This window comes from Sturnus vulgaris, chromosome 9 (genome assembly GCF_052056855.1).
Source record: "Sturnus vulgaris isolate bStuVul1 chromosome 9, bStuVul1.hap1, whole genome shotgun sequence".
Taxonomy (NCBI): Eukaryota; Metazoa; Chordata; class Aves; order Passeriformes; family Sturnidae; genus Sturnus; species Sturnus vulgaris.
Window position 1 is genome coordinate 18079547 of NC_142251.1, and position 1153433 is coordinate 19232979.

At 39.2% G+C, this 1153433-nt stretch overlaps 9 protein-coding genes and 6 long non-coding RNA genes across 46 annotated transcripts; 7 read left to right on the forward strand and 8 right to left on the reverse strand.

Moving 5' to 3' along the window:
* Window positions 1–557: 557 nt before the first annotated feature.
* Window positions 558–76724, forward strand: LOC148222830 (uncharacterized). 3 transcript variants are annotated; one of them, XM_088170022.1, is made up of 9 exons: window positions 558–3227; window positions 10858–10998; window positions 11564–11705; window positions 28356–28430; window positions 28902–29094; window positions 49443–49546; window positions 57453–57546; window positions 59033–59176; window positions 76521–76724. In XM_088170022.1, exons 5-8 carry the CDS (start codon window positions 28949–28951, stop codon window positions 59043–59045), a joined length of 357 nt encoding a protein of 118 aa, XP_088026148.1. In that variant the 5' UTR covers window positions 558–3227; window positions 10858–10998; window positions 11564–11705; window positions 28356–28430; window positions 28902–28948; the 3' UTR covers window positions 59046–59176; window positions 76521–76724. The 3 variants fall into 3 exon arrangements, with proteins under 3 accessions (XP_088026148.1, XP_088026150.1, XP_088026149.1); XM_088170024.1 differs by lacking the exon at window positions 10858–10998; XM_088170023.1 differs by lacking the exons at window positions 57453–57546; window positions 59033–59176.
* A 92476-nt stretch (window positions 76725–169200) lies between these two features.
* PTBP2 (polypyrimidine tract binding protein 2) lies at window positions 169201–215047 on the forward strand. Of its 10 annotated transcripts, none has more exons than XM_014884747.2 (14): window positions 169201–169361; window positions 170906–170936; window positions 183229–183304; window positions 193375–193547; window positions 193964–194107; window positions 197612–197776; window positions 197853–197963; window positions 204536–204731; window positions 210392–210546; window positions 211961–211994; window positions 212448–212540; window positions 212924–213140; window positions 213241–213318; window positions 213458–215047. In XM_014884747.2, the coding sequence occupies exons 1-14, from the start codon at window positions 169354–169356 to the stop codon at window positions 213585–213587; spliced, it is 1611 nt and encodes a 536-aa protein (XP_014740233.1). In that variant the 5' UTR covers window positions 169201–169353; the 3' UTR covers window positions 213588–215047. The 10 variants fall into 10 exon arrangements, with proteins under 10 accessions (XP_014740233.1, XP_014740241.1, XP_014740250.1 ...); XM_014884755.2 differs by having other exon boundaries at window positions 210407–210546; window positions 213455–215047; XM_014884764.2 differs by having other exon boundaries at window positions 210407–210546.
* Window positions 215048–230365: 15318 nt separating this feature from the next.
* On the forward strand, window positions 230366–354307 carry LOC148222831 (uncharacterized). The gene is made up of 9 exons (XR_015805422.1): window positions 230366–230616; window positions 230734–230909; window positions 244819–244957; window positions 248858–248979; window positions 249152–249304; window positions 250679–250886; window positions 253725–253825; window positions 264074–264319; window positions 354056–354307. It is a non-coding gene; the product is annotated as an uncharacterized LOC148222831 (long non-coding RNA).
* On the reverse strand, window positions 280509–618364 carry DPYD (dihydropyrimidine dehydrogenase). 2 transcript variants are annotated; one of them, XM_014884797.2, is made up of 23 exons: window positions 618240–618364; window positions 596263–596373; window positions 570430–570512; window positions 524698–524785; window positions 513712–513873; window positions 504486–504682; window positions 500664–500745; window positions 498177–498264; window positions 460906–461013; window positions 457663–457832; window positions 455817–456027; window positions 447529–447713; window positions 440133–440348; window positions 409515–409679; window positions 388551–388619; window positions 386037–386120; window positions 370129–370249; window positions 369144–369263; window positions 345195–345337; window positions 326466–326645; window positions 293875–294018; window positions 284542–284682; window positions 280509–281925 (listed from the first exon to the last, which is right to left on the reverse strand). In XM_014884797.2, the coding sequence occupies exons 1-23, from the start codon at window positions 618276–618278 to the stop codon at window positions 281755–281757; spliced, it is 3078 nt and encodes a 1025-aa protein (XP_014740283.2). In that variant the 5' UTR covers window positions 618279–618364; the 3' UTR covers window positions 280509–281754. The 2 variants fall into 2 exon arrangements, with proteins under 2 accessions (XP_014740283.2, XP_088026157.1); XM_088170031.1 differs by lacking the exon at window positions 618240–618364 and adding an exon at window positions 612160–612276.
* Window positions 618365–632191: 13827 nt separating this feature from the next.
* Window positions 632192–676970, reverse strand: LOC148222832 (uncharacterized). 5 transcript variants are annotated; one of them, XR_015805423.1, is made up of 5 exons: window positions 675970–676970; window positions 673319–673433; window positions 672872–673182; window positions 635060–635181; window positions 632192–634457 (listed from the first exon to the last, which is right to left on the reverse strand). It is a non-coding gene; the product is annotated as an uncharacterized LOC148222832 (long non-coding RNA). The 5 variants fall into 5 exon arrangements; XR_015805425.1 differs by lacking the exon at window positions 675970–676970 and adding an exon at window positions 675443–675543; XR_015805426.1 differs by lacking the exon at window positions 675970–676970 and adding an exon at window positions 674550–675011.
* Window positions 676971–679590: 2620 nt separating this feature from the next.
* Window positions 679591–718110, reverse strand: LOC148222833 (uncharacterized). Its single transcript, XR_015805436.1, has 7 exons — window positions 718034–718110; window positions 714636–714957; window positions 713070–713248; window positions 708083–708412; window positions 703115–703300; window positions 682653–682726; window positions 679591–679999 (listed from the first exon to the last, which is right to left on the reverse strand). It is a non-coding gene; the product is annotated as an uncharacterized LOC148222833 (long non-coding RNA).
* Window positions 718111–750609: 32499 nt separating this feature from the next.
* On the reverse strand, window positions 750610–804150 carry LOC148222834 (uncharacterized). 8 transcript variants are annotated; one of them, XR_015805435.1, is made up of 5 exons: window positions 795258–795547; window positions 795075–795148; window positions 756617–756647; window positions 755942–756267; window positions 750610–755734 (listed from the first exon to the last, which is right to left on the reverse strand). It is a non-coding gene; the product is annotated as an uncharacterized LOC148222834 (long non-coding RNA). The 8 variants fall into 8 exon arrangements; XR_015805429.1 differs by having other exon boundaries at window positions 750610–751896; window positions 755611–756267; XR_015805432.1 differs by adding an exon at window positions 768326–768410 and having other exon boundaries at window positions 750610–756267.
* On the forward strand, window positions 794450–823500 carry SNX7 (sorting nexin 7). 2 transcript variants are annotated; one of them, XM_014884817.2, is made up of 9 exons: window positions 794450–794751; window positions 800394–800576; window positions 802418–802528; window positions 802953–803117; window positions 804052–804253; window positions 806081–806280; window positions 809660–809746; window positions 815188–815340; window positions 823099–823500. In XM_014884817.2, exons 1-9 carry the CDS (start codon window positions 794578–794580, stop codon window positions 823177–823179), a joined length of 1356 nt encoding a protein of 451 aa, XP_014740303.2. In that variant the 5' UTR covers window positions 794450–794577; the 3' UTR covers window positions 823180–823500. The 2 variants fall into 2 exon arrangements, with proteins under 2 accessions (XP_014740303.2, XP_088026158.1); XM_088170032.1 differs by lacking the exon at window positions 794450–794751 and adding an exon at window positions 797845–798039.
* On the reverse strand, window positions 813805–826633 carry LOC148222835 (uncharacterized). The gene is made up of 2 exons (XR_015805437.1): window positions 826382–826633; window positions 813805–816339 (listed from the first exon to the last, which is right to left on the reverse strand). It is a non-coding gene; the product is annotated as an uncharacterized LOC148222835 (long non-coding RNA).
* Window positions 826634–855991: 29358 nt separating this feature from the next.
* PLPPR5 (phospholipid phosphatase related 5) lies at window positions 855992–899163 on the reverse strand. Of its 2 annotated transcripts, none has more exons than XM_014884849.2 (6): window positions 898731–899163; window positions 877936–878068; window positions 875474–875724; window positions 866585–866761; window positions 865026–865145; window positions 855992–858194 (listed from the first exon to the last, which is right to left on the reverse strand). In XM_014884849.2, the coding sequence occupies exons 1-6, from the start codon at window positions 898959–898961 to the stop codon at window positions 858162–858164; spliced, it is 945 nt and encodes a 314-aa protein (XP_014740335.2). In that variant the 5' UTR covers window positions 898962–899163; the 3' UTR covers window positions 855992–858161. The 2 variants fall into 2 exon arrangements, with proteins under 2 accessions (XP_014740335.2, XP_088026160.1); XM_088170034.1 differs by lacking the exon at window positions 855992–858194 and adding an exon at window positions 858201–860183 and having other exon boundaries at window positions 898731–898999.
* A 47090-nt stretch (window positions 899164–946253) lies between these two features.
* Window positions 946254–978191, forward strand: PLPPR4 (phospholipid phosphatase related 4). Of its 2 annotated transcripts, none has more exons than XM_088170035.1 (7): window positions 946254–946409; window positions 960217–960402; window positions 964652–964781; window positions 966492–966687; window positions 969907–969964; window positions 971236–971409; window positions 973404–978191. In XM_088170035.1, exons 1-7 carry the CDS (start codon window positions 946269–946271, stop codon window positions 974739–974741), a joined length of 2223 nt encoding a protein of 740 aa, XP_088026161.1. In that variant the 5' UTR covers window positions 946254–946268; the 3' UTR covers window positions 974742–978191. The 2 variants fall into 2 exon arrangements, with proteins under 2 accessions (XP_088026161.1, XP_014740315.1); XM_014884829.2 differs by lacking the exon at window positions 946254–946409 and adding an exon at window positions 946644–946761.
* Window positions 978192–1050979: 72788 nt separating this feature from the next.
* On the forward strand, window positions 1050980–1076147 carry PALMD (palmdelphin). Its single transcript, XM_014884891.2, has 8 exons — window positions 1050980–1051303; window positions 1056487–1056567; window positions 1062089–1062219; window positions 1067361–1067475; window positions 1068353–1068386; window positions 1068482–1068592; window positions 1069295–1070392; window positions 1074550–1076147. Exons 1-8 carry the CDS (start codon window positions 1051259–1051261, stop codon window positions 1074591–1074593), a joined length of 1659 nt encoding a protein of 552 aa, XP_014740377.2. The 5' UTR covers window positions 1050980–1051258; the 3' UTR covers window positions 1074594–1076147.
* A 3000-nt stretch (window positions 1076148–1079147) lies between these two features.
* On the reverse strand, window positions 1079148–1103165 carry FRRS1 (ferric chelate reductase 1). Of its 5 annotated transcripts, XM_088170038.1 has the most exons (19): window positions 1103148–1103165; window positions 1102928–1103014; window positions 1093772–1093888; window positions 1092856–1093003; window positions 1090144–1090339; window positions 1089777–1089913; window positions 1089061–1089155; window positions 1088326–1088476; window positions 1087328–1087507; window positions 1086366–1086464; window positions 1085695–1085842; window positions 1085112–1085228; window positions 1084236–1084351; window positions 1083865–1083951; window positions 1082847–1082944; window positions 1082616–1082674; window positions 1081731–1081874; window positions 1080584–1080645; window positions 1079148–1080478 (listed from the first exon to the last, which is right to left on the reverse strand). In XM_088170038.1, the coding sequence occupies exons 4-19, from the start codon at window positions 1092904–1092906 to the stop codon at window positions 1080386–1080388; spliced, it is 1833 nt and encodes a 610-aa protein (XP_088026164.1). In that variant the 5' UTR covers window positions 1092907–1093003; window positions 1093772–1093888; window positions 1102928–1103014; window positions 1103148–1103165; the 3' UTR covers window positions 1079148–1080385. The 5 variants fall into 5 exon arrangements, with proteins under 5 accessions (XP_088026164.1, XP_088026163.1, XP_088026165.1 ...); XM_088170037.1 differs by lacking the exons at window positions 1102928–1103014; window positions 1103148–1103165 and adding an exon at window positions 1093958–1094089; XM_088170039.1 differs by lacking the exons at window positions 1093772–1093888; window positions 1102928–1103014; window positions 1103148–1103165 and adding an exon at window positions 1093132–1093223.
* A 929-nt stretch (window positions 1103166–1104094) lies between these two features.
* AGL (amylo-alpha-1,6-glucosidase and 4-alpha-glucanotransferase) lies at window positions 1104095–1139202 on the forward strand. 2 transcript variants are annotated; one of them, XM_014884902.2, is made up of 34 exons: window positions 1104095–1104225; window positions 1104649–1104798; window positions 1107675–1107885; window positions 1108753–1108919; window positions 1109350–1109553; window positions 1113501–1113682; window positions 1113899–1114010; window positions 1114301–1114421; window positions 1114601–1114703; window positions 1114792–1114889; window positions 1115469–1115608; window positions 1117320–1117507; window positions 1119068–1119191; window positions 1119751–1119914; window positions 1120461–1120562; window positions 1120798–1120950; window positions 1121028–1121178; window positions 1122322–1122446; window positions 1122558–1122670; window positions 1122784–1122918; window positions 1123425–1123555; window positions 1124111–1124247; window positions 1125728–1125861; window positions 1126969–1127144; window positions 1128561–1128663; window positions 1129903–1130128; window positions 1130506–1130617; window positions 1130971–1131106; window positions 1132275–1132387; window positions 1133107–1133318; window positions 1133864–1133961; window positions 1134485–1134572; window positions 1134664–1134797; window positions 1136157–1139202. In XM_014884902.2, the coding sequence occupies exons 2-34, from the start codon at window positions 1104717–1104719 to the stop codon at window positions 1136272–1136274; spliced, it is 4593 nt and encodes a 1530-aa protein (XP_014740388.1). In that variant the 5' UTR covers window positions 1104095–1104225; window positions 1104649–1104716; the 3' UTR covers window positions 1136275–1139202. The 2 variants fall into 2 exon arrangements, with proteins under 2 accessions (XP_014740388.1, XP_088026168.1); XM_088170042.1 differs by lacking the exons at window positions 1104095–1104225; window positions 1104649–1104798; window positions 1107675–1107885; window positions 1108753–1108919; window positions 1109350–1109553 and adding an exon at window positions 1112856–1113033.
* On the reverse strand, window positions 1110690–1112843 carry LOC148222836 (uncharacterized). The gene is made up of 2 exons (XR_015805438.1): window positions 1112770–1112843; window positions 1110690–1111323 (listed from the first exon to the last, which is right to left on the reverse strand). It is a non-coding gene; the product is annotated as an uncharacterized LOC148222836 (long non-coding RNA).
* Window positions 1139203–1153433: the final 14231 nt, after the last annotated feature.

The following is a 1153433-nucleotide window of genomic DNA, read 5'->3' on the forward strand; positions in this document are numbered from 1 at the left end:
CATAAAACAAAGAGGATTTTTTTTTAAAGGGGGATTTCACATGACATTATAAGGAAGTTTAGAGCAGAACTTATTTTAGAGCCATCTTTGCAGGTTAATGTGAGCATATTGAAGGCAAAATAGGCAATAATGGTGTAGTGGTTAGATGTGAACTACCACCAATATCCAAGTTAAAAGCTAGCTGAAATACTAGAGTAAGTAGAGAACCATTAACTTTCATCTCACTCATTTTCAGTCTTTGAAAGGAAGGTGAAAAGGCAGGAGGAGAAAGCAGTACTACAGAAAACAGCAGAAAAAGTAACGATGAAAAACATACCAGATGTGTCGAGCTGGAAAGACCTAAAGGACCTATTCCTAATCAATAGGACCTCTGAGATAAAACTATGGAAAAGACAGAGAAATTATCATCTGAGATGGTGACAAGAGTGAGGGAAAATACAGAAAATGTTTAGCCTAAATATTAAGCCAAATTCTCAATGGTGTGGTTTGCCCATGAAATTGTGTTTCATCTCTCCATCATCCTGGGCTCAAACTCTGCTCAAAGCCAGAATATGCAGGATAATGTTTCTCCTTACAGGGTAGGGCCAAATGCTTTCCAGCAAAAAGCAGGATAATTTTTTGGAGATGCAGTTGAATATGCCATGCTAAATACAGCTGTAGGTTGATACAAAGTTTGGGAATGCTCCTCCTGCTGTTATAGGCTTTGTGAAGAGTGTGATGTACCTGGTGGAAGCTGTGAGACTCTTACTGAAATACCCTGGAAAGCCACAGTGCTGTGTTAGACAAAAAGATTAAGTATAACCTAGAATTTTAAGGCTTAAAAAATAGACAAAATGAAAAAAGAAAAATATACTTTCAGTGTCTTCAATGAAAACCTTTCCTGTGCTCAGATTATTCAATTTGTTTCATCCATAAAATGAATCAGTGCACGTGGTATACAGAATGGAAGAGATATCTAAGAGTAACAAAATAGTTCTTTTAGCCAATATCAGCAGATGCTAACCTGCATCACATGACTTTCTGTAGCCTGATGTAATGCTGTGTGTTTAGGGTCAAGGAACAATGAACTGTCCTGGAGGCATGGCTCCTTTTTCCACAATGATGACAGTGAAGAAGTAGGGAAAATATCAGGGACTGTTAGCAGGGTTATTTTGTGTTCCTCTCTTATGTATTACTTATTGGGGATGGAAATTCCCATGTCACATTTTTGTCGTGGTTGTGTGGAAGAAAGCAGGCAGGAGGCTTTCACTGCACCGTGTCAGCCTCTGCAGTGCCTTTGTAGGAGATCTGCTTTATGTTGCAGTGTAGGGAGTTGCCAGGAGAGGGGGGGAAATGGGAAAAAGGAAGTTTGGATAATAAAATAGGCTTGTCCCTTGAGTGAGAAGCATGGGTGATGTATTAGTGCCTTTACCAGGCTTTGGCTGTAGAGCTGTACGTCCTCAATTGCATATTAAAGATTAAGAAAATACTCCAAAAGCCTAAACTGCCAGTCTTCCTGCATGTATTTCTGTGAGCATGGGCTTGTGCCATGGGTTCAGGATATACTCTTTCTTGTTTACACAACCACAGGCTTCTTGGAGCATCTGCCTTTTGCTCACACCATGATTAAATTGTACAGGGTGAACATGTGTTTCTCAAATCTCCCTGCAGCCCTTCGGATATGACTGTTTTAAGTTTGACAAGAGGAGGTAAGGGTGCACATGAAAGTGTGCAGTTCTGAGTTTGTTCTTTTTGGTGCTTTCATATTGCAAAGATCAATAATTTACCTCCTGTCAAGTGAAACCAGGAGATTAGTTGCATTAATTTTTGAATGTTTTTTTTATTTTCTGCAAATTGATCGTACCTTCCTGAAGTCATGTTTGTAGCCTTGCTGTACTATGGTGGCAGGGGAACTACACTGAGCTGTGCTGGCTGAATGTACAGCTTAAAAAGCACTATATGTGAATAAACATAGCTGTTATAACAGGAGGCAGGGAATCATCAACAAACTGGTGGTTTGATGGGCTTGGGCACTGTTTTGGTTTCAGATTTTTCCTCCAAGGTAATATTTCGTTGTTGTTGTTTGTTTTCTTCTCAAGTACATCCTCTGCTCTTGGTTTAGCTCATCATCTACACATGCGGCACAGAGCTTTAGGCTGATTTCCAGTGCTCTCAAAATGGCCAGTCAGCCCTTACCCAGCCTTCTGTGATTGCCAGTGTTTCATGCATATGACAGGGGTGCAGAAATTCTGTGCTAATATTCTGGGTGGTGGTGGGGTATATTTTCAGCTGAACTCAAAGCAAGTGTTATAAAGTGGTGCTGCTCGTCCTGAGCACCCTGGTGCAGTGACACCCTAGTGGCTGAGGTGCTGTGTGTCTCTGACCCTGCACTCACTGAGTCTCAGCCTCCTTCTGCTCCTGCCTTGCTGCCCGACGTGGGAACACGGCCTCGAGTGCCTGTGACTCCTCCCAGCTGGCCATATGATTGATTCTCGGTTCTCTGCCTGGAGGTTTGGGCTCATCCCGTGGGCTTGCTGTAGGAGAGGAGCGATGCCTGCCCAGCAGTGTCCTTGGGTGGAGCAGAGGCTCCTCACACAGGCATTTTTGCTCCATTATCCCTCTGCAAATACTATGCCTGGTAGATATTATACTGCCACCTAAAACATTGCTTACTTGCATTATTCTGAAAACATGCTGGTGGTAATCACCCACCAGCAGGCTGCAGTTTCCTCTGAGTTGAGAGGCATCGAATGCCTGATGCAGCACTGCTCCCCTCAACAGCTCAGGAGCTGCCCTTGGCCCATGGTGCTGCTCTCTGTGCTACTGTAACAGATGTAATTCTCTGATCACAGCTCTCATTTGTGCATTGATTTTGAACTAATGATGTGTTTCTGTGTGCATACCTAGGGGGAAAATAAAGGAAATGCTAGAACTCCTCCTTCATTTTGGACTGTATATCTCAGAGCTGCTGTGGAAGTACTGCATATAGCACTGCTGCTATGCCTGGGTTTTTATGAAGTCCTTGGAAAGATTTAATTAAAGCTGTTTTCTAGATTTCATCTTCTGCAGGAATGGTCTTTTAAAGATTCTTCCTGTGGGGTATTGTTTATCCAATTTAAGGTATTGAAATGCAGAATATTATTCTGGTGTATTTATTCTGTGGAAATCTAGACTTAATTTTTTTTTCCCTAAACAGTTTGCTGTTATGTGGAGGAGATGCAGTCCATGTTCTGCAACTGCTATGAGAGGTGAGATTGAAATGAGTTTGATTCTCTTCTGCATTTTATCTGAAGCCTGCAGGTAACTTGGCCTTGTATCTGAACACCATAAGTATGTATTGCTTTTCTATTAAAGCATTTCCATAGATATCACTGTCATTTGTATTGTTCTCTATTTAACTAAAATACATTTTCCTCTTTGAGATTTTCTCTAGTTCTGTCACAGTACTTCTGCTCTGTTTGTCCACACAAGCTATTCACTCAGTCTCTGGTGCTTGCTGGCAGGGTTTATTTAGGAATTGAATATTGTGTTATTCCTAGGTGTTCCCACAAGTGCCCCGTGAAGGCATACCTCTTGCACTGCCATTGCACCAGCACTCAGATTCCCCAAGTTTCTCAGTGTGCAGATCACAGCTGAAAATTCAATGTGAAGTTACTTGTGCTGGTGCTGTAATGAAAACTCTGCTGTGTTGGAAATCCCATTTTCAGACACAGTTGCCCACAGCTCTTTTCCCCACACGTTATCCTGGTTTTGTAGCCTCCTCTGCTTCAGGGTCTTTCTCACTACATACTCAATTGATGTTTCTTATTGAAAATTGAGCCACAGTAAATATCTGACATGATCAATTCTGTTCACCCACAAAATATGACTGGCTCTCTTCCTCAGATCCCAATCAATGCCTTCTCCTTTTAATTTGCTTTACTTTCTACCTCACACTTATTTATTTCTGCAGCCATATTCCCAGGTCATTCCCTATCTCTATTCAGAGTTTGCACCTCTCCTGTGCAGAATGTCTCCAAAGTCAGAAGCCCTTTCTTTGGGTAAAATGCAGTCCTTATGTCTGCAGATCTTCTCCTGTGCCAGAAGCTCTCCTCCCTCTCAGGCACTTGTCCTGGTCTAGCCTGCTCCCATCTCCATGAGACTCTTCTTGTTCTTGCCTAGCCCCAGCCATTGGTGGGGTCTGTCAGCCCTGAATCAACTTCCAGCCTTCCAGGCAGGTGGACAGGTCCCAGGGGATGCAGCTGCAGGGCCATGACCAGCTCTGCCCACCCTGCGGGGAAGTGACCAGAGAAACTCCTGGTATGTATCTAATTTTAAACTTGTATGCTTTTGATTTACATGCACAAAACCATACCAGCTCCTACCCTTATGGAATAATTTCCCCCTGTTTGTTATCCTTTTCCTGTATGGTGCCAGTTCTGTATCGTTATTCATTTTATGTATCCTTTATCATATTTGTCAGTAAGTCTCCAGCAGACACAAAGCAGCAGGCTCTGTTTGCAGCAGTACAGCTACCAGAGCTTGGCAAAATAGCAGTGCAAAATCATTTGCATTAGAGCTAATAAAGACAGCTGGAATGGGCCCCAAAATATGTTCAATAAACCAATAAGAGTGACTGCTGTTTATACTCCTACTTTAGTAAAACTAACTGGTTTTCATTCAATGTTTATAGTACTGTAATTGTGTAGTGTAGTATTTTCCTGCAATTTAAAACTAATATAATGGTCAATGCCTGCCTTTAAATACTGACAGTTTGCTAACAATTTCCGGTCTCATGCCTTGTGCATTTTATTTCCTCTATATGAGGGGAGGGTGAATGTCTCTCCATGTACTTTGCTGTAACTCCTGGTAAATGCAGTTTCTTTTATTGTGGCCATTATAACTCTCACATTGGGGAATAAAAGCACGTTGTGGTTTTTTTAACCTCAATTCCTATATACAAAATTTTCCAGAAATCTTCTAGAGGAGTAGAGAGATCATAATTTAGAAAAAGAAATATGTGAATTAACCAGTTAATAGAATTCTTTGAAATTCTAGATGCTAACATACTGCTGTGGCTTCCCTCTGCATTCCTCCCTAGCAAGTTTAGCTTATCTATCCCATGGAAATGATTTATTTAAAATAGAAGTGTCAGACCTTGAGACAATATTATCCTACCAAATCTAAATGTCTTGGAAATACGTGCTTATTCTGAAACATGCACATATTGGCTTCCATAAAAGAACATGCCTATTTTTTAACTTGCTTGATGCATGCCAGCATTTTTTATAAAGAGGATAACTGATAGACATTCTTAATAATAATGACAAATAAATAACATCCCTTTCTCACAATGCTTGACAATGCAAACATGTTGTATAGGATTATATAGGCAAAAGTAACAGGCAGAATTTTCCTTTACCCTCTGCCATACGTGAAACAATAAATCAGCCCATACTAAGTTCATTTAGCCATATTTTACATCTTCTAGAACTGGAATTGTGTAGCCTACAAAACAATTTATATTTTATCTGTACCATCTAATTAATTAAATGGCCCCAGAGTACCAGACTCACAAATCTCGTTAATAGCTGAATACGGAAATAAAGACTGTTCAACCCTACTAGAATAATATTTGCATATCTCCACCTGCGATGGGTAATAAGTACCTGCCACAAATCAGAATTATGAATTTTGCACGCCTAACAAAACCGCAGGGGAAATTATACCTCAGACATTCCATAATAATTGCAGCTAAGCTGTTTAGTGCCATCCACTTATTCTGCCTGAAATGTTTAAAGCAGCAACAGTTGTAAATGAATTCAGGCACACATTCAAGAGAAAATGTTTTAAAAAGTTTTTCTGTCTTGCCATATGTAATTATCTTTATAGAAATGTTCATCTACAAGTTATAACATGCTCACATTTAAAATTGCAAATTAAAAAGTAAGCTCCTCCAATTAAAGTACATTTTATAAGAGCGTCCTTGTAAGTTTACTATGATTATACAGGAAACAGTTTGGGCCATGTTTATCCCATTGATCTCCCAGAATTGGTGATCTGTTCTATAAACAACTGCAGCAAGGGGTTTGATTTTTCAGTACTTCTTTCCCCAATAACAAGTGATTCCTGGGGGAGAGTTAACTGTTAAGGCTTGGACAGAAATCTACTGCAATGTAGATAGTCTTTCATAGGCTGGGGAATTGGGGCATTGAATGAGGCAGCACGAGTTTCCTCTGCTTTGTTTATTTTCGTGACAGGAGTGGAAACTTCGTATGTAGTATAGCTGGAGGAATGGTGAGGTGCTGGGGGTCTCATCTTCTGGCTGGGAGTATAAAGGAATGATAATGCCTGAGTTTACACTTTATATAATGATAGGACTTCGAGAGAGCTCAAGAGCTCTTTATAAGCACAGGTCCTGCTCAGGCAGCTGCATTAGGACAACTCTAGGAACTGGATCATGGACTGCTGGCTTCAGGAGCACAGGTTGGTCTGTAAATGTGGTATGAACCCACACACTGTGTGTGTATCTGCTGCTGGTACATTATGTGACAGTTCCCACTTTATCCACACATGCTAAGAGCAGTGTTTTGCAGCCAGAGCAGCACACGGTGCATGTTCCACCTCTGTCTCCAGATGAAGACACGGAGACATGGGACAGCAGCTGTTCCTGTGGGATCCCTGGGCTCTGCAGGGGCTGGCAGGGGACACATCTTTGTAACTACAAACATGAGGCATTAGGCAGCAACTGGTGGTGACAGCCCTGCTGCCTCTCGTGATATGTATGTATGAATTGTTATATTATAGACTTAAGAGAAGGCAACAGACCAACAAAAATAACTCCTCCTTCACTCTGGGTCTCACTGAACACTTGGTGTTTTATGAAGAGCTAAACTTCCCCATTCTGCAGCAGGGGTGAGCAGAGCCAAAACTGCAATGTGAACTGTATTTGTGATCACTGAAATCAACTCATCATTTTAAAGCTAGTCTTCTTATTTTGGAGTGTTTTCTCTTAGTAATGCACAGCGCAGGCAAGCCTGCACATGTCCATTTAGGCTGCAGGTGAGGGTACACTAGAGAAAAATGAGATACAGGGAAGCCCCATTTCCATCAGATGAGAAGGGCAGAGACAGCCCAGAAGAAGGCATTTGATGGAAGGTGCAGATCAGGGTGTCCATGAGGAAACCATATCCTGGAAGGGGGCTGGCAGTTTGGGTAAACATTCAAATGCAGACGCTTGTAGACAAGCAAACTCACCTCAGGATTAGGTTTATGTTATTTTCAAACCAGTCACTGTGGCCTTACAACATGCAAATATAATCCTACTATAATGCTTGCTGTGCCTCTAGAAGGAGAGCAGGAGGAGCCAGGAGAGGACTGCTCCTGGGGAGGCAGTGGTGCCCTCTGCCAAGCCCTGCCAGCAACATGCAGGGAGCAGGCCCTGGAGTACTGCAGCTCCTGTGCCTGTAAACTTCCACATCTGTGGGCTGGAAGGGAAGCAGTCATTTTGCCAGTGTTTTAGTATAAGATTAAAAAATAATTAGAATTTTTATATGTTCAAAAGGAAGGGGCACAGTGCAGCAAGTCACAAGATGATTAAGTCAGGTTGATTGGCTCTGCCTAGAATGACAGCAATGAGTGTGAAAGTTTACTAAAATAGCTGATAGCCTATTACCATGATGAAGCTTAACACTTCCTTTTATATTTTAAAGATAACTTAACAGATGAAGTCCCTATGGATTTTTTTTCCATATTACATAAAATGGCTATAGAAGTTGAACTAAAATCCCTCACTAACTTACACATTAGCCCAGGGCAATAAAGATGTTTTTATTGGAGGCAGATTTCATGAAAAGTTGTTCAGTTTTATCTCTGAATACTGTACTGTGCTGAAGGCATTTAAGTGTCCTGTTGGGACACTCTGTCCTGGAAAGCAGTTACTCTCAAAAGGACAGCAAGGTCACTGGAAAAGCTGTATTTTCTGCTAGAGGATCCTGCCCTTTCCCCTCAGTTTATCTGCCACTTTTTTGTCTTGGCTGTGAACAGAAGCCAAGCCACACTGTCAGACTGCAATCCCTGCTTGCACTCTGATGGTTGCAGATCCAGCGTCAGACAAGCATAGTTGAAAGGGAGCCCCTGGTCCTCTGGCCTGCTTCCTCCAGCTTGGCCAAGTCCTCCTTCCTCCCTTCCTTCCTTCCTTCCAGCTGTAAAGGATCCTGTGTCTCTGCAGCAAGGTTTCATTTTCTCTTCAGTTCACACTTGTTACCTGGGCTGTTCCCCAAACCAGCAGGCTGGTTCCCTGCCATAAATTGCCATTCTTCCTGTCTTTTCTAGAAGCAGTTAAAACTTATAATCCAACTCCCATCATCTTAGCTTGATTTTTTACAGAACCCTTTTCTCTAACCTTTGCAAATGCAGCAGTAGTTCAACCATTCCTTCTCCAACAGCTCTTGCTGTCCAGGCTGCCTCCCTCTGCCCATCCCTTCTGGCTAATTCCCTTGACTTCACAGATAACATAACCCACTTGTCATCTTTCACCCATCACTTGGTATCAGACTGCAAATCTCTTGGCTCTCACTGTCATTACAGGATGGTTACGTTTTCTATCAAGACCTTCATGACTTTTTCCTCTTATTCCTGCACTTTCTCTCCCTTCAGTTGGCAGTGGCACCTCATAATTATCCATAAACCAGGCTTCTAGCTGTGATTCAGTGCTGCACTGTTTCTGTGGCTTCTATCTTTGGAGGACTGCTGGCAGTTCAGCGATCCTCTCTCCATCATGAGTGTTCTCTGCTCCCCCACAGACACTCCATCCTTCTTTTGGGTTTTGTTGTCCAGTTCCATTCTTATAGAAGCTCAAATTCATGCAAAAGGTGTGAGGGTATCCCCTCCCTAGAGCCAAAGACTTTATAATCTTTGCTAGTAGCTAATAGCATCAGAAAGTGCTAATTTACTGCTATGTACATGCAGCAGTGCTGTGTGGGCTTAGTCCCCTTCCAGTTGTATTCATATCAGCTGGCCTCTGTCTGAAAGGCAGATGAGGAGCTGGTGTTAGTGGTTTCTTTCCATAAACTATTATGCAGAGAATGATCTCTGATTGAGGTCGTGCCCCACTACCTTACAAAGAAACACATGTGTCTTTCCTAGGTTTAAACATAAGGCCACACTTGGCAATCAATGAGCAGTTTCTCATTGATTATGATTGGCAGGGATTTTTATGACATTTATTTTTGGTTTTGTTTCCCTCATTTATCTAAATCTAGGAAATATTTCTATTTAATCTTTCAATCTATAAAAAGTACAGATTTCATCTTATAAGATGCTTTAAGTATGTATAATAAAAAGATGGCTTTCCCTTTACCTTGCACATTCCATTCATATTGTAATTTTTTGTTCAAGCTTAAGCAGTCCATGTTTCATTAAAAAACCTCACACTATTCATATTTCTTTCATCCCTTGTAAGATGGTAAAAGCAATGTTGCTTTGATGAAATTTGGCAGGTAAGAGGATCTAGTTGAATCATCTCAAACCCCTGGAGTTTTGGGCCTCCAGCTATTATAGTAGAGAAGCTATGAGTATTCAGAAATTGGTCCTTTGTTTGCACTGCATTTCCAAGCCATCTGTAGCACACAAAAGCCACAGCTCTCTTTATAGTTAAGAATGAATATTTAAAAGTTCAGTTTTAGATTTTATTTGTAGCACTTCACATCTTTCTATCCCATCTGTCTTGTGTCTCAGAGCAGTTACATTCAATTGTACTAGGCAATGGCAGTGCTTGGTCCTAGAACCACAGGTGAACACTGGTCCCTTTCCATTTGGTATCAGTGTGTGTAGTGTGTGAGCAGGATCTGCACTGAGCACATATGTGTTCATTTATTCCCATGCATTAAATTTTTATTTGATTATTAACAAGCAGCTGCAAATATCAGGTTGTCCAGTGTGAAACGTTCCTGCATGTTCCCATAGAGTGGGAGAAAAAACAAGCAACTGCAAGAGTGCTGCTGGCCCGGGATGGTGTAGGCTGGACTGTGCTGGGGCTGGCAGCACTCACCCCAAAACAAGGGAAGCTGTCCTTGGACCCACGTGCTGAGCCTCCACTTCCACAGTGTGTCTGGGAAGTGACAGGTGCCCTTGGGAAAAGGGAAGGCAGGAGGATATGTCACAGTGAGAGGGGACTCTTGTCATCTGGTGTGGAGGAGGCTGTAGGGAAAGGGGTTGGAACTGCTCACTTCAGATGGTGTCAGCAAATGCATTTGTATATATTCCTATATATGTTCCATGGAAAATTAGCAAGAAGCAACAGAGCTTCTCTAAATTGCAGGAAAATAACTTCTAGTAATTTACCCTGTTAGGGTATTATCATCTAGTTGTATCACGTTCAGTATTTTGTATCTAAACCTTAGCTGCATCTGACAACAATATGCTATTTTTTGTCTTCTATGATTAACTAGATATCTGAAGTCACCTCTTTTGAGTCAGAGGTATGAAAAGAGAAGCAACATATCTTTCAGAAAAAAAATGAGAATCATCTACCTCCTATTGAGTCATTCTTCAGTTTTGTTAAATTGCTCATCCCTTGTTTTTATTCTTTTTGTGCCCTGTCTTGGGCATGAATGGGACACCCTGGTGGAATGTTTGTTAGAATCTTGAGGTGTAAATAAATTATTGCCCTTAATGGAGTTCTTACTTTATTTTTTTAAATAAAAAGTATGTAAATTTATACATGAATAGATATATGTGTATCACCATCCCTTTCTAGAAAAAAAGAGTGAATTACATATGTTAACACATATGATTAAAAAACTTTTCTATCTCAACAAGACCTTAAATATAGCAATCACGTTGCAATTCACCATGAAAAATCTGTCCTAAGACTTATGGTTTCTTTATATGAAATAGAATTAAAGTAAATGAATGAAGACTACAGTACCCTGAACTGAGGTCCTGGGATTAACTAAAAAACAGGAGCTTGCAAAGCCAACTGTTGATGTTCTTCAGTGTGTATTATATATTGCCATCTCATCAAATAAACTTAAAAGGGTAAGAATTATTCAGGTTATTGTGCTGTCATTGTTTAATAAAATTGAAAAGAATTGTTTTAGAACAAGCAATTCTGAATTATTTGATAGTAATTGAGAGTAGATTCTTATTTAGATAGATCTTTAAAGAAAGCTGTGTGCAAGTCTGGCAGGTATGTGTTTTCATTGTTTCTCACTTGGGTCTTCCATGAGGCCAGACACTTGCTTTTCCAAATATGAGCACCTTATATAATATTTTAACTAAATTTCTCACTGACCTGTGAAGGTTTATATCACTTTAAAGAAAAAATGGAGCAATGAAGAAAGTAGTTTTTTTCCTGAATTGAGTAAATTGTAGGGAATAAACTGTTTTTTCTGGTAGCAGTGCCTCCAACACAGAGGTCTGGACCTCGCTGGGAGTCACATGAATGTTCCATGGCTGCATTCCCATGAAGATAAGGGGTGTTTGTGCAGTGGTGGGCCTTGTCCCAGTGAGAGACAGCCTTACCTTCTGCCTTTGCATTTTGTTACATGTTCTTACTTTTTTTTGCTTAGGCTTTAAAGTAATGAACTTTTCTTTTCCACAGATCTCTGTCATCTCCTGCTAGTGCTCCCTGGAGAATAGATGGTGAAAAAGTGAACTGTTTTCTGGTTGCATATCACATCCAATTCTTGAGTCCATGCACTGCCCACACAACCATTGCTTTTGCTTCAAACAAGCAGCCTGAAGTAAGTGGGAGAATTTCACTTCGAATGTTGTTTCAGTTCTTTTTTATTGGGGGATTTTTGTCTGTTATTTATGAGAGACTGAAAAACATAGGCAAGTAAAATTATATAATGTGGCCAAAGCACTTTTTGCTGAGCAGCTCAGCTCCCATGGCTGCAGGATTGTCATGGGGATGAGCAGGTGATGCATGCTTAGAACTTCTTGGGGCTGGGAAAGGACTGTGCCAGGGGTAAGGAAGGCATGATAAAGGCATTTATTGTACATTGTCTATTGTGTATATCTATTGTACAAGAGCTCTGCCTTACTCTACTTTTGTAAGGAAATGGGGAATAAGCTTTAATCTTCAGATTGCAAAATCTAAGATGTAAAGAATTTAGAAGAAAGGTGAAAAAAAGAGAATAGTTTAGCTGTTAGTTTCCTTTACTTTGGGAAATGAGTCGGGCAAAAGAAAGAATTTATGGAGGATGTGGATGAAAACTCTGCTGACTGGATGGCCTGAGTTAGTTTGTTAAAGACAGAACTTGCAGAGTGTTGTTTGTTAACAGGAGCTGGCCACTTTTTGCTAGACACCAGGTTTTTGCAAAACTCTTCAAGCGAGGGAAGTAGTCAAAAGAGAAAAAGTGTCACTATTTTCCTCATAATAAAATCTCTAAGTTGAAAACATAATGGAGCCTCAGACCATCTTGTGAAGGAAGTACACTTAAACCCAAATATGACAAAAAAGTGTTTCTCTGGGGAGCTCTGTACCCTTTAGTCTCCAGCTGACCTACCTCGTCCCATTGGAAAGGCCTGAGCTCCCCAGTGAGCAGTCAGGACTCTGGAAGCATCTGGCAGCCTTTGGTCTGACTAATACTTAAAAGTCTCTAGGGCTGCCTATAGTCTCGGGAAATTTTCTTTTTTCATTTATTCTTTTATGAAGCCTTTGTTCCTTCCACAGTGTTGTGTGGCTGATCTATTGTAAATCTTTGTTCTATATGGTGTTTTAAATCCTTTTGCTTAGTGTGTGTAAAAAGCTGCAAATATTCTGTGCCTTGCCTCTCTTTATCCTCAGCAGTGAGGTTCCTTCCACAGCAGTAAGTCAGCAGGGTGGAATGACTGCTCTGCCTGGCTGCTGCCTGCCCATTTGTGCAGGTGTCCCGACCTGTTCAGCTTTTTCTGCTCTCTAGTGCATTTAAATATCAAGGTGGGTCAGGTTCTAGTCCAGAATTTCTTAAAATGGGACTTAGGTACCTAAGTGGATTCAAAAATACTGAAGCTTTGACTGGTCTCAAAAGAGCTTCTTCATAGTTTAAATTTCACAAGAGATTGTTTTTTAGACATCTCAGACATTGGTTTAGGAACCTATTTTAGGCACTCAGATATTTGGATCTGGCCCTGATGTTGTGTAGGTACATGATGCAGTCTGTCTAAGCAGAAAGAAGTTGGAATGGGGTTTATCTCCTCCAATCCTACTCATGCTCCCCTCTCCTGCCTTGCACACTAGGAACATGCAAACAATAGCAAGAGTTTGGCACTGAGTTCATGCTGTCTGATGGCATAATCCAGCTGCTTTAGTGTAAATCAAAAAATATTTTAGAAATGTGCAGGTGCCAAGCGCTGACAGAACAAGCAATTAAAAATACAGGAACTGTAAGATCCTAAGAGAGCATCTAACCTGCATTTTTCAATTAATTCTATCTGTTTTGTCCTCTTCAAAAAGCAGGGCCTGTGGCTGCTGTGTGCCTGGCCTGAAAAAGCCAGCACATCTCCAAGGGCTTTCTAAAATGTTGTATAATTTTTCCTTTAACATGAACTAGTGTAGCCTAGGGACCATTTTCTTTAGGACAGTTAATTCTGAGCTATTCAGCAAAGTTTTTAATTGTCCAATATGTTGCCTTTAATGTCATTCAGTATCAAGCTGTGTGACTAGTTAGGGTGAGAGGAGAAAGACGGTTGTCTTTGAATTCTGACTCCGAAGAGGCAGATGCTTTTCCTGGCCAGTCATCAGCACCATGGTGCTTTGAGGATGAGGAGGACTATGGAGAAGGAGGCAGAACATATTTTTGCTGTTCCAGCAGCCTGGGCTTTCTCCCACAGAAGAGGGAGTGTCCCTACCCCCAGCTGGAGGAATCTGCTCCCGTGGAAGAGGATGGGCAGGAGTGTGGGTCCAGCTGGGCCACGGCTACAGAGCAGAGTTGGGCTCAAATGATGGTTTTTCAGCATTTTGTCAGGCTGGCTCATGCCCACTCTGAGTGTGCAATTGCACTTCCACACTTGAGTTGTTCTGGGCTAAAGGCTGGAAAGAGGAAAAGCTGAAATAGAGAGACCAGGGGCAAGGATGAAAGTCCTCATACCAGAGCACTGGTGTATTTGTTTTTTACCAGCTGCAATTTGTGAATGGCCAGATCAGGTCAGAAATGCCCCTCTGTGCAGCATGGCTGGAGCAACAACCTGGGTCCTACTCTGTCTGGTGCTGTCAGCCTACCTCTTATCCTTGTCCTCCATAAGGAAGTTCTGTAAGTCATCTCAAAATCAAGAGGACAAAAAGGTACATTTGAAGTTACAGCATTAGGGTTCAAAATATATAGAGGATAATTAAAATTTTTTGGGTTTTATTCAATTTTTCCTTTCACAGTGTGATCAACGTTTGGTGCCCTGTAGCTGATGTTTAAATGAATATTCATGCAAATTTTGTAAAAGAATAAATGTTAGACAATAGGAGGTTCATTGGTACTGATTAATGGTTAATGCTGTAAACAAGAATATCCACGTGTGATTTTCATAGATCAGTTTATGAAGTTGCAAAGAACTAGAATATTCAAATATTTACTTGTTTTTGTAAACCTGAAGAGATTTTTAAACCACATGTTCACTGTACTTCCAGAATTCCACCAGGCTGCATGTATGCACTTCTTAGTCCTTAAAACTAGTAAGATGTCATTAAAACATTCATTGACACAGCCACTGTCTACGTTGGCTAGACCTTCAACATTACTAATTCAGCTCTTCTGCATTTGCATGCAGCACCTCAACTACAAGGCTTTAATGCTGTTCTCTGTTTTGTTCTGCTGTCAGGTATTCAGCTGTGGTGTCTTCTTCACTGAAGAATTTCTATATTACAGCTCTGAACACAATCTGTTTTGTATGCTCATGAACGAGCTCAAGGACTCAACCCCCCCTATTTTATATTCTGCGCTGGTTAGTTTTACATTTCTCTGGCACCTTGGTAAAAAGTAGTCAACACAGTTAACAATATACATTGTGCAACAATAAATATTTTATTGGATATATAATCTGCACAATTCACAAGTTTGATTTTTCGCTGGGAATTTGAATAAATCTATAATTTTGAATATTTGGTGGAAACTCATTTTTTATAGTGTATTGCACTATAATCACTGTAAAATGTATGATCTGATTTTTAATGGGAGCTGTAGACATTACCTTTACCTTTTTCCTTATCATTGCTGAACTCTAATAAACCTCTTTTATAGGCAGTGTAGTTTGGAGCAAGAAATACAGAGGTTTCACCCTGGGAAACCCTGGTATATAATTCATATACTAGTAAATTACAGTGTATTCCCTACACAAGATAGCATTAAGGAGTGTCTTTTTTCAAATGTGTCTAAATACTTATATATCTACTTAATATATTAATTTCTTGCACAATTGTTTGGTTTTGTTGTGTTTCTTATTTATTCTATTGGTACAAACAGATTTCTTTATTTACATCTAGCTTGCAGTTCCTATCATTGTCTTAAACCAATTGTAACTAAAGAAACAGCTCTGTTCCTTTCTACCACAGCATTTCCCCTCTATATGTACAAGTTTGTGTTTCAGTTCATGGTTTCATATACAGGAATATAGGGATGAAAATTGTTTGCTTTCTTTCTATATTAATAGATTAGGCTTTTATTGTTGCACACGCCTAGAAACTGTACTTGATCCAGGAGACAAAAAGATAAATTACTCTGTATGCAGGGTATTGAACTCCTATCAGTATATTGTGATATATTAATTCTTTTTTTAATGCATTCATCCTAACTGTGTGCCTATGAGAGAGGGAGTCTAAGTCATAGTTATCTCAAAGATGGGGGATTAAGCCACAAAAAAACCCGGAGCACCTTGACTAAGGCTGCACAGTGTGTTTGTAGCAAAATAGAGAGTGATCACAACTCTGAGTGGTGATGTTAAGTATGGGATCACTGTTGCCTCAGAAGTTATGCTTTCATTCTGTTTGAATTAAATTCCATTTAAAATAAACCAGTAGTTCTAAATGAAAGTATCGTAGTCTTCAAACCAAGCAAGGGATTTTAAATACCATTTTACTGGGAATGTAATTCCCCGTCATTTTCCCCTGTGACTTGTGTTTTCGGAACTATTGACCAAGTCTCTTGGTGGAGCACAGCAACGCTGGTGCCTATTTGAATATAAGCAAGATTATGACAAGAAGATGGAGCAGCTGATTATTGTGGAAGGCTTTTAAGCAGACAAGGAGAAAAATATTTTCACGTCCTCCAAAGGATGAGTGAAAAAGGAGAAAGTGAACAATGCCTATCAGAGCAAAGTTACCCAGCATAGCTGGCTGCATTTAGGATAGTGAATACTTTCCAGAGAAGAGAAATGAAAGCTCAGGTGCTCAAACAGTTTGAAATGAGATTGGCAAATGTGTTCAGAAAACAATCTGTGATTAAAGAGTGTCTGTTCTGATTATAATGTTTGTTACTGTGAAAGAAACTCATATTTGGTGATGCATTTGTTCCAAAACTGGTAACCTAAATATTGATGAATGCTTGCAAAATTGTGCAGTAGGTGCATGGATTAGCTCAAGGTTTAGAACTCCTTCAGGTCACAGGAACGATCAGTTGTTTCTCCCAGATGAAGATAAATGTGTTTGCTGTTGACAAAATGGTTGTCTTTATTCTCGTAATGGAGGACTTTAAAACTGCTTCTTTTAAATGTCATCCACCTTCCCAATGTCTTTCTTTTCCACCTTATCTGCTCTCAAAAACTCAGGATGAAGTAACCTTACTGAACATAAACAGTTGTTGAAGTTTCATTAACCTCATCTTGCCTTTTTGTATGCTCTTAGTGACTAGAAGATCTTTACAACCACTTTAAAAGTGATTATTTTTCTGACAGTACCCTCCATAAGGCTTGCTGTCTTGCCACTGAACTGAATGGGGTGTACACAGGACACTATCTTGTGTTTTAGCTGGGAACAGTAAGACACTGATAGAGGAATTCAACCATCTTCCCACACTAAATAGTGCAATTTCTTTGCTTTTAGACCTATGGATCTTTGTGTAACACTCCTTCTCCATTTTCTTCTTCCTTTACTATCTGACTTTTCTATCTCTAATCATCCTTCCCCAGTTCTTCCTATTCCTTGTTAAAGATATGACTGTCACTGAGCTGCCCCTTGCTTATCATCAGCAAACTCACCTTTCAGCAAACCTACCTTTTTGGCATGTCTGAATGCAGTAAGATTTAGCCTTGTCATCCTTTATGAGAGTCCCATCATTGACTATAACCCCATGGTTGACTGCTGTGTTATGCAGAACTAGGCAGGCTGCAAGGATGTCAGATGTGGTATTGAGTCTGTGCTTTGACAATTGGAAAAGACACCGAGAATGAGATTTCACAATCCCAGAAGACCTTTGAGTGATCAATGAATTCTGAGTAAGTGAACTAGTAAGTGAACTTCTGCTGGTATAAGGGCAAAATCAAATTAGATCCATCAGCTGTTTCTGTCCTGGATAGCCACTGTCACCTAGAAATTATACAATAAAAAAGTAACTAAATCTGATGTATGAGACAGGGGATCAATGATGTGTTAGAATAAATGCAATGTAGCAGTAAATCAAGCACCTAAAATACAAACCATAATCTAAAAATGTTGGCAAGGAGAAGGCGTTCTCTATTTTCAAAATTCATGAAAATTAGGACTGAACAGACTGGGGAATAAATCCTGTTCAAAGTTCACTTAGTAAACTAGTGGTGTTATGAGACTGACTTTGATACACTCGTACAATACAGGCTCATCACATTACAAGTTGGCATTCTGATGTGAAAACGCTTGTCTCATTATTAATAATTGACAGAGCACATGATGTTATTCACTACAGGAGCCTATTAACTGAGCATTGGCAGCAGGATATAGTTGCAGGGAATAGCCTTAAATGTAAAATAAAGGGTATTAACTAATCCTTGTAGTTTCCATTCAGCTGTAAGGGCAGTGGTGACCTGCCATGATGGGAGTAGATTGCTGTGGTCAGTCTGGAGAGCATCTTCTCAAAGGCTGTGCCATACCCTGAGGCTCCTCAAGTGTCCGACATTCTGCTTTACAGAGGGAATTGGTGTTGAAGTGGGGCCGCTGACTACAACTAGTTTATTTAATTTCTGTGAAGTGTTGCAGAGAGCAACATCCCCTAAAGAGCAAAACTGCTTGTGCTTGGCCATATGCCTGTGTTCTATGATGTTCACCACTTTCTTCCCTCTCTGCCTGACATGTCAGTGAATGTTGGTCATTGAAAGAGGCAGCTGAGTAGGATCTGGTGATAACTGTGACTTGAAAAAGTTGAAGTCATAATTCAGCACTCAGATCTGAATTAACAGCTTCACATAATAAGTTATTATGCAGAGAGGTAAGAAGTAGAAATTTTTTTTTCTATTTGTTTATTTTGTTTTCTTCCCCTAGGAGAAAGAAATTATATTCACAACTTATAGCTCTAAGGTCCTTAATTGGTTTACAATCAATCTGCAATTGTTCTTGGTTCTTCAGGGACAAGAAAGCCTAAAATATCCTGTTTTATCATTAAAATAATCAGATTTATAGAACCAGTATTTTGTAATCAGTATAGTCTGTTCTCCCAAGTGGCAGGCAATATTGATGACATGTCTGCAAAAGGTGAGTTAGACAGACCAAGCTGCTGAACAGTAGCAGGGGTAGGGATATTGGTGAAACAGTGTTCTGTGCTGGAAGGGAGCTTGGAAGGGGTGTATCTTTGCACCTGGGGAGAGGGAGGGGAATCTCTTTTTTCTCATTCATGTTAATCTTATTTATAAACTGCAAACTTTGTGTCAGTTAAGTTACAAGATGAAGTTTTTTCCTAATAATAAAGCAGCAAGAGACTTTAGATATACTGAGTTACAGCACCTCTTGCATCTCATTATGATGTAGTAAATGGTCCCTAGATACTAAAGTATAATCAGACCATATCTATTCTTCACTTCTGTTCTTAATTAGCAAAAAAGATAAATAATTTTGCTGTCATTGCAGCACAATAACAACCAGGGCAAGGCAATGACCAACGAGCCTTGCCCTAAATCCTGTAGCAATAAATGTTCAAACAAAAAATCCCCCTTCTCAATTTTGATTAATTAACTAGAGATGAATGATTCGGCTGTCAAAGTCTGTCAGTGCCATGCAATGAAAATAAAATCAGTGGAAGTGCCTCATGTGTGAAGCCACTCCTAGTATCTAGCCTTAAACATTAGCACTGAAGCTCCAACTCTAGCCTGCTCCCCACCCCCATTCATTAGCTTTCTAAATCCTCCTGTCTTTGTGGAATCACTGCAGCAAGTTGAAAATGATATATGTAATGAAAACCCTGTCTGCCTAGTGCAGAGAGGGTGGAGAAAAAGACTTTGCTTAGCAGCGGCTGCTGTGCTGATTCCAGCAACGATTAGTGCAGACTTTGTTAGAGAGGCTCACCAAGAGCAGAATATTAAGGCACAAAAGGGAAACTCATTCTTTGTAAAGATTTGTGTTTGCCTGGCTGGTTTTGTTTCCTTGTTGAGTGCTATGACCAAATGCACGTAGAGACTTCAGTGGGAATGGAATACAGACGTCTTTGAGGCTTTGTTGTGATTTGGGGCTGTTTTCAATACTATGCTATAAATACAACATTATCTTTCCAGTACAGGTACCTGATGAGCAAGAAACCATTCAGTTTCTGCTTCAAGTGCAGGCAGGGGCAATGGCACTGCATCATAGTGCAGTCCAGTTCAACCCAGTAAATGATTGGTATGGGGAAAATATCAACAGATAAATGTTTCTGAGTTTTCATCAACTGTGTACCTACAACAACATATTTGTTATTTTAAAAAACGATTTCATACTCTTCTGCAAAAGATTTGATTTTTCAGAAGCATTGGATTTCACAGTGCTAATCTAAGTCAATGACAGTGTGGGTGTTTGGCATCTCTGATGCCAAGCTATAATTGTACATGATAAGTCAGGGTAAGAAACCTGGATGTTTAATTACCTGATGCATAACAGGGGACTCAAGCACATTCTGCCTCATAATGTGAAACAAAACCTGTCTCATAACTACACAACAGTGGGTATGTTCTTGGTGGGAGTGTAAATTTATTGTAGTCCAGATGTAGCATAGCCTACCAGGACAGCAATGCAGCTTTAGGGCTTCCAGTTCTATGGCCATCCCTTTGGTTTCAATGAATCTACATGCAAGCTGCTGTGGTTTGGGCACAGAAGGTTTTGAAATATTTGCATTCACACATACACAACCACATTTTTCCTTCAGGTGTCTAGACAAAATTTCATCTGTTTCTGAAGCTCTTTGGTGTCATGGACTGTAGAATACATCTTGGAGCCAGATGCTGTTCTTGACTGCTGGACTTTATAGTCAGATTGTGTTGTTAAAGATGCTTTTTAATTGAGTTGGTATTTATCCCACACACAGCATATAATCCAACTGTTGTTTGTATCCTGGTATACCTTGAGGTGCCCGCAGAGATAAAAGCTTGTTTAATACCCAACATGCTGGAAACTTGTATTATGAAAAAGTCCTTCTTGCCCTGAAGAGTTTTATAATTTTAAACTAATTTGATGTGAAAAACAGGAGGAAAGAAAATGGATAGCATGGAGAAGTGAAATGAGTTGCCCAAGTTCTGTCAGCTGGTTTCCAGCTTGTAATCCAGTCCCTGAGCAATGAATCACACTGCTTACCAAAGGCCAATTTGTGAAGGAATGAGCTCCTACTGGGAAGCAACAGGCTGGTACATGCCTATTGACTTCCCTGCCAGATCCTCCGTGTCTTGGCTCAGTGCTGCGTTTTACTACTCAGCACAGTGTCCAAAAATGTTCACAGCATAGCTCAGAGGTAGCAGACTTGGAAAAAGCCACAGATGACCCTTTTCCGTGTGTGTGTATTCTGGATGCATGCATAAAACTCCTCAGCATAGCACAATATTACAAACAGTTACAATTACATTTGATTAATGTCTTGTCTCAAAATCCACGTTGAAAAAAAGCCTCGGGTATTAAAATGATACACATGTAGTGCTAATCAAAATTATGCATATTTTTAGGATACAAGAACTCTGGGCTAACAGTGCTCAGTCTAGAAGTGCTTGCATTTCCTTGTAATCAAAGATACACATTTACTTCTGCATCACTTTACTTAGCATCAGACTTACTGAACCCCGGGGGCTTCTATTGGAGTTGCTCAGACATGGTCAGATATTACTGAAGATCAGGTGGCTTCTTCTTTTGAATTGAGAAAATATGGCGATATTCTTACTTCCGTGTTCTATGTCTTTTGAGCTATTGTGATGCTTAAGAGGGATTCCTTTGAAAAGATTCATTCTTGTTAAGTTTGCTTTCTTTTCCATTCTATTTCCTTCACTGCATGTATTACTGACTTTTTTTTGAGTGAAAATATAAAAAATGTGTTTATGCCAAATGCTCTCAAGTTACGAATTCTGTGTTCTGTGGACTGTAGGATGTGCTGCTCTGTTGTCTTTTACCTTTGTCCCCTGAAAATTTTATTTAAAAATAGCCAGAGAGAAACAGATGACAGCCTAACAAAAGGTCCACACTGTGTCCCCTCCTCCATCCCTGAGCCCCTTATTCTAGCAAAACTCCTTTGCTTTCTCCTTTGATTTGCACCAATCTACCTTCAGAAATTTTCAAACATTGCAGTGCATTAAACACTACAGCAGATGGTGCTTTTTGACGATGCCTTTCTACATGAAGCAACATTTTGTAGTGTATGCTGCATTATCAAAAAATCAAACATGTAATTATGCAAATATGTATGCCTTTATAATAATCAAGTTTTATTGTAAATGGTTGATGCACATCAATTTGATCCTGTAGTGCTGCTTTAAGTGCAGTTTAAGTGGCTTTTCAGTGTACCCAGAGGCAACACAAATGCATCTCTGGAATATTAATAAAATCCTGAATCTTTGAGACACCAACTGGTACAGCATTGCTTATACTGATTGAAACTAAATGCTAATCCTTTCCTTTATTTAAAAAAAGGTCCCCTTTGTTATTTAAAACACTGATATTAGTGCGATATAAAGGGCCATTTTATTTTAAATTGTATTGTAATGGAGTTGTTAAAATAATGTCTAATCATACTATATTCAGATTCTACAATGTAAATTTGATGAGACAAGAATCCAATCATTTTACAGCCATGAAAACAGAGACGTATGTTAATATGTCCAGTTGTTCTAATTCTGTAAATTTATTAAGGAAATATCTAGTTTTAGATTTTAATCCTAAGGCTTCCAAGTAACTGATTCCTGAATGCTTGCTCGGAGATGGTTTTGCTCCTGAAATTTAATAAGCTAGATACTTGTGGGGGAAAAAAAACCAGCAAGGATTTTGACATCCATAATGAAGTGTAAACTTTATTACTGATCTGATCCTTTCTTTTATACATTGGTTAACTTCGTTGGTCTAATGACAGCCATCTCTCTGAATGCACACATACACATTCTGCTGTGTTTGAATCAGCAGACAGGCTGTGGATACAGATAAACCAAGACTGTAAATTATGTTTTGCCTGTTTGTTCCTCCTGTTCTGAAAGCAGGGCACGAAAGGAGCAGATTGCATTGTTCACAAGGAGAAGGCAGTAGCTCTACCATTTCCCCCTTACCAGTTCCAATAGGTTGGGTGTTTATTTTTTGGGTTCACTATAAACAGAGGCTCTGTTAACCTGAAGACAGATTGAGAAGGCAAAGAAATGAATATGCTTCCATCCTTGTGCTGCCTGGACTTTGCTCAAAACTAATTTCCTGTAAACTTAATGAAGCTTTATAGGTTGAGCTTTCACTTTAAAATTTTTGCCTTCTTTTTGGATTTGTTTCCAATTTACCTTCCTCACCATCTCTGCCCTTCTGTTTTTGTTTCATGCAGTTGGTTATTGTCTCTCTGCCCTTTGTCCTTCAGCTGCCTCTTTCAATGGTATTTTTGGGTTCCTTTCTGTGCTTGTTTGTTACCCCCCTTCATTTTTTCTCCTCACAGATTTTGCCTTCTCTGTCAGCCTTCTGCTCCTCAGATTTTTTTCCAAATGTTTCTCTCAGTTTCCCCATTTGGTTCCTTAGTCCTTCCACAAATGTGTATTTCCTAGCTCCCATTCTGCTTTCCACATTCCCCTTCCAGGTTTTACTCTGTCTGATTTCTGTGTTTATCTTTGTTATTTTGTCCCTGCTTTTCTCAATTCAGATTGGTTTAAAATATTGCAGGAAAAGCTGCTCTTGAGAAATTTCATCCAGATTCCTCTAAGAGCAGCTGCTGTTCTGGCACTTCCAATACTGACTCAAACCTGAGCCTAGGGGATAGGAGGTCCTTAAAGGATCAAAGCACAACTTCAGAATACTACCCAAAATATTGGCAAGTAGAACATGAATATAAAACCACAGCCGAGAGTAGCTGAAACTTCTTCCCACAGTTTTGATGTGGTCTGGTGTTTTAAGGCTGGAATTTGGTTTTGTTTTTTTTTTTTCTTCTGAAAGAAGGATTTTTTTCTCTCCTTATTTAGCATTCTTGTGACTCCAAAACAGAGAAGAGACATCATGCATCTTGAGAAGGCCCTAGGGCCCCTAAAATTTTCAGTACATTTTTGCTTCTTTGCTTAATATATCAACTCATTTAAATACTAAGTTTTGAAAAGCTATCACAAGAAAATTCTGAGTCAACAAACTTTCTGCTCTTACTGAGACAGCAGGTTACTTAAATAGTCAGAGATGCTGAAAAACAACTGAAAGATTTTTCTGAACTGAAAAAAGCTCTTCAGGAACTTCAAATTAATAGAAACATTTTCGTAAAACCATGAAATAGAAATAAATAAGGAAAAAGATTGGTAAAGTAAATGCTGTCTTCAGTATTTGTGAATAAATTCGTATGTATGCAAATGTGAAAGTAAAATTTATTAGCAACACAATGAAAATTGCTGACTTCCCATTTTTTTTCAGCTGTGAACACTGAACTTGGTTTCTTTTTAATGCTATATTTTGTCTTATTATCTTAAATTACATTAATGGTAAAAGTACCCCTTTTAAAAAAATACAAATTAAAAAAATATAAATTCTGAATGTCTGTAGCACTGAAATAGAAGCTGCCTGAGTTAACTTATTTGATTATTCACAGAAGAAGCCACCCAGATTCCTGAAGTTCAATGAGTTAATGGTTTTTATCAGTTTCATAAATCTGTTTGTATGTGAGAAATCTGTAAGTACTATTACCTTTTGATTGCATTTAGTATTCACAAACCAAACAATACCCTGTTCTGCTTCTGATTTTTATTTCAGTTTCATGGCATTTCAAGCTTAATTTAAACACAATAATAACAAAGTCTATGTCTAATTCCTTGATTTCATTTGTAAAACCACTTAGGCAGCCACACACTTCAGTAGGTTTTTTCTTAATAGTTATATGTCAGGAATGCTTTAGACATACCTTACCTGTGTTTTATGTGGGGCAAACCTTGAATAAAAGATTATAGTATTTGAATCTGTTTTTGCACAAAAAAATTACAAAAAAATTGTAGGAAATCTGAAAAAAGTTCTTAATAGGGTAAGGTTGATATTAGAGACTTTAAAAGTATGAAATTATGGGCAACATTCTGTCTTCAAAGAAAACATTGAAAATCATGGTCAATTAATACTGTATTTCATATGATGTTTGTCTTTCCAGGCTGCATCATTCACATAAGAGTGAATAAACCGTGAATAAAATACTGCTCAGTAATTGCCTGGTGTTTTGTTCTATATATGCAAACATCTGATTACTGGTGTGGCTGTAGCAATCTGGTAGAAAACCCCATGCGAGCACAGAAGGTCCAGGCACGAGGGATTTCAGTTCTGCCTTATATGAAATGGTGTATAGGCTTTCCATATCTCTTCATTTACTTTATTCTCTATTCTGGCTACTCTGGTGGTCGGTATTAGGCTGCAATTAAATCTTAGTTACAGATCTTGAAAAGAATATGAACAAAGTTTTAATGTTTAAGGCTTAAAAGCCTTGAACTGTTTAGCAGACACCTTCCTGTGCTTTGCTCAGTGGAAAGGCAGCTCATCACTTCAGTGAGGGTGTCTGGTACCTCCCCAGCAAATACTCATCAATGCTTCAGTTGCTGAATTCCTCACAAGACCTTCACATGAACACCCATTCTCATAATGATTTCTCCTGGCCGGTTGAAGTGCTTTAACTCTGACCATTTGTGATTCTGTTTACTCTTTTGAGGATAACTTATCTGAATTCAAACTCTAAGATGTGTCAGTGCAGGTGTTTTTAAGAGAAGGTGGCTGTCTTAATGACTGCATTGAAAATAAATATATTATTATAATGGTCTTTAGAGGAAAAAAGGTAAAGACAGACACTGTTTATGTTTCATTTTTTAATGATCGTACTAAATCCCACTCTTTGCCATTTCACTGTTCTTTTAAATCTCTCTGCAGAGAAATTTAAGTGTTAAATTTAACAGAGATTAAAATAAAGAAAAATATTCTTTTTCCATGGAGAAACTGAACTGCAGGAATATATTATTTTGTACTGATTAATTTTATTCTAATTTTTTATACATTGCATACAGGTGCAGCGAAAAAAGATTTTTGTCAGTAAAATGCTCTCTATGGAATCGTGAATAAAACCACATTTTTCTCAACCAGCTTCTGCCAGGGGAAGCCCAGGAGCCCTCCTTAAAGCACAGTGTAAAGGTTTGGAGCCCTGGTGTCAGCCCCAGATGTGAAAATTTTCCCTGCAAGGCAGACACAGGCTGAGCACACGTCTCCTCTTAATTGCAGAGGCTCCAGCCTGGCTCAGCCACCTGCAGCTTGGGCAGAAGGGTTTCTCCTTTTCTGGGCTTCAGGAGAGACTCAGCAACCATCAGGTGGTGTGACAAAGGTGATGGCACTCTCTGGATTGGGAAAAAAGGCACAAAGAAAACCTTTTGTGAGCATTTTAACTGGGTTGTTGGGTTTTTCCTTCCTTTCCACATAAGGAGGCAATAGAGGAGTGTGTCTTCCTTTGGGTTTATGGGAGCAGCTGCAGGCACTTAACACATCTCAACTTATAAGGAAATTAGTAAATCAAAGTTATAGGAACTAGTGAAATAGTCCTGAAATAACATCTTCTCCAGGCTGTGTTCAAGAATAGGTGGGCTTGGCAGGACATTAATCCTGTAATTTCCTCATAGGAGTGAACTTCTGAGACCTGTGAAGTTCTGCTGAGAGCCCTGGAACTTGCCATGACATGCTGCCCACATGAAGAAAACTAGCAGCTTTTCTTTAACTGCAGTGAGGACAATGTTTCTTGGGAATTGTTTAATTAAATAGCATTTCTAAAGAAAATCCTTGAAACCCAACTTCCCCCAAAATATATCCCAGAAATGCCATCTGCCTGGTGGCCTGTGCTTGGCTAGTGGTGTAACCCAGCACAGTCACTCCATTCACAGATGGATGTCTCTGCCTCTGAGGGACAGGTCCCTCTCACTTTTGGTGGAAAGCTTCACAAATCTGGCTTCTCAATACATGTCTGGAAGTACCAAAATTTCTTTTTGAGCACAATTCATGTTTTCAGACTACTCCTGTGTTTTTAGCCTGTATTTTCTTCTGAAACGAAAATTCAGATTAAATTTCTAAAGTTGTTTGTTGCTATGTTCTTAAAAAAAAAAAAAAAAAAAAGAAGAAGTTTAATTTCAGGGACATTTCCACTGCTACTTTGTTCAAGAATGATTTATGCTTCTGAAAAGTCATCTTAAAAGACTTTGGCAGATTCTCACTTTGCATCTTTGGGTTTTAACTTTGAGATTGGCAGGCGAGGGTTTTTTGTCCTGTTTCCAAGCAAAATGAGACCTGTGTGTCTGAGCTGCTTTTATTTGCTCCTCTTCTTCAGAACCTTCCGTCAAATAATTGCTGAGCCAGTTGATCAATTTCAATCAAGTGGGACAGAAGGAGAGAGCTGTGAGATGTGAAGTTTAGGAAGAAAATAGGTTCTTCGGTGTGTCCAGGGGTCCTGGATGAGTGCTTTTAGCAGGGAAAGTGATCACAAAGCCATGTGCCAGCTCACCAGTCACACCCGAGACTTTGCAGCAGCCTCAGCAGAGGCTGTCACTTGTCCCAGAGGAGGGGATCCTTTGGGAATTGGCACCTCGAGGACATGGGAGGCTCCCCTGTCACCAATGGCACACTGACATCTTTGTCAGGGGATTTACAGTGAGATTCTGCTCAGGAACAACTTGTTGTCTTGTCCTTGGTCTCTGCCATGTAATGTACTTTACATGAGGCCCAAACAACACACCTATCTTGGGGTGGCTAGGTTAGCCAGAATTGACAATTAAATGTTAAATAATTAAATTGTTTTAGCTATTAATTGTAAGTGAATGTTGTTTTTAATTGCTCTTTAATAATGCCATGCCCTTTATAACCAAAATTAATGTTTTCTGTCTCTCTGTTTTTGAAGTACATGTCAGTTTAATTAAACTATTAATGGTAGACAGATTTTAAGTACTTTATATTCTTCATTAAATTGTATCTGCTCAACAAGCATAAACAGGAAAATAGACTCAGAAGCAGATTCATGTTCTGCCTGATAAATCATTCATCATCAGATAAGATGATGAGGCATGCTTGTTTTTCTGTAGGCTCACAATGATAAACAAATCCACTTTTGTATTGTAATATTTATTGAGTTCATAGAAAAATAAACAAGACTGTTCACTTTTCATATCAGCAGAGGCCTGAAAGCTGCTGTTTGCATTTATGACTGGTCAGTCAAGCAATATCTTGATGCTCTGAGGGTCAGTCTTAGTTCATTTTGTCTAGAGTGCTTGTTAGCAGAGCATTTCTCTGGTCTAAGATATAGTTCTTTCAGGGCCATTCAACTGCAGTAATGATGAATATTTCTACTGTTCCCGCTGTGTTACTCAATTGTATGCAGAAAGAATTAAAATAGCTTCTGATTTGACTATTTTTTATATATTTATAATGCAAATGTTGAGTAAGTCTCAATCCTTGCAGGAAGGTTGATGGAAACAATTTTTTGAAGATTGTGAAAGACAAATTATGGCAAGGTCATTTCTTCTCTATTGTAAAGTCTGCAAGTCCTAGTGGGCTGTTAATGGGGTAACAGGCAGAAATTAAGAAACACTGCAGCAACTGTGTGTGAATACATTCCTGTGCATATTATACAGGCAGACAAAGATGTAACTGGTTATAATAGAGACAACAAACGTCCTTCCTTTGTGTGGCAGATCAATCAATAGCCAGGCATGTGATCTTGTTCACTATTATGTTAGTAATGAAACCTTCTTGTGATGTGACAACTGTGGAATAACATTTGGTCACAAAGCTGGTGTTAACAAGCACAACTGGCACTCTGGTAATTAGACTGATTCCTGGTCTACTTTCACAGATTGTCGATAAATGCAGTAAACAACAGGCTGCTTTCTCTCAGAAGAAGTTATATGAAGTTGTCATCCATTTGACGGTATGTACTGTGTTCTCCTTCATCTTTTATCAGATTCTGCCAAGGTGGGGATGTGCATGTATTTCTCTATAAAATAATGTTTCACAATAGAAAGTTTGTGTGCATTGTTAAAAAAATCACCTAATTAACCTCAACCTTTTTTTTTCTCTGGGGAAGAAAGTTAACTTCTCAGTTACAGATAGGCAGTTAGATGGAGATTTTCTTCCTCTGTTCTTCCAATGTTTCCCCCTCTGATACAGCTGTGTCTGCTGTGGACAGCCATTTATATTGTTTAAGGATAAACGGAAATCTTAAAAGCCATAGATTACCCTTGATTTAAAGGCCAAGAATATAGATCATATACAATTGTAGTATAATTTGTTATATTAAACAAAATAACTACATTCGGCCATGGATGTGCTAGCCAGCTTTTCCATCACCAATTTAGGGTTGTTATGTCAAAACTCATTTGCTGTTTTGCTCTTTCCACAGACCTGCAGTAGTGGAGAGGTGAACTGTAGTTTGGTCTTTTCACCCTCATGGCAAAGGAAGAAGGAATGAGAGCTCTTTCCCTAGGCCCTGTACCTCCTCCAAGCCCTCAGCCTGGCTCTGCACATAGGAAAATGTGTATGTGCTGTAACTCTGCCTCCTCCACTTCCAAAGCAGAAAAACTGAGCCAACTGAGGTACGTCTGGGGAGCTGTTCAGTTCATTTTGTATAGGCTACATGGCAAAGCTTAAGTTGGAGGCACTGTAAACCAGCAAGGGTTTCTGTGCTTGCTCTTCTTTCACAAGGTGCACTCAGAAACTGGAAACAGGGCATAGGGGATGGCGAGTAGTGGCAATGCCATGGCATGTCTGGGCACTGATGCTACGTGGCACTTTGCTCAGGTCTGCTAAGTCCAGCTCCATCCTGATTTCAAGAGTCCTTACTGGTTTGATTTGACCAAGGAGGGTTTCTTTCATGTACTGGGCCATGTTTTGACCACTTGCTGCAACTAAATTCACTCTGAAACATCAAAAGAATAGTGAGCATCTCTTCATGGCCAATGGTTGCCAGATTGTAATTCCCTTTGTAATCAACGAAAAGCGGTAGGAAGGAGTGTTTTACAGTGGGTACCTAGTTTTATGCAGGTTTAATGCAGGAAGAGGCCTCATTAGCATTCAGTAAACATAAAAACTAAATTCACACTCATAAACCAGGGAGAAGTTTTGGACATGTTCAGTGAGCCATAGGTATCAAGAAGTTAGAGGATATAAATAGCAGCAAATGCAGTATGGTAATCTGAATGCTTGGAAATTTATGTTGGACGTGTTTGTTGATGCTCCCTGCAGAGCAGTGTCTCTTCTGACAAACCACCAGTGAGAAAGACCAGTGAGGCTCTCCAAGGCTTGTAGATTTGTGCTCTACAGGCTCCTAGAAAAGGAGAACTGTGGAAAGTAACAAAAGGGTGTGTGGGGTTTTGTTTGCTGGGTCAGAATAGTGCTTAGGGAGGGATTATCAGGAGGCCTGTAAGTGTACTAAAATGCCATGTGCTCAGAGAAGGGGGAAGAGCGAGAATCTCTTTTGACTTGTGGCCATAGATGGTGGTGTGATTTTGAGACCTCATGTTACACAGAATCACAGAATGGGTAAGGCTGGAAAGGACTGTAGTGGACTGTTTGGTCCAACCTCCCTGCTCAGACAGGGTAATTGTACAACACACTCCACAGGATTTCGTCCCGATAGTTCTGGAATTTCTTCAGTGGGGAAGATTGGGAGGCAATCTGTTCCAGTCCTTGGTCACCCTCACAGTAAAGTTCTTCTTCATATTTAGGTAGAACTCCCTGTGCATCAGTTCCTCCCATTGCCTCTTGTCCTGTTGCTCAGCACCCTGAGCAGAGCCTGGTCCATCCTCTGACACCTCCCTGCAGATACTGACAGACACTGATATAATTTCCTCTCTTGTCTCTTCTCAGCTGACCAGTCTCAGCTCCCTCAGTCTTTCCTTGTGATATGTTCCAGTCCCTCCATCATCTTTGTCAACCTCCTCCTGCTCCAGGAGCTCCATGTCTCTCTTGCAACTGGAGGGACAGAAATGAACCAGCTTGTGCTCCAGGTCCCTTGACCTGTTCACCCAAGGCCCTGAGATCCCTCTTGATTGTTTGCAGCCTTCTTGCTGGGACCTTGTCACTGCCTACCTGGAAAAGCAGTAGAGGGTAATAATCAAAGGGCTGGACCAGGCTGGGAAGTTTCTGGGTGAGTCTCTTGTGCAGACCCAGGGAGGCAACACAACTCCCTGTGGGCTGGGTTGGGTCGGTGTATTGAGCCCTCCATTCCCCTCAAAAGGGAGTCTCCAATGCCTACTACCTTCCTTTTTTTCTTCATGGAGGAAGTTTTCATGCATGGGGTAGGCTTCCCAGCCCTAGGTGACATCTCTATCTTGGAAGAACCTTCATCCATGTGCACATTTCACTGGTCCTCATTTTGCTGCTTCTCAGATTCCAAGGCCTCATACCTAATTTTTAAGGGCACTTGGGAAGGTTAGATAAGTCAGGAGGGAATCAACTTCCCACCCACCCCGAGCAGAAACCCATTTCCATACCACACAGTCCTTTCTTGGTTGGGAAGGCACTACAGGAGAGCTAGGTCTGACCTCCTCCTGAAAGCAGGGTCAGCCATGAGGCCACACCAGTTAATCAGAGTTTTGTCTGGTCTGCTCTGGTGAACCTTCAAGAATGGAGATGTTGCAGCCTCCCTGGGATGCTGCTTCACTGCTCTTCTCCTACCCAGAAATCATACTTAAAGTAAAAATGTTTCTTTTCAATTGCTTCTCCATTTTCAAGATTATTTTGTATGGACTCAGTGCTTCCCAGAACTCCACATAGATTTCTATGGCTAAGCCTCACATCTATTCATGAAAGACTCAAATCTGCTGCTGATGCAGCACTGAGATTGCACTGACTTGTCCATAAGCAATGACTATTTTTTTGCTGCAGGAAGTCAGAAAATAAAGCCTTAGCTTCTAGAAGAGACTGGGTTCAAAGCTTCTAGAAGAGACTGGGTTCAAGCACCACTAGCTGCAGCAGGTAACAAGGACATTTGTGTCATTTAAGAAAAAAGGTGGTTGGTCAAGAGTATGTTGAAAGCACCACACGTTTGGAGAAAGAACCTCTGCACTTGAGAGATAACTGAAGAAACAAGGAGATGTTTTACCATTTATACCATTTAAGCTCTGCTGTTTTGAGAAGGTTTTACCACACATTACTTTTTCAAGTTAAGACAATGCAGAGTGCTTCTAGCACATGGCCGGAAAATCTTAGCCATGGCTGCACTATCCAGACCTTGCCTGTAGAAAAGGTTTTTGTCAGGAAAAAGCACAGTATATTCCCTTCTTAAGAGTATATTTCACATTTTAAAGTGATTTCTTCGATAAGACTGAATAAATTCTAGTTTCCTAGATTTGATTTCTAAAGAAATGTAAGGAACAGAGTACAGCTAAGTGACAGAGAAGATACCTTGGCATTTTGTTTATTTGCCATCAGTTACTTCCATATTAAATTGTTCCATTTGCAAGCTAGTATAATTTTTTGTCTAAGTGCCTGCTGCTCTGTCTAGTTGTGGAAAATGAAGCTCAGTTGTTTATGACCTGTGCTGTACTTCATCACTAACCTTCACCAAATGTACAAGTTCTGGAATGACAATAAAGCTTCACCAGTGGTAGCACAGCATGAGGCAAAATATAATGCATATTACTGTGGTGCACCTGTGCTGGCTTTCCCTTGCTTATTGGGATAAAAAGTGTGCTTTATTAGCAGGCAAATAGGTAAAGCTTAAGAGGCCAATCTTCTGTGCTTGGCATATGGGGTTCCCATTAACATTAGTGAGTAAAATGGATATATTTTTGACAAGAGAGCGGGGACTTAAGGGAACAGATGAGTACAGAAACAAGATAACACATTCATAGTCATTCTTCTGACCAAACTGCATGTTTTGAGTCTCTAAATATAAAGATTGTATACTGTATTTTTATTACCTAATAACTGTCAAAAACCTAGTGAGTTTTTTGACAAAACCAGGTCTAGTCTTTACCTTTGAGAGAACAAACAGCCAACTTCCCCCCACCTTGTGCTTAAGCCTGTCCTCAGTAAAACCCCGCTTTGACACATTTCCCACACTCATGACAGTTATCTTCTTGTTTTCATCTTCCCTGTGGAAATTATTAATTAAACATTCTGTAAGAAAGAAGCCTTGTCGCTATCTAGATATTTCAGATTTTTTTGCACCTTTTGAAGGCTGTAGATGCATATTAGAAGGTGGTGGGAGAAGGATGGACATCACAGATGTTCCCCTGGTGATGCACAGAGGTATTGTGGCTCTGTGATCTCCAGCAGCCTTTTGTGTCACAGCCGTGCAGACCAGACCTGCTCTTGGGGTGGGTGCTCTGTGATGGCTGGAGGGAAGAGACCAGCCTCTCCCTGAAATGACAAAGGTGGTGTTTCCCCAGTCTTTAGTTTAGGCAAAGACAATTCTCTGCATGTCCTTCTTCACATGTACTATGTATCTGTCATCCCAATTTCTCACAGAGAGTTAGATCCTGATTTTTTAACTTGACTGGATAAGGCAACTACCTAGAAGAAATGAGAGATCAGCTGAGAAGGTTTCTAAACTAGGTTTGCTGGGGAGCCTCAGGCTTATTCTGACTTTTCAGAATGCAGCAGCAGCCAAGAACATTTATTCCCATTTCCACTTGGCAAAGAAGAATTTATTTTTTCTTTTCTTTTCTTTCAGCTATGGGCTTCATTGCAATTACTTTTTTTCTGTCTTACCAAAATCCAATTACTGAAATGCTACTTTTTGGATGCCTTTAGCCAATACCCTGAGTGCCCATTTAAAACAGGTAGACACAGATATGATGTATGACAGATTTTTGGTTCTGTGGCAAAACTGAGTCCAACCCAGGTGAACCTGACAGTTCAGGTTAATCAGTGTAGTAAGTTTTTTTACAAAGTTAAAAAAAGTTATTTATATTCTACATCCAAAGGAAAAAAAAAGCTTAAATATTTGATTATTACTTTCCCAGTCTTTTTAGTAGGTATTTTTTTCAATCATAACACATTTTAATTTCTTAGTGGTAGAGCTGATTTTAGAAAAAACCCTCACTTTGGTATCTCACATTTAATATAGTAAAAACGGTTTCAACATTAAAAAAAAAAATCCCTAATCCCTTCTACCTTTTCGGCCAAAGGTGTCCTGTACTGAGCACAGTGACAGACGTGCATTCCTCTGTGCCTCTGTGTGTGAGTGAAGGCAGCCAGGCAGGCTGGGGCTGCAGAGCCCTGCCCAGAGATGGTGGCTGGAGCCAGACACTGTCCTGAGTGCCAGCACTCTGCTCTGTCCTGTGGGAGTTACTGCTGTGCTCCACACACTGCCTCAGCTGAGTTCTAATATTTTACAGGCTCACCTCAAAGTGCTGCATTTGTATCCATGAAGCTCTTGTGATTACCATCTAGGCAGGGCATGATTAAAGAAGACCCAACCTTCCTGCTACCCAGCTAAGTTTCATGAACTTCTTGGTAAATTCATAGCCTGGTTATTTTTTTAGTGGTCTGCTGGGGCTTCCCGACACATTCGAGATTTTTCGCCACTTGGAAACATTGAGCCAATTTAGTTAACGTTTTAATTTATGTTGGATTTATAATTGTGGTCATGTGTCAAGAGGTCAGTTTAGACAGCTTGGTAAGCTGGAAAAGCTAGCAACAAATTGAATCAAGTGAATATCCTTTCATTTCAACGTCTTTTTCTCTCCTTGTTTCAAGCCCAGAAGGAGGCCTTAAAGTTGATGAGAAGATAAATTCAATTATACTTAAAGCTAACTTTGGCTTTTAGCTCTCATACTACCTTTCCCCATCTTTGCCATCCATCCTATTGCAATCTTTTAGATTTGCCCCAATAGTAGTTTGCCTTTTAGCTTTGCTAATGAATTTACTACTGCAGAAGACCACTTGCAAGGCTGTCCTAAACACAATGAATGTAATTATTTAGCACAAAACCAGGGCAGCATCTTTTTCTCTCTTGACAAGAATAATTCTTTATTCTCTCATTAGCTATGTGCTTTGGTCTCAGTAAACTAGTTATTGACCTGCTCATTTAAGGAGCTTCACTCTAAATGCTTCTTCCCTTATTTAACTCAGACAAGTTCCTCTAATTTCCCCTCACCATGCAATGCTAGCCCGTAAAATGTAACCATTGTTCATTTGTTGTGAAGAGAGCTGGAAGACAGGGAGCTATTCTTAGATGGATGCTCAGCCTCCTGAGCCCTGCTTGCTCGTCCCTGGTTATAATGGATACAAAACTGTATGGGGCTTAGTAGACATCATGTAAACTCTATAGGAAATCTGAGCCAATGAATCATGGAGACAGACCCCCACTGAGCATTGTGTGTCTGAATAGACTGCAAATAGATAGAAAAGCAGCTTAAGCAAGTGGCTTTCATATGACAAGAATGCATAAATTAGAAATGAATTGGGAGTATCTGTTGTTTTAAGGCAGTTGGATTTCTACTTTCTTTATCATTTTCCTCTTGTAAGAAACCACTAATTACTCAGACTACACTGAAGACTGATGCAGAGTTTTTGCATGTGTGGGTTTTGTTGCTCTTTAAGCCTTTTCCAGTGGATTGTGCTGGCTCAGCCTGACAGTGCCATTCCATGCTGCCTCCCCAGCACCTGTACAGCTGCTCCATCCCACCTAGAAGTGTCTGTTGGGCATCCTGGGAGACTCCCCCCTGGAGCATGACATAGATTCCTGGGGAAATCATGAATCTAGTGTTGTCAGGTCTATAGAGGTGCAGATCCCCAGCCAGGAGCACAGTACCACAGCTAGCTGAACTGGGGTAATTCCTTGGCAGAGGTGGCAGCCTCTCATCTCACCCTTGCAGTACTCAGCACTAAGAAGCAGTCAGTTCCTTCCTGTTCTCCTTGGGCCATTAAGTCCTGAGGATTCCTATTAGGTGGGCCCTGGCCATCAGTGAATGGGAGCACATGGCATTTACAGGCAGCTTTCTCCTGAAATCTTTCTCCTGAAATCCTGAAATCTTGCCTGACCAATGGGGACATCCCAGGGGCACCAAGATCCTGCTTGGTCTGAGTCCCATCTGGCCTACATCAGAGGGTGGGCTGTAGGTAGAGAGGCTCAGATCCAAGGGGCCTTGTATGAATGACATGCAAGGAAGGCAAGGATGAGGAGAGTGCAAAAGGGCTGGCAATTCTTGTACAAGCTCACCTTCCAGCTGGGAAAGGGACATGTCACTTGGAGATAGTGCCATGTGGACTATGGCTGCTCTCATGCCTCCTGCATGTGGTGAGCTGGTCTCACAGACAGGGCTGTGGTGCTCTCAGGTCTCAGAGAGCAGAGCCAGGTGTTTGCAGGAGGAGTGCTGCTGCTGGCACCCACCATGGCCTCAGCAATGGCAGAAGTAATGTCTCCTCTAAGGCAGCTGATGTGGTGGTGGTCCAGGAGCTGGGGGGCTCAAGGGCTGGCAAATGGGGCTTTGTGCAGTGGCTGACTCTGGTTTTGTTGCTTGCTTTTTGATTGTTTTTTTCTTTCCCTTTTTGTTAACTTTGCTGTTTTCTAAAATGAAATATCCTGTCTCTAATTGTTCACAGATTGTGATAATAGACTGCAGGCAGATGGCCTGTAGTTTGTGGTCCAGCAATCATGTGAGAGAGACAGCAGCCCTCAGTTGTGTTTATAAATACTGGTGCTGAAGCATTGCTGTTTCTCGTGGCCCAGTGTGGGCTGCATTCCCTCCTGCTGTAATGATCAGGGTTTCTCACTGTGTCCCTTATGCCAGAGGCCCACACGAGGTCCCTGGCCATCTATAATCTCTATGGCCTCTGATGGGTCTCCAGATGGGCCCTGGGGGTAGCACCACTTTGTCTAGGGAAGCAAAGAGGTGGGAGGAAGGTGACACCTGAGGGACCTGACTGAAAACAGAGGGGAGGGGGACAGGCAGAACAGCAGAGAGACCCAGCCTGGGGGGCTGACACCCTGCAGTGAGGGCAGGCCAAAATGAAGGGGCTGTGCCTGTGTCCCAGGGACACATCTCCTCATCCAGAGCTTTGCTGAGTATTCCAAAAGCCAGGAGTGCCCCATCTGGAAGGCAGTTCAGCTTCTTGTGAAGCAGTTGTCCCCTGTGTGCTGGGGAGCTGCTCCAGGGCAGCAGGCAGGGGATGAACCACCCCGTGTATGCATTTGGGGCTGTGATGTGTGTGCTGTGAGAAATGCAACACATCTATGGAAATGTGGCTCACACAGCATAATTCAAAGAAAACATCAGATTTTGTATTAGAAGTGAATACAAATTGCAGCTCACACCCTGCAGAAAGTCAGTGCAAGATATTTTACAAGGACGTGTAGTGATAGGACAAGGTGTAATTGCTTTAAACTGAAAGAAGATAGGTTTAGATCAGATATCAGGAGGAAATTCTTTACTGTGAGGCTGGTGAGACACTGGAACACGTTGCCCAGAGAAGCTGTGGATGCCCCATCCACAGAAATGTTCAAAGCCACGTTGAACAGGACTTTGAGCAACTCAGTCTAGTGTAAGGTTCTCTGCCCAGGGCAGGGGCTTTGGAATGAAATGATCTTTGAGATCCTTTCCAACCCAAGCCAGTCTATGATTCTATAGTTTATATTTAAGAAGGAAAGATAAGACATTGTGTTCTAGCTGCCTGGCTTTCTCAACTTACCCTTAAAATTCTAGTATTTTTAATAGTAAGGATTTTAGTCAAGTATTTGATATGAGGCAGCTTACTTTCAAGATGTTTTTCCATTTCTCCTAGGTAGATTTAAAAAAAAGAAAGCTTTATTTTAAGCCAGCATTTGTCTGTTTGAATGTAATTGTGCTGCAAAAACTTAGCAATAAACACCTTCACCTTAGGGAAAGGTTAACAGTTTCATTGCATTTTCATGTTTAAATAATGATGCTTTAATATCTCTTTTTCTTGACTGTAATTTCAGCTGTCTTTATAAAAGTAACTTGTCAGTGCATGAATTCTCAGATAAAAATTAGAAAAATTATGAAGAAGTCTACTGTCAGTGGAGAGCAGGCAGCAGGACAAGGTGGCATGACTAAAAAGAGTTGTTCAGAACAGTCTTAAGCCTGAGATTTAGAAGGCTGTATATCCTAATTCTGTTCAAAAGTGTTTAATTAGAGGTTCTGTGGGGCTTACTGGTGTGTGTGATTGCAGGACCAGGTCTCAGCTCCCTAGCCATGACTCATGGAGCTGCCCACCCTTGTGTGGCTCTGCAAGACGGGAGATGTGCAAATGTAAAAATGGTGTGTGAGGCACTAACTTGTCCCTGATGCCCTGCAGTACCTGAAAAGACTTTTCTTTGGGTCTTGTTGGGGACGTTGCAGGGAGTTCTCATTTTTTCTTGACTTCCTGCATCCTGAAAGGCAGAATTAGTTTTGAATGGCTGCATTTTTCTGTTGGCACCAAGTGTCCCTGGTAATGGCAATAGCTGGTAGGAATGTAAAATGTATGGAACACGAACCCTTCTCAGTCTCAGCAGAGGGAGGCACCGTGTTTTTCCAATGGGTCAGTACATTTCTAGCTCTGATAGCTGTTCTTTACAAATCCTCATTAGTTATTTCATGTGAAACATCAGTAAGAAAAAAAACCAAGCATGATAGTAGTCACTTAATTCTACAAAGCTCCTTCTATTTCTTAACAGTCACTGTTTTTCTATGAAAAATGGTGTGGCACTGAAATATTAGACTGTAAATTGCAAGAGGAAGATTAATATATCATCTATCTTGGCAAGTTTTCCCATTATATCACTAGCATTGAGACCTAAAGTTTAGCTTGTTTTTCAAGGTTTGATATAACTCACAGAAATTTTGATTTGATGCACACAATCCTATTGTCATTCTTCTACTTCTCGACTGGTCTTCAATGCATGTTTGGTTAGATTTATTTAACTGCATTTTTAGCAGAATCAACTGTGTATCTAGTGATTACCTATAATATAGTTACAGCACTTCCACTATTAAATAATTGCTAAAATAAGCAGCAGGGAAAAACATGATGAGCATGTTTTAGGAAACAGTGCTGAGTTATGAGTTCTGCCTGTGATGACAGCAATGCATAAAGGGATTCCCCAAGATTTATATTTGAAAACGTGAACACAAAAGATGAAGGGTTTAGTATCATTTTTACTTTTAGAGGGAATGTCCTTTTGAGGGTTAAGGTGCAAGCTGTTTCTTCATCTCTAGCAGTGGGCTTTGCCTCCCACCCACTAAGAGAAGAAAGTGCCCTGCGACACTGTGTGGACCTTTGGTGAAGTTACCTTTTTTAGTTGCTCTTCAGGAAGCCTTTTCTTGTTCCAGCTTGTGAGACTCTCAGGTAGTCTTGTCAGAGCTGTCATTTCCAGCCTCATTGTTCACTTGTGGTGTGTTACCTGAGTTCAGGACCCTCCTGTACAGTGGGGAGCACAGGGACACGTGTCCCCCATCACAGACACCTCACCGTTTCACAGAAAGTGGAAGGGGACACAAAAAGCCCTGTCATCACAAAGACTTGTGCTGTGTGTGATAAACTTGAATCCAGGATTTATTTTTCTTCTCTGCAAATACATATTTGTAGCTAAAACCATCCTTTCAGGCTTCTCTCATGAGACTGATAATTTCTTGGCATTCCAAGAGAAAGGGGGTCACTGGTGTTCAGAGGAGCAGCTGAAGTAGCAGCATTATACAAAGCATAAACAGTTTCAGAGTCAGTAAATGAAAGCGATGTACTTTGCTCCAATACTCATCAAACAGAAAGAAGAATCTGTCTCAGCATGCTGTAGGATGATCATTAATTTTTAATAGTGTTAATGTTTATTAGTGACAGATGATTGACTTTAAGTGCCTTATGAATAATAAATAAATGATGTGGATTTTGGGCATCTGCCTTAGATTTGTATGCAAAGCCAGTGGGACTAACCTTCACAGTTTGAGAGAAGTGTAGCTTCAATTCCTCAATGTATGCTGTAACACAGACTGTAAGACTTCTTAGGCTTTAGCTCTGATAAACCTGGAAGGCCTTTCTGTCCCCTTTCTTAGGGCACATTGACTGCTTAGCGGCTTCAGGGTGAGAGGGGAGCTCACAGCAGCTCTTTTGGCTAGGGCAGAACTGCTGGAAGGTGCATTATTCACTCTGAGGCTCTGCTGGATTTCATAACACTTAAACACCTGTGTCCATCAAACAGAATGCACAGAATCGCAGCTAGAGCTGCTCTTGACTTTGTAATTTCATTGACTGACAGTTTAATATCTATTTATTTTCACATCTGACTCTGGTATAGACAGGCTGGCATCCTGAATGTCAGGATATTATGCTGACAACTGTGTTTTTTCATTACTACAGAAAAAAAAAGAATCTTCATAAGTAAAGAGGTTCTTTTCAGGCTCGGCAACTGTAATAAAGACCAAATTATACTTCATATAAATTTGGTAGTAACGAGTGATAGGTTATGTGTACATATTTATATAGGAACAAGGGCAGTTTTCAACTTTCTGGTAATCTGTCTCTTCCATCCTGTGAAATGCCATGTAATCATATTGTTTAAATAGCTGGAACAACTGCCTTTACCACAGACTCATAAGCAGCACGATCTTTGCTTAAATTAGATATTTAAAATTGGTCTCTTATTTTGATCCAATTTTGTTTGCTTTCTAAACAGAAACAAGTGGTTTATCCCATCTAAATTCTACAATATTTCAAATTTTTTAAGAGAATGTTTTGAGAAAAGAGAAATATGTGTATTCTGGTGAGGCTGTGCTGATGTTTAGAGAAAAAGGGGTAAAACTGCTTTCATATTGGGCACTGGCCAAATGGCTGATGACTCTGTAATAATGTTCTCCAGATGTTAGGCAGTTAAACCAGACCAAAATGCTGTTGCTAACTTATTGTTATTCAGCATTTACTATATAAACAGAAAATTTGTATTTAATTCCACTTTAGTTCAATGGATTGTGATTAATATTGTAATTACCCCAATTCAGAGAACTTTTTAGACCAGACTCTTCTGGGTTTTCTCAGAGCATAGCACACCGTACATCAACTATAATTATATGGTGTATCTGACTAGGATCTGCCCTGTAATCACATGCCCTAGTGTTCCCTGAACTACTGGGTGTTGTGTCAGCAAGGAGACACAACAGCACTCTGTAAAGCATTTCAAGACACTGAAATGAAATTTCATCTTATCTGGGAAAAAAAAAAAAAAGAATTGCTCTCAATATTCACAGCCATTAGCTGGTCATCAGGTGACAGGAAATCATCTGAACTTGTCTGATTTCTCAGCAGTCACAGCATTTATTACTTTCATTAACAAAACACCTGACTTATGATTTTTGAAGATTTTTCCTTCTGCCTAAATGCCTTATCTCTGTTTCAGGGTGGAGTCAGAGCATCACAGTGTTGCACATGTGACCAGTGGATGTGGCACTCTGCTGACAGGATATAGTGCATCCCAGTTTCTTTTGGGTGTGCAGATACTCCCACAGTGCCACTTACTCCACCACATCTGGCCCTGGCCAGCCCTGGCTTGGTCCATGCCCCCATCTTCAGCCTCTTGAGCACGGGTAGAAATCTAGGCTGGGTTGCCTTTAAGGGTGGAAATCTGGGCTACTCCTGTTGCTGGAGAGGCATGTCAGTGCCCACAGTGGGTTGCTGCATTGCATTTCCAGAAACCATAGCAGAGCTTGCACACTCAGAGGGCCTTGAGTGTCACACATCCCTTCAGGAACCCACTGGAGGTGACAGCACACCTCGCTTTTCCCCACTGTGCACCTGGAGCTGGTCACCTCACTGCTCTTAGACACTTCAAAATCCTCAAAATCAGTCCTCTGGCACACGTTGGGTGCTTTGTTGGGTTCTTTGCTGTGGCCACACTGTACAAATACAGATGCACAGAGACACATCTTGGTGGTCAAAGGTAAAGAGAACAGAGTGTTTGTACCTTTTGGAGTATATAACCATCAGGGTCAGATTTTGCATAACAAAAGCAAAACCGATTTCTGTGCAGCCAATCAAAGGGGCAATATTTTAAGCCCTGGTAAGGGCTTTGTGTTCTACTTCCATTTACAGCAATGTCAAGAGTATAGCAAGGACAAATGGGAATCATGCGTGATCATAATGTTCCTATTTATATACACATAAAATAGAACAGGCTTTTAAAAGCTAATACAATTTTCTATTATAATGATAACCTTAATAACAATATGGTTTCACTGCAAAGATATAAACAAATATAATAGAAATTGAGATAATGCCATAAAATGGATGCATTATTTTTGGAATTTGAAGGACACCTGCCAGAAAACATTTACCAACTTGTGCAATCCACAGCAATTGAAATACTGACTTACCTTCTGCTGTTGTCTGGTTATAACATATTTACCGTGCAGTTTTCTTATCACTGTGGATTTCTAAGATAATTAGTTGTTGTTGTTTAGTGCATAATATCTGATCTAGAATTTACCAGGACTCACTAAACAAATATTGAAATCAGAAAAGAGATAATACTCTTTTTTTAATTCGTTGGAAGATGCAAAACTGATAAATAATGTGTGTTTCCACAGTGGAGCCCTACATGAGCTAGATATACTATGATTATCTCAAGCATTTTGTTGAAGTCTTCTGTTTAGATTTTGCATGTACCTTGCTGTTAGCTCAATAGAAATGAACTGCAGTATCAAAGTAAAAACTAGGTTTGTCTCCTTTAATTGCTAATAATAAAATATTATGAATGAAGGAAGAGTTCACCAAAATATATCCTATGAACATTGTATCTATGTATATAGAATGTGTTTTTAGAAAATATTACAGATTTTATTTATGAAATTAGCCATCTTCCTCTTATGATATAATTTGTCCCTTCTATCTTTGCTTCCTTTGTTGAAATCACAGAATGCTAAAATTCTCATAAGACATTGGTTTTCTTTGTAGCTTCAATTTCAGACCTTTGCTGATTGTGTATGTGTTCCTTTTAATCATTTAGCAGTGTTTTGTCACGTTAATAACCAGTCCTTCCTCTTGCATTATGAAATGCCATAGCCAAGAATGCAAAGTGGATTACTGAATGGTGTTTGCTATCATGTGTTGCTTTACCATGTCTTTATTTATCCACATTCTTGGCACATTGGCAATCTGCTGATTTTCCCTCCTATTGGCACTGAAGGATGTCTGGGGAAAAGGACCCATCTCCCACCAGATCCTGAGGTAGCTGAGCTATAATGTGTAGTAGCCAGAGGTGGAAGGTCCCCGGAGTGGAAAATGCAGGGTAAAAAAGGAAGAATTTTTAAAAAATCAAGGATGGCTTATGTCTTTGTTATTGCTGGGTGACTCCTGCTTTCTGTCCGGTTTAAGGGTGTCAGAACTTGACCTTCTTCCTCTTATGGGTGACAGGAGCAAGAAGGAATGAGAAATGTTTGTTTCTTGTTTTCTCAAGCATGGTTTATGATGCCCAATACATTTGGAGGTAGTGGAGGGAGGACCTGGAGGCCAGAACTGTCTCACCAGTGTAGGAAAATTTGGATCATGGCCCTGTGAAGAGCTGGAAGGAGAGGAGTGCTGAGCTGCTGTGTCTGCTGGGGGTGTGGGGCAGCAAGCGGAGTGTCAGGGCACAAGGCTGCACACACAGCCCCTGGGGCAGCAGCCAGGGCTCCAGCACACCCAGGCACGGTGCTGCCCTAAGCAGTGACCTGCTTGTGCACAGCTGTGTCTGAAATGGGCGCTGGGAAGTGGCTGCAACAGAGGCAGAATAAACACATCTACCTTTACTGGGGTCCCACTGCCTTTCCCCCCCAACGAAGTGTAGGTCTTTTTCTGGTGCTCCCAGTTGTCTTGATTGCACAGATTACCAGGGCAATATACCATAGATGCTTTCATTATTATAGAAAATGAAGTTAAGTATGTAAAATGTCAGTCTGAATGCTTCCTTTGCCTGTGAGATAGAGGTTTAAATCTTGAGCAGGGCATGTGATTTCAACTTGCCTTGAGCGTAATAAGGAAGTAATTAATCAGCTATTGAGAAAGGTTCTAATATCATTACAGATAGCCTGAATGACTCGGCAATATCTGCCTATTATTTGAAATGGTTTCAAAATGCTTGGAAAAAAAACAGAAAACCCGAAACCCTCACATTAAAGTCACATGGGAAGAATACGAGTTATCATAAAAAAGTGTTATGAGATAATTCTAAATGTCAGTTTAGCATATTTTAGCCTATTGGATCTTTGTACAGAGTTGAATAACATCTTTCATGAAGTAAATGTCTTTTTGGTAAACTGAAAGGGACAATAATATTTAAAGGTCAGTTAACATGGAGAGTTGGTTCTAGTTATTATTATTACTAAAGATCCAGCTATATTACCTTTACACAACATTACCCCACAAATCCTTATTAAAACTGCAAAAGCAAACCACATCTTTTCTTTTTTCCTTCCCTGCCCCTCCTTTCTGCTACGATCCTGAGATCCTTGATTCTGCCTTCTCTTTATATGTAACAATTTCTCTAGTGAATAGCCCTGGATGATCCTCACCCTGCTTCTGCCACGCTGCATCCGAAAGAGTCATACATTATAGTTGCTGTCAGTGCTGCCAACCAGAAAAAACCCTCTCATTTCTACATTACATTTCAGCCTCCCACGTATGACATGAGCTACCCTGCAAACAGTTGTTTAATAGTTTTCAGCTGCTTAGGAAATGGTAGTTGATTTCAAAGGGGTTTTTATTCAAGAAGAAGTTGCAGTAGTGTGTTGTGTGACTGCTACTGCGTTTAATTGGAAGCAGGCAGGCTGTCTGTCTGCCCATGGCACTGCCCACCCAGCCGTGACCAGCTGGTATTAATGGGCTGCACAATGAGATGTTCATTTATGCACGAGCACCCCCTCCCCAGAGAACTCTCCTGGGAGGGATTCTGCCACAGGGTGTGTGTCTCCCAGGGCTGGGGGCTGTGCTGCAGGCTGGCAGCACAGAATGGGCACAGGGCTCTGTGCCCTACATGCCACGAAGTGACTGTCCTGGGGGTATGGCTGGGGGCTTCCTCCCACAGCTCTCTGCCAGTGCCCAAGCTGTGCTCTGCTTGGGTAGGTCTCGTCTCTTAGCCACTACCCACAGCAGTGAGCTGTGAGGCAGCTCTGGTGCATGGTGCATGGGATGGAAGAGTTTGCTCTCTGTTGATGTCTGCATCTGGATGCTTCTCTGGGCTGTGCTGGCAGCCCTTTTGTTACAAGATGGCCTTGAATAAAGAGGCAATTAGTTGGTTTTGCTGACGATCCCTGAGGGGAAGTTGCTGCCAGGCTTTGGTGCTGCAGAGGAGGGTGTTGGCATGAGTGAGGTAGCTGGCCAGGAAGTGAAACAGAAGTGGAAAAGCAATGACCAAAATAAGGTGATGGGATCGTGTTTTCTTTCTTCACAATGCTGGTGTAGAGAAACCTAAGTGATTTGGGAGCCCTTTGAGTCAAGGTGGACACAGAGCAGGGCTGTGGCAGGCTGTTATCTGGCTCCTGGGCACACAGAGGATGAGCAGGGACATGATGTGCCAGGCCCTGTTCCTAGTGGGCAATTCAGATGCAAGCCTCATATTTTAACATACAGAGAGAGTTTAGGTAAAGACATGTGAACTGTGCTGTGTCTGATGTTGGCAGTGCGTGGGGCAGCCTGGCAGCCCTTTCCTTCAGTAATGGAGATGTGTGTGCCCAGAAACAACAAAGGACAATTGCACAATTGAGCATTTCTCTGTGCTGAACAACTCTACTAAATGCAATATGCAGTTTGTAAAATGGAGAGACTGCAAAAGCTGAGTGTCAGACTTTTTTTCTTAAGAAACCTCAAAAAAAGTGCCACAGTTTCTAATTTATCAGAAGCAGAAATGTGATGTTGTACAAACAGAATGGTTTGCTGCAAGCTGTGGCTTTGATGAGGCAAACCCATGCCACTACCTAATATCTTGTAACTGCTCACATGAACATGAGGATTTGATGGGCAGTGCACCCATGATCAGGAACTCCAGGGAGAGCTGTTCGCCGAGGCATATCACCACTTTGCCTGTAAAATGTTTGTCCAGAATCAGGACAGGTCCTTGGATACAAGTTAGTTACCCAAATTACCTGATGGTGACAATCAGGAAAATCACCTGCTTGGAAAAGGACCCTGTAGACCTAGTGTGACTGCTTTCATACAATGTTGTCCAGGAACTGATTGTGGCTTTGGGAGAGGGACGAGGACTTGAGGGCTTCCAGGCATCTCCTCTGCTCCAGCAGGTGCCTTGCTTCCCCAAGAGCTGCCTTCACATCAGAGAGCAGTCTGAAAGATTTGGTCTCCTGGACATATCAGCTTTTGAGAATCAGATGAGCACACACACAGCTCAGCCACAGGCAAGCCACTATCTGAGCCACACAGGACATTCAGTGCTTGAGTTGCTAATGCCTGTGCTGTGCCATCTGCAGCCAGCTCTGCTCCTCTCAGCACTGCACAGCAGCCAGGTCTAGCCTGAGCACCTGCTGCTGCTAAGGCAGCCAGGCTAGAGACAGGCATGCAGGTAAGAGCAGCACAGCCTGGGCAGGGTGAGGCCAGCTGTGTTGGGAACTTATTTGCCCTTGGTTACATTTGCAGCCCATCATGCTTGAGGCTGCAGAGATCCAGAACTAGCACTAGTGGGACACTGCAGACATCTCCTTTCCATTGCATTGGGAATCTCCAGAGTGCCAAATTTGTGTTTACTCTAGTAAACATTAAAAATATAGGGAAGCATCCAGCCTTCTGTTTTTCGGTGTTTTGGGCTCCTTCATGACCTCTACATCCGTAGTTATACCCTTGTAAGAAAATGTGCCTTCCTGTTTGTGTTTTGTTTCCAGAGCATCCTAACTTCCTTTCTTTTCTTGTTTCATTTCTGGATGAAAATCCAAACCCACACAAGCACTTACCTATCTCTGCTTCTGGTGTCCTTAGTTTCCTTTAAGTGAAAGGCTTTTAAAGGCTATTTTCCCAGCTTAGTATCCTCTCCCCTCTTGTGCTGGTTCACTGATGACTTCACTGGTATAAATATAGGCTCACCACCCCCAGGTGCAGGAGAGCAGGACCACGCTGCAGCTGTGCAGGTGATGGAAGTGTTGCCTTTCCTTTTAGCAGCTATGTTGGCTTCCATGGTGGAAGCCTCACTTTCTCCAAGCCTGCTGCAGCCTTTGCAGCCAAGGTTTGGTGCTGCAGTGCAGGGTGTGTTCAGAAGTGCTCCTGTCCTGCCTTAGTGCCCTTGCTCAGGGTCTGTGGCAGGAGGAGGTTTGGAGCTGGCCATGAGAGGTGGATAGGGTGGGAAGGCAGGGCTGGGGGTGGGACACATCTGCCTGCTGGGGAGGAAGGCTGGCCACTGCACTGCTCCCACAAGAGGAGGTTTGTGGTGGGGAAGGAGGTGGGGACAGCCTCTCTGGGGCCTTGGAGGGCTCTTCTTCCTTAGGGAACACAGAAAGCTGAAAGATGCTCCACCTGTCCTTTACCCCTCCAATAAATATTCTGCCCTGTGCCCTCTAGATGTGGGAAAGAAAATGTGATTAAAAAAGTAAAATGCTTTTATTTGTGAAATATTAGCTTTGTGTAATATATATTCAAATGCAGATACTCATTTAAAGGTTATATTTAATATAGCTCTGCTCCAGTTTTTCTTTTTTATTATTTTCTTATACATCTTTTCACTTTCTAAGGCAATGCTCCAGTGACTACTGCAATATAATAGCTGCTTTCTCTCTCAGTACACAATTTGACAGCATTTATTCTTTCCTTCAGTGAACATAATTACTTCACATATGGAACCTGTGATAGCCTACAGGCATCTGAGAGAAACCAGAATCATACAATCTGTCCCCTTTGTGAGCTTAATTTACATTCACAAGTGTCATTTTAATAGTGCTGGCAACATGTAGGATAAAAATTACAGGTCAGCTGCAGCATGTCACAGGGAACTGTGCTTAAGTCAATAACATGGTATTATTACATTCTGGATAATTTTACAAGGTAGATCTCACAGAAGGAATTTGACCCCTATTTCTTTAGTTTTCTGCCTTTTGGTTTCCTTCATGAGGTAATGCACTTAGAAATGGATGTTGCAAAACTGCAAACATGTTGACAAAGAGGTTAGACTGTAGTAAGCATTTCCAAATCTGAAAGCAACACCTTTCCCTTGCTGAAACTTGTAACAGTGCTTAGAATTACCCTGCTCTGGCATGTTTAAAAATTTGCACCGTTAATTCTTGAAATTTGTTTTCCTGATCCATGTAATCAAAATACTGAGGGGCATAGCCTTCTGCCTTCTCATTTCATACAGTTGACAGAAGTTTGAGCTTTCTGCAACTGATTATTTTTTAGCCAGAAAAAGCAGTCTCAGGCTAGGCATTTTACAGACATTTTGTACAAGAAAAATGGTGAGTGTCACAGAGACATGCTGCATGCAGACCTATGTACGATTCATGATTTAATTTATATATTTATAAGACCTAAAAATAATAGCCCATTTTTTATACGGGCATCTGTAATACAGATAAAGGTGCAATAAATAATCTAGTAAACATCAGGTGATTTGTTTTAGTGAAAACCTGTTTTGGGGTAGAGCACTCCATTCAAATATAAAATCGATCTTAGTTACCATTAGGATTATTTTCTGTTTTTACAAACCTCATAATTTACTGCATTTTAATCTTTCAAAGTTTGTTTGGGGCTTGTACAGTTTGCCCATAGTACTATGACATTCAAAAAGTCCATGTATACACAGACAAGGCAAATACACCCCCAGGTGCTCCCCCTGCACACATCCCTTCCCTGAACCGTGCAGCCATTTACTCCTCCTGAATTTTGCATCCTTCTCTTGCTGTAAGAATTTTTACTCATTCGAGAAACACAAGGGGGAAAACATCTTTTATCTAACGATTCATTTTCATATCACTGACAGTGTTGCAGTTTGAGTGAGTTTCTTAACTAAGCCCACACACCAGCCGCACTCCCCCGCCCCCAAAAAAACCCCAAAGCATATTTTTCCTCTAAGGAGGTCAGATAGAACATACTTGAATCTACAGTAAAAAGTATGACAAACTAACAGCAAGGAACTGGACGCATAAATACCTAGATATAGTGAAGATGCCCACTGCCTGAAGACTTGTCACATGGATGAGGATGAAGCAAAAATGCATATAAACCTCCCAAATAATTGAGATTAAAATCGGGAAAATTAGAACTTGAGTACATCACATGTTTTTGAGAGTGAAAGTGGTTAGGCACTAGAAAGGACTGCTTTTGAGACTGGTGAAATATCTATCACAACTTTGTGTTTTTCTGAAGGATGTGTCCCACTCAACTGATGGTGTGATGCGGGAAGTCAGTCAGTTTTGTTTCATTGTCCATGTTTGAGTCCTTAAATCCCATTAAATCCCATTAAACACACAGCCAGCCTCTGAAGTCTAATGTCAGCCTTTACTTGGGAAAATATGTACTTGGGGCACTGGGAAATGCTTTTGTGTAAGGAAAGTGTCTGTTAGTCATGCTCTTCAGGGTCTGGCACAGGAAAGTGTTCGCATTTCACTCTTTACCCTAACAGGAGGCTATGGTTTTGTTTCAAACTAAGTTGCTGCAAGGGTGTAGGCTGGGAAACAAGACCCACAAAGGGCAAGCTGGAGGTGTTCATTCCACTTCTGGAGCTCTCCACACACCCATCTTAGCATAAAAACTTCTGTCACTGATACACATGACAACATATGTGGAAATATTTTATGTGCCTGATGACCTGTTTGTTAAACTCTTTTACCAATGGAATATCCGAAACATGACAATTTTCGTTCTTTGTGAGGATCTTGTATGAGCTATGGTTCAGTTGCAGAAAAGTCTCATTTATGCCACAGGAAATGTGCTGGAGTGTCTTGTCTGCCTCTCCTCAGCTTCTGTCTTCTCCCTTGACCGATATTAGGTTTATTATTTTCTTGATTAATGGTTGCCATATCTGGTTTTTCTATTTTAGAGAAGGAAAGATAAAAGAAGAAAGGAAAGTGTTTACAGGGGAAACTTTGCAAGCTGGGTACAAGACCCTGCCTATGAATAGGAATTACTTCTGCTTCTTAAAAGGTAAGGGACACAAACAAGTTTTTGGCCTGACATCCTCTTTTCACCGGGAGAACACATCTGTGCTGATAACTTTTGTGAGAAGAGGCTGAACATGCAGTAGATAAATTCTGTTCTTCGGCCTAGGACTTGAACTTTTGAGCTCTCTCTTTTTGTCAACTTGTAATGCTGGGCTCTAGAAGTCCTTTTTCTGTCACCTCCTGTTGAGCAGATGTTTATTGGTGAGAAAAATTATCCTAAGAGCTGTTAAGGTTTCATCAATGTAGTTTGGAAAAAGGTTTTGTGTTTCATCACCAATGCTTTTGAACAAAAGTAAGGTCTTTGTGGGCTGTTTTCAGGGAAGTTGCCAGGCAACTGGGAGGTTATAGCTTGTAGTCATAGCTGGTGGCTTGTGGACATATTTGGTTGGTTTTGCTTTGCAAAGTGAAATAAGAAATTACTATGGTGAGATTTCCCAAAATGTTTTTCCCATATTAGGGAGGAGTTCTGTGCCTGGCTGGGATGATGGTGCTTGGCTGTGCTTGCCTGGTGGCACCTGGGGGGCTCCCTCCATGTGCTGCAGGCAGCACAGTGCCCCAGTTCAGCCCCTCTGCCCCGGTGTGCAGCATCAGGACAGATGCTGGAGCCTGGATTAGTGCAGACAGTCTTTCATATTATGTTTTCTGAGTGATGGGTAAAGGAACAAATTTACAGATTGCGTGTGTGCTGTTTTAATTTACCACTTAGAGGATGAAGCAGAACAGAGTCTGTGGTTAATAGGAATTTTAAAAAGATAATGAGATGTTTTTCCTCCCAAGCTGGCATACAATCTTATTTTCTTTACTCCTCCTCCTTCAAAAAAAAAAACCCTACGAAGCTCTTGTCTCTGATTTGTTCATAAATACAATATCAAACACCTCCTCTGTGCCTCTGATGTAGGCTCGAAGCCGTGTGCCACAGTGTTGATTCATCTGGAGGATGCCTGGCGTGTGAGTGGTTTGGCACAGTATGGTACAGGAGAGGAATCTGATAGTGAGAAAGGCAGAGGCAACGGCATAATTATGAAGGATTTCTTCCCCTCATACTGCTTCTTGTTATTTATTCTTCTCTCCATGTTTCCCCTGGTTATTTCTCTTCCTGAAATGAAAATAACCTGGCAAGAAAACAATGTTTCCACTCCCATCATTTTTAGGCAAGGAACACCAGGCATGTTTTTTTTTAGCGTTGCTAACTGACGGATGATTATTCACCAATATTTTTTTGTTAAAGCAAGCAGGCTTGTTAACTGTGGTGACATTTTTAGTGATGCTATGATATCCCAGTGTCATTGTTGCTTGATTTATCAGTGTCTAAAGGATTATTTTGTTGAAAAACTTACCATGGATCTTGTGTTTAAGGCTGACTTTATATGCGTATGACTACAAGTGTGTGAATTTGTATGAAAATAAGGAACAGAACTGTTAAGATGCTTCTTCTGTTTTGGGCTTTTGGCTCTGTGTCATAAAATACAAACTGGAGCCTTGAATTTCCATGCTTTAAAATGGCATACTTAAACTGAGAAATACTGTAATTGAGATCAGCTCAGCCACAGCCATCCTACAGTTTGCATCTACTTACTCCCCATCTTCTCCAAATTCCTGACTCATCTTCTCTTGTTCCTATACTTCTACAGGACTATGACTTGCAACCTCTGCCCCCTCCAACTACAGACACAGGCTCTCCTTGCCCTCCCCACGTGCCAACCAGGCACACCTGGATCCACTGCTGAGCCTCTGGCTTTTGCACGTGGCTGCCATGGGTTTTTGGAGGGCTACAGGCAGCGTGGCTGGAGGAATGGGGTGGCAGTCATGTTGGGGTGTCTGTGGGGTCACCCTGACCAGGATGGGGTGAGGACAAGTAGGGAGACAAGCAGTTCTCTTCATCCCTTGAAGAGAGAGCACTTGGTGAGAAATCCCTTGTAGTAAAGCATTGCTGAAGGGTTGGGGATGAGAAGCCCAGGAGCACTTCCCTGCTCCAAGCATTTCTTGCACAGGACTGCAAGGGTGCAAGTCTTTGGCACAGCTTGGTGCAGCCCTGGCAGCTGGAGCCTGAAGCACTGGGTAGGATAATTTGAACACTGGGGATCTGCTTAGAAGTGCAGCAACCACAGACAGTTTGAAAAAACCAAAAATTCAAAATTGAAAAGATGTGACCTTGATGCTTTTTAAACTCAGTGGAAGCAAATGTGCTTAGATTTCCTGGGAAAAAGACGCTATTGGAAATTCTATGTAAGTGTAAATATATGAAAGCCAAAGGAGGTACAATTTTTTCCTAATTAGGATAATTAAAAAGAAAAGCAGTCTGCAAGTTGAATGCCAGACACAGAGCACCACAGCTCCTTTTCTCTAGCAGGAGCAGATTTATTCATGGAGTGATGTTTCCTTTTCGCTCCTCTGGCACCCTAGTTACCATGCCTAGGTGAAACCTCTGCACTCCAGGCAGGTTGTGTAGTCCAGCTTGGGTTGTACAGCATTGCTGGTCAAGATTATGACATTTCCCCTTTTTCCTCCCCCTCTTCCCCTCTCCTGCTTTTAAAGTGACAAAAACATGTGGTTCTGTCAGTCTTAGTGTGGCTCAGCTCACCCATCATCTCCAGTTCCCCCAAAACTCTCTGGGAAAATTCAGGTGCTTTCCTGCTCTCTGAAGCAGGTCCACAGGGTTTGCTGCATTAAATCCAGGTCACAATGTTAAAGTTACATAGATAGAAGGGACAAATATACCTATTCTGGATAAGCCTGCAAAATCAGATCAGCTGTCAAAAAATTGTTTTGTCCTGAAGAGAGGTGGCAGAAAGGAAAGGCAGAGCACATTTTAGGGCCACTTGGGAGCCCTTTATGTGGGTTCTGGCCATTTAGTCTTCAATAAAACATGAATGCTTACCATAGCAACCACATCAGCCCCCTTCGAGAGAGCCACTGCTTGAATAAAGATGGGGGCTCACTGAAGAGAGCCTAACATACACATGTAGACCTTTTACAGTGCTGTACAAGAAAGCAATCTCACTTGAAGAAGCAAACACGTTTTCCCAGGAAGAGTGTAAGAGGTAATGCAATATGCTGCTAGCCTTCCCTGCCTCTGCTACATGCCTGCTCCTGGGAATTGCTGTTATTTGGGTGGGCAACCCTGCTACCTGCACTGCTGGGAGGGATTGCTGCCCAGAATATTTTGGATCCTTGCCCATTAAAGCTTCTCCCAAAGTCCACACATGCACATTGAGCCACTGTTTTCCTTAAATTGAATGCCTGGTAGGTATTTTCCTGAAGTGCACTCTTTTGCTTCAATCCCTGCTTATTCTTACAGAAAGATGCAAACAATTTTGTAATGTCTCTGCCATGGGGAGTCTCAGGGATATTCAACAAACTTTTCTGTGGCTCTTTGTTCATGTGCCCCAAGAGCAGACTGGGGTCTCCTCCAGTCTGCAGGTTTGGATATAAAATACTACTAGATCAACCTTCTGGGATGAGGATGCTTTGATTTTAAAACTTGAGAGAAAATGTTTATCTAGGAAGTATTAGATTAGTCACAGATTAATTACAATTGTCAAGTATTATTCATCTGTAATAAGAGTGAATTCTTCACTCAAGATTCATAGCAAAATAACATTATTTTTCAAATAGAAGTAATTTAAATGGAAGTAAGACCTTCTAATACCACCATCTGTACAAGTAAATTACTTTCAGAGTAATTAAATATGCATATCTGGGCTGTGTACTGTACTGATGAACCAAGTTTTATGGAAACAATATGCTTAAAAATCCCTTAGGTATTAAAGATGAAGAACCCATGACATTTTGCATTCATATAACCATGAATAAGAAAAAATATTTTTTCTGCTGCATAATTTTGGGGAATATATTTTTATTAACTTTTCCAGGTTAATTAATACTTTTGCCAAATAGCAAATACGATCATCATATTTATTAGTCTGACATTTCACAGGGACTTAAAGCTCTATAAGAAGTTTCAGCATTGTGTGTGTCTGAATTTATGATTGTGACACAGTCACTCATCTTCTGCAGATTCCCAGGAAGCAGAGCAGTGCAGTGAAACCGAAATCATTATGTTGACTGAATTCATTACTGCCGGACTTGTCCCTCCATGAAATAGCACTGCTCAGCCAATTGGGATTCATGGTCACAGCCCTTCATGGGATCATCAGGGTTTATAGTCCATAACAAATACAAATACAGACAGGAACAATAACAGTCTGATACACCTGATCTATTACCCCACCTTGTGAGACTGTCACGAGTGCCAGAGTCGCGCCTGGCCCCGTGTTTTCCGTTGAATGGCACAGTCTTACAGGAAGCAGAGGCTGTGCCTCAGAACACAGCACTGGCACCATGGTCTTCAGTGACTAAAACCCATCTTTATGCTGGCAACACGATGTTCATGACTGGTGTGTAGGGGAGCTTTGGATGTTTGCTGGAAGCATCTGAACGCTGCAGAAATTCTTGGTTAAAGAAATACCTGAAGTCAGTTCTTTGGAGCACTTCAGAAGAAGTCTGAAATCCCGGCTCAACCCTTTCAAAGCAGCAGATAGAGCTGTCTACATGCTACCAAAATGCACGAGGAAATTCAAGCATAAAGACACACAGTCAGCACAATCTCTGCAAGTCAGCCACTGCATGCTGCATGTGATAGGTGTTTTATGTCCATGTTACATCACTTATGAAACATGCAGAGGTTCCCTGACTTCAAGAGATGTAGTCTACTGCAGCACTTTCACAGTTATCTCCTCAGATTAATTGCAGGAGACTGACAACAGATGGAGGACAATAGATTAACTCTTCCTGCACCCCAAATGGGAAATAAGAAATGGTGACCTGAAACACAGAAAAGGAATTATGAAAGCTTCATTTCTCTACTCTCAGCCCTGTGCTAACACATGTGAAACCAGTATGTTGTGCCAACCCTTTGTTGTGTTTTATGTCATACTTTGTGATAGACGGAGATAGAGTTTATATAGCCAAGAGGAGAACCAGTAGAAATGTCCTAATCTGAGAGGTACTGAAGTTTGGATGACATAAATTCTGACCTATTATAAGGCAGTAGTTTGGTGACAGGTTCAGCTGCATCCAGTCTAATCATGCAAATATATAATGCTGGAGGTAGCCTGCATGAGTTGTCTTAAATTCCCTTTGTGTGTCTTGTCACCTTTGTCTCTTTTCTGTCCCTGAACCTCAGTTCATGCCCAATCTGCAAACCCCAGCATCTGCAACATGCTCTGCTTTGAGCAGTTCATTTTCTGCAGCTACTGCTAGAAGACAACAATTTTTTTAGCAGATTTTCTGTGAGGGCTGAGGTTGAAAGAGAACAAAAGTGGGAATTTAGGTGTGAATGTGCCGAGTGAATCCTTGACAAAAGGGCTTTTGGCTCTGTGGGATGGCTCCTATTAGGGCTGCATATGAAAGACTTTTATAGTACTCCTGAGAAGACCTGATTTTCAGGTCAAGGTTTGACCTGTAATAGACAATATATACATAATGCTTATTGCTTTTGGACAGCAAATTGCTTTTGGGAATTTAGGAATTACAGCAATAACACAAAAGAAACTCCACATAGTCAAAAAGGAACAATTGAAATGTGACTCAGTTCAGCTTCTGAATGTGGCCACTTTGCCATGTCTAAGTCCATGTTTATGCTAAAACATTCTTCGACTAGCATTAGTAGCATAATGTACCACATTTCCCAGTAATTTGAAAGTGGATCTTCCATGTGTTTGAAAATGACAAGGTAGGACAAGGACATTAAAATCATCTTTTCATCCTGTGTAACAGTGTGTTGTGTTCACTATGTCTCCGATTCTCACAGAGGCTGGAGCATTATTTTCCATACCCTTTTCCCCCCATTTAGCTTCTAGTTACTTAGACAAAATTGAGAGAAGTTTTTTTACCTGCCTTGCTTTTAAAGCTTTAAAAGCTTTTGCTGAAAAGGTACCTATTTTCTTATCACTTTTTTTTTCTTTCTCTAGAAAAGGGCTTAATTTGAAGTTCTTTTTTGGCAGCTGTATTTCATTGTGATACATTATGTCAGGGCACATCAGTCACATGAAGATTTATGGAAAAAAACATACCCTTTTTAGATGTCCCTCTCTGCAGTCCTCTTCAAAACACAGTGTTTTTTCCAGAAACTCAGCAGAAACTATCAACAGTGTTATGATTCTCGAAACATCGTGGGTGTAATGGCTTAATCTCAATTATATAAATGTTACTAAATGAAGGAATATAAAATTTAATGTGGTGAACTTAGTAATGCTAAAAAAAATTGAGCATTTTCACCTACTAGTGATGTTTACTTTTTAGTATTGAGCAAGGGCTTCTCTTCTTTGTAACCAAGATAATCCTATGCTGTTCCTTATTTTACCATTAAATGAGATACGTTGTGAATTCAGATGAAAATGAGGTACCTTGATGAAAGTGGGCTTCAGGTGTCGCACACTAAGCATTGTACATTTCTCTTTGCTCTGATCCTCCAGCACACATAAGATTTCACCTCTTCACCTTTGAACAAGATTGCACTAACTTTGATCTTTTCAATTTTGTTCAACTCCAGGGAAGGAGCAGCTACTTGAAACATGTTATCATTTAGACTTTCAGAGGTTCTTTAAAAAAAAAAAAAAAGAAAAAAAAAAAGGAGGGGAAAGAAAAAAAAAACTTGAAAGCATGAAGTAAAAGCTGTAGATTTTTATCTCGAGCATCAGCTTTTGTTACTAGTGCCTAATGGCTTAATATCAAAAACAGTCTCCACATAGAACAAAACAAAACACAGATTTTAAAAGCACTCAGAATTATTACATGTAAATTTCATTTTAGGTAAGCATTTTTCTGCAGTGATGTGGGTATCCTCTCCCAGGTCAAAGCATAAGCTTTGTGTTCTTGCTCCTTCGCTTATGGCCTAAACCTATTATTTGAGCCTCTGTACTTGTGTGATATTAATTCATGATACTGACAGTTAATCTATTTTTATAACTGTTATTATCTGAGCAAAATAAGGTTCTTCATTTTCTCTTCAAGTCTGAGAGCATGTAACAGTGGGGAGCAAAGTTAAAGTATGATATTTGCAAGATCTTACATGGTTTAGCAGTATTCTTAAAATTATTATCACCATGTGCCAATATAGTAGTTATTTTGATATGGTTTCAGTATTATTTGGGTTTATTTACTTTTTTTGGTTGCTTTTTTTTGTTATTACAAGACAGCTTTTTCACCCAAATACTTAAGAATTTTAAATCACAGAGCACTAGTGTACCAGCCCCAATGTGGCTCTAAAGTCCTAGGAAGTTTAATCAAAATTCTTAATAATTACTAAAAGTTTACATTTTTTCCCATAGGCTCCTCTTTATTCTTGCTTAGTTTACTCAGATGTGTGTTATTTCATCCCTGTCTTCTCTGCTGAGACTGCAGTTGTTTAGGGAGGCTTATAATAAGTAGCTCTTTGTGTCCATCCTCTTGCTTTATTTTGAGGTTTGCTTTGCACAACAGTACAAAGGGGACAGTTTCTCCCTTCTTGGATGTGATGCTTATTGAATTTGTTTCCATTAACAAGCTGTTGGAAGCAAGTTAATGCCACATTAATTTACTCTTACATCTGATTTTTCATGCCTATTCTAAGGGTTGCTTAGACAACAGATCATCTAAATATCTCATAAAAGGTCTGAATTCCACTCCCTGCAAAAGTGGAATTATGATTAATAATTCAAAAGAATAATTTATATCACAATAAAACATTAAGGACAAAAGAAATAAAGATGTTGGTATACAGGTGATATTATTGGCAGAGCTAATCTCTGCAGAGATCCTTGGCATGGTTACTGGGAGGGACTAAGTAATATATTACTGTTCCTCAGCTGTTTATCCAATTTTCTTTTTCTTCTTTCACCATTTTCTAGGTGTAAGACAATCCTGGAAACAAGAACCTCCAATCAGGTTTCATTCTCTGGTTTCCCTGAAACTTTTAGTTACTGGATACATGTTCTGTTCAAGGTATCTGTTTACTCACCTCTTCAAGAGCCTTTGATCTATTGTAAACTAAAAGTTCATTGAGATTTTCATTTGTCACTTTTCATAACTCCTTTTGGCTTGATTTTTTGAGGGTAATCAGACAACTTATTTTGAGATGTACTTGATTTTTTAGCCTTACCATCACATATGACTCTTGCAGATGAGCCCCACTTCTAAACAACTTCTGTAGTAGCCAGTGCCTCATGTAACCACTTGACTGGCACCTACTCAAACATCTCTGTGGGAGGGTTGTGGTGAAGCCAAATGGACTCTTTGGTCATACAGGACATTGGCAGCTGTAGCAGAAAACTTCAGGGTCTCTAATGACCATGGGCTTAGTACCAGTATGAAATCAAAGTGGAAATGTCCTAAAGCAGAAGTACTGAAAGAGAGATTACTCACTGCCACTTCTGGGGAAAGAATATGACACCGTGTGAGAGCTGATCCTTTTAGTGTTGCAGGTACCCAGCACTGCAGTGTGTGGTGAGAAATCACCTGTGAGTGAGACACAGGCTATTCTTGCAGTCTTCAGGGCCAAGAAAATCTGCTCACATCCCAGTGTCTGCTGGCTGTAGTTCCAGGCTCTGTCAGTGTCACAGGCTGTAGTTTCCTTCTCCAGACACTTTGCTGCTGCCAGGAAGCACCTCCAGGAAGCACTGACATTTCCAAAGCATTCAAACAATGAGCATGGCTGACAAACTCATAGATTTCTGAGGATTTGAGGTCAATGTCTCCATCCAGGTTGAATCATTCTGTTCCACTTAAATGCTTCCATTTTCCTAAGTTTTCCAGGAAAAAGGACAAACTCAGATTTTCAATCTGCAAATCAAAGATTTCTCATTAGAGAACAACACGAAATATTTTAAACAATGCATTTTAATTTTAATTTTCCTGAGTATATGCAAAACAATATGATTGTAGTATATAGGACAATACCAATCTTAAAGAAACTATTGTCTAGATAGATTTTCTTTTAGAGTAGTTGGTAGTTAAAAGCTGTCCTTATTGCACCGAGGGAGTAAAATCCACACTTGTTAGGCTCTTATTTCATCCTCTTTCCTATGGTCTCACCTTTTTGGCCCTGTTAACTTTCATGTCCATAATGAACTCCATTTAGCTTCCCTGCAGCAGGACCTTGTCTTTGTTAATCACTGACCCAGCGGCGTGAAGCTGCATAGGAGAGCAGGTTATTTTTTTTTCTGGATTTTCTCTACTTCCTTCAGCAGTTGTAACTTCTAAGAAACTGCAGAACAAACAAGTATAAAAGATCAGGAAGATAGCCTGAAAAAATAATGTTTAAAAGATGTTTCATTGTACTCAGTTCTCCCATAGCTGCCAGCTACAGACTGATGGCTGAAATCTTAGAAGTTGTTAATGAGATTAGGTCTTTGGCAACTGATTGCTTAATGCTGTCTTCTCATTGAGTGGTGTCATGTTTGGGATTTTTTTACTTTTTTCTTTTTTTCAGTAACCACATATAAACTTGTCACGGAGATCAGCTGAGACCTCATGGCAGAAATCTCATTTGAAACAACTTCAAAATTTGAAATTACTTCACCTTGGCTTAAGCCACAGCACAACAGATACCTTCTCCTCCTTCTCCAGCCCTGCTGTGAGTCAAAGGCATTTTCTGGGCTGCTACTTTCCTGTGCTGAACGACCTTGAGCCTCTTCCTGTTGCCCTGTCTTTGCTTGGCTCAGCATGTGCATCCCTTGCTCTTTATAAATACTCCTGCGTGCTTGCCCTTTGCTTCTCCCTTTTTCTCCATAGCTGAAGGTACTGGTCCTTTGTCAGGCTTTGAGACTCACATGCTTTAATTCATAAATGCCTATAGCAATTCTCCATGCTTTTGATAATGAGGATTTTTTTCACCTTATTAAAAGAATGTTGGTATTGTCAAATGCATAGTACTTGCCTACTAGTATGTTTCCTTTCTGCCTGTGCTTGCAGAGTGAGGGAAAATTAGGTGAAAAAGCAGAGTAGTAGCATTTTATAGTTGTTTTGCTGGGACATAAATTTGCAGATTTGTGAAGCGGGGGAGAATCAGCCCAGCGTGACTCACAGCACACAGCACAGTCGGAGGAGCCCAGCTTGGGGTGTGTGTATCCTTACTAACAGAGAAAGCTGAAATGCTAATTGACGTTGCAATCTGCTTCAGGTCAGGTAAAGGTCATCAGACCCCTGCAAACGCTTAATCCTTCCCATGGAAGCTTTGTGGGATTCCCAAGGATCCTACAAAAATAACCTTTTGTTTGTTTACGTGGAGAATCTCTGCAGGAAGCAGAGCTAGCAGAGTGGTGGTAGAGAGGCATGGGGATGGCAGGGGTGTCAGAGGGATGGTGAGGCTGGGCAGAGTCATCATCCTTTGCTCTTTTTTTCACGTTAAACACCATGTAAATACTCCTGTAAAACAAAGCTGCCACTCTGCTACCAATCATCTCTCAGATTTTCAGCCTTCTTTTAAAAGCCTGCATCAGCTTTTTCCAGAGATGAGCACTAGGATAGATTCAAACACAAGCTGAACCTAGTGGGGTGTAAGATGGGGTAGACACAATACTGAGCACTGTGCAACTTCTAAGCAATTTGGTGAGCCCAGTCCATCTTTCAGCAAGGTCCTCAGGCTAAAAGCATGTCTTGCTGAAATACAGGGGCTGTGTATATACATCCATGTGCATGCTGAAGTGTTCTGCTGGGTTGAGGCCAGGATGCTCAGCACTGTGCAGACTTAGCCCTTCCAGATGTCTCCAGAGATAAAAGGGAAAGAAAGTGACAGTCAGTCCCAGTTACATGGAACACAACCCAGCTTTTAAAAGGCTACTTTTGATAATTAGGTATTTTGTGTACTGTGGCAAGATGTGAATTACAAAACCCCTAATAATAATGTAGTTCAGTCAGGGTAGCCTTGAAATTAGACCCCTAGCAGAGAGGTTGCACTGCATAATGATAGTACAGTACCATTTGTTTCAACACATTTAGCACTCCAGAATGGGATTTTTTTGTTAAACACCAGATGTTCTAGTGACCTGAGTGCTGACTCTAAAAGAATACACAATAGAATAGTGTGTCAAGGTCAATGGCACAAATTAATCTGTATTATCATGCTGTCATAGTCTGCTGGATGTCCCATATGAGAAAGATCTATGGCTAGTTCCTTCTTTACGTGCAACTCTATGGGGTGTTGCAGTACACAGATTTTGAGTTTCCCAAGCCCTCCAACCCCCCTGAAAGAAGTCTGATTCTTGCTTTGATAGTTTAAATTGTAAATGTGACATTCTTACAGCGGGTGAGAGCTGTGTGGGTATGTGACTGTAATCTCCCAGAACCAGAGAGACATGCAGCAGCACAGTGAGAATTATGACTGTTAATTGTAAATTCTGCCTTTAAGGATTTCAAAATAATAACCTAGGTAGCTTGCTTGTCTGCATTTTTCTTTGACTTAAAAATGTGATAAGGCACAAATGAATAATTGTTTACCAAATTTTAAATGATAGTTTATCTGCAGTAGATACTTTTGTCTCCATGAGTCCCCCATATCCCTTCTGCCTGCCCTGTGACTTCTAAGCTATTGCTGCAAGATGGCAGGATGTCAATGCCCCCCAAATTGAACCTGTGATTTGTTTTTCTTTGATTTATGGGCTTGTAGTCAATAAACTTTATAAAGGAAAGTATCAGACTGAGCAATCAATCAAAGATAAGCAGATTCTTGTCCTTTAAAAGCATTTCACCCCAGTAAGCAAGGGCCTCATTCATCTTTTACAACCACTCTTGCAGCTTTCAGCTGAGAAAGGACTTGCTGCTGACTACATTTCCTTCTGCTGAAAACTCCCCTGTTCTGAGCTGAGATTTTTAAAATTCATTGCAGCAGTACATTTCCTTCCCATGTTATTTGCTACCTCTAAAAGGGCAAATTGTTTGCATGTTGTTACTAAAGGTAAATCTCCTTGCTGTGTAGAGAAGAAAAGGCTTCTGTTTTAAAGTGTCAGAGGCATGGACTGTTGTTTTACAGAAACGGTATTCATTTTCTTTGTTATTTTACAAAACAAACAACAAAAAAAGGTTCCCATTTGTTTTTTAGTAGTATCCGAATTTCCTTTTGAGTAAGGCAAATGTTATCCTGCATGTTTTGCTTCTCTGAAGCACAGATGGTGTGCATATGCAGATTGGTGATTTTTTAATCAAAACAGTGACACTTGGGAATATATGTAAGTATTGTAATAATGCATTAGTCAGGAGTGATGTTGTAACACACTGAGATCATACACATAAATCTAAGACACCATGTCTAGACACCCCAGGGAGGATGGCATGCCATGGGTTAGAGCAAGCATTAAGGAAGTGCAATATTTCAAATATGATGGGAAAATAATGCAATTTGCAGATTTTAATAAAACCATTGGGGAATTAATTTCACTAAGGGTACACTCTCTCTGAAAACATCTATGTTTCTACATTTGCTTGGTAGATAATCAGAAGGCGAGACACTGTACCTGCTATCTCAGGCATAAGCACAGTACGATATCCATGAGTTGTGCTGCATCTTTAATATGCGGAATATGAAAATAATCCCTTTATAGTGCTTTAGTAGTACAAAACTGCATTATGCAAACAATGCACAGACAGCATAAACCTTGGAGAATCAGAATTTGAAGAGCTTTTAAATTAATCTCATAAGTGTTGATTTGGGCATGCTCAGGGAGTGTGCTCAGCTGTAAAACTTGACCGACCTAACCCTCCCAGTTTTAATTATTAGCTTTTTGATTATCAAATATTAAATGAAGAGGTGCAATTTATTACTTTTGCATGTATCATTTTCCTTTCTCTGTAAAGGTTTTCTACATTTTTTTTTAAAGAAGCCTTTTTCTCTTTGGCTGCTTTTTGTTATTTGTTGTCTTGTATAGCTCTTGGCATATAATTTTAATCAGCCAACCGCCTTCTAAATTTTTGCCAGCTGATAACTACTCACAAGCAAGTAACTCGCAGTACTATGCCAGGAATGTTGTCATAAAAATGTCAATTTAAACCTGGCTAAGGATGACAATCATAACTATTTCCAAGTGAGAAACTTGAACGGAATACATAACACAATAGCCCTTTTTATTTTCTGCTACTGCAATACACGTAGGAACTTTAGGGGTTCCCATATGATAGCCCTCACAGTCAAAACCCTGCTTAAAAATTGGCTGCACTGGTAACTCCATCAACCTCATCATCTCTTGTCATCTGAAAGGCTAATAGCAAAAAGTCTTCAATACAACTGAGCATTTTCAATTAAAATATCATCAAAATGCTGGCTGTAATCAGTCCTATAAATTCTGCAGCTACAGAAGTCAGTGAATGAGGGAATGCAGGTTTTGCCAATAGTGACAATGGTTTATGTCCTGAACAACTGGAACCTGTTTCAGAAAACTGGGTGCCTATGTTAGCATGGAGTAAACCCAAGCAATTCAGTATTTGCCTTCCCCTCACTTGCCTTTTCCTCTCTGGGCTATATCATCCAGAATCCTTTATTAGGACAATAATCCTGTGGGAAGATACTTTGAAATCAAAACCTGAAACATGATGGTTTGGGACATAAGTGATACTTTGAAGTTGTCAGGAGATTCTTGGTGAGTTCCCGGAGCTGGGAATAACATGGAGTGGTTGCAGTGTTGTGAGGCCTCTCTGCATACAGCCCATCTCCTTCAGAAAATTGTAAACCACCATATTTAGCTCTTCCCATTTCAAAGTTAGATTTCATCTTCTAGGACATTCAGGAAATGTGAATGGGCCTCAGGGCTTGTGCAGGGGTAGAAATATATCTGCAAAGTAATAATAATGAGCAGCTTTCATGAATCTCCATGGAGATTTCTTCCCTCTGAGTATCTTCCAAGGTCTTTGCCACAGTCAGGGCAGAATATCTCTGGTTTTACAACAATCTTCCTGCTACCCTTTACCTCTTCCCATCTAGCTGATGCTACACAATTATTACTAGTGTATATTATATTTATTATATATTAATTTACACAGTCCTCATTTTTATTTCTCTTTCCTTCATATTCTCTTACTCTGGAACTTGATCTCTGTTGAATTTCTGCTGTGTTTCCACTAGCACTTCATCTGTGTTATTGTCATCCTTCACATTAAGTATTACATCCTTAATTCTTCATATTACAGTCTACCTAAAGTCTACCCACTTTAAACAGTATCACATAAAAATGCACTGATATTTTAATTTCAAGATGGTTTTGCTAATATCAGTTCTTGTGAATGAAATGTATTACAGTCAGATTCAATAAATATAATCCTTGCTATTTGTTAGAACAGAACCCAAATCTGGATTCTTGTATTCTATGGAAACTCTAGCAATTTACTTTTAGCACTTTCCCCCTCTTAGATGGATCTTTGCTTTGTTTCTTGGTACATATGAAGAGGTTCCACGCAGCAGCTCTGGGTCATGTAAATTTTTTTGGTAACTCCTGGCTGCATCCCCCTATGGCTGATCTTCAGCAGCACGCTTGCACTGCTCCTCCTCCTCATGGAGATCCACAGCAGGGAGAATGGGGTGAGGAAGATGGGCTTACCTTCTCTCCTGGTGTGTATCCACGTGTGGTTTGGATGAAAACATCCTATAGATGTAATTCTCCATCTGTGGGGGTGTAAATGATGGCACAGCCATTAGGCTGGGCTCAGCAGAGGGTCAGCCCTGGGCGGGGATGGGGCGAGATGGGGGCGGGCAGCTCCCGGAGCGTCCCTGTGCAGCTGAGCGCAGAGCACAGCCTTCACTGGACAGTCAGAGATGGCCACCAAAGCTGTGGAGAGCAGCTCGTCATCCTGCAGGAGCATCAGATGCGAGACTGGCCCCTTTAACCTTGCTTAACCTTTCACTGTGCTCCTCAGCTAATGAGATGAATGAGAGTTTTATTGGTGTTTCTTGACCTAGATCTTTTACATGACAGTTCCGTGTATCTGAGCGGCCTAATGCCTTATGTTTTGTAAATCAATATAGCTATATCTATTTTTTAAAAGCCAGAAGTGGTTTCTTTAGGCCTACTATCATATCCTATAAATAATATTGATTTTGTTTAGCCTGAAAAACTATTTAATTTTGAATTGCCTCACCTTGTTAGTCAAATACAGTTCTTGGGAAAGTCCGAGCATGTTTCTCATGCATCCCATTACTTTTATCTCTATGGTGTTTGTAAACCTGGTGTCAATAAATTGAGAATGGAATCTCCTGTGCATAAACCACATCTAAGTTTTCAATTTATGGAAGTTTTTCATACTCTGGGATTTAATAGGCCAACACAAGAAAGCAGTTATAGCAGGTTGCAAAGCTTCATGTTACCTCAAATAATGCAAATGGTATAGGACAGTGGTGGGAATGTGCAACATTAAGCCAGCCTTTCATGGTGTAATGTGAATTGCACTGGCTCAGCTAAAAAGGAAAACTTAAAAATTGATTTTATATTTACATCTTCAACACACACTTTTCCTAGCTATTATTTTATTTCTATCCTTGCCATCCTTCCATTGATTGAAGTACAAATATTCTCATTGCTGTTTGCGATGTTGTGAAATGAAGATTTCAGGATGAGAACAAAATACTGCTATTCAGGGTTAGGGTCATTGCTCCATCTGTTGTCTGCTGAGTTTGACACAACCAGTATTGTACTGCCTGTACAGCTAGAAAGGACCAGCCCTGTGATGTTTCTTACAGGTACTTCAGACACTTCTAAAGGCATTTGTGAACATAACTTCTGACATTTCCTTCCCATGTCTTCAAGACTTCTGTACCAGTATTTTCTCGGTTTCTAGTCTGAAATAAAGTCCTGTCTATTTACATGCTTGATGTAAGTAGATCAAATTTTCAAGACCAAGTCAAATGAGAGAGTATATTAAAATGCATTTCTCATTGTCTATCTCTGTGATAAGATTCCTATGCAAGCCTTTGGACTGTGTGGTAAATAGATACCCATTTGATCTGTTCACTTATAAGCCACAAAATCTGATTCAATTATCCATTCATAGAAAATGTTTGACACTTTAGGTACCAAATAGATGATATAAAGATTGACTCTGAAAGTACAGGCTGAATTAATATACAAATGCTGGTGTGATAATGATTTTCAGGCTCATTTTTTATGTTAGCATTACACAAATGAAACCAAGGGAAGTGATTAGTACATTTCTCTGTTGAACTTCTGAGACATTAGTTTGTGTGTTATTGCTTGCAACTAGCTTTTCAATTTTGCTATTATTTGCCTTTTTCACTTGGCAAGGATAAAATATCTGATTGATGATTTACATTTTACATGGGGAGAAAATAGGAACTGAAGGTTGACCTGTGAATTTTTATAGAAACATCAGAGAAGCTAAACAGATTTAGCTCTTTAGCTCCAGAAATTAATATATTATATTGTTTTCCAAAACCACAGCATCATCTCATGGCTTTAAAAATGACTGTGGGAAAAGCACATTAGTCTATTTTGTATAAAAAAGAAACAAAGTATTAATTTCTGCTTGACAAGGAGATGCCCATATGAATTTGTGATAGGCACCTAAATGTGGAGGTAAGTAATAAGCAGGTATTGACTTCAATTGAGATCAGTATAGAGATTTGTTGACCCAAAGAGGTTACAATTGACTGAAAAGTGGGGCAGTAAATCTTGTTATTGAACAAAAGGCTAAAGTCAATATATGTATTATTATAAACATTTTTCTTTTGGAAGAGATAATAAGGGTGGAGTGGTTTAAGACTTTAGATTTATATGGCCATGATAGCATACAGTTCTTTTATTTAGTCAAAGGAGAAGAATGCCTTGGGGAAGGTTGTGAGTTTTTTGGGGGTTTGTTTTGTTGTTGTTATTTTGGTTTTTTAAAGTTTTTTTCCTTTTTTTTTTTGTTTAATTTATTTATTTTGAATACAGCTTCACCAGTCATGCCAAAGCAATAAAGCCTGCATCAACTTTCACATCATAAACCCTTATTCTCATTGTTTTATAACTCAGCTATAAAGGTTATTTTCAGATTGAAATTTGGCCTGCAAGCTCTTTGCCTAAGAATAATTTTTTCCCCAGAAGGGTGAAAGGAATAAAGATGATCTATTGAACTATTTATTGAATTTTAGAGGAGCACAGAAAATACGTGTTGTGATTTTTATAAAATTCAAGATTTAGATTGTATTCCTTATTGAATATTATTCTCTACATAAAGCTAGGATTTACTTGATCATAAAGGTGGGAGCTGAAAATGTTCTTTCACTGCTTTCAAACACTTGCTAATATTAATCCATGCCTTGTATTGTAAACAAGTATGATTTTTATGGTTCTTATATTTTAGTCTATTCTATTATGCTCTGGTCAGTACAATATATTTAAGATTATTGCTTGAAAAAATAAAGAGGAGACAGTGCAGGAGAAAACAGAAATCCATCCATCTGAAGACACTGAACTTATTAATTAAAATCACATACATCCTATAGTGAGAGACTGAAGAAATAGCTGTTGAATTGCAATTTTATACCATTTATATCTGTTAGTATCTTGACTGCCAGTAGAAATGAACCTTCAGTAACTCAAAAATCCTGTAACAAAAATAATTCGTTGCTTTCCATTGCAGAAACCATCTGCCTCCTTCCTTAGTTCACAAGACCCTCTTATGTTTCTCTAGGATTCAGGAACTTGTACTAATTTAGGAGACTCACTGAATCTCTTTAGCAGCACAGGCTACGATAAATGCATCAAACATCTTCTCTGCTCTTTGCACTGGCTGGCTGTGAGTTTAACAACAAGCCCCAGGTTGGCAGCCCTGTTCTGGAGCCATTTGGTGTCGTGGTGTGAGAGCAGAGGGGGCTGCCCCAGGTGGCACTGGAGCGCTGGCTGTGCCCAGTGCTGGCTGTGCCCAGTGCTGGCTGTGCCCAGTGCTGGCTGTGCCGGCAGCACTGTGCTCTTTGGGGCAGGAGGGAAGCTTCCTTCTGCAGAGGGCAGGGAGGAATAACCAATCCATCCCAACCCCGGGTCCCAGCTCTGCTCTGCTGCCTGCTGAGCTGCTCTCTGCTGCTGGCACTTGAACCAGTTCCCTTCTGTGCTCCCACCCTGGTGGCATCACTTGCAGTGGCATTCCGAGCTGGGAATTTCTGCACTGTGGCTGATGGCCAGGACCTTTCCCCTCCTTGTACAAGTTCTCCTGTTGTCTCTGTATGGACATATCTTCATGGAAATTATCTGCTTTTCTGTCAGACCTCAGTATGATGAAAGAGACCTTGAGAAGGGTACCTCCCACAAGAGCAATATTTCCAAATGACCTGCAAAAAAAGCCAGACTTATTTTGACTTGAATGCTTTTCCTCTCTCTGTTTATGCAGTTTCTGTTCTGGAAATGTGTAGGAGGGAAGGATAATTGTCTCATCCTCAGTTTTGCCCCATTTAAAACATGCATGCAGATTAACACTTTCTCTAACTAAAACTATGTCACCTAAGGCCGTAACTTTCCACAAGGCTAATCATTGCTTCGGGTCCTTTGACTTTTGTCCTTTAGGTAGCAAACAGTGAAAACACAGAGAAAACATTTTGTAATCTTTAAATATCTCATAGCTACATTTTTCTCTATAGTACATTGTACTTATGGTGCATCAGTAGTGTGTCTGGCTGGGGATGCTGGTACTGGCACACAGTGCAATGGCCTTCCTTCCAAACACAAATGAGCAGCTCAGCTTGCACTCATACAAGCTTCATATGGACAAGCAGACTGGGACATTTTTTGTTTATTTCATCACAATTAGATAAATTACTCTGTTTGAATTTAGCCAGAGAAGGTTGCTATGAAGAAGTTTAGCTTAGGATACCTTGGGCTCCAATCACCATCGACCAAATCATTTGGATTTTTATGCTTTGTCTGAGGCTTTTCATTCACTACTAGATAACGTACTTCAACTTTGTCTGCTACAGCATATGAAGGAATAGTTTCTTTTCAAAAGCATGCATGTCTCTGGAAGCATGCTCTGAGACACCACAGCATCTGGCTGTTCTTTGCCCACCTTATTGCAGTTTCTGTCTGTAGATGCTGATGCATTTAAATTAGTTGTCATTTCCAAGCTATTATAAAGGCTATAGATGAAAATCTTCTACAGCTACAAAGTGCCCACAGATTTATTCAAACCTACTGAAACTTCATTCATTTCCATTCCCAAGACAGTTTCCAGCCTTCCCCTATGGATATGCATGCTGTTTAATGGCACATGAATTAGCATGTCTGCTTGTTGGCACCAGTGTGGTAATGGTGGCAGTTGCTGATAAAGCTCATTAGATGGAAATAAAGGATCTCAAGTAAGTTAATGGCGAAAAACATCTGAATTTAGTAGGAGCAGATCTGTGAACATAAAATGAATGTGTAATATATTGAACTTCAGCATAGTCTGGCTCTGGCTTATGGCTTCTTGTTGTGGGGAGATTTTTTAAAATTCAGTTTTTATGTAATTTTATTTTAGAAAATCACCTGCTTTTTGGTGTATGAGCTATCTAACCAACTTTGTCTGCTGGTCTCTATTTAAAATGTGCTTATAGCAAGTGAATTGGAAACTGGATTTGTGAAGTAGAAGGAAAAATCTACTTATGATGACATCCTTTTACTGAAGCTTATACTGGCCAAATCTGCTGCTTCTGAATGAGATACACATTTTTGAGTATATACAACTCAAGCACAGTATTGCCAGATAATAAAAAATACATATTCAACCAATAAACATTGGGCTGAATGTCCCATCTGAAAATGACAGCTTCTTTTGCAGTTTGAAAACAGTGCTTCTGCACTCTTTTTCCCATAAGCACACCTTTGCCTTCTTTGGTCATGCTGAACTATTTTTTATTTACAATACAAGGTAATATGGTGTCAGAACAGTGCCATGCCTATCTATAACGTGGTTTTTAGAATATATACACTAGGGTGATTTAAATGGGGCTTATTAGTGTTCACAAAGACAGCCAGATCATGGTTGATTCGATCATAATTTCCTCTTTCTGATTTTCCACGCTTCAAAAATGACTGTGTTTAAGCTAGAGATGTGCTGCTCTCACCACTGTTTGCCAGAGTGGGATTAATAGTAGAATAATGTTGAGCCTGACAAACTTAAACTGGCAAAGTTACTTACTTTTTAAAAAGAGATGGGATTAGTGGGTTATGTGGGTGAAAATCTTTCCAGTATCGCAAGCCTTGTAAGCCCAAAGAACGTTTTTATTATAATCAGTGGGGGATGTTCAAACAATGAGAAGTTGAAGAGCAAAAATGTGATTCCAGCTGATTCTTGATCTTGCTGGGGGAGGCTGTACTTTGATTTCTTTCAGGAAAGCAGAGTGCACACCTGCGGTATTATATAAAACATTACATAATTATGAGAAGAACACCCTGAATTTTCTCCCTCTAGCTCTGGCCTAGTCCACCTCTAATGAAGCAGCAAGTGTGTGGTGACTTTGGTTCAGGTCTGTCTTTGTGGCTTAGCTTGTGAAGTGTGTGAATTTATACATGTTGCCCTTGGCATTTATTTTCTGGTGTTGCTTTTGCTTACTTCAGGGAGAAAGCCTACTAATGTTCCCTTAAAATAAGTTTACTTTTCAGACCAGATTGTTGCCTTTTCTTTCCTGCCATGCTTGCAGCCTAATTGTATTTAATATCACAGTTCAGGGCTTTCCTCTCTCTGCTCCTTGTCACTCAGAGGTATTTAAAAGAGGATTTAAACCAGCTATTTTTTGTACTTAATCCTTGATCCCTTCTGCCCGCCCCCTGCCCAAGCTTGCTCATTCACTGGAAATAGCAACCTATGTCCACATTTTGCTGCTCTAGTTTATAGTAATTTTGTCTTATACCTTTGGAGTATAAATGATTGTTCAATTCAGACATTCAAAATGAAAGTGAAGTTGCCAGTGGAAACTGGTGACTCATACAATATGTGAGTACAAATAAAAAGGTGCCTGAGTATAATAATCAGAAGATATTGACTTTTGTTGAGGTCAGGATCACAATTTATTAACCCAAGAGGTAAATATTGACTGAAACTTTGGGTAGCTTTTTTTCCCCTTTTCCTTATAGTGAGAGAAGACTGTAGAGGATTTACTAAATAACTCCATCTGCCTGCACAGTGAGATGGAGACTTTTGCATTTTGCCTGCAGTTTTATGTTCATCTTTTGTTCTGGCTCTCCCAAGGGCAAAACGATTTATAGCGTATTTTAGAGGAATATTTAAAATCATGCTAATTGCTGTTTCTTTGTGATTAATTCTGCTCTTGACAAGCCAGACTCTTTCTCCTGAAACAGGTTTTGCTTCTGAGCATTTCTTCAGATGATCCCAGCCCCAGACTGGCTGTCTGCATTTTTTCTTCTGCCCTGGCCATTGCCCTCTCTGATGTCTCGGGGATCATTTTGTGCGTGTGTCTAAAAACACCAGGGTATTGAAGCAGCCATCAGAAAGATGCCCTTGGGAATGGTGACTCCTTGTGATGCTGACATTCTGTTCACTCTCTAGAAGGGACTGTACAATCAAATTATTTGCCAGAGCAGATACAGCTCCCTCATTTGGCTAAAATGAGCACCCTGAAACCACTATTCTGCTGTCTTACTGGGAAAACCAGGCTTTTCCAGGTTTCCTCCATCTCTGAGTGCTCTGTGCTTCCTTGGGGCTGCATGGTTTGTACTGAAGGATATGTTTGAGATTCCTGGGGCAGTTATGAGCCTTTTCTGAGCAGGGCACTTGCCTGCTTTAAATTCAGTCACTTTTTTTTTTTTTTTTTTTTTTGTGCTTACTTGTTGGGGTTTTTTTTACTATTCATGTGCCTGGCATTTTGCATGGGTCTGGTCCCTGCCTCAGGAGCCACATGGGTGCAGAGCTCCTCCAGGGGTGTTGGCTGTCAGATGCCACCTCACAGCTACTGCCACCATGCCTGGGCAACGTTTGGAGCTCTTATCCTTGTTGTTTTCCAAGCAAAATGAGACGATGTAGAGAGAATTAATGTGACTAGCTACTCTTACAGGCTAATTTCTAGATTTGCTTCTTTTCTGTCCTGCCTTTCCTCCTTCTCCTTCCCCAGTCTTTTATTTTGTCAAATAATCTGCTTCTGTTTGGGTGTTCTTATTGCGCATTGTCTTGCATTTTTGTTCCTGCATCCTCCTCAGAGTAAGATCTTTTTCTATTTAGAGTCTGATTTACATGAGTAATGCCTCAGGATAATCAGGCAGGATTGAATATTCACACAATTTTAAATATTACAAAATAACTCCAGTGAGCTTTTATCAGGAGAGGGCTGTTTAGTGAGCATTGGAAAAGTGTTCTGAACCTGTTGATAACATTTATCTGTGGAAAAGAGACTGCAAAGTATTAGTATCAAATTGTTATATATGGGAGCAAAGCCTTAAATCAAACTTTGTAACCCATGCATTTTGGTGGAGGTGTGGATATCTGCAAAGCAAACATAAGCCTGCTGAAAATACCTCACTACCTCTGCAGAGCCTTCAGAATGGATCCACAGATTCCTGAGCATTCATGGACCCCAGGCTGGAAGCCACCACCAAAAATCAGGGTGATGTTCTGGGAGGATTGTTCCAGCTGAAGCTCAGCTTTGCTGAGCCAAATGGTGACACAGGCTGATTTAAACAGTGCTTAAGTCATTCTGTAGCATTAGAGACTCTAGTGCTGCTGCTGCATCTTGGAGACTCCAAGTCTGTTCTGCACCCTTCTACATGTCTGACTTGTGTCTGCTGTAATGCAGCCTGCATGACCTGATCCACAGACTCCCATTACCTCTGTCAGTGAGGCCCATAAAACACTTTTGGGCTCAGACCAAAGTAAAAGGGCAGAGAAAATGAGTTTAAAAGCCTGAGTACATCTCCCAATGGACATAACAGTCCACATCACAAAATTTATATACATAATTTAAAATAATTGGCAACTTTAGGAAGCAAAGCAAAGAGCAAAATGGAGCTACTTTAGCTGATTATTTATGATCACCTTTTGTCTCACATGTTTCTGTAAGGAAAATCTTGCCTGTTTGGTAGTTCAAATCACTAATGCTGAACCTGAACTACTCTGTTCTCTGGTCTAAATGAGAATCACGCATTCACAGTCTATTTAACAAGTGCTGTATTTTTAAATTTAAATGATTTGTCTCCCTTTATTTCTCAATGCTCAGGTGAAGACTCTCTCCCCAGACTCTGCTATCTCTCTGTTGCCCTCTAAGTACCTCGTATGAAAGGTCATAGGCTCACAATACTGACTCCTTGCAAAGTTCAACTGGCTCTCTTTTGTAGGCTAAAGCCATTCCCCATCTCCGTAGCAAGGGAGGTCCCCTGGCAGCAAAACAAATGTGGTTAGTTATGTGTGGCATGAACCTCAGCTGCACTGGGAGCTGAGCTCCGGAAAACATGTAATGGTAATGTATCGAGAATTGCAAGGCGAACCCATCAGCCTCTCTCAAGAAATTTAACTCTGAAATGTTTTATTTTGCCTAGGGAAAGTCTATTTGGGTCTATCATCTGGTTTCCAGGAAGGTCCAGCACTCCCCCCTCCCCTGCTCCTTAGCAGGACGGATGGCATATAAAGAGGTCAAAGAGACTACCAGTGTCATGCCATAAATCAGTGGTTCAGGTTAGAGGGGAGCCCAAATGGCTTCTGCTCATCTGGTGTAAACTGACTCATTCTGCTGCAGTCAACAGAGGATCTGACAGCAGCAGATTTGCCTCAAGAGCTTCAGAATTCCTACTTTAGATTTATCTAACTGGTATTTCAGATATTCTTTCTCTGTTGTCAATGATTTTATTACTATCATCTAAATAAATTTATTTCATCTACAGCTTCATAGAATATCCATACTTCCCTCAGTGCCCACAAATAAGATGTTATGTGCATGTGATTATAAAAATACCAGTAGACAATTTAGTTTAATTTAAATTTAGATTTTGCCCTAAACAAATACTGATGTGCCCTGTATATTTTTACTGCCAGATCATGATTTACTAACTCCGTTTTGGGGGTTAAAGAGAGCATGACCTTGCCCCGTATTAATATTTAAAGATTACTGTGCACATGAAATCGGATGCTGACACAAGTCTCAAAGGACTAAGAGGTTTTTAATCTTTTGAAGAAGCAGTGCCACACTGAAATATGTATTACTACATTCAAAACAGAGCATGTAACAAATGTCCCACTAGCAGGCATCAGAGACTGCAAATTTCATTCAGTGTAATATGGTCCACAAATACCAACTTGTTTCCAGAAGGGAAATTGCAATGCCACTGAGGCTGATGCTTGACACCATAGCAAAGGCCAGCAGTGGCATCTCAGACACTGCAGTGAAAGAGTTTGCCATCAGTTCTAAATGCAGGAGCCATTTAGTGCCCTTTTCAAGGCAATACATGTATTTTACTCTTTCAAAAAGGTGAAAGTTTATGTACATTTCTGTTCAAATGCAATTTAGAACAGTTTAGGAACTGTGTGATTCTTTGTTTTTACAACAGCACAAGCCTAAAATATTAAAACCTGCTGATTTTCTTTTAATACAGTAAAAAAGAAAGCCAGACCTGTTTTGATAGAAAACAGAAACAGCTGATATTTAACATAAATAAATAATTTTATGCCTTTTTTTAGAGCACAATTATTTTCTTTTAAAAAATTCAAGCTTAGTCTGTCAGCATTTTTAACACGTCTTTCCACTACACCTAACTTCAAACAAAACTATGAACTAGCAAGCTGTAGAGGAGTCTGTGCAATTTCTCCTTGCATTTTGGGTGTACTCAGTTTGTATGAAAATGCTATAGGTGAGGTCTCTGATTACAATAGTTCCTGTGTTTAGATAACATCATGCAGGTATTACAGGACTTGAAAAATCATGACTGAATGGCTCTATCCAGTCTCCTTTTTTGGTGAGTGACAGAGGTGGCAGCCTGCCATTCCTGGTCCCTTGTGTCATATTTCTGACAGGTAATTGCAAACTGGTGCCTCTGGGGGCTTGGTATGGGTGCTGCCAGAAAGCACTGGTCTGGTTTGGAGATAGTTCAACCAAATGTTGGATAGATGGAGAAGAATTTGGGTAGTACAGGTTTCCAGCCCTGAGGAATTAGGAGCCTGTGAATGTGCTTGTTCATTTCCAAATCACCAGCTGAGGGTCACCACTGTGTTTGCTGATGGGTGATGCCCACACCTCCACCAGTGGCAGCAGTTATTAAAAGGAAAAGGAACTAGACCTGTTATTTGGAAGTTAGGAAGGCAGTGCTGGAAAATTTGGTGCAATGAGAGCAAGAGCACCCCTTCCTGGGGAGGCAGCTCTCCTTGCCATGGGGCATTGAAGGCTGACCATTCTCTTTGTGTTGGCTGTGCTGTTGATGCAGCACTGTTGTAACCTAACCCTCACCTGGCCATTTCACAAGCAGGGAACACTTTCTTTGTTCCCTGTACCACCTTTTAACCTTCCATTTCCCTTTAGTAGTCTGCCCCAGACCCATCCTTCTTGTGTTCCCCTCAGCAAGGTAATGAGCAATGGGAGCAGGTGCCAGAGAAACGTGCACCATCTGAGTGACTGAGTGTGTGAAAGGGGACAGGAAAAACTGCATGGAGACTTTTGCTTTCAGTGCTTCCCAAAATGTGGTCCTAATTCAATGCATTTGCCAGTCAGCTAATCTATTTCCCTCTAAATCTGGTTGTCTTGTCAGATTTTGTGGGGGCAATATTTATTGGAAGTTTTTTGGTCCCTGTAAACACAGTTTGATCTATTTTATACAAAACGAGTGTTTTTCTCTGCATGACTTACTTAGAGCTTCATACTGCTAAGTCTCAAAAAAAGAATTTCAGTGAGTCACAAGTGCTGTAGAATGGCATGATGCCCTTCACAGAAATAACAACTGCAGATGAATAAAAAAATAAATTAGAATTTGTGAATCTGAAGTTCTTTGGAAAATCTGCAACACTTTTTTTATCAGTATTGCTGATAATACAAATGGGACTGAAGCAACAGATAAGAGTTCTGGTCCAATGAATTCACCTACTGCTTATGATCCTTCCAGTCATATTTTTAACTGTTTTGGCATTCCCCATTAAATCTCCCTAAACAGTCTTCTTGCTGGTTCAGTGCTCTCGACCAGGAAGCTTGTGAGTTTGTGAGGATTTGTATTTGATCATGAATGATTCATGAAATGAGCTTAGAAAACTAAGTTTAACATCTTATTCAATGCTGAGGAAAAAAAAGAGCATCTTCTCCCATACTCGTAACAACTTGGCTAAAAAGGAAGAGTCTCAATGTCTCATTTTAAACACTGAAATTCAGAGCATCTGTTGCCTTTCCAGCTAAACCTCATCTCTACTAAGAAGCAAGAGGAAGCATTTTAATTTACTACTGTAGCTGGTTTTGTTTTTCATTCTGCTCATACGTTTGACCAGCAGCACACACAGCCAGGCTGTTGGGGCACAGCTGACAGCCTGAACTGCCCATGTCACCATTTCTCGCTGGCATTTAACCACATAAAAAATCTGACCATTTTTCTCTAAAAGCTATACCTGAAATCAGTTGATCTTGTTTTTATTTATTGATAACTGAGTCTATGTGTTCCTTAGGACAACAGAAAGCTTAAGCCCCAAGGTGTCATATTCTGATGCTTCTCTTTCCTTCTCTGTGCATGGCAGACAGAAGTGCCCCATTTCTGGTGGGCACTCACAGCCTGGGAACACACAGCACTACTTCCCTGCTATGCATATTCCACAGACCATGTTTGAGCCGTGGTTTTTGCACCAGTGAAATGGGGATAATTGTGTTGCTTTGATGTGCTGATAAAAGTGCCTTGTGAGAGCTAAATATTTCTTTGTGGACCAGGCCATAGCGTGTTTGGAAGCTCTGTATAGCAAAGGGTAGGAAGACAGCAGACATGGATCTGATGCAAAAAAAATGGGACAAAACAGATAAGGAGGTCCATGGTTATTCCCTTGCTGTCCTTTGTCTCCTATTCTAGATCTGCAAGAGGATAAGGATTTTTTCCACTTCCGTTGCTGAATGAAAAGACAACAACAGAGCATACATCTAGGGACACCTGCTGAGAGAATAAAACACAATAAACATGAGCATGCTATGGTGAGAGACATATTTTGTTTGTACAATAGACATTTTGATTCAGAGTTACAGAAAGTTTAAACCAGTAAATTAAAATCAATTCAAATGCTTTTGTTATTCAACCTGAGGTTTTTTTCTTGTGCTTCTTGGGTTTTTTTTAAGCTGGAAAAAATTTGATCTCATGGTTAATAGAATTATGAAAAAGAAGAAAGTACTTCTAAACAAGGTCTTCTAAGGTGTCCCCTGGGACTATGATTTTAAATTGGTCTTGTATTAATTGCAGTTTCTCTGGCTGTTTGTTAGGCCATTGCCATGCTGTGTTAAGGTCTCGATGCTTTTATCTAGCCCTCCCCTATTCCCTGTTTGTTCTTCAGCAAGGATGAGAGGAACCCTTACAGTATGCAAATACATAATGCTTTCTATGCTTCTTTCTTTAGAGACATAAAAGGATTTTTTAAAAAAGGCAAGTTGAATACATGGCAATAAAGACATAAATCTTCAGAAGCAGGCAAGCTACACTCTCTCTGCACTTCACAAATGAAGCATGGTTTTTGCAAAGAAGGAGTTTGTTAGGAGAACCAGAGGAAGCAGGATTTCCATAATGATTTGCAAGAAAAAAATTCTGTAACACATGGCACCGTATTTCCTTCAGAACTGCAATCCCCTTGGGACCAAATTCTTTACTACTTAATCACTGCAGTAATTAGAGATGATGTTGGCAAGTGTTCATTGAACGTTGTGTCATTTTACATCTTAAAACATTTTGGCGTTACTTTCCATTTCCTTTATTCAGTGTGTTCTGGTCCATCCCCTGGATGATTGGACACAGCTGGCCTTTGCTTTGGGACCAGGTCAGTTTTGCAATTAAGAGCTGTGTTGGTCTGCACTGATAAAAACAGGGACTAAATAGTTCTATTTATGGTTTATAAATTACTTTTCCACCGAACATTTTTTATAATGACTCATACACAAGAGACTTGATGTGAAACAAATCTGAGTGAAACAGAGGATTCCAGCCACAAAAAATGGCTCTGTCCTACAGCGAGCCTTCAAATGTGGAAAAGTGCAGTAACAAAGTATGAATGAAGATCAGACTGCATGAAGCTGAGCTCTGTAGGTGGAGAATAATGTTGCAGCACCAAACCTGTGTGCAGAATGTGGCTGTGATTATGAGGAGTGCCCTGGGGAGCGTGGGTGGCAAGTGGCAACCACCAGCAGCATCTGCCTAATGCTGCTCCTTCCCTCTCTGCTGCTCTGTAAAAGCTGGCCATTGTGATGTCAGATGAGGAGAAAGGGAAAAGTGAAAGGGCTGTTCAACCCCTAAACCTGTCAGTTGAAACATCTGTTGGTAAGGCTGGGGGGACTGCACTTGAGGTGTTAATAATACATCTGGAAATACTGCAGCCTGACTTCTCTGCGTTTCAGGTCTCTGCCTGTAGCTGTCACTTCAGAAAAGTAGGAAAGGTTCTTACAAGATACCATAATAGCTGAAAACTGCAGGTGTACCTCTCAGTTTTCTAAAATCCAAGTATCATTAACTATGTTGAGTGGCGTATCAAGGCAACAGTGCACAATGGAAGGTCCCTGCACTACTCTTGCAGGCTTAGATTGTCCTTTTACACTCTAGATCTTAATCTTCATTTTTCAAAATGTTCATGTGTCTGTTACTTTTTTAAATAGGCTTTGATGAGGCACTGGAGTCTTTCAAAGGCTAGACATGGAGGGTGCAGCAATGGCCTGGCTGTGATGCACACTTCTCCCTGAACCCATGTGTTTGAACATCCTTTCAGCTGGGCAGGCATTGCAGTGTCCCTCATAATTTGCCTTGGTCTTGGATAAAGACTGTTTCTACTTTCAATCTCATTTCTTACAGGCTGAAACAGAAAATTCATCAAATGTAAAGTTCAGCTTAAATGACAATTTGTGTGACTAATGACCTTCTAAAAGACAAGGTGGTAGATTATAATGTCCTCTGAAATGCTTTCTGAGGAGAAATACACACAGTAAAAATTATATGACAAATATAAAAAAGGGGAAAAAAACCCAAAGTTAGTAGCATAAGCAAGCACTAGCAGCCATTATGCTTTTAAATTATCTCTCCACAGCCTACAAATCTTTGCTTTGACTGACGCACGCCATACATCTAGCAAAAAGAGAAATAATATTTTTTATTGCCACTCAATTATAATTGATATACTACGGTATCATTTAAAAATGTGTGAAAGCTGAAAAGTACACACAAAAAACATTTTAATGGCAGGCGAAGAACAGCATATAAAAAGTGATAGAACTTTCTGACCTAGTTTTATATATATCCCTTTCTCCCCTTATATGTATGTTCCAGGCAGACAAAAAGTACTAATGAAAATTGGTAATGCATAATAGCTCAAAACTGATTAAAGAAAATTACCTCTGCTTTTAATTCTGCTTGCAAGCTTTTTCCGCAATATTGATTATTTTTCAGAGGTAAGTGATAGTATCTATTTTTGCTGTAATTAATCCATATGTTCATTTTGCACGGTGTTTTTAGAAATCCTCTAAGGTACAGAATTAGGATACTGAAGCTAATTCTGTGACAGTTTCTAAGAAAAAATCTGGCCAAAGGCTGATTGTGCTGCTGCTGTGATAAAGACATCTATTAGTGTATTAGTTGTCTGACATACTAGAGGACAGGTTCTGGAATAATTTGAAACTATAATTCAGACTGCACCTGGCCAATTGCTTCCTTTCTCCAACACTAGCACGCAAAATTCCAGAGCTATGGCTATATAGCAAATGCACGACAAAACCACTATTTATGATTTTGCTTGCTACTCTTAAATAATTTTGATGTTCCTTTCTTTCCTTCCATTTCAGAGTCTGTCACTAATGTATATCTTCTAAGAGATGATGCTAGTTTTGTGCTGAAAGTTGTAACTCTCAGTCTTTGGTACATTCATCACATGTGCCAAAGTGATGCCAAAAGGGAGTACATTTTTAAGCATTTTCATATAGACAATTTAAACACTACTTTCTTTCTTATTTTCCCAGTGTAAATGCTCCTAAATTACCATGAGGCAGAAGGTATTATGGGATGCACCTTAAACAGAGTGGCTGCAAGGCCAGGTACCTTGATAGTGCAATGGGAGTGTAAGAGCGCTAGAGGTTCCCAAATCTAGTGGCAATGGTATAATATAGACAAATTTGTATGTCTTACTTCACCTGGGTTTCCATTCCTTTTAGTGCATTTAATGGATTAATAACAGCAGGATGTGCCAATCTCTGCTGTTCAGTCTGCCCAATATGACCAACCTTACTTTTGTTTTAAAGAAACCCCTGAAAACTGTAAACATGAGTGCTTACACTTAGCTCTGTCCTACAGCCCCTGTTACTGGGAAAACTGTACATGAAGCAGCCTTTTGCAACCTTGGGGGCACAGGATTTGTCCCAGGCTTGCTCCCTCAAGCATTCCTCAGGCGTTCTCCCAGTAGCCAGGATCCAGATGAATCCAGAGGCAGCATAGCATGGGCAAGAGCCCAGTCCTTGCCTCTAGGAAGAAGGGCAGACTCTACTCTGTCCAGTGCTCTGCCATGCTGTGTGCTATTTCTACTTTTTTTTTTTTTTTTTTTTTTTTTTTTTTTTTTTTTTTTTTGGTAACAATAAGAATCTCCTTGCAACACTTGAAGGCTGAGTTTAAAGCCTGGAAAGACAAATGGCAGAAATACAGCTGACCTCACCAGGTTTTCTGCTTTTAAGCTCAGGATGCAGTTTGTTACTAGCTGTGGGAAAACAAAATGAGCCAAGATGCATCCTTGTCTCATTGACACAAATGATCTATTTTCTCTTCTGGGGCTCAAGACACCCTGCTCCAGGCCTCCCTAGAAAGAATTTGTGTTCTACAGCAATGATAATTATAAACCAGCCTCTGCTTTTGGTCACATTAAATCCACATGGTATTTCACACACTATTCTTTATGCTGTCAGGCATACAGGAATTCTACCATGCTGCAAAAACCCCCCATACACTGTAAAAATGAGCTTCACTTTTTAAGTCATGTCACAGTAAATTGCCTTAGAGTGCATTATAAAAAAGACCTGTTATACTTCCAAGGAGAAAAGTTTCCTATACTATATTTTAAATTTCTATCTGTTTCTTCGGAAGATAGAAAATCGGCAAAATTTGAAATTATATTTGTCTATAAAAGCACTATATTCAGAAATGTTCTTTGTATTTTAAATGTATTTTATGTGAAGTTATAAATTACAACAGTGGTATATTTTCCAGATGTGTTTTATATAAATATGGATAAAGATAAATGTAGCAGGTTGAGGTAAAATTAAGAATCCGAATTCCAATGCTTTTGATTATTTGGGTTCTGGATAACAGCTTAAGTTATCTTTTTAAGAGGTATAGCCTGAAATGAGGGAGGCACATGCCTTCCAACCAGGAGACCAAGCACAGCACGGGTGAAAATCAGTAGCAATTGTGCAGTGGGTTATGTCTAGGTAAGAGTTATTTATATCCCCATCATACTGTCACAGGGAGTGCCTCTGGTTGGGAGCCTCAGCAGAGAGGTCACCAGTCTAGGCAGAGGTAGACTGAGTTTCCTTCTCAGGCTTTGATGGACTTTATCAGGTCTGTCTCGGTTACCATAGTTTCCATTTCGTTCTCTAGATAAGAAATTGAAGTGTAGAGTTCACAGAGGCCTTGATCAGTCAGTTGACATAGGATTCCTGCCTGTGGTGAGGTTTAAGGGAATGAGAAGTAACTATGCAGATCCTGTTGTGTGTAGGTAAAAATCATTCTTTTCTTTCCTCCTTCTTTTCTTTTTTTTTTTTTCTTTCCTTGTTTGCTTGCTTTTAGCCATATCTCTGCTCACGGAAACTTGGTGGGACATCTGAATCACCAGTCAGGTAAAAGAATATCTTCACATAGTTTTATAAGAACTATTGTCTAATGATTATGCATTTCAGAAACTCAGCTGTTGAGTGTCCTTTAGTGAGCTTGTTCAGCTCCACCCCTTTTGGCTATGGACATTTTATTAGGAGTCCTACTCACATCACTCATTTTGCACTACTGTTCCCTTTCTGTTCTTGGACTTCCTGCACTTGAAGTCCAGTCTGAAATTTCAGAGCAGCAAGGAACAGTGTCTGTACTGAAGCACTGAGAAGTTATAAAAGCAGTGGCTGCAGTTAACCACCACTAATACTACCTCTCTCACAGAAACAGTCATTTCCTTCAAATATTCTCTCCCTCCCTAAAATTGCAGGGAGGAATCACTGTTCCTTCCAGCTACATGAAGGTTAGGGACAAGGCTCCACTGGCCATTACTATCCCTATTTTACTGTCACTGGAAGTTTCAGATCACTTTATTCCCATGCCAGTATCATTTCCCCTACTTTCTTCATCTCTGGGCAGTGGCCGGGACTTCGGAGTTAATGCAAGTGTTGTTGTGCAGAAGCAGTATTCTCTGCCACTCTTCCTTTTCCCTTAATAAATAGATACTATCTGCAAGCGAAGGAAGGCAGTATGTGTTTTCTTTTAATTTATTTTGCAGGCACTGTTAAAAGGTAGGGAACTCATTATGTTCCAGCCAGACAGGAAGTTTTATTTACAATTTCTTACCTCAGTGCAGCTGTGGCAAATTATATCAGCTGTTCAATTTGTGCATTATCATTACTTCCTCACTTTCATACCCTTTCCAGAATTACACTACCACTGACCTGATGAACCCATTTTCTTTTAAAATCACTCCTATTTTATGTTTAGAGATATTGCTTGGAAAAACTCAACAGCAGCAGCTAAAAGAGCAGGCAAGTTGGCTGTGTATAATCAAAAGGTCAGTCTATTTTCAGGTACTTCTTTTGGGCTACTGCTGAAGAAAGCATGAAGCCATCTGTACCCACACAGGTGTCAAAAGTTCTCACACACAGCAGAAAGGGCAAAGGCAGGGAAAGCTGACTGCCCTGATGCCTCCTGTTTGATCCTGAGAAGATGTTCATCCCAGGACACAACCAATTTAGCTCCCACCTGCCCAGAAGCAGTGATTCACTTTCTGTGCTATTGCTTTGAAGGAAGGGAACTCTTTCCTATGCACTGACAGCAAGACTCATGGATGGAGCTGAAGTGGATGGGTGAGAGTATGATAGGGATCCATGACTCTCTTCTGCAGAGATCAAAACTTTTGCAGTTTACACATCTGTTCAACTATCCCTGCTAACTACATCATCATGGAACTGTAATCCCAACCTCCAATTCTGCATTTGTGGGCTACATCTATAGACTTGAGCTCCAGCAACACAGGATCCCTTCCCTTTTCTTGTGGCTCCTTAGCCCGCTTCTGCCTCTACCTAACAAACATGCTTTAACCCCATAGATTCTGAACCTCCAATTCTCCAGCTGAGCAAGGCAGCATAGCAGGACGAAAAGCTTTGTCTTCTCTTGAGTTTGCAGTAGCTTTCCCTTCCAGCCCAAGTCCCTCTTTGGCTCCCTGCAACTCATCTTCATGGTACATGTTGTGCTCCTATTACACAGTAACTAATATGCTAAAATATTAGAGAATATACTAGAGAAATGTACTCTTTTATTGAGTAAACTCTGAATTGCTGCTGCTCAGTTTGCTATGAGTTGTGAATTTGCTCTGAGTTATTTTTACCATTGAGAATTGCCAGGCTTTATACTGTGTTTTCCACAGGAACTCAGCTGCCTTTTCACTGTTGTGTTTGTAGTTCCCGTTCCAAGGAAGCTGCCTGCTGTTCCCAGGTTCCTCTTTCTTTCTCCCTCTTAGTATCCTGTTTAAATACAAGAAATGCAAATAAATGATTTAAATTCTGTATTTTGCAGGGAGCTTCCTGCTGAGACTTCACTAAGGCCAACTAATATCTTCTCCCTGCCTGGAGAAAACCTTTGTCCTCCAGACTAAAGACAGGCACTTAAAAGTAAACCTGTTTGGTCTGCCCCTATTAACCAGTAGTGCTGACAGAGAAAATCGCTTTTCCCCTGTGTTCAGCACTTGAGAACCACAGGATTGAGACTGTTTATTCAGACTGCTTTATTCTTTTGTATCATCCAAACGGGACAGGCTGAGTCACTGCTTGATTCTCATTTCTCTTCATATTAAGGTTTCAGCTTCCTTGGACTGCCATGAATCCCAAGCAATGATCCTGGTTTTGTCCTGACAGCAACCCCCAAGCTTCCATTGGACTTCCTGGACTGGCAGCAGAGAGACTGTTCCCCTGGGCTCTGAATTCCTCTTCTGCTCGGGATGATAGGGGAAGGCATCAGCACAGGCTGCCATGTGGCACCACATGGGAGATTTTATGTTACTTTTTCCACTGCCCTTCTCTCAACAGGTCAAGCCCTTGGGGCAGATAAAGATGTATTAAGTGACTGAAAGACATGCATTTGTCTCCCAAAAGGTGTAAGTTCAGTATTGCTGCAGATGAGAGGCAACTGTTCTATTTCTATCCTTAGTCTGAAATAATTTTCATTGGGATTGCTAAAGGTCCTTCTTAGCTGAATGAGTCCTCTGCATAATGCTAAAACGGAATATTCTGTTTAATGTTCTGCTTCCCAGCCCTTTGTCTTTCCTTCACCCAGCATAACTGCCAGCATGTTCATGAGTTTTTCATTTGAATGAAGTTTTGATCTAGCTGTGGGCAGAATATAGAAAAAAATCAATAGCTATTAAGATATGTGATACTGCAGGATATGGGATCCTACTGGTAGAAAAAGCAAGGACCATTTATTTATTCACATACCCGAGTGCTTGCATTCATAGTCTGACCTCACTGCCCAAGTCCTGCTCTTCCCCCAGGTTTTTTAGTGGGGTTTTTTGTTGCCAAACGCTGAGCAGAGGATGTTTTGCCCATTGCATTCTGCTATGTTCTGTGCTAGTTTCTTGTGAAAGTGCCTTCAGGTATTTTCCCAGGGCTCACATTTATTTGTTCAAGAACAAGTTAAGAAAGAAGAGTGACTGGAGGTTTTAAAACCCATTTTCTTTTTATCTAGTGTTCTGTTAAAGCTTTCCTCCTAAGCAGCTTACAATAATATAAACAACCTGCAGAAAAAACTTCCTGTCAATCTACTGCTATAAATTCGTACAAGTCCAGGGGCTTCAGGAGCTGTATATTGCACCGAGAGCCCTTGGAGTCAGAGATAACTATCAGATAATTCACTCCTCTAAAAAACACTCCCCTATATTCAGAGTGAGCAGGGAGCAGGAAGGGGGAAGAGGAGATGGGAGGAGGTGTGCTCAGAGCAGGGGCAGGCCTGGGGTACCTGGTGTGGGACGGGCACCAAGGGACACCTGGGTGCAGCAGCGGGGCAAGCCTTGCCTCTCCAGAGCCCCTGGCTGGAGCTTTACCCGGCTCCTTGGCTGCACGCCTTCTCGCTGCCATAAAACACACAATTCTTTCTTCCAGCTCGTGTGGGTGCAGCCCAGGACTCAGCCCCTGGGGCTGCTTTAGCACAGGGAGCAGCCATGGCTCTGTGCTGCTCCGGCTTTGGAGGGGCTCAGGAATAACGAGCGAAATCTAATTAAGAAGAGTGAAATACAGTAGGGTAAGTCAGCTGCGTTGGAGTGTGAAATGGAGCCATTATAAAACAAAACACTGTGGAGCTGCCACTCAGGTGCGAGGTGCTGAGACTTTCCCGGCAGCAGGGCAGGAATGCAGAGGTGAGAGCTGGTCAGAGTGCCACGGGCATGGCAGCAGGGATGGCAGGGCTCTGCTGGGCATGGCAGCAGGGATGGCAGGGCTCTGCTGGGCAGGGCAGCACAGCTCCCACTCACAGACACAAGACAGGGGAGCATCCAGGGCAGCACATGGCCATGGACAGCAGGGATGGGAATGGGTGCCGAGAGAAAGCGCCAGTGCCACCCAAGGAGGAGGGAAAGGGAAGAACTGGGCAGTGAGGGATGAGCAGGAAGGGCAGGTGTGGAGCAAGGCTGGGCCTTTCCCCCAGAAAAGGAGAAAGTCTGCAGCTGTTAGAGCACGGGTTTCCCATGCAATCCCCTGGTAATGGCTGAGAGCTGCCATCTCTCAGGGTGCCACACTGAGGGCAGGCATGGGCCACCACTCTGCTCTGCAAGGGATCCAGGGATTCAGCAGTTCCATGTGTCTGCAAATTTGCCTCTTCATTGACAACATTTTGGAAAAAAACTCAGAAACAACCCTCCCCTCCCCTTGAGCTGGCAGTGTTCTGAATCAACAAGTAAACCTTTAAAATACAGAAGTTGTATTTGTTCTTCATGATGCTAGAATTTATGAAATAATATAATTAGTTCCATTACTTGAGTAGAATTAAAAAAAAAATTAAAAATCATTTGATCTTGCTGGGAAAAGCATCTTTTTAAACAGGAAGTAATGGTTTCAATACTCTTAAAATATTTTTAATAGTAATTGCTCAAAGTTGCTTCCCTCTGCAAGTTGGAGAAAGGGCATCTTGAATGCATTGCAGTAAGTTCAGCCCAAGTGAATCTGCTTTCAAGTATGCTAGAAAGGATATCCACAGTAATAGGATTAGTACTAAGAGAACTTGTTGTCTTTGTATTTAAAATCCTAAAGTTAATTTGTCTTGGTTCCACCCCTCAAAAAAATTTTGTTACAAATTTCTATTGCCAGTCATTACTTAATGATGTTTCACTCTTAAATGTTCACAAGAAATATCCAACACCTGCTGGGAAAAATTATCCATAAAGGTTATCTCAGTAAGGCATGGATGTAAAATGTCAAAGGACAGCCCCATCTCTTTCTCCTTCATCCCCCACCCTTACTACAGGCAGGAAAACCAGGGGAATGTTTGCAAAGCTGTCAAACAGGCAGGAACCTGCTTCCCTCCAGCCTCTCTCCTCTCTCAAGACAGCCTTGGGATGTCCTTATTTAAGCTATCAGGGTGTCTGAAGGTAGAAAACTGAAGGCAGAGGAAATTAATAATTTACTAAAGCTTTGCTGTAGAACAGCAGACCACAACACCTGCCAGTGTCACCCAAAGGACAACTGAACAATGAGGCCAAGAGGCACCTCCTGCCTGTGTGCAGGGGAGCAGCAGCCAGGGACCCTGCTGCACAGGGGCACAGGAGCACAGGTAGATTACCCCTGGTTTCAGGATAACAGCCTGTTGGCTTCAGTCCCCTTTTCTTATGGTTTCAGCACTCTGCTATTCCTGTGGTCTGGAAGAATGTGGTCAAACACTTCACTTTGTGACCACCACAAACCCCAATGTATTTAATGCACTGACTTCTGTCTTAGTGGTATGTAGTGGGCTTTCTGACCCCAAAACCAAGACACTGCAGACCAACTGAAAGATTCAGATTCAAATAGTGATTTTTTTTCCTTGCTACATTTAGATGTTTGGGTTTATTTGTGTTTGATAACTGCTTGTATTTGTGAATCCACTTGTTAATGTTGGTGGTAGACCTATGCAGATCAAAGCTGCTCACAGAAAAGTCTTTGCAGGACCAGTTTTATGTTATACCCCACATTTCTCCAAAGCAGTAAGGAAGAAATTCTTTGTGCTTCTGAGATCAGCATTCATTCTCCGGAATAGTCTAGGTGTTTGTTATTAATCATCTGTGTTACTAACCATCTGTGGTCTGTTTGTAGGATGGAGAACCAGCAGCAGCAATTATGATCAAGCCTGGCTGCAATCTTTGGCTTTGTGTGCTGGTTTTGGCTGGGGTATAGAAAAACTTCTTCATCTTACTTCCATGAGCTTTGCACTGCTCTTTTTGACCTGTGTCCATCTTGCACCTTAGATGAGGAACTCCTGAAAGCTGGGAGTGCTCTTTGTTGCTCCTACTCAGTGGCTTTGTGCAATTGTAGAGTCCCTTCACATGGCTGATTGTTCTGGTATCTTGTGAGTGCTAGCAAGGGCTCACAACTGGCCATGCAGCTTTGCAGTGCAAACTGATTAAAACAGTAATGTCCTGGAAACCAGAGAATCTGAGAGTCTGATGAAGGTCTGGGATTTGTGACTGCAGAGGTTCTTCATTGGTAAATGCAGCCCGTGGCAGGACACACACTGGTTAAGGTCAGAGCTTCAACATTTTGTCTTCTCTGTTCCTGGTGTTTCTCATATTGGTTTTACCTTTTCTGTTATTTGGGTTTCATATATTTATTTACTTTGTAGCCAATGAACAGAACAGAGGTCTGATTGCATTCAATGGGTGAGTGTTACAGTCAGTGCTCTCTGCTCTTCCTCTCCAGTATGCTGTGCTGTGTATTGATGGAACTGTGTAAAATACCTCTTGTGTATTTCCTAGAATCTGCCCAAGATAGTTTTGCCAATGCAGTGCCTCTCTGTCAGTACCATCTTTCCTATCTTGATGTTTCTGTGACAAGATTTTTTTTGCCTACACAATATCTTGATAATGAGGCTTATTGACTCTACCTGGCAGGGGCATTTTACACCTATACTGAAAAATTTTGAAGAAAGTCTTTACAACCCCCCAGAAAACCTGTCCAGGTAAAGTTTGGTGTGTGACATGTATGCATGTTCCCATTCATTGTGGTTTTAGATAAGTGCTCGTGGTGGGTAACAAAAGCCTAGAAATACCTTGGGAGTACGAAGGGACTGTTTCTGTTCCTCAAGCTTTGATAACATGTTGACATTCTTAGTGAAACTACAGAAAGGGTCAATATCCTTTGCTGTCTTTTCCAATGACATGTTTTGGAATATTTCTCTTTTTGTTCACATGCCCTCTCTGTTCTCAGGTGAATACAGTTGTAGCTCTCTCTTCTGGACAGCTCTTCTCTGTTTTGTGCTGTGTCATAGAGATACAGATATCTGACAGCTGCAAAACATGCCTCAGATAATTCACTGAATCCTGGTGGTGTGACAAGCAAAACCCTTGAAAATCCCCACTGCTTTTGTAACTGCATAACAGGAAACCCCTGATGTTGGGTTCATAAAGGATGGCTTTGCAGGACTATGAGAAAATCCTCACTGTGGTTTTGGAGGTTTTAAAAAAAAATCTATGCTATCATTTTTGTAACAAAGTTTGCATCTCTTTTCAAGTTCGTGACCTTGACAACATAAATGCATACAAAACTTCATCACTGGGATGATACATTTCGTGTATTTTTTTTTTCTTAAACAGTTATTTTCCCCTGCAGATATTCTTGTCCCTTATGCCAGTCTCCCCTGCTTCTTTTTTTGCAATATGTGAAAGCATTGGCTCCAGCTGTTCTGTTGTTTGGAAAGACCTCAACACAGCTGGTGATTTTAGAGAGAAGTGTTGTTTAATGGGCTCAAAAGGACCTGATGGCTGCTAGCAGATTCCTGGTCGGTGGGCAGTGCTGCTGCTGCCCTGCTGGGACAGGCCGTGTGCCAGGGTCCTGTCTGGGTGTGCTGCAGGGCACAGCCTGGCACAGTGCCACTGATGGTGCTGCCACCCCTCAGCTCCGAGACACCAGCTCTTCCCAGCCTCAGTAAGTGCCTTCACTCTTCTAGTCCATGTGTCTCCCCAGGCCTACAAGCCTACCGAGAAAGGCAGATTATTATTCTGGACCCTCTTTTTCAGTGTGAGTGTTGAGAAGGGAGAGTAAGGTGAAAGCAGAGCCTTTCCTCTGCTGGGATCACACTGAGCACTGTTGCTGTGGTTTCTGACATGGCACATTGTTTCCCTTTCCTGGATTAATCCCAAAAATATAAAAAGGTTTCTAATAGGGCTGGTTGTGTTATCAGATATCTTTGTAATTACAGGAGCATGAGCTTTGGCATGCACATCTGTATCCCCCCAAATAACTCTACTGCAAAGAAAGTTTCTCATTATATTCTTAAGTAATAAATCTTTTGCAGCCACCCCCATATTGCTAATATTTATCAGGGAAGGCTAGATAGTCAACAGCAGAATTCTCAGAAGGGTTACATATATGGTCACAGAAGCAGGATTGTCTCTTATAGCTGGAGCACTCTCTATGTCTCCTGACTCTGTGCATCAAGGCCACCCCTGAAATCTGGGAGTATTCCTGTGCACCAAGTGAGCTTAAACACAGATTCTCTGTTGCTCATCCACTGCTTTCAGGTGCTCATTTCCATTTTTGCTCTTGATCTGCATGTATTTGGGACCTACTGACTTGGAGGGCGTGGATGTGGCTTGCCAAGGAGCCAGCTTGCAGCACACTCTCACAATGCAAAAGCTCCTCTTTCTGAGTGTTTTCTGCAAGAATAGCTTAGATAATCAAGCCTTCAAAGCAAATGGAGGGAAAAAAAAACAAAACAGCCCTCAAACCAAACCTCAAAATTTTAGCCAGACCTATTTCCAAGCTCTGTCAGCAATGCTTAAGTGAGCTGAGACTTCTCTGAGATCAGAAGATGTAGGTGGAAAAATTTCACACACACACACACAAAAGAAAAAATAGGAAAAGCATATGCACAGCAGGCCTGTGAAACAGCAGTGCTAGAAGACAATTTTTAAAGGTCAGAATTATTATAGGACATTAATTAGCAGACTGATAATGCTCAAATTGCCTTAGCAAATTTAGACACTGTGTAAGACCACATGCTGCAAGGGGTGCAGCCACCTGAAAAGAATTTGGACACTTTAACAGAAAATATGTCCTGCTCAGAACAGAGCTAGAAGAGCATAATGACAAAACAATATGACTCCCCTAAAGTAATTAGGAGGTTGTAGTGAGAGTAAATAAGCTTTTGCAGAACACAGTGTTAGTGAACCAAATGAGAGCAAATAAACTGTGTGTCAGTGCAGGAAAGAGAAGGTAGCTAATCCTGGATTTGAACAGTGGTACTTGAGCTGCTAGCAAAAAGCAAAAGTGTCTTTGCAAAGCGGGGGAATTACAAAACAAATTGAATATATTTACCAATTTCTGATCCCAAATGTTCCCCAGTCATCAGAAGTCTTTGATACATCAGTGAGGTCTTCATTTGGCCCCTAGAGAGCTCAGGTAGGTTACATAGATTCAGGAGCAGTAGTTTCCATGCATTTGCATTTCTAAGAGAAATGAATAAAAAGTAAATCTGAAAAATATTTATTTTTTCTTTCTCTTAAATTCAAAGTAGGTCATGGCTGGACACGTATTCCTTGCAATTCAAGAGTTATTTTACTACTTCTTTTTCGATAGTATCATATATAGTATCATAGATACTTATTTAGGGGACTTATGTGTTTATCTGGTAATTTTGTGCATATTTTAACAAGATAGTAGCTGTTGGAGGGGAGTAATAATTAACTTCTAAGTTTTCTTCCTTTTTATGGGATGCTGAAATGTAGAATTAAAACTGAATTTTGAAGATGGTTGTATTTTGGGAATTGGCTTCATTAACAGTAGATAGAGTATTTCTGAAACTTGGAGTAGCATTTGGCTTCCATCTCTAGCCTTTCAGCTTGTAAAACTGCACAATGCAGGGTAGGTGTGTGGATGTATTTGTACTCAACTTTTCTATAAATAGAAAGGCTTTATAGGCTTTGTGTATCATACATACATAGGGAAGAAATGTATGTGTATGAGATATATATATATGTGTGTGTGTGTGTGTGTTCTTAGCAGCATTTGCCAAAAACTGGTTCTAATACTGCAACATTATCTTAAATTACCTGTTAGAAAACTATAAGAAAAATCTCCTGTTGTGAAAACTATATCTAATTTGTCTTCTCAACTACATGAAGAAAATTCTAGTTAATGTTTTACTGTGAGTTCTGTGATAAAGTGCATTGGAAAGAAAACCATGTCTAATATTTTTCCCTTATGAATTTCCATTGAATTGGCACAACAGCCCAAGATAAAGTCAGCTGAAGATTTCTTTTTTTTTTCTTCATTTTTGATGGGGACACGTAGATTGAGGTTAGAACTCTCCAAAGATTATCCGCTGAGTGCCAGCTTTTAATGAATCCCATTTGTTTTCTTGATTAAGTCTGCTATTACCCCTGTTTAGTCTTGTCACGAGTCCATTAGCCAGAATTTTCATATCATGGTTTAGAAGAGGAATTAGCCTAGAAGAGCAGCAGTCAATTTTCAGTGCATTTAATATAGTTTACAATTTATGAATTCAGGAACCTGTAGCCTCATACATATCTATTAAAATAAAAACAACCCAAACAACTGTTCTTTGTAGTGAAATTCACGGGCCAATAAGGGCTGTGGTCAAATACAAGTCGTGATGATAACATTGTGTATCATCAGTGTACACACAGCCACAGGGGCTATTTGGTGAACCTGCATCTGACAGGCTATGCCAGGTCTATGATTTGTGCAGCAGAAGCTTCTTTAGGAAGAATCAACTCTCAAAAGGTTTGACCTCTTATTTTCAAAAGATAAGTATACAGGAGGCTTACTGAGCCTTGTGGTCAGTCACAAAGTACTCAAAAGCTTTGGAAGTGCTTAAAAGCCGTGTGATGGGTACAGTGAAAAGTGTACACAGGCATAGTAGGATTTTTGAAATTCTAGACTTTCTTGGAAATGTTGTGAGAATAACCCTTTAGGAATTTAAATATCTCCATCCCTTTTCAGATACTCTAAATGAAAAGAGCAGAATAGTGTGAGGTGTACTTTTCAAATGACATTTTGTAAATTTCAAGGGATGCCATTTCAGCCTCTCCTGGACGTGTGAAAACTTGGACAGTGGAATTTGCAGAACTGCCACAGAAATATTTCAGCAGTGAAAAGAGCCAGAATGAACTGCAGCTGAATCACGGGGTTGTGCCCTGCCATTATTCTGTAATGGGAAGCATGACTTGGCCATGTGCATGGAAGCCAACATTGCAAATATTTGGACATCACGCCATTACTTAATATTACCCATTCCATGCCCTCTTTCTCTTTTCTTGTTTTCTTTGTGCCACTCTAAATGACTAGGCTGGCCTGCTGGCATTTCCCTTTTTCCTTCTGCTTTTTCTGTTTTCTTCCTCTTTTTCTGTAATTTCTGAAATGGAGTGGGATCCTGATGCTTAGAGCTTAGAGTGAGCTTAGAGTTCCCACATCACTTTGTATTGGATGAACAGTGTGAGAAACATCCAGTAATCAAAGTGAAAACAACTCCAATCATATCACTGTTCCACAGGAGTTCCTGAAGATACCTGGAAGAATTTGAGAATTTGCTGCATTTCTGGCCCCAGAGGCTGTTATGGAGAACACAAGTTGGTAATCACAGCTTTTGCTTTTTTTTTTTTTTTTAACCTATGGGAATTACTGAAGGAAAATCTTTTCCCATATCTTTACCAGAGTTGGGTCAAAACAGAAGGGCCCATTTCATCACTAACCAAGTGTAAATTACTTAATTTCTGGGCTGGATGGCAGAGAAATATCTTTACAAAACTGGTAAATGGGCATGACTACCCCTCCAAAAAATTATCTCCTAAGAATAATTCAGATGCTGTAAGAGAAATGTACTCTTACAAAAAGCAGCTTTTCCAAACCCCTGTAGTTTCCCTGCACAATATTCTCTCTAGCTACAAGCCTCTCTTCCTTTAGTAAATGTATTATAACCATTTCAGTCTGTTCTGCTTTACATACTCAACACCATGAATCTCTAACAAGGTTATGGGTGAGTAACAGTTTAAATTACTTTCAAATACAGCTGAAAAGCCTATTATAGATGCAACCTTGAACTTTAATTGTATAAAGACAGCTACTTCCTTAGCATTCACACTAGTGATAAGAGTTTCTTGCTTGTAAGTCTGCTGGGACTTTCTGGCTGTGTTGGCAGCTATTTATTCTGCCTCTAGACTTTGAAAAAAGAAATGCATGCATTTAAACACTGCAACATCAAAATATCTATTGAAATTTGTGATGATGAAGGTTGTAACATATTTGAGTTGGAGAAGTCAGTCTGGTTAATTGTATTTTATTCTTCCTGCTATTTTACTAGGCTACACAAGAGGTTGCTGAAATCCAGCGTTTGTTTTCAGCTATACATTCATGCTTTTTAAGGAAATGATTGTAAAGAGCCAGAGAACCTTTGAAATGATGTTGCTCAAAGATTTTTCAGCATTGGCACAAACTAAGCAAATAAGGGTAAGCTCAAAGGATCCATGAAAGGTAAACAAAGAATCTCCTTAAGGCTGGCTTGTAGCTGGTAATGGAAAAATCTGGAAGTGCTTTTGTGGTCTCATAATTTCAAAGCTTTTTGGTACTTCTGATTGAAAAAATGACCATCAGAACAATACAAACAAGACCCAAACAAAACCCACCCAACAACGCCCCACTGCCCCCCAAAAGTGAGTGTATGGGACTGGAACACCTATGGACTGACAGCTCTCTTCACAGCAACGCTGCCTCTCCCATGGCCACAGGCATGGATGGACTTGATGGGAGGGATTATTCCCAGAGCTGAAAGTTTGTACTTTGTACCTAAGAAATTTCCATTAAACTTCACAATGAGAGTAGCTGCAGAAAAGGCATTAACATCTTGATTGAGGTGGGAATGAGGTTGCTGCTGGAAGCCAACAGCTTCCAAACACATCTCAGACACTGGTGTCAGCCAGGGAGCAGCTGTGTAAAACATCAAGTGACGTTTTCTTTGTTTTGTTTTTACCAACAATGAGCTATGCTATCTCATGTTTGTTAAGCATAGCTATAACAATTTTGCCTTGAGTCTATTTGATCAAATAATTAACATCTTCTTCAGATTAAAATACATTTATCAAACTAATTCACCTTCATTAAATCAAGGATATGAGTATAGCTCCCAGAGAGCTACAAGATGGAGAGCCTTGTAATCCTTCCACTGCCTGCAGTATTCCTTGAGCCTCCAAGACACAAAGCAATGCTCTGAGCCACTGATCCCTCTGTGGGAGCACATTTGCTCTCCCTTAGTTGAAACTTTTAAAGACATTTTTAGGCTTTAAAGTTTGGTACTAAGTGTCCATTTTAGCTAAGATATTCTAATTCAGACTTATTAGAACACGAAGAGTGGCACGTGGAAAAAGAAAATTGGATTCAGAGGTGCACTGAAATTTTGTGATCCCTAGGCAGAGATTTGAGATCTCTGTATTTCCTCTTCATTCAGAAAATGAGACATGAATTTTAAAAATTAGATACATTTTGGAAGATTATTTTCTAATTTTATAATTCAGCTAATGAAATGCAGCTAAGTGAATACAGCACATGATATTAATTAACAGGAAGATGCATGTCCTCTTTAGGATACTTATCAACAGCATTGGTGAAGGGATGTCAGCAGGAGCACTGTGGTGACAGCATTGGGATATTATGTGATGTTGCATGGACCAATCCTGAATAATATTGACTTATGCCAACTCCTAAATCAGCTCAGCCCCTTCCTCTTACCCAAAGCCTTCCCATCTGGAAAACAGATTCATTTCTAGGAAGAATGCAATGAGACAGTCCTCATGATATGGGATTTTGACTGATTAAACAATCACAGCCAAGTCCCTTTATGGTGCCACAGAAGGAAGAAAAATTAGTAAAAAAATTAGAATTATATACTACATTGAATAATAAACAGTGTAGCTTTCCTGCTATATAGTAAGCTACTAGAAATATCTAAAAATGCAAAGAAACTTTTTACTTCCTTAAATGTTTTTTCTTTTGAGTATTGAGCAATTATGCATCTTAGAGACGGTTAATTTTGTGAGCAGAATATTAATAATTTATGAGTGTGTTAAAGGTATTGATCATACAAGGGTAGAAGCATTATGCTTGAGCTCCTTCTGTAATCCATTAAAAAGGAAGTAAATTGCTTCAGTTTCCTATTAAAATACGAGGCTAGCAGGCTGTAGTTTAAAACATGTGTACAGCTGTTTTCCTGTTTAAACTGCAGTCATCCATCACTGGTGTGGTGGTAACAAGGATTTGCTGTGACTCAGCCACAGACATTCAGTGCAGAGGCTCTTTGTCCTTCCCCAGTGCCCTGCCCATGCCCCCTCCAGCCCTGCCTGTCTGGCCCAGGAGCCCACTCCTTGCTCTGGGCACCTCCAGGGTCTGATCTCTGCAGCCACAGCAGCTGAGCTCCGTTTCACCTGTTTGTGGCCTGTTTCTGCACTTGGGACACTGCACTTGGAGGTTAACAGGAGTTATGTACATTCTCCTGAGGAAATGGTGGGGAGATACCAACTGTGGAACCAGATCTATAGCTTGTCCTTTTTCGTTTTTGCCAGCCCTGAGCGTTTTCTCATGGTTGAGCACAAATACCATAAACACTGTATTTATGCAAGGTGAGTACTTGCAGCAAAGTCCATAAGGCTTCTATGGATCCAGGATTCCACCTGAATGTCACTGTATCAGGGACTTAGTGTGGCTTTGAATTGTTCCCCATTTTATCACGGTTGCATGAATAAAGCTTTAATCCTCAGGCTCAGGATTGTAGGATGTTTCTGACAGGAAGAAACATAGGCATTGAAATCAATGAGTGCAATCCCTCTTCTATTCCTGTCCTAAGGTAGAAGAAAGAATGATATAAACCAGAGGAAATAAATAATTGGTGAATAATTTTATTAATCAAATTCCTTCTGGACCACCAATCTCATTATTCGTTTATCAGCCAGGCTTCTACTAAATCTATTCACAATTAAAAAAAAAATTACCAAGTGAACAGTATTGAACCAATCCCTAATTAGGGCAGCTTAGATGTCTTGTATAATTAACTGGACTTTGTTCATAATTATTTCCTGATAGTTGGAATTGTTTTCCACAAGTAACAGAGCAATAGTAATGGTAACACCAAGAAATCTTTGATTTTTCAAAATAGAATAATGGCCAGGCTTATTGTGCTTAAGTTGCATAAGACTTATTTGTTCCCACTGATAGCTAAGGGTAATCATATCAATTTGTCTGAGAGGTTTTGCAAAATCAGTTATTTTAGTGTAGAAATAATTATGCATCGAAATCTTTGAAATGTGTCTTTTCTAATGTTTGTTTTGTGATGGCCAGCCCGAGGTGACTCCTCAGACAACTGCATGTGAATCTTGGTCCTTAACCAGAGAGAGTGATTAAAGCTGATGCCCACTATGACCGTGCTGGGTCCTGCTGAGTGAAACAAATAACTGAAATCACCTGCTACAGAGATTAAAAAGCTGCAACTCAACAAAGATCTTCCTGGCAATGCCACAGAGTGACCCTGTGTCTGGGGTGCAGGGATGAGGCTGTCCAGGAGGTGTTCCCACGCTGGTGGCCACCAGCACCGTGCACCCAGCCATGGCACAGAGCTCTGCATGGAGGGACAGCACGGAGCCTTGGTGGGTGGCTCTAGAAACTGCTGAACTCAACAAGACCTCACTCGTGTAAGTGAATCTTTGTGGGAAGCTGAAAACAAGGTAAACAGCTTTTATTCACAGTTTATCACTACACCTTCAGTCCTCCCTTCTGAAGCTGGCTTAGGGCACAGTGTCAGAAAGCTGGAAGAATGCAGGGGTGCCATTCATAGTCACTCTCACAGGGTACACACCTGTCCCACCACGGGGAAGCTTCAGCAGCCTCCCATCTGTGGGCCCCTTGGAAAGGTGTTTGCTAGACCACTGGCTCTGATTTCAAGAGAATGAGTATCTGCTCTAATATGAGAAAATAGTAGTCATGTTACAGCTCAGGGTTGTTTGGAATTCATTATGAAGCTGCATGAAAGAGCATGTGGGTTAAACAGGTTCACTGCTAATTAATACCTTTACTCCTAACGAAGTAGCTCCTTGCTCCTGGGGTTAGGCAGAGTGTGAGAAGAAAAACAAGCAGGCAGTTGTCTGCAGGCTCTTTCAGGACTGAAACAGCAAATGAGTATGTGTAAAGTTCAGGGAGACAAGCACCAGCACAAGGTGTAACTCATCGCCACCCAACTTGCAACAGCTCTAAGACAGCAGGGCTGAATGTATATTATCAAAATAAGACATTGCTTCTAAAACTCTAAAGTTCAGAAAACCAACAAAAGTTTTCTTTGTATAATTTCCTGTGAGATTTGCTTATTGGGAGTAGTTTTTCTGGGAGAGGCCTCGGATGGTGCTATGTTGTGTTCAGGCTAGAAAATGCACAATGAGTTATAAGAATTATTCATCTGCTTCTGTCCTCTTCCTGGCAGATTCCTCTGATCTATAAGGAAGAAAGCTCTTCCATGTAAGATCTTCTATAAGGAACCTGGTGATTTTGAGTCATTGCTTTCAGATCACCCTCTTGCCAAAAGTGCAGCTGAAGTCCATAAGCAGCTGAACACTTTCAGGCTGAGGAGGTGTGAGCAGTGTGACTCCTGGAGGGTGGAATGCATGACATGCTGCCCTGACAGCCATTCCTGTTCATGTCGTGTTCAGGAATCAACTGACCCATTGCCTATGCATTTTTTGTTACTAACTAATGTCTAATTATTTTTTTCACTGTTGAATTCCTTGCAGCTCTCTTTAAAGTTTAGTAGGTAAGAAGATTAAAACATAAATGCCATTAAATATGCTTTAAATATCAGACCTATTGAAATACTTCCAGGTTCTGTATCCTCTTAAAAATAATCCCTATTCAAAACAGAGAGGAAATGTCATCTGCATGAGTGTCTTCTGAGTTTAAGATTGGATTATACAGGGAATTATGTAAAATAGCTTTGGAAATCTGATAATTAAAAAAACTTTGGATGCTTTTATATATGACATTTTAAACCTCTGTAACATTTGGGGAAGTTTTCTGTGTTGTACATGTGCTGTTAACCTCACGTGTAAAATTTCCTTGTATAACTTCATATGAATTAATGGTCATAGAGTCTGAATTCAGATTCAGTCAAGCTGAATGTGCTGGGATTTGAAGGCAATTACTGGATCTACATGAATTTAAAGCTGGGGTGTGGGCAGATCAGGATGTTGTTGTCAGCCACCTTGTGGGATGTCCTCTGTCTCTGTAGGGAAGTCAGGAAGAAAATAAACCAGAGGCTAACGTTAGCTGAATTACTTAGGAATGTCCTCCCATATCATCCCCAAATAGAAGTACTCAAAATTTCAGTGCCCATTTATTAATGAGCACAGTTACTCCAGTGAGTCCCTCTGAAAAGGGCCAAATAAAGTCACATTACAGCCATTCCAGTTTGCTCTTTTAAGTGTTGTAGCACAAAAGGCAAATGATCAGGACAGGACTTCTTGGCTGCTCCAAAACCTGCAGGCTGTGTCCAACTCAGAATGCCAAACATCTGTAGGAGGCTTTCCATGGGTCTGCTACCAGAGCTGGGAAACCAAGGGGTCCTTACAGCAGTGTGATGTGCCAGGGAACAGAGCTCCTTTCTGGGAAGGAAGACAGGATTCTCCCCAGAGCAGGTAGATATTCTGCTCTGTGGGGCAGCAAGAAAAACCCTTGCACTAGCTTTGTTTTTTTGCATCAATGAATACATAGCACAGGCTTTGGCAAAATGTCACAAGACCTGGAGGAGAGTGCTGTGGTGAGCCCTGGAGCCTGGGTGTGGCCTTGCCATCTCTCTTCCCAGCACACACCAGTCCTGGGTCACACAAACCGTGATGGTTCTGTCTCTGTGTCACCTCCCCAGGTGCTGGCGTGTGACTCTTGCCCCTCACAGCAGCTGAGCTGGGAGCTGTGTCCCTTGGTATGTCCTGCTTATGGCCCACTTATGTAGAAGTGCTCCTGATAAACACTGACCAGAGAATTTAGCACAAATATGCAATGAATCTACAAGCTAGTGTGAAATGTTAAAGCAAACATATTTAGGACAGAGGCTTTCAAAACGGTCCAGGAAAATTCTTATTCCAGCAAGAGGTGACATGCGCCTATTCTTTCTTCAGCTGGCTAAGCAACAGCGGGAGTGTTTCCTACTAAACAGCCTCATTAGCATAAGAATAACTACAGGGTAAATTTTCAAGCTCATTCCAAGTGAATTCAAAGGAGGGGGGGAAATATTCTTTTAATATGCGCAACTCATGCAAACAATGATATGAAACTAATTCATTTCATCATATTATCACCATATCATATTAACTTAAAAGAAATAATAATGCAACATGGAAATGTTTGCATATTAGAGAGAACTCTCATTGTACCCTATTAGCACCATATCGTATTAGTATTAGTATTAGTATTGCATTAGGCTATTATGCTACAGTGCTAAAATGATGAAATCCCACTGTGAAAACTGATATTGAATTCTTGTAATGTTTCGGAACCATTTTTAGCACTGAATATAAATAATTCATGGGAGCAGATCTAATGAATTGATGAAAACCCCCCATCCCTTGACATTGTGAAAGTATTTATGAATGTAAAGTCATGAACAGATTTTTTTTAATGGAGATGGGCTGGGACTGAAATATCTGGCTTATCACTTGACCCAGTGTGCTTATGTCACACAGAGCATCAGGCTGAGTAGCCACATTTCTCAGTTAACATGGCAAAGGTGGTGTCTAAGAAGTGGCACAGCTCACCTTTCCAAATGGGCTTTCTCAGGGAGCTCTCCATGACATACTGAGACCCCTGAGCAATGAGACCCTGCCCAGCACAGGGACACTGCACTAATGCCACTCTGGTCCATCTGCATTGGCTTCTTGAGTTGTTAAGATCTGAGACTAATAGCTAAATGCTAATGAGAAAATATATATTTAGCTTGCAGGCTTTTATGGAGTTGTCCTTTCACTTACCCAGCATTTAGTGCTATGGTGTGATTGTAAGGTTAGTTATTACCACAAGCAGAACTGAACTTTGTTTTATGCAGATGTATTGCTGGCAAACTGGATTTCATGACTCTTTAGGAAAGTAGAGGGCTGTATGATGAAGTAGTGAGAATTAACTCAGCCTCTAAGGGCCCCATGAGGAGCAGCTGAAGCAGACAGCATTGCCCATCCTGTGCCTGGGAGAAGAGGGAGTGGCTGTGCTGGCACAGGGAGCAGGTGAACTGTGCTCTGAATTAGTCACTGATTTATGGTCTAAATTACCATCACCTTGTTCCTTTCTTGCTGCTCTCCAGCATCTCTGGGTTTATGTTGCAGATCTCTCCTCTCTCTCCTCTGGCATCCTGCATTTGTGTCTGATTCCGTGCAGCACTGACGTCCCTCAATCCAAACCGTGCTGCTGCATGACCTATAGGAGAAATGGTAACAAGGGACCCCTTCACAAATCCATTAGTTTCCTTCTAATTGAGGTGTAAATTCAGAATGGGAGATGCAGGGAAAACGAATCTGGATTATCATTTCCTTTGTTTTCCAAAAGGATGTGAGGATGCTGGCATGCTGTGTACTCTGCCTGCCAGGCTCAAAGAGAAGAGCCCTTCTGAGCCCATGCATGCCATGTCTTAAAAGTTTATTGTGCTCTTCAGGCTTGTCCTTTCTTCAGCAGTCTGGGATGCATCTGCTGTGCTTGCAGTGGGAAACATCAATCAGGTGGGAGGAATGACTCTGGTTTCAGTGCAAGAGGCAGCAATGTGGGGGAAGCTTCTCTAAAGGTCATCAGGAGCCACACACTCTCAATACTTTTATCTAGTCTGGAGATTTCATGGGAAAAAATCCAGCAGCAAGCTAGGGGATGTTTTTGGTTTTGCAGGATACAAGGTTAGTGCATTATGACCTTGCTCAGAGCAGAGAAGGAGCTGATGGGGAGTGAGATCCCAGGAACAGCATTATGCAGAGTAAGAGTAGGTGAAGAAATATGAGCTGTATCCTATAACCCTTGACAGATGTGCTGTACTCATTGCTGTTTGCTTCACGACTGGCTTGAGCAATGGATCCATTCAAGAGAAGTTTGATGGTAGGGTAGTGGGGGAGTGTTTGTTTTCTTTCCATTCATTTTTTTGCCCATGCACAGTTTTGGTTTTCCATCCTTTCCACCAGAAAATACTGCTGTAATCACTGCAGAGATGAAGAGAGTGTTCTGCTCAGCTCCCATTTTTGTGTTCAAAAATGGAAAAATTACAAGTGCTTGAAGTTTATCCTGGCCAGTTCAGCTTCTAGTTTTCACTAGTGATATTAAATTACACATATGTTGCTAGTGAAAATAATTTCAGTTTTTCCTCGAGTCAGTATACGAAGTGTATAAATAACATGTTAGAGAGCTGCTTTTTTTTCCTGTGCTGTATTTTTCTGCTAAGTTGAATACTAGACCTCACATTTATTTGTAAGGTAGATAGAAGAGAATTTTCCTCTGAGAGGAGCAGAGACACTTCAGTATTCACTTAATTCATACTAAAAGCAATGGATTTTTTCGTGGATGAACCACAACTGCAACACATGCCATCTCTACACCAGCAAATAAAAGCACGTGCTTATTTCACCCGAATGCTTTTTACACAGATATAGATAGATAGGAAATGTACTCTAAGTTAACTAAATAATCAGTATTTTTTTGCTATGCTTCCAAAGTAGTATTTTAAATAGATTCAAGCAGCTTGTTGTGGCTTACTGAATTTGTTTATATGGGTCACTATGGTCTAATTTTTCATGTGGAAACTCTTCTCCAATTATAACCACAAATCATTTAAGGTGAATGTGACAATTCATGAATTTTTCCATAACTATAAATATTGGACATTTATAAAATGCACCTTAACCTCCAAACATTTAATCCTACAAATACCATCAAATGTTGTGGTAAGCTGGAAACAACTGTTGCTAGTAAAGATCGCTATATTTTGTTGGAAAAGTGAGTGAGACTGTGGCTGAGATGCTCCCTGTGCCCAGGAAGGAAAAATCTGTGCTCCTGCACACACAGAAGGCAGGTCCTGGTCTTGGGGCACAATCCCGAGGGATGGAGCCCACGGGGTGGTTTGCAGTCACTGCCACTGGGGCTTGGTCTGAGTGCTAGGGAGGGTATGTCCCTGGCTGATGTCCCACCTGTCCTTGCTGGTGGCACCTGCCAGGCTGCAGAAGGGGGAGCTCCCATTCCAGAGATGCAATTCCCTCTGCCCATGAGATAAACTGCCTCCTGTGAGCTGTTTGCCAATCAACAGGTATGGTGTATCCCAACTTTAGGAAATGCCTTTTCCATTATTAACTAAAAATTGCCATATGCTTTATTAAAATTCTGGCTGTTGCAGTGAAATATCTAATAGAAAATATTATTGCAGATTGGACAGTTTCAGTGCTGGCATTATTTTTGACACTCATGAACAGCTCTTTCAGTGGCATATTGGATCTCCCACAGAGACTGGTATTCAAACAGCCTACTGTTTTCTGGGCACAAGTCTTCATGTCTACTTGCCACTCTAAAACTCTATTTTAATCCTTAGTTTGAAGCTTAGATTTTGTTTCTGCTCCCTGAGAATAAATAAGACTGGTGAGATTCAGCTTTTGCACTTGCTTGCATTTGGCTGCTGTGGGGATAGGGATGGTTGCTGTATGAGTTAGCAGCTCCCAAATGCTTTTCTCTATTTCAATATTCCACAGCTCTGTGCTTCCTATCATCCCCCATGGCTGAGAGCTGCAGACTCCTTGCTGCTGCAATTTTTGGTCCCACTGCAGGTGAGGGAGACACATCTGCATGGCACATTGCAGTAGGAGATCAGGAATAGCCCAGCGGGGCTGTGAAAGAGCCATCACAGCTACAGATTTCCCTTCTTTTTGGGTAGCCTGAATCTCTGTACATTTCCCTGGGCTGCAGGCACACTCTAGTAATAACTGAGTTGTATTGCTCTAGGAAAAACTCTTCTTGTTGTGCTGTACTCCTTCATCTTGCCAGGGATCACTGAGAGACCAGGGCAAGGGCCAACGTCCCAGACTGTTCCCCTGGATATCTGCCCAACCTTTTTTCTTCCATACCTCTGATACATCTCTACCATACATCTCCTACAGTCTTTGTTTCCCTGTTCATTCATGTTTCTGATGCCAAAAATCTAAAGCCAGACCCCCAGTAGTATTGACCTCCTTGTGCCCGTGTCTGTTTCTAAATAGCAGGGGGGGAGAATTTCTATCAGAATCAGAAAGTACATGGGTTGAAGATGTCTATAGCTGTGTGTGAGCTGGATTGAAAGCAACTCAGCTCCTTAAATATTCAGTTTGGTTTATCATGGCGAATACAGCAAATTTGTCTTCTCTTCCACAGTATCTCTCAAGCAAGTGTTTGCTCAGCCACTAAGACAGGCCTCAACCTGAGCTTTTAGGCTGGGACCATGAGCTGAGGTCCCCAGGAGAAGCCTGGATCCAGTGTGATATTAGTGCCTCTATCCAAGGTGCAGCAGGAGGGAGCTGGGGTAGTGATGAGGTGGGAGATAGCCTCTCTTCCAGCACCCAGCAGGATGGTGAGAGGGAGCCCTGCCACCTCAGGCAGGCAAACATGACAGTGCTGCCATTGTGCTCCAAGGGGTAAAAATGGTGAGTCTGCAGAAGCAGCCTTTGGTTATTGGAAAACAAAAGCCACAATCTTAGGAGGCTTCAGGAATCTGTGCAGTTCTTTGGAGCATTTGGTTTAGATAAGTAGAAGTCATCAGTATCATCTATTTTTTGTGGTAAGTATTATGAGTGCTCATCTGATGAAATGCTAAATAAGCTATGCCATGTCACTGCTGGAAAGATTTCATTACATGGAGGAAGTTCTGGGTGCTCATTTACTGCACACAAAAATTTCTCAGAACAGTGACTCTCTCCAGCAGCTCTGTTATTTGAAAGGAGCACCAAGATTGGTGCAGTGATAGAGAGAACCATAAACTTGTGAACAGTCATGGATGTGACAGTGAGGTGACAAAATCATGGATATGACATGGGTCTTAGGCAGCTGTTGGGATGGTTCTGAAAACAATTAATGAGCTGGAAGGTTACATTTGTGGAGGGATGGCAAGATTGTGCTGGTGCCCAGTTCAGAAAGGGACTAAAGCCAGGAGGGAGCAGCATCCACAGATCAGTGTGGGTGGACTTGGCAATACTGCTGGGCCCGTGTTCCATCATGCCTGGACAGAATTTCTTGGCACTGTGGAAGAGGACCCATACATGTAAAGAAAGCAATGGCTTGGGAAAGCAGACCCAAAACTGTCACTAGAAGCATAGCCCAAGCCATGGCCTGGCCCTGCTTTTGGTGAACTCCTAGGGAAGGCTCACACTGACCTGGGATCAGGTTTAACCCCAGCTCCTGAGACAGGACTCAGCTGCCAGTGCAGGGGGACAGCCCGTGCTGTCCTGGCAGGCAGGGGATGCTCTACACCTCCTGCAGCACAAGGCTCTGCCAAGGAGCAGCAAAGGCAATGGTAGCATGCCTTTGGATTTCATGTGGATTTCATGGGACTTTAACAGGCTTCTGCACAGAGAAAACACTTGCACTTGGCAGAATAATACCTGAATTGCTCCAAGTCCAATTACAATCAAGTCTTGCTAATTCGTGCCCATAACTGGAGATTCAGTGAGAATGACAAAACTTTTGCAAGTTATGGAGTAGGTGGTACACACATTTTAAGAAGTGTGGCTAATGCATTACGAATTCATTATCACCTTACAAACTTCTTTACACCGTGGAAAAGGATGAATGCTCTTAATTCATTTATTTTGACAAGGTTTGTTTCTTAAACATCTTTTGTTATAGCTGACAAGTTTGTACTGTTAAAAAAGAAGTAATGAATCGTAATTAAGGAGACATTATAATAGCCCCTTCTTAGCAAGCCTGTGCCATTTTTTTGGTTACAGCATGGATAGAATTGATTGTGTAGCACTTCACTCTGCTCACAAAAGCTGCTGATGCAGCCAGTGCCTAGGAAGTCCTTTCTGCAAAACAGCAATTGCAGTGACTCCATTTGTCTTTCTGTTGAGGAACTGCTGCTTTTTACAAAATCGACAAAGTAAACAAACAAAATAGTTCTCATTTGGCATAATATCTTAAAAAAAATTAAAAAAAAATCTTAAAAAGGAATCTTTTCTGTCTTGAGGAAGGTATCTCTGCCACTCTGACAATGTGCCCATAGAAAGAGTTTGACTGAATGTTTATTGCTATTCTTAAAATCTCACTGTTTTGTTCACAGCTAACATATTATATCTCATTGAATAAGAAATACAGTTTGGAGGAAAACAGATCAGATTTGCAGGTCAGAGGCTCTGCAAAAATGGGATTTGAACCTAAGCACAGCAAGCTTGAGGCAAGGCTGCCCTTCCTTGAATGGCAGATGTGCAGTGAGGGTAATTAGCATGGCCCAGGCCGGCGCTGGGCTGCGGTGGGAGCGAGGCAGAGGTCAGCTCCTGGCAGGGATCAGCGTGCGGGACCCGCCTGCCCCGGGCTGAGCTCGCCTTCCCTGCCCAGCACAGTGGGCACAGGTACCTGGATCTGCCTCCGTGCCGCCCGTGAATCCACAATTAACTACCACAGCCTCAACAGACTGAGGAAATAACTGGAGTCTTTTCGAGGAAATGTGATTGTCAATATAGCAAGACCCTTGAATTATGAATTCAGCAATGATTGCTATTACAGAGATGGTGCTAGACGAGTATCATTTTGTCAATTAACCTTTTACAATTCATAGTTTATTATAGCCTAGAACAATCCACTTTTAAATACCTTTTTTTTTTTTTTTAAACATTACTCTTGCTGCTTTAAACACTTACTACCTGCTCTTTAGCCTTTGAACACAGACTGTTTTACTTGCTTAGCATAATGTATAACCCTAGGTCACAAAGCTAAAGAAAACCTTTTTAATTTATGGAGGATTTCATTGTAGCTGAATATTTTGAAGACTTTTCTAACTTTCTGACGGCATTCAGGCTGACCAGGGATACAAATGTATCTGTGTTCCTGGGTCCAACCACTTTACCCTACTATAATTTAAGCTTTTAATTTCATAACCTACGTTGCCCTGGCTACTTAGCAAAAGAAAAAAGCATTCTTAGTCAAGACTATGTAATAGAGAATTCTTCTGCTACAGCAGATAAAATGACAATGACCAAGTAATTATCATAAAAATTATTATTTTCTAAAAATACTCTACTTTAAAAATAAAATCTCTGTTGTAGGAAATGGAACAGACATTAGTTTTGACGAAAAACACTTGAAAAAATGGTGATATGGTTCCTATGCTATATAAATACAATCATTTTTTTTGCTAGAAATAGTGTTCCTGTAGCTGCAATGGTAAAAGAGTAGGAGAGAAGAAAGGTTTGCAGAGAGAAGTGGTATTTTTTATTAGAACAGTTGATATAGATGAAAAAAAGCAGAAATGCTTTCAGAGGGCTTGTGTGACTGAGAGCTTTTTCTTTTTTTCCCCCTCAACTATATCAGCTGGTCTAATAAAAGATACTCTCTCTGTAAACCTTACTATTTTTGTATATTGCTGTTTCTGTGTATGTGATTTCTCCAATAAAAGGACAAATAATTCTACAATTCCTGAAACTGGCATAATTCAGTAAAAGTTGATTATGAAATACTAAAAAAATTAAAATGCTTCCTTCAAATGCTGAGAACTTGGGGCTGGCTTTGTGTGTGAAAGAGGATAATTGTAACCTATGAAGGAACTGCACACAAATAATAAAATGTGGTCAACTCTTCCTTTCAGCAGCTTTGAAGCAGCAGTAATCTAACAAAGCACCTTGCTCTTGCTGTGCTGACAATGAGTCCAGTGTACAAAAAAAGAAATTAAACAAAAAAAGACATTTTAATTTCAAGGTTCACTGGAAAAAACATGAAAAAAAAAATCAATGTTTGCCAAAGAGAAAGACAAACTCTGAAGGGAAATGAAAAAATGTATTTACAAGATTCAAAGAGAACTCTATAAATAATGGGACAATAAAAAAAGGAAATAAAATATTTGTCCCTCTTAACTCTAAATATGCAGGTAATATTCCCAATAAATCTAGTACACAAAATTGCCTTAAGGACTCATCCAATTATATTGTTATCAAGAAATTATTAGGAAAAGCAAAATAACTCTCAAATCAAAGGAATGTTTGGAGCAGTTACATCTCCACTGCATGGCTGCATCACCCCAGGGCTTGAAGGAGGCTCTGAAAACCCCGTGGGTTGGGGAGCAGTGGCCCAGGGCTTATGGAGCAGCTCTGTACGTGGTTGTGCTTGGGATACTGGGACAGGCTCAAGCCCCTCTGCCTGGAGCTCCCAGGGCTCAGGCTGTGCCCTTGGCCATGGCTGGGCTCCCTGGGGCCTTGTGCCCAGCCACAGGGGTGGCCAGACTGGACTCAGCAAAGACAGGGCCAGTCCTGTCTGTGCTCACCCACTGGGGTGTCTGTGCCCACCCAGCCATGGTGTCCATGCACACCCACCCATGGTGTCTGTGCACACCCACCCATGGTGTCCATGAATTCCCAGCCATGGTGTCTGTGCCCACCCAGCCATGGTGTCCATGCACACCCAGCCATGGTGTCCATGAACACCCAGCCATGGTGTCCATGAACACCCAGCCATGGTGCCCATGAGCACCCAGCCATGGTGTCCGTGAACACCCAGCCATGGTGTCCATGAACACCCAGCCATGGTGCCCATGAACACCCAGCCATGGTGTCCATGAACACCCAGCCATGGTGCCCATGAGCACCCAGCCATGGTGTCTGTGCACACCCAGCCATGGTGTCTGTGCACACCCAGCCATGGTGTCCATGAACACCCAGCCATGGTGCCCATGCACACCCAGCCATGGTGTCCATGAACACTCAGCTGAACTCATTGGCACTGAATGCTTTATGAAAACCAGCACCCTTGTGGCCATCCACACATTCCTGGAGCTGGGTGGGAGGGAGAGCAGCAGCAGCATCCCCTCAGCCCTGTGGGTGGAGGCACATGAGGCTGGCTGTGCATCTCTGGTGCCTTCACTGCGATTCTGTGCCCCCCCTGTGCCTGTGAGCACAGCCCAAGCCTGCATGCTATCTATGACTGCATAATTAACTCAAATGGGTTTTGATTAGATTCCCCCAACATGTGGTCTTCTCCCGTGGGTGATTCAGAGATGAGCAGGGTTTGTCTCAAGAGGATGTTGAGGTAATGCCTTCTCTACCTACACCTTCCTCCCAAGGCTGCTTTCCTCTGAGATTAAATTGATTTTCCACAAGCACTAGTGCCAAAGATGAGGCCTAGTCTCTCTATCAGGCTCTCTAATGCCTTTGTCCTATTAGCTTTCTGATACTCACCTATTGGACCTTTCAATATGAATGTTTCAGTCTTATATATACTGTGTTTAACATATAAAATATTTTATAAACTTTATCCGTTTAATTCTTCTACAGTGTGCAGTGTGCTGAAGTGGCATTATCTTCACTTCACTGATAAGAAGATTTACATCCACACAAAGCCAGACTGGAAGATCTGGGGTAAAGACTGGGCTCAGAGCTCCAGATGTGGTGATAACCAGCTGCCTGCTTAGGGAGGTGACTCGAATGGATTTGTGTCACACCAGAGTGACCCTGAAGGTCAGGCTTGGATTCCCTTATTACAGGCACCTTTTTGTTTCAGCTTTGGCTATACCTCACTGAATGTTGGGGCGGTTGTATTGACCCTAGCTAAAGGCTACTCTTCATTTCAGATACTCTTTATTTCAGATAACAGAGCAGGTAAGCTTCCTTAGGAAACCAAAGGGGATCTAAACTGAAAAGGACGCATGGATCACCAGCTGTAACAACTGCATGTGTAAAATTATTCAGGAATTATCTTCTAGGTACGTATGCACAGTGAGGCTTCTGTCTGGGAAAGAGAAAAAGAAGCAGAGCAGCAGCTCAGGGAGAGAACAATGTAAGTCCACTAAATATTCCCATGTCTGTGGCCTAGAGGAAAGTGACAGGGAGAGGATTTATTGGCTAACTCCTGATTTGTTGCAAAAAACTGTAAGAAAGACCTCATCTCTGGTATTTAAGTGGGTAAATGGGAATTCATCCTGAACCCAAATCCCAAACCACTTAATTTGATCTTCCTAACTCAAAAAAGCAAACTTGAGTTTGTTTTTCCTTTCCTTCCCACCCCCCCCCCCCCCCCCGGTAAATTGCATGTGTCAGAAGGGAGCATAGTACTTAATTTATAGTCACTATGGTGGGCTGCCTGATCAGCATCAAAACCATTTACAAACTGTAGGGTCACCTAAGCATATCAACTATGCTGTGCTGTCCTCAGCCCTCCAGAGCATGCATTGATGCTCTTGGGTTTGGAAATGGTGTCAGTGCTGCTTGGCTGGTTTGCATCTTACTCCAAAAAGCTTTTAAAGAACTCAGCTCCTGAGATAGACAGAAATTTAATGGTTTAACTGAAGCAATGTCTTGTCAGCTGAAGAGTTGGTTCAGGGTCTGTAAATATGATCAAATGCACTGAATATGGTTCAGCTTGGATTCACAACTCTGGGAAGAGAAATCAGCTCTTACTGGACAAGGGGATTTTATACCCAATAATTAGGCTAAATGAAGCTGTTGCACAGAATGGTGGCAAAGAGCCTCATTTTGTTGGCATGCTATAACATCACATAATACATGAATGTGTAGTGGTAGGTACTGCATTCTCCTTCCAAAATTTTTATTACAGCCTAACCATTGACACTTCATTCCCTGCCAATTCCTCTGCTCCCTTCCCTCGTGCTGGCAAAAATATAGCAGGAGACCTAAAGCTGTAGGCCTTGGCAGGTTCATGTGAATCTGCTGAACACATACATGCTGATTAATTCATTGCCTTAGCAACTGGAAAGTCTCAGATTATTCTTCCTTGTTTATTGGCCCTTTCAGAGCTAATGTGAGCAGTAACAACCAGGCACGGGCAAAATATAGCATCCATTAACTGACTGCACCTGCAAGGGCCAAAAAACTCATTTAATCCCAAAGTCAGATGGGGATTCTTTGGAACACCAGCCCAAGAGCCACAGCACATATTCTGACTGTACATGTCACCCAGCCACATTTTACATGGTGGCACTAGTGTCCATGTACAACAGTTTGCCTTTGCTTTGTAGGCACACACATGACTGCTCAATGTGCAAGGGAGGAGGGAATCTGACTTTTGGAAAGTAGTGTGCATATGGAACCCTTGACTGTGCAATTCACCTTCGTTTCATCTCAGAAAGCTCGTGGGTCTGCAGAGGAAGAGGTGCCCAGGGTGTTACTGTAAGCAGGGGGGCTGTGTGGGTGCACTGGCCATGGGCAGCAGCCTCACCAGTCCCACACTGTAAGGTGTGAGGTGACAGCTGGAGCTCAGTGACACAGCCCTGTGCAGCAGGGACCGTGGCTGGCTGTGGTGGCCGTGCTGCCAGAGGAGCTGTGCTGACAGCTCCGTGCTCCCCTGGAAGAGCTAAGGAGGGAAGTGCAGATGGGCTCGCTGGGTATTAAGTAAACACTGCAAAAGGAGCTGCTTCAATAGATGGGGATGTCTCTGTTCAAGTGCAAACATTATGTTCATGTAGAAAAACATTCCTGGCTGAATCCTTGCTGCCTGATGAGTGTGTTCCTTGACTCAAAAGTGCAAGAATGAAAATCTCTACAGCTCTGCTGTAATGGATCATGGCAGCTCTAGAATACTTTCCGTAGTCTTTTAGAATTTCTGCATGGTTTTCACTCTAGAGTGACACCCTGTCCCTCATTCAAGTAATTTTGTTTCTGAGGGCATCTAAGAGAAGCAATTGGATTGCCTGATTCTCCAAGGTGTCTTTCGTCTAGATCCAAAGATTGTGACACAAGCTCAACACATACATCAGTCCTAATAGAAGCCCTGTCTGTTTCTTCAGGAAGACTTTCCAGAAAGTCTCCTTTTCTCTGACAATCCATGGCTGTGGGCTCCCTGTGCAGCTGTCCTCACTCATTGCATAGTGATTTAAGACCCTGAAAATGCACAGGAAAAAAGCACTCCTCCCTTTGCTCTGGCATCTTTCGAAACCTGCCAGCCCTGTGGCAGATTCTCCAGCCTGTTTTGGGGACCCCACACCAGCAAAGGGTCCTGTCATACTTGGAAAGCACAGGGAGTTCCCAGAGCTCATGTTGCTTTCTCTATGAGACCTACAACATTTTCACCACCTCTAAAGTAGCTGCTTCTCTATTTTTCTATTTTTGTGTAAACACAAGCTGCCCGTTGGTAAACTCTGAGCTTAAACATCTAAGTGCTGTCAGGAGGAATCTACATTTGCTTCAAGGCAATTAGGTGACTCATCACTGTGTCCTTTCTTTGGCTGCATGCAGCAAAGTCAAATCTCCCATGGTTGGATGAAGCCAACTCCTGGCCATCCTTCTATGATTAAGCCCAATACAAATGCCTAGAAACACTTCCCAGAGTGAAGTCAGGAATGCTCCTCAACACAGAGCTACCCTCTTGAAGATGTTGAAGTGCAAGTTGTGTAAGCCTAAGGGAATTTCAGAGCTAATTAAAGGAATGCTGCACACTCCAGGCTTTTTAGAGTACAAAATGGAATAGTATCTGGATTTCTTCACAGATTTTTTTTCATGTCTGTGAAAATTCAGATTTACTAATAAATAACTAAGTAACAGCATCTAACTCTGGTGAGACAATTCCATACTGGGAGATTTACTTTAAATTTGCAACTCTGACTATCAGATACGGTTTGAGGGTATTGGTTTTGAAGGCAGGTATTTATCCCTACATACTCTTTCCACATCCCTTCTTAAAAGATGCACCATTTCTTGTGAGTTTTCGGGGAAAAAAATCCCAAAAATTGAGTTTCAGGCTATGGTTTTTATGAAAAGAATGTAATGCATCCTGGAGCTCAGAGACTACTGGGGTTGTATTTACTGATGTCCAGAGATGAGGAAGTCTTCTGTTTTAAATCAGTCCTCCTGCAAGAAGCATGGAATAATAAGAGGGGCAGCAGAGTACCAGATAAGTGTTGCCATGCACCAAAGGACTCTCCTGTCCCTAGAGCTCTTTGTGGAAACAAGCAGCTATAAAATCAAAACAGATTTACTTGATACAACCAGTAGTGAAAAGACTGATGCCACAGTACAAACAACAATTTTTGCCTCTAATAGACTGGTTTCCCCAATATATTCTAATGGCTTTTTAATGGCTAGAATATGGGCGGGGGAAAAGCCAATGTTTTAGAAGCTCCCCTCAGCCAGATAAAGGTGAAGAATTAATGCTACTTCAAGTCAATGCTCTTCCAAAAGAGCTCTGATAAGAGCAGTTAGTTATCTTTTAGTTTCTGCCTGTTTGTGGGAGATCACATTGGGTTTTTCTTCAGCCTGGTTTGCTTGAACAGCACAGAAAGCCCAGCTTAAATACTTATTTTGGTCAAACAGCACTTCAGAAAATTACTCTTGCTGCCTTTGAAAGCTCTGCCTATTTTACAAAGGGGGGAAGGGGGGGAATACTTAAAAGTCAATGATATGAAACTAACTAGATATATTTGAAATATTGATTACATATATCTTCTGAAATAGGGTAATGGGATATTCCTAGATGCTATATGCATGTTTATACGTCTCTGAAAAGTTTGATTAATGTGCACCTAATCTTTCTTTCTGTTAATAGACCATCATATTTCTTACTAAGAAATGAATTATTTGACCACTGGTACAAGTGGCTGAGAGAAGACCATTTATAATGCTGCATCTTCAGCTAGTGTTTCTTCAGCAAGTAATCTTTGACCCAGAAAGCTGTTTCACTGAAAATGACTAATTTTGCCAATTTTATTTTTTGCTTTGAATATGTTTTTCTGGTGGCAGTTTAATCTATCCTAAAAGACTTACTTTATACTTTACAATATTGGTAAAACATAAATAGAAAATAGACAAAGGAAAACCTTCATTAAGTAAAACTTCAATTCCATTTATGGAGATGTTATCCCAGAACTCTGAATTTGGAAGTGCAAAGTGATGTATTGGTATGCAGAAAGTTAAAAAAACCCAAACAAACAGGAAAAAAAAAAAGACAACCCAGAATTGACTAACTCATGGTTTTCTTTGTTCATAAAATACATTGTCATTCTACACTGGTTTTGAGTTTGCTTTCCATTTTTATTTTAAGATTATCTCACATTTGAATATTTCCATAATTTTCTATACCACTTGTTTCAAGGAACACCACTTTTCCCATCTCTCAAAATTGCTTAGTTAGGAGATTCAACAGATCACACGCACTGATAACAGCAGTTGCTCTCTGCCAGCCTTGTCTGTATCAGCCCCAATCTTGCCATTAAAACTCTATAAGCAGCACTTCTATATGCAGTGATTTTCAAAATTACAGTGCTAAACTTCAAGAAACAGGGATGTTCATCACTTTTGCACATTCAGTCATAGGCTCAGCTGGAAACACTGAGCATTCTGCAGGCAAACAAACCATGACAAGCTACAGCTGTGGGACAGGGTGAATTTTTGTGCAAAGGCTGCTGAGGGTTAGTTTCCTCCTTGGCAACTTCTATAAGAGAAACTGAGCATTTGCATTTGTAGTTTTGAGAGTTCAGTAAAGATCAATAGGTAACTAATGCAAAGGTCCAAGCACTCTGAGTTGGGTCATAACCCTGAAGACAAGTCCTGGTGTCCAAATTCTCCTTTCAATCCACAACTAAAAAGTAGTAATTTGGAACTTCCATCTACTTTAATGAATTTCATAGATTTCAGCCCACCCCACATCTGACATTCAGAGCCCTTTACAGAGTATTGAGTTGTCACTAAAAAGCAGAAGCATTTTAAAATGCAGGTCTTTTGCTTTGAAAACAGAAAACATGCACTGAATCCACCTATCAGTAAAATCCAGCCTTGCATTGACTTCAGCTTCAGTCTGGGGATGCTTGGGCCTTTTCTGCACTTTATTTTTCCCTGGAATGACAAAAAGTAGCAGTAGGTTGCATGGTATCTGTTGGCTTTGACATGGAGCTTTTTTGATCCATTTTATGGATTAAAGTTCTTCCTATTGTGTCAACTCTGACTTTTGTAAAGCAGAAGAGGAGAACTTTAAATAAGGTTTTCTTCCTACCCCTCTCTTCAGCTCTCTCCAGACCTTAGACCTCCCAAGGGCTTTTGGAAGCAGGGGAAGAGAAATAAAGTTTACTTTGGCTGGAGAAGAGTACAATAGATGTGATCAGACTCTTAATAAGATATTTTAGGACCTCTGTTAAAAGGAAGGTGCAAGAAGAGGAGAAAGTTTCCAGAAACCATCTGTGTAGGAAGAGCAAAAAGTAATGCACAGCTGGAGCATGTGAGATAATGAACTCCTGCCCCACTCCTTCTTCTTCCTCTTCCTCCTTTTCCCCCAATGCTATTATTTGGAGAGGTGATAAACTCTCTGATGGTGAAAAAGGTTAAGAAAAGTGTTTGGTTACTTTTTTGCATGATTTTGTAATTAAGCCAGCTACTGAGCTGAGAGAGTTGGGAAGGAGCCGCTGTACCTGCCCAGGGAGTGAGTACTTGTGTGAAGGCTGATATTGATACTTTTTAGCTACTGTGGTTAGCTATGTGTACTTACCAAATGAAAGGTAAAACAGTCTTCTTATTGCAGGGAAGAAAAAAAAAAAAAGTAGTAGCTGTTTTATTCTCAAAAGATTCTGCTGAAATAGAAAAGTATCTCTGTGAGAAGCATCCCCTTCTTTCCCATTAAAAACATTCCAAAACACTGCCATTTACACCAGTCTAAAAACTTGGGGTAAATCTCTGCTCTGTGTTTTGACGCATAGGGAATGAAGGAGAAGCTGGAAAGGATCTGACCTCCAGTGGAGACAATTCTGCTCTGGTAAGCCATGGTCCTCTGGTTTGAAAAAGAATCAGAGAAGCCTTGCTTGAGGAGATGATGTAAGAAATTGTTTCTGGAGATTTCTAGTCCACTCTATTTTGAAAGAGGCCTGTACTTTGTCACAAAGAAGAAAAAAGCAGTTTTTATTATTTAAGAAAGATAGCTTCTAGGAGTTTTTGACAAGCTCAATACTAAAAAAAGGAAGCATTGAGCATAGCACAGCTTTCAAAAATTGGCTATTACAGGAAACATTATCGTAAAGTACCTTTCTCTTAAGAACATGCAAAACCGTTCTCTTATCCACTTTTCTGCCTTACTGCTGAGGTCTGGCAGAGGCAGCTTCTCAAGTGCAGCTCCTGTGCTTGAGGTGACATTGAAGCCTGCTGGCACTGGGGCTGTGGGGCTGGGTGCTTCTTGGCCTGAACTGGGTACTTGGGTCCTGATGACCCAAAGAATGAGGGACACCAAGCAAGAAGCCTTGTCCTGAAAGCCCCAGCTCCTACAGGCTCCTTGGAACTGTTCCTGCCCTCGCTGGGCTGGTGCTGAGCTGTGAGCGAGTCCCTCCCTGCTGGGGTGCCGGGTGGTGTCAGCATGGGTGTGCTGCAGGATGGCACCAGGAGCTGCTCATTAATGGAAGGGAAAGGCAGCTGCTGGGGAAGTGCCTGATTACTCCATACTGGCGAAAAAGAAGGCGTATGAAACCTCTAAATTTAACACAACTTTAGGAAAGTGTGTCTTTCTTCAGGATTGCTTGTGAGTCAACTGCTCTTGACATCCAATAAAGCTGAAGGAAAACCTGGAAAAGCTTTTGAGAGAAGAGTTCAGATACAAGAGGCAGAGAAATGCAGATATTTTTTTTCCTCCTTGTTCAATTGCTCACATTTTTTTCTATTTTTGAGCTGTGATTGAGGTTCATAACCTCTCCCAGGATAAAGCCCCAGCACAACTGCTGGGCTTGGCTCTGGGCAGGAGCGAGCACTGGTACAGCTGAGCTTTGCTTACATTCCCGAGGGCAGGGGGGATACCACTCCCAAACAGTGCCCATATTCCAGGGAAACATGATGGCATGGGAGCAGCAGGCAAACCTGCAAGACAGAGCACAACACCTGCTCCTTGTGTGGAGTGATAGGCACCTTCCCACAGAGGTAAGTTTTACCTCCCTGGAAATGAGTTTGCCACCATTTTTCTCTTCTATAGATTCTTGTTCTCTTGAACAAGAGAACATTCATATTGATTTGTTCCACTTGGTTTGGTTTCAGAAATGACTTTTTATGCATGCAGCTTCTAACCCTTGGGTCCCTGCTTGTCACTCCTCAGCAGCCAAGGAAGGGCAGGGTCCCGTGGCTGCTCAGGCACCTCTTGGACTGATGCTGTAGGGAACACTCCACAGAAAGATTGTAAGGGGGTAGTTATGCTAAGAATAATGAATATCAGTTATTCCAGAGGGAAAACTTTACTGGGTACTTAGGCACCCAGTCTGATAGTTAAACGATCTTAATTTTCCTTAATTAACTTCTGTTACCTCCTCTTCCTCTCTAGTGGGGCTGTTAGCAGAAAGGAGACAGGGAACTCTGTAAAGTGTCCTACAGAAAGCCTCCTGTAAGGCCTTCACATGTCACAAATCAAGCTTTTTTGTCTCCCATGCCCCTTCAGGTAGAAGGTGTTTCAAATGATAGTGAAACATTAGAAATAGGAAAGGATGGAGTTTTTTTCCCCTTCCTTACTGGTTTCTGATTTATAAGCTGTCAATCATTTCCAATGATCTCAGTCCAGTGTTTATTCAAAAATCATGTCTGGTGTAGCTGAAAGTGTTGTTACTAACTGATGAGCAAGTCTGAATGCTGAGAATGAGAAATGATTGACATTCTTTAAGGTAAAGGGGGAGACTCTTCATCCAGCAGAAGCTGCCACTGCAACAGATGCTGTTATAGCTTCTGACACTGATCGTGATGAGTGGTGTGTAATGTCAGTAAAAGATGAGAGGCTACAACAACAAAGTGAAAAAGAAGCCTCTGAACACGAATCCCATGGCACTCTGGTAGCAGTTAATAGCCATGACTTCCCTGGCTAGAAATATGACTTTAAAAGGTCAGGCATATATTGGTTAACTTATCACCTATACAGTAAATAAGTGCAAGAGCTTGCTAATTAGTGATCTATTATTATTTGACTCTAGGATATATTTTATTTTTTTTAATAATTTTAGTTCCATTTTTCCTATGGCTTTTGGCCAATATTGCTTGGTTCTCTTTTTTCCAGGTTCTCCTTTTGGTTAAATATAGCAGATATTTACAGAGAATAATTCATAGCAGAGCTGCACATGGTCCTGAATACTGTGATGCACTCAGGGGTAATGCTGCATTTTGGGCATCTTGCTAGCAATATCAAGCAGCAAGTTTCCATGTGCAGTTATAAACTTTGTCCCTAAGTATGAACAGGTTTAGGTTTCATACCCCTTCCCTCATTTTGCTACTGACAGTGCCTTGCCAGCTGTAGTGGAGCAGCAGGTGCCTGATGAAAGCACCCAAGAAGTTGTTTGGAGTGGGACCAGGACTCCCAGTCTCAAAGAAATCTTGAGTTACCATGAATGAAGGCCCTTTTGGGGAATAGCCTTTCACTAAACCCCCAAAACTGTTGATTGTGTTCACTTAATGAACTATAATGTCATCTGCCAGATGACAGAGTGGGTGGACTGTTTTATTGTCACGCTTTCTGGACGGATATTCAGCTTTAAGCCATGATCTAACTCTTGTCCTCCCAACTTTATTCTTACAAGTGGAATTAAAGTCTTCAAATTGTTCTGTAAGTTGTACAAATATTTACATTTCCACAATGTGTAAATAAGTCTCTTGTATACATTAGTAGTAAAGCTTGATGTGGTTATATCCAGGTCTCTTGACAGTTGTGCACATGGTAAGAATGAAGTGAGAGGAGATGCAGGGTGAAATGTGACCCCCCTCTCATCCCACAGTGCTGTGACCATGTGCTTGTCCCTGGGTGATGTGGCCCTGGTCCTGTGATGGGGGATGTGGGTGCCTCTCCTCTCTGCCTCACAAGAACAGAGCCCACTGCCTTCAGTGGGGCTTGACAGGTGCCAGGCACCCCTGGGTGCTGCTCAGGAGCCAGCCCTCGCCTCTGCTTCCAGCAGGGAAATGCCACAAGGCAGAACAGGGTCACCTCCACTTCTGCCCTTCATTTCTCATCCTTCTCTTTTTGTTCCTTTGTGCTTCAACTTTAATTGCTGAACTTGCTGTTGGACTCTGGGGTAACATAACTCTGTTTTCTTTAAATGCATGAACTCTCAATGCTGCCTATTTGGGGACAGTGTGTTCAATAATGCAATTTTTCTTCATAAAAGTGCTTTCTCTCACATGACGAATTTCACATGTGTTTCTCCAGAAGCTAATCCAGTTTGAGGGTACATATGTTCAGGGTTTAAAAAACAAAACAAAACAAAACCCACCATCTTCTTCCTTATTTTTCTCTTTTCCCATTTTGCTTCCTTTGGGTCTGAATTTGTGCCTGTATCTGTCTACACTCAGGAGGTGCTAGGGATCCAGATGCATTCTGAAGGGCTGGATTACTGCTTCCCACTCTCTTCTGTTGTTGTAGTGCCCCATGAAAATAGCTGTGGAGCTGGGTGGTAGGGTCTGGGTGTGTTTTAAGTGGTAGCTGCTGCATTAGTCATGCTTAATGCCCGTAATCAACAACACATTTTTGTCTCCCAGTAGTGTAGAGGGTTTGTTGCAATGGTTTTTTTTTTTGTGTAGACACAGACCCCCTGGATGTCCACGAGTGAGCCAGGACACCTAATTCATTTTCTTTGCCTCCCATTTTGGGGTGTTTGGCATCAGGAGATAGATAAGCTCAGGATTCTGCTCCCCAAGGACCATGCTATGATTTGTAAAGCACTTTTACCTGGGATAGGAACTGGTGCAGGGGGTCTCTCCCGAAGTTCCCCGTGTGCTGGCCAGTCCCGTGTTCCTGTGCCATCCTCTCTGAGTGCTGAGAGCTGCCTGCTGCACAGTGCCTGGAGCTGCTCTTTCTCCAGCCCGGGAATTCCACAGTTCTTCCAGCACTGAGGCTGGCATTGTTCCTTCTCCTCCAAGGCAGGAGGCAGGGGACAACATTTTAGTTATTTGTCAGTGAAACACAGATAAATACAACTTTTCAGAAGGCCACTCGCAGAAGCCTGGTAAGGCACCATTTCTCTCCTCCCGGCTGTGATTGCTGCTAGGTGCTATGGCTGCTGCCAAACAAGGCTTCCCTTCCCAGCCAGCCTTCCCCTCGGGAACTGTCCCTCCTTCAAAGACTCCTCTGTAGGTCCGTGGGCCTTCAAAGAAGACCTTTCCTTTGTATGGCAGCTTTGATACAAATGAACCTCGGAGGTTTAACTGCCAGATAAAAGTACAGTGCATTAACCCCCACAATTGCTCTAATGAAGCCAGGGTGAAGTTGTGAAGTCTGGGTCACAACTAATGGATGAGCCATTAACACCTCCCAGGCACAACAGCACTTAAAAATATCAAACAGAAAATGCATTTAGTGACTTTCAGGTGCAGAGCTGGTCGGTGTTTTGAGAGCAAGCCATCATGAAAAGATTGCAATTTCATTGCTGCTCCCCTACTCTGCTTCCTGCCCTATATGTATTCACATTTAAGGTCAACTCTTCACAGGGAGGTTTTTGCAATCATGAATCTGCTAGATGGCAGGTAACTTTTGTGTAAGTGCTTAACACTTCAAGAACTCGTGTTGCTTCAGAAACTTTATTTCCAAGCTCCAGTTCTGACTAACAGTTCTGTACTGGCAGGTATTATTGCTGGCATATTCACTGAATTTATATCAGAAAGGTTTGAGGTCTTAGTATCTATCTGGAAGGATATCCTGCTGGATGATGTAATGTTTTTCTCTGACACCAAGAGACTGGTTTAAGATCAGTTGCTTTCCTGCATGATGCTGAATGCCCTGGGTGGATGGACACTGGAACCCTGTCCCAGCAAAGAGTACGATTTGTAGATGTTTTGCCACAAAAGTTACTGCTCACCCTCAGTCTACTTTCAGAGACAGGGGCCTGTTTAAATCACCTATGTGGTTGTTGAACAATGGAGAATGTTTCAGAGGACAGCAGGCTTTTCCTGGCAGGGGTTTGCTGCCTTGGACTAGGATTCAAGCTACAAACATGGCTTTGTGGAGGTGAGGACCTGAAAAAAACAACTCTCCAAAATTCCAGGAGGTTGCTTATGGGAAGATAGTTTGAAAGGATAGTGCAGAAGGCAATTTTCCTCAATGGATTACAGCTCTACTGATTGCCAAGAAGTGGAGACAGCCTTGCCTGCCCAATGAGCATGGGGGTTATAAAAGAGTGGGTCAGCTGGTCAAGAGTTAGATGGAGTTGGAGAACCAGGGAATGCTGCAGTTTGGGATGGAGTGTGCTGGCTGTGCTGTGAGGAGGAAGGGACATGTGGTCATGCAAAGGACAGACAAGGTAAGAAGGTGCTGTGTGAGGGACAGATGGGTTGGGGTTTAGCCAGTCATGCAGAAGGAAACTTGCAGAGAGAAGGAGTCAGAGCTGTGTGGAGTTGCCTGAGAAAAGTCCACTGAGAGAAGGCACAAAAAGTTTTTAATAAGGGACTGGTGGTAGTGCCAGTCGTGTCTGTCTTCACATAATTACTATGGTTGCTTCTTCTGACAGGAACTTTTACAGAAAGCCTGGTTATGCTGCAGATCTTGTTCTGGGCCTTTGGCACTGACTGCAACCTGGATTATCTTCTCCATCAAAGAGTTGTTGAGTGCTTTTCTTTCTATATATTTTTTTTTTCCTGGCAGAAAGTCCAAGAGGTGCAGGCAGCCTGTGAGCTGAGCCTCTGCCCTGCTCACACTCCCCGTGCGTGGGGAGAGGCTCAGCCGTGGATCTCCTGCCATCTCTGAGCACCTGTGCTGGGGCAGTGCTGAGGGGGCCTCCCTGTGATCCCTCACTCAGCCCTTACAGGCACTGCTTCCTTGCTGGCCTCTGCAAAGTTTTCATCCCAGGCACTCCTGAAAGACATTTCTGTTGCAGGTGGAAACACTTCCACGCTGAGGCTGAGTGCATGTCTTAGGTGTGTGGCTGTGTTGCAGCTCTGAGCTCGTTCTACTCACCTGGGAGAGGATGTAGGTCATGGGGAAAGCTCAGGGGAGCAGCCTGTGAAACTGAAGGTGCACCAGTCCAAGAGCTGGATGATTGCACAAGGTTGTAAATGAGGAATTCCCTTCCAGCTCAGCAGTGCTGTGATAAACTGTGTCATAAGTTTAAGCTTTCACCTGCATGTGAAGAGCTGCCTTCCCCAGCTGTGCATCTTTTGCATCTGCCTGGCACAGACAGGCTGATGCAAAAGCCCCTGTGGAACCTCACTTTGCTGTGCTGGCACCTCCTGGAGCTGCAGATGAAGGTATGTTTGCACAAAATGCTCTCTGCTACTCCCTCAGCATACTGGAGTGCACAGGTTGGATTATGGAGTTGTAAAGGGAAGATGTATGTCTTAATTACCTGCCAGCAGTTTGTTAGTCTATAAAAGAGAAATACTAAATTGTTATTTAAGCCTTCTTTTTATGTATGATTGTTTTCATACTGAGCCAATACTGCATACTAGGACAAGAACAGAGTCAGTAGCATTCCTGTGAAAACCTCACCCTGCTTGGTGAGATATATCTCCTGTCTAATTCTCCACTTGCCTGTCAAACTTGTACCACTATCCACAAGCTGAAGAAGGAACTGCTGCTGTAAAACTACATAGCCTTTAGACTTCCAGATGAATCCTTAGGGCATAATTTAAGGAAACAGGGTCATGTGTTGGACACCGTGTCTTGCACGATGGTGTCATTATCTCTTATGTATTAGCAGGCTACTAATGCTGACATCTAATTAGCACCAAGAAACTGATTAACTCTCAACAGGGTCAAGAGAAAGAAGAAAAATAGATCTCAGGCAAGCAATTAGGTCATTTATTTAATAAATTAAAATACTTGTGATTATAAGCTCACTCTGTCATTTTATTTCTGTACTGCTCAGCTGAAGGCAGAAACAATGATAAAATAGTAACTGTAATGCCATGTTAATGGCAGCTTATTCAAAACATGGAACACTAAATAAGCCCACCTGAATTTCCTCTAATGGACAATTTATCATCCAAAACAGATGCATTTATTAGGTGAAAAGTTGCATTCAAATACCAGTAAAATAAATGGAGACTATTCAGATTTCTTATTCTCTTGATTGGGCTGCTCCACACTATGGAGGCCAAGTATATAAACGATTCTTCAACAAACATTTGTTACTTGGCAGACATTTATGTTTATTGTGTACCTTTTGCAAACTATTCTGAATGCTCAGAAATGGCAAGTCAGATGATATTGTGCAGGCAGCAGTCACCACCTTCTTATACATCACCTTTGCTTTTTTTTTTTTTAATAAGGCAAGATTTTTGTTTGTTTTGTGAAAATGAAGTAAAAAGCAGCTATCTATGCTATCAGGTAGTGCATTCCATCCACATAACCTGTTGTTTTCTGCCCTGGTTATTGTGACCCAAAAGGGTTACACTTTTCATGCTGGAGTAGCCCTTCAGAGCTTTCTAATAGATAAGTTGCCCATAATCCCTTCTTGCATACTCAGTTTAAAGCATTTCTTAATTGGGTTCATTTAAATGCTAATTTTATTGAATTCAGACTCCTCTAAATCACAGAGGTGAGTTCTTGTCAGACTCCTCCAGTAACAATAATATTTCAAAAGGTTTGGACCTCAGATTAGGTTTGGACAAACACTGGAAGGTCTGTTTGTATGTCCAACTGACATTGCAAACCATGAGGTTTCTGGTGCCTTGTTTCATGTGCAAGATCTCTTCTTCCTGTTGCAGGCTCTGCTTCTTTGTCTCCTGCTTTGAAAACGCTTGCTTACAATTTAAAGATTGGCCTTTCCCCCCTGCTCTCCCCAACAAATCTGTCTGATGTATATGTACTACAAGGAAGTGCCCAAATTTTTTAATTGAGAACTGTGTTGCCCTTCATTGCTGTTTTTATAGTTTGCTGACAGTAACTTTTTGCCTGAGAACTGCATTTCAGTGCAGAGTTGATGGCTCCCCGTGGTTACCCTGGGCATGTCACACGGTGTTTAGCTCACCTGTGCAGGTGTCTGTGAAGGCTTGTGACTGTGCTGAGACTTGCAGCAGTGTGGTTTTCTGTTCAGTGTAGAAAGTGATGCCTGCAGTGTCTGCTGGAGGGAGCAGGTGATGGCATGTTTTCTGCCCTGGGCTCTGGCCACATGAAGCATAGGTCCTGCTCTTGGAAGGAGAGCTTCCCCTACCTTTTCTCCAATCTTTTTTTCTTCTTTTAGAAGATTAAAAGGATAGTCAGAACTGTACCAAGGCTAGAGATCAGTTTGGACTTGTTAGGGACAGGCTTGGAGGGAACTTGCTGCTTCTTCCTAACTTGCTTCAGTGGCAGTGGGGACAGTGGCTGGGGAGGAACCTGGTGGGGCCAAGCTCATGGCCCCATGAGCAGCCCCAGAAGCTGCCCTGTCCCCACTCCTGCCCCTGGCTGAGCTCCCCGAGTACCAGCATCTCTGTGGGCATGGGGGTGGCCCTGGTGCTCAGTCAGGGGAATGCCTGGGGCCACTGGAGCCAGCACTGGTCCTCCAAGAAATGCTCTGATGAGTCCCTGGAAGCAGCAGCACCTTCTGAATGCCTGTGGCAGGCCCAGAGTTAATTCGGGGCTTACACAACTGCCTCTAAATGTAAAAATCAACACAACAAAGGTCATTTAAAAGAACAGGAAAATAACCTCTCAAAATGCTTTTCTTTTCTTAATGTTCTCTTCTAGTTATTAAAACAAATATATCAAGGATGGAGTATGTAGCTTCAAGAAGTGGGAAATTAATCATTGATATCTAGTCTTAAAAAGTTGATTTTTTTTTTTTTTTGAGAATGTCTTGAAACAGTTGTCATAAACACCAACAAATGCAAAGCAGCTTTCAAGATGACTTTTTGTTATAGGCATATTCCTGAACTATTCATCTGTGTTAAATGCATTTTGCCTTGAATCATATGTCATGTTGCCAGAAAAGAGTTGTTTCCATGCCAACTCATTTGCAACATGAGGGAAAAAAATCAAAGCTACTAACATCTGCAAGATGTCAGTACTGATATAAGCCACTTGCAATGAAAAACACAGAACTGCAGGAGGGTTTGCCAAATAGGCGCTATATATAGGGTAGAATGTCATAAACTAATCGCCGAACAGTGCATTTCCATTCCTTTTTTGGCTGTATTCTTGATCTAATCTCTTTGCCAGAAAAGGCTTGCAGCAAAAGGAGCATCAGTGTCATCCACATGCATTTCTCTTGTAAAGAAGGAATTACTCGGATTTGTTTTTCTGACTCAAGCCTCCACAAAAGCCACTTAATTTAAAACATATAAGAACTTGTACAAGAAACTGCTGCTTCACTTTCCATACTATTTCCTTTCAATTCTCTCGGCTGCAGGGTCTCCTTTTATAAAGGTCCTATTCATCAGCAAGATTAATGAGACCTGGTGTCTGAAAATGTGGATTCCATTTCACAGCTGCTATTTCCTCTGCATTCTCCTTCCCACCCCCATCCTTTTTTTTTTTTATGAAAGAAGATTGTTCGTTTATTATCTAAGTATTATGAAATGCCAGAGGCTGAGGCTCTGAAGCCTGAGCAGTTCAAATATCAAGGTATATTTAATTTTAAGATGATCCAAGCATTGCTGTATTTGGAGAGACATTGGAGGTGGCATAGCCTTTTATTTTTTTTTTCTTTTTGGAGGTATTAAAACAGTTCTAATTTTCAAAAGGTGTTTTTAATACATTGCTGTAAATCCATTCTTTTTATATCTGCAGGGCATACCTGTTGCATGTGCTGCCAAGTGCATTGTCTCCTCTCATACCAGGGCATTGGCTTGCTGTGATACCCGAGGTTTGGTTTGCAGGGTGGGATGGGACTGGGAGCAGCCACCCCAGCAGATGGACATCCCCAGCCACGTGCTGTGGTGGACACTGAGCTGGGGTGCCCCACGATCCCTGCACCTCCCTGCTGGCCTTGGGCAAAGGAGAAGATGTTCTCAGTGGCCAGGCTGCCTGCCAGCCCCTCCGTGTGCAGAGTGCCATGGCACAGCCTGTCCCCTGCTGCAGCGCTGGGGACCACAGGACACGAGGTTCCCACTTAGCTACCTGTGGCTGCTAAATTTCACAAAGGAATCTTCATGCTTTCTGAGTATTGCTTACCCCATGAAAGCAATTACTGGAGTTGTCACGGCGGCAGTGAACAGAAAGGAGTTAATTTCATGGGAGTCATCTTTGCATAAGAGAGATTTGAAATACCAAATTGAAACATTTATGCCAAAACCTCTTGTAAAGAGAAGGTCTTGACTACCTATACTTGTTAGTAAGGTAGAGGGGAATGGGAAATAACTGATCTACTGCATTTCAGGTATTTCCATAATTTTACTTCTACTATCTTTAGAATGAACAAATTCTCATAGAGATCATTTTTATACTTCATTCTCATAGAGATCATTTTTATACTTCATAAAGATCTCAATCCAAATTTATATAACTTTGCTTTATTAAAATGCTTCTACTGAGACTTTTTAATAGAAGGCTATCACAGGCAAGCAAAGTTGAGAGTAAATGTAGGAATTGATTCCTATAGCACATTATTTATTTCACTGAGTTTTGAATGTTAACCTCAAGTAAGACCACTTAAGCATATGAAAGATTACCTGATTTTTATATTTTTTTAAATGAGAATGAAACACTGTGAGCTTTGCTATTACTGAGCAGAAGTTTAGGCTATATCACCAAGAGCATGTAGCACACATCTCAGTGTTGTTTTTCCATGCAAGTTCAGTGTGTTTGTGTATATACATACCTTACATATATATTAATATGCACATTAATATATGTAGTAGGCCGGGTAAACAATGTTAAATTGGTTTCCATCTGAAATACATTGTAGTTAAATTTCTAATACAAATATAATTGAAAGATATTAGAAGGTATTTAACTTCTGCTTTTTAAAATGTATGTGTTCTGTGCAGTGACAACAGCATCCTTTTAACTTAAGCGGGGTTTTTTTTCCTTTGTGTGTACTAACTCAGTAGAGCAGGAAAACATCTTTAGAAGAGGGAAAATATGACTGTAAAATGATTTTTAAGAGTTCATTTGAAGTCAGTCAGGCACAACACCCAGAAATGCTTTAAATTGGATTTCTTCTTAAATCAGATTTCAGGTTGACAGTGTCCTATCCTGTTATGCCTAGAATTATAACCTGGAATTCTGTTGCACTTTGCCTATCACCACTCTCAAACAAGTGCTGCATCTCCTTCTCTTTGCACAAGCATTAATGCAACTAGGATAGCTCAGTCTGTGTATGCTGAACCTTGAAGAAAATAGTCTATTTTAAAAAGGGTTTCAGTTTCTAGAAAATGACATGACAAGGCAGGGCTGGGGTGTGCTCAGATGGAGGCCTGGCTCAGGGGGTCTGCTGGGAAGAGCCTGGGAAGCCCTGCCTTGCTCATGTCTCCCCAGGCAGGGAACCAGCCCTTCCTCTTGTCCCTTTTTGCCCCTGCTAACAATGGCGTGGGTGAGATGAGGTCGTGATGAGACAAGAGCAGCGTTGGCCTTTCTGCAGCAGGGCTCAAAGTGCTCCTTGTGGGATAATTGACACAGTTATGCAATTACAGACACTTAGCATGAGGTTGGATGAGCTCTTGACCAAAGGGGTTGATTGTCTCATGCTTCTTGAAATAAATATTCAATACTGCTTAGCTATACTATTGAGAGGAAATGACCAGCTGCAGGAACCTGAACACACAAATTTCCAGATTAGAATCCTGTCTGAGAACAAAATGCAGAAATGTGTAAAAAAAAAAAAAAACAAAAAACAAACATGTAGTCCTGAGAGACCCCAGTCTGTGCTGTAGCTTGTGATACTTGCTACAACTCCTGCAGCGTCCTCCATTCTCATTCCAGGTCTGGCTTCAAATGAAGTTGACCCAAAACATAAGTCACAGTATTAAGGTACAATTGTGCCCTAACAGACTATTCTGGTAGCTAGGATTTCTTAAGGTGAAACTCTCATTCTTTATTTTTCAGAGATGAATAATGGCAGACAAAGCAAATCTGCTGCTACCTGTCTCTAGCCTTTTGCTTCATCTGAACTCCTGTGGCTTCCCCTCTCTGAATGTCAGCCAGTGCCATTGCCCAGGTCCTGCTCTATCTCCATGCTGAGCCTTTACCCACCATCTGATTCATCACAGTGATTTTTTTCATCTCAATTTGATCTGTGAGCTGCTGGCTCCACTGCTGTGTCACGGCTGTCACTAATTTGGCATGACTCGCATCGTGGTAGGTTATTCAGTCTCTGTTTTTTCTTTTTTTGAGTTTTGAACCTGAGTCCGTCTCCTAGGTAGGGCATTGTCCTCACTTAACACAAGCACTTCACTGATTTTGCTGTGTTGTGGTCACAGAGTTAGTTTTAAAATAACATTTGTGTCTACTACCTCCATTTTCTAAGGCAGTGGTTACTTGATGAAATCAAGGATTGCTGCTAGGCTCTTCTACTGGAAGTGCCTTCCTTGCTCCTGCCCGTAGCAGGGAGGAACTAAAAGGACTCACTTCGCTTAAATAAAAAATCCAGGACAGCTTGATTTTTATCAAGGTTTTATTTCTATGATTCAGTTGTCCTAATGATCTTTGATCCATCAGTAAGAGATGTGACTGAGCTTTTGAGGTTTTCTGTGTGGTGGGAGCACAACAATGGAGTCAGCAGGTGATGTGTTCTGGTGTTCTACTCTGTGAAGACTGGGGGCCTGTCATACTTTTGGTGACTTTTTTTTTTTTTAGGACAGGTCGAAGACCTGTTCTTCCCTAAGCATTTCTTTTCTTAAAATCTTACCATGGTTAAGTAGTTGCTTTCTGTAATCTTTTGTAGCTCCTCTTTGTAATGAGCAAGTTTCATTGTGCCTTCACCTGATGATTTAATATTCTGATCAAATTACTTTTGAACCCTGAGCCTTTGAGCATTTTTCTGACTTGGATGATCTTCCACATACAGCCTTCATACAGAGAATACGTTTTAGAGGGTTTCAAGCTAATCATTCAAATGAGATCTTTACAAAATTGCTAGTACATCAGTTGTTGAAACTGGAGTGGCTTTTACATCAGACCAACCATTTCAACATAACTGAGCCCAGGGTGAGCATCCTGTAACTGTCCCTTTTAGTCTCCCAATTGACTGAACACTGTAAGTCTGTGAGTTTATATTTCTGCATATCTTTTCTATGATTCTGTGTCTTTTTTTCCTCTTGCTTTGAGTGAAGGAGTTGCTCCTTTTTATTTAGAAAAGATGCATCTTCCTTAGGTTTTCATGCTGTGCTTCTTACTCTCTTTGCTAAACATACCAGCTACTGCTATCAGTCCTGAATCTGAACTTCCTTGCCATTTGAGGACCCAGGGTGCCAGGTATTATCTCAGGATGTCATTACTCCTACTCTCAGTAATTTTGGCTAGAATTATTTCTGAGTAATTCTTAAAAAAAAACAGAAAGAGAGAGATACTCAAACATTAACCCTTTCTTCTTTATTCTTAGTAAATCCTAAGTCTTGTTTTGCTCCTGATAGGCTTCACTGGGAGAAAACTGCTGTAGATTTCAGTGGGCTGCATAGGACTCTTGCTTAGGAAGCCATCAAGACCTGTCTAGTCTTAATGTGCTATTACTGATGTTAGTGCTTAAAAAAAAGAAGGCAGTAAATCAAGTTGTCATTAAAAATATGCCTTTTTAAGGTGACTGTGGTAGGGTTTCTGTACCTGTAATTTTTGAATTCAATTTTATTTAAATATAAAAGAATCAAGGAACATGTTCCTCTTGCAACTCTTCCTCAGCATCCTGGTAATTTCGAATGGGCTTACCTACTATTTTCTTCTTTTTTAATACAGTAAGAGCCTTGCAACTATTTTTGGACCAGCTTTTTTTTCAAGTGCTCAGTCACAATTAAGCTACATGAGGTTCATGAAAAGATATCTAGTTTCAAAGAGAAAGTGAGCTTTGAAGAATTTCTTGTCCATAGAAAGATTTGTATCTATGAACTCCTTTTCTCCATATATTCCCATGTCTAGGGTAGGATATTATTTCAACTTGTTTTGCCTCAATCTTGAGATCATTATGCTTAATGATTCTCATTGCTATAGATACATTTACACACTTTAAATTTGTTTCAGTTCTAGCAGTGCCCATGACAGGTGATAAGTATTTCCAAACACTTAGATCCAGTTCTGAGGAGTTTATAATCATCTGTCTCCAGGAAACCACATCAGATGCTTGTTTTAAATGTCTTGCTATCCACTAAAGGAAATATCTGTTGGAGAACCGTGCAAGCTCTAGGTACCTGTGTTCACTGCATCTCTAACAGATCAGAATTATCTCCCGTGTGGATGGGTTTGCTTTATAAGAAAACATGATTTGATCAAACACAGTCGCTTTAGATTGTGGTCAGGTTCTGACACTCCCTAGTTAAACAACAAGGTACAACACCTCCAGTCTGGACATTCCTGCTGTAGGGATTGTCCCTCAGAAGCATTTCTGAGACACTAAACCTCAAGTCCTCTGAGCTGAATGAGTGTTTATTTGCCTTGTGCCTTGATAAAATCAGTCTCACTTCCTGATGGAGCTGTGTCACATCAGAGGTGGTGTTGCTCTGCAGATGTTAAAACAGCATAGCTTTGCTTCCTGCAAGCAAACTTGGTGGTGTTCCACCTGCCCATCTCCTGCACGTAGGGGAGCCTACATCATCAACGAGAAATGCTATGCCACTTTCTGCCTGCAAATAAAAATGTACTTGCTTTGATTTCCTCTGTAAGTGCTTTGTTCTGTATTTCAGCACATTTTAAGCTTTCTATTCTATGTTAGCAGTTAGACTTTTCAGGCTGTAGCACAGGTATTACGGAGGAGGGCCAGGATTAATTCTGTGCTAAAAGAGCTGTTCTAAACAGAAATAGTGCTGATGCACTTTCCCTGTTCACTTTACAGGAGGAGATCATGTATTCATCACCCTGGGTTTACTGTAGGCTGTGCAAATATCCCTTCTGCAACACCTTGAAGCTATGTATGCCATATTTAAATACTACAAATATGCAGTTGTTACAAGCATGCTGTACTGCCGTGAACTGCTTTGATCAAATGTTCACTCGATATTGTGACTGAGCAGCACAGGAACACACAAAGCATTAGCTGATATTGTTAATGAAAAAGAAAACCAAACAAAGCCAACCTTATGCAGCACAGTCTACCCTGGAGATAGCATTCCTATTAAGAGTGGGGTTATTAAGTTCAAAAAGCCCAAATACATGTACTTATTTTTAAAGTTTAATCTTGTCTTTGAGAACCTTATGTGAAGCCATTAGCACTAAGAAGAAATCTACTGTTAAGAAATTGCAGAAAAGGCCTAAATTGAAAGCAGAATGGGAGAGTCTTTTTGCTCCACTGTGCCAATTATGTTGCCACTTTTGTTTCTGCACTGCAAGACTGATAGGGATCTACAAATGCTGAGATCCCAAGGGATTTGAGCACATCTGGTGAAAATTGGAAATCAATAGGAGTCTATAATCGCAAGCAAACCACATCATTTTCATGGGGGTGAATGATGGCAGCTATCCAGAGATGCCATGGACACGGGTCCATCAAGTGTATTTGTTGGAGCCTTCTGCTCAACATGAGAAGTACAAGGTCCTGGTTTCTTGGCAAATTAAGCATATGACTTGCCTCCCAATTAGCAAGGGAGGAGAAAAATGGTCACTGACCTTTCCATTCAGATGAATATTTTGAAGCTAAAGAAGAGGATTCATTTTCTGGATGTGGATTTTACATGTATTGGCAGTCCTGCTGAGGAGGCAAATGTTTCGTTTTCAGTCCTGTCACTAGACTGCAAATTCATCCCAGGTCTGGCTTGAAGCAAGTTTCATCTCCAAAGCTGGGAGGTAATTTAGTTTCCAGGATTATTCTGTCCTGGCTTTTGCTTAAGCAAAGGCTACCAATTCAATGTGACAATGAGAATTGCTATCCACTAGGGGCCAAACTATGCCCACCAAAGGCTTGATTTCCTTTCTGAAGCACATTTCTTCACTAGCAGTTGAAATTGCATGCTTTTTTTGCGGTTTTTTTTTTCCCAAGCCCACTACTTGATGTATTCAATTCCAGACTGTCCTTGAGCTCTCTAAATCTCACCCTGAATCCACAAGATACAGTTCACTTGTTCTAGAGAAATGTGCAGCAATTATGAATATTATGACTGTATTTGTCTATAGGGCAGGCAGGCAAGATATAAAAGTCAGTCTATTGATGACAAACATAAAAGAGATGTCAGTTTTCAGAGATGGGGGAAATTATGTCTATTGAAGGCTCAAATCCAATTTTTTCAATGTGTGTAATAGCTGAAATGATCCTGCTCCCGTGTTGAAGAAGTGATTGTGAAAGGGCTCAGCAGGAGAAGGCTCAGTAAAGGTCTGAGTCAAAGCCCAGGGAAATCACTGGACAGTCTTTCAAGCCAGACATGCTCCAGGACCGTGTGCCCCTTGTACATCTCTCTGCTTCCTACAGTGTTTGAGAGAACTGAAAAATGGAGGAAAGCACTACTGGGACACACCAAAGCACAGACCTGTGTAAGTGTCAGTGGTTTATGGTCATTGCCAGCAAACTCTAATGCTGTGTAGGCTGTTACTGGGAACTTGGCATAGCCATTGTCGTGTATCTTTCCATAGACTCCAAACCCAGGAATTCTGAGATTATTCTTGAGCTTTTCTTTCTCCCACAAGGTACCAACAAATGAGCTATTGGAATAGTTACAGCTTTCATTAAAATGTAATTAAAAGATGTCATACTTTTATAGTTGGACTCAGCTGTAGCCAAACATATGGGCATAGTAAAACATTTCAGAGAACTGAAAGATTTTGTGGTCCTGCTGAGAAAATGATAGCCTTACAGCTTCTCACTTAATTATTTTAAAATTAATAATAGCAATTGTTTAAGTTCTCCTCATTCTAACAGAGCAGCTTTTAATATTCCTGGCTGAAATGTTCAGTGGTGAAGGTAGTTACTCTGCTGTGGATAGGGAGAGCAGCTCAGGGTCCTCAGTCCTGCTGGTTCTTACAAAAGACATCTTGGCAGCCTGTGCACATGCATGAAACATTGCAGGTGCTCAGGAGAAGGGTCCTGAAGCCCTGCCAATCCTGTCTGGAAAGGACATCCTTGGCTGCCAGGTCTGACATACTTGCTGTGCTCTCCACTGCTGTAGCTGTGCTTTTGGCAAAGTGCTCTCAGATGAAGACAGGCTGGGATGTTGAGTATTTAGGTCACTTCCCTGGAATGGGAAGTATGTCTGTGGCTTTGCTTTATTACAGTAATTTCAAGTTCTACAAAGTCAAGTAGCTGGAAGAGGAGGGAGATCTCTGCTAAGAGCCTGGTCCTGGTGCAGTCAGACCTCAGACATGATGAGACACTGATCTCCTGTGCCTGGACAGCTGGGGATGGGCAGCCAGGCTGCCACTGTCCCAGGACAGGGCTGGGCAGACAGAGGTGCTGCAGCTTGGGGTGCAGGGGCACTCAGTGTGGCTCCCCACTGCACCCCTGCTCTGCCTTCTCCTCTGCTGCATTCTCTGCAACACCAGACAGGGAGGGATGCCTGGAAGGGACACCTTGGGATGCAGGCTTTGTTCCCCTCATTTTTCAGAAAATAATAATATTCAGCTTCTCTGAAGATGTTATCTATATGCAATGTTCTCTGTACCCCACTCTGGGAGACAGGTAGGGCACTTTGAATTATAAATGCAGAGAGAGTTCTCGCAGAAAGTAGTCAGGGGCACGCTCATTTATTCTAAAAGGTTCACAAATTTTAACATGGATTCAAAAATTTAATTTAAATATGCATTACTTATTGTTATACACTTTTTCCACCTGCTTGTAAAACTTGTTCAGAAATGAGAAATCACATTCTGTACCCACTGCAGGAGGGAAAAAATATAATAAACAACCTTACCACAATCTATTTGCATGGATTACCTGAACATTTATAAGTAAGTAATCTGTTCAGGGGAACCAGAATCAGCCCTCATACATGAAAAATGCAGAAGTTGCAAAATATAATTTGAGGAAGAATTAATGAATCTCTAGTAGCATCACATGTTTCTAATCCCAGGAAAAAAAAAAGTCACTGTCACCTTGTATGTAATATTGGGATATTGAGAGCACTTGCTCAGTGTAGACACTGCAGTCAGTATGTGTGCAACACAACAAGCCCCACTCTTACTGGTGTTAATATTAATTAATTATCATTAATATCTGGGCCACAAAGCAATGACAAGGTAGAGAGGTTTCTCTCTGCCAGTAGCTCCTGCACGTGTGCCCCTGCCAAAGTCCTGCTCAGCCAGAAGTGAGCAGCTGGATCATGCAAGAGTGAGACTGTCACCACTGGGGGCCAAGATAAAGATTTCAGTGGGACAGTAAGACCAGTGGCATTGTCAAGATTTGAAATAGTAAGAGAAAGAAGTACCTTCCTGCACTCTTGTGAATAGTACATGGAAAATGTTTCGTTTCACAAGAGCTGTTTTCCTGGAGGAAGCTATCAAAGTACTGCTTAAAACAAACTATCTCCTTACAAAGGACTGAACCAAACCTATTTCATAAGGTGTGTAGTTTTCAAAAGGCCTGAATGTGAGCTGTGAATCAGGGAAGGCTAGAACATAAAACTGGCTAAAATATTCAGAAGTTAGAAATTATACAGGTTATAGTAAAGTCAGTTTTATTTGGGGTATGAATTCCAAATAAATGATACAGCATGGGACTGACTGCTCAGCTATCACGGACATGTGTCTGGAGATTATTCCTTAACAAAAGAGTCTTAGAAATCATTCATATAGTTTGTATTCATGTCAGGTTTTGGTCACAGACAAATTCACACACTCAGCAATGTAGTTAATCTCCTAGATACCCAGCACAGAAGAATAGGGATTAATACATTTATCTTGTAAAACAATGCAGTCCTCCTCTGAATTACAACAAGAAATTAGACTGGAGTTATCAAATATGCTCAGTGAGGTTATGACTCAAGTCACTGCATTGTTAAAATTCCCACCTCTTATCACCTCCTGTTTTGAAGGCTGAAGCCATTGAGTGTCAGCTGCCAACTGGGTTTGCTGGAGTCGGGGAAGTGCCTTCTCCAGCAGAGAATTTCTGCACGAGGGCTTTGCCTTGCAAATGTTATCCACAAGTCCAGAAAAGGTATCGGGAGACGCCCCTGAACTCGGTGATCCATAAAACCTTTATGAAAGTCAATGACTGCTCCGTCAGGGATTGCAGCCATCATTTACATGGCATGCCAGCGGTGATAAATCTGTCCTGCAGATGTGTGGAGGACTACTGGGTGTCATGCTGTTTACTTGCTGAAGTCTCTGTTAAGCTCAGAAAAACTTATACTTAATTTAAAAAAAACCAAAACAAAAAACCCCCAGACAAACAAAACCAACCCGAAATAGAAATCAAAAAGCCACTGCTCTCTGTAAGGGAAGAAAATTTCCTAGCTTGTGGTGTTGGGGAGGGGAGAGAGGAAGGGCTCCTTCATTTCCTATTCCTTCTGAATGTATGTGGCACATATATTTACAGGTTAATGGTACCTTTGAGGAAATACAAATCTCGTAGTGATTAACAGAATTTTTATTTTCCACAAGCTGTGTTACAAAATCCACATAGTTGCTGCCTCCGAAATGATAACTAATCTGCCGGTGTGTGCTGTCCGTCTGCAGATTTCCACAGTGTGACACTGGCTTTTCTCATTAAAATGAATCCTGGAGGCACTTTGTTATTGTTTAGACTGTGAAAACCACGGGCGGGTTTTTTCCCCCCTCTGTATGTTTTGTAAGTGCTAAATGCAGGAGGAATTTAGCACATTCTTTAAAGGACTGCACATTAATAATACATTCTCGACCACAAAAAGAAAGTCAAACTGCTAAATGGTAGTTGTTTAAGTCAACAGCATACAGGAAAAGGCAGTCTCCCTTTAATCTTTGCTACAAAGGGATGCCCTTGTAGTCGAGACAGTATCATCTACAAGTCAACCAATTCTTGCTTGATGCGTTGCTCTTGTGCCTTTTAACAGTGCTTTAGGGGGTTATTTCAACAGCATTGTAGATGACAAGGCTCAGATTAGTGAAACTTTTCAATTCCATCTTTGTTTTTGAAAAGGCTGCCTGCTGTATGAGAGCACTTGTAAGGCCTTTTTGTGCATCTCAGTCTCTTGCCATAGGTAATTATTTATTAATGTAAACCCTGCAAGAAAGATTGACTGTGTCAAGAAAAGAGCAAGGAAATAATAACCTAATAAAATTCTACCCTGATGCCCTTGTCTGATCCCAGTATGAGAGTCAGTAGTTCTGTCTTTTTACCACATTGCATCAGCTAATTCCCAAATTCAAAAGCAGTTTTGTTCAGTAGTGCTAAGGCTGTACCAAAACAGTGCTGCCATTGGGATCGTGTTGCTGCCAGTGGATCAGTGCTGATAACGTTAGTGCTGCTCTGCCTCTAAGCCCGTGGCAATGCTGCAGTATTTGCACAATACACAGGATTAGGGCTGCTGGAGCCACTGGTGCTACTCTGAAATCAGCTGTCACATGGATCAAATGAGCAGGGGAATACATGCTAGGGAAGTGGTTTACTTTGGGTTTAGGTTTTGTTTTCACTCCTAGCCCCAGCAGTGCTGGATGCTCCACTCACAGGTTGCTTTGATTTCAGCACTTTGTGCCTGGACAGGCAGCGCTGCCCCTGCTGTGAGCTGGGGCTCCAGGCCCTGCCTGGGGATGTGGAACAACACCCTGGACAGCAAACCTGGGGTTCCAGGCCCTGCCTGGGGATGTGGAACAACACCCTGGACAGCAAACCTGGGGCTCCAGGCCCTGCCTGGGGATGTGGAACAACACCCTGGACAGCAAACCTGGGGCTCAGAGGAGGAGGCTGGAATGCTCCTCACTCCACTTGGCAGTTTGGTTCATTTCTGATGATCTACACATTCTGTGAGTTATGACCTTCTGTCTGGGTTCTGACACAGCTGTTTAGGGACCCTGCTGTCCATGAATGTGTTTGAACACTTCTTGTCTCTGCTGACATGGTCCTCCTCCAGGTTCCTGTGGCAGCACCTCCCACAGGTTTGCTGCTCCTTGTGTAAGGAAGTGCTTCCTCTCACCTCTTGTGAATTGATCTTCATATTCCACCAGATCCCTCCTCATTCTCACACCACATGGGTAAATTCTGACTAAAACCAGCATGCTGCTTTGCACTTGTTCCACTCACAAGCAGTAGACAGGCTTTATTAAAAACTAAATCTAAATCTTACAGCTCTGTGGAGACTGAAGGTAGAGGGAGGTTTGCACAGGCTCCTGGCAGACAGGGAGGTTTTGAGCTGTCAGATTTTGAACAGGCAGAAGTTCTGCAAAGGCTCTTAAATTACATGTTCAGTTTCAAATGACTGAATATAGCTCCTTTTGGTCATTTTAGGGAGGATTGCTCAGACCACACAATGCATCAACTTCCTAATTTTGTCTTAAAATAACTGGCAAGTCAGCCGTCCCCTCAGTCAAGCTATGTGGCAGAGGGACAGTGGGGCTTCATCAGATAAAGTTTCCCTTATGCAGAAAAACTTTGGGTTAGTTACGAAGCAAAACTTCATGACTTCCTTCTTAGGTTTTTGATTTATTTTTTATTTTTTCCCCCAATGGCAAAATGCCCAGTGCAAATCAAATCCTTCAATTCAGTTTCCAAAAAAGAAGAAGCTATCCTGTATGCCTGAAATATTAATTAAAAAGAAGCAAAAAGAGAAAGATTTGGACAGATCCCAAACCAGCTACTCAAATATAAATGTCTGCAACTGTCATATGAACTTCTCAGTAAATGAAACTATAATCCTTCCTTCCTAATGTGGAAATAATACTTGATTAGCCCAATTAAGAGCAGATTTCTGACAGAATATTACTTTAGGGTGTAGTCTCCTTAAGGATGGAAAGATGCCAATTTAGGAACAACTGTATGTCACACTTGTTAATAAAAAATAGAAATAAGGAATGACACAGTAAATTAACCATTGGAATTAAACATTGGCTTGACTTTCACTTCAAAGTAATATAAAATATGTAGAGCAAATAGGCTGTTTTTACATGGAGTGATTTGGTAAATCAACATCCTCCATGACACTTTTAATTTGCACAAGTAGAACACTGATGCATTTTGGTTTGTTTGGTGGTGCATTGATTGGTTGGCTTGGTTTTTGCTGCTCCATTTTAAGAGTTCACTTGAACAAAACAACCCCTTATTCGACCCTGGTAACCTCTATTTTTTTGGTGTTATTTTGGTTTGCTGTCATAGTGGTCTGTTTGTTGATGAGAGCTGCTTTGGGAGGTCTGTGTTTAATTGTGATGTCCATGCATGTGAGCATCTCTGAGCTGCCCACTTATGCAGTTAACTGTGTGTAATAGCCCAGGACCCTCACTTCTCCCAGCTGCCTGAGTTTTGGTTCATTTTAAACACTCAGCTGCCCCATGGCCAGGTCAGCCTGAGATATCCTTGCAAGTATTTGTGAGCTCTGCATACGGCACAGAGAAAGTGGGGAAGCCGTGCCCCTGGGCAGTGCTGGGGGGCTCCCCTTGGGGTGAGCAGGGGCAAGCGCCATCAGAATGTGACAGGCAGTGCCATCAGAATGTGCCAGGCAGTGCCAGCAGCCCAGGATGTGCCCAGTAGCCGTGGGGCAAGTGCTGAAAGGACTCCGCTCTTGCCCCAGGCGAGGCCAAGCTGCCCTTGGCATCTGCAATGTGGGGAGCCAATTTCAAAACCTTTATTGTTTTGCACAATTTAGTGTCAATATTTAAAAGGGTTGCTTAAAGTTCTTTGTGCTTGCTTAACTGAATCAAGGCAAGGAACATCAATTTTCTGGGAAGATTTCTGCTCTGCATGATCAACAGAATTTCATATTGAAAGATAGTTTATCCATGCAGTCACGCTTATTTTCCAGTTGCCCAAATTAAGACAATCTATAAAGAAATGTTCATTTATTAGCAACTGGTGTTTGACAGTTTATTTCATGTAAGCCTCCAGCTTTCCTTGGCAAGCTTATTTGCATAATGTGTTATTATGTCTAAATGGAAAACTAAATGCCTCCATGTGGTCTTTAAATGACAAGTGCTTGTCAGCTTCATGCAATATTCAGAAGTAATAGATCCAAATCACAACAGCACTCACTATGATGTACAAGGAGAAAAAGAAACAAAGCCCAAAAAACTTGTTGCTATCCTTCCCTGACAAATTTACACTTTGGTACAGAATTGTCAATTAGAGTTTTCATTTGTTAAACAGTTGAGTTCAACTGTGAAGGCATTTACTGAAGCTTTATTCTGCACTGCTTTTGAGTAATTACAATTCACGCTGCTGTTTTTTTGTTTCCTTCTCTTTTTTTGCCCCCTTTCAAACAATGCAGCTCAGGGAAAAAGCTTCAGAAAACCTTGGCAAGGTATACCCAAGAATTTCTGCCTTAATTGCTTCTTAATTACTTCTGAAAACATGAATGCTCCCTGACAATGGTTACAATAGCATTGGAAGATCTATTATGTAGTTCACATTTGAAATAGTCCTTGAGTCTTAAATTCGTACAGTTATGTATTAAGAATTTTTTAAAAACAGAAAAGTGGTGTGTTTGTGTGTTGTTCCAGGTTATTGGAGGATTCAGTGACGATGAAAAGTCACAGTGCTCATGTAAAGATTGTCTTTATGCCCTTTCCTGGCGTGCATCTGGTGTGCTGCTCTGTCCCTCACAGCCCCTCTACCCTGAACACACCAGAAACATCAAAGTGGCTTCCACCAAAGAAGGAAAAGTCTAAACTCTGCTTTTACACCAGGGTGGGATGTGGTGTGCTGGCACAATGAAGGGCTGGGGTTCAGCCAGGAAAAAACCCTTATACCAACTAATGCTACAACATGATACTGCAAAGGGCAGTTGTGACCTTTAGCAGTGCCACATCTCCTTTTTGATAAATGCTATTATTTCCATCTCACATTAAAGGTTAGAAAAAGTAAACAGTATTTTACATATAAGATTAATTTTTAACTTTTAAAATAGATGATTATCTTGTTTCCTATTCATTGTGCTGCATGGAGTGTTCTCAGTTGGATTTGACATTAGCAAGTTCTTTTTAAGTTGGCATTAACTGAATGAAATGGTTTGGAGCAGAGGTTGTTTTTTTCTTGTGTGTGTGTTACACAACAGAAATCCAGAAAGAAGATAGGGAGGAAACAGAAAATATTAGAAGGAATATGCTATCTCCTGGGTAAATCTGGTGCAGAGAGAGAGAAAAACAGCCATATACTGCATGCAATTTTAGCACTAGTCTAAAACCCAGAAAAAATATATTAGTGTTGGACTATTGAGCTTGTTGCTTCTAACTTGTCCTGCTCAGTGTTGCAGGGTAAGGAGACAAGGAGATGTGGCTAAAAAGGACAGAAGGAAAAGAGAGGAGACATAAGCTGATGGAAGGAAAATAGCATAAAGGGCAAGACAAGTAGCAAGGACTCGTGTCACAACTCCTAGGCTGGCTTTGGGGTCAGACTGCTTTTGGGGACCATCAGTCACCACCATCTGGTCACTTTGCCTCTTAGTAGCTGAACAATGAAGGCCTAGAGAAATGCCTGATGGTGTAGGTTTTAGAGTTTGGGAAGTGATGGAGATAATAAGCAGGCAAACAAAAAATAACACCCGTTGTTCTCATGTGCTATCCTTTCTAACCATCACTAACCACTGTGGCCAAACAAGTCATCATCAGCTGCACACTGGTAACATTAGTTACTAAAAATATTTTTGGGGTTTTGTGCCTGTTCTCTCTGCACGTGCTAGGTTACCTTTGTGCATTGTGTTCAATAAAAAGGGACCAAATTCTGCTTCTGGAAGCCAAGAGGGGCTGGAAGCACTCTGGGTTCATGGCTGATGTTGGATGCCTGGCAGTGGTGAGCTGCCAGGGGCTGGCAGGCTCCTGGGAGAGCCCTCATTAGGGGAGCAGCAAGAGGAGCTGCAGTTAATGAGGAGGTGGGAGCTCCTGGCTCGGCAGTGTGTCCTCTGTGAACGGTGCTGTGCTGGTAATTCCCTTTGGGAGGTCAGGGTCAGACATAAAGTAAGGGAACAGCTCATCAGTGTTATTAAATGATGTTTCAGTCTCAGGCCATGGCTTCCCTTGATGATTTCAGCAGCAGCTCTGCTTGATGCAATTGGTGTAATTAAAGTGGTTGTATCACTTGTCAGCAGGACAGGAGGTGTTTCCAGCAGTGGTGACCTGTGCCTTGTGCTGCCTCTGGCTGCCTGAGCTGACCTGGGGGCTGGTGGAGGCTGCTGTGGCTCTGCTCGCTGGGTTTGGGCACAAAGCCACTGACACAGGGGCAGGTCTTGCTCCAGTGACCCACCTTGATGAGGACACTGTCACTTCCTCCAGCTCAGGTTATCACTTTCACTCACCCAGTGACAGAAAGTGTAACACCAGTTGCAAACAGCAGGAAGGTTATGTTGGCTTTGACCTGTCCTGCACCTGGCTCTCTCGTTAAACCCTGGCAGTGCCTCCCCAGGGCAGGCCCCAGAGGACATGGAAGGCTCCTGCCAGGGGCTCCCTTTGGGCTGGGACAAAGTGGGGCTCCCCTGGCTGCCCCAAATGTGTCCCAGGTGCTGGGCAGGCCGAGCAGGCAGCTGATTGGCACTCTGACCAACAGGAACTATTAGGGAAATGCTCAGATATCCTGAACAGCACATAAGTCATCTAGGAAAGCCCAAAGGCTTGCTCACAAATATGTAAAAAGTAGCCAAAAAGGTATTAAAAATGAATAATTTCATTTGCTGCATGACCATGCAAATAACACCATTGCTGTAAAAATGAGAGGTGGATCACACAGACTTGATAGCAGGTGACTTTCATGCTCCATCTCCAGCTCTCTTTTAGATTCTTTGGCTCAAAATGCTGTGCAGCATCATGTCTTCTGCATCTTATAGCCCAGGGTACCTTCAGCAGTTCTTGTGAAGAGTAACATAAGAGTTATCATCTCATCTTGGCATGAATGGTATTCGTAGGTGCATGAAAAGAAAGATGAAGTACAAACATCAGTATGTACCTTTTCCCTGCCAAAAGAACAGGTAAAATTATCTGAAGGAAATGGCAATCAGACTGGATCTCAGAGTAAAGTGTCCAACAGGGTGAACTTTTCAAAACACCACCTCTGATTTTACAGCTATTAAAACCCAAGGGCATTAAAAAAAATCCTCACCTTTTTTATGGTACCCTTATTTGAAATTCATTATGTATGTAAAATTCTCAATGAAGAATGCAGCATTCGAGGAACTCATGTTGAGTTTCAGCAGTTAGTCCAGTGATATTAAAATGAAACAGGACCAACTTTGTAGGGAGCAATTATAACATATTACGGTGTGAATTGCACACTGTGATTAAACTCATAGGAGGTACTCAGCAGCAGCATTTGCTTTGAAAGGGGCACTGATTACCATTTGTACTATGCATTTTGGTAATCAGAAATCATTATGGAAAATATTACATCAACTAAACAAATACCCCCTTAGCAGCATGAAATATACAGATTTTTTTTAAAGTAGCTTCATGCATGTAAATAAATACTTTTTTTCTGCATGGGACTAGCACTTGATCAGTACATCAAATTAGTATGCTGTCAGGCTACAGCAGGATCATGAGCTGCAGAATGAATGGTTTAAAGTTAAAATACCTCCTGGGGTTGGGTTTGTCTTCATGACTTAACTTCAGGCTGGTTGCAATGACACTCTAAACCATCATTTACTTCTGATTTATAAAAATAGCCTTGTGAAAGAATTAAACTAGCAAGAGGTGTTAACATTTACTTTGGAAGTCCTGAGTTATTTCTATTAAATGGCTTTCCCTAGGATTTAAGATGGGGAAGTCTTAAGGCTCTCACTACCTATAAAATACTAATGGGCCTGTGTTGCAAAGGTACTATATTTTTCTGGCATGTTTTGACACCTCATATTTTAAGGGATTTGAAGAGAGCTCTTGTCTAATGCCATTAACCAGTTTTAGTAAGGCATTTTTGCCATTGACTTCTGAGGGTGCTTCAGACATTGACATGCAGCAGCACAGGGCTTTCACATCCCCTGTGAGCCTCCCAACCCAGGGCCAGACAGGAGGGCTCAGCCTGGACCTGCCATGACTCAAAGCAAAACTTTCCTTCCTTCCTTCCTTCCTTCCTTCCTTCCTTCCTTCCTTCCTTCCTTCCTTCCTTCCTTCCTTCCTTCCTTCCTTCCTTCCTTCCTTCCTTCCTTCCTTCCTTCCTTCCTTCCTTCCTTCCTTCCTTCCTTCCTTCCTTCCTTCCTTCCTTCCTTCCTTCCTTCCTTCCTTCCTTCCTTCCTTCCTTCCTTCCTTCCTTCCTTCCTTCCTTCCTTCCTTCCTTCCTTCCTTCCTTCCTTCCTTCCTTCCTTCCTTCCTTCCTTCCTTCCTTCCTTCCTTCCTTCCTTCCTTCCTTCCTTCCTTCCTTCCTTCCTTCCTTCCCTCCCTCCCTCCCTCACTCCCTCACTCTTTCCTTTTTCTCTTCCTTTTCTTTGATAGGATGTAATATAGATAAAGTATAAAGCTAATTGTGTAACATTTCTGGCAGTTGCAGACTGTGTGATTGGTTTAAAGATGTAAACTCATCTTCACTGTATCTTGATCATCTTTCCTCCTTCTCTTTCTGCCATACCATTTTGATTGCTTAACATAAGGTCTAATGTCAAGTAATAATAAAGCAATTACAAGAAATACAATTCATTCTAAAGTGCATTAAGCAAGAACTAAATTAAGGCACATAATTAACAACAACCAAAAAAAAAAAAAAAAAAAGGAAGATACATTAAGGACAAAATGTTTTAACCCCTATATTTCTTCCAGCATTAACTACCTTGGCATTAACTCAAATCTGGTAGGGAAAAAATACAGATTCTGTGCAGACGCAGTAGGGCTTTAACTGATTTATGAAGGGAGATTCACAGATCTGTCAGGCATGATCCTTTCTATATAGTAATAGACTCAGTTTAAACTGTCATGCTAATTTTTTTCCTTGTCCATCTGGTCCAATTATTAGAAAATTGTACTCAAGAAGGCTCCAATAACAAACATGAAACAGCTCAATATTTCAAGTTGCCAGTATTTTTCTCATATTTGTTCTTTTTAATTAGAGAGCATAGCAAGTTCCAACCACAGGACCCAGGCATTTATTAAATCATAGAGAAGCAGCACTATTTTATTGACTAATTCCCCAGGCTTTTATTATGTTTCCTAGCAAAATGTGATTTATAGGAAAGTTAATAAAGGTATCCTCACCTACTGCACCTGGAGACAGGACATCTACAAGGGGCAGACATTCAGACTAATAAGTGAAATCACAAATATGGAAGCTGAAATTGGATTTTATTTCTGTGAGTACAGCAAAGAACTGATTCAGGCTTGGGCATTTAGCATCTCTATTCTTTACTAGCTTTGCCTATAAAATGAATGTAATAGTTTTTCTAGATTTTCAGAAGCATTACACTAACTAATTATATTGCTTAATTTTTTAAAGGTTTTCATGCCAAAAAAAATCATTAAAGTTTTGTTTCCTCTATAACACAACCCATTTCTTCCTCACAAATGTCTGAGACTTTTTTTAGTGACTGCAATTGAAAGTAACAACTTAAAAAGTGCCTTACTCCCAGTTCCTTGTCACATTTGGACTGATTTTTTTCCCTTTTTATAGCATTTCCTGTATGATTTATTCACGAAGGGAGCATTGTGCCATGGGGGCATTTTGTGGGCTCTGAAGGGTGGCATCAGGACAGATGCACACTGGAAGCTTGGCCCTGGTACATACATCCATTCCAAACTCAGCTAGGAAAAAAAATAGTACAAATTGGACAAAGGCAATTTAAAATAAATGCATTGATTCTGATTCTTAATAAGGTTAGGCATGCAATTGTGTGATGACTAATTTGTGTGCCTAATTACCATGATTGTATGTGCAAATCAAGTAATTATGGAAGTAAATAACCATAATCATTTATTTTCATGGGTAATTATTCAATTTTATGCACAATGGCAATAATTGGGTGTGCAAATTAAGCATGCAATTGTGCATGCATATTCAACACACACTTGTGTGTCTAATCTTTTCATAAATCTTTTTTTTCTGATGATTTTTCTTGTTTCCTGTCCTTTACTCTGGTGTAGCATTACTGGGGACACTCTTGCTCGAGGTAAGGATTTGAAAACTCTTCCATTCCAAGCCTTCCTGACTTTTTTGTGGTTAATAGTTCTCCACTGTAAATAGACTGCTCTCTTGAACGATGGCTTTTCATTCTTGGTCTTAGTGCAGGTGTATTCTTTTCCTAATTAGGCAGGGAATTTCTAAAAGAGAGACTGAAGTAGATACATTCCATAATTTCCTAAAATTTCAAATACATAATTTTGTAGCCTGTTAAGGACATTTCATAGAAAAGGGTTTCTTTTGCACACATATACACAATTACCTTGGGGTTTCAGACATAATAGTGCTTTTGCCATGAAGAGGGACTTCATATTGCACTGCACTGGAGGACATGTCCCTAAGCTGCCATTAAAAGCAAGGAAAACATTGTACCTCTGCTTACCACACAGGTCTGATTTACAAAAGCACTTTGGCACTGACCTAATTCAGTTCCCACTTAAGACACGTAGAAAGAAATCCCATTGACCTCAATACAAGCAAAGTTTATCACTGCTGAGCGCTTCTAAAAATGTCACCCCACTTTTCTGTCTTAAGACCTGAATTTGTAGGCACATAATTATCTTTAAGCATATATGCTTAAATTCTTGTAGCTGCAGGAGCCCGAGTGAGGTTTCTGTCGGGAAGGTGCTGATGCCCAGGTGCCAGCTCGGTGACTGCAGTGTGGCTCCAGGGAAGGTGTGTCCCAGCTGCTGGGCTGTTCCCAAGTCATACCTGTGGCCAGGGTACTGCACATGCAGCTCAGCCCAGTCTGGCTGTTAGGGTGCTGTCTGTACAGCACCCCATAGCAGCCATAGGGGCTGCAGTTTGTCACTCTTTCCTGCCCAGCTCTTCCTGCAGCAGGGAGGCAGGGGAAGCACCCTGGCTTCACTCTGCCTGGGGAGGAGTGGCTCATTGCTCTGTTTAACCAAGGGATTTAATTTCCATTATTTGTCTTTTGTGTCCCTTTTCATTCAGATAGATTTCCCCAGCCTCATTGATGTTAATCTCATTGTTCAGGAATGAGCAAAGGGTAATTAGTCTCTGCAATAATGATCTATCTGTCACAAGATCATGGCCTTTCCTCACACACCATCTCAGATGTTTTCTAACTAAGCCCAGGCCAAAAGGAGCAGAACTGCTCCACGATGTTCCTTGTCAGCTGGGGAGGTCTGCACGGTGCATGGGACCAAGTCCCACCACCCAGACTGGGGCATCCAGCCAGCAAAACCTCCCGGTCCCACTTGGCATCATACCAGAAAGGATTTCCTAATGGTCAGAACCTAACCTTCTGGGTGGGTAAAAATAAAATGACAGGAAGAACAAAATCTTCCATCCTCAACCTGTTTTGATATTTCAGAGGAGGAATTAATTATTCTTTAGCTGTGAAGTTATTTTTCTCAGAGTGGTATGGTTTCCTATGGCAAGAGGTTATAAAGGTCAAAACCAGAATACAGCTTGTTTTTATTGAGATAAAACACCCTGCTCAATGCAAAGCATTTCTCCCAGCTGTTTAATTTCATACGAAATTTTTAAATTTTAGGGTTTAAAGCATTCTGAAGTGAAAAAACTGGAAAGACTCAAAAGGAGAGCTTTGTATAAAACAGAGCTGTTTTGCTGAGTATTCTGGCAGCAGTGTCAGACCTGTGTCATAACTGGGCTTCCCAGCTTGGGATGGGACCTGCTGCCTTGGGCAGAGATGTCACCTATTGTGCCCATCTCTGGGGCTGAGCCATCTCAGCTTGACATGGTGTCACACTCTAACATGCCTGTTTTTCCATAACCACGAGCACTTTCTGAACTCTTTCTCTCTGCCAGAGAGGTCCAGATGTTTCTTCATGTGTAGTCTTTAATTGTCAGACTAACTTGGCTTTCTGCTGGAGCCCATCAGAAGGTTGCATGCTCAGTTCTGCTTTTCACATGACTGAGAAGCTATCTAATCTATTCTTTAAAAATATAAAGAACAAGAAACTTACATTCCAGAAAAAGTTTAGGTATGCCTTTAGGAAAGGGCTATTATTGTTAAATTTTATGTATCCTACCCATAATATTGCCAACTTTAAATACACATACACACAGAAAGCCATTTTGAATTATAATGTCTAGGAGAAGATAGTTTTCAAAATATCCATAAATGAGGATAATTGAGCTGGGTTCCTACATAGTAATATGGCCACTGAAGTCGAAGTGGAGAGATAAGTCACTAATTATAAACAATAAACACTGAATGTTGTCATTTTACAATTCTGCTGACTTCACAGGGCTGCAGCTGCCTTATGGAAAGTCTCACTAAATGTTTCTTTGTGTAAGAACAATTCTGCTTATATAGCCTATATTTTCCATATTTCCCTATCCTTATTCTGAGTTACTGGAAACATTTGCATTAAAAAAGTATCTTTGTTTCTTAAGAGTTCATCTGCTTTCCTGCTTATCATGCACATGCCAAGAAAATGAGCTCAGCAGCAACAAGAAATGCCTGTTTCCCCAGGTCAGAAATCCTTCTGCAATAGTGAACAGGAGTGACTTGGAGACAACACCTGATCTGCTTTTCAGACAGATTCAGTGTCCTGCCTTTTGCTTTTTCAGACAGATTCAGTCAGAGATACTGCTTCAACCTGACAGTATGTGACCTTGGAGAACTTTGGAGAATACAGGATAAACTGAAATTCCAAGGCATTTATTTGGAGTTTAAAAATTCCTCTGGCCATTCACAGAAACATTCCTGCTGAAGAGGTACTGATATCTAAAACCAGTAGAATAAACAGCTGAACAAGAATCCTAGAAAGCTAGCTGGTGGCTTGGCAGGGTTGAACACCAGAGCTCGAGGAGCATCTACATCTGCAAAGAGGCTCAAAATAATGCAGTTGCATTAGTTATTTTCCTGTCTGGAACAAGTGCCTGAACAGAAGATGGCTTTGTGGTGAGCTGAACAGCAAAGGCAAGTGATTTCTCCTGGTGAGATTGGAACCTTTTGTTTCTTCGTAGCTTAACCAAGAGGAAAAAAGGATTTGCTGGAAAATCAAGGATGTTGCACTTCATGTTTGGAAACAGAACACAAAGTAGAGCATTCACTAGGAAACAAAACCAATGTTAATTTAGTAAAAATATTTTAAATGCCTTTTTATGAGAGGCAGCTAAACCCACTAACAGTCATATGTCTTGAAAATTACCACTAATCAAATCATGCCCTTCTCTTCCCCGGTAAAATGCTTTGTGCCCTGCTGTTTGTCACACTTGTCTTGTTACTCCTGATTATACCTGTTTGAGACTTATTCTTTGACTTAAATAGAACAATGCTGCTGTCTCAGTGAGGCTGTTACTTGTTTCTTATGACCACTTAATGCCATCCTGTGGAGCAAAATCATTCCTTTGTTTGTACTTTGCTCATCTTGGCTTATGTGGGACTGGAATTTGAATAATAAGTGATCACTTGGGCTTCCTGTTTCCTATCAGCCTCGTGCTGTCCTCCTGGCAATGGCAAGAGTATTCATAAGGTGAAAATAAGGCTTGGTTGATAACAGCATCTTGGGCAGCGAGAGAAGGGTGACCACTGAGAGAACCCAGCTAAGACCAGCCACTGCACTACAGACAGTGGGTTTCGACTTCATGTGTGTAGGAGAACAGTTTGTAAGGATAGTGCAAAAGGCAATCTTTCCCAAAGAATGATAGCTGTACTGCTTGCTGAGGAGTGGAGACAGCCTTGCCTGCCCAATGAGCATGGGGGTTATAAAAGAGTGGGTCAGCTGGTCAAGAGTTAGATGGAGTTGGAGAACCAGGGAATGCTGCAGTTTGGGATGGAGTGTGCTGGCTGTGCTGTGAGGAGGAAGGGACACGTGGTCATGCAAAGGACAGACAAGGTAAGAAGGTGCTGTGTGAGGGACAGACAGGGTTAGGTAGCCGGGTAAGGGACAGCTTGGGGTTAGCCAGTCATGCAGGAGGAAGAAAGAAACTTGCAGAGAGGAGGGAAGGAGTCAGTGCTGTGTGGAGCTCCTGTGAAGAAAGGAGTCAGAGCTGCCTGAAAGAAAGCACCAAATTGTTTTTAATAAAGGATAGATGATGGTGTCAGTCCAGTCTGTCTCGACATGATTACTACAGAGGACAGCTGCAGAACTCTGCCTCCTGCTTTACCAGGCTCCTGTTTGTTTCTTCTGGGTGCCTTGGAGAAGATCCTTGGTCTTTACCAGTAAAAATCAGAGCGTCTTCCTCTTGCTTCCTACCTATACAATTAATTCAGAGTGCTGCTTGCACAGTACTATTGTGTTAGTAAGGCAATGAGCAGACCCTGTGACCATTTGCTTGAGGGCAAGATTTGCATCTGTATTTGTCTTGCTATCGTTTAGCTATAAAACACAGGAAGTAATCTTTTCCTATGTCATAGGCATGATATAGGCAGCTCAATTAAAGTTTATGAAGCATGATCTGAGATCCTTTTTAACTGAGAGCTTTACAGACACGCAAAGCAAGATTTTCAGTTATTCATTACTGTTTACAACAGTTCACATCTTACTTTTTTCAAGCAGAACAGTACCTTGGTCAGGAAATAAGTCTGATTTCATGGAAAAGAACATGATTTGAGGAGGAGATAAATATGGTAATTATTAATTACATATTATAGATTCCCTAGCACATGTTTTTATCCACATACATGGAATACACTATGTGGACTGGATGGTAGGACTTCATGCTACGATTTCTCTGCTTCAAAATAGATCATGTTCACATATGGTAGTCTGTGGAAAAACACATGGAAATATTTTGGATGTAGCATCTGATTTTTCTGTTGACAATGATCTGCCTGTGGTCATATAAAATACCTCCCAGCTTAGATCTGACAATGAACACTGAGGATTTGTTTGCGAATGGTTTAGAAAAGAAGATTTACTTTGCTTTGAGGGCAGCTGGAAAGACTCATTTTATTGGATTACAGAAAGTGAGAGCAGTAAATAAAACCTGATCCCCAATATTTAATATATGAGTGTCATGAAAGAAATAAAGATTAACTGTCATGTCAAGATGCAGTAACTGTAAGTCTGCTGGTTAGCTATTTAACTGATAAAATTAAAGGAGGAGCAAACAGAACCCATCTGCCCACCCTTTGTTTTTCAGAAGAAATGGAAGCTTTGAATTTTAACAGGCAAAAGGTTTTCTGATCCTTTGCCAGTTCTTTCTCATCTCACTGATTTGAATGATCCTGCCAAGTTACATGAAAATAGTATCTTTCAACTGTCTCAAGACACCCTGTTTGATCATTGTAGCTCCAATATTTTAACAAAAGCATGTAATTTTCATCTTCAGAGTATTGCTCTTTATTTCTGCTTACCATTAGACCAGGAAATCCTTATCTAACGAAGTTGGTTGTGTAGCACTTGTGGCATTATTAGGAGCAGGTGAAGCATCCTAAGTCTAATACACACCCCCTAAACTGAACCTGAGCTTTTTGGTTCATACTTCAGAAAGACTGAAATGCTAAAGCTTTTTTTCTAGCTTCATTTGAGCCTCTATCACAGCCCTGAATCAGTTGTGGAGCTCCTGTATCAATGAATAAGGTAAATTATATACATGGACTAAAAATAACAGGGTGATACACTGTGACCTGACAGAGACTTTCTGCATTTATATGAACCAAAATACATTAGCAGTGAATAACACCCTGTTATGGAATCCTTAGAAGTGATATAAAACCAGTTTTGTTGGCACATCACAGTAAGAACTGGGGTCATGACAGCTTATTTGATGGAACAGCAGATACAGTGAAAAAGTTCAGCATTGTGCCTCAGAACCTGCTGTTGTTTTCCTGAGATAACCTAACATCTGTGGCTTGAAAAACCCTCATCATTTCAGTCTGCCTTTGGCTTATATCAGTAAGTTCTCTTAATAAAAGAATATTTGATATTTTACTTAAATATCAGGCAATTTAAAAAGCATGGGAGCATGATCATAATTACATTATAACTGCATTTTCTCTGTCATCTTTTCTTGGACTCTGTGTCAACAGTCTCCAAACAAAAGAACTGCTAAAGGCACTTTGGTTGTGGGCTCAGTGCTGCCACTTCAGATTTCTGGCTTTTGAGCTAAGATTTAACCACAAAGCCTCAGCTGAACTTTGTGGCTATGTACTTAAAAGATGAGTTGGCACCTTTAAATCAGTTCAGCCCATGGGCCCAGAGGAGAGAAAAGTCAGCTCCAGAGTGCACACAGATGCACTGAAGCTTTTTCATCCACATGTGGGCAAACTTTTATGTTGAAGCTATATTAAATTGCTAAAGGCAAACAAAACTACTTTGCTAGGTAGTCTTAAAGTTTATTTTTACCTGATGATGACATTTGCATTGGGAGTGAGGTACAGCAGCAGAAAGCCCACAAGGGCAGCATCAATGGAACAGATATTGAAAAGAACAAAAAACACCCTGTTTCTTTTTAAGTCCTCCATACTTGTAAATGTGAGACCTATTGCTGTGATAAATGAAAGGGTCACGAACCAACACACTAGAGGAGGATAAAATAGCACAGCTGTGTGGAATGCAATACTGACTTTTCAAAGTTTGTTTAAAACCAGGGCAGCTGGTCCAGCCCAGTCTGCCTTTGCCCAGGGTTTGACAAGGGGAAGAGCACGTTGCACTGCCCTGGGCAGCTCTGCAGGTTTTGCTGTCTGGGACAGCATTTTCATAATGAGCAGTGTGTCACTAATTGTGCATCTCATAGCCTGCCCTACCCTGGAGCCTGAAGCTCCTCTGGCTCCCCATCCCTTCCCACCCAGTCTGGCTGCCATGAAGATGGAGCAGGTTCTCCATCTCTCTCTCAGATGGTGCTCACAGCCCCGAGTAAAACCCCACCGTGGGTCCCACTGCTCAGAGCTGAGGGGTCCTGTGCTGCTCCACTGCACTCCAGGGCCACCTCTGGAGAGGGGCACTGGGAAAAACTGGGAACAGCAATGGACCATTAGCTGCACCTACAGGACTGCTGCCAAAGTATCTGAAAAGCTTGTTTTAAAAACCAATCTGATTGCAAGTAGGAGTAATTTCAGCGGTCTGCACTTCTTGGCTCTTATTTTGTGTGTTGCAGTATGTGTCAGTGAGCAGAACTTAATAATACTTCACCCATATGAACCTTGGTGATTGCATGCAGCTTCAGCAGAATAACAAAATTAATTCTCTGATGACTTCACAGTAGTTTTGGGGAATAATAAGCTGACCTTTTGCATTTATTTTGTACATAGAAAACACTACAAATTTGTGAAAGCAGGGATCTGCAGATTAATGTTTTAAGTGTTATTGAAAACAACAAATATTGTTATTTATAAAGATTTAAAATTCTACCTACTTGAACCTGTTAGAGCACATGATTTAAAACACAAATATAAAAATAAGATTCAAATATTACAGGCTTCTAAAATGTACATGCTCTGACTAGCAACTCCAAATAATGTCAGTGAAGAATACAGGTGATGTAAACCTTTACTGGCTTCTATTCTGACAATAAATCATACACCAATCACTGTAAGTCTATTGCATCATTTAAAAATCAGTTATGTACTTGAATCATGCTCACTTTTAGGTCATTCTTTTAATGAGTAATTTCACTGGTATATCACCATCCAATGTCACAGTATTATAATCAATTAAAATAAAAGCAACTCAATTATTTAGTAGCTAAACATAACAAATATTTTTCTGTGTATATCAAAGCTTCATTTCCACCAGCACTAAAGTAGAGCCTTGTCCTAAGAGTTGGTATAATTTCTCATATTCAATATTAAAGAATTTTCATAGTTTGAGAGAGAAATGTATAGAGATGTGAGTTCCATCACTTGCTGAGTCTGCTCTGGAATGTTTTGGGGACTATGGCCAATGCTTGTACTATTGATCTACATTGCTTGAATTCTCTGCTCCACTCTTTCTATTAGAAAAAGGTCCAAGTACATAAAAGAACAGTCTGATGTTAACTCAGACAGGAAAACTTGTCAGGAGGTTTGCTGACAGCAAATTTAATTTAGCTAGTTTTACTAAAAGCAACCTAGTCTACAGGTGCATTTTACATTCAAATTATTTTTTATCAAGATCTTAATACTATTAAAATGTGTTTATAAAACCTGTAAGTAGTTTATATAATAAGATTTTTTTAATGAGTTGGAATATTAAGTTCTGTAGACGTACTTCAGGTGTTGATATAAGTAACTTACACACTGTACATCATTAACTTTATGATAAAGTTTAGCTTCTCCTCATGCAACAATATACAGTTCTGCAGCTATCAGCCACTTTGCACTGCAGACTGTGTTTTGTTAACTGTTTAGCAGGATGTTCTGTGGCTGGGATACCTGAGCCCTGCTGCCAGAGTCAGCCCTGGGTGGGCTCATTCTGGGCAGGTTCTCATTCAGGCCCTGTGCTCCTTGCTGCAAGACACAGATGAGGGCAGCCCAGTGGCACCTCAGCCTGATCTGCTGAAGCCCAGCTGAGATCAGCTCTCTGTGCAGTGGGAGCTTGGAGAGTCACATTTTCATTCCTCTACTTGTAGGTGAGATTCCTCGAAAGCCAAACTGTGGAAATGACCCCTCACGTTTGCTATGTGAATGGCCAGGGCACACAAGTTAAGCATGTCTTAGCTTTACCTTGCAAATCTTAACTTTGATTTACCTTGTTTGTGAATCAGAATGAGATATGGGATTGCACAGCAAGCAGAAAGCCAGAGTTCTGCATTTTGTAGTTAAAATACTGAAGTGTCTGACATTACATGTACAAGTTAGATTGCCCTTTCATTACTAACTAGTGGTTTTATAGGAAACTTCTGCTTCTAACTTTTAAAAAGCAGACGTTTCCCTGCTCAGGGGGAAATCTACCTCAGGGTTTTCCAGAGCAACTAATCTTCCTTGTGAGCTGCTGCTTTCTTTACTGCTGGCAAAAAAGCCATGTGTTACTGCATGATGGTCTCATGCTGGTCATGTAACTAGGACTTTGAGTATGTCTTGTCATATGACCAAATTGTCTTCCTCATAATGGGAAGAAATTCTCTTTTTCTGGTGGATGAGGATATAGGGTGTGCTCCAGTGTTTGGATAAGTGGCCAACAGTAGATGAGGAGCAAAACGATTCTCATTATACTTAATTTGTCATCATCTGTTTTAGGCAACAGATGATGTGAGTGCCTTTCTTAGAGGTCTCCTAATTAATTTATAAGTCTATGGTAGCATGCTCTTTGTTGTCCACATTTTTCTTCATATACTCTTCATTTGCCTTCTTACATTGTGTTATTCTGTCTGAGGTTTGTCATATCTCAAAGTGGCAGGTGACTGAAAAATCTCCCTGTGAGTATAACATGTGTAACAGGTTTTGTCTCGATTTTGATTTTGGCTTCAAGAAGTTTGAGATGGTATGAGAAAAGCTCCATTTCTCCAGCACTCTTTGCTGGGCCAGTCACAATAGCTTACCCTGTCTCAACTCCTTGAGCCACCAAATGATGTTAATGACAGGTACCTCTGCTAAGTGCTGGGAGCACAGCAGCATTATAGATAAAAACAAAGCAGTGTAGTGCTCCATTACACAGATTTAGCACCTGGCATGAGCTGAAGTTTCTTACCCCGGGGAATGGAGGAGCTGCTGGCTAAGCAGGCTTGGAAGTGTAATATTATATGTCAGTCAGTCTGGCAAGATCTACATCTTAGCAGAGAATAAAATAGCTACAAAGGGTACTTTGTGCCATAGGGATAATAATGGCAATCTCACTCCAGACAAAAAAGAAAATAAAATACTCCAGACAAAAAAGAAAATAAAATATTTTTTAATTGAGAACATTTGGTTAAGGTATATAGTTATTGCTTACTCACTCTTAATTAAAAGATATCAAATGGTGTCAGTGAATTGATAGTGCTGAGGAACACAGAGCTGCTGCTGAATATTCAGCAAGGTTAAGTGCAGCTATTGAGGCACCTACCATTGCAGCAAATGGGCTGCAACATCAGATTTTAATATATAGGGCCAGTGCTCTCAAACTGTGGTGTAGCTCAGCTGTTCTGCCTCCCTTCATGAGATTGATGGGGATTCTGCTGTGCTTGCCACACTCCAGTGCAGAGCACTGGAGGGCATTCAGCATGTTGAGAAAGGTCAAAACAAGACTACATCAGCTTCTGAACCTAAAAACTCTGAACTCTTTGCTACCTATTAGGATGAACGAACAAAAGCTGTGTTTTGATGTGTGATATCCCAAAGAATTGCTCGAGGCAAATGAGAAAGTTACTGCTACTTAAAGGAAGGAACAGTTGTCTGCAAGCTTCATCCCTCAATGCAAGCACTGCAGCACATCTCCAGCAAACATCAAAGCTATGTCCTCAGTGAACTGACTGTAGGTTTGATAATGAAGTACTCATCCCATCAGTCATTAAAATTTTGACATCCTAAAAATATTTGACATCATCATAAAAATATTAATTGTTTATTTTCAGGTACTATGGAAACTGAGATAAACAATGCTTAAAGAAATAGAGCATAGCCTGTCAAGTGCTACCATGAAATCACAGTTTCTGCATTTTCAAAAATTGTAATATGCCCTGTTCCAGCCTGTTGAGGGACATGGGACTCTCTCTTGGCAGAACGTTGAAATAAAGCTAAAATAAAGATGGCTCGGTGTGCAAACCCTCGGTCACAGGGGCAGGAACAGCAGCAGCAGGGAAGGCAGCGTCTCCCAGGCCTGGGCTGGGCCACACAGCAGCTGCAGGGAGCTTCTCCTCTGTTTGGGGAAAACACTAATTTAGTAGCTTGTTTCCTCCTAGCCAGACACCCTCTCCTCGGAGCTGAGTGTCAGCACAGGGCTCCAGCCATGGGTTTATGCCCAGAATCACAGACGGGACAGGGCTGCTGTGGAATGCATCTCGAGCTCTTTATTTTCCAGCATCAGTCTCCTTGCATGGCTGGGACAATGGGAAGGTGCCAGTAGTTCACATCCCCAGCAGCAGCTGCAAAACGTGATGTTACAATGCACTTTACAAGTTTTTTGACCAATCACACAAAGCAAAAACATATTGACAGTAGTTTTATCCAATCACTATAAGTACACATACCTTTGGTTGAAACAATGCTTGCTTATTTCAAATACAATATCTGCTTGTAAGCCTTAAAATACAATGCACAGAGCTCCAATATTAAGCTTAGACCTTCCTAATATCTTGCTAGATATACTTTTCTGCAGCTTGGGGAGTTACTCTAGCCAAGCTTTAATACACAGACCATTGTTCTATTTGGCCTTGCTTTCTCCATCTCATATAACTTTTCTGCTGACAAACCTTACGGCTACTTCTTAGCTCTAATTGCAGTTCTGCTGTCTCTGAGGCCTGCTTTTTTTCAGCTTTCCCAAAACTCTCTGATTTTAAGGATTCCCACATGTTACCACTTGCTGGACGAGTCACTTCCCTCTCCAGCCCTGGCTGGTTCTTTCCTGTGCCAAGGACTCTGGAAGGAAGGACCTTCCTTGACTATGAGCCTGGGCTGCACACAGTACTGGCACTGCAGCTTCAGCCTCTGTCTCCATGCAAAGAGTAAGGGTAAATAGGGTAATATACAGTCTTGACCTACACTTATTTGTAAATATTTTAATTTTTTGCAGGTCACTAACTGACCCGTTTGACTTTGAAAAAATACTTTTCACGTATTTCTTCCTCACATAAAAATAGTATTCTAGACCCTGGCTTCTAATATCCTGGCTATTATGCTATCAGCACTGCTGGGTTTAAAACTAGGAATTAAAAAAGCAAAATGAATGTTTATCTTTTTGCCTATGTCCTCATCCATGCGCACTTATTAATTCAAATATGCCAGCTATTTTTTTCTATTTATATTACAATAAATGAAGGTTGCTCAGAGGAAAAGAAAGACCTGTGCTGGTCTGGGAGGAATGTGATGCACAACAAGCAAGGGACGGGCCCTCTTAATATCATGCTGCTGTTGGTGATGTGCTTAAGTATTGCTCCTTTCTTTATATGGATGTAGGCTGAGGCAGGGCAGCCAGGCTGCACAGAGTGACTCAGGGAACAAGTATGTAACTAAAAACGCTGTGGTCAGCATCACACCCGCCAGGAATTTCTTCTGGCAGCTCTACCGGCTCGTGACAGAAATACTGTGCAAAGTTTCTGTTCCTCAGCTTTTCCTCTCACCAGATCAGAAATTCCATTGCATAAATGTAACAGATTCATAGAGAGGCTTCTATAGTTGCTTTTCTTGGTCTTTTCAGGAGTGCAGTTTTCTAGTTTTCATTAAAATTTTAATCAAGGGTGGATTAATACAGTGTATAATGTTTTCCAGCTACAAGTTCTGCTAGAATTCCTCGTAGTTTAATTACATTTACATTAGGTAAAAACCTGGACATAGGAGCAGTTTTTCCCATCTTCAGACTACATTTACTCTTGTGATGTTTAATAGAAGTCCTATAATCCAGAATTAAAAACAACTTAAATTCTACAGGCAGATCTTTGGAGTCAGTGCTGCTTTGCTGAAACTTCTACATCACTTTCAGCTTAATTAAATCTGCCTGCATTTATTAATTGACAATTGCAAATGTAGAGACTAGACCAGAATGTAGTTATTTTCTGGCACTCTTCTCTCTCCTTTCTGCATGTTCTGCTGTCTACATGGCTCACTCAGGTCATCCAAGGCAACTTCTTGAGTCACCACTGCCTAATTGTGCAGCTAATACAATACCAGGTCTTAATGCTTTCAATACCTAGAGCAATGGAGAGTGGGCATTCCAAAAGGGTTCCAGTGAGCTGGATTTATGGACCATTACAGCTACAGACGTGGAATGGTGTGAATTTATCCACTAACTTTGAAATTTTGCCCTTGAAGGAAACCATGTTAAAATGAAGCATTTCTTTACAAAATCCAAAATAGAACAAGTTACAATGCCAAATACAGAAGAGAAGTACACTTGCCTGAAAATCGAATTTAATTGCTTGTCCTTCCTGTGTGCAGCTGACAGGCTGTGGGTGGGCAGTGCTGTAAGGCAATGCCTTCCCTCAGACCCTGGGCTGCAGAGAGCCACCAGCTGCCACCCTCCAGCCAGCCCTGCCCGCTTCCTTCTCTTGTGGATTGGTCTGTGGATCGTTCAAAATCACATCTTCTCTCTTCACCTCATGTGTGATTGATCCTTAGCTAATTTAGGAGGCAATTTCAAAGTTTTTCTGGGTGATCAAAGGCCCCTACATTTTTGGAGGTGCCTACTTCCCTTTCGTAGACTTGGCACCAAAATCCCCTGTACTAAATGAGACAACATAAAACTCATTGGCCATTGAGAAGTGATTTACTTTTGGGGTAAGACAATGTCCAAATCTACACTGCATCTACACGTGTCATACTTTATACAAACTGATAATGGAGATTAATGCTTGTGGCTTATTATTGACTCGTGATAGGCACCATGCATGATAGATTGATTTTTGGATCATTTTAGGATGATGATAGATTTGGGGTGTTTCACTTCATGTCCTATGTTTTAGAGATACTCTGATAGTCTCTAAATCAGTTAAAAATCTTGATACTTGTATTGCTAAGTTGATATTTCAGATCAGTTTAGTAAGGCAACTCACACACCTTAGACAGCTCAATACATCAGACTGGCTGTACCTCCAGGACTGAAATGGTTTAAAAATTATCTTTCTGGCCATGACCATTGAGATCATTATATTATTTACTCAAGGCTGATCATGTAGCTTGTAAAATCACCACAAGAGAAGAAGCTTGTAGCTGATCAGAATCTTCTTGAATATTTGAGAATTCAAAATACAATTATTAAAGTCACATAAAATCTGCATTTTAATTTATTTTTTGAATAGGGAATTTTATTGTTTCAGATAAATTCAAAGGCATGACTGTCCAGTTACCAAGGACTTGCCCTGTGTGTTTGGAAGGTAATATTGTGGTTACATTGGCAGTTTTGGACTCACTCCTAAAAGCTCTTTTTCTTCCTCAGCTGCTGCACTGCTCTTCTCATGACTTGAAAGAATCAGTTTGTCTAACAATAAGAATGTATAAAAATAATAATAATTATTATTATGTCTTACAGAGGACAAGTTAGACTTAGTTTATACTGGTATGGTATTTGTGATCTTTGGATGAAAGGTTATGTGTTAATAAAACTCCACATCTTGTTACAAAGCTCTCCAAAATAGTTATTCAGTCAAAGCTTGGTTTGCTTGTGTCCTTAAAGAGAAAAATAGAGCAAAAAGAAAAGAGAAGACTGTGAAAATCAGTCCTGAAGTTTTTGTTGGCCTTGCCTTTTTGTTACTCTTAACCTGCACAATTAATGCATTGTCCAGCTGAGAAGTTTCAATAGTGCACTGGGGAAGCATGATGCAAGTAAGGAGCAAACTGAGAAGTAGACACACCTTGAGTACTATAATGACAGCCTGATGCTTCATTCTTTACTGGTAATAAATATATGTGGTGTCTGAATAAGAACTGTTGTGGACTGAAATCTTCCCTTTAACTGAGCATGAGTGACTGTTGTTTCCCTGCTATTAAGAATTTGCCTTCAGCAGTGTTATGCAATCAAAATCCAGAGTTTTTAGGGTTTAGGTCTGGTGGTCCCAGAGCTTGAAGTCTGAGATTATCTCAGCAATATTTTGAATTCAACTAAGGGTGAGCATCAGTGCAGGGCAATTCCTGCCTGAACTAAAATAATAAGACAGAGATGAAAAAAGGAGTGTAGAGATAGGTAAGCAAAGTCTCTACAGCTTTTAGAACCACGTTTGTGCAGAGCCATATTTTGTTCAGCAACACACGCCTTTAATAGGGGCGAGCTGCATTGCCTCAGGTTGGGCTGGAGCTGGGAGGTATTCTGTGCCTCCAAATACCCCGTTCATCCTGACTAGCACTTGGATGTGTCAGTGGCCTTGATCCCTTCTCACTCCTGTCAGTGAGCTCCTGTGCCCCGAGGCCAAGGCTTAACTCTGCCTGCCCTTGTGCAGAACACAGGAGGGATATGACTACCCTGACTCCAATCCCCTGGAAAACCTGCACCAGGACTGCAGCACTATTCTGATTACTTACTACAGGATGATGACTTCTACTTTACATGCTCTGTGCCTATAGTGCTCATAAAATATCAATCTTGCCCTTTTAAAAATAATATTTTACATCTGCTAAGTCACCACACTTTAAATTTGACACAAAGATGATTGCTATAGTCCATGCCATGAGGAATCAGCATATCACTGGACTGCATCTCATACTGCTGATGGTGTTTGTTAAAAGTTGCTGCTACTCATGGTGGAAGTTGAGATGTTAGCTGCTGTTTATTCTGAAAATGCAGGTATCTGTGTCGGGTTCAGATATTGCAAAAGGTTAAGGAGATATTATGTAACAAGTGGCCACAAATTCTCTGAAATTTGCAAGCAGATTGTTGTAATGCAGTGTAACAAGCTGCTCTTGTTCTCAGCATTCCTAAAGGACAGTAGACTACACAGAAGATTACTCTTGAAATTATAAAGTAAATTAGTTTTGGAGATGGCAAACTGATTTTTTTAAAAAATAATACCATTCTGGACACATAATGAATTTAGGAACAGAATTATTTCTGACTTCCATCTCTAATCTGTTGCTCTTGTAGTCAGCACCCATTTTCAAATTTGCATTGTGTTGATGTGCCTTTTACCACTTAACATTTCTGTAACTGTTTATGCCACGTATGAAAGAAAGCAGTATCTGCTTTGTATGGTTGATAGAGCAACTTACTGTTTTTAAATGGAAAATATAATTTAGTCTAGAGAAGAATATTTGGAACCTCAGAAACCTTGGGACTATTCTATTATTTCCAAATTAAAAAGGTTGACAAGGAAAATTACTGAGGTGCCTTGATCTGTTGCCCCTATTCCACTATGAGTGAGATTTTTGTTTGCTGTACCAGGTCAAGTTTAAATTACAGCTAACATACCATGAAGTTCCTGTGGAGCATGAGGAATAGAAAAAAGCCCTGCAAAACATTAGTTTATGGATTGCTTTTTGGTGCTTTTTTTAACCTTGCAGCCTAAGGCATGACAGAAATCACTAATTCTACTTGTGACAGTGATGTCTCAGTTTCTGGTTATTCAGGCACTCATGTGCCACACCAGAGCTGCAGGGGTATGCACCTCTCCAAAAATCTCACTTGGAGCATGGGAGTGCATGTACCAGTCCCAGCTTGTGCAGAGCCTGCAATGGGGCTTTGGTGTTTTCTCAAGGATTGATGTGAGGCTCTGGTATCGGTCCTTGCAACCTGAATTTCTCTTCGGCTATTAGCAAAACTACTATTCACATCTACCTTTTAGCATGAAAACAACTTCTACTTTTTGTGGCCTTTTTTTTTTTTTTTTTTCTAAAATGCAAACCCACATGCCAGCTATAAGCTATTATTAAAGAGCCTTTTGTATAGTCTGTCTGAGTTGGGTCAGATCTGCCTCCTGTGTATACATATTGGACCTGCCAGTACTGCACACCACAGAAATCACAGGTCTGAGAAACTGATATGCTAAAAACTATTTCAGCTGAGTAGATCTGAAAGAGTAATGTTATCTATAATATTTAATACAGAAAGATGCTTAAGTGATATCAATTAAATTTGCTGCTGGAAAAACAGAGCAGTGGGAAATGTATGTACAGTAAAGCAATTAAACACCAGAGTGTCACAATGCATCCCCTTAGCTACGTTTTCCTAGGGGTATTTATGATACCCAAATCCTGAAGTGAGGAGTGTGTGAGGACAGCATGGAAAGATAATAAGGGGGAGTGGAGGAGACACTACATTGTTGAGTGTTTTTAAGTGTAGGAACAGTATGAAGGTGGTGGCACTATTGTAGGTTCACTCAACCAGGAGTAGAAGATGACTAAAATCTTGTTTCCATGAGACTGGTGGGTAAGAGACAAAATGACCACTCAGGCAAGGAAATATGTATTTTATCTGCTGATTTCTGAATTTCTTAATTATAAAAAGACTGTGTCTCCTCAGGATGCTTTAAACTCCAGTGCCTTGCCCTGCAAATAATTCTGGCTTGCTGTTGGCTTTGGGACAGCTGTAGTTCCCTCACAGTCCAACAGCTTCTCTAGCACCCCAGCAGCTGGCCTCTTTAAATGATATTATAGATCCACCTCCCTGCATTGCTCAAGGAAACGCTCCAACAGCAGTCATCTCCAAGGCCATGATGTTTCAGCATGGCAAAAGGAACAAATTGCCTTCTCCTTGTTTCCTTTCTAAGCCATAGAGAGGCTATTCATTTTGTTTGTCACAACTTCGCCTCTATAGCACTTCCCTGTAAAGATTTCAGCCAGCAAGCCCTCCATGGAATGTGCTAGCTGGAAAACATCTGAATATGGATTTCCATCCTGTAGAAATAGTCCAGATTCCAAAAATCATACAATTCTTAATTGGAAAAACGTACTGCAAAGCTGCATTTCCTGTCTTTTAAGAAAGAAAAGGCGATTCCATGGGAATATCATTCACAGAAATATTTCCAACAAGCTCCACTTCATGGACTTTCTTACTTACATCTTCAAAAATGAAGAATTCATTTTTAAGTCAGCAACTGCCTGTCCAGTGATGAAAGAGTATGCTGCCAACAACACTATTTATTGATTAAAATATTGTAATCATGTATTTTAATAACTTTGTGAAGATAAGGATTTTAAATAATACTTATTCCTCTTGTAAGAAAAGAAGCATTGTTCACCTCTGTAGTTAACAGTGGTGCAGTTATTTCTCTCTTTAGGAACACCCTGTACTCACCCAAGGAAATATGCTTTCAGTTTTAGGAATGGCTTAATGCTTTCAAAGTTTTCAGATCATTTAAAAGATTTCTTTTTCAAAGATTCTCACTCTGGAGGAATGCCCCTTTGAGGATTTCCTCACAGAAAGAGGTGTCTGCTTTGAACATTTTCATTTCTTAAAAAATAGTCACATTTCTGGGGTGTCCTCTTTGAAGACATTTTCTGTATCACTTAAAAGGTTTCCATTTTAAATATCTTTTGCCACCATGGACAGTATCCACTTGAAAATATTTTTCTTCTGTGATATTCTTTTTGATAATTTATACAGTCTTGTAGGAGTCCATAAAATAATCCCTATCAAAAAAGCCCTGGAACATAATGCTATTCCCACATAAGGTGCAAAAGCATATGGAAGAACTTAGGATAGGATGTTATAAGAACACAGTTTTGGAAAAATTGTACAAAAATAATTCAATTTTCTAACATCAAAGGGTAAAGTGGAAAGGTGAGCTCATCTGTCACTTACATGGCCTTTTAAAAATTACTGTGAGACACTTTTTACTCCTTTTAAATTATTTGAGTTCAGAGTTCATGTTCTGGTATTCCTGAAATCAATAGCAAAAGTCCCATTTCAGTCCAGCTGTGCAAGGAATATTCTTTGAAATTGCTGTGAGTTTTCTTTCTTTGTTTGAGAATGTATTGCTTTAATTTACTACTCTATTATTGGAAATTTGGAATCTTTTCCTTGCTGGTGTTGATTTTTTTTTTTTAATGTGATCTCCATTACTTTTTTTGTCACCATTTTAGTAATCATAACTATCTTATCTGCAAAATTAGGCAACCTCAGATGTTATACAAGACTGGGCTTATTGTGCATATTAGATAAAGTCTTCTGTCTGATGTTGGTCTGTGAGTAAGAGGGCAAGTCAAAATTCACCTTAATACACCCTTAAGTTTGCATCTAAGCCTAGTTTGGGGATATTTACTCAGGCTGTGGCTGAAACCCCTGGCCTGTGCCTGCTCCTGTCTGCAGGGCATTGAGCAGGAAAGGCTCCTGGACTGCAAATGAGCAGCTGGAGGCAGCAGGGCTGAGGTCTCTCTGACAAAAATGACTGTCTAGATTTCTTCAGTGTAAAGTCAAACCAGAGGAGTTTAGATCATCTGCAGCAGTGGATCTGGAGAGGAACAGAGGAAAGTCCCCCCCCCCCCCTCCAAAGCAGGTTTATGGGATGAGATGTTAATGTTTGCCACTGCTCAGACACCAATCACCACATACTTGTTGGGACAAGGCTCCCATTTGCACAAAGACTGCCAGGGCATCCCTGCACTGAATGCTTCAGCTCTGTTAAGTTAGTGTACAACTTAAGTGTAGTCCCGCATGTGTGTATCAATAGCCAAAATTTAGGCAGCTTCACTTCAGAACAAAAACAAAAATCATCTCCAAGTCCTTAAATTTATTCCTTGTCTGATCCTCAAATGGAGAACCTTTGTTACCTGAATACTGATTGGCAAAAGCTATTGTAGTGAAGAAGGACTCGCTAAGAACTAAAGCCAGGATTTTTCTGATTGTGGGTCTTTCATGTAGCCCACTCATGAAAATAGGCATTAAATATTGATTTTGAAAGTACAGTGCTTAGACATTTTTTTTTTCCTGGGTTTTGTGACTGCATGGTAGATGGGACAGCCCTGTTTGCCATGTAAAGATCTAGGCTGGGAAAAGCACCACCATTAAGGGAGCAATCCTCATCAGAACTGGCCTGCGACATTCCAGTCAGGGAAAAACTAGGTTTACTGCCCATTGACTTAATTGCTTTACTGATGTACTTGGAGAACCATCATAGTTTTGGGGTCGGAATATTTCACCTGTGTCTTATAGAGGGCCAGGCCAGCACTTAGACAATATTGTCACTGCTTATGACAATAGAAAAATTGTTACATTTTTTTAGACCAAGAAGCAGAGAAGTTCTACCCTTTGTTTCATAACATCAACAGACATTTTTGCATTATAAAAAAAAAAGGGAAAAAAGAAGAAAATAAAAAGAGATTCATTTCACTTCTTTCCCCTGACAGAAAACAGCTGCAGACATGGTTGTACACGATCCACAACATGATCTTTGCTCCACCACCTCTCTAAGACAAAACCAAGGAAGCCCTATGGAGTGAAAGACAATTGCAAACACCGCTGGCATACATTGTTTGTAATAAAAAGTAAAACTGGTCTCCAGTCCTGAAGAAAATAAATGTACATGTTTTTAAACACAGTGATAGGAAAAGGTGAATTTGCTGTGGAAAATAAATTTCCAGGTGGATATACTAGAAGCAAGAGAGGGAGAGTGGGCAGACAGATAATAATCTGGTTGTCATGAGCAGACCTTTGGACCCATTTGAATGTTCAGTTAAGCATAGGATGAGCCATATCACGTTTCAGCCTTTGAAATGGTAGAGAGCAGTAACACCCCCAGCCTGCCCAAGATAAGCTGTCTTTCTAGCAAGGATGCTAGAAATAAAATGCTGGAGAGCAGCCTGTGGGATTCAGGCCAGCAAGACAAGTTCTGACATGAACTTGAAAAAGAGACATTTATTTAGGTGTTTGTAAGAGCTGCACAATAGCTTCAAAACTTAGTTTAAGAAAACAAAGTAAATCAACATAGACTGCTGGGAAGAAATGTTGATTAAGGACATTGTTTACAGGAGCACAAAAAGATGAATAGCTACTAATAAATGTTGAGACTTCGCTCAAAGGCATCTGGGGAATTTATGAAGATGATAAGGACTGGCTTAAGATAGAATAATGTGGTTTAATATAACAAAGACTGGTAAACCAAACGATCAACCTTTCCCACAATATCCCGAGGATCTGTTCTAAGCAACACCATTTAATGACACTACCATTAACAATTTGGGGAAACTGAAGGACGAGGCTGTTTGGAGATAAGGACAAATGAAGAGTTTAAGCGTATAAGTGCCTCTAATGGCAAGAAGCATCACATTCTTTGAAGGAGTCACTGAGTTTTAGCATAGTCTGATTAAAACAACATGATAAAGTTTTCTTAAAAAAAGAATTTGTTGAAATTCTCTGCCCAAAGCTCTTGAGAGAAACTAAGCTGACACAAGATTAACAGATACATTCTTTGATATATTAATAAATTGTTAATTATGAGTTATTAATACCAGATTAATAAAATATATTAAATGAAGGACAAGAAAAATGGTCCATTTAGTTACAGTACAGGGAGGTCATTGATAGTGTACCACAGGGACCTGTGTTGTTCAGCATATTCTTAAATGATCTGGAAAAAAAGAGTGATTATCGAGGCGACCAAGTTTGCTGATGATGCTGAATTATTCATGGTAATAAAAACAAAAGCTGACTGTGAAGAATTGTGCAAAGCTCTCATGATACTGTGTGACTGAATGATAAAATGGCAAGTTAAATTCCGTGCTGAAAAATTGAAGTAATATGTGAGAGAGAAAACAAGCCAAAATATACATGCAAAATCCTGGAATCTATATGCATGGCTTTCACACAGCAAAGAGTGCTTGAGTTGTGGGGGGGTTCTGTGAAAACACCAGCTCATGGCTCAGTAGAATTCAAACATGCAAATGAGATTGGCATTATAAGAAAGAAAAATAATATAAAACCAGAAAGCATTATTATGCACCTATATAAAGCCATTGAGTGTGTAACTCGAATAATGAGAACCATTATGATCTTCTAGAATAGGATTATGAAAGGTGTAGAAAAACCAAAACAAATAATTGGAAACAAGGAATAACTTTAAGAGGAAACACAAAATTTACTAGAACTTCTGAAAGAGAACTTAAGACAGTATGACGGAGGTATGTGCATTCAAAACAGCAAGTACAGGTACACAGGAAAAATTACCCATCTATTAAAAAAAAAAAAAAAAGAACTAGTGGACATCAAAGGAAATTATCAGACAGTGGGCTTGCCACAACTAAAAGAAAATATTTTTCAGACAATGATTTCCTAAATCTCAAGACTTGCTGCTCTAGAATGCTGTGGATGTCAAAAAGTGCTCAGGCAAATTCTTGTACAAGCTGTTCTCTGAGAGTGCAGATGCTGTTTTATCCCTAACAGCTCCAGAGACTCAGTCTGGGACAACGTACAGCAGAAAATATCCTTGTGTGCTTTCTAATTCCTACAATCTTCCACGAAGCAAACACCATTAACTGCTCACACTGCTACTGAATTACACAGATGGTTATTTATTAGCTGTTCTTGAAATAAAACGGAAACAACCAATCAAAGCGAAACATCGAAGTGTATCAATGATAAAAGGAAATGATTTAGGAAAACAAAATACTGCTGCAGCAGTAACATTACTGTGATTTTAAGAGTATAGGACTTTTGAACAGCTGATAATAGTATCTGCACTTAAATTTCAGTTAGAATAAAATGGGTAGAGGATATAAGACTGTGTGCTTCGTAATGTAACATCTGAATGTGGAGGGCTTTCCTCGAGGTATTCTACTTAATGGTTGTCTCTTAGGGGACATTTCAGCTGATGCAGGACTTCAGCACAAAGTTGACAGTTCCCAAGGACAAGGGGTGTTTTGTTGGCAACAACTTTTTTTCTGACTTTCTGAAACACGAGAAAGACAAAGCAAAGCCACGCTCTAGCAGCAGAAAAAACAGATGACCAGATAAACAGATGATGCTATCACAATGTTCCAAATATGGCAGACATCTCACAAGGCATTCAGAAGTGTACTAAAAATGATCTAATAGTATAAAAAGGCAAAGCTATGTGGACGGGAAAGTGGAATACCACACTGCATGAACAACTGATCAAGAGGGTCCATGGCATTTTATTAGAAACATATGGAATGCTCGTTTCTTTTTTATCCCTTCTAAAATTAAATGCTCGAGGTAAAATCCCGACTATCACTTTTATTGATACTTTGTGGGGGACCAGAGTTTTGCTGTATAAAGTCACATCCATTATTTCAAGCAGATTTGCAGACTCAGTTTCAGTGTCGTTTGTGCCATACTCCACAGGTACTCCTCTGCTTCCTTTCCGTGGAAGAGCTTCCTACTCAGAGGATAAACTGAATGAGCAATAGCTCACTTACTTAGATAGATTTCGGTAGGTGTCATGAAAGGAGAAAAAAGAAATAGTGCAGAAGAGAAAAACAGGTTTGAAGATGGCATTGCTAGAAAGGCAAAGAAGGCAAGCAAATTAGGCAGTTAGAAAAATGAGATGGAAATCAGATTTTCTACTAATTGCTAAGAAATGCAAGGATTAGCACTTCTACCAATACAGAAATGCCTAAGATGTATTTAGATTTATAAGGTGGAAAAAGACAAAAAAAATTCCCAGTACAATGTGGCAACAAACAGGACTGAAGGCAATGGGAAACAAGAGAAAGCAACTATAAACCCAACCTCCAATGGTGCAAAGCCTAGCAAGTATGCCAGAAAATACAGAGATTATGCATAGAGAGAGAGTAAATATATAAATATGCCCTGGATTTATGGAGATTGTTACGTGCACTTCCATGTCTCTAATATCTTCAATGCTACTTTCAATCATGATCTTTATCACATGTAATCAGTAAAGAATACTACAACCACAGACTTTAAAAAAACCAAACACCACCCCAAATATAACAATGCAGAAGGCAAAACCCTTAAAGCATAGCGTTTGGCATGATGAGTTTTATATCCAATATTTAAGAGGGATTTTCTAAGAAAGTGAATAATAAGTAATTTAGTCTAGTGGTCAGTGATGGGAGCTGAAGACAATTTCTGAAAGAGGAAGTAGTTCCAGATATCCAAGTGATAATGGCATTTAGGAGAAGCATTATCAGTAAACTGCTGCAGAGAATCAGAGTGGCTTTTCCAGAACAGAACAACAAAAAGTTGCAGAGTAGAATGAGAATTTGTACACACTCCTAATTGTTAATCCAGTTACTGAGATACTTGTGGTGTCAGAGGGGAAGGATACTGGAGTATTAAAGCATACTGAAAATTTTCTCGTTCTGGACATATGTATAGTTGTATAGTTTTTTTGGTTCCTAAATTCATCATCAGGCTTCATTGCAATAGTTTTGATGACAGACTCCAAGGAGTTTACACGAACCTAAAAAAATTAAAGTGCAATCAAGTAATAGGCTACCTTCTCTAAAAATACTTTTGCTAGATCAAAATATAGAAATCACAGAAGACGTTTTGAATGCTTTAAAATAGTCTTCTGGGTTTGGAATCTTACAGGGAGATTGGCATCATAATTTTATGCTTTCTTTCATAGGTATAAAATCTTGAGTTTGATTTTTTTTAATACAATCCTGGGTTTTCTCATGAACAGTTGAGTCTTCTAGAAAATCTGTATCCAACATTTGAAGATTGGTGATGAAGTACTGAGATCTGACAAAAACTAATGAGAAAATGCGTATTTTATAATAGCGAAGTATTTTGTACCCTGACATGACCGTTTACAGAGAACCACGGGGACACTGATTTCTGTGAAGAAACAACCCAATTCACTGCACCAGTTCCTTTGTACGTTCCAGTTTATTATTTTTATGTAGTGTTAGCGATCAGTTATAGTCAACAGGTTGTTCTGTGGAAGTGATTGCGTAGCCGAGGGCGAGCCATGGGGACAAGGCTCCGTCAGGACTGCACCTGGCGAGGGCGGGGGCGCAGGGGCGCCCGTGTCCCTCTGAACGCTTCCCCTGAGGAGAAGGGCCGGGGTCCCGGCGCTGGGAAGCGCTGGGACCAAGTGCGGAAACTCTCTGCCTTCAACAAGTGGGGTCCGGCGGCTCAGCCGCGGCCCGGGCGGGGCGGCAGGGAATGCCCATGGGCTGAGGAGCCCCCACCATCCCCAGCTGCCTCGGCGCTGTGCTTTGGCCGCCCCCCGCGCACTTCGGAAGGGGCGCGGCGGCAGGAGAAGCGGGAAGGGCTGGAGAAGCGGGAAGGGCTGGAGAGGCGGGCTCGGGGCCGGGCTCGGAACGCGCCGCCGCTCCCGCCGCTCCCGCCTCCCGGCCCAGGCGGGGCAGGCAGGGCAGGCTCGCGCCGCCTCAAGGGCCGGCTCGGGCCGGGCAGCTGAGGGCAACAGCTTCAGCGGCGCGCGCGGCGCATGCGCCTTGGGCCGGCGCGTGCGCGGTAGGGGAGGGGGGCGCGGAGCGGAGCCCGGCACTCGGCAACGCTCGGCGGTTTCCGTGCAGGCCAGGCCGCCATTTTCTCTCAGCCTCCCCGTGCGCGGCTCTTGTCCCGCTGCCCGCGCTTTGTCCTGCTCGGCGATGGACGGGTGAGTGGGCACCGGGGCGCTGGGAGCGAGCGCACTGCCGCGCTCTGTGCTGTCGGGCGGTGCGGGGACCCGTCCCGGTACCGGGCGCTCGCTGGCTGTCGGCGGGCGTCTCCGAGGGTGTGGGGAGCGATGAGCTTCCCGCCGCGGGACAGCTGAAGCCTGAGGCTCACACGGGCTGGGAGCGGGGCAAGAGGGGGCTCGGTCTCTCGGTAACGCGGGCCCCTCTGAAGGGTCTCCCGTTCAAATCGCCGGGGGCCTTGGGCCGCCTCCTCCTTAAGTGTAGTGTCCGAGACGCCGCGTCTCGCTGTAAAGAAGGAGCGGGATCTGCCCTCATCCTTGTCCCCCAGAGACTCTTTCTCCCCCTCCTTTGACATCTCTCCCCTGGCCGGGGGGTGAGGAGGGGTGCGCTGCAGGGCTCGGGTTTGTTTTGGAGCTGGCTGGAGGGGAGGAGCAATGCCAGCAGGAGCCAGCTGTCGAGCTCTTTTGTTTTCAGAAACTGCCTAATAAGCCTTTCGGCTTCCTCCCCCCCCCAGGTGGAAAGATGTCTTTGTATATGCAGTGGAGTGGCTGTAAAAACCAGTGAAGGGAATATTGGAAGGAGTTGTTCATATGGGACAATAAGGGCTGGGATGGGCAGGCGCTACAAGCCAGGCCTGCCTTTTGTTGGAGCTGGAAAATGGAGCTGCTGGCTGTAAGCTTCGTCCGTGTAAATACAACAGCTTTCAGCTTCCAAATCTCCTGTTAGGTTGTTTACTCTGCTTCAAACAGAGAAGCCGTCTCTTTGGTATGCTTTAAGCATATAACATTTGAACCGTGAGAGTTCCAAAGGCTTTTTATGGTTGTGATTATAATGGTAGGAGTTACAAATCCTGTCTGAGAACTACTGTCAGTAATGAGTACTACACTGTGGAATGCTCTCCCATATTCCTTTGTGTGCGTGTGTTTGTGAACAAAGGTTTCTTTTAGGATTGTGGTATACACTGTGAGTGATGATGTCACAACCTCTGTGGAAAGGATGTACCTTGACATACCTGTTGCAGCGTTTTTCATAGGTGTACCTCATTAAATTTTATATAGGTGGAGCTGCCAAGGCACTGGGGTATTTTTCCAAGCTAATTAAAAAAAAAATATTACTTTGTGCTGTTCAAAGAGTAGGTCAGCTATCTTGCTGAACCAGCTGTTTAGTTAATAGAGGCGTATGAGAAGTTTTGTACTTAGTTTTAAATTACCCTATTTCCATTCTGTAATCTCATGTAGTCCAGAAACCCGAGTTTCCTAAATAAATGGTCTGGCAGTGCTGCATTGGAGTAACATTTACTTGAAACTTTGTACTCTTTGGAAAGGCCAATAAGCTGTGGGAGCTCAGTGGCTTTTTAAAGTTTCTTTGTATTTCAGTCCTGTATGTTCTTTGAACACAGTTTCTTGCTTGGGGAAGTTGTTGCCTGCTTGTTGCCTCATTATTTTGTCATTGCAATACATTGAAAAGTTGGGTTTATGACGATAAATTGGCTGACTTATGTTCTTGTTTTTTTCTTTTTTTACAGCATTGTCACTGATGTTGCAGTTGGTGTGAAGGTAGGATGCACACTTAAATAAGGTGGTAGAGTGCTGATACAAAGTTAACTGCTTTGAGCATCAGTAATTGCATATTGGAAGATTTTAACTGGTCACTGTGAGCTGATACCTATTCAGCCGTATATACTTTATTAAACAAAAATCCCTAGAGGTAAATTGGAGCCTCTACACAAAAGACTTTTCTAGGCACTGAACTGTAAACAGTGGTTCTGTATTAATGTAGTGGTGTCAGCGTCTTACTTTAAAACTTGATTTATCATACTTTTTTCAAAACAACACTCCAGCATTATTACATGGAGCCTGTAAAAGTCATACTTTCTTCTGTCCCTCCCCCTCTTCTTTTCAAAACAATTCTCACTGAAGTTAAAAAAGAAGTGACTATCTGTAATAGGACAGAAAAATGGGTGCTAGAATTTATGTGGACACAGAAGTGGGTGTTTTCTTTGCTTTTTATTTCTCAAGTTCAGTTATGAATTTATCATATTTTTATAACAAGGAAAGGGTTTCCAAATAGCTGTTAATTTACTATTTACTTTACTTCTTTTGTTCAAATCTGTCACAGGAATTAGATCAGTACTCTGTAGTAGCAGAGTGAGAAATAATGTTAATGCCAAGGGATATGGGACAAGAGAACTTTAATGAAAGCATGAGAGCAGTTCTATTTCAGTGGTAGAAACTGAAGTTTTCTAGTGTATACAATTAACTCTTCACATTTGTTCAGGGACTTTGTAGCTTGTGCTATGCACCTGTCTTTTCACCTGAAGCTGATCAGTGTTAACTGCTTGCTAAGCCCAACTTTGTAAGGGCCAGTTGCTCAGATTCCATATTGGTCCTGCTGGATTTGGACTAGTTCTTATATAATACAGATGTAGATACAGCAGCTGTTCTGTCAGATGTATCTGTATAACGTTTCTGGGTAAGCTTGCTTCTAAAGGAAGATCTGTGAGAAGTCAGTTCCATAGATTCTGGACCCATCCAGCTCCATATGTTCATGCAGTATTGGAGACAAGCTTAAAATCATTCTCTGAATCGTGAGTAAAGTGTAGTGATTAAGGTACTTCCATGGGAGCTAATCACAATAGAAATATGAACTGACATGATTATTTCTCTGATGCCTGGGAGGACAAAGTGTTAACTCATTAAAACTTAGCAGTATATTTAGTAGTTTGGAGGAATACCTGAGGACGTCCCAAGTCTTACTGCAGCAAACTTTGCTCCATGTATGCAGCTTCATGGCAAAACACAGAAAATCATAAATTACCCATAGTGATTTTTCGTTCTTTCTAGTGAAGAAGTAGTTTCAGGTAGACCATGTATTACTTGGCTCTTAAATTCTGACATTTCTCACTTCAGGAGAAGTAAATGGATTCAGTATCTGTTTCACTCTTTGTAGTGAGCAACTTCAGTCTATGAGAATTTGAGCGTTATGAACTATGTCCTAAGTGGTTAGTGCAGTTTTAGAACCAAATTTTAAGGTACTAGCCAGACAATGAAAAAGATGCTTCAGATGACGTCCCTGCCTTTTTCTGTTGATGGCAGAAGTTATATTATGAATATAAGAAAGAAAGCAAGATAGGTGTATTGGAGGCAGTGATTAAAAAATGCAATAAAAGACTCAGAAGCATCAAAAAGTTGTGCTCTTTGTTTGTAAAAATGGACTTGCTGTCTGTTTTTTAAAAGAAAACAGTCTGTGCATGGAAGTAGTGCAGATAAATAAAGATAACGATATCCTGAAGAAAGCTGTTAAATATGGGAGGAATAAAACTGATTTGTGTTCTAGAGCTTCTTTAATTATCTCAAGACACTGGTAAGAATGGAAAATGGGATTTCTGTCTAGTTTAGGTATACAGTGTGCATAGTGATGTAATGCCAGCTTCACTTGTGTTTTGTGGAAGGACATGTGAAACATTTGTCCTTATAGTGACTATTTGCTCTTGATGGACTGATGTTTTAAAGTTGAGGAATGCTTTGCCTATCACGTGTGTATAAACAACTGGGATCAGTCATCTGGCCTTCCCTTGGAAGTTTTCTTTTTCATGGGATGCCATGGGAATGTGTAAGGAGTAAGTTTTGAATCCAAGGAGATGCATTAGCAGTTTTAATGCTCTTCCAACACTGCTTTTATTGTGGCTGAATAGTCATTGGATGTGAGCAGGGAGAAGTCACCTTATCCAGGATATTTTTTTTTACTTGATGCTTTCTGAGATTTTTCACTTACAGTGTACATGCCGATCACCTGCAAAACATGTTTGTGATATATTCAATTATACTTGGAGAAATGGATGGTAACGTATGACTCCTCTGTTTGGAAAATATGCTTTGTTTTATCATCAGTCATGTCAATACAAATTTAAAAGTTAATATTAACTGTTGTCTGGCTGGTTTCTCATAAACAGAAAAGTGAATGTGTTATGTTTTTAAACCCTTCATGAAAGAGTAAGAGAAATTAATTACTGTAGTCTGGGTATTGTCTTGCAATTAAAGGAGGGTTTTTTAGCTTTGGGGACTGCATATGGTCAAAGCAAGTATAAAGCAAAAGGAATGCTTCCTTATAGTGCTTTATTGACAGTTTTATAATCAGAGTTATGTACAAATGAGGGGTAAATTTGAAACTATTACCATTTATTTGTATTGTATATTTGATTTAAAACATTTTTGTTCATCTGATGTTCAGTCTTCATTTGATTTACGTGTTGAGTCACCAGAAATTAGCACAAAACCAATACAAAATATAAAACTTAAAATGGAGGTGGAAAAAATTATGAATACAACTTGAAAACTTGGTTTACAAAGAGTAAATTTGGGGATTTGTACAACTCAAAATATGCAGTGGGAACACGCTTCCTAACTCAAATCTGTCAGAAGAGCAGCGTGCTTTAATTTCTGAAAGCATTAGAATATGTCACAACCCAGTCATCTTGTAAGTACAAATGAAATAACTCATACTTGATTTGGTCTGTAATGTCTTGTTTTGCTTACCTAGAATTCATAGAGGCAGGGAAATGTCACTGCACACAGTTCATCCCTTACATTACATTTTGCAAAATAATTCAGAAAGGAATGAGCTTTAGCTCTCTGTCTGATGCTGATTTGTGAACTTGCACTGTATGCTTTACAGTTTGTGCAAAGTCTACTTGAATAAAGGAGAGTTAAGGATTCCAGTAATGGTAATATTTACATAGTTTATCAGTAAAAAAAAAAAATCAGTTCTTTGGAGAAATTCTATACATTTTATAGATTTCTTGGTGCATAATTTCAAAAAACTATCATATTATGTAGAATGTTTGCTTTTTCTTTTTAAAAAAGTACATTGGAGTTGCTCTATTCTTATTGCATCAGGTCCTTAGTTACTCTCTGGTTATATATTTTTGAACATCAGCATCTAATAACTGTACTTTGAATTGCTCTCCTGTGTTCTCTTTACATTACAATGCTTTAATCTTGATAACTGATTTGGTACTTGGTGTGATAGAGCCTTTTTTAGCCATTGGATGTGTGAAGTATATAATCTTTCTCTGGAGTAATTAAAAGAATCTTTGGAGGGATATAAAACATGGTATAAGGAATCTATGTCACACAGGTGTAGGAAGTCACTTAGGTGAACTTTGGGTGCATATTGAGGGTGATCTCTCCTGTATTTCAGTGTGTGCCACTTCAGTCTAATGGATGATCTTTCTCCTGGATGGGATGGGTAGTTGTGCAGTAAATGGGGCCTGTACATGTGCATTGTGTGTTTCACAATGGCTGAGGTGTAAGAACCAGTCATTTCTTCCTGGATGTGTTATTTGGTACACAGCATTTGGGAAATCGTTGTCCTTCTTGACAGCGCTTTGGATACTGGCCAAAAACCAAGCTTCAGCTGCCAAGCATGGACAGCCCTAGTCACAGCTAGGAGGGAAAGCTCATGCCTGTTCACACAGTTCTGTAATGTTTAAAGATGTGGGGATGGCCTTCTTCCCCCCCAAAGTCAGGGCTTTGGCCTTTGCAGTGCACTTGACAGACGAGGGAATTGGTGGGGTGTGTATTTAGTTGGTTATGTTTGGGATGGGTAGAAGATGCTAAGAAACAATGTCCTGCTACTTTCTAAGTTTTCCAAACAGGAAAGTATCACCTAGTTCGCCTTTTTCTTGGTCACTGAAACTTAACATGGAGGAATATAGTAGTGTGGGGGAAGGACAGTAGCTAAAAACTGACAGAGAAAGGGGAGAGAGCACAAAGTAGCAGTCTGTGAGTACTCTTGAAGCGTTGTCCACTTTGAATTTTTAACTCATGTTCTGAGGAGTAGTCTTCTCTTACAAAACTATACTCTGAACCTTTTTTGCTAGTAATAACTGAGAATTTTTTCATGGTGGAAGCAAGTAGATAACCGTAGATGTGCTGTGACTTTTTGTTTCAATTGTACACTGTATAATGAAAATAGGATTGAAAGTCAGATTCTAGCGAGTTGTCAGAAGAGAAATTTTCCCACTTCTGAAATTTAGTCTAAACTTATTTCACAAGTCAGTTTTTTATTCTCAAATTTTTTGCCTTCACTGTTGTAATTTTGGCTACTTTAAAAGAAGGGAGTGGTAGGATAAAAATAGATTTATTCATACAGATTTATTCATACCATATTATGGTCTGTTGTATTTAAAATGTTAGAATTAGAGTTTTGGACTAACCTTGCATGTCTAAGATAATTGCTGGTAGATTAGACAAAGACACAGGGATATGAGAAAAATGGGTTGTTTGAATTACAGGTCATTTAATCTTGCGTCAGCTGTGATAATGTTTTTAGACAACCTTTGTATTCAATAATACATAGTTGTGCTAGCAGCAGTAAACAGCAAAAAAGATGTTAGCATTACAGCAGTGAAGTAAGTAAACTTTTGGCCATGTTCAAAAGTTTAGAACTGGCCTCTGGATTTGTCTTTCCAGCAGTGGTATGAGCAACATGTCCATAGTGACAAAAAATAACTTCTTATAATGAAAGATATCAGTTAACAGGCAAAATATCTGATAACAGTAATTCTATAAATTGACCCTGTTTGAAATGGCTTTCATATTTATTCTCAGAACTGATTCTCAGCTGATACCAGTTATTTTTTTTTCTTTGTACTTTTGGTGTTTGTTTTTTGTTATGCTCATTCTGCTACTGTAATGTATGTGAAAAAGTAAGGAAAGCTGAAAATAGAAAGGAAGCATGTTGAAACTTAATTTGTTCTCTGTTGTAAGTATGCAGCAATGTAAGAAAGCCTTAGTATACCTGTTTGGTAAGTTTTGATATCTTTCACTAATTTGAGATGATATAGTTGTTATTTGTAGCAGAACGCTTAGGTTTGCATCTTAATTGAGGGGTTATACAAGGGGAAATGCAATCAGCTGCACCATCTCTGAAAACATGCACTAATACCAGTATGGGAATACCCTTCCCATTTCATAGAGCTTGGGGCCATGTTTTCACAAGCAAATCAAGCTGCATTCCATTTTTCTGTCACTGTCATACTTGTGCAACAGATGTTTAGGTAGCCAATTCACAAACCTTGCTTGGGAAGGTAACCAGGATAAAGCTAAGCTGACACAACATCTTTTTGCTCAGATTTGTACCAAAGTGCATGGTTGCATAAGTGCTTGTAACAATACAGAATTAGGAGATCAGAGTAGGAGCAAGTTGCTGGGGTCAGGGAGGAGGTAGGATTCTTGCTTTTCGTAGTAGTTGATTCAAATGAGGTTGTGTTTTCACAAGCTGTTAATGGGACTGTGATGTTAGATTTACGGGTTTGGGTATTTTTTACAGCTGAAGTGCATGTAGCCATGTTTAGCTTTTCATAAAACCAATTTTTCTGTGAATGTGTAACATGAGTATTGAGTTACAGACAAAATAGCATTAGAACATTTAATTTATTAGTGAAAAATAGGAGATAATTGAGCAGAAAATACCTTTATGTGGATCGCATTTTGGGGTGTAGAAACTTCTACTGAAGGAGCAAATCTGTACATTCAGGTGCCATGGTTGTCTGTCTGGAAGACAAAGGATGCATCCAGCTGGTAGCTCTAGTGAGTTGTTCTCACCTATTCTCATTTCCTACCAGTAATATTTGAAAGCAGTACTTTCTTTCCCGATAAAAATGGAATTGAAAGTCTGAAATGCTGGAATAAATTATTTTGTTGGTGTATTTCTCTTGGATGTTTAAAGCATTGATTTATATTAGAAGAGATTATTGCCTGCAGTCTTTCATTACAGTTGAAAGTTTGGATGTTTCTGAATGAGGCTGTGTGACATGGTGTAAGTTGAGATTTGATTCTTTTACTCTTTGGCTTTTTGATTTAATAGTCCATCTTGATCATCTGGTGCTTTGAGAAATTTGTTTCTTTTCAACATTGTGTTTTGGGAACCTGGAGTGTTTTTTAAGGAAATTGAGTTTTGTCTCCTGTCAGTCTTAGACTTTTCAAATTCCCTTGGTTGCTCTCTTCCAATTTCTACAAAATTTATGTGGTTTTATTAATGTTTTATTTATTTTCTCCTAGCCCCTTTGTTACTGAAAAATTGAGAGTGTTAAAATGACATAGTTGTTAGGCTATGTAAACAGTGCATGCTTGGCTGAGGAGAATATGAAAGTATTTGGAGTAAGAAAGAGCATACAGAGAGAGTAAGTGTGTAAAGGTGGTCATAGTTGTACACAGTTAACACTGAATAAAAAGCAAGTGATATTATAAGCCAGCTATTAAGCACATGTGGAATTCACAGCCTTAACTAACTTCATGCCAATATAGTTAAATGGTTTATTCTTTAAAACAATTCCAGTCGGTGTGCTCCATGCATGTAAGGTTCTGGTGAAGTAATAGTAAGCTTGTAGTTAAACTGTATGCTTTGTAAAATACTTACGAACCTGCATGGAGTTTCTTTGGAATGTACAGACTTGGCTTGCTGTCCTGAGTGGGCCTTCTGTGATCCTGTACATATGACAGGTGTAACAAATTCCTCAGCGTAGTTTGGATTATATGTTTTGACAGTTGTGTATGTAATCAGAGCATAAGGCAGAGCAAGTGTTTTTTCTTCACAAAAGATCACGTGAGGGTAGATTTATGCAGTGTTTCATATAAAAATTTATCATGTTAAAAATGAAGCATCCTTTGAATTCTAATCCATCATGTAAACCGAACATAGTTTGTAAATGCTGTGTTTAGGGGTTTAAAGTGTGTTGCTCTGTTGTTTCAAACATCCAGTCCCTAAAGTTACTTCAGATATTGAAGCAGTGTGTTTACAATGTGTAACTGTTAGAGGAGCATGTTTTAATGTCTTGGTTGAAACTGGCATGTGCTTATTCCTCTCCCATACCATCAGGTTTGTGGCTCTTTCTTTTAAATTGTTCCCAGATGTTGTTAGAAATGTTTTACAGTGCTGTTAGATTTCCTTAAATCACGAGATCTGTCTCCTGGCTTGTCATGCCCCTTGGGAAATTCATGCCTGTAGGCTGAGAATGACTGGTAAATGTGCAGAGCAGCTGATGTTCTCATCTTTTGTTTGGGGGGAAGAGAGGAAAGAGGGAAATGGAAGGGCAGAAGCATCCTGGTTTTCAGAGAGGTTTGTAATATCAGCAAATATAAATACCACAAATTAGAGTATTTGTAAAAAAATTATTCTTCAGTATCTTTCTTGAGTGTTGTCTTTCTATTTTCTAATGGGAGTTGAAGAAATTTTTTAGATGATACTGTTGACTTTTTAAGAAAAGTTAACTCTTTCTAGGAATCACTTGTTTACTGTTTCTAGGAGTATTGTAGTGCTTCTACACATGCTTCTAATAAACTCTGTAATACACTGTTAGGTTAGGTTTAGTCATGACTTCTCATCAGAGTCTCCATAGCCCTGAATTATTGGGAAAAAAGGCAATGTGTCTCTGATGTAAACACTTGTCAAAAAGCATTTCGATACATAAAAGACTAAATGCTTGGATGTAATAAAATCTGGGGAATATGTGAAGTATTTAAAGCCTGATCTGGAATGTGAGGAAAATAGTTTGTAAAGACTTCTAAATAGTACATTTTTTATTAGCCTGGAAGCATAGTATGACTGCAATGACTTCCTGAAATTATATAGCTATGTAATATAAACTGTGATAGCATGAAGCTTTATAGTAGTCTTTTATGGGGGGAAAAATATGAAATTTGCTATGTAAATCCAGCTTGTGTAGTGAGGGATTTTGAGTTAGCTATAGCTTAAAGCAAGGACCTAGGACATTCATTTGCTGAGCTAGGGGCTTCTTTCTCTTTGTTTAATTGATTTTGTCAATTGTTGAAGTGACAGTATGTAAGTATTCACTTAGGGAAATTAGCTAAAAAATCAGAATGTCAGAATGGTGTCTTTAATTTACAGTATGTAATATAATTTCTGTATATATAATTTTGAATTTTCACTTAAATATGCACTGAAAGTCTGACTTGGTATATTTTTTGTCTTTTTGAAAGTGGTCCTATATGTCAGTTTTACATAAATCCATTGATTAATGCCATACATTAAACATGGTGTTTTCCCATCATGCATGGAAATGCTCTCATGGGGTTATGGGGGTGATAGCGTGGGCTTCAGTGAAAGGTGGTATTGACTCTGTGACAAATTCAGGGTTCAGTCACTGCAAGATGTTAGCTTGGCAATTCCCTTGTTCGTTTCGTATACTCATATTTTGGTAGATGCTGGTTTCATAAAGAAATTATCTAGATAGCTCTGATCTGAGCAGTTAGTTGTTTCTGTGGAAGGTTAATGGAGATGAATCTCTTGACATTGGTAGGAATAGAGATACAGTATTGAAAACTTGTGCTATTGAGGACTAGATGTTAGAAGATAACCTATTAATAGTATAATAGCAGTTTGTACTTCTTATTTTGTTCTTAATAATCTCCTTGCCTCATGCTAAAATGGATATTCAATTAGTCTCTACCTTGTTGCTATTGCAGTAATTTTCCTTTGCAGTTTATGTTGAAATATAATCATTGTGGTGTTTTTTTGTTTGTTATTTTAAGTTTCATGTGAGTATTTTTGCCATTTCTGTATTTGTGATCTCCAATATTGTTGTACAATTTCAAACTTGTTTTGATTCTTTAGAACACAGCAGTTTGCATAGACAGGGAAAAGAGTTAAGTGAACATTGGTCTTGGATTTTCCTTCCTTGAGTCTGATTCACTGTGTTCTTCCAAGATCTGAGTTTGGTTTCCTTCGCTCTGAAACACTCAATATACAATTACCTAATTTAGTTTAAAGGTTTGTACCATTCCACTAGCAGAACTTCCGTGCTTGAGACTAATTAAATATATCAAGATGCTTGGAAAGTTGGTTATGATTTTGAAATTCATGTGTGACGTAGTAGAGTGATTTGCTTTGCTTGTGGAGCATGGTGTCAGTCCTTTTTGGCTTAGCACCCTCTAAAAGAAGATGTACATAAAACCAAAACCAAGCACCCCAAACCACAAATGGAATAAAGCCTTATCTCTGCTAAATAAATGTAAGTAAAATAAGTATTTATGTCTAGGTAGTTTGGGAGGGATTATTGCACAGTAGTGCCAGTCTAAGAGCACACATTGGCTTACCAGAGATGCTTATATGAAATCGCTTTACTAGACAACCAAGATCTTCAGATAACCCTTTTGAAGTAAGTCACAATAACCCGGCAGGTACTGCTTTTGATTTTGTAATTTAATCACTCTGTGTGCAAGTCCATAATGTCTTTTGCTGCAGAGCTGGTTTTCAAGTTACATACGGAATTGCAGTACAGAAGGTGGCTGCTTAAGAACCAGTTAGGAAAAAAGCTACATATATCTAATAAGATTATTACTCACATGGTAAGAGACATCTTTGTCTTTGACCAAAAGCTTGGGAAATGCGTATGGGGGTGAGTTAGTAGGGGTTTGCTATACATTTGTGATTTCATGAGGGAATTGTAAGAACATTCCATGTATGAACCTGTACATCTGTGAATCAGACTTTTGAACACTAATTTATGCAGACAAGCGTAGACTTTATGATACAGGCCAGTGCAAGAAATTCGCATTTAATTGTTCTCCTAAAACAAAAACACTAAAACTTTCAAGTGCAATGACAAAACCTTGTGATTGACTATGAAGGTATTCATGAAATGTAAAATAATATGTTTATAAATGAAGAGAGAACTGTTCATGAAACACAAATACAGGAACTGAATTTTCACTCTGTTGAGTAATTTGTGCTCCTTTTGGGTATTTCTGCTGTGGATTAACTCTGAGTAATTTGTGCTCCTTTTGGATTTTTCTGCTGTGGATTAAGAAATTAACAGTTTGGGTTTTTTGAAAGCCTGATTTACTAGGAACCAGAAGTTTATATAATCATTCTTGCACTCTTTCATTCAGCGGTTGCTGTTGTAAGTAACTTTCTGAAGTTTAAGGCAACTCAAATTTGGGATATTTCAGAATTGTAAAATTTCTACAGGTTTTGTGAAGAGCATTCATTTAGTACTGGAGTTACTTCAGCTATTTATGTAGTAATTATTGTGCCATTACAAATGTATTCCTATCATGTAAAGGAGGGGAAAATGCTGCTGAATGATCTTAACCAGCCGAACAATGAACAGATTCAGAGTCTGCTGCTACTTCTGCCTGTTCTGGGCTGGCCAGGCTACAGACAGGGGCTCCCAAGCTGAGATAGATGGGTATTGCAAGCAGAAAAAAACTGCACTTGCCACTGAGTAACCTAATACTGCTAGTACTCTTCAACTTTGCAACACTCTATCCTTGTCAATATTATGTTAGAAAAAATTGAACATGAAAGGGAAAGAATGTTGATGTTTCAGCTTATACTGAGTACCTGTGTATTACATCATCAGTGGAAAGCAATGTAGTTAGAGTAACAGAGTTTCTATAAATTACCTATGTTGTTTCCCAGTTCTATCTAGCTAAATTTTTCTTAGTTATATTTGATTAGAAATACATCCTTACATTGAAAAGGACAGTCTTGTGGTCCTTCTCATGGTTCTACCTGGTCTTGGTATTAGGCATGATGCAATCTAAAGGGAGCTCTTGCTGATTTGATAGGCACAGATCTGTTGCTTGCTATGGACCCTTACAAGCTTAGAGCATTCAATGATCTGTACAGAGATTCTTCAGAGCTGATGTTGAAAACCAAGTAAACTTTGATGGCTCTGTGTGTGCATACACATATATAAACTTCAATGTATATTCTGTGCGTGGACTCAGATATAGTGCAGTAGGAGAAAAAGGTAAGGGTTTGATTTTTATAAGTCTTTCAACTGTGCTGTCTATGAAGGTAATAGTCTCAGATGAGTTTGTTATGAAGGATTGAAGTGCCCTGTAAAACATATTCATTAACTATTCTTGATTCTCTTGTAGTGTCCACAACAGAATTAAACTAATTTATTTTAATAAGGATGGGTACAAACTGTTTCCTCATTACCGTTTTAGCAGTGACCTGGATTAGTCTTAGGGTGCTGCAGAAATACTTTTGAAGTGAGAAAGAACCTATAAGAAATTAAAGATAATATTCAAAGGATGGTTTAAATATTTTGTTTATTGAAAGATCACATAAAGATTTTGTAGGCTTTTTGAGAGATGAAGTCTTGAGGGTGAAGAGGGTTGGGGCATAAAAGAATAAAAGAAACAAGGTGTGAGAAGAAGTGCCTCTTCAGCTGCGTTAAATGCCCGTCTTACCAACAATTTGTGCTAAGGGTTATCTTGTATGGTTTCAATATAAACCCTCCTCTAATTTTTTCAGCCCACTTTTAAGTCATTCATTAATTGATATTTGTCATGTTTTAAGAACTACAAGGAAGATGTAATTCTCTGCCCTAAATTGTGTTTTGCAGAACAAATGGATATCCCCAAAATGAAAACTGATCTATTTTCCTGTGAACATTAAATCTTTTTTTTTTAAATAGGGGTGTTAAAAATGAGCTAAACTCCATATTTCTATTTGCATAGATTTCCCTTGTAGTTTCAGCTAGATATAATAGTTTAATATATGTGTGTATTAAAATATTAAACTTAAATTAATTTAAATGTTACTGAAGTAAAATAAATATATTTAATTCTATTTTAATTTGAAATGCTGGACAAAATTATTGTTCAGCAGTTCTCATTGTGTCCAGAGATGGCTTCATTTCAGTGGTGGGTTAAACAACTGTGCTTAAGCTGCTCTCATTTCAGATTGCCATGTAAATATTCCGCTTTACTTAGATTTCGCATTGTTGCACTTATCTGAAAAGAGGAAGTATCATCTTTAAAAATCACAAAATAGAGGAAAAAAAATCTCTTACTGTCTCTTTCTTTTTAGAGAGGATCTGACGAACTTCTTTCAGGCAGTGTACTCAGTAGCCCGAACTCTAACATGAGCAGCATGGTAGTTACTGGTAAGTGATGCCCTTTCAAAGGAGAACTCTATCATTTATACTTGGACTCATTTCCTGTTTGCAAGGGGAGAACACCAGAACAACAATCTGTTGTGCTACAAAGGGATAAACTGTTGACTTGTGTTAGAATATAGTGACTTTGTATTTCCTACAAACCTTGGATGTCTGAGAAGAATAATCCCACAAAACAACAGGCAATTTTCAGATGTCTGCACACTAAATTGTTGGTGGGTGATGGGATGAAAAATTACAGTTGTCTTGTACCACTGCCTTTAAAGTAAGGAATCTCAACTGCCAGGCAAAGGTAAACAGCCCAATTCCTGTGTGACATCAACTTCTTTACACATGGACATCTGCAAGACTGGATGTTAGAGAAAAGACCACTGTGCCAGTTTCATAATACAGTGTGGACTCAGGAAGAGAGTTCTGCTTCACTGCTAAAGCAGGAGGCTTCACTTTACTCCTTCAGTTTGAGTTTGCAGTGGTAGAATCTCAGAGTATCAGTGCAAAGTCACTGTAGCTGTTCTTGAATCACTTTTCTGGTGGTGCTAGATAGAAAGGTTTTTTCATTATTTGGCACTCAATTAAATGCTTTCTATTGCAGTTGATGCTTCTGTGTTGAATGTGCTTTGAGTTCCCTTGGAAGGCTCATTTCAGAGGTCTTGTTCTTTTTTCTTTTTCTACCACACCATTAATTTTTGTGGGTTTTTTCTCTCTCTTTTTTTTTTTTTCCTTTTGCCTTAGATATATGGAGGAGTTGATTCATGGCATCAGAGGGTCGCTGCACTTTCCAGTCAGTTGCTTGGTTCACTATTCCACTGTGCCTGATTTTCTGTATTCACGGGGTCAGCAGTATAATCACTGACATTCATAGTAGATTCTTTCCAGTTTTATTTATTAGTAAGAGATTGGGATTCAGGGTGCAATTTAATGTTACAGTTAGGGTGCTGTGTTGACAGCTCTTGCCAGAATGGGTAGCTCTGTGCTTTCTCATCCTACATCTTTAGCACAAGCAGAGAAACCTCCAAATCCACATTTCTGCTACACTCTCTTCTATTGGAGTGCTCATACACTTGCAGAATAAGTTAATGTAGCATTAAACTATTCTAAGAAAATAAAGTAATTTTCCTTTGGAGCAACTTATTGATCAGTCATGTGATTGCACAGTTGTAGACACAGTGCAATGTTGAGTGGAGGAGCGTGGCAGCAGAAGAAAACCACTTCCCCTGGCAGTCAAAGGTGCAGAGGTGGTCGTACTTTGGAATAAGTCAGAAATGCAGTGCAGTGCATTCATAGCCATTTTGGAGCCCCAGAGCATTTGTATCTCTTCCCTGTTTTTCTTACTTCCTTCTGGTTCTGAAAGAGATCGCTATTGTTTTCATTTTCTTGATGTCCTCTTCAGTCCTGGATATTAATTAGTGCTTCATCAGTTTGCTTTACTTAAACAAGAAACTAGTATGGAAAGGAGTTGTGCATTAGGTGTGAGCAGTGGACATTAAGATGGCACCAAGCTCTAAATTTTACCAAATTTTCCTTATATCTTTAGTTAAACCTTTAGTTCTAGGAAATTAAATACAACTTAATTTATCAAAGGAAAAAAAAATAAGAATTGCAATTTTGAGGTTTCAGAAGAAGAAATACAGAAGCTTGTCTAAACAGCCCCTGCATAGAAATTTCTAACTTAAAACTTTGGTAAATTAAACAATTTTTTTTTTTTGCTGCAACCAAGGTACAGTAGTGATGGATCTTTCCCAAATTTTCTAGGGCTTAAGGGAATCTGTGATCATTTATTAAGTTCTTTGTAAATGAGACATGCTGTAGGTATCTGCCTATGTAAAACTAGTACTTGTTCTTGCTTTTTCATTCTTAGACTTGGGAAGTGTCACAATATTGTGAGACTTGGCCATTGTTTTCTGGAGAATATGCTCTTGACTGTGGTATTTCCAATATCTGATCCTGTGATATTTTTCTAACTAGATAGCTAGTAGAACAGAAGAAAGAGATGGTTTGTCTTTGTAATCCTCTGAGCCTTTTCTTGGTGAAAGTGTGCACAGTCAAAAAAACAGTGGTCAAGAGCAGTGCCTTATCAGGCCTAAACTTTGGACAAACTCTTGTCAATCCAGCCTCATTTCTTTCTCTTCTATAGAAATATTGACCTAAACCAAAATGCCTAAGCTATCCAAAAAACTACCTTTTCTTGGGAGGGGTTTTGGTGGAACTGAGGGCTGTGTCATTATGGGTATGACTGAAGATTTTTTTCACACGCGCACACACAAAAAAAATTGAAACATCCTACCTTTTTATCATGGGAAAAGTTCTATTAGTGGGTTTTTTGTTTTTTTGTTTGTTTTTTTTTTTTAATTCAGCTGCGATTCAGTGAAAATACTATAGTACTTCAATGCTTTTATGAATACTCTTGCTCTGATCTTCTCTCAAGTGAAAGGCATGAAAGAGGAATGGTTTCTCTGCCCTGTAGGGAGCCTTGCAGATGAATCCTTTCCTATTTTTTTTGTGAAAGAAACTTGTGAAATTGGTGTACAAATGTCTGATATGCATTCTTACTGGTAATTTGAACCACTGGTAATTCTCTAAAAAGGGCTAACATGTTGGAGATGGCTCAGAATCCAAGGCCTGATCCTTGGGCATTTTCTAAACACTTCTGTCATCTGTATCCATCCTCCGGACTGTGTAGGTGACAGCTTGTTACATTAACATTCCCTACAGGTGAGTTATTGTTTTAGGTACTTTGTGTCTTTTGTAAAAGACCTATCTTAAGACTGAAAAAGAGCAGAAATCTAGACTTGGTTTAAGATTAAAAAAGTTAAGACTTTTACTTCTTAATTTTGAACCCTGTTTTGGACAAATTTATTACTGTAATTGTTGAGGAATTTCTTTTCAATTAAGCATTTATATTTAAATATACAAGATTTATTTTTGTTCCTGAGCTAGGTTGGACAGTATGGGAGAACATTATTCTGTAACATTAAGGGAAGGATCCCATCCACTGGATGAGAATTTGTAGCAAGGGAGAGCAGCTTGTAAAGTACAAGAGCAGCAAATATCTAAGCTTTTTTAAGAAGTTCTTTTTTTATGTTACTCATGTAGGGTTCTGACGTTTTCTGATTTCTTTGGAGAGCATAATCTTCTTGTAAAGATCCGTGAGTTAATTTTTTTTGTGTTGGTGCACAATGCCTAGAAAGGCTCTTTAGGTAAGCCAAAATATTATTTGGTAACAGGATTCTGAGAAACCAGAGCTGAAACCAGGATCTTTAAATAAATATTGCTGATTCTGACCTTGCTAATAATTTTGAAGACATTAGTAAGGCAGATTGCAAATTATTGTGCATAAATAATTTTTTTACCTCTCAGTGCTGTGTGTCCAATAAATGCATAGCTGCAGTTGTTTATTCTGCAGATTTTAAATGCAAGAAAAAAAATTCCCTTATCTTCAAAAACTGGAGAAAGTGTTTCCTCTGTAAAGGGGTTACTTTTGCACGGAACTTTGTGGGAGACTTTGCTGTTCAGGATGGACGATTGCTTAATGGAAGTTGTAGGTAGAGATATCTGTATGGAGATGCTCATGCCATGAACTCCATTGCTGAAATCCACACACAAAAAAAGTAAAATTTTTAAGGGATATAGATAAAAAGTGAAAGATACTGTTGAAAGTTTTATGAAAATTGGTTTGTCAAAGACAAGAAGAACTGGCAGGTTTTCTTTTTACAGCTGCCATCAATTTCATTGTTCACATTTGTGTGTTTCAAGTAGATCAGTAGAAACATTCTGAAATAATTTTGCAGTTGAGCTCACCAGACTCCTGGAGCTTTGCATGATACTGTTGATCTCGTTTTTACTTAATTAGCAGGGAATATTAGGAGTGGCTTTGTTAGGTAATTCCTTGTATTAACTGAATACTTAGTTAGCACTGAGGCATACAAGCTAATAATATTTCAAGTGTTGTATTAAACTTGGGCAATAAACGTAGATGTGCCATTTTTGCTAGCACATTAAGTAAAATTGGTTATTAGTTAAAATTAATGATGCCTAAACTTAGATAATTTACTTCTGAAGTTTGCAAATTGATTACAATTAATAATAATTGGAAGGATTTTAAGAAGTGCATTACATGTGATTGGAAAGTATAGTAATTTAATACTGTATATTTTACGTATTTCTACAGATATGCAGATTTAGAAACTTAGAAAAATAAAACATCTCAGGATGGGAGAAGTAAAATGTGGCTATTATTATTAATTTAGGTAATTTCTGTCTGCATCACTATGCCATGGTAACTTCTTATTCTGCTTCAGTTGGATTTCACTCTAGCCTGTGGTATTTTTACTTATTTTTAAGGACTAAACTGAATTGCATTAATTTTAGACTGCAACATTGAACGGCCACTATACCATACTTGTAAATGTGTTGTCATGGTTGCTTAGAAAACTCAGTGCTCAGTGCATTTCGAAACAGGTGCAGCCTGTGTGCAGATGTGCCAATTGAAAGCTGTAGTTAAGTTTTCTTTGTTTCACTGTGTTTGCTTATTTAAGCTCAAAGTCCTCTTAAGCAGTAATTAATGTCTGTAGTGTAAGACAGTTTTAATATTGGTTGGTCAAGATTTTCATATGCACATGGCCTATATCTGTGATAAACAGCAAAAAAACCCTGTTATCAAAAGTGTCATTAACACTGACCATGTAACCTAACCTTCAAGGTTAACAAATTCTGGACTGCAGACAGCTACCTATTCTATGTGCTTTTATTGTATTTTTGAGTCTAGTATCTCCTTTTCTTGTTCTTTCATACATTTTGAATTCCAGATTTTAACTTGAAGTTGAACTTTTGAAGATCTACGTGCTAAAGGGAAGGTCCTGTTTATTTGCTTTTAGGAGCCTGGGAGAGGTCACTGGATCAGACAACAGCTCTCTTCCTACTTTTTATCACTTACATCAGAGTAGGGTACATACAGGAAAACTTTCTTTAAGAAAAGAGCTTTCCAGAAATGAAACCACAGTGGCCTCTATTATGCAATTCGTGACTGTCTGCAGTTTATTGCTGGTTGGTTGAGGCAGATGATTGTGTTCAGTAGCCAGTGCAAGATTTTAATATTTCTGTCTGGTCATAATCCACACCTGTAAACTAGATATCTTCAGTTGTATTGCCTTTCTCTTAGTTGCTTATTTCCTGTCTGGATATGTGTCCTATGTTCTAGTAGCTGATAACATTAGATTACTTATGTTTAGCCAAAGTAAAACAAGAAGTGCTTTCTACAGAGACCAGAACAGCACTGAATAGTAATATTACTATTAAACTTCTTGTCTTTAGTATGTACAAACTGAAAGTTCCTCTTTTTTAGTTTTTTGTTGGTATGTACTGGCAGTTGTGAAACAGTGATTTCTGCAGAAAGGATGTTTATTTATGTGTTATTTCACTATTGTAGAAATGCAGTGTCTTGTGGTAATTTTTACTTTTTTTCCCTTCTTTTCAGGAATTAGTGTGTGAAAACAACTTTATATTTTATCCCTAATTTTTTGCCTGTACCCACATAGTTACGTTTCTGTATTAGGAGATTGTGTGAAAAAAGTTTATTGTACAGAAAAATTATGCATCTAAAATAAAGGTCTCTGAACTCTTAGGTCATATTTACATATTTCTCAGAAAAAAATGCAGACAAAAGCTCCTCTAGGATGCAATTTTATTAAAATACGTTTTCAAAAACAGTTATTACCAGGAAGTAAGCTATTCATTATTTGCTAGGAGTTATGCTGAACTTGAACAGTTTTTCTGCAAAAACTGCTTGGTTGTATTGAATATTCATAGCTTGAAGATTGAATGACTTGGACTTACAATATGCTTTGTGTATACTATAGTTGATTTTGTTGCTTTTTAATATAGGTTCCTACTTCTTTGTTTAATAAAATAAGAGTTTCTAGCTGAAAATGCCAGGACCTGAATTGCTCTGATTATGGCCATTTAAAGACTTTGTCAGCCTGTAAGCATTCAATTTCACCAAGTTGATTTATGCTGAATTGAAGGGAGCTTTGTGCACCAGGGATGTGGCTTATGTATCAATTATGTTTAAATTGTAGTATCCTATTTGGATGTGAGAATAATGTTTTGAACAGCATTAGTTAAGATGAGATCTTGTTTAGAAATAGTTGCCTGATGTCACATGGAAACTGAATTTTTCATCTCCTTGGTGGAGAGATGCAGGGGACTTAGATCAGTGCTATGGTTGTTAGAAAACATGGCTTTTTATGGTAGTCTGATTTTAGTCAGATTTAATGTAACCGTTCCTGTGTTCAGTGGAACTTGACAGTGCAGGGTTAATGGTTGGACTCCATCTTAAAGGTCTTCTCCAACCTAAATGTTTCTATTATTCAGGGCTGGCTTTATATTTTTTTTTAACTATGTATTTGCAGCTATAACTTGATTTGTAAATGAACTAACACTGTGTTTTAGTCATTATCCCAGTGGTTTTTAAAACTTTTTCCCCCAATGTAAATGTTGTAGCCTGCTGTTTTCAGTGTATATTTATATTTGTTAAAGCATTAGCAGCAAGATGTTTGAATTGCATCAGGATCTTCAAGCCTAGTGAAAGCCAAACTACCTAATGAAATAGCTACTTGCAGTAAGTCCCCAGTTAATCAGCAGTTTCAGCAGTAGTTATTAGTCAGCTTGTGGGGTCTCCTCCAACATCCCTCCCCCCTCTTCCCCCCCCCCCCCCCCCCCGTTTTCAGCAATTTTGTTTTAAATGCTGTGTGGGGAAGGATATTTCAGCTTGTTGCTGCTTAGACATAGACTCTATTTTCTACCAAAAGACCACATTGCTCCTCTAGTGCCTTGCTCCCCTTGACTTAGCTTTTAACCTTTATGGACACTGATTCTGCTAATAAAATTTGTTAGACAATGAGATTGTTGTTTTAACAGTAGTTAAATTCACCTTTCAGTGGCTCTGAACAAGTTGTGTTCCTGTGTTGTAAATGTGGTTTTCTATTCCCAAGTGCAATTTAATGATGCGTCTTCAGCTGAGAAGTGCCATTTATAATGACAAATAAGAGACTACAGTTAGAGAGGTTTCATACAGTGCCAGTCTCTCAATAACTCTCCTAAAAGCTAAATTTAATTTATTCCACAAATTCCTTGAAAAGTCCACTTGTGTATGTGCATATTTAGTGTATGATACATACTTCATTACTGGGACAGGAAATTACTGTTAGGTATTGCTGAATGGATAACCAAAACTAGAAAAAGTATATATTCTCTTTGCATTCATCAGCTGACTTGTACATTTCTTCTGTCTTCAAAAGTCCATTGTTAAATCTTTTGGTATAAATTTTACTTTAAGAAGGTGGGCTTCATTTTTTAATGAATGTTACTGGTTCAACTTTCATTGTACAAGAGATGCTTTTGCCAATAAGTAATAAACAGCTTTTGTTGTGGTTACTTGCCCTACTGCTAAAAACTTTTTTTGGGCAATTCCATAGCATTGAGAATGCTTGTGGCCAGTCCCCTCATCCTGTCCCTTCTGCCCCCTGTTTTCTGATTGCCATATGTTCTTTCATGCCTAATTCTGTATTTTTTGTATATATTACTGTAATATATTTATCTGCTTTTTTACATAAATGTTTTTACACAGGTACTTGCCCAAATAACTCTATTTTTATAGTAAGTAAGAAAAAGTTTAAAGTATAGTGTAGTTGAGGCATAAGACAATGTAAAAAATAAAATTGTGTGAGAGGCTTGTATACGTGAATTAACTTAAAGCTCTTAATTGCTGTTTAGGAAAAGAGTAATATATTTAATACAGCAAAATACTTAATTTTAGCTTATTCTTTAAACTTATTGCGTGGAAGTTGAAAAACTGTAAAATGCCAGTATTAGGTAGCAATGCTAACAGATGCAAAATTAATTGGGTAATACAGTAATTACTAAGTTATTGTGTTAAAAAATTATTAAAGGAAGGTTTAATATACATACATGTGAGTTATTATATATTGGCCAGTGATACTTTTACTAGAAATGCTGGGATTACATAAAGCCTAATTTAAATAAGATCTTTAGTGTAGCAAAAAGTAAATTCTTGGACATTATGCTGTGGAAAGGTTAATATGTCAAAATTGTCTGTTGGAAACCACACAAAAGACAAAACAACTCTATCAGCACTGATATGAGCAGTCATGGTGAATATTTTTCTGGTGAGATAAAAAAAGATGTTTCTTTCAGAAAATCCTTTAGTTTGAAAACTTTTTCACATTCTCATTTTTAATTGGTAATGTTTCATATTTTTTGAAACTTGTAATGAATTGAAATTTTTCAGAAAGCTGAAGTATGAAGGACATTGGACGTGTAGTTTCAGTATCACTGTAATTCTTTTATTCTTTGCAAGTTTGCTTTTAATGTTTTGTTTGTAATGCATTGTCCAGGCTATCACACTTTGCCTTGTTTCTTCTGTTCGGGTTTTTTAATTTCTGCAGAGATTTAAATTGAGAACTAGGGAAGGCTATTGGTGATGAGCTTCAGGTGAGAAGTAAAAGTACCTTTTCACAAACTTTGGCTGTCTCTTTGAGATAGTTATAATGTATAATTTTTGAACGGGTGAAATCTGGCTACCTGGAAGCTCAATCTCACCATGTTTGCCAAAACGGTACAGGTTAGAGTCCTGTATAGACTTCAGATCCTAGTTCAGTGTACTTTTCAAATTTTACTCTTTGTTTCACCAAAATTTCTTTCTCTGCAGCAGACCAAAATAAAATACCTGCTATTGCATGGATTCTAGCATTGTCAGTTGGAGGTACTGCTAGCTGAGTTTTGACTAGTCTTGAATGTTAGGTTTTTGTTGTTAAGGTAGAAAACTATATTCTTCTGTTCAAGAACTTTTTAAAAGCTTAGTCATGGAAATTTTTTTTGGAAGAGGGTTGTTGGTGGTGCAGGGTGTGGGTATGGAGTTACTGCATGATGTCTCTCTAAGGCATTCTGTTTTTAACTAGTAGTGTATTTCAAATGTTATATTTAGGTAAATCTAAATATCTTGCTATTTTGGTAGAAGAAAGGGAAGTCTTATCACTTGTTTCACTAATATCTAAATGCATGGTGATTTCCAGCGCTGATTAATTCATTAATATCATATCTTATGACAGTGTTGTTCTTTAGCTCTTGGCTCTAATGTTTACTCCACTGACATATTTTGAAACAAAGTAAATAGTTTTTTCTGACCTTCTTTCAAAATCGAGGTTTCTTCCATCCAACTGGTTAGTTAGCTGCATATGAAGCAAAAGGAGCTCAAGTTGGAATTTTGCTGTAATTCTTTACAAGAATTCTGGAGAATATTCTAAATAGTCTTTCTGGTGTTTTGTACATTGATGCTAATGCTTCCCTGATTTTATTAGGGAAATTTATCTGGATCTTCCCCCAGCCCCATCTGTGTTGGCTGTATCGTGCTTATTAGTTGTTTTTTCCTTTTCTATGAGTGAACTCATAGTTTGCAATGGACATTTTTCTACTTTGTCCTTAAATTGTTGGTTCCATCAGCCCTTTGTGATGTCGGTGCTCTGGGTCATCCCCTTTCCCCACTCTGATCTTTCCCAGCATTAATGACACTTCCTGTCTTGCTTTGTTACTTTTCTACTTTTTGTGTTCAGTTCTTGGTGCAAGCAGTTCTTAAAAAATCTTTGGGATCTATTAATGGTTCACCACCATTTTATTTCTTTCAAAAAAACTCTGGGTAGCCAGTAACTGTTTTTACTTTAATGTATGTTGGAGTTGTCATGTGAGCCCTTGTAAGACATACTTAATGTGTTATTCCATGTTATTATATGAGATGCTTCACTGAAAGTGAGGTGTAAAGGATTTTCTGTGGTCTTTGTGAGAGGACTAAGTCTTGAATAGTCCACCTTTCATGAAACTACCATTTTTATCTGCAGAATTTGTTCTGAACCCTTGAATTTGACTTAAACCAAACAAGGAGATGGCTCACTTAAAATTAATTTCATGTTTATAATTCAAAGCATTATTTAATAATGCATTAATAATATCAGTAAACTTTTCAAATAGAGTCTGAATATGTCTTTCAGCCAATGGTAATGACAACAAGAAATTCAAAGGTGATGATAAAATGGATGGGGCTCCTTCTCGTGTTCTTCATATCAGGAAATTGCCTGGGGAAGTGACAGAAACAGAAGTAATTGCTTTAGGTTTGCCTTTTGGTAAAGTAACCAACATCCTGATGCTGAAAGGGAAAAACCAGGTAATTTGTTGCTTTCCATTTTTTAATATGTTTACTGTCTGATTTCAAAATATATTGTTAAACTGTTATTGAAGTAAGTCATAAAGCAGTAAGTATTAAAGAAAAAAGAGCTTTTATTCCTTTATTTTTTTAATGAATTTACGCTATCTTTTAGTAGATTTATTGGGGAAATGGGATGGTTGGCAGCTACGTAAAGGAAAAAGTTAGCTGGAAGATAAATATTTATTCTTACATCTTCACAGATGAATTTTTGGAGATGGAGTAGCTTAGCAAATAAAGTTGGTATGTGTAGAGTGACATTTTCTAGAGACTGATATTTGTTAAAATATGTTATCAAACCCTTTCTTTTCTTATGTATGGCTAATATGAAGATTACCTGCTTTGTAAATACTGAAAATGACCTCTTTTAATTTCAGGCATTTTTGGAACTTGCCACAGAAGAAGCAGCTGTCACTATGGTTAATTACTACTCTGCTGTGACACCTCATCTTCGTAACCAACCCATTTATATCCAGTATTCCAATCACAAAGAACTAAAGACTGATAACACACTTAACCAGGTATATTTACTGTTCAGTAGTATTACAAATGCAGACAGTAGAAGATGAGGCATGGCATATGTTCTTGGCTCATGTGCCATATGTTTGAATTATTTGTTTTGTCCACATTCTAACACTCCTGTAGTCTTACCCATGATTGTTCCATTTTGTGACACTGAAAGGGATTTGCCTTCTCCATGATCTTTCCATTATGATAAATTTTCTTAATATTTCCTTAAATCAAAAAGCAAAGGTTCTGAAGTGTTTTTAATAGTTATTTAAATGTTCTAAATAATTTTAAAGTTTTTGTCTTAGTTTATAGTGTAGGATGGTAGATTAACTTTGTTGTTCTGACACCTGAGATTGCAGTGCCAATTTGAATTCCCCTAGTGGTAATGGCTAATGGCAATGCCTAAGTTTCAGTGCTTTGGTTGATCACTCCAGTAGCACTGGTAACCTCAGCTTGTGATCTGCTTCTTCTGGAGAGTAATACCATAATGATCACTCTAGAGGCAAATGTACTTAATAACAAAACACCATTTTGCTCTCCATTTTGATCTTGCCTCTCCAGGACCTATTTCACAATAAATGCAGATACATATGTCTGTTTAAAGTAGAATAGAAGAATTAGCAAAAGTAATGTGGTGACCAATTCGTGCAAACTATAGAGAGATAAGAGACTCAAACCTACCAGAAGTCTGATGGTTATTTTCAGATCAATTTCTTACACTGCATTTTTGATGATACAAAAAGCAGTGTAAATGCCAAATTAGTTTCTATTTATTGTATCATCTATTAGGACATGTAAATAGTAAGGTTATGGCTGTTGCCTTTGAAAGCAATTTCAGGGTAATATATTGAAAGACATTTTGGTTCAGATCAAGTATAGTGTTGATTTTCCTGTTGGTCTTTCTAAATAGTCTCATTCCTTAGAATACTTTGATTTTTTTCTTTTAACATAGATTCCCCACACTCCCAAATGTCAGTTACAAAGAAAAGTAAACATCTTAATTTACCTTTGATAGAGTAGGGGATGAATTCTGTCTTCACTTACAGTGGAAAGACATACTACTTCAAGAAGTGTTGTCTTATGTTGTCCTCTGTTTTCTCTGCTGATATTCATCTGGGGCTTTACAAGTTCACCTTTTCAACCTGTAAGATGTGCTGACTTTTCAGCAGCTTTTATGCCACCATGCATATTGCTACCTCATCTCAACCTATATTCCAAGTCTTCCAGAACTTAAATTAAAGTTTAATTTAGAGCCAAATAATAGAAATAGTTACTTGGCAGTAAGCATTCTGTAACTAGTATCACGTGAAGCATTCTATAAAACAGAGATGGTTGGACATTCTGTTTTCTGTAAGAAAAAATAAAGGTAGTGCAGATATTGCTTGTAGTCTGACTTTTTTTTTGGAAACTCAGTACTTAGCTTTCAAATCAGATTTAAATTTTTTCTCATCAACCAAGATGAATTTGAAATTATCTTTTTCTGGATGTTCAGGCAGGAAGATGTGAAGATGATGGAATGTTAGTATGTATAACTGAAAAGATAGAATAAAATTTGGAAAAAATGTGCAAGTTAAAAAAAGACAGGAAAAAAATTATTTAACCAAGGGGTACTTTAAACAACCAGGCTTTGAAAGGTTCCATTAAGCTGTGTCATTCTGAACTACTCCATGATAGTAGCTTCAGAGATTATTTTTACTTATATGCTCAGAATGAGCTGGTTCTGAATAAACAGTTTGGAAAGGCACTATTTTTAATTTTCATTTCAGTTTTATAATTTTATGAAAATTCTTTTCCTGTGAGACATCAGAATATGGAGAGGAGCATTTAAACTCTGATATACAACAAGTATCTCTTACTTTTAGTGCATTATCAAGACACAGGAGAATTGAGAATAGAATGACCTCTAACTCTGCTTCTTTTTAATCATTAGCCTGTCATAAATGCATGGGTTTATTCCTTCTGCACAGACACTGCAACATTTAGAAATAAATGTACTTTGGGTGGTGTATCTGATCTTTTGAAGTTAGTTTCAATTTTTCAAAAATAAGAAAAAAGTGTTACATACTACTTAAATGTCTTCAAATTGGCTACTTATATATGATTCTAGATGTTATTTTGAACTTGTTTGACAAAATACCCATAAGAATTTTAATATTTACCATTAATTTTAGTAGAATGAAATACGATGTATAAGTATAGATAGATAATGTTTACAAGGGTCATATGTTAAAATGTTATATGTTAAAAATGACTTCACGAGTTGTAGTTCATTGGATTATACAGTTTAAACTTTTCCAGTCACTGTAAGGACTGATATTTAATTGATATGTGCTTATAGAATGAGTAGGAAATAATTCTACGACTCAGCCAAGTATCTGGCCATTTTGAAAGTTGTGTGTTTCATACCTTAGGGAAAAGAAGTGTAATCAAAAGACATTTTTACACAGTTACAGTAATTAACGTTAAATGTAGAGGTAAATTTTATTTTCCCAACTGGTGTTCACCAGGTCTTTTTTTTCTTTCCCCTCACTTTCCTTATTCATTGATTTGTTTCAATATGAGGAGTATCATGTAAGTTGTGAGACATGAAATTGTGTAGTATCACTAATACCTTTAAAATACACAGTATGCATTAATATAATGGTTATTATTTTTACCTGGCATGCTCACTTGTCTCTCTTGTTTTGTATTGTTTTGCTTCATCAGGCGACTGTAATGAAAGTATTAAATGGAATCCCTTTTTTCTGCACTTTTTCTTTCTCAGAAAAACACATTAATATCTCTGATACTGTCATTATTGGCAGTGGAAGTAGTTACATAGATGTGTGTTTTTGTGGTATCATCATGTGGTTACTTTTGAATTTCTAAAATCCTGTTTGTGTTTAAAAACAGAAAACCCCATATATGGAGAGGATTTTGTCTTTCTTTTCATAAAAGAGGGCGGATAACAGACACCAGTTTGTTTACCTCTCTGGATGCTACTTGCTGACATTTGTTAGTCTTGTGTATTATTTCATTGTGTTAAAATTGAGAAGTTTGGAGGTGCTAGTTTAGAATTTTCCCTTCCTGCTAGAGCCTTGTACATAATTAAAATGGCAGTCTTTTGAATGTAACATAAGTACCTCTGCTTTCTGTAGGGTTGGGGTTTTTCCTTGTTTGGTTTGTGTAGTTTTATTTCCTGTAAAGGAAAGAATCTTGAAACCTACAAAATCCTCACTTTCTTTATCCTTACTAGTAGAAAAATAAGCTTTCTGCTAGAAAGATTGATATTGGTGCTGTTTGAAGCCCCTCCTTAATGTGACATAAGGATTAATTGATATTTTCATTTTTGTTGGCTCTTCTCACAGAGTCAGACTGCATTGCACTTAACATTGTGTCATGTCTGTAGCTCTGAGCTTTAAATAATTGGACTATTTTGTGTTTCTGGAGTTAACTCTATTAATATTTGTAATTAATTTCAAGCTATTATCTTGAAACATTAAGAAAATCTCTCTTCTGTCATGTTTTTTTTAAAGCGCGCCCAAGCAGTTCTTCAGGCAGTGACGGCTGTGCAGGCATCAAACGCTCCCATTAGTGGGACCACTGTCAGTGAGAGTGCAGTGACTCCAGCTCAGAGTCCAGTGCTCAGAATAATTATTGACAACATGTACTATCCAGTAACCCTGGATGTTCTTCATCAGGTAAGTCAGATTTCACTTCAGCTTGAGCTGTGACTGGGAGAAACAGATGTGTAAAACTCTACAATGTTTTTGGCAGATATTCTCTAAATTTGGTGCTGTATTGAAGATAATCACATTCACAAAGAATAATCAGTTTCAAGCTTTACTGCAGTTTGGTGATCCAGTAAACGCACAGCAAGCAAAACAAGTAAGTACAGTTCTCTTCTAAGGCTAGAGATCTTCCTGTACACTCAACATTTGTAAAATGTTGATCTAACAGAGTACTTACCATAACAATGTGTCATACTCCTCCACCACGTGAGGGAATTTTCTGAGATAAAAAAGGGTGAAAGTTGTTATATAATATGTTGTTATACCACGTGAAGTCAGTGTTTAATGTTTATGGATAATGTGTCTAAACTATTTTAGACATCTGTATGAACAAATAAGACTGCACAGAGATGAAATAATATGCAAGACTGCAGTAGTAAAAATGTCAGCCAGAAGTAAGACTGTAGGATATCATGGCAATGCATAATTAATTCACTGTAAGCAGCAAATTTAGTAATCCTCTTGGATTGTTGTTGGCAGTACTTTTAAGCATCCGTACAAAAATGTGATTTGTGGATTAGTTACAGATTTGTGAAAGTATTTAGTTACAGTATCCTAAAAAAAAAAAAATCTAAACTTATTTGTAACCATAAAAGCAGAAGAGAGAGTGCAATTTACTCATATGACCAGACTGTGAAGAAGCTTTGCAGCAGTGATGGGTGAGCAGGATCTTGCTTTTGTTTTATAGGAAACTCTCCTATCCTGGGTAGGAGAGGCAAGAACAGGTAACTGGTTATATTATTATTATTATAGCAGGAGAGAGCCTATGGATAAATTATGGCAAAGATCAACAGCATGTCATCTAGACCAGATGGTTTGAATTAATTGAATGGGATATGTTCACATTTGTGGCAGTAGCAAAGTTGAACCAAAAGGGAAGGTGAGATTTTTATTATTATTATAATTTTTAAGAGATAAATGGAGTTAATTTATACTTTCAAACCTTCACATACAGTCTGAGTTTGAGGAAGGCTGATTAAAATTGATGTGCTGGTTAAGTGTTGCTTGGCAGCATAGAAAGTGCTTATTGCCTGTAGATGACAGACTAGCTGAGAACTTCACAAAAGTGAAAAGCTCACACCTCAGGCTAAGTTGGCAAATTTTCCTCTTAGTAGAGGAAAGACAAAAATGGGCTTAATTTTCTGTTGTAAAGAATGAGGACTGTATTGAAATAAAGACTTTAAGTGGTGGAGGGTGGTCATTTTTGTCTGTATCACCAAATGAAATACTGGGCATTGAGTAAAGAACTGTGAGATGGTCGAGACAGGGAATCACAAAAAATTAAACATGTTTTCAAAAAGCAGAGTGTAAGTTTTCATGCTATTGAGGAAAACGAGAGAAGAGACAATTTGCAGCTTGATTTATGGTGGTCCAGTTTACGATAATCTACTCCTGAAAAGCAGTCTGGAAATACTTGTCGATCTGGAACACCATTTAAATTAGGGATGTCCTTTTCAGAGTTGAAACAATATGAAATATTATATTATGCCTTAGAGTAGAGAGAGATGCAGATATATCACTGTACTACATAAGAATTTGTATAGATGGGATGGACCTTGCAGGTTTGAAATAGTGGTACAGAAGCTAGATTGTAACCTACAAGTTCTGCAGAAACCAACTGTAGACATTTAGATTTCTATTTGAAATATTTGATAAATAGTTGGATGCTATATGTGTTTGTTACACAAGGTTGCTTGTTTGAAAGCCAATTTTCAGTAGTAGATGTTACTGCTAATTTTAAAGTGCTTTTCTGATGCAGAGTATGACATGAAGTGTTAAATCTTTTGACCTCGTTTTTTGAGTCATGTATATTATCAGGAAATTTAATGACATCTGCAAAATGGACTGTAGTGATATGTAAATTATCAGTGTAATTCTAGGAATAGATGATAAAGAAGTTAAAAATGAAAGGATGAGGTTTGTAAAAATGTGAAAGGAATCTAAGAATCTCTTGCTGTTGTTGACTTCAGACAAACTGATACCAGCATGTGGGACTCTATTGTTCTTAAAAGAACCCAGCATGCATTTGTTTCTCCAGTTTTGCATGTTTTGATTAGTGTGCCTGTTCACTTGTAGTAGCTTGTGTGTGAATGACTAAACTTCATTGAATAAAAAGGCCTCCTTATTGTCACTGTCAGAGTGATATTGGGGCCTTACTGTTAAATTGAAATGGTCTTAGGTTTATAGTTTCATATTTTAACCAATTGACAAAATGGTAACGGCTGCTATCATTAAAGGATGCTAAATTGGAAGGAAGGTTTGATTCCCCCACTATCCTCACAAACTAAATAGAGTAAATTACAGTTCTTATGGTTAAGCCACTGTAATAAAACATGAAGTGCTACCAGAAGAAAAATACCTAAAGGAAAGAAGCAGTCAGGTGATAGGGAAAAAAAAAAACCCTTCAGTTTAAATACATCTGGAACTAGAAGAAAGATGATGTGGTGGCTACAACTAAGTTGCATGGAATTCAAGATCAAACACATGGTAAAGGAGTAAAGTTTTCAATTTGTTTTCCGTCCAAGTTACTGTAGAAGATAATGGGGAAATTTCATTTTCCGGTGGCCCTCTTCACAGGAAATTAGAATGTGGGCTTAATAGAAATTGAAGACTTATTAGGGAAGTTAAAGAGCAGTTTGAAAAACTCAAGTGATATAAGTACCAAGGAGAGATGCTATGCATTTGAAGGTTCTGAGAAAACAGTGGCACTGACAACAATGTGCAGCACGAAGCCTCTAGCCCTATGGGATCTCTTTCTGTGATTTGAATGAGCAACTAGTGAAAACCTCATTCCTGCTCTGCTTGTTTTGTAAGAAACTAATTTCCTGAAAAAGCAGGTAGTGGCTCCACCTATACTTGTTCACCCTCAGGCTGGGTCATTATAGGTTCCTTGGGTGAAGACTGGGAACTTCAGGTTCCACATAATGCAACAGTTCTAGCCATGGGTGGAGAATGTAACTGAGAATGGGCAAGAGTAAAGCACATCAAACTGCTGTACTTCTGCTAATGAAGGTTTTGTGTAGAGATGTCTGTATGTATATGGAGATATTCTAAGCATTAGAAATAGCCCATTTTCCTTGTAAATGATGGATACTCTTAGCATAAGCAGCAGACTTAAATATTTGAGCACCAGCAGTTTGGTATACCATAGAAAAATGAAAGTGCTAGGGTTTCTGTCTGAGAGGCTGGCTAATTCGGAGCGTTGCCTTTGTGCAAATGTACTGGAAGTATTCTTGCCAAATCAAGGATATTAATAGTTATTAATGACTCATCTATAGACAATTAACTGAGGCTCATATGTAGTGGTCAGTCATCTTGACCCAGCACGGGTTAAAAATATCACTGGAGGTTCTGTTAGAGTTGGCCAATTGATCCTTCCTTGGCCCACAAGTGATTCAGAGATTCCAGTGAGGTTTGACTGCACATCATCTTTCCAGTTGTTTTGACTCACAATTTCAGGGTAGCTCTGTGCTGATAGAAGTCTGCAAAAGATCTCTGCTAATCTACATTGCCCTAAGATATGTAATAGGAACTTCAGTCATTGCAGAATGGAAGAAAAGATATCTCCAGATATGATACTGAGCTGCAGGCTATTATCCACTAGTATTGTATTAGGCTTTTATGGGCATCTTTAGTTCTAAGGAGCACAGTTTATGCTCAGAAATTATAAGTAGCGTTCAGGTAAACAGGAGAGTGCTGGATTGCATTGTATCAGAAAGCCCAGGAAGTGCAGCAGCAGGTCTTTTGTGCATAAAATATGTTAATTTTTGAGAATGGAATGTATTTGCATACACATTTTAGCCACAGAAAGTCCTTGTATCTAAGACACTTGTCTCAAAAGAAATTATTTTCATTCAGATGCATATCTGTAGAATGCACTTGGGACACATCTCTCCCAAGAGATACTTACCATATGACCTTCAGTTACACTGAGGTACGTATTTGAGCTGGAGTATGTTTTGTAAGTGTTGCTTCCTTGGGTTTGGAGTTTTTTAATGCCTTTAGCTCTTACGCCCTTCTAAAATCTTGGTTTTAGTTTTTTGGGTTTGCTGACACAGGCAAGATGAAGAATGGTACTCATATTTATAGGAGGTCTCATGATTCTTGATCTCCTTGGTTTGGCCCATGTATGGTGTGGTATGGTATCACATGTGAAATAAATACTTGAAAGAAGTTTCTTAGCAGTTACTAGAGTTTTTGGAGATGATGTTTGTATGTACATTCACTAGCAGTGAATGGCTGGTGTCATTTTTTTCAGGATGTCTGAGAGGAATAGTGTTTGAGGATTTGCTGTACATTCTTTACTTGCTGTGCAAGTAAGAGCTCTGGACAGAAATTCACTTTTGTGACTTTAGATGAGAACAATCTGGAAAAAAGTGCGGGTTGCTGAGACTCTTGCATTGTTACAGGTGTATGATGCTGCTGATAGAGATGGTTGGGGTGAGGGTTTATTTTGGTTCTGGTACTTGAATCCTTTCCTAAAGTTTGACTGCAGTGCTTATTAAGAGTGCATCTCCTTCGTTTCTGGTTCAGGATGTTCTTTCAGCCCATTTGTCTCCCATCTACAAGAGATTTCTCTTGTGCAGTACCTTTTATATGTACTTTTGGTCACTTTGATTTTGGCAGAAAGAGGAACTTTTGCTGTTTCAGTAGTAGTTTTAGTTACTTATATAACTCCATTTAAACATTGGCTACTGTAGAAACTACAAACACATATCTTGGTTTGCTACTTTAAGTCTAAAATATTTCCATCAACATAGCAGCTTTCTGCAAGCCACAAGTCAGTATTTCTACAGACTCCACACGGAGGTAAAGTATGTCACTTGGTGGGTTCTGTGATTTGGACAAAGCTAAGTTATGCAGCATTTCAGTCTTGTTTTCTTCATTATGGAATGGGTGTTTCCCTGCTGGGCAGTGGCATTGTATTTGACAGTAAGTAAACTCTGGTTGGATAATTTGGACTTTCCTCTAATCCATATCTTAGTGGATTTTAGAAGGTAGACAGTCTTCTAAAAGTGATGGCAGATTCTTAATATAAAATTTTTTAGGTGCAAGTGTTCAAATGATACTCTTTTCCCAAATACCAACAGGAGTCTTGAGTTCTGCTTTGTCACCATGTATAAAAGAGCTAGCAAACGGTGGATGCTGTAATGGTGGTACCCACCACCACCCCAACAATACAGAATTAATTAATTAAGTTTGTGTTCTATGCATATGGATAGTAAATTTTGCTTTTGCAGTATTTTATAAAGCATTTTGAAGCGGAATTTCAAGCATAGGAGGTTCTCTGTAATTGCTGTTTGTTGATACAATGCTTAGATTTTCCAGTTTCTATAGGTTTTTTTTGTTCTATATGTAGAACTTCCAAGCTATGGCAAAATAATTATATTGACTTACATATTCTTTTACATTGACTGCTAATGGTGGTAGTTGTTTCATGAGCCCTGGAGGTGTCAGCTGTGATAATACCTTTTGTGGGGACTGCCTTGCTGGCCCAGGCCTAGCAGAGAGGTGTCTGCAAGATGTTCAGTTTCCAGATGCATCACTGTATGGAAATAGCAGGCACACAGCGTGTGTGCAGTGCTTAGCTCAAAACAGTGAGCCCTACCAGAACCTGAATGTTTTGGCAATTGCAATGCAAGAGCTAGCTCAGGTCCAGAAGTAGTACATTCAGTCTAAAATTTCAGTCCCACCATTGAAATAAAAGATTTGATTTGTGTATTTGAAAATTTTCTTTAATTCTTTAATTTTTTCCCAGTATATATATATATATATATATATATATATATATATATATATATGATGGCTTTATATTTAACATAATGACTTGATTGAGTGCTAATTTTTAAGATGACCTGCATCTTCACTTCCTAGCATTCCCTAAGAATTGAACTGCCTTTGTTACAGAAGTTTCCATATTTTTAAGTCTCTCATATCTAACTGGTAGTGCTTCTAGTAAAAGGAAGATATGCCCAAAATGTAAATGGACTTAAATCCAGGTATTGACTTGCCTGGTGGATAAAGGAGATGCAGGAAATATATATGTGTATATATGCTGGATGTTTTTAAAGTGTGTTCATAGACTACTACGTGTCATGTTAATAGGCATTCTCAGAAGTACCAATTAATTGTGAAAATGGGATTTCTAAAAAAGAGTATTAGTAACATCAGGTTAGCAGTTGAAGTTGGTTTCCTCTCAGTTTTGGCACCAAACCTTTAAGGGGAGAAGGAAAGCATGCAGGAATAATGTATATATTATGCCTTAACAGATGGCTGTCTAGATTTTTTTCCCCCTCAGTTGATGTGCCGTGTAAGATTCTTGATTGTTTTTTTCTTTCAGAAATATATTTGGCATTATGTCTGAATTTAAGCTGTGCTATAGAATGCAGATTAATTAGCTGTATTCAAGAGACAAAATTTAATTTTGACAGTGTTAAAGTGTTCCTGCCACTTTGGTGCATAAAACCAGTTTTTAGGTAAGAAGGGAACATCGAGCTTCCTGGAATCATGTTGATAGGTTAATGCATTTTAGTTGGTTTTAAGCTAGACAGTAAGACAGATAAATATCTATACACTCACCTTTCTTAAAATAAAACAACCAAAAACCCCAACCTTGTGCAACCAACTGGAATTGTGTATCTTTTAAATAAATTGTGGTCTTTTTTTCAGGCCTTAGATGGTCAAAATATTTATAATGCTTGCTGTACCCTGCGAATTGATTTTTCCAAATTGGTGAATTTGAATGTCAAGTACAACAATGATAAAAGCAGGGACTACACTCGTCCTGACCTTCCATCTGGTGATGGACAGCCAACGCTGGACCCAGCCATTGCTGCAGCATTTGCAAAGGAGACCTCTCTTCTAGGTATGGTATCGACATTCTTCTTCTGCATTGCAAAGCCACTTCATTAAAATATTCATTAATCCTTCTACACAAATTCCAATAGTGTCCAAAGGCCCGTTCAGGGTTCATTCTATATTGTGATCTGAATTGTAGTAACATAATTATATTGTCTTTAGAAGTACTGCAAAAATTGAATGAAAACTTGCATGACAAAATGACAAGTGCACAAAGTATTAGAAAAAGTCAAGTTAGTTCAGCTTGTATCCCAAAATCTGTCCTTCCCTCTTTCATATGTTCCTGTGTCCACCTTGCCCACCTTCCCACCTAGTTTGTAAGAGAGACTTAACATGATTTGTATAATTTCTTCGTTTATGAAACTTAACATTTTGCTGGTTTCCTTCAAAGAGGAAAGATTATGCTCTTTGTTTAAAATACCCAAACCTTATGGTGCTACCTGTAGTTTCTGTGAATAAAAGAAAAAAATAAATCTGTAGTTGCACTTCTAGTGCTGTTATATGAGTTCTATATATCCTGTTAGCCTTTGAGTTGGTCAGAAGTTGGTGAAATGATCTGGGAAGGGTGGAGATGGATATGTCTTCTGACTATTACCAAAATAATCAATGCATACTCCTACTCCTGTCAGATTGTTTTTTGGTGAAAACACCTTTCACTCTTTAAAATGTAATAGCACTCAAATATAGAATCATTACTTTTATAAAAGCTGATATATTATGTTGTGATCATTGTTCTTCCCACTTAGTCTTCTTATTTTTTTTCTTTCATAATTTCCCATTTTTGTTCTGAAGAAAACGTAAGAACAACATAGATTTCATGGTTTTTTTGTACAGTCTGGGCCAAACTGCAGTAAGTTTGAGTTAATGTTGGAAAGAGGGGCCTCTCTGCTCTCTCTTATGAAAGATAGAAGGCACTTAGTGAATGATGTGAGCCCAGGAAGAGGTAACTATTGTAGCTAGGGCTATGGAATGTTGCACTCTATTTCCCCCTTTTCAGGTTACTTCAAGGCTACATTTCATATATAGTTGTAAAGTACACACAAAGCAATTCCCCCAAATTCCAGAGCACTTGACTTTACACTTCCAGTATCACTTGCAGCTACAACAAAAGTTTTGGGAAGTAAAAAATACTGTAAGAATCTAAAGTCTCAGGAAAAAATTATCTGAAGTTTATTTTCTTTTTTCTCTTTTAACTTCCTGTAATTTAAAAATTGAAATCTCTCATGCTTCGATTGGGAAGGTGGATGAGTATTCATGGAGAAGTTTGACACCATAGAGAGGAATGCTGTAGGAGCACCCTTGAGGCAATTAGTAATTCTTTTGTCAGCCTGTAATGACTAGAATGTAGACACGGGGCTGCAGTATGAGTAGTAAGTAGACAAAAGCAAAGCTGCTTATTAATGAGATCCACGATATTAGGGATTTAGGAGAGGAGAGAGTAAAAATTCATGAGTTATAAAACACTGCCAAATGCAGTTACTTATGTAACTCTTGTTCTGACATTTTCCTGAATCCTGAGAAGTTGATTTCTAGTCTCAGGCTTACTAATATATTGCCTTGTATATAATGCTTAGGGTATGCATGAAATTAACAGTTATATTTGCTTGGCATGGTAAAATCACGCACTGTGGATGCTTGCATCATTGCATTACTGTGGATATATTTAATTGGGATTACTGTACTTTCTGCAGTTATCCAAGTGACTTTAGTGGATTTTATGATCTACTACTTAAGACCTGAAACTTACTTAGATATTTTTTATTTTCTCTGCAAAACTACAGTTTTCTAACATTTTGATTTTAATCACTCATTATTTTGTGTATATTAAAAATAATTTCTAAAATATTATGAAGATGACAGTCACAATAACTAATTAAATATTTTAATTTGTACTCCTGGGTGGACCTCCATATACACACCGTTTTTCCATGCAATAGAAAAAGAAAAGGTACACAACCTAAGTGACTTTCATTGCAGCTGTGAAACGTTTTCAAAGCATCAGTGAAGTCAGTCACGTTTATTTTGATGAACAGTGGAAATTTTATATCATGTTGGCTTTTTCTTGTGTAAGAACAGTCATTGTTTCAAAAGAGACTTAAGGGAGCTGGGTACATTTTCTAACTCTGCTCGTGGCCAATTGGGTGAGCTTGGTACATTGTTAACTCTTCATCCTCTGTCAAATGGGGATGGTTAGTACAGGGATTTTGTTGTTGTTACTGTTTTAATTTTTTCTAGTTGACTTTTTGCTGTTTTTACAGAATTTGAGTTCACAGCTGAAAAATTTTACAAAAAGACTCCGTAGTGCTGTTGTTGTCCTAGTCATTAGGATAGTTGTCAAAATGGGAATTGTGCTTGTTTGATTACGGAAGAACAGGATTCTCATTCTGGGCTTCTTACTGTGTAAAAAGGCACAAAATACAAATGATGTAAATAAGAAGACAAAGGATAGAAAAATAACAAAAACCAGAATGGATGCTTGTGCATACAACTTATAGTTGCCTTTATTCAGGTACTCAGAAGAAGGGTGGGAACACCTAAAAGTTTAGAGAGTCATGGAGGTTGGCAAACTCTGATGTGTTAAGTATGGCAGAATGATAACAGCAACCTTCCTCCTAATTTTTTTAATCTTAATGTTTATTTCCTTCTGTTTGATACAGAATTTCTTTCTCTAATGTTGATAAAGATGTCTTCAGCATATGCTAGTGTCTGCTGTGCCTTATTCACATGTGATTCTCAGAGGCGTATTTCCCCATGAGTGGAGCTCTGTTTTGAGTTTAGTTTGCTCTTCTTCAAGTTCTTTTGCATGCTCAAAAAGAATACCACGAGATGGATCTGTGGCATTCTTGTAAAAATTCTTGCTGTAGCTGATCTTTTATATGTGTGTCATGAGATTGCCAACAGAAAATGCAGTAAGGACTCACTACTTCTTTTTGTTTATGTTACATTTTTATGTGCTGCAAACTTGTACAAAACTTGGGTGCAACTTTTTGTTGTTGGCTTTCTAAGAGTATACTGTAAGCCATACATCAAAAGAGATCTAGGTTCAGCACAATTTTGTGGTTTGAGTTTTAGTAACAGGATGTAAGTCTTGTTAGTCTTGGTGCTTCAATCTGCACTAATTCTAAACCAAAAGATATCTCGGTTTCTTTTTGGGTGAAGTTAACATTCCAGTTCAGTAAATATAACTTTATGATATAACTCTGGTAGCTTTGTAAGCTGTTAAGCAGAGGTGTAAACTGCTGTCTCCCACACAGCCCTAAGAAGCAGGACAGGAACTGGTCAGTACAAGTAGGTGTTGATTACTTGACATAGAGCCACAAAAGGGTTCATAACAGGTTCGTGAAACCCACTTCTCAGTCAGTTTTGCTTACCTGCATTAAGAGGATTACTAGTGCCTGTAGTTTTCACAGAAGTTCATTATATATTTTTAGTATAGCTTCAGTTTGCCTACTATGAAAATGGCATTAGCAATATGCATTTCAGAAGTCACACAAAAGGATAAGCTGAGAGGGAATAAATACTGTGACATATTGTGTTTTAACTTCATTGGGGAAAAGGCCTCAAAAGTCTAGAAAGAAGGTATATAATATTTCTGTTTTCATTAATATCCTGGAAGAAAAGCCTGTTATTTGTAGTTGTTGGAGGCTAAAATAAAGCTACTGACAAAGATTTCTAATACTAGTTGATCATGTTGACAAAGTAGCTAACATTTCTAATTAGTTTCATACAAGTCCTAAACAGTGTGTTACATGGAAACTTATTCATAATAGAAACTCTTTTTATTTTTATTTATTGAAAAACTTTCAATTGCTTAAATCGGAATGGCAAGTCAAAGTATAGTGGAAACTGCAGAACAAGAATTCTGTTCCACAGCTATTTGCTGTGGCTTTGTAATTTGTCTGACCTTTTCAAAAAATGAGATCTATGTGTGCTAAGTAATCAGTTAAAAACATATCAATCAAATAGATGATCTAGCCTGCATGCATCATCACTCATTCATCTACTGCATGCTCACCTGTGATAAAATAAGGTTTTGGAAATCTTTGAGTCTGTAAATTGGACAATATTCAAAGAATGTTTTTTGAAAGGAGAAAATTACTAGCAAATGAAATGAGCAGGTTTCAAATGAATTATCAGAGGCAATTTTTTTCTTCTGTTTTTTCCCTCACATATGAAATAATAGATATAGTCTCCCTCCTCTTCCCCCCCACCCCAAAAAAACTTAAGAGATTCACAGAAAAAAGCCTTGGATAAACAGTAAAGCTACATTGTACTGAACCACAACAAACAAAATATTTTATGTAAGAACTATATAAAATAGCCAATACTGATATATGTTACTCACAATTTAGATATTTGTTGAATATTACAGCTGGAAATACATTGCTGTGCTTAGGGCTTGCACAGCTTTATCCCTTGCTGTCAATGCTGGCATTCTTTGTTAGCACTTTCCACTAATGCCTCTTTCTGAGATTCTTGTGGACGATTTTGAAGGATAATAATTGAGAATACTTTTATAGGAATGGTGAAAGAAGAGTCTGATGCTATGAAGAATTTTGACTTTTAAAGTATGAGTTACTTGACTGTGCTGTGTCCAGCTATGGAAAGAACCATAAAAACTTCACAGGTCTTCTTTAGAATCCTTTATTCCTAAAAGTACAGGACTGGCTTAAAGTTTCTAAGGTTAGGGAGAGATATCTAGACATTCTAGAAGATTGGATAAGCTCTAGTAAGACCTAGTAGCTTGACATTTTCTAAAACTTAAGTGATTGCTGTTGACCTAGTATAAAATAAGTTTTATTTCCTTCAGGTGAGGATCTGTCATGCCTTACTGTCCTGGAAAAGTATTTTGATACATCAGTGCTCCTTTACTGAACCCTGCACGGTGTGCAAATGCAATGTTGATCAAATAGGATAAAGCTGTTCCTATATAAACTATGTATAGTGTGTATGCATCACAAGAACCTTTCGTAAATCCTGGGAGTAGCACACTCAGCTCATACCCCAGTGATCTGAGCAGACAAAACCAGCGTTTCTCTGGGGGTCTGGGTTTTCTTGAAGAAGAAAATATAAAAGCACAGCTGAAGCTTCAGCTGAGGATAACATGCTTCTTCAGATGACTGGATTACTAAAGCCACAGAGCATGTTGAATCCTGAATTTAGGGGTTTGCCTCCCCACCTCATTGCACAAAGGTTGTGAGAGACACGTGAACCTCTTCACGTGGCCAATGGCACTGTTGGGCACTTAGTCAAGCACCAAGTGAGGAATGTCTCTCAAATGATGATGGGAAATAAGGATGTAAGGATGCCGAGAGCACAATTAGGGCTTATTCTTACTGATTAATCAACATTTACTTTAGACCATCTTGATAAACTAGACACTTCCAGCATTTTGGAGAGCAGTGGAAACAGTTTTGCTGCACAATAGTGATTGTTTGAATAGAAAGTACTTTTTGCACCTCATAACTTTGCAGACCTGATCTGAAAAAGAAATTCTACATTTTTCTTCTATTAATTTATCAACTCATTTCACAACCCTTTGGATGACTTCACAGTGGGATTGTCTGCTGTATAGAGTGGTGTATGCAGCACTAATACTGATATAGAAACTTTTTCTTTAAAACGACTTGTGTGTGTTTCGTAAAATATGCTTTATTTTAAAATTAGGGCTTCCTGTTGCAGCTGTTCCAGGAGCTCTGAGTCCTTTGGCTATTCCAAATGCTGCTGCTGCAGCTGCAGCTGCTGCTGCTGGCCGTGTGGGAATGCCTGGAGTTTCAGCTGGTGGCAATACAGTCCTCCTGGTTAGCAATTTAAATGAAGAGGTAAGTGGAACAATTCTACGTTTTCTTCCCCCCCCTCATTAGTCATACTTCATTTGTCAGTATTTTATAATTTCTTTGCATTTGGCCTCTTACATTTGGATTTTAAGCTCAAAGTATTTTTGCTGTTTTTTTAATAATCCCCAAAGCTTGTTTTAAAGATACTGTTAAGTACATTTTTTCCCTAGGTAGCTAACAACTTAAAATATCCTTTGACAGTCAGCTACCTATTTTTTTCTAAGAAAAATTTGGTAACTACATGTTTGAATACCACCTGTTCTTTCTTTTGTAACTGTGATCATGTAAACTAGAATTTCTGTTTTGTTTCTAATTGTTTGCTGTTTCATTTCATGCTTGTATCTCACATTTTTGAGTCTTAATTTATGTGAACTACTCTAACACATTTTTCTTTGAAGGTTCTCCCAAAGATCTTGACGAGGCACTCTTCCAGTCTCTCTTAGTAATTTTTTTCTTTGCAGTTACTCATTTGTCTAAAAAAAAAAAAAAAAAAGTAGTGGCAAAGCATTTTCACCTTAACTGTATCTTTCTTGCTAACTCTGAAATCTAAAGGGATTAATTTAGTTTTGCATTTTTACTGTCCTTTATATTTATTTTGATGGCTGTGAAAGCTGGTATGAAATGTGGGAAGTTTGTATCAGTCTAGCTGTTCCATTTTTAACCGGCCTCTGTCACTGTAAATCATTAAGCTTTTTTTATCATCTAGCACTGTTTTGTCATCCAGAGTCTTGCATGTTAAAATGTTTTAGATCAGAGTGCCATTTTGAAAGATATTTTGCCTGTATTTCATAACCAGCCATGCTTACGCAGTTAAAGTTGAAATTTTAAAATTTCTATTGCATGCTTTTTTTTATTTATTTTCATGTTGAGATGAAATGCTGTAGTTTACTCTTGATATGAATGTACTTTACCCATATTTGTCTTGGGTGACTACATTTTACTCAGTTTTTCTTGTACAGTACATAAACCAACCATTTTCTGACCAAATTCCTGCATTTCCTATGTACTGACCTATATTTTATTTTTTTTTTGTTCCCCACTTCCTTATTTTTTTTTCTTCTGCATTGCTGTATTCCCTCCCCCATTTCATCCTCTTCCCTGTGTGTTCAACTTCCCTTTCCTTGTCTTTACCCAAATTCCCGTGCCCTTCCCTGTCTTACCCTTCTCCTCGTCTTTGTCTACGTTCCCTGTCTTCATTCCCTATGTTCATGCTTCTGTGCTTGAACAAAATGTTCCTCGGACCAACTTGCCCCAATTAACCGCCTTGAAACCATGATCCATGACCACCTCACCATTCTGCGGGAACCACCCTTCGTTATGGATGATCTGTTCATCTCCGCTCTTCCTCGACTCTTCTCTCTTCTTGTCTTACGCTGCTTGCTCTTCTCTCCTTCTAAAGATGGTTACGCCCCAAAGTCTGTTTACCCTCTTCGGTATGTTATTGTTAGCACTATACTTTTATTATTGATTTGATTTTGTTTTTATGGTTTTTGTTTGGTTGGTTTTTTTTTTTTTTTTTTGTTTCACCTTAATTCTTATTTGTACCTAGCACTTTGGCTTAAAGTTGAATAGTAAATCTTTTGCTATTTTCTTTTGCTGTTTAAATCTCTCCATAGACACAGATTTTCTTTTAATGCATGCTAATATATTTTGCATGGTCTTTAATTTTATATCATTCACATAGCTTTGAGGGTTTATCAGAAATTATTCTTTTCAAAATTCACTATTCAAAATCTTTATCTCCTTTATTCATTTGTGAGTATGTTGAGTTTGAGTGAGTGATCTTGTTGCTGTCTGAATGTTCCATTGATATGTCAAAATATATTATTTAGGTGGCTGGCTTTAAAATGAACTTTCTCTTTTGGGTTACTTTTGACTTTGAAAAGGTGTTTATGGTGATGTGCAGCGTGTGAAGATTTTATACAATAAGAAAGATAGTGCTCTTATACAGATGGCTGATGGAAACCAGTCACAGCTGGGTAAGATTAGTTTTCTGTTTATATTCCCATTAGTACTTGGAAATTAGGCTGTGTAAGATCAGGTGAACTAAATCAGGTGTTTATATTTGTCGGTCTGTCTCCTATCCGGGTTAACAACCAGATCCAAAATCTTATTACATGCACTTGTGTTCCAGAAAGTCTGCACCTAAATGAATACCCTAAATGAAGTCAACAGCTGCATCAAATATGATGATCCTTAAATAAAATTAAATATTGACAAAGAGTCTGCAGACCTAGTTCTTGTTTCCAGTCCTTTAGCTCACTGACCCTTTGATTTGCTTGAGCGTTTTTCTTCTTTGCCTGTGTGATGTACTACAAGTATTGAAAAGTAGCACTCAATTGAGTAAACTTGTCTTTTTCAGCCATGAGCCATCTTAATGGACAAAAAATGTATGGAAAGATTATTCGGGTTACCCTTTCTAAACATCAGACAGTACAGCTACCTCGAGAGGGACTTGATGACCAAGGGCTGACTAAAGATTTTGGTAATTCACCTTTGCACCGCTTCAAGAAACCTGGTTCAAAAAACTTTCAAAATATATTCCCTCCTTCTGCAACACTTCATCTGTCCAATATTCCGTAAGTGTTCACTGTCAGTAAGCTGATAATATTTATGTGACTCACAGCACTGAACTGACTAATCATTTCCTCCTTATGCTTATTTTCTTCCTGTCTGTAGACCATCAGTAGCTGAAGAAGATCTACGCACATTGTTTGCTAACACTGGAGGCACTGTGAAAGCATTTAAATTTTTTCAGTAAGTAGCTTTTCTGCACATAGCTCTGAAAAAAGAGTTTTGCAGCACATCTTAAGAAAAAAGTGCATATCAGATAGCAAACATCAGGAGCAACCCCTGTAGTGTTCAAGTTCCTAATTCCATTATTTTGTTTCAGAAGAGATCACAAGATGGCACTTCTTCAGATGTCAACAGTAGAAGAAGCTATTCAGGCTTTGATTGATCTTCACAATTACAATCTGGGAGAAAGTCACCATCTGAGAGTTTCTTTCTCTAAGTCAACTATTTAAAGGCAGATAGAGAATGAAGGTGTATTGCATTGTTTGGTGTTGTCACCTTTTGACTGTTCAGGAAAGTGGGGGACCAGAGTTTGTCTTCTGTTTTTTAAATATTCTTTCCATGTTGTTATCATTCCTCAATTGTTTTGAAAAATAAAAAAAAAGAAAAAGGCAGTGGTATTAACTGCTTTTCAACTGTTCAACTGTTGTTTAGATAAACCATTGTTTTGTTTAAAAGATTTCAAGTTAATACCACATTTTTTCAACTTAGTTGACGTACGTGCCTTAAAAAGGAAAATTAGTACTGCTGGAATTGCATAACTAGTAAAATGAAAATTTGGTTTTCTGGGGCACATTGTTACATGATAATTTAAATATGTTTAGGCAGGGGTGTGTAAAAAGGTTAAGTTTTTGTTTTCTCCTGCTTGATAGATTCCTTTATCTGCTGACTTGTCACTTATTTTTCTTTTTAATTGGATAAGACGCAATATGCTGAAACAGTAAAACGATTTTATTTGATTTTTGCTACTTTTTGCTTTGTGTTCTTTTTTAAAAAAAGGCCTTTTGTATTTCATTGTTCTGGTCTAGATTCAGTTATGAATGTAGGCATTAGTTCAAATTAACAAGGTACAGAATATTAATTTCTTAAAGGACAAAAAGTGACTTCTGTGACTTTGAGCCCTACGTGAAAAGCATTGTGGAATCTTAACCTTTTTGTACACACTCTTGTGGGATGTATCATATAAATGTCAGCACTAAGTAATGTCTTGTTTGTGGCTGAATATTTTTCGTAGATGTTTTTGAAGTTGACATGACTTACGTGCATTTCAATATATATTGCCATCTTTAGTTTGTGATTAAGATATGGAATATGGTTGTGGATTTCTGAGCATGTACAGACTGGTCAAGCTAGTTCAGGAAATGGTGCATGTATTTTTCAATGATGAAGAAAGTTTGCTGCAGATGCTTGCAGGAAATTTTGTGGCAGTTTCCTAAAACTGACAACCAGGTGGGACCAAAGTTTATGTGCCTTTAGTCTTAATTTACCTTGCATTGTAATATTCAGTTTTAATAAATCTCTTCAAAATATTTTGTATTTAGAAATTGATCTGACTTTACTATAAACATGGCTCAGAATCTACAGATCCAGTTAATTTGAAAGCAGTTCACTGACAGTCTGAACTGTTACCTTGATTCTGTTTAAATGACCAATACTTTTTGAAATTGATGTACTTGGTTTCAAGATTCATAGATTCTGTTATCTATGTAGAAAAAAAGAAAGGTCATGTATATTTTCTATTAGTTGAGTTTTTACATCTTTAGAATTGTAAAATTCAGTATAGTTTGGAAGTGGCACAATTAAAAATTAATTTTCTAACAAAGTTGGGAGGTTTGATGGTTGTTTAATTTCATTTTGTGTGTACTCTGCTTACCTCTGTAGCATGCTCAATAAACACTTCTGTAGCTCTGTATTCACCTCTTCTGTCTTTCTCTGCTGCTTTCTATCTCTCCTCTTCTTTGTTTTTCACTTCTACTGTGCTTCTAAATTCATGTTTATTCTCACCAGGGTGGGAAAAGCATAATATCAAAAACTACTATTTATGGCTTTTTACCATAAATCTGATGCTGTGAAAAATACCAACTCTTTATTTCAGATAGTGACCCCTTTGCAGGCATATGTCAAATTAAACATTTCCCACCCTGTTACAACTTACTGCTTTAAAGACATAACTTTTATTGTAGTTTGTTAGCTCTCTCTTTCTATCTTTTTAGTTTTTAAGCAGATTTATGCACTAATAGATCTCTCAGGTTTGCCATGCTCTCTCGCTGCAAGTTTCATCTTTCATTTTTTTTGTGTCTGCTAAAGATTTTCTACTAATCATACAGTACACTCATGAGTGAAAGTAATACAGGATTTCACATGGGAACCGTGGACCATACATGGATACATTGAGAACAGGATACTTCACCTTTTCGGAGTCATGGGTTCAAATGAATACTAGAGCAGTTCGGGCACTTCAGGAGTTTTTCTGATTGTTGTGGGAGTTTTTTCCCTTTTGATTCGAAATAGGATTTTACACAGTTAACATTCAAGAGTAACTGAATGATCCTGGAGCATTTGGTAAAAGTGTTCAAATCAGCATTTTTCAGTCACTTTTCCAGTACAACCACTGTAGATACATTGATGCCAGAATATTTGTGAACTGATGTCTTCCTTGGGTGGCTTTCAAATCAGAAATTAGCTATCAGCTTTTGAAGGTCATGGTATAATGTAGGGTCATGTATTAGTCTCAAATACATTAAATAAAAAGCATTTTCTCAGAATTACACCCAGTATATGATTTAAGCTATACTCCAAGTATTGCAGTGATCATCCAATCTGAAGTGCTGGTAGACTCCTGTTCATACATACTCCAAGCTTGTGAATCAGCATCTTTTTACAACTTGAGCACCCAAACGCCCAGATGTGACTATTTCGAATGATTTAAGCAGTAGCTAAGGGTCTGACTGAGCTGACCTGTTACGTTTTTCATCTGTACAATATGATATCCCATATTTTTCTAAAATAAAATTATCAGATTTCCTTTTGTGTATCAGAACATGCTTGCGTGTTTGAACTAGAAATGTGACTTGAAATTTGCCATTCTGTGTGTTCAGCTTGTGCTGAATTATTTCCACTCTAAAACGTGTATCAGATAGCATACAGTGATTGCCATATGTGTAATTTTGAAATAACTGTAAACATCTGCACTCTCTGATTGTGTGCAAATATAGGGGTTTATAAAAGGGTAAGTTACATACTGCTTGCTAGGCTTATTTCCTTAAAAAGAAATTTCTATACTTTCCTCATTTTGAAAGTTTTGCCCCTGAGGCAAAAACCTCAAGGGAAAGAATATATGTTGGCTTTGACTTGTTATAAATTCAGCAGGGTTTATTATGAGATTATGTTTGTATCAGCCAAAATTAAAAGTAATGGCAGTTGTAATTGTCATGAAAGCATTTTTTAATTAATCTGAAGAAAATCACTTTTCAGTTATGGATACTTAGTCTTTAAAGTGGTAACTCTTCAGAAAATGCAGACTTAATAATGTCCTAACTCCTAGAACTTCCAAAAACGTGTCTTTCATGAGATGGTACTGCATTTTGTATAGTAATTTGTACATTTTTGTTGTTACAAAATGTAAATAAGTTTCTGTATTTTTAGCTCTTCAGAATGTGAAAAACATCACTTTTATTAAAATTTTACTAAAAATAAGATCTATGAATAACTTCTTACAGTCCATGGAATGTGAGTTTTCAGATTGTTAGTGAAATTTTACCATAGGCATGGTGATTCTCCAAACTCAATTTCAGATTTTTAAAATAATTATGGAGTTTTGTCAGAGGGCAGTTGTTGATTTTTATTTCTTTGTGGATAATTATATTTTTCTCTGGTGGAGCAATGAAATTGCTTGGAGAAGTCCAAAAATGATTGCTCAGATAATGCTGAGTGGCAAATACGGTATGTAAATGAAATAAACCAAAACCTTATACCATGCTAACTAGAAATTGGGGGGAACCTCAAAGCTATGGGAATATGCTTCAAAGTGTTTCTGTATATTGTGATTTAACGTAACAGTTCTTACAGCTATTTGTAGCTTGCCATTTTTAATGTTTTACATTAAGAATTTTATAAGCCATCTTATAAAAACAGTTTTTGATTCATTATAATTTTCTTATTTTTTCTAATTTTCTTACAGCATGACAAGATTAACCAGATCCTGCTATGTGCAGGATTTAAGGCAATGTGATTTCAAACTCTAACTTATGCCAGATAATTTGTCTAATTCTGTGCTTAGCTAACATGTATACTTCTGTCAAAACATTAGAAAAAGAAATTGTGGTTTTTTTTGCCAACAGGAGTACAAATCCACTAGTCCCATCTCAAGAAATGGTTTTCCCGATATCAGATGTGTTACAGCCAGCAAGGCTGCTCAAAAGGTTTGATTGTGTTAGGTGGGGATGAGGCTGAAATCCTTGTTCTGTTCCAGACTCTGAGACAACCTGAAATTCAGTTTTGCTGAGGTGAACAAATGGCTTTTAAATAATTAGGCAGAATGCCCCATGTCTTGTAGTCCTGATAGGGACTGCATAGAAAGGGATATATACATATATATATATATATATTTATATATACACACACACATATATATGACAACATCTACAATATTTCTTACCCTCCTAGTTTCTTAGGGAGCTGAGCAGCTGCAGCCTACTAGTGTGATTCCAGCCACACAGAGGATAAGAAAGAATGATTTTTCTGAAATTATAAGATTTGGCATGGTATTTTCTACTCAATGGGCCTTGGTAAAGTTAGACACTCAGTAGACTGCAGTAGTCTTTAACTAATGGGTTATCATTATCTATAGTTTTCTTTTAGAGCATTGGCTTGCTAGAGCCAGTGACAAAGTTCCTGCCTTGCTCTGGAATTAATTATAGGCCACAATAATGTGGCTTTAAAGAATTTCTTTACTTTGTTTTTTCCTTTGATGTAAGAATTTAGTATCACATCATTTGAGAATTTTGAGGTTTGAAATTCTCTCCTGTGCATGTGTTTGGTCCTGAGGATGGTTAACAAAATGAGATTTAAGGTGAAGCAGGAACTCACCAAAAAATTTTACAGCTTGCTGTATCTGTTGCTGTTTTCTGAGTTGAGTGAATTTTCCTCTGATCAACAAACTAAATTTGGAAGAGGGTTACATTGCTTTGTTTTTTCCCTTTAAGAGTTGACAGCATGTGATGTGTAAAATCTATTCTTTCTTGAGTAGTTCTGCAGGCAGGCAGCAAAGGAAAAGTGAAGAACTTTTCTTCCTTTGGAAAAATGTGAATTAAATGCAGATTTGACTTAAATGTCTCAAAAAACTTAGCTGAAAATAGCAATTTTATTACGGAAGAGTTCTGCATGCTTTGAGTTTTAGCCCAGTTTCATTAGGAAATGAGGCGTGTGTAATTGCACCATGGCTGTGTGAATGTGCTGTTCCCGAGGTAACTCCTGTCTCTTCCTTGTCATTCCTGCACCCTTTGGTTGGGGCAGAGGGCATGCAGGTCTCCACTACTAAAGCATTTCTGTCCTATCCTCGTGATTAGTTGGCTTGCTAGGTCCAAGTCCTTACTTCCAGTGCTCTGGGCAAGGGAAGATGTGGTGCCTTGTCCTTTGCCAGGAGTTCTCAAACTGGCACTGACATGGTTCACTCCCTCTTCATGGGCAGCAGCTTGTGAGAGAGCAAACGTGGTGGGGCCTGGGGATACTGGGTACAGGACATGAGAAGTTAAAGGAAAGGGATAATTTGCAGGAGGAGCAGAGTATTGGACAGAGGAGCATTGAGGGTGTTGCAGTAGCTTGCTTTCATTGTTTCATGCATAAATAGATGTGGAAAATTATTGACAAGGCGAGACATATTGGCTGAATAATTTTATAGGGGTATTTTACAAACTAGTCTGAACAAAGGCAGTCCAGCTTGTGAGGTAAATGTGATATATTTTCACATCAGCTCAACAGGTACAGAGGTATCAGAGCTTAGCACTTGGATGCAGACTGCTGTGGAAGTTGGTTTTCCTAGGATGAGTACTTATCATCCCTGGAAGCCAGCAAGACTGAAAGCCTAAAGCCTCTAGCCCTAGGTTAGGCTACATGTCAGGGTAGTTTAGGATGATTGACACTGATGGCTGGCCAAAGAGCTGGATAAAGTAAGCTAGTGGGATCCAGGAAGAGATTTGTTAGAGGAGTCACCAAGTGACACATGTTGGCACTTTTATTTTTTGATGAAAAATATAAACTATAAGATTTCTGACTGTCTATTCCATGACAGGGAACACCAGTGTCCTTTGGGCTAACTCTATTCCCCCAGTTCCTTAATGCCTGGGGCTTATCTCTGACAGCATCAACACTCTTTGAAGATCTCAGTTGTGCAGCTGAAATCTTGCTGGACTAGTCTGTTCTTCTCTGAAGCAAGAAAGGTTTCTTGGCAGCTCCATCTGACAAGTGCCAGTGATTTGTTGAGTGTGGTGGGACAGTGGCCTTTCCACTTTAAAACACCAGCAATCCTCAGCTAGTAAAGAGTCCTGGTGCTGTGTCAACAAGATACTCCTTTCATCATGCTGTGCTTTGTTGTTTAAACATTAACCTTCAGGTATTGACTTAGATAATTTGAGTAAACTTTTTGTGAGCAACGTTTATCTTTCAAAATGAGGGAGCTTTTCCTTTTTCCTCTTTTTAGAGAGAGGGAGATTTTCCTGTTGATTATAGAAAATAAACGAAAAGTTGCTATTTTCCAGTTCTTAAGCAAATTTTGCTTGACCTTAACCATTTTGATCAGAAATGTGTTTAACTTGTTTAAACTGTGGCAAAAGTCACAACTTCCTTAGTCTGTATCACTGCTTTGCCATGCTGACTCCTAGACTTCAGGGAAAAAATAACCTTGACCTAAGTCTTTTGCAACAATTTAAAAGTCTGCTTTGGTTTTTAGAAAGTGGTCATTTTCAGGTTCCTCTTAGACGGAAGATGGAGCTAAACCTCATCTTCCTTCAAGTGTAGTTGCATTAAAATATATGATTAATAGCCAATAACCTTTTCCTATTGGTGGCTCTTCACTCAAAATGGGTCTTATAAACAGAGGTGTTTGTGATGCCATCCTGTTACAATTGAAAATATTTTAATTAGAGAATGGTAATGCCAAGAACTTCTGCACTGCTGTGGGTGAACTTTAAATAGTTTTTTTCCTGCAGGTGGCATACCTTGCTTGAGTACATGTACAGCAAGTCTTGGTCCACCAAGGGATGTGCTATTAGTTGTGGCAATGGAAGAATTGCCACATCACCGCCCATTATCACTGGCAAGTGACTGGAGTTGCTCAGCAAAACTGAAGTCTATAGAGTGCAAGTAATCTTGCTAACAGATCAATATTAACATTTATTTGCAATTTTCTTAAGGATATCTTGAAATCTTTAGAAGTAGTTTGCTTTTCAAAGCAAACGGGTAAAGTATCTGAACTTTTTTTCACAGGAATGTAGACTGTTGGTTTGTATAAGCTATGATCTATAAATGTTACACACATCCTGAATAAATTGCCCTAAGGAAAGGGATTCAGTATTTCATTTAATTTCTAATTCCAAGTTTTGCAAATATGGGAATTCTGTAAAACACAGCTTTTTTCCAGGGTGACTTTGAACAACATATTATAACATATATATTATAACATATAAATATTCCTGTATAGCTAAATAAAGGTACAAAGATTCTTCCTATGCTGGGAGCAGTTATCCAGCTGCCTTCTGGGCTTAGAACTGTTTGGTAAGCTTCCAGGAAGATTTACTGGATGGGAAATATATTGTGCTTGGTGTGCCTGGACAATAGTACAAACCCTAAACTTCCCTCAGCGAGCCATCACACTTGAAGAAGAAAAACCTGGTTATCTGCTGTAGGTCCCTGGGAATTCAGGCCTTGTAGAATTCCGTGTTTATAGGACTCTTCAGCACTTTTGAGATCCTTAAGTAATAATAGCAGGTTGCATCCATGATTTCAGGACATTTGGGTGAGTACTGTAGAGTGATTAGGGCTCTCTGCACTTCAGGCTCTTGGATTAAGATACTGAATAGCCTTAGAAAAATCTGGCAACCTTTCAGTCTGTTTTGAGAAAGTTCCCTCATAAGAAGTCATTAGATATTGAAAGTTATATTCTTTTCAGCTTCACTTAGGATTTAGCGACCTGCTTGAATCCTGAGTATCCAAAATCCTTGCAACACTCTGAGAGAAGCTCTTAAAATGCTTTGTTTTTTGGAAATATTTTTGGAACTTAATGTTACACTCTAGATAATGCTTTTGTAATTAGAAAGTTACATTTTTCAGTCCCCTGACACCTACTTTGTATGTTACTTACATTTATGTTAGTAGAATTTAATAGTAGTCAATATAGAAGTTGGTGAACTTGCAGGAGGATTACCACTTGGAACAATAGGCATTCGTTTCCTGTGCTGGAAAAAGCGAGTCCAGGCTTCTGGCACTTAGAAGGTGGTATCTAGGCAACTGCTACTGAGTGCCAAAATCCTCTCTTGTGCAGACATCTGCCCTGCCAAAACCATGTTCCTAGGGAGAAGGGAAAGTTCATCCAGATGTAGTGACTGAGTATGCAAAGAAAATGAAACTTGAGGAACAAATCCAGTAAATACTGAATTGCTACACAAGAACTTCAGCTCCCCAGAGATGAGACAAGTAGCAAAAGCTTCCTCTGCACATACTGTGTGGAAGGTGGCTACTGCAGGGCACGTGTCCTGAACTTGTACCCTCTCCCAGCTGGTTTCAGCCTATGTCCTTGCACTCCTTTTAACAAGGCTTCTTTTTCTTCCTTTTCCGATTTCAAAAATGAATTTGCAAGCTTTTAACTTGTGGTGTTTTAAGGCTTTTTAAAATCTGTCAAGCATCACTATGCAGGTGAGCTGTGTGTCACTGAGGCCAGGTGTGATTCACTTAAAACTGGAAATAAAGAATGTACACTGAATGAAGCTGAGACTTCACTTTTATGGATTAATAATTGCCACAAATAGAGCTCAGATCTTTGGGCTGCCTTAATCTATAGTACAAAATTTCCTGTTGAGTAAGTATGTGTACATCAAGTTGCCTTTCTCTGTCAGGGAACAGAATGCCTATTTGCTACCACTCTATTGTTCAGAGATATTAACAACTCCTACCGATAAAAAGCTGATGTTTTAAACTGGTTGATTTATATGAGTTATCAGGTTTGTTACAGACTTCCTTATTCTTCTGTGTTTGGCAATTTTAGAAGTGTTAAAGTGTCAAAATATCTTACACTAGTTAGCATTTAAGCGCCTTCTTTTGCAATCATTTCAAGCAGTAAGGAATATGGAACAGTTACAAGTTTCAAATATTTTGGATGTCACCTTTGTTCCAAATTTGAATTTAAGATACTTCATGCTTGTAAAATTGCAACTGGATTTTTAAAGTCTAGCATGTACAGCTGCCTGATTCCTTGTACAAAATGGGATGAAAGGTTTAGCTACACACAATAGACATGTAACTTTAAAAATATTGATACTATTAATGTAACCTATTTCTCTTTCCTGTCCCTTTGTTAACATGGCTGTCAAGGATGGGAGGTGTTCCAAATGCTCCTCTTGCACTGCACGAAGTAGCCAGGAATCGTTCAGGAGGTGCTTTCACTTTACAGTTGGGTTGCTCTTAAGGCTTGCTGCTATTCAAGGTATTAGTTCTGCTCCTGCCATTCTTGCTTGGGAACTTCTGCCAGCTCTGATGCCTGTCTTCTTGCTCTTCATCTGCATGATTCAACCTGCTAAACTGACAGCATCCCTACCAAAAAAGTCAAACTTCTGCCTTGTCTTCCCCCTCTCCCCTTTTTGGCATTAGGTTTTGCCCTTTGGTGGACTGAGCCTGGTCACTGAATGGTTACAGAAATACTAAAGGAAATGGAGCATACTCCTGGGAGGAGGGGGGAAAACAACTCCCCTGCTTCAACAGAAGTCAAATATCAGCTGACATGTAACACAATCTCATATTTAGAACACTTTATGCTGATATAGTTGTTCCAGCCCTAAAGGCTAGAACTGTCACAGATTTTACATACAGATGGAGATACTGAGTTACTCGAGTACTTGAGCTAATAAACACCGTGATGTTTGTTGACCTAGGTGCCCATGTGAATCTCTTCAGTTTCTAGACATTAACAATAACTTAAATATTGTATATTACACAGTTGTAACATAAATTAACAAAATAAACGCATCACTTATGCAGCAGCATCTTATGAAATGGTCTGCCACACACTGCCAAATAAGTGGATTACATCAGCTTCATGGGCTATGTGAAATGTTTTACTCAAGTAACATTATTTAACTTCTTAACGTTTTTTCTTGAAAAAGAACTTTTTTTTTACTTTTCGTGAAAAAGGAAAAAAATACTTGTAATTATGGATTAATGATCTCTGGGATGCTGTTTATTTTGCAAGGGGTTTTTTTGTAGGGTTATGCTTTTTTCCACTACCTTTTGCCTATCAAGCCTCTTTTGTTGTGTTTTGATCATTGCTGCTTTAGGTCCAAGCAGGATTCACCAGACAGGGCTCTGTTGAAATCTCTGGTTATTATCTGGCTGGGATTTTCTTGTTCTGTTTCCAGACATCTCTTTTGAAACAATGTGTTAGGTCTTTGTTAATTATGCTAAGAATTACATTTGCTTTTAATTATGGAATTGGGCTGACATTTATGCCATGAGTTTCTTTAAGAAAAGCTTTCCTTTGACTTTGAGGTGTCAGACATGTTGTAAAGGCCATAAAAATTCTCTAATAAACACTTCTGATTTTTGCCCCATCACTAGTATAAGAGGAGAAAGACAAAAAAATGATGCTGCATGAGCCAGGGTTTTACTGCTTTATGGTGACAGATAATGGTAATATTTACTACATATGAGCCATGCACATAAATCTACATATTTATGTAGTAATGAATGCAGTAAAATATTGTGGCATTTCTACTTAGAACATAATTGCCATGTATATTAACACAGATCTGGATGTCATAGAAAGTGAGCCAAAAATAAAGGTGTTTTACCAAATTGATTCAGTACTATGGGAATATTTTAAGAAGCTGTAATAAGGGAGGTTCTTGAGAAATAGACTGAAATATTTGTTTATATATAATGACAATGTAAAGGTGATAAGCAGTGTCATTCTTGCAGCTGATTACATGCTGCAAAGGTAGCTGCAGATTAGCTCTTGTACGAAATTTCTGAAGTGTATTAATAGCTCTGTTCTTTAGAGTCAAAGCAGACTGAAAATTGAATTAAAAAAAGAAAATGTTCTGCTAGACTTGGTTTACTCTTTTCTAAAACTTTGCACCTCTTTTCCCCTTGCTCTATCATTTTCCATTTATCTCAGCCTAGATACACCAAACCTTAAATGAAAATATTTTTTTCTTTACCTTAGCACCTGCCTGTCATCACACCACCTGCCCCAAGTTTGGAGCATTTGCATTGTTTACATTGATTGGTTTTGAAAGCTGCTCTCCTGATCTGCTCTCCATCCAGCATTGCATCCTTGTGCCTTATTCCCCTGATGTTGCTGCCTCCTTGTCCTCTGAGCACCACCCTTCCCCTGTGCATGTCCCCCACGCTCTTGCTTTGGGCTCCCTTTGCTTGTTGGAGGTGTGATGGTGCTGAGGCACACCCAGCACCCCAATGCTGTTGTTGGCCCTCTGCAGGTGTGAGCACACTGGGAACTCTTGGGTTTGGGAGCAGTTTCAGGAACTCCTTGTCTTCTTCAGCCACAACTGACCTTGGGGGACTTAAAGATTCTAAACCTGAGCACAGAAAGTGCTGCCTTGTGATGCACCATCTTTATCCTTCATGTCCTGTGTATGGAGCCCTGGCCCAGGACACCTCTCCTACAAGTGCAATGGGGGACTTGAACAAGACCTGTTGTCTGTTCAGAACATCACATTTTACCAGCAAGATGTCCAGGTAATGGTGATGGTCTCGATTCTGAAATGAGGAGTGGGAACGTTGAGGATGTGTTTTCTATGTATATACAGGATGTATACACAGGTTTAGATCAGACTTTAAGTCTTGCTGGATAGTTATAATGGTGGTAGCAGTGCTTCTAAGCACATGCCAGAGCTTTCAATTTTATTGATGTGCAAAGGCAAACGAGGGGTATTTTTCAGGGCTCTGACCCAGTCCCTTCCCATCTATATGAGCCTGTTTCTCAGGCAAGATACATGTGGGATATGGCAGAATTGCTAGTTAGTTTGGGTTTTTTAGATCACAAAATCTACTGCTATACTAAAGGAAGGGCTAGTAATGAGAAAGGATCAATTGACAAGAGAAAGGGTGATTGCTAGTGTTGAGCAGGGAAAATGCTCTCAGAGTTTTCTTTAAAGAGTTTCTTTCAGCATGTTCTCTAATGACCTTGAAGGTGAGGTTAATTTGATATTGATCAGATTAACAAATGTAAAATCTGGTAAATAAAAGCAATTAATTGAAAATAGTGAGGAGGTTGAATAAAAGTAAGGGGAGCTTTAACATTTGGAAGCACAAGAGGCTGCAGAACTGCTGATGTTCCTGAAGTTATGCATGAACTTGTGACTCCTTGTTACTTGCTACAGAGAACTTTGATTTCAGGGGCCTCTTGTGCTCCAGTATTTGATGCTGTTCACACTGAACAACCACTGAAGCACAGCAGAAAATAAGGTCTTGTCTCCCAGGATTTCTAGTCAGATTGCAAGCACCCTGACTTTCTTTAGAGGCTTGTATTTAATTAGTCGTAACATGGCCCAGGAAAACAGAGGAGATTTTTGAGCTCTCTGTCTATGTTACATTAAAGTGCTGTGCTATTGTGTCATGTTTGTTATTGAAAGAGGTAGAAGGATGTTGAGATTTAACAACTCTGTTTCTGAGCCTTGGCTGCACACTTGGGGCTCAGACACATGAGTATCCCTGTGTTCAGTATTAGTGTTGGTCCTTGTCTCTAGCCTTCATGGCAAGTATTCTGCCTTCTTGCTGAAGATGCACAGTGTGAGTGCAGGATATGGGACACCTGCACATCCTCATTTCCTTGATTCATGCAAATCCTGATTCCTGATGAGCACATCTTTCCACAGCTGCTGGCAGGTCATGAGAATAAACCTAGCAGCACACCCCATGTGCTCAGAATTCACCATGCTCCTCTCTTCCAAAGTAAACCCTGTAGTCTGTTCTTTACAGCACACTGTGTTCTGGGAGGTGCTGGGGTTTATGGAAAGTTCCACAGGCCTAGCAGGGAAGCTCCAGTTGGCATTGTGCACTAACATCTTGAGTAGAGATGCTTTAGGCAGATGCTTTTCCCTACCCTTGCTACTTATTCTGTCCTTTACATGTAAATGAGAAGACGTGAGAATATCAGCAAGTGAGCCCAGGCCTCTTGCTTTCATGCAGTGGGCAGAGAGAGAAAATGAAGTATTGTTAGCTGCCTTACCTCACTGCCTCCTCCAGCCCATTCTCATCCCATGAGTCCACTGAAAAGCCTTTCACTTTTCTGTACTAGAAATAACATTAGCAGGGAAAAAAACCCAACCACACTCCACTCCATACAGTGCAGCTGTATCATCTTTTCCCATGTGCCTACGTTGCTTTTAAGAAAAATAATAGAAACACTAGTGGGGAAAGACAGAGCACAAACAATTCCCACTCTTCCCCTTGAAGTGAGCAGTTTAAAAATGGGCTTATTTTGTTAGAATTCAGGGTAAATGCTTTTCAATAGATGAGAGATACTTTTGCTCAGTTCCAATGGACTCCACCAAATCAACCTCCCACTCAATTCAATTAATTCCCTTCCCCCTGTGTGTAAGGAACAAGGTTTGGATATAAAAACACTAAATGTAAGATTAAAACGTCTGCACAGATGATCAGAAGGGAGTCTATTTTAATAACCCTCTCAGATTGCTGTGCATGAGATGTGGAAGTAGGAGGTTTAATCTCAGTGCAGTGCCTTTACAATTATAATCAGAATTGAGCTGAGTATTGGTCAATAGGAAATTTGCTCCTCAGGGTAGGGAGATGACTGTAACAAGAATTAAGTCTCAGGATGTTAGTGAAGGAAACCATCTGAAAAGAATAATCAACTGCAGTGGTATGGATCTCGGGTTCACAGAAAGAATTGTTCAAAATTAAACAAAAACCCAGAGCAAGAAAAGCAGAAAATTCACAAAGACTTCGATGATCACTGTGCAAGCAGGAGAGAAACACAAGTTCCAAGTGCATGATGCTTTCCTTTGGTGATTTTTTTGCTTTAAGGTATTTACAGCTGGTGTCAGTGTAAAAGGAAGAAGTTATTCACTCTTTCCTTATGTTCAAGATTGGTTCCTATAAATCAGTGCAGAATGTATGAAAATTGTCATTCCTTTTAGGCAGGTCATGGGCTGAGAGACATAAAAAGTGCCAATTGAAAACACTGTTCTGTGGGTGCCTACATCTTTATTTGCTAAGATGTGAATCTCATTTCTTGGTTTTTTGCTACCATCTCTGTAGGCTCTATACTCAAAGGAAAGAAAAATGTTAATGATACAATTATGAGTTTTAGCAAAAGGCATTTGGGTTTATTCTTTGTTCTTAGGGCTTCTCAGGGCTCCGTTCTCAGCTCTGTGCTCTTCAACATCTTCATTAATGACCTGGACGCAGGACAGGAGGGGACACTGAGCACAAAGCTGGGAGGAGCTGTCTCCTCCTTTGAAGGCAGGGAGGCCCAGCAGAGAGGGCTGGGCACTCACCAACCCCAGGAAGTTCTACAAGGGAAAGTGCAGGGTTTGGCACCTGGGATGGGGCAGCCCTGGCTGTGCAGACAAACTGGGGAATGAGGGGCTGGAGAGCAGTGCCAGGGAAAGGCACTGGGGGAAGGTTGGAGTCAAGGGAAAGTGAACATGAGCCAGCAGTGCCCTGGCAGCCAGGAGGGACATCCCTGTCTGGGGGATCAGGAACAGCACGGCCAGCCAGGCAGGGGAGGGGATGGTCCTGCTCTGCTCTGAGCTGGGGCAGCCTCACCTCCAGTGCTGGGGCAGTTTGGGGTGCCACGGTATAAAACTGACATTGAGCTGTCAGAGAGGGTCCAAAGGAGGGTAACAAGGATGGGGAAGGGTCTGGAAGGGAAGCCATGAGGAGTGGCTTGGGTCCCTTGGTCTGTTCAGCCTGGAGGAGACAGAGGGGAGACCTCAGTGCAGTCACAGCTTCCCTGGGAGGGAAGAGCAGGGGCAGACACTGATCTCTGCTCTGGGGCGACAGTGACAGGACACAAGGGAATGGCATGGAGCTGTGCCAGGGGAGGTTTAGGTTGGATATCAGGAAAAGGTTCTTCACCCAGAGCATGTCTGGCCACTGGAACAGCTCCCCAGGGCAGTGGTCACAGCACCAAGCCTGGCAGAAGACAAGAATTTGGACAATGCTCTCAGGCACAGGGTGTGACTTGTAGGGATGGTCCCGTGCAAGGCCAGGAGTTGGATTCAATGACCCTGGGGGTCCCTTCCAAATTAGCATATTCTGTGATTCATACTCAAAACAGGAAACGGTTTTAGCAAAAAGCACTTGACAAAAAAAAAAATTGTCATTTTTGTTTGCATTTCTGCAGGTTCTGACCATTTACAGTATTTAGCATTTCAAGTTTTCCTGTCAGTGTGTAAATATTAACAATTCAGGATGCTTTTTATACCAAGGAAGTTTTCTGTGACGGTAAGCTATTGCCTTAATCCTTTTTAAAGCTGAAGATTTTCTAATATCCGATATTAATCACAATTGTTAGTCCTCTATGATTTAAATAGTGCAGCAGAGGTGTCCACTTCTTATGCAGAAGTACAATGTACAGTGTGGAGTTTCCTTCAGTCAAATCTTAGTCACATGATATGATACTTGAAATTACCACTTCAATTTAAAAGTGAATCTTGTTTCAAAGAGCTGACAGTTATGATGGCTTTTCAATATATTTATCACTGCTTCTGAATAATGAAATTACAGGACTCAAGCAAGTGCGATCAGGCCTCATCTTTGAAAACTGTCTCTGCTGGGGAACAGTCTGGCAAGGCCAACAGCAGCCAGGTAACCCTGTCAGTCATACCACATCAGGCTGGGATTGCCTTGGAACATGTGTCAGAAATACCAGCCTGGGGCACAGAACTCAGCAAAACTGGCTCCAGTGGGGGGAAAAGTCATTGGAAGCAGGTTGTTTATTTTGTGGGAGGGTAAGACAGACAAAACAGGGTCAAATAATGGGCAGAGGTATGGCAAGGTGTGCATAACTCTCTACTTTACTGCAAACTGCAGGAATCACTTCCATACATAAGTGCTGAAAGATATAGCAAAAAAATTGTAAAGCTGAATATAAAATGAATATTCTGGGGTTAAAGGTACTCTAATTGTTTGGGAGTTCAGATGAAGTTCTTAAAAATAAGACTACTGCTCTGGAAATCTTGAAAAAGCTATTAAGGAATTACCAGATTACAGGCAATTTTTTTTTTTTTTAAATTTCCTTCCAGTGCAAAGGCATATGGTGCCGCTGTGTCTCAAGCAATAAATAAACAGATGCCAGAATTGTAGCCTGTGTCTGACACTGCTAGAGCTGCCTCTGCCTCCCCAGAGCCCGAGGCTGCAGCACATTTCATGGTGCCCACCAGAGCCAGAGCACGGGCTTGAAATGCCAGAAGGGCTGGGCAGGGTCACAGTGCCACCAGCCTTGCCCATGTGTCCACCAGAGATTATTTCCCTTCTTGCTAATGAAGGTTTCCCTTCTTCAGACAAGAGATCAGACCTGGGCAGTGCTCCTGAGAGGGAGGAAGGGCCTGAGCTATACTTTCCATCATTCTGACTGTCCCAGGTGGATTATTTGGATGATTGCAGGATCATTTGGTGGCTTTCTCTCATAAGGCATCTCTGAACCTAGTCTGCCTTAATCTAGTCTTGAATGGAAGTTAATTTAGAGCTATTCAGAAGCTAATTTAGAGAGGTTTACTGAGCTCTCTTCAAGAGAGCAGTCTTTTAGGATTCCATTTCTAAATCGTGATTTTTCTTTTTACTGTGGTTTCCAGGCTCAGCATCAGGGAAAAATATCTTGGTTACTATTGTAGGACATGACATGGTGGGTAGTGGTGGTTACTTTATCTTTTAAGAAGTGTTGAATTCTTCTTGAAAGACTGATGGTACCTTTGCAGAGCACATGTGGCACACCTGTGTGGCTCTTAACCCCACTAGCACAGGCAGAGATGCCAGCAGCAGCCTGCAGTGAGCCCTGGATTGCAGCAAACACAGTTTCCTGTATTTTTCCCCAGGAATCTCACGATCATCGTTCTCATTACACACATCCTGCCAACTGTTTGTCATCTTGTCACCAATCTCCTGAGGCCCAGTGATGCTGTTCAGATGGATCCTTGGCCACCTTGCACCCAGTGCTTCCTTCTCCTGAAGAACACGTGGGAATGAGCACCATGTCCTGGGAGGATAACAGGAGATGCTTTACCTAGAGAGGTAACTGTTTAAAAAATCACAGTATTTCAATAACGAACCTAGGAGTTTGGCACTGGATTTTCTGCTTTTTATGCATTATTTTTATTTTCTGCACTTTTTATGCATTTTAATTGCCAGTTGTCTGAAGACTTTGGATGAACCTCATTCTGAACTTCAGGCTCTTGTGCCTTGAGGCCGTCAGATGTGCCAGATGCTGAAGACTGAGCAGTGAACACATTTGAGGCCATGCAAACACCACAGAATTGGCACCTGGTCTGTATGTTGTCCATCTGGCCTAGGATTTCCTCTGTGAGGTAGGGCCTTTGGCCAAATTATTCTATCTCTGATGGGTTCAGAACAAGGACTATACTGTGTGAATTGAGGGGCAGTGTAGAAACAGGCAGAGATGAGTCCCCTGTTGCTAACTGGTTACCAAAAAAACCCTTTTGGGACATTGGGAAGACTCCTGCTTGGGAGGATTAATGTATTTTCTTGGTAGTGCATCAGTATTTTCTGACTGAAATGACTCTAAAACAATAATTCTTTAGGTAGTATGGGGTGAGAGCAGGAAGGGTACAGGTGAACCTGGAGGAGGTGAGCTTTAGGGCTTCCCCCTGATATCTGAAATGTGGCACCAAAGCACCCAGCTGAGCACTCACCAGGCTGCTTCACTTGCCAGAGGAACATGCAGCTTAGCCCAGGGCAACCCCCTTGCTCAGAGCTCTTTTCCCCTTCAGCTGAATTGTATCCAGAACCTAATCCCACCTGTGCAAGTGTGGCATGACATCTTGATGGCATCATGGTTTGCACTGACATTAAACTGAGATATTTTAATTCATATTTAGTGTGAGGAAGAAATAAGACCTTCAGTGTTCACATGACACACCTCTCTGTGCCCATGCAACCCAGTCTAAGGTCTGCCCCTAAATTCCAGCTGAGTGCAGTTCAGGATTTTCCTGGAGTGTCAGGTTGGGACTATGAGTCTTGTTTTCAGAGAGAACTTTGGAAAAAATTGCGTTTGGTCGAGAAGTTAACTCGGGCTGAGATGTTTTCTTTTTCTGTTACTCCTTCCAGTCAGATAACTAAATTGATTAAAAAGCTGTTTTTAAAACAGAGGATTACTCAGTCTTTTGTAGTTCCTTCTACAAGAAAAACGTGCTCAATAGAAAGGAGCCTAAGGTTTGCAGTAGAGGGAGATAGCCCTGTAATCTTTGTGTCTATGTGTGGGAAGTACTTGAAAATTGCCTCCTACGGACAGATTAGTGAATTGTTGGTAGAGGAAAGTTTCTTAAAAATTATGCTTTGCATAAACTTTAAATTGCAGAAAACATCTACTTTCCTGTTATCTCCATTATTTATGTACTATCTGAAACAAATGTCATGCTGACACCTTACAAATTGTTTGCTACTGATTCTCCTATTACGTTACAGATGTTCCAAAAGTTTTCACACCAGCTTCTCAGAAAATATCTGAAGATGAGGGCAGGTTTCATTCTGTAGCATCATTGTTTTGGCAGGTATGAACAAAGCTGAGTGGGCTGATCACGTGCTTCCCATCTGTCAGCTCATCACTGTTAATAGGTGCTTGAAGGAAAATTGCAGTTATTTCACACAGCACTGGAAGCTGAAAGTTCATATGTCAAGAAAAGATGGACATGGAAATAACAGACTTTTTTATCTACAGAAGACATCCCCGTGCTGCCCTGTTGGGGGTAGTTATCTTGTGTGCACTTGTGATCTTGGTCTAATTTGGACTTGCTGATTCTCACTGAAAAGGACATTACCCTCAGTCTGGGTCTGTCTTCCTCAAGACATTGAAATGTAGAGCAGGATTTTTCCATAGCACTGAAGTCACCCTAAAGGCTGACAGAAAACTACAGTGCACAGGATTTCCTGACTCCTGGAACTACAGCTCATTCCTGAGTGCCAGCTATTGACACCTCTCTCTCAGCCCCATGTGTATTGCTGTTCCTTACCCACAGAGGTGAGGGCACAGCAGTTTCACAGGTCCGTGTGTCCACCATGGATAAAAGTTCCTCCAAATGCATGTTGGGCTCTATATCTTTAGTGGTTTTAATGACTAAATGATAAAATTTCCATCTCTTGCTTGTCTGAAACTCATTCTAACAGCCCAGTCAAACTGCCCACATCTGTGGCTTCCTGGGCTGCAGTTTGTCTCATATGATAAATACAGAAAGCTGTGCTTAACCTGGATTAGAGGCATCCTGCAGTGTTGGAAACAGCTCGGTGCTTGCAGGTTTGGGTACAGCATGTTACAGCATGGCTGAATTGTTAAAATGGCCACTTTGCCATTGATAGTGACCAGCCAAATGAAACTTGTCTTGCTATTGATTGTTAAGAGCAGCTAAGCAAGATTTTCAGTGTGATTCATCCCCCCTAAATTTAGCTGCCCAAATATTAGACATCTCATCTGAACCAGTCATCTACAGTAGTCTCAAAATTAGTCATCAGAGATAAGCAGCTCAACTCTACCTGTGTCAAGAGAGGTTTCTGGCAGGGATAGGGGTTAAGTCCTCTCCAGAGGTAACTCTTTTTCTCCACTCTTTCTGACTTAATTTAGTGACTTTTGGCAGCAAGGCAAGAGAAGCTCCGTTCTCTGCTCTGTTTTCCAAAAGTATCTTTTCCATTTCAACTATCAATATCCTTCCTTTTAATTACGAAAAAATGTCTTTGTGAAGCACTACCTGGATTTGCTGCCTTGATTTTAAGTTATTGCTTCTTATTTTCTTACTGTTTCTCCTGATTGTGAATTAGAATAATTTCCAGGTTGAGTGAAAAAGAAATGTTCTTTATTCTTTATTTAAACCCATTTTTTCCAGTAATCAATAGCATAACTGGAACTCTGGGTTTCAATGCTTTCTCCTTAAAAACATAGATCAGAGTATTGTGAAGCAATACATCTTCCCTGTCAAACATTTAATTTATTGTGCTGTTCATTTATAGCTTGAGACTAGAGAACTATTAGTTGACAAAAGAGGATGGATGACTCTTTTATTGAGTCCTTACACAGCTGGCAGAAGATAGCAAATGGAGGAAGGAGATGTGCAACACTCATTTCCAAACTTCTAATAAATCCTGGATGGATCACAAGGAATTTATGCTAACTTAAATAACTTTCCAAAGGATCAAGAATTGGCAATCATTTGTCTCCTTCACTGTGGTTAAACTTAAGCATCAGAAAGCAGTTTAAGAAGAAACTTTAATAGTGGTACAGCAGCTAATGTGGATATAGACAAATAAACGTGATCCATTTGTAACTCACTTATGGCTATTGCTGTATCCCTCTGAAGGTAAAGCAATATTAACATTCGAGCAGTTCTTATTTAGTGTCCTTTATCCCATTATACATCAGTGTTCCTTTTCAAGTGGGGATTTTATGGTGGTGGCCAGGTGATTTGAGTGCTTCAGTGAGGCTCAGTTTGTTGCTGTGTGCCCAGGAGGGTCCTGCTCTGGGAGTGCTTTGGAGCCCCAACGCTGCTGCCACCAGCCCAGAACTTCTGGGTAATGAGCACTGGGCATCCCTCAGCCTCCACTCCTGCAATTCTCTTCCTGTGATCATTTGGATGTACACAGAAATCTTACCATGGTGGAAAAATACAGAAGCTTATTGGTTTGAACTAATAATTTCCTGGGTTTAATATCTTTCTGGTTTTTGCAGTATCAAGTTGTAGGTTTTATCTTCAGCTTTGGGGACCTTTGTCACTCTGCTCCTTTGCTTTTTCTTACCATATCTGAACCCGTCTTTCTCTATATCTCTAATGATGTTCCAGAAACATTCTTTATTATTTCTTAACTATGATATTTTCTTCTTGAGGGAAGTTCTGCTATAACATTTAAAATATATCTTTTTTTTTTAATGATCTCTTGACTGCATATTATCAGTGGGTATGAGCCATGCAATCTGAACTTCAATCTGCTTTGTTATCTAGTAGCAGTAGAAGTCTTATATCCTCCCTCTCAATCACTAGAGGGGAATGAATCCTATTTAGCCATAGCAATTAAAGAGATTGCCATTGGTTTCATGTTAGAAATCCAAAAGGGTGGGTTGGAATAAAGAGCTGCATTCTACAATTCTCTAACTTTCCAAATTCCTCGTGTTTCGCTTTTCTTCAATTAATCTTTTATTTGTGTTTTAAAGTCAGTATTACAGTTTATGCACATGTGTGTAGAGTGTGTAAACCACTGGGTAACTACTGGCAAAGAGGATTGCAGAAGCAATTATACTAAACAGAGATGAATGGGTGCATTCTATAATAATTCTCTTCAGCATTTCAAACGGTGTATATATGAAATAAGTGCAAGGAAAGTGTTCTCTGAGCTTTTTAAAATGAAGTGAAATTCCTGCTTGCAACATCTTAATAAACAGAAAGAGGCTAAGACACATTTCTTTTAGCTGCACAAAAATGAATGGCATTTCAATCAATAAACACCATAGTGAAGAGTAACTGGTTGTAAGTATGTAGCTACAAATGTCAAATATAGTAAGTATTTAGAAATAAATTGAAAAAACTGGGATTAATGCATTTTTTAGAAAATATATTTACATAGTTATCGACACTGACCATCAAATTAACATGCAGAATTAACAAAGTGTGATTTATTTTTGAAATGAAGCATGCTTTTATATCACAACCTCATTATGAAAAAGTCAGCCTGATAAAATCATACAAAAAGGCTCATAAATGGGACAGCACAAATCAAAATAATTGCCTTTACTCCTATTATATTCAGAAAGGTTCCTGTGTAGAATAGGTAGAAGAAAAAGAATGCATGGATGTGATATGATGTAACAGAACTCCCCAGACTTCCATTCTACCTGCACATCTGGCTACCTTTCAGGAAAAGTACTGGGCCAGACTTTGCTATTTAAAGGCTTTTAAATACCTTTTATTAAAAATATTACGCACAAAAGGAGAAGGCTATGGTGCTTTTAAGAATTACCACTTCAAAATATCTGCCTGTGTACATCCCTGTGTGGAACACTTTTTCCACCTTGTCTTAAGAAGCCTTTTTACAGAAACACTGTTTTCCAGCACAGATTTCTGTCTTCCAAGCTTCAAGAAGCCTTTCATACAGATACAATTATAGAAACAAAGCTCCAGCCTATTATCCAGAGATAACCTTTGAGTTTGTGGAAACGGTCTCTGAAAAATATTTTCACTCTTATTCCCCAAAGTCAGGGAAACTTACCCTGCTAGTCTGTTCTCCATAGCTTTCTCAATCCAAGAGCTTATGAAGGCATTTTCATCCAGCAGTGATTGTGACCCAAACCAGCAGTTTTCAGTTTCCTGCATGGAACAGCCTCCTCCTCCTCTGCTCAGGGCAAGGAGTTGAGTTGTTCACACAATTGAAATATGGCCTGTCCTGAGCAGTGCAGCAAAGAACTGATACCTTGGTTCTTCCCCAGGCCTTGGCCAGCCCACAGGGCCGTGGGCAGCACTTATTGCAGTGTTAATGAGCACTCCTGGTAATTAACATGCTACAAATCAGTCCTGTAGGTAAAGGTCTCTAGAGGGGCAGGATGGCCTGCACTAACTCCTTGTGAGGACCAGGTTTGCACACTGTGAATTCATGGATTGGCATCATTGCAATAGCCATGGCTGCCCTGGACCTACCAGGGCAATCTGAGGCTTGTCCTAGTCTGCATTTTATGAGACTTGGTGCATTCAACACCTTCACAAGGAAATTTGAAAATAAAAAAGGAAAGAAGACCCCAGTTACTTAACAGAAATATGTTTGCACCTTTTTTCCCCATTGTTGAAGAACTGTGTCAAGATAAAAATATATGGTTGGGAGAAGATCCGTTGGAATTAAATTGCAATCATTGTAAACAACAGTAAAACTTCCACTATTTCTACTTTCCCTTTTCTGTTCCTTTTATTTTCTCAATAAGTAACAGACTTGCTCAATAAGTGAAATAGACTGTTTCAGTAGACCATCATGGATTTTATTTTCATTGTGCTTTTTATATCATGCTACTTTAAAGAATCCATTTTGCCAGGCTGTTTTTCATTTAAGCTTATTGCAAATTATTGGCTTGTCCCAAGTATATCTTGTATTTAGTGCAATAGCTGCTACTGAGTTCTTGATGGCATGGGGAGATAAAACAGAGGATTGCTAGATACTCAACATTAGTTTCTGAAATTCCTGTTACATCCTCCCCAATGCTGCCTCCCTTTCAGCCAGGTTTACATGCATTCTCATATTTTTTTTCACAAGGCAAAGTAAAATAACACTTCCCTTCCTAAATTTCCAAGATGTACACCAGGGAAAACACAGGAGGAGGTTTTGTTTAAAATAGCCTCAGCAACATTGAGGCAACTGATGTTTTATGATGTTTCTTGGTGAACTTGCTATGTACCAAATGTATCCTAACTGCAGAAATATGCCTAAAAAAATAAGTGTTCAATGATTTACACAGAGAAAACCTATGAGGTGTTCATTACCTTTTTGTGGTTTCCTTGCTTGTCTTACATGTGAGCAAAAAAAGCCTAACATTATTTTTCTACCCATCTCAGTGTTTCATAAGCTCTCCTGCTGTACCCTTGCTGGTTTGATTTCCAGTCTCCAGTTAGCATGCAGGGCCAGGTTTTAATGAAGTTCAGGAATTTACGTGTTGCTTTGGTGTCACAGCCATTTCCCCGAGTGGGTGATAAAGCAAGTCTGTGTCTGTACACCAGGTATTGCACCCAGCATTGAAATTCTAGCATGTTGTTGTGTGGAGTCTCAAGTACAAGAAAAAAAAATAACCCCTCTTTGACACATATTATCACCAACCCTTATCACAAAACCCAATCTTTTTATTATTATAGTTTTTTTCATTATTAATATCTTACTTTCCCACCAAATGTCCACTGTGATCTTTGTCGATAAGTCAACATATTTGTCCTTCCCCCAGCAATACAAAATATCAAGAAAATAATATTTTCTGAAGGTAAGAGGAATACTGAAATTTGCTACACGTGTTCTAAACTTGACTTAAATTTAAAAGCTTTGTTGAATGTATTTAGAATATTCACTTTTTGTTTAAAGGGTTTTAAAGTTTTAAAGGGTGAGGTGGATTGTGCTTTTTTTTCCATTGCTGTCTTTTTGGTGCATCTTCACAGAGGGATGTATTTGCCTTTTGGGAAGTTGACAGTGTAAGTGGCTGACAAACTAGCTAATAAATCTGAGGTTAATAGGGTTGTAGACAGCCAAGTACATAGGCGTAGGAAGGATCACCAGCCACAGAATGCTGCACATCTAGAAGCTGTCAATACAGAGTATGAAAAATGCAAAGGACAAAGCAAAAGTAGAAGTTCCAGCTCATTTTTCTGCTTGCTGAAGCAATCTCTCACATCAGCATATCCTGGTCCTCTAGGGAAGGCGTGTATTTAGGGTTTGATCTTGCTTCTACTCATGCCAGAACAAAGTCTCTTTTTTAACCCTAAGTGGACAGGATCCAATTGCTAATGATTGTCCCCCCAAAAATAAAACCAGAAAAAGTAAAAAGTCCTCAGGTTATACCAATATAACATGTCTCTGTAAAAAGTAGTACTCTCTACTGATGTGTAGAAATTAGTTTGAATTCATTTAGAGGTATTTAGAGATGGGTATTAGAGCTTTAAAGCTGATTATTCTAGTTTTCTTAATTAAGTGGACCAAATGTTTGATACAGCTGCTGTGCACTCATGGTATTGAGGACAGTTTCCATCCAGAGGAAAAAAAATCTTTTGAAGACATTTTCTGTGCAGCAAATTAAATCCCTTGAAGTAGCTTGTGGCCAGAAATTTGAGTAAGTCAGCATGGGGCTCTTGGATTCAGCAGAGCTGCACTGATGGCTGTCACCTGTGATTGTCATTGGATTATGCAATGGAATTCTCTTAATGCCTGAACACGAGTATGAAATAGGAAAGGGTGAAAAGTTGTTGCCATTCCACCAAAACTCTTCAAAGAAATGACAATTGCCAAGAGCACTGCATCTTCAATGTAGTCTCCACTTGTCTGAAGCCACCATAAAAAAAGCTGGCTGGAGACTTAAAGGTGTGCACATGACAGATCTGCCAGGGAAACCCTCCCTGTGCTAGGCAGACTGCCAGGCTGCTCAGCTGGGTTCTTTGAAGGCTCGATGCCCTGAAGGCTCCATTTTCCCCCTCTTCTTCCCTGTGAGATGCCTCAGATGTTTTTTGATCATGGAAAGACCTTGCCAAGGGGTTATCATTTCAAAGGGAGCCAGGATGCCACACACCAGCTGGTGTGCCTCTGTTCTCAGAGGTGCCGTGGACACCATCCCATCTCACAGCCTCCCACCTGTGGCAGAGCAGCAGCAGTTCCTGCTGGCAGCTGCCTGCAGCTGGGGAATGCTTCCCACATGGCACAGAGAAGCAGGCACTGGGATCTGAGCCTGCCAAAAGGGAGAGCCGTGCTCTGGCTGGGAGCTGCACTGGGGTGTTTGTCACAGGGTGGCCACCTGGCCATGGCTGAGCCACCACGAAGCCCATCCTCTGTGCCTTTGTGCTGCAAGGTTGAACTAGTGCCCTCAGCTGGGATTTTGTCTTCTTTGAATAACTTTTTAAAAATACGTATTAGCCATATAAGGCCACAAGTTCTTATACAAAAGTCTTGGTCATTTAGAAGGATGTTATGCAGGAAGATGCTGGTGAGAGGTGTCATGTAAACACATGTAAGGAGTGTGTGGTTTTTAAGTGCCAGTTTGGGGGCACTGGGAGTGACAGCAAATCTCAGTTCACAGTTTTACAACACTGAAACACTGAAACAACAGCTTTGCCCAAAGTGCTTGGATGTGCCATTGACTATGGGAGGAGCTTTAGAAATCATCTGAGATCAAGCTGTAGATGAATAAAATCAGGTGAAATTAAAGTCAGGCAAACAAGAACTGTGCTTGGAAGTGTTTCTCTCTGACCCACAGGAAAAAGCGTGTTAATAAGTACAATGTTTGTATTTTCAATGAAACTTGGTTTGATGCTTAAAGGGGAGATGGATAATTAAGACTTCATCTTCCAAAATATTAAATATTGATTTGTAGACATTTAGCAGCAGGCATAAAGCTCTTCTGAGAACTGTCTCTAACTGTCTAAAAGATTATAAAAGATTTTACTTCTCCATGTAGAATTTAGCATTTATTTTTTTTTATTTAAAATTTATGAAATGAGAGTAAAATAAATCAGGAGATAAACTTCTAGCCCTCTGAGTGTGTTTCAGTTCTGCTTTATATGGCCTTGCAGAGTCAAAATGGATATATGATTTTTTTTAAGGTTTGTATTGGCTTTTGGTTTATTGAAGTGTCAGGAGGTTTATAAGCTCCTCAGCTCCAATTTTGATTGTTTTATCCAACTACTGTCACTTCTTATCAGTATTAAAGGCAGAAATCAAAAGCATGGGACCCGTGGGAAGCAGTGTTTCAAATGTACACTGCTGCTCTTTTTTGTCCCTGTTCTGAACTGTGCCCCTCTGCTCCTGACAGCAAACCCACAATGAGATAAGGAGGTGAGTGTCATGCCTCATTAATTCATTTGTGAATTAAACAAAGGTGTTTTTAGCTTGATCTTTCCACCTGCCTTGTCCTTTCTTTATGACTCGTGAAAATTGCTCAAGTCCAGCATGTCCCATATCACAGAGGGCAGCTTTGCTCTAGGAGCCCAGTTGTCTCCAGCCTTTCACTAATTGTACTCTGGGAATCAAGACAATTTGTATAAACAGGTGAAAAAAGAGTATTCCAGCTCAGCTAGGTCTTGCAGATATTTCTGCAGTAAGCCAGATTCATTACCTGGGTTTGAGAGCTCAGCCCTGGGAGTGAACCAGGTGTGGAGCTCCCTGCGAGGTGCTGGGCACAGGACACTGCTGTGCTCCCAGGGAGGCAGGCAGGTGCAAAGTGGTTTCAAAAACCATCTCTCTGCAGAAAGAAAACACCCCACAGGAAAGAGAAAGGAAGAATTAATTCTCACTAGGCAGTGTCTGGTTCGGTCTTTGCTAAATCACAGCTCGGCTAGAAAAATACCTTCACTGAGTAAAACTGGAGTATTTTTGACTGTGTGCTCATGGCTCCATGGTCAAGCTGTGTAGTAACAGCCAACCTTGTAAATCAAGGACTTTATTCATGGTAAAGCATTTGTGCAGTAACTTCTCTTTTTGAGATGTCTGTGCATTAGAAACTGACATGAATTTTCACAGTCATTTTGTTTGGGTTAACTAGTGCATCGAATTTAAGAAACTGCATTTTCTGTGCTTTATTTGCAGTAGTTTCAAGTTGATCAAATCTATTTCAGAATGTTCTCTATTTTATGCAAAGTCACTTTAAATAAGTGTAAGCAAAATACGTTCATTTCACCACTGGATCAATTTATTAGGTTTTAAAAGTGCATTTCCAATCTACCATCGACAACAGTAAAGGGAAAAAGGGAGGAGCAATGACAGAAAATCTATTTGACAGAATAAATAGTTTCTTTGCACGTATGTATATATATGTGGAGGGGTTTATATGGGTAAAGTAATGGTGATGGCACTGATGAAGCAGACGTGTTTTAGCATTATAATGACACATTGTAAAGATGGCACATGTTAAAAAAAGATGATGTTTATTGGAGACTTGATTATTTCCTACCTTCTCCAAACAGAAAATTGACTGAGACAATAGAATCTAGCAAGTTAGAGTCCAAATTGAAACACTAAGTCATGTCTACATGGCGAGTAAAAAGTAATTAAAAAAAGAATCGCCAGTTTTAGAGGAGGGAAAAGAGAGAGGAAACGCAATTAGAAGTCAATACTTAAATCTTACTTACTGCAATTGCAAAAAGCAGATATTTCAGAAATAAGATTATGCAGTGCCACAAGCAGAGGGGAAAGAAACTAGGGTGAAGCAGGCAAATTGTACATTTGCACGTTTCTAAGTAAGCATACAGACAAGATATTTTTGTGTCCTTGGGTGTTTATTACATTTCTTACCTTCTTTGACCATTTCAGCTGGGCTATAGACCCAGGAGGGACATACATTTTATGTTATTTTCATTTTGACATTTTTACAGTTAAATGTTGTGCAGACTTAAATTTTTTGTGCTCAACTTCAGCTACTTGAATCCTGAAGTCCTTTTATTTATCCTGTCATCTGTCATTGATGTAACTGACTTCTGTGACAATGTTGACAGAATTTATCTAAGAGTTTGCTTGATGGCACATTTCACAGAATCAAATATAAATAAAAGGGTCCATCACCTGGGGGATATGGGATTGGAAGTCAATGGGTGTTGAAGGTGCTTAGTTTCACAAAGACCTTTTCAAGAACTCACACAATCCCGTCTTACAGATTTATCTCTTTATATATGACCGTGTTCATATTCCCTTCGGGTCAGGTAGCAATATGTTGTTCTTCTTTTTTTCTTTCCTAAGACCTGGCAGATAATCAAATATGTACTTGCATTTCTTTCTGACATTTCAGAAATGCTAAATATTGTATTCTGGTGATAATGCTTTCTGAAGAAGGAAGGAATGGCCCATTTAATAATGTATACTTCATTTACAGTTTGGAGTGTTAGCCAACTACTTGTGATGATACTTCTTCCAGTCATAATACTGATATATGCAGAGTTCTAACTACATTTTTAAATAGAAAAACAACCGAATGATACATTCAAAATAATTCATGGAGAGGAAATAGATGTATTTCAGCATGGGAGAATATTTATGCATTATTTAACAGCAATAATGTTTGAATTCATACATTATGCAAATGCCATTATAATCAGGAAAATGAAAGAACTTGGACTGCTGCAACATCTTTAAATCTACCATTAGGTACTTATTTGTGCATATCATTTAATACTGCACAATGTTACAGTGTGTCACTTGAAGAGAGAAGTTATCAGAGACTAACAGGTTATAAAAAAGTAAAGCTGATGAATCCTGATTGCTACCTTGATGCTAATGTCTATAAATTTATCAGCAAACAAGAGTAAAGGCTTTAATGGTAATTTACATAAACTTCTCCTCTGGAGATGAGTTACTGTGGTTTTACACACGGTTCCCATTTTGTGTTGTGATCCTTCTCCATCCCCACCCCCACATGACAGGCCGGCACGCAGCGTGGGCTGACACTGCCAAATTGTGTTTTCTAAATGTATCAGCAGCTATGTTCCAAAACTATCAAAAGCAGCAAGCCTGACCATATAAAACCAAAGCTGCTTCTGTTTCCTCTTATCTTCAAGACAAAATATTGTTTTTTAAAAAAGAGAACAAAAAAGGAAAAAGAAAAAGCCTGTGATTTGGGGAAGCGCATGAACAGACCTTTCCTCTTAGTATTGAGTTCTGTTTACAGCTCTGCTTAACCACGTCCATAACCCCACACATTTGCTTCTGTGTAAGTAAAGCAGCCCATTGCAGCATTTTGTGCCCATTTCCAGGCCCAGGGAGCCGTGGGAGTGGGAGCAGGGAGCTCCCCAGCCTGGGAGCAGCCCCCAGTGCAGTCCTGCTGGACAGGCTGTGCTCCCTGCCCAGGGCTGGCCGTCTCCTGCTCCATCCCTGGCACTCCTGCTTTTGTTTCCTTAGTCTTTCTGTTCTCATCAATGGTTTCCTTTTCTCCAGTTTTTAAATAGCTCCTTCATTTCTTTCTTTTGCTCCATTCAGACAGGCTGTCCCAGCCACATGGTCCTTGCAGCCTGTCCTCTTCAGTACTTCACAGGCTAATGAATTCCTCCTCCAAATGATATGTGAAATATGTGGCACATAGCACTCCCATGCTATGAAGCAGAAACACAGCTAGTCAGACTCCCAAAAGTGTCTGGTGTATTTTCTCCCACTTTGAGCCTAAGAAGCTGAGGGCTCAGCTGTGCTCAAGTCATCTTTGGAGCAGTAATTTCATGCTACACTTACAAGAATGTTCTCTCACAACCAAAGGGGTGCATGATGATGGAGAGCTAGGCTTTCCCCTCGTAGCTGATGAGTGAACAACATTTCTTCAGAATTACTCATCATGCAAAACTCTTCATTTGTAATAACTAATATTTCTGTTAATCATAAAAACGAGAGCAAATAGAACTGAGGAACACCTGTACTGGGAGATAGATCTGTTTTCTTAACTCATTAAATAAAGCTGGCCCATTGCTTGTCCAGAAGATATTTACAGAAAGGGACAGCAGAGGGAAATTTTCATTCTGATTTCCATGTGTATTTGTTGTGTGGCAAGCAAAAAAGAATTTACATGCAGATGCCATCGATCTGGCACATCTCATAAACACTATATTCCCCTAGTAGCTCAGGAATTCAGAACAGATCTTGCAACTGGGTGGCATTTGGGCACAGTTTGGGTGCTCACCAATTTGAATCCAGTCGACAGCCTGGAATTTTCATTGTGATAGAGTCTTCCAGAAATGATTACTTTTTATGTCAGAGCGGATGCAATAGTGTTTGCTCCTCCATCGTAAAGACTGCCAGGGCCTCTGCTATAAAATCTCTATTGCTAACAAGAAATCACAATTCAACCAATATATTGTGCTCCTGGCTAAGAACTGGCATGCAAGAATTCATCCTGGAAATTTTTATTTGCAGAGAATGATACTAATTTCTCAGAATGCAAAATAATGCATGAACTTCCTTTTGTTGAATATTAACTGGTGGGGGTTTTTTGTTTGTTTTTTTGTTTTGTTTGTTTGTTTGCTTGGTTTTTTTTATGTTATTGTAGCAATCAGTTGTTGTAAAGCTGGTAGGGAAGAGAAAGGGATGTAGGATGCAGCAGTCACCACGGGTGCAGTAACATGTGCCCACTCCAGTGCCAACTGGAGATCACCAGCTGATGAGGAGGAAAAGAGGACTGCACAAACTGGAGCCAGTATGTCATGCAATGGCAAATCAATTAATGAGATATTAACTTTGGAGTGGCTAAAATAATTAATGCAGACCTCCCTGTTTTACATGGTTTTGACAGTGCCAGCTGGATGCTGGCTATACAAGAAGAAACTGGGAGATGGTTATCACTGCAATTATTTTATGGCACTATTGGATGGTTGTTGTGTTTGTGTTGAAGTTTAAGTTCACCTCAGGTGGATTTCTGTGTCCTCAGTGCCTGAACACAGTGACAAAGCCCAGCCTTAGCTAGGACAATGTTTACATCACTTCAGTGCTTCCTCCTGGCTGGTGTGCTCCTTTTGGCCAAGCAGATGGTACAGCAGTTTGCAGAAGCTGTCCAGTGTGTCTGTGTTCTCTCTGTCATTACAGCTCCTGAGATGAAATTTCAGAAAGTGCCAAATCCAGCCAGGCCCCTGTGTGACTAACAAGGATGCCATCCCCAGCACAGAGGAGGGTCAGAACTGTGGCAGCCCCTCAGCACAGGAGCTTGGAGACAGCAGGGAGCCAGGTGTGGTTAATTCTGAGCCTGCCATGCTCAGAAATCATCTCTTCTGCCTAAGACTGCCCTATTGTTTTGGCAGTGTAGACAAACTGCAGCTGGAGGAGGTGCCTGCATGGCTGAGACAATGCAGCCACCTCCTGCAAGGCTACCAGAAAGTAACATCAGAGCTCCACATTCCTGTAGACTTAGAAGGTGATCTTCTAAATGATGACCATAAATTTAATCCAACCAAAAAAATAACAAAGTAACTTCTTTGGCATGTGGAAAAGCATCTCTGGGTCATCTCCTTTTCCCAGCATTTCCTCCATTGGAGTAGGATTGATTATTGCTGCCATTACTCCTAATAGTTTCTGATTGCACTGAGGATATGCTCCAAGAATCACTGAAGTGAACAGAAAAATTTCCTGAGACCCCAAATGACAAATTAATGTGGTTTTCTCAATTCAGGATCATTCACTGTCTGTCCTCAGTGTGCCAGGACAGGTCCAGAATACTTGTTTTTTGAAATAGAAAAATTAATTCCAACATGTAACTTGGCACTGACTTCAAAAAGATTATCCCAGTAATCTATATTCTGGCAATCCTTGCTTACAGCACAGTTTTAACATATGTTAAATTTTATGCTGATAAGTTGCATATCCTTATACTAAATAAATATGTACATTTATGTACACTGTGATGTAACAGTGATTTATATCTCATATGACCATCTGACATTGCTTCTCCTAGGAATGGCTGTATCTCCTCAGCATGATGAGGAAAATGCTGTTTCAATCAGAATATTTTAATTTCAGATGGTCAAAATGGTGTATCTTTATTGTCTGCAGTTTGTGGCATGGCTTTCATAACTTTGCTAATTCCTTTATTAGAAATGTTCACCTACATTTCCCTAAAACATGCATATACTGGGGCCCCCACAAACAGTGTTATTAAGATGGTTTCTTAATTGATTTTTCTTTGGGAGCAATTTGGTTCACTCCCATTTTAATGTGGCAAACACTGGCATTTGCCACTTCTTCCAGTAACTGATGCTTTCTACTTTAATAAATGCACATATTAGATGCTATTCTCTTTCTCTGTTTGATAGGTGTATAGAGTCAGGAAAAGGAAGGTCACAATGATGTTAAGTTTTCTGCTAAGCAAAGGATCAGAGTGTAAATGAAATCTTGAAAGGTGGGAAATGAGAATGTGCAAGTGTAAATAATGTATTAATTATTGACAGCTAAGGGACCGAAGAGTCTTGTTTAGTAGTGACATCTTCTTTGTCACACTGCCTGACACTATCTCAGGTATTTTTTTAATAACAGGCTTTCCCCCCTAGATAGTAAGTATTTCAATTTACCAGTGTAACTATTTATATTTTTCATTTTCTTTGGCTTTTCTTTATCTTACTGCAGTCTAGGTTCTTGATGCAGGAGGGGATGGGGGAGAAGCTAATCCTTGTCTTTTATTGTGGCAAGGGATATTGTTATGGTACAAAATAGATTTTTTTTTTTTGTAATAAAAGATCAAAATACTGAGGTGCAAAAGGAGATTCCACTTCATTGGTTATTTATGGAAGTAAAGATTTAGTTTAGGAAAAGACATATGATAGCTAAGGGCTCAGTTTTGCCAACAGGCTTTCCCAGCAATAACTAGTGCATAATATATGCCAGAAGCAGAATTGGTTTCACCATGGCTTTTTGAGTGAGACACTGGTTATATTAAAGAAAGGTGTTTCTGAGGTAAAAAGCTTTTAATACTCTGTACTTTCCAGGCATTGCATAAAGTCTAAGAGTAGTAGTGAATTCCTTAATATTTAAATTATTTTTGTTACAAATTACAGCAGAAAAAATTCCCATGATCCCAAAAAGGTCTTCATACATTAGCTGTTTGCATAAGGCTGCTAGATGTAAATAGCTAGGAGCTTTCAAATACTGAGACTGAAACTGAAAAGGAAAAAACCCACCACAAGTCACCAAACAAAAATAACAAACCACCACCACCACCAAAAATACCTCCAGGTCCTTCTTTCCCAAAATGACCTGTGAACTTTTCTCCCCTCAGCCCCCAGCCAAGGGGCTCCAGTGCCCTTTGGCAACCCTGTGCCACCTCCAGACCTCTGCTGGTCCTGACTCCTGCTTTCATCGCCCCACTGGCTTTGCCCATAATTAGATTTTGTTCCTTCAGTGGGTGGAACACACGTAGGATTGAGGAGGCTTGCAAGGCTTGGGCAGGCACTGAGGAAAGGCTGGATCCCCACCCTGCAATGTTCCTGGGGGCACAAGGTGCTACTGAGGGCTGGGGGCTAAAGAAAAAGAACAGGCAACTACTTCAGATGCTCTCCACACCGTGATATTTATTATCTTTCTGACAATTGATATCGATATTTGATCAAATATCGATATCAATTCATATCAAATTGTTGAATCTTCTTTCTCCTGAAAAATGCAGGTTCTGATCTGTGCAATTGCTTAGCAAATTTCTGTCAGCCCTAGTGAATTTATAGGGTTGATAAAATCTGGTATGTGGAGAATTGGAGAAAGTGGAAATACTTAATTTCACTGTTTTCAAAGCAATGTTTTGATTTATCACAATGGAAAAATCTCCCTTTAAACTTAAAAAGTTCGATTTCTTTGTTCAACAAATATTAGTATTTTTACATAAGTTAAAATTAATGAAGCATTTCACTTGCAATTTCTCATTTTTCAGCTGGATCAAGCCCTGCTGGTTTTGGCCATTGATTCCCGGGGCAGGGATGCCCGGGCTGTGCCAAGGGGGGTTGGTGTGAGCTGGGGAGATGCTGCCAGCACCCTGTCCCTGTGCTGTGCTCTGTGTGTGTGTGTGCAGGGCACCCTGTCCCTGTGTGTGTGGGGATATTTTCGGGTGCTGGCATCAGGAGGGAAAATGCAACTCGCTCTTCGAGTCTGTTGTTGTTTACAGAACATGTGTCTCAAACATTAAAAATTGCCATATGTGATGCTGAATATAGAGCCTTCTTCCTCTGCCCAAGAATAGAACTTTATCAAAATGAAATTTCCTGCTCATTTGAGCCTGTCTCCATAGCAACAGTACTGTACACCTGTGATGTACAGGCAGAAGCTGTTACAACCTCTGAACCAGGCAGAATGAGCTGTGCTCCATCCCCCTGTGGAAGGCTGAGTTACATCTCTGATGTACCCATGGCACATTTTGCTATATGCTACCTACATGTGGTGACTGTATACAATCATTTTGTTCAGGATTACCCCACTTACATTTGGTAACTAAATACAAATATGCTACTTACATGAAGTTGTACATTTGCAAAAATTCAATCTATTCTTGTCCTGAGGGAAGACTTTACAATGCAAACGTTACGCAAAATAAAAGCATGTGCTCACATTTGCTTCTGTAAGAATTTCCTAATTCAAAAAAATTCATAAAATGCCTCATTTTTGCAAATCTGCCAACCTGTTAATAGTATATCATTAAAAGAAAAAAGCAACTATATGCTGAATTATTTAAATATTATTTTAATAGTAAACTGGAAATAATTATGCACCTTTGGCTATCCAATATTGCAAATTGCTGCTCACTCCATAACTTTTAGTGAAATTGAACTCACCAATAAGAAACAAATGGTTGCATTTTAAAGCAACCTGAAATTATTTCCCCGGGTCATTCATAAGGTAGATTATTACAGAGGAATGTTTTCTTATGCAAATAAAAAATAGCCTGCTAATGCAATGTAAATGATATTTTAAGCTTGCTACATTTATTAGCTTATTTAAGAAGAGGCAAACTTCAAAGAAGGATTTTATTTGAAATACATGCAGAGTGAAAATCTCCATAATGATGGCTAATGCTCTCAGATATACGGTATATTACAAATGAATTGTCTGTTTCTGTCTTCTGACGTTTGTGTCTTCTTGTCTTTGCTTTCAGACCTGCCCTCTCTTCCCCTCTTAGCTCAGCATTTCCCATTACTGAATGCAGGGCGAGCTGCAAGCAAAAGGAGTGAGATATGAGAGATGATACGTGCATCTTGGCAGAGTTCATTGCATCAGGTTGCCTGAATTTTTAATACCACTCCTTGATACAGTGGGCTTGACTTTTTTCTCCCCCAGTGTTATTATAACCCTCACTTCTATGCCAGAGAAAATGGGGCTTCTGCTCTCAGAGCAAAATTTCTCATCCTTTTTCAGCAAATGGGTGGACAATGTTGTTTTTCTTTTGCAGAGCACTGAGAACGCAGGGTGTGGGGACTCCCCCTCGAGCAGGCTGCAGCCAGCACAGTGCTTTGGTACAGCTGGAGACTGGATGAAAAGGGAAGGGAACTGATCTTTCATCCACACCTGAAGGACAGGAGGCACTGATCCCAATTTTTTTGTGGTATTTGTAACAGCTATTTATTTTTTCTTTCTCAACTGTGTCTGTTTTCAGATTTTCTACTAGGAAATATCTGTCTTATATAAGCTGCTAATACTCTGCTCTAGGCAGAACATGGTGCTTGGAGCTTATGTAGGCTGATTTCAGGGAAACTAGCAGCATTATTGATTTTCATTGGGCTTATTAGGATCAGTGTAACATGCACTTTTGCTATACTAGATTGTATTTGGCTTTCATCATGAAATCTCATTACACTAAAAAGAAATGGAAACAAGTTATGCAAATAAAAGATTTTGCAGGGTACTCTAATGAAATTACTCTGTATCTGCAAAAACACACTTTGTATGTAGGTCATTCAAACCCTGAATGCTGCTGGTCAGACTGTTCTCATTTGCTTTTGAAAATTAAGAATAGATTCTCCAGCCTTTGCAGAATTTTTTCAGATTTATGCTAACATAACTGAAGTTATAGCTCGATCCTTGAAGTAGTTGTGCTGTCTGAATTCTGATGTTGAGTCAGTGATTTAGTAGGAAAGGGAACTTCCAGTTGTTTGTCTGCTTGCAGCTGGTATGGATGATGGTACCACATTATAAATGTACGAAATCCACGTGGCTGTGGGCACACTCCTAAACGCCCAGGCAGGATGAGGAATGAGAACAGGCTTGTTTTCACCCGTTTTGCTCTTGTGGGACATCATCTCGTTGTGATTTGCCTGTTGACATCAGTGAGGCAGCATGAGCTGGCAGCACAGCAGATCTCAGTGCAGCACAGAGGCATAAAGTCCTCCGTGCTGAAGCTCAGAGGAGATCTGGTTACACCTCAGCTGCCCTCTTCCAAGACCAAATCGCTACCAAAGCTCATGTGTCCAAACCCAGTCTCTTCACCAGTTTCCTGTAGCTGCAGACAGTGCTGAGACTTGCTCATATTCTGCTGGCAGGGAGAAGTGAAGTTGTTTGTGTGGTTCCTATCCTGTGAGTGCCTGGACTATTTGGGAGAGCAAATCTCCTCTGCTGTGGGTGTTCTGATGCCACTGAATGATGTGCTCAGGGCTGTGCAGGCTGAGGATGGCAGCAGTGCCTTCTTGCCACAGTGGGGTGGCAGAATGCCTGGGCCATGTCTCCATGGGGCCACCTCCTCTCCTGGCTTGTGCAGGGTTAAGGAAGGGGGAGGTGTGCTTTGTTTTCGTGTTTTATTGTCTCATTTTCTTGTCACTTGAAATTGGCAGTAGGGAAAACATTCCTCCCAGATCAATACTTACTCTGTAAGAATGGATCAAGACTTTTGAGCTGTCAGGAAAAAAATCTCCTTTGACACCTTTTGATGGTGCATCTAAGAATAGTACATTTCCTAATGGTCAGCATGCTTTTATTTTCATAGATGTTCTACATCTGGAGAAAGCAGCATTCTTTTGAGAAAGAGAAAATGAATTTTGAAGAACTCTGAGAAGTGACTCTCAGGCTTCCTTTCCTAAAACATTAATGTATTTCCAGTCCTAGAGGATGAGCTATGTGAGATACCAAAATCAGCAGAAAGCACCCAATTAAAAACTAACTACAGAATAGAGGCTAAGAAGAACAAATTCAAGGTACAAAGCTGCAATTGTGAAGTTACTTGGGGGGTACAAATTTTGCATTATTGACAGTCTGTGATTTAATGACATTGCACAGTCAGCTCTTAGGCAGTCTTGAGTCATTCCCTTTTGATCCAATGAAATTGTACTCTTCTGCTTGGAATTGCCTATTGTTTTTGTGGGGTTTTATGGAGAAATTTTGGTATGGACTAGACATGAAGGCTTTTGTTTCAGAATTTTTCAAACTCAGCAGCAAAGTTCTAAAGAGGAAGCTCTCCTAATAGACATGTGACAGTCTTATTTATTTGTGAAAAGGAGTCTCAAACTGCTGAACACACAGGTTTATGGAAAAGAGCTCTCCTGTGTTGCTGACAATTAGTATATTTTTCACTTGCAAAATGGTGCTTTCTGCTAATGCTACGGTATAGTAATCAAAAGCACCTAATCCAGCTGATTAAAAATTCCCTATTGGGCTTTGCTGACCAAATGAATACAATTAGAAAGACATTTCAAGTAGGGAATTTCCTGTAAATACTGATATTTGTAGACCTTAAATTAAAACTATGGTATGTAAAATTACATATCAAATTAAGAGAGATCTTATTCCTTGGTGCATCTAACTGAGACCCATTCTTGATGTGTGGCAGGAGCAATTTTATTCTTTAAGTGCAGGTAAGCTTTTCACTCAGACTTCAGCTTCAGAATCAAAGTAATTGTGTGATCAAAGCATTTCTTTTTTACATCCTCCCAAAGAAATCTAGCAAAAAATAAGTCCCTTAAGTAAGTTAGCTCATCTAGGCAATGGTAACAGGTGCTATTGGTTGTTGTTGAGATGTTGTTTGTTTAATATTAATCTAAAATAATTTAAATGGCTTAATAGCCTTATTTTATGTCTCTTATTTTGATTTTAAAAATCAGTGCATTCCCCTTAGTGCAGCTAATAGGGTCAGCCTGTGAGCCTGTGCTGGTTACCATGCCTTCAGTCATGTGGAATCCAAACAGCCATTATAATTTGTTTCTAAACAGATCAAGAGCTATTTACCATCTCAATGTTTTGTGCACAGCTGGGTGTCTGGCAAACATCCAATATCCATTAACATTTAAAAATTAGTCCCATAATGCATCTTTTCCGTGGCTTGAGGAGTATACACACTGACACATGTTGGGAACCAATTATATTTGCACCACCATTAGTCTGGCTGCATTCAACTTCCCAGTAAATGAGGGCTAATTTAGTTTCCAGAATGGTGTATCTTAAATTCATGCAATGACCTTAGCAAAAGGAGAGTATCTGAAGATATAAAGAGGAAGGAAATGTTCAGAAAGAATAATGCTTCCTTTTTTCCTGCCTAAACCATAAGAGTAGATTATTATATGACTGTTTCCAGTATCCATGCCTGGCCTTAAAACCAGATTCCTTTAATTCAATACTGCTAAAATTCATGAGCAGACTTTGGTTGGGAAGAAATCACACTAATATGGTAAACTAGCACACCCTCCTTGCTCAGATCAAACCTGCTAATGGACCTTTTTATAATAGCAATTTAGACCTGCCTGTAGCAGGTCTAACTCTTCAGGTTCCCAACTGATTTTAAGTGTTCTATTTTCCTACCAGCAGGAAAATAAGAAATACAGATTTCACAGTAGGTGCTGTCTACATTGCTTGTGAAATATATTCTAAAAATGCCATGGATGTGAAATGACCCTCACAATTGGCAGTTTGGCCTAGAATTTTAATGAAAATGGAGAAACACAAAAATATTTTGAGAAGTATATTTGCCAAACCTCTGCTGCCATGACAAATTCCTTCAATAATATCTGAGGTGAACTGGGATGTCTGGCTTGGGGGATGAGTGTGTAGCACCCTTCTTTGCAGTGTGTCAGCTCAGCTCTCAGTAATCAGGTTCTAGACTGATTGACTTCTGCTGCTGCAGCACACTGCACGAGGCTTCTCTGAGCTCACCCACTCCGTGGCAGGCTGCTTAATAAAGCTAAATTGCTCCTACAAACACAGCACTATTCAGCAGCCTTTTAGAATTAAGAGCTGGTTTAAAACCAGTGTTTTTCCTTAACACTCATCTGAACCAGTTAGAAACTGAAGAAGGCAGGAATTTTTTAAATGGGCATACAGCAATACAGTGCAGCGAGCCTCCAGGTGAGGGGTCAGCTTCTTCCTCCAGCTGTGCACATCTGCAGTAACTCTGTCCTCTTGGCACAGTTGTATGAATGGAGTTAGCTCTAGGATTCTGTCTGGAGTGAGGCTGCAGGTTAATAAACAGCTCTAAAGTTTAATGTATAGAAATAGTCATTTACATATGTTTAAAATGCATTATTTAATATATAAAACTTGTTCTTCCATTACATCCATATACTTCAGAGTTAGCCTTTGTCAAGTATTTATTGTATCAGCACCTTTTTCCTTTTACTTTTCGTGCAAGAAAGTATCTTTCAGTAAAAGGGCCTATTCCTGAAGCTGCCCTTTTGGAAAAGTTCACTGTACAGTCAGTATTTACAGATGCTGTTTATACTGTCTTCCTCTCAAAAGACATGGCTTTTTATTTTATTGCTTTCAGTGAAACCCATTCTTGTAGTCCCTGACAATAATACATTTTCATGCATCATTGGCAATACAAGGCTTCATTTAGACTATTGATTTACATTCTTATTGTATTAGGACTTGTTAGGATTTCATACCTTCTTATTGTTTGGTGATTGACCTTTGCAGATTTACAGTACATAAGCAATTAGCCAGTAATAGTTTAAATTAATAAAGAAGATTCCTATCAGATTTGGGGGATTCGCAAATCTATCATGTTGTGGTACTGTCCATTTCTTTATTTGTATTCCACATAGCTGTAGTTATAAGCTGAATTCCAAGTGCAGTAAGTTCTGCTGAAGGCTCCTGAGTTACATGCAGGATGAAGATGATGCGTGGTGTGTGTACAATTTGCTGGGTAAGTGCCTAGGGATGGGAACTGGTAGAAAGGTTGAACTGTTTTCTCTTTCTGTCTTGACAGTCTTTAGTTTTTCAGCTGTGGATTTAACAAAACAAAGTTAGAGCTAATTTTAATTTTTAATTAAAGTCAATAGCTTATGTTCATTCTGATGTATTTGGTACAAAGAAGAAGAAAAGAAAATACAGAGAGAAACTTGAAAGAGAAATGCATTTCTTCAGCTTAATTATTTCGTTTCCAACTAAGAAACAGTTCTGCATACGTCTATTATCCTTCAGGGATATCTCAGAAGAAGTGAGCAATTAGCTTGATTTTCTGTTGAATATGTAGCTTGTGACTCAGTATGTGATCTATTAAAAAGATGATCATTCCTTTTAAACTGTGTCCTGATATACACGGAGCCTGTTGCTGAAGATAAAAGTCAGTGTAGTAATCCAGTCCATCACCATGTGAGACACAGTTTTCTGTCTTGCTACACAACAGACAGTGGTAATTTTAGGTGCTCTAAGGACTGTAAGAGAAGGGTGAAAGAGGAGGGTAATGCTCTCCTGTTAAAAGGTAACCTGGGATACTGCTTAACACTTTTTACAGCTTTAAGCATGCTTTCTCTTGGAAGCAGAGTCTAAAAAAAGGCAATATTTCTCTGGTGGAAAAAAACCCATCTCCTTGCACCTGTTTCTGTGGGAAAGCAATGACTGTTCTGCCCCCATCAGCCTGGAGCCATGGATAAGGCTGTGAAGGGAGATCAGCAGCTGGGGAAATTCAGGCCAGGCTGCATGGGAAAAGGGCTGTGGAGAGGGGCAACAGAGGGTGTTGGCCATCCAGCTGCCATCCTGCTGCCATCCTGCTGCCATGCAGCCTTCCCAAGGAGCTCCGGGTCTCACAGGATCAGTGCTGGGCCAGCACCCACACACAGCACCATGGTCCTGGCACAGGCTGCACCAGGCACACCAGTAAGAAGAAAGCAGGAACTAGAGTATTCGAAAGGAGTATTTGAATGAGTTGTATGCTAAGCACATTTTCTAAATACCATCAGTGGTGCAAACTTGTCCGTGTGTGCATGAATTCTGCTGCCACTGCCCTGCTTCCAGACTGCTGCTGCTGGACTGAGAGTGCCCAGACTGTGGAGCTGGGCCTTATATGTCTGCTGGCACTTCTGTTGCACAGCTGGCTGGAACATATAAACTCACAATTGATATAATCTGTGCCCAGATTTCACACAGGGAAAGCAGAATGCACATTTTTGTAGTTCATGTGTTCAGTTTTTTGGTTGCGGTTTTTTCATTGGTTTATTTAGTTTGGTTTGTGTGCCTTTTTTTACAATTATGACATTCAAATTCTACTACAGGGAGATACTCAAGGGTTTGAACTTAAAAATGAACTGTAAGTAAGTTACTTGCATGAGGATGAAGTTTGCAGAACTACTGGATGTACTGCCAGATTTCCTGTACACCTCAGTCCCACTTTGAGCACCTTCACCTGTCAAACTGTGCTCCTCCAAATGCACACTGAGCAGATGCTCTGCCCTTGATGGGCCTAAATTAGTAGGCACCTGTGTTTCTGACATTGAAGCTTCCATGGTATCTGAAATCTTGCTTCTGGTCATGTTTAAAAGTGCCACAGTCCTGTCAGGACCGAGCAATGTGGTACCTAACTTGTTCCTTCATCTGCAACAGGAACCCAGTGCTTTAATGTTCCATGACAGCTAAACCTGGGTCTCATCCCTTCAAGGCCTGACTGCTCTGAATCCTTTCTACACCTTCCCAGCATACCTGAACTGTGCTCTCTTTCCCAGAATTGTGGCAGGATGTTGAATAATCCCCCTTTTGCCTTTCTCCAGCTAATTTCAAGGCCATATAAAAGAGGGTCCTGTGCACTGCTGACTGTCACTGCTGGGCACCCATGGGCTGCCTGTGGCACAACCCCTCTGCTCCTGGCTTGGGTTTCTCCATCCCACATGTTGTGCACAGCAGCATGGCCTCCTCTGCCCCTGGTCCTGTAGAGCATCCTTCTTACACTCCCTGTGCTCCTCCACTCCAGCCTGGGATGGTCTGTCCAGCCTGGGGAGCCACAACATCCAGCTGTTTGTCAGACTGAAACAGGCCTTCTTGCATGATTACAGTTAAACTTACAGCTCATCTATGTAAGAATAAATGTAAGGAATGCTTGCTCACCTCCTCCTTTATTTATGTGCACCAGTTATGCATCATGAAAGCTACTGGTGCAAAACAGCCTGTCCTGCTTAGAGATATATATATAACAGAAGATAATCAAGGTGACACCTACTCACTGCTTACATGTAGCCCAGCAAAAGCCTCCTGTGTGGTTTCCAGGGCTAGCTGCAGTCCAGAAACAAATTAGGTATTTTCTTGTGGCCAGGAGCCCAGACTAATAAACTCTGCAGACCTAACTTTTCATACAGATGGGTTGTGGCTTCCTGCATTGTGTTTCCATTTGTATTGAAAATTACCCTGGATCTGGCATGGCTGGATCTCTGCCAAGGCTAATCGGCTATCCAGCCACACACTGACTCCTGAAGAGCTCCTTAAATCCTTCCTGCATTGCTGTCCCCAGTGCTGAGGAGCAGCCCAACCCAGGACCCCGAGCTTTATTTTTATATATAGTTTATTTGTATTTGTTTTATTATTTTAGAACCTTTGTGGCTCTGCTGGCTTTGGGAAGGTGCTGTGCTCCACGAATGCAGTGAATGTGAGACAATGCCAGCATGGCAGCCATGCCATGGGTTTAACCAGCTGAGCAGAGACTCAAGGAAAGGCTGTGTGTATTGCCCAGGAATCCTTCCATCCAGCCACCCTGGTAATGGACAAAGCTGAAGGGATTACCTGTGTCATTGCTTCACTGAGGGGCATGCTGGTGTGCCTGATATTGGGAATATAAGGCATCTCTCAGGCAGTGTCTGACCAGGGAATGTGATCCCTGGATAAGGTGTGGTGGAGTCAGGGAGCAGCACAGATCTTTTGTGACTGCCAAGCTCCAGGCTCTGAGCTGGCTGCTCTGGCAGAGGGTGGCACGGCTGGAGTGAGAGCTTCAGACAAAGTGTGTTAGAGAAGCCCTGCTGTTGAGCCACAAGGTGCAGGAAGAAGCCCCTTGCTTTCTAAACTCCTGCTCACAGAGGAGCCTGGGAGTGGCTGGATCCAGTCTTAGCCCTGGACTTTGCCAACAGTCTAAGGAATTAGAGAGATGTGATTGAAGCCTTCTACAACTTTGTCCCACAGGATTAAGGATAGCAAATCAGATCTATTTACATAGAAATTAATTACTTATTATGATAAAAGGTTAGACAAAAATATTTTAATCTGAATGATTTACTGCAGAGTATTGAAGATAAATCGACTAGTATAGAATAGTATAGTATGCAATATCAAAGCAATTATATCAAAGCTAGCAAACCCCCTCCTCCCCTCCCAGTTATTGAGTAGAGTGATGTTACCTACATCAATGACTGTGGGCAAATCTCTGCTGATCCTGTAAGACCAACCTTGAAGGGCAGCAAACCCACCCAAGGGAGGAATCTCCTCACATAGTCCAAGAAGGGGTGTGTTAGGAGAGCCTGCTGATAAAAATGGGGCTGGACTTTTATACTTTAAAGTGATTGACTGTCAGTCATATGTCCCCAGGACAGCTGTTCCAGCTTTGCATTTTTAGATAAGGATGCTTTACCACATCTGCCACATCTTCACCTCGTTATCAGGATGTTCAACTTTGAAGTTCATGAGTTCACCCCCTGTTAGTTCACCACTGATAGCTTTGTGAAGTAGGGTACTGTTGGAGCTGTGTAACCCCATTCCAGGCAGAACATCCTGCTACAGAGGGCAGGGCAGCCCAGAGCCATGTGGGCAAGGGCTGGCCACAATCAGGAAAAACAGCTGGGTGCATGAGATGGCTGTGAAAGGCACTGATGGTGCAAAAAACCCCATTGAGCAGAGGCAGGGTCTGCCACGGCAATGGGCTGCTGGCAGGGCAGGAAGAGCCGGCTGGGAGCATCCAGGCCTGGATCCAGCAGTAGCAGGGAGAGGTCTTCCCATGGAGAACCAAAGAGCCATGGCCAAGGCAGGCAGTGCTGGGCTTCACTGGAGGTGGAGGTTCACTAAGTGCATTGCTTCTGCAAGTCTTGCTTTTACCTCTTAAACAAGGAACTAAATTAGCATGTAAGCCATTGCTCTGTGTTTATGCTGAAGTGTTACAGTGGAAATGTTCTGACCCAGAGAAGCTAGAGTATTCATTTTTCTTGAATGCTTTTGTAGGGAAATAAAACTATAGGTTATTTCTTATTGTATGTCTGAGAAGCTTTACAAGAGAGTTAAAATTGAAGGGCAGGAAGAATTTAAAGGAATAGGACCTCTGTCTGTTCAGAACGATTCCAGCTTAAAGATAGGACTGCTACATTTTCCCTTCAAGCATCACTTCATTGATATTTCTGACATTTTGGAGGAGCAGAGTGAAAAAAATCCCAGAGATCTTTTCAATCCATTGGAAAATATCTTCCTGCTGTTTTACAAAAGTGCCGAAAGACATTTCATAGATATATATGTATGTGCAAACACATATATAAATATTAATCTTTATTAGTGACAAAATGGGGAAAACAAAATGGCACAAACAACTACTACAAATCCATTAAAGAGAGTGAATACCAGCAGGTATTGAATGGAAGTTCACTCAAGGTTGTCTACAAATACAGAACTAATCCAAGAGCTTGGATTTAACACTGGCTGGACAAGTCATATTTCTCCTTAATGAGGCTCAGCTCTGAAGAAAAGGAGGAAAAGAAAAGGGTCAGTGTGATGAGCTGTGCAATGCAGTAATTGGATCAAGCAGAGACACTGGTGGCCTTTAGGAGCAGCAGAGACCTGTAAGCAGGTTGGCATATGCAAATTGTTTTCTGTATAGAATTGCCTCAAAACAGTTTTTCATTTTCTTCAGAATAGGACAGGCAGAAAAACTCGTTAGCGGCTTCTGAAAAATTTTTATATTTTACTTCTCAACCTAGTAGGCTGTCGGAGGTTTCTTACCCTAATACAGCATTTTCATGCCTAAAAAATTATCATGAAATTTTGGGAGCTATCTTCAGTGTTACTTAGTAGCTTAAAGAGGCAAGGGCAGAGGGGAGGGTGGCAGCTCCTCCTTCCCAGCACCAGCCCTGTGGTGGCCACCACGGCCTGGGTGAGGCCTGGCTGGCAGCAGGAACACGGCGAGTGATTCCCCAGCAAGGAACCTGGAGGGATCCACTTCTCTGCACTGTGGGATCCCGCAGGAATCTGAATTGGTGGAACTCGTTGGCAATGGTACTACAAGGAGCAGTTCTTCTTCTAGTCAGAGAAGAGGAGGAGGTGAGGACATGTGAGGGAAAACAACATGGTGGCACCAAGATCGGTGGGAAAGAGAGAGAGGGAAGAGCTGCTCATCAGAGCTGAGATTCCTCTGCAGGCCATGGTGAGGACTATGGTGGAACAAACTGCTCCCCTGTAATGCATGAAGTGCATGGGGGAATGCAGGGATCCACTGACAGCCCATGGGAAAAGTGGTCGTGATGGAGTGGGTGGATGTCAGAGAGAGCTGTGATCCAGCGGGAAACCTGAATGGAGAGAGAGGGCCCTTGCTTCCAGAGGTAGAGAGAGAAGGCTCTTGCTTCCAAACTAGACCAGCCTGTCCTTAGAAGACTGCACCCCATGGACGAGTCCACCCAACAGTTTTGGGATGGCTGTTTGCCCATGGGAGGGACCCCATGGCATGGCAGAGAACAGACTCCTCTCCCTGAGCAAACAGAAGATCTCGAGTGATGAACTGACCAAGCCCCCATGCCCTGTCTTCTTGAGCTGTTGGTGGGAAGGAGGGAGGGGCTGGGGGAAAAAAGAAGGTGTTTTAAAGGCTTATTTTTACTCCTCGTTATCCTCCTCTGACTCTGTTAGTAATACATTTACTTTATACTTTTAAACTTAAACCCGTTTTGCCCCTAGAGTGTTTTTTTCTCCCAATCCCTACCTCAACTCATGAGCCCTTCATTAATCTTTTTCCCCTCTCCTCTGCCCCAGTGTAGCAGGAGAGAGTAAGTGAATGACTCCTGTGGGTGTCTGGCATTTTGCCAGTGCCAAGCTGATGATTATTTTGTTTTCCTTGATTTCATATTAATTGGATTTTAGGAATAAATTTGATTGTGAAAACAGAATAAATTTAGTTTAAAAACAAAAGTGTTTGGGATAGACTGCTCTAATCCAGGCAAGATACTGCAATTCTTTCCTAGGTTAACTTCACTTCAGACCACATACAAATCAGTAAAAATTTGGAAGATAAGTGTTCTGTCCTGTTTATTTTTATGTGGTAGATGAAAGAACTTTCCTTAGAGGTTTGAAATTGTCACCCATTTTTCTACTTGCAGTGTGCTTCTAAGGCTGTGTCTTGCCTCTTGGCCTTCCTTTTATAGCTCAGCATCCAAAAAGCTACAAACTGGCCAAGGCAGAGTAACCATTAACAACATTGGGAAATCAAAAAAGTGATCACATTTTACATCGACAATATTGTAGTGTTTTGAGGGTTTTTTTGTCATCTATTAGGAAAGCAGATTTAGTAAGAAAATTAGTATTATGCTTGTTTAGTATGCCTGTGATATTGTGGAAGGAATTTTGGGACTGGTCAAACTGCAGCTACGCAGAAAATACATCACAGGAACATTTCTGGGCACTGTAATACTTGCAGCTCAGACCAAGAAATAGTAAGAAAGACCTCACCAAACGTCTGTGGCAAAATCAGTCAAGTCAGCTCTGTCAGAAGGCTCTGGATTTTCTACTGGGACTGGCCATTTCATCTGCTGTTTCTTACTGGTTGTTTACAGATTGCAAGGTTGAATCAGGTTTCTTGGTTCTCCATGCACTAAGTACTTTAAATGTATCACTGAAAATTTTCTCAAAGACTGACAGTCTCACTCATTTTTTTCCATTTACCAACTAAATATAATATTATCCACTGGATAAAAATGACTGACATTCTCAAGTTGCCATCAGCAAAATTCTTGAATCCCCAAATACTTTAACATAATTAAGTTATCTTCATACAGTTTCTTCAGGGTTCATAGTGGTACTACTACTGAGTTTCCCAAGGAAACTCAATCTAGATATTCATGCTACAGATGTCTTAACTCACAGCTTTTCCTCCTTTTGGACTTTTCAACCAATACCAACTGATTTCAAATAAATCCGACAGTTAAAAATATCTCAAAGATATCAAATTACCACAGGCTCTGTGGCAATCCTTGATGCCATCACTCAGGGACAGCATGTTTTACAGTGTTCCTGCAGCAGGAGGGTGTGTGGAAGGGGAAAAGGCCATGCAGCTGCTCCAGCTCTGGGACAGGCTCCAGCTGGAGCACAGGCAGTGCCACAGCATCCTGGGGTAAGATGTGACCTCAGTGCATAGCTCCTGCCACTCCTGGAATGGCTTGCTCATGCATGAAAACCTATTTTCCAAAGAGACCTTAGTGACTCCAGAAGAACACACCATGTCCACATGGCTGCCTCTTGATGCTGGTGTTGCCTCAGTATTTGTCTGGATGTCAGTGGGCCCCAGTAAGGAATCCAGGCTGTTCTGCAATGTCTTCTCAGGTGATTCATGCTGTCTTTGTAAAGGCCCATGGTACTGAAATCATACACAGGACTTAGAAGTATTTTCAAATTCTTTTGGGAAAGAGAAAAAGCACTATAATGAAGTAATCAACTGGAAATATCTAGAAAAAAAAGAACTAGTTCAGATTAAGTCTTTTATAAATTCCAAGTTTTTATCAGTGGTTCAGGTCAGTCAAATTTTTTTTTGTTTTAAAAATATACAGTGATGGCATGCCCAAGGCATGTAGTTAAGCAAGAACAAGGCTCTGTTAGGGGTTATTTATTATTGAGAAATAGCCAGATTGGCCCAAAACAGGGTATCTCAATAGAACTATTGTGACACCAGCTCTACCTGTGTGTATCTCCCTTGCCTAGATGTGGCAAACTGTTCTTGTGTATGGACTTTATGTTATATATATATATATGCAGAAGTGTTTGTGTGTAAAGCAAAATCTCCACATTCTACTATAAATACCAAACAATATATTATAAAAAGGGTTTTCCAATTAAAATCCCACAACAATCTCTTTTATTATTACTTTTTTAAAACCTTACAGCAGGTACCATCTTTGATAGAACACTTGGGATAGGGCTGCTTTAGCTTGCATTGTGATCCCCAGCCTGGATGTGCAGGACTGTGGATGGGCGGGATGGCTCTGCCCCCTCCCATGCATCATGCTGCTCCTGCCTCTTGGCTTTTCCAGAAATGCGTCTTTCCTACGTAGGTAGGGCCAATGTGCCATCTGTTGGGGGGATCAGCATCCCCAAGCCACAGCCCTGCAATGCTCCCAGACAATGTAGGAAATGTATGACTGGAACGTAGCGGCTTGCATTTGCATTTCACACATTCAGCTTTGCTTCACACATTCCCCTCTCTCAGACATGATAAAGGCAGGGAACGCTCTATTTCTTGTCAGCATGGATGGATGGCACCCCTAGAAGAGGATGCATTTGAAGCAATATGTTCTGCATCACTGACGTAAGCCAAGATGCTGTTAAGGCCGGGCAGGTTTGTTTTGCTATTCAGTGCTGGTGAGAGGGGCACTCGGGGACTTGGTGTCCTTGAATTTAAAGAAGATTGAAGTGTTGCATTGTTCAGAATGAAGGGGAAGAGGATGGGAGCAGAATGATGCTGCAGCAGACGGTAAACACTTGATTGCAAGAGCTGAATAGGCTTGGCCTACATTTTGAATCTCATCATGGTCTTTTTTATTTCACTCATTTGTACCCCCGACTCTGCAGCCAGTCTCAGGTTTACTCCTGCTATTTCTCACACTTTTTTCTTCAGATCTGCAATGCTGAGTGGGCATCTTGGCAGAACAGCAGCACATGCCCAAGCGTTGTTTATGAATGAGGGATGCCAGGGTAGTAATGCACACAAGATAATTTCTCCATGTCCAAGTTTAGTCCTTTTAAGATTGAAAGTTGTCCTCATGAGATTCACCTGGTAATCTCTAAACCTTCATTTCATATCGTGTGCAGAACTGTAATGGTCAGTGTGCAGAAATGTTTCTGAATTTCTAAAAGAAAAATTTTATCTATAGCAAGCCCTGTCCTTTCCCTTGCCCTACCCACCAAGCAAATCCATCACTCTCTCTTCATTTCCCATTCCACCTGGGGAAGGCATCAATGTAGTGAATGCTAAGTACTGAACTCATTTGCATCTTGCCAGAGCCACTTCTGTTATTGTTTATTTTCTGCTTGGAATAGCTAACAAACAGGGAGTGAATGGGGAGGGATGGATGTGGGGAGGTAGCACTTGCTGAAAAAAGCCATAGTAGTTCCCAATGTAATTCTTTTAAATATCCCGGTATTTTTTAAAATAAGTCACTGGAGACCAAGACATATGTAAAATTATAGTTAAAGTCAGGATGGGAAAAGAAAAATACTGGTGTTTTATATCTAGCTGATATTTGACAGGAATGACCAATTCCGATTCTATGCAAATCTGAGTTCCTTGCTGGCGATGAAGGAAAGAAATGGAGACAAATTTGATGCAATGCATTTGTAATAGAGAAAACAACTTTCTGATATATTCACAGGGCTTGTTATATTTTCTCTTGCAAAGAAGTCTCTAGAACTTCAAATTATAGATTTACAGATGCTTTGAGGGACTTTTGAACCTTTGTTTCCTTGTCTCCTGTCTCCATTGCATGGATGATTAGAACAGTAGCAAACAATCGTGACTTACTCGTCCCTTCACCCTTTATATACACACCAAAAATTTTTTGTCAATTTATTCAATATCTCACAGTTGATTCCCAAGGTATCTGGTAGATACATCCTTGATTCTGATTATTCTTTAGAATGACATCTTAAAATATATAAACTGTGTTACTGTTTAATACATACAAATGCATAAAAAGGAGTATAAAGAATGATGTCTCCACTCTTTGAGAACAACAGCATTTGTCAAACTATTTCTAAATTTCATTCCACAAGTTCTGTAGGATGAGTTTACAGCTAAACTTCCAACACTAATTCCTACAAATATTTCCCTGGTAATCACTGCTCCAATCACCCTTGCCATTTGTTTGTGTTGTGTGCAGAATTTTGGAAAAAATTAAAAGTAGCTCAGTATAGAGTCTAATAATTCAACTGCTCTCTGATTTTAATTTCATATGTCATTCAGGTACTGAAGGCACTGCAGTATTTGCATTTGGCAAAGCTGGAGAAACTCCAATACACAATTGTGTCCCTGTTAGTCCATTAAAGAACGAGAGGCTTCAGGCATTGGACAGGTGGAATTTGGTCTGTGGATGTGATCCCTGGCTCTGCTACACCCTGGGCATGCCCTGCCTATGGCTGTTTGGAGAGGTGTCCAGGTCTGCATCAAACACTACAACAACGATCAGCCCTCAAGGATGGACCCGTGTGTGTGAGTACCTCCTTCCTCCCTGCCCACTGTGCACACCCAGATCAGACACTGCAGTCTCTGTGTGTGACATTTCCTTCTTTAATGCCACCTGTAACCTTGATCAGGGAGGGGAGGGCTTGAGGAAGGTAGTATGAGCCCCAAGTGGTACATGTGAGTCTCGCTAATTAAACAGCTAGAGAAGCAAAGGAGAGTGATGGGTTATAGCTGGGACTGCTACCCTGGGGACTAATCCTGGACAAAACACCCAAACGTGGGAAAAGGAGGCTAAGGGGAGGAGACATCTAGTGAGGTGGCACCAGTGTGTGGCACTGTGTGAGTGACCACTGCCCCAGCTCTGGGCATTTGCCCCATGGCAGAGATTGCTCAGCTGCGCTTCTTGGTGCTCTGCATTATGTGTGTCCTTCCAGCTCCTGGTGCTACAGTGGGTAATCTCCTGCATGGCATTAAATCCGGTGGTGATCCCACCAGAGATCTGTAAGAGCTGTGCAGTGCTCAGGGAGCAGCAGCAGAGCAGGCTGGGGTAGGAAGAGACTGGGTGGAAGCACTTCTTCATGGGTGATGTTAGAAATACCAAATCTATAGCTGAAGATCAGACCTTGTCCCAAAGAGAAAGGACAGACTTTGCCTCCTCCCTTTGCTCTGCAAGGCAGCCTTCCAAAGGCCTCAACTTTGTTTCATTCTGTGTGTTCATTACTACTTTTTAATGACTGAATTCTCACTCAACTATGAAACAATTTAGGGAAAACTGCATTAACAAGCAGTTAAGTTGCTAAGTTCCTAATTAAGGTATTTTCAAATATTATGGGTGGAAATTAACTTACTGTGCTGTCTGTGGAAACAGTGCAGAAGGCAGCAGGATGTCTTGTGGAATATTTATGAAATACTTGCTGGTATTGGCCAAGGACCTGGACAAATCCACAGCAATTGAGCACTGAGGGTGTTGGTTTTGGTGGAACTGATGTCACTCACACAATGCTGGTGATGACATCCCCTGAACTGATGGTTTTGTATTTTTCCTGTTTAAACATGTGTCCCCTTAATCGTGTGTCTTTTAAGAGGAAAGAGAATGTGTTTTTAAAAGGGAAACTGGGGGCAGGTGTGCTAGAGGGTCCTTCTGCATCAATACCACGTCTTGTTCCTCTGCAGCCTAAACCTTGGGGCAGCTCACTTTCTCTATTCCCTCTGTCAGGAAAAGTTGGAGTCGGGCTGGTCAGGACATGGGTGAGGAAAAGGTTTTGGCAAAGAAAAAGGTGTTTTGGTGAGACTAAATTGTTTAAGAGAAATGGCAGGCTTTGATATATTTATGTTGGATAAAGACATCAAAAACCTAACTTAATGCTTTGTTTGGGTTATTTTTGTTTCAGAAAAGAAAATGAAAATTTCACATATGAATGCTCATTTAAAAATAACTTCTCAATTCAGTATTGACTACTATCATTTTAGGAAAGGGAAATAATTTAAACATTCACAAAGAAAACAATATATATTTTTCAATAGATATTAGCAAACTGTATTGGTTTTGCACAGCCTGGTTTTTAGTAGCTGGGGAACCACAGAGGTGGCTCCTGTGAAAAGCTGCCAGAAGCTTTCACCATGTCCTGCAGAGCCAATCCTTGATGGCTCTGAGGATGGACATGCTGCTGGCCAAAATTGGGCCAATGAGAGAGGTTGGTAACGCCTCTGTGCTCATATTTAATGCCTCATATTTAAGAAGAAAATCAAACCAAAGTCACACAGTTTTTCTTCTAGTCAGAAAAGAGGAGGAGGTGAGAACGTGTGAGGGAAACAACATGGAGACACCAGGGTCAGTGGAGAAGGAGGGGAGGAGCTGCTCCAGGGGCCAGAGCTGAGATTGCTCTGCAGGCCATGGGGATCCATGGGGAATGCAGAGATCCACCCCAGCCCATGGGATCCACAGGAAAAGGGACCCACACTGGAAGTGAAGATGTTAACAACCTGTCAGTGAGATGTGATGTCAGGCATGAAAGTTAGGAATGGAGATGTGCTAGGTGACTACAGGCACTCATCTGGTTGTGTTTCTGTCAGGCTGGCTTGTGGGGAGAGCAAGAGTTAACAGCTAAAATTGTTTTATGGCCAGTACATGTGGTAAATAAGATTACTTATAATGACATTAGCCTTGGACAGACTAAATCACTGATGAGTTCATCTTGGTCTGAGGCAATGCTGAAGCAATTGTAGCACCAGAGAGGATGTAAGTGGTGCTGGCTGTCCCAGTGTGCCAGGGCCATGCCAGGAGCTGGTGGCTTCTCCTTTTTGTGTGGAAAGACAACTGCTGCAGGGAACAGGGGGCTGTGAGTAATGCACCTTGCAGTAGGAATGTGATGCAAAAGGATGTAATGAGCTTCAAAGGATCATCTCTGGTGAAAACTGAGTGTGGTTAGAGCTGGAATTATTTGTGAGGTGCCACGTGCTGTTCCCAGCAATGGGAGGTTTGTCAGCAATGCCCCCAGTGCTGGGCAGCAGGGTGCACGAGTGGGCAGAGGTGGCAGTTTGGGTTTTGCCTGGAGCAGCAGGAGGTGGGGCAGGGAGCGTGGAGCCCCTCCTGTGACCCAAGGGGGTCAGGCACTGAGCAGCACACTGGGCTGGTGGGCACCTGCTGTGGCCTGCAGCCCCCAGGAGGGTGGGTATGGGCTGAAGGCACAGGAATGGATGCCATCAGGGACAGGGAAGGGAATTAATGCAGCCTTAAATAAATGTAGCTGGAACGAGACACCTGACAGCATGTGTTTGTGCTTCCTTGAACAAACAGATTTTGTCTGGGATGGATTCAATTAGTTATGAGTTTAAGTAAAAATATACAGGGAATAGAAAAAAGCAACCTGGTAGCAAAGTCATTGGCTTCAGAGGAATAGTCCTGAATTTCCACATTATTTTCTCAGTGTGTTGCATACAGCTTCTCTAGAGGCATCTCCCATAGAAAATAGAAGCAAAAAGCATAAACCCAAACGGGATTTAGGAGAGCAGGCTCAAACCTCCTCAGGCTAGACCTAGGGTGTTCCCACTGAAGGCACAGTACCACTGGGGAGAGCTGGATAAGAGCTGGACATGCACTGTGCAGACCTGGCCTCAGACAGGCTTGGATGTATTCTGTCACCAATTCTGACATCCTACACATTTAAGCCATCCATTAGATCTCTGTGGTCTTATGGTGGTGTAGATTAATTTAAAATCTGTCCATGTCGTGCTGTTGCAATGCAGAACTGGTGTGGTGGTGGTTTCATGCCAGCTCAGTGTTATCCATCCAGATACTGGAAATAGCTCAGATGTCTTCCTTACTCCAAGGTCTCTGCTACAGTAATGCACAAGGCAATGGCAAATGATCAGCATTTTAGCAGATACAATTTACATTCCTACCCCTTGGATCCTTTATTTCCTTGGCCAAATCTCACTGTCATCCATCAACTTTTGATATTCAAAATCTAAATAAATTTGCTAATTTTTTTCCAATCAAATATGAAATGATTATTCTACATTCAGTAATTAATCTTTTAAACACATTTAAATGATCTTTTAACAGAAAAAAATATGACCTAGAAGTCTTTGAAGCCAACCTACTCTTTTCTTTTCCTGTTGCTTTTCACTAAACACAATGTCTGTAGTGCCAGACTAAAATTATGCTGCTTAAACTTGATAAAGTACTGCATCAACAACAAAAAAGGAAACTATGACAGATAAATGAACAGAAAGCAAAAAAAAAAAAAAAAAAAAAAAAAAAAAAATTCATAGCATGCCAGGCAGGCTTTTCTTTTCCATCTCACATTATGCAGTGTGCAAACGTATCCAATTTGAAAAACTGACTCAGAGTGAACTGCTAGTGAGAGAGCAGGCATGGAGGCAGACACAAAACTGCTCACAGACCAGATTAAGTGAGTTTGTTGCCAGCTCTCCCCCCAGCACATCAGAGATTTAAGTGAGCTGTGTCCTCCAGGGCAGTGGAGGCTGGCCAGGGTCCCCCCTGAGCTGTACCTGCCTCAGCCCAGGGCTGGGTGGGCATCGTTTGCTTTGAAGGCTGCCAGAAATAGAGATGAGCTACATGGAACAGTTCAGCATATTAAATTGTCTCTGTGCAAATTGAGAGTGAGCATATGAAGAGGGAGATTGGTATTTGCTATATTTCTCTTTCTCAGAAACACTATTAGTGATCTCCCACTTCAGCACTTCACTTGTTGGTTAGTCCCCATTCTCCAAATGCCACTATGTCACAGAGGGAACATCAGCCCAGAAATAATTAGTATGGCAATTTGGCACTCACTCTTCAAATTACATCTAGCAGTTGCATGTAAAATTGTCTGTAGAAATCATCTGGCTCTTACCAAGAGTTAGTTTAATAATGGAGCTTGTTTTGTTACCACCACTATAATGTTGAAGTCTGGTGGTTGAGAATTGTTTTCCCCTCTTGCTGATGGAAACATCTTCTGCAAAAGCAAGAGAAACAAAGCCTTTCCTGCTGCAATCTGCTTTGCTGGAGTGATGAGTCCTGACCGAATCTCTCTTCAAAACACAAGTGTTTGCTGATTGTGGCTCTCTGGGGAGACCCACCCAGATGCTGGATTTCATACACATTATAGACTATTGCACCTCTTCCTCTTATCACTAATTAACTATTAATTGGTGCAGAGACAATAGTAAGACCTCCCGCTTCTTACGTGACAACTGAGCCTAAACTGGGCTATGATTCTTCCTGGTACAGAGGAGGAAAAGTAGCAGGAAAGACTGAAAGACAATACTCCAAACCTAGAGAGGAACCATTGCAGAAGATCCAATGCCCTCAACTTGAATTTTACTCACCTCCATCCTTAATGGATATTTTCATGACACTTACGAGAGAAGTACAGAGTATATTTTTCATTCTGCCAAAAAACCCCATTTTGAACCTGAAAAAACTTCTTCAGCAAAGTGGGATTTTGCCTCAGCAGGCCCAGTCCCCTGAAAATGTCCCAGTCCAGCATGTCAGCATCATCCCAGCAGCAGTATTTTGTCCAGCCTTCAGCAGATTACTAAGTGACTTAGCAATCAGCCTTTCCCATGACAGCAGGAGGTTCTGCAGCAGACCTTGCAGGTGGGATTTTAAGAGCAGGAATAATAGATAATGATGGGGCTATGTAGAAGGAAAATACAACATCCCTATAATGTGGACATTACAGGATTTCTGAAGCTGCTTTCAAAATGGGTCCAAAGAATATATCCAGCAGTGCAGGGCCTCTGGGAAAAGAAAATAGGTAGCCAGTGCACTAGATGGAGAACAGTAAACAAAAAGGAATGGGGTGGTTTGTGTGTGCATGTGCGTTTGTGCTCATGCCTCTTGAGCCCTGCACACCCCCAGGAGCTTTTAGAGGACAGCAGGTACTGCCCATCAGCTGATTGTCTGCAGCTGGACACACACACAGCACCAGTGAACGCCAGGCACTGCAGGTTGATTTGGGCATCTTTCCTTGACTTAGTCATAGACTTAATCTCTGACTGTGCCCTTGGTGACACAGATGATATGTGGTTTTGAACATGTGGAATAATGAAAAGCTTTAAATGCACACTGTGAATATGTCTTCACATGGCAGGTTCTTTGGCTGTGTGCTCTGTGACTACTCCTTAGGCTTCATGTGTTGCATTTTCCCTGTGGATTAAAAGTAATTGAGCCTGATATCACAAACAGTCGTGTGGCCAAGGAGCTGGGTGGGGAGGGACAGATGAAGGTGTGATTTTCACTGTCCATTTATTCCTTGGTGTCAGTACTTGCTTGAACTGCAGTGCAATTAACCAAACACCTGATGCTTATGCATTAGGGCACCTGGTGGTATTTGTAATGGCACTAAGTTATGAGCACTCATGGAATGGGGTGTTGTTCTAATTGTCACACTTTTCTTCTGGCAGTCTTTAGGTCCCTTTGGATTAGTAGCTCCTATAATGATTATGACTGTCAAATTAAGCCATCTGTAAACATTAAAACTTGTAAGCTCTTACCAAATTCATAGCACTTATGTCTGGGAAATACGTTCTGCATCTTTTCAGCTGGCTGTCAGGAAAATTCTTAAATGGCTGGCATGTGCCTTGGTCCCTTTCTCCCAGAGCATCCTCTTCCTGTGCTGTCCCAGCCAGCAGCTCCACCCTGCTGCTGTGGGGCAGGCAGCAGGCATGGCCACACATGGCTGGGGTGTGCTCTGCCTGCAGGGTGTCAAGAGGCTGCCTTGAGTGGCAGTGCCTAATTTATGGCTCTAAGCATGTCACAAAGAGTGACTCGATTCCCAGCAGCGAGGCAGCCCCTTGCAACACAGGTATTTAACAACTAGAACATGAAGGAGGGACTTGTGTCTTAAAACAAGTTGAATTCCATGACAGAAACCAAACAGGAATGAAAGGCTGGGCTCACAGGGTGCTGTTCATCCTTATGCCTTGTAGCAACCATGGAAGATGTTACAAAGGCTGCTCAGAGTGGTGTCACCAATTAAATCTCCTTGTAGCTGTCTGCAGGCAGCCCTGGGCTGTGTCCCTGGTGCCCTGCAGCAGTGGCCAAGCTTCCCTGCTCATTGCCAGTGCCAGCCCACCTTCATCTAGACAGGGTTCCTGTTGGTAAGCATGATGTGTCACTAATTATGCAAACCTGAGGTGCAGTGTAATAACACCCAGTGTGTTGTTCACACCATACCAGCAATATTAAATGCCTCCAGGCTGCTCTTCAAGTGCAGCAGGGACAGGCCAGCACAGAACTACTGAGGAGAGGAGGGAGAAACCCAGCCTCATGGATGGGCTGTTGGAGTTGCCTTGTTTTCTGCCACATTTAAAGGATCAGTTGGCTCGTGTCATGGGCTTCCCTGTGCAAAAGCTGGGCCAGAGAAATCGGGGATGTATCATAGGAACTTTAAGTGGTGACACTTTTGCTTGCTGTTGTCACCATGGCGTGGCTGGCTGAGCAGGTCAGAGCCTGCTGTGAGACAGGGCTGGGGGCTTGGCTTGAAAGAAGCAGAGCTCGGGCCAGTGGTGTTGGCTGCTTGCTGAGGGTTAGTAGAACAGAGGGAGTTGTTGAGATATCCTGCCCTGAGACAGCTCAGGGCTTTGAAAATGCTTTAGGTGACCTTAATTTTGATTTGGGGTGTGCAGTAATGAGCAAGTGGTGTGATGAACGCGTAAAGCTGACAGAAGGCACTGGCGTCTGTAAAGAAATAGGATGTGCAAGGTCAGGAAAGGTGTGCAGGGTGAAACGATGTTTCAGAGGCAGTGAGCATGCCAGGCTGACTCATGAGCTGAACTGTGCAATAATCACAGGTAATTATTGCACACCAGCCAGGAGAAGGATTTGCATACATACCACGCTGGACCATAGGGCCCATTTGGGCTCTGGCACACTCTGCTCACAGCTCAGAGCAGACAGGCAGAGAGATGAGGAGCTATTTCCAAACAGAGCCAATGTTCTGTTTGTTTCCCCATCCAGCTTCCAGACATGACATTGAGCCATGATATGCAAAAGTGAGGAGACAGGGAGCTACTGTCTTCAGAGCAATGAAGAGCAGATGAGTGCCTGTATGAAAACATGTCTGCACTACAGGAATGTGCTTTTGAATCTATAGTGAGGAATTATCTTGTAAGCTAATAGATTTTTTTACTGAAATAAAAACAATGGAAATCCTGAAAAATAATGAAGCCCTATTGGACAGGACCTCTTAGGCAACACAGGCTGTGCCTTACCAGCGTAGGGGCAAGGTAACACACCTGCCTGGGTCTCCTGTAACAGAGAAGTCCCAAGGGATTCTCATCATCCCAGGAGACAGGTTTGGAGGCTGTGTCCTTGCAACAGGAAAATAACCGTAGTACCTCCACTCTGTGCAGTTAGGGCCCTTGCATGATTTGAGTTTAATGTCCCCTTCTTCTCCCTTGACCTTGCCCAGATAGGTGGCTGGGTTGGTGCTGATGGCAGTGAGGGTACATGTCAGCGTCTAAAGACATAGCACAGATAAGTAATATCCCAAAGTGGCTCTCTGAATGCAGAGAAGAGAAGAACACAGATTTTCTGTGTGCCTGTGAACAGAGTCCTTGAAAGCAGAGCAGATGTACAAGTCCTGTGATGAAGAGCAGGTAAATGTCCTCATGCCCTGGCTAGGGGCTGCTGGAACCTCCTGCCTTCCATCCCCACAGTGCAGCAGCCAAAACCCAGCAGTTACAGGCAGCTCTTGCTGTGGATCTTAGGGGTGCATCCATCAGTACCTCTAACACCATTTCTCTCCCCAGCTAGGCTTTAGGAGATGTCTGCTGCAGACATGTTCCTTTGGAGATAGTTTTGGAGGTAACCAGCCTTAATCAGTGTCTCACATGACATGATCAGAAAAAGAAACTTAACTGTAAGCAATAATTAGCTTCTGTCTAGACTTATATATGAAATGGGCAATACATAAAGCAGATATATATACACACTCACAATGTATTGCAGACAAGTACCTATACCAGCACTGTTTGTGAGATTTCTTGCAGCAAAATACCACTTCAGATTAAGTAATACCCAATTGCATTCTTTTGGCTATAATAGAGACATTTCCAATCTATTTTTAGCTTTATCTGGCTAATTCAGCCACACTTGGGTAGTAGTAATACCTTCTTTTCTCTTCTTATGATGCTGATTTTATTCTGGTACCCAGAGTGAGTCTGGCAATAGCTGTGCCTCCCATTCCATGTTTACCTTTGGGAAGCTGGAATAGCCTGTGATGGGTATCACAGCACCCGACTGCATGCTGCTACTCAAGTGGGACAAAAGGAAACGCTGCCTAGTCCTGGGAGCTTTGGGGAGAGGACCAGCGCTAAATTATTCACTTTTATGACCTCAAATCCGTATTGTGGATAACTGGGATGAGGCCAGGCACCCCAGAGAAACAAATCAAGTTGTGAACCTTTATTTTACAGCACTTGAGTGGGGGATGGAGACTCTGGAGCTGCCGGTGCTTCCTCAGCCCCAAAAGGCTTGCCCAGAGCAGCAGGGGCACAGGCATTCACATCACCAGGGGAACAGGGAGAGCAAGCCAGGCCAGCTCCTGGTTTGTTTGAAACACACGGAGTTTTTAAGTACATTTTTCTTTATGGTTGGACAAGAGGAATTCCAGTGACTTGCAGCTAAGGGTACTCCCTAAATCATTCCATCCTATTTGTTGAATGTATAAAGTACCCAACTGCTATTTGTCAATGTGTGACAAGTTCTAGCAAAGGATAGAAAAGTTTTTGGGGACAAATGCAATTTATATTAATTCTTAAACCAGTATTAACCTCTCTGTGGGGGAAAAGGTGTTGGATGCAAGGTTTTTGAAGACACAGGCCCTCTGTTAACCACATGATATGATGTTCTGGCTAAATTTACACCAAATGACAAGCTGCCCAAAACCAAATGATGCAAAGGCTAAACATCACCAAAACATGTAGTAGTCCAAACTCTTAGCCTACAGCATCACAATTCGTAAAAGAGCTTAGTCTGGTATTACTTCTAGACAGCTCAGAGGACGCTTTTCACATACAAAGAGAAACAAAGACATGAGGTGAATATGGCACCAGCACAATCTGCAGTGCACAGAGCCTCTGTGCTTAGGATTTTTCTGTCCAGCGTAGGACTTTCACCTTGCCAGCCACATAACTTTCTCCTTCTGGGTCTTTGGGCATTTCTTAGACAATGAATTGCCTAGGAGGCAGCACTTAAAATTTAATTCAGGTAGGGAAGGCAGCGCACATGAATGATACAGACTCTACTAGCCCTTGTAGACTATATGATTTATACATTCACTCAAACAGCAGTGAATGAACATTATTATAGCAGGCAATATGCTATTGTGCTGTTACTTCTATGCCTTGTCTTTTTAATGAAGGGGTTTATACCTTCAAAGTTAATTAACTCATTTCTCAAAATCATTTACACATCTGCTCTGTTTCCAGTAAAACTTAATTCCTTAACTTCTGAGTTACATTAAAAAACAAAATAAAACAAAACTGAACCCCCTTCGTATCAGACACATTACTTCATTTGTAATGAGTTGTGGACTTGCTAATAGATTTCATGGGCTGAAATTTGGAGTGTCACTTTGCACTGGTAGCTGCTGGAAGGACAGTCAGATAAACAATGGCCACGAGCCTCTGTTGTACTCAGTGTCCCATCGCTGCTGCAAAGCAGGCTCAGTTTGGGGTGTCTCTGGTGTGCGCCTTCCTGTCACTGGCAGACAGCAAGCTGGAGCTGAGGGCATCTCCAGTCCCTGGCTACACCTCTGTCACCACAGCCCCCGTGGTGCAAAGAGCTTTTCCAGCTGATTGTGGGGCCTGTTTTGGTTACTGATGGCCAAAGCCCTGGCTGCTGGGTGTTGTGGGGTCTCAGCCAAGCCCCACTTCATCCCAGGCCTCTGCAGAGTTGTGGGGTAAGCAAAAGCACAGCACTGGGAATGGCAACTCGAAAAGAGCAATGCGGGCAGGGCTGTCACTGCCCCTGCTGTGCCACACACAGGAAGCAACCCTGCTTCCTGTTCCTGATGGGCAGACATAGTATTTTAATTAAACTATTATTTCAATAACCCTTACAGTGTGTGGCATGGCTTGGGAAGCATTAAACCCAAGGTAAACAAAGAGTGTAGCACTCCATCTGCTTTTAACAGCAACATGACTGTTTGGGCAGCACACAGAGCTGAGTACTGTTAGTATTTACTGTAGAACACCTCATGCCAAATTTAGCCTACAAGCTGATCACAGGCACGAGGTTTCATTATTTCAAGTGATTTATTCTTTTCTGATGTGAAGAACACTTCTTCTCTGCACCAAATGCTGCTTTTCCACTTAAGCGATGCTAAGCAGAAGCTAACCAATGAAATGAAGGTAAATTTAATTACAAAAACCATAACGTTCTTCAAAACCAACAGCTCACTCTCTCTCTAACAAGGAAAAATACAAATAGAAACCCTTTGGCAATGCTCAAGAAATATCTGGGGCGGAGGTGAAAGGGGCACAGCTTGACAAGTATGCTGAAAGCTGAATGTGGATTACCCGTGAGTGCAAAAATGAATAAATGTGTTTTATTCCATTATATTAATGAAATGGTTAATTCGGTTGCTATAGCAACAAGGAACAGCCATGCTAAAAAGCTAAAGGGCCATACATAATGCCAGATACAAGGTCTCTCTAATTCTAAAGCTGATTTTCTTAGCCACAATAGAAGTGATGTGTGTTTTCAATATCATCAGCTTTTGCATCAAATTCTCAAGATAATCCAATAAATAGGCTAGTAGCATAAAATAGCATATATGCTGGCACCTCATAAAACTTATGCAAGGGGTTTACCTATGCACAGCAATATGAAAGGAGCCACAGATTGCAGTGTGGGATGCTTTAAGGAGACTGCTCTGTGTGTGATGGTGAAATGTGTTACAATGGGCAGCTCCTACAGTCAGGGAGCAGGTGCCTGCAGGAGCAACCACTGCAGACACCATCCTGATAGCTATTTCACCCTATGGAAAATAGACTTTATATTGTTTTCGCCTGCATTTCACGTGATTTTGATTAAAAATAATAATTCCATAAGGTTTCAATGAGCAATCCTGCAGAGCTTGCTTTTGTTTGACATGAAAGCCATGGACAGGGTGACCCCTGGTCTTGTCAACAGCCAGAGAACAGACTATAATTACTGAAGCCTATGCAAAGGAAAGAGGAGCTCCCACTCTGCCCTTCAGAGGAGCCTAGGGCAGCCCCTGCACAACCAGGGCTCCAGAAAGGAGCTGCTGGGGAGGGTCATGGTGCTGCCCAGCCCCAGTGCTTCCATCAGGCTGGAGCCCCTCACCAAGCCCAGGACCACTTCCATTCCTTTGGCTCCCTTTTCTTACAGTGAGATTTATCAAACACCACATCACTCATTCTGCCTGTGACAAATAAAAGTCAATATATCACACTCACAGGAGAAACAGAATTCACTGGCTCCTCTTGTTGAACTCACACTTACAAAATTTGGCCTCATACACCTCCATAAGCAACGTGGGTGACTTTTACCTGCAGGCCATCTGGTTTGCATGAGATTGGCAGTTATGTTCCTGAGAAACATAATTTCTCAGCAATTGAATATAAAGCTTTCAGTGCTGAGGCCTAAACCTGCCTGCAACGGGCAGAAGTAAAAGCTGTGATGATAGTCTCTAGACTAAACAGGTGAAAACAATGTCCTTTAGGATGATAATTCGCTCCAGTCTGTGGCATGTGATTCTAATCAGCAATTGTGAGTATGAGCTGGCGACTGGAGGCATTTGACACTGCCTCTTGCTTAAATGTAATAAAAGAGAGCTCACCACTGAAGGCAGAAACACTGAGAGGCAACATTAACTATATCACTATGCTGAAGTAAAATGTTTGATCTCACAAAAAAACAAGGCAGTTCAATAGCTGGCTCTGTTTTAGTCAACTCGTATGAAAATCATTTATTAAGATTCTCCTGAACCTTACACAGTACCTCAAAAACAGATGAGAAACAGCTTTAAACTGTTTGCTGTCCTTTAGGGTCCTGGCTGGCAATATATGTGGAAAGGCCCATGCAGTGCAGACAGATGAGCTGTGTGTAACCTGCACCTCTAGAAGGTGATGCTGCAGTGGCCCTGCAGAGAAAGCCCTGCCATGAGGAGCAAAGGCAGCTCCCTGCAGAGCAGGAGGAACCTGCCTGCACCTATTGCACTGCAGTGCTGAGGACACACGGGCAGGTTGGCATTTCTACAGCACCACAAGAAACCCCAATGGTTCAGAGGTTTGCTAACATTTGTCAAGTCAGAGATGATAAACTGAAGGGCTACAGTGTTCAGCTGCTGAGCCACAGCAGAAAGGACTTTGTTCTGCTCAGGGCTGAGTCCACCTCCCCAGCACCCAGGCAGGTGTGCCATGGGAAAATTAATAACTTGAAGCTCTTTTGTAGAAAAGTAACAATCGCATTTCCTTGCTGTAACTTTAGTGTGCTTAAGCTAGAAAAGGGGAGAGTGCGTGTGTGTTTACCATTAAGATTTGGATAGTTTGGGCTTTCTTTGTGCAGACGTGGTAAGTGTTCACTTGCCTAGTTGACCTCCAGCTTCACTGCTTGATAGCAATGAGATCTGCTCCCACATCACAAAAATCACGATGGGCAGATTCAGACCTCCAAGAAAGAAGGGATAAAAGCAGGATCTCTACTCCTGGGCAAAGCCAGCGTGGACATTTGCACAAGATCCAGCAGACTAACCTGAAGAAGAGTTATTAAAAATTGATCTGCTGGAGTAACAACTGGAAAGATTAGTTTCTCAGAAAAGAAAGGAAATGGCAACAGCAAAAACAAAGCAACCCAGATGGCCCATAAGCAGACTAATTATATGAAAGACCCAGAAGCAACTCTGAAGTTACCAATCCAGCTGCCGAGAGCGTCTGCCAGGTTGCCAGATGTTGCCAATGAAAACCTATCTTCCACAGTTCATCAAAGAAGTGGAGCTGCCTGGTGAAGTAAAACCTCTGCCAATAAAATAAATATTTTATCTAAAAATATTTTCTACTAGGAATCGTTGAAAAATATAAAATTTTAACATGTCCAACTCGATGTTACAGTAGATAAATAATGAAACATACATACAGAATGCATCGGCAAGATCTTATTGATAGGAAATATCTATGCTTAACATTTTATTTCTGAGGCTATAGTCTTGGATTGTGTTAAACAAAGTGGTTTTATGAGGCATGAGGTTGATGGCACTCAGCTGGGGTTTGGATAATTTGCCTTGAATCTAGCAGTCGCTTTTGCCACCTTGAGATAAAAGGCTTAAAGACAACAAAGCTGGAGGAGGCAAAGGTGACAGTCGCAGGCACTGGAAGGTGGGGAGGCTGCAGAAATGACACCAAGCCACTCTGTGGCTGCCACGACACCTCTCCCAGAGCTCTGTGTCCCCCAGGACACAACAAAGAGGAGCAGCAGTTCTAGGTGCATAACTTACATTTTACTCCTGCCAAATTTTATGAACACAGCAAATGGATGGCTGCTAAAAAGGCTTTCTCTAGTAATTGGTAAAGGATTTGAGCAAGGAGCACTATACATGTGCAGGGCTTCAACACTGGACACACAGGCTGCCCAGCAGATTCATGCAAAGACTAATTTTAATTTTGCTATGAGATCAAATTAATATTCCATTTTAAATCAGGAAATTATGTATTTTAAAAATCCCGTGTAATTTTTTAAATGTGTCTGTTAATGTTGCCAATCCAGTGCCTTGGAAATATTATGTCAGTTCATCCTAGAGGCCAAAACCCAAACTGCCTGGATAGTCTGTTAGCAAGGCAAAACATCTCTGTTTTCCAATGAACATGTATGGGTGCATTGGGATTCACACAAGCATAGTTGGCAGCTTTTTCAAGTTAATTTTTGGCCTGCAGAGCATCCACTAAACATGGGGAGCATTTTCTGTTCAAGATTATGATATGAATAAGAATGTGCTACCAGAGGATGAGCTATGGCACTTCTATCACAATTTAATTTGTCAAATATAGTTGACAGTATTTTATAATAATAATCAATAGCACAACATGTCTAAAAACTGCAAGGGCTGGAGTTGGAGGATGTCAGCCATCATGACTTTAATAATACATAATTCCTTAAATGTTCAATTAAATCACTGAAATATATGAGCTTAATTTGGAACCTCTTACACTTTGAAAATTTCTCTCTCTTTTTTAATAACCGACTACAGAATTTGCAGACTAGACCAGATTTTTCTAATTTGTTTCCTTGGCTCTTAAATACACTAAATGGGATGATTCCCCAAGACCAATGTGAAAAACATAAAAACCCCAGGAATATGTCCTTTGTGGCTCTCTCCCCTGCCTGTTTACAGCTCACCTTACCCTGATGACTTGAGACATTCCTGCAGGAAACCTAAATGTGGATATTTCTCTGAGTTCCTGCAACACACAGATTTATTGCCAACTGTCAGAGTCAGAAACAAATGCATTTGGGAATGTATTTCCTGAAACTCTTACCTGACTTGACAGAACAAGAGTGGGGCAGAGGGTGGGTAGTAAGAAAGAGGCCTCTGTAGCATAACCCGTTATTTCTTCTTCAGTAAACAAATTATAGTCTTGATTATAGTCTTGATTCACAAAGAATGCCTTTACCTCTCCAAAGATTACTTTATAGCCACTGTGGAATACTGAATGTCCTGTGACTACTGAATATTCTTGGGAAAGCTCTAATTTTGCTGCTACAATTCATCAGGTACCTGTGCTTAGATACTTAAATTAGGTCTCTTGGCATTGTCCTGTATTTCAAAGAAACCACACTGGCAGATGTGATACCTTCAGGACAGTAAGATAATTGGGTCTGGGGTGCAGGAACAGAAGACCTGGGGAGGTGCCCTGCTCAGCCACAGGTGACACAGCACCTCTGACCCACAGGGCTCGTGGCAGCAGGACATAGAATAAGAAGGACATGGTAACAGCCTGGGAGAAGACAGCTATTTTCCTTCCACCTGCTGTCTGAAAACATAAAATGTTATTTTCAGACCATCTGATTTTGATGTCTTTTTCTGCCCCACTCAAAGGCGTGCTGCTTCTTAGGCAGTTCCTCAGCAGAGGGACAAGCAATACATGCAGAGACTCTCCAAACTTTGTCACCAACATTCACAAAACAACTTGTTCTTCCTGTGAGTCCACAGTAGCTCACGTAACTACTGCAAGACTAGGAGCGTTAAAGAAGTTGCAAGCAAATATTTTCTAAGCAGTATGACTGTCTGTTCCTATTTCATCCGTATCTGAAAAATCCACAATGATAAATAGGAAAATTAAAATATGAAGATAAAACTATTAGTGGAGACACTAAATTTGAGCCTGCCAAGCAAGCTCAAAGCACCAGCAAAACAGTGTTGGTAGAGCAAGGAAATGATGGAGCACTCACTGAAATGACACTTGAAAATGTTCAAATTTACAAATGCGTGCACCCTGTGTGTGTGGGGAAGGAAGGCAAAAGGAAGGCAAGTCAAAGGCAGACAAAGAGGTGCCAGAGAGGGGCAAAGAGCATGATACATTCTGCACTGTAGGCAATCAATGGAATAATGTACATGTGAATTAACTCATTAATGGTTCCTGGAGTGAATCTTCGAGATCATGAAACACCAACTGACAGAGCTCTACAAAGAAAATCTGTTTAGTAAATGCGAAAAGAAAAATCACAAACAAACCCAAGTTGGTTTCAACGTTTATTTATAATTCAGTGTTCAATTCATAAATCAAGAAACAAAAGCCAGGGTATCTTTGTAATCAAAGCTTTTGCTGCTCACAATATATGGTATAAGAAATTGAACTGATAGATCATTTATTATTGTTATGAAACTAAAAGCTTTATATTCTTAACTGGAGCAAAGCAGACAGCAATATGTTCATATTAGAAAGTTCCTACTGTGAGTGAAAAATGGATTAAAATTGAGATACTGTTTAGTAAGACAGATGAATCAGTATTTATTTTTGGCTGTGAAACTGCTAGAACTACACACAGCACTGGGGGAAATCACCTTGCCAGTTTGCCCTGAGAGTCTGTGCTTGGCAAACGCAGCCTGCAGGGTGTGCAGTCCGATTGCACGCACTCAGATCCCTGACCTGAAATGTGTACATTCTGCAACATTAATTGGCACAATTAAAAAGTTATTTAGAGGATCAGCTTGGAGCAAAAAATGTTGTTGCTTCTCAGAATCCTGAAACGCAACCTGGACTTCCTAATAAGCCATTTTAACTGTTTGCAGAGCTGTTGTAAGTGTTCACTGAGGAGGGAAAGTAATGATCAAACCACCCCTGCTACACAGAAATCTGAAGAGTCCAGAATGTGTCAGTGCAAAGCAAATTTATTCTATAAAGTGACTAGTGTGAAAAAGAATTAGAAAGGATTATAAAAATACTCTACCATATGTTGTAGTCGTTGAAAGTGATTAATCCAGTTCTTAAATCCTATTTTAAACTCCCTTTCATTTCTGTCTATAGAAAAATAGAAGCCACATCGCTTTGTTTGAATGCTATGTAGTTAATTACATCTTCTAAGAAACTCTTTTAAAATTAAATGTAATGTTTAATTACAAAACGCTCTCCTTGAAAACAGTTAGCTTGTACATTGATTTGTAGTTCATTAAAAATGCTTTCTTAATTATATTTCCAGCCAGAAAATACGTAGAGATTAAAGAGTCTATGGAGAAGTTTTGAAATCACAGCATGAATTGCAACAAGAAAGTTACACTTCAAATAGTGGACAACTGACATCCATGACCACCTTTCTGTAATTTCCAAACTTAATTGTTGCAAAAACAGTAATTGGAAAGCAGTGTTCATTGTAACGGCCATCAGCATTACATTTTTTTCTAGGAGTAGATTTGCAAGGACTAATTAGGAAGCAGATCAATGCGGCCGAGGCGGTGCGGAGCTGCCCCGAGCCGGGGCCGGGCGCCTCATTGCGCGGGGCTCAGGGCCAAGGGCAGCCCTCGCCGGGGCTCGTACGGGGTTGTCCTGGAAACCATGCGGATGCAGTCGATGACAGGGCACACGCTCAGACACAGGGTGCAGCCTGTGCAGCTGGCGGTGACCGTGGGCAGGTGGGTGCTGGGATCAAACTGGATTGCCTGCAAACAAGCAGGAATAAAGAGCATTGATGTGGCGCAGGGGAAGGGTCGGGATTGCTCCCGTTCTGCGCTCCGGCGCTGCAGCACTCGGAGACATCTTGGTGTGATTCTGCACTGCAGCTATAGCAACTGCTCCACTGGCAGGGAACTAAAAACCCCTCTCAGACACTGAAATTAGAGAGGTGGGCCAAATTACACCTCTGCCAAAGCTCATGGCCCACAAGGGCTGCTTAAAACAGGAGGAGGTGGCTCCACGGTATTTAAACTCCCAGAGGGTATTTCTCCTTCATGTAAAGAAAATCTTTCCTAAGACAGCAATTTGCTGGGGTTATTGGTTTAGAGGAGACAACAGTCCACACCTGTACAGCTTCAGCACAATGCCCATCACAAGGCATTCTTTTGTCTTTTACTTTCAGCACAGCATAAACAATCTAATTTAATGAACAGCAGAGAAAAACACAGTTCATTGTGCCTCATGTGATTACTTTTCTTTGCAAATCTTTGAAAGGCATATCAGAGTTTGGGGCAGGCAGAGCTTGCTTTAGTTCTCGTGTTCCATGCAGTGAATCCTCATTACCAATTAGGATGATAAGTGTATTTGAATGTAAAATAACAGTTGCAGTCTCAATGATATAAGCTCCTGGTTATAATGGAAATGGCAATTAAAAGCAAAAACAAAAGCATCACACAACCGCAAAGTGTCAATATCTAAGAAGCAAGACTAGAAAAGAAAAAAAATTTTAAAAAGCACCAGAAACACTGAATATCCACTTTGAAGAGTTTAGGAGGGAAAATCAAGCCTGAAAGCTGAACTCTGGCAAACAAGCAGTGCCTTAGCAAATCTCCCTGAGCACTGTCAGCATCTGGGGGAGCAGGGAGGTGATGGGAGGTACTGGTGCTGCTGCAGGCTGGCTCCTGAGGCAGATTTGAGGCGTTTGGGGGTTCAGTACTAGGAAGGCACAGAAGTTGCTGTAGCAACCAGCAAGGGCATGAAGTCTGTAGTAACTGTCCTGGTTCTCTGAGTTTTACTTCAGCTTGAGCACAAAGAGAGCTCTGGCTCGTGAGTATTTAAGGAGGACTCCTTTCTTTCTCTCTCCCTAACAACAATGCACATCTTGAAAGGGAGTTCAAGGAGGGAGAGGAAGTCAGGACTACAGTGCTGACTTTAAGGGAAGCTTTTCTGATGGAATCATACAAGGTGACAGCTGCGTAGAGCAGCATGGATATTTCTGAAACAAAGGGAAGCATAAAGCAGATGCTGTTTTGAAGGTGAGGGGGGTGGCTGTTGATTTATTTGCAATTAAGAATTCCTTTGCAATTCTGTTCAATTAATTTCTTTTCAATTTCCTTAATTAAATAAGGAAAAAAGCATTTTTCTTTTGTGCTTAGAAAACCTTCCGGGGGGTTAAACTTTGGTTCTTTTGATGCTGATTTTTTTTCCAGTTACAGAAAATAAAATTTACTAAATCTAAACCAAATCTTTTGCTCTCTAAGGGTTATATGAAAAATATAATTCTCCTGTGAAATCTGATGTAAGGGGAAAGGTGAAGATTGCAATGTCAAGAAGATATTTAGACAGTTAAAAGGCTACTGTAGTAATCTATTTTGATATAAATACACCATTAATTTTCTTTTATCGGTGGAAAAAACCTTTGCTCTGACATACTTGTTTTAAATGCAGCTGATTTGCAATGGAAGACGTCTTTCTGTGACTTTATGTAGCTCAAGTCATCACACCTATTATTGGTTGGACAGAATTAAAGACAAACAAAAACTCATGGTATCCAGAGGACACTTGATGCTCAATTAAAGTATTTGTTTTTGACAAGCTCTTCCCAGACTAAGATGTATGGAAACATTCATGTAGAAATTATTGCTTGCTGCATATTTTCTTAAAGAAAAAGAGTCCTCCTGTACAGTTTTTCTTACTGCAGACCAGTCCATCAGCTCCAGTGGACATGGCATAGAACGGCACCTAGACATGCTGATGTATTTCATACAACTTGCTACTGTATTGAGCAATCAGAGGAATACTTTGCTGCAACCGGGAGCCTCAGCTCGAAATTGGGCCATTTTCTGGTCACAGTGATTTCTGCAAGCTTCAACCTGCTGCTCTAAAGCCCTGGCAGTTATCCTGGAGAAAGGATTTGTGGCTCAATCAAGATCAAAACAAAACCCCATCTGCCTGAAATCTGAATTAGTTTGTTTACTCTGAGGGAACAAGAACTGGGTTTCTTAAAAAGCATTTGGCAATGAGACCAGCCCATGTCTCCCCACATTCCCTTGGTGGAAATGGATGAGTTCTACCCTTTCTCCCTCAGGTACCTAAAAATCATCAAGAACTACTTTTACTGCCATTCAGCTTGGGGCTCCTTCATTGTCTTCCTCTTAAAAAGAACCCCAGTTGCAGTCAGGGCCCTGTGATAGCGACGTGGTCCTTGCAGCCCCCCAGGACCAGGCTTATGAGCCAGAGCCTGGGAGCATGATGGGCTTTCAGTTCAACATTTTAGGCATCTGTTTTTACCACCTGCTCATTAACAGAAGGTGAATTCTTTCTTCCCAGCAGCAGAAAAATAACTCATCGTGCCTCTCTGCTAATTACAGCTGTGCTCTTACCTGGTAGCCAGAATCATTACAGGTCATGTAGCATTTGCCACAGTTGATACACATTTCCTCGTCAATCAGAGCCACAACTTGCTCTGTGTTGCACAGATCACCATATGTTCCAATATACTGCAGTGCTTTTCCAATTACATCCTAGGAGGGAAAAAAAAAGTTATCAACTCATTTATAAGATACCTAGGCAGTCTCTGTAGCTGCACTGGAGCACTCTCTAGTACTTAAACATGGAAGATTTGGCCATGTATTTTGATGATGTTTAGGATCTTTCTTATAAATTTCCAAGAGGTTGACCTTCACACCCTCTGTAAAATACGAAGAACTTTCCATTACAGGTACATTTCGAATATAGGCAGTACTAGTAGTATACATTGTGTACAAACACATTCTACAAATAAATTACACATTTAGTACTCAATTTTGCATGTGCTGTTGTTTTGCCATGATTGGGTGAAACTTCAAGGAACAAAAAGGAATGTAAACAGGAGTGACATGCTATAAGAAGATCATCTTTGGTCATTTCTCACTAGCACAGATTTAAGCACTCACAGCAAGTAAAGAAAAAATTGAGAGAACAATAACAGCTCTTCTCTCTTTAGCAAGATGTACGAATGACATCATCATCAGTTTATTTCAAATACTGTACAGAAGTAAGCTTTAGGTCTAATCCTGCAAGTTCTATTAATTTCACAGGTAGGAACTTGCTGCATCAACCTTACACATCAGTGCTGCAAAAGGTGTATGTCAGCACAGCATACACCAAAAAGGAAAGCTCTGCTACATAAATTAAATACAGAAATGAGTCCAACCTTGTCTTCCTAGTTTGCAAACCCAGCACTACTTTCTGAAAGAATGAGGTCTACCTGGTCTTCAGCATTTGTACAATAGTATCTTTAAGCAAAGAGACAAATTTCTTTGCTTACTGGATGCAGTATTAGGATCTATGAAGTTGCTCCTAGTGACTGTTGAGGTAGAAAACTCAACCAAATCCTATGCCCAGGAAGAAAGACTGGCAAATTGTACTGTTTCCTTGTTCCAAAAACACTCAAATGTTTTCTCTCTGCCAAACCCCATGGTTGCTGCCATGTGAAATACCTTGGTTGCAATCATTCAGTGCTAAAAACCTTCCAGTTCTTCTCAGCAACATGCAGAGAACATTAATGCTCTTTTAGCAGAAAACAGCTATGGCACATTGCTACAGGCAGCATGATGAGCATGGACAGATGACTGTGTACAAGTTATCACAGCTTAATGAGTTAACACTCATCACTTGAGCTGTGCAAGCTGATTTTGTGCATGGTCCAAAATATCTGCAAATCTGAAGTGAAATCTGTTTGCTTAAACCACTGTAAAAGGTCAATTAACTACTATGGAGGTGTTTCAGCTAATGCATTTTACTAGAACAAGACTTGAACACAAAGCCCTTTACTGTGACTCCACTGATGAACTATGGTAACCAAATCAAATGTGATCTCCTAGAAACTGCTTACACCCCAGTCTTTTCATTTCCAGTTCTTACTCAGAAACATTCATGGATTTACTGATTTACAGCAGTTTTCGAGTGTCTGCAGTCTTCTGTGTCAGCTGAAATACTGTAGTGGTAGACTTTAGCTCCAGCTTGTTTCAACTCTCATGTAGGCTTGTCAAGCCTTGTCTTTTGAACCTGCTGCAGGTTTCAAAAAACACGTCTTTATGTGATCCAGTGGCCCCAGCAATGCTAAGGATCCTCGAGCCTCTCTTGTGTGTATACAGTCCCAAACATTCCACTGCCACAAATGCATGCCTTCTGCAAGTCATGAGCTGTGTGCTCAAGAATTTAAATAAATGATGTAAAACCTGCACAAAACACAATTAAGTAGCTTTCCAATGCTGCCCATGTTGCAAAAGTATCAACAGGGGGAGACTCCAGACAGTGAAGAGCATATGTTTAAAAAGCAGAGGTTCTGGATTCACATTCTTTAAATATCGTTTGGATGTTAACAAAACCCACAGAACTCAATACTCCAATAACCCAAAGAACTCCAATAACTGTGGAATGGAGTGTCTTGCATATGAGAGAAGACAAAAACAACCTTACAAGATGTTTAGCCCAGGAAGAGGATGGCAGAGTAGGAATATAATATCTCTCTATATATATATATCAGGGAGGAAAAGGGGCTAGTTAAGTTAAATGACAATGTTGGCACAAGAACACACGATTGTAAGCCAGCCATGAATAAATTCAAAGCTGGAAATTAGAGAAGGCTTTTTAAATGGGAAAGGAGTGAGGTGGTTAATGCCCTTCCAGGGAAACAGCTGGAGGAGATGAGGGAGACAGTCCAAGGTTTGGGGTAGCATTAAATAGCTCAGGAAATGGTTGCTTGAAACAACATGATCAAAATTGATTTTTTCCAGCCACAAACTTATAAAAGGAAAAACAAAAACAGTGCATAAGGCATGGTGATATTTGCATTTTTAACCAAGTCTCACTTCTCATAGCTCACAAAAATACACTTTTGGGGACTTAGAATCCCAAATAGGGAGCATGATGGCACTTTAGAGGCCTGAAAGTGATTTCAAAAGACTGTGTCAATGATTTAGTCCTCATTTACACTCATTGGTGTTGTGTCTTTTAATCACTTCTTTCTCTCAAGCAAAGACTGTATATTTATTCATTTGCAAAGTTTCAAGATATTATTGGCTAAAAAAGCAATGGTACTTAAAAGATGTTCTGCAGGTGCACTCTTTTACAGCATCTCAGAGCTTCTTGTTTTCATCAGATCATAAATGCTTGGAACAAAATAAACAGTGCAGCAAGAAATAATCAGCTTTCACTGTTTAAAGCAGTTTCACTCCAAAAAGCAACTGTCTAAAATGGCACTATGGGATTCCACACTTGCTATATCTCAATGGCCTCCGGATCAAATTTGCACTGTTTACAGATTTTTTTTTTTTTTTTGCCAACTGCCAGACCTGCAAACAGAAGCCAGGTTCTGAAAGTCAAGCTGTGTTCTTTCTGGCTTATGCATTACCAGCAGCAATAAAAAAAAATCAAACCAAACCAAACCAAAAAAAACCCTAAAGACCCTGGAAGTTAAATTTGCACCTTTGTGACAGCAGGGACCTAGAATACTCTTTTTGATTACTTCTGTGCTGTCCTCCTCAACGTAACTGAAAAAACTGGGAAAGGAATGTAGTCCTGCAACTGGAACTGTCAGGGAATTTAGTTGCTATGGAGAGAATCAGAGCAGAATGCATTAGTTTTATGTAACTAATGAATACAGAAAAAAAAATTCCTTTTGTCACTAAGCTAAGCAGATGTGAGTTTGAGTATACACAAGGAGAAGATCTGTTCAGCAGGATATTAGTTTTGCAATTCTACAATAGGTGCATTTTAGTGTTAATGTATCAACCATTTTATGATGATTAGCTTTTCATTAGTCATCATATTAGTAAGCATATATTTGTAAATAGAATTCATGGTTCAGCTCTAGTCCTTTTAGACCTGCTGTGTCCATCTTCATGCAGATGCTTTTGTAAAAGACCACACTGTGTTCTAGACATGATGAACATCACAGGCTCTCATTAGAAAGCCATACACAGGGCACGTACTGCATGTCATAAAGCAAGGCAAAGGGAACACACACTGGGGAGGTACCTGCCTTCCACCTGATCTTTTTTGGCAATAAAGGTGAGGTACAGTCAGAGAGCGAGAGATGAAAAGAAGAAATGTTAGAAATAAAACTATGGATTAAAGAATAAAAAGTCACCAGAATCTGAAGGTACATGATCAAGGTCAATTTACAGTAAAGTAGCTTACAAAAATACGTAAAACTAACTTTTCTTGAAAGATTAGACACTTTGCCAATACTTAAAAAAGGCTACTAAAAGTACTCTGAGATTTAGGGACCTCTAAGCCTTGTTTTCACTAAAATAGCTGTAGTACTAGTTAAAGTGGGACTTTGAAAATAATTCAAATCATAGAATCGTACCACATCATAAAACATCCTGAGCTGGAAGGGACTCACATCACTGAGTCCAATTACTAGCTGTGCACAGGACAATCCCAAAAAATCACACTGTATGCCTGTGAGTGTTGTCCACTTAAATGAACCTTTGTGACATAATTCAATATGGTGTCTATAATGAAAATTATACTTATTGTATCGATCACAATTCTTTATGAAGACTGTGAAGTATTAAATTTTTTAAAAAAATTTAAAAAACTCTCCTAAAAAACCAAAACCCCAGTAATTTTAATGTTTGACAAAGCCTCTGACAGTGGCCTGTGACACAAGAGAGCTCTACAATTAACTAGCCTAGTGGCTAAACAGAGCAAAAAATAAAGGGCTGGAGTGCAATGATCAATGTTCAGAAAAGGTAAAATATTAGCAGAACTAAGTGTCTCAATTTTCTGGTTTAGCAATGATGCTGTTTAATATTCTTTCAGGAAAAGCTTTGAACCAGAAGACTGTAGAGTTGATACAAGTTTTCATTTAAACTAAATTAAAACCCAAGGAACTTGTAAGTATTTTACAAAACTAGATGAACAGGTGCTATCACAGTGAAAAAATGCAGTTTGACAAGCAGCTTATCAAAGTAACTTTTGCTGATCTTGCCGACAGATACATTCTAGATTAAAGAAAGCTACAGGAAAAAGCAGGGTAGGAGACACCACTGACAGCTCATGGGACTGTCCTGATCAGAGGCAAACAAACCGGCCCCATAAGTACTGTAGTGCTGCTGTTCTAATTAATCAGCCGTGATGTGGAATACGCAGTCATTCCAGTTCTTCCAACAGAAGCACAGTGCCCCGGAGCACTGGGCAATGATTAATGGGATGAAATTTAACAAGTCCAAATGCCAGATTCTGCACTTTAGGATAGAGTAACACCAGGCACAAACACAACCAGAGCAGCTCTGCAGTAAGGGATGTGGGGGTGCCGGTGGGCACAGCTCGGGGTGGGTCAGCATTGTCCCCGGACAGCCCAGAGGGCAAAACCATGTCCTGGAAAGCAGCAAACACAAACAACACAACACAACACAACAAACACAGCAGTACAAATACAACACAACACAATTGGCCAAAAGAGGGACCACCCCACTGTGTGCAGCACTGCCAGGGCCTCACCCAGCAGGCTGCCTGCAGCTCTGGCCCCACCACTTCAGAATGATGTGAAGGTACTCAAATGCATCCAGAGCAGGGCAACAAGGCTGGGGAAGGGCAGGAATGTCCTATGAGGAGCAGCAAAGGACTTCGGGCTTGTCTAGTTTGTAGTTTGCCCTCTAGAGCTTTCTGAGTGGGGGAAATGATCACAGAGTAGGTGATCTCTTCTCTCTGGTATTCAGTGATAGGACATGTAGGAATGGTTCCAAGTCGTGCCAGGGGAGGTTCACACTGGACATCAGAAAGCATTTCTTTACTGAGAGGTTGGTCATGCACTGGAACAGGTTTCCTAGAGAGGTGGTCAAAGCCTGTCAGTGTTTAAGAGGCATTTGGATAAATGCCCTTAACAACATGCTTTATCTTTTGGTCAGTCCTGAAGTGGTCAGGCAGTTGGACTAGGTGGTCAGTGTCAGTGCCTTCCAACTGAAATGATTTTTTTCTATTCTATTATATTGCTGAGCCACACGAGGCAGTCCTTCTGCCACAGAGTGGGGAGGGAAAGAGGAAGTTTGTATTTCTAGGATTTCTCCCTGTATCTAAAGACTAAAATTTACTGAACCACTATATAAAATGAGAATATTCTCTGAGGTACTGTGAGAGAAGAGAAAGAAGAGAAGAGAAGAGAAGAGAAGAGAAGAGAAGAGAAGAGAAGAGAAGAGAAGAGAAGAGAAGAGAAGAGAAGAGAAGAGAAGAGAAGAGAAGAGAAGAGAAGAGAAGAGAAGAGAAGAGAAGAGAAGAGAAGAGAAGAGAAGAGAAGAGAAGAGAAGAGAAGACCATTACGGGCTATTGCAGGGGAGATTATTTCTGTGATTCATGTTGGAGTATATACTTGGGAGAAGCAGCCTTAGAGTCCCATAAATTAGGGGAGACACATGCATAGTTCCACCTGAAATATGCAACACCTCTATATTTATGATGAAGATTACTATCTAGTCTCTTCCATGCAGGCAAGCACAAGGCAAAACTACTCATGTTAAACACACAGATACATGCCAGGAAGGATCCAAATGGTACAAAATAGTTATGGCAAAATAGAGCTGTCCTCACTTCAGTATTCCTCACCTCTCAAGAGGCTTTTAGAGATTTAGCACAGCACTGGACTAAATGTGCCTAATGCCTCTTGCAGTGCTGGCTTTTAGACGGGTACTTACACATCAGCAAAAAAATCACTTGCATATATGTAAATGCAAAAGATCATGTAAATGTATTTGTACAAAGAAGGGTGAAAATAATTTAAGTTTGAGGATCTCTGTGGATATTTTTCCAGCAGGTGGAACAGCATGTCATGCCCTAGCTAAGAGAGCTGTGCCAGAATGTTTGAACTACCAATCTCTACAGCAAGGCTTCCAGAATGAAAAAAAGGAGGAAATAAAATAAGCAGATAAATGGTGACTGAATATTGTGGTATGGGCCCCGAAGGACAAAGAACTAAATTATTAGGAAGAAAAACACAGGAACATATAAAGAAAGAAATTAAAGCAATAAGGAGGCAACCTGAGGTAGGCAAACACATCTGTGGGAGCTGTACAAAACTGCAACTGAAAAGAAAATATCCAGGGCACATACCCACAATTTCTAATATTACAGACAAGTGAGAAAAGAATAAACAACTCTGTTAAATATCAATATATGCAGTTTCAATTAATACTGAAAAATAGAGAAAATAAAGAGAAAAGCCATGGGAAAAGACATCCGAAAATAAATTAGATTTTAGATAATCACAGAGGGGTTTTAAATTGACAAATAAATGACAATTTGACAGCATGAGGAATTTATATAAGTGTTGGAATTTACATATCACCAACCCAACAGCCAATTAGACAGATGAGGAAATTTTGGGGAGGCATCAGGAAATTTGTAGCAACCCCCTAAAAATACAACCAGACAAGGCAGGGGTCATAGCTCTTTCAAGGGCACCTATTTCTGCTTTAGGTGCAGGAATGGGGCCTAGAGTGCCTCCAGAACTTTCTCTTTTTGAGGCTGAACAGCCACAAGTCTCTCAGTCTGTCTACATAGCAAAGGTGCTCCTACTGTTTGATCATCTTGGTCACTTTCTGAGGGCCTCCTTGTCATGTCTGAGTTTGTCCAGGAGCTACTGTACATCTCTGCAGGCCTCTGGGAATTTTTCCCTGACTTTCTCTTTGTTGGAGAGCATCAGTCCTGAGCTTGGAAGAGATGAATCTTGGATATTACCAGCTTGCTTGAGCCTGTCTTCCCTCCAGGACTTTATTTCATGGTCCTCTATGAAGCAGACCCCTCAAGAGGCCATATTCTCCTTCCTCCCTGTGACTGAAATTGCTGTTATTTTTCCCCCTTTTAAATCCTGTTATCCCAGAGGCTCTGCTGCTGCTGGGTTTGCCATGGCCAGTGGTGGGTCTGTCCTGCCAGGGCTCTGCCAGCTCTGGGCAGCTCCCAGCAGCTCCTCACAGAAGCCAGCCCTGAGCCCCACCTCTGTCAAAGCTTGCCATGCAAACCCAGTGCAGCACCTCTCACTGCTGGCTTTGCCATTTTGGTGAGAACGTTCCCTTGAAAGAGAGGGTCACACTGAAACACTGCCAGCAGCCAGCTTTGGCAAGGCCTGTTTTCTTGGAATACCTTCATTGCATTTAACCAAAGGGAGGAGGAAGATGATTCCCTCATTTGTCTGGCTGAGAAGCTCCTCTGACACCACTCAGAAGTATTCAGTATCTGTGTAAACAAATGTTTGTGTTTGGGGGAATTCATTTTCCTCTTCCCTGCAGTGGGCTTTCTTTTCTTCTTTTTAATCTATCTCAAACTACTTGGATCTTTTTTTGCTTTTCTACTTGGAGTTAGGCACGATAAATTATTGACCTCAGTTTTTTAATGGTTTTTTTTTTTTTTTCCTAGTCTTCATGTCTGTTTTCCCCTCTTGCTAAACTTTTCCCTTCATTCAGTTTATTTGCTTTTGGATGGTTATCAGTTTTTTGGTTTTCTGCTGTTTTCAGAAGCAAGCCATCTCATTGAAAATGCAGTTATTGGCTGTTGCTTCTTCTTTCTCTTTTTCCCTACATCAATACTCTCCCTGCAAAGAGAACAGAACCATGAAACCTCTGAGGTCAAACAGGCTTTGAAAATGCTCATCATGGTGAGAAAAAAAAGAGTAGATAGCTGTTCTTTGCAACTTTTTGTATTTATATATAGAAGGGAACCTCAGCACAAGGGGAGGGGAGGGATTTTAAAAAGCATGACATAAACCAAAATAAAAAATCCCAAAACCTGAGAGAGATCTACAGAAGTGGCAAAAGTTAGCTTGGAATACTGGATGTATTGGTAAACTGCAAAATTTTCTTGGGCATTATGTGGTTTTCTGAGCCACAGCTCATGTTCTGTTTTATGCTTGGCCTTATTTTTTCAAGAATTCTTACATGTCTGATCATGTAGATATCTGATACTCTCCATATATGAAGAAGAAAGTCAACAAGGTCAACAGATGTAATTGTCATATTGCTTTATAAATTGTCTACATGAGAATCCGGATTTAAAAAAAATATTTTTCCTATTCAGACTTGAAGTTTAAGTAAGCTCTAAAGTGAACACCTAGAATAATTAGCTCATGCCGTTTCATTTTATTGATATTTATTGATTACCTAAGGGAAGGGAAAAGCTTCAATGTATGGATTATGCAGTAGATAGGGGTCACAGCTTTTATTTTTACCTTGACATTTACTCATTGTAGATGGTGGATCAGCTACTAAGACAAACATTCTCCAGTCTTAAAAGTTCAATCTCTAAACCTATGACACAGCTTTTATATGTCCTGAACACCAGCCTTTGCCATCGATCCTACATGAGGGATGGAGGCATTTAGCACAGTGCAAGTAATCAAAAGGTATCATGCAAAACAGCTCATACTGTAGCATTCAAACTGAAAGAAATTCTAAACAGTTCTGCTTTGTTCTTCAAGGCATTACCCCTGCTTGATCTGCAGCTACTGTTCCATTGCCTGAATATCGTCACGCTGAAAAATGACATTAGGGAAATACCTATACATGTACATCACAAATCATTTCCCATCGATTTTGGTTAAAAGCTAGAAAGTCTGCATAAAGAGTTGTCTTTGATGCCCTCTAACAAGCTTAAAAGCAGTAATAACCAACTCAAACTGCTAGAAATGACTGTGCATGTCAACTGCCTATCATTTCTTGTGCATGTATTTTTGTTACCTTGATTGCTGGAATGGGCTTCTTTGGAATGAAGTGGCTTTTCTCGGGAAGCTCAGCAGCCATGTTCTGTGTCTTCAGTCTAATCTTGTTCTCAGCTATTATCTTTTTGCGTTGCTCCAGGTAAGGCCCAAAACTGGGAAGTTTCTGAAACAAAAATCAGTAAACAAGATTATGCTTAGTAAGCAGATATAATAAAAAGACGAGACTGACCCAAGGGTGAGACCTCAAGTCCATGCTGACTGCAACTTGCTTCTTATTCAGGAAGCTGAAATTGAAATCAGTAAGACTGTACCAGAGTGAGAAGTGAATAAAAATCAAATATGAACATTGGGATCTGACTTGGAAATATACACTGAATAGTAAAATATTAATATCTCACAGCAGAAAAATAGCTGAATTGCAGGTCAGCATCCAAGAGTCTATTATTTCCCCATTGCATACTTGCTTATATATAAAAATGTTAAATAATTCAAATGCTAACTTTATTTCTGTTTCATTTTATACTATGTAGAAAGGTATCATAAAATTATCAGTTTACATAGAAGGGGTCCACCAGTATTTAAGATTATTCGTATCAATATCTGAATAAATCAATGCATATTTTTAAAGCTTCCAAACGTGTATTTGACAGTGTGATAACGGAAGGCTGTTTTGACCTGTCAAAGTAAGGCTAAAAATCACTAAATGAACTGACACACATTATAATCTCCTAATTTTCCTCTTTGTCCTATTTGCCATCTTTTCTGTAACATTTAGTCCTTGAACCCAATTAAGCAAACTCCAGAGGAAAATTTTTATGTCTCATCCAAGAGTGTGAAAGAGCTGGATCAGATTTCCTAAAACACTCATCTTCCTGAAAAATAAAATGCTTTTGCTTACCTGGAAGAGATATGGACAACTGTAGTGTGCCACAATCACAGATTTATGTGAGCGGAAAATAGTAGAAAAATGGACTTTTGCTTGATGCAATAGACCATTCCTTTCCTCCCCTGAAACTAGTTCCTTATTCTGCAGAAGTATTTTATCCACCTAACTCAAGCCTGTTCAGAAGCTACAGCAGTACTGCAGAAAGCAGCAGGTAGTAACAGGGGATACATAGCCCGAGCAGCTGCTGGCATTAATTCACGCTAATAATACAACCTCAAAGAGCATATCGAACAAGATACAGTACTGCTGTGCTTATCAATTTTTTAAGAGGGAATTTCAATGTGAATTTTAAACCCCAGATTATTTAAAAATTTACAAATTATTATTTTTTAAAATGAAGTAAATCCAGGAGAGGTTACCATGCTCTTCTGCTACTTTTTTGGAGAACAATTCCTCAATGATGTCCGTCAGTCACAATATCCAACCCTGGCACCTCAGGCTTCTTGCTGTGCCAAACAAAAGCTTTCTTGGCTGCTGGCTTTTGGGCACTCTGAGCACACAGTCAGAGGGTGAGATCCTTGAAATGCTCCCCTGCTTCTGAGATTTGGTTTGTGGTCTCAACACATTTTTAACAGCAGCTCAGCTCCAGCCTCGCCGTGTCCAGCTCTCCAGAGGTGCCTCCCTCTGGGACTGAGCCCTGCTCTGGGTCACAGCCACAGCCTGGCCAGAGGCAAGGCAGGGCCGGGGGTGCTGCAGATCCCACCTGTCCCAAATGTACAGGTAGCCTGAGTTTGCCCACTGGCAGAGTGCTCCTATTTTGTCTGTTCAATGGGAACTTTGCTCCTGCATGCCATGTTCAAGGGCTTCCTTACAGGCATCAAACTTCCCTTTCTGTGCAGTTGCTGTACATGAAATGTTACAGGGCATCTTAAAATCAGGCTCTGAGAATTCCAACAAACACCAGTAAGGTGGTGGCCTTACATACTGAAGTCAAAGAAGGCAGCAAAAGCAGAATTATTTTAAACAGCAAAATTAGTAGAAGGATGAATTTGTCTATTAATCAATAGGCTCTAAACCACACACACACAAACTCAATTCTCTATATGACTTTTAGAAAACCTAAAACTTTTCGCAGAGTTCTAAAAATTACAAATTTTGATTAAAAGTGTTCTTGTATGTCTATGAGTTAGAAATATATTTTTGGCTACGAATTAGTAGTAGCTATGTCACTGAGGAACTATTTCCTCTCCATAATTTATGTGCTGATGCCAACAACTTTGGTTTGAGAGGGCAGGAGACTGATGACAAAGTGTTTTTGGATTCTTTCCTGTCTGGCCAGGAATTGAATTGCTGACTTTAAGAGTAGGTAGCAAAGCTAATTTTGCTGAGGTTTTAACTGAAGTAGTAGAGAGAGGAGGCAGTTGTTCACGGCTTGACTGACTGAAGATCATCTTTGGGAACAATAGCCAAATCTTTGCAGAATAAATCCTTGACTTTTCTGTTCTTTTAATATACACCACATCTCCCAGTTTCTGCACACAGACCTAAGGAAAAGTGTGAAAAAGAATCTATTTTTGTGTATAGGTAAAAAGTGAATTACAAAGGTTAATTAATTTTCATGGTTCTGAGATGGAAGTATTTAGATATTTATATCTATCATAACTGCTAGCTGGAATGTACAGCAGGCATTTTGAGAAGTGTGCAATGCCTTCATTTCCATAATTCTGATGTTCTGTAATGACACGCATGCAGTTAAATTAAACCATATAATCCACATATTTTAAAAATAAATTATGATTAATCTAGAAAACTGACATCCAACCTTCATATTTGCTGTGCACACTGCTGTTTTTCAATCAAGAATTTGGCTAAATGGAATTCAAAACAATTAAGGAAACACATAGGTCTTGGTCCAGGCTTGGGCACATACACAATGAGCTTCCAGTGACTTCACAGAAGGTGACTGTGTCCCCATACAAATGGCCTGGTTATTTTGTGTTTGGGGTCTAATAGTTCACAAGCAGCCAAGCCAAATTTTATTAAACAACACTGAAAACCAGCAATCTTTTCTATAGCAATAAATAATACATGAAAATGTAGCCTCAGGAGCTTAGGAAGGACTTATTGATGGTTCCCCTTATGAGTAATGCACAGACATATGGAATGCTGAGGAGACTGCTTATTGTTCAGAGCTGCAATTTCAAACATTTTACAGTCAAAGGCCATATGAAATGGCAAAAAGAAATTTAATGAAGTGTGTTACTGGATATAGTAAAAGTGGAAAAATGTTGAAATAACTGCAGGAGAGATGGATATTGAAGAGATTTTAAAATTAAATCACCTCTAATCATTGTAGGGGACAACTTCCTAAGCACATGGGGGATTTAACAACAAAATTCCCAATGAAAGCACAAGCACAGAGCTTGGTGTATTTAACTCTGTTTGTTTTTGAAATCTTTATACAGTACTTCTATTTTTTTAATTTCCAGATATTCCAGTGTCACTAAACTCTCCATACACTGGTATCTTTGTGATATCAACATCTGCCTAGAAAAAACAATTAATATGAATATGTGGAGCATAGCAAGTGCTTACAAGATTGCAACAAGCAGAGTAATTAGATAATTCTTGTCTACTTATATATCTGTATCAGTGATGTCTATAGCTGCATTCTTTGTATCCATCTGTCTCTATATAGACATAATTCAATGTGTTTCTGCTGGAGGGATAACATCAAGAATGGAGTCTAAATAAATATATTAAGTGGAATTATTTCATTGTTCATAATTGCATTATCACAAAACTTTAAGCTTGAAATATTTTGCTGGAATATTTTAGAGAAAGAAAACAAAAACATAAATCCTCCCCCCACCTCTGCTTCCAAAAGCCGCCTTTTAACTGATGAACTGTATAAATCTTCAGCAACATTGTGGTTTTTGTTTCAGTCCCTTCTCCGGGGATTTATCATTGATGAATTTGTTCTTACCAAAAAACCTAAATCCTGCTCATTTAAAGATAACAGTATCTTCCACTAAACCTGTCTCTACTCAGATATAAAAAGGTATTACCCTGCCAATAGAGAACTGACAACTTAATGAATCAACAATGAAACCTTAAGCCAAAGAGCTTTAAAGTGAGTAAGTCTGTTTTGATTATAATTTATTCACGGATCAATCTAAAGGTAATTGAGCATATTATGAACTAAAAAAGGTGCTTGTTTCCTAATGGCTAAAAGTAGAGAGAATCCTCCACTTCAGATTGCTGCAGTTTTTATGGGCACACCAGCAAGCAGCCTAAGCAGCAGAACAGGCTGGTGAACAGGGCAGTGCAATAGGCATCAGATGACTCAGACTTTATTTCTAACTTGGAAACTGATCTGATCCTTACTCTGGGAAAATCCATGTATGTCTCCATGATGTAGTCCTTGGTTGCTTATTTAGGACCTGTCTGCTCCTAAGGGGCTGGATGCCATCTACTGTTGGAAGACACAGATTTCAGCTGGGTTTGCATGGCAAGGTTTTGGCAGTGGTGGGCTACAGGGGTTCTGGGAGAGGCTTCTCCTGTATCTATCTGATCGAGCCAAGGGCAGCTGGCTCCAAGAGGGACCTGCTGCTGGCCAGGGCTGAGCCCATCAGGAAAGGTGGGAGTGCCTCTGGGATAACAGGAATACCTCACTAGCAAGCGGAATATGAGGGAAAATGTGGGGTTGCTACTGAATGGGAAAAGGAACCTTGCAAGGTGATGCAGAGGAGGCTGAGATACTGAACACCTTCTTGCAGTCTTCACTTCCAAATCCAGCCCTCAGGAATCCCTGACCCAGGAAAGGAGGGAGAACGTCTGGAGAAAGAAAGACTTCTCCTTAGCAAAGGAGGATTGGGTTAGAGACCATTTAGTCAAATTTGACAAGTCCATGAACTCTGATGGGATGCACCCACAGGTATTGAGGAACTAACAGAGATTGTTGCCATCTCCATCATCTTTCAAAGGTCATGGCAGTCAGGAATATGCTTGAGAACTGTGAGAAAGCAAATGTCACACCAGTCTTCAAATGGACAAGGAGCACACAGGGAACAAGCAGCTGGAAAGACAATGGAATGGCTGATCCTGGAGGCCATCTCTGGGCAAGGGGAAGACAAGAAGGTCATCAGGACTAGTCAGCAGGGATTCATTCACCAAAGGAAAATCATGATTAACCAACCTGATTGCCATGGCTCACAAGCCTTTTATTATATTTTCTGTCCCCTGCCCAGTTGAGGTGGGGGGCTAACAGAGCAGCTTTGGTGGGCACTTAATATGCAGCCAGGATCAGCTCACCATGCACAGTTAAGTGTCATCATAAACCAAAAACAAGCAACACCCTCCTACAGTACTCAGTGGATTTGAAGTGTATGCTCTTGAGATGGCAGCACAATGAACACTGGAACACAGTAATTTTAACTAAAGGATTACCAGGGAAAAGTGGTCACAAGGTACAGGAAGAACTTACATAAATAATTCTAGGGATCACTGGCTAATGGACATTTTGGGTAGCAGTATCATTCAGTGATGAGGCAATATATTTAAAAAATACTCCCTCTCATGTGTGAATTTTCCACATTGAATGTAATTATCTCATTCCTTTTACACTTGAGTGCTGTCTCCACTTCTGAAGGTGTGTATGTGTTCATTCTCCAGTACCTCTTTTGCACTTTCAGTGTGTAAACAATTTTAAGTGATACAATGTCCCTCATGAATCTGGAAATGAAACTGAAGCCGAATTGTCTCATTTCAGGTACTTTATGTTTTTGAATTGTGGAAGTCTCTACTTGCACATAGCAAAAATCGGTGAGAACAAGAAAAAAGACTGAAAAATATCTGACAAACTGAACTGCTTAAGAAGAGTACAAATTGCACTGCTGAAATATTCTGTACTGGTTGCAGTAGAGATGCACCAAAACAAAGGTCCATGAATTTAATAGCTATGTAAGCAGATAATTGTCACAGCAAAACTTTGCCACATAGTGGCAAGAACTAGTGTGTTTTAGAAATAGAACAAGAGGTGACTCTTCTCTGTGGTTTGTTTTTCTGAGTAGATAGATCTTTGAAATCCCTTAACCAACAGCTTTCCCTCAGAGGACAGAATAAAGGAGGAGAAAATACAAATTTTCTAAATGATTGGAAAGGATCACTTGAAGTCATCCAGTCCAACTCCCTGCTCAGAGCAGCCTCAGCTACAGCAGGTTCCACTAGTTTGTCCATGGGAGGCCGCGTTGAAAGCCTTGCTAAAGGTGACACCTACTGCCCTCTAATCTACCAAGTCAGTCATTTTCTTCTCCTTAAATCCATGCTGACTACTCCTGTCCTGTGAAGAACAGCTGATCTGTGGTTGGTTATACTCTCCTCCCCAAATGCCACTTTCTTCTGTAAACGAGCAGAAAAGCTGGGCTTCATCCCTTTCCTGCCTTGGTGGGACTACATCTGGGAAGGTTTCTCACTGGCTTCAGAGAACTGGGGAGACAAACAGCAAGGCAGGTGAAATCTAAGAGTGAAACACCTTGGGAGGCTACACAGCCAAGTGACTACCTCAGACACAGTTAAAGGTGTGAAGATTGCAGACAGGAATTAATAGCTTTGAGAAGAGTAAAATAGGTGAAGCAGGATCTCTGGACGTGGGAGCATGGTATGGAAAGGCAATCAGATAAGGGAAACATTAACATTTAAGTGAGGTAGACAGTTGCCCTGCCCAGGAGTTACAAGAATTTAAATCAGGTTTGTATAGGTAATTTTATATGTCCTCAGTATAAAGGTTTTAGTAATGTTTAATCTCCATTCATTCATGGAAAACTTCTGTATATGATGTATAAAGTTTTCCAGAGAAAGCAGATTCAACTTTAATCTTTTTTTCTCCCACTTGATTCTGAATCCTTATTTATTCTTTCTGAAGTCTGATGTGCTCAAAATGGCTGCATATAATGGAATCCTTATTGCATCCTGCATGTATAGGTAATACTTGCACGTAGGTACTTTACACTGTGCTACAATTTCCAAGCAGTGGTCTGCCTCCCTCCTCTTGCAACTTTACAACAACAACAATAGCAACAACAGAAAGATTACTATAAAGTTTCCTGAAATAGTATCTGCTTCCTTCCTTGTTCTCAGAGAATACAGTGAAACATGACTCCAACATTTCCAGAGAGAAAGAAAACACAAGGTCCCAGTAACAAGAGCAGCAGCAGTATCAACAACAAAATCTTGTCACAATGTCAAGGTAGCTTGTGTTCCTTCTGGGAAAATAAAAAAACAAAAACCCAATAATAAAGCCAACATCTGAATTCTGTTCCTCTGAAGGTGGGAAATAACACACATTTTCATATTCATATATATGGAGAGAATATTTTGCACAAGCTTTTCCCACGGGTAAACTGCTTAACTAATGAAAACTAACTAATGAAACACTGATGTGTGGCAATGGAGAAAGTGAAGCTGTAAATTCTTATTCTGTTAGACATTCTTATTCTTTCAGGCATTCAAAGCTAAATCCTCGTTTATGGCTGCTTTTCCTGTATCAGTCCCATGCACTGCGTGGTCAGAGCCCATCCAGCTGGCACCAGGGCTCACCTCCAGCAAGGGATCCTGCAGGAATCCTCCCCACAGCAGGTGGGCAGGAGAGTGTCCTGCAGAGGAAGGGACACTTCACTCTGTCTGGTTTCCTCCTGGTAGAGAGTTTCTTGGGCCAGCATCAGCTGCTGCAGCCCCTGGAGCTGCTGCAGTTGCATTAGCACGAAGCCACAAGGACTTCATCCCTTGTGTTAAAGGGTTCTCATGGCTCTGTTTCTTAGAGCTGAGATATTTCTGGCATCAGTGCCTTTAATGATGTGGGAATGTCATTAAAATAAAGGACAGAACACAACAATTATTCAGGAAAAAAATTAACCCTGCCTTTCAGTTGTTTTTTTTTTTTTTTTTTCTTGGAACTTTTATTTGCTTGGTAAACAGCACTGTCTCAGTAATCTGCAATTACTGCCCATATACTTGTTCTCTAAGCTCTGCTGCCCACAGTGTGTGTATATATACCATTGCATTTAGTCACTCAACTATTCTGTCTGCTCTTTAAACCATGATTATTTAAAGTGGGTGAGCTCACCCCTAGCCCTTCAATAACTCTGAGACTAAACAGAACAATAATGTGTGTTCTAGGAAAACACATTGCAGTGACCTCACCACGAGTGCCATACTTGAATGTGCAGATAAAAATACTATTTAAAATGACAATTATTTCTCCTTTTTTAATTTTTCTAACACTGCCACAAATTTCTCTTCTAGCTCCAAATCAGAAACAAAATATTCTTCATGTTCTAACTCAAATGTTTGGTTTATATACACCAAGTGAGGGAAAAGATTTTAGGATTATAGGCTTACTGTAGTGCAGCAACAACTTACATTCTACAAATGTACTGAAGTCATGAAATATTCATCAATAAAACAAAAAAGAGTTAATATTTGAAGCAAGCTTAGACATTTACAATCAAAAGCCAGGATGACATAGATGATAAAGAAAATGTTACCTTCTGGGGTAAAGAAAAGAAGATACTGATACACATTACTGTGCTACTTCATGAACATCTGGCAGTCTGTCACTTAATAGACAACAACATCTTCTCTAAACAGAAGAGACTTGAATTCATCAGGGATTCCTGTAGTACAGTATGTGCTTAACTTAAGTACCTGCTTTCTGTGATTTCCATAGATTACCATATTCATGACACTGTGGAGTGAAAGCATTCTTCTCACTCTCTAACCAGAACATGGAAAAGAAATTAAAACATTGGCAGGCACTTTGTCTCCAGTTTGTTGGACACGTGAGGAAAGGACTTTCCACCCATTTATGCAGATTAAATTCTGTCAGCTAAGCAGCAGCATAAAGAAGATGTCAACAGAATGGCTATTAACAAATATCTGTCAGGCAAGCAAATATAACTGTATTCAAATGTGTTTAAGAAACATGAATCAGTATCAGTTGAGCCTTAGTGTTGGAAAAAAACTTTGTTCAAAGAAGATTTTTTACTTATACATAAGGAAAAATAATCAGTGCAGTATTCACATTTTCATGTGTATCTGTATACCATTTGTACATGCATCTATACATTCAGTTTGTGCATTTCTTACATCAATGCTGTAAATTATATGATCACATGAAAAATGCCATTGCTAGATACTTTTACTCACCTTCTCCAAGCTGGCTGGTAACTGAGCTGTTGAGACCAAGTAACCAATTAATCATGTTTGTTTATATTTAAGCATTCTCTTCTGGGGCTACATGTACTGATGAGATTGACTCCAGCACTCCTAAAACTGTGTATTTTCTAAGGCCTTTCAAAAAAGCCTCAGAGATGCCAGCAAGACTATTAAGTTTCTTACAACAATGAGAAAGCATGGATATTCTTGCTGTAGTGGTTACCAACTGGCCTCTCCATCACAGATACTCTGACCCAGCAAGGTGAGCAGTAAGCTAAGTTTGCTAATTCCACTTGTGCTAAATGAGCTGGGTGAGGTTCCAGGAGCAGCATAGCCCTGTTTGAGAACGGTGAGGGCCAAGGAATCTGCATTTAAGCTGCCTATATGACCCATCTGAGTCTGTTCAAGAGCTCCTTGAGCAATTCAGCATTACCACAGGGCCCAGCAAATCACCCCTGTGCCCAGGAGGAGACGAAAAGAGCAATATCTGCATCTCCTTAGCTCTTCCACACTCCAATCCAGCATCACCGTGGCGGAAATAGAGCTCTGGACACCCTGCAGTACTTACCCATCCATAGCCCATGTGTGCACCATGGCCACAGAGAACATTCACAGTCCAACCAGTATTGCCCACCAAATCCATGCCCTCAGGGAAATGGGAGACTAAACAGAGAGGGAAACCAGCACCTCCTCTTCCAGACTCTGGAAGGAATCAAGATTCTGAAAGCCACTCTACAAGGCTTTCAGTACATTCGGTAAAATAAATTCTGCTTCCCCTGTGTGCAAAGAAAGTGCATTTCCACACTGCTGTATGTGTTTCAGCCGCAAATTTCCTGTCAAGTACTTTCTGCTGGCAATCAAACCTTCCAAAAGAGGTAAGAGCCTACACTTTTCCCATCTGCTGGATCCTTTGCATATTTTTGTTTTATTTTGATTTTTGTTTATCCTGTCTTTTTGTTTTGATCTATTTTTTTTGCATGGAAACTCCAGATTTAATACCAAATGTCTATACTATAAACAGCATATAATTTCAATATATCTAGAAATAAACTCCACTTTTCCTTGCTAGACTACACACTGCATAACTATACATATATTATTGAACTAATAGATTACTTAAATGCAAACCACTGCTAATAATTCCTATCTAAGCCTTCTTCCACTTCAGATTCATTGTAATCCATTGCTTATGGCAGATGAACTACAACACTTATCCTCCTCCTGCACAGACTACAATACTTTCCCTCATTCATTTCTCATACATGCAATCCTTCCATCTCTACTTCACACAATCCTAATTTAAATGTAAAGCATTCAGTGCAGACAAAAGAGCTCTAGTCAACTCTTGCAGTTATGACCAAGGAGCCTACTGCTGCCTTTCAGTCTTCAAATTCAGTAGCACAATGCTTTTTATCATCACCTCAATATCCTAAACTCACTAAATCTCATGCTAAGAGTCATAATATAAATAGTTATAGCATTAATAGCAAGTACTTCCACCCTCAATAGTCAAAACTCCTACTTCAGCTGGTGAGAGGAAGGATGACACAATGCTGAAAAATCTCCTATGAAGATTTTGGCTATTCTGGTTTGATTAAGGCCTTTGAACAGTTTTGAAAATATGACAAAGCAATACAAAACATATGACATGAAAGAAAGACTATAGGTAGATGAAAAAACTGGAATGGTGCACTAAAGGAAAGTGGTAAGAATTTTTATAATTTGAAGCTATTAAAACTTTTAAACAAACCTGAAATAAATAAGTAATTGCTAAACACTTTAAAATTAATATTACATCAAACTTATAAATCAAATATAAATAATACATTACAAAAGAGAGCTTCACTAAACTGATATAACTGCTTCTTACATCACCATCAAGTAGTGAGGAGACACCAATATGTAGGCACTAAAGTAACAGACACTATATAAAAACCAAATGTATAAAACCAGAAGAGTCTTCATTAGAGTCCAAGTCTCCCACAGTGCTTCTCTTGCATATTTATCTCTCTTTATAACAGCTAAAGTATCTAAAGTATCATTATATTCTGAATATGGCATTACAATGGTCATATATTCTAAAATGCTAATTTGATTAGATTTTCACTTAAGTCAATCAGAGGAAGAATTTGATTTCTAAAAATCTAACATGCAAATCATTAGAAATACAGATTACAGGCATACATCACTGTACTTTTAAAAACTATCTTGTTTTAAATTACTGTAATAGCTTTAAAATGAGTTCTTATCATCTTGGTACTGCAAGATTTCACCGATTTGTATGCACAGTTGGGCTTGTGAGTATATTCAGCTTGCCCTCTGCTATTAAGTATAACCACAATCACCTATTGCTTGAGCAGGCCATTCCCTGTTCCACTGCTTATGTGCTCCTTGTAGATAACAAAGGAGATACACAAACTTTACCTCTCACCTTGCACTGTGTACTCATTGTGGCTACTCTGCAGGTCAAACGTGGCACAAGAAACCCTCTAAATGATCCTTGCAAAGAAACTCCTGTCCTGATCCTGCAAAGCCTCTCCATGGGGCTCAACATGCAGGGAGTCACGCTGACTGAGGCTGAGCCTCTGTGCAGTGACTGGGGGGATCGGGACCACGTCCCACTGGCTGCCCACAGCCATCCCACCCTTCTCGGTGTGCACACCTGACCTCACCCCTGGAGCTGCAGGGCTCCCATGAAAAACGAAACAGAGCACACAGTGGGCACATCTTTTGTGCTGCCTGAATAAACTTGTCTTGTCTCCAGCCATTCTGCACTCAGTTCCATGTAATGTAACCACAAGATAACCTCTTCACATGTGAGTGATCCTGCAAGCCCACAGACCATTGCTACTCAAAAATCTGCCATATTTAAAAATCTCATCCTCATTTAAATTATAAGATTAAAAAAAATATTTCTTCACATAATTCAACTTGTTAAAATTATGACAGATATTTATAGTGATTCAATCTACAGCTCAAAAACAAATAATCTGTGGCTATTTCGACCATTAAGACAGAGAGGGAAACAAAATTTTCTAAATAGTGCAGCTCCTCTACATTAATGCTGTCTACAACAGCAGTGCTGCTCTAAAGGTCACAGATGACATAATTTATGTTATTATAGATAATCCATGTCATCTGTCTGCCTGACTCTTTTTCTCCATATTTTATAGAGGTGCTGTGTATTTCAATGGATAAAGCTCCTAGGAGAGCTTCAGTCTGAGCAGCTTACAAAGGTAGGAGCAGTCACCACACAGAAGAGATTTGCTGCTTGTCCTCAGGAAGGCTGGGCCATTTCTTGCCTCCAGACAGCATGCATGAGCATAAGTCTGTTCCCAAATATTCAGTCCTTCTGTGTGCAGAGCACTACAAAAAGCCATGACACACAAATTGGATGCAAGGCGATGGCAGTGGTAGCAGTCATGAGGAGTGGACTCGATTTTTGTTCCCAGGTTATTTGTATGAGTGAACAAGTCCAGGCTCCACCATGTCCAAGCGCAGTTTGGTAGTGGGACTTCCAGGGTGGCACATCCTGACCACACCATCTGCAGCAACTGCTCAGTTGCCCGATTTTGTGTCCAGCAGCCTGGGAAGAACTCAGGGGTGTACATCTCAATCCCTTCCAGATGCTGAGCAAGGTGTCACTGCAGGCTGCGGTTACTGAGGGGGTGCTAGTTGTGGCTTTATAAAATCTGAGCTGGACTCCTGCACTGCTGGTGCTGTACAAGCCTCCTTGGAGGGGCTGTGCCCCACGTGTGTGCCTCACACCCCTGCCCTGCCTTGTGCAATGTAATGGCCTCAGCATTTACATGCTGCAGTGCTGCACTGTGGGGTACTTTGTACAGCTCTTTATGCAGGAGAAGACTCCAGCAAATTACAGCAGTTGTATTCATAGCATGCTTTTGTTTAGTAATCACCTCAGGAGACTGTACAGATCTGAAAAGTGTGGAAAGGTATTGTGAGATGGTTTATGAATCCTGCTAATCTTCAAACTGACATTTTCAGGTCTGGGTCTATCCTGCATCGTTTTCACTTTTTAGGAGCTAGGTAATAGCCTTTAGGAGGTCAGCAATTATCCCAGTGCTCCAGGAGTCAAATGCAATTTCATCTCATTTTATTTCATTTTAGATTTATTGCCTTGGTCATTTCAAGCAGATAGATGAGAATGTAATCATGATCAGCTACAGCTTTTGCTGTTCTGTTTCTGCACCTATACAGCTATGGCAGTGATCCTAGCCAGCTCCATTAGTTCTTGCTGATACTGTTAGTATTCTTCAACCACAGTTTTGATATCAAATTGCATTTTCTTCCAATGGTATCTACACTAAGGGATGCTCAAAAGATACTGAGGTAGTTGCAGTCTGTAATTCTTACATCTAATACATTTGCAAATTTATTAATATTGCATCTGAAACTGAAAAGACTTTTTAAAGAGGGAAAGCATATTACCACCTGCAAGTCTGCGTAATGCCTTGTTAAATTGCTAAAAGATTGTGCATATATATATGTACAGCTTCCCATCTTCTCTACAGCTGGCTGGCTGCCCATCTGACCTGTGGCTCTGGAAAACCTCAGCAATGAGACTTATGCTCTCCTTACTTTCACTTGCCTTAATGCTTTTTCTCTGAGTGCTGAGGACATTCTATCAATCAAGTGCCCTCCTGGCTGCATCCATTTCCAGCTTTTCTTTGCCTAGAAGACTTCCCAGACCTTTAGAACACCATGTAAATATTCTACTACAGGGGCTCTTACAGAGTGCTACCTAGTTCAGCTAAGTTTTCTGACTTTTTATCTGTAACATTTATAAATTGCATGCCCCAGTTTTGTCACATGCTTCTTTCATTCATTCACTTCATTTAAAAGCAGAGTATTTGTGAGTTATCTATACTTCCTGGTATTTTAATTTGTTCATCTTTTTTTGGTAATCAACATTGTCCTGCTGGCATTTTCACTGTTTCTATCATGTACATTTTTGATTGTTTCTATGCTGTACATTTTTGTCAGCAGTTTTAGACTCCCAGAAAATGCCAACAAAGTCTCTGTTGTCTAGTATTTACTGGTGTTTTAACTATCCAGCTGGCATTCAAACTCTTCTCTGCTTTAGTGCTGCTGCTCTTAGTTTAAAGTTCACGCTTCTGCAAACGACACCGAAAGTTTATTTTTGCTCTTGTGCAGCGCATCAAAGCCAGATATGAGTAAAGTTACATTTTCTGAGTCAGTTTGTTTTCCTGATGTGGTGAATTCTTCATTTTTGCTACTGCAAGCAAGCTTTGGCAAAACAATCTTCTTGCCAATGCAAAAAACCCCATATGTGAGACAATTACCAGTCGATTTCTCTTCTCTGCTTTGTGCTAATGCGTTTGTGCTTGCACAAAGTTTTTCCTTGTCTATGCAAACCTTTTCTGGGCAGTTAAAGGCTTGTCTCTATTCCACTGGTGGCCTCAGCTCGTGCCCAGGAGCCCTGCATTGCTGCTGTGCTGCTGCAGGAGCTCTGCACTCGTGGTTTGGCTCAGACCAGAGCACACCTTTGATGTGAATCTCTTCTTTGTCCCCACACACTGCACCTCACTTCTTACAGCAGTGCAGCTGCAGAGAGCACAAACTGCATTTTACTGTGGATGAAATGAAACCTGAGTATGTGCTCCAGGGATGCAGCTGAAATGAGCTCCAGCTGCTAATGGGCACTTAGCCCATGAGAGCAGACAAGAGCTAGAAGTCAGTAAGAAAACCTGGGATGCAGACGGTGTGGACACCAGTCTGCAGCATCAACCATTTCACTCTGCAGCCCTGCTCCTACCTGGCCTGTTTGTCTGCACCACTCCTTCATGTAAACAGAACCTCTGGGGGCTCTCATTTGAAGCACTGCAACTTTGTCCCACCTACAAACTGAATTCAGCCTCTGGGATGCAATGAACTCACAGGTTAGCTGCTTTATACCATCGGGAAAGACAGGGACTTATCACTGTTTCACACCATCCATACTTGGATAACACATGTATACACCATACAAAAATATGTATATTTGTCACACGTTTATGGCACTACATCCTATTATATCTTAGATATTCCTGGAGATTTTCTAAAAATTCTGACTGCTTTTCTTGATTTTGGAGACTCAGGCTGATAGAGCTCCTTTTCTGAGTGCAATTTTCATTCACATCTAATAGAGCTCATTCTGTGTCCATCTGTCCATCCTTCATGCCCAGTCACATACTGCTATTATTTGTCTTTTTGTTTCCCTTCAGAAAAGGGAAGATACTCTATATCCACAGCAGTAAATCAGTGTCTGGGAACGTTCCTGGGCACAAGGATGTTTTCATCTATCCTAACAAAGCGTTACAGCATTTTTTGCCTGCTTTTGGCCTGTGCTGGCTATCAGTGTCCCAGGCAATTCCTGGAAAGGCTTTGGAAGTCAGCATGCTCCAGGAGCCATTCCCAGCAGGCAGCCTGCCTGCAGCCAACCTGCTTTGGAGACTAACAGCTTCTGATCATAGGCACAGGCTGCTTGGTGCCAGCTGGCCTGAGCACCTAGGAATATTCCCGGGTACATTTAATTTGGAAGTACAGACATTTCTCTCCTTTCTGAAGTTAGGTGCCTATAGGAATCTAATCACTTCTGATGTCAGTGCCCAGGCAGAATGAAGTAGTGTAACATCCAACTAGTTTCAAAAAATGCTATTCTCTGTCATAAGGGACTTCCTGGAACTAGAGAGACAAAGCTTAATGATAACCATAAAAGGCATGTTGTGGTATGGCATTATTTATCCCTGCATTTTTTAACATTTAAGAACACCTCTTTCTTCTTTTTTCTTTCCTTTTTCTTTCCCCCAAAATAAGAGAAGTCCAATTACAGCTTTAAAAAAACAAGAAAATGAACAATGTTCTAGCATGAGACAAAGAACGAGCTGTATCTTCAACCTAGTCTTAAAGCAAGTTCCTGCACCAGGAATAAATGGCTTGTCCATTCTATAGCTACTTTACACTACACAGGCTTCCTTTCACACTTTTTAAAATGCTGTTGTAGTCTTAATTAGTAAGCAAAGCAATCTCAGGATGCTACAGAGTTTTCTTTTTGACACTTTACTGATATCAGAGACACTGATATTGTACTGATACCAGTACAGAGGGATCATAAAATCATAATATTTTGTTTTAATATTCCTCTCTAAGTGAAATAACAGCTTTAAAAAGTTACTGTTGATGATTGCTTCCAGCTTCTTTAATATAATTTACTATCACTTGTTTATCCCTTAAGAAAACTTTGCCTTAAAGTCTTTAAACGTTTCCCCAATAGAAATGAGTAGATTTGAAGGATCCACTGACTCATTTTTGGTAACAAATGAAACTGATCTATGCCAAATACTTGGCAGATCTCAATGACACTACTGAGAGTATGGATCATATCTAAAGACCAGACTAGGCACCTAGTTCCCCTATTCAGGAATGAGAAACATCTTGAGAATTATAATGTCTTACATTTTTCTGAAAATAATACAAACTGAATATTCACAAAATGAGTCTCGGGAACAGAACTGTGAACTCATTTTCATTTCCTTTCAGTATTTAATTAGGTTCCTTGAGCCTTGCTTCTAAGTGTCTCTGTTTCTGTTCCAGAGGACAAAAGAAACCAGATAAAATGGACCCTTGTTTCACAGTGTTGCCTTCCCTTGCAGAGGTTTTATGCCACCTTCATCATTAAAATATCCCAGCAGTGTCTCTTAACTAACGAACTCCACCTATCTTGCATGTCTCACCTGCTCTCTCATTCTCTTTCTTTGGATATGGGACAGACTGCTTGGTTTTGGTTAAGATTTTAATAATTTCCTTCATGTAAAAACAAAAGCAAGTAGCAACACAGATGCACTTTTGCACAGAGAAGGTAAAGCTGAAAAAATGCCTTTTACTGTCAGGGTGAAAGGCAAAGGCAATACCTGAGTCCCAGGTCCTGTGAGAGCTTGTTCCACAGCTGTACACATGCCCCTAAAACCAATCCAGCCACCTTCCACAGCACTATTATCAAAAATGTGCTGCTGGAAATCCAGCAAGCCAAGGAGTGGATGCAGGGAATCATGGAGTGTAGGTAGTGAAGGTACAAAGGATCTTTTTACTGACAGTGCTGAGAAGAGCCAAGCACAGTTTGCTGTTCTGTGCAGCAGAACACGAGCCTGGATGGCTCATGGGGGGTTCCACACCACCACCACTCCTAATTGCCAGCACATGCAGGGAGCCAGGGAGAAAAACAAAAATAAATGGAGGCAACTAAGGTGGTCAGTGCTTTACCTGAGATGGAAGATAGATCTTTCCTTCACTGAACCTTACAGCTGAACTGCTCTGTTGGAAAGAGATCCAGCCTAGCAAACGGAGGGAGGATGGCCTGGTACGCTCACACCAACCAGAGTCTCTGAGCAGAATGCTGCAGCATTTTCAACAAACTAAAGTTTTCCAGAAGATAATTACAACTGCTGCTACTTCATACTTTCCATTCTTTTTCTTCTTAGTAGAAGGTAAATCACAGAAATAATAAATCCTTCTACAGAAATGAAAAGCAGAACTAAGAATGAAATTGATGTCACAATTTTAATTTACCACTTTCATTGCTGGTAATTTATACACAAACACTCTGCCATAAGTTCCCCCTGGAAAAGAATCCAATCCCTTTCAAACATCCCCCATGAAGACCAGATACAGACACTGACTTTCATGCTGTATTTTAGTATGTCTTAAAAGATTTCCTATTTTTTTTCCAAGTTGGAGAGAAGAACATGCTCCTGTAGCAAGACAAAGCAAAGCACGTTTCACCCTTTATTTGAAGTTCCTGATTGCTGTGATAAGGGTTGAAGAATAATTTAAGATACATCAGCTATAATAGATCACAGTAAAAACTTCCAAGGGCCTTTTCAAAAGTCTTACTGTTCTTATGCATATAAAGCCATCTGGGGCACAAACAAAGTTGAACTTTCTGGCTGAGCTCACTTCACAACTCGCAGCTTGGTTCCAGTGTAAATCACTAAGCCACATATTATCTTTCAAAAATTCCTCAAGAATTTCAGCCCAGATAACACCACAACATAAAAATTCCATGGTATCCTGCCAGTTTCATAGCACAGGCCAAGCACAGTGGCCAGGACGTGGCCATAAGGATTATCAGGTCTCCCAGGGTTGATGTTTTGGGGCAGAGTTAATGATGCAGAGCATCCCCCAAATGGGCACAGGCTGGCAAGTGAGGCATGGAGTGTCAGGAACAGCCACAGTGGCAGAGAAAAACTGGAAATATTTTGAACTTCTTTGCTACTATTTCTTAGAAAGTGAGAGTACGTGGGAAAAGCCCAAATGTCTCAAACTCCAGATGATTTTGGAGGGGAAAAATCCCTATGAATTAGAATATGAATGGTACATTTCAGAAAGTCCTATGTGTGAGAATGCAGGTAACCTTTGGTACTGATCAAGGCAGCAGAGTTCCCTACTATCCTCCTTTGCCTTCGAGATGACCATTTGGTATATTACACAAAGACAGCACTACTGAGGACAATTGTGTCATTTACTCTGCCGGGTTTTCAGACAAAGAGGACTCATTTTGGGGTGCTACTGATTTCAGATTAAACAAAGTATCTGCAATTTGCTCACCACCATTATTGTACTATTACCTTCGTTTTAATGCTACTTAATTACTTAACATTTCAATTTATATGAGTAAACAATTTCATCTCTGATCTAGAAATACCTCTCTAAAATCAAGTAAAACATTTTCAATAGGTAAATATCGGAACTGAGTTTTTTACTGACTGAGCTAAGAATAGTCTTCAGCAATGTACTGAAATTATTTGCTCAAGCAAACGTTTAGAAGAACATTGAAATCAATTGTTGCATTAAAGTCAATCAGTACATTAAAATAAAAATTCTTAATTTTTTTAACTCCAAAAAAAATTCTATTTCTTCATGACTGTAAAGCCAAGTAGATCCCATACACAATAAACAAATCCCTAGCCTAAAATTTGAATCCAGTTGTTCAATAACTTCTATTTCTTTGCAGTATTTTTACTTTATTATACTTGTATAATACCCTCAAATATATCTATAAAACTTTACAGCCCTTTTCCAACAGCATTTGGGGTGTGGTCTCAAAAGAATCACATTTATGAGCTGCAAGACAAGAAGAAAATTAAAATACCCTTATGGGACTGAGGCAGGGCCACTACAGTTATGAGCTCAGATTTTGATGTATCCACCACTACCTGGGTAATTCTTGAGTCTCCAAGTTTCCATTGCAATTGCTTTATGGAATTATCTTGTACTGAAGTGATAACACTGTAAAACCTCTCAATGCTTGAAACTGAAAGTGAGTTATGTCACGGCACAGTCTCTTTCACAGCAGCAGCTGTGCACATCCTGGCTAATGCTTATGGCCAGGGACTTCACCCTTTGTGCTGGAGAGTCCCAAGGGCAGCTCACCCTGTCAGACTCTTTACTTTGAAACCTTTTTCTGCATGAACTGGGGATGGTGTTTGAAGAGTTAGAGTCTTACAACAGACTGTGTTAAGATTTCACCTAAATACATCTCAAGAAATGCTCAATTCTGCTCTAAAAATTATGTTCCCGGTGTGTGCTGAATTATGAGCCAATACTCAAAACAGTGGTCAAAACTAGAGACATCCCTTCCCAAACTGCCATTTAGGATCTGGGCAACTGAAGACATAGTCTGGGTGGAGAGGAAAAGTTTTTTTTTTTAAATGGAGACAGAGAGACAGACTTTCAAGCTTTTCAGACTGCACTTTGATCAGCAAAATGTTGTTATAAATACCTTTGCAAACTATTCACACTACGCAGACAAAAATAACTCAGCAATAAACAACGGAGAAATAAATTAGGTCCTGTGGAAAAATGTAAATACTGTTTCTCCTCCATCTGCTTTATCCTAGTAAATAAGTTCAAAATCCAGCAGCAGGCACAAAAGCCCACCCACAGACCAGGGACTGAAGGTCAAAACCAAGCTATGACAGAATAGGAAAGAAAATGGCTGCAGTCTATCAAATGAAAGATGACTTTGTTGTGAAGAAAGAGAGGGGAGTTCTGAAGTGTGAGGCATTTATCAGCCCTGTTCTGCACCAACCAAAATGGTCCCAAGGCCGTGCTCCTTCACGTTTTCCCTAGGAAATGGTGATTATGAAAGGCACACTCATGTTACAGTCACCAAAGCATTTGGGGTTGCTCCTGTTTTAATTGGTAACTTTAGAAGCTTCAAAATATCGTTTTTCCTAATAGAAATGGTATGCGAGCTGTTTAGAGTTTGGTGATACATTCTTAGGAAAAGGGAAAATATAGATATATTTATGCTTATAGAGATTTCTGTGTTTACAACGAATCTTCTGGTTGTCAACTTACAAATGGAAAATTTTGAAATGACATTTCAAAATGTCAGAAGCGCTCAGCATTTGAAAGAAGGCACAGTAAAGGCAAGGAAAAACTGCTGGAGAGACTAGATTAGACTTTTGGAGTTGGTAAAATATGCCTTTTGGAATATATTTAATATTATTATCATTAGTTGCAGTAATAGTAGTAAATATTCAGAAAATATTAAGTGATGATCAACATCTAGGATATAGTGCTCTATGCTATAATGATGGTTAATATAAATAAATATAGTTATAATTTATAGGTTCTAGACTTCAACTACTTTAAACTCAACTGCAAGACCTTGCCCTGATAGATCTAAAAAACCCACCCCCATTTCAGTGATATGTGTCTGCATTTCTCATGAATCTAGACATAATGTATAAAACAAGATATTTCATGGCTTTTATATAAATAAATAATCAACTTGGAAGAAATACAACATACTAATAGAAAAGAATGTATTAATTATTCCAAGCAGTCAAACAGGAAAACACAAAATGATTAACAAAAGAACAGATACATAATGTGACTTATCCTGACCAACAAATGGGTTATATCTGACTTACTTATACTGGAGAGTTGCAATGGTAGAAATCAAAAACACAGCCATGGCATAAAACATAAAAGGAGCTATTTCATTAAAAGTTGTCTGCTGAGTTGAATGAAGGCCAAACAAGGTCTTACCTGCATGAGGATTAGACCCATCTTCTTAATAACAGCTAGGGTAGGTGTTCTTAAACATTCACCATCAGAGCACCCAAGTTCAATCAGCCTGAATGAGATCCCAAGAAATCAATAAAATTCTTGCCAGGCCACTTCAAACTATTACAGAGCCCCAGTGTGGACCAGATTACAGGCTGGCTGTAATTTTTCCCTGGAACAACCCAAACATAGCTCTTGGGCTTTAATGAGTTTTGTTCAGCATGAATAGGTCAGCAGAGTGCAGAAATCTCTTTTCTCAACTTCTCCATGTAGAAATGGTGTACCACCAGCTCCATTCAGGTACTGGGGACAGTTGTCCTGTGCCAATGCATGACTCATGGACGATGGAACAGAAAGACATTTTTAGTCCATTTGCCCATAAAAAGCTCAGGAAGTGCAGCTTTGACTGCTAAGACACCCATGTGGTTGAATCAAAACTGCACAAGACTACAGAAAAACCTTTGAGGGCTTTCTGTAGCAATCAAAATAAAGTCAATGGGAAAGGTCATAATCATGTTCCTTAAGTCTGATCTTATTCTTTAAGCAAAAAGACATTTCAATTGCATACTATTAGATACTTACAGCTCCAGTGACTTACAGTGAGTCACTGTTTGAACACTTTATAAGGATCCAGTGGCTTCCATGGGTAGCCCCTACTGTGCAGCCATTATGTGTGAAAGGGCCAGGGTCTAGTTTGTGCAGACAGGAAAAGTCTGAAAGTCCAGCACATAGTCGTGGCAACTCATATTTTCTCTCAGCAATCCTTCCATTAGACTCCATGCATTCAAGTTTTGAAAGTGCTCCCCACCTTTAATCTCAGCAGCACAGCAGGAAACCTCCATCATTTCTACAAAAACACTTTTCTTCCAATCAGGATAATTTTCTCCTACTTTTCCTGAACATGTTTCCCTCCCCCTCCTAATTCAATTCATTGGTCTCAGTTGAGTCTTCACTCTCCATAAGAAAATCCCCCTTTCCTCACTGATTGCAAACCTCAAATATTTGTACATCACTGAGTTTTCCACTTCTGTTTACATGCATCATTTGGGCAGGACACTTTGGGACTTTAAGTTTCTTTAGCCTCTCCCCATAAATAAATCCTTCTGTATCTCTCATACATATGTGCATGCCACTACATTTCTTATGGGCTGAATCTGTTCCTAAGAGAATTAAGAGATGTTCTTGCAAACTTCCTCTCAAAACTAGCATAAGAATAAAAGAGTTATTGGAAAACAGGCTGAAAATTAATTCTAAGTCTGCTGCCTATGACCAACACCACCTACTTAATTTTGCACTGTTCTTGTGTGGATGTTGTGGCCCACAGAGCACCTTGCTATTCAAATAAACAGCTTTCTTAGATGAGAACCTTAAAGTGATAATGATTCTTTCAGAAGGTAAAAGCCCAAGTCTTTTCTTGCACATCAGTATGTGTCTCTGTGACTAGTACCATAATCAACATGGGAACACATCAATAAAATCAGGTTTTACTAATAATAGCTACCTGTAGATACAGAAGAGGCCTTTCTGATTGCACAGATATTTCTAAGCCATCTGGATGTCTGTAGGATACAGCCTGCATCTCCATAACACTACCCCTCATGTAATATCAAGCATTTTATCAGGGCTTAATGAACTAAAAGATGGTTAGAAGTACTGCTTAGAAATACACAATGTTGTTAATAAATGTCTTCTCTCACTAGGGGTAGATTCTAGAGGAAGAATTTTGTATCATCAGGTTCTCAGACTAGTAATTATAGCTTACATTTTGAAAGCCACAACCTTGCTTTCATGAATGCAATTTGCATCAAAATCTGCACTTACAAAATCAAGGAGAAGAGTTTTGCACACATAAATTAATTGCCAACCCATTTTCTAGTGCTTGAACTGCAGACAATTAGCTATCAATCATTACTGACCTGGGCTTTATTCAGTGAGGACACAAAGAGTAAGGCTCTGTAACTAATACCAATGCCACAAATACTGCAGCATCCTAAACATCCCCAAAATCTGTCTTCACCTGACAAAGAAAATACTCTTTGGCAGTAAAAGCTGGTACAGAACTGAAGGCTGGAGAAAGAGGGAGGAGAGGGAAAGACAGAGATACCGATTTGCTCTCAATGAATATGAAAAAGCTGATCTTTGCCATTGAGGAAAATTCTTGCACCAGCAAGTGCTGACTGATTGTGATGAGGAATGCTTTATCACCCAGATCCAGACACTCTTTCATATGGTGATTATTATTCCTGTCATGACCCTCTGGTCATCAAGCCACAGTGTCTTTTGTCACGAAACAACTATCCAATAAGGAATAATCTAGGAATAAGCCTGTAGCATAATATCTTCTGCTTACTTATACACACAGCAGGAGGAGGAAAATCTTCTTCCTGTGAGTTATTACCTGCTCTAATCCACTTTGGAAAATAGCAGTATTTTCTTAATTTTGTGAAGCATGAAAACATATATTTCACAAACTACAGCTTCATGAATAGCTCAGACCAAAGCTGAAAGCAAATCTTAAAGCTCTCTCAAGTAATAAAAAATTGTTCAGCATCATGATCAAATCCATGGCAGCACAGAAACTATCAAATATTTACATTAAACTTGATAAGAACATTCAAAGACTGAATTGCATGCCAGCTTGCTTCTATGTTTAATCTTGTATTGTCTTCTATATGGCTGATGTCTGGCCTAATTCCTGATGCCATTCGTGGAGCTTTGACAAACAGAGGTAACCCCAAAAAATGCCACATACTACCTAAAACATTAAGTCTGGTTTAGTTCTTATACAGTTGCAGAGACATTTTATATTAACATCACCATCATCCATACTAACGTTACCCAACTACAATCCACTTTAGAACTCATTTAACCTTCCACACATTGTTTCCCTGGCTTTTCCAATTCAAGCTCCTCGAGAAAGGGGCAGCTCCTGCACAGTCAGTCAGTGTACACCACACTGAAAGCATCCAGCGAAGAAGGGCTGGGAACCCTGCTCTGGGAGCAGAATGCAGAGCCATTTCTGGCCATAGAAGCTAGCTCTTGTTATGTCTTTTCTGCCTCTACTGCCTATGTAGATCACCTAACACAAGGGCTCTTTTGAATGGTTTTATCCAGCCAGCAAGCTAACCCTAAGTAACAAATACAACAATACATATACAATTGTACAGAATAAAAAATTAATGGTGTTAGAGAAGGATGATGCACAGAGACATTATGTGTGACACTGGGGAGGAAGTGGGGGTAAGTGTGCATGGTTAATATGAAAAGATGTCAAAAAAATGAAGCATAATAATAGTGCAATTTATCCTTGCTAAACGTACTGCACTGTGCTATAATTAAATATGAAAACCTAAATTTATCTCTATGTTCGGCTGTCATTAACTTAACAGGGAGTGCACATGTTCTAATCTAATGGCTGATTTTTTTCTCCATGTGCAGCATATTAAAATGTATATTAGCCTCAAGGTGCATAAACACAAAATAATAGACCAAAGGTTTTGGCCTGTGGAGAAAAAAATCCATGCTCAAAGGCCGTCAAGTAGCTGGTGATGCAGGGGAGACACTCACTTAGCCTCATTAAGCCAAAGCTCTCTTTTGCTTGTCTTTTGTTCTGCATGACAGCAGCCTCTTTGTTGTATAATAATTCATTCCAAGTTCGTTCCAAGCTACCGAAACTGGTGAACTGTGGCCATTTTAATGAGCAGTATTGGTGGTATGCATAATCTGGAAGCCACGTGGACCAGGCAATCACAGAGCACTGCAGCCAGCAAAATGAGATACTGTCGAAATCACAAATTTGTCAAGTTGTTTTTGGACAGGGTATTATAATAAGCACTAAAATATGCATCTTATTACTCTGCATCTGCCAGTCAAAGATCACTGTAATGAATGCATGCTGCAGGGTATGACCAGGCCGTTTCCCTAAGTAAAACAAACTGCAGAGTACAAAAAAAGAATTATGTATTTTTGGCACTGCCTGGATTTTTTTTTTTAATCCTTTTGCATCAGGAGTTGGATTTTCCTGGCTTGATGTCCACTGCCAGCAGTGAATGCACTAAAACTGCCACAGCCAAGGAGTTAATGTGAATACATGGTTTCTTAATAGCCACATTTACTGCCTGTGCATCTGAAACTTTAAACTCCACGCTCAAAGCAAATTTAGCATACAGTACATATAAACCCCACAAAGATTAAACTACTTTAAATACACTTTAATAATCCTAGCTCCCTTTGTTTAATACATTTCTACTGCAAATGGCTTCACCGTTAGGGAAGATACATTTTACGTAACCTGCTCTCTCTGTGAGAAACAGCACTGTAGGTAATCACAATATAAACTTCCATAATAGAACTATTAGGGAAAAAAAAAAGATTTTAAAGCAGTCCTTTTTTTTTCTACAAATTTATCAGACTCATAATTGAACTCATCTTGAAAGGCTGGGAGGTTCACCAATGGCAGCAAACCTGGAAAATAACACTTGTGCAGTGAGGTGCAGAGTCTGCTCTGCTGGCACTCCCCAAAGCACTGCTGGGGATACCCCACAGAGAACGACCAGCCTCTCACCTGAAGCCATGCCCGTGGAGGCCTTTCGTCATCAGGTGAGGAGCTAATGGAGAGCAGATAAGTGGGGAGCAGAAGGAAAGGACTTATTTCCTCATCTGCCTGCAGATAATGGTGCAGACATATTTTGGCAGAGCCTTATTTCTAGGCAGCCCAACAAGCATTTGCAGCAAGAGTCCCTGAGTGTGCTGATGCAAGTTCCCATAATATCCTAAACTAAGAGGTTTCTTGATCAATACTGGCTTATACTTCAAAGGCTTTGTCTGGCTGAAAGCCTTATTTCAGGTCCAACTCTTAGCTAATGGGAAAGAGGATCAAGCAGCTCTATTGGGTTTGTGAGGCCAGGTTTTGGTAGCAGGGGGAGCTGTAGGAGAGGCTTCTGTGAGAAGCTGTTAGAAGGTTCCCCATGTCCAACAGAGCCAACAGCAGCCAGTGATGAATCCGTGGCTGACTGGGAGTGAGCCAATCAGGAATTGCAGTAATACCTCTGTGATAACATATTTAAGAGGGAAAGAAAAATTATTGCATGGAGGTAATTGCACTTGGAGAAGAGAGGAGGGGGAACACGTGAGAGGAATAACTGCAGATCCCAAGGTCAGTGAAGAAAGAGGGACAGGAGGTGCTCCAGGTGCCAGAGCTGAGATTCCCCTGCAGCCCCTGGTGCAGCCCATGCAGAGGCAGCTGTGCCCCTGCAGCCCCTGGAGGTCCATGGGGATGCAGAGATGCAGCTGCAGCCCACGGAGGAGATGACACTGGAGCAGGTGGATGTCTGAGAGAGGGCTGTGGAGCTGTAGGAAGTCCATGCTGGAACAGGTTTCCTGATAGGATGTGGGAACCTGTGGGAGACCCACACTGGAGCAGCCTATTCTTGAAGGACTGCACCCCATGGAACTGCTGCCCATGAAGAACTGTAGCTTGTGAGGACAACTCAGGTTGGAGAAGCCTGGGGAGAACTGGTCTACCATGGGAGGGAGGCTGCACTGATCCAGTGATCAGTGGAGGGACTCCTGTCCCTGAGAAGTGGGAGAAACAACAGGTGATGAACTGACCACAGCCCCCATTCCCTGTCTCCCTGTGCCACTAGGGGAGGAAGGAGAGCCTGGAAAGGAGCTGGGGAGTGGAGGAAAAGGTGTTTTTAAGATCTGTTTAACTTCTCATTATCCTGCCTTGATTTTAATTGGTAATAAATTCAATTAATACCTCCAAATTGAGTCTGTTTTACCCATGATGATAACTGGTGAGTGATCTCTCCAGGTCCTTATCTCAACCCTTGAGCCTTTGGTTATATTTTCTCTTCCCTGTCCAGCTGCAAAGGAGAGTGAGAGAATGCTTTGGTGGGTACCTGGCATCCATCCAGGGTCAATCCACCACAGCTTAAAGCTAATTTTTTTTTCCCCTCTGACTCTTCTTCAGAACTGGTGATAGCAATATGGGAAAATTGTTTTTTTCACCCAATGTTAATTATCTTATTGCAATCATTATATCAACATATGTTAAACAGTCTGTATTTCCAGCCACAAATACCATTTTTTCTGCCTTTTTTTATGCAGTGCTGGAAACAAGACAACAGTTTTTTACCATACCAGGCAAATTTGCTTTCCTAAAGAACAAGGAGCACTTCCAAAAATGAAGGGTGAAAACCTCTGCTCAGTGATAGTAGTCAGAGGTCTTGAAGAATCTGAAGGCAGACACTGCTTTATAATGCAACAGTGGTTTTGTTTGGCTGTGAGTTCCCATTTAATTAATTTATTTATTAGAAGAGTTAATTTAATATTTTGTATGAAGTCTGGTAGGTATAGCAAGGTTTTTTCTCTGCCATACAAAAGACTATTTAGATTTGACTGCAGTATGGTTAGAATTTAGCAAGTTTATCCTCTTCAGAAGACTCAGATTTTAGAACCCCCAGATAACTTGTAGAAAATGAGTATTTTAGTCTAAATGGGAAGTTTGTTCCAATGGGAAATCCATTCAGAGAAGAAAATCAGAAGTTTGCTAAATTTAAGATGATGGAATTTCATTGAAGTCGTACCACAATGTACTTCATACTGTGCATATACAGCATCATTCTCTCTCATCTGTCTGATGAATAAAGCCACTGTCTATAAATATGTTTTTACCAGACACAATTTTAGCATTTTTAGCACAGCATAACCTTAGCAGTTGAGAACTAGTCACAGTTTGTTTGGGGTTTTGTATATTTCTGGAATCAAGATGCTTAAATTATTAGTGTTTGTCATTTTTATTTTTTATCATTTAGACATGATAAAACAAATGTCACTTGTGCATAACTCCTAGTGCTGAAAGCAAAGTATGAAACATCCATATGTATTCCTCTCTTCCTATAAACCCACACCTACTAACTGAATATATGGCCAGAATTTTGTTTAGCTACCTGGCATGTATAGCAGCCACTGCATTAAGTGTGATTTTTACAGCTGACATTAATGGAAGTTTTTACAGAGACACACTGTACCACTTCTGTGATCACCAGCTGTCACCAGTGCATTTCTGGGACATAATCACTACAGCTCTCTGGATTAAGATCAGCGAGCAACTAATAAAAGAGTCCTGTAACAAACAGACAAGGTGAGGCAGTGAGATACACAGGGGATCAAATTGCACCCCAGGGGAATGCTACACCTTATTCTGACACCTAGTGAGAACAGAGCTATCTTTGTTGCTCCTGGTCATGCATGTTCCTCGTGAATATTATTTAAAAACATTATTCTATTAATTTTGTATTGTAAGGAGACCAACTGTGCCCTTCCTCTAGTTTATGCAGTCACTCTAATAACTTTGGGTTGTAAGAGTGTGCACTACATCTTAACTGCTCCTGACTGCATCGTGCACTTGATCTCAGTCCTAAATTCATTCTGAAGTAAGTGTGCTTTTACACAAGCTCTTCCTTGAAGGAGTCATTGAGAAGCACTGTGGTGTCATCTTTACTTTGCCATTCTCTCATCTCAGCATCAAGATTTGCACACTGAGATTAAACCTGAGACAGGCTGACAACTTTTATTCCATGCAAAGGTGACTCAGAGCTGATATTAATGACAGTCATGTGTGCCAAGGTTTCAAGTGTCAGGTCCTCCCACAGAAAAACAAAAATGCAAAACCCTATTCAATAAATCATCTGAAAAGCAATGAGGAAGGAAGCCCAGGCTTTGGCCACCTTTGTGAGTCTGATACAGCATCTGTGCTAGGACTGCCTTTGGAGCTGTTATGGATATGGTTACAACCACAGGAAAGAATGAGTAAAGCTGGTGGAACTATGGAAAACTATCAATCAGTGACTGGACACCAATGGGGCCGGCATTTCTAAGTGGGAATCTCACTCCTATTTCAGGCAGTGTAGCACCACAGGTCACATCCTGGACAATGCCTCCAGCAGCAACTGCTGTGTTAGCAAAAGGGAAAAAGCTACTGAAAAGACTATCAGAAAATAAATACTGCTGGCTCAAAGATGATAAATTTAGGGTGTACATACAAAAATAAATAGATTCTGCAACAGTGAGAAACAGAAAAAGAGCACTCAAGTTTTCAAAATATTTTCCAGTGCTGTGATGCTTCTGATATTTCAAGGGTTATAAATTATCAGAAGTATTAGTTTCATTAATGCAGAAGGATGAACAGCTACTAATCAACATGAATCTCTTTTTCAGCCAAAGCATTTTATGTTTGCTATTTAACTGCTTGTTATATTACACTATTTAGCACAGTACTTTCAGCATTCTCTCTGTTTAGGAAGGAAATTATTGTGATAAATGTAACACCTGACAGTGATAACTGTTCAGTTCATCATTTATCTGGTGACTGCCTGGCAAGACAGCTTCAGTTTGAGGTTAGGTGTACCATTCAGAATAAGGTATTTATCTTTTAGTTTACTCTGGTCATCAAATACTACAATATTTCATGACAAAACTCCACTCTTTCTCTCTCCTGTGGCAACACTCCGCAGTCAGCATCTGTTTGATGCTGAAACCAGGATAGAAAATGAATTATAAAAAGAACACTCCACCATTACATAAAAAAATACAGACATTAACATTCAATATTGCACTGTGAATCAAAACAGATACCATTATGAACATACTTATCTGGGAACAGAATGGCTCCCAAATCGGTAATATACTTAAAACTGGTAGAGGCTCAGTGAATTTGTATACAATCAGAAAGCAAATGGTTCTTAATGCTGGTGAAAATAATCCCCCCTAAGTTCCTTATTACTAAAATGTCAAATGTCTGAACTTCCTATCCCTGTGAATCTATTTGAAAATAACAGTAATTTTGTAATGAAAAGGAGGATGATTCCTATAGATTTTTTAATCTACTGCACCAAACCCACAACACATCAAAATCAGCAAATTCAGGGAGTTTTTTTGTTTGTTTTTTTTTTTTTTTGTTTGTTTGTTTTTTAAATGCAAAAGTTTGCTGTTTAGCTTCTCACGAGGTCTTACTGAAGGAACTGCATTTCATCTCGTGGTATATACCAACGCAAATTGGGACAGCTCCTTATGTTTCTATAAGGCAGGATTCTGACTGTCACATTTTACTTCATATATAACATATACATTCCCACACATTATTTTATTGATGAGAATGTATCGATAGGTTATTTTCTCTGTTCCAAACAGAGAGTAGGGACATGCTTTTTAATGAATTCATTTTAGAAAGAGACTCACAAACATGTATTATGACTTGCTGCCAAGCAAGTTAGATATTTGTGTTTGAATTGAGATGAAACTACAGTACTTAACTAAATTTACTAGGCACGAGTACATGAAATCCAATATTGATAATAATTTATGAAAGTAAGAATACTGATTCCTACAATACTGCAAACTTAGTTTATGATAACATAATTAGTTACACTAATAACACTGCTTAGGCACAGTCTTGCTAATTAGGATATTATAAATATTAATGATATCAAGTCTTTGTATTTGATTGCCCCTAGTAGGATCATTTATCACGGTATTTCCAGTTACCAGAGTTGTATTATTTTTCCTCCTTTTCCCTTGAATGTTCATTCTTGGACAAACAGCCATCCTGAGCTTATGCCTAAAATGTATCAATAGCTTATCAGCAATGCAGCCAGCTTAACTTTAAATGCTATTATTTAGTAGCAATGTTACCGTGATATAATTCAGTGCTAATACGAATACACAATCAACTATAGTCTGTGTGTCTTTTAAATGTTCAACAGAGCCAGCCACACAAGATTACATAGGGCTTTGTTTTTATTCTTTTTCATGTGACCTGTTTCAAGTTAAGATTCCTTTGAATTATTAAATGCTTCCTTAAAGCATATTTTCATGCAACCTTTTAAAAGTTGATTATTGATGTAACGACAGCCAAAAAATACTAAAAATTACAATTTTTTTCCTCATTCAAAAGGACACGAGAAACATCTTTGACAACAGTGGTCTGTTTAGTAAAACACAAAGGCAATACAAAGACAGAACACTGAGTACAGCTTTAAAGAAGAATTACAACAAAGCTGTAACATGAGTTGGAAATGCTGTTTGGTTTCCACAGGTGTTAAAGGAAAGAAGTTTAGCTATAACCCTTTGAGCCTGGTTTAACTGCTTAACATAAGTAGATGAAAATGAAACTGCTTATATCTTGGTTTATTTTTAAGCAGTGTATTATCCAGAGCTTTAGGAATAGGATTGTCTTTCCTCCTTGAAGGTAATGTTATAATTTTCAGAGCTCCACAGAGAACAACAACAATATAGGAGTCTCTAATCTCCTGCTAAATCCAATTCCAGTCATCAGCAATGATAAGCAGAGATTTGGAGGCGTTTGACACTCCAAATCCCATTCTTTTGTTATTCTTTACTTTTTACAACATTTTCAACAGTCGTACATCAGATTTTTGGAAGGATAATCAATAGGCATGATGTATAACTGAAATCAGTCTTCAAAGTGATCCCCTCTAGTAACCAGAAACAAAAGCTTGGCCTCCCTGCTGTGCAGGTATTTTGCTTGGAGCAGGAGGCAGCCGGGCATCAGCAGGAAGCCAGTTACACCTCCCTGCTTCTCAGCATGGATCAGCAGGTGCCCTGGTGGAGGGGTGAGCAGGGCTGGGGCAGCTGCAACCCATTGCATCTGTCAAAAATCTCCAAAAATGCTTTTGTAGCAGGGAACTACTAGAGCAGAGAGGAAAGACAGTCCAGAGGTTAGGATTTCATGCTGACCATCATTTACATTCCTATTTCATCACAGGCTTTCTAGGTTTAAATGGTCTTGCAGAATTTATTAAATTGTCTGGTGTCACTGATCCTCATCTAGAGCTTCCCTGTCTTGCAGAGGGTTTGGGCATCAGCACACATGAAGGACCACGAGGTACTCAGGTATGGTGATTGAAAGACTACTCCTACCTGATCTGGTGTTCCAGCTAACAGCTGGTCTGTGGCTACCTGTCTCAGCTGCTCAGAGCCAGGGCAAGAGGGCTTTTGCATGTCTCCTGAATGCTGCACCCAGGAACTTCTGGCACAATATTAGGATCAATCTGAAGTGAGTTGAGTTTCATTAAAGCAAGCAGTACCAGAACTTGTTCTAATGCATTTGTAATTTCATATCCTATACTTTTTTAAAGATGTGATGTTATGAAACAGGTGAAGAGATTGTATTTATAGTAAAAATCAAGCCCATATCAAGTCATTTCAAGTTTGTCTTCTTAAGCTGCCTACATATTTGTTAATATTCAGAAGGAAAATGACTTGGTGACTAATTGTGACAGCAGCAGTGATTAATCAAGGTAAGTAGCAGAAACTGCATACAATGATTATAGAATTACATTCAAAACCAAGACATAGTGTTATTATACAGGAATGGCAATAAAACAACATACCTTTCCCATCAGATCAGCAATTCTAGGTACTGGTTTTCCTTTCTGATGGCACATGGTTGCAGGACTCTGTCCATTCCAGTCTTCAAGTTCCTCAATGCTTTTCAGGTAAAGAAGAGCTTGCAGTCCGGTGCAGTAGTCATCAATAACAGTGAAATCTTGATTTTGGATTGCACTGCACACCTATGAAATGCAAGGCAGTTATCAGCACCACCCTGGCAGAGAAGCACATGGAATTAGCAAGCTCTATGGATTTACTGATTATCAGGTGACCCTTCTTGCAACCCCGCTGGGAAAGAACGACAAGAACTCGGGTTTATTGTCTGCTTAATCCTATGTCACGATACCACCAGTGCAGTTCAGGAAAGAAAGGGCTCAATAACATCAGTTATGCCCAGATTTCCCAGCAGCAGCCCTTGGACAAGACCCGAGGGCTGTTCAGAGATAAACTTAGAAGCCCAGCCCCAGATGTGCCTGCTGGGGAGTTACTGCTGAGCACACCAGCACACTGGCAAACCCCCACCTGTGCTCAGAGCTTTGCCTGCAGGATATCTCCAAATACAGAGACTACAACTCTCTGGGGAACCTGGTTCAGCGTTCAATCTCCCTTGCAGCTTTTTTCTTATATTTAAATAGAATCTCAATTTGTGCCCATTGTTTCTTGCCATTCCACTGGATAGCCCTGAGATGAATCTGGATCCAATGAAGTGTCTCAGCAATAGCATTCATTAAACTGACCTGTTAGTATGGAGTGAGCATTGCCAGGCACAGAACAGAACAGAACAATCCCCTTCTGCCACTCTGTGCAACTGGGAGGCCAGGCCACTTTATTTTAGATACTTTAGAAGCATAGATAGCAATATAGCTTTATAAACATATAGTGATCCTGACCTGCAGAGCTTAACGTGTAAACACAAAACTACTGACAGCAGAAAATGGTCTGACCATTTACTTGGGTTATTTTAGAGCATGTTGGGGATATCAGCTCAGGCTTAAACCCACAGAGATCCCCAACCAAACTGACAACTGAATAAAAAAAACCCCCTGACTGTTGTCTGAATACCTTCTCATTAACTAAACTCTAATCAGCCATCAGTGACGAGGTACAGGGTTGATTGAGTGCCATTAATTATCAGTCCCTGGAAATGCTTTGAAATTCCAGATGTGTCAGTATTTTCAGCCTGATTCAGCTTTTATTGTAAAAGCTGAAACGAATGCTACTGATAATACCTTGGCTCCATGCACACATAGTGAACACAACAATGAAGTAGCCACCTACTTTAGAATATGAATTGGTGCACACAGATATGCACAAACACATCCACACTTCTGGGATGTGGAAACACACTTTAGATCATAATTGACATCAACACTTAAAAAGCACAGGGAATATATTGTTTTCCCTATTTCAGAAATGACAATACAACTTGCAGTCCTGAAGAAAGGTACACATCACATTGGGAAATACCATATACTGCTGCTGAACAAGAAAAAAAAAATAAGGGACAACTATAAAATAAGCACAACAACATTTTCTATGCAGTGCATTTACATTACAAAAAAATTCAGTTTCTCTGGAGAAACAGTGTGGCATTAATTAGGTCTGTTATACCTTCCACAGGCTTCAAGATGGTATTTATTTTTTTTTTCTGCAATTATAGAGAGCATCATAATTACTTCCTGTACAGGTTATTTAACTGCAAAACTCCACTGATGCTTATTGAAACCTTTTTGCACAGCAAGGAATTTGCTGGGTTTTTTTAGTGCATAGGTAACACTTTTATTATCCACTCTTAAAAATAATAAAACTGTAAAAAAATGCAGTTAAAAGTCATGTCATGTCACTTGAAACAAGTTCAGACACTTTTGTCAAAATGTTGAAATATTTTGACAGGATGTATACACATGAGATACACACGAGTATACCTGTAATAACCTTATAAATAAAGAGGCTTTTACGGTTTTCCAGCTTGTGGTGCAGTGTTATGAACTGCAATAATATAAAAATGTGTTGAAGATAATAACACACTAAGAGCTAACTATTCGATTCCTGTGATTCTATATGCAGTGCACTATTTGTTTTCCCTGGAAAGCCAAGAAAGTTGCAGAACTAAAGGCAAAATTCTATTTTTAAGAAAAATGTAAATCTCTGCACTAAAGAAAAGTGTTACATGAAATGGAAAGGCTTAGAACAAACAAGTGGTCTCAAACAAGCCTCCTCTTCTCTAGAATCCTTTTTACCATGGTGCCCAATGGTGTGGTAACTAGCCAAAGGCATGCCTTTCACTGATGTCACTGGGATAAAAGCAAGTGCTTATGTTTATGGGCCTTTCCTAGAACAAGAGAGCTTCAAACATTAACACGTACAAAAACAACTGAAATAGTTTTGCCACGCTTTTGGCAAATTCCAGAATTCTGAGCTTATGTTGCACAAATCAGATGGTGAGATTTGTATTTTAGGCTTGCTGTATCTTCCATCAATCAGTGTAGAAGCCTTTGCTGAATTTTAAAAGGTGGTGAACAAAGTCAGGATAAAAGGTCGCCATGACCCATCAGCCATGACAATTTCTACACCACAGAGAGGTTTTTAGCATCATACCTGGCTGCCTCTGAATCACCAGTTTAAATGACACTGTGTCCTCTTTTCAGCACAAGGAAGTGGCAGGGCAATAGACCAGGTGAGACTCAAACCCAGGCATCCGGAAAAATCCCAGCAGAACTGAACCAGCCCATCTGCACAGCCCATTAATGCCCGGCTCTGCTCCAGCTGCTCGCCCTGGGAACAGGCACTTGCCTCCCTTGCAAGGCTCAGTGCTGAGCCCAGCCCCTCTGCTGCAGTCCAGACATTGCTGTACCCACGATGGCTGCTGCCACCTCTCATTTAATGTCCTATTAAACCACCTCAGGAGGGGATGAAGGTGAGCAGGGCAGTGTGAGGGCTGCCGTCCCTGCCTCGCACACCCAGCTCTGGCTGCAACCAGCCCCTCTCCTCAGCACCAACCTGAACAGCACTGAGACTTCACAAGTGAGAACACAGCCCTGCTGTGCTGTGCTCGAGCACTGGTCTGTGCCCTGTGGCCAACACAAGCTGCTTGTGGACCAGTGCAATGAACAGAGCACGACTGGGTCCATGGCTCGTGTGGTTTGTCAGCCCAGGTTCTGGCAAGCAGCAGTGCTGGGACTTTGCACAGCAGGGATGGCACCTGTTTAATAGCCCTTAATCCTAAATAATCCAAGTGGATCTGTTTAATGAGTAAATTAGCATTCAGCTGTTCACTGACCCAGCCTTTTGCCTGAAACATTTAGGTAGAAAGTATCTTCTGTGGAAGATGAGACTGGCCTGTGGAGCCAGTCCCCAGGAGCAATCCTATGAGACAGAGTGAAGAAAGGCTCACAACAAAGCTGACAGCTGTATTGCTGACAAGTGCTGTCCTGCTGTCCTGCTTGTATAGGTCTCTAGAACTTGGACCAGAAGAGAAAGGTGCTACATTTTTCCTCTTTAGGAAGGTAACATGTATTATTCATATTGCACTAATATGCAGGGAAATAAGTTTGCACAAACTTGGTTTTTCTGCATTGCCCGTCTCTTTCCCAGTAGTAGAACTGCTACAATTTAATTTTTAACATTGGATCTCCTTCCTTTTCTCCCAGATCCAGACTCCAATGATTGCCCCTTCTATCCCAAAAGAGACACCTAGGCCAACATGCAATGTATAATCAATTACATGTGCACTCAGTATTCTGAAATCTAAAACTGCTCAGGAGAAGTTGCAACTGTAAGTTACAATTCTAATCTATACAGACATGTCTGAGATACTAAAAGACACAATACCTGCTTTGCTGCTGGTAAACATACAGCAAATTATCTCATTGGGGAATGGGGATGTGAAAAGAATCACAGGTTAAGGCTCTAAGTAAAACTGTTCTGCACAATGCAATGATGGGAGAGGCACACAAAGATCCATCCCGTTGTCTTTCATAAGAAATGACCAGTCTGCTCTACTACTAAATGAACATAAAAACTGAGTTAACTTTGTCACAGGAGCTAGAGACATTACAGGTCTTACTTGAGGAACTGGAGTAAATGGTATTATTGTGTAAAATAATTTTTACAGGTTAAAAGATTTTTACTAAACATTCACACAAATCTGAAACTTTCAATTAATATATTTTGAAGAAAAGTTTACTACTGGTGACAAGTACTTCCACGTCCATCACAAAAAGGTAGTAATTGCCTTTGCTGTTAGCAGAATCATTATACAATAAAGAGATGCCAATTCCTGAAGTGTTTACTGAGGCAAATCCACTGCACTGTTTATTGAGAGCTCTGTCTGTGTCAGACCTTTCAGTTTTGCCCATGCCTGTGTTTCTAGAAGCATGGGAAAAAATACCCTGTTTCACTCTCTACAAAAATAGAAGTGGTTCCTGCCCAAAATTTGGCATATCCTGAGGGACTGCAAAGAAAACTTGTGCCATCCATGCGGAATTTGGACAGAGTGCCTGAGGCATTTCCAGACAGATCACCCAGTAAAGCAATTCCTATTCAGTGCATTTTCCCTTTGGGAGATCTTGTAGAGGAGAAATCTTTTTCTGTAACACTAGTAAACAGTGAAGTCCTCTTCAGGCTGTGCACTCTCTCTTACCCTGTGACCTTCAGTTTTTACATAAACTCATTATTATATGGCAAAATCCCAGCTGGACAGGTGATAATGGGAAAGGTGGTGCCAAAAATGAACCTTAGTCCCTACCTGCATTATTTCTATTCCATCAATAGCTGGGATTTCAGCAGTGGCCACAGAAGAGATGAAGATCTAGACATGCTTGTGTCAGTTTTTCCCTATACTACTTTCACCCAACAAGAGGTATTGTGTATAATCTCATATACTGCTAGATCACTGAAAACACTGCAGCAGGTCAGAGACTCTAGGCTGTTCAATAATGTGCTGTTTTGCAAGAAGACAGTATGTATTCTTGGTTGAGAAGACCTGTGTGAACAAAAATCCTATAATGTCTGGCAGCTGTTGTGCTCCAATTTGAAATTGTTTCAAAGCACTCTTAGAAGGCTTTGCAATTGAGGAATTTCTTCTAGGAGACAATAGCTTGGAGAAAATTTTAATTTTTACACCCCTCTGAAATAGATGTATCTCTCTTGACTATATGGGTGTAAAATAATTGTCACTTTTATGAAAACAGAAGTATTCAGTAACGAGGCAGATGGGTGGCAGTGATACACGGTCTAGAAGTAAGAAGATTGATGGGTATATATTTGTATATACAAATGCAAATCACATAGCTTGACTGTTCTACCATATTAGTTTCCATTTGTTGTAGCTGTACAACATCAAAGCAGTGATGTCTCCATATATTGCATTTAGTGGTAATGTAACGGACTACCAAAAAAAAAATAAAAAATCAAAGTGAGAGTTTCTAAGTAGTTTCCTGGCAATTGAGACAGCAGGCTCTTTCATCTGTGCTGTAACTGTGGCAGTGCATTGATTTAAACTCCTTCTGAGATCTCAAATGCTTTTATATTCGTAGGTCTCACTGGCTGCTTTCTTTTTTTGCCTTTTTTCCCTTCAAATGATAGAATTCTAGCATTTAGCAGAATGCCATCTTGCTTCCCCAGAAGATGGAGACTTATTTCAGCTTTGGTTCTAAACTGCAGAGAATTTGTAAATAAAATAGCTCAAAATGCCATTCGATTAAGAAATTGGCCTTTGACTTCACAATTTGTAATATTCTGACCACAGCAAAGGGATAAACAACTATTATTCCTCTGAGATACCTGTGAGAGGGTTTACAATGCATTAAAAATTACACTTTGGCATTAATTTGGTTGACTCCCTTTGAAATATTTTTACTGGTATGCTCAAATGGCAAACAAAAGGTTTACTATTTTATATTATGTTTTAAATTTTAGCATTAATCAGCTTTCTGTAGAAGCTTTCTTTTTCTATTAAAAAAATTCTTCCTGGTAAGTATTGAAGACATAAATTCACCTTCTTGTTGGAGAAACATTTATGAATGCCTAAGCCGTTATTTAATGTCTAGGTGAAGCTACTGCTTTCTTGATTAGGTTCTATTGATTAGGATTCTTGTGAAAAAAACCTGAAGCTGTGAATGAATGCAGGATGGTTCAGGAAGGATTCTATTTGTGCCCACCTGTGTAGCTATATGAATTGCCAGCATTAAGAAGGCTAATTTTATTGTAGAGGGCAAGAGCATTATGATAATCTGGGTGAGGCATACACACAATTTAGGATTTATTCTCAAAGGCAACTAGCAAAAATTGACTTGACTAATGGGAGATCTTTCTGGTCCGTGCAATCTATATGCTGCATAGCTCTTACCTATGGAAATGAAAATGCACATTTTCTAGCCCCTGTACAATAATTTAGATGTGCCCTGATTGCCAAAGCAAAAAGCAGCAGACACTGCACAGTGTTGTCTGACACAAGGCTCATAATAATGTGGCAAGAGCTGCAATGTGAGAGCATGCAGACAAATAAAATCTCCTGTGAGAGGCGTTTCTGTCCATACAACCTTCAGGACTCCAATGTCTATGGAAAGGCTGCCTCGATGATGATGGCTCCTCCTCCTCACGTCTCGTTGAACACCGACTTACCAGAACATTAAATGCCTAGCCTAAATTACCCTTTCTATCTAATTACTACTTCTACTAGAGGGTTGTAGGATTAAGAACATTTGGGGAAGTGGTTTATCAGACAATGTGGTACAATCTCGGGGAAAGAACCTCGAGACTCTTTGTTTTAAAGAACAAATTTGTGAAAAGAAAAAGCTTCCAAAATATTGATATAGTACAGATGGAATGATTTGATACACTCACATTAGCTGCTTAAATGACTCTAGAGATATAGGTTAGCAGATGGGATGTTACTTAACAAGTCTTCAGATACTGGATCGACACACAACTGAATTGGATGATAGCTGATAGCCTTTTTAAAACATTACAACTGAACTAATATACATGAGCTAATGAATTACTATTTGTCTCAGAGTCTAGCACAGCTTTCAGAAAGCAGTTTGAAGGGCTCAAATATTACACCTATGAATTGTCTGAATTATAGGGAAAAAAAGCCCACCTAATCTTTTTTACTGAGTCCTAGACTTGAAGTCCTAATAAGTGGAGGACTTATAGTGACACTTTGAGGGATAACAAACAGAAGAAAAATTCAAAGATGCTAATAACTCCAGGCTCTGAAAAGCAGACAACCATTCACATAAGGCTTAAGAAATCGATATTGAAAAAAAATAAAAATAAAAGGACTGGGTCCTCCTATGCCATGTGGGTCTCAGTAAGTCAGTGAAGTATTTCAGATATTTTGTTATACCTCAAGAAATTTCATCAGACAATCTTGAGATAAATTATCATTCTAATCTAAAGTATAGGCTAATGCCAATAAATAATGGAGCTCAAAATTACTTAAAAGGAGAAAGTTTCCAGCCCTTGCAAGACAAGGTTATGGGATAAACGCTGTATTTCCTGCAACACCTTGGGTCCTCTCTACAACAGAACAACATAATGCTGACATGGTGTCAAGCAGAGCTGAGCTGGCACTTCAGGAGCATTGAGGCAGGGACTGCAGGTATGGAAACATGGATGCAGCAGCTGGGCAGCAGGAAGAGCTCCACAGCATGTGCTGAAGCCACAGCAGCCTCCTGACACAGGCTTACAGAGACGCTTCCCCAGCACCAAGGGGATGGCTGCTCTTCCTGGCAGAGAGACATCAAAGTACCTGGTTTTGGGGGCTGCAAGGCACATCTTGCTCATGCAGGGCACTCCAGCAACCCTGGGCAGCTGTGAGTGGCCAACGATGAAGGAAGAGAAAAAACTTGAGAATCCATTAGCCACTTATCAGATGAGGGCACGTCAGGAGATAAGAGCACTATAAGAGATCCTTTAGGAATGCTATCCAATGCATTAATTCTTAGCCTACTCAAATCTATTTTTCTTCCCCTTAAGTTCTCCACTGCCAATTAATGTATCTTTGATCTAAATAGCTAAACTGGGTGTTTGGGAGTGGGAAACTGGTACTTATCAAGGGACCCTGAACGATGTAATTTTGTATCCCATGTCTTTGAGAGGGGAAATGCAGAATAAATCAAGAATTTTCAGAAGGCTCCCTGAGGTAACTGTGGGTTTTTTCCTTGTCAACCACCCCTAGAGGAATGGTTATATTTCCTTATCTCACTAAAGCATTCTGTCAGTTCTTGGAACTACAAAGTGGACCTTTATGCAGTAGGTGGGCACACACACTGATAAAAGTGCTGATCGTGATCATCTTTCCTAAGAAAACAAATACGATTCCACACGCCTTGAGCATTGAGGAGTCTGGGAAACAGCTTCATAATCAGCCATGTATAGCAAATTGCATCATTGTGCTGCAGATTTACAAAATGAATGAGAGCTTTGAAAGCAGATGAACTAACTCCCCTGTGTAAACAGTCCAATCACATATAGAGGTTATACACCTATCTTTAAATGCATGCTGAATATCACATCATACTTCATTTATTAACACCCAAAGGTCTTACCTCTCTCTTATAAGTACCTTTCTGAAAAATTAAATCCTTCCACTCTCCCAGTGGTTCTGCAGTTGCTGGGACAGCATCACCAGTTCTGTCAGGCAGATGTAGATTTATTTGACCCATTTCCACCAGCCATAACCTTCAGCTCCAAAGAAATTTCTACAGAAGGTATCAATTAAGTCACTCAGATCTGGTGGTTTGCTGATAAAAGTCATCTAGTAACATTACACAGCAGTTTGCAGTATTTTTAAGTTTTTGTTTTCTGAGAGCAAGCCAACAGCAACCATCATCTCTAGAATAGAGTTGGTCTGTTGTCCCACTTTTGGAAAGCTGTATTTGTCAGTGGTGAGTGTAGTTCTAGGAAAGCATGCTTTTCAGAAAAAAATGTGCTCTGAAAATTGTGTGGAAAGGAGTTTCAGAACTACCAATATGTGCTGTTTGACAACATGGAACGCAATGGCTCCATTTAACTTGAAAATGTCTGTTTTGCAATCCAAGTTAATTGGAATGAAAAGGTCAAAACCAAAATATGTTGCAAAAAGATTGAAACAGATTTGATTCACCCAAATAATATTTTTTTTTCTTTAAATGTGTTAATTCCACACGTTTTTAGAATTTTGATTATCAGTCTAAACTAGAAAACTTTTCCATGCTTAAACTTCCCTGTGACAGAGTAACTATTTCCTCTTCACTGGCAATATTCAGTCTCACTCATGCCTAACAGATCCAGGGTAGACCTTCAGCATTCATCCCAGGACACTCTGAATCAAACACAGCAAGGATTTAAGATCTATTTTGATTAAATGAAATTTGTCAATGAAAAACAGTTCCCTCAAAGAAATTTTCAACAAATTCTAATGAGAACCATCTACTGAGGGACATCCTCCTGTGACCAGAATTTTGAAAGCTGCAGACCTCTCAAAATCAAACAGAAAAGCAATTTTTCTATCTTGGAACCTCAATTCAATCCTGCAATGATTAACCCCTCATCCCTGTGAGTCTTTCCCTCTAGTACTCTCACATTATATTTCAGCTAAAATGACTTTCATCCTCTATCAGCTTGCCTGTACGAATTTGTGCAGCAGCTGCTGTGTCCATTGAAGAGTGAGATTCATGTGAACAAAATAGTTCTGACCCTGTGAATCCTTCGTGTTGGAGATAAAAACCCACTTCCACATTTCCTTAGGGATTGTTTTACCTATCTCTGTCCAAATAACAAATATCAGCAAGAAAAGCAGCGACATAACTCGTGATATTGAAGGAAGTTAAACCCTTTCTTAAATGTACTGCCAGCTTCCAAAATGCCAGCTTAGAAAACGAATGCTTTCTCTGTTTCTTTTGTTCTAATTGCATGGATAAAAGAACCCCTCATCAGTCACATCAAGCTGTGTCAGGGGGGCTTGTGCTGTAACAGGAAAAAAAAATTATTGCTCCCTCCTTCCTGGGCAGAAAATCCACTTATCTACCCCTGGGAAAATCGAAAAATCAGTGACCAAACTGCAGGTAGCCCAGCACCAAGCTCCATCTGAGCAGTGCATTCCTGCCCCAGTGTGGGCTCCAGGACCATGCCCTCCCTGAGCACAACCTCTTCCACTGCTTGCTTTTCCTTTCTTCCTTTCCCTGCCAGGTACAGCCTCTGACTGAAAGAACAAAGCTGCTATGATACAAAAAGGAAAATTTCTTAAATGTGTATTTTCTTTGTATGACTGACAATGTTTCCAAGAAGAACTTCTCTGATGGCAGAGCCTTGAACGTTTTACGTTCTCCCTTTTAGGAAAACAAGTCCCCTGCAGTTACAGCACATATAACATTAAAAAAATCAACCCCACAAGAATTTTCCTAAGTAATTATTTGTGATGGCAGAAAGGAATAAAGAAACAACATTTTCCACTGTGCTTATCTTGCCTTCTATTTATTTTCAATATCCAACAAGGAACTGGGTGCAGTTTCAGATTCAATCTCCAGTCACCTCCACATGTATTCAAGGGAACTCAGTCTACAAAAGAGCTATCTTCACGTCTGAAAGCAACCTGAGTTGAGTAAAACAAATAGCCTCTAATTTCATCAACAATTTACCAAGCCTTTTGTGAAGAGTCATTCTCCATATTGCACTTACTTTGTAAACTTTAAACAAAACTCATTCAGTGTCAATTCACACCATGTGCTTCATCTGCATGGAGAACAGCTCCGTGCACGTTCATGCAAGACAGCAGCAGCATGAATCCACATCAATAGTGTGAATCCACATTAAAAAGAGGTGCAGCAGTACTGGGTTTTCAAAGGACAAGCAATATTGTGGGTCCTTGGGAGAGATGGAGAACGACATGGTGTCAAAGCAATTATTCCCATCCCCTCAATTCTTAAGATGTCACCAGAGCCAGGGAAGCAGGGCAGACTTCCAGGCAGAGCAGGAAAGGGGAGCAGACCCAGTGCTCTGGTCTGCAGAGGCCAGGAGTGACTGCTACAGGACAGCATTTGAACTGATGCTCAATTGAGACCTAATTGTTAGTAAATAATTATTACCATATAGTGATAGTTGAAATTACTTTGCATGAGAATTCATTATGAGAATGACAAATAGCAATCGTTACAGAATAAGCTTTAATTCATTCTTACAAATTTATGAAATGGCAATCCTATCTATGCAGAGTTCATTTTACAGCTGGTGAAATAGCAGAAATAAAGGAAAGCTAATAGACAATTCTCCTAAGTAACTCCAAATAAAACGTAGAACTAATGCAAAACTGCACAAAGTAAAAGGCATTATTAGTGTTGAATTTAGTCTGTAACTTTACAATGTGCTGATTTGAATACTGCAACTTTTCATTAAAAGTGGCAAAATAATATGTAAGAATCAATAATGAAAACCTGTTCTAATTTGATATTTTTTACAACTATAGCAAAAAAACTTTATAGATTGTTTTTGTTTGACAAATTCTGATTTCCTTTAAAAGAAATTCTCACAGAAGATTCTCACTATCAATTAGCAATTTCTCTCCCAATCATCTGTAATGGAGCAAGTCCTCTAATTACTTTTTGTTTTATTAGCAAAGATAGACAGTTGAGAACAGGTTGAATTTCTGTAATTAGCACTGGGCTAGGAAAAAACCAGAAAATAATGAAATGTTTTCAGAAGTGAATGCTTAGGTATGTCTGTCCCAACTCTTTTCTCTCTTTCACGTTCATTTCTCTTAGGATTTTATGTCGACATGTTCAAACAGCACTTTGTTCCCTCTTTTGTTTCTGCATGTACTGCAAATTTCATCTCTGCAGAGAATGGCCACTCCATTCAGTGCTGTAACCATTGAAGACTTTTCTCAGTGCGTGGCTCTGTGAGCAGTGGAGCTAATGATATCTGGCTTCCAGCAGCTCTGTGTCTCCTGGTTGGGTTCTCTGACGTCTAATAAGGTGTGACTGCCAATTAAAGCCTTTCCTGTGGCTGACACAGCCCTAGCAGTGCTGTCCCATGCGGGTTCTCAGAGGTCTAATGAAGGTGAGCTCATAGTGTGCTTCTGCTTACACTGAAGGAATGCAGCCACTCTCTCTCCTCTGCCTTTTCTGTTTCTCAAAATTTGTTAGAGTAAAACACTTTCTGCCTTCTGGCAAATTTCAGTGAAAATGGCCACAAAAGCTCAAATGTGATGGAAGATACTCAAATGGATGTACAAATATCTATCAAGTTTCTTTGTAAATACAGTCTAAAAGCTGCTCTTTCTACAGGAGACTACACTTATCTCAATCAAAGGAGTTACATCTGAAAAGTGGTTTTGCCTTAAGTGGCGTTTTTTTTCCTAAAAGTCTTGGTGGGTCTAAAGTACCATCCCTTGAATCTTGTCTCTTACCATTTTGGTAGCCTGACATTGCATCCAGCAACCTATTCTTCTTCATCAATTTTAATCATGAGAGAAGAATTAGGTCTAGCACCTTAACTTCTCTGTGTCATGGACAGCTTTGTACAGAAAGGTTTTGTTCTTCTATCCCTAAAGCCACAGGCTGTGTCACAAACCTCACAGTGCCCAGCTGGTGCCCGAGCGTGCCTGTTCTTGGGCTTTTCTGCCCTTGGAGCACTCTCTGCCTGGCACAGGGCAAAGCCTGCAGCCTGTGCTCCCCCATGTGCTGTGGTAAGGACAGGGGCAGAGGAAGGGTGGGACTCCAGACTCTTTGGGAGTCCAGGCAGAAGTGCAGCCCTGCTGTGCCACACCGATGGCACCGTGTGGCTGTTTGAGACTTGCAGCCACCCACCCGACTTCAATCTCCTCACACAGGGCTGAGACAAAGGACTCTGGCTGCATTCAAAATCAAGGCTATTCATTGCACAACAAAGTATTTTTTCCCCAATGGTTATCAGTAGAAACTCAACCTGGGATTTCAAAACACAGGGCCAGTTCCCTCACTCCCCTGCTATGCACTCCCATGATTTGAGTGTCTTTTAGTTCTTCACTCTGCATTAAATGGCACGAATAGTAATTCCAGGATGAGAATTTTTTAGCCTGATCTAATCCTCACTTAACCAAGGTATCAGAGTCTTCACTGACTTCAATAGACACTGGCACAGACTAAAAAGAAGAGTAATGAAGTGCATGGAGAACCAGATCTCTACTTTGCAGTTCTGTAGCCATAAAAAAAGTATAGAGTTCCTTAAGGATTTCATATTTGCACAAATACAATAACAATACTGTCTCATAGATCAAGTCCTACGATTTTGTGATGGAAAAGCCTGTTTATTCACACACAAAGGGCCATCCTGCTGTTATAAAAATCTCTCAGCTAAATGCTTCAGTAAAAAGCCTGCTGAAGAAAAAATAATAATCAAATTGTCCTGAATCCCTTGAGACTTTTGTTCCAAAGAGGTACCAACAAGAAGGCTTGTTGAAAATATTAAAAAACCACAAGCAGTCTCACAAAAACCTCTTGTGTTCCATGTTGGAGGGAGAGTTTATCTTACAGAGGCAAAACTCATCACTATTGCTTTCCTGTCATGGGCTGTCCCATTTCCAGAATAGTTTTGTTCTTCCTCAGATCCCTGAGGTCCCACCCACAACCGGTGCTGGGGAGGAGAGAAGGGCAGGGGGCAGATCCAGCCTGTGGTGGGAACACACTCCCACCTTCTTCCCTTGCCTGGGAGGTGGGGAAGGTCATGGGGCAAGGTCTGGGGGCAGCAGGTCTGGGATGAACCCAACACGGTGAGGACAAGAGCACAGCTCCCACAGGGACAGCACTGCAAGGCACAGTGACAGCACTGCAAGGAACAGGGACAGCACTGCAAGGCACAGGGACAGCACTGCAAGGCACAGGGACAGCACTGCAGGGCACAGGGACAGCACTGCAAGGCACAGGGACAGCACTGCAGGGCACAGGGACAGCACTGCAAGGCACAGGGACAGCACTGCAAGGCACAGGGACAGAACTGCAAGGCACAGGGACAGAACTGCAAGGCACAGGGACAGCACTGCAGGGCACAGGGACAGCACTGCAAGGAACAGGGACAGCACTGCAAGGAACAGGGACAGCACTGCAAGGCACAGGACAGCACTGCAAGGCACAGGGACAGCACTGCAAGGCACTGCCAGTCAGGACAAGAGGAGGTGGGGGAGGATGAAGGTGGATCTCAATAAGGGCTCAGGGCAAAGCCACAGGCTGTCCCACTGAGAAACAGCATTCCATGGGTGGATTTTAAATCACTGCTGGGTAGAAAACCTTACAGACATTCATGTCAGCAACACAGGATGTGTGTGACCTCTCATTTTGTGAGAAAAGATATTTATTTGAAAAAGAATCCATATTATTTACATGAAAATTACCAATATTCCAGATGAAAAAAGTATTCCATACCAGAATATAATGCTGAAAGGTTCTACCATGAAACAAGTATACTTTAGAAAGTACCCCTTTGGTCTACCTCTTTTTTTTAGTTACATCTGCTAGAAATAATGACTACAGAATCTCTTTCAACAAAAGGTCATTTATGTCAATGGACAGAACACAGAGGATCAGATCACCTACTGTAATTGCAAATTAATGCTCTACTGCTAATGCATTAACTACACAATATTGATCTACAATTGAATCATACAGGCTACTGTGAAGTGATTTTTACTTTAATATTTTTACGCTTTCATTGCTTTTTCCATAATGCATTTTCTCTTTCCGCTGGAATTTTCTATAATTGTTTCCCATTTTAATTTCCTGAAGCAAGATGACTTTAAAAATGTATGTCTCTTTCAAAACCTTGCAAAAATCTAACAAACCATCAGTGTGACAATGCTAAATCACACACATGTTGCAAAACATGCAAAAAAAAATGATATACATCTATTTTGATAAATTGGGGCTTTAAAAAAAGCTTACTTAAATTAGAAACAAAATCCCTCAGCCTCACTGGAAAACTGTAATAATAATATGCATCACAGAAAGGGGCTTCTAGACATTTCTGGAGCTCCTTGTATACAATGAGTGCAAGATTATATCCATATTAATTTTTTTGTTTGTTTGTTGTTTTTTTTTAATTTCATGCCTGTACTGAAAAGGGGTTGGTAATCCAAATATGTTAAAAAAACTATAGTGCTATGGAATCAGCTGAAGAATGACTGAAATATTTCCGCATCTTTAATGAGAAATTAAAAAACAAGTGGGGTCTTTCTGCAAGTGTTTATGAAGTCCATAAAGGGGAAGAATTGTCTGTTAAATTGCTGTATAAAAATCTTAAGTTCAGCTACTACTGATTACAATAACCTGGTTTGTTTTCTATACCTGCTGCAAAATTCCTCACATCCAAACCTTTTTGTGAGAAACGATACTAAGAAGTTGCCCTCCATCTTCTAAAGGAGGGGATAGAACATATTTTGATTACTGCAACTTTCTCCCCACACCATTTCCTAATACACCTGCTAAAAACCACTTGAGGTGGTTATGGCATACAGCAAAATATGGCTTACCACCTGACTCCTGACTTGCATTCCTGTGTATGATGACTTTGCAAGTGGAAAATAAATCCCCGTGTTTTAAAAATAAAAGCAATTGGAAAAAATAATGGAGAACTGATTGCCGGTGAAGTATCTGAAGAGGAAAACCTGATCTTGCTTTTAATGGAAGAACATTTATTATTCATAAGCCTTTCCTCTAACAGATATGCTACATTGCAATTAAATGAACTCACACAAAGCCTCCTTATTATCCTAGGCCATGAGTGTCCCACTCCATGGCAGAGGAGACACAGGACTCGTGCTGGGACACAAGGAAGGGAAGCCCAGGGCCAAGGAGGTGCTGCTGTCCCAGGCTCCAGGGACAGATCAGTGCAGCTGTGCTACTCTGCAGTACAGCACATGGTTAATGCTGGATGATCTGACAGCCCCTACCCTTTGCAAGCCCTGCTGGGGCACAGGGTGCTGAGAGCAGGGACACACCCCGGCCTTAGCCCACTGCCTCTGTGGCACAGCTGAGCACAGAGGTCACTCCATCACTGCCAAAGCCCAGGCTGCTTGCTTCCTGCCTCTCGATCCTCTGCATGAGGCATCCTCATGGCTTTGGAAATGTGAAGTCAGGTCACAAAACGTGTGGGATTGTGTCAGTCTGAGTGTCTCTTCAGAACCACCTCCAACAGTATCCAAAGCAGATACTTCAGATAAGGCTATGGGACACACACAGAATTCCCCCAGTATAGTCCCAGCTTCTACCTGCTTAACTCAGGGACTTGCTATGCAGTGAATCTTAAATACTGAATCATTCAGTAGATCACTTTACTCGATGTTATCTACAAACTCTGTACTCTGTATGTCAGTACTGAGAAAGCAGAAGTGAATGTCAAAGCTGTAAGCAACAGAGGTTGTGGCTGCTGAAGGAGCAAGTTGGGCATTTGATACCAAGGACATGGGACAAAGATTGGGATTCAGGGAAAAGAATATTAGTTGGCTATTTGTATGACCTTGTTTATAAGAAAAACAATGGAAATGATCCTCATAATCCTAATTGGGGTCCAAATATGACCTGTGAAGATAAGGGTGCCTTCTTCTGTCGATCACAATGTATCTCATCTGAGAAGCAAAAACATTTCAGTCTAGTCCCAGTAAGTGCATTTGTTCTACAACTTCCTATAGAGATTACTCATTTCCTTCTCCCTTCCATCTGTCCTTCCCATCATGGGAACAGATTTATGGCCTGTATTCACTATCTTGCATGAAGCTTACTAAAGGTTTATTTTAAAATGGATGCAATTGAACTAGTTCAGATCCTTACCTACACAGCCACTTTAGAATCCATTTATCTGAAATTACTTCCCTACTTTAGAGGAACAGAAAGAAACCACTCAAACTGAGGATATTTTTGATCCAGAGGAGTTTAAAATCAATTCTAGAGATAACTTAAGTTAAACTGGTGAAACCTAAGGACAAAATAAGAGTTTTTTCAGCATCTCTGGGAAAAATTCAGTGAAAAGAGAAATTGTTCTGTACAGGGCAAAAGATCTGTATAGAACCAAGTCAATTGTGGAAGCCAGTTCCAGTGAATTTGATTACTACTAAAAAGAAAACAATAATTAATGTCTTATAAATCAAATAGACTTTCTCTCAAGCACTGACTGGGATGTCTGCATGAAATTGTATTTCAGAATTTCCCATTACCATAGGGACAAACAAACAGGAAAAGAAAAGAAAGAATGAAACCAAACAGCTACACAATCTATATAAAAGTGCAAAAGTGACATTAAACCCCTTGATTTTCAGTCATCTAGAAACAGATACAGCAGACATAGAACAGAAAATAATTTCATTCTGTGTATCTCAGATCATGTAACGTTACTGCAGACAAAGCCATCGAAATTGCAGCTCTATTAGCAATAACAAATGAAATGCATCTAGAGCACTAAAAACATTTCCTTGCTAATCCTAATTTTTTTTCAGACAAATGCTGCCCTGTAATTTGCACCATTAGTTAGTATTCATATGGAAGAAGCCTCTCAGACAATTGTGCAAGAAAGGTCAAAATTTCTCTGTCCGTGAAAACACGAAACAGAAAAGTTTGAATCACTTTAATACAACTTTAAAAAAAAAAAAAAAAAAAAAGAGAGAACACAAGCAAAAAGAATAGCCTTCTGCTTCAGCTTCCAGAGATGCAAACTTTGATGTGCATTAAGAAAACCTAACCAAACCAAAATATTGAGCTGGCTCTTTTTTTTTTTTGGTGAAACATAGCAAACAAATGACTAATTGCAGCAGCCACTGTAGCTGTGTAAAAAGGATGGTCACATTGAATCTAATTCCAATGTCAAAGTGAATTGTGGGAATGAAACCACTCTAGTCATCCCATGGAGTGACACAAAGCCGATATTCACAGGATCCACAGCTGCTGTTGTCTGTGGTGGGACTGACAGATAAAGGGGCTGAATATCTACCAGAATGTAACAATATACAGTGGAACAATATAACATAAAGACCACCTGCTCCTCAGCCATTCTAACATCCATGCTGCAATGGTGCCCTGCCATGCCTGGCAGAGCAGGTACGGGGCTGATTTTCGGCCAATTTCCTGGTGCCTGTAATACGAGGCCACCAAGGCTTCCTTCCATGGCAGGGACCAACCAACCATGCCAGTGTGGCCAACAGCTCAAACCAACCCTCAGGCAATGCAAGCAGCCTGCACTGCTGAATGCAGCTGACACCTCACACCAGTGCAACACCAGCACCTCATGCAGCAGGTGCAGCGCTACAGCTCCTGTTTCAGTGAACATCCTTAAGGGACACAGATGTCTGGACAAACAAGTTATTTTAAACTGGCTCCTTGTGAGACCAGTGTAGAGCCCTTTGGAAGCCCTCTCACCTTGAGAAGGCACTTTGCAGAAAAGAACTGAGAATACAAGAAGAACAGACAGGTCGAGCTTAATTCTGCATCAACCTTGTTAGTATGACAAGGGAGAGAGATATTTCAATTTTAAATCATCTAAGTTCGAGATAATAAGCACTAACAAACTCATGGCTAACCTTTTCCCAGATTAGTATTGCAACACTCAAAGTCTTCTTTTGGCAACTCCTCCTCCTCCATGTGAAATAAATGTTTCTTAGCAAGCAGCACGAAGTTAAAAACATGAAAATTCTTTTCAATGGTAGAAACTCCGCACTATCTGAATGTTCGAAATGAAGATCCATTACGATCGTAATCACAGTTACTTTTAACATTTTAAAGAAGTGGTACCTGTAAGACAGAAGCCCCACTGTGCAGAAACTGAAGCCCAGTCTCAGCAGAATCAATGCCTCCAGTTGCCAAGATGGGAAATCCCGGGAGAGCGCGGGCGATGGCAGACACTGCGCGGAGGGCGATGGGCCGGATAGCATTTCCTGCAGAAAACCAGGCACTGGGTTAGCCACAGCACAGCTACCCTTGGTGGGACTTGCACACCCCTCATGGTACAGCAACAGCAGGAACTAACACCTAATTCTGAGGTGCAGAGGTTATAATCATTTATAAACTGACACCAAGTGGGTTTCAAGTGGTGTCAACATTTGTACAGCAAATTATGCATGTGGCTGGAATACAGAGAACGGGAGAAACACTTGGATAAACAATGCAAAGCTAGCTTGAACATCTTAGCTGATGCTCAGAACAAAGACCAACAATGTCTGAGACCAAAAGCAATACTTTACCATACAGTAAACTGTAGATAAAGAGATCTATGTTTCTACATAAAGAATCAGGTTGATTTTTTGAACCTAAATGTTGTCCAAGTTAGAGCAAAAATCTTATTTATGTTCAACTAAAAATGGTTTAAAAGTGCCATTTCACTGCACTTGATATTTCATATTTTACTTGTTTCCCCTTTTGTATGTTTGTAGATTCAGATAATTCTTTAAGTAAGCCCCCTCTAACAATTAATATGATATTCAAATTCTCAAAAGAAAAAGTATATTCATTTATGGTGGCATTTCCAAAACTGGAGCTTGTATTTCCAATGGTACATAGAGGTTGAGTCAGACAAATCCCTGCTATATTTAGAGGATTATGATTAAAGTCTCAATACACTGTGTCTGCAATGTATCTGTTTTGGCTATGTTCTACTGACGGTATGCAAATACTAAAAATATGCCTACAGATGCTGCTCATTAAATGATGGACAGCATAGACAGATGACACTTCCAGTTAATTTTTAGGCTAGTTGGGATTTCTCTAGATAACCCCCACATTATTAAAATTTCTACTTAATTTAGAGAAGCTTTAGGATAATTTGGTGCCATCATTGGGCAACAATAGCGTAAGAGAGGACACATCACTCCCAGAGGATCTGTATGGCTGTGGCTGTCACGAAATCTTTTCCCCTCAGTACTGAATGAGGTAACAGCAACTAAACTTTATGCACATGAAAGGGACAGCCTAACTCAATATGCACTACTGATATGTTTTCAGGGAAACTAGAGCCTCATAGATAAAAAATGTGAAATCTCACCAAAACTGCTTTAAAGATCCCAACAGAACAGATCACAGAAGGGATCTGGAGTTGAGCAGGAACTTTCCCTAGGACACTAGGGACTCTTTCCCATTGTTTGGGCTGGATTGATTGCAATGTGTTTGAAAAGAATAGAACAATTCTTTAAAAGAGGATGACTGCTAAGTGTCCAAAGAGCAAATAATATGACATAATTAACGGTCCAGCCTTAAAGAAATGCTTGAGGGAAAAGAAATGGAAAAGAAACCGTGCTGTTTGCTCTGACAGATTTAAAAATAAAGCCTTTTGGAATGCATACAGGCCAAAACATACACTACACAGCCAAAACCACTGAAAGTAATCTCATCAAAAACAGTAGTTCAGGAAATTCTTCAAACATTCAGTTTTTGAAATTGAAGCTAGAAGTAAACATCAGACTTGCTACATTGCTTTGAGGCTGACACCACTCCAGAACCTCACTGTGATGAGGCAGTTGTTTCTTAGAAAGGTTAAAGAACACAGACACTGGGAACTCTGAAATCATGTGGCTATAGGGAAATTTCTTCCCAATCTGCTTTGAGGCATGAAGGTTTATACACTTCTAATCCCAATGTAACTCCTAAGAGCTTAATTTCATTGGGGTTTAAAGGTTTATAGACCCCTGGCTGTAAAGATATCTTGTAGCAAAGAGTTCCACAAGAAAATATTTCCAGAATATAATTAACTCCCTTCTCACTTAAATGGCTATCTCTGTACATGGTCAGTTCAGGAAAAGGACCAAAATGACAGCTTATTTAAGGTTTCAGCACAATAGGTAATCAGAAAGGCCTTCACTCGGCCCAAAGAAATCAAGCACATGATTCAATGAAGTCTAGCAGAATTAGCAATGAGACTTAGAATTTATTACAGAACATAGGTACTTTTTAGTACCAGCTGAATTTGATATTCATGATATGAGTTATTACTTACATTTGGTGATTAGTAAATTAGTGATAAATTGGTATGATTGCAAAAGTATTCCATTCATTTATAATTCACCCAAATGAATTTAAAAACATTTCAGAAGTGCTTCTGATGAGAGTAAATAAATGGATGTAATGACAATCAGAGGGTTCACTAAGGTCTCACTATTCATCCCAGCATTTTTTTTATTAGTCTATGTCATATGGAACAAGCACAACATAAGCTGCAGCCATTCTCCCTTACATTTTCCATCACAGTTCAGAAGCTTCTCCCTCTGTAACAAAAGCTGCTAGGCTGGAACACAAGGCCATTTGCTTGTCATAGAGATCCTACTGCCTAATGAAATGGTGAAACAACCTACCAGATTTAAGAAAAAAAAAAAAAAAGCAAACAATAGAAACAATACTAATGCAAGCTATTAAAAAAAGGCAAATTAGAAAAAAAAAGGAAACAAACACTCAATTTGACTAACAATCTCTATTTTCCTGCATCTTCATACAAATACATAGGAACGTAATAAATTCCATTACAGAGATTTGTGGAGAAAGAATTTTTAAAAGGTTGAAATAAAGGAGATTTAATGCCAAATTTTAAAGGATCTGTAAGTAGTAGAGGGAATTTGCAGAACGTTTTCTGATAAATCCAATGGTATTTAAGAAGCTGAGGTCAAAATCCAGCATGCATTTGAAAGACAGCTCACATACTAAAAGATAAGCATCTACTACCTACTTTGACATGTTGGGATCTGTAATTCCACCAGTTAAGCACCCGTAGCTGAGGAAACTGCTGATATGGTGCTCTCCTGATAGAAGTGCTACAGCTGCTACCAGATGCTAGATGTGGCTATCATTTACCTTGCTGTAAAATAATGAGATTTAATAAACAAAGTCCATTTATCAAGACCTCAGGCAGTGGAGTGAGATATAAAAATGAAAGACAGAAAAATACCTCGTGGAGATGACATGCTACTCTGAATTGAAAGCTACCCTTTCAAATCTCATTCATTATGGAAAAAATATTTGCTATTTCAGAAAGACATAAACAATGAAATAATTGTAAGATATGAAAGTCCCTGACCTTTCTCTTGCCTTAAAACAAAGAGCTTTAGCTTTCTCTACCTTTTATTTTTAATAAAAATTAAGACTTTTCAGACCATTAATCAAGGAAATCCAATAGTGAAAACACAACCCGAAGGAGAAGCAGAACATACATCACTCAAACATCCCTCCCTCATCAGCACAGGTAGGCAGACATACTCTTGTCCACTGAGGATAGCTTATTTGTTTGCTAATTTTTTCTTAGGAAGTAAAAAACCCTTTACCAAGGCCAGAAGACCTGTGTTTTATTATGACTTTATATATACTAGGAGGCCTGAGAGGACTTGATCCTGTCAAACACCAAAGATCTCCACTAGGTTGAGGCTTCAAGAAGCCTGGTGTGAAGTTTCAGGCAATCCAGTAGCTTTGGGAATTCCTAGCAGAAACAATTCAGATCTGATCTCAGTGAACCATGAATGGGAGAAAAATAATCTTGAATACTGGGCTACATTCTCACTTGCAAAATACTGGACCAATTTGATAGTTTGAAGTTTTTAGTGCATATATGCAGCAGCTCTAATGAGGTCTTTTAGTAAAGATGATCCAGGTCCATTAAAAAACAGCCAAAAGAGTCAATTCAGACTGAGACTGAATCTTGAAACAAGCTCAATGGTCTTTATCAAACTCTCTATGAACAACAGAAACAGATTTTAAAGGAAAGCAAACTCTCATACCTTTGGATATTAGATAAACCCAAACCAAATTTTTGTATCTATGGATACTAGACAGAATAAAAATGAATTTGTGTCAATTCTCCCCACTCTGTGCATTTTCAACTGAAATGATTTTTTAAATTTCATTATATTATATTACAAATTTGAGATTTAAACCACTGAGCCTAAATATTATACAGAAAAAGCAGGTGATACCTAATTTTTTACTAATAAGTCACTGCTAAAATCTGTGCTGCTGAAAAATGTAAGCCCCCAAACCTAAGAAACATCATCTTTCCTCCCTCTGCAGATACCTTCTTGGAAGGAAACCAACATGGATATCTCCCAGACTGTTAAAATTAATCATGCTAATGGCAAAAGAATCCAATGACAGCAAATAACAAACTCGGGTGAAAAGCATTATAGAAGGAAAATGGTCTGGAAAAGTTCAGGCACCGTAGATCTCAATCCAATGCTTCAGAAAGTAAGTAGGTAGGAAACTTTGGAGATCAGGAGAAAATCCCAGAAAACATAATTCTTTGAGACATTTTCTGCATATTGTACATGCTGCCTAATACTGGCAATCAAAGTACTTTACATAATCTGTATTTGCAAACAGTCCAGGGAAACTTGCAGGTTACACACAAACCATTTCCATCACATTCCTTTTGACTGCGATTATTCTGCTCGTTCTTTCTTTCTGCCACCTGTAGGTGGCCACCATAAGCTACACTTATCAAATAACTCATTAGCAGGGTTTTCAGTGCTGTCATATCCAGATAATTAGCAATTTATTTAAATAACCAATTTCTGTGGAAATAATTGCCATGGAATGCCCCGAACCTACTTTTTATAAACTATAATAAAAGTGTTAAGATAATCCCTGACATTTGCAAATGCCATTAGTTCACCTTTCCTTTTGATAGTGCTATGGCATTATGTTTAAACAATTACCTGATAACGCGGCAGTTTAATGAAACAGTGTAGCAGACACATCCTTCAAAATGACCAGAGAATGCATTTATATGCAGAAGAAAACCCAATGAACAGATGTGTTTAGAGAGAAAGACTAAACATAGTTGTTATGAGGTCTGCAAATGGGACACAATATTTAGAGCACTAAAAAATACAGGAAGTTCCCAGAAAGCAAGAGCAGGATGGACCTTGCACAGCCCAGCACTTCTCAAGATGCAGAGATGACTCTTCTCATTGCTCCCTATCCATTTCCCTGCCTGGTCAGTCCTTCAGCCCATTATTACTCATTAATAGCCATTTGCCAAAATCACTAACAATAACGTAATATTTACTCAGGTTCTGGCTGTTTCCAATCAAAAATTTTAGTTATTCATGTACCAATGGAGAATTCGAGGAAACAGTCCTTTTATGGAATATCTCTACGTCAGTCAGCCTACACCTCCAAACCAATGGCTAGCCCATTTTTCATGTCATTCAAAAGTTGTGATGGGCAATGCACCAACTCTACCAAGTCAATGGCAAAGGTTCTGCTGACTACAGAGAATTCAGGATTTTGTCGCGAGATTTTAGAATAAAGTTCATGATTCTGCAGATTTGAAACAACTTCTGTCTAATTCTGCTATAGCAGGCTCTTGAAACCATATCAGCTGACAGGATTTTTGTCAGCATATTGTGACTATCTTGATACACTGATAGCGTGTCAATCGTTCTTCTGGTAACTATTGACCCTTCCTCTTAATTTCAAAGCTTACATAAGATGTGATTCTGTTCCTGATAAATACAGAATTGAACCCAACCTCTGAGTGGAAAAAAGAGGAAATAATTTTGCTTCATATTTCCTTTAAAAAAATTGTACTCAAATAGAAAAAAAAAATCTTGAACTTCCATAGTCAAAGAGAAAAATCAGTGTCCTTTTTAGGATTTAATTTTACCATTTTTTAATTAATACAAATTATTATTTATGCTCTTTCAGCTAAAAATTCATAAAATCACTAGAGTTCTCTTTCAATAAATGTTTAGTACTCATCAGAGAATTCTCTCAATTAAAAAAAGGCTAGAATCAGAGAAAGAGAGAGGCAAAAATTAAATTTTTCTTATCTGTAAATATTATTTATCCATGGAGACCTGGGGGAATTTTCACTCATATCAAACTTCAGTAGGAAAAACCAAGAGGACAGATACAAATTGTTTTGTGAATGCTGCAAGAAGCGGTTAAACATTTCCTAACAAAGCCACTCTCTCACTGAAAACTACAGATTCACTAAAAGTCAATACTTCTGGTCGTCAGCATGAAACCCAGCAAAGCATTTTATGTTGCAATTCATCAAACGTTCATTATTTAATTTCACTCATGGTTTCTTCTTTGGTTTGATTTGGATCTGGAAAATGTCTGACAGAATGCTCTCCATCTTCTTTGGTTGGCTCAGGGAGCCTTTCCTTGCCTTGCTCTTGCTGCCCACCATGACCTGGAGCCTGAGCCAGCTGCTCCAGTGGTGGGAGGTCTGGAACCTTCTGCACTGAAACCCTCCCTGGCCAGGACAACCCTTGCCTGCTACCCAGAGAGTGCCACTGCTAATCAAACAAATGAATAATGGTACTACAGTAATGAGAAGGTAATAAAATAGTGCTAATGGCCAGGGTAAGCTCCTGATGTATTGCAAGGAAAAGGACACGTGAATAGGACCAGCATAAGAGCCAACAAAAAGATCCTTTAGAAAATATTGTCCAGTTACCAGACAAGATCACTGCAGCCATCACAAGGAGGCAAATGAGTTCATGCCAAATTCTTGCCCTCAAAAGATGTGAGTAGTTCACTTTATCATGGGGTAGGTCTTGCTGCCCTTTTCTTCCAATGCAGAGACTGACATTTAACCTGAAGTGTGGTAGAAATGGTTCTGGCTATTTACAGATTTGTTCAAAGGCAGCCTTGCCTCTGTCAGCCTCGGCAGTGCTGCCTTTGTTTGAGCTGGTTTTAACCTCCACACAACCACCACGGTCAACATGACCCTGGAGCCAGGACGTGGCGTGTGCCCACGTGTCTGTGGGCTTTAGCACATCCACAATTCTCACTGCAAAAAGGCAATTTAGTACAAGTAAAGACACACTGGAAGAGATGTGACTGCCTGCTGAGCAGGGAATTGAGGTTCCTACATTGTATTTAAAAAGCCAAAATTACTGAGAAATGCAGTACAACAACTTTTCAGGTCATTTACAAAACCTGGCTCCTACCTTGTGCTGTTTAATAACCACTTTTCTTAGAAGTCCATCACAGAAAGGGAAGTAGAACTTCAGAAATTATGGCAAACTAAAGAAACCAGGTCTAGATAATGAGAAAGCTCAGACGAACTATTTCTTTCTTGCTTTACATAACCCACGTCAATCATTGTCCTATTTTGAGGTTTATCTATTTTATTGTCTATCCCTCTATTTTATCTATCTCATCCAATTGCTGTTATCTAGTAATAAGCAATTTTATGTACCAACATATTTAGGTCTATTTATAGATACACAGACATATTAAAAATATGTCACAAACACAAATTTTTGTGAAACAAGACTCAATTTGAGTAGAAAACACTGTATTTGCCTGTGCATTAGTGTCCACATACACACCTACCATATTATTATTATTACATATCCATATAATCTGTGTGAGTATATATATAAACGCACACTCAGTTTAGATGTATTTCCATATTCACATATACATAAAACAGTGGATGACACGTCCCCTGATAAAACCTGTTATTTCAACACTTCAACTGAAAAGTGTTAAAATAAATGGCTCATCACATACAATGTGTTAAAATAAATGTTTATTTCAACACTGTGTGTATCATAGCCATTTATTTCAACACTTCCCATTTCTCAAGACTCACACAACCAAGAGTAGGAGAACTGATAGCTATACCTAAGGTAGCTGAAGCACACAGCCCTACTCTGATTGCCATAGGATGAGTAGGAAGTTACTTGACACTTTTTTTCCTCCCAGCAATAAATGGAAACTACCTACCTTGGCCGTTCATGGGGACCTGCATGTGTCTGTATGCTGGTGGGCTGTGTCATCATTTGGAAACAAGGGCCACACCAGAGTCTTCTGAGACATTTGGGAAGCAGGCTGCTGCTACCAGGGTACAGTTGGGAAAAGAAGCATAGCATGGGGGCTTTTGAGAATTTCACTTTGCTGTTTCTGACTCTGACACAAAAGCATCTGGGCAGATGAAGATTTATGTGATCAAGAGCAAAACCTAGAGCTGTTCATACTGAAGGCTGGATGGGATGTGAGTTTTGCAGGACCAACTATAATCTGATGATCAAATTGTGAGTTAGAGAACATCTGGGTTCTCATTCTACCTGCAGAAAACAGTTTATTGGAGGGATTCTTCAGCTCAAGATGTGCCTTATTAATTTTAATACAGAACCTGATGGGCCTTTGGAGCAGCAATCTTCCAGCTTTAGGTAGTGTCCAAAGTACAAATATAGTCATTGGGGGCTTCCTGGTGGTGCATTTAGGTTAGTGTCAGCAGCTGAACTCGCTCCTACAAGCTAAGTCCAGACATGACACTATAGGCCAGTGTTGGTTAGCATCAATTTCTTTCTCTGTTTTATTTTGGGAGGAAAGCACAAGAAGCTCCCATTTCCTGGTAGCTCCTGCTGGAGCCAGAAGCATTGCCTTTATAGATCTGCCTCTAAGGGACAGAGGCAGGATGAGGATGAAGAAATTTTAATAATGCACAAAACCTCCATAAACCTTGAGTTCTCTCTGAGCAATATTTACCACTAACTTGCCTGTAATGTTTTCTTACAGCTTTCCTCCTTTGAAAAACTTTAAAAGCATGATTAGAGATTGTCTAGGCCCTAGCAAGACAGTGTGGCCTTAAGAAGATAAACACTTGGAGGGACATCCTCTTTTCTTTTTCTTGTACTTTTTCTTCTCTGAAATTGCAGATCTGTTGGCCAGAATGGACAGAGCACAAACCCACAAAACAAGCCAATGAAAGGTCACTGAAGACTCTGCAGCCAGCACACCCTGTCAGAAGACTGTTTTGCACCCAGACAATGAAAAATTGAGACCACAGTTTCATCAGCTCATAAATAAATTCACTGCCTCAAGCCAAGCCATTTCACAGTGCTAGTTACCTATATTCAAACATGTCTCTTCCTGTAAAATTATTTTCCCCTCATGTCACTTTTGTCAGATAAAACAATACAACCATTTTGTAGTAAAATAGTCTACAATGCAATTAAAGTTTTTCAGAAAAGATCCACAATGTTTTCAGCCTTTCATTTTCTTCAGATGTGATTAGTTCCAGAAAGAGCAGGTATCATCACTCCTTTGTAGGCACTGTAGGTTATAAGATTGGTCCTCAGAAGTTGGCAACACATAATAAAAGTGCTTTATTCATAAACATCAATCAGTTTCAAGAATGGCAGTTGCTCAGAGAATGGAAATATTAAGCTAATAACTACTGCAGACATTAAAACACCGTATGACAGATATGTAGAGCTCATTACACAAGAAAGCTTTTTTGTAATTGTGGTTTCATAACTAGGTACGTATGTTTCTAAATGTTTAGTTCCTTACACTTTCGTTTTTTGGGGCACTGCAACAGCTCCCCAGGGCAGTGGTCACAACACCAGCCTGACAGAGTTCAAAAAACATTTGGAAAATACTCTTGGGCACATGATGTGGCTCCTGGGGATAGTGCTATGCAGTATTCCATGAATGAAAAAGACTCCCCCTCCAACAGAGAGGTGATACCTTGGATTTAGTTGAGGCCCTAGATGTGCATAGATGACAATTTAAAATTTTGTGTTCTTTATCTTCTCCTTTATAACCTTCACAATTATAGGAAATTTCATGCCATTTCTTTAGCTGAGAACGTACTGAAAGCTGAGGAGTCAGTGTTGTAATGGAAAGCAAAATAATTGCTTGTCCATGCTGTGTAAACTATTGTGTGGAATAAAGGAAGCCCGAACACTATTTGCAGAGGCCTTTACTAGCTCTGGATATATTACTGAAGGCTGGTAATTAAAACATGGTTATATCAGTCCTGCTTGTGACCAGTCACACAACTCAGTGCTGATTTCAAGAAGAAATTATACACCCATATCATAACTCTGCTTTCTGCATTAATAAAAAATAACAGCATTAATAAGCCTAAATATTCATTTGTTTGATGTATTCAGAGCAACAGAAGGGGGTGCAAGGGAATTTAGTGTATTGCTCTGCCAGATCACTTTAATTATCCAATGAGGGTAGCTCAGAGGGTGAGTAAGGGACTTAATTGATGTACTTACTCATCCCCTCAGCTTCCACTGAAGAAAAATGGTAGCAACACAACTCCTAAACTGCATTTGTTGGTCTTCAGTGATCAAAGTAAAGGCCAATTAACAGAAAGCCAGGGGCCCACAAAGCGTTTGTTGATTTTAAAATACTGATCAGAACACACACTGCTACTGCTAAACACACACCAGCAAAATCTGGCACTTACACATCCTCCCTTCTAGGAGAGGATGTCCAAATGCTAGACAAAAGTGTAATATTTTTATCTCCCAGAATAAAAACACTGCAAGGGGAAGCCGGCTATTGTGTGTAAAGAGAGGAATTCCACCTGAGCAGAAGAGGCAGCAGCTGATCCCCCTGGTCACAAATCCCTCTCCCCTGTCCCAGAATGTCCTCTTACCCTTTTCTCTGAAAATGTTTGTAATTTAAAGGATAATTTTCTAGAAGCATGCTTTGTAAATCAACTCAAGCAGTCTCCTCTCAGAAGTAAATTACATACTAATGTGCCAAGCACCTTATTCCATGTGTTTTCATGGATAAAGTGTTTATGCCCATTCACACCACAGCCTCAAGCATGGAAATACAGGGGTTCACATAAGCATACAGGACTGCAGTTAGCTCTTGCTGTCACCCACAAAGGAATTATTTTTTCCTTCCTTCCTGCTTTTCTCTAACCTAAAAGAAAACATATCTGATTCACTTTGGGAGCAGTATCTTCGAGAAAAACTGTATAGCTTCCATGTTTCTCTTGGTTATGTAGAATTCTTAGGAATTCTGAAGTTTATTTTAGGCTATCAGTGTACATACCAAAATGAAGATATCCCATTTGCATGAGCTATAACTGACATAATACTGTGTATGGAAAACTCGAAGAGGAAGACTCACAAAAGCGTGAAACTCTAACACATCTGTTCAGCACTGAAAAGCCTGCATTTAAGTCCAAAGCACTAGAAAGCCGAGACAAGTGCATTTTTGGAATCAAAACAAATGATGGTAATTTAAGAAAATACTATGAAGCACACAAAGGCTGTACAATGCCATATGTTGCACAATGCATCTGGTAATCAATTTAATGTATATGCCAAGCTTACTAGAAGCCCAAATTGGCTTAAGTTCTTTACTCAGAAATTCAAAAAGTAAACTAAAAGCATTACAAACACGGTGCTCTTACAATTAGTAAAAAAGTGGATTTTTGTTTTACCTACAGAATATACAAAAAAATTAATCTCCTAAATTACCTCCCATAACGAATACATGTCCAAACTTCATATTTGATCAATAGCTTCCATAGACCCACAGTTTTAGGACGTGGTTTGTTCTACAGTTTAAAAGATAAATGTGATTTTAAAATTATTTTATGCTCAATGTTTACTTCTGGCTTGTAGGTTTGAAATCATGTAGGTTTTATGCTGTCATTTGTGATTCTATACACAATACACTACTGAAGATGTCATCAAACACAGATGTATAACCAACCTTGCAAGTACTGTGGTCCTAAATCAAATATGAATCCACAGTTACAGTATTAAAAATACAGCAGAAATCCCTAATTCAAGTGGACAGTATCACCTATAAAGCCAAAATAAATGGTGTAGGATAATAGTTTCCAGACTTGGGTTACAGTGTCAATGTAGAGACTTGAGCTGTGCTAACTCACCAAGCTTGATCTTGCTTGCCAGAGCATGCTTGTCAATATTTAGCTCCCAGGGAGCATGTCATGAATCTTTACAAAAACTAGCATAAATACAAAATACTATAGCAGCTGCTGTGATCCTTTTTCTAACACCGAGATTAAATTGCTGAAATTTGTTCTGAGCTTTTTAAACCAGAAGATGTGTGCCATATACCTACTGTAACAAGAAAGTGAGAAGCAGCATTAAGGGATTGCAATGCTGTTATTAGGGCTTTTAAAATACATAAAAACACCAGATGCTTACATTAACTGATAGGAAGATATTTCAATGCCAAGCTTAAAAATATCACTTTCTCCAGTAAGATCAGACTAGAAAACGGACTGGGATAAAATAACATACAGCTGCGTTTTCAAAAAGAGAAGTCTAAGCTGCACCAGTAAGCCCTGCATCATTTACTTGCCTAACCACTGGAATTTCACCACGAAATGTAGGTGCACGCTGCCTTAGGCATTTGACAGCAGTACATAATATGTAAGGAATATACTAACCTCGGATTTCTGATGCATCAATGGAGTGGGAAAGGAAGGCACCTCTGAGAATGCCTGACTCCTCACAGGGATGAGGGGGAAGCCCAGGAGTCTCCCAGTGAAGTGGCTGATGCTCAGGGGATAACCCTCAGCTGTACTTGGTTAGCACCTCTGCTTCCATCTGCTGTGCTCTCTGAGCTTGGCCTCCCTGGGACAGCCCCGGGGCAGACACAGACACAGAGTGGCAGTGGCACAGCTCAGCAAGGCACTGCAGGTAGCACAGGCAGAAGAGAGCACCACTGCTGCCTGCCTTCTGTGCTAAGCTTTGCCTCAGAGCATCTCATTTATTGCAAACTGAAAGAAATAGCAAAGCACACTAGAGGCAGCCCTGGAAAAGTCTAAGTTTGGAAAAGAGACTAAGAGTGACTTTTTTTTAGGATCCTTTTACACTATCTGACTCCAACAGTAAGGTGGGAATGTCCTCAGAGCTGTAAAATATTAAGCCTGAAAGAAAAGAAAAACAAACACATTGGAAACAGATCTGTGTGCCAGCCCCACACAGAAGGGAACTCTGTACTAAAACTCCCAGCAACAAAATGGAGCAAGACTTCCCTTAATCTGGCAGGGTTTACCTCTTTTCTGGATACATGCCAAGAACTGATCATCTAGAGTGTTTTTATAAACAACAAAGATGCAAACAACCTCTCTGTTATACCAATAAATCAGAATGTACCACATAGTAGACTTTTTCCTACTATTTCTTGAGAAAGTAGGGTGTCACCAGATCTTCCTTGGAATTCTGAATTCTTCAAATCCCACCTTCAGTAAGTTCTGAAGAAACTTCTCCTTTTATATATAATATAAAGAACAGATTCTTATGAGTATTGTTTGGCAGTTTCTTCTCAGCAAGGGCACGAAATTTTTCAGTGCCTAGAATGAGAAGATTTCTCTGAGTACTCACTATTGAAAGCTAAGCAGCTCTTGAGTGGGTATATATCCAAAACCTGGTGAAAACATTGCCAGCTCTGGGGTACTCCAATAGGGGAGCAGCTGACATGGCCTTAGCAGCCGAAGGAGAGTGATAGCTGACAGGAGTAAGACAAGCTCAGCCCTGCCAAAATATGGACTGGAGTAACCATATATTCTTTTGGAAACCAACAGGTCACTCAATAGGGTCATGAAACATTTCTGAACAGACAGACACGACTGTAACACAGTTAGCTGTGTCTTCACTGACATGCCTGCTTGCAAAAACCACGCTGGTCTCTCCTCATTTTGAGCTGCCTGTAATAAAGTCCTTCACAGCATCATCCTTGCCTCGGTGCTGAGTCAGGTGTGGTACCACACATTCCACGGACAGACCTCATGCCATTAAAAACACCCTCTCTATGTTTCTGCAATGGATTTCTCATTCTGAAACAGTGGGACACTGTGCTCAACAGCTCTCCCTCGGCTCTCACTTAACCCAAATAACAGTGGCTCAACCCCTGACTACGAGTGTCTTCTGGGATTTAAAGGGAACTTAGGGAAGATGGTTACACGGTGCATGTTAATAAGAAAGACAATTTCAATTACCCAGTAATACATGAACTGCAAATTGATCATAAATTGGAAAACTGAATTCTTACAGCTGGTTCTCTAAAAGATTTTGTAGGATATGTTTGTATATCCTGTGTGTGAGCAGGACATTTATACAGCTCATTGTATACGATGAGGTGCTTGCATGAAAAGGCACATTAAAATGCAGATTCCCTAGCTGACTACTATATATTAGATGCATTCTTTTGAAAGGTTAAAAAAAACGTTCTGATGGTTGTGAAATACATTTATAAATGCTTCTGGCAATCATTCACTAGGGATGAAGTGATGCCCAGTGAAATACAAACCCAGGATCTACCCAGTTAAACAAATCTGCTCTATTCTGTCTTCTGTATTTTATGTGTGAAGTTGGCATTAGGATTTATTCCTTATTCAAGCAGGATACTAAAAAATACAGAATGTTAGCAGGATTTAGGTGAATAAAGATGTATTCCCTGGGGAGTTCATAATAAATCATAGCTAACCAGTGGTAGAACTTTTCAAGGCTACACAGAAGCAGGACAGCAGCACTAATGAGGTAAGTACATCCTTCTAGGGCTGACTGGTGTAAACCAATGCCTTGGGTTTAAACTTGTTCTAGGGGTAATTTCTTTTTTAAATTTTTTTTCTAAACCCCCGTATCTGATTGTCAAAATGTCTTACAACAGGATTACTCACAGCAAGCACACCTCCATGTTACTGTGAAACCTTCTCTTCAAGACACTTTGTGACCCATTTCTAAAACACATCAATCAAGCACTTTGTAGGTGGTGGAATGGTGAGAGCCTCAACATCCTCACAGAGCTGCATAAGCTGTTGAGGCTACTGGTCCAGAGAGAGGAGCTCGCACACAATAGAGAAGTTTGGGGTGTTTTGTCAGCAGTGGTAGGGAGCAGACAGTAGTCAGTCAGCCTATTCTGCAAGCACAGATGTCCCACAGAGAGAAGGAAGAACAGGAAGAAGTTCCAGGCTAGTAAATTTTAAATAAGAAGTAATTTTTCTAATTATTTTTTAGCTCCTACTTTGATCTATAAATGTGATGCCATTTTTTTTCATAAATGCAAACATGAGAATATGTCCTTCAGAATAAAGACGAGCACTAAAGACAATATATGTCACTTGGTGACTAGAGCAAATTAATATCAAAAAAATGAACATGCTTGAGACAGACCAGGTTAAACTTAGGGGTTTTAACCTCTGGTGATACAATTGTTATTCAGAATTGTTTACAAATTCTACCACATTCATGGTTTGGTTTTGGGGTGTTTTTGAGGGGTGGGGGGAGATTATAATTAGAGCTTCTGCTCTGAGTGACAGGTACAGTTTATAATTTCCACAGAAGGCACTTGTATCATTGATCACTTTTAAGTACCACCTGTACCACAAACCCTGCTGTTGATTCAGGTACAGAATAACAAGTCAGCAGGAAAGATAATTATGGGCCCTGCACGATCAACAACAGGGAGCTTGTAACATCGACATGAAATCACATGAATTGGGACCCTATTTCCTTTGTCAAGTATTTCCTCTGCCTCCTACACTGAAACTCCCTAAACTCTCACAACAAGTATGCAGGTTTTAATCCATCATATACATGCACTGCAACAAAGCTTTGTAGACTTACAAGCCTACTTGAACACTACCACCTGGAACCATCTCTCTGTGCTCCAGTCCGTGACCACGTGCCTACCCACTTCTTCTGGAATGACAGAATGTCACCTGTGCCATCACCTGCACGCTGAGAGAGGAAAGCTTGGCCCAACTCTAATTAGTTCTCTCCAGAGAAAGGTCAGCAGCCAGACCAACCCCTGCAACCAGTACTGGCACAGTACAGGGCACACAGCTCCCTCAGTTTAGACACACTTCTGCAGTCAGTGGAGCCTTTCAGCTGTAGGAAAGGCTGCAGAGTTATACTGCATGCCATCACAGTCTCTAGACCTCATTCAAGCATCATCTTGAAGTGAAAAGAAATTTTGACTTCATCGTGACTATCTGTGGAGAGACGTGAACAAGACTGAGACCTGCTGAGACTTAATGGCAAACAAACCTAGCAGTAGACTTCACCATAGTTTTTCTTGATTTTTATTATTTTAATTAATGTCCATTTGAAAATTTTAATAGTATCTTAATTCCTGTGCTAGAATAAACTGAAAAGTACTTAAATGCTAAGTACTTTCCAAATAAATAATTCATAAGATACTGAAAAGTAGTTAAATTACTTTAAAAATTAATTATAGCAATATTCTTACAACAGAAATATTTCAGTTTTAAACACAATAACCTCCAAAAGACATGACACAAAAATACTCTGAGAGATTTTTGTTGGTGTGTCTTTGCTTAAAATTAGAAGAGGTGACCATAAGAGAAAGACACCTTTTCCCCAGACCTGACAGACACAGAAAGACAATCAGCTCGCGCTGACAAAGTCACCACCACTGGGTTCAATCTTGCTGATATTACCAGAAAAATTTTCTGTTCCTGGCTGACTTACACTTCCTTACAAGGTCATAGTTTACCTGTGGTACATTCACCTATACCCATAAGTGTAATCAGGTTTAAATACAAGCCCCTGCTCCACCAAACTGCTTTAAACTGCTTTGAAACACTGACATATTTTTTTACCTTCTCCATTCATTTCCACTCTTCGTTAATCAGAGTGTGTCTTCAAGATGCTAACTATGAAAGCACTCATTACTTAATCATGTTAATCTAAACCATTATATGAACAGATTTCCCATTTTAGCTACCTGCACCCAGAATAAACCTTCATGTTCTTTCCCCCTGCTCTTTTCCTGCAATCTATACTACAGAGATTTTCTCTTATTTTTCTCATATTATGTCTGAGAAGAATTTAGGATTTTATATTAATTGCTTTCTGACACGTGCTTTGGTTGCCATGAGTAAGACTCGATAGCTTAACAATTTTCTGTTTATTAAAAACCCCAACCAACTGTGAAATGAATTATTTCAACTGTACATATTCTATATGAGCTCTGATATAAACAGTAAATCCAGAGTGTTCAACAGCAGCAGTTTAGAGATTAACCTAATTACAGGCTATTAAACCAGGAGAATGTAGCCAATTGTATTTCTAGCAGCCTGCATGGAACAGGAACAGTTAATGATGATTTGATGTTTCCTAGGACTTTGGAACAAATACTTGGCTTTTAGTCTGAGAGCAATGCTGGACATTCCTGTCTGATGCTTGGGGGATTCAGCCAACTAACAGATACATTTGGTGAAGAATCTCATTCCAGTCATGCCCTCCCTTCCTAATTTCCCTTTTCACTGTTTTGTCGTCTTTGCCTGTTCCTCAGGGAACCGAGTGATTGATAGCCTAATCCAATGACTGTATTACAGCTGCCTCAACTTGGACTCTTTTCCTTATCATTAGCAGTTAGCCTATGGTTAAATTCACAGCTCACTGCTTGGTACAGCCCCTGAGATTTAAGGGTCTGGCCTTTAGAAAATATTTAACATAAAATTGAAATCTTGACATACTGAGAATTCAGTTCTCTGCAAGGCTTCTTTAATTAATCCAATGTACTGTACCATTGTTCTGTATGAGGCTCTGACATGGTGAACTGTTACTGAAGCTCACAGAGATGTGTAGTTCTAAATTAAACACTCACTTACATGTACCTACACTGCATTTGTTTCCCAAGTACATGTGCATGAATGTGAAAATTTAAATCCAATCTCTAACAATAATAAACTACAAACCAATTACACTTAAGGAGTGAAGATTCTTCACTCATTTCAAGATCAGAATGAGCTTTTTTCAAAGTAAGAGGAGGAGAAAACACAGCTTTGATCAAAAGCTCTATGTAAAGACTCCTCCTTCATTCTTTCTCCAGGAGTCATTTAATCTTTTGGTGAATGAAATCAATTATGATCATTTTTAATCAACTACAAATGGCACCTGTTCTAAAAGTGTTTTCTTTGTGGGAATGAAATTGGCTAGAAAATATTAAAAATGGGGGAAAAATGCTTAGTTCTCTGACCTCATCTAGAGAATAATACTTATTTTTAAATAGCTATAGGAAGGATGTAGACCTTGATCTATGCTGTAAACCTTTGCCCTACTTCCAGTCAGTCGATGAGCTGCAAGCCTCTATGAAAATGGCAGCTGAGTCCCAGATGAAAAATTATGCATCTCATAAACTGCTATTCTGCTGAAATGTCAAGCTATGGCAGGGCTGTACCTCAAACTCAGCACTTGGCATTTTCCTTCTGTCTGCTTTGTTGCCATGAAGCAAACATGAACAGTGAGGATTTGTGTAGGGCAGGTAGCAGGCGAGCTCCCTGTCAAAAATCTATTATTAGGGCTCTGATCTCTCCTGCACAGACCAGTGATGGCAGAACACTAAGAGAAATCAGACTGCTGCAAGGACACGACAGAAAACAGAGGACTCTTTGTGAATCCTGACATAATATATGCAAATAAGGGCTTTTAATGGCTGAGCTACATTGAACAGGAATAATAAAACAAAATTAAAATTGTACTATGGCATATATTTGTTTTTCACCCCTTTCCACGCTGTTTTATAAATATATGTTAATGTAAATAGTCTTTAACTCTTGGTAAATATTTATACTAAACAGGAGTGCCTATGCATACATACATTTTGTTTTGTTTCCAATGATGGGCTGCTTTTCATTCATTTCTATTGACCAAAATCCACACTGCACTGTCACTGACAGAACTGTGATGAGTAAAGTGAATGCTCTTGGTTGGTTTTTCCACTTTTCTTTTAATGATATGTCATCGAATTAAAATTAAAAGGCAGCCCTTATTATTATAGCTTCAACTTTTTCCTCTTTCAATATAATTCATACATTTCAGATTAGAATATATGCCTCTGTTTAAAATGTCAATATACATTTTAATTTAATAACTCCTGAAAAGCATTCCCTTAAATGTCACAATTGCTCTTGGACAGTGTTTTTCTGTAAAAACAGACAGCTCCGCTAACTTGAAAAAGTAACTAAAATTAACTGTCTCTGCTGGTTTCCAATAATTACACATTCCTGCATTTAATGACTGAATCCACCACCTAGATATCCTCCTTCTGATATCCCTTGTGGGCAGCTACGAAGTTACAGCACACAGCTTCCTGGATCTCTCTTTTTCTGGAAAACAAGCACATGTACTTGCACATGCTGTACAATAAATTTGTGCAAATAATGCCAAAGTACTACAGCATATAATAAATGGATAAAGCAATAACAGCACACAGACATGAGGTATTTGAACTGCTGCTGTAAAATACTGCAATATTTCTGAAACAAAGCATTAAAAGAATACATAGTGAGTTCACCGTAGAGAGATTTGCTTTCAACCTAAGTTTTTGCTAAGTCCAGTGTACGGTTTTATAAATTTACCCCCTAAGGATTTGGCTTCCAGACAAAAGCAAAGAAACAAACAGATGACAAAGAACAAAAAACCATGGAAATTCGAGCAGAAGCTCTGCTCTATTTTGCCTGCAATAGATATCCCATTGTGCTGCAATGTGATGTGTTTTATAAAACACATCTGGAATATGGAAGCACAGTATGAAAGCTCGTGTAAAAAACTTTTTTTTTTTATTTTAAAATACATTTCAAGGAAAGAAATCTTACAGAAGCCTGCAGCTGCTGACAGTATATTAACATTCATCTGAGAAACCTGCAACTTATTCTGGTGTCTATAAAATACCAGAATAAGCATTTTCAAAATAATTTATACTTATACAAACTAAAACATTTCTTTCAGAGCCAGAGGTCATTATTCCTTTTGAGGATAACAACCCCAACATTAGCCTCTTTCTAATAAACAAATATCTTGCAAATACTCTGCCCATATATAGGGAGAATTAATGATCAAATCTCATATATTCTACATTGTCAAACCTGAAATGCTGCTAGATCCATTCTAAAAGCTTTTTAATGGAAATCAAACTGTCTTTAATGCTGCAAACACATATGACAGTTATACAGCTTGAAAAACTGTATCTTAATTTTAATACTTTTTCTTTCATCATAAGGGTTTATTTCCTTAACCATATTTTGTATGGACTTCATTAGGATAACTATGCTTTTTAAGTAATGGGCAGTTCCTGTAAATTTATTTTAAAAAATGGATGAAGACTGGAGGATCCTCTAAACACAATGTTCTTTCAGATAACAGGGCCACAAAAATCCTCAGGGCTACCATAGCCTTTGGACTCATCTGATGCTGCACAATGCAAACTGGAAATTAATTTTCTTTAGAAAACAATATATCATAAGTAAGGTGAAATTTTTCCTGAAAATATTTTTTTTTGTCACCAGGATAGAGGTAAAAGAAGAAGAAAAACCTGAGATATTTTATAATGCTCAATATTCATAGGGTAAACTTGGAATCCAGGGGGCCCAGCTATGACCTGGGCTGACACCTGGGATTAAACCTGGCTCTCCCAAGTCAGGCTCATGGGCAGGTCAGCAGGCTGTGCTAGTATGAGTGTACCCTGTGAGAGCTGTTTCACTTTGTATTAATAATTCAATATTCACAGGGAAGTGGAGAAGAGAGAGACTAATCCTACAGTCTAGTAGTCAAACATCCACCTGGGATACTGGGATCCCTCCCTGTCAAAACCACCCAAGAAACAGAAGGGTAGGAAGGAGGAGACATTGATGCCTCTTGCAGCTTAGTGATTTTCAGCTGACCAAATTAGATCAAAACAGGAAGGTCACTGCCCAAGCACTGGCTCACAAGAAAACACTGACTGTGACAACTCAAAACTAAATGGGGGTTTCAAAGTAATCCCAGTAAGTCTCTCCTTCTTTGAAAAATAATAATAAAAAAAAAGTTTAAAAAAACACAGAGACAAAAGTCTGTTCTCAAAACATCTCAGGATTTGTCAATGATGTAAACTTTTTTCTTACGATTTTTGTGTATATTATATAAATCATAGGAAACTATATATACACCTATCATTTAGTAATTTAAGAGGAACTATAAAAAAATTCCTGCTTCAATGTCTCTCCTTTAGAAAAATGAAGAATGAACCTCCTGTGTGCAGCTGCTTTTGCATGAGGCAGACAAGAAGAGAAGGGATGAAGAGGCCAAGGGGAAATTTTATGTGGAAAATATTTTTTCAGTACATGGCCACGTATGAGGACATTTTTGAACACTGGAGGACAGGGAGGTCTGTCAGTCAAAATGTTGGGCACTGCTGGGCCAGGGCACCAACACATCTTTGTTATTTGCTGTTTGTTGGGACCTTTCATCAAACTCAGAGGAGGGAGCTGTCACCCACCTGGAGAAGGCAACCTGCACTACACTAACAAACTGTGGACACAGTGAATTTATAAATGCCTGGAGAACACTGGTTCTCCCATGATCTGGTCACTGCAGGGCCAGCAGACAGACACAGGGGCTGGACAGTGCTGAGGGTCACCAGTGTTGAGTCAAGGTGCATTTCAGACCTCAGCAGCACACCTAAGGGATCCTGTGCTGGGGCTGGGGCCAGCTCCCACCTCACCCACGCTCACACAGCACCGTGACAGTGGCACCCTAAAGGACAGGAACTCCTGCCTCACTCACTGTACCTCTGGCCATGTGAGCATCACTGCCAGTCCAGGATCTATGCACATGGAAAAGTCCAGAAAGCCTGATCCAGCTTGGCTGTGTGCTGTACCTGCCCGAGGTTTGTGCACGACAGAACAACAATGAACCAGCTGTGCTTTGGGAAAACACGCTGAAAATGAACCAGACTTACTGCTTCTATAATAGTGCTGTCTTTCACTTCAAAAATTAATCCTCTCTTGAGAGGAATTATTTGGAAAAAACAGCAAAACCTTACTGACTCTATCAGATAATAAAATAAAACAAATTTACACACATCAAAATAGAAACCCAATATGTTATGCTGTGAAGTGACTTTCATGCCAAGACCACAGAGCACTTCCCACCAAGCCTGTAGGCATGTAAGTGGTGTTCCTGCCATTCCACAGACAGGAGAAATAGAGCACAGAAAGGTCAAGTGTCTGGCTGCAGGCCACACGTCTCCACTGTGGCACAGCAGAGTATGGCACACAACAGAAGTATGGCCACCCTGCCCTTGCTCTGACAAGATGACACGCTCTCCCACCTTTTGTCTTCTTGTAAGCATGCTAGCTCTCCTGATTTAAAATTGCTTTCCTGCTTTTGGGAATTTGTATAATGTTATACCTGACCACTGAGCAGAAAGTATTGCAACATGCTGCTGAGCTATTGACTTTATTGGCTCCATGTCTTTTTTTCATGTTGTTGGGGGATTGGGACCCAGTGATGACTCTTTCCAAACATAATAAATTGACAGCACTTCCAGTACTTTAAATATTTTTTTAAATAAGCAGATTTGTGTCATAGGTAATGGTGTATCCTAAAATGTCATTTTCTCTCCCCTCTGATACTTATAAAACTTCAGGAAAAAAAAAGTATACTTAGACCCACACCCTTCATATATAAAGAAAATAAAGAATGAACTTGTCCTCGGGTTCATTTAGTATCATAAACCACAGAAGTGCTGGTACATCCTCACTGCTGGGCATGCAGGTACCACTGTAATTTACACTACATGCATGTTTCAAATTTGTGACATAGACACACTTTTCATAATGCAGCCATTTTATAGATTTTATCAGGCAGAATTATGGTAGGAAGGAATATTCACAAATTGCAGCTTAAATGAGAAAATGTGAATGGTGTTACTTATATAAAATACTACTGCAATAGTTCTTTTATTAATTTTTAATGTACAGCACCACTGTGACCTCCTTTATTCTTTTCCTGTCAACATGGCAGACTAGAGAAATTGAAATGGGCTGTAGCTGTTCTCTTCTTGTTCCCCTCTTCCTCCCATTTTGCATAATATTAAAATATAACATCTTATTGGACTGTTACTGTGAAACCATTATGTGATAGGCATAATGATTTTTTCTGATTGTTATCACTTTCTTACTTTTCAGCATTCTCTAAAAAATTCCGAATTCTATGTAGTTATCTAAGGCAATAACACAATTTGCCACTGAACACACTGATCTGAATTAAAGTTTGTTTAAAAGCCATTTTTAGCTACATTTCCTATGGTTCTCTAAGGATACCACCAGTCACATAAAATAAAGCATATTTTTGCCTGTCTGGTCTTCTCTGATTACATTTTCAGGGTGAGGTAGGAGGTGGGTCCAATAGAATAACGTTTGACTCAATCGGGAGGATGCTATTACTTCTTTTATGTATATTTACTGCTCCCTGTATCACCAAGGAGACTAATCTCCATACCAGCGAAGCCAAGAAGCTCACAGCATTGTCTTTGCAGGGCCAAGTTTGTGTTGTCACAGCAACAGAGTTCACAGGGTCAATAGATTTACACATTAGTGTGCACTGGCACTGAACTGGAGTGTAAAAGTTTTGCAGCTGGTTTGAAAATTAAACTGTGAAGCACGACTTGAAAATATGGGCTACACAAGGTATTCTTGTATATCCTGAGAAATAGGCTACAAAAATATGCATATATTTGCCTAATACTGTCTATCATTTTTACCACTGTGGGAAGAGGAGGAAGTAACCTCTCTGGAAAGGTGCACTTAGTGGGAAGGAGGGAGGAAGGCTGGAGATTGGGCTATGAAACATACACTGCATTTGGATTGTTGATATTTCCCCCTGCGATGCCCTTTCATTAGCCTCTGTCTAACGTGGGGCCTGACAATTGTGACAGGATGAAAAATTTGAGGAAAAGCGAGGGTCACGAGGGAAGAGATTTCCTTCCCTCTCCAGTGACCCTATCACAGTATTCTGATGCAGTGCTTTACCATTAAGGAAAGGGCAACCCAAGAGCCTTCACACTTAATCTGTTCCATCTGTCATGACTTAGAAACATTGACCAGCAGTGAGCTTTAAGGACTCGCTGTGACTGCAGACATGATATTCTAGCCCACTACAAGGACCTCCTGATGTTTTGAAAGCCTCCAAGGAAGTACCATGCATCAAAAAGGGCAACACCTACCTGACATGCCACCATATGTGGTCCTCAGCCCTCGACCAACTGCTGGCCAAGGTGTGCTGTCTGCTTTCAGTCCCATCAGTCCTGACACAGTGTTGGTGGCTGTAACACCATCTGCGCCACCTGTGAAAGAAAAGGTCAGTCCCTTTTTGTTAAATCATGTGTGTAAGAACAAGAGAGGATAAAATGCAAAAGAAAACCTGTGAAACTCTGAAATAACTAGGAATTCAAATAAACAGCTGGAGAGCAAAAGCAGCAAACTGCAAGATGATGCACAGAGAGGTCCTTATGACCAATCCTGGGCTAATAAATTTAGCACAGGCTTCAAGGCAGGCTGCATCAGCTGAAAGAGCTGTAAGGGCTATAAGACAGCATGTGGAAATGTGGGGGCTGACAGGAGATCTCTGCCCTTCAGCTGTGTGGGACAGAATCTGCTACAGCAGCTGTTTAACACCTGAAGGTACCCCAAAACAGTGGCCACCTCCTCCAAGCTTCTGTGCAGCAAGACAAAAGAAGCAATGTGACAAAGAAACAATTACCATGGTTCCAAATGATGGATTAATACACCTACTTGCAAACTTATTTGCTGCCACATTGTACTTTAAGCTCTAAGGAAAAAAATATATATACCTTCAAGTAGTGTATTTTTGTTTTCTGAGAACACACACATAATTTTCTCTACTAAACATAGGAATAGGGGGATTTACAGTGGTATGGTAAACATAAATATTACAGAAATAAGAGTGTGCAGGGAAACGCTATACAATTTATTGTTAACAGTCTAACATGGTTCTCTTCATATATTGTTCTATTCTAGATGCATGAATTAAATTAGGAAACCTTTGATCACTGTGCTTATCCCAAATACCTAAGACCTAAATATTTTCATATGAGTTTCTGTTGTTCTTTGTTATTCCAGCAACGTTCCTATCTTACCCCATGCAGCAAATTAGTAAATCTGCACAACTTGTGTGCTGGAGTCACTCACCTTCCTGTGCAGCCATTGCAATTTTCACAATATCAGTGACATTTGGGGTCAGTTTGGCAAAGAAAGGAATGTGAACAGCTTGTCTAACCCAGCGACAGATGTTCCGTACCAGCTCTGGATCCTGTTCAAATAGGCCAGATAAATATAGAACATAATTAAAAGTAATACGAGAAAAAGGTATATTAAGGAAATAGAAAACTTTGCTCTAAGTGGCTATGCTGTAATTTTGTGAAATTGCACATCAGAACCGAACAACATCTCATTAGTTAACTTAGTTCAGACACACCAAGTAACTGCAAATCCACTACAGAAAGGTTAGTCCGTGAAAAAAAAGGAAATAATTTCTTTTTCCAGAAGACAAAGATATCACAAAATATTCCCTTCCCAGAGAGAGGAAAATACCATTTTGGATGACAGAGACTATTTCACCCATTTATTTAGAAAATTACTTTCCAGTTTTAATGACTCACTCTATGTAAGGTACATTAAAAACTAGCAGTATCCTATAAAATAATGTGAACCTGAAGCATTGTCTGATTATACCTTGATCAGAACAAGGATGAATCGAGGTTGCAGGGCTATCAGAATGCAATTCAGCATTTCTGAGCTCTGAGAATATCTTGGGATGGCCATAGTGTAAATGAAAGATCAAAATCTTCTCTGTTAAAGCCAGAAATCGAAATCTTCAAGTGTTGGCTTTTCCTGATTCCCAGTCATTTACTTCTCTTATGGAATACATCTAATGTAGACAGTAATCAACTACCCTTGCCACTGAGGACAGGTCAGTGGAACTAACACCAGCATCTGGCACATACAAGGTTTCTTGTTCAATGTAACTCTTGTTTTATTTTTCTGTGGGCAATTCAAAATGCTTTTCAACAAGTACCTTAAAATTTGCAATACTGATGCATGTAGAACATGGTGCATGTTCTGGTTAAAAATTGCATGGTGCCATTACAAGATTTAGCACAGGTATTACCTGTGGGTAGGGTAATCGGTACTGGAGCAATTATTTACATTTACTAAGTCTTTATCACTCTCTTGGATAATTAAATCTGTCATATATGAATAATCTTCTCCCATTTGGATATTGTAAAAACTCAGAAAGCTGCATTGCTATGTATTAACTGAGAACAGGAGGAGACTAAATGAAATTTAATTTAAAACAATCCAGTAGACACTGAGGTTGTCAGTCTAGTGAACACACAGGAAATATCCCCTTGTTGTTTTTCCTTTTTACACCAATGGGTAAATACAAACAAAACCCCCACAGGCTGTGTTCCTAGAAAGTACACAGTGCTTGACATGAATAGTAAAATCCCAAGACTGAGCTCTGGCACCCCAATAAAAACAGTGATCTCCCGCCCATGCAGCTGCCATGAAATATGCATGAAACGCCGCACCGGCACCATGAAAGTAGTTGCAGCTTTGACTTTCATTCCTGTTTTGAATTTCCTTGAGGCCCAATGCAGAAATGAGAGATCCTCTAGAAGACATGAATTGTATATCCTTTATGTTAATTCTTCTCCTTAGAAATCCTTGTGATAATGCTCAGGATGTTGGCACCACATAACTCATTATGCTGACTTCGATGTGCTTATATTGCTGCCATAAAAATTCTTACTCCAACACTCTAATGCCTTAAAATATACAATTATTTTAAACCGCATTGAATAACTTCTTGGGAGATGTCTTTCATAAAGCCCAGTTTTCATCCTACCTAAGACAGTTTAACTAGTTTGTCTTTCATTATAAACAATAATTGTTTGGGTTTTTTTCCTTTGAAAATAAGTAAAGATCTTTATTTTCAATCAGCTGTACTTCACATGCACCAAAATTAATGCAATTAATGCAGTGGAACGGTCTTCTATTCCTCATGCTAGTAAACAGTTTCAATATCTGATTGCTCTGCACGTGATTAGAAAAAGCCCTTTCGAAAGGCTCACTTGTATCAGCCTTGGGAAATTGCCTATTTTTGGTCCCCATAAAATCACAGGTAAAATAATAGGAAAATAATTTGAAAATTCAAGTGGAGTAGGTAGAATCTTTCATCCTATTTCACGTCATATTCCAGGGGGAAAAAAAGGAATGTTTCGTGAGTAAACACTGAAAAAATGAAACAAAAGTTAAAACAATGCTTTGTTGCAGTGAGACAGTTATTGATAGAAATTGGAAGGATTCCCATTCTATTTGTCAATTCTGAACTGAAACAGGTATTTCTGAAGGCTTTTTTTCCCACATTATGTTTTATCCAATTAATTTGCACAATAAATAAATCTCATATGAAGATAACGCTGGCTAACTTTAAAAAATGTCCTTCAAAAATTGTCACACCCCAAAGCTGCATGCACGGGATGTATCTCACTGCTTCCCTTGACAGTGTGAGTCCTACAGTGGAGTTGTGCTGGAACATCCCAATGATCCGTTCTTCCTCCTCCTCCTCTCCTCGTTCTGCCTCCTGCTCAGGCTCCTGCTGGTGCAGCAGTGACCACCAGAGCCACCTCAGCCCACCCTCCCTCCCCTGCCAGCAGTGACCCTGGGAGTGCCCACGGCCACAGCCTGAGCATCCCAGCTGCCAGAGGGATTTCTGTCATGAAGTCACTGCCTGAGAACACCAGAGCTTCTGTGCTCTGCAGACAACTAATGTTTTCACAAAGGGGAATAATATCCTCACTGGTTTTTTAACTCACGTTTTTCTACTTTAGATCACTGAGAGAAGTTTTTTGTTAATTTATAAATGTCGTAATTCCCTACTATATTTGCACTAAGGACTTAGAAAAATGCATTCTCAGCAATCAGATGGCTGAAATCAGAAGATATTGATGTCACTGGACAGAAAACTTTCATAGGAAATGAATAAACTACATTTGTATAACCTGTGGGAAGTTCCCTGGCTGGTGCACAACCTCTCCATAGAAGCTTGCTCACCTTTAGACTAAGACCAATTTGCAGAGGTCACACAAAAACACAATTTTGAGAAACACTAAATTAGAAATAGAGATTTTGCTTCTAAATGCAATCATTGACTAAAGAAATGCAGCTCAAACCTTCATATTGCTGAGAATATTGATTTGCCCCATTCAGCAAAGTTCTAAACTCAGGCACAAACTTAGCAAAGTGAGTAGCATGATACCAAAACTAGTTTTGAAGAGTTATGTACAGGCTTCATTTTGCCTAATTCATTTGACTGATTGAGGACCTCCCACCTACTTGCATTTCAGAAAGACTGGCCCCAATTCACAAATTGCTTTTTCCAATTCTTTCTTGGATTTATAGAGCATTCAAGGATGAGCATGTAACTTGTGAAAGAATGAATCTTGATGTCTGTAAATCACATTATAAAACATACTGTCAATGCTAATACAACATAAATATCTTTTTTCACCCCAATCTAAGTTTATGAAAGTGCCTGCAGCTTTTATTATTGATAAAGTGGTTGATGAAGCCTGCATAGTCAAGAAATATTTTCTAAAAGGCTTGATATGTAAAATGTTACTAGCTGTAAAAACAGTTGGGCATTTGTATTCACAAAACCAACAATATTAACTAAATATTATATTATTCAGCTTAATTTAGTAGAAGATTGTACTGCTTTTGGTTCAGAGTCTACCACGTTGCTAAAAATTACCTTCTTCCATTACACATAACTGGATTTGTTAGTTCTCTCATTAATAATAATAGAGTGTGATTGTAACACAATGTGTAGCATAATTTTGCACTGTGTGTCAATCCAGAAGAATGAGCAAATAAATGCTTCAATGGACTGTGACATCCATTGCCAGCACACTTTGTTTATCTGATGTATTTAATTTTTTTTAAAACAAACCCCATTTAAATAAAAGCTAGGTAAAATGATCATTGGCTAAAACATAATATTGATTCATGCACTGTACCTAAAAAAATCTGTTGGTAATTTAATACTATATAAAGTCTCTTTTGGTATAAGCTGTACATCAGCGTGTCTTCTGTCTTCCTGTTAATCAAATAATGCTTGTTTATTCCAAAGGCACAGGAGATTTGAATGTTACAGGGGTTGTCTTTTTACTTCCCTAAGCAACAGTACAGAATCATTTTTCCTGAATATTCATTATAGCCTTGGGCTAGATGAAGCTTTTAATCCTAACTACTCATTGCCAATGGGTAGATATACTAGAGGAAAAACAACTATTCACCTTTTTTTTCTAAATGATCACATGATAAGCTTAACTACAACCATAACTATGAGTATAAGTCCTCAGAAATTAAAGCAGCAAGTTGTCTACTGATTGAATTTGGCATCAGTAATGAGATGAATCCCCTGTCCTATCACCCCCAAGGCAGATACATCCTGCATGTTTAAAAAGCAGCGTGAAAATGCTGTGCACAGAGTAGGTCACCTCTTCTTGTGGTTCATGGAGAGAAAAAAAACATGATGAGATTACCACAGAAATGTCTGGCTGCAGATTTTTGGAAATTTTTATTGTGACCTATTTTCAGTGTTCTTTCAGGGCCCTCATTTTTACACTATCCTGTTACTGCACAATCTTTACACTGCATTCAGAACACCTCTCTGAGGCAGAGAATTACAATCATACCTGTTCAATAAATGGAGAGAGGAGAGTCAGATAGCCTGAGGTGCACCTCCTACAACTCACCTTGCTTTGGTGCCCAGTTCCACAAAAGTCATTTGTGTAAGGACTTGAAAAGGTTTGTCTGCAGAAAACTGCACTTGATTGTCTGGTTTACCTTAAACCATGAGATACTTTATGCATTAACAACAGAAATATTTTTAATACTTGGAGTTAAATAGAATTTCAGAGGATTTGAATTATGCAAAAGATAGAATTACAACTACTTTAGGATAACAAATGTGTTTGTTAACTATGCAGCACTCCTTGGGAAGCACGTGTGTGAGTGCACATACATATACATGTGTGCATATATAGAGAGAGAATACAAATAGCAGTCTGAAAGACGTCATAAAAAAAAATCAAACCTGTTCAGAATTTTCCCCAAGAACTTTAGAAAGATTGACACTGAGTAGAGCACATCAGTTGATCTTATCTAATTAGTACTACAGAAAATGGACCATATCTTGCAATCTTCAGGCTGTCCCTAAACAATGGTGGCAGTTCTGTCTCACTAAGTACAGGACAAGGACTTGTGCAGTAGTGGAAAGAATGAAAATGCAACCTTTCTCAGACAAAACCCTGACTTTACATATGTACGTGTATTTTACTATTTATCCTTTACACAGCTATCTCTTCTCCTTCCTCCTATGAGAGGCTCAACATTGTCTTCATAAAGCTGTCTCTAAACCTACACAAAATTTCCACAGTACCTAAATACAGAATTACAGTCAATCACTATAGCAAGAATCTCATGGCTAATTTTACTACCTTCTTATTATCCTAGAAAGGAGCAGTTTAGGTTGTGCATCTGCCCCATTTCAAACTTAATTAGAGCTAACAATTTGTTTAAAGCCTGTCAAAATAAGGGAAGGATTTCCCAGGATAGAAGATGAATAACTCTCCGCTTCTCATCTGGAGTAAAAAATTCTTCCTCATTTCTCAGGAAATTTGACAGCTTTTGGTCAACATCTATTGACCGCAGCTGTCAAAAAGAAAGAAATGAAGCAGTTTAACCTAAGGCAGGAATAGCAGTTTTCACAGTTGTACGTGAAGCTATCTATATATATTAGGAAAAATTAAAAAAACTGGCCAAAATTACATCAGAGGCTTTGGGTTAGCCTGGTCAGCTCCACAAAAATGTGGCTGCTGGTTGAGAGCTTACATCCCTCCAGCAAGAATCCATGATGTGATGTGATGTGAAACCAATGCTATACAATAAACTTTTAGAGATAATGACAGAATTCAGGACTCTTTCCCAGTCAATACTGTATTGCTTTTTTGGCATAAGATGCAAAGTGTACTAGTTTAGCCAAATTAAAAAAAAACAAACAACTCCTTAAAATTCAAAATCTCATTAAATATCTTCTATAAAATGGTACAGGAAAATCCCATTCTGGATAAAAATTCAAAATATCCAAACATGAATAATTTCATATTTTGTTCTAGGAGAATAAAAATGTTTCATCCCACTTAAGACTTCAGCTTTTATTAATTAAGTTGCACTTTGAAAGGAGGTCTTTTCAATGTGAAGGGAGATTTTAGAGGTGGGGTTTTTGGAAGCATTTCTAAAAGATCAGAGATTGAGATGAGAAAAATTAAGCAAATTCCACATAGTTACCATTTAACTAAACTACCATAGCAACAATGTGCATTGTGACTATTGTTCACGGATTTAATTCAAGGACATACTTATTTTCTACTCTCTTACACAATTTAAAATGCTCCTTTCTTTAAAAAAGTCTTTTGAAATAAGTCTACTGGGTAAATGAAGACATTTATGTTGTTTTTATATAGCAAAACGTTCTCTTTATAATTTGAACAAAAACTGTAATATTTTTAAACTGAAAAGATATCATATGACTTTTATAACTAAGCATGCCCTACTAGTGAAACAAGCACATTTTTGCTTACAAAATACTGCATATTAAGATGTAGAAGTATAGCTTGGAAAATTCCCATTCATTTTTGCAGACTACATTCGTTTTTTGGTTATAGACTTATCAATTAGGCAAAAACATTATCACTTCAAGACCATGTAAAGACTATATTTTTATCTTTAAATTTAATGAAAAAAAACAACCTTACAGAGAGTAATTACTCCCAATTCATAGATGTTTTTGCCAAAGTAAAAATCTCAGTGAGAACTGAGAGACCTGACTGATCTTTCTTTTTCCTGTGGTAAGTTATAAGAACTAAAAAACTCCTGTCACCCAGCTCCATTCCTAGACGTTTGGACTTTATTAATTTAAAATAAAACTGCAAGCAAGGTGTCAAAATTTTATCAGCTGCTCCTTCAGATCTGTCACTGCAAGTTCTACTCAGGGGAGCCTAATTGAGATTCTCCTTTTCTTCCAGTGATACCAATGTGTCACTGGGCTAAATCAAGTCACTCTGGATTAGGTCCAGGTTTTGGTCATGGCTGAACTGAGAGTCATAACTCTGAGACCCTGTTCTCTGCTGAGGGAGGTAACAGTAGGCATTCAGAAAAGCCAAAAAGAGAATGGGGCTCCTACTTCCCAAAGGAAGGCTCTTCTCAGACCACTTTGAAAAATTGAAAGAACTGGTGTAAATTAAAAAAAATAAACTTTAAATATAAAAGCATATATCAAAATAAACCTTAAAAGACACATAAAGGGTTTCCACATAATCAGAGTTTCAATAATTTTTCATTTTTAGCAGATCCCTTTCTCCCTTTTCTTTCTTACTCTCCTTCAGTATCACAACAACTATTCCTCCCTACGCTAGCTCTTTAATTAGAACCTTTGAAAGATATTAAAAGCACAAGAAAAATAACCTTTGATTGCCTCACTTTACTAAAAAAATTGGAAAAGTAACTTGTTAAAATGTTTCTTATTCTATTAGTAGTATTCTACTGGAGCTGCACAAACAAATGATGCTTAACATATGTCAAAAACCACACAAAAATAAGCCAAACAAAAACAACCCACTTTAATGGGTTTTCACGTATCTAATCTAAAAGCTGCCCATTTTAACATAGGTCAGCATCCAAACTCAAGAATGCATTTATCAAAGTGCTATGTGGGAGATCCTCTTTGGGCATCTTATTAGCAGCATGGCACTCCTACATTCCTTCTGTGATAGTGCTGCACCTCATGACTGAAAAGCCGCGTGCAGACAAGGTCAAAAATGAGCTGGAGATTTTTGATTGACCTGTACATAAAAGTAAAAAACATGTATTTGTATTGGGAGTAAGAACAAAAATTAGAGGGATGTCAAAATCAAGCACAACTGAGATTTGAAAGGTTGGTTGCTGCCTTTAGTCAGCTTTGTAATTACTCCTTTTTCAGATTATAGAAAAGCTTTTTGTTTTGTCCCCAGCACAAAGAGGAAAACAACCGAATTTACTTTGAAAACTGATTCCTCTCTGATTCCTACACCTCTGTGTAGGTGGTTGAGCCATAATGTTTTTTTTCTTATTCTGAATGTTTGGGTTTTGTCTCACTTATTTTTAATTTAAAAATGTTATTCTAAGCAACCAGAAGAATCATCTGTTAGAAAAATTTCTACTTTAAAAAATTAACTATAAGACATTATACATTTGGTTATAGTTACCTTATGTAACAGGGAAAACTGTCCTTTTTTCATTGTGATAGGTCTGTTAAAACTTTAGCAATGAGAATTTACAGATATTGATTTTAATGCAGTATTAAAGGCATTTAAGTCAGATGATTTTCTTTGATTTTCAGAATAAAGATCAGTAATAGTTGGTCTGAAAGGTTGATGCACAGACTGGCAGTCCAAATTACCAAATCATTTGGTAATTTATGGTAATTTAACCAAAGCCAAACTAAATATAGGCTTAAATATTCCAAATTAAAAATACAAAACTGCACATTACCTTCTGTAAACTTCTTGGGCACACTGACTGGAAAGATTTATTTAACAGTGCTGGTGTACGTAAAGTGTTGACTGATAAAAATGTCTTTTTACCCCTGACAGAACAAAGTATTTTATATTGGTTGTTTCTAGCTAGCCAAACTAATGTTTCTCATAGCTCTGAAAAAAGTGGTATGCAGCATGATTAAATAATATTTCAGCTCTTAGTTCATGCAGAGGTCACCTGCTAGAAGGCATAAGGGTTTGATTAGGTTTACATCATACGTGAAATATTCTAAAGGGAAGCACAGAACTCAAATATGTGAGGCTGCAGCTACAAATAGCTTTCTCTTGTGGTCAGGTAGTCAAGCTCTGTCCTTTCCTATCATAACAAGGCAGAAAATACCAAATAATTGAGGAAAGCCTAAACCTTTGAAACACGAAACCAGGGAATTTAAAACCTATGCTCTGAGAAGAATTTACCACTCGGTTTTAAAATGGTCATCAATTGGGCATGTATTCAGATTTGGCCTAGTGTACAGAGCAAACTTCCCAGCAAACTAACTTTCCCAGGAGCTGAGGCAAAATTTAAAGAAATATGAGTCTAATCCTGAAAACTCTCATCTAGGCAGTGAAGAGACTAGTTAATATCTTGCTAATTAACTTTGTCAAACACTGGCATAAAACTTAAACCACAGAGAGAAAAAATTATTAATGTGCACCAAGGGAAACAATCTTAAAATATTTTATTTTACCAGCAGAGTTATCTGTTGGTAATCACTTTCTTTCCAGCAAATCCTGTTTACCAGATACCATGATTACAAAAAACTGCAAAGTCTTATGGTGTAATCATGTATCCAAAACTTCTCAGGACATTAAAATACCATTTCAAGAAAAAGCACAGGTTGCTATTTGATTGGGGAAAAGGGTTGTTCTTTTATGGGAAGCACTCACTATATACTTCTTTGCTGTTAGGCTACTGAAGTGTCATTAAAACAGCCAAACCGTGCCAGGTCTCAGATATTGTGACCAAACTAACCTCTGTGACATCTGTCACCCATAATGCGAATTTCAGCAGAAATGCTTCCATCATAGTAAGACTGAAAATACGTGTAAACCCAAATTGCTTTCATGTCTTCATGATTTTCAAGGGAACAGAATCACTTTTACATTTGCTAAGGAAATACATTGTGTAGACAATGCCTTCCTTACGTAAATATAAGTCACCACACATAAACAGCGTTTAAAACCTTATTAACAGCCATAGCATGTCATTAAAAACTTTCAGCAAGTTGGTTAACTGTTAACATTACTGCTGAATTTATAATCCCTTTTTAGTTTCCATTTTGTCTTTTGAGTAATTCAATTAGAAATCCTTCAAAGCAATAACAGTGGATTAAATGTTGTCAAACCACAATATGAAATTACAGAATAGAGTTCTGATGATGAATTTATTAAACTTTGCATTTCAATTCATTTCTCCTTGAGTGTATAAAAAGCAGAATTCTTTAGACAAAACACCAATTAACTGTCATACCTCATTATTAAGTATTGTCTCCTTTTAAAACATGGAATATATGAGGACATAAAGGACGCATGCAAGAATTCCATTTAAATCCCAACATTTAATTACACCTGAATCCTGCAGTGGCAACAGAAAAGAAATGAATTCTCAGGTACTGGAGGAAGGTGAATGATGCCACCTACCCAGGAGTGACCATAAGGACAGCAAGATTTTCCTGCTCAGATTTCCAGTGAAATAGCTCATGAATCAATTTTTACTTTGAAAGCAACTCAGCAAAAGCGTTAAGTTTATGAGTAGCGTTCTGAAGAATGAAGGAAGAGAAAAAGAAAAGAAAGAGACATCTGGCAACAGACAAGATTAAAAACCAATCCAAAGAGGTTGGACAACAAAACCAAATTATCATCAAGGATGATGCTGGACCATGATTAGCGTAAGGCCATGAACATAAGTCCACACAACACATTTCCTGACCTGAGAAAAAGTGTGCTTAGGTCGGCATTTGCAGGAGTTGAAGCAGGCAATCAGCAGCGTCCTTTCCCCTTGCACATCCCAGATTCCCTCCCAGCAAAACAATGCCCAGTGCAGCACATCCCTGCACATGCACAGTAACAGCATCACCACCTCAACCAAGGAATCCTTATTTCTCAAGAACTGAATTTCTTGTCTCTGTTCAGCTCTTTCCTCAGCTGAACTATCAAGGCTGCTCTTCAGATCCATTTGCTTAGGCAGCAGGCAACTCCCCTCCTCTCCCCAGTCACCCAGTTTTATGGAACTTACTTTGAAACAGTTTGGACTGAGAAACATGACTGAAAGAGGTCATTTGGTGAAGACATGCCCCAAAGCAAGAGAAGGCATTGGCAGACACAAAGACACTGAGATCAGCCAGGATTATATTCTGAACAACCAGCCAAAATGGATGAAAGTGGCCAATGCAAGAGAACAACGAGACGTCCGAATCCTGAAACTCCACCACAAACACCAACACAAACCTCACTCAGGCTGGTTTATTTTGGATTTTGGGTGGCAATGTCCACACTGCTGCTACAGCCCAGTGTAGCACCACTCTGCTGTACTTTGCATTAATTTGTTGCAATAACAGAAGAGAAGAGAGAGAACTAATACTGCCTGCAGGACTCAATGAATTATACTTAACCAGGATATTATTGTAGGCTGATAGTAGAATGTCACATGAACACAGATATAATCAAATTCTGTTTGGGGCATCATTTATTTAAAATACTTCAAGCTCCTTGCTGGCAGAGCAACAGCGAATTAGCATGCTATGCTGTGTGCTTCAATTAAAAAGCAGCCTCATCTTTCCCATTTCCAAGGTACAGCAGAGCAAATCTAATTGTGCCATGCAGTCAGCTCTCATCTTCGCAGAGTAACCAGGGCTTTGGGGTTTTTCTTCTTTTTGTTTTTGACAGATTTGTCGTCTTCTGAATGAGACAATGTAGGCTTTTATGAAACTTGCCTCCTAATTGCAGGCAATAAACATAAGCGCAGCAGCAGCAGAGACTGTAGCAAGTACTACTGAAGGAAAATGAAAATAAAGGTAAAAAAAGAAGCACAAAGCAGGTTCATTTTACATATGATCTGAATACTTAAACCACCAAAATCTGGATTTCAGTGCTCACAAGAGACAGATACATTCCTTCTTCAATATTAACTAAAAAAAAAAAAAATAATTCCCCAAACCTAGAGCTTAAATGCTGAGATAGACAGTTTTTTTATATTTTGGAGGTTAGAAAATACGAGTAATTAATAAGAAATACTTATATGCTGGATGCTATTAACTTTTACAATATTTGCTTATAGTTTTAAGGCTGAGATCATTGAATATGAGATTAGTTGCTTTTGACTTGAGACCTTGTTCATACTGATTATGTCACTGCAAGCAAACATCCAAGTCCTTGCACTTCCTTTTATCCAGAACTCATTTCCTATTCCTGGTACAAAGAATACAGTGCTGTGGGTAGGAACTGAACAGGGTGAATGCACAGAAATGGGTGTCTGCAAGGACTGCAGGAGGGCAGGTACTGGCAGGTCCCACTCGGAGAGGGACTAACACCAGTGAGGTTGGCCACAGCTCCGCCTGCCTGAGCCCTAAAAACTCCAGAGATGGAGAGTACACAGCTCCACCAGACAACAATTCCTGATCTGCATCACCTTGCTGTGGAATTCTTTTCCTAATGCACAGTTTGAAACATTGAGCCCACAGTTTGCCCCTTGCTGTGTCATCTGACATGACAGAGAAAAATCTTCCCCTCTTTGCAGCTACTCTTGCAGCACCTTTGTCACATCCTCTCAGGTAGCTGTAGGCTGCTCTTTCCTTCCCTCCGTGGTTTTTCATGGCCCACTAGGCCAAGGAGACTCACTGATAATTTTGAAGACTTTGGGTATCACTTGTCCTAATCAATCTTGTTCTAATGTTTATTGGGAAATGCACATTACAGGTCTCAGACCTGGGGTTTTATCATAGGAGGAATGTGAAGTAAACTTAGATTACTGACTCAATTTAAAATATTATTATCCAGGCAGAGCAGCTGGAGAGACTTGTTGACCTTTAGAGCAAAATCAAAAAGACAAACACTTAAATTTGTTGGTTTCATATGACATCAGTAATTCAAAATATTCAATGCCACATTTTGGAAGGATAAGTAAGAAAAAAAAATTAAAACGTCTTTGCATTGTTTCCAGTGAAGGAGAAAAAGTGCACCATAAATACATCACCACAAGTTAGACGTTGAAATGTGAGTGCTACTATCTCACATGCTTGATTTATTATTTTCATAATTTTATGCTAAGATTACTACAGGATTAAACTATAGTGGGAAAGTGACATTGTCATTTTTTTAATAATCTGCTGTTCATCATGTTGCCTTTATGTTTGCTATTAAATGTTATGTACACATAGGTTATCTGATTCAAAGAAAATCTGTGCATTAGTGCTGGCAAACTTAATGACAAAATCTATTGCAATATTTAATGATATCCACTTTTATACAGTTGCAGATTGTTACAAAAGAATACAAACCTTAACTTTATTGTCATTAATCAGCATTAGTAAATGTAATTGACATTTTATACAGAACCAGCTTTAAGTAACTTATTGGCAGCAATACAGATACCTCTTAATATTACCCTCTGGCTAGCTACTCTGTTTGGGCGCCAGAGTGTCTGCACTAATGACTTGGAATTAAAATCAAATAAAAGCTGAGAACTGTAATTCAGTATAAAACAAACAGCCATACTTAGTACCGATTTATATATATATATATAATTTGGATATATCAGGATCTTTTAAAATTTGCAGTTGATATAAAACAGTGAAAGCGTTTGATACTAGACAACAAAATAGGATAGAGAAAAACAAATCTGATGTTCGTTCCCAGATTTCTACACTTACCCTGAAGGCACACCATAGGAATTGGAATGAGAAGAAAAAGTAGACAGTGTAATTAACCTTTCCTTTCCCTCTTTTTTATTTTTTTAAACAACAACAAAAAGACAGAACATGTTAGACATTATAAACAGTAAATTATAAATAGTAAAAATTACACCTTTTTCTGCCATTATTCTTCATCTCAGCAATTTCTGTAGTTTCCTGAGGATTTAATGTGCTTAGGCATGAAAGAGACCTAATCCTTGAAAAAAATTCCTATGAAGACATGGATTATGTTATCAAAAAGATTTAAGAAAACCTGCTTCACTGTACAACCAGGAAAGCTGCTCTGCCTCTCAAAGCCTCATGCCCTGACTTCCAGATATCGAGTGGTGTTTTTTTCCAGAGCATATCTGAGCCCTGTCTTCCCCACACCACACGTGTATGACCTATTTGATTTCAGCTCTTGGGGAAAGAAAAAAACCCAAAAAACTAAAATACCAAAATACTATCTAGCACTTTTTTATCTTCTGATGGGGCCTCCAGGGGCCACTGTACGTGGAAGCCTCCTGAAGGGATACTGATAAATTTGTTGCACATATCATTACTTAATCCAGTTTATCCCCACCCTTTGCTTCAATAATCTACATTTAAAATCACTATAATTTAATTTTAAACAACTCTGAGGAAGAACATCAGGATCTGGCTCTCTAAACATGGCTTGTTCTATTCATTTATTCATCTAAAGAAGTTGATTCTTTTCTGAGCTCTCATTTTGACAAGACAGTTAAGGAAACACAGGAAAATGTTTAAGCAAGAGCAATATATATTAAACATTCCAAAGACTATCCATATTGTATGAGGAAGATAGAAATTTTATTATTATAAAAACATATATGTATATGTAATCTTCTTTCTTTATGGATCTGATCTCCTCCATGGAGAGTCACAAATCCACACGATAGCCCTGAGTGCTCAGATTTTGCATTTGCTTCTCTGATTTTACAACAGCTGAAAGATATGTAAAAACTCATGTAGCCAGACAGCTCCCTACTGACTACACATCTAAGCAACTTCACATGCATACATTACTCCAGCCACTGAGAGCTGGAAATAACACACACCTAAAAAAAATAAAAACCCCATGCTTGAAAGGAGCCTGTTTCAGTTTCCTGTGTGGAACCTGCAGGGCTCTCCCTGACCACCCTGCACCTTCCACACTGTCCTGCCCTCTCGGGCAGGGACACACCAAACTACTGAGTCATGCTCTGCAGACTGAAGGGAGGGAATTTCTTCAAAAATTTATGAAGATGGCTAAAATAGCAATTGGTTGTTGAATGCACTTCAGGGAAAAAAAAATTAACAATAACTACTACTGTTTTGCTAGTGTTATCCTGGAGGGCTTTTATGATTCTCTCCCATTTTTAATCAGAACTTCAGTTAACGACCACTGGCCATAAAAAGCAACCAGATTACTTTCATTAAAAATAATAATCTACAGCATGGACCAGATTGACATAGTTTTGTTCACAGAAAACAATGAAATGCCCAGAGCACTGTGCCTGACAGTATTGCTACGATAAAGCCATGCTTGAAAAGTGTCCACTTGAAGTGTTGCACTGATTACAGCTCCTATTGCCTCCCTAGTTTTAGAAAGTGAATGGTTTTGTCATCCAACTTCTCCCTGTCCCCAAAATGTACTAAGATGGGAAATCAAATGGTCTTCATAATTCAGAAACTTTGACTGTCAGGCTCTAGAAAATCTCTCCTGTAAGACTGCGAACCAAGATTTTTCAGAGACTTTCAATTCACCATATTTGGGGATTTTTCACAGCCAAAAAAAATTTCAAACCATGACCAAAACATGCAAAAATCTATAAACTTCAAAAAGATGTTAGTATGAGAATTAGGGTTTGTACATGTATATTTTCTTTTCATGGGCAAAACAACACACATTCTCCTACCTGAAGTCATGAAATGTACTGATAAACTCTGCAACAGATTTCTATGTGGCAGAGATATCAGGCATGGGTAATTCCAATCTCAACCCTCTAAACGAACAAATCTATAGTTTACAGAACACAAGCCATTATAACAGAAAGTGTTATAGTACTACTAGAATGTATGGCCTCTTCTGAGATGCTGAAATACAGTTAGGTTCATGTGTTAAAAATTGTGAAATGAAATGCGTGTATATCTCATGTCCTTCAAAATCATTACTGATACATGCAGTAATTACTAGCTCGTGATTTAAAAGACATCTACAGGGCACTGAAATGGAAATCAACAAATTCTGTCTAAGTGCTCTTTTGAAATTGTTTTCATCATATTCCTTGTCAAATACATAATGCATTTTTGTTCTCAGCAAAACTAAGCATTTTGTACACTCTCAGCTTCTTTTTTTTTCATCACTAAATATTTAAACACATTCAACCTAAAAATCTCAAGCTGGTAATCTGCTGCTTGTGTCTTGCCCCCTGAGGTGCAGCTATCAATGTGGCAGTGCAGGATTGCTGGAGAGACATTAAAGAGATTGTGGTTACAGTCCTACCTGCCCACAGGCCAGTCCCATGCCTCGCTCCCCCATACCATGAGGACATGATAAATTTAACTCCAGGGCATCAGCACCAGCAACCTAGGGAACATGGGGAAGGACAAAAAATGAAAAATTATTTTCAAGTAATGTATTCTTTCCTGTAGTATTTACTGTTCATGTTGAATGGATTTCTTCAGACATTTGATTTATTTTTCTTTTTTAAGGGAAAAAGTTATGGTTATAATACTCCAGAAAAGAAGCATGTTGATCATTAGAGATAAAAACTTCAAAAACTGATGTGCTTTCCAAAGATTCTTAAGGAATTAGAGTAAAAAAAAAAGTTAAAAGATACAAGCAGAATAAAGCGTTGGTTCTGGAAAATGTTAAAAAATTAAATGCAATTACAGGGCCTAAGAGCAGCACTAAGAGTTTTGGCAAGCAGTGTTACACAGGTGTTGCTGTGCTCTGAAGAACTGTAACTCAGTAATAATTTTTTCCTTTTTGCATTAATGTATTCAGTCTCCAAATTTTCTGCAGGCGCCTGTACTGTGCCATAGCTTTTGTCATTAAACAAATTTGTTTCTGAAGAACAAGAGGTTAATAAAAGAAGTCTAAACAAACATATTATTCATGCTAATTCCTGTTCATTGCCCTCTATTAGTTAGAATTAAAAGGGGAAGGAGCCGAGCTGTCCGAGGGCAGCACACAGACACGCTCCTCTTCCTTTCTGAACTGCTCTGGCCTGACACGAACATCTCTCCTGTTGCCTTCCAGTGGCTCTAACTAGGCTTTTGTCGTGCATCTGCATTTTGTTTTTGCTTATTGAACTGGAGTAACTCTGCCTGCTGTGTGGCCATGGTTCAGCAGCTCCCGAAGTGCGTGAGCAGGGAGAAGCCATCCATCACTCCCAGGAACCCTCCCTGCTCCAGCTGGCTCCAGCCCGGCCATGCTGGGGCTGTCGGCCTCCCTGACAAGCTGACCTTTTGGATGAATAGGTCATCCTCCTGCTGAGACACTGTGCTACCTTCTGGGGCTCCTGCTCTCGTGAAAGCCACATGTTTGACCTCCTAGCTAGGACGCTATGTGTGCGATCAGACGGCGCTGCTCTTCAGCTGCGCGTTCCAGGGCGCCCCAAACCACGGCTGCTCCCTCTCCACAGGGCAGACACCAGCAACTACTTCCCAGAAGAATGTTCTATCACACAGGTTACACATCACTGACTGCATTTAAAGAACCACTTCTTTTTCTAAAGGTTTTTTTTTAACATAAATACAAGCACAGGTTGGAAATACGTGTCTTAAAGTTGGACAGCAGTACCACTGGATTAAAAAAACGGGAGCAAATGGCACAATAAAGCCATTCATCTTAATCAGTTTAAAAGTGGCACTGCTTCTGTCAAGCATAGATTCCAAAATATGATTTCATGGTCAATTAGGTAAATACAGGTATAAATTGAAACAGTGTTGAAAATCACCAAGCTAACTACTGATATTGTCTAATTTCACTTCTCTAAGTCCCCAAAGTGACTTTTCTCCTCATAGGTTTAAAATGCTCATAGAAAATTGAGAAGTGTCATCCCACATAACCACAGGAGGGCTTAGGACACTGAATAAAGCAACAATGATGTCCAAACATTCTGCCATATGAAAACACAAATTCAAAATCTCCACACCTCTATCCATACATATATAAAAGCATATTTATAATTTAAACATTTAAATCTTAGCTAATGTTAGCAATAACAAAAAGGTAATTTTTTCTTTACTTAAATTTGTTAATACTATGTTTTTAATTTCCTCTAGATACTTTATCTGGAAAATGCACTTTAATTTAAACATAACAACTCTGCTTTCCATTCACATATAGACACCTTTCTGAATGAAATTAGTGCAGTCCTAATAAGTATTTCTTATACTACTCCCTATGGACACAGGTACATGTTATTAAATAGTTTTTTTCCTCAAATTGAATAGAAATTTCAGGTGCATAGTCTGTTTGCATTTCTGTAAGATTGGATTTATATTATAGAAAGCCTGCTGACTGCTATTATATATGCTGACTTTCTGAGCTATCATTTTTGAAAGTCTGTATTAAAACTAGAATAGCATTAAATGAGCCCTTTATACTTTAAATATTCAAGAGTTTTATATTCAAAATTTCTTCTGGTGCTGTCAAACTAGTGTGCCTCTAGGCAAGGTAAGATCAAGTTAGGCTCTCAAAGGTAGAATTAAATTTTATCAGGGCATCTGTCATAATATACAGTTTGCTTAAAATGCAAATAAAAAGTATATAGATTCAAAGACTAAAGGCTTTCCAGATACTGCTTAAAAATCCAAGCAACAGATTTCCTTTAAATTTACATTTCCATCATTTTAATGAAAATACAGAATAAACAAATTATAATGGACATGTTTTAAATTTTCATTTTTCACTTTGAATCTATTTCTTTCAAGAAATTCCTTACTGCAGCTCTTGTTTTCAAGGAGAATTAAAAAAAAATACATTGAAACCCATTTAGGAAACCATTACCTCAGCCATTTTTGAAAGTTCAGTCCAGTCCTCCTTGTTATAGCTGCACATGATGCTGGCAATCAGAACCTGGAAGAGCATATATACATTATTGTAATATTTTACATTACCGTGACTCTAGACATGATCTGCACAGCCTGCATATGGGAAGTACCAGCTGTCTGCCAGGAGCTAGAGGGTGAAGCTGTACACTTCACTGGGGACAAGAAACAGGGAACAAACTCATCTATTATATCCCTGGTTTTCAAAAGTCTGTCCATGTGCATTCTCTTTGTCGTGTGATGCAGTGAGAACAAAGTCTGCCCTAAACACAGATCCAATCAGGAAACTGTCAGACATCCTTGCTCCCGAGGTCTGAGGAATGAAGTCGTTATTTATTTACTATTAGTACAAATGACAGAAACATTTTGACTATTTAGAGGTAGGCAAGACATCAGTGCAGAGTTTACACTCTAACGTGGCAGTGTATGAGCACAATATTCCAGCTGACTCAAATCCAGACCCTGGAGTCTCTTACCATGCAACTTTAGGATAGTGCCAGACAGCCAGAACTATTTTGTGTCCCAGAGGCAACTAGGAGGGGACTTTCAGGATGTGGGGAAAATATGCAGGACTGGGAGAATGGCCCAGGGAACCTCCAGCTTTTGTTATCCCACGATGCACATTTTATTTCCTATTCACTGACTGGCCCCAGCTCCCCAGAGCTATTCTGTGTGATGGCCTTTCCTTCTCATTACACTGAGCACCTTTCCAGTCTGGGTTCTGCCTCTAGCTGCTGCTCCCTCTAAAATATTTCTTAAGGTTCATGTTTTTAGGTAAAATAAGTTCTAAAAGGATTCTTCGGGGTGTGGGGGAGCCCCTAGACACACAACTTACCAGTTGCATACAGTGTTATTTAATTACTGTTAAATGAAAGTTAACTACTCCTCTGGTCAATGCCCAGTTCAAGTGACAGTGCTAATTTCTATTTAAAACTAAAATAAAATCATTTGTTCTGGACCCAAAGATTGAAATTCTTAAGTTGCTACATTTGAGGTAAGATCAGCAGAGAAATCAGCCCAGGAACACCTGCATGAAGAGCTCCTTAGAAGGACGATGTTCGGAAGAAAAAATGCAATAGAAAACTATATTGCAGCAGCTAAAAGGTTAAATCAGAAAAGAGATCATAGAACTTAATAGATGTCTACCAGCTCAGTCTTTGTTCAAAGGAAACACCAGGAGAGGAGAATTGAGAAGCATCTGGCCATGCTCTTGTTTATTTGGCCCTCTTACATGAAACTTTCACATTAAAGTTTGATTGACAGGTAATGTGACATTTGATTTTAATCTTTTTGTTTTCCAAACAAGTTCTACTGTCTCATTAATATCTAGGGTTGGCTTAATCTGTCACCCCCTCATTTTAACACTTCTCTTGAACTTTCCCATAATGCTGAGGGTTAATGACTCATTCATCTCAAACAAATACTGAAAAGCATGGTGTAGAAAAATTGCCCAACACACACAATTGCTGGAAACTGTCAACTCCCAAATTATCTCCATAAGAAGGAGGAGGTATTTAGTATCTTCAGAAGGGAGGGAAACATACCTTGAAATCTAAGGCAGGTATGGAGAAAATTGGACATGGTGAGGTTACATTCTATTAATTTAAAAGGACAATACCACATATCATCATCATTATTTCCATTGTTTTGCTCTGATGAGTCTGTACAATGAACCCGCCCACCTGCAGGCTGCCCACCCACCCACCCTTCTGGCTGCTCTTTGCAGAATGGGAGTCTGGTGAGAGGGGAAATGTTTGATGAAGTGCCTGCCTTGCCTGCAGGTGCCCATTTGTGCTCACCTCTGGCATAAATATAAGACCAAACTCTTCATTAAGCACACACAATCATTACTGCTCATGCTTTTATTCCCCTCTGACAGGGAAAAAGAATCCCTCTCCTATACCATAATTTTTTAAACTGGGAAAAATCATATATAGCTGTATAGGTCAGATGTTAATGAAACAAAATCTGCTCTGTGTCCCACTTAAATATTCAAGATAAACTGAGGGCTCTGGGAATAAACAGAAATATCTTTTAAAGAACTTTAATCTTTAAAAGCAAAAATAGTGACAAATGCGTCTAAGAAATTATATATGAGAAAAATTTAAAGCAACGGAATTTATCTAGAAACTGTATCTTGTCAAATTCATGCTTTTTATAAACTAACTAAAGCAAAAAAACAACTCAGCAGCTCAGACACTGACAACATGATAAGGATTTTCACAGTTGCAGTCACAATCCAAAGTACATCAGAAATCTGCACAATTGAGCTTTAAAACAAACCAAAATTTTCAGTGGGGAAAGTTCTAAGACAACAAGGGCGGCTGACTAGATTCATAAGTAGTTGAGTTAGGTTATATCAAGTGTTACTAATGAAATTTGAAAATTCTGCTGGGAGTGTAAAAAAGAGGAGGAACATGATCTGTGATGTTTCAAAGGGCTGCTAATTAAGACAACATGTTTATTAAATATTTATTAGTTTTAGGATTCATATTTAAAATTAAGCCCATACTTTTTGACAGAAGTAGTGGTTTACAATAACAAAAATAACTGAAACCAAAAACTACATTTCTGCCATGACTGTTCACGGGAAAGCCATGATCTCAGAGGGGATAATGAAAATTTAAAAATAGTAGGGATTTTATTGTTTTATCCCCCCCAGTGTTCTCTTATAACTTGAAAATAAACTTATTTCTTAGATGGAAGAATATCCCCCAGCACTCTGTGCTAACTAAACTGTCCTTTCTCAAGTGACTGTTCTTCCCCAAAACACCTTTACAGTCCTTTCATTTGGAATCAGTGCCCATGAAAAAGAAATAATCACTGCCACATGTGAACATTTAAGGGAACTATCTGTGATGCCGGAGGTTTGGATCTACTCCTAAAATCACACATGGAAGTTTAAAAAGAAAATATAGAATATAATCTCCTATGACCTAAAAGAGAATAGCAAGAACAAAGTAAGAATTACAAGTGATAAAAGGCAGAGGTTTTATTGGAAACTGATAAATGAGAACTGTATCACATTTCAGCTTCTTAGTCTCTTCTCACTCATTTTTTCAGTGCCGTCTTGTACCACATTACCAACCCTGCACATTTAATAGCCCCAAACAGTTGGTATCTCATGAAAGTCCAGCACATGGCCCAGCCCAGGTGCATCTGCAGAGAGCACATCCTTCCTTTTGATTCCTGAAATTCTCAGTGGCAACCTGGCATGAGCTTAATTACAGTGGTTTGAGCCACAAGAGTGAGGCTGCACCACGCTTCCCAGCTTACAAAAGTAGGCTCCTGACAGATCTTACAATGAAGCTGCTGCTGAAGTGTAGTAAGTGGTAAATGAGGGTTGACTAAATTGCAGCTTTGTCATAGCTCGAGTGTGGGCTGCCTGCAAACTGTGCATGATTGAAGCACAGTGGGACCCCTGGCCCATTCCTTATTCCAGATCAAAATCATAGCTGGTTATGCTGTTCCCTCTTCTCCTCCATCCAAGCTGCTATTTTGCCCGTTGTGGGCGATGCTGCTGCCCCGCCCCGCGCCGGGGAGCACAGCAGCCCTGCAGGCTCTGTCCCTCCCTGGCCATCACCGTGACAGATGTCACCAGACAAGGGCTTTTCGCCCTGGCACCACACAACGTGGCTGACAATTTCTCCAAAGGCATATAAAGGGACAAATGCACGTTTGCAACATCACACACTATTCTGTGTTCAGCATTTTCCTGATCATTCATGGAACAAAAACGTCCACAATAAAACTTGTTTTTTGTTGGAGGGAAGGGAGGTGGAAAAGGGAGGGTATGTAATGTACCAGTTAGGACACCATTATAAGATGAATATACTGTAGCTAAAGCAGTAAAAAGCTACATTTCACACAATTGTGTGACTAATGCATTAGTAGTTGTTCTACTTAAAAGAACACTGACAAGGTACTTCTCATAATCCTTAAAATATTTTTCTCCCTGTTTATAGTAATCCCCTGGAAGCTTAAACTAGAATATATTTCCCTTGTGAATGTTTTTTTTCCTCATCCATTATCTCTATGTGGATGTCTCATGAATGCAATAGAATGAAAAGAAATAATAAGGATGAGGTTTGCCAGTGTATATGTTTTCAAGTGAGCTTTCTTTCCTAGCACACAGAATTCACCACAAGAAGTTGCAAAACAAAAAGAAGGAGGAAGAAAAAAAAAACATCTGGGTCTAGTTTGGGTAACATCTATTTAAAGCCAGAGAGCAGTAAAACTCTATGTTGACAATTACCATTTGTCCTGTACTATTCTGAAGGGAGTAAGGGAGTTTCAGTATACTCAAATAATCTGAAAAAAAGTCTCAGTGGTCTGGATTTAAATGTGAACACTGCCAATTCCTGCATATTTACAAAAAAATCTCAACATACAGAATGTATATACAATTCTCTATCCCCATGCCTGTGATAACAATATTTATTTTGGTCACCTCACACTGGCCAGAGCCTATATGTGCTCTGAACTTACTCTTCCAGGTCTGTACATAACCTCCCTGTGCTTCAGGAAATCCAGCCACCATAATTTCTGCTTGCTCTTCCCTGCTTGTCCCTTACTATTGCTGCACCAGTCTTGAGGGCAGTTCTGCATCATGTCCATAGATGCTCTGTTTAGACACTGCTGCTGGCCACAACATGCACCCCTCTTTGATTTCTCAAACACTGGCAAAAATCTACAGTATTTTATTTTTTAAGTGCACAGTCCTTACAAAAATAGAAAGAGATTCTTAGCATTATCTTTAAAGACTGCTCCCCTGAAAGCTGTAAAATCAAGAGGAGCTTTCAAGAAGTCTGAAGGATTGGGTTTGCTATTTGTTTGGGAAGCAGAGATAAGGAACAGGATAACCGGCACGTAAAGAGGGGGTGCAGAGATCGAGGACTTTATTAAGAATCAGATTTCAATACCCATAGAATTACTGTCAATTGAGCTAAAAGGTTTTGTGTTTGGATCAGATGGAAAGACCTCAAACTTCCTTCCAAGACACATTTTTTTTCCTCTAAAACAACAGTATAGCCTTGCCACACAACCTGTGTAGTCTGAACAAACTCAAACATTTTAAATCAGAATTCCTCAGGAAGCATTTAGTAAGGAGGACTTTGGCAGTGATGATACAATCTTTCTAGAGGAATGGCAAAACTAAGATGTTCAGTTCACCACTCAGGAGCAGAAAAGGCATCTACAACTACACAAACACAATTCATGGCAGCTGCATCACTGTTTCACAGCATTAAACCCCCATGTGTCAGGATGAGGGGCACCTACACTCTGTAGTAGTAGTCGTAGTAGTCCCACACCATCTCTCACCCGCACATTGTCACAAACCAACACACTCAGAACCTTTCCTGCAGGTCCTGCCCCAGGGCAGCTACAGGAGCACGTGGCCCACCAGGTACTTGGTGAGAAGTCCACAAAAAACAGTTTATAGGGCATTCCTTGGCTATTTCAATGACACAATAAATAACCTTGTAAATATCTACATGGAAAAAACACCTGCTGCAGATGGACTTCTCATAGTTCTTCACACATGTAGGTCAAACATCCAGGCCATGGGCCAGACTGCCCCCACAAGAGCTCTGAAGATGCAGCCTCAGCAGCAAAGAGCTATCAGTGAGGGAATAACAATATCAATATGGGATTTTTGGGTTGTTCCACTCGAGATGCTCCACTTCTCAAGACTCACACCAACAGCCTTCCTCTCTAACCCTGCCTCTTGCACAACATCAGTCTCAAGGGAAGTCCCAGCTGTGCCACGTTGAGCCAGCAGAAAAGTTCTTGGAGGGTTTGTGCTATTCAGTGCCACATGTGGCCACCCTCTGCTTTTCAAAATGGTCACTGGCTGATGAAATGATCCCCTCCAAAAAATAGTGCCAGAATTACCAATGTACAGACCACTTTTAACACCCACTGTACAAGACAAGAGTACAAGCACAGCAAACATTCTGTACTGCACAAATACACTCAAATGTGCAGTACTGAAAAACAACAGGAGCACAAACATTTGCTGCTATAAAAATAACCCTCTGGAAACCAGCCTGATTTTGATGCCTGGTGCACTCAGCCTGGTTTCTCTTTTTCTATACATTCTTGTAAATTTTGATTTGTTGCAGAACTGAAATAAAAATAAGCTTCTTATTAAAAACTACCTAGAACATCAAATCCCATGCAATAAGAAAGTTAACAATTGTAAAACCTGTCATGTCTCTGAGAAGCAGAGGAATTATCTTGTTATCAATTTAATAATGGAACACTGAAGTAAATGATGCCATCCACTGACACCAGTAACACTGTCTCTCCTGGGAAATTCATGTTGGTAGGAACTGTCAATCTAGATGGATATGGACATATGAAACATTGTACCTTCAGTCCATAAATCTATTCTTTCTGCACTGCCTTAATAAAAAGATTCTGCATGATGATAAAGACAAGCAATGCAGAATGTCTTGACACTGCTGACCTGCAATTCTGTTTCTCTTCTCTTTTCTTTTTTCAGGGAATTTACTCTCCAGTAAATAATTTAACAATCTCTAACCATCCATTGTTTTTCTCATTCACTTGCACTTCAAATACATATATTTGAGTATATGAAAATAAGAAAAGTAGGGGATATCAGTATGTTTATTATTCAGCTGCAGCAAATCTTCTAAATAAAGCATTTTCTGTGCCTTGTTAGTTTATAGTGAGATCTCGTCTTTGTTTTTTAAAGGAACGGGAAGATAGCTACAACAGAGCAATATAACAACAGGCCAAACATTATCAGCACACAACTTAGTCTAGAAATATGATGATAAAAGTTTGAAAATGCTATGATTTGCTCTATGTATTACATTAAAAAAAAGTCAGCATGATCAGAAAACACCAAAGATTCTAATTCCAGGCTAAATGCAGATGCTTATTTTTAAAGGGAGTTATTTTTATAAGATGATTCCTATCAATGAGGTCCACGTATTTAATGAGATTATTTGATGGATTTCAGTGAGCATACTGGACTGCAGCTTCAAAATCAGGCCTAGAGTTGTTAGGTTCTAACACCCTCAGGCAAAGAGAACCCAAAGGTTATGAACAAACTTTTTTCTTTGTAAAATAACACAACATTGTGTCTTTGATGGGAGCAGAAAGCCAAACAGGTTGCACTTTAGAACTTGCTGCACCTGGAGGAAAACAAGGGAACCATTTGGTTTTGTAAGTGCCCCTGTACCCTGTCAGACTGAGCACCACATCAGCACTACCAGGGCAGCAGTGGAGCTACCATGCCCTTGGCCCTGCTCACACAGAAAAGTACAGGCACAGATCACACACACAGAAAATGTGCACTCATTAAAAGCTGACCTAATGAGAGTCCTGCTAATTCACAATGCAACGGCAAAAAAAAAGTGAATGGTCAAAAAAAAAAAAAGGTCTGATGCAACTCTCATGACTCAGGGCACTCTAATTAAGATGTGGTAACTTCTGAACAGTGAAAAGGGAACCATGGAATGAGAGTTCCCCAAAATACATGTACAATGAAAGAGAATATAGCACCTGTATAGAGCACTTCAGGGAAACTCAAATATTTAACATGACTAGAAAAAGTATGTCCATTTTATGACAGACTGTTGAAAATTTCAGTACTTCAGGTAAACCCTTCAAATTACATTGAAAATTACCTGTGTGGATAAAGACTTCCCTGGAAATTTGATAGAATCTCTGGGATCTTATTTTTCATAGGAAACCTATCCTAATTCAACCTTTAGTCTCTTTGGTAATGAGTGAAAACAAATACATGAATGCATGGAAATAGAGGCTGAATCCAGGGTAAGAGTGAAGACATACTAATTTTTGGCAGTACTTCTTTCTAACAATGCCTGCAAGCCCTTGTGGAATTGGTATGCCCCTGCTGTATTTCTGTGCTTTCCACACTGATTTAATATAAAGAGAAAGCAGAGGAGGCCAATACATTATTGGAGAAGCTAAAAGAAAAAGGATATATCTAATTCTATGATAGTTCAGACACATGCTATGACCTGTAGCAAAAGCTTTTCACCAGGGTGCTGACACGCTATTGATTCTCAAACCACGTAAGGAAAACAAAGCTGGCAAAAGGCTACATAAATTTGTGAATTTTTTCCTCCACCTTTAGAAATTTTTCTCTTATCAAATTCTCTGCCCAGATACACACAGTCCTTTTAACCACAGTTCTTTTGAGCACCTCGCTAATTGTTGCTCTTTATTCTCACAATAGCACAGGCAACTCTCTGCAGGGTGCCCCTCTGAGAGGGGAAGCCAACTGGAGACAAAGATGTTCAAGGCATGTAAGCTGTTCCCACGGAGGGAATGAGCAGCTGTTGACTGAAAGGAACCCTAAGATCCCTTCCAGACCTTGGCTGTTTCTAGATATATACAGATGTATTTCCCCTATTACTTAGCAGCAAGGCTGCTTAACTTATTAGAAAACAAATTCAGCAGAAAATATAAAGAGACAAAATACAGAATTAATAACTTCATCACTGTTTCCTAACCCCAGCATTCCGTCAGCTAGCAATTCCCCAGGTCAAATCTGTCTCTTTGCATCTCTGAGAAGTCCATCCTATCTCTTTTCTTGTTTCATCACCCCCCAGGGCTTCTTTTAATTCACTTCCTAGGATTTTCAAGGCTCAAGAAAGCTAGCGGTATCAGTGCTAGTAGAGGAGAAAATCGTGACTCAGAGAGCAGAGAGAAAACCCCCTCTCTTTTTACACTTCAGAGCCCTGTGATCTGCTTCATCATGTGACATTGCTGGTGCCAGAGGGATGCTTGGAAGGACTAAATGATTTTGTCAGCCAGGTTGCATCATCCACAACTCACCCACTCTCTCTCTGTGCTCCATTATCCTCATACTGATACACTGAAAATCAGTGATAATTTACCTGATAATTTTGCACAAACAACTCTTCAGTTAGGCTGTTCTGATAGGTGAGGGTGTGATAGTTAAAAAGATGTGTAGGAACAGGCTCATCCTGTCTTCAGGAAGTTATGATGGCTTTAAATGCCAGCTGCCTGGGGGAGACCTATCAATCCCTAAATACTATTTATATATAAATCCTGTACATAAACAGCATATAAATATTATTTCCCAAGATATCTGTCTAGGTATGGGACTTCACAAAGAGGAGAGCTTCTTCACAGTTCCAAACCTGCCTGATCAATGGGGCAGGCTCACCTCATGTTCAGAGATAATCTGCAAATGTTCACAGGGCTCAAAGCATGGTATCTTTCTGTCAGGCACAGAACTTTTCAAGAAGTGAAGACGAAAATCTGTGTTTTCTGTTGATCTCTTCATATATCTTTCCTATCATCCCCTGGTATTTCCCAGGCGGGCCAAAAATTCAGCGAGCAACAGTGCCACTATGCACTGAACCTCCTGATGGCAGGTCTGCAGTGCTCCCATCTGTGATATGATCAGAAAAATCTCATGAGTGGGTAGCTTTTTTTTCCCATGCAGACATTAGAATTTACTTAAGAAGCTAGCTGTTATGTCTGATGACCCAAGTAGTTTTTTGGCTACACTCCAGCAGGAAAGAAGATATAAAATTAAGGGCTGTAAGTTGGCAGTTACCTTCTGACTAATCTTTCCTCCTCAACTGCCAGTTCGACCTACCTCTTCATATTTTAGGGAAGCTCATGTGAAGATGCTGAGAAACTGAAGGAGGCCTTACTATTTCCACTGTATATTTGGAAGTTTTAGAAAATTGTTACCTAACTTGTTCAGCATACTGCTATATGATTGGACATTTTAAAATTAAAATGCATAGAATTTTCTGCAGCCTTATAGCCTCATTCAGATGATCATTCAAATGAAAGCACTGGAAGACCTAATGTTGGTGAGATTTTTATCAATGACCCAGCTGTGAATATATGTGTTCCCAAAAAGATAAACTGAAAACAAATCACGTGAAGTGTGGATGCCTTTGGCAGAATCAAAGGCAAAAGTCCTACTGGGAACCAGGGGCATGCTGACAGTACATTGAGAGAATGCAAATATAACACACATGCATTTTTAATGCTCACCCTTCGCTTTAAGATGCACACACTGCACACAGGTAAGAATTTGGGGTACCTATAAAATCACAGAATCTTTAGATACTCTCATCTGAGCTGTATATAACTTAAATGAAACATTCTGCAAGCATATTCAGATTTTAATACAGTTATAAAGAGAGAGCATGAATGGCTAGGTGGCCAAGAATGGTGTAGCTAAGAATACATCTATCATGTTACACTGCAAGAAAAAATGAAGCAGATTTTTCATAAATGCTGCCCTGAAATTTAGAAGTAGAGCTTCAATATATTTTTTCCAAACATAAGACTCAAATTAGCTATTATGGATAGACAGAAAAATCAATGTAATTACAATTTTTTTTTTTAAAATTGAACGTAAAAGGAAGTAAAAGAAAATTAAATTTGAAATAGATTAGGAATCCTGCACTTAAAATTGCAAGATAGATGTAAAAATAACCAGTGAAAAAGCATTCTTCCTGAGATTTGTGAGACTGGAAAGTATAGTGGCAGGAAACAGGAGAGAAAAGCACTCTATTTCTTTCTTAGTTTACATTTAACCTACCTGGCTCACAACAAAGGATGTATTTAACGCTCCTTTAAACAAGCCTTTAAAATATTTACTTGAGTGTAAGTGCTCAGTAAATAAGTACTTACTGTCACATACTTCCTTCAACACTCAAAAGACCATCTCCACTAGCTCTGCATACAAGGTTTCAACACACACACAGGTTACTGTTGATTTATGAGCTACCACCCTTGGGCACACGTGCAGCCAGTGGCTGCTCTAGTGCTCTTTCAAACCCCATAAAACAGGAGGTAAGGCTGGGTTGCTGTGTCCAAAACTGCAGAAATTCATATTAATTTGGATCAGCCTGTATTTGCTGCAAGTTCCCAATAGGGGTAGTCACCACACTGACTTACTGTTAATTGGTTGGCATGTCCGTGTTCACACAACTGTGTATTAGACTAAGACTGTATGAAGAGAACAAGATTATGTTTTGGATCCTGCTGGCCATCTCATTTTGCATGTTTAGCAGTTGCTTCTTTAAGCATAGCTTATTAGAACAACAACAACAACAAAAAACCAACAAAAAACCCCACAAAAAAACAACACCAAAACTAACATCAACCAAAAAACCCAAAACAAACAAACAAAAGAATTAAAATATAAAACAGGGTAAACTGAGATACAGAATATGGAACTGTGACAGATATGAGAAGTTTAGTAATGAAGACTACATAAAAGTTTATGGCTATAGTTCTTAAACACAATGTGCATAAAAAGTTTAGAAGCTACTAGAAGTATTGAGGGTGTAGAATAAGATCAGTTCAGAGCCCACTAAGAATTCTGCTAATCTACATGTTCCTCTTGGTAGATAAAGAAACGAAAAAACATCTTGGAACATTTTATTCCCACATTTTGCTCAGAACTTGAGATCTTTTCCCTAGCCCCCCTCCCCAGAAAGCACAGGAGGCTGGGATATAGTCCAGCAGCTGTCAATCATACTGAAGAGCTGGCTCTAATTGTGATAGATTCAAGCATGTGCCTCTGCCTTTCTTGTGTGAGCTAGAACATGTCTGCAGAGAGCCAGCTCTCCTACTACCAGCACAGTTCAGAGCAGCAAACGCCGCACTCGCTTCAGAACAAAAATAAACAGTTTGGTGGAATAACTGCAGCTACACTGGGTTCTGCCAGGACAGCAGTTAGATGCCATTTATTTTTAGTATTCCTAGCCTACATAAGTATGTGAGCAAGCCTTTTAAATATAGTCCTAGCCTTCATATTTTTCTTCATTAGAGCTCTAGCAAAATGCCTAAAATGTAAACCACATCACAGAATATGGGCTACAGGAACAGCACATACTTACTACTTTGATCAGGTATACATTCACTTTCCTATTACTATTGTAATATAAATATTGTAATATAAAAGACAAAAAAGCAGAATTATCTAAATTACATATGCTCAGTGCTTCATAAAAGACTAAAATCGTATCACAGACAGTAAAATGAATGTCAAAGGTACTGTGCATTTTAAAAGATCAAATTCTAAAATTCAGCCAATTGCCTATAACAAACATGAAATGGAAATTAGGTAGACATATTTAGGGAATATATATTTTGCATAGGTAATCAGACTAGCAGAATTTTGTCATTTTTACAGACTTTAAGTTTTCATTTTGGTGGATTTTTGATTCTTAGTAATTTTTAAATGTTGTCTTTATTTCATTTTTAACATTTATTTTGTAAGGTCATTTTATCTCCATCCAATGGCATCTACATCTTAATACTAAAACAATAACTAGCCAGAAAAGGGCATTTCCCAGGGAGTAATGACTGGCTGGGAGGAGTTGATGGCCTGAGGCACTGCTGAGGGCCATTAACCCTGGCCAGTTATTAATCGCCAGGAAATGCCCCGCACCAAGGTTGTTATTGCTATTTTAAGCACAGGCTGAGGGGGCGAAATGGATATCTGAGAATACAGGGGAATTAAAGCATGATGCCATTTCCTTTGTTGCAGTTTGTGGAGGACGTTTCTACAACCAAGAGCCCTGATATCCAACCAGATCACAGAGATCACTTTGAAGCACTCCATTGTACATACAGTAACTCACCAATCTGAGAAAACAGTTGGGATTTTTAAGAGATTGTCTTTTCCCTCTAAATAATAGTCGGCATGTTCATACTTTAATAAGATGAACAGAAATATGCAACTCTTCATGTCACTGTCAGCAGAATTACATTCTAGAAATATCTTTTTAATCATACTGTCTTTATGTTCAGGGCATTTCCTTTGTCAATACTCTTACTTAATGACTGCTCACATATCTCTGCAGAAAAGGAATTTTTAGCAGCAACTGCCAAAGCACATCCTGAAGCAGCTTCAGCTGATACTAGCCATTAAGGAGTTTGTCTTTTCCAATAATCAAGCAGATTGGGTCATTTTCTAGGAGATGGTTGGTGAAGTATTTCAGAAACTGCTTTAATTTTCTCCTACTCCTTACCCAAGGCTAAAGTTTTAAAGATGTGTTCATAGTCCACACAGAACTGTGGAAATTGTTCTTTTTTTTCCCAGGGATCAATAAACCACTTTATAAATCAAAAGGATATTCTTAGCATATGTACAAATAGTCTTCTGCCATACTGAACTACTCACTATTTTTCAAACCTCAGCTGTGATAGTAAAACAAACAAAATAAGTCATGGCTTTATAACCTGCATAGGAAGAAAGTACAGTTCTGCACTAAACTAGTTTGACAGGTTTCTCAACAAAGCAGTAGTTTCCAAGGGCAAAACATAAAAGCCCTTCTCAAATTTTTCCTCAAAATCCTAATTTGTCACCACAAACATGTACATCTGAATCATAAACTGACTATAAAAATCTCACTGAACTTACCATGTGGTCCTATTTTCAGTACAAATTGTGGTTTCCAGCAACAGATATTTACTTTCCTAAAATAAAATTCCCTCAAATTGATGGCCAGAGTATGCGTTTCCTTCTTTGCCAGATTAATAACTATATTTTTGAAAAATTTAGAATAAAAAAACACCCCTGTGTGAATATTGTGCAGTTGGGATGAAACACTATGACATGTACATCCTGGTCATTTGAACATGCATGACCAGACACGGTCTCTGGGTAAATTTTTAGCAGATTTTCTTGAATTACTGTATGTAGGATTGTCCGAGGTGACCCTCTGGAAATGCAGCAAATCTCAGAAAACTGAAAGTAGCATTTGAATTACAAACCCCTTAGCACATCGTTTCAGACTAGTACAAAATATATCTATATCTCAGCTTCAGTTCAAGTAATGTAGCAACATGTTAATCAGGTTGTCAAAACGTAACACAGGAACAATGGTCCAAAGGTTGAGACAGGACTGGGGGCAGAGAAGGCTTCTGATCCTGGGTGCAAACCTAAGATCTCCTCTTTGTGCACTGACAATGTAAATCCCCAGGAATGGTTTACACAGCTCAGTCCCCCTTCTCCCACATGTACCAGCAGCAGCTCCCTAGGGCAAGCTCACAAAACAAAGCTCTAAAACACTTGCCCAGCTTTTAAGAAATCTATGGCACAAGAATTCCCTGAGTCAGAGGTGGCGCTTTCAGATCGTTTTTCCAGTAGGTTTTTCTCAGCCTGTGTGTACCTCTGGGACTGGCAATGCCCCACGAGTATGAGCTCCACAGCTGCTGAGCCATGTGGTGAAGAATCTCCTATCACTCATTTCCACCTATCACCCTTCTGGTTCCAATCCAGAAAGACGTGAACCACAAAGAGTATTCAAAATGTGAAGGGGAAAAAAAAGAACCAGCGTGCTGATATAGTGATGGGCTCTGCTTTGTTACCTTCCTTTTCTAGAAATTCTGTGTTTGATAAGCTTTATTTCAATGTTATTCAACATTAAGCTGAGATTTTAATTTCTCTTAGTGTAACTCTATTATAGTTAGCTTACAATCACTCACTGTATATATAAATTTATCATTGGTTTATCCCATCTGCATACTATTTTCATTTCTTTCCCTGTCAGTTCACTGGCCAGTCAATCAGTAATGCAAGATTCTTCACAAACCTTTATGTCAGCTCTCATCTTTATGTCCCTACATTACATACCATTATCAGCAAAGTTTGCATTCTTAAACTCTCTCTCTTTTCCAGATTGTTAATAAACATTTAAAATAGTACAGAACACAGTACAGATCCCTAAAGAATTTTCCTGCAGCTCTCTATCCATTGTAAAAATTGACTATTTATTCCTTAACATTGTTTCCTATGTTTAACTGATTATTTATTAATGTAGGTTTCTTTCTCTAATCTTACGATAACTTAATTTCTTTAAAATTCCTCAGTGAAGGACCCTACCAAATACTTCTGGAAACTCGAGCTCACTTTTATCCTCTAAATTTCTCTTGATATCCTCAAAGAACTTTTTTTAAATTATTTTTTGGTTAAGGCATAACATGCTACAAAGGGAAATTCTTCACTCTTTTATTTTCTTTCTACTAGTTCTATTTTTTAGAACAGCTTTTACCAATTTACATATAAGGATAAAAGATTTTAAGCCTATAGTTCCCCAGATCTCTCCCAGAAAAGAGATTTTACATTGACTCCACAACACTTCTCTGCTACTTTTCAAGGCTGAAGCAGATCTGCTATAGCCAACATGACTATCAAAACATGCTGGTAGATGAGATGATAGATGAGAATTTTCCCGTTTTATTTTTTTTTTTTTTACTAACACCTAAGCCTCAAGGAGTGAAAATTTACACCACCGTAATTTTTAGCTCAGACCCATTCCTATTAATATTCAGGTCATGTGAGGCTTAAGCAGTTTTATGTGTTGTGGAAAAGCTTTCAAAAAAATTTCCTTCCTTATAAGCAAATGTGATCTCAAAGACATGATACATCAATATTTCTGTTACTAGCCTCTGGTTTTGTTCACCGTGTAAAATGGATTTGCTGAATTCCTCCTTAGACTGAGCATGGGAAAAATGCATCCTGCTGCCTCACAAAATGCTGGACCAGGATCAGGATCAATGGGGATACCCTCGAGATGGGGGAAAGGTGGAAGCTTCCCTGGAACATGCAGAGTTATGTTGTCAATGTGTCTGCTGCTCTTTCAAGGGAGCCTTTTTTCCTGCTCTTTTCTAGGAGGTATTTTTCTTTTTGTTTCTCATCCTCCCTTTTTCCTGTGGTGAATGACAAAGAGAAAAAGGAAATATGGTCATGTGCTCCAAGGTCTCTTCCTTTCCAGCCACCACAGCAGTCACTGGAAATGGAGGAGTTATGGCCATTCTTGTGCCCCACACCCTCTAGGGCCAAGTGATTTAGTTCCTGGACAAGGAATATAGTGTGAGTGCCTTATTCCAACCTCACTTTCCCTTTCCAGCTAGGATTTCCTCTGATGTTCAGGGAATGGGCCTACTGCCAGTTTTCTGTAGTGAAAGGGATCTTTTCCATATGGTGAATTTAACAACTGCTGTGTGGGATTTTTCACCTCCTACCAAGTATCCATGACGGCTGGCTTTGGGAAGTTTAAGCTGCAGCAATAACAACTTCTGGAGCTTTTAAAATGTGATTTGTGGGCCCAAAATTCAGATAAAGCAACCCAGGTAGCTGTTCTGCACTTCTGGGAATGTGCAGGCTCCTAGGCAGCCCAGCTTGTGGTTCTCCCCCCTCGTGCTCCGTCCTTTTCAGTGCAGGTGGAGAAGCCTCTGGACTTTCAGCAAAGTGCTGTGCTAAGCCTGAGCATGCACAGCCCCTGCCCTCCCCTGTAAGATCACTCCACACTGGCTGATGTTGGTACCAAGTGAGCTCCACGTGGGCAGGGCCCTACCTGATTGTTCAGAAATGTTTTATACCAAGACTGCGGACACTGAGCTTGTCAGGATGCATGAGATCTGTCACATGGAGATACAACTCCGTAGGTATTTGAAAAGTATCATTTGTCTGTTATGGAAAGGTAAAGCTATCTATACTAGGCCTAGGAAGAGCAAAACTATTGCTTTTCATAAGCTGAAGCAAGTTCATGACTGGTATCTCAAAATGCAAATACTATGTACAACATCCCACAGGCCTCTTAATGCCCATTAAAAACAAAAGCTGTAATAATAACTGCAAAAATTAAAAAAATATTCCTAATACCTGTACTGAGAAATCCAACTTCGACCTTCTCACAGTAAATCTGTGAAGCCTATGAGTCCTCTGTATCCTAAAAAGTTTTCCACCTAATGTCCCTGAATTTAAGTCTCAAAGGAGATCTACAGCAATTCTAGATATTCTGGTCAATTCCTCTCAGTAATCAGATTACAGGGTCTACTATTAGTGCAGACTTAGCGAGGAAAAAGGTTTATATAAATAGATAAATGTTGTTCCCACTCTGAGGACAAAATCTGTTTTTAAAACCTGAGCTGGTCCAACACAAGATTGATATGTGGGACACCACTTCAGGGATCACACTGGCAAACCAATTAAACCTCCCCATGAAAAATATCCAAATAACTGTTGCAAGTCTATTTCTATTCACCTTATAACTTCATCTCTTTGAACTTTGCCTGTTTCTGCACCAAAATTTATTTGTAGAAGCAATGCACTCATATATGCCTGTTAAGACTGTATTTTTCTTCCTCTGTAGCCCTTTATCTTTTCCTATCCTCATAGGGTAGAATTAAACCAAATCTGGCCTTGTTACCTAAATTTAAAAAAAAGCAAACCAAGAACCCACAAAGACCAAATCCAAACAAAACTGTCAGTCTTTTTTCATACTTTTGTGGTAGAAAAACATAATATAAAAACTAATTGAAATATTCCAGGAGATTAAAAAAAACCCCAAAACCAAACAAATCCAAAAAATCAAAAACCAACAAAACCCCCACAATGCTACAAAGAAGACAGTTAGCAGCCTGACATCCAGTGATCTGTTCTCACACACTCTCTAGCATGGCTACTCCCAACAGGTGTTCCTGGGACATTCTGAACAAAATGTTGAACAAAAATACATCTTCAACAGCTTCAGCCTTGAAAAGCTGCTCTCTGCTGAGTAACTGTCAGAGAGACTGTCAGCAACATTCTGCAAGCAGCAGAACAAACATTAAGAGAAGGGTTTTCAGCTTAGTTTGGGGGTCCATGAGTACTTACTGTTTCTAGCAGAAGAGGTTTCTCAATTCAACGCATCATGACACTGATATCTGAATCACAGATTCAGTGTCACAGCTGACAATCTGGTACCCTATGTACATTCCCTAGAGTCATGCAGGAGATCAAACTCATTTGTGTTGAGCTGGGAGGCCAAAAACTTACTTTTAAGACTTCAGTAGACTAACATAGCAATATTAAAAAATATTCAATTTGGCATCTTCTTTCAAGATCCCAATTCTTTCTTGTGGTACAAATTTCTCAGACATTTGCTGGTTTGTGATGGACTTCTCTTAGTCTAGTAGAGAATGACACTTCTCATGAAGTGTCCTGTCAAAGCCCTTATTTGTACTGCCATGACCTCCTGCACATACCAAGGCCCAAACTAATTTACATATTGAGGTTTTTAATTGATTTGCTTACCTTATTATCATCTACAGGGCACCAGTTATAGGAAGGTGTAGAAAGACTATTTGGCAATTGCATTCATCACCTTAGTGAAACCTCAGTGCACATTTTTCTGCAGATGAGTATTTTACTATTTTCAAACCTTGCTCTTTTCAAGCTTGTTCTCCTCATAGCAAATGCTAAAGAGATTACAGCTCCTTGCTTTACCAGGTCACCAAGACATACTGCCACCACCAGTATTCACAGTTCCCAGCACAGATAATGGCCAGATTGTAGCTATTGCAACTATGTGAATACAGAATTTTAGCAGTAAGTTCGCCTCCCAGGCTTTATAACTCTTTCTTTTCCAAATTTCTGAGCCACTTCCCAATGATTAAATTTTGTAGATGTTTGTTAATGTAAAAGCGATGGTTTTTTCCACAGTTTTCATTCATATTCATATCATTTGGGTGAGTCCTCCTTGGCTGAATTCATATTTCCTAGGCAAACTAATTTCTTGAATGTACTCTGTCATTTTTCCAGGCACTTAACCACTGCATGTCCCAGTTCTGGGCTAGTCATGAACTGACAAGTTTATGCATTTCCCACCTGTGGTAGGTTGACCCAGTAACAAAATACTTCAGATAATACTTTACCAGGTAACATACAAAATCCAGACACCTTCTGCTTTCTCCTCTGCTTGGACCCTTGCAATATTTATTTGCTGCTGGTGGCACTGAAGCAAGTTCCTGCTGGTGGCAGCTTTTCCCTCATCCACTTGAAGTAGATTTGGGGTCAAAGGGAGAAGCTAATAGAAGAGGAGAAAGGGAAAGACTGCCAGTCAGAGATATTTGCAAGCTACAAGCAAGAATCAGAAGACAGAAGAGAAAAAGAATGAGGCCACCCACTACAAGGGTTGAAGGCAGCACAAGGGAGATGCCAGTTCTTGATCTATAGAGGAAACATGCCACAGTTAAGTGACATTGCCCACGGAGCTCTGACTGGCACAACCCATTACAAATTCAGTTTACAGCCTAGCCTCTGATGGGGCATTTAGCTGCCCTTTATGGTTTGCTTCTTCCCAATGGCATGAGACAGAATATTATTGTGGGCTATTTTGCTCATATCCTTCTCATCTGTAACATGAATTTTACTCTAACTTGTATTTCACAGCAAAAGTAATTATGTATAAGTTTTGATTTGCTTTTAAAATTTGCCTTAGTAAGATAAGTTTTTTAACTGTAATCACTTGTGTCCTCATCTGTTTGGCCTTCATTTGAGCAGAAAATGTCATTCTCTGCTTGTTAATTAAGTTCACGCGAACAGTTCTCAGAAACTGCTTTTGGTTTTAATAAAACACACAATGTTGAAAAAGCCTTTCTAGAGGAGCGAACAGCAATTGGGTGAAGAAAATTCTGCAAGCTGTAATTATACAGAATATCTCAAAATAAGCACCAAGAGACTTCTCCTTAGTGAACAAAATTCTGTTTTCAGTTAGCAACAAATTTACCATTATAATGATATGACAGTTCTTAGATGAGTTCACAGGCATGTTTTAAAAATCCCTGTAAGCAATGCCAAGGTCTGCTGCTGGGTGCTGCTTGCCCACGCAGGCGTTACCAGCCTCAAAGATGCCACAGTAGCAGCCATAGCCAACGTGCAGAAACTGAATTCGCATTCTCAAAGTAATAACTCACATATAATGAGGGATGATCAGAAGATGTTCACCCCAGGAACTCTGGAAGAGTGGGACTTCTTCATCCCACACACAACACTAGGTCTCAGGAAATTCAAAACTTCCTTTTGAAATGCTGCTAGTGCTTTTCCTCGCAGAAGGGAATGGTTTGATCTCAAGCATAAAGTGCTGTGAGGGATTTTTGGTGAAGACTGCAGTGAGATACCATTCCCACAGCAGAAATGGCCAACAGCCTGCCTGCATGCAATATCCAGGACTTTGACAAAGGATGTTAAAATCAGGGAATAGCATATTATCTTCTGATTCATGCTTCCATTATGATGAAGTTCAGTCACAGTAAATAAAGTGACAAGAATGTCAGCAAAAAAAAACATACAGTCCATTCATAGGGATTACCTTCATGTCATAATATATTCAGTAATGTTCACTTGTTTTGCTCATAGCTGAAGCATGGAGGTAATAACTTCAAGACAGAAGATATGCAAGCTCTGGGATTTCTAGTTCTATCCATTCAAGATACTGACTGAGGAGAATTTTACTTTGTACCTCGTTGTCCTTATTCATAAGAACAGTAGTTGAAAACCATTTATGCCAGCTAGCTGGTGTCATTGCTCCCAACTGTGATTATTGCCTTTGAGACAGATATTCCCCACAGCCAAACAGGCTCTAACAAAACTCTATCCTTGTAGTGAAGTTAACTTTAAGTATTGAGTTTTTTCACCTAGAGCAGTCAGTTGCTTATAAAAATACTATAAACATTTTTCACATTTGGATTAAGAATGAAAAGAACATATATTCATTTTATGATCAAATTCAATTCACAGTAACAATTCTTATTATAAATTACATATGATCTTAAATACAAAATTATTCACAACAGAACTGCCCAGCATCCACACTGGGATCAATGTTGATATTACATTTACTTTCCCTTGAAAGTAAACATCAGCCTGACTAAAAAATCCTGACTGTCCTCTGCATGACAGCAATTTCACAGAATTTTCTGTCATAAATATTCTTTGGATGGGCTTTTCTGGTTTTTAACAGTGTAACTTGTATGTCAATAAAGCAATTTGCATTCTATTGAATAAATACTAAATATGTGGATTTCACAGACATGTAAACAAGATATTCCAAGTAAGTATGTTGCATCTTTATGAGTAAGTGGCACTTACATGGTTTGGAAAGTCAGCCTTCAGTTCAGTAATGCTTTTACACCAGTATGCTGCTGTTTTCTCGCTGATCAGTTCAATGTTTAGAAAAGAGCCTTGGCCTGGGCCAAAGAGAGGACCTGAAGTGGTTCCACGCACAATCCTTGGAGAAACATTGGTTACAATATCCTGCAAAACAGGAAATACTTTCAGATGGATTTTGCAAAGTAAGGTTTATGTTGATGATGCATATTATATAATAGAAGCCAAAATGTAGCAAGTGCTTTAAAAATCTACTGCTATTATGAGTAAAAGCTACAACTATAGGGCAGTTCTCTAAATCAGCAGATTCTCCAATTAAATTATTTACATCAGAGGAGAAAAATGTTTGCTCTGTGTGTGAAATGGCATGATAATTATCAAGAAAATGTCAATATTTTACACTTATGAACTGCCATGCAAAACATCATTCAAATAGTACTTCTGTGTTGGGCAGAGGGCACAGGAGACCTTTTGTAGAAACCTGTGTGGGCCTCAGTCATGTCACAGCAGCCAAGGGAACTGTCCCCCAAAGGTGATCAAATCCATTGGGGGAAGCTCAGAGAGCTGCAGCTCACCAACCTCTCTGGGCTAAGGCACGGGCCCCGCACCAGCCAAAGTACACCAAACTTCACAAATTAAACCATACAATCAAAAGAGAGAAAAATCGAAAGACAAAACAAAAAAATAGTGAAAATAAAGATTAATATTGTAAAGTATGACATTTCTGAAGGTCAATGTGAGGTTAGCAAACAATTTTGAAACACGCAGTAAACACACAAAATGTTGACTTGTTTAGTAGTCTTAATTAAGCTGCGATGTCACCAGATCTATATTAACAAAGAACCGTAAATTCTGACATTATTTAAAACCAAAGAGAAACATAGATGGCAAAATGTTCCTTTTGCCAATTTCCAATTAAAAATAATTTTGAGTAAAGGTCATTTATTTACAAACGTATCAGACTTATTTGTTTAAGTACCCCTCCTCACCATCTTGTCATTTTTAGTGAGATAACATGAACCTCTATTAGTATATAGCAATTAAGATAAATTTACATATTTTAATTAAGAACCATCCCATATAAAACAATTAGGGTAATAGGCATACTAACTGGATTTCATAACATTTGGACGTTTTTCCAGCTAGATAGACAGGAAACCTTAATTAGCATTAATTAGCACTGATCTGCATATGTTTGATAAGGCATACCCTTGCCACAAAAGATTATTTATTCCTGAATCTGCCAAATGCTGCAGTTACAGAGGATAAAGGGACTTTTCTTCACATTGTATGTAAATTTGAGGCAATCTTAATTTGCTTATAAAGTTGAATTAATTATTATACAGTAAATATGCACTAATATTTTATATTGATAGATAGTCCTATGTCCATTTACATATGTAAAAATCATACAAGGTAATCTCACCAGTTCATGTATTTTCAGATGTAGCAAGTCTGGAACATGGACACCACATTTTCCTATTATACTATTTTCCTTTCATCACAAAACCTTCACCTCACTCTCAACAGTTAAGTTACATTTTCAGTAAGAAATAATTCAGAACACTTTCTGAATTTATGCAAACCAAAACCACACAGCAAAATGCACTCCCCTCGCTCCCTAAACAAATTACAAAAATTGCGGTTTATGCAGAGGAACCATTTGCATCAGTTTGCTCCACATTATTCTCTCGAGCATTCCAGCCCTTTTAAATTGCCTCAGAGGAGCTTGTGACTCCATCCTCGGGAGCTGCTGGTGCACGCTGGCCACCGTGCCCTGCGAGCAAAGCCAGTGAGTGGCAGTGTGCCCCAGGTCCTGCTGGGCAGCTGCAGGGCAGAGTTAGCCTGGCCTCGCTGCAAGCACCCAGGGGCTGCCTCCTCCCAGGCTCCAGAGCATCAGCACCTATGGAGCTGCTGTGGCACGGCACTAAGCCCGAGCTAACAGCCCGTCTGCTGTGGGAATTATTACTCCTGGGTTTAGTGCAAATTATGGTGATGTGGTCTCTACGTGGTCTGACTTCCATTTTGGGGCTGGCGTGTGTTTGCCAGATAATGCTTGGAGCCAACAATGGTGCTGCTTGTTATCTCTCCATGTGCAAGCCTTGGTGTTCTTCCACTCAGTTTCATTTTACTACAGGTAAGAATTCAAACACTGAGATATTACAGCCTAGATTATGCCTCTTGTGAAGCTCTCTCAAAGAGCCTTTGTCTGCTTCCACATAAAAACTCTGAAGTTTTCCTATCTGCCTGGGGTCTCCAGGCAATCTCTTCTCTCTTCTAAAAGGAGGCTTAGACCCTGCAACTGCTGCTGACACCCCACAGCTTTGACACACTCTTTCCCAGAGCTCAGCTACAGTCAACATCTGAGTGACAGTTTCTCTCTCCAGGATCTCACAGTAGAATCAGGGAATGCACAGACTTTGCAAGCTGTCTCAAAACCAGCCATTCTTCACTTTAATGACCACAAGAGATACACAGAGCCATATGAAATAGTAAACACGCATACATTTCTCTGCCTACGTTTCCTCACTGTTGAATTTTCTTTGAGGTTTTGTGAGATCCCCTTTGGTGCTCAAGGACTTTCCCCTCTCATTCTTCAGAAGCACAGACATCATTTTCTTCCAATGAAGAAGAAGAGGCTTCCACCACCTCCCCACTGCCTCTGTGTCACAAGACCTCTCTAGTGTGTCCGTGCATCACTTTATCTTTTCTGACCAAGCTGTTTCTGCTTCCAAAACTCCTGCCTGGCTTTGAAATCCAAACATTACCACCTGGCTTCTTTGTCTTGGTTCTGTGTGGGAGGGATATGCTGTCCTTATTTAAGATCTCATTCCTCATTTGCCCCTCCTAGTTAAGAGTAAACTAAATGGAAAGAGTCTGTAATGACTGACACTCTGGCACTCCTCCTGTCTCTTGTTAGCACATGACAGCCCCAGGCACAGGGAGACTCACAGTTCATGGAAACAAAATGGAATTTATAACTTACGTGATGATTCAAGGAATCTGTCTATGTACATACAAAATAAAACCATACAACTGACAGAATAGAAAATTGACTCTTTGAGATGAGTGTGAAATATCTACACAGAACTTGCCCTACCAACCTCTTCATCTTCTGTCTCCTGCCATGGCTAGGAGAAAGCTGATCAAGGGAAGAGTTTTGGGCCTAGGATCTCTTGGCTGGGCTTAGCCAACTTCATGGCCCTTAGTCTTAGGAATAAATTTTATACAGTACCATAGGTTGTTTCACCAAAACAGGAAATTCTGGTGGCTGGCCAATTACTATTGCTGTCTCCAAAACCAGCAGGTAATGGCAGAGCAGCTGAAGTAGCACTTGTGCTCCAGTCAATGGGGTTTGTGACAAATCACCTTCTGGATTTCCAGTTGAACACTAACTTTTCCAGTTTGCAGGAACTGTAAGACCAAATGCTGCCACTGATAATTCCTTTTCTTTTCTGAAATGCCATTTTTTCCCCTTTTATCCCAACTGTGGACACAACCCTTTCACTGTTGCTAAAAATTACCATGTGCATAAAAAGCCACAAAGAACTGAAGCCCAACAGGATGTGCTTTAGGGTTTGAACCTAAAAACATTATTGGTTCTCAATAGAGAGATGAAGAGATGACCTAAGCAATGAGTTGGTCTGGTTCCTGCATGCAGGTGGAAGGAGAAGTCCACATACAGGAAGAGAAGAACGTCTCCAATGTCCAAAATAAATTAAGTATCTAACTCCTTCATTCAAGGGAGTCATGGTCCTTGAGAAAAACAGCACAGCATTTTCATGTACTCTGAAGACCAAAGATAGAAGACTTTTAATAAGGAGCAAGTAGGGGAGAACAAAGCTTATATCTTTCCACACTAAAAGGCAAAGCTGTTGGGAATAAAAAGAAAAAAAAAAAAAAACATGAAAAAATAATTGGCAAAGATAACAGAAAATACCACTTAAAATTACTTTGTTTCATGGGGAAACACTGCAATTCAATGTGGACTTTGGCATTAAGGAAACTCTATTTGGTACTGATTACAGCAAAAGAATCTGGTTTGGGGGTTAATGTAAATGAAAGAAACAGTGACAACAAATAGAATCAAGGGCCAATGGTGAATCATGAATATTTCAGTTACTGAATTTCTTTCATTTTTCAAAAGCTTATTCACTTCTCCAGGAGAGCACATCAGAAACAATCACAGTAATGCTGCAAATATCTCTAGTTCAGGACATCACCAAAGAAAGTGGTGTTACACAGACAAAAGCACTAATATCCTCCTGCTGCTTTTGGTTTCCCCTCTTCTGCATATGACCAATTCTGGTATTCTAGTAACTTGAGACTGAGTTAATTTGCATTACACATATATTTCTGTTCCCGTTGATTAATTAATTAACACACTGAAAAGACGACCCAAGGCATTGATCAGGCCCCATTTGCTCTAATAATCTCTGAACTCTGCAATCAGATCATTGAATTCTAAACTACTTAAGTCTAATTGGCTGGGAGATTTGAGACAACATTTTAAAGATAAAGTCCAGACACTCAGCAGCTTTTAGTCAGCTAAATTTATTTAGGCATGTATCAATATATCAGTCCATACCTTACTAGTCATTCTGGATTTTGTTTTGCTTCACACTGTCTATATTTGCAGTTGGTGATTGCCACAGATTTTTGTATTGTAAAATCTTAACCATGCTGGCTATAATGACCAATGAAAGCAGGACAGCAGGGGCATTTCAACTTTTAGGGCATCCAAAGGGTTGTTTGGCACAGTGCTACATCATGCAATAAGTACATCCTTTGTGTGTTTCTCCTAAACCAAGCAGCATAGAAATAATTCACATTGTGAATATTAACATTGTCATCTGAGGGCATGGAAGTTAATGACACATAGAAATTAATCAAGCCATTCACCTCTCTCTCAGACTTATTGTTGTAGGGGAACCAAGAAGACAGCTCTTCATTAACTGAGTTCACTTTTTATTTCATAATCATGTCTCCTAGAAACTGAAAAAAAAAAAGGGGGGGAAAAAAGAAGTATTTGGAGAAAAATGTTTTAAGAGGCCAGTTGCAGAAAAGCAGTCTCCCAAGAGTTGTGACACCTCATGCCTATTCAGTTGATGTAGTTATACTAGGCAAATAAAAGATATATAATAATATCAAAAGAACTAAGAGAATAAAGCTGTATGATTTTTCATATCAAAGCTCTGATGTGTTTCTATTGATTTGCAGAGCTCAAAACAATCTTTTTCTGCCCAATTTTTTTTCAAAATATTTCTGCTAAAAGTATGGTAATGAACACTTGAAATGACAGGGTTGCTGTGGGGAAAGGAGGGGTAAAATTAAAACTGCAAAGTTACAAAAATTGCAGTTAATGTAAATGCTAAGGGGGGATAAAACAGAGTAATGGAAAGGAGTGGAAAGTTACAGACACAGTTACAACAGTACGGAAAAAAATAGGGAGAAGATGTAGTTGCTACTCCCCAGATGGAATGCAGTCAACATGCCCAGCTTCCCAGACACAGTACATGCTCCACCCGGACAAGTAAGTTAAAAAAGGGGAGAAGATCACAACTTCTGGGACCAGTCAAAGGGAGCTGTCTTCTCCCCTGCAGGGATGTCTGTTGGGTACGAGCTGTATTTTTACATACACTGATTATCTCAAGCTAGCTTTTGTTAGGAATTACAGTTTATCCATATACTGCTTTGAATACAATCTTGCAGCCAGATACCACCAGCAATCTTTGAACTTTAACCTGTCACAATCTTCTATTCTATCAATAAAGAATGTGATTCTGTATGCTCTCAGTGGCAGTTTCTGCAGGGTGCTGGCAGTGGGTCACACTCAGTTGTGGAGCCCCAGGAAGGGCTGTCTCTTATGCTGTGTGACCCTGAGCATGTCAGTGGAGTTGCCCTCTGATCCAGTGCCTGTTCAGTGAAAGCTCCCCATGATGGGAGACTGACAGACTGATGGGACACAAGGGTATTGGCTTTCCTGGGCCACTAACAGACTAATCAAACACCAACAGTTTGAGAAAATCACCCTTTTACATGACAGTTGTTTAAGAGAACACCTGGGCATATTTATCCTGGATATGGAAAAAAAAAATTATTGTAGCTTTAATTAATATATTAAACAATTGTACAAATATTCACTCCTGAAGTACAGGTGTTCTGCAATGTAAATGGCTGCAGCACAATTAAGGTTTAAAATAAGATTTTTGGATTTTAAAAATACATTTAATCATACTATTACAAGTGTCAACGTGAGTTTTCTTTACTCTGAGAGACTTCTAAGAGACACAGAAAACCTGCCTTGCAGTGTTGGCCCCCAAAGTCAATGAAAGTCACTTCATACTTCAAATTAAGCTTTTCTCAGCTTTAACATATGAAAGCAGATAGGAATTAGTGACCATTGTCAGTTTCTTTTCATTAATATGAGAAAAAAAGATTAAACACAGTGAGCAGATTACTATTTCTAACAAAGTTAATTTATTTGACCTTTCTTTCTTCTAGGAAAGGAGGGCGTTATACTTGCCAAGTGGAGTATGCATCTGTACATTCCTGGGGTTGCTGCTCATTAAATGTCAAAGTGAGCACCAAAGCAGCCACAATGGCTTCTTTGTGAAGGTGAGATCTAAATAAATACCTTATTAAGGTAATTTCAGTCCAGTATTTCAAAACAGCATACCTAAAGTTAGTGCACAGTAAACTGCAATGTAAAAAACCAGCTCAAATGGAAGTTCCTACATTACTATGCTCAATACACTGCTTTCTTTAAATGAATAACAAAGTATAGTAGCTGAAAAATGCAGTTATTTAACCAAATTATGATGTGCTTTTCTCCCCAACATTTCAAAAATAAATTGAAAAGGTTGTATAGACATCAAAATCTGTATGTGAGAAGTGTTTTTAGAGCTTATTTTTTAAATGCTTTAATCAACCTCCCAACATCAAGATTCAGTTTTCCCTAACTACCTTAGTTCAAGTTCCCTAGTAGAACTTTATTACAATTTCACCTATGTGAAAACATGGAGGAAACTTTGCCTTTTTCTGCCTAATATCACAGTAGTTAAAGCATTCTGGAAATCTGGCTCACTGCTGTTTGCACACCCTCATAGATACGAATGGCATCACAGACTTATGTCCTCGTAATTCCCTGCCAACTCTCACTCAAGGTCTTGTGATGATTTGCCTCTTCTGTGACTCAGCTGTCTAGCCAGACTGTGTCTAGTATCACCCCTTCTGGAGTTCTAACCATCCACAAAAGGCAAGTGAAACCTGAGGAAACAATACCACTGCACACAGCACTGCTCCTATACAACCTGACTCGTTCCTCCCCTCCTCTCCAGCAGAACTGAGACATACTACAGCTCTGCAGGGTTTCTTTTATGAGCCCCAAAGCACTGACTTCCTCTCCTGAATTTCCCCAAGTCAGATTTTTTTCCAGCCGAACTGGAAGATAAATGTGCAGTACAGAGCTCTACAAACACAAAACCATTCCAACAGTCACGAGACCTTATCTATTAGAGTAGGATTTTTGCAAAACATAGGAAGATTTACTGGCTCATGGAGAAAGGCAAGAAAATTTACTTGTGATTTCTGCCCAAGGAGGTTTGATGTAGCCACTGGCTGGCACCTTCCAGTGCACAAACCATTGCTGTGCTGCACACAAAGCTACCTGTTGAATGTTTAACACCTGCATTTACCATTTTTTTTACTAATGAAATAGGCCAAGCTTTATTCTCACCATACAAGCACAAAACCTCATCTATGTCACCTCCTCACTCTCTCCTTCTCTTTCCCTCAGTGCACACAGAGGCATTTTTAAAAAATGAAAACCACCCTGACAGAAAAACTTATCTCAGAACATCCCACCATGCAGAAACTGTTCTAATCTCTCCACTACCAGGTATGAAAAATACAGTACCATAAAGACACCTCCTTTTTTTTTTCCACTGCTTTTCTGAATAAAGTCTACAGCTAGCCTTCTCTTTCCTCTTCATGGCTCTCCTTTACTTGAAGACAGATAGTATATCATAATAACATGATGTAAAATAATGATTTTTAAGTTTCTTTAGCAAAATAAGAACTGAATTTAAAAACATATTACTTCCTCAGCCTTCCAGCATTTTTCATATTGGTGATTCAAAGCATAAATGTTCTGATCTCTCCACTAACACAGAGCACATCTTGAAAGGAACCTTGCTGTAACTTACAATTGTGCTTCTTCAGCTTTTACATACAAGATCTATTATGCTATAGAGGGGAAAAGGATACCTTAAAAATATTCTTATCTATCTTTTGATGTCTGTTTGTCCTGTGTTTCCAAAGATGAAAATACCCAAATCTGTACTTATATTCCAGAAGTCTGGAACAGAAACAGTGCCTGTAAATCTTCCTTAATATCCTACTCTATTTCTTGGCTGAATAAGCTGAGTTATGCATACTATATTTTTTTAAATAGACCATTACCTCATAAATGCTTTTATAACACTAAACTATTGCATTTCTGTTTATTAAACCAATTTAACACTACAGCTTCAGCAAGTAAGCTGGCTTTCCAAATCACTAAGTTAGCACAGAAAACTGCAGCCCCATAAGGGAAAAAGCAATGTGTCAGGACTTTAGAGAAAAACTGCTGAACCACTCATATTGTGTGAAAGACAAATGACAAGTTAGAGGTTTAGTTACCACATATTTAATGTTTTTCTATCCTGTCTCATTAGTGCTTTAAGATTTAACCATGACAATGCATGAGAAACTTCAAAATTTACAGACACCGAACTTCATTCCTACCTAAGCTTTTATCACTGCTGCTTGCTCAGCACACCTTCCTTACCAAGGCAATTCCCAGAGAGAAGGCCATCAGTACTGATAACTTGTGATGAAGACAGCAAAATCCCAAGCTCTTTAGATAATCTCACTAGATCAGCGTATTAAGTAAAAAACATTTACTCTCTTTACTTCAGAATAATTGTGGAACAATCCCTTCCCCACTGCAAGTCAAATAGAAATGGTTTGCTGCCCTTGCTTAAAAGAACAGCCATCCTCCAAACTTTGTTAATTCACATATGACAGTTTGTCTCCAAGTCACAATATTATAAACTTAAGCTTGCTAAAATAATAGATTAGGAGAGTCAAATACAATACAAATTAGGAGTAAAAGTGCAAAAAATAGAATACCAACTATGAAATAAAATCTGCAAATATTTTCTAGTTGAGTTGTATATTTCATAAGGAAATTAAGTATCTGATCTTTGCTGACAATAACACATGCCTGAGTGGTTTAAAATAACCCCACTTTTTAGAATACAAGGCCATATTGCTTTAAAATTAAAACATATTTTTTTTCTTTTTTTAAACATATTTGCTTGTTTTCTAGGCATTAGAATATAAGGGCACTTTTACTGTAATTACGAAAGATAATTTTTAAAATGTATTACGTCCTACAGCACTTTGTCTTGACAAACAATTACTAGATATCACATTCAACAGAATACAAAAAGCAATTTCTATCACAAGGTTAAAATTAGTCTTTGAACAAAAGATGCTTTCAAAGCAAATCCAAATTCTCATCAGCTTTATATCAGTTTCTCTGTGAGACAGGGAAGTGAGGGATGGAAAGGAGAGAAAGAGAAAAAAAAACCTGAAGGACATTTTAAAAATGTCTTGCTAGCAATCAGTGTGAGCACACATTTTATCAGCTTTCTGATAAAGGTCTAAGCAGAAGGACACGATTAAATTTCTGCTGTCAAACTGTATTGTGGTCAAAAACTACACCCATAAAAGAAGAGAGAAGTAGAACTTACAGTTTTTGAAAATAAGTTGAATCTGTATGCAGACATCCACTTTTGGATCTGGTTTTGCTGTTCAGGGTTATTGGTTGGACTTGATGATCCTAAGGGTCTTTGCCAACCTAAATGATTCTATGAGTGTTGGGTCTTGGTGTTTTGATACTGTAAACTACCTAATCAACAAATGGTTGCATTAGCTAACTGATGAGATAAACGTTCAATAATTGCCTTAAAATATTAATTAATTTTCAGTAAGAGGTCACAAGAACAGAAAACCACGATGCAAATGATGCAATGCTAATGATCTGAGGAAAAGAGAATGAAATAAATAGCAGTACATGGGTAAATAAAATAGCTGCACTGATTGCAGCTTTTGATCTGTATCCTAAACTGGTATTTCTGTACCACGGCTTCTAAGGAGGATCTGTGTACATCACAAAGGTGGAAAATTAATGCATGATAACTGAAATACAGTACTTCAATCTATAATGCTTACCCTTGAGACTACAGTCGATTTAGATCATAAAAACCTAGCTTGTCTTAACAGATTAATTATTTTACAGACATCTAAAAATATTAGCCCATTTTCAGCTGTTAGGGAATATCATGCTCTAATCAGTGATCAAAACTTGTTGTAAAGTAAATGTACTTAATTTACCAAATAAAGGAGCAGCAATTCTTAAGACTTCTTTCTAGATAAGTGCTACTGAATGGTCCCATGAAATGGGAATGAAAACGCACTTATGAAAGTGTGACTCTAAGAAAATCAGAGAGGAAGAAACATAGGTAAGACCCCTTAAAAAAAATAAGACCCGGGAAAGAGAAGGAAGAATTACATTACACATTTGCAGCACTAAGTTTGAAAGAGTCACTAAAGGGAGTCATGCTTACAAGGAAAGTACAAATCCTCTTCTTGTACTTGATGGGGAGGCCAAAATATATAGTTTTTTCAAACATCATCATTAGAGAAAACTAGATATTAGTTTCTATAATACCGTTTGCTAATTGCTAAACAAATTAGTGCAAGCAGAAAGCAATAGGGCAGCATCAGTACTGGGAGGTTCCTAACAGGATGACCTGGAAGCCAAGACACACAAGACCACAGAATGAGCTCCTCCAGAAGAAAAATAGAAGAGAATTGCAGTTCATCTCATAATTCTAACACAACAATACTAATCACTGCTAATTAGGCATGCAACTTCACACTGAAAAAAGCAAAGAGGTAAGTATTTATTTAAGAGACAATACTACATGGATTAAAAAAGCTCCCGTCAACAACTCTGGACACCTGTACCAAGCTCATTTATTGCCTAATTAAATATTAACATGTCCTGATAGAATTTGCAGTATAATTTTAATTACTGTTTTCTCACAGGGAAGCCATATAATCAATGTATTTCTAGCTGTTCCTAGAGGCTGTTTTGTAAAACTCCATTAGTATATTGTGAACCATCACTAAAATATTTTCCTTCAGGTTTCTGTAAGTAAATCAAGACTATTATATTCTCCTAGGGGGAAGGGAGACTAGATGCTGTCCTTCAGGGGAAAAAATATATGATTTCTTCAAGAATAAAAATGTTTTAACTACAATTCTATTTAAAGACTTGTTAAAATTCTTGCACAAAGAATCAACATCAGGGAGTTACAGATCACCAAAGTCATATTTAAATTTACGTATAATCCAAAATATTTTTATTGCTGGATTGAGTAATTAGGATGAGAGTCACATTACTTCCTTCAAGCATGTATTTAAATTTTCTGCTGGGGATGAACTGCAAATATTGAGGTACATCTTGAACCTACTTACGTATTTTCTTTTTCCATTAGGATTAAGAATGCTAAACACTATAAGCATTGATTAACATTCCAGTGTATTTAGGGGTCAGAAACGCAAGGAAACAATACCAACTCTGTTTGGGATGCTATTTAAATAGCTAGGTATATAACTTCAAAAATATCTATTCTCCAAGTAGCACTAAGTAATTTCAAATTGTAAAAAAAGGTACAGGGAAGGTGGAAGTACTTAAAGGACTATTTTGCTTTACATTCCAATGATAATCTAGCCATTGATTACTACTTTGATAACTGAGCTCTTGAACATTAACTTTGTTTTGAACATACTCCTTTTATCTTTTTGTATGTAAAAGTCCTCTGGAAGTCAAAGGGTATTCATAAGAGCAGGGATTTTAAGGCTAAGCCACATTCTCAGAGCCTGATTACACAGAGATCTGAGATCTGGATAACATAATCATGGGGATAAACAAACCATGAAAATATCAGGCCCTGCGAATTTTAACTCAGCATTTGAACATCCTATAAGAGATTCAGACCAATGTTAATTCAGCACTATGTTTTTGACATTTTAGGATCTTTAAAATAGATTTAAAAATCTTTAAAAAGCCCTAGAATTTTCCTCTTTGTACTGGCTACCAGAGTAAGGATGCACAGAAGAGTATTGCATGCAAACTGATAGATTTTATGTTCACAGACATAAAAGTAGCTGAACTACTTTTCAGAATAGGTTTAGGCTAAATAAAGAAAAATCAAATAATTGACAAGATTCTTTCAAAATAACTTTTCTATGAATCAACTTGCAAGGCATCTCAAACCTTGCACTGCAAATTAAACTATCATCCTGAATTAGTTACCATTTATGTAATAACTAATAGTTTTTTTTTCCAGAATCATGGAACAAACTCTGCTGGCATATTTTAATTGATAAGGACACTGTACTATGCTGGCAGGACAGCTCATACAGAACTTGGGATAGGATGTATACAGCCCAGGGAGAGCATTTGGGAATGCAAACCCTGGGTGTACCAAGCTCAGGAAGGGTAGAACCAGCATGCCTGGGTCTGTCATGGGGAGATGTGAGCTCCTCTGAGAGCTCATCACCGTGTGATCAACCATCAGTCATCATGGGGGGAACACACATGGGCTCAATGATCTAGACAGAGATGGCTTTTTCCACTTGAGAGCTTCAAAGTGCAGATTTCAGGCCTGAAGGGCTGATTCTGCTTTTCCAGACTGAGCTCTTAACAAATAAACATTCAGTGTTTGCAGATGTTATACCTCTCTGACAGGCAGAAATCCATGTAGAGAAGCGCTGAAGTGCACATAGAATTTTTATGCCAAAGGACGAGCCCTATTTCCTATCTGCTTGTGGCAGACACAGAGGCCCCATCTCAAGTCTGGTTTTCCTCTACATTCACCTGAAGTTTTCATGGCAGTAGCTTAGTCAATGCCTGTTAACTTTTTTAAATGCCCATGAAAAATGACACGTTCTATTGGCTTTTAAAAATCCACCCTGTGGGACATAAAACAAATTAAATAAAGCAAAAAGATCAAAGCTCATTAAAATATTTTTGTAAGAACTGAAAGCAGCCATGATACATGGAAATTCCTAGCAGGAGCATTCTCCTGTTTACCACTGAGGAAAAACATTATTCTACGCTAAGCATGCCCTTTTTCATTAAATATATACCAGGTCCCAAACCCCAGCCCTCTCTGGATTGCTAAGATCTGTCAGTTAAGTAAATATGTTCATCAGAGGATCTAGCAGCACACACAGATAAGGTTGGTATGAAGTCCATTCTCCTAGAAATCAATAGGAAGGTGGTTGTTAGACACTATAATTGAGTTAGGGTTTCATTTGGGAATCTGTGGTAAATGTTCCCACTATTACTGCCACAGGGGTGCAAGAAAGTATATGACAGCTGTGGCTGGATCTCTGGCACCATTAATGGCACAGCCAGCTGAGACCTGCTACAAAAGGCTTATGCATGCTCAAACCTGGAATACTAAGAGTAAATCTGTACTGAGCTAGAGAGAGAAGCTTGACTTGCAGGCTCTCTGCTTATTCCAATAGAATATTGATTTAAAATTGGGCAAGGATTCAAAAGCCTTCTGCTGCTAAACACAAAAAGTCAGTGACAAAAATATTTAAGGAGGAATAAAGGATTTAGCCCCACAAGAAGTGCTTGGTTAGGGATAATTATGCTAGTGATAAATAGAAAGTAGGGATTGTCTTTGCTTCCTTTTCCTACCTTCCTTTTCCAACCGTGGAGTTTAAAGCACAGCTCACTGCAAAACATCACTAAGAAACAGGATATACCCATTACTTCCACATGCCAGACCACAGGAGCAATTCCACTCTAAGGGCAATGAAGCCAAGTTTGCATCAGGGCCAAGGAGAGCTCTGACACCCAGCATTACCTCACCCACCCAGGAGTTACTGAGACTCTTCTCAGCCCAAAGCTTATCCCCACATATGGAGAATAATCTATACAGCACAGCCAATGCCTGCTTAATGGGGAAAACAATTAAATATATAGACTGCATCTTTCTGGTTTTGGAGGCTTTAGGGGTCTGGATTTTTACATCTCTGCTATTTTAGACAATATTCCCCTAGTGCAGCCAGTGCAGAGCAGGATAGACTTCTTTGCTGCACACCTACAACAGGATGGATAAAATTATTTTGTGCACACACTAGTACAGCAGAAACTCACGGGATTTAGATGGGATTTTGTAAACTACAATGCAAAACACTGTAGGGCAGATCCCAAGAGGATGGATGAAATTGGACAAATTCTTAGACTATGCTCACACAAACTACTTACTGTAGGACTGTACTGTAGTTGTAGCATTATTTTAAGATGGAAAACAATTGGGCATTATATAAGCTCTTTATACCACACATCTTCTCAAGCTTTTATTTGTATATTTTAATTTAAACATATATGCAATATACATGCATATTTGCAAAATAAATGGTATAATAATTTGCATAATCCATACTTTGGTGTTACATAATCTATGCTTTAGTGAAGCTTTCTTTTTTTAATTTTGGTACTTTTTAACCCATAGCCCCCTTAAGGGAAAAACCTGTTTAAAATCTGACTCACACCATTATTCTGTGATATTTAGTGTCATTAGTGTAATAACCCTTCTTAACTGGGTCCATTCCTGCAATTAATTTAGTTTTCACAGTTCCCATCAACTCCAATATTCATTCCAATGTGGCATCACTGTCAGATCTGAGCCTTATTGAAGCAATAACTTTTTGCTTCTTTTTTTTTTTCTGCGACTGGAAGGGTTCTGAGAATGGCTAATTTCCTAAACAATCCAGCCCTTTGTGAAAGAGCCTGAGTTCTTTAAGCATGTCTTCTCTTTCACTACAGCCATTCTGTTCCGCAGTAATGTAACAACCTATTTGTGAAAATACATGCACCTACTTCTTTACACATACTGTATTTTATACACCTCGTTTTAATTATGCATCATTGCCTAGCAATACAGGAAACAGAGCTCCCCCACCTTGACTGTGAACACTAGCATCTCAAATTTTTTTTTCTTTTTAAAGTGAAGATAAGTTACTGCATTAAAAATAAATGAGGTATTTTTTGTCAGTTGATTGGACACTGAGTACACATAATAAATCACCAAGAGCATTGTATGCTGGTCTATGTGCTAACCTTGAGCTGCAGTTTATCTATTGCCTGCAATTCAGGAGACAATAAGGTATTTTACCCAATCAGCTGATCAGATGAAGGAACTCAAAAGACTGAAATGGCTTTGAAATACACAGGCTTTTAGATATCAAATTACCTCTGGAACCCTCTACCCAGAAGTAACTCAAACAAAACCCATTTGAAATACTGCTTCAATATTCAAAAAAATCAATAATTTAAACCACAGGTTGAACATTTTTACAGCTTCCACTGCAGACTGTCGTTTTTTGAAATGAAAATGCTAACGGCACCAAAGGGGAAAGCTCCGGCCAGCCGAGATGTGTGTGTGTGCAGGCGGGGATTGGCTGGAAATGCTGGCTTACTTTTCCTCCCCCAGTTACGTTTACATAAGATCTCTTAAAATAAACAACTCTCATTTCCACCACTTGGAAAAAAAATGTTTTTCTTTGTTGCACTTGATGTTTCTGTCCCTGAGAGCTCAGCTATACCAAGACACTTCACTGTAAACACAGGCACTGAATGCAAATACTACATCCTCAATTATGCTATTAAATATGCTGTTATTATTTTGTATGTAACAGGCACTAACATTGTGGTTTTGAATCCCAGCAAGCACACTGTGAACTCTTGACTAATAGACAGAAAAGCAGGAATATGGGCGATGCTGTGATCCAACATTTGCAGTAGCAGCAGGAAGCAGTCCAGTGCAGGCTGCCAAAGCCAAGCAAGCATGGATGGCCCATGATACCTGCTCATTTAGGCAGAGAAACGGGGGGCTGGAAAAAGATTTCCTAAAAGACAAGGAACACACATAAGGAAGAGACCTAGAAGGAACGTTCCTAGTAGGAACCCTTGAACAGGCTAGACATGGAGGATGTTGGACACAGAATCACATCTCTCCTCTGCATAAATTTAACCACCAGGTATATTTTTAGCAGAGTTTGAAATATGTCACTCTCTTTCTGTAAAGAGTGACATATTTCTCTTTCTTATTTTTTGGACATTTAAAACCTCATTAAATCCTTGCACTCTCTGGAACTAATTTTTTTAAAATTGCGTTAAGGAAGGAATGCAAGAAACACAAAAAAACACCACCCAAAAAGCAATCAGAGACAGAGCTTATGTATCTACAGGTATACAACTCCCAGCACACAGTAAGAACAATTTTTGTTACAGTAGCAAAGCATCACTTTTAGTATTATAGAGAGGGGCATGAGAAAGAAGTCATAAGATTGATGGTCCTTGGTTTATCATTTTAATACTTTACTCTCTGATATATTTTTATTATCTCACACGTTTTTAGAGCCTTCTCTAACCACAGTGTTAATATTGAAATGAAAATGTAAATTATATTATGAGAGTTGCTCAAGTAAAAACACTATGTATTTTGTATATATACAGTATTATTGTGAAGTGAAAATTAAATTTGCATTTCTGTTTCTAGAAAAAAGAAATTATAATATACTATTATGAATTTTCTGGCTGATAGATTTGTTCAAGTTTAACCAAGATAAATGCAGATTTTTAGCCTAAAATAAGAAATGAAAAAAATACCATTAAAGTTACATGACACTCAAAAATATGTACTCCAAAAATTTGGACATGGATTCCAATATTCTGTTATTCTTAAAAGCACAAAAAAATTCTGGATATCAAACAAAAAAATCTACAAATGTCAACAGAGAAATTCATCTGAGTTTGAATATATCCAGAATATAGGAAAATAAGATTTTGCTTATTTATGTGTTTGACACATGTGTTACCTCCATGTGAAATCACCTATTTCAGGTACTCCTGTCAGTCTTCAAAATATACCTCCTACACAGGAGCAGCAATCAACTGACCTTCTGAGAACACTGTTCTTGGCAGCAAGTATAAAATTAAACAGGTAATAAAAATCCAGTAGCAATGAGAAACCCAATATTCACCCTTTCCTCAATTCTTGCAAAGTTAGGGAGGAAAAACAAGCTCAAGTTTGTGCTGGAGTTAAGGGATTTGGGCTGTTACAGCTCACCCTGGGCAGGAGCTCCAAGCACATGCAACAAGAGCGTTCTGTGAACTGCCAGCATCTCCCTCTGCTCCATCCCAGCACACCCAAAACAGGCAGTAGGGGCTGGGGGCAGTTTTGTGTCCCTTGGCAGAACTCAATCCATGAAGTTCATCACCACTGACAATATTTGGATAGATTAAAGACCCAGTCCAATACAGCACGGGCTGGCAGTAGGTTAATCTTGAAATATAAAGCATGGATACTCATGGCAAAGCTTGTATTCAGGAAATAAAAAGGGTGTAGGCTTCTGGCTCTTATCTGTTTCTGCAGCTACAGCCTGGAATGGAACTGCCTCCCTGAGCCGGAAGGACTGATAATTCTCTTGCTGTAGCCTCTGGATGTTTCCTCTAATGATCCCAGCATCACTGCGATCTTGTCTGCATTGACTTTTGCTCAGCATGCTTTCAACCATGCCCCAGTCTACCACAAACACTGAACAATGCAATCAGCTGCTCCAGCTAAATCAGCTGAGAGTTATAAAGCTGAGTTTCGACATATTGAAAACACTTCAATCAATGTCACTTTACTAAACCTTCTCTATGGCTGATATACAGATTAAATAAAAGGGTGCAAACAGGAACCCTCCTGAACTGCACAGGGAGAGAACCATCACAGGCAATAAAGCTGAACATAACACTGATACTGTGCTCCTCTCACTCCATTGTTTAAGCATGAGGCTTGAAAACAGACCAGGAAGATGCTTTGGGACAGACTGCATTAGGGACATTTGGGAAATGTTTCCAATTTTTATAGAATCCACAGACATGTAAGATAGACCAACAACTGCATATGAGGGAGACTGGTACATTTAAAACAAATTATTTCTAAAATAAGTTGGCTATTGATGCTGCTTAACAGCAACATTATTGTCATACATTTTTTATTACAGATTGTCATGTTGCAATAGGGCTTTACACACATACATTTACTATACCAAGTGTATTACTAGAAACATGCTTTTCTATATTTGTGTGATTTATTAAAACATAAATCACAATAGCGTGTGCCAGAAATTCCTTTTGAAGGACATAATAAGGTAACAATTATCCTCTGAACTCCTTTCTTTGTCTTCAGAGAATAAAATGCATTAGAATGTATCCATTTCCTGCCCCATGGCAGAAAATGAAAGCAACTGTGATGGTTGCACTGTAGGCTTTCAGTTCCTGCAGTTGACTGGTGAAGTCAGCTTTGCTCCTGAATATGCTGTCAGAGGCAAAAACAATAGTTTCTCCAACACTTTTTAAGAATAAACCTTAAAAACAGTAAGGAAAAAAATATTAAGAGAGATTTGTTTTTACATATGTGCAGACGGATGTAGAAAAATCCTACATATAAAGATTCAGTGTAAATTAAAAGTGTATTTTATTTGAAAGAAAATTATGTACACAGGGCCTCCCTGTATGGTTTTGACTTGAATCAATGTACTTCATCTTTTTTGTTCTATGCAACAATTCACAGGATCTGATTCAGGGAAATTGTAGCATTTTCCTCTGTGGAAATATACAGAGGAGCAACATTACAAGTATTATTATAAGTCCCCTTAGAGAAGGTTTAAGGCCTTTAAGGACTGTTTGGAGTCCTGTGTCTGATGACTGGCACAGCGAGAATTATTTTTGAAGGAAAAATCATGAACAAACATTCACAACATAGAGGGTGCTTCATAAAGGCATTATTAACTGTGCAGGTAAGTAGAAGCAGCAAGATCACAGGATAAAATTGGTTTATTAATTCAAAGAAAGTATCATTTAATCGCTCAAATTTTGATTGCTTTAAATTCTATTTCCATGGGAGAAGAAACATGTATATGGTTTAAATTTAAAAGAAAAAAATGAAAACCATGTTTCAACAGCAATCCAGAATTCACTTAATTTTTCTTTTTCTTCCAGAGAGACACTGTGCCCAAACCACATACCACAAATGCTTAGGAGTAAAATGATGGAGACATTGGAAACAAATCTGATTTCCAAGAATCACAGTGGATATTAAGTTTCATTTTGCTCAAGTGACATCAAAACATTCTTAACAAATAAGTACATAGATATATGCACACTTTCTTTGGTTTAGCTCACAATATACAAAGAGCTATCTTGTTCATAGATTTTGCAGATGCAAAATGTCTTAACTCAAAATTAAATCACAATGCCACGCAAAGACCCAATCCTATGTTGTGCAATTCTGATTCTGCAGGACATTTACCTTTGTAATTAACTTTAACAAAGTCCACATACCATGTCATTGTATTGAATGAAAAATTTAAGTCACAGCAAACTGACACTTGGCTGAGTTGGGTGTCTGTACTCCTGCACTGCCCAGGTTCTCTCTGCCTTATATTCCTGACATTTCCATTGGCTTTGGGTCAGAATGTGGAATCTAAATTTTCATTAAAGATATTATAGTGATGCACAGTGCACATATTTTACTCAGAGCACCATTATGACCTGCTCATACTCTGTCACATTAAGGGATGAACACAATGCCAATTAAAGTGCATTCAGAATGCCACACATAATGGTTATGACGGCTGGCAAGCATCCTTATTAACAACTATACTTTTTCAACAACAACATATATACAGCAGTTCCCTGGAAACAGGATCGTTTTGGGACTCCACTAAATAGACCACAATACCATAATTACTGCCATGGTCAAGTCACACTGTTTGGTGAAGTTCTGTACATGGGAATTTTGATACCCTGTGTTTATCTAAAGTTCAAACTGACTAAAATAAAAGAGCACATGCCACTGCTTTTCTAATATTGCACGCTTAAGCCTTATTTTATTTACAGCTTCCAGCAGCTCTCAGCTCGTTGTGCTGGCTGCCACGTAGCTGGAGAAGGCTAACAAACCCCTGCGTGTTCACATGACAACCTTTGTGCAAACGCATCCTTATTCTGTCATCTACTGGCAGCGTGCTTCCCAGTCATGTTCTCTGCCAGTCCTTACCAGTTTGCCAATTACACAAGCTGCTTCCCAGACATCAGACAAAAATTCCATAAGACTGCTGTGCAAGCGTACCCTAATTAACCATCAGCTTAATTAGACAATTTACTGTGTAATTAGCAGGCAATTAGTCAACACCTCTCAGATCTTATTGACTGCTGTGACAGCCTTCCTTAGTCTACACATTCCCATACGCTTCCACGACCATGATCCCAGCCCTATCCTGTACAACAGCAACCCTTGGAAGGGAAAGGAAATCATATTACATAACAAGGGAAGAGGGAGAAAAATCAATATATAGCCTGTTCATTTATTGACCTGTCTTCTAGCCAAGACTTTCTTTTCTCTAGGAGTAGAAGGTCAGCTGCTAACAAAGAAACGTTCAGCTATAACATTAGCTTATGTCTTTTTCATTTGTAACGTGGTTAAGGAATTTAATTTTTTTTCCTCTTATACTGCACCAAATTATAAAAGAAGTCAGGCAAGCAGAAGTTAAAGAAAAAAAAATTAAAACTTACTAACATACTGTAGGTTTAAATAGATGTTCCAGAACAGTGAAAAGGTGGTGATAGCTGCTTTTGAGACCCATAGCTTGCATTGTAATTAACTGCTTCATAGTCAAAAGTGCACCAGGAAAGCCAAAATAAAGTATAAAACGTCAATACTCAATAATAACCTAATAGCATTAGTGTAATTCAGTAGAAGTAATTTTTGAAGTAGTATCAAGTCCTCCACACAAATCTAAAGTTGTATGTCCTTTAATACAATAATACAAGTTGTGAGAAATTGCAATTAAAGACTAATATAACATGGATATTAAGGGATTACTAAAAATCTGTGCTCCTATTTCCTTTTTCTATAGACTGAAAATTGGATTTTGCAATTAGCATTGACAAGAGCTTTTTGGATAATTCTTAAAGTAGTAATTCCAAAATTCACAGAATGGATACACTTGTGTCCTTCTGGAATTAACTCTAGAAAATTTATTCACAAATACCCTACATTTCCTGACTGAATGATAGAATCCTACAATCACTATTGTAGTTAAAAAAACAGATAATTATGTATCCCAAATAATTATAAGAAATGTTATTTAGAATACACTCATATACATGTTTGGATTAGTAATAGGTATTTTAACATAAGAACCTGTCAGGTTTTTTAAACATATGGGACTTCATTCTGCTTTTGCAACGATGTCAATCAGGAGTAAAAGCAATTATATCACCATGAGATTCAAAAATCAGCTCTTTGCTTTCTTAACTTCTTGTGTGGGCACATCAGATGTTGAACACAGCCTTACCCTTTTCATTTACCAAGTGGGAAATCAAGACCTAAGATAACTGGAACACTTAAGAGAAGTGTATTGCCAGTACATAGAAGCTACACTGGTAGAACCAAAAAGTCCTTGAAAAGTGATTAAAATAAACCCTGCAAACCCATGTGTGGAAACACACACCAGTTCAGATAGTTACACCATTTCAGCTAACACCTGTAGCTACACACCTGTACAATTCTTCACACGCTGGACACCCATCTCAGAGTGTCCTTGTAGAGTCAATTTGGGCCCACATTTCTGCAAACATCTTGCAGGACTGCACGGTCCAAGCAGGACTCTTGGGGCAATAGCTGCTGCATGAGGGGCTCCAGGTTTGCTCAGCCTGTGGTGGTGCAGAGCAGAGAAGCAGCCCCCAGCAGCAGGGCTGCCTGCTCCTGTGCCCAGCTGGAGCAGGAGGCACAGCTGGAGCAGGAGGCACAGCTGGTGCCAGGGGAGGGCTGCCAGCCTGGAAGCTGGACATTCCCATGACACCTGCAGCCTCAGATGTCACTGGGCACAGGCGGGTCCCAAAGTGTCATCTCAGCTTTTGCAGAAGCCAGCCTTTGGCCACAGCAGTGAATGCAACCCAAAGATGCTGAACTGTAAATCAGAGCAACTGAATTGTGACAACCACTTCTCTTTTATCCCACTTCAGTATCTCAGTAGGCCTAGACTGAAGCTTAGATGGTGTCCTGGATTTATTTTTATAATTAGGATGTGGAAATGAGGGAAAAAAGCCCAAACCCTGACACATAACCAAGAGGGGAGAATAAAAAAGCCAGTGACTTGACAGAAGGAAAACTTCTGAATTCTATACTCACAAAATTAAAAATTTCACTTTTTCCTGAACGTCTGTTGTTAGCTATTAAAGTGTATAATAAAAATTTTTAAAAATAGGGAAGTTTGTAATTTATGCTAAAACTCAAAAATTTTAAGTAAGGCTTTATGCTGTGATTGTCTTAGGTGTGTTTTAAATAGAACTATTAAGAAAAATATATGACGATCTTTTCTAATAAATTATAAAAAAAATTAGTGCCACTTAAGAAAGTTAGATGCAGCTGGTTGGCAGAAAACGAAAAAGGTTTGCAACAAATCTGAATTGAGATTGGAAAAATGTGAAAATTCTAAATTTCAGAATTACGCTTGCTAATTTCTAGCTCACATTCAAACTGCCTTTGTTCCTTTCAGACAAAAAAATCATGCGAGTAATTTTCAACATCACCAACAACCTTCCAAGGACATACAAAACAACCACAGAAAAATGTAGCTGAATGATATTTTATACAAGTATGTTACATATTTGGTTTTTAGAATCCTGTTTATTCAGGATGTGATATTCAAAAATACTTCAGATACAGCCAACAGGACTTGCAGATCCTCAGCAGTCTTGGAAAATCATGCATGTGTCCTCTCCTTGTCTCTCTCTTGATAAATATTTGCAGGTATTTTCAGAAGAACGAATAAGGTAAGTAAAGCAAAATTAGTAAAGAGCAAAGCAGTTTCTTCAATATAGAAAGAAATACTGTTCTGGATTTTAACCAGTGTAAAATTTGGATCCATTTTGTTTGACTGACTGGGTAATAGTTGCACTATGAATAGAAATTATGTCCTCTCTTAAGTACTGGTCACTATCAGAAAAGCATGTATTATGCTGAGCAGGAATGAACACTCCTCCTTTGGGAAGCTATGTTTTATATAAAGGTTTATGTAGCAAAATCCTCAGTGTTGTAGTCTGTATGCTCTTGAATTACACTGGAACTGCTCCACAGTTATGTCGATCTAAGTGCACTGTAAGTTTAATTACAATACACAACAGTTTTCAGATTAAAAAGAACCTTTTCTTTAATAAGTCTTTTATACATAAACAGCCTGAAATATTCAAAGTCAAGATTAATGTTCACACTTACACTTCATATATGTATATACACTCAGGATACACTGTTTTAAACCAGACTCCAGAAGGAAAAGACAGGAAAAAGAAACAACCTCTAAGTACTGTGTAAAAAATCCCCAGATGAATAGAGACCAAATCCTTTAGACATAACTGAGAATCCTGCAGCCTACCAAGAACCAGTTTTAAACATGTGTCTGGTTTTACCTTTGCTGGCCAGCTTTGTGTGCAGCTCTGAGGAAGGTAAGCCATTGCCAGCTTAGACTGTGTGGAACTCACACCAAGAGCTCAAGGTATAAGGCATCAAAGCTACAGCCACGATCACTCTGCTCCAGGAGGGTGAATGGCAGAAAAAATGATAACATGGGCAGAAAACTGCTGATCCTCTGTTTGTAAAAATCTGTCCTTTAGCACAGATGAGGTTTACTGACTCAGTGTGCACCACCCCTGCACGACAGATCCCTCTGTCTTCCACTGATGAATTATCACATTGTGCTCCACGCCTTGACATAACAGACTTCTCCATGAGAGACTCTGTGCAGAAAAGAGACTCCCACTGCAGAAGTGCAGCATTTCTGTGATGTTTAATGCTGCAGGAAGAGTGGGACTAAGCATTTCCCCAGAGGTTTAATTTTTTACCATGAACTTGTAAGAAGTTTTTCGTTTCTAAAGCAGTAAATACAATCACAAAGAGAGAGAGAGAGAGAAACTTTTTACAGATTGTTGTTAAACTCTTCCTTTAAAAATGCAGTTTGTTATCTTCAGTATTCAAAATATTAATTGGCCAAAATAACCAGATGGCAAAATCAGATTTTTAAATGGCCCAAAGTACCTCACTTGCAAATTCATTGGTGTCCAGATGCAGACCTGCATCAGTTTAAGGTGTGCATCTACCTGGTGCAGATTTCAGCTGGGGTAGGAAAGGCCTTGGCTTATCAATAATCACTTTGTTAAAGCTCTCAGTCCTGGGATCTTTGGTCTCCCACTGCGTTGAAGCTGTGCTACACCTCTCCAGATGGATTTTTCCAGGGTGAAGATATGCCAAGCCCCTACATCACCAGGTGTATGTACTGAGGAAAAAGCATGGTCAAATGCAGTCCTTTCCTGCTCCTCAGACAGCAATTTAGAAGCTTTTGAAGTTATTTGCATACAAAGAAGTCTCCAGCCTTCTTTAAACTGGGTCAGAGATAGGGAAAACTAAGAAGAGAGATGAGATCTGGTCCTTAAGTTGAACATATCAGAGAAATATTTTTTTCTCAGGGAAAAAGGAGGAAAGTCTGTCTTCCTGCTACTTATTCATATTCACAGAATTATTTGTCCCTTTTTTGTGGATAAATAACACATTTCTTGTATGAAAATAAAATGGAATAACTACAGCATTTTAAAAGATAATAATTACATTCTATAGCACTTCCTTAGCATAGCCTTTTACCTCTCCTGTTGAACTTCGCTGATTTTATGCCTTGATCTAAAAAAAACAAAAATTATGAAACAATAAAGAGGGTACTTAATATTAAAATTCCTTCAGAAATATTGAACAAATTGAAGGACATAAAGAACTCCTAAGAATACTAAAACCAACAATTTAAAACCTTGTAAAACAAGAAAATAATTTAACTTAAGAGCGTTATGTGCAAAGGAATCCCGCAAAATACTCATTTTTCTGTTCAAAAAAAGTAGTTAATAAAAATTGTCTAATGCTTTTTAGTAGAAAGGCAAACAGTCTCTTTTATATCTGACATTAACAATCTGATCATTTGTCTCCCCAAAGAAAGCCCATACAGCTTTCATACGGACCACACAATAAAGAATAGTAATATTTCTGTTTACTGAGATATCAACTGGCATTTCGTTGCAAGTCAATGGTCTATCTTTGCTACAGCATACTAGACCTCAATCTGGCATCTACAAATGTCAAGAGTATAAAAAAAAATTATAGGATGGAAATCAAAAGCATGTTCTAAATTCCTAAAAACCAAACAAAGTTCACCTAGACATATTTGCTGCAGAAATCAGTACAATATTCAGCTGTCAATCTTGAAAAACAATGAGGGAGCGATGCTGTCAGTAGGACAGGATAATAACATTTCAAGCAGATGTTCAGGCGGGGCTCTAATTCTCACTGAACTCCCTTGGTAAGCATTTAATTTCTTTATCATATGCAAGCTAGGCAAATTGTACTTCATCAAAACTGTATTGTGAAATATTAATATTTCATATTATAGCAAAACTCCATAGAATAACCTTTGTCATATTAAGAACATCAGAATTTCAAATGTCATGGTTCTGCATTTTAATGCATCTTAAATAGCTTTTTGGCTTGGCACCATAAATTATAACTAGTTTAATCTAAATTACTAGGCTGTAATATCATACAAAAATATACATTTTGTAATACAGATTCACTTCTGTGAAATACTAATGTTATGGAAAACAATGCATCATTGTACCGTGATTTCTTTACCACCTTCAATTATGAAGCGAGGTGCACACAGTGCAAACGTACAGAGACAGAACTAGCTGGAGTCTGAATATGTATATTGTAATGACAGCACATAGAAATGCAATATATACTGGGCAAATTAATTAATTCTCTGCCAGCAATCATTTTTATTTAGAAATGGTTCTGAAAATGTATTGTAAAATCTACATCTGTAAACTGAATAAACATATATTATGGCTAGAAAGTTTTCTCCGCTATGGTTTAGTTCAAATTTAATCTAGTTTTAATTGTAGCTTTGTTTTTAAAATCATCCACACAACTTGCTCCATATGTAATGAAAAAAAATTAAAGATTAAAAATGAAGTTAGTCTGCATGTTGATTTCTGCTGGTTCTCATAATAAAGGCAACTGTTTCTGCATTATTGAAAGCGACAGCATCACAAATCAATGCATGTCACAACAAAATAAAGACAGATGTATCTGATTAATCAGAATTAAATTTTAGAAGTGAAGGAAGCATCTGAAAATCAAAGCAAACATTTCTGCTAACCCAGTTGTTTTTTCATCTTTCTAAACAGCCCATACAATGTGAGAGAACAACAAAGCCTGAATTCAGCTGATAAAACCCTAATTTCTGCTATAAACTTCTCAGCGTGATAGTGAATATGGGATAAGGATGTACACACCTCATATAACCTTTGACTTATTTTGATATTATGTTTATACAGACTTTCTGATTACAAGTTTCAGTACAAATTTTGTGTTCTAAACAATACTCACTAATAAATTCTTAGCAAATAAACCAGCTCAGTATAACACTTTTCCTAAAACCTTCCCACTCACCGTTATGTGCCTAATTAATGCAGTATCTGTCATTCTGCATGTAGTTTTCTGTTCATCTAAGCTCTAAAAGAGGTAATAATTGGTATCCATTTATTGTGGACTCCATGATACGCAGCTCCCCCATTTCCCTTCAATACTTTGCAAACAGAATTTACAAATAATATGTTGCTGCATATAGTTATCTGAAGAAGACAGAAATACTATTTGAACCAACGGAGCAATGAGCTATTGATCCTGCAGTCAAAAAGGGAAGACATGAATATAGAAAAAGGTGTGTGAAGGGACACTTCTATTCTGCTACCATTTGTCTTTCCCAGTGATTTTCCATTTCCAAAGCATTTTCTGGAAGAAATAAAATCTAGTTGATACTAAAGTGGCTGTGCAAAGATGTTTAATTTAGTCACTATCTCCCTCACAGATACCAACAGACACATACAGGTACAGACCCTATGACTAATATTTGCTCTACATTATAATATCCGGCACTTCCTAAAGTGTGTAGAGTGCAGTACATTTTGAAGTATAAATACCCAGAAGGAATTTCAGCTATTTCTTACATTAGCTTTTTTGTAGGTTTCAACAATAGTACAGTAGTATGCAAGAACAAACTTTGCTGAATCACTCACAGTTGAAATGCTCACCCTACCAACAGGAAATGCTACAAAGGTAGTCATGAAGACAATTATGAACAAGGAACGTGGGTGTTTAAAAAGGGAGCGAGCACAGCAGGAAACACCGTGCCCTGTGCAACTCCCTCGGGGCAGCATGTGAAGCTTCCAAGGTGAGGGAATGACACACAAGGATTAGAAAGACCAGGGCAGTAAATGACTGTCCAGATGCTGAGCTCCAGCACTGTTACCCAACTGCTCCTCTGTACAAGGCAGGAGGGTCTCCCCTGGGCTGCAGGGATCCCTGGCCTTGTGTTTTAGACCAGCTTTCTGCACTAGATGATGAAAGAGGGAAATGGAGAAGTAGCTCATATGAAATAAATCCTGTGTCTTACGAGAATCGGCTCTCCAGTCTGAGTCCTTTTTATGTCTGTCCTTGGATCCCCTTCTTCCAAGATTTATCATGCTTTTCTCTCTGACCTTATTCCATCACACCATAATGTATGGAAATTTGTGATTGGGCTGTATATGCTTTTCACCACCTATATGTCACTCATATTTAGCCTGCATCAGTCACTTTTGCTGAAGTGCCAAACGATGCCCATGGTAAATAGGGAATTCACTGGTTTCCCCTATCAGTGACTGAACACAGCGGCAAATTCAGTCACTGGTTCTGGAAAAAGGAGAATTTCTGCTGCTGCTAAGTTCCCCACGGCTACACAGGCAGGTTGTGCTTGGCAAATCAGACGGAAGCCCAGCAGTGAAGCCTTACCAGGACAGATAAAATGAGGAGATGAGGGAAGAACACGGAACAGAATCCTACTTGCACCACATACAATCAAGGCTGAAGCGGAAAAACTTCAGCTGCCAAAAACTGTGTCTAGCAAGCTCTCTCCCTTCCCAGAAGCTCTTCCACTTTTGGGAGCTGCACTGTCTGGGGAGCTGCTCCTCCTCCTCCCACCAACTCCACAGGCTTAAATCAGGAAATCTTTGCTCTTGATCCTGCTGTGTTGTTTGCTTTGAGTAGCTGGGCAGGACAGCTCAGTCTGAAATCTCCACCCACTGGTACCCCAGCCCAAGAGAGCATTCTGTTCTCTGCTGAAAACTGCACAAGATTCATGTCTACCTAATCAGAAACTAAGTTTAAAAAAAAAAGTTTGCACATTATAGCAACCTATAATATTTCAAACTCTCTACCAACTTGTTCTAGCATTAAGTCAACAAGTCTGTAACAGTCTTGTAAAAGTTAGTTCACATAAGAACTGTTGCACCTTACTGAGCTTTTCTTCCCAGTTAAAATAGTTATTTTTGAAGTATTAAGTACATGTTACTCTGATAAATAAAAGCAATTTCGCTTCTGCAGCACCTCTCAGCCAAGCATCTCAAATCCTGCCAAAAATACACCTGTGAGAAGTACAGTACTAGGAGGAATACAGTAATAGAAGAACTAGGCAGCACTTGGGTGGGACACAGCTCTATGAGACACAACACGTTTCAGGAGTTTAGGCACAGAGTACTGCTTCCTGCTGAATACTAGAAGGAAACTTAAGCAGATATAACAATCACTGAACTAGAATTCACTAGACAGAACTTTTCTGAACTTATTAGCTTAAATAATACCTGCAATATCTTATTGCAACAAATACTTAAAAAAAACAACTTGAAAGATCTTCATGTGAGTCACACCTCCAGAGCATGGCATCCAGTGGAACACTTTGCAGTCGCCATTTCAGAAATGACTCAGAGTCTGCTGCTTAGTATAGCACCAACATCACTTCCTACAGCATGCATGTCTTTCCTCCTGAACTCCCACCCAAGCTGGAACTCAGCCTGTGTCTGTTTAGCTCTCGAGATGCACAGTAATCAACGTGCAGTCTGGCAGGACTGCCAGCATACCAGCAATAAACTGATGAAAAAATAAGTCTCAGTACTTGCTATGGGTTGCCTGTAGCCTAGGCACTGAATAATTACAGCTATGTATGTTATACATATAAGTCAGTTGTAAACATACTTGAATGACATTTATGTCCTAGGAAGTGTTTTAATGAAGTAGATTGGAATCTCCACTGCAATCCAGATGAATATTCAGGGCTACTTCAGGTGTAAGTGACAGCAGAATCCAGCCTGACATATTTTACAGGATTCTGTAGCAATACAGCATTTTTTCCTTAGACCTTCCTCATACCAGAGGGGCACCCACTATAGTTAATTCACTTATGGTACTTACCCATGGAATGCTGGTGGAGGAACAAATCTACCTTTTCTGCTCCATCCATCAGTACCCTTGTATATCCCCCCTCTGAACAAAGAATAAAGGGCCCTTGTATCCAGATGAAAGTCAAAAGCTTTCTTCAGCCCACACTATTGTTTGTTTCTGGTGTTATATATACATACTGTTGTATGTTGCTATTACTCACACGTCAGGCCTATGTTCAAGGATTCACCTTTGCTTTTCTTCCTTTCACCACGACTCAAACCATATCTACATCTCAGCCCAAAACCTGTTTCCTTTCTCTGTGATCTGTTTATTAAAGCTGTTATTTTCTTTCACGGTCTAAACTTCTTGCTCAATCTCACTTCACCACTTTGAATACAGCAACAAGAAGTTGCAATTCTTCTGAATTCAAACAAGCAGTTACACACTTAAAATGACACAAAATGCTTTTTTTAAGGTGCCACTCTGAGCCATAGCCTCCAAGACTTGATTCTAACTCCTTCCTCCTCCACTATATGTTACTTCAAGTTGATGTCACTGTGCTCTTCTCTCCAGAGGTTTGGTTTTATGTTGCCTCAATCTTTCTCTTCCACTACCCACCCAGCCTCCTCTTTGCAGCCACATTATCACATTGCAACTGCACCTCCAGTTCAATGGCTTATCTTGGCAGCCTCTGGCACAGAATCTGCCTTCCATGAGTTATGTGACAAAGCTGTTACTCATTCCCTTTACATTCTGATACTTCACAGAAACATTTGCACTGCAGTATTTTAAAAAAAGGATTTTCTCACTTAATAGCTGGCTAATATTAGAAGTCGAGCGATATACGGGAAGAATGTAACAACAAACAGAACCAGAAATTGTGTCACTGCACTGTGGAAAGCTCACAGACTAGCTGAACTACACAATGTATCATACCCTTCCCTGCTATCTTTATGCCAGTTAGATATAACAGAGCCATTCCCCAAAGATTCAGATTTTTCAATTATACAAAGATATGGTTACATGCAAAATACACATTAAAATATTTCCTCACCTTATCCAGGGAGAATGTTTTAGTGACAGCAAAGCCCCATCCAGCTTCAAATGCTCTCCGAATCATTGAAGAACTGGTAGCAGGGGTTGCACTGGCAAGGCCAAAAGGATTTGGAAACTTCAGTCCAGCCATTTCTACACTGATATCCACTAAATCTATAGGAGTGTAGAAGAGAGGTAGTTCTGGAGCTGTAGAAACTGCAACACCATATAAGGACTGTAAAAAAAAACAAAACAAAAATAAAACAACACTAAATCACCAAAGTTATTTTTCTGACCTATTTTTATACAATTTATTATTAATCCTGATAAGGGAATAATTAATATATAATAACCCAAAGTTTAAGCATTCTATTTTCTGTTCAGACTTGCAAATCAGCAAAACATGCAAACCCTCACCTATGTAACATCTTCAGCCAAAATAGTCTTCATGCTGAAATACTATGCTATGCTGGAAATAACTGAATGACAGTAACAAAAATAATGAAGAAACATCTGGATGTACTTTACATCCTGTACTGAAAAGCCTGGTTCAGTCCAAAGGTTTGTTCAGCCTTTCTGAACAGCCACCTCTGCTCTCTACTGCAGTCAGTAATAGTGAGATTGAAAAAACCCAGGGTATGCAGACAGACCTTTTCTAGTTCTCTTTTCACATGCCAATCTCTAAAAATTATAAGAAATTGTGAAAAATGAGGGAAAGCATCATGTGGAGGTTCACTCAGCCGTAACTCCATGAACCTCTGAACGTTTTTCCCCCACTCTGAATGATTTTATATAGCCTACACAATGGCATACCTATGCAAAAATAATGCTTTAAAACTAAACCTAAAACCAGGTTTATATTTAATTGTAGTAATATGAATATACATCAAGACTGAAAAAAGTTAGAATCTGATTGCCATCAAAAACATCATATACATTATGGCTGTGCCACCACAGTGGCAGTTTTGTTTTCATTTGAGAGAGTCTTTTCTCTGAAGAGTCAGTGAAAAGCATTCAATGTATGTATGCACCTAATAATATAAAAATTGTAGAGAGAAAAACTTTTTCCATGTATGGATACTGAACAGCATCCTAATCAGGCTGTGGTGGGTAGAATTTAAAACTTTGTTCACTCAAATGATTGACTCAATAAAATCACAAAGAAACAAAGCAGGAATTTCCAACACAGAGAAACCCTACACTGTCTGTGTTCCTAATAAGTCACAGCTAAAACACAGCAGTTTCTTTTATCTTTAAAAAGAAGATTTTTCTTAGCAGGACAAAATGAACCAGTACTTAAAGTTTGGAGAAGATTTTCTGTAGCAGACTCAAAACCCAGCCACTCAGGAATTGCTGCCATTTGGGTTTTTGGATTTTTTTTTTTTAAGGAATTTATTTAATCAATTTTTGTCTGTGAAAACTGGTGAGGAGTTTGTCTTTTTTTTGTGCCTTTTGTTTCCTAGCTGGTTTAAAACCTGAGAGTTCATGTCTGTTTGTTTTTGGGACTGTGTGGATTCCCCTCACACTATTCTGACCCCAGATCTTTGAATCTTCAGACAAAGAGGATACATTTTGGGGCCAAATTTCCTGATGGCTTAAAAGCACTGAAAGTAGTGGAATTATCCTGGCCTGTATGATGCAAACCTGAATGGGTCCCTAATGTTAAACCTTTTGAGAAAAGCTAACTTCTAAAAATCCCTAACACTTGGGCCCAAACTCTCTTCAGTATCATGACCTGTCTCAGCTGGAGGCCAATGCAGGTACACTTCATAAAAAGCCAAACATGCCCCATTTCTTCCTTCCTGAGTGCTCACTGCTTCCTCCATGTCATACTCCACAGGGCTATTTTTCTACACCAGGAAAAAGAGTTCTTCAACAGCCAAACATCCTGGCATTCTGTTTCTCAAAAGCTTTTGTTAACTAGCAAATTGAAAAAAAAAAGGGGGGGGAGGGAGAATGAAAGAAAGTTTTGTCTTTTTATCTTTTTATTACTTTGAGTTTGATTTCATCCTTTTAACTTTTTTCTTAACTAATATTTCAACTGTAAATTGTTGTTTGCAGTGCCAAAACAGAAAATCCTGGATCACACAATTCAAATTAAAGCATTTTTTAAATGCTAGCACTTTTTGTCTCCTACATATCTGAAAGTCCATTGAAATCAACACTGATATACTGAACTCTTACAAAAAACTCTTGGATTTTCATTCTGTAAGAATGACATTAAAGAAAGACTTAAGGGAAATTGTTTGGTCAACTCCACTCTTTGTGCAGATGTGAGCAATAAACGAAATTTTCTACTATGAATTAATTTGCTATTCAGAATTATTCAAATATCCTCTGTGAATACATTTCAGTCTGAGGATTGATCACAAACTATTCATAGTTTGTACAACTGTAAATATCATTTGTTATAGACAGAGGCAGAGAGTGCTGAATATGAAGCTGAAGTTCCATTGTACTGTTTCTTTGCCCAAGCAGGACAATTAGGAAAAAAAAAAATAAAGCACCAAAGCAGTGAAAGAATTTTGAAGCACATGGTTGAAAAGAACCCATGTAGGAATAGGCCTTGCCTCCTGCATGCCATCATTCAAACCAATCTAAAGCCACTTCCCAAACCATATATAGGGGCCCAATTTTCCTGCTTAACTTCCCTTCCAAAGAGCAGAACCACAAAGAATTCCACCCATATGCATTCAGGCCCTTCAAAATGTGCCTTATGGTTTGTTAATGATGAAGTCAACCAAGCAGAGGTGGCAGGGGGAGAAATATAAAAGGTTTCAATAGAATAAACCAAGTATCTAAAAACACACAGGGCAGGATGCAGCTGAAACTTCAGTTGTCAGTGGCAGTACATCTTTGGAGATTTATCCCTCTCCTTCCTATCACTTCCTTTTTTGCTCTGCTTTTTTGCTGTTTTTTTTCCTTTCAGGACAATGCTTATAAAATAAATAGATTTTATAAGCCTTGATACATTGTTTTCTACAAAGCAAATTTTTTTCTACAAAGCAAACAAAAATGGTATATAGCTTCCTGAAAGTGAAATCATCTTTATAATGAAGGATTTCCCTGACATTGCACAAACAAATAGGAAAAGAGAGCCTGCAGGCAAGAGTTTATTTATAATAACTCTTCTCTTGATTTTTAGAAGTAGAGGACAAAAAGCATGGCCCATTCTTCCTCTTAATTTGATGCCAACCAGCTGAGCTACCAATATTGCAGGTACTTGTTGTAATCAGAACAATTTTTTGGAGACTGGAACAGGGTGGGGAAGAATCCCCAGCACATTGCAAGCACTGGGTCTGCTTTTCTCTAAACAGGGTAAAGGATTGGCCTGAAGGCAAACACACGAGCTGCTGTACAGGGCTGAGAGACAGAAACTCAGCTTTAGACCTGATGCAATTTTTGACATTAATTTTCATTAGATGGAGAAAATTCCTAACCAGAGTGATATGGTCTAACTACATTTCCTTGCCTTTAACAAAGACAGACTGTGAAAGCAAGTAGTTGTATTACTGTTATTTTTCACAGAGAGACTTCTCCACAAGTCCTACTGCCTGGAAGAGTTTTCCTGAATACTTCCATCTTATTCTGCCTCTCTCCATTTAAAAGTCTGATCTTAAAACATGTCTTTTCTCCCCTGCTTCTGCTATCCTCTCTCCAATTATCCATTAAATAGCTTTGTGGTAAATATGTTTATATTATTTCATACAATCTCTGAATGGTTGTGGTTGGAAGGACACCTGGGGACTATCTTGTCCAACATCCTTGCTCAAAGCAGTGTCAACTACAGCAGGTTTGCTCAGGGCTCTGTCCACTTTGACACAGATTTTCTAAGCTTTTTCCTGGTTTTCTCTTTCTGTAACAGACATATTGCTTATTCAGAGGTAAGCAACTGAATTATCAGGCTTCCTGAACCAGCCTTTAATTCATCTTTTTTGCAAATGGTGCTTTATTGCTGCATGCTAGTGTTTCATATGTTGTTCTAGCTAAACAAAGGGACATTCATTTTTTTTCCTGCAGTTATCCTGAAAAGAAACAGACAACATAACTAATGGCTTCAAATTCAAGCTTCCTGGGAACCTCCCAATTCTGGTATTGATTATGAAATAATGTATATTCATGCACACTCAAGGAATATATGAGAATGGTCAATCTTGATACAGAATCAACACTATACTCTTCAGATACAAAGCCCATATATTTTCTGACAGCTTAGGTAAAGAAAAAATAGAAAATATACTATCATGGTTCAAAATAACACCATGATGTGCTCAAAATTCATCTCGAATAATGTCCTAGTGAAGTGCAATTTATATCAGTTGGGATCCAGACCTTTATTCTTTAAATGCATCATGTACATTTCAGTCTAGGAAAAATATAAAAGAAACTTCCACACTGGAAGGCTACAGCAAAGAAGAAAATAGATTTAAATAAATGAGAACTTACCGTGATTTAGGGAAAAAAAGTCACTTTAAAAGAGGGATTTTAGTGAGAAGAAGATTGCAGCTTCACTGTCATATATGGGAAAATAGCCCACAGGTTAGTGTATGAATCGAGCAGGAGTGAAGCATTAAGACTGGCACAGTCATCCAAGAAAACAACACCGAAACTGTCTTTGCCCTCAAGATAGGCATAGAAAATTAAAAGTTAGTCCTGCAATAATTGTGAGTTACCCTGAATACAACTATTATAAATCCATTCATTGATCAAAAAGAAATGTATGGTCAAAAAGAAAGCCTATATCTGCACAGGATCATAAAGTCACTGTTGGACAAAAGTGAAGGCTTACAATCCCCAAACTAAACCAATCACTAAGATTATTTAATTGAAATGTTTACGTCATTCATGGAATAACAAAAGAAGGCTGAATTGTGACAAAATGTGAGTAGTAGAAAGTTGCAAGAATTGGGCTGATTTTGTTTGGACCTCTGAAGACTTGCAAGGAACAGTTCTAGAAAGACTGGCTGTATTTCCTAACAGGTTCTACTACAGCTATCCTTAGTTAGGCTTTGACCGGTCATGTTTATAGAAACTAACCTGACACAGCTGCAGGCAACAATTTTTAAGATGAACCTATGCCTCATATAGTGGGAGGAATATGTTAAGAGGCAGGAGATATTTAGGCAACTAATGATGGAAAGTTTCCAGCATAAGAGCAGCCAAGAAGCTTCTGTAAATAACTCTCAGTATTGAACATAAGGCATTTCTGCTGAAGAGTCCTGGAGTCTGGATCTCACGCCTGACTTGACCACGTGCCAGAGCTTGCAGTGACTGGAGTTTCAGGGCACATATCAGCCCCATCTGTTCGCTTAGCCTTTTGCCTGGAGTAGGTTGGGATACAAGCAGCGTGCTGTTCAAACACTGCATTCTGCAAGTAGTCAGCATGGTGGGTTTGAGTTACACTCTTTGACATTGTCTTGGATTAGTTGAGAAATCCTATAGAATAGTTCTATTTTGATGAAGACTGACTGCATCATTTATAGATGCTGGTGCTGAGATAGTTGGTGATTTTGGAAACGGTTACTTACTCCTTAACGAAACACAGACAGTATCAATGCATTTATTTAAAATTTAATGTGTCCTTGATTCAGACACTCAGTTCAGAGGATGGTTGCCTACTTTAGAATCTCACAGAAGACAGAAAATAAGGTGGTGTGTAAGGGTATTTTTTAATTTGCTTTTGGAAGTTTCCAGAATGTACTTCAGCTGTGAACTGAGTTCGTGTGCACATGAGCACAAAGGCAGGCACGTGTGCACACACCTGTCCCTACAAACAGTAGGGTAATAAAACCCTTCTCTAAACAACTTTTTTAAAACAAACTCCTCCAATCACTAAAATTTCTACCAGGTCAAAACACTGGTGAAGTAAATTGCCAAATTACAGCATTTTGCACCACAGCAACCAGATTTTACAAGGGCTGCACATCCAAATAAATGCCCTTGGGCAACCCATTCATCTAACAGCTGGAAAGGTGACACTTGACATTTGGAAACTTTCCTGTGAAGATTGCTGTAAGGCTTTCCCATTAGCTTCCTGGTGAGACTGTAAGGTTGAATAAGCTGCCTTGAAACCTGCAAAGGGTAACAGAAATGCTCTAATATCACAAGTCTGCTTGATTTAAAATTCTAATTCTCAATCCATGACTATTCAGATTTTTTCCAAAGTATTAAATACATTCGGGGTGGGGGGGGCAGGGGGAAGCTTTGAGGAGGAACCAACATGGTAAGGGAGGGTTTTACAAATGATGCCTGTATTTCTAAGAGGTTGAATAAGGAGACAAAAAGGAGGCGATACCTTCCCTCCCCTATCATAGTTACCCAAAATCACTGTGCATTGAGAAATTAAGCAAGCAGGTCAGGGATTAAAGATGTTTCACACTCAGCATTTTCATACGGTCTAAGAAGGCAGGACACAAACAGTGCTTTAGAACAAGTGCGAAAAAATATGCACAGATACTAACAACAAGCTTTCAGCTGAAGTATTTTTAGGAAGTGAAATCAGACCCCAACAGCATGAAATTGCACAAACATGCAATCAGAGAGGCTTTGAGCAGATGGATGGGGGAGAAAGACATTGAGCTGTTACAGTCCCAACTTCAGTTGTTCAAATCTCTATGTGGGAGAATGAATCATGTATCATGTTTCTTAAAAGTTCCCTGCACTACCAACACACTTTTTGTCAGTCTGCTCTCTAGGCTGTGTCTCTGTCTCGGGATGTTTCTATTCAGCTCCTCTAGACTTTGTGCTCTTCTACTAGAAAAATTAGGGCAGAGTCAGCAACATGCAAAGAGAACCAAAGGGAGACGTGGTAACCAGGTTTTTCAAGTCTGTGCATCTTACATTTTTCAGTTAAATTCTCCTCTGCATTATTTGCCTCTGTGCATTCAATGCTTAGTTTCTGTCAAGCACTTGTATCCAGTTGATCAATCTCATCAGAGCAAACTTGGGTTCCAGTGTAGATAACCTGAGCATTCTGTAAACTGTTAGTAACTAAGAATGTCTTCCCCAGGTAACAACATTGGCAGTAGTTAATTTTTACTTTATGCACTACTGGAAGATTTCACTTTTTAATACTTATGGAGCTCACTCCTTTTCCCCAATTACCCAATTAAGGCTTCTGCTCACAGTGTCTCTTGTGCAGGGAGGCTTACTACCCTTGAGTGGAATTCAGAGCTGGGGCCAAGAAAATGTTGCTTGAATTTTAGTGTTAAGATAATGTAAGTAAGCTGAGTTCATCTACCCAAACTCCAATGTGATCCAAGCTGAATGAATCTGTAATGTTCTAATCACCAGATAATTTAGGTATTAGTTTCTCAAAATTTGTATAATTAATCAAAACCACAATGAAATTATTTTTAGAAGTATCTAAAAGCAGATACAACTGGGACAGAGAAAAATACATTTGAAGAAGTCACCTGGATGTATCTGTGCATGTACCAGGAAGCTTGTTTGCCATCGTTCACGGATTCCACTGTAGTGTTGGCAATGCCACCAACGTCACCCCCAGCAAACACCCAGGGCTCACTTGTTTGCATAGTTTCTGGGTCTATTTCAGGGAGACCCCATTTGTTAAACTTGATAGGTGCCATGGCCTCTCTGACTGTAATTAAATAAATGACAAACATATTAATAAAAGAAAGAAAAAATAGTTGCTAAAATCTGTCAAATATATGCCAATAACAATAAGAAAATTTAATATTCAGAAAGATATCTCTCATTAAAGTCAAAGTCATACTGACTTGAATATTCAAACTCAGAACATACTGGAAGAAAGGCTCACTTCAAAGCTTGTTACACATATCAAGAATAAAACTGTAAAATCACAATCAAAATTAAATGGTTACAAGAAGACAAGATATTTTTTATCCTTCTCACTACAATTTCTGAATATTTTTTAGAGCGTATATTGAGATCTTAATATTTTTCATGCTGTTAGAAAACAGAACATATAGACATTTTGCAAGTGAAATATTATTGTCCTCCAAATAATGTAGATGTGAAAATAAAAAATACTTTTATATTCTATGGCGTTATACAAATGTCATTAAATACACATAAACTCTCAGGAAAATAATCTGTTAATATTTTTTTAATTACTATATTCACAAGGCACTTTAAAGAGCTTCATTACGAAAATAATCTTTTCAATAAATATTTTTAGCAAAATTTTGATGGCATCTATCAAAGTAGGGAGGTTATATAGCTTTGTCTGCAGCAACCAAACATTCTGCAATAAAATGCAGCTTAAAATTGCAATGTCCCTCAGGGACATACCACTGGCAGATGCTGATTGCCAAGGTCAATTAAACTGATGTAGTTGCACTGTCATAAATGTAAGAGAAACCTGCCAGTTTAAGATGAAGATTTCTTCAATGCAAAGGGCAAAGTCATGGTATTGTCCCAGCACACACCTCAGTAGAGAGCAAGCTTCAAACACAGCTTTCCCACACATCACAGTGATGGGATTTTCATCCAAGGTTCTGTGTCTCCTTTCACCTCCACATCATATATTAGAAGTGTATTTCAAAGTGGAGGCTATGTATAATCAGGGGCAAAATAATTAAACAGGAATCAAGGCACAAACATTGTCACCTATTTGTCCCACCTACACTCTCCTCCTCAACCATGACATTTACAAACATATCCAGAGAACTCAGATTCAAAGGAATTTTTTGCAACTCGTTCAGCCTGAATCAGAGAAGACAGTTCTAAGCTGAAAGACTGTAGCAGATTTTCTACCAGAAGTATTTAATCTATCTGCAGGACCTATTTCTTGCACAGTCTCTCCCACCTGGCATATACATGTGGCTTAAGTTGACAAAAATAATATTTGGGTAGCAACAAACTCAAGAACTTAAGAAATTATTTCCTGTAGAAATATCTAAATTATTGAAAGATGACATGGAACACAACCTTCAGACTGAGACATTTTTCATCTGGAAAATGAGGGGTTTGGTTTGTTTGGGTTTGGGCTTTTTCTGTTTGTGTGGGTTTTTTTAAAGGAAAGAGTTGGCTGATAGCAGTTTAATCAAAAAATCCTTCAGAAATCGATACATTAACTTTCTCTTTGTGCCTCAGACTGTCTGTACTTCAAGAAAGCTTTTGATCATCTTATATTTGTCATGTATAGGATAAATTACTGCATGCAGTGGTACCATCTCAGCATGTGGTCTAGACAGCTCTCACAAGTTAAATATGTACAGGCTTGTAAAGACATGTTTGGAAAAAAGCAGAGGAAAACTTGGTAGTGCAGGATTTGGAAGTGGGGATTTAATAGACGACTTCTGTCTGAGACAGGACTGGACCACAGTAAAGGTGTATGAGGACAACATGCTGTTGAAAATGTAGTCTTTCAAAAGAAATTATGTAAAACTGGAAGTTCTGACTACTTATTTCATCCTGTGGAGAAATAGGGTATTACCTCTGTTATCCTATATCTATTACATTTCTCAAATCTCCCTGAATTGCTTTGTTCTAAAATAGCTGTCTGGACATAATTGTATCAAAAGCTTTTTGAGTGTGAAGAATGCCCAACATATCTTCACCTGAAACATCTCTCCAGGTCTGGGAATTTGTCTGCCTGAGCAATATTTTTAAAATCGAGAAAGAACATTTCCCTGGTGGCAAGGTTCACATGGTTTCCAACTGCTATTGCTTTCTTTCTTATAATCTCCAAGATTTAGGTTATATTAAAAAAAGGGCATAGTTCAAAAGCAGTTTATATAAGAACTCCTAACACCCTCACGATTTGGATCTGATACAACTGGGTGGTGCAGCCGGGAGGCTGAAGGGACCAACTCCGAGATCACCTGCACAAAGAAGGGCAGACCTTGTCTTCAGAAAGGGAAGCCCCTTCTCTGCCCCTGCAAGGGTGAGAGAGAGCCCAAGAGCCAAACATGAGCTTGAACTATTGCTCCTCTGAATTGCTGTTTGACACTGAACAACAAGCAAACCAGATATTAAATGTTTGGTGCATGATTTGGGACAGAGGTAAAGAGTATCTTTAAAAACCTTCACCCTCTCAGTTTCAGTCTTCCAAGTTTAAAACTAACATATCTTTTCTCTTGAAAATTCAAACTACAGTCCTGTGTTTGTGCTGCCATCTCCTCCTCAGCCTAGTGAGATATTATATATCATTTAAAAAGATTCTTCTGGATGAAAGACATCATACAATTTAATTATTCTACTGCTATCAAGTGATGCTAACATAAATAACACCAAACAAAAGGATAGTGCTGAATATATTTTCCAAATTCGCTATATTCACAGAGCAAACAAACACAAATGGAAACACAGCAGCAAATTATAGCATTTGCAAAAACAATATTAAAATATAAGTGAATACAGAAAAAATATTTTAATTAACAAAACAAATCAAATGGAAAAGATTCCTCAAATAAAGCTTTAAAAGTGAGTCTCTGTGTGACTGCCATGACTAATTATGCATCTATGTAATGTGTGTTCAATTTGGGCTTATTTAAATAGCAGAAATGCTCATTAGCTGCAGTATATCTGTGAAGCTTCAATAAACAGTTTAATGGTTTTTATGTTTAACCAATTTCGTAAGTTCCTATAATTTTAGCTTTAGTAGCTCATTAATGTTATTTTTGATATCCATCTTACAGAATTCCTTTAAAGTGAATAGTAGCATTACTTCTGAAAAATACAAATACAGTGTAACTTTCTTCATCTAAAATGTATATTTTAGATGTATTTAGATATATTTGGACATAGATATAGAGATATTTAGATGTATTTAAATGTATATATTTACAGCTGCCACATGCACTAGCTGATTTACTGCTGACACTGCCCAGTCTAAATGCTCAGCAAATAAAGAAAGGCACAATCATACTTCCAACATTCTCTACCCCACTACTGTTCTGAACAGGACTAAGAAACTGTTTGACTGGATAAAGCTGGTCCCAGTTACAGTGGGAGAGAATCCTGATTCCAGCTGCTACTGACTTTGTTTTCTATCACCAGCAAGAAGTGTCTGATGTCCATCAAATCAAAGAACAGAATTTCTGCCCTAAGTAAGCAGGGCTTTAGAAATCATCATGAAGCCACTTTTGGATATTGGGAATGGGTAACCATTTCAGAGTGTGGAACTGCTGCACCCAAATTCGTTCAGGAAAATTATTTGTGGAGAAAAATCCTATTCCAAATGACTCAGCAGGAAAAATCCTGCCTATTTCAATAGGAATCTTTTTAATGTATATAAATTTCAGTTTTATATAACAATTTTGTTACAAATCTGGTGACTCAAAGCCTGCAGGTGCAAGGCAGATGCTGTGCTGGCAGGGAGATGCCAGGGCATTCCCAGCTGGGGTATCACAGCCTCTCTTCCTCCCCTTTACTCTCTCATGAGATATCAGTGCTTGGAGGTCACAGTTACCCAGTTGTCCGAGCAGGCTTTTTGGAGGAACTCAAAAGTCCTTCCAAATTCCCGAACTCCTGGTTTCTGTGCCATTTGGAGTTCTATATTTGATCAAAGGAAAACTAAAATCTTTTTCACGTACAAGGTTACAGCTCTGCAAACTTTTTTTCCTTTGTTCCCTAGCAAATGCTTCTCAAACTGTAGAAATAAAAATTAACTATGAGTGAGTTAAAGCATAAATTGTAAACAACATGGGAAAAGTTATCTTGACTGTATGCTGAACTATTCTAGGGGAGCAGTAAGCCTGGGGTTTGCTGCTGCAGTTTCCAAGAAAGATGACGGTTGTACTAAAAGTAAAATCAAAATATCTGAAAGTTGTGACTGATTCCTGGAATTATGAAATAAAGTTTTTCCCTTCAGTCACGATGCAATAGCTAGCTACTACCAACATTTTCATAAGACATGTTTTGGTTCACAAATAACTTACTATTTCTGAGAATTTTTTTTTACAAAGGCGGTACTTGGATTTTGCTTGCTTATTTTTCATTTCTCTTTTTTGCTGTTCCAAGAAAATAAAATAGACATTATCATGCTAAGATTCAGCATTCTGGTTACATGGGAATTCTTTCTCTTTACTGCTGCCTGCAAAACAGTGTCAAACTAAATTTAGGTTGCCAGTCCTCTATCCTGACTTAGTCCTTTGTTCTGCACTGAATTTTGTAGTGCTTTTTGAGCACTATTTTCCCTACTTTCTCCATGGTTCTCCTTGGAAATTCATGAAAATAAATCAGAACAAGGGCATCTGCTACAAAATTTTGCAGTCCAAAAGTATTGTTCCCCTTGCCTATCAGAAAGGAATAGATTAGAATAGGGTTATTCAAAGTTCAGACTTTAAAACCAATGGGATTGGTTTTAAGTAGGATGTAGAGGCTGAACACAGTGTGAAGGAGCACACAGAATTGAAATTGTGTATGTTGAGTAGCTGCAATTAGGAATGGTGACAGAAGATATTTCAGTAATTCACTAATACATTGTAAGCCTCAAAAATAAGAAGCTAAGCAAAAAGGCAAGAACCAATGTAAAAGTACAAAATTCCTCTCACTGCTCTTTATTTTTGTGAGTCAGTTACCATGGCTTGAAGGCTCTGGTCAGCTCTGCAGTTAAAATAACTCAGCTTGTGCTTGCAAAAATTTTTTTCTTCAAGAAGAAGCAAAACATTTTCTTACTCCATCTGAAGTGGTAATTTGTTGGGCTGTTTTTAACTGGTAACCTTCCTAAAACAGTCTAGAAGGCAACTCCCCTGTTTCATCTATAAGCAACTCCAGGACCATAAAGCAAAACTAGGAGTCATTTTTTTAATAAGTGATGCATTTACATGATTCCTTAGGAGAGGATGAATACCCACTAGAACTGTTGCTTAAAACTAGTAATTTTAATTTAATCAATCAGCATTTTATTTTAACAAAATGAAAAATACTAAATACTGATTGTGAATGCATGGAATCTCAGCTGCAAATTTAATAGTTACCATGCAAGAATAGGAAACATCTTGTCGAGGATAATAGACTAGAAAAAACTTTCTAACCTATGAGCTATTTCTGTTCAGTCACCCACACACTTATGGCTTCTTATAAAACTTTCCAACATGAGCATCAAGGCTGTCCTGAACACTTTGTTGAACCAGGGCTAAGTGAAATTTTAATCTCCCTGGTTTTGACAGTATTTTCTTTATTCCCTTATCAGTAGAACCACTTTTAGAGGACATAACCTGCTGTCTTGGCCCATACCAACAGTGCATTTGCAGTTCTCCAAGATGCCTTACGAATTAGGTCAATTGACAGAGCTCTTTGTATGAGCAGCAATTAACATGTTTATTCAACCTGCACCTGAGTCACCCAGTCACAAAATGATTGAGATGAGAAGGGCCCTCTGGAGGTTGCTTATTCCATTCCCTTCAAAGTTAGATCAAGTTCCAAGTGAAATCAGTTTGCTCATGGCATTGTCCAGTTTTGAGTACCTCGAGTATTTTCATCTCCATCTTTTAATGGGGAATACCTGAATATTTTCATATCTTGAATACAGAAGTGTACCTCATTTAGAAAAACCAATCAACCACACAAACAAGAAAACCACAACAATACACTATGATGTTTTGGTGGTTTTTTTTTTTTTTTCTTTTTCATTTCTTTTTGTTATGTACAGTGAAGTAATCTGGAGTTTTGGTTGTAATCCAGCTCAATAGTGAAAAGCAGATTGGACTTTCATTAAGACAGCTTAAAAAATAAAAGACTTAAAAGCAACTGAAATGGTATGCTCAAAATAAGCAGTTTATGCACTCAAGTCTTAGTTTCTTTTCACTTTCATGACATCCAAAACAAATGACTTGCATTTTCCCTTTTTATTTGATTGCTTTTCTAACAGCAGTTTCACCCAAAATACAGCATGAAACTGAGGTGTTTTGCTCACCCCCAAAGTAAATGACTCTCTTCTCTCATGATCAGCTCACTGCATGACTATTCCCCTCCCATTTTATGTTCCTATTTAAAAACCTCTCAACAATTAATTTAGACTGTGAATGCGCCCTAGGAAATACAAGACTGGCAGAGTACTATGGCTAAGCAGCACAGTAAGTTCAGTTCTTTAATTGAGGTAATTTTAACGTGGGAGAAAACAGAATCACTCCTGTATCATGGGGTCTGTGAATCACAACAAAATATATTGATTGCATAGGTTAGCATTGATTTACCACATAAGATTTTGGAAAAAACTTCCAAAAAACCTGAACACAGGGTTTTAAAAGCAACACCAACAAAATTCGCCAAAATTCTCAGTCAATCAATGCCATCATCAGAGTAGTTAATGAATCTCCTAAAAAAAAAATCTTAAATCTTCTTCTTGCTCCCTGGAGGTTAGACTGAGCCCTGAAATATGACCCACACAAATGGCAGAGTCCTTCCACAGCAATACAGCTGCAAGAGGAAAGGGAGCATGTTCTCTCCTGTGCCCTGTAGAGCCAGAGCAGCCCTGAGTAATGAGCACTGTAAATACCTGGGTGCACTCACTGTCTAGAAACAGCTCAGGATGCAAGAAACTACCCCAAAGCATTAGTAGCACACACAAGATAGGATTGCTCCTGGTATTCACTTCACATGTTCCTCAAAATACCAGGCTGATCCTTCTTTTTACTCTTCTCATGGTTGCATGAGAGTTTACCATTCTATAAAACTCAATGTTGAACAGGGAGTGCTGAGTACATCATGCAGGTTTAGAGCCTGCTTACATCACTAAGGATTTACCACTTTCTTTGATTGTAAAGATGCACAAAAGTACATTACACTATGAAATTTTGAATACCAAATTTTCTGATCTTGTGCAATCTGAGGAAATTGCCAAGTCCTCTGTCAGAGCATTTATACCCAAAGGACCATGACAACATGTCATGAGTTAACTGGCTGGCATGACCGTGTCCTGGAGAGGCAGGCACATTGTTCACTAAGGCTTTCAGAACCTCCTACCCTAGATGACTCTCTCCAAGCTGAACACCTTCTCATTTTATCTAAGTGTCTTCTGCTGAGTCAGTGTTTTTAACTTCAGAGGCACATTCGATGTATGTGCCTGAATTCCTGAAATCTAACCTAACAGTCTAAACACTGCTCAGTTCCCATGTCCTTACCTGTATTCATGTTCATCTGTCTGCTGAATGCAGACAACTCATCCAATCTCTGACATGTCAATGTGACAATTTCTGTATCTTTAATACGGAATTAAGTAATTGCTAATTTTTAAGACTAAACCTTGTAAAGTGCAACTAAGAAATATTGTGTAACAGAGAAGTCACAGTTCTCTTGTATATGCACAAGAAATAAGTGATATCCAGACCAGCTTAACCACAATAATGAATGCTTCAATGCCTGTTTAATTTGCTAGGTTCAAAAAAAAAAAAAAAGAAGAGATATTTCAGAGATCAGATCAGTTCAGCTTAAAGATGTAATATAATGAGTTTCTCTAGAGTTAATTAATGAGACCAGAAGAAATTCCCAAGAGTTTCTTTGAGACCCCACTTACACTGAGAAGAAAAATACATGCTGATGAACTATACTTCTATGCTGACTTCCAGCTCTATACAGCAATATGCAGAGAAGGGCCTAGTTACCAGACCCCCAAGTCTTTTTCTAAAAGGTGTACCTGAAGGACTAACTCCTGTAAGAGAACCAGCAGTCACAAGCTGAGTAACCTCCAAAAGATGCATTTCACAAAACTGTTAAAGGACAGGACATGGCTGCAGCTAAAAGAACAATGTGTATTTGCTTTGGTCAGGGTTACCTTTACTGTCACTTAAAATGGAGCCAAAGGCACTGATCACCACGTCAGCTTTCAGACGGACAACCTGATCCTCATCTTCTCTCCAGCTTCCATCGCTGTCTTGTTCAGTTCGAACAAATTCCATAGCAACAATTCGTCCACCTTTAAGAACAACTTTCCGAGGAGAGAGGAAAGGCAGAAATTCACACTTCTCTTCTTTTGCAAGTTCCATCTGTAGAGTAGAGGCAATAAAATATATAACTTTAACATGCTGCATTTTCATGGGGAAAAAAACCCCTAACAAACCAACCAGAAAACGTTTTTGACTCAAGATGTTACCATGGATTCTTGTATAGTAGAAATCAGCTATGTCCAGTGTGCAGACAGTCATCTTGCTGTCATCTTCAGAGCCTCTCATGCTACCAAGTCAAGAAGTGGCAGTAGGTAAACTTTCAAGGCAGATATTTCTCCTATATATTTTCTTATTTTTCCATTACTTTGAATACATTAATTTTTTTGAAGGCAAAAGATTTCTCCTAAATAAATATCTGTGTCTTTTAAGAAGTAGCCTAGTATTAACTTAGTCCATGCTCTGATTTATGTTACTATGATTTTAAGATTGTATTAAATGCTGACTAGCATGCACAAGCAGTAGTTTTCTGAGTGACAATCCGGACTTAAGATCTCCTTAATCTCTGCCGTGGTAAAACTGCTTAAGTCAATCATCTTCAGAATTTGACTGTCTCCATTTACACAACTTTTTGAATATGTAATATCCCACCTGACATGATTCTATCATGGCCATTACTAAATGGAGCTATTTTTATTTTACTGTTTTCAGGACCCACTGCATGACTGGATGAGTAAAAACATTGTCAACTTTTAGAAATTTACCCAGGCCTCTAGGAAAGATTTTGGTTCAGATTATAGTAAGAATCTGAATAGCACACGAGTCTGTGCAATTGCTTCAGTAATCTCATAATCTCTTGACTGAAGAGCAACAGAAGTAAATCATGCACCAAGAAACCCTCTATTACTTTATTTGCAGCTCCTTTCCCCTTCTTGAAACAGACAACCAAACTATCATAAATCTCATGATAAAGATGCATTAGATGGTGTGCTATTCTCGAGTCTGTAGAAGTGTAATGTACCAATTAAATAAAAACAAAAGAAGACCACCAAAATAAGAAAACAATCTGAGAAAAAAAACCTCCTGTAGTACATGTAAATTGAGGAAGCAGAATAATTTCAAAATATGCAGATGACCTGATAAATGCCTAAGTCCAAAGCCAAACTAAAAACCAAAGAATGCTGAAATATGTAATGAATAACATTGCTTCACTGTCACTGGCAGTGGTTCAAAGCCAAAATCACTGTAAGTAATTTTCGAGGGAAAGGGAAAGGGAAAGGGAAAGGGAAAGGGAAAGGGAAAGGGAAAGGGAAAGGGAAAGGGAAAGTGAAGCTTTTATAGGCTCACAAAGCAATGTCAGAATCACTGAGATTCCTTAAACAGCCAGAAGGTATCATTCTAGGATCTAACCATGATCTGAAGAGCCACCTACAGTACTCTAATGGCTGTTTTGATTCCAAGAATAGAAAATTTTAGTTAATTTCCTAACTTACAAGAAATTCTATCCCTTGCTTGCAAATACATCTCTCCGACTTGTCAGGAAACAGATACAATGGAAAATTATTTAAATGCAGAGTATACAAAGTGAGCCTCAGATCTTTAATAAACATTCATGATTTTAAGAGCATTTTTACAACAAAGCCTTTAGCAGACGCCTGTTAAGTACCTACAGCACACTTTGAAGCCACATAGAAATAACTAAGATGCCTTCTCAGAAATGCTGCCATTCAGTTTTACCTCTTCTGGGACTGCCCTGATATGAGTGAATCCCTTCCTGAAGACCACAAACACGCGCCGAGCTCCGCAGCGCAGAGCAGATGTTGCGCAGTCAAAAGCAGTGTCTCCTGCCCCGAGCACAATCACAGTCCCATGGACTGATGGCAACGGAGAGTGACAGGCACACATCCCTGAAAGATAAAAGGAAAACCCCATTTTCAAGTAGAGAAACCATTTCTGCATGACAGCTCAAAAGGTACTTGTACTCAAAGCAGTGTAAAATTGCATCTTACAGTTTCCAAGCATGGAGTGTCACTATCAAATTATTCTGCTCCACTGAAAGACGGTTTTATTCCCCCTTTTAAGACATGCTCATATACATAATTTCATAGTCAGTACTCTAAGCAGCTGCATCTTTCTATTGAGAAAGAATTCAAATGACAACATGTTTGTAGGATTGTGGGTTCTGTCAGGTTGAAACTAGAATTGTGAGATCTTTTTATTCAAAAAAGTAAGTTCATCTCTCATCAGATTCATTATCCTCCCAGCTAAGAAAAACCCAAACCAAACCCAACCAAAACCCAAAAGAGAACCAAACAACAAAAAAATCCATGACCAGTTGTTGATAGTTATAGTTTTATGTAATAGTACACCAACATAAATCCCCTCAGATTTCTATAAAGCACTGGTATTGTTCTGGCTGTGACATGATTCTCTGAGGCTATTCATCAGCTGAACATGAAGAAAAAGAATATTGTTACAGTAATTCCTAGTTCTTCCACTAGAAGAAAGTGTTTAGAGTAGTTTTCTACAAATCATTTGTAAAAAGTCACATGGAGAAAATGACATTATGTGCTTTATCATCTACATCTTGAATTTGATGATTCAACTAAACAAGAAAGGGTTAAGTAAAACTGAACTGTTGTCTGTTCCCTGGATGAGACTCACTTTATCATATGTTTAACTACAACAAATTGTTGATTAGACAAATGGTTGAAACTTGAAAAATAATGACATAAATAACACAAGCTATATTCTCCCCGAGTCAAGGACAGCTGCAGTCAGGAGGCACTGAGCTGGCCATTTACCTATTGTACTTTAACTCAAGTATCCTACTGCAGCAGATTTTCACAAGCAATTATGGAACACGAGTATTATTGAAATAGACAATCCTTTTTTACTTAGACATATAAGCAGAGTGAGAAACAACACCCTAATACACCTATTCTCTCTCCATTTGAAAAATGCTAAATGTATGACAAATGCTATAATTTCCCCCTCCCATATATGAGGCATCACATTTACTATTTATTTAATAGGATTCTTAGTCTAAAATCCTCTCTAAACTTTTCTCGTTTATTTTTAGCGAACTTCATACTTCCTACCAATTGAGCAGTGGAAAAAGCCCAAGTGAAGCAGGGGGCTGGCAGCTCAGAGTGCCATTAGAGCATGAGTGTAGAAGGGATCAGTCAGAGCAGCCCACTTTGCTCTTGGGAACACACTCCTAAGCTAAATTCATAGCTATGTATTTGTGAGGGGAAACCCTTTCGGAGGAAAGTAAATTAATAAGTGGCATTCAGAATTAATAAGCAGGCAGAATATGTATTTTACCATGAATAAGTCTATTATGTCTATTATTTAGGTAACTGTCACAGTGAAAAATGGAGAATAGAGTAGGATGAAGTACATGTATATTTTATTTTTAAATTCCATGCCTTAGAGAGCAAAAGGTGGCTACAGCTACAGACAGATGCTAAGAAAATTAAGTAAAAGAGACCACGTTAATTAATAGACAACACCAAAAAGCTATCTATTACTGTCAATCAGAAAAGGTTAGTTCTTCCAAGTTCATCCTTTTACCCAATGCAGACTTAATATAAAAAAACCATATTGTCACATATGCTAGCAAATCAAGAGGGCTACTTTGCAATATTTTGAAATATATGGATCACAGGATATAGATCCTCATGGAGGCAGGTGACTTACAGCACACAACTGCTACATATCTTCTCAGAATTCTACAAACTATTTTTTGTCAAATTGTTTCAAGAGAGGATTGGGATTGTTTTGAAGAATTTACTTTTCCTTTGTTAATCTGCGAATGTGTTGCACTGCATATTCTCAATCTGTTTTATTTTTAAACATCTTTGCCTTCAAAAAGAAAACCCTTTTCTCCCAAATCATTTAAGATTTCTTTGAGCTTAAGAAAACAGACAGAAATAAGCATTTGATGAAAACAGCAGAGAAGGGATGCAGAATTTAACTTCTGAAATATTTTGTATCAAATGGGGTAATAAACTTTACTTCTAGAAGCAGAATAATCGGCCACAGAATATATATTCACTAAAAGTGTTTAGGAAAAGTCTACTAAATAAGCAGGCAATCCTATATCATACTAAAAGAAACTTCTGAATGCTGAAATGAAAATCAGTTTGTAGATAAAACAAATTATATTAAGTCATATGTAAAATACCACAGTCTGCCTTAAGTAAAAACAAAAACTGTACATTAATTTCTTTTTTTGTCTAGAGAATCTAGACCATGAAGAAATGGGACATAAAAATCACATATTTGGGGCTTATGAGTTCACATTCAGGACACTGAAAGCATCTGTACTCCTTAGGAAGCAAATGCAGCTATCTCTGTGCTCAAAGAAAGATGTAAAACCATAAAACAAAACTCATTTTGTGCCTATGAACTGAGCACTTTAATTCCTTTAATTCATTAATTCCTGTCATACTCCCATTGTCTTGAGTCTTAGACCGTAAGTTCATTGGGTAACGAACTAGGAACTGATTTAAATGTGCCTTTAAAACCTGCAGCACATGGCCTGGGATCAAGTAAAAGAATTTATCAACAATCTACAAATCAGCTGCTTATGTAAGTCAGAAACACCTTTATAATATCAGATTTTTTCAAACCAATTTATATGTACTATTTTTAGCAAGGTACTTTATACAAAGGAGAAGCTTATGTCATCTTTTGACTGTAATTCAAAATAACAAATATAACTAACTAGGGGAAATAATTTGTCCTAAGTTTAGGTTTGTATATATATGATTATTCAGTTTATAATCTCTGGGACTAACTTTCCTGACCATGCTCCTGAGGTTGCCATTCACCAAGAGAAAATCCTGACCCAGACATACTCAGTGGAAGGCACTTTGTAACTGGATGTGCTGCTTTGTAGCCAGACAGTCCAATTTAATAACAACTGCTAATGCCTCATTGATGTGATTACAACAAAAACACAGTACCACACACCTGGTTTACTTGCCATTGCTACCAAAGGTAAGAAGTCTTTAGATGTGTAGAATCCTTGATTCATTGTCAGTCCTTGGAATATACTGTCTCTGTTCGGTTCTGGCAAACCTGAAATAGATATTTTATGGCACATCAGAATTACACAGGAAATTTTAGGGACCAATACATATTTTGAATTACACACATATTCTCAAAAACATTGTCAATACAAGAACTTTTACAAACCATTAGATGTTTCCAAAAGAACATTGCAAATGACCACATCTGTAGTCTGCAGCTTATGTAACTGGTGATTGTTTTAATAGTACAGGCACTTGAAAATCAGGTTCCTCAACAATGTGTGTACTTGTAGAACTCATAACAAAACAAGTGTAGGAGAAGGGATTAGAGAAAACAGGGAGCAAGAGCAGATAATACAAATGAGGCAGTAATGAACAGCTTAACTGATGAGGGGAGGAGGACAAATGGCAGTGCTATAGGTCTGATCTGTGACTATTTGTATGCCATCACTTTTTTGACATTCTTGATTATTTTCTCAAAACCTTGAAGTCCTGATTGGCTGACATTTCTTCCTAGTTATTAAAAGCACACATTCAGAATCTGTAGGACACAGACGAGGATTTACTTCACAACTCTCAATAGCAACAAATACCTTTCAGTTAAAAGAAAGTAGCAAAAAGCATCTTCCAATTACCAAAGAACATCATCTCATTTTGGTGTGAATGGTTGGACAGCACAAAAAGCCAGCCCAGCTGACACACCAGTTAAGCCATTTTATTCATGCAAATGAAATCAGGGTATTTTCAATAGTCTCAACTTTTCATATTTACATCTAAAACCCCATAATATTATCAAAAATATACTAATTAATAATTACATACTGAAATGGAGTAAATGTCAACAATTTTTCTAAGAAAACATGCTAGCACTGAGGAATCCTCAGAGCAAGCAGGAAGAACTGGAGCATACAAAGCAATCTGTGCTCCCTCCATTCTCAGGCATGAGTGGCAGCAGACTAATATTGCTCCTCTTTGAGACATACTGGTCTGGAAAACCCTAATAACACAATTTTAGCATCTACAATAATGCAGAATTGCACGTTGAGGAGCACTTTTCCAAATAGGGAAGGTTTGGGGTCTTTTATATCAATTAAGTAACAAAAATCCGTCTCATTACAACATAAAGCCAGAACTACATAATGAGAAAACTTAGTAGTGTTTCATGAGTTACTTCTATGATGGAAATTTTTTGAACCTCTAGAACTCTGAATGAAGTTACTATAATACTAGAAAAATAAAATACATTTTTAGATTTATTAGTTTCAGAGAACCAAAACAAAACATAGTCTCAGTAAATTCAAAAGGCTTACAAGCCAAAAAGAAAATTTAAAAATCCTGAAATTTGACCCTTTAATTTATAAAGAAAAATCATGACTCAGTTGCTGAACACCCGACTTTGAAACCAACATTGATCTATAGTTGGATATAGAGAAAAATAAGGTTAAAAAATACTAGCACGTCCTGAACTTCAAGACCTTTAAATGCTGTACTTTCTGGGTAGACTGGAATTTCAGCTAATGAATAATGAATAATGGATATCTTAAGAAGCTGCCAGAAATACTTAGTACTATTGAAAGTACAATATGTAAAATGCATTAAAGAAACTATTTTTAAAAGGGCATAGAATTTCCTCTATGTATATATTGCAAAATCATCTATGGCAAGAAGAGTACCTCAGAAAAAGCTCTCAGTGGCTGCCTGCAGGCAGAGGACAGAGTAATGCAACCATTTCTATTGAGATATCCATAAACCAACTCAGAGGCCTCCGTTTACACTTGGGAGAAATAATCTTGTCATTAGTGGGATGTGCAGCCTCCATTAGAGATAATTTCCTTTCCACCTAATATGTATCTCCATTCAAACCCAAAGAGAAACCCTCAAAATATTTTCCCCACTCATTTTTTGCTGCTTTTATCATCTCCTAATGAAAACTATTTGGTCTCTAACAGCATCAGTACTTTAGGTCCCATAGGCTGAATAAAGAGTATAATAAAGGAAGTGCTGCAAAGTTCTTTGTCTAGGTTCATCACTAGTTAGGTATCACTGAAATCAAAAGAGCTGGATAAGAATGCATTGGGTTCAATATTGTTTAGCCTGGCTGATATGATCAAACAACTGCCAAAGAGGTAGTCAATATACGTGGCATTATCTGCTATTTATTTTACTATTTTCATTTTGCTGAAAAATCCCTGAAAAACAGTTTTGTGATATTTACATTTGAAGGAAATGCAGGGGATTTCTTCTTTTATACTTATAAACACTTAGCACAGATTGAAGCTCTTTGCTAAGAACCTGCTGGAAGTTGTATTGTACTGGATTCTGATGCATCTCCTTTTGCTGTTCAGTATTTGCTATTACAATGACTGCATTTAACGTTGTAGTATTTCTTCAAGCCACTAGGCAAGCTTAGAATGAGGCAGACTGAGAAAGAGACAAAGAACTGATAAGATTCACTTTAGAGATACCATTTCATAATAAACATCCACCCCACAGAAGTATGCTTTACAGTGAGATCAAATATTGACAAATAGCCAACAGCCTCTTGGGAGAGAGAATATTTGACGAAAAAATAGCTGTAGAGGAAAAATGCAGTTTTGAGCAAATGGTTTAGAGAAAAAAATAAAATTTAAAAAACCCAGTCACCTATGAAAGACAATTTGGGTCAAAATAATGAACCAAGAGAAATAATCTTTGAAGACAAATCAGAGAGATCCTTTATGAAAAGGGAACTCATACACTAGTACAAAATAGCCAAGAGCCACCCAAAAGAAAATGCTTAGAAAAATATAAGGTCTTTTCCCTAGCTTTTAGGCTGAAACCATGTAAGTCAGTCCTCTGTTCTCCAAATCTGCTTGCAAGCCATCTAAAATAATTTTTATATATTATTCGGCATTTTGTGTTCTGAAACAATATATCACTATCCCACATCTCCCTTCTTTAAATAATCTGTATCAAAATCTAGTGATAACAATTATTTCCTTCCCCTGCACTGAAGAGCAACTCTTTTGAAGGGCAAGCAAGAGGAGGCAGCTTGGCAGGGCAGCTCCCTTGGGGTGTTTGGAGAGCCTCAGCACACCCTGACACGAGCAGAGGGCTGTGCTGAGCCCCTCATCCTCTGCAGCCACAGCCCTGGGCTTCCTGAAGCCTCAGCTCCTTTGCTTGCTGATGCCAGGGAACAAGCTTCTGATATCCCAACCACGCAATGAAGCCTCCTGGGCTGTGGAAAACTGCATTTACTAAGAATAGAGAAAGTAGAAACATTGTGAAAATAACAGCTTGCATGACAGATCTAGTTCAGCTTTGCAAAATCTAACCTAGACAGTCCCAATCTGGGTCAGGTGCAGCACAGAAAGCAATTCATCTTGATTCCTGACCCTCTGGTTTGATATGCTCTGCCTTCCATCTCCAGATGCTTCAGCTATCTTTCAGTAGACATCACTACTCTCTTTGCTTCTTTCCTTCATTTGAACCCACAATTCCTTCTCCAGTGTGCAACTCCTCAGACCAAATTCTCTCCCATGTATGACACACCATATACTTTCCAAAGTTCTTAACCAATATAATAGTGGCTTTGGAAAATACAGACTTTAACTTCCCATTTTTATATCCTTTATATATACATATAAATATATCTGTGCACAGATGTATTAGCAAAAATATCATCTGCCTCCTATTAAGATCTTGTACTCTCTGTTCTCACAATACTACTGCATAACAATTTCCTTCATGCACAGTCTCAATTCCACTGTTTCCTTTTAAAGAAAATTTAGAAACAATTCCCTAGTCCTGTTGAGATATGAATTGCTAAATGATTAAATTTGTCAGATGTACAAGGCAGTACCAGAGTGATGCACAGACAATGTAAGGGATTGGCTTGCAGAGCAGGGCACCAAGTCCACTCGGCTGCTGCACCAAATAAATCCAGGCATGTCAACACATCAATCAGCTAATTCTGCTACTACTGCAACCATGAGCCTATGGAAAGGGAAACTAAAGCAAGTACAGGCACTGCATATCTATCTCCTATGTTGATCAAATCCCCTCTCCCCAGCAGCAGCTATGCTTCTGAGCCTGAACTTACTGTTTGGATTACTTAAATCTGCCATGGTTGGGCAAATTTGCAGTTTCAAATGAACTTCTCAACCGATTTTAATAACTGACACACACAATAAGCTCTCATCCTCGATAAGGGTCAAATGTAGTTTTCACTGGCAACTGACTAAAAACATACCTCCAGACAAAAAAAATAAAATGGAGCTGAAGGTGAAGGGTAAATATACAAGAACCTATAGGGACAAAACTAACTACAGCTTTTTTTTCTTTTTTTTTTTCTTTATTTTCCTCATTTTCACATCAAACACTGAAAAGGTTTGTTGCCTTTATTTTTAATTGTGATAATACTGAATTTTGCTGGTGAATGCAATCTGTGTTTGAAAATACCAAGAGCTACTGTTTAAAAGTGAAGACACTGTAAATTTGTTTAAAAGTGAAGACACTGTGAATATTTTATATTGAATCTTTCAAATTTGTTTTGAAATGACATTGCATTCATGAATTATCCAAATTCAATCAAAAAGAAACAAAATGTGATTGACTGGCTATGCACATTCCTTTTTCTAACTTTTAAAACAAGGAAGCCAAACATCAAACCCCATTCACCAATTTATGGATTTTTTGTGTGTGTGTGTGTGTGTTCTCTTGCCTTACACATCTGGAGCTAGAAAGTTAGAGGGCAAGGACATCTTTCCACCTTTTTACCATCTCCATGCTTCTGTTTCAGAGTTAAACCAGATTTTTTAAAATCACATTTACAAGGAAAACTCTTCTTCTGTCCTTCACGCCCTCCATTACAGAAAATCCTAGGATTGGGTAGAAAGCCTTTAACTGTCAGATATTACCGAGAATGAGGAGAAAAATCCATGAATCCCATACAAAACTGTAGAGAAGAAACACAGGATTGATTTTCTGTATACCTGCTCTGGTGGCAATGCAAGTCTGCTGAAATAATATTTGAGAGGCCGAGTCCAGACACGTTGAGCCCCAGTCTGCTACTCAGCATCAGAAATTTGAGCACAGGCTGGCAAGGAGGCAGCACAGACTCTGCAGCAGCAGTTCTGCACCTCTGGCCAGGAAAAGGCTGTGTCCCTTCATGTGTCCCAGGAAAAGGAGCCTTGAAGGCTGATGGCCAGAGACTGATGTGAATGTTATAGAGGAAGCGTCATTTTCTGATAAATTACTTTTGTTAACAAAGTTTATATTTTTTGTTTTAATTTTTTTAAAAGTATATGCTAAAGTAGATACAGAGCTAAGGTAATTTCCCTCTGAAGGTAAATTCTAAATCCACCATTTGTCTTCTGAAAGGGTCCTTTTGAACTAACAGAAAAGCACCCTTTTGTCCCATGTCCCTGCCTTTTTACACACTGAGTGTTCCAACTTGCTCCTTGTGTGCCCATACAAAAAAATTTCAGATGTAGCACATCTGATGACATTTCACACTTGCACAGAGACTTGCAGCTACAGGTACCATATGGTTAGACTGTGACTACAAAGGAACATGGCACACTGCGAAATCCAAGCACACAAGCACTACTTTAATATTTCTGAATGCTCTGATCTTCGTGAACAAGTCTCTTTTGTGGGCTGGGGAACTGGAGATCAAAATCTATATATTTAAAGCTGTTTTATTTAATGTCACACAATCCATGATATATATAAATTGGACCATGACTTTTAAATATGTTATTTTCTTGAAGGATAACACTGAAAATTTAAACTTTCATAACTGTCAAATTTATAGTTTTACCTAGACATGATGGAAACTACTAGCTATTTCTTTCTATGAAGCCACATTTATTCATATCCATACTGCTAACATTGCTGTCCATGGGTCAATATTGCACAATTTAGAAACGAACTATATTGAAATGCATAATCCAAATACAGTACTTAAGCTGTGCCCCAGAGCTGATTAACACCACTATAACTCATGCTATGACATGCACAATGCATGGAACAGACAAGTATTGGTATCTAGAGAGTAACTTTCTCTACATTTTTAAAGATTTTATACTGGGCATCTAGTCTTTCAAAAAAGTTGCAAATACTCTGCAAGTGCTCAGCTTTTCTCAAGGTCAGTCCATTAGTGATTAGCACTTCAGTAAATACTTTTGAGGCTCGTATTTGTAAAGAATCTCTCTCATTTTGCTGGAGATTTTTTTTTATGGGACAGCTTTGTTACTTCCTGTTGTGACGTTCAATAGAGTATGTTTTCTAGGTGGTTGATATTTTTTTGTTTGATATGGATGTCGATGGAGATAAGTGTTTTAATTACTTTTTTAATGTCTGTGCTTTTGTATTTTCTCCCTCTCTCCCTTTATTTCCTGCTGTTGAGATTACTGCCTCATCTCCACAGCAGGTGGCTCCTTCAAATTTGTTTTCTCTGTAAGCCTGGTATATTAATTTTGTAATATTTTCAGCTCCTTTTCTGTAGTTTTTATTAATGATTTATTTTCTTTGGAAGAGTTATGCTTGCAAGGTTTTTAGGAGCTATTCCCTAACGATGGCTAAAGGCCTCATCCATAAAAAATTAAAAGTAAAGGGAAAAAAGTAAAAGAACTACACTATGGTTAGCCTTCTCTTACCCTCAAGTTAGAATGAACAGTGTGCACAGCATATGTGAAAACACCCTTCACATCTACCAGCATGAGCCACACACAATTGCTGCAGTGCATTCTACACTGAGCAGCTGTACCCATACCATGGCTTTTAGAAACATCTGAATGATGAACATGGAAGCAATGCAATCTGTAGGTCTCACACCTTACTTTCTTGCTAAATTAGACACAGAGACAAGAATCTGAACTCTTAAAAATGGTAAAGAAATAATAGGACTGAGAAGAGTCTGATTATTTAGAACTAAATTTGCTCTCATAATCCAGTTTCTCTTTGAATATCAATTGTCCAAGCCCAGTTTAGAGGCAACCAAAATTCACACGAGTTAGACATCAGAAAATGCAGATGGGAATGACAGGCAGAGTTCAGAATCAATCCATGTAAGTGATGGAAATTAGGATTATGACAACACAATCAGTGTTGTTTGCCTGAGCATGGAACACAAAACCCTGCAGCCCTTGGTCTGCCCTCACCACATTTAGTGACCCCATGATCAGATCAGGCTGACGTCTAATGTCAGCCAAAGTGTCCAAAGGTGAACCATGACTCATTAGCCCCGTCAAATATAGACTCCACCTCTCATTTGATTTTACTGTAATCAGTCCAGCTTTACTCAAGCCTTTAGTGTACCCTCTACAGCCTACTTCTAGTTTTAATTGCTATTTTTAATTTTATTATGGTCAATTTATGGGACCTGTGCTTTGAATTTTAATAGGGCAACTCTCAAGTATGACTAAAATACTGTAGTTTAATGAAAAACATCAGTGCTTCAAGATGATAAAACAAAGATCTGGAGAAATTATGTAATAATTTTTCAAATCTCAATAACCGGCTATTCATTTAAGAATGATGAAGATTTTGAACTCAACATTTTGAGCCCTTATCCTCTAAAAACACTCTTTAAAAATGCATACCTCAGAACTGAAGCATATAGTATCACTGAGTGGTTTTAAAACCGAATTCTTTAAAGGACACACTAGAAGAAGTGATACTAGGTTGTACAAACATATACAGATTTCTAAATTAGGAAACAGATGGTAATTCTAGCCTTTCTTCTATGTTTGGAAACTGATACTTAATGTTCCCCATGTTTGAAGTAATCAAGTTGAGGACGTTAGGAAGTTAGCTGGTAGCCCTGGTGAATGAACTTGCTGAAATGTGAAATTCACTATGAAGCAAACGCTACCACAGAGAAGGATGAATGCAGGCGTCTGCTTACCTTCCCTCTGGTTCTGTTCTGCCTGGTGTTGTTTATTGCAGGACTTAAAGCACTGAAACACTTTGCTATGAATCTTGATTTGTAGAACATAAGAGTTCTGTAAATTGTAATACAGAGTAACTGAAGAAACATCTGCTGTAAAAAATAAAGTGGAATATTGCTGCAAACCTTTCTTAAGTCATCTTGGCAACATTTATTATACTGGCGACAAATTTGAAAAGGTCACTAGCGAAAATGCATTTAGCAGTCTGAGTCCCATCCATCTCTACCACAAGAATGTATCATTCCACCCAGGAGCAGAGCTTGCTCCAGTCTGCTTAAAACAGAGCTAAACTGGATTTTATCCTGACTGGAATTTGGTCACTCTCCACCACAGACTTGAGCTGTCATTTTTCAGGAGCATTCTTGAACCAGGAAGGCTGAAGTTTCAGATCTGACATGCTAATGTTGTCAGCTCATTTCCCTCCTCCTTTTACAAGTTTTTTCCTAGCAGTAACCTGCCAAAGGAAAGGCTGTGCTGTGGGGGGCTGCGTTTGCTCCAGACAGCAGCCAGATAATATTTGCCAGTGTGACACTGCACCACTCTGAGGAACAGAAACTGGTCCCAGCACTTCCTCGTGTTCAGCAAACAGTGCTGAGAGGCCCCAAGGCAAGATCACCTCCTCAGGGACTGCCTATCAGTTACATGAAGGACACAAAAAAAATCTATCATCTCAGAAACTCTGTGTCACTGGAAAGTGATTTATCCAATACAGAAAATCCAAATACGTGGAAGTGAAAGCAAAATAAACTGAATTGTGAGACTGGGAGTAACAGACTCCTGAAGAGAAAGCAGAAAATACTACCATACCTGTTTGCAATGGAAATAATAACTTTCCCCAAGCAGACTCATTAGAACTTAACTGTCTAATATGCCCTGTTTATAAGCAGTCATGCTGGTATATTGAAATAATCTAAGCAAATGAAAATGTATAAAGGCAAAACCAAATGTTAGCATAGAAAAGATCTCTTCATATTAATTTTTCATTTCAAAACATGGGAAAAAAAAACGTTGAAAAGCTGGATCAATAGAGGCTACATACAATAAATACACAGGGAATGGATAAAATGAGAGCAAAACGGATGATAAATATTCACAAAGAAAAAAACACAAATACTTAGTTGGCATCATGAAGAAAAATAAATACTAAGCCTCTACGCTATCACAAAGCAACAGCTGAAAAAAAACCATCAAAGGCAGCAAATTCATCCTGTAGAAATATATGAGGAGTAATTAAGTCATTATTATTCTGGAATAACACCTTTGTCAGACCTCAGGCACTGTAAAGCAAGGAAGGTGAAATGAGGTACACTGAGACAACATCAGCTTATACTACCTAAAATTATCCTGTGCTTTTGATATATTAGGAATATAATAGCCAATAGGTGGTATCTGTGTTGCAATTCCAAACACTGATTTTTATAAATTTGATAGAAGAGAGCAGAAAAGAATAATAGAAATATCTAACTACAGCCATTTGTCTTAAACCCACAACTATCCTCAGCTGCACACTACTTCCACAGCTCCCATTCTGTTCCAATATCGTGACTCTGAAACAGCAGGCTGAGTCAATCACAGCTTTGCACTCCGTGTAACTGGATCAATATGAAATATTTGTAAAAAGTCACTCCTTCAGGAAGAAATCCCACATGCTAAGTAATATTTGGAAAATACAAGACTTTCTGATCATTCTTATTTTTAAAACATTACAAGAATTCATCTTTTTTTTTCATATGTAGAAGTCATCAAAGTAATTCAGCAAAGTCTTTCTAAAGCTAATGAATAATTAGTACATTATGTGAAATTTCAATATAGGAAACAAACATTTTTTCCCAGTTCTTTTATAAGTATTATAATGTCTCATCTTAAATCTTAGCATATTTATATACTGGTTTTGTCTGCACGAAAGAACAAAAAGATACTATAAAATACATTCAGTAATTACCACTGTATCATTTGCCTACACTGCATTTTTTAATCACTTCAGGTAAAACATCTCTATATATATTTTAAAATGATGCCTCAAGAAAAGACTTCTAAACATTATTCATTACCCTGCAGCACGGATCTACAACTGAAAACCTATAATCAGTGCATTCTGATGAAAAGGTAATAGTTAAATCTCTTTTTCTCTCTTTTTCTACAGCACAATATTTGACCTATGATAAACAAAACCCCATCCTATCAAATTTTCATTTATTATTTCTACCTGAAGGGCTTTGCCAGCTCACACAAACATAAATCTCCATTTGTCAGGTTTAAACTGTACCTGTCCTAGATGCTATGAGAGTTCATAGCTCTTGTCCCTTAAAAATTATCAAATAGCATCATGCAACATAACCTCCCTGCAGCCTCCCCTGACCCTTGCAATCAATAATATTCGTAACCTGTATGTGCACAGTTAAGGAGCACAGGAGCCATGCACTATCCCAGTTAACCACATTGAGCTGTGATACTCAAATCTCCCTTGTGTCCGCTGTGATCAATTTTAATCTCTGCACCAAGAATAAAAGAACGCAGCCCCTTGTTTCCAAATTCATCTGAAACGGATGTTATAGATTTGTAGGTCTGCACAGGAGCTGTGGATTTAATACAACCAGCAGTTTCAAGGAAAGAACACATCTAAGCTATCATTCATTCTCATTACCCTCAGTGTATTTTGGATCTCTAGAAGCAATGAGAAACACAGGAAAACGCACATGTACTGACTTAAGGCAAGCTGAATTTGTTAGAATAACATCAGGTAACTGTTATCTGCTAGAGCTTTATCCATTACTGCCAGGCAAGGTGGAGGTCAGTCTCTCCGTTATGATTACTTTGCTTAAAGATTTAGTAATAGGCTGCCAATATTCATTTCTTCTGGAAACATGTCACATATAGTAAATTAAACAGAAATTTCCTAGAATAAAGCCAAGCTCTGCTCAGTTAAAAAGAAACAATTATTATGGAAAGAAAGAATAAATCAGGTTTCTGATGGTATTTGTTCTCTCACCTCCAAACTAATTTTATTTAAAAGCTGGCAAATTTGCCAGCCAATTAGCCTAATTAGACAATGGCATCTGAATGTAGAACAGGAAGAGAGCAACTTTAGAAACCTACTCCAGCAGAAAAAGTGCTTTTTGAATCTGTCACACTACCAGAATTCATGTTTCCAGAGTTCTCGTAACTGCATATTTATAGACTTGGCTATATTGGCTCCTCATCAGCAGCTCCAGTGCCATGAATCATCTATCAAAACATTTGAGAAGATTTTCTTACTCATTTCTTTAAAGCAACATTCTGAAGAGACATGATTATGCTCCAGTGTTCACTATGAATTATGAAAAAAAAGCACACAGAGTTTTATAATTGCAGGTGAATAATAAGTATGTGTCATCAGAGGCTTTATCTTAGATTGTCACACACTGTCAGTACAGAATACCCTGCAACAAATATGACATTCTTGTAACATGCTGGAGGGTCAATGAGCATTCTCATTCAGGTCATTTACCCCTTACACATCAATGTCCTTATCATTAAGCACATATTTATCTGCCTTTCCTTTTAAAAGCAGCTGCAGCAAGGAGTTCCATGTAAATATCCTGTTAAACTGATACTCTCCTACACAGGTAGATCAGCTCAGAAACGTTAAAGCTACTCCATAGCTACCCCTTCATACTTTTCCATACTGGAAATAATTTAGCAAGTTCATGCTTTGACCAAATACTGTTCTGAGTGAGGGCAAATGACAGGAAGGACTCATGAGTTGTCCAGAGCTTTTTTAATCTATTAACTAAACCTGAAATCCTTTCTCAAGAACAGCATATGTGTCATTTCATATAAAATTTTACTTAAAGACAGAGTGTCTTTATTAACTAATTATACCATTTTCATCAAGTGCTTGCATTTTCCTTGGGCATTTTCCATACTGATGACAGGGCATTAAATCTGAGACTTCAGGTCAAAAATACAATGCAGTTGAACCTAAGATGCTGTAAGGCAGGCTACTATCTAGAAAACAGCCAGAGAAATGGTGGTGCACATCTCCAAATGCCTTCTGGATGACCAGCAGTCGGGAATATGAAGTGAAACATGGTCACGAAGATCATGGGTCAGGTTACTTGGTTTGTAGGTGCAGATACCTGCACAGGCATGCACAGAAGCTTTCTCCTCCTCTTAAACTTATTCTCTTGGTGGAGAAGTAAAACATTCAAAATGGGAAATTTATACTTATCGTAAGCAAAAAGTTTTTGTGATAAAGCACCACTGAGGTGGGACTGCATGTCCCTTTTCAGTCCATGAAGAGATGTCTATGACAGAGATGTCAGAAAGTTAAAATGAGACTTCTCAAATTACCTGCAGGAAGCAGGAAGCTTATGTTTCCTCTAAAAAGGCATCCAACCCATGCTAAAGTCAACGAAGGCACACAAATCTACCTGGGAGTGAGCATGAATCCTTAATGTCTGCTTGGTGCACACTTTTGTATTTGCAGTACTACAATACAATACAATAGGAAGATTCTCTCCAAACAGAGTTTTAAATGGTAGCAAAAACAAGATCAATAAATAGAAAATCAAGTTACACAGTCCCAATAGGTCCCTCTAACAAGGATTTCTCTCTGAAATGTTCATGCTTGTCTAATGCTGCTGCTTTTAATCCTTTCACACCAGTGGGTCCTACATGCTTGCATTAGTGCTAATGTAAAACAAATGAACATTTTATATAAGGATATCCACTCTCCCCAAGTAAAGTGGTTAATACCAAAGTAAGCTTTAAGAATGTAAATTATTTTCCCTGTGTGGCTGAAAAACTACATGAGTTATTAATTTAAAAATTATTAACATATAAAATCATTATTATCTCTGCAGTTAATGTACAGTTAACTGACAACCTTTTGGACCATTACAATTAAGAAAGGCAGCATCTTTAATGAAGTTATAAAACACATTGTTTATTAAATAGCAAATTGTATCTTTAATTACTTTAAATATTATAATCCGATGAAAAATTATTTCATAAACCTCAAGATAAATTATGTCAGAGATGAAGTATGCATTTTGTTCCTCTATGAATCCTAACCAGCACTTTCAATTTGCTTACAGGTTTCTGTTGTGTGTAAAATCTGCTCTTAAAATTGTTTTCAAGAGCCTAAATTCAATGGCACTAGCATAAATCTAAGATGCAGCTTGTGCTATTCTTTCTTTTTAAAACAGATTTAATTTCTTGTCAAACGTAGATTTTGGCAGTTCTAGTAAATGCAGCTTTTCTATTAACCCATCAGAAGAAAACTAAAAATAGATTTCTGTGAGAGTCACAAAAACAGGCTCATTCAAACAAAGACTATATGGGGGTCTATGGAATTATATGGATTTGCTGTTGTGTTTTGAACTAAAAGGTAACTTTTGTTCAAAACTGTCAAAGGCTTTGAGGATATGCTATAATGACAACATATAAGCACAGACTAAGCTAATTATAAATATTCCACTATTTTTTTACACTAATTAATCTCTGCACACTGTCAAGAAACCTTTTGCTCTCTGTCCATAATTAGACCTACCTACTTTATATTCTCACTATTATCTGAAATGGCTGAGAGCTGCACAATGAAAGAAAAAGTTTAGTTTTACACAGCATCAGGCCCTTCACTGTGCTTTGGATCCAGCCCAGAACAAAGTCAGTATTAAAATGTATTGATTTCTAGATCACTAAGACAAAATTTATACATTCAACTTCAATTATGTCAACATCAACTTGTCACTGAATATTTTGACAGTTTGGAAACCCTCAGTTAGCTATCGAACTTTCCTGGGCTAATCAATATATTGAGAAAGCAGATATTATATCCAATTTCTTTATGCTAAAAAATTGCTACATTCTATCTACATCTGCTTTACCAGAAATATTGTCCGTGAAAAGCAGGAAGGAGAAACAACTCATCAGTGTAATATTATAATAGTAAAACTGAATTTTTAAAAAGCACCAAACTCTTTTTAAAAGCTTCTGATAACAGTAAAAAATTGATATAATTACATAATTATACGCAATTATAAAATGCAACCACAGATAACATGTTGTTTAGAGTTGAAATGAAAATACACAGAAGATCAAAAGATAATAAACTTGATTACTTTCACATTAGTACAAAAATTTTTGAACACAGAAACCCATTTAGAAACATAATTGGAAGTTTTCTGTGACTACCCAAGTGCCAGAAGAAAATCCCAGCAGGGATTTGTAGGCAAGTTGGGCAGTGAAAGTCAGATACATTTGTGAAAGCACTCACAACAAAATCAAGTTTTGAAAGAAGTTTCCCTGCAGAAATATGACATTAACACAGTGACAGGTGTTACAGACCAAACTGAGAACAGTACTTCAAACAAACCCCTTCCTAGGTGTGCACCTAAATACTCTGATTGATTTGGGCCTGAGCGCCTTTGGGACCCATCCCTTGTCTGCCAAAAGATCTGTACATCTGTACATTACTGATGCAGAGGAAAAGAACCTCAGGAGTGCCAGGAGGCTTTCAGAGCAAGCATTCTTATGTATTCAGAGATGTTTAAGACTGGATATGGTCCTAGGCAACCTGCTCCAGCTGACCCTGCTTTGAGCTAGGGGGATACACTAGACAATCGCCCAAGGTCCCTTCCAATTATTTTACAATTCTACGAAATATGCCCTGGTTGAGGTCTTAAGCCACGGAAAGATTTCTGCATTTTTCATCTGGGGTTTAAAAAAATCTACTACTACAGTTAGGCAAACGAGAAGTATTCCCTATCAGGGCACAGGACAGTCACAGAACAGAGAAATTCAACATGGTGTGTTTCTATCAGTCACAGAGCTGTGCGAGCCAGTGGCAGTGGATCAGGAATCAGAGCCCTTCTTCCTCCACCCATGCTACAAACAAACAAAGCTCAGACATGGAAAACTAGAAAACACAGATCTCACACAAGGGTCAAGAGCTAATTTCTGAAATGTCTTCTCTGCAAAACCTTCTTCCACCCTTCTAATTAGTACCCTGCATATGTTTTTGCAGAAAGCACATCTTGCTACTCACAGTCCCTTTCTGAGTGAATGATGGAACTGGGCTCGCTTCATTCAACAAAATGACTCAATAATCTTGTAAAATCAGAGGGCAGGATAAGGACAAGAACTTTAAATCAAAAACTGAATACAATTTTCCTCCATTCACAGATGATTTCAGTTGTTAGCATTTAAAAACAACTCAAATATCACTATGTACAGTTATGGATGTTTGCAACATTTAACAACAGTAATTCTATCTCTCATGTCATTTTATAACAGGTTACAACTGCTACTGGTCAATGCTGGAGCTTCCTTAAAGTCCATGCAAAAATTCCACAACATAGATGGAAAAACTTGATTTGTGCATCCACTGCCCTATTGATAAAATTATCTTTCAGAAGTACAGCATAACCAAATCAGTTATATGGAACCAATCCTTTAGCACAAGTATTTTAAATTATAAATTAGTTTTGCTTTACATATAAAATTAGGCATAGAATGACTTTAATTAACCTTAGCAACAACAACAGTTGTGTGAAAGGAGAGGGACTCAGATAAACAGAATCATCTGCTAAAACAAAGTCTACCTCTCATTCTGCATTCTTTATTTCTGATTATAGTATACATATAAATAGAAAACAAGTATTCACTTATGCATTCAAATGAAAAATCAAATCTGCATGTTGAAGGTATGCATGTGGGATGAAAGTTCATTAACCCTGCACTGACAATCATGTCACCAAGCATATGCACAGATACAGCTCCATATCTTTAAGTACACTTTTTTCCAAAAGCTCATGCCCTCCAATTTTTGGAGGAAGGGATTACAATTAGAATAAGTCCTGAGCCTGAAATTAAATGCTGAGCAGATATGAATTTATATATCAGACAACTTTTTTTTTTCCTTGCTCATCTTTATCATCAACTTAACAGAAAAGAAAAAAGCCATTTTCAGAGACTCGTAGCTCAGGAAAAAATAATGAATTAAGCTACATTTCAGAATATCTGACTAAAAAACTGTTGAAGGGGCAAGAAGTGAAACAGTTTCTAAATACAGCCTTTGCAAAATAAAAAGGTATTATTATTGAGGCACCATAGGGGTGCCTTTTATTTACACTTCGGTATTTACTTATTTATTCATTCAATCATTTACACAGATAGTTTAGAACACCGGGCTGAAACCAAAATTCCTAATTACATAAATTGTACAGAATGGGGGAACATTTATTAATAAAGGGCAAATCATACATCCAACTAAACACCTGGGAAGAAGTTAATAGAACTACATATTCAGCAAATGAAGCTATGAGAAAGATGCCATAAATGGAATGCTGTTGTGACATTGAAGAAAAAATGAAGAAAATATAATATTTAAAATTTCTGAAGCCTTGTAATTAAATGTATAGCAGATATAATGCAGAATTTCTGACCATACAACAGAATCACGAAATTTATAAAATGCAGGTATTGATATCACAGCAACACCTTCTTATTTTCACTGCATGTAGGAATGCAAATCAGGTAGGCAGACAGCAAGCCATACTCTACGCTTGGCTGCATAAGTTATTTTGATACCAAGAGTAACAAATAGCACTTACTGTTTGTAGCACTTTCTATTTGCAAGGTGCTACACAAACAGTCAATCCTCAAAATATCCAGGACCCAGACAGGAGATCAACATTTATCCCTCCATTTTACAGATGTGCAAAGAAATTTAAGTGATTTGCTGAGGACCATACAATAAAAGCAAGGTTGTGATGGCTCTTGGGCAATTCACAAAACAGGATTTTAAAAGGCTCCAAGGGTGGATGTTCAAGCTAGAACTTTTATGGTGTGGGAAGCATGCAGACTACCTCCTGCCTCCAACCATGCCAGTGCAAGCATTGTCTGAACATTCATCCTGCTTGCAACTGGAGTGCTGGAGGAACCCAGACCACCCATGTCCCACACAGGAATCAGCCAAGGTGCTGAGAGAAGGGAGCAATGTCCTTGTAAGGCCACTCTCCATGGTCTTGGAAATGCCTTGTGGAACTGGGAGAGCTCCTCAATTACTAGAGACAGGAATTGAACCCCTGACATCTATTAATTACTGTAAAATACTTATTTTTGCAACTGCTTTCCCTTCCTTGCTTTAAGGAGATGGATTGCATCTACAGACTGTGTCACATCATAGTTATTTTGCCAGTAGCCTGTACAGGCTTGACACAGGTAGAAAGATTCACACATGTCAGTGGGCAGCTACTACCTTTGTCTTTAGGAAAAACATGTGATTGCTAATATTATAAACCAAGAAATAATATGCTGCTAAAGGGATATTCAGAGAGCAAATCAAAATTCACACTTAATTAAAAGTCTCCCTGTTTCCACCGACTCCACACAGAGTAGTAAGAGCTCAGCTGCAGGAGCCAAGCAGGAGGTGACTCTTTAATGAAGTGCACATTTGAATGAGATGGTCATTCGGTGTCAGCACAGACAATGGCAAACTTCCTTCAGGATTACTACTTTCCACTCTTTGACTCTTTTTGGACATGTCTAATTATATAGCTTCTTCTACCTGTCACCTGGAAACCTTAGCTGTGATTTAATTATGTTTTTTTTTAAATATCCCATAATATATTCACTGACATAACAATATGCTTCTTCTTTGAGATGAATAAGAAAACAATCAAAACTGGTGCAAAAATCCTCAGAATATACACATTTCCCCATCTTTTAACTTAGTACAGCTGACCAGTCGGGAGAAGTTCTCATGTAAATACCTTTTTTTTAACTTTTAGATCTTACTTATTTGGTATACATAACAATTAATATTTTATGAAGGACAGAAAGGATCAAAACTCAGTAGAACATGTATTCCATTAAGCTGTTCTTTTTCTTTAAAAAGAAAGCTGATATTGAGGTTATCAAAGGAAGAAAACTTGAAAATGTGGCCAGAACAGCTATATGAGCTTCTGTTTTATTTGAATCCTTCCCATTTTTATGATTTTTATGGATAATTTCATGCCTTTCTGCTTTTATTTCCCCAATTTGCCTTTTTTCCACAGTTTATGTATTCTATGTTTTCTATTTCCTTAATTTTTTCAGTTCCATTTAATTACAGAAATTCTTGTCTCCTATTTCTCTACTATTGTCTTCTTTCCCATTTATCTACTATTTTTTTTAACTGTCCCTCATTTTGTTCAGGGTTTTCCCCTTCAACCTTTCCTTCCCAGGCACACACAACGTGTTGTCTCTGGAGTAGCTGAAAGCAACAAGACTCAAACACAGCTTGCCTAAGGGCCCAGGGATTTGTCAGCTACAAGATGCTTTAGAGAAAATGTTTTCTTACGACTTAGTTATTGCCTCAAAAATGCCAGGAGAACTTAAAGTGTGTTTTGTTGGTTCTCTAAAATATAGATAATGTGAAAATTCACATTATTTAAAAAAAAACATGACAAAACAAAAGCCCCCAAACACTACCAAACGACACAAAAAATGCAAATACACACAACCCTCCCCATTTTCTAGCTACGTGATAAGTAGAGTGGAGAAGTAATGCTTTGCATTTGATTATTCTGAACTGTTCCAATCTGTAGATGACTGCAAGGCATCAGTGGGGCTGTGGGACTGCCTCCCTGAAGGTGTTACGATGTTGTAACAGCTTTATATGGCAGCACCTGTCCTTGACTGCAATAGTGAAGACAGTGCAGAGTATTCTCCACCATATCAGGTATGAATACTCCTGATACTACGAAAAAATACCATATATGATAATGTCCCATTGGCTTAAATTCTATATTAAGAAGAGGCACAGCAAATTTTATCTTTTTTTTTTTCTACATAAAGTGCTTTAAGCAGTTTTTTCTTGATATCACTTTCCTCCAATATTACAGGGCGTTGTGCTGCAAGCATTGACTCTCATACTGCAACCCATGCGGGGTAGGGTGACGTGGTCAGCTGACACTGTTGGAGTAAACCCCACATCTGCTCCCTACACAGAAGGCATGTTTGCCTTCACAGAAACCTTGCTCATACTTCAGTCTTTCAGACACAACAGAGCAGGGCATGCGTAGTCACTCCAGACACTGCATCAGAGTTGTGGAGATGTAGCCATAAATGCCAGTGGAATTAATTACATTCCACTAAGTGAAGTTTGTGCATAAGCTTTTGTGAGAACAAGGCTTAATGTTGTTTTTAACATAAAAACACTTTACAGAACTCCTCCCACACTTCTTAAAAGTGCATCTCTAATTATGGAGTGTGGAGTTCTACTATAAGTGATTGATGTTGTTTTGTGTGTTGTTATGGAAACAAACCAAGTAGGAGTTTCTGATTTGCGTATAGAATTTTGAGTCAGATTTTACAGTAAATAACTAAGCTTTCCAGTGTATAAGCAACAACACCATATGGCCATTAATCTCCACTGAAAGACTATGTCCTCACTTGCCACTACTTGTTAAAACTAAGGTCTTTCGAGGAAGAGGGTAAAAATCAATGGACCTGCTCCATCTTGTCACTGGTCAGTGAACAACAAAATGCAGTTGTCTCAATTAGGGACAGTTTATAGGTGTGAACATTTGACAAACTCACTCAAAACATTCGAAAGAAAGCAGTTTTTTAACTCAAACTTGAATTGACAAATTCTGCAGCTCACAGGACGCCTGCCTAGGGATGCTACAGCTATACACAGGAATTTAGGAATGGAAGTGCCAAAAGAATAGAAAGTTCAAATGAATGACATTTCAATTAAAAGGTATTAATTTCTGGTACTGAACATGTGGGATGTGGGTACCTTCCAAACAGAAAAAGAAGACCAGTGTTCCTCAAAGAACTTACTAGGCAATAAACAGTTTTGTAAAAAAGATTGCAAGTAAGTGTAAAAGCGAAAGCCAGAAGTCAGAAAACATCAGAGGGGTATGGTTTAGTAAGAAAAATAATGTTAATTTTGTGGAAATTAAATTACCTAGATAGACCAGGTGACGATTCCTGTCATAATCATTTTCCATGAGTGCATATAGAGATGAACTTTGCTGGGCATATCTGAATGCAGCCCTGTGCTGTGACCGTCCTTTCCCCTGACACCAGGACCGACTATCCCTTTCCTTTGTGTCTGTAGATTACTGCAATTCCACAAGAACTCTCTCTTTCACCAACAGATTACTTTAGATTACTGATTACTTTAGATCTTACTTTGCATGCTCCTGGACCCACTCCCTCATTTGGGTCCAAGGCATGTTCACCCCACAAATCTGCCATTTTAATATTGCACTTGTTCCTTACTGAAAAGTCAGTCACTTCACCCCCAGAGGGTATGAAAACTTCCCTTACATCTCTGGAAGCAGCAGGAGAAGAATGGAAACTGCCCCAGCCCTGCTTCACAACCTCCTTATTCTGGCTTTTGATTCTATCACTGATCACAATTTTTGTGCTCATATTTTTGCTCTGTGAAACTGCGATGTCACTCTGGTTAGGGTGACAAGCTTCCTCACCCTTTCATGACCAAAAATCACTTCTGCCTGGGAAAACACTAATAATGAGTCTCTTTTGACATTATATATTTATGCTGCCCTAGTGCCCTTTGCTGCATCCCTGGGTGATTTCTAACCAGGCCTTAATGTGATCCCATTAGTTATCCTCCAGCTTTGGGGACATCTAATATCCACTCTGTCTGACTGGGTACAGCAATGGATATAACCTCTACAGGCCCCTGCTGCCTCCTCTAACTCTTACTGTTAATCCAGACATCAGGCTGGAATCTGGCTGAAGGACATGCCTTAAACACCCTTAGTGCACAGAACCACAGTTTGCTCCTCATCTGAATAAGCAGTGCAGTGTCTTTACACGGAAGTGGTCTACAGGACTAGGCAAAATAATCACCAATCTTTTGTTTAGGCTTGTTTGCCTGACCCATGTGTTACAATCTTTGGGCCAAGTTTCTCTTTTTATATTAGAAGGGAAAGCAATGCCACTTAGATGGCACAGAAGGTGAATCATAAAGACTTGTAAAATCACAGAGGCAGGAAATAATATAGGCTGTTTCATAAGTGATATAATTGCAGTTATTTTTGACAATAAAAATCCATTGAAATTAGGATTTGAAATACATATAAATGTAGCCATCGGGCTGTGCTTCTACAATCGCAGCTGAGTACTGAGTTGTCATCCAAAAGTGAAACCAGGATTGAATAACCAGCAGCCAATGCTACTCCTCTATAGTAAGAATAACTAATACAGACAGAATGAAATAAAAAGAGCTAGCAATGCATTTCCCCCCCAGCATATCAAGCAGGTTTTCATATGGAAGCAGTGGTCATCAATCACTACCTCATTACCAACCTGTCATCTGGGTTTAGGCTAAATGTATTCTGGCTTGCTGCCATACTAAATGTTCAATGAAACATCCTTAAGGCTCTCTACAAGTTCAGCTGAAGTCACACATGCTATACATCAAAAAGAACATTAGCGTTATCATAGCTTAATAAATAGTGCCATTCTGGCAATGTAATCCTATGTTCTAGAGCTATCTTCCATTCCCAGTATTATACTGCTTAAGTAAACAATCTTGCTGTCTTGTGTGAAGTTTATTTAGTGATAAATGCATGTAAAGACAATTAGTCATACTGTTATAGATACACTTCCTTCCCAGCTGAAGAACACAAGCAAAGATATCACAGGATTTTAAAAGTGCTCAATGGAATAATGAACTTTATCTTGCAGCATTAGTTCATAATTCTTGCATATGGTAGTTTATTATGGAAGTTTCACTGTGCTGGAAGACAATGACAGCTGAAGGACCCCAAATCAGTGTCTTTTCAAAACAACAGTGGCTTGAGAACAGGACTTTTGTATACCCCTGGGAGGTAATACAGCCACTGAGATGACTGCAAAATGTATTTCAACATCTGTGAATACTACTTACTTTGTGAATAACTCCTGACTTAAGGAGGGATCCTTACATTTAATCACTCGTTTCCATGCACATTTGAAGCACTTACTCCTGAATCTGTTTACAAATTTTAAAATGCCAATAAAACATATATATAGATTCTACAGTGCTAGAAACTTCAAGAGGCACCATAAAACAAATCCAAATGACACGTTTTTAGATACAGGAATCAGTTTATGAACTTTATTTTTTAAATAGTGAAAAATAATCTAAAAATTTAAGAATACTGTTTTGTCCTTGTATAAAAATTTTCCTTTGCAGACACTGCATTTGTTATGCAACCAGGCCCTACTATTCTTTAACTAAAATACAGCTCCAATATGTTCTACTACAGATTTTCAAAATGATTTTAAGTATGTACCAGAAAACCTGCCTTGACTAGTGAGCTGTGCTTGTTGTATGCAAAACACATGGAACTTAAATCATGGATTCAAACCCTTACCTACATGTGATGCTGTTCCTTTCCCTTCTGCACTGATACAAATGAAACAGCAGCTGGACCAGTCCTTGACAGAGTCCTCTTCCAACATGTTCACAGATGCACACATACATGAGAAATGGTAATCCATTTTTTAAACTGGAGAGAGGATGTCAAGTGGCTCTTTGGTCTGCTAGTTATATCAAGCAAGCATAAATTTGCTTAAACCAGGCTTTTCTTTTCCTGTTCTCCTGCTTCATCTTTTAAGCCACCTAACCAGAAGTCAGTCTTGGGACAAATTTTGTTATCTGCAGAGTTTTAGCAACAAAAACTGAATTTCCAGACTTACAACTAGAGAATAAACTAACTTGTCTCTTCAACTTCGAGTTGTCTTGCTTTTTGCTTGCCACAACCATTAAAGTTATCTTGTGCCTTTAAGAAAAAGTCTACGCCACAATATAGGAACGATCAAATAGTTGTATTTAGTGCTTAGAAAAGGTGATACACCAAGAGGTAGTAGTGTCACAGTTCTGGTACTCTGAGAGCAGTGATAGTGTATTTTGTGTGGTTCCTGCTCAGAACTACAAGGAAAAGGTTTTCCTTTTCCATTTTCTATTTCTGCATATATACAAAGGGCCGGGCATCAAACTTGCTGTAAATATTGTGTAACAATACAGATGAAAAGCTTGCACAGATTTCACTGTACAAGTTTTTAATAAGATATTAAAGAAAAATGATGGAAAAAAACCAACACGTTGCATGTAAAAATGTGACTGCATCAAACAGTTCCATCCTTTACCATAACCTTAATTCAGTGGCATTTTAGAGGTCATCTGCAGCACAGTGAGCCAGTTTAATTCAGAAGATGCAAGTAATCACTAAACAAAACAGTGAAAAACTAAGTGAAAAGTATTAACTAAAGGTGTACTATGATTTTCTTGTGAAATTGGTGGACAGCAAGGAAAGGGGAAAATACTATGCTTGGCCTTCTGCACACTTTTCACAAAAGAAGCCTGCAAATAGGCTTGCAGCAGATCTGACCTCTTCCATGCTTCACTGCTTATAGACTTAGCTGGCTGACCAAAGAATCTGGATCCAGATTCTTCAGTGCAGAAATTATCACATTAACAAAGCTTTTGACAGCTTTTGCTTCTGAAGTTTCAGTTTGGCTGCTACACTAAATTATTGCAATGTCCATGTAGCAACACTATAAATTCTAGTTATCTACTTCTTTAGGTTTGATTGTTTTGGATTTTGGTGGTTTTTTTCCCCCTCTCCATCTGTAAATACAAATGGGTCAGGATCCTGAGAGTGGTCAGAGTTCCCTAGGCCAACACCTGCTGCAGAGATGCTACCAAGACCTCATAGCTGGCAAGCTGCTCTAACTCCTCTCAGTCTGTAGGTTGAAAGGTCACTCCTTTAATGTAGTCAATTTGTGGTTTCCACATTAAAGAGAGGGAGCTGTCACTGCTGGAGCTCTGTTTTATGAAATCCAGTGACAGTAAAACCTGATGCTCTCCACTTTCATAAAAACTTTAACTGTCTAGTACATCTTAGGAAAGTAACTTCTAGGGTCTGATGAGAGGATGAGCCACCCTCTCCATGAACAAGAGAACCTTCTAACTCAAAGCCATGACATTACCTAAGGACTCTAAAGAACTAGCTGGAGGCACAGTCCAAGGACAAGATTAATTTCCTTTTCTTTCTATTTCAGATATAATATGAAAAAGAATTGAAGATAAAGATGTTTTTTTCTACTCTTTAACTCCCACTATATTGGACCCTGTGAGATTAAAACAAGATGAAGAACAGGTCGAATGCTATGAATCAAATCTACCAAAAAAAATCGTAAACAAAACTTCTGATAAACAATTTTGACCCTAAGTAACTAAGTATGTTTTTTGCATTCAGTACTGAATTACACACACAAATCACTGTGAATTCAGGTTCAAGGGACATTGCAGTGTATCAAACAATTTTACCAAAATTTGGCACACCTTTATTAAGACCTTTATCGGGTTATACTTTTTTTGCTCAACATAAAAACATGTATTTTTTGACAGGCATTTATATAAATAATCAGTGATGAATCCCAAGAAGAAAAATATTTTAGCTGTCTACTGAATTAGAACAGCAAAGTAAGAAAGTGGATAAGGTAAATACACATAATAGATTTATGGAACAGCATATATCACAATTTCCAAACATTATCCACCACAGAGAAGTGTTTCACAGTCACTGACTCAGCATAAGAGGAGAAATTTGAAGAGCAGACTACATTTCCACTGCCCCACCTTTCCTATTTCCAAAACTAGAGAAAAGGCATTTTTCTCTAATCCTGGAGTCAGGGCACTCCAGCTTGTCTGAACACTGAGTGCAGTTTGAGGGAGGTGAGTCTGCAGCATCATTAGCTCTCTGTGCTCCCAGGCCCACGGCAGCTCCAAACACAACCCTGGGACCTGACACTGGACTGACAGCCACGGACATGCAGCACTGAATAAGGTCACTTTATAAACCAAAGGCAGCCTAAAGGACTACCCAGCAACTACAAGACTACATGGCAAGTACACAAAAGTAAAATCTCCAAACCACTGTTCATATTCAAACAGCTTGAGTAGGGAGAAGAGAATCAGACATTGTTTCATAAACGTATTTATAGAAAATTTAACCAACTTTAATGACACTACCTTTTAATGATGCTACAAATGAATTAATTTTGCTAATTTCAATGTTAAAATTTCATCAATACATTTTTTCACTCCTATTATATTGCTAGGAGAATTCTTTTTGTTCACATGTACAGCTGGAACAGCTGTGTATAATACCAAATGTAAAAATATAAGGGATGTTCCAGCATATTAAGTTTAACCCTCATTTCTGTCTCAATGATAGATGCAAGAATTCCAACTAGGTTGATTTTATGAGCCAGTTAAATGATTTGTATTCAGAACAACATTAAAAATCCCCAAAGTGACAAAGTGTACTTGAACAAAAATACCCTGCTTGTGACATATCCTTTACAAGTAATGTGTTTTCATTTTTCACATGTTGCATCTCATTTATTTTATTCAGGCACACACAGTTGAATCTACAAGATACAGTAAGCTTCCAATACCTTAGAAATAATAAATCATTTCTTACAGATGTTTCCACCCAGTGCAAGTCTGCTGCTCATTAATCAAACATTATCAGTATCTATCACTGCCCAGTGCTAAACAGGAAAGGCACCTCATTTTGAGTTTTGACTTTTATTCACTGGTTAGTCCCTGACCCTTCTACTACTGCATGCTTATTAGAAATACCTACTGCATGGCAGATCCTACTACATGGAATTTTAGAAGGAGTGTTACACAAGCAGAAGCATTTTTTCTTTAAGAACCGAAGGAAACAAAGTCAGACTGCTCTTCAATTTGGCAACACAAATGCAATCAAATTGTCTTCAAAGCTCTTTTCCAACATCTAAGTAAAATATAACCATGTAAGCAAACTATTTCTGGTCTAGATTGTTTCATATCTGAAAGGTTGAAATAAATATATATTAGGCACTATGCAAGATACATTTCATTTTTGATAAATTATTAAAATTTCACTTCAGAAAACATTATGTAGGACACAATACATCCTTAGCAGCGTAATCCTGCAGGAGAAAATCTAAAGAAAATGTTTGAACGTAAGAAGTTATCTGATAAAAAAAATTCAACTTCCCTGTGATCATTGATATATTGCTGGATTCATGCCAATAATGCCTAATAAAATCTGCATTATTTCATCTGCTCTATTGTTGGTTACACATCTTTTTCAAAATGATGGAATAGAAATGAAATTGGGTAAGCCACACAACTGCAAATGCTTAGGAATGAAGATTTCTGTACCTTCAAGCAACAGCCTGAACATTTGCCAGCAAGAACACAGTATGGCTTCCCCACAGCATTTTACAGTTCTGAGCACTTTCCCAGTCCTTTTAGTGCTTCATTTCAGTCTTCCAACATGATTTTAAAGAAGAATTAACTCAGTCAGGACACCAATAACCAGAGCCCAAGTCTCACCCTCAGCAGACCATCACATCACACTGCTTCCTCCCAGTGATCTACTGTGCTGTGCATCATTCATATTTTTGTTACTAACCAAGTGAAAAATTAAAGGCAATGAGAGTGCTTCAGGTGAAAAACCACTACTATCTCCTGCCACAGCAGCAATTCACTCAATTCTCCTTTAACTAAACATTTTGTTTGCATATTCTACATCTTTCTGAATGAACATTGAACAGGATGCTTGTATCTAGGATTATTCACCCTCCAAGGCTGATTAAACACATTCCATTCTTGGCAGGTCTACAGAAGTGACTGAGCTACAATGTCTATTTTCTATGCCTCAATACAATAAAGGGCACATTCAGCACATGTAAAGGCTCATATTTGCATCTGAAAAATAAGAAACCAACTTGTCAATGAAGAGGTTGTATTAAGACTCTTATGTCCATACAGTTTAAAAAGTGCTAGGATTTCAGAACTTTATTTAGTTTTGTTGGGATTTCCAGAAAAAACTCTGCACAAAGAAGGCATAGATTGTAACAATTAGGGGTGATTTCTTCAGATTCTATCTACTGCAAGGAGAAATTGGTTTTTTAATGCAAATTAACACCAAGATTTTCTATCAAGCAGCTACAACAGAAAGAAATCAGGCAGGAACTTTACCCCAGTGATTAGTACAGAGACCACAACCAAGCACTTCATGCTTCATGCACAGAATGGTCACTCTATCTCCCCTAACTGCAAATTTCTTTCTGCAAGAGCCTTCATTCAGTCAAGAACTCAAACTTTGAGTGTAAGTAGACAAGCAATAAAAAATATAAACAGCAGCTATTTGGTTGCCCAAAGCAACCAAACTGTTTTTAAGAACAGTTTTTTGTTTTGAAGAGACTTATCTAACTCGGTACATTTTAACAAAACCTAAATATTTCCACGTCACAGAATATGCTGAGGTGGAAGGGACCCACAAGGATCATCAAGTCCAACTCTTAAGTGAATGACCCATTAAAGGCTTGAGCCACAAACTCGATGTTATTACCACCATACTCCAACCAACTGAGCCAATCTCAGGGTCATAAACTTCTCACAGATAAAAATTTGGCCATCATTTTTCACCTACAAAAGATTTGTGCTGGGCCATAATAGAAACATCAAGCCTGTGCTTACCAACAAACAGAAATGCAATCATGTCTAAGTCACTTGGATATTGAAATAATGAATTGTGATATTTCCAATGTCTAACTACTAAGCAACAGGCTATCTATAGAATTAGAATAACTGTTTCCTTTGGAAGATAGCCCTGTTCTCATTTTAAAAACCCAGTGTATTAGAGAAAAAGCTATAAGTATTGTATTATTTAGCTATTATTTTTAATAATGGTTAATAATCTAATTTCAATTTAAATAACAATCAGGTACTCACACTCCACTACCTACTGAAGTATTAGAATCTATTTAAACATATGTACCACACCCAAATAAATATCTATTATCAATGTTCACAATGAAACAAAGAATCATTTCTAACAAAAATAATCCTATGAAATCTCAAGTGAGTTACACCATCTCCCATTACATCAATGGAACAGTAACAAATAAAACCTTGACAACTCTTAGAAATGTAGTAATACACTGCAAGTTTCTACTGGGTGACTACCATTTAAATACAGTGGCAATATTAACATTAAAGATTAATTGGCTGAAATCTGCTGATCTTTAAGTTTTTATTACTCTTCCTTTTTATTCTATGAAACTGATCACTAAAGATCATTTGAGAGAATATTGAGTTATCACACTATCTGTTGAATGCATTTTCACTACCTCTAATGATTCATATTCATCTCAGTACATTTTTAGCATAAATTAATGAACAATAGCCCAAGGATATCCAAAAAAACAGTGTCAAGGACAACATTTGGAAAATAATTTCCTCTGTTAGATAAACATGAAATTTGTACTAGCATTCTCCAAACACTCTAGGTACTTAGTGTGCTTATTTCTGTGTTTTAATCTTATAAACAATTTTTATAAAACTACAGTAAATTTAGCATTAACACACTGAAAACTCTAACAGTACAAAGTCAGTCTTAATTACTATATATGTACTCCACATATTATGGCATCATCAAGTGTCAAATTTTTAATATGATTTGATACTATAAAATGCACACAGAAGACTATATTTGTGACTTTATGCACAAGGAATGACAAAGTTGATCTCAAATCTATAGAATACACCAACATATTAGATAAACCCAGAGAAATATTTGTATGCCTCTTAGCCTTTCATTTTGTATTCTTAAGTATATGCATTTGCATAGTTAATAATTTGCATAGTTAGTTATTTTAAATTTTATACTAAAAGCAATCATATGAGTGGTCTATCTGAAAAGTACATATTAGAATAATAAAAAAACAACTTTCAAGTATCATGGCCATAGCAAGTGGTTCAAAAGCCTGAACAACCTGCATATATGCAAAAGCAGAGACACAGCAGCACAAACATTTACAAGTTAATTTAGCATTTAACAAATTAACATAATGTTAATTTAACATTAACATTTACATAATCTTGGTTAAAGATTACTTATTAGAGTGCACATGTACAATTTTTTTTCTCAGATATTTGTTCCCTTTAAAAATGTCCATGGCCTTAAAGCTAGGAAGGGCAGAGGATGTGCCTTTCCATGATGGTGGAGGCTACTGTATTGGACAATAAACTCACAAGTGCTTCTGGAAGAGGAAAGCTTTTCATATGCTGAGTTTGAAGGGAGGAGTGAGGGAATCGTTGGGCACACACTGCAGGCCATGACAAGATCTGAATCCCACCCAGAAACAGAATCACCAGTTGAGCGTGCTCCAAGTTAAATGAAGAACCAAAACTGGCCCCAAGCAGCGCCAGGGTTTTCCCCCAAAATGAGGGAACTGCCTTCCATTGTATCAAACTGCTCCTAAACCAACAAGGGCCTGACTGCTGAGCACTGATGAAGAGGGAAGCAGGTGACTGAGAAGCACAGGATCAGATGGAAGCCCTGAGCCTTGCCCAGCACTGACTGCCAAGGCACCGCTCTCGTGAAGGAGAGACGTGGCAGAGCGAGATCTAAACCAACCTCCAACATCTTTCAACTTGTTCTACAAATCCACAGCACAAATCCAGTTTTGTCTTAACTTTGTCAATTCAACTCAACAAGGAGATACACCCCATGTTGAGTGGGCAGTGAAAGGAATACGAATTCAGGAACATTATATTTATGAGACATAAATATGACAGGAAGACTGACTGAAACTTTATTCATTAACACAAAAAAATTCTTGTCATCTTCTCACCAATAACTGGCACTAAGTAAGTGAGATTGTGATACTCTGTTTGTGTATAATCTTTAAAAACAAAAAATAATTAAATGCAACAACCTAGTTTTACTAACCAGTGTTTCATCTTTTGCAAACAAGATGAAGGAAAGTAAGGAATTTCTAAACCTTTTATTTAGATTTTATATTATGGCAGTCCTCCATAATTAGGTAGAACAATGTTTCAAAAAGTGTCTGATTGCATTACACCACATAACACTTTTCACCAAAAAAAGGAGAGCTCAGCTAAAGTAAATAATATGGACCAACTCACAAACTGCACTTGAGAAGATTGTTCATTCTGTGTCTCAATATTAATGTGCAAGTAAAAAGCTGGCAGCATAATACATATTTGCACATCTAAAAGATGAAAGCAACTGAGTCGTGGAGTGAACTTCTGGAAACAACAGGCAAACAAGCAAAACTCTTTTCTTTAGGTGCAAAGCATTCAAGTGTCTAACATTAAAATAGGAAAATATACTATATAGCATCACCATTTTTCTTTTTTTTATACCCTTCAAACATAAAAATGCCTAAAAATATATGCTTTAATAAAAAAGTGCTAAATAATGTTAGATAACATAATCTGCTAAAATATGAAAAAATTAACTACTCCTAAAACAATAAAAATCAAAATAATATTGTCTTTATATTTAGATAAGAAACTCTTCAAGCAGACTGTCCAGCATCATGGAAAAAGACAGGAGAGTGTTTTGTAAAACATATGCAGGAGAGGTTATTATGCTAAGCAGTGTTTTGGTAGGAAAGATAAGTAAGTAAGAGTGCAAAAATCTGTGTAATTTACGAGCGAATATCATAAGGATGCCCAAGGGCAGATTATTAGTATTTTTTGAAAGTGTCCTAAGACTATTAATAATAAATAAGCTGTTTTGTGAATCTTAGCCCTAAAAGCTTTCAACTGCCTAGTGCTTCCAATGTGTATATAGGAATATTCCACCAATATCCAGAGCAGTACCAAGGACTAAAGAGCTGAAATAACAGCTTACTGCAAATGGCAATAGTAGAAAAAAAATGCCTCAAGCATAAAAATTCTTGGATTGAGGTACATGGTTGGTCTCCAGGAAAGATGCTGCATCAGGAATAACAACAACTTCAAATTCCTGCTATAGCATGTAAGAACAGGTTCTTTCAAGGAGTTCCTCTTTTAATAGAAATACTTGGTTTTTAGTAACAATGCTTTTTAGATTAAAGAGTAGCAGAAGATAATAGAATAAAGACAAACAAGTTTTGTATTAGAACCAACTGATTGTACAATTCATTTAGAATATTATTCACGTGGGACATGAATGAAGAAATGTAGTGTTAAAGAAGAAGGCATTTATTCTCCAAGCTGTGAGCCATGAGCTAAGGCTCTCCAGGAGGCAGATTATAAACAACTCCTGTACTTGACTGCACAGACTTGTGCAGACCGTCTTCCTTGGGACTTCACTCCAGGCAATTGCAGTTCAATGTGAAATTTTGATCCTGTTTTGTACAAAGTGCAACACATCTATCACTGGCCTTCCCATGAAATCTTTATTTTAAAAACATTTTTAAAATTTAATTTTAATATTAGTCAAGGTGCTGTAAGGCAATTACGAAATATTTTGAATTAGCTTTGCCCAGATCCTGCCACTGCTCTTCACCACTGCTTTTCTTCAAACTCTTCAAAGTACTCTGACTATATGACTCATCTTGATTACTTCATTCTCATTATTTCTAATACCAAAGGTCCACAGCTTTTCACAGATACATGAATTTGAATATGTTGTTTTTCAACAATAAAAATATCATTTACAGTGTTTTTCCTGGTTCTGTAGCCTTTGATATCTTCAACTGTATATGGATACCAATACTTAAAAGGTTATTGTTAATGGCCTTTTAATAGCCTTTAATAGTGGTCTCAGATGGACCACTATTTAAAATCCTTGGTGAAAAGCACTTTGTTTGCAAGATTCTTAAAGTCATCTCCCTTGTCTACACGGGGCAATGAAATAAACCCTGAAACTAAGCCAGGCACACATTTATTTTAAGTATCTAGTTGATCATGTTTTCAGCAACACCATTCTTTCCTGCAGTACGTTCCAAGGTATTATTTTTCTCCCTTAGTAGTTGTCTTTTGGCTTTGGCTTCCGTCCTATATAACCTATAAAGTGTTAAAATATTTATGAAATTATAAAATAATATAAAACAACACCAAAAAACCACCAACAACAGAGCTGTTGATCCTAAGAGCCTACAGCTGCCCAATGCCTGTCCTAAAGCTCTATCTTCCACTAAGGTGCACTGCCATTTACCACTGAGACAAACAGCTCTTCACCAAGGGGTCTAACAGCCTCCCACAACATCACCAACACCAAGGAGCACAAATCAATTCTGAAAAGCAACCAACTAGCAGATAAATCCTGGATATGTTCTCAAATAACTCTGCCTCTAAACTCCTCCTTTGGAGAAGGTAAGCAAAATCGTAAGTGAAAAGAAAAAGAAAACTCAGAAATACAAGGTAAAACAAAAGCAGAGAAGCAAGCAAATAAAAGTCTGTTCACAACCTGAAATAAGAACTATTTTGAACATGACATATTTCCTCCATAAATGTCTGTGCTGGCCATGGGCCTACGGGCCCCATATGCAGATTTCATGTCCTCCAAATTTAGTTTATGAATCAGGAGTAAGATGCACAATTTTTTCCTATAGCACAAGCAAAATGAACATCTGTTCACTTTTTGCCATGTAGGTTTATATCTGTGTGGGTGGGTGTGAACAGAGCTCTTGATGTGTAATAGTCCTCCCATCTGCACACCAGGTGGCACTGCATAGTTAATCAGAAGATAATAACAGGCATGAGGAGATTACTTACTTTTTGGGGAAGAGAGTAAATCAATCTCACAGATTTTTTTTTTTTTAAATAAGGTACATTAATGCTCACACTTTTAATTTCTTTTTTTGTGTGTGTGTGTAATTTCACTCCAATCAATGACGTGATCTGATTATATCATTGTTTGAATGTTATGTTAATTAACTATGAAATGACTGCAATTATGACAAAGGTTCTTTCCACGAGGAATTTCATTTTTCTTTTTTTTTGTTTTTATGTACAGTTTTAACCCTTGCAAGCAGGATAAACTATTTAGAATACATTCGAACAACAATCTGCTTAGATTTATTTGGTACACTCGCTTAACCCACCATTTCACAGTATTTAATAGACCTCTGAATACCCATAGACAATAAAACTAACTCCATAGCAATTCAGCAGCAGAAGATGGAGGAAGAAACAAGCAAGCTTCATTACTCAATGAGAAGTTAAGCAGAAAGTTGGTGCTGCAAGTTTAAATCTACAAACACTGAAGTTACAGTGTTTAAGCAATTTCTGGGAATGGGGGCTTTAGATTTTTTTTTTTACATTTATCAAATAAAGCAATATTTGAGGATATATTTTTATCTGAAATTCATCTAAGGAGAACGTAAATGTTATACAAAACACCTACGTTATGATAAAATATTATAGAATAAGGACAGATGTTTGTGTAAAAGTCTGCAGAAAATATGTTTATGGTGATAGCATTTCTATGTAGTCATTTGAATGTCACATGAAAAATGTCCTTAAATACTTTAAATATTTAGTTCATTCATTTTTATTCAATTAAGTAATTCTATAAAGAAACTGTTTTTACTTTCTCTTTCAAAAAGGAAATGAAATACTTTATGGAGTCTTAAAGGACAGAATAACAGAATCCTGTTTTCCAAAGAAGGCAGCTGAACTTCTAGAAGGATGAGTAATAAAAGCCTGGTATTTCTGCATTTGCTCTGATAGCCATGAGAGACATGTACACATGGGTTTTTCTAAATTTTTTCTTTTTATTGGTAAAAATCATATTCCACTCTGAAAATCCATGAAGAGACACAGTAACACAAAGCGTTCAAACTGCTCTGTTCCCTGTAGGATAGCCTTGGCTGCCTTCCCCTGCTGTCTCTGAGGACCATGTGCTCTCTCCTCTAGCCCCTCACCCCTTCATTGATTTCTCCTTTTGCTCTCAGCATGCTTATTCTCTGTTGCCCTGAGCCTCTATGGTGTTTACAGAAGGCAGCAACTGATGCAAGACTTCTCTTTTTAAAGCAAAATTTTCAAACTGATTTGTCAGTTCAGTCACAAATTCTTCACAAACCCTTCTTATCAAAAAGCAGAGCTGATTCAAGGTGGAGTACATTGATCTTTCAAATCAGGAGAGGATGGGATATTTTTCTGTGCTTACTTTTAGACGTTGGTTTTAAAACTTTGAAAGTGCAATTGGGAGATTTACTTCCTATTAATTAATGCTTGTGAGTAACAAAATAAACCCGCAAGTTTTGTAACTGGAAGAGAATTGGAATTCTAAGATGAAAATTTTAAGGACTAATTCTTCACCTCTAATTCTTAATTAGCATTTTTTAATTTCTCAATGAAATAAGTCTAAGTTTTGAAATTGCACCTACCTAAATGGCAAGAAAAAAAAAAAACTAAAAAAATACAGTAGAAACTCCAAGAATATTTTTCCTCCCATTGTTTAGTTGCGACCTTTTGGTCTTATAAAAATTATCATGCATGCCATTGTCTATTATTACTTTCGATATAAGGAGCTGAGATTCATGGACTACCCCCTAATACTTACATTAGCTGTAATCTGAAATTGTGACTGCTGGACAAAACCAGAAGCATGAAAACCAGAATCTCTTACACTGCCATCGCCTAGCCAGATCTTTACTGCTTATCCAGGTAACTATGAAAGCTTTTCCTAGGATCAAGTCTTTCCTAGTTCAACATATGCCTTCATAACCCCAAATTCCACATCAGTCTTCACAGCCTAATTGGGAAAGGTAAGATGAAGGTAAGGTGTGACTCACACTGAGACCCCAGAGGTTGATGACACATACTGGCCACCTGCTTGTTTTCAAGTCTAGTACAAGGTATTTTTCTCAACTTTGAACCAGTGACTAAATGTACCAGACCTACTGGCTGGAGATTATCTTTCCCCTTAAGATAAACCATCATAGTCTCAATGCCTCATTAAGCAAAGCATTGAAGCAAAGCACCTTTTTTTATTATTATTCATTTCAAATAAGTCTGTTAACCTGTATCCTTTTGTGAACTTAGGAATTCTTTTCCTCTCATGTCAGAAACACAGCAAATAGCTCTTTTAACACCTGTACAAACAGCTCTCACAAAAAGTCTTTGCTATTCATTTTTCTTCAATATGGTCACTCACTAGAATGCTCAAACCTCAGTCACTATGTTTTACCAACGACAGAACCTGCAGTGGAGGGCACTTTTCCTACCACACACAATATTCCCACAGGCAACAGATTTTCCCTGATGGATAACTGTGTGAAAAATAGTTCTCAAAGTTCTCTTTGCAACTCCACCTGCTCTCAGGTAGCTGGTTATTTACAAGTGCTCTTCTGCTTCATGAATCACACATGGATTTTTGTAGAATCCTAACCTTGAATTCCATCTCATTTACAAGACTAAAGATGTGCTCTTCAAAAATCACACTGCTGTGAAAAAGTCCTCTCTTACTGCACTCTCACCCCATCAGGGATTTCATTTTCTTTTACACACTCATTTACTTCTTTTTTCCACTAACAGGGAAAATTGAAAACATTTATTTTCCATCAAGGTACAAATTCATTCAGAAGCAAATTACAACAAAAAATAAATCTTCTGTTTTATGTAAGTAGCTCCATAATTATTTTACCCCTATGATTCAGGGTACTGTTCAAACGTGGTGTTTCATTGAATATGTTTGCTCAGTAGGCAAAGAACACAAAAAGAAATGCAGTTCAGACTCATTATGGAAAGCCGGCTATTGCTGAGAGCTTATAAATACTCTATTGCATTAATATCGTTAACTCCACAAATATGCAACCCCTTAGCATGTCCTCCCCCTCTCACTACCAGCATGCAAAACCCCTTTACTGTCCAGGGGCTCACACAACGCTGCAAAACTGACATGACAGGCAGACAAGGGGGCACAGAAAGGGCATCATAAATGCAAGGTAGCTTCCAACAACAACTTTGTAGGTACACATAATCCTTCATTAGCATTTATACCCTCTGTTTCCTAGTTCAATCAATGAACACATGCTTTACTGGAGAATTATGCTTCAGATACCTTCTCTTGTTTATTAAATTTCTGGCTGTGTCCCTTTACTTAGCATCCGGCAAAATGTTGTCTGTAGATATATATATAAAAATATATTTCTAACCAAAAATCTTTTATATTAGAATAGCTTTATTAAGGTCAGAAAATAAACCCAGATACATAAACCAAACACTCCAATTCTATATGAAGTGCTCAGTGGTCATTTTTGCTGATACTAAACTGAACTATTGTTCTAAGCTTCTGAGTCAGAAATGCAGAACGATGCTGATGTTAAAAAAAAAAGACAGATTTTTTTCCTAAGTGCTAGACTCACAGAAAACAAATGCTTATGAATTAATTCCTCATTGGTGAGATTTAACAATGTGGTTTGAAAGACACAGACGAAAACAATAAAAAATGCAAGTCACACCATTTGCCTTGTATAGAATTACATCAAAATATGATCCATCAGAATTCCTATACATGGAAGTTCTCTAACAATGTGAGGATTTAGGATTACATAAATCACAGCACTCTGTGCTATCATTACACGACAGAATAGACCTGCAAAGCTTATTATACTGCATAACCAGATGGTAAACAACAGTTGTCGTTGTACTAAGAATTACATCTCTGTAATCAATAATAGGAATGAGGAACAGTTGGACAACTTGTTTCCTATTATGTTCACTTAGGCAACGTCTAGATCAATAAAGAGCATTAAGCCTCATACCAACTGTAGACAATGCCTGCTCAACATGCCTATCATATGGCAGCAATGGGTCCAGCTGTACTTCAAAATAATTGTAAATGGATAATAATTCTAATCTAGCATTACAAAGAAATGATGATTCAAACAGCAGAGAGGTGCAGGACTTCTCTAGTATATGAGAGAAGACAGACCTATGATGCCAGTTTTAGTACAAGTCAAAATCAGCTTAATTTGCTAACCCACTCCATAAGTACATTTCACTACAGCCTATCTGAAGGATGTTACACATTTTATATGGATGAAAGAAAGAAAGCAACCAAGCATGATATCACTGGCTTACATATAGACTCGGTAATTGTGTGGGTGTAGAAAGCTGTTCGCAAAAATTGAAAACTAAACTCCTGTATTGCTCTAGGCCAATATGGCAATTAATTACAAGCAAATTTTTAGTTCATCCATTTTTGACTATCTAAACAAAAAATAAATCAACCCATTCAGCTACATTCACATCTTACTTAAAGATCTATAATAAAAATCTGAAAATTTTAATAACTATCTTAAGGCCACTAGTTTTAGCTTTCTGATTTTAAATTTTTTCTTATATTTTCCTTCCATAATTCGTCAAATTAAAACTTTCTCCCATCTATTAACAGAGATACAAGTCCACTTGATTCCTAGGCAGTCCTTCAATTTCAGTATGACAAAACATGAGACTGTGAGCTCTTCTTACCTATGCCAATAAAGACTGCTTTATAGCCATCTTCTTTCAGGGTACGGAGTGTCATTCCATCCACCGCAAGGCCTTTCCTAAAAATTATCTGAAATAATTAAAAATTGCTTGGTAAAAATTGTAATTGCAATGAAGCAGCACGTTACACATGGTAAGCTAACAAAGGTTTTCAAAATTATGAATGATGTTTTGATTTAGACTTGCAATTGTTAATTCTAATTTAGACAAGAAACAGTGTCCACGGTGCAGTAATTGGTGTTCATTTATTGAAAGAAGTAACTCACAGCAATCAAAACACACCTATAATCTATACTTGATTCTGATCAATTCCTTCTTACCTCTAAAAGCAAAAGTTTATTTTTTTTTTCCCCAGAGCCATTCTCCAGCAGCAATCCTGCTCTGAGCAGCCACTGCCCAGGCTGAGCAGCGACAGGAGGTGTAAGAGTGTAGGACAGGGAATGTGTTCTCTGCACGCTCAGGCAACCAACAATGGCAGTCCCTGTGCAGAGGTCATGCAACTGGAGATACACACACCTTTTGTTCAGCACTCCTAACCCCAAGGCCTTTGAGCACAAAAAGTGTGTGTGATTCCTCTTCTGATATTTCATACTTCTTGACATAGGTATGTGTGTTTTTATCTCCACATCTTAGACTCTCTGAACTTGAATGCTTTCCCCCAGGTTTTTATATCACATGTGATTTTACTTTACAAAAAAGTGCTGTGCTGTTGTGTAAGTTCTGTACTTTGTGATCTTAACAGTTTAGCTTCAAGTCACTGTGTATCTTGTTTGTTATTCGATCTGCCTATATTTTATTTAATGTACTTATCAGGGTAGTGGGGAAAAAAGGCAGTGATATACAATTTACACTACTTAAAACACTGACTTTCTTTGTCTTTGGAGATTTAGTATAGAATTTATCAAAGGTGAAAAAGCCATGTACTATTGCAATCCTTAAAACAATACAGACTCCATCCCTGCTTGCAACAAATGACATTCCGTAAATTGTCATTACGTTTTTTTATCCATTATGATTTTTTATGTCGTGTACGTAGATTATGAAAACCCAATGAAGGAACTTAAATAGCAACACTATTTTATGTGAGGATTCATAATACTTCTAGGGCCTAGCTCTGCAATCCCTATTCAGCTGGCTAATTCTTACTAATTTCAGTGGAATTACTTGAATAAACAGGACTACTGAGCTTTTACACAACACAGAACCTTCCACCACAGATTTGAAATGCTTTAAGTAAGCACCAGGAAATATTTCCAGCTTATAGAGGTATAAAGCTAAGGTACTTATTTAACCAGCTTGCAAAAGGGTCAATTGCAAACCAATGGCAGAGCTTTGAAGCAAATTTACAATGAGATTCTCTGCTGCACTCCAGAAGCAGAGAGGCCAGGATGACCTGGTGGCTCCATCAGTCCCTTCTGGAGGCCTTGGGAACTGAGGCTGGCAGAGGAATCCCAGGGGTCTGTGCCCAGCAATTTTGTCTAAAGGTGTCTCAGTGCTCTGTTCAACACCATCCCTACCTAAACCTCCATTCTGTCAGTCTTTTCAAGGGTTGCAAAGGGAACTTTAAAGCAGAAAAACAGACCTGTAGCATTTTAAACCTTATCTTGCATCTTACCAGCATTTTTATAAAACTGGGGCAGGATAATGTTCTCACTCAGGTCTTGGGACAACAGTCTACTGCTTTTACAAAGAGAATTAACATGAAAGATTCCAAGAAGAATGTCTTCCTTCACTGAAGGCTTTAGTAACATATTAAAAATAAAGTATCTCTCCTGGTACTCAAAAACTTGATCCAGTGATACATTCTAAGTTTGTAACTTCTATTAAAATGTGCAGCAATTGTAAATATTACCTAAGTCTTCAGCTCAAGTCCTAAATTACAATAAATCACTGTTCCCATTATCTATAAACAACACACATTTATTTAACAGAATAATGCATAACTATTGCTTTCCAAGAAGTTGAATAGACTGTTATTGTTTATAACAGATGATCATGTTAACACTTTAATTTGATGCATTTTGTTATAAAATTAAGTTGGATGCAAGACTGTATGATAAACCATTAAGAAAAAATACTCAGGGAAGAAGGAAAACAAGAAGAATCAAATATGAATGGTTTAAGTAGTGCCAAACTTGCATGGAAAACCTTGATTAAAAAAAAAATCAAATCATTCCAATAGCTACATTGAACCCCTAAAGCAATTTAGGAATTTGTTTCTTACAGACAATTAATCACATGCAGGCATGCCAGATGAGAGCTATTGATTGCCCTTTTCCAAACTAGTGGCATTCAGACAGGAGACAGACAAATGCCCTGAGCAAGAGGAAGCATCTTCCTGCCTCTGTCTAGCATAGCTTTTAATCGTTCTTTACTAATGTGCATGACATTTTGCTGTTAATCTTTAGCAGAGTTCTTGTTCTTTTTTTTCCTTTGTGCTATACATAGGCAGGATATATTTTTCATTACCTTCACTCCAAGATCCTTCATAAGCTTGGCTTCAAAATTCACTACATCATACGGCAAACGGAACTGGGGAATTTCAGACATACTAAAACAAATAAAAAATGCTTGTAACTATTAGGAAAAGAGGATTAAAAATTAATTTTTATTATTATTATTAGCTAAAATACTTCTAACTTAATTTTGACATATGTGAATGGAAATGTGCTGAAATGTGACTCCTGACTTTTTTTAATTGTTAGAGTGACAAAAGAGCATTATTCATCCACTGCTAAAAATACAGGCCTGAGGCCAACACTGCCCACTCTTGTAGGTGACTATTTAACATATGTTATGTTTGAGCTCTAAAGGACTTCAGCTCCATTCCTTTTGTTCACCAGAATACGTAACATTAAACTTAAGATACCTATTTAAAAAAAGACCTCATGGCTACTGAAAGCAAAGTGACATAGCAATCTTTCATTAAGCTATCCAATAGGAGAGTATCAGGTTTCCCATACAATTTTTTTAATATGCTATTTTGAGCTATGGTATTTAAAACTGTACCTACATTTCTACTTCATAAATTTTTAATGATTTTTCAGGATGGACAAACACATTATCAGCTGTTGATTTCATGTCTGATTTTTGACTTAATGTTTATTAACTGGTATCTTTTTCTCCCGGGGAAGATTAGGAATGACATCTTCAAGTTCCCAGAACCACAGAAAGGGAAAACTGTAGTGCCAGTATAGAACCTCAGTTTATATTTACTGATACAGATCCAATAAATATATATTTATCTCCAATGAAATGACATCTATATCTTCCAGTTCAAAATTTCTTGTGTAAAACACATTGCAGATAAACACAGTGAAGTTATATTTTGATACTTTTGTTCAATAAAGATAAAAACCTAAATATGCAGAAAAGCAGAGGCTTCTCCCCAGATACTTCTAAGCTTCAAACGGTCTAATCTGTTTTCAAATTAATGAATCTGTAATATCCATAACAAAGCACAGGCACGAGAGATTCACTGTGGCTTATTTTACATATTGATATTGACCACACCATCTTTAGCATCTAACTTTGACAGGCCAGAAGAGTTTTATTTCTTTTAAGTTCCATCAGCTTTAATTATATTGATAAGAAACTAGTGTTCTTCCTTATTTCTAATACTGCCCTTTTTCCACCTTTCTTGGCCAGTATGCAATAAGAAGTGTTGTAAATATCAGATATAATGAATGTGTCAATACAACTTTCATAGGTCATGCTAAATAAAGGTGTCTGAGGCAGAAACTAATGTATCAATATGATTCTGCAACAGAGATTCAATAAAGAAATCTAATCAAAAAAAGGAAAGTTCTATTTTCCAGGCCACCTATATATTTGTTGGAGGTCTGTCATTTCCACCACATGACCCAGAACTGCATTGGTTGTGTTACATCACTGTCAGAATTTGTAAACACATTTTTTTTGTTCCTATTAAACACTTAACACAGTTTTATGCTGTGAGGTATACCCACATGCATGCACATTAACTAAGAAAATAGGCTTTTTTGTGAAAGTCCACTATTCATCAATAATTCTGATACAATTTCTTTCAGCAGCAGCAGCTGTCTCTGACTGCTCTAGTGGAGAGACAGGAAAAGGAAATGGGGCAGAGATGGAGGAGGGATGCAGTGGATGCAAAGTGTCCCACAAATTCACCTGGACCTCAAATTTGACCCAAGTCAGAGATGCTTGGTGCTTCTCAGCAACCTCAAATTACTGCTGCTCAAGGGAGAACTCTTTGGCCTGGTGGGAGAACTATTTTGGTACATTGTAAAGTAGTGGCACAGACAGAAGCAAAAGTAGTAAAGCTTGTTCATGGTCTCTAAGCAAGAGCATGCTGTGCTCATGTCTACTCTACTATAAAGCATAAATTTTACACAACTGGTGAAATGTAGGAAAATCTGCCCATAAAAATGAAAAATCTAGACACGTTCAGAGAAGCACGGATTTATGTTATATTTAAATATCCCACCACAGGAATTGCAATCACTAGACACCCTTCTAGTGTCACAATATTATGAAAATTAGCTATGATGCAACAAACATCATAATTAAAATCAATTGAAAAAAACTTTAAGAAGGCACAAACACTGCCATTATAAACAGCCGATTCCAAATACAAAATTGATTTGGTCTCCTTAGCAATTTGCAATAGTTTATGAAGCCTTGAAAACACACCCATCAATAACCTGAATTTATAAAAAGTGCTGCAAAGATTTAGAAATGCAATAATGGATGACTGCTGCCACAGGCCAACTCTCCTTCTGTTTCAAGATTGAAATAAGGACAAAAGGAATTGTTGCCCTTAAACCACACATGAGCATTTCTACAGTGAATGGAAGTAAAATTTGACCTTGATTGATACATGTTAGGACTGAAAAGAAAGAGATACATTTTAAAATACACTCCTCGACTATTAAGAATACTAACAGAACAGGCAAAACTCTGTGTAAGTCTTTTTGCATTAGGAGAAACAACAGGCAAAACATTATTTTAAATCCAATTTAAACCACAAAGAACTTAAGATCACACTGCTTCAAATACACAAGCACACACTAAGCAACTGTAGCACTGTACTACAGAACTGAAGCAGCTGCAGGAAGTCCTGCATTGTATTGCCAAGTCCAACCTGTTACCAAAAAGAGCCTTTTGTTAAAGACCTCTTATTAATTCTGACTACTTTACAGTAAGAAAACTGATTTTAATCTGGTGTTTATGATAACATGTGCTACCGAGCAGGTAAATAGGTATTTCACATACTAAATTTGCAATCCTCTGTGGTAACTCGTTTAAGTAAAACAGCTTCACAGTTAAATGCCTATGGATTAACACCTTGGTAATTAGGTAGAATAATTCTGAACCTCACTGGGAAAAATGTAAGTAATCAGTTCAACTTCTCCAGAACTGATTCTCTTTCTTGCAGAGCACTGAATGACTATTTGACTTTATGATATTATAGATCAAATTCATTAACTGTGTCAACTCTATTGATCTCAGTGATGCTGCATCAAGTGCATCACCCTTCTTTCTATCTCCATTTCATTAGATTTTTTATTTTTTAAACACATTGTGTGAGTGCATTTTGTACTCTTGCACATCGTACATTGTAGAATTTAATTTTGATTTTGAATGGCTTGTTATCCACTAGTCTGAATTACCTTATACACAGGGATTACAACAAACCAACTAGATTTGATCACAGCCATTACTGCAGTGGCAAAAATTAATTTTCTAGGGAAGAGGACTGATAACATGCAAATATTAGCCAAGGGTTTACTGTACAGGAAAACTGCAAATGTACTTTCTTTTATGTATTTGTAAATTTTTAAAGGTTGAGAATTGCCACTGTCACCTTTATTTGCATAAAGTAGTCCAGAAAAGCATTCTAAACCTACAACTCTCCATGAAATTAATATCTGCCTAAACCACCTTAAACATTCTTTCACTAGGGCTACAGGTACTCCATCCTGTTTTAAAAGTTTTAGATAAGGGAAAATGGTTCCTGACACAATTTTCTAATATGTTAATTTGATAATAACTGCACCCTGGAATTTAACAGTTCATATGAAGACAATATAGGAGATAGCCACCAGATTTTCAGTTAAAGCTTGCCTGTAACTGTACCTCTTTTAACACGGATGATCAATCATTTAAATAGTTACTTTTACAGATCTGAAATCTTCTCTTCCTCTGCTAAAAGTCAAAGGATCACATATAAACCACGCATGTACAACAGTTTTCTCTGTGCTTTCTAAAATAATTGGAAAAAGTGCTCTGTTGTCATTGTTTTATTACCTTAAGCCCCCAAGGTACTCCTGCTTTTCAAATATGGTGATGTTTGAATAGCCCAGTCGAGCCAAAAAGGAAGCACAACTTAAACTTGCAGGTCCTGCACCAAGAAGAGCTATCTTCACCTGATATGCTTCAGGCATATCTTCTAGAGGAGGTAAGGAAGGATTTCTGATCTGAGGAATATTCATGGCTTTGAAAACCTGAAAAGCAACACCATCAACAGGTTAAATACTTTACATACCCTCCTGAAATTTTATTATGACTGACATGATGGAAACTTCTGCTAGTACTGTCACATAGCTGATATTTATAGCAAATTCACAACATTATAGAGGTTTCCAAATGACATGATCTATGCACTTGTGAGGATGTTGTATTTGCAGGGTTTGGTCCTTCTATGGGTCTTTTTGTCCTAAAAATCTCTGAAATCAGATTTTTCACTACTGTAAATTTTACATAGAAGACAGAGCCAGACTACCAGTAACAGAATAGGAATGCAAAGTCAGCCAGATGGCAGAGTATCTCTGCAATGCCAAAAAATTTCCCTGCAAACAAATTATTCTTACTAGCAGAAAAATACCTCTGCAAGTAATGTAAAGGATTACAGTGTCAGTAAAGGGGTTTTGATTCTTCAAGAGACAACCTGCATGATCCTGGAAAAATCACTTATAGCTTGAATTTTAGAGCTGGTGACAAACTTTAGGTGGGTTTGAAACATTTTTTAGGAACCACACTTAGTTTTCAGTGCTATATTTTCATTGGTAATCCATGCTTTAGATGCCTCCTCTTAGAAAACTTTCATAGGACATTATTTCCATTTCTTATCTATCCTATTTGTTTTCCCCTTTTTAATTGGGTTTCCAAAAACTGTAGACATACCTGAAAGTTAGACTATTATCCCTATGCCCCAATTACTCATTCACCTGCATAATGGTGATGATCTGCTCCAATTTGTCCTGACTATTAAAAATAATTTGGAACCATCTTTGCCCACTGCTGTGCATTTCTACAGAACCCAATGCAATGGGCTGCTAACCTGGTTGTAATGTCACAGTTTTTCAGATTTGCATTCAATCAGTTCTTTACTCAGGTATACAGGTAAGAGGTGAAGGCAGAAATATTCTGCATTCCCCAAGCTAGACTTCACTCTCCTCTGCATTTATATAAATTGTAGGGAAACGAATTGAGTCTCTGTCTTGTATGATCTACAAAAGAGGAAAGAATAGACTTACAGCCTTAGAGGCTACTAAACATTAGAAGCATGGAAGAGCACAGGCACATCTTTTTACTTTAAGCATTAGGGGAAAAATGTTTAACAAGCAGTATATAATTCCAGCAGACAAAAGAATTCAAGAGTGCATTGCATGGAGATTCTCAATCATACCACAAACACCATCAATGCAGCCTCTCAAAAGCTTCCAGCAGATCACACTGCTCCCCATCTATGTCAATGCAGAGCTACGTTTCCTAAGTACTAACTAGTCCTCTAAAATACATTCACTGTCATTTGTCTTAATAAATATCATATTAAAACTGTTTAGAAGCTTACCAACAGTTTTTACTTTCCTTAGAACTCAAGAAGCAAAGGGTTTTCAAGTTAAACTTTGGCAATTCCACTCATGATTAGAATTTTTCATTTATATTTTGAATCAATGTTCATTTTCTTCATATGCACTTGAGCACTCATGCTAGGTAAACCAACGATTAGTTCCTTCCCTCTCTAAAATTTCTGTGTCAAACTCCCCCAGTCTTTGTAAATTGACACAGCGGTTTAACAAACTGCATGAAGCAAGAGACAGATAATTGTTTTAAAGAAAGAATCATTTAAACCTGACAATTCATACAATATGGGAAAGTTAAATGTGGTTATTAATGGATTTCACAGGCTGAAAAGCTCATATTGTACTGTGAAACTAGACTATGATAATCAAAATGCAATGATATTTCTAAAATGTCTGCTTTGTTATATTCATAAGAAATTATTCATATTCATAAGAATTATATATATATTATATTCATAATAATTATACCAAATTTTCATTAGTCTCATGTAGTTGTTTAAGAAGGCTATTCAGTAACAAATTATATAACTTGCATATTTAATGTGTATATTGAACACTCTGAATATGCATATGCTTAACAAATTTACTACCAAATTTACTTTATTGTTAACATAACTATTTTTCTATGTATTATTGAATAGTCATACCCATCAAATAAATGTTACACTGAAGTTCCACACTACTGTAGTGCAGTGTTAAGCTTCAGAAACCAAGCACTCATGCAGAAAATCCTAGGAGTTCAGGCTGAATGGTCAACTTTAATTCTGTCTATTTGCAAACAGGGTAAAACTGTCTTTATGCAGCACAGGCAGCTTGTGTGGCAGTATCTTGCCATCTGGAATTCAGTGGCAGTTTTGCATATTAAGCCTGGCAGGGTAACTGTGTGAAAATAGCAAACTGCTTTAATGCATTTCAAAGGATTTTTACTCACCTCATGGTGAAGTTTCCCTATACTGCAAGTCACTTAATTAAATATCACTGAATTCCTCTGTATAAATCCTTTGGTGGCCAGAGATGAGTAACTGGCGAGCAACTGTTCAGTGGCACATTGCATTCAACTGTCCTTTCTGCTTCTAATCTCTTCAGACTATGCTCAGGATGCAGGTAAAATTTAATACAAATACTCTTCTTTCCACTTTTCCTTCAGAAACATGATTTCTTTCTTGTTTGGATGGAGTTTTTCCTTTTCCTACAGGGTTTTTTTAGCCAAGACCCATTCAGGAAAATGAGACCAAATGATGAATTTTAAAGCAAAGTCTCTCAGTGAAAAGCCTCAATCATCAACCTCATGTCTGCCTTTTCTTCTGGCTCTCTCTCATACACAGTGAAAAGAGATTAGACAGTTTAATAATAGACATTAATAACATTAGGCATTTATTCTTCAACTTTTTATCAAATATGACACAATTATCATTACTTCACTGTCTAGGGCCTGTTCAAATGAAACCCACATTGATTCTGTCCACTTCTTATGCCTCATATCCATCAGAGTCTCCAACAGGATATCCCAGCTTATAAAAAACATGGAGACTCAGTCCACAAGGGAGATCCATTTCGACCAAACCAAAACAGCTCATCTATTCTGCTAAGCTCCAACAACTGAAAAATATTCTCTCTTGATTCACACATTTATAACATATTATACTTCTCCTACTGGCATCACTTCATTTGTAAAGGTGTGAGTGCACTTGCTCAATGCTCTCTATAGCATGGTTCTCTATACTATGAAATCTAGTTTGTTATATTCTCTGTTGTAAATGAAGCCTCTTTTCACTGCAACGGGGTTGGTTTATGTTCCAAAACATTCAAGAAAGAGCATAATTCCAAAATATATAAAAATAATGCATAACATTGAGTTTGTACTCAGGTTTCACAATATGTCCCGTGTGAGCAAACTACAGTGGTTTCAATTGCTGAGCAACTGATTCCACTTTAAATTTCCTGGAAACTTTTAGCCAACTCATGTTAACTGCTTTTGAGAATGCAGATTGGGAAAAGCTTATTGTTAGCCTCATGTAATAAAATTCTGGCTCTTTTCTTCGCTGCACCACTCTTGTATTAGCATGTTTTGATGAAAAGATGTGACGTTCGGCAAAGAGTAGCAGGTGACACAGAAAAATGTATTTTGCTAATCAGATGAAAATAATTTTATGGTATAGCATGCATGATTTAAATGATTCTAAAACATTTTAAACCATTAAAATGGGCTAGAACTGATATTCAGAATTTTTACCTCTAATTTTATACAATTTATAATAAATAAAATAACGAATTTCAATCAATGTGGCACTTAGGGCTATGGTTTAGTTGACAAGGTGTTGTTTGGTAAAAGGTTGGATCTCTTCCAGCCTTAATAATTCCATGATCCCTGGCAGTGTTCAAGGCCAGGCTGGAGGGATCCTCAAGCAACCTGGTCTAGTGGCAGGTGTCCTTGCCCATGGCAGGGGAGCTGGAACTAGATGATCTTTAAGCTCCATCCCAACACAAGCCACTCTTCTATTCCACGATGGCTTAAAATTATTTTTGGACTATGACAATATATTAAATAAAACAGTAAATAAATTGAAAGTTTAATCTCAGTGTTAAAACATGAAAAACCTTTGTCTAATCCTCCAAAACGAGACTATCAAAACATACACACTTTGTAGATACAAGACAAACACAGAAGGACATTTCAGAAGGACAAACAGAAGGACAATTTAGCCTTTTAGTAATATATGTTTTGACTTGATAACTAAATCTTCTATATTCTTCAGATATAATGCTTGGTTCCATGCTTAAAAGGCTCCAGAAGTAAGTTTATCAGTAAGGTTTACAGTTAAACATCCTTCACTATGGCAGTGAGATACCAAACAGCTTCTGACAGACATTCGAATCTAGCTGGGATTCATTTTAGTGTGAAACACATCAGTATACACTGAATTGTTATCACATTTTACTAGTGCACAGACAGTAAAGTACAAGCAATGAAATCAGGAACATTTAGGAACTGGTTTTATTAGTTTCACACTTTCCCACTGGTTTCCATGGATATTTATCTGTAGGCTGGTTTACATTAATATGGGACAGTTGAATATTTAAAGAAGAAAATCATACTCTGCACATATTTTAATGCAAAATAAAGCAAATTGCATGCAAGTAATCTTCTTGAAGTTGTCAAATTACATGATCACCCAATTAAATCCATTTAATTGCAGTGGATAGCATAGGATGTTACATTAAGTGTTTTTTCCACAGGCACGTGCTAGTTATGAAACCTTGATCTTCCTTCTACAATTTAAGAGCTAAAGTTTCATTACTTCAAATTTTATGGAAGTAGGTGAGTGCTTACAAAACTAGGATGTAAAACATCTTATTAAAGACTTTTTAAACCTCCATTATTCTAGTCCTAAGATATTCCATGGATCTAGGACATTTCAGAGTCCAAATCTCAATGTTTCATGAATCCCACCACTAAATGGACTTAGCAATATTCATGCAAATGCCTTAAAAATAAAAAAATGTTTAACATTTGTAAAACAAGCTGTAGAGAAGTTTATATAACTTGCCAAAATATCAGCAAATCTTTCAGCAGTGGCCAGAGAAATCAGAAGTCCTCAGATTCACCCCCTGAACTATTATAGAAAGCTACACCATCCCCTTCAGACAAGCCTGAAATTTTATTTATTATTATCATGGATTTCAACATGACTTAAAATATAAAATTACCTAAAGATGTATTAAAATTAATCCTGACAAATAAAGGGCTTTTTCTATTTGTCCTGCTGCCTTAGCTCCCCAGAAGAGCCCTCCTCTTGCAGATGCAGCAGATCCAGCTGCAGGAGTGGCAGCCCCACGGGAACCACCTTCTCCTCACAGCTGCACTACAGACTGAGCAGAGCTGGCCATCTGCAACTCAAAGAGGAACCCTAAGCTCAAGGGCACCGTGTGCCATTCCATGGCAATCCCTCAGGGTTCATTTCTTCCCTGACTGTGGTGGGCTGGGGGAGAAGAGGGGTTCAGCACTCCTCACCAGAGCACTCCTTCCAGCACAGGTGCTCTATTGAGATGCCCCTAGGTGAGCAGCAGGTAAGCTCATACAATCTCTCTTTTTGGAAGAGCACATATCAAATTTCCTTTTCCAATTTCTTTCTGCTGCAGCAGCAGTCAGAATGTATCTGCAAAGAGGAACAAATCACCAGAACTGTAGCTGGCACAAGAGCCACAGTACTAAATGATCTAGTGTTTATATCTAGCATGTAGAGATTAAAATAATACATTTTCTATTTAGCCTGTGCTGCACCCATTCAGAATGATTAAACAGAAACAGGAGAGAACCTTTAGATTCAATAAAGTCTATCCAAAACCATAATAAACGTAGGGTTTCTTTCTAATACTACAGCAGATAAGGTAATAGACCTCACTTCCTTTTTACTACCAGCTTAAAAACTTGTACTTGAGTAACAAGTGATTTTAGTTCATTTTGGGACTGACAGCCATATACCTCATGCTTATATGTATTGTCACTGCAACCTCAGTATATTTTCACTGAACTTGTGTTCAAAAAATGGATGTTTCCTGATTCTGAAGTACTTGGGCAAAGGAGACAGATAAAGACATTAATATAATTTTGACCTGTGCAGTAGCAAGTGTAACCTGAGCTTGACACTCGTCATTTATAATAGTGAGATTTACACCATGTTATTCTCTAGATGCAACAGTTACCATGGTAACCGCATCCCAGTATACACATTCTACATCACAAATACAAACGGACATTTCCTTTTTTCCACTTAAACATTTAATTGTCAAAATTCACATTTTCTCAGGCTGGATTACAGTTCACTTTGAGAAAACGAGCCAAGCATAGTTACAAAACTATATGAAAGGGCAGAAGGAAAATGCAGGCAGCAAAAAGTGCCAATTTTTTTTACTGTTCTACCGTATGCAAGACAAATATTTTACAATTAGGGAGCTTTATCTGCAGTATGAACAGATGATCAGTCATTGTTCAGAAGCACAAACAGACACACATCATAGCCATATATTTTCCATTTTAAATCCAGATTCCTGCTTTACTACAATTTTATCTATTATCTCAGCTAGCAGTTGTGCCCTTTTATTACTGCTCACTCTCATAATGCATCAAGTGTATGATCCTCAGACTAATTCCAAGAGAAAAAAAAAGCCTAAAACTGGCTTCATGCACAATGGAATTTTCAGTAAATAAGCCCCTGTGGGACAAATATTACACCATGCATGAGAATCACCATGCAGCTCTCATTAGGACTAACACATGTTGCATGGCTAAATTACACTATTTGCTAAGTTACCTGTACAGGTAGAGCTGTGAACACTCTGTCTGGGCCAATTCTCTTATGAAAAGTAGTATCTTCTTCAATATTATAACCTATATTTTTATAATGATTGTTACTTGGAAGCACTCATACCATTATATTTTTTCAACTACACCTATTTTCACAGTAAAATTTAACTGAAAAGTAAAAAAGTACTAAGTGCAAAAGTGGCTGCCTATTATTGCTAGTTAAGAGTGCTACAATACACACAAATTCTTTTAAACAGCAGTAAACCTAAACGTTATTAGTAATAATTTTTTACATTCTTTTGCATTTTTATATACTAGATGTATAGAAGTATGGATATTACTATGAAAATAATAAAGATAATAAAATCTTTTTAAATGTTCTTTTTGTTGGAGTGCCATATAGAACTATCTAACAATTTTTTTCTGTTAGAGCTCCTGAAACTAACATAATTTTAAACAAACTTGAAACATCAGGAGCAAAGCCATTGAAAACTATTCATCCTCTGCAGTTTTTGAATCAATCATTATGCTAGCACTGAGCTTTTTTTAATAGATTCCTAAAGATTTTTGAAGAAAAATGGCAGATATTTAGCATTATCTATCAAGCCATAATTCCTCTCTATTAATCATAGAATAAGGGCTAAAAGAAGACACAAATCAAATTATAACAGATATTACTTGCATTTGGTTCCTAAACAGTAATATTTCACCATTGTATTTATGATCTACTTGACAACTGTTTAATCTTTTTTGTTTGGTTGGTTGGTTTGGGGTTTTTATCTTTGGTTTTGTGGGGAGCTTAAGGAAATAAGAAGTCTTCTGCTTTTTATATATACAGAATAAAGACCACTGGAAGAACAGCTAGTAAAAGTGTTTCTTGACTGATAAAGCCCAACTATTCAGCAGACACATAGAACCAACACAGTTCAGTGTCTCTAGTCTCACCTTATAAATGAGAACGTTGGAGTCTTACACTTGTGTGTTTAAATCTCAAGAAAAATTAAGTGGATAACTACTTAAATGACAGAGAGGAAAGAAGATTCAGCAACAGCTAGCAGAAAAGTTTATCAGGTGCTCTAGAAGATTTAAAAGTCTCCTGGAGAGAAGAAAGGAGGGATACAAACAGATAAAAGGATAACAGTAGCAGCAAGTAGTAATATTTACTCATCAAATCATGACCCATGGCCATTGAGAAGAGAGTTGTGAAGTCTATGCATGACACCAGAGGAAAATACTGGTCCTATAGACATCAACTGTTACTTCCACATTGATTTGCATTTCTATTTTGGTCTGTCCTACAGAGTTGGTTTTTTCCCACGCTTTGCAAAGTTGACTGGACTTTCATTGTATGTTTGTAAATAAGATCAGCCAAATGGCTCATGATACAGAATAGGGACATGCACATTAGTTAAGGACTGTATAGAACTGTGCAATCTTAACACACAAATATGCTGTTTTTAATATAGCCACAACTCCCTCACTTTTACAGAGGCCAAAAGAAAAATTTGTACCCAGAGTTACTTCAGATAGATCAGATGAGGTACCATCTGAGACCTTCAGTTAGGTAAAAATTCTCCATGCCCACAAAAGAAGTTAACAACTGAGTAGTTGCCTCTGTTCTTCTTCAGATGGAAACTGGAGCACTGAAACTACATAATCACAAGCAATTGCCAAGAAGCTCAACAAAAACCCATGTGAAGAATTTCTAATGTGAAGCAGCAAGTAACAACCTTTGCTTCAGTAGCCAAAACATGCATCTACCTTTATGAACAAGTACATTTACACATATACGATGTGAATCTGTACCTATACAAATAAATACACATGGACATATACTTTAAGTCAACCTCAAACTATGTAATTACTTAGGTTTGGAAAAGCAGGACAATAAAAGAAAAAAAAAACATCTGAAGCTTATCCTTTATCTCAAAGCCAGTATAAACATACATTAATTCTGCTATAGAATCTACCCCATGCCCAGAGCAGTTCTACAAGTCCGTAATATTCACTTACAGACACAGCTGCACTTGATCTTTTCCCCAATGCAGTCTACTTGAGTAACACCCATAATTTCACATGAGAAAAATCTTTCATTATAAAAGAAATTGTCACAACTAGCAGTATGTCTAAAGAATCATCTTGTTGACAAATAATGTTCCTTATGTTTCTACAATGTACTGCACTATGAAAGCATTTCTAAGCATTTAAATGTGCTGGAAGAAAAAGGATAATTATTATAGCTTTCTACACCTTTATTTTATTGGTATCAACTTTTTTAAAAAGAAATCACTAACAAAGGCAACCACAGCCAATACTCAATAGTACATACAAAGAATTTAAGATATTTGCAAGTCCTACCTACCTCAGTGGCAAACTGCTGCAATCCACCAATATTAATTGGTCCTTCCTCAGTGGCATACAAATTGCAGCCGCCAACACAGAGATCTGATGTTGGACACACCATTCCACATGTCAGGCCAAGTGGATTGTCAGAAAGAATCATTTTGGCAGCTCCATAGTAGTTCTGAAAGAAAAAGAGAGAGGAAGAAGAAATAAAAATGACAGCCACGTACCAATGAAGCAAAAATTCAAACCTTCAAGAGAGAATTTTGTAGTACAATAATATATAAATACCTATGTTAAATAACATTGACATTACTTAAATGTACTAATATGTTGTGCAAAAGTCTATCAAAGACACTGAGAAGAAAGGCAGCAAAAACTGTAGATTATGCAAAGGTAAACTTTTGCTTTTTAGCTTGCAAAATGGTTAAAAGCATCTTCAGTCTGAAGTGGTTGTAGGATTTTTAGTAACTTAACAAATCTACCTTCAAAAACTACAATTGCTGCATTATGTATTTGAAAATATTCTTTCCATTTTTAGGTCAATTGGGCAGTAGCTGAGTTGCAACCCTTGTTACAGGTATGACCAGAGAGTGCCAGCTATGTTACCAGTTCTTTACGACTCAGGAATGAAGATTTCATTTAACACCATCTCTGTGGATATTCCTGTCCTTCACACCAGAGCAGTAGTGCCAATTTTCCCAGACACATGATAAGATGATTTTTCCATGCAGCCACCTGCAGATACTGCACTATTGAATTCTTTTTTGAGCCCTTTTTTCTCAACACACACTGATCAGGGCAAACACTTATTCTCCCGTTTCCTCAAATCAGAAACCAGGAAACTGATTAAAGATGTTACCTACAATTCACAACTTCAAAGATTCTCACTATTCACTGGACTTCTTCAGAAAAGGAATACTCACCAGATATATGAGAACTAGCAAGAATTCTTTCCATAATAAAACTCTAAGGAATGGACTTTAGCAAGTTCCCAGTGTCTCATGCCGTGAGAAAACAACCTCTGCTGTTTTTTTCAGCTGGATAATTGCCTTAATAGGAAGAATCAGAGGAAATGCCAGGAGTGATCTAAAGTGTCATTTATAGGGAAAGAACTACTGATGGCAGTTCTGCACCTACATTAATGAAATCATGCTGTAATTAAAGCAAACATTTTACATACTGTAATTTCTTATCCATTGTCAGTATAGAAGCGTAGTTAATAGGAGAGTGTAGTTCTTCCCTCATTTAACCACATTTTGCACCCCCTCTAAAAGTCCCACCAAGGGAAGTCCATGAAGATGGGTTAAATCTAGAGTTAGCCTGTAAGACCAGAAGACAATACAGTACCCCTTAGAACCAGCACATGGCTGAGGTTCCACGCAGTTTCTTTAGTGAGAAATTAATGCCAGGATCTCATTTCAGCTTTCTCCACACTAGAAGTAACTGAGAGGATGAAAAATAGTATGTCTCCTTCCTCTTCCCCCACCTCTTCTATAACCCAGTCCTCAATAATCATCACCAGTAAGAAACTGATTTTTATAACAAGTACCTTCACCGGTCCTGTCCCAGGACAGCTGACCCAGAAGAGAGTTCAAGCACTATGAATACTTGGTCATAGCAGACCCTGTGAAAGGCCTGGGACTTTCTCTCAAGCAGACTACTGCACACAGAAGTGTTTATTCAAAGCAAGTACTTTGCCACATAGAGTAAGAATCCTCTTAGGAATAAAAAGAGCAGTGTCAAGATCTGACAATTTTTCCATCAATGGGTAACAAGAATTTGGTTTCGGAGGTTCAGATTCACTACAGGCATATTATTAGATCGAGCATGCAATTCTCTAAAAACAAACCAGACTATACAGACACATACAGAGATTACCAAGAAAATGCCAACATCCAAGAAATGTATTTGCAAACATAAATGGACTCTTGCTTACAGTTACTGGTCTACTGCACACCACGAGCCTCTGTCCATCACCTGGAAACACAAACCAGCTGCCTAGGGTGTACTTCCATTGGATTTCTTTAGACACGATTAAACCCCACTGAAATTCTAATCCTTGCTGAACAGGCAACCCCTTTATAAAATTGTTCTGAAGCACCTTCAGCCATTTCCCCTGGAGTGACTAGTAAGACATTTTATTATCCCTAATACTCATTTATTCCAAAGTAAAGGAGTATTAGTTAAACTAGAATTGTATGTATTAGCAAACAGTTTTGCTCTTCTAGATTAATTATACTGTTTTGATATCAGAGATTATTAGGGATGCTTAAAAAAAACCTGTAAAGATACTGCAAGCTCAATTTGGCAGCAAATTACAGAAGTCCAGTTATACTGTAGATGTCAATGACGAATTCATAAAGGTGAATGCAGGAGACACATCTTTCTGAAGAAGAAGCAATGAGACCAGCCTAGATACCCTGCAGCATCTTAAGTGGCACTAGATGCCAGTTCCTCAGGCAATTACATCTAGGCATTCCTTTCTTCTACTCTAAAAGAATAATTACAAATTAGTACTGGTAATTTTTCTCACTAACTCAAAGACAAAATGGTTTTCAATGAACTTTTGTTCTCTTTTATGTTTCACACATATTAGACTTATAGTTTTCCTTCTTGTGTTGTCCAGGATCATTACATTTATTATCTTCAACTCTGGTTCAATGGAAACAAAGTGCATTTCCATTTAAGCAACTTCATTAAGGATTTTCTACATTTTTCAGCTTTGTAATTAAAATCTATATACAGACCTAGTTATTATGCCTAGAAAGCGAAGCTGTTAAATATTCCTGTTTTAAAATTAATTTTCTTACATATATAAAGTATATTTCACACTTGAGCTGTGCCAATACAAGCAACATCAACACAGCTAGCACATCTTACTTCTTTTGCAAGCTCAAACCAAACTTTGAGCATAGCTATGCTAGAGAAAGGGCATGTTAAAGCACCAGTGACTTCAGAGAGAAAGGCCCAAGGTCAGTATGGACTTAGGACCAAGATCACAGTTTATTAAGGGGTTATCTAAGGAAATCTGTCTCACAACACCATACAAGAGCTTGGAAAGAAGGAAACTGGAACTGAAGACTGAGTAGGGGGAAAAGGCCAGCTGCTGCTAAACTCTTACATAGGGAGAAACGGGATGGAGTATATGAAGGTAGAGACCTAATTTTGGAAGTTTTGAGATATTGCTGTCATGATTATGAGTTCCTGCAGCTGCCACTAGTAGTGGTAGCACCTGAGAAAAACGGAACTGCGTCCTCTTCAAGTAAGAGCATCAAAAACTATATAGTACACATTGCCATGCTAAATATTAAGAAATTAAATAAATTGTATCAACCAGTATATATTTTCTAGCCTTAGCACCTACAATAATTTTAATGATAAATTAAAAGACATTTGAGAACACCAGGATAAGGCTTCTGCACTGCTTCACCAGTGGGTTCCAACTGTGCTAACATGGGTATCTCTAGAGATGAAATGGAAGCATAGGTTCAGAGTGGACTTGGTTTCCTGGTCTGCCAAAAAATAGCTACTCTGTGCTAATTCTATGATAGGTGAACTTCCAACATTCTCTCAGAAGAGCTGCAGTTCCCTTATTCTCCTCTTCTACCTTCCTGAAGATCAGTGTAGGCACTGATCCCATTGCCACCATTCCTGCTCACTACCAGTGACAGGATACTGCCATGTGCTGCCACCACAACTGTGCAGTGACTCAAGAGCAAGTCCACCTGCAAACCTCCTGCCTGCCAGGGCACACTGCAGCCTGGAGGCTGGGCTCTGGGCAGGACTTCATGTGCTAGCTCTGAGTTCCTCCATCGCTTTGTCTTTCTATTCTGTTTTTCCTGTGCAATTGTCTAACATACCAAACAATCAGAAAAACGTTTTACAATACTTGACTAAAACTGGCAGATAAATTCAGTAAGTCTAGTTAGTTACACTGAGTGGTGTCATACAAACTGTTTTATAAAACTACAAAGCATTGTAGTACAGCAATAAATGAGAGTTTGTAGTATGTGTGTAGTATCTTAACTGTTTAGTTACACAAACGCATTGCGTTTATGCAGCTTTATCCTTTTTAAGCTGAAAACATGTATTAATGATCATTATATTTATCAGTGACATTAAAAGTAGAATATTAATGGAATATTCACATTTAAAAAAAAATTGATCACTTCATTTTGCAAAACTAGCATGTAGTAGGCTGCATATAAAATAGACAGCAGAGATGCAGACCTGGCAGGCTGGTAACTACGCACATGTTGTACAGGAGAAAGGATCATAATTAAAGGGAGGCTGGCTTCATTAAAGTGACACAGTTACTTCAGTGCATGGAATAATGCAAGCTACCTTAACAGTCTGGAGTAATTTTTGTAGATGTTTAAATAATAAGATGACTCAGTTGGCCAGTTTCTTACAGACGTCACAGAGGAAGCAGGTCTAAAACTAGAATGTTTCTGAATTTTTTAATGAGATAAATGTCTGCTCCTGCCTTTGTTCACAGAATCTTTCTTCCTGTGCACCACCATAGAAATGAATTAATCTAACTGAATAAGATGTTTTGTGGTTTCCTACATCAAAATGTCAATAAATACTACATTGCTAACACAGGGAACAAAAACAAGCCTTAAACTGATATCAATAATCAGAGGAAAACAGGCAGAGGAGGATCTCCACATGTATCATTTGGAAGCATTATATAATTTGCATGCAAATTAGACTGTTTTTTACTTGGAAAAAACCTATTAAAACACATAGGATCAATACTGAGAGACCAGAAGAAATTGCATTTACTATCAGGAAATGCTTATAGCATCCTTTCTTTCAATTCAATTCAAGAGCTTTTTAAATAAATTCATTATGCATCAGGGTGTTTTGATATTGCAGTTTTCTCAAAAACAATGAAGAATAAGCATTATTATGCTTTATGCAATAAAAATTAATACACTGACTTTATCAGAATTTAGAGACAGCGTGAAAACTTAAAAAGGAAATAAGAAAAAGTCATAATTTCTTTTTCATCTGGATTTATGTTTTTAAAAGGCAGATATAGCAAAATACAGGGGAAAATATCACCACCTCCTATTCTAGTTCATGCAATGGTTTTTAAATTTACTCAAGATGTATTGGATTAAAATATTTCCACAGAGCGAAGAGTCACTATTTAAAGTACGTTGTTATATAAGGAGCATTTTTCACAGTGACACACACCAGTTCAAATATAACAAGAAACGCCCTCAGTCTGTCAGCCCCCCCAAATATCTTCCGAAGAAGAATGAACAAAACATAACAGCAACTTATCAAATCATACATATTCTATATTATAATGCTGATGATTTTTAATCAATCCAGAAATCTTTCACATCATTTGACTTGTGTCATCATAACAGGACTGTAATTTCACACAGTGTCACTATCTTTTTATGAAAAAGAACGGAAGAAATATCTTGTACTGTCATTTTGTCCTTTGTAGTCTAGAAAGTGAGAGATTCCTTAATTGACATAGTGTCATCGCAAAAGTCTATTCTACATAATTACACTACGGCAACTGAAACCAGCTGTCAGCCATTCCATTACACTAAGTACAAACAGACATCTCAAGAAAAGTCACTGTTTCGTGTGCATCAATTTAACATCAGTCCTAATTTTTCTTCTAAATGCCTTTTTTTCCTTACTATTTTATTTAGTGATCTGAAATACACTACGACTAACAGAGCAAGCTGAATAAAACAGCACTTTTGAAAAACCTGGGGTCTCAATGTAGTACTGAAAGATTAATTGTGATGAATATCTGTACATAATTATTACCAGTCACCTAGCAGCTTTCTGATTTTCCCAATCCTTCATTGTATGAACAGTACCTCACCTACAGTATTTTACACACTGACTGCGACTCGTTTTCTACAGTCTTTGCAATGGCATATAGATGTCTTTTGTTAATTTAGTCAGAGTTCCTCTGGCACAGGAAAAAAACATCATTCTGTTTTTCTCACCTGTCATAATCCTATGTCTCTCAACACCCTTTCTGTGTGGCAATCTTCTCTTCATTTATTTTCTTTTATCAATTCCACAACTTTTTGTATCTTGTTTTCCTCCCTCTACATGCTTTTCATTTTTCTTATTTCTAGTGTATCACCACAAACACGTTTTCCTTTACTCCCTCAATCTCCCAAACTTCAGATTCACCCTTATCTCTTGGTATCCATCTCTATCTTCCAGTTTGTTCCCTCTCTGATTTCTCCTTTGAAAAAACAGAATTTCACTCTTGAAAATCGCACACAAATTTTCTTTCATTTAAACCTACAGATTCCTCTGAATTCCTAAAACTTACCCCCGTATTCCACAAATGTCTCTGTACTGTTCCTGATATTAATTTCTCCCTCCTCCAGTGTTCTGCACAAGCCGGGGACAACATTTTACTTTTTATCCAGAGAGCAGCATGGCTTTACTGATTTGGGGGATTTTTGAGTTTGTTTTTCAATGTGGAGTTTTCATTTGGTTTGGGGATTTTGGGGGGAGCACTGGATTCTTTTTTTTATGCTGGCCTCCATAAAGTCTGTTAAAAAGCGTTGACATGTCAGTGCAAACCAGTTTATTATTAAGGGATATGGGAGAAGATGGTCTTTCTGAATACAGAAAAAACTGTAGCGTCAATGTCAGGAATCATTGTAATAATGCACGGCTTGAAATAAAAATGTGAGAGTTAGTCACAGCAACAAAGTGAGTTCTACAATACAGATAACACAAAAGATACTTCTGTACCCCAGTTCTTCATTACAGACTGAGGCTATAAAGACTGAGTCACTCACTCCTTCTGCCTGTGCTGTGTAACAAAAGTTGATATCCCTGTGTGCACAAACAGTTGTTTTTCAATGCTACTACTCAAACCATAAAGGCCTCTGATAACAAAAAGTTCCAAGACTCTCTCACTGAGCAGTTCAAAGGTAAAGCATGTGAGGAGCTGTTGCTTTCTAAAGGGCTGCTTCTCTGGCACGATTTTGCTGAACACGAGAAAAGCTGCACACCCTACAAGTGTTCAGGCTGAGAGATGCTTCTGGGAAATTGTAGGATTTTCTGCTGCTGTAAAACATTTGCTTGTGCCAGTCCTAAAGGATGACAAGTGCTAAAGCTCCATTTTACAAATTCCTTCTTGCTTTGACATATCAACAGGGAAAGGAGAGCATAAAATCCTAAAATCATTCCTGGTACTACTTCATGGCTGGGGGGCAAAGTTTCTCTTGCAGCAGCTGAACGTGTTTGGACCTTTTTAGTGTATTTTTTCTTTTTAAAGAAATAAAAAACTAAGACAGCACTTGTTCATTATAAAGCAAGGAATACAGGTTTTGCAATGTGGTGGTATTTAAAGAGGACAGCTGGAAGTCAGAATTCTCGTTTACCATCCTTTGATGTTTAGAAACAAAAATAGTAACATGTGCCTGGTGAATTTGAAGTCTGTTCTCTGAGAGACACAATTACAAGCAGTCTTTATGAACCAAGAAGCACAAACTGGGAAGACACAATGGAATAGATTGTACCTTTATAAAGTGGACTTGTAATCCAGTTTGTATGGAAAAAGAGAATGGAAGTTGTGGCCTAAACTCTACTGAGTCACAGCAGCTAACACAATACAGCATAAGTGATATCCCTTCTCTCAAAGAGGCTCAAGGCTCATTGAGTCTGGCAATTCAATTACCCTCTCAACCCAGGAACAACACTCCTCCCTTGTCCCTCTTCTACTCCAGAGCTCAGGTCTAATGGCAGAACAGCCAGAACAGCTACATTGTACATGGCCTGTAAATATCTAAAAAGCCTCAGGCTTAAGAGAACAAGAATCCCTGACCCTTTATGATTGCTATAGCCATTTCCCAACAAAACAAACCACATACAACAGACCTTTTTAATACCTGACAAAGTAATTCATTTTCAGTTTACTGCTGTCTAAATAGTCTATATTAATAATGAATCATGTTTAAATAAATACCTGTGTGCAATACTGCTTACACAAGGATAAGGACAGGGAATTTACTGAACACAATCTTCTCTAAACAAGCAGAAGGGTAACCAGATGAAGCGAGTTTCTCAAATGGCTTATGAGAGATTCAGAAGCAGAGCAGGGATTTCAGTAAGTCTAGAAAATGTACCCCAAGTCCCTGAATCTATTGACCTCAAACACCTGAAAGTTCCATGTTTTACCTATTTATTTCTTCTAGAGGCTACCATACATATTTATAAGCTTTTAGATTAAAAATGGAAGTTTATTTATAAGATTAAAACAGCAAAAACAAATTTATCATATTGAAAATGATTTTCAATGACATGCAAAATATCCTTGATCATCTTAAGCAAGAACTTCAGTGACAATAATACAGAAATTTTCATCAAGCTGAATATTCAGACTGCTGAATGATAATATGTAACTTATTATTTCAGTAGAAGTTTAGCAAAATGCATAACAAAGTGAAAAATTACTTACTGGTTCCATTATAAACTGTAAAAATTATAATTATACGTTCTAGTGTTCAAAAGCACACCACTCTTGTCTTCTATCTGCTCTAAAAGTGTATGGTGCAGGGACCACTACAGCAGCAGAATGAAAGAGAGAAGAGAACACCACAGGAGCAGCCATGGTAGTGGGCTCTGACACAGATTCTGCCAGGCTATGACTTCAGGTAAATTATTTCAACTGTTGGCACCCCCCTCTCAACTTCCACATTGTACCTTTGACAGAAAGCAAGGAGTTTCAAAATGCATTACTGTAAAAACAGCAGTACATACCTATAACTATAAAAAGATTCCATTAATAAAGTAAACCAGAAGAATTTCCTGCTATTTTCTGAATAACAGAATTTTTTATGAAGTACTTTAGAGCAAAGGCATCAGAGTAGTCTCTGATACTTCTCTAATACATAGAAAGGAAAATTCAACCCAGCAAACTGCAGCCATCAAGTCAAGGCTGGGTTCCCTCTATGCACTGTAAGCTTCCTCAAGTTGCTTGGGACATGAATTACAGGAGGCATAGCCATTGACTTGGAGGCTACAAATACAGAATCATAAAATGGTTTGGGCTGGAAAGGGACCTTGAAGATCATCCAGTTCCAAACCCCCTGCCATGAGCATGCAGGACTCTCTAGCCCTGTTTCTCAGCCCATGAATTCAGCTACTTGCTAAGCATATTCCCCTGAGGGTTTTACTGACTTTTAAGTTTGGGAGGTTTGTTCTTTTGGTTTGGTTTTCTGCCTGTTTAAAGTCAGCATTAGAGCTGTTGCAGAGAAATGCTTCCACAATCACACTATGTAAGATTTCTCCTTATAGGGTAAGGAAAGAAAGGCGAGCATAAGACTTTATGTAAACTCACGCTTGAAACTTGAATTACCAGAAGCAGTGCTGATTTAGGCAATTTTCCATCCTAATATCCTGAACAGCAGAAACCAAATATCTGACTTTTCAAAGCTTCCTGTGTGTGAATGTTTCCTGCTGCCTACACAACAACCAGACATGAACATGAGATAAAAGCAGTTACCACAGCTGAATTATACCTTTTATCATAGGTTTCAGAGTGGATACAGAAGATATTGACAAGTAGGGATCGGGTCCAAAAAGACATGCTATGATTACATTTCAGTAATCTAAGATACTTTGGGTTCTCCACAGAAAAAAGAAGTTACATCTATTGAGAGAATAGTAGTAAGCTTCAATTCTTTCCTATAGTAATATTTTCTGATAAAACACCAAGTGATCAGGTCATCTGTTCAGGGCAAAGCCAGTGTCTTACCATGCTTTTGAATATACCTGCTGGCCGCACTCTTCCTGATCCAGGCAGATGAGACAGAGTAGCAGTTTCATTACTGCCTTGTACCTTCTCTGCTCAGTTTGCCTTCTTCACAATGCCTGAAGAGGTAATAACCAGCTATATGCCACAAACTATACTGTGGTTGCAAACAGATGCCTACATTCATGAAAATAAATGTAGCAGTGACAGGATACAGACTATACACAAAAACAGTCTATATGCACATACTGGGCATAATCCCAATTACTGCAAACCACAGCAACACATAGTTGTGTGATAATTGATACACATTTTAATATATCTTCTAATCCTAATGTTTCTTGTTAAGGTACAGAATCTCCTGGTGTCTTCCCCATACCACACAGTTGAGTAAAAGCAATGTGGCTGGTCACTTGCACATGGAAGTGCTGCTGTTGCCACCCACTTCACTCAGCATTACCTGTGCTGGCCCTTTCAACTGCATTAACAGCTTTAAGAGCTTTGGGGCAACCAATATCCAGTCATCTCTAGGCTATCCCAGACAGCCTAATTCTTGTCACATCAACTTTGCAGCAACCTCTATTTATTTCTATTTATGACCATTAAAATTAATTAACCACAATTCAGAGTACTGTTTTATGATTTCATTATGATCATTGTTTAGTAGTCTATTAAGAAAGGTACCTCCAAAGAGGGGGTTATTCCCACAGTATGTTATCACCAGTCCCAGTGAGTGACTACATTTACACTAAACAGAGCCTCTTACTATAAAGGACAAGATAATATTCCTTGCGATTATCATCCTTATACCAAATTTCTCCCTATAGGAAATTCAAATTATAATCACTTCTAAAAAAAAATAGAAAATCACCACCACCCACACCTCGACCTTTGATGAAAGGAGAGGTTTGTAACTGTAAAACCTCAGGTAGCAGAAAGGTTAAATAAACGACTTAATGCTCAGGGGTTTGGATACTATTAGACTTGAAAACCATCAAAACCAAAAACTTTATAGTAAAAGGGACATGAAGAAATAGGCCTGCACTATATGCTATCTGTACAGGCACAGAACAGAAGTAAAAATAAACAAAATTAGCTGACTCAAACTTCAAAATGTCTGTTCTAAACACTTTATTTTGAAGACATTACAAAGATAAGCCTTGAAATGCAATCTCACCCACAAAACTGCAAGTAACTGCTGTTATCTCCTGCCATGTGCAACTGCAAGTCCGACTTTACCTTGTTTGCAATACTTGTGATGAACGACTTGATGTCCAGATTAGTTGGGCAACTCTTCTGGCAGGGGGCATCTGCACACTTTAAGCATCTAAAGGAATAAAAGAAAATGTGTCAAGGAGACATGGAATACAAGTGCTGCCCATAGAATAAGGTTATCAAGTTAGCATGCCAAAATGTAACTCACAAAGCAATAATGCATAACACTTCCATAGAATTTCTATTTAAAAGCTCAAAGCACTACATGATTATTATTGACTGTCATCAACACAGATTAGTTATGTTTTGTTGACTTCACTTTACACAGGAAGGCAGAGGGTACCATTTACAAGCACACAGACACCACCTATTGAAATATTGGGAAACAGTCAAATTACATAGAGGTAACTATTTTCCCTGGAATCCATGACTGCTAAACTTCTGACCAGTTCATTTTTCTATTTGAAAAAAATCTGTGCTATGAACCTAAATTTATTAACGAAGTTCTGGAAGTCTCATAGATTAAATGTTGAATGTTGGACAATCAGACATACAAAAGCAACAGTATTTCCACAAAGGAATGAATTACTTGTTACTGTATGTCCAAAGAATAAGAATAGCTGATGAATTTTCAAGTAACTTTTTGATGAATTTCCTGTGATAAGTCTGTGACTTCTGAAAACAATTCAGTAGTCTTATACATACTTCCAACCAAAATCCCTAAGACCTTCATCCTGCCATTTTAATAACAAAACCTAGCTAAGTAATAAGGTGGCAAAACATTCTAAGTAATAAATACTGATTTTCTGTTTCTGCATAGTAATACATGGGGGTGTAATGATCTGGTTGCTTGCTTGCACCAGTCCCATCTAAAGATTAAGTCCTCAGGACAGTCTACACAACTTGCATTAAGCAAACTCCCAAAAAAAGGTAAAAATCAGCTGAAGGAGTAAAGTGGTCCTCTATTAGGAACAGAGGTATCAGTATACAGCCTTATTTTTATAGATCAATTATTATCATAGGTCAAATGCCTCACTACTTGTCTCAGAATTCATTAGGTTATTCCAGATGCTCTTTTGATACTGCTTTAATAACATTCAGAATTAATGCAAATTGTGAGTTTAACAATACATGGAAAACAAAATAAAATCTGATTTTCACATATTATTTGAGCCCAGATACTTACATAAGTTTCACAAGTCTACCCTAATTAGTGTTATTCAGTTCTAAGTAACAACATTGTGGAACTGGCTGGGACAGAGTATTTTAAAAGAAAAGCTGCAAGAGGCCAGTGGACTAAATACAAAGAAAGGAAGAGCTCATGAAAAGGAAATAAATGACTGGAATACCTGCAGCAAAACACTGTTCTGACTCTGTCAATCACACACATCAGGGGTTTTTTGTTGTTTTTTTTTTTCAGTCAAGGGTGGAATACAAGAGAAGGGAGGCGAGTTAAGTTAAAGATCAATTAGCCCTTCATCGTAATATTCATTATCATCTAGCTGGGATTTTCCCACAGGACCCAGACGACACACTTAAAGTAAACAGGTCTCACAGGCTGCAGAAGATGGCAAACCTGCAAAAGCCAGACCTGGGTTCTACACCACACTGGGTTATGTTCAGCAAGGTGGGATGTCAGAAAAGCATTGGCAGGTTTAGCTGTGGCAGCTGAACATAACACTGCCCAGCACCACCTGTGACAGGTACATGTTTAAAAAGCCTTAACAAGGAAAGGTGGGAAAGAGGGACCTCAAAAGGTTGTGGCCAGAACCTGAGTCAAGAGGATGCTTTCAGCATTCTAAGCAGACAACAATTTCTCTTCTTTGAAAGAAAGCAAAGTTCTAGTACTAGAAGCCAGCAAAAAAAAGAGATGCACTAGACAGAATAACACCAGTATGAGGGCTCAGATGAGCAGTTTGCCTGTGTAGGCAGTAAGGAAATAATAGAACTCAAAAACATGCAATTAAAAAAGACATCAATTCCATTACGGCTTTTTACTCTTCACTTTCCTCAGTGTGGTTTTCTTTAAAATACAACAGTCCTGTATTCAAAATCAGAGGAAGCACACTGAACATAAAATACATTCTGTGGATTATATATAGAACAATCTCATGTCAAAACTGCATGGCACCTGGCAGCAAAAGCTGTGTACCGATTACTCGTTCAGACTAGCAAGCATCTTTACCAAATTATTTCTCTTTTGATTTTTGAGCTGCTTCACAAATAACAGCTGTTGAAAATGTCAGCTACTGGGAGGGGCAGGTAATGCAAACTTGAATGTGAGCTTTGGGGAGGAGGGGAGGGTGCCATGAATATGCCAGTCCAGACTTTCTCTTATAATAATACCATCTTCCAGGCACTCTGCAGACTAAAGTGCACCAGGCTGCCATTAATCCCACTTATCACCATGACAGCTCAGTAATTACACTCCTGCTATAGCTAGGTACTGTAAGGTACTGTAGTCCTAATAAAACATCAAGCACTGTGCTGAATGCATGCTGGTGAGGTGTTTTATTAAACTTGGGGGGTTGATCATCAAGTGACATTAGTGTTGACCTATTTTTCTATCTGACAATAAATTATCCTTTGACCATACCATCATCGATATTACAGAGTGCATTTACTGTACAAAGGAGTAAAGGTATTGCATTCTGGCAAATCAGACAAAAAGAATAAATAAAGTAGTAGAGTCACACACCAGAAAGTTATTACATAAATTGCTGCAAGTGATTGATCCTTTCAAAAATCACAGGCAAAATACAATGCTTAAGGGAATACACCAACAATTACCTTGAGCTTCAGTTCCACATGCATATATCCCAATGGAGAAACATTGAGTATTAAGTATTATACTTCCTTTGTTTTTTTCAACTGTCCTCCCACCCTGAGAAATCCCACCTTTCATTTTACAAGGTTATTTTATTACTATGATTTTGGTTCAAAATACTGCAAACAAATTAGAAATTTAGATTAAATGTTTCTAATTCACCCATTAGCTCCTAGCAAATTAAATGAAGAGGAGGCATGCTCACTACTAAAAAAACCTAAACAAACAATATTTTCAACTACATATGGACCTGTGCTAATCTGAGAAGATATATCTCAGCATTTCTTAGTAAAAATATAAGAAAAATCCTTCCAACTATCAGAAAACACCCTATATAATGAATTTGTCTCCCACTGTTCATGTAACAGCATCTCCTTTGGAAATATATAGGCTGTTTTGAATCTTAAAAGACACCACATTCACTTCACATGCATATTAATTTCCATATAAAAGGCAACACCAGTCTTTGCACTGCAGAAGAGAAAAGGAAGCCATAGCCAAGACTAATTTTCAGTTAATAGTTTTTGTTGTACAGTTGTTGAAATTTTACCCAATATTTTATTTCAAAGTTAAAATACCTGACCAACAGTCCCATTTCCAGGTATAGGGCAGCTCTTAACACACTTCTGCTTCTAAACAAAGAAGGGCAATTTAGCTGTATTGTTACCTAATAATGTAGCAAAAAATCGGCAATAACATCACCTGAAGTGCAATCACATGAATGCTGAAAGGCTGGGGCTGAAACAGATAATTCGGAATAACAAGCCTCGACAAATTGAAGCTGTTAACTCATCAAATCTTCATGTATCACAAAACAGACCAAATAACCTTTATTATGGTTACTGTTGGCAGAGGTTTAGAAACAAATTGAATCCTAATTCGTTTATGGAGGTTTCTGCAGGACATAAACAGTCATTTTGAAAAAAAAGCTTCCAGCTCTACTACTTGTAGAAATTTCTAAAACTTTGTCCACTGCTCAGAGAAATAGCCCAGATGAAGTTCTGTATGTACTTGCTGAGGCTTTGATCAATGAACTTGAAGAGAATGGTAGATTTAATTGCACCCAGTAAATGAGAGATCAGTTTGAACAGGAGACCCAACTTTGACCCAACCAAGGTGCCTCTTGGTTCCAAGTTTCACTATAAACACTGAGCTGGGGACAGTAAGAACTGAAATAAGAAAGCTGCATGTCAGGAAGAAATTAATCTATTATTTCCAAATAAATCTAAATCCCAAGTTGAATGCCCCTTGCCTTTGATGGCAGAAGTGAAGAACATTACATAGATTTTTCTTCTGAGGTTCAATCCTTTAATTATTTATGGCTAATCCTGTAGAACTTAGGCTTTCTTCTCCCCATTTGGTCTTGCTTCTTGCTGTACTGAAAGAGGGCCAAGGACAAACCTGAACAGAGTTTAGACATATATAGGCTCATTTAGGTAAGAGACACCAGATAAGGGATCACAAACAAACAAACACACATCTAAAACTAACATTCACAGAGAAAAATCCCACATCTTTTTGTCTTTGTGTTTATTGCATTTCACAATGGATAGAAGAAGAGAAAAGGGTTATAAAGTAACTAGGAGATGTTTTGCCAGGTTTAAGTACGAAAACACCATAACGTTTGATAATACCAAAGACTAACTATACTTACAGGAATATTCAAAGTCAAGAAACAGAAAAAGGAATTCACATGCAAGGCCAAGAACTCTGTTGTATAAGTTCAGTGTGCCAAAGACAACAAAATCTTAAATTAAAATCAACTATAAAAACAATTTTGGACTACAGAAAAACCAAATCTAATTGCCAAGAAACACCTCTGAACACAAAGGGCACCAGAAACTACAAAACACAGCAATACAGACAAGTAGATGTCCTGGTCCTGGATGTGCCATACTGGGTGAAAGGCAGCAGTCTTTTAGATTGTATTGAGAAACGACATGTAAAATATTCTATTTGTGAGAAATGCCCAGCCTGTTAGCAATGCACAGGAGCCATAAGAAACAAACGATTCAGTATCATGTAGATTGGCAATACTAGCTCCTATCTAAAGAACGAAGGAAAGACTCCCACATCGTTGCTGTTGCCTCTTCAGCCACCTGAAGTCCTGTAAGCCTGCAGATCCATAAAATAATGTCACTACTTCTCTGTCAGTAAGTTCACGTGACCAGAGGAAGCAAATTTTAAATAGAGGCACTCTACAGGATTAGAGACAGACATGGCATTGCTTCTGGCAGTTACAGGACATGTAAGGGAGGTGCTTTTTATCAAAAAGAAATGTTCAGAGTTGAAAGTTAGTCTTCAGACACAAAAACCTCCTACCCTAGTGCAGAACAATGGCACTTACAGACAAGGTTATTTTTGGACACTTAAGAGGTGGTGAATCATATGGACATGGGCTCCAAATCATTCTATTCATCAATGCCTCATCTTTCTCTTTTCTTCTTTGGCTCTCTACACAGCCGCAATTCTTTTCTCATCTACTTCTGAATCCCCTTTGAGTGCAGGAACTCTCCTCTCCTCTTTGCTTCTGCTTGGCTGTCTTCCTGTTTTCTGTAGTCTTTCTTCCCCAGTCATCTGAAACTTTTCCATTTCTCTGTCCTGTAACTTTTTATCATCTTTCATCATAACTTCATTTGAATGGACAAATGTTGATAACATAAAAACAGAGCCACTGTCTGCCATCAGGTATCTATGAAAGTGGCATAGGAAAGTATGCATCAGTCACTTCACAGTCCATCCTCTAAGTTGTTGTTAACAAAGCATGCATATCAGCTAATGCCAAATCAGGAAAACTATTCATCCTTTTGACATATTAGAAATAATTTTTTTTTTATATTGATGGTGAAAGTAATTTCAACCATCCATTACAACAATGTTAATTCTAAGCATGGTCCCCTTTTTCTTGTTTCATAGTAAGCATTATGAAATTGCTGTGTTTTCAACAAAGTTAATCAGCATTCAAAATTCGTTAAATTTTCCCAGAAAAAACTGTTTAGTTAAAGCTTTTATTGTTGCCAACAAAATATTTTTATTTACATCTTACAGTTTTTAGAGTCACAAAATCCAAATACTTAAAAGTCAATCTACAACTTCTCTGTTAACACTGATTAAATTTCATACTACATATTAATTTTCTCAACATCATAGAAACACAATAGTTTCCTGCTTGTGATAATAAATTTGATAGTACCCACACTATTCCAGTAGGGCAAAAGACACACAAGAAACGCACGTGTTGATAAAACACTGATAGTACCTGTTTAGACCTCACACTGTGCTCTTCAAGTCCTTGAAAGCAGCACTTTACCTGCCAAAGCAGCCACTTGTGGCCCAGCCACACCTCGCCTTATGGAGCTTTTTAAACGGGTACATTTCTGTTCACCACAACAGTGATCCCTTTCACATAAGAGACAGCTGTTACACAATGTTCAATATCCTTTTAATCCTCTATAGACTGTAGACAGAAAGGTTGACAGAACTGACAGTTTTTATTATGGCTTGTCCTATACACAATAATCTTCTTTCACCTGGACTATTCTCCTAGAAGTGTTACAGACTTTTTGACTTATACCAAGTATCCTTTCTAGGGTTTTTAGGAGATAAGAAATTAGTTTTATGTGGCATGATTCTTGTCCTGTGTAAACTACCCTTCCAAAATATGAAATGCCTGTTGTCTATCTTAATGTCAACAAAACTCCTCTCGGTTCACATCAGGCAAAGCACACTTTATAAGTTTATTCAAAAATGTTTTTTCTCCCAGAATGCCTTCATCATCGATGCATATCTTACAAATGCCACTCTGTTCAATATATCATTATTACCACAAGCACAAATCTATCATTTATTTGCACTGAAAACACTGATTAAATTTAAGAATAACATATAAACAACCTATGGTACAATATAACCTAACTAAAATGCATTCTGGAAAATTTAAGAAAACGTTCTCAATTAAAAACTACAAGCCCAGAAGAAATAGATTTCCTCACTACGGCACCACAATCTGTCTTGTAATTTAGGCACGCCAGCAATTCTACTACAATTAACAGAAGAGTGATTTAAACAAAGAACTTTTGTGGAGAATTAGTCATGGGAAAGGCAGTAATAGCATAATAAGCTAAAGCTTCCCTTTTAGGATCTGAGCACCAAAAAATTCCCCAGCTCTCACTTTTCCATTACCCTGCCATTATCCACAGATCTGACTGAATGCTGATCTAGAACCCTGCCACTCACAAGTCAGGCTGCAGTGCTCTCTGCACACAATGCATTCCCACTATTTCCCAACTCATGATGCTAATATTAGCAAGGGGTAGGAATGTGGGAGAAAGGGAGAAAAGAGGGCAAAAGTCCAGGAGGGTTTTAGCTTTGCTGTTGGTGTCACCTGAAGGTTTGACCCTACACTGGGCATAATCTGGATGCAGGCAAAAGCACAAATTAAATCATTGTATTTTGGACTAGAAATAAAAACTTCTAAGGTTCCAGTTGCTCTTGTTTTTACATTTGCAGAAACAAAAAAGAATTCTCAGTTTTGGCTGTTACTAATGTTTAGAACTCCAGAGAATACGAAGAGGTCAGTCACCTTCCCACTGCAAACCTGATAAAGATGCTTCTTCCAACGGAGGAGATAAGTCATTGACCCCAGCTGACCACCTTTTTCCAAGTTTTAAAACTTGGAAAGCAAGGCAGAGTTTCCTTAGTAAATAAAGCTCAGTCCTTCCAGACAGTGAACACTCCAATTCGTTATCAGAATGCTTAACTGCTCTATTTTAATATGTGTAGTCCCCAGTGGGACCCAGTCAGACCATTCCATTGCTTATAATGAAAAGGCTTCAGACATTTCTTAAGCCAGTTTCATGCAAGTCTTACAGAAGTGAGTTCCCAGCACTCCAGTGACCTCCCTCTTCCTCACCTTTAAATTGCTGCAGCTACAGATTTGAGAACCACATGACACTACTGTCTTTTCCCTCTTTTGGAAACTGCGAGAATTCAGCAGAGGATTCTAAGATTTAATATTTTGTCTAGAAATGTGTACAAGGACTGTCTTTCATCTTCTTTTTCAAATGAAGAGGTTTGTCTAAAATACCTTGATAATTGATACTGTAACTTGTTAATATGCTCAGTCCTCAAGACCCAGAAAAAAGGAAATCTGCCTGCTATTTCGGTTCTGATTTTCTACGCTGCAAACAACTGATACATTTTTAGTCATAAGAAAATAACGTTACCCTGCTTATAATATATAAGTATCTTTTTAAAAAGGTGACATTCTCTTACGTGCTTTGATGTTTAAGATAATTATTTGGCTTTGCTTTTCTGCCTTAAATTTACTCAAAAAGTAAAGATTCAAAACCAGCATCCCCTCAGCAAATGAAAAGAGCTTTATGACACAATTACAGAAATCACAGAGGGAAACTAGAGAGGTGAGCACAGAGTAAAGACAAACCCTGAACAAATTACACTAAGAATCAATGTTGCATTCTTTTATCTTGAGTTTAAAGATAAAAGTAGCATTTTAATAGTAGATAGTAGAAAATTCAGTCTTAATGGTTTGCAAGAGGGAAATACACTAACTCATTATGACTAAATGACTGGTCTTATACGTTCTATATCCAGATTTTGCTATAATCATCTTCACTGGGAAAAATTTTATAACATTCATACATTCACAGTATGATAATATGAATAAATGACATGGCTGAAAGTAACTTCCCATTATGTGAAACCAATATATCATTTAAATTTTTTTTAGCTGGGGTCTCCCCCAGCTAAAAAAAATCCCAAACCAAAATCAAAACAGAGCAACAAAAAAAACCCCCACCAAATAAACAAAACAAATATGGACAGAGCCTTTCTGTAGATCACCAAATAAATTTAACACCTGCCCCCTTGGTGGCAAGGAAGCACCCCAATGTATACTTGGACCTTTTCACAGTTTCATTCTCCCACGGTGGAAATCTCCTCCATGCAAACTAGTTAATTGGAGAGAGCTGTTCAAGCTTTACAGTTTCACCAGGCTACATGGACCTGTAGAAGGCTAGACTACATCACCCAACAGGTTTACATTATCTGTGCAATTTCTCCTAGTATGCTGAATAATGGCCTTTTAAAATGGCAAATTTATGTCTGCTTATCTATCTACACTTGAGGTTTCCCACAGAGATAAGCAGACTCTAAAAATGTAAGAGTTCACATCTATGTCAAGTTATTTAGGACTACAGGAGTGACATGAGTATTCATTTTCCTTATAAATTAAATCCTTATTTTAAGCACCTTACCAGGCACCCCAAAATTAGGATAAATAAAAAAGACTGGTTGAAATAACAGGACCCAAAAGATCTAAAATATGATTATACACAAGGATTTTCCAAGTATAACCACATGAAGATCTTTTAAAAACTGTTTGATTTCTGAGCAAAATATATTGGCAAAAAAAACTCCATCTACTCGCTAAACATAGAAAAGACTCTGGACTTTCAATGTTGAGAAGGCTTTGGGAGGGCAACTAGAGAATAATCAGTGTTTGCAAAATTAGGACAAATATTTGTTACTAAAAAGAAGGCAGAAAAATCTTGCATTTTAGGTTTCACCTTTACCAGCTAAGCAGGGAGAATTTTCACATTTTTTAAAGATGATTATATAAAAGAAAGTATTTGTCACATTTCCTCCCATACTAGAGTTAATGGCATAAGAATGAATACATTTGCTGTGATGGCTCAGCAGTTAAGTGCTGTCTGGAAAATATTAAAAGAAATGGTTGGGTTTTTTTCCAGAGAAACACAGCTTTAAGAAATTTTAGGATGCATAAAAAATCATTAATCTGTTGGTTCACGATAGTTTGATAGATCACTTGTTCTTGAATTTGTGGCATCGTTCTTCTTTGTACATGCTCAGATTGTTAGACCTACATCAAATACAGCAATCCCAGGACTGTAAATGTAGTGTGGCTGAAAAAGCACACTTTTTCCCATTTCCCAAAGGCACTGCATTTTCAAAAACCTGCTGGAAGGATTTAAATATTCTCTTTTGGTAGATAATTTTGCTTGCTACAAATGAGCAGATGTCTGCCTTTTGGCAATTCTTTTTTATGCAGTTATTTGAAAACAATTACAGAAAAATATTAAAATTTATAGATAAAAAAATACTCCACAAAGATCTGCATTTCTCAGACTATCACACAGACATTTCAGAAAGCCTAAGAATCAGTACAAAACGCTTCTTCTCTTTCACCCTGCATTAGTACCTCCTCTACACAAAATCACACAGAGTATGCATTAGCAACTCCCCAACTGTTCGTGCATCCCAGACTTAGATGCTCTGATTTTAGCACTGCACTTTCTAGCCCAGAAGCATTAGGGTTTAATCAATGCATCTGATAACTTCCAGAGTTTCATACCTCAGGATTTGCAGGATACTATGATGCAGCTTATGATACCAATATAATCACAGGTACAACTCACTTACCAGTGTCTCTCGTCCTTAACAGTGAGGGCTGCCAATTGTTTTCTTTACTCCAGTTGAATGCCCAAGTTGCTGGCTGCAAACTCAGACAGCTTTTATTAAATTTCTCAGCAGTAAGAATCCTGAAGCTCTGTAGCCATGCTCACAAATTAAGCCAACAAGAAAACCTCCCTGACAGGTACTACTGTCAGTATGCTCCATTCCTGCATCCCTGGCTGCAGGATGTCAGGAGGCAAGCCTACCTATTGTTCCCCCTGTCCTTGGCCAGGATCTGACCACTGCAGAACATATTCCAATTTGGGGTCACTGCAGACCAGTAAGAGTTTTGATTGTGAATGATGCTGCTGCTTTATCAGATTCCTTTCTATCGGGACTTGCCCGGTTAGCAATTTTAAAAGCAGTTAGCTCATTTTCACGAAGATATCTTGATATTGGCTTCCGAATTTTAAGCAGAAGGAAAGATACTTTGTGTTTAGAATCCCACTCCAACCCCATTTCAAGTATATTCAGAGGCTGTATTTTCTATGATGGTGTAACACATTGTTGTGTCAAGAAAGGCTCCCAAAGATACTAGAACTAATTAGGCTTCATCTTCCGCCTCTGACTGAAGTTAGTTCAACAACGAATACCAATGTAAATTCAAACCAACACTTGGGTGCTCCTTGTGCTGTCAATATGTGTTCAAGCACGTAACGTGAAGCAATGGAACAGAGGATAAAAAATGCAACTAAAGGGTGCTTAGTAACTTCTAACTTAGTCAATGCAATTTGGTTTTCTTTTGCAAGCCTAGAATAGCACAAAGATAGAATTAGCCACTCTCTAATTCCCGTTTCACTAAGGATGCAAAATGTACTACTAGTTACCTTTTGACTGGAAACAATTTCTTGGAAATAGCCTCCACTTATTGTTTCGTACACTGAAGCAATTTTTTGCATAACCAGATGGGATATTTTTCCAATCATCCGAAATCTGTCCTTTTGAAAATGAAGACAGGAGTAAAGAACAGTAAAAGCTCTAACTTTTCTTCATCCCTTCACTTCCTTATCCATGACCAGCCTCTTCAACCCCTTCAAAGAGCAAGAGCTTTTCAGAGAGACAGGAGTTTAACAGTTATCATTCAAAAAGAAAAATAAAATTAAAAAAAAAAAATCCCAAAATGCAAAAAACAATTCAAATCAGAGTAATTAAGAGCAGAGTTCCTGACAGTATTTTGGAAGATCTCTCTACAAATCCATTTTGGTGCTTTACACATGCTAAAATCCAGCAACCTGTTATACTCTTTTGCTTACAAAGCACGACCATGCAAAACTTTATCCTCAATTCAAAACAAAACCAATAGAAATATGCACAATACATTACGTACAGCAATATAACCCTCTGAGTTTTCAGCAAAGAGGAGGGAGTGACACTGCTCTGGAAAAATGCTCTACTGATAGCTCAGCATGATCTTTCCTAAAATATACTTGAATATGTTTACTAGCACTGTGCAAGATGATGTACTAGCACAAACAGTTAACACTGAACCACAAATGTCAAAACAGACGAAGAACATTATGTGATAAATTATTCTTTTTTTTATTGTGTTTGTTCACTTCCTAATTTGCACAATTCAGTAATGCATAAAAGAGTCTCCCTATTATTAGTGCAAATTAGTAATTTTCTAGCACATAGTTAAAAATACACATCGAATTTACACTATACATTGCAGGTTTGTTGCCTTTGAGAAGATGAAAAAATATTACATGGTCGAATGAAAATCTTGGGTGATTATTTTTAACCTGAAAATAGCTCTACACAACCTCCTGACATATTTCTCAACATCAGCCTGGTGGGAGTATATCACTCACCAGCGTTTTTCTGCTTAGCATGAAAATATAAAGCTATTTTTTTCTGAATAGCTCCTGATAGCACTACTATTCACATATTTTAAACGGAAGTCATTTCTTCACTGGATGAATCCTATTACTGCCACACCAGTAACATTATACTGGTCCTAATCCTTCTCTAACACACACTTTTCCCATAATATAAGCCTAAGTCACTGTGTAGAGATAAATCTCAAATAGACGCAGGTTACATGAAAAAATTTAAACATCATCTTTTAGATTCAGCCAAAAAGTCATTCAGCTATAGTTCACAATTTTGGTTTGAATGCACCATCATTTCGGAGGAAGAAAGGTTCTTCTTAACACATCCACCTCATTACTACAGTGTGTGTACTATTTACACAATACACACACACAAATAATATTATGAATGTTTTAACTAAGTTTTATGTTCCAAAAACCAGACTTACTTACAGATGTTGTGATTTAGTGCTACTTTTCTATTAAGACAAAAAATTAACAAGTTCCATCATTTTTAGTATTCTTAGAATATTTCAATCTTACAATTCTTACAATGTAAGGTGTGGGACTCAACCCAACTCAACCAGAAGAGCTGAAATCAGTTTAGTCGTCAGTCATGAATTATGTGTGACAAATGCCCTCAAGTATTCCATCTTTTTACATAGTCAGTTCATAATGGCTCTTGCTAGTATCTATTAAATATTTTATGAATTTATCATGAATATAAAGTATGACATTACTACCTTATTCTTGGAGAAATAAGAGATTCAATTACTGACACACTGTATCCAGGGGTGGGGAAATATAAGTGGGAAAAATGTCGATTAAGAAAAAGAAAACAAAAACCCAACATTAGCAAGCATTAACTAAACACAGTCACCTTGCTAGGCCAAGGTTTTCATGCCAAACCTATTCCAAATGGCCAAGTGTTTCAGAATGCTACAGACATCAATTCTGGGACCAGTATTTACAGCACAGAAACTTACAGTTCTGCTGCAAATATACCAATATTAATTTGCCGATTTTTCAGAATGTCACATTCTCCTTTTAAACAAAAACAGTTATTTGAATCATATTCCAAAATGCAAATGTTTAAATTTGCATCTTGTTTTATGAACACGTACGCTGTACTGTGCTAAATCATTATATTGGTACATCTTGGCTTATGTGACAAACTTACTTCTAAATACTGTTCTAACACAACTGGTTTGAATTTTTCTGCCCAACTACAAACTGCTATTTCTTTTAATAGAGACCAGCAGCATTTTTTTTTTTTTTTGGTAGGCTCAGAACTCAGCCTTACACCATAACCTAAAAATAGGTAACACAACTTTTGCCTCACTAACCAAGAGACAGAAGCACAGACCCCTGAAGCAAGTATCATGAACCAATGAGCCGCTTTTCAAAAACATTATTTTGTAAAACATGACTTCTTGCTAACATAAAACTTAGCTACACCATGACTCCTGTGATCAGTGTTCATCCAGAAAATGGTCCATTACAGTTTGGAATGCAGAAATCTAGTTCCTTAAATACAAGGATCTTTGACTTGTTTTGAGGCATCTCAGCAGTCCTAAGAACATAACTGACTCTCAGTGTGTTGCCCAACCCTCAGCATTGTTCAGATCTGCCATCCTTGGGAAAGTGGACCATGTGGAACCATAACCCTCCACTTTGCATCTGGAAGTAATTAAGCTATGTCAGTGCCCATAACCACATGTGAAAGAATTACCTCTGTCCATTTCTTATTCTGCCAGTTAATTTAGGCTCAGTATAAAGTTGAGACATTTTCTGTTTGCCCACAGAGACTGTGAAGTGTCCATCCTTGGAGGAATTCAAAACCTGGCTGGACACAGCTCAGTGCAATCTGCTCTAGTCAACACTGCTCTGAGTAAGAGGATCGGACTAGACAGCCTCCCTATGCCCCTTCCAATCTCAGTAAGTGACTCTGATAGTACAAGAGATAACTAAACCAGCTGCTTGAGGGTCATTTATCCCTGCCTGCCCTCCCGGGTCCCCAGAGCTATGCTAACCCCCATCAGCACAGACAAGGCAAGTTCACAAGAGACTGTGTTTATCTGCCCGCATTTACCCAGGCAGTCACCCTCAACAAAGCACCTGAGCACCTCTCACTCTTTGCTTTGTATTCCTCTCCCCATCCAGATATAAGGCAATGAAATATTATCTCAGTTTTGACAACAAAGGACTAAGGTACAGAGTACTTTGGCAGTTTTGCAGCACAGAAACCACTTGCAGCCCAGACTGCAAGGCAATACCAGAACCACCAAGATACCTCTCATTCCTGGGTGCTCCACTGGACCATCAGGTTCAACGATATTGTCTTTCTTAAGTTAACAACAGCTTGCTGAAAATTTTTATTTAAAAGCTACAGTGATCAAGAGAATAGCTGCCAATCTGTAGCTCCAAGCAAACAAAATCATGATCCCAGGAAGTAAATGAGAAGTCTTTTTAACTTCAGTGTACCACAAGGCAAAGTTACAGTAACATTTTTGCTATTTTTACTTGTATTTTGTTCTGAAGGGTGAAGGCAATTCAGGAGTTACCTGGAATTTAGGCTGTCACTGAACATCAGCAAGACTGCTGAGTGTCGGATGAAGAGTTTTTGTCACAGACATTAATACGACAGTAAAAAAGAAAAGTTTTATTTTTAGACTTCTGTTGAAGTTGGAGGCCTATAGATCAGACATTTTTAAAGGAAAAATAACCTGTAAACAGAGCCAGTACATTTAGAAGTCAGAGATTAAGTTCCTTAATGACATTTTTTAATCTCCTTTGATACAAGAAAACGCCTTTATTAATAATGTCATGTTACATCACTTTTTTTTTCATATCATACATTTGTGAATGAACACTGACTGGAGGACCAAGGTAATTGTATTTAACATTTGCATGAGAATGAACTGAAATACAGCTATTAAAAAAAACCCTATATTTATGCCTGTCAAAAGAAACAGTTGTTTTCTAGTATAAAATCTCATAGTATAGAATATATCTTTATTCAACTTCTTTTAGATACAGGTAAAATCTCAACAGTAAAGATCACCATTATGCCATATAATAAAATAGGTTTTTTTTCTATTTACAGTGACAGAGGTATAACTTGTGAGACATTTCAAGTCTCCAAATTTTGCTTTTTTTACTTCTCAGAGAAGTCTTGTGACTAGCACTGTTACAAGACCATGAAAATTTTTGAATATATGCCAAATTCCAACTAAATAGGAATACTTTAGTATTAAATTCCTATTTAGTATTTAACACTTTCAGAAAACTAAGTAGTCTTATTTGAATGGTTCTTTAAACAAAAAGCACAAAGGACGTTTGGAATTACTGGTAAACAGTAAAGACTGAATATCTTTACACATTCACAATATTCAGTTCACTTTACATTGTCCTCCACTACATCTAAGTACAGCAGTATTTACAGTAATAAAGAAGATACTCTGATACTAATCAGAAATCCTACAGAGGACTTTTTGAAGTGTCTTTCCCTTAATGATTTTCTGATCAACTTGCAATAGCAATCATACAGGGAGTATCTAGTAGGTCCTACATCAGTTTCATGAAGAAAATAAGGTGCAATTTAGCTTGTGCACATACAGCATCATAACTAATAAATTTTATTTCACATCTATTTATTAATTTTATTTCACATCTAAGTTCTGAGGCCCAGTGTTTTGGGATTGTTTTTAAAGAAAAAAAACCAAAACCTTAATATTAATTCATGTTAACTGCCTACATTCAAAATATACTGAACAAAACAGTGATCTGTACACTGCGATTACCACACGGAATAAAACTGTTTAACCTGCTTAATTATGTCACCAAACATATCAGAAACAGTATTAAAATGAAGCTTTTATCTTTTTCAATTAAATGGGAATCCAAACAATATTCACAGGCTTTTTCCAGAGAGTAACAAAACCGTTTTCCAGCTGTATAAATGATTTTGAAGACATATTCTGAATGGTAGACTCTCACTTCTTGTCTGAATTTAATATCAGGTAACTTTCTTGCTACACTGTTGTCTCTCTGTAGTCACCACACACTGTAGTAAAAGAAATGAAGATCCCTCGTGTTAGTAAAATACAGTATGCCTGAAGGGAGCAAGCATCTCTTCTAACATGTGTTTAAAATAGAATGCACAAATCAAATGTTTTATTTGAATTGGGGTGGCACAAATCATTAGCTAACAAAAGCATTAGTGTTATCCTGAGGTTGCAGTCTGTAAATAAACAACTTTGAAAAGAAACTATTCTGAAGGAAACCTCCACCCTCACCTGTCATATAAAGCATCCATCTGTCTGCTGTACACTTAGTGAAACTGAAGTTGGACTATGGTCCCTAATAGTTCTATTGAATGACTCAAAAGTTATTCAATAACAGGGAATTTGTTAGAAGGAAACAAGACTCTACCACCTAATGAGACTTAAATTCCCTCAGAATACTTTAGCAATCTCTAAATTAAACCATCTGTGATATTAAGAGAGACTCAGGGATGATAGACCTCAGAGTTCCCCTATTTTTAAGCCAGCATGTTAAACAAACATGTGGCTTCCTGACAGAGCCACACTGCCAAAAAGTAACTAAACTCCAGAGAAGAAGCCCTCCTGCCTCTAACCATCAGTCCCTTCTGAGAGCTGCCTTTTAGTGCTACAATTTCCTAAGTACTTCCAGCCTACAGGCAGCCAAGCTAGGTGACAGGGAGTGTTTTAAATTTGCAGTACCAAGTGAGCTGCAAAGTCTGTGTTTCAATGAAACTTTGCACTAAGAGAGGGTAAAGTCTCCAAGAATGCACTTATGAGCAGCAGTATGAGGCTTCGGCTGTAGCAAGTCTCAAGCTACAAGACATTTTATGTAGTCTAGAAGAAATAAAAGAAGCTAAATTTTCTGTGCTTTTTGAACTGTTCAGCAGCTACATTATAAACTAAAACTTTGACTTATATCCTGGTTGAAAAAAAAAAACCCAAGCAAACAAAACAATCCAACAAACCAACACATTCTTCTGATCTATAATACATAACATAAGCCTACCTTCCTTTTACATTTTTTCTCACCTTTTAAAGTATCAATCGTAGTGTAAATAAAAAAATTAGAAGAATGAACACAACAGAAAGCTTTTGCCAGCTTTCCCCTGCTCCAGAAAAAGCCTGATGATGCAGAGAATGCTTATAGGATGCTCTCAAGGTTCCCAGATCTAAGCCATGGCAGACCCAGGAATTACATGAGCAGCTTTTCAGTTGAACGATGATCCCTTACTTTGACTGCCCAGCACAACAGCAGAGCTGTACTGCCACATTCAGAAAAGCAGCATCACTCTACCAGCTAATTAAAAATCACTGGTGCTTATAAATCTCTCTAAAATAGGTACATGCACATCTTAAAGCTGTCCTAAACCAAGCAAATATTTATGCTGGTAAGTGGTTGCAGGCATATGAGTTCCATGAGTTTCTAACAAGTTTGCAGGGAACCAATGCAGTTATTCTCCCTTCCAAAACTGAGCAGGTACTATACAGATTTCAATGCTAAGCATTTATCAAGAATCATTATCAAGAACAAAAAACAAGGAAATATAAAAACCAGAATATGCCCAGATATAAGTCACAGTTAGATGTATGAAATGAAAGCTGCTGCCAGTTAACAGAAGATGTAGACAGAGTAGGACTCTGTATGTGACTGAAGAAATGTTCCTCCCAAAAGTGGTTCTTTTAAAACCTAAAACTAGGCTTGCTTGGAAATACATCTACCACAAAGAATACATCTACCAGAAAGAATCTGGAAGTTGGACAGCTATTTACCTCCAACTGTACATACTTTGCATATCCTTAGTACATCTTAGATGAGGAAGGAATTGCCTACATGCAATTCTCACACAGCCAGTCCTCACAAACTTCACCTGCATCCTATCATAGCTGGATCTGCATTTCTAGGTCAGTTATTCATAAACTTCATCCTTCTTCAGCCACTCTTCTAGAACCAAATTTTGGTGCTTCAGCCTCTGCAATGCAAAGTAGCATATGAAACTTTGTCACAGAGTACAGAAAACACACATCACTTACAACACTGAGTAAAGAGATGTTTTCCAGATTTTCTAAAATGAGCACTGTGTGTATTGCTCACAGACCATGCATCCACTGTGATGTCCATCCAACAGGCAAGTTACAGCCTACAGATTTGTTTACTCTATATAGTATTAAATTATACATATCAGGATCGTGAAGTGAATGCTGTAGTCCCAAAATGTATGTAAAACAGTTTAATATTTTATATTTATATTTAATAGTTTAATATTTTCATTTGGCAAAGCATGCCTGCCTTCAATAGTGTGACAGTATAAAAAAAACCCCACAAGTTAAGAGTTCCTATCAGCAGAAGAAACAGATTTATTTTAAAACACAGAGGGAGGAAGAGGAAGAAAGAAGCTATCAGTAACATGAAATGTCATTTTCATAGTGCACAAGTACTTTGGGTTAATTACTGCTAAGGTGGTTAGACTATTCAAGTTTTAATCAACAGAGCCCTACTCTGCTGCAGATGCTAACATCTGGAAAAGTTTTACCTCCTTTAGGCATTGTAGCACCTGGAGAAGCCACAGGGAAGGTAACACGGAGTCTTCTTGACATTACTGCAGCAGCTGTCTACTCAGGAGGAGGCATATTCTGACTTACACCAGACAGCAGCATTGTATAAACCCACACTCCCTCTTATTAAATACAGTCTATAAGCAACAATAGGAAATCTATACTGAAAACAGACTTACCATATGATAAAAATATCAGAATTCATTACTGAGATGCACTTAAAGCTTTTAATTTTGTCAAATGGGTATACACCTTGATTTGGCAATCTTTCATGTGGCAGATACACCACTAACAAAATCATGGTGACATTGTAACTTCTGTCTGACAGTGCAATACCTTTGATTTAAACACATAAATTTTAGCAGGACTGTTGTTTAAAACTACAGCCAAAAAGCTGAAAAATATTTATTACATGAACTTATTTTCATGACTTCTCTTTTCAGTGGGTCTACGAACTGTAAGCAAAAGAGTAGCACTAATGAGAAAACTTTAGTACAAGAACCCAATAAAGATATACTGGACACTACAGAAAACTGTTCATCCTTCACCAGTCCAATCCTGGAACAAGGGACCAACGGTTTATTTCTGTTTGAAAGCAGATCCTAGTTGCAAGATGAGCATTACAAACTTGCCCAAAGTGAGCTCTAGAGCTGTAAATACAGCAGGACCCGTACAAAGAAAGCACTGCAGCCCTTCCCATGCAAAGGCCGTACCACACCACACCACGATCACAAAATATAACAAGTAAAAATTAAAATCTTGGATATGTATTCATTGGGATTTCTTTTACAAAAGCATACTAATAATAACGATCACTTTTCCAGGTTAAATTCTCATCCAATTTGTCTGCATGGAAATAAACGTTAATATCGACAAACTGCAGCAGCAGAAAAAGTACACAGCAGAATCATCATTCCTAGGTTTTCATTTACTATTTACTCAAATCCTTTTCAATACCCTAGCTCCCCAGTATGCATTCATGAGAAAAGTATTTTCATCAGTAATGTGCCCAGGAATATCTGGGGTAACAAAAAGTGAAGAAGTACTTACATTTCCCCTCAACTTCACAATACCAGAATGCTATGAAATAAAAACAGCGCAAGGCTGGTAACATCAATATGTCTTCCAGACCCACTGCAATAACAGCATAGCCTAGTATGTCTCATAATATTTAATAATCTTGCTGCAAATCAGTGCAGCAAGAACAATCTTCCTTGCTCTTAACTGCTGTTAGGCTCTTCCTAACTGTACAGAGAATACTCTGTGAGCATTTCCACTGTGCAGGAATAACTAAGTTGAATACCAAAAAGTGCAGTACTAATGCCATGTACTAACATAACTCTGAACTTCAAATTCTTTTATACTCTTACCAGTCAATCTACTTCTACAGTAAAAAGAAATCAGATTTCAGACTTCTGTACCACAAAAATCTGTAGACATTAGGATTTTTTAAAGATTTTCTAGAAGGTGAGAGCAGTCTTTCAGATGTAAAACACACTTACGAAACTTCCTCAGCAGAGAAGATCAACTTCTTTTCTTTATCTCAGTCTGTAAACACAGGTAAAGCTGACAATTGTCAATCTATTATAGTCAGTCACCAATTGATCTCAATGGGTAATATGCAAAACTAAAGAGAGACAATAGATTTTTCAGATTAGTGGATTTGTAGACACCACCATTATTTGTTCAGTACCACATTATCATACCCAGCTCATGTGGAGGGGACAGACATCTCTCCTTTTTTGAACACTGCTTTACTGTGCTATTTCCCTTTCACTCATGGCTATGCAATACAGAGTATTTCTGAATCTGTCTGCTACAGCTCTTACTCTTCAGTGCAGACTCCACTTCCAGTCTCTGTCCAGTAGATCCAGTGAGATGGTCACTTACTACAACTCATCTACATACCACACATGCTACACACGAATAACACAGGCACCTAAAGAAATTGTCAGGCCTTATAGAGCCTCATCCCAGTGATATCAGTGGGAAGCAGCATACACAGCTCCCAATCACTACTTATGCTGCTTCAAATCTCCACAGCAGCCTAAAACAGAGATGACATTGGGATGGCTCCTATCATAAAATCTCTCTCCCATGGTCCAGGACCAAGTAATGCATCCAGAGGAATTTTTTTTTATTACTTAATGCTAATAATGAAATTATGATATAAAACAAGGCATTAGAAGAAGTGTGTATTCAAAATGCAGAGAATATAAAACAATCCCATTGCACTTCAAAGGACACAAAGTCAGTTACCCAGGCAGACACCCAATTATTGATCCACTCTCATCTGAAGATTTTGAATCAAATTATTAAATCAAGAAGAGTAAGAGTTCAAATAAGCCCAAGGCAGGGAGATTCCTGGGGGTTCCTGACAGATACATAATTTTTAACACAGCTCTTAGACTCTCTGGTTATCATTTCCCATTTGCTCACACTTGTGAAAAACAGAGACTTTGGTATAAAATCAGAGAGATGTGAATGGATACATAAAAAATACTTGTGGATAAAATCTAAGGGGCCTTGAAGTCTAAACTGAACCCAGCCATCCTAGATTAAATCTCCTTGAGCTGTTTCTAATTCACCTCAACACAAACAGGACTAGAATGATAACAGTTATCTTGAGAATTGCAATATACCTACTTGCATTGCCACACAAATCAGAATTACCTTTCCTCAAATCACCCAAGTGATTTTAATTACAGGGTCAGGCTTGAAGATACAGAAGAAAGATTGACTCTTCTCACCATTCCAAAACTTTAGAGATATTTTAAAATATCCTACCTTCTAAATCTTACATTCAGCAATATAACCTTCCATTCATAGAATTAGCTTTTATTTTGACTCCTTGATCTTTAGTGTCATTCAGACACATGCTATTCCTTTTCCATTAATTCAAAATGTAGGTATTGAAGCAGTATTTTTGACTGCTGTTTCATCTTCAAAGGCAAGACTTGGGCTTTGAAGACCCAAAGTTAACTAAAGCTGACTTCTTCAACCCAACTTGGATATTCAGGCTCCTAACACACACTAAATGAATGGACAGAGTAGGTAGGGGTATATGTAAGAGATTCTCAAAAAAGCAGCCAAGATGATTTAGCCAAGTTGCTAAACATTTGAGAGGGTCAGAGACAAACCAGAGCCATGCCTTTCCTTTACAAAGGTTACCACTATGCACATGCTCATGAGGAAATAAATTTAGGTTCTGCTTTTCCATCTGAAAATAGAAAAAAAAAAAAAAAAAAAAATCAACCAGTTTCACAGCAACCATTATCAGACAACCTATGTTGGAGCCCTAAGCTGTGAAAATTCTAAATTCAGGCACTTACTCAAAAACCAGGAAGAGCAGGGATTTGAACTCACGTTTAACACGTGAAATCTTGTAAACCTCTAACCTATTAGCTTTTTGTATCAGAGAGTTTCTAAGCTCCCTCTGTATATCTGGCTTGGCTAACCTGAATCAACATGGAAAATGAAGAGCCCTACTTGGAAACCTGCTGCAGAGTTCAGTGTTGAGAAGCTCTTTTATGGAAGTGTAGCCAAAGTACTCTGGCAGCCTTTAGGTGCTCTTGGGCTTTAGGAAGGTAAAGTGGCAACTCGTAAGTGACTTTAATAATTCCCCTCCACTGTCTCATAACTATCAGGTACTTTATCTGACCTGGTAATCTAAAAGATATTCTCACATGTTCTCAGCCTCCTCAGTATAAAAACTGATTAAATAATCAGCCCAATCCTTTGAAAAATACTATATACTCTTCTCCTTTGAAAAATAGTATATGCTGTTCAATAAACTTGAAAAATAGATATATTCTGATGAACAGATGTGCAGCATTTCAAAAATCCCATTTCCAGAGAAAGAAGGTCCAAATGGATACTTCCAAGGATGCAAACTAGATGCTGTATTCAATAAACATATCTATTTCTGCTTAGAATGATACGAAGCACTATAGACACTGTTTTGGTGCTATATATAGAACATTACTCATTCTGAGGAATAGTTAGCTGAGTATTTTACAAATGGAAGAAAATAGCTACTTGCACATACATTTGTGATTCAAAGCCTTCATTTAAGCAATGACACCCATCCATCTGAAGTATGCAGTGGTGCATGCTTTTTTATAACAGTTCTTTACATACAATGAGAAAATCTAAATATACAACATGTTTATAGCATATCAGGCAGTCTTTCTGGTACATCAGCTTGATGCTGATGTTGGACGAGCACCTGACAGCACATCACTCATTAATATATAACTGCAGCTTTCAGAAGGAGAGAGATGATCTTCCCTTGGAGATCAGTACAGCCTGACTGTACTGATGGGTGTCCAGTTTGACCTGTAAATCTCTGGGGAGCATTTCATTGCAAAAAAAGATTAAGAACTGATTAAATATCTTGTTCCCTCAACAACATTACAGAAAGCATTTAAGGAATAAAACTCCCAACTTTTGTATGTTTATATTACTGATAAGAGTAAAAGTGATAAAAAATATTTCAACATACTTTTTTTTTATAAGTCACTACTATTGGTAGCAATTTGGTTTTTTTCTCTCAGCTGTTCACCTATAGATAGACACAGCTAACAGAAAGTATTCAGACATTTTTATAATGCCATGAAATTTGATAAAATCACACTACCACCACTATTATTACAACTTCTTGAAAATCCATGATCCAAAACTACTAATAGAGTACAAGAAAGTCACACAGGTTTCACATACTTCCATGTAAGCATCTTTTCGTTCTGAGGCACAGAAAAAGCATGCTTCGCCTGATCTGAATTGCTGCAGTGTTCTTGTTAAAAATCACCATCTGTCAGAGATTATCCTGTTTTACACAGAGGGAACATGCATTAATTATTAATCCTACTCCTCATAGAAATGTACTCACACAAGATCAGGACTATCCATGGTGTCACAGGAGTATAGTGTTCTTAGTAGGTAGTCTCTGGATGAAACTCAGGATTGATCCATTGAGAACTTCTAGCAAATGAGCTGCTTCAGGGCAGGTCACTGGCCACGTGGCAGGGCATCATCTCAAAAGAAGCAATAGCTGAATTCCTAGGGCTTGAGTCTGTTTCCATGAGCCAATATAAATACAACATACTGTACAGATATTGCCTTTACCAACACTAGTGATGGTTCTATGCTGGGCACACACTGAAGTTTAAGTGTTCAAGTTCAATAACCGTTCAAGTTTAAGCATAAGATTTTGGCCTCCTTTAAAATTAAATGCAAGAGCTTTCTCAGTGTTGGCCAAAGTGCTCAGGACTTTGCTGAGTCTTCTATGTGCGCTGAGGAAAGGAATTCATAGCTGTAAAGCAGTACACTGATGTGCCAGATCTGATTTATCCACCATGAGAATCTGAAACTTGGCAAAATAAGAAGATAAAGCAAGCTTGTCACAGATTTTAGTGAACGACAATGAAAAGGGTTCATTCTTCCCCAAGGAAGAATTCCTTAAGAAGTTCCTTAATCGCATATAATTTCCTAGAGAAGCTAGTATAGATCACATTACTGCTCTAATACAGTTTTACCTATTTGGCATTGTTTGACATACAATGCCATATAATGCCTTCAGTTAAAACTTCGTTACTGCTGAGCTTTTTGCCTTGGTCAGAGGTGAACTGACCAGGCAAAGCATTTCATCATGAACTAACTTCTTGCAGGCTTTAGTATTTCAATGAGAAAAAAACCAATGAGAAATACTACTGAGCAAAGTAATTGGGGGGCAGGGGGAGCGAGAGAGAGAAAAAGAAATTTATATCATATAGAAGTAGCTGGTATGAGACAGCTCTTTGCACCAGGCTTTGCTGCAAAGGATGCCTGAAAACCTCTATCTTTTAACAAAGAACAAAATTGAAAGTCAATTCTCCAAACAGGAAATAAGACATGTCAGAATCTGAAGGACTCTTCTGGCTAAACACAAAATATACTAATGTCCATAAATCTCAAAACTTTGATGCAGTTTTTAAGGTAATCTCTTATGTTACAATGTCTGTACCTTTTTGAGCAAGGAAGAGGTTAAAAATCTTGTCTTCTGAAAACCAGAAAATTCTCCAGTGAAAAGCTGCCTAAGCTGCCAAGGATGGAGGGATAGTACTCCAGTTGGAACTCATTACAGACAACATAGGAGAGCTGATCCAGCTTTTTATTTACTGTAGAGGCAGAAATGACATGAACATCTTTCTGTGTAGACCTAGAAAAATACGTTGGCCCTGAAGCCAAGGATCAGAACATTATCAACCCTGCCAAAATGAAATAGGTTATTTGTTTTTTTAATTTAGTGAGATTTGGCACTGATTTATGTATTTTTCCCTGGAGAAACTATTTATAATTCTTCAGAGCACAGATGATAATTGTTAACTTTCAGTGGCCCTGCATGAAGAAATAGTAGGTTTATTATTTTGAAACAAGAAGACCATAGTTTTCAATCTGGTAAAGAGTCACAATTTCAGTCAAGACATTTTAAGTCTTTTCCAGAAGGTAGAACTTCCAAGAAAAGCTTCTTCAAGGACATATCCAAGGTGCTCTCAGTGTCAGCACCTGTGACAAACAGGAAGGGGCATTCAAATTTCATATTAAATGTTCACCTTCCATCAAGTGAAACATAACTAAGGACTTCTCCCATTTTCACATGGTTCATTTTTTTTCCAGGATAAAGTCACAGCATGAAGCAAAAATGGTGTCAGTTGTGAGAACATAAAAACAACATGTATCTTGTCCTCTGATGCCCTTTCCAGTGACACTCCTGGAAAAGGATTTCACTCACATTTACACACCACCATTCCAATACCACATCCACTCATCTGTACTCACAGTGCATACTAGGGTTCAGGTTATATTTCCAGCTCAGATTAGGCTGCCTGTGTGTGACAGGGGTCATGAGAAGCTGTCAAAGGAGCTTCCCAGGACTCGGTTACACACCTCACTTCAGAGGCTCAAACTGACCATGCAGCAGCAGAGTGACTCAGTTATTATGTAGGGTTTGACCCTTTGTAAACTACAGCATCCTAATCCGCTTCCCTGGCACTCAGGGCTAGACCTCAGTTCTCAGGCTGCTTCTGATGACAACTTTTAGCACTCATCAATCACACAGAGATTGAAGAAGAAAATATAAAATCAGTCTGGAAAGCTACCACCGTTCCTACAGCTATTCCATGAGCAAAGGAAGAAAGATTACAATATAGGACTTGGCTCAGTCCCTCCTCACTAGTGAAGTGCTAGTGAGACACAAAAGAAACTACTAAAGAGTAACCTGGAGACAAAAAAAAAAAAAAATTTAAAAAGGAACAAAAGGGGACAAAAATAGCTGCCTAACACCAAAAAAAGCCCACTCCTGTCTCCCTATCAGGATATCTGAAAGTGGTCATCATTGATGAGGGGGAAGAAATCCATCCAAATAACCAACTGAGATCATCCTCTTACTTGAAAACATGGGAAGAGATTTAAACTTCCTTGCTGTTTTAAAACAACATCTATCTCAACACGCAGCACAGAATTACCATTATTTGTCTAGTAAAGCTAAGAAACCATAAATAAATGACACCAAAAGCAATAAAATAATTGGTGCTACCTATTTTGCAAGAAAATTATTCTTGATTTTTGCTCTATGGCTTGCCAGAGATTTCTATGCAAGCAGCTGTGGTGGTAGGTTGGAGTTACATTTCAACGAAAGAGTTCATCATATAGTTCAATATTACACTCTTAAAAAAAATCCAAAAACCTCGACAACTTTATCTACTTTTATTAAAAAACCTGTCAATACATAACACTTATCCTAAACAGTGTCTGGGTCATCAGGTATACAAAACATAACATTTGATTTTTCTGATGAACTTCTGCTTGAAGATCACTAGTGGCTGCAGTAGAAGCTCCCTGCTATACCACAACTATCCACCCTGATCCCCAAATCCTTCCAAAAATGGGACAATGAGCACATCTGGTGGCTCTAAACCTTTATGACTTGCTTCCACAAGGCTGGCTCCTAACAAAGCATGCAAGGATTGCACCAGATCTTCCTGAAACTCTTGCTAAGCCCAAGCTGTTTCTTTCAAATATAACTTATATAGGTTAAAGATTACTGCAGCCAGGCAATAGTGTGGCATCAAATACTGACTTAGCTCTTCAACACATAGAACTGAAATAACTGAATGGGGAACAGAGAGAAAGTTTTTAAACAATCAGATTTTTCAGAGTTTTCTCACAAAGCCTTACTAATATCCATATTAATTAGTGACCTCCTCATACTGCAATAAATATACTTGTCAGCAAACCACTAAAAAGAGCAACAACCATATGATAAACAGGAGTCTTTCCATGAAGCCAGTCCATTAATTACCACACACTTTTCTACCATTACTCATCACATGGATAATAAATGAGCCATAACATAAGGTTTATTTATCTTGTGATTACTTCCCCCTAGATCATCAGTTGCAGAGGTTTTATGGTACTGCTATATTCCATCAGTGCAAAAACTGAATAGATTGTGTTGACTCAATGAAAAAAAAACCCAGAACAAGAAAGAAACAGAACATTGCTTTTCTATAGACAGACTTACAACTATCAAGCTACTGAAAAATACCCCAACTATTGTAGCTCAAATCTTGGTGATACAGTACAGACAGACATTTTAGAAATGCTCATGGACACAGATAGCTCCTTCAGAACGTTGTTCATATTTATTACTTCACAGAAACAGGCTCATCAAGCTGTTCTGTATTTCTGTTCATGCAGTGAAACAAGAACAGAGGAAACAGATTCCTTTTAAAAGCTACTTGCAATTTAAAACAATACTTTGAAATTACTTTAAAAACATTCTTTTGCAAAAGAATATCTGAAAAGTTGTAATTAAAATGAGAAAATGCTTTCTTCAATTTATTTTTTATATACTATAAAATATAAACCAAGAATTTAAATTCAGGAAGAAAATCAGAGGGCATCATTCCATTAGGATTGTTTGCCAGTGAAGTTCACTAAACTCTAAAAAAAAGAAAGAAAACTTGCCTGTCATCAGAATTATGTCCTTCAAGGAAATTTATCTTGCACTCAATTTTTATAATAGTGAGTTAACTTACACGTATAGATTTTCTCTTGGTTATGGACTTATTTAATCAAGTTTCATTTGCTCATTCTTTTCATGCAATAGTATCTGTGATGGTTTTCTAAATGGCATGTCTCAAAAATATTCTTTCTTTAACATTTAAACATTAAAAGCTCTTGAATTCTCAGCAATTTTGAAAATCTGGTCATTAGCCACTTATCTAGAATAAAAATCCTGAAAGGTTCTTATGGTGATCTATCCATACATGACTGCAAGTTTCACATCCAAGCTCTGCAGGAATTTTTGAAAATCTCAGCCTATGGGTAAAAAAATAAAACCAAAACCACCTCACAGATCTTACCTTTCTGAAAACATGCATGCTGCCCTGCAGCCCCCAAAGCATGCTTACTTCTTCCTGGTTCCACAGCACTACAAGGAGCACCTGTGCCAACTTCACCACACAATCTGACCTGATCCTCCACCACCATTACGCCTCAGCAGCTGTTTTGTTTTAACCAGGCTCCAATGACCACATCCAAGGATATATTCCCTCTTATATACTGGAAACAGCATCTCAGCCTTGCTTCACAATTATTTTTTCCAATAATGTCATAGTTTTGATTTTCCAATTTAAATATACTAATGAATGAAATAAAAATTATAATAAAAATGAATAAATGTAATCAAACATCTCTTCACCTGTCCCTTTTATCAAGCCAAAACAGCAGCAAAGAAACCTGAAAATTTCCCATAACAAGTAACTAATTCAAAGCTCCCTTTTTGAAGGAAGGTTCTGACTTTCATTCTGGAAGTAATGAAAGAATAACAGTGTGGTTGCTATTTTATTAAATTATCACATATTTGCAGACGTGATTCCAGGTGATAACGGACAGACTGCAATGGATTTTGGGTTTTGTCTCTTAAGAATTGCTTTTCTCTTTTTCACCTTTTTTTTTGTGAAGATATAACCATATTTAGCTTTTAATTCAAAGCAGAGCTCTAGTTTATAGCACATAAAGATGTCTCTGAAGCACAAAGTACTGAATCAGAGAAAGGAAAGCACATCCCATCCTACAGTGGTGACATGAGTTATTTGCATAGTTGCCACAAAAGTAATAATTACACTGTAACTCAATAGGAACAATGGTAATTTCACAGTAGCTCATGTTGTTGTTATCACCCTATATCCTGATAACTGTGAAATTAATTTGTGGCACCACTGTATGTGTCAGCTTTAAGCTGTTCCCTAGGTAACATTACGCTACCATAGAGAAGGAATGCTTGGCAGTAAAATGGGTAGCAGCAGATTGATTATACCAAAAGAATCTTCCCCTACATACAAATAACTTGGCAATCAAAGACAACGATGAGAAAAACATCCTCCCCACTGTTTTTTTTTTTTATATTTAAAAAAATAAAATAGTTAAAGGTATTAACTGACTGTTATCCATCCACTGGAGGAAAGGTACAATAAAATGAGCAAACTACCAGACTATATTTAGTGCCACTGACCCATTGTTCCAGCTGCAGCCAAGATGCAGTATAAAAAAGCTGAAACTTTCCCTTCTTGTAGTAATTTCCAATGTTAACCATCAAACTGCAATTTTAAATATAAAAGCAAATAAAGCACTAAGACATATTTAAGACAGCAACAGCAGTGTAGGTTATGCTTTCAGAAATAATCCTCACTTCATCTGAGTGGTACAGTCCTTCCACCTCCAAACATTCAAAATTATTTTGCACTGCTACTGTCAAAAAGGAGTTCCACACTAAATATAAAAGACAACACTGCCACACAATGCACAGAAATAATTACAAATTTACTGGTGAAAATTCAGAAAAACAATAATTGAAGGTCTGGAAAACATCGAATTATGAAATTTAACAAGGGAATTAATGAGTGATTCATAACAATAAACAAAACACCAAGTCTAAACTTTCCAATCATTCTGCTTTGTACAGCAGTAGGTATAAGGCTTTGGATTAAAGAAAGATGCTATTTATTTTTATAGAACTAAGATTTCTTTATTTATTTCTAATTCAGGCCTGCTTGTAGGATTATAAATTCATACTGTAATGACTTGTTCTCTCACTGTATGTTTGTCTGCAAGGAAATAGGTGAAAAAAAAATCGCAGCATGTTACATATACTGACTCAGTGGTTCAGCTGGAGTTTTGTTACTGAAAAAGCAGCACCATCTCAGCGTCAGCACTAGTCATCAAAGCAAAGCAAGGTGTTGAGCAGATATGCTGATCCAGGATATCCAGGGACAACCATGTTTTGTCACTCTGTGGTTTTGATCTTTATCTCTGACTGATCCTCTTTTTGTGATTGCTGTCCCCAAAACCTCTGAAAGGTGATGTCCAAATGGCGGGGAGGGTTGATTTGTTGGTTTTTTTCAATATATACAATCCAAAATAGACCTTTCAAAGCTCTGAAAGCAGCTGTAAGAGACTAAAACCAGCTTGGACAATCCCAAATGTGTGTTTTTCATTAAATACTGGCACATACTATGCCAAATTATGTCACTACTGAGAGGAAAATTTTGACCACCCCATACTTAATTATTCAGCAAAAAGGCACTCTGATCATTATCACTATTGACCCAGGAATTCATCCTATATCCTCTGCCAAATCAGCATGTACCCTCGTCCACTCAACACACTCTTCTTTCACTCCCCACTGTGTGAGGCAGTTCTCATGCATAAGGACCCTTAAATGCTGACAACATACACCACACACATTTGTAGTCAGCAAGCTCACCATATTAACTGCATGGAGAATTTGTTGGTGCTCTTGATGCTAGTAGGAATTACTATGGGATATCAATAGTGATTAATCCCCAATTTCAGTCCCATTAATAACTGTTTGCAGTTTGCTTTGGACCTGTCTTGGTGCTCAGCTAGCTCAGTAGTCCTTTTTTTTTTTTTTTTTTTTCCAAACCTGACATTCCTTCTGCCTGCAGTAGCATGGGCCAAGGCTGATGGTTGGCTGATTAACCCCTGTGCATCTCCTCTGCTCTTTATTTTCTTTTATATACTCTTCACATGTCAGTGTTGAAATGACTCCCACCAGCTGGAACAAACACACCCACTGGAACAACAAATACTGCCAATGACAACCAACCTTCCATTTGCTGGATCAATGCTGCCAAAGGCATTCAGAAATGCTTCAAGAAATGTGTGTGTATGTATGTATGTAACTAAAGACCTTTGGAAAGTTTTAAACACCAGTAGTAATTATTATCTTTATTGTACGCCCAAACTTACCACGGAGAAAACATCTGTGAGCAAGAGGTGTCAGATACCCTTCTGAGAATACTGACTGAAAAATGAGCAGTGAGGATAAAAAAAAAAATTTTTAAAGTCTGATATGGAAGAATTTTACCTTTATAATCATAAAATCAAACCAGGTGCAGTATAGTTGGTATTTTTACCTATGATAGCATTCAATAGCCTGTTTGGAACTAACTGATGTATTCTGAGTTCTCTGTGGTCCACAAAAGAAAACCCAGTACCATTTTTAGTATACACTGACACCCTCTGTTCCAAGACTGCTAGTGAGGCTAAAGATTAACTCCTTAATTGTGAACACTTCGCTAATGCTCCATAAGCAGTGGCTGCTCCTCACCACATTTGAAACATCAACAGATACACCCCAGAGCTGTTTATAAAGCCACTGCCATGGTATTTTAAATGTATGTATTTTGCTGAGGACTGCTCAAAGCTGTAAAGAATATCAATGTATCTTTAAGGCAGTTGCAGTGGGTTGACGCCGCAATAACACACCAGCGTTATTTACTGACTTGGGGAATGGCTTTAAAGCAATGTGAAAACTAGTCAAGAATGAGACCAACTGCAAAAATTCTGATTCCTATCCAACCCCCAGGTCTCTACAGCAAAATGACACCAAAAAAGATGCCTTGACATTTCTGATTTCTCCCAGCTGCCAAATGGCTGATACATTATTACTTTCCACACTTCAAAAAGAAAGGAGACATTCTGTTGCTATCATGCATATATTCTCATTTAAGATTTTGTTTTAGATATATTCTTCCCCAAAAGATAGAACATTTTTGGAGGAACAATGTACATAATTTGATCTAATTGAGTACTTCTTTCTGATTTTAGAAGATACAGCAGGATTTTTTGTAAAGGGTGTACATGATCTCTAACCAGACAGAAATTGCATTTGATTACTAAAACTACAACGCTGTACATGTAGTACCTACAGAGAAACTTTTTCTAATATATCTAGAATACCACAATATCTCAAAATTATAATGTAAAATTCTTGCAATGAAACTACATCAAATACATTTCACGAGACGATTGTCGCATACATTCAGTGAGAGTTATTAGCTGGCACACGAAGTCTTGGAATAATTTCCATTGCACTTCCATCCAACTGTAAGCTTGACGCATTACCTTGGAAGAATGCCACGTTTCCCGCTGTGCTAAACTTACTGAAACAAATAGGAAAGCAGCATTGCTGTGTTACATCCCTGCTTTACTATTGTGTAATTGGACCACACTACAGGAACAGCACTTTATATTACAAACATTGAGTTACCATTATCAACTTGTGGCTTCGTGCTCCCAGCACAAAAGCAATGAATTCTTGTTTTACATCAAGAATTAAATGAGTACGATAGGAGAGAAAATATTAAGAGAAGTTGTATTTCAAGGCTCTGTCTTCAGTTTTAGTTTTAAAGCAAAATAAATTTTATGTGTTATGACATCTTTATACTAGCAGGAGAAAGAATAGTTAGCAATGCCAATAGCAAAAAGATTACTCAGACCTTTCCAAATTAGAGGTAAAGTCTTCATTCACCTAATGTACCCAAACAGAATAAAGGAATAAAAATTGATCAAAGAACCACGGAGTTAGTTTTACACTTACTGAAACAGATCTATCTCAACTACGAAAAAGGGAATAAAATTCATTCTCTATAGTCACTGCTGGTAAAATGCCTTCCCGTAGTATAAAAGGAAAATCAGGGATTTCATCTTCAATTGGGTGAAGACTGGGTCTCACTCCTCTGAGGTGTTAACCAGCCTTTCCCTATGACTGCCCACAGAAGGATTTGTGCCTAGAATGGCTACATCTCTAATAGCAGAAGATACCCCAAAATGACTGTGTCTATGAGCAGTGTGGCCCAGAAGCAGAGGGTTTCTACAACAAAGCAGCTGGCATTAAGCCCAACATAACCTTTCCTGAAAAATGCTTATTTCAGCTTACTTCTGACCTAGTCCTGTGGGCTTGAGCAGCCACCATGGCCATGCGTGTCCCTGCAGCTTCCCTGTCACAGCTCCCTGTGCCAGCCATGCCAGGGACAGCATGGAAGGGCTCAGCTGCCAGGGGAGGCACTGGGAGAAGCAGCGAATCTCCCGCCCTGCCCCTGCAGTGCCCAGCATCGCCCTGCCCTGCCTGCACCGCCCTGCCCTGCCCAGCCTGCACCGCCCTGCTGGACACTGCCCTGCCCTGCCCTGCCTGCACTGCCCTGCCTGCACTGCCCTGCCGGACACTGCCCTGCAGCCCGCGCACGGCTGGCACTGGTGTCCGGGAGGTGACACCGAGGCACCTCACAGGCAGGCCAGGGCTACACGTGTGACTCCACACAGGAGCCATTCGTGCTCGTCCAACCAGCCAGAGAGAGAAGCCACGGCAGATGCTGCTGATCGTGCAGCTGCCCCTCCGTGCAGGCTCAAAGATGCACTCGAGAAACATCTCCTGTTTGGGTGACTGCAGCCACGCGGCCACAGCTCTATTTAGGGGAACGCACTCGATGGACCCAGAATCTCTTTGAAATATATAACCATTCCTGTCTTAAGTATTTCTAAACAGCTCTGTACAGTTCTTTAATTAGAAGAAGAACAATTCCCACCCCAATTAAATATTTAATCTGAGAAGCCACAGGGGAATCGCCTTCGGGACTGAAGAGGGTTAACAGCACCAGCAGTTGCCATGCAAGCAAATCTGCAATGAGAAGACTGAGGGGTGGACACTGTGAGGCACAGCTCAACATGAAACAGCCTAGCAAGTCACTGCAGCTCCCTGGGAACAGAAACTGTTCTACACGTGCTCAAGTGCATTTTCTCTACATTTGAACAAAAAGTGGCTTTTCTAGTGCCTCTTCCTGCTTATCTGTATTTTTCTAAACAGGAAGATATACTAAGAAAGATAAAAATAAAAATTATTTTATAAATCTATTTTTTCTATTTTAAAATGCTCCTCAAAGAGTGTTTTCTTGTCTTTTTGGTAATACTGCCAGATACCAATTTAAAAATAGCTTTCTTCTTTTGACACATTAATAATTACAAAGGAAATGCTTGGTTAATGCTATTTAATGACCACAAATGTGGAAAAGTCTTCAGTAGGCAATATAGCAGTAAGAAAAGTATTTGTGGCATTAATCAGTACCATTTAACACTACTATTTGATAGTAGTAATAAAAGTAATAGTGATTACAAAGATAGCAGCCATAATTACTTTATTAAATTAAAAAATTACTATATATAGTAATAGTATACTAAAATAGTATACGAGAATTACTACATATAGTAATAGTAATCACTAATTTTTAATGTGGCAAGAGTAGAAATATTAAATACTATTAAAATAGGAGTTTAAAAAGTAGTCATACTATTTTAAAACAACTTATTTATTTTAAAATATTATTGTATTGTAATGGTATCAGATTATAAATCAAGTATTTTTTTTTAATATTCTGATGGAAATCACATTATATTCTTTCCATTACATTCCGTTCCATATACAAATTAATTATTAAAATTCATTTGAATGAGTGCAATTCCATGGTGATGTTTAGAAGAGTTCAGGGTTTATTTTACACGCCTGCTCCACAAAGAACCTTGTCACTGCCAATACTCTGTGCACCTTACAAAGCCCAGCCTAGATAAGCTGTCCGGGGCATTCAACACGGCAGGAGACATCACTCGAGAATAGTTTGTTCCTTTATTCTGTTACACCTCTTATGTTTGTCTCACTCTGCAAGCAGCTTCTTTGTACAAATTGTTGCCTCAGATCCTAATCTTCCTCAGTCCTAGAGATGCCCAGAGATGTAGCAGCCTTGCCCTAGCAGTGAAAGCAGTGAAAGCTTCTGGGTGGTGTCCTGAAAAACCTAAAGTGGTCCTGGGCTTAAATGGTTGCCCATCAACTTTTCAATAGCAAGCTCCAATGGAACAGATTCCGTTGTAAAGTATCTTTGTTCTGAAGAAAGAAGGATGGAAAACTGTTTCTGTGAAATTTTATATCCAATTAGCTGAATGTATGGTACTGATTCCAGTATATCTTAACAACTTACTAAAAAAAGCCCAGTACAATTTACAGTCTTACTTTCAATAAACAGGTTGATTCCATCAGAACATTAAATTTAGATAATATTTTCTTGGTCTCCAAAAAAAGCCTCCAGTAAATAAACAGGATTTAAATTCAGAAGTCTACAGGGGAAGGACAGATTAATTTTGATGGAAGGTAAATATCTTAGGGCACAGCTGGACCCACAGTTTAATCTCTGAAACACCCTCACCCCAACATACAAAATATTTCTAGGAAAATGGATGTTTGTTCTTGCATCCAAAAACCACAACAGCCAGTATCATATAAAGCTAGGACTCTTGAGAGGCAGTAAAAAAAGTAAGTAGCAGTAGCTAATAATAGTCATTATAACCAAGGAGTTCTAAACATGGTTTAACCCCAGCCAGCAACGAAGCCTGACCAAGCCACTCATTCACACCCTCCTGATGAGGAAGAGAATCAGAACGGTAAGAGTGACAAACCTCATGGGCTGAGATAAAAACAGTTTAGTAGGTAAAGCAAAAGCTGCACATGCAAACAAAGCAAAACCAGGAAGGCATTCACTATGCTACATTGGCAGGTTAGTGTCCTGGGAAGAGACAAAGACATAACTCTGAGTGTCTGCCCCACCTTTCTTCCCCTCCACACCTGTCTGGGATATCCCTTGGGTCACCGGTCCTGGCTGTGTCCCCTCCCAGCTCCTTGTGTACCCCCAGTCTCCTCACTGGGGGGTGAGGAACAGAACTGGCCCTGACTCTGTGCAAGTGCTGCTCAGCAACAGCGAAAACATCCCTGTGTTATCAACACTGTTTTCAGCACAAATCCAAAACACAGCCCCAGAGCAGCTACTGTGAAGAAAGCTAACTGTATCCCACCCAAATCAGCACACCACCATAATCAGAAAAGATAATGATTACCTGGCAACAACGAACATACAACAGAAAGACACACTATAATGCAATTTTGAGTGAAGATTGTATTTTTTCCTCAAACCCTTAGCTTTGCTTTTGTGTCATGAACTCCAAAGTACTCAAAGACACCCATAGCAACAGAAAGTTCAAGGGCAACACAAAGGAGTAAAAAAGATTACGCTCTTTCAGGCTTTTGAGAACTACAGTATATGTCTGAAAAGAAACAACTAGAGATATATGTAAACAGCATTTGTAAAGACAGACTGGTTTCTGACTGTAGACAAAACAGTAGGAAATGGCCTTTGTTAAATACATGTGGAATGTGTACTCTCAATAGGTTGACTACAGATTAAACTAATGACTTCTATATAAAACAGCATGAGCTTCAACATCTTCCACTAAAAGATCTGACTTCTTTCCCAAAGCTGCAACACACCCAGCTTCTGTGTACATCTGACTTTCATTATCGTTTATAATGGTAAAATGCACCTTCTACCTAAACCATCCAAAGCCCTGCAACATAAAATCAAGCATCAATAATCTACAAAAAGCCATGGTTCATGGCAAAACCACCAGCAAATTTTATTCACTCATATCTGTACTTTTTAAAAAAAATCTATATTTCACGAACCAAAACCTTTTTTGAATTGTATAGGCTGGTAGTCCATACTGTATACATTGTCTTTCTGGCAATCCAGTGCACATTTTCCTGAATGCTAATGGTAGCAAAGAACACATTACAGAAATATTCTCAAACTTTGCATTTTAAAAAGTAACAAAGAGTGAACCCATGGAGTGAACTCCAAATTCTGAAGTGGAATTTTCTACTCCATTTGCACACGAGTGGCTGTTAGTCACTGAAAGGTACGATGCTGCACCCCCTGCACGCCACCTTTGGAGCCTTTGTGGTAAGCCATCTGTCACAGTGGTTTTCAAAATCTCTTTCTCCACCAACATCAGACAATATCTCCTGCAGTTTGTTAAAAACCAAATTTTGACTGTTATCCAATTCTTTTCTTTAAACCATAAAACTAAATGGTTCAAAACAAAAACCAGGCTCTCCTCAGCGGAAGTGACACAAAGTAGGGGTTTTATTCCTCCTCTCCCCTCTGAAATATTTCTTGGGAATGCTACACACAAATAAAGAAATTATGTATTTACCACACTCAGACCCAAAGCATATTTCAGTCACAGTAATGCATATAAAAGAGCATATGAGAAATATCCAAGATTTTATCAAAAATGTTCATGTAAGATGTTTCCTAAAGCACATTTCAGTATATCAACAAAAGTAGCAATTATAATGCAGTTCCCAAATCTCTGAATATTTTTTATTTTGCTATTTTACTATATTGCTTGCTATTTTGCTCACAATGCTTTTGTTCTATATCCATCTAGGGGTTATATACACTACAAGGCATAATTCAAACCTCTGATGTAAAGTAACTGTAATCTGTGTTGCCGATTGGAATAGCAAAAAAAATTCAATATCCTTTCATATTTTCCATTCAGAAACATCATCAATACACTATCTTAGGTCAGTAAAAGTTGTATTTGTCAGTTTATCCTGGCTAAATGACTAAAGGAACATTCAAAGGAAAACAATCTAACTTATCTTGATCTTCTCCCCATAAATATCTAAATAAACCAGCCTATCACTGGAGCAGTTACATTCTTTAGTGCTGAAGTTAAACATTATCACTAGTTTCACAAAATTTTCCATATGAGTTATACCTGACACATGAAAAAATGGACTTAACACGTATCAGAACCTTCTTTTTAATTGCAAAACGAAATATGAAGTTCTTTAACTCTCCATAGAAATGACAAAGACTATGTAAGTTCTAACAATTATCACAAAAATAATTACATTAATGTCATGGGTTCCTATACATGCTTGATGTTACAGCTCTGCAGCATCTGTCTGTAGAGAGAAATTATTCTATCATGGCCAGATCTGAGCAATTTTTTCCCCAGCTCTCAAGGAGTGGCTAGTGGGTGACTCACAAGGTACTTAGCCAACAAAGAGCACGGTAAAATTTCATGGGCACAGCTTAACAGTGCCTTGTTAATGCCACTAAACAGCTTCCAGCACATAAGCAGCTTGGTTAGTCATAGCTATCCTTATCCAGGGCAGTCTTGCACTGCAAAGGCATATGGCTAATGCTTCGTCAATGCAAGTGATGTTGGCAATCTGTTTGATCTGTAAGGTAAACTAAGAATTATAGTGAAGTTCTGATTTGAAAATGGCACTCAAATTTAAACTCATATTAGCCACATGGATTTTTACAATGGAAGTACTATTAAAAGTTCTCAAATGCTTCTAACATTCTGCTTGCATTTCTATGCAACTCCAAACGTGACTAGAAACACTAGCATTTTGCAGCATCTCCTCATCTCCATATGCTATTAATAATATGGTAAATTTATAAAATTCTGAAGATGCATATATAGAAAATAAATTCCAAGAAGAGCAAGATAAACATACCCTAAACTCCACCGTTTCATGGGATTTTTTTGTTTTCACTCTGAGAACACCTCTGCAGTTAATTTTTTTAGGAAATATCTCTAGGCCAAATGCAGTCTAAATAAAGGTCTAAATCAATAAGCCAATCAGTGGCTTACCTAATTAATATGTCCTCTGTGGCAGAGGGTGTTTGTTTCTTGGTGCTGAGATAGATCCATCAGAGGAACACAAGCTAGTCACTCAAGATGCAAAGTGTTGTTGCAGTTTGGAAGCAGCACAGCATTTTTGTTAAATACGCAATTAAAAAAAAAAAAAATCAATCACTTCCTTTACCCCAAAAAGCAGCATTCAAGTGATTGCACTGAGATAAATATAAATCTAGAAGAAGGTAGAAGAGAAACTTGGATTTACTCCCTCAGTCTGAAATAAACACACCAACACAAGGCTAGTGGCTACTTTCACAGCATCGTTAAGTTTGGAAAACATCCCTGAGATCACTGAGTCCAACCTTCAACCAAACACCACCTTGTCAACTAAACCACAGCACTAAGTGCCCCATCCAGTTGTTTCTTAAACACTTCCAGGGATGGTGACTGCACCACCTCCCTGAGCAGCCTGTTCCAATGCTTGACAACCCTTTCAGTGAAAAAATTCCTCCTGATGTCTAGCCTGAACCTTCCCTGGCACAGCTTGAGGCCATGCCCTCTTGTCCTGTCACTGTTTGCCTGGGAGAAGAAGCCAAACCCCACCTTACTAAACCCTCCTTGCAGGCAGTTGTAGAGAATGGTAAATTCTGCCCTGAGCCTCCTCCTCTGCAGACTAAACCCCAGCTTCCTCAGCTGCTCCTCACAGGACTCACTCTCCAGACCCTTCCCCAGCTCCACTGCCCTGCTCCAGGCTCGCTCCAGCCCCTCAGTGTCTTCCCGGAGGTGATGGGCCCCCAGCTGGACACAGCACTCCAGGTGGTGCCTCACCTGTACAGGGGCACAATCCCTGCCCTGCTCCTGCTGGCCACACCATTCCTGATGCCACTGGCCTTCTTGGCCACCTGGGCACACGCTGACTCGTGTTCAGCAGCTGTCAGCCAGCACTCCAGGCGTTCTCCCACTGGGCAGCTTTCCAGACACTCTTCCCCAGCCAGCAGCACTGCAGGGGCTGTTGTGACCCAAGTGCAGGATCCAGCATGTCACCATTTTGAACCTTACACTCCTGGCCTCAGCTCATCAATCCAGCCTAGCCAGATCCCTCTGCAGAGCCTTCCTGTCCTCCAGCAGATCAATGCTCCCATCCAACTTGGGACTCTTCTGCAAACTTACTGGGGGTGCACTTTATCCCCTTGACCACATCATCTATAAAGACAATGAACAGGACCAGGCTCAGTACTGATCCCTGGGGACCAGCACTGGGGACCAGCTGCCCACTGGATGCAGCAGCATTCCCCAGCACTCTGTGCCTGGCTGTCCAGCCAGCTCTTAACCCAGCACAGGCTGCACCTGTCAGAGCCATGGGCTGCCAGCTTCTCCAGGAGAATGCTGGAAAGTATTGAAGGCTCTACTGAAGTACAGAACTTTGGAATACTGGAATTCACTACAAAGGCTTCCACCTCCCCAGAACATGAAGGATTATTTGAACAATCTCTGAGACCTGGACCAAGCCTTTACTCCTCTTAATTCACCTTCCCTTTCAATTTACCTGAGATTGGTCCTATCTCCCAGAACAGTTTAAGAACAATACAGGAAAGCAAAATCATATTTAACATGACATTTTCTTTTCCTTATTTCCTTATACTTCATGTCTGTGTTTCCTCTAACTTTAGAGCTCTATGATGTTTTTTAAAATGGGAAAATCAAGTTGCCTGACTCAGAACCAGAATATGAATCCATATTTGCCACATCTCAGGCCAGAGCCCTAACTAGTCAGTTACTACGTGTTTTTTAGTTTGCACTGCAGACTTGTTTTGTTTACGTGTTTAAATTTCCAGCTTTTACTCTGCAAACTAATGAATACTTGAGGATCCTTGGAACTTCTTACACTGCAATTTTCTTGAGTTTTGCCCAGTCATAGAAACTATTTGTCAAATACATCTGAGAGTCTAGACCATATTAAAAGAAGCCTGATTATTACTAACCCCAGCTTGCACAGTTGTCAAGACAACAGTGAATATCATCATTAACAGAAACTGTTTCTAGCAAACTGGAAATCACAGTTGAAGCTTCACTCCCTTGTTCATATTATCCAAAACCATATGCAAATACATGAATGCAAAAGAAAATTGCAAATGAACTTTGGTATCTTTTATACTGATTCAAACAGATAAGCAAACTTTCCCATTCCAAAGTACGAGTAAATGTTTCAGTTTTCCTTTAATAATAAGAAGACTACACAAAAATACTCAGCTTTAATTTTCACTTGCAAAGCTTTCACACATACTCAGTGTTCACAAGACAGACCATATCCACCTATAAGTAGGACCCATCTACGTATTAACACCTCACCAGCCTCGCTGATTGCTCACTGCCTTAACCCACCATGGTGGCTTACCAATTCAGTTGATAAATAAGCAATTGCAACACTAGATTCAGAAAAAGTTTCGTCTGAAATGCTACAGCTTCACTTGTCTGACACCAGGCTCATGAAATGTACACTAGACACAGGTCTAAAACACCGAGTAACATATAACAGTGTTCAAAAGCAATCTACCACCTACTGAGTGGTGACACTCCAAAGGGTTGGGCTGCTGTCAACAGGCTGGAGGACAGGCCTACAGAAACCACATTAAAAACAAATAAACAAACCTACCATGAAATCCTGGCACTGGGGAGGAACAACCCCAGGTACCAGTGCAGGTTGCAACCAACCAGCTGGAAATCAGCTTTACAGGAAAGGCCCTGGGGGTGCTGAAGGACAAGATGAACCTTGAGACAGTCCTGGCAGCAAAGGCCAGCAGCACCTGGGGCTGTGCCAGGTACAGCATTAGCTGTAGGCTGAGAGTGGAGATTCTCTTCTGCTGCCAAGTACTGGTAAGACACACCTGGAGTGTTGTGTCCTGTGCTGGGTTGCCCAGCACAGAAATAAGGATGTAGAGGAGTGAGCCCAGCAGAGGGGCACTGAGGTGATTACAGGACTGTAGTGTCTGTCATACGAGGAGAGGCTGACAGACCTGGGGACATGCAGCCCTGAGCAGAGAAGGCTCAGGGGGGAATCTTATCAAAATGCATAAATACCTGATGGGAGAGAATAAAGATAACAGAACTAGATTGTTCTTAGCAGTCCCCAGCAAAAGAGTAAGAAACAACAGGCACAAGCTGAAGTGGAATTCTGGTTTTAAATAAAAAAAAAGGAAGGGGGAGATGAGGAGGGATGGTGGTGGCTTTTTTATTTGAGTTTTGCTGTTGTTTAATGTGAGGATGTTTGCCTATACCATCTGTGAAACATCCATCCTTGAAGATATTAAAAAAACCTTGTTGGACACAGCCCTGAGCAACCTGGTCTACTTGATCCTGCTCTGAGCCAGAAAGATGGTACAGACCAATGACATCCAAAGCAGAGGATGTGTAAGACAAGCCACATCAATGTGGGAAGAAAATATTTTCTGTGCTATTAATATATTATTTTTTTTAAAAATTAAGTAGTCTTTATTTCATCTTTGTCTTTTTTTTCCTTCCTAATTTTTACTCTTGGGTGTGTTCTATAATGCACATAAAATATTACTATAGTGGTAATACATGTATAAACATACAACTATGGAGGATGCATGCTCAAAAATATTTTGCTGGTATACAATCAATACAATGCAGAGACCACAGATTTAGATCATCTTCAACCTCCCAATTTCATCAATTCTGCTTCTCTCTCTTGATGACAACAATGAATGCCTGTACACAGAGTGAACAGATTCAGCAGGAAAAAGAATCCCTGCCAGCTGATGTCTGCTGCTTTTTGAAATGTGTCCTTTTTAAACCCAGTAACTCACTAAACCTTACCTTTGTAATTTATTAATATCTAATTTTATACTAATAACTGAGTTTGGATTTCTGCCACACTTCTCCTAAAAGTTACTTTATAATTTGAGGGAGCAGAGATTTCATTATTGCTTACTTAATTTTAAGACTCCTCAAGGCTACTGTACCCTACTTTCCCAGAGGAGTGCTTACTATAGCAGTCCACATTCTGGTTTCACCACCTATGAAAAAGACTACCAGTGTCAGCACCCAGCTACACCACTTCTTGCTCCTCAAATACTTATCTCCTTGTAGCAGACAAACCAGTCTAAAAGCTCCTTTAAAATTGTAGATGAAGCTTTACTGATGATTTGGATCCAGATTTTTCTCTGTGATTATATATTAAAAACAAATTGAGCTTTTTTTAAAATCAGTGCTCTTACTTATGCAACCTGACATCATACGTATATTGCTACATAATATACACATTCAAGGTAAGCAAAGCAGTAGTCTGTCCATTTATAAGCTCCAATTCAAAAAACTAATGGATTTTTATTGTTTACTTCAGCTTTACAGCTGCATTAAAATATAGTAATAAATAAAACATTTGGAGAACATTAACAAAATAAGCAAAACATTAACTGAATTGAATGCTTTATGATTTTATGTGCAATCACAAGTAAATCAAATTCTTAAAATACCACTCTTTATATACTGAATGATGGCAAACTACTATCAGCTCATTATCTCATTCAAAACCTAAAATAAATGTAAAGTAGAGGTAGAGGAAGTTCATAGGCTTTGTGATAATTTCAAAACCCTTCAGAAAGTTTATTTCACATACATCTATATACATAAACAAGAAAGATAATTTTCATGTAGCCTTAATTTGAATACTGAAGAGCTGGAAACAGAACAAGACCCTTCTTGGATATTAGTATTTGTTTATGCAGAGCACAGTGATACTCATAGACTAGAAGTGTACTGAAACCAATATTAAATTGACCATTTTTCTCAAAGATGAAGTTAAAATGGAAGGTCTCGTTCCAAACAGGAGCACTGGGAAAAAGTGTTCATTGTATTTCTCATCTGGCAGACCAGTAGTACCACTCTGGGAAATCAGAGAGGATTTGGGCAGACTGCCCACTCAACTTAAGGCTCATCTGAGATCCACATATATCCACTTAGCTACCCAACTAGGATTTTTTGTTGCTGTTGCTTTCATGCCCACATGATTTTAGTGCTTTTGTGCAATGTGCAATCCTCTCCACAAGCTTCCCTTACCCAAAGGAGGCAGGTACCTCATAATACTGAGGTCAGCAAATCTGTGTCCTGCCATACCTGGTCCAATGTCCACTCCTGTCATTGAAAGGAAAAGTGAACTTGAATCTATAAAAATGTACCATTTGAATTACACATGTACAGATAATCTTGGGATCCAAACAGAAAAATGGAGCCACCCAGTAAATGATTTGACTACACAGCAGTTGAAAGAACTGTACAACCTAAAATAACAACTGTCTTTTAAACACATATAGAAAAATATGTGCACTTACATGCAAACACCTGTCTAAATTAACATTTTGCACCTTTCATGTGACACTCAAGTATATTATAAAAACACACTACACTATAAATTTAGTAAGTCAGGTATTTTCTTTATCTCAAAATGAAAAAGCAACTAAGGAAACAACCAACCATATAATACTGACTGCAATTAAGAGAATTCCAGTACTGCACAATATCTGTCACTCTTCACAATCAATAACTATTTCTCAGAATGGGTTTTACACCAGCAAAAATAGCCAGGATACAAATTTATGAGATAGTAAAGTGCTTTTGCACAGCAAAGAATCACGAGAATCTTCTAAACAGGCTTTGTAACAGAAACATGACCTTTGAAATGCCAAAGCTCCCCTTGCTATTCAATGTTGATCACCAAAGAGCTGTCAGGTTTTTTTTAAAAACTCAAGTTTTTAAAATATTATCCCTGCTGAGTCATGTATTGCAAAACGTCACAAACCTGAACACTGTTACAGGACAGCAGCAACACGAAATGCAATTTTCTGGAAATACTAAATTTTTGGTTTCATTTGCCAAAATTTCCCCAAATCTTTAAGTCACTTTCCATTTAGTGACACTACATGCAAGATTTATGTACACAAGTGACCAACTACACTGGGAGAAAATCCTAAATGTATGAAGCAATAGAAGCATGAAGCAAAAATCATTATTAGAAAGGTGAATGCCATTATTTTCAGTTATTTGCAGCACTGGTAGTTGAAATGCTCAGAATACTTGTAGATAAGAATACCTTTTCAGACAGACAGTGTACATGGGACAAGCATCATGAACATAAGTCACGCAAATCAAGTCATTCACACATACCCAGAAATCTAAAGGGATAACGGACACAGTCAAAGCAAACAGGTGTATTTATTTTTTCAAGCATATTCTTAGGGGGGTTGTTGTTCTTACTTTTTACTGCACTGGTTCAAGTGTAAGAAGTTATTCTGATATCAGGCAAGCAAGATGAAGCACTGTGTTTGCATCACTACATTTTACTATCCAATTTCAAAACCTTTAAAAGCGAAGCTTATATAATTTTCTGATTCACAGATAATACTATAAATAACATCTTCCTGATTATTCAGTGAGTTACTTTAGAAAACCTGTCTTCAATTCCACCACCTTTCAGCATAGTAATCATTCCCTTTTCCAGGCACTATAGCTGGCAAGTTGGAGTCCTGTACCCAGATACTCTGCAGTGCAAGCAAGGATGGCAGAAAATTTATCTGACTAATTTTAACCTCCTCTAATAACTATTAAGTGCAACAATATGATGATATTAAACAAAATATACATCTCTGCAACACGTCAAGTACCAGATAGATTTTTACATTCCATTATCAAAACCAAAATCATGCAATTTTGGTGATAAAATCAGAGTACACAGGAACTACATACATAAAAATCAAATTCAATTTAAAGCAAATACAGGTTTGTTCAAACACCACTGTACAATTGCTTTAACACTTACAGAATTTAGATGAACAATATTTTCATTCACCCACAGTTTAGTATAAATATAAAGCAAGGCACCCCTTAAGCATTTTAAATAACAAATTAAACATTTACATTTTTTACTGTGCAGTCAGGCTTAACATTTATGCAGCTTCAAAACCAAAGTACAGCCTCAAGGGAAGCCTCTCCACTGACAAATTAATACCTTAGAGAATAGAGCTGAATGGTGGCAATGAACTCATTTGTTCCCCCAATAATGAAGAATGACTCTTTCTTTACCACATCTGTGACTGTTGCTATGGTGACCCAGACTTACCTCATTGCTTCTCGAAGTGCTCCTCGCTCACTAAGAGTCGTGTGCTTGATGTCATCAAAATTATTTTCCAGTTTCTCACAGTTCTGCAACAAATGGACATACCCATGTAAGGCTCTTAAACAGTTCATTGTAGATGTATTAACGGTATTCAGCATCATGCAAACAAAACTGATTTATGTTACCTCAAATTATGCATTCTGCTTTAATTACATGAGAGTCATTAAAAAGACATTGAGAACTCAGAATTAAAGTAAACATGAATCTTATTATATGGTTGTCATGGAAATCACCTTATAAATTTTCCATAATTAAATTTATAGAATTTTTACTTTTTCTTCTTTACATTTTTTTTTTCATTTATCTCTAGCTACAATGCTACTATAACACACAGACAGGAGAACAGAAACCTAAATGAGCATTTTAGATTATAATAGAAGTTATAAATTTTGTCCCAGCAAAACAGGCAGTGTTGTTGGAACAAACCACTCATATTTAATTCCTATTTAATTTAATTTTTAAAACATAACAGAAATTGAAAAGAGTAATTGTTTACAGAGAACTCAACCACAATGTTTCTTCCAGATTAGAGCGCACCAATATTTCTAAAAGTAATATGAAACCAACAATTTTGCCACAATAAATGAAGTAAAACTGGGATATATTCTGTAAATTATTACTAACTGTGTGACTGGTTCCATCACTTTAGAGCACTGATCCTTTTCTTCTGCTGCCACAAAGACAGTAAAATTGATTCAGAAGATGCCGGGAAGTGCAGTAATTTGTGTCTGCACAAAGTGAGTCTGAAATACCAGCGAACAAGAATTCTCTAATCATCTGCATCTTCCATAGGATTTTTATATTCTCCTGAGGCTTCATCAATACAGGAGGCTTTTAGGTTACCCCTGTTCTCCACAACAACTTTCTCCAATACCAAAAGTTACCTCTGGGAGGCATAATTTTGCCATATGGGTTTAACAGAAACAAGTTGCAAGAACAGTTCCTATTGCTAACAACCTCGAAGGCAGGATTGCCAGGCTCTATATGTAGCCATAATTTAAAATAAATTATGGGCACTATTATGTGTGCATATTGCTTTCATAATATTTAATAAGTAAATTAATTTTTTAAGACCACATCTTAAAACTAGTTGTAATAAATACAATGAGAGCTACCTATTGTTTTTTCTTATTTGCATTGATTCTTTATTTTCATAATTACATTCAATCTGAGGCTACAAAAGCATTACTGAAAAATAAATCATTAGATCCTTGTAAATGACCTAGCAAGATATTTTAGCTTATCCAATTAACATTTAAACTATCATTAGTTTTAGATAAGATTATAGACTTTTTAATACGACGTTTTAATGCTTTAACAAGACATTTCTGAGTAGAAAAATGAACAGAGCTACACATACTTGGATCTTTTGACATCTTTCTTCTCCTTTGTAAAAAGTACGCATGTCACAGTAAGTCTTATCCCACAGTTAAAGTGATTTGTTTATTTGTATTACAATCAGTTGTCCTTTGCATAGCAAAATCATACTCAGAGTCAAAGGGACTGCAAAAAAATATGGAAGCTGTACAATGAAGTATTCCATTATTCACATTAACGTACACTCATGTTCAGCTCCAAGCACATACAGGCAGGCTAGTAATTTCAAATATATAAAAGAAATCCAAATCAACAATACTAATTAATGAAGGAATGAATTGACAATTCATTCAATTCATCAATACTAAGATGCAAGTACCTGTGTAAACAAAATTAAACCTCCTAACCTGCAGGAAAACAGAAGCTAGAGGAAACATAATTTGGAATATTGCTCCAAGAGCCAATGTTTTAACAATCCTGTGTCACCAGCGATTCAGGAGAGGTTCACAAAATGTGAGCATCACACAATTCATTCTTGACCTTGTGATATAAGGCATATAAAAGTAACAGACGAACCAAAGCACACAAATTTATATCAAATACACAACTAACTAAGATTGAACAAGTTAAAATAACTGGTACTGTCCATGAAGGAAATGCTGAATTCAATTCATTTGCTATTTGTCTATATAGACCATACCATGTTAATTGGCTGAAGGATAGCAAAGGTGGCCCATAACTAAAGAAAATGTTGGGATCATTTAGCCTTACACACAAAATACTCCATCTCACCTACATCCCCAATATTAAAATGACCAGATAACGCAGAACAAAAAAAAAAAACCAACAGCAAAATGATATACTCAAAGAATAGATGCTCTACCAATTCACTTGGCAAGAAGGTGAACTTACTTCTATCATTTCTGAGAATTGTTTCTGGACAGTATCTTTCTCAGCTACTTTCAGCCAAATAGCTGTCATGCAAGGTACAGTAGCTGGAGAGCAAACCACAGAGTCATTAAGAGAAAATGAGTTAAAAACTGAGCCAGAAGCAAACTCTTGAAGGAGAATGACCTCATAGGACCATGCCATCAGTTACTGCATTTGTACTGAACAGGAGAGCAGGCAAACACTGATCATACCCACTGCTTTTCCACTCATGCAAGCATGCCTGATCCTCTCAGAGGAAGGAGAAAAGGGTGTCTGAAATACCAAATATAAGCATAGCTACAGGTGCAGAGATGGCACTTCATGTGTCTGAGTATCAGCTCACATGTGATACTTGTAGATTATCTGAAAGGGTATCAGTTTCTGAGAGGCTACCAGTACCAATAAAATTGTAAGCATGAGAATACTCTGAAGAATATTTCTGGGAACAAGACAACTTCAGTAGACCATGACCAGGGGAATTTTACATTCTGAAGTATTAAATCAGTAGCAAAACCTGAGCTCATTCTATTATCCACGTTACCAAATAATTCACATGTATAAGCATATTGCATAGGACAGTGTATTTTGGCCCATTATTTATCACAGATTTAAGTCTAATGAGCAATTCAAGTCCAAGGTGTTTCATTTTGAGCAGCAGCTAAAGTTAAAAATCAAAATGCAAGCAGTGAAAAAATTGCTTTTGGTGGCTGACTGCCAAGTGATTTTTTGTGGGTATAGCTGCAGTCTAGAAGTTTTAACTCTATGATTCAATAATTATATAGCAGTCTATATGTTATCACTGTTGGCAGATCTATAGTTATACACTAAATTAAATATCACCCTTGAGAAGTTTGGGAGGAAAAAAAAAATACAGAGTTGCAATTAGGGAATGGTCATCATAAGTCAAAATACCATTACATGGAAAAAGGCCATGTAAGTGTCTAAATGCTGCTTCTTATAGGATTCTAGGATAAATACTTGGAATTCTTTTACTGTACCATAAAGCAAGAGCTGGAAGCAAGTATTTATATTTTATCTATAAATGAATGGCTTGTTTATGATATGAGAACTTAAGCTTCATGACAACTAGTTTAAAATGGAGATGTGGACTGGATATCCACAACTATCTGTGGTATCACACACAGCATACTGGTAAAATGTATAACCAGAAATGAGAAAGGTGAATAATGAGTGTATGAAGATGAGGAAGAAGGAAGATTAATGAACAAGTTGAAAAGCTTTTCCTCTCATAACCTCAAAAATACAGCTTTTCCCTGCTGCAATTTATTTTTGTTAATAAAATAAACTTCAGGCTTTGGGAGCAAAGACTGTGTGCTCACAATTCTGTATTTTCAGTTATTTTAAGTGACAAGTCCAAAGTATTCTGTCATTAGTTGAAGAAACCATCTAGCTCAAGTAAGAATAGAAATAAAGAAATCCTCCAGTTTTAAATAAAAACCTAGGATATTCTGGCAAAAGTGAAGTCACACTTTTTAAAACCCATCTCTCAAAATTCATCAGCTTAGCTTTCTTGCACGTTTTTGTCTTGGATGGAAAAGCCCTCTTTGTTGACTTATTGGAAAATAATTCTTAATTCGGCCCATCAAGTGAAGAATTTTGCAGAAGTAGCTCAGAAACCAACAGGAGTCTATTGCCTGGTGTCACCACTGAGGATCTCCCAAAATCACAAAAGCACTGCTGCCTCTGCTCTGCCACGACAGGACTAAGAGTCATTCTTGAGAAGACTGTAACTCCAACTTGCCCATTCTGTGATACAGTAGGGCTAAATACAGCCCCACTCCCATTGAAATCAACCATAAATCTTCCAAGCATCAAAACAAGATTGGGATCACATTAAGCCATATCCTGCTACTTTAAATCTATCCTGAAATCCTTCACAGAAAACTTTCAAAATTACAGATAACGTCTCTAAACATTTTGAGATAGTTGAGAAATAAAATTCTTTTGTACTGACAACAGTCTAAGATCTATTCTAAGGCAGCCTGCACCACTGAAGTTGAGTAGATCTTTTATCCTTGTTGATACATTGCCAAATTAAAAGCCCCATTGAAATAGCATCTCTCTTCTGTGAAAGAGGGCTTTAAGGTTAGTACTACTATTGCTAAATTCTCAGAATTCATTGCTTCTGCATGGTTTCAGAAAAGTTTCTTAGAAAGCTTGAGTGAATCTCACACTTTTAATGTCAAACATTCTGTGCTAAACATAATGTAAAGCAATTGAAAGACAGAATAGCTCTCACCTATTCAGTTAAAATTTACTATTACTGCTAATGCTAAAAAAATTTTTTTTTCCCATTTTCTTTTTTATAATCCATGAGAAAGATTCCTCGAGTATGTTGTATTAATTCCCTACTATTTATGCAGACAAATTTAATTTATTAATTCATTAAATGTATTTGTACCTAGATTTCTGAGTCCTTAAAATGAGACAACCTGGTCCAAATTCTGAAGGATTTACTAGCTCACTCTGACAATTTAACTCATTATGTTTAAGAAGGTAGGTTCTAACAACAGATTACCAAAACTGTTGGGGACCTACAAAATCTACTGCCAATACCTACATCTGGGACAGATTCAGCAGGAAGATTCTCAAATTTTGGTCCAAAAAGTCCCCGCAATTTCAAGTTCCACATATGTTACAAGGGTGACTACATCAGCTAGCTCTTTTGAAAATGTTGGCCATACTGTAGAAGTGATCTCCTTTAACAAAGTTGTAACAAAAATGCTGACTATTTTGGGGGGGACTGTGTAAAAAAGTGTAGAAAGCTTATTTTCATATTGATATATATGAAATGTTAACACAAATAATCACTTATTTCAGAAGTCTGAATTATTTCATCAGCAGAAAACTTCAGAAATAACGAACTTGTGTTTTATAAACCTAAAGCAACACTATAATAGTAATCTAAACTGTAATATATTGCTGCAAGGATAATTATTAAGGGAAAACACAGCTGACATTTTCTGATTTATGCACACAATCAGAGATGGAGTCCAAGGACTGTGACATAATTATCTTCATGCTAACAATTTTTGTAAATCTCTTGACAGAATTTTAGCTAATTTTAAAATGCCTTCTGAAGATTAGCACTTAAAACTGTTGGGGAAAATAGCACAATTTATTAGCAAGGGTATAATTGTAAACCTTCCAAATACTCATTGTGAATATCATTTAGACAGTAACTCCTGCTTTAGCAGCTGCTATATAAGACTCCAGTTTATGGAATCTTGAAACAACAGAGAGAGTAGAATCTAATTAAACAGGATTACATGCCAAAGAAAAATATTAAAAACAGACTAATAGTCAATTGTTATGAATTTGAAATAGCACATCTTTTGATGTTAACTGTGCTTTATTTCAATGAAACCTAAATATTCTTAGCAGACTCCTTTCTTGATTTGGAACAGACTGTCTACACTGCAACAACACAAAAAACTAAATGATTCCACTGATCTTGTCTCAATGACTTAAGCTCCCATCTGCTATAAGGTAAAATTACTTACATATATTGCATTTATTCTAATGTTATTCAAGAGCTAATAGCTGTATTCCATACAGGAAGCCTCCTGAAACTGTCTTCATACTGAGCAACTAAACAAAACTGATGCCATTTGCCAGAGGGCCTTACCTTAAGAGCAATCTTAAAAACTAAACACGTAAAATGACTGTTGGATCCTATCTGTAACTTATTATCATCTTTGCAATGTCTGCTTACTAAATTCTTTCTTCCTATTTGTTGTGACTCATTCTCAAGGGGTTCTTTTTCCAAAAAGGGTGAAAGAGCAGCTTTAAACTGCTAACTGACCAGTTGTTCACAAGGCAAAAACAGATCTGTTAAAAAAAAAATAAATAGGTACACATTCCTAATATCTGCAGAAAGTATATTGAGCCTTCAGGTTTATTTACGTAACCTTTGACTGCATGCCATTCATAATACATGAACATTTCTTCTAATATTTTTTCATTACATTATACAGTCACATTGGCCAGACAAGCTCTTAGAGAAATACAGGTGTTACTACATCCAAAAAAGCAGAATTCCAACAGAAAACCAGACTAAGTGTTAGCAATCAAATAAAATCAATACAAAAATCATTAAATAGAATTGTGGGAGGCTTTAATCAATGCCTTATTAGCATAACCATGTTAATTTTGTTGGGGTTTTTTTTAGCAGTATATTAATTTAAGGCCCTAAAAATAGCACACATGCAAACTCAAGAACAAGTATCACGTTTTCTCCACAAACAGGAATATATTGCTAATACAGGATTGATACCAGGAAATACTGATGCATGTACTGTTTTCTGAAACTGCAAGTGTGGAGTTTTGTTAATAATTACTACAGAAATACTACAGTTAAAGCAACGAGAAATTCTGAAGTGAAAGCAGACAATTTTGGATTTTTTTAACTTTTCCCAGTTTAAAATATGGCACATTTAATCCTTAAAGACAGGTAATAATACAGAAGTTAATTACTTGTTAAACATCGTTAACACTTTAGTTTGCAATTTTACTGGGGCTGTGAAAGATGTTCAGTTCAGAGATGGTATTCTGTAACTTCCTTTTCATGCTGTTTCACGCACAAATTTCAAGTGGTAAATTTATCACAGCCTTCATGTTCACATAAGGGTATGGTATCTTGCTTGAATTCAACCTGCTGTTGTCAGAGCAGATGCAGACACCACGTGTTTTGGCAATAGATAACACATCAGATAGTAGTGATACAGGGAGGGTGAGAAAAAACATTCTGAAAGGACCAAACATGCAGCACAAAAAATAGTAGACCAAGGAACTCAAAAGAATAAAGGGCTTCAAAAGAGATGCAAGAAACCAGAGGCACAGCGGGAAATAATAATGGAGCAGAGAACACAGGTGATGCCACTAAATAGACAGGACAATTTATAATGCTCCTTTCTCTTGTGACTCAGCTTTAAAAGATAGAGAAAACTTTCAGGGAGGGGAAAAAAAAAAAAAAAAAAGGAAAACCTTTGCCTCTCACATTTTTCTTTCTCTTTGCAAAACAAATGTTAAACTTAATCAGCAGACGAATGAGAAGACTTAGGGACAAATTACTGGTCCCTCTGCATCTAAAGGGATACTTGTAAGACCCTGTCCTTTATGGGACAGGGGTCTGTAGCAGAGAATAATACAAATCATGAATATCAAAAGCTTCATCTAAATATTGTTTCTTTTTTAATGTGTTTGCAGTCATGCGTTTTTCCTCTTGGAGAACCCGACATTCTCAACATGAATTTACAATCTAATTCTTTAAGAGTATGAAGTTTAAATAAAGAGACACAGGCTCTTCACAGAATTTCTAAATATACTGCTTCTACTTGATAGTGAAAATATAGCTAATGATTAAGAAAAAAATATTCCAAATGCTGTACTCCCTTCCCCTCCTATTACTTTCACATACCTCAACCCTGCTTGCTTTTCCCTTGAGGTTCTTTACTCTGCTTAGGCAAATATTCCCTTGACTCACTGAGATTAAATAAAATGAGAGTATGCAGGTAAAGACCAGACTCATATTGAGAATTAACATTTACAGAGCTCATAACCTGAGAAAAAAGGAAGAATCTTTAAAATGTAGGTAGAACTATACTCCTAAGGAACAGATTATGTTCTTGACCTTCAACAAAGAGCACAAGAAAAAACATACCCAAAAGCCCTTGCTCTTTTAGAACCCAAATGATGAAGAATTTAAGGAAATAACCCCACATATTTGAGAGTACTTAGAGGATACCTCTTATTTTTCATGCATAGCTGAAGAATTATCAAATACCAAAGTTTTTTTTTTAAATTAAAATTACAATTAAATGCTTAAACACCATCCTGAAGCAGTATGGTCCTGCCTTATGCAGTGGAATAAAAGCAAATTATATCTAACAGGCTTGCTTCCTCAGTCCAAGATGCTGCCTCTCATCTCTTACATGGCACATTAGATTGTCCAACAGCAGTATTTTTCAGACAGGCCATAACAAAACATTTTCTTTCATCATACTGTTGCCTCAGTATTTTTTAAAAAGTAAATAAAAAATTTCCCAACCAATTCTCCTGAAGCTAATCTGCTTCAGCTTTCTCATTGTTTTGCATAAGATTCTTGCCAAAAAAACTGGATTTCAGAGGGGTAGAGTTAATTTTCTTCACAGCAGCTGTTCTGGGGTTGTGTTTCGGGTTTCTACTGAAAACAGTGTTGGTAACATAGGGATGTTTTAGCTATTGCTGAGCAGCACTTACAGAGCATCAAGACCCCAGGCAAGGAGTGCACAAGGAGCTGGGAAGGGACACAGCCAGGACAGCTGACCCCAGCTGACCCAAGGGATATCCCAGATCATATGCTCAGCACATAAAGCTGGGGGAAGAAGGAGGGAGGTGCAGAGTGGTTACTCTCTGCAATACGGTTTAGTGGCTATGGTGGTATGAAGGTTGGAGTTGATCATCTTGGAGGTCTTTTCCAACTTTAAGGATTGTATGATGGTTTGTCTTCCCAAGTTCCCATTATGTGCAATGGAGCTTGACTTTCCTGGAGAAGGGTGAACACCTGCCTGCCACGGGAAGTCCTGAATCAATTCCTTGCTTTGCTTGCACGTGCAGCTTTTGCTTTGCCTACTAAACTGTCTATGACTCAACTCAGAAGTTTTCTCACTTTTACCCCTCTGATTGTCTCCCTCATCCCACGGGGGAGAGGGGAGGTGAGTAAGTGTCTGTGTGGTGCTTAGTTACCAGCTGGGGCTAAACCACAACAGTGAGGTCATACTGAGGTCCTTTTCTCCTAATTTTACACACCACGTGTCTTTATCTCCAGTTATAGAAACATGTGCACCGCCCCCTTCCACATAATCCTTACTAAATTGTGTGCTCCTAATTCTCTCCAACATCTAAAATACTTACATAAAATAGTATTTCATTCCCCTGGAAAGAGCCTGAAAAGATAAAGATGTTAAATACAATGCCAGCAGCTGAGGAACTGTACCAAGGGATTAGACTCATATACACTGAACACCGTAGGATTTGAGACTTCTGGGCTCCAATCAACCTAATGTTTCTGTCTGGGAAAAATTCCATCCTCTGTCTGCTTGGCTTAGGAGAAGAAAACAGCAACATGTGAAATACTTCAGTGTTATGACTGAAGCAATTCCACAAAAAATATTACTAATGTCACCAGGTGTATCACCAGGTGAATTATCCAGAGAAGAGTATATACACTTCTATTCTGGCTTACCGTGTTATCTAAAATTAGCATCAGTATCCCATTGCTACTTAAGTAGCAACAAAACAAAGCAAAATATGAAACTGAGACTAAATTTCCTCAGAGGAATAACTGGAAATACTCAATTCACTTGAGAAGTGTCTATCCAAGTCAAAGAAATGAGTATTAGAAAAAGGCTGCAGACAGCAAACCACAACCCTTGTATCAAAACCTTGGTGCAGTTGTGTTACATGCTGGCATTTTATTCCAGATTTTCCATCACTATCATAGCTCATGAAAGCCTGAATCATAAAAAATAGTAATAATTAAATAGTTATTAAATAATAACTAATTAAATCTGAAGTTCATTCATGAACTATGGACACTATATGCAAACACCCAACAAAATATTATCTCAGCTCTTATGTTTTTATCTGTATGTTAACTCAGAAGTAACTATAGCTGACAGGAGACATGACAGGAGAAGATACATAACTGAGTTGACAAATCACATATCTTTGGGAAAAAAAGATAGGCTGTAATTTCTCGTCTATTTCCATTTTATTTGGGATTCAAAAGACATGTCCTTGTGCTGAGATGTCCAGAAAAGCCAAGTATTTAAGCACGTTTTATATTAATTGCCATCTAAAATAGCTAAATCAGCTATTCTGATTTAGAATTTTCTAAAATTTTCTGTTTTCAAAATACCATATAGAAAAAAAATTGTGCAAAGACTACTATAATTACATGTATCCCTTACTGTGCTTAGCAATGACTGGTATCTCAAAGCTTACTGCAAAAGATACAGTATGACAGTGACCTCAGACTCTGTAATATACACTGAGTCAGAAAAAACAAATGGAAGTGCAAAATAAAAAAGGAAAGCATAAATAAGAATGCAGAAAGACTCACAAAGCTGTTTAAGAGTCTACACAACTACCTATTTTTAAATATCACGCACCAAGCCAAGTTAGTCAAAATAAAAGCTTACACTTATTGCTAACGAAGAAGGTGGAAAGTCCAGTATTGGTGGCGAGGGTGTGGGAAAGGAACAACAAAGTAGGACAGTACAAACATTTAAAATGCTTTTTCCCCTCTCAAAAAATACTCAGAAAATCAGAGGTATAAGCCTATTACAATGGTTGCGGATCCTATGAAGTTATCACCATCTGTTGTGCCATCTATTTACAGACACACAAGCATAATCAAAAATTAGGGAAAACTGCTCAAATAACAGCAATCTTGTTTGAAGATACCATGCATGTTTAACCAGCTTTAGAATCTTCCAAAAGAAATATAAGAAAATAAGTGGTATTGATTTATTTTCTGTAAGAAACTACGTGAACAAGAACATTCCTATACACAGAAATGAACAGGGCTTATGTGTAGCTACATCTTTCAGCAAGGCATTCAAAAGAGCATTAAGAGAATGCTGCTGTAATGATGCTTGTTTATTCACATGTAGCTTGAGAACAACATCCAGGATAAACATATTGCCTCAGGTCTCAGTTCCATTTACTGTGTTAGAGAGAGGAGCACTAACTGCTCAATACCTCACTATGGCACTATGCACTCTTCCAGTTCTGTATCTCATTTACTGTCTTCTTTGTAAGGTTTTTACTTCTTTGGAAGCTTTCATGTCTCAATCTGAAGAGTTGTCTTCTCCCAAAACCTTCTGGCCTGCCTTCAGACAGCTCAGGCTGCAGTATTCCCCTTCTTGTCAGCCTCTGGGAAATTGCTATGTTCAAGCTGATATGAACAATACAAACATGGCCCAAAGCAATAGCCAAGCACCTTCCCAGCAACTCCCAAGCAATCAGGGCCGTATGGAACTAAGATACACCAGAAGGGAACTGCAATGCATGACTCCTAGATTTGAATTTGGCTTAGCACTCTTTGGAGGAGTCTAATTCAGGTTCCACAAACAGTGCTCAAGACATTTGGGCCAGGTAGCACAGCTCCTGAGCTAATTAAATGGGTCTGTCAGCTAGGCTGGCTCTGGCACAGAATTTTCCTCACATTGCTATGCTATTCAAGCCTATGAATGGCTCCAGCTATTCCAAGTGAAGGCCTTTAAGCTCCCTGAGCACTGCACAGGACAGACCTGCCCCTGCTTATTGTGCTTAACTTGGAGAGTACGAACAACCCATTCCCTCTGTGCAACCAGTGCTTGACCTAGCACCCTTAGTATAATCACCCACATTTTTTCAATAAAATGCAATAACCTACTTTGGAAATGCTATTTCCAAACAGACAGATTGAATAATTTCTAAATAACACTGAAACTCTTACTTTAAATTATTTTTCCTCTCTGGGAAACATATTGGACTTATTAATCAGTCCCCAGCTCCTGAGTGTCACTGCTGCTATTGCATATGTGCAAACAGAGTAATAGGAATGAACAGGATGATGCAAATCAAAAAGAAACAAAAATCATCATTCTTTTAACATCATTACAAAATTTCTCCCTTTTCTTGAAGTCATTTTTATCTCTGATTTTTAATTCTTATTCCTATGCAGCAATTTCCCTGTTTCCCTTGTGTATATACTGTTTGAGCTTTCAATTTTTAATTTTTCTTCAATACTGCCTTATCTTTTTTGTAACTTGGTTTTTTTCTCTCCTGCTCTTATTTCCTCACGCTTGTTTACTTTTTCTCCCCTAGTCCTTACTAATTATTTCATGTCTCTTGGTCGTTTAATTATGTGCCATGGCTTTTCCTTTCTTACATTTTTATATTGCATTCCTTTATTCCACTCCTGCAGCTCTGTGATTTCTATGTGCTTGCTTAACTATTACCCAAATGGCTCCAAGCAGGACACACTCAAACTGAAGAATAAATAAATTAAAAGAAAAATACTATCTGTGGCCATGCGGTGTTGCCTAGCAACACCCTGTACCTCTCCACAGCTTTTCTAGAGCCCTGGTGGTAACAGAGCTTTTCAGACTTATTGCTACAAATATATGCAAGATCCTTCTCACATTGTTTGGCCATTCACTGACAAATAAATGCAGAGGAAAACATAAATGAGAAAGGAAAACTCCAGAGAAAGCATCAGCAACAGCACAAGAAATGGCCACCTACTCTGATGCACGCTGCTCTCGTCTCTAATGTACTCTGTAAAACACGAGCAACTTTGATGCTATTGCTGTTCACCAATGCTACTACTGCTACAATCTTTGAGACACAGAATGTAAATAAGATTTCTTATGCAATTAAAAAGTGTTAAATTCAACCAACTCTTAAATAGTTACTGTGGATGCATTACTGGCTGAGATTCATTGGCTTCTTCTGAAAGCTTTACACTAAAATAAAAGATAACCTCCAGATTGGATAGGGTAGGAAAAATAGTCCAAGCATAGTCAAAAATGCAGTGGAATTATAAAGAAAATTAGGTTTGTCCCCAAAATTTATAGATTTAATATTAAAAGACTGAATATTATTCAATCAGATGTGACAGAAGTGAAAGCAAAGTGAATTCTTCCCCTAGCACTTCTCTTTAAAATGCAAGCTTATGGGTTCCATCTTCAAAAGTTAGAACTAAATGCTCATTAAGTCCACACTTCTCAAAGTATTTATGATTCACCATGAGCTAGACTGAGTTATAAAGATACTAAGCTAGTTTCACCAACATCCTTTTTTTTCGTTCCACAGCAGTGAAAGACTCCTTTCAACAACCAACTACCTCTGAGAAAGAAAGTAGATGAAAATAAAAGTATTCAAGGGACTAAAGCTTTAAGGATATTTGGAGTCTTGGAATAGGAGTCAAAAACTAGAAATGCTAAAACAAAAGATAACTACATAACTAAGCTAAGGATAAACCTATGATGAAGCCCCACAAAATGACGAAAATGTTAACATTGTGTTTCTGAAAGGCATCAAAAATTAGCATTCATGCTTGGAAATTTTATATATAGCTAAATCAGCCTCAAAGCAATTTGATGTCTGCATAGCAGTATTGCACCAGTAGCAAATGAAAAGAAAGCAGATCAGAGACCACATAATTAAAAAGATATTTAACAGCATTAATCTACATCTATCAGCTACAACTTGTTACTTAGTAAAGACAGGCTGCAAATGACCCATGCAAATAAACAAAGGACAGACCCTAACATTTAGGTATACAATTAACCTCATTCCCAAAATAATGTTCATAAAAATAAAAGGCTGAGGTAAGGTACATAGAGTTGGCTAGAGAACACAGAAGAATCCACAGATCATACAGATCATAAAACAAACACAGGCATTGCACACTTAGGCACTTAAATTTAAAATGCCTAAAAAAAGAGAGAGTCAAAACTTTATTTGGGTCCTGCACATACATGAAGCAAATCCAGTTTTAATTATATAGTCAGATGATAATTTACATAGAAGTGTTTAATGACTCAGAAAACACAACAGAGAGGACTCACCTAATCACTAGCCTTTCAACATTTAGGCTTAGTGTGCAGCCTTGTTTACTGGCCACTAACCAGACCCTTACTTGGAGGCAGACCCATTTTTACCCATGAACATTTCAATGACACTCATCACTATGCATCTGATTTAAAAGCAATTTATTCTACATACACTAATTTTTCCTTTTAACAGGTAGCAATCAGCATAAAGAGCCAAATGCCTGAGCATGCTCAGTCAGACCCCCACAGTCAAAACATTAAAGCATACAGGAGGCTAGAAGTGACAACTTGGACAATCACAGTCAGCCTCTTGCTTTCACATTCAGATTTTCTTACCCAGTTAGTTGATGGAACCATGATCCTCTGATCAGCTGGTATTTCTAAATCCTCTTCTTGCTTCATTCCAGACATTACGCTCCTAGTCATTCTCATCCTCAGCCCTTGGCTGTACAGCCTCTTAATTGCACTATTAAATTTATTCTTATCTTTTTTTATTCTAAACTTCAGTGTCACACAGTTCTTTATGATGTTCTAGTTCCTTCTGTATTGACAGTGCCTGTCGACTTTCTTGTAATATGCTCCTAATATTTATGTCAAGCTCATTAATGAAAATATTAAATGTTATGAATCTGAAGACTGATCCTTCAAAAAGCTCTGCTAGAAGCCCAGCAGACCTTTTTTAAGCACTTCTCACCCTCATTTCCTCTCTAGCCAGTTTGTTATCCATTCTACTATTCAATCTAAGCAGATGACACTTCAGTATTGATTGGCAAAAATAAAACCCCAAAACCCCTGTTAGCATGTCACAATTTATCCCTAAGAATAAAGCCCAATATGCCTTATTCTATCTTCCATTTTCCTTAATGCATTTAATAAACCTCTGGTGCAAAATTTGTTTTCAAAGTTTCACATGCTGCCAATAAGAGACCAACAGAGCGAGAGTTGCCCATCAATTCTCTGCCCATGTTTTAACACACACAAACTGCATTGGCTATTCTTTAATCAAGGACTTGCTCTACTACAAAGCTTGTAATTTCACATGTCAATTTTTCTGTGATACTTTTATGGATGTTGTTCTGACCCTTTGACTTCAAACATAAAATACTCCAAGTTTTTCTTCTGGCCTGTCTGGGGTAATTTCCACTGCTGCACTTTTCTGCCCATTTAGCCACCTCTTGCTTTATTCCCATTTTACTGAAACTAGGACAACAATTTACAAAGACTTCAGACAATACCTAAAATGTTTAATCCTATCTTCACACTGGCTTTGCTTGTTCTTTTATTTCTTTTAGTTTAGATAGCTTAAGAATCTTCTACTATTTGTTTTATATAGCCGAATAACCTTTTACTATTTGTTTTAATTTCTTCCACCCAGAGTGACTCAACTTGACTTTTGAAAGTTCTCATTTTTCCTCTGTATTTCCTGCTTTGCCAATCAATCCCATTTTTTTTCAACTCCTTATAGGTAATCCTCATAGTCTTAATATTCTTTTTGAAGTTGTTTTACAGTTCAGTGTGAAATTATTCTTTACAAATTGGGATTCAAATTCCAAAAAACTTTTTTATATTTCAATTAATAATAATCTTCTCAAAATTAGTATTTTTGAACTGTCTGGCATAGTCCAGAGATCTAAACAGTTCTCTTAACTTCTGACTTTGTCTAAAAAACAAATTTTGGCAATTCCTCTATACAATTTATATTGAACTAACTTAAAAAAAAATTTATGAAAATTATACTCTCTGTTCATTCTATTACTTCATCCATTTGATAAATGTAAAGATAAAGCCCATTCAGATTCATACCAGAATTGGTAAGAATTAATACTGTTTTTAAATTCAATATTAGTGTTTCTGATTAAATTTGTTACTAACAAAGTTTGTCAGTTATCACATCAAAGATTAGTTGCACACTACCATTATTAGGATCTGTGGTTTACAGGCTGCATTTAAAAAGTCAAAGTGTCTACAATCAATGACTTACTTCTGTAATAGATTACAATCAATTCCAAGTACAGAAAGTGGTGAGGGTAAAAGAATGAGGATGGTGAACTTCAGAAAATATAATTTTTGGTGTGTCTCCTGAGAGTTATACTGACCAGTAACGGAAAGCAGGAGAAAGGGCAAGCTCTACAGAAATTCACAAAGGGGAACTATTCCTAAGCAAAGTAAAAGAAAAGAAAAAAAAAACAACCCACAAAACCACAAACAAACAAAAAACAAATAAGAAACAAACAAAACACTCACCCAAAAGAGTGCTCGTAGCACATCTTTATGATCATACCATGCCTCCCCCCAATGGCCTGGAAATCAACATTATAAAAGCAGGGAAACTATGACACATACCTAGAGTAGATAAATTTCTAAGTATAAATGAACTACATAACCACTGTGGGGATAAAACCAGAAAGTTATGCAAATTAAAGTTAAAAAGTAAGAGGAAGAAATTGTAAAATGATAGTAAGAAAACTGTTCTATATACATGAGAAGTGAGAAGAAAATGAAGAGAAGTACAGATTATGTAAAACAAAGCAAATAAGTGATGCAGAATCAAACAGCCCTCCCTGCTCTCTTTATGAAGATAGCTTGGTATAGCCATAACTACAACTAAAAAAAATATACTTTTAGCAAGAAAATGAGATTGCAGGCTTGAGCATGGAAAAAGAGAGGTTTGGTAATTAATTTTTTTTAATCAGCTGATGCAGCTCATGTATGACTGTGTCATTGAGGAACTAACTGAAGCAATGCATGGACCACTACCAATTGCACCCACTAAAAGTCTTGTGGTTCCAAAAGGTCAGAAGAGAAGACATAAAGCTTCCCTTTACAGAGGTGGATTTGGGGGGAGGAGAAACAAAGACAAAAAAACAAGCGAAAAAGAAAAGGAAAAAAAAAAGAAAAAAAGAAGTAAAAATAGAAATCATACCCTCAGGCAGAGAAAATGGAGGACATATTAAAACTTATATTGTGATATAAAAAGCGTCAACCTGGGCATGTAAATCCAATGTTAAATCAACCTTATTTTTTGTCTTTCAGAGGATGAATGAACAAAAGAATAACTGGCAGGGTAGATGTGGCAAATCTAGAATAAGCTTTTTTTTTTTTTCCCCAATTATTCCAACTAAAAATATAGACTAGTGACTGTTCAACTGACTGAAAAATAACCCCTATGTTGTTTTCTATCACCAAAAAATAACTGAATCATGATGATTCATGATTCACCCAAGACCTCAGTGACTTGGTTAATTGGAAAAAATTAATGTGCTAATGGTTTCTACTGTCACAATATTTGGTGGAATAAGTGAAACAGGCAAGGAAGAGATACTAAACACTTCAAAAGGCAAGAAGAGAATTTCAAAATCAAACCAAACTAACAGGTCAGAATTTGGGCCATAAATACAGGATAACCCACACTTTGGCAGAAGGAACAGCACACGGCTGATTCTTCTGTGGTGAGGCAAATAAATTATTTCATTCTAATTGGTGCTAACTAGGTCCCAGGTGAAAGATTGCACAGTTTTTCATCATCATGATTAGAGAAAGATGTAGGAAATTAAAATCTAAAGAAAAGAAAAAAAAAAATTACCAGTTTCAGAAAATATGACTAGCAAAGAAGACTTGAAGGAAAATAGAGAACTGGAAGCATATCCAACAGGAATCTTCTAATATAAAAGAGTCATAAATGGTTTGGGTTGGAAGGGACCTTAAAGATAATCTAGTCCCAAAAACCCCCAACCTGGCCTTGAATACTTCCAAGGATGGGGCATCCACAGACAGACATATATAGAGATATATTAAAGATTTTAAAACAGAATTTATACAAAAAGTCAACAATCATCAATTGTTCTTCAAGTAGTAGGACAAGATGATCATTTGATCTTCAACAAATATACAGTATATTTTAGGAAAAACTTTGCTGCATTGATTAAACACTAACAAGAATGAGAAGTCTCCTACATCATGTGCCATTTGAAATGGGTTATTCAAATACCTGTAAAAAATTTCTAGCTGGATTTCAATCCAGAAATTCTCTTAACTAACTCTCCCAAATCTTTATTTTTATGATTCTATGATTACATTGATTTCTATTTACAGTAATTGCCAAATTAAACCTGCTGTGTGGAAATGCTATAGCATATTCTTAGCATACAATAAATTAGTTTCTTATCCTCTCCTTAAGTGATTTTGATCATAAAGGTTTAGTTTTACACTTGCTATTTTTTACCATCTGTTGCATTATTAACAAAAACCTTTACCATTCCTTTCTGAATAGAGCGTATCCTTTAAAGCACCTATACAGAAATTCATTTGGATGCTTCTTAATTTATTTACTTGATTCCACTTACATGCTACATGAACACTACTTCAACTTATTTTTTAAGGAGAAAAACAAAGATATTAATTACAAAATGACGATTTTCAAAAGGAATACATGTGGCAGGATCCTTAGCTTTACAGATGAAAACATCTCCCAGTTCAGTTAGCAATTAAGCAAAAGTAGATTGTAGTCCTGTTCTCAGCAGTAGAGGAGAAAAGAAAGTTCTGCTGAGTGATTGTTCCAGATAATTGCTGATGAACCAGGAGTGACTAAGGATAGAAGAAATAAATGCAGAAAACACATACGTGTAACTTTCTGAAGACAGCTGGAACAGGGACACAGCCAGAAAGACTTGTGAGGGAATATGCCTCAACAAGGAGTCCCTAGCAACTCTGCTTACTGAAGAATCCCCAAAAGATTATTTCTGATCACTGATTCTCAGTGGGAAACTGTCTATTTTCAACACTATATTCAAATAATGAATCAGTTTATAAAAAAACCAAAGAAATCATTATGAAAATCTCATAATTCCTGAGATTCACCACCAAAAATGTAGGAGTTCCTGAAACCAGGACAGTACTGTAACTAAAGAATACTGAATATTGCAAGTGATGAGGCAGTTACCTCCTCTGCACCTGAGAATTGTACATCGTGATAAAAATGCCACAGAAACTGACCAAGAGAAGGTTTTTAAAGCTTCTGGAGAGTTCTGTTGCATTTATATACTTTTGCCATCTCCAGTCTGTTACACTTCCTTGCTTCAAAACATGAGGACGTCAGGTTTTTTTTAAATATAACACTATCATGATTTTTTAAAAGACACTGCTTTTTCTGCCAGCCCTGTTCATTCATACTTAAATCAAGCAAATCTTTTTATATGCATATATGACTGCATTTCTGATATGTGTAAAAGAAGTAATGGACTGGTACTCAAAAGTTTTGTCCAAATATATGGCAAAGTTGCAGACAAACTACAAGCAGGGTCTTGTAATGAACACTTCAGTGCAATATAATATTGGATAGTGCTACAAGCCCTGCTTAAAATACAGCATTCAGCAAGCTATCCTGCTTCCTTCACACTAAAATTGGTCTCCCAGCTCCTTTTCCTTCTACTGAGCAGGTTTCACCCAGAACTTAGATACTACAAATAAATCTGGAGTCATTACTAACAGGCTAACAATGGCACAGGATTCTCCAAGAAACAACATACAAGCACTTAAAATTTCTCACCCTAGAGCTCATGACTATTTCTAAACAGAATGGAGAGGCCTTCACGAGTAGAGGAAAGAGCAATCTTGCTTTCAGCATAGGCAATAGCTTACAAAAAAAAAGGTGGGAATAGGTCTGAAGAAAGAGAAGATAGTCTTGATATTTTATGCTGGGTTTTTTTTTTGGAAAACAGAAAAGAAGGGACCTTTTTCTCCAACTAGTAACCACAGGAAAGTATACAGAAATCTACGTCTGAAAGGATAGAATACTATGCAGAAGTTGAAAGTTGACAGTGAAGATGGTTTCTGATCCTATCTCTATTCTGATTTGCTCAAAGGGAATGAGCTGGACTTACCTGGAATTCAGCACTTAAAGCAGACAAGCATTTTTCATTTTGTCATATAATTATGTGCAAAGCTAAACAATTTGCAACTCTGAAACACTTCAGTTTTGAAATGGTTAAGATCAGAAATACACTCGGAACTAAATGCTGCTCACTAAATGGTGAATGCTGCTCAACAGAAGAGGAATCATCCAACGTCAAATAAGAGGAACACCAAACCTGAAAAACTCTGAACAGCAGCAGTTAAAAGGCTAGAGGTGGTTTCACCCAGCACTCCAGAAGAGCCATGGGGTGAGAAGGAACCTTTTACTCAGTACTAAGAAAGCATTTGGCACAACTTGCCTTCAGCAGGTATTTGCAATTTAATACAGAGAAAATGTGCATAAAACCACGTAATTTGTTGCATCCAGGCAAGTTAGGAGCTATTGAAATATTCTAATGAAAACACCTTAAGATATTGAAACTAATATAAAACATAAAATTCAAGGAAATTCATCATATGCATTTCTTAGTGCAAGTATAAGCGATATCATATATAAACATGTAAACCACTTTATTCCAGTGAAAGGGTTATAAATGCCAGCATATGCTATCGATAAGAGAAAATGCAGAGTAATTAGTTAATCTAAAAAATGCATGAGTAGGAATTTGACTGCTAAATGATTAAACTGGTACATTTTAAAATGCGTATTAATATTTAATTATTGACACTATGAGAAAAAAGAAAATCTCTTGATGTTACTTCTCAGCTCTTTCTGATACTCAGCAACACATGTATTATTCATATGAATAGTTTGTGCATATACAGTCAATCACTAGTTAAATAAAAGAATCATTCTCAAATTCCCTAATCACTTCAATAGATCCTAACGCAATATTTTCCACATTTGGGAATCAGAGCGTTTTATTTAAGAAATCAGTCTGGCCATGATGAATACAGCGCAGCTCGAGCAGACATCAGTTCAAAGAATCAGATGTCAAAGTGCTCCCTCTAATGTCCCTTAATCATCACACCAATTAGTGGTTGAATAGTGATGTGATTAAAAAGACTGCCGCTATCCTATACCTATTCAGACTAGTAGAATTCTACATATGTTCTACCAATTAATGTTTGAATAGAGCAGCGATTAGAGAGACATCTGCCATTGTATACCCATTCAGAAAAGAGCTAAACTTGCATATTCATATGCAATGAAGACAAAAATAAATATTTGCAAAGGTAAACTATACGTTTAGATTATAAATATAATTGAGTTGATTTCCTTTAATGAGTGTTCTCTATTTTACAATATTTGGAATTATTTTTTATTTATAAATATAGAATCTTTCATCAATACATGTCTAGAAATAGACAAATTATTCACTGAAAAAGCATTTATTCATTAAGGTTCCTGATTTCAGGCCTTCAGGGTACTGCGTTTCATATCTACTTGTTTGCAATTTGCACTATTTCTGCTTCAATCCATCAGTTATTTGTGAAATGCTAACTTGATTATTCTGTAAGCATGATACATGATTGGGCACAAAAATCATGTGAACTTTTTCCACCTCACTGCAAGGCAATACGTAGAGTAACACACTGATTATAGCTGAAAAAGATCATCTTGTTTACAGGTATTTCTATGCAATCTCGGACATTTGTACATCAAGAGGTACTTACATACCTTTTTAAAAGTAATTTCTTTATACAGATGTTTATGTGTAGCAGTGACAGCCACAGAAATAGTATCCAAGTGAAAAGCAGTTTGAAGTTTTAGCAAGCTCATATTACAAGTGTTTTAAGGGACCCTTGTCCTCTGAACTTAAAGAGCAACATGAGCTGTTAGATCTTGCAATGAATTGCAGCTCTCACACTCCATCATTAGCACAAAGCAATCTGGTAGTTGCAACTTAATTTCGCATAGAAAAAGACAAGGTGAAGTATTCGGTTTTCTCTAATAGCTGGAAAGAATTATAGTACAGTTATAATACTTGCCCAAAGTGAGCCCTTGCCAACATAAAAAACAAAACAAAACAAAAAAAAAAATTCCAAAAACAAAAACAGGTGAGCATCAAAATTATTTTGTTCACAGAAGAGAGGCTCTTTTTGTACAATGCTGATCAGGCTTAGCACATGTAAGGACAAAGAACAATGGTACTACTGCCAGAAAATCAATACTGTTACAGGCTATGGCAATTAGCTACAAACCAATTTAAATCCCATTTCCTTTTCACCTTCTTGTTGTGTTGAAATACTTCCAGCATTTCCATCTGGAGCAAATGTTACAATTATTTCTAAATGCAGAAACTCAAGCAAGTCTGAATACATAGGTGGATCTTTATCAACTTCTCACCTATCTTTAGTAGGTAACTACAAGATTTCATTACCAAAAAGAAGGCTGGACTAAAATATCCCACTGAATTCCCGAGCAACAAGTCAATTTATGAAAGTTGTGCAGGTGAATTTCATTTAAATTACAATGCACATGCACAAGGTAAAATAAAACTCGGCCCATAATGCTTAGAAACCCTATTCATAAAGCAGGGAAATCAGTGTGCTGGGTGCAGTGCAAATGCACACAATGTGTGCCCCCTAGTTGGTGATCTAAACGTAGGTAAGCACAAAATACACACAGAAATTGAATTATAAGGAGTGGGAAACCACAAATAAAAATATTAATCCGAATTCTAAACAATCCTGAACTACTTAGGAAAGACCTGAAATCAAAGCAAATCCTCACAGTTTGTTTTGTTTTTTGCTGTAAATTAATGAACTAATGTGGCCTAAATTTTGCACTCTTCTTTAAGGCTTACTATTAGAGCAGCCATTTCGAAACTCCTCTACTATTAATTTTTCTGGAAAACAGGAATCTTTGTCCCCCAGATAACTAGAGGCATCTGTTTACACCCCTTTTCAGCATGACTCAAAAGCAACAGGAGTGTTAATGCTTAGGTCTAACTGTTACTGAGGGTGACACAGCAATAAAGAGTTTTCCTCCTCTGATACAAATCTCTCAGTTAAAATTTCTGAAGGAAAGCTGACTAAACTTGCACCTACAGCTATAAACAATTTTTACAGCAACACTTGGTTGCTAACATAGTAAATAAACAATAGCACTCATTGAAAGCATAATTGAAGCTTCCTTTAGGAGAATTTTCCAACGCTGAGGAAAGATATTAACATTCTGTTTCCACTTCAGAACTCATTAAATGGGTAACTCAAAGTCTCAGAGCAGGCTAGGAGTTAAAATTTCACTTGTGTGATTATTCTGAAGAAATATGTAAGTCTGCCATCTGGAAGTGTATTAGACATTACAAAGTCACTGTGTGCATGCCTCAGCAGATGCAGCTTTTGTTCAGAGTTTTGATGGCTGTTAATTTAATTAGTTTTGTATTTTCATACTCCCACCTTCCTTTCAACAGTAGTTCTGTAAAGGCAGCATCAGAACAGCTTTAAAAGAATACAAAGCTAAAAGCCAAATTCAGATTTTAAGGAAATGGAAACAAATAAAGTTGATATGGACTTCAAATGGAGCTTTATCTATTCATTAGCAGGCCTAAACATTATCACCAGTGGCTCTTTAGACCAAAATAAAAAACGGTTTTCAATGAATCCTTTCCTGCATTAGCTTTCTCCATTTAAGGAGGCAAGGAAAGGATTCAACCATTTTATTTTGATTTTTATTAAAACCATTCAACAACAATGATCTGGAGAATGTAAAAGGTCTCTTATTTTTTACTGATGTCTTTTATGTAATGGGAGACCAGACAAATATTTGATGCTTTTCTTTTCTCAGGGTTTTTTCTGCTATAGTAAACTAAAAGTAAGCTATGTTGTAAATCTTGCACAGTAAGAGTAAGCTACATATCTCTGAGTGAAGAAAAGTTTGTCAGTTTTAAAATCTAGGATCATTATCCATCTGAAAATAAGGACTAGCCCTTTACAGTTCCTTCCAGCACTATACATTATAATAGCTTGCAAGCCAAATTATGTGATGTTTCTACCAAATAATACATAACAATGCATAAGTATTAAAACCATCTGTGATGAAAGTAGTGATATCTGCCCATGTACACATTTGTTTCTTTCAAACTTTTAATCCTGTAACCTGTACCCCATGAGAAGATTCCTGTCAGGGCAGAGTGCTAACAACTGCACAGATCTCCAAGCACTATTGCAGAACTGTAACACCAAGTTATTAGATGGTAAACCTATGCCAAAACATCATCCTGCAATATTTGACAAAGTTCAGAATTTCTTTCAACTGAAAATCCAGACAAGGCACACAAGCTGGCAATGAACCCAAATCTGTGGTGTTTGCACAGCCCAAGAAGCTCAGACCTTGTGAATCCAGGAATATTTCAGACACCATGAGGTACACACATGCAGCTAACAGCACAAACATGGGAAGAGACAATTTCTAGAAAACTATGCACTTTGAAAATCAGCAAATATCAAACTCTTTGAGTAAACTGAATACAAAAACCAAGCAAGGCTGACATGAAGAACAGCTCAGGGATAACAGAGTGATTTAAAAGCCTAAATGCTTTAGGAAATGTGTGTTAACACACCCATTAGCAAAATATTTCTGTGAACGTTACAGTGTAACTAACCAGGATAATTTACATTAGAACAGCTAATTAGGTTACCACACAGATACCCAGCTGTCCTGCTGCATGGATACAGGAGGTTCCCAACAAACAGTTTCTGAAAACAGAGGAGTTTACAGCCCGGTACTGATTTCAGGACACCTGAAAACATGGCAATGTAAACTGCAGCTGCCCAGGAGCCACTTACTAAGCAGCCCAACATTCTCTGCAGCAGAAACAGACAGTTGTGGGCAATATCAGACATCCCAAAATAATCATCCAAGTTCACAAACAGAAGGTTTTCATGTACATAAACTTCTAGTTCACATAACATTATCTAAGCCAATAAATACAAGAAAATAGGAATACCAGCTATAGCAAGAAAAAGATTCGTATAATCAGTATTATAAAACAGGAAACTGTACTAAGAGCATTGCTGAAATGCTAAGGATATACTGGGTTGGTCCTCCCAGCAAATATTTGTTGTTCATACTGGATTTCGCAATTTTTAAGGAACTGAAGAACTTTGTGGCATTTTTGGTTGGGTTTGTGTTTTGTTGGGTTTTGGATGACATAGTTTTTATTAAAACAAAATCAACTTCCTACCTGAATTTTCCTTTTTAGTGGGAGAAGGTGTTTTGACAACACTATGAAAAGACACCAATATCATTAAACCCATAAGGTAACTAGTACTCTACCTAAGAGGTTTCTGAATTTAGAGGATTATGTAAGACAACCTGTAGGAAAATAGTAAAAACACTACAAACCTTTTAATCAGATGAGAGATCAAAGAGACAAAAAAAGTCTGGTGGGATTAGTCAAATATCACACTGAGACTAGGAATTCAGATACCTCGAGAGAAAATGGTGATATCTAATGGCAGAAATACAGAAGAGTATAGACAGTTTACAGTAAGAAAAGTATTTATTTCAAAATCAACTATTTCCTGAAAAGTAAAATGCACAAAATTTAAAATCCGGAGTCATGTGTTAATCCAAGCTTTATGTATTTATAAAAAGTAGGTACATATGACAGGTTCCTCTATTTCTGTAGCAAAATAAAATTAGCCGTAAGTGTCTCAGAAAGGATAGTGAAGTGCTGCTCTGGCCAATGTGACTCTTGGAAAACAGAAAGGAGGAAGTGGCAGAAGAGGCTACCCAGGGGAATCAAGGGGCTCAGCATAGCTCAGGATGTGATACTTGAGAGGGATCAGACTCCATAACAAAAGGCACAAAAGTTGTATCAAACACTTACTAAAATCACCAAAAATGAAAAACGTATGGAATGCAATAGGTTCTGAAAAGTAAACAGCTCATCACAAAATAGCTCCCTTATCTACATGAACAATCTAGAAGCCAAATGTGGCTACTGAATAACACAAAAAACTCTAATTTATTTCTCTCACAGCTGTGATTTCAGCCTCAATGGTTGTTCCAGATGCGACGATAAACACATTCCAGATGCAATGATAAATGTGCACTTACTGAACAGTTTTTGTCAGAATTCCTTTTCCATTGCTTCTTGACTTGTTTCTTTGCTGCAGTTGAGTGAAGCGTTGCATGTGTTTGTTTTCGGGGATTTAAAGCCAGAATGTTCTGTAGAAAAAGAACAAAAAACATTAAAATATAGACTAAAATTTCTATAAAGGTTCAAAGCCTTAGATCACACTTTACACACTTATTTACAGTGCTGTGTAAAACCAAATGCAATTATTCAACATTATAGCCCAACTCCATCCTAATTTGCTTAAATTTGTATTGTCCACACCACTTAGATGATGAATATTTAAAGACATTTCTGGGATTACTAGAAAACAGAATTATATTTAGTAGCTTTAATAATGGTTTCCATTCCCAGATATTTTTAATATACAGCATATAGAAACACATAATTCTGCTTCATTGTATCACTTCAAGTAACACTTGTAGAGCAAAACAGCAAAACTATTTTAAAATATCTGTGTTCTTTCTGAATGTTTTATCATTTCAGTATAAACCTTGACTTCCCCATCAAAATAATCTCCTTCTCAGCCTAGTGAGCTGATGAGTTAACTCATTTCTCTTAGAATGCCTTTATTTGCAAGGATACAAATCTCAGGAATGTAGCCATTCTTTTAAATCATAGTGGTGGTCTCACAATACAGGCAGAATAAATATTGCAATGTCTTTCACTACCCTAGTGTAACTCAACAAATTAAATCCGATTTTTGGAAACAAAACTCTTTTCAAACCAGGCAAGTAACAGATTTCTATAGCAAAAGTGACCTCGCTTATTTTAAGGGATGAGTGTGAAAGATCCAAGAGACAGATCCAGACACAGGTCTGTGATGGAGAACAAAAAGAGGCACATTGTTGGTTGTAACTTCTGGAATTAGTTTGCAAGTTTACCTGTAAAAATGCCTTGGCTCCACTGTGGTGAATAGTGTGTATTTATTCTGTTACTTTATGTCAAAGATGTGCCAGACTCACTTACAGAAACATGATGAGTGTGATGGGGTTATGAATATTATTATTGTGATCCTTCCTAATTTTAAAAATCTGCTTCAGAGGGTGATAATGATGAAACAGTCATCTCTTGTATTAAGATTTTATTGCTCTGATTATGGGGACTTTCTATTTTAAATGTGAAGGAGTCACCTTTTATTCAACTATTTAATGCCTCACTCTGGATTGATTGGTAATGCAATTTTCCACAAACTAGAACCCTTACTGCTTTGAAAACACTACCTGAAAACAGCAACATAGCCCAACACAGTAACTCCCAGCTTGCCTGAAGCACAGAGACAAAAAGTAAGGTATAATATCCAAAAAACATATAGACTATTTAGCAGTCTACATGCTGTTGACTTTCAAAAAGAGTTACAGGGTGTTATTGAATGTGCCCCTGCAATTCCATCAGCAAAGACTCTGCTCCAGTTCAGGATGTTCTCCAGATGAGTACCTCAGGCAAGATGTGGCAACCAAATGCATTCAGTGGTTATTTATGCCAATTTATTTTGCCCTTAATTAAAACAGAGCAGGGACATCCACATAAGGGGTATCTCAGTGGATGCTTGAATTTCTCAGGATGATCAAACTCAACTGTCAGAGCATTATCTGGCTGTTGAGCACCCAAATTACCCAAGCTGGGCAGTAGGTTCTGAATCACATAAAAACTTCAGCAAAATTTTGTCTACTCTCTTTTATAATTGCTTAATGCTTGGCCATGAATATTATAATTATTTTAGCAAACTGAAATGAATTGCAAATTTCTAGCAATAAACTGTAACAGATGTACTCCACTGGGTACAGCACCAGTTGGTTTAAAACATGGAACAAATGGTGGGGCAAGCCAAGGACGGAAGAATCCCCATATGTTTGCTCCTGTTGGAATTCTGCAGCAGGAGCATGGCTCCAAGCGCAACAGTTGTAGAAATCCAAAAGGACTACGTAGCACAGCATGTCCCAGAATTAAATCTGAAATAAAACTGGCACAGAAAATAGTAAATCACATATACAATATAAAAATTGCTTGTATTTCCACTACACAAATAATATACTATCTGCCTAAATCCTGGATTGCTGACCAAAGTGGCTGTTCTAGCTAGAAGTCCCTGGTGTTTAAGAACAACTCAGAAGTTAACTGCTTAAATGGGAAAATAATGTAAATGCTCTTGGGTCAGTTGAACTGTCAGAAGTGAAATTAGTGAGGGTGTTTTCTTCCTATTCATTTCAGTTCCCTAGTTGGCTTTTCACAGCTTATGGCTAGTCAGACATTTAGTAAATTTAACAAATAAATTCAGATAGGTTAGCCAGTAAGTGCAAAATTACTGAGAAGAAAGTTCTGGAGTACATATTATAAATAATAATGAATACATACAACTAAACAGAAATAAACCACTTGGATATGCAAGAAAGGAAACCTGAGACCTCCAGTCTCCCAAACACACTGGTTATCTGAGCAGGGGAAGAGTTCATTGGTGAGGAGAATTATTTGGGCACCTGCAATCTTGCTTGTCTGAATCCCATGCTTATTCTGCTACATAAATTCACATTCTTGCCACATGAGTTGTTGTTTGATTTCTCCAGATGTTGAAAGGGCCAGACTCAAGTTCCCCAATAGAGGATGTGAGTGCATAATGCATCCCTTTTCAAAGTACTATGAACTTTGGATTTCACATATAGATGCTATCTGTACAGTAATGCAGAACCTATGAATTATATCTTTACAGTTTTACATAATTGGCTCAATTTCATTAACAGTAGATATAAATGCATTATCATTAATGGCTGCAAATCAGAGTATAAGGATACTTTATTTCAGTAGAAATCAATTGTGGTACTCTGTTGGTAAAGAAAGAGATGGGGCTATGAGTAAGGACAGAGAAGTGAATTGAGCCCATGTTGAGTTTGTGACTCGTGGCACAGAAGCACAACATACACAGTCGAGTAAAACCTGCAGCTCTGCACAGCACTGATGATTGTGGGCACCACCAGAGTATTATACTTTCTTTCACTATTTCCATAGATTAATTTGGAAACTTCACTTTGGGGAAAAAAGCCAAGGAGCCCATCTCTGTGGAACAAAACTCAAATCTATTTTGCAGATGACTCCCTCAAATATAATTACCTTAAGAAATTCCTTTAATAATTACCCATGACAATGACTTCTTTCAGGTCTTTTAAAAGACAACAATTCTTATAAGCTACAAAATACAGAAGAATGGTTTAATTTCAAAATACATCCTCCTATAGAAATGAACATATTTTTATGTCTAATAGATATTGATTTAGGTTTCAAGTATCCTAAAATGAAATAAACTACTCATATGCAATGTACATTGAGAATGAGTAGCATGTATAAGTCATAGCTTTGGTTTTTAAATTTTGAGAATTTAGTGATAGATGGTTATGTTGATCTGTGCCAACAGCAACATAGCTTCTGAGATTAAACTTACCATAAGCTATTAATTAGATGTTTATTGCTTAGCTTCTACTTTAAATGGCATGATTAAGAAGTCTACACAAAAAATACTAGCTCTAATTTTCACTATCATCTATTAATGAAAAGGCTGTAAAAGTTTTAAAACCGCATGTTATATCACAGTGAGTAATTTATCAGGAATTTGAATTAATATTACTCCAAGTAAGTGATTTCAAAGCAGCCATCCAAGATAGGATATACTCTCCAGTTGGGAGTTCTGTCTCTGATACAGCACTTTCAGGTAAATCAAGACAGGTTTGGCACATGCTCTGCAGTGATGCAACATAAATTTCTAAAGACATTTAATTTTGCTTTTAATTTCATTAGAAGTGTCACACACTTTTTACTCTCATCTCATAAAGCCACTCTTTTCCTCAAATCAGAAGCTATTTCAATTAAATGTGATTCCTAATAAAATGCATATTCAGCAAAATAAAATATAGAGTTATGGAAGCACTGTGCTCATTGGGAATGCTCCAAAGCCAATGGGGACTGGGGGATACAGGCAGAGAGGGGATGTTGTTAAGAAAAAAAAACAACTATTTAGAACACGGGGAAGACTGCAGTAACTTTAAGAGAGTCATCAAAAAGTTCTGCGAGTCTAGCAGCATGTTTTTAAATTATGTGACACTACCATGGTGTGAAATCTTGGCTTTTTTTCTCCCAAAAAGTAACAACCTTATCAAGGTGTCCTGCTTATGTGGACTTTATCTCTCATTCAAAACAATACATTTGGAAAAAATCAGTAGTTAAAGATCGCTCTTCTTCTGGAGAGCCTCCTACTGAAACCAATGAGTTGCACCAGGAGTATTTAGTGTGTAGTAATCCTCATATTTGTTATTGCTCATTCAAAGCCGGAATAAGGATCAGAAAATCTATCTTCAGGCTCTGGCACAGGTTGTGATATTAAAACTGTGTAAAATTCTTAAAAAGATGAAGTAAATATTTGCTCGTTTCAAGGATTCTGTGGACTTCCTGTAGCTTGTTGGGAAAGTTTCCTATGAACAGCCCCAAAATACTTCCTGAAGTTCACCAGAGATCAATATGTGTACTGCCTCAGTGAAGCTGTGGAAAATGCAACAGTTCACATGCACATTGTGATTGCCTGTGATTAAACAAGGTGCCATGTGTCAGTCTCCTTGGCTTAGCATACAGCTCGTTTCCCTAGCCCAGCCCCTGCCATACACAGGCTATATCCTGATTTAATCCAGTTGCTTCCCAGAGCCTCCTCAGCTGAACACTTTTACATACATCAATTAAAATGCAGGAGTAGGCCAGGCATGCTAGGGAATGCATGTGGAGAGCAATTTAACCCACCCCATTCCATTAATCTACCCAATTTCCTTAAAAAGAGTTGTAATCTCCCTCACAGCAAGTAACATTAAATGTATTGCAAGATACATATGTTCACCAAGTGAACATAATGAGAATGTATTTATTTTTTCTAAGAGTAATGAGCATACTAAACAATTAATTTCAAAGCTATGCAAGTGTTAATTCACTGACAGAAACAAATACCTGGGGCTTTTCCACTAATATTTTCTAGTATATCTGAATATGAAACTAATTGTATAATTGCTATTCAGTCAAAGGCTAAAGAACTCAAATGTATTTGTTTTCATAAGATTAGATGACCCACAATAAGGAACTTGGTTGAAAAATCACATCAGTGTAGAAAATGACCAAGGTATGAACTCCTATTAATATTTAACTTGAATTGCCTAATTCACATTTTACTTCTCACATCTACTACTTGGAAAGCAGCATGAAGCACTGACAATCATATGCAGAACTTCACACATCATGTAAAGTCCCCATTATAGATGGAAGTTTCATGGTCAAACCAGAAAGAGTGACTTCCAGTCACAGGAGAATTTGTTACACTAGAAGATAAACACAAGATTTCAAAAATTATCTATGGTATCAAGTCTTTCCAAAGCTAGCTCTATATTATTTTCCATTACTGAAGGAATACAAGACAATGTTGTAAATCTCTCCCATATGCTTATTTATGACAGAATATCCCACAAATTGATACTTGTGTATTTCCACAAATCAATACTTGTATATATGTGTAAATGTGTATTTCCTTACTGAGGATCAGAACTAATGAGAACTTTTATGAACAATTTATGTGACCTGGCTGATAATGTATCTTAGGAATTCATGCAAAAATTTCAAAAAGGTGAAAAGATCATGCTTTCAAACTAGCTCAGGCCTGGTTTAATTGTGAAGCAACAAAGGCCAGAGAAAGTTTGATAAAATGTGAAATGAGCACTAATGCCAGGGGAAGAATGTGGTCAGCCTTAGGAGCATCCAAGGGAAACCCCCAAGAAATTATTTTTGTAAATTATCAGATAAGTTTTCTGCTACTGAGACAAATGGCTGCACACCTGAGCAAAATCACACGCTGAGTGTGAACATATTTTATTCCAATATGTCAGAGTGTGAGAAGGTGTAACCCTCTCATCTCTTTCAGTAACAATAAATTCTGCAGGTGCCCCCCTGTCCATGCCTGAGAACTGGCCCTTTATACTACTAGGACAGCTACAAAGCCTTCCTCAAGGTCCAGTGGAAGATGTAGCTCCACTGCTTTGAAGAGACAACCAGCCTGTGAACCAGTGCCAGAAGAGCAGCAGCACTGCAGCCTCCTGTGAGACAGGGATGGAGAACCTGCTCAAGGGACTGAGGGCTGACACTGAATCCCACTGTGCATATGGGCACAGGGAGTTCAAACCCATCTGGAAAAAGACTCAACTTTTAATCACAAGACAAATTTCTTCTCTGAGCCACACAAGCTCATAGTTCCAAAACAGAGCAAGAACTAAGGCCAATGGAAGACCTAGTGATAAGCATGCTACCCGTGCACTGCCATATGCCTTTAGCATAGCATTTAAGTTCTGTATCTTCATCTTTACATTTCCACATAGCTTAAGATTTCCCCCAAGACAAACTGCTGATAGCAGAACAAACACCTTTCTGGTTTTTGCACTTTTTGCATAGCCTCTAATATTTAGAGAAAGACAATTTACCCTGTGACAACCTCATAGCACACAAGCATCCTAGAGATGTAGTCCTAGATCCATTACTAGGTACTTAGTGGGAGATTTTCAATTGTACCGCGACAGAATTTCTTGGTCCTCAGATTTTCCTGCAATATGTAAATACTACATCTTAACAAAATGAGCAGTTTTCTAAATCACTCCCACAGAAGTCGGGAAAGCCTTAGTCATGAATATGTCTATGTTAACAAAAGTGTGTTATACTTCATGCACTTTCTGTTACATAAACAAAGTTAGTGCATTACACATTAACAAATTAGCAAAATTACACAATCCTAAGCACCGTTTACTCAATCCTGTTGCTACCTTAACTGTCAGATTTAGAGCTTAATTTCTCTAACTCTGCAATGCATTTGTGCTACGGTATCACTGTCAATTCTAAAAGGTTTATTAAAATGAAACCCAAAAAGTGTTACTTGTTTCCCATAGATACCAACCACTCTCCTCTATGGGAAGAGCTCTGGGTGGTAAATTATGCTCCTGGAAACTCTGCATGCTACCTCCTTGACACAACTCATCTCTGCAGAAGCGCCTTGACCCTCACAGGGAAAACCAAAGCAAATACTCACCCTCCAGGCTTTACCGAAGTATCCAAATAGTAACAGTGTCAGTGAATTATTAACGCATTTAACACACACACACATATATATATCTATATATATATATATCAAAACCATACAGCCTAAAGCAGGCTCAAACTTCACCACAACACAGGATTAGTTGTGAGGTTCCTGCAGGGACACCCTATTCTTTGACAAGATCATGATTTCACACTATAAACAATGCACCACATCCAAAAATATTAGCCTTTACATTGCAAATTCAGAGAAGACGTAGCACAGATCTGGTCAATTTACTCAGCATTGAATTCACTATATGTATTCATCTGGTTGAATAAAGCATTATTTAATTTAGAGCCTTTAAAAGTAGAAGGTTTTAAAATTTTTGTACAGCTATCCTTCTACATATACAGTTAATATTTTAGTAATTTTTCTCCCTAACTGGACACTCTTTAATCATCCAACTAATTGGTGAAATGCAAAAAAAAAAAAAAAAAAAAAAAAACACAGAGCAATTCATGTCACAGTCTTGATTCTTAGCTTAACTGCTGTTAATTTAGAAGTATGCACATACATGGTCTCCATGGCAGTCTCCAGTCTGCCACACCCACTCAAAGTCACCTTTTTCATCTTCCTAACAGAAACATCTTCCTCTTTTACAAATCAAAATTTAAAGCTTCAGAAGAATATTAGGTTTGCATCACAGGTATATCAGAACTTTTTGGTTTCCTCATTATAAAATTGATCTATGTCTCAAATGCTTGCACATTAAATTGCTCTTGTTACATGAGGAATACAAATATTATTTGGTAACTGCCCACTCACACAGAGAGTCATTTATTGAAAGGATCACAGCAAAAACAAGCATTATCATATACATATATTTACATCTCACTTGCATTTTTCTACAAGACAAACAGATCACAAGACAAAGCAAGCTCAGTTGCCTTTGAAAATAAACTTTGTAAGAACCAAAAAAGGCCATTTTATCCTCATAACTGAATTTCTGAATAGGACCCTCAATTGTGAGTGTTTGCTTAAGCAAAACCCAGACTTGCATTAGAGACACGGCTGTTAATGGGAAGTGAATGCTCTACTAACTTTTGATCAGAGGAGAGAAATTAGCAAAGTTAATACTGCTTGAGTTTAATCATTGGCAAAATAAGCAGAACTAATTTTTAGCTGAGCAAAGCAATGTTCTGAAAACTTTGTTAAAAGGTGATTTTCAAAGTCCAATAAATGAACTGGAATTGCAAGGATGAGAGTAACAATATACATCCAAAAAATCTAGTACATTCAGTGCTTGAAACAAATGTGAACATTTGTACTTGTTCCAAGAACATGCCAACTATCTATCAGTACTGACTTCCTAAATCTGTTGCAAAATGAAGAAGTAACAAGTAAACCTACCTTTTTGCAACTAGTTAGTTTGTAAACTCCTACAAAAAAATCAGTAGCAACTGTTTAATACAATGGTAAAATGCAAAATTGACAATGGGACAACAGACTTTCTACTAACTTCGTGTATACACCAGATCATCATAATCAAAAAGGAAAAAAAGAATTGCACGTAGAAACAAAATGGAAGTGTAAAGGATTTGTTTATATCCTATAAACAGAACCTACATATGAAGTCATATTATAAAATATTACTAAATGTCTGATAATTGGAAAAAAACCACACCAAACCCACAAATAACTTTCAATGAACAAAATTTGACAGCCCATGCGAGTAAGGCAAGAAGAAACTGTTTCCAGTTTCTCTTTTTTGTTTTAAAATGTCATCGTCTTCTTTTGCAGAAGCACACAGTGCTGTTGACACCTTTAAGCAAAGAAACATGACACTGTAAGTATACAGGGACTCACCCGTTACAAATGAGAGTGGAACATAGATCAGTAATAGGAAATATAGAAAATCCCTTGGAGTTCTTGGGTCCTACAATTTTGATTTTCAAATCTTATTGACATTAAATATTGATGAATGTTTGGGGCAGAGGCAGAGGTGATACTCTTAAAATAAAATAATGAGATAAGGCTGCTCAATCTAGAAACATGCCAGCAACATTTGGATTCTGATCTATTATACTTTGTCCCATGCTTATAGAGAAAACTTACTTTTAAATACTTAAAGAGTGTTGTATTTAGGAGCATTATTTTCTGATTCTTTTACCTATTACGAAAAATTACATCTCTGCTGTGGGACCTGTGAACAGGGAAGAACTATTTTTATCATTTGTAAGGTTTTCTAAAATTACAGTGAAGTATTTCTCCTATACACATACTGTAATGATTCAAAGGCTGTGGATTTCAAGCTGCATCAAAATCCACGTATTGGTCTTTTGAAAAAATAAAATTCCCATCTTGCTGGCAGGTCCAAGTTCTCTTTCCTGGAACAGAAGATACAAGACCACAAAGCTAGAATTCAATTAGGATGGAAGTATTAAAAACCATTTATCTCAGAGCAGCATCCTTTTGTCTGCAGTCTGTTACGAGCAGGAGCACAGGAAGAGCTCTAACAGAAGTAACATTTTTTAGAAACTATGAAAGGAAAGGTACCCAGGTTACTCTTCTGTAAGTACCATATTCCTGCACTTCTGTGCCTGACATCTTCAGAAATGTGGATTTGGTCTTCATGGAATCATAGAATGGTTTGGGTTGGAAGGGACCTTGAAGCTCATCCAGTTTCAACCCCCCTGCCATGGGTAGGTACACCTTCCACTACACCAGGATGCTCAAATCCATTCAACCTGGCCTCGAACACTTCCAGAGATGAGGCAACCTGTTCCAGTGCCTCACCACAGAGACTGAAATATTATAGTTTATGACTTAAATATTTTCATGAAAGACTTTTGCCTATTATAGCAGAACTGTGTTACAAAAGCTGCAGCGACGACCACCACACCCTGAATGGGGCTCTGAGAGGCCCTGGACCATTCCCTGATGAAGATAAATTAACATTCGAGAAGCACAAGCCTAACACCTTCAGGGTGGAGATGACAGCCTCAGGACTATCAGCTGCCAGGGTCACACAGACGCTCACACCCAAGGGTGGGGGACAGAGGCTTTGGGTGTGTGTTGGAAAGGCTCTGGTCAGAGACAGTGATGCCCATCCTCTGATGTACAGAGGAGCTCAGCTGCGGGCCCTTTACCCGGGGAAAAACTTATCCACAGCAGAGGGGGTGACATGGCCCATCAAAGGGGCCCCCAGACCCTGCACTGGAGCACTGCAGTATGATGCTACAGACCCCCAGTGTTGCAAGGGACAGTGTCCAAGGGAGGCACCAGGTTGTTCCCACCTGGCCCACAGCCTATATAAATCCACAGGGTTCTGTACTCTCCAGCATGGCAGTGTGGCACTGCATGTGGCAGTCGCAGCAGGGGACCCTCACCACCAAGAGGACTGGATGCAGGGGAGCAATGAGACATCACTGGGACCCTCAGATGGGTGATATGCTTCCACCTAGCCCCTTGTCACTTTCTCCCTGTCTTCCCACCCCTCACACACACTTCTTTCTTTCTCTTTGCCTCTTCTACTATTAAATAAAACATATCAATTTTTTGGTACCAACACCTAACTTCATTTGGTTTTAATCTCATTTTTGGGTGTATTTTGAACTTTCTAAGTTCTTTCTGGTTTATAGACAGATACTTAAATTTCATTGCTTTTCTGGGTTTGAACCCTCACAGCATAGAATTTCTTCCTAACATCTCATCTAAACCCACTCTTTCAGTTTAAAGCCAATCCACCTTGGCATACGACAACATGTCCTTGTGGAAAAAAAAAAAAAAAGTCCCTCTTCAGCTTTCTTGTAGGCTCACTTTAGGTACTCAAAGGCTGCTCTAAGATCCCTCTGGAGCCTTCTCTTCTGAACAACCCCAACTCTCTCAACCTGTCTTCAGAGTAGAGGTACTCCAGCCCTCTGATCCTTTTTCTGGCTCTCCTCTAGACTCACTCTAAAAAGTCCACATCTCTTTAATGCTGGGGACCTCAGAGCTGGGTGCAGTACCCTAGGTACTTCGTACTTGGCAGGGTGCTGGTACTCTAGGTCTTACAAGGGCAGAGTGGAATGGAAGAACCACCTTCAACCTGCTGGCCACACTTCTTTGGATGCAGCTCACGATATGGTTGAGTCCTGTTGCCAAGTCATGTTGAGCTCTTTCCACTCGACTTCAGATCAGCTTTTCTTTTACCTTTTGTTTGCTCCCTTTTCCTGAGTCAGGGCCTACATTCACAGACAAGGGAAGCTTTGTAAGGAGGGCAGGTGACTAGCTCCAGGAGTGGAAGTTGCACACCCAATTAAGCTGCTTCTTACAGCACCTCAGGAGGGGATTCACAGCTGCCAGTACACCAAGCAGGACTCCTTAGCTGAGTGTGACAAAACACCAAACACAGGAGGTACACAACCACAACAGCTGCTCTCTCTCACCCTCCTGGACTCACACTCCAACCTCTAGGATGATGCTATCACCATGAAAGTTTAAACATTTACCTCTACTCAAATACATGAGCTCCCAGCTTCCACTTGGAATAGGGAAAAATTGGGGAACTGACACAAATAATTACAAGAACAGATACTTTTGTAAAATGGTCTAATCATTACTGCAGTCACTCCTGGTTAAGAAGGCTTCCATCCCCATGTTCCTGCCTTGTCCTGCACAGGATGGAAGGAAAACCTGGATAAGAAGTTGAACTGATCTGCTGTTCAGCTAAGATTACAAAAGCAAATCAGATAACAAACATGACAAGAATGCTGCTCCAGCACTAAAAGAGTTTTAGCCCAACACTCAAGACTTCTTACATATTTTTCACTAAGGACTCATTAAGTGCATAAAGAACATTATACTGGGAGTTTAAAATTACCTAACTTTGCTTTTGTGCTAAAGCCTTCTTGGGGTCCTAAATCAATTCATCTTATCTCTTCACCTAGTGCCATGATTTAGCAACATGCAATCTACTCCGCTTTAGAAGCAGCAGTTCTTACTCTACAGTCTTCCAGAAACTGTCTTATCACACCCTATCCTAACAAAAGAGTACTGGCCCTTCAGCACAGTATTGGTCATAGTTACACTTTACTCAGACTATAGATACTTTGAGAAGAGATAATATTTTCATTCTTTCTATTCTGTATTCATTTTATTTCTGCATTTCATCACCAGCATTCTAGAACAGCTTCTGTTGTGGTTATCTTCTTTGCTTTTTTTTCTCCCAACTCTTTTGTCACTTTCTCACTTCCATCTGTTTTGAAAAGCTATGTTCATGCTTACTAAAATCTTTCAAATTTTGCATTTTCAATTGGAACAGAAAAAAGGGCAATAATAAATACAACTTTCAAATGGAAGCAGAATAAGAACAGGAACCACTTTTTATCTCCCATCTTGTGTTCCTGTAGCATACACACACATCCACATGCAAGCGTGTGCACAAATTTGCACAAGCCTACTTTGTCCCTCTGGCTCTTAAGTCTATTGAAATTAACAGAGATGTTCATCTTAGCACTGATGAACAGATTTGTTAAGGCTAAAATTAGATCTCGTGTTCACCTGTAATTATATTCCAAAATGTTACACTACACAGGATCTTTTGAGCACAGATGCTCACACCAATTACTGATAACAATCCATGAGAGTTAGTATATAGAACTAACCAGACACACCAAGAAGGACAGCAGGCTCTAATTTCATCAATAGAAAACCAAGGAAAATCTGGTACTCATTCCCATTTTTCCCCTGAGCAGTAAATCAGCAGTATTCTTCAATACTGATTTAATTTCGAATTAAGAGTTTTCTTTAATATGATGGCTACACTCTATCTCACAAACCTAATTTTTAACCTTAAAATGTGACATAATATGAAAACTGCTGACACAAATAATTGACTGCTTTATTATAAATAGAATACTTGAAGTTATTTTTAAAATGCCTCATAAATCCACATTAAGTCTACTTTATTGATTTCAGAAAAGTTCATTTTATTTTCATAGTCATAGTCCATGATCTGTGCACTTAAGAAAAACACTTTTCAGTTTTAACTGTCATTGAAATATCCTTCATTTCAAAGATATCAAGAAATTATCACTATTCACTTTCAATACAAAGCCTCTTACATTTCAGCTGTCATTTTCAAAAAATCATACTGAAAATAGTGTTTCTAAGCAGAGTTCAGTTGCAGTGTAATAAGTAATAATTTCATCAATTAGCAGTATTCAGCATCCACTGAGAGTTCTCTCACTATTATTTTATTCATAGAGTCCTTTGTGGAAGTAGCATACTAAAAAGATCCATTTATCCTTCAAGGTTTTTCATAAATGTGTCATACATCTTAGAAAACAATTGGTTATTATTCTCGCTCAATCTAAATAACTATAATAACTTCCAGGTGTAAAACCCCTCTTTATACTTCCAATCTTCTTTCCTCCCATTATGGGTCTACATTTTTAATAACTTATTTTAACACTTCTACCTACTTTTACAAATGAATTCTGGAGTTTTGCATGGATGCTAGATATGCCTGGATGGAAGGGTAGTCAGCTTATTGTCAAAAGCAGAATAGAGCTGGGTTTCATAGAATGCCCTTCACAATCAGTGAAAACCCAAGCATTTTATAATGAGCAAGATGCTAGTATAGATGCTAACAGTGCAACAGCTGGACAGGAAAATGCTGTGATTATTAAACTCAGCAATAGCTTGCTTTCAGTGCATATTTTATTTCTCCTTCCCTGTAGATCCCTCCACATATCTATTAGCACTTTTTTCCTCTCTCAGAAGCTCATCCTGCCTTCTGTCCTTTCATCACAAGAGTGCAAAGGGCTCCCTTCAGAGCACAATATTCTCATTCCTTAATCGACTGACAGAGATGCAATTGGGCAGCACGAGGACCTCTCTCAAGGCTGGGCAGGCAGCTCTGCACAGAGTGCACAGCACAACAAAACATCCCTGTCTTAGGAGACACGCATCCCCTACACAGCAACCTGCTTCATTCTCTCCACATTGGCCAAACGTTTTGTTGAGAAAAATGTTTTGCTGAGAAAAACCCAGCCAGGACAGTTTGTTCCAATTTAAATAAGGCCTCTCGGAGCACAGTTAACAAAATCACACCAAAAACCAAGGCAAATGTGCAGCAATATAATAAAGAAACTAGGTACCACAACAACCTCTTTGCAAATGGCACAGAGTCCAATCTCCATGATAAATATAAACTAATGACATTGAGTGTGTGACTAATACTTGAAAGAAGAGTGTCCTTAGGAAGAACACATTACCTAACATCAAACTTCCAATTCCAGGTGCTTCTATAAAGAAAAAAACACACACACCAACAAGACAAGTAAATCAGACAGGTTGGCTGCCTGGACACTTTGCTCCTTAATTACATATATAATTGTTTTTGAACCTGAAATTAAAATGTCAGAATGCAACATGATTGCCTTTAACTGATGACTAGGATCCCATCTAAATGGAAATATTTAGATTCATCACCTAGATACCTTTTTAATTTGCTTTCAAATAGAGTCACAGGCAAGCATGTCTGCCTTCTTCCATTTGCACTGTTAGTGTCAAGTTGAACTGGAAAGGCCAACCATTTCAATGAACTAAAATAAACGTAATTTTAAGGTCAAGTCACTTGTAACACTTCAGGCAGCAAATGTCATACTGAAAATAAAATTGAACCTTGGCTTGAACAGAGATGAAAGGTTTGGCATTTCAAGGACTTCATTGTGTTTATCACTTTAAATCTACAAATTAAATACCAACATCACATACATTAATATTTATCAAACTAAGAATGCTTTCTAAAATGGTATCTTTAAATACTGGAAGCATTATTAAAAACAAAATACTTTTATAGGTGGGCTTACTCTTAATTCAAATGGTGAAGTCTCTGCGAGACCTAAAACCATTTAAAATTCCGCATTGGCTTAGGGAGGCATCTGTGACCACGGTAAGAACCCAGATGTTTCACAGGAAGGTCTAAGTATTTTGACAGAGGAAAGAAGTGAAATTGCCAAACTCAACCACTGTATAAAAGAACAAGGATGTTGAAAAAGTAGGCTATTTCATTTGTGATTTATGATTTGAATAATATTAAGGGAAAATTCCTTTATATATCTTAGTATAAACACTCCTCAAACTTACATTCTTTGTCATTTCCTTCTCACTGTGTCTTCTAATTTTTGTTACTGTTGTCTTTTTCTACTCCTACTTGAATCTCATGTTCTTTGCCATATGCAATAGCAAAAAAAAATTGGGGTATTTATTATAGTTCTAAGAGTCTGAACAGAAAAAAAAACATTAAACTTACCTGTTATTTCATAAAATAATACACCTGGCCAACTGAAAGGCAAAATGTTCTCATTTCTAAAAAGCATTATTATGAGACTAAAACCAGAGAATTTAGTGCAATTCTCTCACTTACTTCTTTAGTTGCTTTCTTCCTCAATCACAGTTTGACCTGGATATACATGACTCTTTTTTAAATTTATATTTTGAATTATGGCATTGCATATTGCATTATGGAACTGCATAAAGACCAAGAGGACAAAATGCCCCCCAAGATCTGTGTAGCCAATTCTGTTGGCACATTTCACAAACTGATGCTCTGCACATGTAGAGATGCCAGAGATTTATGCTGTGCTGATTTGCAAGAATTCTGCCCTTAGTATAAAAATGACAGCAAATGAAAATGAAAAGACTTTGAAAAACCTGCCCACACAAACACCACCCTCTGAGCTTCTGATAAGGCATTTATGGCCAAAGGTTCCTAATCCCAAATGTTTGATTTCTTTGCCAAATCACATACTTGCCGAAGTCTCATATAAAGGCACAAATCCTGCTCTTCTCAAAGGCGACAGCACAGGGCAGGGAGCAGAGTGTGTAACACTGTACTGATGAAATAAAAAAAGGAATAGAAATCATATGCTAATAAGAGGAGGGAGGTTGCCAGGCAACCAGGGAGGGAGAGAAAGCAGTTTTTGATTTGAACTCGGTGCTGTCAAAGGGTTAGCATAGCCAGAACAAACAGGACATATTCAATCCAGCTTGTCTGCAGACACCAGGAATTTCAGCTTTTCTCAATATTTTAACTAGAATTGTGTTCCCAACCCAGTGCCAGTTACTTTTGTGTTCCCTGGGTCATTTTACTGACACTGGCAAAATGGTATAGGATAGGATGAACAGTAGAATTTTTCAAAGTGTTAATTTGAAAAGCAGCAGCTTGTGTCTTCGGGTAGCACAAACTGTACCACGCATGTACACTGGACAGCAGGATGGAGAGAGCCAAGCAGTCTTGGGTCCAAGCAAATCCCAGCCCATCAGGCACAGCCACACCCCTCTGGGCTGCACTGAAAACTGGGCAAGTCCTGCCCTGCTGCTAAAACTGCACCCTTCCAAATGCATCTCAAATACTTGCCCTGCAGTGCTTCCCCTTGTGCTGATCGGCAAAATCCTGCCTCATGGATATCAGCCTTTGATATATCAGCATGTACTTATACTTCCTTAAAAGATACGACACTAAAGAGGAAATAATTAAATTGCAGCTTGGTCTACGACATAAAATCATGATGAAATTCATTTCTGTAACTAAAAGAAAATTAATTTCAGTTCCTTCTTGTTTTTAGAGTTACTAACTGCAGCAGCTACTCTCAAGTCTCAGCCACGAGAAGGGTGGGAATAGCAGTTCTTACAGGAAAGACCTCACAAAAAGAGTAAAAATTTTAAGGATGGGGGAAAATTGGAGTTTAACTCATAAGTAACATTAAAACACAAAGGTTGAAGAAAAATGAAAAGCACAAGTCAATTTTTTTCCCGACATAATTATTTTGGAGGGCTTGACTGCTACAATCTGGCAGAGGATCAGCAGTAGAGGCAAGACCATACATAATTTCTTAAGCATCAACAGGATTTGCATATAAAACGTGAAAAGAAAAAATGTTTCACACAGAAGACTTTCCTTCCTACTTGCGAGATCAAATTTTAAACTGATGAGTAAATCATTGCTCAGTTCACTGACAGACATGATAATTGTGGTCTATAATCTTCCACAAGGTCTAAGCAATCATGCTATAATTGTTGTTCCACTCAGCTAAGAGTTTATTACAATAAAACCACTAAAACAATGAAAAGGCTTGAGAAATTCATTAAGCAAAAACAGCTAAATAGAAAGTTTTGTTTTCTCACTGACTGCTTGTCAAATGACCCTAGGAAGACACAGCCATCAATCTGGAACAGCCATCTGATCATCACAACAAGCTATAAAGCAGTAGCATAAAAACATTCTACATATTAAAGCTTCATTATGGAACTTCAAAAAACTAACAGGTATCTACAACAGAGAGAGGCACTGTAATAACCGGGGTTTTAAAAATAAAAGTTTAGCCTAGATCAAAGAAAGCTAGCTTGTTATTAATTCACATAACCTTTGCCTAACAACTTTGTGAGCCATGCTGACTAGTAGAGTTCCCTGCTATCTTGCTGGAGGTTTCCTGTTTTTTTCAGTATTCTTTATTTTTCAATTCCTGTCCTGCTTCCCACTGTGAGGACACAAAGCCTAGCTCTCAGACATAGCTTTCTACCTTCTGTTTTTCCACTGCTCTTGTCCATTTGCATCGGGAGAAAAATAAGCCTAACAAGTGCAACTTGCCTATCTTGCTATCCTAGCCCATGCTTGGTAACAGCTACTAAGGATATCCCAGGGAATCAAAGACTGCCACCACTATCAAACCTACTACTAAAAACACTATGGAATTTGCAGGTTATACAAAATAATACTTTCTCAAGACATAGGAGCACTTCCCAAGTGACCCTTCCAAGCAGCAGGAAGCACGGCACAAGGGATAGTGTTCCCCGGCTGACTCTGGAACCAGCTGCAGCCCCTGAGTACAGGTGTGCTGTCTGTACCATGAGTGAGCTGCTCAAACAGCCCATAACCTCATCCTGCACTCATTAGGGCCTTCAGACAGTGCAGAACTCGCTGCTGAAGGAACTCTAAATCAACAAACACGCTGCCTGCTGAGCACTGAAGAACTGGGTACCCCATAGGCACAGTCTGGCCCTTAAGAAACATTCCTCTGAACCTTGAAGTAACACCGAAGAAATACGTGGATGAATTATATAACTTTTGAAATAAAAATACATGATTTAAGAGCCATTTATACTTTCTGAAGCTAAATGACGAGAAAGAATAGCATAGTTATAGTGACAATGTTCATTGCATTATAAGCGAAAGTGACACGAATTTACCCTGATAATTCTCAGACAATTCCCCAGTTGCAGTTTCAGAGCATGGCTCTAGCCCTTCACACCTTTTATTCTATTCTCACAAGTCAAGCATCAGTGCTAGGGTGGAAACAGCTGTGACAGCATTCTAGGTACCCAGCTGCCGGTCTAGCAGGGAGTTACCCACTCAACAACACCCAGTTCCCCTTTAAACATATGCAAGGCGTGATTCAGAAGGAAAGATAGATCTGTGAAGTGCCAGCATACTGCCTACCCACCGTAAAAACAACACCACTGTTTCATACTAGGTTGTGTTGGGGGCTTATTTTTCATTTTCTGTGAATGTTTCAGATTTGTGACAACAGTGTGGCAAAGTGTCTCCACTCTGCTGCAAAGAAGCCCCTTCCAAAAACTGGGAGAGCCACTCTTCCCCCCAGATGTAGTCCGGGTGGTAAAGAGCTGGAAAGCATCCACTATGCAAACATCGAACATCCACCAGAACTGCAGAGCAACACTGGAATGCAGTCAGGAAAACACAGCGTGCAGAGAGCAACGCTAAACAATGTCATTCAAGACTCCATTCGACCCTTAACCGTTTTGCAATTCCTTAATTTCCAAGTACTTGATTTGACAACTTGAATTCTTCGAAGAATCCTGAAGATTGCAATAGATGTAATTATATATGGTTTACACACAGTGATAGTCAGGAATCAGGTGAAACAAAAGAGAAGGCAAAAGAATGGAAGACTTTCTTTCCCAGAGTACCATTTGGCAGTTTACATGAAGTCTGTAAACATTCTCTGGAGCTTAAATGTACATTGAACAGTTTCACATTACAAGTTAGAAAGGGAATACTGCCCTCATAGTGTAGATTTCAAAACTTCTTGTAAAGATTTAGAGAGATAACCAAAAAAAATCCAAGGCAGGTCCTTATACCATAAATCCAAGGTAGGTACTTTTACATGTAGCTATTTTTAAACAAGCTTTCTTTGCTTTTGCTTAGAGTATCAGTATCCAATGAATATTAGCAGCACACTTTGATAGCTGACTTTATTAAAAAAAAAAAAAAAAAAGGCAACGTTTGGGGTTTGTGGAGTTGCTTGTAGTTGAGGGGAAAGAGTTGTTGTTTTGTTTTGGTATTTTGGGTGTTATTTTTTTTTTTAGTGTTAGAAAAAGAAAAAGGGAGAAAAGCATATATTTAAATCACAACACACCTAGTCTTCCACAATTTGGAAAGCAGATTTTAGGAAAACAACATTATGTATGTAATTTATTCATCTTCTTTAGTTAGGTCCAGAGGCTGAAGCTGCTGGCTAAGCCAAGCAAGGGGGACAAGATTCCTCAGGGACAGTTTCCCAGAATTTTTCTTTTGTAAAATAACTTTGAGAACCATCAGTGATTTTAGCTACTTCTAGCACAGATTCTTGGCTCTTCTTTGACCAATGACATGGGTTTTTATCCAGCTTTAACTATTTAAATACATTGTAAAGTAGCAACAGGAATTCAGAGATAATTTTTAATATTTTATTATATTAACTTGAGATACTAACCATTGAGATAAATTTCATTAAATCATCAGGTTTTTATACTATAGCCCAGAAAGTGACCAAAGCATTCAAGTTGTGCTGCCAGCGCTCATGTTGACAGACTCCTCCACTCAACATACAAATTACTGAGAATATTTATCTACAATGATAGGATTAGCTAACAGGCACTGTCCCTACTTCAAAGACAAAGATAAAATATATGTGTTAAAAATGCAGCACTTCCTCCCCCCCAAAAAATAAAGTCCTATGTGGGGGAGAGGGGGATAACCAACCAACAAAAACCACACGGGTCTGCAATGCTACAATTAGATTATCAGTAACTATTGATATATTCATCTGGGAGACAAAACATACAATGACTAAATTTATTTGAACAGATGGGGGAAGGATAGGACAGTACATTTGGTTAGAAGGAGACTGCGTTGATTTCCTTGCTAATTTAAATGACTGCTGAAAACAAACATGCAGAAAGATACTGACCAAAGTTTCTGTCTGAAACCTCAGAATAAAGCAATCACTAGCCTTTTCAAAATCCATCAACTCATCTCCTAAATCATTTAGTATTGCATACTAGTACCAACACAGGATCCTACTATAACATTGTTCTTTGAATTAGTCTCATAAGTATCTAGAAATACAAAACAATGCAATACAGAAATATTTTGCATTAAAAATTTAAGGAAAGTACTCAAAAACTTGAATAACTAAAATCAAACCTTTGTCATAGAAAAATGAACTTTAATACTTCAAGAAAAATACAAGACTGGTTGCTCTGAAAACATTGAGCTGGTAAAAGACAGTGCTGATTTCATACCACAGTGCCTCCCTAATTGCCAGGAAGACTTCTGTGATAGTTCATTCTTCCCATCCATTCCATGCTTCAGTTTTATCAGAGTATCTGTAAGACCATTTCTGGACATTAGTCATGGTTTGAACAGCAGCTCAGGTAGGAAATGGACTAGACACAAAAACTCAATACAAGAGCTAATGACAAAATTCACAAACAACTGACCTAGAGATGTGTTCAAGTTTTTGCTGTGTGTATTTGTGTATTATGTCTGGGCCTCAATGTGCTGCAATAGCCCAACACAAACGGAATATTTTACACTTCAAGGTACACAACAACAAAAAGTTGTGTCAGGCTAGAATGAGACTATCAACCACACGTTCGTTTATCATTTCTTGTGTTTTACTAGACTCTTCACAAAGAGCTGAAGTTTCCAGCCAAATGTGAGGTCCTGTGAAAGGTGGGAAGATGCTACCTTGAAGTCCAACCTTGCAACCTGGCTAACACCAGCAGGAGCTCACCACGTGTGCCACTGCACCTCAGCTCCGCCTTCCCAAGGCCAGGTCGGACCCTACTTCCAGCACCCAGCACGACCTGCAGCAAGGAATGTCATGCAAAAACCTCAAGTGCCACAGGTGAGAAAGCCACTTGCAGTAAGGGCGCTACTCCTGCTCAGCCTTCCACGCAGTTATTTTGGCCCGAGGAGACCGGGTGCAGTCCGTGAGCGCAGCTTGGGACAGCGATGAGCTGGGTGCGCACAGCTCCGCTGTCATAGGCACCTACGGGACGCTGCGCCCGAGGCCATCGGCCACGCATCTTGAGACCGTCCAGGGCTCATCAGGTCACGGCCCCCGAGCAGCCCTGCCCCGCAGGAGCCCTGCCAGAGTCGGGAGCCCGACCTCACGGCGAGGACGGACTCGGTCGCACCCTGCCCTCGAGTTCGCCGGGGAGTGACAGGGGGCGGCGAGGAGAGGGGAGGTGCCGGGCGCCACCCCCTCACGCCCCTCGGCCGGGCGCCGGCCGCGCTCGCCGCGCCGAGGACGGGGCAGGGGCACGGCTGGAGCGGCGCGTCCCGCGCTGCCCCGGCACTCTCTGCCCGCAAGAGCTGCGGCTGCCCGGGCGGCAGGACAGCCCCAGGGGCCGCTGCCGGGGCTGTCCGCGGCCGGTCGGCACGGCACGGCACGGGGCGGCGGGACGAGGCTCCGGACACCGCCGGCGGGCAGTGGCGAGGCACTTCCTAACGCCGCCAAACTTTACCGGGCGCCGGCGCCGCCGGGCACAGACCCCTCCCCGCTAGCGACAGCCGCACGTCCCGGCAGGGCGAGTGGGTACCTCAATGTCCACCGGGTCCCGGCTCAGCACACGAGCCATGGTGTCCGCACCGCCTTCCCCCGGCTCCCCGCAGTCCCGGAGTGGAAGGGAGCGGAGAGCGGGAAGAGGCGGAGCCGGCAGCCCGGGCAGCAACGCCCAGGTGGGCGGGCGCCCCCCGCGCCGGGCCGGGGCCGCCCCGCCGGGCAGAGCCGCGCCGGGGCCGGGGCCAGGGCAAGTGTGGGGCGGGTCGGCAGCGCTCCGAGCCCCGCTGCCCGGGCCTGCCGCAACGCTGCTTGGGGGCTCCCCTCGCACCGCCCCGCCGGGAACGGCCCAGGCCGCTGCACCCTCCGCACGGTGCCTGTGCCTCGCACCCGGCCTCCTGCGCCCCTGCCCTGTCATTCCCTGGTGGTGGACGAGAAACCGCGTGGTGAGTGCCAAACCACCCCGGCTGTGTTTATCCACTCAGGACAATCCCACAGGAGCACCTAGCACGCCAGGGCTGCAGGCAGCTCTGCTGCGCTCGGGGTCATTGTCCTGCCCAGCACAGACGGGTGGACCCTTCCCAGGGCTGCACCTTCCCGGCAGTGCCGGCTGCGCTGTCCCTGAACCTTCACCTCTCCCGCAGGGACAGCCAGCCTTCCCGCCCCGCAGGAGCCTCCCCTCGCAGGAGCCATCCAGCAGGTGGGAGTGCTGCGCGGGGGCCAGGTCACCGCCTACCAAACACCGCAATTGTTCAGCGATAGAATCACAATATTTACGGTATCGCGGAAACAAGCATCCCCACTGCAACAGGCCTACAAAGAAAGCAAGTATTCTCCATTTCGGGAAGCAGCAACACCCAAACAAACCAACTAGGCAAGCGAAAACTGTGACATCTGTTTCTGCAGTGCACTTTCATTTAGCCTCATCTATGATTCCTCAAAATAAGAGCACTTTTATCCCCATTTCACAAGGATAGAGGAGTTTAAAATTAATTTATGCTTTTTTCCAATGTTCATGCCAGACAACTTCTTGGGTTCTTCCTCCCCTTCTTAAAACATCTGCTCTTCATTCTCTTTACAGTACTCATTTTATCCAGTTAGCTTTTATTCTCCTCTCTTTAGTACAGCATAAAAAAAAAAAAAAAAAAAAAAAAAGGGCTTCCCACTCCTATTGACTTGACAAAAAGAAAAAGCCTGGAAAACTAAGAAACTAAGTACTTTCTGGACACTGGCGACCCTTTGCATGCAGTAGGGAATTGGTCTACCTTTTCCTTTCACATCTCCAGAGATAATGCCTCTCACAGAATAGCATGGAAATTTTTCTTCACCTTGTAATTATTTTATTTTTTTCCATCTCTGTAAATGAGCACTTTAGAGATGTTCAGTGGAGGGGGAGGTTTTCCCTTGTAAGATGTGAAGAAATAAGGTTGTGGTCTTTTGTGTCTCAAGTGAGAGCTATATTTTCTGAAGTCTCTGCTTCAGCGCTATTGCATAACAATTCTTGCTGATTACAATCACCCATGTAAAGCAGCAGAAGTGTTGGCACGAAAATCAGAAGCAGGATCTCCTTCATTGCTAGTACTTATCTCTAACAAATCCAAGAGTCTTTGGTTCATTTCACTAATATTGACATTGCTGAGCAGCTCAGTGGTCAGATGCTAGCTGGGGAGTTTTCTAGTTGCGTTTGCTCCTTACCTACAAGTATGCAAGTACAGTAAGTGCAAGTCATTTTCACAGGGAATATTTCCATGTACATGAAATAATAAACTTTGTGACCAACCACTTAGAGTTTGCCTCTACTTGTTCTAAAGGAGCATTTACATAGAAGTGACTATCAGCCAGCACTGAACTCTCCATTATACACATCATCTGGCTTGTTCTGAAAGTTGTAAATTCTTGGTTACCCCCATGTAATCTAGCAACTCAAATGAACTTGGCACCTGTAGGATTTCTGACCAGTGAAACCAATAAACAGTGACACCATTTAGATTTTATGGAAGTAGAAATTTTTCCTGCAAATGAAGCAAAACTTACTCTGTCAATACACACAGGTCAGAGAAAGGGATTCTGAGACCTAATCTAATACTCTGCTTTAGCTCACAGCTCCTCTTATTTCTGTTCCCATGTTTCTGCTGAGAATCAATTTACTGTCTTTAGAGCCAGTCTATATCAGCCTGCTGCTGTTTGCCATCTTTCCCCAGCAGTTTGGGAGAGCTGGCCTTCCATGGATTACCCATCTGAACCCTGGATTCTTAACTGTGGCAAATAGTGCTTTTATCAACACTGAGCATGTTTACAGATGAACTTTGTATCAGGAAAGAAATAGACAAAAAGAGAGAGACACACAAAACATGCATGAGAATACGAGCATTTAATCTTTCTTAAAGTAGAAATTATAAGAAATTTTAGTAAGAGGTGTTACACAGCCCAGATACGGTTTGGACTTTTTGCATTAAGTGCTAACCCCCTGATTTTAACTTTTTTCTCCTGCCAGCAGTATTTTTAAAGCAGCAGAAACAGAGCAGGGATACTAAAGACTTAACTTTCACTTCTGACATACAATGCTGTTGAGGCTTGGTTGAGTTATAGGCTTTCGAAAAATTGCCATTAACCTTTTGTTCCTAGTGCTCTTCAGGTAAAGTTTGCTCACATGCCAAAGAAATAATTGCATGTGAACTTTGTCAGAAAAGCTCCAGGCACTCACTGCCACCAGAGCAGCTACAGCCTTGTGCTGGGAATGGTTGCCTCACTGCGAGGGCAAAGGAGGGCAGGGGAGCAGACGGTGAGAAAAGCCATGTCCTTCAATTTCAAACGGTTCCAGGAACACAATCTGCAATCTAAAACAAAGGATTCCTCCTCCAGCCATTGCAGTAGTTAATCTCCAAGTTTAAAGGGTAAACTGTAAACTCTGAAAGTTCAGCATTCAGATTCTGGCAGTGATGTATTAGGGAGCCTAGAGGTCTCCATGTACTGATATGTGGTACAAACAGCCCCCCCACTTTTTCATCAAAACTGCCCCTTATTCATGTCAGTTCAAGTACTAGAGAGGCAGATATTCCAGACTTTAATTTGCAATGTAGTTGTACCTTGAACTCAGTGGGCACTCTTTAATCCCACGCTATTTTTATTTCAGGATCAGGTTCCTCACTCATTGCATATGATGAAGAGTGATGGTTACAGTCTCACAGCTAGCATCTCCCAACATCTGAATGCCTGATTTAGCTATCCAGATTGCTCATTACACTTAAGCAAGTTCACCTGTCAAATTCATGGGATTTGGGAAAGCCTGAAGTGAACCCAAGTTGCTCTTTTACATTCTTACTACTTAAGACAGTGCAAAGATTTGTATTTCAGTTATTTGCTGCTTCTGCCCTCTTAGTTTGGCTGAACCAAATTCAAAGTAAAGGTGGTATATCCAGTATGCACAGAATCCAAGAGAAATAGGATTAGCAAGAAAATGCCACCAAGAATACAAGCTGCTTCTGAAGGCTCACAACAGCTTTTCAGATTTATTTTGATTTTTTCCCTTACACTAGCATCATAGTAGCAGTGGTGGTTAGTTTTACAGGACAAGGTAAATCACTGTTAAAGCTGAAAGCAGTGCTGCTGATTCCAGTGCCAGGTTCATCAACATGAGTAGATTTGTGTTGCACATCTTCAGTGTACTGGTGTCAAGGAGGAAACAAGTGTATACACATGAAAAAGTTGAAGTATGAAAGGGAGAAGTTTTACTGTACTGTTTCTGAAAGGTAAATGAAGAGCCATAGAGTAACTATGCCATCATTTGTCCTCACCCATCCTAATCCAATACAGGAGGACTTGAATTCGAGATTTCATTTAGGGAAGTTTGCTCTGACTACCTCTCCCAAAAAGCGGCACTTGTGTTGCAGTATGTAATTACAACTTTGTGCATTTCTTCACCAATTTAGGGAAAATGCTTAAAACTTTCACAGTAGTGAAGATGTGCACTGCCTTTCTAATCTGCTTGTTTGCAACTGGATTTACTCTTCAGGGCTCAAGGCTCTTCAGAGAGGGCAGCTACACAGGATCACCCAGGGTATGGCACAAGGCAGGAGTACCAATGCTCTTTAGGTGTGAGATATACAGTTCTAAATTCTGTTAGGAGGAAGCTCTGACCATTAGTCAGACACAGCCTTTGGGCATGGAACTGTAAAGCAAAAGTAACAAAATGGCCACCAATGCATTTAAAACTACAAATGAGCTGTTCTTTAGTGAGTCCACTAATTTATTCCAGCCATCTGTATCAGTGTAAACAAAACTTATCTCCTAAAGTGCTTAATAATTTCTAAGATGTAGCAAGGACCACAAGTTTCAACATGATCATCTTGGGGGAAAAAAAATTATGTAAAACGAACCCACATATTTTCACACCACAAACATCTTATGATAACCACTATCATGCAATTCAAAGAAATACTGAAGAGTAAAACTTGTTCCTGGCATGACATACTTTTTCCTATTTAAATTCCACCAAATGTTTCATTAGAATATTTTAGGGTATGGAAAAATCTGGCTGTCTTTCCCCCCTCCAATCTCCAGTGATGACATTTGTAGACAAATTCTGTATTTTTTACTGAGCCTGAGAATTGCTAAAGTAATGTGCTGGGTTTGTACTGCTCTGAGAATCTATGTGCCCCAATTTATTTTCAGGGTCTTAATGTGATTCTCATATTGCTGGACCTTAGCTAAGTTAATAGTCAAGAAAGCAGTGTTTATAAGCTAAAAAGTGTACACATTTAGCATGATTGGATACAAGCAATTACAGAGCTCAGATTAAGATGGGATTTTGTACCACTAAGCATGAGGGAGAAAAAGCTGTAAGTACTTTACAGGAAGAGTATGTTGGACTTAATTTTAGATTCTAAGCAGCCACTCAGTTGCATCTGACAAATTTATCACTTGTGGAAAAAAACCATTATAATATTTGAAATCCCTTAGTTGCCTCTGAGACATCTCATAATTTTTGGGGTGGAAGGGGTATCACATTCATCTTTCAGCTCCAGGCGTTAGAAGCAGAGGGTGCTGCCTTCCAGACATACATCTCTAGGGTAAGAAGAGAGAAAAGCAAATTCTGTTGTGAAGGAAAGACCATTTGCATTGAGGCCCAATAGAGGGTGGCAGCAAGTTTCTGGCAAGGTTGAGGTTTGCCCTTTGAGTGAGACCTGGTTTGGAGCCATTTCACTGTGCAGCAATGGAGTAGGGAAAACGATCCCAGGCTCATGGCAGAGTCCTGTAGATGTCAGCTGGCTTCCAGTCCTCCCTCCCCCGGACACAGAAGGCACCCAAGTCTCCAAGAAGTCAGACTGCCAGGCTACTGCAGAATGGGTTTACTACATACCTTACTTCTGGCAACAGCAAGTATTTCTTCATTCACCCAAATGTTAGAGTTACTGCTTAGCTCATAAGCATGCAAAATTAACTACTTCTGTGCTTGCAGTTCCAAAGGCAAGCATGCAATGAGATCAGAGGAAGATCAGCCTCCAAAATAGACAGACACCACCAATATATTCACTGAACTATTGGCATGAATTCATCCCAGCATGAGCAGGAGATTTATTTATTTTAAGGGATTAGGCAGTTTTGTTGCTTTTCAGAGGTACTAACATGATACAAACCAGCCTCTTGAATTATTTACAAAATACTACTAGTTTTTAACTATTGGTCTCTGTAGTCGCAGCATAACTCATTTCAACTTTGATAGCTTTCCAAATGCCTCATAAAACAAACATTTGACAAAAAAAAGTTACTATTCCCTTTTTTAAATTACTGTTTTTTAAAGAAAAACTGCCGCCAGGGTAACATCCTTGAAACAAACTGTGTTTGTATCATTCTAAATTTAATAGCTCAAGAAGGAACAAAGAAGTTGTGTTTTTCTAAGAGAAATAGAGTAACTGATAGTAATTCAATGTCCTTATAAATAATTGCAATTCGTCCTTTGTTTCTGTAATGCATCCTTTCCTCTCGTGGCTGAAATCTCAGCTTGGGAAAATTATTGGGGACCCTATGGACAGGTCACTGGGGGGGTACATTTGGAAGAAACTGGGGGGTACAGTTAGAGGAAACTGAGGATCTATCTTAGCATCTTAACAGGAGTTATAATACTAAGAATCAAGTAAATCTCCCCACACTAAGGGTTGAGGAAGTCTCTCCTTTTGATGTGACACCAGCCTTACTTGGTAATGCCCATTGAACAACAGCAGCAGTTTTAGGCTAGGTTAGTACCTTTATAACACCTCCAACTATGCACTGTGTCCAAACAAAAAAATCTGCCAATCATTGCAAAATCTATTATTAAAGCACTAATGAGAGCACTACAAAAGAAAAACCATAGCAAATGACAGGAGCTGTGTGCTAGTCTTGTCATAAGTCAGCTTGGTAGGCAGGTTTACCAGAGAAGTCTTAATTTTAAGAGAAATGTCAGAAGAAAAATAAAGAGGTAGTATGTAATTTCTTGCTTAGAAATGATGATTTACAAGTTACATTAATTGTTTGACTGTGTTAAAACACATTAGTTTTATATTCTTGGACATCTTCCTACTTAGGTGTTACAGTACACAAAAATCAACATTTTCTCTTTCCGTGTGGACTTCAATGCATACTGGATTGCCATTAAAGCAGCAAACCTTTCCTCCCTCCACCAGTGTTGTACATAAACATTAACAGGACTCTGCACATTTTTAACTGTACTCTTTACTTGCCTGCAAGTTGCTTCCTACAGAGTTCCATTTACATGGAAAACATTCATTTTCACTGTCCTGTAACTTCAGCAGTTGTGGCCATACACACAGTGAAATGTATTGCTTCTATTGCAAGATTCAAGCATGGTTAAAAGACTATATATTGAAAATAATTTTCTAATAGAGACTATTGTCTTATACAGGTCTTTACAGTGCTCAGTGCAACAAACTTCAATTATAACTTGAATTTTATAATAGCATTTAACAGCCATCAACACTAACAGACATACGAATGCTTTGTTTAAGCCAAGAAACGAAATACTGCTGAAGAAAGAAGTTCTATACTGCTTTACATTTAATAAAAATTTCCTGTAAAGTAACATAGTACTTGGGATGAAAATTAAATAGAAGCCCTCAATGCACTAACCAGTGCATCTTTAGCTCTAGCTTCCATCGAATAGGGCAAAAGAAACAAACACTTAACCAGGTTTTCCATGGGACAGTTCAAGCAATCTCTTCCCTACCTTGCTATATAGATGACTTTTACCCAGGACCTTTACACTGCAGAGAAGCAAGCGAATTTCCACTTATAATCTCAGATGGAGCTGTAGCCCCCAACTGCTGGTGTGAGATGATGTGCAAAGACTATTCACAATCTCAGCTGTTGAGCAGAGAACTGATGCTCAAATAATATAAATGGCTTCTGGTGCCTCCCTATGTCCTTGCTGAAGTACTAGGCTGATGGAAAGATGGCAGGCCAGTCATCTGTCTTGGGCTCTTCTGAGTGAGTTCCTGAAGCTATTCCTGAGCCAGGGAAATAGGCTAACTTTACCATCAGCAACAGTTATTGCCTTCTTAGCAAGGTCAAAGTGAATAGAAAAAATTAATTCCTAGCCAAGGTCCCTGCAAAATATGGGCAAGACGTTAATTCACTGCCATCCTAGCCTAAGGTAGCAATTGTCAATAGGACAAACAGTCTGCATCATCATTTTCTCTGTAATTTAATCAAGGTCATATTAGATCACTACATCAAATCAAGCAGAATCAATTTCATTTAAAAAAATCTGAGCTAAACCAGATTCCTTTTGGAAATTAACCCTTTATAACAAACATTATCCATCAATGTAGGGCATCTTATTGCCACTGAAAATTACTACGGCTATAGAACACATATCATGATTTTAAAAAATCTTCCCCCACCAAATAAAACAAGATTACATTGTCTAATCTCATGCCTAAATTTGTGTTTGTGTTTCTTTACTGTGTAGTGCATATAAGTCTCATGCTGCAAAACAACAATTTTCATGGAAACTCAAATATACATCTGACAAAAAAAGTATTATGCTGAGTGTCACTTACCTCACACAAATTTAGCTTTTAACAAGAGAAAAATAAACAAATCATGGTGCTGTGGAACTGCACACATCTTACACAAATGAATAAAAGGTTTTTTTCTTTTTATGTTCTTTTGCCTTTTTTCCCCCTTTTAGTTTATTAGTTTTGTTGGGGTTTCATTTGTGTTTTTTTAAGATTATGTCCAGTAGAGCTCCTTCCCAAAAATTCAAATCCATTTTCACTTTAATTGCAGTATGTACATATCCAAGATTTTACTCTAACTGCACAATAATCTATTGCTATGGCAACTTTTGGCTATGCTGCATTCCACCTTCCTGCAGAATGCTTAGGTTGACTACTGCCACAACAGCCAGCTAGGAAAGTGTGATCTCCACCTGGCTGGGCCACAGGTACACAGTCCTTTTAGCCCACACAGCAAATTCCTACTTCAAGCATTCCAAAAATTTTGAAGACCCCTCCCATATGTCTCATAACACCTACATCAGTGGCTTCTATAGCCAAAACATTTTTTTTTAGCTTGTCAAATACTGACAATGAGATCATATACATATTCATATTTGTAATTTCACACTTATTGCAGAGAGAAACTGTATCGCTGTCGCTGGATATTTGTTATAAGCCTGAAAGGAGCAGAATATCATAGGATTTAAAAGGCCTTTTTATTTTTTAATCTTTTTTCTCAATCACAGAAGAAATTAATGATAATCCTACAAGCAAAGGTATTGTAAATACCAAAGCCAATGCAGCCTGACAGAGGAGCTCCCACACACAGCCAGAGCTGCAGTTGAACCCTGTTGTCACAGCCAGGCTGGCCCATCTGTTTGGTGTACGCTTGATTGTTACTCTCCCATCACATCCTCAAACTGCCAGCTCTGAGTTTGGGTTATGTGCTTTGCAAGTACATCCCAGCCATTGAAAGATGAGCTCCCCTGCTCCCAGTAAAGCCATGGTAACACAAGCTTCCTTGGGTCTGATTTTGCACTGCTCGAGTAAAGCAACACCAAGCAAGCACTACTCACTACAGATGTGGTTGTGATCTTGGGAGGGCCAAGCCTTGGCATCAGCAGGGTGGGTTTGGAAGGATGCAGACTATGGCAGAGAGAGACATACCTGCTTTTGTTTCTCCCAGTAAATTTTTTTTCCCTTTTAAGTTTGTTCCTCTATCTCATGCTACTTGCACAGAACGAAATGAAATAGACTAGAAACATTTTTGACTAAGTGTACCTCAATGTGTTTTGGAATAGGAAGAATACCTTTGGGACTTATGTGCCAAAAGCTCATTTTAGATCCATGACTTTTGGTAAGCTATATTGTAGGGTTTATTTTTCCTTTCAAAGTGGAAATAAAGCACTCAACAAAACCAAAAATGCATAGAATTCCTTTGGTCAGAACACATTTCGTTGGAGGATAACACAGTTTGCCATTTAGAAACATTGCCATTTAGCTACAACTTAATTTATTTTTTAATATAAAATTTAGGACTCTTATCCATGGATTGGGACTTTTAATTTCAAAATCAATTATGGGGGGTGTTTTATCTATGAACTATAAGATGTTGTATCTTAGCACCAAGATATTGTAATGAAACACTATTTTAAGATTTAAAAATCTTTGTATCACTTAATATATGAATTTGTAATTTCCTTTTGCCCATGATTGAAGGGACTTTAGTTCTTTTCAAAGCATATCTACTACAGCAGAATGTCTGTTTAGGTGTTTGATGATAATTAGCAAGAAAATTAGCCTGCTAGAAATATTATTCATCAAAATACCATTGAGTCCTAGGGAGATTGCAAACCCCTGTTGGAAAGTTTCTCAGAGACAGGCTACTTGGTTGCATCAGGTTTAAATCACATAAAGTATTGATTAAAGTCTTCCTCAATTAACTATTGCCAACTTAAAAGGTAAACCAGACCTTTCATGTCCCATTTTAAGGGAACATCTAGGTCCAGATTCTCAACTCTGTTAGGGCTGTTTTACTACACCACAGCAGCCTAGAGGCTGCCAGCTAAGCTTATGGTTGCTATGCTCCCATATCAAATACAAAGAGTAAAGAAAAGTACTCAAAAGACAAGTCTGTTTGGGCCAAGCTTTAGTACAAAACACCTCCATTCACACAGAATCACAAGGTTGGAAGAGATCTCCTATTCCTACTTGAGTAAATGAGCATCTGAAGTCAATACAGAATACAATACAGATACCACTTCTATCAATATCTTATCAATACACACATCACATTGGAGTTTGGGGTTTTTTTATTCATAACTTTTTTTAAGTGCCCCAAGAATACCCCCGGGGTTGCATGTGCTACTTTAGTCTAAGCTTTTGCTTCTAATATACCTTTCCCCTGGTTTTTTTATCCCCTTCCCTTCTCTCCATTCTGCCACCTGTTCTTCATTCTCTCTGCTCACTTGCCTGTGGTCCATGTGGAACTTCTGCTTTTAACTCTGTCACAGCATCAGGAGCCTTTTGTTTTCTTACTGCTCTGTGATGAACGATTTGTCTTTGAGTAGAAAGTCAAACTAGTTTTTGTTCATTTTCAAGCAGAGCGTGGCTGCTTTTTGCAGTATATATATTAGTAAATAATGGGTCAGCAGGACACAAAACCGACTTTTAAACCAAAGCAAATCTTAGGATGTTAAGGAGAACAATCACCTTCTGTCTGATTGATCCTGAGTCTTAAGGGATGGTCTACATCTGCTATAAGTTAGAATGATTCTCCTGCTTGGAGAAAAGCCAGAGGACTGGAAAAATTAAGAAAATAAAAAAGAAAGAAGGAAAAAAACCCCAAAACTCATAACCAAACATGCTTCTGATAAAGATGCTTTGAACATAATGAAATTATTAAAACACTATACAAGGTATGAATGGGTTCTTTACATCCCACTTATTTCAGGTGGTTTCACAATTTCCAGGTAAACATGGGAAAAAAGAAATATGCTCACAGTAGGAAATGTTTTTCCTTTTCCCACTTCTGCGAGTGAGCATTAAGAAGTATATCCTCTCCATAAAGTTACTTTAATCTGTGCCACATTTCATCTCCCATTAGCCTGACTGCTACATCAGGGCCTGAAGTTCATACAGTGTAACCTTCAATGAACTTCTTTTGCTCCGTGGGGAACTACAGTAATACGTGCTAAACTGTTGCTAAAAGCATTGCAATTTGAGCATCTCTAGGTCTTTCTTCTTTATGATTAGCATGCCCTGACATGTTCCTTATTATCACACATTCAAAAAAAAGTAAACTAGATATTTCTTTAGTGAAAAGGGTAATGACAGAAGATAAATTGCTTGGGATGTGAAGTTAAGCACCCAGCAGTTCAGAAGTCTGCCTGTCTGACAAACTCAGTGCAAATCAGTGAAATTATATTTCAGAACTTGACCCAGTATTAGTAGGCAAAACCAAAAAAATAAAGGCAAAAGGCAGATTCATCAAAGTGACTTTCAGATACAAACCATAATCATTATCAGTTTAAAAGGAGAAAAACTTTGACAACAGGAATAGGCATAAAAGGATAATGTTTGCTAGCAGAACTGGTGACTTCTAGTTCCTCAAAAGATATAACAGCAAAGACATGTACTAGTGAAGTGGGGGGGGGAACATTTTTTTTCTATGACCTGTATGTTATATGCACCATAGAAAAACCATTACTACACTCCAAGCAAAAGGTATCAGGAAAGATGAAAAAGTAAAATCCTAAACTCTTTAAATCAGTTGCAAAACATACCTCTAGAAGGAAGTTCACTAAAGCAGTAAGATTTCAGCAGAAACTAAAGAACTGATTAAAGAGATCCTCTCCTCACACTGGAAAAAGCCTTTCATCCACCAAGGACCTACTCCTGCTCACCTTGAGCTTCATAAGCTTTTTGCATCTGCTAGACACTAATTGATATCATTGAGAGCAGGTGACTTAAATTAGCAAATTTAGCTCCAATTCATGACTAAATATGGAAATGCCTATCAGAGGCAGAGACTGTTTTGTATTTGTTGTAATCTCCCCCTCCCCTGGGGCACAGTAGATGGAAAAGGGAGATTGAGCTTTTTTTCTTTTTTGTGGTTATATGAGAGTCACAGAGGATAAGGCCCTTGTGCTTTCCCCTTGCTGCAGAGCTTGCATGCAGTGAGTACAATACAGCAGCTCCCTATTCCTGACTCACCACCTCCAAAATGAGTGTAGGCAGATGAGGACAGACCCGTGTGATTGTGTGAGCCAGGTGAATGCTGAACAGCTGCTTTTTGTGCATTATTCCCAAACTCTGCCCACAGAACCCAGTGGGATAATGTGGATCACAATATTGCTCTATGGTTGTACAGAGATGTAGCAGCCATTGATTCTTCCTGCATCTTCTTATGATCTTCATACTCATCACTCTTCAAACTACATGATGGGAGCTGTTGTAATCTACTTCCCCTTTCATGTCTGTGTTTCCACTCCATAAACAGCATTTGAGATCCTCTGTTTGCCTTCTTAATAACATAATAAAGAAAACTAAAGTGTGAAATGTTTTTTAAAGAACAGCACGAAGATTATTTTATTTCATAGAATCATAGCATCAATTATTTGACCAGCTACTTCCTCTAATCTTACAGATTTGGCTATAGGAGCACTTGTATAACCTCTACACCAGAAACATCCATGGTTTTACCCTGGCTGCCCTCATCGTGTAATAAAAATATGTAATCACTCAAAATTCCATGTGTACATAAATGGCCCTTATAAATACTGGGTGTAGGGAGGAGTTTCCCACGGTATTTCATATGCAGTTGTCTTCAAGTCTGTGGGATATGAGAACCTCTCTGCCTCACCTTCCATCTTCCTGTTTTCCAAAGGATTGTCAGATGCTGGGCAATTGAGAATGTATTGGTAAATAATTATGAATATCCTTTTGTGGCAGCACTTTTCCTGCCTTTTATTTATTTATTTGAAGAATATTACAGATACACTATCAAGGAATTACACTGTTTATCTGGTATTTTTGGCATAAACAGAAAATTTGACTTAAGGCTTTCTGATAAATTCTATAAAATTGATTTCTTGAGCAGAATAATGTGTTATCTATGGGTATTTACCCATGAAAATAGAGACTAGAATTCTGATTAGACATGTATCTTTCCCAATATATTTCTATCAGTGCACTGATTTGGCAAATATTTAGACCCAAAGGTCAGACTGTTCATAAGTCCCATTGATTTGAAAGTTGAATGTCTGCCCAAGATTAAACACAAAGAAGAATGCTTTCCTAAATCAATTTATTTAAGTCTGTATGTAAGTGCTTTGTTGAATCAAGGCCTAAAGTCAGCAACATATAAGAAAAGATAATGAGTTTGGGCCAAATATGTGTATTAACTGCTAAAACATACAATGAGACAAGGAACATAATTATTACTTGGATTTGAACCAAAGTCCCTAAATGTATAAATTAACCAGATCTCTAAATTTCATTTCTTTTGAAGCTGTTAGCTTAAATCGAAATGGTGAGACAGATTACTTTTACCTGTGCACCCTGGGATGGCCCTTCCTTGCCTTCTGCTCTGCATCTGGATCTGCTTCCCAGGGAAGTCACAATATTAGCAGGAAAGACAGTTCCTGCTTCAGTTTATCTTGCTAGGACAGTACAGAAGAGATTCCTAAGCTCCAGGTCTGGGAAGGGCTCTGGACCCCACAAGCTCGGGGTTGAAATGTTTTGTTTTCTGCAGTGTCTTCAAAAAGAAGTTTATTTTGAGTTTCTGTATTAAGCAAGTAGAAAGTCATCCTAACAAACACAGGAGATTATGAATCTGGCAGAGCACAATGTAGATCAAAATGGTTTTAATCATTACTCCCTGTTTTAATTACTACTTGACACATTATCTCTATTGTCCTTCTACAAGTCTGTCTTTTGAATGAAATATTAAAGGCAAGTTACAGCTGAAAATATATGCAGTCTAGAGAGAAAATGGCTTTGAACTATTTGAAATGATTTATTGTCCACATTTCTTTATGAATATTTATTTGCCATAGTGAAAGCAATTCAATAAAGGGAAAACATGAGGACCAGTTAACTGAACATTTGCATACTCTAACAGTTAAAAAAAAGGAAAGAAAAATAGTATGCTGCATTAGAATGGTGTTGATGCTTGGCTTTCCTGTTTCCTGTAGTTCATTAATATGCAGGACTCAGATCATGAAGAGAAGATATAAAAATAGCCTACAAATAAGTGTCTCCAGCCTTTATATATTCCCATTCAGAAGGAAATAAACATGTTTGTGGAGGGATTTTCAAGGCCAGGGTGGAGACTATAATTTTGTTTCCATACTACTTCAGGTAGCTGGCTGTAAATCTTGCTTTTTCATAAATGATGGGTAATCTGACTCCTTATCCTGTCTAGACCAGAGGTCTCTCATTCCCTGGCACTCCTCAGAGGAGCAGCTGGCTATCAAAATGAGACATGAGCACACTGATTATTTAGGTGTTTAAGCATGGCTTTATGCACCAAAACCAAGACCACACAAAGTGATGCCTCTTTTTTTCGATCCTCAGTGTAGGAACAGAGTTTTTCGTGGTATGTGCTCTCATTTCTCCCTGCTTGAATTAATTTCATCGACCAAAATGCACTGTGTGTTAGACTTGGAATGAACTTTGTTCCTCAGAGCTTCTTAGTGATATTCTGATACCCAGTCACAGATGGGGCCTTGACGGAATTTTTACTGATTTTCATTATTCCTTTTCTCTTTTACTTGTTAGGTTTTTTTGGGGTTTTGGTTTTGGTTTTTTGTTGTTTTTTTTGAGGTTTTTTGGGGGGGAGGTGTTGGGTGGTTTTTTTGGTTTTTGGGTTTTTTTTTTGTTTTTTTTAGGCAGGAGTGTTGCTGCTTGAGGATTCACATGCAAATGGAGATGTTCACTGTCTCACAAGGAAGCTTGCTTGGTTGGCTTTTAGAACTGATAAACTGAAGAGTATATCAAAAAGTATTTGGAAAAGGATAATCCTAATATATAATAGCTCTTGAGAAGGATGGTTACAGTAGTAAAACACAGACTTTGGACAAATACAGAATTCTCTATGCATCAATATTCCATTCTTCTGAGCAAGAATGATAATAATTCTATTTATTTATAGTAATAATTATCATTATTATCTACCTGACAGCAAGCTGTGAGGCTAAATCATTAATATTTTCCAATTATTTCACAGTTCTAAACTAGAATTTGCCCTGAGAGTACTAAATATAATAATTTTCTCTGTATGCTTCTTTCATTTTCCTTTGGAAAAAACACACTTAATGTGTTGTTCTCTTTACATTTGTCTACATAAAACATTTTAAAATTCCAACTGTTGAGCTTTTCTAGAACTTAATAACAGGAAAATTTGACATTATTATATTTATTGCTTATTTCTTCCTTTTTTGTCATAGTTTTTTACCCCCACATCGATATCACAATATCATTATCTAGGAGCTTGTTACTGCATGTACAAATAGAGAAGTTGAGACCTACACTTGCTGTTTATTTCCTTGTCTGGATTTGGACTTGACAAGTAACCACACACTGGTTCTCTGAAGTCAGAGCTCTCTTGATGTACCACTTTAAATATATTTTGTGTTCAGGGAGTTTAAGTTGCACACAGTTAGATGCTACCCCATAATATATTTGTAGGTATCCCAAATGTTGTCTTTCTTATGCAGTTTACCAGGTTTTGCATTTATTGGCAAATGTGCATCTGTTACAAGTGAAGATACCCAGATCCATTTCCCCTAGTTGTTATCTGTTGGATAGCTAGACTCTAATGGCTGAAATCTATGTCTACCAACATAAAAGCCACAGGATATGGCACTGGTATCTCGTGGTTCCAATCAGCCTCCTGGTATTATAGCAGTACTTTTATTTAACTGAGTTCAGCGTGCTCAGCCTCACTGGCTGTTTTGCATAGCATCTGCACTGTATATTGTGATAATTGAAAACTCAATACAGCCCTGAGGCACCAGCACAACAGGACAGGAGCAGGCTGGGGCATAACTCAGAACAATGAGGCAGGCAGGCAGCAGCAAGCAGGGCCAAACCAGCCCCAACACATCTCCAGCAGCAGTCGAGCTGGGTCAGGATCCAGCAGCTGGGGGTCCCATGGTGTGTGGCAGCTCTGGGAGCAGTGCCTGGCATGTCCCTCCATCTGCCATCGTGGGGCTGTTGTCTGGGAGCACAGACTGCAGGCAGAGTCCAAGGCTCACCTGGAAAGTGACAGGGACAGATCAAAACCAGATTCATGGCCATGTACTCCACTGACAGGTCCCACCCTGTACATGCCCTTCCCAGGGTGGTTCCTGTTCCTAAAATGTCATCTAGGCATTAGCAGACAATAGGTCAGATGTTTTTTCTAGTGTTTCAGAAGTGTAACATATATCAACAAATGTCAGTTGCTATTTGAATGCTCATAATTAGAATTAAAACAAATTACTGAAATTAAATGACTGGAGTAAGCTACAGCATTTTTTCCTATTAGCTTATGTTGAAAAAAAAATGCCTGGAGTGTAAAAAGAAGAACAGAAGAAATAATGACAAAATAACTTGTGGCATGAAGAAGATAAATATTTCTTGCCTTTCCTCTTGGCTCCGTCTATGAAGATTTTGTCCAACAACCTCAGCCAAAACTATTTAGTGAATGATTTGTGTGTCTGGCTGATGGAAGACCCAGTCTCAGGGGCAGCCTTGCAGGGTTTCCAGGAAGCAGACAAGTCTATGCAATGGGAGTCACGAGTTTTTTATGTCGGTAGCACACCTGAGCTGATGGGATGGTTCAAGGGAGTTAGATGTAGCCCAGATGTGGCCCTACCTTGTAGCAGCACCCCCAGAAAGTTGCTGGTGCTCCATAGACTGAAGATCAACAGCTTTCCATGAGTCGGTGAGGAGGGAAGGAAGGAAGGTGGACTAGTCCAGGAAATTTAGGCTGTAAGGCTGTAAAATTGAGAGAGGTTGAAACATTCCACCCATTGGGGTTCTCCCTTCAAATTATATTTCCGTAAGAGATTAAACCACCCAGTATGTCTTTATAAACACACTTCAAACGACCCTGAGGAACAGATCACCTGCCCTCCCTGGTGTTCTGGCCTTGCTCTCCATTCTGCCCCACCTTGCCAGCCCCAGCAGTTGAGCTCCCAGCCTCCCAAAGCCAGGGAAATGCCCTGCTGAGCCCCTGCAGGACACCCACACCCTGTCACAGGGCTGCACCCCACAGGCTCTGTGCCACCTCCTGTCCCAAGCTCTGTCCTCCAAATGCCAGTGCCTCTGAGGCACAGGTGCAGGAGGCAGGAGTGGCAATCTGGGGATGTGTTCATGTTTTCATCTCCAAACTTTCTGCTTGGAGTGCAGCCTTTTAGGGCTCTATTAGATTTCTGCATTAGGGGTGTGAATATGTATATTTCCTGCTCATGGCATAGTGTTAGTTAATCATTATTTCTAAAGCTCTTTTAAATTCTCAGGCAGTGGTATCAATTATTTTTCTCTGACTCTTCTCTTACCTTTTTCTTCTTCTATTTAGTATAAGGAGTCATCAGTGGTGAACTGATTATAAGAAACTAATTTATATCATCAGTCCAGTAGTAGGACACACGTCTTAAATCATCTAAGATAAATACTTTTAATTAAGCAAATGTCCTACTCAATTCACTGTGGACAATCCCATCATAATGGATATTACTTCTGCATGCTAAATCTTAATCTTCATCAATACTGAATGCACAACGCAAAACCATTATAAAAAAAAGTAGGCTTACTGTAATATTGCCATTCTGAAGCTGCCAGCTTTTATATTCATTAATATGATGACAACAGACTCCCAGCTAACAAATATTACTACAGATCAGAATTTTATCAGATATGTATATGAGATCAAATCTGTGCTAGCCTATTATTTGCAGTTTTTATTAAAAAGTTAAATTGGGATTATTATAAACTCCCTTTGGATTCCTTAATAAAAAAAATTAAAGTTAAAATCAAATGAGATTTCCTAGAAGAATTTTAAAAGGCTGCAACAGCAGTAAAGTCAGCAGGCACCACACAGCACAAGGAAGTATTTACCAACCAGAAGATGAATGTCTCTTCACTGAGAGTCTAATGAGTTTACTTTATACGAATTTTTGAGAGACATAGAGAGGAGAAAGCAAGAAAAACTCCAAGCCAATGCTTTCCTAATCTAAAACATCAAATTGTTTCTGGATCAAAGCTTTCAAATTCTGATGCAAACTGACTTCTTGCTCTTGTGACCAAAATCTCCTCTCTTTTTCCCCCTCCCTCCATCTGTTCAGGCTTGGATTTGGAAGTCTCTACTCCCAAGGAAGAAAGCCCGATGCCTTATTGCTTCAGTTGTGGTGTTGAAACCCATTAATATTTCTCTGGCAGGTACCTTGACCCTGGTGCCCTTGAACATGCTCAAAGAAACACAGGGTATTCCTGAGCCTTTGTCCCTGAGAGGATTAACAGGGTTGCCCTGGAGGCAGCCTGAAGGTGTTTTAATAGGTAATAGGGGTGGGCTTCACAGCTGACTTCAATCTTTGCCTCAGGCTGCCCCTGCTCAGCAACACAGATGCAGCCATTGAAATTAGGGGCTAAAGCATGGCTCTGTGTACGAGTCAGAGTGTGAATCCTCACAATCTGGTGGAGGATATCTCCAAATATTTCCTTCCCCCACCAGGACAGGCATCCCAATGGAGGGTACAGGGACTGGAGACCTGTGCTGCTTCTGCCACTGATTTCTTCTCTGACCTAGAGGGTTGTTACTTAAGCTGGCTCTCCCTCTCTCTTTCTTGTCTCTCTGGCCTCTCTTGTGGCTTATAAATTGTCTGATGGAAAGACTGCAGCACTCTGTGTGGTTTTGCTGTGCTTAGCTAAGTAGGTCCTGGTCTCAGTTGGGTCCTGTAGATATATCATGATAAAAATAAATAAATAGATAATAGTGGTAACAACAGTTATCTTTTTGTGTGTGAACAATAAGTTCCTAATGGAGGAGAAGCCTCTTCTCTGAGTTTTATCTGCAAGTTAAGGTCCCTCTTTCCTCACTCAGCTGGAGAAGATACTGCTTTTGTAAATCAGACAAAACTTATCATGTAAAGTGGAACACATCTTTGATTATACTGAATACTATCCTGTATGTAATTTACCCTTGCTGCTTCAAAGGACATAACATGATTAAACTACGAAATGATAGACTGAACATAATGTGTTAGGATGGTAAAAGATTTTTCCTACCTAAATAGGAAACAATCATAAAAACCAGTGCAAATACACAAGAAAGTGTTTTAACATATTACAAACAAGCCACCTCACTGTGGTCTTATATTGTATTGTTGATTATATTGTATTCCCTGCTCAGATTGCTGTGGATACTTCTCCTGAAGCCAACAATATTTATTCTTTTAAAACTATGAACTGTCATGATTTTTTAATGGTATGAGTATCCTTCCTCAGTAAGTTCATATGTACTGTTACCTGCTCAGTCTGTCATCTCTTCTGCAATTCCCTGGGTGAGTCCAGATCCTCCCAGTGACATTTCTCAAATTGTAGATCTGTGCAGTGCATTTTCCCAGAGCTGTTAAAAGTGTTTCTACTTTACTTAATGAGAGTGTTTAGCAGTGCCAGCCATCACTCCCTGTTTGGTATACACCAGGTACTCTGCACAGGGGTAGAGGGGACATTATCCCAGTTTTACAGACCAGATAAACAAGGGCTTGCATTTGGCAGCAATTAGCCCTGAACATGCTGCAGAACACGTGAAGGGAGAAGGACCAACGCATCTTCAGCTCACATTTTATTCTTTAGTGTGTTACTGCTTTTGCTTCCTCCAATATTCCCAGTCGCACTGTGCCCTCCTAAGAGGATTTCAGAGAATGATTACAGTAGAGCCAATAACACATGCAATAACACATTCAGATACTGCAGCAAACAATGAAACTTTCCTAATTTTGAAGCATGACTTTGCCACGTATTGTGCTTAGCAACTTCCACCATGTCTCTGATGATTTCTGGGTCTGCTGCCAGTGACATGGTACATTCCTAGCCAAATCAGCATGTGATATTTTGTGCTCATACTCCTGTGGTAAGGTCTGTTTGCTCTTTCCATATAGATATATTTTTGACAGGAAGAACAATTCTATAAGCCCAGGATGAAAAGCCCATCAATTGAATTGGTACCACATTACCACGGCAACAATATAATGCTAATGAAATTGTGACTGTTGAACCTGTTTTATGGAACTCTACAAAATGGGCTTCATAAAAGGTGAAATCTTGTTGATTAGTAAACGTTTCAAAGCATGATGAAAACCTGAGAAACACATGTGCTGTGACTTATTAATCATGTTATCATCCTCATTTAAGATAATACATTGCTCTTTGTATGTGGAATAGTGCTCTCAAAAATAAAATTATATGGTAAATCTCTGTTTCTCCACGTTTTAACATTCAGCACAGAAAGACTCACTCACCTCTGTGCCCTGGTTCACTGGGTCAGTTGGCATGGATGTGTATTGGGTCATGCAGTTTTTGCTGCTTATTTTATCTCTCTCAGAATCTATAAAATTTACTGCTACTGCAGCTGCAATAAACACCTTTCTGTAAGAAAAATGTGGCTTAGTTTATAAAAAATTATTCCACAAAAGCATACCCTTTTATGTTGAAAGAGAAGGGGTGGTAGCAGGAATGTACTCTTCACTTCCTACCTCCCTTCTTTTTGCCTATTTTGAAGTTTACTGTCGTGTAAACTCCCACCACAGAGGAGAGAGCCACCCCAGCTCTCATTCCTCAGGACAGCAGCTCTTGCTGAAGGCAGGGTTTGATATTGTGCCTATTTTAAACAAAAAAATGCTGAGCGCCTGAATTTCCTGGTCATTCATGTCTCTGGACAGGTTTCTGGGGCTTCAGTACCAAGGTTTCTACAGCAGGATTTAATTTTTAGATAGATAATAGGTAATATTCCTCTTTGTTTTACCTTGGAAATAACAGTGTGTCTCACCCTATGCAGTCAATCTCCTAATTTGCCAGGTAAATCAGAACAGAAAAGCAGGTGTGCCAGCAAGCATTGAGCTCAGTGTGCATTCACCATTCAGTGTTGTTGAGGTATTTAGTAGAGACAACAGGGGGAACAATGCACATTTTAGTGAAGTCCTGATCTACATGGCAAAGAAGTCAGCAGAAATCTTCACAACATTAAATTTAATGGGCTTTAAAGGGTTGTTTCTGAAAGCTCCATGTTTGATCCTATTTGGAAAAGGAAGCCCTGTCTAACATTTCATTATTTCCATGGTTTTTGGGAAAGCAACACATCGAATTTCTGAGTTGATAGAAATATAATGTAATGTAATTTCCCTTAATATATATTTTGCAGTGGCTGACAGTTTTATTAAGCAGAAGCAATAATCATCATTATTCAGTGTAATAACCATCTCATTAGAAATGGTCTAATTTTCCCTAATTTTAATTTACCTCTCAGACTAAGCTGTTCTAAAATTACTGAGGTGCCTACAGTTCAGTTTTGTAAGACTTCAGCAGAAACTGTAAGTCTTCAGAAAGCAATACTGACTTATTGCTGCTAAAATAGCGATATGCCAGACCTTTGTGAGAGAAAAGGAAGTACAGAAAATTCAGGTTAGGAAATTGCTATATCACTTTTTATTTCTATTTCCTTACTGTCTTGTAAGTAGCACTTTCTGCACGCATTTTGCACAATGATAAATTGTACAGATGCCTTCAAGCCTTGCATGCACTACCCTTTAATAAAGGACCTGGCTAAGGGTCACACCAGAGAGTCCTGGTGAGGGGGAGCTGACAAGCAGAAATATTTCTTGGAGAGACAGAGAAGGAGATGAAGACACTGATCAAGTTTCATTATCATCCAATGAAAATAGGATGTAAACTGTGACATCCAGGCAGATTATATATGTCAGGCAAGCAGATGTGAGCAGAAAAATGTAGATGCTAAACCTTACCTAATAGGCTTACTCTGTGGATTATTCTCAATGAGCAAGGCTACATTAAGTGTGGCCTTGTATGTAGTATAGTTAATACACGAAAGGATATAAGAAACATGCATTCATAAGTGAATCTGGGGATATTCCCAGCTGTGCTGAAGTTAATGCTCTTTGATACACTTTGGAGCACCCTAAAAGCACTTTGAGTGTCATATACGTCTACAGACATCATAAACAGCATTAGGGCATTTATATAGCTTTAGTTCCAAGATTTCAAAGGGCACTCTGTTTTCTCTAAAAATGTGCTCAAAAAATTCTATACTCAAACAGCACTTGTGCATGCAAACTGCTATAGCAGCTTAGCTACTTGATTTGGTTGTGCCAGTTCTGAAAACATACTTGATCAAAAGCATTTTGTTGCAATCACAGAGATAAGTAACCTCATATGAACAAGGAAGCACTTTGCAGGTTATATTATAAAATAGACAAATTGTCTAAAGCTTTTGTTTATCATCAGATGTTATTCTGTGTAGTTCCAAGTAATAAAAAATAACTTTTTTTTTGCTGGGGGTTTTTAATGTTCCCCTAAAATTACACAGAAAAGGCAGTCTCTTCTGTGGAAGCACTCTACTTATGAAATCTCTTCTCTTTGAAATTCTGAGCCTTTTCCAGCTGTAGTATTCTTTGCTCAGCTATAAGAACACAAAGTACAGCAGTGAAAAGCATTACACTATTATCCCAAGATAATTTGATAGTTTGTAAATGTATTTTCCGGCCTGTGGTTCCAGACATTATGCTCTCATTTGAAGTAATGATTTGCAGTTATTTATGCAATTCAAGTTAGCCCACATTTCTTCCACCCTGAACATTTTACCTGCATGGAACAAACATGGCTTATTTGTAGATTGTACAAGCTAGACTAGATGGGTGATTTTTGCAAGGCACACTCGCCCAGCAGTGCAGTGGGATGCCCACTGTAGACAGGCAGCTCCTGCAGGACGTGGTGCAGTGACTCACTGCTGGCTGTCTCCTGCCCACGTCAGTGTTACCACAGCCATACATCAGCAGGACTCTGCTGGACAGACTGAATTCTAATTTCTGACATAAAACCATAGCTCTGATCTGATGTGGTCGGTAAATACAGCATGGCACTTTCCAGAAGTACTTACCCTGATTTTCTCTTTTTGCTTCTGTGTGGGATGTAAAAACTCACCTTAAATTCCTCTTGCATTGCTGGTGTTTACCATACCATTCCCCCCAAAGCTGGAAACAAGTGGTCCAGTGCTAATTGGATAGTTGTTGCACCCCGATGCACCCATATTTCAACATTATACAGAATTTGCAATGTTTGTGAGTGTGGACACAAGGCTTTGGTTTTGCATGGGCTCAGAGTTCACCTGCCTTACTCTCCCTTGGGAGCCTGTGGTGGGAACAGACTGACATAAGTGACAGTAATTTACTGCTGGCTCATAACTGGTCAGCAATGGATGGAGCACTCTGTGGTGCTGGCAAGAATAAAGTCTCATTGGAATCCCAGGTGATCCTCCTCTAGGAGCCCAGGTGAATTCAGAGGAGCTATGCACTGGTAACATCCATTGAGCTGCCTGCTCTCTGTGGGCATCAAAATGCTCAGCAACACAAAAAACATAAAATATTATTTCCACTGTCTTTTTCCACTGTCATATATTCCAGAGTATCATCCTGGTTCATATTTGATATTGGGAAAAATATTGATGTCAAGGGAGTGAATTACAGAAAAGTGCAGCTCTCACTTGGGGTGGTCAGTAGCTAGGCCAGGAACTCCCACCTCTGCCTTCCTGCTTCTCTTATCCTCAGCTGGAGTGGCCCCAGAGGGTATCTGAGTGAAGTGTGAAAGTTACAGTTCAAGTGAAGCAAAGGAGGACAGTAAATATTCAGGAATTATTGTGTCTCTCCTCTCTCATCTGTTCATGGTATCTTGGATACTGTTGTGACAATTCAGTCAGTTTCTTTTAAAAAAAAATTTAAAACCCCCAAACAAATATTTAAAATACTACTTCTGTTTTGCTGAAAATCTTTAAAGTCTTTTGTTTTGAGAGAAAAATTAATATCAGCATGTCTTTCCAGGACAGTGTCATTTAAGAACATCAGCACTTTAAAAAGTGCAAGAATCCCAGTTTACCATCCTGATGTCAGTTTATGACAACATTTATGACATTAATATAATGGATTATGACCTTTCTTGGCTTGTCTGACTGACAGTTATTCATATATAACACAGTACTTATCACCTTGGTCTTTCCATAATAATAATCCCTTCAATTTTCTGAGCTGTGTCATCAAAACATGCACTCATAAGTGTTGATCTCATCTCTGGGAGAGTAGCACTAGGAGCTCCTTTTGAGCTTTATGTCACCTAAAATCTAGAGTGAAATTGAAGACCAATTGCAGAAAAATACCCTGTCTCTAACTTTATCACACAGTCTGCATAATTGCCCTCATGATTTTAAATGATTTACTGAGTCCTGTCAAAATGCTGTGCTTTTCTGTGGTGGAAGTTATTGAAGTTCAGAAATGCCATTATTCTGTACAACAGGAGCGACCTTGAGGAAATACACAATAGATGGTGTGTTACAATTACTTACCTTGACCTTCCTGGTTTCTTTTTTTTTGCTCTTTAATCTACTCAGGATAGACAGAATAAAATATATTTTCTTCAATATTTAGAGTGAAAATTTGCTGTGCAATTTGTACCTGCTTTCCTCATGCCCATTTTTACTAAACAGGGTGTCAAGATACTCCTTTTAGATTAGAAGTTTCCCATTAATCATACGTAAAAGGTGAAAGAGGAAAGTGAAAATTCTGTATATTTCCAAGAACGATGACTGTGTGGATAAGGGGTCACTTGGCAGTCCTGGCTCAGACCGCTGTCACAGCCCTGCTCTATTCTGTTCCTTCCCTGTTTGCACTGAGACCCCCAGCCTGCTCACTGGACACCAAGACATTCCCTGCCATCCTCTGAGCATGGCAGTCGGTCTGGGGCTGTTGCTGTGGCCAGCAAAAGATGCTCTTGCCTCATGGCCAGGTCTGCTACAACAAGCTGATGATTCAACTCTATCCAAGCAAACCTGAGAACGATGTTAAACCCCTCACACCAGCAAAGCAGAGTGGGAGCAGGAGCATCCTGAGCATGGAGATGACTCCTGCATCTCTCTGAAACATGGCAGGCTGTGAGTACAGCACGCACTATTTACATAGTACAGACATTCTCATGCATATATAAATATTTAAGAGAAACTTTATGTCTTTAAGCTGGCTGAACAGCTCCATATGCCTTAGAGCCACAGAGATAGGACATTCCCATTCACAATGGGGCTCTGCTTCCACAGCAGACAGCCCTGCCTCTCCCGGGAGGGCTGAGGCTCTCCAGCCATCACTGCTCCCTGGGGCTATGCACCACTGTCATTCTGGCACTAACATCCCATCTACAGGAACGTCAAGTTCAAGCGAGGACAAGCCTATAGCACTGCCAGGCAGCCCTGGCACATATCTGTGACTACACTGATACCTCTGTCTTCTCCCCAGTATTTTGTCAAGAATGTGACATGCTAACTTTTTTTGTTCCTAATTATTTTTTTTTAAAACAAACCAGCAGTGTGACAAGGTAGCTGCATGCAAGGCAGGAGTAATGCTATTCTGTGGGCAGAACAGAGGTGTTCTGGTGCTCAGCTGTCACCTTCTGAAGCTGCCTTCAACATTTTGAATGAAAATGGGTCGTCAGCAACATATCCTGGGCTGGCTTTTCAGATTGGGTGCTAATGAGTAGCCATTTCTATCCCTGGGCCTGGTGATTAGTTTTATTCAGCTGAGAGACACGTACTTGGACATTTGTCACTGTTTCTTTGAAACACGTGTGCATGTTTTCTTGGGCTATCAAATGGGACATATGGGAGCTGGATTCCATCTTTCATTAGATCTTGGAAATTGTGTCCTCCTGAGGCAATTAATTAGCATGATGTTCTTGGCTGCTAATGTTTGATTTCAGATTTCAGTGGCAACAGACTTGGCAACACAGATTTTGTGAGGATGGTCTAATGGTTTTAGGTTATTAGCCGTGGCCTCCACACAGCTTTCTTCAACCCCTCAGCTTTTGCAGAGTTCCCATATGTGTGCAGACAAGTCCTGTGGTTTCTTAGCCCTCTCTTTGAAAATTAAACATTACAGCACTTTCCTGCTTCACAGGACAGGTGCAGGACAGATCGCACCTCAGCAGAGGCCAGGCAGCACTGCTGCAATCCTCTGCCACCCCAGCTCCATGATGGAGAAGCTGTTCTGCAAAGCTTTTCTCTGATCCTTCCACAGGTTAAGGCAAATTAATTTACAGTAGAAATTTGTCAAATGAACACATTTCTATTTGTTTACTTTCAGTTTGCCACTACAGATACCTGCAGGCTGTACACATCTTTATCTTTGGAAAGGACATCTGTGGAAAAAGGCTAAGTGAGCTATTTGATGCAGGCTCATTGGTAAGGTATAGTCCTCAGCTGGTGTCTTCCATGTGTGATCATTTCCAAACCACACCATTCTGAAATCTTGTGATATACAACAAAACCCCACACTTCTAACCTATGGATACAATCCAGAGATACAATCTAGACTGTTTGCTTTGGTTTTATTACCTTAATTATATTCATAATCTTATATAATTATAACAATTCATGGCTAGATAACAGTGTTAGTTACAACTAAAAAAAAATATTATGCCTCTCTCAAAGGGAGACCAAATAAAAATACAAAATATCTATTGAGTACAGTTATACAGTAGATAACACATCCTCCTTGAGGAAGAACACATGCTTTTCTTTAGTATCCTCTACACAATAACAGAAAGCTGAATTTTCCAGGGCAATGGAGAGGATGAACCTATTTCAGAACACCTGAATACTAGTGACATTTCATAGATGCATTTGTTAGTACTGTTGCAAATAAGTTGTATGTGGAGCTCACTTAAGTGGTCATTACCATATGTGATTTGAACCCACAAAACTCATTTCACAGATCTGTTTGAAACAGATGTGCTTCTACCCAGCATTTAAAATAAAATTAGTCCAAGGTCTTAATTCAGGTAACCTTTGCAGTCACTAATATACAATCATGTATACAATCACACACTTTTTAAGCATGTATGAAAGGCATTAGACAGAATAAAAGAATGAAGATAAGAAGACTATATCACTAAACTGTGATTAATATTCCTTCCAGATAGCTCATTCACATTTAAATGGAATGAGAAAATGCAAAACATTAAATGTAGTATTGCCTGTTTTCACTTGATGCAGCTAGGAGCTCTAATTCAAACACTCTGAGATTAAATTTTTTTCATACCTGCCAGACAAACTTCCATTAATTAAAACCAATAAAAATATAAGCAGGATAGCTGAATAACTGAAGTTGAATTTATCCTATATATCCAATTTACTCAGGGAATGCTTTTTAGAACTTTTTGCTACTACCCTTATTATCCCGTGTTATCTTATTGCAATGCTTTTTCAAAATCCCTTATTCCTCCCACCAATTCAAGATCCATTTCCACACACCCAGCATTCACCTCCAATGCTCTGACTTTCAAACCGTATCTTTTGCAGACCACCAGGAAGGAATTTGCAGAACACCGGCTGAAAGACACTTATTGTACAACTAATAAGGAAGGTGGAAATACCATTAAAATCCTGACTCGTGCTTTAAAATGCCATAAAATTCTGAATTGTGGCTCTGCCTTGCATCCCCAGTTGCACAATCGCGCTTAAGCACTGCCGAGGCTGTGCTGCGATGGCAGCAGCTGAACCACACGGGCACTTTGGACCCCTGCAGCTTCTTGCTCAGGCTCCTGATGGCTTTCCTGGGAGCTGATCACCATTAACACTACAGAAGAAAGCACCAAGCTAAAAGTTTAAGCTCTGAATTACTCTGATAGTTTTACTTCAGCCCCTTACATACTGGCTTCAAAGCCATAGGACCTCCTCCCCATTCAAATATTTAGTTTTGGCCTCAAAGTTACACTTGCCCTGGAATTATTATCAGATGACAAGGACAAAGTAAAATGCCTAAAAGGTGAATATTTTATCAATAATTTTCAAAAATTGAGGAGAAAACATATATAATATTTCATACTCTTAAATCACTGATTTGAAAGAATTTGGTGAGTGAGTATCACATCTGTATGGTGGGACCAAGAATTTTCAGTTGACGCTTGGTTAATGTGATGGAACCTTAAAATCTGCTGTGTGGATGGGGTATAAGGTTGAAAATTAAGATCCAAAGAAGCTGCATGAGAAAAATCCTTATGATTAAAATTTGAAGAACATTGATCTACATTATTGACTGACAACTGTAAATCTTTCATTTTACAGGAGAGCTGCTTTCTAATTTGTACACAGAAATCTTCAAAACCATTGGCTGTTTTCTGTATGCGTTTAAAAATTATATTTAATGGATATGGCACAAATATTTTTTGCATGTTGATTATGGAGCAAACTAAGCAATGCCAGCATAAGAAAAAAAAAAGTCATATATTACAGTGGAATTACTTACTGAGCCAATAGCCAGCCTGAAGGGAACTGCCCTTATGACAAATGTCCATGCATGAGGTAAACCTCCTTTTTAGTGATGGTGTAGTAATTTCCATTGCAAGTGAGTATTACATTTTTAATTGATTCCTAGCAGCAAAGTCAGTAACCTTCACTGATACGTGTCCGTTTCACAAGGTTATTGACTTTCAACATACCTTGTTAGATGTTATGATGAGACAGATTTTTTTTTTTGCACAGATTGATGTATATTGATATTACATTAGTTCATCAAGGTTACAAATCACACTGCATTGCACTACATTTCACATTTTCTGTATCATGACAAGAGGTTTATAATATTCACTCTGGGACATATAAAATGCCTTGCACCCATCCCTTGGATAAATAATTTAAGAAATTGTTGGGAAATCATACCTAATTAGTAGGATCTGCACTCAATAAGTGTCCTTTGATTTAAATTGTATTTGTATTTTGATAGGTATTGATTTTAGGAGCAGGAGAAATGAATAATACATTTTGTATTTCTCCACTGTTCACAGCAATAATCTGACAGAAATAATGGAGGAGCACTCCTGGAAGCGGGCTCTTTGGGGACCCGCATGCCTTTCTCTAGAAAGCCCATGGGACAGTTAAAGGCACTCCTGTGTGGCCTGATCCCCTTTCCTCCCATTGATTTGCTGGACAAATCACTCAGCCTCTCAAAGCCTCTCCTTTTCCATCAGCAAAATGGAAACAGAACGGTTCCCCATCAGTTCACAGATGGCCACAAGACATATGGAGAACAGCAACAGATACATCCAAGTGGGCATTACACACATCCTAACTGGCACTGCCACACGGAGCACAGAGCCAGCAAGTGAGGCTTCCTGTGGGCACAGGAGTCTGGCTCCCCATGGCAGGACCCACGGTGTCACCATGGACCTCAGAGAGCAGCTGGAGCAGTGGTGGAGCTGGGCAGCACACAGAGAACACACCCTGCCAGCCTCTCTCTGCACTCAGTTCTGCCTGCAGGAATGTTATGGTGGCTTTGGCTACTCGCTTTCCTGGGTGAATGGATACAAAACTAATCTGGTTTTCTTTGGATGCTAATCGCTCAGAGTGAGAAGAGGGAAGGTGAAGTTGTACCATGCAGATAAGCTGGGTGACAGGCTGGTATCTTCCCGAGGCACTGCAGCTCAGTGTGCAGGTAGGCAAGGCTGCTTGCATGAGTGGCCAGGGGTGAGGAACACAGACAGACAAAAACATCTCTGAGGCTGAAAACAAATCAGAATATATAGGTATTTACAAACACTGATTTCCAACACCCCAGCAGCTGTAACAAATGCAGACTTCATGAGATAACCATAATTATAGAAAAGCTTTATTTTTGGTTTGGTTTTTTCTTTTTCACCCAGTATGCCAGCTCAGATTTGAAAGGAAAACCATAGACTCAACTGTGCAACACAATAAACCATGGCATCAAAGCAAGCATCAAAGTGGCCCCTCGGCTGCTGGCAAACAGTACAGTCATAAGAAAAGAGACAATGAAAATACAATAAGTAGAAATAGCGCTTTTTTTTCCCATAATATAAACACCATAGACATTCTTTTAATACAAAGAGAAGCAGGATCCAATGTGACAGCTTTATATTTGCCAAGTATCATGGGAGGACTGTAAAATACATCCTCCCCAAACCAAGCCAAAGGAGCAGAACGAGCCAAGATGTTCTCATCAGAACAAAGACATCCCTTTTCTTAGGTCTCAGACAGTTAGCAGGATTAATTTTGCTTTTTATTTATTTTAATAATCTCTGTTTCGAGCTAGCTTCAGCAAGATGTGCCAAAATATCTATTAGTGCCTGTCTATATAGGTACAGTCCACTGCACCAAAATCACTTTATGGTCTTCAAATAATGGAAATTATATTTAAGACATTTTGTGAATATATAACTTAAAAAAAAATTCTCAAGTAGACAACTGAGAGCCAGGACTGTACAACTCTGAAGCAGAGGGATTGCTGTCACATGGAAGAGCAGACTACTTGTATGTGTTTGAATCCTCAGCCTCTTACAGGGGGAGATTTAAATAGTGCAGTAGTGGATTTCTTTGTGATGCTTTTCCTTTTGTCTTTTTTCAGTTAATGGGTTACTTTCTTTTAGAAGTATTACCTGTACATTAAGCCCTATATTCATATAATCATGAGTGACATGCAACTTTTCTGTCTTGTCCTACTACTTTCATGAAGATTTAGAGAAATTGAGGCCTGACAGCCCACAGCTGAGGTGCACGGGAGCAAACAGCTGAAAGCATAAGAATGGGGCTGCTCAAATATATTTTTACACTTCTCTCATTAAAGTTTCATCTGAAGAATTTTGTGGGAGCCTTAGCCAGTAAAACAGCACCCATCACTTTTAGATTCCCAAGCAGCAGGGGCACAGGGGAAAACAAGTATCAGATACACACAATCTTTTTCTTATGCCTGCTGTGCCCTCCCAGATGCAGTAATTCACCCTCTTCGTATCTTTTCATAAAAGAAAAGCGATATTAATTATCCTGATGTATTTTTTAAAAAGATGAATATTGGAGAAGTTCTTATTTATTTCACAGGACATTCTGCTTTCCATGTAAAATGTAATGATTTTCCATGTAAAATTAATGATTGTAATAAGTTTCATTTTAAGGCAGGTCCCTCCTGGGTAACCTCCCCAGTAAAGTCTGATTCCAGGTGAAGCCAACATGAGAACAATATTTGCTTTTATGAATGCTGAAATGGTCCATGAATCTCAAATAGTATTGCACCCTCTGTTTTATAAATATTTTATGTGTTTTTCTTCAGTAAATACATATATTTTGCTTTTTGAATCTCAGGGCCCCTTTTGAGCTGTGTGGCTCTTAGAATGTTAATAGAGAAGTAGCAACATGAAACTGAAAATAAATGCTTTTAACAAACAGGGAAAGTCTATATTTCACCCAGGAAAGTGTGGTTTAAAATAAAACAGACTCCTGCAATGTCTAAATCCTGCATATTTTCTGCAGAGCATGCCACAGCTATTGACATGCTGTTGGTTTTATATGTCCCAGGATGCATGAATTATTACTGTCATTTGACATTTTATATTCCTAGTTCCATAGCCTATAGCAACACTTACCGTCAGCTGTGGTAGACTATAGCAGACCTCTGGCAATGCCTCTTATTGATCAAGCACTGCTCACTGTTTGCCTGCTCAGTAATGCAAAGACATCCTAATTCTCTAAGACAGAAAACCCACAAGTTACTGCATTTGGGATTTCTAGTCCTTTCAAGAGACCCAAGACACAAAACACAGATTACAGATACCTTCTCCCCCATTGGGAGGCAAACTGAGTTATCTCACAAGCCTGAAGTACTACAAAAGAAAGCAAATTGCATGGTAAAGCTAAAGAGAAAAGCAGGATGCTAACGAATGGTTCTAATATAACTAGTTATGAAAGAGAGAGGTGTTGTGCTGAGAGTCAATGGAGCTGTGCTAAGAGCTTTATTAACTTCTTTAAATAGGACCTATACAAAGTAATACAGCAAAAAATTATGTCAAAGGTGCTCCTGCTTATGATTTGAATAAAGGTAAATTTGCCCAGCACTTACTTAGGTGAAATTCCCCCAAGACAGCAAGAGCCTGATCTCATGTAAATAATAGAATAGAAATTGCAGATCACAGGGCAGCAGAACATACCACGGCTGACCATGTAAAGACCCAGTGCAGCAGTGACTGGCTTATGGGCCTAGCAAACACATCCCCCAGCAAGGAAAGATGATCCACCCCGAGCATGGGCAAGTCCTGTCAGGCAATGCAGCTCACCACAGCAGCATATCAACCTCAGCCCCTGCCTCGAGGAGCTGGTTTATCATCTGCTCCCTTCTCCCAGCCACGCTCCTCCCCTCTCTGACCTCTCTCTCCCCCTTCCAGAGAGCAGCCATGGCCCCAGCACAGCCCTCTGTGTGCAGTGGTCAGCAGGGAGCAGAGGCTGTGAACACCTCTGCCCAAGGGGCTCCTCAGTGAGTCTCTGGAGTGATGGCAGCATGATGGCCAAGCCCTGAGAGTGGAAGGCTCCATGTCTGCACACCCTTCTGCCTCAGCAAATGCCCTGTCCAGGGGCAGCCAGGAGCCAGCTCTGACCCAGCCCTGGGACTTCTGCCAAAGTGGTGACAAAGCCAAGGTAAGGAATATGCTTAGACTGGCCAGCCTGAACCACCAGAGAGTTTATGCAAGACCAGCTTAGCTTCTGCCAAGACTCACAGCTGCCCTTCCTTAGGGTCTGGTCCCTGTGGAGCATCCTGCCCCTCTACAGGTGATGGCTCACACTCAGGCCACCAGCACCCACACGTTCCCAGGGCCAGCTGCTCTGGGGCTGAAACACTCTGGGAACAGCCCATCCACATTTGCTTGGCTAAGGATCAGCTTTGACATGATGCTTGTGTGGGGAGTGTCCATCCCAGCATCCAACAGTACTTTATCCCAGCTGTTCGTGAATCCCCATGTGGGGAGAGGGCCTGAGCACCTTCCCTGCTTCTGGGGACCCACCAGACCCAGCTCTCAGGGTGATCCAGATCTTGAATCTGCAGCCCAACTCCATCAGATTGTGGCTTTGTTCCTCACTTCAGCTGCAGAGACAATGGCTGCAGCACCCTCCTAGCATGCTCTGCTGGTCTTCAGGAAAGAGCTTTTCCTGAAGCTATTGCTTTTTGTCCCTCATCTTTGAACACAAGAGTAAGCCTGAACCATGGCAAAGGGGTTTTCTGCTTGCATTGCACCTTTCTGTCCATTCTCTCCCACTGTCTGATCCTTCTGCTTCCCTTGCCTGTCCCATCAGCGTTACTCTGACACAAGGAGCCCCCAACATCTTTTTTTCCTCATTCAATCTCTTGGAAAGCATCATCAGGTCACGAACCATTTCCTCCAAACTGCATCTCCTGCCTTAGCACAATGATGGAGTTGCTTATACAGTCCAAACTCGCTACAATGAAAAGCCACACTTTTTCAATTCATCCAGTCAGTTTTTATGATCACTTGAAAACAGCAGCATAGCTTTGCACCTGTAACATCTTCAGAGACACTTAACAGCCAAAGAGCATGATTCCAGTTGAGCTCAGCTGAACACAGAAGGTGACTTCTGGTGCTGGAGCACTTCATCACTGGGGTAAGGCAGGCTGGTGAGGCAGGCAGCATTTGACTTGGAAAGCCTCTTTCTTTGACATCCTAAGAGGGCAGCATGGCTGCACGTGAGTTAAACTCTTGCCAGCAAACAAAAACATTTTGCTTTGGCAAAACGTTACAACGGTGTTTTTGTTCCTGTTTTTTGAAGGCGTGAGATTTAATTGACAGATCCTGTCAGCTCCTCAGCCAGCTTGAAGAGAGCTGGTTAATGACAAAGACCATTGGCATTCACACAGTCCCACCTCCTTGAATGCACAGCTCCTCTTTGGTTGACTTCTCACAGGGAGAAACCAGCTTTCTGCCTCACCAGAAGGTGCAAACTCCAGGCTAAACGCTGCTCTTCTCTGCTTCATGAGGCTCAGCCCAATGGACTGATTCCTGCAGTCAAATCTGGCAGAGCAAACATCTGGAACATGCAAACAACCCCCCAGATTCAGACACCTGGTCATAACAAGGACAGAGAGGGTGTTTGTGCTGCAGTTCATCATCACTAGGGTGGGAAGAGCTGCACTCCAAGCAGGACAGTCAGAGACTGCTACAGGCACCGGTGGGACAGGACATCCACAGTGGCACAGACTGCAGGGCCAAAGCAGCCTTTGGTGCTTCATGACAGTGCAATGTGTGTGTAGGAGTTTAGGTTTGAAATATACATACCCACACTTACACACATGCTCAACTACACACCATGGGTGTACGTATACATGCACGTGATGGTATCCTACATTTTCAGTGCATTTTTCAGTCCACCATGTGCATACCAAAAGATCCTAACTCCTGCAGATAATTTATCAGCTGAAGTGGGAATTTTACAGCCATCCAAATCCTTACTTTTGAATCTTTCAGTGTTTTTTTACAATTTGGGAAGAGTCTAATTTTTACTTATTGACATCAGTGCACTTTACTGAGTGAGAAGGATGAACTCCTATCATAGTTTCCTCTGAATCCTCATAGGAAGAAATAGATTTATTCCATTTATGCAAAGACCAGCTGTAGCAGTTTTAATAAAATCAAGTGCCTTTAAATAAAATACTTCATATAATTTATTTGTACTCTTGTTTCTAAGATTAAAAATATCTACTGTCTTCTCATGATCAATAATCCAATTTTTAAGGGGCTGTTACTTTCATTATAAACATATAAGAGCAATCCGAGCTACTAAAACCCTGTATACAGACACATTGTAAAAGCCAAACTACTTTTTACCCAGCAGGCAAAAAAAGAGACATAAACAGGTCTGAATTGTTGCAGGCATAAATATTTTAGACAGACTAGAAAAACCTTTGGGAATTTGAGACCATAATTAAGCTCCTTAGCAGACCATTCAGTAAACCACAGCCTGTAAGACCCTGCAGTGGCTCCCAGTTGCAGAGTGAGACATTGAAAGGGTGTAAAATGCAGCACACCCACTTCACCCAGGGGCTGTTCACCTATAACTAAACAGGTCACAAAGTCCAGAATGGCTTCATAGGTGTGCCACAAGCATTCCCTGCTCCTGTGTGCAACACGGTGTGCTGCAGCTGACAGAAGAAAACAGAGAAGACACATTTCTCCTTTGTCTACAGCCAGCTGGGCTTTCTTCCTCTGTTTCCACCTCTTTCTGCCCACCTCCTTCATCCCTCATCCAAGCTCTGTAAGCTTCCTATTATTCCAGACATTAAATCAATTTGTGTTAAACTATTACTGTAGTAGATGCTTTTTCTGTCTTCCTATTGCTCAGTAGGAAGTAGACTTAGCGGTGCCACCCTAACTAATGAAAGTTTATTTAAGAACAGCTCAAACCCACTAAAAATTAGTAGTTTGATCCCACAGACCTGTACTCAAGCCTTTAGTCTGGATTGATCACTGTGGTGTCCAAGAAAGTGCTCTTGGCAGACTTCACACTGTCTCAGATGCATCTTTACGTGCATTAGTTGCGTTAAATAAATCATTATCGCTGCACCAAACTACCTTCTGGCCTCATCACATGTTAAAGTTTCAGGACGTGCTTGGGACTACTCTGCATTGCTGATATCTGTGAAAGTGCCATCCACAGAGTCACCCCGAGCCAGACACTGCAGTCAGGCTCACGTAGCTACTTGGAAGCACAACAGTATTTTTAACATCCCAGAAACAGTTACTGCATCATCTCTCTCTACGGCTTTCCTGGAATATTCTTTTTATTCTTTGCTTTGTACAAAGCACTGTGTCTAGGGCGTTAACTCCGCCTGCTCAGACCCGATGGGTTATTCCTGCTCAGTGAGGAATCTATGGACTTCCTCTTAAACATGATTTTAAAATGGCATTGATTATGAGGAAAGCAAAGCATAAATTGTGATCAGAGCATTTATCAGACGTCTACTCTTTGTGTGAGGGTAGGCAATGTTTCTGATTACCAGAGGAACAAGTGTACTGATCTCTCCAAAACACAAAATAAAGATTTACAGAAGATATGCTCTTAATTCTTGCCAACCCAAGTCCAGAATTCATTCTCAACTGATTAGAAATGCCAAGCCAAGCTCTTTCAAATCTTATATTAACTTAGCTTTTTACAAAGGCTGAGTCTCATTGACAGGTCTGCTTTTACTATCAGCAGTAGGGCAAAACTCCTCAGGTTGCTCTTTCACAAGGACACTATTAGTTTACCCCATATTGAAGTTTATTGGGCTTTGGCTTTTTATAAGACAGCAGCAAGTAATTGCATGGAACACGTGTTTTCATTATCTCCATCTGTAATTGTAAGGGGGTACAATGAGAACAAAGGTAGTGTATAAACACCTTGCATAATAATCTTTGGACTTTGATAAGGATGAATCTTTATATGAAATCATTTTATATGAATATATATTTTATTTTAAATACTTAGCTCCTCTAAACCACAATCGCTGTTTTTTTTTTCTTTTTGACAGTAGCAAGAAACACCAGCTAGCTCTCCTCTTAGAAAAATAAATAAAATAGAAAGAGGACCTACAGGCCAGTGTGTGGCCAGATAGGGCATTACTTCATCTTTTGTCACGGTTTGGTAAACAATAAACCTGCTGAGATTTAGCTGGGAACTGGTGCTTACTCATGCTCCTTGTAGACCTCAGGCCAGCTGAACGTGGATGAACATCACAGTGCCTGAGACCAGCAGCAGCTCATCAGGGCAACCATGGGGCACATGAGCCCCCACACTCTCCCACTTCCCATTCTCTTGTCTCCTTTTGCTTCTCTTTCCTTTCTGCTTTTTCTTCTCCATTTCTTCTCTTTGTCTGCTATTTCCAGTCATTCCTTTCTGCCCTGTTCCTCCTCTATCTTTTCCCTTTGCTCAGGTGTTCTGTTCCTCTCCTCTGCTCCCTTCAGGAGAGAAGTGGGTAATGCTATAATTTAGTGCTGATTTCTTACCTAGCCTGGGATGAGCAGTAAAGAAGCAAGGAAACAACAGGTATTTTGTTTGAAAAATTTCATAGGTCCTTTAGGACCCGGATTCAATCTCTCCAAAAAAAAAAATCAATTGCAATTTTTACTAGGCATTGGATCACAACTCAAGGTACCACTCCTTAAATGCAATAATGAGTCAGCTCGTTCTAGAAGTTGCCACATACAGAAAACGTTTTCCCACTTATTCGTGAACAATTCTACAAAATTAATCACAACCATTATTTAGTGAGCTCTGTCATATCAACTTTGCCATTATTCAATTCCCTTGTTTTTACATACCTATTTCAAACCCTGAAAAAAAAGATTTCTATTAACTTAAGCACATCTTTCTGAAATTTTTAAAATGCAGAAAACTCTTGGTTTTCTGCCCTAGGTCACACAAAGGACAAGGCAATAAGAGCTAACAAGAGTTCTCACAAGAACTTTAAAAAGACTATAATGCTGCTATCATATCAGGTTTTTAATATGAGATAGGGTTCTGCACCTCAGATTTAATGCACACAGCATAGTTGAAACTACAATGGCATTTGGATAACAACATTTAGAAGTATGAAATTACAAGTGTACTGACAGGTTTTTCTGTGCTTCCTTCTAGCACAGAAGCTGCTGCTCTTTGTCCCCCACATCCCTTGTGTCAGAAGCAGCCCAATACTAATAAATCTCGAATACACTTTTGAGATTCATGGCAAGGGCTGCAACACCTGGGTGGAATTTATAAATACATCTTAAAATTATTTCTGCATCATGCTACAGCACAGACACAGAAGGAAAGGTCCCTTTGCCCTGTTACTGGGCATCATAAATAAAAATAATTTCCTTCCTCTCCCCGGGGTGTGATCCCTGTTATGTGCAGTTCTAGCTGGACGTGAAGGGGGGCAGGTTCCCAACGCCTGCTGAAGCAGCCCTGGGCAGAACTGCTTGTTCCTTGTGACCAGTAGAGATGGGGCAGCCCTGCAATGCCTTCTTCTAGCTCACTTGGGCAACCAAAGATCTTTTTAGGACACTTACTATGAGTATTTATGTAAGGTAGCAGCAGGGCTTTAAAATCTGGCAGTGCCTAGAATTCACAGGCCTCAAATCTGCTACACAATTAAGATTTGGGGTTAGATTTCTTTTTAGGCATTTACATAACCACAGAAAGTGCTTTGCTCAGAGCTGTCAGTCAGAGATGTTCCAGCATAATTTCTAAAACATTAGGGAGTTTCACACCCAATGTACAGCAATCTGTTTGGATCTGAAAACTAGAACATGCTGTAGTAAACAGGTTTTTCCTGATCTCATTTCATGTAATTGGGCAGGAAAACTGAGGTATCAGAGGCTTGAATCCTGCCTGAAAGAACAGCGCTGGGCAGGGAGGGTGCAGCCCGGGCTACAATGCTGGATTGTGACTCCTCAGCTCATCAGTCCAATTCCCTCCTTTCTTCACCCACTTGGCAATCTGCTGTCCCCAGCTTTTCACTGAGCAGCAGAAACCCAGAGAACTGCAGGGATTTGTTTCATGCAACAAAAGCTTTTGTCTTGTGACTATCAGGCTTAAAACACTGTATGGATATATCCTCTGGAAATCATACTCAGTCTTACAGAGCTCTAGAGCAGCTATTTGGAATCCATCAGTAGAAAGATTGGATCTTAAAGAGAGAGGTCCTTAGCTGCAGTTTCTTTAACCAAGACTCCTCTCTCTCATGATTTCCAGTGAGTTCCTGCTCTCATATTCTGAAGGTAATACCAAATTTCTGGGGAAAAAAATAGTCACTGAACTTTTAACATTGTATTAATGTAAATAACAAAAGTATAAATATTTACCACAGAAAATAATTTTCAGGCTTCCTCAGTTTCCTTCCATGGAAATTCTCTTACACAACACTGTGTTTTGTGCGTATGCAAGAGCAAATCCGAGGTGGAGAGCCCGGGGACCCTGCTGGTGCCATGGAGCCACATCCTTTGGGCTGGGCAGGGAGGAGGTGATGCCCGGAGCTGGCACAGCCTCCCGGAGCCCCAGCACTGCCCACAGGTGCCATCCCTGCTCACACCTTCCTGCCCAGCTCCCAGCAGGAGTGCTGGAGCACTGGCTGTCCCCTCGTGCCCCAGGCAGAGTCACACCAAGGCAATGCAGTGCTGGCACTCAGCACCACACCCTGAGATGAGGAGCAGTGCCATGGGACAAACCCGGGGCCATAGCCACATGCTCAAGGCCAATGCCATCTGTTGCTTTTCTGGAGGATTAGATGGTATCAGGTTCCTGATAATAATCCACCACCCTGACCACTGCAGGTCCCTGAGCTCCCAAATGTTCTGGCCCCAGGTGATCCCACCTGGCCCTCTGTGAGCCCCTTCCACCCACCACACACACCTCGTGTTCAGCAGCTCCTTGTAACCATTAACCTTTAGCAGCATGCATAGAGCTCTTGTCCTGCCAAGAACTTTTCCTTCCATAGGAGACCCATTTTCCCCTCTTTTTTCTCTCCAGCTCAAAGAAATGGAAGGACTTAAAGGAAATAAGGGCATTGTGAAATTAAATTTACCACCTGCACATTTATGTGGGGGGAAAACATTCTCACCCAGCACCACTCAGACTTCCACACTGCTGTAAAGGTACTGTGCCTGACCCTGGGGAACTGACAGTACATTTCATGCTGCCAGCTTACTACAGCACCTAACTCCAGGCAGAGCTGGAATACTGCAGCTTTTCCATTCACACGTGCCTGCACTTACAGGTGCACACCTAACTGTAAAACACAGTTGTATTCTTAAAACAAACATGTTCAAATTGCATCATATGAGCAGAGTATCTTTTGGCTTGACAAAAGAGTCACCTATTTTGCATCCCTCATCAATCATATCTGAATTTGGAGTATCCAGGTAGCATACTCACTGATTTCTCAGTCAGCCTCCTGTATTTTCATTTTGACAGTATTTTTCAACCCCAACACTAAGTGGAAGAGCAAGTCATGATCTGACATGCTAAAAACAAGAGCAACTGCTCATGTACCCTGTGCAGCAGAGCTGCCATTCCACTGGGAAAAGCCTGGCAGCCTGCAGCTCTCATGCAGGCAGACTCCCAGAGAGGGGAGTGTGATTTCATGTCCCTAACAGTCACACCAGTCTCACTGCTTGAGGACAGGCTTTTCTGCACGGACAGCACTTGGGTATTTTGTTGTAAAAGAAGAGAAATGGCTAAAATGTCAAACTTCCCAAAAGCTGTCAATAATAATAATAAGAATAACAAGTCAAAACAGCATGTTTTGGTTTTATATAAAAGGGTATGTTGAACTACCAAAGGATGATAGATCTCTCTTCCAAAGAGGGCCAGGCCATGGCTCTGCCCAAATCTCAAATTAGATGGGGGTTTTCATATCCTAATACTTGTGCTACATATGTGTGCTTTAACGTCCCCTTGGAAATGCTGCAATTGAGGCTCCAATTGGGATGGCCCAACCTTCAGAGCAGTTTCAGCCAATGCCCATGCAGCATCACAAACTCGGCAGGGTTGCCCTGCATGTAGAGTGCTTTAAGAAACTTTGATTCCCATTTTTAGTGCTGTCCTGTGTTTCCCCCACTTGTACCTTGGCACAGGGAGCAAACAGAGAAGCACAGGCTGTAGCGTGCTCCTATACTTAGTTCCCTGAGCACAAAGCAAAGATGCAAGAGCCTGGAGCAAGGATCTATCCTGAAAGAGGCTGGTATGGAATTTGTCACCACATACAGGAAGCTGCAGAATTTTTTTTTACCCTGCAGGAACTCTGAATCAAAATATCTAGAAAAAATGCAATTGGATCATCCTTTTCATCACTGTTTTCATCTCCTGAATCCTTGCAATAGAATTTTGGAAAGAGCTTCTCTGAGAAACAAAGAGGTTTGCAAAACACTTCATCAATTCACACAGGCATTGGCATCTGCCTGAGTCCAGACATCCAAGAAGCACCAGGAACAGCAGACATTGCCATGTTTAAATTTTCTAACAAATAAAACAGTGCATGGCAGCAATGTTCCAAATGAAAGGTAAAACTCACAGTTGGAGCAGGCTGTAGGGTGGTGGCTCTGTGCACATTGCAGACTCCATCCTGCTGAGAGGGGATGTGGCAGCTGCCTGTGCCTCTCCTGTGGGGGTCAGCTCGGACCTGCCTGTGGCAGAAGGGATGCCACACAGCCTGGCCACCCCCCTGCCACCAAGGCAAGCCACAGCTGCTCCTGCCATCACTGGCTGCATTATTTCCAGCCATTAAAGCATTGCTCTGCAGGCTTGGATTGTCATGTCAGAATCTAGGAGCTACAGAATAACCCTGCAAACCAAATTATATGGCTGAGACACTCTTTCCCCACCAGGGCAGAACCCATTTTGACCCCCGTTTGTCCTCTAGCAGTCTTTTCCTACAGGTGAGTGGCCCACAGTTCTTCACCACAATTAACCACGGCTGTGGCTTTTAGTAGCAATTTGTTTTCAATTACCTCCTTCAGGCAAATCTGAATGATTACCACCAGTTTTTTCACATTTCTTTCTGCTGCCAAGTCTGTATCAAAGTGCTCAAAGTGCATCAACTCTCAATCCCACAATATTCCAAAGAAAGCATCAGCTGTCTCTGGTGGATGCCAGGGTAGCCCAAACCCTGTGTTGCTTTGCCCAGCACAGATCCATGGGCATGGACAGATTTGTCCTCAGTGAGAAGGGCAGGTTTTAGTGCTACAAAGCCACCCTGGTGTCAGCTCTGCTGAGTCCAGGGGAAGTGCACACATACTAACAAAGTCACTGCTGCTGCAGTGCCAGCAGGGGAGTGGCAGCAGCTCCTGTCCCAGCTGAGCCCTCTGAGGTGCTGACCGCTCCCAACACAAAGGGTGCTCACACAGGCTTGGGCACACACTGCCTTCCATCCCTGGAACATCTCCACCACTCTCAGGTAGCAGGTACTAGACTTCAGCTGATCCTAACAGTAGTTCTTCCAAGGTAGGGAAATGAAGAAAGGAAACTGCAGCACACTGTGGATCCTAATTGCGTTTGCTCTGCAGGCTCTGAAATGTCAGTCAAACAAATACGCCATTGCCTTTACTGCTCTGCAGTTGCCATTTACTATTTTGCTGGGAAATTGTCCAGGAAAGGGATACTACCTAGAAGGGACCATTATGCTAGCACTGGAAACCAGCAATATTTCTGAACAACCCCATGGGCCCATTATCTGTTCCTATACTGCAGAAAGACAAGAAGAGCCAGAGCGAGCCAATTTGTGTTTGTGGTAGCAATTGCAGCAGTAGAGGGGATGGAGACAGCCCAGGACCCAGCGGGCACATCTGAACCAGTGCACACTCTGGAGCTGTGACAATTCACACCAGAGAAGGGCATGATTCAGTGAGTGAAGAAGAAAAGGAAAAAAAAAAGTCTTTAAATTAGTTCTTTTATGAGCCTGAGTTTCATTATGCAACTTTATCAGAGTTTATGAGAACTGGAGTAAACAATATGAAGACACAGAACATGCCTACTCTCCAGCTCTACCAGCCCACAAACCCAGTAATTTCCAAGACTTGCAGAGACCATGGGGCAGATGGGTTTTGCTGAAGTGATGAAGCCCCTTTCCCTGGGAACAGCCCGACTAAAACCATCTCTTTTTCTCTGGCAATGCTTCTTGGCCTCGAGGGAGCTCAGTTCCTGCTATAGGCAGCTCCTTGATGCTTAACTACCACTCTCCCAGACTTGGAGTGAGTAATTGAGATATTTAATATGCAGAATCATTCTGAATCACCTCATTTTACCACTACTTTATTTCTCCTCCAAGTCAAAAAGCATAACAAAGGGTACTCAGCCCACTTCCACTTACTGTAATTCACCCGCTCCCCACAAAGAAACAAAAATTTACCTGGTCCAGAACCCATTGACCTCTAAGCAAACATCAGTCTGTCCGTCTTTCCCTCTCTTCTGGCAGTTAGCCCTAGAGGGCAGTTTCAGACCTATCTATAGATTCAGCCTCTGTGGGCAGGGTGAGCAGGGGTTGAGCCCAGCACAGGTGAGAAGGAAACCATCCATTGCCAACAAAGGAAGTTCCCAGCCCTCTGGAAATCACCATATCCAGGAAAACCTGTGCCCTTCACAGCAGCACCTGTGAAGGCTTGCTGTTTGCAGAAAGCTCAGCAACCGTTTCATTTCTGACATTTTTGGTTTCCATCACATTGTGTCTGGCACTGAAAGCACAAGTGGATCAATGCTCGGCTAAGCTCTTGTGTCAGGGCACCCTGTTCCTGCTACTGGGGCAGCATTAACAAGGCCATACAATGTCCTGCAAGCAGGGCACGGGGATGGGGTCACCACCAGCAGAGCTGTGGCTGCTTTTTGGCACAGGAATGGCAGTCCTGCTGTGGGCTGGCAGCTGCATTCTCTGCCTCACAGAGATATACACCTTGAGCATTCAGTCCTTTCCTAATTCCTTGCATACTTTTTTGGCTCTAGGTATAGTTTCTGCAGACATACAAGCTAAATGAAAACCATTTTTTTTTATTTTAAACAAAACAAGTGCCATATTTTATCATCCCTTTCTCTCTGTCCCTCAGATTGGATTTCTTAAATTCACATGGGTTACACATTTTCATAAACCACATTGGCTGCAGTAAGCTGTGTTTGAATCATCATTTAGAGAAGTGAAGATTTAATTTCATGGTGGAATTAAGGTTGACATTTCCTTTTTATTTACACTACACCAAGGATTAATAAGGTTACTATAACCTTAATCTTTTATAGCTCAACAATAGAATACTCCGGGATTACCACAAAAGCTGGATTTTAACTCTTTTAATCCCATTATTGTTGATAACCTTATCAACACTGTGCTCCACCACAGAGGTGGAGTGGAAAGATCTCAGACTCTGAAATTCCTTACCATGGAGCAACACTCGTAGTTTAAACAGAAGAGCCAGAGACAGTTGCTTGGTTGATGCCTGCAGTGAGGTTCACAGTTTGCAGCAGGGCTGCAATGCTGCTTTTAAGCGCCTTGTCAGAGATCTTTGCCAAGAAAAACATTGGTCCAGCGGCATATGTTGGTGGAGCAATGCAAGGTTGCTCTAATTCCCTAACTTTGTTTTTCCCTCCTCCCATGCGACAACTACTCCAAGAATCAGGCTGCCAGTCTGGCAAGTTGAGATCCAGAAACTTACTGCTAATTACCATGTTTACAATTCCCAACCTGTCTGTTGGTGCCAACAATCAAACTGCATCCTCTTGAGTGCACCAAAAGACACTTGCTGGCAGTAGTTTTCTAAGGTTCCAGGCTGGCTACATTAATTACTGTTAACTTAATTTTTGCGTATTGAAAAGCAGCATTAATTAGCGATTCCATGGATCAAAAATCATCCTTTTAAGAATTTCAAAGAATAGCAGCTCAACTTATAGACTACTTACCAACCTATGAGTCTTTTATTTGGAAACACAAGTGGTAATAAATTTATATGTGGCCTAATAAATAAAGTAGGCAGAGGTTCAGTAAAAATCATACCAGGAAACAAAAGGTTATGCCTTCCCTTTGAATTAAACGAAGCAGCTCTTAAAAGGCAGGTTGGATATATTTTATCATACTCAGTAAACATTTGACGGCACAAAATAAACCACCTTCTGAAGGTGTACCACTGAATCAAAGTATTTCATTAAATAAAAAATTCAGCATGTATTTTATGAACTCAGTGAAAGAGAGCCCAAACTCCAGGTCAGAGCCTGAGTAGAGAGGGTCCCCTTTGTGCCCTGTGAGTCCTAGCCTGAGACTCCTGAAGGCCATCTGACTACTCAGTTGGGATCCCCTTTTGTTGAGCACATGCCTCGATCCTGACAGAGTGAGCAGAGCACACAGGGCTGTGCAGTGCCTGGGAACAGGCTGCCCAATAAAGAAAGGTCTGTGCCCAGGGCCATGCCTGCAGAGCCCACCCAGTGCCCACATCAGCAATACATTTCTAACCTGGATTTTCCATGGCAGTGAGATTCAATCTCCATGATGCTAGCTTTAAATTGTTGGTCAGTTGATAAGAGCTGCACTACACCACCCCTCTGAAGATGGTTTTCTCTGTTCACTGCCAGCATGGAGCTGAAAGACAGAGAGCAGAGCTACCCTGAGCTCTGCCTGATGCAACTTGGTGCTCCAGGGGTGCACAGGCTGCTGCCCACAGCACAAGGCTGCTCTTGGTCACTCTGGCAGCATGTGGATGCTGTCTGTGCTGAGGCTGACATCAGCCTCATCTCTTAGGGGCAGTTCGGTGTGTCACAAGCATCCGAACATGCAGAGTTTTAAGAGGACCCTGCATTCAGACTAGAGCAGCACCATGCCCATTCCTGCTTATTATAACACTGTCCTACCTGGCTGTGTAAAGATAGGCCTAGGTATCTGATTTTAGGCCCCTTTTTCTAAAAACTTGGTCTGACTGGTGCCCTAACAGGCTACAGTGAGACTGTCTTTTCTGCCCTGCAGCAGATTCTTCACTATCTCACCAAGACCCAAGACACCAACCAACTTCCCTGCTCTCCTGGCAGTGTTTCACAGGCTGCCAGACACTGCCAAGCTCCTGCTCTTGCACCACAGTCCTACTCTGTGAGGCTGCAGTGGGCTACTAAGGAAAAGATAACCCAGGGCAAGATTCAGGCATATGAAAAGCAGTGTGGGGTAGGGGAAATAGAGCCAAAGCAGGGAGTAAGCCAAGGAAACAGACACTAAAATCAACAGGCATTTTAACTTACAGGGGAAGAAGGGAGGGAAAATGAATCAGTGCTCCCAGAGGAGGCAGTCTGAATCTACTCTGATCCTAAAGCAAGAGAGTGGAAACAGGCATTTAAGAGCAGTTCATTTATACAAGGCGTATTGAATATACCGAGCAAACTACCAAAGGAGGCAATAAACCTGCATCTTGGAGAATGGTCTAAAAGGAGTTAGATTGGCACTTTAGAGCAAAGAGATATTTGAGGCTGCAAAGGCAAGCAGCAGTGCATGCAGACACGTGGACACAGCTCACGTGGCCCACGCTATTGACGTGTTTTCCCTCCCAACCCAGCCTGCTGAGCTTGATTACTTACATCTTGTATAACTTACATAGTCTAAAGAGAGTCGGCCAATTTCCACTCAATTTATAATTTAGCAAGCAGAGGAGCTTGATTCTTCTAATTTACATAAAACGTACATAAAACCGAAAACAAAATAGCTTTAGAGCATATGGGCAAAGTACACAAGAGCCACAGAGGAAAGCAGGAGTGAAGAAGGATATGGAGCAAAAGCACTGTCTGCATTGTGCTTTGCTAAGGGGTTCTCAGTACCTTATTTATGATAAATATCTCACAGACAAACAAGTTTTCATCAGCACAGACTCGTGTTGGTGGACAATCACCACACGTACCTAACCAATGCCATAACGCTGAATGGGGCTTTTTTACTGCATCTTTCTTTTTCTAGGTAAATAAATGCTGTTGAAAACCTTCTGCAACAATATGTTCAGGTGGCATCAGTGTGTATGAAGGCAGAACTGCCTTCCTCCCATTCCCTCTTGGACATGTCCTTTTCTCATGAAGAAAGGCAGGGAGCTCTCACCCTGTGGGTAAACCCAAGTCAGCATTCCACTTCCTGGGAAGCAGCAACGGGGCTGCACTCCTGTAACCATTTCTCCTGCATTCCTCCTCCGTGACTGCCGGGTTCTGGCAGAGCCAGCGAAGGCATTCTCTGAGAGGAGACACCACCTGCCAAGTGTGGAAGCTGGTATTCCTCCCGTGGCATGGTAGGCTCCAAATCATGCCTCTCTTCCCCATTTGCCTGAGGAGTCATCCTGGGTACTAACAATAGACTCCATGGAGGCTGGTGGAGCTCAGGCTGCCTCACCAACTTCTGTCTGAATTCAGTCATTTCCAGTGAGCAATGTATAAATAGATGCTGCCTCATTATTGATGTATATTGTGCAAAGGGTTTAGCCAGGGATGAAGCTTGCCTGCTTTCCTTTTATGGATGAAAAGCGGGATCCCAGAGCCTTTATGTGAGATCTCTGCACATGTCAATCAAACCACACCAGGAGGAAGATTCTGTGCTCTTAGGTCCATGTTAAATGGCAGCCACATGGCCACAAGTCCATGGGAAAAAAATGCATGTGTGTACATATGTGTATAGGCACATTTACAAATATGCACAAAAAAAGACAAATTAAAAAAGAATTCTAATAGTTGCAGCCTAATTTTTCTATTCCTTTTCAAATCCCAAGACCAGTAGTCTGGGCTACTCTGACACAAATCTCATTTGACATCGTTATAAACCACTGATTTACACTAATGGAAGAGTTAGCCTCTGATTTAGGAAGCAGACCTTAGTGGCTGGCCCAAGCCTGAGCCTCTCATCCCTGCAGTCTGGCTGTAGCACATTGATAGTTGCCAGCTAAATTTGATCATGAACTCCAGCGAAGGCGAGCTATCGATATTTCAGAAAGCCATTCCTCACACTTCTGAGCAGCAAACGGCCCATCACTAAGAAGGCCAGACCCTTGTCAGCATGAGCTGACTTATATGAAATGAAGCACTGACCTCACTGCTAGCTCCAGAGTTAATCTCAGAAGAGAGATTTTATTAGAGAAAGCAGAGCTATTGTTCTGAGCCTCTCTACAGGGCTACATGTTTAAGTTTTGCATCCAAGAAATATGGAAAACTTAAAATAGAGTTGCATTTGATAAAAAAATAAAACCTGAAAACTCTAGCTAGGTATTGTGTGTGTGTATTTATTATTTATTTGATTGTTTTCTTTGGATTTCTCATCACACCCATTCAGCATCCTTTCTCTCACTGGAGTTTTTCCTCCCTCTCTACCAGGGAGGCTGGAGCAGAGTGAACAGCACAGCCTCACTGCAGCTCCAGCAAAAGAAAACTAAACATGTCTATGTTCTTCTCTAACCAAAGGTCTGGGACTGGCCCTGCACTCTTTGCTGGTAAGAATTTACATAGACAGAAATCACAAGCATCTAAACAAGAAGAGCAAAAGGAAGTGGGTTTGGCTCTTGCTTCCTAGAGCAGGACTTGCAGATCCAGTTTTCATCAAGGGGCTCTTTGAAGAACTGAAGGCAAGTGGATTTATGTTATCACATGTGTGACACATGATGGGACAGCCACGTGGTGTCATAACACAACAAAGGACAATGAGCTGTCAAAACAAAAAGGATGGTACTGAAACCTTGAAAGTAATTATATTATTGTGTTCTGAATAACTCAGACCCTGGCAAACACGGGGGGAAAAGGTCTCTTTCTTAAAAATGGAAAAATCATCACCTCTTAGAGCTGAGGTCTGAAAAAGTTTCCACTGCTCTCCTCTACAGCTCAAGACCTTCAGAAAAAAATTAGGAAATTAAATGAACCTGACATTTCTAAAATAAAATATGTCGAGAAAGAAAATCCCTTCCATCTCCTCAAATCTTTTGCATCTACTGTAAACAGGAAAGGGGACAGCAAGGTAGTGGAGGAAAGTAGGGGAATAAGGAACAGTTTTTACCATAGTGGTCATTTTTAACAACCAGAGCATCAAAACTGTAATGTGTTGCTCCAGTAAAACAGCAAGCAATAAACTGTTGAAAATAATAATGCATCAGGGCAAATTGATGAAGAAGTAATACAAAATGTATTTTCTTGGCGTAACCACGTAAGTTATCTCCTTAAGAATGATTGTTAGAGCTTCCAGATGGTGGGAAACATTAGTGTATCAAGCCTCCCTGCTCTTACTATTTTCCACCTGAATTAAAGAAATAAAATAAATCCTTAATAATACAATTAGTAATTAGTGATGCCTTTTTATTTGATTTTTTTTTTATCAGCGTCTTGTTAAGAGAATGTGAATATTTACATAGCTATTACTATCGGATAATCTAAAAGTAGTCATATGAAATCTACATTATCTATGTAAATGCTTCTGTAAGATGCAGTGAGATGGTTCTTTTTTTGGTAACAGGCTGCACAATTGCATGCTGTACTGTTCTGGTTCAGAATGTTCCTATTTCTCCAATTAGAGAAGACCAGCCTCATGTTGATCACTTTATCTTTGATTTCCAATGATTTAAAAGATTGGTTTGCCCTGTGATCATTAATAGTGGTATTATTCTGATTTAGTAAGAGAACCACTAACATTACAAACAAGGTTATGAATCAGCAGTTGTTAATATTAAAGTCAGCTATATTTTTCCAACATTTCATGCCTCATGCAATAATGTGAAAGGGACAACTGCGTGTAACTCGGATGAGCTGACACAGAACAACACGGTGGTGACAACTGACCCCAAAACAGAAAAAAGATCGACTTAATCTGAAATACTCTTGAGTAGTTTGGAAAGTAAATTACGTCTTGTGGGCCTAGCCCTTCTTTTCTAGTGGCATAAAGTGTTGAGAAATTATCGGAGCCATTTCAGCTCCATGGAGCTGTGTTGCCAGAGTCAGAGGCAAGGAGGCCTCCCCAGATGGCTCTCCAGCCCTCCTGGGGTGACTACTGCCTGCTGTGCCTTGGCCAAGTTAATTTTACATCTCCCAGGCAAGGGAGATTGCTCTGTTGCTTTGTATCATCCCCACTGGCTAGAGGGGTATGGGCTCACTGAAAGGAAATGTTTCTTGATAGCCATGCTGCATATTCTCCATACATAGCTTCTAGGTCTATTTACAAACACCAGGCTACACTGCTTTCCTGCAGAGAGGAGAAATTCTGAGCCCCCTGTAATCAATGGAAAATTCCCACTGGTTTCTGCAGGGGAACGATTTCAAAAGCAGGATACTCATTTAATTTATCTGTATGGACATTATTATGTAATTTTGGCTGGGTATGTATAGTCATATATATATATATATGTGTGTGTGTATATATAAAAATATATATAAACCACCTCTCAGCTATATATTCAAGGTTCTTATTTTTTCCCATCAATCAACCCACTCTAGTTTCTGGAACATTTCACCTAATTTTTTGTTTGCTGCTAAAACTAGATACTGTTTTTCCAGGAAGCAAACTACCAAACCTGTGTGATGTTCCAGCCCTGGTTTCACCACTTCTGGTGCATACTTCCAGCGCCACACTGTGATGCCTCCTCACCTACAGTCCCTGCTGCCTCACCTCTCTTCTGCCCTCTGACTCTGAGAAGCTGGGTCACATCTACCTTCTACCATCACCTCCTAGGCTCTTCTCTTTACCTTCCTCAGGATCCTCTCTGTCCTTTGCAGTCAGACTCTTTCCATCACCGCTATGAATTCTGGCTTGTTTTTTCACTTTTAGACTACTTATTTTTGGCCTGTCATTTAAATTTCTTTTGAGTCATTGTTATTATCGAGCCAACATTTATAAATAGCTCTATGCATTGCAGGTATGTGATAATCAAGTCCTTTGATTTTTGAGCAATTTGGTTACTAAATGATAGCAATAAAAAGCATGTAATCATCATGGGCGCTAGCCCAGGAAATGTTTCTACCATTAAAGCTTTCAGGAGGTAGATGATGATTCTGGTAAAAATTTATGGCTCTTAATAATGAGTGTTATGATTTACCTTTACAAGACTATATGGTGAAGTGTCATAACAGCTACGGGTAATACCTGGGGGCGATGCTTTTCAGAAAAATAGTAATCTATTAAAAGGAAGAGAAGAAAAAGCCTTTTGAGTACGTAAAGACGTGATTTATTTTAAAAAGTGCATAAAAATCCAGTTGTGTACATTACGGCTAGTGTGATGTAAAAAGGCAGAGGAAAAGGCCAGTTAGCTTATTCTTACAGCCGCAAAGTAGGTGTGGAGCTGCGTGGCTGCAGAGATATTACTGTTTTCAGTTTCCTCAAGAAAACCCTATGAACACTAGAAGCCACCTAAACTGGCACGAAAGACAATAAGTTGTTATGGGAAGAAAACTTACACTCCCCTCAAAATCATTAGTCTTAAAAGCAGAAAGTAAAAACATCTGCATAACCATACACATCTACATGCAACACTGTGGGCATTTACTTTAGGGAAATTTGCAGCAGCGAGAGGAATCATAACACAGGTCATAAATACGCACTGCAACAGCACGGCCCCTGCTGAGGTGAGTGGGTGTTGTGCCTCTGTCAGGTCTGGGAGAATGGGGCTTTTCTACTATGCTCTAGCCTCTCTTCAGAGAGGGTTGCCTGTGTGTATACATGTATATTTATATATAACTATGTAAGGGCTGGAGTTTTAAATATTTCTGGAAAGAGCACCTGGAGTCCAATGGCAGTCCCTACCACTTAATTTAGGGTACTGCTAAACAGAGAAATACTTCACACTATGGGCAGACCCAGGCAGGGCTGTGACCCTGCCCGCACTAGGGACCAAAACTATTCCTTGTCCTCCCAGTCCCACCGTGGAGCAGGATGTGCCCAGTGTGCTCGGGGACAGAGCCCTTTGGGCAGCTGCCCACTCTGGGAGCAGGGTGGGAGACAGCCAGCATCACAGTGTCACCTGCTCTGCCCCAGGGCTGCTGCCACACCAGTGTCTGCTCTGCCATGGGCCGCCGGTGCCGCCCTGGCGTGACGAAGACTTACCCATGGCAGCAGCCTTCGAGGCTGCTCCAGCGGAGAAAACTACCCAGAAATATAAATCTTCATAGGATTATGGCCTTTAAAGACAAGGCTAAGTTCAAGTAATTATTTTTGGGGTAATTTTTTTATTTAATTTTCTACCAGGATGCAGATTACAAAACCCATTTTAAAACAGAAATTTAGCATTCTGAATTAATTAAATATGCCCTCACCAAAACAGCTGTTAATGCACAGTTGGTGCTGCCACAGACCTCATTCTAAAATGTCCTAGGAAATGCTCACACTGGTACAATTAAACTCCCTTATTTATAAAGTAATTTCTTACTATGTTCCACTATAGAGTTTTAGTGCAATTTTTGTCGTTAATGAAATATCATTAGACTACTAGAGGCAGAAAGGTTTTAGAGTTATTTCTTTAGCACACAGGATTCACGATTTCTAAAGCAAAGTAGGAAACTGCAGCATTGTAAAAAATCCCTTTCACTAGGGGTATAATCTTTCCTACAGTGAAATCAATTGGGACTTTGCTATTGCATTGGGTAGTAGGATTTGGCCCTAAATATTTTGGATTTAATATGAGCAAGCTTGCTTTCCTGAGCAGTCCCGTGGAAGCTACGTGCATTGCCAGGATCAGACCCATAGTATGAATAGTCACTACTTAGAGGTCTGTTGTTCAGAAATTACCCCTTCTCTCCTTCGATATATATATATATGTGACAGACCCTTGGGACTGCTAATAAATGGGGGGAGTCCCTCTGAGATCATGCTATTAGGAAACATCATCCACGAGTCCACATTGAGCATTTACACAATATTCTAGAATCATTGTGGTGAGCATATCCAGTATTTCTCCAATCGGTTCTTACACTTTCACTCTTTTAACCCACATAGCATAGCAATTCCCAAAAGATTTTAGAGAAGAGAAATCTACAATCATCAAAATGTTAATTTTGACAATGACAAAGAGTACATGCATTAAAAATGCATCAGCCCTGTCATTAAGGCATTATTCAGCAAAACCATCTCATCATGCTTTACAGAATGCAACTAGAAGAAACCAAGTATAAAGAATCATTTGCTAAGCTTGTATTTATGGGTACCAGTCCAAAACATACTACACAAGGTACTCAACCAAGCAAAGAGCAAACAAATCCACGCCCTTTATGTGATAAAATGGGAACTCTTAATAATATTCTAAGTCATGACTCAAGGGAAAATGTCAACTAAAAGCTATGACCAGAGGAAGGTTTGTAATACAAACCTGGATTTTAAAATATAGTTTCCATCGTTGTTTCTGCAGCAGTTGTGAATGTGGCTGTGTTACGGTGCTGAACTGACTATGATTTACCAGCTGATCATGTATTTTTAAAGCATAATTTAACATTATTTCTGAGGCTGTTGAACATACTAAACTACAAGGAAAAAAATCTGCTTTCAAGTAGTATTAGAGAAACACAAGGATCAGAGTGCTAGCATCAAAGATGTGTCTAAAGAATAACAGATCCACACGTCTGTGTTACAACGAGCACTACACTCACTACTAAAGGCAACAGACTAAGATTGCTTTGGCAGTTGTTGGAAATTATTAAGCAGAACATTGACAGCCTTTCAATCTCTATGCAAGAGACAGAGAGAAAGACATTCTCCATTAGCCCACCTCACGATCTCAACGATCACCCCATGTCTGGCTTGTCCACATTAAAAATCATTCCTAGCCCCATCATAGCTGACTGGGGAAGGACGCATTCAAAAAGGCTGTCTTATCACAGGACTCCTGGTCTTGCTTTAAAATGGCTTCTGATCTAATTCACTTAAGGCTGAAATCTGGTCTCACAATTGTGACTACATGGCAACAAGACCTGGGATCATGTGGGCATGTGGAGAGGCCTTGAATGGCAAAACACAGGCATGATCACACCCTGCTGCTTTTCTCTGCCAGGCTTGAGAGCAGAGGAGCAAGGAAAAAAAGACTGGAACTATGAATGCTATGCCTGGATTTTCCTAAGCACAACATCTGAAAGACTGATCAGGGTTTTAACCAAATCCTGTGCCCTGCTCGTGAGACTGGAGAGAAGGACAGATGCACTTCTGTGTTAAAGTGATGGGATATGTCTTGGACAGTTATGGGAATCAACACTCCCTTAGTTGTGTCTCCCACCTGTCCAGCTGCAAGCAGCATTTAGGGAGTCCTGAGCTCTTGGAAAGGGCACAAATAGGCCACCACCTGAGCTGCACAGAGGAAAAAACCCCTCAGCTCTGGCCCTGAGCATGTGTCAATCTGGGGCCCCAGAAGCTGATAAACTCTGTTAGGCTGGAGCTGGTGTGAAGGTGGGTTCTTAATCTTGCCCTCACCAGGTTGCAGGGTGAGGATAAAAGAGCGAGAGGGGCATTGCTTTAATTGAAAGCAACCGAACTGCTCCCCAGGAGCGGCCCCACTGGACGGCCGAACCCCTCGGCAGCCGGGGAAGAGGGGCTTCCCCGGGCGTGGGGCGCCGTGCGGCCGGCCGGGCTGTCCCTCGCCTCGCTAGCCACGCTGGCACGGGGCGCTGGGCCCCTGCCCGCCCGCGGGCACCCCCAGCCCGCACCCCTCGGCTGCTGCGGGCGCGGCGCCGTGACCGGCGGGGCGGCCGCCCGGGCTCTGCCGGGGGGCGCGGACGGAGCCGGGGCCGCCGCGGCCCTGCGGGCACTCCGTGTCCCGGTGGGAGGGAGCCCTGGCAGGCGAGGCCGGCCGCCTCGGTTCCCCCATGCGCGCCCCACGCCGGAGAGGGGCGAGGGGCCGCGGACAGGGGGAGCGCTTTCCCCCGGCCCCGGCGCAGCCTAAAGAGCGCTGCCCGCCAAGGCGCAGCCCGCAGCGGCCGTGGCTCCCCCGGCCACCCTCTGCCCAGGAGCTTGGCCAGCCCCGCCGCGGCCCTCCCCAGCCCTGGGCTTGCTCCCACTCACACACACACACCGGGCACCCCCCTCCGCAAGAGACAGGGCGTTCGAGCTCCCCCCGCCCGGGCAGAGACACAGAACGAAACATTGCAAAGCGTAGGAAAAGATGGAAAAGGTGCTACCTTGGCAACTAGAGGAGGTGAGGAGCCAGCTGGTGGGCTGGGGGCGGTCGCGCTGCCTGCCTGCCTGCCCGCCGCCGGTACTCTCCTCGACTACGCGTATTCTTAAGCAATAACAACGTAATCCGTATTATCCACCCAAGAATACCCGTCACCGAAGAGAGTCAGAAAGCTGCTGCTGTTGCTGCTGCTGGTGGAAGTGCTGCACCGGGACAATAAATCCATAACTATAATTCGCCTCTAGAAGAAGGAGAATCCACAAGGGTTGCCAAGCGATCTTGTCCCATATCCAGTGGCCGCTGAACCTTCCCATCCTGAGGAAGCGAACGAGACGAGTAGGCATTTAATACACATACGTACAGTCCCTCTGCTCTCCTGCTCCCTTACTGGAGTGGGCAAGGGCTTGCAGGGGAGGTGAAAGGAAATAAATCAAAGCAAGGCTGAGTTTACCTGGTGATTGCCTGGATTCTTCCTCTGTGCTTCTCTGGCATCCTATTCCCTAGCTGTATACTCCATCAGTTCTCTCCGGGAGCTTGCAAGAGATGTCATACGCAGCAACAGATTCCTGTAAAAGAGATGCACGGTCAAGCACACAAATATTACAAATCTGTTTGCATAGGTGGGCTTGGGAAAGCTCCGATAAAGCAGCAGACACGCCTGAGAGACTTTTCATCTGGGCTTTGGAAATGCATTTTACGAGTCCTGACTCACACTGAGTCGATGTGCTACCAAGAGGAGGGAGGGCGGAAAGGAAGGCGATGGAGAGGAAAAAAAAAAAAAACAGCAAAGTCTCCGATCTCAGCAAAGGCACTCCTCAGTCAGGCCTCCTAGCGCCATAAAAATCTAAGGCGAAAAAGGCTTCAAAGTACAAATTCAGCGCGCTCCGCTCCCCGCGTGTGCCCGAGCGGCGGAGCCCGGCGGCTGCGAGGCGCCGAGCCGGGCAGGGCTCCGCGGCGGCGGGCGGGGGCGGCGGCAGCACCTCCGCCCTGACACCTGCCGCCGCCCTGCCAAGGTCTGCAAAAGGCGAACAGGGGGGAAAAATAACAATAATAAAAGAAGTTATTTCCGAATGGCGCCCGCGGCTCTGCCTGTCACCCGGAGAAGTCCCCTTATCAGCAGCGCTCGTGCCTGGGGGAGGCGGGAGGGGGAAGCTTTGTCTGATGATCTGCCGCGGTGATAATAAACGTTTATTGTTCGCCAACTAAATAGAAAGGATCTCTGCAACGTCATGGCACAGCACACTTCGCCTAGCGCTAAGGAACTTCTCCGTGCTATTTCACCCCGGCTCCTGATGCTAAGAACAGCTTCCGTGTGAGTGGTGGGGAGGGGGCAATGAAATTAGCACCGCACGGTCCGAACCCGCGCAGAGCAGGGGTACTCCGCACTTCCTCAGCCATGAGTAATTATGCAGCACACACAGCCCTCGTTATCCACTGCACTTGGTGACTGACCAGCTTGTTTATAAGATTCCAACTGAAATTAATACAAGATGCTTGCTTTTTCTACAGACTTCTTCCTTAACATGAGCCCTTGCCTCTGTTGACGTACTACCACTATGGTTCCTATGAAAACATACGAGAAGATAGCATTTGTTTTGTATCACAGACTCTTGCTTGAATTTGAAAGAAAATGAGAAAAACAAAGAGAGAAAAAGAAAAAAATACTTTGATAGCTACATTACCTTAAATAATTAAAAAATAATTTCCAACACACTCTCCTCTATTTTAATCTCATTTTAGGTGTAATTTCCTGTATCCTCTAACACAGCAAGCTTTCAAGTCGTATTCTAAATGGCAGCTGGAAAGTAAATAACAAACACTGTAATTTTTCCCCGCTGTGAAACTGAAGGCTGTAAACCCATTAGCTGGCGTTGGAACTCAAATAACTGATGCGGTGGGTTTCCTTCAACTTGAACAAAAGCCGTTTGAAAAAGTGAAATGCACCGAGTCGTGGCGAAAACACTCTATACTGATACCCTAGACTGATATTCTCCGAAATTGGGAGGCGCTCCACAAATGCATCGAGAATTAGGCAGAAGTCCAAACTTTGCATGGGTTTGGGTTTTTTTGTTGTTGTTTTTTGGGTTGTTTGGGTTTTTTGTTTTTGGGGGTTTTTTTTAATATTGAAGAATGAGATTCTCGGGGAAAAGCAGCCCCGCGCGGCGCCAGCGCTGTTCTCGCTGTGTCCATCTGACACTGCCCTTCCCCTCCCCAAGCAGCAGCCCCCCCACTACTCCCCGCCAATACAGCGCCTGCCGAAACTTCCCGTGCCCAGCCCCGCCGCCACCGCCCCGCACCGGCCCGGCCCGGCCCGCCGCACCCCCCGCCCGCGGGCCCCTCAGCACCCGCGGCGAGGACAGCGCCGAGTGCCGCCGCCGAGCCGCTCCCGGGGCCGCCGCTGCCGCCGGCGGGGCCCTGCCAGCCCCAGCCCCTGCCCCTGCCCCAGCCCCAGCGCTCCCGGCCGGCCGCACGCCCTCGGGCACCGGGGAGCGGAGCCCCCGCAGCGCCGTCCGCCTCGCACCTTCTCCGCGGCGTGCGGGAGGTGCCCGTGGCGGCGCGCCGCGCCGCTAAATACCTTTGTTCACCGGCTCCGAAAGCCATGTTTATCGGCGCTGCCGCCCCGCTCCGCGCCGAAAGAGCCCGGGTGCCGGAGCGCCAGCCCGGCGGGGCCGGGGAAGGGCCCCGGGGGCACCTCCGCCTCCTCCGCCGTGCCCGCGGAGGGGGACGCACGCACACACACACCACACACAGAGGGAGGGGATCGGATGGAGGGAATTAAACAATTAAGCTATCAGGAGCGGAGCTCTGAGCAGAGCTCGGGCTCTCCACGAAAAGCAAATTTCAGAGGGGGGAATATTGATCCCATCCGTCAATAGAGAGGCGCGATGTCTTTCCGTGCGAGAAATTGTTCTGAATTAGGAGGCTCGCTGGTGAAAGGGGAGGGGGCAAGGAAAAAAAAAAAAAAAAAAAAAAAAAAAGAAATGATGAAGAAAATATTCATGCCCGCTCAAAGGGAGCCTCTTTGTAAAATCGCTGGAAGATCGCTCCTTTTGCCACCTACCCGAGCAACCACCAGAAATCCACCTATATTGAAGCGCTTACCCTTTAAATCCAGGTTTCGAGCAGAACTCCAACTGTGTGTAAAGCCAGGGAGTCATCTGATGTGTGATGGGGAATGGGCTCTGGGCAGCAGAAAGCAGCTTTCTCTCCTGGCGCCGGATTACCATGTTAACAAACCCCGTGAAGGGACCCCGGCGCCTCTGGCTGGCCATGTCTCGTTGCTTTCACACATCGGCGGCTGCTCTTGCTTCCCATGTCCCCGGCGATCGCCTCTCAGATGAATGTGGGCTTCCAGAAAAGGAGTCGGGGGGGAGAGGAGGAAAAAAAAAATCGCCTAATGCAATCAAATCGATCTGATCTACACCATCTGTCGCCTGCCACTACACACAAGCGTTAAAATAGGAAAACGGGAGACACTGACAGCTCAGGAAGGTTGTTCTGCAGAGTTCATTTTTAGCAGAGCATAATTGGGTATGGACAGCATACAGTTACCAAAGCTGCTGTTAACCATCCAGTAGAGGATCCCGAACATGCTAATGGTGGATTAATTGAGGAAGATCTGACGTGCAAGCTTCATAGTCTCTTATTCATGACTTCCCAACGGGAAAGGACCAATGCCGTGTGGGACTATGGTAACACAGAGTCAAAGAGCTGCTAAGAAAATGGCTCTGTGTTCATAGCACCTCTCTCTGATAACAAACATATGTCGACCAGAACCGTTTAGCAGGATGGGGAAAATGAAATTTTCTTAGCCGAGGTTAGCAATTCCCATCGCTTGCACTTAAAGACAAGTGAAAAATGGACTGCAGGTCTAAGGCGCTTTCAAGTGCTGGTCTCAGGCTTTGCAGCTAGTGAAAGCAGACGGATTCTGCTCAAATGTGGGGTTAAACCCCACATTTCTTACTTCTTACTGCAACCGAAGTGCATCCTTAGCAAAGCTCTAAACAAGTAGCTCTGCTAATTTCATCAGGAATGACGCAAGGTCGTTTAAATGCCAGGAACCCTTTTGACTTTTTCCAGCGGGAATGGCGCTTGGGCAAGACATTTCCGATCACTGAAATTTGACATAATCTCAGATAAATATGATTTGGGGGTGGGGGGGAGGAAGGGGGCGGCGAGTTGGGAAGAGACGGAGTATGCATCCAGACCTGCAATCACCCCTGCTGCCAACACTCCAATTCGGTCGCGTTTTCTAGTCTTTCCTGAATTATGAGGTTATAGAAGCTTATGTGTAATTATAAAAGCCACGTATGTACACAAGCCACAGACGCCTACGGCAGCCGCGTCTACAGACACCGACAGGGAGACAAAGTGCGCCCGTCGGGATGCTCTTTTCCACTCCCCGATGTGGGGAGAAGGGCTGCTAGGGCCAGCGGAGCCCAGCTGTCCTCCGCCCGCCCCGAGCGGAGGCGGAGGCTGCGGGCAGGCCCGCGGGGTTCGGGCGGCGGGCGCGGGGCCGGCCGGAGCTGTCCGCCCGCCGGTGCTGAACGGCCCCGCACACAATGGCCCCGCTCCGCCGCGCCGGCCGCCCCCTCCTGCAAAGTCTGCGCGGTCGCCCTGACAATCGCTACAACAATTAGGAAAGTTCCCCTTCGTTTCCACCTCTCCTGTCTGGGTCGCAAAGAATAATAAGGCAAATAATACGAATCCAAGTAGCTGAATGTAAACGTTCCGGTAAACAATTATCGTTTAGGGTAATTCTGGAGTCAACCCCATTATTTTCCTGGAAGTTTGTGTTAATATCTTTAGAATAAATCTAACAGTTATGAATTAGATTAGCCTTAAAAACGTAGCCTAAAGACAAATCAAACACTTTACTCGATCTTTTGTTTCAATACACATTAATTAAGCACTGCTGCCTACCTACACAGCATTCTCGGGTCCCGGCCGCGGCGCCGAGCCAGCGAGCCCCGCTGCCTTTGTTGGCATTTGCGTCCAGCTATTGCCCTCTGCAGGTCAAGTCCCAGCCGCGGCGAGCGCTCCGCCGCTGTCGAGCGCTCCGCGGACGGGAGCCGCCGCGCTCCGCGCCCCCAGGCCCCTCTTCGAAAAGGATCCAACTTTTGTTGGGTTTGGTTCTTCACCACGAGGACCCAGACGTGTTTTCTTTAGGAAGGGGCTACGAGTGGGAAGAGCCGGCACCAGCACTGCTCAGGCCGTCCTCAGCCTCCATTCCTACCCTGGCCAGGAGACGAGAAGACGGAACACGGCGAGGTGCCACTCTGAAGACGTGTTGTTTTCTTTCTCCCCTTGTCTCCATAAGACTACGGCAAGCTTCCTAGGCAAACCTTTTCCCTGGGTTTGCAGAAAAAGCAGGAAGAACCCAGCACCAAACAGGACTGAGCGGGTGGCGACACTCAGGATCCCCTCGACTTCTCCAGTCGGGCAACTTTTCTTCGGGCACAACTTGAGAGTTTGCTTCTCTCATTCCCGATCCCAGGGACACCTCATGGGAAGCCAGGCGGGCTGCGGCGGCGACTGAGAGGGGGCAGCCCGGCAGCAGCCCCTCCCTCCCTCCGCCCCAGCCCCTCGCCCCCCAACCCAAAGGGATGCTTCCTGCTCCTGCAGAGACAGCGTGAACTTCGGGCACCGCCCGGTGCTACTCCGGCAGTCACGCTCTGCTGTGCCTCCGCACGCTTACACGGTAATGAATAAAATGCTGTACAAGAGGAAAAAAAGCCAACCAGCCCAGTGTTACGGCGATCTAGTTAGGGTTTTGCTACTTATAATTCAGGAGATTCGGTGCCTAATAAAAGGTGGCCTCTCCCTTTCTTTTTCCCATCACACCTACGCACGGGTTTGTAACGACCCGCTCTGATACCCCCTCTCCGCTCCCTGCCCAGGGTTGACACTGCGCACACGGGCTTCGGCATCTGCTCGGGAGGCCACAGCGGAGCCGCCTGCCCCGCGGGCTGCCTGCGCCGCGCTGCCCGGCGCGCTCGGCCGCCCATCCCCGTTCGCACATGACGGTCTTCTCGCGGAGCCGCAGCGAGGCGGGGAGGGCTGGGCTGCGGTCAGGCGGCGGACCCGGTCCCTGCCGCAGGCGGCCCGGGGAGGGGGAGCGCACCCGGCGCTGCCGCAGAGGCGGACACGCGCCGGCCTTTTGTCTCCCTGCAGCCGCCGCCCATCCCGGCCGAGGGCTGCCGCTCCGCCGGTCCCGCTTCCCCGGCCCCGAGCCGCGCCGGGCGGAAGCTGCGCGGGGGCGTTCCGGGCCCGGCCGGCCCGTCCTGCACCCACGGAGCCGCGGCAGAGCCCACGGCGGGGGCTGCGGGCTGGCGGGGGGAGGCGCTGCCGGGGGGCTGCCGGTGCTGCGGAGCGAAGGGGAGCCGGGCCGGGCCGGACCGAGCCGCCCCCGGGCACAGCCCGCCTGCGCGGCGCGGGGCGGAGCGGGACCGGCGGAGACCCCTGCTGGCTGCGCATGGGGCCGCAGCCGGGCAGGGCCGGGGCTCGCCCGAGGAGCGCCCGGCCCGGCCCAGCCCCGCCCGGCCCCGCCCAGCCCCGCCCGGCCCCGCGAGCAGCGCAGCGGGGGCGGCCCCGGCGGGTGAGAGGCGGAGCCCCCGCCCGGTGTGAAGGCAGGGGACGAGGGTGTGGGTACAGGCAGGGCAGTGCACGGAGGCGAGCCGGGTCAGCCACCTCTTCCCGTGGCAGGGCGCCGGGAATGCGGGGCTGTGCCAGCATCCGCACTCTCCTGTTCCAGCAGCAGGAGAGGTCGCCTGCCTCCGGGAATGAAGGCACTGAAGACACTGCTGGCAGGCTCTCGGCAGGTGGCCCCTCCAGAGGGCTGCACAGTGGGGGTAGGGTCCAGCCTCTGCACAGGGGCTTCAGCCGTTCTAGAAGCTGTGTGTGCTTCCTGCCACCTGCCCCTGCTCGCCCCTGCCACCACCCTGCTCTCCCATCCTCAGCAGCCAACACGAGGAATTTCATGTTCAATGTTACCTTACCTTGACCTGTTCCAGGTCTGCTCCTGCATTGGCTCTTGAGAATAGGGAAGGATTACCTGGAAATGTTGAATAACGCTTCCAAGTGCGAGGCTGGTGAGATAACAGGGAATTGAAGAGGCTCTGAGCTGAGGAGCCTAAAAAACAAAATACACATGATGGAATTTGAGACAGAAGTAGCCAGTCACAATGTTTTTCCAGAACATCACCTGATGTTGCATCTTGGTGATGTCCTGGCTTTTACATGGGGACACTGCACTTGCTTACACTGACAGTCGGGTTCTCTGGTTTTCTTAGGCATGATACCCAGTTCACAAACTGATCGAGATCCATTTAAAAGCCCTGACTTTCTCTACTACTACTATTCCCCTTGGAAAACTGTTCCAGAATCTCATAACTTGGCTTAAGATTTCCAGGCTGTGTTTATTAGGGGCCCGTTTATATCCATTTGTTCAGATGCCAATTTTGTCCTTAATTAGTTCTGGTATTTACTCCCCTCACAGTGTACTAATATTCCTTCTCATCATTTCTTTTGTTTAAATCAAGCTTTTCGGTCTTGTCTCATAAGATAGAATCTTCATTTCCCTGATTATACCCATATCCTAGCAACTTAAAAAAACTGGGTCATGACCAACACCCAGAAATTACGGTTTTCAAAAGGGTTCATTATTCTATCCATTTTCAGTTTGACCAAGACACAAGTAGAGAGAATGATTAGCATAAGGTCAGACAAACCACAATTCTCCTGACTTCAAGTTCTCTTGTAATCTATCAGGGACATGAGTTCTGAAAGGCTTGTGGTTTATAACTTGGCATTACATCAATGCACATTTATATACCTATATATCATTTTCTGGAGGGGAAGAATGGCCTTGTAGTTAAGAGGTACATTAGAAATCTGGAGACATGGCTTTGAATGCCAGGTCTGCCATGGGCAACAGGGGTAACTTTGGCTAGTCCTTTAGTCTTTTGCCACATTTCACCATTTCTGAAATGGGGACAGCAATCTTCCTATTCTTGCCTCTTTTACTTTCCCATCTACTCACTTGCTTTTTAAGGTCTTAGACCAAGCACCTCCTTTCTGGGTACTGCTGGTGCCTGGCACTCTGAAGTTGAAGTGAGTCTGTGACTCTTAACCAGCAGTTAAATATAGACAATACTCTTGTAAAGCCTATTTTAAGGGTCTATCAGAAAAGCTGTTAGTAACCATTCTAGGAACTGGAATTCCTGAGGTCTTCAGCCCACTGATTACATTAAAAACATTCTCTGACATTAAACTAAACCCAGGGACCAGCAGTACAGCCAGAGATATTTAACTGAAAATCTGCATCCTGGCTTCTGGTTTTCAAGTCTCTGCCTGGTTGAAAACCAAATCAAACCTTTTAAATATTGCTTTTGTTATTATTATTATTACTACTATTATTCCTATTCTTCTTATTATTAACTAATTAATTCAAACATAGGTGCAATTTAATGCATTTTCTTCATCGGTTTTCAATTCAGAAGGCATTTTTTAACAACTAATACTGCAAAGAAACAGAACTAGCCCTGGAAGCCCCAACAGCCCCAGAGCTGGAGTGGTTCTGGAAACAACAAATGCTATCATTGTTCTTCCCCAGCAATCCAAGTACGGAAGGTTGAGACTGAGCACAGAAACAGAGAGCACTCTCTTGAGCTGAGGTGAAGCAATGATATTTATGGGAGTAATTATCACAGAGAAAAACTGGAAAAATATGATTACAGCAAATTGTAACTCGCTCAGATATGTTCTTCGTTGTTAGAAATAGCTCAGCTGAGACCAAACCAATATGAACAACAGACTGGGAGTGTCAGACACTGATTCTCTGGAGGCTGATACTATCAGACCCTCTGAGCAGAACATGATCCAGCTTTAGCATATTAGAGAGATTGGTGTCAGCAGCCTGCATCTCTTCCCAGCCATTGTACTCCCTTCAAGCAACCTAACAAAATGTGAGCTGCTGGGCTCCCCACTGGAAAAGCTGACCTGGAGATGCTGTCCCTAAAGACCACTGGAAGAGAGGCAGCTGTCTCTCAGAGCTGGGCTGTTCCCCTGCACAGCAGTGTTGGTGAGTGCTGCTGAGCAGCCAGCAGAAGATGCTCAGGTTTCAGAGTGTGGCTGTGTAGGTGAGCAGGGTGACATGACCATGCACAACATCCAGCACTGAGCTGGCCCTGCCTTCCCATTCCAATTCTTTCTGGCTTCAGCTGCTCTGTTTGACAAATGTGTGAAAGCTGCCATGGGTGCAGCCACGGACTCCCCTCAGCATGTGGGGAGTGAGGAGCACCCTGGCTGGAGGATGGGTTCTGCTGAAAGAACTACCACTGCCCAAAACCTGTAACAGGGTGTTGAGTCTCAAAGACCTTAGAGGAAATGAACTGTAAGCTCTGCAAGCTTGGACGCTAGCATTGAAGGAGAAGATACAGCTAAGAAAAGGAACCTCCAGAAGTTGTGATTGCTCTGCAGCGCTTGGGCAAGGCCTGTGTGCAGAAGGGTCTGAACACAGCTTGTGCAGACAGACTTTGTGCCTTCGTGTTCACGTGAAGCCCTGGCTCCATGCAAGTCATCTGCACCACGGTAAATGTCTTGTAAAGTCAATGATACTTGGGGAGGGACTTTCACCACACTTTCATGGCTGAGTATTTTATACGTTTCATGCAACTAATATCTTGCAACCAGTGGTTAGAAATTTTTAGAAGTAATAACCAATATTGTGTAAAAACAAAAATATCACTTAAAATAGTCAGCTGTTTTCATTTAAATGTACCTACCCCATGGATCAGATGCATCGAAGAAGTTCTTCAGGTGTCTTGAGAGCTCTGTAGGTGTTATTGCTCCTCTCAGTCTGTGAGAAGAATTATAAATGCTATTTACCTTTTAATTAAAAAAAAATACCTAGCAAATTAAAGACATGCTCTTGCACATCAATATTTAGTTAGCATCCATTTTTATTGTGCAGACTATGGCTCTCTAACAACCTATTGAGCCCACAGCCATCTGAACACACATTTCTGCTTCCCTTTTCCCCTACATTTTGGGCATCATGTGTTAGATTTTGTCACATCCGAGGGGGAAAAAGTCTGTAACTAACTGCTAATACTTAAGCAGATCTCCTGCTTAATATTCTTTCTGCTTACAAACCCCTCAAAATATATTGGTGTGTCCTGACAAAGGCAGAGGAGCAGTTTTGGACACTTGTGTGACATACGTCTTACTATCTTACGTAGAAAATTTGACAGTGAATGACAGAACACCTTAGAGGGATCTAAGAAGATGATAAAGGCAACAGCTTTCACATGAATACAGAGTCTAGTTCCTAACAGTTACAAGCTTTTTTTACATGCATCCTTGTAATTTGACATTTATAATTCACTGTAGTGCTGAATCTCTGTCATTTTCTCACCGTCAGGTTCTCTATACGTAGATGTACATGTCCTTTCTAATTAGAATGCCTATTTGAACATTTAATCTCATCTCTCAACCTTATTATACAGTTGAATATTGATCTGTTATGTATCAACAAATGCTTTTGGTATAACATACACGGTTCTATGTTGCTCCCCTCTCAGAACAGGTGCCTGTATCTTCTCTTTTCCTGGTTGTAAAACCATTTTGTAAAAAAAAGCTCATTAACTCACAATGGATTTAACAACTGGTAAAAATAAATATCCTGCAATCCTGCAGAGAAACATTAACCCTTGAGATTACAAATACATACACAGAGTGAATCTTCTATTGTGCATAGCATCTTCCTCATGGGGAAGACCTAACACCTTTTCTGATGCCTTTGCAATACTGATAAACATTAGACCTATTTTATCCTTGGAGAAGCAGTACAGAAACATTGCAGAACTTGCTCAAGGTAAGCAAAGAAAACAGTGAGACAGCTGCAGACAGAGCACGCCCTGAGGTCTCAGCTCCTGACCTGAAGCCCACTGGAAAACACAATCAATATGAAAATCAGGTTGCATCTGCAGGCCCTAGTTCCAGGACTGACCTTTCACTGCTCACTCATCATTTTGCATTAGCAGCTTGGGTGGTGCCATGCCATCGCCTGATATTCCTGTTTATTAGTTAACTTAGTTGAGATTTAATTGAAATGAAACTTATTCCATGTCATGTTAAAACAGGCAATGACGGACACACCTTTTATTAACAATCATACTGGTACTGAAGTAAAATAAAGGATTTATTTTTTATGCTTTAGATATTATGGCTTTGTATTTGAACTAGGGGATATTAAAGTAGTTGTACTGCTTAAAATACAGAATTAAAAATATATCTTAGGGAAGAATTCAAAGAAAACTTTTTACACCTTTCAACTGTTCAGGAAAAAAAAGTATTATATAAAAATACTGAAAACTATATACTGCTCTTAATGTCACTTGTGGTTTTGACAGATAACAGGTTTACGTTGAAAAGAAAACAAAAGCCAGTAGCAGATCAGAAGAACTCACCCATACAGTTTAGAAGAGTATACAGTTAGGATAAAGACGACTCAAAAGAAAAGGAGAGCAGGCACATGAATGTCAGTCTATTGTTCATACTGTTCAGCAGAAAAGCTGGGAGTGTTACAAGCAACCAGCTCTGTCCTGACAGCCTTGGACTGGGAATCCAGGGCAGATCCTGCACTGCCTCCTCTAAAGGTTTCCCTTTTAGTCACACAGTATTTTCAATGGGGAAGGAAATCTGCTCAGGACATTACTTTCACAAATATTGATCTTTACTTCTGCTGATGCATAAAGTAGATGTAAGCAGCACAAGAGAGATTTTTTTTATTTATTTTTTTTCCTTTTCCTAACTATTGATCTGCAAAGTTCCCCTTGGTTTTCACAAGTTTAATACAAGAAATGGAACAAACTAAGCTTGTTTTTGCAGCTCTCTAGTCTGAGCATCTTTTTCAAATGACCTTGATGGTGCTGGTTGGCAGTTTACATCTTTATATGGCTTTAAGTGTCTTCTAAAATACAGTCCTAGCAGCACCTAATAAAAAAATTATTCTTATGAAGAGGTGCCCTGGAAAATATAAATAGCATCAAATAGCATCTAAATATTCCTAAATACAAAATGGAAGCAAGTGATTAATTTATTCATTTTAAATTTAGAAGAAAATATATGCATCGTATTTTATATTTATACTCTCACTGTGCTTACATACATATATATATGTTAATCTTTAAGAACGGTTTTAGAAATCTCTTCTCTCCTTTAATATCTGACTTGGGAAAAATACTTATTCAGTCAGTGAAGATTTTCAGTAAGCAGAAAATGATTAAGGATTTTAGAATACATTGCCTGGGTCAGAAATGTCTTTGGAAACAAGACAAGTCTGTGCATTTTTAGGATTTTTTCCACAGCAGCTGAATATGAATTGGAGGGCTTCCAAATCCAAGAAGAACAATGCATTGCCACAGCCTTACTCACAGAAAGCCATGGAACAGTCCCAAAGAAACAGCAGAAACACGATAGCTTCATTGTAAAAGTTTGTGTAGCTTAAAAAGTAGGGTAAAAAGTTTTTTCATGAACGTGAAATATAGTTTTTCTTTGAAGATAATCTGTTTTTTGATTAAGAGTTCTCTCAGTCCCAATTCCCTGTTTTGCTGACTTTTTTTGCTTGGTCAGGCTTCCTTTTGCCATTTCTGAGATCTGGGAGTGTGAATCTCCACTTCCAGCATCCTTAAATGCAGAGTTCTTCCAGCATTTTGTAAGCCTAAATCAGGCCACGCAACAAAATCGCCTCTTGTGCTCTGCTTATGGCAGAGAATCTGTGCTTTTCCCTGGGGCAGGTGGGCTGCCCTGGGGATCAAACAGCCAGGCTTCTCAGAGCCCATGCCTTCGCTTAGGTCTGCAGTAAAATGAGGTGTACTTTGTACATTTACATACAGCATACGAGAAGTGCTGCAAGAGAAAGTTCAGTGGTGTGAGCCTATGTATCATTCTCTTTGATATATCTCCCCTGTTTTCTCATCCTATTACTTCAGATCAGCTCTAAGTCTCATATCTAAACAGTCAGTCCAAAGGGAAAGTGCCTATTTACAGGCTGGATTAAGAGCTTTAACAAAAGGCAAGGCAGAAAGCCATTCGTTTACTATATAAGAAAAAGAATGTCTTTGTATTTTATCACTTGCCAGCATCTTCCAAACCTTTTCTTTGTGTTGCTCCCCTTCCAAACAGAAAGTAGAGTGGGAAGTTCCTGTCTTGCAGAATGGATCAAGAAAAGGAAAAAAGCATATTGTGCAACTTTCCCTTTTTGCCTTTAATAGGTTTACTTTTGCTTCACCCCTCAGGGCTCCTGCCAGCATTTGTATTCAGCTGAAACCCCACACTGCTGCCTCATTAGACCTTTTCCCAAGACTTCTTCCTTAAGAAGCAAGCATTTGGAAGAGAACAAGAATGGAAGATGAGGGAAGTGCTGGAATGAGGGAAGACAGAGTTCCCTAGCCAAGCCAAGGACCAGTCCCTACCCAGAGCACAGGGAAAGGCAGGAGATGTCCCAGCCGCTGGTGGAGGGGACAGGCAGAGAAACACATGGCACAGCGAGAGCTGCAGCAGGAGAGAGCAGAGCAGGTTCAGTCCCAAAGGGTCAATAACACAACACAGAGTGAGCACAGAGGGGAGCAGGGAGCCTCTTCTCTCAGGCAGCCACTACACAGCACATCCTGCCATGGCCTCCTCAAACAAGCTCTGCAAGTCCCCAGAGGCATAGCAAGAGAGGGGTGAAAAAGGATTGCTTCATCTTGGATTATTTATCCTGGAGGATAAGTTAAGACAGAAAATTAAGAGTTAGTTGAGAGTAATCAAAACTTTCAATTTTTGAGATATCTAAATGCTTGCTTTAATTTCTTTTTGTTTGCTGTAGCAGTTTTTGAAACAAAATCCATAATTTCCTAATGGCTGAAGTTGAACATTTGTAATTATTCATGAAAACATACCCCCTATTTTTCTTTTTTAATAAAGAAGAATTAGACTTTCTTCTGCAAAAGTAGCGATAAAACAGAAGTCAGAGGTAAGAAAGGATGAACTTAAAAAAAAATTTCCCAATTATATACCTGAATGGAGAAAAACTGAAGGTGAGCAGAACAGCGGACCCAGAGGCAAAGCATTATTTTGTGAATCTTTACTCAGGTTCATACCTTCAGTCTAGCTCAAATTTGTAAGGTTTGCTTATAAACTCAAAGTTCTCATTAACTTTTACTCCTTGCAACTTGCCCCAAGCCTGCCTGCAGCTTGGTGATCTGCACCAGGGGCTCCAGCCCCAGACACTGTCTGGGCATCAGGGCCAGCCCTGGCAGGCCCTGCAACCCCTCATCCTTTGTACATACTCCTGTGTCTCCTTACAGCCCCAATTCATGGCTCCCTTCCTCAACCCCAGCCCCTTTCTTCACCTTCTGGTCAAATTCCTCTGCTCCAAACTCCATCCTGGCAGGCAGACTCAGGCAAAGTAATTCCCCAGCCGAATGGCCTCTTGGGTGTGTGTATTAACCCAAATCACCTGCCTGAGCCACCCGGGGTGAATGATCGCTCATTACCTCTGCTCTGGGAGATGGATAACAGCATCCTGAAGGCTCAGGGTGGGTTTCATCTCTACAGACTCTTCTGTGATAAAACAATTAATCATGTCAACCAGCATTTTTCATTAGAACATCAGTGTGGGCAGCATATTTTTAATAGCACTCATTTCTCATCGGTGCCTGTTTGGTTCATCTTACTTACATTCTCACAATTAACTGAATTACCGATTTCAGAGACTGAAGGGAATTTCTTCCATGTTACTCCATTTTTCCTCAATTCATCACAACTTTGGCAGGGATTCTCGAGGCATTTTGTTCTTATCTGTAATATGACGCTTCAGCAAACTTTATTTAAGAGAATCCCTACCCTAGCATGTGGATACCGACCTTGTTGCCACCTAATCTCTTTTACTTGTTACTGTTGTGGCATTTGATCTCTTGCTCTTTATCCCATTAGCTGTGAGGCTCAGAGATGTGTTGGAAGGCCCCTGTTATGAGGTGTGGTGTACAGCACAGGCTCAGTAGAAAAACACACTTGACTGGCTTAGAAGGCCAAATTGGTCTCTTCCCTAGAGAACTTCTCAAGGACCTCTCCCATCTTCCACTAGAGCTGATGGCAACACCTCTGGCTTATTCCAGGAGGAGATATACCAATCCAAGACTATGGTTTATTCCTGTAGGAGTTGTACCAATCCAGGATTAAAGCACACCCTTCCTCTGCTTTCCTCCATTCAAGCATGAAGAGGCACATGACCAATGGGAGCTCCTTCCCCAGAAACAATTAGAAAAATCCTTCATTTTATTGTGCTTTTCATCTCAAAGCCCATAGCTTCTCTTTTGCCTTTCTTAAGTCACTTGCCTTTTCGCAAAACAAGATAACTCATCACAGCTTTTAAGTGGTCATAGGCACTGCAATACAAGGTAGTGCATTCCACATTAAATCAACATTAGAGTGAGGAATGAATACAATCTACCCAACAAATACTTTATCGTGAAAATTATTAAAATTCATAGCTTAGAGGTGTGAATGCTTCTTTAAGAAAGGTACTTATGTTATCCCCAAAATAGCACCAGTATCATGTGATGTTCCAGTTGCTATGGTTACCACAAATTTGTTATTTAATAGCAAAGAAAATAGATGCACAAAACATGCTAATTATAACTGGTACAAATTTTTCTAAATGTTTTATATGAATATGCATGCATGTTTTATGCATAAGGAATAGGAATGCCCTTTTTCAAATAATTCTTCAAGTTTTTAGAAGCATTTTAGTAACTGGCAGGGAAGTATATTGTGTGGCTCTCAGCAGCAAAGGAAAAGGAGACTGAAAAATTGAAGATGGGCACTTTGTCTAAAACCATGCAGTTTTCTATTCAAATAGCAGAAGAATCCTGAAAATGCAAGAGGTTTAAATTTGTTGAACCTTGTACTTTCCCAACCAAATTTGCTTTGTTTCTTCTTGATTCAAGTGCCTGACAAAGAGTTGCAGGACCATTTGAAGTTGCATTTTATGAAATTGTAATGTTAATATAACCCTGATACAGAAACCAAAGTGCTCCAGACGCTGCCAGGATCAATACTGCTCGATACAGCTACAGCCTGGCTGTGCCTGGCACTCCTGGGCTCCCACCTGTGTGCAGCGATGCTCTGGCTCCACGGGCTGGTCCCTGCTGCTCCTGCTGGCTCACAGCAGGATGCACCTCAGCATGCCCCACTGCTGCATGCTCCTGCTGCAAGGGGCCTCCATGGGCTGGCAGCTCAGGTGGCACTTGGCAGAAGGACAGGCTGTGAGCACAGCACGGAAAGATGCTGCTGTGGACTTGTATCTGTTGCAAGGAGAAATACACGGGCTGGCTTTTGTTGTGCAGAGGAGAGATGGAAGGGATATGTATGCAAACAGATCTTGTAAAGCTCCCCTTTCCTTTCTGTTCTCCACCACATGCTCCCAGAGGAAAGTCTGCAGGACACAGTGCATGCAGTACTTTAAAATTCACCAGCCTGACGGGGTCCTGGGGAGGACCAAGAGAAATCTCAGTCCTTTCCTTGGGCAGCCTGTGGCCATGGTGAAAATATCCTCAAGCGTAAACTAAACAAAGATATGGTTGCAACTTGTGGAAGAAAGTAACTGGCTCACGGCTGGTGCAGGAAAGCTGCTGGCAGTGCTGGCAGTAGCACTGTGTGCAGAGCCAGATGTTATTCAGGGCTCTGCTGGGTCAGTGCCTCACCACCCAGAGCCGGGCAGCCCTCAGCACTCATCCAAATTCCCACCTCTTCCCAGAGAGAGGAGGGTGGTGCACATGCCTTTGAGGCAGGAGCATGGCATAGCAGACTCTGCCGCACTCGGGGGTCATTGCTGAGAATGTCACCACTGTCACTTGAAATCAAGCCCTCTCCTCTCATGGAGGCTTTTATCCCTTCCCTTAAGAGGCTGCACCAGCCGTGGGCAGAATTAAAGTTGTGTGCATGCATTTGGCTGCCAAATGGCTGTACTTAATGGCACCGGTATTGAAGGCACTTACTGATGCTGCTGGTTTGTCCCTTTCACACCCAGAGCACATGCTAGCTGCCTGCTGTATTTCAGATGTTGTAGAGTGTCAGTGATACTGACTGAAAAACCTTCTCTGTGGCTTGCTGTCATATCGTGATTGATATCAGCTGTAACAAGAAAAAATGTTATGGCACTGTAATTCTGCTTGATGCAAGGTAGTCTTTGATCTTTACCATTTTGCAAAGATTATAATATACACTTAGTTTGATAAATAATACCCTTTCAGCAGAGTCAGGTAAAGTGGAAGAAAAATTGGCAACTAAACTTTGGAAACTTCTGGTGCAGGTGTTGATGTTTTCAAAGCAAAAGGTTAAATAATAGGAAATATACCCCACTTGCCTACTTATAAGCAGATGTGAATAGCAAGAACTTACTAGACCAGCCCTTTTGGGCTGGTTTCTGTGCTTGCATGTGCATCACAGCAGCAGCAGGGCAGCCAGCTCCTGGCAGAGGCACTGCAGCCAGGAGAGCAGTGAGGGAGCTGGGGGCTGCTGGGCCAGCTCTGACTCCCAGCCTCAGACAGAAGCAGAAGGGAACATTCACTCTGGAATGTTCTCTGTAGAGAAATTCAGTCCAGGAAGTTCAGAGATGTGAGACCCACAGAAATAATGCTCACTCACTCATCTAGCTATGAGATAGAGCCTCAGATAGGGATGGAGGCTCAGCTCTTCCAGCCCCCCAGGACAAACTACAGACAGCATATGACATCCCCAACATATTTTCTTCAAATTAGAACTCTTTAGGTGAGTTGGAACTTAGGTTTCCGAGTCCCTTTCTAAAGGTTCTAAGAAAGAATTTAAATTGTGTTGGGCTTTTTTCTGCTTTTTAATTTGAATGGTTATTTGGATGATATGTGGCAAAAATGAGCAAGCTCCAGCACCATAGCCATGAGAAAGTGTTCTCATCAGGTAATCGTTTATTAAAATATTTTAACCAGCTGGTATGAATATGATTGTCACTGGAAAATGACAGGGAAATATGTGCTCCCATCTGCACTACCAAGCCAGGAAACATTTGCACTGAAGGAATTTTTATTCATCATAATTGCTCTTCCATACCAGAACAGAGCACCTGAGCATGACCCCTCCCTTGGTGGGGCCTTGGGATGGGAGTGGAAGCCTGAAAGGGGAGAGGCAGCCCCATGCACTCCTCTGCCTTGTGGCTTTGCACTGCTCTGGGCTGCTCATCTCAGACCATGACTCTCACACAGCTTGGGGGGCACTGCAGTTTTATCTCACCCAAGGGTGGACAGCCTTTCATGCAAAGTGATCTACAGCTGAGCTCAGGTTTCTGGCAGGGGTTTGCCAGGGCTGTCTCAAAGGAATGGGCACGTTGGCAATGGGATTTAGCATCCAGTGGTACTCTGCCAAATCCATGAAAGATTTTGCATGGCAAGAACAGGGTGTAACTCCAAGGCCATGATTATTTTCCATGTAAATGTCTGTTTCAGTTTGTGCTTAAATGATTATCTGTCATTGATTTGTGTGCCTAACTACAACTGCTTCAAGCTGTTTTCAATTATTCTGTTCTCAATACGATGCGATCCCAAGGATTAGCCATACCGAGTGCCACAAACCACCTTGCAGCAACAGAGTCATAAACTGAAGAGGATAGAAAGGATTTTAATAGGAGATTAAAAGGAAGAAGTGACTCACTGGATGAGAGAAAAGAGGGAGTGCGCAGGCTTTGACTGCAGGAGAGCTGCTTTGTGATGCCTCTGAGTGCACTGAAGACCCCAGGTTAATATAATAATTCTTCTTTCCTTATCATGCAGGTCTCGGGTAATGATTTCATAATTAGGGGTGTACTTAAAAACAGGTTTTAAATGAAGCATGTGTTCTGTCTTTGCACTAAGAGGAGGTGGCTAGTTGCAGGGTAACATTGCACAGGGCTTGCTTTCTTGCCTGCTGAATTCTCTTTGCAAATTTTATGCTTCTTTTTCTGTCTTTCTAATTGAAAACCTGCACTTTTGGAGAGAAACTGTATTTCTCCTTGGCAGTCCCCTCTTTCACCAGGACTGATATTTTAAGAGTAAACAAAGTTCATCTACACCAAATCCTGTGTCCTGTGTTAAGGGGTTAAGCTGAACTCCCCCAGACCTAGGTGATACACAACACTGCTCCAAGGTTTATCAGGTTTATCACACTCCTACAGCAATCAGGACCTCAGAGAGCTCCCGTGTTTCTCTTCACACATACTAGGAAAAGTCTTCATACACTTGGGCTAAGATCCTAATTGTTGCTGAGTAATTAACTACCTACACTCCTGTGGTAGCCATTTGTGACAGTATCCATCATCTGGGAAAATGTAACTGTTATTGAATTTCTAAGAACAGCCATTAATATTCTAACTTTCAACCAATTTAAATATTTGAACTTTCTGAGTGCACATTTGAGATGAATAACATGGAGAAGCACACTCAGACGGATTAAATCCTCTATGGATTCTATCAATACAGAGAGCAGAAAGGGAAGTTATTTGTCTGACATACAAATATATATATATATATATTTGTCGCTGATAAAATCAAATGTGTTATCACTATCTGCACTCTGCTATGTATATTTTAAAACATTATGAGTGGATAGGTACATACACAGCAGTAGTTTACAAGAGATAAGCATCATTAATTTCCACAGAGCTATATGTTTTCATGGGCTTCTTAACCTTTTAATATTAAGTAAAACAGCAACTACAGCACTATTCTATATCCTTGGGAATATCACAGTTTTGAAAAAATTCTGTTTAAAATACAGAAAATGCCACTGAAGTAAAGATTTGGAGAGGGAGGTACATGGCATAGGGAGCTGGGGATTGGATTCCCAGCTGATCTGCAGGACTTGATCGATCTGAATTGATTGAAGCCCCAGAGAGAGGCACAGTGCCAGCACGAAGAGAAGTGCCTGCAGAGCAGGATGCCGGACCCCAGTGCCACCTGCCAGGCTGCCCTGGCAGAGGCTTTTTACCTGACCAGAGTTTCTGGGCATCAGGAAATCTGGTGACAATGTGGAGTGATAACTCTTCTTCTGGAGACAGCTGTCTCACCTTGTATGAGAAACTATTCCTTTTTCTAGGCCAACATTCAAAAAGCTGTCAGATCACTTTAATCTGTTGAATTTCAAGCAAATTCAGATAAAATATGCCAGTCTCCAAAGCAAAGCCAAACTCTAACTGCCCCAGTACTGAATCTATAAGATCAATAAAAGCAACAGGGATGTCTGCAGTGGCTTTTTCAGAACACAAAGTAGTGGACTTTTAACAAAGCTTTTATATAACTAGACTTTTCCCATGGTGCACCATATTCTTGTAATCAGTCTTCAATCTCTTCTCTAACTTTCAATAATAATAAGATGCAATGAAGTTTGCCCAAATGAAAAACTAAAAAAAAAGGAGTATGCACAAAGGACCAAGCATTCCCATGGGGCAGTGGTGGAAAACAGTGTGAAACACGATGTCTGATCTGATGCTCTTTGACTGCTGTATCATAGGGGGAGTGAAGGATTATTTTCCAAAAAAGAAAAGTAGCCAGCTGAATTTTAGTTTTTCTGGTGAGGTTCAACACATCACTACTTTTAAACTGAAAATGAAAATGGTCTGAACAGAAAGGATTAGTTGAAGGGATGGTAAATAACTCAAGTTCATGTTGGAACTCCACCTGAAAAAGTATTTTAGAACCTATCAAGCTATGGTCTTTGACCTCCCATGCAGCAGGATTGCATCTTTTGTGTCTCGAAGTTCTCACTGACAGTTCCCATTTAAAAGAAATTGCCTCATTTTTACACAGTCTAAAGTGTACATTGGTAAAGAAGAATTTCCTGAATGCAGATAAGTGAGCCCAGAGTTGTTTTGACATGACTCAAAGGCTGTTACAGATGTTACAAAAGGAGATGAAGAGATTTATTTTACCTTGTGACTTCTACTTGCTTAGTAAGACACACAGTACAAAACTCCAGAGGCGGCGAGGTGCCAGGGGCACAGTGGGCAGCAGGGGGGCAAACACATCCTCATGGAAAGGGGATTGGAAACACCTCTCCAAAAGGACCCAGGGGTGTGTATGTGCAGTGGGTGAATCAAACCTCTGAGTTCCCAGCTCACTTCTGCACTGAGAGAAAGCTGCTGACACCAAAGAGTGACTAAACACTGAAAGAGAGGAGAGAAAGAAATGGGATGCTCCTGCTGGTGGGGGCAGCCCCGAGCTGCTCCAGCTGTGGCTTTTGCTTATGCAAAGCTTGCAGGATGTGCACGAAGAGGCTGCTGGAAAGATGGCGAGGAGGGAGCGTGTCTGTTCTCCTACAGCACCTGGAGTGTGCCTGTAAATACAGAAGTGCTTCAGGAAATACAGACAGAGGGCACAGCCTGCAGTTCAGCAACCTGAAATACCACTGAGAAGAGACAGCAAAAAGGAATGGCTGAACTACTCTCACTTGTCCATGTTCTCCACAGCCATGGCAGTGTTTTGGGCACTGCCAAGGCCTCCACAGCAATGCCCCTTGTCCTGGCAGGGCTGGCTCCTGCCCAGCCCCCACCCACACTGGGCCAGCAGCTGTCTGACATGCCAGAGCACATCACCCTTAAATAACACAGCTATGGGAGTGCTTTGAATTGCCATAAAACCACCAGAAATGTCTCCGACTAATGCCTAAATATATGTATTTCACAAGAATTGGGGCATTTGCTTGAGAAAACTCTTGACTTGAACAAGCAATTTATAAAGCAAAACCTTTTTTTTTTTTTTTACTGAGTGCCTTGTCATTGGAAAGCAGTAGAGAGCCCTCACCTTATCACACAGCTCCCCTTCAGTCACAGCCCTGGGGCTGCTAGATAGCTCATTCCTCTGATATACTTTAACGGGTGTCATTCCTTTTTAATAAGTCCGAACAAAACAGTTAATAAATCCAAAGAGCTTCCTATCAGTCTATCTCTAATTCTTGGCTTTCACTTCTTTAGCAGTGCTGATCATCTTCTTGAAACTCATGGCATTCTCATAACTCTCTTGAAATAATGATCAGTGTTTCAGGCTTTGATTCAATACTGACGTGACTTTTCTGTATGTTTGGCTGCGCGGCGTCTGCCGCTGAGTCACATCTGATTTACGCCTGAGATAAACGACATCATCCAGGGCAGCCTCTGACTCGGAGAGGAGCACCCACTAATCCACATTGCCAACAGGGTTTTCTATCACCATCAGTCTGGAGCATGCCAGCCCGGCTTTGGTCTCCATGGAGATTGTTATGAAATATATTCATCCATCATCTGTTGGTTCCCAAAAGGATCTTTGGAAGTTTAGCACCTCCATGGACCTCACACTCCCTGAAAGAGGCGATAGCTATGGATTTCTCAGCAGGAGCAGGGAGGACTCTTTAAGAAGGGGTCACCTTTGCCATGGTTTAGGGGAAATCTCTGTGAGAAGGTGGCTGTTCCATGTGTATACAGTGAATAAATATCTTTCACAGTATTTTTTCTTGTTGGCAGTCCTTAACACTTTTCTCCTCCCACTTTCTGGTGACATTGCAAAATATCCACACTAAAGCACATTCTGCTAGCAAAGTAAAATGGCAAAATGGTGTATTTTAGGTGGAAGTGTAAATGATATACTTGCAAGAGCTGGTCAAAACCCAGAACCTGAACAACTGTTCATGGGAAAGCAGCTATTTCACACCCACTGTAAATGAGAGCATCGTCAGGTATCAAAATGTGCCAGAATAGAAAGAATTTTTTAAAAAATCCTAAAAAAAGTCAGTTGAAATTTAACAGTGCAAACCTGAGATTTCCCAAAGAGGCTGTAGTGTCATGCTAGCAGCAGCTGTGGCTAGCTCTAGCTGGATCCACAGAGATCCCCTGTCATAACCCTTTGCACTGCAGGAACACCACTGACTGCAGCATTGGCCTGACTGCACCTTTCCATCACAGGAAGTTCCCAGCAACGTCCTCTCAGCCTTAAATTCAAGTTTTGTTAGAGAGTTAGCTACTGAATTTTGAAACTCACAGCATCTGAGGCCGTGGGCCAGGGAGGCTTCTGACACAGCCCATGCGATGAACAAGTTCCCCCAACATATTCTGCAAATTATGCAATGTAATAGATGAACTTTACTGTGATTTCACTTTATATTTACAATATATTTTATTGTGCTAGATCTTGTCTTAAAGATGAAAAATTAATAGTTAAAATCCTATTCTCTAGATCAAAGCATATCTTCATTGTTTGTAATGAAACACTTTGACTCTTACCTAAGTTTTCTGTTCAGACTGTCCAAGAATTCAAGTGTTTCATTATAACAGAAGTGGGAGATGCTTTGATCTAAAGAATAAGAGGCTTCAAATATTTGCTTAATAGCTATCAAAGCTAATTATGCAAATAAAAATAATAATATAAAAGTTGAGGATAATAAAACAGTAGAATATTAAATAAGTAATAAAAGGCCCTGGGTTGATAAATACCATGCCATATTCTCACACTAATAATATTAATGAAGAGTAACTGCTTATATTATCATAATATGTATGTGTTTGAGTATAATGGACTTCTACCCCATGAGACCTGATTGTGGCTGAACCTCAAACTATTGGACAAAATAGAAAGATGGTACACGCTCCTAAAGCCTTACAAGGCATGAGACAGAAGTGGGGCACAGAAAATAAATGGTGTCAAACACAGGGAAACAGGATGATAGTGAGCAACAGGACAGGCAGGAATGAAGAACTCAGCACTAGTTAGGAAAAGAGGGCCTGGAGACTTCCACTGTGGGATGGGGAGGAGGATGCAAGGTGGCTGCTCCCCTCAAAGTGGGAGGAGCTGGGGTGCAAGTCTGAGCCCCCCAGCATGGGGCAAATGGTGCTGGCACCAGGGCCACCCCAGCTGGCAGTACTGGCAGCTGCTGAAAACTGGAACCAAATGTGATAGAGCATGAAAATGAGGACAAATGGGTAACTTTTGGTGCAATGCTGAAAGAGAAGAGGGAAGAAAGATGGACATGAAAATGGGAGATTGATGGCTGAAGAAAATAGTACTTACAGTGTCACTTTAAGTGGGCACCAAAAGACCTACGTTGCATTTGTCAAGGCTGGATAAAAAAATGTTTTGCACTAATTGAGACATAGAAGATGCTAGACAAAGGCCTCAGCCATGGGGATGGACAGGAAAGGCAACACCTTAGTGATGCTAAGAAGGAGCAGTCAGTGGGATTATGCTGTATCCTGGATGTGAGGACCTGAGAAAGGGTCTGAGCCAAAGATGACACACAAATTATGGGCCTGAGTGACAAGCAGGGTGGTGAGGTTGTCCACAGTGATCAAAGAGGGGACTAGCAGGGAAGACATGAATTGGGGAAGATTAAAAGTTCTGTCTCTTCCACACTGGGCTTGAGTTGACAGACTGTCGTCTACATGAAATGACAGGAAACAAGCCCAGAGATGAGGCTGGGCTGAGGAGACAGGCTGGGAGCACACAGGTAGATCTGCAAGTTAGCTGTGCAAGAACAGCAGCTGATTGTGTGTTTGCAGATGAAATTACCCAGAGATGCAGCAAGGTGCAGAAAGAGAAGGCAAAGAGGACTAGGTTCTGTAAGATGAGCAGGGAAAATAATAACACTAGTGACATGGCATAAAATGACACCAAAACAATAAATACACATGAATAATTTAATTCCGAAAGTGCTTTTTTTGTTTTATCTAATTTTTTCCAAATATAATTTTCCAAAGGTTCATTTGAAAAATAGTCATTTTTTGGGAAGAAAATGTCATCAAAATTAACATGATTTCATGAATATGTCAATTTTGACCAAAATCTTATTTTGTAGCGGAAAAATGTTTAAACAATAAAAAAACCCAAAATTCAGAGCCGTTTGCTTTTAGCTCTAAATATAGATCCTACTACTGTCAAGTAACATCTTTCATTATCTTCTTTATGTCTCAAACCACATTAAAAAGAGTCTAGAGGTTTTGCTGATTCTGTTGTAATCAATCCTGTCACAGCTGTTATTGGATTTATCTCGGGATCTGAACACTGGCATTTTTCATTGTTGTTTTATATTTTCTTTATGACTGTACAGCTAAACAGTCAAGAGTATGAGAAAATCTAAAATATGTTAAAGTGAACAAATATATTCAACAACTATAAAATTATCTATAAAGCTTTATTGGGTCCAAATAAACATCGGTGACTTATTTACTGGACTTTAGTGAAATGCAGGTCTATCCAGCTACAAATTAATTTTAAAATCATATCAGAGTAAAGCAGGTTCATACTTACCTGGCTCCATTTGGTATAAAAGTTACTTAATTTATGAAAATAATAGCACACAAGTATGGCAGCGCCAAGTAACACCATGAATGAAATCAGGCAAGATTCTTACACTGCAGAAACACCCACCCAAACCCGAGTGTCACATGTGCCTCAGCCTTTCAGAGCCCTATATAAAACTGCTCAGCTGATGCACAGCACTGCTTATAAATCATGCATACATCTTGTAGGCTTCAGTGCAGTATGGACAATAAAAGGGAATTAAGATGCTTAATGAGGTGAGATGCTTCTATAAACTGGCGTCTGTCTTTCCTTATTTCTCGCATTCTTTAGTATATAATTTTCTTTCTTTTTCTTTGTATCTCTCATCATTTCTCTAACAAGTATCCCAAGTTTTCCTACCAAAAGGATACGTTTAGTTTCAGCATTAGGCATATGCAAAAGATCCATCTTCCCATTTCAGGTAATGTATAACATTACCAGGCTCGCTGTATGTGTTAGACAAGTTTGCATGGGCTCTCTACTGCTGCTGTGCTATTTCCTCAAAACATATGCAGCTGGTTAAAATTCCCTGACTAAAGCTGCCCTCCCTGCATGCAGGGGACAGAAGCTGATGTGCCTGGCATTGTCTGTGGCTTGCTGCCCCCTCACTGCCCGTGTGCCATTAGATGGAGTCACATATAATATCATGTCAGTTGCGTCATTAATAAAATGACAAAATAAAACTTGAATTACCACTCTCGGATGTGGTTTACTGGAGCATTAATACATTGCTCGGGCTACTGAAGTCATTCAGCCTTTGCAGTCATGGCTCACAATGCACCCGATGTATTATTAATGTCCCAGTAAAGTACACCCTGTTGTGCCTTAATGCTGTGGCATAAGATGCCTGGAAAAGTAAACAGCTATGTAAAGCAGAGAGCGATGGCTGCTCGGGAGATGAATGGGGGGACATTACGGCTTCGCTCACCGCGCCCGTGGCCCCGCCAGGCTCAGGGATGCCTCCGCAAGGTTTCACTGTGTAGATTCTACAGAAGGCTTTTTCCTGAGTGTTTCTAAACATCTATTATTTATAAACCATTGCTGCTCTGCATGATACTTCATGGGTAAGTAAGGGAAACATTTCCTGCCCTGAGGAGCTTACGCTGGCTGCTCTGGTGCCATGACCATGCTTGGGGCCAGGCAGAGGTGCAGGCAGGACAGCTGTCTGTCTGTCTGTCTGTGTGTGTGCAGCCCCAGACCCCACTGTGCCCACTCCCCACATGGGCCATGCCCGCCCCAACAGGGAACAGCCTAAATAAACGGGGACAGCAGCATCCTTCTGGGCTGCTGGCATTTCCATACTGCTTATGCAGAGTCTACATCTGAGATAAGCTGTACCTCTCCGAAACAAGTGCTCACATAATCTGTATCCTCATGTAATTCGCCGCTATGCCTGCTGCCGCAGCTGCTGCTACACAATTTTCTCCCTCCAAAAACAGCTGTGGATCCAGCAAATTTCTGCGGTGTCGGAGGACAGAAGCAGCGGGTGGGAGGGAGGGAGCCAGGAGGCTGAGATGAAGGGGACAGCCAAGGCACTGCGCAGAGAATGGCAGGGAAGAGCAGAGAGGAAGAAGGAGCCACTGTGGGGAGTGCTCTGTGTGCACTACCTGACACACATACAACCCACATGCTGCCTGAATCAAAGCATCTTTTATAAATAACCCCTGGGAAGAAGGTCTCCACAATGACAGCTGAAAAGATTCAAAACACACACGGCAAAGGCAATGCTGTGTGTGAATATGCGAATTTCCTTCGGTTGCTTGATGCTGGGTTATAGATATCCCAGAATGACTCAGAGAAGCCTTTTGCAGAAGTCTGGAACCTGAGAGTCAGGAATTCATGAGAAACACGGACAACCTCCACCTCTGAGGCTGCAGATTCTCAGAGCAGGAGGAAGTCCACATCCCCATAGAAGCAGTGTAGGATCATGCCTTTGAGAAAAGCAAAGCCATTGAGACATTGTGAATATTACTTCTTTTAATAAAAATTAAATATTTTTAATATTAGTGATTTTGGCCCAGTTTTTGAGTTAATGTACAGTCCTTTCTTCTTCTTAAAATAAAGACAAAATGTGGGAAAGGAGTGGAAAGAGATGACTATAGTTTAGGGATCATACTGACAAAGGAGCAGCCAGTTGTACATTCATTACACTTTGTGTATGTCACCAGGGGCTCAATGGGTGAAGCTGGGAAAATAACATAAACCTGAGTTCTGCAACTGAAAAAAAAAACATAGCTTTTTTCAAATCAGATCAGTCAATTGTCATTCAACTCCAGACAAAGTTTTGCTTCAAGTTTGGGGTTGTTTTAATCCTTTCCATAATATTTTCCCCTCTTTCAGATCAGTTTGGAATTGAGAAATGCATTTCAAAGCAGAGTCAAAAGGCTTGGGTTCTTTAAATATCAGAGTGAATTGTCTCAAGGTTTTCAAAATTTCTTGCCACCTGCCATTTCCCAGGTATTTTTCCATGCCTGAAAATGCATTGGGTCTCACCCTAACATATTCTGATTTCCCTGAAATGCTGTTTTCCAGAAAATGTATCGTTCATCACCAAAAAAATTTAAATCTACCCCTTTCATTCCCCTTCCTGTGGGCAGCTCAGTTCAGCCCTTTCATGCCCGACTAACCCTAGTGCCCCTAAGGCTCCCCACTGGCATTCCAGCACTCCTGGGACTGAAGCAAAGATTTGGAGAGGAGTAAAGCCAGTGGTTTTAGATGGAGGGGTAGGAGCTATGACAGCCTGAAAAGAGAGAGGCCTGGAACACAGAGGGGTTATAAGGCAAAATACAGTAAGGATATGACCTGCTTGGTGAATAAAGTGTATGGGAAGAAGACAGTCCCCACCCTGTTCTGTAAAAAATATTGTAAAAGTACTGCTGAGCGAATGAAATTATTAAATCAATATATTCTTCTCCTATTTATAAAGCCTTTGCTTCCAATAGTTTTTGAGTTCAATAATGTATGTGCTGTGAGAAATACAGAACAGTCAATATTAACAGCCCCCCTCCAGCTGCAGTTAAACTTACTTTAAAATAATCTTCACATTTTCATATATGAAGTAGATGTTTAAAATTGATCAGAGTTCAACATATTTATATTAAAACACATCCTTTTTTATCAGGTGGTTGGAGATTTTCTGAAAGAGCCATGTCCTTTAGCTATCAATATGTTTTCTCCTTTGACGAGTAACTGCCTTCCATGCAGAGTCTGCATGCAAAAAAGACTCTTCAGTCCCTCAGTATCTCCACTTTTAACCACTTGTGAAAGAGAAACAGCTCGCAGACCTTCTGCATCCTGAACTCCCAGAACAAAATGGCACAGCTCATCCACGTAAAGGGTGCTGGTCAGCCCTCATCCTGACCCTTTAATAAAATATTGCTTCCAAACAGGAAGGTGCAGAATAAGTGACATCTGTTAACCTCTGCAGTGTGTTTGTGTGCTGCTATAGCCTAATCTCTGGAAATCAAAAGGGTGTAATTTTTTCAAGTACCAATTTGGCAGGCCCTTGTCCCCACTTAACTCCTCTCCATGATGCCTGTCCAGGACAAGATTTCAGTGCTGCCCAGGAAATATCAGTCTGCTACCACAGACAATGGGCAAGCAGCTGCCTGCAACTTCCAAGTTGCCAGGACAAGTTGCAAAAATCACTAAACTCTGAGTGACAGGTGATCGATATGCTGAACAATTAGTATCAAATATACAGTAAATGATGCATAATATCATTGGTGAAAAATGTTCTATTTAGGCAGAATGTAGATTGATGTCAGAAAATGCTCTTTAGTGTGTGGAATAATCAAGTCAACTGCTTGATGGATGTACTATATAGTCTATTTACATAGCTTGGATTCAATACACTTACATGATATTTGCATCAGAAACATATCTATAGTCAACCAATGGGAAAGAATACATGATTTTAGCAACATGCTTATACATTAATAATATTACTTGGCAATCTGATGTTTCAAGACCCAGGGTGAATTACTTATTAAAAACCCATATACAGCTATCTGTCTTTATCTTTCTTTCTGTGTGAGCCATAATGGCCTTGATTGTTTTCAAAATTACATTTGGCCAGGATATGACTGTTACATGAAACCTCTTAAACCAATATCATTTCCCTCACTGATAAAATACATTATACTGCTGGGTGCATTGAGCCAAACCATTAACGAAGGAAGCTTAACCTAACCTTTGTACTTCTGACCAGCCGTTCAAGCAAACTAACATTTCAGAAATTGTTTAAAAAGTGGAATTGACATGATTATAAATTTTTATATTAAGTTCACTCATTTCTTGGAGCTTCTCCTATCACCCTTACTTTTAATGGTTTGAATTTCGCAGGAGACTTAGTTACTTGGGAAGATACAAGGAAACGTACTCCATTTAACATTGTTTAGAATCGCAGGCACAAGACAAATTAGCTAGATAAGGTCAAATTAAGCAAGGTCCATTTTAAAACTTGAATTCAGGATGCATGAAAAGGAGGAAATACATGCATTCAGTACAAACTGAGGGGAAAAAAATGCAATGGAAGTGATGGGAAAACCTGAAGCCAAATTCTTCATAATAATTATGGTGCAATTTTAATAAAGCATCTCAATCCATGTCTGATTCTAAGAACAGGTACAGCTCTCCAGACCTGCAGACCAAGACAACTGAGCTAGTCTGATAGCAAGCAAGTGACATAATGTCAGTGAGAAACACTACTCTCACAAGCAGCTAATGAAGCCATTTTCTGAAGTTAATACTCAGCTAGATCCCAGGGTTTCTTCCCCTCTGCTCAAGGCTCCAACATGAGATCTCCTTGCAACAGAGAGAAGAGACTGACCATCATTTTCTGCTCAACGAGAAGAGACACAGAACACAAGTCAAGGGAGGGCAAGACCTACCTGTAAATATGAACAACACACAGCTTCTGTGTGGCACTTCTTCTCTTTGGCTGTCCAGTGGCTTTAAGAGCAAGGTCATGGTCTCTAAGATCTCAGGGTAATGGCTTGTCCATGACTGATATCAGTGGCAGAGATACAAGTGGTCCATCTCAGGACACTTAGCAGGAGAAGGCAGAACTGGGGATCCTGGAAGAAAGGCCATGAAGTTTATTGTACATGCAAGCTGGCAGCCACCACAGAGCAGTGCAGTCTCACCACAGGCATCTCGGCTCACCAGCCTGAACAATTTCCAAAGGAAAACCATTTCAGAGGCTTGCTACTCCTAATTTTTTCTCTTCCCTTGTTTTTCCTATTTTTCTGCTCTATTGCCATTTCTGCAAACACTGAAAGCACCAGGCATATTCCTGAAAGGAATATGTAGGCAGATGTAAGACAAAGCAACACACTGCTAATTGTAGGGCACAAAAGGTATGCAGCAGCTTCTGTGCTTGCCAGGACAGAACTAATTTGTATCTGTACAGCTGTAGTTTTTATCAGAGCAGATAACCAGTTTACAGCAAGTAAAGCATTATTTTTCTTACTCTCTGCATGGGAATCTGCTATAGCAGAATGGATCTGCAAGCATTTTGGGAGGCAAAGCCAGAGAAATGAGCTAAAGCATAGCAGTGTCATACAAACACATCTTTAACCTGGATGCTCAGCAGGTGCTCAGTACAATAGTACCATGATAGAAGAGGGGATGGTCACATATCCAGCAGGAGAAATCCCTGCTCCTAAGGAAGATTTCTTAACCTTTACAGCCACCACTTGTTCTTTTTCATGATGCATCAGCCACCTTTGAAACTGGCAGAAAGAGGAAGAGGAGAGTGGTCCTCAGAGAGCTACAGGAGCTGCAGGACTTCCCTGTGTCACTCCACAGACACAGACACCTTGACATAGCTGGGCACTGTGTGGCCCAGCCATTGTCCCTGCATGGTGGCACGCCGGGACAGACGGGGACAGGAGGTGGCAGGACACAGCAGCAACAAGTAGCAGGCACCCAGGGGAGCAGGGGGTCACCATGTAGCCAGGACATCATGTGTAGCTGTCTGCCAGGCTAGAAACCAGAGGCACACCCCACACCACATTTCCTTCCATGTTCAGAGTAATTCACCTTCTTACAACACATCACAGCAGCACCTGATTCCCTCTTTGATCTCTCCCCCTGTCTGGAAATAATGCTTCGCATCTCAAATCTGGCTAACGGCTCCTGCTGAAATGGAGTGATGCTCTTAGTGCTCTAGTTAGTGCTGTCAAGCAATCTGAAATGGAAGCTGGCAGTTGTCCTTCCAAATGGCTATTGCTATGTGTAGCCCAGAAATGGTAAGCTAAAAATCTTTTTGTATTTGAACTCCTTCCAATTTCATTCAGCAGGATACTGGCAGGCCACTTTCAGTGTTAATTATTTCTGTCCTGATTGCCTGGCCACACAGAGCACTGGATCGACAGTATCACACTTCACCATTTGTTAATTCTTCCAGCTGAATGCAGAAAGAAATTGAAATAAAGAAATTTCACCTAGAGAAAAATCTCTGAAAGTCAGGAAATGGGAGAAAAGGTGCCAGTGGAGTCAGAAGACACATGTATCTCCCAGATCAACACCAGTACCTCTGTGATTCTGGAAATCTTTAAGAGCAGAAGAGTGACACAGTATATTACTCATTGGAAAACGTTTAATGGGTCTGATCCTGAAATGAATTACACTGGCTTAAATCTGGAATGTCTCCAACAAAGTCAGAGATTAATCAAGAAGAACTTTTAATGCTTGATTAGGAAAGACTGCCTCTGCATTGCTGGCAGGTACAAATGAGAGGACCTAGGCATAAAATTACCTCATTGCTCCCACAAATCAGTGAGCTAAATGGTTACGTCTTGACATTCGCACCAGCAGTAAATTATTGTCAGGCACAAAAATCCTGCAACAATTAAATGTGGGTGCAAATCGGACTAAAAATCAGTGTATTTGAATCCTGTTAACACAAATATTACCTTCTAATGCTCTCCATAGTGTCAAGTCTTTGGGAGAGCACAGTGAATGCAAGAGACAATGTTGTCTAAAAATACCACCCTGGAAAACTGCTTAGTAGAATTTGCACCAGAATTTCCCTGTCCTTGGCTTCTCAGCAAAACTACTGCAATGTTCCCAGCAAGGGAGAAGGAAATGGATATTTTCAGACAGGGAATATGGAGAGGAACATGAAGAGGAGTTTCTGTTTGCATGGCACTCAAGTACCATTGTGACTGTACCTGCAGACCAAGGCCGGTCTGAGAACAGAATTCACACATGCCACAGGTCTGATGTTTTACTGACTATCCTACTGGCCATTGAGATAGATAGCCTGTAAGATAAAATTATTTCTCATACAAGCCAGGATCGTCTGCCCTAAACCAAAATGATGTGGGGTCTGTGGTACACACCCTGCAAAACAGCAAGCACATAGAAAAACTGAGCACCCTGAGCACACACACACACCACACTAAATCCAAATAGAAATGAAACTGCTTCAAAAAGTAGAGGCTAGTCAGCAGAATTCTGAAAAATTTACAAAAAAATTAAAATAAGCACAATTGGATACTTTCAAAACAGAAAAAATTACAAATATCCTGAATAAATTTTAAAATTAGCATTAAAGGAGTCTACATAAGATGACCCAGCCTCCCTCTGAAGCACAAGCTTCTTGTTTTGACAATGTGTGAAACAAGTGGTGGTACAAAATTCATTAACCAATTAGTTAAAGCAAACCATAGCTGTCAGCTTCATTGCTGTTGGGGTAAATAGGATATTAAGAACACAACTCAGTGTCTTGAAAGAGACTATTTTGCGTACAAGAAGTCATAGATGTGTTCTGGCAGAAGCCTGAAGAGTCTCTTTTGGAAAAATCTAATGGAAGTATGCTGCTGTGCTGTTGCATTAGAGCTGCTGACTTTCCACTCACAGCTATTGACCTGGTGCTGCTGTGGCAAGAGCACTCCAGAAGTTAATTGGGAAAGAGGAAGAATATGGCAAAGCACCAGGGGCACAGCAGAGCGTGGCTTCCTCCCCCTACACCTACAGTGCCAACAGTGCCCTTTGAACCTGGGCTTCCTGAAGGACCTCGACTTCCACAAAACCAGAAACTTTCCTTTTTGGGCCTCTTCTCCTCGCACAGTAATTCAACTGTGACTGTAGACAGTAGAACTCTGAGTGATAATTAATCATGAATTTGTGCATGGCTGCCATTAAGGAGGCAGGGAACCTATGCTGCCCCATGCAGCCCCGTGCCCCACACAGCTGCCCTGCTGTGCCCCTCCACTACCAACCAATGGTCTCAGCATGGGAGATGGACACACTTGTGTTTAGCTAATAATAAAAACAAGAGGAAGGCAGGCTGGGCAGCAATGGCACTCACTGTAGTGGCACAAGTTTACTGGTGTCCTGCCACAGGCATCCCCAGCACAATGATGTGTCACCCAACTTCCCAGTGTGTGACACCTCCCTGTGACACACAGACAGTGTGTGCCTGCCTGTGAGATGGAGATAAGCTCATCAATGATCCTGTGGTGTCCATTTTGGTTCAGGAATTTTGTGGATACCAAGGTTAGGATTTCATGTCTTTTCCCTTCATGGATTTAACTAAATCTCACCCCGGATTTTGAAACATGCCAGGATTAGAGAAAAATCTCTTTAAATATGAGCTTATTTCTGACACCAAAATTTCTCCAGCTGGGATCAGCAATAACAGCATCAGTTTTAAGGTCTCGATCTTTATAGTGGTTGATGTTACAGGGCATGCAATCTGTGCCTGGGAAGCCTGGGCTTTGCCTGAATTTAGCTGAGCTCCAGGTGCTTGTTGTGGTGAAAGCCAGTGCTTAAATCACCTCAACCTTCAATCCAGAAGTACAAACTGTGTGAAGAGAAACACTATCAACTAATTAGACTATAAGCTCTCTTCCTCAGGAAATCTTTTTTATCTCAAAGCTTAGGAGTTTGGATGTAGCATGGTTTGGTTGCTATCGCTTAGCAAAGGGAGAGCGTGAGTAAAAACTGGGTCCTTGTGGAAAACCTATGTGCACAAACTTAAAAATACCCTTGAAAAAGGTAGCCAGGACGATGAGCTGTCTGTTCAACTTAACTATAGGAAACACGTCTCACCCATCAGATGAAACGAAGCCACCCTGAAAACCTCAGTCATGGAACAGGAGAACAGTTGCAGCTTTCCAGCTGCCAGGCACAGGTTGGGAGGTGTAGGTTACACTGATGGTTCACTTTTGTCCCCTCTGGCTTACAGCTGCATGGTAACCCTGTCCTATCAGCCTTCTTTGCAAATACTGGCCAATTGGCACAGAAGGGTTAATTGCCATGTCTTAGTGTATCCAACAGACCCTGCTGTGCCCAGAGAAAGCTGCCCTGGGCACCCAAGGCAAGGAGTGCCCAGCCAGGTGAGGGCTCTTTCCATGAAAGTGACACTTTCCAGTCCTTTGCTGTCCAGTCTCTCAACACAAAAGCCTTTCTTTCCAATTCCTTGCATCCTTGCTCTGCCTCCTCCAGGTCTTGGAGGAAAAAAGCTTTGGCCTGGCAGCTCCACACAGGAGGTCTGTGCTTCAGCCTGGGAGAATGGGAGCAGGTAGTGCAGTGCGTACTGAACCACTGAAGTCTGGTTCAAACATTCTTCAAAGCTTGTGGAAGCCAACAGGGGTCTTATGTATTGCTACTGATATTCACATCAATCTGGAGCACTTTGTCCAAGTCCACACAGTGGGATCTCTGCAGAGTTATAAATATTCCCCAACTCTCAGGACTCCCACTCCTCTGCTCTAAGTCCTCTTACCATTCCCTGGCTATATCTGACACTCCTGGATATTGTCTTACTTTTCCTCAGACTACAATTCACTCCTCCTGTTTGTATGGAAAAAGGAAAAATTCAGAGCTTTGCTTGGACACAGACTCACCTTTTCATCAAGCTTATCCTTCTTTCTATGTTCATATTGGGAAGTGAACTTTCAGACAGGTGGCTGGAGGAGAGAATCTCATCAGAACAGGGCATTGCATCTCTGAAATCTCATGGAAATTTGGTCATAGTGATACCTTTCCAATACTCTGTTGTTACCACAGGTTCAGTTCATGTCAGCTTCATGAACTGACACACATGGCCAAACCAGGTGTCTTTGTTGAAGAGTCCAGGATGGATCCAGTGCCTGGGTGCCCAGGAGTCTGTAGCGATGAGATGAGATGAGGAGAAAGCTCCATGTTCTCGTCATACCTGGAGCTAAGCATAAAGTCTAACAGCAGAAACAAAGAAAAAATACAGAGCAGCCAGTTTTATCCAAATTGTTATAGGCTTTTACGGAATCATAAAGATCAGTAAAATGGTCTTTGTGTAACATACCACAATTCCAAACATAAAACTAAAATCAATGAACGATCTTTAAAATGAGTGAATACACCCACACAGTTCAAATTTCATTGTATTTAGACATGCAGTAGATGTTCTGATACATCAACTTTGATTTTGCCTTCCCCTCCTCCTGGATATTCTTTTTATCAGGTTGCCTGTAGAAAACGCATTGAACACAGTGGGGGGGGGGAGGTGGGAAGCAGTGTTTGGTTTTAAGTATTCATTAAATATCTGTAGCAGTTAATACAAAGGAAGAGTCTTTGAATAAATCTAAAAATTAGGAAATTGTACTTCTGATCTTGACTTCATCCTCATGCACCAATGAACATATTTTAATTTTGTTCATTTTTATTGTGTTTAAACCAAACACTGAAAACAACAACCCTCATCTGCCTGTTATATATCATTTCTAATGACAGGGTACCTTTTGTTCTAAATGCACATGTAAAAAGACTTTCACTTTAATATTCTAGTTCTTAGCTTTTCAAGTTAAAATAGTGCTTTACAAGTGATCTCTACTGATAGTGACATACATTTACATTAGAATTCCTACTTGATTCTCTACCTTTCATAATCTACATATATCTTTTGTTTTGTTTCAGATTCTTTTCTTGCAGGTTATGTAGATTTGACTGCAGTAGATTTTTCCCCCAAAGAATATCCAAAAATACATCTGCATAGCATAAAGTTGGAAGAACTGTTTGTCACAGTCTGCTTAACAAAACAAGTTGTTTTTCTGTTTGCAGATTATCCCTAAGAAGGCATCCAAGTTTTACAAATGCATTCATTATTAGAAATCATTCTGTGAATTTCATAATTTAGGGCCAAAATGGACTATTAGCTCATTTAGTTTGACCTCTTCTACCATATAGATTTCTACATTTTACCCGTGCTCTAAGCTCAGAGACTTCATTAGAGTAAAACATTTCAAGTCCTAAGATTAAATTGTGCTTCACTGGTTGAGAACAAGACAGACAAAGCTGCCAGGAATATCTAAGCCCTCTGGAATAGCAAAGAATTATTTAGATGAGATATGCCTGGATCATCCCAGCAGGTGAGGCTTACGTTTAATGAGCAGTAGGATGGAGACACCTGAAGATCATCTTAGGAAAGATGATACTCTGCACTAGAGCACTCACTCACTCTGCTCCCAGGACAATTACAGAAGGATTTGAGCTCCTAATCATGAACGTCTAGTGCCACTTGACACTTCACATGAGGTAGCCTGGTACACCTGAACACAGGACAGCGCTGCAGCAGCAGGGACCCACAGCCCCGGAGTGCCAGGGGAGGGTAAGGCATGTGAGGTAGAGACAAGGGGACCCTCTGTCTCACAGCATAGAGTCCCAAGGATGGGATTCAGGTCCACAAGCAGATCTAGACTTTTTTTCAGTCCATGGGGCTTTTCACTAGACAGCAGAGCAGCCCAGCAAGCTGCTCAGCACCCCCAAATGCAGACACCTGTGTTTAGCGAGCTGGCAGACTCCCTGGGCTCTCTTCTCTGATGAACAGCTCTCTATTGCACAAATCTCACCCTGAAAGGCTCTAGGGCTTTAGAGGGATGAGGAAACAGCCCAGTAAGATCTAGGCAGGGGTGTGTGCATATAAAAACTGAAACCTTGACACACAAGTTTTCATTGCACACCCTGCCTTAACCCAAGAAGTGGAAATGCAAAGGTAATGCTGACACCAGTGCCAGCAACGCTCCCAAAGCCCACGACAGGACTCACCCAACCTCCCCCCCAGGCTGGCCACCCCCAGCTTGCCCCCAGTCTGCTTCAGCAAATGCCTTCTGGTGTGTTCCCACCCACCCAGTGGGTATCTTATCCAGGAGTCTGCCTGCCACAGGGCTTGGTGGGGAGGTCTTTTCCCTTCTGCTCCCAGTGGCAAATAGAAATCTCAGATATTGCCAGCCAGCCTCCTCATTATACACCCTCAGCTTCTACCTCAGGCACATACAGTGGGCCTTGCTCATCTGGTCCCTGCCTCTTGTAGGTTTTGACATCTCCTCTTCCTTCGTGCTCTCAGGGTTTTGCAGATCTAGCCTGGGAAAGCACAAGAGTAATGCCTATTCCTGCTTAAGGAGACTGCTTTTTCATGGCAAACAGTCAAACTTCACATGGTCTGTGAAAGCCTAGATGTGAAAATAGTGTATTCTTGTACAGCTCTGCTCTCAGAAGTGCTAAGCAGTGAGCAGCTCCCCATAGCCCCACAGCTATGCATTTCCATAAAAAACAGGAATTGAGGCCTTACCAAGCACTGGAGTCCTTTAAATCGTAGGTAAAACTAATCTGTATTCCAATTTGAAAAAAAGTCTCTGAAAGGACAAAACATGCATGTTGATGGCAGAGAAAAAAAATCATATGTCTGCTCATTGGGGAAAAAAATCCAAGAATATTTAATGTGTGAAAATAGGACTCCAGTTATGCTGTTAAGAATAATGAAATCTAGGGTGCTAAGTACTGTATGTGTCGCTGTACAAGTTAAGCTGCCTGAGGCAGTTTTAATTTCTCTAGCCAATTTTTCTTAAATTTTCTCTTAATTTACACACCCAAGTATTCATCACCTGTAGAGGAGGGGGCTGGATGGGGTAAGTACAGCCAGAGATGCTCAAGGCAGAGGCATGCCTGGGCTCTGGCCACAGGGAGCAGGGCTTGTCAGGGAGCCCCAGAACCAGAGCAGAGCCTGGCAGCCACATCCCAGCTCCTCTGAGATCTGCTGGGAGCTGATCTGTCTCTGGTGTGGTGGATTTTGGTCACAGGCTATTCCCCAGATAAAGGGAAAGGATGGGTCACAGCAGCCCATGAGGGAGAGAGGTGTGCCCCTTACTGTAACTTAGAGGCAAGCAGCAGAGCCCAGGGCTGGCACTGACACATGTCAAGATTACATTTCTTGTAGTTACTTTGCTTGTCAAGAACGGGCTGAAGTTAACTTGTCAAAATTATTAAATTTGAGAGGCAAACATAATCCAAAATTGGATAGCCACAAACAAGTGACATCAGCAGGAGTGTACATTTTGTGGGACTACACCAGACATTTGCACTTTACTGGTGAAATAAACGTTTACTTCTGCAAATCACAGTAGTACTTGCTGTAATTTTACTTGCCAGGAGTTTAAGGAACAAGTCTGCCTGCAGAGTCAGGTTTGCTCCAGCCTCAGCAGCACTTGTCCTGCAAGGGCTTGGGAAAGGGTCTTCAGTCTCCTTTGGTCTCCACCACGTATCCATGGCAGGAAAATTTTGTTTTAGATTTACAAAATATTCACTGTCTGTTATCTGCTATGGTGGGCTGTCACTGTCTGGGTGTGACTCAAATATGGATTAAAGTGAAGTAGTTGCCAGAGAAACAGACGTAGGTACTGTGAGACAATCCCCAGGTATGCCCTGAGCAGCAAAGGCTGGCAGTGCATCCTTGCAGGATGGTCCATGCAGATATCAGAGGCTCCCTAGCCAGGGAAAGCACAGGGCTCAGTCCATGTCCATGATTTTGGACAAAGCCATGGCCACTGCATGCTGCTGCACACAGGCAAGGTGCAGAGTGCTGCAAAAGGGCCCTGTTGTGCACTCCAGCAGCAATGCTGAGAAGCCCCTGAACCCTCTGCCAGCACATGGGGCTTTCATCCCCAGCAAGTGAGGGACAGCTGTGCACAGCCTGCTCCCTTTAACACACATCTCACCTGTCAGCAGCCAGCCTGGAAAACACCTGGTGACCTTTCAGCCAGCTCTCCATATGTAACAGCTACAAGCCAACAAACTATCAGCACAGTGACTGAAAAGTCCTTCGTTTCCCCCCTTCCTTCTGTGTTTATATTTCCCCAAATATGCAGTGCAACCATTCCCACCGAGCTGCATTCCAGACATTATTTGGGTTGCAGAGCAGTAGCTCTGCTTGCTTGAGTCACTAATCCGACCTCAGGTGTGGAGATAAAGCCAGAGCCCATTTTTCTCACATTCCCTAAAGAACAGGCTGCTTTTTCTGCACTGTATTCCTGATTTGCAACAGCAATGTGCAGGCTGCATCACTGGACGGATCCCTCAGACAGGCTGCTTCCATCCTGTCTTGGGCACAGCACTAGGAGGCAGATCCAGCTTCTTGCTCATCCAGAGGAACAAAATGCACAGCCAGCAAAAGCTGCTCTCCACCCACGCCTCAGCAGCTCCTGCCTGGAATCCTCCTGGTGAAGGGGAAGCCCTGGGGTGGAGGTCTGACCTTGGACCCTGACCATAACACTCCAGGTTATTCCCTACCAGCCCCTAGCTGCTGCCCAATGGAGGGAGGTGGCAGCAGGACAAGTCTAAAAAGGTGCCAAACCAGGTCAGAGGACCTTGTGGAAGGTGTTCATTCAGCTCTGGTTTTCTATCAGGGAAATTACTGCACCCATTTGCCTCTGAGGACAAAATGTCTGTATCTTTATCCTTCATCTCCAAGCATTACAATTTGCCCAAAAACTGTAGTTGAATTTATCTATCATCTATATTGTGTTTGGGTACAAACCAGTGCAGAAGACCAGATTTGCCACTGGCATAGTTTGACTTTCATACCTTTTTAATTTTTCTTGCAGTTGTATCCAAATGGCAGCAAAGATGGACCTCTTCCATGTCCTCATTTTCCAAACACAAAACTCAGAGCGAAGCAGATTTTGTGTGTTTTTCTCCCTTTCAGTGTAAGATCCTCTCTTCTTCTCTGCTCCCATCAGCAACCAGAAAATATCCTCAGAACTCTGATGGAAAGACAAGACACGTGAGATAGTATATTATTCTGAATGGAGTTTCTGGAGCAACTAAAGTTTTGAGCTCATCTGCTGCTGTCTCTCTAGCTTGATTCAGAATCTAATTTGTCCAAAATTTCAACCGTGATGAACTTTCCCAAAACAGAAGCAGCAAGCTGCTTCCCACCATCACATACTTGGCCTGTATCCCGCCTATCCATATGCAGCAGATGTAAATATAATTTACTGGCACAAGCAGCTTTCTGCACATGGCATCTTTCTAAGTCTTCTTTAGTATCCATGTGAAGAAATAAATGATTTTATTGATGCACTCAGAGGCCCCAATAATGCTTCATAATGACCTATAAATGGAGGTCTTTCTTAATATGCATTGATCAATAACTCACATAATTACGTCTCGTATGGTTTTGCTGAATTGTTAACAATTCTAACCAAAGTTATAATGATTCCTTACAGACAACATAAGTCCTCCAGGAGCCACATTTTGCTGCCTTCCATATTTTGTAGACCTGCACAGATGCAGATTTAGTGCAGGCACCAGTTGCATCAGCTAATTTAGGACATGGCCTCTTCTCTGGTGTGCCCAGTCACCACAAGAGGAGCTTGCAAAGACTCCTGCCACATTAGGAGATGCCTTGGAGAACAGATTGAAGCAAATACAGACAGTTCCTTTTTTCTCTCGTGTTGAAATAAAATGGTTAGTAAGATAGTGCTTTAATCAGAGAGAAGACAACTATAAAGTCAGGATGAAATATTTTCAGTGGTGACAACCTGTCTGGTAGCAATGGGAAATCCTGCATGTCAGCACATTCATTCTTGGCTTTATCCTTGCTCACTGGATGTGACTCAAAGGAAATGCTGGGCTTCAGTTTCTTCATCAGCAAAATGGGGATAATATTTCCACTTATGCAAGTCACTTTAAGTGGAAAGCACTGCATTCATGCAAGATAGCTTCATCGTGCCAGTACACCACAGAGTTTTTCACTTTCTGCCTGGAACATTTCATAAAAATCCCTCCACATATGGAACAGAACAAGTATTACAGACTTCCAAAAATGTGATTTTTAGGGAGCTGACAGCGCCACTTACATTTGTGCACTTTTGTATTTCAAATACAGTCATGTTTGGCAATGAAATCCACAATCATCTGGCAGTTTTTATGAAGAAAAGCTGACCGTACTGCTCCAGGTTTTGCCAGCCTTGTCACAATCCCCCTCTGCACCAGCCCTGGCTGCAGCCTGGGCAGCAGGATGTGGCTGGCAGGCTCTTGATCAAACCCCCAGCTTCACACATTCTGGGGCAGAGACACCTTGTTCAGCACTCTCAATTCCCCTCAGCAGGACTGTGCTGCAGCATCAGCTGTCGTTCCATCACTCACCTTCAGTGGATGGAGCACAGTGATGATCTAGCTCCTTGTTGCTTTGCTTCACAAGAGTGGTGGGACCTGGGGCTCCCGGCAAGCTGCAGACACTGCCATTCACAGCCCCACAGTGCCCCTGCACACACTCAGCTCCCCATCCACCACGAGGGGAGGGTTGCTGCAGGAGGCACAGGTCTGCTTAGCAACTCGCCATCCCCTTCCCAGTGCAGGGCTTTGGTAATGGCAGGAGACTGCTCCATGCTTAAATAGTTCAACTTTGTGCTTTCCCTCCTCTATGAGCTTGGAACAAAACTGTAGACAAGTACCATACACGACATAGCTATCAAAGAAAGAAAAGAATTATATTTTAATTACTGTATTTATCTCTGAGAACAAAGTGATTGGTTTTTCTGGCGAAAATAAATGCAATGAAAGACTAACAGACTTTTGGTAGCAGAACCATTAAATCCTCTCAGTAAATATGGTCTAGATATCTGGGGTGCAATTAGGACAGCAGCACTGAGTGCTTCTCTGGGTAAGTGTACGGATGCACTCTAACCTGAATCTAATTCTGCTCGAAGGCCAAGGCAGAGCAATGCTATTTGTGTTGTAATGATTTAGTAGAAATGGGGACCATTATATTTCTAATGACTTTTTGGTCAACGAGCACCTTGGACTTTCAGTGCCTGCTCCTAAAGACCTGATTGCTTTTAGAAACTCTTTCACAGAAGATACACCATCACAGCAAATGCAAAGCTCATGTGTGAAGAAGTCAGACCCAAACAAAGCAGTGGGTATCAGGACAATGGGACACATGAGATGAGAGCTTTTGTAGCAAACTGCAAAATTCGCTATAGACACTGCTATTAGGCATTACTTGTAAAAAAAGACCCGAACAAATAATGCAAAATGAATAATTTATTTGATTAATTTTGTCTCGCCTTGCTTGGGGAATATATATAAGCCAATCACACCATCTTGAATTTATTATTCAAATATATTCAGTGACTTTCTTTTTCACTATATTTTTTTACTCTATGGATTAATCAGAATATTTAAAATTAAAAATACACATTTTTTCTGTGATTGGCCAGACATGCCACATGACACTACTTTTCTTCTGGGAGCAAGTGAGTATGCCAGCACTTCTGGAGTAATCCTTATGCATGCAAAATTGAAAATTCAGTTTTGACAAATATTTGCATGTGCATCTTTGGAATTCACTTGCTGCCAAGAAAACTGTCAGTAAAATTCAGCACCTCTTAAATTTGTAAAATGTGAGAACTAAAACATGCATTTTAACATTTGCATTTAATTTTTTCTCTCTGTTTCATCTGGAAGTTTTAGAACATTGTGTTTTCCCTGAATGGATGCAGCACTGCATACCAGGACTAAGTTACAGTTTTGAGCCACTCAGTATCACTTGACTCAGCCAATGGTCTGTTATCCTAAAAGCTTGTAGTTTTCCAAAGGGGCAAATGCTATGTGCATCATGTGCAAGGCCTTTTGAAGTCAGGGTGGTTTTGCCTCGACAGACATGTGCATTATTCCTGTCTCAAATAATCCCTCAATTACTGAATGACTCTAGTTCTATTGTTAGGAAAAAGCAGATTTGAAAGCAACTCATTAAAAGCCTAAACTATAATGTTAACATAAAACATAGGTGAAGGGGAAAGTTATCCCACCACAGAAAACTTCCACTTCAGCTTTTTAATTAGTGAAGAGCACCTGCTGAAGGAGCCCTCACCTGTCTGGTGTGTGACTTTGTGCAGTCCCCCGCTTTGAGGGCAGAGGTTCAGTTAGGGATTCCAGAGAATATCTCTTACTACCGCAGCATTCAGCTCCATGTTTCTGAAAACATGCTCATGAGTACGTTTGCCTGAGAACCAGTACCACTACCCACGGGATTTATATGTTAATATATCCCTTGGTCTGTCTTTAAAACAGCCTCCATATGTTTATATGCAGGGACATGCAAAAAATTCAGGGTCTGTCTAATCTTCAATTACATCTCACCTGCAGGTGACTTGGGATGGAGATGAAACTGAATATATCCCTGACCATGTCTGGCATAAGTATTTAGGTGGAAACTCTGCCCATAGAGAAACATTTTTAAGTCATGTGTAGCAATCAAAAGCAGAGCTGGACATAGCCACTGATGTCCTTGCTGTGCACACTCGAGGTCCCCATGTCCTGTTCTGCTGAGGGGAGCCAGTCCTGCCTGGCCAAAGGAGCAGCCAGCACACTCTGGGACACCATCAAATAGCAGCAAACAAAACCCAGCCTGGAGAGCAGGAGGGTTATCTGCTGGCAAAGATAAGCAGGAGGACAACAGGATCTTTTAGGCCAGCAAGTACCACAAGTGCAAGTATAAAACTATGGCAGGTATTAACTCATTCTACAGTCCAGTTACCATGCAAGATGATTTAAATGGCTTAATTTACACTTCACAGCAAGCCTTTCCTACTGCAAATCAATAACTTCGCATAGGTTCTCAAAATAATCAGCAACATGCTCCTGCATATATTTTTTAAATAGGTACAAAATTCCTTAATGAAAGCCAGAATCCCATCATAAACCCAGCTTTTAGTTTACTTGCTAGTTGCATTGATAAGAGAATATGAATATATTAAGGGTTAGATCTAAGCACCAGTTTTGCAGCTCATTTCTGCAGACAGCAGGACTACAGCTTCCCATGGATCCAGGTGTACAGACCCTTCCTATCACCCCAGTGGTGCAGGCAGAGCTTCCTGAACACTCCTGGCCTGAGTAGAGGAAGAAATTCAGCTGAGATATCCTCTGTGCAGGGGACAGGCATGTGGAGGGGGGATGCCAGGCAGATGCACAGAGGTCAAATTCCAATAGGAGTAGCCTTTGACCAGATCCAGACACATTTTTTTCCATGTAATTTCTTACTTCTTGTTCCCCTCCTTACCTTTGGTCGGGCTGGGATCAGAAGTAGAAGCTCCAAAATGCCACCAGCAAGGCTGTACTGGCTGCAGAGGTGTGCACAGCTCCTGAGAAAGCCTGCTCCCATCAAGGTACCAATGTGATATTGCCAGTTAAAGGTTAAAAATGCTTGACAGAGGCATCCTAGCACTCAGTGACTCCCCTGAGCCAAGGCAAACTTCAGATGTTGTTGAATTATCCCCTTAAATATCCAGGACAGCTGAAGACAAGGCTTTGCCCTCACATGGGCTCTTCTGCTTCCCCCATTTTGGTGGCCCCAAGGTCTGACCCCTCCGAGACTTGAGGAACTGGCACAAAGCAGTGAGGAAACCTTCCAGCTTTACTGGATCCTGGCTAAACACTGCACTGATGGGTCAGTGGGGCATGAACGGGGTGGTCCCAGGACCTGCTGCAGCAGCAGGGCTAGGTTTCAGTACAGGAATGGTCAAACTGGGGCTCTGACTTACCAGTCCAGTCTTCCTGTGCTCAGCTATAAAAAACAAACAACTCAAAAACCAAAACAAAACCAAAACAACAACAAAACCAAAACAAACAAAATAAAGATTAAAAAAGCTTGAAAGGGAGGGAGCATTTCTGTGCTTGTAGCTATGCAATGACTAAGGGCTTTGAAGTTAATCTTTAAGCAGATGTTTTTACTCCTCTACTAAAACAAAAGGCAAGGTTTTTAAACAGAGAAAAAAAAATGAGGGCAGAGGATGAAAAAAAATATGGGTACTCCTGCCAAATGCAAGAGAAGTGTAGGCAGGGCCTTTGGAGGTTTCACTGCTGGAACAGGGGTGGCCTCTTGCTCTGCAGGGCCAGGAGGGCTCAGGGGTTGGCATGATTTAGCCTCAGGTACTGACCAAAATTTGAGCACTTGAGCTTGCTTTCTGCTGCTTCCCAAGTGTGTGTCGTGCCACTGTAGGTCAGCACTAGGCTCCTTGGGGGAATACAAACAGCACTCAGGTGTGTTTCGAGGTCTCTCCTGGATAGCAAGGACATTCCTTGTGTCCTGAGTCCTGTCCCAGCTGTGTTCAGGGAGCTGAGGGGCTGCAGCAGGACTCAGATGACCCCGAGTCATCTCTCCCCATTGCCTAGGACAGGACTGTCACAGCCTCAAATCCTGGAGCAGAGAGCCCTTGCTGAGCACCACTGCAGCAGCCCCAACACCTCTGCTGGGACGGAGTTGCTGCAATTCCCATTAGCCTGTGCCTTATGGGACTTGCCAGAGAGAAGGTCTGTGTGTGGAGGATCATGAAGGCACCTCCCCAGAACAGCTCAACCCTTCATCTGACTCCCTGCAGTCCCAACACAGCCCCACACAAAACCTGAGGGGCACAGGCTCCTCACTCAGACCACTGCTGCTGTCTCATGGTTACAGAAACTTGGACGATAGGGAAGAGGTGCCCCCAGTATGGTCATATTTCCTGGCAAGGTACTAGCCTGCAGTCCCTCATTTCTTTGCACTTCTCATACTTAATTTGTTTTTTATTTGATTGGGGCCTTTTTTAATATTTATTACTCATGGCAGAATGTTGGGTTATAGTGTGTCAAACTTGCCAAAACTTCAAGCAGAGAGAATGATAAAAAGTATCTTGAAAATCATATTTGCCCCTTAATAATTTAATTCTGTAGAAAGGAAAATCAAAGCATCACAAATTGATTGCTGTGAAACAAATTACAATTATTTCCACACATCCAAATAAATCTACTAATTTTAGGCATCTGACTTGAGGCATTAGATGGAATATGCAAATGCACATATTGAAATGATGGCCGTGTCTCTAAAGCTGTTCACTTATTTCTCTGTTCTTACTAGATGCTCAACAGTTTCAGACTGCTATTGAGACATGCAGTAAATTAGCTGCTCTTAAGCATTGCATGTTAAAAATATTAGAAAGCATGTCTGGAAAGCACAGTTGACAGTCTTAGGCAACCAACTCTGGCTTATCCTTTCAAGAAATGCAGACTAATGTCCACTGTCACTTCCCCCAAATCTGCTTCCAATTGGGTCACACTGGCCAAGCTACCCTTCACTGAAGCCCTCTGCCCTGCTCTACATTTTAGAAAGGGAGTGCATTGACACAAAATGCCCCCCTTGTATTCAAGTTTTCCATATAAATTTTACATAGTGTACTTGTTCAGCTGTCACAGGGTTTCACATAGGAGAAGTCATCTGATATTGGTACTGACATACTAGTCTAGTGTGGCTTTTAATATTAGGCTTTTTATAACTCACAGGGATGGCAGAGCAATCTCAGGTAATCAAAATAAATGAAGACAGCCTGAATAATGCATTTGTTAAATCTAAATAACATACAGTGGACACCTTTTAAAATGTTTTCCAGGAAAATGTGACTCAGGTGCAATATTGATTGAGAAGATAAAGACAGGTGTTTTCAATTCTTATATTATGGATGCAGAGAGGACTTTGATAATGTAACAATCATCTTTTGTTACTTTGCTGCAGTCCAATACAGCTAGAATCAATTTTTCATTGTACTCATTTACTGGAAAAAGGGATAATGGCAAGGACAACACAGCTTTAATAGAAAGAATAAGTCATGATTCAATTCAGATGTTGTACTACAGCTACAAGTTGAAAGATATTTATATATACCAAAACATACAAAGAAGCCTGCATGCTTTTGAATAGAAGTCATGGCTCTGCATTTCTATTTATTGGTACTTAGGTGGAATGATGCAGCATTATTATCCTGACAGGAATAAGAAGCAAGAACCTTTTAAAGTGCAAAAAGATAGCTGTAGGATTATGAGCAATCTTGATAGAAAAGCAAAATAAAGGGCAATAGCAAAAGGGCACGTTTAGGTCTTCATTAATATTTGTATTTAAGTAAAAATGACAAGCAGAAAAACCCAAAGAAAGGCTAAGTTCACAATCAATGTAATGCTTTTCTGCACAATTGAGATATTTTTCAAAGATCTCAGGCATTTTTGATAAGTTTTCTTCCTATGGAAAGTACTCAGAATGATGATAAAATAATGATTTCTTTTTTTTCTCTCTAGCAAAATAGATGGCTTCATGACTTCTTGAATGAAACACAAATCTAAGAGTGATAGTGTTTGGGGCTGGATTTGTCTCCTGGGGTTGCAGCCAGTGTATGAAATTTCATAGCTTTCCAAGGAGTTCAATAGTGCTCTTCTCTGTAGCGAGACACTGCTGAATGACCCCTGAAAAAACACCCCACAGAATGTGCTTCAGAACGACCACCCAGAGCTGCCAGGAGTTAATTGAGCCTGCTATAGCCTAGAAATATTCTGCATGGCATATTTCAGAGTAACACTCATTATGCCAGCCTAAATCTGAATTTAAGCAGACGTTGCAGGAAATCAGGATCCAAAGTCAAGTTTTAGAGTTGCTTTCTACCTCTCTATTAGACCTGCTCTTGAAATTCAGACTCTCCTTTTAATGAGCATCTTCTACAGAAAAGCAGACAAAAGGAACAAAATCCTTCCATGCAATCTCAGGCTTCTCTTTAAAAACAGCCTAGTCTAGTCCTAACTCATTGTTAGCTGAGCCCACATTCCTCTCTGAGGAGCAAAGAGAAAAACTGAAGAGTAAAACAAAACAAAACTTTAAAAAATATCTGAGAAAAAATTAACTCCTTCCCCAGCAGCACCAACTTCTCACAAGCATTTCCCAGTCTCCTCTTAAGCTGATGGATCAGACTCAGCTGCATCTCAGCTGAAATGGCTCAGGAAGGCATTTCCAGCCTTCAGAGGACATCTGGGATTTACACCAGTGACCCTGCATGGATTTTACACAGCCTCTGAGATTCTGGGATGCCTTGGGTGAAGTCCTTTTTCCCCCTGCCAAATGAGGCCCATGCTGGGTTATTAGCAGGCAACGTGCAGGGAGGTGCAGGGCTCTGGTCACTGCAAGCCCAGGGCATTTCTGTAGGACACAGCAAACACAAATGCTCTATGAAGCATAAAAGGTGCAACAGGAGAGCTTGGGAGAGTCACAGATGTCCTGCCAAGCAGAAGCAGAGACCCCACCTCAGCACAGCTTGGTACTAAAGGGTCAGCAGGGGCACTGCAAACATCTGGGATTCCAAACTTACTGAGGGTGGCCCTAGACTGTAGTGAGTTTGCCCCAAAACTGCTAAGATTTATAAGCAATCTGAAAGGAAACATGATTTTCTTTACACTGTCATTTCTCAGGCAGTAAGCTGAGACTTCAGACTTTCCTCCCCAGGTCACAGGAGAGGTGCTGTGTGAAACTTTGACCTCTTGGATTCACTTGCACCCAGCTAGTCTGACCATGCAAGACAACTAGAATGGCAAGATCCTGGAGGAGAGGATGAAAGCTTTCAGCTGAGCACCACTGGCTGCAGCTTGGCTGACTCCAGGGGGACCAGGATAATGGTAGGAGCCTTGTCCTCTAGCCTTTGCCTGTGCTGCCATGGAAAGAGAAGCTATTTAATTAGGTTTTTTCTGGGCTGAGAAGGGATCAGTATGTCAACAAGTCCTATACAAGAGGGCAAAAATGCAGTCTGAGTGCCTACCCCTGAACCCAACGGGGCCTTCAGCTCTGTTCCTACAGCAATCCACATTGCTAGACAATGAAGAATGGTGGCTACTACCTTTTCCTTAGCTGCTCTTCACATACTCTATTCAAGATCCTGAGGCATTTGGAAGAATGAGCTCTTGCTCACTGCCTATCCAGCAGCTACAGTAACACTTGACAATGGTGAATGACTTTTTATATATGTGATATAATCCTTTTAAGGGAAAAAAAAAACAACCTGTTCTTGGTCTTCATCAGAAAGGAAATTCCAGCATTCACCATTTCCCCACCTTTGCAGATAAAGCTGCCCTTTTGGGTTAACTTTACCTCCTATTCATTCCCTTTCTTTTTCAATTCTGTCTCCATTTTCTTTCTTCTTGTTAAAGGTTTCTTAATACTGATGCCTACTACTTCTTTTACATCTAGATGATCCAGGTAGGAACTCCCTTTAAAACCAGATCTTTCTTCTTGGGGAGTGGACATCCAGGTTAGTACTCACCAAATCACATGAACTCAAGTTACATTTTTCTCTTAGTCCTGTCTCAGTATAGACGAAACATTGAACCAGCTCCAATCTAGCAACCACCTGAGCATGGCAAAAGCAATGCCCTTCCAAATGCCACTCTGAGCTCCCAAATGACTCTTTATGCCCCATATAACTGGAGTTAATTTTAAGAAGAAACTTCACTCTGCAATAGGAAGATGGGGTAAAATCCTTGATGCCAGCTTTTCTGTGAATGCAGTCGGGTCTGAAGCATGTTAGCAGGCACACTTCTGGGCTCGAAAGGATCCAGGATTGAAACACCTATATATGTAAGGAAGCCAATTTCCTGGCAAGAAAATAAAACTGATACAAAGCACACAAAGGACCCCAATATCAGTGAGAATATCACCAGCAGTGCAACACATTAAAGAAGATCATTGCAACAAATCAAGTTCCTAAGCGTGACTTTCCCTTTCATGTAGAGAATGGACTGATTCGTTCCCCAAACAATGGAAAACTTCGTGGAGGCTCTGGAACAGATTGCTCTTTTTGGCTCCATTACTCACAGATCAGCTTGCCACATTCAGCAACAAAGGCAAGGGCTAAAACTCATCTTATTTGTTGTCCACAATTTATGAAAAAATAATCTAGCTCGTAGGAAATGAGGTGCTTCAAGAATTTGCTGAAGTGAAAGCAATTCACTGTCAGCATGGATTCAGTTTCAATATGACTCATCTCATCAGTGCACTACTATGTTATGCTACATTGATCCATCTAGGAAGAATTGTGAAGACTTTACTGGATTTTTTTTTTTACCACTAGGAAAAATGCACTGAACCTGTGCTGTCTGACTGTGCTCTGACTTGAGTCACAGATGGCAGTAGGACACTGCCACTGCATTTTGTGGGCATGGGCTGCTGTTTTACACATTACCACTGAACAGTAGTCCTGTGCCCTGAGAGGAAAGCAAGATTTCTGCACACATAGCATTTCCTTCCATCCATGCCATACCCATTTTTGATAACTTTTTGTCTGCCACCACTTGGCACTAGTAAAGCATCATCTAAGTATGTAAAAGCAAAGGAAACATATTGTATGTAACCTGTTCAGAACTGTCAGCATCTAGCACTAATGCTTTCTGACTAACAGCTTTAGGAATCCTTCAAAAGGTCAGCAAATGGCTCAGAGCCGTCTGAAACTCCAGGAGACATATCTCCAAAGCCTAGCATACACACATCCCACCGGGATCCACATTTGACTCCCTCCCACCATGGAGCCTGCAGCCACGCAGTGTGAGCAGGGCAGGCAGTGCTCTGCAGGGAGAGCCCACATCAGCTGCTCTCTGCAGATACTCCCACACCAAAAGGGATTTGTTTTCACAACACCATCCAGAGTGAGAGATTTCAGGCTCCCAAAGACCAACCCAGTCTGCATATTGTTTCAATAGCACTGGAGAGACTAAAGGAAGAGCACCCATAAGACATTGCCAATCGCCCTTTCCCCAAATGATTCTAGTGAAACTTTGTGCCTAGGAAAAGCTGTGCATATGAAGAGATCATTCTTCAACCTGCTTAGGAAAAAGGCACAGAAAAACGGCATGTTCACTTTGATTAGAAGACTAAGTCTTTCAGAGACAAGTTCTGAGGCTCTTAGCATAATCCTAGCAAGAAATTCCATGGTAATCCATGTTTTTATTCAGAAGAACATTTTCATTGTTAATACATCAGATTTTGCTTTTATCTGACTTATGCTCAGTGATTATAATACAGACAGTGTTTGCATATGAAAGAGTAAGAAAGGAGTGAGTGCTACAGTCTACAGAGGAAGGCATGAGGATGGATGAATGTTTGCCTTGGTAAATAGTATTAGAAGTAATTATTTTTAAAAGTATTCAGGTGCATCTCATTTTATTTCTGTGTAACTAAAAAGGAAGCAACTGATTTGCAACCTGGGATTTGAAAAAGCTGATAAAAAGCCAAAGAATAATTTTTGATGAAGTACTTGTTCAACAGCTGCAGCATCATCCAGTACCTATTGGGCAAGTGCCAGGCTACTTGCTCAATGTCTGGAGATTGATAATGTTCAGAATTTGATGAATGACAGATTGAGAAAGTAGACAAACAGGCCTAGGGATGATATCTCTAAAATAAAAAAGTGCAAGTTTTCAGTTAATTAAGACTGATCAGCAGTCTGCTGCATTACTTACTTGTTATTTTAAGTTTTCTCTGGAAAAAAAAACAACAAAAGAAAAAGAGGGTTCCTAAGGATAGCGTTCTCGAAAAGAATTGGAATCCAAAGGACTGAAGTCTCAGCACCTCTCAATATTTCTCCTGAAGAGCACCAGCACCATTTCATCAAACAAGCTGCCTGAATTTGCCAGTGTTAACTCATTCTTTGCATCCCTAATATTTTTGTTTTCAGTATTGCCAAATAACATAGATGCAGAGAGAGATGTAGGATTCTAAAAGCAAGTTTCCTCTGCTACAGCAAGTGTTATCCCTGGGGTCAAGGATTGTCTGAATCAATAACACACCAATCTCAGTAGCCCCATTTAAATGGTGAGTCAGTTCACATAATCCAACCACATGTCAGATGAAAAAGAATGGTTTAGCAAACACTTTGCAGTCATCTGGTTTTTAGAACTTTGTAGTAAATTATTGGGTATCAGTCTACTGTTGCAACTATATATCTTTACACAATAGCAATTTTTCTTAGAGTTTTCTCCAGCTCAGCTGCTTATTCAGTATTTTTATATACCCTATATTTATTTTCAAATACCATTTTAAAATTCTCGCTAGAATTTTTCCATCTACAGACGTTTTAAGGGACTAAGACAGTTCACAAGAGCATTTGTCAGGCAAGGAAACCTGAAACAAAGTTTTGCTGTCTCACTAATTCAGAGCACATAATGACATCTCTGGTCCAGTTCTAATTTACAGCCTTTTCCTCCCAAGACAGCTGCATTCAACTGGGCTGCCCTAGACATACATGCTTCTGTTGAGAGTTTGAATACATACACTGGTTAAAATAAACAGAATGAATATATTAACTATTTTCTATCAATTAGAAAAATAACCTTATTGTGAAATTGCATCTCCTCAACACCAAGAGCAGCTGGATAAAACTGGTCACAGGGGTGGGCACAAGGAATTGTTGGAGTCCCAGTAGCACTCCATAGAAAAATAGCTGGGAACTGTCAGGAGGGGACCTTGCACTGGAGAGGTCCCCCCAAAACATTCTGCACTCTAGCAGGGAAAAAGGGGCCAAGAGCAGCCAGGCACAAACCTGAATGGCCAAACTCCTGTCCCTGCACCAGCTCTTGGACATGGCCATACTTACATACACCCACACACAGTCAAAAGATTTATTGCTGTTCAAATGAGGGGTATGTTAAAATTAGTATCAGGTGGGGAAGGAAACACAAGCCAAGATATTTGACAGAGAAGCCTTTTTTCAAGAGAAAAGGCCAAATTCTCCCCAGTGGGCTAGGAGTCTTCTATACAAAACAAACAAAAAAAATTACAAAAATGTCTAAAGCAGAACAAAAATTCCCTGATATCATGAGAGAGACATTATCTAAAGCTACTTGCATAACTTCCTTTTTCATGTTTGCTTTAGGATTACACAAAAAAAGATTGCCAATACTTCATTTAGTTATTTGTTGATTACACAAATCCAGAAAAGCATTTGGTGAACAGAATGACAATAACAAACACTTCCTTCAGAACATTTTATGTGTGGTATGGTTTTTAAGATTTCCTCAGTAATCACTCTGAGAAATACATATGAATTTGATTAACACTACCAATGCTCTAGGACAGAAAACCTTACACTTGCTCCAGAGTAACTCTGAATCAATAGTCTTGGCCAGCACACACACATTTCAGATTGAGCCTTGAGCAGGCAGTGTGCTGTGCCTGCACTGCTGGCAAACAGCAGGAGAAGGAGTTCAGGGGAGAGCAGCAGCAGCACCCGTGCTCAGGGCTGGGAGCATCTGCTGCTTCCAAGGAGCAAAGGGCTGTGCAGGGAGCCAACTCTCTCCCACAGCACATTTTGTGTGAGGGCAGGTTTCAATAGGTGCCACAGACATGACAGCACACTTTCTGCTTACCTTGTGTGATGTAGGAAAACCAAATTGCTTCTTAGAATTGAAAAATTTAGCCAGCCACCATAGAGGGGCTTTAAATGAAGGAGAAACACAAATCCGTGCTGGCTCTCAAAGCGTGCACTGTAGCACACACCACAGACACTGGACATCTGAAGAAGTGCTGCTTTTCACAGGGATTGTCTTACCAGTTTCATGGGAAAGAGTAAGCTAAATTAACACTGTGCTTTTTTCTAAGTAGCTGATTTTACAGGAACATGAAACATCAGGGGAAGCAGTCAATGTGTAAGTTACTGCTTCCCTGTTGAAACTTGCCAGCAATGACATATATTGTGGCACCCTGTCTCAAGCAGAGGGATACCAAAACTGACTTTAAATACAACGCAGGGTCTGATGAACGCTAGGTGAAACCTGGCACAAACATCAAACCGTTACATTTTTCAAAGTTGCACAGGAGACACAAAATTTACTAGAAAAGTTGTTTCTTTACCATAGATATCTGTGAGTGTGTTGCACTTGCACTCCAGGTAGGTCACTGCTGCCCTGATTTCCTGCTCATTTGCAGCATCTGTAAATCCTAGAGATTAGGAGATGCCTGGTAAAGCTATGCTCTTACCTCTCAACTGGCTGCTGTGGAAACAGCAATTACAAGTTAAGTTTCATCATGCTTAAAAATAATCCTCTTTTCCCCTCTGATCTATGGTTACCAGTCTTAAAAGAAGGCAGCAGACAATTAGAAATGAAGGAAGGCAAATGTTTTTCCTTCAGGCTGGGACTCACTGCTGCCCAGGTACTGCTTCTCAGTTCCAGTGGCATCAATGGCAACTTTGCTGGTGGCAAGGGTGGATTCACAGCTGAACCTCAAAAGTTTACCATAACTCCCATATGGGTCTGAACGTCCCTAATGGCCAGAAACTCTCAACAACACAGTAAATTTCTGGGGAAAAAAAAAATTAAATTAATATCTCTATTGTGCTCCTGCTATGGCAGCCAGAAGAGCAAAGCCACTTGAAGGAAGTGCAGCTTGCCTAAGGGACAAAGAGCTGAACTGCTCCAAACCAAAGCAGCCTCAGACAGTTCTGCATGTCACACTAAAGCATGATCTGTTGCATCATCTTTGGGTTTGGTTTCCAAGTCAATCTCATCTGAAAAAACCAAACCAATTCTCTCCCTTCTCCCAGTTACAGGCAGCAAAAGTGAAGGGTTCAAATGAGATCACTGCTTTGGTCTCTGGTGTTAGCAGGCTGAGGAGACTCAGTTATGACTTGAGATCTTGCAATTCTCTTCTGTTCTTGCAGACACTTTTCTTTCCAAAAAAACCCCCAAACTTGCAAATAGCTTCAAAGAACAAAACTATTTTAAGCTTTAATTTATACTTGCATTTTGGTAAGTGCATGTATGCCCATTCCTTTGTTAATAGCATCTTTTGTAATTTAAAGTTTCTGAAAATTAAGTAATTACTCTTTTCAGAAATATTTCTGTATGGAGCAGTCTGCAATACAGGGCTTCAGGCAGATATTCTGCATCCATCAGGAAGAAATTTGAAGACATGGAGAATTTCATATATTTGGAATCAGACCATTGAAGGTGACTCTTGTTAGTATCTTTTAGATGGAACTGCCTATTGCTGCTTTATGTTTTCTGTCTGCCTTTAAAAGAGCACTTCAGAAAAAAATGTGCATTGCAGTTATACCTTACTAATTTTTAAGGAAGAGAATACAGGTGCTCTTTGGACTGGTCCCAGAGAACAAAAAAATTTGAGAACAAGAACCCGAAAATCACTTCAGGAGAAAATAATTCCAGCTCTTGAGAAGTATGAATGGTGGTAAGATTGCCATCTTATATTTAAAATAACGAATTACAAATCCTGATCTTTAACACCCTGGCAGCCAAACTAAGAACTAATATCATCAGTGGAAATCCAAGCAGAAAGAATAAGTGCTTGGACCAAGGTAACAAAAGCAGAATGAGGAATGAAGCCTTATGATTTTATGTTAGGTGCTAGATTTCAAGTCAGCTATTTGAAATGATATTTTCTTTTTCCCTCTCTGCTAAAAACTTCTGTGTGCAATGTAGAGTCATGGCATTCCTAATGGCTGGAATTTACCATTCCAGCTTTTACAGTATGAGAAAATTTTGCTTCCTTGTTCTTATTCCTGAGGCATATTTAAATATTATGGACTCAAAATTTAACTTTAAAACAAAAATATGAACTTGTCTCAGTCCTTACAACTTCACTAGATCGTTTCATTTGCAAACTTGCCCTGTAAAAGACAAAATGGCATTAAAAATTAGCACCAATTTCACATGGTATAAATTATTGAACAAAATCTCCCTGCTTTATCAATAAAAAGAACCAGTTTGAAGAACAGTACAGGAAGTGTGTAAAAATCTCTCCTTACATACTGTGGTACCACTATGTCCTGCTGCTTTTCAAAAGCTACCCACAACATTTAATATCCACATCACTGAGAAAAAGACAATCAGATGTTTGCTTACTTGTGCATCCTGTTTTGTTGACTCTTCTCCAGCCAGACAAAACCAAGGATGAGCACATCTCACATGTGAGTTTCATGCTCTGCCAGAAATGAAAGGTCAAAGGCCAGCAGGCAAAAGCTATTTGCCATTCAGTTCTAATTTCCCTCATAAATTATTAAACAATCCCTTATGCATTTCCATCTTTGATAGTCTTGTGGTATAAAGTGTAAGTCAATGGATAAGCTAATTGCAATAAGCAGAAGTGGTATTTAATGCACTGGACACTTTCAACAGCAAAGTAGTTCTAATTAGTGTTTCTAACTGATGTGACAGCAGTTTACAGAGCACCAAAATAGTTCCTCATTTGTCAAGTGGGTCCGAAGCTTATGGCAGCTTTCTGATCATCTCCCTTGCCGCAGGACCTGAAAGCACCTTCAAAAAGCTTTCTCTCATTGATCTTTAGTCAGATGCTGACTGAAAGGCACACAGCTTTGCCAGAAAGAAGATAGATAGATGCTGCACCAGCATGAAAATGTCACTTACTTAATGAAAAAGGGTACCTGTTCCTAGCCCCTCTGTGTGCACACACGAACACACACAAGCCCAGACCCAGAGAGGCAGTGAAAAGGGGCATTTCTATCAAGTTAAGTATTTGATCTGTGTGTAAAGTACTGTCTGCATAAATTTGCCACATCAGGTCATATAAAGGCATATCCTTATATATACACAAATGACATCACAGTCTATGACTGAAATGCAGAGATTTTTCAAAACTTCATTAAGCAAGCTCTTCCCTCTAGATTTTTCATTATTAGGCATGCAGTGCATCAAGTGAACTACATCATTAATTTCAAAATATCGCAGTTTACTTTCCCTGTGTGATTTCTTCTACTGTATCGATAGTTCAGCTATCATGCTGTTCTCTGAGGGCTGAGGGAGTAAATGATGGCATGTCAGGTAAAGAGCAAGCATTTGCTGAATACAGTGCCAAGAAAGTTCAGAACGGTTTTCTCTTTGTTGCATTTGTTTTATAGCCAACATTATATTAAATATTGTGGTTAGGTATGGGATAAACTATGACATTTTCCTACGTAATTCAGACAACATTTAAAAGGGCCCATAAAAGCATTTATGAGACTTTTAAAATTCACTGCCAAGCAGGTTTGTCAAAAGCCACTCTACTGGAACACATGCACTACACAGTAGGGGCTGTGCTGATCTGCTACAAGTAGCACTATTTAATGGTACCATGTATGTACCACAACCTTACTGGGATGCTGGAGATGCAGCACTCCCTGTGACGCATGTTCCAAACATCTCCCAGTTTCTCAAAATGAGAAGAGGATGCACAAAGAACTGTAACAAAACAGCTGAGTGGTATGCACAACCAGGCTGCCCATCTCTGCAGTGCCTGCACTGCTGGCTTCTGACCAGGGACCTTGTGTTCTGGGCTTCTTCTGGCCATCAAACCTCTGGTGCATCTTTGCCCTGCTGTGTTCCACCAGAAGCCCTTCTTTCTTAGGTCTCTTGGGAACAGTGCTAAAAAGCCAACAGATATTTCAGGAGTGCTAAGCAGAACCTCCACCAGTCCATTAAGGGAGATTTAGAGCTACTTTTGGCTCCCTGCCTTATTGAGGGATAGCCTCCTTCCACTGTTCAGCCTATGTACTTCCTTAAAATAAAAGCTAAATTGAAAATGCATTATTTGCCCCACATAGGGTTTAAACCAGTAAGAAAGGAACACTAATGGGAAAAGATTTTGTGGTTTTTCCTTGAGAAAGAAAAGAGCTCTTCACTACACATTTCATATCCAGACGGAATCCTGAAAGGGCAACTACTCCTTTCAGAGACAGAAAACTTAGTATCTAGAAATGGAGAACTAAAGTAAGAAAAAAAACCTCTGCATTTTGTTTCAGGTCACCCAATAGTTTTACTTCAGCATTTTTTCAGTCTCAAAGGCATGGTGGAATAAGGAGCTCTTTGGCTGATGTCAAAAGACACGTTTCTCTCCCAAGGTTTATACCCAGCCTGAAAAAAAAAAAAAAAAACAAAACAAAAAACCCAAATGAAATCCATTGCTATTATGAAGGGCTTTGAAGAAAGCATGATAGATACACAAGGATAACCAGCTGAGAATTAGGCCCACTGTTCTAAGTAGGTGATCACTCCCTCCCTCTAAAGTCTATCTCTGTAAATATTCCATAGTTTTTAAATACTCAGTTTGACCAGCTGAAGCAACAGTGTCATTTCAAGTCAATCATGGAGGCTGCTACTCACAAATCTCTCCCCTCACAGGAGACCATAGCTCATAAAAGTGTGTGGAAGGTGATATCACTTAGTGCAGCACAGGCAATTAGGAATATGGAAGGGACTGGGTCAGAACACAAGTCAGAAATAATAGAGAGTGTGCACTAATTGGAGAAGCTTTTTATTTCATTAGTGCTTCCATGTCAAATTAGTCAAACGTCTCAGGCACTTACTGAGCGGGCGAGCTGCGAACGCTGTGTGCCCGCCCAGCACAAAGCCATGGCAGCCTCCCATCTCAACAACTGCATCTCCTTTTCTCTTTCTGGCCTCAGGACTCTGCCTCTCGTGCAGTGCCTGTCTGCAGCAACCTGGTCACCTTCCAAAGCACCTGACCCGGTTCACAAATGCAAAACAGCATTTGACTAAGGCACTCATTGAGCCAAATCTTAAGTGCTGAACCCCACTGGCTTTACAGTCTGGCTTCACTGCAGTGCAAGGCAGGCAGTGCATCCTTAAATCCATAGTGCTGCAAAATCTGCCCATCGTCTCAACATTCTATGATAAGAGAGAAAATCAGCAAAATACTTCCATGAATGACAGCCCTATAGCCAAATTACAAGGCAAAAACCTGGTCTGAGTCAAACGAGCATGGAGACACCTAAACCACATCACAGGTTCCTGAGAGAGGCAGAAGAACTAGAAAAGCAGTTTGTGGTTTACCAATACAGAACTTGCATTTGCACTGGTTTCCTCTAATTTAAGGCATTTTCACACTGGCTTTTAGGCTAGGCAGAGGATTATCAGTGCCCCTTCTTCCCTTTGAAATTCTTATATCAATTTTCTAAAAATGATCCAGAATACTATGCAGCTTTGTTTAGATAGAAAAACATTGCTGGAAAACTTGTTTTTGCATGGAAGTGCAATCTCTGCTGCCTCTGCTTTGAAAAGCAGACAGATATGGGCGATGGAACAGGAGAGCCTGTCCCAGTTTCCAGTGCTCTTGCTTATTTCACAAAAGGCTTTGCATCACATAGGACAGAAGCAGCCAAAGCATCACCGTTTTACCATAGTTTACAATACTGGCTTGGAGAGACCTCTGTGTCAGGGCGTCACTCACAGAAGTGCTGCCACATAACTTTTGTCTTGCATGCTTTGAAAACTGTTACTCTGTTTAGGTCTCTGACGTCTCTTCCAAGTCCTTGCCTTAATTATTGCTCTTGTATTTTCATTTCTGTTATTTGATCCACTTACTTTTTTCTCTGAAGCCATTTTGTGTTGCCCTAGCAAGCCTTCCTATCCTTTTATCAACTAATGTCCTATACTTTCACACTAATTTTTTACTAAACAATAGCCCTCCAGTTTCTTTTGTAGGTCTAGATCTGTTATGAATATTAATAGCTTCTTGCAAGCTCTATTTGTGGGAGAGTGCTGGTCTTTGATCTGTGGCTTTTTCTTGAATACACTAGCATCTCTGCAATTGGGTTTTGGGTCCCTTTTATGTTTTCCTACCAGATTCCTTTCTTCGTTTCCATCTTTTGCTTTTATTGCAGAGTTGGAAGCTGTGGAAGACCTTTAAGCATTTTTCTTTATTAAGTGAGCCCTCTCATACTGGCACAGTCTATGGCAATATCAGCCCTCATTGCGGACTATTTCTGTATATTCCCTAAAGGCATCAAGCCATTCAGGTGGGAGCATGTAATTTGTTTTGTACTGTAGAATTCCTGCCATGCCTATATGCATTTAGACCACTGGCAAACCAATAAAGTTGTCATAGAAACAAAGCACTTCATGAATAAATCAATTCATAACAAACTTGTAAACTTCGAAGAATCCACTGTGCTTTAACAACGCATCTATTATATAAAAACACTAATCATGTTTGTAATGAATAAGGTACATATTCTACACATGTCCATTTGTTTAGTCCTGTTGGGCATCTTATAAATATTTTTCTTTAGTGCAGCACAGGCAGCAGAAAGGAAAGTCTTTCCTGTATGTTGTGCATGTCTCCATAGCAAGAAAAGACAGAATTGGATGCTTGCATGATAATGTATCAGCAGGATTTTTTCTATTTCTTTTTTGATGTGCGAGGCAGAGGTTCCGTAAACTCTGAATGCCTTTTTTTACATTCCAGTGAGGATTGAAAGTATCAGTGCAGTAATTCTTTCTCTAGTCACAGACAACTTAATAGGACTTCAACCACTCTTCATATAATTATAAAAAAAAGCCCAGACAATGAGAGCCTGATAAAAGAAGCAGATAATATTCCTGAGAGCTGATAATATAAGCATAAGTTCACAGTCTGAGAAAATCCTTCCCTCTTTTACTCCAGTTTGGTCTCACTGAAATACATGTATCTGTGGTGGAAATGCTGCTAGAATTGATCATAATAAGTACCAAAATTTCACTTTGTACATCCTGCTTTCACTAGGTAAAATGGGTGTAAAATAATCCTGACTGACACAGCACTCTGCCTGCATGGGAATCGCCAGGCCAAGCAGGATAGAGATTTTTTGGAGTCTCAGTCTAAATGTTTTGAAATGAATAAATATATTCATTTGATTTCAAATGAATTGTCATGCAGTGAGTTAGTACTTGCTGTGAGTTGCACATGAGCTTGAACTCCCAGCTACCAATGCAAAGCCAGTGGAGAGACTTTCAAGTACACCTATGAGAAACATGCCCACAAACAAGGTGAAGGAAAAGGAGCACATGATACAGGGGAATGAAAGAAATAACACATTGTTTTAAAAAAATTGTTAGCATCCAAATTCAGAGGCCGAGTGTCTTCCCAGTGATAGATACACATGATTAAAACATGGTTCATACAAGGACAGCCTTATGGGGCCCATCCACAGTGGGTCCCAAGGGCCAGAACGGGTCCCTTCCCAGCACCAGACCTTATTTTCAGTCTCTGCAAAGGAAGGGCCAAGCTGAGGGTTCTGTTACAGTGAAACACCTCTCTGCCTTCTCCATGCAATAGCACTTGTGGAAGAAGATATGGATAATGGTATTAAGTATCTATCCCAGAAAATAACAAATTGCTAACATAAGTTGGTAGCATGTTATATATGGCACATGAATCTGCCAGGTGCAAGGTGGAATCTCATTCTACTGATCCCAGTAACTAAGCAGCAGGTTATTAGTTTAATATTGTTATATAGTCCATTAATATTACATAAACTTGATCACAAATACCCTTGACTGTATAGTTGCATCTCACTTCAACAAGTTATTCTGAAACATCAAGGGAAACAAACAAATTGGAGCAATGTGTTTTATAACTACAAATTCAAAAATTTCTCCTTTCTTTGAGAGTAATTTAAGCACCTTTTCTAGCTCTCTAGAATATTCATTATTTGCCCTGCAGTTAAGAAAATTCCAAGTACTTATTTTATTATATCTTGGATATTTACAGGAGACAAGCATTCTAAAAAGAAAACTTCACAGCACATTTAGGTGGCCTGTTTCTCTGCAGAATTTTCCCCTATTCATAATTGGAAGGCTGCAAATAAAGAACTTGGCTCATAGATATATGCTGCAGGATGGGCAATTTTTGTTGATGCACAAGACCAAAGCTCTGAGTTAGCTGTCCAGGAATATGCTATAGGAATCACAGCTCAAAAGAAAAAAAATCATCTGCTTTCAAATTCCCAGAGCCTTCTTTTAACTGCATATTTTACAGATATGTTACTTCCATAGAACAATACATTACTCAGTAATTAGGTTCATTTATGGAATCAAATCAAGGCTGTCTACATTTCTGCTGGGTAATGTTCTTCACAAACAATCCTCTCTCCTGGCTCCTCTGATTATTTTATGATTCCTCTTGCTTCTTGTCAGTACAGATTAAAGGTAACACATACAGCTGGGAACAAACAATTTTTCCAGCAATAGCATTTTGTTTTCCTTAATAATTAACAAGTGCTGCTGACTAACCTTCCAGTATAAAATGTGCACCTCATCGAAAGGGAGTGGACACAGGTTAGAACAGCTCACTTGGGATATCAAAATAAGAAGTGTGATTAAAGCATTAAAGATTTAGAGGTTGACATTAAGGGATGAAAGGTGGAATTACTGTAAATATAAAACTGTTCAGCATTAAATGGAATGTGTTACACTTGAAACAGTCTTTCAAAGTGCTAACATTTCAGCATTAATTATTAATAGAAACTGACAGCTCATTTTTAATTTGAGCCTAATGACAAGGTTCTTTAAGAGATAAATACAACACACTGGCTCAGAGGGTTTGTGGATCTTTTGAAAGGCTTTCTAGGTTGTCTAGACCTTAATCTGAAAATTCCTCATAAAATAACAGTCTGTCCACAGAGGTAAAATAAAACGCCCCAACAATTCAGTGAGTACCAGCCTGCCCTCTCTTTGGGGACACCTGCCCCACATCAGCAGAGTGCCACTGGCAGCACTGCCCTCCTCTGCTACACATCCAGGTGGACACAGAGAAAGTCTCAAGGGTGCACCACCAGCCTTTCATTGTCCCCTTCCCCACCAGCCGAGCTTTGGAAAACGTGTTTAGTTTTCTGAGTGCTTTTCTTATCAGAGTACAAACATGTTCACCCATCACTAATCACAATGTCTTTAGAGCAACTACCCGTCTCCTTTTCCTATTTGTCATAATTTTGAGTTATGCCATCAAAACAACGAGTTTTAGGACACAGTTCTGATCCCAGCTCACATTCCATCACTCAGGACTAAAGTCACTGCCATCAGGGATTAGGAGTACAAGACATACACCAAAAAGAAAGCACAGGACCACAGGTCAGGCCAGGCAGAAGGACCTTTGCCAAAATCTGCCATTTCTGCATCACCTCCATTGGTCCAAATAAACTTTTGAAACATAAGCTATCAATAAAAATACCATTACTATATTCCTGTTATTGAAACTTGAATTATGATATTCAGTAAAAAAAAAAGGCATTTTAGATCTAAAATAGAATCCATTCATCAATATCTATATTACATAAAGCATATTAAAACTTTTGTTACTAGAAATATCTGTAGTAGCACTCAGCTGCTCCTTTGGGATGCTACAACTCTCCTAGGAGTGTGAAGTTCTAAATAATCTGTCAGGATGAGGGTCAAACTTAGCTCGTTAGCTTTGGCAGGTGTAAAGGCTCATGAGTGACAGTGCACTTCCTTCCAGCCATGCAAGGAGACCAAGTGAAGATATATTGCCATTGCATTCCTACAGGGGAGCTGGGAAATGGGGGAGATGGAAAGAAAGCGGATGCAGCAAGTAGTGGACAGAAGAAAAAGAAAGAAAACAAACACCTCATGTTTGAGGATATGTCTGAGAAAATTTTCAGAATTTTCAGACGAAAGCAGAAGGAACGTGCTGATAGTTTTATCTGCTCCTACTGACAATTCCTCAGGGGCTGGAAAGAAACAAGACAGTTTGCAAGCTGGGCTTTCACTGTGCACAAGCCTGTCTCACAATATGATAGGAATTAACTTGTGTCTACAAAAAGGCAATATTTGGCAAAGAAGGGCACTGAGGCCATGAGGCTGTCAAATTAAAAGACATTCAGAGAATAAAAGCACTGGTATACTGATTTAATTCAAGCATCAGGATAAAGGAAGGGTAAATAAGGGTAATAAGGAGGAACTAAGAAATCATTGCATGAGAATACAATATGATTTCACTGCAAAGCCTGCTGATGTGAATCTTTTTGGGCTTGGCTTTTCTGTTTATTCCATACTTTTATTCTTCTTCAAAGTAATTTGTGCTAGAAGTAACATGTTAGGAGGATCAAAGTTACAAGATGACTTTTGGGAAAAACATTTATATAAAACACTCAGAACTTGACTTCTGGCACTATCTTGGAGTTAGCATTTACTGAGCTGCTTTTTGGCACACACAGTTCCTACAGCTTACAGGAAATCTGATAAAATCAGGTGTTCCCCCATGAGTGTCACACAATCTAACCCTACCTGCTCATGGTAACGTCCAAGTATTGTATCTGGAGTAATTAAAAATAACATTTGGAAAGCAAGTATTTTTGATTTTGTTAAGCTGTCTCACAGAGATTTTGAATGATCTCTGTCAATAACTAAACACCTGTATTCTGGTATGTGGAAAAGCTGAGCTAAGAAAAGCTTTTCAATTTATATACAAAATAAAATTGCTAAATTCACCTAAATGAACCATTTAAAGCAAATTGCTTTTCCAGTACTACTCAGGCCTATTTGCCATTTAGGAGTTGTTAGAGAAGTATGAAATATACCTAATGAAATACACAGCCATACAAAAGTCAAGGCTTTTTTTATAAGTCATTCTTTAATGAAAGATGAGGCATTTTCTTGTAAAAGTGTTACCAGTGTGTATATTTCTAAAGCATATTAAGAAATGTACAATCAGAAGCAGCATGCTGTTCTACCTTCTGCTCATTTCCTTGAAAAAGTTCCTGTCACAAATAGAAATGGTATCTGAAAAGACCCAGCGAGTGCATCTTTTCTAGGAAAAAGAAAAGATTTCCTCCTCATTTGAAGATTTGATTCCAGGGATGACAAGGCAGTTTGCAATTTCAGCATGTCTCCTGATTTTTATAAAAGAGAGGAACAACAGCTTCAAAGGCCCAGCTCCCAAGTATGAAACCCTTTTGTAAATTTATCTCTTGACTCCTAAATATCTGCTTTAATAAGCTGCTCTCAATACATACATTACACTTGTACATATGAGGGTGACACATACATCTGATTGTTATGCTGACAGCCTCATCCCATTCCAGCTTTCCCAAAGTCTTCTGGGCTCACACACACTCCCCAAATCACAAACCCAAACTGCAGGATTCCTGCATGCCAGCACAAGGCAGCTCCCCTGCAAAAGGGGAGCACCCATGTTCTGTGCCACTTCAGGAGGCTGCTCATACAACAGCTATTTTCACTAGCTACAAGACAGGATTTCATCTCTAGTTTGGGCACAACAGATGCACACTACACAGAAGAAGCTGCAATATTCTACCTACACATACTTGGAAGCTACACAGCCTTCTTCTGCATCAAGTGTACACATCCCATTTTATGACATTTCAAATAAGGGCAGCAAATGTTGATATTACACATATTTACTACACCAGAGCCCTGTGACATCCTCTCTAGGGCTTTTAAACCAGCAATGGATGCTGTACATGATCTGCCTTGCATGCAGACTAGAAAGGGTTCCGTATTCCTCACCTCTCTTTCCCTCTTCCTAACCTCACAACCACCTCAAATGAACATCTAGAGAAAACAATAAGGTGACTTGAAACAGACAAAAATCACAAACCTTACTCTCAGTGATGGCAACAAACCTAGGGTGGCAGAGACTTGAGCTCCTTCCTGACTTCACCACCACATAGGACAGATTACCACTAGCAAATCTCATGTACACTTCCAAGGTAATGCCTCATGCCAAGATTTTAGAGGGTGGCAGCAGCTCTAAGCTTATGAACCAAAATATTTTATTTTCCTAACAATACATTCATCAATAAAACAAGTGTGAAGGGTCATTCTAAAACCACAAAGCATTGAGTCAAGATTTCTTATTATTTTTCAGTGAGATCCTCTCCTGTGTTTTTTTTTTTCCTGTGTCTGCAGTGGATTTCCAAAAGATGTAAAGGGCCTCAGTAACTATCTCCTGGCTTGCACTCCACAGTGCCCACTCCAGGCCAGCCCTCCAGCCAGCACAAACCTGAGCTCCAGCCCCTGATGTCCCTGGAGCTTTTCTGCTGTGCTGCAGATGGGGATTTGGCTGCTGCAGTTCCAGTGTACATGACAGCCCTTTCCAGGATATGATGCTTCGTGGAGGCAGCATTAATGCAAACACAACTCCTTGCTCTTTGAAAAGCAGACATCTCCTACAATCTGACACCAACAATTTATACACCTGAAGGAACCATGCTGAAATGGCAGCAGGAAATTCATTTATTATTGTTCCATCTTGTCAAGATTGGAAGATTAGAAGGTGTGCATTTTTGAAGTGGCACACAATGGGTGGAGTGGTGAGAGTTTAGGAGGCTCTGCCAAGGAAGAAGAATGCAAACTGCATGTTTGGAGCACTTGGCAATAGGCCCTGAAAACCTCTAGGAAGCAGCAAGACATGGGGAGGGAGGAAGAGTTGAAACCAAAGTAAACAAGACAAGTCTAAGCCCTGGAGACAGGCTGGGAGGGGCAGCAGGAATCAGCCTGGGAGGAAAGGCAAGAAGCTAAGTTCCAGTCTGCAGTGTTGAAGGACAGGGGAACATCAATGGGAGATGCCTTGGAGTCAGCTGAAGAGCTGAAATTTGGAGGTAAAAAATAAATTAAGATAGAGCCTATCAAATAGGTGCAGAGGTTAAATCACATGAGAGGAGCTGGTAGGGAGAGAAAAGGTCTTGTAAACCACAAGAATCAATAAAACAGAGTTTAGGAGGAAAGATGCTCCTTATAGCAATGCTGACTGAAAAAATGGAATGGGACAACAAAAACCAAGGTAGAGAAAAGTAAATGTGAATCCCTGCATAAATTGGAAATCCTAGTAAATATCTTCTTGGAGATCCAAGACAAGCCAGCTCAGCTAGTGTTAAATGGCACAGCTCCACTGAAAGCCAAGGGTACCTTTCCCATCACCAAGTCAGCCTCAGTGATGCCTTTAGAGGTCTCTAGGCTCCTGTGCAGTGTCCCCCCAGTACTTTATTAACTGTATAACATATGTGCAGGCATACAAGGCTAACAGAGTGGTCTTACCACCAACCTTAAGAAGTGTCCATAAATTGAATTTGAGATAGGTAGTAGAAGTGGCATAAAAATATGAATATTGACTTTTATCCACTACTGACAGATGCTCCCATAAAGAAAACTCTAAGGAGGCTTACTCTGTAATTGTTCAACACAATGATTTACTGTGCAATCCTGCAAAGCTTATCATGTAACTCATTGTGAGACTCCCTGATTTACTGTGAACACAGCAGAGCTTATCACAATGTTTCTGTGGGAAAGACTTGGCACCAACTTGGGATAGGGTTTCACAGACCATTAATGATGACTGACAGGTTCATTTCAAATGAGTTTTAAAAGTTCCCTGTACAAAATCATCATGCTTTGTGATATTCAGATATTTTAGCTTCAGTGCTGTATAAATACTCCTTACCACCAAGAAATCACCAAACAAGCACATATGAGATTGGCTTCGTTTACATTTCTCTCATGTTTTATATATTATCATAAGGGTCAACATTTACCTTTTCATGGTCTATACATGAAAAAATGGAAACACTTCATTTTCTCTTCAGATTGTACTGGGTGAGATATGTACAACCATTCAACCCAATTATGAAATGTTAAATAGGTAACTTAGGTAAAATATTTTCAAAATAATCAATCTGCAATTTTGAAGGCTGGGAGACATGTCTATAAAATACTAAGTGTGTCTGGCATGTCAGATAAAGCCCAGTATAAAACTAATATAAATGCCACTTAGCCAAGTGTTCACCTGGTTTCTTTTTTGCTTGGCACATTAAACTTAAACAAATAGGATAAACATCTGATTTTTGTGAATTTCCTATGCTTGAGGCAGTCCTGACAAAACTGGAACCAGGTATAGACTGCTGCAGGTAAGTGGGAGATACCATCAGGTTTGTGTGGCTCTGAACCAGTGCCATGCTAGAATCACACAAACAGTAAGTCTGCCTTTCTATACAAAGGCCTGAAAAGGAGTGGATGAAAATATCACTTGAATTACATGGACAATATGCTGGAAGTTAAATGCAAAACTGAAGCAGTCATCCAGCAGGCTCCACCAGTTCAGGCCAATTTAAATCTTGCACACAGCACAGGACTGACTACTTTCTGAAGCACTTTGCACAGGCCAACAGCAATTTTAAACATGCATTTCCCCCTTCCCCATTTTGTAAACAGTAGCCTGGGCTTTACAAAAGATCAAGTCTTCATCTCACGTGGCCACACTACAAATTGCACATTATTCTACAGTGGAAAAGCTCATGCATTAATCTTGTTATCATAAGTAAAGTGAAGATCAGGAAATGCTTAATGCCCAGTTGATTTACAAAGCCCAGTGCATGTCATTGTATAGCACAGCCAGGTGATCTTTCCTTGTGTTGTTCAAACAGGTAGATGCTAAGACTTGCTTTTCTTACACTGGACAAAAGCCAAACCCGTTGTAGCCCTTCAGAGGCTTTCAGTGCACACTGCACTGTAGAGATGCCCAGCTCAGGCCCCAGCATCAGGGCAGGCTGCCTTTCCCACTCCTGTCAGAGCTCAGAGCAGCCTCACAGGAAGCAAAACACAACTCTGAGAACAAATCAAACGTCCCCAGCAAGATGGGCCTGTGTAAATCTCCCACTCTTGAGCCCTGTTCAGTGCTGATATGTAAAAGATAAGTGTGGCTCTGCTGCCATAGCTGTGACCATTCATAGTCAGTCGGGTCTGGACTTGGTAAATGGATACAGGCTGTAAAAACTGCTGAAAATTGCAGCTTGGATACATCTCAAACTACTCTCTGCTTCTGTAGAAGGGTTTGTTTAGGTAGCCCCATTAATAGCCCACAGCTCGAGGCAGTGGGATGAGGGGAAAAGCAAAAGCATGCTCATGGCATGAAGACTCACTCAGCCCCAGGACCACAGCAAAGAGCACGTTTCCTTTACAGACAAACTGAATTCACTACTATGGTGTTTTTGGATCACACTGTGTTAGCCATGACCACAAGAGGAGTCTTAAAGCCATCTATTTCCAAAAAAACCCACCCAGTTTTTATTGTTCCTGTTGCAAAAAAGCATTTAAACACATTTTGCACTGTTACAAGCAAAGAGCACTGAGCCAGCATAGCCACAGAACTGCCTCAGCTTTCTTTTTTCAATGAATCAGTGATTTACTTCCATTATTTATACTGGTAAACAGCAGTATTTCCAACTCCTGTAATTAATTTTCAATACTGTAGAAGACTGAGCACCTGATTCACTGGCTACAAAGGAGACCAAAGCACACATTTCAGTTTAAGCATGTGACAAACAGTTTCAAGTAACTAGGGCCAAGGAAGTGTGCAGTGGTATCTGCTGTAGGTGCTTCCACAGCATCATTTTCTGCTCATCTGCTAACATGAATCAGTGCTATCTTGCCACTGGACTGGCTGACCTATTAAAAATGTATCTGGACATACAGCTGTACACTGTGATATACAGTCAGCTCTGCCCCGTCAGATTGATTTAGAGAAAGGAATATGCTTATCTGGAAAGGTAAAAATCACAAGGCAGAAAAGGAACAGCTGGCAAGTCTTAAAGACAAAGGGGAGGCTCTCTTCAGACACTTTTCTTGTATAATTTATGCTGTAGACATTTTACTCTGTCTAATTGCCCCATTTCAATCTAATGTCAGTTAATCAATGACTTCTGCATAGCATGGAGGTGAACCCTGGATGCAGAACAAATGCATAAATTTGGTCTGCCTTTTTGCAGGCTCTACTTACAGAGCCTCATCTTTTGCATTTGCTTTCTGGAATTGAAATTTCTTCTCTTTTGACTCATCCCCAGCAAACACCCACGCTCTCCCTCTTTTGAGTCACAGTGTTTTTGTATTTTTAAATCATGATTACACTTCTGTAAAATGTAGATTTTTGAAGTACCTCACCACTGCTTTTTACTATTATTGGTTTTTTTTATTCTGCTATTTTTATTTGGAAGGTCTGCTTCTCAAACCTCTCCAGGTGGTAAGATCCCAGATACATCATGAAACAAACATTGTGACTTTTTGCCTTGCTTCTAAAGTCTTGATTTCATGCCTTTCTTTCCCTTACTCAATGTATTCAACTGTACTTTTAAAATGAGAATATATTATCCCAAGTACTCGGAGGGACCCACAAGTTTTTTTAATCTTCTAGGCTAATCTATGTAGAGCAGTTGGAAACAAAAAACCTTCAGAGATTATGCCAATCAAACCCCACATGTAAAGGATCTGATTTGGCAGGTGCTCCAGTCTATGACTCTGTGGGATGAAGCCCAGATTTCTTCTATTACCTTCACACTAATACTACATTTAAACAGACACACATCCAAATACACTCGTAGATATCCTGGAGAAGAACCCTACACCTATCCCAGAGAAGCAGACTCTTGCTTCTCCTTCAAACTTCCCTCAAGATCTGGCAAAATAAACAGAGAATGCTTCATATTTTTTTAAAGGAGAAGTGGAAAATCTGCCCAAGTAGTAGCTTAACTGAGTGTAAGGCTTGAAACCTGTAGGTAGCTATCTTCTGTCCTCCTGGAGGCCAGACAAGCCTTGTATGGAGTTGGACATAAATATAGGCAAACCATTAAAGTGACACCGTTTCCCATATTTTTTTCCTAAATGGTGGAGAAATACAACATAAGGTGCTTTATGTATCCCATTTCTTTAAATGGCCTACACATGTAAGTTGTTCTTCTAAATGTATGAAACAGCACCCTGGGTTTCTTCAGAGCTGAATGTTTATTGAGGAGGTATTTTGGAGAATTTTAACTTGATCCATTCTGCTGCAAATTACTGTAGCTCTTCTCTTGAAACAATCCATGCAATTTGGATCAACTCATTGTCTAACACTCTGCCCCCCAAAAAAAAAGCAAAGACAAACCCTCCAGATTCTTCTCAGCTCCCAGATGTCACCACCCCAAATCTTTTGCCATGGCCTGTACAAGACACATGGATGCCAGGAGGCTTGTGCTTTGATTTACAAAATTCTTGCACAATAGCTTGGGTTTGCACAGAATAGATAAACACAAGATCAGGCAGGTGAGCAAGCACCAATTACCACAAAAACCTATTGGCTGCACAGGACATCAAAGGACAGCACAACCTCAGTTGCAGCTGTGCCAGCTCAGCTTCCAGCAGCTGCATCCCTGCAGGAGCTGCAACCCCTGTCTCTGAGGAAAATCTGGAACACCAGATCTGAAAAGCTATCACAGAACAATTGTTCCAAGATATTAAATCTAGCTACTTTTTTTATTCCCCTTTTTGCCTTTTATTCCTCTTACTGCCTTTCTAATAAGAAATAGGTTATGGAGACATGGGACAGGGCAGATTCCTCCAGGTAAAGTAAACTCCACTATAGTATTTACTTACCTCAACTAACCCATGTCTTCTTCCAGCAGGACAGGGAGGCAGGATCAGGAGAGTCACAAAGCAAGTGCTAGGGAGAGCAGGGCAGCTTCAACCACAAGTCCCAACACCAGGCACCTTCACAGCAACAGCACAGACCTGGAGGCCAGGCTTAGGGATAACCTGCAGGTCAGGGTCAAAAGCAGAGTGCCAGCCAGGTGCACACTGACAGGACAGCTCTGTCCCCAAGCCTGGACACACACCAGGAGCTGGAGACCAGCAGCCCTACAGCACTGCTGGGAAATAGGGGGATGTAAAGGGCTGAGATTAAATCCTGAGTTCCTGCACGGGGTGGGATGCCCCAGGTGAGGCTGGTCAGGGGCATTAATACCTATCAGTGCCTTGGGGCACCTGACACCTCATTTATTGTTCAATTAATTTCTGTGCACATCTACAGCAAGGTGGGGGTTTAGACTGCATTATACCATATGTTAAAAAAAAAATTAAAAAATACACAAAACCCCTCCAATGCAAACCCCAGGCACCCTAGTGAAAATATTGAGAGAGACTTCTATTTAAAATATCAGCTATGATATGGAGCCTCAGAAGGAATATGAAATTTTATTCAATATTTCCTAGTTGAACTCAACATTCTTCTCAGGGAGCTACAATAGTGCACAATCAAAACCTTCTCTTATTTACCCCAACAGTGTACTGTATTGTGTCACATTGTTGCTGGTATGGAAGTTATTTAATATCATTTTTTTACTTGTAAATTACAGCTCCAAAATTTTCCTTATGCTTTATTCAATACACATAGAACTGTTATGTTAATTGTTCCAAAATACATGGACTTTGTCATCAAAGAACAGATCAAGATCCCACTAACTTAAAACAGCCTTTTTCTTCTGCCTGAAAAGAGTAGGACTACCTGGGGATATTTTTTCCTTTGCCAAAGGAGAGAATCAGACCGATGAGAGTTTGGCTCATCAGGAAGATGTATAATGTATTTAATCTTCAGTTTTTGAGAAAACCCTGTGTCAGAAACGTGTATTGTAGGTGGAATAAATTCACTGCTGTATAAAATTAGAAATCATTCTGAGATCACATGTAAAACAAACATGGTCAACAATAAGGTTGTTTCAAAAGCTATTTGACTTGTGGTAATATTCCTCTTCTAATACACTATCATTAGTATTTTATTGATCTCAAAGTTCTTGGTATTTCAGAGGCTCTGATTAAAATTTTCTCAAAATATAAGAAAAAATATATTGTACCAATTATATGAGCAATCTGAAGTCTGTAGTGTGTGTCGCTTTACGGGACAAAACAGTAGCAAAAGGAAATAAAAGCCAGTGTCAATCTTCAATGAAATTAACACAATTTAAAGCTGCTCCAGGCAAAACAATGAAATCTGTAATTTATCAGCGCTGGATAACATCACCAGGAGAATTATTTAATGATTAACTACAGTGGGCTGGAGCCTGAGGTGAGGCATAGTGGCTCACAGCTGCTCTTGGAGTGTGCTCTGCCTCAGAGCTCAAACACTGGCCATGGCCACTGCAGGATAAACCCCAGCAGGGCTGTCCTGCTGCCTGGGACACACTGGGGTGAGGGCAATACGGAGATGACCTCTTCACCAGCTTTGCAAGTGTAGGAGTGCTCTGGACTGGCAATTAAAGCACTGATGCTTTGGAACAGCTTTAGATGCAAAACCAATAAAACCGCTCACCATAGGAAGGGCAGAAGCTGCTCTGTCACTGATGCAGATTTTATCATTGACCCTTGTAGAAAAAAGATTTCACACCAAGTATTTTTTGCTATAAAGAACTGAAAAGGAGAAGGAGCTGCATGTTAGTATTTAATATTGTAGCTTAAGTACTGGCAAATTACATTTCTGCGCTTCATGGAAGCAATCTGCTTCTGTGACTAAACAGATTTTTGTGTCAGAACTTAATGATGGGGCTCCGAGTGACCAGGGGAAGCCACCAGGAGAGGTGCCACGTTTATCAGCCTCCCATGGAGTGCAGAAACACAGACAGCATTCCAGAATGGGGGATCAACAACCTGTCTGTACCCTAGAAATAAGGAAAATAGGACTCACTATCAAGCTACTGGAATCACAGAGAGGCCAAACTGATGTAACCAAGAGCAGCCAGCCTTAAGAATGGCCTAACATGGTTTGTGTTCCCCTCCCAGCCTCTCCCTGCACATCTCCCAGCACCAGCATGGGCAAGCAGAGCCAGCCCAGCAGTGCAGGGTGCCTGTGGCCAGCAGGGCTGCCCATGTCCTGGCCACCCCCAGCACAGCCTTGCTGCTGCCTTGCAGCACAGTGGCCTCGGGCTCACACGGAGGGCACAGCTCAGCTGGGCAAGGCAGAGAGGTCCATCCATCCATCCATCCATCCATCCATCCATCCATCCATCCATCCATCCATCCCAGCAGTGCCACCCAGCACCTGCTCCTGGGGACAGCCATAGGATCCCAACAGACCTGAAAGGGATGAATTCCAAGAAGTATTTGGGAAAGTCAAAGAGCTGTTGGCTTTTCCATGTGGCTGAACAGCTCCCAACCAAAGTCTGAGCTCCAGACTTGGTCCTGGCCCTGCCACTGCTGCTTGGCTCTTGCCCAGGGCTGCTGGCTTGATCCTGGCAAATCCCAGCTTTAGCATGGGGATTCTGATTGTAGGTACATGACAGACTCCACCAGGATGGAGGCAGAAAGCTTTGGAGCAAGTGTATTTCCTCTCCTGGGAGCAGCACTCTCTGAAGCTTCGCCTCTTCATGGCTTTCTATCGCTGATGAGCAAGGAAGACACCTAATTCCTTTTATTGTATTTTGTAGCCTGAAGACAGTGAAAGTGTTGAGACAGAAATACCCTAGATCAACTTCTCCATCATGGTAATCAAATAGTGCATGGGCTGTTGATTTAATAATGCATTTTTGCTATAGAGATGCTAAGGGTGTATAAAGTATCTTCATTTTTAAGTATTATAGTCATTGCAATCCATTGGGACATTAGCTATGTGTTACCTTGGTCATTTTGTGTTTGGGCTCTTTCAAATTTGTCATTTTTATGCACTCTCCAAAATGTCTTCAGACTGGCAGATCCTTTTTCATTCTAACTTCTAGGATGAACATCAACAAAGTTTGCATTTCTACAATTAACAAAGGTAAGGCTGTGTCTCCAAAAGGCGATTGTAATATCCATACACAGACTGTACTATTCTCCCTCTAAGTCTTGCTGCTGATTAACAGGGTGTTTTTTTCCTGAAGAATATGTTGTTTTTCTATTTTGCTATTAGCCTCCACAAATGACTGTGATGCAGTTTTGTGTCTCCAAGCCTACAGTAAATGAGAAACATTTTGTAGAATTTTCTTTTGCTCTTGAATTTTTCAACATGCACATGGGATAAGAATGTAACAAGACTCCAATAGAATTTTATAATTGGATCAAAACACAGTTCACCCACATATGAGCTGGATTGGTTGTGATAGATGTCAGGAGAAATTCTAAGGCAATACTAAAATTCTTTTATTCCATAACTGCCAAATAAAATAGTACTAAAAGCCTGTGAGCAAAAGCCTCCTGGTTTGGCTGGGTTTAAAAGGAAAAGAGTAATCAGATAGTGGATGAGGCATTAGTAAAATCAAATTATGTGAAGCCAAATGATACAATTGCAGTACCACCCTCCCTGCCTCCATTTCTGTTTCAGTTCTGAACACATTAATCATGGCTAGATCATTTGCACCTTGAACCCAAACCAGGTGTGCTATCCCATCTTTGGGAACAACCAAAGGCTGAAACTCATACCCGTGTGTGTAATATCTCCTTGCAGCTCCTCTGGCTGCTGGTAAGACCTCATCAGATCTGGTCAGGCACCAGATGGGAGTGGCTGGCCAGAGCTGCGTGTCCTTCTGGGTCATTTACATTAAAGCTGAAATCCTGGCTTGCCTGCTTCCAACGAGAGGCGGGGATGTTTCCTCAAGGGTCTACAGGCCGGTGCCTGGCCCCACCTATCTGGGCTGAAGGATCCCACGGGCCCCACAGTGCAAAGCTGAAGTTTCCAGGGACCCCCTCCCTCCATCAGTGCTGCCCCATGGCCGGGCTGCTGCACAGCCCCAGCGCTGCCGCCTGCCAGGAGCCTCCCGCACCAGAGCTCAGCCTTTGGAACTCGCCGCGTGTCCGCAGCCCTCTCAGTGCTGAGCTCTCCCACACAGAGCCATGGGCTGGGGAGCTCAGGTGGGCGAGCTCCCGATAGCAGCAGCCCTTGCCTTGCCTTGCCTTGCCTTGCCTTGCCTTGCCTTGCCTTGCCTTGCCTTGCCTTGCCTTGCCTTGCCTTGCCTTGCCTTGCCTTGCCTTGCCTTGCCTTGCCTTGCCTTGCCTTGCCTTGCCTTGCCTTGCCTTGCCTTCCCTTCCCACCCCACACCGGGAGCTGTGCATGAGCTTCCTCCCAAACGCTGCAGGACCCAGCTCTGACACCCAACTCGGCTCCAAAAGCATGACTGGAATAAGACAGCCACTGCCAAAATGCTCCTATTCTTTCAGGAAACACAAGGAGAAGCTGTGCTGGAGCGCTCACGATCTGCTCTCACCCCCTCCGAGAGCAGCCTGGGGGCCGGGCTGGCGGCAGGGCCGGCGGGGAGATCGCCCTGCCCCGGCCGCTGCCACTGCCTCTGCCTCTGCCTTTGCCTTTGCCTTTGCCTTTGCCTTTGCCTTTGCCTTTGCCTTTGCCTTTGCCTTTGCCTTTGCCTTTGCCTTTGCCTTTGCCTTTGCCTTTGCCTTTGCCTTTGCCTTTGCCTTTGCCTTTGCCTTTGCCTTTGCCCTTGCCCTTTCCTTCCCCCGGCGTCACCCGAGCTGCGCTCCCCGGGGACAGCGAGCTAAAGCAGGGAGGACCAAGCAGCCGCCAGCCCTCCCGAAACCCCGGTGCAGCCTCCCATTGTTGTGTGCAGTGCCTAGATTGTATGCCAGCGATGCAACATAATTAATTAGATTTAGATTAGATGAGAATACATTAGACACAGTGAGACGCTACCTTCCTGGCTGTCCATCCCTGGAAGAACTGGGCACAGTTTCTTTCCTTATGCATATTCCCTTAATAATATATTTGTCACACGGATTCTTCCTACACCCATCTGGCATATAGATATTTTTCCAAATTTGTCATTTTTTATGTTCCAAAACCTATTTTACTTCAGATGCTTTCATAATGAAGCAGCAAAAGCCTGCCATAGCTTGATATATGGAGCAGAAATCACATCTGTGCCAGGCTGTTTTCTAATCAGATAAAGCACTGAATACCTGCAGTGCTTTTTCTTCTGGCCTTTGAATAGATGTACCTGAGTGACTTCCAGTGCTCATCTAGCTTTGCATTTACAATTACTACAAAATACCATTCCTACTTCTAGCTTTCAGCTAATATCAGTGCTTTTAAAGCAAAAGAGAAAGAACCATTAGAATTGCCTAGTGGTCCCCCGCACAATGCAAACCATGGAAAGTCATTCTGCAACTTGGGCATCAGCCCAAACACTCGTGCTTGAGCTAGAGTGTACTTTTCAGAAGGACATTTGCCCTCATTTCTCCTTTTAATGCTGTCAATCACACCATATAATTTAGATATCTGTTACTAGTGAGGAGTGAAATGGGCAACAGAGTGGGGACTTCAGTGAGTTTGTTCTTACCAAATTTGGGCTCCAGACAGAAGGAGAAAAAGAGGCGTGATGTCCCATTTTCACCAGCAGCATAAGTCTGTGGTGCAAGGAACTTCACTTAGCAGAGTCGTAGGAAGATGCTTCTACTTTTCTCTGAGCCTTCACCTGCCCTGCTGTGGCCTGGCTCCTCACCACTGCCTGGCTTCTTTGCATGCACTCAAACAACAGGCAAGATGGATTCTGCAGGAGATAATTTCATCTGAAGCCACATTAACTCCCCAGACACACTGTCTGCTTCTCGTGGTACATCCCAGGAGAGGCTTCGTTGGCACAGCAGAGACAGGAAGGCTGATGGTTTGTGGCACTCCCCTATGCCAAATCCCGGGAGAGACTTCCTCCTACTTTGAATTTCCTCTGTTCATATAAAGCAAAAGGACAATCTGAGGCATTGCTCTCAGTATAGTTCAAAACACAGTTTGAAGTGTGAATTTTTCAATATTTGAAGCATTGGCTTTTATGATTTATTTATTGATATTCCAGGACAAGCATCACAGAGTGAGGTTGGTGCCTACTCCAAATATAACAACAATCATTGAATGAATAGCAATATTTTCATAGGCATTTTGTCCATTACCATGCAGATAAATTTTGTCTCCATATAATAACACAAAGATATCAAGATGATAAGATCAAGCATATTGGAGAAACACTAAAAAAAACCCAACTCTGAGCCGCAACAGTTCATATTGTTTCATTTCTGACAACAGCATGTGCTTTATGAACAGAGCCTGGCTTTATAGTGGGTGTGACTCAGGCATAGGAGGTGTGCAGGGTTTGCTGCCTTTTATCCCTTGAGTCCACCTTGCAATATTGCTGGTATCCGTGTGTAACAGATAGTGTTGTGCACTGGGCTGGAAGATAATAAATAGATGTGAGCTGATGATTTACAGGAGGGTGCTTGGAACTCCTTGAACCACTGGGGAAGGGAAACTGTGCCGGTACAAGGTTGTGCTGTCAACCTCGCAATAGTTTTTCCTCTCTCCCGAGGGCAATTTCTCCAAGATGTAACTTGCTTCCTGCCTCATCATCTGGAAATTCACAAATCAGAGGAATTGTGGTTAATTACTAAAATGGCTGATCCATAGATCCTTAGCTGTCAGAGCCTGGGGGGAGGGGTTTAATTGTTGTTTTCCTCTGAAAAGATTTCTCCTAAAGTGATGAAATAACTCATATTAATGAAGATTGCAAATAGAAGACTTTTGTGATTATTTCCAGTTGTTGCAAGAATTGCTTATTTAAAATGCATTGCTTTCTTAAGTGAAGAAACTGATATTTCTCTGAACATCCAGAATAAATTTAGCCCTAAAACATTCATAACGACGGATGAATGCATATCCAGGCTACCACTGCATGTGATCTCTGATCATACAGTAGTTAAGTTATACAATCACAGTGATTTATGGTACTAAACTGTGGAGCCTCATATCTGCAGGGGTGTGGGTAAAGGGGTGGAACTCTCATCAATCAAAAGACTATACTTGTTCAGCATTTGGATAATTAAGGCAGACAGTAAAAAAGCATGAAATAATATTTTTAAAAATGAAATCAGAATATCTATTTGCATAGTGTTATTAAGCAATACAGTGCTGAGACACCTTTTCAAAAAGCTTGCCTAGAAATCCACTTATTATCTTGTAGCTCTTGATATATGTGTTCTTCAAATTCACACTGAGGGTATTTGTAGAGTTGTTATATAATACACATACTGTCCTCGACTGAAAAAAAAACCCAGGATTACAAATAAAGGCTGTAACAAAATAAAACAAAACAAAACAAAAAGAAAAAAAAATTTAAAAGCACAAGCAATTTTAAAGTGCAAAATTCTGAAATTTCGCTCATCCTATTGATAGTGCTTTTCCTTCGATTCACCAATCCCAGGTAGACAGGCATAATGAGGGGCTAGCACAGGGGAACTGTATTACTCAAACAATGTTAAAAAAAAAGTTTAATTAACTGCATATTTTGTAAAAGCCACATTTCATTACTGTTTGTTAGGAAGATGGAAGCATGCACTGGAAACACTAATTCTAATTATTACTTGAAGTGGGAGTTTTTGGCAGAAGGTCAAGGAATAATAGAAGAATGTGTGAATCTGTGCTACAGCATAGCAGTAAGACTAATCATTTGAATACAGCCAGTTGCTTTTTCTTGGACTGTCTGTGTGCTGTTCAATGTTCTGGATGAATCTAACACAATCAGCCTGTTCTCTGGTGTATATCCACTTCCTGCTGACTCAGGGCAGCTTGCCTCTTCTGCCATTTATTAAAATGAAACATTCCTATTAAAACACCATTTTTCAGAGAGATGACCAAATAGATATTAGTAATGACATTATTAAAACTATTTTGTTTAAAATGAACTGTCACACTTGTGTGTTGCAAAGCAACACAAACAAATCTATTTCATTTAGTGAGAGATTGCTTTGAAAAGCTGGATTACTTTCTTTCTATTAGAAGGTATTGCAGAGGGGATGTGATGTGTGCTCCAGGAAACCTCCAGCTTTTATAGCTATTAGAAAGGAGGAATATTGTTTCTAGTATTCTCCATAGCAAATAATGTATTATTCATGAATTTCATTAACATGCAAATATGATCCATGGTCTCCAATGTTTATATCGCCTAATAATCTATTAATGGTTTTAAAAGTAAAGGGTAATAGAAACATTTTGTATGAGCAACATTTACTCGTGGCTGTCTGTGTTTTTCTCTAATTGTATAGTATAAGCATGTATAGAATTAAAACAGAAACAATGGAAATTAATTAACCTATGATTCCCAAACAAATATTTAATGAATATAAGGTCACATGGCCAATAATTTGAGATTTGATACTGAAAGACCCTATTACTATCAGATGACAACATGCCTTAGAAAATGTGCTAGGGAATGGAAAGGTACCTGTTCTATAACTATTGCTTGAAATGACCCCTAGATTTGGAAATAGGATTTGTGTTGAGATTTCAGCTCCCCCCATCAAACATGGATGGGACAAGAAACAAAGAAATTTAACATACATCTCAAAGACTTAGACTTTTTCAGCTCTCTTTGTAACAGCAGGAGATAGATGAGAGTTCATGGGGATGCAACCTTGTTTAATGTTTTAGGATCAGCTACTCTCCATTTCTATGCTCTATCTCAAAGGTTAGAGCTGTCAGTCTGAAAAAACGCCAAAATCCACTTCTTGCTTTGTCAGAGAAAACATACAGCAATGGCAGGCAGATAACTCCAGATTTGGGGTTATTTTCTACTCTGAGCACTTGCTGCTGAAAGTTTGCATGTTTTTCCTCCAACTTTCTGCAGTACTTTTGCACAACCCCCCCCAGCTGGTACCCCAGTCGTTGCTGAGCCCCTCACCTCTCCCTCTCCACAGGAGGATCTGCCAAGGTAGTGATTCACTTCTGTATCAGAAACCACACAAAGAGAAATAGTGCAGGACATGGCCACATCTGCTCTTTGTTTAAAAATACATTTAAAGTAACGATGCTGTAGGCAACAATAAACCATTTTAATCAACTAATGGAAAGAAACATTCTGTCAAGGACAGTTTTGATGATTTTAATTTTATAACCCATAAGCACTGGACAGTATTTTAGACCAGGGTTGAAGACTTTTTTTCTGAGTCTGAAGAGTTTGTCTGAGGATAAGGAGGAAAAAATAATATGTCAATCTCCATAGCATCTCTCTATATTTCTAATAAAAAATATTCCTTATATCACATAAATCTGATAGGAATGATGGACTTCTGAACGTTTATTGCTAAATAAATTTAGGGCTTTTTTAAAACAAATGCATATATGATGTAGAAGCCCTTTATTGTACCAGCTGTTCCCTTCCTAGAATGCTGATTTCTCAGAGAAATTAGAAGAAATTATGTAATGTTGGGAAACACAGACAGGACTTTGAATCAGCACCTTAGCTCACTCCTTTATGGGTGACTGTGGCACACAGATCCTGACCATAAGCTTGTGCCAGTGCTTTAATTTTCTGGTGTGACTAAAAGGTCAGTCTCTTATCCCCCCTCTTGTATGTTATACCTCTATTATATCTTCTTCCCCTTTGAGGCATGGAAGAACACTTATGTACTCATAACCCTTCCAGAAATGAGAATTGCCTGGAAGCTACTGCTGTGTGAATTTGGGAAACTGGGTGGTGGGTCTACCACGAGAGAGGCAGTTCAGAAAACAGTTTATATGTTATTCATATTGACCCATATGTGTAGAAAAAGAATTGATTTCTTTACTAGAGGCTACCTGTCAGTATGAACAATCACAATTGCATTGGCGATGAAAATACTCCGATTTTGCACAACAGAAAAGCCTGTTCATAGATACATACATACACAGACTTCACAGTTCGCTACAGATTTCCTTAATTAAATGAATGTAACAAGTTGATTAGACTTGAGAAGCACTGAGAAAAGTCAGATCCATTTATACTGAAAAGTAGGACTCAGAAATATATTATTCACAGTTGATTAGACTAAGACAAGCATTTCTCAAACATTTCTCAATACTTCAGAAAAAGCGACATATTGAACTCTATTTTACTGTGAGGCTCAAAATGGCAATTAACAGTCCTAAGCTGCATATAAAACCCAGTATGAACCACGTTTACAAGAACATTGTGTGTGAATCAAATTACTTCATCTTTGGTTTGAAGAACTTAGAAATAATTGCCAATAAGTATTCATGTATAGGATCAGTTTTTTGAAACAAGTTATTTTAATTACTACTAGTGTCAGGAGTACGTGTAGGCGATTTTATTAGATTTAATGTGTTTAGTGAAGCTCCCTGAACTGTAGCTGGTTTATTTCTGTAGAGGATGAAATATTTAATATAACTTTATTATTCTTAGTTTCTAATATTGTATTTATTTCTAAATGAGATCCCAGCATTTGATGATTTGGTTGCATTCACAGAGAATACCAGGATGAAGCACAGCAATGTATTTATCCTGCAGAACATCTGAACATCATGTAGATGTGGCTTTCTACAGAGCCCACTTGTAAAATACATTCCTTTCAAACTGCACGTATTTAGAGCCATTTCCATTTGTACCCACACCTGGACCCCAACACAATGATGAGTGGAAGCTTTTCCCAATGTGAATAGGAAAAAAAATAGAGAGGAAAGGTCTCTAAGATGTGAACATCGCAGTCCTGAAAAATGCTAGAGTCCTTGATGATTTTAATTTAGCAGCTCTTTCACTTCTAGCAACAAATTGCTCAAACATGGAGTTCCTTGAACTTTTCACATCTGAATTACTAAGAGAATTAACAAACAAATTATATCAGCCACTCTGATAGTAAATAATGCTAAGAAGGCAATTCCAAGATATTCATACAGGTGAATGATCAAATCTTACCATATGTCTAACAGTGTTTCAAGTGATATGACTCATGGATTTGCTTGCTTTTCTGTTTTCCTTACCCACTGAGGACATACACCCAGGCCATTTCCAACACTGCAGTGACAGCCAAGCTGCCCAGAGCAGCTGCACAGCTCAGGACACTCCACTGCATCTGCCACAGCTGTGGGATGGGCAAGGACACAGCTGGAATGGCAGAGAAACAGGCACTGAGGGGTCACAGACACACAAACAGGCACTGAGGGGTCACACACACAAACAGGCACTCAGGGGTCACACACACACAAACAGGCACTCAGGGGTCACACACACAAACAGGCACTGAGGGGTCACAGACACACAAACAGGCACTGAGGGGTCAGGGACACAAACAGGCACTCAGGGGTCACACACACAATGCCTCTGTCTCCTCCCTTGTCCAGGAGCAGACCGAGCTGTCTCTACACCAACAGGAGTGTTGAAGGAGTAAGGCAATCAAGGTAAAACAACATGGCACTTCACCATCATCCATATTTTTCATCACTCAGTTCCAAACGTGTTCTCTTGAACGTGCCAGTCCCATGCGAAGGTTTACAGATGTCTGCAAACTTTCATACTTCTAGGAACACTGCAGTTATGCACTTTGCTGATGTGATATAAATTAGCAGTTTCCCACTCTTCATTGCCACAATAAATCGACACAGAATGAACTGTTGGTATATACAACAACATCAAAGAGCCTGGAATAGAAATAGTGAATTGCAGTTATAAAAATAAATTCCTGTAAAGAAGAGAGAAGCGAAAAGGAGACGAATGTTCTAATCTTACCTTCATCATAATCTTATTAGCATTTCTCAGTGAGTAGTTCAAGTATCAGTCTATACTCTTATGAATCTGTCTCATAAATATGTCAAGTGCAAAGTATAGTTATTTTAATAGTCTGTGTTGGTGGGCCATCATGGATTTAATTAAGAGACAACTAGTGTATGAAATATGACACAAAAGCACCAAACTAAATGGAGAAATGTTTTACTGCAGATTTAAATCAGGGACACAGAAGTAATGATGAAGTAATGATTACAAACCTACCGACATTTAATTAATGCAGACCAGCAGAGACCTGTTCGTATAGGAAAAAAGAAAAAAAAAAAAGAGGCATTAAAAATAATTATTTAAGTTAGTTATTATTTAAATAACTATGTTATTTATAAAGACATTTGCATTATCTCCAACAGCATTATGTTATTCATAAATGTATGTTGGTTTGTGGCTCTTAAATTAATTTTCAAAAGCATCTCTAATAAGAATTAGTAAAATACTACTTTCAGCTATCCATTTTTCCAAGATGAAGCCTTTATTAAGCTTCCTGCCATCCTTTGAAGGGTCTCAGAATGCTCAAATCATTCTGTTTCAAAATTGCCAATATCCTTCTAAGGTTGCAATGAAAACTGCTATTTTCCACCCAAATCTGCTCTTTCTCTATCTTTCTCCATCTTTCCCCATCTATTGAAAAAATGAGGGCATGCTCAGCACTGTGAGTATGTAGGATTAGATACTCGAGCATTGCACAATCCTTCCTGCTATCATTTTGGTGCACTGCTTTGACTTGATAGGAGATTTGGCAAGATACACTGGTTTTAAGAAGCAGTGCAAGAGCATATATTTTCAAGTTTAAATTCCTTAAATTCTTACTTATGAGTTTAACACTACTTTAGAAAGAATCCAATAATTCCATGAAACCATTCCAGTATCTTGAACTGATCTTGCAAAATCATTGACTGCCAACAACATCAGTTGCACTGAAGTTGAAAGCAAGGCTTACTATTGATTTGTAAGGGCACAGAGCAGAGTCTGACAATAAACAGTTAAGAATAAGCCTGTATAGCTGTAAGAATTGATACCTGGGTCAACTACAGGAAGCATATTTATACATGATTTTCATGTCTAAGACTTTGCTTTTTATTAACCTGATGCAACAGGTACTAGCTATTTCATGTTAACTTTTCAATCAAGTGGCTTCCAGTCATTTAGAATAGAATAACCTTTAATTGGTTGGTCTAACAGGCAGTTAAAGTATTCAGAGATTTTATTAACCTTGTATTAGTAAAGGAGAAGAAAATAGACAGTAGCCAGAAAGCATCATTAAGTGAACTTAGTCCTTATTTTCAGAAAACTCAGAGCTGTGGATTCTAGGTGCTCTCCAAACACCATAATTTGGACTGCCAGGAATGTAATAAAAACTGTAAAGTGACACAAAAATGAAAGTACTTCGAAGAAATAAATTCATAACTACTTTTATTTTTTGGTGAAGAAAACATCAAAGGTTTGCAACTCAGCCTGGAAGGCAAAAATGGATAAAAGGATAGAGCCTATAGTTTCAAAATATTTTTCTCTTTAATGAACAGTTGAAAATATCCATAAATCTCTTCCAGTATCCCTGTATTTAAAAAGCAGTCAAGTCTTTCGTGCCTGACATGTTTATAGTAAATCTATTATAATCTGTCATGTTTGCATAAATTGTCCAAAAGTTCATCCTGTCTTGGCTGTCTTTCAGTATTCATTAGTATTGAAGTAATTTTAGGAGTAAATGAAGGAGGAAACTGCCCAGAAATTGAGATAATGCATAGAAAGAACAAGACTTCATATAACTAACAAAAACAAACCGAGATTTATTCAGCTAAATTCACAGAAATTTGGTTTTTTTATTGAACTAACCAGTATGTAAGTGTGTAATAAATAACCACAGACAATCAGGATGAAATTCTAAATAACATATGATAAGGTAGTTATATAGTCCCAAAAAGCTAGTTATATGGACACCTAACTAATCAAATGGTTCTTGTCTCAGGTCTGCTGTGAGCCATCACCTCTGATTTAGCATAACCTCTGATAGTAAGAATTACAGTGCAGAAACACAATGTGAGTCCCAATCTTTCACTTTCTTCCTCAATTAAGAAGAAAAAGATAACAAAAATGGAGAAAATAACACTGACAAAGAACTGCCATGGGAGTACAGCCTGAAATACGGGTCTGGCTGAAGCTCGTGTCTGAGGGGAAGCACTGCACAGCTAATACAAGGTTAATAAAATCTCTCTGCCTTCTCATGGGACAGAAGATTTGGGTGCCTTCAGCCTCCAGAACATGTCCTGGCTTAGCTGTCCACTCCATCCAGGATGTTCCCCAGTATATCCTGGTTTAGCTGTCCACTCCATCCAGGATGTTCCCAGTGTGTCCTGGCTCAGCTCTCCGTTCCACCCAGGATGTTCCCAGCACCCACAGCCCACCCGTGTCCTCTCCCAGCCTCAGCACTGCTCCCAGTGTCCCCATGGCCCTGCCTTGCAGTGCTTGCCTGTGCCGTGGGTGTTTGCAGGAAGCAGCCCGAGCACGGCCCCCTTCCCATCAGGGAGGAAGGAACAAACACAGAGCTTTCAGCTTCTCAACAAACACTACAAAATTCAAGAGCTTCCTCTCAGGAATAATTAAAGGCACTTTGGGTGGCATTGTGACTGGAGCATCTGAACACCTTTTAGGTTCCTTGTAGCACAAAGTAGTGACTTGATAAAAAGGGCTGAAAATCAAGGACATAATTTTGCTGAGTTACTCAAGTAACAAAGAGGTGACTAGGTAAGAAATAGCTGTATTGCTTATTGCTTCACTGCAACCGAAGGAACAAGGAAACCCAGAGCTTTCCAGTCTAGACTCCCACGGAATCAAGCCTGAAGATGTGCAGAAGACGTTTACCCTGGTCTACACTCTACACAATGTGTTCATTAGATTTTAAAATAATAGGGCACTATATCTCTTCGCCTCAGGGCACAGTGTCTTGTGATTTCCATTAAAAGTCTTGTTGACAGCAGGGTTTGTTCAATGAAGTGTGAACATAACAATGGTTTTATGGAGTTTTAGAAAGTAACTTACATTCACAGAAAGCTCTCCACACCTCTGCATCAAAAACAATTCACAGAATTAAATATTTAACAAACAAGTTTGAGATCTGCAGTGATTAAATTAGTGAGATAATTAGCAAGATATTTAAGGTTAATGTTTACAAGTAGGTTAATTATATCCTTTCCCAAATCTCTGTTTTCATTTCATTTGACACATGTTGCAATAACAGTGAAAGTGAGGCCACGCTTGCAGAGGTAGCAGCAAGGCAGCCTGTGCCACCAAAGGTGACTAAATGCACACTTCTGAGGGAACTTTTCTCCAATATACAGGCTTAGAGCCTTATGTTCTTCATGTCCCAGCAATTCTCCATCTTTTAGGGTGAATTCCTTTGAATAACACTTCAGATCTGTATAAAGGAACATTTTCTACAGGACTTAAGGGATTTCATGCCTTCAAGGCTTCATCTAGATCTCTGATGTTAATGACGAAAGTGACAGCATTTAATGCTCTGTACTGAATTTAGTCTACATAAACAGCTCCTCTACACAAGACTGAAGACCCAAGGCAAAGTAAAGAGGTGAAATTCCCTCTGATTGGATGTCATTGAGGTTACATCACGTTTATTGTAATGAAATTAAGAACACAATCTGCTACAATGTCAGAAGGACGGTTGTAGAGAATCAAGAAGGGAATCATGCTTCAATAAAGTTTTAAAAAACTATTTAGCAACTATTTGTGCAGAGGCAACAGGACATGACATCTGGATTAACTTAAATAAACTACTCTGAAAACATGTCAAGTCTCTGTGGCCATGGGCTCTGAGAAACCAGGGAGCACAGCCATGCATGCAGTGCAATGCTCCCTGGCCCTGAGCTCAGCTACAAGCTGATGCTCTTGAAGGGAAAAGTGCTGAAGCTTCCCAGCAGCAGAAGAAACAGTTTTCAAGCATCTGAACACTGTTCCTTCTTCTTCCTGAAAGAGACTGTCCATTTTTCTTCTCAGCACACCAGAGCCCAGGACCAAACTTCCCAAAACTTGATGGAACTAAAATCCCGCATTATGGGGATAAGCCTCAAAATTTCCACCTTTAAACAAGGGAAATTGAGACCCAGATATTGTCAAACATTATAACATTTGATATGCAGATCTTATCTAGACAGCACATGTGATTTATAACCATTTATAACCATTACCTCAGCCCCAGCACATTTTACAAGGTTTCCTCCTTGGTAAACATACAATGTGTAGTCTGCTGAAAGTCTCCCAGTCCAGCCATCCCTCCTCCAGCCACTGGCAGCCTCAGAAAAAGTTCATTTTTCATTCATTGCCAGTTTTTGACTCTTCCATCTAGAAAGACAGCTGCCTTTCCCATAGGGTCAGGGCTGCTGGGGGGCCTGTTTTCATGTTCTCATGAGCTGTGGGATCCTGTCCTGCCCCAGTCCCTTGGAGGGAGTGCTGTTGGCTGTCACAGCACAGGGATGCTCTGCTGCTTCTCATTCTCACACAGTTCCAGTGCTCCCATCCCCTGGAATTGGTTTCTCCCCAGGAAGAGGGTGCTGCTTTCAGGCTGTTAACTGACACCTGCTTTCTCTCGTGTGGACTCATGGCCCAGCCTTCCCTCGGGAGAAGCAGAGGCCAGGCTGCCAGCCCAGCCTGCCCAGCTCCTCTACCTCTCCCCTCCGTTGAGGGATCATAGAGCTGCTACCAGGAAAGCAAAGCACACCTGCCATGCCCCACGGGAGGAGGGAGGCCAGGACTGTAGGGGACAAACGCATGAAATGGTTTGTGTAAACTTTATCCAGCTACAATTTTACTGAGCAAAAGGATGGATCTGGAACTCTTATCCCTGTCTAGGGAGGATATGCTTTTCTATACCTCTGCAGCTATAGGGATCAACTTTCTGAGCAAAAGAAGTCACCTTTTAAACTAGAGTGAGCCACAGCAGCTGGTTCTTGGGTTCTGCATGCTAAGAAACTCACTGCCTTATGTTGAAACTTTAATTGTTTTCTGAAATTTTTAAGCTGCAAAATGTTACTCAGTGTTGTTTCGTTTGGTTTTAATTTTTTTGTTTTATTCCAGTATGGTGCTGTTATTTGATATATTATTTTATCATTTTGCCATACTATCACAAAACATTAACGTGCCCATGCCTGCTGGACACTGCTGATAAGGAGGCTCACAAGACAGGAGCTGGTGCAAATCAGTCTCTGTCCTTTTGAAAAATTAGTTGAAGTAATTTTACATTTTTACTTTCCCAAAGAGACACTGCAGCTATTTCTCTTCCTTTTTTATTTATTGTTCAAACTACTGCAATCTAAATAAATACTTCTCTATCCTACATCCCTACTGCCACAGACAAGCCTTCCCCTGTAGTATTTCAGGGGCAAGCACAGAGGTGGGGATGCTCTGGGCCGCACTGCATTTGCACAAGTGACTGCTGTGAGTATACATGCAAGTAGAGCAACTGATTTTTGAAAGGCAGTTAGATACCCAACCAGTAATTGTGTGCACAATTACTGTGATTACACATGTAATCACGGTCATTGTGCTTTTAAATGATGCATGTGCTATTCTAAAAATTCACTGCTGTATTACTAAAATTAATGGGAGCTTTGTCATCAATTTAAACCGATGGAGGATCAAACACTATGCATTGTGGCAATATCCAAGATGTATCCAAGAACAAATGCAATTTTTGCGATGCAAATTCTAAATTCTCAGTATATTGAAACAGTAAAAGAGGGACGGAGACATAGCTTTTTTAGCATATATAGGTATATATTCATTATGCATTCATTAATAAATTATAATTTTTGAATAGAGTTCTGGATTTGATTCAAACTACACTGATATTAAGAGAAAACCAGGGCTCTGGATCAAGGCTTCTTCCCCTAATGTTTTCAATTAGCTCAGGTTATAGAGCTGTGCATGCATTCGTTCATGACAAAATCTTTGGCTTTTGAGTGCCTTGTCTTTCAAGAGTTAAACAGGATTTTGCAGTGAAGATGCTGTGCAATACAGTAGGTATAGTGATATGTAGTATTTCACATCTAGTCTTTGTCCATGTTCTAACAATGTGCATTAAATGTGTTACTATTGTCTCTTTTTCCGATTAGTTTACAGCCCTGTAGTTCCAGCTGTTTTATTCTGAAACTCTAAAACCCTGTCACTAGGGAGTTCTGTGTAATTGCCCATAATATGCACCACATTATCCATTTCAGGAACTGTGCTGAAAGACAGCAGCAATAAGGGGTTTTCTAAAGGCAGTCTGGTTTACACTAATGGATCTAACAGGAAGGAAATGCAATTTGAAAGAAGCTGATGCATATGTTCTATTGTTGAATATAATGTTTGATTTAATTATTAACTGTCTGTGATGGAAAGTCAGATCCTGCTCAGTTCTGCTTACAGTTTGGTACTCTGCTACCAGTAAAAACAGACGAGATTCAGTCTTAGGATTTAAGAGTTCTTTGTAAAGTACTGACATTTAATTGTGCTTTTATAAAATATCAGCTGAGGAACTTCAATTGCACACTTCTTCCATGCAGACTGGCTTCCTTTTATCAAGCTAAATATACAATATAGAAGCCAACTCTCTTTCATTTTCCCTTGCATAAATCAGGAGATTCTCAAAGTTAACAATCTGCTGTAATTATTTAAATAAATATGATCCAAATTGAGTTCATATTCACTGCTGTTCATGACCTATTCATTTTTACTTTATTTTACTTTCATGTCATACACATAGCACTGCAGTCAATCTACTGTATCACTGAGGATGTTCACAATGGACCCAAGTGAATTTTTAGGAAGGAGTTAAAATGTGCTGGCATGACTATACCTATCCTTCTTTTATCAGGGACAGAGGATTTGGCAGCTCGTTTCAGTCCAATTCTATAATTGGTGTTTTGTGATGTCTAGTAAATTGTTGCATTGTGTTACAAAGGTCCCTAATTCCATGGGTGGGTGTTAACATGCTGTAAGGAATGAATTCATTATGGAGAACTCTTACCTGAAATTCCATTATCCTTTCCTCACCATGGTGACTCCTATCAAACTCATTCATATAACATAACCTGGGAAGAAATAGGTACTGATACTAAACAGCTGCATTTTCAGAGGATCTCAAAGGTAAAAAAACCCACAGCTCTTCTGCATGATTCAGACAAAAACAGTAGTTTAACACCACTAGTAAACAAAATAATTGAGCAACATAATTTCAGTTTTGTACTTTGTATCTGTCTGGTGAGATTATTATCTTTGAAACTATCTTAAACAGATGCCGAACTGCAGCTGAAATTAAACAATAGTAATGATATTTGGAGTGCATCCAGAATGCAGCTTTTGTTAAACATACCTTTCTACCAGTAGTGCACACAGCATTAGCTCTGTGGGATGCACCTTACTTTCCAAGCTCCAAAGAGATTGGTTACTTTTGTCAGAAGGGTAATAGAAAGAAATTAAGTTCCTAGGAAATACACCACCATGACTCAGATCCGTAATTGATTTTGCCAGCTGAAGAAAAAGTGGAGGGACACGCTGTCCCTGGCATATTTGTGTTCTTGGTGTCAGTCAGTAAACTTCGGGCAAAGAGTGTGAAAGAGCCATTAGAGCAAAATCCATCTCACATTAATCTGGAGAGTTTTGTTTGTAATCTGTTCTCTGTTGTAAGGATTGGAGAAAAAATCTGAAAATCTCAAGCATTTTGAGTATTTTGTTTTAGAGAAATACCTAAGAACTTCGATCAAAATATATCCAGACAGCTTTAGCCCATGGCTCCTGGCAGAGCAGATTTCTGCTGGATCTTTCCTGGGTCAAGAACATCATAAAAGCAATCTTTCATAGGCTGTTTCAGGACTCCTGGAAAGGACTTCTGAAAAGCCTTGCCAGAAACCAACAAATGCCAAGGTGTGCAGCCTCTTTTAAAAAGTTAACAACAAACCGCAAAACAGGTATGAGCTGAGGTCAGCTCTCGTTTTGCCTAAAGTTTTCCCTTAGTTTCACTGTTACTCCTACTCCCAATTAAAAGTTTATTGAAGCACTTTGCATACTCTAGTGTATTGAAGAAGCAATTGTTGGAGTGAAAAGGAAAACTGTCAGTTCTGAAAATAGCTTGGACTACTCATGTGTCATTCTCAGTGTATGCTGAAATATCCAGAAAAACGTGGCTCACACTGCGGATTGCATCAGATACCGACACATGTATAAGCAACTCTCTCCCCACTTCTCCTCCTGAGGCTCATTTTTACAAAACACATGGTTAGAACTAAGCTGTGCTTTCTGCAATTGGAGTAAACTACAATGGAGCAGAGCACAAAGGAAATTTATTCCCCATGCATGTGTAGGATCCGCCTGTAGAGCTCAGTGTGAGAATCAACGGCAGACACGTGTAAGCAGCACACTGCAGGGGAGGGGGGAACAGCCTGCTTCGTTTTCTTGAATCCCATGACCAGACCTCAGGTACAGCTCTGTATGTGCCGAGTGTCAGATCATCTGCAGATGACAAACGTGAGGTTCTTATGCAGGCCCTGGGAGCTCATCCTCCCATCTCAGCCACACCACAACCCATCTGGCCTGAGCATCCCCAGAGCACCCCCAATGCACCTGTGTGACCAATCCATCCACTCATTCCCTTCTTCCCTTCTCAGCATGCGGCACCCTGGACTGTTCATGCTTTGTCTCCATCCCCAGGTACTCCTCTGTGTTTGCTGCCTTAGGCATGTCCAAGAGGGGGGTTGAAAAGGGTCTCAGTGGCTACACAGAACAGCAATGGAATAAGGGTGGAAATCATATTCACAGGGAGACAGAACTGAACTCACGCAGGTGTTTCTCCATGTCTGCTGTGACTCCTCTAGACAGCAAAACAGGTGAGTTTCCTGCATGCTAATCAGGAAAAAACCATCTGAAATATGCATCTGCACATGAGCATCTGTGCAGAGTTTCTCCAAACCAGTTCTCAAGTGCATTTTTTCCCTGTTCGGGCCTCTTTTGTACTTTGTTGTGCCAAGAGGCTCATTTTGTATAGGTGGAGAGACCCCTATCCACCAGTCATCAGGGAGTGCTATTAATATGCAACATCTTGAATACATGAGCTGAATGACAAGCTGGCAGTGTTTGAGAATGTGTGGTCCAAGTTTATGTCTCTCCCTGAAGAGGCAAAAAGCCCCTTCCCGAACTCTCTGCCAAACTGTGCAAGAGATGAAAGAAAGGAAAATGGGCAACCTATTTTATTTGCTTCTCTCTTCCTAATACCTTGACACTATCGTTTCCTTCCCCAGTGGCAGTTACTTTGAATGGCTGATTTCAAATAGTTTGCTACTGACTTTCAATGTTGAAACAGAACAGGACTGCAGAGTTGTTGTTTGTGGTTTTTTTTAATGTGGACGAAATTGGAAACATTTATTAGACTTTTTATACAAAAATTGGCTTTTGGATTCATGTGTCATTCTCTATCCTCTGTCTGAAATGTCCCAACAAAAATGAGTTAAATTGAGGTCCTGAATTTTAGGCATTTTTGCACCTTGATTTTGGTCATGCAGTGTCACCATGCAAGGCTCAACTCAGTGAGTTCTAAAGCCTGGAAAAAACTTGCTGAGTGTTTTATGTGCCTGAGTAGCAGGAAAGGATACCAGCATGTCTCATTATTGATTAGCTACAGTTTGGAAGGAAGAATAAATGTGTGTTTCTTATACTTCTCACCAAGAAGATGGGAAAGGATGCAGAGGGAAGAGGGAGAATCAGTCAGTCACCATCCCTGGCCTTTAAACCAGCCTGTGGCTGTTCCCAGACATTCCATGGGGCTCAGGAGCTGGACTCTGCTTGTACCATTTAGCTGCATCTACTGAGATATTCACCAAGGTCTTCCTGCACAAGAAATGTGCCGGATGATGCTGCTATGACATGACATAACAGAACCATGCAGTGGTTGGTTTGCAGCACTGGTGCCTTAAACACATAATTTTGGTCTTCACCAGCTCTTCAGCTTTGGAGTGACAAGAAAGAATTAAAGAAACAAAGGCCCACACCCACAGATTAAAAATTTGCTTCCAAGTCTTGTGATAGAAAAACCAGATGTACCCACACATGCCCACATATATCCATGTAGTCTAGGAGCAATGTCTACTGTGCGAGCAGAACTGAAACAAGGCCACCCCAGAGACCTTTCCTTGGTACAGTCACTCCCACTGAGTCCATGTGGTCAAGCAAGAAGCTGGTTTATGATTCTCCATGGCAGTGTGGAGTTAGGACCTGATTTTGCCATACTCAATCCCAGCTGTCTGGGGCCTCCCTAGCCATGAGTTTCAGACCAGCATCTCCCCAGCACAATCCTTGCTAGAGCGTGGCCTGAGCAGCCTGGGCTCCACCCCAGCCTCCATGCAGAGCAATAACAGAACAGCAAACTGGGCTTTTCAGACACCAGCTGTTTCCCTGGCATCACTGCCTCCCTCTCTGCATGTGCCTTTGTCATTCCCTGAATCTCTGCCTGCTGCACAACTCTTGGAATCAGTTAAAATGACTTTCGGGATGTTTTCCTCTTGCCTTAAAGGACTCATGTGCTTTGTTTGTCCCTCAGTCACAGCAGAACATACAAAATGGTCTACATGGAAAATGTGAAAGATGGTTTCTATGTAAATTGAAGGTAATGTCAGCCAAATTAATTTGTTCATTCAACGTCTATAAATAATTTTGTATTCCACATTTACAAATTTATATTATTTCTTATGGGGAATCTATTTTCTCCATATTCAATTCATTTTTAACTGCTCCAGCCATTTTTCACCTTTCCATAGGGCAAGTTCATTTACAAATTATGCTTATCAATTACAAGGGAAATTAAATCTTTTATTCCTTATTATGAGCTTGAAGTTCTATCCCTTTTTTGGGAAGATTATGTAGTGTCTTACCAAGAATTCTTTTCAATTCAGGGAACAAGGGAAAGTAGGGAAGGTCAGACAAATGCTGCCAAATGAATAAAATTACTAGCTACAATTATCAGCTTGAGAAAAAAACAGCTACAGCTTATAGAGTCATGTGGAACAAGTACAAATACATACTTTTATAATGTTATGACCTTCTTTAAAATTAATTCATGCAAATTTGTTAAAATTTAGGTGATTTATTAAGAACCCCATAAAATAGACAATCTACTAATGCAGAAGGAGCTAGCAACATTGATACTTTACATCTAGGAAATATGGATTTTTATCAGCTTGCCCTCAGAAAGAGTGAAGAGATTTTCCAGGATAAGAGACACCCGAGAAATTTAAACTTTTAGGCTGACATATATCTGTTCTTGAGTGCATGTAACCTCCCCAAGATCACAGACAGGTGCTAGGCACAGGTCTTGCACAGAATAGAAAATCAAAGCTTTGAAACATACATTCAAGGGCTTCTCACTGAAAGCGAAGTGAAATAATTTTAAACAAAATTCTAGGTAAATAAACACCACAGCAGTACGGATGGTGGCAGCAGAAGCTGGGGAGTACCTGGGCTGTTCCCCAGCTCTGGCCCTGGCTTTGCATAGCACTGTGTCTGGGATGGGGGCAATTCCAGCTGTGCCAGAGCAGGTGTGCGAGTGTCCCCATGAGCAGACACACGAGTCACCTCCTGTGTGGGCAGCACCAACCTCTGCCCCCTAAAGAGGCCGTGCCTGCAACATCAAGCATCCTTTCTCCAGGTACACTGTGGTGTTTTCCAGTCACAACCCCTCTGTGTATGGCCAATATCCTTACAAACATCCTGTTCCTTCTGTGAGCCACAGTGGCTTTACACCCAGCAGGCAGCAGTGGAAAGAAAACATCTCAGAGTTCAAACACACCATGTCAGCTTCCTGCTCAACTGCCCCTCAGAAAATACCACACCCATCCAGGCTAGGAGCTATTTTAGTGACATCAGATAGATTCCTCTTACCCTGCTGAGGGTATCCACCACAGTAAGGAATAACTTCTCCCTACACTGTCAGCAGCACAAATGTGGATTTCTTCAAAATAATAGACTGAAAAATAAAAGGATATTGATTTAGGCCATCTTGTCAACCACAGGAAAGAGCAGTCCAATGGGTATAGCATAAAGGGAGTTTGTAACAAAATGTGCTTTCGTTTCTGAAGACCAGCAGATATACTTGGTTTTAATGACTATAAACTTCCAAGCATTTCCTCTGAGACAGAGTATTTTGCTGGAGACAAGCAAGACCAAGAGACTTTCCACTGGACCAAAAATAATGATTCAACAACTTCATTAGCACCTTAGAAGGGCAGCAGCAGGAAAATCTGAGCAATGTGCTATGCAGCTGAACTTGGCAAGCATCTGGTAACTCTCACCTTGTGCAGACTCTCAGCCACTGTGGGCACTCACGTATTGCCCAGGCTCCTGATACCTGGTTGTCTTGAGATGCTACTGACACAAAAGCCTCCACCATTTGTATCTTGCTGTGTTCCCCCTCATGCACAGCAGGAAGGATGCTGCCAGCCTCAGGCATGCTGCTCCACTCTGCCCAGAGACCCCGGATCCTACAGCCAGCTATGAAAATGCACAGGGAGGCAGCCCAGGGTCTCATAGCACAGACTGACCCATGGCATGGGACACTACACAACCTTTATATTAAACAGAGCTTCAAAGCTGCGAAAATATTAACAGATACCAAAAAATAGAAGCATAAAGGTCCTTTAATAGCCCTATGCTGCTCTTGCCATGAGCTCAAGCGCTTAGTGAGGAAGTGACCTTTACAAAATTATTGTTTATGATCTCTCCGTGTGTGCCAGTATAGGCACAAAGAGTATTCCAATTTATTTAAAAGGTTACATATCAAAACTGAATATGCAGTACAACTCTGTTATCACACTGTATAGCTTTTACACAGGAAATCCAATCCTTGAGTATGACTTCTAGGCCGGATTCTCTCATTATTCAAACTAGAGATGAAGAAGCAGTACATAACAAAATAATTCATTCATCCTATATTCTTGTTTTTAAATTATCTAAAAATCACTCAGAAAATTCCCCCGCCTAATTCCTGGCTTTAAATTACACAAAAATTTCTTCCAATAAACAGTATTTGAGCTTGCAAAATATTTGAATGTGGAATTCAAGGTACTCAATATCCTGGAAAGCTAAGGGCTGGCCATGCTGAAAAATTTGGTTGTCTCAGTTTCAGAACCTGATTCAATTTGAGTTCTATTACCCTCTTATGGTACCTTATGCATCATAAACAATCTCCCCCCCCCCTGCTACTTGTTAGAGGCACTGGCTGTGCCTGCTGAGGCAGACTAACCCAGCACTGCCTGTTACCTGCCCTCAAGTTGGCTCCAGTAACCAGCTGGGAAACCACTCCCCTGCTCCGAGGTAATACCTGTGTAAGTACATTTCCTTGCTCCACCAGTAAGAAAGTGCCCTGAATCAGCCATAGGGAATATGGCATTCAGCCATTCAGTTGCCAAAGTAAAAGAGGAAATCAGGACATATTTAGTCCAGCAAAATAAGTGGTTACACTCCTGCAAACAACAATGGATAAACTCACAAAATAAAAACTAAACTGAAATTTAGAAGTGCATTCCTAGACTGCAGTTGCCAACGAGGACTTCCCCTCTCCTGCAAAATTAGTAGCACAGGGGCTGCTAAGGCCAGGTGCAAACCTTGCTCAGGCTGATCCCCTGAGCAGCCCCGTCCCCTTGTTCCAGGTGGGTGAGCTCACCTTCCTGGGCTGGCCGTGGGGTCCTGTGGTCACCTCTGCAGGCTGCCAGCAGCTCCTCCTCTGAGCCTCCCCAAGCATCACAGCTCCAGCCAGAACTGATCCCACTGCATCCATGGAGGGGCCAAGCACCCTTCTTGCTTCTCCTTGTTTCTAGGAATACAAAAGTACCCGTGCCAAGCAGGCCCACACCCTATCCTCTCAACTCACCCGCTGGTGTTGGCTTCTCCTCCTGATATGGAAGACTTGCCAAACTGCCATTTCTAATTCTGTTCCTTAGTAAGAATATTGTCTTCAGCTTCAGTTCTTCCTGCAAGTCAGCAGGCTCTAGATACTGTTTAAACTGGATACACCATGAGAACAGTTTTATACAAATATCTTATTAGATCTAGGACTTCTTAAGTGAAGTCAGCTTCTAATTGAAACCACACATCCCATTTTGGAATTCCAATGACAATCATTGCATGTGTACCACTTTTTCTAAGTTACTCCAAACTATCAGCCATTACAATCTATCATGATTCTTGTCTTCAGTGGTTAAAAATCCAAACAGCCACTTCCTTAAAATTATTCTGCTTGGACATAGTCACTGAACTTGGCAGTGATCATGGCCTGACAGCACAAATGAGGAGAAATTGGCCTCTAAAATTCACTTCATGCTGAAGTATAATGTTCAATATATATTTTTTTTAAATCCTCAAATGGAAATTGGAAATCTACACAGTTTCTTATTTTCTTGTCTATTCTGTTTCTGCTTCTTGGTGAATCCTGTAATTCACAAGGTAAAGGTTTTCCAAAGTATTCCATCCAGCTAAAACCTTCCTGGAGGCCTTCAAATATGCAGTCCCAGAGAAAAGATCACAAATATCAGGCAGCATGATGTAAAATCCAAATCTCACTATTAAATATATAACTAAAAAATTATTTTCTGCAAGTATATGAAATATCTAATTGACAATTTGCTTTTGCAAATATTCATGAAAGTTAATTTCAAGTGCATGTATGCTCACAGAGAGCAAATTCACAAAGTCATAGGCATGATCAATTTGGAGTTAATTTCTGAATTTAAATGAATATTCATAGACATTTTCAACTATTCATTTAACTTCAATACAGACTCATCAGCACTCATTTGCACCTAGTTTTTATTAGTGCAAATCAGGATTAAAAACATTGAAATCAAAAGTTGAGCATGTCTAAAAAAATCCTTAAAAATCACAATTAAAACAGCCTTTCTTATCTTCAGAATGGAATAAATCTATCTTTCTTTTTCTAGCTTCCTTTTCCATCAAAATTTGAGAATGATTTGTTAACTTTTGAAGTTATTGTTCTGCTGTCAGCTAAAGCTATTTATATGCTTTGATACTAAACATTCCTTTACATAATGGTGTCTCTTCCTCCCAATTCCTTAAAAATTACTCATCTGCAATACTTTTTTCCACATTTCCTTGGATTCAGTTTAAATGAAATTTATAAAACTCTCATAAAATTGTCTATTCAGGCTGATTTCAAATGCTACCAAGATGAACATTAAAAATTCTTCCACTTATGAAAAAAATTGACAATATCAAGAAAAAGGAGGATTATATTTTAAAGAGTAAACTTTAGCAATGGGACATCAATGAATTATTGAACCATTTTCCTAAAGGGCAGCAATAGTCACACTTAGGTTACTTACATGCTTTGTGCTCTCATGTGACTAAAGAACTAGTGGGATTTGATAATACAGTAAAATTGCATTGTTTGAAAAGCTTTAGTCATGGAACTTTTGTTTTCTACATCTCATGATTTATTCTTTATCAGTTTGAAGAGAACTCAGCAGTTCCTCATTTTATTTGTCTCCAAATTTATCTGGAAACTCTGGGATGACCCCTACAGCTGTTTAGAAAGATGAGACTATATTAAAGGTCATACTTTCAAAGATATTCTAGGTGAGTTAGAAGTGTAAATGTCTATTCTCCTATAGGATTCAAAATGTCCTAGTCACTTCTAGAAAGGGCATAAATCTGTGACTGTTTGGCTCTTTTGACTGTCTCCCTAACATTACTTGATCAGAGCAATGCACAATGACATACACTGAGTTGCATCACAAAAGCTAACAAATTACATTAGAGCTAATCGAATTTGTGCTCTATGATATCAAGCATAAGCCTTTTCAGAAGATCCAACAGTGAACCTGATGCCCATCATTCTTGAAGACTAACCAATCCTTTCTTCCTCCCTGTAAAGATGAAGAAGAGATTTAGAACAGCATCTCTTAAGAATGTCATGGAACTTTCCGGATGTCACAAATGCAATATTTGCAGTTGTTGTTTCCATTTATATGGAGCTAATTAATTCACTACAACAGAATTTTCTGGGACGTATTTGCAACAAATGACAAATAAAAATAAAAAAAAAATAAAAAAGGGTTCTCCCTCCCCTTTTATTTTTGAACCATTTTTCTTAGATTATCTTAACATCTAAAATCAATATTTTTCTCTCTACTTATTTTCTTCAGAATCCAGCTTCTGGGCATGTTTTATACAAGGCAAAGTGAAAGGCTTAGCTTTGAAGTCACAGAAAACTCACTGGCCAAGTGTATCAACAATTCATGGAAATACATGTGAAGGCATAGAGCAGAGAACTTGTACAGATCAGAGAAACCACCCGAGCTGCTGTATCAGTTCAGCTTCATTTATTAAAAGGAATTGACAAGATACTCTGTATTGGAGTCTCGGATATATTACTTACAGAACAACAGGTCAAACTTTATGAGAAATTTCTGTTGCTGCCTTTTGAGGATGCAAAGGTCTTACTGCAGGAGGATCATTTAACTCCCCTGAGATAAGACATTCTCATTCCATCCTCTTCACCTTTATTTCTTAGATGATATTCACTCTTGTGCAATAATCAGTAATTATCTACAGTTCTGAAAATACAAATGAAACACGACATTTCCTTAAATCCTTTCCTATTATTAGAATACTGAGACAGTCAATACTAATTGATTAGCTAAGACATGTCTTAGTGAAGGAAACTGGTTTAACACAGGTTTTAATTTCAGTTGCAGAATTCTGCAGTATTCTTTCCCGTTCAGAAGAAAGAATTTTTATCCTTGTCCTCTTTGCTTTCTCATTCGTCCCACAGTCATTTATTCAACTCTGTGGTTGTGAAAGCTGCAGTAGCTGTTAGTCTACATGAAGAAACTGTTACAGGCACACCAAATTGATGATATGCAAATATACCATTGTGATTCATATGTTTCTTTAGGCTAATTTATATTTTAATGAATTTGGTCATTGGGAATTGAAGTACTTTAGCTTCAGAAATAGAGCTTGTTGAAAACCTTTCACTGAAATACATAAATTTCAAGCAGGTTTTCAGCCAGCTCAAATCACTGTTGAGATCCTTTATTTAGTGAACCAACACTTCAATAAATAAGACAGAGATACAACTTTTGTATAATAATCCATAATTTGATATATGAGAGAGAGGGATAGCAGAGAAAACCATGCCCACTGGGACAAGCTATTTTTGAGGTAGAACAGAGTTATAAACCACAATCTGAAAATTACTCTAAAATCACTTTGCCATTGTTTTGTTGTGGAGTAGCTTCTTTCAGGAGATAATTTAAAGTAATTTGAAAGATGCCATCAAGATTGAATAGACAAGTTTCCCGTCATAACTGGGAAACACAGGAGTGGCTCATGTGTCCAACAGAGGCAGGAATAGCCTGGTGGGAGCACTCAGAAGGTGGAAGTGGTCAGTGTTGCAGCCTGGAGTCACCAGAGCTGCTCTGAGGAAGATCACCCATACCAAGCCTCCCACAGATCTGAAAGAACTGTAAAACAAGCATAGTTCTTACATTAGCAACACAGAATTTTGGTGGGAAAATCCAGAACTCAGGTTGGTGAAGGGAATTCAGGCACCAATGAAACTGCTTTGGGAAGGGGTGTAAGCCTTAATCACACCGGGTGTGACAGTGACTAGCCAGTGCCGTCTGAATTCATACTGAAGCTTTAAGACGTTCATTTTCCCTGAAAAAAACCACACTGAATTTGAATTTTACCTAGGCTGGATACAGTCCAATATCTGCAAAATCTAGATTTCCATTGGCAATGCTCAGCTACGGGAAATCTGAGCTTTTAAAGAAGCCCTTGCACAACGGACATTTTGGAGCTCTGGCTCATTAGCTGTGGATTACTGAGCTCACTGCTGCTGGAAAGCCTGTGCTGTCATGGTCAAGCCAGAGTCGTCCGTGGTGGCCGCTGTTGGCTCTTTAAATAGATTACTTCAGTTTGGATGAAAAGAACATGCAGATTTAAGATCACAATCTGGAGGATAGGGAAAGACAGAATGAGATTAAGAGAGATATCACTAAAAAATCTCACACGCTGAAAACAATGGCAGTAAAATCACAATGACAGAACAATCATTTATGTCATACCAGTTTGAGAGAACATCGATTTAAAAGGTGTAATCAGATCCATTTATTGCAAGGACTAAAAAAATATGGAAACTGTGAAAGTGAATACAAATACATTCTTTGCTGTATTTTAAACCAGTAGCATAGCTTTACCCAATTAGAATTAAATCCATCTTATAAGAAATATCTAATTAGATATGGTAAACTTATTTTATTTTAAAAGAAAGACATTGATGACTCCTAATTATACACATGCATGTTCTCCAAGTAAATTACTCATTGTCTGTGTCATTACGCCCAGCCTGCCCTTATACAACAGTGGCATCTAGTGGCCAGCGGCCAGGCTCTGCTCCGGCTGGAACCGGGCAAACGCAGGGCTAGTAAAAAACACCACCGGGCTTTTTGTTTGTTTAATAGATCGTATTATTGCAGATAACGAAATACGTCATGGATTGTTATGCTCATGTTAATTACAGGCCTTTTAGCATCCTAGCCGAAGGCACGAACCGATTGATGCTTGGACACTGGGAGAGGGAAGGGAAGCCCATCCACTGCCAGTCCAATGGAAACCAGGGCTGTGCCAGGTGCTTTCTGCCACGCCAGAATCGGCACATGGAGCCTCTTTCTGTACCTCCAGATTTGTTCCCTGTAGTCCATTTGGTCCGGGTTTATCATTCAGGTTGGGAGAATTTTTGCCGTCAGCCGGGCGTTGAGCAGGGAGCTGAGCGGGCGGGTCCATAGTGCCGCACGGTGCCCCACGGCCGGCCCGTGCCGGCAGTACCGGCAGTACCGATAGTACCGGCAGCACGGGCAGCACTAGCAGTGCCGACAGCACCGGGCAGTAGCGGCAGCACCGGGCAGTACCGGCACCGGGCAGCACCGGCAGCAGGAGCCCCCAGGCAGCCCCGGCACCGCCGAGGCAGCCCGGAGCCACTCGTGCATTGGAGCTGCTCTGCTCCATGCCCCACACCTCGACTGGAGTCAGAAAAGTCTTGTGCAAGCCCCTTTGCTTCCTGTCAGCCTCCCACTGCACACTGGTGAGAATACAGCAGCGTGTGCTGCCTCTGATTGCAGCACTAGACATAAAAAACCCAGTGGAATAAATAATTACATTTTACAGACCTGCATCCTGGAAGTATTTGTAATTAATGAGAAACAGAAAAAAAAATGATGTGATGACAGCATGCCCTAAAAGCAATGCATCACCATGGCCCTGAATAACCTGCCATCCGCTGAGTGCTGCATTTACCAGTACATCTTATTTTATGAAAAATAAGAACTTTATACTCTAGAACTAGCTGGAAGCTCTGGATAACAACATTGTGAGCAAAGACTCTTGCTATAGATGTCAACTTCAGGCTTCAGTGAAAGCCATGCTTTAAAAAGTATATGCCTCTGAGATCCAATACTGATCTTATTGGTCAGACATGCAAATCCAAATAGTATTTCTCAGGTCCTCATTGTAGACAGGCTATTCCTATTCCCAGAAAAGCCTTGGGGCTTGATACCAGAAGTCCTGACAAATCATCACACTGTCAGATTGGCAAGGTGTGATCTTGGTTATCTGATAGATTCCATCTCATTTCACAGGAATGCAGTACTATTTCTGAGAGTCTACAAATTCAAACGTATTCCTAGCAGACTTGAGCCCTCATTTCTTGTCAAATATCATAACTGAGATCATTAATTAAATTTGGAAGGTCTTTTTTTGTGCGTTCTCGGGAAAAAAAAATCACAATACATTAAACACGGATTTTCAGCATCATCCACTTACTACAACTAGTATTGTCTTATATTTAATTTCTCCTGATCAATGACATTATGGAAAGACAGACAGAAAATCTTGTAGAGATCAGCTGCTTTGTCCATTTTTTTTTGGAAGTAAAAAACAAGTCAAGGATTTCATGCACCAAACGTGATCTCTAACCAGTCTGGACTTTTCCCAATTCCCTGCTGCTGAGTCCCACTTACCCAGTTTTCTCTCAATCCAGCCATCCTGCGAAGGGCTGCACTAAGTCAGCATTCTTCGACTGGATTGTTCCAGTGATCAATAGAGAAAGGACAATGATTTATTTATAAAGCAGCAATGCAGCACTGCAAGAATTAGTTCTGTTCTGGAAACGTTTCCAATTTTACACATTTCCTACATAAAAGAATGTATAAACACAATAAACTTCAGCATGAATTGCAGTGCAAGCTACATTTCAACTGTACTCCTTCCTTTTTTTTTTGGGAAGTATTGTGTGATTTTGCTATTCAGCTGGTGGGGTTTTTTGGGGGGGGAGGGGCGTAGGGGTGTGTTATTTATTTATTTATTTAAAGCTTGTTGTGTATTGATTTAGCAAGGAACAGGTAATAGCCACATCAATTTTCTCACAGTGAGATGTATTGGTAGAAAAACAATTTTATAACTAAACAGAAATGACTGATCTATTGGCTAGCATGAGCTATTCTATTATACATAGATTATAGAGCTGATATATATAAATAACTTAAGCAATATCTGTATTTTAGATATGCTTCAACTAACATAGGCAGTATTGCTAAAAGCAAAAAGGCCACATCAGCAGTATAACGTGCACTAGAAACCAATATTTTGTGTGGGAAATGGGATATATGTCTCTGAATTCCTTATCATGTTGATTATTACATTTGGGAGAAATAACATTGAGTATTATTATGGCAGCTTGAGAAATAACAATACATCTGAATCTGCAAAAAATACAGCTCGTAACAATCTGGGCACATAGTCAGTGTTTCAGAAAAAGTAAATGTGATAGAAAGTATGTTTTACATCTTCAAGAAGAGATTTTCCTCCCCCTTTTGGGTTGTATGTTTCTTCATAATCATCATTTTGCAATCTAATGTCAGAATGAAGCACAAAAGAGAATTTTTTTCCAACAATTGGAATTGCCATGGCAACACCCTAGATCTCAGATAAAGTTTGGTCCTGTACTGATAGTCACATTAGCATTTGTTTTTGTGCTAAGTGCAATACTGCATGTGAAAAGCACCTCAGTCTCTCTAGTTATGTATAAGAAGATGTAATTTGATTATTTCAAAAATGTGAAATATAAAATTTTGACAGCTCCATAGAAAGCTTCATCTTTAAAATCACGTCTTTGAAATGACACAAACCATCAGAAGAAAGTCAGGTATGGCTATCAATATTAAAAGCAGTTGTTTGCATCTCTAGTCTCACTTATGCTGAATCTGAGTAACTGTCCACTGTCCCCTTCCCAGCAGCTCTTAACTTTCCCAAACATATTAATCTTCAGCCTTTGAATTCACATACACATATAAAGAAACTGATGAATTTAAGCAACACCTACTAAAGAATTAAAGGAGACTATTTTTACCAGACATATTTATAGTTGCCTTACACTATTGCAAAAAATCAGTTGCAGATAAAGACAGACATTTCTTTTCTGACACACAAAAATCCACTCCAAACTATAAGGAAACTAAAACCTTGAAGTTACAAATATTCTATGCTGGCAAATCAACATATCTATGAAACATATACATGTCAAAACACTTAGGATGAATTCGGGAGGCTTTTATTCTGTATCATTACTCTGCAGGTTTGTAGAACAACCTACCAGAAACAAAATACAGAGGGACAACCATGACCATTTGAGCTGAAACCTGATTCCTCCCCAAGCAGAAAACAAAACCAGGATATACTTTCTATCATGGTAGCATACAGTTCAGATTTCAATCACTGATTTTTTCAAATACTATAGAGCCAAACGTTGTGTTTCAAAAGACCATGATGGAAATATCTAGGAGATAACTGTAATTGTTCCCAAATAAACTGCCTAACAAATAGACAGAGTGACAAATCACTTATTATTAATTTTAACAGTTTTGATGACAAAATAAATAGCAGAGAATGCAAGATGAGACTGAAATACTGTTGCAAAAATGAGTGTAAATCATTGGGCAAATGTAATGAACAATTAATATGTGGTCTTGGTATACTCAAGCAGGTACCATATGCTCTGTAATAAATACAGTAAAGAATGTACAACACAACGTTTCCAGCTGGAGAGAGAGTAACTCAAATGCAAGATCTGTGTCTCCTTCCTCTTGAAGGGACAGATAGGTAAACAACATTGGCTAGGAAAGGACCTTTCAGAAGCCTGACATTAAATAAAGCAGTCATGGCTGTCATTGGAAAGACCCTAAATTCTAACATTTTATGAGTATACAGGGACTGCCTGAAATACATGCTGGTGTTTGAAGTGTTACTATTCTGTTCACAGTACAGACACAACTTCATAGCTCCAGGATGACATGCTTAACTCCCCAAATTAAAAACCTGACAAGCTGTAAACTGTATTTAAGGGCAGAATAAGCTAATGACCAAAGCATGAAACTATGAAAATAAAAACGCCTAGGACCAGATACTGCTGGCTGCTGTGGGGCTCAGGTTCTAAGCACCCAGAACTGCATATCTCAATACCTTCACACAATAGCATCCCACCCTGACACACAAGTGTTTAGAGCTATGCAAAGAGTCCTGCACCACTTTGGAGATCAACGACCTCCACAGTTGCAAAATCCTTGGCAGATAAATTCTGCATGTCCTGGATGAGGTCCTGAGAATCCAGGAACGCATGCTCACCAAAGTCAAATGTGATTACTTTTTAAAATATTTACTGTGGGATACTAGGGAACAGAAAGGAACATTATGCAACAATTCCTCAACATTGTTAAACTTTTTTCTTTATCCTATTAATTTCTATCCTGCAGAACAGGCTGTGAGCTTTATAATCATCATTTGGGTTTACCCCTGCTTTATTGCACAAATTCTAAATTAAGAGACCTTTGTTATGGAAAAGGCAAAGCATTCTGTTAATGCACATCATGTTGCACTCTCCCAAGCAAAATGTTCACTCTGTGCAGGTAAAAACTGGGACCTTTTTGAAGACATAGGTATACTTTGAATCAGCTTTTCCGTATTTGACATTGTTAGGCATTCCCTGTGATTTGAGGCAAAAAAATAAGTTGAGCTATGAAAACCCAGTATTCTGGAGATCATAAGCTGAAACAGAAAATTGGGAGAGAGATGGGAAGACAGACAGCAGTAAGACTACATCACTAAGCATTTGTTTTTTTCACACATTTCCTTGCTGCCCTACAATTTTTCTAGTGGCTCCTCTTTGAAAGGAATAACACAAAGGTAGCTGAGTCACTGACAGCTCTATCAGCAAGCATGCACTTGTGATTTGCTTATGCAGTGCTGTGGTTTAGTAGCCATTTGGAAGCATTACTGAAATATCCCATTGCACATTACCATGACCCTCGTACTAAAGATGTCACTAAAAATGTAGGCCCCAGGAAGTGCCATTTGTGCCAGTGGAGCACAGCTGCTCCAGAGGAAAAAGCCTGGGGCACCTGCAGTAGCCATAAGGAAGCAGAGGGAACCAGCAGCTTTGATCTGATTTGAAATAGGATTCACTTCCTGTAAAGTATTTATTTGCAAACACCTTGCACAACATTTTTAGAGAAGTCTCCATTTTTTTCCATTCATAATTATTCATTTCTTCAGGTGTTTAGATTATTTTGCTAATCTTTCTCCATGCAAATATATCTATTCCCTTTTAAAAAGTCTATCAGTTCTTTTTTTAGCATCCAGCATGTGCATAAATGAAGTTACATATTGAAAAACATATGCCCTTTACAACTTGTTCTTGAGCTCTAATGGAGAAAAACCAGAAACCTTTGAAATGTCTTTCTTCCTATGAAAAAAAGTTAGTTTTAATTTTTTTCCATTTTAGAAAAACATTCCAGAATGACAATTGGAAGCAGTAGTTTCTGAAAACATTTCAAAGAGGTTTACAACAGCCACTACAATTATTTCTGCAGAGAGACACAAAAACTACAAAAATAAAATTCAAGACCATTCCAAACTCCTCACCTCTTCCTGACTATGTTTCTGATGACTCCTTATTTAGTAGGTTGGCTAGGAATCTGCTTCTCTTGCTGTCAAAGTTGTGTGTTGTGATATGGAACAGGTCACTCAATCTATATCTGCTGCTTCTCCTTCTCCCTTCCTGTCTAATTTATACAGTAAAATATCAGGACAGATACTACAACACTGCTGCCGACACAGCACATAGAAAAATGAGGCATGATCTTTTAAACATAGTATTCATTATAACACTGGCACTGGAAACACTTTACTCTTTTACAATGCAAATAAGCACATTTTAGTTGTGGAGGTTACATATACAGATGTCACAAAAGCACATTTAAAGACAGGCAAATATATGAAAAAAAAACCCCAGAGGAATCTGAATGAAGATTAAATTTCATGGGGTAGAACTCTGATCATGAAGGACATTTTCTGCACAGTGCATAATGGAGGGTACACCGTATTCATTTATATTCCTCAAATGTGTACATTTGCAGTGTGTACACTTTCAGTAATTAGAAAAGAAATTTGGATGTTAGAGTTTACATAAATGACAAAAACCATCAAGATGCCTTTTTCTTGTGATTTTTTTTATCTGCTCTATAATTTTTTAATTTCCTTTTTACAATCTCAAGATATTAAAGACCAAATCACCTAGCTATATCACTGGCAAAATAAGTCATATGTCATGCTCAATTTTAGAGTCATTAGCTATCTGTAGACACTGTCTTATGCAGTGGAGTTAAAAAACCTAAAGAGAGGAAGACAGAATATATCTGAGGGTAAAAAGCCTTTGTGAGTGTTGATGGGAGTATATGGAAGAAACCAGCAAGAACAGTGGGTAATGGAAGATTGCTAGTGCAGGTAGTGGGCTTATCTATATGACAAATTGATGAAGAATGAGGAGGAAAACTATGTTGATTTAATGCTGGCAATTTGAAGCATAGGCTGCACAGCTGTTTCAGACAGAAATACTAAGATAAATTCAGAAGCAACCCCTGCTCTGACAGATTAATAAAAGACCAGGAATTATTTGAGCTTCTTAGAGGAAGGGATCACTAAAGAGCCCTTCAAATACCCAAGATATTGCACATAAGAATAGAACAACAGCTCATCCAGCCCTTGCCTGTCTGTTATCAAGAACATGCTTTAAACTGAGAGTCAAGTTTTTCTAGTAGACATGAAAAAATACATATTAGAAGTGAAAAAGTAAAGAACAAAGTGAACACCTGCTACTGACACGATTTTAGGAAAAAAGAAGTCATTGGTAGAGCCTTCAAACCCAAAAAAAGGCTTGCCTAATATAAATTTTTTAAAAAGCTGTACTGGGTCTTCTATTTCAACTCGTTTCTTAAAATCATTACTAGCAAGAGGAACCTTTATGCAGGCAGAGTGAAGATATAGACTTTTTACACTTCAGAAGTCAGACAACCCAACTCCATGTAAACATTTTCACCAGTGCTTTAAACATGCCTGTGAACACTGAGCCCTTCATTCTTGGTCAAATACAAAAAGGCTCCTTCCCCGGGCATATATGGAGTGTACTACAGAGTCCTGAATGCTCACTGCTGGCAGTGTAAGCCTACACAATCATTTCAAACATATTTTAGCACATTTTACTAAACAACCAGCCATGCTTCTTAGCTGGATTTCTGAAAGTTTGATTTACTGGCATTATTGTTCAGTTCCAGACAACCCAGCACTATCAGAAATGTTACACTGCATCAGCAGCTTTCCACTGCTCTGCTCCAGAATCCCTTGGAAAAATTATATGGATTAATTCACAAACCAAAGGATCAGAACTGAGAGTTAGTTCTATGTTAGGAGAGAAAGTTTCTATGAAAGACCACTTAGGAAGTGTTAAAACTGCAAGGTAGCATTAAAAAAATTTTTAAAAGCCCCAAAACCAAAAGTAGCTTTGGTATCACTCCCTTCTACCTCAAAAGAAGGGAATACTTCAGTGTGATGGCTCACTAATGAATTATTCACAGAAAGGTAGGGCTTTCTTTCCCAGAGGTTATAGCAATGTCAAGTGAAAACATGTCAGTCTGCCAAGAAACACCAGTGGTGTGGAATATTTCAACAGAAGATGACACAATCACCCCACTAATGATGTGAGCTCTTTTGGGGAGTGTATCTGAATTACATTCCTACAAAGGATGCCAGGCACTACCAATAATTTGATATCTAATTTTGGGAAAATTTAAAGATTAACAAGCGCTTCTCAGCAAATTCTAAAGCTATGTTTTATTTTTAATTTATCAGCATTGCCCAAGTTATTATTCATCATACAGTCCTCTTCCAGCAATCTTTATAGAGTATATGCACTCTAATAATTTTAATACTAAAATGTTTAATTTTTAATACTAAAATGTTTAATAGTATGTTGTAAAAATGCCCACCACCACCTCATCTCAGATCTGGAAAGAACTCCTCAAACCTCAGTCCAACAGACAGTCCTAAACTGTGGGGAAGACCACAGACCACAAAGTGTGACTTACTCTCTGATATTTGGGTTAAGCTTATTTTTCTTACAGTCCCTGCAGACATGGTAGAGAAAATGCAGCATTTAGGATGCTTTTTGTCAAGCCATTCGTTCCGATAGTCAAGAAGAAAATTCCTTTGTCAGGAAACCTATTGGGAAAAGATCTGTTGTGGGCTTTTTCACCTCATTCACAACATCACCACTTATATACAATTTAGAAATAAATGTAACTTTTCTAAAAAGGTTAAGATTGCAATTCACAACATAATATATGCCTAGTGTTGGTAAGAAGTCTAAAACACTTACCTTACAGGCCAAAATTTGAAATTCATCCAGTGGACTTGATTCTTATGGGAAAATCTTTGTAGACACAAGTGTGTTCTTCAAAATCTCTCAGTCTCAAGAAGAAAGTTAATATCACTTCAAAGAGTTCGCTGCACTTGTAAGTCAGTGGGAGGGGAATCTCAAAGAAACTCCATAATCTTTTTTCTGTACCTATATTAAGTTTTGGTGCATTGTATGAGAAAATTTTAGCCTACAACTGAAATTCATGTTTGTGCAAAGCTTCATCTTTTCATGCCCAGTATGCATGAAAATTAAGTTACAGGCAAGGAATTAAGAATAATTTCTAGACTGAGCCATGCTCAGATACTTTAAGAAAAAGTCTAATAGTACTTAAAGATCCAAACTGTACGGAAGTGTTCCAGCCCAAAGCTGGGTAAAGTGGCCCCTAAGAACTCCTGTTCTCTGAGGAGGTGTGTGTGTGTGCAATGCCTGCAGCACTGCCAACACTGGCAGTCCTGTGACAGCCCATGTTTACAAACAAAGCTGCCATCAGTCAAGCATTTATTTGCAGGTACAGGAAGGATACCTGCAAAAGATGTTCTCAAGCCTCAAGGTAGGACTAATGCACCTATAACTACTTGGATCATTATTCCTTCTTCCTAATCACTGTGTATTTGCTGTCATACAGTCAGATATGACACTTCATGATCCAGGATCTTTCTGGCCAAGGAGCTGTTGATCTCCATCCTTCTCTCCATCAAACTGCTTGGATCTCAGTTGTGATGATTTTTATTAAGCCTGTGGACTTATTCCTACGATGCAACCTCCGTTTCTCACCACAATCATCACCAATACCTCAAATGAAGACAGAATAACACATTTCATTATTTTTAGGGCAATACACTTAATGCCTGAACAGTGACTACATGTTATTCTTACTGGTTTGTTTCTGAAACTGCTTGCTTAAGGCTGAGTAATTTTACCATGTTTAATATCCAGTGCAAGGTCTAGCTCCGCTTGATTTTAATTTACCTTACTCCTATCCTTCTCTAACTCTTTTGCATACATTTCTATGCCTGTCAATCCTTTCTTCAATCTTTTTACAATCTGCTAATTTACTTTTAATTATATGGCTATTGATCCAGTTATATTATTTCTACAATGCTTCATTCTTTGTTCCATGTATTTATGTCAGAGAGTGTTAAAGCTTTGGGATAAGGAAGTTCCAGACCTTTTCCACATTTAAGTTTCAGGGCTTCTTTGGTAGATTGATTCACATCTCTAGAGTATTGAGCTTTGAAATCCTCATTTACACACAGATTTCTTTTCCTCTTGTCATTTAATTTTATCTGAATCACACACCATACATTCCTCAATCAGCTCATCTAGAATATCTTCATTACTTAAACGAAACCTTATTGATGAAGTGAAAAAACTGTCAGCTATTATCAGCAGAAATAACCAGTACTATCAGCATTTGTTCTTCAAGCTTTTCTGAAGAAGTTAAACACTTCCATATGCAGGGCTACCCACCCATATGGTCACAACTCCTAGTAGTACTTAAAAGCTTTAACCACGCACAGAATGTTAAAATATAAAATGCTTTAAAAAGATCTCTTTTAGTATGCAAATTCAATCCTGCAATATCCTACAGACTCACAAAACTAATAGAATTTTTCTGTCATTCTCTGATTTTGAGGTGGTTTTGATTCAAAAAACATAACTACACTAAAGCTATTAATTTCTTTAATCTGCCTCATAAATTAATATGAAATTCTACCTTTTGTGATTACCACATCAGATTTATCACCTGTTTTTCCTCTATATGCTTGCAATCCATCTAATACAGAATCATTAAGGTTGGAAAAAAACCTCCAAGTTCATCAAGTCCAACCTTTGATCTAATGCACCACGCCCACTAAAGCCTATCTCAATGCCACATCTCAATTTTGAATTGTGTTTCTGCTCACTGTCAGCTCCATCATCATTGGAAAACACTTGAACTGACTCCTTCTGTTAACAGGAGATAGGTTGGGCAGTCCAAAAACCTGTCTTACCCCATTTCTTGGCTTCAGACTCATTTTACCCATCATACCAACTTCAGCTCCCAGAGGCAGATTACCAAAACTATTTCCTATTTTCAGCTTCTTCAGTATGCAGCAGGACATACAATTACCTACCTTTTGATCAACTACCAGATAATTTGCATCCATTCTACTCTGCATTGTGGTTACCTAAAAACTGACTGATTCACTTTTTAAATAGGCGTACTTTTGTTTAAAAATCATTTGCATTTCAGGCCCTACTTTCACTGGAGACCCGTTCCTCTAGCTTCCATGCTGATCTGCATGTCACTACATTACTTGGATTTTTGTACTGAAAAATAATGAGCAAAAAAAGATTTATTAATTAGATTATACTTTCAAAAATCTTGCATAACCAGTGGATTGTTGAAACCTTTTTTCATTTGGGTTTAAGTTCTGTCTGCTTTTATTGTTTCCTTTTACTTCCTTTCCATACACCTATCAGGCACGTTTCTTTGTTCCAGTGTGCATGTAAAATTAAAGTTAAAGCATCCTAAAACCAGTAGGATATTTTCATGGAAACCTTCAGCTAATTTGTTGTCTAGTGAATAATCTGACTTGGCTCTGCTAAAGCACAGGAATTAGGAATCTTCTTGGGGTATGCTCCTAAAGCCCTCAAAAGGCACACAGATATCAAAGGAGATTTGCTCCAATCTATTCAATTACTCTTTTTAGCAGAGGGAATAGCTGAAGGCAAGAATGGCTGCAGAACTATATCCAAAACACTTCTGTATTGCCTTATCAGCACAGGGCTTCAAACAGAATCCATACAGCTTATAGGAAATTATATGAGATATTTTTGGCAGAGGGGAAGCCAAATATAAGTCTTCCACGTCTTGTATCATTCCTCCTGGTGGCTTGAAGGGCTTTCTGAAACAAAGAAATACAAATTCACATGAAGGCACTCCAAAAGTATTCCAGCCTGCTAAAGAGCTGGAGTAATTCCCAGCTGGCTCAAAAGCAGATGAGTTAACCAGTGAGACCCTTTCCTCCTAGACTCAGCTATTAGTCTGGCCTCAACAGACTTTGCCCATCCAAGAGATAGTCTCAAAGGTGCTGGAATGGTTAAACTGGAATTTCTCTTGAGCAAAACCAAAGGTGCTTTCAGAGATGTTGCACATGGAAAATGTACCCTTTTCAATAGTTGTGCTCTGTTCATAGCTTTCTTCCTCGTGCATATCACTTGAAAACAAGAATAATCTAAAATTCTAGTCTGTTTCAATAGTTTCATATGCAGTTTAGAAATGTGAACAATTTGGTAGCATAAATCATTAAATCAGTTTGAAGAGAAATTTTAACAGAACACCAAAACAACTACTATAGTGTATGTGGCCACAGGCTGAGAAATGCAATCTAGCAGATGGTCATTTGCTGTCTTAAGTGATATGGCATATAGAAAAGAAAATATTACTCTCTTAATGCTTCAGAAGCTCAACAAAGCCAAAAATAGCATGCAACTTTGCTTCATGGATAAGAAAAGCACAGTTACATACTAAAGGCAGAAGGAACTGACCTTTGATTTCTAAACTTCTTCAGAGTATGGAGTAGGTTCAATGTAAATACTGTATTACATGCCTCTTAAGTATATTCCTTCCTGTAGTCTTTTACGAAGTCTACAGCATCCTTCTAGTGATTGCTGATCAGAAAGACGAATAAAGAAGAGACATTTAATGTATTTAAGCTTTCATGTAATATGATAGGGATTTAATTTCTAGGAGCTGGGGAGGTACACCTACTCTCCCCTGCAGTTTCATCTTGCCTAACAGCTTTTCTGTTTCTCTCAGCAGTAAACAAGTACCAATGCTAACTACAGAGCTCACTGCAACTCACCAGAACACAGTATTTCAATTCCACAGTCTATCCACCAATCTCATTTTAAACAGAAGTTCTCTTGCAAACCCACAGGGTCAACATCATCACTGCATTGCTATCACATCATCCCTAAGTGAAAAATCTGTTGGATATAATAATGACCTAATTAATCCATTGTTTCCATTCTAGGACACAGACCAATCCGGTCGTTTTCATTTTCTCACAAAAGAGAAAACTGCAGGAAGCAAATGACTGTTTGTATTGCCACTGAAAATCACATCTGCTGGGATACTTCCTTCCCATCTGATCTAGAGCTCTCACAGCTGCAGTCTGACCATACTGTCCAAAGTCACTTTATTCTTGGACTACATCATGTCACAAAGTCTAGAAATTTAAATTGCTTCCCCTGCTATTCTTTTCTAGAATTTGGCAATAGTTCTTCTCAGTATCTGGAGACAAATAGTCTCAGTTTTCAAGACACGGAGCCTCCAAAATTGTACACAGTGCAAACACACTAAGACATGATAAGAGGAAATTTTTAAAAATCCCCAATCTGCAAAATTACTGAAGTCTGCTGCCCTGTGCACTTGTGTTCATGCACACATTTGCTATACAGCATTCCCACCAGATATATCACATACCTTAGCTAATCCCAAGCATGCCATGCAATAGTGAGGGAACAGACAGTAACTGGTTTGTTGCTTTTTATGTGTTCTGAGAAACGGGAAATAAATACTCTGTCACTTTAATGTCCACCAGAAGCAATAGATATTTTTAAATCATGAAGACATTTGGGGGGGTTAAATATAAAATTAGGGCACATGAATAGAACAGTTGTCTACTATACTACCAGTTTTATATGTATGTGCTCTGGCAGGAAAGTTATGAGTTTTCTTGAGAAGTTTTGCCTAAGGGGTAAGAGATCAAGGTATAGTGTAAAAAACATTCATTCTTCTATAAATCAGTCTCAGCTCTTTTTGAGATTTAGGTATCTCTTTTAACGGTGTTGAAACTATTTTGATCTATTTAGCAACTTTATAACAAATAAAGCTAGGAGAGGAAGAGGATGTCAAGGGGAGGAAGAATTTTAGACCAACTGCCAAGTTTTCACACAAGGGCTTTTCCACATGTTAATCTTTGATAAGAAAACTATCCTAAAATATTGTAAACACAGCTGTTCCCATTTTAAGCTTGACATCTTCTATGTTGGGTAAGCTCAGTGCTCACAAAAGACTCCAACATTATTCCTTTGTATTTTTAAATTATTCATAAGCCTGCTTCTCTGACCAATCAGATTGTCTGATAAGATAAATTGTTCTTTGGTCACTTCTGAGTCTTACCAGAGTTTCCAGATTTTTAAAACAACCTTCACTATCAACTAAAATGCATCCTTTGTTTGCAAGGGCTTAACAACAGTTCTTCATACACTGAGAACAGTTTTTGTCTTACAGGTTACAAAAAATTAAAAAAAAAATTACTTACAAATGACAAGAAAAGCTATCCATGAAGTAGATTCCGAATTTATACCTGAAGACATTTCAGGTACCCTGTCAGGCTGTGTGGATTTTCCTCCAGCTCTGGCAGACTGTAATTGTTTACTTAACCTGGATATTGATTGTAGTTAGACTGCTGGCTCACTTCCTTCAGCCAATTCTTATTTTGGCAGTTTCACACACATCACTTAAAATTTCTCTCTGTAGCCATGCTGTTCACATTCTTTCCTCTGGATCATAATCTACTAAACATGACCATACTTTTATTTCTGCATTATGATGATGGGGTTTTTTAAAATTTTCTGATCTTTATAGAATAAAAAGTGGAAGCTTTTTAGCAAGAATTACCTTGAATCACTGTCCTTTACAATTAGTATTATACATTATTATTATATATATAGTATTATTATATATAAATTAGTATATATAGTTTTATGGAAGAGTTCAGATAAAAGTGAGAGATTCTCCAGCAATGTAACTGCAGTATCAATTTTCTATGTGTTTTTATGAATACATATGTACATGTCATTTTCTATCAATTAGTATGAAATTGTCAATTAGGTTGCTCCAAATTTTATGCCAATAGTTCAGATGTGAATTTAAGAACAAAAAAAAATCTCCTATATAAAATTTTTTTAGTAGTCATCCTGGTAGTAATAAACTAATGCAAAAGGCGCACAAATTTGCTATCTAAAAAAATAAGTTTATTAAAACATCATGAATATGGAGTGTTAATTCAACCACTATGTGTCTTCTGTATTGGTTCAAGTACTCTCACCTACTAAAAAGTTTCGAGGGTCACTGAAAGCATGTGTGAACATTAAAGATTGCTAAATGCATATAAAGCAATTCTGTAAAGGCTAATTAACCTTGAAATGGTGGCAAAACCTGTGCCTAAAATGTCAAAAAATTATCACCAGTTTGCACAATGTTTTCAGAGCCTACACTGTACCAGCTGAAATACAGAATTCTTTAATTTAAATGGATTATAAACAGACACTTGTAAAGAAATAACATTCATATCAACCACTGTCACTTTTAAAAATTTATTTAACAAGCAGGACTACACCTGGTCATTGACAAACAGGATAACTGAGGTACAGTATTAATCTGTCTCTCTTTACCTAGAATTCCAAACTAGACACGAGAAAAATTAAACAGAGAGAACTCCAATTCCTGTATCAAATTAATTCAATAAGCCTTTATATTTATGTAATGTGTGAATATTTTTTGCATACTTTCTGACTAGGAGATACTCTAGTATTTCACGCCATACAGTACAGATTGCTAAATATACAGTTCCTCAATAAGCAAGGACAGAAGCATTTATTTGAAAACAGGAAACCATATTTTCAGCAGAAAAAATAATGCTACATTGGAAGAGATAGACTCTATTTGACAACAGTGCAAAGTATTACATCCCCTCACCCTCTCAAAAAAAATCAATGCTTTCATATCTAATGAAGCTTGAGAACTGTTTTTAGATATTGTAAAATACATGAAACCCAATAGTGCTTCACCTGGAATATTTTCATGTCGAAAATTTGGGAGTAACATAGCTTAAAAGGATAGCACATCTCCAGATATTGATCAGGGCTTTGTACAGCTGCAATGCCATAAAAATGATCTGCAGCTATAAAAGAGATAACATGATTATGAGTACACTACATTGTAATTTCCTTTGGGCAGTCAGAAAGGAAAAACAATCTGATAGTCTCTGAGGAAAATAAGCTTGCAGGATATCCACCATCTGACAGATGAAACATTTTACAATATTCCAATTAAAGAATCATCCAAATTTAAATTAACAACAACAACAAAAATAAAACAAGAACTTTACCTTTCAACCACAAAACAAGAAGCAGCTGAAAAGCTAAGCAGCTCACAATGTAGAGTTTTAATGTTCCAACTTCCTTGCGAGTTCAGGCATGGAACATAAATAGTTAACCTTATTCTAAGCCATTAAATGTAGCTTACTAAAAAGCTTGCTCTAATAAATGGTATGATATGAAGGTCAGCCCTTAATTCACCATCAAAATATCTTCTGGGTGTAAACATAATGACTTCTGCTTATGCACTACACAACCCTGACAAGAATGCTACTTGACAATCCATTTCAGACCTAGAAAAACGTTCTCATTTGCGTCAAGGTGCTGAATGTCAGCAGATTCACTAACACGCTTATTTGCACTGCAGTGGTGGAACTGAGTGAAACACCATGAGCACTCCATACCCCGCTGCTGCCTGGCTAGGGAGATGGTGAAATAAAACAAGATTTAATCCTGTCCATATCACTGTGCAGTTGGTGAAACTTGACAAGTCAACATTAAGTATTCAAAGTGGTATTGTGGCCTAAAGGGATCACATGCAGCCTGCACATAAGAGCAAAGAAATAGCTTGGTTCTGCTTCGGTGTTTGTAAATTCAATTTGTTCAAGGAAAAGCAACTCTGGAAGGGATTACTAGCTAGGATCAACACTCTTACCAAAGAAAATTAGAAAATGCAAGGAGGAATAATATTGACGTTTCTGTAATACAAAATAGCTTTTTGGGCTTAAGTGAATAAATAAAATTTGGAGGCGATTGCAGCTCAACCCCAGCATATGAGAACATTCCACTTAGTGTTCCTGAGTAGGAAGGCCTGGGAAGCCTGAGTTTTTCATGAAAATTGGATAGGAATTTAGAAAACACGGTATTTTACAAAACGTTAAAATTTATTTAGCAAAATATTGTCAGGTATTGTTTCAGTACAATACCTTTTTCTTTAAATAAGTGGGGCAAAAATATTCATTCATATAATAATATCGAATATATTGACTCTTAATTATTGCCAAGATCTCATTCCACAGGTGCAGGGAAGGTAATCAGGAAGCAAAATGTGTAAATCCCTGGTGCCTAGGAAACATGGAGCCTGTGAATATATACACACATGGAAATAAAGAAAAACCAAGACCTATAGCAATGCACTTCGGAAATAAAAGTACAAGCAAAACCTGCATATACCCTTTGCTAAGTGTAGCTCTGTATTTACATTGTCTGCAATGTCTTTGAATAGAATAATTATTCAACTATTTGAAGTCATCTCTGGTCCTCCAGCAGGAAATGAGCACGAAATTCCTGAGTCTGTAAAATGCTCTTTTTGCTAAACAATGGAGGAGAGACGTGCTGGCAACCCCTCTGGGACTCAGCATGGGTGGGAAGGTGCCCTGAAGATGTATTTGCTTTTAAAGATGTATTGCCCTTTCAATACAAATTAGGGACTACTGGGGTAGAGGGTGGGGAGGGCAGTGATCACAGAACTGTCCCTATTTTGTTTTAGCAGGGGTCCTTTCGATGATTAAACCTCCAAATGGCTGCTAAATACAATGTATGTTTTTCTACAGTGAAGGACGATGAATACCTTTTCCTTACAGATTGATACTTCAAACATAAAGCAGAGAAAGATAAGCACTGCCAGCAAGAAATCTAAAAATATGTCTTCTTAAGCTTGATTAATGAGCTAATAAAAAGCTATAATAAGAAAAAAATCCAATTAAAGCATCTTGTGATATTTCTCTCAAACAAAAATAAAAATCCAAGAGCACGGTAAAACTTTGAAAAATTAGTATGATTCAGACAACAGCCTTAGTATTCAAGCCTATAATACATCAATTTTATACTTACTTTGACTGGCTGTCCTTTTTTTATCATCTCTGATGTGTATTGTCTGAAATTGTGATCCTTAATGAGTTTTATTTTGTTATTGCCTCACAAGTATATCATCTGAATTTAAATAAAGACATATTAAAAACTCTGGTATTATACAGATTGTAGGTACTTATTCTATTCAGAAAACCTAAAGGCCTCTAGCAGAACATGTAGAAATAACGGTAAAGCCAGTGGAAAAACTATATACTATCAGGTATATATAAAGTCAGAAAACAAATTAGCCACACTTCTCACTAACGGACAAAAGAGAGAATAGAAAATTTATATTGTAATAATCACGTTTCATCAGTCTTTGGTACCTGAAGTGATCAAAGTACACAGGAGCAGCGACGACGCTGGGAAGGAACCGTAAAACACACAGAGGTAGGAAGGGCTGAAGATTTGACGCCAGAGGAGAAGCACGTGCACCACAAAGAGCCGCAGCACGGCCCCGGCAGCACCTGCAGGGGAGCAGCGCTCAGCCGGGGGCCCTGCAGGCTGAGAGGAGGCCAGCACACCAAGGGCTCCCCGAGGGGAAGGCAGCACACCAGGGGCACCCCGAGGGGAGGGCAGCATCCCAAGGGCTCCCCGGAGGCGCAGAGCTGAGGCACAGCGAAGAGCAGTAGGGCAGGGACAGTCTACAGAGAGTCCGAAAGAAAAGAAGCCTGGGCATCTCGTACCAGTTATTCTGTTGCTATTCTAATAGTACAGAAACTATTTATTTTCACTTGCTGGAAGGTCCTCAGGCACCAGCGAGTGTCCGACGCTCCCGAACAGGCGCGTCCCCTCTCCCTCTGTGCGGGACCCCCGCCGCAAACGCTGCTGGCAGCTGAGGCGCGGAGCGGGCCACCGGGCCCGGCTCCTCATGAATTTTAGAGTATTTCTTAAACAATTAAAACGTCTTAGTGAACACTCTCTAATTAGGCAGAAATAGTCTTTGTCTCTTTATACAGTTCAGTGAACATTTGGTGTTTTTTTAAAAATTCCTTTATTTCAAGTTGTGGTTCAAGACTTCGCTGAAAAGCGTGAAATATCAAATGTATTTTATTTCCTCATGAGCTGCCAGCAGTGTTTCACGAAGGAATACTTTTTCAAAATACTTTCGTTTGATTACGAGGTTTGCCTTTTCTAATTTGACAGCAAGGGAACCAAGCTACACAAAGCCAATGTTGTATCTGCCTGTTTAAGAACCCGCCCACGACTCCTGAAATTTACATTAACAACAAAGTTGACTTCAGCTATTTCAGGCGGCGCCTGGGAAGACACTGAGCCCCGTTGCACACGGAGCAATTGCGGGGCTGGGGGCCGAACCCGGGCTCGCCGCGGAGCTCCCGAGGGCGGCAGAGCCGATGTCAGGGACGCGCTGCAGCCCACGGCGGGTCAGAGCTGCCTTCCCCTCCCTGCTGCTCCCTGCTCGGCCTGGTTCCTGCAATGAATAGCGCCGGCCATTACTTCAGTCCAATACTGGAAACTTTGAAATCCCACAATTCCGATGGTTTTACTTTTTAAAAAAGAACAGCTTTGTTGTTTTAAAAAATGTTTGATGTCTCCTTCCCCGCTGCTTTCCTGATGGAACGTGGTGTCACTTTGTTTTCACAAGCACATTTCTGACGCCAAAGTAGTCCCTGGCCTCAGCATCAGGACACATGCCTGATCCCAGAAAGGGTCCAGCTACGACCGACAGAGCTGCTGCCCAAGAGAAGCTGTACGAGAGGCAAGAGACAAAGCAGCAACGCGTGGGTGTCGCCTGCTGCCCGGGTGGCGGCACCTGGGCGCCTACCAGGAGGGAAAAAAGAGCAACTCGGAGAGCGCAGGAAAGCAAGCCTGGGAACGTCCCTGCCGGGCCTGGGGGCTGCCGAGGGCAGAGCGGGGGGCTGCCTGGGAGCGCACGGAGCTCTCCAAACCGAGGCACTGCACACACTTTCCAGCAGCTCCGGCCAGCAGCAGCCCCGTGGACGGCTCGCCCAGTCCCCCGGCAGCGCCGGGGGCGGCCCGGGCGGGGTCCCCGGCACCGCCACGAACACGCCTGTGGGCGTTGAGCCGCCCCGTCCCGCCTCCGCAGAGGCCGCAGCCGCAGTCCCCCCGCTCGCTGTCCCGGCCTGCCGGCAGGCTCGACACCTCCCGGCCCCGCTCGCTCCCAGCCCGGCCCGGCAGCGCGGCCCTCCCGCCGCCGCTTCCACTCCTGCGCACTGGGTGCGCCCCCCGGGCCGGCCGCGGCCAGGGGCGGGCGGGGGAGCCGCCAATTGCGGCCCCGCGGGGAGCGGCTGTGGCGGGGCCACCGCCCCGCTTGCAGGGCAGGATGGAAGCGGAGGGCCGGTTACCGGGACCAGCGCTCCCCACCGGTGGGGAAGGGCCCGGGACCGACTCGCATCTCGCTGCGGGTACCCTCGGCACGGCCCGGGGGCCGCTGCTCGCCCCCGCCGAGGTGTTGGCGCTGGACGATGAGGAAGATGACCTGGAGGTGTTCAGCAAGGTACGGCAGCGCCCTCCGCGCCGGGGGCGGCCGGGCGGGCTCGCTGGTACTTTGCCCCAGCGGGCGCCGGGCGGTACGGGACGGGACGGGATGGGACGGGAGGGCTCCGCCCCGGGCGGCGATCGCGGCCTCTGCCCGCCCGCCCCTCGCACGCGCGGTGCTCCCGGTGCCCCGGGGCTGGTGACGGGCCGGGCTGGGCAGCCCCAGGGCGCGGCGCTGACGGGGGCAGCGCTCGGCGGTGCCCGCACTCCCGGGCTGCTTCTCGGGCACAAAACGCGGAGTTGCTGCTTCGGACTAGCAGTGCGAGTCGTGACTGCGCTTACCTTAAATGTGCCGTCTAATCTGGGCTCGCTGTTCCCTTATCGTCAGTTACGTTCGTCAGGTGCCATATAGGTATCTGTAAATTAAATAAACAGTCGTGTTTAGTACTTGCAGTTGTGTTTGAATGGAAAAAGATGTTTCAAAGTTTCAGTTTGAGTTCTCTTTTAAAAGATGAGGTCTCACACCTTTACATAAGAGATTTGAGAAGATACCATCTGAATTTTGATGAAGGGAAATAAAATGAACATAACTGACAATGTATTATGGTATGCGTTCAGAGAGCACACAGCCAGGTACATGCGTGCCAGTCTGGCTGATAGTGCTGGTTTTAATTAAACCAGTGAAAGGGGGTATGGCTTCCACGTAGATTGTTTCACATTTAGTACTGATTTAGTGCAGGTTAAGAAAAGACTTATGTCTTGTCTCCTCAGTAGCTAAAGAAGATGGCATGTCATGGATCTATTTGCCTTATCACGGCAGCATCTAAAATATAAGTGCATACATGGAGCTAGGGTGGAAAAAATATATATGGGGCTGGAGTGTCATTCACCATCTGAGACTTGTGAACTGCTGTGACACGACGTGTGCCATGGGAGAGAAATAGCAGTTACAGTTCTGATTTTAAAAAGTGACATTGTGTTTCTATTCAGTAGGACACATTGTCATAGGGAGTAATGTTTGGTTTTTGTATTTCTGTAGGTGAGAAACATTGTTGTGGTATGCAAGAATGCAGCTATTGGAATAGACTTCCTTCTTAGGAGCTATGTATTTAAACTCTGACTGTAATAGAATTCTTGAAACTCATGGCTTTTAATGCCAGAAGGGACTCTTAGGTGATTTAATAGTCTGTAACGTGCAAGAGATTAGGCTAAATTTCACCAAGTTACATGTATTTTTCTGAAGCATAACTAGGGTCAAGATGAATTATATTTTCTTGGAAAACACCAGTCTTGATTTGACATAAAAAGATGAATGATTCACTGAACTTGCACGGAGAAGCAGTGCTAAAATATAACTTTAGTTGTTTATGTTCATTTTGCATCCCTTTCCTTTTATGAGTGAAATTCAGGCAGTTCTGCATGAAGGTATCTGTTTACCAACACAGTGTATTGATGCTTATGCTGCTTGCTTGTCAAGAGCAATTCTCCTTGGGAATAAAAAATAGAAACAAGTGGAGTTGATACAAGTTACTGCTCCTTTATGGCAAATATTGAGATCTTTAAATTTCTACCTGGATTCATGCCAATTACTTTTTACATATATGAAATCTTAACTACATATATGATAAGTTATTCCTGCAAAAAAGAAAATTTGTCATATTATATGAAAATATGGCTTTCCTTCCAAAGCTTGGATACCTGCATGTAGTGGTTGTATATATCAACCAGAAATTCATGATTTGTTTTCAAGTGCAATTTGAGATCTGATCTTTTGAGCTGATTAAAACCTGTGAGGTTGGTTGGGCTTTATACTGTATTTATTCATGTTCCATATATTCAAAGGAATCTGACAGGCTGAATGTTTTGTAAAAGCAGGTTTTCCATAACACACTGTTCCAGGACTAATGGGGCTCCTCATGAAGTGTGTGCAAGGCAGTGGTGCAGCCTTTGCAGGCCAGGCAGACGGCAGCAGCCATGCAGAGCTCGCTGCCTGCCACTCCCAGCTTCATCTTTCTCAGTCTAGACAGTGGAATGTGCCAGCTAACAAATGGTGAAAAATGAGATTCTTAAAAATTGTCAACCTCAATACCCCGAGTTATTACTCAGAATGTAAATGCTGGCTTTTATTTTATGAAAATCCATATATGTTTAACCTGATAGTGTTATAAACCATTGACCTGGTATCCTCTGACATATCTCAAATATTACAGACCAGCATCTTCAGCAGCTCTGATAAAGCATTTCATGATGTGATATACCTTTCACTTTTTATCCTAGTTTCCACTGCCACTGAAAAAGTTCTGAATTCTTTAAAGCAGAGACAAATTCTGGGAGCTATGAGTCACACAGATGGAATGTTTTCAACCTGCTTTCTTCCCTTAGCTTCTAAGTATAGAGTACTGCCTGCATCACAAATACCCATTCAGTTGTCTTTTGCATTCCTTGATAACTGATACGTAGCATTGACAAAGCTGTCAGCAATTCGGTTAATACTTAAAATCTTCAGCACCTCTGCTTTCAAGCTCTGTTTCTCTGCATTTCATAATTACAGAAAACTTAATGATATTCCTGAAGAACGTGTATATGCCACTTCAGAATTGCATAGAGACTAATTTTTCTTCAAGTTCATCAAGGATTTGAGACAGAATAGTTCCTTGGCCAAAAATTTTACTTATAAATCAGCCTTCCTGGATCTCTTTGCTCTTTGAAGAATGCTCCAACAACCAAGCTATTCACTTATAAGACAAACTCTGCCCCATGTCCTTTATCTCAAGACTTGGTTTTGGATCCTGGCTTCAGATCATTGCAAGCTCTGGATCCTTGCTGGGATGGATGGATGGATGGATGGATGGATGGATGGATGGATGGATGGATGGATGGATGGATGGATGGATGGATGGATGGAGCACAGAGGTAACCTTGGGTCAAGACCTGTGCTGTGGGAGGGAGCCTTGTTAAGACAAACTCCCAGGCTTAGTGTCTTCTCCAAAGAGCTGCAGTCTCAGCTGTGTGTGTAGCCTGTTTTGAGGCTGCTCTGGGTGTAGGAGTGTTTTCTTCCCATATATATTTTGGAGTGTTACTGACCAATTGCAGTCAAATGTGAGACTGACATAGGGTAACTGCAAGTATGAGAGGAAAGAGACCCAGAAAAAGATCTCATGCTGTGAGAAGCTCATTGATTTTCTATCACTTTGGTCTCTTGGCCAGTAAATCAAAAGGCACGAACCTGTTTGTGGACTGGCACACACAGCTCTGCCAACTGCTCTGTCAGGAGGGAAGGGGCTTGGAAAGAGAAAGGGTACTGCAGGTAGGTGGGGATGGGGGAGGTGTGGGAAAAGACATCATTTTCTGGGACAGGGCCTTGATGCTCTTTGCATGGAAGAAGGTTGCACAACCCAAGAGCTAGAAGAATTGTCTGTTTTTCCTGTGCTGCAAAACTCCTGCCCTCATCTGTATGCACACAAAAACATAGTTCCAACCACGAAATTACAGCTATATAGAAAATTATAATTTTTTTTTTGCTGTGTTTCTGTGATGACATCAGACTTAGGTCACATGAACTTCAAGAATTACTAGGAGTGAACTTGAACTATCATGAGGATAAAGAGGCAGATGCTTGTTTAAACTCATATGTATTCATTCGTGTACACATGAATACTAGAGCTGTATTAAACAAAACCAAGACTTGTGTGGAATTTTATTGCACATATTTTGTTTCTCAAACTATATATTTATAAGCCCTTTCACATAAACATATACTTTCAGACACGTACATGAATAGAGCAATTTTTAGTAGCAACCTAGAAGAAAGAATGAAACGTTAAGACATTAATGCTCCATGGAAAATGAAAAAATATGAAACACATTTACCTTGATCCAATTTAGACCTTGCAGAGTCATTACTCCTCAAATTATATGGCTATTCAAGTCCCTTACATGCTCACATGCATTTTTCTTTCCCTTGAAATTTCCCATTGCCTCAGCACTTTGAATTGCATGGGCTGCTCTGAGCTAGCAGTCCTCATTCTTCACCCAGACCATGGGCAGCCAGTGCTAGCAAGCTCTGGGAACAGCTCTGTTTGTTCTGCATGACTCAGGATAGTGCTGGATAGAAATCATGCAGAAACACACTGAGTAAAAGTAAAATGACTGACAGGGGTACAGGGAAGTACTGTGTAATATTTAAAGCGTTGTCTTTAGTCTTGTGTGTTGCTTTTGTCTCCTTGTTCAAAGAACTGCACGTAAGTGATGGGAGGGGTGCTGGTACATAAGCACTTTCTGGGCATATTCTGGGCATAATTCCTGGTATAGATGTCTCTTCCATATTTGTGGGAGTACATTGATGAATCCAAAGATAAAGAACAAGATAAGGTGTTTCTTTCCAGAGAGTTTTGATCCAGGTGAATTCAAATGCAAAAAGCAACTCTCACACTGCTCAGCAGTAGTACAGTGAGATTCTCTTCATTCCTGTGACATCAGCCTTGGGATGCTGCTGTGACTCCAGTTAGTGTGGACTCTCCCTTTCCAGTCCTGCCATTTGAGGACTTTTCTCTTTAACTACATCCCTGTTCTCCTTCCTCCATAGTTACCAAGGCACTGGAGAGGGCAACTTATAGTGTAGTCTAACTACCCTTTAAAAAAACTTGTAGAAAGGAGATTAATTTTAAATTTTGCTATGAAAATAATTCTTTGCATTGCATGTATTAAAAAAGCCATATATAGTATTTGACACTTAAAATATAGTGGTTTATTTCAATTTCTCTATTATCTCTAATGATTTATTAATTTGTTATGCACTTTTATGAAGTTAATTAAATTTATTTTCATAGTAACTGTATCCTTCAAGATTCAAGATTAGTAGATCTCACGCAGACTTGTATCTAAGGAAGAAAATGAGATTTCTTGCCTTTTTACAATTTCTACCTCGTTTCTCAGCAGTTGAGTGAGCACCATTGAATGCAGTAGCAGAAGCAGCTGCTATGGAGACATATTTTTACTGAGATATGTGGAAGTGATCAGTGATATCAAAAAGAGGTTTTTCACTTCAGCAAAACAGTAGTTTGACTTTTCTTAGCAATTAAGCAGCACATTTGTACTGCATCTTTACTTACTGTTTTCCTTAAAAAAAAACAAAACCACAATTTATGTACCTGTAATTGTTTTCCATTTCAAATTTTATTTTAAAATAATTTCAAACTGAAACATCCAATTCCAGTGAAAATTCTGATTTGTTTTTTGCCTTGTTTTTTTTAAATCATCATTTTTTTAATCCATCCTGTTCAGGTAATTAGAGATGCTTCAAACATCATAAGTAATGGCTTCTAACAATTTTAATAAAACCGATAAGTACCCTACACAGTTAATGAGTGCTTGGTTCATAGCTAATTTTAATATTCATAAGCAAGTTCTCTTTCTAGCTATGCATAACATTCTTCTCAAATGGTAGTATTTTGTTCTTTCATCCATTTTACAATAAACCTCATTTCTTACATCCTCACCAAAGCAAACACTGAAAAGGATAATAGATTTGCTATGAACTATGTAATTTTTTCATCTGCTCTGAGTTGTATCTGTTCTGTGAGATTATTTTGAAGCTTGCCATTGGAGACATGTTTGTATACAAAGATTATTGATGTGGATGTTCTCATGTCTTATCTGTAGGATACATCTTTCACTGAGGTAAACTCATTCAGTCCTTCAGTGCCAATATCCCCCTCATCAATGATAAACCAGTATAAATTTGAAGATGGGCCAGAATTAAGAGATCTCTTCATTACAGTCGATGATCCAGAGAGCCACATTACAGCCATTGAAACATTTATTACATACAGAGTAGTCACAAAGGTAAGTATCTATTCATGGTTTCATGGCTTACTTTGATAACAATTGGTATTTTCACTCTTCTTGCACACCATTCTCTGGCATATTACTAAATTTAAACTTTAATTTTGCCATGAGTTACAGACAACTAAAACTGCATGAAATTGTGCTGTATAATGGAAAAAAATCCAGTGTGAGTCTGCATACACTGAATGTGCTTAAATTCTTTATGTTGAGAAACTAGTTAATAATTCTTCAGTGGCAAAAGGAGTGCTGTGAGGCAATAACATTTTCTGTTGTGATCTTCAGCAGGAACAGGAGACAGCTAAAGGGCTGATCCACTTTGAAGACACTATATTAGCACAAGTATTGATGACTTTTAGATCACCTACAGGCTACCAGTCTTATGTCTTGCATAAACATTACCCCTTACAGTCTTTCAATTCCTTTCTTTTCTAATTGCAGTATCCATTAGCACATGGATGTCTGCTTCCCATGTACAGTTGCTTGTGATTTCTGGGGAAACTGCCACAATTCTCTAATGAAAAAGTAGCATTAGGAAACAATTAAGTGTATTTTTAGTTGTCCTAAATGCAAGTTATTTACAGGAAATAAGGAAGAAAGTCAGCCTTGTGAGACCAGCCAGGTCTTCTGAGATTACCAGTAAATATTCTGCAGGCTCCATTTTGAGAATTGCACTGTTGATTTATTTTACTTTGAGTTCTTTTTAAAAGATTAATTTAAAAGCAAATTTTCAAAATGGGCATTATTCATCTTTAAATAAGAGAAGATATCAATTCCTCATAAAATATTTAATGAGTAAGAAGAGAGCTATCTTTGTTAGGTTGCTAGCAATAATTTTCACTTTATGCCAGTTTCTGTAGACAAGTGAACATTTTTTCTTTAGGCAAGTATGAGAGGGCTATAAGGTGGATTGCTTTTGCTTTTTTTATCTCTTCTATCCTTTCTTATCATATTTAATTTGGAGTGCTGCTTGTTGATGATAAAGTAATAGCATTCCTCCCACATACCTTGAAAAAATTTTATTCAACCCTCAAAAATGTTTAGATTACAAAAGCATGTTTTGAGATTTTTAGAATTTACTTGCATCGCGTTATAAATCTCTGTGCAACAATGAATGCTAAATAGCACGCATTAATGAAAACATGGGCTCTTTGTGGCTTGCCTCCAGAAGACAGAGCAGTGGTAAAATAAATCTCATGGTCTGACAATTTTATAATCTGTAATAAGCATTTCTTATAGGCATTAAAGGTTTGTTGGCAAGTTCTAACAGGGGGCTGCAAAACTGGAATCGATGATGGGCTGCAGAATCCGTTGAACAGTGCAGGAAGTGTTATTGCTGTTACATGATGAAGTTTCCCTGTTTTGAATGTGAGGATTATTGAGTAATGTCACCAGGTCCCAAGGGTGTGTGTCAGCTCTCTGGGCTTTGTTCAGAGTGCTAAAAAATGGACTTTCCTCACTTGTAAATTACTAATCACTTTAAAAGAAGTGCCCTACAAGTAATGAACATAACTATGATTGCTGAAAGAAAAATGTCACACTAAAGTAATTATTGCAATAATTTGGAAGCGTTGTGGTAAGATAATCATTACACGTCACTGCACAAAGTGCAGCTTTGTACTCACATTTCTTTTCCCCAACAGAACTTTGATGTCTTGCTGAAATAGGATGTGTTAACTCTTCAAGGAATTAATCATTGTTCTTTAAAATAACAGCAAACCAGTAACAGGGACCAAACAGAATGTATGCATTCCCTCAAGTACTCAGTTTTCTCCAAAATTTAAAACTTTTTCTTTCTGGTATTCTTACCTAGGCCTGTTTGTTCTGTTTTTGGTTTTCAGACAACCCGTGGTGAATTTGACTCCAGTGAATATGAAGTTCGAAGACGGTATCAGGATTTCCTTTGGTTGAAGAGCAAACTTGAAGAAGCACATCCAACATTGATTATTCCTGTTTGTTTGCTAAAACTTAAGTTATTTTTCTTTGTTTATAAGATGGCTCCAGTTTTGTACAGAGATGTTTGAGGTCTTTCTTCAGCTTCTGAAGTTTCACAAATATTAAGCCAACCTATTTTCCTTAGCTTTATAAGTATGTGACAAAAATCACATAAAGGTATTTCTTAGGTTTTTAATTGTGGCATTTGCAGTTATATGCAGTAATTTATGTCCTTTCTTAGTTGTACTTGTGTTCTTCTGCACTATATATTACAAGAAAAATAGTATATCTTCGTTGATTATGGTAACTTTATATAGCTTTTGGGCTATTGCATGGTGGATTTTACAAGATATACCTATGTTTTTTAGTAAGCAGAAGAACTATTTTAATACTTCGAATATTATGCAAATAATACAATATATTTCTTCTTTATTTCCTTAGCCGTTGCCTGAAAAATTCATAATGAAGGGAATGGTGGAAAGATTTAGTGATGAATTCATTGAGACTCGAAGAAAAGCTTTACATAAATTTTTGAACCGTATTGCTGATCATCCAACTTTAACTTTTAATGAGGACTTCAAAATTTTCCTTACTGCACAAGCCTGGGTAAAATGCCTTTGTTTTTACTTATAGTCATGTGAAACCACATGATGTGTTAGTAGGGTATATCAGGAGCCTCCCTGGTTCAGTACTCAGTAGTGTCATCCTATGGTTTGGTACAGAAGTGGCAGAAGCAGACAGGGATTTGTGGAATATTCATGACCCATCACAGATAACCTTTTCTTATGTGGTTTTGGTAATCAGGCACATGACCATAAATATTGCTATATCTTCCAAAGTTGGTTTTGTTACTGCATTTTGGATTTTTATGGCAAATTCACAGTATTTCAGCTCTGCATGTTTTTTGGTACACATACAAGTTTCCAAGATTATGAGGAAAATAGTGGTCTTAATTAATTTTTTTTTCCTGGCACTGTCTTTTTTTTTTTAAGTTCTACTAATCTCATAAAAGAAAAATACAGGTTTTTTTCTTGTTTCACTGTTGTAAAATGTGTCCAGTTGCAAATTGAGTTTTATACTCAGAAAAGCCTTCCTATGAATTTCAGCAACGGTTATTCTAGCAACATATAAAATAAGTTTAAAACAATAGATGGATTCCTTCCTCCAGTAGGGGTATTGTCTGCTTTTCTCAAAGACTTATTTCTGTAATCATTATCCCTGCTTTCCTGTTTAAAAAGCTAAAAATTGCAAACTAGCTAACTCACCCTCAGGAGTGAAGGGGTGAAGGTTCTCTGTCATCTTTTGCCATTCTTGTGACACTGTCATGCCTGTATTTGCTCAGAAAGGCTTAGCTGATAAATGCACAAGACAGGGATTCATCTGACACTGGTCTAATAATGATAAGATTTATACAGTAAAAAGACAGAGGTTTATATATGTAGTTTTGTTAAAAGAAAAAAAAAAAAAAGACGCTTGATTTATTATTTTCAGAGAATTAACAAAAGTACCTGGAAGTAAAGAGAGCTTGTTCTGTCTTTAGGAACTCTCGTCACACAAGAAGCAGGGTCCTGGTTTGCTGAGCAGGATGGGACAGACCGTCAGAGCTGTAGCATCCTCAGTAAGAGGAGCAGTTAAAAATCGTCCTGAAATGTTTACAGAAATGAACAGTTACATGGAAACATTTAGTCAGAAAATAAACTTACTAGATAAAATAGCTCATAGGATTTACAAGGAAGAAAGGGGTAAGTAGAAAACATGTATAAGTTTTATTGATTTAAGAAATTAAAAAGTAAATTAGTTTTCATTGTGGCAGGCAAAATAACATTTTCCGCAAGCAAGGAATAAGGGAGATTTTTATGTTTATATTGTGTTTTTCTTTCTGGTCATGTTTTTGGCAGACCTTCAAGTTTGAATAATTTTTTAATAGGAAGAATTTTAACATGTCATTCAGCTACTTATAAGGAACTTAGAAGAATATTTTAGCATGTGCTTTTTGGAAAGCTGCATGACCTTTGGTTTTTAACTTTCAAGGGTTTGTACAGTTTTCTGTGCAATCTCATAGTGACATGAGGATGTCTTGATTCCAGGTCTCTAAACTTTTCTTTGTTTAGTTTTGTTCTGCAGCATTTTTCTGCTGAAAAAATAGATACTAATTTTTTAATAGCTTTACTGTTGGTCATAATTTTTGTCACGGTAAGCTGTGCCTAGTAGAGTTTTCTCAAGAAGGATGGCTTAACCTGAACTTTTTCCTTAAGTAAGAGCAGTTCACACATCTAGTTGGAATGCTAAGTTACTGACTTTTCTGAGATGCTGAGATGATCCTGATCTCAGACTATGCCTGTTCAGTAGAATTTCTACTGGGCAGCACTTGAAGTATTTACTTGTCTATATAACATAATTTGAAGAGCTGCACTGTGTTAATAACTGAGTCCTTGAGCTTTCTTGTGCAGTACGAGATCTCAGCGTGTCCTCACTGAATTGAAAAGGTGTTATTACAAAAAAAAAAAAGCATGTTGGTGAAAGGAGTTACTATTGATATTGTTCCCTCCAGTGAAAGTAGCTGTCTGAGGTCTGTAAGTTCAAGGTATCAGTGCCAAAATATTTCTTGGAAAAGCTTAAGCATTTTGACATGCTCTCAAATGTTGTAGGTTATATCTTCTTTCTAGATTTTCCAAGCAACACTTGTCAGAACACCTGTGTGCCAGGCCACACTGTTGTGAATAGGAATTGTTGATAGATGTGATACAGAGAATATTCCCGCTTGCAGTACCTTAATGTGGAGTTCTTGATTACATCTTCCATAGAGGGTGTTTTTTTTTTAGTCCAAATAATCTCAAAGTAAACATTACACTCTTTATGTCACATGACTGCTTTCATCTTTCTTAGGACATTTCTTCATTGCAAATTTAGTAGTCACAAAATTCATTTTCAATTCATGACCAATATGTTCACAGCTTGCCCGTGTTTAGCCCTCCCAAATGTCACAGTGATCTGTGGGCCTTCTCTCTGTTTATGGATTATCACTTGGTCTAGAAACATAAGAGAAGTAATTAATAGGATATCCCTGTATTTAAATTAATAAAAACTACTGAAGGACATACCTGCCGAGCAGGAGTGAACTTCAGTGTTTCTTCTGAAGCTTCTAGTTTTAATAACTGAGACTATATTTGGAACATTACTATATACCAAGAAGCAGAGGAATTCAGGGCAGTAGAAGTCAGCAAGTCAGACCAGCTGCTGTGCCTCCTGTTGCTCTGTATGAAGACAGAGTTAAGTAATGCAGATCATTGGTGTCTGAAAAAAGCTCTTCAGGTCTGCCTGAGTATGTGTCATGAAATGTCTGGGGCATTTTTGCTGATAGATTTCTCAAAGCCATTTAATTACAATGCATTAATTGATTAGTTTATTCATAAACAGTAGAGTTTACTTACTTACCTTGGTCATTTGAGCAAATTTGAACATTAGCATAATTCTCTTGCTTGGTTCACAGTAAATACAAAGTTGCAGTTGTATCACTTAGACCTCTGTTAATGCAGAGAAGAGTAACACATGTATATGTTCCTTTTAAGACTATTTTAATGAGATGAAGGAGTATGGGCCCATCCACACGCTGTGGTCAGCATCAGAAGAAGACCTTGCAGACTCCCTGAAGGGCATTGCCAGCTGCATCGAGCGCTGCTGCAGGGCAACGGAGAAGAGAATGGCAGGGCTCTCAGAGCACCTGCTGCCCATCTTACATGAATACGTTCTCTACAGTGAAATTCTCATGGTAAGCTCTCCTGAAGGACTCCTTATGGCTCAATAGAAGATTTGGCTTAGTCCAGTGACAGTGTCCAGGAGAGAATTTATAGCTAATGAAAATGACTTTACAGTCCCTGTATTACTCAGTACAAAGCATGCAGAGCATATGGTACCTGTCCATTAGTGGAGAGTCGATTGGTCCTGTTTCTCTTGCGAATCAGGCAAGAGGTGCCCCTTCCAAATAAAAAGAGCTTGATAGTTTTGCCTGGCAGGCAGCCATGGGTAGCTGTGCTAGTGTGTCTAGTTTTACCATCTTCAGGGAGCTCTACATTGTAGCAGAGAGGGTTTGGGGACAGCAGCTGAGAAAGACCTTCCCTGACACTGCCAAAATATGAACTCATTGAGTAACAGATTGTGTGTGGGAAAAGGAGTGGAGAGGTTTTTCCCTTTCTAGGAGCTCTTCCTAAGTATGTTTTCTTTTTCCAGAACAGCTGGGAACTTCCAGTCCCTGCACCATTATATAAGCATGTGTTAGTCTTTGCCATAAGCTACTGCTCTCAGTTCCCTTTATGTATGTATTTTTCTTACACTTGGAGAGGATGTAAAAAATTAGACTCCAGAGTTGATATAGTCAGTGCTGGTGGATAATCAACATAATTAAGTAACTGAATTCAGTATGTCATAATTCCCACTTTGCTGCCTACAGAAAGCAGAACATGTGTACAAACCCCTCTTTGTCTAGGTTTTGAGCAATGCCAGCTGCAGAATCTGTTTTTGTGTTACTACTGGGAACCCAGCTCCTGCTGCAGTGCTTTCTGTGTAGGGGCTGCAAGAGTCTTACAGGCCACGGGTAGAGCAAGACCCAAGTTAACTGAGCCTTTGGTGGCACTCTGCAGGGTATTGCCACTTTCTCAGTAAGGCTTAGCTACTGAGAGTGAGGAATTCCTGCTGCAATGACTGCTGTCTTTAAAACAAGCTTCACAGAAGAAGGGGCCACACAGAATGTCCTAGATCTCAGAGGCCTAATTATTTGCTGGTAGATGGAGGTAGGTACTGCTTTGCTTAAAGATCTGAAGAGATTACTGTCCTAGCAATTGCAGGTCATCTTCTCCCCCACCTGCAACCTTATTTTTCAGAATTTCTATGTCTGTTACCCATAAGCAGTTGTAGTCTTCATGCCACTGAGGAGATGCTGCCCGCCCATTGCCTTCTATTTTGCATCCTGGCTCACCCTCACCCTTTCTCAGACGTTTTGTTTTGTTTTGTTCAGAGCACAGAGGGGTTTCTGGGGACAAGCCCCAGGATGGCTACCTAGCTCTTCCTGCACAACTTACTGTTGCCCACTGCATTTTTTTCCTGCTTGTAGCTTTCTTGATGCAGCACTTGGAACACAGTGTTAGGCTGCCATGAGGTCTTGTCCAGAGGAGAATCTTCCTTCAGTAACTCATTCCCATTTCACAACTGTTCCTTTTCCTTCATTCACTATGGATTATTATTTTACTTACTGCTTATTTCCCTCTTGCACTTTGGAGAGGGAAGTACTAGTCAGTAAAATAAAATACCTAAAAATACCCTGTGGAAGTCACCCACTAGTAAACCTTTCAGAATTTAACCCCTCATCACAGGGACCTTGGTGCATTGCTGCCAAGATGACATGCAAATGTGCAGAACAAGGTGTGATCAATACAATCCAATCCTTGTATTTTCCAGTGTTCAGAGTTCAGCCTGTAACTGGGAAAAGAGTTGAATTCATAGCTAAAACATTTACATCTGGACCAATCCCTTCCTACCTGACCCACAGAGCAAGTCTGCTGTCCCTCAGGGTACAAATTACAGCATTAATTAGTTATAGGTCCACATAAAATTATTTGTGGGTTTTTGACATTAAATACTATACCGAAAACTTGTAAAGGTATAAAATAATATGTTATAAAAATACAGTGCCTTTGTTTGCCATTAGAAGTCAGCACTTGTCTATAGATGTAGCACCTTAATATTAAAGTAATTGGTTTTGTCGTGTAATTTAAAGTGTATGTGTGATAAATGTTGCCAAGCAGTCATTAAAAATTTTCAGAGGCAAAAAAATAGGAAAAACGAGAAAACATTTATATTATGAAGAAGAGTTGTTCCAGACATTTGTTTTTCTTCTGTGCTTCCAGCTACACATTTTCTGTATTTATCAAACCAAAAGATTCCAATCTATCGATGAGCATTTGTCTGTATTGCTAATTTATTGCTCAAAGTCAGGTTAACCAATTTTTTGTAGTGATTACCTGTTCAAAAAGACACATTGAAAAATTATTTGAAAATTAAGCTCCTAAATGATTCTGTCATGTTTGATAAAGTGTCAAGATTTCAGAGAGAACTCAGTCAAATAAGAGAGCTAGAGAAGGTAGAGCTGCTTGTGCCCTGTGCTGTTTCAACATGCCTTATGCTAGAGGTGAATACTGAACATCTCTGCAGAAGAAGCAGTAAAACCAGTTGTGGCAAGGTAATGTAACAGAAGGTTTTGAGATTTGTAATTATGTATGTCCTGCTTCTGATTTTTTTTCAAAAAGACTAAAGCCTTGCAACTTCTACAAGATTAGCATACCAGAGTGTGCTTTTACAGATGAGGAAGCTAAGACAAAGAGACATTTGTAAGGCTTCATCAAGGTCTCAGAGCAAATGAGCATTGGAAATGGAAATTTAATCTGTAATACTGTTCCTGTTTTGTAGCTTAACAAGTAATATTCCTTCCCCTTTCTAATTATTTTTTTGACATTATGGTAAAAACCCAATACCTGATAAGACAGTTTCAAAGGAAGTAAAAATTACATATGCTGAAAATAAGCACATATATTAATGGTAGGAAAGCTGTCATTCCTATGATAATTTTATCTGATTTTTCCGATATTTTTTCTGATTTTCCAGAACTATATTTGGCACTTAGAAAATAATATTAAAGGTTAAAGTCACAATTTCAAAAATGCCTTGTATACCATTTGTAGTCATTCTATTTTATATTGAAAATTTTACTCAAAGAAGATACTTCTGTTCATGGGATTTGACAAACTCACGTTGCTGTTTTTAAATGAATATATAGTAAGTTAAGCTGATACCAAGTAAACTGCTGTAGCAGTTCTGCTCATACAACTGGCAGTGATAGGTGTATGGCAGATTCTTGTGGCACTGATTTTGGATTTAGTAAGATTATTGAAAAATCCGTAAGATAAAATACAGATATGGAAAAATAAGTCTTCATGATTTTAATTTTTTTGATAAAACATATATCATGTAAAAATTATTAAATGGTATCTTTCTGTCATCTTCTTTATCAAATAGCCAAGTTGTTTGATGGTTTTCTGAAAGAGCTAAAATGTGGTGTGGGTTTTTTTTTTTCTTTTTCTTTTTCCTTCCATACTAAGGGTGTTTTGAAAAGGAGAGACCAAATTCAAGGAGAGCTGGATTCCAAAGTTGATGCTTTAGCCAATAAAAAGACAGAAAAGGATCTGGTGAGTATTTTCAGAAAGCTGGACTCTTCCAGGACTGTTTGTGACGGCAGGAGAGGCGCAGAAGGACACATGTCCCCTGAGGCCACGGGCTGGCACTGGCTGCTGGCTGCCCCTCTGGTGGCTCTCGGTGCCAGGCAAAGGCCATCAGGAGAGAGAAGCAGCACTTCAGCAGCTGGGCTGCTGGACGGAAGGGCTGGTCATGCTGGGCCAGTGACCACTGGCCTTTGTCAGCACACACTGTACCACAGGAGATTTTTAGTTTTTCTATTTCCTAAAACAGTTGAAAGAAAGTAACAGTTGCTGCAGTGCTCTTGTAGCTACTGCTTCATTGATGTAGGAGAGGTAGAAGAGGTGATTAGAGTCAGCAAAGCTGTTCATTAAACTTATTTAAACTAAAATGTTCTGCATTCTGTTCATTCTGTTTTTCAGGTTTCTGTTTTTCCTAGTTGGGCCCAGGGATATTTTTTTTGTTTCCGCTATGAAACCTTCATTCATTCTAGTGAAGTCAGAGTGTAACTGGTACCCCATGGGGATAGGCATCCCCAAAACCACCAGCAGGGCTCAGCACCCAATTAAAAACAATTTCTGGGATAAGAATTGGCATTTTTAAAGTTTTTCATTGTTAAACTCTCCAGGCTAAATAATGTCCTTTTAGCACAGTATTAATACAAAGTGTTACACAGTGTAAACAATATGTAAAAATTACTAGTAACTTTTTTAGTACATCACAGGAGAAAATCCTTAACATTTCAGATACTTTTCATTAGTCTTGTTGTAATTAGTCTCCATGTAAATATGATCTGTTTAGATGGTTTTTGGGACTTGAGATGCATATTTTAATTTGATTTTTTTTGGCACTGAGATGAATAAACAAGAATATATTGCAGATCTCTGACAGCTACAATGGCTATGGTATATTATATAACGATTTGCCTCTGTGTACTGCAGTGGGACATTAAGTAAATATCTCTGGTTTTGGGTTTTTTTTCCTGAAGCAGAAATTTTGTTTACTTACTGCCTTTGTGTTCTGTAATTTGTTTTTGTTTCTCTGCTTTCTTTGCTGTTTCTCCTGTCCTTCTTCCTTAGTTTATAGCCCGAAGCTCTTATAAAATGCACAGAGGCTGGTGAGTTGGAGAAGCCCCCTAGGCTGGGAGTTGGGTAGCCGTGGCAGGTGCATTCAGCTCCATACAGCTTGTTTAGCAGCCAGAAACATTTTTGTTTACTGTAGTAAAGACACCATAGCTTGGCAGGATGTACCTTCTTTTCAGGATGCATTTCTCTTATAGTCATGGAGTTCTCAGACAATGTGCATGCACTCTCTTTTCCTGAACTGTTACAAATAAAAAAGGAATATTTTTATTTTAGCATAGTACTGATCATACCAGGTTGATTTGATATTGACAGTGGTTTACTACATCATGAGATGTTTGTATTTGCTTCCAGTAGGATTTTGAAATCAATTTGCCCAATCTTATTTTTTTTCACTGTGTATATGTTTCCATATCTGCGTTTACAGTTTGGTACAGGCTTTGGACACTCTGATTACCAAGATGTTCAGATCTTTGCTTTATCTTTTCAACCCCTCTCTTTCTTACTAATTTCAGAGAATCCTGTTTCTGAGAGCCTGGTTCTCCTTGCAGTCTCAGAAGAGCAGTAAAACAGATGTCTGTTAGTCTAATCTGATAATAAAATCCTGTGTTCTCTAATTGAGTGGCAGCTGTAACCTGAAGATTTTTTTCTTAATTAGAAGCTGAAATCTTTTCTTCTAGTAAGGATAGTTTGGCAACAAAGAATGATGTACTGCTATTTTTAACTATTCGAGTGACTTAACTATATTCTTGGTCGTTATTTTACTATGTTATCATTTTTGTGTTGAAATATTTTTCAGACACTTCTAGCCAGACTTATTTCATAATAAGAGGTGATCATAACACAGGTATGTTGTTGGAACGGGTGTCAGACACCAGGTTTGGGTGTATTTGCACATATCTATTCCTAAGCAGAACTCCTGTAGCTTCTAATGATCTCACAGATGTCAGATTGAACTTGTCAGTGCAATCTAGTAGCCAGAAATTTTGCTGACAATGAGTGGCGTGAAACCTAATCTCATTTGAAGTACATTTCTACCACAGATAAGGAGTCAAAGACTGTCATTAGAGCTGATAAAAGGCTGTGAGATATTTAGCATTGGTCATGGCAAACATTAAATGATTTAACAAACATAAGGTTGTACAGCAGAAGAATGCAAAACATCCCTAAGGTCAGTGCAGATGAAATAGGCTGGAATTGCAAATTAAACCTTATGGGACATTAGGCTTATTGGCTGGGAAAAAATGTTTTCTTGAGCTGTGTTTCTTGTGCTTGTGGTGCTGCTACAAAAGCCAAAACCTTGGTTTCTGCTCCAAAATTTGGTCCACAAAGGAGGCAGTTGTTCAGGGTATGGATGGTTTGAAGACTGTGATTTTGGATGCAGGCTCTGAGAGAGATTGGCAGGACTTTGGTACCCTCCTGCTTATCTAGACATTTCTTACCTCCAGAGCTGTGGCTATAAAGATAGTGGGATATGCTGCTCCATAACTCCCACACTCCATCCTGAAGTTTACACAGCAATGCTAGTGTATCCCTCTGTGGTTTGGGCATTTTTACAGTTTTAGTCTTGCCACTAGGGTTTATAATAATTCTGAAAAAAGGTTGGTGTAAATGTGCTCTGACAGAGCGAGATAAGCATTAAATGCTAACTTTAAGGATTCTAGTGTTCAGGCTTGAAACTGAGTAGTAAAGAGACGAAATGCTGAATCTGTTACATTCTGAATATATTTTGTATTTTAACTCCAGGCTAAAAAGGGGTTAGTATCACCAAGCTGTAGGATTAATTCACATAGCAGATAGAAATCTGTGCTATTTTGCATAGTGAGATAGTGTAAAATGCTGTGTCACTTACCATGTAATTTGGGTGCTGGGCCAGGTCTCTTTGGCTACGGTCACATGGTCCATGTCTGGTAGCACTCTGTCCTAGCAATGCCTGGCTCCCACCTTCCTGTGCTCTGGTCTCATGTCTATGAGTGCTGTGCTGGCCTCTAGCCATCACTGATGGGAGATTTCATTTCTCACACTGGCTGCCTCAGTGGGATCAGTGTAAGGAAATGGATTCAGAATCCTGTTGAATTTGCAGGATCAGTTGTAACAATCTACACCTTGTAAATGAGGAACACACTAGGTAAATGTTTTTAAATCCAAGCCATTCTTTCATTTCTGCTGTCATGGCAGCTAAAGAGAGTACCATTGCTGGGTTTTTTCAATTTTGAAAAAGTAGACTTTGAATGTCTCTACTTGATATAGTGACATGTGGCATAATGCTGCCTTTAGACCTGAAGTCCAACCCTTGCCTTAATACAACACATGATTTCTTTGGGGCTTTAGAGTGGGATGTTTAAACTACATGTCCAGGCAGAGTGGTATAAGAGAGTCTACCTGTCCATATCATGTTCTGACTACAATATGGAAGAAATTTGTAGTTCCTAGAAAAGGCTAGACAAAAACAAACTGTAAAATAACTTCAAGTTGTAAAGTTACACAGACTGAAGTAAGGGGAAGCTGCTGCACCCAGGACTTCGAAGTCAGAGAAGTTCTGTATGTGTATAAACTAGTGCATTCCCATATAGGAACTTTTTTCTTGCAAAACAGAGAATGGATTCAACTGCGTTTCCTACTCTAAATCATCTTAAAATGTCATCATTTTCAGTATTCTGTGCACATTCATCTTTTGGTATTTGAAGGAAAGGCAATTAGCATGGAACATGGTCAAAATACCAAATCCAGTTGTCTGTAATTCCTTTAAAGGTAATTCTCCCACATTTAAACTTTGGATTAACCTTTTCATTTTGAATGCAGTGACTTTAGTTCAAATTACCCTTGTCTGTAACTTGATTAGTGGTCTGGCCAGATAACTGGACTTGGGGCTTTTCAGTAAAGTAGAATTTTTTTTTTTCATTTTGTTTCTCATTAATAACCAATATTTCATTAATCTAGAAGTGTGGCACAGAAAGTCAGTGTAGAAGTAATATCAAACTAAAAATGTTTATTATTGGCTCTGTATGACATCGATTCAGATGAAATATTCAGTTCTACTATCTAAGGAGTTCTTGGGTTCTTCAAGAGCTGAATGGGATCCAGGTTCCATTTCAGGCAGTGTTTGGTGACTCAGTTTGTCTCTGATGGCAGCACCACTGCTGTTGCACTTGATCATTGTCCTCCTCTGCATGGTCCAAGCTGGAGGCTGGCAAGACTTTCCATGTCTTGCTCTGAATTCTGACGTTTCTGTGTTCTACCAGTCCTGGATGTTAGTCCTGGAATCCTGAACTTCCTATCAATGAAAACAGCAGCTCTGCAGAAAGCAAAAGGAGCTGTCCAACTTTATACAGGTGTGGTATGAGGAAGAAACTATTTGCTTTATAGAAGAATATAAGGATGAAGAAGAAGTGTATGGAGCCTGAGTTGCAATGGAAGCAATTTGAGGAATTAAGTTTTCCTTCTTGATGTTCCTTATTTTGGTGGTGTTTGTCCCTGCCCTCCTTCCTGCTGCAGACAGTGGCTCTGCAGTCCCTTCTCTGCAGCAGATGATTCTACACTGTAGCCACAGATGTACCTCATTCTGTAACCCTGTGCCAGCCAGAACAGACACAGCTGATGAGTAAATGGCAATAGGTAACTGAATTACTGAGAAACCAGAAAAACTCATTAAAGACAGGGATGCTGCCCACTCACTCCCATTAGCTGGCAAGTCAGTTTGTGCATCTGCAGTAATTAGAAGCAAGTAATGTCTGTAGAGTAGCCCTCAAGGTTTTGGGTTCTGGATTGCTGTGAGAGTTTCTTCTCTGTAGAAGTCCTGTCATTTCATTTCTTTCTCTGCTTCTGTATTTCTCTTTCCCTCATACGGTCACACACAGTTGCATGAGAAAAGATGGTAATGTGACACGTAAGAAATCAGAAAGTTTGTGATTTTGATTTCTGCTGTCTTCTCCCCATTCTGTTTTCTCCTGTTATCAAAGATTCTGTCAGGATTTTCTCAGCTTTTCTGGCCAAATCTAATTTGTACAATTGATTCTGCTTCAGTAAAGCCCTCTATATATTTCTTTTTTGTTGCATTAATGTCAAGTGGTAGTGAAGAGATGCCAGAGTCTCTAACTTCTCAGTGAATAAAAATATCTCCAGGAACACTTTAATTCTGGTTTATATTTTCTGTTACTAATATTTCAGAATTGTAGTGAGTTATTAATTAAGAATTAATTTTAAATTTATCCCTGGGGAAAGACTTTTTTGCTAAGTTAAATACCAGCTTTGGTTCTGCAGTTCTCTTCGTCTCCACTACCGGCAGTTGATTTCAATAATTTTGGAAATGTTGATTTTCCTAATATTTTTTAATGTTTACAATTAATATTTAGTTCTCAGAAGAGATTGGGAAACTTGAAGACAAAGTTGAACGTGCCAATAATGCTCTGAAAGCGGACTGGGACAGGTGGAAGCAGAACATGCAGTGGGATATGAGATCAACATTCACTAATGTGGCTGAGAATAATCTCCGTTATTATGAAGAGGTAAAGCTCTTTCTCAAAAAAATGTTATTTTTTCATTACTTCAGTGAAGAAGTCCATGGGTTCTCTATAAAGAGGAAGTTTTCCATTTTAGTTCAAACATTTGGTAACTTTGGAATCAGTTTCTGTGGGAATAATGAGGCAGTTATCCTTAACTGGACGGATTTCAAGCAGAATATATTTTATTGTGCCCAAGTCGTTGATCCTGAATTCATCATCGACAGAGGGCACTCTTGTTTTACTAACCACAACAACTTGGAACATGATTTTCAGTTCAATGTCAGCTGCTGTATTTCAGTTTGGAAACATTTTACTGCGAGAGCATGAAGAAGCCTTCTGAAAGGCTCAGACCTGTAAGGAAAACGTTTAAATGTGATTCCATCAGATTTTTATTTTCAGCTCAAATGCCGCAGGTAATGTTCTTGGTAAGAATTTCCAAGAATATATGCTAGGAAGGAGAATTTGAAAACATATAACAAAATACATTAAGCATTCTGTGAAGTTTCCTCATGGGGAACACAATGTTGATTGAAATGCGCATTTTGAAAATATCCCAGATGTCTTCAGGTTTTTAAAATAATTTCTCCTTACTTTTGGGGAAAAATGGAATGCACTGAGCCATCTATTAATCATAAATTAGTCATTTTCACAGATATATTTTGGTATCTGAAACTTCAGTCCTATAGTCTGAGCCTTTTATGGATTGCACATTAGCCAATGGCAGTGGTCTGATTTTACAAATCATTTTGTTAGAACATAATTGAAAAGACAGAGCACTTGATCATCAAGTCGAATTAATTAACATGCAGTCTGTGAGATGCATGGACATTGACAATCTGTTGTTACATATTAAGATCAAAATATTTTCAGAAATCAGGCAGCAAGCTTTTGGCATCCTCTAACATTGTCTTCATTTATTGATGGTCTCTGACTTCTATAGCAGCAACATGGATGTTAAAACAATGCTGAATATATTAGAATATTTTCTTCGGGGATGATTAGCTAAAACATAAAAATAATTATTTGGTTATTTTTCCTGTCTAGAAATGCTTTTTGCTGAATTAGAAGTTTAATTCAGAACACCAAAGCCCTTATTGTACATGAAATTACTCATCTTAAGCACAAACTGCAGAAAATAATTCAGCTGTCTCTGCAACTGCCAGAAGTTCTTCTTAAATAGCCTCTGAAACACCAGACAAATTGGTTTACACTGAGACATGATCTTTTGTTGGTGCTTTTCTTGAATATTGAAATCTTCATTAATTGGTTTTGCTGTTACATCTTTGTAGATCTACATTTTAGAAAAAGCACCTTATCCTACTACAGCAGTAGTAATAATAAGCAACATTGTGCTAACTGTATCATTCCTTGTTTGCAAACTGAGTGCTTACCAATTCCTTTCTGCTTTATCAGAAAATCATTATCTAATCCTGATATTCAAAAGAACTTGATCAAGTTAATATTTTGATTGGGAATTTTGACCTAAAATACATTTATTTAAGACCTATGGTTAATGGTGATGGTTAATTATTAGAGAAGTGATTACTTTTTACTGTCAGAGGCCCATGTATCTCGAACTACAAGTGTGTACTCCTGAAAGCAGCAGGAAACGAAGCTCTGGCATCTGCTCTTGCTGTTTGGGAGTGAAACTTCAGGAAGGGAATCTCAGAAACCTGAGAAGATTATTTTTATGCGTTCAGTAGGAAAGAAATGCGTTCAGTAGGAAAGAAAATCCAACTTTAAATGTAATAGTTTGAGTCTGTCTCATTAAATTCATGCAAAGCACAGTGTCTGTTACAGTGTTTTTCGCTTGTTCAATTATTACTTGCTTCATTAGCATTCTTTCACATGGCTGAAGTTACTCATTCAGACTTTTGATGCACCATTTGATGCTTACTAAGCCTTTTCTTGCTGTAACATCCCTCATGTTATTTCCTGCCTTTTCTCTTCCCAAAGCACGTTCTGTGTGTTTTCCCAGGCACCATGGATGCTATGAATGTGATTCAGTTGCTCAGTTCTTCTGTCCAACTCCTACAAGGAATCATCTCCTGCTTTCTAACTCAGTGACTACCTGCTTCTTATCCTTTCCACAACTTTCCCCATCCCTCAGTTAAACTCTTCTTGCCTCTCTACAAGCAGTGCCCCATTCTCTTCTCTACAGCAGCACTTCACTTCTCATTATAATGCTTCTCATTATTCCCCTTGCTGACTGCATTTCCCAGGCACACAACCAAAGAAGGAGTCATTTCTGTTCACGGTCATTCTCTGCATCCCTTAATTTTTGGGAACCACAGAGTAATGCATCTTGTATTTTCTGATGGCTGCTGTAGTAGAGAATGCAGTCCTTCAAAACTGTATAAAACCCAAGCTAGTGTGGTCAAAAAAACCAGCAGCATGTCAAAGTACACTAGAATTTGTAAAATGTCACTTCATCTTTGTCACAATTTAGGCAAAGAGTATGACCTTACGTTTCTTTGGGTTTTTCCTTAAATATTGTTGCCTAAGGATTCTGCTGTCAACTTGTCAATCATCACTTAGCTACCATAAAAGAGTATCTCTTCTTTAAGCTGAATTAATGTTCATGTTAATTAAGTGTTACTCCAGAAGTTTTACCTTCCATTATGTTTCTCCAGATTTACAAATTTAAGAGTCTCTAGTCTTCCAGTTCATTGGCTGTCTGCATTTATTATACTTGAATAAGAAGTGTTGCTTTGTTTCTACAGCTGTTTTGTGTCTCTCAGTGCTGTGATAACAGAGGCATGAATAAAAGCCCAGTGTTGTAGATTTACAGGCTCCTGTGCAGGGCTATGAAAACAAAAGCTTTCAAGTGAAAATGTGCAAGCTTTGTTATAATATATTTAAAATCATTTAGGAGACAGGAATTACCATGACTGACCAATCATTTGGTATTCCTGTAGCTATTCTCAATGGTTCATACAGCTGTGTACTTCCTTTCCTCTGGAAGAGCTGAATACATCCTTAAGTCTCTCCGTATTCCACAAAGTCTTAAATCCAAAAAAATACTGTACTAACAATGACAGTAAATGCATTGCTAAAATAAGGACTTTCTGAAACAAAATGGAAAGGTTGTAATTTTTAAAAGTTCATAAATTGACTCCTATTTCTGAAGTAAATAGCATTGATTCAGCATGTGCTAACATTACCATTTATTTTATTCCTTTCCACTGGGCCTTGTCTGACAGCTTATTCCAGAAGAGGTATCTGCCAAACAGCTGGAATCACAAACTGCCCACAGGGTGGAGCTTTCATCTGAGAAACCGACTGTCCCCATGAATTTAATTGTAATGAAAATAATTAATTTAGAAATAGATATTCTAAAGATGCAGCATTACTAAACCCAGAGCAGGATATGGAGTTAGTGGTGGTGCTGACAGTGTTATTTAGCTGGCAGGTTTGAAGTGCTGCTGCTGCAGATGAGCAGAACCAAACCAGGAACTGTTGAACTCTGGCTTCAAAGAGCAGAAGCAATTAAACATATGCTAATTTTATCACTTTTTTCTTCTCACATGTTTAGTATAGCTAGTACATATGTAACCAAAGAATTTTGGTAACCTTTTCAGGAAAACCACCAGAATAAGTAGCTAGGTTTTACAGCCCAACCCGAAGACTAGTTAGACATTGTAAATCCAGAAAATATACTAGAGTTTGGGTTTCCAATGCTTGTTGGAAACTCCAGGAAATGCAGGCAGATTGGTATTTTTCCTAATCTGGGATGATAGATAGTTTTGGCATTGAAAGAATGTGTTTTTCCTTGAGCATGGATGAACCTTTCTTTTAAAGCACAGCATTTGATTTTATTTATCATGTGAAATTAATCCTGTTTAACCCTTGCATATTAATCAGTTACACTTTATATAGTCAGATTCTTGTTGGTATTGGCACACCTTTCTATTTTCTGATTTTCTTAAGTATTTCAAGCACAATTTAGTATATTTCTGTGAGCTACATTGTTGTACAGGCATAAATTGATCCAAAAGATTCATTAGGGCAGAACAATACTTGTTCCCCATTACAGAAACTTTCCTCTAACTCCAAAGCCCTTATGTTCCTCTCTGCCTTGTAAAAGCTGTAGAAAAATAGATGAGATTTGTTATTTTCCCTGGAGCCCTCTGTAGTGATGTATTTCAGCAGTCATTTGGCTGTGTAGCAGAAAGTTGGCTGCTCCTGTGTGTTGATCACATCCTATCTCAGCCATGCCTGGGAGTTCACCTACCAAACTTCACAAGGTTTTCAAAAGCTCCCCCATCTGAGCCTGTCTGTCCCTATGCTTGTTGCTTCAAACACAGATCCATCTCTGAAGCCTCATTCACCTCAGCCTTTAAAATTTTTTAAAAATAATTTTGGGAAGACATTTTTTTAGAGTGGGAATTACTGTTTCTGTGTGTTCTAGTTTTCGTTTCCCTGCACACAGAAATCATGAAAATATTTTTATTTCTTCCAGACACAAACAAGTCTTCATTTTCAGATTCTACTCCAAAAAATGCCATCATAAATGTTATTTTTAAGGTATCAGCCACGGATAAATGGGAACTGGAACAGAAACACACATGGCATGTGACACATTGCTTCTGCTAGCATCCTTACTACATGTTCTATTTTTCTATCTCCTTTTTCATTATATATGCAATTGTACTAAATGAAAAACTTTTTGCTGCTTTTTCAAAGAATGATGTAGATACATGTCCTCCAGTAGTAATCAGAATATTTTAGGTAAAGTAGCCTTATTTAAGTTCTCTGTATTTCATTTGTATATTTAGGCTTTTTTATGTTTTCCATCAGGCTTTTACAAGTAACTGGATTATGAATTTCAATCCTGCGCAAACACATTTAATTTCCTCAGTCTGGATTTTCTGGGTTTTTTTTTCCTTTCTATCTCCTTTGTGAAAACTGGCTGATCCTCTATTTAGATCTCCATTTTCAACCTCCCAGGAGAATGGAGCCATATCATTCTGTAATAATGCTGAAGTATACATCACTAACAAAATGTCGTTTATGCAGTTCATGCTTCACAATATGAAAAGCTTGAGCCTAAGGCACAGAGACCTAGTTTTGTTTTGGTGTGGTTAATTATAAAATTTGTCAGCTGTAGCAGCACTATGTCTGACAGTGAAATGAGCCACCATTGCTCTTACATTTTGAAAAATGTGTTTTGGTTATATAAACAGGGATAAATTAAAAGCTGAATAACTTCTGTGAAAAAATGTTTTGCATCTTTGTCTGGACAGACTTCAGTGGATCAAATCTATCTGGTTAACCAATGTGTTGTGATTGAATTTTAAAGTGCAGCTTGGCTCAGTGTTGCAAAGATAACACAAAGCCATTTTTACATTGCAGCCAGTGCTGATACATATATTTTAATTCACATTACTGAAATTACAGAATAACAAAACATGGACTTACATGGTAATTAAATTAAACTTTGGTTCAGAAAAAATCTCTCATTGCTAATGAAAGACTCTTCAAGAAAAAGTGATGTTTTCTTGTACCACACCTAGAAAACGCTTAGAAAAACAGCTGTACCTTGCAGCTTTCTAGGATGGTAATCCAGACTGGGCTCTAACAAACAGAAATTCATGAGTTTGAGTGCCACAGTGAAGACACATTGCTAGCAGCTGCCTCACTGACATTTCAAAACCTAGAGGCCACATTCCATCTCAGGCCTCTCAGATAGACTCAGCTGCAACAGTGTCACATGAAGTTGGGGAGAATGTGAAGATCAAACTGAAAGGCTTTATGCAGAAGGTCAAAAAGACCTTTTAAATCAGAAATCAGTTTTCAACACTTGTGGCTCACTGTTCAGGCTGGCAGTATCTTCACTGTTTCTCCCCGGTGTGCCGTTTCAAAATAACATTTCTCCAAAAAGTCAATGAAGAAAGCAGATTTCCACGTGAATCTTACCCTGTTAATCCTCTCTTTTCACAGTAATTCAAACCTTAGATATACACTCAACAGCAGCATAATGTTGTTGTATGAGCAGCAGAAGTTTTGGGGCTTTTGTCAGCAAGATCAGAAGAGAAAGAGTGGGGCAGTAAATTCATGGTATCCATAGTCTAGGAGAAAAAATGCGAATAACAGGAATGATCTCTACCATGCCTGATAATAGCCAAAAACCTGTGCAAAAATAAGCTCATACTTTTTCACTGTGATCTTTTAGTTCAGTTGGCTGTTTTAACTGTTCTCATTGTCTTGCAGACCCACATGTTCTGCTTTCTTGTGTCTTCAGAGACAAAGCTACTGCTGACTTGTTTATTTCTTTCTCTTGTTACTTTTGTCACCCTTAATTCTATGGGTATCCCTGGTTCTGTATCCTTGTGTCATCATGGATTTCCTCAGCTCCAGTCATCCTGTGTGTATTCTTTGTTTTTCTCTTTGAGCTTATATTTGACATTCTGAGATCCTCCCACTCATCTGCTTACACACAGACATGCAGTTATACCAGGACCTAGCTCTTCAATGTAGTCTGATTAAATCTCCATCTTTAATGGCAGAGTTGGAAGTCATTCACAAGAAATGTCTAATGGAGTTAGGTAGATGCAACTTCAAGCAGGGTCATTCCCATGTCTCCTAAGCAATGACAGATGGATATGAGGTATTTCAATAAGCTGGTCTTGAATAGTTTATGGCAAAAGATTTCAGTTAGGAAACTGATTTTCAGGGCACTGATTTAATTCAAAGTTCAGGTAAATGGAGTGGGCTGTCCAGGTTTTAATATATATTTCCTGGGAAGTTTCAGAAGACTTATTTATGGTGCATAATAAAGATTCTTCATGAAAAAAACTGTGTAGAGTAAGTAGTAAATCAGCTGCATTGTCAAGAACAATAGGTATGAATGTATAAGTCAAAATTTTGTAATAACATTTCCATTTCAAGGGCTTTTTTCTCAGTAGCATCAGAACAAGGAAATTACTGCATTAATTTGCCTGTCCTGTTCCAGTGACAGACTTGAAATAATAGAGACCTGGTGCTTTGGGTGACAAGCATCAACTCACTACAGGTTACCTCCTGATAGCCTTGCCATGGCTCTCAACACTAATTTATGATTTAGAATGGCTTGCCAAGCTGCCAACTCATTTAAGCCAAACTGAACCAAAGTCATTTGGGGGTTTTGTGTTCTGTTTTTTTTTTAATCTTCATTTTACTGCCTGCAGAATTGATGCTTCAAATAAAAATAATTAGTTTTTACAATTGTAAATACATTTTTCCATGAGCCACTTGTAAGGATAACAATTTCCCTACTCCCAGCCCCTGTCTTTCTAGTTCTATTTCTTTCCCATTACTCTGGGGGAAAATGAGTTCTCTCCTTATTTAGGAAAAAAATGGTTTAATTTAACTTGGAAGGAAAATGGGGTATACATTAGGAATCCACAGAGATTAAAAGGGAACAGTGCCTGACAATGTGCTTTCTATTTGGAAGAGATCTTTGCCTGTAACTAAAGGAAGAGATTAAAGAAGAGCATAATTAATGTTAGCATCTTCCATGCTACAACATACAATTATAGTGCTCACAGTGTGTGCTTGTCATTATGTAAAATTGACCTTTACAGCTCACTCAGCATGTTAGCTAACATTTTGCATATCACTGAGCTGCCTAGGAAACTGTATTTTGCTCTTACCGTGGTCCTACAAAAGCAGCTTGTGACAGTGTGTATGTAAAAATTTGTTTTCTCCTTGGCTATCAGCTTACAGAAATCTCTCTGCTGTACTCATATGTCTCATATGTATGTGTTTGGTTTTTTTAAGTGCCTTGCTACATGGGAGTCCTTCCTAACATCTCAAACAGTGGATCTTCATGTGGACGAAGATTCTGAAGACAGGCCTTGAGTAATAATCTCTGCTTGATCTCTGCCTTTTCCGTTCAGTTTCTCCCAACCAAAGTGCTTTATATGAAATCAGATACATCATTAAATTTAACTGTTAAAATCAGTGAAATGCAGAAAACCAGCTTATTGAACACTCAGGTATTCTGGTCCTGAAATACATTTTGAAACATGCTATATTATTGCTTTATATTGCTTAGCTCTGATTTTACATATTTTTGTGCACTTGCATACAATTGTTTTCATAAATATTGTGTAATTTTGATATAAAGTATTTTAAATATGTAAAAATAGCTGCATTTTAATAAAACATTGAATAAGTAAAGTTTGTCATCAATCTGTATCCTAGTCTTTTTAGAAGTATTTTGGCATTTTAGCTGCTTCTTCAGATTCTCTTTTTTGAGTAATTTCTTGTACTTGTAGAATTATATCACATAGTCCTCAAGGACTTTAGGAGTATTTTAATAGATCTTGTTAGCTGCACAATGGAAACATAGGACATAAAGATGTCAAACATGTTCTGTGAGACTAATGCTGCTTTAAAATGTTGATCATTTAGTTTTCAGTTTGCAGTATTTACATGTTTATTAGACATCTTCAATTTGACATTTTTTAAAGGATAAAGAAAAAAGTGACAGTTCATGAAACAGACTGTTTGTACAGTGATGCCATTAGTCATAGCACTGATCCTGCCAACACAAGAACTTCCATTTGGAGTTTGCAGGGTGAAACTGCTCCCATGGCTGACCCTCCTGTACTCTTTAACTTCTTTCCTCTTTAGATAGTCAGTGTGGAAGAGAAGGGTTAAGAAACTAAGAGGTTTGCATTAAAATGATCTACTGATTCACTCATGCAATATGCATTAAAGTCTTCCAGTCACTGAATTATTCCACCCAAAAGGTCCTTCAGTCTGCAGCTGTAGTTTCTGCTGTTCTCCCTGGTCGTTAAGGTCTGAGCAAGCTGCAGGCTTTACATGGAAAGAATGAGGTGCAGGAACCAGAGACAGCCTAAGCAGGGCTCTGGCCTTGCAGAAGAGCAGGGCTTCAGCCACCGCCTGCAACTTTTGTGGTGGCATCTTGACAGCTTGCTCTGGTCAGTCACCTAATGGCTGCAGGGGATAATTCCAGAACACATGGCTGCTGCTCCTGGGTGGCTGTGGACCTGTCTAAGCTGGCAAGGATTTTGTGGCTTTGATCTTAAAAAATGCATATTGCAAGTAAGACCTGGAATACCAGCATGACCTTTTCAGCAATGCTAGTAAAATGCTCTCATGCTGCCTTATGTAGTAGTGAAAGCTCAGCTCTTTTTTTTTCATCTATGAAGCGTCAGTTAAGAAGCTCCTGAAATCCTGAAGGGAGCGTCCATGTCTCCCAGTGTGGTGAGTCTGTGCCAGGAGGGCAGTGCAGTGCTGAAGGGCTGTGCCTCTTCTCCAGCAGATCCTTGCAGGAGGCACGGAAGAACAACGTGGCTACACTGTGCTCTTTTCCCACTGTTAACTTCCTGATGATTTTTTTTAACATGAGAGCTTCTATCAATGTGCTTAATAGCCTTAATGGCTTTCCCTTTCCTTTTTTTCTTTTCCATCTAAACTCCTAGGATTTACCATGCTGAATATCAATGAATTCCACAACTTAATATGTAGGAAAAATCAATTAATTTTGTGATTTTCTGAACCAGCTGCCCAACAACTTCAGGTAATGCCTTCTGCCTGTTAAATTGTGAGAAGAGATGAACAGCTGTTTCCTATTTGTCTTCCCTGTGCCAATCAAGAATTTACAGACTCTGGAGTGTTTTCCAAGTACTGTCTGTTTTCCCAGAGGAAAAGCCATACCTTAATACCTTATTGTACAAAAGGCATTTCACATCTGTGCTCATTGTTACTGTTTTTCCTCTGTATTTTCTAGTTCCGCTGCAACCAGTGTTCAAAATGCAGACACACCAGAAATGTACATGTTGTCATAATTATGCTTTGATTTTTGTCATCATGTTCCTAATTTATTTTTTGAAGTACCACTGAAATACCACTGAATGCTGAGCTGCCATTCCACAGAACTGTCCACAAAGCTATTCTGAAGGTTACTGAATAATTTAATATCCATCAGTGTGTATATATAGGAGAATTGGCTTTTCCCCAGTGAGCATTTATTTGCATTTATTAATACTTAATTTAGCTTGCTGTTTTTAGCTCCTAATCTCTCTGTAGTGTACAGTTCTATAAACAGGATTGCAACAAGACAGACAGCAGTAACACTGAATACCAGATAAGTGGAGGTTCAAGGAACTGAGCCTGAACAGGCTTACAGGATAGAAATACTTGAGTGTAACCAAAAATTACTACCATGCTGCTAATTTAGGCACCTCTAAGGACATATAATGTCTGGTTAGCTGATGGGGAGTGCCAATGTGTGTTGCATTGATTTTACCTCTATATTCTGCTGGACTAGAACCTTGTTACCTGAGACATTTGGAAATCAGAAGCACCATTGGATATTTTGCATTTTTGGTAAAAATGTTATGTTTGTGATTTATTTTTAATTTCTTTTTCTCTTAGCTAGGCCATAGCTTGTGGGGGAAAGACTTAAGCAGTCGGTTTTATAGAGGCCTTCTTGTGACCATGTATTTATTTTCCTGATTTTTTAGTAGCTCTATCATCACGTAAAAATAAGGTCTATTGTTAAGTATAATCAGTGTCCTTTTTGTGTCATGCAAATACTTCTAAAACTTACAATTTCAGAACGTCTATTGCATATTCAGACTTATTTCCAAAGACTTTTCTTTAACGGAGTCTTGCCTTCCTTAGGCTTATAATTAGAAAGTGCTTAATTTGATTACTGATAATCAGTCTGCCTCTTACTGGATTTTCATGCTGCCTGTGTATGCCAGTGGTTCATTTCTAGTGCCCTGCTGGGGGTTAGGTTTCTTGCCTTTTTTTTAATTTTTACATATAGAATTTTTTCCCATAGTTTCTAGGAAACACTAACAACTGGGCACTTAAGAAAAACAAAAGAAGTGGTCAAGCGCAGGAGAGGAGGGCAGGTAAAGGATGGGCTGGGGCAGCTGCTGGCCCTGTCTCTCTCCTCTCTCTCTTGGCTTCAGAGGACACATGGAGCTGCTGCTGCCACCAGAGCCCAGCCCCGAGCTGCTTCTGTGGTGGAGACAGCTGCTCATGAGAGCAGCCACTGAACTGGGACCTTGTTAACACCTACCTCATTAAAGAGGGACTTTTCACCCTCTGCTTGTGTGCCCGGGATGCTGAGCTCACCCTTCTCTGCCCTGCTGGGAGCCTGGCCGCCGCTGCCTCGCCCCTGCTGCTTCTTCGGCACTGCCAGCTTGGTGCTCCCGAGATCCTGCTGGGGCACAGGGATCGATTGCCCCAGGGGTTTGTGAAGCAAATCGTCTTCTCCATCCCTCCCGTCTGGGCCCAGCCGCCATGCCCGTGTGGTGCCCGAGCCCTGCCCGCAGCGCCCCCTGCTGGCCCGGAGGAATCACGTGCCCGGGGAGCAGCAGCGCCCCCTGCCGGCCGTGTCCCTGGGCTCCTGCTCTGGTCGGTGTCAGCGCTGTGGCTGTTGGTGTTTGTTTGCCTTGTCACACACACCAGCAAAGAACTGGGATTCCTGTTCTCATAGGGGGCCTGAGAGCCCCTTAATTTCAAAATTATAATAATTCTGAGGGAAGGGGTTTACATTTTTCATTCCAAGGGAGGCTCCTGCCTTCCTTAGCAGACACTTGTCTTTCAAGCCAAGACAGGCTGTAAAAAATGCATCTCTCTCGTTAGTCTGAAAACACATACAAAGAACAAAATCCTTCTCTAGTACCTAATAGGGCACCTGTTGTCACCAGAGCAAATTGCTGGCAGTAGAGGTGGAACAGGGTTGTGGGTAAGAAATCAGTAGCTCTAAGCAAGCACTGAATGATTTTAAAGGGTTGCCTGACTCTATCACTTTACAACTGATTTATGGCAACATGCATGTCCAGAGAAAAAAGAAGTAAATACAGTTTCTTCTGGCCCCTGCTGCTGTCAGCCTATGCCACGAATATTGACCATTCAAAAAAATTTGTGTACTATGTATTGAATTCTTTCCATTTAGCTGATAGCTGTGGGCAGGATTTCACTTCTAGTATCACTAAAATATCAAAAATGCCAGCATAAATTAATCATGAAATCAACCTTCGAGCAGGAGCTTTGCAGGCCATGAGGAATATCAGGTGGTTTTCTTTCATATGTCTAAATCATATTTTAATATCAGACATCAGCACTGCCCACTATTTTGGACAAAATGTCCCTTGCAACTTCATGAACCTACGTGAAATAGGTTACTCTGATATGTTTTAATTTTACTCAAAAAAAAAAAAAAAGGCTAAAAAACCCCTTTTCTAACAAATGGAGACGCTCCTTCCTGCCAGCTGATGTGACTGATTTGAGTGAGAAGAGGATGAGATTGTAAAACCTTTGCAGAAAGCACCTGGACAGCAAAGCATTCACAAAGCACTTCATAGCTTTGCAGCTTTTCCTGTGTGGACCTTCTGTGAACTGGCCATATGTCACCATTTACCACAGCCATCATTTACTCTCGTCCTGCCATCATGGTGGAGAGAGGAGCCTCATCTATGCAAACCCACAGAGGCTCCTTATCGAATAGAGAGACTGAAAGCAGTGCTGACCACAGGATAAACCATGCACTCCTTCACAAAACACACTGTGCTGCATTTTCAAGCTGCACCAATGTTCGGATGCAGCCCCCAGTGTTGGTGCCACTGCCTCACTGGGAGGAACAGAGAGGCAACAACTCATCTGAACCTGAAAGGGACAGACACAAACTTTCAGCAGGTTTGGGAGGTTCTGGAGACCTGAAAAGTGAGGGTACATCCTGGTTTAGGTAAGATAAACAATGGAAGAAATGAAGAACAGTAAGAGGATGTCCTTGTCTAAAACATAATTGAGAAAATGTATTTAAAAACATTGTATTCATTTTCCTACAGGCAGAAAGCCATATTTGAGGTTTAAAATATTTTACCTGGACTGTGAAATGACAGCGATTTTCCAGCAGGAATAATTCATTTGATAGGTGTATTGCTTAGAAGTTTACTTAAGGTATAAGCATTATTATGTCTGCATTAATATTTAACCACGAGTTACCAGAGAGCCATTAACTCTTAAAACCAAACGAAGAAACTTCCTTGGAATCAAAGCAACAGTGAATATGTGATGTGGGGAAGACTGGCTGTTCTTTAAATAATTGTTATAACACCATGGCAGGTGAAAGAGCAACTGAACTGCTTTTTTGAATTAACTTATTCAATTAAAAAAAAGTAGCTGCAATGTTACAATATGGTTTTGTCCTTGTTTTTTGCAAAAGTTAAGCATCTTACCAGGTTCTTTTTACAAATGAAAACAGATAAGATGTTTATTTTTTTATTTGCACCCTGGAGTTGTGTTCATTTAAATAATAAATTAAGCTTTCACCAGGAGGTAAAGAAATATGTAAAATGAGAGCTGAGAAAGATGCTCTGTGTATGTACAACTGTCACAAAGCTCCTCACTTCTAAGTGCAGAAATGTTTTTTCACTCAGGCACTGCATTATTTGTCAGGTTAGAAATCAAAGCCAGAGCTGCTCTGATCATCAGGATCTCCTGCCCACGAGTCTGTAAGAATTGCTTGGGCCCCACAAAGCTGGTACTGAGCCCTTAAGGCTGGCAGGGTCTGTACAGCAGCAGCAGCTCACTGAAGTTTCAGAATCACTTCTGCCTTTTCATCTCTTTTCACTGCTTGATTCTTCAATAACACAGCACAAGAGTCCAAAGTTTCTAATAAACGGTTAAAGAGGGAAATTTATGAGGGTTCTATTGAATCTAGAAAATATTATATGACTCTAGGAAATTGAGTAGAAATTGACAGTAATTATATTACTAAGGAAAAATTATTACAAGAATTCAGTAGATCCTCTCCTGCTTTTGTCCACCAGCAAAACTTTTTGAAATAAACAAAACAACCTGGCAGATACACAGCTGATATAAAAGTCAATCTAAAGCAAGGATAGAAAAATACTTGTAATTTGCGTTGAGAGAAAATACCTAAATGAGAATAGCTCTTCAGAGGCTATGTGTTCATTCACTGACAGGACAGGACAAATTTTAGAAGTGAATTGACTGTGACAGCTTAACATTGTAAAGTAAGTTATTCAGTATTTATTGGTGCATTCCAGATGTTCCTTTATTCCTATGATTGCACCCGTTTTGTTACCATCTCGTTGTAGGAAAGAAAATTAAGGGGAAAGTATAAAAGGGGAGGCACTAAAGCAGAAAAATCAAGTCATTTCTCATCTGTGATGATGATTGTGCACCGTGACATGCAATTGTTAAAAGAATTTAAAATGTTATACAAATACAGTTGTGCCTCATTTTGTCACATAAAGGTACAGCAAATGAAGAAATACACTTCTGCTACAGGCTGAACCTAGAACCTTTTATTTCTATTAGCCTTTTCTTCAAGTGTGAGTTTTTGCTGAAGCAGAGACACTCTCAGTACAGATGATCATCAACCCTATCCAGAATATCTAACACAGAATGGCAGTACTGGGTCAACCTGGCAAGTCTCAGCCAGGTTCTTATAACCAAACTGAAGAAACCTATCTGGTTAGAATGCAGAGACACCAATAGAAGACATCCCCTGGCATTTTTTACCTTTTTTTCCCCTTTCTATAAGGGCTGTAAAGCCACTGCTGCCCCAGGTTCCTGCTCATGCACTGAGCACCTGGCCCAGGTTCAATAAGGACTTTTACAGCCATGCCAGGACAGAGGAGGTGACACAGGGCAGGGTGTGCAGGGCTGGGAGCCAGGCACATCTGGGCATGGGTTACTCCCTTTCTCCTGGCCACCCCACTGCCCAGAGATGCCAAGGAGCAAAAGGAGGAACTGCACTTTTGTCTCTCGCTCAGATTCTGGGAGTGGTACAAAGATAACTGGCATCTGTCACTTGGATTGCAATCTAGACAGAGGTTTCAGAATATAGAAAATCAGAAAATAGGACAGAGGGAAAAAATATCTTGGATACAATTAGAAGAACATTTGCTTTCACGATTTGAATTATATTTAGCTTAGTTTTTAACCCTTAACTTGAAATGTTCCTACATTGTATGACTTGCTATCTACAATAAATGTATATGTGAAGTTTGTGAGGGTTGCCATGGGAATTCTGGCTTCCATGCCTGGAAAATCATCTGCAATTAGACAAAGCTCATCAACGCTTTTGCTATATATTTTTATTTCCTTTAGAAGCATTTGTTTTCTGGAAGACCTTTATGGGAAAAAGTACTATTTCATCTCTGCTTTGTAATATGTCATCCAATGTATCAAAAGTATTTATTCAGAACAAACACACTGCAGGGTTTTGAAGATTTTCCTTTGGAGTCCCTCTCCAATAACACGCATGCAGATGTTAGATTGTTTTAATTCATTGTTTGTGGTACAGCTATTTTATTAATTTATTAGTATTAATTTCAGTTTTAAAAAAGTAAGATCAGAGCAGAAACGAGTCTCTGAATAATTCTAAGCATTCAAATGTATTTATATGGTGCCTCTTGGATTTTTGTGTTAGTTCATTCATTCTGAGATACAAACATTCCCAATACGATTGCTGACCACACCGTCACCATGCTGTGATCCAGGATCCAAGGAAATGAATGAAGAGACCAAAGACTGTCTCCCAACTGATCAACATTCAAATTATTAGTAGTATTTGGGGAGAATTTGCTCATTGAAAAGAAACAGGAGCAGAAAACTATAATCAGTATCTTGACTTCTATATTTGGCAGTGACCACAATCTTTCTGCCACCTTTTTCTAAAAGGCTGGAAGGTGATCTTTTGGGGGAGGGGGCAGTATTTTCCATTGTTTCATTTAAATTATCTCAATTGTTCTTTAGCAGCAGCAATGTGTTTAGAAAGGAAGCCATAAAGTCTTAATTATAGGGCAGTGTAACAGCTACAAATGCATATTCAACTGCTACATGTTCTTCAGAAGAATATAATCAATTCACACTGTTTCTGAATGATGTTTCATATTGTCATCTTGTAAACAGATCTTAAAATAGCCAGTTTATAAAGAAAGCTAAATCTCTGTAATTATGAGAGCTTTTCATTTTCCCACTTAATCCTAAAAGAAAAGGTGGAGGCTGGAGGTGCAGCAGCTTTGATTTTGAACCCCCTACTGAAGTAAAAGAATGCTAGTAATTTGAAAGTGGGTTTGGGATTTTTTTAAGAAAAATGTACAGCATTAAACAACATACATAACTAAAAGTGGTATGTCAGAGATGAACTTAAAATGCTGTTTCTGTAATGCCACATTACCATTACTTTGTTCATGTATTGAACAGTGACACATTGTTTTGGATTTCAGTAAGAAACATGAAAACAGAGTTGACAGAATTCAGCCTTTTCAGAATTTGCTTTGTTCTGTATTATTTAACTAGTGGCCAGTGGCTTCTGATCCACACTGTGAGGTCCTGTTGAAAGCTCAGATCTCTTCAGAATTCAAATATAATCTTGGGTTTTAAACATGCCACCAACTGAGGTTGATAATGTACTATCAGTGAAAAACTTAACTCATGTTTCATTACAATAGATTTTAAGAAAAGCTGCAAATCCCTTGCCATGGAGATGGAACTATCCAGAGTATATTTCATTCTTTGGGGTGAACTTCAAAGAAGCTGGGATCAATGGATAAATGACAGTTGTAACAGCTCTGTTTCAGTATCTATAGCAAGATAATTACTATGTCTAGTGAAACAAAGGATCCTGAATGAAGTCCAAGGGACTTACACCAGCCCTCTGCTTGTCCCTTTTGCAGAGACGTGTCCAGTGGATGCAGGGCCTGAACATTGGTGAAACATGGAATAGTTCTACCCACAAGCCAGGGCCACCAAGGTGCCATTGAACCAACTTTTGGTTACTGTGGCAGAGCTCCATTTTGGATTTTAAGTCCCTCTCTCCTTTGCCACTTGCCAGCAAACTTGAGCAGAGCTGACAAAAACCTGACCAACAAGCTGAGAGTTCCCATATTCGCTACATACAAGTGTCATTTGGTGCAGCAAGAGCTTCTCATCTTGAACTCCCCTGTCAAAACTTCTGATGAGGCTCCCTATCCATCTTATCAAACATTTCCTTGCAAGGATATGTTTACAGTATTTTAATGACCAGGGAAAGAAGGTGTGCCTATTTGGGGAATACTATGTATTTTTAAACCATGAATCATTGTTCCAAAGTGATCACTGCTAGAACAAACTATACATTGTTTTGCCTTGTCTCTGGAAGTTGCTTAGGACACGGTGATATCCCCACCCTGTGGCAGAGGGCAAGAAAAGCTTCTCAGTTTCCTAAGTCTTCAACGAAATACACATAGTAGGAAGGAGAAACGCTGTCAAGTCTCTTGGCCTTTTCTGTTTCTTGAATTTTGTCATGTACTTGTGCAGCATATGGGTATAACTAATTACATTTTCTGAGCAGATGTGCAAGAGATGGATTGATATGCCAAGGCTGGTAAATGTCCAATGAGGAGGCGACTGGTGTGCCCATGACAGATTTTGTAAATGAGACATTTACGGAAATGACGAAAGTAAAACATTTCATTTTAATATGTTACTCCTGAGGTTAAAAGAAGCCCAAGTCCACTGTCAACAGGGAAAAAAATGTGTAATGTGTCCCCATTTCTTTCAAAATGGTTTCAAATTCTGTTTGGAATATGATGGGGTTTTTCAGCTTCTCTGTCCTATTTTCTACTTACTGTTGTAAAAGAGAGGTCAATAGGAATGCATTTGGGACCAAAAGAAGGTTAAATTCATCTCTCACACAAAAACAGGATTTAAAAAAATTGGGTTTTTTTAATATTAAAATGAAGAGTCAACTGATAAGACTAATGAGAATCTGTACACACTACATCTGAGCAGAAGAGCAAACCTGGCATTAACGCTGCTGCTCCTTGATGCAGTATGTCAAAACAGATTTGACTGACCATTCACATGTGATCAATGGCACAGCAGCTAAAGCTGCTAAATGTGTACCCAAAGCACAATAAAGGCCTTACAGATTCTGTCTTTAAGAAATACACAATCCTGTTGTCCTACTTCAGTACTAAGCTGTTGAGAAAAGTCACTTTGCAAAATAAATAAGACATTATTTGATATTTATTTGATATTATTTGATATTTTTCTCCAAAGATTGCAGCCCTTTTGTAAATCAGTACCTCTGATCATGTAACTCCCTTAGGCAGATCTAGGTATGTTCCCACCTCTAGGGGGTCTAGACTCTAGGGGGTCTTCTTTTGTTTCCCTCATTTTGTTTTTAGACAGAGCTGAAGGAGGTTTGGGAAGTTTGTGTATTCTCTGTAGAGAAAGAACTAGAGAGGAAGAGTATTTTGTCTCTTGAAGTGACTCAGAGCTGTCCCCCTTTTTATTTCCCCCTATTAAGTTTCTTCATTATAATTCACATATCTCAAATCTTTGTATTCACCTTCTCCAATTTTCAGGTGCTTTTCCTTCATAGTTAATTTCTTTCTTCATTTCAAAATTCTTCATTTCCCTCTGACACCATGTAATATTTATTACATCAGTGCTAAAGCTGCATGAATAATTCATCAACTATTTTGCTTCTTTTCCTATTCAAGTAGGCCCCATAATAATTCACTTGAAATATTCATTATTTGAAAAGTGTTGCTGAATAATTTTTGCAAATAATTTTTGGTCTGTGTATTGTTCAGAGGTGCAATCAAAAACCCAAGTGGCAAAACCTCAACTTTCATCCACCATCCCCTGATGGAAGCACTTCTTCCTATGCTGTGTTTGGTGCACTTGCTGAAAATGTCCCCACTTGCAACTGGTTCTTGAAAATGCTCCTCAACATTAACTTCACAAGGTCTGACACAGAAGAAAATACCCACCAAGTAAGTGAATATTTTTAGACTGCTTGGTTTTGGAAAGGAAGGACATGAGAGTCAATGGGCTGTGATGGTCTCTTCATTCACTTACTGCCTCTGATCCTCAGCACCACCAAACAGCAAAGGTTACACCAAGTGACAAGTTTCTTAAAAGTATGTATGATTTACATTCTTCTCTGTGAGGGTGGTGAGGCCCTGGAACAGATTGCCCAAAGAAGTTGTGGATGCCCCATTCCTGGAAGTCTTCCAGGCCAGGTTGGATGGGAACCATGGTCTAGTGGAAAGTGTCCCTGCCTGTGCAGGGGAGCTGGAACTAGATGATCTTTAAAGCTTCTTCCAACCCAAACCATTCTATGGTTCTATGACTCCACATAGCCAGAGCACCCAATTGATACTAAGAGCAAAAACAGTGCTGGGGTTTCCCTTGCCCTGGGACAAGGGAAAACTGCACTGAAGACATGCAAATCAGAGGTTTCACTTATATTCAGCTATATACTTTTCAGTGGCAGCCAGGGTGTTCTGACCTGTCTCTGTTTACACAGAGAGGGATACCACACTTTGGGGAGTGAGGGGCTGAGCTTTCAGGAGTTTGAAACCTGGTGGGATCAGGAGGTCACATTTCTACAACTCATAAGCAGGTAGCAGTACTTTCTTGGCTACTTTGGCTTCTTGATGGAAAAATTGGTGCCAGAAATAAAAAAGTGACAGGTTTTAGTAGTTTATGGTTGTTTCCAGGCATTGTGTAAACAGCTATGTAAACACTGCAATCCTTAGATTGTCAGCTTTCAAGGCCCAGGTATGTTTCAGTTTTGTTGAGAAAGCACGAACACAGAAGTTTCTGCCCTGAAGTTGGAACTCCTACTTGCTGCCACAGTGGAATTCATATTTACCTCTGCACAGATATTTTTGTGCTATGTCCTAGGGTGCAGGCTATTTGTGTTTGTAGCAGAAGCAAGTACTCGTTGCAAACCCAGGGCTAGGCCCTATAAAAATGTTACCTCAAAACCGCAGAAAAGCTGTTTGCAAAATCTGTCAGATATGAAGTTAGTTCTTAATGACATTTCTCTTGCAGTGAGATGGCTGCTTTTAATTTAATTGCAAATTAAAAGTTCAATCATTTACTGCTTAACATTCCCGATGTAGCACTAAATGAACATTAAGTGACATAATGGCCGCTGAGGTCCCTGACCAAATCGTAAAAGGAGCGATGGGGGCAATCTTTCAAAGCATCAGGGCTGGGTCTGTGCTTATGTCAGTTTTCCACCTCCTCCTTTCATTAGCAATGCTAAGCTGAGAGTGCTGACCCTCAGGGTTTGCTCCTCTTAAGCAACAAAATTGGAAGTGAAAAGAGCGTGGCAATCTCCTGCAGTCTGAGTCTGTTCTGCAGAGGCTCTGAGAGTGTGTCCAGGGCAGCAGGGAGAGAGGACATGTCTCTAAGGGAGCTGTGCTTTGAAGAGACCAAGGGAAGGTACTGTGTTATACACCAAAGCAAGCAAGTGTAACTAACTTAGAAGGCAGAGGAAAACGAGTATATTTTTTCTTCTGAATTCCTTGATACTTAGAAATACATATACAAGGAAGACCTAAAGTAGACAAATGGCATTGAGAAGTAGTCTGCAAATCATTGCCTATAAAGCTGTGACTTTTAGGAATTATGTATTTTTTCTGTTAGGCTGAGCTGTCACACACCATAACCAGATTCTGTGTATCCTGTAATTAATTATTACTTATTGTTTTTCTGTCTGACCCCTGGAGTTGGTTTTTGCAAACTGAAAATCGTCAGAATCTGACTCACACTCAGTGCTACTGGAAGTGGGAAAGATCAGAAGAATTCACTTAACAAATGTAGATGATAAAATAAAATGTCACATTTTATTACATACTTTCATTCCATCTGTCTGAGCAATTTTAAATGCCAGATTTAAAGAAGTGCCAGCAGGCCATGTCTTTCAGGGATGCTTGCACATGGCTGCATTCACTTTTAGCATTTCCTTTCTATTAAGAGGATAATTTGGTGGCATGGTAAACTCCTAGAAGGGTGCAAGAGCACGTGTGTTTGCAGTGGGACGCTCACTCACCTGCCCTGCTTGCCAAGGCTGTCTGACCAGCCAGACACTCTGGGCCCATCCCGTGCTCCTCGCCAAAGAAAGAAGTGAATCCACATCAGCCCAGAAGTCCTTTATAGACTGTGTGTTTTCAAGTTCTCTTCAAACTCAAAGCATCTCTGATGTATTTCTTGCTTCAAAAATGTGAAAAAAATGAACAGGAAAAAATTCCCAGAGGAAATAACGGTAGAGGAAAAAGATTGGGAAATGGAGCACAAGGAGGTAAAATAAAAAATGTAGAGTCTCCAATTAAAGAGTAGAGAGGAGAAGAGAAAAAAGAGATAATGAATAAATAAGTAAATGGTACATACTACTTATCCAACTCCCTATCTCTGTGCCTTCCCAGTGGCACTCAGCTCTAATGCACAGAACTAGCACTGCACAGGGAGGAGAGGATTTTTCTCCTTGGTAAAATCCGACTGACAGTGGTACTATACAGGACAATCTATTACTGCCCCAGTATTAGTGTAAGTAATGTGTGAACCAATGAGCTGCCAGCAGTACCTCTGTTGCCACATCACCCCATGAAACAAATTTCTCATTCTATTCTTCACCCTTTGAGATTGTCATGGTTTAACCCAAGATGGCAACTAAGCACTTGGGCTGCTTCATGTAAGGCTTTGGTTCAAGTGGCTCCTGCTACAGTAATTCCATAAATGCAGTTCAACAAGTTAAAGCTATTTCCATTACAATGTCTACTCCCAGTTCCTTTGGACTGGACCATCATGTTTAACATTGCAATGAACTCCCCTTACCCCTGCCCTGGAGTTACCCAGAGACTGCAGTGCCTCAGGGCTGAACCTGCCCCAGTGGAGCCACTTCTGTCAGCCACAGGCTTTTGGGGGATGCCTGCTGCTGCACGGATTTATCCACAGCCACAGAGGGGCAGCTGAGGGGCTGTGGGTAAATCCATGGCTCTGAAAGGCTGTGGATAAATCCATGGCTCTGAGGGGCAGCTGTTCCAGCTGTTCCTGTCCATGGCCCTCAGTGCCCTCAGAAACAGATCTGCTCCAGCACGGCCTCACCCACAGCCACTGTGCCCTCAGAAAGCAAACCTGCCCAATGCTGGCTGCAGTCCCTGCAGGCTGCTCCTGCTCTGCTGTGGGTTTATCCATGGCCACACAATTTCAGGTGCTCCAGCACAGCCTCATGAACAGCCCCTGGTGCTTCAAGCTGTACCTGCAGCAGCTGGACCTGGCCTTGGGCCCTGGCTGCAGGGTGTCCCTGCTGTGGCACTAACACAGCCACAGCCACAGGAACTTCCAGATGTGCCTGCTCTGCTGTGGGGTCTTCCCTGGCCAGAAACACTTCCAGATGTGCCTGTTCCGCTGTGGGCTTTTCCCCGGCCAGAAACACTTCCAGGTGTCCCTGTTCCCCATGGGCTCACCCCCAGGTGCCAGTCCCTGTTGTCCCAGTCCAGGCTGGAGGTGCAGCGTGCCCAGAGCAGCAGCACAGGAGCAGTGGTGCTGGCCCGGCCCGGTGCCAGCCCAGGCCATGGCCGGGATCAGAATGTCCCAGAGGGAGGGGATCAGCAGCACAGGCTGCAGCTGCAGCCAAAGCACAAAGCAGCCACTGATGAGCCCTGGACTCCAATGCACAGTGAGGCCAGTGAGCCCCATGGCAAGCACAGGAGCCTGTCAATTAGTAGCCAAACAGCAATAACAGCTACAAAGTCCATCCAGCACATTCCAATCAAACCTGTCATTATTTCGAACCCTTTGAGCCCCACAATGAGCACCAAAAAGGGCTGTTGTAGTTTAACCCTAGATGACAACTAAGCACCCCACAGAGGCTCACTCACTACTCCCTGGTGGATGGGGGAGAAAATGAGAAGAGTAAAAGTGAGAAAACTCGTGAGTTGAGATAAAAATAATTTTATAAATAAAGCAAAAAACGCAGGCAAGGAAAGCAAAACAAGGAATTCATTCAGTACTTCCCATGGGCAGGCAGGTGTTCAGCCATCTCCAGGTAAGCAGTGCTCCATCACACCTAATGGTGACTTGGGAAGACAAAACATTGACTCTGAATGTCCCCTCATCCCTTCTCTTTCCCCAGGCTTCATGCGCTGAGCATGACTTCATATGGTTTGGGATATCCCTTGGGTCACTTGGGGTCACCTGTCCTGGCTGTGTCCCCTCCCAACTCCTTGTGTACCCCCAGTCTCCTCACTGGGGGGTGAGGAACAGAACTGGCCCTGACTCTGTGCAAGTGCTGCTCAGCAACAGCGAAAACATCCCTGTGTTACCAACACTGTTTTCAGCACAAATCCAAAACACAGCCCCAGAGCAGCTACTGTGAAGAAAATTAACTATACCCCACCCAAAACTAGCACAGCTGTCCTGACTGTAATTCCCTTTGAGAAGTTCCCAACTTGTCAAAGCATGTAAAAAACCCAGCCATGCTTCAGACTGGAGAACAGACAGTTCCCTCTACACATACACACATGCATTTCAGATGGAAAGACCTTGAAAGGCGCAAAATTTCAGCCCACAGATCCTTAGCACTGACTGAAAAAAAGATTCACTTCTCGTATCACAAATAAGCAGCTACTTAGAAATATAGGCAGTAAGTTTTTATGTGGTCTTTGCAATTTAAATTGCATTTTGAAGTTGAAATTTGCACTTATGAATAAGTGTTCACAATATCTTGCTTAAAAAAAAAAAAGCGTTACTTCAGCTCTTTTTAGGTGCATGTGTGGAGATAGGCATAATTATGAAGGCATAACCAAAGCTATTTATTCCTCTTGGGACTTAATTTTCTATATTGAATTAATTAGACTTGGACTTCCCAATAGCTAGAAGTTAAACTTTCATATCAGTGAACTGGAAAGCAAGATGGTAAATTGCCTTGGCTGCCTTTGAGGACATAATGTATTTTTCAACCTTCCATTTAAATGCTGGCAGTACAATGGTAATGGTCAGAGCAGAAGATGCCAATCATTTATCAAGTTAAGGATCATTTAAAAAAATATACCAGAAAATACGTATACTGGAGCCAAATATGTCACATATTTTAGCAATCATTAGACACAGTTTTGCTGAAAGAAAAAAACTGGATTTATTAAATACTCCATCTTTCTATACTAAATCTTTGTAAAGACCTTGATTTCTATTTCTTGTTTAAACTTTCATCTTGATATCTGATCCCTGCACATAATACCAGAATAATGTAGATTATTAGGGGAGGTAACTCAAGTATTGGGATTTGAACATGAAAACTTTGCTGACTCCAGGCTACTATTAGTTTTGCACCCTGCCAGTGAGCAAAGTATGGATTGGGCTTGCAGAAATACCCCCAACTGTGCCCATGCCTTGGGGAGGATTTAGATCAGACTGATTGTTCCAATAAACCCCCTATCTGGTGAGAAGTCACACTAGTAATTTGCATCTCCATAAAAGAATTAGCAGAGCTGTTGCTTTGAAGTTCAATTATCCATGAGCATGTTTAAAGCAGAGTATTGGAAATGCATCGTGCTGTTTGCACAGCTGCAGAGAGCTGAATGCACGGGATGTTTGCAGGTTTGCTACTGAACTTTCCACACACCCAGGGAAACAGGGCTACTGGGAAGTCTGCAAAAGGCCCAAACCCATGGGCAGGCACTGAAGAGAAATGAAGCTCTAAAGAAATTTGTGGACATTGAGGATAAATTCAACTGACTGCTTAAGTGTTATGAGGTGCCAGCTGCAGCTCTATAGTTAAGGCTGAATTGAGCTTTGAATTTAAATCAGGGGTTCATGTTCATTATTTCTCTGGATGATGTGGTTTCCTTTTTTACCCTGTCTCAAAATTTATAGTACTTGCTCTTTGAGAACATGATGGATTTCCTATTAAATAGAAAGTAAATCAAGCAGTTAAGGATTAAAATCAAACTGTAAAATAGTTATTGTGAATTTAGATTTTGTCCAGAATACTATTGATTTTTTTCACATTGTTATCACTGTTAAAATTCAGTAACACAAAAATAGCTGAAAAACACGATGAAAATAATTAATCAATGTTTATGCAATTACTGTGATCAACACCTCATTTATAGTTATAGGGGTAATTACAACACATAGGCTTAGCAGCCCATTATCCCTTCTTGCCAGCAGAGCCATTCATTGCCAGTGTCCTCCAGGTTCCAGCTTTCCATGCCCCAGTGCTTCCACTCAGGGGAAGGCAAGAGGCACCTTGGCCCTGCCATTCCACCCTGTGCCAGCTGTGAGTTCCTGTCCCCGTGGCTGCACTGGTGTGGGTGACCCTGCACGGCTCTGTCACACTCCCTGCACAGCTGCTGCTGCGAAGTTTGGCACTGTAAAGCCTTGTCCTGTGGACCTGCCCCAGCTCTCCATGTGAGGCCAAACAGCCCTAGGGGAAGCCTGGCACCACCTGTGGCTCTGGGGACAAAGAGGACATTTGAAAAAGCACCTGGAAAATGCACTGAATATTGGCTTGGTCACCACAGTGAGAGATGCCACAGCTGAACTGGGCTTTAGAGAACTGACACAGCCTAGATTATCCAGTAGGAAACAGGATGCACTGTGAGAAAAATTGATATTAAAAAGATTGACCTAGGTAAACTGCAGCTATTGCTGTCTATGCAAGGCATTTGATATATGTATTATTTTATGTCCTTCATCCTTACATAATTGACATAATATTTCATAGGCCACTCTACTGCTTGCTGCCACTCTGCCACATGTTGGCTGCTGGTCATTTTTGCAAAGAAAGGGAGGAATTGCTTCAAAAGAGACAGGCATGACACATAATACTTATCTATGAGAGAGGAAGATGTTTTGGTATGACTTTCATACTTATTGCTAATAACTAATCAAAGTTCCAGCCTGGCATGAGAGGATCAGCATTTTTATTCACTGACTGCCCATCTCTTAAAGCACCGTCTAACATTAAGGATTCTGCAGCCTGTGGCATTTGTTATGGGAAGATACTTCCTTGAAAACATAAGAGAAACAGATCTGCTCACAAGAAAAAAAGTATTACAGTCGTCATGTTATCACAATTAAATGACTGCCTTTGAAAACACTACTATTCCTATAGTAATGACAATTACAAAGGGAAGTATAAGTCAGGAGGGTTTTTTGAAATGTGAAGTAAGGAAGGAAATTTCATGTATGAAAATCCAGGGTGTTCCCTACAATTTCATGCACTGATAAATCTTTGCCAAAAGGAATGGAATACCTTAAGCTTACAACTGTACGTGTAATTAACCACATCAAAATGATAACCCACAGGAATTCAACAGTTTGCCCCTAAATATCATCTCCTTGCATATTGTGGCAAACTATATGATATACAATAAGCTAAAAATGTTATAGTCAGACGTGCTCAGTTCACACAGTGTGTTCAGATAGCCATGAAAATGAAAAACCCCAGTGGAAGAAATAACAATATATATAGTTTATTAAAATACTACGGATTCTCAAAGAACTAACTTTAGGGGTAACCAGATTTACTGCAGTTTATTACTGTTAATGTAGGAAATATTGGAAGAACACCAGCCTGGTGCAGTCAAAACCCCCGAGTAAACTGCTAATCAATATAAAAATCAATCCAGGCTCTTTCCACAAGTGTAAATGAAGCAAGTGTAAATGTTCTACAATTTAAACTAAAACACTCCAAAACTTCAACATTATACCTGATTTCTGGCTATAGCTAAACAGCTCTAGCCCTGAAACCACACTTCCACTAGGTTCACCACAGTCTCTATATGCTGCTTTTCAGTGATTCATGTTCTTGTAATCTGCACAATCATTCATTTATCTCTATTTAGTACTGCAATAAATAACGCCTTTTTTCTATATTACTCCATGCTGTTCACACTACTCTTGAAAAAACAAAAAAAGAAAAGGTTTTCCATAGTTTTTAATATTACAAGGAATTCTGTCTGGCAAAGAAAAAGACATGTAAGAAATTGCAGTGCATTACATTATGCCCTACCATGATTTATGTTATTTTCCTTAGCAGTTTATGAACCACACACTATTTTCTGTCTGCACAAATCATCTTTGTCAAACTTGCAATATTATTTCCCCCTAATGAAGCAACTTCACCTAGTATTTTATTACTGACAAAATCTACTTTGACAAAACAACTTAAACCACAGGTCTGTTTTAATAACGCATCTGTATATTTAGCCAGGCAGAAAGCAGAAACAATGCCACAGGACAGTTTAAACTATAAATACTGCTAAACATCAAGGTAAGTCCCTAGTGAGAAAAGCCTCAGAGAATAAAGACTTTTATCCCAAAATGTGCCCATCAGGAATTGGCAGCTACAAAGAGTCCAGTTTCAAGTTCAGAAACTTCAACTTGCAATGAGAAACTTTTCTAAACAATTCTTGCTTACAACAGCAGGTGATTTCTGCAATAGAGTATTTTAGATCTTCCCAATAAAATGTCTAATGGACACTGTGGGGGCCACAATTCCTGCTGAAACAAGAACTTCCCCTTGAGAAGTGCCAGTGCCAGGACTGCTCCAAGCCCCGAGGGTGTCCGCTGAACGGCAGGCACTCCTTGTGCTGCTGTGGCAGGACAAGGGCACAGTGACGGGTGACAGCTTGAGTCGTGCCACATGTCTGCTTCCAAACCCAACAGGAGCAAAGAGAAGACAGAGGAAATCACTAGGGTAGAAAAATTAGCTCTCAGAAACCCACAGTGGCATTTGTAGAATTAAAAATAAGTCTGCACTGAAGTTGTACTGTGGACGGAGTTACAAGTTCTTACAAGTGTCTGCAATTGCCATTAAAATATTTACTCACTAATATGTTGGAAATAGCTGTAAAAGTTGTGCAAGATGCATGACTGAGTAAGGGTAATTTTCTTATATCATTGCTAGCATATAAAGCTATTTCTACTCCCAGTCCCCTTAAAAAATAGTTTTCTAACTCCTGAAGGGGAAAAGGAAGAAAAAACCAATTATTCGGTTGGCAGCAATCCAGTACCAGAGAGAATTTATTGACTAAATCAACAAAAACAAAACCTCCACATGCTCTGCTTGGGTCCCCATCCACCTGACTGTTTCAGGGAGGTGATGTGTGGAGGAAAATGATATCATTTAATTGGATATTATTACCTATAAACTAATAGGTAGGTCCTCAGGTGTTTTGAAGTAACTGTAAAAGCATCTGCAGTAAAAGAGCATAAAGCACATAATTCTTTGCTTATTTACTACTTGGAGATACTTTAAATCTTGTTTTTATTTCCAAGTGATCTCAGCCTGCAAATGTACAATGCACCATTATAAAAGCTGCAGATTATATTAGAAAGGAATTGCAAGCACACGGTGCAGCACCACAGTGAATCATCAATGAGTCCTGGAGAACTGTTCTTCCATTATTTTAAATGTGTACACACTACCAAATAAAATGAAAATATCATGTATTATTAACATTGTATTATAACTCAGTGGGTAGGTTGAATAAAATCCAGAAAATTATAACCAGAAAAACTCTATAAAGTTAAAATATTTTAATAAAGCTTTAGAGTTTAACTCATTACCTGAAAAAATTACAAAAATGAGATATAGATACAGGAACTGCCCTTAATCTCAGAATGAATTTCATTATATTAATTGCATTACAGAAGAAACTCGGCTTTTGCATGATTTGGTTTTTTCATATTTTAATCATCACAAGCTTCTCTAAATTAAATTGCATGTTCAGTTGTTTGGACAAAGAAACATAAATTATCACAAATACATTAGAAAGCATTTTTAATAAAATCCTGCTAGGGTCTATAAATGAATGGTGGTAAGAACTGTAAAATTTAATTTTAAAATGAACTCTTGAACATCAGAGAAACATTCTCAGGCTTAAACGCAAGGACACAGATTTTTCTCTAACATGGGAATATTATTATGCAATGAAATTCTGGAAATGCCATAATATGTCATAAACACAATTTAATACTTTTTTCCATTAGAAGACTGCTTGCAGGCATAAAGATAAACTTATTACAGCAGAACCATTGGTGCTTTCAAAGGTAATACTTGATTGCATTTTCATTTCAAATTTGTTTATTCTATAGTTTGTACCTTGATTAATCTGTCCTGGACCAAAACACGGTTCTCAAGAATCACTTGTAGGGACCTCATTTAACAAATTACATTTAAGTAGTATGTATTTTTAAAATAATGGAAAAACATTTTCAGTGACTAGATCGTGATAGGTTGTGACAACCACTGAGAATGCAAGGGAAACTGATAGGGGTGGTCAACATCCACAAAGCAGGTTAAATATTTCCTTTTCAGCAGCATCACAAGAGTTACCAATCTGGCCCTGAAAATCACCATCCTTGCCTGTAGGAGCCACTGCTTTGTTTTAACACCAAGAGAAACAACTGACATTGGGAAAACATGAATGATCATCCATGCAGTGATGTGTGAGCAATCAAAGCAGGAATGGTTCTCCATCCTCTGCAGGGTCAGCCACCCTCCAGCAACTCCTCTTAGAGCCTGCTCAGTAGCTGTGGGATAAGTCACAGGCTTTTGCTTCTCAGTGACTTGCACAGGTTTCCACAGAGGTTAAAAACTCAAGACCACCAACCCTCAGCCTACATGCCAAAAAACAACTCTCCTCTCCTCTCCTCTCCTCTCCTCTCCTCTCCTCTCCTCTCCTCTCCTCTCCTCTCCTCTCCTCTCCTCTCCTCTCCTCTCCTCTCCTCTCCTCTCCTCTCCTCTCCTCTCCTCTCCTCTCCTCTCCTCTCCTCTCCTCTCCTCTCCTCTCCTCTCCTCTCCTCTCCTCTCCTCTCCTCTCCTCTCCTCTCCTCTCCTCTCCTCTCCTCTCCTCTCCTCTCCTCTCCTCTCCTCTCCTCTCCTCTCCTCTCCTCTCGAGTCAACATCACAGATATTGGAAAATTAAGCCTTGTGTTGCTTTCTTTCTGGTTTATTCAAAGACAATCGGGGGCAGAAATACTACTAAATTACTTTTGCAAAGTGCAGCAGAACTAGGTCTCCCAAATAGAACATTGCAAAGGTCTTTCCTGAAAGCATGGGAAATCTCCTAATGCACACTAAAGTTAAAGATCTTTTTCTTTCAGAAGCAATATTCCAATATGGAATGTAAGAGCTTTTAAAAATCTACAAACTAGGATTTATGATTTCAAGAAAAGACTCTTCAGAACCCATGGATCTGCCTCTTGAAATTCTCAAATGAATAGCACAGACAGAGCCTTTAATAAGCACACAAAATCTTCTGAACTCCCATCAGAAACCAAAGCATTTGACATTTGATTTCTACAGACTCTATCAAATCCCTCAGCTATGGTATATAAGCACTTTTTCCTAGCCTAAAGAACTTCCTGCAGAGACTATTTTATGACCTAGCAGAAGCTGGCTGGGCACTCTCGACAATGTGGCCACCACAAACACCTCAGAAGGAAGAAGCAAGGCCACCCCATGCAGGAGATCATTTCTTGCCATGTCTGTCCTCAGAGCACCTGCTAGAAGGGGGAATTCAAGGCCTGCCTTCTCCACCACCCTGCTGGAGGGAGGTATAATCCGCTTTTATACTCTTCATTCCTGGGAATCTTTCCAGGCTAATCTGTTCTGCACGGACTGTTTGGGTCTCCTCTGCCCCCACTAAGTAAGTGATGAGGCACTCACTGCTTTCAGTTCCTGCTGGCTGTGTCCAATGAGCTCATCAAGAGCTTGAGAGAAATCCAAAACCTCAAGCTGAGCTCCTCAGCACGTCTGGAAGCCTTTCACCGTGTCCCACAGCAATGTATTTCCACAGCTCAGTATCCTATGCAATCATCCTTCACTGCATAAAGCCAAAAAAATGAAGCTTTTCAAGCTGCCCCTTGTAGGATCATTCCAGCATTAGCTCATAACTGCCAGCACATTAAGCCCAAATCCAAGTTTTTAGCCTAATATTAAACTGCTTCATCCTCACATAAGCACATCCAAGTAGATATGGGCAGTTAATACCTTTGAAAAAATACTAACTTTTCAAGGTTAAAATGCATTTGAAAACTTTGGTCCAAAGAGAGAAAAAAATCAAAATTGCTACCAGTACTCAGCTGTAACTCACCTAAGCTAGCTTTACTACCATTTGTTCAGGTCTAAATTCAAGCTTACAGTAATCATGAAGAGATCTATCAGTATAAAAATAGCTATAAAAATAAAATTAAGCATTTTTATAAGTAATGTAACCTCTTATAAGTACTTGGAGAACTTATAATAACAAAATATAACAAAATAATAAAGAACAACTCCATACAAAACACAAATCAGAATGTGATTTCTCTGTGAAGAGAGACTTTCAAAGCACAGACATATGCATTCTTATATGCACTGCTTTCCAGAATGAATGTCCTGCTTTAAACATACTTTCCATATTTCCAACTCTGTATTCCCCATCTATTCCCTTGAAGAATTCACACTTTAAAATAACGTTTCATGTATTTACTTCACTGTGCTTCAGTTAATTCCATTTTCTACGGTAAGACAGACACCAACCAAGGTGTGAGAAATTTCAGCCACCAATCTCTGTCACAGACTTCAGCCAAACCCTGAGAGGCATCACTGAGTGGGCCAAAAAATATGCAAATATGAAACCCAGTAAACTATTAATGCCTTTCAAAATTAACTTATGTCTCTTCCTGCCCACAGACAGAGCTTTCCCTGTAATATTTCTCTTATAATTCTTCTTCCTGCTTAATGAAACTCTTTCCAAACCAGGTAAACATGAGGCAAATTTCATGCTTAAAATCCAGTCCGGACGCAGTTTATGCACCTGTTATCCTTGTGAAAGCTTTCTAGGGACCTTGGCAGCAATATCCCCTAAGCTAGTGAGGCCAGACCACCAGGCAGCACTGTGTTTATGGGTGTTGTGTGGCTGGCCAAGGGCCTGCTTTTCAGCCACTGCCATTTTGCCCAGTGACCACCTAGAATTAGCAGGTTTAGTGGTGGACAACAACCTATATCAAATTGAAGTACAGAAGCAAAAACTCTATCAGTCTGTTGGTGGCACTGAGTAAATTAACTCAGGCAGAATATACCCGGAGCTTAGCCAGAATACAAAATGTACTACAGATTTTCTCATCCAAATGACTAAGATCTTGGATGACAAATCAGGCTAAACTCCATTTAGCAAAGGAAATAAGACAGCTACAAACATATCTGCAACTAAGGTGACCTTTAAAACACAGTTTTTGAAAAAAAGGGGAAGAGAAAGATGGACTCAGATCTTTTTGCTGTTGTCTGCAACACCCTGCTTCTTTGTTCCTAGCTGGGAAGACATAGAGACCAACAGAAGAGAGAAACAGAAACAAGATCAATGCTCATTTCTAACAGCTGCATCTTTGCTGCTGAAAAGAGCAAGTTTACAGAGGAATGGAGTCCCCAAGGCAATAAGCCATTTTTAATTAGAGTTAGGGGAGACCAGCCAAAGGATCAGGTCTTTTGCAATCAGAACTAATGAATAAGGATCAAATTGGCTGGTTTTGCTGAAAAAAAGTCAAACTGTAATTGTGTTCTGCTTACCTGGGTGACCACATTGGTCAATATTTGGACAAACAAAATTCCCTAACTCATTTTAAATGCCTGTTTAAGCATTATAAGCAGGCATACATTTCAGGGTTTTTTCCATTGTTTTGGGATTGTGTTAGGTGAAAGAAACCAGAACTCAGGAAAATAAAACAACTCTTAAATGGTATTTTTGTTTTGAAGGAAATACAGTTTTATGTGTTTCTTCTATGTTCAGTCTTTGTTGTAATAGTATTTAGTAAATCAACAGAAAGGAGAAATTAATTATTTCTTAAATTTTCAAGAAAATTCAATGTATATCCAGAAATTTTACCGTCTGCCTCCAATTCTTAATGATTTATTTATCTGCCAACTCAAGCCAAGATTTTCCATTGACACAACCTTGCATTTGGTTTCCCCATCTTTGGCTCATTAGGCTAATTCTGAGGGCAGGTATTAAAGATGCAGAAGACAACTATTACAGAGACAAAAAAATCTCTCAGTTCCTTTGAACTGAACTTTCACTTCTCTGGAGTCTCCTAAGTGCTTCAGAAATATCTGTGGGCTGGGTGGGCTTGGCAGTGAGCAGATGACTATATTAGGATGAAAAAAAGATCTCTTACCATGATGTTGCTTTCAGATACCACAATGACCAAATGCTTTTAACAGATGATGAGTGTGAATCCTCCTATGGTACCTTCTCATAGCTACAGAGTCTTATAAAGCTGAATACCTTATCCAATAAATGGAGCCCTATGTTATTACTCGAAGTGCACCCACATGGCTGTAGAACTTTCCTGATGTTCCCTCACTCTCTGCCTGACAGACTTTCTTCTAGACCTCTCCAGAAATAAATGAGCAGCGAGAAATATCAGAACTCTGATAGCTGAAGTCAAACTGCACCCAAATTGTCAGTTTGATTGTCTAGAAGCCTCCAATCACTGCTGTAATTAGAAACTGTAATGCTATTAACACCAGTCAAAATTCCTATTGGTCTGGTCATGAATTGAGTGATTTGGTTATATCTTTTTGTAGGAGCATGGGTATGTGATAAGGGAACCAGGGAATGATGGATTCAGTAGTCATCACCCCCAGCTGCTAAGCTGTCTTTTATCTAGCTGATATCAGGAAGTCCTTCCTGCAAAATGTATTCAGCAAAACTCCACTTGATTGCTCATAGTGATCATGATGAGCTCCATTGAGGGAACAGCGGGTCAGAAAACAAACCCCTGTTACATAACCATAATCTATAAATACAGTCAATTTATACTTTTGTACACTGATCATATACTGCAATTTCCTGCACAGGATGGCACAGCAAAAGGCTCAGTCTCACAGAAAAGGCAGAAATCTATTTGCATTTTTCTGAGTTTACATTGTTTCTTCAGTAAAATATTTGGAAAGCTCCCTTTTTGGCAGAGATTTTTTTGGTAATTTTTCATCTGATGTGCTTGTCACGGTTTAACCCAACCATTAACTGAGTATCACAGACTCACTCACCCACTCTGTCTTCCCCAGTGAGGTGGGGAGGAGAATCAGAAAAAGGTAAAAAACTGTGGGCTGAGATAAGAACAACTTAACGATTAAGTTAAAAAGCCCAAAACAAAACTAAAACACCCCCCAAAACCCCCAAACATATATGAAAACAACAAGAAGAATGGAGATGAAGAAAAGAGAGGACTAAACCATAAGAAACACTAATGTTGCACAATAAAACTGTTCACCACTGTGTGACTGATGCCCAGCCCAAGCCACGATCAGCAGCTCTTGGCCAGCTCCCCCCAGTTCATTTCCTGAGCATGACATTCTGTGCTGTGCAATATCCCTCTGGCCAGCTCGGGTCAGCTGCACTGCCTGTGCTCCCTCCCAGCCTCTTGTGCACCTGTTTGCTGGCAGAACATGGGAAACTGAAAAAAGCCTTCATTTAGAGTAGGCACTACTTAGCAACAACTAAACCATCAGTGTGTCACCAGCAGTATTCTCATACTAATTCCAAAACACAGTTACTGGGAAGAAAATTAACACTCTCCCAACTGGAACTAGGATTCAGTAAGCAACTTTTCCCCTTCAGAATCTTAATATCTAAATATCTCTTTTAATATTTAAATTTATTGCTACTTTTTAATTAAATACATTAATTAATTTCATTTTCATGCCTTCCCCTTTCACAGAAATTTCAATTTTAAGCCCTCAGCAGAATAAAAGATGCACATGTGTCTTGGTCGCTCCTTCATGTTTATAGACCGACTGGAGCACCCTGTGCTATAGCCACTGTTCCAGGTTTGCAAATACTGTGCTCAGCCATGGGATCCAAGAGCCACAAGGACACTGGTGCCCAGGCCAGAAGGTCTCTCCCTGCTGTTGGAAAGTGTCACATTTGTCCTTGCCTGTACTTCTGCACTAAAACCAGCACTTATAACCAACAATACAGCATCTGGCTGAATTTCAGTTCCACCACTGCAGCAGGGAGCCAGGACCCCAGGTGTTGAAAAGTGCAAAGAGAAGATATGTATTTGTCTATTATATATTCTAAGAAATTATAAACTACAAACCAACATCGAACAATGAGGAAGATGAAATGCTTAAACACTGCTGAAGTGTAAAGCTCAGCAGAGAGAAATGTCACTGAATGGAAATGGATAATTTTTGATGTCAGGTTAATGTATGCTGCCATCTGGAAATAAGAGCAATAAAAAACCAACATGGAAGAGTGAATAAATTCAGAAACTAATCAAGAACAAGAAACTGGCATATGAAAAACAAGATGTCATCTGTTACAGAGAATGAACAGAAATCACATCTATCTCATACTCAGGAAATAAGGAAAATTGAAAGCCTATAACATACTGTCCTGGAAAAGGGCTATGCCAGGACATCTGGAAGTTTCTGGGAACCACAGCCGATAAATTCTCATCATAATTCTAGTCTCCATCTGGCAGGTGAAAGAGTCTTCCCATATTCCAGGGCTAACCACTGACTACGTGAGCTTGCAACTCTTGCAACAACCAAGTCTGTAAGGAAGAACGATACCAGAGTAACAACACAAATGTGCAAACACTCAGCAGCAGCTAGGACCACAGCATGGCTTCCCCCAGCACACTGTGCTGCTGAGGACACTGGCTTTGACCCCAGCAGGAGGAAGCACAGCTGTGTATCTCAGATCAGGTGCAGCTCTCCCTTGTCCTCCTCAAAGCTGTTTGCTGATGCTCTGTGAGCACAGCTGGAGCAGGGCCAAGAGCAGAGGAGAGATGTGCAGGACAGGCACACAGGAGAGGAGGTACAACTGCATGTGCAGCAGGCAGTCTGCATCTGAGGTCTAACTCAAACCAGATCAGGGTGGGGTATGGGTTGCCTCTCAAATGTGACTGTCCAATTTTCAAATGACAAAAAGATACAAAACCAGTATTCCCCCCCTCCCCAACTCCCACCTGGAGTTAAACAAACCAGAATCAACAAGAGCACTATCTAGTCCTTTCTTGACCAATTTTCTTTCCAGTTACATTGTAGAAGGTATGATATACACAGTCCTGAACATCTTGGCTTTCCCATTAGTTTTGACTCGTCACAAATTCAGGCCATATTTGTGCCTAAAAACACAACTGTCAGACGACTCCCTGTGGGGTCTGCAGCACCATGAATTAATCTAGTATGATCTATTTTCTTCAGCAGCTGTGTAGGACATTCTCATTCACTGTCGATAAAGTCACTGCAAGTTGTATCCTTTGAAATCTCACTTGTATTCAGAGCTCTCTTTAGCTGACATTATCTCACATTTGTTATCAAATTTTCATCACTACCCTTTGTCTCATTTTCTGCTGTTGCTCTACTCCTATTAAAATAATTGGTACCACACCACATTTTTCTATTTTTATATTCATACCTGCATCTGAAAAAGTAATTTTATGTTGGCAAAGGCCTAAGCCCAATTCATTTGCTGGTTATTACACAATGTGACACGGCCATATGTGACATCTACTGAGAAATAAAAATGCCAGCAGCAGAGTCAGAAAGTGAAGACTGGGCACAGAGCCATGAAGCAAAAGACAGTAATGCAGGTATACTAAAAGCTAATGAGGATGAAGGAAAAAGCACAGGACTGTTCTCTTTTGTGTTAACATGTATGCTTCTCAACAATCTTTCTTCCAATTGAAACCACAACCACACTGCAGTGAGTGGGACATTTGAAAATCAAAACACAAGTGATCAAGCAGGTCATAAAGAGACTCCTAGGTGAGCAAACGCCTGTGATATCTTCCACCACAGTGCTTACGATTTGTAGTTCTTCCATTGAGCCCCTAGAGGTGACTCTTCCTCTCAGCTATAAGCTTTTAGTTTCAGGTTTATAGCAGTAAACAGGTAGAAGTGAGTTTACAATCCCAAATTTCAAAAGAAATTACATCCATGAGAAAGATTTTCTTCAGCTCTATATGCAGGTCACCAGATTCCTGAAGGAAAAGTCCATTTTATTAATTTTATTAAAATGTTGTATACAGCCTTTTCCCTTCAATATTCAGGGAAGCCAAGTCATCAGGCAGAAACTAAAAGGCAGCAGTATAGTGTCCAATGCCATGGGAATATCAACTTCTCTTAATCTGACAAAGAACTAAGGATCAAACACCACACAATTATCTGTTCCTCTAAGCAAAATGTTAATTGAATGAAACATATACACTATAAGCAGGCAGCATTCCCACAGGAGACCCAGGATGACAGAATTCTTTCACATAATCAGCTGATAGCAAGTCTCCCTACTCATTTGGTTTCTCTCCTGAAAAGACACAGCGTGGGAAATCTCTCACCCTCTGACAAGAAATAGTTTGTTTAGTCTTTCTATTCCTCCTCTACTGGGCTAGTGTACACTGGCTTTGAGAGTGACTCCACAAAATATATATAATACAAAACCAATGGCATTCCATGTTTTTCTTTGTAAGATTGTATGATCCAAGCCAACACCTTAACAATGTTTTCTCTAAATTCTCAGGGGACAAAAAAAAAAAAAAAAATGGAAATCATCTCAAAGAAGATATGTCACCTTGTCTTGATAATATTATAAACTGTTGCCTGAAGGCAAAGGTCTTATGTTCTTCTTGGTGTTTCCTACTAGGATTAGCTTCAGTCCCCTCTTCAAAGAGAACGAAAAGGCATTTTCTTTTGTTTTGCTAAATAAGCACTTATTCTCATCACATCAGACTTATTTTTAGAACATTTGAATAGAGTATCTTTGTCAGTTGCTACTTTTTAAATAGAGGTTGCTAAGGAAGGAACAGGAGTTGCTTTTCCTCGAGCAACAGTAGCAAAAGAACATGAAACAGCAGATAATTTCTTAGCAGAAACAGCAGACTAAAAGTAGCATATTTCTTCTACTGTTGTATTTCAAAAACATGGAAATGCCATCCCTCTAGTTTTTGTTTTACAGTTGTAGACATGTTCACTCCCTTTTTTCAGGATTATTTGCCTACTTCAGAGCAATCCTAGGAATTCACAGCTTAAGGATCTTGCATTCAGAATCACATTAAAGACTGCTGCCAAGACTACAAGTTCCCTGTACCTCCATGTATTTAGGTTTAACTTTGGTATATAGGAAGAAATTTGTCAGAAAAAGAATTTGATTTCTTATTTTTGTTTATTTAATTTGCTGTGCATTGTCAGATGAGAACACTGGTGCCAAGAATTTGGTTTTGGGGACCCAAGCTCCTTACTGGGGCTTCTACACTCGCATTTTAGAGGATGGACTCACTGATTCTTCAGGAAGTTGACTGCTGCACACTGTTCTGGCTGTACTCACCAGGGGAAGATATCAGAACAGCAGACCTACTCTGGGGGAATAAAAAGAAAGGCTTGGGACTTGTCCACACAGGGGAAAATTCAGGGCGGTTTATCCGAATTAGCTGGAGATTTGCTGTGGATTAGTCAGAATCAAATAAAACCCCTGGGTGTAAACTTTGTTCAGAATTAAATTGTCCTAATTAAACCAGATTAACCTACTTCCAAACGTTTTACAGAGCTAGTGACAACCGACCAGAGTAGAAGGCATGAAATGATATCTAACGTGGTCTGCTGATGAACACAGCCATGCTCCCCTTATGCCTCATGAACATCACATCTCACAGCAGAACGTCGTATAAAGAGCTGACAACTGGAACGGAAGAAATTGAGTTCAAGGACATGACAGGCAGAGAATTGGACGTCAGTTCTCAGAAAACATGCAGCTGGAGCCCAGGCACAGGCCAGTTACAGCGCTTCCAGCTACAGTAATCATGGAGCACGGGACGGTTACAGGCAAGTGGAAGCAAAGCACCTTGGAAGGCATAATGACACCTTGCTTACCTCCACCTTGACTAGAAGAGCATCAGCAGACACAGGGGCCAAGTTTCTTGCAGGATATGCTGCACTTCCTAGGATTCTCTACAGAGAAAGAACAAGCTCCAGTGCTGACCACAGAACCAAGTACCTAATCCTCTGTGTTGGAAGGGGACTGAGGTTTCATGATGAGGTAAATACAGGCAGCTTAATATGAGCAACAAACCTGTTAAGAGTCATACCTTAGTCTGACAGCTTGGCAAGTGCTGAGCAAAAACCAGGCTTACCACAGTCACACGAGTGCTTCAATTCCCACCCTGGCAGGGTTCTTCCTGGGGTGTTCAGTGTCTTCTTCCCCGAACATCAGGTTAAACCTGGAAACTCTAAGAAGCTTCATCAGCCATTTTCATACAGGACAGGATGACAAAAAGGCAACACTGTGTTATACTGGAAAGTCCCTAGTGGCCAATAGCAAGTGTAAAGCTTTCACAACCCTAGGCATGCAGCAGAAGTTCAAGTGGCAGAGAGACTGTAAATATTTGCTTTGCATTCCTTTATGGAAATCCCTAAAAACCAAAAGGCCTAGAAAGTGGTGAAGGCCAAAAGCTGAAGTCATACTTCCACCTTTAGCTTTCACCTTGTCCAAGTGAGAACCAGGCAGCTGCTGGCTCCAGCTATGTCATGCTTGTAGTGCACTTCATGATCTGTCCAGTCTCTCAGAGGAGCTTGAGGGGAGAAAAAAAACCTGTTCGTGCTGGTGTACAGGAGGAAAATCCAGTCTGCTGGGGTTGAGGCAGCTGTCAGAAGCAGAGCTGGGTAAAAATGCTCTTGATGTGCCTGGAGGGAGGTGCTGCAGGTCTGGAGGTCTCCTCACCCTTCCGCCTGCAAATGCTCGTGTGTGTTCCCAAGGCCAAGGCTATGCAGGTGGCCATGGATGTATTTGATCAAAACAGACTCAGTTTATCTGCTCCTAAAATGTAATGCACTCTGCTTTCTGATGGCAGGCCTCAGAAATACCAAAATTAGACTTCAGAAGAGTATAAAAAGCTCCCCACTAACATAATGTGCAAATGGACTGTTGCACTTACTGTGATCTTCGGCAGCAACAAAATTAGAAGGCAACAGCAAAGAAAATTGCAGATAAAAAATACCAACATTATCTTCTTTTAATATATATTGTTAAAATGGACATTTTTAAAAGCCAAAGAAATGGGAGCCCAGATGCTATCACCATGTATCTTATCTAGTTCCTGATCATAAACGAACAGCAGAATCCATAGAAGAGAAGCTAAAATGGCATGGATAGGAGCCCAGCTGGTGTCCCCATATGCCTTAGAAATTCCATTTTTAGGAACACAGCAGCATATAACATTAGGGATGCTTCTCAAACATCTCATTTATAAATAGAGCAGAGCTGTTTCACTGAAGTATACACGGAAAAGGTCCACAAGAATAATAAAACCAGTTGCATTCAAAATCACTGAAATGGATCAACCACACTTTTTACAGTAGGAGCCACTCTGTACCAGAATATTCCCTGAATGAGGAATGATGCTTGCTCATCAGTGGGATTTTTTTAAAAGCAATCACCAAAAAGCCATTTTAGTAAAAAAGTGCCAACTTACTTTTGTTTTGGCAAACTGTTCCTACTCAAAGCTTTTTTGGGTCCAGAATGGAAGAGGCAAAGCCCAAACTTCAGGGCAGTGGAGAGTTACAGACGTGGGAGGGCAAATTCTTGCCACTTCTGAAAATCAGTCAGAGCAGTGTCTGGAGCTTGGCTGGTCCACATTCTGGGGAGAGTCCTTCCCCAACAGGCTGTGGACTCTGCAATACAGCTCTTCCTTTCATGCTTTTCAAGTTCACCAGAAACACCTCTAAGGGAAGGTCATTAACTGTGGGGATTCCTGGTTAATTGAGAAAATATGTCACCAAATGCAATGCACATAAAATCATAAGTTCATTATATGCACACTATCAACCAAAATATATGTAAAGCGGACACCTAAAAAAATACACTACATATGAATGAAAAATTATTTTATTTAAAAATACATTATACAGCAGAGTGTCTCTCATTTTGTTTTCTCACTGCTGGTTCACAGAGATAATATGATAAATTTAACCCAAATATTTGACTGGGAAAGATCCTGAGAAAGAGACCAGTTACAAGCTGATGATATACAGTACACTGAAAAAGAGTCATCTCTTTTAACATAAAAGAATCTCTTGGTAATCTTATAAATCAGATATAAAAAAATGCAGATTTGCTACCATGCAAAAATGAGTGAAGATTTCATTTAAATCTGCACACAGAGAAATCATTAGTACCTTGGAACCTAACTAGCTAGACTAAGAGCAGGGTAAGTGAGCTTAACACGGTGATACAAACTTTGGATCTACTACAATTTTTGTAAACACAGTTGATAGTCTAATAAAGGTGGATTTTCAATCACCTAAGTAACCTAGTTGTAGCTAAGGACTATATTCTAGGTATTTTCTCCCCATAGATATATTTCTTCCATCTCTTAATTCTCAGCTTAGCACAATGACTTCGTGGCATATACTCTATTGCACTCAGAGATGACTTGGCCTTGCCCTGTTTGCCAAGCACTCTTTAGGTAGTTGTATTTTAGAGGTTAAAACAAAAACTAAAAGCAGGTATTACCTCATGACTATGTGAGAACGCATTAAAATTCACCATAGAAAAAATATACCTGATTCTACATCCTACTGTTTCAAACATACTCTAACAATGATTAATGCACAGGAAATACACTGAACTCTGGAAAATTTAAGGCCTAAAATGCTCAACAGCCTGCACCAACCAATAGTTTTCTCCATGTTTCCATAGTGCTATTTTATCAGCTCTTGCCAGAGGGAAGCTTTCTGGCAGACGTGAAGAATGTCTTCAGTATTTACAATATTCAGACCTATTTGATGCTCAATTTTTATAGGACAACTTCACTATGAATAGTCAGCAAGACTCTTCCAAAGGGGAGGCTTAATCTAAATATTCACAGCAATAACAGAGATATGGTAACACTGACTGGTGTTGAAGAAAAATCAAGTAATCAACACCATGCAGACTGGCAGAGGATAGTTTTTTCTTTTTTTCAAGAATATGAGCCTCAAACACAAACAGAGATAAAAAGCTTTGTAGAAAGAAAATCTGCCTGTCCTTAGGCTTAGGGTCATTTAGGCTGAAAAAAAAATTAACTGAGCCATTTTGGTTTCTCCAGGAGTTTTCCATGAAAATGGAGAGTAGAAACTCAGATGAACTTTCCTCACTAAGCTGGTGACCCTCTCCTTATCTTAGCACCCATTCTCCCAGCATAGTGTCAGGGAGTACAACAATCATGAGAAGATGCAGGCTGCCTTGAATAATTTGTTTAAATGATTTATGAATAGCATGGCTGCCCATCAGATATGCTAAGCTAAGAACAGAGCCCTTAACCTTTCATGGGATATCATTAGTAATAAAGAATATATCAAAGATCAAACTTTCTATATTATTCTCATTTCTTTTAACCTAGATACATATATGTCATTCAAGACATTCAAGAACTACAAAACAACAATTCAACTACAATTATGTCAGGAAAATATCCAAATAAATAAACTTTTAATTATGATACAATACTTATTACAGTAAAAATTGGCATTTTTTTCTCTTCAAAAGCAGAAGCACCAGTCTTACATATAACATACTGTTTGAATGATATCTTACATGGAATACAGCGTAATACAATGTGCAAACAGCATTTTCATACAGAACATAATATTTGTCTAGTTTTTATACACTGAAATTGCCTCAAATGGAAACAAGTTCATGCTGAATTAAAAATGTAGATTTTAAAACTCAAAGTTAAATCAAAATACAAAGTACTGTTGGAATAGGTACATGAACCATTGAAAACAATGAGAAGCCAAAATAGAGGATAATGTCAGATAATTAGTGCTCAGTTTGTCCCATTCCATCGTAAAAGTAAACAGTTAATATTTCTGCTAGAAAGTAAAGTGACGTTCTAATATTTAAGAATTCTTCAAAATGTTGGTATCATTTTAGTGATGTAAAAATCAAGTCAGAAATAGGACTTCTAAAAATTTCTTATTTTTGATACACTGCAAATATCATGTGTGGGCTGTGAAAAGAGATGAAGTCCAATGGAGTGAATATACATCAGCATCAACATCATGTGACTTCTGCAAAGGCCGTGATGTGGTTCTACGAGTTAAAGGAAAAACAAACAGATAAAAAACCACAAAACCACACAGATAGACAGCAGTCACCATTGTGAAAATTTCTGCCTCCTGTGCTTGAAGGGCAGCCTTGTACTTGGAGACTATGGCAGGATGATGTAAACAAAACTGATTTTCACTGCAGTGCTCTCACTCACTCCCATAGCAATTCTTAACTGCTGAAAGACTGGATAGGGAAGTATGCTGAACAAAGTAATTATGTGTGATGGTTCTATTATATTTTAATTTTAGATGGCTTTGGTTTGTTTTAAATTAAGTTTAATTTTCAATTACATGTGAATAATTGAGTTAGCTGTACTTTCATTGCTATGTTATTCCTAGAAATTAAAATGACAGTTTCTGACAGATTATAATACTCTATTTCAGTGTAAATACAATTTTAATACTCGTTTTTTAAAGATAATTTTTTCCCCATGAGCTCAGTGGCACTGAATCAAGTAGCAAAATGTTTGAAATCAAGTGGTATCCCTGTCTCTAAGTGACACACATCTGTCTGTGATGGAGAGAATCAAATGCTCTTTCATGTGGCATTAGCTCGAGTGGATAACGATTATTTAGGGAAATCAGAATGTGGTTCACACTCCTGCCAGCTACACTTCCAAAACGAGCAGGTCACCATCCTGGGAAGACGTGCAGAGCATGGGATATAATAACCCAGAAGAAAATCCTCCTTCCTCAATAAGCCCTCAAAGAGAACTGCTAAGCTGCTGATCAAGGACCTATTGATTTGGACCCAGCTGAAGGCCTGTCAATCCATTTGCAATGGGCTCAGCAGGGTGATGCATAACTAGGTAAAAATTAATCACTTGCTGACGGCAAGAATCACTGATACAGATTCATGCAACTGTCTGGTTACTTGTGCTTCCTCGTGCTATCGTCTCAGGCAAAACTACAAATAAGCCTTGCTGAGACTCTGCAGAAAAAAACCCAACCAAACAGCACCCATTAGAATATCTACATTCCAACTATCTTAATTCTGGTTAGATTTGCTGTGACAAGGGTCAGAGTGACATACTAACTACTGTCAGCAAACAGATTCACACAGATGAAGGCAGGCAAGCAAAAAACCATGCAAGAGACCTCAGCTTCTCCAACTCCATGGGAAATTATTTTCCCTACAGTTCTCCAAAGAATCAGAAAATGCTGAGGGTCTGCTCAATGGCAGCAGTCTCACAGACAGGCAGACCAGCGTTTGTACCATCCATTCTAAGAGGACAATACCAGGCTGGTGAGCAAAGCATGCATCGTAACTGTGCTCTCACACCAGTAACAAAAAAGGGAAAGCCAAAGGCTAAGCCTTCAGTGCAGGTTTCTGGGGGAAATGATCCACACTTGTATATCTTCTTCTTATATATGTATATAAGTTTTAATTAATTTCTGTTGATAAGCAATGCTAAAATGTCAAAGCATTGAAAAAATACATTAAACTTTTGTGATTTTCTGTTTTCATTAAATATATTAAACATTTTTAGCTTTTTTTTGCTTTGTTCTTACTGAGACAGTTAGAAACATTCAAAAATAGTCATCATCCTCAAAGAAAATTTCTCCCTTTTTGAAAACAGGAAAATGTAAAATTGTTTGTAATTTTTCCCACAGTAGAGTTCATTAAATAGAAAAAAGCTACTGTAGTACTTTAGGCAAATGATAACTGATCAAACAACAATAACAATGTTATCATCCAGGTCTCTGAGCCAGCAGAGTGTGTTTTCTGCCTTTGCTGGAGGAATGAGAGTTTCGGGGCAGGAGGCTGCACTGAAGGTGGGGGTGTCCCTGCGGCCGTGCACGAAGGGGCAGTGCCTGTGCCCAGCCGCACACGGACTCACTGCCTCACAGCAAGGGGCTCGCAGCGCTCCGGCCCTGACAACCACCAGAAGAACCTCCGGACACGTGCTTCCAGGGAGGCTCCTTGCAAAGCAGCTTCTCGTCTGTGACTAATGCCTTGATTCTGTAACACCTACAATATGTTTGAGGAGGTGACACTGAATGTATTGTTCCACTTCCCATATTTAAGCATTAGTTTATCTGAGCATTAGATGTAGTGATCACCGTTTGCATTCAATCAGAAGTAATTCTTCTACAATCCCCCAGAAGCAGATTTAAGCAGAAGAGTAGGACATGAATACAAATTGAAGTGTTTCACATTGAAACAAAAGTGCTTATGATTTTTTATGAGCTGACTCTCCTAGGTATGTGTTTGTGGTATGTGTGTGAAGCAATGATGCCTCTTCTATCTCCTTTAACAGACTGTATAATCAAGAATGAACAATTATGCCAAAAACTAACTATAAGCTGATGTAAGCACATGGGCTCTCATCAAACCATCCCAAAGAGACAAGTATGGACACCGATGGATGCTTTTGGACATCAAGCACTACAGTATTTGGAGACCTCTCAACTAAAATATTTTGAACAGAAATGGACACAATCCTCTCCCCCACCTGCCCATAGTATGATGAGCTAAAGCATCTTTGCGTTTCGCTTTTAGCTGTGAGCTCAGTGAGAGGTGATCTCCCTGAAGAGCTGCAGGGAGCAGGCCACGCTCCCTAGGCCATGGTGCTGTGTGCACACCAGGGCACATAACAATTGAAGACTTGGTACCAACATGCTTAAGATCAAGAAAAAAGCAGTAATGTTGAGAAACAAATTTTTCTGACATTGTGAAGAATCTGTTCTGCGTCTCACAAGTAATCAAGATGGAATAATAGAAAAAAAATACTCTTTAAATTCTGAAAAGGAAAGCTCTCCCAGTTTTAACAATACAAGCAGAATTCATAGCAATATCCACACTTACTATTGCTAGAATGCTTTATTGCCATCATTACTTTTGGCATATACAGAATAGAACAATAATTACTGTGTCAGACTCAAGAAGATTTCTGAGACAGTTAACCCTGATAGTCACTAAAAACTGATACGATGGGCAACAAGAATGTCACATGCTGCCAGAGGAATTCAAAATACTTATGACCATTAAAATTTGGAAATGGCAGAAGGAGAGAGTGCCTAATCTATCTCTTTCGAGTTCAGTCATGCTGGATGGGGGAGTATAAGAAACTTCATTGTAACAAGGAACAATGACTGTGCTTGGGAAGGTTTGGGCACTGCTGACAGAAGTAGCAGTATGAAGGAATGCCAAGCAGAACCATGGGGAATAAATGCAGTTTAGCTGTCACACAGAGCACTGCCAAGAACCCACTGTGCAAATAAGTAATACTGAATAGCTACAGAAAGCACTGATAATCACATACAGTAATTATCTCATCTCACAGGAGATGAACCATGATGCATCTCCTAATCCAATGCTTCCTTCTGAAACCTTCCCTCTCAGTATTCTACTGCCTCCATTAGTCCTGACATGCTCCATGGTGTATTTATATTTGATTTTTTCAAAACTAGAATACTTATAAAAAATTAGTAAGACCAGCAGAATCATAAGCTACTACATGATGGGTAGATCTCTGTAAGCCCTGGCCAATTTCAGGCGACTTTTGCATGAAATAATGTCAGTCTCCCCTGAAACAGGAAATATAGTTTGTGACTGCACTTGGATGAAGCTGAGCCTTCAAACTCTTCCAGGTACTATCCAGAATATCTCCATTTCTCAGTTATTCCTGCAAAAGAACAAGACTCCCTGCAAAAGAACAGGACTCTCTAATCTTGACTGTGGTAGGATGAGAGCTTCCTTTCTGTAGGAGACTGCCAGCTACCTGAAACACCAATTGTCTTGTAGGAAATAAAGAAGGTCAGAGACAGAATAGAGTAAGAAGCAGATGGGTGAGTGATGACGTTTCTTGGCTTCCATTCTTTTCATTAATTCTGAGGATGATTATAAGGTAAAAGCACCAAGTCTATACTGCTGAGCAGGCTCTGGCAAGGATCCCTCAAGGAGACACTGCAACTACAGCTTGACTGCATGGGTACCCATGCAGAACAGCTAAACCATCTGCATGCACCACAAGGAAACAGAAGTGTCATGCAAACAGTGATCTGACCTTGTCACTAAGCAGCAGCAGCCCAATTCAGAGTATTACAAGAACTTATGCCTATTTAGCTAGAGCTCCACCAGAACTCAGACAGTGGCAGCACAGTGAGCATGCCAGGAGCATTTGTTCTCCATAGAGAAAGCACTGGAACAGCAAGTAGCAGATCTGGAAACAGCAAATAACATGCTTCCAGGTCTGTATGATGCATCATGTGCTTACTCATTTAGGGGTGAGTTTATTACAAAATAGCAATGAGTGGGGTCCTATCTAGCAGGCATTTCTAATGAAGTCATTCTTTAAGGCTGGAGTTTTTAATAGCTTGCTCCCAATACCTACATAGTTACTATTTTTTAGTACCAGTCACATAGCTGTATTGCTTCCCCCTTGCACTGCCTTAGCCTTTGGTAACTTCAGACAGATAGAATTTGTGCTACTCCCAGCAGCTAATTTCTGACAGTGGGCTGTCTTTAATATTGGTACAGGAGCGTGCAGTCTGAAAATAAGGAAAAACCGTTTTAAAATAAGCAAAATGTAAATTTATGTGCATTCAGAATATTGAACTGGAATAGTGCTAACTGAAATGTAGTGAAAAGCACTCGTATCAACAGAATGAAGAGGCAAATAGCACACAAATTATTTAGCATCACTTTCTCTCCAGTGGAGAACAAATGATGTAAAATAAAAAGAGAGCTAAAAAGCAAGAATTTTTGTAGTAATGGTAGTTAATTGAGATTCTTAATTTAGACCTTAGTTCCCTGAAGTATTATTCTTAACGCCTTTTATTTAACAGGGCCTGTTCTCTATCTAAAACTTTAGATTAAAAAAATATATTTAAAAAAGCTTAAAATATACATAGAAACTCAAAACCCAAAGCATTCACATGTAAGTAACTTCTTCATCAATTATTTGCTAATCCATTTTTAAAATTTCTGGAAGTGGAAACAGAAGAAAGCATTTCCAAGCCAATTACCAAAGTCTTCACTTTATTGTCCTTGCATCCCATCCTCTCTATCTGGAAAGCAGAAAGGCTTTGCAACACAGATAAAGATGAACCCATAAAATGGGATCTCAGCAAGTGGTATTGTTTTGTGGTCAGTCCCCAGTTTAATTATCTAGAGAGGAGCTGCATGACAGCAAACAGCTAACATCTACTGCCATAAGAATACGGGCTCAGAAGGAAAGAAGCTCATTCACATAAGAGTCCTGGGCAGTTCACAAAAGGCAGTGGTTACCCTCAAGCAGAGTAAATATTATTCCTGCCACCATCCTCCCACACTCTCCCATAGGTTTCCCCACAGCATCTCAAACTAGGCCAACTCTCAGGAAAAGAACATTGTTGATCATGAGTGAGAGGTTCTTAAACCAGAAAGAAACATGAAGTTAACATAAATCTTTATTCCCAGAAAAAAATTTGAAGATTTCAATATCCAGAGAATGTATACTTATTACCTGTGATGGCTTTTGAGCCACAGAAATGGCTTCTATTGCATGAGAGCCTAGCATGCAAATAAAACATGTTCTTAATGTGGCATGTTCCAGGCCAGCTGACAGCTTGTTTTGTTTTTACATTTTACAGAAAGTTTACTGAATGGATTATTTTGAAGATACATATTCATCATCTAAATGCTTGTTCAAGAAAATGAGATTCTGACCTCCTTACAACAAGATATCAGCAGAAATAGCTTAGACATATTTGGCTCAAAAAAGGCACATTAGACCATTGTGAAAAGAAATATTTTGTCCCTTCAAGGAAAGGAATAAAAACCCCAGGACTAGCAGCAATTCTTATTAAAGAACAACCTCCACCACTTTCAAGTGAATGAGACAGATTGGGCAGTGGTTGAAAACCCTTATGCTGAAAAAAAAAATATCAGAATTAATATGGAATTAAAATAATACCACAGAAAAATACTTTTGGTGCTCTATCAGTGTAGGATTGTTTACCATCTTCAAATATGGGCATAACCCAATAGATTTTAATGAATAATGCCAGATACAGTCATCAGAAAAAGTAAACCTTCCTTTAAACTGCATTACTAGTTCAAAGCTCCCCCTTGGTAAAAACGTCTAAAATATTTTCTGTATCCGTTTGCTCATAAAGTTAGTCAGACAATCTTACCTAACACACACCATCTCCAAAAATATAAACGGTTATCACAGTAAACTAAAATAAATTTTATTTTGATACTTAAGCAAAAAGTCTTGGCATACCCAGGAGACTCTCACTAGCATACACCTTAGTCTAAAATCCCATGAGTTCTGACGAGAGATCATGGGGTTAGTGCAGTTACTGTATGGCCCATGTCACTCTCACTTCCAGGGGGGTACCCTGTCCCGGGGTTAGCTCATGTCTGATGATAGAAGTCCCATAGCTGATCCAAAAGGGACTGCATCCCATGCTCTACACCAGGCTGAGGACATACCACAAACAAATAGGATAAATGCCACTTGTACCTGAATTGCAAAGCCCCTTGGGCCAGGGGTTAGACTTTCTTTCTAAGCATTCTAAGAACTTTGTACGTTCTGTGGACTATCAGGCAGAGCATTAATCACATTACTTGAGGAACACAAGGGAAGAGAGCCTCAGATCTACTCAGCCTATCTCCGTGGGCTTAAGAGCAGCTACAGCAGTGAAATGATGACATGAAGAACCTCCCAAGGGTGTCACTGAATTAAATTCTTTCCTTCTTTCTCCTTCACTGACATGTTTCTTTATTTTAAATCTGATTACCTTGGCACTCTTGTCAGAATAGTCTGTGATCATCCTTCCAGAGTGCTACGTTTTATTTGTTTTTTAAAAAGTCAGACATTACCTTTTCTAAAGGGCTTTCTACTCTGGGTATGCTGATCATGGGCATCTGGGTCAGATTATCCAGATGAGAGTGTTCATGTTCTGGCTGACGTCCTCTGAAGTTATTTACCACACAAACAACCTAGAAAGGATTTGAAGATAAACAGAATACCTAAGGAACAACTCAGTTTTTCAAGCTTTGATCCTGACAATTACCATTAGGCAGAAATGACACCAGCTTTAGTCACAGCTTTACAGTAGAAACACTGAAATGTGAAGTTCATGTTTTACAGAAAATCCTTAATTAATATTTCAAGACAAAAGACGTTCAACCAATTTATTGGTACATGCGTCATCTGAGAAGCAAAAAAACCTCTTATCTAAAAGAAAATCCATTACAGAAGCTGCATAATAGAACACCAATTATTAAAAATCCCATGAAGAAATATCTTGCTGCATCACATGGCATTAACCTTAAACTCCTGGGGGAAGGCCAGTGCCATCTCAGAAAGGGAATAAGAAGGCAAGGACCATGCCCAAGTCTCAATGTAACTTTAAATCTGCTCAGGGCAGCAGACTCTCACACAGGGACTCAGGAATGTGATATGTAACAGTTTGTGCTTCTACCAATTCGGACACTCAGCTGAGCAGCAATGTTTGCCAACTGCATTTTCTTCAAAACACAACTAAATTTGATGCCATGCTACTGGACACCTTGTGTGGAAAGAAACATTTGGAAATGCAAGCAGATGTATTTTAAAGGAAACTTGCAGCTCCCCTTGCATGTGTAGAGGAGTGAAAACACCCACCCCAGCCATCCCTGGGAGGGTTCTCAGCCAAGCCAGGCTTTCAGATCCAGGACCTGGAGACCAAGACCCTGCGACCCAAGAGTCAAGCTCAAAAGTGTTTTCATGGGGAAAAACTTCAAAGGTTTATTTAGTACTATTACAAGCTGCCAGGCAGACAAACCTACAGGCATTAACCAGCAGTGACTGTTCTATTCTACAGTCTTGCACTGCAGATATATTAGTGAAGGTGATTAATAGATTAGAAATAGTTTTCTGACACACACTGTAGTCACTGGCAACTGTGATTAACTATTTGGTTTTGGAACACAGCTCCAGAAAAAGAAAAGGCTAAATAAAGATTTTTTGATACAGAATAGTATGAAATTTCAACATAAACCTGAATCACCATGAAATAAATTCATTAGAGTTACTGTAAAGTCAGAAAAACAAATGCTACCTCTTCTCTGATTAGTGTGGGTACCACTACATCGAATTTAATACTTTATACATTAAATCATAACTATGTGGTATTCTGAGGAATATATACTTCCTGCAAGTGGGCCTTGCTTCAAAAATTAATTTGAAATGTTACAGTCCGGTTCATATGGAAGTCAAACAGATAACAGGATCAGTCCTGTCTTGACTTCACATTTCTGTGTGTATGTAAATATTACTAAGGAAACTGATGACTAATTAAATAACTTTTGTTATTTAGTTATCTGAAGGTTTTTTTAGAGATACAAACTTATCCATTGATTTTTTTCAAACAGAAGTGACACAGACACACACTTACCAAAAATACTGCTATAGATATTCCAATTACAAATCCTGCTATTACATCTGACCAGTGATTTCGATACTCTGCTACTCTGTTGATTCCAGTAAGGAAGGCCAAGCACATTAAACCCAAACACAGAACAGGTTTTGCAAGCCTTGTTCCTCTGGCTTTCACTGTGTTGGTGATATACATCTGAAAATTAGAAAGGAAGAAAGTGTAAGAGTGATGGATGTCTCCCACTAATTGGTGAATAAAAGCTCTATATTTTATTTGAATAGACTATGTGTATTTGGTGCCTTTTCCAGAGTGGGGAGAGGGTGTGAAGAAACTAGGAGGTAGAGTAGTAGATAAAGTCATCACATCCTTTTCCTGGGGATATAGAAAAAGAATCAGACCATACAGCAAAACTGAATTTTACATGAACCTGAAAAGTGTACAGGAAACCAGGCAAATAGGAAAATCCTATCCAATTACTCTCCATCTGTGTATTTATTTATTAATGCATAGAAGTAGAGACTGATTTTTCACTGTGCAGTGTTGACAGTAACAGAAAAATATCTTTACCCTTAAGTACTATTAGTACCATTACCAGCTGCCAGGCAGAGTAAGCAAGGGAATAAAGAAAGATCTTGTTTTTATTAGCAAAAGTATTTATTCCTTATACACCACTTCTTCACGTGACTAATTAGCAATTTGTCAAAAATCAGTGAAAAGTTTTAGTTTTAACCAGTGAATATAATAAGTTTCAACAAGTGATGGATTAACATAACTCCATGCTTCACATAAATCAATCTAAATGCTGCAGGCTTTATGCATCAGCCTGAGAAATCCATTTGCTCTGCTGCAGCCCAATTCTCCCTGTGCAATACTACTGAATTAAAAGCAGTGCCTGATAACAGAGCAGCTCTTCTGCCCTAAGAGTGCATTAGTGACTACCAGGTTTAACCCAGCACTTTCCAAGCTCTGATAAGCCAATGGAAGAAATTAATACCAACTATTTGACTTTCCATTCTCTTGAATCTTGGCATTAAGACCGCTTGGAACACTCCTCCTCACCCTCCAAAAGTAAATTATACTTCAACTAACAAGATTTTTGACAAAAAACGTTTCTACTCTCTGCAGAAGATGTTTCTGTAATTAAACTACTGAAACCCTGACTCTTCAAATTTTAAAGAGGATTTAAGTTTTCGAAGAGAAGAATGCAAGTATTCCCTATGGAGTTTCATTGCCAATTCCAAGTTTGTAATGCCATCATTTTGGACTGCGAAGGAAAACAGATGAGTCTGCATTGAAGAACCAGTACCACTTCCTTGGCCAACAAATGGGCAGTCCTTTGGGTCTGGAGATTTTTTTTGTACTGTCTGAAACTTCGGTGGAATTTACCAGGGAATCAGCTTACAATATCCTGCAATAATCCTGCCAAGAAGCAGTTTAGAAACTGGTTACAGTTGCAATAAATTAAGCAACTAAGTAGTGGTCAGCACTCGTCTACAAAGAGTAACATCTAACAGTAATTTTGTTCAAAAAACTAGAGAAAGATCCATGCTTAGAGGATGAAACACTTTTAAAATCTTTAAATTGTTTATCTTAAATCGTAATCTTAAAATAACATCAGAGAAGTGCAACACACAAACCTTCAGTGCACTTTGTATGGTGAACAGGAAACTAGTAGAAAGATTTCCACTAATTCAGACAAAGCAAAAGTTTGGAAAAAAGATTTTGGGGTTTTTCTCCAAGGCACATTCTCCTCTTTTCTTCTTAGACCATTTCAGAAACCACCTCTCTCTCTCTTTGCTGATTATTCTTCTATCTTAGCTCTTTGTATTTTATGCAGGCTGTCTTCAGTGAGTTACTCTTACCATGCAGAAAGGTGATAACTGCAACTTTCATATCCAGCTTTTTAGCCCCACTGGTTTTCTCCAAGCTATAGACAGAGTACTGCTCACTGAATTAACTCAGCAACTATCTGTTCTACTAAGTCTCATTGTTCTACTGGATACTACCACCATTATCCACATTCACACCACAAGTTAGGACAGCTGGTGCTAGGAAAAACATTGGAATATTTTTAATACACAATAAGAAAATCGAATTTTAAATACAGCTTGGGTGAAGTTGACAAAGGGGAATTAGTAGGAAGGTATCCTGCATTTAATTCTGTATTGTGTTATAATAAATTGAAATGACTACTGAGAGGGAAAAACTTGCCTGTTTAAGGCAGGTCATGTTGACATATTTCAGTTATCTATAACAACTGGTCATTGCCCAAGAAGATTATCTCAATTTTTAATAAGAAGAAACACATTATAGTACTAATAATTGATTCTGCTTCAATCAAATTTCAACATTTTTAATACAAAGCTGAACCCAAAAGATGTTAAGCATAAAATTCTCTGCATGTTTGTACAACCAAGCATGTCCTTCAAATCCTAGCACTGAAGAAAAATAATTGCAGATTCATGCTGTGCCTCACATGAGTAGAGACCTCCATTTGCCAAGTCCTCTCCCTTATGGGAGCAGTCATGGTTGTCATGCCCAGTCCACTGCTGAAAATAACCTGAGAGTTCTGCCAGCACAGATACCATTTCTATCTTTTCTTTAAAGAACAGGTAGCACTCATGTAAGGAATAGCATTATATTACAAGAGAATCAATAAAAACAGGCCAAACTTTCCTGAAACAGTGCAACAAAAACTCTGTATAGCAAATATAGCCTCCTCTAAGGCAGGATTCATAAATATCCATTTTGAAATTTGGCCTCTTGCAGCTCTAGTATAATATATTAACATAGTCAACAACCTGATTTACACTAAGAATAAAATATAATTAAGCAGCTGTTTTCTTCCTGATTCTGGTGGAAAAACTATAAACCAGGACACTCAGTAACTGACAAAGAATAAACAGCCTGAAAAGATGACAAGATGCTTCACTTACTTTTAATAAATATTAAATGCAGTATCAATAAAGGAAAATAGCTCAGTGATTTAAAAGAATAAAAATTAATGACAATATAACATTTTACAGGGCTAAAGATGTTTACTGAACAACTTCATCTCCATTCCTTTTAAGAACAAAAAATGGGAGAGGAGTTTTCTAATGAAAGAAAACTTTTAACTTAGTCAACAGCAAGACCAACAGCAGATTTTGTATGTAGGTCAAGGATTGATACAGTAGTTAGAATTAATATAGCAGGCTACACCTTCTCTTGCAACATGAGAACAGTAGTGAATCTTCTCTCGAAGATTCTCTGCTACAGCTGTTCCTTTTTCCTGAAATAAGATTTTAGTATTAAAAGATACAGAGTTGTCACCAGTAAGCAGACACAGGCAGAGTCATGTAAGGAGGTGGATTATTACCTGATAACACAATATAACAATATTTACTAGATTTTCAGAAAAACACAAAACATTTAACCTTCAGTCTTCAAGATATTGGAAGTGAAGCTGTAAGAGAACCTCATAAATTGAAAGAAAACCTTTAATTGAAGTGGGTTTGAAAATACGAATTTGAAAGAAACTATCACCATCACCACCAAAGACAAAGCAAGATACCTGTGAGGTTTCTGATGTGACTGACTGAGGCCATAGTGGAAGGAACAATCACAGCCTTGCCATTTAGCTTCTACTGGGAAAGTACTTCCAAAGTGTCAGGTTGCAAGTCTCATGTGAAGTTTGTCCTAAATCTGCTACAAATAATATCATTCCAAAACACGTTAACATAAAGAGCAGGCACTGTATGTGAAGTGCAGGACAAAGTGAATTCCTGGGCTATGCTGCAAGCTCTTTCTAGGCATCTTTCAGCTATCTTTAGGCCCACCCACACCAACATCTATGCACACAAACACAGGTGTAACAGGTCTCAGAATCCCATTTTAGCTACACTGGAGCTACACATCAGGCTGGGTGCTCCAGCCAGGAGAGAAGATAAATTTTTTTGTTGATTTTATCAGCCTGGGGCCCAGGGATGCAGGTAAGAAGATCCCTTCTGTGTCTGCTATTTCATTTCTCCATTATTTAGATGGCACGGGAGACTGACAAAGACCCACCAGTGGGCAGTGAATTATGACTCATAAGACAACAAGAAGAATGAGGAAGAAATCATTGTACAGGCACCCATCCCAGGCAGCACTTCAAACATAAATTATCTCATGTTTTCTTTTGCTTTTACAATGTGCTAGCATTAAATATATAATATTGAACTATTTAAGTACTATAAGTAATGTTATAAATGTTCCACCCAAGGGATTTTCAATATTCATCAGACCTACAAAGAAAAGAGACACTCATACCAAAAAGCTGAAAAAACAGTGGGCTGTTGTAGTCCATAAACAGTTTAGTTAAGTTAGAATCCTGTTTGATAATCTAAAGTCTTTTCAGCTCGCTTTGGTAATTAATGGGTTAAACTATTTCTAGAGCAAACCAAAATCATTCTCAAATCATCTGGGTCCTTCTGCAAGTGTCCACTGAAGATTTCTTTTAGTGTTTCTGAAGCCTCCTTCAGCTTTCTTTATATGTTTTGATCTAATTATTTATGACCCTACACAAAAATTAGTTTTCAAAGTCAGGAGCTGGCTTGGCAAAAGAAAAAGAAAGCTCTATAATTTTGGACCTTACTATTAATTTTCCCACTATAAGCTCCCCACAGCTGTAGCTGTAAAACAACTGGAGAAGATAAGAGAGAACTTTCACTGTACCAAGGCTGTTTTCTTGAGGAACTGAATTGTAATGAAAAGCTGACTGACACGAAATTTATAGAGGTCTTTAGATAAATTCCTGGATCAAATGGTAATATTACTTTATTATTTGGTCTGGAAGAAACCAATACACTCAGTACTTGAAGCTCACGACAAATGTTTTATTGTCAATATTGAGGGATACTTGCTGCACCAGATACTGAAAAGAAATTCCACATTCCTAGCACTGTCCATGAAAGGCAGCCAGAAGAATCTTTTTGTTTCCATTTATTGTTAGGAAATTAAGTCAATTCAATGAAGTGGCTCTGGTAGTCCTTTTCCTCCTGAACACTCCCTTAAGTGTGTCTGAGAGGCCTTCATACCTTCACCAGCTGCCCCTTTAGCTGTAACATAACAGGCACTTCAAGACAAAGGACAGCTAAGTCTAGACCTACACCTACAGGTGGATCAAGGAGGGACAATGAGGAGGAGAATGTCAGCATGTTGCCAGCACTGTTATCCAGACTGTCTTGTTGTCTTTTCTCAGTGACTTACAAACACACTCAACAGTACAATCAGTGCAGCAAAATGCCAGGAGCAAGAGCCATACAGAAAATACCATCATGGGCCAAAGAAAAGCTGTGCAGAGAGGAAAAAATTATTTGTCGGATTTACAATCTGCTAGTCCTGTCTGAAGTCATAGCTGAGGCCAAGGGTACACAGTACAAAGCAACAAAAGCTGCCCACAGAATTAAGGGCTGTGTCAACTATCAAGACATGAAGCCTGTTCCTCTGTCATTACAAACCCAAAGTAAGTCTGCAATACATGCAGTAACACAAAGTTCAAACATTACCCTACTCAACTGCTTTAGTGCAATACAATAAGAACAACAAAAAAAGGGCAAAACTTTATAGAATTAATTAAAATTTCCCTTAAACCACAGCTAGCAATGACCAATCCCCTAGGTCTGCAGTACCAAAGGACAGCTGTTAGTCAGAATCCTTATATTTAAATCTATGGGAATAGGCTGACTAAATCTTCATACATCACTTTGAAATCCTACCAAAAAAAGACTCATGACTTCCATTTCCTGTGTCTCAGTTGTGGAAAACACCCCAAGTATGTGCATACTTGGCTGCTTCAAAACTTACCTCTAATTGTCCAGGCTATGTCAGCTTATTCATATCAAAATGTGGCTCATATAACTACATACTGTTTAATATTGTTTGCCTTAATACCTATGTAGCAAATATTGTTCCAGCTGAGACAGGGTGAATTGCAATGCTGATAAGAAATGAAAGCAGATGCAGTCAACTTAGTAACCCAACTCAATCAAAAACAAACAAAAGATCTCAAATGAGCAGACACCTAAGGAAAATTCCAGGCACCAGCCAGATTAATTAGATTTCAGAACAGATTTACAGTAGTTCATTTTGAAAACACTGGTACACTGGAAAGAATGAACCTGGAAGTCTGAAGAAGAAAGGCAATGCATCTGTGTTTGGAGCAGGGTAGAGAAAACACCTAACCACAGCACTGCCATTCCACATTTCCATTGCTTAAGTCTCAAAAGGTACTGGAAGTAATGGAAGCAAACATTACAAAGCTCTAAATATCAGCAAAACAACTGTTTGAAAACGACTGTACTTTGAAGCAGGAGGGGAATTCTGAGTTACCATAGCAGCCACCCACTCTCAAAAGGGGGGAGAGGGGAAAAGCAGAAGACTCATGAACTTAGATGAAAAAAGAAGCTATTGTTAACAAGACAATATGCACAGATGCTAGGTGATAAGGACGTGGCTGCACTTAAATGGAACAAGATAGGGGAATTATTAGATAAATCATAGGCTTTGTTTCGAAATGGGCTGATTGGTGAAATCACACAAATCAAAAGCATTTATTTCACCACCTCAGAGAGCAAGGACCCTTGGGTCAGCTCTTTGTGTGGTTTTTTTCCTTTAAACTGGTTTTGTTTTGTGCACAGCTGGCTGAAATATCCAGAGAGGATTCCATAACAATCTCTCCCTCCCTCCAAAATTTCTGTTAACCAAAAACAAAGTGTATTTTGTACTAAAGATTATATGCTAATGAAACAGTGAGTAATATATGGAGGTATTTATGTCCATGCTCTCAATAACTGTTGTAGCATAGCTCATACAAAGACTAGGCTACTGTTTTAAATCTTCTACTCCAGTGAACAGTGATGAGAAAATTGTTATTTAGGGCCAACTATCCTGATAAACATGATTGGAGTGTAAGGACATGACCCCAGATATTGGAACATTGAATATTTTTTTCCCTTGGAGTGTAATAAACAGTATTTTTAGCTTCAGTCATGCTTAGGATTTAAGGAAAAAAAAAACCAGAACAATGAACCTGTCAATATTGTAACAAGGAGCTACTACAGGAACCCAGAAGTCCTGAGAGTAGTTTATAGTGCTTTAGTTAAATGATAGCAGTGTCAAGCACCATGCAGCAGTACAGTAATGACATAGGATATATTCATTTCTGTAGTTACTGAAAGGGCAAATAGTAATGAAATGGATCTCAGCAGCTTTAATTTTTTATATTGCTAACTGTATATTGAGCATAGACAAGGTCTGCATAAAGTATTCTTGCACACGTCAAAAGCCACTTAGATATTAAACCTTACTGATGTCTACTTTTTGTTTTTAAAATGTATTAATATTATTTTACTTTCTGCTTTGCAGTAGCTGAATAGCTGGTTTCCTAGTTACTCTGACTCATGGCAACAGTGGAAATCCAACTTTACAGATGGATGAGAAAAATAGGAGCAATTAAAATGAAAAATTTTGAGTATTTTCTAAAATAGTTTGCATCAAATTTAGAGTGTTTCATCCTTAGATATATCCCCAAATAAAGACAATACTAGTAAAAGATTTATACTTGCCTCAAGTTAGAATAGAATATTATTGCTCATCTCTTATTTGCAAACACTTGCCTGCACTAACTGATGACCAACATCCCTTAAACAGACATTGCTCACAAGGAACCTGGTAAATGTTACCAACAGTGCTTCAGATTTTAAGTAACTGATTCTAAAACCCTCTGCAGAAGCACTCAGTTGACACATTGTCTGTGGCTGGGGCTAGGACCTTTGCCATGCTGTCAAGTATCAGTTTCCAGATCAATCAGGAATTAAAAGTTAGCTCAACTGGTATTTGTTCAAAAGCAATATTCACACTGTAGACAGGCATATCTACATGCATATATACATATATATATATACACACACACACATCTATGGGCAGCCCACTGCTCAAATACTGAGGGAATGTAAGGGCTGACTCCTGCAATGAGCACAAAGCTACACACACCTGCCAAGTTTCCCACGGACACTATGAAGGCAGTCCTGGGCTCATCCAAAGGGCTGCACGGGGCTGTGATTACCAGCACAGGTCAGGTAAGACACTCCCACAGGCATCTGCTGGGGACAACTTGGCCCCAGCACAGAAACAAGATGTGCTTGCTCCCGCTTGAGACTAGAACAATATGCACTCCAAACTAAGCCAGAGTTAACTTGAGTGAGACTAAATGGTGACTCTTCCTCTCCCCTGCCCCTCTATAACCTATACAACAGCTCTGATCCAGGCAGTAAACACCAGGTTTTATCCCAGCACTGCTCATTACTCCCTGTAAAATAGAGGAGAGAGGGAAAAAATGGTGAATTGTCTTGTAGCCCACTTTATTGCTTAAGAGCCAAGCTGACTTTGTGTGAGGTTCCTATAAATACCAATTCTGGTACCAAAAGACACACAAGGATCTTGAGAAGCATGCAGAGGTCAGACATACATATAGCTCACCCTGCTGCTTCAACCTCAACAAAGAATATGGCCATGTGTGATTCTACTGATCTGCACCGGGTTAAAACTCAGAGTGGTACCATTACCAGCCAGAGGAAATCTCTACTTTTACTTCTTAGCACCCAGCAAAGGATTGTTCCATACACTCTGGAAATGGGGAAAAAGTGATCCAAACCCTTCATGGACATCTTGCCCTCTCTTAGCATTGTCTCAGCTTTCAAGGCTCAGAACCTACTACATTTTATCAGAATTAAGCCAAATGAATCATTCTCACAGTAACTCACTGAAGGTTTGCATAAAATCAGCCAATTTTGGGTCTTATCTTCTGCCCATTCCTCCCTCCTCCCCCTCACAGTGCCAGCCATTTGCTTTCAAAAACACAGTGATATTAAATAATATAATACTTACAGCCAGATACATAGCTGCATATATGCTTAGTGCTGCTTCTTTGGATGGGAAAGTCTTTCTGGCTTTCATGATAAGGTCTGGATTTCCAGTACAGGCATGTACGCTACTGATGAATTGTGTATACTGTTTACATCCAAGTGCTGTATAGTTGGGTTTACAAAGTGCAAGAAAATGGGGTGCAAGATTCCCTGTTACTACTTGTCCAGCATTTACAAAGATGTCCGTAGCGAACAGTCCAAATGCGTAAATTCCTAAAGAGAGAAACAAAGAGTTACATTTCCTGACAATTTATAGTATTTATCACAGCAATACACCAACTTCTTCCATTCAAGAACATGAAAAGTCCTCCCAGGTACTGTAACCTAAAGACCATGGCTTTCACTGGAGATGGTATTTTCCTACAAAACTGCAGCAGCAGCACTGCAATGTACCCACACACCTGATGTCTCTCCCATCTTTCACAGGAACTGTCACCCCTTATGCAAGGAGCCTGTTGTCCCAGGCCTCTAGCCATGCATATCCCGTTTGGAGTAGCTGGCTTTACTGGTACCTAACTTTTGCCCACGTTCACTAAACAGAAGTGACAGAGAGAAATTCTTCACCCAATAAATCTGCTTCAAAACCAAGGTCAGATCCTTGGTTTGGAGAATTAACTTGGAAAGTCATAGCACAGACTGGAAAAAGTTTTTTTTTCCCTTGCAGCTGTAAAGAATCTAAAGTACTGAATAATTCAACATAGCCATGCACCAGTTGTCTTCATCTGCCTGCTACTGGGTAAATCTCTATGCATGGCATATTAATCACAGTATCAACACAGTGAGCTGAAGATTTATATATTTGAGGAACTACTTATGCTAAAGAGTTTTTTTAATCAGACATATCAGCAAAGCATTAAGCACATGTACTCATTCATTAGAATGTAAATGCATATACTGATTACTTAAAAGAAAACAGATTTCTGCTTTTCTGAGGTCCCTCTCTATCCTTTTGTAAATACAAAATGAGCTCTGGAAGAACATGCAAACACAGCAGCCTGACCAGCAGGCAAAGTCAATGGGTGCTTGTTCCAATTCCACCTGAGCTATAGATTCTCCCTGTATTTCTATGGGCAGATCACTTTACCTTTCCCATACTCCAATTCATTGTGAATATAGGGTGAGTTCTGGAAAATCCCAGTTTCATGGGGCACTATGAGGACTTTAATGGCTCAACATCACAGCAGATGTAATTCCTCAGAAACATACATTTATAAAGGTCAGGATTTTTCTTAGTAAAGTTAGAGGACCAAGGGTGATTTCTGGTATCCTGGCTGGTCAGCAATGACACATAAATGCTAATTGCTCCCAAGATGCTAGACTCTGGTGAGCAGCACACTGTGCCTGGCCATGCCATTTCACAGAAGGGCCTTCCAGCCAGCCCCGAGGGTGTGCACTGCACAACACAGGTGGACACATCACTCTGGGGGAGCATAATGGGTAACAATGCCTCACCTGCTGGCACAGTGGAGAGGCTTTGTTCACTCCTGCCACCCTTACCAATTTTTGCTTCTGTGAGGAAGGAAGGGACCACTCAGTGGGAAGAAAACTCAGGCACTGATTACACAGAAAGGAACTGTAGTGGGAGGAGCACCTCATCATCACTCCCCACCTCCTCCAGACCTATACAAGACAAGTCTCCTTACCGGGAGCAATCACACGCTGGGAAGACAGGCACAGTGGTTACACAAACACTACAAATACAGGCACAGCTGCATAAGCCCTCCCTACCCCTGAGACTGGGACACAAAGCAGGATCAGCTGCCCCAAGGCTTCATTCCTCCAGCTGTTTCTTTTAGATACAACCATGACAGAGATGCAAACAGCAGAACTGAGACCCTCTACGGCATCCCTACACGTATTAAAAAGCAGCATTTGGAAATGTTCAATACACATTTTGAGTGGTGGGATTTCTCCCTCCAAATACATTTAGAACAAGTAGAAAAGATGACATCTCATATCTACTAAAGCCAATGGGGGAGTTTCAGCCAAAACCACTGTAGAGTTATGTACAATTATGTTCTGCTAGAGACTATAATACAATATCCAGGCTAAGAAAGCAGCTAAATCTGCTTGGCTTCAAACACACATTTATATCTCAATGTCTTCAACTTTGCTGTGTGTATATTTACTATCAACTATGGCACAAGGATATCACCTTTCTCCACTTCACCCCACTTCAGGCCTGCTGGTTGTTTTTCCCCCCGTAGTGGTTCCAGTTTCTTCTACTTTTACTGCTGTTTCCGCAACTGTATTTAATCCAAACTCCAAAAAGCTTCATTTGCTACCTAAAAGGAAAACTGCACCTGACTTAAGACTACACATGAAATGTTATATGGTTATCTGAGTATTTTCCCCAGGTCAAAATTAAGACAGAATTAATCACTCTCACCATTCAGAAAATGAAAGCAGTAATTTTGCTCATACCAAGGAATCTGATGGTCCTGCGCACCAGTGGATTTATATAACAACAGTCTCCAGTTAATATTGTTTTCTCTTGGTTTTCAAAATCCTTTGTAGCTAACTGTAGACAAAAGACTGCAGTTTCTCCAACGATAATCTTAGGGGAGGAGAAAAAAGGAGAAAGAAATGGTGCATCAGATTACAGCATGTAAAATACACTAATATTAGAGAGACAGACATCTCATCTTAAAGAAACAAGACCAAACCAGCACAAAAGAGAGCATAAGTGAATCAAGTTCTGTACATTAATATTCTTATGAAGGAAATATGCCTTATGGCTTGCTTTACTTTATTTGCCTTAAAAGAGAATAAATTATTACAACCAGGATTTATAGTCAACATAACACAACCTAGTTTTCAGGATGAGGAGAAAGAGAAAGAAATCTGTTAGTTCAAGAACACCAGATCACATAATGCACAAAATCTGGACCAAAGTAAAGGCCTAATCCTGGAAGATGTTGAACATTTCAGTTCCCACATGGCATTCACTGACACTCAGCACTTTGCACGTTTGAGCTTTAAATTTTGGACTATGATAGAGAGAAAGGGGAAAAAAAGGCCAAAAGAGAGCTCCTGTTCACATCAGAGGTTTGGTTTGCCAGGAGGTACTTAACAGGGTTTGATTCACATTTTGCTAGCTAGATTTATCAAGTCTGGCTTTAGCTCTGCTCCTCATGCTTGAACAAAGTGTCACAACTGATATTTTAAAATTAAGAATGGCCTGCTTCTCATTCACTCCACCAAAATAAAGTTCTCATGTCTATATATCATTCACAATATAGCTGGCAAAAAAACATCAAAATCATCAAATGAGAAAAAATATTTTAAAATGTAAAATATCTTCTCTGGCTTATGTATTTACCTGTACAACAAAGCATGACCTTTAATTTATTCACCACAATTGAGACTCAATAGCCAAAGCCAAGACTTTAAGCAGGTATCTATCTAAAGCTAGGATATTGAAGCTTTATGGAAGGAATAATTGAAAAGCAGAGCAGAAGGGTCAAATACAGATCAGTGGATTCTAACCTTAATTTACTGTGGGACTTACAGGCAAGGCTCTTCCACTCCTCTACATGAAAAACTTAAAGCTTATTGACAGTTACATCACATTTTGATCAACAAGAATGAAGACTACCAAAGTAAAATCTTAATACTCCACAAATACAAGCAATAATGCCATCAAATCTGATTAACTGCTGAGGTTTTTCTAAATCTTTGCCCTAACAGGAAAATATACATCTTTTCATATATAATACAATAGGTCTGAACAGTTCTACAAAATAAATAAAATATTCTGCAGGCACTGGCTCACGTGCACATTTTGTCATCCACAGGAAAGATGCAATTAATGATCTTCCTTAGCTGTTTGTAGATTATGCAGATACCCTTGGGAGGGTAAATTGTGGAGGAAAGTGCTACTTATAAATAATGTGGCACAAGTAACAAAAACATCTCTGGAAGCAAGTCTGTCAAAAGCAAAATTTAATTTGTCACCAAAACAGTCATTATCTATTACTTTAGACTGGCTTCAGATCCTAGTGGAATTTTTAGATAAAAAGAAATTTCAACACCTGAACCTACAAATATCCTCTCTCTATTGTGATGTAAGCAAATTTTCAGCCAAGTGAAGTGGAATTTCTTCATCCATAATTAACAAGTGATCAGTATGAAAAATAATTCAACCTTGGATTCAAGATCATCCAAATTATGAGAAGGAAAATTCAACCCAGTGATCCCTATAGCTCTTATGAAAAAACATATCAAAAATATCAGTTTTAGCATGATTCATACAGGTAAGAAGAGAAACGCTAATACTTTTACTGTGAGTCACAGTAATGCTTTTCTTTCCTCTCAAGGACTAGGCAACCTGAATAGAGTCAGACTCTGCCTTTAATTCTTTTTGCCAAACTCTATAGATTTCAGTAAAATTTTCACAGATTTTGAAACTCCAGGAAAGAGCAGAATTCAGCACAAAGGAAGCATCTGTAAGATACAGTGTTCAACCTTTTGCAAGAACACCAAGAGTGCCAGCAAGCTCAACTCTCCAGCTCTGAACAGAGACTGAATCTGCTGATCTAAGAATAAAAATTGTCTTCTTGGCTGGTAGGGAAGCTGGGGTTTACTAAAGAGAGAACTGCTTTTTCAGTTATAGGAAAGGAGATCCTCACTTCCAGCAATCTGTCTTCATCGGCTGCATCTAGATCTTTGCTGCTGCCGACAGTTTCTCCTTGTTACATTTCCTGTCTTTGATGGTGACCTCTATGAAGAAAACCCTCTGTTCCAAGAACAGCAGCATTCAAGTTCTTAGTCGAATAATACTCTGAGGGTGGGCACGTAGGTGCAAGGGTCAGAAGGATGTGGAATTAAGCTAAAGACAAAACTTCTGCTGCAGAAGGCCTAGTGCTCTACTGTCAGAAGTAATAAGAGTCATTGAGCACACAGGGCATTCATCTCCGTGCTTCCGCGGATTCGCTTCGATAGATTCCTTCTAGAATTTGGCAATAAATACAGGTTCTTTATTTTTCTGTACTGGCAGCTCAGCTAAAGCTGTTCTCCTTCCTCCATCCTTCAGCACAAGCACTGCTCATCTCAATAATCAGCCTATTGATGTTTCAGAAATGTAAGAAAAATCCTTTTCAATCTCAATAAAACCCAGGAGAAATTCTGCTTCCCAGTGCAATTCCTTTCCTTTCTTCTTTCCAGCATCACTGGCAATAATCAGCTCTACAGAGCAGAGGAAAGGAGAACAGTATCCCTCCTACACTTTACAGCAATTTGCATGCCTGGTATATTGCTGGAAGGAGCAATTTCTGTATTCCTGCTAGCACAGGAACCACCATTACCCCTTTCACTGCATATGCGAGTTGTAACCAGCCAACAAATGACATTTAATTTACCAGAATTATTTGTGTACTTCTTCTCTAAGTCTTGGGGTAAAAAGTTTTTGGAATATTCCAAAACTGGCAGTGAAAGATTGCAATGAAGAATCTGAATGTTCTGATAACATAAACACCTGGACAAAAGTACACAAGTTCAGGTACAGGAATACGATTGCAATAAAAAAGAGAGGATATTAGAAACATCTTTTACCTTATTCTAACAGGGTCATACTACTTTAGATCACTGTACAAATCTCCCAAAGGTATGTATTAAAATTCATAGCTCACAGATATTTTAAAAGTTATTAAAAGCCATCCTTCCATTTGACATATAGCTACAGCATACAAAGTATAAGAAAAAGAACAATTTTCATCTGAAGTCTAACAGTACAAAGTTCAGGCTCTCCAGTATTCTGAAGAACATATGTATAAACAACCTGCAGAGTCCTTAGATAAAAACACAGTGTACATAAGTGTTGCAACAAGGAGCAAGACAAGAACAATCATTTACTCTTATGGAAGCACATAAAAAATATTAACCCAGCAAAAATTAAATTACTGGAGTTCTTGGAACCATCTCCATGGCAATCATATCCTGTCTGTGATATGACAATCCATTTGACAGCCAGGAACAGAATTTGAGAGAGATGAGATCTATAATTACTATTTCTTCTTGTTTTACCTCTTAACTCCATATTAATATATTAGCTGATTGATTTTCACGGTGTGTTCATACATTTTTTGCATTTTCTGCCAACCACTAATACCTGTCCCTTTCCTTGTTTTCTTCTCAGGATTCTTACAGCACTTTGCACACATTCCCTACACTGACTTCTTCCTCCCAAGTAAGTCCAGGTTTTTTCTGTATTAGTCATTTTTCTGAATCCAGGCAAGCTGTGCCTAGTTTTAGCACTGCATGTCAATTTAGAAATCTAATTTGTCCTTCCATCCAGTATATTCTTAACTTGGCTCTAAATTCTGCATTCTTTTCAACTTGAAATGTCAAGCCTGACTCATTCCAAATATTAGAGCTAGAGCAGCTCTGACATTGTTGCTTTTCCAGTAAACTGACTCCATAAACAAACTTCCCCTAGTGTCTCCTATGGTTCACAACAGCCAGCCCTATTAAATAAGTGACCTTAAATCTGCACTTCTTAAAATAGTGATGAGGTTTACTTTATGACCTACATTCTCATATATTTCATGTAACTCCCTATAAAGTCCCAGGACTCAAGTGAGACTTAAATATTTATTTGCATGACAAGATATCTGAGGGTACATGAATATGGTTAAAAAAGATAAATCCTAAAATATAAGGTTGATAATCTCAATTTGGGATTAGAAAATAAATTTCTATGTATACAGTCATAGACCTTTCCAGCTAACATCTACTTTAGTCTACACAAATGTCAAAGAAATATTTCACACAGGCCAGGGACTGTCATAGAAGACACGATTCCCTCTCTGCCAATTCTCAAGGTTATGCTGTAACTACAGCAACCACTCAGATAGATGAGTAACACTGAAAAGTGGTTACTGCATTAAAAAGACCACTAAATATTCATCCATGTGCTCAACTTGTCAAGTTAAGAACATTTTACAATACTGTGCATTGTAGCTTCCCTTCTGACTTTGTTTCATTCATTGTGTTTCTCCAGTTTAGGCATGACTTGAACAGTAACCAAGGCTTCTATAGGGCCATCTTCAAGAAACAACCTTGGGAAAATGAGCACTCAGGCAGTCCATAGCTCTGCTCTTCTCTAGAATGAATCTTCTCGTTCTTACTTACCAGGCAAGAAGGGAAGGTAGGAAATGGAGCTAAAAACCTTGGGAATGATTTATATATCTCTAGGAAAATTGTTATCAATTAAATTTCATGGCCTCCCTATTCATTTCACTTGTGAGTTCCCACTTAGTGAGCTTCTATCTGCTTTGTTATTCCTGCCCTTTACCTCATCTTTTTAACTTTTGAGACCATGGGCTATTCCTGGCCTATTTCCTCTTTAAAAATGCCATCCATGTAGCAATGAACATAGTGGCCTCAGTTTGGGAAATGTAGCAGCATAAAGTTTGGCCTTTAGTGATGCTGAAAGTAAAGTTCCACTCTCCACTTGAAGCTAAAATCGTTGAGTGAGGTGACAGCCCTGGCAGGAAAAGCAGCAACAGTATTTCCAGCAGTAGCAATTTCAAGCTCATTATGCAGAGTTTTCCCTTGAGGCCATTTTCTTTGTGTTTTTCTTGTTCTCATTGCTTCTTGCTTCCTTAAACTGACAGCAAATGCCCTGGTCAATTTTCAGAGAAGTACATTTTCTATAGTAACAAATGACCAGTACTTTTGCAGAAAATGAAAAAATAAATCCTAGATAAATCTGTGTGGTATTGATTAAATACAAATATCCTCTCTTGCATTCAGCATGAAGATATAGGACTGTACTGCATAGCAGCTTCTAAAGGTCTAAAGAAAAGATGTAAAACAGAAAATTGCTTTTCTAAAAAAAGATTTTGAGAAAAATACTCAGCCTTTTTGAGCCAGTAAATTTTGCTTTAAAAATATGTACTTCCTATTTTTTTTTTTGAGAAAAATACTAAAATTTAATATATTGGTCATGTCCACTTACAAAAGAAAAATAGTAATAAAAGATTACATATCTAATAGTGAAATATTATCTGCTTTACTCACTTCTCTGTAGTGCAGAGTAAGGCTATATGCTACTAAACAGTAATGTTACTTTTGACAGGAACAAATATTCTTTATTTCCCTTTTTAATATATTGTAGATATACTCAGTATGTAACAGTGATAAAGGCTGCTCTCTTCAGGAAGACTTTACTGGTATTTGAAAGCAAGAGGCACATAATAACCAATCATTTATAAACAGGAAACCAGAAATGAATCACATGAGAACATAATCACAGAGACATGGACAACCTCTTCATTCATTGACTTGTCTTCATTCATTACCACATGAGAGGAAAAAACTGAAATATTTTGAAGTACAGTCTCTTAAGAGCTTCCTTTTTTCCTTAACTGAGCAAGTGACCATGTGTGCAAATGGCACCTCCTCTGGAGCCCATCTGTGCTGTCCATCGGGCAAAGGCTCTGCAGGGCAGCACCAGGGATGGAATCACACAATGCCACAGTAAAGGCTGGTTATGAACAAGGCCATTTAGAGAAACAGTCACCAGGAGAAGGCCTTGTGCCATCACCAGAGGGCCACAACTGGTGGCACATGAGAGCAAGGCCTGGCATGGCACTCGATGCTCCAGGACTGAGGCAGGGCACTGGGCACACAGCCCAGGGGGGCGTTTGCCGTTTGCCACCTGCTCGTGCCTGTTGGACCTTTTGTAGCACTGGGAGATGAAAATGCCCAGCTGCTCCACACTGCAGCTCTGCAGGCAATTAAAATGGCCAGGACGTGAGGAAAGCACGCTCAGGAATGCCAGTGGGGCAGTCTGGGGACCAAGTCTGGCACCTGGCTCCAAAACTATCAAAATGCCAGCACAGTTTTACAATACTGACATGAGTATTCTTGCTGAACACATTGCAAGAGGTAGTAGATAAGAGACATTCATGAGAATTCTTGCCCATGCATCAAGCTCTTCTAATTTTAAAAAATACCATCAAAAAACTGTTAATCTAGAGAAAATCTCTACATCTAAAAAAACCCTAGTAAATGTTGAGGGGAAGAGAGGAAAAATAATTCAAAACTGCCTTCTAAAGGCATAAATTCACATTTCAAACTGTGAAGTTACTTTAGACTCAAATACTCCAGACAACTTTATCATAAGAAATTTTTATAGTTTTTAAATTGTTCTCGTTTTCTTTTTACAAAAACCAAGGATGCTATTATGCAAAGTTTCCGAACTCCACACTTCACAAAGACACCCCCTTAAGAAAATGAGTTGCAATATGACCAGATATCAACTGATCTTAGTCTCCCAGTCTCTGATGGATACATGGAAAAGGTTGTTGTTAAGTATAATTATTTAATTAAGGAGTTGGAAAAAGAATTCTACACCAACATTTTTCATTTTTCTCAAGCACTTAACTTCAACATTTAAAATACTGTGGTATTTGTGAAGGAAAAAGAAAATGTTCAAAGCTCTATGATTTATCTTCTCTGAAGATAAATTCATCTGAAGATGAATTTCAAATATGCTCATCGCTGCACTCAGCTCTGTCAAGGAAGTCTTCCATTGGACTTCAAGAGACACATATGGAGAAGACTGCAGTTCTTTATGACCTGGCCTTGGAGAACCCATTTGTTTCTTCACTGGCCAAGAAGACCATACATTATTCTGTCTGCTGAGGCAGACTGGTGTCCTAACCATTCTGTGCATATTGAAAATATGATTCCCTGATAAACACAATACCAGTGCATCTGACACCCATACCAGTGATCATTTCCAACAGCAATGTTACTCTGTCTTTTAAGCCTTAGGTGATCTATGTAACTGCACTTTTCTACCCAGGACTCAATTGCAAAATTCAGCCTAAATGGCCTTTCATCCTTGTTTGAATAAAATCTGATCACATAAAAGGCATCTCTTAAAGATTCTGGTCACAAAGTAGTGGTTTTACTGTCAGTATATGACTGTAGCCAATTGTTCTCAGAGGCTCAGAAGAAGGAGAATATCTGCATTTCTCGCTTTTCCCACTGTCATACTTCTAGCTTCACTTCTACTCAAGGCCAGGTACATATTGCAGATATATTATTCCTGACTTCAGTTCAAGGGAAGCCACTTCCACTGAATGCCACTGCCATCTAACAATGGAAAATGGAGGACCAAACACTGGAACAGTAAAAGTACTCTGTGTTTTAATAGAGCTCTGAGAAAAACATGCTGTACCTAAGATTAATGCCTGTAAGATTCCACAAAAATTGTTTTCTGGATTTTTGTTGCAATGTATGTGTATAAAATATACACACAACTGGTTTATTACTTATGTTTATTATTATCAGCTATAATTGATTCATAACAATAAATTCAAGTAGACAGCTCAATAAAATAATTCTAAGCTTTTTATTAAAAATGACCTACAAAATGAAATAGCTCTCTTTGTAATCACATAAGTAGCTCCACTCCTACTAATAATGGCCTCTGCATAAGCACCTCTTCCTTTACCATTACCTTAGGCTACAGTATAATTGCCAAAAGATGAAATACATTAAGATCATTAATCTTTTCTAGTTGAAATCCAAGGTAGTAACCCCATTAACTTCAACAGGAGCTGGATTAGTTGTGAAAACTATGGCACTCTAGGATAAGAGCAATACCTCATCCAAAGTCTGGAAATAGGTCTTAGCTATGAATACTGTCCCAAAAAAATAATAAAACTAGGAAGACAATCCAATATTACAGGGAAGCAGTACCAAATATTTGAAGAAGAGGTTTAACAGGTCAGATAAATCAGAAAGATGAGTCAAAAAATGCAATGCCCCCTCCTGAACATATTAACTTATAAGTCATTCTTCTAATATACTTTATGTCTTTACATTGTAAGCATTACTGCAAAGAATTCAGGTGTCATTAAAAGTGAGTTTACAACACTTTAAAAGCCCATGCATAGAAGCATTTGGTCTAAAACTATGACTTATTCTGAGCTGTCCCACGTTAGGGTTATTTGTTCATAGTATGTGCATTCAGCATAAAACCAGCAGTAAAACTGCTCAGTAACAAACCCTGAGAGTATTAATCCACACTTCTAGTGCCTCTGAGAGCCAGGAAACAAGTGACCAAACAAAAGCTTTCAAGTAGAGAAAAGTAGAAATTGCACCTTGTACCGATGCCTGAGTAACAGAGTCAAAGAGAATGACTCTAGAGAAGTTAACTTTTCAAGCTTCACTGAGCTGGCCAACTCATGACATTATTCCCAGAACTAGAGATGCTAGTCTGGGAGAAAGGATCCAAAAGAAAAGAGGTCAGAAGTACCCCTTCCAGCCTCACCTCAAACAACTAGCAAGCCCAGATACAAACAATGTGTGACCATTCCCCCTGCACTTGAACACTGTAATTTCACAGTGTGCAATTATTTCTCCTTAAAAATGTTATTATAATAAATTAAGATACTCAAGAGATGTTTATTAGAAACAGAATCTTAATCAAGTCATACAAGTGGGGGTAGAGGCCTGTTTATGAACACCAGAAGCTTTAATAATTACTTACCCCAGCTCTTAGCAAAGCAATGGGAATAAATTAGCCAACTAGCTTTTTCACAAAATATTGCACAGCAGTAGCATATCCCATTTATCTTTGTTTGATAAATACACAAGTAGAAAGACCTTTTCAATAATGATACTGTATATTCTGCAGATCAAATATGGTGGATTTTCTTTATGGTGGGTTTTTCTATGGTGGTTTTCTGCAAATATGATTTGTACCACTTTTGTCACTCTTTCAACTCTGTTACACAATGTCTATTTTACTGCTCCTGCCACAAATCCAGATGGCTGCAGATGTGCAGCTGCCAACACTATGTTGTCTGACCCTGTTTAGAAGTTTACACAATGCAGTGCTTGAATTAAGAGGAAGTCCCAAGTGCCCTCATTGGCACAGCAGCCAATGAGCTGAAACAGGAGTAGCAAGAGTGGGAAATTTCAGCAAAAATTTCCTAGTACAGGAAATGCCTACAAGACAGAGGGGAGATTGTATACTTTGCTGTGAAGACAGCAGAGCATAAAAACAGCTCTTTAAGGCATGCAATGGTATTCTCAAAACTAATTGCAAAGTCCATTGGCTGAAGTAAGCCCAGCTACTCTTCTTCAATATGTGACTGTATCTCTTTCCACTCATGAAATAGTGCATAATGGTTTACCCTAACAAGGATCATCTCCTTCACACAGATCTGTACAATAATAGTAAATATGCTGCTGGCTTTATCAAATATCTTGAAAAAAGCTCAAGTGGTGAGAGAAGTGTTTTAAGGTTGAATGAGTCTATTTAAAATTTTTAGATCTTGTGAAGCTCTGACACTGTCTTCAAGGCAGACTTTATAATAGCTGGTTTTTGGTCTTCTCTGTGAAGACAATAAAGGACATTATATAAAATGCATATTGTTATGTAAATGTACAACCGCATGTTTTTAGCCAGTCTCGGATGCAATCTCATTATTGGAGCAATTTAAATTACAACAAAGAGAAGTTCGAATGAAAGGTGCTTGCACATTCAGCGATAACAATTTTAGTACTCTGGTGTAAATGAATCAATTCTTTGAGGCATTACATTTTTGCCACTGGTATTCAAGGTTAAAAGTACATGTGAACTGAACTATGGATACAAGTCAACCACATAAACATGACTTTTTCTGGCAACACATTATGCATAGACACCTGTGTATGTAAACATACTCAGTTTTTTAAAGAAATAGTCTCTGCTTTATGACTTTCATCTACTCCTAATCACACAAAAATCCCTGAATGCAGAAACAAAAGAAATACTGAATAAAACTGCAGTACTGACTATTAAAATGAATGCGGTTCCAGGAAAAGATTCTATCGGCACCAAATTCATTCACACACAGCAGTCCACCTCAGGAAAGCCTTGTGATTTCAAATAGCACTGAAGCATGTGATTAAACTCCATCAATACCCAGATAATTCATTAACAATACCAAGACAACAAATTAACAATCTTGCTCTGGTATAACTGCTCATGCACAAATCTCCAAGTGCTTTATACAAAGCAGCCGAACTTCATAACTACCATTTGACAGCTAGGAATGAACAGCTCCCTGTCCATCCTGCTTGAATAGTCAGATCCCTTTACCAAGGCAAAGCCTGACAGATCTCACAGCCCAGCTCTGTACATTCATTCTGCCAGCTGCAGATGTCCCTAAGCCACTCACATGGCCCAAGGTCAATCTGCCTACAAATCTCATCTGCCTTTGCTAAATGCTCTGGAAAGAGTCCCCGTGACTGACTGAAGCGCTGACTTCAGTCAAGCGTGAGCCCTTGGCAAAGGGGCCCATCCCAGCAGCTGGAATGTCCCCACACCATTCACATGGAACAGGCTCATGGCCTACAGTCCAATGCAGCACAAGCTCCCCAGTCCTCCCCTGGCCTCTCAGATGCTCAGACTCAGCTCTGTGCACTTTGAATTCATGATGGCAGTAGCCTCAGGCCTGGCCTCACGGCAGAGCCTTGCTACACCCCAGCAGGGCCAACGACACTCCTCACAAGAACAGGAAAAGCAGAACCTGAGCAGCAGAGAGGCTCTGGACATCAGGCTCCATCTATGTCAGTATGACCAAAGCACTATTAACTATGCTGTGCTGAACCTTGGCCATGTCCACACATCGTTCTGCACAGAGCTGAACTCGTGCACAGACCTGCACTTGGTAGGTGAGGCATCAGCCAGGAGCTGCTGCACCCTGTGAGGTTCCCTCTCAGCAGAGCCCTGTTACAGACAGCTGTGCGCACATTCTGTAAAACCCAAAACACTAACACATCCTGGGCGAAGTCTAGATTAAAGCAGGTCAAGCTCAAATTCTTCACCTCATGCTCCCCACAGGCTGCAAGTTCATGTTGTTGGTTACTGCAGCTCAACTGACCCATGATTAAGAAATCTTTAAGCAGAATTAATTCAGTCATGTCTGAGCCCTAAATTGCTACAGACAGGTCACAGAAATCCCTATTACCACCCAAAATAACTATACTGGGAAGCTGAGTTCCACTTACTGATTCTAATATTCAATACCTGATTTATAAAGAGCCAAACTATACATTGATCAAAGAAATCCTCGTAATACTACTAAAAATTTGAACAATAAAAATAAAATGCATGACTGATCCTTTCTAGAGACAGCATGAAACCTACCAACCTAAAACAATAGGTGTTTCAATATGCTGTACAGAGAAAGCAAAAAATAAAATCTGAATAGCAGAATACTGTTAGGCTAACTTCTGCTCTTGGAAGCTGCTTTTTTTAAAATTATTATTTAGAAAACTAAAAGCTCTGAATGCCTTCATAGATACTCTTTAACCCGACACGGTTGAGAGACAAGAATTAGTAACAACAGAGAAAGAAAAAATATTATTTTCAAATATAGCTATACTGCATTTATGCTGTACATTAGCAAGTGAATATGGTAAATGAAATTTTCATATAAATATACGAAGTATAATAATGAGACAACGGATATTTATGATACATTTACACAATATACATAGAACTATAAATAATTTTATGCTGTCCAGACTGGCAACCAGAAGCTTAATCCACAATTCAAGTCTTCATACCATATAACCAGGAAGGTTTTTTAGGGTGCCTCACACCCCAGGAAGGGGCATCCAGAATTAAGATTACATTAAGTGACATCCAGTCAGTTTTGAATCTGTACGGAACAATTTGTTCAACTAACAGATTCTGAAGAGCCTTAATATATACAATCATTTTTCTACTGCAGATTTCTTAGCATTTTACATTGAAAATAAATCTATTCTGATCCACACGTAAATAGAAGTGCTCTTAGCAGTTTGCCCATCAGAGGCAGCAAGTGCTAACTTCTGCTTTCCTAGTCACTGTCCAATACCATGCTCATTGCACTATGTGCAAATACAAAGGACTTTGTTTTCCACAGATATTCCTCCTTAAAACAGTATGTCTCATGTACAACTTTTTGAGTGCCAGAGATAAGGTATACTCACTTCAGCCAAACTTTTTACTTTCCATCTATGAGGTTACCACATCTCTGCTAAATAAAAATCATGTATGATGAAAGCTGGGCCATCATGCACTTCAGTGCATCTGAGAGATGCTGCAAGCGCATATAAAGCTTTTTAAACATCACTCTGCTTTTAAGGCTGAAAAACACAGCTAAAGCTACTTACAATTCTACTTTGGTTGTCATTTATTATGTATCATATGGACACCCATCTCCTCAATCCTGCATGATGTACAATGAGCAAGAATTGTTTAGCTGAAAAACTGATTATTACTTCAAGCCTACTATTTTAGATTACAAACAACGATACAAATTCCTTAATCGTGCAGGATTAGTTGGATTAACAATTTCTCACTTAAGTTTAAGTGCATCATTTGTAGGACAAGCAGGCATTCAGCTGCTGCAAACAGAACCCTGCCTGCCTCGTTCACATCTGCTTGCCACTTTACTTCCAGAGAGCCCATCAAAGGATGAAGCATATGGCCTCGATATTGTTAGTGTTTGTAACTCACATGCATACCAAGCACAGCAGAAATACATCCAAGTGGAAGTACAAACATAACTTCTGCAGGCACTGTTCATGTAAGCCATCACACCACAACGGGCAGACACACAGATAAAGAATTGCCAAGAAAACACACAGTGGTTCTGAATTTTTAATTGTTTCTCCAGGTTATAGCTCTGTTGGATTAGTGGTTTAATGATGAGATAAAACCAGCATCAGACTATCGAATCATGTATTTGTCTTGCTATGTGTCCCAACAGGCCAATACTGACATCTGGTACACAATGTCACTGCAGACCTAACAGAGTGATTTATTTTTTTATTCTTAAGTAAAGCTGCAAAGCAACTATCCATGAACAAAGGAAGAGCATGAAATAAACTGTCCCTCAGCTTTAAACTTCTGCATTCCAGAAAAGGGCATTCCTACTCCCAAAAAGAGTTGGAACTCCTGAAGTCCCCATCATTTGCATATTTAAAGAAAAAAAAGGCACTAAGTTTTATATCTTTCCTACAAGCACATGGGAATGGAAGAAGAAATCTATCAAGGAAAGAAATTGCAGCTGTGCACACAGGTTTAAACAGAGCTATGATGACAGGAACCAAATGATCTCTGCAAGAACAATGTGATCACAGAGTAAACGAAGTATTCTGGCAATTCCTTATTCATGCAAAGTTTTAACAGCTGAAAAATAGGCCAACAAGAGAAAGGCACATAAAGCTAAAAAGCTTTAGCTTCTTGATCCATAACCTATTTCAATAATCCTGGAATTATTTTCTTTGATTGGCTAATTAGTTTCTCAAATAAAACCAGTTCCATTTGATTTCAGAGGCTGCTTAGTCTAGCCAATTTATGAGTCAGGATGTAAAACTTTAATCTTCTGTTGCTTTAACACTGTCTTATCAAAAACAGCCTCATGATATGTTCAAATATCATAATAAGAGTTCATTGTTCCCAGAAAAAGAGCACTAGGATAGACTGCATACCTTGGTGGACAATTCCTTAACTTTCTCAGTAAGTTGTACATAAAACTGAAAACTTAAATACCTTGCTACATATCCCTGGGATTTTTTTTGCCCTGTAACACAGCTGCTGGCAACTGCTCATCCTGGCATTATTTATCAAGCTTCCTTTATTCTTTTCTGACAAAAATGACAAAACACTTTAATCTCCTTCAGGATGCACAGAGGTCACTTCTTCGAGTAGCAGACCAGGAGAAAAGTCTGTTCAATTTTTGGAATCATAGGATGGCGTCAGTTGGAAGGGACCCTTAAAGATTATCTGGCTCCCAGGCCTGCAACCAGGTTGCTCAAAGCCCCATCCAACCTGGCTTCAAACAATTTTAGGGATAAGGAATCCACAGTTTTCCTGGGGAACCTGTTCCAGCGTCACAGCACCCTCATAGTGAAGAATTTGTTCCTAATGTCGACTTTAAATCCACATGCTTTCAGTTTAAACCCTTGTCCTATCACTATGAGCCCTTGTAAAAAGTCCCTCTCCAGCTTTCCCACAGGGCCTCTTTATGTAGTGGAAGGTGTTCTAAGGTCCTCCCAAAACCTTCTCTTCTCCAGGCTGAACAACCTCAGCTCTCTCACCCCGTGCTCATACGAGACAAGCTCCAGCCCCTTGATCTCCTTTGTGATCCTTCTCTGCACTCCAGCAGGCCCATGTTATTCTGATGTTGGGGGCCCCAGAGCTGGATGCAGTACACCAGTGGGGTCTCACAGAAGTGGAATGTCCCTGTGCTTTAGTTCTTTCCAATACTATCAAGGTGTCCATAGAAGCCAAAGTGACTTGGTGCCAGCCATGAAGCAGAAAAATAATCAGCCTAAAGTAGATTAAAGGAACACTTGAAAAGGTAGTGGCTTTTTCTGACTTAGGTGAGGAGTGAAGAAACAGCTCAGACATGAGGCACTGCAAATTCACAGAAAATCTTTTCAGGACTTTAATTCTAGATTATGCTTTTCTTCATATTGTAACAGACAACTGAGTATTTTGGTGCCCCAGGTGGCACTATCTAGAACCCTTTTTCAGCACTAAGTTGCACACTAGTAGAATAGTTTCAGTGAACTACAGGTTAACTAAAAGCTTCCCTGCCAGGAGCATTTTGAGAACTCAGCCTGATAAAATTTGATCAGTCCCTGATGCCACAACACACAGATTCATAGATGTCAGAAGGAAAATAGGCACTAGCAGGTTCAGAAAGGACAACTGAGATGGGAGGTGTCCAGTCACATCATCTATGTGCTGGAATCAAGTGGTGCATCTCCTTCAGGTCTCTGCATATTCTTCAGCTGCTGTTGAACTACTCAACACCTGGAGCTATTAAGACAGAAGCAAAGACAGTGAAGAAGAAAGGAGACTTAGGAAAATTGTGCAGATACTTCAAAAGGCAGATTGTCTTTTTCAATTTTCACAGAATGATCTTGCTCTTTCTTAAGCATCAGGGTACAGTAAATTTGATACAAGAACAATGATACTGCATCTTTCACTTTACAGTCTTTCTTTCACCAGGATTCAAAACTTCTTCCTCAAGGGAAAAAGTTACTGACAAAAGCTAAGCTCAAGGCAGAATGTCTGTTTTTTGACATCCACCCCTTGTTTGGGATGTGCCAAATCTAAAGTTTCCTCCAGTCCACTAAAAAAAAAAAAAAAAAGAGAGAATGTAATCTAAATGGCAAATATTTTTTTCAGCTATGACATTAAAAGTATTATCCTAAAAGAAATTAGTTTTCAACTGGTTTGCAGAAAAAAAAAATTTGTTAGGAACTCACCTAGGCAAATAGAAGTGTGTATTTTATGGATAAGTACTGTAATCATGTATTTGTTACTTGGGAATAAAAACAAACAACATCTGCATAATAGAACTGTTTACATATCTTAATGCAAATGTGTCAGTATCTCCTCCTGGCTTTTATATGACAGTCAGCATACATCTTAGGTCCAATACATCACATTTTATACCACTTATTGTTTAAACAGTTTTGACATTTTAAGTAATCCATATTAGCATAGGGAATCACTAAAAGAACCCTTGAGTGCACTTCACAGTATTTTAAAGAGGTCAAAATTATTAACATCTACCAGAAAGAAATAATGCAAAACTGATCACTCTATAGATTCTGAAAACATGAGACACTAGCCTCACCGTTCTAGAAATCATTTCTACTGGAAGTTAAAGGATTAGACTGACGTGTATTTCCCAAGCTACATCTGTCATAACAAGTTTAAAAAAGCAACCAGCCCACTGAGCAAGAACTGGCACTTTGGGAAATGGCTTAAATAGCACTGAGCCCTCAACTAGCAGTTCTATGCTTATTACATATTTGACTAGACTCAAATCAGGAACCTTTTTCCTGTCCCCTTAACATTTGACTTTAAGATTATTAAAAAACAAAAAAACCTAAAAAAATATGTATTGAGAATTCCTCACTATACCAGAGATTTCAGGACATTAGTGCTATGGACAGCAAAAGGACGGGAGCACAGAGCCAGCAGTAATCTTCCAAAACTGAGTCACAAAGACAAAGGGGAAAAAGGGAGCCCACAGGGGCCCTTGCCACTGCCCATGTCTCAGTCTTCTCTCACTGAATATCACAATTAGGGCTTTTCCACTCTTCTGATTGCAATTTCCACCTCATCTACATTTTTTAAAAGATTTTACTGCTTGTGTGCCTAATGCTCCTTATGGAAACATATCTACTAATTCAAGTCATTACCTGTGCCTCAAAGTGTGACTTAGGAGACCTTCAACAAATGAAAGTCTAACACTGGAAGGGACCATATATTTTATCATATATTAAGCTGCAGTTGTTTTCAGCACTTTTTAAAAAGCAGACTAAACAAAACAACTCTTTGGACCCTTAAAATTCTCCAGTGGAAGAACTCATAAAGTACAGATTTGACATCTAAGAAAGAGTGCCTACACCCTTAAGAGATAATCCACAGAAAACCAACATTATAATCTATCTTCATTTCATGGAACCTACATAAAAGCTAGGAAACCAGCTGGAAAAAGGGAAAAGAAGCAGCTCTTCCCATCCTACAGAAAAGTTGCTGGATTCCTCTACAGGTTTCCTAGAATTGCTTCAATCCCTGTGAATCATAGGATGGTTTGAGTTGGAAGGGATCTTAAGGCTCATCCAGTTCCAGGCCACCTGCCATGGGCAAGGACACCTTCCACAGGCCAGGCTGCTCAAAGCCCATCACACTGCCAGGGATGGGGCATCCACAGCTTCTCCAGGCAACTGTGAAGCAGCAAGGGCTCTAAGCAGAGACATCTAGGCAGACAATAAATTTGTTACAGCGAAGTGAATAGCACAATCTGACTCCTTACCAGATTCTACACAACCTATGAGATATTCAGACTAGAACAGCTCAGCTGGGAGAGACCTACAATAATCATCTAATCCAGCTGTCCACCAAGTCAGGGCTGACCAAATATTTCCTAAATACACAGAAATTACCTGACCAAAGACTGTAGCTATACAAACCCAGAAAGTCCCAAGTACAAAGCACAGAACTTCTTTCCTTCAGTCACAGTTTCCCTTTCCCATATCAGAGCACTTGACTCAAAGATAAAAATTATCAAAAAACCACCACTTACAAAAAACAAAATCAAAACAAACAAGCAGAAACCAAATAAAAACAACAAAATAAAATAAGCAAACAAAACCACACACACACATAAAAACTCCAAACAAAAAAGCCAAAACCCCATCAAAAAGTCAAGCATTCCAGTAGAACAAGTAGTCTCTGCTTCTGCCCTGGGACTGCACTTCTCAGATCACACTCCTGAGCACCTGTGCCTTGCCAGCCAGCTGCATCTGTCCCTGGATGGCATGGGAGCAGATGGGCTGAGGAAGCAGATTGACTCAGGAATGAAAGCCTGGCAGCAATGCTGCACCAGGGCTGTAGGAATGTACGAGCAGGAAGCAGCATTTTAAAGACTTTCCAGAAAATTTCCAGGATGAACACAGTGCTCACAGTACATCCCTGTGAAATAACACAAATTGTGATTTAGATCTCAGCACATGCAGGCTGCTGCCCTTTGAGCAGACACTCAGCTCAACCCCATGGCTGCTGCAGCATCTCTGATGTGGCACAGGGGTTTGGATGTGCAGCTGTGTGACAGCCTCACAGCAGACAGGCTCACTGCTGATGACATGCTCATCAAGACACGTCCTGCTATCGGTACTTTACTTTTTTCAGTTCTCTATTAGCATGCATGTAGAAAGGAAAATCATTAGAAAAACTTTTTTTTTTTAATGATTTTTGAGCAACTTCATTCAAACTCAATGCAATGGAGCCATAGTAAAATAACCTAGCTTACCTTGAAGCACTCTATGGCTTCAATTCAACAAGTCTCATCAGTCAGAAAAACCTCAGTTGCTGTGAACACCAAGGTAAAGATTCTCTTGCTCTACCTCACAACTCCAGAAAGAGCAGTAACCCCATACACCAAACAAGCAGAAAGAAAAAAAAAACAGGACTTAAAAAAAATCCTCATAAATCATAATACTTAATATCCTATGTTCAAGGACATTTTGGGGGAAAAAACATATTAGGGAATACTCATTTTTGGGAAAAGAAGTGAAATTGCATTCACAGAAATCCATTTCCTTCACTAGTCTACAGCTGCATCTTTACAGACCAAAATATGTCTATGTTACATGACTCATTTTTATATTTCATTTGCAGAAACAAAATTACACAGAACATGCATGTCCAAAATGTCATAGACAAGAAACAAATGAAATAGAAAAGAACCTCATCTCTGAAATCTACTACAAGTGAAAACATACAAGTTGCTTTGGTGAAGAAATCTTACTTTCACCATTCCTTTCAATGAAAAGAACAAGCAAAGGCAATGTACATGTCCTGCACAACTGAGTAAGTGCCATTCCGGGTAAACACAAAGCCCAAGAGGATTGCCCAAGGCAAATCAGAACAAAACTCTATGCAAAACCTGACAAATCCATCTATTTAATAAAGTTAATTATTAGACTTAATGTTGTTGAATCCATGAGACTCCCAGGAGCTGAATTTTGTGTTTAATAAAATAAAATATACTTTTTTAAAAAGTGAAACACGGGCACCTACAATGTGCTTTTCCATTCCCTGAAATCCCAAAGCATTTCATATGCCCAAAAGACTGGTGACTGGGAGATGAAACATAGTTAAGTATCATTAAATTCTATTATTAGCTTTTCAGGAAGGCTAATTACAAGACTGCCAACCCAAAATGTCATGGAGATTTCTCTGATGTAATCATCTAGCACCCAGGAAATGAATGGAAACTACCAATCCATCTTGCTGACACATATTAGGAAAAAAGACATGTTCAACATGAATATCTGACATAATCTTTATAGCTTTCCAAAGCAAACAAAAGAAATAGAATTAAAAGCAAGACAAACATGACAAAAAAAACCCCAACAAAAATTCCCTTTTAGAATCTCAACAGTATTTAGGGGTTCAAAAGAACAAACAGATAAATAAAGTCGTCAAGTAATTGATGTTCACATCAAAGGAACCAAACAAAGCCAAAATGCTACATAACAAGTTTTGCCAAATGAAGAGGTTCAATCCCTTGGGGGAAAAAAAAGAAATTTAAAAAGAGAACCAAGTCTCAATACTAAGGCTGACCCTGACCACAAGGTTTTATGTCTGATACCATCTGAGATCTCATGATGCTACAAAAGCAGAAATTGTGTCTGGGATTATCATAGTATTATCCAGATGAGGCTTTTTGTACTCCTATTTTGTTACATTTTCCTGAAAAATAATTACTGTGATAAAAAAATAATTGCTATCTCAAAAGGCCTTTTCTTACTGCATTTTTAAGAATTATTCTAATGCTTACAGATGATTAAAATAAACTCTTTACATGGGCTTTCTGCATGTGTAACTGTGCATGCACCTCGTAAACCTACATGTAATCCATCCCCACTAGTCAAATGTCCCCCTCTAGGTCTTTCCTTCTCAGTACGGTCAGGGATCACTGAATGATGTTAATGCCCTCGTTATCTGGCAACACAAAGAGTACCTTCAACAGCTTGAAAGGAATCTCATTGCTTTTCCAAAAAGCTTTCTCTTGGCTGTTTTCCAAAAAAAGATCCCCAAAGCAAATCGATTAAATAAATCGCTTTTTAGACACACCTGTTTAACACTGACTGATGGAAGATCATATTCAATTAGAGACACAGGTTTCGTTTGCACACACATCAGTTACTGTGATACACGGGGACAACTAAATCATGTAAAACTGCTCCCTGCTCTTTGCACGTACCAGTTGACTTTTAGAAAATAAAACTGACAGAGGGGTTTTCTAATTAGTAGCGGGTGCCACATCAGTAAGTGGTTGCTAAAAACCGGATTTTCCTCAGGCTGTCCGTCTATCTGCAAGCGACGCGCGTTTCAAAAAAGAAAAGAGAATTTTTTACCAAAAGGAGTCGCACGGGGTTGGAAATAGAGGCACTGGCAGTTACATAAACCGGTGCTAAAAATAAACTTGAGAGGCGCGGTGGGCACGGTGGGGCAGGGGCTGGGGCCGGCAGCGCTGCCCGCCGGGGCCGAGCCGCAGTCCCGGCAGCGCGCAGGGTCCCCGCCCGCCGGGCCCGGCTCGCCGGCGGCACCGCTCCGGCCGGGACCCGCGGCCCGGCCCGGCCCAACAAGTCACCGGAGAGCGGACACGGCGGCCCCTGCTTACCACCAGCACGGGCACGCCTGCGGTGAGCGAGTAGAGGAGCACCGGCGGCACGGCGCTGCGGTCCTCCGGGCCCGGGTAGGGCTTTCGGTACGCGCCCTCGTAGCAGAAGAAGCCTTGCACGTTGACGGTGAAGGTGTCCGTGTACTCGAAGTAATAAGCCAGCATCACGGTCCCTGCCATGATCACCATCTGGAAGTAAAGCATGCTGGTGAGCGAAGAGGGCACTCGCATGTACGTGGGCTCCGGCGGCCGCGGCAGCCCCTGTGCCCGGCGGCGCGCTCCGCCCGCTCCCCGGCGGCATCCACCGCGGGCGGGGGCGGCTTAGCGGCGGCCGGGAGCGCGGTCAGCCCGGCGGGGAGGGCGCCCGGGGCAGGCCAGGCCGGCGGGACAGGGCAAGGCAGGGCAGGGCAGCGGGGGCCCGGCCCGCCGCTCCGGCAGCGGCTCCAGCGCGGGCAGCGCTCGTGCGGCGGGCGGGCGGATCGTGGCGGAGGCAGGGCCGGCCCAGCCCCGCCCAGCCCCGCCCCGCCCCGCCCCGCCCCGCCCCGCCCGGGGAGCAGCGGCCGCGCCGGACCCGGCGGAGAGGGGAATTGCTCGAAGCCTGGAGGGCTCCCACGGCTCAGGCCCCCGGCCGTGATTCCTAAGGGAGCCCTCCGCGCTTTCCCAGGGGGCGGGGACCACCGTGGGTCCCTCTGTGCCCCGACACACGCACCTGTACGACGGGCGTGCACAGGACGGGAGCTCCTGCAGGTGCACGCCGTCCTTCCCCTCAGAGAGCCGACGGGAAGCGGCCCCAGCATTGCCCACAGGCACAGCTTGGGCAGGCACGGGGATCGCCGCTGTTGGCCGAGGTGGGAAAGACCTCAACATGGAATCATAGAAGCGCAGCATCAGCTAGGTTGGAAGGGAGCCCTGAGATCATTGAGTCCAGCCTATGGTCTAACACCACCATGTCATCTAGGCCACGGCACTAACTGCCACATCCAAGCTTTCCTTAAAGACCTCCATGTATTCTTGTGTGATTCTGTGATTTTTACAAGAAAATCATTCTTCATTTTTGCCCTATGGTTTGCCTGACGTTTTTATGGTAGCAGTTTTGGACATACATTGTAGTTACATGTTAACAAAAGAGTCCATCATAAAGTTTCATGTTAGATTCCTTAACAAACCCTCAACCCAATAACTTTAGTGTATTTATTTATAGTAAGAAACCTGTCAATACATAACGCATATCCTGAGCATATCTGTTTGTTAGGGTCATCAGATATGTGAAATACATTTGACTTAGACAATCAACTTGTGCTCTGGCTCATTTCTGGCCACAGTAGAAGTTCCCCACAGTCCTACGACTACCCACCCTGACTACCCAATCCTTCCAAAACTGGGAATTGAAATACATAGTCTTTTGTATTTGGACAGCTATGAAAAAAATTAACACTTAAAGCTTTTATTTAACAGCTATAAAGAAAATTGGTAGCTGGCCTTGAATCTATTCTCACTCAAGTAATATCCTGAGTAAGAGAAGAGTTTGCACCAGTGCTCAGAGAAGTCATCATACACATAAGAACACAAAAGAGTTCTATTTAAAAATACATACACGGCAATACACATGAGAATAGACAACTGTGCCCAAGGCTTATACAGATTCACGCATGTGTGGGTTCTAGTCTGGATTCCCAGAGCCAACAGATAACATAGTTACTTAAAGGTACACCCCAAATATCACAAGGGTGGAAAACACCCTTAATGGACACTTCAACCACAGAGTCCACTTATCTTACACAGTAAAGGCGGTAAGAAATAAAGAATAAGATTAGATCACCTTGTTTTATAATGAGTAATCATTCTTGTGTCGTACTTTGGCTTTAACTGTTCATTTTCCTCCCTTTTTTGAGAATTTTTTCAATATTCACTGATGTTAGTCTCTGTGCATTTATTTTTAATCAGCCCTTGAAGAACATGCTTTTCATGTCTGGATTCCACATCTAGTCTATTTTTATGTGCTTTTAACACACTCTCCAGAAGAATCTAAATCATGTCACTCGCACTGCACTCACCAGACTTATTAGCTGGATAGCTCCCTACCTTTGTGAAAAAATCTGTAGTGAGACATGAGACATCTTGTGGTGAATTCTGCCTAGCACAAATTTTATTTTCCCCATTTATTTAGCATAGTCTAATGCACATTACCATACATATAAAAATCATAATCCTGGAAACTGCATACAGACACCCTCATTGTTAGGATGTATGGCCTGATACAAAGACAAAAGTCAACAGCCAGACTGCACTGAGCACAAGACTCAGCTCTTCAGTTCTGTTTGAGTTCATGCCCCATAGAAATGCTAGTGGCATATTTCTTTCAGAAATTTACATTGAGGAAAATCCATGTTTTTCCAGAAACCAGCTGATAAAATAGTCCTGCATTTTGCTATCACAAACCAACTTCTGCATATAGATGCACCAATGTACCACAGTTAGCTGATCAAATAAAAGCAGAGATAGCTTTTTATTATCATGAACATCATGTTTACTGCCTGCACAGTTGAATATGCAAACATATATTAAATCAAACATATAGAAGCATAAGAACACAATCCCCAGTGACTACTGCAACCAGCTAAATATATGCTGCAATCACAGTGATATGCAGAAGAATGGCAGAGAAAAGCCCAGAACCCACAATTTTTGTTTCAGAAGCCTATTCATACATTAAATTGTTAGCTGAAACTCAGATAACAGACAAACTTGTTTTGAAATTAACTTGCTTGGGAATAGTGCCACTGATCTCAGATTAAGAGTTGCCCTGATGCTCCTCATAGCTTTATCTTGTTCTTTTCATTTGCTACCTAATTTTAAGTGAATTTTCAGCTCAGGAGACACCATGTAGAGCAGGGCAGACAAAGAGAAACCTTAGACACAATATTTTGCAACATTCTGAAATCATGACCTTTATTACAAAGAGGTATTTCCAATTCCAAACCATGTGCTTACATCACCACTGCTTATTGTATTTTCTAGTTATAAAACATTGCTCTGGCAAATGGCAGTAAAGAAACAGAGCCAACCCAACAAAGTCTTCTCAATAGGAAGGAAAATAAGAATTGATATCAAATCATCTCACTATTTTTATCTTTCCTGTTTACCTCTTTCATGCTTTTTCAGAGGGTCAGCCGCTCGAAGCCCTGACTGTTTCACTTACATCTCCACACTGCTTCACTAATACACTAACCCAGCCCTTTCTGAGAGGAATATTGCATCTGTGTTGTTGGCACAGCAGTAGGGAAGACACAGAATGAACTGTAATCTCTACAGATATTTTTAAGAGATAGCTAAAAGGACATTTTAATTTAAATTATCCTGTAAAGAAACCCAGGACATTTACTGCTAAATTTATGTTTGTAGGACCATGATAATGCAAGATAAAAATAATTCCCTAGCAGCTGGAGCAGCATCAGCACAGAATCAGAAAAGGGGGCTCGCCCAAAACACTTGTAGTGTGATTCAAACAAGTTAGGGACCAGATTTAAGTTTTTCCTATGGGCTTAATATGTAGTTCACAGAGACAACTCTATTAGGTGATTAAGCTTTACTACATTAGGGCAGGATGAATCATCTTTTGAAAATGTCATTCATTACATCCTAAGAAATACCAGCCTCTTATGATACCACTTGTAAGACTAATGACACAAGCTTTGGTGACTAGCTTAGACTAGCACCCTTCTTTTAAAGGGCTGTAGTGAGATGTCATCCATTCTGCTCTTAACTTTCACTTACACATAGATAAACTAGCTCCAAAATAGGAATTAAGTTTTCCAAGATTCAAACAGGGAGAAAAACGGTCAAACTAGTAGCAGCATAAGTATTACTGTTGTATTTATATTGCAGTATTATGTAGAGCTGGACCATATTTTTCACAGAAAACAAGATTTTGCCCCAGTAAGCTTGGGTACCTCATATGATGCTGTGCAAGTAATATGAGAGAGTGAGCAGATGGAGATGAAACAAATGAAGAGGAGGACAAGGCACCAATGAAATGACTGAGTTAGATATAATGAGCAGCAGTCACATTAGTTGCCCTGTCAGTATTTACATCAATAGTATAATTAATCTTTTAAAAATTGCTTTCTGCATTCAAATTAAGAAGTATAGTATTTAATAGGTTTTAAGAGAAACTTGGGATATCAGAGGGATACAATGTACCTAAGGCCTGTACATTCTCAGAATTAAAGCCTCTATTAGCATATCTACCACTATTTATAATAAAAAAATACAGACACAGTTTTGTCAGTATGAAATTAAATAAATCACTGGAACTTGAAAGTTCAAATAATAGTTATTTAATCTTTCCTAAGATGAATTTAGGAAAAATCCTACCACTCAGAAAATTACTACCACAGCTACAAATTTATTTTCATTGATAGACTCATTTTTGGTAACTCCAATGCTATACAAACTGCCTGTAAACTTGGCAATCTTTGGCATAATTAGCTCAAGAAAAGTCATATAACTAGCCGCAGAATATATAAGTAAGCTACCTCATCTCATTCACCCAGAATTCTTATAATTTCTTGTAATGGAAGAAAGCCACTTCCCAAGGTAATTAATGATACCTTGAACGATTGACATAGCAGATTACTGCACAGTATTGGACATAGCACTCGCCTGTTCATGGTGCAGTATTCAAGCGGGGGAAAAGGAAAAATCACACAGACCTACCCTGTGTAGGACACTGTATGTATTCATACAGCTGATTTTGTACATAATCTAAAATTAGTTCAGACATTTGAACAGTGCCTGAAGGTTTTACAGACCAGTTCAAAAACTCTCTTTACATATTACTGAATTAATTTTGTTCATTTGAATATGACAGTTTTCTGCACTGTAGTTTGCCTTCTCCTTTGTACATTTTTATTATAAATACTGTGACTAATTAAGATAATGTATTGGCTAAAGATTCTGTACTGCCGTTAAGGGGATACACAGAAAGTAAATGTTTGCCCACTCCTCATATTGTCAGTGTAAAACTCTCAGCAAGCTGAAAACCCAGAAGCGTGAAGGAAGAAAATGGTGAGCTCACCAAGACCTTTCTGGGGTACCTTATGCTCATCCTCAGTTTAGCTGACTTTAGAAACTGGACCCTAGAAGTCCCCAGTGTTTCTACAGATACTAGAGAGATATTGCTCAAGGATCTATGAACAACAGCTGAAGTTACCAGAGAGATGGAGATAAACTTCTGTTTTAACTGAAGCAGACCTTGTTCATTTGCAGGAAAACTTGCATGAAAAATCAGTCCTTGTCTACTCATAGGCTGGCTGTTTTAGTGGCCAGGGCTGCTGCTCTCTACCTGGATGAATCCACCATTTAATTTTTAAGTTCCACACTTTAACAGAATTATAACTAATTTTTAGCTCTGCATACTTGTTATCATTATCTCTTGCTAATTCCATGACTGGAGAATAAAATATTTTGCAATACCAAGGAGGTGAAATATAAAACGATCCCAAAGTGTATAAAGAAATTAGACTGTCACTAGACTGCATGCATGGGGCTCTGCATGGAACTGAGAGGTCTCCTTTCCTGTCTGATGATTCCTCAATTCAGTGGCACTTACAGAGTAAAACTTGCAGAGTTCCCTCTTTCCTTACCCCAGCTTGGCCCCTAGCAGTTGTATCCTGGACAGGGAAGGTATACAAGACTTCACTTTCAAGCACAAATCTGGACATAAGATTAAATTAACCCACTTAATGACTTTCTTTCAGAAGGGAAAGACAAATAGACTAATATAATAAATTATGCACCAAAGTCACGGATTGCTTCCAGCTCTGGTTGTAGTTTAATGTATGCAGCTCATGCTGGCAGGAGTCCCACACTTCCTCTGTAACAGTTTCTGCTGGATAAGCTCACATACAATTGTGCTGTAGAACTACTTATGTTCTTACAAATTATACCAGACATTTCTCATTAGCATTACACCTGAAATCCCATGCCTGAGTTGGACATTATCCGTTACTTCATAGAATTACAATGAAATGCATGGAAAGAGCAAGCTCAGGATACACAGGCAGTGGTTCAATGGAGAAAAGGAAAAATACCCCAAGCCCACAGAATTTACCAAACAGAATTACAAGTGGTATCCATTAGCTACCAGGTAATTGTTGAAGAAAACTAGAAATAGAGCTGATTATTTTCTTAGATTACTTTGAAAAATTTAAATATTAAAAATACTTAAAGTTCAGTTCATAATACTCATCAGAGCTGCCCTTTGGTACCCTCGTGTATCCCTCCACATTCATGATCCATGGAGATACAAGAAATGTGTATAACACATTTTATTTGACCCCAAGCCGTTCACAAGACATTCATGTTACATGCATGTTTTCAAACATGTGCCTCTGGAAAATTCCCTTTCTTTTGTAGCTTGTTCATGAAGATGCAGCAAAGACAGAAAACTCAAGAAAGTGGATAACCCAAGTGACAAAAGTCAGCTGTAAAGACACAAAGCATTTGTAAACCCTGGGATTCTGCCATGAATGACACCATCACCAGCCCACTGAGGATACACCTCACAGGAATTTCCTGCACTGGTTTGTTTTCTAGAGCCACACTTTTCATGGCCCCTGAAGGACAGAAACTCTCACCTTCTGCAGATATCTCCTCTACACTATCCTTTTTAGCTAAAAGGCTAAGCTCAGAGACAACCATTCCTAAGGCATTAGACCTGCTCACTCTGAAATTTGTGTGTTTCTCCAAATGACTGTATTACTACAAAACAATTGCTGCAGGAAGCATTCATTTCCATCAATCATTATTCAGATACTTTCCTCCTATCAAGGTATTTGTGTCCTTGGACATATATTCAAAACTTTCATTTGCAAGGTTCTGAGGAACCTTACCAAAAAGTGAGGTCAGCCCTGCTCTGAACCTAAAATTTTCTCTGGTTCTATGAATTACATTTGATTTACTCCAACCCAGAGATTTGCTGTCTTTAATCTTGATGGTTATAAGCTGTTCTAATGGTGGTTCACTGAAATTATTGTAATTCACTTGATTATTGTAATTCATATATAAAAATAAAATCATATTTCCTCTAAATTGATTAACTGACACAAAATGAAACTGCCCATCCACCTACCTAAAGTGGTAGCAAGAAAGGTATCTCTTAATTTTCCACTTTCTAAAGAGACAGTTCTGTGTGTGTATATCTATATATTTACATGTATATATGTGCTCCAGTAAGGTGCTACATAAAACCTGTTACAGGATTGATTGTTAAAAAAATAATCTAAGGGATTATGCCTTTGATTTAATCATAATTTCTCATCATAATTACCTTTCAGGCAAAAACTATACTGGCAAGCTGTCAAGCATTAGCAAAACACTCATAAAGGGCAGCAAGGAAGTAACTAAAGCATCAAAAAGTCACTTCTGAGAGAAGACAACAACCTTTGCAGCTTTCAGAAGTGAAGCCTGAACTGCAAGTAACAGTTGGAAAATTAAGGAGCCATAATAAAAAAAATAATAAATAAACCATATTTTGAAGATTCTTTGTGGTAACTTGGCACAATGAATTATTAATAACCAAAGCTTTCAAGCTCTGCTGAATTAACTTCCATGAGATTGCTCTCCTCATTAAAAAATATTCTGTTTAACAAGTTTTCAGGCTAAAGGATGGGAAAATTATTAGATTAGAATATATCTATCACTAATATAATAGGGAACACTGTCAAGTTATTATGTAACAAAATATCTGCTTGTTTGGTTAATACACAACTTTTTCTTTGATTACTCCTACTGAAAACTCTTACTCAGCCAGTGCCTTATTTATCCAGCTGGCCAGCTTAACTACAGACAACTGACTGTATTGAAAGAAAGAAGTGGCAAGTCATGCAAGTCATGTGGGAAAAATGATTAGAAAAGGAAAGGTATATGGAGCAAGGGATTTGGGCAAGGGTACACTTGCAAAGTTGGCAAGAACATCAGAAGCTGAAATTACAGGTTTCTTGTGGGAAAATGCAGTAAGTGGGGGATTGTGGAGGCTCCTGCCAGAGCAGAAGGATTAAAAGGTAGCAGCTCAAAAGCTCATGCAGCAGCTGGTGACCAATGTGGCAGCAGGACAGTGTGAGGAGAGCTTGAGTCTGCACAGGCCTGGCAGGTGACAGAGGGGCAAGGAGGCTGAAACACTGGGACAGAGCCAAGGAATGTGAAATGTCTTCAGGATTCATTTTGGTAAAAGATTAATTAGTATTTACCAGAACTAAAATTCATATATCATTTCTGTTATGACTGCACAGTGACTACTTTTATGCCCTTAAAGCATCATGCAGTTTTTACACTCCTCATCTTGCCAGAAACTCGCTTTTAGAGGCATATAAGGCTCATTTCCTTAGAAGTGACTGCTATGTGGTAAAGCTGTAAATGTGGTACAACTAGCTCTAAAATAGAAAGACATTAAAATATTATTAGTGTTTGGTCTTTCTCCCTCCTCCTATAGGAATTCTGCTGATTTAGTGAAATTAAAATCAGTAGGAGACCTGAGAACAGAACATAAGGGCGGCAGAATCCTATTTTCCCTAAGCTGGCACAAAAATTAATGTTTGGAAAATTGAGTGGACAGTTGCTGAAAAGATACAACTACCTTAGGACACATAATTTTTATGGCATTAAAGTTTTCTTCACATAGCAATGCCAATATCTAACATGCTGAATACTGCTTCTACAGTGACTAAACAGCATCCAAATTGGATTTAAGTAAATTATTTAGCTTATTAGGTAGCCTAATGTCCAGTATTTAATTCCATTAGAAGCAATTAAACTTTCAGCTAGCAAAAACAAAAAAAGAAAAGTAAACCCATAGAAATTAAGGCACAATCAGATTTGTCCCAGCTGACCTTGGCATTAAGTACACAGCCAAAGTCAATAGTAAGCTTAGGGAAACCAGGTATGATGTATTATGAACGACTTTAAACAATACATATCATCCACACAAGTTTTAATCACTCACTCTCCAATTTATAACTCAATTTACAATAACACTGCAAGTAGCAGCTCCAGGAACAAGGATACTGTAAATGGGGATGCAGAGCAGATTTTGTCATATAATCTTCCCCAAAGATAGAAAAAATCTTGTATGGAGAAATTTTCATTGCTGTTGATACACATCAATTTAATTCTGCACAAGTAACTGAATCTCACTAGTTTTATGCAATGAATAGATATTTCTACACAATCTTTTAATTTCAGTTTCCAAGAAAAGTACTAGTGTGGATGTTTTAAAGAACTATAGAGTAATAAAGCTTATGAACTAATCGGGGTAGTTATGCTACACAAGTTCTTAGAAAAGACTTCCACTGTCTAAAATATCCCTAAGCATATTAAAAGTATCCCCCAGAGAAAGTGAAGTTCAACTACACGTTCATATCCTCTAGGTACACAACTCACTATGCCTTCCCTTCTAGGGGAGCCAGCAGGAAAGGTAAACCACAATGCATTCACTGGGTACCAGGAGTTTTCTTCTCCCTGCATTTCTTATGGTCAGGGCTGAAAAAGTCATTGCATTACAGAGAAGAGCAGAAAGTCTAGGAACTTCTTCAGACTTCGAGACAATTCCAGAAAAAAATCATTAATGAATTCGTTTCCATCCAAGTATAGCTGACTTGGATCCTACTGTCTTTGACACTTTCTCTTCTTGCCGTTTTGTGCTTTGATCATTTCTTAGAAGTAAAAGAAGCCTTAAGAGACGCAGGGGAAATGGTACCTGGTTCTTGTTACAGGTTACCACAATCAGTCAGTGCCAGCAGGTGAGGATGAGCAGAGAGGGGGACGTGGCTCTTCCTGCATTGCCTGGGGTGACAAACACGGCTCTTGCACAGGACATTTCAGCGCGTCTGGGTCTCTGTTACGCAAGTCTTAAACAGCTTGCTAAGGTGCAAATGCTTACTACGGTGTTACTGTTACTTACAAGAGCTGAGATCAGAAATTGATTGGGAAGACTACAAATAAAGAACATTTATTGAATTACTATGCTTTATCCATTTCAAAGCAGGAGAAGCTTTCCAATGCCTGCCTTGTCAGTAGAAGACATTGAAAACTTTCATTAGCACAGTTAGAGCTTTTCATCAGCATCAGCTTGTTCTCTCTCAATTGCATTGCCCTCACTTAATGATTAATGTTGAAATCCTCTTCTCCCTGAAAGTTTATCATCCTGGTGGATATGGCTGGAAGTTAAATTTTTCAGGGCATTGTCAAATAAAATGTGTAGCAGTCCTTCAAAGTTAAATACTACACAGATAACCAGAGCCTCCCCTGTTTCTAACAGCAGGCTATTCCTCTCTAGCAGTGACAGAACAGATCTGTATTAGGGCACATATATTTTTCATTGTAAAGCATTTCTTAAATGAATAATAGAAATTAGCAACTGAAAAGAATTGTGAAGGAATTACTACCATGGAGGGTCATTTCAATCCAAAAGTCCCTTAGAGGAATAACACAGTAAGTGTAGGCTAATCAATATATGGCAGTAAGTTTCACAAAGATCACAATCTGCGTTGGTAAACTTGGCTATGTTCACAAAGAAAAAGAAAAATCTACTGGAATGGGAAACTCACAGTTTCCTTCCATGCTCTTTGACAGACAACTGATACATCAAATTCAGCAAGATTTTAAAAGGCCCAGTAATTTTTTTTCTGTTTGTGGAAGGGGTTATGAGGACAGTCAGTCATAAGTGCTGTCATGTAAGATGATCTCTATAACACCCTGGACAAATTTATTGACAAAGACTGCCTAAGCAATTCATTTCCTAGTTCAAAACTCATGTATTTCCCTAAGCAACCTCTTTGTGCCAGATGCCCTAAGAAATAGGCAGGACAGTCAAAAGTATATTTTCCCTAAGTCAAAATGAGCCAAAGGGCTACTTTTAATTGAAGGAGCAAGTCTAAACCAAAGACAGTCAAAGTCACTGAAAGCTATGGAGTTTTCAGTTATATATTATTTATTTATTTATTTTCTATTAAATCTCCAAATCGTTTCAATTCCATCCAAGATTTGTATATATATGTATATATGCTGTATATATTTGATTCTGTCCTGGTATTTTACATTTATCTGTGGTATCTAAAGCACTATATTGCTTTGAAATCGCTTTCTTTTTTTTTTACAATATACTTAATAAAACAGCTGAATATATTTTTAAATTATTGTTAATATTTCTATGACTCTTACAGAAGATCTGCTATTACAATAATATTTATATTTCTGTAATTCCTTTCAGGATCCACATTTTGCATTCAAAGTCTTATACAAAGCTTTAAGGTCTCAATCATGGGACAAAATCAACAATATGTAATAGTATTATTAGAAATTATTAGAAATAAATCTGCATAGCATTCCAGAATTGTACAGCCCTGTTCATGTGCTGTTTCATGTCACATTGAAGAAAAAGAAAAATCTTACTCTACACCTAAAGAGAATTACAAGCCTAGGAATGGAAATAAATACACAAATAAATGAACTAATTGCCCCCAACATTCAGGAAGAGAAATCACGTTTCCTAATCCCTATCTGTATGCATCTGTTGCTCTGTATGAGCTCCCTAATAAATTTCATGACAAACTTATATAATAGCATCATGACATCATCAGAGTTTTGGATCCCCTAATGCCATTGGATGTGATGACACAGAGGCCGTGAGTCTTGCTGCTGTCTCAGTGTGACATAGCACAGGCAAGAAAAGGCAGTGGATCTGCAGTGATTTGTGTCACAATGGATCACAAACATCACTTGAAAACAGTGAATATAAATTGTGGAGTTACAAAACGTTGAAATTATGTGACAGAAATAATGCCAGACAATGAAGCAATTTTTCTATCCACATGGAAATAATTTCCAGAATGTGCTGTTAAAAAAAACCTTAAACACCTTAATCCAAAAGGCAAAGAAGGCTCCATTACTCCATTGAGGATGAGAATTTATTTAGGAAAGGTCATTTAAGTCAAAATGTTTACACTATAAAAAACTTCTGCTTGACGTGCTGCTATATTCTCCCTCAATTTATGACATCCTTCACTCTCCATTTATGAGACAACTCTAAAGGTATCACAGAAGGATCTATGCATCCCACAGGAACCAAAGCACTGCTTTCTCAGTACCAGTATGAGGTAAGGAGATAGATACCAAGGGGCAGAGTCTAGGAATTAGATTCATGGGGAAATTTAAAACTTGTTAACTTTTACTTCTGAAGTCTAATACTGAACACCACTGAAATCCCTAGAACAAGTTATTGCCTGAAAACCAGGCATGGCAATACCTAATTGCCTCTGCAGCAAGGCCCAAGCCCGTGTCCAGTACAGTGCATGAGTCTGCAGCTGAGCAGAAAATTAAATGCAAACGCCCCACTCTCACTCAGCCTAAGAAATGCTTATCTGGAGAGGTTCCTCTTTGATCTGCAGTCCACAGAATCCAATGATACCGGTGTGCACATGCAAGTCAGGAAAGACTGTGCTGAAAATACAGCTTAATCATTTCCCTCAGGCTCCCTCATACCAAGTCAGCTGGCAAACTGAGAAGAACCATCAGGATTTTTCTTTATAATGAGCATGCACTAAAAGATAAGAAAAATGTTGCTTGAATTTTTTTTGTGTGATCCAAATGTTTTGGACAGAGAAATGGCTTTAAAAAATGGGAACAAAACCTCTGCCAATATAAATAAGCACAACTATTCTAAACTGAGTTACCCTCTAAAACCTGCCCGTGGAGAGTTACATTCTCCTTCATAGCAATATTTTATTGGATTCCACAAGATATGCAACTCCAATGTAAAGCGGTTTAAGAATGAAAATAATTGTAGTCTTATAGAGTATTATTAAGATTTAATCACCAAAACTATGGATCAGAGGTACTATAAAACAAAACTATAGCTCAGAGGTACTTCACTTCCCTGTGTTCTGGCACTTCAGAACATCACAATCACTTCAAATTTAATTGCAGGCATAGGGACTCCATTCCCTCTCATGAAAGAATACTGTAGGGACAGGAATTTTCCCAGTTGTCACAAGTGATTACTCGCTGAGAACAGCCCATAAACATAAACATTTTGATAGCTGCTGAGAGTATTTTATTAAAAAATACACCCAAGAACATTGCAATGTATCTATTATATTTTCCTACCTCAACTATTATGGAGCATGGCAACATCATGTGGCTTCTCTGAGACTGACGCCTGCTGCTGGAAATCATGTTCACCTGTGAAGGAAACACAGGATATTGTGTCCATCTGCCTGGTTTATAATAATGTGCTGACAGCAAAACTGAAAAGGCCTGCTTAAAACACAGGTTTGTACCAAAATAAAGAGTGGTCAGCATTACATCAGGGAAGAGGACTGTTCATGTGCATTTCTTTATGCCAATATGAAAGACCTTCGAGTTAATTTAGATTTTACTATTTTGTTACATAAGTTACATCCTTTTTTTGTTCAAAATAATAGTATCTATACAGAGATTTGTACTTAAAATTGTACTAATCATATGCTGCATATGTCAGCAAAACAAAGCCTTTATCTCTTTTTGGCAGAGCTTTTCTAATTCTATTGACTTCAAAGAAACTTAAGCATGTTCTTAAAGTATAAACAAGAGGACTTTGCTGAAGAGGCATTAATTGAAGGCTTAAAGGTTTTCAAAATTTAAATTTTAATCTATCAGGCTTCTACAGAAGCATGGGAACACAGGACTAGAAGGAAGTACCAAGCTGTGAAGTTGTCTCGCAATCTCAGTAAAGTGGATCTTTGGTTCTCAAGGATCCACAGAATCCTTATTCTCAGCACTGCACCTAGAAAAACTTTCCTATCCCCTTGCAAGAAAAATTAGTATCTGTTGATAAAATTAAAACAAAACAAAAAAAGCAATAACTGCCTGAAAGAAAATCTGGCACTACTAATCTCTGCTACAGGAAAAAGTAGAGCAGAAAACAAAGTACTGTGGATGTAATGATACTAGGAAACAGCCCATGACTGATATAGTAAATTGACTACAATCTCTAGAGAAGTTAGAATCTTCAAGAATTAGAAAACTTCCAAATACTGGGTAGTCCCTCTAGGTTGCTCTCTTCTTCCTAAAAAACACCCCATATAACCAATATAACCACTATTTCTCTGATTATTTAATTTTTAAAACTACTTTAAAAGCTTCTCTCAAGGCTCTTCCCAAAAGATACTGCAATAGTCCATTAGCTATCTTCTGATTTTCCCAGCTGTTCCCCTCACCATTCTTCATTTATGTCTCACCGTTCACCCATTTTTTATGCTTCTCTCCTTCTGGTGTCCCTGTGTTCTCCCTCGAGTTTCTCTTTAATATTTCCACATACTCCCTTTCCCTCATTCTGTTTCTTGCATGTAGCACATTTTCCAGCATCTTGCATCTCCTTCTCTCTCTTTTCCATGGCCTCCCAAATTCACCTTTGATTCCCTTTCTTCCTCTGATGCTTTAGTAAAAACTGCAGCTGACTCTTTCTCCCTCTCATGCCCTGCCTGTGCATGTGCATATTTCACACAGGGCTTGGGGCTCAGCAGTCCAGGAGTCAGTATGCTAAAGAGAAGAGAAAGCAGATGCTTCCAAGCAATATCAAAAAGCCAAACTGCTCTGTGTGCACAGCCTGGCCCCCAGCAATGCAGTGACCATCTCTGATGCTCTGTCCCCCTGGTGAAGGTGGCTGGAGCAGCCTGACATTGTGCCTCCCTCCCCTCATGAAGGAGTCAGTAGCAATGTGAAGCAGAGCAATTGCTCAATTCTGTGAGACAGGCATGCACCAGATAGGTCTCACTGGGAGCTGGGAGAATTTTAGCTGTGACCCTGTCACTCTGGGCATTTTTAGCCCTGTCTTTTGTGCTATAAAACACAGTAGCAATTATCTGCATTCAGCTTGTGTTTATCCAAAGCAATGAAATAAAAAAAGTGCATCATAAGCAAGCAAATATGGCATACGTTCTTGAAATTTCTCTCAGATTGTTAGAGGCTGAACTTACTTATCAAGTAAATAGAAAATGGTGCTCTACTGTTGATCAGTATAGTTTTATGAATCCAGGGCCAAACTCTGCTGTTCACATTCCTTTCAAATCGTCTCTCAGGCAAGAGTCCCAGAGACTCCTTGACATTCCATTATACAGTTACATAACATAACCATTAATATTGCATATAGAGATGTGCATGCACAGCTACTGCACATTGGGACTATAGGCTCAGGTCATTAAAGAGACACCAACATAGCAGTTATTTATTATTTATTGAGTGCTAACAATACATTGAAGAAAAGGGAACAAGCTCTGAGAATTAAGGACTGGTATGTGTCTGCTCTTCAGCCATTAGTTCAAGAATAAAAAGGGACTAAGATTCATCTTCTTCAGAATAGCACCAAAGGAGCAACATGTTCCTGTTAATGTTGTGTAAGTACTGCAGATGTGTGTTAGCCAGTGCCAAAAGCTCTCAGTGCACTCAAACAGGGATGAACTCTAGAGCCTGAGATGTATACCAGATTTTTTTTTTTCCATAGCATGGAGGTAGGCACTGGTCAGAGTCTGGAACACTCTTTACATAGGATAAATGCACACAATACATGAAATTGCCTTTCCAGAGGTTGCTGCTATGAATTTGGAAAAAGATGAGTGAGCCTGAATGAGACATCAAGAAGCCATCTGTGAGAGTATGGCTGAAATGTTACAAGCATCCCTATAAATATCTCTCGATAAGGAACTAGCTCTGTTTTAGTAATATGAAGTCTTTTTCTGTAAGTAGTTACTAGGCAGCCTATGAAACAGTTTCTCTGGCAGTACCCCACTGTATGCATCAGGCAGCCTGTCTCTCTCGAGCTGCTGTTCTGGGGGCATGCCTAACAACAACCTACAGGATCCCTCTCCAGACAAGCCTACCCCTGCCACATATCATCACCAATCTGCCTCGCTGCCAGACTAGAGTGTCATATTCACAGCTGTGCTGGTTTGGGAAGAGACAGCAAGAACACACCTCCAGGAGGAGCTCTGGACAAGAGCATTTGGCTGAGCAGCAGCAGCTCTGAACAACGGTAGCATGGGAGCCAAGGATGAACTTCACGCTTGGCAGCCAAACATCCTCACTTAACACAGTTGATACAAACCCTCTCTCAGTGTTTCTGATCCCATTTGGATCAAAACTCACTCAATTTATACCTATCTTCAACTTGAGACAATTGCACTCGTGTTTCTAGGGCAAGGTTTTAGAATCATTAAGTTTGGAAGAGACCTTTAAGACACCAAGTCCAACCATCAACCTGGCACTGACTGTTACCCCTAAACCACCAACTCTTAGCTCCTGTAAAGGGAGGGGGAATTGGGCAGCAAGACCAGGGCCACAACAGCAGAATGCTTTCACAAAAAAAAAGAGTCACTGTTCTGCGTAAGGTCTAGAAATTTCTAGGCATATCTACTGACTCAGGTACTTCAGATGCACAAGGAGACATCCTCTTAGAATGTAATATCAGCAATAAGCCCTGGGAAACTTTGAACAACTTTCAATGCAAAAAGATGCCTAGATTTTAATCACTTCCAATTTACTCAGAAACAGAAGAGGAAGTACTAGTGCTCACAGCTTCAATATGACTTCAAGGGATCTATTTAATACTGCATTTCACAGCCAGAAAAATTAACTCAAATATCCTTAGTTCTGAAATGGACTTCCCCAATCTCACCATTTTGTTAATTCCATTATCCATGGTTTCTATTTGTATGTCCATCTTCTGGCATTTTTGGGGAAAGACAGTGTATTATATAAGTTCCAAGCAGATTTAAGTCACTATCATATCATTACAAGATGTCTGTTTCATCACAGATTTCCCTGTAACTTAGGATTTATCTAGAAATAAAAATGGCATATTCTATTTCATTTGTCTCTTTCCATTTAGGGGTGAAGTTCACCTATACCAATGAAAAAGTGCTTACCAATAAATCAGGAGATGTAAGATGTGCTCTAAACTTTTAAAAAATCTACTAAAATTCAAATAAATCTCACTAGAACTATTGGTAGCACTTATGCTCCCCAGTGTGGTAAAAATGTAGTGGCTTGTGAGAAGTTAAACAGAGAATGTGTCTGGGGAACATTGAATTAGTCAAGAAAAAAGGAAATAAGGTCATTGTGCTGTGAAGAAAATATCCATGGTAAGAAACCATTTTTATGTGCCAAATCTATTAAGTCTTCATAGAGATAATGGAGAATAGAGAAGATTATGACACTTTAATGAAGAAAAATAGAAAGAAAAATAAAGAATGCTGATACTTTCCTCTGAGTTACTGACATTTCTATCTCTCATTTGTATAATATCTATCTATTTATCATCAATATCAATTTGTCAGGAGGTGAATGTGCTGCATGACTATAATGCCAGAGAGCTTAGAGTATGTGGGCTAAAGAGTATTTGTATACACTTCATCAATTTTCTAAGGTGAACCAGCTGAGGAATTCCTGGAAGGTCCAGATTTCCTGCCCAGATGATAATCAACACATTGAAACACATAAATTGTTCTGGGCATGGCAGGAGCTGCCTTTGGGACAGTCCAAAATTCCCACCAAGATAGTTCCTGTACTAATTAGTCAAACACTTAGTTGTTAAGGTGGCTAAGAATACATTCAACCCCTGTATCTCACATTAGCACATCGTTTAAATTGTTCACTATTTTGTCTCTGCAGTAGGCTGGATTGACAGTACCTGCAGCCCCCAGTGGTGGTAGATGGGTGAGCACAAAGGCATAGCTCTGATACTCAGCTGCACAGGGATTAGAGTTGCTCTGCAAACTCGAGGAGTTTCAGACTTACTACTTACATTTCATGGTTCTTGTTCCTGCTCAATGTCATTGGGGTGAGAAAAAAATTTAAAGTTACTTTTTACAATAATTGATACTCTACTTATGAAAACTATTGTTAGTGAAGATCTTCCTTTTGCTTTTTATCCAGTTACCTCTCAGTTCATGTACATGCACAGAGACAAGTGCTCTTTCAAACACTACTCATGCTTTCACAGATAACAAAGTGTCCATTCTTATATAAGAAAGATACATGATCTAAAGCTGACAAAAATCAGCCTTGGCTGATTTTTTAGCTTTACTAAGGCTGAAAAAATTATCAGAGAAAAATACTGTAATAAATCTAAATCATGGTGGAAGCACTGAAATGTATATTCAGAACAATCTTTGCAGGAAGACAGTTCATCAAGTTATTTCACATATTCACACTCTTATTCCTCTTTCTCCAAGAGGATTTCTCTCATATTTTAAGCTTGGTATTGCAGTAACTAAGAGTCTTTTCTCTGACATGCATATTAGTTTTGATCCCAGGGTGTAAGGACAGAGGACAGACAGAGCAGTGGGAAGCTAACTGCGAATAGCAAAGGCATTCTTTGAATAACTGACAGAACAGAGATGAGTCTGGTATGTAATGTAACCTGAATATCAAACCAAACTACAGAATATCAAAGAACTCATCTGCAGATAGGACTGATAAAACAGAGAATTTCGTACACTAATGTCTATACCTTCTCATGTAAAATGCTAGGGAGTTTATTCTCAGCCAAATATGTGACATTTCCAAATTGCTTTTCTCTTACAAAAAATACTGTAAAATGAAAACTTAGGAATGATGATCCTTTTAGGCTTTAGATCTGCAAGAGAAATACATGGGAAGTATTTCTCTCCAATAGGAGAGAGTTTACCTCTATTTACATAACAGGAAAAAGGAACAGAAGAAACACATACTGATGGTGAAGATGCTGGGGGAGAATCAGTATTTAAGATGACTTGGATGAAGATCATGCAGAAAACTTCAGCATTTAATGTATTTTCAAAAGTAAGCTGTGAAACCAATGACATATGAAATGTGCAAGAATAGGTTGCTATCAGCTGAGACACATGAGAGTTGCAAATCACCCTGATTAGAGCAGGGAATGACACACTTGGCTGCTTTTGCCACCTGGAAATTCATGAGTGCCACTAACTGGTGAACTTTAGTAATGAACTCAGATGCTCTTTCCCACTGAAGCCCAGGGCATTTACTGTCTTTGCCCCTTCCTTGAAATAACCTTCCACCTCACAAGTGTATTAATCCACAGGCAACAAGGTCCCTGTAACATCTGCCAGGCTGTCAGTGATTGCCAACACACAGCAACATCTATGTCAAGGTAAATGAAATATGGGGAGAAATGTCACCAGCAGATTGGAAGCAGTACAATATATACCAACACAGTATTTTCCCCAGTGACATCCACATATGTTGCACTAATGTTTTGTTTCTTCATTCTTTGCTGACCTTCTGATGGGTGTATCATTTGTGAGGATGTTGAGAGCTAAACTCTCCTCTCTTGAAATTAAATAAAATTAGTTTTTAAAAAACTCTAAAACAGTTGGAACAGCATAGAGTGATAATCTTATTACCATGAAAGATGAAAGCTAGGAACTATAGAAAATATATCCCTCTCTTTCTTAGATTACTCATTATCTGGTGATTAACATTAGAAGGACCTGGAATCCTTCAAAAACCAAATCAAAAGCTCCCACAGGAGTTCAGACACTAAAAAGTGTTATGAGCAAGAAGAGGATTCATGGGATTATGTTTGTAGCGACAGGATTAAGTTTTGCCCAACAAGCTGCAGTATCAGAAATAACAAGGTCATTTTTCTGTTAAGAAGATGAGGGAAGAATGCACTTGTTTTGCAAGCAGACAAATTAATGTGGGATTAAACAATAAAAGAGTTCCATAAAATTACTCCAGTTATGAAATCAAGGCAAATCTTAATCCTATAGCCTTGTACATAAAAAAGGGCCCACTGGAGTGAAAGAGCAAAATTCTGGTGCTGACATAAAATCCCATCCACCACGGATGTGGCAGCAACTCTCTATCATAATAAGAGGAAGCCCTTGCCACTCAGAGGCATCTCCACAGACACCTTCCCACACAGGCAGCTGACTGTGGGAATCTCTGCAGAAATTCACTAGAATAGTTAGTGCAGTGTAAATGTCTGGAATAATATAGATCTTGAAATGGCTTTTTGTCTTCATTTGGCTCTCTGATTTAGAAACAAAGTATTCAAATATATGGAATGTTATGTCTTAGTCTGCAGCTTGCTCTCCAGTCAGGAGAGGATTTACAAGGCAAGGCCAAATCAGCTGCAGTTCCCTGTGCATTACCAATGGCCAGGGAGGTATAAATGACACCAGTCATGCAATGGGTTATTTATATTGGGTTTTAAACCCAGTGGAACCAAGTCTTCAATCCTGAAAGCTATGAACAAATAACTCACTAATAAAACATGGAAATGTAAAGGGATTTGTTTTAATTACACACTGATGACACTAGAATTACAGCTGCCAAGAGTTCCTCACAGGCACGGCTGGAGTGCTGTGGAGGCAGTGGGTGAGTCAAGCTTTATTGATGTATCCATGGGTACAAATATGATAAGAATCTTCTGTCCCACAGCTCATTGCCTCACTCAGTGCTCAGCTGAGTGTTTAGTGTCACTGAAGTGCTTTCTGGCCAGCCACCCTTTCTCTGTTCTTTCCAGTTTGAGCATTCCTGATCTCAAGTGATCAGTCACAGGCACTATCCAACAGTGCATGCTGAGCTGGACCACTGTGAGTAATGGACATTGACCTGCCTATCATCATCTGGAATCAGATGTCAGACAGCTGCTGATAAAACTTATCCCATTGATTAATGCACTTTTTCTGTGACTCATCAACAGTACTGTTAGAAGAAAACTGTAGCAGAGTGAGGCCACACTGTGGTTTCTCTAAATTTATTCAGGACTGACATTTCTGTCCTGATTTTTGAATTCTCTTTATTGCTAAATATTCAAATTTTGAGTAATGCTGATTAGTTATGAGTAGACATAAATATCACACATTATTGTTTTTGTTGCAAGGGTCAATTCCACCTTGCATTAATTAAAAGTTAGCTCAGCCTGTGAAACTTACTATTTCCAAATACTTTTTGTAGAAAAAGTCAATTTCACTAGTGTTCACCAAAAGTGCAAAGAAGAAGCATAGAGTCACCACAATCACATGTCTATCAAAACAATACAAAGTAATTTGTATTTAAGAATAGCTGCATCTCCAGTTGTCTGGAACTGCTGATCTGCAGAATTTCTGATAGTGGTTTTTAGGGAGCTGGGCTGAATACACGGTAATGGTTTTTCTTCCCAGCCTTTAGCTGCTGTTTTTCTTTCAACTGTATCCTAAAATACATTAAGTACTTTCCTCATGTGACTATCTAAGCAAATTCTGTATTGCCAACAAGATGTGATACAACTGCAGATGGGAGCAGCTATCGTTCTTCCTTTTCAAGATCAAAGTGGTGCACAAAGTCAGCAGTATGAGTCTCTATGACATTGCTGCATAATAATTTATCAATTCTTTCCTATTTAGAAAACCTGCAGGGAGGTTGGCATGTATAAATCTCTATATGCTATTTCTTCAGATTCCACTTGTTTATTCTATTTCCTTCAGGCCAAAGAGACCCAGCTAATCTGAGACTAAAACCTGGCATTATTTCTGCTGAAATAAAATTCACTGACAATTCTCAGCTTCTGCATAAGACCTAATTTGTGTGTAATAATGTGTGCAAAAAGTCACAATTAAACTTCAAGTAACTTAACCATGATAATCATCTTTATACTTCATTAAAACAGCAATAATTTAAAATTTTACTGCATAATTGTAAACTTCCCAGTTAGCTTATGTATTTTTTTTTCTCCTACTCTCTGTTCACTGAAAAATAAACAAACAAAAAAAAAAGTCACAGAAAACAATTTGCAGGGAAAAAAAAGTGAAATTTTATTTTCACCAGGGAGGTTTAAGAATAGGCCAGTAAGTGAAGGTATATGAGTTGATGAGCTGTATTCTGGGCCTGCCTGAATACCAAAACACTGCCTACGCTGGCCATCACATATGCTGAATCATTCAGACTCCTTAAACAAATTTACAGATATCAAAATAAAAGTGAAATAAGTCCTCTATGTTGTCTTTACATTTTTTGGTGATAAATTATGTATTTTTTATTCAAGCAACTGGCATACATCACTAAGGGTGGGCGTGAACTGCTGGATTTTCTATCTACTATCTAACAGCATGTTCACAGAGTATACAGCCATACTATAACTTTAGGCCAAGTAAACAGAAAACATAACCTCAATATGTGTTTGTGCTTTGGATCTAACCATGAAAGATTCATTGTCTAAATATGTCATTGCAGCCAGTGATTCAGAAGTAGAACACTTCCATCTGGCAACAGATGGTCAAGATGGATCTTATTTGCAGGAAAGACTTCTGCTAAAAGAACTAGTCTTCAAAATCTGTATAATCAGATAAGCAGGTTCTTTCTAGTATTATTGCCATGAAAAATTGCACCAGAACTTTATCACACGAGTTCAATCAACTCTTTATACACCTCCACCCCTGCTTAATTAAGCATCCTTCTATGTATCATAGCCACTCCTGCATGTCACTGCTAATTGGCTCATTGCTACTGTGCACATTATATATTTAACAGCTGTACAGTTCTCCTAACACATGAGTTGCTGCTCTCTATCCTTCAGTGTGCTGTGATCAGCTTATCAGCAGCTGTCCTTATTGACTGAGGGATGCTTGCATCTTCCTACTAGCATTTGCCAAGGATTTGCAAAGCCATGCCCTCAGACTGAACCTACTGCATTGTTTCACATGTGTTCAGTCACTCATTCACAAGAGGCAGTGTCTGTGGGAGTGACAGATGGCTGCTAACCAAGTTGGTCTATCCTATTTCCTCCCTCACCATACCAGGTATGTGGTGCCCATCACTGACTTTCTTCTCTAAAGGTTTGTGAAAGAATATTCCAAAGCTCAACACACCCTGAACCATAAAATATTTACTCTTTGTAAAAATCTGACAGATTCTGTTTCATGGTAACTAGAAAAAAAAGAAAAAAAGTTTGCTTTCACTGAATTACTTGTTCTTTGGGAGTTGTTCGCTCAGCTCCAAAGAAAAGGGTTTAAACATCAGTTCTGCTGGAGAGTTATGAGTCATCAGAAAAGAAAAATCAGCCCTCCCATTTTTATGTGATGTGGTAAACAAGGAAAGCACTGCAGAATTAATTCAGTGCTTGCTTTGGTCACAGAATCTGAAGTGGCTGTTGCCATGGGTACATGGAATCAAGTATTTAAAAGGGATTTAAGGACATGAAGGAGGAGAAATGACAGCACATCATGGAAGATTCAAGAACTGTAGATGCCTGAAGAAAATGATGATCTGAAACACAGAGACATAGAAAAGAGAAGAAGCCATTCATGCGATGAACACAAGATAAGAGAAAGGACAGCTCCCTGTGCTATCAAGGTGGAGAAATAAAAAGCAGAAACTGGGAGGCACAGCAAGAGGCAAAGAAGAGGACCTAGCTCCATTAGAAGAGGAGGGGCAATGAAAATAAGCAGAAACATGAGGACAATGAATTGCATTATACAGAAAATCATAACAGAGACAAGAAAAGGATGAAGAAAAAGTGATAAAGAAATAGCATATAAGGAGAGGGGCAGATTTAAAACACGAAAACCAGGTATGTGTGAATGATTTTCATTGAAGAGTCCATAAGCAAGTCATCAAAGCTGATCTGGAGGAAAGCAAAGATAGTCTGGCAGGAGCAAAGATACTTGTCCTGAGCTACTAAAAGTGATCATGGGAGAAAAGAAGCATTCATTAATCCTACTACATGCTGATAAATGTCACTGCAAAGTTTCATCAAGAGCAGGATCAATGAGCTGCCAGATGGGAAACACTGCCTTCTCTGGTCTTTAACAGAATTCTTCCAGACCCAGGAGAAGGAACATATATGAAATACAGCATTAAATAAACTGCAAGGTGACTCAATGTCTAATCTTAGAAGGAAGGGTCTGGATTGCTTGGCCACTCAATAGAGGACTTTTTTCTGATGAGAGACATTTTAAAGAAGGGATTGTAAGCAAAGACACAAAAGATAATATTAAATAGTATCATCAAGTGAGTGGCATAGCTGCTAAAATCTGACTTTTAAGATAAAGTAGTTAAAAAAACCCCAACAGTAGGCAACATCTGAAAAATGTTTTCATATAGGAAAAAAACCTCTAGAGGGAAAGCTTGTTGAAATAGCAGTTATGATGAGGATACCAGCATCAAAAAGAACTTGGTCACCAGAAAAGAGATATAAATGTAAATAAAGTGAAATGATATTTCACAGTTAAATATGTGACAGATTCTAACAAAATAAGAAAAGCTACTGTGGATGAAGCAGGATCTAGGTGGGCCAAATCATTGTGTAGCAGTTCTAGTGAGTAGTGAGTAGTGTCGAAATCATGTGATTACCACAACTGCCTGTTGGGTCTTTGTTGTGAGATCAGAAAATGTCCATGTAAGTGTTCTTACCTCAAGGCACTTACTAGAAAATACAAGGCTTGTAGGCAGCTAACTACTGGGACAATGGCAGTACTTGAAAATGTGCAATGACATGTATTTGTTTGAATGAACCACTGAAAGCTTTATCATACTCTGGGAGAACAACTGTGTGGGCAAAGGATAGAGCCTAAAATGACTTCTACACAATTAAGCATGCAGCTCATAATTTCACACACACTGTGTTGAAAACTGGCCTTTTAAAAAGTTTTAGACTATGGATATAGCCATGATCCATTCTCAGTTTAGCTACAGCTATGAGTTGCATTTCTACTTGGCTTCTAGCCAAGTTTGGGTTAGTTCCCTAAATAAAATGAATAAATGCTAAACGTCACATAGTAACAAGGAGTGGAAATGCCCCCCACTGTCACAGACAGACACACATTTTTTCTGATTTTGTTTCAACTAGCATTAATATCGTGTCTGTTCCTGAGGTCCAGATGCTATTGTAATAAAAACATTACAAGAGATAGATGGAAAGACAAATTAATATCTTGCTGCACATCTTCAAAAAGAGTGTATTATGAATAGACTTTTACCAAGATAGGCAGCAGTAGTAATAATAGAACAGGCAATGACTACCTCACACTGAAATCTGACACTGACATTTGAAGGACAACTTGAATTGAGATATTTGAAAGATTCTGGAAGAGAACTTAATGATTCTTGATAAGGGCATTTTTTAATTTCTTTTTGTCATTCTTAGAAATGAAGGACTAATGACCTTGATTTTGCTGTTGAAATGAATTGGACTTTTGGCCTTAGAGTGCAGAGAGATCTCAAGATATTGCTATTTTCTGAACAAGTTTGTAGCTTTACTTTGGGGATATCACGTTGCATAATTTTGTACATAATATCAAATATTTGGTGATACGATTTCTTGAGATACAATTAATACATTTTAAAAATAGTCTTTGGAATTGTTTACATTAGTATCCATCCAGATTTACTAGTTAGTGAAGTGCTAGCTTCAGCTGTCTTGAAAACCTTATAATGAATTTTAAAACAGATTTTCACGTTGTTCAAAATGAGATTTTAAGTGACAATGGATTGATCTCCTGGCACTTCAAATAGGTACCTCACAAAAATTTTGCAGAGTATATAGCAGTTAGGAATGGGTGTGATGAATTTAAAAAGATGGGGAATTAATACTTCTGACACCACAGGTCCACCAGGTGAGACTTTCTCTGGGTGATCTTACACTGGCTGGTTTCTCACTACTCAATCTCCAGTCAATCTCCACCGAGATGTCTCTCCATTTCAGCTGGAATAACTACTTTCTTCAAATTATCCAAAGATACATAAACATGGAATTGATGATTTCCAAGAACAATGAGGTTTTCTAAGTATTTCTAATGTACATAAAAGAAATCTCATGGTAGATAAGTAGTAGAAAGCTAGTAGGAAGCTGAAGTTTATAATTCCTATAAGAAGACCAATTTGGTTTTGGATTTTATGAATGGTACATCACCAGTGACATGCATTAGGAAATACCTCTGGTAGAAAAAAAATTGCATTGTCATTACTGGATAACAAAATGTTGTCAAGGCTGTTTCCTCTCCAACATGTTAGATGGTGGTATTGTAGAAGTAGCCTGGGGGAGGTGCTGGGCAAGAGGAAGTCGAAAACAAATTCTGTAAAATTTTACAGCCATACTTTCCCAATAGGCTTTATTACACAGTATGTATTTCACACATATTTAGCAACCCTCAGCTACATTATTGAAAGTCTTTTCCCAGGAAACTAAGGCTAATGGATGTGGCTTGAGAAAGGCTTCACACAGATCAAGATGTTTTAGCTATAGCTACATAAGTGCAAATTTGAAAAAGAAGCTAAAACTTGTGTCCTTTGTATTTCCATCCATTGCTGTTATCTATACCTGCATCTCTTCATGTTCCCAATAGCTTTTGTTTCCTTCTGTACCTGGATCATGACAAAGGAACAATTGTGTCTCAGAGGTCACAATTCTGGGCATACAAACTCGTTGGTTCCTCGCTCACAGGCCAAAGACCACATGCTAATTTTGCATTAAGAACTCAGTCATCGTTGGGATGATGTGCCACAGCCAATAGGCTGCCCAGAGACCCATGTCAAAACCAAGATGCAAATGTTTCCCTAATTTGATCCCACCCTATAGGAAGAGCATCCTAAACATGATTATAGTGGATTAATTTGGTACAAAATCAATAAAGCTTGTTTGAGCAAGGCAGGAGGATGGGTGAGTTATCTGATGGCAAATAACTGCTCTGTGGGACAGGAATGGTACTGTGTGCCTCTGCAAATTAGAGAAAAAGTGATATGTGATACAGCTATTTAGAGGAAGTCACCCATAAAACCTCGGTCTGGTTTCTAACTAAATTTTAAATAATAATTAGGAAAGTAATTGTTTTAACATTCATCTGAAAAACAAATAAAATTCTCACTTCAACTTCTGCAATCTGGGAAGCATTACATTCTAGAACAATGGAAATGTTACATCTGGTTTGGTTATCCTACTCACTATACAAAAATAATATCCTAAGCAGAAGGAGTATGTCCATTTGGCCTATTTTTGTCCCTTTAGTGACTGTTTAAGCTCTTCCTTTTTAAACTGTCTCATTGGATCCCATTCTGGGTGTCTAGTTTGGAGTGGGGGACTGTGTTAGGCAGAAGGGCATTAAAGCCCTCTAGCACTATACCAATATAAATCAGGGACTTCAGCAGAAATGCTTTGGCCACTGAGGCATTTACTGGATTTTTTGTTTCCTTTTCTATTTTCAGAGAAAAAGACTTTATGAAAGGGAATTTTTGGTGGCTGGAAAATGAAATATGCTTTACCATTTTTTACTGATAAATATTACGGAACACTTATTTAGTATTCTACATTTTTATAAAACTAATATTCTGAACGAAATCCTAATACTTCAGAGATTTACCCAGCTGCCTTCAGTGGAACGTTTTGTGTAAAGGAAGTAGCTATCTGGATAAACATTTGCAACATTTCTTTCAATTTTAGCTGTGTATAGCAATTTAGAAACATTCAAAGCACTATTTAAGAAAATACTAAAGACCTATCTAGCTTTATATCTTTTCTGAACAAGCACTGTTACTCCAGAAAAGTTTTAACTCCAATAATGTATTTTTGGTAGAAGGATGAACTTCTTCCTATTCTGAGTTCATTTTATGCCCCAAGGCTTAAATATTCTTGGTGCTACAGTGCATGCAAATGTATGTAAAGTTCAGTATGAAAAAGCATCATATATAGAATTGAACAGCTCTACTGCAAAAAGTATCTTCTGTCAAAATCCAAAAATCATTTGTGAGTTTGCAACTGTATATTAGTAGAAAAACCTACTTGAAAAGTATATACAAAGATAGATTTTTTTAAAAAAGCCATCCCATATATTGCCTTCCAGTACACTTTATTCCCTGCTCACAAAGCCCTTGAAATCAGCAAAAACGTTCCTGTTTACATCCTGCAAGCTTAGCACAGTTTCATCCTGTTAGATGAACACCCTTAGAAATCAGACTCCATTTTTCCAGGGAAGTTGTATCCAGTTTTGCTACAGCTGTGTGATGCTTTGACTCCTTATTTACATACCAATCCATCACTCACTGCATACAAAAAGCATTTTGTAATCTGTACCAATACACATGTACCAGACTTCAAAAAGGTAAAGTCTCTTGTATGTCCTGCACTCAAAGATTTCTGCAGACGCAGCAAGGCTGCATTTCAACCTCTGCTCTGCAGAGCAATCTTTAGCTATAATTAGCCTCCCTAAATACTAATCAGCATTTCGTCTATGTGAGTTCTTATAATATATTCAATTCCCCAATGCATTAAAAAAAATTCACTGCTTATTTCAATCTCTAGCTCATTTCTTCCAGAGGATAGATAATTTTAGGTAATTACAAATATTAAAAATTATTGGCATCCTTAGCAACATCAGTTACTCGTTATGCCTGCTAAATCAACAGTAATAGAACCAGGTACAAAGTAACAAGAGTCTTTAGGAAGTATCCATATGCATTAGGCATTTATGTAAACAAACTACCTTAACACGCTTTTAATGGAATTAAATGCTTGTGTTGAAGGAAAATAAGGTGCCCAAAGTATTTTTAAAAAGGCAATGAAGGGAAAAGGCAGGGCATGGCAGAGCACTGGGCTGGGGAGATTCGAGGCCATGGGCAGCATGGCAAGAGAGGCTGCTCTCAGTGGCTGTCTGCCCACACACAGCTGCTGCCAGGAGTAAGAGAAATAACGGGATAAACATGAAAAACTCTAATAGCATGTGACTGCTTCTACATTACATGAACTTACTGAGAAAATTTTTTAAAAATTTAAAAGCCAAATATTTGAGTCTTTTTTTGACGGAGTAAGTTTGATGCATAGTCACTTCTGAAAGAACTGTGTCGATGCAGTGGAAAATCCCAAGAGGAACTGTTGGTGCCAACTGAAACAGGATTATGCACACATGACTGACAGTCCCTCACAGCTAAGCAAGGAGCAATGCAAATCACTCTTGATTGATTTTTATAAATCAATTATGCTCAAAAGACAGCAGAATTCCTGATTGACTGCCAGGACTCCGGGGCTCAAGGCGGACATGGGCCTTGGTGTCACTCCTGTTGTGTCCCAGGCAATGCCACCACCGCCCATGCTCGTCCCCGCAGCTCGTCCCCTGCCCAAGAGCCGGGCAGCTGGATGAAAGCACTGCTGCCATGTCCTTGCACATGAAAAGGCGCGGGCAGGAAGGCGGCAGAGCCCGGCAGCAGCGAGCGCAGCGCTCGGCAGAGGCTGCAGCCCCCGCAGCAGCGCCCGCAGCCGCACACGCTCCCGGCAGGGGAACGCACGGGCTAAAGGCGCCGCCAACACACACCTGCCTGCACCAGACCTGCCGGGGATAAGATATTTGTTGGCTTGAAAGAACAAATAAGCTGCGTGATTTCTCTTCATACAATTGCATGGAGATCATATTTTTCCAAAAGATCTGTGGTGCTCCTGCACTGAGGAGCTGCAGAGACGGAAAGAACGGCTCACGTAAAAAAAAATGGCTCATGTTCCTTTTGCTTCTGTGCGATATCCACCGCACAGATAAAAGCAGACAGCAGAGCAGGAAGCATGCTTGGGTTCATGTGCACTCTGCATTAGTGACATATCGTAACTGGTTCTGCTTGAGTGAACAGAGTGAAATACTTGTTCTCTCTCTTATTAAAGATGCTGTTAAAAAACATGCCTGGATGTCAGTCTGCTTCCATCTTCTTCACTGAGTGCTTTCTAGGCTACAGAAAAACAATGAAGGAGCCAAATGCAGACAAAAATGAGCCTTAGTACTGAAGAGTGGTACTATCTTTGAGGTTGTTGATAATACCACCTCAAAAACACTTAAAACATCTACTTAATAGAGCCTAACATGAAATATAGAAGCAATCTGACTGGCCTGATTTTGAGTGAATGCTGGGATTACTCCCTTCATTGCAGTACAGTTGCTTCTGAAGTGTGCCACTGCAAGTAGATCAGCTGAATTCTAAATTAAACCCTCTTCACAAGCATATTCAGTCTATATCCCACCCCACCGTTTATATTGTGCCTTGCAATATATGTTCTCTAGAGGGTAATAAAAACAATTATTATTTCTTTTTTGTTACAGTCATTGTTAGATATGAAAAAAAGAACAAGGTTTCCTCATGCTGAGTGCTGTCTGTTTATCCAGTTAGTGGTACACCCATTGATTGGTTTTGGGTCCTTAATTGTACAGTAGAGGCTAATTGCACAATAGAGGACAAATGTACATCCTTTCCTTTGCTTCCCCTTATACACTTACATTTTTATTCTCTGAGCTCCAACAAGCAGGCTAATTGCAAGTGCTTTAATATGAATATGAATTGATACCCAGGAAACTGGGCGAAGTTACAAAGGAGTGTGAAGTACATACATGGACAACCTTCACATGCAGTATGCACAGCTGAGATGCAGCAGTTACAGAGGCAGACATCACTTTATCTGAACTGAAAGCTGTCTGTAGCTGTACCTGTAAAGAAGACCCCAAGGAATCTCATGATATATTGATCTCCCATGAGAAAATGTCATTGAATTTAGTGTATACTAACACATTTTGTACAGTTTTGTAGCATTTACTCGAGAAAAGCAATTATATTCCTACTGAATTTCACATATATATTTGCTTTTCTTTAAGATCTTTATGCTATTTCTGTATGACATTGTCCACTTGAAAATAAACATTTTCAGCTTTATCCAAATTTAGAGATTTTTGCATATGGGATAGCTTATATTATTTATATTTTTCTTCTTCAGTATTTATTACAAAAACAAGCCTCCAACCTTCAATAGACATTCTAGCAAGGCTGAAATCACACTGAGAAACTCTCAATTTATGACTTGTACCCCGAAGATGGAAGTTTTCTCTAGCAGAGATATTGTCCAAAATAGGGAGATTTTACTCCTCATGATGTTCAGTGACACGTGGCAAATCATCAGTTCAGAAGGTAAAAAATCCAAAGGGAAAGAGACTTGCTCTAATGTCCCCTGTAATATGACAGACCACTGGTGCAGTGTACTGTTGGGGCCATTAAGAGCCAGTTTGGAGGCAGAAGATGTCCCAATGTCACAACTGTAACTGCAGGCACACAGTTCTGAGCAGGCTACAAACAGCAGGCTTTGCCAGGGCAGCAGCCATGGAACGTGTCCATGCAATGCCTCAGATGGTCACCATCCCTTCTCTTTGGACAACACACAGCAGAGATTTGTATATTTATTTTCCTGCTGAATTTGAAAGGTTAGAAAGAAGTAAAAAGAAAGAAGCATTGAAGCAAAAGTGAATTTAAGGGAATGTTGGGATTTTTGCATATTTCTAACCTAGTATAAACAGAGGTTCTTTACTCCTTGGCCTGAAAGTTCAATTTATTTCAAGAAACCTATTTAAATTAAAGCAGGAAGATTTGAAATACACCATTCTTAAAATGTGCCTCCCTATTCTTCTTTGTCTGGTTTTTGTTAATACAGATATCTGAAATAGGCCATGAAAACAGTATATACATACATATATATTCATAGTTATAGTTAGTTATAGTTATACTAATAGTTAGTTATAGCTATACGCACAAATGAGACTGTGAGTGAATATAGCTATAAGAGATTTTCACAAGGTAGTACATTAGTACATTCAGGACTTAAGAGTATCATATATTAAAATATCATGGCACTGTAAAAAGAAGGAGTATGTAACCCCAGTAAAAATGTCTATTTTAATTACATCACCAGCAATTTGAAATCGAAAATTAGCATCTTAGAGTTCATTTTAGAGCTAAGGATGAGAGGTGCTAAAAACACTCAGTGCCATATCATGCAGATTTTCCTCTTTGGTTAGCTTTGTTTCTGTGGTAATGGGAGTCAAATTTTTCTTCTTCTTTTAAAATAGAAAACTATCAGGACCAAGTCAGTAATTTTTAAGGGGTCCATTATCCTATTACAGAGAAAGAAATGTAACAGTTTATTAGATATTTCAGAGCAAATGTTGCTCTGCTCTGAAACTGCATCATACAGTGCAGTCCATACCTGGCAGTTCAATGTTAGAGTGCAGTTAAAATGCCCAGCTCCTACTGAGAAAGGACAAGAAGTTTAACCCCCACAGATTTATCGCACCTTTTATCCCTGCAAAATCTGTGGGCAACAAAAGAGTCCATTATGGAACAAGGAAGAAAAAGGTCTCTGCCTTGAGCCTAATGTAGCAGTTACCATGGTGGGGCAAAGAGCCATGAAATCAGTGCTGCCTCGTGTGCTTCCACAATTGCAGTGCAGATAAACCTTTATACAAACACAAGCTGCTGTAGCAAGGACTCTGCTCAGTGAAATACCAGCTTGTGATTTCATATTTCCTGTGAAATGTCATATGTGTGTGTTTCCACCACAAACATAATTTGACATGACATTAATTGAAGATACATTCTTAAGACTGCAACTCACAGTGGATCTTAGTTCAGTGCTATATATGTGGGTTGCATTCTTTTCAAACTAAGCCTGACACTCTAAGAGACAGATTTTCTCTGGCATAACCTGAGGGATAAAATACATACCAAGGCCTGGGTTTATCCAAATTTAGTTATTTAATTATTTAACTGAAGTAGCTCAATTAAGGGCTTCCAACTACAACTCCCTGACTACAAAAGTCAAAAGTCAACAGAACTCAGGGAGTACATTAGGTCCTCCTAAAACCTGAATTGGTTTCTGGAGATGCCTCTGTCTCACAGAACACACCCACTCATTCCATTGACTATATGGAAAACTTGGGCACTGAGTAGCTAAACATAGGCAGAATTAATCTGTACCCAAGTACCTGGCCCACTTATCTGTGGCCTCCCTGTGACATGGAAGAGTACAGCACTAAGGGAGAGTAGTGTTGGACAAAGAATGGGAGAGCAGAACACGAGACATCCAAGAACTCTGCAGTACCCATCTCACTGGGGAGGTAGCAAAAATACCCCTCTTTTCTTCTGTGAAAGATGTTTTACACAGTTTGACCATGAATACTTTTTCCTTACACAGCAACTTTCATTAAACACAGATCACTGCACTGCTGGGCTGATAGCATTAAAAAAATATCAATTGACCATCAAACACTCCATAATGGCTAATTTTCTTTCCAGCATTATTAGGCTTTATATAAATGATAAAATGCAGTTCTTCTCCAGACGACCCTTTGTATTTTCATCACAGCACATATCCCTGAGAAATTTGCATTATAGGTGTCAAGATAGTCTTGCCTTTTCAAGTAGGAGGGAGAAATCCTGACAGAGGAAGATGAAGACAACTTTATATATTTCAAAGTAAATATTCCCTTTGATGCCACATCTTCAGAGCAACTGTCCCAGTTTTCCCAGATCTGAAGTCTGGGGCAAGAATGCAGGACATTCAGAGAAATACGACCTTATAGGGTCCTTTGTCTATTTCAAATTTTAAAACTAATATGACCTAAAATATACAATAAATAAATGTCTAAAACACACATGGTAAGGGGATTAATATTTTGTTCTTATAAAGTGTTCCAAATGTTCTTCTGTATTATAACCATATTAAGTCAGCTCCTTTACTACATGAAGCTCTACAAATTTGTTGAACTGGTAATCTTTTCTTTCTGTAATGTGTAGTCTGAAGAGACATAAAAAACAAAGCACTAGACTATGATCCCAAACCCTACTGGAAATGAAAGGAGCTGCTCTGAAACACTAGGAAACAATATTTGGTTCTAGTGGGTTTTGCTCACAAGGTGGCTATGTTTTGAGTAGTTCTGCCAGGAAGGTATTTTGAAAGATTCATTTGATGCATTGACTTCAGTCATAGGCTATTTTCACTGGTTTAAAATAAAAATGAAGGCAGAATCAGGCTATTTTCTGGTTCATAACGCAGCTGTTCTCCCTCTGATGGCATAACTAATTCATTTAATAATAATCAAAGCATTCTAAACAAGATAGTCCAGCAATTTCTAGCTGTCCATTATTTTTTTCGTTTCCCCTCATAATCAGACTTGATTGAGAGAAAATAGGAGGAAAAAATACATACATTATGCATGTGTAGTCTGATCTGTGATATTTCTCTTCATTCAAGAAGAGAGAGAGAATCATTTTCTCCTGGCTATGCCTTCTTGAGTCTTTCTTTCTTTCTGCTTAAAAAGACGTGTTTTGTAGCAATGATCCAACATTATATGGTACTGAAGTGATGTAAGCAATACCAGTGAGGCAGGCAATATCAATATCATTATAACGAAGTTTAATGCTTTGAAAGCTGAATCCAAATTTCAGAAAGGAACAGCCAAAATATATCTTTCAAAAATCTCAGGCAACTCTAGACAAAACTGCCCTATATGTATGGCAAATATATGTGATCATTATAGATGTATGATTTAACTTTTTTCTCCCATTTACCTTTTTTCAGCCTAGAAAGGGATCATGGACTCATTTCAGTAAGCAGTTTCTTTAGAAGACAAAGGAGTGCAGTTCCTCATGAAATACTTTAAAATACAGTTTGGCTGAAGTCTTTACCTTCATTTGGACCCAGAATTTTTTCCTTTGAAGTGTAATACAGTACTAATCCAAAAAGTGATCATGCTAAAATACTCAAATTTTACATGGTGGATTACCTATATTGAGATATTGGGTACTTTCCATTAACCACAGTCACAAAATTATTTCCTTTATTTCTTTGCATCTCCTAAGAAAGCATGAAGGAACCAAACATAAATTTTTGTTTATTTGCTCTCGTTCAGCAGCATCCTTTTTGAAGGGATTGTGGCTGTTTTACTACATACTACATACTACACACTACACACTACACACTACATACTACATACTACATACTACATACTACATACTACATACTATTTGTATGAAATCTTGGAGGGCAGAATTACTAACTGAAGATGTAAAAGTTTCCCTTAGACATTCCAGTGAAACTTCTAGCATCTGAACTGAGCAATAACCAACATTTCCACACACACCCTGGCTGCATTCATACAGAACACATTGCTTAGGCCCAATTCTCATCAACAACTCCCACAAACCAGCAGAAGAACAGCAATGCTCAGGGGGCAGGTTAATATCACTAGAAGGCATTGGTGCTATCAGCTACAAGTGAGTAACTAATGCCATCTGCAGCATTTAATTGCAGGTGAGGATTCATTGGATTTCAAAGAACTCAGCAGGATTCTTCCATCCCAGGTTAAGCACTCCAGACTGGAAGTGAGGGCAAACAATTGCTGTTGGTTTTCAACAATTTTTACAGAGAAACTCTTGAGGGGAAACGATGTTGTCCTGATATATTGATTACTGTAAAAAATCCATTCCAGATAAAACTAGCACTTAAAGTAGTATTTCACTTCCAGGACTTTGTGTAGGTTGAAGAGGTGGAAAAGGTCAAAATTGAGGAACAGCTATGAATATTTCCTTTTAACGTTTGTATTTAATGTAATATTAATGCATGTCCCATTATGTCAGGTGTAATCTGCACCTCTCTGCGGTATCTTATTGAAATTCTTCTTTCTTGGGGTGGATTAACTAGTAGCAAATAACTCAGAAAAATGCTCTCTCTTCTGCTTTTTATTATGAAGTAACCTGTTCTTTATAGATCTGTGGTGGCAGGGGTGAGCTTTAAATCAATGCAACTTTCATCTACAGAGCCATGTGGGGATTGTCCTCCCTCCTATCCCCAGAGTCCACACAACTCCTGAAGTAAAAACCCACCGAGGAGTACTACACTTAACCTGGCAAACTTCTCTTCTTACATGCCAGAGGTATGTTTTTAGGAATAGTTTTTATAAATCACAAGTGACTGTAATTATTTTTTATACCACCGCTTAAGAATCAGCTTCCATTTCTCCCATAGTCAACAGTTTTACAAAATAAAAAAGCTGATCTTACTCAGAACTGATATCCAAGACATTTGTTCATTGCACTGCTAACACTGCTGGTTCACCATATTTTCATAACAGGAAAAAAATTGGAAAAATAGCTGATCTATGTAAAAAAAATCTCAGCATTTCTTTGCCAACCCTTATTTCTTGCCTTTGATATTTTACATTTTAAAAGACTACTTAGAGATTCAGGATATATTGAGGAAAAAGGTACTTGAGAATTTATGTATAGTAAAAGATGACAAATTATTACATATGTATAATAATCTTATGTGTTACATTTAAAGGGAAAATCTGTGAGATAATTCATAGAACAGCACTAATAATAACAACCCCTATTTCTTATTTTGTGAAATTTCTACATGAAACATCATCCCCCTTGTGTCATTATAAATGTGTAATTGCATTAAAGACACCAGCCATTGAAAATACCCATTGGAAGTCACAACCTCAGGTTTACTGTTTCTTAGAGAACTTTATATATTGTTTGGAAATTCTTCTGGAGACACAGAAGGAGCTAAGAATTGCTGTGCAGTTATTCAGTGATAGTGTGACCAGAACAGATTAGACAGAGGAGAGGCTAAACTTCGTTACCACACCTGATCCTAAAAATTCTAGGGACAGTAGAGGAGTCCCATAGCTCCTCTGGGAAGGAGACAGTAGATGTTGTTAGAAATTGTACCCAACTGAGTATCTTTAGTGTTACAGTAACTCACAATAACAGACTTTCTTCTAATGGCCTCACAGTACTGAATTAATTATGGTGTACATAACACTCATACCATCTCCTAACACTGCAAAGCACATTATCTCCATTTTATAAAAGCATAAACTTCAGCACACAGACTTTATGAAAGAAAAAAAAAAAGAAAAAAGAAAAAAAGAAGTGGGGAAAAAAGTTAATGACAAAAACAGCAACTTTTTATATTCTGTGCCAATGCCACCCTTCTGCTTTTCAGAAGGTGAGTTTAAAAGCCTATTTTTCTAGATTTTGAGAAACTAAATACACACAAAGAATTCTCAAATGTACAAATTAAGCAAACTGAACTGCAGAAATCTTCCCCTAACCCTCTGTGTAGAGATGTTACTTCATCAAATAGATGATGAAAATATTATGGGCAAGAATTGAGATTACTTTATTGAGAATGCCCATGAAAACAAATAATTGTTTTGAACAAGGAGAGGTGAAGGTTGATCCCCTGTACCTGTCAATATCTCTCAGCACATCTTTGATACATCAGATATCCATTACATATACTCTAAATGAAAGGTTGGGTCAACAGAATGAAAGTGTTCTTAGGTGTCAGTTCACAATATTGACAGCAATGCAGAGAAAAACATTTTAAATGCATTTTCCCAGCACTTAAAAACAATCACATTGGATGGTATGAATTTGATGCAGAACAACATATATGCATATCTGAGAAATCTAACTAGGCAAGGGATTAGAGAAGCAGGACACTGGTAATCTGTTTGGAATTCCATCTCCATGCATAAACTGCATGTTTCTTCTGCCAAGCTTTGCAATAAGAGATACAGCTTTCCACTGTGTTCCTTATGTTACCCAGCTAAAGTGGTGTTTGAGCTGCCTGCACTGCAACATCCTACTGACTCCAGCACCTTGAGATTGCTATCCTGGATTCTATTAGCTGGTCACAGATAACAGATCCTGCTGCACAGACAGCAGTGGAGTTACTAGGATGAAAGAGAGGCTTCCAGGCTACATCTTCAGTCACTTTCTTGAAAAAAAAAAAAGCTGAAATGCTGAAGGACAAAGAGATAGAAGGACAGGACAAAACGGGATGGGACAAGAGAGATGGGACTGCCAGCCATACCTTGGACAGCTCCTCAGCATCACTTCTGTCAGGGAACAGGAGACAGTGCCACTGGACAGCGGTGACCTGGGTACAGGTAATATTTCAAGGGGCATGGTAAGCACAGTAAGCAAGTAAAGAGAAGGGTGTCGTATTGCTCTTCACTTCCAGGCTCAGTCTCCCGGTTTCTGCTTTCTGTCTCAAATAACTACTGCCCTAAGCAGAGCTGCTGGGCTGCCAGGACACAGGAGGCAGCACGATAGGGAAAAACAAAGAATTGGAGCACTATGGAGAGAGGTGCAGGGAGTTTGGAAACAGATATGCCAAAGGTAAAAAGAGGAGGGTGAAAATATTAAAATGGAAGACTGGAAGAGCCGGATGACAGAAAACAATAAGGAAGGGAGGATGAGGAGAGGCAAGAAAAGTAAGAAACTGTAGAGGAGGGAGCAAACAAGACATTGAGGTAGAAGAAAATAAAAGGTTTATAGAGAATTGTGTGATAGAACTGGGATGCTGAAATGGCAAGGAAAATGGAGAAAATATGTGAAAGAGATATGAACAAGAGATGCATGAGCATCTAGAGAGCATAAAATAAAATGTGAATATACAAAACGTGTGGGAAGAACTGAAACACTGAAATATACAATCCATATTATGGACATATACCTGCTTCTGGAACATCACATCAAATCTCCAAACCTCACATCTATAACCCAAGACAAATCAATACTCATTATTCCAGCCACCAATCCATTAACAGATGAATGGATACACTTTAAGTCCTGGGAAAACGTTAATACTTTCCATCCTTTTGATAATGATCACAATCTTGACTTCAGAGCAATTTGAAATGTAGAATTTTAGCCTGTTTAATTTGGATGATATGGACATTCATTGCTTTTAATTTTGTTTTTGTGCTATAAATAAACTAGCTAATAATATCCAGAAGTCATAAACAATTTTCCTCTGGTACCAAAGATGGTGACAGGGTTCATCTGCATATTCATCAAGTTGCATGCACATAAACAAGAAAGTTTTGCTGATTACTTGCCCTACTTCTTCTACTATAGTGAAATTTATAACATTAGGATCTTTTAACAGCAGGTCAGACTCCCTGAACTAAATTCCTATGTGAATAATAGGAACTATTCCCACACTCTTATTTTATTATTATCAATTAAATGTAGAATTTTACATCAAAGTGGTAAACTTTTCTGTTACCAAAGCAGTAAAGTGTAGAAAAAATAGCTGAAATAAATTATTGCCTTTAGAGAGACAGATGAGCGCATTCAAAGAATGGTAAAATCAAGTATTAAGCAGTTACAAAAATAATACCTCCTTCATTTATATTCCTTGGGTTTAGATATGTAATTTGTCACTGGTCACAGTTCCCTATTTATCACTAGGATTTGTATCTAGAAAGCATTCTACCAGAGCAGGAAGGCAAATAATAATAATGAAAACCACATGAAAATTACATTCTATCAAATAAGTTCTTATATTCATATTCTGTTATCAAAGACATTTAAATTCGAAACAAATAAATCCTTCAATCAACATAAATGAACTCCTGGTAAAGATGGATAAAACTACTCTATTGTGTATTTGAGTTAATTTGGAATTAATAACATTTTTGTAAGGTTTTGCTTCTTTGAAAAGTCAACAGTTTGCTTTTTAATTTAAGTTAGATTAAAGCTATCAATAATTATATTTCAGTGAAATTCTGGGGTACTGCTGAAAACTGGTCAGAGTGACATCCCTTTGTCCACAACAGGAAAGCAGATTTTAATGGATTTCTGGTCTCTAATTAAGCTGCAATTTGAAATCCTAGTATGTAAAATGCTACTTTTAAAGTAATATCTCCAAGAAGGAATGCCTTATTTATCATGGATTTGATAGTATTTGGCTGAAGTTACACTTTTATCTCAATACAGTTTTTACTAAAGCAAAAGTTAGCCTACAGTGATCTGCTGCCTCAGGCCATGCACAGCTCCTTGCTCCTCAGTTAATTGACAGCTGTTTGTCTGTCCATAAAAGCCATTTACTCCCACAGCATTCAAAAGGAGCTTCTCCCCTTTTGTAGATGTCACCATTTAATTCATAAAGCGTCCCCTTAGGGTGGAACTCCCTGGAAATGGCAGCTGAATTTTGCTGAATTTGGGCTACACAGCTTCTCCCCTCTATACATCTACAAAACCAACAATAAAAACTAATTCCTCTTAAGTTATTTGAGCAAAGCTTTAGTCCCTCATTTGGAGGGCTTCTTACACTGATATTACAGACACCGTAAAGACGTCAGATCTCCCTTTGGAGGCATTTCACCAGGCTGAGGGACACACTGCAGAAATATAAGGCCAGCAGGAGAATTCTCCACCAGCCAGTCTACAAAGCAGAGGCCTGCAAGAATTATGTTTCCTAAAATATTTGGTGTTCCTGAATGCTTCCACAAGCTGGAAGCTTTGTTGTTCAGGCAACAAAGTCGGAGTACACTTGAGCTACTTTGGTTTATCTTAGGTAACAATCTGAGCCCTAATTTCCCAAGATTTTATACCATTTTCTTTCTATAATGTGTCAAATTCGGGAGCAACCACCCAGGGAAAGCCAGGTGCTGAATGGAAGAACTTGAGGCTAAAAGCACTCATTAAGCCATTAGAGATGTCTAGTTCCCTGTTTCCCCCATCCCTATTTGTCCTATTGTTTGTGTTTACTGGAGCAGCTACACAAAACAAGAACTTACTCCTGCACTATGCCATGGGCTGCACCCAGCTCAGCTGTACACAGTCTCTACTTCTGCTTGCACTCTGGCAAAACCATCTTATATTTTCCACGTATCTTCATTTTTTTCTGCAAGTTACATCTAATAGTTACAATCCTTAAAATTCAGCAAGAACTCATAATGGCTTGAAGGTGTTTAAGATATTCCAGTCAGAAGAGATGAAGAACTGCACCAGGAGAATTACCCCCTTACATGATAGATATCTTATTATTACAGTTGCCCTCACAACTCTGTTCAGGCTTTGCACTCCGAACTTTAGCAAGATACTTCTATGGTGGACACCTTCTGTCTGTTCATGTCTACATTTCCATTCTTAACAGACTTTTCCACATTTAATTCAGCAATGGTCGATTTTAACAGCTTTCTAAGCATGATCACAAAGGGGCTGAAAGCCACCTGACAGCTCTTCACTCTCACATTACAGAACCAAGGTACAAAATTATTGTATAATCTCTTATATTTTTGCCCAAGTGCTAATTTTATAAAGAACACTGTCTCCAGGAATATTCAACTATTTTTTATAATCCAGATATTTCTACTCAACTTATTCATAGATAAGTTTTTATTCACTTTTATTCTAACAAGATGATAGACTGATTCTTGCACTGTGCTATTTCTGCATTTATTCAAACATTTACTGACAATGAATTTTTCTGCTGCCTGATGATGTTGATTTTTTTCAAGGAAAATGTTATACAAATAATAAAATAAGTATTTCATGGTTTTCTCCTTTCTGTTAGTTCAGTCAGAGTTTTCTGGTGTTATACAGTATAAATATTAATCCTGATATATATTGAGTGTTACTGTGGAATTGCAGTCATTTTTAGCTGACATGATTTCACTCAATTGTCACATTGCTTTAAGACCTCATAAATACAGAACCCCATATTTATGTGTGCATATGTACACCTAGGGTGGGTTTTTATGCCTTGGTTTTACTAACTGTGAAAATTAATATTAATAGTGTGGGACAGGAGTTTTTGTCAGTTGTGAGGCTACCTAATTTCTGTCCTTGACAACAAATAGCACTATGATTACAGACTTCCAAAATAATTGATGTACTCATATGGAAGTTAATACTGGGCTTCAATATTGCAAAAAGAAAATATTTTTGTCTCTTTTGAATTTGGAGTATCTAAGAACACTCTAAAAATACAAGTTTTAGTACTTTAGATATTTTTTTGCTACCTCCTATGAATAAGACTATTTTGTGTTGTTACAATTCACTTGCTAAATTTCTTTCTCAAAGTCGTGCATGCACTTCCCCTTTCTCAAGAAATTGGAAACACGCATTTTTCATAAAAATTCTCTATTTTGAGAAGGTGTTTATTTAAGCTTAAAAAAGATGACATCAGATCCTTGGATATGGCAAAACTATGTTGAAGAGCAAATAGTGCAGTGGTTAGAAGGGGATGGACTAATAAATATCAACGGGCTATTGTAGTCCTGAAAATGTCAGACAAGTATACCAGTCCTTTTTGGACATGGTACTTCATACAGACTGCAGGGCAAAGAAAATTTCTGCTGGGACTCCAGCATTTCCATTTAGACAAATGGTTTCTACTGTTAATTGCATGACTGTAGTTTCTTACTGAACCTCTCTCTGCCTGAGCTCATGCACCAAATGGCTGATATCTAATTAGCTGGTGATAACTTGCCCAGATTCAAGCAAAATATTTGTGACAGGTCATTGCACAATAATCCAGATTTGTTTTTTATTGATATCTACACAAAGTTGCTTTAAAGAATCTTTGATATTCCAGAAATGGGCTGGGGTTTTCACATTCTGACATTTTCACACCTTCATGCCTGTAACTAAGATCTTAAATACAGATGTGTGCAGGTAACCAAGAATCTATCATTATTAGAATAGAAATCAACACACACTGGGCACAATCCACAGTGAACACAGATTTGACATCAGCCAGCCACAAGGCAGCTTCACTAAAAAGCCACATAACCACTCAGCCTGTTGCTAAATCTGACTTAAGGGATAGCAGTTCATATAAACCACAGTCTTCTTCAACCACATGGCTTGCAACTCATAACTTGCCTAAGGCCAGAAAGCACAGGCATGTAAGTCTGCAAAATACTATGTAAATGTGTTCATAAATAGTATTTAAAGCCACAGATTCAGAAAAATGGTCTCAGCGTGACTCATGCAAAATACGCAAAATTCATTTTTCAAACCAAACACTGCAGTGTAAAAGGCAGCAGAAAAGCCAGGAATCATTCAGAGTCATCTGCTACTTTAAAGCTGTGACCTATATCCAGGCAGCCAAGGAAAAGACATTAGAAGACAGAGCTTTACAACAACAGGAGATTATTAGGCATAGCAGAGAAACAATTGCTTGTTGCAATTACAACTTCAAAGCAGAATTTAACTCTCCCATCTGCACTGTGCATCTCTTTTGTATGTTTTGAACTTGTTCCACCATGAATGTCCCAGTGTTGTCACATGCCATCTATCCAAGAGTGCTATGTGCTGCCAACATGAGATCTCCAGATGGGTCAAAGAGGAAAATTTTGCCCTAACATGAAAAAGCAAAAAGAAAAAAAATGCTGCACTTGAAGAAAGCTAATGCAAGTGTTGACAATTAAGGGGATGCCCTTGATACATTCAGCTATCCAATTTTGCTATATCCTGTAATTTTTCCCTTTCATAGCATTTATCAGGTTCATATGTAAGGTACCTTGTTTAGATGCTGGAAAACATGCTGCCATGTTTTCTGACATGAGTTTTGTCCTGGAAGCCAGCAGTTTTATTCCTCCAAATAACAGACTATACTTAAGTAGTTGCACCAAAGATTAGAAAGCCTGTTCATAAAATATTCATAAAAATGTATCTGTCTTATGACCAGAACTATCTTTTAATGAATGACTAAAACAAGCAACATCCCCTCACTTGCTCAGGGCAGATTTACCTATAGAATAACCTGTGAATTTAATACACACAGGAAATTCCCCCAAACAGATTTTCCTGAGGGACTGGGAAGTGTCAGGGGGAAAGAAGAATATATGTACAAACACACACTGCTGCATTTTTGAATTCTGATATGGCAAGCAAAGCAGAACAAAAAACATCTGTCAATTCCACACAGCAAAGCCCAGCTCCCATATGCCACCCTTTCTCCAGAGAGGATTACTGTTTTAATATGCTGAGTTCACATCATTTATTCTGCATTCAGTGGGCAAAACAAACAAACAAAATCTATCTATATAATATGATTTAACCCTGATCCATGCACAGAACCCCAGAAGTGGCCTTTCTGCAGGGAAATTGTGTGGTGACCAGAAGAAAGCAGGTTTCCTTAGGCTACTAAGCAATGGTAACTGCAACTGCAGCTGCTGCTGCAGCCTCTGGCCAAACTTCTGCTTGCTACAAACATCCAGAGCCACTCTCTGATCAGGTAATCTGCATAGCCATAGACTCACCAGCTCCTCTAAATCTTTGTCATATTATTTCATACTACCTTTGCAAGTGGGTTTATTCACTGATATAACACTGGTCCCTGCTTCTGCAGTATGCTTTCTGTTGCCATGGAAGCAGTGAAACAACAGCCATTGCCTGTGTCCAGAACTTACCAAAGCCTGGGAGGAAAGGCAGACTTTGCTGCAGAGGGAAGAAAGCACCTGGACAAAGAGACAATGACCTGCAGTCACATTTAATGCAGTGCAACTTTGCTAACACACTAGATTGTACTGGAAAATAATTTCATATCATGTTTCTAATAACTGTAGCAGCTACTGTCTGCCTGACAACACAAAGAAAGGTGCTTTCTTTACCTAAAGAAGTTTCACCAACAATGCTTTAGGGGGCCAAGGTCTTAACTCAAACTGAGCTCTAAAAAATCAGCTTGCAGTCACCAGGGGCATCCACTGATTGCCAAGTTTTCTTTTTGTTGACGGAATAATAAATCACTCCTAAAAACTCATTCTAGATGAGTCAGAAGAGGCCTATTGTCCACATCTATGAATTTAATATTTTAGTTCCCCAACTCTTTTAAATGTTTTTATGAGCTTGATTGGTTTTGCTGAAGCAAAGCATAAACAAACAATTTTATGCTTTATGCTAAATGTTCTATGACACTTCTCTGAATTTGCTTGAAGGTGGGTAGAAAAGCTGTCAGGAATATTGCAGATCCTGTACATATGACTATCCAACACATAGATGCATTCGTAAGTCACACATCACCACACCTTCTTGTAAGACTATCATGACTGAAATGGACAGGAGGTGTTTCTGAATTAGTTACCACCAGCACATTTTCCTTTAGGAGATGGTATGGATCAAACACTCGTGGTGAATTGCCCCTAGACAAACACCCAGTGTCTACAAAAGCTGCTCTATCACTCCCCTCCTCAGCTTGAGAAGAGACAGAAAATATAACAAAGGGCTCAACAAAGGGTCAAAAAAGAACACAGAGAGATCACTCACTAGTTGCTGTCTTGGGCAAAACAGACTAGACTTGGGGAAATTAGTTTAATTTACTATCAATTTATTAGTAAATGTACTGCCAACCCCATTGGCAGCTAGGAATCCATTGCTGGCAACACAACAGAAATGGTGAAGTGGCATCTTAGCTGTACCTTGGTTACTTATTCCTGAGAAAATGGTTGTTCCAGCTGAGTCTTAGGTGAGGACCTAAGTGAAAGCCCAGAGAGAAGGGTGGGAAATGCACTCTAGACATGTCCATACTTGCCCATCAATGTCACCTTTAGACTGGTGTGAGACAGACTTGCCCCATGCTGGGACACAGGCACTGATGAGCCTTCTCCTCCTCTGTTGGACTAGAATCCCATGTAGCTGTGAGAGTCACTGAGCCAGCCATGCCAGAGCATGCTGACAGAAGATGTAGGTCGGTCACAGGTTCCCAGGAGTGCCTGATGCCTCTTTGTGAGGCTGGGGATGATGAGTTCTTTTGCAGAAGGTGTGCTGTGGGTGAGGAGCCGTCTCACCAGGTGAAGGAGCTACAGGAAGAAGTGGACAGGCTACTCAATATTTGAGTGAATGAACAAGAGATAGACTGATTGTTTTCAGAGACACTAGAGTCTCAAGACTTTTGGGAGTCTTGAATCTCCAGTATAGTGGAGAAGCAGGTGGACTCAGAACCCTACAGGGGAATTAGTCAAAGGACTGTTAGTCAAGGTTCTGTTGAAGATGAAGGCTGGAACTGGGTCACTGTGCATACCAGGAGGAAGGCTCATCTTCCTTCTCAGTGTTTGCTGACCCAGGGAAATGGTCACAATCCCAAGCCTGACAGAGTTCAAGAAGCATTTGGACAATGCTCTTGGGCACATGCTGTGACACTCAGAAATGGTCCTTTGCAGGGCCAAGAGTTGGCCTTGATGATCCATGTGGGTCCCTTCCAACTCAATATGTTCTGTGATTCTGTGGCAAGATCTGTCACTAACAAAAAGTAACCACTTCAGCTAACTCACATATAACCCCTCTCCTAACTCTGTAAGAAACAAACACAGAGAATTAGCACAACTCTTCCTGCCCTAACAACAGTCACACAGCTTGCATGGTATCCTTCCCACCAGACACATCTTTATAGTGAGTTTCTAGAATAGAGGCTGGCTACTATTGTGTTTCACTGTACCTATCATAAATGCACTCTTAATTGGCCTTTAGGCAGTCCAAAGATAAAATGTAATTTATAGGAGGAATTTTTCCAGTTTCTAAAGTTATATCGCAATGTGAGTTTTTTGGTTCATTTTACCAGAGAAGTACCTGATCCCCCTGAGTCTCCCAGAATGAAGCAATTATGCGTGAAACAGGCAGAAAAAGAACTCTTAAATAATTTTTATTAGAGTGTGCTGATTATTTTCAAGCCAGATTCATGATTTCACAACAATCAATGCTGATACAGGAAATGCAATTTAAGTGGTATCACTCATTACCCACTCTCTCCAATAACAGTTACATATTTGGCAAGAAAAAATTCTACAACAGCTTCTCAGCTCTTGCTGTTTTACTTGGGGTAACCCACCAGCAAAGTTTAAAAAAAGATATTTATTTTATTTAAAGGCTAGACGTGTGCTAATGGGTATGAACCACTACTGGACATCCCCATACCACTCAGAGTAATTTCCTGGAATTTAGTGCTGATTTACAGACAAAAATCTTCTCTGCTCACAGTTTTTCTGTTCCCAGTAACCCTTCTGGCTACCTCCACTGCCTGGAGGCCCCTGACCTGCCTTTTACAAGGCTATCAACAATTGCCCTGACTTCTGAGCCAGCAGAAACACTGTAAATCTTTCCTAACAGGGAAGATGTGTTGGTATGGCAACGTGTGTTACAGCTCTGAAAAGTCTTTTTCAATGATTTGGAGTCAGACTACAGATTTGCCTTCCATACCTGCCTGCAGGCATGAAGTACATTTTTGATTTTACCCTCTCATGAAGCTTGTCTACTCATTGCAGAGCATGGATTCACATATCGACTCTGGATAAATGAAAAGAGAACAGTGAGAAAAGAAAAGGGGCTGATGAGAGCCTTCACCTCCATTTCCATAGCAGCCAAAATACTAACTACTATCTGAACAAGAACAGCAGGTAATTTCTCTTTTTCCCCCAAAAGGAGAAAGACAGGAAATAAACAACGACTGCTTGAGTCACACTTCTCTCCTTGTACATTACAGCCGAACATCACAATGTAAGAATAAGCTTATAGGGACAAGTCAACTTTTGCAGACCTTATTAATGTGCTTCAAAGAATGAAAATGCTATCTTTTACAGAGAACTCCTGCAGGCCTTAGCCAGGTTACCTCTCATTGACATCAACAGGAGCTTGCCTGAGAAAAGGCTGCAAACTTTGATCCATAAATAGGATCTTAGCACATTTCACCATGGAAACAATTGCTCAGGTTAATTCTGTTCTCTTCAAGACTGTAACAAGAACTGCAGTAGATACTTCAGAGATATCACATGCCTCGGTATTGCACATGGGGTTGAAGAGCTCAGTTTGGCTCAGTCCCAGTCACACTACTCCCCCTGACTGGCACTAAGACTGAGGTGAGCTGTCATTAGCATCTTGATTTCAAAAAGAGTACACCTGCAAGAAGAGAACATTGGTTGTATAGGAATGCTATACAACGTTCTACTACTCTGTTTCAGAAAAAATCTTTCCCAGAAACAAGATAAACGCAGCAGACTCCTCAAGGGGCATCCCGAACACCCCGATGCCCGCCGGGATCCTGTTCAGGATTCTCTCAAACCTGTACGGGTGCGTACAAATCTGCCGCAGCCAAAGCAGCCCCGCGTGCGGGCGCACCTCCCGGGGCTCCCCTACCCGCCGGTCCCTGGCTCGGCTCGAAGGGGTTAAGGCGGCCGGGACCCCCGCCCGCCGCCGAGCAGGCTCCTGACGTCAGCCCCGCGCACGGCGCAGCGCTCGGCGCGGCGGCGGCGGCGGCGGGCGGAGGAGACCCGCGGCGGGCGGGCGGCTGCGAGCGGCCGGGGCTGCGCTTGGCCGCGGGGCCGCCGCCCGCAGCCCCGCCAGCATGTCCGCCAAGGAGCGGCAAAAGGGCAAAGTGACCAAGGACAGCGTCACCCTACTGCCCTGCTTCTATTTCGTGGAGGTGAGTGGCCGCTGCGCCGAGCCGGCTGGCCGGGGGCTGGCGGGGAGCGGTGCGGAGCCCATCCGCAGGGAACGCGGTGCGCCCGCGGACAGCGAGCTCGCCTCGGTGCGCTGTCCGCACCGTCTGATGCAAAACCCTTACGTGATGGTTTGCATCGCCGAAATCAGCATCGAAGCTCCCGATGAGGAGCAGGCGTAAATCAATCTCGTCTTTCGAGCCTTTTGAAGCAAGAATTATTTCTAAGAATTACTCAGAATATGAAAGGGTTACTCAACTAAATCGGGCTATGTGCACAGGAACCTCTCGGGAGGAAGACATGTTTCAAGAAGGGCTGGCTTCCAGGCAAATGCCGCTTGCATTGCTTCGATGGAATAAAAAATCACATTCATAAGGAAATGCTTAGAAAAATAGAAATGTTCTCAAATAGGTAATCACGGATATATTTCTGCTGGCCCCTGGAGTATGTGTTTCCTCTATCAGAGCTAAAAATGTCTGTTTGGAAAACAGAAGGAGGTTCTCGGCACATCTTCTAGGGCAAAACCTGCTATGGCTGCTCAGCTGGTAGCAGGTGGAGTTGCAGAGACACTGGCTGCTTGGTGTGTCACTTGGAGGCACTTAGCCTCCCTGGAAAGTACAGTCACTTGGGTACTTCTGGAAGATCATTAGTAGATACAGTTTAAGCTTAAAGAAATTGTTGTGATATGGATTTGTTTAATGGCACAGCAGAAAGAGGAAGGTAAAAATGTTTTATGGGTTGAGTAAAGTGTTTCATGTGATCCTACTCACAGCGAAGAGAGCCTGATGCACTTTGAGGTACCTAATTTAGGTAGGAAATAGATTGTGAAAATAATGTGAAGAACTTGATGGTAAAATACAGTGTAAGTTAACTATACCTGGCACTGAAAAGCATAAAAATATATAATACTTAATATACAAAAATACACAAATATAAACTTAGGGTGAAATATAAAACAAAATATATTTTCTCTCAGGTGTATTTGCAGGGCTTTGGAGGTTCTCTAGAAGGTAGAATGGGGTTGGGCTCAGAAGGAATTTTAGGTAACAGTGGGGTGTTTCTGTTCTGTAAGCAGCTGGATGTGGTCAGCACCTAACACTAAGCTGCACCAATTGCAAAGCTTAACAGGCATTGGTTATATGGAAGCATCAAGCTCATACTGTCAATGTGATTAGTCCTGCTCAAGAAAAGCCCTTTGATGCCATATATCTTGTATTAGCTTTTGCATAGGAGGGAGAGGACAAGCTTGGAGAAGCCCCTAAGAAAAGGTAAGGGGCTTCTTCACTCTGTGTGCTCTCTTTGCTGCTTTGGGAATCCGGACAGGAAGGGAGGTTGCTGTACCTCAGCCTGAGCAGGACTCTAATGATGGAAATGATGTAGAGGTCCTGCAAGACACAACCCAACTTGTGCTGTTAGGTGGGCTGTGCTTTGGCCTGCAGCAAGATGGGATGAAATGCAGAGCAACAGCACAAAGTGTGTGCCTGCTGCTCTTAAGAGTTGCCTTATGTAAGACAACTGATTGCATACATATACTTTCCCTAGAAGCTCCCTGCAGCTGTTACAAGGGATAAGGTAAAGGATTCTGTGAGCAGTGAAGAACCTACACTGAGCTCTGCTTACAGTTCCCAAATGAGGCAGGCGAGTTTTCCACTCAGGTCTGGACTGTTAGCTCCCTCAGCAAGTCATTTCAAGCTTCATTTAAAAACAGGTGGAGATCTTTTCAACACCAGTTGCTGTGAGGGAGTCAAAGTCCTCAATTAACAGAAAGGTGTCCTAATGAACTTTTAAGACTTCTATATTATTCAGTCACAGAAGCAGTCAAGACCCTGTGTGAGCCCTTCCCTACCAGGAGTCATTTCTAATTATTGAACTGCAGACTTACAGCCCCTCTTGAACTGAAAAGTAAAAGCAACATCAAGAGAAAAAACTGGCTGCAATACACCTGAACCTGAACCTAAACGTTGATTAGGAAACTTTTTGATGTGTTACCAGCTCTGTCCCATTACATAGCATTTGAAACCATTTCCCACTTCTCAGTTGAGTACTCAAATCACTTGGATGAAAGGGTAACAACAGTTCATGTGGTACTTGAAAGGAGCATGTAGCTCGTGTTCCCTGTGAATGCCCACTCTCTGTTTGCACACATGCACACTGATTCCAATCAGACTAATGAGAATGCCTTTCTAAAGCTTTGGAGCACAGCAAATGCCAGCACTTCAGCAGCATCAGGGAAAGGACATGACTTCAAATCTTCTGTTGTGATTGGCTCAAACAGAACCAGATTAAGTTGTACTCCATAAAGAGGGATTTATTCAGAGATCATTTAATTGCAATGAGAAGTTTGCAAGTGTAGGGGATAGAGGAGTCACTCAGTGTGGTTGACAGGCATTACCATGTCGTAAGGATTTCCAATGTAAGCAGGAGGTAAGGTCCTAATGCAATCCAACAACAGCCAACTATTTAAACTCAAAACTTCCCTACTTTAAATAAGGCTTTCTGAGTTTTAAAGCTTTTACTTTCAAAAATGGATGATAAGAAACAGGCTTTCAACCTCTTGCCTTTGAATGCTGTCAATTCTTTTATGTGTTTTTTTTTCTTTTGGCATTCATCCTCTTTTATTTTCCCTCTCCTGATCATAGCAGACAGTGCCTTTCCACTCAGAATTGCAACAAAAAAACCCCATAGCCCATTAAATTTCCACCTTCAAACAAGAAAAGTAGAGCTTGCTGACATCCACTTTCCAGCAAGACCTATTTAGAAGGTCTAGGCCCAAGGAAAAGCACATTGTTTAAAAAAAATATTTCTAAAAATGTGCTTGTTTTTTTCCTCTTCAATGCTAGACAAAAGCATAGACTTGGAAAAAAGATGTTGAGTTGACAGTTAAATTTTTTCCAGCGTGGTAGGAAAGAGATCTATTCATGCTATACAAATGAAATATGTTTTAAAGAGTGAAATTAGTGAAATAATACATGCAACAACCAAAATAATACAAGCATGCAGTACCTTAGAAACAGCAATATAAGTTCTGACACTAGGGGGTTTCAACTGTTAAGACCCTTAAGAATGTGTTATGAATGAGATTAATTCCAGTGAACAAATGTGTTTAGTGGCAGTGACTTTCAGGCTCAGATAAAAATATGATTACATAGAATGTAGGCAGGCCAACTGCCTGGAGAAAATGAGACTGAGGTGAGACCTCATAGCTGTCTACAGCTTCCTCACTAGGGAAAAGATGAGGGGCAGGTACCAATCTCTCCTCTCTGGTGACAAGCAACAGGACCCAAGGGAATGGCAGGAAATTGTGTCAGGGGAGGTTTAGGTTGGATATTACATAAAGATTCTTCACCCAGAGAGTGGCAGAGCACTGGAACAGGGTCCCCAGGGAAGTGGTCACAGCACCAAGCCTGACAGAGTTCAAGAAGTGTTTGGAGAACACTGGTGTCAGGCACAGGGTGTGACTCTTGGGGAAGGTGCTGTGCAGGGCCAGGAGCTGGATTTCAGTGGTCCTTGTGGGTCCCTTCTAACTCAGGACATATTCTATGAACTGATGGATAACTCAAACTGGCAGGTGTTTCCAACAAAAGAGTTAAGACATAAAACTAACATGCTCCTCTTAAGATTATTAGAGCTATTCTTCATTTACATGGCAAAAGCAAAAGGAGAATCAGGCTAGAGCTTTGAAAGACAGGGAAATGCAAAGGACAGCTTCTGAAAAATGCAGATGGGTCATTTTCTAAAAGCATTAGAGGCAAATATACATTATGAAGTAAATGTCAACACACTTTCAATTGCATGTTTTCAAGTTTCATGATTCATAAAATAATATAACTTGATGACTTATCCTATGTCTCGTAAGAATGTTTTAGGGGTTATTTTAAAGGACTGTTAATAGTTCTGCTTAGCAGAACTTCTGATTAGCACACACTCCCAAGAGCTGAATAATTTTAGATTGCCTAGTGCACACTTACCTGAAGGACATGGTAATCATCACCGTCAGGCAGCCAGGCCTCTTTTATTCCTAATTATGCTTAAGGCATTTTAGGGTTCTGTAGACTGACTGTATGGGTTATCTGAATTTCATTTGCATAGCTGAGAAAGACAAAGCTTTCCATGAAAATTCATAATCCCTCTGGCCTAGTGGGAATTACTTTTCATGGCAAAAAGTCTATATACTTCTGGGAGGCCTTGAAAATGAGTATTCCTGGAATAAGTTATGGGTTTTGTTAACTGACTTTGTTTTCAGCATATTCAGAGTATATCATTATTATATTCGCTTGGAAAAGAAATACTGATGTCTTGAATTTCAATATCAATCTGGAAAACTTCCAGAGTTACATAGTTTCCATTTCTGGCAGAGTGGTCACACTTTGGAATCAGGACAGAAAGATTTCTCTTGGTGAAGGAAATAGTCTTTACTCATGCTCTCCCATTTCAAAAACTGCTGGTTTCAATCCTGTTCTCTTGGAAGTTGCATAAATTTTGCCTTTGACTTCAGTGGAGTTACTGCTTCATCCAGTGCCTAATATATCGGAATGCAAAAGGTCAAGGTGTTGTCAATCTGCATGACTCGATGCATTTATTCTCCAGCTAAATTGTGTTGCTCTAGCACAGCCTTCATCTGCTGGTTGTGTAACTTCCAGGGATTAAAATTGGAGATATTTTAGAAATGTCCCTCGTTCAGTTAAATTTGCTTCCTTATGTTGTCTTCTAGACTCTGTGTTATGAATGCATATGGATGGAGCTTTTTCTACATTTTCCAAGTCTCAGCCAGGCCTTAATCAGTTTGGAAACACTTCCTCCAGTAGTAGAAGACCACTTATTTTCTTTGTTCCCCAAAGAAGTTGGAATTCTCACCAGCAGAAAGCACAAAGATCTGTTATCATTGTAGAACTCCAGGCTACAGAACTCAGGAGGTCACGAGACCCCACTGAAATAACTGCATGTAGAGAATAACCACTGTATCTCAGTAACAGATGGTTTACTTCTTTTTGTTTCTAACTTACACTGAGAGAGTTGGACTTGAAACATCATTTGATACTCAGTAGCACTTCTTAGTCACATCTGGAACACTTTTCAGCTATTCAGCCATGCATGATCCACAATATTTAACGTACAATGACCTGCAAGTCTTGTATAGGTGTGACTGCAAAAGAAAAAAAAAAAAAATCAGGGGAGTGCATTGATTAGAATAAGAGAGATAATAGGCTGTAGGGCACAGTATAGTCATACTCCTCTCTAGATTGGTTTTCTGTTATACTTAAATTAACTGGGGACTGCACCCAACAAAGATCCCCAATGGCAGAAGATGAAATTAGCCCTTTGCTACTGTCAAAGTAGCATGGTATTTTCCAAATATGTCTTTTTATCTCGAAAGTATCAACCATGTGTGAGAGGAGAAGGAGAAATACACTTAGCTCTCTGCTCATTCAGCTGAGCTGGTCATGTGGCTGACTCTCAGAGGAGAGATGACAGATGTGTTTATAAAGCTGCATTACAGGCCAATAGCCTCAAAATATTAGGGGGCTATCCAAGACCTGAGGAGGCTGCTATGCATTCAGAGCAGCTGTATAATTCATTGGCCAAGTCGTCAATGTTGTATCCTCCCCTGTCACTTCTGTGCTTCTGGAAGAGCCGTACAGCCTAAACAATACCAGCTTTTAGCAGGAGATGACCACAAAAAGAGAATGAAAAGGGAGGTGTCACACCGGTGCCAAGGCACAAATGCAAATGGCACAAGCTAGGTGTCCTTTCTGGTTTTGGCTATGTGCTTGGCAAATGCAGAGTTTGAGTAGTTCTCAGTGAAAGAAGGCCCTGCTTCCTTTTCAGTCCAGCAACATCCTCTTGACCTAATACTTCCAGTCGTAAAAGAAGGCCTGAATATGTTAGAAATTAATGGAGATACATTTTTCTGAATTACTACCTCTTCAAAAATTTATAATCCTACCATCTGAGATCTTCTTTTATAGTTGTTAAAAATCTATTACTCTGGAGCCAAAGTTAATAAAACCCAGCATATTGTGGGACCTTAATGTGCACAGGAGCTGAGATATTACAAACATGGTATCTTGTCTGATGATCCTGTCACTTGAAAGTTCAGTTTGTAGGGAGTTCAGAAGTGGCTAAACAGCATGGGAGGAAGCCACTGGAGAAGGGCTGGCACCTACAGGATTAAAATTTTTTTGTATATATGGAAATCAGCATGCTTTAGAGAGTACAAAAAATTGTAGCATTGTGTAGGGACTGGCAGCTTTGTCCCTTTGAGATGGGGTTTTTGAAGAAACTTCTATCTGAAATTTGGTGAGACTGACCTGAAAACAACTGCCTTTTGCTGAAGTGCTGCTGTTCTTGATTTACCATAACATTGCAGCAGGAGCATCAAATAAATTTTGTAATCAACAGTACATGTAATATCCTAAATCTCATTGCATGTAGTTATTAATTGATTGTAACAATCAATTATTAATTTATTGTGATTATAATTCATGTAATCAAACAATAATAATTAAGATATGGAGTCATCAATTATATTTGAAGTCACACTGAAAAGAAATGCATTACTGGTGTTTTTGTGTTTTAAATTTGTCCCTGAGAATTTACTTTAAACACATATATTTAATATAATATATATGTAAAATATATAATATATAAAATTTGTAAAGTATTTATAGATTACTCCTGCCCAAAATATTTTTCTTAAACAATTTTTATTTTGCTGGTTTCTCCCTGTGTGATTGCTGCTTCACATAAATTTATAAAAAAAGAAAAAAAAGCATTTTTAGGGTTATTGTGCATTCAGCATGACTGAAATTTCTGAAATAGATAGGAATTGTATCACTGATAGATCAGCTCTGTTTTTGGTCTCACATATACTGAGACCTTTCTATTAAGATCTGGTAAAAGATAAGAATAATTTGAAGAGTTGCATGAAGATAGCTGTTGTATTTCCAAAGCTAGGCTGTAATTGACAGTCACAAAACAATTAAGTTAAATTCTGAAACCAATGCTGGAAATATAGGTAATTTAATTTTCCAAAATGGTAATTATAATAGATTTCAAAGACATCTGGGATTTGAAATTCAACTTAAGTTGAAATTAAATTGGATAGCATTCAGCCTAGGACAAGAAAGACCATTATATCGTATCTGTACATAATTTTCATAAAATTTAGACAATGGTGAGGGACAAGTACTTTAGAGAAAAGATTAATTCCTTATAGCTTTGGGCCAGATGAAACCTGCATCCAGAAAAGGGACAAGGAGCAGCAGAAACTCAAGTTCAGGCAGAAAAGCAAAAAGCCTTTATACAGATGGCTTTATACAAGCATCGTAAAGTCACCCCAAGACATTGACTTAAATTTCTGAAAAGACTGAATGCCTTCTTTTATAAGCCTGAGACATTTAAGAATAAAGTTTAGAACATAAATATAAATCTAAAAATCTCACTTTTCTGTCAAGCCAGTCCCCTACTCTACAGTCATCCCATGCTTAATACTCTCTCTTCAGGGAGTCATGGGCTCTCAAAAATGAGAAAATGGCAGAATTTGGCTGATGCCATTTCTTAATACTGACCTATTCTGGAAGGTCTTCAATCACAGCAATGATCTCAGTATTCACCCCGTCAGGATAAGAGAAACCTATGCTCTTTCCATTCTCTCCTCCTGTCCATTGTGAATCCTGCAGCAAAGTACAACAGGACAACAGCCAGGGTGGTTGAAAGCTGCAGTCACTGTTTGTAGCTGGATAAGGAACACCTTGTCTCCTCCAACCCACTACAGCCCTCTTTCTTGTCTCATCCATCTGCTGTGCCTTGTCATTTAGACCATGAATTCCTTGGCACAAGGACCGACATTTATGATAAATTTAATAGAATCTTCCACGATGTCACAGTCTTGTCATGGGAACTAAACATAGTTATTAATCTAACCATCCTTCTCTCAAAGATTTAGCTGATTTTTTTTCATGCTGGGAAACCAATGGCATTCATTTGCTCTCTCTTTGAGGCAATCCTGTTTATTTACTTGATTGCTTACAAAGATTCGCAATTCCCAGAAAACAAGAGAAACATCAGGAGGCAGCTCCCGTACTCAGGAACCCCTCACTTGCTGTGGAAGGGTTGCAGAACAAAGAATCTGACAAGTTCCTGGCCATCCAAGTCTAAAAATTATTTACAAAATATAAAATATCCAGTGTATCAAGTATCCCATAACCCTTTCTTCCAGCAGCTGGGCTAGTATTCTTTAGTCTGCATCTGGCAAATCATGTCTTGACTTCTCTGAAAGCTACATCCATGCTGCTCCTTCCTTTTCTGCCTACCTTTTATACAGGCAACATCACCACAGGATCTGGGTAGGAGTTAATTGTAAGAGAGGACACCCAGACAGTGCAATTTAGCAAAGCAAAAGTCACATAACTTCAACCTACAAAACAGATTCAGATATCTGAGTATGTGACATTCCATGGCTGAATTCTCCCAAGGCCCATGAATTTTAAGATGTTATTTTCCTGAAGATAAATAGGGACTTGTTGTTTAGTTAAATGCTGACAAATATGAGAGTAAAATATAAAACTAGCAGTGTACAGTTTTAGAGAATTAATAGAAGCCAGGGATTTCCAAGTTCTATCCTCTCTGATGAGACTTCCCTCCTAAGCCTTGACCTTCCACTGACGCATTTGCAAGACCACTGCTGTCACACCAGACCTGTATTCCTGCATTACAGAGAGTGCAATGTGGTGGAGTTGTTGGTGTAGGGTAGGAAATGGGGCATGTACTGGTACTGGAGAGCTCAAGGTTATAAACAACTGACCCAATGGTCAGATAAAGAAATGTAGAACTGCAACTGGCAAAACTGAAGGGTAACAAAGATCAAAAACAAGAATCCAACACATATGCACCATGCTACATATAGTAAATTGGGATGTAATGTGAAAAGACAGACCAAGAGAGGAAGGCATAAAAGTGCATTAGCAAACATAAAAATGAACCAAAGTGGCTCCTAAAGTGAGGAAGAATCCAAATCCCCATCAACATTATACTGCTCCTGAGAAAGGTTTTGAGATGCGCTACACTGCAGCTCATGTTATACTGAATAACTACTTGTTACTGCTAGATAAAAATACAAAAAATCATGCAGAGATGTACCATAGAAAGATATGAAAATAAAAAAAAATTAGCCATAGCCTGATTTCTAAGATTTAAGGACAAAGCCTGTTTGATGAGCCTGAGCCCTTGCAAACTCAGTATGAAACCTGCAGCTTGTTAGTAGGCGTGATGATATTGTATTTAGTGGGCTACAGCTCTACAGGTTCCTTATCTCATACATTCAAAGTCATGGAAAACTAATCTTAGGCAAGTTTTCAAAGAAGCATTTCCATGTACCTGGGGGTGCCCCAGCAATTTTGGGCCCAGAGATTAAGCAGTAACCAACTTCTGAGTTTTGGGCAGGACCAGCATGGTTTCCATGCACAGGCTGTGTCATATGACCTGGAGCAAATTGTGCTTGCACTGTGCATCCTGGACAATTTTAATCCTCACAAGTAAACAAGAAGCACCCCAAAATGACCCCCAGAGCAATCAAAGCATGTTCCACAGAACAGAGATGAACAGGCTGGAGAACTGTTATTCCCCACCTCTGAACTCTTCTCCCGGCCATCTCTTCTTTCAGCCCTCTGTGATCTATCATTGTGATAGGTATCCTGTGGCTCTTGGCCAGCAGAAAGATTTGTTACACGCCCCATCAGTTCAGAGAAGTTGTGCTGCTGAATGCTGCTTTGGTTTGTCCTGCACTATGTAAGAGAGGAAGTTTTCTCCTTATAACATCTCTGGGTGTTTGCATCCTTGTTGAACTCTTGGGAACAGAGAACATCTTTTCTGATGCTTGGACTATTCCTCACTCAATACAGCAAAATCTTTTAAAATATTAATAATGTTAATTATTATTAATAGCAAAATTCTGTGGTTTAATAAAGGCTTTTAACTTACAGTTTAAGAAAACAGCAAGGAAGGAAAAGACAAAAAAAACTCTTTTAAAAATATAAATAGACCATAAATCAAACTTTTTCAGTAGCCATGCTGATTATCCTTCTGACTTTAAGGCTCTAAGCTGAACAGGCTTTGACCATTCGGGTCAAACTCTGAATTTACAGGTCTAAATTAAAAGCTAAACAGAGATCTTTCTCCATTATCCATCCAAGGAAGTAAGAGTATAAAGACTTATTAGTCAGGATTAGTCAAGAATTGACGTTGGGGGTTTTATTATTCTAATTAGGCACAGGAAAATTCCTATTCCATTTTGTAATTAAAACAATACACATTCTACCACCTAATTATATTTGACATTTTCAAGGTGTTGGGAGCCGAAGTCTATAATTACAGAAATGCTGCTGCCTTAAGCAGAACACTCCATAAATATTCATATATTAAATAGCCAGTTATACTGTTTAGAAGACTTTAGAAACATTTGCCTTTTCCTTTTTAGAAAAGTTAGACTTTTAGAATACACATTTTATATTTGTATTTTTAAAAACATGGGGGGAAAACAGTCTTTTGGGATCTGACATACTGTATATAGCAAACTGACTACAGACCTCTTCATTAGTATTGTAAGCAGTTATGTCAGAGATTCATAATCTTTTAGAATTATATCTTTTCTTTAGCAGAATGGATAATTACAGTCAGAAATAACATGTGAACATGTACTGAAGCCATAAGACAGTAAAATGCAATTCCTAAAATGCCTTGATTTTTTAATTAATAATAGTTAAAGCTTAAATATGGTAGTTTTAAGGAAAAGTTATTCACTACCTTTTATTTTAGTGTTCCACAATAAAATACCACTTCAAATATTGCCTATTTTTGTTAGTTGAATACTGCCATTTAAATCAGTTGCCTGCCTAAAAATACTGTGATCCAATTAGAGTTTGCCTTGTGGCTATTGTTCAAGGAGAGACTTTACCTTCCAGATATTGGAGAAATGTAAAAATACTGAAGATGAAACTCTGAGTGCAAGGTATTCCATGAGTGGGCCTGCTCTGTGTTTTCATTCTGGGGAATTAACCTTTGGGGACATGTTGATAAAAGGGCATCATTTCTCAAAAGAAGGGACAATAGGCATCTGCTTGTTTGGTCCATTTAGCCTACTGGAATAAGTTTGTGTCTTGCTCAATGGGACATGGACCCTGACAAAGTCATTAAGTATGACTTTCAAATAGTTAAAAATAAAAGACATTGCAAATGTTTCAAGAGTTAAATGTAGTGCAGAAGGGAAGTTGAGAGCTCAAATTCTGTGCAGAATTTCAATGTCCTAGCAAGAGCAGCACAGAGCCAGTGCAAGCTCCCTGCACATCAGGACAGGGTATGCTGTGGCAGCCTCTGGGTCAAGAGGCCCCTTACACCAATCAGCAGGGTCTCTGGGCAGGCAGGTGTTGAGAGAAGGACACTCAGTTCCACAACAGTCTAAATTATTCCCAGAGTATGAAGAGTTCAGGGAAGTCCTGTTTCATCCTGCACATCCATGTAATGACTGGAAACAATCTAGGCCATGTTGACATGCTTTCATTATGGTCAATCAGGCTGCATCCAGCACGAAGTGAGGATTATATATATCATATTTTATATATATACATATACATATATAAAAAATATTTATTATATCATGCATCCTGCTAAAGAACTGGACTTCTTCCTGTGATGGGCAAGAAGCAGGACTTAATTTAGTGGCATTGCATGTAATTATTCCATACATATTTCTGTCAGATTATATAACAGTTATGTATTATGTGTTCACATAATATGTGTTACATGCTGTGTATGTTATATGCTGTACATAATATGTAGGTATAGTATAATATGTGAGTGCAAATATGGATGTGTTTGGGCTATACATTTATATATATATATATATATATATAAAAGTATGCACATATTTACTGGAGCAAACTTCCCAGAGGCCTGGTCTTATTTCTGTAATGCTCACAGCATGTAAGGATGCCAATCCACATTTTCTCCCTTTGTACACAATCACAGCCTCTATACTATGTGACATTACAATGCAATCAACTTGAACACAGATACAACCAGACAAGTGACATTCTTCCACTCACCACCCTCTTCAGATTCTGCTTGGAACACTTTGAAGACAAAACTCACCCTTTTCAAATCAGCACATCAAAGATAAGCTGTTCTTTTTTAAACAAAAACTCATATTAAAAGATGTTTTGATTAAATTTAGCAGGAACCCTCCTTCTTTAATCACCCAGAATTACATTTTATGCACAAAGAGCCTGAATTTTTATAAGCTCAATGCTTAAAAAACGGAAAATTGCCTGTTAATGCAAGAAACCATTGTTCCTCTTTCATGTAGAGATTTTATTCATCATTTTCTCAAAATATATATGGATCACATTTTACCTCTGCTTCTATATTGCATTGTAGAATGGGATGGATGACATTGATTTTAAACAATCAGTTGTTTTTGAAATGTGAACTGAGCATTGCAAGAATAATCAAGTATGCTCAAAATTCTTTTAGGACAATTGCTGTTTCTCATAATCTCAGATGCTCTTAACCATAGGTACCTCACATGCTGCTGGTCACCTCAGAATGCCCCAACACCCATCTGCCAGGGCTGCTCTCTTTGTTCACTTATAAACCAATAGCTTTAAAATGCCTTTTTGCTATATCTTCTCTTCAATTACTTCCTTCCACAGAGATTTAGTGGTTGATCCTGTGCTTTAAGGAGCTTGTGGTGAGCAGAGGTGAATTTGGGCTCCCAGAAGGGCCAACTCTGTTCTTAATGAATTAGTGGAAGTAATTGCAAAGGGTTAGATAACTAAATAGCTGGAGGATAAAAGAATTGTGAGCCATAGTCATCAAGGTTCTAAACAGACTGAGTCTTGCCAAAGTTAATTGCTTTTTTGATAGAATTGCGAAATGGATGTGCATTATCATATATTTAGATTCTAGGGAAGGACTGGATACTGGTTTTCATTAACTATTACTTTGAAACTTAATGCAAAATGGCTTTGATGTAAAGACTGTCGTACATGACAGAGAGTTGCTAAAGGACCAGAAAGGGTGATTGATGAATAGCAGAGTGCTGAGGCCCCACATGGGAGACTGCAGTCCTGATGCTTTCCTTACAAAAAAAATTAAATCAAAGTTTTTCTGTTAATGATTCATAGATGAAAAGGCTAAATTATATGTGCTAAAGATTGGGCTGGGTGTTTTGACTAGCTTGGTATACAGCAGGGTTATTGATATCAACTGAACAGTATTGTATCTCTAGAGAATTAATTATTTAGAGATAGTAAAAGAGGCCTGATAAGGAGCAGTGAGATATAAACTACAAACATCAAAGAGATTTATTAACAGACTGTGTTGTCTTCGCAGAAGCATTGCTATTCCATTCCCAATCAGTAATTTGTTGCTTTCTTCTCTTCTAGTTGCCCATATTGGCATCTTCTGTTGTTAGCCTCTATTTTCTTGAACTTACTGATGTCTTCAAGCCAGTTCATTCTGGATTTAATTGCTATGACAAGAGTCTGAGCATGCCATACATTGAACCTACACAAGAGTCTGTTCCCTTCTTGATGTTGCTTAGTCTGGTTTTTGCTGGACCATCAGTTACGGTAAGTTTGAAGTGCTACTGTCACTTAATAAAGATTTTGAACAGAGTTTCAGTTGCTATAATGAAAATAGCTCCTTTGGTTTGAGTTAGGCTGTAAAGTGTCATCCAGGCTAGTTTCCCTAGGATTTTAAAATCATGTTTCATTCTTCTGTAACAAAAGGAGATATATTCCTTTGAACATTCCACATAGCACTTCATCTACTCTCACTGTCTTAATGCTGGGCTTTAATTTTAAGAAACAGCATCTACAGTTGGATGAGAATGGTTTGAATCATTCTGTTATGCTGTCCAAATATTTTAACTTTTACAGACTGGGCATCTCCATACTCTCAGATACATAAAAAATGCAGGATTTTTTTTTTTCTGAAATGCAAGCCTTTCACAGCCCTGAACTTGCCACTTCTGTTAGAACTAGCTTTATTCAGAGAGAAGGTATATCAATCTTGTCAGTGAACTCAAATACATTTTCCCAAATAGAACTGAACCACCTCTAAATTATAAGTTAGTCATTAAGAGCAGGCAAAAGTGGGCTGGTTTAATCATTCACCCAAAGGGAGGAGATGATTTCAACAGAACAGAAATATCCTGTCAGAATGAGCAGATGGGTCAGTATTTCACAGAAAAGAAAAGTGGAAATTGTCATAGATAGATTAATAGATAGATAAATAGATAGAGAATTCATTTTGTCTGATTTTAGCAGATAGGAGCCTTAGTCTCACACCTGTCTGGCAAATGGAGAGAGAAATTCACCTTGAGTGGGTGATTCTATGCACCTAAAAAACACGATCAACCTTTTGAAAGGATCTCTTCCCCCCCTAACAGCAATGACTACGCATCTCTGTTAAGCACTTCTCAAAGGCCAGCTGCAAATATAACTCTGTTTCCAGCTCATCTTAATTTCCTTGACTTCAATCAGTTAATTCATTTTATAATACTACCCAATTTACAGTTACAAAATCTATAAAATGTGATGCCTGTATAAAAATTATCAAATGCTGTTTTCTCTTTGCTTTCCAGATTTTTTTTCTTTATTTGTCTCTTTTTTTTAAACTGAACAGTTCTTACTGCATTTGATTTTCGTTGCTTTAGAAACCATTTTTGAAGGATTTTGTACAACCAGCAGGCTAAAAATTATACATTTAGGAACTGGGAGCTAAGACTCTTAGTGATCCTGGTGCAAAGAATTGTTTCAAACACCAAATACTGTGATAAAAGCAAAATGTTAGTATTGGGGTTTGGCTGGGTTTCTTAAGGTGTCTGCTGACAACAAACTGGACTTCTCTGACACAGCTATAGAAGGATTCCGTCCAGGCTCACTTGGGCCACAGTAGGTGGGAAAACCTGGCTTTTACTTGAGAGAGTTTATGTTAAGCCTAGGCAATATCAAACACCTTAAATCAGGATAAAAGATGCCTTTTCCACTATAAAGTATTTGTTAAGGGCTTTGATTATAACTTAATTCTTTCAGCATTGCATGGCATTTTGCAATAGAAAATGTTATTCTTGCTTGAATCATTCTACACCAGTACAGAAAATTAATCAGAAACATGCCATGTGAGGAACTCAAAACCATGCTTGAGCATGCCTATAAAAAAGAAAGTTTGATAAAGGAAGTAAATTCCAAAGCTTCAGTGTATAATTGACTAAAAGCTGCAAGCCTTAGGAAGGTGTAGTTCATTTGTATTGGTGTGAGCATGAACGTGCTGCCTGTGTTAGAGGCTGGGCAGTGACAGTGCAAAATACACAACCTCCTTCAGTGGAGCACTGAAGGCATTGACTTGTTATTATTCAATAACACTTTGAAGTAAGGACCTAGGGGACATTTTTTCCAATCCTTCTCTTTTTATTTGGAAAAATAGGCCAGTGAAGCTCAGTGTAAAAAATTACAGTTGTGCCATTGTCATATTGTAGAGTTTTGCATTTTGTAAGTTAGTTTTCATAAACATTTCAATTGATAAAACACACTTTATAAAACCTGTAAAAGATGGGAAAAAAGGATGTGTGAGGAATTGAGGAACTCCAGTAATGTTGCACATCCCAGCCTCTGTCCACACTTCAGGGACTTACTGCAGTATGAGGCAGAAGGTCATCAAGACTCAACAAAATACAGGTGTGATTAAACCACATTTTAAATATTACCAAAGAGTATATATAAGGAAAAAAAAAATATAAAAAGTGTGCATGGGCAAGAAGACAAGCAAATTCCAGTGTCAATCCCTCTTTAAAACCTTATATAAATATTAGAATAGGACTTTTTCTGTGTCATTTTTGCTGGTATAATAATTTTCCCAAGACTGGAGAACATATATAAATCTATTCACTTTAGAGTAATTTTTTATACAGAAAAAAAATCTAACATTTTATGACTTATTTTCCTAAGCCATTATTACGCAGGAGTCTGTTTGGCTTTGTGGCTTTGTGTTTTGGTTTTTCCCTTTGGGCTTTTTTTCTCATTATTAGTAACTAGCAAATGCCTTTCAACAGGTCTGTTCTGTAGCCCTGAAGGGTTACAGAAATAACGACCTGTATTATTGATATATGTCTTATAGCTTGTGGCATAGATATGTATTCAAAAACTACAGGAGACTAAAGTGTGGAGCAGCTGGACTTGAAGAAATTATCAAGATAGATATTTTATGTCTGGAACATAGATACATCTGAATTGCAGCATGATTTCTATTTGTTTCAAAGAACTCTGAATCTGATCCTCTGATAGATTTTCTCTCTAGTTACTCATATAGAAATGTTAGGACCAGTTATTTAATCATATCAGTGAAGGTTCAAAGTTTTATCAGCCACTGACTAAAAATCTGCTTAGAGGTAACAGTGTCCTTTCCAACAGAGATCATGAAGCCATTAAATCACATTGATTTGGGAAATCAATTCTCAAGGAGAGAAATTCACTGCTGGCAGTTTCACTCCTACTGCCTGCTCTACTCTGGAAGTCTTTCTGTGGAAATGCCAGCCTCTGAATTTTCCTTGACACAGGCCTTGTTGTTTTTTGCTCTGTCACACAAGCTAATCCATCTGTCTGGTGTTTTCCCTGTACCAGATATTCCCTCGAACTTGGCTAAAAACTATTAGAGTTTTACTGAGTATTAAGTTTGGAATACTACTAGTTTCTCTGGGAAGCTTCAGCAATAAATTGATCAAATGTAGACAGACAGTAGTGGCAATAGTTCTCAGCTAATTAGAATTCCTTAAATAACCCTTACCACTGGCTTTTCCATGTCATAAGAGAACCTTCACTACTTCGATATTCCTAGTCAAGAAATTTCAATTTATTAAAACTTTAGCTAATAAAGAGTTAGACTAAGCTTTTCCACTTTACCTCCTTTTCTTAGGGTGGAGGTGTTAGTATAGATAACACCACTGATAATTACAGCAGATTCAGCATAATTCAGATGCTTTGGCATCTCATTGTATTATAAGCTTTGTGCATTGCATGGATTAGTTTTCAGTGCAGCTGTGGATAGGCAAAGTGAATCTACTTTTGCTGGTGAGAATTGCCTCATTAATTGCAATATTTCAATTCAACCCTTCCTCTGAACTCTGTACAAACCCTGTACAGAATTCCAATTACAGTTGTTCTATTGAACAGGGAAAACAATAAAATCTGAGACTGTAAATGTATAAATGTGTCTGGATTTTCCAGCAAGCGATACCATTTTTTATTTATTTTCTCCCTTTTATAAACTCTTGTCTAGGGTTTTGGTCATAATCTGTTTTGCTTGGTGTGTTGCAAGGGACCATAAGGACAGAACTTTTTCTGCTGCTGTGGATCTGGTTAAAACCTAAGCCAAATTAAACAAATACAGAAGAACAGGCTGTCACATAATTAGAAGCTGCTTGGGATTGCTAGGCTTGTGGCCAAGACTGAATGCTAAAACCACTTCAGGAGCACTAAGATATTGCAGTGGTTCTGGATTATTTTAGAGCTGATATTTTATAATTACCGCTTTTTTATTGTAGAAGCATTAAGTTTCAGCTGTAGATCGAGGCCTTGATAGCCCTGAGCACTGTATACTGCATGCCATTTGCATTTAATTTCAGGGCCATCTTCTTGCCTGCCCTCATTCAGGCTAAGTTGCATTACTTTATGTTTACATACTGATATAAATCTTCTAAAGTTAAGTGCATGTCAGTGGATGACACCAGTTGTGTTACAGTTGTATTACAGCCCTTTAAATTCAATCAGGATCTTCTGAGTAAGTGCTACATTCAATTTAATGGCTCCTTTGTCATTGCAGATAATGATAGGAGAAGGAATTCTCTACTGTTGCCTGTCCAAAAGAAGAAATGGGATTGGAACAGAGGCCAATATTAATGCAGGAGGATGCAACTTCAATTCTTTTCTTAGAAGAGCTGTCAGATTTGTTGGTGGGTCTCAATTGTTACTCACAAAAAAGAACTTTCCACATACGTTCAGTTTTCACCATGCAGGTTTGCTTCTCTGAAACAGCCTTTCAGAACAGTGCAGAGCTGTCATTAGCATAGATCTGCTAGAAAACGTGAGAAGAAACTTAGACTGCAACAGAGCAGCCCCATACTCAGTAATGGAGCATCTACACTCTCCATTTTGACTTTCCTCTCCTGCTCTATTGTCAGTATTTCTAAAAGAGTAATTTGTTTTTCCTTCCCTGCCCACCTCGAGCTGGCTGCCTTTTAATGATTTCAGTGTATAACTTCCCCTGCCTGTCTTCAGTGCATCATAAGGATTCAACCCACCTGTCACACTATTCAGCATGACAGTGAAAACTTGTCAGAAACTCTCAGTAGGTTTGACATTCTTTTCCTGGAATGTGTTTATCTGCCTCTCAAAAAGGGCTAGAATCTGGCAACTTAAATGATAGAGGAACACGTTGAAATCTTTTGTTTTACTTTGTTCTAATTGTCATTTATGAAAAACACTACTTTGAAAGGAAACTGGACTTTGATCCCCTTCTCACAGTTAATTTCCTCTCCCAATGAGTGGCTAAAGATAAGGTTTCCTCTGTTTCAGAAATCTTTTGTTAGAGAAGGCAGCCTAGGCAAAGACAACCAGCAGGACAGCAGACTGAAAACCTGATGGGACAACTATTCCCTGGATTTTGGTAGTCTGGCAAACAGGGAGATAGTGACAAGCAAGGTTCTGCAATCTGTGAGCAGTAAAGCTTCACACGAGCAGCAGTGAGGAAGAAAGCAGAGGGTTTGTAGATTACACCATGGGCAAGGAGGACTGTAAACATGCCCCACATTCATTTCTTCTCCTATTTGGTATTCCATCACCAAAAAAACAAGCTCAAAGACACGTGAATTTCATCCCCAATTCCCGCTCTGAATTTGAAGATGTTTTCATATTTTAATGTCTTTAACACTCTTTCATTTTCAGGATGAAAAACAAATTTATCTTTATGAATAAAGTAGGGAATTATAGGTAAATCTTTAGAAGAGCAGATGAAAATGTTCAGTAAAGCAATAGCATTACTTCTTTTGCCTTGTGAATTTAGCATTATTAATCAGTCTGAAGCACTGATCCCTTATGAAATAGACTTAAATATTTGGATTAGTGACAAGGACACAATACTCAAGAAACATCAGAGATGTTGAGGTAGCCAAAGTTATCACCAGCTAGCGATTCTATGGTGGCAAAAAGAGAACAGGTCTTCAGAATTATGATCTAATGGGCAGTTGTCCATGCTACTAAAAGCCTGTCTTCCAGTGGGAAACTCCAAGGACTGGATAAGCACATATGCTCTCTTCAAATACTTGGCAACTCTTCAGTCAATTCAGAAAACTTCTTTCCAAACTGAAGCAGCTTCAGTGTAGCTCTCTTTTATGAAAAGAGTTTGGAGGACATCAAGCCATTAAAACAAATTTTTAAGTATCAATAGGAATAAAACAAGCATAAACGATCTCAAATTTTATATTAAAGAATTCAACTTTGCAGTAAGCTTTTGTTCTCCATTTAAATTCTCTTATTCTACATTTAAATTTTCTCAAATCCAATAACAAAAGCCATCAGAGCTCTGTTGAATGTACTTTGCACAATTAATCAGCCTAATTAATGCATATAATAAAATTAACAAGCTCTGTTGATTTCTTTCCTAGGTGTTCACGTGTTTGGTCTTTGTGCAACTGCTCTTGTTACTGATATTATACAGCTATCAACAGGATATCAGGCACCATATTTCCTGACTGTTTGCAAGCCTAATTATACATCCTTAAACGTATCTTGCTCAGAGAATTCATATGTTGTGGAAGATATTTGCTCAGGAGCTGATCTCAATATTATTAACGCTGGAAGGTTGGTTCTATTCTTCATTGTGTACATTTTTAAGTATTCATTTTATTTTTTTCTATTCCAATTTAAAGGGGTTTTTTTCCTAGTTAAAGTCTGAATGACTTAGAGGTGAATGCATGAATGTCTTTTTAGTGATGTTCAATTCTCTCCATAAAGATATTAGTTTAGCAGTAGGCTTTGGAAGACTTTGTCAGGTTCCAAGGCACAGTCGTTAGCAGTTGTTCTGCCCCCTCAAAGGAGGCAATTTCCTATACAACTGTCACTATGTATGGCTTCTACTGCTTTCCAAATTGGAATGTGGGTAAGTTCCCTGTAACAGGCTGGGGAAGAAGTCTCCAAAGTGCTTGGTCTGAGACCTCTGTATAACATACATTATATTTCAAGTGTTTGGAATATTTTAGACAAGTATGTTTTCTGTTTCTCTAAATAATTTTTTTATACTAACAGCATTGGAAAATATATTTTTAGAGGAAATACAACAATAGTGACAGCTGTGTGTTGCCAAACCTGTCTTTTCTTGCATGGTATTTCTAACTGTTTTTTAATCTCTTTCCCCATAACCATTTGCTGTTACTGGGATATTGCCAGTGAAGCCTGATTCTTGCAAGCAGTGTCTTGCAACTGCATGGTGTCCCAGGGAAATCAGGACATGATTACACAGGAGCAAGCAGAAAAATTTTCACAGTTACATCTCATTAATTTCATTATCTCAAATGTGGTCTACTGCTTTGAATTGACTGCTTGTAGCCATTCCAAAACCACCAATCACTCCTAAGTTTAAATACCATCACTTCTAAAAAATACAGTGAAACTGATTGTAAAATATTAAGACTAAGCAATCAGGCTTTGGGTGTTTCTGTTTCCCTGGAAAAATAACCATATATTGATATCTCAAAATTATTCCCATCATAGAGGATATATTTGGCAATCTATAATATTCTGATACCACCCACAGTTTCTCCTTAATTCCATTTTATTGCATTTTTCCTTTATTATATTGTTATTTCCTTATGCCAGTCCCAACTTTACCACAGCAAGCAGCACTTGCTACTGGTTCTTCAGTAGCACTTGCTACTTGCTTCAGTCACTTATATAGAAACTATGGTATAACTTCTACAGTACAGGAGGTTAATTTGACTTCAATAATTTCAGTTTGGAAGGAACTTGTTCTGAGTTTGCTAATGGCCTTCATTTTTGATTTGTACTTCCCAGAAACTTTGGCTCCAGAAATTTGCCTCTGGACTTCTGTGTGAATAGTATAGAGAGAAGCACATAATTATCCAACTGATTACATCAAATCATTTTTCTGCAACATCCCCAAATATCCAGTGGCTCCTATTGTCCATCTTTTCCTCTATTATCTTCAAAGAGCCTTTTCAGTCACTTTTGTTCAGCACTGCAGTGAGGTCTCTGTCCTCTGTCATCTCTGATGTTCTGACTCAGTATGGCTCTTTCCCTCAGTAGGACTCTCATTGTTCCCCCTCTGCACATCCTCATGCATGAGCATTTAGAGTGATACACTGTCATTGGAGTTCAGGACATGTTTTCTTTGAGACCTTTGTCCACGTTCACAATACAGAGCCATACAAAAAGCCTACATATTTTTAGCTGGAGTTATTTTCATTTTAGATTAAAAGATAACAAATACAGGAACAAAAGCAGCGACACCATTAGAGAGTACATTTAGTCTGTGTTTGCCCTGAAAGCATGTGAATAGAAAAGAGAATAAAGAGAAAATTGACTGTGCCATTGTGACACACCTTATATGCTACAAAAATGCCATCAAATTAAGGTTAAGTGATAGAAAAGTTCATAGACTAAAATATACACATTAGCTCCACAGAGACTCCAAGTAGATTTATGCTTCATTAAAACCTGCACAGGGCAAAGGAGTTGATTAGCTATTATAAACATTTACATTTTTTTTTTTTCTTTGTGTCTTTATTCCCCTGTCCTCAGCCCTGAGTTTGTTCTGCAGGAATACTATTTGTGAAAGATTTGTTCACAGAGGTAAAAAATAAAATAAAATAAGATGAAGAAGAATTTAGGTCTGTCTTTAGAAATGCAAAAGGAACAATGCAGATTAAATCTTGGCCAGTCATGAATCTGCTGGAGCCATAGGCTCAAATTCAGGTCAGCAGTATGGCATTCACAGTGAACTACATGCACATTTTTAACTGCCAATTAATTATGCAGAACAGACAAGGCAAAATGCGTAGGAAAGAAATTTAGAAAGCAGTCTCTGCTGCTTTGCAGAACAAATGTCTGTCTAAAGCTAAAGGACTGTGTTTCAGTCTCTGCTATCCTAAACCAGCTCACTCAGGTGTTTTTAGGAAATTGGCTGTATGTGGAGCCCAGTTAGGGTGGCAAGACCCATCTGTAAAGCTGAATTATAGTTTAATTATTTATCCCAAGCTGAGCTTTCTCAGGTGAAAGTTCCTGTTGTGACTGCAAGGTAGACATACTCTTCTTCACCAAGACATGCAGACTTAGACTTTTTTAGGGCTTCTGTGATCTAGATGTCCACTGTAGAACATGTATTACTGAATTCAAACCCAGCTTTTTTTCTGTCTACTAAGTAAAAACCTCTTTTGCATTCACATCACTTCTCTTTGGTTATTTTTAGAGAGTTGAAATGGGTCTAGAAGAATAATAATACTAAAATGTTAGAGTGCCTCATGTGATGGTTCTATGTAGCTCCTGCTTGCACAAAACCTCCTTTTCTTGTCAGAGAAGTAGAAGTTAATCTGTCACTTTTAAATTTCGTATCTGAAGCCTGTAACTCAAGACCCAGTCCACATCATTTAAGTATCCAGGTTTTCAGTTGGAGCAGAAGGCCCTCAAAAATTTCAAAATCAGACTTGATATCACTTGTCTCAGAATTTAGACATATTTTCATTGATTCTCATTCTCTGGCCCTCAAGAAGGGGCTCAGTAAATTTTAAAATACCCTCCACATGTTGTTGTGCTCCATTAACTTCTGTCGTGATGTAAAGTTCTGAATTTTTTTTTAATAAAAAATTTGCTATTTGCTATAGACATAGCAAATAAAGATGTACTTTGCCTCTCTGAGAAAAATGTCACCCAATGACAAATATTATCAATAGATCACATATTGCTTAGGAAGTATAAGATGGCTGTACCACCCCGTGTTTTTATCAATGAGCACTAGCACTGTGCATTTGAACTGAGAAGTATAATTTGAGTGTCCTTCCTTGGCAGAAAGTCATTCCCTTCTCAACATGCCACCCTAGCAGCCTTTGCAGCAGTGTACATTTCGGTGAGTAACCAACTCTGTTCAGTTTCATTTATACGAGACAAAAGTCAGAAAATAATTTGCTTTATATTGTTAAATTATGTGTTGCCTGGATATCTTGGATGGATGGATGGATGCTTTTATCCTAGCAATTTGAAAGCACAATAAAACTATTAATAAAGCCGGTTTTATTGTGGCTGTTAAAGAATAGGGAAAAGATTCAACTGCATCATATCCTTTGTTAAAAAAGCAAACAAAAGTGTTATGTTAAAGTATATTTGATGCCTCATATTATCCTCATATAAAATGCAGTGTTTATCTGTCTTACAGAGTGATATTTTAACTTACCAGTCAAATTAACCATTATGTATGCTTCCCTTTCTTTGTTGCTGTCTTCACTTGATTTGCTGCTTTTAAACCTGAGGCATTAAGGGCCATACATTCATGTGATGTAGTTTGATTTCACCTCCAGAGATTTGCAGCATGGATGAAATGGTACAATCGCTCCCAGAGGCCTTCAAGGTGCTACTGCAAAGCAAGTGAATAAAACCCATCAGTCACTAGCAGAGAACTGTGGGACATGCTGCAGCAATCACAGCTGATTTTGCACCTCTAAGCAGTAACATTTCTTCAGTATGGCCCACAATACTTGTATTATAGACAACTTACTTGAAGTTTAAAAAGCAATTCCATCACTCGTGCTGTGAAAATCAGAGGAAAACAACAGTAATGACCAGTTAATGACATTAGGTGATAGTATTGTGCATGTACTGGGAGCTTGCCAGTGTTTATTCTGCCCAGAGAAAGGCCAGAATTCAGAATAACACTGATGAGCCACCTCCACTTAATTTTTGTGACCTCCCTGATATTATGGCCCTCAGTTGAGAAATGGCTCTCTAAAGCATCTGGTGGTAGCTTTTGTTGGAACAAGTTATTGCCTTCATCTGGAACGACATCTGGCTTCTGTATTTCACAAGTAATGGCTCCTTAGTCACATTTATAGAACATTTAGGTGCTGATTTGGAACAGTATTGAGGCATAAAATACTTATCCTAATTGATGTCAATAAGCAACACTGCCTATGTTTTTGGAAATCCATTCCTTGTGATTTCAGATCTTTCTGCAGTAAGTGAGCAAATTTTAACAGGGCTGTAAAGTAAAATAAATTGATTACTTGCAATATTACTGTGTACTAGTGATCTATATATAAAAGGAACACTGAATGTGAGAAATTAACATCCTCTTAGCTATATTTAAGTTTCTTCAACTGCTTCTTTATTTCTTTATTTTTCAAGATGTACTTCAATTCTACATTAACAGACTCCTCAAAACTTCTTAAACCACTCTTGGTCTTTGCCTTTATCATCTGTGGAATTATATGCGGTCTGACTCGTATTACCCAGTACAAGAATCATCCCGTTGATGTTTACTGTGGCTTTCTCATAGGAGGAGGAATTGCTCTCTATTTGGTAAATATAATAGTCATGGTTAAGTTTTAGCAAATTAAACTTCTAAGGCTGGAATAAGAGTACTGGGTATTTTAATGAAAGCTTTTCATCATGCTCACGTGCCATAAGTATAAATAAAGTCAATTTGTGTTGAAGAGGATGAATTACGGATAATGATTTTAAAAGCAAACAGGAAAAAGCAAACAAGTATTTCAATGTGAAGTTGCAGACCAGTGCATAAAATGGAATATAATCATCTGGCATTGTATACAGAAACAGTTCTAACTTTATGTGCTTTATTAAATACATAAAAATACTATTTTCTAATCCACACTTAAAAGCATAACACAAGAAAAATATTTGATTAATCAGTATTTGTTACTGATTTGAGTTGATATTGACAATATTTGCTTTATAATCTCAAAAAATTATTGAATTCGTATGAGCAACTCAGCTGACTGAATTGCTGTATCTCCAAGAAATTAAAGGCAATATTATACACTTGTGATTCTTTGGACTTTTTAAGGAAACCATGCAGAGGGAGAAGGGTGGTCAGATCAGGTTATTCCTATGCTTTTCTTTTGTACTGTGTCAAAAGAGATGGAGCACCTTGGAAGGGCCCTGTAAAGAAGCATGTAGGTCAGGCCTGATTGTATCTGTCAGTGGAAAGCCCATCAAGCACTTGCTTTTGCTTGCTGCTCTCAGAATGTTTCCAGTAGGAATTCACTGCCCTGGCTGCTCAGAGAGCAGCACAGGTGCCTGGGAGCAATCAGAGCTTCTGCTGACACCACTGCTGAGTGCAGGCAGGTGAACAGAAGGGTCGTAACAGCCAGTGGGATGGTTTTACCCCCAAGCAGTCAATGATGAATTTTAGTATAATACTAAAATAACTTCATTTCCTGACCTCTTTTTTTTTGTGATAACATAACCTGAGGTACCTGCAGATGGTCTGCAAAGGTGACCAGGGAAAAATGCCTTTTACAGTGGCAGAAGAAAGAGCAGTCAGAGTAATAACAGAAACCCCATGAGCTACTAAAGTCAGCTTCTATGATTGCATTATGAGCAGAAAGGCACTCCGTAGAGAATATTATTTCAAATGATTCTCTGTTGTAGATTTACCTAAATGGAGCTGTTGTCCCCATGTTTGAAATACACAAACAAGTATGCTTTGTTGGGTCTTAATATACTGTTTTGTGACACTATACAGCAGAGAGTATGTTGTTCCTGGATACCCAGTGCTCAGTAAAACTGCCCTCAAAACTACACACCAATAGGAGGATGGGAAGGAGAAATAATGTGAAACTACAAATAATTCTGAAAGGAGTGTAAAGGATGAGTAACTCAAGTGATTGAGTCAGATATTTGACCTTCTCACAGGAAAACCTCAGTGGAGTCTTTTTTAAATGACAGCATTTTACAGTGAGTCTACTGATTAGGAAAATTTTTATAACTAAATCTTCTTAAAGTTCTGCACAGCTTGGAAAGCAATTGATTTAAAGTTGATAAATTTTTCTATGATGTAGATATTGTATTACATGGTTATTGTGCAGTAGAAAGGGCAGAATCTGCTAATGGCAGAGAACAACTCAGGCTGTAACAAGATTCAGTAAATCAGGGTAGGCAGTAGTATAGCTGTATAATAGCTTTGCCTAACAGACTGCAAACATCTATTTTGCTCTTTTGCTAACAAAACATTATTTCTGTAGTTGTATCTGTTGTTTGATAAAAAGAAAGCTCATGGAGGCTAAATCCATACCTCCACTGTTTATTGCCATGAATAATATGCCCTAGTTATCCTATTGAGACTACTTCATACATACCTAGAGGTACCAGATTGAGGACAGAATTTGAACTAAGGCTATACTAGTGAGGAAAGGCAACTGAGCATACCCATCAGTTTAGCTGGAGTAATTATGTCACAGAATTCTATTTAAAAGCCAAAAATGTAATTAAAGTACCTTAAAATGTGTCCTTTTTAACTTAACCAATTGTTGATGCTTCTGTCCAAATATCAGGGCCTGTATGCTGTGGGGAACTTCTTACCAAGTGACGAGAATGTGTTTCACCCAAATTTTCACAGAGAACCTCTAAGGTCATTGACAGACCTCAGCCAAGATGCCAACAGAATCCTGCCAGGTAAAAATGGCAGCGGCAGCGATGGCATTGTCTCCCACCGTACAGAAAGTATCCTGAATAGAAACCACAGAGATTCAGGCTCCCTGACCAATCTCAAGAGAGCAAATGCTGATGTAGAAATAATAACACCACGAAGCCCAATGGGAAAGGAAAACATGGTTACTTTCAGCAACACTTTGCCAAGAGTCAACACACCATCCTTGGAAGATCCAGCAAGACGAAATGCAACAATACACGCGTCGATGGATTCCGCCCGTTCCAAACAGCTGCTGTCCCAGTGGAAGAACAAGAATGAAAGTCGAAAGTTGTCACTGCAGGTAATAGAGACTGAATCTGGCCAGTCACCACCGAGGTCTATTGAAATGAGGTCAAGTTCAGAACCCTCCAGAGTGGGTGTAAATGGTGATCATCACGGCCCAACTAGCCAATACCTGAAAATCCAACCTGGCAGTGTACCAGGTTGTAACAACTCAGGCCTTACTGGCGGGCCAAGGGTCTCTATTCAGTCCCGTCCTGGCTCATCTCAGCTAGTACACATTCCTGAAGAGACTCAGGAGAATGTGAACACATCACCCAAAAGTAGTTCAGCTAGAGCTAAATGGCTGAAAGCTGCTGAGAAGAGTGTTGCATGCAGGAGTAATAGCCAGCCAAGAATCATGCAAGTAATAGCCATGTCTAAGCAGCAAGGAGTGCTTCAGGGCAGTCCAAAGAGTTCAGAGGGAAGCACAGTGACCTGTACAGGAGCCATCAGATATAAAACCTTGACAGACCATGAGCCAAGTAGCATTGTAAGAGTTGAGGCCCATCCAGAAAATAACAGACCTGTAATTCAGATGCCATCAGAAGGTGAAGGAAGTGGGTCATGGAAATGGAAAGGTCCTGAAAAAGTCACTCTTCGTCAAACATACGAGCTAAATGATCTTAACAGAGACTCTGAGAGCTGTGACTCCTTAAAAGACACTTATGGGTCAGGTGACAGGAAAAGAAGCAACATAGATAACGCTGAGCATCACCATCATGGAATAACCACGATAAGAGTCACACCAGTGGAGGGAAGTGAGATTGGCTCAGAGACTCTGTCCATTTCTTCTAGCCGGGACTCAACACTCCGAAGAAAAGGTAACATCATTTTAATCCCTGAGAGAGGGAGCAGTCCGGAGAACACCAGAAACATCTTCTATAAAGGCACATCCCCCACACGAGCGTACAAGGACTGAGAGGAGACATATCAGCTGGACCATACCACCACAAAGTAATCACATCTTGACACAGGTTCTGCTCCCTTTGTTTTGAGCTGATATTTACCTTTATGTGCCAAATTATTGACCAGCAGCCCTGCATTGCTGATGTGCAATGTGCATGAGCCTGTGAAAAGCATGTGGTGGGGGGGAAAAGCACAATGCCAGAACTAATGTGAAATATTTTCATGCAACTTGTTTCTTCAGATTCAAAACATTTATCTGAGGGCGATGATGTCAATTAAAAGAATGGTCTTGAACACAGACACTGTATTTCCTGAATGTGCCAACTTTTTATTTTATATTTGTGTCCAAAATTGACTGACTTTTTCACAGCAAAGGCTGTATCAGTGGTATATATTCACCTTTGCAGAATTTGCACCAAATCTTTAATACAGGATGGTGCTGATGATAACTTTACATGTTTTGAAAAATTGCATAATTATTAGACTCTGCAAACATGACATATTGATGTGCAGTTACTTTACAAGTAATATTGCTAATACTATGATGATGCTGGCTGCATTCATTTAGCGTAGGAAATATTTACAGCTTTGTTATAGTGGATCTGTCACATTCAAAGATTGCAAAGGTTTTGTGTAGTTCTTTAAGATGTCTACTGCAACAAAAATGTGTGGGTGACATTCCATTAGAATGGAATGACTATCTATTTTGAATAGTTTTGCTGCTACTGCTCAACTTTTGTTTAAGAACAGGTGCTACTAATGAAGAGGCTGCTTCTTAGTGGGCTAACTTGTAGAATTGTTTTCAATTACGTTTTTTAAGGGGTCTTATCAAGTACTACAAGTAATTCAGATTTTACATTTGTAAACTTCTTATTCTGTCCTTCAGCGACCCTTCCATTTTTCTATTAGTTTTTAAACAAAAAATGCAGGACACCAATAACTGCAAGATGTGCAAATGTGAAAGGTGAGCCATGAGTAAATAAAAATAGATGGCAACTTTCCTGACCAGCTTCCAAGGAGAAAGGAATTAATATCATAGCTCACACTTAGAAGCAGTCATTCACCTCACTTGCTTAGTATGCCACAAGAACAATCACAAGTTTCACCCCAATCACCATCATGTAGGGGATTTGTGCTTCACTTTAAAGAATGGAATGCCTTGGTATTGCAGAATCATTGAACAAGTGTTGCATTGTGCCACTATTACAGTTCACCTCCCTTGAGACACCCTCCAGAGCCTTCTTAAGCATGATATTTTTCCCACCACTGCCACGTAAGAATAAAAAAGGTCTCTGCACCTGAGAGAACATGAATTATTTTACTAAACCAAGCTTTGGGTATAATGAAAACACTTGCCTGCTAAAAATCTCCATTGCCAAAAAATTATTGAAAGGATAAGCTCTGAAAGGAATAAACATGGCATGTCCTAGAGTGGGCCTGCTAGAAGAAATGCCTCATTTCATTTGGCTCTGACTTAAACACTGAAGGAAGCCAGGGGCAGTGCTCACCCACTGCAGCTCTTCATTCTCTCCTATTTCTACCTGAAAGAGAACTACTCTCAGACACCTACCAGCTCCCCTGCTAGGAGGGAAGGGAATGGCTTAGCAGTCCTCTCACTGAATAAGAAGTAGCAGATCAGGTCTGTTCTCTGGCTTTTTGAGAGAAGTGTTTTGGTCTAAGTCCTCTTCTCATTTAGGGTATCAGAAAACCAGATCCGTTCTCTATAGTCAGAACCTGTCTACAGACCCTACCCCGCAGAACTCTAAGGAAAAGCCCACCCTACCCCAGCCAAGGAGGAGGTAGAAGGAAGAATCATCCTGTTCAAGATAAACAGCACAACACAAACAGACCAAAAAAAAAAAAAAAACCAAAAAAACCCCCAAAACCCCAAACCAAACAACAAAACAAAAAACCCAAAAAAAAAGACCTCCAAACCAAAACTAAATCCCAAACCCAACCCCAAACCTAAGTAATTTCACAAGGATGAGGATGGTGTTTGCGAGTCAATGGAAAGCTTTATATGTACTTCCCAGTTTTTCAGGTGCTCCAGGCTTACTGAATGCTTGCTGTCAAGCCAACTGTGCCGAGCAATGCTTCCCTCACCTGCCCATCACCCCGTGCTGTGGAAGAGTGTCAGTCCTTAAGGAAATGACCACACTCTTTCTGCTATTGATACAAGATGACCCCGTCATACTTAGGATGATTGGGAGAAAGTATTCTGCAGGTTGCATGCAAGAAGCTACCCAGTAGGGTTGCAGCATATTGTCTATGTTAAAGGCACTCTATGTTGAAGACACACTTTAAGGCACATCAGCTGGGAAAAAATAATCATAGATACCAGGAGAAAAAGGAAAAAAAAGTAATTTTTTTAGAAATAAGTTCTCAGACGCTAGTATTTACAAGTCAGGATTTGTTTTTTTCGTTTCAAAAGGATGTATCTTTAGTCCTTGGTATTTAATATGAAATTTTGTACAAGATTCCAAGGAATTACAAACACTTGGACTGTCATGAACAAAACCCTTTGGATTTAGTTTAGTGTAAGTACAGGATAAAGCAGGTAGGATTAGCTTTAAAGGAATGGGTAAGACACAAACACTGTTGGCCCAATGCAGGGAAATAAGATGCAATCATTTGTTAGTTTGTAAGTGCAGGGGAAAAGAACATAAGTAGATGAACCTGGAAATAAAGGAAAATTGAAATGGAGAATAATGGCAATAAAGCAGAGATTAGAAAATGTTCCCTCTGGCAATTTAGCTGTTTTGGAAACAGCAGGATTCCTGGTGGGAGTGTTTGTTCTTTATTCCTTGGTTTTAGTCAGATATATATTGGCATATATGTTGCTTTTATTACTCTAAAACTTGCTGCACTATTTCAAGTGCAGTGTGATATTTTTCCTAAAGTTTCCTATTTCTTAAGAAAAGATTTTAAAGCTCTTGTGTAATCATTGAAATTATGTTCTATACATAAATATTGATATATTCTTTTTTACTCAAAGTGCCAAAGGCTACTGTTTTTAATAATGGCTTATCAAATTATATTACGTTAGAGAGCAGAAGTATAATAATATATACATTGGAACTCAGACCTCTGCATGTATATTTGATAAGGAGCCTTTTGTAAAATTACTCTTTGTTTACATTCCACTGGTACCTTAATTTAAAATTAATCAAATAAATTGACAGGTGACATCTTATTAGTGTTCTGATTTTCTTACTTGCTAACAGGCACGAATTTCTTTGTTAGGCTGTGCTTTACTGAGAAAAGAAAATACTTAAAAGTAAAATATGTTTTTAAATGAGAATTCTCTATATAAAGTATTGTGTTTAATAAAATGTTATGCCATGTTTTCAAATGGAAAATAATTTGTAAATTGCTATAAATGTATTTTGTTAAACAAGTACAGATCAATGCTACTGTGTGAGTTTATTGTGCTAACATCATGAAATAAAGATAAAATTCCTCATTTATGTTTGTTTATCTGTGGTGAAGCAAAGTCTCACTCCCCATGAAATTATTTTTCACTATTAGGTATCTCATGATGTGTAAAAGTGGTGAGAAACCTCGAGACCTTGTACAGCGGTAAGAAGATGTAAGGAACAGTATCCAAACAAACTTTTCTCTAACCAAAAAACATTTTACAAAACACCCCAAGTGAATTGGGAACTTCAGGCCATGTGAGGATGTGCCCGCTCAATCATTCTGCAGCAGCAGCTGCATTGGTAAGCCCTAATGCCCCTAAACCACCTTGCCAGTGTTGGGGAGAGCTGCCAGACATGGCGAGGCCAGCCTTGGATTTGTGATGAGAACAGGGCAGATGTCAGAGGCAAAGCTGAGAGAAGCAGCCTTACCTAGAAGGCACACAAGGTAGTGTGGTAAGCACACAGCAAACAGTCTCCAAGCCTGCCTAGAAACACCTGAAATGGCAACAGCAGGGCCCAGATGCCTGGGGTGGAAGACACAGCTGTAGCTCAGGGATGCACTGGCACTGCCAATGGCCTAATAAAGACCACAGGGAGTGCCAGAGCCCCTGCAATGCATGGCAGCACAGCAAACTGACTCTGAGAAGCTTTCCCAAGTGTGCCTGGGCCTTTGTGCAGCCTGCCCCTTGCCACCTGTGTGTCCTTGGAGCAGGTAATAACCTGCTGTGGCTGGGGGCACTGAGCAGCTGCTGTCCCTGCTGGCTCCAGCCAGGCAGCACAGAGCTGAGTGGTGACAACAATGTCACACGTGCTGTGCTCCATGCCAAGGCAGGCGGTGTGGACTGACATCGCCTCAAGCTGTGCTGCAAATGTGGCTCACTTGGCAATCCCTGTCCCATGACTTTCATGACAAGTTAAGATGGGACCCCTCAAGCAAAAGAGAAATCAAAAACCAGAATGTTGTCTCTCAAAGAAAGGCAAGTGTCTGTACAGTTGTGATACTGTTCTCTCTGTGGTGACAGAAGGTGCTTTCTTCTTGTGGTGGGGCAGAAAGATGTCCTGCCCCCATAGCATGAGTAGCCAGTTTCAGGAGAGGGCTCTCATTTGGGCAGCAGCAGATGCTGCTGTGGCAGTGCATTATATGCCTTGAGTGAGGCTGTGTGAAGTGTAAGGGCTGTGGCCCAAGGTTATGGTGGTCCATCCTCTGGGACATGTGTTGGTAGCCTGGGAAAGCTACAGACAGTAGTTGGTAAGGCTGGGAGAGACTCTGAAGGATGCAAGAGAGAAAAACAGACTAGGGCAGGACTGCTGGAATCTGGTATGTAATGCAAATCTGGTGAGTTCTTCCCTGGGAATGGCCCCTTCCATGGATCACAAAGGGGCCTAGACAATAAGTTCAAACATTTTAAAGGGCACATTTTAAACATCTGAATTTAGGCTAAAAACAAAGTTCCCCTCTGAAGGGTATCTTTGATGTAGAGATTATATTATAAAACTTCATCTAAGATGACAAAGTACCTCTACTAACAAACCTTGTCACATTTCCCTTAGACCATTCTGGCTACAGAAAGAGTGTCACTAATATAAGAGAGCTCACTGTGATCCAGATTGATGACTAAACGTGATCATGCAAAGGGGTTTACAAAGGCATGGCTGATTAAACTGAAACTTAAATCTATTTTGTGCTGGACTTTATAAGAGCTTCAGAGGCCTTGATATAAGAAGTCACATAAGACAAGACTGTACCAGAATCAGTTTGGCATAGATTAGGAAGGCCTTTTGTGTGACAGATCGGTGTACACCTATTTGGCAGGAAAATTTTAAAGGTATTAGAACCCTTGTTCATAAAGTAATGAATAAAATCTTTTCATAAACCTTAAAGCACAGAATGTATCAAACATGGGATAAAACTTCCAAGTATCTCCATACTCCATATTCAAAATGAAAGAAAGGGAACTCCAGCTGCATATATGTGCATAGAAACATACACAACACAAAGTTAACATGCTCACGACAGGGTTTAGAAGGAGAAAGCTAAACCTACAATTTAAATCAAGGAACAAATTGAGGCAAGGTTGCAAATACTCTCTCTCAAATTTTTCAGTTTTGCCTGCAGTAATCTCTTCAGGCATTCCAAATGTACATATAGACATCATTTAGTTATACCTCCCATATATGAAATATGTGATTTTCCCATAAAGGATAACACAAATCCTCACATTCAATGGCTTTATCAGCACGTTCCTGTTTAAAAAAAAAAAAAAAAAAAAAAAAAAGGCAAGCTAAGGACTTATCCATAAGTCTGCTCAGTCCTAGAAAACACATCTCACGTTTGAGGGGGGAAAAAAAGGAAAAATATTATCTCCCTCTCACTACCTTCAAAGGTCAGGTGTCATTCTGCTTTTTCATACTCTATTACTTTTCCTGTGCTGCTCAGAAAGAAATGGGAGTCACGGGGATTTGTGGATCTGTCAAATCTCTGCAGCTACTAAATGATGCATAAGGAAAAGCTCTGCTCTCTCACCAAGTCATTCAGAGGAGACTGGAGCATATCTGAGTGCAATGGGATCCTGTTTCTACTCCTGCTTCAAACAGAGTTTGTGGATCATGATGTCTGTTCCTACCCCGTGCCAGGGCCAGAAGATCATCTCTGCTCTGTGAATAACATCACACGACTGGGAGCAATAGCTTTGCCCATTTTCACCTGTAAACTATATGACTATGCTTTGTAAGCAATAGCCATATTTGAATGTTCTCTAAAATTAGCTATAATGTTTTCAATTAGTACAGGCTACGTTTATCAAAGTTCACAGTATTTGATGTCCTTTCATGTACTTACTGATGTGATATTCTTTGCCTGAGCTACATTACTGATCCTGTGGGCCGTGAAATTTGTTTGCTTTAGTCAAGGAGAGGTGTGGATGCTTACCAAAGGCCAGGTGTACAATTGTTTCATAGAGCATCAGCAGGGGCTGAAAACTTGTGCACTTGTTGCAGTGTCCTCTGATACTTGTCTTCCGTAGCATTTGAGAATTATCTTTGCTCTTATAAGAGAGGAGAGTTTTCACAGAAGTGATTCCAACAACCTGTATCTCCCAACCCTGATTAGGAACCAGCCTGGCAGGGAATAGTTGCAGGCTTTGGACACTTCTAGGCTTTCGTTTCCTGGGAACTAAGAGGCATATAATGACAAATTGCCTTGGTTTACTACCAAAGAATGAGCAGAAAAACTGAAGAGAAGCATGCAGTTTAAATGATCAGGAAAGCTTCATATAGCACATTCTGGCTGCTAACACAAAACAAATGTGCTGTGAGCTCTGTATGCCTAACAGATTGCAGATTTGTCTAACCTGCTAAACCAAGGCAGACAGTGGAAAGAGGTTTCTTAAAATGCTTTTATTTTTAATGAGATTTATGAAAGAGTTCTCTATTCACCAACTTATTTCATGATGCAGGTGGAAGAATTCAGATATAAGTTTAAAAGCCCCAAACTTATTCCTTACCCAAGGAAAAAAAGTGAGAAAGTTGAGAATACAAAATGGAAGAGTAAGCAGCACTGAAAAAACAAAATAATTTTGAAATTTGCATGTGATTTTTATCAAGCATGTAGGCAGCTAATTAGTACAATCAGTGTTTTCTTAATTCCTCTTGAGTTATTAATCAAATAAATGAAGACTGGGTCACTGCAACACAATTAATTTCCTCCATACTTAAGATACAAAATGTGCCTAGTTTACAAAGCCCTGAGCTCTTGTCATTGAGAAGGGGAAGGGGAGGAAGTGAAGAAACTGGTGAGAATATATCTTAATCTGTGAAATGATACAGAAGTTAATGGATACTTTATGATATTCAAGATCAAAATTTTTGAAAATTACAAGAGTAGCTAATCTAGCACTGGACATGCAGCTAACACACTCAAAATACTTCAGAACCTCGGAAGTGAAGCTCACTGAGTGGAGCAGCAAGGCTGGTGAGTTGGACAGCATCAGTTGTATGTCACTAAGCTATGTTAGCCTGTACAAACAGTCTGTTGTTATAAAGGAAAGCATGTAGAGAGACACAGCAAGAGATCTGCTGCCATAGAAACAGATGTAGCTGCTAGATGTGCTGCATCATTGCTACACCGAGGAAAAGCCATGGATCAGCAGTATACCACAGACTGCATCTAACCTGCTTTGTTCAATCAGAATTTAAAGTCTGAAACAGATAAATGATGATCAGTTATTATTTATAGTACAGTGTAGCTGCACAGGCTTAGCATACTTTCTATCAGGACTTAATAACTAGTGGAAAACTGGAGATGAAAAACTAAAAAATTAAGGAATACATATCATTCAGAAGCTTTAATCTGATATTCACAGTGCTTTGCATTCTCAGAAAAATGAAAAAAGCTATAGCCTCTGATTTCTCATTTCTTATGCAGACATTGCTCCTTAGCAGTTAAAGAGTGCCTTACTTTTGGAGTGTTTGCTCCTATTTGCTAGAAAATGAAGCTGGAATTCCATATTTCTAATCCATCTCTCCTATTCCAGTTGATGGTACTTTCTTGTACATAAGGAATCCAACTGCCAGAACCATACACTACAAGGGTGCCCACTCCATATTCTATTACACCCAGTCCTGTTCCAGCCTTGTAGAAACTTAACCAGTCTGTTTCACCTACAGTGCAACTGTTTTATGTGGAATCAAAGAACATTTTTTAACAAAAAAAAAAAAAAAAAAAAAAAGAAAAAAAAAAAAAAGCCACTGTCTAAATCACTGCAGAAACAGGACTTTAGGTTTTACTTTTAGAAAAAAATTTAATGACAACAGTTCAAGGCTGAAATGTTATTACTCTGTAGCCAGTATCTCATTATTCATAATTCTCTAGAAAAGTGCAAATGTATTTCTGCTTTTAAATTATGGCAACATGGAGCTTTGGATTATCCAGAGAGAGTTTAGCACTGATATTTAGCTGATAAATTGAATTCTGAGTCCACCCTGATTCTCACTTCTTAAAAGATTGGACTACATAAAACAAAGTAGTCATATAATAAATTACAGGCAGAGATGTAATATCTGTTACATGTATTATATTTAGGGCACAAGGATGACATTTGGTACATGCCATAATCTCCTGCAACTGTATTAATCTTTACTGAGTGCTGCCAGTTTCTGGTAGAATTCTGATGTTATAATTTAAATAGGAAAAAAATTGTATGTTGTAAAGTTATTCCGTTTTGCTCTCTGCTGTGAGACAAAAATAAAATGCTCCATTTAAATGCACTCCTACATGGTTTTCACAGCATAATGATACTCTGTGGCAGCAGCTTGCACAGTAATGCTGCTTTCTACTAAAAAGTATGAATTGACCTTATGTAAACTGCAGTAATTGTTTCCTGCATTAATGAAAAGATCCTTCATTTTTCCAGAAGAGGAAATTCAATTGAACTAAGGTGCTATGAATCCAGAAGTTCAGATATTTGCAATATTTACATGTCTCTGGTACCAATACCATAGAACAATCTATGCAAGCAGAAGCTTCTGGATATGAACATCACAGATCTATCACTTAAGCATAAAAGTGTTGAAAATACTTTATGTCTTTTTAGCATATACTTTCCAAATACATATTTTTAGATGTTTTGCTGAGCATCTAGTTGATTATATTGTCTCTTTACTGAACACAAAGTTCAAATCTCTGTCTTCTACTACCAAGTGCCTGAAAGGAATCTTGAGAAGAAAACACTTTAAATCAGGTTGGCCTCATTTTTACTCCTTGAGAGTGCTTGGTATATATCAGAATAATGAGTGCATAATAAGAAGATGAGGCAAAAGGACAGAAGATTTGTACATTGTGTGCTGTTTCTTTTCCAACTGTGATCTACATCACTTTAAAAACCAAATTAAAACCTAGTGGTTCTTGGGAGTGAAGAGTCAGTTACAATAAACAAGATCCTTTAGTTATCGTAGCAAATGGTAAAAACTTCTGGAACTCTGTGTGTTAGCTAACATAATCACTCAGTCTTTTCAGCATCTGAAGTCCACTGGAACCAAATCAATCTTGACAAAATGTATACTGTCAAGAGTAAATAACCTTGTATGTCTGAAAACTAGCAGGAAATCTTCTGGCTGTTGCTACAATTTACAGCTCTGCTCAAGTAAGCAATAAAGTCAAAATACGGCACACATGGACACATAAGATTGATGGGTGGATTAAATTAATTTCTAAACAATTTTTAAAAACAGAAAGAACATTCCCTTGAATTTGGCAGAATTACTTGATAGCTGCCAGTAGGAAACCTGTTGCACTATTCTTAGTATGACTGTGTGGAACATGGATTCAAATGGGCAGAGTGCAGCCCTGGCTGTCCTTGGTCCAGCATAAGAAGCTTGTGTGAGGCTTTGGGCTTTGAAAATTGTTAGCACTAAGAACCTGGGAAATGGTAAACCTGCAGTAGTAGCAGAGCCAGTGATTCACCAGCATGGAAAAGAATATAGACAGAATGTGAACAAGAGGGGAAGACAATGAGTAGTGGAAACCTTTGCTGTCTTCAGTTTCTTCCATTCTCCTTTAATACTCTTAGAAAAGTGGAAATCCAGGTATTTTTAGATTTTTAAACACCTATCACTCCTCACTGTAGTATTAATGCCATGCCCTAGTACCCTCCCTTGGTTTCTCACAAAAACTACAACTCTATACAATAGATTGTGTTTAGCCACTTCTTCCTTTTTACCATATCATTACTTTTCTTTCTCCTTAAATCACACATGTTCTGGGAAATACACTCTTCCTGTGTTTGTCATCACACAGTGAGAAAGATCATGAAGTAAGCTGTATAGGTGGCCAAAATATATCTGTTCAAAGGTGACCCCAGAGGCTAATCCTGGCAGCCAGGACTCCAGAGAGGACACTGCATGACCCAATACAAACTGCTACAGCAAAGCCCATGGAGACTCCTGCCTCCTACTGCATTGGCAGCATGAATCACTGGAAGCATTGTGCCCCTTTGTCTACAGAAACAAAAGGTGACTGACATGCTTCTAGAAGGCTGATACTTCTTCAAGGTACCTATTTTTATTGCTCTTCCTTCCTCCTCTCCTTTCTAAGAGAGAGGAAAAAGATTCTACAGAAGCAAAGTGCAGTACCATCACATTTAGCTTTCAAAACAGGAGTGTTTTCCAAAACAGATCAAATAATCAGCACTAACAAAACCATCACATCAAGCAGTGGCTAATTATTAACCCACATCAACAAACAAAAGCAGCAGCATTTCAGTTCTCCCCTCAGTGGAAAAATTCAAAACTGTGAAATGAGAAATGTTCTAGCTGGAACCTCGAAAATGTCCTAACCCCATTTCTCACCAATCTGCCTTTCCTGTCTATCAAATCCAATTGACTGACAGGCAATCTATATGAGCCTTTGTAATATGTAAGCTCCAGTAATTCCTTCTTTTAAAAGCCTTTCACTCCTGCTCACTGCAAGAGGTGAAAAAATGTGTCTGTGTGAAGAAAACAAGCAAATTTGGCAGAAAAGAGCCCATTAACTCCCATTAGCACTGCTCTTAGGTATGGCAGCTGGCATGGGCCAAAGGCCAGAGCTGGCAACTTTCTCGTTTTTCCTCATCTCTCAAGAGATCGTGATGAGATCTTATTGGCCCAATTAACATCTAAGTCCCATCAGACTATTTTAGATCAGATTAAGTCAAGATTGTTAGGATGAAGATACAAAGCTAAAAAATACTGAGAATGACACATTTTATGACATGAATTGGTCATTTCTTCAAGGAAAAGGAAGGATTATTTCTCTCTCTCCTTTTCCCTAGCAACCATGAAAATTTTGGGTTTTTTTTCATTTATAGAAGAGCCCTAATTTCAGGACTGCCAGAAAATAGAAGCATCCACTTGTAACCAAGGCATTTTCTGAAAAGCACAGGACCTTCAATTAAAGTTTTTTAGACAATTATTCTAGATAAAAGGAAATTACAAAGTCTGAGGTATGGGAAGGCTTTCATCAAACCATGGAGTGCTCATATTATAATTCATCCCTAGGAGAGAACTTGCTTGACAAATACTATAAATGGGAGCTTCTATAAGAGGATAAATAATTATTAATCTGCTGATAAATTCTGACAGATCATCTTTCCTATGCATCTTGAGTAAAAGACATAATCAGAAAGTCCTTGATCTGTTAATGGGCTAATAGCACTCTAAATCCAAACTACCCTGAAAAACACAGACAGCTTTAAAATACAATTTTACATTTTTTCCTTTTTTTCTGTAAGTAGTATCACTGACCATCATCTTGATATTGTACTGAGAGTGTTGTATTTTGTGTGTGTTTTATAATTTTTCACTCAATTAATGTTTAGCAGAGTTATTTTTCATTCCCACTAAATTCAGCCTAAGTTCTCAAGCAGTGCTTTTTGTCAGGGTGGTTGGCCAATGTCTCAGATACGGCTAAAATGAATAAACATTAGGTACTTAAATGAATATATAAAATTTCTAAAAGTGCTACATTTGTTCTTTAAGTCAGAGTCATTTTGTGTCAAAAGGACAAGCAAGTAATATTTAAGGAAAAAGGGAATAAAAAACCAACCCTGCAATCTCCAACTATAATCCCATTATGCAATCATTGCTGGAGACTCCAAACCAAGAATGTCAGCCAGCCACGTTCCTAACAGAGATTGAAGAACTTTCCAGGCAAGGCACTCAGGTAACTATATAAGCACATGTCATTAAACAGAACCTAGAAGTGGAAACAGATACAATCTCCACAGCTTCTTTACTTCTGTCCAGATAATTTGCAGAGAGAGGAGGTGACTAGTGCTGAAGAGGAATGAGAGAAGTATTTCTCTTTTTCTGCCAGACCAATTATTTTATAATCACTATGCTGCTGAGAGTTTGGGGCCTGCTGTGGTAGTAGATCTGAAAAATCAGAATAACACAGCTCTAGTGCACAAAGGGGTAATGATTTTCAAATGATTTAAAAATGCATGAATGTCTAACAACCTGTACCCTGAAAATCTTCCACTGAATCCATGGGGGGAGGTAGCAGCAAAGTAATAAAAATTTTAACCATGTAAGATGGTCACATTTTTTAGATATTTATAGACGTTTTGTGGAACAGACTAGGGTTTGGGGTTTTTACCATTTTGCCATGAAATGAAACTTATAAAACAAAATTAAAATGAACCCTCCATGACAGATCTCTGAAGCATAATGATGCTAAAAATAAAACGTTACCAGGGAAACCGAATGGAACTGAAATTAGCGATAGGGCCTGATCTAAAGCCACTGAAATAAAATGAGAACAGGATCAAATTACACAGAAGAAAATAAATCAAAAGTAAAGCAGTCCTTCAACAGCAAAAGCTCTATTTTTCTAGTATCTCTGATTATAAACCAAAGCCAATGTAAGACTCCTAGTATGGCTTTTTTCAATGGTCTGAATGTCCATACTGGGCTCTGTGTGTGTGTCTACAAGACTCTCAGCATCCACTGAGCACCAACAGACTGCAAGGGGTCCCCAGCCTCACTGCACTGATTCCTCCCTTAGCACAAGAGCTCATCACTTGAGTCAGCTTTACATAACTAAAATTTCATCTCTTCTCTCACTTACGTTGGCAACTTTTCTATCTTGTTTTTAACCTCCTTTGAGAAAAAGTTAAAAGGTGGAAAATTATTCAAGATAACATTTCATTAAGAGTCTACATACTCTAATTTCAGCAGATGCACGCATTCATAAGGAGTATAGTTATCTACCACAAAGTAAAAAAACCTCCAAATTTCTCTATTTCTGAAAATGTTAGTCTACTGCTATAAAATGGCCAAATAGCTATTTTCAGACAGAAGACATTACTTCAGGACTAAATTATTTACAGAGAAGTACAATGACTCCAGACTTGACATCTCCATCCTACATTTTTTAATTTTATCACCAAACTCAAGCTTATTTCCTCACTTCACCCACAACTTCACTGTGGTATTGGTATCATATATCTCTGCCACAATATCCATTCTTACCCAGTGATGGAAGGAAGGCTGCTTGCATTATTGCTCCTAGACTAGAGAAATCTTAATGTTTACATTCTCCTTCAAAAGAGAAAAAAATAAATTCTTACCAAAGCAACTACCTGGCTGCTGAGCATTATTTTCTCTAAAATATTATTGATTTTTTTTCCTGAAATGGGATAGTCTCAAAATATATGTGATAATCAGTGATTTTTTAATGGCTATTCATTGTACTCATTTTTGGTTCTTGGTTCAGATTTCTATTTCCAACCCCCAAGACAGCTCAATATTGTTGTTAATATTAATCATTTGTTCAGAATTTCATTGTGAACTAAAACTTTTCAAGTTGATGCCCCAAGGTTCATAAAGAAATTTGCAAACTCAAGGATGGATACTTCACTGCAGAAAATGATAAAGACCCATAGTTCCTATTTACACAGGGAAACAAATGTATATATGTATAATAATGTAGAAATGGCGATTTACAGGTATTCGTAGTCTATCTACATCAAATTAAATGCAGTTATTGAACATCATTGGCCTGGTTTTTCTTCTGTACTTTCAACTTATTGCAGATGACTGCAGGGCATTTCCTTTGAGTGGTAACTCCCATCTGTATACCCTGGTCCAACACATACAAACCACATAAAAATAGATGGTCTTAGATTACTTCTATTAATTTCAAGATCTTCCCCACAACAATGCATATTTAAGACTGTAAAACCTATAGCCCTTAAAATCTTTTAAGAATACTGTAAGCCTGCCTTCTCATTTGCTTATTGTTGCTGATTGCAATACAAACTTTTATTTTTACTCACTGTTACATAACACAGGCTTTTCAGTAAACAATGCTATTGAAAAATTTCAAAGATTGAGGACCTGGCCCAGATTCAACCTCTCTAAGAACAGGTCATAGAAGGAAGGCACATGAGACTGGCTCCCAGTGGGGAGAGGGAAATAGATCATTATTATTTTGGGAAATAAAACAGTTCCACCTGGCTCGGGTTTATTTCTGCAGAATCAGGCAGTGTAGCGGATGACCTGCCTCAAATTCTTAAACTCAGCCTTCAGTTTTTAAGGGCATACAAGGATCTGCATTTGAAAGTAGTCATTTGATGTTTGGCTTCCTGACACCACTGGAAGTGGCTGTGTTACATAAAAAACCTCAGAGAGATATAACTCAGTGATACCCAATGTTTAGCTTTTTCTGACAGAGACATACCTGAATTTCCCAAACTTGTTATTGCAAGTGGGATCATAGCAACTGAAACAAAGTCCTTCATTGACTCATTTAGACTGGAAAGGGTCTCTAAGATTGAGTCCACCATTAACCCCTCACTGCCAAAGCCACCACCAAACCATGTCCATAAGTGCCACATCTCTACATCTTTTAAATATTTCCAGGGGTGGTGACACAACCGCTTCCCCAGGCAGTTATTTCGAAAGCTTGACAACCCTCTTGGTGAAGAAATTTTTCCAAGTATCCAGCCTGAACAGCTGCAATCCCCTGAGCTGCTTCTCAGCAGGTTTGTGCTCCAGACCCTTCCCCAGCCCTGCTGGCCTTCTCTGGACACTCTCCAGCACCTCAGTGCCTTTCTTGAAGTGATGGGTCCAAAACTGGACACAACAGTCAAGGTGTGGCCTCCTCAATACCACTTACAGGGTGACAATCTCTGGTTCTGCAGGCCCCACTATGCCTGATACAAGCCAGGATGCCACTGGCCTTCTTGGCCACCTGGCTACACTGCTAGCTGTTGTTACAGAGACTTCTTGCCTCATGGTGCTCCAAGATCTGGTACCCAAACTGGGCAGCTAAACAACTTAGGTCCATCACATTACCTTTCTTTAAAGTAACTTCTGTCTTTTTAGTTATATGCTGAACCCAAGGAAAGAGTGGCCTTGATGACAGACACCAAGGTCTGCCACTGTCACAAGGAAAGTTAATATGCTATCTTCATGTCAAGGCATATTAAAAAAGAAAATGCACATCTTTGGTTTTGATGGGTTTTGACATGTAAATGAGTATAGCAGTGACACTTTCATGTTTTATTTATAATACATAAACAGAATTAATCTTGAGAGTTATTGTGAAGCATTTTGTTGAAGTAGGCGGTCTACTATCATGGTATAGAGCACAGAATAGCAGTATTTACCTTAAAAAGTTCACTTGGAATGGTATCAGGATTTAAAATAGAAAACCTCTGGCTCAAATTATTCCATTAACATTTGTTATTTCAGTATGAACTGACTTAATTTCCCTTGTGAAAACTTCTTTTTAGAAAAACAAATGGTCAGAGAAGAATTGATTCAAAACATATACATTCCCAGTTGTAGTTTAGAGTTTATGTTTGCTAATTTTCTTGTTACTCATTTATTATTATTTTTAGATATTATTTTTTATATATTTCAAACCTGAACTCAGTATAAATGATGTTCAAACATCTTGAAGACTTTTACTATCCTAATGCAAGTGCAGCTGCTGAATATGTCAACGAAGCCAAATGGCAGCAGCTGTCTAGATTCCACTCTGGGTAGGTGACTTATCAGAAAGAAAGAAAAAATCCCATGATACCTAGGTTTTATTTTCCAAATGATTTTTTAAAATCCTACTGTGCAGTATAGTGGGAAAAGAAGGCTTACTGAACCTGATAAAAGCAGATTTCTGGTTGAGATCAAAGCAAAAGTACAGTCAGGGTTGGAGTAGCTTTGCCTCTGGCAACGAGCTCACTTGATGATGGAAATATCTCTTGTATATTCACCAAATCTGAGGAAAAAGATGATTTCTGAAAGACTAGACAGTATGAGAAAAGCATTGGTTGCTTATTGAAAAATATCTCTTTCTAGGGAGCATTGTAGCTGCAGCCTGGCTGGTGGCAAGACAGACAGATGGCTGCACATCCACCTGCAGACTGAAATAATTATATCACCAAGGATTTCTGAGTTACAAACAACAGCACAATACAAAAACAGCCAATAAAATGTACCCTCCTACAATTGTACCAACACATTTCTATAGATGCTTTAACTGAAATGTTAATAAAGCACTGGCAATAAAGAACCCCCAATGTTTGTGATTACCAGCTGGCTGTTACCAGAGACATATATGACTCAACATTTCTGTAAATCCAGCACTCACCACCACTCCTCAGCATACTCAATCTTGTAACTCAGTAAAACAAAGCCTATGAAATTCTCTTTGCCATCAGCTATGACTGATACACTCCACACACATCTAATGTACCATATTCAGATTTCCTGGCATCCATCAAGTTCTTTGAGACTAAATAATCCTGTGTGCTTGTGTATCTTGTAGTCAGGACTGACTGGAGCTTCTAGGTGAAAATAAAAAGTGCTACAAGAATCAGTGCTAGAATGGCTTGATGGAAAAAAATGTCTCAGGATATGGAAGGCCAAGCAGAAATATCAGTACAATGACATAAGAAAAATCTCAACTGCTCAACAGTTCATGGTTCAGAGGGTTCTCCAACAATATCTCTGTGGTAATACACAGGGCCTGTTGCAAACTGGGTTTAATGAAGCCATGTTAAAGGACTGTGATTTTCTAAACCAGAGATATATTCAACAAGTGTCTGATTTGAACCCTTGCAAAAACATCTACTCTGCAATTTTTTAATATTTGTAATGCAACTCATTATCATCTACAGTTTGGTCATGGATAAAACCTTTCTTCTTCAAAGCATACAGCTCACTGCACTTCCATTTTTGCTATTCTGTTCTAAGAAAACTGCAGCTGCCTGTATGAATACATTAAGGCTTCATAAAACAGCTGTCCTTAAATATCTCCTCACACCTCTCCTTAGACAAGTATGTCATAAAGCCATACTGCTGTTTTTGTTCTTTTCATCCATCTCATTTACAAATTAGCAAATTCATACCGAGATTTTGTGATAAACCTGATGAATCTTGTTACTCTTGCAATAACTTTCACTTCAAAGTGCAATTGCAAAGCACCCAAAACAGGGAAACTAGAAATAAAAATTAGCAAAGCAGACATCATATTTCTGCATGATTCCTAATGGTTAAAAATGCAGACGACTTTAGGATTGCATCAAAATATTAATGTTAATTTCCCTTTTTTATTTCCAGATGAGACCTTGTTTATAGATTCTCCTGCAGAAAGCATCTAAAAGGCAAGTTGGGAAACACAAAACACTAAGATGATGAGTTTTATGTCTCATTTGAAGCAGCAACACAATATTAAAAGCAGCTGAGTGCCTGAAGAATTAAGGATTTACAAGAAAATTACTTTAACCAGTTACTGTTTAAAAGATCAAGAGTGATCAAAACATAAACTAGATTAAAAGCAAATATAAGCCGTCCATTTCTATGACTGCTAACATATAAAACTTATAAAAATGGAAGAAATAGAGCAAGTTTTTCTAGAAAAACAAAGTAAATCTTTCAAAATGTTGTCTAGTATTTCCCTGAAAAAATAGACAGATTTTACAGGAATCCAATCAGTTCTATTAGGAAAACATTAATGTGCCTGAAAATCTCAAACTATCCTAATCAGAAATTTATTGCACATGTCACTGGTTCCAAACATCCTTCTAAAATACACCAACTAATAATTTCATTGTTCATGACAACGTGTCAACAAAATTACACTTAGTAACTGAGAATAACACGACTTCAACTGCAGGAGAATGCATCTGAATTCACCATTAGGACGATGTGGTGTATGGCCACCACAGGCCTTATCCCACCCACAATGCAGGATGACCTACAGATTCAGCTTTAACCTGTCTGACAGATCTAATGAGAGAAACTTAGAAATAAGGGGAGGGGACAGAAAAGGAAAATGGGGGTCAGGGATTACCCACAGATATTTAAAACTGGATGGAAGATAGAGAAGGTAATGAACACAAAATCCTCTGGTCTCCTGCTCAGATCCAGTACTGACTGCTAAAAGCAGTAATTCCCAAACGTATTTACAGAAACCCTGTAGGCACCTTTGTATTAAAGAAAATGAAACAAACAAAACAAAACCAAAAAAGGGCTACAAAGAGAACATACAAAGATATGCAGATTTAATGTTCTTACAGAAGTGACCTTCTATTAACCTTCTACCTTGCTCTAGATTACATAATCACTGTTAGCTATTGCCAGTGCAGAATACTGATTTAATGTGGGGTAACATGTCCTGCACCAACATTATTTATCTCCTCTTTCTTCCTTTTAATTTTTTAAAGATGCTTCAGGATTGATGATACATGGCAAGAATTTAATGAGACAATAACTTCATCATAGGTTTGTACCTTAAAATCATATCATTAGACCCATTAGTCATGGGATTAATTTCTGCTGTTATAAGTACAAACCTCAACATTTGTCATATTTTAACTGATCTTAGTTATGATTAAAATGGTTTCTAACTGTAAATAGTTAATGATAAAAATATTTTATGTGTTTTCACAATGGATTGACTGAAATCGTATTTGCTTTGTCCTCTACATAGCAGAAAAACCAGAGCAGGACATCAGTCTCATACAACTGCTGAAAAGGTTTCTCTCCTGGACTTTTTTATTTCTCTGTCCATCTATTCCATCTTCATGGCTTCCAGGCTCATCCTAACCCCTTGCTTATGCTGATAATGTAGATTACAAGAGTCAGAGCCATAATTTGCAGAACTTTTCAGATGGGTTGCCATTCAATAAAAGGAACCAGCCATGCTAAGATTCCCACTTCCTTGCAGAATATTTCCACACTATAATGTGGGAATGAAGAATTCTGTCTCTTTCACTTCAGCACACTATATTTCTTCTGCTTTCCAACAGTTAATGTCACACTCAATTCATTCCAAACTTCAGACAAAACTATTTTAAACTTCTTTCTTCAAAAAAAATTAATAAATTTTAACTCATGCTGGTCACCTACATTATGTATTACAAAAAATCCCTCAAGACAAGTTTAATATATATTGGGGGTAGGGAGGAGATGTGGAGGTTCACTGAAAATTTTTTTTTCATTTTCTTGGGGCAATTTCTTGTGTTCTTCCTTTACAGTTAGAATAGCACATATTCTGTGTAGTTCTAAATAAAACATACAGTAAGGTGAGTTATTTCTTTGGCAGACCAGATGGCTAATTTATATATGAGATCCAATTTATAAAGCTTTTTAAGCACTTTGAGAAGCTCACACAGATTCCATAATATATTTCCATGGATCTCAACCATGAAGGACGGGCTAGGGCCTACATACAGGTATAAACAGGGTACTCTGAAATGATATACAGAGGTAATCAGGCATAAACCAGAAAATGATTCATAGATGCAATTTTCTTCCATCAGTAGTAAAACTCTGAGTAGCTTCAGTTAAAGCAGCATGTCTGGAAAATCAGCACCAGAACAGTACTGCACATAATTTAGGTACCTCTCCCTACTGATTTTTGCCTTGAGAAATGAAATTGCAGGTGTGATTTGAGTATTTTGAACTGCCGTAGTCTGTTGTCCACTTTCCTTTGTCAGAGTGTGAGTTACATGTGGTCATTAAGCTACAGTATCTCACCTAAAATTTAGAATTTACAATTGACAAGAAACTGTGCCCAGGCTGTAGGTGCTGATAACCAACACTCAGCTGTAAGATGATTTACATTTAAAAAAACCCAACCCAACTATAACTTTCTATACCACCAATGTTCTCGTATTGCCAAAATGAGGAAATAATAATAATTATAATACACAGCCTCTCAACAACAGTGCAAGTGATTGTCCTTGTTCCTACACTTTGCACAGGTCCTTTCACTGTCACACAAAAGCCACCAACAATAACTAACACAGATGTTGTATAAAATTTTCACAAATGACTGAAAAAATTACAGCGCGTAAGAAAACCAGATGCAATGTCTGTGGGAATACCAAGACTTTCAATACTCCAATATTCTTCTCCAAAAATTAACATTCAAAATAGTGTCCAGTACTTTATGCATGCAGTTATTTAGTACCTTGTCATATGAAACCTCAGCTTTGCTGAAAGACATCTCTAATACTTTCTCTTAGCCTTCTACAGTAAGAGCTCACTTACAACTTTAGTCTTCCCTGCAAACAATAACACTAAAAGCACAAGGCTGACAGCTCGCTAAGAGTAGGTGCCTGTCATATGCAATGACAGATAGTCATCCATCCACCCATCTATAATGACAGATCCTAAAATTATTATTTTTAAAAATCATTTGGTGTTGTTAAAATGTCTCACAGAGAAGGAAACATAATTTTAAGAAACACTTAATGTTAAGAGCCAATTAAAACAGAATTCTTTACAGTACACAACTTTTCTCAAATTCATTTGGAAAGCCAGAACTCCAAGAAAACAGACATTTTCTCTTCTGCCTTTGTGAGCGTGAAATGTGTTTTTCCTTCTCTTCTTCATAACCACAGGAGTGAACAGAACTAAAATATTATTATATTAGGTTGGTCTGTCTAAAGAACCTTGATTACTTCCATTTAAGTCACTGTGAAAACATACATGTAATTAACAGCCAAGCTGTTCAACATCAGTATTAAGCTCCAGTGGTTTTGATTTGATTCTTTACCCATAAAAGAACAGTAGGCCTCCAGCACAGGGCACAGGATCACCCTAATAAAATAAGAAAATCTTTTAAACTAAGGAGGCGTGTTATCTTAAGTATAAGTTGTCACAGAAAAAATATCTGATCCTAAAATACAATTGTGTTTGGGATGTGTAACACTCTCTTTAAGGCAATAGATGGAGAAACTTCAAAATTATCTGTGAAGGGAATAAAAATTCTGATCATGATTTTAATAAGATTTCTTTCTAGAAGAAGCAGAAGCATTAACACTAAGAATAATATAAGCCCAGTTTTAGGAGCAAGGTTGAGGAGGCGAGAACTTAAAAGCCAAGGTTTTAATCTCAGTTCTCTCAAAAAAATACTGCCCTAAAAAGGCACCAATCTATCAATGATTTCACTTATCACTGTTATCTTTCAACACAGCTTCACTAACAATACATATGAAGAATGCTATAAGTAATGTAAGTGACAAGTGGAGAGAGCAATTTAGATGCCTCAGAAAGATGAAAACCCACAACATTTGGAATATGATTTAGGCCAGCTAAAATTCCTGAAGTTTTGTTTTTCACTAACTGATACATCTAATACATACTAGGATACATAAGCTGATATGGAGATGCTGATTTTGATCAGAATAAAAGAAAAACCATTACTATATTTTAGTCTATAATTAAAAATAAAATTTAGGCTTCTGCAAATACTAGCAAAGGCTGTGTGTGTGTGTGTGTGTGTGTGTGTGTGTATACTACCCTTGCTGTCTTAAGTCAGGAATAAACGCTTATTTAAACTAACCATAAATGGAACTGTAGCAGTGACACTCCTATTTCAGTGTACTACCTTGCCATAAGATGGCCAGGACTATAGTACACGTTGCTATATGGTAGGAAAATAATATCCTTTAGCATTTCAGTATCATTAACATTGTTTTAATACTCATACAACTTTGTACCAAAGCTCTGATCTCCTAACAGACAAGCTCACTTCCAGATATTTAACTAAGCTGAGTCTAATCTTCCAGCTGAAAAAACTCTCCACATTTTCAAACCTGGGTTTTTGGCTGTGAGGTCAAAATTATAAAGCACAAATGCCACATAGACACCTGGTGTCCAGCTTCTATTTAAATATCCAGCTTGGATTAATGGTGCAACTAAAGGTATTACATTTTAGCTACCAATTCTCATGAAGCATAATTTTATTTTCAAGAGCACTGGTTGCTTATATCTTCTTATTGAATTTTATGAAAGCATTGAATAATATTTAGTTATTTCTTAGATACCTGAATTTGCATTAACTTCAAAGAAAAAGAACTTCAACTAAAGAACAACAAAAAGGGATTATCTGATTTAGGAAAGATCAAACAAAGGAAGATTAGAATTATTTTACAAGATTTAGTTATTACAGCACGTTCCTAGCACTTAGCAAATGCACAATGATTCTGATTCCCTGTTCAAGGAACCACATATCCTAAAGTCATGGCAGATTTGCTTTTCACAGTCGGCTTTCCCAACAAGTTCTGTTGAATTAATAAAATCTCTCTGTGCTGTTTCTTAGAAGAAGGTACCTATGGGCAGCTGTGAGGGTCCAGGGAACAGGAACTGAGAGATTTATGCTAATAAAAAACTCACTTTAATCTTTAGCACCCTTAAGTGAAATCCTCTTGTAAATGTTTTAATTTTAAGCCAGAAGGAACAAATTCTGATGCATGGTGTACACGACACAAATTTAATCCATTTGGAGATCAGGATTCATCACACCTACAAAACATTAACCATGTTATGGTGTGAAACAGCAAAACTTTCATTAAATAGCATTCTTTGGCAGAAAATTTGACATCAGTCTGTCTGGGAACCCTTAAGGTCTTATACTAGTTTAGTCTGTTTTGAAGAGATCCTATTGAAAATATAGCCAATGGAGCTTGATGAATTGCTGATCTACAATAACTTCTGTTATTCCACAAAGACAATAAAGCATTTATTGAAGAAATCATCTCCTTGTCACAACCAGCATGACATTAGCATGGCATAGTGCCCAAGGATCTGTAAGAAATTAGTCTGGAGGAGATTGCCAGAACTCAGCTTTGCCACATAAACTGAGCACTGTAGCTCAAAAACATAAAAAAATTCTGAAGCAGAACCCATTTGGTGTGTTTGAAACGTTCTTGTCTTACTTCACACAACCAATTCCCTATAAAATGTTTAAGTGCTCAAGTGAATGCTTAAGCAAGAGTCTGAAGCTTCACTTTAGTTAGAAGTATCATAATTTGATAATGAGTGACGAAAAAATATGACAGCTGATGGACTTTATGAATTAAACTAGCAGAGACTTTAGAGTTGATTTGTGGGTGGCCTTCCATAAGTAGTTGTGTTGCAGGCCACGGTATCTAGTGTGCAATACACACAAAGAATACATGTACAATTCTGGCTCTTTTGTTTCCACTAGGAAGGATCTGGAAACTAAACTAGCAATTCCAGTAGTTACCTAGAAGAAAACACTGCAGGCAGTATCACGAGAAAAAAGGGTTGCCTCATGGTCCATGTCAAAGGTCTCCAGGAGCCTGCCTGTGTCTCAGATAAGAGATGCAGCAGTAGTTCACCCAGAAAATAGCCACAGGGGAAGCCCAGAGGAGCTGCTCCTGTAGTGCCCAAGTTGTCTGCTTAGTGCAGCCAGGTTGTATCTCATGTGCATGGGATTGCCACGTGGCCCTGCTCTCCTGTGACCTACTGACAAGGCCCCAAGGCTCTCAGTCTGCCAGGGCCTCCTGCTGCAGGATGCCTGCTAATCCATATAACTATATTTATCCCCTCACCTTTGGGTTCCTATCTCTGCCAGATCACCCTGCACTTTCTACAACTGACACAAAAATCCAGGTTTTTACAGTGGGGAATTCTCAGCCCCTGAGCCCCTGCCTCAAACATGATACTGGGAGATCACCCCCATCTCCAGGAACAATGCCAGGAGTCTGTGGAGCTCCATCAGCCCAGCCAGCAGTTACATTAGGTGACATCCCGCCTGTTGCTCAGCCCCTGCTAGCTGCTGTGTCTGATGAGGTGCACTGAGCATGGATATTGCTGACCATTATAACTGAAGTGCCATATTAGTTATTTTAGAGGACATTTACTCATATGAGCAAAATCCCAGCATGCAGAGGGACCCCTGCTCTCTGCTACAGCGAATATTTCCTTCTCCTTGTATTACTTCGAATATGTCAAGTATTTTTTGTATTCAGCATAAGGCTACCTTCAGCATAGGCATAATCTGTCTGAGACAATTCAGCACAGTGACAATTTCAGCCAATGTGAAAGCTCTGACAGAGGTTTTCATTATCATATTTTGGTGACTAAACTGCTGCAAAGATCAATAAAATAGTGGCTCTGCTCAGTTTACTGAAATAATTCGAGATATGGTAAATGTCCTATATTGTCTCCTATTTTTAATTAAATGGCAGTAAACAAATCTAGTATTGGTTGGCTCAGTAATGGATATAACAGTGAAGTTTGCAGTGCAGGTAGATTAAAAGTATATGACTAAATATTTTCAATAAAAAACATGGCATTTTCAGAGCTAAAACATTTTGTGAAAAAAAAAAATACTAACTGATTTCTTGGTTAAGAGAAGTGGAAAAGTGTCTATGGGTATCCAAATAGTTTATACTACTTTTGCAAAACACAGAAAATACTATTTTTGGTTAGAATTTCTTTTTATGTCTGTACATATAAACATAGCATACAAAATGAGGATAAGAAATAAATTCAATATTTCAAAGTTATTTCAATTAGATGTTTCAAGTTTCCTGGCTGCATTTTTCCACAATACAAGTTCATTAAGGTTTTAAAGGGTCCAAATTTCACTATGAGAAAAAAGGTATTTAAATAGTGAATATTTATAGGGATAAAAATTGCTTGGCTTGCTTTAAACCATATACAAAATCATGCTTTTATTCACTCTAATTAATGCATCAGTAAATAAGAACTCTATCTACATAATCATGACTTTTGTGGCATAAATGTTATATGCAGGGGAGAAAATTGTTGCACAAAATCACTTCATTTCCAGCAGGTAAGTTGCCTGTAGAGCATCTTATACACAAAAAGCCTTTTAAATTGCTTGTCTTTTGTACTTCTGTAAAGTGCACAATCACTGGGGGAAAAAAAAGCTGAGAGAGAGATAATGACAGGCAGGCTAAGTATACAGCAACTGGCAGGAAAATTTCTTTTCCAAATCCAACATATTTGGCAGGCAGGTCTATGAAACACACATATTAGCTGGCATTTATATTGAAAATCAGAAGAATGTTCTGGTAACAAGTATAATCTTTCACGTTCTCTCAGACTCTTATATTTATTTTGTTCAGCCCAATCATCCATTTCTCACTTTCTGTTATTATATCCTGAGCCCTAGCTAGAGACTCAGCTGGTAGACAAAGCAACATTAAAGCCAGGTAGAAGCACTAATGAAAGAGCTGAAAATGAGAACAGCATCAGAAAACACATGGGTTCACTAGTGAAGAAAAAGCATGGCTGAATTTTCAAATCCTTCCTGCTTCATTGATTGGCATGAGAAAGTTAGATTTTAGAAATAAAAGGCCAACTCCCTGCTATCCATAGGTTAATACTTAATCAGCCCAAAGTTCTCAGCAGGAATTCTCCCACATGATGGTAATGAGCTCTATTAAAGACTTGGTGGATTAACTACACGGATTTTTAATCATGTCATATCTGTCCAAATCCATACGGTAATTTAATTTGTGTCCAACATGACATTTTCTCCAGCCAAATCAAGCCTTTTTCCTCCAAATAATTTTTCTTTGATCTTTTCACAACCATTAAAACAAGATTTCCATACTGGAATCTCCCACCACTGTCTGCACTTGACAGTGTGCCACCCACACAGTTTTGTGCAAGCGTTAAGCCTACAGTATTCATAAGCTCTCTAAACTGCGATTCAGAATATTTTCTACAGCAGATGTTTTCCCTTGCCTCTGCTTTCATATTTAGTAAGATTTTTTAAAAAATCAGCATATATTATAAATAAAGATGATAGAAATATAATTGCAGCCAGCTGAAGACTGGAAGGAAAACCTCCATCCAAGGACATCTAAACAATCACCATCCAGGTCTAAGGCCAGATGCTAAGTGAGAGCATCTTCCATTCCCCCATTTTCACTTCCACTGAAATGATTTAGCAGGTGAGGGCTGTTTGATACACATCTTCTGTTTGCATTGCTCCAGTCTTTTGGTGTGTGTATACAATGAGTGAACCTCTGTGTACAAATCAAATAATCAGAGATGGGCCAGCATGTCCTGTGTACTCAGTAACACACATGAACATTTGAGTTAGTAGGTAGGGACACTGAGGCACCTGCTGCTCCCTAGTGTGAAAACTATTTGTTCATCTCTTCTATATGATGAATCTTTAGGGTTTTTCCCTTGAACTCACAAATGTTCAAAGACTACTGTACTTACTGCACATACTTCAGCATTCTCAAGTAAACATGGTCACAGTGCATGCATCACTTTCTGCTCATTTGTGGGGGGAAGGCTGTCAGAAAATTAGCCAGATTCTCCTGCAGGGTAAGCTTAAGATCTAAGACTCAAATCCACATTAAAGTAGATTGGAGTAAGGTTTATATATGTCACTATTTTACTTTTCCACAGTTTCATAACTTCATTTAGTAAATGTATTGCTATATATCAAACTCATCCAACAGATATTGAATTTATTAAATGAATTCAAAAGCTCATGATACCACACCCAGTGCTGATATAAACAGTTGCAATTCATTAATAACAGATGTAGGAATTCAGCCACTGATGTGTGACATAAAATAATTTGTCTCACTCTGCTTTCACTACCACTCTTTATAAACAAAGGTATAAAAACTTCAACCCTGGAATTAGTTATCTATTCCTTATTTGACTGTACATTATTTACCGAGGAACAAACAGATCTAGAGAGTTAAAATGTAAATAACTACAAAACAGTTCTTACTTTGCTATACTTGAGATCTTAAAGTCACCCTTATATTCAGGTACACCAAATGTGAAATGGAAGTATTAAGACTTCATTGGTTGTAAACACAATACCTGTGTTATGAGAGGCATTTCACCAACATCCTCTCATGCACACTTCACATCCAGACTGATTGTTATCGTGAATGGAATTACAAATCCATGAGAAATAAAACCTTACATTTTAACTTTTGATTTTTTTTTTTTATGTTGGGATTTATTTGTTTGTTGTGGTTTGGTTTTTTCCCTATTTCTTTCTCATTTTTTTCACACACATTTAGGAGCTTGGAAGAAACAAAAAATACTGCATGCTTATTCCTCCTGTAAAATCTGAATTTATGAAAGCTTGAGATTTAAAAATAAAATTACTCAGGGATGCTTCAAAGCATCTTGTTCAATGTAAATGCTGTTTCACATACTATTATGTAACATTCAGGAGGGACACAGGTAAAATCAACAAACTGTGCTTCAAACATCTTCCAATTCACTGGCAAATTGCCAGGGCCTTGCAAACAATTTCTGGTGGAGGCAGAGCCAGGACCTTTACACTGGTGCATATCAGGAGAGTGTGAGGTGATGAGGATAAACTGAAACAAGAGAGCTTCAGGATGGTTGGGAGGAGGGACTTTCCCTCTGTGAAGCCAACAGGTAACAAAGCAGGTATCCCAAGGATTCTGTTCCATCTCCCTCCATGGAAGTTTTAAAGACTGAACAAAGCCCTGAGCAACCTGATCTGAGCTGATATCTAACCATGTTTTGAGGTTTTGACTAGAGATGTCTGTAACTTGATTATTGCAATAAAATGCTATAATGGCAAGCTCCTTCCTTTGCAGTGGTAAAGATGTGATCAAAGTTTTCTTCTCCATACACAATTCATTTAAGAGAGGCAATTCTCCAACTGTATTTAGCTTTGTACAATCTCACCTGGAGAGCTGTGCGCTTCTGGGCTCCACCATTCCAGATGGATGTGAAGGTACTCTAATGCATCCAGAGCAGGGCAACAAAGCTGGGGAAAGGGCAAGAATATCCTATGAGGAGCAGCAAAAGACTTTGGGCTTGTCTAGTTTGGAGAAAAGGAGGCTGAGGGGTGACCTCATTGCCCTATACAGCTTCCTGAAGAGGGGAAGTGAAGGGGAAGGTGCTGATCTCTTCTCCCTGGTATTCAGTGATAGAACCCATGGGAATGGTTGCAAGCTGTGCCAGGGAAGGTTTAGACTGGACATTAGGTAGCATTTCTTTCCTGAGAAGGTGGTCTTGCACTGGCTCAGGTTTCCTAGAGAGGTGGTCACTGCTCCAAGCCTCTAAGCCTCTAAGAACTTGGCCAATGCCCTTAATAACAAGCTTTGACCCTTGGTCAGCCCTCAGCTGGCCAAGCATTTAAATAAGATCATAATTATAGGTCCTCTCCAATTGAAATATTCTATAGTAATTTAAAAGGAAAAAAAATCCTCCTGACCTTAGCTAGGTCACTAGACCAGAACAACGAAGACACACCAGCTTGTAAAGCCAACTTCATCCAAAGGAATGGTTCCATTTAGCACCACAGCTGGTCGCTTTTGCCATCCCAGCCCAATTAACTATTTACCATAGACCAGATACCCATTTGTAGATAGCCCATGGAAAACGGTCCTTGGCACAATTTCAGAGTGAGGCTTGAGCCAAAACAAGAAAAATTAATCATTCTGCTTCATGTACTTCCATGTGTAATTACAATTACAGACCTGAGCTGAAGGCAGTTATACAATTTATCTACAATTTCATTCCCATGATTTCAGTGAGCCTAAAATAACAGAATCCAAGAGCAACTGACTGCACTCGATTTCAACAGCAAACACGCTCTGTTTTGGGACTGACCAAGTCCATTCCTGTCAGGGAGCTGCATCATTATCCTGCAACTGCAATAGAAAATTTAAGCTCTGTGTGCCAATTGGACAACAGGCAACTGATACATCCATGTAACTTCATTACCTGTGCTCACTTCAGATTATGCTAGGTGCTCTTCCTCTCAAACACACCTTTCTGCAAAGACATCTGAATATTTATTTGCCTAGAATTATTCAGAGTGCACACTATATATCATCCTGCTGATGTGTACAAGCTGCTGAACTGATACTTTAAAATCCAATAGAGACAAAAATAATTAAATAATTACTATAGAAACAAGTAGTCCTCACAAGTGCAGTAACCAGCAGAAAAATTATAATTTATTCTCATTCATGCTCATATGAATTTGCTATGCAAACACAGGAGTAGATATTTATTCATAATCGTTCTGCACAAGCTGCTGTGAAATAAGCTCTAGAGAAAGAGTAGTGAAGCTGAAGTGCTACAAGAAAATCTCATATATTGTATATTTTATGTCTCAGTAGAGCTACCACACAGTAATGACTAGTAGAGAACTTCATAGAGCAACAAATCTCTCCTGAATATTTCATCAGGGACGTCCATCTTAGAGTCTTTAACAAATTTGGGACAACTGTGTTAAATTTATTTATAAAGTAATCTCTGTAAGATGTATTTCAGAAGACTCACTCTGCCTGCTTGTCTAAATAAAATTTAAAGAAAAAGAAAAAAAGTACAGTAGTGTGCAAAACTAAGTCTAGGAGCATTCTTCACATAATGGGAAGTATTTAGCTTGGCCAAGCACATGGTAATCAAAATGAACTGAAAATAAACTGTTTACCCTACATTGTTTGTACATATTTCAGTTTGGTGAAATAGAATAAAGATATTAATCTGATGCAATGGGAAACAAAAGCCAAGAAAGTCGTTTAGACTAGTAAAATTTTCTGAAGTATACGTCTCTGTGAGAGTTTGCACTTATCATTGTCAATCTGGTCTGTTTTTATTGCTAAGCTTCAATTAGCACCTCAGAGAGAAAAAAACCAGACAAAACTAATTCATAGCAAATTTTTCATCAGAGAAGACTTGCCTTTCTCACTAACTGTGCAGCTAAGCAGGGTACTGGTCTCTAGCAGGCAATTCCTGTCAGCCCCAACAAAGAGCAGACAATGGCTACTAAACTAAGACACCTGTTGGTCAACCAATTATCAATTAAAAATACTCCTGATCAAAGTGTAAGAAAAATAAGAAGATATACTATGGCAAAATATTATCCTGACAATGGAGTTGAAACCACTGTTTTACTATAGTATTACTACACTTAAACACATAGTTGCTATACAATTGAAAGAATAGGGATCCCATCAAAATAGAAGTATCTCATAGGGTTAAAATATTGCTTCATTCCTATGAAATTATATTTTAGAGCTCCTCTTGTGAGATATACTCTGGGTCTGACTGCATATATTCAGGATTTTTTTTGATTTGTAAATCAAAAAATATGCAAGAAATTAGGAAACTACCACTGCAATTACATGCATGGGAATTTGAGGGCAAAATATAGACAGAAATAATATCTCTATTTCCATTTGCAAAAGAAAAGAAAGGGTTTTATACAGCGCTGGAAAAAGGCTATATAAAAGACCTGCAACAAAACCCACTGATTAATGCTCTTTTAAAAATTTATTTTTGAGAAGGCTGTCATTGTATTAAGACTTCTCTTACCAAAAAGGAGCTTCAAAGCACAATGAGAAAAAGTAATAAATGAACATGTCTCAAAGAGCGAAGGACTCCATCTTGCTCATTGCGATGAAGAATGAAGATTATTTTAATAGCTATGCAGAAGGATCAGCATGGATCTGAGCAGACTACTGCATGTCAAGAAGGAGTATTGTGATGCCTGAGTGAGCCCTGCTCAGGCAGCCATGATGATGTATCTGCCTTTGTTCACAGCAGATATTTCCATCAATGTAAAAGTAATTCTTTGAGAGTTAATTATTCTACATCTTCATAACATCACCATAGGTAAAAACAAATTATCAGCTGCTGAATATTCTTACCACAATCAGAGAGATAAAGGCTGGCATTCAGTTGTCTATAACAACATGATATCCTAGAAACACACAGATTTACTGTCCTCAGTGCTGCACAATGTGCTTCAGTACTCAATCTTCCTTTCACCCTGCGTGTCAGGAAAGGTTCACAACTCCTCCTGCTCTCTGCATCCCATCCATGCCTATAGGAATGGACCACACCACACACAGGATTGTTCCTGCATATTTAAGGTATTTCCTTCCATACCTACTCCAAACCACTGTGGGAATCTGAACATGTTTTGCACAGGAAGGAACCATATGGGCTGGGTTTGTTTTGCTCTTTTTTTTCCCCTCAGAGCATCTCCTAGGGACAACAGCTTTGTGCCTACTGCTGTTCAGAACAGTCCGTCCCAACAAGAAAAAATGACACCAAGGAAGAATTGTTTACTTCCATATAGAAGAGATTTCAAATTGAGCTACTTTAATGAAAGCAATTTTAATAAATATCAGCCAAGATATCTAAACTGACAAGCCCGGCCACAAAATTACTGAATTTAACAACATTTTCCTGAGATTAAAAGCAATTGGCAGAAGCCAAAGGGGGAAAAATGTGGTGTCACATATTGCAACTTTTTATGACAGATGGTTTAAAATGGATTAATGAGGTGAGTGCTGAATTTCTAGGTTGTGGTTAATATTTAACCTCCAGTCAGGAGACACCTCTAAGATTTTTACACTTGAGTGGTCAAGTGGCTTACTTAATTGACCTGTTAAAAACACTGTTCTAATTTTTAGAGTATCTACCAAAAGAAAAAGAAAGTTAACAAATATTGCAAAGTGGGGAGGGGATTAGAGAGACCTTGTCACAGCACTAGTATAAAACTAGAAATTCAGTATTTTCTTTTCCTTCTGAGAAGCTGAGGAGTGACACATGAACAACATGAGCTCATATTATGCTGTGTCAGTCAGGAGGAGCATTGCCCCAGGCTGAGGGGGTGATCCTGTCTCTCTATTCAGCCCCAGTGAGGCACATCTGGAGGGCTGTGACCAGTTCTGGGCTCCTCAGCACAAGACAGGGAGCTCCTGGAGTGGGTCTGGCAGAGGTTGACAGACAAAAAGGGACCGAATCACTTCACCAGGAAAAGCTGAGGGAGCTGGGGCTGTTCAGCCAGGAAGAGATGACTGAGAGGGGACCTCATCAGTGTCCACCAGTATCTGCAGGGAGGTGTCAGAGGACGGACCAGGCTCTGCTCAGGGGTGCTGAGCAACAGGACAAGAGCAATGGGAGGAACTGATGCACAGGGAGCTCCACCTGAACGTGAGGAAGAACTTCTGTACTGTGCAGCTGACCATGCACTGGAACAGACTGGCCAGAGAGTCTGTGGAGTCTCCCTGACTGGAGATATTCCAGAATCATCTGACACAATCCTGTGCCATGTGCTCTGGGATCACTCTGAGCAGGGAGGTTGGGTCAGAGGACCCACTGTGCTCCCTTCACCCATTCTGTGATTCATCTGCAATAATGAGTCTTCTCTCTGCATTTAGGATATCATGGAAGTTGCTTGCTTGATATAACCAGCAGATATGGCCTGTTTCATTATCTTCATTATCTCCGGACTTTCTCAGTTCATTTGGCTAAGAATTTACAGTAAAATGTATCACATTACAGTAGATTCAGACACTAAAATAAAGCTGGAAAACAGTTTGAAGCAAGACCTAAAATCAGGGTTTGTGGCTAAACCAATTTGAATTTGATTCATATCTGCAGAGTTGTTACTTTAACACTTCACTGTGATCACTAATATTCAAACATTTGTATTTTGAAGGAACTACTAGAAATGCAGTGTACAACAGTATCTACAGGAGTTCAAAGGTGAATGAGAGCACAGTCAAATGAGAAATAGTAACATTCACCCTGCAAATATTTACCATCCTAAAAAAATATATTATTATCAGGACATCCAATTTCACTACCTTCCTCCCGAATTTATTATTTTCCTGGAATATAGATGAAGTCATTCTGAAGTGACTTATTCCTATATTGAAGATCTTGCATTTCTCCAGCAAAATGGAAAAAAACCAGTGCCTGGCCACTGTAGCCATTTACACAGTACCTGCTTCACACAGAGTCTGTCTAGGCATACCCTAATCTTTAAGAGTATGGGGAGTGTTCCTTGTTCTCAAATAAATTAGGAAGAAAGAGATGAAGAAACAAATTACGAACTTAATAATAGGAAAAGTAATAGTTAATTAAGAGGATAAAAAAATCCTTTTTTTTTCAAAATTCTTAAAGAGAATACTGCCAAATAATCTGTGACAAAGCAAGAGTAATACTCTCAATTCAAATTGCAGTCCATATATCTGTACACCCTTCTTTACAAAATCTTTGTACAAAGCATTCATTGTACATGAATCCTATGAAAAGCCATCACATAAATTGTTATATAACATATTTTTGTCTTTGAGAAGAAAAAATACACATATGTGCAATATGCATAAATATAAACATATGTGCAATATGCATAAATATAATATAAAAAATATTCCATATATTTTTAATATTTTATATAAGATGTATTTTTATATAAATAAAATGCCGAGTATGCTTCTTAATGACTGGCAATATCCTCAGTATTTGCCACATTTGTCTATTGTGTTCTGTTTTAGCATGTCCCAGGTAGATATTCAAGAAGTAAAATAATTTGCCAAACTGGAATGCACAGTGATTATCTGAAATGGTAGTTAGAATTCTGCTCTAATAAATGTGATTAAGCCCTTAATGACCTCAAGCAGCAGGGGGAGGGGAAATTGAAGAAGAGAGTTTGAAGCTGTTTTCATTATGAAAACTGACAGCTCTTGGTTCCAATTTCACCCCAAACTGCCACAGAGATTAATATTTTTCTTTCAAAGCCACATTTTTATAAGAGATTACATTTTCCTCTGAAAGCAGAAGAGCTCCATTCAAAGACATGCCCATTTGTTGTTGTCAGCTTCTGCCTAACTGGGCTGAAAGCCTACTGTAGCTCTGCAGATCTGTGACCTGCACTTCACTCCCTCCAGGCACTATAAATAATTTCCATGGAAACAGTGCTGAAGAAGATATCTGCAAGCCGAGAAGATATCTATAGCCTTTCTGTTGGATTTATGTCTTTTATTTTATCGTCTACATTTTCTCAGTTAAACCAACATTAAATACATTTATTCTATAAAATATGTTACGCACAACACTAAAGTTAGAAAAGAAATGAAAGACAAAGGAGGAAAAAAATAAAGGCGATTCCTACTGCACAATATGTATGCACCTATAGGTTAATTTTATATCCTGTATTCCCCTTTGTCCCAAGAAAACAGTACATTGCATCCACACTGCACTTTTTTCACAAAGGGTAGCATTCTCCCTAAGTCATAAGGTATGAAGAGGTATTTGATGATGTCATTAGGTATTTAATAAAGAGTGTTGTAATCCACACCTTGATGATGCTGAGAAGAAGCAGCTATATGTGAAATCACAGCTGCTGGGCTCTGACACAGCCACATCAGACCACAAAGGGAGGAACTGAGCAGAGTGGAATGCACTGCAGTCTTGCCAAGTGCAAATCTGCCTTCAGGCCTCGATGCCAATTCCTAAACAGTGAGAATCAGCTAACTTCCAAACCATGAAGAGTGATGCTCAGCATGGGGACTTAGTAAGGATAATCTGGAAATGTACCAAATTCTGTTCCCTCATGATCCTCTAGTTCATGAGAGTCCGTGTATGTTGGAGGTGAGCTGTACTACCTCTTTCTCCTCCTGGCCACAGGAATACCAAGGCTTCAGTCTCTCCCTGCAAACTGCACAGCCTGTGCTGGTTGTTTTGTCCACTGAAGCTGCAGATGACTAGTCCCAAATTATAAGTGCCTCCTGACTCCAAGATCAGACTACAGTAATGGGAAGAAACAGAGAATTTCTCTCCTTTGACTGAGCCTGTGCAACCTGCCAACAGCTTAGAGGATGAAGGAAGTGAGCCAAAGCATCAAATCAAAACTCAAACACAAGCACCTAAGGAGAAAGAGTAGTCCCTGCTCTGCTTTTTTCTTTTCAATATAAAAATAACGGTCATTAAATGCAACAATAAATTTAAATAGTTATTCTTAGCTGTGTTACAGGTATTTTTGGAGCTGCTTTTCCGCTCAATATTCCTCCTGTAGGATCTGGTTTATCCTCACACAAGTTTTGAGTGCTGACTATGAGGTTTTTCTTTATTAAAACACATTAGATTACATATAATCTCTTATATTATTTCCTGTATATTTGTACTCACAGGAAGAATTCATACAGTTCATATTAATATCAACACTAGGATTAAAAGTAACAACTTAGGTGTCCTCAAGCCACTGCTCTAAAGCAAAGATTTCTTTGAGGAAATGTTGCCTACTATTACATAAGCTCTTGGCTGTAATCGTCCTTTAAGGCGTCTTTCTATATTAGAAATGATAGAAAAATATTTGAGAAGCCAAGACTCTCTTAAAATGTTTTGATCCAATGAAGTTTAGGAAAATATCAGGTAGAAGTTAATTCATCATAAGAAATACTTGTATTTACATCTTCCACCAGCTACTGAAATCCTATTAAATTCATGCTTGACAGCTTTTAGGTCCAATAGTTAGAAGAAAAAGAGTATCAAGATTAGAAAAGCTATTTCTTGTTCTCGATCTAAAATATTCTGAAGGGGGCTAATTTTCAGCTTGTTCTCATATCCCAGCTCTAATTGTCAGAATTCTCACTTTACTTAAGATGCTATCTAAGTATTTAACATTATGTACACTGCTTAATTTCTCTGTGCCTTTTGTTACCATGAACTAAAATGGAAGATTCTGACTTGATTAGGAAAGTAGATTTTGACAGTGACAGGACAGGAAGCAGAAGAACGAATTGTCCAGGGACCCCAAGAAGTCTCCAGACATGGAGGCCCCAAACACTTGAGGAACCTCCTTTGGACTCAGTATAGAGGATGCTCTGAGAAGTGGGTTGGGCTGGATGCTGGGTCCTATTCAGCCTGCATGAATCTGTGAGTCTGTGTATACTTAGAAGTACAGATTATGAAGCGTTCCAGATTCTGGACTTTTAATTTTTTTCCTATAGTTCTGAGTTATGAAATGAGAAAAACATCCCAAGGACACATAGAAGAAACATACTCAAAGTCTCTGGCAGCTTTGGAAGAGACCTGGCAGATGATCACAAACGTCATTGTGACAGAGGTGCTACTTGACTCTTGCACTGTGGTCATTTCCTGTAAATACTTTCATCAATACAACCCACCACCACCCAAAGTCGTTGTTTAGGTTTTGACAGGGCAGAGCACAGTGCTGAGATTCACAGTTTCACTTCAGAAGTGACGGGTAAGAAATAGCATTTATCAGGCTCCATGCAGTTATTTACCACCCCCCCAGCATTCAGACTTTCCACATCTGTTTGCATTTATTCTATTTACCTGTTTGACACAGCTGACCTACCTGAATAACTTATATCTCAAGCCAAATGCAACACTGAAGCCTAAAGTTTAAATGAAAAACAAAAACTACAAAGATACTCCACTCATTGGAGTCTTTAATTACAGGTCATAAAGAGAATCTCTTTCTCTTAAACAAGGGGGACACTGCTTTGCTGGGAACTGCTAAAACACATTTCTTAAGCCTTTTCTTCAACAAAGCTAACTGTGTCATTAATTTTAAGTCGCTTTTTCACTGCCAAAGCTATGAGGGATGAAAACCCACTTGCTCTCAGTACAGTTGCTGGTGTATCACAATTTGTACCTCTGGTAATATAAATGTAAAATCATGACTATTAGTAACCCACAGGTACCTGCTACAGGCTTCACACCTCAGCTGTGGGTTTGGAATGGCCTGGTAACTAGATGACACATTTCTAGTCTCAGATGATTCTCACCTTTTACAGATATTAAATTTTGTGGTGTAATTACTAAAAAGTCTCTCACAATTCTTGCTCTGAGTACTCAAATCATCTGGGATTGGGTATAATTAATTATGAACAGCATTCATTACAAGTGCTTCCACTTTCATGAACAAACCTCGTTTTTGCATTGGATTTTGCTCCTCATAACTAAGCATGACTTATGGCTGGCCTAAACATCCTTCAGTCAGTGATCTCCTCCCATCAGAGCACAAGTGGGTCACTGCAATATCTTAGAAAGTAGGCTGCCTTCTGCATTATTCCTAGACACAAGAAACACTGGAGACGTCAGAGTTCTCCTGTAATTTAGCATATGATAAGCCTCGGGCTCCTACTATGTTGTTTTTACAAAGAACAATATAATGCTACAGTCTTGAATTGCAGTATACACTAATTTTTTAAGAAAAATGATAGCTAAAACACCGGAGAAGGGATTTAAAGAACAACTTTTTTACAAGATGTGAAACAAACAGATTTGTTCTTTTATTATATAGCTTTACATAGTTAAAAAGTGCTTCTGTAAACAGACCATAGGAGTTCTGTTTCTGAGGACATACAGTATCTCAGAGGCAGTGATATGTATATATTCACTGAAGCAGAAGCCAAGCATTGTTTACATAACTCCCCTCCAAAAAAAATGCAAACCAAAAACCAGAATACTTGCTTTCACTTAGATAGTGATACAGCTGCAGAGCTTGTGCCTTTGCAAAAATTGAGGCTGGGGGGGATTAAAGCAGGGCTGTTGGATTTGTCCCCTTGACACTCCTTAATTTTTGTCTCGCTCTGCCCCCTGGTGGGAGCACAGGCCGCGGGTCTGTTGGTTTCTACAATGCAACCCCAAAACACACTGCATTTCTTACATTGCTTTTTGTGATAAAGAATGTAGGTCAATTAACATTCGAATTATTTAATTGAATACTAGCGGAAATAAAACAGTATTATTATTTAATAAAATAATTGCTTTATCCAAATAATTGAATAAAATAGTTGTTTTCCCTAAAACTTAAAAAATCACCTGCAGAATATCCACATTGCAATAAATATCCTTTCTATTCCAGACAGAGATTTAATACTTATGATTAAATGAGAACAAATAGTAAATCATATATATATATAAACATACAGTGCTTATTATTCAGTGTATTCAGTGGTGTTTTAGTAGGAGTTCAAGATATAACAAAAACTATAGCATGAGAGTATCCTTACTTAAAGATTACATAAATTCCTTTCTTTTATTTCTAGAAGGAGCAACAAAATGATAGCACAGACCCGCACTGGGTTACAGCTCAGTAGTGAAAAGAATACTTTAGATCTAACAGGGTTTCCTACTGCAGACAGCAAGAGTTACTTTTGAATGTGTGTCTATACATGCAAGCTGATAGAAAATCTCAATCCTGTTTGCACCCAGACAATACAAATCAGAAGTTCCTGCAAAGGCATATAGAAGGACGAAACACCAAAGTGGCAGAAAATATCAGAAACCGTAGCAGAGATTTTACCATTCCCACATGTATTCTGGCCTGGGCTCTCAGCTGGTAGAGCAGCACAATTTCCACTACCTTCAAGAACTGTTTTGCAGTCACCAAGAATCCAGCTATGGGTGACAGCTTAGGGCAAAGGGAGATCAGACATCTTCCTGCAATTACATAACAGTGTGCCTAAGTGGTGAATTTACAAGTTGCAATCAAACTGGTCTGCCCTGCAGAGGCGTGTGAAAATGCCTCGGGTTATGTGGAGCTACAGAACTACATCATGTCCCTGACTGATCAAAAACCCAGCAAGAAATGGTAGGCTGCAGATGAAGATGAACTGCCAGCTGCAGTCCAAAACCAAATTGTTTAAAGAACAATTTCTTATGACTGCATATTACCACAGCACAACCTTTTCTCTACTTAAGCGTCCAATCCAGACTAATTTGTGGTGAAATATTTAGGGACTACACGTCTTTATGAACTCCAAGTACTCGGGTACAAAGGATTGTGGTTTTAGGGCTGTTTGATGGCTTAATTATGATCTAACCACAAAATTAAAATCTAATGAGATCTCAGTTTGGATAAGTTCAGTTAAATTGTCAAGGGTACAAGTAAGAGCTGTAAAGTCTAATAATAAAAAAAAAAAGGCTAACTCTTTATACATTGAAAAACAGAAAGGATTTTGATTTGTCTCCAGTGACTGTAATTGATTTAGTCCCCGATTTACACAAGTCTGAATAATATATTCTGAATAATTCAGATGAGGACCCAATCCCTGTTTATGTCAAACAGCATACCCTCAGGTGAATCATAACATTGATGTTAACATTGTAACTGCACACAGGAAATAAATAGGAAGTTTTGCAAGGTGAGAAAGTAGCTTATTTTTCTGTGGTCCATTGAACACACTACCATGCTTAAAAGTTGTTTGGTTGGGCCATCCATTCCATAAGTAGTTTACTTGACATGATCAGGGCAGATAGTCAAACCCTGCCTACTGACAAACAGCCTGGGAATTTGGAGCAACCTTCCCAGAGTGAACTAGAGAGAGCACAGGTCTGTCTGTCCCACCTCTAGGCTGCACAAGGGACCCCTCAGGGCCCAGCCCATGTAAAATTCTGCAGCAGCTGCAGGTGGAAATTTATAAAAACTATTTCCATTGACATTCTTTAGGCTGTATCAGATCTAGCATGTTGTACTACACGATGTCAATTGCAAATATTTGTTTTCACTATAAAAACAGACAAGGTGCAGCTAATTAAATATCGCACTGTGTTAGGAAAAGCAAACAGGGTAAGAGGAGGCTGAGGGCTATCTGTACCCAGGCCAGTGACCAGAAACTGTAACGGAGGAAAACATTTCTAGCACTGGGCCCTGCTTTGTGATTTCTGCAGGCTGTGGTCTGAGGCTGGGCTCTCCCTCCCTGCAGCCTGACCGGCAGTGAATTCACCTCATGGAAAAACTCCCTGCTGAGATTTTGTGGCAATGCCTAATGTGGATGATTATTATCTCATCAGACTCCAAGTGCTCCAAGAATTATGACCAAAAAGTGAATGACCCAGTTCAATAATGAAATATCATTAATACTTGTATATTTTCCGTCTCCTAGGCAACCACGCTTTTTTGTTTGTTTCAGAAGACTTAAGACACAAACACATATCTGAAAAGAGGCAAGAACAGACATCATTTCCTTCAGAAGGATATGTGCTCTCCCATGCCTGAGATATTTTTTTGCCTCACCTTGTAACAAGCAATCTCTAGAAAGAGATTTGCGTCATCTCACGGGAGAGACTTGAGGGCACCTGCTGCTGGCTGCGTCATGGAGCTCCGGTCCATGGAGATCCCGTCACGGATCTCTGCTGCGGCGCTTGGACCGCCTCCTCCTCCTCTCCTGCCCTGACCTCGGGGCCGCAGGGCTGTGTACCACACTTTTCTCCGCATTGCTCGGCACCATTGCGGCCTTTTCCCCTTTCTCAGGCCCCAGGGGCCGGACTGTGAGCTCCGCGGGGCCGGCCCGGCCTGCGCTGCCCCCAGGGCTTGAGCCTGCCCCGACCCCGCACGGACACAGAGCAGCCAGGGCACCTGCGGCCAGCCAGGACTGAAAACGGGCCAAGGAATGACAAAACTGGCCTGCCTTTCCCCCATGGTAAGTGCCGGGTTTCCCCTCCCGCAGAAGGGCTTTATTTTAGGAATTTTCTGAAATTTTCGTGACCCCCTGCAGTTCAAGCAAGTTGAAATTGAATTCTCAGTAGTGAAGTGAGTCATTGCAATCTTTCACTCGCATTCCTAATCACACCCCGCCCTAGCTAACTATTTGAGCTGGCCAAAATTAAAATGAATGAAATATACCATCAGCTAAAAAGCACTTGCATGAAAGAAATGAATGGAATTTGAGAAATAAAACCATTCCCAGGTGCTAGCTGTGTTGCCTGCTAGCAGCTAAAGAAGCACCAAAATTTCCAATCTGGTTTTTCCTAAAACAGAGTTTTTACCCCAAGAGAGACTGCGAACGTTGCCTTTTATCTTAATTCAGGATGGAAAAAAGAAAAAAAAAAAAAAAAAAAAAAGACAAAAAAATCACTTGAATGTTTTCCTGGAAGAAATGTTCATTTTTCCAATTTCCTATCTCCTTTGAGCAGTCTCTCTCTAAAAAAGCCCTTTTATACCAGGAGGGAGTATTTTAATGGAATAAGTTTGAAATGCAAGTTCATCACCCAAAAGACACAAAAACACATCTTAGCTTTTCTGATGAGCAATGTAATTCTCCTCTCAGATCAAGCAAACACAAATATACTTCAATAGAGCAGCAAACAAGCTGGACCTTCCTTGCCTCTGCTTTTCCAGCATAAACTGCTGGGAAAATGCTCACGGCTCACTTGAGAAATTGCAGGCTAGCAGGACAATAAAGGAGAAGTGAATATACAAACAGAAGCCTAATCTATTTCTTATCTGTGACCTATTGATAAACTAAAAAGTAACAGCTTGGAATTAATTGTTATGTATATCTCAGTATACTAAGAGGGAAAAAAAGAGGCACCCTTGGATCAAATTTCCTTCTAGAAGCTGCTATATAGAGACAAAGCCTTCCTTTTGTGCAACTACTTTTTAGTCTTTGCTAGATTTTTAATATGGTTAACACATACAGTCTATAAAGGGCCATTAAAAATTCTAATTTTATATTTAGAAACCCACAGAATTTCTTCAAAACCAACAAGCATCTTTTTTTACTTGAAGCCATTTAAAGTTCATCACCCTTTTTGTGGTTCCTTTTAGTCATTAATACCTCTAGCTTACAAAAATTTCACCTGAAACACTGTAAACCCACAGCAATATAATCATGAGATTTACCTTCTTTACTGCAACAGGATTACAAATAGGAATGCTCCTCCTAACATGGCTGTAGAATTGCAGTCCAGCTTCTTAGTGCTCAGGGTTAAAGAATTGGTTAAGTAGTTCTTGCCTGGGTTTTATAGGAGAAATCATACTTTATAAATCATGTGTGGCATATCCCCCTCAGAGCTAAGAGCTCTAAGGAAACTAGTTTCCTTTTCCTACCTTCACCACATATACCATTATTATTGGTTTTGTCTTCCCACCAGTACTGAAAGCTTCTGCTGCTGCTCTTGTTCATTTTTCACTAGATTTATACAACTTACATTTCATGAAAATCTGTATCTTAATTAAAGCAAACTTTTGTAACTGCATTCAGTTACAAAAAAGACACCTATTTTTAGGAAGCAGTTTCTAGAGAATCACAGAATTGTTGAATTGGAAAGGTCCATCAAGTCCAACTCTTCTGCCTTGGGGTAATATCCCTTTGTTCCTGTGAATTTTTCAAGAGAAGAAAAATTATTTGTACTACAGTAGTGGTTATAGCCCCCTAAGAGTGTCTGACTGTGCTAGGCACAAGTAAATGCATGAAACAATAAAGTCACTTGCTGCCTCAAAGAGGTACACTTTAAGTATACATGACAACAGATGGAGAAAACCCTGGAGTATTAATATTGTATGCACCAGAAGGGATTATTCTCACTGGGAGTGAATTAGACTGTATGCTGTTGCTACTTGTACTGAAAGTCCTTGGTCCAATACCACGTCTTGCAGGACTGGAGGTGGAATAAAATTTTCTTTCAAAGTCTGCAGATTGAGTGTTCCCTCCCACACATTTCATTATACTGCTGTCAAGGTTCATTCTCACTGGCATTGTCATTTTTATCTTGAAAATGTTTTCAGAATGCAAGAGGCTGCTGTGGAAAGAATCACTGACACAAGTTTGGCATGCTTTTCTGTAAGCAGTAGAAGAAAACTCTGCCTGTACTGCAGGCATGATAATCAACATATCCCATGGGTAAGTACCTCATTGTTTCCCTCATCTGAAAGCATCACAAAACATAACTGTACCAACAGTCATCACTTACTTTTGTATCACTGCACCAGTGGTCAGCAGCAGGGGAAAAGGAGAACTTAGTAAAATATGTTGTCTTCTAATATGCAATGTTTGGAGCATTTCTGCAGCAAACTACAGACCTGAAAGTCCAGATGGTTTGTAAACTGTGCCCATACAAGCCATTTTCCCTCTCACTAAGCCCTTTTAAAATCTGTAATGCTAGTCTCTACTGAGAACAGTGTTTGGCATATCTCAAACACGTTGTAGAGTGTGTTTCATTTTTGAGAAGCTTTGTTTCTTCTTCTTATGTCTAATACATTTGAACTTTCATAGAAAGACTAATCAAACCAGAAGAATACTCTGTCATAGACTATGTGTGGACCAGATGTGCTTCTGTTGATGTTGCTGAGAGATTTTTCCCAGTGGATTTGAATTGGGAACATGAAGAGGCCATATGGTAGTAAAGATAATTTACATAGCACCTTTTATCAACAAATATTATAAAGGACCTTGCAAATCACCTACTGTACAGGAAGAATTTCACTCAGAACTGAAACACAAATATCTCTGGGGTAAAACTTGGAAATATATAATAGTTATGAAACAATTTCTAATTGGTTGTGAAAAATAAAGTTATAGCAAATTAAAATTGTTAGAGGAGCACAGGTGGACAAGTTCTATTTACAAATCAGTTGCAATCTGCACAGTTTCACCCTTTATGTAAAGTAATAACTTATGAAAAGTCGTTTATTCCTTTTGATAAGTGCAACTCTGATAAAATGATCTTCAAATATAGACATTGAAAACAGAACAGAATACTAAGTGGGTAACTTCATTTCAGTTTTGCAGACATTCACTGTACATATGCACAGTAAACGTGTATACTTCATCTTAATCTCAGTATCCCAGTAGGTAATTCTGGGCAAGAAAATTAAACTATTTTTTGGATTTGTTATAGGTAGGAGTGTGGGAGGCTCTGGACATTTTCCAATACTGTCATGAATGTCACTACTGAAGTAAGAATAATCAAGAAAAAATAATTATTACAAAGACGATATAATTTTTTTCCTATCCATCTTGGGGAAGATGAACAGTAAGAGGTAGAAAATGTGATAGATTGCAGTATGCATCAGGATCAGCAAAGAAAAGCATTATAATTTTCAAATGAAACTATGTAAAGGTCCGGTGAGATTTATTAATTGAAAATGTTAACTTCTTCCAACCTTACTTCCAGGTTGAACCTTGTTTCAGTCCCAAATCTGTCTAATGTGCTGTAGATACATTCATATTGTTTATCTGCTTCCAGGTTCTACCTTTTGATTTTCTAAGAACTTCTGCCCATCCATAGTAATCCTGGCCTAGGTACACAAAGTCACAGCAGTCTTAATATCACATTTATCCTCATAACCCAGCCACAGTGGTCCTTCCTGTCCCAGAAAAGACAATGTTGCTGATTCTATAGTAAATAACCAGCAGGTCTCTTCCTGATTCCAGCATTGCAGTGTTTTGTAACCAGCATAGCCATGTGACACCTGCTAAACTTTTATGTGTTAAACTAGCTGCTATTTAGGTGGAAAGAGTTTTCTTGAAGCTGTTCAAACTCTTAAAATTACTGTGCCAAGATCCATTGTCCAGATATTCCTGTTCACTTCAAAGAAATAACAACAGAGCAAAACTGTACTGCAGACATACCAGTATTTGAAAATTATAGGTTAGGAAAGACACCAAAGATTTCATTGGGAGAATTGTAGATCTCTGAGGGGGAACAGCACAGCCATGTGTGGAGGTTCTGTGTGCTTACCCCTGACATGCAACCACTTAGCATTCCTGGAAAATGGGCACTAGCAGTATCACTCCACAATTATGGTGCCCATTTTCATGGTCATGCTTTGTTCACCCTCCTGATGGCAGTACTTACAGTCAGAGGTATGGAATAACATGAACACAGTGTGCTCCTAACCCCAGGAGCAATTTTCTTTTTTTTATTTGTATAGTCATATGCACTAAAAGGATGTGAAAAGACTATTATTAAACTACCCTTAAATATGTTTAATGGCACCACATGCTGACTCAGAAACTCCTTTCCTTCAAGCCCATATAAAGCTGAGTGTCTAATTGCAAATGCTTTATTACTGTGTTGATAAATGTACCGTATCATTCATTCCTTTTCAGAAAAAATTTATACAGGCCTTTTTTAATACAATGTTTTAAAGATCAAACTCAGCATATCCATTTAGAAGAGCAATCTCTGTTCTTAGCTGTAGTAAAAGTAATAATAATAACACTTACTGTACTTTAGATCTTCAAAGCACTGTATGGGTATTAAGCAATTTGTCTCTCTTGGCAATGATTTTAGTTTGCATTGGACAGTAAGTAGCAGCAGGTACATTGTTTCTTTTTTTTTTTTTTTTCTTCATTATTTTATCCTTCTTGTTTTATACCCCATAGGCTAGAAGTATGTCACTTCTCTGTTTATGGGAATTCTAGAAATTCCTTACTGGTGCTACTGAATGGTTTGAATTTGCTTCTACCAGCCAGAGTAATCCATCAGACTCCTGTTATTTGTAAGGTATCTCAGGAACAGAAATGAGAGTCAACTTTCTTTTGAAGCCTGCTCTCTTGCCATAACATGGAGCTGTCATGGGGAGGTTTCACAAGGAAATATGCTCTTTTTTTAAAAAAATCTCAAATGTCCTTATTTACTATCATAGCTCATAGAACCATATTAAGCAAGAATCTTGTCTTTTGCAAATGCTGGGGTAGAAAGTCACGATGAGGGCAGTCCCAAAGATGGTGTTTCCACAAGTACAAGGATAAACATAATTGTTTTTTAGTGCTTTTCAAAGTAACCCAGTGAAATAGGACTTCTATTCAATCCTTGCTTTCCATAGGAGACTTCCTCCTTTCTAGGTGGCAGAATAAGTGCAAGCAAAAATGTCAGTTCTGCTTAGAACCAAGGGCCAAAGGTACAGTAACTGAGATCTGTAGAGCCAGAGCATGTCACAGCAGCAATGACTTTGCCATTCCAAAAATCAGTTGAACTTAAAATGTATTGCACTCCCATTCCACCCAGAAACTGCTAGTCTCCATTTCTCTTTGCAACAACTCTTCTTTCTGTAAATGCTCAGCATTGAAAAGTACTCATGTCCTTGAAATTTCTAGTTAAATCCCAAGGAGACTGAGGAGCCTGCAGATGTAACACGCATTAATTCAGTGGTCTCTGTTATCAAAAAAGCAGTCAGTGTTTAAGTGCATTACAGCTATTTTTCTTTTGCTTATCCAGGAAACCATTTCTATAAGCTTGCAATGGGAACATCTTCAATAAACATTAAAATAAAATCACTGCAACGGTTTGGCTAGTAGAAATTCTCCCAAAATTGAGAATTACGAACAGAGGTGCAATCTCACTTCTAAATTGTATCAACATAGGTATGAATCATATTCACAGCAGCTGTGAATGTGCTGTGACTTCCTGTTGCTTCACTGTCTTCACTTCCCATCTCCTAACAGTGTATGTCCTGGAAGTGCTCTGCTGCATGCTCACTTCCCCAGGACTGAGTGGATATTCCTGCAGAAGTAATTCTGAAGAGCTAAAATCCCAACTCTCTGCTTCCATGACCAGTAGATCTGAAGAAACCAGTCCCTGCCCAGTGGTCAACTTGACCTTTGCCAATACCACTCACTAAACAGCACTCCAGGAAGAAGCAGGCTGATATTTTGCCATAGAGACAGCACTTTTCTGTCACACCAAAAAAAAAAAGACATTCGCTTCTTAGATGCCCAAGTCAATCATCTTTGATTCAGACATGTGTTGTTAATCTTTTCTCTTGAAAAAATAACATGCACGCAGTTTATGTTTCCTATTATATCCACAGATATAGTCTGAATTCTCCTTTGAAGGCTTCTGTAGCTATAGATTTAAGTCTTGATGGCAAGAAATTAAGAAAGTGGAGGGTAGGACTTGCTAGAAGAACTTATGCAGCTGAGGACAGGATACAAGACTTCAGGGTCTGAAATGGTGAAGCACAACTGTTTTTCTCTCATGCCACATAAGAAAGATTTCTGAGCTGATTTATTGCTTAGCTTTTGAAAGATCAGCACAGTCACACAGAAAAAGAATCAGTTTTCTTCTTTCCAGAACTATAAACCTGTATTTCAAAAGCCATTTTAGAAGTGGAGGATTAGATGAAAAGGTTGATCCCTGACTCAGTTTTCAAAGGCAGGTCTCATGCTACTTAACTCAGGAATTTCCCCAGTATTCTGTTGCATTCTATGCTGCCATCATCTGGCTCTTTTCATAAAACCTGACATTTTCTAAATCTCAGTTACCTCCAGGCCTGAACTTCTCTTTGGGTAAGAATCTTCAATGCTTTTCATGATGATCTCTCACAGTAAGAATTTACTTTTTCTCAAGCAGCAAGCATCTCTCTGCAGCTACCACTGCCAGAACATTTACCCAGACTCTGGGCAGGGCATGCAGCTCCCTTTGCCTGAGCACTCAAGATGGAGGGAGGATATTAATTTATGTGTCTGTTCATACTCCAACGTATTATTCTGATTCTAAATCTCTTCAATCACCTAGCAGAGATTTCTTGATAGCAAGACCAGTTTTACTGCTAGCATGCCAGCCACCAGCATCTTGACTATGCCTTCCAAACTCAGGGAATGCAGACATTTGGTCATGGAAAACAACTCACCTCCTACAGTAAAAGGGTGCTACCAACTCGCCCAGTGATTCACTTAAATATAAACAGGGTGTTTACTTACTCCAAGGCAAATCTTATTTTCTGCCTGATGGGGCAATGATAAAAGGTGATGGAAGCTTTCTAATTGGCTTACACAGATCCAAGGCCACGCTGCTTCCAAGACACCCCAACCTTCACCTCCTTTTCATATGTTTGGCAACCAAAGTACTGTGAAAGATTCAGAAACATTCATCTGGCTAAACTCTGGATTTCTGATGGCAGGTAAAACTCTCAAGGAGCTGTGAAAGCATTAGCACTAATACAGACACAGGGAAGAAAAATACATGCAATAAACTTTGCTTCATCTTTAGATTACAGTGTACCACTGTGGGTTCTGAGGAAAGGCTTTTCCTGGAACATTTCCAGTGCTTGGCTTTTTGTCTACTCTGATCTTCACAAAAGCCCTCTGTGCATGCCAGGAAAAGTCTGCCTAGCCAAACATGCTCAGCTGCTTTGTCTTCCTGTTAAAGGATTCACCTAACCTGTTCTGTAGATAACAAGGACAGTAGAGCAAGGTTGCCTCTCTGCTGCCCAGCCACACCCCAATTCCAAGTGCAAAACTGAGCTGATGGATGAAGGATGCTACAAAGAACATTTCCGTTGTACATGGAACTGCGAACAAGCAAGCACAGCACATCCCTCTATCACAGCACACATCAATCAAGGCATGCCGTTCTTGCCAGGACACTAATCAATCACCACAGGGAGACAGCAGCATGGAGAGACTTCTAATATGTTTTCCTTCATTCTTTTGCCTGAAACAGGAGAGGCAGGTTAAATAAGGCTCTGCTGGAGCTTGTGATGCACATTTTTCAGGGTATGGGAATTACTGCATACAAAGGAGACTTTGAGGCCTATAAATTAAAATGGACAAGTCTTGGGGCAATCCAGAAAAAAGGGCATATTTACATAGGGACTGTAAGGACAGATTAACCTAAAAAGCGAAAAGATGGGAAACTTGGTCCTAGAAACAATAAAAATGTCTGCTTCGTTTTAATTTCCACATCCAAGTCTTGAGAAAATCTACAGAATTAAAACCAAAATTAAAGAGACACTTCTTTAATGAACGAAGTAAAAACATGCCTAATATTTGGATATGCAGAAGTGACCACTTCTTTTGACTGAGTACTAACTTCAAATGACAGCGTGCTGAAACTTACAGATTCTGTATTTGCTGTTTATTTTTGTAATGACAGAATAGAAGTGGGACAAAGTGACTGGACAGCTGTATGAAACCTCCATTCTGAATTAAAATCTGAATTGGATCTGAACCAATACACACAGGTCTTGAGCATCACTGCATGCCTCCCTTAAAAATCTTCACTGCTCTGAATACTGGATGAATGTCTCCTTATGCATCTTGGCAGAACTGCCACTTGGGAACTGGCAGAAGTGGAAGTGGGCTCCCAAGGTTTAAAAGAAGTATCAATCCTAATGAAGCAACACAGGAAGTAAATATGTACCTCTAAAAGTACTCATGTCAGCATAGTTAAATATTGGAGGCTTGAGGAAACACTTTTCATACAGTTTCTGGTAGAAGAAATGCAGACAAGCCCTATATTGGCACTATATAACATTGTATTTATTTCTTACACCACCAGTTTTCATAGCTTTGACCTGTGTAATTGCAGAGTAAGAAGAAAATAAAGAAGCAAACCACGTAGAAACATGTGCCCCATGTTATTCACTTGGGGATTAAACAAAACAAATAATGTTTCATTTCAATTTTCAAGCAGGCTCTCTTATGTTTCTGAAGAGTGCTGATGCCCTGTGATATCTGAGCAGGACAGCATTATGACTATATTCCTCCACTGTATTCCTCTTTGCTTTATTAATAAAACAGTAATGAACTCAGTGGTGCAGAAGCAACAGAACATGCTGCTATGAAGGAGACCTCAAAGCCCACTCAGCTACTTCACTAGTGTATATTAAAATTAATGAGTTTCTGCTGCAGAAAGAAAGAGATGTCCTTACAGGGGAATGAGATCTATGATCTTTATATTGTAGCACAACCACTGAGAAGCACAGAAATCTGCACAGCTCAGTCTCCAATAACAAATTTCTTTTTACAGGGGGAAGGCAAGGACAGGCTGAATACACTTGCTATACATATTGAATGAGGGGATAGTAGAGTTTTTCATTTGCATCTTAAGCACCTTCCCACTATAAAAACTGAATCAAGGCTCTCTCTCTTCCCCCACCCCCATTTTTATAGCTAAGAGAGAAAAATATTGGCGATATTGAATGCCAGCCAGCAGCTGAGGCTGCTAACTCAGCCATTATAACCACAATATTTAATAGCTGTCAATTAAAGAGCCCTGATATTTATGCATGGGAACATATATCTGGAGGTCAGCACATTTCATTAATATTTTTGTTTATGACATCCTTCACAGTGGTTTCAGCTTTTAATGCTTTCCAGTTAACAAAACAAAATTTTGAAGCAACTATTAGGTTGGTAAATAATACAATTTTTTAAGTGTTGTTTCATTAAGACAGCTCAGTTTTATTCCAAATTCTTCAAGGCTTCATTCAACTGCAAAGAGGAGTTAATAACACACTGCTACAATAGCATGTCTGTGAAGCTTATTTCTTGCTTAAGAGTTCCAATGAGAAACAAAAGTTACTAGTGTGCTTCATATCTGAAGCACATCAAGTATTTCGTGAGCCACTTACTTGGACTGAAGTTGTAACTGGAGAGTACTTTTCCCACAGATTATCCTAATTCTATAGAATAATTACCTAAAACCTTAAGGTGGATAATTTTCATATCACTTTATTTTCTGAGGTGCTAGACATACAACGAACTCAGATATATTACTGAGTGCTAGCTCCAAACATAGTAACATTAAAACTACAAGTACTAAATCATGATAAAATTTAGAAAACCAGGATCAACGCAAAATTTCTCTCAATTTTCCTATAGGCATCAGGTTTTCTAATTTAATGAGGATATTTGATCTCAATCTATTCAGATTTGAATTATATGCACTTTCTATTCCAGAGTTCATTGCAATTTACAGAGAACTGCTACAGAGCAGGAAAACAGAGGGAGGAAGAAAGTGGGAGAGGGAAACAGGCAACACACAGGACAGACTGGACCAAACAAAACCACCAACCAACAAACAAATACAAAATACCCAAAACAAAACCAGACTTAAGGAAGCATTAACAATTCAGTTTTCAAATGTGAGGCTAAAATCTTTACTACATCGCTTATGTAGAGTTTAGTGTTTTCCAAAGCATACCTACATCTCAGTCTGTAAACTGCTTCTGTTCTAATTTAACAAGTTCAGCCTATTAATAATATCATATGAAGAGCAGCATTTTGTTTATCTCATTAAAATCCAGAAATTTGCTACACTGCCCTGCCATTAAATCCCTGTCAGTGCAGAAACATTCCATTGGGGCTGCATTTGTTCATTATTGAAATACACTTTTCTTTGAGTCTCACTAGAATCAAGCTTTATCAAAAACACTACATGAAAAAACATGGTATCTGAAGTTCAGCCTCTATCGCTTCTTTTTTGGGAAAAGTTTTTGGAAAGGGAAGAAAGAAATGGAAGTGAAAATCTGTCCCAGAAGACTCCAAAACTGGTTATTTATATGACATAAAGAGAGGATGATCTATTTTGTCACTTGCAAATCTCTCTCTTTGTGTCTCTTTCCTCTCCCCAACTTTTGAAGATGTAGATGGGGCAAACCTGAAGTTAAGCTCCAGAAAGTATCTGGGAAATGCTTTGATTCTATGGATAATTTGAACCCAAACACAACTGATTCCAGCTTGTCCAGTTTAGGCAAAGCAGAACCTCAGCAGTGAACAATCTGACATGTATACAGTAAAATCTCCAACTAGGCTCTGGCAAAGAATTTATTTCCTTCTTTCTTCCCTCCTAATATAGAGAAGTGCAATTGGGTGGGTGACTCCAGAGAAGAGCAATTGTTAAGAGACATTTCCACAAGGACTTTCAAGGCCAAAGAGTCAGAGACCACCTGTGCTAAAAGGAACCATCCCAACAAGCCAGAGGCCATGTGCACATCAGCAAGGGGCTTCACTGGGAACAGAGCTGTGCAATGAGACTGTTGGTGCTCATGACCTGACATGCTACCAGGAATATTTCATTAGGGTTTATCTCAAAAAAGAACAAATCTAAGCCCACTAGGGACTGAATGCAGTCAGTGAGCATTGAAAATGCTCTTGGAAAACATTGTCCTTTCAGTTTAATCTGAAAGAGATCCGAAAAAGCACCTCAAGACTTCTCCATGGTATGAATCAAAGCACATTTACCAGGGACAAGCAGATTAGAAGCACATTCCTGATCTGAACTAAACTACTAATCTAGACACACTATAAATTCTTCTGCATGAGATCCTAACAGCACAATACGCAGAGGAAAGAAAATTATTTTGTACTATGCACCCCTGAAAAGTGGAATCAGAATGCATCTTCCAAACTAAAGTGATGCTATGTAAAAGCCAAACAGATAGGCAGGCTTTTTTTAATCAAAGATAATGGAAGGAGGCAATTTAAGGTAATTTTACTCCTTTTAAGAGTAAAAATTGCTTTTACATTTCAATCAAAAGAGGGCATCTATGCAGCATAAGCCACAGAGCGAAGCACCAAGCAGTTATCTCCTCTAGTGTCTTGGATATTTCTCCAGTGGCATTCAGGTGACAGAAGAAAAATCAGGATTTTTTACAGGCTTAAGACCTTTGACACTCTTATCTTTTTCTTTTAATCTAATCACAAAAAAAAAAAATTAAAGGTATTTTGACATGCCTCAATGGAAATAAAATTATTTTTATTCAGACTGAAATTAAATATAGTTACAAAACTCCAAAACAATCTCTTCTCAGTACTCTGTGAGGGGTTATAAGACAATAGCAATTTTGTATATTTATCTGGAAATGTTTACAGCACACTTAAGAATTTCTTTCTTAGTTAAGGAATTTCAAAGTTACTAATGTCAATGGTGATCTGATGCCAAGTGAAACACAATTTTTATCCACTGCAGTTGCTCAGTTCTTAGTGATCATGGGTAATATTTGCAAATCTGTAGAGACTTCAAGTCAAGCTGTGACCTTGCATTTCAATATCTCAATATTTTTACCCAATTTTAAGAAAACCTAGATATGTACAGCTCTTGAGTGATTTAGAGACACTACACAATGTAGAAAAGTTGAGACTTCGCACACTTTGCTTCTGCCTCTCAGACTGGCCAGAGCAAAAAATAATGAAGCATAAATCCATTAGCTGCCCTGAACAGTTCCGTTGTTTTCTGTTCTGGTAAAACTGAGCAATAGTGAAAAAGATGATACCATAACAGAGGAGGAAAGGGTGTTCTTTTGCTTTGAAGAGGTTTAGGATTCAAATTCAGTAGTGGCAAGAATCAAAAGAAAGTAAACGAGGAAGTATCATGACATCTATAATATGGTGTAGCAGTTCTGGGAACAAAAATCACCTCTTCAGACAAACAAAATTCCTGTAGTCCAGCAAATAATATTAATTTCAAGCTACTACTATATTAAGACAAAAGTCCCACTATAACATAAAGCCAAAGTGGTCAGTAGTCCTTAATGTACATGTGTGCATAGTTTTGATTGTAGAGCACTGACTGCATGATCCTGCCTTATTCATCACATAGATGCAGATAATGCTTTCATGAATAAACAACAAAAAAAATTGCTATGGAGGTAAATTTTCTTACCAAAATCTGATAGGTCTGTCTCTGCTCCAGTCTTTTCTCAGCATTTGTCTAAGTCCATTACATTCTCATCCTGGTTTTAATACCATCATTCCGGCATTTTTTTTCTCAAAATTGAGCTAAACCATCCACAGTAGACCAGAATTAAATCTTTGTAACTCTTGAACATGGCACACAGTAAGCCTTTTTAAAAAATATAGATATAAGGGATGCATAGAAATTATATAATTACATCATTATTTACCTTCTGACACCATTTTAAAAATGCTGACAGGCTTGTAGCCTATAAATAATTGCACGTGTGTATTTTTGGAAACCATTTAAGAAAGAGTTCCGGAGGGAAACGTTCACAAGCGAGCTGTACCGGGGGAGCCGCCAGAGGGAGAGCTGGGCGCGCTGCAGCGCGGGGAGCCGGGCGGGCAGGGCAGGACACACACATACACATACGGTCACACACGGTCACACGATCACACACCTCCACGCACCGAACTCTTCCCAAAGGAAATGTCTGTCAAATCACAGCATTCGGGTTCCTGTGCAATCTAAAGATGCAAATCTCGACCGAAGGAGTTGATACTAAGCACCGTTAAAGATTAGTCTTTTGACCTCCTTTAAAATTATTTCCATACTGGTATTTAATATATTTTTCTTCTCTTTTCCTGAATAAAAAGCAACTAGGGCAACACAGAAAGGAGAATAAAAGGATCTGCAGGAGTTCTACCTGGCCAAGTGAAGAAAGGACACCTACAAAAGCATATTTTCCACTTCTTTTATGTTTACCTACCCAAAAGATGGGAAGAAGTCAAGAAGGAACACTAGGAGATGGTACCATGACAGAGCTCACCAGCCTTCAGTTTCTGCTGGTAGGATACCAAATTCTGTGACTAGTGAGTTTCAAAAGTCAGTAGATCTCCCCATCAGCAAGGAACAGAATTAATTTCTAGCTGGCAACCTCAGCCAGCAGGAGTTACCTCTGGGAATTGGGGCACTCTGCTGGCAGAATACAGCTGGCATCAGCCAAGTGTGGACTTGGTCACAGATTGCCACACAGCTGATGTTCTGTGCTAACCAAAGCCTGTGCCACGCTACTTTTACTCATATTACAAAACATATAACAATATCCCAGCTGGCCTTTGAATATTTCCACACAGCAAAGAGATCCCAAACAGCCAAAATGGAAAGAATTACAAAGACCATGTCTTTCACTTATAGTTCAGAGATTTAACAGTCCCTGAAACCTCCACTACAAAGTGCTGTGGTCCTTCACATTTCTGACTCATTCCCTATCTCCCTGCTTTCTTAGCTCTTTGTTCCCGACACATTTGTTTAGGGAAGCAGCTTTTCCAGATTATTCAATCTGTCTCATATACAACTTGAATAGTTAAAAATTAATATTCTTTTGGCTACATCCCCTTCAGATTGGATGGAGATATTCTGTGTTATGGAAGTGTATGTGAATCTTGCAGAGTCTGAGATATGTCTCAGAGGGCATCCTCTCCAAAACAGAGCCACATTCTCTCTCACTCTTCCCACACAACTAAATGGATAAATCGAGGTGTCATGAAAATTGACACAGGAAAATCCAACAGGTGCCATTAAATTATTGCTTTCAAAGCAATTTTGCTTGAATCAAAACAAATATTGAACACATATCCAGTATAGCATTCTCGTTGTATCCCTAAAAATATTCATCGTTCCTGACCACACAAGTTCCATTTTAGAATTCATTCGCTGCGGTTTTCCTGAGTAGTGTCAAGACACAATTTCATTGAAAACAGTTCATCATATGAAAGTTTAACACTTTAAAAAAAACCCCAACCTTTAGCACCTGCCCAGCATTTTTATCTGTTCAGACATTACAGTAAATCACAGTATCTACCTCACCTGCTTATTTATCTAGGATATGTCCAGAACAAAGGCCACAATAAATGCCAAAGTGAGGGCTGCACCCACTTATAAATCATACAGCCCCAGGTCTCTCTCTTAGCAGCAGGTTAAAAATTTACTCGATTTTAACTGACATACAACTCACATCAATGATAACTGATTTATCAGAGGAAAAGTCTTTAGCAAGTATTCTTTAGTCCACCATAGACATTTCGAAAATATCTGTTTCCTTCCATTTATCTTAGCCCCAAAAACGACTTCACCTGGATAGATATATGCATGAAGAAAGCACAATAACATAGCATCAAAAGGATTTATAATTCAGACTTTGCTGCTTCCAGTCCTCTACCTTGTTGACAATTGCAAAGTGGTGCTGATAAATGTGACATCAAAATGCAGTCTCACACTTTGGTTTCTGAACATCAACAACAAAGAAGGTAAGGTCACTATTTCTTAAAATCTATTTTCTAAAGAAATGTGTCTATCAAAATCTGTCTTTACGTAGTATTTTCATCCTGCTCTTCATTCTGCTTTTCTTACTTACTGAAAGAAACCTCCTGGTTTATACATCTGCAGTTATGATGTGGATCTGGAGTAGGAGTTCTTGTGCTTTCAGATGTGGGAGGAAAGGACAGAGAACTATTTGTATGAGTGCACTATAACTTCAATGCATTTGTGCCAGCTCACAATGGATGAGTATCTATTTCAAAGGTAGAGCTACACAAATCTTAAAATATATGTGTGCCTGTGTCTGCAGCTATTCTTGAGAGACAAGGGGGAAATGGTGAAAAAGGGTAGAATGACAGATGGAGGAGAAAGATAGTGTTACTGAAATGTAGGTGGATTTAATCTAATTGTTCTAAACCTGCTTCTGTGACATGAAATAGCATTAAAGAGTGACTTGGAATACAGAAAAATACAGTGGTCACTGTGCTGATTTGGCCATCAACAATGCAGCAATGCATAGAAATCATTCCAATTTACATAGATACACCGAGCCTGTGGTTTTGGCCTTAATTTAAACCAGTTTTTTTTCACTGTCAGAACTAGAATAATTTATATTAATAAACAAGTCTAGTTAGCCAGTTCTAGTTGTTTAAACGTTCTGTGTGATCAGGAAAAGCATCAAAAAGCACTGTGAGGAGAGCCATCATCAAGTAACAAATATATATATGTATAACAAATGAATAAACAAATACTACTTCTGCTTTGCTCTATGCATAGTCTTGAGGCCCCAGAGCTATATCCAGCAATGGATTGTTTTAAACATCCCCCACACTGAGTTTCCTGCTGTCTCGTGATGTTTCCATTATCAGAAGTCACATTCTCATGAAGATTTTGTCTGACCTAACTTCTCAGTCCCTAACCTCTATAAATTACAATTCCTGCTCAGCTTTTCTCACTCTCAAAATTGGTTATTTCACCTTTCAAACACTCTAGAACCTTAGCCTTCTCTTGAAGTTGCTGGAAAAAGGTAATTTAAATCTTCTCTTTCTTGTCTCTCTAAATTATATCCCCAGACTGAAATAAAAGGACAATCTCAATTTTCTCTGTTATATTTTGCCCCTCTCCTCCCTAGCCCCTGACCTGTCTGTAGATGCCTGCAGACAGAGCTTTTCTTTTGCACGAAGGAGACATTTCCCCTGATCTTCTACCTTTCTGTCACACCCTGCTTTAACAGTGATATGCAGAATATTCATTTCAGATTTAAGTCTCAGAGAAGAAAATTAACCACAGTGATTTTTTTGCCTACTTGTGGTAAATTATAGCCTTGGATCCATTGTTTTGAATCTGTTTTGTTAGAGATATTTGTCTGTTTTAGGAAAACAAGCAGATGAATTAGGAGCTGGTTGAGAAATTACCGAGTTTCTCCCATGCTTTCACTATAGCTGTTGGGTGTTCATTATTTCGTTTAAATCATACACATAACATAAAATATGGGGGTTTTTTCCCTTTAATGTGTAAAGTTACAAATCAAATTAAAGTGTTCCCGTGCAGATTGCCTAGGAATGTAGAATCTCAGCTCCACTGTCAATCAACTCACCATGCACATCACAGTAGAAACATCGATGCTTACACAAGGCACCCAAACACACTGCATGAATGGACACAAAGATGAGAAAGGAAAATCGTGAATTCTTGGGCACTTTGCTGAACTCTGAAATCTACCTTACTTTTATGGTGAAGTTTGCACATGGAATCGGTGGAATGACATTTTCCACAAACTTCTAAAAAAATATTGTCATGAAATTCGTTTAATCTCAGGATAACTATCTCAACAAAGAACTCCTCCACTAAATTCCTGTGAGAGGGATTAAGCAGATGCAGGTTATGTAGTGAAGACTTTTATTGACTATGGTTTTAAAAATATCACTTATTTAAGAAATTACAATACATCCAGCCTCAGGCACAGAGAATGCTGAAATCAAATTCTGGCAACTTTACTCCAATGGATGGCCATTAATTTCTATAGCATTTTTTCTTGAGGAAAGGACATATAAAGTTGTCTCTATTTGTGTGCTTCTGTTGGCTAAATATCACGGTAAATTCCCCACAGAAATCCATGACCTAGATAAACATAAATGTGTTACAGATTTTCAGCAGTGCTGTAGTGCCATTCTTTTTCTTGTTTGCATGAGAAAAATGTTAGTTTTTTTAAAATTCTTGGTGAAACATTTTCTGTCACTGTGTCAGAAGTGACAGAACATGGTTCATAGAGCGAAAGGCAGAGGGCAAACAGCAGCCCTGTGATTGCCTGGCACTGTCTGTGTCACCTTCAGCCTGGGACTTGTACGAATCTGTCACAACCAGCTCTGCAACTGATAGCAAGGTTTATGTGCACACAGAGCAACAGGAGCCTGTAGGAGTTCACTAATTTAAGTACATGGAAGCAGGAAAGAAAAGGCATAATAGTCTTGCCATGAAAGTCTGAAGGTAAAAGGGATGAGGGGAGGGTAGGAAGGCTGGGTGTTGAGGGGAAGTCTGGACTGACTCAGACTGACAGCAGTAACAGCCTGTTCCACTGCAGTCTGCCAGTGCACATCATTTCCAGCAGTGCTACAGAGCTGGACTCAGCAGTGGTAATCATAGCTCAACGCCTTTCCAGCTGCTTCCAGGTGGTATTTTTTGTAAAAAAACAGAGTAACTTTATGAAAGCATTTTAATCAGAGTAAACTGGCGCTCACTGAACATGATCACAACTTAAGAAAGATGCTTCCACTTGTTTAAAGACACTTGGAGTTTTGAAATCCTAGTGGGATTTCACAATCTGCAATGGAAATACAGTGTCAGATTCTTCAGTATTATACATTTCCATATATGCCAAAGGACAGTGTGACTCCTAGCAAACACTACAAAGGTGTGGCTATAGGGTTTTTCCTACCAATAGTTCTCTACATTTTCTATATCTTCACTTATAATTTCAGAAAGTATTCCTCTGCTTATGCTAAAGCCAACACACTTCTCCTATTCCTTTTCATTCCTGTACACCTTGGAAGTACCTTTGTCCATGCTGATTACTAAGGAGGTTCCAAGAGCCAGGTTTCCTGGCTGATGGCAAGAAGCTGCCAGTGAGCAGCACTTCTATTAGCCATTAGCTAGGGAGACTCCCACTCCATCTGTTGCCTCAGAGAGATTTCAATGGAAAGATTACCCAGATTTGATATGGAATATTCCCAGCTTGGGAAGGACTCATGCTCAGTAGATGATAATAATATTAGTCTAATATTTAAAGTGTGTCAAGCAGTGCAAACAGGTTAAAATATTTAATTATGGATTCATTGAGGTATGAATTAACTCAGTGGTGCTATGCTGATAGCTTAATTCTCAAATTCATATGTAATTTTCTACTTTGGATGAACCAGGAATTGATTGAAATAGTCAACATAGACCTGTGAACAAATAAAATTAGGGAAGAGGAGGTGAATTTTTTACTGTATAATACAGTGTTTACTTTCAGTGTACAATATAACCCCTGAGATTAGCATACCAAAGCAATTTTCAGGCAATTAGCACGTATAAGAAAGGCTTTGGAGAAATCATTGACACAGCAAACACTTGACAGGCCTACCAATGAATGTTCATATGAAAACAAACACATAGAAGCTACTGGAAGTTCTTTCTTAAAATGTCTGCTGTGGTCCAGACATCAAGTGATGGATGACTTGTCACACACTATTGCTACAAAGCAACCATTTCTAGTAAATACAGAATCTATATAAATATGCAAATAAACTTATATGAAACAGGACTTTTTGCTGGCATTTTTACCTGTACTTTTCTGGAAAATGTCACATGAAAACTGCAGAAAAGCATGGCTCTCTCTGTAATATATATATAAACCATTCAGTTAATAATCCATTTCCTTTTCCTATTCAGACTTTAAGGCAGGGACATCACAATACAGTAATATTTAACAATGAAATCTGGTCTGTCTAAAGCTTGTTACAGAAAATTGGAATATTTTTTACATGTCCATTTTCTTGTAGCTTCATTTGTGCAGTTCTATTTTAAAATGTGCAAAACTGCCTTAACTATGCAATTATTGCATACAGTCAGTGAATCTGAGAAATAACTCCAGATAGCAGCGTTTTATACCCTGACAAAAACTCTGTGCACCTCTGGCTGCAAATTGCAGAAAAGGAATAAAAGGACTAAACACTGGTTTTGCTTTTTTGGGAGGCCTAAAAATGCTGCCTTGAGAACAAAAAAGGCCAGATTTGTAGGATCCTCATTTCCTGTCAGAAAAATTACATCAGACTTCTCTTAAGTAGGTTACAGAAATCTCTGTTATTGTGGTTGCACCCATAATACCTGATCCACTCCCAGTTATAGAACAGGATCAATCAACTGAAAGTACATCAGGACAAAGGCTCAGAGATCCTTGCACTTCAACAGCTGTACATGGAGGTGGACAAGTGGCCCTTGAGCCCAGTTATAAAGTTTCTGCTGATGATTACAATGGAATTTGGGTGTGAATCCATTCACCTTCAATTCCTCTATCTAGAATGTGATAAGACCAAGCCAACAATTCAGGCTACAGTTGTGCTTATACTTAAATGCCTTCTTTTCCTGTTTGCCACATTTCCTTTTTTAAAAGGCCATCCTGTGGGAATAAAGAGCTCAAAAGCAAAATAAAATAATACCCTTTTGCATTTCATAATGAGATGTTTAGAGCACTCATCTTCCTTCACATCACCAAACATTTTTCCAGCTCACAGCTGTTTCAAAGACATATTTGAGGTCTGAACGCAAACAGTGCTTTGTTTCTATATTTATGGTAAGATCTTCGGATGTAAAGATTACAGATGTTTTCCATTCTCAAATAGAAGCCATTGCAACTTGCTTCACTCAGGAGAAAGTTTCCATTAGTCTGGAAACAGCCAATGCTGGCAGTGTTAGCTGAGCAAACAGTAAACAGGAAAATACAGATGCTAGATGAGAGAGAAAGTAGGAAAATTAACAAACGTTTGTCTCCAAGCCTGGGCTTGTCCATCAGTTAGTTTCACTGTGATGGGCTCCCAGAAGAAAGTACTTGAAGGCAAGTATTTGTCTGCTACATAAACTGGAATGCCAAGTATTTGCAACTTGCTCTAGGTTGCGATAGATGTGAGTCAGTCCTGCTGAAATCATTATAACATGATGCTAAAGTTGGGGTATTGGGGAAAACTACCATGGGGTTTATCAGGTACGAAAAAAACAATTCCCCAAGAAAAAAGCCATCAAAAGGAATGCAAGGCAGCTAGTGGAAAAAAATCTGAACATGGGTTACGCTCTCCCTAGTGGGATCACACAAACATTTATGCAAACAACTTCCACTACTTTTTGTATCACCTTAAGATATAGATAAGTCCCTACATTAAGAGTTAGGGGAAAGGAGAACAAATATTTTTTCCCTGCTAGTAACCTTGACTGCAACCTAGGTGTAAGGTGGTAAAGGCACCAGGCCTACCATGACTTTTTACACACAGCAGGGAGGATGAGGTAAAGACGCAGCAACCAAATAGTAAAGGGAGCCCTATAAAGTCTTTTGGGCATCAGGAGACCTTTAAATGCAGCGGTAGAAGCAAAACATTGTCACAGAAATTCCTTTTACCCTAGCTGACCCATTTTCTCATTTTTCCCAGAGCACACTGATGGGCCTAGGCATGATTCTTAATTGTTTCGTGAGATTTTTTTTCATGTTTCACTGAAAACTGAGAAAAGGCAAAAACCACTTCTTTGCAAATGCAGCTTGAACAGGTAGCAGCATGACTCATCATGAATAATGAAAAGCCATGCTAAACACTGCAACCATTAGAGAAAAACTTTTTGAAAAGGGGATTGTCCTGTGAGATTCAACACAGTCTTTATACTAAGAAGCTGGGTACTTAGTACAGTGATAACTCCTCTGACTTCAAAGATACCCAAAGAATGAATTTGGCCCTGTTTGTTTTTGTAATGGCTGACTAGCCAAAAACAAAACCCCAAAGGCTCAGAAAACGCCAGGGTAATCTTATTTCCTTCCCCCTCATACAGCAAGTACAGAACTCCCAGCAGATTACATAATGCCCAGGATGATGTGTGTCTTGACTGTCATTTGTCAATGCTGCTGCTGCTAGAAATCAAAGATTTATGTTCTCAAAAGACCTTTTTGGCAGAAACTCCCAATTGCACTGCAGGGTAATTCAATATACTGGAGCACAGTTGTTTTGTGTATTTGCCCCCTGCCCAAATAGTCCTCTACAGACTTAATACTGAGCTGTCATTTCCCACAATCTCTGTCTCCACGCAACAAGTCTGAACTTGCATCTGCCCAGACAGATTTTGTAATTATATGTTTTGAACAACAAATGCTTAATTTATAGGTGCTCTTTGCCTCCTCAGCTCCTGCATCGAGGAGATTACCATGCCCTGGGATTGCTCAATTGAGTCCAAAAAGAGTCAGCAAATTCCTTACAACAAGATGAGACTTTTTTCTAATTAATCCTTGTATTTCAAGACATTGTTTTGCATAGTGAAATATAACTAAACTCTATCTATATTACTCTATTTAAGAATTAGAATTCAGAGATGCTTAAACTAGTAATGGATGACTGCTGTTTTGGTATTTGCATTGTGATCCATGCAAAACTGAGCATAAAGATGGAGAGAGTCCATTCCCTAAATGGTATTTTTGCTTGATAGTCTAGAACATTTTTTTCAAAATAAACTTTCTTTACAAGACATTCACAAAGTACACAGAAATTACCTTCTTGAAGTAAGAATTGCAGAAAGAAGAGATTAATTCCCATCTACCCAGAGCTTTTTGAGGGCTTCCAAGGAGAGGCTAAATCCAGGTTATTACTCCCAGCATAACTCTAGAACATCTCTCAAAATAAAAGATAATGATCCTTACCAAGTCAATGCTAGGGGAGTAAAGATTGTATTTGTATGTGTCTTTACAAAGACACTCACAAGAAACATTATTTCAGAAAACTACCCCTAGGAGATTATGAATGAGCTGAAAATTACCTTAAGCATGCCACTGAAAATTACTTCTAGATTTCCATGCAATTTTGAGCACTGCAAGAGTAATGTTCCTTTGGCTAACTAGCTCAGTGCAGATGAGGTGCTAAACCCTTGGGCTGGCCCCTCCATCGGCCCAAACTTGCAATATCCCAATGGATGCTATAAAGAAATTACATTGCACAGCCAGAACCTTCTTTAATACATTTGATCTCTACAAATAATTAAACTACTCCCCCCCCACCCCAAACCCCAGAAGCAAACTTTATGCTGTACCTCAGAGGACTAAAACTCTTTGGAACCTCATGCTGGTTGACAGTCCCCAAAACTGCTCACAAACAGACGTGATTCTGTGCATTGTTGATAGAAAACTGGAGGTTTCACATGAGTTTTAGGGGACTTAGACTAGATGGGAAGTGGTGAACAGACACAGAGGGTCAGGCTCTATAAATTGAGGCTTCATAAATTTCATGTTCCATATATTTAAGTTCTAGACATATTGAGTTGTTAATAGCAATTTCCCCATGCTGCAGGCTGGAAGGATCACAGTCAGTCACTGTGAAGTGTGCACTAGTACCCACATGGCTCACAGAGTCATGGTGTACAGCACCTGCAGACACTTCCTTGGCAATATTAGTTTAATCTAGTATAGAAAGCAAAGGGGATCTTCTGTACCCTCAGAAAGAACCATTATCACATTGGGACTTCAAAAGAGGAAGAACTCTCTCTGACATTAGATGCCATCTCAAGCAGTGTCTTTCTGCTCTCCATGAGTTTCATTTGGTCTGGTGATTGTGCCACTATGTTGTTTCCACACAGCTACTGTGTCATCCCATATTTACCTGTCAGAACACAACACAGCCCTTTCATAGGCAGTGAAGATGCCAGGGTCTGACAGAACATGTCTAGAATCTCCCCACCCACCACAGACAGCCAAGCTCTACAAGCCCTAGCAGGTTTATCCTGGGAGGAACGCCAGTTTCTGTGTTTCCTTTTTTGCAAGTGCTTCCTTCGCTGAAGCTGAACAAGTAATACTAGATATGCTGTTGGTTAACCTGTCCATGCTCTTACTTCTCCTGCAAAAAGTGGTTGATAGAAGTTTAGTACTGTTTTAACTGATGGCACACCAGCTCCTGTTCTATGTCCCTCCTGTACCTCATTCTGACAAAGAAATTGAGTTATCAGTTGAGCAAGCCCTTCCTCATCCCCAGTGTGGGAGCTGAACTGCTGATCAAAGAGCTTTCAAGCTTTGTTATTATATACCTGATGAAGGCCAGACAAAAGGCCAAACTATAGATCATGAAATTGCTTCTTCAGCAACTTACTTTCTCATGTATCAGTTAACATTTTCCTAGTGTTCATCATGATCTCTGAACCTCACGATGTCTTCCCTGGTTTATGTGTTCCTGAGGTTCCAATTACAATTAGATGTCTTCCAGAAGTTCAAGCATGATCTATTTGAATGCTTCCAGAGGTGCTAAGGGACATCTATAAGTTAGTCATCGACATGAAATAGTACTGCAAATAAAATGAAACCAAATCAAAAGAGAGTAGTGGGCTTCCCGTATGCTTTCCTGATCTTTTCTTTTTCTGGTTTTAAATACACTTTCTGGGGTTAATTCTTCCCTCATCTTGTTCACTATTAGTACTACAGTCCAGAGAAATGTCCTGCTACCAAGGACTGTTCATTAGAAACATCAGTTTTCTCTCACATTTTGTGTTTCGGACCATGACACACTGTGGTCTACTTTCCCATTAAATTTTATAACCTGTCAGGTAGTGAAATGTTCTGCATCTATCCCAAATTGGGCAAGATAAACATTGTTTAGCATTGCTAGGCAAAAATACCAAAAACACCCTAAGCTAGGCTATTGCCTAGAATAAATACAGACAACTAAGTTAGAAAAGGAGTTATCTAGTTACAGCTAAAGTTAAGGAAGTAAAGGCCAAGTAATTCCAGCTAGTTTTACATGAGCTTTGGTCCCAGTAAACACTGAATCCTGTTATGTTATTTAAAGTACATTAAACATGTTTTCTAAGAGCATACTCTGCCTGGTATTGATAAGGTCTCTGACATTATCAGAAAATTTAGCACATACATCACAGATTCAAAGCTAAGACTTTTATGAAGAGCCGTTTCACTTTCTTAGTTTATAAGCTCACCATTGGCACTACTCTCTGCCCAAATGTTTGTAAAACACCCAGTATGCAACCCCAGTGGTAAAAGACTGCACAGACTCTGTCAGTGCTCTGTCAGTGATCAGATCTCTGAATGAAGGAGCAGTTCATTTATAGAGGTACACATGTAGGAAGGATATGTATGTATTTTCCATTCCTAGATACACATTTTAGCAATATGCAGGCCTCGTCACCAAACCCAGCACCATCATCTGTTAACACATGACATCAGCCTGGTTGCTCATTTAGAAAGGGCAGCAGATGAGATCATAGAGTCATTAAGGGTTAGAAATACCTCTAAGATCAGCTGAACTATAGCCCTCTGTGAGGATAGCCAGCCTGCTACACTCAGTGTCAGCATACAATGAACTGAGATGTCAGCCAAGCCATACACAGAGACCTTTTTTGAGAGGGACAAAATCACATGACAGACCTCCCCCTGGCAAATGGACAGGCAGCATTTAGCAAGGGCAGCTACTCCTGAAAAAGGATAGTAATGGCATAAAATTATTAGCATAGGAGACTGTTCAAGGGCAAAGCACATTTGCTAATGATGACTATAGTACATTAGCTTGCTACTGGGTCCATGCCATCCAAAATAATTTGTTGAAAAGTAAAGTTTTGGAGACCAACAAGGCACAGAGGCCTATTGCAACAGAAACAAATTAGAACAGAGACATCCTTTCAAACAGGCAGCTTATACTTCATTGGGAGCACTTGCTTATGAGTTCCAGGATTTTCAACAAAAATCAAGCAGATGCTTCCATTCTCTTCTGGGCTGGCCTGGCCTGAATTTTGGTAGCACAGTTTTGGCAGTATTCCATTATTACTATGGCTGGTTGCAATTGTTGTTTTGCATGGACATCCATAAATCAAAAGGCTGTTCAAAGTGATTTTTTTTTCCCCAACATTTATTTTATCAAATGACCAACCATTATTTTAGCTCCATTCCAAATTCAAACATCATCTAAATGGCTGTGCAAGAAACAGTCCATGTTCAACAATGGCACACTTCTCTGTGAACTAGGAAAGTACCATTCTGCCCATCTGTCAGATGGGAAGCAGGAAATCCACAGAGAAGCAGGGCTGGTTTTCCTGTCTTACACAGATTCATTCACAATTCTCCTTGGCTCATGAAAAGACAGTGAAAAGACACCATCAGATACTCACATTTCTTGATTCATGACACCAAAAACAATGGCAAATTCAGTCTCTGAAATTCACTGGTTCTGGATTATAAAAGGTTACTGCTTAAAATATGCAAAGTTCCAAAAGGAAGGCTGCAAGCAAGTGATCCAGCAGCAATTGTCACATATCTTGTAAGTATATTCTGTAACTGGTACAGCAGGAGTGTGGATGATATTATAATAATCACAGCCAAAATAACCATCTACCCAGGACAAATAGCAAATTCTGAACTGTTAAAATTAAGTTAAAATGCTAAGAATGTTTTGAGGTTTTGTGATAGGTTTCATCATTTTCCTTTTGTCACTGCCCTGGAATTATTGTCCCTCCTAAAAATCTTTTCTTGCATGAAGTAATTTCAGCCAATCACTGAATTTTGTTATCTTTTACCTTTTACTGTCAAATTTCCATCTGTTAGAAAGTGTGCCTTCCTGAAGAACCAATTAACTTTCTATTTAATGAGTTATACTCATTTAGAACATACTTTATATTAAATTCTTCTATTATTCTTCCCATAACATTCCAGCCAGATTTCAGCATCCGTCTTGAAATATTTTCAGCAAAGTCGGACAATTAACTCCTCACAACAGTTGCACTTATCCCCAGTTCAAGACTCAAAACTTTGAGGAACTCTTTAGAACATTAGCCATTCTAGCTACAGGTTTGCTATCAGAGTTAACATTCATCTGATGATTCAGTATGACTCCCAAACTCTCCTCAGAATCTTGACATGTCAGGGCATGCCTTAATCTGAGCAATTTCATCCTTCCTAAACACACAGCCTGCTTTTGATAGTATTCTTACACATGTGAGCCTTAACAAAAAGAAATAAGACTCACTTTCTTAGAACTACAAAGCACATACAGTGCAGTTTGTCATTTCTAAATTGCAGTGAATAAGTACATTCAAGAAAAAGTTCATTAAAGAATTTGAAGTAATTTTTTGCAAGAGAAACAAGAAGAATCAACAGTCAGAGTGGTTTTCTGACTGAAATCTCTTTGTAACCAGGATAGAATCCCACTTGCTTGGGTCATGCTCGTGATCTTTCAAAGTCTCACCAATACACCGCTTGTATTATTCATGTTGTTTTCACAACTGGCATTTAAATTTCACTAACTCAGAGACAGCCCTATACTATAAGCATTATACAGAAAACCAAAAGGACCGGTACATAAAAAACATTTTCAGAACATCTTATGAGCACTTAGAGCTGCTCTGTGGATTTCATAACTGCTTGTTAGGGACAGTTAAACGGGGAGATTCAAACTGTGGTCAGTTTTTTGCAGCCTGTCAGTGCACACTGGGAGCGGTCACCCTGGACCTTCTTCATCAAATACTGACAGAGGTAGGCAGATTTGCTCAGGGTTTATAGGATTAATATAGGATAGCAGAGAGACTGAGGATTAAGATAATGTCTGGCCGAAGTAGGAGGAGGTAGAAGGGGTTGAGGCTCTCACAGGGTTTTTTGGAAAGCAGGCGTTATCAGTTTGGAGAAGGTACAAGCCAGGACCTGAGGTATTGCAGTCACTTCTGCTGAAGATATCATAGAGTAAGGCAATTAAGAAAAAAGGTTGCAGTTAAAGAAATAAGGATTTGGAGGAAGAGTTACTTTGAAACCCCACCAAAGACACCCATTCCACGACCAGCGTTGCCAGTTCTAATTGCTAATTTGCATATGGTAGCACACAGCTGCAATGTTAGATCAGCTCTGGAAAACCCCATTAGTGCCAGTACAGGACACTGACACAGCTCTGAAATCCCCAACATAACTATTTGTCAGGTCAAGTCCCTGTGTCACTATCTGAACACAGAGAAACTAACTTAATCATAGATAGGAGCTGTGGTCATAATGTGTTGAAATGTCTCATTTTCTAATATGTTTTTCACTTCTTGAGAATTGAAGCACATGTTTTATGGAATTGTTTCAGTTAGCTGCAGAAAGACAGTGATCAGATCTCCAGTAACAGGAGCTTTTTTTCCAAAGTTCCCTGAAGTCAAATGGTTACTAAAAATCTCTTACTGCCTTTGCCAAGAACTGCCATCTCCCAAGAGATCTATTATTTGCAGAAGTTGTTCACTTTGTGGTGGAAGAGGGATACTCTTAAAAAAGGCAAATTCATTCTATTTTTTTAATAAATGACACAACAAGTATTGAAAATAGAAACCTGAAACCATGGCCTGTCAGTATTTTATTGAAATATCTACAGAATTATTAATTTAATGAGAGGCTAGAAGAGTATATGAGAAATGTGCTTATTTGTTTGAAGGGCATTAAGTTGTCTAAATATGACACATATGAAGTGAGACCATGTCAATCATGAAATACATTCCACACACTTAAACTTGTGAAAAGAATCACTTCAGATATGATACAACATTCATGAATGATACAACATTGATGCAGGACATTTCTTACAACTAAAGAGAACTAAGATCCCCCAGCTGTGTTTAAGGTCCGATATCCTTTAAACAGATCATTAGTGCCTCTCTCTTCCAGCTAGAGGTCTAAATTGGTGTCATTAAAAGTTTTTGATTGATCTAGCTTTAGCTTTTCCATTTCTGAGCTACGACATTAAACAAATAAAAAACACTGCAGCAATCACTGATATTTATGATATAAATTCCAAGCAATACTAATCTAAGTGGCTGTCTCCTAAGAGAATCAAATATTAATGTGAACATACCAATTACTTCATACAACTGGAGAAAGGGTATTTCCATAAAGAATGTTCCTGAATCTCAGCAGAAAAGAATATACACATACAAATAAATTCACTATTAACTTCTACTGGTTTTTGAAATGTAGACAATGTGAGAAGATATTGATATTACTTACATTGGTACGTGGTGTTCCTTCACTGAAAGGACAGATTTCTGTGCCTGCTACTCACGTTTTGGTTCTTCTCCCATTAATGACAGCCCACTGGAAACTGAGAATATAAAACTTGTCATGCAAGCACTGAGCAGTCATGACATAATGACAACTTTTGATTACAATCCTGAACTGCATTAGTCAAAATAAGAGAACAGACCAACAAAATTAGAGGATGATAGGTGTTAACTAGAGTGGTTGGAGTGTTCCTGATTTTTCTTTCAAGCACCAACATTGTGTCCAACTCAGTGTGACTATAATCAAGAAATGTGAATTAAATTTCTAATTCAAACCCCAAGAACAGGTTTCTTAATGTCATTTAACTGCATCAGCTTTAAGTCTGGCAATACAGCTAGATCCATTTGGCAGCAGGCTATTATAACACTCATTGAAATGAGAAATTACCTGACAAGCCCTTTTTCCAGATTAACACAATGCATCAAACCCTTAGAAAATAGTTGTTTCTTCTACAGGTTATACACTGTGGCATTTCCAAATTTTCAGAGACTTTGTTAAAGTAGGTTTTTAAAGTAGTATTTAAGTCCAGCCTTTGCAGGTCATCAGTCTCCAAGTGCATTTGGACAGTGAGAAATCTATAAAGACCATAATGGATCTCCAAACCAACTACAGGTCCTACTTGCCAGGCTGCGGAGAAATTTGCAAAAAACACTCTTCAGAAATTATACCTAATGAAGCAGTGCCATCACATGCAGATTAGCTTGGCTCTCCTTAAGTCACTGGGTAATGAGCCCATTCACATCTTAAGAAGATATGACTAGAAAAGAACTTTTATAGTCCCCCAAATATTCTTTCATACAACCAGATTATTCTTTGCATTCGTGAACAGTAATAAAATACTAACCTTTGATCTGATAAGTGTTTCAAAGGCCTATTCAGCCTTCAGGGGGGAAGAAAAATAAAAAAGAAAGCTTCCACACATTGTGTTACATAGTCTGTAAAGGTAAATTTACATTTAATAGCTTAGTTTATCTAACAGTTTACCATCACTTTCCCTTTCTTCCTACTTGTCACTCCTCTTCCACTGCTCTTTGCTCCTCCTTTGCATTTTCCAGTAACCACAGTTTCACCTTCCATCCTCTCTCTTCGCCACATTTTGGCACTCATCAGGCTTCCATGGGCAATGATCTGACTCACCAGCATAGCAATAGCCACCTTTTAGCTTGGTTAGACCTCAGCCAGCTTAATGAGCAGATTCAATGAGCAGGCAGCCATTAACTGTGGGAATATGGGATATAGAGGCAGAAGCAGGATGTCTCCTTTCAGCTCCACAGAGCTGATATATCAAAATTTCACCATGAGCGAATACCAAGCAAACAGCAGAATATCACTAAGAGGATCCACCTCAGACTCAGGTGAAAATAAGGACAATAATATCTTTCTAATTAGAAAATGTAGCTATGAAACAGGTCTGAAATCCTAACAATCAAAACAAAACTTACATGAAAAATAAGGAAACTGTATTACACCAAGTTTTTTGCTCCTAATTAATAATCACCACCCTAAGGTAAAGGGTTAAGTAAATGTACAGTGCTGTGTGAAGCTGTAGTGAAATATTTGTATCTGTTGAAAAATAAGAGTTGGTGACACACTGTCACAGGCATTCGATGACTCCTCAGGTTCAGCTGCTTGCGCTGCATTGCCTGGCACTCGCACAGCCGGCGTCAGCTGGCCAGAGCCCCTGTCATTGAGATGACCTCCCTGGCACTGGGAACGAGCAGGGGACAGCTGATATTAACAGTTGGACTGACTGACAAGCTGAGAGTTTTTCCTCAGCCACTGCTTCCAAATAACAAACTCCTCAGCAAAAAACAACAGGTCTTCACTGAAGAAACTAGGCCTGTATTTACAACATGCATCATCTGACATGAACAATCTTATCATCTCTGCTAACAATAAAGTTTTGCATAATCTTATCATGTTTTGTTTTTTTTCCCCATTAATACTTGGAAAGGCTTACGCAAAACAAATTGTATGTGAGATATTTTTTGCCCACCCGCAGCGCAGGATACTGAGTATCTGGAAGCACAGCAAGGATTGCCAGAGTCTGAAGTCATCGTGTTTTCACAGCAGTTTCAAGCTTCAGATAAATAGCTAAGCATACATGTTTATCATACATGCCACCATGAGGTCTGTGCTGGTCTCTGGACCACTCAGTAAGGTGAGCCTGAGGCCTGCAAGGTGGCTGAGTTCATCTCTCTGCTACCAGAAGTCATATTTCCTACATCTTTCTCCTCTTGCTGCTTGTCTCCTGATCAGAATTAGAGCTCTTCTTACTCCCTAATACTACTGTTCCTGTCATCTCCTATTGAGCCTATTCAGCTCACTGACAGAGTGGGTACTCATGGATTTGAGGGTTTAGGTTTGTTTTCAAGTTTTCTTTTTAATTACTTTCCTGACAGATTAACAAATATAATTACTTCACAGATGAATCAGATGAAGGGAAGTGGCAGGAAAATGTGGCTGGAAGTGTGGGAGGGAAAAGCAGTAATTCCTTTGCTCTGCTGGGAGCTATCAGATAAGGTTCATCTCATCTTGCAGAACGTCTGAGCTCCAGTGCTACAGGCACAGACTGGTTAGGCAGCTTCTCCAAGGAGCAGCGTGAGAGCTCTGCCCATGCCTCAGGAACAGGGAGCCAGCTGATGTAAACCACACAGGCTGCTGAACTCCTTCACCACCTCCAGTCTTGTCCCTGCCTCTTCTGACCACTTTTCTCATAAGGAATTCCTACTTCAGCTCATCTTCTAGAGCAAATTATCTGTATTTTTAAGGCTTTCACCAGCAGCACTTGGTACTGTGGCACTGGTACACCTGGCACTAAATGCTCACAAAAATATGTCTGCAAGGGCCTAATTTTGCTCTGCCATCTTACTGAAGTCTCTTAGATACAAACACCACAACTGTTCCCATCATGTTCTCCTAGAGCATCCTAAAATAAGAATCAGAAGAATATGAAATGTAGTTTCTTTTCTAAGGACAGCATGGTACCTGTTCGAGTTTTGCTACTTTCCCCAGGATTTGGCTCTGGTTATGGGTGTTTGTTTTCACTTAATTAAACATAACCAAACTATGCAATAACTAAAGCTGGTTCTCAGAGCCTTGCTAAAAATTTCCCACACAGTTGGCTGGGTAGGATTTAAAACTCTGCCCTATTCTTAGAAGTGCATATCTGCAGCAGTTGGAAAATGCTAGGTTGCAAGCGATGCATTCCACAACATGTTTAAGGCACCCATCCTGAGTATTTCAGATTCTTTGTGGGTTTACTTGTTTCAGTTTACGTTTTAAAAACAAAATAAATTTTAAAAACTCTTAAAAAACCCCAAACACCACAAGACAAACATAGTCCTATCACTTATCTGGACACCTGAATACTTCTATTAAAAGTCTCACATTTGATATCACCACAGTAATTATGGTTAAATTATTCCCTGAAGTGGGATTTTTAGATGAGACACAACAGTGTTCAAGGTGCTTTGGAAAGCCTCCCAAATTCAGAGGTTCATATAATACACAAGACTAAGAACTGACAAGTCTGGAAACATGAAAAAGAATACACAAAACATGATTACCTGACTAAGAAATAATCAGTATACTTCAACAAAGTTCACTGTGTAATTTTTAGAAAATAGGGGCAGGATGGTCCATATTTAGCACAATAGCACTTTGAGCTGGGTTTAACTGTGCATATAAGATAGACCCATACCACAGAAGAGAGTCCTAAGCCCATGCAGAATTCTAAAACCTCTCCATAGCATTGAAAGATGTGTGAGCATCTGAGCAGCAGGCACACCATAAAATATTATTTAAAAATCAATGTTTTAAAAAAAACCTGAAAATAATGACAAATAGCTGTTTCTTTAGTTTGAGTTTAAAGAATTAATATATTTATAGTTATGAATAGCAACAGGAAGGGAGTTGTAGCAACTGAAACATAATAGTCCAAGGCTTTTCCTCTCAGGGATTCAGGGTGTGTATCTACTCAAACAAGCAAATAAGGTAGAATTTAGCTTCATAAAACTGTATAAATCTGACATATTCAGATATTGTTTTCCTTTAGTGAGAGGATCCAAGAAATTAATTATGTTAAAAGACCTGCCTAGTAGGGCATTACTGCTCCAAAATTTGCCTTCAAAACAAAATCGAATCCCTCCTGAGAGCTGGCAGATGTTTTGTTATAAACTTCATATAAGATTCTTAAAATGTACACATTTTTTAATAATTTCAAATGTATAATTTGATGGATGGACATGAGCTTTATTTAGATTTTCAAATTTCTGTTTCTTATTGGTGTATTTTCCACCTGTAAAATGCAAACCCGTGGTTCTAGCTGGAGAAGAGGCTGTCTCTCAATCAACTGAGGCATCCCCAATAACAGACTTTTCAGCCAGTTGACAGGATGGCTGCAGTAAACATTTGTATTGAGACACCTTCAACAAAATTTATCTCCTCCCTATTCCTGCTGTCAGAGTCAAGGCTACACGTAGACAAATGCATAGGGGCAGTACTGTAGGAATGAATATAGAATTTCTTTTTGTACTGGGTCCAAAACACCCTTTTTGTGTTTCAAACACATTTACCAAAGGCAGCTCATCACAAAGAAAAAATATCAAACTAGTTATGATGAACAAAATGTGAATTCATGAGCTCAGTAACCACTCTTTCAGAAAGTATAAACTATGTTTTCAGCTGATAACAATCTAATCAACTCCATTAACTTCAAACTCACTTTTTGAAAAAGTGAAAGCTTCTTTCTCCTTACCTTTAATGCAATGTTTCTTCTCAGAGACAATTGTTTGCTACTACAATAATCTCTATCTCACTGTACCTTAGGCTAATTGTTTCAAAAGAAAACCCAGTACAATGAGCAAGAGTAGAACTGAGGCTGATACTGTATGTAGAGCATGGCCAGGGAAAGCCACTACAGTTCCAAAGACCATTCCAGGACTCAGACATTACTCCAGAAATGAACAACAAAATTTGCATTTTCAGCTGTGGAAGTGCTTCTATGATCCATCTAGATTTTGGTTCATGGTATTGCATTCTTCTAAATTACCACCTCCTTTTCTGTAAGGCTTCATAATGGAACTCTCTCACCTTGTGCTGTAGATTTTCATTATTATTCCTAAATTAGGTTCACAGTGCAAAAGGGAAACAAACAAAGAAATAAATGAAGCCAAAAAATCCAACCTGTATGACTCATTATAAGATACAAAAACATTCTCTGCATCACTCAGAGAATCTATTCTACCAAAAGAAAAATAAACCTTTCCTTAAAGCTGCAGAATAGGTAGATAGTTTCCTCTGGATATGGTCCTGGCAGACAAGTTCTGAGAAACTTTGTTCCAAGAATGCTGCAGACTGAAAACACTGTTCAGATTCACTGCTCTAACCTTTCCTCCATGGATACTCCTACTGGTAAGGCAGGCTTACCAGGCAGACAAAATGACAGCTGGTCCATTTCTTCTCTTGCACATAAATCCCAGTTAAAATAGGATTAAGATAACTGAAAAACAACCTATTGACTGAACAAAAAATCCTGCCCAGCAAGGGGATATATACGATTCAAACAATTTAAAATATTTTAAGTGGGTTTCAAACACTTTCTTAATAATGGCCACCTAAAAACAGAAGCAACATTCTAGAAACCTTCTTCACATTACCTCAATTTACTGACTTAGATTAGGGAAAGATATGTTAAATACTTTTCCAGTCTGTAACTACATAAAATCCACAAGTAGGGTTTTTTAAAACACTTAAATAATTTTTAAGCATAAATTTAAAATAATATTTTCGATCATAAAAATTCTAAGCAATGCAAACCCACTGATTTTAATTTGATCTTGAAATACAGATCTAATTCCTCCACCCATTGAGTGTAGATCCCATTTATTTCAGAGTACAGATTAGGGCCCAAATCAGACATCCTTAATTCTGATGTAAACCTTTGCTGCTTTAAATATTTTTTAAACATCCTGAAGTCCACATACACACTTAAATTTTAACATGAACTTCACAGAGGACAAAGGTAAAATAAGTTGATTTTGGTTTTTTTCAATGTTTGATAAGGCAGACTATATTAATGTATGAAAGCTTAAATAGAAAGTCTCTCTCTATTGGCTTCTGCAGCAACAATATATTTCTTTTCGTGGGGTGGTTGAATTTATTCTCTTATCCATAATTAAACTCCCGTGTATATCTGTCTCTTGATACACCTCAATATACTTGCCTTTGAACTTTGCATTTGCTTTAATATTGTAATTTTGAAAATTTCAGCTGCTGAGCAAAAAGGCATATATTAATATTTATAAAAATAGAAATTAACTCTTTACTGGAGAATAAAAATGAGGTCTTTGCAAGTTTGAGCAAAATCTCAGAGTGGATCAGAGTACACAGAAAACATTAATCAATCCTTAATCCCCAGTGCAGAGGGCGAAAATCTGCTCATGTATATGGAGGAGTGATGGCATACTAGAAAGGAGGAAATTGAAATTAAATATTGGTTTCTATTGAATTATAAGCCTGTAATTTCACCATTAAGTGTTCAATTCTGTAGCATCTTAGAATTTGCTAATAATGAGCTTGATTTGCCACTAAGCTTCAGGTCACTGTACCAACACGTAAAGTAAACCCCGTCACCAAATCCTGCTGAGTGGAGTGAATTAGCAGGAAAAACCCAAACATGCTGACTGACACTTCTGCTGGTGTCCTTACAGAGACTTAACTTACATGATACTGAATGTAACAAAGGGATTCCAGGTTCATATTATACCATTATGCTGTTTGATTTGCTTAGAACTTTTTCCACAACTGGATTTTACTAAAGCAGTTCCACTTGTTCTGCAAGTTTCCTGGATTGATTTTGGACGGCTGACTCTCACTCAGGTAAATGGAAAGGTCAAAATGTGCACTATCCCTTAAGGCACAGAATGCTGTTTTCAGCAGAAGTCTACAACAAGTCAGCTGAATAAAAATCCAGCCTGAGAGCCACCAGCATTTTAGATTCATCTTGGTAACACTGCAGTGATGATCCTGAAATCCTTACTTAGCCAAAGCTTCCCCTGAGTCCCAGATAGCTGACCAGTAATTGCACAGATTAACACTTGCATTTAATCAAAGACCTGACTGCTTAAAGTTTATCTTACTTCAGGTTAGCAGTTCTAAAACTCTTCCAGCTATGAATACAGCTTTTCTAAAAATTCCATCTACAAAACTAAATTGAAACAGTCATCTCAGAAAAACTCCATGCCACCTACAATGCTAATATTACAACAGGTTAAAACGTACTGGTGAAATAAGATAAATAATTTTTAAAAATAAATTTTATTAGTTTAAATAAATTTAATAAGTTTTAAATATCTGTTTGTCAACAGAAGCATAGAACAAGAGCGGAAAGAGAAATAGGAACATTAAAAAAGTTTGTTTCAACCATGGTCGTGTAAGAGTCTGTTTTGGGCATTTAACAGTTAAAGAAGCAGTGGCACGCTAACCGAGCACATTAAAACAAAGAGTTGGCAGCTCCTGAAGGAAAAGAGCCTGTGCTCCACTGTTCCAACTTGTCAGTCAACTCATGCCAGCACTCTCCCTGTCTGCCTCTTCTCCACACCCTCATTACATGTGTCTGTCTGGACTGATCTGCTCATCTGTTCAGGGACTCTTCTGACAAGTCAAAAATTCTGCCTCTTTCTGCTCTGGAATTGGATCAAATCTTCTCAGCGTTTTTTTTGTAGCCCCACCAGGAGGTTTTTTGCTTATGGTCTCATTCTGTTTGCCTTCACTACCTGTCTGTTTTTGATTTGTAGAATGGAGGAAGCTGAATTGCTGAAAGAAAGATTCCAGGCCATAACAGTAAGTGCTCACGGTTATAATTCACTATTTAAAAAAAAAAAAAAAAAAAAGCTTAGAAGTAATATGAGTAATGAGCTGCTGTGTGTTTGCTGAGTAATGATTTATCCCAGGACAGAAAAAGAAAAGACTTTATGTCTGCTTGAAATTGTTGCTTAATAATTCTAGTTTATAAGATATTGCTTTAAGACAGTTAAGTTGACTGTACTGACTTTATTATGGGTTGTATTGGTTGTACTGCATTTTAAAATTAAATTCAAAGCAGTGAAAGTATGTGTGCAAATCACTGCTGGACGGTCTAAAACACACATTACTGTCATCATACTGAATGTTTGCCTGAAGGTCAAAAGGCAGCTAGAGAATTCCAGAACAAATCAATTTTCACATTTCACAATGTGAGGTTAAAGATTTTTCATTTGCACTGTGGAATTAAATACAATTTCTGAATTATTAATGACCTGTCATAAATATTGCTGTCTGAAAAGTAAAAAAGGACAAGCTCGGATTAAACAAATTCCTACCTGTCAGTTTTCAGAGAAAGGACTCAGTGAAGTTTGTGCTGGAGACATTAGAAAACATTTTCAGTTTCTTTTCTAAAAGGAAATCTGAGTGGTGGTTTCTAGTGTGTAAAGGGAACAACTAAACTATTTTTAAAGTAATACAACCTGATGTTATAAAACTTGGTTGAAGCCAAATCCTTCTCTGATTTGAACTTATTCAGTTACAAAAAACTTAAACTGTAACAAAATTTGGCCCTCTGAGATGAAAGGAAACCTCTAGAAGGATCACTCACTCTTTTAGTTAATAACAAATAATGGAAACAAAGGTCTTTGTCACCTTCCTAACATGATAGATAAGTTGTGAAACACTACTAGAATAAATGATGGGCAGAATTAAAAAATACCTTCTTGGAATCAAAATAAATGTAAGAAGGCATAACTGGAAATCTATGGGAATCTAATAGGCTGGATTTTACTTCAGTTGAGTTTTAATTATGGTGCTTGATAAAAGCCGACAGGACCATTTATTGTATTTACTTGAGACCTGACACAAGCCCACAGTAAGGTAATTTGAAATGTTTCAGAGAGTTTAGAGCACATTTGCTTGTTTAACTGCAATGTTGCCTGAACCAGGGTCATAACCTGGACTTTGTCTGCGGTGTATGGACTCCAAAGATAACAGCTGCTTCTGCACTCAGAGCACTCCAGGCCTCACAAAGTTTTATGCTCCCTGGGATCCAGGGGCAGGAGTGGGGCAGCACTCTTGGCTGATGGGGGCATTTATGAATATACAGAGGTTAGCATCCTCCAGATGCAGCTTTGCTTCCAAATGAATACTGGAGCAGGTTTTTCTTAAGAAACTGGAGCAGGAGAGAAATTATATTTGGGTTCTGCCTACAACTTCATTTATTCTGTAAATAATACACTTGATGTGTAAAGGAGCTATTTGCCCTCCACTTTCATCAGTGGAGCATTCACTTGAAACACCTGGGGTGTTCTGACTGCAGAAACCAAGTAGCCTAAATAAGGTGAAGTTAGCAGCCTTGACAGCCTGCAGGAAGAGTTGTCCAGGGAAACAACACACTGCAGTTACAATAGCGAGCTCTCCCATGGCTCTGGGGAGGTTTGGCTCAAGTAACATACCTGGGAATTCCAAGTGCTACATTCCAGATGTTTGCTGTAAAGGATCTAACAGGATAGCAAGGAGCACTCAGAGCAGTCAACAGCTGCACCTGCACTAACCCTTATTGGTTTCTGTTGTTAAAAACCTGTCTCCTTGACAGCAACAGAGCCAGTAGGAGTTTTCAAAGTCTTTTGCAAATCTTTTCTCCATATAGCGAACAAAAAAGAAAACATGATTACTGTTTTTCTTCATGATGTTGTTGTTATTAAATATTTTGATGCTCCCACGGCTCTGAAAAGGAAACTCTTTCCTTTGTCATGTAGCTACCACCTGCTGCTTGTATATATAGAATACAAAAAGTAAAAAATCAAATGCCTTCATTTTGTTAGCACGGCTTTCATACTGTAAAATATGAAAACTTTAATATTTTTTATGCATAATGGGTTTTAATAACTAGAAAACTACATGAAAATAAAAATACATTAGCTAAAACATTTGCTGCTCCATGGAATTTGACAGAATGTGGCATTTGCCAGGGAACCAAGACTACTGTCTTTGGCACCACTGTAGAACATTGACACAAACGATGGGACTTGCAGACAAGATATCTCACAGACACTGCTCTGTGGATGAGATTCCCTTTCTTTCAGACAGATCCAGTTTAGAACACAATTCATTTCTGTGCCCAAAGTCAGGAAGGAGTCCCACATGTTTCAATAGGAGTGAAAATTAACACCAAGTCTTACCTCACATTGATGCACAACAGAAAGGAATGGGTGAAGATGCTCTGTCATAAAAAGCAAATCCTGCTCACATTAACAAGAGCACAACAAGAGAGGATTGAAGGACATCTGCCAGCAGCATGAGTATCTGCAGGGGCAGAGCATGAGGTTTAATAGAATCATGGCTCCCTTAGCTATCCAGGAATAAACATTTATTCTATTAGACATGCAGTCAAAGCTTCATAAAGCAAGACATGATGTGCAGACAAAGCATAGCAGAATGAACTGCAGAAAGTGTTCTAACAGGTTTTTAAAGTTATTTTGGCCCACAAGGTTCAAAAAGATTCCCCATACTTCTCAGCTTCTGGAATAAGACTAAACTGTATAGGTATATAGACTAGAGGTATAAAAGACAATCTATTTCAGCCAATTTTATCTGGATAACTGTATAATGGATATTTAATACCAACCAGTGAAATTAAAACATGCTAGAACACCAAAGGATACAAGCAGAAAACTTCCAGAGAAAAAACATTAGACATAAAAGAAACATGGACCTCTAAAAAAAAAAAAAAAAAAAAAAGGCAAAAATTTCTTTACTGAGTCGGTTCCTTATTATGCAGTTAGTTTAAAATGCACTATTTTATGCCTTTATACTCAGATTTCTTTCTGCACAGTAGTTTATGTACAAATACTCATTTCAGATTGCCCAAACCTCTATTATGTCTCCACTGGTACGAAAAGAATGTTCAAATTGATTTAGACTATTTTTTAATAGCGTAAACCAAATAAAAGTTTGTTCTCTGGCTAAGAATCTTATCCAGAACTTTTGTAAAGACAAAAAGAGTTTACCTTAAGAAATGTAATAATCTGTGAACACAAACTCTTAACAAGTTGCTCATCTAATGATGGGTTATTTAAAGGCCATTTATACCATGAGATCAGGAATATTTCCTAAGTATGGAAAAGTGTGAAGATCAGAGACCAGATACTCTGTGTTCAACATCAGGACTGGCTAAGAAAAATCCAGCATAGCAGCTTTTGGATACAGTCTCACACAAGGGTCATTACAGAAAAATTACATATTGTAGCAATCCTAAATCAGTAACTTTGTTAATTTTATAAAGAGCATTGGCAAAACACAAAATCCCTGCAGAGACAAAAATAGTATGTATTTTGAGGAAAGAGCCCCACCTGTTCTGTTTGGAGTATTTATAAAGGCAGACTAACACCATCAAGGAAAAATTGGAAAGGGTTTCTAAATAACTACTATACTTTGCAGACTGTGAGAGATCAGTGACACTCTGATGTTCATCTCCTAAATCCCAGCACAGTATCAGTAGTGCCTGTATGCTGCCTTCCATCCCCATAAAGCTTGGTGGTTTCTTCCATTTTCTATCCTATCCTTCAGAAAAGTGTCCTTAGAGCCTGTGGCCCCGCTGCTAATTCCTAATTTCCAGTAACAGTGAAGTGATTCAGCCAAGCACACCACATCTCTTCCTGTTTCCAAATGCCAGATCCTAGGGAAATGGTGGAGAACGACTCCCAGCCTTGTGTCCAGCCCTTCCTTACTGACTTTCTCCAGCCCTTACGCACAGCTGGTTCCTCAGGTGGGCTGAAAGGGCAGGGCCCTTCCTCTGTTTGTGAAGAAGTTAACTCCTTCCTAAACCGTACTTGTCTGAAAACAGACTATAAAAAAGCTACCACCTTTTTAACAGAGCCAAGCTGTGCTAATTGAAAGGAAAGAGGGATTAGCCTACAGTCAACAAACATTTCTGCACAGGACAACAGAAGATTCCATTTGCTGCCCTAAAATGTATCAAGAAACAAATACAAATGTTTCTTGATTGGCACATGGCAAGGAATCATGCCCAATAAAAGAATTTTATAGCATCAAGGCTGACCAAGACAATAGCCTATTAATACACCTTATTAAAGTTACTTTCCTTTGGCATGATTTCTTTCCCCCAGCTGCCGAGGACACAAGGTACTAAATCAGTGTTTGGCCTCACAGAGGAGCCACAAGGTTACTCCATGTGACAGTGCTATCCAAAAACAGGACAGGCTCAGGCACTGTCAGCATTCAGATATTGTTCACCCATTTCCTTTTTTCTCTAATCTGTAATAAAAAGGATTAAGGTGACACTAGGATTGACCAGCATTACACAAAGTTTTTTCCTTCTAAAATCAGCAGCCACGAAAACAGCCTGTGCACAAGCAAAAAAAAATTTTTCTTAATTGAGAGGTAGCAACAACATATATGAAGTATATTACAGTTCTCTGTTCTCATCTTTACCATTACCTAACAAAATAAATTTCTAAGTCTTTGTTTATTCCTGTTTATTTCAGCTATTAGCCACAGGATACATAAACTCAGTACTGGATTCAGTGACAGCCCATTTCATCTAGTGATGTATCACAGCTGCTCAGTGTAGGCCATGCAGACTCTTCCCTCTCCTAAATGATGCGTGGGTTGCCTTAGGAATTTTGGTCAGGACCCATTTTTAGTCTCACTCTGCATGTACAATTCTGCACAACTGTATTTTCTTCCTGTTTTTGCCCCCTACCCTTCCCAAGGCTAAATAATTTTTATTTTGCATCATCACTCCTTTGTGGTCATTAACACATTTTAATGTACTTTGGAGAAAGAGCAGTGGAAACCATTCCTGTGTAGGATCAAGTTATTGCTGTAAAGAATTATGCACTACCTAAGAACCACATAAGCTTTAAAATAAGGCTTTATTTGCATGGATTGATTTCACCCTACTAAACAACACTTACATAATAGTTTTTTTAACCAGTAATTTCTCTAAACAAAGTTATATTGTTCTTAATTTGTAGGACAAAAGAAAACTGCAAGAAGAAATTACACAGAAACGTCTAAAAGTAGAAGAGGAAAAAATGAAACACCAACATTTAAAGGTAAGTAAAGTGTTAGATTTATGTAACTAAAGATAGCCTCAAGCCATACAGCATGAATAAAGGTTGGGGATTTCAGAATGCAAATCTTCAAGCATTTAAGTCGAGCTTTTACTGTCAAATTTCCACAGCTTTGTGGAGTCTTGCCAGGACTCCATTTGACTTTAATAAGCATCACTCTTTGAAAAAAATTACACGGGGGAGCTAATGTTACTTGATCACTTTCATGGCATAAAATGAGATCATAACCAGGAAAAAACTCACAGATGAAAATTAAGCCTCATATTTCAGACTGGGTGTGTTCACTCCCTAATCCCACAACAGCAACCTCACTTGGTACAGGGTACAGCACAATCATGAGGTCTAATTGCATTTTTTCCTAGAAAAAAACCCAACCTATTTATTTGGCTGTAGTCTTTTGTCAGCTTGTTTAATTATTCTTTAGTAAAATAATGCTGTTTCCTAGTATATTTTTTAAAAAAGTATAAATGTTACAAATATTGTTCTCAAATATGGCCTGGTAAACTCAGATTACAAAGTCCAAAGGTATAAGAGACCTAAAGATTCAGCTCTGTAGAGAACTGAAATTGCAATGATTTCTACCCAACATCACTATTCTTAAAATGTTTACAGCAGTTTGGCTGTATATGTCATTTAGGGAAATGAGAACAAAATCTATGCTTCTAGAAATATGCAAGACTTGGTATTTTACATACTCTTTTCATTATGTGAGCAGATAAACAGTCTCAAGAAGATCTATTGAATCTAACACCAGGAGCGTGGCATGTCTCCTCCAGCAAATGTGAGAAAAGCATATTTAAAACAGACTCCTCTTCAAAATAGACGCCAGATCCTGAGTCTCATCCACTCTTTTGTGTTGAGCCAAAAAAATGAAAAGCCACGATAAAATAGCTCACTGGGCCAGGCAAGCCAACACACAGCCATGCCCAGGTTTTATTGGAAGGTAGTTACTCCAAGGACAGGCTTGACCATTTGTGTAACATCTTGTCTAAAAGGGAGGGGAATATCTTTTCCAAGCTCTGTAACCTCTGAGTAGCAAACATGTGACTCCTCCATCATAGCTACATTGAGTACTGAAAGTTATATTTCAAGTTTCCATGTCTATAAATCCAGATGACTCTTTTGCCCTCCTTTATAGAGGGATAAACTGATCTGTTGTAGACAACCAGCTAATCCTCACTACTGCTGTGTGCAGACAGAGCCCTAGGGCAGTTTCCTTACAGTACATTTCATAGCTAAAATTAATCAGCAGACCTTTAAAAGTTAAGAATGGAAAAACCAACCTTGCACTTATTCTGAAGAAATTTATGGAGTTTTTAGAGAGGCTAAAATGCTCCTGGAAAAATACTTCTGAAATGGTTTTATTTTGGAAGAGAACAGAGGATGTGACTTCTCGGCCTATTGTATTGTATTGATTGAGAAATCATACAGATATCACACAGAAAAGCTTTTAAATTAAATCAGTCCTGTTGAATAAAAGAGGCAAAACAAGGATCTGTTGAGGAAATTATTCACTTAGAAAGGAAGAATCAAGCACACATTTAAATATATACTGTAAGTATATACTTACACACACACATATGCTGTACAAATACATACATATCATTAGTTATTTGGAGAACACAAAATGTAGACTACTTTTTCCAGCTCAGGAATAAGACAGGCACCTAATATCAAACACAACATTAGTACATGAACATCTTTTGCTTTATGCCCCAGGAGCTTTGTCCCTTAATGAACATTCTTGCTTCAGCCTAATTCAGGTGTTTCAACAGAGTCAAACAACAAAAGGATCCAGTGCATAAATTGCTTCAAAACAGATTTAGACTTCTAAAACATTTAAACACTGCAGTAAATTGTATTGAGGGATCATTTCCCTAGCGATTCAGGCTGATTCCATTCATTTATACACATACCAGTTGTGTGAATGGTGAAATCCAAATATCCATGTTCCATTAACATAACTCACACCTACGCCCTAGGAAAGTATTTCAGGTTGGTAAATCTCACTGCCATAGAGATGTTTGTTAGATGGATATCACTATCCTGTTCCTCATTTTGTCCTTCCTATTTATAACCCTTAGCAACAGGTTTATTAAAAGGTTGTTAGTTTGGTTTGTGGGTTTTTTTTTGATTGGAGCTTTTCTTTGGTATGTTTTTTGTTTGTTGCATAAAAAAGAAATTTTAACTTTTTGCAAATAGGAATCCCTGCTCTGGCTTCTCAATGATCTTGTTCGTTGTCCCCAAGCAAACTTCTTACTAGGAAGATACAGATGAGGCATCATGACAGGTCTTAGTTATCTGGTAGAAGTGAAGAAGGAACATTTATTGCCTACATGTGCACTTTTCTCAGATGAAGTGGAGGGTGTCCAAGCAAATACAGCTGTGTGGACAGGGCTTCATAGAACTACAAGGGATGTTGGGGGCTGTTAGTGTAGGTACAGGGAAAATTTTATTCAGTATTTCTAGATGCATCAACAGCTAATCTTTCCTTCTACTTGGAATCCTTCTCACTGAAGCAACAAGGGAAAGGATCAGACAATTATTGGAAAAGTGCAGTCAGCACTGATTTGCATGTACTTTCTAAGAGCTTTTACAGTTTAGCTTATTAATTTTCAGGCTTCTGACATGCCTGAACTCCATTAGTACTACCTTGTAGCTGCTCGTCACACTCCTCCTCCTTCCAGTAGTTAACAGTGTTGAATCACATTTTTTTGTGAAAAAATATGAAAATTACTTATGCCGTCCCCAAAATGTTATAAGGTAAACTGCCATACCCCGGGAGAGCAAGACCCACAAACTCAAAACATCTTTGCTCTCCAGTGAAGGATGAATCTTTCAGTCCAGCCTTGTTAAGGATGGTAGTGGAGTTACACCTGGAGCACACACTGTAAATTATTCACAGAATCTGCAGGATATTGTTGTAGTGCTTTTGCCGTGACCATGAACCACAAAACAAAGTGATTACTTCCCAGTACTCTGGCCCCTCCCAGGGTTTTATCACATCCCAGTGTACGAGTATCCCTTTCCCTTAACACATGGAGCCTAACACAAAATGAGAGTGCTTTCATGTCAGTGCTATGACACATGCACAACCTGGTTCTGAGCTAGAGACACTTTGTCGTGGAAGGAAATGTTAGACAGCAGAAAAAAACCTGTGAGGCCCAAAGCAGCTGCTCCTGCACTGGCTTGTGTTGCTGCCTGGAGGGACCAGACCTGAAACCGTCTTTTATTCAAAGGTTGTTTCCAAACTAAACAATGTGCCATTCTTTCAAAAATGGCTAATTAAATGAAAAAGCTTACATGGCATTTAGTTGGGGGTAGCAGCAAACTGCTCAAAAAACATGCAAAAATAACCCTATTGTGTTACACTTGTATTTAGGGAGTTTGTTTCTTGGGCCTAACCCTATACATACAGAAGCTTTTGTTGATTTCAATAGATGGTATCGGTTTCTGAGGTCTACAGTGCCAGCCCCACTCTAAATCTTACAAGGAATTATAAATTTATTTTTTGAGACATAAGTGCTAGACTAACACTATTCCAGCCAAGATAAAAACTTCACTTTTCTAGAAGCTGCACTTATCATTAAAATCAAAACATCTTGATAGAAAGGCAATTCATAACTATGTGCCCTCCCTCCAGCTTGAGAACACGGTATTTTCTGGTCAGTAAAAGTTGTGCCAACACCAGGCTACCTGCATCTACTAGTTCATGTAAAAATATCCAATTAAAATATGCATTTATTTCATTAGAGCCTAAAACACAACCATCAGGAAGCGCTGCCAAGTGATTCTACAGACAGAGTCAAGGCTCAGGCCATCAGTTTTGAGCAAATCATGTTTACCAAGATTTCCTAGGATCCAGTGCTGAGAGACAGAATATTGTCCTGCAGGCTAAGGCAACTGTAAACTTTACTCTCACATCCCATAAGTGAAAAAATTAAAAGCACCACAGAGTGCACAGACTTCTCAGCAAGCCTGTTTTAGACACACTTTCTATGACATTACACGTCAAGTGGAAAATTGCTTTTAACTGCAATAAGGTCCTACATATATATTCCTCTGCCAGCTGGGCCTCAGTAATAACCTCATGGAAAGTACACAATAAATAGAAAAGTGTAGGAAGAAACAGTTTAAGTGACTCAACACAGGATGCAGGCAGGGATTCCAACAACCCCTGCAAGCAGCACTGAGGTTAATGCAGCCTTCTCACCAGTGCTGGGCACACTCTGCCTCAAGCAGCAGTAGTCAAAATTCAATGTAATCTCCAGCCACATCCTGCAATTAACAAAACTGCATAGGGGGGAAAAAACAAAAACTCAACATGGAAATTAGTCAGCTCAAGGTATCTAAATAATAACTGGGACATTCATGGTTAATTAAAGACCTATATATGTGCTCCTTTTTTGTCTGTTGAAAGAGTATTTCTAAAGAGTCCCAACTCCTTCCCCAAGGCAGCAGCTGCATTTATGCCCCTTAGTTAGACTGAAAGGAGTAAAAAGGGTGCAAGAAAGTTGGCGTGGTTTACAAGTTTTAGCCTGCAAATATGAACTTCTCTCCAATAACTTTTTTTTATACCAGGAGTATTTTTGAGAGCTCTGCTGACTTTCAGGTACCACCTTTTGTAGTGTAAAGCAGTTGTAGGAAGCACAATCAGTGCATATAACTGTATTTTTCAGAATTTGAAAGCACAGCTGAGAGAGATACACTTATCTGTGCACATGCAATGCACCCACTTGTAAGCCACCACTGCACAGAAAGAACTCCACAGGCACTTACCAGGTCAGGACCTAAATACCTAAGCTCTGGATTGCCCCTGCAACAGCAGCTCTAAATACACAGCAGGTCTGCTGAAACACTAACCAAGCACCAGCTGCCCATGCTCCACCTTTCCACTGCTCCTCTTACCCTACACATCTTCATTCACACATGAACGTGAGTTCACTATCATAAGCACACAAGATCCTTTTAAGTTCCAGGGGTAGCACTGCATCACTAACTCCCTATAGATCCCTTACTCCTATATAATCTTATTTACAGAAACTTCTCATCTTTTATACCTCCTTCCAGAGGCTATGCAATGCCAGGACCCCAGAAATTAGGGCTACTGAAATAAAACTGTTGTGCTTCTGACTGGAGCCTTTCACATGAGTCTGTTACATGTATGGTTGTACAGCTGCTTTGCTTTATTGAAGACACACAAATCACTGGATCCACTTACCCATATTAATCTGTTAGGGATAGCAGCTGACATACTTTGCATTTCTGTTGGATGAACTAATAAAATGGGGCATTGTTGCTGAAGACTTTGCTTTTAAGTCCATCTCAAAACACAAAAGTTGTTCAGTATTTCTCTTCCAGTGGCACCCACTGTGGTCAGGTTGCCTTATGCTGTATAGATCACAATGCTGTGGATCACATCTGTGGCATCAAGATAAATACAGCAAATGGTTAAATACCCCAACTTTCAGCATTCACTTACTTGTCTATTTTTCCCCATCAGAAAAAGGCCTTGCGAGAAAAATGGCTCTTGGATGGCTTTAGTTCTATGACTCCTAAAGAAGAAGAAGAAATGCAAAAGCAGAATCAGGAGGACCAACAACGGACTCATGAGCTGGAACAAGACATCTTCAGGTTGGGAAGTACCCCTGCCCTTTTGTCTGGGTTAAAATGGTCCCATCTTAAAAGTCCTACCTTATTTTGTAAAAGATGAAAATGTCAACAAGTGCTAAACACATGCAGAGTAAAGCAATTCTTGTCATGTTTTCTAGTTAGTCAGAATCAGAGAATATAGAATGCAATTTTCCATACCGTAAATTGTAACAAACTGCACAATAACTATATGGTGGAGTATTTGTTTCTCTAATTTCAGATATCCTTGCCATGCTGCATTCGGTAGGTGTAAACCAAAACATGGGCTTGCTCTGGGATAGCAACTGTTGAATCAGAACTTCAAAATAACAATACATTTTGAAAGTTCTTCAGTTTCACTAGGTCCTGGCACAGCCTTTAATACCTGACTTTCACCATAATAGCACTTCAGAACAGTATAGGCTCCCTAGCCCCATTACAAACACTTCAGTTTTCTGTCTGTTTTATACTCAGTTCCATCCCAGAAACCTGCTATAGCAAAGGTCTTTTTTTGCCTTTCATTAGAGATGTTTCTACAAATCTCATTGCCTAGTGCTTCTCTGTCCCACAGGACTAACATTTAACTGCAGAGAAAGTCTCATGAGAGACTCTTGTTTACTATGGACATGGTTCCAGGTGCTTTTTAGCTCCAGTCAGCCCTTCTCAAGTACCACAGAGCTGTGTGCACAGTCAGCACCTTCCCTGGGTCCAGGCATACTGACTAGTACTACCCCTTAGCATCACGAAAAAGATGAAATATTCTTGTTCCTTTAGATTCTGGAAAATTTCCTCATCCTTTTTCAATGCTTCTTCCTCTATTTCAATTCAATAGCATTTTCCACTCTACTTTTCCTCCACTGTCCTCCTCCACACACACTTTTGGCAAAGCTGTCACCAAGATTACTTTCTCTGGTGATCTCCCATCCTCTTCCCTCCTTACTCCATCTCTGACACAGATAATTACTCTCTTGGCTGACAGCTAGCAGCCTAGTGCTAGTTCTTCCTATAATTATGCTGACTTCTTGCTCCAAAGCACTTTCTTTACAGAACATCTTTTAAACACCTCTGTAGGATTCATTGTTGCAGTGGTAGGAGGCAGACAGCATGCCCTGAAAACATCCCAGGAGGCTGTCATTTTGAAGGCATGTTCATCTGACAGTGTGAGTGCCAGAAAAGAACAGCATCTAGAGCTAGAACAGCTAAGGAGTAACAAGGAAATGGTGCTGAACAAGCATTTCCCCATCAGACCACTGGAAATTCAGCCCTTCTCTAAGCAGTGAGAGGAAAGGTTTGATTCAAAGCCCTGTTGACCATGAGCAAAGCCTGCCTAAGAATTTAGGCAGGTTTATTCACATGTCTTTTGCTATAAATTATCACTCCCTAATAATTGTTTAGCAAGGGCATCTAGAAAAACATCTACATTGTCTTCCAAATAGCATTACATCTTGTTTATACACACCCAGGCCAGTTTCAAACCAGCCAGCAGTGATACAGAAACTTAGGAATAAAGTCCACTAATAAATATAAGATATGCATCATACAGTTCTTGCACAGTGCTTTTGCTATGCCATAGATATCACCAAAGCTAACAAAAGCCTGTCTGACCTTTGACCCACCCTGTAAATCAAACATGGCTAAACTGATCATGTAGAGACATCATACAGTAGAAAAAACAAGGTGAGAGGCTCAGTAGAATTATTTCTTCTAAGCATCTGACTATTAAAACTCCCTTGATTCAGAAATTCACTTCACTCTGTTGATTATTCTCTGTGTGTTTCATCTTCGGTTAAAAAAAAAAATATTAATCACTTTAAAGACTTCTTGATTGCCTTAGACAAGTCTTTTTTCTTTCTGCTGAGAGGACAATTGCAATTGTTGGCAGATTATTACAGTAGTGGCATGAGCCTTGCCATCACCTTCCTAAATGGGAAACATTCTTTACTTGGGTGTCAAATTGAGCTGGTGTATGTGTGCTAATCAGTCCAGATTTGAGCCTTTTTTTTAACGAAAGAGTGAAGTTCCATTCTTTGTATCAATGACAAAACAGTGAATAGAAAGCAGTCTGAGCCACCTTGGAGACAAATGGCTGAATGCTTTGGCTACAGACAAAAAATTGCATTTACATTAAGTGTCCTTTTTACCTTCTTTACATGTTAGAAATTTCAGTGAACCAAGTGAGCACATCCTTGGTCAGGGTACAACCTGAATGAAGAATTAAGAGTCCTGCTTTCTCAATTTTAAGCTAATAACACTCATTCTTGATGGAATTAGTTGCCAAACAACGTATTTAAAAATGCAAAACAACTAAGGTCTATTCAATTGCTTGTAATGTATGAAAGCGGACTCAGGCTATACTACAAAGCTGCTAAAGCATTTGACTCACCTCAAAACATGTGAGGACTTGCTAAACTGCCTTTTCCCCTCAGTCTGGAATTCTTCAAGGTGGTATCTTACTATCTGCTTTTCATTCTCAAGCCATGTAATTTTTTATTCTGGGGTGGCAGTGATGCCAACTCCAGCAGATGAGCTGGTGGCCAGCAGCATGCAAGCAATCACCATAGATTTTCTTAAATCAGCTGTTCCTTTTGGCAGAGAAACCTTTCATTTAGTGCCTTGACTTCTAAGGTTTCTTCTCCCATCCACATCTCTGTACTACTTATTTTCCCCTCTCAAATAATCACAGCAACTTGAAAAGAGGACAAATATTCAAAGGATTGATTTAATACAGTGGCTATGTCATACTTCCGTTTCTCTCCAAAAAGATGCAATGCTGTACAAAAGGTAGTTTTTTGCCTTTATATATAATTGCTATAATAGTTGCTAGACCCTTTCAAGACAAACTGATATAACTTCATAAAAATATCATTGATTTAGGTGTTTCTAAACATTTGAACACACCGGAAGTATCCTGGCCTAACTTGTCAACTGCATGATGTTATAAGGGCTTAAATTTCTTTGAACTGTACAAATTGCATTCTTAGAAGTTTTCTTTCCACAAATTTCAGTGTGCACACTCACAACACTCTCTGAAATTGAACCATAAAACCTGTTTTTGCAAGTACAAGTGCAGAAGAGATACTTAGGGTCTAGATACAATTCCCATTACATGGGTATGAGAATTTCTCTCTAAACCCACGGAGTATTGAATCAGGTGTCTTAATTACCCTATAAAATGGGTGTTGGTATGGGTATAAGAGCATATATAAACTTTAATTTGTTTCTTGATCACCCAGGTAAATACGTGGTGTTTATAATCTTTGATTTATTTGAGGTTTTGTTTTCCTTTTCCCACCTCTCTTTTTTCAAGTATCTCCAAGATTTTTCCTCCTCTTCTTATACCTGTGTGTCTAGGAGTGTTTAGAGCCAAGACTGAAATAAATCCACAGTATAACTTAATGATTTTTCAGCTCATTATGCTTCTACGAGTTTTTAATGATTTTCAAGTTACAATAATATTGCGACCATGTCTCGTCTAAAAAAAAAAAACCACATCTCAATATACTAAACCAAGACTGTTTCATGTGAAGTGCAAAAATATGGCACATGGTCATTACTTTCTTTTATAGCTGTCCAAAAATATTCATCCCCAAATTTTTTAATTTTAGCACTGCAATCAGTACCTTTAATCAGGGTTCTAAGGTCATCTTGCAGAGCTCAGGTCCAAAGTTTGAGCAACTTTTAAATTTTTTTTAGCTTTTACTTTCATCCTGAAGGGTTTGGGGTTTTTTTCATGTATCTGTTCTGAGGCATGTGAAACCTTTGTGTATCAATAAAGAGGACGTTGTCACCAACAGATAAAAGTGCATGTAGTACCCTGTTAGTGTAGGTCCACATATCTGACTTTAAATAGGGCAAGAGCCATAATGATAATTCAGATTCCTTAGCTACACAGAAATAAATCAATATTGCTTATCATCAACCTGCATTCAGCTTTTCTAGTCTGATTACTTTAAAGGGATGGCAGGTTTTAATCATTCATGGTGACTTTGTGTAATATTGTGAATCCTAGCACACCGTAAAGAAGTCAAAATACTAAAAACACAACACTTCTTTCCCTTGGGGTTATAGGCCAGCACTTCTATAACCCTGTGTGTAACTTTGTCTCAGATCATCCAGCTGTGACTGTTCTGACTGCTCTCAGCATAACGTGCTATCACTTGCAGCTGCCTTAGGTTTAGAGTCATTGATTTCCAGCATGGATTAAAAAAATAGAAGGCATATTTCACTCAAATATGGAAGCTTTTAAAATTTCTTTTTCTTCTTAAAGTTACAAGAAGTTCTTTTAAAAAGCACCAGGAGACTAAAGTTATACAGCATTAACCTACAGCACAAGACACTCAGTTTAAGTCCCACTTCAGAGATAAATCTGGAGTTGGATTCTAGATGGAAAATTTTCATGGAAAATTGACTTCCCAACTACTTAGCTAATAAGGCAAATTCCATCTAAAACCCAGCAAATATGCATTTATGCAGAAAAGAGTAGTCTTGACTAGAAAGAATAAAAACTAGGAAACAGAACACCTGCTTTACTCACTAGAGAAAAATTTGACCAAGATTCTTTACTTTAGTGGTGTGCTTTATACCCAGACAACCAGGAATAGCTTTCTCTCTCTGACACAGATTCAATTTTTTATCTTGGACCTTTCTGTCTAGAAGTGTTTTCCCTACACTAAGAAAATAAAAACTCTTATCAGGAAAAAAGATACCTTAATCATTGCACTCAGCTTTAATATGCAAGAAGACACATAAGGGCTGGGAAGGGAGCTGTAAATACAAATCTACAGCGAGTGTCAATAGCCCAAAAGAAATTTTGACTCCTGAGCCTCAATATTCCTTTGACATAACAATAAAGGTTTTTAAAATAAAATAGCTAACCCATAAGCCAAGTCCTAACTGGCAAAATAGTTCATGTTTACATGTGGAAGGCTTTGTTTGTTGTTGGGTTTGGGGTTTTTTCTTTTTAAATCAAAATACTATTTCACACTTATTTCCCACTGTGTGTGAAATTATAAGTTGATCTTATATAAGAGCAAAGTTTGTCAAGGTAAGTAGAACAAGCTCTACTAATATCCATATTCCCAATGCACCAACTCTACAATGTTGTCCTCTGCCTGGTATTAAATCAAATGCAACTGTGATTGCAGACTGGAAAAGGAAATTGAGGCTCTGGAAAGACAAGAAATGGAAGTCTCAGCTAAGGAAGAAGCAATTTTAAAGAAATTGAAGTCTGTTGAAAAAACAGCAGAAGACATAATAAAGGTTAGTGCTATATTATTGCAGAAATATAATTTATTGCTCAATCTTCATCATATCCAGGGAAAGGAGAACTAGCTGGATCCCATGAGTGGTCATGAGCTTTTGTCTGAAGTGACAGCAGTTTAAATATGAGAGGGATCAAGATGTTACATTTTTAAGTGTCCACGTGTCTCCATTTGCTTATTTATGGGGGTGGGGGAGCAATTCCCATCTTCACTCATCTACAGCACATCTCTAAGAACAGCCCTGCCACTGACACCCAGCAACTTGGCATCTCAGCCAGAGACAGACACACCAGGTACAGAGGCTGGTCTATTCATGCTCCTTCAGGTGATGTGCCCAGCTAAACTGCATCATGCTCTTCACCAAGTCCCTGACAGAGATTATGATGCATCTTAATGTCATCATCCATTAGTCCTTGTCAAAAGGTAATTTTAATATTTTTAAATCATCTTAAACCATCTCAAAAAACACAGTGATGAAACTAAACTTCAGTTCTCCAGCTGTTCTTACTTACACACACACATTCTCTGAAGAGATACAGGGAGATAAATAAAACTGGAAAGCCTAAGTAGAACCTTTAATAAAATCTTTGACACTAACCAGGTTGGGCCACAGTGGGAAGCTAGGTCACTATTTAACAATTCATAATATTTTTGTCCTTCTCTATGTGACTTGGAATCATATTGGCAAAAGACCACAGAAATGTCACTTTCTCACTCACCATGCTCCGACTGAGCACATTTCACTTTTAGCCCCTTCTCTGTATGAAGCTGTGCACACAAAAGGTTAAAACTATCAGGGAAACCAAAGCACTGTCTAGTTAACATCTTTAAAGTAACTATCACATTCATTGTTAATGGTTCTCTTTCCCACCTAGTCTGTGAAGACCGAAAAAGCTGGATTTGAAAAAGGTACGTTTAGTCAAAAGAGCATTTTTAAAAGGTTCTTGTAGAAGTAAGTTAAAACATATTAATGCTTTGTGGATCTGTGGATCTTCTTTACTCAGAGGCAGCAGACTACATATATGCCAGCATCCCTGACCTTCCCAAGTATTTCAGACCTTCTGCACTGAGAAGTACAGCACATGCTGATATGGATGAGGAAGAAAAGAGAAAAGGTACTGCTTATTAGTAACTCCAGGAGGTGTCAATATGTACAAAAGCGTCCTATCTATTGAATCTAATACACTTTAAGCAAAGAACAGACATTACAGATATGAGACATTTGTTCTCATTTAAGCTGTGTTACCAGTTAGGTCATCAAAACTGAGAGGTGAGACAGTGGTGTAAAGTATGTTCCACTGAGAACAACTCTCTTCACCACTGACACTCCTTTCCAGCACTTCATTCCTCTGCCTGTCATAACTAACTACAGACTCCCTTCATATCATTCATTTCACATTTTCTGGCTGCACTTACACCTGTTGGGTAGCCAGCAGCAGTCTGGTTATTTCCCAACTGCTACAAAGCCTCCTAACCCTTCAGAGTGCCCAAGGCTCTCTAGCATCACAGCACATTGAGCTCTTCCAGCTGCTATTGCCCAGCATAAGACCAGAGGCCAAGGTTAAATCTGGATTTCTCAGTGTATCATGTACTGAAAACTGTCTCCTTAACAGCTGATTTTTCCTCACAGAATGAAAATATTTTTTCCACAGGATAAAAGGGGATATTCGAAATGAGAATCTAGTATATTGGTTGTGTATGTGATAATTTCACATATTTAATAATTCATTCTGACAGTTGTTCTCTGTCATTGTCAGAATCCCTATATTTCTTGCAACTACTGCATTACCAGTTTAAGCACTTATTTCTTTCAACAGCATTGTTTGCCATGGAAATTAAGGTTGAAAAAGACATGAAGACAGGTGAAAACACGGTGTTATCAACAATACCTCTTCCCTCAAAGGAGTTTAAAGAGACAGGAATTAAAGTCTATGATGATGGCAGAAAGTCAGTCTATGCAGTGTCCTCAAATGGGAGCACAACACAAAATGGGATGGATGAACTTGCTCCTGTTGAAGTGGAAGACCTGCTACGGCAGGCAACTGAAAAAAATTCTCAGTCTCCCACAGAGTACCATGAACCTGTCTTTGCAAACAAATTCTGCAGGCCAGTTACTCCTCAGAAAGACAAATTAGAACCTGGACCAAAACTGGAAGGCACTAACAGAAGAGAGATGAATGGATTTAGCAATCATCAGACAGGGCTCTCCTCCAAAACAGAGCCCTTTATTCAGCAAAATAAAGAGAATGGCCTTGATCTTCCAAAGGTAATACAACCAAAGTCTCCTTCTCCAGTAATTTCTCGTACAGAGAAGAAAATACACACTAATCCTGAAAACAGGATGATTCATAATGAAGAAAGAAGTGCTGCATATGAGGAATTAAAACCTTACCAGAATACCAGGGAAAGACACAGTGAGACAAGGTTTTTAAATCCCTGTGATCCTAATGAAGCATCCCCTGCACCTCAAGACGAGGAAGATGCTCAGTACAACATAGTGCAGGCTGTACCTTGTTACGTGGATGAGTCTGAACCTGTCACAATGGTGTTCATGGGTTATCAGCGCATTGACGATGACGATGCAGAAGCAAACCAGAAGCTGTCCCAGTATGATGGGGTTATCCGTGCAGAACTAGTTATCATTGATGACGATGATGAAGATGACAGCAAAGCTGAGAAACCAGCATATCATCCCATAGGCCATTACAGTCAAGTTTATCAGCCACCAAACAGGAAAACCACAGAAACCCAACAAACAAACCCTGTGAGCAGTCTGGGTGCAAGCCTGAACAAAGTACCCCACAAAAATTCCATCTCCCTGCAAGAACAAGAGGAACGCTTAAGCTCACCAACACACCATGCTCATCTTCACAGCCAGATGTCTGGGGATGGTACAGAAGATCCCTCGCTAACAGGTAACAGGAAAGGAAAATCGTGTCACTGCTGTTTGCTCATGTAGCAAATTAATATTGCTCTTATCTGCTGGCAACTGTGTCACTTTTTATATTGTTTGGATTGTTTCAGACTAATATGCTATTAATAATTTTTTGCTCTTGTTTGTTAACAAATACCAATCTACATTTTGGATCTATTGAATTATTTTGTCTTTAGCAATGCACTAGTTACCGTATCAAAATTTGGAAAATAAATTATTGCAGAAATGCCATTCCTGTAACCTTCAAAGATAAAAAATTACTCTCTTCCAAGTTCCATTAATGATACAAAAATTACCAGAATTAGTTTTCATTTCTTGCAGGTAACTAACAGCATTGCTACTTAACAATTCCTCCTCCTTCATTGGCATGTTTTTCTGCCTGTCTGCATTCCAACTACTTCCTAGGTCATCCAGGTTACTCCCTAAATAAGAAAGACTGCTTAATAATCAGCTTTACTTTGTATTTTTGAGAAATCAACATTGCCAATATTGTCTTAATAGTGATTATGCAAGGTTTAACATTTTTTCATTAACCTGAGTTAGACATTTTTATAGCTTCTGAAAGATAATGAAACAGTTTTCATCACTACACACTGTTAGTCCAATAGTCCACAGAGTTATTTTTGAATACTTTTTATATTCTATTAATACATACAGTATCTATTTCTTACTATAAAGTTTTATAATAAAGGTTCGAAAGTAATAGAAAAATCTTACAGAAATATAGAAAACTCTTCTTTATGATTATGTTGCACTTTAATGCATACAATTAAACTCCATTTAAGTATACTTACACAGCAGCAGATTTCAGACACTAGTCAAATTCCACTTGAAGGAAAGAACACTCTCATTGAATTACAGGAAGATCAGAGTCCTTATGCCACATTGTCTCTCTCCAGACAATTTGCAGCAAAAATATAAAGTTTAGACCCTGCCTAAAGCTGTATTGATAGCCCAGGAATTCTTTACACTACATGTAAAGCCAGGAGAGAGGATGATCTCTGGATCATGTAAGAACTTTCAAGTATTTCTGCATCAGTCGGCAGTGATTGGGAAGAACTTTTCAGCAAGAAAGGCTCTCAGCTTTTAAGAGTATCAACATCATGGAGTCAAGCACACAACAGCCAGAAATATTCCAGCAGTGCTGCCCATCCTTTCTGATCAATAAAGCCACTACACTTTCCCATTACTTGAGAGGACCTTTGCTTTCCTCAAGCACCCATCCTGCCATCTGTGTACTTCCCTGTGTTCTCCAGCACCAAGGGCTGCTGCCAGCAGCTCTTATGCCAGCAACTGGAGGCAGATAGTACAGGCAAGATAAATCACTCCAGAAGCTGCTCCAGCCCATTATATTTTGGGGATTAATTCCCCCATCACATAAGTATAGGATAATGGAGAAGGGACACTCACCCAGCCATCAGCAGGTTTCTGCTGAAACAGGTCATCCATCCTACAGCCTGCTGAGGGGGTGCTCCTGAACATGTGCTGGGGAAGAGTTGTCCAAGTAGTAACTGCAAGCTGGCAGTGCCATTCAGGTGGGTCATATACAGGCCATGAGATGTTAGCTGAGCATCTCCATCTGTACCAGCCCTCTCTTATTTCTGTCCCTCAGGAGAAGCAACTGAAATTTCTACATTTTTCCCTTCCACTCGGGCACTTCCCAAACAATCTGAGTTCTCTCCCATTTGAGGTTAGCGGAAAACAAATATTGACTTTTAGGAAAGGAGACTAAGCACAAATATAGCAAAGGTATTTGAGAATCTGTCCTGTAAATCTGCATTTGATTTCAGCCATTTACTTTATAACTATTCCACCAGTAAGAAAATGCCCAGCTGGGAAAAATGGATCCCAACTAAATTACAAGCAGTTTGGCAATTACCTCAAAAATTCCCTCACTTAGCACTGCCTCCAAGTGAGTATCTTCATGCCTCGTAGAATTTGGAACTAAGCCATATTCTTCTTTAGCCCTCCGTTTATTTATTGCCACTCCCTGGGACATTTTTGATCAGTTCAAAAAGCCAGGAAGTGACTCAGTCTTTCCAAGCAGCCCTATAATCCTATGGAGACTTCTAAAAGGGAAACAAAACCAGGAAAGCTTCTCGATCTAGAACAATGTATTATACAGAGCTGTTTCTTAGAGAAATATATTGTTTTCAAAGCAGCCATTGATGCCCACCCTAGCAGGTTCACCCTAAAGGCCACTAGAGAAAAGAGTGGAGTCAATTACTTTTGGTAGCTCATCATTCATTACTAAAACACCAAACAGTATGACAGAAAAACGAATCCTCTCAGAAACTAAAGCTTTGGGAAGCACTTGCAGCATTTAAACATTAAGCACTGAGGACTCTGAAAGGCAATGGAAAGCAAAGAAGCCAAGGCCAGCATGATGGCCTCTCATGTGGCAATTTTTCTTTAGGAAAGAAATGAACCTTCAGAACAAGTTACTAAATTAGTTAGCAATGGCCAAGGACAAGGCAACAGACACATTATTCCATGTGCCAATCTATATAGAGACACATGAGATTAAATTAGGAGCTTTTCATGCCCACAATCTTACAAAGATGTCGGGCATACTTCTTTCCATATAGCAGCAATTTTCCTTCCCCTACAAGCTCTTTTCCCCCACCAGATATCTCAAAGTATGTGCCCTGGGAAAAACCAAACAGAGAAAAGGATGACAACACTATAATTGGTACACCCATATTTGCATTATTAGAGGTTATTTTCTTCTTTAAATTTCAGGCAAATTCATTCAAGTGCAAATGTTTTGAAGACACAATACTCATTAGGGAAATGAAAAGTCCTTAGGAGGGAACAAAGGCTAGGCATAGTGAAATGAATAAGGAAATGCAAAACTAAAGCTGAATAAGCAGCAAAATCTACTGACAGTGTGGAACAGGCTCTCATGGGATATGAAGGTCCAAGGCTTTTGGCAGCTAGCTAGTCTAGATGAGCTATTTTTTTTCCTACCACTGGAAGCTTTGCAACCTTCAAAAAACACAATAGAGACAGCACCATTTGTGTTGAAGAAGATAAAATATAAAAATCATTTTTAATGAAGATTCATGCACACCATCTGTTTCTGTAATGTATAGAGCATGACAAAAACAAACTATGAGCTCTAAGTGAGGCATCAAACTGACTGTTCTCAAACCACGACCAGGGCTTGAATCCTTCAGAATTTCTCAGCCTGTAAAAAGTACACAGTGTCTTTGTAAGAGCTAAGGTTAACATCAGTGGCTCTATGATATAAAGTTACACTCAGATGCTTCTATGATTTGCATCAACTTCAGCATTCAAAACATAACTTGATTTGGACACTTGCTGACACGTGTAAATCAAGTAAACAGCTGCTTTGACCCCTCGTGTCTCAGCACAGAGACATATTCAGGGTGTAGGAATGAGACGTGCTATTTTTGGGGACTCTTCAAACTAACAGGTCAGAGTAATGGAGATTATTCCCATTGCATTCTCAGATCAACAATGTGCTGGGGAGAAGCTTTTACATATCAAACAACAGCATTATATTGCTGTTCTAAAAATAACCTTAACATGAAATCATTGGCCTTGCACTGTCCCTTTCCAACTTACCCACATTATACCCAGTTACAGACAATAGCTGTACTAGTGTTTATACAGGTACTGTTACTGCAGCCCATGAAATCAGGAACATGACTAACTCCCACCCTGACTCACAGCACCAGGAAGACAGGAAAGTTTTCTGTGAGCATCACAGAAAAGGAGGAGGTTTCCAGTTACAGCTCCCACTGAGGAGTTTAGTTTAAACAAAGAGTTTGTTTAATTATTCATGCGTCCTTTTAATCTGTCAGCATCCAGTCAAGGGCAAAACCAACTCTGTGTACTGGGTTAGTGAAGGTAACAGAGCCAAAACAGAATAGAGCTGCGCTAATTTTTAAATAGCAGTTATGGAGTAATTTCTTAATATACTCACTTTATTGCAAAATTACCTGAACTAACACCTTCTACTGATTTCTTTCTGTAACACTAAAACAATGCTTATTCTGCTGGATTAACCACTGGAGGTATGTGTATTCTTCATTTTTCTAAATAAGGAGATTTTGCTTCAGAAACAGAAAGAAAAACTTAAAATGCAATGGCTTTGTTTTATTTTTGCAGCTCTGAGGATGAGAATGGCAAAGCTGGGGAAAAAGGTGCTTTAACAGCTGTAATGACATGGAAGTATAATTTATCACTCAAAGCAGATAAAGCTAAGAAGACTTTCTTCCACATACTTTTTTCTGGATCATAATACTTGTTTCACTACTCTGTTTCATGGGCTATTTTGCCCTCTGCATAATGCAATGGACTTTAACAGACTTTCAGATTTGACCAACTGCCACATACACACAAATCACATCCTGGATTTTGTTAAAAGTAGTGGGAAGTTACCTAAGGCTATAAATGCAATGTGTATAACAAGTATGAAGACGTGCATACCTGTTCTCACAATCAGAAATATGCTGTTGCTATATACACAGAGCAGATAAACACCTATCTCCATGGAACTTCATGGGACATTGTTTCACATTAAAGTGTGCCAATCTATCTGATTTTGCTGTTCCAGCATTCTTTCTGTAAAAGCACTGATTAATAAAAAGTGAAATATGAGAGAGGAGCAGGAGGAAATGTAAATATAACAAGTCCTTTCCAATTACACTACCTTGGATGAAATGTAAAGCATTCCTTTTTAAGTGACAGCAGAGCAAACCAAATATAATTAAGCCAGCATATTAAATATTTAGCCACCTTCTAGAGCTCCACACTCCATCCCTCTATGTTACATATCTCAGTGTAGCCATCCTCACACCCTGCTCTCTTCACCATCCCACAAACATGCTGCCCACCCACAACCTCACTGCTCAATCCTGTGCATCATAATACAAACAGTCCGACCTCCTGAGCATGGGTTCACCTCCCAGATTGCTGAGAACGCTCTACTTCTCCAAGAAACTGGTTGCCAGAGAGGCAGTGCTTGTCGATTAAAAAAACAAACAAAAACCCCCAACCACAGAAAAATACCCCAACAACCACAGTGTTTAGGTTTCAGCTGGCTGAGGAGCTGAAGTCAGCAAGCCTCCCACTAGAAATACTGAGTTGCCAGTAGCTTGTCCTGCAGCTGAAAACCAAGATCTGTTACAGATCTGTGCAGCCACTGCTGGGCACAGTTCTCCAGCAAGTTTCAAGGATCCCACCAAAAAACAGGTTAATTCTTTCCATGTCATAGGGGTGGTATAAAAGGAGGTAAAAGTAGGTTCAACCACACCTAGAAAAATCACATCCAGTCAGATTTTCCAGTACATAGTTCTTGGAGAGAAAAAGTGCCTCATAGCACACTACACCATTATACTCAAATCAGTACAACAGCTTTAATTCACTAGGTCTTAGCCTCATTTGTAACACTAAACAGAAAGTTCAGGTTGTGTTATTCTGGTATAGCTGACTTAAATTATGCACCAGCAAAAAAAAAAAAAAAAAAAAAAAAAAAAAAAAAAAGCGCTATAATTTTTTGCTGGTATTCTTTTCAAAGCAGAAAACTGAAGTTACTACCTCATACTGAGGCACGATGGTAGTAATTGACTGATTTGTAGCCTCTAAACACTTGGTGGCTCCCAGTCTGATGTGGTAATAATCTCAAATTTTAAGACTTAACAGAAATGGTTACCTGGAGAGTGGAATAGTACATAAGAATGAATAAATTTTATTATAGTACACTTCCTATATGTCTAGCCTCTTGTTTGTTGTTGTTGTTTTATAGTGGGTTTCTTCCTTATGCTTCTTTTGTTATTTGCTGGTTGTGAGAGCAGGTGGCTTCAGCCTCAACTCTTAAGGATACACCAAAAGATGAGAATAGGTGAGTGATATGAAGTATCACAAACAGCAGCAGATGGCTAAGGACATTCATCCTCTGCTCCCCCAGCAGCCTGTACTATTAAACTTGAATATGGAAAAGGGAGCAACTACCATCACAATACTAGTCAAAGTAGTTTAAAGGAAAGACTGAAAAGTTTTGTGCTTCTGGAAAGTAGGAATGACTGCTACAGCCCAAGAGCTTTCCTGTATCAAGAACAGAAATACAAGGTGGCAAATCATCATTTCAAGTGTCAGTAGAGATGCCATGCAAAGCTCTAATTCATCATTAAAGCCAAGTGATTCCTAAGGTCCCACAACAGTCTCCTCACAAGAGAAACAAGTCTCTCTGAAGTAAAGCTGAAGCTGCAGCCCTTCTTAAGTGCAGTATCTTTGCTGTGGGATGACTATCATAAATAACTGGTTCAGAGTGATGCAGTTGTGTGGGTTTACATTATGGAAAGTCACTTTTGCACAGCACAAGAAAGAGCAGCAGAAGCTAGACAGTGGCTGAACTAGGTCAGATATGAACTAAAAACAGCTGGTTCCAAGCATGTTCTGAAGAATTCGTGCTGTGCCACTTACTCAGGTATGTGCAACAGTTTCCCACTTCACACAAACCTCTTAGAGAAGTCGGAATCAGATTTATGTGAGCAAAGAATTTCTTAGACCTACTAGGTCATCCATTTTAACCATCCTTCCATTGCCTTGGACACTTCTCACTTCAGCCTGCACCAGAGGTCTAAAACCACAGAGGTATTAACTTCTGCATAGAAATGCAGAATACTGCTGTTTTTCCTTAGTGATTGTTGTTTATCTTCAGTTGTCTGGAAAAGAATATACCCACAAGACAAAACCATCCATACCCGCTCGAACAAAAGCTTAAGCATAGATATCAAGCAACCACCGATTCCAGAATGTCTATCTGTATGAGTTAGCTTGAATTTAAAGATTGAGTTTCTTAATAAACCTTGAGAATTTTTCCAGTTAGTTCATTTAGGAACACTTCCTATTTCGGAAAACCTTTACATGCCAACCTCTCACTGGCAGTTTACAGAAATGAAGGAAAACAGAAGTGCTGTTACTTGAACAAGGGCGCCACGTAGTGTTCCACACTGATGGAACACAAAGCAGGCAAAACTCTCCTTAACCTTCACTGGGTAAAGGAAAACAAGGCCATTGTCACACGGAACTGGAGGTCTCCCCATCCTGTGATTTTTGACAAAACAGAAAACAATGTAGTGCTCAGTGTAAGAAAGACAAATGAAATACACCTTCCCCTGGTTCGTGCTGCAGCCTGAACTGTCAACTAGCTAAAAATTACTAAAAGTAAAACAAAGTAGCTGTGAACTCCATTTACATTTGCATCAAGTAATTTTTGTTCAAAGCACAGGCAAAGAACATGACTTGTGGCTAAGTCAAAAGTAGATGACCAGTATGTGGAGGCTACACCTTACAATCAAAACAAACTACTTGTGAGACTAATCACAAATTTCTACCTGTCATCTATTTTCCTGCCAATATCAAACCCTTCCACGGATTTTTTTTCATAGGAGTACACAACAAACTTTGGAAGATACTGCAATACAATGGCACATTACTTCTTCTTACTAGTTATGCAGGAAAAGGGCAGGAGTGGTGGTGTGAACAGAAATGTGACATCAGCAATAATTTCAATCCATTGAATTACAATACTGCACATAAGGGCTCTCATAAGAAACTAGACAATATTGCAAGCAGTGGAAAAAAAGAAGTTAGCCAGAGCAACTGACAATTTTTCCAGTTTTAAAGTTGTATTAGATGTGGAACAAGGAAATTTTCCTTCTTGAGGAAAAGAAACTGCTTTAAAAACTATTTTAACATTCAATTTCAATTATAGTTTCTCCAGGAAGGATTTACATAGCTTTAATTTATAAAACAACATCTACAAAAACCAGACAATCCATTTTGCTCCTAGGCAAGACTTTTCTAGTCTTCTTTTGACAGCATTTTCACATTACTAAAAAGGACAAGAACTTTTATTGAGATATTTACATTCATGTTTTAAAACCCATGTTCATTGTCACATGTAAATGAAACAACCCTCAGTACAGCCATTGTATTACAGAAAGAATCTGCCATTACCCTTAATTTAAAAAGCCATCAATCATGCCTAGGTTGAGTGATTTTTCTTCTATAAACTCACAGTAGACAATAAAGTCCCACAAAACTTTAGCAGTAGATGAGCCTGAGATTCCCAGAATTTTAAGATCAGAGTTCTCTGAAAGAACCTCACACCCACACAATTGGCCTCATGCTTCTTGTCCTTCAGCCTGGGTTGTGATTCATTTCTTTGTGCTCCCCCTTTCCCAATCTGCACATGACTCTTCTAAGGGAGATGATTAAACTCGGGCTCACTCACAGTCAGCTGCTGCTGACAAAGGGATTAATCCCAGCTCCATAGACACCCTTATGGCTAAATCAGATCTCTGAGTAGCCAAAAAGATCACTGACTACAAACAAACGTGTAGCTCCCTGAATATTACCTGTCCATGCAGGCTGTGCTCTGCACTTGGGATGGCAGAGGAAGAGACACAAGCAGACAGCTTTGGTAACTGCAGAGAACCACCTGACCCACACCTACAGGGATTTTAGAGCTGGTCACACCTGTAGAGATGTTGCTGTAAAAGGTGATACCAAGTCACACCTCACTACTCACTATTCTATGCAATACTCCCAACACCTTCCTTCCCAGCCAGCTTAGGCCTAGACGAAAAATATATCTTGAATTGTTACAACTAAAAATCAATACTTTTCAGTAAAAAAAAATGAAATGTGTGGGAACAAGCTGTTCAGAGCCACAAAACACAACTGCAAAGCATTGTAACTGCACAGCATATTAAGGTTTAATTTCAAAAGTGCCATTTCAAGAGTATCCTTCCATACTTGGGCAAACCATGAACAAAAAATGTGAAATGATGTAGTCTCTTTCTAGTCTCTGTACCTAGTTCATGTATTTGGAGAAATCTTATGTTAACTAAAAAAATGGTCTCCAAAACTCTTTCAGAATAGAATTGTTATAGAATTCTTATAGTTCTATCTTCTAGAAATGCCAGCTCAAAGGACTCTGGCTAAACACTAACAGAAGCTGCTTTTCCTGAAGTCAACCTAGCTCCCAATTAACGTTCTGCTCAATTGCACAAATGCCAGAGCAAGTATTTTCACTTCCATTAAAGCATCAGTTGGCATAAATCCATCTTATTCACACGGTCAAGTAATTCAGAAGCCACAAGCAACCAAAGACAGTAAAACAAATCCAAAAACACAGCTAGGTTCTTCCTGGTTTAGGTTTTGGATAAGTTACAATAGATTTTAATGCATTTATATTGCAAACATGTTTTCTCTTTATAATTTAGAAGCACCAAGAGGGATGAGACAGAGCAGCATTTTGAGTGAGGCAAATAGTGGTTTTACTAAAGGACTGAAGTTCCTCAACTCCTGCACTTGTGGTGTAAGTACACTGCTCTTAGAGCAGACAGTGCTTTTTGCATTTTACTTTTATCTATTTAGCTCATGCATCAACCTGCATTTGTGACAATCTTTCACTAAGTTTCATAGTTTGTGTGGTTGGGGGTTTCTTTATGCACAAAACTGTCAGGAGTAGGAAGTTGGCATGTCACACATCAGAACACAGTAAAGTGGACAGATTAATCTGGATCAGCCATATTCTCCTGGTTCCCCCAGTAATATTCACCAAAGGTTTAGGGAACTGACTATCCAAATAACACTTGCAGCACATCTTCTCAGTCTTCTTTTCACCTATAAGCTTCAATCAAGTTAACTAATGTGCTTCAAAAACAGTTTTCACTCCTTATTCAGGCAAAGGTTCCCATTAAAAGTCCCATCTGAAGACAGCTTTTGTAGGACTGCAGTTGACTGTAGGACAATTCCTCCCTAGATTTGAATTCCAGATCTCCCTAAACACTGAGCATGACATGTGTTCTTATTACTGTTATTCTTCAATTACATCTTCAGGAACACATTGAGAAAAAAGTTGTAATAAAAAGTATTCCTTGCAGATTTTTCAACTGTACAATATTTTGTCATGAAATTCTCAAATACTTATTCATACTTGGTTGATTGCTATCAGGAAGGCAACCAGGAATACTATATTTCCACAGACATAGATGGTTAACACAATCTGTTTAAACAGATGACCCTGCAAGAAAAAGGGAAGAAAAGTCATTGAACAGTCAGTCTTTTAATTGGTTTAAACAAAGAATCCTCCCATTTCACAGTAATTAGTTACCAAATTGTGACTTACCTCTGCTTCTGCAGATGTGAGTGACTGCAGTATCTGTACTCTGTCATCCTCTATTAGTTCAACTGTTCATGGGAAGAAAAACAGAAGTCAAGTCTGCCCTTAAGAGGAAGGGGGTTTCATTTTTATACTGCAGAAGTCTTGATCCTGTGACTAAGTTTTACACAGCATCAAATCTGAAAAGGATTTGGGAGTTGCATTTGACATTTCACTATCTGTTACTATCATGTTCACAACACAAATGAAAAATTATTCTGGATCTGACCTACAAAAAGTAAATTCTGAACACTAAAGTCAAAAAACATTCTGTCTCTTTTGCTAGACTGAATAATCAAAACACTGAGTTTTGAGCTCACACCTTTTCCTTTTATATTTTAAGATAACTGGATTCCATTAAGAAGTGTTTTCATTAGCCAACATGAGAACACTCATTGTCCAAACATTTCACGTTAATTTCCCTATTTCTAGGAAAGTAATTACTGCAGTTAAATTTAAATTCACATCTTGTATAATCACTCCTTCTCCACATGACACCTTACACAGACTCTTAAGTAATCACACTTCTTCAATTCTGCAGCTGTCTCATCTCAGCCTTAGACCAGGTCATTCACATGGCAGTCACCTCCTCTCCATGACACCAGCCAGTGAAGATAACAATTTCTAATTAATTTCTACTACCCATCTCTTCCCTAGACATATTGGAGTCAGGATTTCATATTCCTTTACCAGTCAGTCAAAATGGCAAGCATTCAAGCTTGCTCCTGCAATTACAGCAATTTGTCAACAGTTATATCCATATTAAATCTGCATGAATTGATCTGGACTTAACATACCCATCAGAGATCAAAATTACGGCAAAAAATAATAGTCTCAAAAAAATTTACACATTTCAGTCCCCTATGAACTGTGGTTTAAGAAATGAGAAGCTACTATTTAAAATGGCACAACCTCCACTCTTCTAGAACACTTTTGTCTTGAAAACTGTTTTCTTCTGTATTCATTTGTCTACAGAAGATAGGACATTATTACTCAAGAGTTACTCCCTTTCAGCTTCCAAGTAAGGGGCCAAAGACCACTTCCTGAAATTCAATTCACACTGGTTTTATGCTCAGCAGGCAAGGGGACAACAGGCATTTTGCTGGGTTTGTACCTTTACGAATGAGACAGTAGCTGTGGATTTCCAGAAGAACATCAGTACCAACATGCCAAGCTACAAAGCCAATCATTGCATAGGTGTCCCACGGGTCTGGCAGGTCGAGTGCTGGCAGATCCATTCCCAAGAACATAGTCACAACTACCCAGTAAAAACAAGATTAAAAAAAAAAAAAAGTAAGAATATAGTGCCAAAAATGCTTTAGAAATGCTCACAAATGCTTTTGTAAATAGATTTCCCATGAATTATCTAAAACTGCTTGAGGAACAAGGTTAAAGGAGGTGTTAGAGCTGAAAGTTGTTGAGAGTTTTTTGAGAGGGGATAGGGGGTTGTTTTGGGCTTTTTTGATAGTGTGAGCACCAAGACAGGAAGAAAAGGCCAAGATTGTTTTCAACCTGCTTAGTGCCCTATCACATTCCAGCCATAAAAACACTAGCATTTGTGACTACCAACAAGACCAGTCACCACAATATTAGTGCTTAAAGCTGCTGTGGAAGCTTCTCTCTACTATTAAAATTAAACCCAGCTTCTGGATCTATAAGCGAAACTCCTGTCTCCCATTCAATAACATTGAACTATGCTACTGTAAGAACACTATTCTCACACCTTCCAAGACAACAAGAAGCTATGAAAATAAGGACAGGTACTCAATACAGAGGAATTTCAGATTTGTCCATAATTCCTTTGGTTTTCAAGTGACTTTTTCTCTGAGTTGTATCCAATGGCCCCTTAAAATTCACACAAAAGATGGCCAAGAAAAAGGATCTTCAGACATGCCTGGGGTGGATGTACATAGATGTTTTAAATGAACAACAGCCCAGACAAAGGTCAAAGCTCCTTTAAATCAGTTAAATGGGAGTTACAACTATTACTTCTACTCACCAGCTAATATTCTAGCTGTTGTACCAGTACTCCAGTGAAACCAGTTAAACAATTGCCTCCTGTGAAGCAACGAAACACATTTTATTGATAACACAGTTGAGGAAAGGGGATAGAAATCAAAGAATATTTTTGCCTACTTTCAATCTGTAAAGATTTTTCATTGTAAAAAGAATGTTTACAGAAACAGTCACATTTAATTCCTGTGACTATAATTTAATGAGCCAGTTATACCTTGGTGCATGACGAGATGGTCTGAAACCTGCCATAAGTGGTTGAAAGATTGTCAAAGCCATCACAGCACAGCCAAGATAAGGATGAAAACCTGCTTGCTAAACAGAGGACACTTTTCTTAAGTATCATATCTACATAAACAGAGAGAAAAGACACCAAAAATTTGCAAATTTTATTTATTCCTGTACTAGTAAGCTACAACGGAGCAGCACTGGCAGAGACAACAGGACACAATAAGCTGTCCTGCAGGCAGATGGAGATTGTTTGCCTTGGTAGCAGACACACTGGTACGTCTGCTCAGAGCTTGTCCCACCTTTTTGCTATATTGACAAATTCAACCAGCTGAAGAGCAGACTTGCATGACTATAGAAGCCATAGAAGCTCTCCAGCCTCAATCCTGTGTCTCCAGGATAGGCCTATTTTATAACTCATCCCAGCACTGGTCTTCTCTTTCACTCAAAAATGTTTTATTCCATTTCCATTTCCTTCACACTTGTGACCACATTCTCCCACCTTGAATTCAGATATTGTCTAGACTTTCCAACTTTTGATGTTACCTTACATCAAACCAAATACAGGTGAAAGCAATAGGTATTACAGTCTCTATGTAGCTACTGCTCCAGACTAAGCTTATCACTCACTGTTATGTTTAACTTCACAAAAACACTTATTCTCAGCAGGTTTACCACACTAATGTCAGCCATCACGTCCTTACTTCCCTCCCAAGATCATATTTTCAAAGGAAACAGTAAGACCAAAATAGTACATAAAGAAACTGTGAGCAAAGAATTTATTTGGGAGAAAGAGGAAGAAAGGAAACCACCAAAACTTTTCAGCTGTAGTTTAAAGGAGACAAAATTCCTCTTCTATGTTGCTAGAGTTTGAAATCAGCCTACTTAATTCCTTCACAGGAATTTGTTTGGAAGTAGTCAAAATAGCTGGCAGTGGAGTTCCTCATTCACTTAGTCTCACCTTTACACCTCTGAGTTAACAAACAAGACGAAAAGTGCACACTTACGTGACTCCAACCTCCTCGGTACACAAAAGGCAACACAAAAGAAATGCTTGTAAGCATGACTGTGGTCAACATAAGCATACGGTGCACCTAGAAAAGTTGAGTTTGCTTTCAGAAACTCTACAGCTTTCTTAAACACATCATTAAAAGACATTAAGTACATCTACAGTTAAAAGATATTCTTAATCCCCACTTTAGACTTGACCTTTACTAGTAAAGTAGGTGAACTTCTGATTTTTAATTGTTCCACTCTATAAGATTAAAGAAAGATGTAAATCATACCATGTTTCGTCTATTTCTAGGATCGAGTAGGTTCATAACTCTTCTTGCAATAATGCTAGAAAATACAGCTGAAGATACATGATTTTGCCCACCTGAAACCACAATTCCTTTCCAAGTAGGAATGAATGAGACCAGACAGGTTTGAAGAATCGTGCAACAATAACACCGATACTAGCTGTGGTAATCCAAGCAACAAACATTAGTGCTCCTGAAAATAGAAAACAACAAACAACCCAACAAGGTAAATGACAGGTAACTTAAGTGCACACAAATACAACTTCCAAGACTATGCAATAGTTAAGTTCATATTCACATGGTCAGAACTTACCAATGATTAAAAACATATCACCTGGTTCAGGCTACAGCTTCACAGCCTTTATCTTGCTAGGGAACAGAAACATCCACGCAAAAGATAATCATACTTTGCCCACACAACACAACAGGACAGCTCTGGCTACTGCACATTTCACACATGCTAATACACTTTTTACATACTGGTGAGAAAAACCTTTCTATCACCAACTCAGACATCAGAGGATGAAAAATGACATTCCTACAATATGTGTGACAAAGAATGAGTGGCAGTTCTATCATGTTCTATCAGTAGCGTGGGAGAAGAAATTCCCATTAACTTCAGTGACTCCAGAATTTCAGCTGAGTGGTTTCTCATTTCAAATAGAACTAAACCAAAAATGCAACTACAACAATTTGAAATAAAGAGATAAACAAGTCCCAGTTATAAATTTAAGAGCAAAGGCAAGAGCAGGTTCATTTTCCTGGGCAAAAACAATTTTCCAACACTGTTCTTGAAATGAAAAATTAACAACTTCACTCTGCCACCAGAGTATCAGATCTTGCTAACCAAAATAATATACAATGTAAATGCCAGAAAGACAAGAGACTTTGCAAAAACCCTCCAGCCTCAGCAAGCCTAGAACAGGGAGAGAAAACTAGAAACTGCAGCTTACCATGAGCCTTGATAAGGCGTGGGGCCCGGGAACCTCCAATATCCTGAGGAAGACCCGTGACATTGTACAGTCCTTTGGTGACCAGGGGCTGACGACCATGTTTGTATATTAGTCCACCTGAGCAGTGACAAAGTGGTTTATTTCCTGCTAATGAAAGCCACTGCACTTGTAAGTGTGCCCACTCCTCATTCACAAATTCAAGCCCTCTTGTGACCACTGTGCATAATCATGAAAGCTAACACAAAATACAGTAAGAATCCAACATTATCTAAACCATCCTGCACACTTAATGTACAAAATACAACTCATCCAGCTACAGGAAATACCACTACATACACAAGACATGACGAATAATTTCCTTTGATTCTAGTCTCCATTTTAAAAAAAATAAGATGTGGCCAGTTCTCAAGAAACTATCAGTTCCTATGATCAAGTGAGCATACAACACATGAGTAAATTTGTAATAACTTCCACAGGCAAACCCATGATCTAATTCTCGTCTAAGCTGTATCTTACAGAAGGGCCACTAACTGATTTGGAGCTGTTAAAAGAAAAGCAACCATATGTTAGTCATATGGTTTACCTTCACCAACTTCCCCATCGGCCAGAAAGATGTAGTAACTGGTATCCAGATTAAATCTGCCTGTATAAGCAGGGAGATGAATATTCCTCCTGAAAGAACATTGAAGAACACCATCTGCAAGCTTCCATGACACATCTTCAAGGGCATTCTGTAAAACAGGAGATAATTGATACCCAGTGTTTTCAGATTGGCAGAATAACTGCCTTAAAGGTAACCTTGCAAAAGACAAGAGTGTCATTGATGTATAAAGAAAAAATGTGAATGATCCAGGGAAGGGAGATCCCTTCTAAATTGGTATGCAAGAGATATGTCAGTAAGTCAACATAGAAACCTAAGGTTTGAACTCATTATCACTAATTTTTACAGCCCATAACAATGTTTAACCCAGGACATAGCAGTTGCAGCTGCAGTTCTAGCAAAGGGACAGACTATTAATAAGGACAAAGTTTCTAAATAGACTAAACTCTCATCCTGTGACTATCTTTACAAATTAAATTTAGAATTCCAAAGTTACCATTTACCAGAAATAGGAGCCCAGCCAATCTCACTTTAGAGAATTATGGATCCACCTCAGTATTTACACCTGCTGTGCAAAACAGAAGCACAAAGCAGCAGCATACCTTACTTCAAAGCTACATCTGTGAAAGTGTCTGAGTTGTTTTGAAACATACCTCTGAATCCAGGAGAGGATGACTTCGCTCCTTCAGGCGGGCAGTGCTCACATGAACACGGTGATCTTCGTTAACACACAGATAAGCATCATCACCACCCTGCAGAGTTCAAGAGAAAAATATCTATAGCCCAATAAAAAACACCACAGTCTCCAAAAGGTCTTTGATTTAATATAAGCAGCAAGACCTGAGAGATTTCTGTAGTTATCAAGCTGTTATTTCCCATTTTTCAAACACATTAGTATTATTACTGAGGGACCACATTAAATCAAAGAGATGACACATAGAAACAAGCATTATGATTCACTCTCCCCTCCCAGAGTAACAACCACATAATCAGAAGTTTCTTTAATTATTTAGAATTTACTAAATTAACTAGACAAGACAGAGATGGATGTTGGAGCTATTTAAAAATCCACTTCAGTTACAAGATTTTTTCCTCCACAGCTGTAAATAAAGCGCTGTTAAGAACCAAGTGTTCCTGCACTAGGGATATGAATATAAACAGCACTTCTTTGTGCAACACGTAGCTTATAGATTATGCATTGTCAACAGCATCATCCCTTTAGCATAAATCAGAAAGAAGTATCATTCAACATTTTAAGACTGCTTGTATAGGAGTAACTTTCAAGGATCAAATGCAAATAGTTCTCAGAATAACAACTCAGCTTCTGAGAGATAAGATTTTTTGGATGGGTAAATAGAGATTGATTCAACCAGCAATTTCAGTCAGACAGGCTGAATTCTGCCATAAGAGATATCCATAAGGAAATTCTACTGCAGTTATTCAGTCCTGAGCTAAAAGTGAATAACCACCTATAAGAAACAACCTGTGTTTTAGCACTATGGGAGAGTCACATTTTGTGTGACATCTACCAGTATTTCCATTTTCCAAATGCATTTCCATTCAAACTTTACTAACATCACAAAAGCAACTATGGAAAATAGAACACAACACTCACCATCCACTGGTCATGGGAAAATGCAAATGCTAAATATCCTTCACTTGGACCACTCATTTCAATAAAAACTGAACTCTCCTCTTGTTGGAAGGATAGAAAAAAACAGGAAGCACTTCCAGGATCACAGTTTGTAGGGTTCCTAATGCAGAACTTCTTAATTCCACAACTCAATGCACTAAACTGAACAATTAAGCAAACAAATTGTGAGCAATGAGAGTTTCCATTCTCTTCCTCCTTTCTAGCCAAGGTAAAAAAATAAAATACAAGGAACAATATCATCTACGTCTACACACCAATCTCTTAAACCATGTCTACAACTATCCTAGGACTACAAAGCAAAATGATGGTGAATTCAAAGCTAAATTTGAGTTGAATTTTCATTTTAAAGACATCACAATAGAATAACTTTGAAAAGTCAGCAGGAACTTCCAAAAAAAACTTCCTCTGGTTTAATATTTGGAGAGGTAATATCAACTTTAAGATGAGAAAGAAAATAAGGGTATTACAGCTTTATGCTTGCTTTCTAAAATACAAACTCCACTGATACACATTGAGAAAATACATTGATTATACATCAGTTATCCTGAATCAAATAGCAGCACTTGCTTAGTCCATTCAAGACTCAGTAACAGAAATCAGTAACACAGATGCAGCCAGAGAAGAAAGCTTCTGAGCCTGCAGATGCTAAATAGGAAGTTATTAGTCAGGACCAGATTAAGTCTTTTCCCACCTCTCATGACAAGCATGCACAATATTTTCTGATCATGAATTTCTAAATGTTCTGTTAATCTTCTGACCTTTGTGCAGCATGAGAACATTTGACTGCAAAGTTCAGGCAACTCAACTAAGGGTAGCTGTCATGTTCTTAGCCTTAGATATCAAAGTTACTCATCCATCATCTCTCCTTTTCTGTTAATAGGCTGTATCAATGTCATCTCATTAAATTCCACTCATTACAAGCATTAAAGATAGCCTGATTCAGCTTTATCATTACTTACTGGCTTTGATATGTAGGAAACTGGCTGTGAAGTTGACATAGCCTCTGATGTTGCATGCAAAGGTGGTGTTGGGGACAGCACATCAGGCTGAGAAACAATGGGACCTGGAATCTTTACCCAGAAAATCCTGTATTTCTTCACAACTGTGGCTCTTAAAAAACACAACATACAGAGTCATTACTGTATGTATTTATAGTTGGCTGCTACCTTAAAAGGAGAAGAATCTATAGTTCACACAAATTATTTTTAAAACCATCATCATCCTTATGGAGACCTCTATCATTTTAGGGATTGAGGTAGGAAAATATCTTAAATCTCAGTAGAAAAAGAATTTTAAAACATAATACCACATGCTACAGTGAATACAAAAAACATTCATGCCTATGGCATAGATTAGAACTTCAGAGAAGAGTTGCATTGCTTTTATGCTGTAGTTCCCAAAAAGCTAATAATGTAACAGGAAAGACTAAAGAAACTAGTCTCCAAATCCCCTTATACCTTCCCTGGGGAAGAAGAAAAAAAAAAAAAAAAAAAAAAGCCCAGTCACCTTCAAGCTCTTCCTAAAAAAACAAGTGTCTGCATTAACACAGACTCTGCAGCAAGCAAGAGGTGTTGGCTTTTCAGGCCATTGGACCAAGGACTTTTCAGTTGCTAGACAACATTTGACACAGACAATGGTACAGATTTAGCTTGTTTGTATTATAATAAATTAGAATTGATACTAGGTTTACTTACAGAAACTGAACATGTTTTGGAGCATCTCCAGGAGCAATCCAATAAACTTTTATATCTTCCTTTTTTGATTTACTTGTGTGACTGACAGCTGAATTCTGAAAACACACACATATCAAGAGTTACACAGTGGATACTCATTTTGTTATTTAACACAGTCAGCAGAGGCTGCAACTAAATCCTACACAGACACTGCACTGTTACACTACACAACCCCAGTGCAACTGGCTTTCCCCAGTCAGTCATGATCAGTTCAGGTGAGCTGTAGCACTGCAACCAACTTCAAGACTAAAAGGAATGATTTTCAATCCAGAAGACTCCAGCAATGAGGTAGAGGTCCCTGCAGCATTTATTTAGAAATAATGAGGTTTTCTTAATAAGGAAGTGCTCCACTTTTTGACAATAAGATGAAGAATGCAATATGGCTCCTCCTTTTAATATTAGGAATACACGATGTTCATTGTGTAAAATTTATGTTACAAATGCTGCATCTTCCTGCAGCAGTCAACAGCCTCTTGTCACCAGGGTAGTTTAAACAGCTCATAGAAATAGTCCAGAGCTACAGTGAGTCATGTCTCTATTCTCCAAGTTGGACCAATTTCCCCAGAGACTCACTGAACTCAAACAAGATTACATGGATTAGCTCTGTCCTATTCCAGGCATGTTCTGGTACAAACCCCTGTGTGCCCAATGAATGATTTTAAGGCACTGGACTCTACCTTGGTACGACCACATGTCAGCAGCTGAGAACGTCTCCGGTCAGCTAACACAAAAGAACCAACTGCAGCGCTGTCCAGGTGTTCTGCATCCCGGGCCTGTATGAAAAAGCCTTCAAAATCTGGTCCAGACAGGTGAACTAAAGCAAGAAAAAAAATAAAAGGAAGTTAAACTCTATTCCAGAGGAAGAAGGAAATACTTCAACAATGACTACTAGATGTTCATTTTACAAGTACTGAATGATGGTTAATGGATTACCTAAACAAGATTCAACTGCTTAGATAAATCCAGTATAGAAAACTGAGGAAAAACATACTATAATACAAAGAAACAATAAACTAAACTCTTCAGCTGTAACTGAAACAATACCTTCTATGCTGTCCCCTGGTTTAAATTCAGTCCCATTCACTGTAATGGTGTGCTCAGGTGACAGCTGAGGAGAGCCACCATGACAGGGTACCATGCTAGTACAGGCTCCTCTTACTTTTCCGTTTGGATAGCCAGCCACAGGTGCACAGAAGCATACAAACATCCAAACAGCAACAGCAATACCAGGCAGTTCCATCTGTATAAAATAAAATTTACAAGCAATTAAACACAATAAATATTTACATTGCAGGTCAACACTCCTCTTCAGAAATCAGTTGAATGGTAGAATACAAAATCATGTTTAAAAAAAAGCATTCAAAAGAAGACACCACTCCCAGCTGCTGAATAACTTCTGCTTCTGATAACTGCCAGGCATTGTTAGAAAGTTCAGATAACCTGTAGATGGCCTGAAATAGGGTATCAATGGATCCCTCCATCCAATAGGTTGATTATTTCCCTCCATACATTTTTACAGCACTTCTAAAATATCTTTTGCCAATCCTTCTCCTGTTCACTCTCAAAAAATAAAAAAATTCAAGTTCCTTAAACATCTGCACAGGACAGATGGATCATAAACAGGCTTCACAGATATATAAAGGTCGACAGTATTGAGGAACTACATAGCTAGTATCAAGCCCACTTTTATTAATCATAGCTTCAAATTTTGCATCATTACAGACTGCCTTTCATTTCCATAACCCATGCCTCTTTCTTCACATATGACAAATAATTCCCCAGTTACAAGTTCTTCTTTCTGCAGGGAAACTGAAGTTGCCAAGTGTCAGAAATAAATTTTATGCATTCAAGAGTGAGAATTTAGTATGAAAATTTAGACAAAAAAATATGTATGTTTGTTGCAGACAAGCACAAGAGTTCTCCTTCGCACTCTGCCTTTTGGATATTGGGCCTCTAGACAATTAGTCAAACAATGGATTGCTTGTCATGGGAGCAGCATGCATGAAAGACATGGGACAGTAGGACCCCAGATCCTAAACAGTTATATGAACCTCTAACCTCAGCTTTCATCACACAATGTTTTGCCCCACCACATTATTGTCCTCATAAAAGCTGTGACAATTTTTTGCTGCTCAGTAGCATGCAGGGATTATAGCTGTGCTGTGGTTTACACAACACCTTAGCCAACAAACAAAGTGTTCCCACATCCAAAAGGCCAGGAGAACAGAGATAAACTTCCTTTCAATCCTTAGGCACAAGAAGTGAGTTATCAGCTCTGGTGGAACACAGACCAGGCAGCCTTCTGGAAGGGCCATGCCCATTTTGCAGCAAGTGATAAGAAGTATCAGGTTAAGAAGTTCCCTGACAGTATGGATGGATATGAAGATAAGAAACTCACAGAGCCATTTCAGACTGAACTCTTGATACCTAAAAAGCAGCCAAATGAAGACAAGGCACATCATTAGTCTTACACAATAGGAGTCATCAACATGAACTCTTTCAAATTTCTCATACATGCAAATCCACAATTTCTAAGGCACTGCTGTACTTGTACTTCAACATATAGGTTCCTCAGTGACTTTACACCACTAAACAGAAGAAAATCAGATGAAAAAGAGTGTGTTGAACAGCTAGGTTTCAAGAACTAGAAAATAAAAACCCAACACTCAACTCCTCCCAAATATTCAAGATAACATTATGATCATATCTAACTTCTAGTTAAAAGTATTTCCTTCTAGTCCCAACACTTGTTCAAACTGCCAAAAGTTTACATCTAATTGATTTTATACCTAAGTTAAAGACACTTATAGAAAACTAAAGACTTAAGTTCAGTACAGTTATATGTACCAGAGAAATTTTCAAGAGAAGAGATAAGGTTGCATATCACAGAGACAAGAATAGGGTAATATCCTGCTTTAAGTAGCAGAGGATGTGGTAGGGATGTAAAATGAAACAAGAAATATTCTTGTCAGATTCAACTGACTCAAAAGCAGGCAGAAAAAAAAATTAAGTAGAGATTAATAGAATAAAAAAAATAAAGAACAAAATCTGAAAAATATTTAGATAAATGGAGAGCAGCAAGGTCCTTCCTGCGTTGAAAACAACTCCTACAGTCCCTGCAGGGATCAACAGCTAAGAAAGCCCTGGTAGCCTGATAGCTCATGAGCACAATGCTCACACTCCAACTCAGGATCTCTTCATAGAATTTATCTTCTTTCATCTGTTTAACTTCATTAGCTGCATAGTGTGAAATATATGAAACTAATGTCAGAGAGGAAGAAGAGATGAGACAACAGACAAGGCAATCATACTGTCAGCTCAATGGTATAAGAACTATAATTAACAGAAATTTCTCTTGACCATCAGACAAGAGGGTGAACAGAAAAGGAAAGAGCCACCTGAAGGGGAATAACCTGTATTAATACACATGGTTTATGACACATTCCTTTAGAAATAAACCCCTACAAAGGGAAAGAGTTTTGTGGTTGAAGAGTCACCCTCCCTCTGAATTTATAAAAAGAGCTTGGGTTGGCCTCTTCTGCTTAATCAAAGGTCATCATGTCATGACAGCTGGATTGAGCAAGGACAGAAAACATTCAAAATAATTCATTACTTTAAAAATACGCACACCCCTCCATATACACAAAACAACAAAACATACACACCTCAGCATCTTGTTCTTTCTAGGAAGGAGAAATTCAAGAGCATATGTGTTACAAAATTATTTTTTGTAACAGTTTGCATGTAGGTACTTACCTTACAGCCAGTCCTTCTGTAACAGTGACAAAGTCTGAGTAAAACTGCCATTGACTCTCTACTTGTAGTAAAACAACTTATATTACTTTGTAATCTCTTCTATTTTGCATCTAACTGTATTAACCTTTTCTGTATCCAGGAAGCTTGTCTGAAAAAAGAAACAGTAAACACACAGAAAAAGTAAAGTTTATAAGAGCATCTTTACTTCAGGCATATATTTTATACAGCTTCCCCACACTTCAGCTGAAATGCATGGAGCTATAATGAAACACTGACCCTGCAGCTTCCTTTACTTTGTCAGACACTTCCCCAGACCTCAAAGAGTTTCATACTAAGTAACTTCTTAATTATCTTCTGGTGCAGTTAAGGGCGTGCAGGCAGGGAGGGTGGGAAGCTACAACCAGCTTTTGATACCTTCTATTCCAAGTATTAGTTGACACAAAGTTGCAGCATGATTTTAACGCTCATTGTGCATTTACTCGCTAGCAAAGAGAGGCTTTATTTTAGAAGAACAAACAATTTTTAAAATATGCTAACTTTATTCTTGGTGAGATATATGGAAAAAAGACAAACAAGAGGCAAGGATTTTTGCCCTGATCACTTGTTTGCTTTAACAATTTTACTTGGGCAGCTGCTCTGCAGAGAATCTTCAAGGCCCACCCCAACCTTGCAAACTTTAATCTATATGAAGAACTCAGAGTTGGAGATTGATCTAAAAAGACGTAGTTTGTTATCCCAACAAGTACCTTTAACTATAGCACGAACACATTTACTGTCACACTTCTCATAGAGCCATCTCCTATGCACGTTAACAAAGAAGCAAAGTAAGAAACTAATATTCACATAACAGGAAGCAATAAAGATACCAGAGGAACGTGGTTGGCACGGCTTCCAGATGAAACATGCCATAGCTTACCTTTACTCATTAAGGCACACAGGTTTAGGAGTTTTCTCTAAATTCAGAAATCTTGCATGAAAGGCAGCAGCTACAAGATGCTTCAAAAACGCCACCAGATTTTGCTTGGCTTCATACCTGCTGGAGATATTCTATTAAACATATACACTTTCCAAAAAGCTTGCAGTATCCACTTTGAACACTCACTGGCATCACTGTAACCAAAGCACTATTACAAAGGCTACGGCAGCTCCTCAGCCCCACTCTCCTCTCTGGCACCGCTGCGGTGGAGAAGGGTGACGGGGAAGGTCTGCCCGGCCCGGGCAGCCCCTCCGGCCGCTCCAACCTCCCCCGCGGCCGCGGCGCTGTTCTGGCAGCGGGGGCGGAGGGCCCGGCCCGGGCGGGGCGGGACTCGGAGCCGCGAACGCTCCTGTGCCCGCCCCAGGTGCTGCCCGCCCCGAACCCCCGAACCGCGGCCTGGGGAGGCCCACGGGCACCGAATTTCTATGCAGCCTCCCAGCGCTGCAGGTCTGCACGGCCGTCCTGGGTTAAGAACCAGAGTTTTACTGAGACATCGGCCTTGTCAAAGCTTACAGAGCTCATTAGCGCTGCTGTTCGCGGGCCGAAAAGTGGTCACATATACAGGCTTGCAAAATCAGGCCTTTCTTATCAAGAAAGCAAATACTGGCTGTAACTGGAGCTTTGCTGACAGAAACTGCAATTGCTTGCACAGGCTTCTCTGACTTCTGTATTGTTTAAATCCAAGTTCTCCATTGCTCACAAAGTGGCACAAAAAGAAAATTACTTAAAAATCGAAGGGGACTTTTGCCCTTCCACAGCATAGAAATATTGTGTTCGTGTTAAAAAGAACCTTTACTGGAGAGCTGTAGTGATTCAGATGCATATTAGTAGGTCTGAGCAGTTCTAGAGATCTTAGTACTATTAATTAACTATCTACTAAAATAAAACAGACTAGGAAATGCTCTGTTAGTGTTCACTCTTTTCTCAGTTTCTATAAAAGCAGCACTAATCTTTAGAGGTACCCTGTGATAACATACTAAAAATATATTTAATGTGTAAAACAATAAGGGATTACTTTGCCTAATCAGAAGAATTATTTCACTGTTACACTTGTATTGTGTTGCTCATGCAAGTCACTGGGAAGCTGAGATCTCACTCCATGTTCAGTAACTGAAGAAACAATGCATAAGCAATAGTCTGAAGTGAAATATAGCTGGGGGGAAAAAAAGAATTTTGTTTACAACTACATTTATAAAGTTTCCATATATGACAGTGTTTGATAAAATTGCAGGCCCAAGTACGTACATTGCTTGTGTGCATGTGCTTGTGTGTTTTTAACTAATACAGATACATTATTAGCAAGACAATAACATAAATATATTTACAGTAACAAAAACAGTGACCAGAGGGACCAGTGTTCCTGACAATATTTAGGTTCATAACTTTCACAGAGTATAGTGGAATTAATATACAAATATTTTAAGATATATATTTAAGGTCTTGGCTCACAGACAGGACGGGGTATATATGTCTGAAACATTATAATATATATAAGTATATATGGAAGTAATTTCCTCATTAAGACTCATGAGGAGGGATGAAAATGTAAATATAGTTGTGTTGGAAATGGTAATCAGGGTTTAAGAAGAAAAAAACTCTTTTCTGTGAAAAGGGAGGGAATACTGTTTTGCTTATCAGTCTCTTATCATTTCTTATTTCAAAAGATGTTAGCTATTGCTAAAGAGCTATAAAGCAAGAAAACCAAGAAAACACCAAGAGAACCAATGAGGGGAAAAATCAAGTCCGTAACTACTGAGTATAAGTCCCCATACAACTGCATGGGTGATCATCAATCCATCTGGAAGGGCTCTTTTCAAACATACCAGTCTCCTTAAAAAGACAATAAAATCAATAGTTCTGCAGCCTTAATGAAAATTTTCTATGAAAGGGTATTGCATGCTAATTTGTTAAGTGTCATATCCAGTATAAAGTAAATAGAATGCATTAGGGTATATGAACTATAAAAAGTTCACAGTTGCATCTTCTTTGTAAGGTGTAGTGCAACTGTTGTTAGTGTGTTCATAACAATTCTGTATTTATTACAAAGCAGATCTTCTAGCTTAAGTAAATGAGATAGAGACACAGAGGGCTGGGGGGTGGATTTGAATCTCCCTGCAAGCCTGAAGACAGATAAAGCTGTGTAACCTCCTATTGACCTGTGTCAGAGGATGAGGACGTCGAGTGGCAAACGAATGACACAACATCTAACATGAAAAGAAGCTGATGAGTTTTTTTGCATGGTTTATCATAGGCACTTAAGGAAGTAAGTGAAAGCTTATAATTTTGAAAGCAGTGGGAATTTCGTAGAGGAGACTTCATTCCAAGGATATAAAGGGAAATTTCTCTTGCTTAAGAACCGAGAAAGCAATTAAGTAAATATATATAATTTTGGAAATCAACTATTGTGCAGTCTATGGTTTATACTGATAGCTATTTATTTTTCAAGCCAAAGCTATATGGAGAACAATAAGCCATTGAAGAGAACCCATGTTACTATGTGATCCCTTCTAATCAATTTTCCTTTTAGGTATTAAGCTAACTATTCAGCAAAACTGTGTCATTTTAATTCAGACCTTGCTCAAGTTTCATATATGTCCATTGAGCTCTATGTTACTGGCAAGGTTATCACCATAAAACGTCACTGGAGTTCAAACTGAGTGATGTGCAAAAAGGCTGCATCCCTACCAGATTGTTTTGATGATGGATAACTGGATCAAAAAAAATTTTGTTACTAGTGTTGCCTATTTTGAAACGCTGAAATGTGTTTGGAAAAGTGCATTTGGATTTGGCTAAATACATGCTGGATACGAGACTTTCTCTGAAGATAACAGTCCTGGCACCAATATATACTCACCTCTCTCTTGCATAAACTACACATACAAGACTATGCATTTCAAGATTTTTCAAGCTTTCAGCATTTTTCAAGCTTTTCAGCATTATTGTCTTAGTTAAAGATATATTAGTGAATTAATAAAAATATTGTTATCTTAGATATGAAGAATTCTTCCTACCAAACAAATTCGTATATGGTGGGGGGAGGTCGTCACAAGGAGACGGGAATGTTAAGTCATTGGAACAATCCTTACCATCTTAAAGGAAATAAATGATGATAAAGTCACAGTGTAGGATGAGATATTTTTCTCCATAATTAATAATTTCTTTTCCCTTGAGCTTTGGCAGTGTTTCATACTTACCTGTTTTACCAACTTAGTGTTAATTCACAAATTAGATTAAAGTATTCGCCTTGTTCAGAAATTTCCTTCTACTGTATGCATTTTTTGGTTCTTTATTAATCACATTAATTTTTTAATTTTATATGTCACACATAAAATTCAGACTTGGAACCGTATTTATACAAATATACTCGTTTACCTAGAGGTAAAACGCATTTTACAGTTTTCAGTCAATGACTGTACCAAGCCACCTGGTGGCAGTAGCCGATCAGTCAAGTAAGGTTTGCCAGTCACTGCACAGGAACCTGCTTTGGTTTTGCATCTCTATTCTGACACAAGAGCTGAAGGCCCTGCCTCACAGCTTTCTACCAAAATATGTAGCCACTTTGACTTAAATATATATATATTTTTAAGTACTTTCTTGCTTATCTGAATTGAAATATTTAAGATTGGCTCCCTGATATCAATTTGAGACAGGTCTGTATAGGTGTTATGACAACATGACACACAACCTGTCACTTTTCTGAGACTCTCCACTCATGCTGTGCCCAACACACAAATTGATAAAGGACTTCAGTAAAATCATTTCACCCCGTTCAAGTGATGTGGGTCAGTGCTTTATCTGATGCAAGTTTCATCAAGTTTTATCTGATAAAAGTACTGCATTCTTAACTTTATTGAGTTTTCTGTATTTTCTGACCATTGCCGTGAGGATTTTTAAAATTATTAATTTTATTATATCAGCAAGATGTAATAAGTTTTTATTGTTCTGTTTTACAAGGGGAAAACAGCTTGCTGGCAAAGGCATTGACCTGTAAGTGCTTCAGTGTAAGGCACTTTAGACCTGATTACAGAATTCATAATGTCAAGCTAAGATTAACTGAAATCTTGTACAACGTTCACACTATCAATTTCTTTGCCAGCCAATCTCAGTTCCACCTTTGCCCTCCAGCCTTTTTTCCTCTGCCCTTTCACTTGGATTAGGAACTAATTTTCCTAACCTTTTTCATCTCATTTCCGGAATCCTTCACAGGCAACCCATTTCCATTTCTTCAGCTTTTCTCAGGAGCTCCTAATTTGACTCCTTCACGGCTTTAAATGCATTCTTTGTTCAGACCCAGCATGCCTGTGGGTTTTGCAGTTGCTCTGGGTTGAAGCACAGGCAGTCCTGCAGGAGGGATGATGCACAGCACTGTCAGTTGTAGCAACATTCCAGTCAGTATATGCCCAGTGCCCCTGTGGGGGAGCCATGTGGTGATGTTTGAGTACAGTACTCTCCTTGGGAAGGGCTGCAGAGATTTTAGCTCTTACTTTAGCAAGTCTCACCTAAAGGTTTGCAGAAACTTTCAAAAGCTAATAAGCTGGTCAGATCATAACAAGGCTGGTAAAAGGCATATCCAGCATTGTGAGCTGTGAAAAGAATAAGGGAGAGAAGATTGTTTCCTACCAGTTTTCAAGTCCTGTAAGCAGTGATTCTCGAATAATGAGCAGAGGGCAATATCAAGCAAAGTGTAAAGGGACCCAGTCCAGATAGGCTATAAAAAGCTGGCTCCTGCACAGTCAGGTTAGTACATGGTCACTTTGGAAGCCAGTACCTCCAAGGATGTTCCAGATTTTCTCAGAAGCAAAATATCAAAGCTGTTCTATTGTATGACACACTAATTCCTCCAGCTGAAATGGAGACCCAGTGCTTTGTGCAGAGGTAGGATACTCAAAACATCTGGACAGCAGCAGCAGTTTGTGCCAAAATACAACAGTAATTCCTAGGTTCTAGGTGTTCACATAGGAACCACTGCCCAGTTATGGACAAACTGCTTCTCATCAGTAATCCTAAACTTAAATTCATGGATAACAAAAAGACCTGATGATATCAATGAGAAAAACACCAAGGACTTTTATTTTCTGGTAGCAGCATTTGGAGATGGTTCAACTGTAAATGTTGTTGTGGTCTGATTGCTGGATAGCAAAAGATTTGCCAGTCTGAATTCCAGCTTTGTAGCACTCTAGTGAAAACCACTCTTATATCATCTTCCTTGTTCTTCCTGCTCATGTTTAATATCTTTAAAAACAAATGCTTGTGGTATTAATACATTAGGTTAAATATTTACCTTCTGCAATATATTACACCATGTTAGCTTGGTCAAATTACCCTGGCTTGAATTCTGCCTGTACTGAAAGATTACAGAGCAGAACTACAGTTCCTAATATTAGTTTTCATATAACTTCATGTAATTATGTCTTTGCTTAAAAATCAGATGTCAAATATACAGAACAGAAAAGCAGAATCAGTTGGTTACCATTTGAACTCAAAGACCGATCTAGTTAAGATTTAAGGATTATTATTTCAATGGACCATGAAAATATTCATGGTATTCTCAGTATAGTTTAATATATCAGGAAGGAACATCATAAAGGAGATGGAGTGTGCAAGAGGCACTCTGAATATTTATTTTTGAGGAGGAAATAGATCTGTTTGATAAGACATTGCTACAGTTCATTTAGGAATAGATCCACTGAAATCTTAAATCTCAGCATATCTCACTAGCGTTCCATGGAACAATTCACAGGAAGAAGTGCTAGTAGTGGTTCAGCACACTGGTATGATACTGGTATGATCTACAACAAAAATTGGCCCAATATATGTGAATCAATTCTACACTTAACTAAGTTGAATAGTACAAGAATATAATTCAGATACTTAGTTTTTCTTGCCAAGTCCCCATGTTTGCAGATTATTAATATCAAATTGATGTGATGCTGTTAGCTAAACCACAGTCAAATGTATCTCAAGCCCTAATGTGAAAAGCTACCTTTAATGTCATTTTATATGGTCCTCTTTAAAGATATTTGCATTGAATTTTACAGTTTTCTATTAAAAATTAAACTCTATTAAAAATTAACTTTCTATGGATGTTAGAGCATTGATTGTTTGAGGCCAAACAGTAAAAGAATGGCCAAACTGGAACTGAAAACAAACCCAAAATGTTAATCTTTGAAAGGTCAAACCAACACTGCCTTCCATGAAAGGCCAGTAAGGACAAACTGAATAGGTTTCAGTGTCCTAGCCTCTCCATCTCATATGATTTCTGACTTAAATAGAAATTTTTATTCCAGCCTAATATTTATTCACTGTCCATTAGGCTATTGCAATCTGTTTGGGCATTTAGAAGGGACTCTTAAAAAAGCTATAGGTGATTATGTGATGTTCTCACTAATGTTTTCACTCAATACTAGATTCTAATGTCCAAGAACATATCAAAATTTCTGCTGAGCATGTAGCTGTCTAAGAAAGCACTTGTTTTCAGTCACTGCATAGCAGAGATCTAACTCAGAAAATACTGCAGTTTAACCAAATTGCAGAGATCCAGTTTTAAAGAAAAGGAACTTTCTTTCAAGCTTGCATTTCTGGTTGAGAAATCCCCATTAGAAAACAAAAGCTAGACAGACAGAAGGCTCAACACCTCTTAAGCTTCTTATTGTTTGAACAATAACACAGTGTTAATTCATTCATTTACAGGGCATGAATGTAGAGCATTGAGAAAAAATGTGCTCACTTAAAATTTTATCAAGTCTCATATTTCCTGTATGCAGGTCAAAGGAATATGCTTTTAATTTTAGTTAGATGTCCATTTAAGTTATCTCTGTGCGAGTTGGCTTTTACTGTTGTTATTGGGAACTATTTTTCTGTTATTAAAAAAAAAAAACTACTGCCACCATGTAAGTGATTTACTTTTTACCTTTTAAAAGTACTTAGAGTACTTTTTGCCCTTTAAAACAGGCATAATCAATATGACATTAGTGAGATGTGACACCTAGTGAGAAGCTTCCCAAAATGTACTGACACCACTATTAGGCTAAGTGTTCTGTAACACTGTGTTGCAAAACAGGAGGCAAGAAAAGAGGACCACTAGGAAGGTGAATGTAAAAAGACTGAAGAATTCCAGTATGAGTACATTTGAAAATGCTGCAAAATTATTTCCTGATGATTAACATTGATATGGCAGGTACTCTTATTTTGAAGCAACTATTGATCCTTTACTGCTGTGATATATCATAATCACACACAGAGAAACTGCAAACTGAAGATAAAATGGCACTGTGAAAACCACCCCTTAGATGCCAGTGTAGCAAATGCTCAGTTGGTGTTGGCTGTGTTCGAGACAAAAGTGCAATGCTCAGAGGTAGCACTTGTGCATTCATGTTTTGCTGGTGTGGATTCCACACAGAGAAAAACTGCTCAATTTACATGTGCTAAATGAACACAAACTCAAAGTCTGTAAGGGATGGGAAGGCATAAGAGATGATGCTGATGGAGAAAGGATTAGAGAAATCTGCTCTGTTCCTGATTACACTTCATCAAGAGACCTACACCATTCATTATCTTTGAAACAGTATTTTTTATATTGAATTAAAGGCCCATGAAATTATACTGTTCCAATTACTAAGTGATTTCACAGTACCTATGAAACTTTTTTGCTGGGTAGTGAATCAAGTCCTTTATTTACACTGTTGACATCAAAGGGTCACAAATGATCGGCATTGGTTTCCTAATTATTTTTATCCAAGACACTAAAAAAAATTGTTTTTCATAAACCTGGGTACATTTCAAAATCTGTCTGAATGCGAAGTATAGAGGAGATGTGCCAGTGCAAACCTAATAAGGGTAGGGTGAGTTTCTGTATAGAGTAAGGAAATCAAAAGAGCCACATTTTAAAACTTAGTAGCAGGAGAGAAATTGCCTTCAATTCTCCCTAACTCCCTTTTGGCCCCAATCTTGCTTCTCACAAAGTATTCAACATGCACTTTAGGATAACTATTTATGCAAAGGACTTGGCTACACAGACATCATTTGCTCTCCCTCTCTTAGAGCTGCTCTCTGTGTAAGCAGCTCATGAAATTTTTAAACCCCAGCCCATTTGCAGTATGTGATAGGAAAATAGAAAGCCTGGAGGAAAAGACACTTGTGCAAGGCTCTGAGGCAGACCAACTGCAGTCACCTCAAGCTACTGAAGCTTGCAGAGGACTCTAGAAAAAAGATGGTCCAGATCTCTTTCAATTATCTCTGTTGGTTTCATTCCTATGACTTCCAAAACTGTTGAAGCTTCTTATATTTCCCACTCCTATGCTGAATCATCTTCTTTTCTGGAACACATCCAATTCAGAGGAAACATCCAGCACACCAGGAGAGCCAGGCTTCTTCTAGGTGCAAGTCTGTCCTGTATATGAATGCAGGCCAGCAAGCTGAGTAAAGAATAAGGGGGCTGGAAAAGACAAGGACAATGGGAGAATTCTACTGGGCACTCAGGAAATAGCCATGTGAAATAACTCAGATTTTAAGTATCACATCCGAACCATATCTGAATGAGCCTTGATGAGGTGAATCTTTAGGGAGCTGCACTCACAAGGGTGCTTTTCCTTTTTTCCCCGTTCTGTCTAGGATCCCTAATATATGTCAAGGGCATACAAGTTGACATATTCACCTACATTAACATGAAAACCTTTCTCAACAATACCAAAAAACACTAACTGTAATGAGGAACAAACAGATTTCTTGAAATTTTCAGAGGGAGGAGCAAGTGAAAGAGAAAACAGAGGAGAAAAGCTACCTAATGTTAAAAAAACTTGAGTTTGAAATAAGTGGAAGTGTTTCCATGAATATCAAGACCTTTAGACTTCTCCTAAATGCACTGAAATTAATTGGATGAACACCCTCCAGTAAAATACACTTAAAAGGGTATGCTGGGATGGCTGGAGGTAAATGGTTAAGCCTAAACTGTTTTGCAGACTCCTTCCAATTCCATAAAATGTACCACCTTTGAGAAAAAGAAAAAAAGAAGAAACAAACTCAGTATAACACCATCACTGTAAATTGAGAAGCACTTTTTTTCTTTAACGTACTTCTAGCCAATAAAAATAGACTGACCTTCCAAAGCTGCACGGCTGACCTTTACACTGGGGTGCAGTTAATGACTTCGGTCGTGAGAGGCCTGGAGCAAATGTCCCAGGTGTTCTGCAATACAAAGCAATGGTAAGGGCTGGCGGTGTCAGCAGTTCGGATAACAGTATGCTGCAAAACAAGGCGGCGTGGGGAGGCGAAGTAGGGGGTGTTCTGGTGTTGGAGATTTTTTTATAAACCATGCTACCTCTTGGTCAAAGACAGATCCACGGAGTTTGTAGTCTTGTCCGCACACTATATATAGCACTTAAACTCTGGCTGACATCATGTTTTTATAGCAGCGCAGCCTATCAGGATGGAGCCGGGCGCCGGCCCTGAGGCGGCGGGGCGGGAGCGCTGAGGGAACTCGGCGGAGCGGCGTTCCCGTCACGGCTGCAGAGGCATCAGCCGGGAGACTCCAGGCAACATTTAAAGCCACCTCGCCCTCAGCGGAGCGCCCGATAAACCGCACAGAGCTCCAGACTGAGGTGCCTGGGCTCCACAGGGACACCTCTCGGTGTCGGGTGTAAAGGCGCTGGTGGGGCTGTGGCTGTAGAGGCTGACAGGACACAGGTACCAGCACGCCGCGCTGTCCGACAGCCCTGCCGGGCTGCAGGGCCCTGGCTAGCGGAGAGATCAGCCCGCTCGCTGCCGCAACAGCGCGGGGAACGGGGGAGAGAATCTGAGGTACCCCTGAGGTACCCCGGGCATATCCCTGAGGTATCCTCTCCCTTCAGGGCGCGCTTCGCGGGGCCGCCAGCGGAGGGGCGGGACCAGGAGCTAAGGAGCGGGCTAGGCTCGGCGGGGCGGGGCCGAGAACGGAAGAACGGGGCCTGGTAGGGCCGGGCAGGGCGGGGCCGGGAACGGAGGGGTGGGACCGACAGGGTGGGACCAAGGCCGGAGGGGCGAGTCCGGGTGGGGCCTAGAGCGGAGGGGCGGGACCTGACGGGAAGAGACCGAGAGTGGAGGGGCGGGGTAGCCCCGGCCCGGCCGCTCCGCAGCGCCGCCGGGGCGGGTCCTGGGCTCTCGCGGGAGCTGCGCCGGCGCCGCCCGTCTCTGAGCGCGGCCGCCGCAGAACCAATAAACTTTGTTAAAAAAAAAAAAAAAAAAGGCAAGAAAAGGGCAGGAAAGGAGCGGTGCCGCCGCAGCTGCGGGCAAGTGCGTCACTGACCGCCGAACCAGCCCCGGGCGGCCGTTGCGGGCAGCTCCAGCCCCGGCTCCGCTCGGCCTCGGCAGCCGTCGCCCTCCGCGGGGAGCGGCGCCTCCGCCGCTCTGCGGCCCCGCTCGTGAGTATGGTGGAACGGCTGCGGTGGGCAGCGCTCCCCGCGGAGGGCGGCGGGGCAGCCGTGAGGGGCCTGGCGGGGCACTCCGGCAGCGCCGGGGCGGGCGCGCAGAGTGACAGGTGTCAGGCTTCCCCTCCCCGGGGGCACTCCTGCAGCTCTGGCTGCGGGCCGGGCCGCGCTGTGGGACGGGAGCTGCTCCGGGGTGCTCCCGCGGCAGTCCCCGGCCGGGGCAGGGCTGGGCGCTGCCTGACAGCTCGTCCCGTAGCCGCCTTCTCTCCGCCGTGCCCTGCGGTGCCGTGTCTCCGCGCTCCCCTGGCACCGGGGAACATGTAAGCGCGGCCGGTGGCGTGAGGCGCTCCTGGGCGGCCGCGTCGTGCTGGGGTCTCCGCTGACCCGCAGGGTTTTGTCTGTGTTCCCTCACGGCAGGGCTCGCCTCTCCCTCCCCGCACTGAGAGTCCCGGCGCGGCAGGAGTGCCGGACGCGCGGCCGCAGCCATGCCGGGCGCTAAGGAGACGCGGCTGCTGCACCTCGCCGAGATGGAGAAGCTGGATAAGACCCTCTTCAGGCTGGAGCAGGGTAGGTCGGAGTGCCGGGACCAGGTGGGAAAGAAATGGCTGGGACCTTGTCATCGTCTTTGGATGGCAGTGGAGAGAGACCGCAGCCTGAAGTGGTGGAGTTTTGGGGTTGTGCGGGGGCTATTGATGGTTTGGGTTTGGTTGTGGGTTGGGTTGCTTTGTTTTGCTTTGGTTTGTTTCCACTGCAGAGCTCTATGGGCTCCACACACAGTTTAATCTGACTTGTTAAACTGCTGAGAAGAGTAGATTGGCCAAGAGCCGTCAGTCTTCATGGGACTGAAGTGCAAAGCGTTTTTTTAGATAGGCCTTGTCCTTCTCCTTTTATAGCCTGTACTTCAGTGACCTGAAATGTCCTCATAAGTCAGGGTCTCCAGTGTTTATCGTCTTATGCAGCACCCCATGTTTTAATATTATAATTTTGAAATCGCTCAGTACTGTTAGCATTTTGCAAAGTCTGCAGGTTTGAGGTACTGTTTCAGAATATAAGCTCTTTAGCAACTCCTAAATCTTGTTATCAGATTTGTTATATTATCGGGGCTGTGTGTCCTGCTGCATACTTCTAAGAACTTGATGTTCTCCCTGAGAGTGTTTTAAGTCTACTTGTAAAAAAGCTTCCAAAAACCATCCACTAATCGGTCCACTATTATGCTGGTCAGCAAATTTAGACTATATAATTAAAGCCCTTGTCTTTAAAAACATTTTTAACCGTGCAACAATTTTTATTAAGAGTTTTTGTGGGCTTTATTACAGTGTATTACTAATCTAGGAACATAGAAGAGCAAGACTTTGGTTCTTGAGAATAAAAGTTGACCTCAACTATATTGATTCCAAAATTGTCCGACCAGCCTAATGTAAGAAAATGTCAGTAGTGAAGAAGTGCAGAGTTGATCCTAACTTCCATTTTTAACTTAACCATCCAGTTGTGTAAATTTTCTTGAAAGGAGGGAAGCAGACGTGCATGGCTGTCAAACATTCAAAGTGTTCCTGCTGGTAGCAGTCTCTGAGAGGCCATAGCTAATTTTGAGCACAGCATTCCTGATGTCAGTATAACTCTTAGAGGAAATAAGATATCAATGACATATATCCCCATGCTCTAATTTTAGTAATCCCTGTAACAAAATGTCAGGCCAGTACAGAAGAGAGTGTACTGAACCTTCTAAAAGTGGTTTTATACATATATTTATTGCTTTCAAATGAGCTTAATTTTACCTGACAGACATTCAGATCGGAAAACAATTGCTTTGCCTGGTGGGTTTTGGTGTAGTGCTGATTTTTTTCATAAGAGAAATACAAAGCTGTTTAACACTTATGTTTAAGTGTATTCAGACATCGAATTCTGGTATTAGAGTCCCCATGATTCTACTTAATAAGCAAGTGGTTTTTGTCAGCTTAAGGTATTGGAACTTGTTGTCTAGATTTTATTTATTATTCTTATCTGATTCATTATCTGTGTACTAATAATTTTCTCCCTTTTTGTAAGTACTCAGGTTTCTTTTCCACCCAATTTTGTAGACTGTTAGGGCTAGTAGGTGATTTACTACACTTAACTACATGTCTGGTGTGTGCTGTGTAAGAACTTATATCTGTTTCATTCACTTGAAAGAACCCTGTAATTAGCCACTTGTGATGGTGACCCTTATACCTGCAAGTGGAAACCTTTCTAAAACCTCCTGACTAAACAGATTTTTTTGTGTCTAACTCAATAGAGTACATATTTTTGCTTTTGGGTTCTAATTTTTTAACTTAATTTTTTCTCATTATCACTTAAACTTAAGCCTCTTTCTATGTGTGTGTGTGACCTGAAGTACATATACAAGACTCCCTTTGGTTTGTTGAGCTCTCTGAAAGTTTAACAATTCATATATTGTAGATCACACACAAGTATATATAATTCTTCAGTTAAAAGCATAAGGGATTTACCTGTTTAGTGAATCCTCAATGAATAATGAAGGTATTTGAAATATTTTCTGGTTTTAAATGTGTTCCTGATTTTTTCAGATGTTTTCATGGGTCAGCCTACTATATAGACTTGGTAAACCTAAAGTACTTAAAGACTACATAATCCAAAATCTACATAAAATTGTGTGTAGTCTGATGATCATGGTGTTTTGCTGTGTTTTGTTTTTAAAACTTTATGTAGCAAAGACAAATTGGAAAGAAGATTAATGGTGCCATGTAAGTAAAGGAAAAAGGATATATGTAAAGTATGCAAAGAACAATGTTAGGAAGAAGGGGAGAGATGATGCATTTTTGAGTGCTGCAGTATAAGAAAGGTTTAAACCTATCAGAGAATGTCCAAAGAAGAGCAGTGAGGATGGTGAAGGGTCTTGAGGGGAAGCTGACTGAGGTGTGGCCCAGGCCACTTGGCCTGTTCAGCCTGGAGGAGACTGAGGGGAGACCTCACTGCAGTCTGCAGCTTCCTTGTGAGGGGCAGACACTGATGTCTGCTGGGTGATGACCAGTGACAGGACCCAAGGGAATGGCATGGAGCTGTGCCAGGGGAGGTTTAGGTTGAATATCAGGAAAAGGTTCTTACCCAGAGTGTGTCTGGCCACTGGAACAGACTCCCCAGGGAAGTGGTCACAGCACCAAGCCTGGCAGAGTTCAAGAAGCATTTGGACAATGCTCTCAGGCACATGGTGTGATTCCTGGGGAGTTCTGTACAAGGCCAGGAGTTGCACTTGAGTGATCTTTGTGAGTGCCTTCCAGCTCTAGATGTTCTATGATTCTGTGTTGTAGAAATAATAACTCTGCTGAAATTCCTGGCAGATATGATGGTGTTACTAACATGGTAGCAAATTGGGAATTGTAATAAGAGACTTGAAATACCTAGTCCTCCTGATCAAGTGATTTTACCTTTTCCGTTTCTTTCTTGAGGTTTTGAGCTACAATTCCGATTGGGCCCAACTCTTCAGGGCAAGGCCGTTACTGTGTACACAAATTATCCAGCTTCTGGAGAAGTATTTGATCGCCACAAGTTCAGGACACTATCATGGCACAATCCCACAGGGAAAGAAGATGACTCTGACAAATACTGCAAGTTGGATCTCCAAATTTCTGGGTCATACCAGTACTATTTTAGTCTTGGGTAAGTGAAATTTGTATACCTGCAGCCAAATGCAGTTTGCACCCTTGGTCTACATCTTAACCTGAAAACCCCCCTTTTTTCCATTCATTTTTAAAATTGTGACCATGGAACCAATTAAAGTCCACCAATGAAAGACAGTAACTGGTGGTTATATAGTACTTTCTGATACAGAGGTATTCTGGAGAATGTACAGAGCCAAGTTGATCAGCTTTCTGTGAATGTTGGAGAAGCAATCTGTTTTTACAAGATTTCAAATTCATCGGTATTCTGAGTATCTCAATGATTATTTTGTACTTTCTTCATTGACTTTGATGGTTGTTTTCTATCTAGCACAGAGGTTCTGGCATTCTTTACTTGCATGCTTTACTTCATGTTTTGTTTTAGTGGGACAGCTGCAGAAGAGAATTCCACTATCTGTAATAATTGTAGTCTGGTATTTTGTGTTTCTGGAAGATGGGTGGTTAAATTCTTCCAGGCTTAGGACATTTTAGCCCAGGTACCTTCCTGAGGATGGGGCTCAAAATGTAGATCTGTGTCTAATAGATGAGCAGTCACGCTTTCTGTGTTTCCATGTGCCGAAAGGAGGAACCAGTACTCCATCTCAGAAAATAACAAAGGTATCTCACTTTTCCAGAGTTTTAAGCTCTGTATCCCATATGTATTCTTTAGTAGAGAGATGATGCCTAAGAGATGAACGTTTCAATGTTTACTATTTTCTTCATGTGTCATAGAGTCCTGTTCCCCCTATCCCTCCTGCCCCTGTACGGATTACTGTGTTTCTGAAAATCTGCACTATTTGAATTCTCTCTCTGAAACTGACTGGTACAACAGGTGTTAATTATACCAATGAAAATTATTTTCTCCTAGAAATGAAAAAAGTGGTGGAGGTTACATAGTTGTGGATCCCATTTTGCATGTTGGAGCTGACAATCATGTACTGCCTTTGGATTGTGTTACCCTCCAGACGTACCTCGCTAAATGTCTGGGACCATTTCATGAATGGGAGGATAGGCTTAAAGTGGCAAAAGAAACAGGTAATGACAATACACATATTCATGGATAGAAGTTTTGGTTTTATCATCAAAACTCAAAGTTACACGGAAGAGCTTCAGTGTTAACAATTCTTCGATTCTTTGTCAGTTATATATTTTCTACTACATTCAATTTTATTAAGAGATTAAGTCAGTGAATTGATTAAAATATTGGCAAAGGTGCAAAAATTCAGGGATTGCCTAATATGGGAAACCACTTACTTGTTTTCATTTCAGATAGACTTGGAAGTTAGCAGAACCAACAGAGTGATTTTTAAAGCTTGTGTTGCATAGAATTTCAAGGAGAAGATTCAGATTCATTTACATTGGTTATTCCAAACACTAAGTACATAAGAGCAGCTTATTATGCTTCTTTCAATTAACTTGGATTAATTTTTTTTCTCATTAAATAAATGGTTTTTTTATTACATAGGTTACAACATGATTCATTTTACGCCACTACAGAAGCTTGGACTATCTAGATCATGTTATTCATTGGCTGACCAATTAGAAGTAAATCCTGAATTTTCAGACCATAATAAAAAGTGCACTTGGAGCGATATAGGAGCGCTTGTGGAGAAAATGAAAAATGAATGGAATATGCTTTGCATCACAGATGTAGTCTACAATCATACTGGTAGGATTTTCTAGATTATCTAGATTGGTCCTATAATTATATTTCATTATTTCCCTTAACTTCTCCCTCTTCAATCCATTTTTAGTAGCTGTTTTAAACAATGTAGTTGTCTCTGTCTTTGAGTCTCTCAAATCCAGGACAACTCCTTGCAGTTATAAGTGATATATCTCTATAACAGGTATAGAAGAACTTAGTATTGCTATTGAAAGAGTGAGGAGAGCCCTTCTTGAAAAGAATTAATAAGTTGTGTATCTGTATTTATATAGTATGCCTACCCTTAGGATCTGTGGTATGCAGTTCCCATATATATGAGCGGAGTCTATATTATGAATTGCTTGGTGAGCATAAGCTGAGTACTTTCTTGTTAAACAGGGTATTATGCTTGTAGCTGCTTAAAAGTAACTGCTCTAATTTGGGTGTAACATGCAGACTAGAGAGTTGGGATAAGAAGGTAGGATTAAGTTGTTGCAGCTCAGTCTGTGGGGAAAGAAAAAAGAGAGCTTTGTGTTTGGGGCAGGCTTTTTTTACGCATAGATATGTTAATACATCGAAAGTGTTACTTTTCTTAATTGCTGAAGGACAGTGGATTTTCTTTGGTGTGATCTAAAGAAATTTAAATTGTAGTACTTAATAATTTGTAATTTTTTCATTATTTGGATAATAAGTTTTCTTCATTTATAATGCAGTTGTTTCTGCATACTTTAATCCTAAAGATCATAATTACCATTCTCATAGCAGAAACTACAAGGGATTATGTAGATTGATGTCTTTTGAGGTTAAAAAATGCCTAAACATAATTTGTGAGTTTCAAGCTTTATTTGCTTTAGTTCTTTGGTGTTGACTGCTGCCAAACATTCCTGTCCAGTCAGTCTGCAACACAGTGCCTTCCCTGTCTTTTTGTTGAGAGTTACTAATTATACTTGTTGGCTCTGTGTCTGAGGGAATCGGGCCTTTAAACATCCTTCCAGTTCGGGATAAAAAATTACTTACACTTTTCAGCCAGAAGCCCAGTTTGTTTTACAGATACTTGGGGCCCTCTCATTTTTTAACAGTGTATATTTGCATGCTACTAAGGAGAATGTTTGTTTTTTGATGGACAGAAAGATTTAACTATAATAATTACACGCCAGAAAATATTTGAGAAGGAAAATGTCATTTTATTTGGCTACATTTGTAGAAAGAGTTTTTCAGGTTACATTCAGAGTTAAGGTAGTCTTCATTGAGATGGATGACTCAACATTTGTACTATGGTGAAAAGATGTTCAGAAGTGTCTTTTAAGAGGATAGAAATATCAGATGATTGTGGTCTTAGATCATTAAGCAAGGTATCCTGGATGGCTTTGTTGCCTGTTATGACCCCTCAGTTTACAGTGGTTGTATCTGTTGGTAGTTCCTGCTTTCTAGTAGAGAGAACTGTGTAAAAATGTCATTGCTTCCCCTCTGCCCCTGTGGGAGGCAGGCAGCATCACCTGCAGGACCAGGCGTTAAGCTGAGGTGTTTGGGGTTCCCTCTGTAGTGGAGCCCACACTGTGGGCACAGCAAGGAGCAGTGGCCATCAGCTCTGGGTGTCTCTGTGAGGCTTTAGTGAAAGGCAGCATCTGTGGCACAGCTCGAAAACTGAAGTCATGAGCTGATGCCTTTGGCATCTTTGCAGGATAAACTTTCAAACCCTCTCTGGTATATTCAAATAAGAAATATGTTCATGTTCGCTTTTCACCAGAAGACAGAAAAAAGACAATTGGAGTTTTTTCTTTTCTGAGCTTTCCAGGGCTGTAATAGATCATATAAAGTAGTAAAAATAAAGTTAAGTAAATTATGCATTACTTTTCTTTCACAAGAGGCTGCTATTGTACAAGGCAATATAGCACTTGAGTAAATCTTGCTTTCAAGTGCTTAGTCATATCAAACACTACCTTTTCCCAGCTTTATAAAAGATCAAGAGAAATCTTGAGTCATGAGCATCACAGCAAGATACTAGGTTTGTGTTGAATTTATGTAAAAAAATAGTAAAATCATGTAAAGTAAGTTAGTCACTTAAGAAAATAATTTCAGATTTTTCTAAGTAGAATGTAATTAATTTTAGAAAGTTTTCTGTAATTCCTCATCTTTGTATTTCCATATTCCTATATCACTTTATTCTATACACATACTCTTTACTTATTTTTTTCCTTAGCTGTAGCAAATGTACCAATGATGTTTTGGATAATTTTTCTTCTGCAGAGTTAATTTCTCTTGGTGTTGCATTGTGAATTTTTGGAGCTTACCTTCTGATCAGGAAATATCCTTCTGTTCTGTACCAGAACTAATGGAAGACTGTGTTGGCTGGTTTTTTTCCTAATGCTAACCCTTTAGGTTTAAATTATGTGTTGTCTTTTTAGAATTAATTTTATATAATTATGAAATTCCTTTATAGTAAGTTATATTTCTTGTTAAAAGAATAGAACAAGCTGGTTTTGATTTTTGGAGAAGAAAGTGGTTTTTTTTTTCAGAAGTAGTAAAGTATAAAGAATAAAAGAGCAGGAGGGAATAATCTGTTTGGCTTGGAACAGCCTTTAACAGCCTAAGCTTAATATTGCTTTACATAACTGTAAAACGTGGTGGGTTTAGTAGTAGGTTGTATTTAAACGATAAGGATCTTAATTTTCACAAATGGTTTGACCTTATAATGATGGAATTTTGTCATATTTTGAAATATAATGTAAAAAGGTGCTCGGAAGAACTGTTCACATTATAGACTGAGGTAGTGCATTTTTTTTTCCCTTTGACATTTTTGTTTTAACTTATTTGAACTAAGCAAACTTGGAGTGTTAAGTGTTATTTGTTCTGCTATAATTCTGGACACATTAGTAACTTTTCACGTTTTCAATATAATTTGTCAGGTAATTTCCCATGTGTGAAGTACTACTTCAGTTTTTCTCAGCTTTTCTAAAAACTTGTTTTTTTTTCTTAGGCTTTCTCTGAGGTTTTCTTTTTATTTTTAGTTTTATAATTTAGTTTTTCCATTCGAAATATTCATTCAGAAGAATATATGAAATTTCTTTTCAATTAAACGGTGTTGCAAAAGACTTGCAAAAATAGAAAGAAATTAACTCTTCATTTTCTTCATTGTCATACTTCCAAAATCAAAATTCTGTGCTATCTGTGTATTTACCTGTACTGCTGCATGCGTGCTGTCTATATCAGAATAGTACCCGTGTTCTAGTGAAGGCTCCTTACCTTCTCGGAGTTAATTTTTAATATACAGCCTATCTTCTGTTGCCTGCTGATGCTGCAGAGGAAGCTTGGCAAATGGACACAGAGTGTAGTGTTTGGCCTCAATGAGTGTTCCATTTGCATGCAGCAGACAGTGCACTCATCTTGCTGTGCAAGACTCAGTAACGTTGCTTCCTGCAACTCAACTTCTTTCTATGGACACAAGTGTCGCAGCTAATCCTTTCTTAAATGCCCATTTAACTATATTTTGCATTAATTATTTTTTGGGTATGTGCACTCTTCCTCTCTGTTTGTGTGTGGCATCTTGACAGGATGAAGAATATTAAAAAATAACTTTATAAAATAAGTTTGAGATGTATGTTTGGCTTTCAACACTCAAAGAATATCATTATCTTATGTTCAGTATTTGATGTATTTTTTGCAACAAAAATTTGATTTCTTTTTGGTGTTTTAGAATTGGTGATACTATTGCATATTTTAATGTAACTAACAAAACGTTTTTCTACACTCTCTGCAGCTGTATTTTTGACCCCAAAAAAATCAATCAATAATAACATTTCTGCACAAGATATTTTCTACTGATATGGGAAACTTCATTTGAAATGTGAATGAACTCTATGTGCTATAGTACCTCTGCTTCTTAGTGTTAAGATGTTTACAAAATACAATGAAGGGTTCAGCTTATGTATTTACATTTTTGTTTGGTTTCCCCCCTCCCCTCTTTCTTCACTAAGCTACTAACAGTGAATGGCTCAGGATGCATCCAGAATGTGGCTATAACCTCGTGAATTCTCCTCACCTGAAGCCAGCTTGGGTCCTGGACAGAGCTCTGTGGCATTTGACTGGTATGGTGGCTGATGGAAAGTGTATTGCCAAAGGGGTCCCTCCCTTGATTGAAAATGATCAGCACTTGAACGTAAGTGAATGAGGACTAAGTATGAGCTAATTAACTGCTTAAATAGCTGAATAAACCTTTAATATTTCTAGGGTTGTGTAAATGCACAAAAATTGGTGTGTACTTTACATGTTTACATGTTTAGTAAAATAAGCCCTTGTTCCCCCTTTTCTTTTTACTTTTCTTAATTATATTAACAAACAACCTTAGTAACTAATGCAGTTTTTATTTTTACAGTGTTTACGTAAAATAATTTATGAAGATATATATCCAAAAGTGAAACTATGGGAATTTTTCCAAGTGGATGTTAACAAAGCTGTGCAGCAATTTAAAACCCTTCTAACTCAAGGTAAAGGAAGATTATGTTGCTGAAGCATGTGAGTTTTATATTTATAATTCAAAAGACATAGATAAACTTAACAGACAGAAAACAAGAAAATGCTGTTTTTTGCTATGTGAGACATCCACTGTGCTGATTTAAGCATACAAGAATGCTTTGAGGACTAGGAAGATCTTCAAAGACCCTTTCAATGCCTTCATCCACCCACATCTTGGTTATTCTAGAATTATAAAAATTGTATGTCTATTAAATGTAATTCCTGTTTTTACTTCAAGTACTCATTTCTGTTTTGTTCTCAGGCAAAATGGGCACTAAATCTGATCCAAATCAACATCTTCAAATACTTCAGGACCCTGATTATAGACGACTTGGCTGTACTGTAGATATGAACATAGCACTGGCAACATTCATACCACACAGGTACTGTGTTACTGATTAAAAGTTAAAATCTAAGTGAAGTTAAACTTACATAGCCAAAGAAAGACATTCGTTTCAGACATGAAGAAAAACTAATTTTTGACTCCTTTTAGTAATTTGACCTACATGTTTTTAAAATATTTTTTCTAATTGTTCTCTGCTTTTAATGTCCTCCTGATAAGCAATGGCCCAGCTGCAATAGAAGAATGTTGTAACTGGTTTCGCAAGAGGATTGAGGAACTAAATGCTGAGCAATACAGGCAAACTACTCACCATCAAGACCAGGTGTTGCAATTACTGTTTTAATGCTGAATTGTTTAAAATTGCAAATAAGTGCAGGCTTTTCAATAATGCATAATTCAATTCTTTCCAGGCTGTCAATTGCCTTGTGGGGACTGTGGTTTATGAACGAATCGCTTGTCATGGTCCTAAGCTGGGACCTATCACTAGAAAACATCCCTTGGTTACCAGGTATAGATGTGTTTTCTTGTTTGTTTGGAAACTATTAGAATCTATGCAGGGAAAGCAAGTTCAAAGTTCAATAAAAGTATGCATATTTATAGAAATATGTTTTCTTTCATATGGACAAATACCACTTAGCAAATTGACAGGAGTTCTTAAGCAACAGCAGTAACTATTTCATAAATAAATATGATCAGAAAGCATGAGACAATACTTGGAGCACATCAAAGCCTTACATAGTGCAAATTGCTGTTGTAGGTGGAAGAGGAGTGGAACTAGGAAAGTTTGCACCTTTCACGTTTTATGTACTTGATGCCACTCATATCTAAAGAGCTACGGCTTTAATCTTACATTACCAGCTGACACCAAGATAGTGGCAACATCTGTTCTTGCTCCTTCAAAGCTTCCTTCAAAATAGAAAACTCTCCATCATTTATGCAAGTTGCTCTCTTTTTTATCTGTGTTATGTACAAGTCAGTTCATATCAGATACTTTAATTTCAAAGACAGTGAATTGCAGCTTAGGTTACCGTATGTGTTTGGTGCTTGTCTCTTTGTTTTCTCTTTTAATTGCCTGTCTGTTCCATAGGTATTTTACATATCCATTCAAAGAGCTGACTGTGGAGGAAGAAGAAGCTATGATACATCAGCCAGATAAAGCTTGTTATTTCATGGCTCATAATGGCTGGGTTATGGGAGATGATCCTCTTAGAAACTTTGCAGAACCGGGTTTGTAAAAGAAATTTGAATTTTTACAAACAATTTGATATTCTAGCCAAAGCAGAAAGGACTTTATTTAATCTGTCTTTTTTCCAGATATATTCCTATGAAGCTGCAGAATAGCAGATACTAAGCTTATAGCAATTTAATTTTCCATTCAGCATGCAGATGAACTGTAAGAACTGGAATTTGAGGTACAGTTTTACAAGATTTGAGAGGGAAATTACCAGCTTTCTGCCACTGAAATGGGGATGTCCTGCCTCCCCACTTTTGTCATTGTCTTTGTTGCTTACTTTGTACTTTGTTCCAACACCAGTGCTTGTTGGCATTTCCATGAGACAATGACAGTGTGGCAGAAAAACTAATGCAATGAAAAGGTGAATAGTATTTTACTGCATTAGTGAGCAAAAACTGGATCCTTGAAAAGTCCACTGAGTGGCAGTCAGGCAGTCAAGAGATGACCCAGTTAATCCAAATTAAGTATGCAGATTACTTGCAGAGGTAAAACGGAGCATGAAATCACTATGCACTAAAATATTGCATTTTGACTTCTTTGGGGACAGTGTTGAGATCCAATAAAAGCAAAAAAGCTTATGTTCAGAGTAGCCATTCACTTGGTAAACTAAATGAAACAAAGGCCAGTTTAATTGTAATTAAAAACCGTCTGAAAGTTTGAGTCTGCTTTACAGTCTAATCTGATGATACTGCAGAGTGACCTGTAGTTAAAAAACATTTAATTTCTGCAAAGTAATCTACACCCTTTCACTTAATTTTATTTATTTTCATTCTCCATATAAGGGATTGAGATAATATGTTTTATTTATTTATTTTAAGAGTGGTTTTGTTCAGTTACCTTCAGATTATTACCCTCTCTTCTCACCAGACTTGTGGTTTTTTTCCCTGTCAGTCACTGGCTTTTGTTAGCATTCTTAATTTCCATTGCAGAGGTTTCTCTTGTAACTCAGCTACAAGGTTTTTGAGTGCTTTATATTTGTGTTATGCCTTTGTTTTATACCACACATTATTTCAACTGAGAACACAATGTGAAAATGTGGTACACAAAGGCACAATAAAGGAATTGCAAAGCAAATGCAGCCAATTCTCTAAATGACCCTTTGAAAAAAATTACAGTGTACATCCAAAGAAACACATTTTTTCGGTCCATCTGGCTGTGCTGCTATTAGTGAAGAAAAGGTTTGGCTGTGCTTATGTAACTGTTTTGGGAATTTGTGGTGATTTACAGTTCCTGTTTTTTACTTACTGACTTTGGAAATCCATCTTTGGAAATCCATCACAGTTTACTGTTAATAGAAGAAAAAATTGTAAACTGTGGCTGTGACAGATAATGGTAATACAGTGATATTCTTTTTTGAATTTGGCCAGTGTGAGAAACAAAACTGCTATTTTTGTTCATTTGTTTGATGCTTTTTTCTTTTTCTGAAGTACAGTTTTTATACTACTTCGAAGAATTAAAATGAATTTTATTTCAGTTTGAAGAATTATTTCAGTATTGCTATAGAAGCTAAATATTCCCATGGAAGAGGTTGAAATTGTACATCAGTGTAGTGTATAGATTTTTGAGTTGATAGTGGTTTTTGCTATAATTTTTACTGTTCATTACAGTGTTTTTTTGCTCTCCAGCAGTAGAAAATAAAATGCCACATTTTGGTGCACATTCTATATTATATATATACACTGAAGTAATTTATTTCCTTTACAGGTTCAAACGTGTACTTGAGAAGAGAGCTCATTTGTTGGGGAGACAGTGTGAAACTGCGTTATGGTAATAAACCTGAAGACTGCCCATACCTCTGGGCACATATGAAAAAATACACTGAAATCACTGCCAAATATTTCCATGGTGTTCGTCTGGACAACTGTCACTCAACACCTATTCACGTAGCTGAGGTACGCAAAATTAAGCATGTTTGTTATAAAGCAGCTTCCTGCCTGTGAAATAGATGCTGCAGATTTCACAGCAACAGTGCAGGACTTATGTGGCAAACTTTGGATGGGAATGAATCTTCCTAAGAGCATAAAAGCAAGATTTCTTGTCTGGTGGTGTTCAGAGATGGTTTCAGCTACGTTAAACAGAAGAGTGGTGGAGCTGTTGCATCTTTTACTTATCTACTTTAGCTGAAATAAGGTGGATGTGGATGGGCCTGTCTGACTTTTCCCTCACTGAGCTGTGGATGTAGTGCAATGACTGCCAGTATCCGATATGCCAGTTTGAGCTGGAGTCATTGCCATATTTGATTGAAAGTCTGACTGGTTTATTTTTTTGGCATATATATTTTGCTATTGCTAAATTAAACAGGAAGTGCTTCACTTCACAGAATTTAAAAGCTAATTATGAATTCCTGCAAAAAATTTAGTCTGGCAGGAGTATTGCTAAGACTAGTGTTTCTTTTTTCCCTGGGAGCTAACTACATCCAGCAGCTGTACTTGCTAGTAAATTACCTTTAAATAGGTTTGGGGTAGTGCAGCTTGTTAGTGCTCAGTCTCAACTTTGTAACAGAGCTTACTTAAATCTGTGAAGTGCTCTCTAGAATAAGTTGATTTGCCCACACAAGTTGTAAGTAGCTCCTAAGTACAGACGTTTCAATACTTGTGTCATTCTTTTGTTTAGTGTTACTATTTCTGGAACAATAACTGCAAAGGCTTAGACTGGAGTGCTGCTCAGATTTCTTAGTTCAATAGGTGTCTCTTTTATCTGACCTTTTCTCTTGCATTTTGAGCTAAGATTTTGTTTTAAAACAAAGTAGTAGTTATCCCAAAGTCTACAGAAAATATCCTAGAATTACTCAATCCATAAGTAATATCTGTCAAATACAATTACGGTTTTCTGAAACTTCCACGTTATCAACATTATTAATGTGATGCATATATGAATGATTCGTTAATGTTCTGTTAACATTCGTGTTAATGTTTGTGTATACATAGCTGACAATGGATGTCTTGTATTAAAAATATATTATGATCTATAGGAGATGCTAGCAACAGCCAGATCAGTCAGACCTAATCTTTATGTGATAGCTGAACTCTTCACGGGCAGTGAGTACATTGACAATGTTTTTGTCAACCGCCTGGGAATTACCAGCCTGATTAGAGGTACAATAAGCAGTTGAAAATTATGTAGGATTGTCATGTATGGTTTGGAGTTTTAAATGTGAAACTAACATTGATATGCTTTTTTATTTTTCTTACATATTCATGTTTTTTGCTTATGCAATTACCTGTTCTTCATGTTCTGTTCAATTTCTCCTGTGTTGTATGCTAATTCTTGGTTTTGCTTATGTTTGTGTGTCCTCGTCTATGTAATTTGTTTTATTCCTTAATTTTGGCTTTCTGTTTATCTTTGCTGCATGGCATTTTCCTATTGTCCAATCCCTGCCTAGCTTTGAAACTTGTCCTTTTTTGTATCTACCTTTCCCCTTTCTGTGGCTTTTTTGGCTGTGCTTTTTGCAGTACATGCTGGACACAGCTAGAAAATTGCGAGCCGATTTGTATGTAGTGGCTGAACTGTTCACAGGAAATGAGGAGCTGGACAATATCTTTGTGAATAGGCTGGGCATTACCTCCTTAATAAGAGGTAGGCTTGCTGCATGTGTGGTCTCTTTCCAACGAGAGATTATAGATGACATGCTTTTTCCAAGAAAAGTTTTTCTACTGAATTATGCACTTTAAATTTCATACTCCATATAATCAGAAGTGCAGGTTCTGTATTGTGACTTGTGATACTTGCAAAAAATACATAAGGGAAGGCTTCCTTTGTCAGTTTGCAGAAGGTTAAATATTTCACTCTTGGAAGGAAAAAGGAGTTGTAGCACAGTTCTGCTATGTAAGTCGTGCATCGTGTCTGATTTTTGTTGCATGAGTTTTTTAAAGCCTGTGAGAAATAGTTTGATCTCTGCTTTATCTTTTGTTTTCCATTAGCTTTCTCTTCCTTAATACATTCTAGTGAATTGAATATTCCAAGGCTGTGTTTCCACACTGGAGAATATAGCTATATGTGTTTGATTTTTTATTTTTTTTTTTTATGATTGAGCATATCAAAATAACAACTTCTAAATGCCACATTAACATCTTAGTGCGTGCTGTCCTGTGTGGTAGGTATTGTTATGCAAACACTCAACTATTCTGTTTTTTAGAGGCCATGACTGCCTACAATAGCCATGAAGAGGGGAGGTTGGTCTATCGCTTTGGAGGCGAGCCTGTCGGATCTTTCGTTCAGCCACGATTGAGGCCTTTGATGCCTGCTATTGCTCATGCACTATTCATGGATATCACACATGATAATGAATGTCCAATTCAGGTGAGCACGTTTCTAAACCAAAACAAAAAAATATATTTTACCTTTAATGATCATGGAAGTCATATTTCTGAACTGTGGGAGGGCTTGATGCAGATCTGGGTATCCTGAACAGTATTGAGAACAAATGCAACTCAGCTCAAGCTTTCATGCAGAGAAAAAAAATTTATAACAATACCCTCTGACATTCAAGATTCTGTCTTTCAAGGGGAGAAGTATATAAAGTAACTAAATAAGCTGGTTTGAGTCTTCCATCCAGCTGCTGTAAGTGGTTCTGTTTCTGCTTGTTGACCTGTTCTCCTGAGCTTGTTTACAGGCAGGAATGAGAGAGTGATGGGCAGGGAGTGGTTATTTTGATGATTTTTCTGAAGTTGCTTTTCTTAGTTAATTTGTAGAAATTTTCTCCAATAATTGTACTGTAATTGAGGAAATTATGACCATGGGATTACCACTTCATTTGTTAAATTGGGTGTAACTGCTGTATGCTGAATTGGGAGGATTGAATTTTCTTGGTTTCACTATTTATTAGCAATATATTTTTTGATGCAGCACCGATCTGCATATGATGCTCTTCCTAGTGCAATGATTGTTTCCATGGCATGCTGTGCTACAGGAAGTACCAAAGGCTATGATGAACTAGTACCACACCAGGTATGTGTCTCCAGTTCAACTCCTAAGCTACCTTTAAAAATATCTTTTATTCTCATTCTAGAACATGTATTTTAATGTTGTTGGTTTGAAATTCTAAGCAGTTCTCTATCTGACATTACTTCAGATTGTCCAGCTTCATATGAAATTTGAACTTATAATACTGTTCAGACTTCAAGGTGTGATAGTTTTTATTTCCCAGAGTAGTTCACATTTGCTATTTTTTTTTTTTTAACAGATCTCAGTAGTATCAGAAGAGAGGTTTTATGCAAAATGGAATCCAGCAGCTTATCTGACTTCTGGTGAAGTTAATTTCCAAACAGGAATTCTAGCAGGAAGGCTGGCCATAAACAGGCTGCATCAGGAGCTGGGGGCTAAAGGCTTTAATCAGGCAAGAAGTGAGGGTAACACTGCAATTTCTTATGTGTGCTCTGAGTGAGCACAGTTGCAATGTTATGTCTTTTCTAGGTGTATGTAGATCAAGTTGATGAAGATATAGTTGCAGTGACAAGACACTGCCCTACCACACACCAGTCTGTTGTGGCTGTGTGTCGAACTGCCTTCAGGGATCCTAAAACTTGCTTCTACAGTAAAGAAGTACCTGAAATGTGTATCCCAGGTAAACAGACTTCTTTCCAAGAGCTATTGTCACATACAAAAATTTCAAGTTATTCATGCTTTTTTATTTGAAGACATGCAGATGAAATCCGTATGAGAACTTTCAGTATATAATGCTCCTTTTATATGTATAACATGTATCTCCCAAAAGTGGTTAAAGAATTAATAGCAGACCTGAGATGCTTAGGGTTTTCAGAAGCATTCATAGAGTGTATTCCTGCTGCAAGCTGCCCTTGAGGGTGGGGGGGGAAGTTTATGGTCCTGTCTGTGAACTAGTAATAGTTAGTAGTGAGATGGTTAATTGTACAGCCTTGAGGGGATTACTGCTTATTCTGTTATACTGGGGAAAAAGGTTAAAATTTTATCTTTTTTATTGATTCCATTGCTGTTCAGCTTTCAAATATATATAGCAACTTTGTAGCTTGAAAATACGTCTTCGTAAGAACTCTGTATTGAATAAGTTAATGTAAAGACAATATGTGTGCAGTACATACATAATATTCATTAATTATGCAGAGTATTTACTGCACTTAAAAGTAGCAAAGTATAATGACTTCTGTACATTACCTGGAAATGTTTCTGAAGAGAAGCTTTCCAAACTGGCTTTTAAAATATACTCAGTTCTCTGAGTGCATGTGTGTGCTTGTTTTAAAATCAGTCACATTACATTTTAAGATATTTACAAGAATTATATACCTTAACGTCTGTAAATTACTTAAAGGATAGAGAAAACTAGAATTTTTTTATTAATAATAAATTGTTACCCTTTAAAGGTAAACCATCTGTAGCTTCAGTTTGGAAAACAATCTAGCACAGTCTCCTAAAAGATAATAGGGCAACTAAAAAAGCTGATGACTAATAAAAGACAGGTTGTTATTCTCTCATCATCTGATTTTTATGCTTAATTTATTACAAAATAACAAAAATTGCCATTTAAAATACAATACAGAATGAGAGTGTGTAATGAATATTTATAGGATATGTAAAATACTTGCTGGATGTGTCTGTTCTTCTGCCTTATGTCAGAGACTTGTACATTGATTATTCAGCTTTTTCATTTTAGCTTTTGTGTCATAATTTCAAAAGAATCACTTTTTTAATTTCAAATATCCTAAGTGCTGCAACATGGTTTAACTTTTTCTAGGAAAAATAGACGAAGTAGTACTTGAGGCAAGGACTATTGAGAGAAGTGCTAGTCCTTACAAAAAAGATCTACATTTTATAAATGGATTGCCCAATTTCACAATGGAACTCAGAGAGCATATCCAGGTAATTAGCCCTCTTCACTCATGTACTAATGTAATATTTTAAAATTTGTGCTATTTTATATTAGAAAAAATGACAGTGAATTTCAGTTGCAAATTTGTTTTCTTTTTTAAGATAAAAGACAGTAAAATCATAAAGCAAGCCGGAACTGCTATAAAAGGTCCAAATGAGTTTGTTCAAGAAATAGAATTTGAAAGACTAACACCAGGAAGTGTAATAGTATTCAGGTATGTTATTATAATTGCCATATGGCTGCATGAGTTAAAAAGGAGTGACAGGAGACTGGAGAATAGTTCTTCTGAGTGCTGTATTTCTACAAGATCTGCATTCTTATTTACAGAGTTAGTCTGGACCCAAAGGCACAGGAGGCTGTGGGGATACTCCGCAATCATTTGATCCAGTTCAGCTCTCATTTTAAATCTGGAAGTCTTCCTGATGATCACTCAGCACCAATATTAAAAACGCCATTTGCTTCGTGAGTATTCTTTAAGTTTCTGAAATAGAACCAAGAGAGCTACCAGGGAGCAGAGAATATTATGTAAACTTCTTGAGGGATTGTTGAGTTCTGGTGGTGGTGGTTCAGAGGGTTTGAATTCTCAGAGTACAATGAAAACTCAGACATCTTCTTATATGTATAATACTAAGTCGGGCTAATACTAAAAAACTTCCCAGTTTGTGTAATTGCTGCCTAAAGTAGACTTTCTAACGTGGTCTGCTTCACAGTGTTGGCGTGTGATTGTTTGGGTGTGATTTTTGTACTTAATACTGTGTTTCTAAATAAACATTGAAACATCTGAGAGGATCTTGGAACACCCAAAAAGTCAGGCCTCTAATTTCCAAGCTGAGGTATTGAGAGAATTGTATATATTTTCATATTTTAATTTAACTTGGAAATGAGAATTGTTTGTGGAATCCTTTCCCTGTTTCCCTACTGATATTATTTTGGGTTTTATTCTATTTTTTTCCCCACTGTCTTTTCAGAATTGCGTCTAAACTAACTTTGGCAGAACTAAATCAAGTGCTGTATCGATGTGAGGCAGAAGAGCAGGAAGATGGTGGAGGCTGTTACAATATACCAAACTGGTCACCCCTAAAGTATGCAGGCCTCCAAGGTAATAGCATTATTTTTTATGTCAAGTAAAAAAAGTAAATGAGAGCTGTTCAGTCTAGATCACATCATAACGCTGTTGTATTGCTGCTGGCATTGTTTGGTAAAAAAGGTAATTTTTTCTGCTTGACCATGCCACTAATTGGTTTTGTACCCAGGAAATCTTTTACTAGAACAAAACCCCCTCTCTCACAATGCCTTGAAACTTAACACTGCAGCCCAGTCAAGCCCACTGCCTTGACTTTAAAAAAAAAACAAATACACTTCCAGTGAAAAGTTGCATTAATCTAACCTGAGACATTACTAGATTACTGAGGAGTGTCTGTCATTTATCATACATACAAATTCTATCATGCTGAGTATTTGCAATGATTTTCATAAGTTTCTAGGGTTTTTGCCAAGGAAACTAGAATTGGGTTGTAGCTTAACTTGTTATTCAGGATGGAGAGAAGCAATCCAGTTAAAGCATCTGTTGCTATGTACCTTTTCCTCCTGAATTGTAATTGCTGTTTGTGATAATGGTGTGTCTTTTAATACAGAGTTGCGTTTGTATCTTCAGGGTTAATGTCAGTGATGGCAGACATTAGACCAAAGAATGATTTGGGTCATCCATTTTGTGATAATTTAAGATCTGGGGACTGGATGATTGATTATGTCAGTAATCGTCTGATTTCACGTGCTGGAGCCTGTGCTGAAGTGAGTAAAAATATTTATTTGGTAACTTTGGGGTTCTAATTTGATAGTCTGAATTTAAAAAATTTATCCAAAATTGAAAATGAAAAGCTATCTATAACACATTTTCTATCTAGGCAATTTCTTCTATTAGATTAAGTCATTAGTACATTTTTCTTCCCTCCCCTCAATCCTATTTAAGAATGGACTGCAAAAGGGAAATGAAAAATATATAGAGCATAAAGCTAGTTAGCTCTTGCATGAAGGCTCCCTGTTCTACTTCCCCTCAAATAAAAAATTTACTTACCAATACTTTTTTCCTCTAGGTTTTGGACTGGGTTTTTGGGTTTTTTGTTTGTTTTTTAAGAAAGTACTTTCAAGAGAGTGCCTAAATACTACTGCATACGTGAGTATGATACAGTTCAAGTCAGCCAAGCACTGGGAAGACAGGAATTACTGAGATTCAAGGTTCCTTTATAGCTGCATTACAGTACAGTCCTTTTCTTTGTCATAGTTTATTTTCCTACATGGAAACTGCTTTATTTATTTCATTAGACCTGATTGGTTTTTTTACTTATCTAACAAATAGAGTAATAAAGGCTTTAACATTCTTATTTCATTTTATTCCTGAAGTCAAGTCTAGTAATACAAAGCAGAAGAATGAATAAAGCAGTCTAATGTATTGAAGCTAATGTTAAATTTTACCTTAGAAACAGAGCTTTTCTAGAAAACAATTTAGTCTGATACTTGCCACATTTACTGCTCTTCAGTTGCTCTTCTATTGCTTTTTTTACTGTGTATTTTTGAGTTCTTAATTTGTAATGTCTCATTCTGTTTTAAAGACTTAATGTGAAACTACAGTTGTGCTGTTAGTATAGTCTCATCATGTGATATTTTTACAGGTGCATTCTTTATCTGCAAGGCTTAAATCTTTTGTGGCTCACTAGAAGGTTGTCATAATGTTATTTAGCAGGACTAGAAGGAAAGAAAAATACTTTCCAGACGTGAAATGTTTTGCCATGATATAAGGATGTGAAACTCTAGAATCCTGAGTCTAAGACACAGATCTCCAGTCATATTCTCTAGTGGCTCTATATCATTTAGCACTGACTTTTCATGCCTGGTCTTCAGCTTCATCTCTTCAGTCCTGTCTTTTTACCAATGAAAAACTTCCTTCCCATGTTTGGATTATACTGATGCCTTTTGCTGCTTAATTTTAATAACAACTTCATTATAATTGATTTATTGACTGTAAGACTACAAAATACAGTCTCCTTCTATACTTCAGATTGTGACCTATTTATTTTTGATACTATAGATGCAATATACATTTTTCTCTACTACTTTTCTTAGAGTTCATGTCTTTTAGCTAAAAGTTTGGAGCAAAAGGATGCAGCGTAATTAGGGTGTAATACATGTATAAAAACTGAAACAATATGAATCCTGAAAGCACTGGCTTTTGAGCTCCGGTGGATCAAGTTCTAATTCTATTGTATTTTAATAGGTTGGTAAATGGTTGAAGGCCATGTTTGTCTACCTAAAGAGAATTCCACGTTACCTCATCCCGTGTTACTTTGATGCCATTTTAGTGGGAGCATACACAACACTTCTGGATGTAGGATGGCATCAGATGTCCAGGTATGCTTGGCCTTTTTATCAGAGCTATAATGGCACCTGTATATATCAGAAGCTTTAAAGTTTTATCTGCTGGAGAATGTAATTGGAATATTTTCATGTTCTTCTAATGTTAAAAGGTAAAATGGGTAGAGAATTATCAAATCCATCTTCAAACAGTGGTGGTTTGGAAGATGGAGAGTTCAGACACCTATCCAAGATTTCAATTTATAACTACTGTTGGCATTGTGCAATAGGAGGAGGAAACCCTAAGCCAGCATCTTTTTTGCCAGGCTTTGGAAGCTTTATTTTATTTTTTTTTTGTTGCTATAATTTTAGTACCAATGCAATAATTCTTTAAGTTGAGATAACTAAGAAAATATCAGATTGTATTTGTTGCTGATGCTTTCTTCAACACTTCTCCATTATTACTCCCCATTATCTGAGCACTCTGCTTACTTTTTGAAATAACTGTCTAATTTCCAGAGTCTGCTTCTATTTTTCTTGCAAAGGGAGAGGAGATTAGTTTCATGGAGACTTTATTCTATGAATATGCTGAACAAATCGATATTGTTTTGTAAAATCAGGGATGTTAAAGTGGGAATAAAATTGGGTATGGCTATGAAATCATGGAGCATAATATATTTTATGAAGAAATGCTTGGACATCAACTATTTCAAGCAATGCCTTAACAGATTTTTTGGGTTGCAGTTTATATATATATATGTAAAAATATGATCTCTAAAAATACTGAACTAGTTGTGACAAACTTTTGTTCATAGCAAAATATCTTTTATCACATTTTTGAAGTCTTAGGTCTGTGTATAGGCATTAACTAAACCAAAACAACTTTTCTTTTTTTTTAACTGTTTTCTAGAAGTACATGGCACTGGCATTAATCAATTAAGATTTGACTCAATGTTGGGCACCTGTTTTAGGAAAACAAGTGATTTACAAATTAAATCTTAGATTAAAAATCAGTTAATAAAAAATGCAAGTATTAATTCATTGCTAGTTTTTTATATTTCTTACATGTAATGCTTGTCATAGCCATCTGTAAATGAAATAGCATTTTATGGACTGCTATTGTTGAATGCAAAGCTATTTTAATTTAATTATGTTGAATTGCAGCTTTGTGCAGAATGGATCAACGTTTGTTAAACACCTTTCCTTGGGTTCAGTCCAGTTATGTGGGATAGGAAAATACTCTTGTCTGCCAGATCTGTCTCCTTCCTTACATGATGTTCCCTATAGGCTGAATGAGATTACAAATCAAAAAGAACAATGTTGTGTTTCCATGGCAGCTGGTAAGTGAAAACAACCTTTAAAAAAAGAAGTCTTCCAAAACAATTAAACCCGTTTTAGTAACTATATTAAAATCTTCTGCATCATGTTTGAGGGCCATATGTCAGAAATTATGGACAAAATGTAGTAATTTCATTTAAATGTGAATTTTAAAAGTGAATTGTAATGGAGTAGCAAGAGTGACTTTATGGTTTACTAGTTCTCAGAAAGAACCATTAGCAAAAGAACTCCTCATGAAACTGTCTGCAAAAGGAAAGAGCATAAAAGCAGTCAGCAAGTAGTATTTATACCTCCAAATGTTCTGCCAGCATCTGGCAATCTTCCTATGGGCATTTGCCTATGCCCAAAGTATTATCTTCTGTGGCTTAGAATGAATTTATTTTGGTTCTGAGTTGGCCCATTCCTTTTCTGAAGCCATGGAAACTTTTAAACATCTACAGATGCAGTGGCATCTCTCTCAGTGGAGTGCTTTTCTGCTTTTTGCCATCACTCTTGTGTAGCTTTGTTGCTTTTAGTTTCTGGATTTTAATAACATTCCATTTGCCTGCTTTAGTGTTTCCTAGAAGCACAGACAGTGTTCCCTTAAACTGGTCATAAAGATTAATTATACTGAAGGGTTTGGTTTTAAATATTCCTTTCACATACTCTCCGGTAGTTGTGCCTGAGATTTTAAAATTTGACACAGACTGTAATTCTCCAGCGCTGCTGCCATGTACTACAAATTTGCAGAGATGTGGACGCCATATTTGAGAATTAGCAAATACTTTGTTAAAGTAAGTGATAGAAGTGAAATGTTGTTCTACCAAGCATGCATAAGACTGCTGGTTTGAAACATTACCATGTGGAATTTCTGTCTAATAGATCATAAAAAGAAGTAAATGGAAGAAAAGACAAGTTTGGACCTTACTGTTGTGATTATTATGCCTTTTCAGTTAGAATCATTCATAAAGCTAAGTGTTATAATATCTACAGTAAAATGTAGTTCTATAAGCTGCTGGAAAAGAGAAGCAGGATGTCTTTCACAGTGTCTGAGAACAGTCTAATCCCCTTTATGTTGCTGAGATGCCACAACTCCCATACATAAACTCTTGCCAACAAAGTGTTACAATCTTGTCATAGTTCTGATTTTTTGGTTAGTTTTCATTCTGTTTCTTTTAATTAACTTTTGGTTAAGTTGCCAGGTGATTTAATAAAAATGAAAATGTCACTGTTACTGGTATGAGAAATGTACCTGTGTGATCTTGAAATTCTACAAGACTGTGAAGAAAATCTAGAAGATTGTTCTAGAGAAGGGCATGTTTAATTCTATCAAGAACTTAGTTTAGGAGATTATTTATTTGAAATACCTTAATCTAGGAAAAAGTTATAAATGAGGATATATTATTTACATTTGATTCTTTTATATGTGTTCTTTTCAGGTTTACCTCACTTTTCTTCTGGAATTTTTCGTTCTTGGGGAAGGGATACTTTCATTGCACTAAGAGGTCTGCTGTTAGTTACTGGGCGCTATCTAGAAGCAAGGTAAGACTGGCCCAGCCCTGGTTCTTGTTGGCTTTGTAAGCAGTTAGGAAGAAGCAGTGCTCTCAAAAGCTGAGCTGATGCACAAGCTCTTAGAAACAGTTGATGTGCAGTATAAACCTTTAATGGCACTAGACATATTTGGGAGCTCCCTCTAAGTGGGATTAAAAATACTACTCACATACTCTTTTGCCTTCTTAGCACTGTTACAAAGCAAATGTTCTGTAGAGACAAGACAGTTTTAACCCCAGCAACAATACTGTTTGTCCTTGAACAAAGTGATTCTTTCGCTAAGACTTGCATCATTGTTGCTGAGCAATAATTTCAGAATTATTTCTGTAAAAATTTCAAGTAGTAAAAGAGAATGCTGTTTTAATCAGAAAGGCATGAATGCAGGTCTGTCATGATTTTTTTTTTTTTTTTTTGTAACTGCTAGTACTCTTGTATTGATACTAGAAATCAGCTAATTGTGCATTATTGCAGTCTGGTAGCTACACATATTTAACCTGACAAATGAGTCATACATAAGCCAGATGAATTTGATATTTTGCTTAATGTTGATTTGAATAGGGCTTGGCACATAATAGAAATATGAAAATTAGTTGGTGTACATCAGCATGTATTTATGCTGTTGTACATTTGGCCAACTGTTAGCTTTCTCATGCAGAGAGATCTGCAGTCAACTAGGATATTTATTTTGCCTTTAAAAGCTAGTTGGAATCAGTTTTCTGCAAGGTATGTGCAACAGTTCTCAAATGAAACTTCTCATAACCTCAGTTGCTGTCACCTCTCTTTATTTTAATAGAAAACCCCCATCTACTCCTGCCCTCCATCCCCATTCCACCCCACCTATCAGAATGGATACCAGGGTAATCATAAACAAGGTCAATAAAAACCTTCCCTGTGACCTCAGTGGGATTTGGATTTAGGATCTATATCACTACCTATTAAAAAGCAAATTATCTTTTCCATATCAACAGATTGTGTATGTTTTGTATAAACTGATTTAAATGTATTCATATTGAGGAATTTGTTAGGGAATGGGTGGTTTTTTACTGTAAAAGAAGTTCATGCTAAATTGAGAAATTTGTAACTTTGAACAGCAAACTTTTGGCATCTATCTTTAAAATCCTGTTTGTCTTCTTGCTATTAATGTAACCCTGTATGCTTTGTACTTGATATTAGCTCCAATAATTACCTTGAAGACAGCTTAGTCAAGACTATGATGTTCTTTTGTTCTAGAAACATCATTTTGGCATATGGTGGGACTTTAAGGCATGGTCTCATTCCCAATCTGCTCGGTGGAGGGACACATGCCAGATACAACTGTCGGGATGCTGTGTGGTGGTGGCTTCAGTGTATCCAGGACTACTGTAAAATTGTTCCCAATGGATTAGACATTCTCAGGTGTCCTGTTTCTAGGATGTACCCAAGAGATGACTCTTCTCCTCAGCCTGCGGGCGCTGTGGTAAAATTTCTTCTAATCTAACTATTTAACAAAACTGTAACGTTTTAATGAAAGGATGTAATCTTTTCTAGCTACAAGAACGTGTTGAAATATGATTATAGCACAAGAATTCCATATTTTAGGCACTTCCTGCTTGCATCACCCGATTAGATCAGGTGCAAGGAGGAAAAGAAATTCCATCCTTTTTTTTGTCTTAAAAAAATGTTTATGTGAAAAGTTGTATACAATGTAACGCCATTGCCAAGGATGCTAATAGAAAATGTTTGATGGTTTGGGGGTTTTTTTGGAATATCATAGAAACTAGAGGTTTAAGAAATGCTTTCTACTCATTTTTCATCTTGTCTCTCACATGTCATCCAAACATGTAATGAATCTAGGATCAGCCACTTTATGAAGTAATACAGGAAGCAATGCAACGACATATGGAAGGCATAAATTTCCGAGAAAGGAATGCTGGTCCTCAGATTGATCAAAACATGAGAGATGAAGGTAACATACACAGAAAAGAAATTGATGAGTATATTTTGTATTTCCTTTTCCTTTTATTTCCTCTTTCTATTGAGCATATTTTTTTGAAATAAAATTATATTTATTGTAGCTAAAACTATACTACTTTATATTTTGAAGTGCCTAAATAATAGTTTATTGTTAGCAACTGGTCATATGTTAAAGTGCAAGTTATCTTTAAAATTTCACTAAAAGTACAGTTGCCTTCAAAAACCTATCTCAGGTCTCTTGTTGGAAGGTCTTGTTTAATAGGATGTTTGGCTTGGGGGTGTGGGTAGTTGGGGTTTTGTTTTGTCTAAAAAATGAACTTAACGCCTGATATTCTTTCTTGCCAGGTTTTAACATAACTGCAGGCATTGACCATGAAACTGGCTTTGTCTTTGGAGGGAACCGCTTCAATTGTGGCACTTGGATGGATAAAATGGGAGAGAGCGACAAAGCTCGCAACAAAGGAATTCCAGCTACTCCGAGGTATGAAAGTCGGGCTTAGGCGGGGGGGGGGGGGGGGTTAAATTTAAAATTCTTCTGCAGAACCGCTGTGAGTTGTATTCACACATCTGAGAGATTCTCTCAAATGTTCTAAATGTTTCTACCCACTAAAATGTCAATGGAATTTTTTTCTTTAAGCTGATTTGAAGTAAAAAGCTGTGGTTTTGGGCAGGTGACGCCCATGGCTTCTGTCACAGTCTCAGCTCCATGCTGACTTCTGAGTTGACTTCTGAATTCAAGTAGTAAAATGTAATTTAGGAAATACTATATACTTGCTATGCTAGCAGTACTTTGTTATTCAGACTTCTCATATGAGTTATATAGTGATAATTGTGTTGTTTGAGTACTTGTTATTTATTTACAGCATCTACATTTTTAGAGTTGAGATCATGCATTTTGAAGTAGGCTCTTTATTATGTGCTAGCAAACTGCTACAGGCATCCTTGCTTGAATTTAGCACAGTATCAGTTTCAAATCAGTTGCCATCCATGGGTGAGAATTGAGGAAAATGTTATCTTGCTTGACAAATCAAGCATTTTAATTGGGAGCCAAGAGAAGTTGAGGTACTTTCCAAAAGAGGCTTAGTTGGTGATATGAGAGAGAAAATTCCAAGTAGACATCAAGTAGACAGTAAAGCTGAGTATGATACAATATGAAATATTTGCATATATTGATTACATGAATATTACCTGAAAAAAGAAGCAAGTCCAAGAAGTGCATTTAGTGCTTATTTTAATCTCTCACTTTTGACTTGCATAGTCACTTATGGCAGAATTATTACCTAAGTTACAGAAGTGTATGTGTAGTTGAAAAGCTTTGTATTGAACACAGTTTTAACATCAGAGGACCACATTTGGGTTGATCCTTTTTCATGCTTTTAATCACTGGTATAAAATTATCTTCCATTTGTGCTAGTTAGCTGGGTATGATGATACCACTTTAAATAGGGCTGTCAGACAGAAAAAAGGTATTTTCTACCCAGGGAATCAAGTTCATTCCCTGACTTGAGAAATAGGGGAATAGTAGGAAAATAAGAAACAAAGAAATCATCTGAATAAGACGCTTATGAATCTAAATTTTTCAATTACTTATTGAACTTCAATAGCCTTCTTAAAGTAAAAATATTGAGCTTTTTTTATCATTATTTTAGAGATGGCTCTGCTGTGGAAATTGTTGGCCTGTGCAAGTCAGCTGTTCGCTGGTTGATGGAATTATCTAGGAAAAACATCTTTCCATTCCGTGGAGTCACAGTAAAAAGACATGGTAAAAACAGGCACATCTCGTAATTGCATTACTGGGGTGTAAAAATAACTAAAACAGTAAAATAGTGACCATATAACCTCAGAAGAAGGTTTAGGGATTAAAGGGCAAAAACTTGAGAAAGTATCGTTTATGATCAAAATCCTTTTCTTGCTATAAAAATTTATTAGAAGTTTATATTGCCTTCTCAATATTTCAAATAGTTTATTCTGTGGATTACAAAGGAATTTCAGAGCCTGAATACCTTTCCTCAAAATGTATATAAGTGATAAGGTTACTGTGTATTTTGCTGATTGTATAATTCATTACAAGAATGCAGAGTAAAATGATGCAGGACACTTGTCTTTATTTTCTCTTTCTGTCCCTCTCCCAATATTCATAACACATAAAGCCCCTTACTGGGAATATTTACATAAATATCATTGGAAGTCCCTTATGTTTTAGAGGGAATACTCTTCTAATTACAAAGTTACTTTATGCTTAGCCAGCCCAAGTGAATATGTGCCCTCTGGAGACTTTGATGTGTTAGTCTCACTAGAAATTTCAGTGAGCTGTTGCTTCTGTGATCTGTACAATTGGCCTAAATGTAAGGAATCACAAACTGAGAGAGGTGATCCTGGATCTGCTCCTGTTATATTTAGTGGCAGCAATTCAAGAAGCTTACTTCTGCTGTTGTCTCTGTGGCTGATTGCAGAAAATTAAAACTGTGTAATGTATTGCAGGAAAGGAGGAGATGATCACATATGATGAGTGGGACAGGAAAATTCAAGGAAACTTTGAAAGGCTGTTCTTTGTCTCTGAGAATCCAGCAGATCCTAATGAAAATCGCCCAGATCTTGTACACAAACGTGGAATTTATAAGGACAGCTATGGAGCTTCAAGTCCATGGTGTGATTACCAACTCAGGCCAAATTTTCCAATAGCAATGGTTGTGGTAAGTGTGGGAGAATGGGAGGAGGGCTTTGCACTTAAATGTAAACTTAGTTCAGTTATAAAGAAAATTTTAAGGTCCATCTGCATGGCATTCTATCAGGAGCATACATTGCTTGGAATAACTTTTTGAAAGCAGATTATTTTTTATGCTTTTAATATTTGTCCATCTGGGACGATCATCTAAAATATATCAAGAGAGGACTTGCCAATTTACCATGGTCACTGTATTCAGAATATCTTTTATGGCTAGGTCTGGGAGGCTGCTTTTCCCATCAAACTGGCTAAAAGGATGGATTCTTTGTCTTCATTGGATCTGTAAAGAGCTTCAGTAATAATATTTGGTGAGGGTATATAAAATAAAAATGGAAAAAAAGCACCAGATACCTTCTGTTTTCTTGCTTATTCTGACTTTCAGGTTGCAGAAGTTGATTCAGTAATGCAAAGCTCAGGCTTTTTGTTGTCTTCTGCATTTGTGTACACAAATGCAGAATGTATATGTATGTATATGCACAGAGATTATTCATTCAATCTTTATTATTTTATTAGGCCCCTGAGTTGTTTACACCAGAGAGAGCTTGGAAAGCTTTGCAGATAGCAGAGGAAAAGCTTCTTGGTCCATTAGGCATGAAAACCTTAGACCCAGAGTAAGTACAGTAGAGATCAGATCAAGTGGTAATTCCTAAAGAAGATAAACATGACAGTAGGAATTATTTGATGTAGTGGTGATAGTGTGAAATCTTAATTTACACCAATGAAATAAGGCTGCAGGAAGTACTTCCAGAACAATTGTTTTGCTGTTCTATAAGTCCATGCAATTGATTTCTTTATATAGGCAATGGCTGGGTGGTTTTGGATGCCTCACAGTAAGCAAGTCAAATTTGGTATCATACCAAAGACGTTGAATTTGCATCTTGGGACATACAGTGTTTGATACAATGTACAGTGCTACAGTTTGAGTAAAAGGGTCCTTTCAAGACCTTGAAAATATTCCTACCAAATTTATAATTCCACTGTCATGTAAAGTACAGAACCTGATGGAGACCTCCATCACTTTACCATCAATAAATGTAAATGATGAGTTTTTGGGTTAATTTCTGTTTTCCTTTTCTGTGTATCATTTTTAATTAAGACTTTTTTTGCATAATACATTTTTTTTATTTCTTGCAGTGATATGGTGTACTGTGGAGTCTATGATAATGCTCTTGACAATGACAACTACAATGTATCCAGAGGGTTTAATTATCACCAAGGACCTGTAAGAGTTACTTCCTTCAATTTTAGAATAAGTGTAGTCATCTTTTCAAAACAACTGCTTTGATAACCATCTCTTTTTATTCTTTGTTTAGGAATGGCTGTGGCCAATTGGATATTTTCTTCGTGCCAAATTATATTTCTCTAGGTTGATTGGTCCAGAGATATATGCAAAAACTGTAGTTATGATTAAGAATGTTCTTTCTCGCCACTATGTTCATCTCGAAAGGTAAGGTAGCACCAAACACAGATTCAAAATACTCAAAATCCCAAGCTAGTGGCATCCACCATCCAACAATTGCATGTAAGAGTACAGAGCTCCTGTATAAACAGGATCTCTTTTCTAGATAGGAAGTTGACTGCTATATATGCAATTGCAGATCTCAAGTCAGGTTTCAAATACAGGTGTGATCTAGTGCCTTTTACAGATTGTAGAATTCCTAATACTTATTCATGCAAAGACTGGGTGAAATAAATCTTAGGTAAAAATTAGGATCTTATTTCATACAAGAAATCAATTTCAGAAAAAGATGTCAGTGAGTTGTTTCTTTTAAAAATCAAAGTATTTAAAAACAAACTTTAAAACATAATAATTGAAGGGCAAGTAGTGACAGATTAAAATTGCAGCAGATAAAATGATGCAAAATATTGTTCTAAGTGAGGAAAATAAGATTCTGAAGCTGTCATACTAATAGCCTTCATTTTCTAAGGAGATAGAGGAACTTGCATTTTGAGTTTTCCCTCAAACAAACCACCAAACCCACACACTATTTTTCCTCTTTTGCTCTTATCTCAATTTATAAGGATTTGAGACAAACTAAAATAAACAAAACACTTTGCCCTTGATGTCTCTTCCATGTAATCTGTTCTACAGCAGATGAAACACATATTTTTTTATACCCAAAAGAGTAATTCAGGACTTAAAACAAAAGAGTTTGTTTGACCACACAAGGAAGAAAAAAGGATTTGTGAAGCAACGTTTTGCCTTATGTAGTGTCTTGTCCAAGGCTCTTGTTTGGTGGTACCAGAAACAATTTGCAGTTCGGTAACACTCTTCCCTTTTTCTGTCTTAAAGTAGTGTACTTTTACTCTGCTTTGATACTTTTTCTGTACAGAATAATTAATGTAGCAACAGGCTTTGTTTGTATTTTTGTAAGTGTGCTAGCGATTTAATTCCTAAGGAGGAAGAGAAGGTTTATGTGGTCATGCTGTCTTCAGGCCCTTGCCACTTTTTAGCAGCATAATCAATTTCAAGTGTAGTTTGAATACCACTGTTATCTAATCTTCCAAGTGCAAAACTGTCAGAATGATAAAGAGGAGCAGCACACCAGTTGTGTAAGTTTAGTTATTATTTGTAGCAGAGAGTCTGCTTTGAAGAAGAGACACTTCCACTACAATTAACAACTGCAGGTGAAAAAAATACTGGATTTCAGTTATTAAAGGATATGTTGTGCTAGTAGGAAAGCAGACTTTTAGTCAAGATTTTCAGTTTCCTACTGAGTTTATCTTCGAAATGGCTTTAAAATGAAATACTCTTTTTATTTCAGTCTATAATCTAACAATACTTGCTTGTGTTTTCTTTTATCAGATCATCCTGGAAAGGCCTTCCAGAGCTAACCAATGAGAATGGGCAGTATTGTCCTTTTAGCTGTGAAACTCAAGCCTGGTCAATTGGTGTTATCCTTGAAATACTTTATGACTTGTAAAAGTTAATTTTGATTGCTTTGATGAAACTTCTGTATTCTTACTATTGGGCATAAATGAACACTTGGCTTACACTGCAAGGGAAATTAACTGTTCTGCACAATCACTCAAGCTGTGTCTTTCAGAGATGCTGAATTGCCAGCAGCTTCTGTGCCCTATAACTGTGGGGCTTAAGTGTTTTGAAAATCAGGGCGTGACAATAAAATAATACTGCAGTGCACACTTGATGCAGAAACTTTTAGTAAGGAGCAATTTTAAGAATATGCACAAACTTAATTTTTAGTAGCTTTGGTTTTTTAGCCTTTTCAAAACAAAATCTTAATGTAACAAAGTAAATTTGCTCCTTCCTGAGCTAAAAAGAAGTAGCACAGCTCTTATGTTTTTTTTTTCTTTTTTTTTTTCTTAAAGAGTAAATGGATGTTTTTGCAAATGCATGCTTAAGGGGAAGTAGACTAACCTCTAGCTTTCTGAGTTTGGTTTGCTTTGTGCTCTAGCACCATGCATTATTGAAGGCATAATATGTTATCTCTCCATTGAACTGTCTAATGGGGATGTTTTTGTATGTGTTCAGTTGAACACTCCACTAAGCAACCACAGAAATAAAGTGTATGAAGACTGTAATAAATCAACTTTTGAAGTTATATATAAAATTTTGAAAACTTTACTTTGAGCGTTAACTCAAGCAATAATGAGCTAACATCCTATGTTGATCTGTCTTTAGATTTATTTAAATACCATGAGCCATATAGCAAACCTGTTTTTCATTTGTGTCTGGTTTTCACCATGGATAATTCATAAAAAGTGTGCATACAATGCTCAGCCTATATGTTAGGGAAGGCCAACGTGCTTGACTGTTTATTAAATTAATTTATTGAAGAGATAGGGTCACCTGAGCCCTTCTTCTTGGGAAAATCTGAGCTCTGTTAATCAGGTGGAAATGCTTAACACAATGGAAAGACATAGTAGCCTACTATCAGAGAGAACATGAGGCTTCTAGGCCTTCTGAAATTGCACCAGTAGCAATAAGCATGCTACCTCTGTGTGGTGTCCTTTGGGAACAAATCCAGTGAACATGATGCAAAACGTGTTTTTTCATATTTGGATGCCTGCATGTCCTTATTAAGTTCAGGGTTCACAAATTGAGAGGAGAGTAGTTGGTAATTCTCAACTCTTCATACAATTTTTCCATCTTAGTGCAATAAACAGCCAGAGAATGAGGTTGAAAACACTTCCCACATCACAAGGCAGAAAAGCAAAAGCACTATTTCTTAATGTTAGACAACATATGCTGAAAAAATAAATGCAGGATGTAATTATAATGCACTAAAACACATAGATCAAGATTTTATCATATCTGTATTTTAAGGTTTCTGTATTCTGTCTTAAGTACAGTGCACACATGCTGTCTTGTTCAGGGAGATTCTGTAAGGGCAAGTTATCAGGTTCAAGAGATGAATTGTAAGAAGTGGCTATACTCTTATACTATTTGTTTGAAAGGTTAATAAGGATTTTAACTCCCTTGCTGAAGTGTTCAGTCCTTAGAAGTTAGGAATAGGTAATGTCTATCTTATACCTGAACGTTTGAGCTGCAGTACATGGGTTGGGAATTTTTTATTTGCTCAACACAATGCATAAGAAATGTCATTTGATCAAAAATGTTACTGAAATGTCAGCTACAGATTATTTTTTTAATGTGCAAGAGGCATAGAAAGTATTTTTCATACTGCACTGAACTTTCCAAAACTCTTGATAATTATATTGAGGTTTATGTCCTACTGTTTCCTACTGAAATTTCTTATTTCTTGTTTATTATTTCAAGGTATGTTTTATGGCTCCTGTGGCTTAGAAAGCAGGAACAAAATGGCAGAAAAAAATTGTTCTTACTTCATGAAAACATTTTAAAATTGGAAGTGAAGCTTAAGAGCTATGACTGTTGAAGATTTCCACCAAGTGTCAAAATCATATTCATTGGCAATAACACTCTTTAAGTGTTGGGAAAAAAAAATGAGAAATTTTTCATCAAAACCTTCCTATGCTATGTAGATTGCTTTCCAGTTTTGCAGCCTGCACTGCTGATAGAGACTGCATATTTGTCACTGCTAGGGTTTTTTTCTAATTTAATAGTAACATTTTAAAGATAAATCACCACTGTGTACACAAAAATACATATGTTATAAAACTTCTAAACATGCCCATTTATAATGTTGCTTCTGCACTGATTAGTTGAGCATAGTTTTAGTGAAAAATATTTTAAATAGGGAAAAATATGGTTGGTTGACTTTGCTGTTAAGTAGCAACAAAAGTAAGATTTAAGGTTATTAACTTTATCGGGGGGTGGTGGTTTATTGTTTTTGGGGTTTTCCCTTTTTTTTCCCTTAAAAAGCTACTCAACACTTTGTCAAACCAGACAGTTTAAAAATGAAGAGGGAAGAAAACAATGTTAACTCAAACATAAAATGAGCTGATATCCATATCGATCCAGTCATTATCCCCTAAAAATAGCTGACTTATATTGACTGATCCTGAGCTCTGTACCATTATCATTTATATTTTACACTCAAAAATTTCTAGTAATGCAAACGTATAATTGGTAAAATAGAAATAAACTAAATAACTCAGTAAGAACTGTGCATCCATTGTGTTCCAGTTGGTGCTTCTTAATCTATATTGTATTAAGAATTATTTTTCCTCCCAATTGAAATAATTTTAACTGTTACCAATGTTCACACAGTTAATAGCTCTTGATTTATTCAAAGATGATTAACTTGAGAATTCAAGTAAACTAATGTATCATTCTCACATTGCATGTTGTAATGTAAAATGGAAACATGAGCTTTACATGTCTGTCTATCACAGCAACAACTGATTTTAGAAAATGTCATTATTCATTTCTGAAATGCACAAAATAAAATTCTTTAATTCAGAGTTAACCTTCTCTTGTGATTGTTTTTTTTTTTAAAAAAGTCAAACTTTGCAGCCAGTATTGCTTGTTCACTTCTTGCAATTTTACGTGCTGGGTAGAAGCGATTGTTAACTCCTCAGGTTAAATGTTAAAATGTGCTAACAACACTTACTACTAAAACAACAGCTTATTAGAAAAAAAGCATAAACTTGAGATTCTTATGTTGGTGGCAATGTCAGGTGTCTTAGCCAAGTTTGAGTGGATTTGGGTTAGCAGGTCTTCTGCTATGAATGTTTATATAATTTCAGTCTTAGTGTTGCAACAACAGTCTTGATTAACTGATGTACAGATACCCAAGTGATTAACTTTCAGAGTAAAATTAATACCATGGAGGAGGCATTTTTGCTTTTTCAGCTCTGCTTTGTAAAATCCAAGACTTACAGCACAGGTGCTTGGTATAATTATGTTTTGCATATTTCATTTCATGCTTTATAAAATTAGGACTTTTTTATAATTTTCTATTCAAGCATTAAGAAGTAGTTTATTATTCTATTGTATGTACTTTTAATAAACATTCTATTGAAAAATGGTTAAGGAAATGTAGAAATGACAAGTCACTGAGTTGTTGGGGGGAGTTGGTAAGGTGGGAGCTGCCACCTCAGCCCTCCTGGAGCCCCAAGCAGCTCAGTCGAGGAATAGATGGATGAAATGTTAATGGTGACGGGCAGGTTTCTCTGGAGCTCGTGGATGGCAGTGGGGAGGCGCCTGCAGTCAGGACACTGGAGCGCTGCCTGCGGGCAGGGAAAAGGCTTCCCCCTCCTGGGCAGCTGGGGTGAGACCAGGCGGGACCACGGCCTGGGCCCGGCTGGGGCTGCCAAGACTCCTTAGGCCGGGCCAGGCTCCCTCAGGCTGGGCCAGGGTCCCTCAGGCCGGGCCGGGGCCGCTCAGTGCGGCCTGCGCCCCCGCCGCCGCCTCAGGAGCGCTCCGTGCACGCCGCCGGCTGCGGGCGGCTCAGCCGCACGCTCCTCGGGAAAATTGCCCCGACTGCCAGCTTGTTTTCCTTTCCGAATGTGCCTGGATGCAGTAACAGGGAAAATGTGCTTGCCTGTGAGCCTCTGGGGGTTTGTGCAGACTTGGGAACTTGTACACCTGTTGATTTAATGGAGCAATACAAGGGAGAAGTCAGCTCTATTCACATTCTGCAAGATTTGTGTTTGGTATTTCTCAGAAATTACTGATTAAATTAAAACAGAGGCTTCCCAGTTCTGAATTTTGCATCAAAGTGCAGGTGACCAAGTGGACCAATGGCCATTTTTAATGGAGAGTGTTATTTCAGAGCATGAGCAGCTGAACAAGGCACAAAGATGACTGTTAAGTGTTTCAGCAATAGCTGGTTTTTACAGGGCCAAATTCTGAAGTGGAATTAACATATGGTGGTGAACCAGAGAATAATATAGAAAGCAGACTGTGAGTAGTCAGGTGGCAGTCTGAGCCATCTGCTCTTCCAGGCTCTTGTGTTTCTGTAAGCACTTGTCCAGTTCCGTTTGTCTCACTGTACTACCTCCTTGAATCTCTGCCATGTGTCTGTTCTGTTTGCAAATTTTCAGCCACAGGTGGCTGTTCACCCTGTGTAATAATCTCAGCATATTACAAAGTTCAGTACCACTGTCTATATTTGACAAATAATAAACTTGTTCACCTAAATTCACGTAGGTTTATGCAATCTGTGAGATCCATGAGCACTTCCCTTCCCTTTGTGTGCCACAGCAATATCTCAATACAACTTCAGACAGACTATTCTTCATATAGTGCCTTTTTGCAATGAGAGTGAAAGCTGGCCATGAAAGAAGAGAATTATGCTGCAGCCTAGCAAGGGTCTTAAGTTGGATGATGTGGACTCCAGGTACTAATAGAGGTAAGTTTCTTGTGGAGTTCTGTATTTATGAGTTCAGAATGGCAAATAAACTGGAGCTTAATTTTGTGTGGTGGTGGGAAACAAAAGATGATGTCTTCTAATGAGTTCTAAAGGAAGATACTTTCAGTCACATGATTTACGGACTTGTAAATACAATTGTTTTAAAGCATGATGCTCTAGAATAGGATTCAATTGTAATAGTAGAAGTCTTTTTTTAAGGTGATTTTGACAGTCACAACCACATAATTTCAGAAAGCTGAAAGACTAATCATCGCAAGTGACATTTCAAGGAAGAGATTTCTACAAAACTAACAATCTGTTCTATTGTGTGATAAATTCAGGAGCTGTTTTTACATCTCTTTGTAATTGATCTTATGGCCATTGCCTATAAGGGTCCCAGATACAGCCTAGGCCTGGAGAGGGATGCCTATTTTAATAGTATGCAATGAGAAATCAGTTCCAAATGCAGGACTAAGGCTCACAGTTGCTTGTGGAACACCCTGAAGAACAGCCAAATAATAAGGTAATGGTGTCTTAGCAAGAGCAGTCGTTGGGAGGGCAATAGTAGGTTAAGGGTTGCCAAAATGTGCTGTAGTATTATACCTAAGGAGAACATGGGGTAGGATTTCCCAGTAGAAAGCTGGGAGTGATGGATGGGGTAAGAATATTGCAGCTCTTTATTATAGATAAAAAATAACATTTCCAACCTGGCAGCAGAGGGTGGCGCCAGCTGGTCCCTGTGGCCGTGCTGTCCCTGCCCAGGCTGGGCTGGCCCATTCCGCTCCCTCGCGTTCCCTCCAGGGCTCTGCGTTCCTGCTCAGCTGCGCTCGCTGGGCTGGCTCTTAACGGCTCCAGTCTCCATTCCGCACGTCAAAATCATCATCAGTTTTTAAATGCTTAGACGATGCTTCAGTAATATATACTCGTGTAGAAGTAGGAAAGGAATACATCTTTGATGGTTTAGTGACAGTTTTTTAAAGGGATAAGTGTAACTAACGAGTATTTCAGTATTAAAAAATCCAGTAATCTATTTCTCTGTTTTATTGCAAAGTTCAAAAATCTGTTTATCTCCTAAAGAATGGAAAATGCTAGGAAATGAAACCAGGTGTATGTTAGGCATTTATTTATTATTTGCATCATAGTTAATCTAATGCTTCTGTAATTGCTCACAGTTTTTTTCTGTTTCCTTAAATGCTTTGTTTATGCACAAAAAAAATTAATGTGAAAACCGAAAGCAATTCTGCCTGGGCAATCTTTCACTATAACTGTGGTTATTTTAACTTAAATATGCTGTTACATGGATATTTTTTATTGGCATTCACTGTGTGTTTAACGGGCTGCTTTTTCTAGCAATTATTTTACTTGTTGGAAGGTGGATGGGAACACCCACATTTTCAAGGTAATTTTGTAATTTGTAAAGCCTATAATCAGACCTACTGGGACAGCTGTTCAAGAGCTGGTTTAGTTTTCTTGTAATGGCTGTACTGCTGGAGGTCTCCCTACAGATCTCTGGAGGGCCTGATTCATGTGTTTGGAACAACTAGGTTACTGCAGTTTTTCCAAGGCCTCCAGGCGCCATTTAGTTAAATTTAAGAATCAGATGCTGCTATCACCTGAATCAGAGTAAATATAGAGTAATTTAATTTCCACACCTTGAATAATTGCGGGTTTATTTTTGCATAATTTTGTCTTTAGACAGTTTATACACCTTTGCAAACAGCAGTTAAAAGCATGACTCAGATGTTGCAATGTGATACAGTTGTTTGTTCCAGGCTAGGGAGTCTGTACTGTGCTGGGGTTCATTGTCACAATAGTTTCCTTAAAGCACTCATGCAGAGGAGTGTTTTGCTTTCCTTGTCAGTACCTTTGCTGGAGTCTAACAGAACATACTCTAAATTCTGCTGTAGTCCCAAAAATTTGGTAGAATTTCGTACATTGAATTTATCAAATTGGTGAAAGTATTCTCTTCAGGAATATTAAAAACAAATAAAACCTAGTTGAGGTGGAGGGCTGGTGGTAGTAATAGTAGTAGACAGATGTTCCTCTGGTTATTTCCATCATGTTTTCAAAGATGACCTTACAAAAATTCCTTAAAAGCATTAAGATTTGGAAATTTGTACCTGTGTTATTATAAAGTCTTGTTTTTTCTGTGCTGGAAGATTGAGAAGTCTGAAAGTTACAATATTTAGAAAGTGAATGTTTATTAGTTTAATAGCTGAGGTAAGAAGGCTTCAGTTAGGTAATTAAGCATTTCTTCCAAATTTCAGCAGATACTTTTTATTGGTTATAAAATAATTTTTCTAAACTGAATACTGATGTTAAATGTCATCTTGCTTCCTATCCTTCTCCTTGATTTCATTTAACATAAAAGGCTCCTTTTAACTGTGGGGAGTGGGTGTTTCTGGGTCTACTGCCACTCAAATTATAAAGCACTTCAATATTTGTTTAGAGAGAGCTGAAGTATTGCTCTTTCTTGGAGGGGGCAGAACCCCAATGTTTGAGCTTTAACTTAGTGTTTGACTGTCTGAAGAGCAACCCTACTGCTCAGTGGTCAGTGAGTCCTTCAGGAAGGTCAGAGATGGGATTATGGTTGAGGATGGATTATCACAGAAAGGGAGAACTGAACTTGGATGTTCACTTCTAAGTGAGCACCCAAGAGAGACAAGGAGGATGTTTCCTCACCTGTGAAGTGTTTCCAAGGGAGGAAGCACAAAAGAGACGAAGTTCTGATGTGTGGCTGCATGCTGTAGTACAGCAGAAATGATGGAGAGAGGGGAGCTGCAGTTTGCCTCAGTGTGGGCCTCCTGGCTGGTCTGTATGACCCTGTGTTCAGTGGAGCAGACAACACAGACACAGGGCTCTACTGCTATTACACCAAAATGCAACACTGCCCTGACCAACAGTTCTGTAGGACTGAAGGGAAGAGCAGCTTGAGGAACTGGTTGTAACCACAGATAAATTTCCAAACTTATTTCATTTATCACCTGGATTTCACTTCTGAAAACTAGAAACTTCTTAAATACTGAAATCTCATGGGGAGAACTCTTGTAGAGGCTGAAAAAACATCTTCCACTTGGCATTATTTTGTCAGCCCGATTTCCACCTCTTCAGCCAGTTCACTATGGTGTCTTAAAGTGGACTCAATTTCTCCATCTTCCATCCTTCTTCAGCATAGCTAAAACACTACTGTGAATTTGACCCAGAAATCATCAAAATCCCTGGAAGTGTAAGTACTACATCAGACTCAAAGGGTTTATGTGCTTGAATGTAACATTTTAAAGTCTTTTGATGTCATTACAAAAGGTCACTCAGATTAATAATTGCTGTAATAGTATCTTTTGTCTCATAAATTTAATTCTCAGCGTACTCTATTTAATTTGCTATAATTATATACTCAATGTACTGCTAATAAATACACTCTTTCACATTTGATGTATATGTATTTTAAAACATGGGGTAAGCAGTAGAAGTCAAGGATACTACATCTTTAGCATTTTTCCCTATTAATTCTTTGTTAAATATCATGTTACAGAAAACTATCATGTTCAGGAAACTGACGTGAGGATGCTTTGGAATGCTAAATAGTCGTGACAGTGATTAGTACACGCCACTCACACTTGTATATTTCCAGTGCTGAAACTTTAAGGATTGCTCTGAATTAGCTGAAGGGGCATTGGCATAGTATGTAGTGCCCTTATCTTGCTTTCCTGGAAAATTGTAATTGCTGTACTCTGAGAACTTTTAGTAGCTTCAGAACCTGTGGAAAGTGGATGACAGGTAGTACTAGCTGGTAGACACACTTCTTTTTGGGAAGTTTTGATCTTTGTTTTTTTGCTTAGTCATTTTCACTGCCCCTCACAGTTAATCAGTAACTATTTTCTGCTGAAATTAAGAATGCTGCTAACCCAAATCCTACTTAGCTGAATCAGTCTTCTAAGCTAAGAACCATTGATTTTGCTGCCACTGTTGCGTATGATTTCTAAATGCTGCTTCCCTTGCAGGGGGTACTATCAAAAGAAAAAAATCCTCCTGTTGTTAACACATGGATGAGGAGTGACTGATAATAGGTCACAATTTTAGACAGAGGCAAGTTCATCAGAACACAGACGTTTAAACATAGGAAGTCCAGCGTTAGTTTCCCATCTGTATGGTGTTAATTCTGCCTGCTTAGGTCAGTCCCACAGTGCCCCAGTAGCACCGATGTTTTGTCTGAGCACTGCCCTCCTCACCAGCTGCTTCTGCCTGCCCTGTCGCCAGGATCCACCTGTATGTGCTTGACCTGTAATCCCACTGTACATGCCAGGGCTTATACAGCACTTCACACCATGCTTTGCAGCAGGCCTGCAGGTCTGCTGGTGCATGTGCCTTTAGATTACACTACCTGTAGTTAAATATCTAGTTTATAAAAAATAAATACTAATCGCCTACAATTTACAGTTCCTTTGTTCTCACATCTGTCTTAGCCTTCAGGCAACCTCACAGCCTATGCTCATTTCTGACCTAGCTGTACACAACAGCTTTCTGGTCTCTTTTTCAAGCATGCTCTACAGACTCGGTTCTGAAATGTGTCACAAAAGTTTCTAGAACAGTTCTTTCTTTGATTCATCACATGGTTTTATACAATGAAACAGCTCAAATATTCATTCAATACCTTTAGAGATGTTATTCACTATGCCACGTTCTGCAGAAAATGACATGGCATATGAGGAACTAATTCATGAAAGTTTTGTCTATATATTACTTCTACAAAGGTTGATTTTTAAAAAATTATTCCATCATTTAGATCTTTGGATGTGTAGCCCACAGGTTTATCTACTACACAAAAAAACCACATTTCTATTACTGTTACTGGAAGCCACACACTCCTACCTTTATTTTACTTCCTCATCGATAGAGAAAGCATTGGAAATATTAAAAACAATGCCTAAAGATGAAACTTGTTTCTGTGAAGCTTATATATTTGAAGTTGAAAGTATCTAGCTCCACAGCTAAATCCTGTGGACTATCTATGAGATGTATGTTCTTCCCCAGATACTTCTAACTTGAGATGAGTTTCCTTTTTCCTTTTCACCTTTTCCTATGCTGTTTTGCAGCCCTCTCTTCATTCTCAGTTGTATTACTTCATTTGAAATAATGTTGGGAACTATTTCAAGTACCTTAGTGGATGTGGATGTTTAACCCTTTTACAGCAGAGCTGCAAAGGTGCATTTGTGCCTCAGCAGTGCACATGGCACTGTGACTGTGGCTGGAGCACATGGCATAACGCATTTTCTTGAGTGGCTGTGGAAATCCTCCCTCAGTGCTTCATGAATCACTACAGAGAGCTGAATCACTGCAAAGTGGTCCTTAGACAACTGACCTTGAGTTGACTCTCCCAAATATTTTCACTTACTAAACCTAATTAAAAGATGTATTAAGGATATTTATATTGCTGTACCTCTATAATTACAGTTGCTATAAGGATGCTATTCTTTTGTGAAAGGATGATAAGATGTTAATAAATAGCCCATCTTTCATACTGTGGATAACATCATACTAAGCTTGGAAGTCTTTATAATAATGGATTATAGTAAATTAATACTTCACCATAAGGAAGGTTATATATCATAATTGTGTTCAAATGTATCACAAAACATAATGCATTCTGCAAGGGATTTATTAGTAAATGGAGCATCAGATTGGAGCAATCCAAGAAAACTAATTTGTCAGTCCTCATGAGCAGAAGTCCCCTGATTGTAGTGATCTGATGGCCTTAAGAAGTCTGGGCAGTAGATTCTTAGTGCAGAGCAAAAATTAGAGGACTTGCAATTTAATTTACCAGACATGCTATGCAGTAAGTGATTACCCTGGCTCTCTGTACCCCAGTCACTACAGGTCCAGCATGGCAGCACAGTGGGACTCTGTACCCACAATAGCCTTGATGGTCAGCAGCTTCTCTGTGGAACCATCCTAACAAAAAAATCCCACTGAAGACCAGGAGTGGCCTAGACCTGCACTCCCTAGGAGCATAAAACATTAGATCAGAAGTGTCATGGATCTCAATTTCTGGTTTTGTCCCAATTATTTTGTACCTCATGGGTATAACAGGGTTTTCACGTTCCTTGTGGAGGGGTTTTATATTGTGAGGTTCACACCTAGTGCATCTTTGCCCTTCTGGTAGAAAGCTCTGTGGCTCTGAGTGTTCCCTCCGTGAGAGTCACCTCCTTCTCCTCCCTGACCTCTGGCTAAATGAAGGAGTGGATTACTAGCAGAGGAATGTAACACTTCCAATTTGCCAGGTAGGCGGTAATTGCTGCGTTCCAACGAGGTTACCACAGCAACCCCCTCAGACACACACGTACTTCCTGCACTCCGCTTCCAGAGCTTGTTCAACTTATAAATCATGTTCAGTGTATAGTTGGTATGCTTTAACTTAGCTATTTCAACTCCAAGGAAAACCCAAATAAATAGGTATCTGTTTGCTCAGGTGACCAGCTTCTCGCATTAGTTTTCCCTGCCAGTCCTAATAGAAAGTAATTATTATGATCTCAGCCGTTTCCTTTTCCTCACCTTCCTATTTTCCATTACACAACTATAATTATTATTGATTATACCTAATTAGGATTCATTGTGCTTCAAAGATTTAGCACTTGGTCTTTGCCTCTAAAAGGTGATAATCTTGCATTTAGGCTTAACATCATGAGTAATACAAGAGACAAGGGGACAATCAAAGGCAAGGGCAAGAGAGACCACTTCAGAAACACATGATCTTTTCCTTAGTTAATGAGCTAGTTATCTGTCATTTAGTAAAGTCTAAGTTCAAAGAGTTTTCATGACTACTATATGGAAGGGAATAGTACTGATGAAAAGCTTATTTATTTATTAGTTTCATAAAATTGTGTTATCTTGAGGGTAGCAGTATTTATCTGTATAGAGCATGTGCATTTCACTGGGCCTGTAAATTGCTAGGCCTGCTTACACACCAGGGATTCCCTTTTTCCATTGCACAAAAAGGTACCCAGTGAGTCACGATTCCCTGTAAACAGGCATTTTTAGATGCCCATCCCTCACCTGTTTGCAGGTCTTTGTGGTTATGTTCTCTTCAATAATTTCTGCATTTTATTCTACGTTCAGGTCTTTGTGTGCACTTTATATCTAGGGTTATGTGATACTGAAAGAGTGACAGGACTTTGTATATTCCATTCCCGTTGTCCTCCAAAGCAGATTCTCCTCTTCAAAATACTAGGAGTTATGTGTATTCTGATGTTATTACTTCATCTAGGAAGTCATATGTCATTGTTAACACTGTTAACATTTTGCCTTATCTTGAAAAAGGGAGAGTAAAGAACCTGATTCTTGAGTACCTGAGGAAGAAAAAGGATTTCATAGCCTAGTTAAAATTATGTCATCTCTGGCTTGGTCTATAGCATGGAAAATTTTGGCCTTATAAATCAAGCCTCAGGATTGAAAGTCTTGCCAGAAGAGTATGAAGGTTTACAAATTGACTTTGCCAACAGGAAGTTGGTACAAGGCACAGCACACACAGGAAGACCATTTTCTGTCTGATGGAAGTCAGTGATGTTGTAGGAAATGGATTAGGAATGAATTTTAAAAAATACCAAGGTCAAAAGGCCTCTGTAGACAGGTTTTGTCTTCAGCCTCTAGATCCATTGTCTCTTACTCTGCTAACTGTAGTGAGCAGTCTTTGCAAACGAGAGCTACTTGCACTACTAAGTCACGTATGACATTAGTTACTCTGAGTCTTTGTCTGTTACAAGTTCTATTACTGTACTTCTGTTAATTCTATTACCATGCAATGAGAATCCCAAACAGAACCAGGTGCTTTTCTGTTGATAATGAATTTTTGGGCATTGTGGGGATTGTGTTGGGAGGCATTATTAAACTCTATCCCAGTCAAACAATTTCAGACTGGTGAGTAGAGAAGTGCTTGAAAATGTAGGTATTCTAAATATACTGTACTTCTAATTAAGTATTTCAGATATGATTCCAGGAATGTCTGCTATTCTGAAATAAAAGGGAAACATTGTTCCAGCTGCTAGAAGCTGACTATTTATAGAAAGTGAGTTGGTTCTTTCCTTGTAGTAGATTTCAAATTCACCATGAAAAAATGTTATAAATACTGAACAAAAATTGTTACCTGACTATTCCTTACAGTGTTAACTGTTGAAGTGATGGGAATTCACCTGCTTCTGCATTTGAAAGGGAAAATTCTGTGCAACCCAGGTGACATGAGAACACATCCTGTTGTGACTTCTCACTGCTATGCAGAGTGAAAGGAAGGGCTTGGGAAACAGTCAGGGAATACCTCTCGAACTATCTAGACTCTGATTGACTGACAAGTGCTCAGTGCCAAGATGCTTGTCCTAGTTCTGGCACAGCTGGAGGAGACCTGTAAGTACTTAACATTAAACATCAGCTCCTTCTCCTGAGAAAGGCCACAGTTAAACAGTTTCTTTGTGGCCTTCTCTTGGGCCTTCCAAGTGTCTATCAGAAAATTAATATGCTTGTATTAAGGCTTTCTCTGGAAGCCCCAAGAAGGTGTTCTTGTGTTGATTATGATGCCATAAGCAATCATAACCCTTGCTATAGTAAGCTTACTATCTTCTTGCAAACATTTTTCTATTTATCTAATGAGTGTTTTTTTATTTTTACAAATTTAAAGAGTCTAAGTGATAGAAATGATAATTCATTATCAAGTGAAATCATTTAGTCTATCTAGTAGGGATTTAATCCAATAGATACATGCAGCATCTCCATGTTACCCACTCACTGCAACTCATCAGTAGCTGCTGCAAAGAAACACCAGATAAATCTTTGTGGTCAGGTCACCAGAGTCAAGGTAGTTTAGATGAATGAGTGAAATAACTTCCAGACTCTAAAGTATTTCAAAAGTCATTTGCATTTACACAAAATGTAAAAATAGTTTGCCACCAGGAGTTTAAGTTACACATAGGAGAGTCCTTCTTGATACCTTGTGACAACTGTCTCTCAATAGAAGAGTGTGAGCAGCTAGTGAGAGAAGCTGACTTGGCATAAATGAGGACCTGGTGGATGAGGCAGAACTGAGCACAGTATAGCTATTGCCAAGGCTAGATGCACTAGGATGATATCTGCAAAGTACTTAAAAAAAATAATAAAGGAATAAGATAGATAAGATAGATTTTGTGAAATTCATGAATACAAGTACTTCAAGAGTGATGTGAAATGTACTCCTGGTCTGAACTATGGCACTGGCATAGGTGCAGACAGACCTTGCTTAGAATCAGGAGGGCTGCCTGAGATGGAGCTGCCCCAATCAGTCATCTACCCTGGATTACAGTTTGCATTCTCAGATTCCATCTTGGATCATTAAAATCTCCTCACCAAATTTTTGGTAGAAGTAATAGCTGACAGTGACACATTTGTTTGGTTTGTTGGACAAAGTTTAAAAAATGTTTTTCTCAGTCTTTGGTATTTTTAGACTTTTAATCTACAGTCAAATTTACAAAACATATTTCCTAAATCCAGTCCAAAGTAGGGAGACTAGGAGACTAGGCCATAAGGGAGACTTTCAGTTTTAGGTAATTTCTTCACCTTTAGGGAGTTCTCAGGTTGGAGGGAAAAGGAGTGTCTTTTTATATGATCACATTCATGTTTTTCTACTTCAATTATCAGTAGCTCTTTACTAAATTCTTATTTAATTGAGCTTAAGATACTAATGCTTTTAGGAGTAGAGTAGGTAAACCTTTACCAATCTCTTTGATTTATAAGGCTACATATTCCACGGGTTGATTTTTATATTTTTTGACCAACAATGAAGCTAGCACAAGTAGTTTATCAAAAGTAACCAGGTAACAATGACAGTATTTTTTCCAAAACCTGTAATGTGGGAGCAGATATTTTTGGGTGCTGTCTTTCAAAAACTGTTCTGTTGTAATTGTTATTTTGTTTCTATATTTTTTTCTAAGAAGTCATTGTTACTGTGGTGAGAATCAAATTATTCTCTGAGAAAGGAGGCCGTAATAAAAGCATTTTCTTCAGCTATTCTTTTCTCTGTGGTTCCAATTGCTGTATCTGTATGACAAAATTTGTGTTTCGCAGAATAGATCACTTCAGTGGTCATCTTTTAAAAGTATTAAGCCAGAGTTTTTAGTCTTATACATAGTTTCAAGCATCTAAAGTTCTAGAAGTAATCCAATAAATCTAAAAAAAAAAGTTGATATATTGAGTTATGTTTGACTTATGAAAGCTTGTTGAAGATGCAGATGGAAATTTTAGTTCCTGAATAACCATTTTATACATCAGTTTTGAAAACATGTCAAGTGAGTGTGAAGATATGATTTCTTGCAAAATAATGTTCTGTTGGATAGTCTAGAAGTAGCTCACAAAATGAAAATAAAAGGCAGTTATTGACCATCAGCAGCAGTAAATTTAGCTGTGCTACACAGTGCTCATGCCTAATGCATGCAAATAGCTCACATCCAAGAAATGGCTCTTGTTCCAAGTCACTGAAAAATCTTTGTTTATATAAATTAGCTAGTTCAGCCACCCAAGCAAGGTTTTCTTCTGATGCTTGAAAAAAAAAAAAAAAGATGAATAAATGGAGACTAAACAGTTATTTTTATTTTCAGTTACCAACCTCTCATGTGTTATCATAAAGAATAAGCCCACCATGAGCAGTGTCACTGATCGGTGCCAGCTGCCTCTTCCTGAGCTATTTGTGTTCTTATCATTTTCTAAAAGTACATTTTCTTTCATCCTACTACTATCAAGTGCTTTGGGATGAATCTTCTTTTGGAGCTGTGAAAATGGTTTGGATATAAAGTAGAAGATGGAGTTCTGATGCAATGCCACCTAATCAAGTCCTGAAATAATTATCACAGGACTGATTTCAGTGTAGTAAGCTATCTGCAGAAATGATAATAGGTGTTGCTCAAGCCTGGCACACCTAACTTCGTGTTTCCCAAGCCATACAAATAAATAGTGTTCTTTGTGTATCCACACCTCTCCTGTCACACCATTTCTGAGCAAAGAAGGGTCCTTCATCTAGATTAGCAAATAGATTAAAGCAGACACCCTCCTATTTTCATAACACCAAGTGTAATTTTGCTATGCTTGCAAGTGGAGAGTATAATTACCATTATTCTCTGGTACTAAAAGTGACATTGCTGTTCCTGGTTCCCAAGCTTCATTTTTAGGAACCTGTTTTTATCCAATAAAAGCTACTTTAAACTTCACCTCAGATAATGATAGATTTTCCATTTTCTCTAATATTAAGTTCAACCTTTTATTATTAAATATTTTTATTGATAAACACTTTTGTTAGGAAAAATAGTCTAAGAAATAGCTGATTCCGTACTTATTAATTTGCCTGTAGTCTTTTCAATACACTGAATATGCTCTACAGATAGTTTTAGCCTTGTAAATGAAAATTACATTAGGCCCTCATATGGTATATGCTATGCTTTTAATTTTCATTCTTCATTAGCACTTCAGTTTTGTATGATCCACTGGATTTCTGCATGTCAAGTAAATAATTTTTGAAAATTTCAGTTTTTTCTCCTTCTAAACTACAAAATAATATCAATAAGTCACAGTTGATTAAGTAGGAAGTAGCTCAGATTACTGAGATGTATTACAAACTCCCCAACATTCCAAGTAAAGATGAATGTGTCATCTAGAACTTTGGAATGCAGCGAATAGTTTGGTTCACAGACCGTTGATGAACTTGCAAATAGTTTATGGCTTAGAATTATCATCAGTTCAGTGTGAGATTCTGCAGCACGAAGCCAGGAAAGAGCAGATATCCTTAGGGTGCTGCAAGATCTGTTCCAAAAATTAATTGTAGGGTAAGTCTAATGAAACTGTTGAAAACAGGATATGATGAAACCTGAAGCACTCCTTTGGCTCCCTCACAAAACCCTCCCTCCTCTTTCTATATTTTCTCTCTAAATAAATACCTGTGGATGGGTTGAAATCAGAGTGCCACTAATGCTGCACTTTCCGTTTTAGTTTCTGGGTTTCTGTGGTTGTTAAATACTGGAGACTGAGCCATAATATATACAATTTTCAGCAATCTCCCTTTCTTTTTTTTTACCTTTTATCCTGATTTTGGAGATTATCTCAGTTATCCACCATGCATGTGCTTGTTTAGACAGAAACTCAGGGCCTTAGTGGACCCCTATTTCTGTAGGACAGTATGGATTAAACCTGCTCCCATGCTGCAATAATAAACTCATTCACTGTAGTGAAAAGTGTCTAGTTTAGTAATGCTGCAACCTGTGCTTTTCAGTCTTGAATTGCAAAAATTAAAGAAACAATTTCACAAGGTTTCTGATATACAAGAGGATGATCAAAAGGGCCTG

What these genes read in the sequence shown, in the direction of transcription:
- LOC148222830 (XM_088170022.1), top strand. Translation starts at nt 28,949, where the DNA reads ATGGCAAAGGAAGAAGGAATGAGAGCTCTTTCCCTAGGCCCTGTACCT. An exon ending in GAAAAACTGAGCCAACTGAG is followed by an intron (nt 29,095 to 49,442) that starts GTACGTCTGGGG and finishes TTTCTATTTTAG; the next exon opens with AGAAGGAAAGATAAAAGAAG. An exon ending in TTACTTCTGCTTCTTAAAAG is followed by an intron (nt 49,547 to 57,452) that starts GTAAGGGACACA and finishes ACCATTTTCTAG; the next exon opens with GTGTAAGACAATCCTGGAAA.
- PALMD (XM_014884891.2), top strand. Translation starts at nt 1,051,259, where the DNA reads ATGGAGGAAGCTGAATTGCTGAAAGAAAGATTCCAGGCCATAACA. An exon ending in AAAGATTCCAGGCCATAACA is followed by an intron (nt 1,051,304 to 1,056,486) that starts GTAAGTGCTCAC and finishes CTTAATTTGTAG; the next exon opens with GACAAAAGAAAACTGCAAGA. An exon ending in CTGGAACAAGACATCTTCAG is followed by an intron (nt 1,062,220 to 1,067,360) that starts GTTGGGAAGTAC and finishes CTGTGATTGCAG; the next exon opens with ACTGGAAAAGGAAATTGAGG.
- PTBP2 (XM_014884739.2), top strand. An exon ending in CTGATAACACACTTAACCAG is followed by an intron (nt 194,108 to 197,611) that starts GTATATTTACTG and finishes TTTTTTTTAAAG; the next exon opens with CGCGCCCAAGCAGTTCTTCA. An exon ending in ACGCACAGCAAGCAAAACAA is followed by an intron (nt 197,964 to 204,535) that starts GTAAGTACAGTT and finishes TCTTTTTTTCAG; the next exon opens with GCCTTAGATGGTCAAAATAT.
- PLPPR5 (XM_088170034.1), bottom strand. Translation starts at nt 898,961, where the DNA reads ATGCGAGTGCCCTCTTCGCTCACCAGCATGCTTTACTTCCAGATGGTG. An exon ending in CAGGACCATCAGATTCCTTG is followed by an intron (nt 875,725 to 877,935) that starts GTATGAGCAAAA and finishes TTCTCTCTTTAG; the next exon opens with GAATTTACGCATTTGGACTG. An exon ending in TATCTATAGCAGTATTTTTG is followed by an intron (nt 865,146 to 866,584) that starts GTAAGTGTGTGT and finishes AATCCTTTCTAG; the next exon opens with GTTGTTTGTGTGGTAAATAA.
- SNX7 (XM_088170032.1), top strand. Translation starts at nt 797,860, where the DNA reads ATGAGAGGAAAGAGACCCAGAAAAAGATCTCATGCTGTGAGAAGCTCA. An exon ending in TCTACAGTGAAATTCTCATG is followed by an intron (nt 806,281 to 809,659) that starts GTAAGCTCTCCT and finishes TTCCATACTAAG; the next exon opens with GGTGTTTTGAAAAGGAGAGA. An exon ending in ATCTCCGTTATTATGAAGAG is followed by an intron (nt 815,341 to 823,098) that starts GTAAAGCTCTTT and finishes GGTTTTTTTAAG; the next exon opens with TGCCTTGCTACATGGGAGTC.
- AGL (XM_014884902.2), top strand. Translation starts at nt 1,104,717, where the DNA reads ATGCCGGGCGCTAAGGAGACGCGGCTGCTGCACCTCGCCGAGATGGAG. An exon ending in TTAAAAACGCCATTTGCTTC is followed by an intron (nt 1,122,919 to 1,123,424) that starts GTGAGTATTCTT and finishes CTGTCTTTTCAG; the next exon opens with AATTGCGTCTAAACTAACTT. An exon ending in CACTATGTTCATCTCGAAAG is followed by an intron (nt 1,134,798 to 1,136,156) that starts GTAAGGTAGCAC and finishes TTCTTTTATCAG; the next exon opens with ATCATCCTGGAAAGGCCTTC.
- PLPPR4 (XM_088170035.1), top strand. Translation starts at nt 946,269, where the DNA reads ATGCTATACAACGTTCTACTACTCTGTTTCAGAAAAAATCTTTCCCAG. An exon ending in AAGAGCTGTCAGATTTGTTG is followed by an intron (nt 964,782 to 966,491) that starts GTGGGTCTCAAT and finishes TTTCTTTCCTAG; the next exon opens with GTGTTCACGTGTTTGGTCTT. An exon ending in GAGGAATTGCTCTCTATTTG is followed by an intron (nt 971,410 to 973,403) that starts GTAAATATAATA and finishes TCCAAATATCAG; the next exon opens with GGCCTGTATGCTGTGGGGAA.
- FRRS1 (XM_088170038.1), bottom strand. Translation starts at nt 1,092,906, where the DNA reads ATGGCAGTTTTACTCAGACTTTGTCACTGTTACAGAAGGACTGGCTGT. An exon ending in TTTCCTACATATCAAAGCCA is followed by an intron (nt 1,087,508 to 1,088,325) that starts GTAAGTAATGAT and finishes TTAATTGTTCAG; the next exon opens with TTTAGTGCATTGAGTTGTGG. An exon ending in CGATGGGGAAGTTGGTGAAG is followed by an intron (nt 1,085,229 to 1,085,694) that starts GTAAACCATATG and finishes GTCACTGCTCAG; the next exon opens with GTGGACTAATATACAAACAT.
- DPYD (XM_014884797.2), bottom strand. Translation starts at nt 618,278, where the DNA reads ATGGCTCGTGTGCTGAGCCGGGACCCGGTGGACATTGAG. An exon ending in TCAGGGCAGTCCCAGAAGAG is followed by an intron (nt 456,028 to 457,662) that starts GTAAAACTGAAT and finishes TCTACTCTACAG; the next exon opens with ATGGAACTTGCAAAAGAAGA. An exon ending in CACATATGGTGGCATGTCAG is followed by an intron (nt 345,338 to 369,143) that starts GTAGGTGTTGCC and finishes GGTTTTCTGCAG; the next exon opens with GAAATGCTATCCGGCCCATC.